Source organism: Microcaecilia unicolor, chromosome 6 (assembly GCF_901765095.1).
Source record: "Microcaecilia unicolor chromosome 6, aMicUni1.1, whole genome shotgun sequence".
Lineage (NCBI taxonomy): Eukaryota > Metazoa > Chordata > Amphibia > Gymnophiona > Siphonopidae > Microcaecilia > Microcaecilia unicolor.
The window spans coordinates 159,920,145-161,064,256 of record NC_044036.1 but is presented as its reverse complement, the minus strand read 5'-3'; the positions used below and the strand labels follow the sequence as shown (position 1 = coordinate 161,064,256).

General features: G+C 42.5%; 3 protein-coding genes and 1 long non-coding RNA gene across 5 annotated transcripts; 1 reads left to right on the top strand and 3 right to left on the bottom strand.

Annotated features, from left to right (window-relative positions):
* Positions 1–15,503: 15,503 nt before the first annotated feature.
* Positions 15,504–24,217, bottom strand: SELENOK (selenoprotein K). 2 transcript variants are annotated; one of them, XM_030206940.1, is made up of 4 exons: positions 24,032–24,217; positions 20,267–20,357; positions 16,944–17,021; positions 15,504–15,600 (listed from the first exon to the last, which is right to left on the bottom strand). In XM_030206940.1, the coding sequence occupies exons 1-4, from the start codon at positions 24,048–24,050 to the stop codon at positions 15,504–15,506; spliced, it is 285 nt and encodes a 94-aa protein (XP_030062800.1). In that variant the 5' UTR covers positions 24,051–24,217. The 2 variants fall into 2 exon arrangements, with proteins under 2 accessions (XP_030062800.1, XP_030062801.1); XM_030206941.1 differs by having other exon boundaries at positions 15,513–15,600.
* A 228,662-nt stretch (positions 24,218–252,879) lies between these two features.
* Positions 252,880–1,130,157, top strand: CACNA2D3 (calcium voltage-gated channel auxiliary subunit alpha2delta 3). The gene is made up of 37 exons (XM_030205518.1): positions 252,880–253,189; positions 253,870–253,951; positions 451,338–451,454; positions 526,429–526,488; positions 618,832–618,994; positions 648,626–648,757; positions 650,701–650,761; positions 652,556–652,706; positions 659,512–659,586; positions 675,894–675,983; positions 714,654–714,767; positions 780,932–781,010; positions 807,939–808,072; positions 860,947–861,018; positions 864,568–864,648; positions 874,132–874,206; positions 915,945–916,028; positions 928,145–928,216; positions 931,699–931,760; positions 937,317–937,384; positions 945,001–945,040; positions 945,200–945,297; positions 949,682–949,775; positions 953,759–953,854; positions 965,174–965,295; positions 969,826–969,906; positions 1,030,459–1,030,520; positions 1,033,304–1,033,348; positions 1,040,671–1,040,733; positions 1,047,015–1,047,085; positions 1,060,431–1,060,506; positions 1,064,592–1,064,644; positions 1,069,208–1,069,263; positions 1,085,176–1,085,287; positions 1,117,759–1,117,871; positions 1,121,024–1,121,106; positions 1,129,784–1,130,157. The coding sequence occupies exons 1-37, from the start codon at positions 253,071–253,073 to the stop codon at positions 1,129,874–1,129,876; spliced, it is 3,249 nt and encodes a 1,082-aa protein (XP_030061378.1). The 5' UTR covers positions 252,880–253,070; the 3' UTR covers positions 1,129,877–1,130,157.
* On the bottom strand, positions 992,479–1,005,616 carry LRTM1 (leucine rich repeats and transmembrane domains 1). Its single transcript, XM_030205517.1, has 4 exons — positions 1,005,456–1,005,616; positions 1,005,202–1,005,322; positions 994,328–994,924; positions 992,479–993,245 (listed from the first exon to the last, which is right to left on the bottom strand). The coding sequence occupies exons 2-4, from the start codon at positions 1,005,206–1,005,208 to the stop codon at positions 992,797–992,799; spliced, it is 1,053 nt and encodes a 350-aa protein (XP_030061377.1). The 5' UTR covers positions 1,005,209–1,005,322; positions 1,005,456–1,005,616; the 3' UTR covers positions 992,479–992,796.
* Positions 1,006,274–1,029,621, bottom strand: LOC115471723. The gene is made up of 3 exons (XR_003942405.1): positions 1,029,528–1,029,621; positions 1,010,117–1,010,120; positions 1,006,274–1,006,285 (listed from the first exon to the last, which is right to left on the bottom strand). It is a non-coding gene; the product is annotated as an uncharacterized LOC115471723 (long non-coding RNA).
* Positions 1,130,158–1,144,112: the final 13,955 nt, after the last annotated feature.

Below are 1,144,112 nucleotides of genomic sequence, written 5' to 3'. Positions count from 1 at the left end.
TTAACATTTCTAGTAGAGGTTCTCGTCTACCCAAAAAATGGAGAAATTGGAGTCACAATGCGACAAATCATACAAAACACCTGGAAACTTGCAAGAATGCCAAATTTTAGACATTTGCACTGTTGTGTAACGAACTTTTTTTTTTTTGCAAAAAGTTTACAATAGTTAAGGCTACTTTTGTGAAGTCCACTTCAAGTTCAAGGAAATGCTTTAATGCCAGGGGCGTAGCCAGACAGATTTTGAGTGGGCCTACAGCGGGGTGGGCATCAAATGTTCTCCCCCCCTCCCCACCCCCCAAAAATATCTCAGCTGTTGGGAAAATGCTTCTCTCCACCTTGGTAGTCTACAGCAGGCATGCGCTGAAAACTGAGCATTCCACAGGTACCAGTATCGTGGAGAGCCAAATCTATATCAATTCCCAAAAATAGATCTCTGGATCACTTCAATAACTCTACGCTAATACCAGAGAATATAAATGAGGACACCAATAAGTGAGAAGATAAACAAAATACAGTTCTGGGTGATACACTGAATAATACTTCCAGTGGAAGTATAGACACCCTTGAGAAGATCTATGATTGAGAAATTTGTCACCCTTAGAGACTTCAGGCATTAGTGTGTCTCGTTTTGGGTGAATTTGTAACTCTGAGAACTTCTCTAGTTTATTATAGTATATTTCAGTGTATCACCCAGAACTGTATTTGGTTTATCTTCTCACTTATTGGTGTCCTTATTTAATACTAGTAAAAAGGCCCGTTTCTGACACAAATGAAACGGGCGCTAGCAAGGTTTTCCTCGGAGTGTGTATGTTTGGGAGAGTGTATGTGAGAGTGACTGTGTGAGAGTCAGAGTGAAAGTGTGAGTGTGTGTGTGTGTGAGAGAGAGAGTGAGTCTGGGTGTGAGTGTGTTTGTGAGAGTGTGCAAGTGTGTATGTGAGACACAGTGTGAGAGAGTGTGTGTGTGTGCGTGCGAGAGAGAGAGTGTGTGTGAGACACAGATTCTCTGTGAGAGTGAGTGTATGAGACCAAGCGAGTGTGTGAGTGACTGTGTGGCACATAGAGAGTGAATGTGATACATTGTGAGACAGAGTGTGTGAGAGTGAGAGTCAGAAAGACATTGTATATGAGAGAGAGAGTGTGAGCCTTGCCCTCCCAATCCATGCCCATCTGTCCCCTGCCCCCTCCATTCATCCTTTTCCAGCAATTCCCCTCTCTCCCTGAGCCCTGCCCTCCCAATCCATGCCCATCCATGCTCCTCTGTCACCTGCCCCCTCCATTCATCCCTATACAGCAATTCCCCTCTCTCTCTGAGCCCTGCCCTGCAATCCATATCCATCCATGCCCATCTGTCCCCTCCATTCATCCCTATCCAGCAATTCCCCTCTCTCCCTGAGCCCTGCCCTCCCAATCCATGCCCATCCATGCTCCTGTCACCTGCCCCCTCCATTCATCCCTATCCAGCAATTCCCCTCTCTCCCTGAGCCCTGTCCTGCAATCCATATCCATCCATGCCCATCTGTCCCCTCCATTCATCCCTATCCAGCAATTCCCCTCTCCCTGAGCCCTGCCCTCCCAATCCATGCCCATCCATGCTCCTGTCCCCTGCCCCCTCCATTCATCCTTATCCAGCAATTCCCCTCTCTCCGAGCCCTGCCCTGCAATCCATATCCATCCATGCCCATCTGTCCCCTCCATTCATCCCTATCCAGCAATTCCCCTCTCTCCCTGAGCCCTGCCCTCCCAATCCATGGCCATCCATGCTCCTCTGTCCCCTGCCCCCTCCATCATCCCTTTCCAGCAATTCCCCTCTCTCCCTGAGCCCTGCCATCCCAATCCATGGCATCCATGCTCCTCTGTCCCCTGCCCCCTCCATTCATCCCTTTTCCAGCAATTCCCCTCTCTCCCTGAGCCCTGCCATCCCAATCCATGCCCATCCATGCTCCTCTGTCCCCTGCCCCCTCCATTCATCCTTTTCCAGCAATTCCCCTCTCTCCCTTCCATGACCCCCCCCTCGCATCCATGCTCTTCTCTCTCCATGTCCCAGCCTGTCCCGCCCTCTTCTCTCCCCCCCCTTCGCATCCTTGCTGTCGTTTCTCCTTTGCCCTCCCGCTCCCATTGTTCAACTGCCCACCCTCTTCTCTTCCCCCAACATCCCTTTTTTTTTTTTTTTTAAATTTACCTCCGTGGCGGCGGTTCCGGCAGCGCAGCGTCAGGGAAGGAGGCGGCGCTCCCGACGTCTAGCCTTCCCTTCGCTGTGTTCCGCCTTCTTCTGACGTCATCCTTGACGTCAGAAGAAGGCGGAACACAGCGAAGGGAAGGCTAGAGACGTCGGGAGCGCCGCCTCCTTCCCTGACGCTGCGCTTTGTTTTTTTCCGCCCTCGACGTCATGACGTTTGCCCTGGACGTCATGACGTTTTACGCGAGGGCGGGGCAGAGACGGCTGGCAGCCTGGCTGGCTTCACACCACGAATCCACGAACCCTTCAGGGAGTGTTTGAGTGACTTCAGAACGTTCACGGTGCGTTTTAATATATTAGATTCTCTGGTATTAGAGTATCGTGGAGAGCAGCATTTTCATTACCATCAGGGGGAAGTCTTCAGCTGGCAGAGCTTGGGATCCCCACCAGCTACTAAACATGTGCTACTGTTGGGTGGGCCTGAGCCCTAAGTGGGTGGGCCCTGGCCCACCCAGGCCCATCTGTGGCTACTTCCCCTCCCCAAAGATTCCAACTTTTCTAAAGGGTCCATGGGCAGAAGCAATCCCAGTCTTCCCCGACCCTGCAGCTGCCTCTCTAAAATGACAGCACTTAACCCCTAATAGAGGATACCACTGCTAAGGTACATACTTCCAAATAAGGGCCACGAGCTCGTGTGCCTCTTGTAGGTAAAATTTACAAAAAATGGGTAGTAACCAACAAAAATGTTCACAGGTAAGTAAATGCATCTTATGAAGTGGACATTGGTCCTGGGAAGCTCATGCCTCCTTAAACTGGTTAGTCTACTGATTCTGTAAGATAGCACCTGCCTCTGTCAATTTTGTTACAAGAGGGCCAGTAGTGTGAGCTACTACTGAAAAGACTTTGAGCTTTTTTTTTTTCTCCTTTAAAAAAAAAGGGGGGGGGGGGGGGAGAAAGGAGAAACCCATATTGAATCAGATCAAAGTTCCATGCAAGGAGGTTTAATTACAGGAGATGGCATGACATCTAAAAGTTGAAGCTGTCCCCCCCCCCCCCCCCCATATTGTCCAAAACAACACAATTGTTTTGCATTCACTCTGTTATGAGGTGGGGGGAACGTAAGGGAAGTTTTTGAGGGGTCTGTGAAGGGGAATGGGATGAAATTTTCTATTTTCTACCACGGGGCATTCCCAGCAACAGTTGGCATGCACTGGACAGTTACCGGGTGGGTAATGCGTGAGCCCTTACCGCTAAGTCAGTGGGTGGCATTAAGAGCTCAGGCTGTAAATAGACACGTGCTGGTTTAAATTTTGCCGTATGTCCTCTTCCCGGTCCAAATCCCCCTTCCTTTTTTTCAGACGTGGTGGAGAAATGGTCCAGCGCATGTCCAATATACGTGCCCACACTACCGCAGGCTACTTTTTGGTGCGCCTTTGTAAAAGGGCCCCTGAAATAGTAAATCACAAAGGTAGGGTTTGAGAGGTTCCTTCAGACTATCCTCACCCTGTCATCTTCATCAAGCTTTGCTCATGCAGAATTTAGCACATCTGTGGGGCCATTACAGGAGCGGTCTAGTCTTTGTGCAGGGTTAGAGGGTGCCATCCAACTGGGCATGGAGGTGCCAGCCAGCACCTTTCCCCCAATGCTACCTATGAGGGAGAGATGCTAGCTTTCAGTAGGTCACTGGAATCCCTGGGAGCTGGATATTTGGCAGTAAATGAGGATACTAAAGCGCTAAAACTGTGAGGCAAGAGTGGTGAAAGCCAGAGTGGGAGCAAAGGATTAGCCCCCCCCCCCCCCACTGGTGGAAGTTGTCACTGTAGAGGAAGTGAAAGGAGCAGTTGGGTTCAGGGAGCTATCATATAGCATTGGCAGTTGATGGGATAAGCCCTGGTGTGGTTTTATCCTTTGGGATATTGATTGCCCTAGTCACTTTGGCTAATAGAGTGCCTCCAACTAAGCCCCCCTATGGTGCCCCTGGACACTGCCAGGACTAATGCACAGGCAAAATAGACACATACCACCTGAGAATGGTAAAGTTTTGACAGATATGAAAGCCTTGGGATCAGGGAATGGTTGCCAACCAGCTATTTTAATTAAGAGACGCCAATTGCTGGCAAAAACTTTTAAACTGGCAATATAATTGCCAGCAATCTGCCATCCATCCGTGTCTGTAGTAGTAAACATGATCCATTTTCCTCTCTTTCCAAATGCATCCAAGCCTCTTGAATCCACTTCTTCCCTTGCATGCATATGAACCAGCTCTATGGGTGCTGAGCACACCCAATATTAAGCAGTCTCTGTCTTTCCATCCAGAGATGAAGCCCATCATTACAATATAGCTTTCTGTTTCTCCATGTATTGCCCCAACCTCTTATGTATCTAAAACCTTGTTGACACTAGCCACTTTTCTGTGTTATGTAATCTTTTATTTTTCTTCTTCCTTTCAATAGGCAGGCAGCAATTCAGAAAAAGCTACATTCTTTACCAAAGTCTCCCCCAGTTTCTGAAAAGCTATCTGTGCCACGTGTGCTATTTTTCAGCAGATCATTTGTCCGCAGGTGGATAACTACATCAAATTTTCTTATGTTCTTATTTATACCAACAATCTCCCCTTTACACTTAGACCTAGACATGTTCTTGCATCGTTTCAAACCTGCAATCAACATGTCACACACAGCCCTGCTGCTCTACCCCAGCTGCCGCATTAATGGCCTCTGAGCACAAAAAAGTATGAGAAAAGCAACACTGTCCATCATCCATTCACATAAAGAAAATGAAGTAGAGTTTTTATTGAGAATGCTGGGTGGAACTCACAATTAACGATGCCTTAAGACTTTTATGCATATATGCACCGAGCACTTTCTAGGTGCATGATTGCTCAGCAAAGATGATGTTAAATAGTATTTCACCAGCCGTATTCGCAGTTCCCTTCCTTCAACTCTGTAAACACTTCTAGGATGTCTTCTATGAGGTAGCTCTGTGTCAATTATGCTTGCCCTATCTGAAAGGCAGAAGATAAGTAGGGATGGCAAGAACAAAATAAAACAGCATGACAGAAGGGCTGAAAGTTAGGTCTAGACCACGCATAGTCACCTTTCTGCATCAATAAATGCCTGCAATTCAGTAGAGTCCTTATTGGAGCAGGTGCTATTAAACATTAAGCGCATGGGTGCAAGATAAGAGAATGCAAACTTATGGGCAATTAATGGTGCATCCGAGGCACTATTAATCAATATGTGCACTAGGCACAATTCTATAAGTTAGTACTAAGTCCTAACTGTAAGGGGGACATACACATAGGTGGAGCATGGGTGCATCTCCCAGGTACTCACACAGTTTAGAGAATACTATAAACTACCCACATCACTTATGCCTACCTTTGACTTAGCGTAAGAGGGAGTGTCTAAACATGGGCACACCAATGCTGCCCTATATCAATATTTTGTAATGGAATCTTGCACCAAGATGCCTTATAGAATTGGTGCTAAATGCATGGTATTGGGGCACCAATTTACAGAATTGCCACTTTAGCTCCTAGGTGCTTTAACTGTGGCCTCATATTCTGGATTATGGTTTGGCCAAGTCCAGAATTATGAAGAGCTACTGCTCATTATACACTGTTGGGTCATTAAATTTAGCAGTACAGAATAAGAAGCTGGGAGTGTTTCAGAACCTTAGCTCTCCTGGCAGAATATATGTGAGTGTTTAAGTTTTGGAAGCATGTCTTTCAGATATGAACAGCATCAACCCCTTCCACCTAGCCAAGAAGTCATATATTAAATATACAGTTGTGGTTCACTAGAGAGCTCATTTTCAAAAGAGAAAAACAGTTTTAAAAATGTCATAAAGCAGCATTTGGATGAAAATCTTTGTACATCCAAATCACAAGACAGCATGTTGGGGGTGTTTCAAAGGCAGGCTTAGGCCGTGCCTAACACTTGAATGTTTTCTAGCCATAATGGGCAAAACAAAAATGTCCAGGGCAAAAATCTAAACGCTTTGGTCTAGACCTATTTTTACAACGCATAAGGCACAAAAAGGTGCATTAAATGACCACTGGAGGGATATCAGGGATGACCCCCCCCCCCTACTCCACTAGTGGTCACTGACCCCCCTCCCACCCCCCCCAAAGATGTGAATAAAAATAGTACTTACCAGCCTCTATGACAGCCTCAGATGTTATAGCCAGGTCTATAAGAGCAGAATGCAGGTCCCTGGAATAATCTAGTAGTCAGTGCAGTGTACAGTAGACAGATGGACTGAGGACCATACATCTCCCTACCTGTTACACTTGTGGTGGAAACTGTGAGCCCTCAAACGCACCAAAAGCCTACTGTACCCTTATATAGATATCCCCTTCAGTCATAAGGGTATTGTAGTTGTATACAGTTGGAGGTGATGGGGTTTTTTGGGGGGGAGGGGGGGGCTCAGCAGACACGATAAGGGAGCAACAGTAAGATCTGTACCTGGGACCATTTACATGAAGTCCACAGCAGTGCCCCATTGCTCTCCTGGGATGTCTGGGGGACCAGTCTGCTAAAAATGCTGGCCCCTCCTACATCCCAATGGCTTGATTTTCTACATTTTTCACTTGTATGTCTTTATTTTTTTTTAAATGGCCTAAAAAGATAAACACAGAGAGCACAAAAACTTGTTACAAATGGTAGTTTTAAAAAAACAACAACAAAAAAAAAGATAGACATTTTGTAGTTTAAAAAATGGTCATGTTTTCTATTCTGATTTGGGATGTTTAGCACAAAGTGTCCAAAGTCCAACTTGGACATCATATCAGAAATGCCTCTCCACTTCTTCTAGGTGATTCTGCAGTTAAGTACATTTGCGCACCCCTGCTCAGTGACTGCCTTGATTTTAATGGCCCAGTATTTGAACTGATCAGTTCTTTGTTGTAGTGCATACAGCTGCATTGCAAGATTTTTCCAATTTATATTTGATTCCCTTTGGTGGTCAAAGTTGCAACTGCTTCATTTCTTTTAAAGGCTTGGCGCTTTGAGAGATTCAGGTATCGCTTTGTCTTTTGCTGGCACAATTTCCTCTTGAGTTGGTGAGTCTCAATGACGGCATTCAACCCCGATGGCAGAGAAAGTTGAAATTCTGCTTTCTTGCTTCTAACCAACAGTAGAGAGGAAAATTTGATTGAATTTAACAGAAAGGAATTACTGAAATATGTGCAGCTCCTGCAGAGAGCTCAGACTATATAGGAGCACACCCCCATCTACTTTTTAAAAACAATTCTCTATATAACTTGGGAACAAACTCCATTTTCTCTCAAAATATTTCTTCAGAAACAAGTTTACAGGATCATATGCACAACATACAGCTAAACAGACCTATTTTCAGCACTCAATTCTTTGACAATCATTGTTTTAGTATACAAAAATAAGCACGTTTTGGAAATACTAGTCCATATTATCATATACAGTGGTTGGTCAAATTATTCTTAAGACTTGTTTGCTTGTTCATGAGCCAAATTTTCAAAACAACAATAACTATTATAACTTTTTTTTTTGCCTATCAATTTCTTTCTGCTCCATTGGGATTCCAGTTACTATGAACCTTTACTTACAGCTATCCATGAATTGTAGGAACATGTGGGGAAAATAGGAGATGTGTATTGAATCCTTACTGAAATGCATTGGAAAAGATGAATGGGACAATGATTAATCAAAAAGTGTGAATATCCTTCCAAATACAAGGCAGATGGTCATCTTATCTCTCGGGCTTTTCTTCAGCCCCTGCCAAACAGATGGCCTAAATGTACAATAAAGGATTCATGCACTCAGAAGAGAGGCCTCTCACAAATGCTTTTATTTCATGCAGATCTGTGCTATTCTAAAAATGTAGGAACTGAGGGGTAGGTTATGGGCTGTTAAAATGTTGGGAGCATGCCAAAGTGAAATCATGTTCAGTGTATTCTTTACTTTGTTCAAACCCCATACACTCAGACAGTATGATTAATATACATACTGGATGCAATTCTTCAAAAGTACAGCATTTCAATTTTCTGTCTGAAAAACAAGTCATTCAGTGTTTCAATCTCTTCAACATTGTCTGGAGCTGGAGCAGTGATAGTTCACTGCTTGAATAGGAAATTGGCTTCAATTTCTGGCTCGGATAGTAGGCTCTCCAAGTTCACCAGGACTGGAGATGCTATACAGCAACAGCACTCACAGACCCAGAAGGGAGGGAATTGAAGTTCAATGGTGACATGTGGAGGGCAGTTCTATGAAGGGACATCTAAGTGGAGCCTGTGCTCTAAAGCAAAGAAGGCACTACTGCCCTTTATAGAATACTAAGATAAGTGGGTGTGTACACACATATGCGGTTAGAGGTGGTATAAATGTTTGCATCTAAATGCCAGAGATATAGATCCTAACCTTAATTTCACCTGTCATTTTTAAACCACTAGATTCCCACAAAGGATCCAAAGCGGTTTACAATAAGACCAGGAAACAATATAATAAAATATTACTACCTAACAAATATTAAATATAACAGTCAAAGATCTTTAAACTAGATAAGCAAGTAAGTATTTATCAAATAAGAAATGCAAGGTCATTCACTTAACATAACCATAGTGGGTCAGATCAATAGTCCATCTAGCCCAGTATCCCATTTTCCAAACAGTGGCCAAGCCAGGTCACAAGTACCTGGCAGAAACCCAATTAGCAGCAACAATCCATGCTACCAATCCCTGGGCAAGCAGTTGCTTCCCTATGTTTGTCTCAATAGCAGACTATGGACTTTTCCTCCAGGAACTCGTCCAAACCTTTTTTAAACCTAGATACGCTAACTGCTGTTACTACATCCTCCGGCAAAGAGTTCCAGAGCTTAACCATTGTGTGAAAAAAATATTCCCTCTTTGTTTTAAAAGTATTTCCATGTAACTGAGTGTCCCCTAGTCTTTGTACTTTTGGAATGAGTACAAATTTTAAAAAATTGAAATTACCCCCCCCCCCCCCCCCCCCAAAAAAAAAATAATAATAATAATTTACTTCTACTTGTTCTATACCACTCAGGATTTTGTAGACCTCAATCATACCTCCCGCATCAGTCTCTTGTACAGGCTGAAGAGCCCTAACCTCTTTAGCCTTTCCTCATATGAGAGGAGTTCCATTCCCGTTATCATTTGGTCGCTCTTCTTTGAACCTTTTCTAATTCCGCTATTACTTTTTTGAGATACAGCGACCAGAACTGAACTCAATACTCAAGGTGTGGTCGCACCATGGAGCGATACAAGGCATTATAGTATTTTCGGTCTTATTCACCATCCTTTCCTAATAATTCCTAGCATCCTGTTTGCTTTTTTGGCCACTGCCACACACCAAGTAGAAGCTTTCAGTGTATTATCTACGACACCTAGATCTTTTTCTTGAGTGCTGACCCCCAAGGTGGACCCTAGCATCAGATAACTATGATTTGGATTATTCTTTCCCAATGTGCATCATGTATTTGTTCACATTAAATTTTCATCTGCCGGTTGGATGCCTAGTCTTCCAATTTCCTAAGTTCTTCCTGCAACATTTCACAGTATGCTCATGTTTTAACAACTTTGGGTTAAAAGAATCCAAGGGCATGGTACAATATCAGGGATGAAGTACTCCTGTGTACGAAAGAAGAGCAAGACTTGGGGGTGATTGTGTCTGATGACCTTAAGGTGGCCAAAGTAGAAAAAGGTGAAAGTCAAAGCCAGAAGGATGCTTGGGTGCATTAGGAGAGAATGACCAGCAGGAAAAAGGAGCTGATAGTGCCCCTGTACAAAATCGCTGGTGAGGCCCCATTTAGAGTACTACATGCAATTCTGGAGACCGCACCTACGGAAAGATATAAACAGGATAGAGTAGTTTCAGAGGGCGGCTACAAAATTCGTAACCGGTCTCTATTATAAAATATATGGGGACAGGCTTATGAACCTCAACATGTATACGCTGGGAGAGAGGGATATGATAGAGATGCCTCAGTGGCATCAATGTACAGGAGGTGAGCCTTTCTCAAATGAAGGAGAACCCTGGAATAAGAGGGCATAGGAAGAAGTTGAGAGGAATTATGCTTAGGATGGAAAGGGTGGTGGATGTGGAATGACCTTTTTTTTTTTTAAATTACATTTGTACCCCACGCTTCCCACTCATGGCAGGCTCAATGCGGCAGGCAATGGAGGGTTAAGTGACTTGCCCAGAGTCACAAGGAGCTGCCTGTGCTAGGAATCAACCTCAGTTCCAAAGTCCACCACCCTAACCACTAGGCCACTGCTCCACTCCTTCCAGTGGAGGTAGTGGCAATGAAGACTGACAGAATTTAAGGAAGTGTGGGACAGGCATGTGGGATCCCTTAAGAAAAGGGGGCGTTAGTGGTTACTGAGGAAGGGCAGACTGGATGGGCCATGCCCTTATCTGCCGTTATGTTTCTACTTATCCCAATATTCAATTTGGTCTATGAAAGGCCCCTTCCCCCCCCCCCCCCCCCCCCCCCCCCCCCCCCATTTCACTTACTGCGCTCTCAGGAAATTAAGCTTTAGTAACTTCTCCAGGGCCAATAGGAATACACTTGAATATTTTGAATACAGTTTAGCAAGCAGATACATTTAAAGGAGAGGAAGGATACATGCAAAAGGCTAGCAGCAAGTGAACAAACAGATTTTCAGAAGCATAGTTTTTAATTGTTTTTCAGTCTCCACTTCTAAAATATTTGTATATGAGAACAGAGTAGGCAGCACCTTGACAATTGCATATCTTAAGGCTTCCTTTTAACATTAACAATGCTGCATTTGGAAGAAAAGTGCTTATTACTACCAATTTCCTTAGTGGATGAAAATTGCTTTGTTATAATTCCTGTACCCTGGAGCAGGCTTCTAATACCCAAACTATAAATAAATCAAAGCTTTCAGTAGTTGACAGTTGCCCTGAAGCCTAGACACCCCTCAACCCCCCCCCAAAAAAAACCATTCCCTGGAAAGTATTGTTAAGACAGCTGTTTATCTTAAGAGACTGGATGTTATATCAGTTTAATATACTGCCACTGAATGAACCTAGTCGTCAAACTTTTTTTCTACTGTGATTTAGTACTAGAAGGAACAGAAGACTCCCTCCAATTCAATGAATGTAATTGTTCCCCTCCTCAGACACAGAAGTGAGAGAAGTGCCTTTGTAGTAAAGTAGACCCTTAAACACACTCTGCTATAGTAATATGTAACAAATAGCAATAAAACAAAACACCACTTTATCCAAGATAAATAATATGTAGAAAGACGAGACTCATTGTTCACATGAAAATATTTACTTCACTACCATAAAATATTCATGTACTACAGAAAAGGCTGGAAACTACATATTACTGAACATCTCTACCTGCAGGTATATACAGCGTTTTACATTTGTCAAAACATCACAATTTTAATAAAGAATACTACATCAAACACATTGTACAACATCCTAAGCCTTTCTGCACGTAGCCAAATGGCCCTCCAACCTGCTACAGAATCTGCAGTCTATTCCTAGAGCAGTTCTACAACAGAGGACATGTGGATTTAAGTCCAAATTTAATAATTGCACTTGTATCTTTTCCATTCAGAGTGTACAGTGGCACTTTCATTCCCACTGCCAAAAGCTTGTTGGCCTGGCTGAATTTCTGCACCAGAAGACAGACAGTAAACATAGACAATTGTTATGTTGCTCATCAGCTGCACTGGATCCTTTTCCTGGAATTCCCAGCACAACATCATGAATCTGCATGACTGCAGAGCAATCAATTTTGACCTACACATTCACGGCACTCAAACCTTCTCTACTACTTCTTCCCATCCATCTTGCAAATGCGCAAGTCCACTTGCCTGTTTCTTAGAACAGGCATTTACCTAAAATAGAAAAAAAAAGTAATTGTGTATTATATTATCTATTCAGGCAGCATCGATACATGCAGGCAGTAAAGAAAATTCCGCTATGAAACATGCTACATATGAATTCTTCTATGTCAACTAAACGTTTTAAGAAAGCAGAAAGACAGACATGATAGCTGCTTAGCCAGAGTAAAGGATGGTACAACCCGTTACTCTTGAGGGAATTCCACGCTACTTCACAATACAAAATTTAAAAATTTGGCACAGGATTTACCTGCTTGGACCTGGAAGAAAAGCACAGCTGTGACCCTCTTGGGACCAGGTGGCAGTGTACATGAGCCCAAAAAGAAGAGCACACCTAGCAAGCACAGGCCTGGAAGGAAGAGCACAGCTGTTACCCACGCAGGACCAGAAGAAAGAGGCAGCAGTGTTCCAGGCTGGAATGGAAGAGGAAGCTTTGTGAGTTCAAGCATAGTGGTTGAGCCAGAAGGTAGACAGCACAATAAGGGCAAGCCAAGTATTTTTGACATGAAGTATGCAGAAATTTCATAATTGTTTTCTTGCACAGAATTCCCCCAGGAGTGAACTGTACAATAACAAAGGTAAAACTAAAAATGTTAAAGGCACTTCAGTTTGCTCCACATCTCATAGGCCTGAATCCTGTTTTCCAGAAGCCTATAGCTTTAAAAAAAAGTCCTGTTTGGGGAACTGTGTGAATGAGTGCAAGTGCATTTGTTTAGGGAAAATGCAGACAGATGAGACCTGAAACGGCTCTAAAACTGTTAGTGAAACTATTGATGAGAGGAAAAGCACAGCTATGGTTGGAGAACACTAACCACATGAACACATAACTGTTTAGAAAGTTCCAGAAAAAGGTTAACCTGGCCTAAGAAGCTGCAGCCATTTATGGACCCATGATATCTGGGAAGTTTCACAATCTCAGAATTAACTTTCCTAAGAAGCTGCATCTGCATTAGTACACACACTGTGTGGTTTTGGAATTTTCCAAGTAAAGTTAATATGGCTGCATCTTATGCATAGTTAGCGTAAAGACCACCCTTGGAATGATTTTTGTAAAAGCCTTAGGACTCTGCTTAGAATCTGGACTGCTGCTGAAATGCAAGAAAAGTTGACATACCACACCAACCTAAAATTATTTTGTTAGTGTAGTCAGATACATTAATATTAAACTTTAATCTGTTTACTGCTATATAGGTGATTTTTTTCTCTTACTATAAGCTTGATTATAAACCTGCCATATCAACATTATTTTCTTGGTCTTAAAATTATTGAATTTGCTGGGAATTTAAACGGTTTTGAACCAGAATTAAGCTAACTGTATAATCATCTGGTTCTGAGTAAGGTTAACAGCTGGGATATTAATCTTTTAATTAAATTCCAAAACAGATTTAATGGAGCTGATATTCCAGGAATCATACACTCAGATGGGGGGGGGGGGGACAAAAAAAAAAAACAGGATCCATTTAAGGATATATTTATTTATTTCAGTACATTTATACCCCGCCTTTTACCACAGTGATGCACCCCAAAGCGACTTACAATGAACCAATTAAAATAAATACATTACAGTTACATTTTAGTAATTAGAGAGGGAGAAGAGGGAAAGAAGGGAAAAATAATGGAGGCAAAGGGAGGCAAAGATGAACGGCGAAAGTCCAGGCGGGCCAAGGGGAAGATATACACATTTAAAAGGTACAGCATTTAAAATGCTGTACACCTGGCAGAACTACCTGTAGTTGAGGGTACAGGGTCCCCTGACAAACGTACTCACGCCTTGGCTTCTCCACTTACTTAATGTACCTGTATGCTCCCTGTACCCTCTTACATATCTAGGCTCTCCCCAAGCTGCTCAATACCAACCTGACCCAGCTTGCACTATTGTGGAAAGCGGAAATCCAAAATTAAGCCACAGACCAACTTGAGTAGGTATTCAACATTTAGGGACCCTTTTACTAAAAGGTGTTGAATGCTTCTTGTGTTAACATGCTATAACTGCAAATGTAACATGGTAACTATTAGGGGCAAGGCCAGCATTTACTGGCTGCAATTAGCAAAGAGACACTTAGTGCTTCCTATTTAGGAGGCTCTGTGGGCCCAGGATAACTGCATTAATGGTCAATTAAGTGCACAGTAGATACTGCAATATGCTATCCAGGCCCACTCTGCCCATCCCCTTCCTAATTACACTCCCTAACACACAAATCCTATAATATGCAATTTAGTGCTTGCTAATGAAAAATGGTGCATAAGCAGTTACTGTGTTTGTGCAGTAGCAATTAAAGATTACCAACTCATCCATTAAGGAGAGAATTCAATAAACATTGCCGAAAATCTTGAATGCTAAGCACTATTCTATAACCTTTATAAAATGGCATTCAGCGCGGATCCTTAACCTAACTTTTGGGTGCTATACTTACACCTGCTAGAAGCGGTTGTAAATGCTGATGCCCAACTTAGGTGTACTTTGGGTGAATTCTGTAAATCTACGTGCAATTTTTGGAATGTCCCCTTTTCAGATACACACAACTGAAGTTAGGCGCCGTGCTTTAAAGTGTACAGTAAAGAATGCGCAAATTTTTATGAGTGCCAGTTATCAATAATTGGTTGTTAGCACCCAGTTACTGATGTTTCCGAGCTCATTAGTCAATTTGTGTGCAGAAGTTTAGGTGCTATAGAATCCAGGGATAAGTGCCTAAAGGGCTCCTTTTAATAAGCCGCACAAGCATGTGGCTACCGCACACTAAAAAGCTCTATCGTGGAATGTGCCGAAGTATCCCATCATAGTGCACCACTCAGCGTGCCCATTGGCAGAGAGTAGGCATGCCCTGTACTAATCAGGTAGAATGGGCACATTGCTGCACGATTACCACAGGAGCCCTTATTGCAAAGTAAATAGGTGACAGTAAGGGCTCCTGTGGTAATGGCCAAGCATTAATTGGGAAAGTGGCGCGTGGTCATTAACAGGGATATAGCAAATACAGCCATTCTACTGCTGCGCTAGAAGTGGCTGCAGTGCATGGGAAACCCATGCGCTGACAACAGCACCAGCCACTTTTTAGCACGGCTTAGTAAAAGGACCCCTAAGTACAAACAGCTTTACATCCCTCATTTGGGTTCCCTGGCATACACTGAAAAACTGTTATGCTGACAAAATAAATGCAAAAGGTTAGGTTACGCGCACACACAGTGGTCTCATGCCTTCTTCCTTTTGTTTTAATTTTTAGCCGATGTTGCTGTCTATTTAACAATACTAGAGTTTGCATTTTTAGCCTATGTGGCAGCTCTTTTTTTTTTAATGTCAAAAGAATTTAATAGGAATAACATTTCCCTCCCCCCTACCCACTTACTTTTCTTTCATTAACCTTTGTAAAGAGTAGACAATTTCTCTCTCAGCCCTGCAATAAAAATCTCAGCATTTAAAACATTAAATACTATTAACATTTCAGGCTATGAATCACCTTCCTCATCCTCCTCCACTCATTGGAGGTGGACTGGGACCACCACCAAGATGATTTATTCGACCCATTCTTCGACGAGGATTTCCTGGTGGCCTATTAAAAGGGGAATTTTAAAAAAAAGTTATAAAAACACACATCTACTCCACCATCTATAGATTGGTCCTTCACGCATCGTATTTAAAGCAAATCTATTAGACTTATGCTTATGTGTGTGGTAAGAACCAGACGTACACAGCATTCCCCCCCCCTACATAAACAGTAAAAACCTTGTGATACATATGGTCCAATGGACCTGATTCATCAAGGTTCCCTTCCTCCTGCTCCCCCCACCCCCACTAAATGGGAAAGAAACTTTGGAGAGTGAATCAGACCCAAAATTGCTGCTTTATTACAATACCACATCCTCTGTTTAAAATTATTTTTTTTCCTCCACCTAGACCTTGGAAGTAACATCCCCTCACTCCACTCATTATCCAGAACTATTATAACAGGGAAAATTCTGTACAAAAATGTTTAAAATATTCAGCATAATTTTTCTATATTGCATCTTCCATTAGTTACTTGAAGGCAGTGATTTTATTGTGTTATTGGAGCAAATAAAGGGGGTCTTTTACTAAATGTTAACTTGAGTTATCAAAAGCCCCTATTCCAACTTCTCTTCACCTCAATCCTCTCCTACCAAGGCTGCCAGATCTCTTTACAGGCTCCCCTTCCCCCAGGCCTGAACCTTCAGCCACAGTTTTCTTTTTCTCCCATCCTCATGCAAGGCCCCAACTCCCAATTTGCCTTGCACTAGCCTGGCTTCTGAGCACAAAAGTGGGCCAAGTCCACTTTGCCACAATAGGAGATATTGGCCATCTAAGTTGTTTATATTTATGTGTTTGTGAAGTATATATGTCAGTAAAAAGAAAAGCAATACCTGAATTTACTTTACTCTGCATGTAGGTATGGGCGGGGCCCGATTTTTCTTTTAAGTCTTTAGGTCATAGAGACTATGAATCAGTGCAAGGCTGAAATAATTGGACATGGCCCACTTTTTGCTCTGAAGAGCTTAAGTAAGTGAACAGCTGCACCCTCAGTAGTGACTTGATAGGAGACTGTTAATGGGGGGGGGGGGGGGGGGAGTTTGGTAACCCATTTCACAGAGGGAAAACAAGATTGGTTAGGTAATATCTTTCTGAAGTGGAAAAAGTTAGCAAATATATCCTGTATACCTAATCCATGGATAATGGAAAATTACGAACATGCACAATTTAAACCAGAGATTGTTTAACATGGATGGTAAAACCATGAGAAAATACACTCTTTATACTACATAAAACATTAGTAATCATCTTCTATACCCTACCCCTGAAGGCTGAGAAATGAATTTCATTGTTCTCACATTAAAATAAAAATCTAAACTAGTGTATGAATTAAAATAAGCACAGTAATACCCTCTGCCATCATCGTATCTCGAGCTGGATGAAGATGTGCACCCCCTTCTCACATCTGGCTGAATTATGCTCTGGAAGCTAAACAGAAACATAAGATGCATATATACAATGCCAAAGCTCTACAGCAAAATATATTTTCTTCTATGTTTTGCCAGCCAATATCAAGACAAAATACTGGGTAAAATAGACCTTAAGAATTGTCAAAGTAGATTAGACCTGGATTCTTCAGCTTTGTATTCCCAGCAACCAGAGGGGGGGTCTTTTACTAATGCTTGGCTCAAGTTATCTGCAGCAGGGCCCATAGGAATAAAATGGGCCCTGCTGCAGATAACTCAAGCTAAGTTTTAGTAAAAGACCCCCCAGAGTGAACTATCCTGCTCATTTTGCATATTTTTTTGTGCATTTTGTTTGTGAAAAATATATACTGACACACAAGAAAAACGTTTAATTCATGAATTTCTATTCTGCTTAACAAGCGATGGCTCAAGAAGTAATAAAAGCAAACCATGCTTAAAACAAGTCACAAAAAGAACAAAAATCAAAACAAATAATTAAAAACAGACCATCAACAGAATTAAACGTTAGGGCAAATTTTTCATATTACTACTACTACTAATAGCATTTATATAGCGCTACCAGACGCACGCAGCGCTGAACACTTGACATAGAGAGACAGTCCCTGCTCAAAGAGCTTACAATCTAGGTAAAACAGACAGACAAGACATTATGGGCAAGGGAATTACAGGGTAAAGAGGAATAGGGGAGGAGGAGGGCAATGAGTAGCAGCTAGGAGCCAAAGGCAGCAGTGAAAAGGTGAGCCTTCAGCATAGATTTAAAAACAGAGATGGAGCTAGACGTATGGGCTCAGGAAGACTGTTCCAGGCATAAGGTGCAACAAGATAAAAGGAACGAAGTCTGGAGTTAGCGGTGGAGGGGAAGGGGAACGACAAGAGAGACTTGCTCAGAGAGCAGAGTTCACGGGGAGGAATGTAGGGAGAAATGAGAGAGGAGAGGTAACGAGGGGTCATAGAGTGGATGCATTTAAAGGTCAGTAAGAGAAGTTTGAACTGAATACGGAAGCGGACAGGGAGCCAGTGAAGCGACTTGAGAAGTGGGCTAGTGTGGGCATAGCGATTCTGGTGGAAAATAAGTCGAGCTGCAGAATTCTAGACAGATTGGAGAGGAGAAAGATGATTGAGCGGAAGACCAGTGAGAAGTAATTGCAATAGTCCAAGCGAGAAGTAACAAGGGTGTGAATAAGTGTTTTGGTGGCGTGTTCAGAAAGGACGGGGCGAATTTTGCTAATGTTGAAGATAAAGAAGCGACAGGTTTGGCGATTTGTGAATATGAGCAGAGAAAGTCGAAGATGACTCCAAGGTTACAAGCCGAGGAGACAGAGAGGATATGAGAGCCATTAACAGAGATAGAGAATGGGGGAAGTGGGGAGGAATCCAGTTAAAGTACTTCCAAAAACATACATGTTTTAGCACTAAAATAAACTGTACATAGTTTGTTGCTGTAAGTCAAGTGGCAAGATACTGGTCCACAGACATGGAATTCCATCTATACCTCACTTTTGATTATTGTTATCTAAAATGACCAACGGTAGGGAAGTGTCACTTTTAAATTACCCAGACATTCATATACTTTATGTGCCTTATTCTACAGAGCTTCCACTGGGAAAAAATATAAATATATCATATGGATTGTGACTCCCAATTGTGAACATAATTTCACTAGCTAGGATTGAATGAAATAAAGCATTGATGTTTAAGGGCCCTGGTTACTAAGCCGCACTAGAGGCACGATAGCGTTTTAGTGCACACTAAACATTAGTGCGAACTGTGTAGATGCCCATATTCCTATGGGCGTCTATTAGGTTAGTGCGCGCTAATTTTTAGCACATGCTAGCGTACCTTAGTAAACAGGGCCCTAAACTTGTATGCAGTCTTTTGATTCTCCCGCAGCCGCTTAGTAAATGTGGTTTGTTTGGTTTTTTTTGGTCATTCAAACCTTTGAGCATCACTGTGGTTCCTTTCTGAACTTCTACAGGAACTTTGCAGTGATAGTCATGTGTCATTGAAAGCTCCAGGTCAATGATCTTTTAGTCTAGAAAATAATTTTAGTTCTAGTTTTTAAATTCATTTGCACAACATGTAATTTGCATTCTTACTTTTATTCTAGTTCTTGGCAGCAATGATAAATTTAGTTTTTATGAATCCTCTCCAAAAATTTTAGTTCTTATTCAGTTCAGAAATCTCACGACAAATAATTTTAGTTCTAGCTTTTTTTTCTTGAGAGCAGAAACATCAAGAACAGCCTTCAGAATGTCACATGAACATAAACTGTTTGAATTTAGCATTTAGTTTCAGAACTACTCTCATTTCCAGGATGACTGAGCCAGCAGTAACACAGTTCACAGATTGTAGCTCTGCAGTCTGCTACATCTCCCTGATCTACGCCGACACCATTAACTGAGCATGTGTGTGGTTGCCAGCATCAGAGGTCTCTGAGAGATGCAGTAGACTGCAGAGCAAAAGAGCAACTTTTTTTTTTTTTAAAGCGTCAGCAGCAGGCACACAGTCCCAGCTTGGGTAAGAGGATTCATAGGAGGGGGAAGACACTGTGGACAAAAAATTGCATTGATAAGTTTCTCTCCTGTACAGAATTTTTGTTAAGGAGAATTAATAATTTTCATTTTCTTCTATTTAGGTCTGTAATTTTTTTAAGTCCAATTTCACTCTAATTCTCCAGAACTAGAGGCCTAAAAATTTTCATTCTTAATAAAAATACACCTGCTCCAGGTGACTTAAAAACCATGCCCCAGGCTACTCATTTAGAAAATAAACTGACATACTCCAGTAATTCACACACATTTTCATTTCTGTAAAGTAAATCAAAAGGCAAAAGGGCTGTATACACATTGGAAGTACTGTTAAGTTTCAGGTACTTAACAGCTTGAAATACACGTTTACAGAAGAATGTGTGTCATACTACATTAAAAAAAAAAAAGTTAAAAACTTGTAGGGAGAGGACAAACTCTGGTTTAAGCCCTCTAGCTACTTCCTGGGAAAAAGCAGTTAAGTGTAGCTGTGTTTTAAAAAAGGAGTTCCTGAAGGAAAAAGACCATAACCTGTTATTAAACAAGGTAGATTTAATAAAACCCACTGCCTAAGCGCCCAAGGGTGAGCAGTATAGAATCTACTTTTTTTGAAATCCTGCCAGGTACTTTGCGATCTGGAAACAAGGTAACAGGTCATACCATCAAGCCCAGTATGTCAGTTCTTATGAAAAACATATGGGATGACAGAATTCATACTTACAACATAACTACAAAGTCAGCTATCCCCCAGAAAAAGTCTGTTATAAATGACAATCTCCAAATGGATCGATTCTGGCCATCCAACAATTGTCCTTTATCAAAACATAGATAGAATCAATATGCAGAAACTTCATGGACCAAATTTTATATCTATACACACAAAACCATACACATGAAATGAAAAGATTATTTTGAAATATTATGACACATCTACTTGGTCATTTTAACTAGGTATCTTCATTCTCCCTCTTTACTTTCATCTCAAAAGTAAAAACAATGTTAAATATTTATACTGTTTGATCATGGCAACTTTACAAAACCCAAACATTGTCGTCATTTTCTACCAAAGGTAGACTTAAAAAAACAAATAAACTTGTGAGCTCTCTCTCTCTAAGACTGACAAGCAACTGAAGCTTTTAGCCAACAGACTTGTTGAATGAGCTGCCTGGTCCTTATTTGAGTAGCCCAGGCACATCCAAAAAAATAAGATAGGTTAGGCACAGTAACTGTTACGTGACACAGGGGCTCATTTTCAAAGTACTTAGACTTACAAGGTTCCATAATAAGCTATGGACCTTTGTAATCTTGGGCAATCATTAAGGTGCTCATTTTCACAGCACATAGACTTACAAAGTTTCAAAGTAACCTATGTAACAGATTACCAGCTCTCCTGGCCAGGGAAATACCTATTGAACCTAAATGTAATTCACCTTGCACTATTACGGAATTCACATGCATCAAGGACCATGTTCACTAAAGATTAGCACACACTGGTGCACGCTAAGTGCTGTGCTGCTCATTTTCTTTTTATGGGTTGTGTGGCACTTAGTGCAAGCTAATATCTGTTACTACACCCTTAGCTGTAGTTTATCTAGCTTATACATAAATATGGCCCTGCATATTGTGCAAATACAATTTATTTAATCAGACAACTTTTCAAACCATAGTGACATAAAATATGCACATTTGATCTTGACCTGTCCATGCCATTTTTGGGGCACAGACTGCAGAAGTCTGCCTGGCACTGGTCTTACTTCCCAGCTACTACAGTTGCTCTCTAAGTACTCCTAAGTTTTATTTCAATTCAGTTTTGTCCATATAGGAATCCTTTGTGTTTAACCCATCCATTTTTGAATTCTGTTGCTATTTTTGTGTCCACCACCTCCACTGGGAGGACATTCCAGGCATCCACCACCCTCTGCATGAAAAAGTAATTCCTGACCTTACTCCTACAATCTCAACTCATGTCCTCTAGTTCTATTGCTTCCCCATCTCTGGAAATTATTTGGCAGTACATGAATACCTTTCAAATATTTAGGTACCTGTATCATATCACCCTTATCACTCCTTTCCCCTAGGGTAGCCATATTCACGTCTTTTTTTCATGTCTTTGGACACCAACCCCATACTATTTTTGTCACTTTTCTCTGAACCGCTTCAAGTCTTTGTGTGTTCTTTGTGAAATATGGCCCCCAAGAACACACAATTCTCCAAATGGGGCTCACCACGACTTCTACAGATGCATTAATGCCTTTTATCTACTGCTGGCTATACTTTTTTCCTCTTACATTAACAATGCTGCATTTCGCAGAAAAGTGCTTAATATTACCAATTTCCTTAGCGAAGGAAAATTGCTTTGCCATAATTCCTGTGCCCTGGAGCAGGCTTCTAATACCCAAACTATAATAAATTAAAGCTTTCAGTAGTTGACAGTTGCACAAAGCCAAAAGTAAAAAATACTTTCCCAGAAAAGTGTTGTTAAGACAGCTGTTTATCTTAAGAGACTGGATGTTATGTCAGTTTAATATGCTACCACAAAATTACCTAGTCTTCAAACATCTTGAGGGGCATATTCAAACGGGGACGACCATCTCTAAGGGCGCTAATCTCTAAGGACGTCCTGGCGAAGGGGCGGTGAAAACCCGTATTGTCGAAACAAAATGGGCGTCCATCTTTTGTTTCGATAATACGGTCAGGGACGCCCAAATCTCAACATTTAGGTCGACCGTAGAGATGGTCAACCTTAGAGATGGTTGTCCCCGGTTTTCGGCCATAATGGAAACGGAGGACACCCATCTCAAAAACGACCAAATCCAAGCCATTTGGTAGTGGGAGGAGCCAGCATTCGTAGTGCACTGGTCCCCCTCACATGCCTGGACACCAACCGGGCACCCAAGGGGGCACTGCAGTGGACTTCAGAAATTGCTCCCAGGTGCATAGCTCCCTTACCTTGTGTGCTGATCCCCCCAACCCCCCCTCCAAAACCCACTCCCCACAACTGTACACCACTACCATAGCCCTAAGGGGTGAAGGGGGACACCTACATGTGGGTTTCAGGTGGGTTTTGGAGGGCTCACATTTACCACCACAAGTGGAACAGGTAGGGGGGATGGGCCTGGGTCCGCCTGGCTGAAGTGCACTGCACCCACTAAAACTGTTCCAGGGCTCTGCATACTGCTGTCATGGAGCTGGGTATGACATTTCAGGCTGACAAAATTTTGTTTTTAAGTTTTTTGTTTTAGGGTGGGAGGGGGTTGGTGACCACTGGGGGAGTAAGGGGAGGTCATCCCCAATTCCCTCCGGTGGTCATCTGGTCAGCTTGGGCACCTTTTCACGGCTTGGTCGCAAAAAATGGACCAAGTCGGCTAAGTTCTCGTCAGGGACGCCCTTCTTTTTTCCATTATCGGCCAAGGACGCCCATCTCCCGCCTTCACTATGGTGCCGACACCCCCCCGTGAACTTTGGTCATCCCCGCAATGGGAAGCAGTTGAGGACGCCCAAAATTGGCTTTTGATTATGCAGATTTGGGCGACCCTGAGAGAAGGACGCCCATCTCCCAATTTGTGTCGGAAGATGGGTGCCCTTCTCTTTCGAAAATAAGCCTGATTTTCTTTCTACTGTGATTTAATACTAGAAGGAACAGAAGACTCTCTGAAGCCTAAGATAACCATTTTTAACCTTATGTCATGCAGAATGTGACAAAAACTGTTAATAAACCAGGTTCCCTTGCACTACTATTCCAACGCAAACATTATGACCCCTGCCACTGAACAAATTTATTTATTTATTGCATTTGTATCCCACATTTTCCCACCTCTTTGCAGGCTCAATGTGGCTTACAATATATGAATAGTGGAAGTAGATTAGAAAATAGACATTTAGTATTCCAGAAAAGATCTTGGGTAACACAGTAGAAATACGAACAAGTAAATCAATATAAAACAGTTCTGAATATCTGTGGAGGGGATGAAAGTTCACAAAGCTATTTAAATATAAATAATATAATCTTTTAAACGCGGAGCCTTTGTTCGTTTATAAGGATGCAGGTCATACCCTCTATTAAACGCACTAGACCTAAATTCGTTCTTAAACATTTGCACACATTTCCAAAAATAAAGTGGAGAAGAAGCTTAACGATTAGTGCAGTGGTTTGAGAGCCAGGGAAACTGGGTTTTCAAGTCCCACTGTAGGTCCTTGTGACTCTGGGCAAGCCAATTATTTAGTCCTCTATTGCCCCAGGTGCAAAATAAGTACTTGTATACAATATGCTAACCGCTTTGATTATAACCACAAAAAGGTAGTATATCAAGTCCCATCCCCTTTCCTATACTTTTAATTTCAAAAATAAAGCCAACCCTCCCACATTACATCACCTAAAGGACGCTTATGCATACACAGACTAGGAGGCAGCCCTCGCACATAACATAAGCCTCTAGAAACAAAACAAGAACATCATCTCACTGACTATTTCCGAATCATCTCTTACCGTTAGAAATATAAACCATGGCTGCGGAGACCACCGGCTCAACCCAGTCTTCCCCTACCGACCTGCACCACTTCCGCCTTCAGTCTCTCTCTAGTCCGTCGTTGGCGCTCGCGCTCGGTAAAATTTGCGTTCCAAACCTCGTTCTCCATCCCAGAGCGCCCACTTTTCCAACGTGATTGGTTAATTCTCACTCACTCAACTGGCGCCTCAAAATTATGGTTCGTCGCTTCCGGAGATACCGGGCTACTTGGCTACGAAGGAGGTGGAGGGAAGCTATTGGTTGAAGAGTCGGCGTGTCCTGGAGCGTGGCTTACGTCATCGCGGTGTCTCCTAGTCCTCACCCCCCCCCCCCGGCCCCCTCACGAGATCGTTCGAGCTATTTGTTATTATTATTCTGGTTAGTGTTGGTCTTTAAAAGGTTTATTTTATTTATTTATTTGGATTTATTTACCGCCTTTCTGAAAGAATTCACTGAAGGCGGTGTACAGTAAATCAAACATGAGCAATAGACAATTGCAGCAGTAAAATTATTCAAACAACAATACAAATTATGGCATAATAGAACATTTTAATTGACAGCGTAGGGTATAAGCAAAAATGGAACATGTAGATAGGTAAGTGCTTTATAGGGACCGCTGGCTTTTTTTTTTCGAGTTTTGATGGTGGATTGAAATATATTAAGGCCTCTTTCCATCAACAGTGTTAAATATAAAGGTTATTTTTTTTTTTTTTTTTTGAAACATTTGATATTTAATGTCTGGAAAGTTTAAAAAAGTGAAAAGAAAGATATACAAACACATTGAGAAGTACATACAGTTATTTGGCTGAGTGGATGGGGAGTGTATATGTTGCACCTTACTATGCTATACTTTGAGGCTCATTTTCAAAGCACTTAGCCTCCCAAACAGGGTTGCCAGGTGGAAAATTTTTTTCCAGCCTAAAGGAGCCCAAAATCCAGCCCAAAACCCGCCCAAACTCAAACCCCGCCCCTGACACCCCCGCCCCCGCGTCATCACCCCCGCCGTCATCGGCCCCGCCCCCGTCATCGGCCCCGCCTCCCCGTCACTAACCCCGCCTCCCCCGTCACTAACCCCGCCTCCCACGTCACCCCGCCCAGAAACGTCATTAACCCCGCCCACCGCGGCCGAAAAAAGCCGGCGAAAAAACCGCAAAAGCCGGCGAAAAAACCGCCCCGAAGCCAAAAAGGAGCCCAAAAAACCGCAACCCGCCGCGGGCAAAAATTTCCCGCGGCGGGTCGCGGAAAACCGCCCAATTGGGCGGTAAAACCGCCCACCTGGCAACACTGCTCCCAAAGTTCCATAGAAACCTATGGAACTTAGCCTCCCAAAGTGCTTTGAAAATATGCCTCTTTGTATTATTGTTTGAATATTTTTACTGCTGTAATTCTCTATTACTACTACTACTTATCATTTCTACAGCGCTACTAGACGTACGCAGCGCTGTACACTTGAACATGAAGAGACAGTCCCTGCTCAACAGAGCTTACAATCTAATTAGGACAGACAAACAGGACAAATGAGATAAGGAAATATTAAAGTGAGGATGTTAAATTAAGGGTTCTAAACAAGTGAATAAGGGTTAGGAGTTAAAAGCAGCATCAAAAAGGTGGGCTTTTAGCGTAGATTTGAAGACGGCCAGAGATGGAGGCACAGGTAGGCACTGGTTGATATTCCATCTATTTAGTTGTCCCAAAGAAAGAAGACTCTTTTTGCCCAGTTCTGGATCTTGGAGGGGTAAACAAGTCTCTCAGGGTGCTCCACTTTCACATGGAGACTCTTCGATCTGTGATAGCCTCGGTCCAACTAGGCAAGTTTCTCACCTCATTGGACGTTAAGGAGGTTTATTTTCATATCCAGATTTGGCTTCCTCAGGAGATTTCTTCGGTTTGCACCACACATTTTTTCCAAGGTTATGGTGGTGGTAGCAGTCTTCCTTCTCAAGCAGAGGATCCAGGTCCATCCTTACCTGGATGATTGGCTGCTTCGGGCGCCTGCTTATCATAAATGCCTTTAGAATACACAGAGAGTACGATCTCTTCTTTCTGCACTGGGTTGGGTAGTGAATTACAACAAGAGTCATCTCACCCCCACTCAGACCCTGGAATTTCTGGGAGTATGCTTCGATACCGCTGCAGAAGGTTTTTATCCCCCAGCATCGTTAGCTCAAGCTCAAACATCAAATTCTCGGGCTTCTGTTTCTTCCCTTCCCGCAGGTGTGGGATTATGCTCAAATTCTCAGTTCTATGGCTCGACTTTAGATTTTCTACCTTGGACGAAATTCAATATGTGGCCCCTAAAGTCTTCCCTGATGAGCCAGTGGTCTCCGGTCTCGGAGGATTGCGACCAGTTGGTGCCATGGACGCCTCCAGAGAGATGGAGTCTGACCTGGTGGCTTCTACGTGCGCTCAGTCAGGCAGGGTTTCCCTTCTCACATTCAGTGTCAGCTTCTTCAGAAGGGGAGCCCATTATCTCCACCACTCTGCACAGGGCCACTGGCCAAGAGTGGCAGCTTTCTGGTTATTCAACAGACTGGAAAATCGAGCTGTCCGGAAAGCTGTGCTCGCCTTTGCGCCTCTTCTTTGCAGGAGGCCGGTGCGAGTGCTGTCTGACAGCACTGTCTTACATCAACAGACGGGTGGGGGGGGGGGGGGGAACAAAGAGTTTGTCCCTAGCCTAGGAGGGTCGTCTTCTTTTGAACGTTCCGATAATTTCAGCGCCCCATATTGCGAGTTCCCAGAACTTGCAAGAAGATTTCCTCAGCACAGTGTCTCTGGACCCGGGAGAATGGCAGCTGTCAAAGGCTGCATTTCACCTCATTTTCATACAGTGTGCCTTCCAGTTCTGGACCTCATAGCATCCAGACTCAATGTGCAAGTCCACAGTTTCTATAGCTGCTTCAGGGAAAAGGACTCCTTGGGGATGGATGTCCTGGTACAGCCTTGGCCATCAAACAGCCTCCTTTATGTGTTTTCTCCGTGGTCTCGTGGGAAGGGTGTTGCACAGGATTGCTTGTCATCCCAGGAAGGTCATTCTCGTAGCTCCAGACTGGCCTAGAGGTATATGGACCTCATCCATCTTCAAATCACTCCTTGGTTGACTTTCGTTCCACAGAAGGGCTTGTGGCACCAAGGTCCAGTACTAATAGAGGATTCCTCCCTCTTTGAGGAAGAAGGGATAAGCGGATGATGTTATTACATTGCTGCAAGCATGGAAGCTATCCACTTCTTATGTTAGAATGTGGGGAGAGCTGGGCTACACAGAGTGGTGTTTCTCCATTTTGTACTTCCTTGTTCAAATTTTAACCTTCCTTCAGGAGGGATTCAAAAAAGGTTTGGCTCTTAATTCGCTCAAGGTTCAGGTGGCAGTGTTGGCATGCCTTGGAGACAAACTACAGAATGCTTCATTGGCTGCTCACCCTGAGGTCATGTAGTTCCTTAAAGGAGTTGCTCATCTGTATCCCCCTCTCCACAATATTTGTCTTCAGTGGAGTCTTTAAGTCAGCTGTTCTTTTGGCTGTTCAGTCGGCACCCTTTGAGCCTCTTCGTTCTGCCAATATCAAAGATCTCACTTTAAAGGCCGTTTTTCTAGTTGCCATTTCGTCGGCATGGAGATTTTCAGAGCTTCAAGCTCTCTCTTGCAGGGATCCCTTTCTCCACTTTTCTGACTCGGGGGGTTTTGATACGGACAGTTCTGCCCTTTTTGCCGAAGATTGTATCTCTTTTTCATGTCAGTCAGACTGTGTTTCTTCATTCTTTTTGCAGGGAAGTCTATTCTGCGCAATACACTTCCCTGAGGCTGTTGGATGTGAAGTGCATTCTTATGTGCTATCTTGCTTCTACCAAGGATTTCAGACATTCTGGACGTTTTGTGCAAAACGTCCAAGTCGGACTTAGATGTCATATTGAGAATGCCCCTCCACATCTCTTATTGTGTGGAAATTAGTCTTCAGTCAATCGGTTCAAAAATATCCAATACTTTGACTGCAGAAGAAGCCTAAGCAAAATGAAGTGACACTTTCTTAGCATCCCTTCGGACCAGCCCAGGATTGGACTGATGGGTTGTGCTCACCTTCCAGCAGGTGGAGACTGAGAAAAAAACTGTGGGAGCCAATAAGAGCCCTGGTCATTTGACCCTAGCCTCAGTTTTTTCTCAGTCTCCCAGCAGGTAGGAAGTGAGCCCATTAGTCTCTCTTGGTTGGTCTGTAACTTTTTTGTGTTTAATCTTTATTCTGTGCCAGGGGAATTCTTTAGAGGCTTGTTAGGTATTCAGTGTTTTTACATTTCAGCCTCTGGGGTGTTACACTCGGGTGTCCCGAGTCCCTCCCCCTTTTTCCTCCCCATCTCCCTTTAAAAAAAAAGAAAAAAGAGAAAGGGAAGGGCTACCCTTGTTGCTAGAAGGGGGTATTGCCTTTGGGAGAGGCAGCCAGTATTAAATAAATAAATACAAAGAGAGAAAAGAGAAGCAGTGCTTTCCCCAGTGACCTAACAAGCAAGCAGCTCCGTTTAGTTCTCTGTGAGTGCTTTCTTGTAGCTGATCAGCTGTTAAGTATCTAATTCAACGATCAAATTAAGTCTCTCATCTCTTTCAGTATCTGGGATATTTTTCTTCGTTTTGTTATCGGTGGTTGTGCGAGCGGGGCTTTAGTTTAAAAAAAAAGGCGTGAACCGTGGAAGCGCATGCACGCATTTTTCCGATATGGCTGAAAAGCTCAAGAGCTCTGCTGTCTGTCAGCGTCGTGGAGTTAATGCAGCCGGCACTTGTAAATTTTGCTCTGCTTTGGATGTTGCTTCGGGGCCTGTGCTTCCTCCGGTTTCGGGGTCTATTTCACCGGCTCTTATTTCTTCGCCGTCCCGCTGTACTCCGCTTGTTGCGAAGGTGTCAGGCGCGCTTTCGGGGACCGCCACAGCGAAAGTGGCACGAACGACGGCCATTTTGAATCACCCTCCATCTTCTCAGTCGGGTGACCTCTCTGCTGTAGGCAATGCTGCAAATCCAGGAGAACCTGAGTCAGGAGCTCTGGTACACTCTGGAGTCACTCAGGCAGGGGGATTTTCTCCTGAGTTTTGTCCTCCAGATGTACCAGGCCTTCCTGCTATCGAAGATAGAAATCCATCTTTTCACTCTTCCCTAGTCCTGCCCAAAACACTCCTAGGCCACCCCCCCCTTTTCATATGGCAGAGTTAGACATCCACATTCTGGTTTTATAAAATTGTTCTCTGGACGTCTATGCAATGTGGATATCTAAATACCCATTTTCAGACGTCCAATACATGAATAGCGCTTCTAAAATAAGCGCCATAGTAGCTCCAAATCATCGCCATCAAAGGTTTCTAGTATAGGTATGACATTTGGCAGGTAAATTGTTTAGTTTTTATTTTAGTTTATTGTCCTTGAGCACTTGTCCAGTAGTCCACAGACAGAGCAGTGGTAAAACTAGAGGACATAATTTGAAGTTGTGGGGTGGTAGACTTAGGAGTAACATTAGGAAATATTTTTTTTTTTCACAGAGAGGATGATGTATGCCTGGAATACCCTCCCAGTGGAGGTGGTAGAAACAATAGTGATGGAATTCAAAAATGTGTGGGATAGACTAAGAATTCTACAAAGAAAAGAAGATAGTATATTTAAAAAAAAAACCCTTAAACACATCAACAGCTGTATGTTCATTTATGATGCGCAGGAGTGGTGCTTAAATGGCAGCTCCAGCAGTGCGAAATAAAGTCGATGCCGGACGGACTTCTATCAGGATGGAATGGAGTGGTTTTTCATGGCAAACTCCAGTAGGCGGAAGTAGGGCCAATGCAGGGCAGACTTTTGGTTCAGTCCAAGACCTGAAAATGGCAAGGACGGATCAGGAACAAGTATGCATATTTTATACCACATTCATATCAAATGAGTGTGGGTCTGGTACATCTCAGTGGGGGGGGGGGGGGGGGGGGGAACATTGTGTAATGGAACTCAGCGAGTAAAATGTTGTTAATACTATTGGATTATTGGTTCAATAATGCTTTGATAATCAGTAACCAACCGCCACCTGAAACTGAACATGTCCAAGACCGAGCTTATCGTCTTTCCACCAAAACCCACTTCTCCTCTTCCTCCACTCTCTATCTCAGTTGATGGCACCCTCATCCTCCCCGTTTCATCTGCCCGCAACCTCGGAGTCATCTTCGACTCCTCCCTCTCCTTCTCTGCGCATATCCAGCAGATAGCCAAGTCCTGTCGCTTCTTTCTCTTTAACATCAGCAAAATTCGCCCTTTCCTCTCTGAACACACCACCCGTACTCTCGTCCACGCTCTCATTACCTCTCGCCTTGACTACTGCAACCTACTCCTTACTGGCCTCCCACTTAGCCATCTATCCCCCCTTCAATCTGTTCAGAACTCTGCTGCACATCTTATATTCCGCCTGAACCGATATACTCATATCACCCCTCTTCTCAGGTCACTTCACTGACTTCCAATCAGATACCGCATACAGTTCAAGCTTCTCCTTACCTACAAATGCACTCAGTCTGCAGCCCCTCATTATCTCTCTACCCTCATTTCCCCTTACGTTCCCTCCCGTAACCTCCGCTCACAGGACAAATCCCTCCTCTCAGTACCCTTCTCCACCACCGCCAACTCCAAGCTCCGCTCATTCTGCCTCGCCTCACCCTATGCTTGGAACTTCCTGAGCCCTTACGCCAAGCCCCCTCCCTACCCATCTTCAAATCCTTGCTCAAAGCCCACCTCTTCAGTGTTGCTTTCGGCACCTAACCTTTATACCTCTTAGGAAATGTAGACTGCCCCTATTTGACTGACTATACATTTGTCCTTTAGATTGTAAGCTCCTTTGAGCAGGGACTGTCCTTCTATGTTAAATTGTACAGCGCTGCGTAACCCTAGTAGCGCTTTAGAAATGTCAAGTAGTAGTAGTAGTACTAGTAACTGGTGGGCAGACTGGATGGACCATGCAGGTCTTACTGTCATTTACTATATGCTACGATGAAAGTTCTCAACTATTACTAATAATCTGTAACCTATCATTCAAAATGACCATGATACGAGGATTGGGGAGATCCAGTAAACTAAAGACCGGTGAATCAGATGTCAATGTCAATACTGAGCAAATGGTTGATCCTATACTAAAAAATAATAATAATAATTACTGACCGGAGAGAGCTACCATAGCTGGTTAAGAGCAATATTCAGCACTTAACCAGCTATGGGACGCCACAAAGATAGGGCTGGGGTATGCAGCCCTATTTATGCAGTGACCTTGGTCACCCCCCCCCCCCCCCCCCCCAGAAAACACCCCGAAAATAGCTAGTTCTTGCTTTAAGCATTAACCGGTCATTTTCAGCAGCACTCACCCTTCCGTCCTATTTTAGACCTAAAAGCTGTCAATCGCGCTCTCAGAGTCACAAGTTTTCCTATGGAGACTCTTCGGTCAGTCATAGTGGCAGTTCGGTCAGGAGAGTATTTAACGGCCTTGGATATGACAGAGGTTTATTTACATATTCTTATTCGGCAGGCTCACCACAGATACTTGCACTTTGCGATTCTAGGTCGACATTACCAGTTTCGCGCCCTGCCCTTTGGTCTCGCGACAGCTCCGCGCACTTTCACCAGAGTTATGATAGTAGTAGCAGCAGCGCTCAGGAAGCAAGGGATCCTTGTTCATCCATACCTAGACGACTGGATGATCAGAGCAAAGTCTTATCAGGACAGTTCTCAGGTCACCCACCGAGTGGTGGATTTCTTGCAGTCTCTAGGTTGGGTGGTGAATGTAGCCAGGAGTCGTTTGGTTCCATCTCAGTCTCTGGAGTATTTGGGAGTCACCTTCGACACAGTGCGGGGTCGAGTTTTTCTCACGGCAGGATTCTAAAGCTTCGGTCTCAGATTCTGGATTTACTTTACCAAAAAGGTCCGTCGGCGCGATAGTATCTTCAGGTCCTCGGTTCCATGGCAGCCACTATAGAGGTGGTTCCCTGGGCCAGGGCTCACATGAGGTCTCTTCAGTGGTCTCTTCTTTCCCGGTGGTCCTCTCAGAGGGATTCTTTTCTGATGAGATTGTCTCTTCGCAACCGGGAACGCATCTCTCTCTTTTGGGTGGATGTGGATGTCGAATCTCACCAAGGGAATGCCATTGGAGTCTCCTCAGTGGGTAGCCTTGACGACAGATGCCAGTCTGCGAGGCTGGGGAGCTCATTGTCTTGACAAATGGACCCAGGGACTCTGGTCACCGCTGGAAGCAACTCATTCCATCAGTTTTTTGGAGACCAGGGCGATTAGACTCGCTCTGCAGCACTTCAGTTCTCTCCTAGTGGGCAAAGCGGTCCGAGTTCTCTCAGACAACGCCTCGGCAGTAGCCTATATCAACCGCCAGGGGGGAACAAGATGCCATCTCTTGTGGCGAGAGGCAGAGAGTCTCCTGGTATGGGCAGAAGCTCATCTCACTGCCATATCAGTTTCGCATGTAGCAGGAGTTGACAATATTCAAGCGGACTTTCTCAGTCGTCACACGCTCGATCCAGGCGAATGGGCTCGCAGCGATTGAGCGTTTCAGTTGATAGTACATCTTTGGGGCGCTCCAGTTCTAGATTTGTTCGCCTCCAGTCTCAACTCAAAGGTTCCTCGCTTCAATCGCCAAAGAGATGCAAGAGCGGAAGGGGTAGACGTCCTCTTGCAGTGGTGGCCCTCCGAACTTCTTTAAGCGTCCCCTCCGTGGCCTCTATTAAGTCGTCTCCTACAGAAGATAGAGGAACATGGGAGACCAGTAATTCTGGTGGTCCCAGATTGGCCTCGATGCTCTTGGTACGCGGATCTTCAGCGGCTGAAGGTGATGTCTCCTCTTCGACTTCCAGTACACAAGTCCTTGCTGATTCAGGGGCCGGTTTCGCATCCAGATCCGGCTCGATTTTGTCTTACGGCTTGGCTCTTGAACGAGCCCGTTTAGCTAAGAAGGGTTTTTCAGCTCCACTGATTTCCACCATGCTTTGGTCTCGTCGTCGCTCCTCCTCTCTCAGCTATATTCGCACCTGGAAAATTTTTGAGGCTTGGTGTGCAGATGCTGGGATTGCTCCTTTTCGAGCCTCCGTGGCTCAGATGTTAGATTTTCTGCAGCGAGGATTTGATAAAGGACTGTCTCTTTCTTCACTTACAGTGCAGACAGCAGCTTTGTCCTGTTTCAGAGGTCGGATTCGGGATAAGTCGGTGACTAGTCTTCCCGAGGTCGCCCGTTTCTTAAAAGGAGTTAGCCTTCTTTGGCCACCGGTCAGATCGATCTTTCCATCTTGGGACCTTAATCTGGTGTTTTCGGCTCTCACGGGGCCTCCGTTTGAGCCGTTGCAAACTTGTTCTCTGAAGGACTTGACCCTAAAGACAGTGTTTTTGGTGGCTATTGCGTTCGCTAGGTGAGTTTCGCAGTTGCAAGCTTTTTACCTGCAAGTCTCCATTTCTAGAGTTTTCTAAAGAGCGAGTGGTCCTTTGTTCGGTTCCTTCTTTTTTGCCTAAGGTAATCTCTCGTTTTCATCTGTCCCAGTCGGTTTTTCTTCCTGTTCTGGGATCGGTCTCAGGTACGCACAGGCAGAAGAAATTGTGTACTTTGGATGGTAAGAGAGTGCTTAAACGATATCTCGCAGTCACTGAGGATTTTCGCCGCTCGGACCGTCTTTTTCTTTTTGCTGGTCACCGTAAGGGTTTGTCAGCTTCTAAGCCCACGTTAACTAGGTGGATTAAAGAGATGATAGCTTCAGCCTACCTCTTGGCAGGCAAGGCAGTCCCAGAGGCTGTTAAAGCTCATTCTACTAGAGCGCAGGCAGCGTCGTGCGCGGAGTGTTCCTTGGTGCCTCCTGCGGAGATTTGTAAGGCGGCGACTTGGTTCTCTCTCCATTCTTTTTCTAAACATTACAGTCTTGATGTTCATTGTGCAGTAGGCGGTCTTTGCATCGCGGGTACTCACTGCGGGCTTGCTGGGGTCCCACCCGTAGGACTACTGCTTTGTTACGTCCCATCAGTCCAATCCTGGGCCGGTCCGGAGGGTTGCTAAGGAAGGAGAAATTAGACCTTACCTGCTAATTTGCTTTCCTTTAATCCCTCCGGACAGGCCCAGGCCCCTCCCGTGTCCTTTCTTTCTTTCTGTCTATGTTCAAAGTTCCTGTGTGCAGATGTTCAATTCTTTACAGAGCTGTTTTGCCAGTTATCACGTATTAGAAATGCATAAGCTATTTTCCAAATTATCACTTAAAGATGTGTATAAATCTGTAAATACTTTCCCTATCCATATGTATATGAAAAGGCCATACCGCTGCTCTGGTAAGAGTTGCCGGTGAGCCGTTGAAAAGGCCATACCGCTGCTCTGGTGAGAGTTGTCGGTGAGCCGTTGAAGCACATTTTCCAACGGTGCTTTCTGGCTGCTTGAATTCCTCAAGGCACAGAGTGTTGGGTCTTTCTTCTTCTTTCTGCTTTGTTATTCAGATACTGAGGCTAGGGTCACATGACCAGGGCTCTTATTGGTTCTCTAGAGTCACAGTTTTTTTCTCAGTCTCCACCTGCTGGAAGGCGAGCACAACCCATCAGTCCAATCCTGGGCCGGTCCGGAGGGATTAAAGGAAAGCAAATTAGCAGGTAAGGTCTAATTTCTCCTTATCTTTCATAGGTAACAACACAGTGACAAAGCATGGAGATCCCCTGATGAAGCAACACAGTGAAATGGCTGCCTGTCGGGATCCTGTTTGAAAGATATGTGTCACTTCATTTTGCTTAGGGCTCTTGTGCATTCGAAGTGTTTTGAATTGATTGATTGAAGACCAATTTACACACAAATAAGAGACTTTGTGAACATAAGGATAAATTATTGCAGGTGGAGGATTTTTGACCAGTGATTGAATTGTCAATAAGACCTCTTTTTAGCCTATTACATTTTGGGCTTCATATAAGGTCTATGTGAGATCTAAGGTCTTTTTTCCTCCAAATCTTTTTTTGAATTGGTGAATCTAACCTGTCCAAAAAAACAAGGGGTTCACACTCTCCACAGAAGCGAAACACAATGAAAACAGGGTGGAAAAGAACCAAGTTCAAGAGATCAGTCCAAACACCAGGATAAGATGCTCCAAACACAACTTTATTTGGACCCAACACGGTCCGTGTTTCGGCTACAAGAGCCTTCCTCAGGGGTCTAAAATGACATATATATGAAAACATGTTTATACAAGTTGTCTCAATAAGAACATACGAACATATAAATTTCTCAATTCATCAAAATAAAATAAAATTTCAAAAATTATTTATTACATTATCCAACTTATAATCAAAAGACAAAAACGCCTATATTGCGAGATAGGCGTTTATTTCCCAAAAACGAATAACGCGGTATAATCGAAAGCCGAACTTGAACGTTTTCAACTGCACTCCAACGCGGAAGCATACAAAGTTGACGGGGGCGTGTCGAAGGCGTGGTGAAGGCGGAACTGGGGCGTGGTTATCGGCCGATCAGAGATGGGCGCCTTTCGCCGATAATGGAAAAAAAATATGCGTTTTTAGCGAGAATTTAGGGCACTTTTCCTGGACCCTGTCCACGAATAAGGCCCCAAAAAGTGCCCTAAATGACCAGATAACCACTGGATGGAATCGGGGATGACCTCCCCTGACTCCCCCAGTGGTCACAAACCCCCTCCCACCACAAAATATGCCATTTCACAACTTTATTTTCACCCTCAAATGTCATACCCACCTCCCTGGCAGCAGTATGCAGGTCACTGGAGCAGTTATTAGGGGGTGCAGTGGACTTCAGGCAGGTGGACCCAGACCCATCCCTCCCCTACCTGTTACAATTGTGCTGCTTAATGCTTATTAGTCGTCCAACCCCCCAAACCCACTGTACCCACATGTAGGTGCCCCCCTTCACCCCTTAGGGCTATAGTAATGGTGTAGACTTGTGGGCAGTGGGTTTTTGAGGGGGATTTGGGGGGCTCAACACACAAGAGAAGGGTGCTATGCACCTGGGAGCTCTTTTACCTTTTTTTTTGTTTTTGTAAAAGTGCCCCCTAGGGTGCCCGGTTGATGTCCTGGCATGTGAGGGGGGACAGTGCACTACGAATCCTGGCCCCTCCCACGAACAAATGCCTTGGATTTATTCGTTTTTGAGCTGGGCGCTTTCATTTTCCATTATCGCTGAAAAACAAAAACGCCCAGCTCACAAATTGTCGAATAAAACATGGACGTCTATTTTTTTCGAAAATACGGTTCGGTCCGCCCCTTCACGGACCCGTTCTCGGAGATAAACGCCCATGGAGATAGATGTTTTCGTTCAATTATGCCCCTCCACGCAACTTTGTAAGTCTAACTGCTTTGAAAATACACATCCATGTCTATCAATCATAGATCAACCCATCAAATTTCCTCTGTTTCAAAATATAGACAAGTAAAAAGTAGAATACACTAAAATATAACATACCTCAAAAAATGTTTATTTGTTTATTTAAATTTATATCTATATTTATAATTAATATGAGTTCTTAAAGATTTTTTATAAATATATATTTTATATACATTTTTAAATGTATAAACATAATGTAATGAATTAAGTAAGTGACAGAAGCTTGACAGAAACGGCACTCACTAAAGTCTGTAATGACCTGTTCCTTGCCAAATCCACTCCATCCTCATCCTCCTCGACCTATCCGCCGCTTTTGACACTGTCAATCATAATTTACTTCTTGCTGCACTATCCTCATTTGGGTTCCAGGGCTCTGTCCTCTCCTGGTTCTCCTCTTATCTCTCCCACCGTACCTTCAGAGTACATTCTCATGGATCTTCCACCACCCCCATCCCACTCTCTGTTGGAGTTCCTCAGGGATCTGTCCTTGGACCCCTTCTTTTTTCAATCTACACCTCTTCCCTGGGCTCGCTGATCTCATCTCATGGTTTCCAATATCATCTTTATGCTGACGACACCCAGCTTTATCTCTCCACACCAGACATCACTGCGGAAACCCAGGCCAAAGTGTCGGCCTCCTTATCCAACATTGCTGCCTGGATGTCCAACCGCCACCTGAAACTGAACATGGCCAAGACTGAGCTCATTGTCTTTCCACCCAAACCCACTTCTCCTCTCCCTCCACTCTCTATTTCAGTCGACAACACCCTCATCCTCCCCGTCTCATCTGCCCGCAACCTCGGAGTCATCTTCGACTCCTCCCTCTCCTTCTCTGCCCATATCCAGCAGACAGCCAAGACCTGTTGCTTCTTTCTCTATAACATCAGCAAAATTCGCCCTTTCCTCTCCGAGCACACCACCCGAACTCTCATCCACTCTCTCATCACCTCTTGCCTTGACTACTGCAACCTACTCCTCACTGGCCTCCCACTTAACCATCTATCCCCCCTTCAGTCCATTCAGTACTCTGCTGCCCGTCTTATCTTCCGCCTAGACCAATATGCTCATATCACCCCTCTCCTCAAGTCACTTCACTGGCTTCCGATCAGGTACAGCATACAGTTCAAGCTTCTCCTACTAACCTACAAATGCACTCAATCTGCAGCCCCTCATTACTTCTCTACCCTCATCTCCCCTTACGCTCCTACCCGTAACCTCCGCTCACAGGACAAATCCCTCCTCTCAGTACCCTTCTCCACCACCGCCAACTCCAGGCTCCGCCCTTTCTGCCTCGCCTCACCCTATGCTTGGAATAAACTCCCTCAGCCCATACGCCAAGCCCCCTCCCTACTCATCTTCAAATCCTTGCTCAAAGTCCACCTCTTCAATGTCGCTTTCGGCACCTAACCAGTGTACCTCTATCCAAGAAATCTAGACTGCCCCCAATTTGATTGACTGAACTTTTTGTCCTTTAGATTGTAAGCTCCTTTGAGCAGGGACTGTCCATCTTTGTTAGATTGTACAGCGCTGCGTAACCCTGGTAGCATTCTAGAAATGTTAAACAGTAGTAGTAGTAGTATCATTTGTTTTTATCTTCATTTTTTGAGGTATGTTATATTTTAGTGTATTCTACTTTTTACTTGTCTATATTTTGAAACTGAGGAAATTTGATGGGTTGATCTATGATTGATAGACATACCAGCTTATTTTTGAAAGAGAAAAACGCCTATAGTGCGACCTAAATTGGGAGATAGACGTTTGTCTCGCAAAGGCGCCCAAATTGGTATAATCGAAAGCCGATTTTGGGCGTTTCCAACTGCACTCCGTCGCGGAAACGAATAAAGTTGATGGGGGCATGTCGGAGGCGTGGTGGAGGCGGAACTGGGGCGTGGTTATCAGCCAAGGAGAGATGGGCGTCTTTAGCTGATAATCGAAAAAAAAAAGGCGTTTTAACCGTGATTTTGGGTCACTTTTTTTGGACCCTATTTTTCACGAACAAGTCCCAAAAAAGTGCTCCAACTGCCCAGATGACCACTGGAGGGAATCGGGGATGATCTCCCCGGACTCCCCCAGTGGTCACTAACCCCCTCCCACCCAAAAAAACCCCACTTTACAAACTTTTTTCCAGCCTGTATGCCAGCCTCAAATGCCGTACCCACCTCCATGACAGCAGAATGTGTTCGATCCTGTCACAGCCTTTCCCTGGGTCAGATGTGGCTCTCGGGTGCAGTACAGGGTCACATCAGCATTGCATTGTGGTGGGTGTAGGGTGTTGGGCTCCGTGATTTCATTAGCTTGTGTTACAGTCTCACGATGTTGGTAGTTGGTAGGCTCTTCTTCCATGGTGCTTTTCCCCCTGCCTACTGGGTCAGAGTGTGCCCTGTTGTGTTTCCTGTTGTAGTCCATGCGGTAGTGGCCATTTTTGTAAGCCAGTTTTAGTTCCCTTTCCTGTGTTAGCCACGCTAGTCAACTTAGTTCTTCCCTTGAATGTGGCTGAAAGAGGGCATTGTACAGCATTCTGCCAGCTCTGACCTACTGCTAATCTCAGTACCAGGGAGACTCGTTGCCAGTGGGGCACAACCTCTGATCTGCAGTTAACTGTGAGTAAAGGCGGTTATTCCAATAAAGGACGTTTTCGGAGACATTAGTCTTCAGGTGTCAACTGGTGTGCCAATGTTATATAACAACAACCAGTCCTAGAGGCCTGCGTGTATGCAGGTCCCTGGAGCACTTTTAGTGGGTACCGCAGTGCACTTCATCCAGGTGGCCCCAGGCCCATCCCCCCCACCTGTAACACTTGTGCTGGTAAATGGGAGGCCTCCAAAACCCACTGTACCCACATGTACGTGCCCCCTTCACCCCTAAGAGCTATGGTAGTGTACATTTGTGGGTAGTGGGTTTTGGGGGAGGGGGGTTGGGAGCTCAGCACCCGTGGTAAGGGAGCTATGCATGTGGGAGCTTTTTCTGAAGTCCACCGCACTGACCTAGGGTGCCCAGTTGGTGTCCTGGCTTATCAGGGGGGGCCAGTGTACTACGAATCCTGGCCCCTCCCACAACCAAATGGCTTGGATTAGGACGTTTTTGAGCTGGGCGTTTTTAGTTTCCATTATCGCTAAAAAAAAACAAACGCCCAGCTCAAAAACCTCCATTTTTTTGAAAATTTGGTTCGGCCCGCCCCTTCACGGACCCGTTCTCGGACATAAACGCCCATGGAGATAGGCGTTTCCGTTCGATTATGCCCCTCATAGTGTAATAAATAATTTTTGAAATTTTGTTTTGATGAATTGAGAAATTTATATGTTCATATGTTCTTATTGAGACAACTTGTATAATCCTTTTTTTCATATATATGTCATTTTAGACCCCTGAGGAAGGCTCTTGTAGCCGAAACACGGACCGTGTTGGGTCCAAATAAAGTTGTGTTTGGAGCATCTTATCCTGGTGCTTGGACTGATCTCTTGAACTTGGTTATTTTCCACCCTGTTTTCGTTGTGAATCTAACCTGTCCACCAGATTACTGAAGTGTTAACTTACATTGGTAGTGGTCAGTTGTTGCCATAAATACATCACAACTCTTGTTTTTTTAAATTAGTGTAAAGTTCACTGTTAATGTCTACATGTGAGCATTTCTTTTGCATACACAATTACTCCACATTCCCATATTTCTTTAAAATTCACAGTTCCTTCATTACTCTGATACTGTTCCATTGGTACCACCAGTGCTTCGCAGAACTGCTGCCCCAGGGGTCACTAGCTTGCAATTTGCAAAATATATCTTCAGATCATTGCCAAAAGCAAGTCTGAGGCTTTTACCTCTCTTTGGGGTTCCTTTTATTAAGCTGCTGTCATGATTGTGGCCTTGACCTCTCCCAGACGTACCTTATTTCTGGTGGTCAGCTTCTTAGCTGGCTTCTGTTTCTTCTATCTGGCCTTTCTGAGCTAGCTCTGTCTTTGTGTGCTGGCTGTTCCCAGCACAGCTCTAATTGCTTTACTATACTGCAGCTGTGTATGTTACCTGAGCTAGCCCTGCCTCTGTGTGCTGGTTGCTTCCAGCGTGGCTCTAATTGCTCTGCTATACTGCACCTGGGTGCATTGAGCTTCTCTGTGGTTCAGTTGCTCTGTGTTTCAGTATGCTGGCTGCTGGTGTCTGGTAGTGGTGACATCATCAGGCAGGGCCTTTATAAGGAAGTGGTATTCTTTCCTTCAGGGCCTTTGCAACGTTTGCATTTGCGCTTGCTATAGGGCCAGGTTAGTTTAGTGCAGTGTGCACTTGTGACTTCTGTATTTAGCTTTCTTGCTTTTCCCTGGTGGTTCCCCTGCTTTTCCCTCTTGGTGCTTTGGAAACACTGCTGTGTGTAAGGGCTTTAGAAGCTCTGTTGTGTTTAGTGCTTTGGAAGCACAGCTGTGTGTAGGGCTTTGGAAGCTCTGTTGTGTTTAGTGCTTTGGTAGCACTGCTGTGTTTGGTGCTTTGGAAGCACTTCTGACTTATGTGTTTAGCTTCCCTGTTTTTTCCCTTGTGGCTCCCCTGTCTTCCCTTTTAGTGCTAGGAGCTCTTCTGTTGTTTGGTGCTTAAGAGCACCGTTGTTAGTTTAGGGCTGTAGAGCTCTGCTGTAGCTTGGTGTTTAGGAGCACCTATGCTAGGCTAGGTATTTAGCTTCCCTGCTTTTCCCCTGTGGCTCCACTGTTTTCCCCTGTTTAGTTTAGTGCTGTGGAGCACTGTTATAGCCTGGTGGTTAGAAGCACCTGTGTTAGCTTATGTGTTTAGCTTCCCTGCTTTTCCCTTGTGGCTCCCCTGCTTTCCCTTTTGGTGCTGTGAGAAGCACTTCTGTTAGCTTAGTGCCTAGGGGCACTCCTGTTAGTTTAGGGCTTAGGTCTGTTAGTTAGTTTACTGTTAGGAACACTTCTGTTGGTTTAGGGCTTGGGAGCAAGTCAGTTTAGGATTTAGGAGTACTTCTGTTTCCAGCTTGTTCTAGTCCTGATCACTGTGTCATCCGGTATCCGGTAAGTCCTGCCGGCCACTCGAACCCAAGGGCTCAACCCTTGGGGGGGCAGTGGCTAAGTGCAGGTGAAGCTGTACGGACCAGTCCAGTGTGCTCCAGTCCAGTGTGTTCCGGTCCGGTGTGTTCCAGTCCAGTGTGTTCCAGTCCAGTGCGGACCAGTCCGGTGTCCTCCAGTCCAGGGTATTCCAGTCCATGTGTTCCGGCTCGCTGGGTGGTGCCTGCAGTCCTTGCCGGTGTGCTTGCCCAGTGTTGGTTGGTGGGTTTTGCCTGCTGCTGTCGCTCCTCGACAGCAGCCCAAGGGCTCACGTTTGCTCCAGAGCCCGGCCTCGCGGGCTCTGAACCTGAGAACCTGACAGCTGCAGTGTAAAGTGGCCTTAGAGTGCCCTTACATGGGTTTCTCCTGTGTGCTTCGGCCATTTTTTACTGCAGAAGTAAAATGGCCGATTTGTTTTTTCATTTTTTTTCATTAATGGCCATGCCCTGATGTCGCTATTAGCATGCAAGTATCAATAAGTGCCCACTTAATATAACGTAAACTCTAATCAAGATTTTGTATATTATATAGAGCTGTATGTGTGATCACTGTTATATATATTGTGAGAATCAGAGAAGCCACAGAGCCCAGAATGAAGGGGGGAAGAGAGAAAAGCCAGAGTGGAAAAACTACAGATCCCAGAATGCATTGCGGGAGGGGCGGAGGCAGGAGCGTAGAGAACACAGATTTCAGACTGCCTGGAAGAATAGGAGAGAGGAGGACAAACGAGTACCTGAGCCACATGAGAGGAAAGGAGAGGGGGCTGATTGGGAGATGGAATCAGCTGAGGAGAGGGTGGAACACCTGAGGGAGGGGGTGGAGAATGGGGGGATGGAATGGGAGGAGTTGGAGCAGATAGGAGGAGAAGGTGTGGAAGAGGAAATGGAGGTGGGAGAGGAAGTGGCTGGAGAAGAAGAGTGACTTCTGGAGGAGCCCAAAAGTAGCAGGAAAGAGTAATAGTCAGGAGAGATCCGGCGGGTGGTTGTCAAGAGGTAAAGTGTTGACAAGTGAGGGTGGTGGATCTTTAAAAGCCTGGCTAAGCTGTGCTGGGGAAAAAAGCCTAGCTAAGCTGAACGGTTTTGAGGCCTTGCTGAAGAGGGCGTTGTTGGGAAGCCTGGCTAGCAGAACTGTGGTTAAAGCCTGACTAGCTGAACTTTGTGGGAAGTCTGGCTAGCCGAGCTGTGTTTGAAGCCTGGCTAGCAGAACTGTGTTTAAAGCCTGACTAGCTGAACTTTGTGGGAAGTCTGGCTAGCCGAGCTGTGTTTGAAGCCTGGCTAGCAGAACTGTGTTTAAAGCCTGACTAGCTGAACTTTGTGGGAAGTCTGGCTAGCTGAGCTGTGTTTGAAGCCTGGCTAGCAGAACTGTGTTTAAAGCCTGACTAGCTGAACTTTGTGGGAAGGCTGGGCTAGCCGAACTGTGTTTGAAGCCTGGCTAGCAGAACTGGGTTTAAAGTCTAACTAGCTGAACTTTGTTTAAAAGACTGGCAAGCGGAACTGTGTTGCACCGCCTTGCTAGCGGAACTGTGTGGCAGTGAGAGCGAACTGCACGGACGAGTGTGGAGTCGGAAGCGGACAGCACGGATAAGTGAGAGAGACAACTACGCGGCCTGGAGGAGCGGCTGACAATATATAGATATATAGTTGGATATTTTTTGGGATTGTTTCTTCAGACCATCAGAGGTAGAATTTCATTCACTGACGGTACACCATATAGAATTTTACATATGGTGTAACGGTATACAGCTCTGATTCTCAGTCTGACAAGACATCAAGACTCTAAAGTTAAGTAAAAGGATTTCTATCCCTTTAATAATAACATAGAAGGAACTAATGTAATTATAAAATTCTTTAAAAAATATAAACATGAAGACCAATGACGAGAAAGGTACAAATTTAGTTGCCGTTAGCATGCAACCATTAAAAAAAGATTACCTTATTTTGTAGGCGGTAAAGCTCACGTAGTAATCCTGTGCTAATCAGCATGCAGTAATGTAACTGTGCTAACTGATTAGCAGAGAAATGCCCACTATCCACCCCCAGACATTCCCCCTCCATGCAAAAATTAAAAATGTTTGTTAGCGCATGGATAGCTCGTGTAGATTAGGAACATATTGCAGGACGCCTGAGCGCATCCTTGAGTAATACATTTAAGCTATGTAAGCGCACACTAGTGCTCTTAGAGCTTAGTAAAAGGACCCCTTTTTAAAAGTAAAGTTGTAAGGTGGTATTTCATTAAGCAGCTACCCTGACTATGTGGTACATTTTAACAGATTTACATTTAGATAGAACACACCTTCATTACATTCCAGGCTACTTCATCTCTTAAGCTGAACAGCTGGACACTTGGTTTGTTACACGTTTTTAGATTTATTAGGCTGTAGCATTTTCACAGGGGAGAAAGACAGGGGAAGGGCAATTAAGCTTTAGCTAAACAACATTACACTGTATCAATATAATCCATCTTTAATTTAAAACAGCAGACATCTGGTATGATTTTTTTTTAATCTTCCCTTTGACGACAGTATTTAAAGACATGTCTAATCCACAGCTTCCAAGGGGCACAGAGGGAGGAGCAGGTGCTGCCCTTGGCATCCTGCCACCAGCCTGCTCAGCTGGCGCAGTCAGATTTTTAAACTGTGAGGTCATTGGCTGATTAAGCATCAAAACCAACCAGAAATGCTAAAAAGGAGAATGGTTAGTAGGCATTTGTCACCTTGGCTGTGATAAAAGTCATTGAGAGTAATTGAGGTGTTTGTTCAGTCTTGGTGTTGTCTCAATTTTACTGCTGAGCTCTATGTTCTTGGCATGTGAAATCACCATACTCCTGCAGGCTGATGCTCAGAACTGCCATGGTAAGCCAACAGCGCAGAAACCATACTGCCGGAACAGTGCAGAAGCCTAACTTGCCAGTGCTCAAAGGAAATGATATTCAAATTATTTGTGTGCTGTAAAAGTGCAAGCAAGGTGGGGGGAACGTGTTTGACACATGCATAGAAGTGTTTTATGGTAAGCTCAGTTCCTCTGCACATGCGCCTGGCAAGCCTGAATGTGAAGCACATGTTGGCATCTGTTTTCCGCGCCTTTTAAATATGAGCATTTCAATTTTTAAAAAACTTGGAATTCTTATATTTAAATGCAAGAAACAGGCACCAATGTGTGCTTTCACTTTTGGGTTTCCTCCGACTTGCATACATTTGTTTCTCTCTACCAGTACTTAGGGGCTTACACGGGCTTCCTCCGGCCTAGTGGTTAGTGCAGCGAACTTTGATCCTGGGGAACTGGGTTCAATTCCCACTGCAGCTCCTTTGCGACTCTGGGCAACTCACTTAACCCTCCATTGCCCCAGGTACAAATAAGTACCTGTATATACTATGTAAACGGCTTTGAATGTAGTTGCAAACAAGAAAAACACAGAAAGTTGATATATCAAGTCTCATTACCTTCCCCTCCAAATTATATAAAAAACAACAGATTTTAAAGGAAGAATCATTAGAAATCCTCTAACGCCTACTCCAAGCTAGCATTATTTTTTCAGCGGTAAGGAAAATCTTTTTTTGTACTTAATTTTTGATTACAATCAAATCAAGCCAACACTTATACAGAAACCCCCAAATTCTATAAATGGCGCCCACAGTTGGTCTTGCAGTTATAGAAGAGGGTCAATCATGCACCTAAATTAGGAGTCCTTTTGGTAAGCTGTGGTAAAAAACGGACCTTAGTGCGCTTTTACGTTTTTTTCCCCACATGCAAAGGCCATTTTTGCTGTAGCTGGAAAATGTCCAATTTTCTATTTTTCCTGTTAATGACCATGTGCTAATGTTGCCATTAATACGCAGCCCTTAAAAAGAATTACTGTGTGAGCGCTTACCGACACCTATTTTGTAGGCACTAAGGGCTGACGTAATCTTGCACTAACTAGTTAGCATGCTGTATTGCAGATGCGCTAACTGATTAGCACAGGAACGCCTAATCTCCACCCCCATGCCCCCTCTAGGAAAACAATAAGATTTTTCCAAGTATTCCTAAACTCACCCTACAGCTACCCTTCCCCAAACTCTGTTCCTCACAATGAAAGTAAATCTATGCATCTTCTAACAAATCCTAGTCAATAATGGGGCAATTTTTAGTCTCAATGTGAAGCTTGCAGGATTGAGGGTAAGTTGTACCCTCAGGCTTCAAGCACATTTTCAAGATAATGGAATGTAGTGCTGCTCTCACTGCCACGCTATCATTGACAGCATTACTATCATGATACTTAATTCCAGTGCATTTTTCTAGCAAAAAAGGTGCCGGTACTCAAGTGCCAGGCTATGCATTCAGGGGTGGGGTGATCTCAGAAGAATCTACTCCAATATAGCTGGGTCCTCTGCAACCAGTCACAGAATGTATAAAAAGTTAATACTGGTTGACAGAACCTGGGCTCTTTCATTAATACTTGGGAACAACAGGTTAATTTTAGCATGCGATGGAAGTCTGTCTGGCATTGGCCTTAGTTCCCTCTACTCTTACCCAAGATAACACCTTAACAGCCATGTTGTGTTTCAATCCTCTTTCTATTTAGACACCCCCTGTGTTTGTACCATGTATTTTTGAAGTTCCTTACTGTTTTTGACTTCACCAGCTCTCCTGGAAGGATGTTCCAGCAGGTATCCACTCCCTCGCCATAAAAAGTATTTCCTGATGTTACTCCTAAGTCTACCACCCTGCAACCTCAGTTCAGGTTCTCTACTTCTACTGTTCCTACGTCTCTGGAAGTACTAGAATGTCTATATCATATCTCTTCTATCTGTCCTTTCCTCTAGTATATACATATTCAGGTCTTCCAGTCTCTTCTCAAACATCTTTTGGCACAAATGTGCTATTTTTGTCGCCTTTCTCTGAACCGCCTCATCTTTTTATGTCGTTGGAAATATACAGCCTCCAAAACTGGACACAATACTCCAAGTGGGGCCTCACCAATAACTTGTACAGGGGCATCAACACTTTTCTTCTGCTTTCCTAATTTGATTGTCTCTGTTATGTCCTTTAGATTGTAAGCTCTTTTGAGCAGGGACTGTCTCTCTTCGTGTTTGACTGTACAGCGCTGCGTAAGTCTGGTAGCGCTTTAGAAATGTTGAGTAGTAGTAGTAGTGGTTATGCCTCTCTATGCAGCCTAGCAATGTTTCGGCTACAGCCATCACATTGCTTTGTTGCCTTGAGATCCTCAGACACTATCAGATACAAGATGTTCTTGAGCTTGTGACACCCAAGCAAACAATGGGAAATATTTCTATATTTTTCTGTCCCGTGTTCTTGATCTCTGACTACGTTATTTGGTGTTTAAGGATCTTCTCCCTCTGCATCTGATTCTCAGAATAATTGCTTAGAACCTCTGTACTCAGTGTTTTCTCTTGTTTTTCTCCTTTACTACAATGTCTGATTTTCTTACATCAAGATTTCTATCAGTTGGAATTGGAATGTCCCGAGTGATTGGAACCTCCTCATTCTCCATAATTCTCTTAGGGCTCTGTTTACTAAGGTGCGCTAGCATTTTTTTAGCATGTGCACAAAATTAGCGCTCGCTAACTGTGTGGGCGCCTACACAGTTAGCGCACGCTAAAAGCACTAAGCTTCTAGCGCGGCTTAGTAAACGGGGCCCTTAGGGTCATGATCCTAATACTTTTCTAGCACAGCGATTTTATACTGTTTACAAAGTTTGGATGAGAGATGCTACCTCGTTGTGCATTCTGTATAGAAAATTTCTGCCGTCAGAGCTCTGCAGCCAGCTATGAGATGAATAACTGTTTCCAGCTCTTTCCTACAGAATCTACAGATGTCTGTTATAGCAGGGTTTCTTCCTTTGCTTGCTGTGAACCATCTTTTCAGTAATTCATTGTCTTGGTGAAGTGATTCATATAGACCAGTGAGGAGTGCCTCATCACTCCTTTTGTCTATGTGACCGCTCCTAAAGGAGTGTTTTGTTTTTATAGACACGACAACTGAGTGTTATAATACATTTTGGGTTTCATCATGGTCTTTTTAAAGACCTCTAGACAAACTTTTGGTAGCTGTTTAGTTTTATTGCTTGAACTGATTATTGAAAGACTCCTGAGGCAGGCACTAGCCGAAACACGGTGCCGGGTTGAGTTTTTTTTTATGAAAGAAGAGTGTTTTGTACAGTTTAAGGACTGTCTTGTGTGCAAATAAAGCATTGTTTCATCGCAAGCCACATTGTTTGCCGAGTCTCCTTCCATCTCCCACTCTTTTGTCTCCTACAACTGTTAATCATTATCCTGTTTGATGCCTTTGGTTATAATAAATTGGGATCACTAGGGGGTCCTTTTACTAAGCTGCGGTAAAAAGTGGTCTTAGCACACCCTTACATGCAATTTTCCTTCACCGAGTTCCTATTTTTTCGGTAAATGGCTATTAGCGTATGGTCATTAAAAAATATTATCACATGAGCACTTACTGACACCTGTTTTATTGGTGATAATGGCTGATGTGGTAATCCTTTGCTAACCAGTTAGCGCATAGTAATATGGATGCACTAACTGATTAGCACAAGAATACCTACTCTCTACCCCCGAGAATATGCCCTCCAACAAAAATTTTAAAATATTTATTAGTATTTGGATAGCAAGTGCAGATTTGGAACTTACCACAGGATGCCTGAGTGTGTCCTGCATTAAGCCATTTTAACCTGTGATAAGCATGCGCTAGTGCTTCCTACACAGCTTGATGGTTTTTTTTGTGGCTTTTGTGATACTCTGTTTTACACAGAGCAAATTGTCATGTGGAGGGGCATAATCGAACGGTGCACCCACGTTTTCATGAGGGCGTCCTCGCAGGACGGCTCTGTAAAGGGGTGGGGCAACCCGTATTATCGAAACAAGATGGGCGTCCATCTTTCATTTCAATAATACAGCCGGGGATGCCCAAATCATGAATTTTAGGTCGACCTTAGAGATGGTCGTCCTTAGGTCATTTTTGAGATGGTCGTCCCCAGTTTTCGGCGATAATGGAAACCAAGGACACCCATCTCAAAAACGACCAAATTCAAGCCATTTGTTCATGGGAGGAGCCAGCATTCATAGTGCATTGGTCCCCATGACATGCCAGGACACCAATCGGGTACCCTAGGGGGCACTGCAGTGGACTTCAGAAAAAGGTCCCAGGTGTATAGCTCCTCCCTTGGGTGCTGAGCACCCCTAAACCCCCAACTGTACACCACTACCATAGCCCTTAGGGATGAAGGGGGGCACCTAGATGTGGGTACAGTGGGTTTCTGGTAGGTTTTGGAGGGCTCACATTTACCACCACAAGTGTAACAGGTAGGGGGGATGGGCCTGGGTCCGCCTGCCTGAAGTACACTGCACCCACTACAACTGCTCCAGGTACCTGCATACTGCTGCGGTGGACCTGAGTATGGTATTTGAGGCTGGCATAGAGGCTGGCAAAAAAAGTGTTTTTAAAGATTTTTTTTAAGGGTGGGAGGGGGTTAGTGACCACTGGGGGAGTAAGGGGAGATCATCCCCGATTCCCTCCGGTGGTCATCTGGTCAGTTCAGGCACCTTTTTGATGCTTGGTCGTGAAAAAAAATGGAGCAAGTAAAGTCGCCCAAGTGTTCATCAGGGACGCCCTTCTTTTTTCTATTATTGGCCGAGGACGCCCATCTCCTAAGCATGCCCCAGTCCCGCCTTCGCTACACTGCCAACACACCCTCATGAACTTTGGTCATCCCAGCGACGGAAAGCAGTTGAGGGCGCCCAAAATGGCTTTCGATTATGCCGATTTGGGCGACCTTTTGAGAAGGATGTCCATCTCCCGATTTATGTCGGAAGATGGGCGCCCTTCTCTTTCGAAAATTCACCTGAAGATATCCTAAATCTCATTGTTTTTCTTTTTCTGGGTGAATAAATGAGGCTGTACTCTTGTTTTGTGAACTAGAGGGCATGAATTGAGGTTGAAGGGGGCTGACAGGAATAATATCAGGAAGTTCTTTTTCACGGAGAGAGTGGTAGTACCCAGAATGTTCTCCTGTGGGAGGTGGTGGAGGTGAAAACGTTAACTGAATTCAAAAATACATGGGATAAATACAAAGGAATCCTGTACAGAAGGCATGGAACCAAACAATGGTAATTATATAGCAATGCCAGTAATTGGGAAGCAAAGCTAGTGCTGGGCAGACTTTTATGATCTGTGCCCGAAAATGGTAAGGACAAATCAAGAGCAAGTATATGTATGTAGTCTCACATCATACCTTATATTGAGGTGATCTTGTTGGGCAGACTGGATGGACCATACATCTATTATGTTACTAAGTTACTATGATTGTGTCACCATTCCTTTATCCAAGACACCCTGAACCTTGAGTTCTGAGCACAGAATCTCTGTTATTTCTTGGTTTCTGTCTGTTCACTAAAATGAATTCCTGATAGAAGAGTGTCAGCTATTTTTCAAACATTTTCTCAAAAGAAACCTTATGTTTGATCTTGTTCTACTTATGTCTCTCATCAAAGATTTTTTTTTTCTTGGTAGCTGCCTTTCACGGTTTTCTACAAACAACCTGCATAAAATTCAGTGCCTGAAATTTATATTCTAAAGAGCATCTCAAAGGCTCTCATTTGTGAGTTTTCAAATGGTGCTAAATTGAATATGGTCTAACTTGAAAGGGAATAGATGTGTTCCATCCCTTAAGCATATCAAAAGCTGACAAATTGTAATGGATGTCTGTAAATCAGGAGCAGTAGCTTGTTCTGTTGGGAGTTGAATACAGCTCACACCTTTTTCAATAGCACTGAGTTACTTTCAGGTACACTAGGTATTTCCCTATTCTTGAAGGACTTTCAACCTAGAAGGGCAAGTTTTATAAATGGCGTCTAAATCCAGACATCATTATGCACACTAATTAATTAATTTATGACATTTGTATCCCACAAATTCAGGTTCTATGTGGCTCACGTTAAAAGTAGAACATTTGATAACAAATCCAAGTTACATTAGTTATAAAGACAGAAACGTATGTGAATACAATGTAATAGCAATAATAGAATGTTAAAATCATCAGAAATAGTACATCTTAAAGATTAAACAGTGAATTAGTTGCTTTCGTCAATGAGTGTCGGGTTCTCGAGGCAGAACCGGAATTCGTGAGCCCTTGGACCACTGCCGAGGAGCAGCAGAGGCAGGCAAGACCACCCTGGAACCGGAGACAAGGAAGAGCAGGACTGGAACTCCAGACTGGAGTAGCAACTGAGGCGGGCAAACTGGAACAGGCAGAACAGGAACGGCTTCACCTGTGCTTGACCACCATTCCTCAGGAGTTGAGCCCCTGAGTGCAGGTGGCCGGCAGGACTTGCAGGGCAGAGCAGGAACTGAAGGCCCAGAGGCTAGGATACACGAGCGAGACTTGGCTAGGCACTAGACTAGGACTGAAGGCTGCCACGCTGCCATTAGGCAAGACACAAGACAGACTAAGCGGACAGGGGAAACAAAGGCTAGGCGGAAGCAGGGGCTCAGATAAACATACAAGCTTGGCAGAAGCAGAAGTTAGGAGGTACATACAAGCTTGACAGAAGCAAGGGTCAGGACATACATACAAGCTTGGCAGAAGCGGGGTTCAGGATATACATGCAAGCTTGGCAGGAACAGGATTCAGGATATACATGCAAGCTTGGCAGCAACAGGGTTCAGGATATACAGGCAAGCTTGGCAGAAGCAGGGTTCAGGATAAACACACAAGCTAGGCAGAAACGGTACAGGATATACACATAAGCTGGGCAGAAGCAGGATTCAGGATAAACACACAAGCTGGGCAAAGCAGGGCTCAGGATATGCACACAAGCTGGCAGAAGCAGGGAACACACTGACACCAAAGAGAGGCTTGAAACACATAGGAAGTGAGCATACAGGAAGGACAGATAGGAACCATCTTGGAAGCTGGAACAGAACAGGCCGAAGCCATCTTAGATGCTGGCCAGGCAGGAGCCCTCTTGGAAGTTGGCCAGGCAGGAGCCATCCCGGAAGCTGCACTTTGGGGGATCAGGTGAGCAAAAGAGGAGTCGCGACCACGGACGTGACAATGAGAGATGATTGGTATCTCAAATTGGCATCTGCATGCATATGTGTTAGGCGTTATTCTAGAAAATTGGACCAGATTCAGTAAACTGTGCTCAAATTTAGGTGCCGGGAAAAATGCACTGGAAGCACTATTTTATAAAGGGTGCTCCAGGCTGAGCTCCCTTTATAGAATAGTGCTTAAGATGGATTCTTCACCCCGTTATGGGTGCGGGAACTTATGCCAGCTGAAATGTGGTGTAAATCCTGGCCTACAAGTTGGATGCATAACCCCTGTATTCTTTAACACTGCCCCTAAATATTTGGAATGCCCCTGACCTGCCCATGTCCCTTCTGGCTTGCACATGAGACACTTTGGGCTTTCAGCATTATAGCACATAGGCAGATGCGCATGTAAACCCCAAAAAAGTGTCAATTGAGTGCCAAGTAACTCCAATTAATATCAATAATTGTTTGTTAGCTCTATCAGAGCATAAGTTTAGTGGTGTTTTGTACTGTTTTACCTTTTTCTATTGTTATACATGTGACTTGGAGAATTAAATCAGGGATATGATATAGACGTAATCTACCTAGATTTCAGCAAGGCTTTTGACACGGTTCCCCACAGGAGGCTGTTGAACAAACTGGATGGGCTGAAGATAGGACCTGAAGTGGTGAACTGGATTAGGAACTGGTTGATGGACAGACGCCAGAGGGTGGTAGTAAATGGAATTCGCTCGGAGGAGGGAAAGGTGAGTAGTGGAGTGCCTCAGGGAAATGTTCAAGAAAGACTTCATACAAATTAAAAATGTCCCTGACGTGCACTTCCCTTAATAGCCGTCTTTCTCTCAGAAAGTGCACTTCTCTTAATGGCCGGCTTTCTCCCCAAACAGGGAAATCAAAACAGCTTTTGCTCACAGTTTTTTTAGTAGTAACAGAGGGATTTGAACTAGCCACCTCTGCATTACTAGAGCCATGATGTAACCACTTGGCCACAGCTCCACTTACTTGGCTAATCCCTACCTGTTGATTATACCCCTTCAGGTCTCTCTCAGCCAATCACAGTGTGTTAAGCTGTCTGTGAGTGGCTGAGAGAGACCTGGAGGGGTATAATCAAAAGGGAGGGACACCCAAGTAAGTGGAGCTGTGGCCAAGTGGTTACATCACTGGTCTTATAATGCAGAGGTGGCTGGTTCAAATCCCACTGTTACTACAAAAAAAGCAGTGTGCAAAAACTGTTTTGATTTCCCTGTTTGGGGAGAAAGCTGGCCATTAAGAGAAGTGCACTTTCGGAGAGAAAGATGGCTATTAAGGGAAGTGCACGTCAGGGATGGCCATCAAGGGAAAATGCAGGGCAGGGACTTTTTTCATTTGTATGAAGTCTTTCTTGAACATTTCTCAAAACAGTATCACAAAATACAGCACTCCTGAACAAGTAAGTCATAACATAACTGATCAGCAAGATCTAAACATCCAGAAGTACCAGTGCACTACGAATGCTTGCCCCTCCCACGGCCAAATGCCTTGAATTTGGCCGGGTTTGAGATGTCCGGTTCCAGTTTCCATTATCGCTGAAAAACAAAGTCGGCCATCTCAAACCCGGTGATCTGTGGCATTTGGCTGGCCCCAACCGTATTATCGAAACAAAAGTTGGCCGGCCATCTTTTTCGATAATACGGTTCCGGCCAGCTGTTGTGGCGCCGCCAAAATAGATCGCTGGCGATCGATTTCGCCGGCGCCGTTTGATTATGCCCCTCAATGAGACATAGCGGACTCTACTGTGTTGCCCCGATGCTCTGGAATACACTATCACCTCCGCTTTGCACGGATCCATCATAGAGGAAGTTTAGGAGTGCTCTTAAAACCCATCTATTCACTTAGGCCTTCAAGGGGTTCTTGGAAGCACGAGAGTCTTTGTTTTTTCCATCTATTTCTACTGCATCACTCTATCCTGAGCATGCTCCAGATCTGACCTTATCTGATCTGTATTACTTGATCTTTCTTGTGAAGTTATTGTTGTTTCTTTCCAATGTTGCTTTAGCCTGTGAACGCTCTGATTTGCTTGGTGTGAAAGACAGTATAGCAAATGTCGAATATAGTAACATATTGTAACATAGTAGATGACGGCAGAAAAAGACCTGCACAGGTCCATCCAGTCTGCCCAACAAGACAAACATATGTGTATACCTTACCTTGATTTGTACCTGCCTTATTCAGGGCACAGACCGTACAAGTCTGCCCAGCAGTACTTCCCGCCTCCCAGCCACCAGTCCCGCCTCCCATCACCGGCTCTGGCACAGACCGTATGTCTGCCCTCCACTATCCTCGCCTCCCAACCACCAACCCCTCTTCCCCCCACCTGCTCCGCCACCCAATTTCGGCTAAGCTTCTGAGGATCCATTCCTTCTGCACAGGATTCCTTTATGCATATCCCATGCATGTTTGAATTCCGTTACCGTTTTCATCTCTACCACCTCCCGCGGGAGGGCATTCCAAGCATCCACCACCCTCTCTGTGAAAAAATACTTCCAGACATCTTTCCTGAGGTTGCCCCCCTTCAACCTCATTTCATGTCCTCTCAATCTACCGCCTTCCCATCTCCGGAAAAGATTTGTTTGCGGATTAATACCCTTCAAATATTTGAACGTCTGTATCATATCACCCCTGTTCCTCCTTTCCTCCAGGGTATACATGTTCAGGTCAGCAAGTCTCTCTTCATATGTCTTGGAACGCAAATCCCGTACCATTCTCGTAGCTTTTCTTTGCACCGCTTCCATTTTTTTAACATCCTTCGCAAGGTATGGCCTCCAAAACTGAACACAATACTCCAGGTGGGGCCTCATCAATGACTTGTACAGGGGCATCAACACTTTCTTTCTTCTGCTGATCACACCTCTCTCTATACAGCCTAGCAACCTTCTCGCTACGGCCACCTCCTTGCCACACTGTTTCGTCGCCTTCAGATCCTCGGATACTATCACACCAAGATCCCTCTCCCCCTCAGTACCTATCAGACTCTCACCGCCTAACACATAAGTCTCTCTTGGGTTTCTACTCCCTAAGTGCATCACTTTGCATTTCTTTGCATTGAATTTTAATTGCCAAACCTTAGACCATTCTTCTAGCTTCCTCAGATCCTTTTTCATGCTTTCCACTCCCTCCAGGGTGTCCACTCTGTTGCAAATCTTAGTATCATCCGCAAATAGGCAAACTTTACCTTCTAACCCTACGGCAATGTCACTCACAAATATATTGAACAGAATCGGCCCCAGCACCGATCCCTGAGGCACTCCACTACTCACCTTTCCCTCCTCCGAGCGAACTCCATTTACCACTACCCTCTGTCGTCTGTCCGTCAACCAGTTCCTAATCCAGTTCACCACTTCGGGACCTATCTTCAGCCCATTGAGTTTATTTAAGAGCCTCCTGTGGGGAACCGTGTCAAAAGCTTTGCTAAAATCTAAGTAGATTATGTCTATAGCATGTCGATGATTCAATTCTCCAGTTACCCAATCAAAGGATTCAATGAGATTCGTTTGGCACGATTTCCCTCTGGTAAAACCATGTTGTCTTGGATCTTGCAACTTATTGGCTTCCAGGAAATTCACTATCCTTTCCTTCAGCATTGCTTCCATTACTTTTCCAATAACCGAAGTGAGGCTTACCGGCCTGTAGTTTCCAGCTTCTTCCCTATCACCACTTTTGTGAAGAGGGACCACATCCGCCGTTCTCCAATCCCTCGGAAACTCTCCCATCTCCAAGGATTTATTAAACAAATCTTTAAGAGGACCCGCCAGAACCTCTCTGAGCTCCCTCAATATTCTGGGGTGGATCCCATCCGGTCCCATGGCTTTGTTCACCTTTAGCTTTCCAAGTTGTTGATACACACTCTCTTCCATGAACGGTGCTCTATCCACTCCATTCTCAGGTGTACTTTTGCCAGTCCCTCGTGGTCCTTCTCCAGGATTTTCTTCAGTGAAAACAGAACAAAATATCTATTTAGCAAATTGGCTTTTTCTTCATCATTCTCTACATAGCGTTTTGCTGTATCTTTTAGTCTCACAATTCCCTTTTTAGTCATTCTCCTTTCACTAATATACCTGAAGAAATTTTTGTCTCCCCTCCTTACATTTCTAGCCATTTGTTCTTCCGCTTGCGCCTTCGCCAGACGTACCTCTCTCTTGGCTTCTTTCAGTTTCATCCGGTATTCCTCCCCGTGTTCCTCTTCTTGAGATTTTCTATATTTCTGGAACGCTAACTCTTTAGCCTTTATTTTCTCAGCCACTTGCTTGGAGAACCATATCGGTTTCCTTTTTCTCTTGCTTTTATTTACTCTCCTTACATAAAGGTCTGTGGCCCTATTTATTACTTCTTTTAGCCTGGACCACTGTCCTTCCACTTCTTCTACGTCCTCCCAGCCCATCAGCTCCTTCCTCAGGTATTCCCCCATTTTACTAAAGTCAGCATGCTTGAAATCCAGGACTTTGAGTTTAGAGTGGCCACCCTCCACTTCAGCCGTCATATCAAACCAAACGTTTGATGGTCACTGCTTTTCAGGTGTGCACCCACTCGGACATTTGACACACTATCCCCAATTGTGAGCACCAGATCCAGCGTCGCTCCCTCCCTCGTGGGTTCCGTCACAATTTGTCTGAGCAGAGCACTTTGGAAAGCATCCACGATCTCTCTACTTCTTTCCGATTTTGCAGACGGAACCTTCCAATCTACATCCGGCAGATTGAAATCTCCCATCAACAGAACCTTTTTTTTCTTTCCTAATTTTTGAATATCTGTGATCAGATCTTTATCTAGTTCCTCTAATTGTGTCGGGGGTCTGTAGACAACACCCACGTGGACAGAGGTTCTATCCTCTCTTTTTAAGGTGAACCATATCGCTTCTTCTTTTCCCCAGGTCCCTGTCATTCTTTACATACAGAGCTACTCCTACACCTTTTCGACCCTCTCTATCCTTCCTAAATAGATTATAGCCTGGTATGTTTGCATCCCATTCACGGGGACCATTGAGCCACGTCTCCGTGATTGCAACAACATCTAAGTCTGCCTTCAACATCAGGGCTTGAAGGTCATGAACTTTATTGCTTAGACTATGAGCATTTGTGGCCATCGCTTTCCATCTATATTTCCTGGTATGTGTTTCAACATTTGTGATTTGGGGGTGTCTTTTCACTTTGGGTACTTTCGTATCTTTTTGTTCCAACTTTATTGCTGTATAGATGAATTTAGGACAGCCTGTTTGCTGGCCTAAGTTTATCTATGTAGCTATACTAGTAGAGGGTAGTTTGATGACAGTTTGCTTAGAATGAGAGGGCAAAAAGATGTTTATTTGTGGCCTATTGTATAAAGATGCATCGATCCCTATGTGAATTTTCTAAAATACCAGCTCAAATCCTGAAATGCACACCTAAAATAAAGCTATGGACATTTATACCTGCTTGGAAGCAGGTATAAATGTAGATGCATAAAGTAAATATGTAAATCATGACTCTGGAGGAGTAGCCTAGTGGTTAGTGCAGTGGACTTTGATCCTAGGGAACTGCGTTCAATTCCCACTACAGCTCCTTGTGACTCTGGGCAAGTCACTTAACCCTCCATTGCCCCAGGTACAAATAAGTACCTGTATATAATAAGTAAACTGCTTTGAAAGTAGTTGCAAAAACCACAAAAAGGTGATATATCAAGCCCCATTCCCCTTCACCCAAACTTTGCCCCAGAACATGCCTACACTAAAGTCACATGGAAGTATGTGTGTTCTTTTCATCATGCTCACTTGTATGCATGGGTATTCAATGAGGCATGTTATGCTTGTATACGTCACCTGCCCTTATTTGGCAGTCTGACCTCCTAGTGGAAATCATGAGTGCCACTGGGGGATCAAAAATGCCATTTTGAACTGAGCATTTTATTTATTATTTTATTTTATTGCATTTGTATCCCACATTTTCCCACCTATTTGTGGGCTCAATGTGGCTTACAATACATTGTATTAATGGAAGTACAATTTGTTACAACTCGATTGTGGTTACATTATTATGCATTGAGTTTAAAACAGAGTCTACGTATCGTTAAGAGAATAGTACAATGGAACAAAACAATGGAACAAAGGAAGAACAACGGATACTGATAGGACTATAGAACAATAGCGCGAAAAACTTTCGGGTATAGCATTTTACCTGTAGATTAAGGTTTAAGTATGTTAAAATGAGAGTACAGATGAGAATGTGTTGATGTATTACTAACAGTGTGCGTAGACTTCATGTGTTTTGATCCTTTCGATAGATATTTTCGAAGAGATGAGTCTTCAATAGTTTGCGGAAGTCGGTCAGCTCGTTGGTCGTCTTCAGGTTACGTGGAAGATTGTTCCAAAATTGTGTGCTCATATAAGAAAAGGTTGATGCGTGCATCACTTTGTATTTTATGCCTTTGCAATTAGGGAAGTGGAGGTTCAGGAAAGTTCGGGATGATCTTTCAGCGTTTCTAGGTGGTAGGTCTATTAAGTCAGAGATGTAGGCTGAGGCTTCACCATGAATGATTTTGTGGACTAGTGTGCATACTTTAAAAGTGATGCGTTCCTTGAGTGGGAGCCAGTGTAGCTTCTCTCGTTAGGGGGCAGGAGTGCATTCTCTCCAATGGGGCAGGAGTGACTGGGAATCATTTCTGTCCCTCTCCCTCCATTACACATCAGTTAGCATCTCTGTAAAGGTGGTGGTGGTGGTGGTGGTGGGGCTCTGGGTAATGATGGGTATTGCCAAAGTCTGGGGGCAAGGGGAGGGTATGAGGTGAGTGTAGCCAATGTTCAGAGTCTGGGGAGGAGAGGTCCAGAGGGATTCAGAGGAGGATGGTAGGGGGTATACTTGTTGTGGGTTCAGATCTTGGGGTGGGGTGCAGTCAGCTTTTGCATCTCCCATTGTAAAATGGGAAAGACCCATATATATTTTTAGGCAAGGCCAACCCATGCTCCATGACTTCAGGAGGTTAGCTGCTTTCTAAAATGACTATTTGCATTTGTATATAAGCTAGATGTGTAAATGTTGCCATTTACCTGACTAGATGCTTCTAAAATAACCTTCTTGGTGTACTATTGTGGAGTATATGTAGATTATAAAAATAAGAAACAAATGAGTTTGGTTCAGTGAATTTGTTCTAGCTCAACAGAGATTTCTTAATGGAGACATAGGTGCCAATTCTCTAAGTCCTTAAGCACCAATATTGAACAAATGCCTTCATGTTGTGAAAGGGAGGGGGGTAACTTGGGATGGGTTTAGCACTCCCAATCATTCTCAAAAGTTGGCTTCTATGAATGGAGACGCTTGATGCTCACTAATATGCACCATTTTTGTTTTCATTTTCACTTGTGTCTATTTTTGTTAGTTGGAGGTATGCGAGATATTATAGACAGATTAAAATCACTGTAGTAGAAAGTTGACTATCCATCATGCTGACATGGACATCTTTTCTGCAGTATGTGGAAAAATGCTGGAGGCAAGTTATCCCCAGATATTTGTTATTTTCCTGACCCTCAGGAACTTTCAGAACTGAGGCCAGACTAAATAAGTCTGCATTCTGAAGAACTTTTTATGCAAGCATTTAATTCACTGATTAGCATTTTTGGGATCAAGACAAATTACCAGATGTTTACCAGAACTGCTGTCTAAACCTACTGAAAGCATTTTGAAACATCATCCAACTTAATATTGAAAAGGATTTAAGTGGTTAACTTTGGAGCTATTCACATCAGTTTCTTTTTCAAAATTAGGGGCCTGTCAGTACCTAACCTGGTCATAGTCTGACTGTTACAAGCTGGCTAATGATGGGTTGGGAGGTAGAAGATTTTATGTATGTATTTTGTTTCTGTTTTATTTTTGTTTATATTTTAATTGTGTATGTTGACCTGTTAACCCCCTAGAATTGTAGGATACACAGATATAAATTTTTACAATCAATAAATAAAATAAACATACTCATTTAGGAGGAGGAGAGGTAGTAGAAATCTGGAGGGTCGGGCTAAAAGTTATGTAGATATAACAGTTCGTGTTATCCAGACAACCTTATCTGTTTAAGTTTAGGACTGCATATTCCATGGTTTTCATTAATTTTTTTAGCTGGGGCTACTTTGGATTCTAATGAGCTGAAGGAGAGCTACCCCATATCTTCCTAAGCAGGGCCACGATATTGCTGATCAATGTGTGTCAAAATGACATCCATCCCCCACCAGCCCACCTTTAAACTTCATTGGGGCTATCCTCAAAGTTAAGAGCATTTCCAAATGCATTCTCTTTTATCTATTGAGAAATGCCTTGTCCTTCAAGCATGTGGTTCTTCCCTCCCATTGTAATAGAAGTGAATTTTAAAGATTGTTTTTCAACTCTGCCTTGACCGGCATTGCACTTGGGGTCTGTATTTTTTAATACTGTTTGAGTGAAAGATAAGACACAGCTCTAATTAATTTGGTATGTGAAGGGAGAGGTGAAGCTTGTTTCGAGTTCAGACTGGCCACCTGGATTGAGAAACATGTGACCACATTCCCACAGTATAGCTTGTTTAGCAAAACAGAGAAATTCTCAAGCATTCTGTAATTTTCCTTAGCTCTGAACATGAGTTCTAAGCCTAATAAAAAAGGAGGGGGGGGGGGGGCTCTTACAGTGAAGCCAGAAGCTCATCTACAGATGGATGCATTGCATAGAACCAAACTCCTGGTCATGAGACCCCGGCTTCACTGAAAAAGGGGCTTCTCCCAGCTGATAAGAGACTGGATGATGTAATGATCAGTGATGGATGGATGTATATTATAGTGTATTATTGCTTTTCCTGGTCTAGAAACTCCTAGCATTGCTTGAATGTAGGGACCAGTGATGTAATGATTGTTTATAGGTATTGTTTCTTTTCAGTTATATGGCTTAATCATTGTATATATCTTAATCATTTTTTATATTAGACAATAATGAACCTCTAATAAAAGTCTCATTCACCTAATAGAAATCCAAAAGAATCCACAGTAATTACTGAGTAGTCTGTGTCAGTGAGGCAGGCTGTAAAAGCATGTCAGAACACCCATCCACTTTACTCTTTCAGTCCTGAGCCTAGGTAGAAAAAAAGAGTAGTAGAGAAAAACCAGATACACAATGGGTGCCATCCCAGAATTATTTGGGGGTTGCCATTGGCCCCTGGGCCTTGCATTGAATAACACTGGCATATTCAGTAGTCCAATAACAGCCCCATTATATATAGACCTCCAGCATCATTGTATGGGAAATAATGCCATTTATTAATGTAAACAAATGAGAATTCATTATATAAATATTGGGGCCTTTGGTTTATTTTTTCATTTTATATATATGAGAAAAATGCTTACTAAATAGGACCCCCTGGATAAAGATCATTCTAGTTAAAGCATCTATAGTTAGGTGCCAAAATGTGGAATTATGCTAGTATTCTATAACAGTAACTATGCATAATATTTTCATTATAGAATTAGCCATTAGGGGTGAATTCTATATATAATGGCGCTGAAAAAAGTGCTATTCTATAAACTGCACTTAGGGCCTTGTTCACTAAGCCGCGCTGCAGGTGCGCTAACTTTTTAGCATGCGCTAAAAATTAGCATGCGCTAACATTAGAGAAACCTGTAGGAATATACGGGTGTCTCTAGCAATAGCACTTACAAAACGTTAGCGCACCTACAGGGCCCTTAAAGTTAAACGCGGTTTATAGAATAGTGTTTATGCCCAGGAATCGAGCCTAGCTTTAGGCACAGCCATTTCCACCAAATGAAATATATGGTACAAATGTACTCTCCTACTTTAGTGCCTGTGTTTACAAAGGCGCGCTATAGTCATGTTAGCATTTTTAACGCACATTAAACGCTAACGCAGTCAAATGCTAATGTGCCTATTGGAATGTATTGGCGCATTAGCGTTTAATGAGCCTTAAGTTTAAAGGTGCATTAAAAACGCTAACGCGCCTTAGTAAACATACCGCTAGGCGCGTATCCCCCCTCATTCTATAACAGTGCCTGTAAATATTAGGAACACCCGCATTCTGCCCATGACCCTCCCATTTCTGTGCCCCCTTTTTGAACTCACATGTAATCCTGTGCTTAAATTTACATAAGTATATCCCAATTAAATCTAATTAGTACCAATAATTGCTTGTAAAAAAAAGCCAATTTTTGGTGCTAATTACCTCATTCAATTAAATTGCATGCACAAACTGTCACATGCCAAAATTTGCAAGCACAACTTTTAGTAACTTTTAAAGAATTAGAGGGTTAGCTCCTAAAGTTTTGCCTCCTAAGTTGTAGCATCCTCTACTGAATTGAGCACATAAATATTTGTACAAGTGCTGTATCTTATATGTGGAAGCTGTCAAGGGATGCTGCTCTTTCTTTGCAGGAATAGTTTTGTAAAAACACTACCCCCACTGTAAGAGCCAGCAAAGTCTAATGTAAAATACTCTAAATAAATAACAACGGGGAATGGGAACAAAACATCGAGAGAATAAATCACTGGGTGTCCCCCAATAGTATAGATAAGCCAGCAGCTGTACACACTATATAGTTTATAGAAGGGAAAATGGCCTCAAAGAGCTCATGGATATCACTTATCTCTAGAGCTAAACCGGATCAAATAGATCCTCTCTTCATCATAGGCACGTAAAAAACCTTCAAAAATAGAGTCCAGACCACAAACCTTTGCGTGTGGTTACTCATCAATTATTAATGCAAAATACATAAATTCAATTCAAAACTGTAGTTTAGGCTGCGAGCTAAATGGTACATCGAATGTGCTGCAGTAACAAAAAAGCACTTATCTGTGTGGCTTCTGCCAACAGGCTAGTCTTATGCCTGTATGCGCTGCATATATCCTTGTGCAATGAGTGCACTGTCTACTGCTGCGGCAGTTGAACTAATCATGCCCCAAGCCGACGGTGGCCAGCGTTTCGTTTTTGCTGCATCAGGGTCTTGGAAGCTGAAGTACTGCACAAATCAGCCAGAATGCAGCCACGGACAAGTGCTGTACACCATCAATTTGTTACTGCAGCACATTCGATGTACCATTTAGCTCGCAGCCTAAACTACAGTTTTGGATTGAATTTATGTATTTTGCATTAATAATTGATGAGTAACCACATGCAAAGGTTTGTGGTCTGGACTCTATTTTTGAAGGTTTTTTACGTGCCTATGATGAAGAGAGGATCTATTTGATCCGGTTTAGCTCTAGAGATAAGTGATATCCATGAACTCTTTGAGGCTGTTTTCCTTCTATGAACTATATAGTGTGTACAGCTGCTGGCTTATGTAAAATACTGCCAAAATGTGAATGCCATAAGCTGGACATCCCATTTCCCACATTTGAGTCCATATTCAAAATGGGTCTTCCAGTGTGTTAAAACAGCATTGTATAGGCTAAAGTAGTAGGGAATCCGTGATAAAAAATAACAGTAATGGAAATTTCAAGTTAACTCTCCCAACAATGATTTTCTCCCATGTTTCTTTATTGTACTTAAAGAACAACAAATATAAATGGATCCATGTTATCAGTTACAGCTAAGTCAAAATATGTAGGTTCTAGAAAGCCAGGATTGAGAGACACTGCTCTTTGAAGACATAAAATGATATCCAAAATAAAATAAACACATTAATGGCTAGAGATCCTGTCAGATTTGTGGAATGGAACTGACTTAAGTAGGAAAAAAATTGTCTGCAATCCTTCTTACACCATTGTTGACACTTCCCTTTCACATCCTTCTCTTTTTGAAAACAATATTCTGCAGCATGGAACAGTTGTCCTTCTCTTTCAACGACACCATGTCCAATTATACTGCTAATCAGCAGAACAGAAGCGTCACGGTACATTAAAAACTCTGTAGTGAACATATCCATTCCTTAATTATTCATGACCCAAAGCTGTGTTGGCCACTTTTAACAATACCATACTGTTGTGTCCAAAGAAGGTGAAATCCTGTGACAAGGACCCCCCTGAAAGCTCTTTATTTCTGTAGGGGGAACCACCGATCGAAGTAGCCCAGGCTAAAAAATTAATGCTATTTTTCAGACTATCAGTATCAGAGAGTAAGTAAAGATCTTGAAATGAACTTTGATAAGCTGAGAGGATAAGACATTTCTAGGAGATGGGAGAGACTAATTCAAAACCAGATAGTTCCTTCAAAATGTTAGCTTGCATATTCCTTACCATGATTGTTTCTTCTTTGTAATTAGACTCATGGTTTTCTCTTCTTTTCAACCTGTTAGGTGTATTTCCTTTGTTGTCAGCATGAAGCAAAAATGCTGAGGTTTTTTTTTTCACATAATAATAGCCGTACTGGGTCAGACCAATGGTCCATCTAGCCCAGTATCCTGTTTCAAACAAAGGCCAATTCAGGTCACAAGTACCTGGCAAAAACCCCAAATAGTAGCAAAATTCCATGTGACCAATCACAGGGCAAGCAGTGACTTCTCCCATGTTTATCTCAATAACAAACTATGAACTTTTCTTCCAGAAACTTGTCCAAACCGGTTTTTAAACCCAGCTATGTTTATCCTGTTTCTGAAACTCCTTCTCCTAGCCTGTATTAAACTGATTTTGAATCGCTTTGATAGACATTGCAAGTTGGTATAATAAAGTATATATGTAAATGTACATATTTCTACTCCCCCCACCCCACTATTCAGCGACATTTGACCAGCCAAGATTAGCAACTGGCTGATTAAATACTGGAAAACCAGCTATCCACTGATATGCAGTGGTACTTGGCCAGTCATGGTTAGCAGCTAGTGGATAGCTGGTTATATCGGGCAATATATCTGGCTATCTGCTGATATTTAAAATGTGACCGGCCAAGTTTTGCGGCCATGTTTGTCTGTGTGCAACCCTAGAATATCTTTGGCCAGTCTGAATTTAACCGTCCACGGCTGAATATCAGCTTGGCCAGTTAAATTCTGACCGGCCAAAGATAAAATGGATATTCAATGCTGGTCACCGGAATCGGCCTGACATTGAATATCATGTCTCAGCGCAGACCGCAGGAGTTAGTATAACTTCCACGGTCTGAAAATCAGCCTCTCTGTGTATCGGTCTGATGTCTGAATATGGTTTGTACAGTAATTAGGGAAGCACAGTCATTTCATGACATTTTCTAATAGATTTTTTAAAATCACATTTCATCTGTCGTTAATAGTACATGCTAATTTTCAATAATGCACAATATTTAAAAATAGTGTGCACTCTTTGCAAACAGTGCACACTGCTAATGACATTGCCTGTGAAACAAAATTAAAAAAAAAAAAAAAAAAAAAAAAATACTGAAAATGACATGGGAAATGAAATAAAACTTTCCATGGGACTTTTTATGCATAAAAGAAGAGCAGGACTTGGGGGTGATGGTACCTGATGATTTTAAGGTGGCCAAACAGGTGGAAAAAGCAGCAGCAAAATCCGGAAGGATCCTTGGGTGCTTAGGGAGAGGAATGACCAGAGGAAAAAAAGAAGCGATAGTGCCTTTGGGCCAAATATTCAGCGCTATTTAACTGGCTTATAGAATGACGCTTTTTTAACACCAGTTTTTTTAGGAGCCTTATATAGAATCTAGCCCCATATGTACCTATGTTCATTTATAAAACTGCCTGCCAAAAACTTCTACTCGAAATTACTCCTGCTCTGAAATACACTTTGCACCTAAGTTGGCACAGATTTGGTGTATTTTATACCTTATCTGCATGTCTTGAACTGCACCCTAACTCTGCCCCTGGGAATGCCTACATGTAAAAATGCACACTATCCTCCAAATTATTTATATGGTACTTTAAGTTGTGCATGCTAATTTGACTGCATGGCCAAATTGCTTAAGCCTAATTGACTAATTCTAATGCGCACAACTTTGTAGGCGTGGAGGGGCATTTTTGAAAGGGATGTCCATGTTTTGATAAGGATGTCCTCGCAAAACATCCTGATCTAGGGGTGGGAAAACCTGTATTTTCAAAACAAGATGGACGTCCATCTTTCGTTTCGAAAATACCGTCAGGGGCGTTCAAATCCTTAAATTTAGTCGTCCCTAGACTTGGTCGTTTCTGATTTTCGGCGATAATCGAAATCAAGGACATCCATCTCAGAAACGACTAAATGCAAGCCATTTGGTCGTGGGAGGAGCCAGCATTTGTAGTGCACTGGTCCCCCTGACATGCCAGGACACCAACCGGGCACCCTAGGGGGCACTGCAGTGGACTTAATAAATTGCTTCCAGGTACATAGCTCCTTTACCTTGTGTGCTGAACCCCCCAACCCCCCCCCCCCCCGCAAAACCCACTACCCACAACTGTCTACCATAGCCCTTACGGGTGAAGGGTGGCATCTAGATGTGGATACAGTGGGTTTGTGGTGGGTTTTGGAGGGCTCACTGTTTCCTCCACAAACGTAACAGGTGGGGGGGATGGGCCTGGGTCCGCCTGTCTGAAGTGCACTGCACCCACTAAAACTGCTCGTTCAAGTGTTCGTCAGGGACATCCTTGTTTCTTTTGATTATGGGTCGAGGACGTCCAAGTGTTAGGCACACCCATGTCCCGCCTTCGCCACACCTCTGATATGCCCCCTTGAACTTTGGCCGTCCCTGCGACGGAAAGCAGTTGGGGACATCCAAAATTGGCTTTTGATTATACCGATTTGGACGACCCTGTGAGAAGGACGTCCATCTTCCGATTTATGTCGAAAGATGGGCGTCCTTCTCTTTCGAAAATGAGCCAGATAGTCTATATTGCGGTATGCAAAAATTCTAATGTGCACAGTTGAAAAAGGGGGCATTGCCATGGGTATGGAATTGACAGGTTGTGTGTATTTCAAAAAACTATGTGCACTAATATAGAATACACCCGATCTGCGCCTAACTTAGCTGCAGGTATTTAGGACTGGTTTTAGGTGACCTAAATGGGTGCGCCTAATCATGCTAACCATGTGGTTTTTTGGTGCCAATTTTTAAGGCATCATATATAGAATTCCTTTCTATGCATCCTGGACCTGTCAAACAAGCGTGGGAGGATTGCTCAGGCACAATCCTCCCACACTTTTACCCTATGATCAAAGATAATAGCATGCTTTAATTTGTATGTTATTATCTCTGATCATAGGGATGGTAAAGCCCTGTGCTGTTTGGAACAGTGCGGGGCTTTTGATCATCTGCACCTTTAGAGTCTACAAACTTTTAACTGCTCAGGGTCAAAGAAAATATACTCCACAGAGTTTAATTTAACTATGCATGTATATGGATAATTCAACCAGAAGAGAGCACCAACTGCACAGCATGTAGTCTCGGAGCCAGAAAAAGTTGGCAATGCTTCTGAGCTGCTCTGGCACTATCCAATAAATAGTGAGTCTCGATGGTGAAAGAAGAGCCTTAAGAGCCAATCCTGGTCCAGGTCTAGTAAAAAGGAGTCAATGAGAGTAGCAGTCTTTACTTCAGTCCCTTCACCTTCAATCACTAGTCAAATTCTGCAAATCATAGCAAACATCTAGATCTACTGCACTTTCTAATGGTTGTTCTGTCTCTTTCTTTACAAAAGATGGTACAATATAAATTCTAGAGACTGGAGGATAAGAAGTTTATGGAACCTTTAAAATTTTTCCCAAATATCTTCTAAATGTAATTAGAGGTGCTTCAGCAGGAATCTTTGGAAAGTTAATGAACCGTAAGGTTTTACACCTTATAATATTATCTAAATTTTCAAGTTTATGATGTAAAGCATTGGAATCCTTTATTCAAGTGGAATACCTTCCATTAGTCTTAGTTTCCAAAGCAGTGGTGTAGCTACATGGGGGCCTGGGCCCCCCCCCAAATTTAATCTGGACCCCTGGATTTGCTGGCAGGGTCCCCAACCCCCACCAGCTGAAGCCTTCTCCAGTGCTGGCCACTTCCCTGCCCTGCTCTCTCTTCCTCCTCACATCCTGCAAGCTCCTTTCAGTGAAATTGAGTTTCACTTAAAGGAGCATGCAGGATGTGAGGAGGAAGAGAGAGCAGGGCAGAGAATGCAGCAGCATCGGAGACCGGCGCTGGAGAAGGCTTCAGCTGGCAGGTGTTGGGGACCCCCACCACTCAAGGTATTTGGTGCTGTGGAGTGTGGCAGGGCGGCGGAGGGAGTGGTGAGGCGGTGGGGGGAGTAGCAAGGCAGGGGGAGTGGCAGACTAAAATGTGCCCCCGACCTCAGGCTCTGACCTCCTCTCACCGCAATGTCTGGCTACACCCCTGTTCCAAAACATCTACTTTCTGTTCAGCAGACTTAATTTTCTGCTCCAATGCTGAGACCTGGGACAAATCTTCAGAAAAATGCTGAGAAAATACCCAAAGCTTTTGGGACAAAGATGCCTCCATTGCCACCATTTTTTCCCACAATGAAAAAGGAGAGGTTGGGCAAAGAATATCAGCGTAAAAAAAGAAACAGATATTGTGATCCTGTAAAAGGGTTGCCAGGGGACTTATGAAAATATTAAAAAGCAAAGGAGATAATATTGAGCCGTGAGGAACATCACATTGAAGTGAAAAGTCTCTAGAAGTGGTGGTAGAAGTGACAACTGAAAAGGTTCTACCTTAAAGAAAGGAAGCGAACCAGGCCAAAACGGTCCCAAGCAAGCCTAGCTCCTGCAAACGTGTGAGAAGAAGGGAGTGATCAACTAAGTCAAAAGCTGCCGAAAGATCCAATGAGAAGATCAACATTACCTTTATCAAGGACAGAATGGAGATCATTTATAAGTGAAGTAACTGTGGTTTCAGTACTGTAACTAGAACGGAAACCTGTTTGATGAGGATGAAGTATTAATAGCTGGTCAACATAAGAACAAAGTTGTTTTAAATACCACTTTTTCTACAACTTTTGAGACTATACCAAGATTAGATATGGGTCAATAATGGACTACCAACGAAGGATCCAGGGAGGAGTTTTTCAAAACTGGTTTAACTATTGCTGTTTTCCAGCATGCTAGCATTATTTTGGAAGAAAGACTGGATGTTACTAAATGGAGAAGTAGGGGTGCAAGACCATGGCAAGACGGTTTTAGCCAGCTAGAAGGAAGTGGATCTATGAGACAGTTGTAAGACACGTGTGAGAGAGTTACAGTAAGGGAAGTAAGAGATGGTAAAGTGAAGACGCTCCAAGAAGAAGGAATAATTTTATGAGAAATTGAGGACAAGGGGGTAGAGACTGTCAGACAATTAGTACGGACTGAGGATTTACAAAGGGTTGCTACTTTGTTGTAACCCCGCCCTCCAGGATAAAGATATATCCTACCATACCTCTGCAGCTACCTCAGATATATCTTATCAAAACGAGGGAGTAAGGTTAAAATATTAAACACTAACCACTCCTTCCTAATTCTGAATTGGGAAGGGGAATGTAATCTAAAAAAATTAAGAAATTCAAACAAGTAAATGAGTTTATAAGTAAAATTAAACAAAATTTATTTTACCACAGAATTTATATATATTTCTTCTAACATAACATTTCAACATGCTAAACTTTTTTTTATCTCTCCTTTCTCTAACAGGTTATCAGCTACCCAGAACTGTCAGATAAGTATAATCTTGTATATTATCAGCTTTTACTTAAACAAATAAGAGATTTATTTAACTATGTTGTGATGACGCTATCTTCTAAGGAATGATACTTTGTGTTGTTTTTTTTTCTTCAGGTTCTTCAGGACGCATGCAGGTAAGTATAATGTCTATGTATCCCAAGTACCTGGGTCTTTGATAAGTCTTTTACTTAGATGTAAATTAAAGGATACTCTCTTTAACACTGTTCTTTTCCTTTCTTCTCCTTGCTCTTTTGTTGGCTGGCCAGCATAAACTTGATGTTGGGTTGGTTTAGGATGTGCTTGATAGAAGATCAGCTCCTTCGCTCCACACACCTACTACTCTACCTTAACAAACTCAAAGGGAAAAAACCTATTCCCTATGCAAATGCTAAAATTGTTATTTTTCTAGCTACCCAATTAAATAAAAATATAATCATGAATCCCTATGCTAGATCCCACCCTCAATTAATTCTCCCAAAATGAATTAAGGAAACCTCAAAGTTGATACAAAAATTAAAGAAATAGGAAATATCAACTTTTTGTTCAGTAATTATTTTAAAATTACATATGTATATATTTTTATTGAATACCCGGCTCAACTAAACATGCAGCTCACAGATTCTAAATGGCTTTTTACCATTTAGACTCCCTTACTTTAAAGTAAATATTTAAAGTGAAACTGTACTGTGCTCTAGTTATTTTCTGAATGAAGTTTATAACTAGACTCACACACAAAACTCCCATAAATATATTTCTCAGCCTGAGCTCTCAAACACTGAGTCTTAGTAACTCAATAACAATATGTACTCAGTGCCTACCAGAAGCCCAGTCTCCCACTCACACAACTTAGAGCCAAACGACCGCGGGGCTCTTTTAAGTTAACTTTAACCAGACTTTACTCAGGCAAACTATTTTAAGTTACATTTAACCAATTTTCACAACTTTAAAACACTTTAAAGGCTTTTCTGGACGGACTCTCTCATTTACAACCGTCCAGAAGCTGAATACCCACCCAACTGACCACTGAAGGCAGTTTAGAATCTTTCTTACCTTCCCCACGGAGCTCGAGCTAGCCACGAGCTCCCACATTCCAAAAGTCCCCACAACATAAAAACAGCACCTTTAAATAAAATTAAACAGATTTAAAACATATATAATTAAGCAAAATGATAAATCTATATAAATATTAGTACCTTAAGCCTCCACCTGAAAATCCTCCTTTATTTTTACCTGGCACGAGCCTTCTATCCTGCGCTGTCACGAGCCAGCCTTCACGTGAATCTCCCTCTGCACCCGGTTCCTCTCCTTCTCTTCCCAGCACGAGCCAGCCTTCACGTGAATCTCCCTCTGCACCCGGTTCCTCTCCTTCTCTTCCCAGCGCGTGCAGCGCTAACATCGTCGCTAGCCGCTTAATTAAAAACAAAAAAACGCTGGGAAAGTGCACCGGAGCACTTTCCCCAACTTCCTCTGCCCACGCCGGTCCGTTATTTTCTTCAGAACCGGCTCTATACTTTTAAAAGAGCCGGTTCCTTTAAGAAAAGGGAATCCTTAGGCCCTGCGTCTGAAACGAGCGTGTGACGTCACTACGTCGACGTCAGACGCCGACGCAGGGCCAATCAGAGCCCAAAACACCTCCCAAGCTTCCTCCACCTTCGTTTCCCGACGCGATCGCGATCGCGCTATAGCGCCGGCGCGCCAAAAATAATTTGCCCCTGCATCTGCAGACCCGACGAGCAGCTGGGATCCAATGCTCCCGTGCACCCCAGGTAAAATCTTTAACCCCTTAGGGGTTACATTGTCTACAAACTGACAGCCTAAAGCTTCTGCAGAAGGAGTTGAGTCAGGAGCATTTGCACTGGAAGTATCAGTTAAATGAGCAAATAATCTAAAGAGTTCTTTAGCAGAATTTTGAGAACTGCAACTATGGCTGGTATAATACTTTGGCTTAGCTGCTTTAAGTTCAAAAGTATAGTATTTGGCAGAAGACCTATAGATATTCAACATATCAAGCATGCAATGTTCATGCCAGTGGTGTTTTGCCTGGTGAACTTGTTGAAGAAGTAAATGCAGCCCACTATGGAACCAAGGGGATTTATGCTTGTGCTTCTTCCTGGGCAATGGCTGAACTACACTATCCAATTGATCAGAGGTACTGGAGAACTGTGCCTTTAAGGTTTGATTCCAACAGAAAGCTCCCTTTTCTAGTGAGAGAGAAAATTAGCAGGAAAAAAGGTAAATAAAGGCGAAGAAGTGAGCAAGTAAGTCCCTGTACACAAAGCGAGGACTGGATTTACAATTTAAGTGTGAAGTGGGTGGGATAATAGTACTAGGATGCAACAAGCTTGAAATTAGGTAATGATCCGATCATAGAATAGGTGATGTTTGAAGGTTAGACTCTGACAGTAAAAGTTTTCATGAAGTAATATCAAATCGAGCATATGTCCAGCCACATGAGAGATTACAGAGACTATTTGAGTCATACCAATGAGTGGCGTAGTGCTTAGGCCCACCCAATAGTAGCACACATTTAGCGGTAGCTGATGGGGATCTCAAGCTCAGCCAGCTGAAGACATCCCCCTGATGGTAACAAAAATGCTACTCTCCACGATACTGGCACATGCACACGCTCAGTTTTCAGCGCATGCCTGCTGCCAAGGTGGAAAGAAGCATTTTCCCGCCAGTTGAAATATTTTTTTTGGTGGTGGTTGGAAGGGGGGAGAACATTTGATGCCCACCTATTTCTTGCCTAGGCCCACCCAAAATTTGTTGTCTGGCTATGCCCCTGAATTACCAATGTTGTCTAAGAATAGAAGGAATACACGAGTCCTTGGGCCATAGGGTTATCAATATGAGTATTAAAATCACCAAGAATAATTAGATTTTGGAATCTAGTTGCTGCATTGGCATGAATATCCACTGTAGGTATCCAGAAAATCTGGATGACTGTGTAATCCCCAAGAGAGAATTGGAAACCCCGGCTACAGAGGATGAAGTAGCTTCCTCAAGGTGCATCAGCGAGAGAAATAGGGTTGGAATCCTGGCATCCCAGCCCACTACTCTAACCACTAGGCTATTCCTCCTTCATGCAGAGAAGGAAGACTTTGACTGTATTGCATGACATGGAACATTGCCATGTTAATGATAAATGCTGATAATCACTAACAGTGTCCTATTTATCTCAAACTTGTGATGTTCCATTAGAGCAATGCAATGCAGATTACACGAAGTACATGATGAATAAGTTCCAGCCTATGTTCTATTTTTTCCACAAGGTGTCTCCAGACTACATACTAAGTAGACCTGAAAAACGCATTCTTAGGAAATGTGTAAGTAAAAAGTACCACTCATCCAATATGCTTTATTGCAGTATACATAAATTTCTATCTACTTTGTTAGCTATACTTACCTATAGCAGACATCTGTATGTGTTAGAGATTTAAATTGTTCTCTCAAATTCCTTGTCTCCCAAAATATAACATTTGTTGCTGGAAGCAAAAAAGAACATGGTTTTCTCCAACATTTTATGTCCCCTTCTACCTGGGTACATGGATTAGTGGTGTTACTACTGACTCAAAAATATTACACCACACCACTGGCCTTTGTAATTTTGTTTAAAAGATATTTCTGTTTGTCCGCAGTGACTTACGTTTCTACACTTGTTGTAGGTGATATTGTTTTGCAGTTCTACCATTAGATGCAGCATTGGTATTTGACTGGATACTTTGCTTTGTTGTATCAATTCATCAATTTCCAGTGAAATTACTTGACTTACGAGGCAGGCACATTTTGGTGCCAAAACACAGGCTGCGTTGTCATTGTTTCGCCACTGCATTCTATTGTCTCATTTATAATAAGTATTCTATGTTGGAAATATATTGGTCTACCCCCATGGAAGCCCAGATCAGATGTATTCCACTTATTAACACAAGTGGAAAAAGAACAAATGACAGTCAGGATGGTTAAAAGGTGAAGTGAAAGGGGCTATTAGAGCCAAAAAAGCATCCTTCAAAGAATGGAAAAAAGGATCTGAATGAGGAAAATAAGAAACAACATAAGCAGTGTCAAGCTAGATGCAAAGCATTGATAAAGAAGTCTAAAAGAGAATATGAAGAAAAACTTGATACAGTACATCAGAAGCAGAAAGCATGTGAGGGAATGAATCCATGGGACTGTTAGATCATGAAGGAGCAAAAGGGGCACTTAGGGAGGACAAGGCGATAGTGGAGAGATTGAATGCATTTTTTGCTTTAGTCTTTACGGAAGATGATATAAGAGATCTACCAGTACCAGAAATGGTTTTCAAGGGTGATGATGTGGGGGAGCTGAAAGAAATCTTGGTGAACCTGGAAGACGTACCGAGCCAAATCACCTGGACTGGATGGCACTCATCCCAAGGTAGTAAAAGAACTTGAACATGAAATTGCTGATCTGTTGTTAGTGATCTGTAACCTGTCATTAAAATTGTCCATAGTACCTGAAGATTGGAGGGTACCCAATGTAATGATTTTTAAAAAGAGTTCCAGGGGTGATCTGGGAAATTACTGACCGGTAAGCCTGACGTCAGTGCTGGGGAAAATAGTAGAAACTATTGTAAAGAATAAAATTATGGAACACAGACAAACATAGTTTAATGGGACAGAGTCAGTATGGGTTTAGTCAAGGGAAGTCTTGCCTCACCAATTTGCTTCATTTCTTTGAAGGCATGAATAAACGTGGATAAAGGTGATCTGGTTGATGTGGTGTATCTAGATTTTCTGAAAGATTTTACAAAGTTCCTCATGAAAGATTCCTGAAAAAAATTTAAAAGTCATGGGCTAGGATGCAATGTCCTTTAGGAATTGGTTATTGGACTGAAAACAGAGGGTAGGCTTAAATGGCCATATTTCTCAATGGAGGAGGGTGAATACTGGAGTGCCTCAGGGATCTGTACTGGGACTGGTGCTATTTAACATATTTATAAGTGATCTGGAAAATGGAACAACAAATGAGATGATTAAATTGCAGATGATACAAAACTATTCAAGGCTGTCAAAATGCATGCGGATTGTGAAAAATTGCAGGAAGACTTTAGGAAACAGGAAGGCTGGGCATCCAAATGGCAGATGAAATTTAATATGGACAAATTCAAAGTGATGCACATTGGGAACAATAATCTGAATCATAGTTACCTGATCCTAGGGTCCACCTTAGGAGTCAGCACTCAAGAAAAAGATCTAGGTGTCATTGTAGACAATACGCTGAAATCTTCTACCCAGTTTGTGACAGCGACCAAAAAAGCAAACAGGGTGCTAGGGATTATTAAGAAAGAAGTAAAATAAGACCAAGAATATTATGCCTCTGTATCGCTCCATGGTGCAACCTCACCTTGAGTACTGCGTTCAGTTCTGGTCGCTGCATCTTAAAAAAGATATAGCGGAATTAGAAAAGGTTCAAAGAAGTGCGACAAAAATAATAATAATAAAGGGAATAGAAATCCTCGCATATGAAAGGCTAAAGAGGTTAGGGCTCTTCAGCTTGGAAAAGAGATGGCTAAGAGAGGATATGATTTAAGTCTATAAAATCCTGAGTGGTGTACAACAAGTAGAAATGAATCAATTTTTCACTGTTTAAAAAAGTACAAAGACCAGCGGACACTCAATGAAATTACATAGAAATGCTTTTAAAACAAATAGAAGGAAATATTTTTTCACTCAAAGTATGGTTAAGCCCTAGAATTCGCTGCCGGAGGATGTGGTTAGCATATCTGGGTTTTTAAAAAGTTTGGACAAGTTCCTGGAGGAAAAGTCCATAGTCTGTTATTGAGATGGACATGAGGGAAGCCACTTCTTGCCCCTGGGATTGGTAGCATGGAATGTTGCTACTAATTGGGTTTCTGCCATGTACTTGTGACCTGGATTGGCCACTGTTAGAAGCAGGATACTGGGCTAGATGGATCATTGGTCTAACCCAGTATGGCTATTCTTATGTTTTTATACTCTTAGCAATAAAAGTCTCCAAAACTGTACTTCAGGTAGGGCCTCACTAACGACCGTGAAGTGCACAGTCTATTGCTGCATCATTTCCATCAACCTAAGCATTCCAGTTGTGGCAGCTGACGATGAAGCACAGAATAAAATCTTGTCTTACTCCTATTAGCCCCCGCTGTGGCTGATGCATGCGGGCAGATGTTGCATTGCTTCCATTAGCCTCAGGTGCTGTCAGAGATGGAGCTCAAACTGTAAGTCTCTGCTGGCACATATGTGGGGAAAAATAATAAAAGAAGCATTTCACCTTATCCTTAAATCATTTTCTTTATTCAATTGATTCTTCTTCCCATCATATGCCTGGAACCTTGTGAAACTGTTTGTGTCCTTGAAGCTGCAGACACCAGATTATGTTTAAAGAACATGTGTGTGTCTTTAATTATATTTGGAAAGTCATTAATTTTGATTTCAGTATCTATTAATGCTACATGAGAACAGCAGACATTTTTATTAACAGATGTTTTATGGTATTGATTGAATGTCATAGACCTAGGCTCAGCAGATCTTCTGTGTCACTCTGAAATGAACATTCCTCGGACTGAAATACAATATGTTGCAATACAAAAGACAAACTGGAACACTGAACTGAAAATTACATGTATCTGAAAATGTGAAGAAGTGGCAGTTTCTGCAATAAGAGAGTCGTATATTAATATTCAGTGCACACTAATGGCACTTGCATACGGTCTATGACAGGAGTGGGCTTGCCACACTCCAGTCGGGTTTTCAAGATTTCCACAAAGTATGCATGAGATTGATTTGCATGTACGGCTTCCATTGTATGCAAATAGATCTCATGCATATCCATTATGGAAATCTTGAAAACCCGACTGGATTGAGGACCATGGTTACCCACACCTGCTCTATAACAATAAAATGTTTTCTGCAGAAGGCAACCCATGCTAACACTTAGGGCTCCTTTTACCAAGCTGCGGTAAAAGGGGCCTTGCGAATGCGTCAGCGCATGGATTTGCCAGGCGCCAAGGTCCCCTTTTACCTCAGCAGGCAAAAGGCTTTTTCTAAAAAGTGAAATGGCCCTGTGGTAAGTGAACCACTTGGTGGAGCCCTTACTGCCATGGTAGTAACTGGGCAACGCCTGATTACCGCTGGGTAAACCCCCAGCACTAGAAAATAGAAATGCATTTTCTAGCACCAGAATTGGTGCACGGCAGAGGCTGAGACTACCACCAGGCTCCTGCGGTAGCCCGGCAGTAGGCCTGACTTACCATTCTCCAATGTGGTGGTAGCCCTACCCCCTTTAGTAAAAGGGCTCCTTAGTAAATAATCCCCTAAGTGTTCAAGTGCATTGACTGACAGTAAACAGTACCATGTACTGATTGAAGGAGTAGTACATGCCAGTTGTTTTAATTGTAAATAAAAAATATGGGGCCAATATTCAGCCCATGGGGGTTAGTCTCTCACAGCTGCAGGCTGAACTACCCTGTTTCCCCGAAAATAAGACATCCCCTGAAAATAAGACCTAGTAGAGGTTTTGCTGAATTGCTAAATATAAGGCCTCCCCCGAAAGTAAGACCTAGCAAAGTTTTTGTTTGGCCCCGATGGGACATGGACACAGAAACCTTAATTTTTTTCGCTGCAACCCAAAGACGAAATAACATTAAAGAAATGCAAGAAACAAGACTGAGGTGGAAAATCTATCATCCAGCGGACTCCTACCATCTTCCTTCACGCTTTTGTGAAGACCAACTACCAGTAAGTGAGCCCGGAAAGAAAAGAAACATCCCTCTTGCAGAAATAATAAAAAGAAAATGAGTAACCGAGCCCTTTCGGCGCTGCTCCATCGCCCAAGGGCTAAGTCAGACTAGAAGGATGGAAAGTGTTGCGAATGTACAGGAGGAGCGCATAAAGCGCCACCAACGGGGAACGGAGCTACCGTAGAATTTTTTTTTTAACGTTTGTAATATGGTAGTGATGATCCTGCGCCCTAAGCCCTCTCACAACCTCCCGAGACCCTCAGCCAGAGCAGCCCGGCCCCACATTCCACTACCTTCCCTAGTGCATACCCCTCCTCCATTCCCAGCCTGGCCAGGGCGGCTCTGCTCCGCTCGAGTCCTGCGGTCACTGTGGGCAGATAGGCGAGCCACAGCCTACTCCCGCAGGATACCGCCCCCCACCAATACTGCTCCCGACCGCCACAGTCCCCCTACTACACCCGAATAAGACATCCTCTGAAAATAAGACCTAGCGCATCTTTGGGAGCAAAAATTAATATAAGACACTGTCTTATTTTCGGGGAAACATGGTAACCCCAGATATTCAATGCTGGGGTATGCGTGGTTCCCAGTATGTGTACTGACCTTGAAGTTAACTAGGCACTGGCAGATATTCAGACTGGTGTCTGGTTAACTCAGGGGTCCTTTTACTAAGGTGCGCTGAAAAATGGCCTGCGGTAGTGTAGGCACATGTTTTGGACACGCACAGATCCATTTTTCAGCGCGCCTGCAAAAAATGCCTTTTTAACCCTTTTGCCAAAAATTGACATGCTGCACACACACATGTAAAATTGGAAGTACACGCACAATTTTTGTTCCCATCCAAACCACTCCCCCCTGAAATATCTGCATCTTGGGGAATCTACAAATGGAAATAATGACTTTTTCAAATCACATGTACATGTGTACGAAACTCTCCACGTAGAAAAACCACAATTCACACATGTAAATGCTTCTAAAATGACCTTCTTAGTTAAAAAAAATCTATATATTTTTTTGCTCATAGCACCCAATTAACCGTGGAGGGGTAATTTTATAAATGATTTTTTCATATGATGGCTTTTAATAGAATTGTGTTGTGAAAAGAAGGCACAGATTTTTAAGTGCCCCAACTATAAGCATGTTCAGGGGAGAGTTGGGGGGGGGGGGGGGGGGGGGGAAACACAGGTGGAGTCATGATATGTACATATTTTATAAAATGTGCATGTTCACTTGAGCTTTATGTGCATGCTTATGTTTATTAAGATACTAGTAAAACAGGCCCGTTTCTGACACAAATGAAATGGGCGCTAGCAAGGTTTTCCTCGGAGTGTGTATGTTTGAGAGAGAGTGTGTATGTGAGAGAGAAAGTGTGTGTGACAGATGGAGTGTGTGTGTGAGTGAGAGAGAGACAGACAGACAGACAGAGTGTGTGTGTGTTTGTGTGAGAGAGAGAGTGTGTGAGAGACAGATTATATGTTTGTGAGAGTGAGAGTGTGAAAGAGAGAGATGGAGTGTGTGATAGAGAGTGTAAGATTAATGGGCGCCCGATTACTGCACCCGATTACTGGGCGCCCGATTACTGCACCCGATTACTATACCCGATTACTGGGTGCCCGATTTTTGGGCGCCCAATTACTGTACCCGATTACTGGGCGCCCAATTACTATACCCGATTACTGTACCCGATTACTGGGCGCCAATTACTGGGCGCCCGATTACTGGGCACCCGATTACTGCCACTGATTACTGCACCCGATTACTATACCCGATTACTGGGTGCCTGATTACTGTACCCGATTACTGGGCGCCCGATAATGCCTGATGCGGGTCACTAGTGAGGTTTTGCTTGTGATATCATATTGATTTTGGAGGCTGTACTTCAAATATGATAAAGATAGGTTAGAGAATGAATGAAGATAAACCAGATTAACCTGGAGAACATAGAGAATAGAGATTTTGATGTGATTGTTTGTTTATTTTGTTTTAATTATGTCATTTTTAATATTGTGAATGTATGTATTTATAGCCGCCAAGAACACTATGGATTGAGCGGGTTATAAATATTTTAAATAAATATAGCCAAAAACATTTGTTTCTTAAGAACATGATGGTGCTCCCTGTCCATTGTTCTTTCGATGAAATAATATGAAAGACATAAAACATCTCTGTCAAAGCAGGGTTCTAGGACCCACAGCCATATATGAGGAGAAATCTCGCTGACCACATCCCTCTCAACTGTGGTTTGCAAGAAAATGATTGATCTGTTAATAATTACAGCAGAAAACCTATATGCAGATGATGGTCACAGTTCCACCAATTTAAAAGTGTGAGAAGGTTCCTGCATAATGGATAGGGCTTCCTGGGTTAACATGCTGGTCTGTTTTAAGCAGTAAATGATAGCAGATAAAGACCAAGCTGCCCAGCAACCATCTATCCAAGTTATTATGTTTAGCAATTGACCACTCCTTATCTCTGCATGTGCATTAGTGGTCAGTTTAGAAGTCTCTACATGTATAAATAGCTATTTTAGAAAGCTATATATATGTATGTGTGTGTGTGTGTGTGTTTAGAGGAGGCATACCATATGCATGGTTGAGTGGGTCAAAGTACACATGTTTAGAATATTGTGTACAATTCTGAAGACTGCACCTTCAAAAAGATATAAACAGGATGGAATTGGTCCAGAAGGTGGCTACTAAAATGGTCAGAGCTCTTTTTTTTCTATACTAATTTTTGTAAAATCACTGTTTCTGCCTGTGATATCCCAGGCTTGGGTTATGGGGTGGACCTGGGAATTACTCAGCCAGATAAGGTGTATAAATGTGAAAATAAATATTTTATTCACCTGAGCCCTGGGACCTGTTACCTGCCAGGCCAAGAACCTCAGATGCAACAGTTTTTCTGTTTTAGCAATAGTCTTGAGTAGGCCTCTGGCTAGCAGGCCAAGCAGTCTGTGGTCAGTGGGGCTGCCCCGCCCCAAACACAGCCTTTAAATTCCTCGGTCTTCTGAGACTCAGGCCTTGCCCCAGCCAGACCTCAGCAAGTCTTAACAAAAAGCAAAAGTTGGCTTACCTCAGACAGGTTACAACAGGTAAATTAATTCTGTAAAGGCATAAACCTGGGCTTCAGTTCTTCTTTCCCTGGGCCTCTTTAACCTTAGCCTGGCCCTGTCTTTTAAACTCCCAGGTATTGACTCTGCCCCTCCTGGTTCACTTCCTCTTGGGGCGGGATCAGTGCTATTAAGGTGACCCAGGCTAGTTAGATAGGGACTTTTCTTAAGGGTGAGGGACAGAGTTCTAAAAACCCCCTCACACTGCTGTACTGTACACACCGGTAAATGTACATATATCTGCCTGCTTTTTGTAAAATTCAGGGGGACTTATTGACATCCTGACCTGGATGTTCTGATTCCTGCTTCAGGGGTTCTTTTACTAAGTTGCGTAATCGTCTATGTGCGTGCAATGGAGTTACCGCCCAAGTACCGCGTGGCTCTTGCGGTAATTTCATTTTTGGCGCATATCTGATACGCGCGTCTAGAAAATATATATTTTTTACTTTCAGGCAGAAGTAGGTCATTACTGCCCGGTTACCGCGTGAGTTTTTACCTCTAGGTCAATGACTGGCGGTAAGGTCTCAGACCCAAAATGGACGCGTGGCAATTTTCATTTTGCCACACATCCGTTTTCCGCAAAAAAATTTTTAAAAAGGCCTTTTCACAGGCGTGCTGAAAGATGGATCGGTGCACGCCCAAAACCCGTGCCTAAAATACCACAAGCCATTTTTCAGAGCACCTTTGTAAAAGGACCCCTCAATATGCTATGCAACATGGGGCTTTATATGCGCTGTGTAATTAGGATATAATTTGTTAACATAAGTCCCAAGAGTGTGACTGCTTTTTCTACCCATCTTCCACCAAATGAATCGACAGTGTTTCAAGACATTGCAAATCATTTTTCATCTATAGATTCTGTGAATTAGACAAACCTGATTTCAGCTTTTAGGAATTTACATTGTATTTGAAAAAAATCAATATCTTGTAGGTTCATTAAACTAATTTCCAAACTTTCATTTAGAAATATATATATATAGTATTTTTGTATTCATTGTTCCAAAACCAAAGCAAACCACCGAAAGGTGGAGGTGTGCTACTAGTTCCCTACACGTCAGAAGGATGCGGAAGCAAAAAGTAGGGAGAGTAGGTTCTTCTCAAACACCGAAGGAGACGTAATAATGGAAACAGATTCTTTATTGCAAGAAAATAGAAATGACTCAATTGCTATGCCTTTGACTCAATAAAGATATTCTCAAAAAAAAAAAAAAAAAAAGAAACGACTCATTGTTCCTCATTGTGTGTCTTTGTCTTGTGTTGTTTTTCCAAGAACAGCAGGAATACTAGCCCATAAATGGATTAAATTAAAACCAGGAATGGATCATCATCTTATCAAATGATGCCCTATCTTTCTGCAATTACATACCCAGAGGAAAAGGAGATTAGCAGGAAATGGTATTCTAGGATCAAGATATCATGGACCTCTCACTAAAGGGGGTGAGGATGTTCCCAGAAGCTCTACAATAAAGAAACTGGAGAAAGTGAAATGACCAGTGCAAGCAACTGAAGGGTCCTGGTGGAATGGGAAGGCAGATCCCTAAGGCATAAACAGACATGAAAAAATATCTAAATGCTCTCAAAAAGACACTGGGCACCCTTTAGACAAATCTCCTTTATTGCTGATCGCTGCAATTAACTATTTACAGTGCAACAGCAGAGTGAAGCAAGACAATCAAAAAAGTAAGGACAATTAAGGTCCCAACAGACAAGAGAGAAATATATCAACCATTAAGGGGGGAAGATATCAACATGGGCTACAGTTAAGATGGGTTATTTCATCACAACTCATAAGTACATAATTGTGCAATGAGACCTAATTATTAATAACTGGTGTTAACAGTAAAATAACAACCCACTTTGATAATTTCCCCCCTAAGACATGTGGAGGGGCATAATCGAACGCGAACGCCTATCTCCATGGGCGTCTATGTCCGAAAACGGGTATGTGAAGAGGCGGGATGGACCATATTTTCGAAAAAATGGACGTTTTTCAGCTGGGTGTTTGTTTTTTTTAGCGATAATGGAAATTAAAAACGCCCAGCTCAAAAACGTCCTAATCTGAGCCATTTGGTCGTGGGAGGGGCCACGATTCATAGTACACTCGCCCCCCTGACATGCCAGGACACCAACTGGGCACCCTAGAGGTCAGTGCGGTGGACTTCAGACAACTCTCCCACATGCATAGCTCCCATATCACGGGTGCTGAGCCCCCAACCCCTCCCCCCAAACCCACTATCCACAAATGTACAACACTACCATAGCTCTTAGGGGTGAAGGGGGCACGTACATGTGGGTACAGTGGGTTTTGGAGACCTCCCATTTACCAGCACAAGTGTTACAGGTAGGGGGGATGGGCCTGGGTCTACTTGGTTGAAGTGCACTGCGGTACCCACTAAAAATGCTCCAGGGACCTGCATACACGCAGGCCTCTAGGACTTGTTGCTGCTATATAACATTAGCACAGCAGTTGACACCTGAAGACTAATCTCTCCGAAAACATCCTTTATTGGAATAAGCATGTTTACTCACAGTTAACTGCAGATCAGAGGTTGTGCCCCACTGGCAATGAGTCTCCCTGGTACTGAGATTAGCAGTAGGTCAGAGCTGGCAGAATGGTGTACAATGCCCTCTTTCAGCCACATTCAAGGTAAGAACTAAGTTCTGTAACGTGGCTAACACGTGAAAGGGATCTAAAACTGGCTTACAAAAATGGCCACTACCTCATGGACTACCGGAAACAAAACAGGGCACACTCTGACCCAGTAAGCAGGGGGAAAAGCACCATGGGAGTAGAGCCTCCCAACTACCAACATCGTGAGCATTTGCCACAAGCTAGTGGAATCACGGAGCCCAAAACCCTACACCCACCACAATGCATTGCTGATGTGACTCTGCAGTGCGCATAACAGAAAAGGTGTCACACTCACCCGAGACCCACATCAGAACCAGGGAAAGGCTGTCAAAGGATAGAACACATTCTGCTGTCATGGAGGTGGGTACGGCATTTGAGGCTGGCATAGAGGCTGGAAAAAAAGTTTTTAAATTGTGGTTTTTTTTGGTGGAAGGGGGTTAGTGACCACTGGGGGAGTCTGTGGAGGTCATCCCCGATTCCCTCCAGTGGTCATCTGGTCAGTTGGGGCACTTTTTTGGGACCTGTTCGTGAAAAAAAAGGGTCCAAAAAAAGTGACCCAAAATCGCGATAAAAACGACTTTTTTTTCTGATTATCAGCTAAAGATGCCCATCTCTCCTCGGCCGATAACCACACCCCAGTTCCGCCTTCACCACGCCTCCGACACGCCCCCATCAACTTTACCCGTTTCCGCGACGGATTGCAGTTGGAAACGCCCAAAATCGGCGTTCGATTATACCGATTTGGGCACCCACGGGAGAAAGATGCCCATCTTCTGATTTGGGTCGCAATATAGGCGTTTTTCTCTTTCGATTATAAGCAGGATTGGGGTATAGTTAACAGTGTGGGTTACTGTTAAGATGTGTTATTTTACCACTAACTCATGCTATATTAATGCAGGTCCCATTTTATGCAATGAGACCTAGTTACTAATAACGGGTTAACATTAAAATAACACATCTTAACGGCAGTCCACATAAGTACATAAGTATTGCCATACTGGGAAAGACCAAAGGTCCATCGAGCCCAGCATCCTGTTTCCAACAGTGGCCAATCCAGGTCACAAATACCCGGCAAGATCCCAAAGAAGTACAAAACGTTTTATAATGCTTATCCCAAAAATAGTGGATTTTCCCCAAGTTCATTTAATAACGGTCTATGGACTTTTCCTTTAGGAAGCCATCCAAACCTTTTTAAACTCCGCTAAGCTAACCGCCTTTACCACATTCTCCGGCAACGAATTCCAGAGTTTAATTACACGTTGAATAAAGAAAACTTTTCTCTGATTCGTTTTAAATTTACTACATTGTAGCTTCATCGCATGCCCCCTAGTCCTAGTATTTTTGGAAAGCGTGAACAGACGCTTCACGTCTACCCATTCCACTCCACTCATTATTTTATAGACCTCTATCATATCTCCCCTCAGCCGCCTTTTCTCCAATCTGAAGAGCCCTAGCCGCTTTAGCCTTTCCTCATAGGGAAGTTGTCCCATCCCCTTTATCATTTTCGTTGCCCTTCTCTGCACCTTTTCTAATTTCACTATATCTTTTTTGAGATGCGGCGACCAGAATTGAACACAATATTCGAGGTGCGGTCGCACCATGGAGCGATACAAAGGCATTGCCCGATTACTGGGCACCTGATTACTGGACCCGATTACTGGGCGCCCGATTACTGGGTGCCCGATTACTATACCCAATTACCGGGCGCCCGATTACTGCACCCAATTACTGGGCGCCGATTACTGGGTGCTGATTACTATACTCAATTACTGGGCGCCCGATTACTGGGTGCCCAATTACTGCCCCTGATTACTGGGCGCCCGATTACTGGGTGCCCGATTACTACCCTTGATTACTGTCGCCTGATTACTGCCCCCGATTACTGGGCGCCCGATTACTGCACCCGATTACTGGGTGCCCGATTACTATACCCAATTACCGGGCGCCCAATTACTGCACCCGATTACTGGGCGCCGATTACTGGGTGCTGATTACTATACTCGATTACTGGGCGCCCGATTACTGGGTGCCCAATTACTGCCCCTGATTACTGGGTGCCAGAATACTGCACCTGATTACTGTACCCGATTACTGGGCACCCAATTACTATACCCGGTTACTGGGCACCTGATTACTGCACCCGATTACTGGGCGCCTGATTACTGGGCGCCCAATTACTGGGTGCCCGATTACTGCCCCTGATTACTGGGCGCCCAATTACTGGGCGCCCGATTACTGCACCCGATTACTGCTTATCCCAGAAATAGTGGATTTTCCCCAAGTTCATTTAATAACGGTCTATGGACTTTTCCTTTAGGAAGCCATCCAAACCTTTTAAAACTCTGCTAAGCTAACCGCCTTTACCACATTCTCTGGCAACGAATTCCAGAGTTTAATTACACGTTGAATAAAGAAAAATGTTCTCTGATTCGTTTTAAATTTACTACATTGTAGCTTCATCGCGTGCCCCCTATTCCTAGTATTTTTGGAAAGCGTGAACAGACGCTTCACGTCTACCCGTTCCACTCCACTCATTATTTTATAGACCTCTATCATATCTCCCCTCAGCCGCCTTTTCTCCAAACTGAAGAGCCCTAGCCCCATCCCCTTTATCATTTTCGTCGCCCTTCTCTGCACCTTTTCTAATTCCAGTATATCTTTTTTGAGATGCGGTGACCAGAATTGAACACAACATTCGAGGTGTGGTCGCACCATGGAGCAATACAAAGGCATTGCCCGATTACTGGGCACCCGATTACTGGGCGCCCGATTACTGGGCACCCGATTACTGGGTGCCCGATTACTGGGCGCCCGATTACTATACCCGATTACTGGGCACCCGATTACTGGGCGCCCAATTACTGGGTGCCCAATTACTGGGTGCCCAATTACTGCCCCTGATTACTGGGCACCCGATTACTGCCCCTGATTACTGGGTGCCCGATTACTGGGTACCCGATTACTGGGTGCCCGATTACTATACCCGATTACTGGGCACCCGATTACTGGGTGCACGATTACTGGGCACCCGATTACTGCACCCGATTCCTGGGCGCCCGATTACTGGGTGCTGATTACTATACCCGATTACTGGGTGCCCCCTAGTCCTAGTATTTTTGAAAAGCGTGAATAGACGCTTCACTTCTACCCGTTCCACTCCACTCATTATTTTATAGACCTCTATCATATCTCCTCTCAGACGCTTTTTCTCCTAGCTGCTTTAGCCTTTCCTCATAGGGAAGTTGTCCCATCCCCTTTATCATTTTCGCCGCCCTTCTCTGCACCTTTTCTAATTCCACTATATCTTTTTTGAGATGCGGCGACCGGAATTGAACACAATATTCGAGGTGCGGTCGCACCATGGAGCGATACAAAGGCATTGCCCAATTACTGGGCGCCCAATTACTGCACCCGATTACTATACCCGATTACTGGGCACCCGATTACTGGGTGCACGATTACTGCCCCTGATTACTTGGCGCCAGATTACTGTACCCGATTACTGGGCGCCCGATTACTGGGTGCACGATTACTGGGCACCCGATTACTGGGTACCCGATTACTGCCACTGATTACTGGGCGCCCGATTACTGCACCCGATTACTATACCCGATTACTGTACCCGATTACTGGGCGCCCGATTACTGGGTACATGATTACTGGGTGCTCGATTACTGGGTGCACGATTACTGCCCCTGATTACTGGGCGCCCGATTACTGCACCCGATTACTGTACCCGATTACTGGGCACCCGATTACTGGGTGCACGATTACTGGGCACCCGATTACTGGGCACCCGATTACTGGGCCTGATTACTGGGTGCACAATTACTATACCCGTTTACTGGGTGCACGATTACTGGGCACCCGATTACTGTGTGCCTGATTACTGGGTGAACAATTACTATACCCGATTACTGTACCCGATTACTGGGTGCACGATTACTGGGCACCCGATTACTGGGCACCCGATTACTGGGCCTGATTACTGGGTGCAGAATTACTATACCCGTTTACTGGGTGCACGATTACTGGGCACCCGATTACTGGACACCTGATTACTGCCCCTGATTACTGGGCGCCCGATTACTGTACCCAATTACTGGGTGCACGATTACTGCCCCTGATAACTGGGCGCCCGATTACTGGGTGCCCGATTACTGGGTACCCGATTACTGGGTGCCCGATTACTATACCAGATTACCGGGCACCCGATTACTGGGTGCACGATTACTGGGCACCCGATTACTGCACCCGATTCCTGGGCGCCCGATTACTGGGTGCTGATTACTATACCCGATTACTGGGCGCCCGATTACTGGCTGCACGATTACTGGGTACCTGATTACTGCCCCTGATTACTGTGCGCCCAATTACTGCACCTGATTACTGGGTGCCCGATTACTATACCCAATTACTGGGTGCCCGATTACTGGGTGCACGATTACTGGGCACCCGATTACTGTGTGCTTGATTACTGTGTGAACAATTACTATACCCGATTACTGTACCCGATTACTGGGTGCACGATTACTGGGCACCCGATTACTGGGCACCCGATTACTGTGCCTGATTACTGGGTGCACAATTACTATACCCGTTTACTGTACCCGATTACTGGGTGCACGATTACTGGGCCTGATTACTGGGTGCAGAATTACTATACCCGTTTACTGGGTGCACGATTACTGGGCACCCGATTACTGGGCACCTGATTACTGCCCCTGATTACTGGGTGCCCGATTACTGTACCCAATTACTGGGTGCACGATTACTGCCCCTGATAACTGGGCGCCCGATTACTCGGTGCCCAATTACTGGGTACCCGATTACTGGGTGCCCGATTACTATACCAGATTACTGGGCACCCGATTACTGGGTGCACGATTACTGGGCACCCGATTACTGCACCCGATTTCTGGGCGCCCGATTACTGGGTGCTGATTACTATACCCGATTACTGGGCGCCCGATTACTGGCTGCACGATTACTGGGTACCTGTTTACTGCCCCTGATTACTGTGCGCACAATTACTGCACCTGATTACTGGGTGCCCGATTACTATACCCAATTACTGGGTGCCCGATTACTGGGTGCACGATTACTGGGCACCCGATTACTGTGTGCCTGATTACTGTGTGAACAATTACTATACCCGATTACTGTACCCGATTACTGGGTGCACGATTACTGGGCACCCGATTACTGGGCACCCGATTACTGTGCCTGATTACTGGGTGCACAATTACTATACCTGTTTACTGTACCCGATTACTGGGTGCACGATTACTGGGTGCACGATTACTGGGCGCCCAATTACTGGGTTCCCGATTACTGGGCGCCCGATTACTGGCTGCATGATTACTGGGTACCTGATTACTGCCCCTGATTACTGTGCGCCCAATTACTGCACCTGATTACTGGGTGCCCGATTACTATACCCAATTACTGTACCCAATTACTGGGTGCCCGATTACTGGGTGCACGATTACTGCACCTGCTTACCGCACCCGATTACTGGGTGCACGAATACTGGGTGCCCAATTACTGGGTGCACGATTACTGCCCCTGATTACTGGGCGCCCGATTACTGTACCTGAATACTGGGCGCCCGATTACTGGGTGCACAATTACTGCCCCTGATAACTGGGTGCCCGATTACTGGGTGCCCGATTACTGGGCGCCCAATTACTGGGTGCACGATTACTGGGCACCCGATTACTGTCTGCCTGATTACTGGGTGCACAATTACTATAACCGATTACTGAACCCGATTACTGGGTGCATGATTACTGGGCACCCGATTACTGGGCACCCAATTACTGGGCGCCCGATTACTGGCTGCATGATTACTGGGTACCCGATTACTGCCCCTGATTACTGGGTGCCTGATTACTGTACCTAAATACTGGGCACCCGATTACTGGGTGCACAATTACTGCCCCTGATAACTGGGTGCCCGATTACTGGGTGCCCGATTACTGGGCGCCCAATTACTGGGTGCCCGATTACTGGGCGCCCGATTACTGGGTGCACGATTACTGGGCACCCGATTACTGGGTGCATGAATACTGGGCACCCGATTACTGGGCACCCGATTACTGTCTGCCTGATTACTGGGTGCACAATTACTATACCCGATTACTGTACCCGATTACTGGGTGCACGATTACTGGGCACCCGATTACTGGGTGCACGAATACTGGGTGCCCAATTACTGGGTGCACGATTACTGCCCCTGATTACTGGGCGCCCGATTACTGTACTCGAATACTGGGCGCCCGATTACTGGGTGCATAATTACTGCCCCTGATAACTGGGTGCCCGATTACTGGGTGCCCAATTTCTGGGTGCCAGATTACTGTGCGCCCGATTACTGGGTGCATGATTACTGGGCACCCGATTACTGGGCACCCGATTACTGTCTGCCTGATTACTGGGTGCACAATTACTATACCCGATTACTGTACCCGATTACTGGGTGCACGATTACTGGGCACCCGATTACTGTGCCTGATTACTGGGTGCACAATTACTATACCCATTTACTGTACCCGATTACTGGGTGCACGATTACTGTGTGCACGATTACTGCCCCTGATTACTGGGCGCCCGATTACTATACCCAATTACTGGGTGCCCGATTACTGGGTGCACGATTACTGGGCACCCGATTACTGTGTGCCTGATTACTGTGTGAACAATTACTATACCCGATTACTGTACCCGATTACTGGTTGCACGATTACTGGGCACCCGATTACTGTGCCTGATTACTGGGTGCACAATTACTATACCCGTTTACTGTACCCGATTACTGGGTGCACGATTACTGGGTGCACGATTACTGGGCGCCCAATTACTGGGTGCCCGATTACTGGGCGCCCGATTACTGGCTGCATGATTACTGGGTACCTGATTACTGCCCCTGATTACTGTGCGCCCAATTACTGCACCTGATTACTGGGTGTCCGATTACTATACCCAATTACTGTACCCAATTACTGGGTGCCCGAATACTGGGCGCCCGATTACTGGGTGCACAATTACTGCCCCTGATAACTGGGTGCCCGATTACTGGGTGCCCGATTACTGGGCGCCCAATTACTGGCTGCACGATTACTGGGTACCTGATTACTGCCCCTGATTACTGTGCGCCCAATTACTGCACCTGATTACTGGGTGCCCGATTACTATACCCAATTACTGTACCCAATTACTGGGTGCCCGATTACTGGGTGCATGATTACTGCACCCGATTACTGGGTACCCAATTACTGCCCCTGATTACTGGGCGCCTGATTACTGTACCCGAATACTGGGCGCCCAATTACTGGGTGCACAATTACTGCCCCTGATAACTGGGTGCCCGATTACTGGGCGCCCAATTACTGGGTGCACGATTACTGGGCACCCGATTACTGGGTGCATGATTACTGGGCACTCGATTACTGTACCCGATTACTGGGTGCACGATTACTGGGCACCTGATTACTGGGTGCACGAATACTGGGTGCCCAATTACTGGGTGCACGATTACTGCCCCTGATTACTGGGCGCCCGATTACTGTACCCGAATACTGGGCGCCCGATTACTGGGTGCACAATTACTGCCCCTGATAACTGGGTGCCCGATTACTGGGTGCCCGATTACTGGGCGCCCGATTACTGGGTGCACGATTACTGGGCACCCGATTACTGTCTGCCTTATTACTGGGTGCACAATTATTATAACCGATTACCGTACCCGATTACTGGGTGCATGATTACTGGGCACCTGATTACTGGGTGCACGAATACTGGGTGCCCAATTACTGGGTGCACGATTACTGCCCCTGATTACTGGGCGCCCGATTACTGTACCCGAATACTGGGCGCCCGATTACTGGGTGCACAATTACTGCCCCTGATAACTGGGTGCCCGATTACTGGGTGCCCCATTACTGGGCGCCGAATTACTGGGTGCCCGATTACTGGGCGCCCGATTACTGGCTGCATGATTACTGGGTACCTGATTACTGCCCCTGATTACTGTGCGCCCAATTACTGCACCTGATTACTGGGTGCCCGATTACTATACCCAATTACTGTACCCAATTACTGGGTGCCCGATTACTGGGTGCACGATTACTGCACCCGCTTACTGCACCCGATTACTGGGTGCACGAATACTGGGTGCCCAATTACTGGGTGCACGATTACTGCCCCTGATTACTGGGCGCCCGATTACTGTACCTGAATACTGGGCGCCCGATTACTGGGTGCACAATTACTGCCCCTGATAACTGGGTGCTCGATTACTGGGTGCCCGCTTACTGGGCGCCCAATTACTGGGTGCACGATTACTGTGCACCCGATTACTGTCTGCCTGATTACTGGGTGCACAATTACTATAACCGGTTACTGTACCCGATTACTGGGTGCATGATTACTGGGCACCCGATTACTGGGCACCCGATTACTGGGCTCCCGATTACTGGCTGCATGATTACTGGGTACCCGATTACTGCCCCTGATTACTGGGCGCCTGATTACTGTACCCAAATACTGGGCGCCCGATTACTGGGTGCACAATTACTGCCCCTGATAACTGGGTGCCCGATTACTGGGTGCCCGATTACTGGGCGCCCAATTACTGGGTGCCCGATTACTGGGCGCCCGATTACTGGGTGCACGATTACTGGGCACCCGATTACTGGGTGCATGATTACTGGGCACCCGATTACTGGGCACCCGATTACTGTCTGCCTGATTACTGGGTGCACAATTACTATACCCGATTACTGTACCCAATTACTGGGTGCCCGATTACTGGGTGCACGATTACTGCACCCGCTTACTGCACCCGATTACTGGGTGCACGATTACTGGGCACCCGATTACTGGGTGCACGAATACTGGGTGCCCAATTACTGGGTGCACGATTACTGCCCCTGATTACTGGGCGCCCGATTACTGTACTCGAATACTGGGCGCCCGATTACTGGGTGCATAATTACTGCCCCTGATAACTGGGTGCACGATTACTGGGCACCCGATTACTGGGTGCATGATTACTGGGCACCCGATTACTGTCTGCCTGATTACTGGGTGCACAATTACTATACCCGATTATTGTACCCGATTACTGGGTGCACGATTACTGGGCACCCGATTACTGGGCACCCGATTACTGTGCCTGATTACTGGGTGCACAATTACTATACCCGTTTACTGTACCCGATTACTGGGTGCACGATTACTGGGTGCACGATTACTGGGCACCCAATTACTGCCCCTGATTACTGGGCGCCCGATTACTGTACCCGAATACTGGGCGCCCGATTACTGGGTGCACGATTACTGCCCCTGATAACTGGGCACCCGATTATTGGGTGCCCGATTACTGGGTACCCGATTACTAGGTGCCCGATTACTATACCAGATTACTGGGCACCCGATTACTGGGTGCACAATTACTGGGCACCCGATTACTGCACCCCATTCCTGGGCGCCCGATTACTGGGTGCTGATTACTATACCCGATTACTGGGTGCCCCCTAGTCCTATTATTTTTGGAAAGCGTGAATAGACGCTTCACGTCTACCCGTTCCACTCCACTCATTATTTTATAGACCTCTATCATATCTCCTCTCAGACGCTTTTTCTCAAAGCTGAAGAGCCCTAGCCGCTTTAGCCTTTCCTCATAGGGAAGTTGTCCCATCCCCTTTATCATTTTCGTCGCCCTTCTCTGCACCTTTTCTAATTCCACTATATCTTTATTGAGATGCGGCGACCAGAATTGAACACAATATTCAAGGTGCGGTCGCACCATGGAGCGATACAAAGGCATTGCCCAATTACTGGGCGCCCAATTACTGCACCCAATTACTGGTTGCCCGATTACTATACCCGATTATTGGGCACCCGATTACTGGGTGCACGATTACTGCCCATGATTACTGGGCACCTGATTACTGTACCCGAATACTGGGCGCCCGATTACTGGGTGCACAATTACTGCCCCTGATAACTGGGTGCCCGATTACTGGGTGCCCGATTACTGGGCGCCCAATTACTGGGTGCCCAATTACTGGGCGCCCGATTACTGGCTGCACGATTACTGGGTACCTGATTACTGCCCCTGATTACTGTGCGCCCAATTACTGCACCTGATTACTGGGTGCCCGATTACTATACCCAATTACTGTACCCAATTACTGGGTGCCCGATTACTGGGTACCCGATTACTGGGAGCCCGATTGCTATACCCGATTACTGCCCCTGATTACTGGGCGCCCGATTACTGCACCCAATTACTGTACCTGATTACTGTACCCAATTACTGGGTGCCCGATTACTGTACTCGATTACTAGGCGCCCGATTACTGGGTGCACGATTATTGCACACGATTACTGGGCGCCCGATTACTGGGTGCATGATTACTGCACCCGATTACTGCACCCGATTACTGGGTACCCGATTACTGCCCTTGATTACTGGGTGCCCAATTACTGGGCACCCGATTACTGTGTGCCCGATTACTGGGTACCCGATTACTATACCCGATTACTGGGTGCCCGATTGCTGTACACGATTACTGCACCCGATTACTAGGTGCCCAATTACTGTACCCGATTTCTCTACCCGATTACTGCACCATCTAATGCTCTTTTCATAAAGAGGAGAGTGATGATGAATGAAAGACTGAAAAGATGCCTTTCATATGTAAAGTTAATATACTAACACAGGTTAAATTTCTTAATTATTGGTCAATCTAGTCATCTATCACTTTATTATGACCTCATTTCCACAGATACATATTTCCACAGATCTGTGGATATATGTATGAATGTGGATTGAAACTGAAAATCGCTGTGAAGGAAACTTGATATAAGGATTCGGTTTGAGTGGAGTCATTTGCTTCAGTAGAAAATTGACCCACCCCGAAGATGTTGTGAACTTCTTTTTTGGATTCTTCTTTTTTCTGTTTATCAACGGACTAGTGATTGATACTCATCAATGAACTTCATGATGGAACATTTAACATTTCATCGTTTGGAATGAAGATAAGATAAGTCATCTGATTTTTGTGATGATGCATTTTTTAATAGGTCATGAAAGTTTGAAGAACTATATTGAGTATCAGGGGGGTTAGAATAGAACACAGTCTATGTATAAGTAGTTTGTTAAATATTAACCAGTGATTATGTTTGATTAGAAAAAAGTAATGTGTTTGTAATAATATTTAGTATTGATTTTGATAAAAGGTGATTAGGTCATAATAAAGTGATAGTTTCATATGTAAAGGAGATATGTATAAACAACTACATTTGGCCATATACAAACAAAATGGACAATCAAATGCCCCTATGTATAACCTGCATTGGGATGCATGATATGCTGAAAAGGGTGTGCGAATAGTGAAGCCATGTACCTTAAACAAGCGCAAATCATTAAAATTATAAAAATGTTCAAACTCCTTAACATCACGTGAAGTACCCCAAGCAAACTTAATATACTTAACCGCTATAGTATGTCCTTACTAACTGGGTGTATAGTACAAAAATTAATATACGCCTATCCACTATGATCAAAGGATAGGTGTGGACTACCACAATTCCTATATAAAAAAACAAATTTCTATACATAATGGGGCCAATATTCAGACCGTGTGGGAGTTAGCCCGGCTAGCTCCTGCGGTCACCACTAAACCAAGATATTTAATACTGGGCCGTTTCTAGTGACCAGTATTGAATATTCAGTTTATTTTTGGACAGTGAATTAAAGTACCGTAGACTGTCCATAAAGTCCCTGGTGTTGAGGGGACATATGACCAGTCATCGGTAGGATTGACTAGAAGGCTTTTGTCTATAAGGTACCTTATGGCCATCTGACTCCTTATTACTAAGGGGATATTTGGACTCTCACTAGTAATCATGTCTGTCATAGGGTTACCTTTAAATCTTAGATTTTCTACAGGAATGAGAGAAGACAAAGGATAAAGTTATATATTTTATTCATGCTTACCAATACAAGACAATGTAATCAGACACAGCAATCAACCTTCAGTACAGACCGACAAGGCTTCTGGCAGCAACTGGGTCTTCTGCCAGCCACTCCCAGATCTAGCCCCGCTTTTATACCCTCTCTCTCCATTGAAAGTAATGGGGCCCATAGACCGCTATGATAAAGTTGTTTATGCCAAACTTAGTCAACCGCAGATCCCCCTCTCACCCGCCTTTCTTCTATTTTAGGTTCCTCAATTTTACACCTGCCATGATAAACAATTTTTTTTTATCTTACAGTTTCCATTTCATAACTCATGTTGTAATTCACCTTCCATTTTGTATCTTCAGACTACAACTGAACTTCCATTTTGATTACAGTCCCCTTGGCCTTACCTTTCCATTTCCAGTCATCTAGACTTCCTTTTAGGCTTAATTACTAGGCCAAGCTTTTCCAACAAGGCCTCAATTATACCAGCCATTGATTTTTAACATTACCAGTTGTTTTTAAGAGTCCAAACTCCAAGGTTTTGCCTTCCACCATTCCAGTGGAGGCCCAAGGAGGGCTCCTAGCTGTACCATATCTCTACAACGGTTAGAAGATAACTGGCTATGTTGATATTCAGACTTAGCTGGTTAATTTTTAACCGACCAAAGATATCCCATATATTCACACAGCCAAATATAGCCGCTAAAGTGGGGCTGAAAATCAACGAATAGCAAGTTATGTTGGCCGATATAATAACCGACCAGGTGCTGATCCTGGTCAGTTAAATGCTTTTGAATATCTGGGGAGAATAGATTTAAGTAGAAAAGGGTAAAAAGAAAAAGAAGGGAAAAAGAAGAAAACGGGGGGGGGGGGGGGGGGAGAAGGTAAGCAGTGGAGGGAGGGGAATAGAAGAGATGGAGGGAAAAGGGGAGAAAACAAATCTACACTACTAAAGTAAAAAAAGGGGAAAAGAAGAAAAAAGGTGGAATGAGGAGGGAAAGGAAAAAGGAAGGAAGGAGAAAAAAATGGAAAGGTGAGAAGGAAGGAGGTGGAGGGGAGTGCCGCACAGATCTGTGCTGGGACCAGTACTATTTAACACATTTATAAATTACCTGGAAATTGGAACTATGAATGTGGTGATTAAATTTGCAGAACACAAAAAACTATTCAAAGTTGTTAAAATGCAGAAAAAGATCTGATTTCATCAAAGACTTATTTATTTATTTATTAGGATTTATTTACCGCCTTTTTGAAGGAATTCACTCAAGGCGGTGTACAGCAAGAATAAGTCAAACGTAAGCAATAGACAGCAGTAAAAATATTCAAACAATACAAAGTATGGCATAGTATGCTACATTATAATGCCAACACAATAAAACATTTTAATAGACAGCAAAGATGGAACATATAGATAAGATAGAGTAACAGGAGTAAGAAAATAATGGACTAGTTAAAGAGTCGCAAATGAGGTCAAAAAGGTACTTGAACATTATCTTGACTAGGGTAGGAGTGGCTAAACATGTCCTGCTATTATATGTGCAGCTGGTGTCATCTACTTCTTCTGTTGAAGGGCTGGTTGAAGAGACAAGCTTTCACCCGCTTCCTGAAGTACAGATAGTCTTAGATAGTCTTGTGTTAAGCCTTTCAGGGAATGCATTCCAGAGCGTGGAGGCTACTCTGGAGAAGGCTAGCTTGCGGATATCACATCATGTGATGTCTTTTGTAGAGGGTGTGGTTAGGGAAACTCCTTGGGAGGACCTTAGTGACCTTAAAGGTATATACAGGCAGATCCTGTTCTTGAAGTACTACTACTACTACTACTACTATTTAACATTTCTAAAGCGCTACCAGGGTTACGCAGCGCTGTACAATCTAACAAAGAAGGACAGTCCCTGCTCAAAGGAGCTTACAATCTAAAGGACAAAAAAGTGCAGTTATTCAAATTGGGGGCAGTCTAGATTTCCTGGATAGAGGTACAAAGGTTAGGTGCCGAAAGCGACATTGAAGAGGTGGGTTTTGAGAAAGGATTTGAAGATGGGCAGGGAGGGGGCTTGCGTATGGGCTCAGGGAGTTTATTCCAAGCACTACTACTACTACTACTTAGCATTTCTATAGCATGGGTTTTTCTGCATGACCTTTAACTAAAATTAGCAAGTGAGCCCTGCGACACAACGTAACCAAAGACCATAATGGACACATCCTAACTCTTCCTCACTAAGTTCCCCTAATGTATTTACCATGCATGAACCTCATCCTACCATAATATCACCTTGTATTTGATCATACTGGAACTGGCTTACGCCGTAACGGTACTATGTAAGCCACATTGAGCCTGCAAATAGGTGGGAAAATGTGGGATAGAAATATAACAAATAAATAAATAAAATACTGTCACCTATTTTGTAGGCAGTAAGGGCTCAAGTGCTAATCCTGCCTCAATCAGTTAGTGTGTGATAATGTAGCTACACTAATTAGTTCAGACACACCCCTTTTCTGCCCTCCAGACATGCCCCTTGGCAAAAAAAATATATATTTTTTTAAAGCACGCACATATCAAAAGTACCATGGGATGTCTTGGCGTACCCCACGGTATAACATTTTAAGCTATAGTAAACACATATTAGTGCTTACTGCATCTTGCTAAAACGGTCCCATAGGTACCCATGGTTTTTACAACATGGCACCTAAGCTGGCAACCACTTTCCTTCTTAAACCAGGTGCCCTCCTCTAAAATTACCCTCCATATGATTGGTAGCCATTCCGTACATTTTATTTATTTATTTATGACATTTGTATCCCACATTATCCTGAAGAAGCTCAGCTTCAGTGTGGCTTTTATTCAAGAAAAACATCAAAATATGATACAGTCAGATAATTAATTATAACATTTTAACATATTACGAATAATTGTGTGTGTCATGAAGCTAGGCAAGAGTATTGGTTATGTCGAAATATATAAGAGAAATGGCAGCATTAGTTTATTGTCTTTTGATAAGATATGTACTTAATAGAAAAACCTTTAGTAATTTACGGAATCTCAGATAATCAGATTTCACCTGATGACTACGTATATGCTAAGAGATCTTTCACCAATGAAGGAAACAGAACTGCTGCAGAATCCAAGAGCAAATATTTAATACATCTTTTGCTTACCTTCTCTACTATGCTTTGAAAGTCCCTCCGGTAATCTATGAAACTAAATTCCATGCTTGAGAAGAGTGAATCCAAACTGGGCATGGGTAACTCTTGAGTTCTCATGAAAGACTGATTGTGTCCTAGAAGTATTTTCAAAGTACATAGGATCTGTAAATATTTGTGTAGTTATTAAATATGCATTACATCATAGCATTTTCAATTCTAGGCAAAGAAATGCTAGCCAGATTTGATTCAATCTCCTCTCGGTATCGATGTTACTGAACACACAGAGAATTCTGAAATATCAAGGAACAATTAGGTGAAGAAAACGTTGATTTTCTTGGAATTCAAGGATCCAAGCGCTAGAAAAAGTGTATGCTGCACTTACCTATAACTATCAGTCTGTTATAAGAAGCACATTAAACACTCTCCAGGGAAGAGCCACTTGAAGCCAGCAATAAAGCTATTTCACAAAGACTGAAGTTATATGTCCCCTAATAGGCAGCCAGAATGGAGCGAAAGCTTTGTGTCAGTAATAAAAAAAAATACGTTAGAACTGTGTGTCTATGAAAACAACAAGAACAAAGCTGAGACTGTATCCTGACAACCTGAACCTATGCAAGTGATGGGTATGCCCTAGTAAAGACTGACGAACTGCTATCTCTTCAACGTATCTCTCTGCACAAATTGTTACTTTGCAAGAACTTTTTCAAAAACATGCTCTTCATTTACTCTTATGGCTCTCTTCTTTATTCTTCAATCAGTTCAATTCTTCAGTGTTCTGCTTTTTCTAGAGAACATAATTTGTACTATGTTATGCAATGTAACAGGTGCAAAGAGTTCTTTCCTCTCCCATTTGGTTTTCTACAATGCCATAAACTGGCAACAGCTCTCTGGCTGATATTTAAAGGCATTTTTCTACTTAGCAGGTGCTGCTAACTGGGTTAGTGACAGCCAGCCGAACACTCAACAGCAAGAACAGGCCAGAGCTGTTGAATATTCCCTCCGACTGCCTCAGCACTATCCGGAGAGTCCTGAGGTGATCCGTGGGCAGAGCTTAGGGGGAGCCAGGGGTAATCCAGCTAGCCGCGATATTCAGCCCACCTAACCGAATAGCAGCACCTGTCTGCACCCATTCCTAGATATTCAGCCTTAGCCAGTATCCGGATATCGGTGCTGAATATCCAGTGCTTTTTTTACCCAGCTGACCACCACAGTTTAATATCAGTCCATTTGATTTTTGCATAAAGGAACAGATACTAAAATGCATTAAGATTTGCAGTTAACATGCCTTAATGTGGGATTTTACTGTGTGTTAGCTACAAATCTAATGCGGCAATCAATGGAGGTATGTGTAGTTCCCCCCCCCCCCTGATATTCAAAAGCATTTAACTGGCCAGGATCAGCACCTGACTGGTTAAATGCATCATAACCGGCTATCCACAAATTTTCAGGGGGACATGGCCAGCCATGACCCACTGACAATTTGCAGTTAGCGGATAGTTGCTTATATCACATGATATAACTAGCTGCATATTTTCAACACAAGTTTGGCGGCCATATTTGGCTGTGTGAATACCAGGCCTCTCTTTGGCCAGTTCAAATTTAACTGACCAGCACTGAAGCAGCCAAAATTAAACTGCATATTCAATGCTGGTCACCGAAAACAGGCCATCATTCAATATCCGGCCTCAACGCCAACCGTGGGAGTTAGCCCGGCTAAGTCACATGGTCTGAATATCAGGCCCAGTATGTTTATATTGAGGTTAAGTACATAAGTAATGCCACACAGGGAAAAGACCAAGGGTCCATCGAGCCCAGCATCCTGTCCATGACAGCGGCCAATCCAGGCCAAGGGCACCTGGCGAGCTTCCCAAACGTACAAACATTCTATACATGTTATTCCTGGAATTGTGGATTTTTCCCAAACCCATTTAGTAGTGGTCTATAGACTTGTTCTTTAGAAAACGTCCAACCCCTTTTTAAACTCTGCCAAGCTAACCGCCTTCACCACGTTCTCCGGCAACGAATTCCAGTGTTTAATTATGCGTTGGGTGAAGAAAGATTTTCTCCATTTTGTTTTAAATTTGCTACACTGTAGTTTCATCGCATGCCCCCTAGTCCTAGTCCTAGGTTGTGCATTAATGGTCCCATTAGTGTGCAGTACCTGCTCCCAGTTAACGTGGGAGTACTTACTGTCTCCTATTTAAGTTAGCGTGTGATAAGTATAAAGCACTAAGGGGTCCTTTTACTAAGAAGTGCTGAAAAATGGCCAGCGCTAGTGTAGGCACGTGTTTTGGATGCGTACAGGTCCACTTTTCAGCGCACCTGCAAAGAGGTTTTTTTTTAGCCAAAAACGGACATGTGGCAAAATAAAAATTGGAATGCGTTCATTTTGGGTCTGAGACCTTACCCCCACCCATTGACTTAGCAGTAAGGTCTCACACGTTAACTGGGCGGTAATCGTCAGAACGTACACTGCAGATTACCGCCCGGTTAGCGCCGCATGCCAGCAAATGCAAAATATTTTCCGGTGTGCGTATCGGACGCATGTAAAAATTTGAATTACCGCCAGGGGCATGCAGTAGCTGGGCGATAGTTCTAATTTAACTCATGTAGCTTAAATCCATAATTGTTTGATAACATGCAGAAAAAATAAATAAATAAAAATAAAAGTCACAATTAATACCTTTTATTAAATTTAGATATTATATGTCAAAGAATAAAGTGGTTGCTCAAAGCATATTCTAACCACAATCGCTCAACTGCAAAACACTATGCACAACTTTGTCCAAAAACACACTCAGAACCTTACTGTACCATAAATATTACACTGGGCAGACCTAATACACCAATATACCACCCATACGGAAAATGCAGACAGTCAATAATATGAAACAAGGGATCATATCATCACAATTCTTATGTAGAGCCACAAAACACCCTAATTCATGTTTAATGTGGGATAAAATGCCATAAATAATTAAATAAATATAAACTTTTAATGTTGAGCACCTTATTCTCAAAGTGGACATATTCCAAACACTATAATGAAAATAAAACGATCTTTTCTACCTTTGTTGTCTGGTGACTTTTTCTGATCATGCTGGCCCAGTATCCGTTCTGCTGCTATCTGTCCTCAGTGCAGGTCAGGAAGTCATCCTCGTTAAATATCTCCCTGGCAACCAAGGACACCTCCAGCCAACCCCCCTGCTTTCCCAGCAGTAAGGTAAACAAACCATAAATCAATTTCTACAACTGCTAGAGGGCTTTCACTGCAGCTCCTGCTGTGAGGATGGAGGTAAATCAACAATTTAATCCCCTCAGAGCAGCTGGACTCCACAGCTGATCCATTCTGCTGCAGCAGGGGGGAGGCTTAGCCTCTCCAAGCCTCTTATAGTGGGCGCCTATGGGAGAGAGGGAGGCGTGCACCTCGGATGGAAGGGGGGCCTGGAACTCGGAGGGGAGGAGAGGGAGGGAGGGAAGGAGGGGGTCATGGAACTTGCAGCCCCACACAAACACACACACTCTGTCTCTCACAGATTACTGGGTGCCTGATTATTATACCCAATTACTGGGTGCCCGATTACTGGGTGACCGATTACTGGGCGCTCGATTACTGTTCCCGATTACTGTACCAGATTACTGGGTGCCCGTTTACTGGGCACCTGATTACAGCATGCCCGATTACTGGGTACCCGATTACTGGGCGCCTGATTACTGCATGTCCGATTACTGTGTGCTCAATTACTGCCTGCCCGATTACTGGGCACCTGTTTACTATACTCGATTACTGGGCGCCCGATTACTGGGTGCCTGATTACTGCATGTCCGAATACTGGGCACCCGATTACTGCACGCCCGATTAATGGGTACCCGATTACTGGACGCCTGATTACTGCACATCCGATTACTGTGTGCTCGATTACTGGGTGCCCGATTACTGCACGTCCGATTACTGTGTGCCCGATTACTGCCTGCCCGATTACTGGGCGCCCGATTACTGGGCATCCGATTACTGCCTGCCCGATTACTGGGAGCCCGATTACTGTACCAGATTACTGGGCGCCCGATTACTGCACACAATAACTGGGCGCCCGATTACTGGGTGCCCGATTACTGCCTGCCCGATTACTGGGCGCCCGATTACTGGGCATCCGATTACTGCCTGCCCGATTACTGGGAGCCCGATTACTGTACCAGATTACTGGGCGCCCGATTACTGCACACAATAACTGGGCGCCCGATTACTGGGTGCCCGATTACTGCACGTCCGATTACTGTGTGCCCGATTACTGCCTGCCCGATTACTGGGCGCCCGATTACTGGGCATCCGATTACTGCCTGCCCGATTACTGGGAGCCCGATTACTGTACCAGATTACTGGGCACCCGATTACTGCACACAATAACTGGGCGCCCGATTACTGCCTGCCTGATTACTGCACGTCCGATTACTGTGTGCTCAATAACTGCCTGCCCGATTACTGGGCGCCTGTTTACTATACCCGATTACTGGGCACCCGATTACTGGGTCCCCGATTACTGCACCCGATTACGGGGCACCCAATTACTGAACCAATTACTGTACCCGATTACTGGGTGCCTGATTACTGCATGTCCGAATACTGGGCACCCAATTACTGCACGCCCGATTAATGGGTACCCGATTACTGGGTGCCTGATTACTGCCTGCCCGATTACTGGGTGCCCGATTACTGCCTGCCCGATTACTGGGAGCCCGATTACTGTACCAGATTACTGGGCGCCCGATTACTGCACACAATAATTGGGCGCCCGATTACTGGGTGCTCGATTACTGGGTGCCCGATTACTGCACGTCTGATTACTGTGTGCCCGATTACTGCCTGCCCGATTACTGGGCGCCCGATTACTGCCTGCCCGATTACTGGGTGCCCATTACTGCACGTCCGATTACTGGGTGGCCGATTACCGGGCACCCGATTACTGGGCACCCGATTACTGGGTGCCCAATTACTGCCTGCCCGATTACTGGGCTTCCGATTACTGGGTGGCTGATTACCGGGAATTTAACTCACCCGATTACTGGGTGCCCGATTACTGCCTGCCCGATTACTGGGCTTCCGATTACTGGCCGATTACTGGGCGCCCGATTACTGGGCTTCCGATTACTGGCCAATTACTGGGTGCCGATTACTGCACGTCCGATTACTGCCTGCCTGATTACTGCACGTCCGATTACTGGGTGGCCGATTACCGGGCACCCGATTACTGGGCACCCGATTACTGCCTGCCCGATTACTGCATGTCCGATTACCGGGCACCCGATTACTGCACGTCCGATTACTGCCTGCCCGATTACTGGCCGATTACTGGGCGCCCGATTACTGTACGTCTGATTTATTGCCTGCCTGATTACTGCACGTCCGATTACTGGGTGGCCGATTACTGGGCACCCGATTACTGCCTGCCCGATTACTGCACGTCCCATTACTGGGCGTCCGATTACTGGGCATCCGATTACTGCCTGCCTGATTACTGCACGTCCGATTACTGCACTTCCGATTACTGACTGCCCGATTACTGGGCGACCGATTACTGCCTGCCCGATTACTGCACGTCCGATTACTGCCTGCCCGATTACTGGCCGATTACTGGGCGCCCGATTACTGTACGTCCGATTACTGCCTGCCTGATAACTGCACGTCCGATTACTGGTGCCAATTACTGCACGTCCGATTACGGCCTGCCTGATTACTGCACTTCTGATTACTGCCTGCCCGATTACTGGGCGCCCGATTACTGCACGTCCGATTACTGGGTGGCCGATTACTGGGCGTCCGATTACTGCCTGCCCGATTACTGCACGTCCGATTACTGCACTTCCGATTACTGACTGCCCGATTACTGGGCACCCGATTACTGCACGTCCGATTACTGCCTGCCTGATTACTGCACGTCCGATTACTGGGTGGCCGATTACCGGGCGCCCGATTACTGCACGTCCGATTACTGGGCGTCCGATTACTGGGCTTCCGATTACTGCCTGCCCGATTACTGCACGTCCGATTACTGCACTTCCGATTACTGACTGCCCGATTACTGGGCGCCCGATTACTGCACGTCCGATTACTGCCTGCCTGATTACTGCACGTCCGATTACTGCACTTCTGATTACTGACTGCCCGATCACTGGGCGCCCGATTACTGCACGTCCGATTACTGCCTGCCCGATTACTGGCCGATTACTGGGCGCCCGATTACTGTACGTCCGATTACTGCCTGCCTGATTACTGCACGTCCGATTACTGGGTGCCAATTACTGCACGTCCGATTACGGCCTGCCTGATTACTGCACTTCTGATTACTGCCTGCCCGATTACTGGGCGCCCGATTACTGCACGTCCGATTACTGGGTGGCCGATTACCGGGCGCCCGATTACTGCACGTCCGATTACTGGGCGTCTGATTACTGCCTGCCTGATTACTGCACGTCCGATTACTGCACTTCTGATTACTGACTGCCCGATCACTGGGCGCCCGATTACTGCACGTCCGATTACTGCCTGCCCGATTACTGGCCGATTACTGGGCGCCCGATTACTGTACGTCCGATTACTGCCTGCCTGATTACTGCATGCCCGATTACTGGGTGCCGATTACTGCACGTCCGATTACTGCCTGCCTGATTACTGCACTTCTGATTACTGCCTGCCTGATTACTGGGTGCCCGATTATTGCACGTCCGATTACTGGGTGGCCGATTACCGGGCACCCGATTACTGGGCACCCGATTACTGGGCTTCCGATTACTGGGTGGCTGATTACCGGGAATTTACCTCACCCGATTACTGGGCGCCCGATTACTGCCTGCCCGATTACTGGGCTTCCGATTACTGGCCGATTACTGGGCGCCCGATTACTGGGCTTCCAATTACTGGCCAATTACTGGGTGCCGATTACTGCACATCCAATTACTGCCTGCCTGATTACTGCATGTCCGATTACTGCACTTCCGATTACTGACTGCCCGATTACTGGGCGCCCGATTACTGCACGTCCGATTACTGCCTGCCCGATTACTGGCCGATTACTGGGCGCCCGATTACTGTACGTCCGATTACTGCCTGCCTGATTACTGCACGTCCGATTACTGGGTGCCAATTACTGCACGTCCGATTACGGCCTGCCTGATTACTGCACTTCTGATTACTGCCTGCCCGATTACTGGGCGCCCGATTACTGCACGTCCGATTACTGGGTGGCCGATTACCGGGCGCCCGATTACTGCACGTCCGATTACTGGGCGTCTGATTACTGCCTGCCTGATTACTGCACGTCCGATTACTGCACTTCTGATTACTGACTGCCCGATCACTGGGCGCCCGATTACTGCACGTCCGATTACTGCCTGCCCGATTACTGGCCGATTACTGGGTGCCCGATTACTGTACGTCCGATTACTGCCTGCCTGATTACTGCATGCCCGATTACTGGGTGCCCGATTACTGGGCGCCCGATTACTGTACGTCCGATTACTGCCTGCCTGATTACTGCACGTCCGATTACTGGGCGCCCGATTACTGCACGTCCGAATACTGGGTGGCCGATTACCGGGCGCCCGATTACTGCACGTCCGATTACTGGGCGTCCGATTACTGGGCTTCCGATTACTGCCTGCCCGATTACTGCACGTCCGATTACTGCAATTCCGATTACTGGGCGTCCGATTACTGGAAATCCGATTACTGCCTGCCCGATTACTGCACGTCCGATTACTGCACTTCCGATTACTGACTGCCCGATTACTGGGCGCCCGATTACTCAACGTCCGATTACTGCCTGCCTGATTACTGCACGTCCGATTACTGGGTGCCGATTACTGGGCACCCGATTACTGCCTGCCCGATTACTGCACGTCTGATTACTGGGCATCCGATTACTGGGCATCTGATTACTGCCTGCCCGATTACTGGGCGCCCGATTACTCAACGTCCGATTCCTGCCTGCCTGATTACTGCACGTCCGATTACTGGGTGCCGATTACTGCACATCCGATTACTGCCTGCCCGATTACTGGGCGCCCGATTACTGGGCATCCGATTACTGGGAGCCCGATTACTGGGAGCCCGATTACTGTACCAGATTACTGGGCGCCCGATTACTGCACACAATAACTGGGCGCCCGATTACTGGGTGCCCGATTACTGCACGTCCGATTACTGTGTGCCCGATTACTGCCTGCCCGATTACTGGGCGCCCGATTACTGGGCATCCGATTACTGCCTGCCCGATTACTGGGAGCCCGATTACTGTACCAGATTACTGGGCGCCCGATTACTGCACACAATAACTGGGCGCCCGATTACTGCCTGCCTGATTACTGCACGTCCGATTACTGTGTGCTCAATAACTGCCTGCCCGATTACTGGGCGCCTGTTTACTATACCCGATTACTGGGCACCCGATTACTGGGTCCCCGATTACTGCACCCGATTACGGGGCACCCAATTACTGAACCAATTACTGTACCCGATTACTGGGTGCCTGATTACTGCATGTCCGAATACTGGGCACCCAATTACTGCACGCCCGATTAATGGGTACCCGATTACTGGGTGCCTGATTACTGCACGTCCAATTACTGTGTGCCCGATTACTGCCTGCCCGATTACTGGGTGCCCGATTACTGCCTGCCCGATTACTGGGAGCCTGATTACTGTACCAGATTACTGGGCGCCCGATTACTGCACACAATAATTGGGCGCTCGATTACTGTACGTCCGATTACTGCCTGCCTGATTACTGCACGTCCGATTACTGGGCGCCCGATTACTGCACGTCCGATTACTGGGTGGCCGATTACCGGGCGCCCGATTACTGCACGTCCGATTACTGGGCGTCCGATTACTGGGCTTCCGATTACTGCCTGCCCGATTACTGCACGTCCGATTACTGCAATTCCGATTACTGGGCGTCCGATTACTGGAAATCCGATTACTGCCTGCCCGATTACTGCACGTCCGATTACTGCACTTCCGATTACTGCAATTCCGATTACTGGGCGCCCGATTACTCAACGTCCGATTACTGCCTGCCTGATTACTGCACGTCCGATTACTGGGTGCCGATTACTGGGCACCCGATTACTGCCTGCCCGATTACTGCACGTCTGATTACTGGGCGTCCGATTACTGGGCATCCGATTACTGGGCATCTGATTACTGCCTGCCCGATTACTGCACGTCCGATTACTGCACTTCCGATTACTGACTGCCCGATTACTGGGCGCCCGATTACTCAACGTCCGATTCCTGCCTGCCTGATTACTGCACGTCCGATTACTGGGTGCCGATTACTGCACATCCGATTACTGCCTGCCCGATTACTGGGCGCCCGATACTGGGCATCCGATTACTGGAGCCCGATTACTGGGAGCCCGATTACTGTACCAGATTACTGGGCGCCCGATTACTGCACACAATAACTGGGCGCCCGATTACTGGGTGCCATCCGATGACTGCACGTCTGATTACTGTGTGCCCGATTAACTTGCCATGCCCGATTACTGGGCGCACCGATATAACTGGGCAGCCGATTACTGCCTGCCGCGATTACTGGGATGCCCGATTACTGTACGTCAGATTACTGGGTGGCCCGATTACCGGGCACACGAGTAACTGGGCAGCCCGATTACTGTGCCAATTTACTGCCTTGCCCTAATTACTGCACGTTCCGATTACTGGGCTTACGATTCCTGCCTGCCTGATTACCTGCACGTCCGATACGGGTGCCGATTACACTGCCCGTCCGATTACTGGGCACCCGATTACTGCCTGCCCGAATTACTGCACCGTCCGAATACTTGCACTTCCGATTACTGGGCGCCCGATTACTGTACGTCCGATTACTGGGCTTCCGATTACTGGGCATCCGATTACTGTCTGCCCGATTACTGCACGTCCGATTACTGCACTTCCTATTACTGACTGCCCGATTACTGTACGTCCGATTACTGGGCGTCCGATTACTGGGCTTACGATTCCTGCCTGCCTGATTACTGCACGTCCGATTACTGGGTGCCGATTACTGCACGTCCGATTACTGGGCACCCGATTACTGCCTGCCCGATTACTGCACGTCCGATTACTGCACTTCCGATTACTGACTGCACGATTACTGGGCGCCCGATTACTGTACGTCCGATTACTGGGCTTCCGATTACTGGGTGCCGATTACTGCCTGCCCGATTACTGCACGTCCGATTACTGCACTTCCTATTACTGACTTGCCGATTACGTACGTCCGATACTGGGCTTCCGATTACTGGGCATACCGATTTACTGCCTGCTGATTACTGCACGTCCGATTACTGCACTTCCTATTACTGACTGCCCGATTACTGTACTCCGATTACTGCCTGCCTGATTACTGCACGTCCGATTACTGCACTTCCGATTACTGACTGCCCGATTACTGGGCGCCCAATTACTGGGCGCCCGATTACTGCCTGCCCGATTACTGGGCGCCCGATTACTGGCCGATTACTGGGCGCCCGATTACTGTACGTCCGATTACTGCCTACCTGATTACTGCACATCCGATTACTGCACTTCCGATTACTGACTGCCCGATTACTGGGCGCCCAATTACTGGGCGCCCGATTACTGCCTGCCCGATTACTGGACGCCTGATTACTGTACGTCTGATTACTGCCTGCCTGATTACTGCACGTCCGATTACTGGGTGCCGATTACTGCACGTCCGATTACTGGGTGGCCGATTACCAGGCACCCGATTACTGGGCACCCGATTACTGCCTGCCCGATTACTGCACGTCCGATTACTGGACGCCCGATTACTGCACGTCCGATTACTGGGCTTCCAATTACTGGCTGATTACTGGGCGCCCGATTACTGTACGTCCGATTACTGCCTGCATGATTACTGCACGTCCGATTACTGGGTGGCCGATTACCGGGCACCCGATTACTGGGCACCCGATTACTGCCTGCCCGATTACTGCACGTCCGATTACTGGGCATCCGATTACTGCCTGCCCGATTACTGCACGTCCGATTACTGGGTGCCGATTACTGCACATCTGATTACTGCCTGCCTGATTACTGCACGTCCGATTACTGCACTTCCGATTACTGACTGCCCGATTACTGGGCGCCCGATTACTGTACGTCCGATTACTGCCTGCCTGATTACTGCACTTCCGATTACTGCCTGCCCGATTACTGGGCGTCCAATTACTGGCCGATTATCGGGCACCCGATTACTGGGCGCCCGATTACTGAACGTCCGGTTACTGGGTGCCGATTACTGGCCGATTACTGTACGTCCGATTACTGCACGTCCGATTACTGGGTGGCCGATTACCGGGCACCCGATTACTGACTGCCCGATTACTGGGCGCCCAATTACTGGGCGCCCGATTACTGCCTGCCCGATTACTGGGCGCCTGATTACTGTACGTCTGATTACTGCCTGCCTGATTACTGCACGTCCGATTACTGGGTGCCGATTACTGCACGTCCGATTACTGGGTGGCCGATTACCAGGCACCCGATTACTGGGCACCCGATTACTGCCTGCCCGATTACTGCACGTCCGATTACTGGACGCCCGATTACTGCACGTCCGATTACTGGGCTTCCGATTACTGGCTGATTACTGGGCGCCCGATTACCGGGCACCCGATTACTGCCTGCATGATTACTGCACGTCCGATTACTGGGTGGCCGATTACCGGGCACCCGATTACTGGCACCCGATTACTGCCTGCCCGATTACTGCACGTCCGATTACTGGGCATCCGATTACTGCCTGCCCGATTACTGTACGTCCGATTACTGGGTGCCGATTACTGCACATCCAATTACTGCCTGCCTGATTACTGCACGTCCGATTACTGCCTGCCCGATTACTGGGCGTCCAATTACTGGCCGATTACCGGGCACCCGATTACTGGGCGCCCGATTACTGAACGTCCGGTTACTGGGTGCCGATTACTGCACATCCGATTACTGGGCATCCGATTACTGGGTGGCCGATTACTGGGCGCCCGATTACTGCCTGCCCGATTACTGGGCGTCCAATTACTGGCCGATTACTGTACGTCCGATTACTGCACGTCCGATTACTGGGTGGCCGATTACCGGGCACCCGATTACTGCCTGCCCGATTACTGCACGTCCGATTACTGGGCGTCCGATTACTGCACGTCCAATTACTGGGTTTCCGATTACTGCACGTCCGATTACGTCCGATTACTGCCTGCCCGATTACTGGGTGCCCGATTACTGCCTGCGGGTGCAGTAATTGGGTGCCCAGTAATCGGGTGCAGTAATCGGGCACAGTAATTGGTTCAGTAATTGGGTACCTAGTAATCGGGTACCAAGTAATCTGGCGCCCAGTAATTGGGTGTAGTAATCAGATGCCTGTTTCCCCGCCCATAGCTGCACCCTGCACATTGTTACAGAATACACTTAGCGACTTGTGCGCCTAAATTCTAATCAGTGCCAATTAGTGCTCATTATTTGCTTGTTATTTATTTTATTTATTTAGATTTTGCGCACACCTTTTTCAGTAGTAGCTCAAGGTGAGTTACATTCAGGTACTCTGGATATTTCTCTGTCCCAGTAGGGCTCACAATCTAAGTTTGTACCTGAGGCAATAGAGGGTTAAGTGACTTGCCCAAGATCACAAGGAGCAGCAGTGGGATTTGAACCAGCTACCTCTGGATTGCAAGACCAGTGCTCTAACCACTAGGCCACTCCTCCACTCCATTAGCTTATTAAGTTACGCGCATTGTTATAGAATCCGCGCCGATTTTACAGGATGTATTTTACAGTAAGGGTAAGCATTCTAGAGATCTTTCACTTATTCCCTTTTTGAATAACTATTTTTAAATGCATTTTACAGAGCAATTTGAAGTTTCAGCATTGCCTGATTACTGAAGTGTAGTCTGAGTATCAGTTCATTGGTGGCATGATGTGATGGATGGGAATGTTGTTATTTCTTGCTCTGCGCTTCAGGGCCATTTGGCATAAGCAGAACAGAAATCTAACAAGCAATATTACTTTTAACCTCTGCCATGGTTACTGAATTCTGTTAAAGGGGAAACATTCATAAATTGCTGTCATATCATCTACTTCTTAAATTTCTCTTATGTTGCTGTGCAATTAGCATGTTTTGCTGAAAGGTCAAAGTAGAGCTGAAGTTATTCAGTGCTTTCGGTAATATATCAATAGAAATCAAACAAAATAAAACATGGCAAAGAAAATAAGATGATACCTTTTTTATTGGACATAATACATTTCTTGATTAGCTTTCGAAGGATTATCACCCTTCTCTCACCTAACCACCCCCATCCTGTTAGACTGTCACTGAAATGCTTTGATGTTTCACTTATATATATACTGTCATCTACCAACATTTGTTTATGTCTGATCTGACGAAGAAGGGAAACCTTTGAAAGCTAATCAAGAAATGTATTAAGTTATGTCCAATAAAAAAGGTATCATCTTATTTTCTTTTCCATGTTTTATTTTGTTTGATTTCTATTGATTACCTTTAAAAGTGGACTAACATGGCTACCACACCTCTCTACTCAAGAGGTAATATATCAAAATGTGTGTATGCCAAAATCCAGCATTAAAATCTGTGGTCCCTCCATTAAGAAAATATAAAACCCTTAGGTAATTTTCAGCAGATTATGGGGCCCATTTACGAAAGCACGGCAAGCCCTACCACTGCACGGCAATTTGGTTCTACTCCTGGGAGCCTGGCGGTAGTTCTGACCCCCACTACATTCCATTCCCGGTGCTAGAAAATAGTTTTGTATTTTCTAGTGCCAGAGATGTACCCGGCGGTAATCAGGCAGCATCCTATGCTGCCTGGTTCCCACCGGTTTACCACAGGAGCCCTTACCGCCTCCTAAATAAGGGCTCCCTCCAGAAATGGCTGCGCAGCAAGTGATTAACTTACTACATGACCATTTCCTTCCTTTAAAAAAGACCTTTTACCAGTGATGGTAAAAAGGGGGGGGGGGGTTCTTGGCGCGCAGCCCCTAGGTGCAGCTCCTAGGTGCGGGCGGCCTGCAGGACTTACAAGACGGAGCTGGAAGCGGGGTGGTGAATGTATCGGCCAGGCAGGCAGCAGGTCAAGAGAGTAATCCAGGTACAGGCAAAGTCAGTAGGCAGGCAGCAGGCAAGAGAGTAATCCAGGTACAGACAAAGTCAGCAACGAGGGACAAAGTAGAAAAGAAGCAAACTACTGAGCAAGTAACACCTACCAAAGTAGAAGCCGAAACATGGAGTCCAGGAAGAGCTCAGCTGATAAAGTGCAGGCATCTGACATCAGCAGGGGCTGGCAGGGAGAAGGAGCACAGCCATAGGACAAGAGCAGGGGAAGGAGGAACCGGAAGACCAATAAAAAAAGGGAAGGCAAGGGAAGCCAGGCAGAGGAAGAGCAGAGCCAGGTGCATGGAAGCAAAGCAATCAAGGAGCCTGCAGCCAGAGAAGAACTACACACATATGGCTCAGGGCTGTGCCAGTCAAGTGTGCGTGTCAACGGGACCCTGCGCAGCCTGAGGACGCCGCTTGTGATGAGGTAGGGGACATGACACACACTGAGTGCCAAAATCAGCTTACTCTTCCTCCATCTCTAGCACAGCAACCCACTGCCCCGGCTGGCTTTGGTGGGCATAGACCCTTGACGCAGGCGTTGTGCACTGAAACATGGCCTGTGTTGGGTCTATACTGGACAATTTATTTTCTCAAAAATAGAACTGTGTCCCGTTTCTGAAGGCTCCTGGTGCTTTTTTGCTGTACTTTGGAGTGTGTTTTCTACTTTGGACCCTCTCTGTACTGTTAAACTCTCTCCTCTCCTTGACACGTCCTCTCCCAAAAATATATAAAATATTTTTTAGCCCGGAGGTGGATAAAACATACATATATGCTTGGGTAAATGGATGTTTGTTGGCACAGTGGAGGACATTAATGGTACCTATTTCTCCGACACATTTTGAATCCCTTCTTAGGAGGTTTATTATTTGGGGTTTCCCCACTATTTGCAGTCTAGACTGCAAATAGAATTTGGATTTATCTCATTTCTCCGACACATTTTGAATCCCTTCTTAGGAGGTTTATTATTTGGGGTTTCCCCACTATTTGCAGTCTAGACTGCAAATAGAATTTGGATTTATCTCATTTTTTTTGTTTACTTAATCAAAAACCTGCTGATTTCAGAAATTAGGAGATGAAAAAAAGCAATAACATTAAGATAAGTACTGAAAAAATATTAAATAATCTCACAGACCAAGCACAATGATGCTACTGACAATGGACTGGGGAAGCAATATGTCATGCAAGAGTTGCATTTTGATTCTTCCTTTCATACAATAATGAACTTTCACTATCATAGAAAGCAGAGAAACTTAGGCGCAGAGTGTGACAAAGCCCTGCCACACTGCTGCCCTTTATGGATGACTCTCACAGTGGGAGGCGATTGCCGAAGGAAGAAGGGTGATGGTTATTTAGCAGTTGTTTGGAGCTAAAATGATTCTACACAGAATGAGTACTTATGCCATTATAAGATAGATTGAATCATTGTGGATTTCATAAATCTTTAAAGTAGGGAACTGCAGTATTCCATCTTCTCATTGGAATTCAGGTACTGAAGATGAAGCTGTAAAATTCTGAATGGGCCACATATATTAAGGGGATCTTTTACTAAAGATTAGTTCGGGTTACCTGCAGTAGGGCCCACAGGAATAAAATGGGCCCTGCTGCAGATAATTCGAGTTAATCTTTAATAAAAGACCCCCCTAAGAGTTCTCCCTCATTTTGGGTCTAATATATCTATGGAAAAAAAATTAAGAGGGAAATATTCCATTCCACATCTACTGCATATAAACAGATGATATAGAGGAACATTAAAAAAAAAAAAAAATCTGAGTCCTAAAAAACCCATCCTGCTTATAACATCTAAAAAAGACCCACCCATCACACAATCATAATCAAACAGGAAAAAAAATCTAGATTATGGCGGCGAGATAGACTTTGTTGCACTGAAAATGTCCAAAATGAATAGACATTTTCCACAGTGAAACGCCCAACTTAAAAAAAAAAAACCCCAAACAAAACCGGGGACATGAACGTCTGTCTGGCATCATTTTCAGATCGTTGATAAACCAAGATGTGTTTTATTAATATAGCAAAATTAAAATATGTATACAGAAACTCATATGCATATACATATCATAGCCCGACACAGGCCGTGTTTCGCCCTACTGGGCTGCTTCAGGGGCTAGAAAATAAGATAATAAATGAATAATAAATAATACGTCTTAACATCTAAATAAAAGCATAAAATAATAACATAGAAATTGCATAATTTAAACATAAATAATATTTTTAAAAAAGGAATGACATTAAAATCAAATATAAATTTGTCACATCAAAAACCAAATGACATAAAATATATATGTATATATCTATGATTACATATAAATTAATATCATTAAAATCTATAGCATCAAAATCCCACAGACTCATTGTTCATGATGAAAAGATATGGCAGTTAAGCTATCAGAAATTGCATATGTTAGTCACAAATAGTTAATATATCTACAACATATATATACAGATACATGTTACAGAAGTCCAAAAGGGTGATTATGGAGCGTCCCAAGAAACACACAAAAAATATATACAGGAAAATAAGTACAGACATAACAGCATATTCAGACATCAGACAGCCATCCTCAATAATATGATTCAAAGGCACCCACCTATATAGTGGTATTCCACCATCAAACCAGAGATTTGCTGGCAAAAGCAGCTAGAGGAATGCAAAAAGTAGAGAAATAAGGAAATGTAAAAATAAAGATAAAAATAAAAATGAGTATGACCAACTATGAGGAAGGAGAATAATGTGATAGAGGAATGATATAGTAAAAAAACTCACGTATACAGTCTATATTCTGAAAAAACGTCTCGTCTGGAAATGCAGGAACAATTGGTTATGGACCTGTGTAAAATGATGTTATATATGAAAATTAATATGATGAGGAAGGAGATAAAAATGTATATTTGAAGATATACTGTATAATAGAAAGGGACCAAAGCCAGTCTTCAGAAATATCCAAAGGGAGGCTGTGTAATTAAAGATCAGTCACAACGATCTTCATTAATATGTGCTAAAAAAAGGTTTCCAAAGCCATTGTAGCGTTACTCTATATATGCATGAACTGAGGTAAAAAAAGGTTTCAAAGCCTCTAAAACCATTATAGCGTCGGTCTATTTGATCTTGCTTAATCTAGAGGAGTAGGGATATCTGCTTTAATGGGAGACAGACGTCATCCGCAGCGAAAAAAATTTTTTTATGGCAGTCATGAAAATCAAACTTACCTGAGGCTGTCCATACGACCTCAGGTAAGTTTGATTTTCATGACTGCCATGTCACCATTACGCTTTTGATAGAGTACAATAGCTGATATACTACTACTATGTTATAAGATATAGCCTAATGTTCATATTCAAAATAAAATAATAAAACACATCTTGGTTTATCAACGATCTGCTTTGTACAGTTTCCACTTTGGAGTTTGCAGATCGTCTGCCCCTTTGTTTTCTTGGCATCATTTTCAGAAATATGACCACACAGACATCCCTGCAGAACAGAGGAGTAGACTAATGGTTACTACAATGAGCTGTAAACCAAGGGACACAGGTTCAACTCCCCTCCCTCTTTTTTTTATAAATGTGATTCCTCCAGAACCTGAAAAATACCTGCTGTACCTGAATGAATGGGCTTTCAGATGTCTTATATATGTTGGTACAGTAGATATTTTTCTGTTTCTGGAAGGCTCAGAAATATAAAAAAACACAAAAAAGAGCTGAAGTTCTACAGGAATAGGAAATGGTTAAGATTTTGAAAATGTTAATAGACTAGAAAGATTTGAACAAAATGAATATTATTACGGATGATTAATATCGAGATTGTTGTTTTCCCAGAGTTCCGGGTATGAATCCTAAAGTTTTTTTTCCTCTGAAATGATTCCTCTTAGTATATTAATTCAAAAGGAGTGAAGCCTGTGAAACTGGGATTACTTTAATCAGTGGGAATTGGATCAGAGATTCAAGTGTTTGTATTGTTAAATAATTTCTGATTTTTAAAGGAGAAAAAATGAAATCTGGTGTATTATTTCCACTAATATTTGACAATAAGTATGTTTCCAACAAAATTAATTCACTATACACCATCTTGGGTTTGAAGAAGCCAACCAGATGATCAATGTGGAATAATGATTCAGATAAATAATAACTGGGGATAATCAGGTTAATACCACGTTTTCTTGGTTTGCTGTTGTTTAATTGATCTCCTTGTCTTGTTTCACTCTCCCTATTTATTTTGTGGTCTAAGAAAGAGAAAGAGTGTATATAATCCATTTATCTAGTTGAGATTGTTTTCTTCTAATATTGTATTAATGTACAGTCATCTCTGTCTTACTGTTTGCAAGTGACCCTTGTGAAATGAAAAATTATAAATAAATGATAAAAAAAAAGAGCTGAAGTGGAACTTGAACCTGGGTTACGTTGGGGTCCTTTTGCTAAGGTGTGCTGAAAAATGGCCTGCGGTAGTGTAGGCACGGGTTATGGGTGCACACAGAATTATTTTTTAGCGCACCTACAAAAAAATGCTTTTTTAAAAATTTTTGCCAAAAATGGGTGTACGGCAAAATGAAAATTAACGCACGTCCATTTTGGGTCTGAGACCTTGCCGCAAGCCATCGACCTTAACGGTAAGGTCTGACGTGGTAACCGGGCGGTAATGGTCTACGTGCCAGAAAATGACTCCAATTTGGCATGTGTTGGGTGTGTGTGGGCACCTACGCGGCTTAGTAAAAGGACCCCTTGGTTCACAGTCCATTGCACTAACCACTAGGCTACTCCTCTGTTCTGCTTACTATATCGTTCAGAATGGCCATAATATCTTCAGCTGATATAGAGCCTGGTTTCACTTGCATGGAAGAGGGAAGGGGACAGCAGTCATCGACGGATTAAGGAGGGGGTCGTGGCTTAATCCCTCCAGTGGTCAGCTGCTCAATTAGAGCAATGTTTTGTAACTTGAATGTGACTGAAACAGGTTTAGATAAAAACATCCTTTTTTAAAAACGGATGTTTCTTCCCATTCGGAAATCCCTGTTCATCCTACTTTTGGGCCCTCTCTAGTCCGACCCAAAACACACCTGCAACACGCCCCCTTTGCTATTTGGATGAACTGCAGTATGGAATATCCAAATTCTGACTTTCCAAAATCAGGATTTGGATGTTTTTAGCAGATGGGCACCATCTGCTTTGAAAATGAGCACCATAGTCACTACCTTTATGCCCAATATTCAGTGGCCCTTTTCATTTAGGGGCCCTTTTACTAAAGGGTTAGCACATAAGCACATAAGCACCGCCATACTGGGAAAAGACCAAGGGTCCATCAAGCCCAGCATCCTGTCTCCGACAGCGGCCAATCCAGGCTTCAAGAACCCGGCAACCCCCCCCCCCCCCAAAAAAAAAAAAAAAGTAATAATGTTCAATGGACTTTTCCTTCAGGAATCTGTCCAAACCCCCCTTAAACTCCGTAAGGCCAGCCGCTGCCACCACATTCTCTGGCAACGAGTTCCAGAGTCTAACTACACGCTGAGTAAAGAAAAACTTTCTCCTATTTGTTTTAAATCTACCATATTCTAGCTTCATCTTGTGTCCCCTGGTTCTATTATTGTTTGAAAGTGTAAACATCTGCCCGCTTTATTCTGCTCATTATCTTATAGACTTCTATCATATCACTCCTCAGCCACCTTTTCTCCAAGCTGAAGAGCCCTAACCTTGGCAACCCAGAACTACCACCAGCTCAACAGAGGTGCTGGCGGTAGTTCCACCCCCAGCGTACATACCATGTCTGGCGCTGGTGGAAATATTGAAAAAAATATTTCCACAGGGGGTTATCTGGTGGTAATTGGGCAGTGTCGCATGCTGTGCCCGATTACTGCTGGGTTAGCACGGGAGCCCTTACTGCTACCTCAGTGGGTGGCGGTAAGTTCTCCCTCTGAAATGGTACAGGATGCTTTCAGGAGTGGGGAGTGCAGAGGTGAAATGCTGGCTTAGTTGTCAGGTCCTGAAATGAGGTGGGAAAGGAACCTGGGTGTTGTACAGATGGTAGATTGAATTAAGGAGCTGTCAGGGTTTTGGGCAGTGACAGAGGAATAATGTGTTGGTCATGTAAGGGGTCTGACAAGAAGTCAATGGGAAATATTCATCTAATGTTTTAAAGTGTCTGGGAACATAGACAGGCAAACTGGAAGAAGTAAATGCAGTGCTATTAGAAATACACCCAGGGTAAGAATATTGCCTAAGGGCTATGTATAAGCTGGGATTATTCCCTCCCTGGGGCCTAGAAGAAAATAACCTCATGATTAGAATAGTGTCAAGTCTAAACTTTGTGCTATGTAAAGGCAGAAAAGGCAGGTGTAAGTTTGCTGTAGAAATTGATTGTACATTTGCTGTTTAAAACCTAGAGGCTTAGTTTGGAGCATGGAAGGTCAGAACAGCTGGATATTGTTTTAAATGCTCTTTGAATTAAGTAGTACAAGGGGGCTGTATTTGTTGTGTATATTGTGATAAGTATGAGGCTGTCCTATCCGGGCTAGGCCACTAGAGGGCGCTAGTATGAGAATAGGTGGAGGTCGCTAGGACTGGGGAGAGCCCTGGGATGTCCACAGGTGGAGGAGGTTATGGGCTGGGTCCTGTGTAGCTAATTAGCCACTTTATACCCCACCTGAATTGTGAAAGGAAGAGAGGTGAGCTAGCAGCAGAAGAAGAGAGAGCCCCTGAAAGATACTGGCTAACCTTATGGACTTGTGGTGGACTGGGTGTCCAAAGGAGATCAGCAGGCTGGAAATCCTGGGGTAAGAAGTCCCTAAAGCATTAGTGTTTGACTGTGTGTCCTTAGTACTTATAGGAACTGTGTGTTCAGTGAAAGGACTGTGTGTCCAAAGAAGAAAAAAGGACTGTGTGTCCAAAGAAGGAAGGACTGTGTGTCCAGGATTGGGGTGTCCAAAGAAGAAAGGACTGTGTGTCCAGAACTGTGTGTTCAAGGAGGAGACTGTGTGTCCAGAACTGTGTGTTCAAAGGGAGGACTGTGTGTCCAAAGTACTGAGAGAAGCAGGCTACAAAGCCTGGGGTTGAGAGTCCCCAAAGTATTGGTGTAGTACTGAGCCCATGTATCTGTGTGGGGAGGCTCATTGTGAAGATCTATGAAAGCATAAAGTATTAAGCTAGAAGAAGTGTGCCCAGGGGCTGGAATAAAGAGTTGCCTGAGAAATATGCAGTTGGTGAGACCTGTTTAATTTGCTTAGTGGGAACCAGGTCACCCTGAGCTAGAAGGGGCAGCACACTAATTTGCATCTGATCTGCATATTGAGCACCAGGTCACCCTGAGTGAGAAGGGGGATATCATAATATTACAATTGAGAAGTCTATGGTGAAGTATCTACTTAAAATTTAAATAAAAGATGTGGACAATTCACCAGTGTCCTGCCTTGTCTATGAAAAAAGAAGTTAACGACCAAATTCCTAGTCTAGAGAGCTGACCTAGAGAGACCAGTCTACGACAGTCGACTGCTGATTATAATAGCGCTAAACTTAAACAGATAACTTACTCATTTAAGCTACCACTGAGCTTTCCCCCCAAATAGATACATTTATCATGATAGCCTGAACTCTGGAATGCTCTGGGGCTCTCTTAAACTGTACTATATATGGAAAGGTCTGACCAGAAATTGAACTGTCCAGCCATAATTAATCTGTTGGGAAGCACAGAATTTAAAGAAAGAATCACTTATGTGGTTGGCAGGAGCATCACAAGCACCAATATGTCCTGTGTGACACGCCTCTAGCTGATGTGGTGCACTCCTGCCCCGCCCACTTTGTGAGCCCTGGTGATTAGCATCCAAAGTTGACTGCATATATGCTTATCCAGGGCTTTTTTTGAGGGGGTACTCAGGGGTACTGAGTACCGGCACCTTTTCCAGTGTCTGCTAAAATTGACCCATGGACCACAAGTCAGGGGCGCACCCACTTAAGCCCAAGGCCCACCCAGGAATGGTGCACCCCGAGTCGAGCCGGTCTTAGGGCGGTGCGGGCGACAGGGCCTTGTGCTCTAAGAGGCCCCGCGGGGCACACCTCCTTCCCTCCCTCGGCCCGACCGGCAGCCCTCCTCCGCTCCTCCTCCATTCCGTTCCCCCCCTCCATTCCGCCCCCCCACGCAAGAGTGTTGAACCTGGCCTTTTTCTTTCAGTAGCAGTGAGCGACGTGAAGACACTGCTTCAAGTTCTCCCTTTCCTCTTCACACAGTGTCCGTCCCGCCTTTATGATGACATATTTCCTGTTTCCGCGAAGGCGGGACGGACACTGTGTGAAGACAGGGAAGGGAGAACTTGAAGCTGGCGAGCTTGCAGTGCCTTCACGTCGCTCGCTGCTACTGAAAGAAAAAGGACAGGTTCAACACACTCATGTGCGCGGGGGGGGGGGGGGACGGAGAGGACTCGGAGGGCTGTTGGTGAGCTGAGGGAGGGCAGGGAGAATCGCTGGCCATGGATGGGATGGGATGGGAGAGCAGGAAGAATCGCTGGCCATGGATGGGATGGGAAGGCAGGGGGAGGGAGAGGGGAGCTGAGGGAGGGAGGGCAGGGAGAATCGTTGCCCATCACGGCAGGGGGAGGGAGAGGGGAGCTGAGGGAGGGCAGGGAGAATCGCTGGCCATGGATTGGCTGTCTGGCTACGCCACTGCCACAAGTTTTAATGAAAGAGCTCAGCCTCGACACACCAACTCTGCCTTGTCATAGATTCTGTGACTGGTTGCAGGGGGCCTGGCTATTGTGGGGTGAGTCCCTCAGTGATCACCCCACCCCTGAAGGGTGGCCTGGCATTTGAGTACCGACACCTTTTTTGCTAGAAAAATTGCACTGTGCTTTTCAGTGTTGACCATCTGGTGAATCATATCCTTTGGGGGTAACTTTATAATCCTATTTTTACATATAGGCACTCCCAGGGATGTGGCATGAGTGAAGCAAAGGTAGGATTGGCATGTTTGTGTGTATATCCTATATAATAAAAAGCACCTCCAACATTTTGAAGCTGACTCTGTGGCACTGTGGCAGTGTAGGGTTCATAAATCTGTAGTTCAGCGTTTCATTGGCTCTCACTGTCCCCGCCCTCACGTCGAGGAAACGGAATGTGGCATAGTTGCCAAGCAAACAAACGCGTTGTCACAGGAATGAAGAACCAATCAGACAGAACGGAACTTGGAGGAGGGAAGTGGAGTGGATTGAATCTCTAACAAACAATCATATACAGGGAGGTACGAACATCAGTGGAGGAAAGTGCACAGAACGGAAGGGAAGACAAACATTTAATCACTTTGTCACTCACACACATACACACACACTCAATCACTCTGTGTATCTCTCTCTTACACTGTCTGTAAAACACACTGTCACTCTCAGTCTCTCACATGGGCAACTGTATGTTGCATTCTCACGAGTAAGGAGCTCTTCTGATGTGATTGTTAAACTGATTGAAGGGCCTGAACAAGGAAAACTTTTACCACATTGTAACCCAGTTTACACAAAAAATATTGTATATAAAGAAATCTTACACATGTAAACAACAATTATATTCAGAATACAACCATGGAAACATTAATGGCAGGAACTCAGTACATTGCTAGCGCCCGTTTCATTGCGTTAAGAAACGGGCCTTTTTTACTAGTTTTACATGTTACCTGTTTAGTGTACTTTTAAAAATTGTTTTTGCATTTTGATTTGATGGAATATATATGTTTTTATAAGACCGAGCGGAATATAAATATGACAAAAATTAAATAACTAAATAAAATACAGGAATAAGCGCCGATTCTTACTGGCACATAGACACACATAATTACTCCAGCCATGGTGCAGATGTTACGCTGTGTGACTGCTTTTTTGAGATGCAAATTTATAAAGACACATGTGTCCTTACAGTCTACGTACCCTGTTATAAAATAGCCCTCTTTTTATCTGCGGGAGAAAATGCTAAGTGCATATAACTCTATGTGGCTACAGACACCAGATAAACTCCCATCACTTCAAAGCTCAACATTAATCATTCAAAGTTATGATAATAAATAGATAAAAATGCATTCTCTGGAAACTATTCCCCAGATAAATCGGATATATTATATACCAAATACAAGAGTTTTGGAGGAGTCTTTGGAAATGAACCCTCAAGAAAATAAGAAAGATTTATTGAATGTATCTGAATTACTAGAAGCATCTTTATCTGAAGATTCTGAAAGAGTGACTTTATTGGTCTCATTTGTATTTGAACAAGACCTAGAGGCGGTGAAGCGTTTATCCTTTCGAAAATTACAAACTTTGTTTTATGGCAAGAAAATTTGGATATTTCCCGATGTTACAAAACAAACTCAAGAAAGGAGGAAGGCTTTTTTGGCCTTGAGAATGGAAACTTTGGCAATGGGGGCATTTTTCTATCTTAACTATCCATGTAAATGTGTAGTTAAATATATAGGTTAAAATATGTATTTTTTCTTCCAGAGCAATTGCGTGCCTTTATAGATTTAAAAAGGGTGACCACAGGTAATATCAAATAAATTGAGATTATGATATGGTACTGGGCGGGGTTATAGCGTATTAAGCATTCCTGAAGTTTTTTCTTTAAGTTTGTCTCCTGAGTTTTTCTTTGAACACTCCTTCAACAGTGGTCTAAAGAGGAATAATGCTATTTTGTGATGTATGCTGACTTATATTATTTACTTTTCCATTTTTCTTGTAAAGAATTGTTTGAATAATAATTAAAAAAAATGCATTCTAGTCACAGTGGCCAAAATGTATGGTCATATAGCTAAAGGACAAAAAGAGAAGTGAAGTAATGTTAGGGTTGTTTTATGAAAGACTCAAGACTACACAACCATGAGCAAACTAAACAAAAATAAATAAGAAACAGGCTTAGTAGGAAAAAAAACCCCACCCACCTGAAATAGAAAAGTTAGCAACACAATATCAGATAATTATATTGGACGGTGTTTCAGTCCAGGTTTTAACCCATTTGCATGCATGACTTCATAGTTGATTTCCCTACTGCATTCCCTATGGAAAGACACCCCCTGATATTCAGCCAGTGGGAGTGAGTGTTTTGCTGCCCACTGTTGTTGGTATTATTCCCAGATATTCAATGCTGGGCCCTGTCCAGGCTTCGGCATTGAATATCTTTTTTTTTTTGAGGCGGCTAACCCATAGCCCGCTAAGCCAATATTCAGCCCTTGACTATGTAAGTCAAACCGTTTAAAGATAGGACTGCTATTTATGCGTCCCAATTTAAGCAGTTTAACTATGCAGTGAGGGGCTGAATATCAGAACTTAACCTGATTCCACCCCTGGAACACCCACGAGTTAGCCGTTCCAGGGGTGGAATCAGGTTAGCCGTTCTTGAATTCGGTGCTAACCAGTCATTTTTAGTGGAGCTAACCAGGTTAAGTGCCACCAGTGGCGTAGCCAGACTTCGGCGGGAGGGGGCACATTTTAGCCCCCCCTGGTTCCACCGACCCCCCTGTCGCCATTATTGACCCCCCCCGCCGCCGCTGCCAACTTTGACGACCCTCTCGACCCCCCTCCTGCTGCCACCAACTTTGATGACCCTCTCAACCCCCCTCCCACCGCCAATCCTCCCTCGCCGTTGCCTACCTTTGCTGGCGGGGGACCCCAATCCTCGTCAGCCGAGGAGGTCCTCTTCTTCCCTTGAAGGCTTCGTTCTGTTTCTGACGTCCTGCACGCTGTACGTGTAGGACGTCAGACTCACAGAAACAGAACAAAGCCTGGCTGAAGAGGGACCTCCTTGACTGGCGGGGATTGGGGTCCCCCGCCAGCAAAGGTAGCCCACGGCGGGGGAGGGTTGGTGGCGGGAGGGGGGGTGAGAGGGTCATCGGCAGGGGGGTCCAGGACCAAATCTACGGGGGCCCAGGCCCCCCGGCCCCACATAACTATGCCACTGAGTGCCATTGAAAATGACCAGATAGCTACGAACAAGCGATTTAAACTAGTCGGTGGCAGTTTTTGGCCAGTTAAATTGTTTTAAATATTGGCCAGACAGACTTCAGGTCCCAGTATACACAGTAAAAACCATTCTCCCCGTGGAATTCTGAATACTGCATGGAAAGGGAGAGAGGGTTGATGCTATAGGAACATGTTGCTATTGGTATTACCCCACAGAACCCAGGGTAGCACACAATAGCTTTCCTCCGACTTGGGGGGGGGGGGGGGTAGAAGAAGAGTGCAAGGACAGGAGCAAAGAGGTTCAACATTTATTTATTTTTTGACACAACACTTTCCTCCTGTTCTTTTACACTTCCAGCTCTGCCAGAAGTAGGGCTGGGGTCCACCATTCTTTATTCACAGCTATCGGTCTGCTGCGCAAATCTGGCATAAAATAACAATGAACAACTACAGTGTGGATACAGCAGCTGATAGCCTCTATGCTTTGTTTTGGAAGTACCAATGTGACGGCTGCGTGAGCAGACGGCTTCAGCTTTTTGACATCATGCCAGCTTCTATCTTATTAAACCTCCTTGGGAAGGGGCTCAAAGTAGCAACTTCCATGTGTAATCCTTGGAGGGTGGAGAAAGAGCTAGACCTAAGGCAGGATAGTGTGAATTCTAAAGTAGGAGCAAAGTAACTCCCAAGAAAACCTCACAGTGAGAAGTAAGGAGACAGGAGCTACTGCAAGAAAGCAAGAGATTTCCAGCATCCAAAGCCTCGTGCAGTAGAGGGTGGTGGGGAAAGTTCTGCCAGCTTGTGATTGTGTTTGCCAGCAGTTCAGCGAGTTAACAGCTATGTAGATACGGCGCACCAAATGTTAGTGTGTCTGTGATCTCATCCTGTCTTGTCTCTGTAGGAGGAGAGAACTGAAGTGTGTGCTGTAACTATTTGCCTTGTTATGAATGTCTCCAGCGAAGAGTCTATTTTCTTTTGAAGTCCAGCACCTTATTGTTGAGTGTGAAAAGACAGAGGGGCTGATGCAGAAAGTCTCGCAGTAGAGGCACACGAGGATGTCTGAGCAGCTGATTTCTACTGCGAGCGCAGTGCATGCAATGCAAAAAGTTTAAATTAATTTTATGTGCATAAGACTTGTGGCTAATGAGGGTGGGTGGGGGTGGGAGGTGTGTGTCGGATTCATCTTGAAACATTTTTGTGCCATGCAGTGCAAAACGTTTTAACTAATTTTATGTGCAGAATACTTGTGGCTAATGAGGGGGGGGGGGGGGGGGGGTTGGAGGAGTATGTCGGATTCATCTTGAAACATTTTTGAAAATAAAACAATCAAAAATATACAATTCCAGATGAGATGCTTATTTTTTTTTTTCGGTCCAGCTGTCAATTTCACTCTCAGCCAATGACCTTTGGAAGAAAGATCAGGAGCAGTGGAGTGGATACCACAGGATGAATCTTTCATGGAATCCACATTGGAGCTGACACTATCAGTAATAAAGCTTGTCTATGGGCATCAGTTCTGAATGACTTGGGTGGTATTTCGATAAGTGGGTGCCTCTTGTTAGGTACCCTGATGCCTTGTGAGGAGCACTTTTCCTGTAATGGCATCTGGGGCTCATGTTCTGTTATGTATTACTTTACTGTGTTACTTTTGTATCCCACATTTTCCCACCTTTTTGCAGGCTCAATGTGGCTTACATAGTACCGTTAACGGCATTAACCGAATCCGGTCTGAAACAAATGACAAGGTGTGAACAATATAAGGTGATATTGTAATAGAGTGAGGTACATGTAAGGTAGGTACAGTTGGGGGGGGAAATTAGGGGGAGGAAGAGTCTGGTAGTGTCCATTATGGGCTTTGGTCATGGGCGTAGACTGGGGGGGGCGAGGGGGGCAGTGGCCCCCCAAACGAAACGACTTACGACTTTCATTTCACCCAAAGTCACAGTAAAAGCACCAACAAACAGGCAGGCTCGACTCCGTCCTTCGCTTCCCTGCCCTCTCTGTGTCTCGACTTCCTCTGATGTCATTTCCTTTCGGGCGGGACGCTGAGAGGGCAGGGAAGCGAAGGACGGAGTCGAGCCTGCCTGTTGGTGCTTTTACTGGTGCTAGTTCGCCGCTGCAAGCCTTGTCCGTAGTGGAAGTGAAGTGACTGAGCCTGAGCATCCTGAGTCCACAGAAGGAAGAAGACGTCATTTGGTAAATCTCATTTTTTTTCCACTCCCCCGCACAGCCGTCGCCATTCACTCAGAACAAAGCAAGCAAACCTGTGACCCCTCCCCCACCTACCCCATTTCAATCTTGTGTGTATAAATAGCATAAAGTTGCATAACTATAGCTAATACTTCTGCTTAATCACCATGCTGCGGTTCTTACTCGTTTGAATGCTGGATGTGTTGTAAGCTGCTAAATAGACAGTTTCCCAGGAAAAGCATCTTCTGTTTAGCAGATTTCCTGCTGCAAAGACTCTTAACTGGAAATTGTTGATTTTAATTGTAAATCGCACTGAACGCTCATGGCGTTATCAATATATAAACTCAGAAGTTGAAGTTTAAAGTAGAATTCACTGTGTTAGATATGAGCTGTAATATTTATCCTAAAGTATAATTTTCTGAATGTATGGCTGAAAGATGAAGAGGATTTTTAAGGTGCCTAAAATGACAAACTCTTATGTTTATGGAGGGTATTTTATTTAAAAAAATCAAACTGATTTTTGTAACAATTATGAGTGAGGTACAAAAGATGTACATAATGAAATCAGACAGCTTTTTGGGGGAAGTATCTCCAAGTTCTTGGCTTTGGATATTCTCCTATTTTGGGTGGTATTTTGTATCATGAGTTTAAATTCAATTTAATATTATTCCTATATTGACATAGTATGGCTCCAAATTTGGTAAAATAGGTGCATTAGCAATAATCAATTTAGCAAGCTAATATAAAATATCTTTTTTTATTGGACTAAATACATTTTTTGATTAACTTTTGAAGGTATCCCTTCTAAGAACAGAAGAACATAAATGTTGCCATACTGGGACTGACTGAAGGTCCATCAGGCCCTGCATCCTGTTTCCAACAGTGGCCAATCCAGGTTACAGCAGTGGATTTTCCTCAAGTCCATCTTTTTTTTTTAACTGTTTTATTTATATATATGTTAACATACAAATCAAAATATATTGCTATGAAGTACATACCAAGCTCCCTTTCCCCCTCCCCCCTGCCTCCCCTGTCCCCCCTCTCCCCCCAACTCCCTTACCTTGTGTCCTGTCTGTTGTCGTCCTATGATAGTCCCGATACTGGTGTCCCAGTAGCTAATTGAATGGTGTGTTTCAGTCCATTTGTCTTTAAGATTGTTCATAGTTGTGGTGTCATCAGTTGGGGCGCATCAAGATCAATCCCAGCCTGGTGTCTCCATCCTTTATAGTTACCCAAATTTTTGAGATCTGGGTTAGTTGTCCATTTTTTAACGCCGTCATCATGGACATTTGGTATAGATAGTCCATTTTATGTATCACTTTCACTGCCGGAGGAGCCAATTGTTGCTTCTATGCTGATGCCACTGCAATTTTGCTCGCCACCAAAAACATGGAGGCCAAGCGATGTAATGGTTTCGACAGTCCTGTGGGTCGAAATTGCAGTATGCAGTGGTCCACTGTCATTGGGTATTCTCTGCCCAGTATTTGTTTAAGCAAATTAAGCAGTTCTCTCCAATAGCTTTGTATTTTTGGGCATGTCCACCAAATGTGTAGCATGTCTCCCTTCACTGGACAGCCTCTCCAACAGTGATTAGATGCCTCTGGAAACATTTTGGCTAGTCTGTCCGGGGTGTAGTACCAGCGATATAATATCTTGTATCCATTTTCTATGATAGCGCTGCTCACAGAGTTGCTTAGCAAAAAGCCCCATGCTCGTTCCAAGCTATGGATGTCATGTCTAGAACCTGTGTCTTGTTCCCATCTCTGTATGTATTTCAAAATTGGTGTTCTATGTGCTAATAGTGCTGCGTATATTCGAGTTATGCATTCCTTGGCACCACTCCCTCCCATTGCCCGTTCCAACCCTGTTTCCTCAATTTGTACCTCTATCTTCGCTTTTCGCATTATGTAGACTCTAAGTCTAGTGTAGTAGATTAAATGGTGTGGTTGGAGGTCGTATTCCTCTTGTAGCTCGTCATAGGGACGTACTACTCCCTCTTCCCATACTTGTCCTAGCTGTTTTAACCCTCTCTGTTCCCATTGTTTATACACTTTATCCCCCTCTTCCCATGCAAAGCCCGGCGCTCCCCTGATATGCATCTTTCGGAAATATGTTCTATTTGGGCAGATTTGCTGGTGTACCGTGCTCCATGTCAGGAGTGGCAATCGAATTGCTATTGGGAGGAGTGCCGCCATTGCTCTGAGTCGTGTTCTAGGTTGCCATAGCAACATGGCGGGTTAATGCATTCCCACCCACTGCTTTTCTAACTGAAGTCATGGTTTTAATTCATCATTAACCCATGTTACCAATATCCTCAATTGTGCTACTTGATAATACCGAAAATAATCTGGTACTCCCATTCCCCCCCTTTTTTTTGATTGATAAAGCATTTCCGCTCAGACTCGCGGTGGCTTATGTTTCCAAATATATGCAAAAGTTTTACGTTTTAGTTGTCGGAAGAGTTTATTGGGGATCGGCATTGGCAGTGCCATGAAAAGATACAATATCTTAGGTAAGATCATCATTTTTACCGCTTGTATCCTTCCTATCCATGATAGCTCCAACCCCTCCCATCGATCTAAATCTTGGAATAGTTCCCGCATTTTAGGGGGGAAAATTGCTTTAAATAGATCTTGTAAATTGGGTGTGAGATTAACTCCCAAATATCGTAAAAAACGAGTTATCCATCTAAATGGGTATTGTTGTTTTATGGCACTAATGGCTACTCCAGATAGGTTCAATCCCATTAGTTCTGATTTGGTCATATTTATTTTAAACCCTGCTATTTTCCCAAATTGTTGGAGGCTTTGTGTCATTCCCTCCAATGAGCCCTGGGGATCCATCATAGTTAGCAGGATGTCATCTGCGAACAGCATAATTTTATGTGTCTTTTGTCCGATACGGATGCCCTGTATATTGGTATGTAGCCTGATAGCTTGGGCTAGGGGTTCTAGTGTTAGGGCGAACAGTAGGGGAGATAGGGCGCATCCTTGTCGCGTCCCCCTCCCCAGACTAAAGGTTTCGGAGCATTCTCCATTGATAATCAAAGCAGCTAGTGGTTGTTTATATAGTTGTCTTAACCATTCTATAAAACTTCCTGATATACCCATCTTCTTTAATACTTCGAACATGTATGGCCAGTGGACTCTGTCAAATGCTTTCTCTGCGTCGAGTGAGAGGCTCACTGCTGGTTGTTGTTTGCTATTGATCTCCTGTATGAGGTTGATAGCTCTTCTAATGTTATCGAATGTTTGCCTGCCCTCTATGAATCCCCTTTGATCATCTCGAACTAATTGCGGCATGAGCACCTGTAAGCGCTTGGCCAAGATCTTCGTGAATATTTTATAGTCTGTGTTTAATAATGATATTGGGCGATATGAGTCACAGTGGCTCGGGTTTTTCCCTGACTTTAAAAGTATAATTATATGTGCCAATCTCCACGAGTGTGGTAGTTCTTCCTGTTGTTCTATTGCATTTAGTACTCGGGTCAGTAGGGGAGCTAGTATCTTCCCAAAGCTCTTATAAAATTTATTCGTGAACCCATCGGGCCCCGGCGCTTTGCCAATCGGTAGATTATGGATTGCCCATTCTATCTCTTTTAACTTTATTGGCGCCGAAAGTGTGGCGTTTTGGTCTGGGGTGATTTGGGGAAGCTCTATCCTTTCCAGGTATGTCTGTATTTCTTGCAGTTCTGGGTTAATCTCATCCCTATACAATTGTTTATAGAAATCTAGAAAGGCCCGGCTAATTCCCTTTGTTGTGGTTTCTCTGTGTCCTGCGCTCTCTTCTATTGTATGGATATGATTTTTGTTTTTATGTTGTTTTAGTTTATATGCTAGCAATCGAGATGCCTTATTGCCAAATTCGAAATGATGTTGTTGGGTTTTTTGAAGAGTTTCCACTATGTCTGCTAGTTGAAGTTCCCTAAGTTCCATTTGTACTTGGTGGCACCGCGCTGTGATGCTAGGTGGTGGATTTCCTTTAGTCACTGTTTTTTGTATTATTTCTAATTCTGCATGTAGTTGTTGTGTTTTTGTTTGTTTCTGTCGGTTCCTATGGGCCTGCAGTGATATGATTTGTCCTCTTATGACTGCTTTTAAGCCCTCCCACAATGTCTCATCTCCTACTTCCCCCGTGTCATTATCGCTGATGTAATTTTTGATATCATTTTCCAGTTGTTTTAAGACATTTTGATCTGCTAATATGCTATCATCCATGCGCCATGACGGGGGGATGTCCTTTTAGTGGCATAATTTAATTGTAGGGTAAGTGGGGCATGGTCTGACCAAGTTCTATTCTGTATCTGGATTGTTCGTGCCTTCTGTATTAAAGCTCACCCTCCTAGCCATAAGTCTATCCTGGAATATGACGCATGCACTGCTGAGTGATATGTGTAGCTGCGAGATGTGGGGTTATAATGTCTCCATATATCTATCATCTGCCATTTATATATAAACGCATGCAGTTTAGCTCGATCTGCATGGGCATAATGGATCCCCTGTGTGGAGTTATCCATCGCTGGGTGTGGCGTTAGTTTAAAATCACCTCCAATCAGTAGCTCCCCTTCTATGTGTTTTGCTATAAGTTCGGATAGTTCCTCATAAAAGGAGCCTTGATGCTTGTTAGGGGCATAGATGTTTAGTAGAGTAAAGACCTCCGTTCCCAGGCGTATTGTCATCAGTATGTACCGGCCTCCTTTATCTCTCACCACTTTCTGTACCTGCCAAGGGTATTTCTGTGTCAGTGCTATCAGTACCCCCTTTTTTTTTCTCTATGTGATTGGATGCAAAATATATATCTTTATATCGCCAATACTTACATAACTTTTCATATTTCGGTAACAGATGCGTTTCTTGCACAAAAATAATATCTGCCCCCAGGCGCATCGCCTCCTTAAAGAGGAGTTGGCGTTTTGCTGGGGAGTTTAAGCCTTTTACATTGATAGTAAGTAGATAGCTCTTCTGAGCAGGGACCGTCCTTATTCGTTAATTTGTACAGCGCTGCGTAACCCTAGTAGTGCTCTAGAAATGTTAAGTAGTAGTAGTAGTAGTAGATCAATAGTACCCATTATTCTCTCTAATGTTGATCCCTATCATATCCTCCCCTTACTTGTTGCGCCCACAACCCATCTGTGCCAGAAACCCACAACTTGCTTGGTGTATCAGTATCAGGATGTATCTCCCCCTTTTTTCCCTTCTAGCCCTCTCCCATAACCATTTTCACCTTCCATATCTGGATCAGGCGTTTCAGGGTAAGGTGTAACCGTCCTGTGTCCCTCTGCTTGTTTGTTAGCTATTTCGTGTTTTGGTACCCCACTGTGTGCATTTGAACATTTTTAACTCTTGTCTGTTACAACCTTAACATGTTAACCATTATAAACCTGCATTAACTCAACAGTGGTAGTACAGTTCAATTACTACCTCTCAGTCCTTCATATTAGCTATTCTGCGTGCTCCGTTGCTTGTCCTCTGTTTTCTTGCCTCGTGGCTTATTCAATGCTACCGGTCTTACTTTTCCTGCTGGTCTTCAGGTTGTCGTCCGCTCTCCGTGTCTCAATGCGGTATCCAACTGTTGGCACTGTAGACGTCCTTTACCAGTTGTTACTCTCTGCCATCTGGGCCTTTCCATGCACAGTGTCCCCGTCTCTCGCCTTGGTGCCATCATGCTGTTCAACTCTTTTTCTGGAAAATTCGATGCCGCTTCTGTTACATCTCTGATTTGATGTAGTTTACCTTCTTTGTAGAAGTGCAGTGTGAAAGGGTGGCTCCATCTATATTGAATGTTCTGCGTGTGTACATATTGAGTGACCGGGCGTAATTCTGCCCGTCGTCGCAATGTGGATGCCGCCAAATCTTGATAGAGTTGAATATGATGTGTATCCCATTTGAAATTCGGCTTTTCTCGTGCTGCCTGCATTATTTTTTCCTTCAGCTTATAGTCCACAAAGCAGGCTATCATATCTTTCGGCTGATTATTTCTAGGTGTTCCCAACGCCCAATGTGCCCTCTCAATTACAATCTCCGATGGATCTTTATCTATTTGTATTTCCTTCAGGATTGCGCTTGCTATTTGTTGCACTGTCCGCTCACAATCTGCATATATGGGGGTCTCTGGAATACCTCGGAGCCTGATGTTATGATGTCTACTGCGGTTTTCCATTTTGTCCCATAATTGTTGGATATTTTTCCTCTCCTCAGCATTTTCCTCATTTAAAGTTTGTAGCAGTTCGCTTTGATCGTCTAAGCACTCTTCCGTCTCTGCTACTCGGTTTCCCAGCGCTGCAATGTCTCCTCTCAGGTCCGCTCCAAGAGTATTTAAATCGGAGCGGAGTGCTTTCAGTTCTCCCGTTATTTCTTTCAGCCAGTCCTGAATCTCCAATATTGGCTCATTTTCGCCATTTAGGGACTCTTCCTGTGTAAAGAGAGGCTGGGATTCCTGCGGTATCTGCTCCTGTTGTACCGTCTGCTCCTCTGCTGGGCCTTCTGCCATGCTGTTTTTCTTTTGTGCTGCGGCCTGCTGTGTCGACGCACTGGAACCCGTGTACGCGAAGCCCGCCAGTGAATGCTTTAGCATTCGAGCTGCCATGCGTTTTTCAATCGCCTAATGTTCCGCTGTTTTCGCGCTCGCTTATTTTGTTGTATCTTCGCGCTAACTGCTTTTATTTTTCGCTTTTCGTTGTGGGACAACCGGAGCTCTCTGCTCAAGCAGCCATCTTGGCTCGGTGACGTCACTTCCCCCCCAACCCACGATTCTTTCAATAAGTTTGAACATCAACAACTACAATGGTAGTGTTTTCACAGACCAGAGCAATAAGCATATCAGGTAATGTCTCTGACACTGTTTTTGTTGGGTAGGCTGTGCCTTACAAGATGGAGGAGAAAATAAATCAATTCAGATGGCCAGATCTCTAACACTGTTTTTGTTAGGTAGGCAGTGCTTTACAAGATGGAGGGAGTGCTGGGTAAGGAGGAAAGAAGGAAGGGAGGGAGGGAGGGAGGGAGGGAGGGAGAGCTTGCTTGATATCTCATACATATTCATTATAGTTATTCCCATAAAAAGCCAGCTCTTTTTCCCTTCCTTCCTCCATATTAGTATATTCATTCATTGCTAATATGCTCCGCCCCATCCTTTGCCCCCCCCAAATGAAACAGTCAAACTACGCTCATGTCTTTGGTTATTAGTTTATATTAGTTTATCTGGTATTGTTGCTTTACATTTAGGTGTCTGGTGTAATGGTGGGAGCTTTAAACGCAGCAAAGGTCTAACTTGGAGGCTTACCCATGCTTTGCCCATGTATATGTCCCCTTGTAATTGAAAGGCTTATTTTCCAAAACCTGCTAATTTCTTAGCTTCATATGGAGAAAGGATATTGCTCTCTACCAGTGTGATTAAATGTTGAGATGAAAAGTATGCTTGTCATTTGCCTGCAGCCAAGTTCAAATAAGATTTGTTTCCAAAATCAGGCAGATGTTAATTCCAAAACCAGTTAGGTCTTACGCATTCTATGGCTGTAACATGCCAGGTAGCATGGCATGCAGTGGCCAATAATGTGGTATACCAGTTTTGTCACATGTAGTGACATATTTTGATAAACAGGCAACAGAAAAATGTTTCGCAGTTTTAATCTCACTTCAATATTTTTTAAATATGTTGCACCTAACGCATTATGAAACAGAAAGAAAAGCAGTCTTGATTGGTTCCTCCGTACTCCCAGGATTCACATACAAATGCCTGACATGGCCATGTTTCGCCAAGAAAACCAGTTGGTGTAAAACTTTAATCTTCACCAACACTGGTAACAACCGGGCTTTAGTATGTATTTTTTTTTACATAGTGGGTCTCGTCACTGATTACATTAGCAGTGGACAGCTGAAATGTTGATGAACCAATAAAGACTGCTTTTCTTAACAAGGTCTGCTTTTCTTTCCGTTCCACGTTGGATCTAGTAGACCGTTTTCCTTCTTCTAACACATTATGGACTAGATTCAATAAATGGGCACCATTTATAGAATAGCTCTCAGCACCAGGTTTCGGTCCCAATTTTGTTCACAAGGATTTACGCCAACCTTAACCTAGTAAATATCTTCATGCCTAAATTAGGTGCGGATCGCCCTGTATTATATAATACTGCATGCAACTGTAGTGAACGGCTCTGACCCACCCATGCCCCTCCCATGGCCATGTCTCCTTTTCAGTTACATGCTAAAAAATGTATGTGTCACATCCACTCTATTTGTCCCAAGTTTACTCCACACTTCAATCCACCAAAAGGTTTTTTAAACACTTCACTGTTCTCCACAATATTTATACAATATTTATACAATGATTTTTGGGCAATACTAACAGCACTCACTTCTTCATTGGCGTAAATACTTTACTATATTTTATACTTTTATTTATTCAAGGTACACCCAGAGAAGATAGAGGAGAGCATAGAAGGTGTGGGAGGTGCCAATGGTGTAATAGTACAATGGAGGGGAGACACTGGGTGGATCCGGGCACTAAAAAGATTTTGAAAGCTAAGAGTGTCACTGATTGTGAAACAAAGAATATCATCTATTGCATTCAGTGCCCATGTGATCTAATATATATAGGTAGAAGTAGCCGGTCGATTAGGGTGTGACTGACAAGCATAAGTCTCGCATTGCTACACAGAATCTCCAGGCTCCCTTGGTGGAGAATTGGCTGGAGAAAAATCATAAAGTGGAAGATATTCAGTGGAGGGTATTAGAGCATATACATCAAGGGAGGGAGGGGGGTCGACAAAGAAAATACTGAATTATCGGGAGCAGTGGTATATTTATTTTTTAGGCACGGTCAGTCCGACCGGGTTAAATGCAGAATTAGAGTGGGGCTCTTTAATTTAAATTGATGTTAAGTTTTGAGTTTCCTGCCGGGGGTTCCAGAGACATCAAAGATTAATTGAATAAAGGGTTTAGGTGTAGACACCATCGCCATCTTGACGGGAGTATTCCTTGATATAATGATTGAGCGGCGCTGGAACAGCGTAGGGGTAAATATGAATTTTAGAATAAGCTTGGGCAATTGGGTGTGGGTGGGTAAAAGTAGTACTCATATGCAATGAGATTGAGATGTTTTGAAAATGTTTTTCAGGGGAAGTCCTTGATAAAGCCTAATGGCGAAACATGCATGTCGGACAGTATAACGCCCCCAGTTTGAAAATATTAAAGATAAGTACCTTGAATAAATAAAAGTATAAAAATATAGTAAAAGTATTTACTCCGATGAAGAAGTGAGTGCTGTTAGTATTGCCCAAAAATCATTGTGGGACAATTGTGCACTACTGAGGCGAGAATTGTATAAATATTGTGGAGAACAGTGAAGTGTTTAAAAAAACTTTTGGTGGATTGAAGTGTGGAGTAAACTTGGGACAAATAGAGTGGATGTGATACTGGAGTGGGGTCCCTAGGAAGAACTATCTAGAATACTGCCTGTGATAGAAAAAAAATTATATGTGCATCTTTATAGAATTTTGCCTAGCAAGATTTGTGCATAAATCCAAATTGTTGCCAATTAGTGCCAGTAATTGTTAATATTCGCTCATTACTCAATTAAGTTGCATGCACAAATTGGTGACAATATACAAAAAGAAAAAAAATCACTCAAAAATCTACCTACAAACAATCAAAAAAGAGTGAAAAACCAACTGAAATAAAGAAAAGAAAAGCAAAAAAAACAAAATGGACCTCTGTTGACCGTAGTATCAATTGAATAACCTCATATCAAGGTATCATGAAATTTGAATCATAGTTCAAATCCAAATTGCCTTAAGCTAAGTTCAGCTGTTTAGCAATATATCTTTATGTCCTATGTGGAAGTTGTGTATGTTGAAGAAAATTCATCATGCTATAATTTTATTTAACAAAAAAATTTCATATAAAATTTACAACAAACAGGATTTGATGTACTGTCTGTGGTTACAATCAAAGTGGTTTTACATATTATATACATGTACTTATTTTGTACTTGGGGCAATGGATGATTAGGTGACTTGCCCAGAGTCACAAGGAGCTGCACTGGAACTGAACCCAGTTTCCCAGGCCACTGAACTAACCATTAGGCTATTCTTCTGTGGTTTGTACCTCTTGATAACTTTTTTTCCAAACATTTATCAATCTTGTTCAGATTTGTGCCTGAAATAATAGAGCATTCAGTGAACCTCCAGCTCTTACTTTGCCCCAATATCCCCAACACTTTGAAATCCTTCTTCTTTTTATTTCCTATAGGAATACAGGCCAGTTCAGCGTAGTCCAAGTGAAATCCCATGAAGATAAGAGCACATAGTGATGTCATAGAGTATTTTAAAAGTTGCCCTTCCAAAAGTGTTATACTGACTAGTTTTAAACCTACATCACCATTAGTTGTTGGGCTCTAGCTGTCTTCATTTCTTGCCTAGTCTCCTATAGTACCAAAAGTAGTAAAAACCACACTTGACCACATGAATTTCCGGAAAGCACTAAAATTCATACCCCACCAACCCAACATATAAACCTGGACATCTGCGACACAACTTAACCAAAGATCGTAGCATACATATCCTAACTCTTCTTCCCTCTCTAAGCTCTCCCCAATTGTCTTTACCTTACATGTATCTCACTCTACCATAATATCACCTTGATATTAATCGCAACTTGTATTTGTTCATACCGAAATCGGTTAACGCTGATTACGGTACCATGTAAGCCACATTGAGCCTGCAAAAAGGTGGGGAAATGTGGGATACAAATGCAACAAATAAATAAATAAAAAATGGCCCTAATGTTTAATGATGAACTTGTTACACAGAAATTCACATATTGAATTTTGGCATAATTATATTTACATAGCACAGAAGGATCATGAAATATCCATTTTACAAATAAGTAAAAACATTTTCAACTTCTGAACTAAATGTCAGTGTTAAACTTTATAGTTCTGAATTTTGTCGGAAATAAAATTTGGCTACAGTATTCAGAGTAAAAATAATGGCTATAATATGTGGAGGAAAATTATCATACTGAAAATGTCATGATGCCGTAAATCAAAACTAGTATCTATTAGTGCTCGCAATCTAACATAAATGATTCAGAAGCAGCTTGTATTTCATCTGAGCCTCAATAATAACATATACCAAGTCATACCAGAACTTATTTTATGTAAATCTTTTAGTAGATCAGGGAATGAATACTTAAAAAGTAAAAGAAATAAAATCATGCAAAATGTTTCTCCATTAAATGTAAGTTTTATTTACTGTGATACAGATTAATGGGATCCTTTTTATGTTGATGGTTACTGAGTATCTACAAATGCTATAGACTAAAACACCTTATTTAATTCAGAGCGAGTTAAGCTTACATTGGTGACTGATCTAGTTTTAGTGTTGCCAGCATTTGGTTTCAGAGTCATGAATCATACTAAGCAATAATGCTAGATTGCACAGTACATGAAGTGGTGAGCAGCATCAAAGCTGAGAAGAAATGAGCATTCATGGTGCAATATGTTACCTTAAACCCATCAGGACACAGCAAGTGAACCGAAGCCACAATTTAGTTTCAAATTTAGCAAATATTTCCCATTTCAGTTTTGCGCAGTGTGGTCTATCATAAGCTTGCTCTGGGGAGAAATATGTGTGTGTTCTAGTTTCATTGCATTTTGGGTGCATTTTTTTTCCTGGGCAGATTCACGGCAGTGTCAGATCCCATTCCAGTTTTCAACTTAGCTATAATTATAAGACTTCAGAAATCATTTTCTCTGTTCTCTCATACTAGCCATTTGTAATTGATGATTTAGGACCACCGTGTTATTCATCAGTAATGTGAATAGTAAAACAATTCTTTTGAATGTAGCTAACATGATTTCTTCATTTGTAAATACAGTTCTTAACCTTTCTAGAACGATTTTTTACAGCTGGTAATTCCTTCTTTCCATATATCGCAAGACAACTGCTCCAATTTCCAAAAGACCATTGCCGTGTGCAGGTAATATTTAAAGAAATCTCTTGGCATTCAAAGAATGCAGATATCTTCTGTAATTTCTAGAATAAGGATGGTGACATAGACTCATACTTATCTTTGGAATAAACAGGGACTACAGCAGTATTAGAGGTCAGTTGTGTCATATGTGGTATATGAAGCATAAGTAAATAAATAAAAATACATAAATTTCGGCTGACATGCTATCCGCTAGGATTCCCCATGGATTAGAGTCTGCTTCTCTGCAGTTATTCTATGGATGCAGATGGGCTCTATAGAAATAATTGCACATGAAAATTAACTATGGGGCCTAGAAGAAAGAAACTATAACTTCACCTACACATTAACAAAAATGTTCAAAAGCTCCAAACATCAGTGCTTTTCTGTATTATGAGGCATTTTGCTTTTTTTATGTATGTAGGCTCCCATCTGTGAAAAAAAATTGTCATTTTAGTACAGTTGCCCTCTGGGAAAACAAGGAGGGGCCCTTTTACAGAGTGGTGATAAGCCCAACGTGGGCTTACCACTCGCTTTTCCGGGACTACCGCCTGCCCAAGACGGCCACCGGCGGTAATCCCACTCCAAATGCGTGCCATTTCCAGGAGAAAAAGAAAACCCCTGGAAATGTCTTGCATGGCAGTAACCTGGCAGTAACTGGGCATCTCCGCATGCTGCCCGGTTACCACCGGGTTAGTGCAGAAGTCCTTATCGCCACCTCAGTGGGTGGTGTTAAGGGCGCCCCATCGAATGGCCACGCAGTAAGAGTTCTCTTACCACATGGTCATGTGTGTCTGGGGGCTTATTACCCACTGTGGTAAAAAGGGCCCTGGCGTGTGGGGAAAAAAGGCCCCCGCTGCTAGTGTAGGGCCCTTTTTCCTGCAGCTTGGTAAAAGTACCCCATAATGAATGGTCACTTGGTTCTTGTGGACTCATTCTTAGGTCTCCTCATCCGAGTCTTTCCTTCTCATGGTATGACTAAAATATGAAAGTCTAAGGTTAGTCATTTGGGCCTCTAGGGAGTATTTTATTCATTCTTATATCCCACAATTATCCAAAAACAAGTTTCAGTTCAATGTGGCTTACAATATCAATTGGGAGAAGTTATAGTATTTCTTAACATTTGCAATTACAAGTATGTGGCATTTGTTTCACAGATGGTTAGCCATAAAATTTCTTAAAGAGGTAGGTTTTTAAATCTTTCCTGAACTGAACATACTTAGTAACACTTCTTATGGTCTTGGAGATTGAGTTCTACCATTTAGAGCCCAGATAATTGAATCCTGCAGTATATATGGATTTGTAGGTTATGTTTCTACAGTTTTGTGGATGGAGTAATAAGTAGCCTCTAGTTTCTGGACTTGCATTTCTCGATGATAATTCGATCAAGTCTATCATGTAGTCAGTTGACATACCAAATAGTATTTTGAATATAAGAGTACTAGTTTTGAAAAACAGTCTTGCCTTGACTGAGAGCCCGTGTAACATTGCAAGCAGCGGAGTAGCTCTTTCGTATTTTGATTTTTTGAATATCAGTCTTGCTGCCTTGTCTGCTGCATTGCAATAATCTAGCAGGGACAGTATCATCGACAGTATCATCATGGAAAGAATGTCTGAGGAAGTAGTCTCTGAGCCTTCTCAGTTTCTATAGTGTTTTGAAGCTATTTGCTGTGACTGCTGAGACTTGAGTTTCAAGAGATAGATATTTGGTTGTATCTCATCCAAATTCAACTGATTTGATCTTATTTTTAGTTCATTATATTGATAATAATTGTTATATATCTATACATGGACATAGTTTGGGGAGGCGAAGGGGGGTGTTGCCCCCCCAAACGCAGGACCGGCACTACACACTCTTGGTCCCTCCTTCCCGCCCTCAGCTCCCCGACAGCCCTCCTCTCCATTCCTTCCTGCCCCCCCCCCCCGCAAGTTTAAACTTTTTATTTTCAGCAGTGAAGACAATGAAGAAAACAGAACAGCAAGCGGGCTCGCCTCCAGCCTTTCCCTTCCCTCACAGAGAGTGTCCCGCCTTCCTATGATGACATATTTCCTGTTTCCGTGAGGGCAGGACACTGTCTGTAAAGGAAGGGAAAGGCTGGAGGCAAGCCCACTTGCTGTGCTGTTTTCTTCACTTTCGTCGCTGCAACTGAAAATAAAAGGTTTAAACGCATGGGGTGGGGGCAGGAAGGAATGGAGGGTTGTCGGGGAGAGAAGCAAAATCACTGGACATGGAGGGGAGGGCAGGGGCAGAGAAGAATCGCTGGACATGGAGGGAAGGGACAGAGGGGAATCACATGGAGGGGAGTGGAGGGCAGGGGAGAGAAGAGAAATCGCTGGACATGGAGGGGAGGGCAGAGGAGTGAGGAGAATTGCTGGATGGATGGATTGAGGGGGCAGGGGAAAGAGGACATTTGCTGGATATGAATGGAGGAGAGGGCAGGGGAGAATGGAGAGTTGCTGGAAATGGATAGAGAAGAGGAAACTAGAACTTGGGGACTGAAAGAGGGAGCTGGGGAAGTCACTGGATATGGATGTGAGGGGAGGGTGGAGGGTCAAAGGAGAATTGTTGGACATAGATGGGGGAGGGAAGAGGAGAATTGCTGGACATGGATGGGAGGTCAGGGGAAGAGAAGAGAAATCGCTGGACATGGAGAGGAGGGGAGGGCAGGGGAGAAAGGATCATTACTGGACATGGATGGAGGAGGCAGGGGAGAGAGGAGAGTTGCTGGACATGGATGGAGGGGAGGGAAGACAGGAAGGAGATGCCCATGGATGGAGGGGAGGGCAGAGGGAGAGAAGAGAAATCGCTGGACATGGAGGGGAGGGCAGGGGAGAGAGGAGAGTTGCTGGACATGGATGGATGAATGGAGGGGCAGAGGAGAGAGAAAATTTGCTGGATATGGATGGATGGAGGAGCGGGCAGGGGAGAATGGAGAGTTGCTGGACATGGATGGATGGAGGGGAGGGAAGTCAAGAAGGAGATGCACATGGATGGAGGGGAGGGAAAAGAGGAGAAATTCTGGACATGGATGGAGGGAAGGAAAGACAAAGGAAGGAGATGCACACGGATAGAGGGGAAGGGAGAGAGGAGAAATGCTGGACATGGAGTGATCCTGTCATATTTTGAAGCTCTACAGATAATGCGAGCTACTGTATTTTGAATCATCTGTAATTGTTTTAAATTAAGTTTTGAAATACCTGCATACACTATATTACAATAGTCTAAACGTGATATAATGTAAGCATAAGTTAGTGTAGACAATGAGGATTTGTTTAAGGAATTTCTAATTGAGCGTAGTTTATGCAGTTGATAAAAGGATTTCTTTATCACATCAAATATTTGCTCACTAAAGGATAGGGAAGAGTCAATAATAATACCTAGATATCTAAATGACTGTACCGTAGGCAGGGGCGTAGCCAGACAACAGATTTTGGGTGGGCCTAGGCAAGAATTGGGTGGGCACCAAGTGTTCTCCTCCCCCCCCCCCCAAAAAAAAAAAAAAAATCTCAGCTGGTGGGAAAACGCTTCTTTCCACCTTGGCAGCAGGAATGCACTGAAAACTGAGCATGCGCAGGTGCCGGTGTCGTGGAGAGTAGCGTTTTTGTTACCATCAGGGGGAAATCTTCAGCTGGCAGAGCTTGGGATTCTCACCAGTTACCACTAAACATGTGCTACTGTTGGGTGGCCTGAGCCATAATGGGTGGGCCCTGGCCCACCCAAGCCCACCTGTGGCTACGCCACTGACCGTAGGTATTTGTTTTTCAAACAGAGTAGGTATTAGGGATGGAATAGTTAAGTTGTGTGCTGTAGGCATACAAACTGTTTAGCACGCGCTAACACTAGAGACACCCATAGGAATAATAATGGGTGACACTATCATTAGCGCGTGGTAAAAAGTTAGAGCGTGTACAGCAGTGGCGTAGCTAGGGTAGTTGACACCCGGGGCCGGTCATTTTTAACACCCCCCTCCAAAATCCAGTACTAGGCATACCAAGAATACAAACACTCAGAATCTCTAGAGCAATTCTACATACCATAAGCAGTAATTTCTACGAGTCACATAGGAAAAGGAAAGCATTTTAAACACTACAGTGAGCACTACAATATCAATTCACCTATTGTAAAACGAAACCAGACAGATAGTACAGATCTTCGATCCTGCACAGTGAATGCCAACTGAGAGCCATGTCTTTTTCACACACAGATACACCCTAAACCACTATAGAATAAGTAATCATAACTTTCTATTTAGACAAACATTAAACTGAACCCCCAAGAGGCCAGACTGAGCATACAATGCAACACCACAGAAACAGAAAATGTCCCCAAGTACTGTGCGAAATATAAAGACAGCAGATGTAAATTTGAAAAAACTAACAAATACCAATCACTTTACAAATTAACAAATAGAAATAAAACAAAAATAGAAAATAAAATAATATCATTTTATTGGACTAATACATTTAGCTTTCAGAGGCCAAAACCTCCTTCCTCAGATCAATACAGTATAGTGCTGTTACAGTATCCTATCCTGACCTGAGGAAGGGGGTTTTGTTCTCCGAAAGTTAGTCAAAATGTATTAAAATGAGTCCAATAAAGCTTACCTTATTTCCATGTTCTATTTATAAGCATTTATTAACAGCTACAATACTACTTTATCCTAAAGCAAAAAAAAATAAAAATATATATTTTATTTACAGTTTGTTGTCTCTGGTTTCTGCTTTTCTCATCTTCTTTTCACTGTCTTCCTTCCATCCAGCATCTGCCTTCTCTCTCTCCCTCCCGTCCTGTGTCTGCTCTCTCTCTCCTGTCCCCTCCATACAATGTCTGCCCTCTCTCCCTGCCCCTTCCATCCACTGTCTGCCCGCTCTCTCTCTCCCTTTCCTTCTAGCATCTGCCCTCTCTCTCCTCCTTTCCATCTAGCATCTGCCCTCTATCTCTGCCCCCTTCCATCCACTGTCTGCTCTTTCACTCCCTTCTATCCACTGTCTGCCCTTTCTCTCTGCTCCTTCGATCCACCATTTGCCCTCCCTCTCCCTCTACCATCCATTCAGGGTCTGCCCTCACTCTCACTCCCCCTGCCATCCAGGATCTATCCCTCTCTCTCATTGCCCCCTCTTTTCGGCTCCCAGTTTCAGCCCCATTATCCCACCTGCGGCTGCCCCTAGTTCCAGATCCATTGATTCTCCCACCTACCTGCCCCAGGCATGACCCCATTCTCCCTCCTGCCACTTTTCAGACCCCAGTTCCAGCTCCATGCCCCTTCTCCCATCTGTCCCCCAACCAGTCCCTTCTGCCATCCGAGTCCCCCTCACCCCATCTGTCCCCCCCAGTCCTTCTGCCATCTGAGTCCCTCTCACCCCATCTGTCCCCCACCCAGTCCCTTCTGCCATCCGAGTCCCCCCACCCTATGTCCTCCACCCAGTCCCTTCTGCCATCCGAGTCCCCCCACCCTATCCCTTCTGCCATCTGAGTCCCTCTCACTCCATCTGTCCCCCACCCAGTCCCTTCTGCCATCTGTGTCCCTCTCACCCCATCTGTCCCCCACCCAGTTCCTTCTGCCATCTGAGTCCCTCTCACCCCATCTGTCCCCCACCCAGTCCTTTCTGCCATCCGAGTCCCTCTCACCCCATCTGTCCCCCACTCAGTCCCCCACTCAGTCCCTTCTGCCATCCGACTCCCCCCACCCTATCCCTTCTGCCATCCGAGTCCCTCTCACCCCATCTGTCCCCCACCCAGTACCTTCTGCCATCCGAGTCCCCCACCCTATCTGGTCCCCCACCCAGTCCCTTCTGCCATCCGAGTCCCTCTCACCCCATCTGTCCCCCACCCAGTCCCTTCTGCCATCCGAAGTCCCTCTCACCCCATCTGTCCCCCACCCAGTCCTTTCTGCCATCCGAGTCCCTCTCACCCCATCTGTCCCCACTCAGTCCCTTCTGCCATTTGAGTCCCTCCACCCTATCCCTTCTGCCATCCGAGTCCCTCTCACCCCATCTGTCCCCACCCAGTCCCTTCTGCCATCCGAGTCCCTCTCACCCCATCTGTCCCCCACCCAGTCCTTTCTACCATCTGAGTCCCTCTCACCCTATCTGTTCCCCACCCCAGTCCCTTCTGCCATTCGAGTCCCCCCACCCTAATCCCTTCTGCCATCCGAGTCCCTCTCACCCCATCTGTCCCCCACCCAGTCCCTTCTGCCATCCGAGTCCCCCCACCCCATCTGTCCCCCACCCAGTCCCATCTGCCATCCCTCTCACCCCATCTGTCCCCCACTCAGTCCCTTCTGCCATCCGAGTCCCCCACCTTATCCCTTCTGCCATCCGAGTCCCTCTCACCCCATCTGTCCCCCACCCATCCCTTCTGCCATCCGAGTCCCTCTCACCCCATCTGTCCCCCACCCAGTCCCTTCTGCCATCCGAGTCCCCCCACCCTATCTGTCCCCCACCCAGTCCCTTCTGCCATCCGAGTCCCTCTCACCCCATCGTCCCCCACCCAGTCCTTCTGCCATCCGAGTCCCCCCACCCTATCTGTCCCCCACCCAGTCCCTTCTGCCATCCGAGTCCCTCTCACCCCATCTGTCCCCCACCCAGTCCCTTCTGCCATCCGAGTCCCCCTGGCCTCACCCTGCCTCGGTCTTCTCCCTGCCCACCCGGTTTTTAAAGAGAAATCTCCGACGCAATAGAGAAGCACAGCACCTCGTGTCCTGCATATAAAAGAAGTGGATCGTCTCATTGGCATTCCCTCTCTGTCCCGCCCTGCGGAAATAGGAAGTTGCGTCAGAGAAGGGCGGGACAGGTGAGGGAAGGCCCCACTGAGATGATCTGCTTCTTTTGCTTGCAATCGCAGACACGAGTATGTCTGCGGTTCGCTGAACCCGCCGTCCGGGCGATTCTTTGTTAAAGGGCTGGTGCTGGGGGGGAGGGGGGCCGAGAGCCGGCAGCGGGAGCGGTGGAGTAACCCCCTCTCTGCTGACAACCCGGGCAGACCGCCCCACCACCCCGCCCCGCCCTTGCTACGCCACTGGTGTACAGCGTGGCTTTATAAATTGCTGTTCAGCAAAATGTCCAAATCAATTAGTCCACAGAAGAGAGGGTAAAACAGCATACAAGTATAAAAAACCAGAAACAGAAAAGCAACACTGGGCCTTCAAGGATAGAGTCTATGTTGTCCTTCTTATTTTGAAACTGACCCGACAACAGCCCTTGTTTTGGCCCGTACAAACGACTGCCTCAGGGGTCTAACATAAAAACTTCATAAAATACTTGATAAAAAAATTAATTCACAAAATAAAAGTAAAAAATAAATATATACAGAAAAAGAATTTAAATAATGAAATACTTGATAAAACAAATACAGTGGTGGAAATAAGTATTTGATCCCTTGCTGATTTTGTAAGTTTGCCCACTGACAAAGACTGAGCAGCCCATAATTGAAGCGGTAGGTTATTGGTAAAGTGAGAGATAGCACATCACAAATTAAATCCGGAAAATACCATTGGTGAAAGTAAATGAAGTTTATTTGCATTCTGCCAGAGGGGAAATAAGTATTTAATCCCTCTGGCAAACAAGACCTAATACTTGGTGGCAAAACCCTTGTGGCAAGCACAGCGTCCGACGTCTTCTTAGTTGATGATGAGTTTGCACACATGTCAGGAGGAATTTTGGTCCACTCCTCTTTGCAGATCATCTCTAATCATTAAGAGTTCTGGCTGTCGCTTGGCACTCGCAGCTTCAGCTCCCTCCATAATTTTCAATGGGATTAAGGTCTGGTGACTGGCTAGGGCCACTCCATGACCCTAATGCTTCTTCCTGAGCCACTCCTTTGTTGCCTTGGCTGTATGTTTTGGGTCGTTGTCGTGCTGGAAGAACCCAGCCACGACCATTTTTAAGGCCCTGGCGAGGGAAGGAGGTTGTCACTCAGAATTGTACGGTACATGGCCCCATCCATTCCCCATTGATGCGGTGAAGTAGTCCTGTGCCCTTAGCAGAGAAACACCCCCAAAACATAACATTTCCACCTCCATGCTTGACAGTGGGGACGGTGTTCTTTGGGTCATAGGCAGCATTTCTCTTCCTCCAAACACGGCGAGTTGAGTTCATGCCAAGAGCTCATTTTTGTCTCATCTGACCACAGCACCTTCTCCCAATCACTCTCGGCATCATCCAGGTGTTCACTGGCAAACTTCAGACGGGCCGTCACATGTGCCTTCCGGAGCAGGGGACCTTGCGGGCACTGCAGGATTGCAATCCGTTATGTCGTAATGTTTACCAATGGTTTTCGTGGTGACAGTGGTCCCAGCTGCCTTGAGATCATTGACAAGTTCCCCCCTTGTAGTTGTAGGCTGATTTCTAACCTTCCTCATGATCAAGGACCCCACGAGGTGAGATTTTGCGTGGAGCCCCAGATCTTTGTCGATTGACAGTCATTTTGTACTTCTTCCATTTTCTTACTATGGCACCAACAGTTGTCTCCTTCCTCGCGCCCAGCGTCTTACTGATGGTTTTGTAGCCCATTCCAGCCTTGTGCAGGTGTATGATCTTGTCCCTGACATCCTTAGACAGCTCCTTGCTCTTGGCCATTTTGTAGAGGTTAGAGTCTGACTGATTCACTGAGTCTGTGGACAGGTGTCTTTCATACAGGTGACCATTGCCGACAGCTGTCTGTCATGCAGGTAACGAGTTGATTGGAGCATCTACCTGGTCTGTAGGGCCAGATCTCTTACTGGTTGGTAGGGGATCAAATACTTATTTCCCTCTGCAGAATGCAAATAAATTCATATACTTTCCACAATGTGATTTTCCGGATTTAATTTGTGATGTGCTATCTCTCACTGTTACCAATAACCTACCCTTCAATTATGGGCTGCTCATGTCTTTGTCAGTGGGCAAACTTACAAATCAGCAAGGGATCAAATACTTATTTCCACCACTGTAAATGGCCAATTTTATAAATAAAAGAGGACCAAACGAATTAGATGAGTAATTGATGTTTTGCAAAAAGAAACCACTATTATCAGAGGAGTTGTAATTAAACAATCTTACCAGAAAGTTCTTATAGGTATAGTCATGGACATTTGGAGAAAAACAAACAATCAGGTCATATTGCCTAGTATGAAACAGAAAAAAGAGGGGGAGGTTTTTGTCATTCATCACTGGGCAAGTCACTTAACCCTCCATTGCCCCATGTAAGCCGCATTGAATCTGCCATGAGTGGGAAAGCACGGGTACAAATGTAACAAAAATAAAAAAAATCATAATTTTTTTTTCATTATTGTGTGAAGATGAGAAAACCATAAAACCGTCTAATCCCCCCAAAATGCTAAATGATGTGTACAAAACCAGCTCTCCATTGAATAAAACACGATGTGAGCCTATAGATTAAATGTGTGCCATAGTTCAAAGAACTACCCAGTATGTAGGAGTGCTAAACCATAAAATCAGCCAAAGAAAAAAAAACTGACGCTACCCATATGATTCTGAAGTGCAGTATTCGAAAACTGAAAAGGACTAGGACATAGGAAATCATTCTTCCATGCAGTGTAGCATCATAAAAGGACAGCATATAGAAGTCTGAGACAGAAGAAATATTCTTCAAATGCAGTGCAGCGTCATAAATAACATCATATAAAAGTTCTATACTGTGCAGCGTCGTAAAAGGATGTCATAACAACATGTACATAAAATGGAATGGTCTAATTGTGTCAACAGCTGTTAGAAAAAAGGTGTGCTTAATTATCCGTCGTCTTATTAAAATATAGATAAACCACTGCCATAAAACATGATAGATTATTGTCTTACAGATAACGTCACTATCCAGCTTATAATCGAAAGACAAAACGCCTATATTGCGACCTAAATCGGGAGATAGGCGTTTATCTCCCAAAAACGAATAACGCGGTATAATCGAAAGCCGAACTTGGACGTTTTCAACTGCACTCCATCGCGGAAGCGTACAAACTTGACGGGGGCGTGTTGAAGGCGGAACTGGGGCGTGGTTATCGGCCGATCAGAGATGGGCGCCTTTCGCCGATAATGGAAAAAAAAGTATGCGTTTTAGTGAGAATTTAGGGCACTTTTCCTGGACCCTTTTTTCCACGAATAAGGCCCCAAAAGTGCCCTAAATGACCAGATTACCCCCAAAGGGAATCGGGGATGACCTCCCCTGACTCCCCCAGGGTCACTAACCCCCTCCCACCACAAAATATGTCGTTTCACAACTGTTTATTTTCACCCTCAAATGTCATACCCACCTCCCTGGCAGCAGTATGCAGGTCACTGGAGCAGTTATTAGGAGGTGCAGTGGACTTCAGGCAGGTGGACTCAGGCCCATCCCTCCCCTACCTGTTACAATTGTGCTTTAATGCTTATTAGTCGTCCAACCCCCCAAACCCACTGTACCCACATGTAGGTGCCCCCTTCCCCTTAGGGCTATAGTAATGTTGTAGACTTGTGGGCAGTGGGTTTTGAGGGGGATTTGGGGGGCTCAACACACAAGGGAAGGGTGCTATGCACCTGGGAGCTGTTTTAACCTTTTTATTGTTTTTGTAAAAGTGCCCCCTAGGGTGCCCGGTTGATGTCCTGGCATGTGAAAGGGGACAGTGCACTATGAATCCTGGCCCCTCCACGAACAAATGCCTTGGATTTATTAGTTTTTGAGCTGGGCGCTTTCATTTTCCACTATCGCTGAAAAACAAAAACGCCCAGCTCACATGGACGTCTATTTTTTCGAAAATACGGTTCGGTCTGCCCCTTCATGGACCCGTTCTCGGAGATAAACGCCCATGGAGATAGACGTTTTCGTTCAATTATTCCCCTCTATGTCATGTTAAACGTACTATTACCGCATGCAATTTTAAAAATTGAATCATAAAAAAGAGAGACTTACCCAAAGCGTAGAATTATCCATGTAATCATAGAAAATGCTGTTGGTAAAAAAACCACCAAAAAGGAAAGCATGCGCTTTGAGGTGCTTATATCAAGAAAGAGATGTAGCGTGAGAGCAATGTCATGTATTTAATAGGTCCTGGTAACTACATAGAGAGTGTACAAATTACCTCAATCCCCATTACTGACTTAGAGCAAACAGATCCTTAATAGTCCCAACTTAAAAAACAATATAATATAGATGTTATATTAGCCGACAAAACATACAGTGAATCTGTCCAGAGCACTTGCACATTAAATGAATTGTTATTGTAGTATGTATATAAATGAATCTGTCCAGGGCACTCGGACAATACATAAATAGCTGGTGTTTTAGTTAGCATAGTAAGTCCGATGAGCAGATTTGATCTAGAGTATATCTGATGTGCTTATATAAATTGCTATATAACAGAGTATGTAATGTGTGTAGATGTATATATAACAATTAACATTAGATATGTATAGTAAACATAATAAGAATTTCAAAATCATAAAAGTCCAATAATAAAAACATCCATAAAAATGTCAGCATGGAATCACAAGTACAAAGATATCTCCAATCAAAATAAAAAAACGGGATAGGTATTCTAAAGAAAAACTACCTTCCTCAATATCAGATGCAAAGGTGGGTCAAAGGTAGGGTAAAATTGGCGTGAGTCAAGACCATGATCATTGATAAGGTGCGTAACACTCATAATGGATGGTATTATTAAAAAAAACGGATAAATCTATCTCCGCATTAAGTCCAGTAGGGGAGACTGTATTCAATTCAAAATGGATTTTTGTTCTTGTTGCAATAGAATCCTCTCTGTATTGCTTCCCCGCCATGATGGCTTAATTAACTTAAAGACCAGAAAATGGAGGTCAGAAAAGCTATGGGAACAGTCGATGTAATGTTGTACTAAGGGTGCTGTTACATTTTGTCTTCTGTTACTTCTATGTTCAATCATTCTTGTCTTAATTTTTCTGATGGTTTACCTACATAAATTAGATTGCAGGGGCAGAGATGAATTACAATTCCGTATTACAATTTGAAGAGTGTTTTAGAGGATGTTCCTTCCTTGTCCATGGGTGGGTGAACACTGAGATGGTCATGGAAGATGAACATATGGAACATATACCACAAGGTTTGTGTTCGGTGAATGAAGATATTGTGGGTAATGTAACAGGGAGAGCTGAGGGGGCTAAGATCTCCTTTTATATTCTTGCTTTGTGTGTGGACATCATATCGAAAACGCCCCTTTTAATATCCATGTCCACATGACTGGAAGATTTTGTTTTACTCATTTCCTTCCAAGTACATCATGTCTTTCTACATCTATCTGTCATTTTGGCAGAGATTATAAAGATGTTCAGACATACCTGGCAGTGAAAGCAAGAACAAGGCTGTTCAACTAAGTAAAAATTTTGGACCTGATTTCCTAAGCTTTTTTTTTAAAATCTTTTTTTAACTATTATTATTTATTTTAACCATGAACAGAGAATAGGGAGAAAGTGCTAGTCAATCGTTGTATTGATTGTACAATTTTACAACTATCAGCATAAGATCAGTGGATACTTTTACATACTGGGTTTGCACTAGTTTTAAAATAGATGCAGGGAAATGTTTACCTTCAGAGATTTGCCTCCGTTTTTTCTGCGAGTATGCTTTCTGTGGTAAACAATGAACATCATTTTTAGAAATGTCAAACCGTATGTGTTGTTGCCTCTACTCACTTAACACCACCTCTGAGCCCACCTGCTTCTTCTATGGTTAAAAGTACATGTGCTATTAATTCCTTAATGTTTTTTTCACATGGGAAGGGTGGGCAATTTGCAGGCAGTTTGCCCAGGAAGATGGTTTTTGAAAATTGCTCTCTATGTCTGCAAATACAAAATTTAATCCGAAAATTTCGACCAGAGAAAATAAACAACAGAAATTGTTTTTTTTCTTTGCTTGCAGCTCCACTCTAAAACAAAATAAAAGAACACAAACTTTAAGATGGAAAGTACTGTAGAACTGGTAGATTTTGCCCTTTTTCTTCTAGCTCCTTGAAAATGCTTTCTGTTAAAGGGTGAGGGTAAAGCATTTGATATACCATCTTTCTGTGGTACAATCAAAGCAATCTACATATTACATACAGGTACTTTCTTTGACCCTAGTGGCTCATTTACAGGGAATAGATTTTTCATAAAGGCACAGTTTTGCACGGTGCTACTGAAATGAAAATTGGATTATTGCATAGTCTTATGGAAGTGTGGTGCATCGTCTGTAGTGATTGGAGATGTATTGCTAGCTCCTGCTTCAGTGCAGCTGACAGTGTCATATATTACATTGTCTAATAAATGATGACAGCAAGCTTCAGTATAAAGCAAAATGACTAACAAAAAAAATTTAATTGTTGGCTTGCACAGACAAGCATGGGATGAAACCTGTAAGGCATAGCTGGGATTTATAAGTCACTGCAGGACTACATAGGAAAATTCAACTGACTATTTGTTTTATGATAAAATCAATGGAACATAATCAAGTTTTCAGTGGGGTCAGAGCTGAGAAATGAAGTAAGTGTGGATTTGGGTGTAATGATATCTGTAAGTGGTTTAAATATTTCTTTTCCAAGACCAGTAACAGATGTAGAAGACTAATGGAAATGGAATGGCAAACCAAGTACATCCATTATATACATCCTGCTTTGACTTATTTTTTAAAATTCTGATTTGTTCAGGTTTAAGTAAACATGAATGGGATTAAGCAGGGTAGTTATTAAGGTGCATTATGGCCATAATGTACATTATTTGCTCCTTATTGCACATTAAACCAATAGGCTACTCCTCCACACATTAAACAATGTAGAGGAGTGGCCTAGTGGTTAGCGCAGTGGACTTTGATCCTGGGGAACTGGGTTCGATTCCCACTGCAGCTCCTTGTGACTCTGGGCAAGTCACTTAACCCTCCTCCTTGTGACTCTGGGCAAGTCACTTAATCCTCCTCCTTGTGACTCTGGGCAAGTCACTTAACCCTCCATTGCCCCTGGTACGAATAAGTACCTGAATATATGTAAACTGCTTTGAATATAGTTGCAAAAACCTCAGAAAGGTGGTATATCAAGTCCCCTTTCCCTGTTATATGATTGTTTGACTCCCTAGTGGTAGTACCATGAGATTGCTACAGGTCACCAGTGTCATTTTGAATCTGGTATTGGCAGGGGCTGAAATGACTGGGATCACTCCTGCCCCAAATCCCTAGACACCAAGAATTTCATCAGACAGGCCCGAAAGGTCTATGGAAGTGTGTGTGTGTGATCTTTGTGGGAAAGAGAACTCTGTGGAGGGATGATGGTTGTGCTGGGAGGGGCATAGGCAGGATGTATTTGCCATGGGGCTTCAGGAGGAAGGGGATTCTATTGTTGGTCTTTAAGACCCACCTTTCTGGCAAGCCTCCATATCTCTTTCGAATCAGACATCTTTTCAAATTTCAAATCAGAACTCAAAATCTTCCTTTTTTCCAATGCACACTCCTAGCCCCCCCCCCCCCCCACTTTCCTGTTCACAAGCGATGAGCCTGATGGATCTGACAGACTAGATAGACACCCCCCCATCAGCTTTTTCTGTCGTATAAAGATGATAGTTCTATCCTCCTTTATGACTCTTGTCTCGACATTTCCTTTTCACTCCTTAAGAAATTTTTAGATTGTAAGCCACCTAGACGTTCATTATGTTGGGTGGGCGAATAAAAACATGGAAATTTGGAGACTAACTTGCTATTGCCTGGCCCACTTAAGATGTGGCCCCAGAGAATTAGGCCACAAGTTAGCAGTCTAATGCCCTTGGGTAATATACATAACACAGCCTGCAAAGTTGATTGCAAGCTGCATTATTCATGTACTGACTCCCACTGTAAACTAAAGTGTAGAAAAAGTCCGACTTCAAAAGCACCGTGATACCTCCTCCCCCCCCCCCCCCCCCATATGGGTATGCAGTAGTGTACAATAAAGTGTATTCAGATTTGGCTGTAATTTTGTGCTGACTTAAAACCTAGAGTTGCCAATTGTCTCCATAAGTACATGAGTAATGCCCAGGGCCGCTGAGAGGGGGGCAGGGGTACAAAATTCCCCGGGCCTCCAGGGGGGCCCGGCGCCGGAGTCGCACCCGCCCTCCGTCACCAGAGGACCTCGCACCTCCAGGGGCCCCGGGTGCCTCCTGATGCTCAGCTGCAACTTTCTTTCCAGCCGCCCTGCATTTAAAAAGTTGCAGCGGCGGCGAAAAGGCTCACCTCTCCTTTAAGCCCTTCCCCTTCTCTCTCAGCGTGCATGATGCAATTTCCGGTTTCCGCGAAGGCGGCACAGTGCACGCTGATGAGAGAGAAAGGGAAGGGTTTAAAGGAGAGGTGAGCCTGCTTTTTCGCCGCCGCCACTGCAACTTTTTTTTTTTTACATCCAAAATGTATTTTTTATTTCTTCTTTTCCATCTTCCAAAATTCCAAAATACCCAGCGAACTGGTCTGCACAGCTCCCTGCAGTTGCTAAGACCAGCCCTGTCCGTCGTCGACCATCTGCCACCGGGCCGGGCCCCCTGCATTGAAATCACAGCGCCTCATCTCCGTGTGAAAGTGCTGCAGGCAGCAGCAGATCACCTCCCTTCGGGCTTCCTTCACTCTCTGTGTCCCGCTCTCACGGAAGTTACATCAGACGGGCGGGACACAGGGAGGGAAGGAGGCCCGAAGGAGGGAGGCAATCTGCTGCTGCCTGCAGCGCTTTCACATGGAGGTGAGAGGCGCTGTGATTTTAATGCAGGGGCCCAGCCCTGTGGAGGGGGGAGCGGCGGTGACGACCTCGGGGGGGGGGCTGGGGGTGGCCTTGTCCCGGGCCTGGCCCAGTCTCTCGGTGGCCCTGGTAATGCCATACTGGGAAAAGACCAAAGGTCCATCGAGCCCAGCATCCTGTCCCCGACAGCGGCCAATCCAGGTCAAGGGCACCTGGCAAGCTACCCAAATGTACAAACATTTTATACAAGTTATTCCCGAAATTGTGGATTTTTCCCAAGTTCATTTAATAGTGGTCTATGGACTTGTCCTTTAGGAAACCGTCCAACCCCTTTTTAAACTCTGCCAAGCTAACCGCCTTCACTATGTTCTCCGGCAACGAATTCCAGAGTTTAATTATGTGTTGGGTGAAGAAAGATTTTCTCCTATTTGCTTTAAATTTACTACACTGTAGTTTCATCGCATGCCCCCTAGTCCTAGTATTTTTGGAAAGCGTGAACAGACGCTTCACATCCACCTGTTCCACTCCATTCATTATTTTATATACCTCTATCATGTCTCCTCTCAGCCGTCTCTTCTCCAAGCTGAAAAGCCCTAGCCTCCTTAGTCTTTCTTCATAGGGAAGTCGTCCCATTCCCATTCATTATTTTATATACCTCTATCTTGTCTCCTCTCAGCCGTCTCTTCTCCAAGCTGAAAAGCCCTAGCCTCCTTAGTCTTTTTCATAGGGAAGTCGTCCCATCCCCGCTATCATTTTTGCCACCCTTCGCTGCACCTTTTCCAATTCTACTGTATCTTTCTTGAGATGTGGCGACCAGAATTAAACACACCATGGAGCGATACAATGGCATTATAACATCCTCACATCTGTTCTCCATACCTGGTTTTTCTGCATGGCATGTTTGGATTTGCAAATCACCTTTTCTTATGGAATACAAAATTTAAATCAGAGCTACCAGTCCCTGCATGCAATAAAGTAAAACCAGGACCAAACTGATCTATCTTAAAAACCTGGAGTTAGTTGAGAGATGTATTAAAAGCTGAATCTGTGGAAAGAAATCTTTTCTAGCAGCTTACTCCATTTGTATGACATGCCGTCTCGAGCACATATAGGGGCTAGCTTCTCTCCATCCCTTTTCCCCAGTCTGCCCTCTTTCTTGATGGAGCAGGGTGGGCTGAGCACCCTTAATCATTTAGAAATGTTGGCTTTTATGCTTCTAAATATCTATTCTGGGGCTAGGTTCATTTTGGAGACAGGAGCCCATGCCATCACAGTATGGCTACCCCCAGAGCTGCCAAGTAACCCAGTTGCAGAAGGCAGATTTTTTATGTATTATAAAAGGATTCTCATTCAGCAAGTCTTTTATAAAATACTTTCATAGTATTTCACTCACAGACCTAAACATGTTTTCTGATCTAGATGCCCTGTACAAATTTAAAAGTTGCCAGTTACCGAAGGGAGATAATAGATCAACCCTGGATTTTCCTGATAATCCCATTCTGATGTCTTCTGGACCTACAATGTTGATTTCAAAGGGTAGAATTAAGGACAAAAACCCGTGATGCACTGTATATAAATTCAACACCATGATACAGTGGGGGAAATAAGTATTTGATCCCTTGCTGATTTTGTAAGTTTGCCCACTGACAAAGACATGAGCAGCCCATAATTGAAGGGTAGGTTATTGGTAACAGTGAGAGATAGCACATCAAATTAAATCCGGAAAATCACATTATGGAAAGTATATGAATTTATTTGCATTCTGCAGAGGGAAATAAGTATTTGATCCCTCTGGCAAACAAGACCTAATACTTGGTGGCAAAACCCTTGTTGGCAAGCACAGCGGTCAGACGTCTTCTGTAGTTGATGATGTTTGCACACATGTCAGGAGGAATTTTGGTCCACTCCTCTTTGCAGATCATCTCTAAATCATTAAGAGTTCTGGGCTGTCGCTTGGCAACTCGCAGCTTCAGCTCCCTCCATAAGTTTTCAATGGGATTAAGGTCTGGTGACTGGCTAGGCCACTCCATGACCCTAATGTGCTTCTTCCTGAGCCACTCCTTTGTTGCCTTGGCTGTATGTTTTGGGTCATTGTCGTGCTGGAAGACCCAGCCACGACCCATTTTTAAGGCCCTGGCGGAGGGAGGGAAGGAGGTTGTCACTCAGAATTGTACGGTACATGGCCCCATCCATTCTCCCATTGATGCGGTGAAGTAGTCCTGTGCCCTTAGCAGAGAAACACCCCCAAAACATAACATTTCCACCTCCATGCTTGACAGTGGGGACGTGTCTTTGGGTCATAGGCAGCATTTCTCTTCCTCCAAACACGGCGAGTTGAGTTCATGCCAAAGAGCTCAATTTTTGTCATCTGACCACAGCACCTTCTCCCAATCACTCTCGGCATCATCCAGGTGTTCACTGGCAAACTTCAGACGGGCCGTCACATGTGCCTTCCAGAGCAGGGGGACCTTGCGGGCACTGCAGGATTGCAATCCGTTATGTCGTAATGTGTTACCAATGGTTTTCGTGGTGACAGTGGTCCCAGCTGCCTTGAGATCATTGACAAGTTCCCCCCTTGTAGTTGTAGGCTGATTTCTAACCTTCCTCATGATCAAGGATACCCCACGAGGTGAGATTTTGCGTGGAGCCCCAGATCTTTGTCGATTGACAGTCATTTTGTACTTCTTCCATTTTCTTACTATGGCACCAACAGTTGTCTCCTTCTCGCCCAGCGTCTTACTGATGGTTTTGTAGCCCATTCCAGCCTTGTGCAGGTGTATGATCTTGTCCCTGACATCCTTAGACAGCTCCTTGCTCTTGGCCATTTTGTAGAGGTTAGAGTCTGACTGATTCACTGAGTCTGTGGACAGGTGTCTTTCATACAGGTGACCATTGCCGACAGCTGTCTGTCATGCAGGTAACGAGTTGATTTGGAGCATCTACCTGGTCTGTAGGGGCCAGATCTCTTACTGGTTGGTGGGGGATCAAATACTTATTTCCCTCTGCAGAATGCAAATAAATTCATATACTTTCCACAATGTGATTTTCCGGATTTAATTTGTGATGTGCTATCTCTCACTGTTACCAATAACCTACCCTTCAATTATGGGCTGCTCATGTCTTTGTCAGTGGGCAAACTTACAAATCAGCAAGGGATCAAATACTTATTTCCCCCACTGTATATATAAACCTCACAACAGAACCAGCCTTCCCAGTCATAACCAACCAGCAATGATTTTGCCCCATACTTTGTCAATAAAAGTAAAGGTCTCCATCAGGTTCTATAGACAGTTCCATTGAGGCCTCCCATCAACGAAGGGAATGTTCCCTCCTTCCCCCTATTAACAGCCATTTGGAACCAGTAGGAGGGTCTTAAAAAAATCTTGAAAGGTCTATGGCCAAACTCCTGCCCTCTTGACTCCTGCCTAGCAAAGATAGTACAGCTAGCAAGTTCAGGCCTAATTGAAGGGGCCACTAAAATTAACTCTCTTGTTGAAGGGAAGTTGCCAACAACACTAAAAAGGGCTTTAGTGCAATGCGTAGTGAAAAAAGAGCTCCCTTGACCATTGGGCAATGAATTGTGGGATCCATACTGTTAGCTTCTTTATTTAATATCTATCTCATATCTTTACCTGAGCTGCTTCAGTTGATGGACACACATTTTTTTTAAATTTGAATTTCAAACAATACACTCACATAATCAATGTAGCTGAGGAAAACAGAAAACAAAATAATAATTCAATAAGATATAAGGAAATAATCTTAGTACCTTTGTCCACCATAACAGGAAATATAGAACCAAGATATAAAAATAATAATCAAAGGAAAAAGTAAAACTTTTACATATTAGAGCAGACACATAATTTAGGGATAAACCTCAGCCAGCTTTACAATGTACCCAAATTAACTGCAAGAATCATGTCTATACTTTCAACTTCTTTTTACAAACCACAAATTCTAATAATTGCTTGGGATCATGAAAGATATAGGAATTATTTTGAAAAAGAGGTTGAAATTCCTGAACAGGCATGGACTCTGAAAGGCTGGAGTCCACTTGGATGGGTAAGGCGCCTAAAAGAACAGGTCAAAACACTGCAACAGAAGGAGCTCCTGCGTGGGCATCTGCTCAAGATTCTCCAAAACAGAAACCCGCAGGTCAGGGTGCAGAAACCCCTACATATACAACCACAGTCAGAACCAAGTAGGGGTGGACCAATGAGTCTCGTCAGCCAAGGGTTGAAGAAACTTTATTGCACCAGATACATCTGCTCAAGATGCATCTTTATTTATTTATTTGTTTCATTTGTATCCCACATTTTCCCACCTATTTGCAGGCTCAATGTGGCTTACATAATACCAGTAAGGCATTCGCCTAGTCGGTAGAAAAGTCAAATACAAGGTGATAGAGTCGATTATATATACATGTGGTTAGGTACAATGGGGATAGAGGAGAGGGAGGTTAAATAGTGTCCATTATTATGGGGATCGAGGAGAGGAGATTATGTAGTGTCCAATACGATCTCTGGTTTTGCTGTGTTGCAGTGTGAAGATGGTTATGTTGGGTTGGTGGGGAATGCCTTTTTCAACAGGTTGGTTTTTAATGCTTTCCTGAAGTTTAGGTGGTCATATGTGGTTTTCACAGCTTTTGGTAGTGCATTCCTTGGCCTGGCATTTTCAAGCTCCCAAAATTTTATTTCTATATCGATGATGTGCAATACTTATACTCATTGAACCAGATCTACCCATAGCTACTTAACTAACATGTAACACTCCCAATCAGGGATCACACAGTCAAAACAGAACTACCCTACATCTCTACAACAGAGACAAAGACACAATGCACATCACAAGACTTTTAGTAGTTCTTTCTATTCTAACGCTTCTTCCCACCATGAGAGCCCTAAACCAAGGAGATAACAACATAATTCCAATTCTTTGCAACCTAAACAACCCAACCAGAAAAACATGCCTTCCCATAAGGCAGGTATCAAAGAAGCAAGCAAAGAAACGTATTCAGAGGTCATCACCCACCATCATCCCAAACACAGCAGATGACCAGAAAGGGAACCAACAAACATTTAAAAAAATACAATCGTCAGCTAGTAAAAATCCTCAAAGTAACACAAACAGAAGATAATTATCTACCAATAGGATACATAAATGGGGGATCAGCGATAAATAAAACAGAAAACAATAAAAGATTGGATACTAGATGAAGACCTCGGACTGATTTTCCTTAATGAAACATGGAATCCATGATAAATAAGATCCTATTATCGCGAATCTATGCCCCCACCCCAGGCTATAAAATACTGCACTGGACCAGAAACTGAAAAAAAGGAGGGGGAATTGCATTGATCTACAGATCCTTCTTCACTGCTGAAGCCATAGCAGAGTCCATAAGCACTGCAACTGGAGATTGCTTTAATTAGAATAAAAGACAAAACATTACACAACCACTTGTGCTGCGTCATATTCTACAGGCTTCCAGGAAAATGGAATGCAGCTCAAATAAACCTCATGGATTTCATATCTAACACCTGTATAGCTAACCCAGATATGATAGTAATAAGGGATATCAACCTACACCTAGAAGATAAAACACAGAAAGCACCAGAGAATGCAGCAAATTCTTCCAACTATGGGACTTCCAATAACCACCACTAACCACAACTCATGTCAGAGGTCACACATTAGACCTACTAGCATACAGATTCTCACCAAACTAGGCTCTCAAAATACAAAACCAAAGATGGACGGAAACCCCATGGTCCAACCACTTCAAATTAGAGATGACCCTCTACTGGAAAGAACAGAGGACCAAACCAACATAAATATGAACACATACAATCACAATGAAAGGTAGATGCAACTAAATTCTGGTCCTCCATTTACGAAAAACCAATGGTCACCACCAACAGAATCACCAGAATTCCTATTAGAATGGGACAAAGATGCACTGCAGTTCTAGGTGCTATAGCACCCATGACAACCAAAGCAACACAAAAATGCAATACAGTCCCATGGTACGATGTGGAACTGAAAGAATTAAAAGTTCACTGCAGAAGACAAGAACAAATATGGACCGAAAAACAAAAACAAAACCAGTATAACTGCATGGAGAGAAGCGAGAAATAGGTAAGACCAAATAAGACAGGCTAAAAGGAAGTTCTACAAACAACAGTTAGATCCAAACTATAAAGACACAAACTATATAAGTTGGTAAATACCCTACTAAACACCAAACTACTGATAACAGCAAATGAAGACCTCCTACCTAGTAAATGAATGGGCCAAATATTTCAAAGAAAAGATTCTCAACCTAAGGAAAAGCCTACACAAGATGCCACCAACCTTGAAACATTCATAGATGAATTTGACTATCCACCAGAGGAATCCCCAGTGGACAGAACATGGAGAACTTCACACAAACCACAAGTGAGATTGTTGCACAAACACTAAGAAAACTCTCCACCGCACACTGCATGCTGCACTCATGCCCCAATTACATCATAAAAACATTCTCCAATCGGTTCATTGACCAACTAACCTCTCACCTGAATTACATGTTCCGGGAGTGCTGATTCCCGAAGGAACAGGGCAACATAATGCTCACAACCAATCCCAAAGGATGCCAAGAAGACCATAAAAGACATCTCAAACTACAGACCAAAATAATGGAAGGAATAGTGGCCAACCAGCTAACCCACTACCTTACTAAATTCTCTACATACATGGAGCCCAATCAGGATTCAGGCTCATCACAGCACAGAATGATGTTAATTACACTTCTGGCCAAATTCAAGCAGAAATCTCAATTGGAAAAAAACATCTTCCTACTACAGTTTGACATGTCTAGTGCTTTCGACATGGCTGATCATCAAATCCTACAAAGAATACTCGATAAAATGGGAATTGGAGGGAAGGTGCTTGATTGGTTCAAAGGATTTCTCACCACCGGATATTACCAAGTGAAGACAAATTCGCTAATCTCCTCCCCATGGAAAGCAGAATGCAGAGTCCCCAGGGCTCACCACTATCACCAATACTATTCAATCTAATGATGGTCCCTCTAGCCCGGTCACTATCCAAACAAGGCTTCAGCCCCTTCATATATTGAGATGACAGTGTCAATCGTCATCCCTTTCAATACAGATCTGTCAGAAATTACAACCAGAATAACAGAAAGCATAAACACAATGGAATAATGGACAACACCTTTCAAATAAACTGAACAGAGAAAAGCATATTGTTTAATATTTACATCACCACACAGTACTGAATGCTTCTCAATCACCAACACTATGGGCACACTCATACCAACAGCAGACAAACTGGAAAGAGACAGCTTAGGGGAAATATGATTGAGGTTTACAAAATCCTGAGTGTGTAGAACTAGTAGAAATGAATCGATTCAAAAAGTAGAAAGACTAAGGGACACTCCATGAAGTTACATGGAAATACTTTTAAAACAAGTAGGAGGAAATATTTTTTCAGTCAGTGAATAGTTAAGCTCTGGAAACTCTTTGCCAGAGGATGTAGTAACAGCATTTAGCATATCTGGGCGTAAAAAATGTTTGAACAAGTTCCTGGAGGAAAAGGCCATAGTCTGCTGTTGAGACAGACATAGGGAAGCCACTGCTTGCCTTGGGATTGGGTAGCATGGAATTTTGCTACTATCTGGTTTTCTGCCAGGAGCTTGACCTGTATTGGCCACTGGGCTAGATGAACCATTGGTCTGACCCAGTATGGCTATTCTTTTGTTCTTATCTGCATATAGGTTATGGAGACCAAATTTATTTATTTCATTCATATTTGCTTTATCATAAAATTAGGCCACATGAAAGCAGAAGAAAGTATAACCACAAAATAAAAATTACAAACACCAAACAACTAACAAGGATGCATTTTCCTTGTTTTAGATGTGATGGAAACAGAGATTTTCTGTTAACCAACTACGCAAAGAGAATCAGAATAACTAGAAAAAGATCAGAACAGAAGGGCAAGGACATTTTAAGGGGAAATATCAAATATATTTTTCTACTAATGATAATCCCATGCCAAAAATTAAATTCAGCTATATTGTGTTAAAATAATATGTAGTTAAAGTGCTGCCAAATTTTCTTATGAAGAAAACAGGGAGGGGGAGCAAGGATTATTAGCATCACTGCCATCAGGACTGTGCAGACACATTTCCCTGTAATATGCTAGTTCTGTGGGTGGGGGTCAGTAGCAAAACCCCCGGGTGTTTACTTCAGACTGAAAATTACAAAGGATCTCAGCAGGAAGATCTGTACTGTGATCTAAAGGCGTATGAAACTGTAATGAATTGCCCTTTTAACTTTCTTAATTCCCGTAATTCTATTTATCGAGGGGAGCCTTGAAAACATTTATCAGAGCACATGCTAATCGACACAGCTGGAATCACTTCTGCCTTAATGCCATGCAGGCTGAAATATTCCTCCGAAGCCAATTGTAAACCTATCCAAGGGGATTAGCAGCAGAGAGGTTCTGATTATTGAAATGCTGAGGCGAACCTGGGTACAAGGTCTTGCTGGAATTCTTCTTCTGCTAGCTGAAAAGCAAGGATTAAAAAAAAAAATCCTCCCCCTCCCCCACGTCTGATTAAGAAGTACTTGGATGATGTCTGGCACCTGATAAATCTTCATTGATAAGTAGAGTATTTTCCGATAAATTTTTCAGATTATTAAGGTGCCTAAAGTATGTAAAATGTTTAAAATCTGCACTCTGGTTCATAAATCATACACGGTGAAGCCTTGGTATATATGTCAGACCTCTAGACTTACCAACCAGGAATTCTAAAGATCATCACATACATTTATGAATCTCCACTACCCCAGCTGCAAAGGACTAAAATATAAAATAACATATACATCCAGCTTCTCCTACATAGGTACGCAACTATGGAATGCACTACCAAAAAGCCAGAAAAAGCTACAAAGTGTACGCAGCGCTGTACAACACAGAAGAAAGACAGTCCTGCTCAAAGAGCTTACAATCTAATAGACAAAAAGTTAAAGCATTTAAATTAAAAATATTTAAGCAGTCAAGCACAAGAGAAGCAGTCACAGAAGGACAGAAGGATGTTGAAGGGTGGTGCGTGTGATTAGGTGTAACTCTGGTTGGAGTAGTGGGAGAAGGTGATAGAAGAATAGAAATGGGTGAGGTAAAGTAATGAGTGGTTGATAGGGAGGTTTATAAGACAGTCACTCTAGGGGTGGGTGGGTAGAGGGGTAGGGTGGGTGAAGCAGGAGAAGGTATTCTCTGCAGCCTATCTGTGAGATGGAAAATGCTCTCTGAGCTGCTGCTATAAGTTGTTAGTTTCTCTCCCTGAAAGAGATCCAAGCCACACCCACCGAAGGTTCAAACTGTCAGTGGGAGGGGTGAGGGAGGAAATGGCAGTGCTTGATGAAAAAGAGAGCTCAGTTTGATAGGAGATATACTATAGGATGTCATTCTGAGGCCAGGCTAAGTCTAAAGCAGGAGAAGGTATTCTCTGCAGCCTATCTGTGAGATGGAAAATGCTCTCTGAAGCTGCTGCTATAAGTTGTTAGTTTTTCTCCCTGAAAGAGATCCAAGCCACACCCACGAAGTTCAAACTGTCAGGGGAGGGTGAGGGGAGGAAATGGCAGTGCTTGATGAAAAAGAGAGCTCAGTTTGATAGGAGATATACTATAGGATGTCATTCTGAGGCCATAACATAACATAACTAATTCCGAAAACTACTAAAAAACAACCTCTTCAATAAGGCATACCACAATGATCCATCCTAAACACCAGACAACAAAACTCATACCAGAACTGTACAAAACGGAACTCTCTATTCTGGACTGCTTAAGTTATTCTATTATGATCGAACTTTAATATAATACCTTTTTATTCTTATTATGAAAATGATTTCTCTTTACTTGAATGCCTAATCCACACTGTCACCTGCAATATAGCTATGGATTTCTCATTCCGGAATTGGTGATTGCCATCACAGAACAATGTAAGCCACATTGAGCCTGCAAATAGGTGGGAAAATGTGGGATACAAATGCTACAAACAAACAAACAAACACAGGAATTAATACACTGTTAGGGCCAGATTCTATAAACTGCATTCAGAAATGGGCACACAGAAAAGATGGCGCTAAATTGAATTACGCTTAGTGACGAACTCTGTGCCCTAACTTTGAGCGCCTGACTTACACCTGCTGAAGCCTGGTTTAAATGTTGGTATCTAAATTGGGTGTTGAGCCAGTATTCTGTAACAATGAATGCCGTTTTTCAGAATGCCCCTGACCCGCTCATGCCCCTTCCATGGCCCATACCCCATTGTGGGTTATGTACTATGGGTTTTGGGTGCCCAGGGTTATAGGACAGCACATAGCCAGATTCACGTGCAAATCCTAATTGTTGCCAATAAATGTCAATAATTAGTTGCTACAAGAATAAGAGTGGGAGGGCGACCAAGGATACCAAAGACTGGAAGATGTATGTTGGTAAAGAGTTTATTGAGGTATGAAGAATCGACACAGCATTGTGTTTCGGCTGTTAGACCTGCATCAGGAGTCTATAAAATGCATATATGCAATTAAAATAAGAACCTGAAAACAGGTCAAATACAAAGTAATTAGACTCGACACAGCATTGTGTTTTGGCCGTTAGGCCTGCATCAGGAGTCTATAAAAATGCATATATGCAATTAAAAATAAGAAATTTGAAAACAGGTCAAATACAAAGTAATACACAAATAAATTACTTTTGTATTTGACCTGTTTTCAATTCTTATTTTTAATTGCATATATGCTTTTTGATAGACTCCTGATGCAGGCCTAACGGCCGAAACACAATGCTGTGTCGAGTCTTCATACCTCAATAACTCTTTTACTAACATACATCTTCCAGTCTTTGGTATCTCCTCCCACTCTTATTCTTGTACTACTGTTTACCGTGGGGCGTTTTGAGTTCTCCGTCTTTTGGCAAATTTCTTCTCAAGAATTGGTTGCTAGCACCCGATTATTGATAGTTGATGGCTTGTAAGCAATTGTTGTATCTTATGCCTATGCTAATGTGTGTATTTTCATGATACGCTAGTATGCTATAAAAGAAATCGGCACATACTTTTCTTTATAGAAAATGCACCCAATTTCTTTTATAGCATACTAGCGTATCATGAAGATACACACATTAACATAGGCAGTCAACTTCACTACACTGCTCCACTCAAAAAGTATTGGGAGCACAAAGCAAGTGGGTCTAGGCAGGTGAAGAACATAAGAATAGCCATACTGGCTCAGACCAATGGTCTATCTAGCTCAGTATCCAGTTTCCAACAGTGGTCAATCCAGGTCAGAAGTACCTGGCAGAAACCCAAATAGTGGCAACATTCCATTGCTACCAATCCCTGGGCAAGCAGTGGCATCCCCATGGTCTGTCTCAATAGCAGACTATGGACATTTCCTCAGGAACTTGGTTCAAACCTTTTTAAGCCCAGATACTCTAACCGATGTTATTCCATCCTCCGGCAAAGAGTTCCATAGCTTAAGTATTCGTTGAGTGAAAAAATTTCCTCCTAATTGTTTTAAAAAGTATTTCCATGTAATTCATTGACGTGTCCCCTGGTCTTTTTACTTTTTGAAAGAGTGTACAATCGATTCATTTTTACTCCCGTTTTATATCGCTCAGGATTTTGTAGACCTTAATCGTATCTCCCATCATCCATCTCCTTCCCAAGCTGAAAAGCCCTAACCTCTTTGCCTTTCTCCATAGAGAAGAGTTCTATACCCTTTATCATTTTGGTTGCTCTTCTTTCAACCTTTTCTAATTCTGCTATATCTTTTTTGAGATACAGCGACCAGAACTGAAAGCAGTACTCAAGGTGAGGTTGCCCATGGCATAATACAGAGGCATTTTAGTATGTTTGGTCTTATTCACCATCCCTTTCCTAATAATTCCCAGCATCCCATTTGCTTTTTTGGTCACACTGAGCAGAAGATTTCAGCGTATTATCTATGCATGTTCTTTATACCACGCCTAATACCAACTAAATTTTGCTCCCTCTTCAACTGCTCCAATCTGAGCGCAGGAAAGACCCTTGATGACTCCCAAGTGAGACGCCCTACAACAACCCTGAAAAGGAAGTGGCAAATCAGGATAAGGTTAAGGGGTAATGCATTTGATATGCCACCTCTCTCTGGTACAACTAATGCGGTTTACTTATGACATACAGGTACTTTCTGTGTCTCTGTAGTGTGATCACAATCTAAGGGTCCTTTTACTAAGCTGGCATCCTGAGGTATGTTCCAGATTGGCATGCGCTACCTGCATGCTAAAAAAGATATTTTATTTTTTGGTTGAGGGGGCGTGGTCTGAGGATGGAGAGTGGGCATGTCCTGCGCGAATCAGCTATATATCATGCTCTAACCGATTAGCACAGGATTATCACTGTGAGCCAGTATCGCCTGCAAAATTGGTGGCAGTAAGTGCTCATGTGGTAATTGTTTTTAATGGCTATGCTGCTACATATTACTACTACTACTACTACTACTTGTCACTTCTATAGCGCTACAAGGCATATGCAGCGCTGTACATCAAACACAAAAAGCAGTCTCTGCTCAAGGAGCTTACAATCTAGATAAGACAAGTAAACAGACAGAACAACTAAGGGTAAGGGAATAAGAAGGTGGGGATAAAAGGACAGGGCAAGTGAATAGAGTTAGGAGTCAAAAGCAGCGGCAAAGAGGTGGGCTTTTAATCTGGACTTGAAAACGGCCAAAGACGGGGCTAGACGTACAGGCTTGGTAAGTCTATTCTAGGGTGAGGTGCAGCGAGATAAAAGGAACGGAGTCTGGAATTAGCAGTAGAGGAATTAGCAGTAGAGGAAAAGAGGATAGATAAGAGAGATTTATTACAGAACTGGAGTACCCGAAGGGGGCGTAGGGAGAGACAAGAGTGGAGAGGTACTGGGGGAGCGGCAGAGTGAATGCACTTATAGGTCAATAAGAGAAGTTTGAATTGAATGCGGAAACAGATGAGGTCGTGCAGCAGAGTTTTGGACTGATTGAAGAGGGGGAGAGATAGCTAAGTGGGAGGCTGGTGAGAAGCAGGTTGCAATAATCAAGATGAGAGGTGATAAGAGTGTGGATAAGGGTTCTGGTAGAGTGCTCAGAGATGAAGGGACGGATTTTGCTGATGTTATAGAGAAAGAAACGACAGGTTTTGGCAATCTGCTGAATGTGAGCAGAGAAGGAGAGAGAGGAGTCGAAGATGACCCAAGGTTATGAGCTGATGAGACAGGGAGAATAAGAGTGCCATCCACATTATTACATATATCCTGTAATAATCTGTTGTGTGACCCTCACTCATGTTGTGCTACTGCCGTGTCACCCTATGAGATGTTAGTGGCTATTGGTGCTGTCTGGACCAGGGATGGTATTGGCCCTTCCCACAGTAAGGTGTTAGACATGGTGAAAAGATCTACTCCACAAAGGCTCTTTGATCATCAATTGTACTATTCTGCACCCATATTTGTAAATTTCAACAGTAAGTGTCAGACCCCTGAAGCAGACGGTTGTTCCGTCGAAATGCGGCCCCGTGTTGAGTCATACACCTGTGAGCTGCTGAATGAAGTTTGCTTTTATCTACTTCAGGCTGCGAAGATTTTTTTGGTCCACCCCTACTCTCTAGTTTTCTGGGTTTCCTTTGGTGTACTATGCGCTAATAGCAACAGCTCGTGGCCATTAATTGAACAAATAGAAAATTGGTCATTTTACTGCTGCAGTAAAAATGACCTTAGTGTGCAGGAAAATTCCACGTAAGGGCGCACTAAGTCCACTTTCATAGAGGCATTTTCATGCAATTACGTCGAGACGTCAGTGTAGAATACTTCTTACAGAATTAGCCCTTCATGTTCTCTGATTCCTGTGTTGAGTGGATGATTCCACAGAGGCATTTTCATGCAATTACGCCAAGATGTGAGTGTAGAATACTTCTTATAGAATTACCCTCCTCACACTAGTATTGCATGATGACAATGTGGGCACTAATATAGGGTCGGTTAAGTTGATATTTAGAACTTAAGTGGTCATGGGTTGCTGCATAAAAAATAGGCCTATGTTGTATGTGGTCCCATCTATGCAGTTACTCTGGCCAGTTAGTTCTTATATTGCACTTGGCTGGCCAAGTGCCGCCCCACCCCCAGAATCACTGCTTTCTCTAACCTGAGAGGGAGTCTCTAACTGCATTGCTTCCAGTGGGGGGTGGCGCTTCAATATTGTGTTTTCAATCACTTGGGACTGGCAGGTTCCCTGGAGTCTTGCAGAACTTGCCTGTCTCTCACTATTGAAAATGTGATAATAAAAGGGCACCCCCTCCCCCCCACTGGCAAAATTGTAGGTGGGGGACTCCTGCTCAGCTTAGAGGGTACAGTGCCTGGAATGCCCCCAAGATAGCCGGCTTTCATTTAGGCACTAATCGCAAATATTCAGCTGTGATAACCGGTTATCACTGTTGCTGAAAATTAGCGGATAGCCCCGAACAAGCGATTTAACCAGTCATGGTCATTTCTAGCTAGTTAAATCGTTTTGAATATTGATCGGATGGGACAATTCTATAAAGGGCACTAAAAATGAGCTGCCCAAAATCCTGCACCAAAGCTGTATTGTATAATACATCTGGTCACCTAGGTTCCATGATAAGGATCAACACTTATACTGTGTAAGAGGCAGTGTAAATGTTAGTGCATAAGTGTTGGGCAGATGACTTACAATATTCTATAGTATGGCATCTAATGTGTGACTTGCCCATGTCCCAGAACCTTTTTTAAAAATACCACCAGAACTGAGAATGTCCCAACCTGGATGTCTCAATTCTGATCTCTTCATTTTATGTAAAATGGGTCTTATAGAGGGGCATAATCGAACGGGGACACCCATCTCTAAGGGTGTCCTGGCGAAGAGACGGGGAAACTCGTATTATCGAAACAAGATGGGAGTCCATCTTTCATTTCGATAATAAGGTCAGGGACGCCCAAATCTCAACATTTAGGTCGACCTTAGAGATGGTCGACCTAAATGTTGAGATGGTCAACCTTAGAGATGGTCGTCCGGTTTTTGGCCATAATGGAAACCAAGGATGCCCATTTCAAAAAATTACTAAATTCAAGGCATTTGGTCATGGGAGGAGCCAGCATTCATAGTGCACTGGTCCCCCTCACATGCCAGGACACCAACTGGGCACCCTAGGGGGCACTGCAGTGGACTTCACAAATTGCTCCCAGGTGCATAGCTCCCTTACCTTCAGTGCTGAGTCCCCCAAACCCCACTCCTCACTACTGTACACCACTACCATAGCCCTAAGGGGTGAAAGGGGCACCTACATGTGGGTACAGTGGGTTTCGGGTGGGTTTTGAAGGGCTCACATTTACCACCACTGCACCCACTAAAACTGCTCCAGGGACCTGCATACTGCTGTCAGGGAGCTGGGTATGACATTTGAGGCTGGCAAAAAAATAAAAAAAAATTTTTTTAGGGTGGGAGGGGGTTGGTGACACTGGGGGAGTAAGGGGAGGTCATTCCTGATTCCTTCCGGTGGTCATCTGGTCAGTTTGGGCACCTTTTTGGAGGCTTGGTTATGAAAAAAAATAGACCAGTAAAGTTGACCAAATGCTAATTAGGGACGCCCTTCTTTTTTCCATTAGCAGCCGAGGATGCCCATCTGTTAAGCACGCCCCATCCCACCTTCGCTACTCCTCCGACATGCCCCCATGAAGTTTGGTTGTCCCCGCGATGGACTTGCAGTCGAGGATGCCCAAAATCAGCTTTCGATTATGCCGATTTGGGCGACCCTGAGAGAAGGACGCCCGTCTTCCGATGTTGTGTCAAAATGCCCCTGATAGTCACCTTGGTTGCATGCTTCTGATGCGAAGTTCCTTTTGCCATATGTTCAAATTTTTGTATCTTTGCCTAAACTATTTTGCTATGCTACTAGATTCCAAGTTTTACAGGCTATGGACAACCGCATGCGTTCTTTTTCTTGAGATCATCCCAGTGCAGCTGGAAATAAACTCTGAGATGATGTCCTGCTGGTTCCAATACAGGAAAGAGAGCAGCAAAGAATTTGATGGTTTTCTAACATTAAACCTCTGCTTCTGAGCTAGCCCCGGAATACAATTTCTATTACAAGCTCGGACAATTTTATTCTAATAGTTCCCTGGAGTCATTATTGCCTTTATTCTTGTTTAGCTTTACTGTCTGTTTTACTAGAGTATAATATTGATTCTGAAATCAGCCATCATTGCTCTACTTGCAACAGCAAAATGCTGATCACAGCCATAGTCCTGAATTATTGAAGCCCAAGTTATGGCATCTGATACAAGCCTTGCATTAAGATTATTGGTCATTTCCCCTTATGTTTATGAATATGCTGAATTGTGCAGAAGTTCTACCTATCACAGATAGCCATTATTTAATGAGGCTAAATGTGATGTATTGTATTAGGACAGTGATATTCACTCACATTTTAAGCAGGGGAAACTTTAGCAAAAGTTTCAGGTTTAGTCATATTTGATGAACCATCCTTGAGAAGCTGTTCAGAGCAGTTCATGTAGATTAATCATCATAATAGCCAGTGAAAAGCAAATACAATCATCGATAGGAATGGAGAGAAAATAGTTCAATGGAACTCAGACAAGTGCTGAAATCCAACACTCCCCACCACGCAAGCAATGAAGGCAGAGGCAGTCTGATTATTGATTATATGCATCTCTAAACAGAAAAGTTTTGAGAGTAGTTTTAAATTTCTCAAAAGACCTTTCAAGTTGGAAGGTAAAATGAAGGGCATTCCAAAGTGTAGGACCAATTAACTGAAAATCTTAGCCTGAACAAAGTCAAAGCAAATATGTATGAAGGATGGTATGACAAGGCAGTTCTGTTGTGAGGATCGAAGCTAGAATGTGGTCCAGGAATATCACTGGACAAAGTGACCAGTCCTAGTGTTCCGGCCAATGAGGCAAGAAGTCCTACTTCCCATAGGAGCCGGCTCTGTGGGTGCTTGAGCACCCTCACTATTGAGAAAATTTGTTGTATTTGTTCAGGGAGGGGTTATTTCCATGAGGCTTAGCACCCCCAATAATTTTGAAAAGTTGGCTCCTATGCTACCTCCAATGATGCAGAAAGCCAGATTGCTTAGGACCACTCTGAGTGTGACATGTGTAGCCAAAACAAAGTCTGATCCCACAGCAGGGCGTAGCCAGACAACAGATTTTGGGTGGGCCTAGGCAAGAAGTGGGTGGGCACCAAGTGTTCTTTCCCCCCCCCCCCCCCCACAACCACCACCCAAAAAATATCTCAGCTGGTTGAGAAAACGCTTCTTTTCATCTTGGCAGTCTGCAGCAGGCATGCACTGAAAACTGAGCATGCACAGGTGCTGTTATTGTGGAGAGTAGCGTTTTTGTTACCATCAGGGTTAAATCTTGAGCTGGTCAAGCTTGGGATCCCCACCAGCTACCGCTAAACATGTGCTACTGTTGGGCGGGGCCTGAGCCCTAAGTGGGTGGGCCCCCGGCCCACCCAGGCCCACCTGTGGCTACGCCACTGTCCCACAGACTCTGACTCTCTCTTCTCTCTCTCTCTAGCTGCTTCTTCCTTTCTGCTTCCCTGCTGAAATTCATACTGTGTATATTAAGCTGGTTTTGGTTATCACTACCATAGGAAACAACTTTTCTTAATGACTGAGGGGCCAATGCACAAAAGTCCCCATAAAGCGATGCTCGCTATTTCCACCTTGGTGCGCCGATCCATTTTTCAGCACACCTGTAAAAAAAGGGCTTTAAAAAAAATTTTTCGCTGAAAATGGACATGCGGCAAAATCAAAATTGCTGCACGTCCATTTTGGACCTGCAACCTTACTGCCAGCCATTGACCTAGCGGTAAAGTCTCATTTATTTATTTATTTATTGCATTTGTATCCCGCATTTTCCCACCTATTGGTAGGTTCAATGTGGCGTACATGATTCTGGAGTAAATTGGTTATAGATTATATCAAACAGGGTTACAGTTTCTGTGAAACAGTGTGGGTCTGTAGTAGATTTGTCACAGTTTAGGAGGGTGGGGAGGTGCTCTTTGCTACTGTTTATTGAGCAAGTGCATTCGGTAACCGGGCTGTAATGACCTACGCGTGGCAAATGCCACTTGGCGCTCGTCCGATAATAAATATTATTTTTTGGTCGCGCGCCAAAAAATTGAAATTACTGCAAGAGCCACGCGGTAGCCAGGTGATAACTCCATTTTGGAGTGCATTGGGCGTGCGTAGACGCTTACGCTGCTTAGTAAAATGGCCCTTGTGTTTGCTATTTTGTAAGCCACCTAGAAATGCTTAGATAGTGTGGGTTATAAGAGGTTAAAATAAAATAAATGAAATATCCCGTTAAAAAAGTCATCCTGTCTGCCGATGAGCATTACATCTCCACCTCTTCAGCAAGATCAGGTGACAGGGTAATACCCCCCACATTGTACAGGTTCTCAATGTCAGCTCAAGAAGAAATCATCTCAGTTCATAGCTCTGGCCCTGCACTTGGATCCCAGCCAACAGGAGGCCCTAGAGCTAAACTCCAGCTCATTCATCTTAAGAGAAGCCAAACTATGCAATCAGATATCTGTGAAGGTTAGAGCTGCAGCAGTGATAAAACATGGTTTTTAGTAACTAGATATGTGAAGGCAGACAACCGCTACAGTCTCTGACACAGCTATGCTACAAGCAAGAAGCAGGCAACGGACCTGAAAATGTTTTGATTTATAACCCACTCATGTTTTGAAATATCCTTTTACAAAATTGCTTCAGTCCAAAGGCCTAAAATGACAAATACCATAAAAAAATACATGGGAAAATAAAATGAAGGAAAACATTTGAATCAAAAATAAATACTTCAGAAATGTCTTTGATTTGCAGATGTCAACCTGTTTTTTTTTTTAATTCTTTTTTTTTTAATGAAATAGGACCATTTTAGCAGGAAAATAGAAATGTGACTACCCAAATGAGATATATAATTATAATGGGCCCGATGTTCAGCCCACGGCTTGTAAGCTGCTTATATTCATAGGCTGAAATAACCCCACATATTTAATGCCATTTAATATCTGAGTATCTTCAGTTACCTGGAAGTTAACTGGGCACCACCTGATATTATCTGATGTCCACTTAACTTGGCGTTGAAGCCCTATCCTAAACCAGATGGCCATATACGGGACACAAACGTACAAGTCTGCCCAGCAACGATCCTAGTTCATCACAGCCAGAGTCGCCATCTAAGTATCACTCGACACATCCACACACATGCAGACATTTAAATTTAGTTTTTTTTTTTAATGCTATCCATTTTCTAATTAAAGCAAGAATAAGAGCAACATCCAAGAGCCAAACAGGTAGACAAGGTGACAGAAAAATGCTTGAGTGCATAGGGAGAAGAATGACCAGAGGAAAATAAGGTGACAGTGCTCTGATTAAGTCTCTGGTGAAACTTCATTTGGAGTACTATCTGCAGCTCTGAAGACTGCACTTTCAGAAAGATATCAACAGGATGGAATGGTTATCATAAAACATATGGGGACAGACTTAAAGATCTCAATAAATATACTTTGGAAGAAAGGCAGGAGAGGAGAGATATGGTAGTGACATTATGTAACTGGCATAAATGCACAGGAAAGGAAGCACTGGAACGAGGGAGCAAAGGATGAAGGTGAGAGGAGATAAACTTGGGAGTAATCTAAGGAAATACTTTTTTATAGAAAAGGTGGTAGGTCTGTGGAACAGCCTCCCAGTGGATGAGATAGAGACAAAGATTGTATCTGAATTGAAGAAAGCTTGGGACAAATACATAGGATCGCTTATCTATACCAACTACTAAGGGATAGTAGAGCTTAGTAGTTGGTATAGATGAGCACTGTATAGAACATATGATCTTTATCTGCTGTCAATTTTTGAATAGGTACAGCAAGTTATTTCCCTGTCCCTGAAGGGCTTCCACTAAGGGGTCCTTTTAGAAAACTGGTATGAATTGGTCTTGACATACCCTTACACGGGTCTTTCCCATGCGTTAAGGCCAATTTTACCGTGGCTGTAAAACCCCCTTATTTTCCATTAATTTCCTTTATGGCCATTCACTAAATGTCACCTTCAGCTTGCAAAACAGCACAGAGAGAGGGTCCAAAAGTACAGAACAAGTCCAAATATCAAAGAAAAGCACCAGGAGCCTTCAAAATCAGGACACAGTTTAATTCATTAATTAAAGTTCAACGAGATGACTCAGACTTCAGTCCTACCGGAAAATCCAGCGTACTAGTTTTGTAAGAAGAAGGACAATCATCTATTTATTTATTTGTAACATTTATACCCCGCACTTTCCCACTCATTAGCAGGTTCAATGCGGCTTACATAGTAAATCAGGTTGACAAAGTAATACAGAATGGTTGCAGCTGTAATATAGTAAGTAAAAAGGTGGTCGTTTATTTGTGGATAGGTAAGATGGGCAAGGAAGGAGGATGGAAGAGGTACGGGAATGGGAGGAGGGTGTGTATTGGGATTAACACATTATTTAGTATGGGGAAATGTAGGGGAGGGGTAGGAAGAGGGATATACTAGAAAGGATTAAATAGGGGAGCATGTTCCAGGTTCTGTTTTCATAGTCTGATCCGGTAGTGCAGATGGAATTTGTCAGCATTACAAAAGAAAGCCTTAGCTTCTTTCTAGACATCACTACTTCACTGATAGATCCCTGACGCAGGCGCTGTGCGCTGAAACACGGCCCGTGTCGGGTCTTTTAGGAAGGAATTGGTGTTCAAGGTGCACCAATAAAGAAACTGTGTCCCGATTTTGAAGGCTCCTGGTGCTTTTCTTTGATATTTGGACCTTTAGCTTGCAGCCATTTTTAAAAATTACTGCGTGAGCATTTACCACACCTATTTAGGAAGTAGTAAGGGCTCCTGCATTAAATGTGCACTAACCAGGTAGTGTGCAATAATGTAGACACATTAACTGGTTAGCACAGGAATGCTCACTCGCCGTCCCTGACATGCCCTCTCCAAAAAATGACTACTAAATAATTAATGTGTGGTTAGCATGCACGCATGCCAAAACTAATGCAGGATGCATTAGGGCGTCCCATGTTAGATTTTTTTTTTTTGCTGCGTTAGGCACATGGTAGTGCTTAACACAGCTTATTAAAGGGACCCCTAAATTTGTACTTGGGGCAGAGGAGGGTGAAGTGAGTTACCTAGCATCACAGGTCATCAGTATAGTTCAACTATACAGAGGCAAATGCTTTAACTGAAGTGTTAAGGTTTCCACCAGAAGAATCTGGTGATCTATATACCTGGCATAATAAATTTAAACATAATATTGCATTAATACCACCAAATTGAATGTTTAGATTAGTAATTTTTAAATAAATCCTCTTTCCTTGATAGATAGGTGTGGTCCATGCTTTTAGGTATACCATGGTTGCAAAAGATGATTGAATAGCATCAGGTCAGTTGAGCTTAACCAAGACTTAGTCATTCATCTAAATCTTGTCCTGAATATGATCATACATAACCACAAATTTAAGATCTGACAGATTGAACATTGACATTTAAATCAGTGACATTTGAGAAATGAGCTTTCAGACTAGTACAAGATGATTTCCTAGGGTAAAATAAAACTCTTGGCTGTTTAAAGTCATCAAAGAAGCCACCCTTTAAGAAACAATCATATCTGCCCAGGCCCCAGATTGAGGGAATTGGTTGAACCAAACTGTGTTCCATCTGGCCCTAGGAAGTAGATTTTATAAATAAAACCAGCAGAGTCGTTTATTAAACATTTGACTTTTTGATTTACTGCAAGGGATGTGGCACTCTAGGTATACATATGTTTCCTCCTAAGGAAAGTGGTTTTGAAATTGAGGGGAGGGGGAAGGTCATTTTCAGTGTGTACAGCTACGTTGCTAAACTTTGTTCCCTTTTACATTCAATAAAAATGATTGAAACATAAATAAAACCAGCAAAAGTAAAGTAACGGGGTACCATGTGAATATCAAAACCCAGGCCTGGAGTAAATACAGTACACAACTGACAATAACTTGTCCAAATTAACAAAGCATCCCCATTCCAGGCAAATGTGAAGAGGCACACCAAAATGTGAACCTTCTTTGGCTGTACCTCTCTTCACCTGCAACGCTTCTGCCCAGTGTCATAGCCACAGATGGGCCTGAGTGGGCCAGGGCCCACCTACTTAGGGCTTAGGCCCATCCAACAGTAGCACAAGTTTAGCGGTAGCTGGTGGGGATCCCAAGCTCTGCCAGCTGAAGACTTCTGCCTAATGGTAACAAAAACGCTACTCTCAACGATACCGGAACCCGTGCATGCTCAGTTTTCAGCGCATGCCTTTGCAGACTGCCAAGGTGGAAACAAGCGGTTTCCTGCCAGCTTAGATATTTTTTTGGTGGTGGTGGTGGTGGGGGGGAACACTTGGTGCCCACCCACTTCTTACCTAGGCCCACTCACAATCTGTTGTCTGGCTACACCCCTGCTTCTGCCACTCTGGATCTAGAAGTGACATCAATACAGAGACAGGTCCAGGAGCACTAAACATATCTTCTGAGCATTTGAAGCTCTTCACAAACTGAAGGCAACGGTATCCAAGGTAAAGCTGCAACAAGAGGGTTTCCGTAGCCATCCTCTCTTTCGGTTTGGGATGGGAAATGACAGCACAGGCCTGAGCTTTTGGCTAGTGCCAACCCAGAAGTGATGTCAGCAGAGGTGTCCAGCAGTAGTCAATGAAGTTCCTGAGTGTCCTGAACACCCTAGAAGCATTCAAATTAGTTCAAGTAGGATAAAATAAAACTCTCAGGGAATTAAACTTTCATCAAACAAGCTACTCAAGAAAAAAGTTAAAATGAAAATTGCAAGTTTTTACCATGATGCACATGTGTAACTGACACCAGTCTTTAGAACATAACAACATAAGCACTGCATACTGGGACAGACTGAAGGTCTATCAAGCTCAGTATCCTGTTTCCAGCAGTAGCCAATACAGGTCACAAGTACCTGGCAAGATCCCAGAACAGTAAAACAGATTTTATGCTGCTTGTCCTAGAAATAAGCAGTGGATTTTCCCAAGTCTATGTTAATAATGGCTTATGGACTTTTCTTTTAGGAAATTATCCAAACCTTTTTTAAACCCTGCTAAGCTAACTGTTTTTACCACATTCTCTGGCAATGTATTCCAGAGTTTAATTACACGTTGCACATGTCAATAGTGGCTTTCTGAAATTGCCATTTACATATGTAGCAGGGGCAGTGGAACACCTTTTGGTCTGGGGAGCCCAAGCTCTGTCCCCAATCCCCCAGCCCTACTCTCAGCTCCCTTCTCCCAGACCTAGCATTGGATCCCATCTCCAAGCTTTATACCTAGTCCCTGTGTTACATCTGAGCCCCCTTTTCCCAGCCCTAGTATCAGACCCCTTCTGCCATTCATTCCATCTGCCAGCATAAGCCCACTTCTGCCATCCCCAGTCTCACAGCCCCAGCTCCCTTCTCCCAGCCTTAGCCCCTGCATCAAACCCATCTCCCCCCCCCCCCACATGATCTAGTATAGTTCTACTATCATGGTTTATTATTTCCCCCTCTCCCATAGCCTATTATTTCCCCTCTATCCCCTTTCCTCCTGTTTTTCAGCATTTCCCCCTCCCTCCTCCCCTCTCCATAATCCAGTATCTCCCCTTCTCTTCTCTTCCTCACCTATACTCCAGTCATCTTCCCCTCTTTGCTCCCCTTAAACCTCAGTCCCCCTCACAGCTTCACTAGCAAGGCACAACAGCATTAATAGCAAGCAGACTGGTTAAGGGGCTGCAGAGCTTTAGCGTTCAGGCGCTCTGCAAGGTTCTGCCAGCCCCACCCCCTATGACACACACACAGTGGCGTAGGAAGGGCGGGGCAGTGGGGGCGGTCCGCCCCGGGTGTCAGCGGGTTGGGGGGTGCTCCGGACAGCCCTCGTCTCCTGCCTCTTCACCCTTCGTTTTTTTAAAAATCCATTGCAGTGACGCAGGCAGCGCTTCGCGTCTGCCCTGCGTGTGCTATGAAGAGAGAAAATCACCTCGCTGGCGTCGGGCCTTCCCTCGTTGTGTCCCGCCCTCGAGGAAATAGGAAGTTACCTCAGAAGAGGGTGGGACAGAACGAGGGAAGGCCCGATGCCAGCGAGGTGATTTTTTCTCTCTTCACAGCACACGCAGGGCAGACGCGAAGCGCTGCCTGCGTCACTGCAATGGATTAAAAAAAAAAGGAAGAAGGGTGATGGCAGGAGACAAGGGCTCTGTTGGCTCTCCACGAGGGGGGACGGGACCGGGTCGGGGGGGGGGGGGTCAGATGGGAGAAGGGGATTGGGGAGGGGTGGGGAGCCCAGAGAGGAGAAGGGGATTGGGAAGGGGTGGGGGAGCCCAGAGGGGTGTTCAGAGGGGAGAAGGGGATTGGAGAGGGTGGGGGAGCCCAGAGGGGAGAAGGGGATTGGGGAGGGAGGGTGGGGGAGCCCAGATGGGTGCTCAGAGGGGGAAGGGGATTGGGAAGGGGTGGGGGGCTCAGAGGGGTGCTCAGCGGGAAGAAGAAGATTGGGAAGGGGTGGGGAGCCCAGAGGGGTGTTCAGAGGGGAGGGGATTGGGAAGGGGTGGGGGAGTCCAGAGGGGAGCTCAGAGGGGAGAAGGGGATTGGGGATGGAGGTGGGGGAGCCCAGATGGATGCTCAGAGGGGAGAAGGGGATTGGGAAGGGGTGGGGGGAGCTCAGAGGGGTGCTCAGAGGGAAAAAGGGGATTGGGGAGGGATGCTCAGAGGGAAGAAGGGGTGGGGGAGCCCAGAGGGGTGTTCAGAGGGGAGAAGGGGATTGGGAAGGGATGGGGGAGCCCAGAGGGGTGTTCAGAGGGGAGAAGGGGATTGGGGAGGGTGGGGGAGTCCAGAGGGGAGCTCAGAGGGGAGAAGGGAATTGGGGAGGGAGGGTGGGTGAGCCCAGAGGGGTGTTCAGAGGGGAGAAGGGGATTGGAAGGGGTGGGGGAGCTCAGAGGGAAGAAGGGGATTGGGGAGGGGTGGGGTGCTCAGAGGGGAGTGCTCGGATGGGCGAAGGGGTCTGAAGCTGGAACTGGGGTCTGACAAGGGGCAAGAGGGAAAATGGGTCTATGCCTGGGGCAGGTAGGAGAATGGGTCTGGGGGGGGATACAAGGCATGTGGTGGATGAAGGGGGCTGGAACTGGGGGCTGAAAAGGGGATAGGGAGAAGTGGCTGGGGGCTGAAGCTCAGGACTAATGGAAGAAAAGGGCTGGGGACTGGTGGGATAGTGGGCCTGAAAAGGGGGTAGGTGGGAGATGTGAGCTGGAACTAGGGGCAGGTGAAATAAGGGGGCTGGAACTGGGGGCTGAAAAGGACAGACCCTGGATGGAAGGGGGGAGTGTGAGGGAGGGCAGACCCTGGATGGATGGGAGACCCTGGATGGATGGGAGAGGGAGGGCAGACGGATTGAAGGGGCAGAGAGAAAGGACAGATGGTGGGTAGAAGGGGGAGAGAGAAAGAGGGCAGACTGGGGCAAATGGTGGATGGAAGAGGCAGAGATAGAGGGCAGATGTGGATGGAAGGGGGAGAGAGAGGGCAGATGTTGATGGAAGGAGGTGAGAGATGGCAGACTGGGGCAGATGGTGGATGGAAGGGGCAGAAATAGAGGGCAGACAGTGGATGGAAGGGAGAGAGAGGGCAGACAGTGGATGGAAGGGGCAGAGAGGGCAGACAGTGGATGGAAGGGACATTAGAGAGGGCAGACACTGGAGGGCAGAGAGAGAGAGAGAGAGAGAGAGAGAGAGAGAGAGCGAGAGCGAAGACAGATGCTGGATGGAAGGAAGACTGAAAAGAAGATGAGGAAAGCAGAAACCAGAGACAACAAACTGTAAATAAAATACATATTTTTATTTTTTTGCTTTAACATGTAAATAAGGTAATCTTTTTATTGGACTAATTTTAATACATTTTGACTTAACTTTCAGAGAACAAAACCCCCTTCCTCAGGTCAGGATAGGATACTGTAACAGCACTATACTGCATTGACCTAAGGAAGGAGATTTTGGCCTCTGGAAGCTAAATGTATTAGTCCAATAAATGGTATTTTATTTTCTGTATTTGTTTTATTTCTATTTGTTAATTTGTAAAGTGGTGATTGGTATGTGTTAGTTTTTTTCAAATTTACATCGGCTTTCTTTATATTTTGCACAGTACTAGGGAACATTTTCTGTTTCTGTGGTGTTGCATTGTATGCAGAGTCTGGCATCGGGGGTTCAGTTTAATTTTTGTCTAAATAGAAAGTTTATTATTACTTTTTCTATTGTGGATTAGGGTGTATCTGTGTTTGTGAAAAAGACATGGCTTTCGGTTGGCATTGACTGTGCAGGATCGACGATCTGTACTAATCTGTCTGTTTTCGTTTTACAATAGGTGAATTGATGTTCTAGTGTTCACTGTAGTGTTTAAGATGTTTTTCTTTTCCTTGTGTGACTCGTACAAATTACTGCTTATGGTATGGTATAATTGCTCTATATATAGGTCCTGAGTGGTTTGTATTCTCGGTATGCCTAGTACTGGATTTGGGGGGGGGGGGGGGGGAGAGGTGTTAAAAAATGACTGGCCCTGGGTGTCAACTACCCTAGCTACGCCATTGCACACACATCCTGCTGCTGTAAGGGGTGGGGGGTGGCAGGCACCTGAGTACTGAGGATCACAGTCCATTAGCTGGTCCTTTTGCTGCTAAGACTGTTGCAGCCTCGCTGGTGGAGCTGCAACAGAGACCAAGATTTGAGAGAGTAAGAGAAGGGGCATCCAGCAGAAACATTTTTACTCAGTTGTAGTGCTTTAGCAATAAACCTCTTGTTTGGACCTGCCTTTTGGCTCCTTGTGGATTTGCCATTGTCCTAACTTACTTTCTTTTTGATCCCCTGTTCTGACACCTGTGATGTGCAGCCATGTAAATGCCATTATTTACATGAATAGATGCATCTAAAAAGACCTCCATAATATTCAATTGCTACTATTATGAAATGACATTTTATATAAGCAGATGTGATAAACTACCTTTTATGTTCTTGTAGAAGTGTACAACCCTCCTAATTTAACACAGTTTCTGAAATGTTTCTGTGAAATGTTTTCCACAGATCCACTTACAATGAGCCATGTGTTAGGTAAATGATATTTATGGAGACTGCATTAGTATTTTTCCTTATTTTCTATACCAAGTGTTCCTAATCTCTTTAAGTGGTTATACAAGAGTTTTATCCTGCTGCTGTGGGGCTTAGTTTAGTACAAATGTCTCTTCTATGGTGACTATAGCTTTTGTTGAGGTTGATACAATTTACAGTTAATTCATGGTGAGAGCTATATTAAACCTCTTTGACAATGCATAACAACCGGATTTATTCGCATTTTGCATAACTCTTTTGTGGTTATTTACTCAATGGTTTTCTGGAGTGGAGAGAGAAGATTAAGTGGTAGGGTGTGAAAAAGGCTTTTGAACAAACCCAGAAATATTGCTACACTTGAGGAAGGTCATTTTATGGTGTCAGCACAATTCCAGGTGCCTATTTTAAGTGGTGCCTATTTCTCTTTGTACAATGGTGCTCATTTTCAAAAGAGAAAAATGTCTCAAAAGTGGCACAAAGCGGCAGATGGACATTTTTCCCCACCAAAGGGCTAGGGGAGATATGATAGAAGTCTATAAAATGATGAGTGGAGTGGAACGAGTAGACATGAATCGTTTGTTTACTCGTTCCAAAAATACTAGGACTAGGGGGCATGCGATGAAGCTACAAAGTAGTAAATTTAATACGAAACGTGTAATTAAACTCTGGACTTCATTGCCAGAGAATGTGGTAAAGGCGGTTAGCTTAGCATGGTTTAAAAAAGGTCTGGACGGCTTCCTAAAGGAAAAGTACATTGACCATTATTAAATTGACTTGGGGAAAATCCACTTCTTATTTCTGGGATAAGTAGCGTAAAATGTATTGAACTTTTTCGGGATCTTGCCAGGTATTGGTGACCTGGATTGGCCATTGTTGGAAACAGGATACTGGGCTTGATGGACCTTTGGGCTGTCCCAGTGTGGCAATACCTACATACATATATGGTGCTGTAAAAATTGGCACTGAAAAAAGTATTGCCTAGGGCCCATTCACTCGAATAAATCTAGTCACAGGAATTTACACCAAGTAAAAATGAGTGTAAATGCAGGTGATGAAGTTAGATGCGGAGCAGGGTGTATTCTATAACAAAGTGCATAATTTTTACTAGTGCCCACAATCCGTCCATTTCATGCCACGGCCACACCCCTTTTTTGGCAGTATGCATTAGAATTTACACACAGGTCATAGAATATACTTTTTAGCAAGTTATGCATGTAAATACTAATTAAAGCCAATTAGGTCAATAATTGCCTGTTAATTGGCAATTATTGGCACTGATTGGCTTGTTAAGATAATTAGGTTGTATGCACAACACAGAATATGACCTGAATAGCACGTGAAACTCAAGTTGCACTATATAGAATTTGTGGGAAAATGTCTAAGTCAGGATTTTCGAAAAGGCGGAATTGGGATGTTTTTCATTGAGAAGGGCATAATCGAATGGGGTGCCCAAGTTTTCCTGAGGGCGCCCTCGCAGTTCGTCCCCGCGAAGAGGCGGGGAAACCTGTATTATCGAAACAAGATGGGCGTCTATCTTTCATTTCGATAATATGGTCGGGGATGCCCAAATCTCAACATTTAGGTCAACCTTAGAGATGGTCGTCCCCGGTTTTCGGCCATAATGGAAACCGAGGACGCCCATCTCAAAAATGACCAAATCCAACTCATTTGGTGATGGGAAGAGCCAGCATTCGTAGTGCACTGGTCCCCCTGACATGCCAGGACACCAAACCGGGCACCCTAGGGGGCACTGCAGTGGATTAACTGATGCACTAACTGAACGGAAAATGCCCTTCCCTTCCCGATCCCTTAGCGATTCGGAAAGGAACAGGCATGCATGAAGGAAATCACATGCAAATGAGCTGCTCACTGTTAGCTCATTTGCACATGATTTGCTTCCTAACGAGGGGAAGCCAGTGCAGAGCAGCCAAGCATTATGCGTGGCTGCTCTGTGCATGCCAAAGACGGCTTCATATATGCAGACAAGCTGTCTACAACCTTAAATAAATTGCCATCCACAACCTTAGAAAGCATTATGCGTGGCTGCTCTGTGCATGCCAAAGACGGCTTCATACATGCAGACAAGCTGTCTACAACCTTAAATAAATTGCCATCCACAACCTTAGAAAAATACAAGTCCAGGTGAAAATGTCCAAGTGCTTGTCAGGGATGTCTTTTTTTTTTTTTTTTAGAGTATGGGTGAATGACATCCTTTGCTATGCCTCCATCCCTGCAACAGCAGTTGAGGATGTCCAAAATGTGGATGTTTCTGTGAGAAAGATGTCCATGCCTGCTATGCCTCCAACACCCTCTTTATTTATTTGGATAACACGTAGCAGCAGTGGGATTTGAACCAGCCACCTCTGGATTGCAAGACCAGTGCTCTAACGTCTAGGCCACTCATCCACTCCACTCCTTTAAAATTTGGCCGTCCCTGTGGGGGGGGGGGGGGGCAGTTCAGGGCGTCTAAAATGTTTGAAAGAAGGACATCCACGCCTTCGCTATGCCTCTGCTGACACACATATACCTCCCCTCCCAGGGACCTGCATACTGCTGCGATGGACCTGAGTATGATATTTCAGGCTGGCAAAAGAAGTTTTGAAAGTTATTTTTTTCAGGGTGGGAGGGGGTTAGTCACCACTGGGGAGTCAGGGGAGGTCATCCCCGATTCCCTCCGGTGGTCATCTGGTCAGTTCGGGCACCTTTTTGAGGCTTGGTCGTAAGAAAAAATGGACCAAGTAAAGTCGCTCAAGTGCTCATCAGGGACGCCCTTCTTTTTTCCATTATCGCTTGAGGACGCCCATCTGTTAAGCACGCCCCAGTCCCGCCTTCTCTATGCTTTCGACACGCCCCCAGGAACTTTGGTCGTCCCCGCCACGGAAAGCAGTTGGGGACGCCCAAAATCGGCTTTCGATTATGCTGATTTGGGCAACCCTGAGAGAAGGACGCCCATCTCCCGATTTGTGTCGAAAGATGGGTGCCCTTCTCTTTTGAAAATAAGCCTGTGAGTGTGTCCAGATAACAAGGGGGGGGGGGGTGTTAGAGGCGTGTTCTGGGTGAGACTTGAGCGGGCTTACAATCTGGATGTTTTTCTGCGAAAATGAAACAGAAAAAAAAAGGTCCAGGGCAGAAAAGTTTGTTTTTATCTAGACCTGTTTCAGTCATGACTCAGTCAGAAAAAAGGTGACCTAACTGACCAGCTGACCACTGGAGGGATGAAGGTATGACTCTTCTTAATCCCCCAGTGGTCACTGACCCACTCCCAACTCCCAAAGATGTGGCAGCAACAGTAGATTCTAGGCTCTATGACAGCTCCAGATATTACGGTCATTCCTAAGAAAGTAGCAAGCAGGTGAATGGAGTAGCCTAGTGGTCAGCACAGTGGACAGCGAACCACGGAACCCAGGTTCGATTCGTAATTCAACTCTTTTAGTGGTGGATCTTTAAGTACAAAAGGTCTTTTCTATTCCTAGAGGGCTCACAATACATTGTGAAATGTAGGTGGGATTTGTACCTGGGACTCTTTATGTGAAGTTCACTGCACGGACCACCAGGCTGCCCCTCTGCATTGCTGGTATATTTGTGTGGCCAGTTCACTAGGAATGCCTTATGTGGTAAGGATTCAGCTGTTTCTAAATTTTCACAGTTACATATCCACACCCACTCACACATGTATTCTTCACTCAGTTCTTCTTAAAAATATGCGAATACCTCCTTGTCAGTGAAACTGTTGCCAGGGATGAGTAACTGAACAAACAATCCATAAAAATCTGTAGTCAAGTCAGTACCATATGCACTTTTCCTTGAAAACCATGTTTCTTTGATATTTTCTTTCTTCAGCTAGATTCTTTTAAACAGTGGTCCTGATATTCAGCTGGCAGTGGGCAATGCTTTTGCTGTCCACTGCTGGCATGGAGTGGGTATAGAGAAAGGGGCAAACTTTGAAGTCTCTGCATTAAGTTATAAGAACAATCCAGGTTACAAGTACCCGGCAGAAACCCAAAATAGTAGGAACATTCCATGCTACTGATCCCAGGGCAAACTCAACTCAAATGTAGACACTATATTCACAGAGATATACAATGTATTTTGTTATAATGGGGGAAGTGGTCTCAATAGTTACAGGGATATGTTACTAGATAGCAGCTTAAATTGTATCGAAATCCCATCCGTGACTGAAATCATCACTGATCAAAAAAACCCCTCCTACCTATTGCCACATTTACTTCAACTTTTATATTAATTTATCTTTTTTTATTTTTCTTTTTACTGGTTTTATATACTGAATCAATAGTGAGGGTATCTTCCTTTTTTTTTTTTTTTTTTAGAAATACTGAGCATGTATTCATCAATAATGGCCACATTTAGCTGAAAGCATGGCTGATCCCATGGCGTCTTCAGCTAAGTGTGGCCATTATTGATTTGAGTTGAGTTTGTAAGAAGTAGTGAGTAGACAAATTAAGCCATCATATATTTTCTGATCCCAGGGCAAGCAGTGACTTCCCCCATGTCTATCTCAATAGCAGATTATGGACTTTTCCTCCAGGGACTTGTCCATTAACTTCATTGAGTATCTCCTAGTCCTTGTACTTTTTGAAAGAGAAAAAAAAATTAATTTACTACTACTACTCATTCTACACCACTCAGCATTTTTTTTTAAACCTCTATCATATCCGCCCCCCCCCCCCTCCAAGCTGAAGAGCTCTAATTTCTTTAGCCTTTCCTCATTTGGATTGGACATTGGAGTTCCTACTATTGTGTTGGATTTCATTACTATAAAACTAGTAGAAGTTTTTTAAAACATAGTTTATATGTAATAAACTTGAGTGGAGGAGTGGCCTAGTGGTTAGGGTGGTGGACTTTGGAACCGAGTTCGAGTCCCACTTCAGGCACAGGCAGCTCCTTGTGACTCTGGGCAAGTCACTTAACCCTCCATTGCCCCATGTAAGCCGCATTGAGCCTACCATGAGTGGGAAAGCATGGGGTTCAAATGTAACAAAAAAAAAAATATTAACTTAATTGGCATCACTGATACTGATTAATGGTATGCTCAGGGATGTATGTGGACATTACAATTGGGAGCTTTTTTATAGGCTCGATGTTCATTTAATTGGTTCCATGTGACTGGTTATATATAGGCAAGGATACCGCAGTCACCATACTGAGAGCTGCCATTTCCCATTCAAACACTGCTGTGACCCATATCTTTCTAGAAAATCCTCTTTTTAGAAATATAGAAACATAGAATCATGACAGCAGATAAGGGCCAAATGACCCAGCCAGTCTGTCCTTCCTCAGTAATCACTAGCTCCTCCTTTTCCTAAGGGATCCCATGTGCCTGACCCACACTTTCTTAAATTATGACACAGTCCTCTTCTCCACAACCTCCACCGGGAGTCCATTCCACACATCTACCACCCTTTCTGTGAAATATTATTTTCTCAGATTCCTCCTAAGCCTATTTCCTCTTAACTTCATCCTATGCCCTCTTAATCCAGAGTTTTCCTTCATTTGAAAAAGGCTCACCTCCTGTACATTGATGGCATATCCCTTCTCTCCTGCCTCTCTTCTAGCTTATACATGTTAAGGTCCATAAGCCTGTCCCTATATGTTTTGTGACAGAGACTGTTTATCAATTTGGTAGCTGCTTTCTGGACCAACTCCATCCCTTTCCATAGGTGCGGTCTCCAGAATTGCACACAGTATTCTAAATGGGGCCTCACCAGAAACTTATACAAGGGCACTATCACCTCTTTTTTTCCTTCTAACTGGTTAATTCAGGGTTTACTCAGAAACCCTTAGAACCTTTCATGACACGATACAGACGTTCAAATATTTGAAAGGTATTAATCTGCAAATGAACATTTTTCGGAGACGGGAAGGTGGTAGAATTAGAGGACATGAATTGAGGTTGAAGGGGGCCAGACTCAGGACTAATATCAGGAAGTATTTTTTCACGGAGAGGATGGTGGATATGTGGAATGCCCTCCCGCGGGAGGTGGTGGAGATGAAAACGGTAATGGAATTCAAACATGCATGGGATAGACACAAAGGAATCAGGTTTAGAAGGAATGGTTCCATGGAATCTTAGTGGAGATTGGGTGGCGACGCCGATAATTGGGGAAACAAAACGAGAGCTGGGCAGACTTCTACGGTCTACACCCTGAGAATGGCAAGGACAAATCAAACTCGGGTATAAATATAAAGTAACACATACCATGTAAAATGAGTTTATCTTGTTGGGCAGACTGGATGGACCGTACAGGTCTTTATCTGCCGTCATTTACTATGTTACTATGTTAACGTTTTAAAATGGTAACAATAGCACATGGCCATAAATGAAACAAATACTAAAATAGGCTTTATAACAACCATACTGGAAATGGGCTTAGCGAGCAGGAAAGACTGAATAAGGGCATGCTAAACTGGCAGTAGGGCTTAGCGCACTTTAGTTAAAGGGTCCTAATGTTTTAAGGAGCACTAATAAACTGAATGCATGCTAACAAATATATAACCCTAAGTTAAAATCCTCTGGGTTTATACTTTCTTAACTGCATACAAGTCCCTTGGAAGGCATGAACATGACAGGTCTCAGGGTGCTAGCCTTGGGGTGGGGGTGGGGGCTACACCAGTTGTTACTAGAAGGCTGATCAATAGAAATAAAACAAAATAAAACATGGAAAAGAAAATAAGATGATACCTTTTTTATTGGTCATAACTTAATACATTTCTTGATTAGCTTTCGAAGATTGCCCTTCTTCGTCAGATCGGAAATAAGCAAATGTTGGTAGACGACAGTATATATAAGTGAAACATCAAAGCATTTCAGTGACAGTCTAAATGTATTAAGTTATGTCCATATCTCGTATAGTTCTTGGAGAGAAGGAACAGTGTACCCTTCAGTGCATTGTTCCCCCTTTTTTTGATGTGTTAACTGTTCTAGCGCCGTTTATACCTCTGGTGTGTTAACCATTTAAGTACCGGTTAAAATCTGTGGAAGACTCCTGAAGAAGGTACTACGGCGCCGAAACACGGCTGTGTTGAGTCAAGTTGTTGTAATAAACATTACTTTTTATTTACAATCATACGTCTTCTCCATTGTTTGAAAACAGCCTATCTTCCCCCCCCTTTGTTTTCCAATAAAAAAGGTATCATCTTATTTTCTTTTCCATGTTTTATTTTGTTTTATTTCTATTGATTACCTTTTAAAAGTGGACTAACACGGCTACCACACCTCTCTTCTCTAGAAGACTGATGGAAGTAAACTCCTGTGCAGCTGGAAGAGGTGCCATCAGAGAGAGAGACCCTCGTCAAGACTGCCTGGTGATGGTGCTGACTGCAGATGTATTTTTTTTTTTATTTCACTCTACCCATCCCCTGCAGTCTCCACTGGGAGGTTGTGCCATATGTCCATCACCCTCTTTGTGAAGGAATGCTTCCGTGTATTAATTCCGAGTTCAACGTTCTCTGGCTTTATCAAAGAGGGTTTTTTTTCCCTATACACACAGAATGCTTTTGATGAGTCACGCTCTAAAAGGTTATCTGCAGCACCTTTATGTTGAGCTGAAAAGCAGAACACGCCAGAAGATTGGGATCTTTATTGCACTCTGTTCCCGCTACAAAATTACCTTTGATATAAACCTAATGTAGTGTGGCTCTCCAATGTTCCAGCAGCCATTTACTATTCATTGTCAATTTCAGAAGAATACTTTTCTTGTTTTGTGTAGTATGTGGGCTATGCATTTTCTGAAAGTACAGTTACTGTATTTCTTAGTGTAATGAGCAAACTGCATAAGTTGTACGGTCTTTATCTGCCCTCTTGTTCTCTGTCCATATCCTTGCTCTATTTGTTTTTGGTTTAATAAGATTGAGGCTAACGGATCCCCAAACCATTGAGGTTAAACCCTATAGAGTGGACATTGCTTTCAATAGGTTTTTGCTCCTGTCCTGCGTTTACAGCAAAACTCATAATAATGTCTCTAGCACATTGGGATCTGTTTTTGTTGTGTTTCTTGAGGCATAAACATCAGTAACTCAAGGAATCATTTATTTTAGTATACAGCTATGTATAAAACTGGTAGACAAGTGGTAGTTGCCCACAGTAAAGTGCTGATTGGTCTCTGTTGTGACTGACTCAAATGAAATCAGTGGAGTTAGAACAGTGTTGCAGTAAAACCCTGGCAAATGTGTCCCAGAAGCTCAAAATTGTTGGCCTATTAGAGAGGTTGATGTGGAGGGGCATAATCGAACGTCGCCGGCCAAATAGATCGCCAGCAAACTATGTTGGCGGCGGCACTACAGCTGGCTGGAACCGTATTATCGAAAAAGATGGCCGGCCATCTTTTTTTTTTATAATACGGTTTAGCCCGGCCAAATGCCTTGGAGTTCGCCGGGTTTGAGATGGCCGGGTTTGTTTTTCAGCGATAATGGAAAGGTATGTCGGCCATCTCAAACCCCGGCCAAGTTCAAGGCATTTGGCCGTGGGAGGAGCCAGCATTTTTAGTGCACTGGCCCCCCTGACATGCCAGGACACCAACCAGCCACCCTAGGGGTCACTGCGGTGGACTTCAGAAAAGCCCCCACGTGCATAGCTCCCTTACTTTGGGAGCTGAGCCCCCCAAACCCCCCCAAACCCACTACCCACAAATGTACTGCACCCACTAAAATTGCTCCAGGGGCCTGCATACAGCCTCTAGGACTTATTGCTGCTGTATAACTTTGGCACACCAGTTCACACCTGAAGACTAATCTCTCTGAAAAAGTCCTTTCTTGAAATAACCACGTTTACTCACAGTTAACTGCAGATCAGAGGTTGTGCCCCACTGGCAAAGAGTTCCCTGGTACTAAGATTAGCAGTAGGTCAGAGCTGGCACAATGGTGTACAATGCCCTCTTTCAGCACCATTCAAGGTAAGAACTACGTTCTCTAACGTGGGTAACACAGGAAAGGGAACTAAAACTGGCTTACAAAAATGGCCACTACTGCATCGACTACAACAGGAAACAAAACAGGGCACACTCTGACCCAGTTAGCAGGAGGGAAAAGCACCATGGGAGTAGAGCCCAGTACCCTACACCCACCACAATGCATTGCTAATGTGACTCTGCAGGGCACCTAACAGAAAAGGTGTCACACTCACCCGAGAGCCACATCGCAACCAGGGAAAGGCTGTCGGAGGATACAACACATTCTGCTGTCATGGAGGTGGGTACGGCATTTGAGGCTGGCATACAGGCTGGCAAAAAAGGTTTTTAGTTTTATTTTTTTAGTATGGAAGGGGGTTGGTGACCACTGGGGGAGTATGGGGAGGTCATCCCTCATTCCCTCCAGTGGTCATCTGGTCAGTTGGGGCACCTTTTTGAGGCTTGGTCGTGAAAATAAAAGGACCAAGTAAACCTGGCGAAATACTGCTTAACGCCGCTTTTTTTTTTCATTATCGGCGAAAGCCGGCCATCTGGTAGCCACGCCCATGCCCGCCCATGTCCCACCTTCGCTAATCTACCGACACGCCCCCTTGAACTTTCACCGGCGAAGCGACGGGAAAGCGGCGATGCTGTCAAAAATGCCGCTTTCGGTTATACCGATTTCGCCGCTTTTAAGAAATCGCCGGCCATCTTCCGATTTGTGTTGGAAGATAGCCGGCGATCACTTTCGATTATAAGCTGGATTGTATGCAGGAGAAAAATCTATCTTATTTTTCTGCCTTCTGTGACCTAATCTTGGTAAACCTGATCCCAGTGGATCAGTACAAAAGGCCTGCTACCCTCCTGCACATTCAGGGGTTCTTTTACTAAGGTGCGCTGAAAAATGGGCTATGCTAGTGTAGGCCTGTGTTTTGGGAGCACGTAGATCCATTTTTGAGCGCACCTGTAAAAAAAATGCCTTTATAAAATTTTTGCCGAAAATGGATGTGCGGCAAAATGAAAATTGCAGCGTGTCCATTTTGGGTCTATGACCTTACCGCCAGCCATTGACCTAGTGGTAAGATTTCACACGGTAACCAGGCGATAATGACCTAAGTGTGTCAACTGCCACTTGGCATGCGTCCATTACACAAGTCCGAAAATACTAATTATTTTTCGGATGAGCGTATCGGACGGGCGCCAAAAATGAAATTACTGCAAGAGCCACACGATAGCCAGGTGGTAACTCCATTTTGGCGCATGTTGGGCGTGCGTAGACACTTACGCGGCTTAGTAAAAGAGTCCCTCAGGGAATAATTCTATAACTGCCTGGTTAGCAGGGTCCTATTCTATTAAAAAAAAAAAAAACCATAGATGCCTAATTAATTTACAGAACAGTAGCAAAACAGTGTACAGTATGCAGGGAATTTTAAATATGGTGCTCAAATTTCAGCATCATTAAAACAACCCTGCTCAACTTGCTGACATACAGGTGACCACTATACAAAACCAAATGAACTGTACAAAAACAGCACAAATGAGAGAAAAAGAAAACAAAGAAAAAAAAGGACTGAAAACTAAATATCTCCAAGACAAAGTCTTAACAATAAGGACTACAGCAGAAACTATCACTAGTCCAGTCTAAACACAAAATGTGGCTTAAGTGGAGAAAAAAAAAAACTCCACCCAGTCACAGTATGTCAACAAATAGTCACTCAAAGCCAGTGTGAGTAGAAAACAACAAACAAAATGGTACATACAGTAAGTGTTGCCATACTGGGACAGATCGAAGGTCCATCAAGCCCAGTATCCTGTTTCCAACAGTGGGCAATCCAGGTCACAAGTACCTGGCAAGATCCCCAAACAATACAATACATTTTATGCTGTTTATCCTAGAAATAAGCAGTGGATTTTCCCAAGTCCATTTTAATAATGGCTTGTGGACTTTTCTTTTAGGAAGATAGCCAAACCTTTTTTAAACCCCGCTAAGCTAACTGCTTTCACCACAACGAGTTGCAGAGTTTAACTACACATTGAGTGAAGAAATATTGTCTCCAATTTGTTTTAAATTTACTACTTTGTAGCTTCATTGCATGCCCCCTAGTCCTAGTATTTTTGGAAAGAGTAAACACTATTTTATATACCTCTATCATATCTTCTCTCAGTCGTTCGATTATGCCCCTCAAAATGTAATTTATTAATAAAACCCAAAAAAGTACAAGTCAGCCCGACACAGGCCGTGTTTCGCCCAGCAGGGCTGCTTCAGGGGCTACAAAATAAATAACATAACGTTTAAAAACTTAACATAATATTTAACATATATATTGTGCATATTCATTAAATGAAAAGATGTTGACAAAAATTACATATATATGTGTATATCCATGTTATGTATAAAGATATACTCAAAGTGAGTATAACACAAAAATATCCCACAGTTATAATAAATCAATCAAATAATAATAAAGAATAATTTAAAGTATAGCTACTATATATGTCAACTGTAAATGACAGATATAAAACTTTAAAATAACAGAACTATTAATTTCAAATGAAAGATGACAGTTGTTTTGAATTAAAAAGCAAATTTACTTGGTAAAACATATAGATTATATAATGGAAACAATAATTTATTAAACTTTAATAAAACGAAACCATACAGATTACATAAAGAAAACAAACATATTACTATGTCCAAATGGAAGACAAACAAGACACCCACCTACACAATGATCCTTTACTGTCAAAATATAGTCTACTATCCTGCTTATAATCGAAAGAGAAAAACGCCTATATTGCGACCCAAATCGAGAGATGGGCGTCTTTCTCCCGTGGGCGCCCAAGTCGATATAATCGAAAGCCGATTTTGGGCGTTTCCAACTGCAATCCGTCGAGGAAACGGGTAAAGTTGATGGGGGCGTGTCGGAGGCGTGGTGAAGGCGGAACTGGGTCATGATTATCGGCCGAGGAGAGATGGGTGTCTTTAGCTGATAATCGAAAAATTATGGACCCTTTTTTTTCACGAACAAGTCCCAAAAAAGTGCCCCAACTGACCAGATGACCACTGGAGGGAATCGGGGATGACCTCCCTGGACTCCCCCAGTGGTCACTAACCCCCTCCCACCAAAAAACCCCCACTTTAAAAACTTTTTTTCCCAGCCTGTATGCCAGCCTCAAATGCCGTACCCACCTCCATGACAGCAGAATGTGTTCTATCCTGTGACAGCGTTTTCCCTGGTTCTGATGTGGCTCTCGGGTGAGTGTGACACCTTTTCTGTTATGCGCACTGCAGAGTCACATCAGCAATGCATTGTCGTGGGTGTAGGGTATTGGGCTCCGTGATTCCACTAGCTTGTGTTAAATGCTCACGATGTTGGTAGTTGGTAGGCTCTACTCCCATGGTGCTTTTCCCCCTGCTTACTGGGTCAGAGTGTGCCCTGTTTTGTTTCCAGTAGTCCATGAGGTAGTGGCCATTTTTGTAAGCCAGTTTTAGATCTCTTTCACGTGTTAGCCACGTTACAGAACTTAGTTTTTACCTTGAATGTGGCTGAAAGAGGGCATTGTACACCATTCTGCCAGCTCTGACCTACTGCTAATCTCAGTACCAGGTAGACTCATTGCCAGTGGGGCACAACCTCTGATCTGCAGTTAACTGTGAGTAAACGTGCTTATTCCAATAAAGGACGTTTTCGGAGACATTAGTCTTCAGGTGTCAACTGGTGTGCCAATGTTATATAGCAGCAACAAGTCCTAGAGGCCTGCGTGTATGCAGGTCCCTGGAGCACTTTTAGTGGGTACCGCAGTGCACTTCAGCCAGGTGGACCCAGGCCCATCCCCCCCACCTGTAACACTTGTGCTGGTAAATGGGAGGCCTCCAAAACCCACTGTACCCACATGTAGGTGCCCCCTTCACCCCTAAGAGCTATGGTAGTGTTGTACATTTGTGGGTAGTGGGTTTTGGGAGAGGGGGGTTGGGGGCTCAGCACCCGTGGTAAGGAAGCTATGCATGTGGGAGCGTTGTCTGAAGTCCACCGCACTGACCTCTAGGGTGCCCAGTTGGTGTCCTGGCATGTCAGGGGGGCGAGTGTACTATGAATCGTGGCCCCTCCCATGACCAAATGGGTCGGATTAGGACGTTTTTGAGCTGGGCATTTTTAGTTTCCATTATTGCTAAAAAAAACAAACGCCCAGCTGAAAAACGTCCATTTTTTCGAAAATACGGTCTGTCCTGCCTCGTCACATACCCGTTTGCAGACATAGACGCCCATGGAGATAGGCGTTCGTGTTCGATTATGCCCCTCCATATATGTTAAATATTATGTTAAGTTTTTAAATGTTATGCTATTTATTTTGTAGCCCATTTTGTCTCTTAACGATCTGCTCTATCATTTTTCCATCTTGGAGTTTGCAGATCGTCTGCCTTTTTGCTTTCTTGCCCCCCCCCCCCCAACGGTAGTTAGTATACTCAAATCCAAATTTAACTTAACTGACTGCTTGATTTCATCTGGTAGTCACGAATGGCATCCGATAGACGCTAGCACTCTCTTTTGATATCGGTGTCCGATCGGACACCGATATCAAAAGAGAGCGGTAGCTCTGCATTGCATGAGTACTGTTTTTCCAATTACACGGAGGAATATATTGTAGACATATTTGACAACTATCAGCTGTTCCGAGTTACTCTACAAATTTTTTCCCTGTCATTATCACGACCCCTGACGCAGGTGCAGAGCACCGAAACACGGCCTGTGTCGGGTCTTTCTCCAATGACTGTTTCATCAAAAGTTTATAATTAAAGAACTGTGTCCCTCTTTTTAAGGACTTTGGTGCTGTTTTTTTGTTTGGACTTTTGCTTGCACTTTGTTCCCTCTCTTTGCTATACCATAAATATCTACTTCTGCCATTAATGGCCACATGCTAATTTCTAAATTAGCCTGTTTAGGAGGTGGTAAGGGCTCACATGTTTCCCATGCAGTAATCAGGCAGGGTGTGGCATAGTGGCCATGCTGTCCAATGACTGCCAGGCATTCCTATTCCCCGCCTCTGAGTTAGAAACTAAAAATTATTTTCTAGTGTGCGGCAAAAGCACAACTACCGCAGGGCGCCTGGGCATACTACCCAGCGATAGTGCTCTTTTGCTGCATGCTACCTGTGCAGTAGCCCTACTGTACCTTTGTAAAAGGGCTCTTATATATGACACCAAAAATCAGTGCTGGAAAAAAAGACACTTAAAGCTATTCTATAAACCTCACCTAAATTTGAATGCATAAATTCTAATTAGTGCCGATAATTGCTTGTTAGTGGCCGATTATCAGTGCTGAGTAACTTGTTAAACAATTTAGTTACATGTGCAAATCAGCTATGCAAGCTTATTTGCATGCTCAACTGTAGTTGCCATATATATAATCCAGGGGATAATGGAGTGAGCAGTGTTATTGGAGGGTGGGGGGGGGGGGGGGGGGCAGAGAGGTGCTGATTGTGTTTTGTATGTGTTTGTGTTTTGATGATTGATTTATTTTATCTTATGTTTATTGTTTTTTATGTGTGTTAATTGTAACCGATCTATTTTTTAGGTAGTCTAGAACTGTGCAATAATTAAATAAATAAAATAAACAAATAACTGGAGAAATATATGTTTTTCCACTGTTATGAAGTTGGAATGAAAAACTGGTTGTACACTTCACCCAGTTTTCTCAGTTTATGGGGGGTTTAATGGCAATATTGTTCTTGACTAGCATTTTATTTTCATTTCATTTAAATTTTAATACATATTATTTTATTTTAAAAAATGCCTGCTAAAAATAAAGCCAAGCAAAATACGAAATGGATTTCATTGGGATTAAAAAAAAATGAAAATGGAATGAAATGAATCAGATCTGTTCCATTGCATTTTTCATTTCATTTCAAAAAGAAGGTAACTTCCCTACTTGTTCTTGGCCTCTGTGCCTAAACCGCAGACCATGAATAAATGTATTTCAACACGGTGACATGGCTGTCTCTTTCTTTCTGCCATCCAAAACTGACTCCAATAAGCCATGCCAGTGGAGTCACAGCAGGTGAGAAAATTGAATCAAGATCTAGAATGGAAAACACCACCTATCCCTACTGTCATCTTATATCATTCCCTTCTCTAACCAAGCCAGCAAAGACTCTGATGTTCCCTATGAACATAGTGATCTAATATGGACATGTTTTCTCTGCTATTTCCACTGCAATAAGTAGCATAAAGGAGTGTTTGAATCCAAAATTTGGTGGTATGTATTGGGCAGTTTGGAAGCAAATTTTAAATAGCCCATTTAGTGGTAGGGATATACTACCATCAGCCTGGCCAGAAAGAAGATATACATGATTAAATGTCAAATTTGTTAGCTCCACTAATTTCTGTGTACACTATTGTAACTAGGGATGTGCAGGCAAAACAAAAGTTATGTTTAGTTTCCTGTGTAATTTGTAGGCTTGTTTTTGTTTAATTTTTTTTGTACATATTTTAGGGCACAACTGGACAAAACGATGTTAAAGTGACAGGGATGAAGCCCAGAGGTAGGGCAGAAATGCTCAAGCCAGCCCTGACCTTGTCTCTCTAGGCCAATGAGGAAATAGGAACTCAGAACACCTGAAATACAAGACACAGCTAGGCAAGAGCTGGCTTTATAACAGATTCTTAAGAGGTAGAGTAAATCCTCCTATAAGAATGCTGCCTTTCCTTTTTGGCTAGAGTCAAATTTAGCCGAGTTCTTTTTTCAGATTTTTTTTTTAGGTGACTGAGTGAATTTTTTATTACCTTTACTTTGTTGGTTCATCTGTCAAAGAAGTTTGAAAACTAAATGAGAACTGGATTGCTCAAGGTAAGTCTTAACGTCATTGTTCCTCCAAGAAGTACATCCAGCACAAAAGGGCACACAAGGATTACTGACAGCAAAAAGCAAAAGGCCAATCAGGAAACAGAAACAGAAATACAAAACACAGCTGGGTATGGGCTGGCTATAGCACACTCTTGAAATGCAGAATGTGTTTTTTTGAAAGGCAGCCAACTTCAAACTGAAAGTCACAGATTCAAGGCTAACTGGCACCTGATAGCTACTAACACTGGGAAAGATGCTGAAATCAGGTGAAAATCATCACTAAAAGAATGTTCCACACCATGTGGAGGCTGAAGCGCATTCGGCATTTCATTTCAAAAGATCTATTCTGCACCTTTGTCCATTGGCTGGTCCTCTCCCTTATAGAATACTGTAGCAGGATTTATGCTGATTGTCAGGATTACATTCTGAAACGGCTACAGACTGCTCAAAACACAGCAGCAAGGCTAATATTGGGCAAATCGCATTTTCATAATGCTCAGCCACTGCGTTATAAACTACACTGGCTCCCAGTCAAAGATCATATTACATTTAAAATCTGCTCACTAACGCACAAGATAATTTATGGAGAAGCCCCTGAATATATGCTCCATCTCATCAATTTACCTTCTAGAAATGCGCTAATAACTGCAAGGACCTACCTCAATCTACATTATCCCAACTGCAGGCATGTTAAATACAAGACCTTTTTGCTTCGTCCTTCCCCTACATCAGTCCAAAATTCTGGAATGTTCTGCCACGACAACTAAAAGAACTAGTTGACCACCACCTGTTCAAAAAGTCTTTAAAAACATTCTTATTCGTCAAAGCTTATTCCAATGGCAACCCCTATGTTTAACCTCTCATTCTTCATGACTGTACATGGTTATCTGCCGGTTGCTTTGCCCCTATCTTTCACCCCGTGTTTTCCTCTGTTCCATTCCCTGCCTGTCTCATTCTGTAACTGAGTCATCAGGGGCGTATCTGAACTTCAACGGTAGGAGGGGCCAGAGCCGAGGTGAGGGGGCACATTTTAGCCCCCTCCCGGCGCTGCTGACCCCCCCCCCCCGCTGAAGATGATGACACCACCACCACCTCCAACTACTTTAAAACCCCCCCCTCGCCGAAGACGACGTCGACACCACCATCCACCCGACGACAACACCACCACCTGGCTCCAACTACATTGAACCCCACCCCTCCCGCCGTCACTCTGCCGTTGCGCCTCACCCCCCTTTGCTGGCGGGGGACCCCAACGTGAGGCGCAACGGCGGAGTGATGGCGGGAGGAGGGGGGTTGAGAGGGTCGTTGGTAGGGGGGTCCAGGGGTAAATCTACGGGGACCAGGCCCCTGTGGCCCCATAGCAGATACGCCCCTGCTTTGCATTGTATTTTTCCTCTTGAATTATTGTAAGCCACATTGCGCCTGCTCCTGTGGGAAAATGTGGGGTACAAATGCACCAAAATAAATAAATTTAATGACACTCCTCTACTTAATGACACTGGAAATAAACCCACCATTTTGGTTTTTTTGCTGTCCTGCAATTACTTAGCAGGTTAGCGGGCTAAAACCACCACTAACTGGCTAAGTTCATGTTCCGCCCATGCCCCATCCCTGGCATACCCCTAACCCATCCCGGGCTGGTTAGCAGGTATTTTCCGCAGCACTAACTGATTAAGTGCTGCTGAATATCCCTGGATAAAAGCCCTTTAAACAGCCAGGAGCCTGTTCTGGCTGTTTAAATCACTTTGAAGATCAGGCCCTATGTCTACAAGATTATATTCACCTATTTACTTTACAATAAATAAATAGAATCAAAGAAACATGATGGCAGATAAGGGCCAAATGACCCATCCAGTCTGCCCATCCTCAGTAACTACTAACTCCTCCTTTTCCTAAGAGACCTCAGGAGCTTGTCCCATGCTTTGTTAAATTCAGACACAGTCCTTGTCTCCACTTTTCTAAGAACAGGCTTCAACATTCAGACTTTTTATTACCTTAAATGCTGCTATGCTCCAGATGTTAAGGATTGAAATTATAAGAGAGGCACCTACCCTCCCCCCTTTCTTGTTTTTGAGCTTGAATAGCTACTCTACAGAAAAGTGCAGTGAGATGTACCTACAGCACAATGCTGTTTTTATGTGTATTTTAAAACAGCAGAGTGATTCTGCATTCTTATTTGGCAAATAGCATTATAAAGCAATCAAACTATTACAGTAATAACACTATTTGTTTTTGCTTTTTTTCAGACAGCAGCTAATGTGCTGAAGAGATGAAATGATTCACTGCATGTGGAATTTCCTTCACATTCTTCCCGGTTCCTGCTAGTTTCCATATAAAAGTGACCTTCTTTTCTTAATTTAAAGGGCTCGCCAGTGTCAGGTGCCTGAAAGTTGGGGAAGTAGAGATGATGCATCACAATCCATCACGGCAAATGAGTTCAAGAAAGAATCAGGCCATAATTTCCTTGAAATGATGGGCAGAGTTCTATAGGAGACAGTAAGCGTTCTGATAGGATCGAGAGGGTTTATGTCTGAAAGTAATGGTAGTCTGGATTGCATTTTGGCAAAGAGCATTATAAAATCATGAATTATATCCTAAACCCTGCACACTTTGTGTGTGTGCGTGTGTGTTTCTTTCGTTTTCCATGGAGCAGTTAATGACCTGGAGAATCAAGGCATTACCAACTTGCCATTAGTGTACACTACATCCATATGCAGAGCTGCCAAGTAGCCCATTCCAGGAGGGAGACTTTTTGGCCATTCCTGGATTTCTGCCAAACTCATCTTGGTGCATTATGGGACCTGCAGCTCTGACCTCAATGGATAGAATCATGGACTACAAATACTACACTGCTTTGGGATGTACGTTTAAACCTAGAACCGGCCAAAATGTCTCCCTCCTGGAATGGGTAACTTGGCAGCTCTGCAATATGTCCTTCTAATTTAGTGCCACTTTGGAAGCTTTAGTCATTCAAAACACTTTGTTGACCAGAATCCATGATGTTGGAACTCCTAATTGTGGAGATATCTCAAAAAATCACAGTCTGTGATTGCAATTTCAGAATACTGCCAATCATCTGTTTTGTGAATGAGTATCTTGACATCAGCTTAAAGCAAGCGTTCTCAACCCAGTTCTTGGGCCGTAGCTAGCTAGTCAAGTTTTCAGGATACCCACAATGAATATGCATGAGGTGAATTTGCATGTACTATCTCCATTGTATGCAAATCTGTCTCATGCATATTCATTGTGTGTATCCTGAAACTTGACTGGCTGTGTGTCCTGAGGACTGGGCTGAGAACCACTGATTTAAAGTGATTTCATGAAATTAGGGCATTAGATAACATAAGGCTTTATAAATCTTATTGGCCTCTGAACAACTGTTATAAATGTATATATTTGGGAAATATTTGTAATTTAAAAAAAGATAATTGTCGAAGCCTAAAAAAGGAACTCAGGACTTTTAGCATAGATTTTACATGAATGCCATATATTTTATCCAGGGATTTGCCCAGATATTTGTTGAATGATATAAATTCACTGATGAGGCAGCCCTATGAGGCTTATTGTAAAATGAACAGTATTGCTCACTCAGCCATTCTCTCAATCCTTTCAATTCCCAGACAACCCATTCTGCAATTTTTAAAATTCTTTTTTCATATCAAAATCCTATGGGGATAATTTTCAAATGTCATAGTAGTAAAGTCCACGAGTGCTTTTATTCAGACTTTCTATCAGTTAATATGCATATACTCGCTCCTTGAAAACTGCCTAGGAGAAAATAATTGCAGAGGTTCAAACCTGCTTTTTTGTGCGGACATTTTTTCCCCTCAAAACAAAAACAACAAAAAAAAATCAAAACTATATAAAAGACTTTTAAAGATTGTCCTCTATAAAGTTTGTGGTGTCAATATTCAGCAGTGTCTGGTTAAAGTTTAAAAAGCTATTTGGGTAAGTAGGTATCGCTGAATAGAGCCAGTTAAAATTAACTGGATATCTTTGCCTGGTTAACTTAGACCTGCTATTATGTGTTCATCTTAACTGGATTTAATTAACTGAATCAACCCTATCCAGGTAAATAACCATATCCCACCTAGACCTCTCTCCCCAACTTCATTTAACCAGTTAGTGAGCCTGAATTTCTAATTTAAATATATCCAATTAACACTGTAAGGAATATGAGGAGGAGAGGGAGAATGAAAGCGCAAGGGGGAAGGACTAGGAGGGGGCTGGACAGAGAAAGAGAGAGGGTTCTTTTTACCCTGAAGAATGGAGGAAAGGGAAAAACTACAACTCCAAACAGCCCCTGAGTAGGACATACCATAGAAACAGGGATTTCCATTCCCAACAGCCCCCAGAGGTTGCTAGGAGAAGGACAAGAGGGGGGAATTGGGAAAACCTGTCCCAGAGAATAAGGCTAAGGGAAGAGGTTCTGAGCCTACCCAATCAGGGAGATGAGGAGCAGCTGAGCGGTGGGTGTGGTGAAGAACCCAAGGACTGGCAAGGGGAAGAAAAGGGGGAGGAGGGAAGACAAGAGGAGCCAATGGATACTTCTGCTCTGGCTAAACTGGGAGGCACCTAGGTGAAACAGCAGCTGACTGCATGGTATGAAGGCTTGGTAGAAAAAGGGAAAAGGTGGCTAGCCCCATAGGAGCCAACTTTTCAAAATTAAATAACCCCTCCCTGGATACATACAAGGAATTTTCTCAATATTGGCGGTGCTTAAGCACCCACAGCACCCACAGAGTCGGCTCCAATGGCTAGCCCACAAGGGGAGTTAAGAGAGCATGTTTACAACTGTTGGGTATTGGGGTGGTGGTCAGGAGGCAGCACTGGCCAAGTTGGGTGGGACCCTTTTATTCTCCCTGTGGTGATTAAGAGAGGAGGGAGAGGGGAAAGGTCATAGTAACATAGTAACATAGTAAATGACGGCAGAAAAAGACCTGCATGGTCCATCCAGTCTGCCCAACAAGATAAACTCATATGTGCTACTTTTTGTGTATACCCTACTTTGATTTGTACCTGTCCTCTTCAGGGCACAGACCGTATAAGTCTGCCCAGCACTATCCCCGCCTCCCACCACCGGCTCTGCCACCCAGTGCTCTGCTTAAACTGCTTTATATGAACTGCTGGGTTTTTGTTTTTCTCTTTGAACCCTTTGAGCTGCTGTGTTTTGGAATTGCTTGGCATAAACTGCTTTATATGAACTGCTGGGGTGCTTGAACTATTTTCTTTGGGTTAACTACTGTATTTTGGGAATCATTCCTTTTTGGAGTGCGGAGCTTTGGACATTGGGGGCCAAGCCGCTTGGACAGCAGAGTCAGTACCTTACTTACTCGGTAGATTGCCATACTATCTGTTACCTGGAGGATTATTTTATATATTTTGTGCCTAAATAAACTGCAAACTGCCCCCGTGGTGAGCCGGACCTGTACTCAGAGGGCGAAGTGGGACGTGCCCAGGGGGATCCGAAGCAGGAGGCTTCACAACACCTGAAATTAATAGGATGCATCTTCTGAATATTGACCTCTGTATTTCTAGACATTTTGAGATAAACTCTTCCAGTTTGTTTTCGTTATTTACCAGTTTTTGAAATAACATGTCCACTTGTGGAAAGAAATGCTTTCAGCTGTCTAATTTTACAGAGGACACCATCAGTAGAGTTATTTTGATACATTTCTTATCCTCGGCAGCCTAAAGTGTTTACAACAAATGCCTTTTCAAGATTCTATGATTTTTGGTTGAACTGTGCTTTTCTATGTTTTTTGATGAATGGATGATCCCGCTGGTGGTTATAAACTTCCGATGGGTACATTAGAACATATTCAGTGTCTCTTGTGAAGTGGAAAAAATAGCAGGTCCCATAAAATAAGCCATCAAGAGCTTTGCTTTGCAAGGTGTCTGTCACATCTGTTGTGGGATTTACTACTGTGAAACCTTACAATGCTAGGTTATGGAAGGGTTTTCCATTAGAAAGGAAATAGAGGGAAAAACAGAATCATTTGAAAAGACTAGAGAAAACATAATATTTTGATCTTTCTGCCTGATGAAATGCCTTGACAAAGAAGATATGACATGAGACTGAAATATAAAATACACTTTTTTTTTTAACTGTTCTTACAGTGCTTCAGCAACCACAAATCATAATCCAGCATTCGGATCATAGGTAGCTATGACTTCTTATCTCCTTAGCACCTTTTCCTTTAAGAGTCACAAAGACTTAAATAGAATTTAAAAAGGCCACAGCTTACTTTGGGGTCCTTTTTACTAAGCTGCGATAAGTGCTAGGCAGTGGCATAGCTGGGGAGGGGCAGGGGAGCAGCCGATCCCCCAAACGGAGTTCTGTCGGTACCTATTTTTTTCTCAATGTGCTGCATTGAAAATGTGCGCTGGCGGAAGTCCGCTCTCATGCTGCTTTTGCTCCCCCGCGCCATCACCCTGGCTCCGCTTCTGGTGCTAGGGCTTGCTTACCACAACTTAAATGGATCACTGCAGGTTGCGCTCAGGTGTCCTAATCTGCGTGTGCTACCTGCATGCTAAATATATATTTTTAATTTTTATGCAGAGGGGGCATGTCTGGGGGAGGAGAGTGGACTTTTTGCATTAATCTGTGCAACTACATTACAGTATGCTAACTGATTAGTGCAGGATTACTGTGTAAACTCTTGCCACCTATAAAATAGGTGTCAGTAAGTGCTAACAAGATAAAAAAATTTTTTAATGGTGACAGCGCATGGCCACTAATGCAAAAAAAAAAAAAAGGAAAACAAATTAAAAATGGCCTTGGCACATGAGAAAAGCCTGCATAAGGGTGCACTAAGGCCACTTTATACTGAAGTTTACTAAAAGGACCCCTTTTTTTGTTATTACACTTACAAAGACAGTGCCCTTAAGTAAGAGTAATCTTTTTAGTCTAGCTGCTTGCCATAGGTAAGCTGGGCAGCCTATGACTATCACAAAGCCTGTTGCGATGACTGCTAGCATGGCAACAACAATAACAGCAACAGCAACAACAACAAAAACAAACCAGTAAGAAATACAATCAAACAATAGAAAAATAAATAGTAAGTACACAAAAGATAATGCTTGAAAACTTTAATAATTGCAGAAGAAAACTTGCAATGATTGCTTTTATGTTTATAATCTTATAGTCTTATGTAATAAAGATTTTCAAGTATTTTATTTATTCTATTTCATCAAATTAGTCTATGCAATTGTCTATCCGTGTAGTAAACTTTAAGTTGGGAAGATACTCATCCATAGCAGAGTACAAAAATATAGGGGTCCTTTTACTAAGGTGTGCTGAAAAGTGGCCTGCGCTAGTGTAGGCATATGTATTGGACGCACGCAGATCCATTTTTCAGCACACCTGTAAAAAATGCCTTTGGGGGGGGGGGCTGAAAATGGACATGCAGCAAAAATGAAAATCGATGCACGTCCATTTTGGGTCTCATGCATTAACTGGGCGGCAATGGTCAATGCGCGTTCAAAATGCCAATTACCGTCCGCTAGCCAGAAAATAAAAATATTTTCCAGAGCACGTAGTGGATGCATCTAAAAAAAAAAAAAGAAATTACCACCCGTGCCACATGGTAGCTGGACAGTTATTCCAAATTGATGCATGTTGGCGCCTACGCGGCTTAGTAAAAGTGCCCCATAGTTTGAATAAACCCAGGATGGAGGGTCCACTCATTAAGCATTGCCTTGATAAAAATGATCACATTTTTTCTGAACGCTTTATGATTCCGGAATGGAGAAGGAGAGGATAACATGGGAAAATACTCCATCAATCTTTTGGCTTTTGCCATCACCTTTTCTACCTGTTTGGCCACTTTAAGATAATCAGATACAATTACTCCCATGTCCCACTCTTCTTTCATGCACAGAAATAATTTACCCCATGCTATATTGCTTCCTTGGGTTTTTGACCGAGCATTTTTAGCTGCCAAATTTTAGACCATTCTTTAAGGGCATGTTTATTTAGTTCAGGTTTCGGTGCTTGCAAATTAGATTTATTTTAGAATAAATATTTTGTTTTTGTTATGTTTTTATTTTCCCTTAGGATTCTTTTTACTGAGCTGTGGCAAAACGTGGCCGTAGCATGCCCTTATTTGGGCTTTCTAAGGTCATTGTTACAGCAGCCATAAACATGACCTTTGTTCTGCCTCCATTTTCATAGAGGCAGGGTTTGTATATTTAATATGAGTGTTTTTTGTATTCAGTTGCATTGTCTGTGTATAGCTAGCACTGTGTACTCAGGCTCTCCCCCTCCCCCTATAGTTTGCTGTATCCTTTCATTGACTCCTTGTGAGCTTTCCCTATTGGCTGTGAACGCTAAGCTAGGGCCAGCCTTCCCTTTCTGCCTCTGCGGGCTGTGTGAGAAAGCTTAGTCTTGCTACCATGTTTTGTGATCAGCAACTGTTCCAGGGCGGCTCCCTCCTTAATCTACTGTTATTCCATCAAAAGTTTTTCACCATCTCCCCATGTCATTCCCCTTTTATTTACCCTGAGTTTCTCCCCCTTATTTTCTTTGAGAGCCACAGATTTTCTTCTCAGCTGGGCTGAGGCTCTGGCCAGCAGACTCTGTGAAGAAGGCAGCAATTCCCTCTAAGCAAATGAACTGTAAATTGGATTTTCTTTGTTTATTCCGAGTGCTATAATAAAGAAGATTTGCTTAAGAATTGAGAGTCTACTTAGGGATGGTTTAAGTCGGCTGTTGAAGCTACTCTATACTATGCCTAGAACAGCAGGGTTTTTATTTGTATTTTTTATATTAATGGCCATGCACTAATGTTGGGTATGAACTAAATCAAAACAATATGTCCAAATATATTCAAAAGGGATACTCATTCAAGCGTCTGACTTGCAGGATTATTAAGGAGCGATAGGAGGAAAAAGCTTCGAGAAGCTCCTGGTGTCATTAAGCAGCTGGAACAGGACTGTTTCATCTTCGGCTCAAGCCTCCTGTTATCTTAATATTGCCCCTTACTGTATGGCCAAAAAGTTTGTTTTATCCTTTTTCATAACGGAACCCTTTGACCGGTAGACCCTGAAGCAGGCTGATGAAACGCTGGCCACCGTAGGTCATGGTCCCTATTAAGCTAAGTAAAAGCTGAATTTACTATCCCTATGTATTTGCCAGTAAGCACAGACATTACAAAGTTTGTGGCCATACACTAAGGGGCGGTGATAACAGGAGGTTTTTTGAGCTGATGATGTAGTCCTGTTCCCGCTGCTTAATGAAGCCAGGAGCTTCTTGAAGCTTTTTCCTCCTAACGCTCCTTAATAATCCTGTCTGACCCTTGAATGAGTATCTCTTTTGAATATATTTGGATACATGTACTAATGTTGCCATTAGCACGTGGACGTTAAAAATATTTACCGGATGAGCGCTTACGCACCTATTTTGCAGGTGGTTAGGGCTCTCATGGTATTCTATAGCGCTGCGTATGCCTTGTAGCGCTATAGAAATGCTAAATAGTAGTAGTAGTAGTAGTATTCTGGCACTAACCATTTAATATATGGTAATATAGCTGCACTGAGTTGTGCATAAATGCTCACTCTTCACCCCATGACACACCTCTCAAAACATTAAAATTTTTAGCATGCGGTTAGCAGTCCCGAGTACGTCCTATGGTTTGACATTTTAAGCTGCATTAGGTGCATGCTGGTGCCTAACCCAACTTAGTAAAAGGGCCCCTTAATTATTAGTGAAACGATATTTTATAATTTGGATATGTTATAATTTTTTGAGTACCACAACGGAAAGACAAGTATGAGAGGTTGACGACAAACCAAAATGAGGAACAGTATCCTGCTTATAATCAAATGAGAAAAACGCCCAAGTTCCGACCTAAATTGGGAGATGGACGTTTATCTCACAAAAACGAATAACGCGGTATAATCAAAAGCCAAACTTGGACGTTTTCAACTGCACTCCATCACGGAAGCGTACAAAGTTGATGGGGGCGTGTCGGAGGCGTGGTGAAGGCGGGACTGGGGCATGGTTATCACCCGAACAGAGATGGGCGCCTTTCGCCGATAATGGAAAAAAAGTATGCGTTTGTAGATAGAATTTAGGGCACTTTTCCTGGACCCTGTTTTTTCACGAATAAGGCCCCAAAAAGTGCCCTAAAAGACCAGATTACCACCAGAGGGAATCGGGGATGACCTCCCCTGACTCCCCCAGTGGTCACTAACCCCCTCCCACCACAAAAAATGATGTTTCACAACTTTTTATTTTCACCCTCAAATGTCATACCCACCTCCCTGGCAGCAGTATGCAGGTCCCTGGAGCAGTTGTTAGGGGATGCAGTGGACTTCAGGCAGGTGGACCCAGGCCTATCCCCCCTACCTGTTACAATTGTGCTGCTTAATGCTTAGTCGTCCAACCCCCCCAAACCCACTGTACCCACATGTAGGTGCCCCCCTTCACCCTTAGGGCTATAGTAATGGTGTAGACTTGTGGGTAGTGGGTTTTGAGGGGGATTTGGGGGGCTCAACACACAAGGGAAGGGTGCTATGCACCTGGGAACTCTTTAACTTTTTTTTTTTGTAAAAGTGTCCCCTAGGGTGCCCGGTTGGTGTCCTGGCATGTGAGGGGGACCAGTGCACTATGAATCCTGGCCCCTCCCACGAACAAATGCCTTGGATTTATTCGTTTTTGAGCTAGGCGCTTTCATTTTCCATTATCGCTGAAAAACAAAAACGCCCAGCTCACAAATTGTCGAATAAAACATGGACGTCTATTTTTTGCAAAAATACGGTTCGGTCCGCCCCTTCACGGGGGGGGGAGGGGGGGGAGATAAACGCCCATGGAGATAGACGTTTTCGTTCGATTATGCCCCTCCACGTAGACTCGGATCTCATAAACAACAACTTTCAATCTTAGTCTTGAGAAATGTCTTTTTCCCACTCACATGACTCACTGTAACTTGAATATCTATATGCTTTCCCTTTTATGTATCTCTGTCAGAGACAGATTATCTTTGAAACCAAAGGACTGGCAACAGCATTATTTATTAAGGATTGCATAGAGCAGGATCATATCCACCATTTGTGAACTGCATTAATAGAGGCAAATGTGTGAAATTTTAATTTGATCAGTCTTAGGGTGGTGGCAAAATGGCATATGGAAAAATAGAAAAATGAATCGCAACAGATTTTCAACACTGAAAAAAGACAAAAATCAATCATGTTTTCAAAGTTTATACAAGTTCTTATTGTGATATATTGGAAACAATACAAAAATATTTGTGATATAAGCATCTTCTTTTGGTTAGGACCTTAGTGTCAAAGGGTAAAGCTTTAGAGGACATAGAAGCAGAGAAAAATGAAGGCAGATAAAGGCCATATGGACAACCCAGTCTGCCCATCCATGCCATCTACTCTCCATATCACTCCCTTAGAGATCCTATGTACTTGTCCCAAGCCATTTATAGGGTAGTAATGATCTATGCGTGTAAATTGCTTCAGAATCATTCTCCCTAAATATGGTTAATAGGTACATGGTTTTCTATATCATATGAGAGGAGGCATTCTCAACAGTGATTTTTGGACAGGACCAAAAAATAAGGAAGGAAGGGTTAGGATGGCCATTGTAGTTGACGAATTCATCATTAAGAGTGAAGATGGCTGGGTGACCAGTGGCTGCGAGGATTGCTTGGTAATTAAGGGGCCTTTTTACAAAGGCACACTGAAAAATGGCCTGCAGTAGTGTAGACACATGTTTTGGGTGTGTGCAGAATCATTTTTCAGTGCACCTGTAAAAATTGCTTTTTTAAATTTTTTTTGCTGAAAATGGATGTTTGGCAAAATGAAAATTGCCACGCATCCATTTTGGGTCCGAGACCTTACCACCAGCCATTGACCTAGTGGTAAAGTCTTGCGCAGTAACCAGGCGGTAATGACCTACGTGCATCTAATGCCACTTGGCAAGCATCCAATATGCGTGTCCAAAAATAAAAATTTTTTTGGACGCACGCCAAAAATGAAATTACCACAACAGCCATGCGGTAACTCCAATTTGGGGCGCATTGGGTGCACGTCGACAAGCGGCTTAGTAAAAGGGCCCCTAAGCTGTCTGGCATTGATAGTGGATCTCATGAGTTCCTTATATAGGATTTTACACAGCGCTGGCTAAGAGCCAGCAGTTGTGGAACATGCTATCAAGGATATAGGAGGCTGCAGAAGGGATGATGTGAAAGCCAAAATTAGGATTTTTAGATAGGAAATTGAGGGGTCCTTTTACAAAGGTACACTGAAAAATGGCTTGTGGTAGTGTAGGTGTGGGTTTTGGGTGCACGCCTGTAAAAAAAAAAAAAAAAAAATTTGCCGAAAATGGACATGTGGCAAAATCAAAATAGCCACTCATCCATTTTGGGTCCAAGACCTTACTCCCAGGCATTGACCTAGCGGGAAAGAATCTGGGCAGTAATGACCTATGCACATCAAATGCCACTCGGCGTGCGTCCATTATGCGCAGCCAAAAATTAAAAAAAACATTTTCAGATACACGTATCGGACGCGCACCAAAAATGAAATTACCACAAGCCATGTGGTAGTCAGGCGATAACTCCATTTTGGCGCATGTTGGGCATGTGTAGATGCTTACGCAGCTTAGTAAAAGGGTCCCTGAAATCCAGAACCTCCAGGGAGACATTTTTTTAGAAATGTCCCTGTTACACACCTGAGAACTCGGAGCAGGTGGGCTAATGCATAAATAAGACGTTATAAGGGAAAAGATTTTGGATTTGTTAGGACTCCAGGGAATATTTTAAGGAGTTAGGTTGCACCAAAATACGCTCTGAGTACTGGCGGTAACATTTAAAAAGGAGACAAGAGTAGGTTTTAAACTAGATCATGGGGAAAGGCAACAGTTGCTTATAGGTACATCATTTGTACTGAAGAATCTTCAAAGGCTACTGGAAAATTGGGGAGGTTAGAATAGCCCAGTAGAGAGGTTGTGCAAAAGTCTGAAGTAATGTAGGTTAACTTGAAATAAAGAGCATAACATATGAACAATTCAAAAATTGATTTTTTTGTTTTTGCACTAAAACAAATATGCTCAGTTTGTCCTGTTCTGAACTTTTATCATTATGTATCCTGGTAAAACTCTTGATTAGACTATTGCAACTGTTATATCAGGACAACTGTTTCTCAGTTAAGGAGACTCCAAATGATCCAAACATATCCATTAAGTGCTCTTTGGCTATAGGAAATTTTTTAAGATGAGCATTGGCTTCCAATAACATACTGGATTCTGTTTAAGATACTTAATTATCCACCGGGTTTACTATATTGGTCTTCCTTTGTTTTTATCTAGTTTGTCAATACCATACTTTACTGCAGAGAATGTTTAATTTTTCCTAACATAATCTAACTTTTTCTTCCTACATTAAAGTTTGATGGGACTGCCCCCGAAAGTGTATTGGCGCCATATTTATGCAATGCTTTACCTCTTGATATCAGAACAGAATCTTCTTTTGAGAGGTTACAATCCAACCTAAAAATCTTTTATTTTAGTCAGGCTTTTCTCTAACAGTAAATGAGGATGTCACCCTCTTTGTGGCACCTTCTTGGGTGGGCTGTGGCATGGCCTTGCCATCTGTATTGTCTTTCTAATGTTTCTGTTTTTTAGGAATTATGAAATTGTAATATTAGTTCCTTTTGTCTGCATCCGCTTGTCACGTCACTTCTCTCCTTTTTGTAGTTGCTTCAATATTGGGCTCATTTTCGAAAGAGAAGGGTCCCCATCTTTTGACACAATTGGGAGATGGGCGTCCTTCTCCCAGGGTTGCCCAAATCGGCATAATCGAAAGCTGATTTTGGGCGCTCTCAACTGCTTTCCGGGGGTGTGTTGGAAGCATAGTGAAGGCGGGACTGGGGCGTGCTTAACACATGGGAGTCCTCGGTCGATAATGGAAAAAAGAAGGGCGTCCCTGATGAACACTTGGCCAACTTTACTTGGTCGTTTTTTTTTTTTTTTACGACCCAGCCACAAAAATGTGCCCTGAATGACCAGATGACCACCGGAGGGAATTGGGAATGGCCTCCCCCTACTCCCCCCAGTGGTCACTAACCCCCTCCCAACCTAAAAAAAATATTTTTAAATATTTTTTCCAGCCTCTATGCCAGCCTCAAATATCATACCCAGCTCCATGACAGCAGTATGCAGGTCCCTGGAGCAGTTTTAGTGGGTGCTGCAGTGCACTTCAGGCAGGCGGACCCAGGCCCATCCCCCCTTCCTGTTAAACTTGTGCTGGTAATGGTGAGCCCTCCAAAACCTACCACAAACCCACTGTAACCACATGTAGGTGGCCCCCCCCCTTCATCCCTAAGGTCTATGGTAGTGGTGTAGAGTTGTGGGGAGTGGGTTTGGGGGGCTCAGCACCCAAGGTAAGGAAGCTATGCACCTGGGAGCTTTTTCTGAAGTCCACTGCAGTGCCCCCTAGGGTGCCCGGTTGGTGTCTTGGAGTGTCAGGGGGATCAGTGCACTATTAATGCTGGCTCCTCCCACGACTAAATGGCTTGGATTTGGTCGTTTCCGAGATGGGCGTCCTCGGTTTCCATTATCGCCGAAAATCGGGGACGACCATCTCTAAGGTCGACCTAAATGTTGAGATTTGGGCATCCCCGACCGTATTATCAAAACGAAAGATGGCTGTCCATCTTGTTTTGATAATACAGGTTTCCCCTCCCCTTTGCCGGAATGTCCTGCGAGGATGCCCTCGGGAATTGGGTGCCCCGTTTTATTATGCCCCTCTATGTCTCCGTCAATTGTAATTTGTAACTGCTTAGATTTTCTAATGATTGAGTTTATAAATATAGACATTAACCCCAGATTCTATATAGCGCACCTAGGGATCTGCGCTGAAATCAGCACAGATTCTATAACAACGTATGCAACTTAATTGGCTTAACAAGTCAATCAGTGTTCATAACAGCTCTTAACAAGCAATAATGAGCACTAATTGGCACTGATTAGAATTTATGCGCACAACTTGCTAAGCGTATTCTGTAACAAAGTGCGCTGAACTTCTAATGCATACAGGCAAAAAGGGGTGTGGTTATTGGTAGGGAAATGGATGTTTCATGGACATTCTGAAATTTACACGTGTAGTTATAGAATATGATCCAGTGCGAGTAAATCTACATGCTGGGATTTCCACCGTGTTTTCGTTGGTGTAAATGGATGCGCATAACTTTAGTGGCTGATTATAGAATGTGCTTAGTATTAAGGCTTTCGTGAAGCACAATGCACCTTAGAACATTGATCTTTTGTTGACTTGTGGATTTAAGATTGTGATTTATAGACTAGTTTGAAGAAGGGTTTGGACTAATACAGTAGATGATGGCAGATAAAGACATACATAGTCCATCCAGTCTGCCCAACCAGGCGGCAGAGCCGCACCTGCCACTCTGTGCAGGTCATAGTCCTTCATACCTATGTAGCACTTTTCACCTGTTGTGAAAAAAAACCCAAAACAATATTATAAAAATGGTAGAAATGCTTGCTTGCTGATTTGGAATAAGAAATGCTGCTATTTTTCCTGTTTGGTGGACGAATGTTTAAAATTGTATTTCTTAACATTTATTGAAATGATTACCTTCTGTTATTTTCTAATTTCCTTTCTATCACGTTTGTGATATTATAAAATTGAAATGCAAACAAATACAAAAATAAAAAAGTGCAGCTATATTGTATTGATTTATCTATGGGCTCTGTTTACTAAAGGGTCCTTTTATTAAGGTGCACTGAAAAATGGCTTGCGGTAGTGTAGGCGCGGGTTTTTGGCATGCAGCAATCCATTTTTCAGCGCACCTGTAAAAAGCCCTTTTTAAAATTTTGCTGAAAATGGATGTGCGGCAAAATGAAAACTGCTGTGAGTCCCTTTCTGGCCTGAGACCTTACCGCCTGCCATTGACCTAGTGGTAAGGTCTCACACAGTAACCGGGCCAGTTGGCTCGCATAGCTGATGCACACCAGAAAATAAAAAATATTGTTCAGGTGCGCATATCGGATGTGCGCCAAAAATGAAATTACTGCAAAGGCCACGTGGTAGCTGTGCAGTAACTCCATTTTGGCGCATGTTGGGTGCGTGTAGACGCTTACGTAGCTTAGTAAAAGGGCTCCTAAGCTGCTAACTTTGTAGCCCGCGCTAACGATAGAGACACCCATTATATTCCTATGGGTGTCTCTAGCATTAGCGCGCGCAAAAAAGTTTGAGCACCTACAGCAAGGCTTAGTAAACAGGGTCCTACATGTTGCTCCACCACCTAATAGCCAGCAGCATGATAATTTTAAAGAAGATCTTAAGACATGCAAAGAATGCTGACCACATAGAGAATGCCTTCATCTAACCTATAAACCTAAAATTTGTGACCTTGATTAATCGGACAGTCACTGGGGAGCAAAATATAAATAAAACATGCCCTTTCTACACACTGCAAAGCTATAATTTGCCAAGCACATTGTAATTATTTCTGGTTAATTATCTCAGTAGTGCACAGGCAGTGCCAAAGGTAGTCTATTTACATTCACAATTGTAGACTAAAAAAGGCTAATCCATTTGATGATAAAAATTTCAAACTTGAAATGTTGACAAGCCTAAACTTATCACCCTTCAAACTCATAAAATGGCAAATAGATGCAGACTGTGACAATTATGTTACTCAGAATGCTTTGCTGTCAAGTCTAATAAAATGTGCATTGTTCAGGAAACCTTTCCTGTTTTTAGCATCAAAAGTGTTTTCTGTAAGTGGAAAAAAAACCTAGTGGTACATCTTGCTATGGCTTGTGCATGCTGTTCAAAGCTTATAATTTATTTGTATCCATGTTAAAATATTATAAGATATAATTTGTGTGCAGTACAAATTTACGAAAGTGCGAAGCCCCTAAGAGAGAAACTGCACTGGCTCCCGCTCAAGGAACGAATTGAGTTCAAGATCTGCACAACCGTTCACAAAATCATCCACGCAGATGCCCCGCTCTATATGTTAAACCTAGTGGACTTACCGCCCAGAAACGCCAAAGATTGGCCCGCAAATTCCTCAATCTGAACTTCCCCAGCTGTAAAGGAATTAAATACAAACAGTCATATGCCACTACTTTGCGTACAAAGCACACAGATATGGAAGACATTACCCATGACCCTGAAAACCATGGACAATCTAACCAACGTTCGCAAATCGTTAAGACACATCTCTTCAACAAAGCCTACAAAAGACATCCTTAATGAAACAAATCATTCCTTAAACCACTCAGGTTCATCCAAAACACCTCTCACATGACCTTACCCAACACCTTCCCATCTAAATCCTCATCTACCTTCAGCCTACTATCGATTGTATTAAGATCATGTAATGACTACATCATAATAACACTCTGTAAGCCACATTGAGCCTGCAAAAAGGTGGGAAAATGTGGGGTACAAATGCAATAAATAAATAAATACACTAAACAGGTTTGACATATAAATAAATCGATTCCCCAAATATAAGTAGATGTGTATATAGGTTTGTACTAGTATGCACTGTACAGCATAGAATACATAGAAAATGGAGGATTACCTTTGATTTTTGTTAACACAAGTACTCTTGCAATCATTTCATGATGTTTTAATTATATTTGTTGCTTTATTATTGGGTCTGTGTCAGTCTATGCCTTGTTTTGATTTGGCTGGTTAAATGTTAATTGTTAGCATGAGATAGCTGGTTATCTCTGCTGATTTTTTTTTTTAGTGCTTAGTGCCAAATTCTATATATGTGCCTGAAAAATTGACGGCAAAAAACCATGTGCTTAGTGCTATTCTATAAACTACACCTAAAGTTAGGTGCACTTTATAGAATATGCGCATGTGCCATTCTTGCACCTATAATTTAGGCACACCCATTTAGGCCACCTAAAACCAGGCCTAATGCCTGTACTTAGGTGCAGATCAGGTGTATTCCATAATAGTGCACATAGTATTTAGGGATGCCCGCAACCCGCCAATTCTGTGCCCATGGCAATGCCCCTTTTCAGTTGTGCACATTAGAATTTTATGCGCACTGCGTTATAGAATATGCCTAGAAAGTTGTGAGTGTAAATTCTAATTAAAGCCGGAGTCAAGATGGCAGCAGGTCCCTGACGCTTCGTTCTGGTCACTCCTCACTGGCCTCCATTTTCCTATGAAATTTTCTCTATTCCTGTGGAAAATTATGCCACTCACTAAGAGGAAAGGGTAGTTATGACACTACACCCTCGTTCCAGCCTCCAATCGACTAGTTCATTGTTGGGTCCTTAAGGCTCTGTTTGGACTTGAAGAAGTTATAGTGGATATAACAACTAACCCTGCGCATTAGTATATGATCACGCAGATGCCCCAACCTACATGCTAAACCTCGTGGACCTGCCTCCCAGAAACGCCATAAGATCATCCCCCAAATTTCTCATCTACACTTCCTCAGCTGTAAAGGACTAAAATACAAGCTGATACATGCCACTACCTTCTCTTACATGAGCATGCAGTTGTGGAATGCACTACCTACAGCCCTGAAAACTATTGACGAAATAACTAACTTTCGCAAATCTCTGAAGACACATCTCTTCACAAGACCTACAAAGATAACCCATAGTATTACTAAACTACCTCACCAACTCACCCCAGTTATGAAGGCCACCGTCTATACTTACTTGCCTAACACTTCCTTCTTTCTTCCCTCACTCAATCTTTGTACACTACTAATTGTATCTGATATCCTGTAATGACAATGTCATAACAAAACTCTGTAAGCCACATTGAGCCTGCAAATAGGTGGGAAAATGTGGGATACAAATGCAATAATAAAAATAAAATAGTACCTGTTAAGCCTTGTGTTAAAGTAATTGTTATCTTTTGTTTATTTCCTCCTATATTTTGATTTCTCCTTCCCTATTTCCTTTTTTGTGGTCTAAGGAGGGATTTATTTTATATGATATATTTTTTTTCTTTTCCTGTAGTCAATTATTGCCTGTATTTCTGTTTTCAAGAGTTGTCTTGATAATTGTTAATGATAAATAATAACAAATAATTCTAATTAAAGTGAATTACTTCCGCTAATTGCTTAAGTACCAATTATTGCACTAATTGGCTGCATGGCAAAATTAGTGTGCACCACGTTAGGTGCCATATATAGAATTTGAGGGTTAGTACATAGCGGCTAACCAACTGTATTGTACAATATAACTGGCTAGCTGTGAATACTCACGCTTTGCCGACTTAGTTTAGCGTCCAATCGGACTGCCTAAATAACAGTCCTATCTTTGGCCGCTATAAACTTAACCGGCCAGTGCTAAATATAACTTGGCCGGTTAAGTTTAAGCCTGTCAAAAACCCCCGAGTATTCAATGCAGGTCACCAGAAATGGCCTGCATTGAATATCCGGACTCAACACCGATTGCGGGACCTGCCTCCTGTGGGCTGAATATTGGAAAGTGTCCTCCTTCAACCTGGACACATTCATGAAGTCTTCAATGCCACTGAGCTATTGCTCAATGAATTCTGGGGTTTTGTTAATTAAGAGCTCAACTGTTTTGCGTGCTCGATGCGCTGGGAGCTCCATCGTGTTGAAAAATGAAGTACTCAGGAATGTCTCAAATTTCAGGCAGAAGTTTCTGCTGCAGTAGGACAATTTGGTTATTGGAAAAAATGCTGGGGTCCCGTTTTTTCCAGACACCGTGTAGTATTCTATAAAGGGCACTCCATGGACAGATTAGGGGGATTATATCTGATTCGAGAAGCATGGGTGATCTGCAGGTAAGGTGAGTGCATTATCAATCTATGTGCCATTGCATTTACTGTGTGGGTGGATTCTGGGCACATCCCTGACATTAATTACTCTGACTTTGCACTTATTGCATAATAAATTTTGCACACTTAGTAAGGCCCCATAAAATGTGTTAACGTAGGAATTAATGTTTATGTTAATAGTAAATATGTGTTAAAGTTTTAATGCACAATAACATAAAAAAAAAATTAAATGTCTGGAAACCAGAGGAAAGTTTTTTTTTTTTTTTAATTAACCCAAGAACAAACCAAAATGAGTCTGACTCAAATCTATATGCTCAGTGCCAAACTTGAGTCCTCCCTACCCAGGGGCGTAGCCAGACTTCGGCGGGAGGGGGGGTCCAGAGCCCAGGGGCACATTTTAGTCCCCCCCGCCGCTGCCACCAACAACACTTTGACCCTCCCCCCCGCTGTCTGCTACCTTTGCTGGCGGGGGACCCCAACCCCAGCCAGCCGTGGTCCTCGTCTTCCTTCGTCCTGTTTCTGATTCTGACGTCCGGCGGTAATTAGGCAGTGCCCGCATACTGGTTACTGTGAGGTTAGCATAGGAGCCCTTACCCGCCACCTCAATGGGTGGCCATAAGTCCCCCCCCCAAAAAAACGGCCATGTGGCAAGTGATTCACTTACCATACAGCCATTTCTTTTGGAGAAAAAAGGGCATCCTTTTATCTGCTGCAGGTGAAAGGGGGCCTCGGCACACGTCAAAAACATAGGCTGATGCTAGCACAGGCCACCTTAGTGCAGCTACATTACCACATGCTACTGATTAGCACGAGAGCCCTTACCACCTATATAATGGTGGCAGGTAATGGCCATGCGATAATTGCAATATTAGCACGAGAAAAACCTTAGAATCTTCTAAACACTCAATCAAAGCTTCAGAGGATAAATGTAATCACTCAACCACAAATATCCTCAACATTAGATGCAAAAACTTATTGGGATGTCCACGGCCGACTAATTTTGCTTCTAATTTTGAAGATTGGACACTTTGTTGGTTGGGGTTTTTTTTTTTTGCCTATGATGATGAGCTCCTGTAAATATATGGTATAGTGCCTAGATAATCGGAGCATGTTGAGTCTTTTTCCTTCAATTTTGATTGAATTGTGAATGAGGTTTTATATGAATTTGCAGCTAATGATTGATGTGAGGATATTTGTGTGCGGGTGTGGTTTTTTTGTTTGTTTTTTAATTAGCACGAGGCTATTAATCCAAAAAATAGGAAATTCGGCCATTTTACCCCAGTGGAAAAAATGGCCTTTGTGTGCCCTAATGCAGGTCTTTCTCATGCACTATGGCTGAATTTCCTATTTTTTGGATTAATAGCCTCGTGCTAATTAAAAAAAAATTAAACATAATATGTTAACATCAATCATATAGCTGCAAATTCATATAAAACTGCATTCACAATTCAATCACTTTTACTGATGTTTGGTAAATAGTTTTCACTTAATAGAATAGCAATGGGGATTTCAGTGATAATATTTTGTGCATGAATTTATTAATCCAGTGCCTTTATCAATTCTTTTCATCTTAGAGTAGTAAAGCACTTCCACTGTCAGAAAAGTGGGTTGCTTTTGTGTGAAGGGAACTTGATGCATGGTTGAAAATAGTAATGTAAATGAAAGGATGCATTTGGTTTCTTTATTGCAGACATAATGTGCAATTATCTTTTTATCATTATTAGGCCCTCAATTATGAAAACCTTGAAATAAAATTGTCCCCTGTCAGCAAGGCTGCAAACTTAAATAAACTAGCATGGCTGGTGGTGACAAAATTAAAGCAAAACTTTAAGTGATGCTACGTTAGGTTACAGTGCTCAGTAGGTGTTCATTTTGCATTCATGTTATATATGGGATAGGTCATTTTATTTTTTCATTTCAGGGGCAAGGTAATCAATAGTGAACACTATATTGTACAATAATCACAGTATTGCTCGAATAGTTACACTATTGCTCAATAGTGCACACTGTTCTTAACGTGAAGAAGGCAAAGATCCTGACATGTGGGGAAAATCAATGTCATTCTTGATGGAGATAGTGTCACTTCTACTATTATTGAATATTGAAGATACCGAGTAATCTTGTCCTCCGATCTCAAGAGCTTATTATATTTCACTCTTTATAAGAAGGGAAGAAGGTCAACAGGAGCTTCTGGCTCTGAAATTTCCTTGATTCACTGAATGTGACCCAACTGATAGAAAGGGATAACAAACGCACTACTCCAGCTACCTATAGATGTTAGAATTTTTTTCCTGCAATCATGGAGTCCTTTTTTAGACTGCAAAGTTCAAGTGTTTTCGGATGTTTCACGTCCTACACAAAAAAGGCAGCAACAATTCCTTCTTTTGAGACCCTGAGTTATACAGATGGGAGCTCTATTCTGGCTGATTTATCCTTGTAAATAAGAACATAAGCATTGTCATACAGGGACAGATCGAAGGTCCATCGAGCCCAGTATCCTGTTTCCAACAGTGGCAAATTCAGGTCACAAGTACCTTGCAACAGGGCTGGCTCAAGGAATAGTGGCGCCCTGAGCCAACTTGCATTGGTGGTGTCCCCTTTCATCGCATTGCTTCAATACCCTCCTTCTCCACCCAGATTTAGCATCGTTTACCCCCTCTTCTTCCCCCCCCTTCCCTAAGGGACTGGCAGTACTCCTTCACTCCCTTGGCCAGCCTCTGGGTCTTCACTTTGCTGCACCCTGCCTCCTCTGATGCAATTTCCTGTGGGCAGGACGCAGCAGAAGGGAGATCCAGGGGCTGGCCAAAAGTAGTCTGTCATGCTGCTGCTGCTAACCAACATAAACTTTACAGAACTGTGGGAGAGTGAGGGAGCACTGCCAGACCTGGGGGGGGGGGGGGCAAGAAGAAAACACGTAACCTGTAGACTAGGTGATGTCAGAGCCTAGGTATTTTGGTGCCCTTAATTGCTGGCACCCTGGGCCAGAGCCCCACCTGGTCCAATGGTTAAGCCAACCCTGCCTGGCAAGATCCCAAAACCAATATATTTTATGCTGCTTATCCTAGAAATAAGCAGTGGATTTTCCCCAGCCCACCTTAATAATGGCTTGCAGACTTTTTTCTCTTAGAAAATTATCTAAACCTTTTTTTAACCCTGCTAAGCTAGCTGCTTTTACCACATTCTCTGGCAACGAATTCCAGAGTTTATTTACACGTTGAGTGAAAGAGAAATATTTTCTCCAGTTTGTTTTAAATTTACTACTGAGTAGCTTCATTGTGTACCCTCTAGTCTTAGTATTTTGGAAAAAGTAAACAAGCAGCTCACATTTGTCCATTCCATTCCACTCATGATAGAAATCTATAAAATACTATCCCCCCCCCCCCCCCAGACATCTGTTCTCCAGCTGAAGAGCCCTAGCTGCTTTAGCCTTTCCTAATAGGAAGTTCTCCCATCGTCTTTATTATTTTGTTGCCCTTCTCTCTACCTCTTCTAATTCCACTATATCCTTTTTGAGATGTGGTGACCAGAATGCACACAGTATTTGAAGTGTGGTCACACTATGGAGCAATACAAAGGCATTATAACATTGTCATTTTTGTTTTCTATTCCTTTCCTTATAATTCCTAACATTTTTATTTGCTTTCTTAGCTGTCGCTGCACACTGAGCAGAGGGTTTGAACATATCATCAACGATGACACCTAAATCCCTTTCCTGGTCGGTGACTACTAATATGGAACCTACATCATGTTGCACTTGCTCACATTAAACACCATCTGCCATTTGGATGCCCTGCCTCCCTGTCTCATAAGGTCCTCTTGCAATTTTTCACAATTATCTTGTGAATTAACAGCTTTGAATGTGTGTTTAAATATCATTTTGTGACGTATATCTTTTTTTTTTTTAACCCAATTAGTTAACTGGTATTTTGGATTCCAAAAATATAGAAGTCCCTTTTCCAATTTCTGAATCAGCAAGAACTACCATTCCATATAAATTGCTTATCACTTTTCTTTCTTTCTTACTTTCTTTGTAAAAAATGTTCTTGGTATATTTCCTTGCTTCCCTACCACTTGTGGACTGGTTATGGAAGAGGCAAAATGATGTATATTTCCTTATTTAATTTTTTTCTTTGAGTTTTTCTTTTTATCTTAAACTCCTCCTTGTTTCTTTATTTAGATGTTAGAATGTATGTATTTAACTTTATAAAAATAAGGTAAACAAAAAAAAAGGAATAGTAGACAACGTCAACCTGCTTGGTTCAATAATCAAGAAATCAATGTATTACTCTTGATAGAACATAAGAATAAAACATAAGAACAGAAGAATGGTCCATGTAGCTCAGTTTGCTGCTTCCAACAGTAGCCAATCCAGGTCACAAGTACATGGCAGAAACCCAATAAGTAGCAACATTCCATTTTACCATTCACAGGGCAACCAGTAGCTTCCCCCATGTCCATCTCAATAAAAGACTATGGACTTTTCTGCCAGGAACCTGTCCAAACCTTTTTTAAACCCAGATATGCTAACTGCTGTTATCACATCCTATGGCAATGAATTCCAGAGCTTAATTATTCTTTGAGTAAAACAATATTTCCTCCTATTTGTTTTAAAAGTATTTCCATGTAATTTCATTGAGTGTCCCGTGGTCTTTGTACTTTTGAAAGTGTGAAAAAATCAGTTCACTTTTACCCGTTCTATTCCATCAGGATTTGTAGACCTCAATTATATCCCTCTCTGAGATGTCTCTTTTCCAAGCTGAAGAGGCCCAACCTCTTTAGCCTTTCTCATATGGCAGGAGTTCCATCCCATTTATTAGTTGGTCGCTCTTCTTTGAACCTTTTCTAATTCCGCTTTTTCTTTTTTGAGATACGGCAATGAAAATTGAATGCAATCCTCAAGGTGAGGTCACACCATGGAGCAATACAAAGGCATTATAATATTCTTGGTCTTACTTTGCATCCCTTTACTAATAATTCCTAGCATTCTGTTTGTTTTTTGGCCTCCGGTGCATACTGGCCAGAAGATTGCAGCGTATTGTCTACAATGACACCTAGATCTTTTTCTTGAAGGACCCCAGCTTCAGATAACTATGGTTTGGATTATTCTTCCCAATTTAGATGCCCAGTCTTCCAGTTCCTATGGTCTTCTGCAAGTTTTCACAATCTGCATGTGTTTTGACAACTTTGAATAGTTTTGTCACCTGCAAATTTAATCACCTCACTCATCATTCCTATTTCCAGATTATTTATAAATATGTTAAATATCAGCAATCTCAGTACGGATCCCTCTGGTGCTCCATTATTCACCCTACTCCATTGAGAAAAATGGCTATTTAACCCTACCACCTGTTTTCTGTTCAATAACCAATTCTTAATCAGCAGAAGGACATTGTCTCCTATCCCATGACTTTCTCATGATTTTCTCAGGAGGAACTTTGTCAAAAGCATTCTGAAAATCTAGATATACTACATCAACTAGCTCACCTTTATCCACATGTTTATTCATGCCTTCAAAGAAATGAAGCAAATACGTGAGGCAAGACTTCCCTTGGCTGAACCATGCTGACTCCTGTCCTATTAAACCCTGTTTGTCTACATGTTCTGTAATTTATTCTTTAATAGTTTCCACTATTTTGCTTGACACTGACATCAGGCTTACCGGTCTGTATTTTCCCAGATCACTCCTGGAACACTTTTTTTTTTACATCAGCGTTACATTGCCACCCTCCAATCTTTAGGTACTATGGACAATTTTAATGACTGGTTATAGATCACTAACAGCAGATCAGCAATTTCATGTGAGTTATTTCAGTACCCTGGGGTGTATGCCATCCAGTCCAGGTGATTTATCATTCTTTAACTTGTCGAGTTGGCTCAGTACGTCTTTCAGGCTCTTCGAGATTTCTTCAGTTCCTTCACATCTTTACCCTTGAAAGCCATTTTTTATACAGGTAGATCTCTTACATCTTCTTCCATAAATACTGAATTAAAAAATTAATCCAGTCCTCTCCGCTATGGCCTTATCCTTCCTGAGTGCCCTTTTTGCTCCTTCAGGATCTAACGGTCCCATGGATCCCTCACGGGCTAAGAAGGACCTAGAGAAAATCAAGTGCACAGATATATCTCTCATATAAAGATTGAGTTTTTCAAGCCATGGTATTTTCAATAATGCCATATGGATGTGAAGCTGGACAGTGAAGAAGCAAGACAGGATAACATCAATGCCTTCAAATTATGATGCTGGAGAGGAATACTGGGTATACTGTGGACTGCTGAAAGAACAAATCAAACTTTGGACACATCGTGTGAAGAGAGAGACATCGTGCTTGGCAAGGTTAAAGGTCAGTGCAAAAGAGGAAGAACAGCAAAGCAATGGATCATACAATAACAGCAGCTATAGATGCTATTGTGTCACCAATTAGCCTGACAAAAGACTGAACACGTCAACTGTCTAGTTGTATGCCATGAGTTGACACCGACTTGACAGCGCTTAACAACAGCAACATTCTTCAATAGTATGCCTATAGCAAAATAGAGCACACTATTGACAAAACCTGAAATTTGTCTCCCCCTTCCCCCCCGTTTAAGGTTGAAAAAAAATATGAAGTGACATGGGAATTTCCCATAGTCTTTTAATGTACATCCCTAGTGATCTGTGCTGGTAGAAGAAAGATCACGGTAAAAGTCATTCTTCCTAGTTAAGAGACTGGCCAAATGGGAAGGCACAAGGCATGGCCCGCCATTGCTTTATCCACATGTATGACCCCTTGCAGTTATGTGGAAGCAACTTTGATGTTTGTTATAACACTTTCCAAAAAAAAACTATATAAAACTTGTTTTCTGCATAACTGTCAGAATGTGACTAATTTCTTTAAAATTTGGGATGTATCACCCTGAATAAATTTGCAATAAGCCTACATCACTTCGCTACCTGGTTCTTCAGCTGATGTGATGCTTTTCTTCAGTGTGAACTAATCGAGCCCTGCTGCTTTCTGATTGGCAATCAGTTGAGCCTTGTTTATCACAATTTCTTCAAAACATATTCTTCTCTTAACTCTCGTCCGCCTCATTTCTGAAACTCTTGCACCAGTTTCTGAGAACCATAACCTTTCTCCAAATACAAATTTTTAAATAAGGATCAGATCCTCCTGACTGAAAACTGTGGTAACGTTTATGTTTACAGCAAAATGGTGTCTGTGCGCATCATGACGATAATTGCTAGGTGGTGGTGATGTCGTTTAGGAAGGTGGCCAATGTGAGTAGATTATTGCAAATTTATTCAATTTTATTGAAACTGGTCAAGTTTTGACAGTTATACATAAAAGAACATTTGTATAGTTTTTTTTTTTCTTTGAAACACAGTAGTTACAAATGTAAATGCCAATTAATAGTAACTCTGACGTGTGTAAGCCACTATTATTCTGTAGCATATGCGCCCACTTGCTGCCGGATTCTGTATAGGTCGCCCACAGTTGGGCATGCAAATTTAAGTGCGGATCACAGATCAACTTGTAAACTAATTAGCTATACAAATCAATTGGTTTAACAAGCACTTATTAGCAGTAATTAGGAGTTACACCCGGATCTACCCTATGCCCTATTCTAAAACTACGTGCCTAAATTTTATATTGTGCAGCTTCAAAAGACCATGGCCATAGGCGGATCAGGAATGTTCCTAGATATTAAGTGCGATGTTATAGAATAGCACATCTATTGCCATCAGGCATAAATAGGAAAGCAATGCACGCAAAACTAGTATTCTGCAAAGCACCCTTTACAGAATACTAGCTTAACGCAGCATTTTATGTCTACCTTTGGGTGCCATTTAAGGAATCTTAACTTGTAGTACCTAACATTAGGGACTATGGTATAGACATAGGCGCCGACTCTGTGGGTGCTCGAGCACTCCCAATATTGCACCCACCGGAAGTTTGTTCACCCACCGGAAGTTCGTTCCTTCCCTTCCTCCCGTTGAGTTCCAGGCCCCCTCCCTCCAAATTTTAAGTCATCTATCTTACCTCGTCGGGGTTAGGGCTGCAGCAGCCGTAAAAAGCAAGCAGGCTCTGCTCGGTGCTTAGTTCAGTTTTCTCTTCTGTCTCTCTCAGCTCTGGCCCCGCCCTCATTTCCTGTTTACGCAAGGGCACCCCATCATTTTGAAAAGTTCTCTCCTATGGGTTTAGAATTACCCTTTAAATCCATCGTTGCCTCATAAGTGTTTGAAGCCTCGCAGTAAAGTACACTTTCAACATTATAAAGTGCCATCAAATGCAAAAATAGTGCTTACAACCTGTTCTATAACTACAATTGAACAGTTTTTGACCTCTTGTAGGTAAGAAAACTATAGGGGAGATGTTCCAAGCAAACCGGGCTTACAATGTTTCATTTAGATTGGTTTTAGCCAGCCTAAATGAAACGTTATTTTACGGCTAATGCACAGAGGCTTCCAGCCACTGCTTTACTGTGCTAATGAGCTCATTAGCGAATGTTCACAAAGTCCCCCTGCACTAACGACTAAAACTTACCAACAGCTCCAGAGCTGTTGGTAGGTCTATTGGCAATCACAGTATCAATCTTTCTGACCCATGTTTTTTCCCTGTGGGAGGGTGGCACCTGCTGGCTTCCAGCTTCTTCCAAGGCCTTGCTCCTGTCTCTGCTTAAGAACCTAGCATAGACACAAGCCAACCAACTGTAACAGCAGTATGTTTCGAGGCAAAAGGTTGGAAATCGAGAAGTCAGGTTTAAATCCCACCGATGCAGGTTTCGTGCCAGGTCCAAATCCCCCATTCACTGGACATGCACACAAGAGCTGTGCATACTACACAGCTCTTGCGGGCATGTGCCAGGAATGTTCCTCCCCAATACTCAACACTGATGGCGTGCATATAATTTGCATGCTTAGTGTTGCGCATTGCTCATTAATCGGTGTCCAGCCTGTGTTTTCTGGTGATGTTCTGTGCATCTCCCACTATATACCTTGGGAGACTGATGCAAGATGTTCATTTCCAGTCTGTATTCAGTTTCATATCAGTATTCATGTCTAATTGCTTAAGCAAGTTTCAGTGTTTACTGATGACACCATAGTGTTCCCTGAAGCTATCTGACTGCTATTCATTAAGTGGCTAATGATCATATCCAGCAAAGCATGTAATTCAGGACCTTAGAATTGCTTAGTCTATAAAGAAACTTTAGGTAGTTTGCAGAATATTAAGAATAATGATGTGGGGGTTCAGACTTAAAATAGTGCACCTTTTTCCCCGTAGACACAGCACTGAGGAAGAAGGGCAACCTTCGAAAGCTAATCAAGAAATGTATTAAGTTATGTCCAATAAAAAAGGTATCATCTTATTTTCTTTTCCATGTTTTATTTTGTTTGATTTCTATTGATAACCTTAAGAGTGGACTAACACGGCTACCACACTCCTCTACTTAAGCATGGAGGAAAAAAGCCTAAGGGATTAATTTTCAAAGACCCATTGAGTGGCTAGAAAACTGGCTAAGTTAGCAGGTTATATTTAGGAAGATTTTTAGCTGAATTGAGTTGGTTAAATTTTTTCAATAGAATCAAACCCATTGCTTGAATTTTCAGGGCAATGCCCTGTTGATTAACTGGTGTCCCACTGAAATCCCACCTCGGAGCAGCTAATAGAGTGTTAGTAGTTCACTGTAGGTACTTCATTCAAGATTCTTTGCTGGCTAATATGACTGCATATAATTTGAAATGATTGGCTACTGTTGCTACTGCTTTTAGAAAAGCAACTTCATGGGATGTTAGGACTCTTAGGATAGGTTATGACAGGGCTGTTAAACTCATTTCAGTGATTTGAGCAGGGACTGTCCTTCTTTGTTAAACTGTACAGCGCTGTGTAACCCTTGTAGCGCTTTAGAAGTGTTAAGTAGTAGTAGTAGTAGTAGTAGTAGTAGATGGACTAAAGCGTTCTTGAAATGAGCTAGCCTTGGAGGTCCTTTTCAATACTAAAGCCTGCCTCAGTGTGAGTAAGGCAAAGGTGTTGCATGCCTGCAGTACCCCCAAAAATGAACCTCAAAATACAGTGGAAAATATGTGCAACTACTGCAGAAATGTTCTGGGGCTTGAGGTTAGGGACCACTGAGCCTGGATGAGGGGAGCTGAGAGAGAAAGGATGGGGAAGAAGGGGAGGGGAGCTGAGAAAGAGAGAAAGGATAGGGAGGGAGGGGAATAGGGATGGTTGGGGAAGGAGGGGAGAAGATGAGTAATAGGGGAAGGAGGTGAATGAAGGAGGGATGATGAGAGATAAAAGGTGAAGGTGGGGAACAGAGGAGGACAGCATGAGAGGAGGATGGTGAAAGAGGGAGCTGAAAAGGCAAGAGTAAAGAATGTTTAAGGGGGAGACATATAAGGCTATAAAGGGAATGAAGATGACGGACAATGAAGATAGATAAGAGATGGATGGACGAGGAAAAGTGGGAGAAAAGAATAAATGGGATATATAAATGAAATAAAAGAAGGATGGTAACAAGGTAGAGCAATCTAGTGGAAAGGCTATGAGAACACATACCATGTAAAATGAGTTTAACGTTGGGCAGACTGGATGGACCATTCAGGTCTTTATCTGCCATCATTTACTATATGTTACTATAATACAACAGATGTGTGTGTGTGTGTGTGTGTGTGTGTGAGAGAGAGATGGTACACTAATATTTGACAAAGTATAAAAGTACTTGTCTTTCTCATTCAGTAATATACATAAAGGATTGCAGTGATTAGAAATCTATGACCTCATCTTCCCCCCCTTCCCCCGCTCCATATATGATTATAGTTAACCATGCTGAATAATGAAGTAGGGGCAATGGGCTGGAACAAGTGAGTGATTTGTTCCTGTTGTCACCGGTATCAAGTTGCAGTGGCAAGGTGAAAGCATATGAGGAAGTAAAATGGGTAATTTGTTTTGATCCCTTATGTCTGTCTATGCAAGCAGAATAATATAACAATAAGTCCTGCATTAACTTACTGGATTATTAATCAATTGCAATTATAAGATGCTGAGTCTGGAAGGCAAGGTTGTTTGGTGGAGGAGACTAATATCCAAAGGTATGGTTACATTTTAACCCCCTTTTACAAAGCCATGCTAGCGACTGCCAGAGCAGTAATGCTGACACAGCCCATTCAAACTGAATGGGCTGTGTCGGCATTAACATGCTGCAGCTGCTAGCACGACTTTGTAAAAGGTGTGGGGGGATAAATTTGTTAAATAAAAAAAACTTCTAAGCAATCAAATTTTAGACTCAAAGATGCCAGTGGTTCCAGAAATAAAGCAGAAAATATGATTCCTCTTTTATTTTTATTTTTTTACAAATTTAGCATCAATTTCAATATTAATATCATTGCGACAATCAGAAATTCCACATAAACCAATATCATTATCATTTTAAAATCAATCAATAAATCTACTTAATAGTCAACCACAATTGAAAGGCTCAAGATTACACACTATAAACGTAAGGAAATTGCTCAAAAATTTACAGATGCATTCTGTAGCTGATATAGAGGGGCATAATCGAACGTTGCCGACAAAATAGATCACCAGCGATCTATTTTGGCAGCGGTGCAACAGCTGGCCAGAACCATATTATCGAAAAAGATGACCGGCCATCTTTTTTTCGATAATACGGTTTAGCCTGGCCAAATGCCAGAGTTCGCTGGGTTGAGATCGCCGGTTTTGTTTTTCAGCGATAATGGAAAAAAAATGCCGGCCATCTCAAACTCAGCGAAATCCAAGGCATTTGGTCATGGGAGGAGCCAGCATTTGTAGTGCACTGGTCCCCCTGACATGCCAGGACAGCAACCGGGCACCCTAGGGGGAACTTCTAAAAATGTTTAAAAAAATACACAAATAGCTCCCAGATACATAGCTCCCTTACCTTGGGTGCTGAGCCCCCCAAATCCCCCCAAACCCACTCCCCACAATTCTACAACCATTACCATAGCCCTTATGAGTGAAGGGAGCACCTACATGTGGGTACAGTGGGTTTTGGGGGGGGGGGGTTGGAGGGCTCAACACTTAGCACCACAAGTGTAACAGGTAGGGAGGGGATGGACCTGGTTCTGCCTGCCTGAAGTGCACTGCACCTATTAAAAACTGCTCCAGGACTTGCATACTGCTGTCAGGGAGCTGGGTATGACATTTGAGGCTGGCATACAGGCTGGTAAAAAAAAAGGTTTTTATTTTTATTTTTTTAGTATGGGAGGGGGTTGGTGACCACTGGAGCAGTACAGGGATGTCATCCCCCATTCCCTCCGGTGGTCATCTGGTCAGTTGGGGCACCTTTTTGGGGCTTGGTCGTGAAAATAAAAGGACCAAGTAAACCTGGCGAAATACTGCTTAACGCCGTTTTTTTTCTATTATCGCGAAAGCCGGCCATCTGGTAGCCACGCCCATGCCCGCCCATGTCCCGCCTTCGCTACGCCGCCAACACGCCCCCTTGAACTTTCGCCGGTGCAGCGACAGGAAAGCGGCGATGGTGTCAGAAAAGCCGCTTTCAATTATACGGATTTTGCCGCTTTTGAGAGATCGCCGTCCATCTCCTGATTTATGTCGGAAGATCGCCGGCGATCACTTTCGAAAATAAGCCTGATAGTTATCCTAGCTGACCTCGGTGGATTGTGAAACAGTTACTTGGGCACTTTCCTCTTCCCTAGCCACTATAAATTCTACAACTTGTCTGGATTAAAAAAATATATAAAATTAATTCTGAAAAAATATAACATAAGAACAAGGAAATCTTAAATTGTAACTTTATTATTATTAGTATTATTATTTATTGCATTTGTACCCCACATTTTCCCACCTATTTGCAGGCTCAATGTGGCTTACAGTTATGGCATTGCCATTCTAGGATTTCAGAAACATTTGGTGGTGCAAAAGATTAGGGATGGTAAGGAAGTTTTGAGCAGGTAGGTATAGAAAGATGACTTTCGGCCTGGGTAGTATTGGCGAGGTGGCATGGTTAAGTTAAGGGTTCCCAATGCCTGTATTCTAGGCCAAAGGGCTAAACATTCTTGGCATAATTTCTGAGTTTTTCTTGACAAATCTTGGCCCAAAAATCTTCTCATCAATTACTCGAAAATAAGCTTTCAAAACCAATGTCTGCTCCATTTCCAAAGCAAAAGTTGCTAAAAGAGTTGTTTGCTGAGTTACTATCTCCAATGATGACTCCAAAAAGTCTGCAAGGTTTACTACAGACTGCTTCTTGTTTCTCACCAAATTCGAATTGGAGCTGGACACCAAATTCAGATACTGGAGCCTTCACCACTGGAGGCAAGATTCTGATGGTATCTTCAAAACCTCACACATATATTTCCTTGCAGAACTATTCCTTTCCTTTCCCCATATTTGGACAAGAGTGGAAACAATTCTGGTGAGGTAAGGAACTCCCACAGGTGTGTCCGTTCACGCAGCTATATTGAATCTCACCTCTCCTTTTTTATTTTTGGCTGCTTTTTTGGTTACATACCTTTGGAACACTTTAAATCCTTGAATTTTAGGTTCAATTTATATCTGCTAGTGGGGGTGATGCTTCAATATCATACATTCAGTCTTTATATTGAAAATATGATGTTGAAACAGCACCCCCTCCTATCTGGAGGATTCTTGCATAGCTTAGAGGGAATATTGGTTGTCTGGGATTATTTTGGTTTATAATTATTATTATTTTATTTATTGGATTTATCTCCTCCTTTTCGATTTTTTTTTTAATTCACCCAAGATGATGTATAGCAAGAATAAGTTACATAGGGTGAATTAGCCCTGTAGTGTACTGGTAGCCAGTGATGTTTCTGCAGAAATGGTGTGATGTGGTCATGTCTTTACAACCTTCTATCAATTTTGCTGTGCATTTTCAATCAACTGGATGATGATACAAACCCTTTGTAGTCTGACCAGTGTAGAGTGCATTACAGTAATCCAGTCTTGACGTAAAAAATATGCCATACTGGGTCAGACCAATAGTTCATCTAGCCCAGTATCTTGTTTCCAACAGTGGCTAAGCCAGGTCACAACTACATGGCAGAAACCCAAATAGTGGCAACATTCCATGCTACCAATCCCAGGGCAAGCAGTAGCTTCCCCATGTCTGTCTCAATAGCAGACGATCCTGCTTATAATCAAAAGAGAAAAAACGCCTATATTGCGACCCAAATTGGGAGATGGGCGTCTTTCTCCCGTGGGCGCCCAAATCGGTATAATCGAACGCTGATTTTGGGCGTTTCCAACTGCAATCCATCGCGGAAACGGGTAAAGTTGACGGGGGCGTGTCAGAGGAGTGGTGAAGGTGGAACTGGGGCATGGTTATCGGCCGAGAAGAGATGGGCGTCTTTAGCTGATAATAAAAAAAAGGCGTTTTTACCGCGATTTTGGGTCACTTTTTTTGGACCTTTTTTTTCACGAACAGGTCTCAAAAAAGTGCCCCAACTGACCAGATGACCACTGGAGGGAATCGGGGATGACCTCCCCGGACTCCCCCAGTGGTCACTAACCCCCTCCCACCAAAAAACCCTCACTTTAAATACTTTTTTTCCAGTCTCTATGCCAGCCTCAAATGCCGTACCCACCTCCATATAGTGCAACGTATAGTACCCAGCTCACATACTATATGACAACTTCTTCTTTATACTATTTATACAGGTATTATTATATAGGATCCATCAGACATCTCTGTGACCACCATTCAGGCTAGTGTGAGCCAGGCACTTTTATGGTGGGCAGATATTCCTCATTTGATCCCATAAGATCCCAACTTTTATTATTATCAATTCAATCAAACGTTAATTTAATTTAAGTTTTACTTAGCTTTAAAATTGTATCAATCTCTCTTCCTTATTTCTACTATGGAGACATTCAGTCCGACATGAACTCATGTTTCGCAAAAAGTTGCTGTTTCAAGGTGTGTCTCATAGAAAATAAAGCGTACGCTGTCAAACATTATTATAGTTTCTTACATCTTCCCTATCAGATAGATTTATATAATAAAATACCTAAATTAGTGCTGGAAACCAACTCCATGCTTATTCGCCACCTCCATGACAGCAGAATGTGTTCTATCCTGTGACAGCCTTTCCCTGGTTCTGATGTGGCTCTCGGGTGAGTGTGACACCCTTTCTGCATAGCACTGCAGAGTCACATCAGCAATGCATTGTGGTGGGTGTAGGGTATTGGCTCCGTGATTCCACTAGCTTGTGGCAAATGCTCACGATGTTGGTAGGCTCTACTCCCATGGTGCTTTTCCCCCTACTTACTGGGTCAGAGTGTGCCTGTTTTGTTTCCGGTAGTCCATGAGATAGTGGCCATTTTTGTAAGCCAGTTTTAGATCCCTTTCATGTGTTAGCCACGTTACAGAACAGTTCTTACCTTGAATGTGGCTGAAAGAGGGCATTGTACACCATTCTGCCAGCTCTGACCTACTGCTAATCTCAGTACCAGGGAGACTCGTTGCCAGTGGGGCACAACCTCTGATCTGCAGTTAACTGTGAGTAAACGTGCTTATTCCAATAAAGGACATTTTCGGAGAGATTAGTCTTCAGGTGCCAACTGCTGTTCCAATGTTATATAGCAGCAACAAGTCCTAGTGGCCTGCGTGTATGCAGGTCCCTGGAGCACTTTTAGTGGGTACCGCAGTGCAGCCAGGTGGACCAGGTCCATCCCCCCCACCTGTAACACTTGTGCTGGTAAATGGGAGGGCCTCCAAAACCCACTGTACCCACATGTAGGTGCCCCTTCACCCCTAAGAGCTATGGTAGTGTTGTACATTGTGGGTAGTTGGTTTGGGAGAGGGGGGTTGGGTGCTCAGCACCCATGGTAAGCATGTGGGAGCGTTGTCTGAAGTCCACCGCACTGACCGCTAGGGTTGCCCAGTTGGGTGTCCTGGCATGTCAGGGGGGTGAGTGTACTACAAATCGTGGCCCCTCCCACGACCAAATGCTTGGATTAGGACATTTTTGAGCTGGGCGTTTTTAGTTTCCATTATCGCTAAAAAAAACAAAAAAATGCCCATCTGAAAAAGTCCATTTTTTCAAAAATATGGTCTGTCCCGCCTCTTCGTGTACCCATTTTCGAACATAGACACCCATGGAGATAGGCGTTCGCATTTGATTATGCCCCTCCACGTACTTTTCCTCCAGGAATTTGTCCAAACCTTTTTTAAACCCAGATACGCTAACTGCTGTTCCTACATCCTTCTGCAAAGAGTTCCACAGCTTAACTATTCATGGAGTGAAAAAATATTTCCTCCTATTTGTTTTAAATGTAATTCCATGTAATTTTGAGTGTCCCCTAATCTTTGTACTTTTGGAACCAGTAAAAAATCGATTCATTTCTCCTTGCTCTACACCACTCTGGATTTTATAGACCTCAATCATATCTTTTCCAAGCTGAAGAGCTCTATCCTCTTTAGCCTTTCCTCATATGGGAGGAGTTCCATTCCCTTTATCATGTGGTTGCTCTTCTTTGAACCTTTTCTAATTCCACTATATCTTTTTTTTGATATATGGCGACCAGAACTGAACGTTCAGTTTTACGTGGCTTCCAGTAAAGTTTGTTGCTTTTAGCTCATTCTTGAATTGTTGTTAAACAAGCAGTCGGTTTATTGAGGGCTATAGGTAAGTCTGGTTCAGTCGCTATGAGTAGCTGCACGTCATATCGAATTGAGTGTCCATTGACTGAATCAGCTTGGCTAGTGGTTTGAGATAGATATTGCAGAAGAATCGGGAGAAAAACCTCTGCAGTAACACCTAAACAGCACAAACTGCAAAGGTGATCCAAGGAATGGAGAACAGACAAAAGAACCTACACGAGTTCACCAAAACAAATTTATTGAAGAGGGACCCAACGTGGCCAAGTTCCGACTTTGCCTTCATCAGGGGTCACCAAATTCTTCCAAACAAAATGTAGTGTAATAACATGTCTTCGTGTTGCATCAGTCAGTTTGATCTACTCCTTGGATCACTTTGCTGTTTATGCTGCTTGAGATAGATATTGAACAGAATAACAGTATTGATTCTCGTGGTTCCCTGCATGTCAGCACTCATTTGATACCCTCCATATGCTGTTGACTTAGGCACTGCTTAACAGTTGGGCTGGCACTTTTGGGAACCACTGCTTTCGTATACATGCATTGAAGTGAAGGTTTGTAGATTAAGTCATTGGAAATTAATTATTTCATTTCCCATGTCTAGAATAATCTATAGTGCTTCCTTCCTTGCTAAAAGTTTTCTCTATCTATCTATCTATCTATCTATCTATCTATCTATCTATCTATCTATCTATCTATCTATCTATCTATCTATCTATCATTAAAAGTGGTACTTCTAGAATGTGGAATTCAGAAAGAAGAACATGAGTTGTAGCTCAAAGAGGAATCAAGATCAAAATGTTCTAGCAGTTTTCCAAAAGTGTGAATATCCACAATGTATATACAGCCTTTTAAAAAAAATTGAAATCAACATTAATTTGCATACTTTCATAATCCTGAAAAAAAAAAACCGAGTCTCTTGGGAAACCTTGGGGAAGGAAAACCTAATATAATCTATTCTAACATGAAAAATAATGTACATTGATTGCAAAGGAATGTTGGCTGATGCATAATTGCAGCCGGAGGAAAAAACAGGATTCTTTTAATACTTGGCTGCTCAACTTTAATCTTGAAAGGCTATAAACAAGTCCAGGATTGCAAGATAATCAATGGTACATGAAAATTTGTCCGAGGGTTCTTTATTATTCAGGACAATATTCAAAAGGACATCCATTTAAGAGGACTTGCTAAGCGTACACCCAATTTCAGTCGTACTATCTGCATAGTGCCACTGATGATGTCCTCTGACCACTGCATCACTATCTGGGTAATGCTGGGGTGGTCCATGGATGGAGCTGCCACTTACCCAGATAGTGACTATTTCAGTGCTGCTCTCTGGGTATTATCTGCGTAACTTAGGACAGAAAAAGGCAGTTCAATGTGTATGAGGACTGGCTGGAGGAGCTAAACATTGTCACTATTTGGATAGCCGCAGTGCTGACTATAGACTCTAAATCAGAGGTGTCCAACCTTGGCCCTCATCCAGCTGGGTGTTCAGGATTTTCACAATAAATATGCATGAGACCTATTTGCATATAATGGAGGCAATGCATCTTCATAGATCTCATATATATTCATTGGGGAAATCCTGAAAACCTGACTGTGTTGCAGCCCTCAAGGACCGGTGTTGGATACCCTTGCTCTAGATATTCAGCAGTAGCCAGTACTTGGATACTGTCACTGAATATCTGCTTTTTTTTTAAACCCAAGGTGGCTAGGGATTGACTACCAGGGGCTCAAAATTACCTCTATTATTATTATAGGGGCCACCAATACACAACATAAGACTATCTCTGCTTCAGGAAGCAGAGGAAAGCTGGGCTCTTCTCCCATGTTTTCAATGGAAGAAGCAACTAACTTACTAGTCTCACGTACACAAGGACTAACAACCAGCGGCAAACATAGTATTCTAGCAAGATTTGCTTATCCACTCCTACCCACGTCTACCCTAGCTGAGATCATATTCATGCAATTTTCTTTAAGCCAGTCCCTTTATTCTGTAGCTAACGCCTGCTTCTCTATCTTATCTGTCTATATTTTTCACCTTCACTTACTCCCTGAGCTTTTGTCGAGTAACGTAATGGTTAGTGCAGTGGGCTCGGAAACTAGGTTCAATTCTCACTGCAGCTTCTTGTGATTCCGGGCAAGTCAACCCTCCATTGCCCCAGGTACAAAATAAGTAGCTGTATATAACATGTAAACTGCTTTGATTGTAACCACAGCACAGGAATACAGTATATCACTTTCTGAGAAGTTCTGAGAGAAGAGGACATTTCTCTGGTAAGCGAACGCTAAAGATTGGGGTTTAAAGGAGGAATTGTAGATTAGTGTTAGGCAAAATAAAAATATAAAAAGCAAATTTTATTAACTAATCTCCATAGTCTTTTCCACTTAGTTTTAAAAACTTTGTACCACAGCATTAACAAAATCTAGCAGGCACTGCAGGATCTAGTTTAGTATTAAGGGGGGAATAAAAAGAGAGGGAAAAGCAAGCAGGACCTAGTTTAGTATTAAGGGGGGAATAAAAAGAGAGAAAAGCAAGCATCATTAACTAGTTGCCGTGGAGGGGCATAATCGAACGCAAACGCCTATCTCCATGGGCATTTATCTCTGAGAACGGGTCTGTGAAGGCGCGGGCCGAACCGTATTTTCGAAAAAATGGACGTTTTTGAGCTGGGCATTTGGTTTTTTTAGCGATAATGGAAACTAAAAACGCCCAGCTCAAAAACGTCCTAATCCGAGCCATTTGGTCATGGGAGGGGCCACGATTGGTAGTACACTGGCCCCCCTGATATACCAGGACACCAACTGGGCACCCTAGGTCAGTGCGGTGGACTTCAGAAAAAGCTCCCACATGCATAGCTCCCTTACCACGGGTGCTGAGCTCCCAACCCCCCTCCCCCAAAACCCACTACCCACAAATGTACAACACTACCATAGCTCTTAGGGGTGAAGGGGGCACCTACATGTGGGTACAGTGGATTTTAGAGGCCTCCCTTTTACCAGCACAAGTGTTACAGGTGGGGGGGGGGGGGGGGATGGGCCTGGGTCCACCTGGCTGCACTGCGGTACCCACTAAAAGTGCTCCAGGCCTCTAGGACTTGTTGCTGCTGTATAACCTTGGCACACCAGTTGACACCTGAAGACTAATCTCTCCGAAAACGTCCTTTATTGGAATAACCGCGTTTACTCACAGTTAACTGCAGATCAGAGGTTGTGCCCCACTGGCAACGAGTCTCCCTGGTACTGAGATTAGCAGTAGGTCAGAGCTGGCAGAATGGTGTACAATGCCCTCTTTCAGCCACATTCAAGGGAAGAACTAAGTTCTGTAACGTGGCAAACACAGGAAAGGGAACTAAAACTGGCTTACAAAAATGGCCACTACCGCATGGACTACAACAGGAAACACAAAAGGGCACACTCTGACCCAGTAAGCAGGGGGAAAAGCACCATGGGAGAAGAGCCTACCAACTACCAACATCGTGAGACCGTAACACAAGCTAATGAAATCACGGAGCCCAATACCCTACACCCACCACAATGCAATGCTGATGTGACCCTGTACTGCACCCGAGGCCACATCTGACCCAGGGAAAGGCTGTGACAGGATCGAACACATTCTGCTGTCATGGAGGTGGGTACGGCATTTGAGACTGGCATACAGGCTGGAAAAAAAGTTTTTAAAGTGGGGTTTTGTTTTGGTGGGAGGGGGTTAGTGACCACTGGGGGAGTCCGGGGAGGTCATCCCCGATTCCCTCCAGTGGTCATCTGGGCAGTTGGGGCACTTTTATGGGACTTGTTCGTGAGAAAAAAGGGCCCAAAAAAAGTGACCCAAAATCACGGTCAAAACGCCTTTTTTTTCGATTATCAGCTAAAGACGCCCATCTCTCCTCAGCTGATAACCACGCCCCAGTCCCGCCTCCGACACGCCCCCATCAACTTTATTCGCTTCTGCGACGGAGTGCAGTTGGAAACGCCCAAACTCGGCTTTCGATTATACCGATTTGGGCGCCTTTGCGAGAAAAACGCTCATATCCCGATTTGGGTCGAAATATAGGCGTTTTTCTCTTTCGATTATAAGCTGGATAGTAACTTTATTGCATGTCTCCTAGTATTTGTTTTTGAAAGAATAAACAATTGATTCATGTTTACCTGATCCACTCCATTCAGGATTTTATAGACCTCTATAATATTATATCTCCCCTCAGCCATCTCTCATCCAAAGTGAAGAGCCCTAATCTCTTTAGCCTTTCCTCACAGAGGAGTCTATCTATCCCTATATGATTTGGGATGCCTTTCTATGAACCTCTTGTTCCACTATTTCTTTCCTTTCCTGTCTGGTGATTGACAAGTTTCCTCCATTTTTGGGGTTCCAACTCAATTGGAACCAGGAAGGATTCAGTACCATAAATCTTCATTGGCAACTACCTGGAGGTGTTCCCCCTATTTTATACCCCCTCCCTACTTTAGTTCATAAGTACATAAGTAATACATACTGGGAAAAGACCAAAGGCCCATCAAGCCCAGCATCCTGTCCCCAACAATGGCCAATCCAGGTCAAGGGCACCTGGCAGCTTCCCAAACGTACAAACATTCTATACATGTTATTCCCGAAATTGTGGATTTTTCCAAGTCCATTTAGTAGCGGTCTATTGACTTGTCCTTTAGGAAACGGTCCAAACCCTTTTAAAACTCTGCCAAGCTAACCGCCTTCACCATGTTCTCCGGCAACGAATTCCAGAGTTTAATTACGCGTTGGGTGAAGAAAATTTTTCTCCTATTTGTTTTAAATGTACTACACTGTAGTTTTATCGCATGCTCCCTAGTCCTACTATTTTTGGAAAGCGTGAACAGATGCGTCACATTCACCTGTTCCACTCCACTCATTATTTTATAAACCTCTATCATGTCTCCCCTCAGCCGTCTCTTCTCCAAGCTGAAAAGCCTTAGCCTCCTTAGTCTTTCTTCATAGGGAAGTCGTCCCATCCCCACTATCATTTTCGTCGCCCTTCGCTGCACCTTTTCCAATTCCACTATATCTTTCTTGAGATGCGGCGACCAGAATTGGACACAATACTCAGGTTTCAGTGTATTATCAACGACGACACCCAGATCCCTTTCTTGGTCTGTAACTCCTAACGTGGAACCTTGCATGACGTAGCTATAATTCAGTTGTTGTCATGACAATTCTTGACTCCAATTCTAGCCTGGTAAAGGCAAAGGTTGTCACTGTGTGATGACTGCTCCAAAAGCTGTGAGCGCTGCCGCTAAAGGAGCTCTTACTGCCACTGAGTCACTGGGCTAACCCTTCTTTTATTTTGCATATATGAAGTTTGGTTATAAGTTTGTTGTACAACTAAGCAGGAAAAAAAGACTTTTTTTTTGTATGGACTCTCTGTTCTGATATTTCCCTAGTTATGCTACAATGTCCAAGGCCTAACTGGAGCCCTCAGGACAAAGGATAAAGGGAGCTATCTACAGGCATAGTCTACACTTAATATGAATTTGATTAGGTTGATAATGGGCCCCATTAATAACTGTTAGAACCTCAGTGTAACATTTTATTGCTATTGCTTTTTAAAGTCATTAAACAGCTACTCTAGATAATTAAAAATAAGTAAAACTAACAACAAATTAAAACTATACAGAGGAGAAAAAGTCCACATAGGTTTTGAAAAATACTTGCAATCTTGTATTGTCCTCACATTGTTTTCAGAAAAGAAATGGATAGTGCACGAGGGTACTGGGCCAATTTTACTAAAAATTAATTTAAAATGCATACATACAAAATATGACGTAAGCAATATCAAGAGATATAGGGGTCATTTTATAACAGAACTCCTAAAAGAAATGTGAAAAAGGCATCAACAGTAATGTTAATTTTATAAAGACTAAAGAGGTGCCTGTGTGCCATTATAAAATTAGCAGCCAGAGTCAGACCTCATAGCGCACAGATTTACATTTAATCTAGGGCAGGGGTAAATGTGTGCACATACTCTATGGGTGGATGTATGTATTTTATTAAATATAGAGATATATCACAGCTTCATCCGTTCTCCACCCAAGGTGTGCCACTGGACAGCATCCATTGGATTCTGTATAGGTTGCCCAAAGTTGGACTTGCTGAATAGGTGATAACAATTATTGGTGTTAACAAGCACCTGGCAGTAATTAGGAGTTACGCATTGATCTCCCTTTGCCCTATTCTATAATACGCCTGCCTAAATATTATAGTGTGCAACTCCAAAGGGGGCATTACCATGGGATGGGCATGGGTGGATCAGGAGAGTTCCTGGGTGGATCAGGGGAGTTCCCAGAAATTAATCTCGATGTTATAGAATACCTGCATTTGCACGCTTAACTACCATCAGTTGGGTATGAGCAAGTTACACAGCTGTTGACAGGCATAAATGCTCATGCCCAAAGTTAGGCACAAAGTGCATGTCAAGCCTCTTAAGACTTGTTACTGTAAAGTCCTAATATCTTGAAGTATAACCTTGGCACATCAGAGCACACCTGAAGTTTCCTTTTATTGAATAAATACAGATAATTTACTCACAGTCATGATGTTCAGAAGTGTTGCCCCAGGGCACAGAGACTCTGTAATTCTGAGAGCTGTATCAGTGATTGGAGGTAGAAATCTGAAGAGAGGCAGCTTTATTGCAGAGGTGGGAAATAGTTGAACAGATACAAGTATCTCAGAGCTGGGTGACTGGAGAGTGCAATATCTCATTAAGAAGATATATTCAAGGTAAAAAAATCAAGTTCGTTCCAGGGAGTTTGAAGCAAGACAAGTGCTGTCTAAAGCAAGATGGAGAATGCCTCATGGTGAGAGGGACAGGGAGGTTAAGAAGGCTCACAAAGGCCCAGGGAGGAGGAGGTAAAGACCAATGGGGACAGAGCCTGCCATCGAGTAGCAAGGGGTGGTCCTAGAGGACAGCCCTCAATTGGAGGGAAAGGTCATACCTGGCTGACCTCTCAGGACAGAGATAGTAAGAATGACCAGGAAATGATAGCAGGTAGACAAAGGAGCCAAGCTTGGCTTAGAAAGAGAGGAGGTCTGGGCAGCAGCACAAACCAATGGTAACAGTTCTTGTACAGACAAGCAAGTGTGGCTGCATTGCCGGTGAACTACATTACACACAATGCACTGCTCACGTATCTTTGCAGTGAGAACTGCAGCAATGAAAATCCTTTGAAGTGAGAATAATATAAAAGCATTAAACACATTTTAGGATCACATTATAAACTAGTGCGAGGCTGTCAAAGGACAGAACAGTGCACGTGTTATGTCTGTGCTCACCTCGCCCTCTGGTGGCCAGAACCGGTGGCTGATGTGGACCGTCACCCGTTCCTGATTTCAGCCCAGTCCAGTCCGGATCTTCTGGGCTGCCAGACTTGCTTGCTCGGATTTAACCTACACAGCACCCGTAGTTTCCTGGTGATGGTTGCAGCTGAGCTCCAGGTGCTGCTGGGCTTATTAGCCATTCTGAAACCTGGCTGCTTTGCCTTTGCATTGCGTCTTAGGCCTTGGTCGTGGGTGCTTGTGCACTTCTGCCTGAGAGACTTTGTCTGGACCTGTTTCTGTGTTTGCTGGTTTCCTGCCTTTTGAACCTTGCCTGATCCTGGACTTTGTTTTGCTTGCCGCCTGCCTTTTGAACCTTTGCCTGGACCTGGACTTTGTTTTTGCTTGCAGCCTGCCTTTTGAACCTTTGCCTGGACCTGGACTTTGTTTTGCTTGCCGCCTGCCTTTTGAACCTTTGTCTGGACCTGTCTTCTGCTTGCTGGCTGACCGCCAGAGACCTTGCCTGGATTTGCCGGTATGTCTGTTCTGCCTTGCTTCTGGTGTGGGGTGGTTTTGCCTGCCACTGCTGCTCCTCGGCAGTGGCCCAAGGGCTCACAAGCCCAGTTCCTGTTTAGTGAACGTGACAGCACGCTAAGTTAGTGTTCTGTGAAGGTCTTTCTGTGCAGAGCGCCCTTTGTACTAGCTTAGCACAGATCATCCTGGCACCTAATTTTGGGCTTCATTTATTGAATCTATCCCCCTTCCCCATTTGTATAAACGTGTGTTTTTGGTCCAATCATGCTTCTGGACATGGCATGTGCACTGATTTGGCTGGTTCCTCCCCCAGGCACCCATTTTCTCCAGCAACTCAGCATCCACACTGGAAGAGGGTGACCTGCCTCTCCTCCTTTTACGGATCCAGACTGGCCTCCCATTCATAAAAATAGTCTCCACATTGGTAGCAACAAAGTTGAATGGTCATGGGGACTCCAAGGATATCACACTGGGGACATACAGCTCAGCTCACGTTCTCCCCATCCTCCAAAGCCAACTCAACAGTGGCTCACAGTCAGTTTTATTACTCTCGAGGGAGTAAAATCCTCAATCTGATCTGGTTCACTCTCCTACGTCAGAAGCTCACGTTCCCTCTGCTTCCACTCCATGAGGTTTGTTGTGCTCGGACTTCAGTCTTTAACTCCTCCTCCCCTGTGCGTGTCGCCTGTCGCACTCCTATATGCTCTGACATCAAAATGTGCACCTGTTGAGGGCGTATCTCCTTCTTTTCTGCCTCCTTGCTGTGATGGTGGGAATGGAGGCCATATTGTCCATGTCGGTTTTCCTGCCAAACACATCCCTTTACTGACAGTTTGTAAGGCTGCTCTGGCTCAAAATCCCAGACTGGGGTCTGTCCCCCTGGGTTCCTCTGGCACTGTAGGACACCTCCCGACTATGCTAGAATTCCAATGCCACCTTCAAGGCTTTTGGGAAACTATACAGTTTCTCTGGGGTGCGAGGGGAAAAAATAGTCTCCCCAGTGGGGTTTAACCCCTTTGCCCCATATTGGGTGCCATTTTTGTAACCCTGGTCCCACTGAAAATAGTTCTGGATGCTGGCTACACTCTTTAGGGTAAGTACCCTGACCAGGATCCACAACCCCCCCCCCCCCCCCCCAAGTCTGATTTTTGTAGGGCACAGGGCTGGGCGTAATCCTAGTAGGCTGGGGGCTCTCACCTCCACTACTCTTGTCTCCCCTTGGGTCACTCTCCACACCTGCTTTTATTTGAAAAAACAAAATTCCAACTTTACTGAACAGGAAAACTCAGAACACTGTTAACAAACAAATCAACACTGTTGCTTCCACACGTGGCGGGTTCTGTCCCTTCCCGCTTGTCAGAACAATCCGAGAGCTGACCTCACCACTGTTTGAAAATCCTACTGAGCTCTCTCCCAGTGGCCATGCTTTGTCATGGACTGGACCTCCTTTGTCCATCCAAGCTGTGAAGTGTGGTTCCCCTCACCCACCTGGCACGACACTTCTTTGCCCAGCTGTCCAGATTCTCCCCTGCTCCTCAGAGGGCCACTTCTCCACTTCTAATTACCCCTGCTAGTGGACAGAAATGCAACACTCTGCTCCCTCAGCCTCCCCCCCCTTTCTTTTGTCAGGACAGGATACCCCCCTCAGTTCTTCGGGTTATGGTGGCTACCAAAGACCCTGTGTGGGTCCAAGCTACCACTTTTATTACTCAGACCCTGTCACCAATTTAATAATGCTTGACAATCATGTCTCCTCATAATAATCTTTCATTGTAATTAGGTCCGTCCGCTTTTCTCCTTTTAAACCACTTGGCCATTCCCCAGTGGCACAACGTTCCATTATCCCAGCCCCTTCTGGCTGTGTGACAGGCTTCCTCTTCTAGTAACCTGCAGGAAAACCCTCTCACCCAAGAAGGTTTTTCTGAGGGGATTGCACATGTATATGGGTCACATCTACTATAATAAAACTCACCCTCAACGTTCTGAGGACACTGATGACAGTGAAGCCAAGCCCTGACTTCCTTCAAAAAGGTTCGAAGGTTCATGGTGGTGAAGCCACCAAAATCGCTCCGGGCCCCGCCCTCAAGGGCGGAGCAATGGCAGAACAACGAAGGGGTTGGCAGGGAGGGAGGCAGGGAGGCGTGGGGGGGGGGAAATTACTCTGGGCCCCGCCCTCAAGGGTGGAGCAATGGCAGAACAACGAAGGGGTTGGCAGGGAGGGAGGCGGGGGGTGGGTGGGAAATCGCTCTGGGCCCCGCCCTCGCGTCAAACATCATGACGTTGGGGCGGAGCAATGGAAGAATAACGAAGGGGTTGGCCAGGGAGGAGTGTTGGCGATGAACAACTTGCTAGCGCCCATTTCATTTGCTCTGAAACGGGCCTCTTTTACTTTGTTGTATAGAATCCCTTTCTCTGTGTAAAACAGATTTTATACATGGAAAAACATTTCCTCCAGCATATGATAATAGTGAAAGTTAAGGGCCTGATATTAAGCCCATAGCAGTCGATGATTAAGGTGTTGACTGCTGGGGGAAAAAAATTCAACCTCGATATTCAATGCTAAGCCTTATTCAGGCACCATCACGAAAACTGAGGTCCTATCTGGCCAGTGAAAGTTATCCAGGTGCTGATCAGCATTCAGCACCAGTATCCAGATAAGCTATGTTGGCAAATGGAGGAGTAGCCTAGCGGTTAGAGCACCATTCTTGACATCTCACGGTGGCTGGTTCAAATCCCCCTGCTGCTCTTGGGCAAGTCACTTTATTGCCTCAGGCACAAAATTAGATTATGAGCCCTCCAGTGACAGAGAAATACCCAGTGTACCTGAATGTAAATCACATTGAGCTACTACTGAAAAAGATGTGAGCAAAATCCAAATAAAATTATTTCTGTGGCTGTACTTGCCCAGATAACTTCTGGGTTTGCTCCAATTCTGCCCCTGGAACCACATCAGCACTAACTAGATAGGGGGTAATTCTCTATAGCAGGATCCACAACCCAACCTTTTTTTTTTTTAGGATCTTCACAATGAATATGCATGAGATCTATTTGCATGCATTGGAAGCAGTGAATGCAAATAGATTTCATACATATTCATTGTGGAAATTCTGAAAACCAGACTGCATTGAGCCTGTAACATGTGGGAAAGCGCGGGGTACAAATGTAATAAATAAATAAAATATCAAGGTCTGGATTTGAGGACACCAGTGCTCTAAAGGTTGCCTAAAGTTAGGAGCTGGGATGATGTGCACTAACTTCCTGATTCTGTAAAGGTTATTGAAAATTGCATGTCCAAATTTAAGTGTGGTGCTAATTTGCATTCTCAGTTTAATAAGATAATGAGCCAATTAGTGGTGCCGATAATTGGCTTTTTAACAAGCAATTATTGGCAGTTTGGCACAAATTAGATTTGAGTGTTAAGTGCATAAGAGTTGGGCGCATGATCCACTGCTAAAATTTACACATCACCCGAAAAAGGGGGCATGGAAAGGGGATGGTCATGGGTATTTTAGGGCGGAGCAGGGTATGGTTTTGTGTTATACGCGTAATTACAGAATAAGGGTGCTCTGCGTGTAAATTTAGGTTCAGGCATTCACACCATGTTTTCATTGGTGCAAATGGTGATGCCTACATTTATGTGCAACCATAACACTTCATGCCGAACTATAGGCGGAATTTATAGAATAATGCTTAAGCAGGTTTTTTCCGCTTCGATTTTTTTTAGGCCTTATATATAGAATCTAGCCCTAAGTGTGAATTCTATGTCTCAATCGTTTTTATTGGTAAGTAGAACCAGTTACATGTCTTAATTTTATTGCAAATGGTAAATGTATAATCTAGACATCCTACACCTAACCTCCTCCACATCCCTTTATACACACCACAACGCCTTCCTCAGACATGTTCTGTCCATTTACATTGGGGTCTATCTGTTCAATAAACGGCTCCTTGCCACCGGGGCCAGAGTGTTCCAAAAGGGGCTCCAACATTGCTGCAAAGATTCTCCTCTTACTGAGGAAAGGTCCTGTACACCCATCCGCTCCATCCTAAAGAGTGCAATTATCCGCATTCTCCATTGCTGTACCCTGGGGTAGCTGTTATAAGTGTGAATTCTATAACAATTGCATTAGATAATACTAGTGTAAGTTCGCAGTTTTACATCTAGATTAAGACACGAGCACTTACGTCATGTCAAAAGCTGTTGCAAACACTCGCACCTAATTGCAGCCAGTTTGGCATGTAACTGCTAGCATTCTATAACCTGCTAGGTCCATCCTTGACCCATCCATGCCCCTTCTAGGTCCACACCCCCTTTGCAGCTGCATGCTCTGGATTTTGTGCACACAACTTATAGAATACCTACTAATGTCACTAACACGCGCAACTGCTAATTAGTGACAATTAGCACCAATGATAGCCAAAAATTGGTCATTAACGCCAAATTGCAGGTAATTATTAACATGTTACATGCACAACTGACATTATTCTATGACTTGTGCATGTAGCTTGCTCCACACCAAGCACCCTGTGCCCTTTAGAGAATAGCACTTAGCGCTGATTCCTGCAACCAATGTTGGTGGTGCGGACTTACAACAAATGAAATCTGGTGTAAATCTTGGCAGGCAATTTAAGTGCCCAACCCGATAATTCTATAATATCTTGACTAAATTATGGGAATGCCCTTGACCCTCCCATGACCATAACCCTTTCTGGGTTGTGCTTGAGACAATTTTGATGCACAACTTTATGGAATAGCATGCAGACAGAAGCACATATAAATCAAAATAACTGCCAATTAACACCAAAAAAACTTACAAATTTGCTTGCATTGAACAAGTACTACTGAACTGATGAAGCAGCTCACTATTAGCAAATTAAAATTAAAGATGGTATAGTGCTCAATTCATATCTTTGGCTGTATCGATTATGTTTGCCAGCCCTTTTCCATATTCATTGGCAATAGACCTGCTGTATGACCACGCAGTGATTTGCTGGACAGAGCTGCCATATTTGCTGAATCATAAGGATTTTAAATTCTAACACAGAATGATTCATCCAGGTGCACTTTGAAGTGAGGTAGATGGCAGTCATTGCCTGGGGCGTGGACTAAAACAACGCAGATTGCTAATCTGCTTGAATTAAAATGTTTGATGCTTCTCCCAAACGTGAATGCAGGAGCTGCTCCATTTTCTTGTCACTGTTTTTGTGCTTCCTAGCTGCCCAGTAATCGGATACCACGCAAGACGGCACTCATGGAACCCTTGTGGTTTAATATCTGTAGTGAGCAGACTGTATTATCTCTTGAATCTGCTAGCAAGATTGCTCAAAATGCAATGCCCATTAAAAAGTAATAGGGAGCAGTCTGGATGAACTGTTTCTTGCAACATTAGTGTCACTGTGATGGATTAACAAAGCCCATAAAGAAGGGGAACCCACTTTTTTTCAAAATATTTTGCATACAAATACTTTCTTAAAAAGTCCCTTTGTTGTTGTTGTTGTTGTTTTTGAATTGTGATATTTGCTTTGAAGGCATATGGGGAATGTGATAAGCCATTTCAGTGTGTAAAACTGCATTATGGGTGCAAATCTATAACTGGGTGCCTCCGTTGAGGTGTCACAAAGATGCGTTGTGAGAACCTATTCTATAAAGACATCTCTGAGCCCAGATTCCATACTAGAACACTAGCAGAATCTGGTAGCAGCAGACCTTCCATTTACATGCCCACAGTTACACCAACTATAGACCTAGCGGAACTGTGGGCGCCTAAATATGGAAGGGATGGGTGTAACTTACAATATTTTGTAAGTTACCCTCCAAATTCTATATAGTGTGACTTGAGTTTTACTCTGGAATCTGGGCATATTCTGATGTGGGCACAACTCAAATTGGTTAGCAAGCCAATCGGTGCCAATAATTAGATGTTAACAAGCTATTAGCACTAATTGATACTAATTAGAAATTTATTTAATGTATTCATACTTGTATCTCAAAAACGAGATTCGGTTCAATGTGGCTTACATTTAACAGTTCTTAGAGATTACACTGATTCAATTACATTTACAAGGCTGTATGTTACCGTGTTTTACAGTGGTTGGCAAGACAACTATTAGTGCATATGGAATAGTAATTGGGTTTCTTGAGAAGATATGTCTTAGTTCATTTCTTATATGAAAATTACGTGTACTACTCACTAAGCATATTCTATAAAGTAGTCCACCTAAATTCTACTGCACAGATCTCAAAAAGGGGCATGACCATGGGTGGGAGGAGCATGGGTGGTCATGGGCATTCCTAAAATTTACACACAGTGTAATAGAATAACCTGTTCCACGCCTAAAGTTAGGTGTGGGCATTTACACCAGGGGCGTAGCCAGACTTCGGCGGGAGGGGGGTCCAGAGCCCAAGGTGAGGGGGCACACTTTAGCCCCTGCCGCCGATCCCCTCCCCTACCATTTTTGACCTCCCCGCCGCCACCATCACCTTTGACCCCCCCAGCGCCAACCATTTCGACCCCCCCACCTCTTCCCGCCATCGCGTACCTTTGCTGGTGGAGGTCCCCAACCCCCGTCAGCCAAAGTCCTCTTCTCTGGTGTGGCCGCATTGCTGATCTGCAAGGGCAGGCTTCTGTTTCTGTGAGTCTGACGTCAGACTCATAGAAACAGAAGCCTGCCCTTGCAGATCAGCAATGCGGCCGCGCCGGAGAAGAGGACTTCGGCTGGCGGGGGTTGGGGGCCAGAGCCAAATCTACAGGGGCCCATGCCCCCTGTGGCCCCATGTAGCTATGCCCCTGATTTACACAGGATTTCATAGGTGTAAATGACTGTGCCTACATTTTAGTCGCATGGACGGCATTATGCATATTCTATAAACTGCACCTAACTTTAGGCATGGTTTATTCATCCATGCCAATTTTTTCAGCTCCAAATATAGAATCTGGCCCTGTGTGTGTAACTGGGAGCCCTGGCCGTTGCCCACCCATGCTCTGCTTGTGCCTATGCCCTTCTTGCATTTACATCCTATCTCTCACACATCCTTACAGAATAGCGCTGAGGTGCCCTGCTAGCACTCACATTGTGTTCATTTATCTACAAAAGTGTTACAATTCTGTTAATTAACACATGCAAGGGGCACATAAATATTGATGCCCAGTTGTAGAATTGTCATTTATAAGTGCAGAAATCACCATGAATAAAATAGCCTGGGATATAAAAGCTATTCTTCTGTGCCTGCATTCTTTGGGCTACATTCAGTGAATGGTGCTCAAAAATGACCCTAAAAAATCAGTACTCAATACTATTCTATTATGAGCACTGAAAGATTAAATAGTACTGTGTGCTAATTTTGACACCCGAATTTGGGCTCCGGGACGTAACCAGATGTAATTCCCACTGCCCAATTTGGACGCACGTCCCTGGTATTGTATAACACTGTGCACAAATTTTAGGAACACCCCTGACCCACCCATGCACATCCAATGGCCACAACTCCTTTTGGATTGCACGCTATGGGATTTGGGTACGCATTGTTATAGAATAGTACATTGCAAGATGCCAATTAGCACCTAATTATTGGCACTAATTGGCTCATTTGTCCAAATATTGGCATTCAACTTTTGGCACCATATATATATAATCCAGGGATTTATGTGAATGTGACCTTCTCTTGGTGTTTCTGGGGATAGGAGTTGACCTGTGCGCATACCTGAGAGCAGGTGTAATCAAGTGTGGGATTTTCCCATTTGGTAATTTTAAAAATAGGAAAGTATACACATACTCTTCCTTTCAAAATTGATGGAACTTATATGCATTCCCATTGCAAGGGTCAGTGCACCTTGGTAAGCAGGGTAAGCATGGCAGGGGGGCACTGACCCCTGGAGGACTCCACAAGCGATGTTTGCTGGCAGCTCCCAGTTCGTCCTAGCCCCCTTCTCAGCAGCTAGTTCAACTGTAGTAAAAAGCACCCTGACATGCAGGAAAAGTGGCCCCTGCTGTTACCACAGGGCTCTTTCCTCCCCGCAGCTCAGTAAAAGTCCCCTTGGAGAGGAGCAGACAAACTTTAGCGGGTCAATATTCAGCTGGTGGTGGTCACCATTTCCATCTCCAGCTAAATTAGACCCAAATATTCAGTTCCGAGCCATATCTGGACATCAGCACAAGAAATCTGGGTCATCAATGGTGCCTGGAAGTTATATGGGATCAGATGATATTCAGTTTTGCACCCCTATAGCGAACCAGGCAAAGTTAGTACTGCTTTTTGAGCAGTCCTATGCCTGGTTAGCGATGCAGATACTGGTACTGAATATTGCTGGTGCACACAACTTCTGGCTGTGTCCCAACTCTGCCCCCAGACCATCCTGGCACTAACTGGAGAGTGCTGCAGAAGTCAGACCTGGTATTCAGCAGCACTAAAATATCAGCTCCCCAGTCCACTCAGTGTGATTTAAATGGGCAGGAGCCTGAATAGCAACCCTGATGGGCCGATGCTCAGAACCAAACATGGACGCGACGTGATTAGCGCTGGACTAGCACCCGTATTAGTGAGTGCAGAATACTCAGAGGCTCTAGTGCAGGGGACAACATGCATGCCAAAGATTAGCGCAGACAAGCTGTTAATATAGTCAAACGGATGTTGATGAGGTCGTTTCTTATTCCCTCCAAATAACGTCAGCTCGGAGCAGGTGTTAGGGTGATCTTTCTTTAAAATCTGCTGCTTTTATATAATTTGGAACCAGAAGAAAGCCCTTGCAAACCCCTAAGCCCTGGTAGTGAGAGATGAATGGGTGGGAGTCAGAGCAAACCCAAACCTGAAGGCGAACATTGGCGCCTGTTTCCTGTGCTTAAATATAAGCCTTCCAAATAATAAAAAAAATTTTTTTTTTGAAACGCTTACATTTAAAGGCACAGAAAACGGACACCACTTCACTTCTGGGTTTGCCTGGAGCATGCGCACAAGAGCTGAGCTTGCTGCAAAACTTTCTTCTGTGCATGCACCAAGTACATTCCCCAATTGCTTTTGCTTTTACAACGCACAAAAAATAATCTGAATACTATTTCCTTTGAGCATTGGTGAGTTAGGTTTCTGCACTGTTGGCTTACCTGGGAGTTCTGAGCATCGGCCCATGAGATCTCCACTTCAGCTCAATTGGCAACTGTTTTCAAAATTCTCTTCTCATTCGTGTCTACAGTTATTACTTTTAATTTTCAATGATCATATCACTTTTTTCATTCCTTCATATTTATTTGCTTGCATGTGCAAGCCCTTTCTGGGCTTTGAAAACTTCATAGACACAGCCAATGCCTGCAGCACTTTACAAATGTTTGCCAACTTTTTTTTTTGTTTTTTAAAAAGCTTCAAGACAGGAACATTTAGAATTTTTTATATTTATTGTAATTTATTCTGCCTCTTCACATCTCAAATTTAAAGTTATTGAGAGCAATATGCTAACAGTTTTCTGTTTACGTCTTTGAAAATTATGCACAGCCCGAATGCTGCGCCACCTCATCCATGGCAATTTTGAAAGCTATTAGGCTACTGTGCGCATCATGCAGCTTTTCCTTAGGTTGGTGCCACGAGTTTACACCGCCAACTTTCCCAGCTGCTGCAGTATCTAAAACAGAGATAAAACCTCAAGGTGGCTTTAAATTTAGCACTGGTGTGTGCTAAGGACACCTCTGTGGTGGGAGAAATTGTCAGTCAATGTTATCAGATCGGAAGGCCTGCCTGAGCGAGATAACAGAGTTTGTCGAGCCCAATATCAGATTATTTTAAGAATCAGAACTTCATTAATGAGGTAAAACCTACACTTAGCCCTGGTTGCTATGCTTTTGGGGGAAGAAGGAAAGCTGAAGTTTCCAAGTTTTATCGTTGAAAAGCTCTGTTTTATTTTTCTGGCCTCGCACAATACGGACTGAAGCAACTTATTACATCCCCAACCACCTCTGTGAACAAAATTACTTATTGCAGAACAGGTACTGTGTATAAAACGTAAAAACTGGACTTAGTTAGCTCACGAGGCAAAATGAACTCCCCATTTTCCCCAAACCGACTTTCCACTTCTTCTCAATTAATAACTGAAAAAGGAGCAAAATATAGCAGTTACGATGGGAGGATATATATCCATGGAACCAGAATTCACTTTGGCCAAATTTTATAGGCTAAAAATCTCATTGATGTGACATTTGTCATATAAACAACATATCTACACAACTGAAATTTTATATTGTGTTGAACATACTATTATATCATCTCATATAAGCTATCTGGCTTGGCTAACTCAATGAGACGGTCTTTCAGTTTACTTAAAACAAATAGCAAACCACACTTACTAAGAGGTAGGATTTTTAATATCCACAGTACTGGTATTCTAGTTGATTTCTAGTTAAAATAAACGTAAAATAAAATAGATTGACGCTGTTTATTGCTATAGGAAGCATATAAAGAAGCGTGGAATTTATTATAAGCGTTTACTCATCCGTGCGTATCTTTACATTTTGCCTTTAGGTAAACCAGCCACCTAGTTAAAAGCAGACGCGCATCATCATTTCAATACAGCTTACAAAATGCCCAGTGGAGAATTTTCCCTATAGAAGCCCCTCCAAAAATGTAATGGAAAATTACCATCCCGAATGTGCATTTAATCCCACAAAGAAAAAAAAAAAAGCAGAGAATTTAAGATAAAAAAGCTGTCACCCAAACGTGTGGATAAGCTTTAATCTAACAACATAATTTGTTTTCTGACCTTTGATACCATGTTATACTTAAGCACTTCAGATTGTTACTTAATAATGAAAGATTTCGGAGTTGGTAGCGTTTAATACCAAAGATTCATTTCAGCAATATTTGTGCAAGAAAAAAACAAAAGAAGGTTAAGAATAGGCCCATAAGATAGACAATTCCAATAAACTGGGAACCACACTCGGCCATAGTGGAATGATCTCGTCATGCTGCTTGGCCTAATGTAACATCACCTCTGCCAGGATTCATGGTTCATTATTGGTTCCTATACCCTCTTAGGTACCCAGCTTCAGTGTACTGGGGGGGGGGGGGGGGCGGCTGAGGGGGTAGGTCACAGCTGACATGGGGAAACTGAAAAGACTGAGACTGGCACAGGAAATTTTAGGACCAGGTGGAATATCTTCCGCCCCCCCCCCCCCCCTTCTGGAATATCTTGTGTTCTTATGCCTTCTTTACCAAGGGGACTTCTCGGCAAGCCCAAATTGATAATTTATTCATAGGCTCAAGTCACTTAGCTTTCATTGATTTACTTATGCCGCATTTCCTTTCATTCATAAGCCCTTTAAATTCCGGAGTCCTTTGATAGCTGCTGCTGCAGCAGGGATGGGAAGCAAACGTGTTTTTCGTGCACAAGGACGAGCTTTGCATGACTCAATTTAAACTGTGCGATTCTGACCCGAGCCAAAAGACTGCTTGCAAAAGCTGCTGCTGCTTCTTTAAAGAGGCGCCCAACGTGCCACAAGGAGCCCATGTGTTCCTTTGATTTTTTTTTTTTTGTATTAATTATTTCTCTCGGTCTACTTTTTCTGTGCGAGTGGGTTGACTTCCTTCCCTTCAGCTTCTCTCAGCCGTGCAGCAAAAGCAGTCCCAGAAGAGCACGAGGCTAAATGAATCGGGGAGTCTCTCCGCTGGGCATTCACAGTACCTTGGGTCGCCCCCTCCCTCCTTCCCCCCGCCCAGCTCTTCTGGGCACCGTGCGTTCTACGCTGGCACTGCCAAGGATGGCGATCTGAGCCCTAGCCCTTGGCACCCTACTTTGCATAAACACCCGTTCCCCGGGCCACCTCGCCCTGGCCTGCCCTTCGTCAGCACTTTTCCACGAAAGTCTGCTCCTGCTTCAGTGAACCTGCACTGCATGACTTGATCTGGGATGAAGGCTGGAGGTTACAGGGGTGCATCAAGGAGAGACCCCTGTAAAGCGGCTTTCCGTTTGTAAAGTGCGCAGTAATTGCTCGAAGCTAGGCTACACCGTTGGAATCAATAGAGTCTGCTGCTTTCTTGCTGCTAAGGGCACTTTGGACCAGCAGTAGGTCAGCGAAGTAACTACAGTACACTGTTTACTGCGGAGTTGCAAAGAAGTACGTGCAAGTGTCTGCAGCAGTCAGTGACAGTAACGCTTTGCTGTTACCAAGGACACAATAGTTTTTCAAGCCGGTCGAGCTTTCTCCTGGTGCTTCTTCTCTTATTATCCCGAGGACCATTCTAGGATGGATGATAAATGAGCAGCTGTGATTTCTTCAAGTCTGCTTTTGGAGAGAGGCTAGAGAGCCGCATTCTGCCACTAAAAAGCTGTGCTTTTCATTTGGACCAAAGACAGAGAAAGCATGCAAGGGATTATGAAAGCTCTGCATGCATTTTGGGGTGCCCTTTTCCTGCTTTGGCTAGCTTTTAATACCTTGTTGGTGGATGTGGTCGGATCAGAGCAGCAAATCCCGTTATCTGTGTAAGTAGCTTGCGATTTTGCTGTCGGCATCCTCTCTCCAGGGTTACATTTGTGCTAACAACTTGCATGCTAGCGCACAAGTTTGATTTTTTTTTTTTTGGTTGGTTTTTAGTTTTGCTGTTGCAGATGGTTCTTTAACCTCTTTAAGACCAGTTTAAATTTTACGGGGTTTTTTTTGAGGTGCTAAATCTGAAGTCAAGCTGCCAATTAGCAGTAATAAGGAATTTTAGGGTATATAGTAGTAAAGCTTTTATTTATTTAAGTTGCTGCACTAAACAGCTGTAATATCCAGTGCTGTTTCATTACTTTATTTCCCCCCCCCCCCCCCCCCACACACACACTCTTCCAGTGAAATCTCATGTTCTGAACCTACATTACTGAATTGCAGATCTGTTCATCACAGTTTCTGGTATGATTAAAAAGACAGGGACTGCACAACACATAACATACATAATGAAGGCTTTTTTTTTGTAATTTTGCCTGATGCATTACATCTTTATGAACTTACATGGACTTGCAACTCGCTCAAATCCTTGCTGTTTTTATTGTGCTGTTAGATTTTTTTTTTTTTTAATCAGAGCTTTTAAATGCAAAATTGCTTGGTTGGTGCCCAGCGGAAGCAGTGGGATGTTGCTCACATCCATTCTTTCTCTTTAATCTTTTCCTTTTCCCTCCTTTAGTGTAAAGCTGTGGGCCTCAGCTTTTGGTGGGGAGATCAAATCCATTGCAGCTAAGTATTCAGGCTCCCAGCTTCTGCAGAAGGTAAGGGCTTTTTTTAAAATTATTTTAATTTTAGTATTCGATATCAAGCAATAATTTAAACAGAACAGATGGAAGAAAGTGTTTACTGCATTTTAAAAAATCGTATTCCAGATCTCTTAGGTGGAAGAGAGTCTGTCAGAGGTCTTGCTCTGAATACTATCTAGTTGGTACTTAATGCATTCTTGCACAGTTTCATGGCTTCATTAACTGGTTATTTTTAGATTCAGTTAATGGTAAGCGGCAATAGAACAGACTTGTAGGATTCCGAGCTGCTGCAGGAACCGGAATTATTTTTGAATGCCTATGGAGAGGTTCCCATTTCTTGGAGGACACAGATGGTCCTTGGCGAAGAATGTTAACTTTATATTATGAGACGCGCTAATGCTCATGTTCCAAATTGTCTCTATGTAGTTTCCTGAATGGGAGGAAGAGGGTTGGGGGGGGGGGGGGGGGCTGCACGGTTTGTCATTTCTGCAGTCCTTGGCATCCCATTATTCTCCAGTCATCTCAACCCTGTGCTGGAATGTATTACATCACACAGACAAGAAGAGTGAATGTGGTTATCTTACTGCTCAGCTGCACAGGCTGGGTAATAACCTCCTAGAGCAGAAGACAAACTTGAGCAGTTGGTCCAAGACTGAATAATTCTGCAGAGTAATGAGGTTGGAGAATTGATTATTAGGCCTTTTATCGAAAGCCGCATTTTTTCCTCTTTTTTTCCGAATGTAACCTTGTATTAAACTACCATTCCAAGACACACTTTGCCCCCAGTGTGTGTGTGTGGAATCATTGACTCTGGCGGTGTTGATATAGCCTGTGGAGATTGATTTTGAATCCCAGCCGGGGCCTAGAACTAGTCCCCAGAATCAAATAGTTGAATCATAGAGGTATGCATTAAAACAATAAAGCACAATTTTATATTGGGGTGGAGTGATATGTTGAACATTGAATGTTTATGAAACAGTTTTTTCAAGGTATTGTAATGAATTATTTTTCACATTGATTTGGGTTTGGATTATGGGAATTTTAGGATTCTTCTTAAATCACACCTCATGTAGTGTGCATTGATAGCAGTACATTTTCAAAAAAAATAAGACTTGAAATAACACAAATTTTAAGAAGTTTTGCTTTTCTAAAAGTCTGTCAAAAATTACTTGTTAAGCTGTTAAGCACTTATTAATATTAGTTGTGTCAAATTATTTGCACTTGTCTGTACAACAATTTATACATCTTGGGTACGATTCCCTAATGTGGCAGTGCCACGTGACCTTGATCTTACCACAACATCGCCCTGTATTTGTTCACACCGGAGCCTGCAAAGGCCTCTCCGGTACTATGTAAGCCACATTGAGCCTACAAACAGGTGGGAAAATGTGGGATACAAATGGAACCAATAAATAAAATAAATGCACAGCTTAGTGAGACTGAAGGTGCTTTAACAATGACAAAATTGCAATTGAACTGAGCTCAGACCTATTCCAGAATACAAAAACCTTTCCTAAATTGTAGCATATAAGTCCTGATTTAAAAAGGACTTTCACCGTTCTGTGCCTTTGAAAATACATCCTTTGTGATAAGGTTGCAAACCCTCTGTTTTGCTTTTCTATAGTTACAGAAAATTGATGAACAGTCTTTGCAAAAGCTCCTAAAAATTATACGGTTGTAAATTATGAGAGGCTTTTTGCCGTAGTATAAAATGAGAAACCTTTCCCTTTTATTTTAAGAAGTTGGAATTCCCTCCCATTGGTTGCCAGGTGAAAGGCTGGTCAAAGCCAATATGGTGCTCTTTGTACCTGCTCATGACATAGGTTCTTTGGTCCTCTGTGAATGTATTTACTGGAGGAATCTTTTATCTGCTCCACATCTGCCCCCTGACAGTTGTTTGATTGGTCCCAGCTGTTTTTTTTTTAATGTTCTTTTGCTGTTGATTCTGGCCGCATCCTGCCCAGTCAATCTTCTTTTTCTTTCCCTCTCCACAAGCTTTCATGATTTGGCTTGTATAGATGTGTAAGCATTATGCTTGTTGGACTATAAAGTCACCCATGCATTATACTAAGGTGATTGCTTAACAGTTTTTAAAGTATCGGGTATTTCAAAATTCCTTGTGGATTGAAAGAATGTATATAGCATAAGATGAAAATCTCAACAAGCCTTTTTTTTTTTAATATTCTGTAACCAGGTTTTCTGGGTATTAGCTGAATATGTCATACTAATGGAGATGAATGTGATGATTTTCAGTCCTCAAAACCCAACTATAGAAACAAGTCACCTATACCAGGAGTCACATTAGATGTTTCAAAAGTTGCTAACACCTTCTCCTACACGGGGAGGGGGGGGGGGGGACCATGATTTTCAAGGGCCACAACTCAGTCAGGTTTTCAAGATTTCCACAATGAATATGCATGACATTGATTTGCATGCACTGCTTTTGTTGTATAGAAATTGATCTCATGCATATTCATTGTAGAAATCTTGAAAACCTGACTAGGTCCTGATCCTCAAGGACTGTGGTTGCCAACCCCTGAATTAGCACCATAATTACCACAATGACATTATTTGTGTGTAAGTCATATAGAGTGAACTTTGTAAAGAATCATCACCACTGCAGATCACAGCAGGCTGGTAAACCATCAAGGGCCTGATTCACTATTATCATTCTGCATTTATGGGAGAAAAACTTTAAGATAATCAGGCCCTATGTGACCCAAACACTCTATACTAGCAGTGTAGAAAGTAGTGGAGTGGGATTGCTGTACACACTACCCATTCTACTGCAGAACAGACGTTTAGTGGGACTGAGCAAAGAAAAACATAAGTAGTTAATAATTATGATATTTGATAAGTACATAAGTATTGCCATACTGGGAAAGACCAAAGGTCCATTGAGCCCAGCATCCTGTTTCCAACAGTGGCCAATCCAGGTCACAAATACCCGGCAAGATCCCCAAAATGTACAAAACATTTTATACTGCTTATCCCAGAAATAGTGGATTTCCCCCAAGTCCATTTAATAACGGTCTATGGACGTTTCCTTTAGGAAGCCGTCCAAACCTTTTTAAAACTCCGCTAAGCTAACCACCTTTACCACATTCTCTGGCAACGAATTCCAGAGTTTAATTACACGTTGAGTGAAAAAAAATTTTCTCCGATTCGTTTTAAATTTACTACATTGTAGCTTTATTGCTGGAATAGCATTAATCATTATTAGCTCATTCAGTATCAAAGGAGAGGCAAGATGCAGTGCCAAATCACTGTTGTAATTTTTGTACTCAACAACTCGTTAGGACAAAATGCCAATTTGCTGGTAGATTTTCAAGCTCTAGAATTACCCTCATCTTGATATTACAAATCATTTTATTATTTATTTATTTGGACTTTGCCTGACTGTCAAAACAAAGGAGTTACAAGTGATATATAGCAATCAAATGAAAACATATAAGAGAAGAAAATAGAACATGCAAATAAAATATTTAGAAAAAAACATTGAAACCATGTGCTCTGTATAGCAACATTGAATTAATTCTATTTCACATATGAAGCTAGACATAGAGAGAGGGCTTGGGACATATTTTCACACTATAATACTACTACTACTACTTAATATTTCTAGAGCGCTACTAGGGTTACGCAGCGCTGTACAAATTAACAAGGAAGGACGGTCCCTGCTCAAAGGAGCTTACAATCTAAAGGATGAAATGTCAAGTTGGGGCAGTCTAGATTTCCTGAGTAATCTCTCACAATAGCAATTTTAGCTTAAATCTAGGGTAAAGTGGTTGGGTAGCCATGTTAGTTCACTGTTAAAGGTAATAAATAGAAATAAAATAAGACAAAGAAAAGAAAATAAGATGATACCTTTTTTTTAATTGGACTAACAATACATTTTTTTGATGAGCTTTCAAAGGTAACCCTTCTTTGGATCAGAAATTCAGACATTTTTTGAGTTTCTGATCCAAAGAGGAAGGGTTACCTTTGAAAGCCCATTAAAAAATGTATTAAGTTAGTCCGATAAATAAAGGTATCAACTTTTTCTTTTGTCTTGTTATATTTCTGTTTATTAGCTTAAATCTAGAAAGATTTCTCTCTCTCTCAACTTACATTAAATATAAGCATTTTTGTAGTATACAACTGGCTTTCTAGGAGAATTGTATGTGGTTTTGTTTTATAATCCATTATTAATAAAGTCTGCATTCTAGCTACTGAAGAAGGGACTGAAGGGTTGGTATTTTGCACTGGAGATGGATCTCATTTGCTTTCCAGTTAGATTTGCTGCTATAAAAGAAACTATCCATTCTCTTGCTGCTATAAAAATATACTCTTCCAGTAATTAGAAAATTCTGCTGGAGTTTCTGATTCTGTTCAAATTTTTAATTAGCCCACATGCCAAACAGGCCAACTATCTGGGACTCATTCAAGGGAAAAAGGACAACGAAGTATTAATAAAATGATGTGTAGCTTTTTTTTCAAAAATGTTTGGGAGCAGTCATCTGCTTTGTGAGACCTGATCGCCAGAATTATAGCTGACTTGCATTCTCTTCTCATCTGCTAGAACGGAGATGCATCAGCTTTCTTCAAAGATTACATTTCAGTACAGTGCTTGTTTAACTCGGTAAATCATGAGCTTTTGAGAGGTTAACTTAGTGAAAGAAACCATATTACTACCATTTAATGTTCACTGGGTGGCATTTTAAACCTAATATTGATTGTGTGAGCAAATTACTATCAAGATATATAATGTTCTATTATGTATTGTGTTGACATTGTAAGTAGTATACTATGCCATACTTTGTATTATTTGAATATTTTTACTGCTGTAATTGTCTATTCCTCATGTTTGATTTATTCTTATTGTACACTGTCTTGAGTGAATTCTTTCAAAAAGGTGGCAAATAAATCCTAATAAAATAAATAACCTTTCTGGCGTGACCTATAAGGTACAAATAGTGCTATCATTTCTGTCTCCTATGGAGAAAGCTACATTACCTATTTTATTCAGCCTCACATTTTGTTGCACCATATGGTCCATAGTGCTCCCATGTCATTGCTGGGGAGATTTAACAAAAGCTGAAACAGCACTGACAACTGCACACATTTATACGGAATTATGCATCCAGATTTTTCTATAGTTCTTAACACGCTATTCTGCAAGTACTCTGCGACCTATTAAATTTTAAGTTCAAAGGGCACAGGAAATGATGACCATTGTAATGAGTTGTACTGCAGCAACCCTGCCTGAATGTACAGTTTCAAATTAACTTGTCACCTTTGCGTCCATTCCCACTGTGTATGTGTTTTTATATGCATACGCACACACAAGATGCAATCACATGAAGTGTAAACAGACTTAAGTTTTATAAAATACTGGAAATAGATATCTGAGTCACATATATACATTATGAGTGGCATTTTAGAAAGGACATCCAACTAAGAATATGGACATCCATCTCGCATGTATTTTAGAACAGGATACAGCCTGTTCAAAAAATATATAAGATGGACCTCCATGGGCTGGAAAGTCCAGCATGAGCATCTAATTTACAAACTGAAAGGTCCAAATTTTGAACGGGAAAAACAAGGAACATGGATATTTGTGTAGCAGCATTCTTAGAAAATAGCCACACCGACCTCCATGGGGAGCAGAGGGTCAGCCTAGTGGTTAGTGCGTTGACCTGTAAACCAAGGGACCTAGGTTCAAATTCCACTTTATCTTTTTCTTTTTGTAATTTTGAGCCTTCCAGGAACAGAAAAATACCTAGTGTATCTGAATGTTCACCACTTCAACAGCCTTCAGGCTTGCAAGTGTCTTATATATTTAGGTACAGTAGGTATTTTTCTGTTTCTGGAGGGCTCGAAATTAAAAAAAAAAATTGATGTGTGATTTGAACCTGGATCCCTTGGTTTACAGTCCACTGCACTAACCACCAGGCTACTCCTCAGATCTGCTGTCTGTTCTGTTAAGAATGCCCATAATTCCTGCAACTGTCATAGAGCCTAGTACCCCTTTCTGGTTTCATTTTCAGGGGAGAAGGAAAGGGACAGAAACCACTGGGGGATTAAGGAGGTGTCATGCCCTAATCCCTTCAGAGGACAGCTGCTCAGTCAGAGCACCGTTTTGTAACCTGGACGTTCCAAGTACCAGGTCTAAATAAGGATGTTCTTCTTTGTAGACATTGACGTTTCTTCCCCTTCAGACATCCAGATTTCAGGCCCTCCCTAGTCCCACCCAAAACATGCCCTCTTGCTATTTGGACGTACTGCAGTGTTGGATGTCCCTATTCTGCCTTTGCAAAATTGGAATTTGGAGGTTTCAAGTACATGGACATCCATTTTGGTATTTTCAGATGTCCACATGCTTCTAAAATGAGTGCCATAAGTGCATAAGTTACAGAAATATATGTTTAAATTGCTAATATTTGTGCCAGTAATATTAAATGAACCTTTCGTTACATTTTCTACAAATTATGGTATCTCAGCAAGTTAGTCTTTTAATAAGCTCAATAACAATTAGAACTTCCTCTGCCACCTTACAATAAATTATAGTTTAAACAGGAAATAAATCTGACAACTGATTCAGAAATAGCAATTGAGAAACAAAAACTCATTTAATATAACGCTGGTGGGGAGGATTAAGACTTGCTCACCCCCCTTTTTAAGGGAAGGAAAGGGGAAGGGATTTGGGGTCTAGCTAACACCTTTTTGGTGAATTATCAGGTATTGTAGGGCATTCCGTGTTCCTGGGGGATTTACAGTCGATGTCTGTACCCTTCCCCCTACTTGACTGATGGGAGACTGGAGCATCTAACTCATCCCCATCAGGTTTGCTGCTCCCTGTCCTCCCTGTCCTCTTGCATAGGTGCTTTTGTAGACCCATGATCCTCAGTTGTTTCAGATGGTACAGTGCATTTTTTCCCACACTCATGGTGCAGTCCATTTATTTTATTTAGATTTTGCTCACACTTTTTTCAGTAGTAGCTGAAGGTGAGTTACGTTCAGGTACTCTGGATATTTCTCTGTCCCAGAAGGGCTCACAATCTAAGTTTGTACCTGAGGCAATGGAGGGTAAAGTGACTTGCCCAAGATCACAGGGAGCAGCAGTGGGATTTGAACCGGCCACCTCTGGATTTCAAGACCGGTGCTCTAACCACTAGGCCATGCCTCCACTCCGCAACATTCCATGTAGAATCACCAATAATAGCAACATTCCATGTACAATCTTCAATATTTATTTATTTAGATTTTGCTCACACCTTTTTCAGTAGTAGCTCAAGGTGAGTTACATTCAGATACTCTTGATATTTCTCTGTGCCAGGAGGGCTCACAATCTAAGTTTGTACCTGAGGCAATGGAGGGTTAAGTGACTTGCCCAAGATCACAAGGAGCAGCAGTGGGATTTGAACCGACCACCTCTGGATTGCAAGACCGGTGCTTTGCTCCAAATTTTTAGATACTCATGCTAAGGCTGGCCCTAGCACTAGGCAAACTAGACAGCTGCCTAGGTTGGCACAATTTTAGGAGTGGAAAAATCAGACATGCCAAGTCACATGCATTAGATGTGCAACACGCACATTTGGCCTTTCCTCCAGCTTACACAAAGAAGGGTCCTACTCTCATGCATTCTCTCCCTGCTCCTGCTCCCATGCACCCACCATTGGCTTCTCTTTTTTTTTTATCTCCCTCCCTTCTCTTCCCCCCTCCAATGGGTCTGGCATCTCTCCCTCTCTCATGTGGTCTTCTAAACTTGTGTGTCTTTGCAGACTATGGCAGTGATTAAGCCAGGCTGCCTCTGACCAGCCCCGGGACCTTTCCTCTACCACATCCTGCCTCCTCTCATGCAACTTCCTGTTGCTACGTATATGAGACATGGCAGAGGGAGGGCTACAGGCTTTGCTGGAGGAGAGTCTGGCTTAATCACTGCCATTGCTGGCAAAGGCACACAAGTTTAAATGACCATCAGGGGAGGTGGTATTATGGGGGGGGGGTGGGGGGTGGGATTAGAGGTAGAGAAAGGGACAGGTGTAGGACCTTTAGGGAGAGGGGGGAAGAGGGAGACTGGATGGGGGGATGGGGATAGATGCTGCACCTGAATGGAGGAGTGGAGTGGGGGGGGGGGGGGGGTGAGAAATACTGGATTAGGTGGTGGAGTGAAGAGTGAGGGAGAGAAGCTGGATCTAATAATTTTGTTATAAATGCAGACGTTTTCTTATTAATTTTCAAAAATTAATGGAAGAGGGCAGAGGTGCACAGCAAGAGGGGTGCACTGTGGGGAGGTTCACAGTGGGGGAGGGGAGGAGATAGAATGGCTGAAGGTTCACTTAGGATGTCAGATAACCTTGGACTAACCCTGACTCACAGTGCAGTCCATTTAGGTACTTTGCTGCATCTTGTTAGATCTGACACGATGCTAGAAATGTAAGAGGTAGCATGATTCTGTGATTTAGATCAATTAATGTCCACCTGGAAAACCTATAGTGCATCTATCATTAGTTTTAAAACACATAAAATAGTGACTCTAATTCCTTACAAGTCCATTTTGTATTGATTTAAAGAAATGCCGTCTTTTTTCCTGACAGTAATTGCGTTCTATTCTTGCTCTTACATTGTATACTTTTTCCAGTCTCCTTTTGTTTTCTTTTGTTTCAGGTTTTTCAGTCCTCATATTCAAATTAGGTACCTAGAAATATTAAATTATGCAAATTGCTGAATCGTGCACTTAATGCAGTTTAATTACCCAGTTTGTTTCCAAAAACATACAATTTAATAGAATATGTATGCAGTGTATGGGATGAGCTCGAGAAACTTGAATGCAAACCTTGTTAAGTGTGTATGACTGTCACTGGTCCTGGTGATTCATGCAAAAGAAAGGCAGTGGATGTAAAGAAATCCCAGTCCCACTGCCTCTCCTTCTGACCTTACCACCGGATTCTGCATAGGTAATTCAAAGCTGGGCATGTAAAATTTGGGTTCAGATCCTAGATTTGCACGTAAACTACTTGCATAAAGGAATCCTGTGCAGTAGGAATGGATCCTCAGAAGCTTAGCCAAAATTGGGTGGCGGAGCAGGTGGGGGAAGAGAGGTTGGTAGTTGGGAGGTGAGGATAGTGGAGGGCAGACTTATACGGTCTGTGCCAGAGCCGGAGATGGGAGGCGGGACTGGTGGTTGGGAGGCGGGAAATACTGCTGGGCAGACTTGTACGGTCTGTGCCCTGAAAAAGGCAGGTACAAATCAAGGTAAGGTATACACATATGAGTTTATCTTGTTGGGCAGACTGGATGGACCGTGCAGGTCTTTTTCTGCTGTCATCTACTATGTTACTATGTAACCAGATGCTAAAAATCAATAATTGGTGTTAATTGGCAGTCATTAGGAGTTAAATGCGGATCTGTTATGTTATCAGGTACTTATAACCCGCCAAGTCTCCTACAACGGGATTCAAGGCGGGGTAACAAATTAAAAAATCACTGAACATTCTTCAGGAATTAACAATGAGTAACTCAATTTAGAATACAAACATTACAACAACATAGTCATCAAATTAACTTCAAGGAAACAAATTAGTCTTCATAGCCTTCTGAAAAACCAAAAAATCCTTCAAAGGGCAAATTGTAACAGGAAGGTATTCCAAAGACGAACAGCAGATAACCTAAAAGAATGCGTAAAAACAGCCTTAAATCTTACAGGTTTAACAGATGGAAATGTCAAAATTAATTGTTTGCATAAACAAGAAGTACAACTGTTATTCAAAATCCTAAGAAACCCTTTTAGAGAGTGGCGGTAAGCCCAATGCAGGCTTACCCCTCGCTTTTTTTGGACTACCGCCGACCCAACACAGCTGCCGGCAATAGTCCCGCCCCGAGTGCATACTATTTCCGGGGGAAAAAGAAAACACCTGGAAATGGCTAGTGCAGCAGCGATAACCCCGGGGTAATTGGGCATCACTGCACACTGCCCAGTTACAGCTGGGTTAGCGCCAGAGCCCTTATCGCAACAGTAAGGGCAGTAAGGGCTCCCCGCCGTATGGTCAGAGTTATCTCACCATGTAGCCATTTTTTTTTCAGGTTTTAATGGCTGCAGGAAAAAGGACCCTGGTGTGTGGGAAAACCGGTCCCGCTGGCAGCGCAGGGCCCTTTCTTTCCTGCAGCTTAGTAAAAGGACCTCTCAGTTTTTCTGATAAATCCCCAGGGCAAATGCCAAATAAAGATTAGAAAACCAAACAGAGCACTTTAAAAAAGATCCTTGCCTCAACAGGCAGCCAATGCAACTTGGCCAACAAAGGAGCTGCCCTTAGATCTCTTCTATAACACGTGTGCCTAGATTTTATGGTGTGCAGCTCTAAAGGGAGCGTGCCCATGGGCGGGGTAGGGTTGGATTGGGGCGTTCCCAGGATTTAGGTGCGATGTTATAGAATAATGTCATTTTACATGCCTAACTGCAATTAGGCACCAGCATTTACACCAGCAGTTGGCAGGCGTAATTGCTCATGCACAAAGTTAGGTGTGAGATGCGCACCAAGCTAGGATTCTGTAAAGTTCATTCTGCGTGGAACACCCTTTGCAGAATACATGCTTCGTACAGACCATCCTTGTTCCTAACTTTGGACACCATTTACTGACTTTCTCCCTTAGGGGGGCAATTCTACAACTGGGTACCTCTGTTTAGGTGCCCCAAGGATTCATGGTGGGATCTTATAATGGCATCTGGGTGCCTAGATTTCATTATAGCGTAACACAGTATTGGCACACCTTACATTTATGTGCCTGTGCTTATACCAGCCCTAGACCTGGCATAACTGTGGCCATTCCTGTAAGCGGGAGCCTTGCCAACATCCTACTCATGCTCTGCCCATGTACACTCCCCCTTTCATTTAGGCACTATGGAGGAAATTCTATAAATGGCGCTCAAAAATCAGTGCCAGAAAACATTTGGTGCTTAGCGCTATTCTATAAAGGGCATTCTGAAATGAGTGCGCTTTATAGAATAACGTTTAGAGGAGGTCTTTTACTAAAGATTAGCTCGCGTTATCTGCAGCAGGGCCCATGGGAATAAAATGGAACCTGGCGCAGATAACTCGAGTTAACCTTTTAGTAAAAGACTCCCAGAGTCAGCTCCCATGACTAAAGAGCGTTGGAATTTTACGTCAGCCAAATCCTGGTGTACATTGCCGACACCCAATTCATGACCTTTCAGCACGTAAATGGCGCTATTCTATAACATTGTGTGCAACCTTTTGGAATGCCCATGCCCTTCCCCCTAGCCACACCCGCTTTTGAGTTATGTGCTAGAGGATTTAGGCCTGCGGAATTATAGAATAACGCACAAGAAGATGCGCATGCAAATTCCAATTAGTGCCAGTTAAATGCAATTACTGATTGTTATGGCTCATTAATTCGTTCTTGATAGCTTATTAACCAATTTAGTTGCATGCACATCTTGAGACACCATAACTAAATTTTGCCGCTGATCTTTCGGCACCATATATAGAATCCAGGTGTATGGAAGTTATGTGCATCATTGTACAACAGTACTTTGATGCTTCACTGACACTTTCACGGTGAGTGTACTGTTATGCACAAAAGTGCTAGGTTCTATACACTTACTCACACTAGGGGTGCATAAATTCAGGCTCCTAGTTTAGAGGTTTGTCCTTCATACCCTCAGTGGCCTCAGGTACAGACTTAGGGGACCCTTTTACAAAATCTTGTTAAGCGCTAATGTGTGCTTAATATGGGGAAAAAAAAAGCTTACTGCAAAATTTGTTAGTGTTTTGAGGTAATTTTGCTAATCACATGCTGTTTAATTTTTTAAAAGATTTTTCAGGAGGGGGTGTGTCATTGGGTGGGGGGAATGGGCTTGGAAGCATTATCCAGCTAGCATGTTCTGATTAACACATGCTTACTGGATAATGCAGACTTAGTGTGGCAGCATTTACTGCCTTGTTAGGAGATGCTGCGCTTCCGCATTGTTTGCAAGTCCTGTGTGCTTGTAAAAAAAAAAAAAAAAATTAACACAGGGCCTGCAAAAAAACGAAACAGAAGAAATTCCTTAATATATTGCTATGATAAATCTGGGCTTAGCACATGGGAAAGTTTTGCATTTGCAGGCGCTAAGTCCAGATTTTTTTTTTCACCCAGTTCAGTAAAAAGGGTAACCTAATACAAAAGATAAGGCTCTAGTAACAAAGTATGTGCTTGCAAAAAAATGAAGAAAAAGCCCTCAGAAACTGTGGGTAAAATACCCAGGGTTTAGTGCGCGGTTATATTGCTCTTATATTAGGTTACCTTTTTTGCTCTAGCGTTACTGCTTCTATTCTGTTGCTTGGTCAGTAAAAAGGGTCCCTTATGCTGGAAGCCCTCTTAAGACAGGAAAATATATACTGTACCTGGTAACAGCTCACCTTGGACTACCAATGAAAAGGCAGGAGCTACATTCTCTCTATAATCACTTGTACGGGGTGGAGGAATAACCTAATGGTTAGTGTTGCAACCTGAGAACCAGGGGAACTGCGTTCAAGTCCCACTGCAGCCCCTTGTGACGTTGGGCAAGTCACTTAGGGGTCCTCTTACCAAGACGTGAGAGGGCTAACACATGAGTAGCACATGCCCAATCAGCACTAGCACCGGGGTAGCACATGTGCCCGGTGGTAATTCCGAGTTTGGCACACACCAAATCCCATTCTACCGTGCGGACATTCCTGGTGGTAACCGGCAGCACACCCATGCTGGCACACACTGCATGGTTGCCGCACGGGTAACGCATGAGCCCTTACAGCTAGGTCAATGGGTGGCGGTAAGGACTCAGGCTGCAAATAGGCACACACTAGTTTTAATATTAGCGCAGTCCCATTTCCCAGCCCATTAAAAAATAACCTTTTTCCCAGTTGCAGTAAAAAAAAAATGGCCCAGCGTGTGCCTAAAAGATGTGCCTACACTAACGCAGGCCATATTTTACTATAGCTTTGTAAAGGGCCCCTCAATATTCCATTGCCCCAGGTACAAAATAAGTTACCTTGTAACACAGAAAGGTAGTACAGTATATCAAATCCCATCCCACCCCCTTTTAGAAAATAGGAAAAAAATCTTTTCATTGTAGATGTCATTCATATTTATGTTTGGTTTTTATTTCTGTAAAATAAGAGCCAGATCTAAATGGTTGCAATGTTGGTTTTGTTAATGAACTGTATTTCTGTGCAAGTTTTTATAAGTGAGGCTGAAAAAAAATCTGATTTTTAGCCCATTAAATTTTAGTGTTGGTGATAATGCATTGTGCTGGATGCACAAATCCTCACTTTATTCCATCTTGCACGTTTTGCCAGGGACGTTATTATCCGAAACTCACATTCAATACTTCCAATCAGTTAGGGAGTTTTCTACCCGTGCATTAGTACATAGTAAAACAGATTGATGGCAACAAGATGGCCAGTTGTTTGACAACATGAGTGTGCTTAACTAATTTTAGCAGAAAACATTTCAGAGAATAGGTAGACTGGGACGTTCAAAAGTACAGCGGTTAATACTGCTTCTAGTACAGATTAAAACTAACAACCAACGTATCTGTTGTGTGTGCCAGAATTTTGTTTTAGAACAATATTACACAGTATTACTATTCTTCTCTTTGATAGTACATTAAAACTTTTAATGGTGGCCAGAATTTGTGCCAACCCTGACATGGCCAGGAAGACAGAGACAGCTGGGATGGAAGGAGGAACAGTGGTTCCCCTGTCATACATGTGCTTTTCATTTTAGAAGTGTAGCTACATTATGGCATTTTGTGTTCAGCAAAACTGCTGTGTCCAGAGTCATCAAGCTGGCATTAAAGAGCAAAATTAACCCAGTAAAGATGCCCATTAGGAAGCAGAATCACTTTGGCAAGAAACCTTTTGTGCTGTCCCTGAAGCCAGCTTTCAAATTAACCTTTTGTTCTCATTTTTTGAGATTTTAGTTCCTTCTGGCCCTGCTGGTGCCTCAGCTATACATCTCTGTAAGCTGTGTTCCTAGCAAACTAGTTCACTGGGACTTTCAGGCATTGCTGTATTTTAGGAAGATGAACAGGTAAACTGTTTTCACATCTTTAGACGGATAAAATATTCACCTGTGTAGAGAGTTTCATATAATCCAAAGGCATGCTCAAAACAGGCACATTTCAGCCTGTTTCAGATTTAGTTGGCACTGCAGATTTGCCATAAATCCCTTGGGAACATATTCCTCCACCCACCCTCAGTCCTCCCCTCGCTCCTCCTGCCACTACGCCTGATCGATATAGGGAAAATCCAAACTAGATCAGAGAATCTGATTTGGGAAAATCTGACCTGGCCAAACTGATGAAAGCCATTTTAGATGTTTTTCAAAATCTGAAATAGATTTTTGTATCACTTTCAGAATTTTGTTTTCCAGATTTTTCATTACAGTTCTATGTTGAATGAGTTCAGTAAGCCTTCAGAACTGTTTTTAAAGATGTTGGATGCTTCTGCTGTGCGCTCAGAGCTCCCTGACAATCTATATCTATAGCTAGATTTAGTAGGGTTGGCAGTTTCAGGAGGGTTCCATTGGGGTACAAGACTTGATAGGTTTAGCCTTTTCTTTTTCTCTGTAAGTCAGCCTATACCTGCCTTTCCCACAACAGAATTATTGTTTTAAATAAAATAAGAATAGGAAATTGAACCCTTCCCAGGGCTGGCACAAGTATATTAGACTCCCTAGGCAAATCTTTCATCGTGTACCCCCCCCCCCCCCCCAGGGTTACCATATGGCTTCAGAAAAAGGAAGACAGATTGAGCCAGTCTGGGTTTTACTTTCATTGCTTTCAATGGAAGCAAAACCCGGACTGGATCAGTGTGTCCTCATTTTTCTGGAGCCATATGGTACCCCCCACCCCCACTTGAACTTACCTACTGGTAGCAGTTCCAGCACAGCAGTCCCTTCTACCAGTGGTAGAGTGCCCCTTCCTTGAGATGGCTTAGGCACAGAATCCACCTCCCTCTTTTCTCCCCCAATTCTCTTCCTAGGACTTCACTCCTGTCTCCTTCTCCAGCATCTGTCCTCCTCCTTTTTCCCCCTTCCTCAGCATCCATCCTCATCTCAGCCTTATAGGGCACCATTTCTCCCACCCACAGGGACTAAAGTCAGCCATGACTACAGTAGCAGCGGTTAGCCCAGGCTAGTTGCTAGTTCATTGGTTCTGGGTTTATCTGCTTTGCAGTCGGCTGTCACATTTGCAGTCCACTCATTTTCAGCAGCAGTATCACATCGCATAATGGATCAGCATTATAATGTCTGTATGTGGTCTATCATAATGGATCAGCATTATAATGTCTGTATGTGGTCTATCATCTTGATATGTCACTGCACACCTCTAATTGTAAAGAACCTTATAGAACTGTGAACATTGCTAATGGGGTAATCTGACATTTCTTTTTAGTGTAAATAAACCAAAGAAAGACTGATTTAGTGCCTAGGAATGGATTGTTGGCTGGACTATCCTTCTCATATATGCATTTTTCAGTGATTTGTATGGTTGCAAACCACATTGAGTTATTCGGATAAAACTATTTTATACAATGCAACTCTGTATGTGTCTTTGAGGAATTGTACTCTTTGAATTATCTCTACTATAATAAAAAGCACATCCAACGTTCTGAAGCTGACTCCGTGGCTTCACTGAAGTGAAGGGTTTTTAAGGTTTGTCAGATTCGTCAGTCTGTCACCCATCTCTCTCGGCCCTGCCCTCACGTCAAAACGTGATGATGTCGAGGGCGGCGGACCTATCGGAGGCGTGAGGGCGGGGCCAAGAGAGATGGTGACTGACGAATCTGACGAAACTTACGAACACGGAGTCAGCTTCACAACGTTGCAGGTGTGTTTTATTACACTACACAGCTCCCTAATTTTGCAGTTAAACATCGCAGGCAATGACCCTGAAACTGGGTGGGTGGGAGGGAGGGGGGGGGGTGACCCTGCAACTGGGAGGGAGGGGGAGAGGGCCGACCCTGGAACAGGGAGGGAAGGGGGCCTCTGGCACACACTCTCATTCTCACACACACACTCTCACACCCAGTCTCACTCTCTCTGTCACACACACTCACACATTCAGTCTCTCTCTATCACACACTCACACTCTCACACACACTCTGTAAAACACACACACTCTGAGGAAAACCTTGCTAGTGCCTGTTTCATTTGTGTCAGAAACGGTCCTTTTTTCCTAGTAATATAATAAAATAATTTATCTGGCTGGATAGGCATGCTGTTGCTCTTAAGTAGGTGATTCTTGTCTCCAATCCTCTCGTTTCAGCATGTTACATTTTTCAATAAATAGCATTAGAAGAAAATATTCAATTTATTATTGAGTTGATGAAAAGTGATAGATGTATAGACTATAACTGCTTTCTTATCCATTTTTTTTTTTTAGAGGGATGAAAACATATCTAATCAAAGCCATGCCAAAATAGCCACCCACTCATAGCCAAGTCATCTGGTGCTATAGAATATTTTGTATGCAAAAGACGATTACATTGTCTAATTGTAAAGGTTAAAATGTTATGTCAACAGATATGGTTGTACGTTTGAGATGGCATCAGAAGTTTTTAATAGATGCATTATCTATAACTCTCTTCAACCTGGAGAATTTCCAGTAAAGGGTCAGGCTGGAAGAAAATAGCTCTTGAAAGGAAATGAATGCTAATTTTCCTACTTAATGCATTTATAGCTGTCTGTTTTCACATCCTGTATTGGAAAATGCTAACATTTCAAGGTTAAAAGTGCTGGTCTCCATGCAAATTACCTTGCTGGTGGAGGTAGAGAGATGTGTGAATAGATGCATTTTTGTGAAGCCTGGCTTATGGTCATTAACATCAGGCAAAGAAACTGCTAATCAATACTCAACATTTGCAAATGTCATTACCTCTGTAATTAAATGCTAAAACTTGGATAGAAGATAATAATCCCAGCATTCACTGTAAAGAATACTGTAAGCCTTTGAGATGAACTAAAGCCTGTTTAACTGCAGAAGTTCTTGAAAAGGCACAGCTACTGAAAATGCTCAAAGCCTAGGAGAGATGATCAGGTAAATTCCTTTTATAACCTACATGAATACTGTAAACCAATTCTAAATTCTCATTTCTCAAAAAAACAAAAAAAGCTGTTTAAAGGGACCTGCTAATTTTAATTCGTGGGTAAGCAGACTTCTCAAGACAGCACACACTGACCTGATATTCTGCTTGGCAGTGGAGTTTAATATGTGGTGAATAAATTCAATATTAAAAGTATTAATAATGTTAACATGATGTAAATTGTGTTGGTAAAAGTCACAAATTAAAAAAAAAAAGATTTTACCAGGGGCAGCTAGTCTATAAATTGAATTTAAGAATAGCGTCAAAATAGTAAATATTCACATGATTTAGGGCTGTGTAGCTCAAAAATGTAATTGTTTAGTTTCTTGTGTAATTTATGGGAATTTTTATATTTTTAAAACAATTTTTTATTTTGAGCAGTATCATAAATAATTTGCTCTCTCTGCGAAGAATGAATGTTCTTTATGACATAGGAAAAAATCCCCAAATTTGAGGTTATTTTTCTGTTGTTTGGGGGTAAAGATGACATGAAATGACTCGGGGAGTTCACATTTTCCCATGTCATTTCAAATGAATGCACATCCCTAATTTATCAACACAGCAGAAAGAGGGTCAGAGTACACAGCACAAAGGACTGTCAAGAGTGGAATACAAGTACCTTTATTATGAGACCTGACATGTGCCGTGTTTCAGCAGAAAAAGGAGTAGGGTGGGCTGGCTCTTTCAAGAAACCAAGGGAGAAGTACGTATAATAAGTCTTTATTAAAGGAACATCAAATGACTTGACACAGCTGCTGTGTTTTGGTGCTTATTATTATTAGCATTTGTATAGCGCTACCAGACGCACGCAGCGCTGAACACCTGATACAAAGAGACAGTCCCTGCTCAAAAGAGCTTACAATCTAAATAATACAGACAGACAAGACAGTTACAAGTGAGGGAAGTAATGGGTGAGAAGGAAGGAAGGGACAAGGGGAGGGTAATTGAGTAATGGCTAGAAGCTAAAAGCAGCAGTGAAAAGGTGGGTTTTCAGCATAGATTTGAAAACAGGTAGAGATAGAGCTAGACGTACAGGTTCAGGAAGTCTATTCCAGGCATAAGGTGCCGCGAGGGAAAAGGAACGAAGCCTGGAGTTAGCAGTGGAGGAGAAGGGGGGGGGGGGGGACGAGAGATTTGTCCAGTGAGCGGAGTTCATGGGGAGGAATGTAGGGAGAGATGAGAGTGGAGAGGTAATGGGGGGGGGGGGGGGGCTGCAGAGTGGATGCATTTAAAGGTCAGTATGAGGAGTGGCCTAGTGGTTAGGGTGGTGGACTTTGGTCCTGAGGAACTGAGTTCGATTCCTGGCACAGGCAGCTCCTTGTGACTCTGGGCAAATCACTTAACCCCCCATTGCCTACCGCATTGAGCCTGCCATGAGTGGGAAAGCGCGGGGTACAAATGTAACAAAAAAAATGCAGAAGCTGACAGGGAGCCAGTAAAGTGACTTGAGGAGTGGGCTAGTGTGGGTATGAGCGTTTGTGCGCCTGCCTCAAGACATATATAAAAAAAACTAAAATATAAAATATTAAGATGTGCATAAAATTGTAAATAGATTGACAGTAAAATAAAGATATACATACACAAAAATATAATATAATTCAACATCTCCAAAAATACATATATAAGAGAATCCAATCTTATATTGTAAATAAAAATTGTGCATAAGCGCACTGGACCACTGACGTTGTGATGTTTCCAGTATGTAATATAAATAAAGAGTTGTCGTTTAGAGAACAGAACTCTAATCAAAAAACACGATCCTATGAAAGGTTATTCATTTAAACAACTGAGGGGTTGTTTACTAAAGCTTAGCTCGAGTTATCTGCAGCAGGGCCCATAGGAATAAAATGGGTCCTACTGCGGATAACTCGAGCTAAGCTTTAGTAAACAACCCCTTGAAGATGAGAAGGGAAAGGTATGGTTCAAAATGATGTTGTGTTGAGCCAAAAAACAAAAGTGGCACATTCTATCAAACAGGCATGTGACTCCACGAAAAAAGGGGGGATGGAAGGTGAGGTAAAAAAAATAGTGCTCTAAAACCATATCGGTGTAAAATCCAAGGTGCCGTGTTTCAGCATCAGGGGTCGATCAAAATTCAGAACAAAATGCTTCAATGTGTTCAGTAGAAAACCGGATCTTTCGAACATATCACGGCGAAAACCGGCATATTCACGATCGTGCCAAACAAAAAACAACAACATTAAAAAAAATCCTCTTGTTCAGTGAGTTTGAAATATTGTTTTTAGAAGGTTTCGCAATCTCTGCTGAGCTATGTTGAATGGGGGAAAAAATTTCAAAGCGAGGTGAGTAGCCTTTTCAGTACTGGAGGTATTTCTGTCAAGGACACTACAATTGATGTGCAAAATAATGAGCGCTGAGCTAGTATTCTATAAGGGCATCTAGGTATCAAGATTCTAGCATAAGTCAGCAGCAACGCATCTGCACCTAGGGAACTCCACTTACATCATCTCTATATCTAATGGAAATGTGCATGCCTAAACGTTGCACCTTCGTTTTTATAGTGCCTGCACTTTGGAACACACTGCCTTTGATAGCCCGGAGAGAGCTTTCCATCAAAAATGTTTAAAATTGCCATTGAACCCTGACTTTTTAACCAGGCATATTCAGATTGATTTGGCAAGGGGGTGTGTCTTTTGGGGGATGAGCATATGCTAGTATGGCCATTAGCATACAGCCCTTAAACATTTTACTGCATGAGCACTTACTGCCACCCATTTTGTAGGTGGTAATGGAGGTTTGCAGTCTGGTGTGAGAGCAAGGCCTTAGATCCCCTTATTTGCCATACACAGACCCTGCATGAATAACTTCTACACTTATCAGAGTCTGGTCTCAAGACCAACCCCATAAGGTTTCACCTTAGTGCAATTAGTGCTTAGCATTGATGTGTAGAGGGTAAGCCTATCTCTGGACAGCTTTTAGCTATTCCCTTCAAGAGAGGTTTGCTTTTCTCAAAGCCTTCTGTCACACTTCCACCAGTGTTATGGGATCTCAATGTTCTCACCCAGCTGATGAAAGCTCCTTTTGAGCCACTGAATTCCTGCCATCTGAAGTTACTTGACCTGGAAGGTCATTTTCTTGGTGGCTGTTACTTCAGCTCATAGGGTCAGTGAGCTTCAGGCCTTAGTGGTGGATGCACCTGATACTAAGTTTCTTCACAACAGAGTAGTACTCAAAACTAAGTTCCTGCTGAAAGTGGTGCCGGAGTTCCATCTGAACCAGTCAAATGTCTTGTGAACATTCTTTCCCCGACCTCATGCCCATTCTGGTGAAAGCAGCTTGCACACCTTGGATTGCAAGAAAGAATTGGCCTATTACATGGAGCGGACCAGGCCCCACAGGCAGTCCGCCCAGCTTTTTGTTTCTTTTGATCCCTACAGGATTGGGGGGGGGGGGGGGGGGGTCACCATCGGGAAATGCACCATTTCAATTTGGCTTGCAGATTGCATTTCTTCACTTATGCCCAGGCTGGGCTGGCTTTGGAGGGTCATGTCACGGCTCATGATGTCAGAGCCATGGCTGCATCAGTAGCCCACTTGAGGTCAGCCTCCATTGAAGAACTTTACAAGGCTGTGACATGGTCTTTGGTCAACACATCCACATCACATTATTACCTTGAGCAGGATACCCGATGCAACAGTCGGTTTTGGCAGTTAGTGTTGCAGAATCTGTTTTGGGGTCTAGAATCCAACTCCACCCTCCTAGGCCCATTTTATTCTGTTCCAGGCTGCACGCTTATTCAGATTGTATATAGTTTCAGGTTAATCTGTGTAATGTCCATGCTATTGTGAGGCCCAATTGACCAATGTTTGTTGTTTCTTTTCATCTCTGACCAGCTAATAGTGAGAACAAGATATAATCTGATTTTTGCAAGTAACCATAGTTGCGATTGGGTTGAGTGGAGGAGTAGCCCAGTGGTTAGTGCAGTGGACTTTGATCCTGGGGAACTGAGTTCAATTCCCACTGCAGCTCCTTGTGACTCTGGGCAAGTCACTTAACCCTCCATTGCCCCAGGTACAAAATAAGTACCTGAATATTTGTAAACCACTTTGAATGTAGTTGCAAAAACCTCAGGCAGTATATCAAGTCCTATTTCCCTTTCCCCTTCATTCAAATAATATTGAAGTCTTTTTCTTTTCTCTTTCTCTCATGAAAACTGAGTAAAGGATACAGATTGTATCAACTTTCAGTAATGTAGAATGCCAAGGTTAAATCCACTAACCTGACATTTAAACAAAGATATAACAATATAGCTCACAGCAGTTATCCCCATGCCCTTAAAATGTATGTCAACAGGCTAGGAAAGCTACATTAATTTTTTTTTTTGCATTTTATAAGTATAGGTTTGATATTTCTATGAATTTGGTTCGGAAGGACAGGAACAAATATTTGCAAGACATCTTAAAGGCACTGTATATAAGATGTATATAAGATGGACTCAGAAGTATGGAAATAATTTTTCCCCCAAATTAAACTCAACCATTTTGCAAATGTGCAATGTTGTGGATTTATCCCAGTGATAATCACAAGCATTTATAATTCGCTTAATCCCAAATGAATTTGGTTGAAAGCAACTTACAGCAAAAGCAATAATAGTATTATAATGATACTGTACTACAATCTAAACAACTGTGTTATTCTAAATACTTCTGTTGATTGCTGTTTAACAATTAAAGGTCAACTGTTCCAAATTATTGCACCCTGATACAAAAACGAGGACTCAAAAGCTTTCTTATGGTGAACACCCTCTTATGAGGGAAAAGACTACAAAAGACAATTAGATGAGAAGTTTTAGGGCCCTGTTTACAAGGTACGCCAGCGTTTTTAGCACACGCTATAAATTAGCGGGGCTACAGACACCCATGGGTGTCTCTAGTGTAAGTGCATGCTAAATGCTAGTGTGCCTACAGGGCATCTTAGTAAACAGGATTGGGAGGTGGGGCTAGTGCTGGGCAGACTTCTACAGTCTATGCCCTGGAAATGGTAGATACAAATCAAGGTCAGGTATACTTATAAAGAAGCACATATGAGTTTATCTTGTTGGGCAGACTGGATGGACCGTACAGGTCTTTTTCTACTGTCACCTACTATGTTACTACTACTAATCACTTCTATAGCACTACTAGATGTACACAGCACTGTACACATTATATGCAGGTACTTTCTCTGTTCCTAGAGGGCTCACAATCTAAGTTTTGGTACCTGGGGTAGTGGAGGGTTAAGTGACTTGCCGAAGATCACAAGGAGCTGCAGTGGGAATCAAACCCAGTTCCCCAGGATCAATGTCTGCTACACTAACCACTAGGCTACTCCTCCACTCCAGACTTGGCAGATAGACTCCTTAGTCAAAGAAGTAAGCATTAAGGGACCTTTTACTAAGCTATGGTAAGCACTAACACATGCGTACGGCAGGTTAAAATGCACTACCATGGGCAGGCTGGGGGCATGTTTGGGGGTGGAGAGTGGGCGCATGCGCATTGCCCCAAGCTAACTGATTAGTGCCAGGGCTGTCGAGAGACTAGGCCGGGCCCGGGGCAAGGCCTCACCGCTGCCGCTCCCCCTGCTGCTGCAGTCCGCAGACCTGCCTGCCTCCACGGCTCCGGGTCCCCTTCATTCAAAGCGGCAGTTGCAGATCGCGTCTCTTCTGGCTTTCCCTCCCTGTGTACCGCCCTCGTCTGATGTAACTTCCGGTTTCCGCGAGGGCGGGACACAGGGAGGGAAGGCCAGAAGAGACACGATCTGCGACTGCCGCTTTGAATGAAGGGGGCCTGGAGCCATGGAGGCCTGACCCCGGCACCGAGCCCCCCTGCCTCTCCCCTCTCAGCTGCCCTGATTAGTGCATGAGCCCTTACTGCCTACAAAATCGGTGTCGGTAAGTTCTTATGCACTGATGGGAAAATTAGTGTGTGGCTATTGTTTCAGAAATAGGAAAATCAGCCATTTACCGGCAGTGCTAAAAGTGGGCTTAGCACATGGAAAAGACCCGCACTGGGGATAACACAGGCCACGTTTTAGCCATGCACAGTAACTGGACCCCTAAATTTGTTACTGTATATAAATATTAGGCAAATCATGCTTTGATCATGCCCAGCCGCATAGGCAGTCAGTGGCCCAACTGTTTGGGGAGGCTAAAGGGGGTGGGGTTAGGGGTAGGGCCAGGGGTGGAGCTTAAATCCATAATTGTCTGATAACACACAGAAAAAAAAATAAAAATAAGTCACAATTAATACCTTTTATTAAATTTAGATATTAGATATGTATCATATGTCAAAGAATAAAGTGGTTGCTCAAAGCATGTACTAACCACAATCGCTCAACTGCAAAACACTATGCACAACTTTGTGCAAAATCACACTCAGAACCTTACTGTACCATAAATATTACACTGGGCAGAACCTAATACACCAATATACCACCCATACGGAAAATGTAGACCGTCAACAATATGAAACAAGGATCATAATATCACAATTCTCATGTAGAGCCACAAAACATCCTAAGTCATGTTTAAAGTGGGATAAAATGCCATACATAAGTAAATAAATATAAACATTTAATGTTGAGCACCTGATTCTCAAAGTGGACATATTCCAAACACTATAATGAAAATAAAATGATCTTTTCTACCTTTGTTGTTTGGTGACTTTGTTTTTCTGATCATGCTGGCCCAGTATCCGATTCTGCTGCTATCTGTCCTCTTAACTCCATTTCCAGGGCTTCCTTTCCATTTATTTCTTTACTTTCTGCCTTTCTTCTTCATTTCTTGTCCTCGCTCCCCTGCCCCCCCCCTCCAGCCATCCATACCCAACCATTGATTCTCTCCTCTCCCCTGCCCCCCCTCCAGCCATTCACACCCACCCACCCATTGATTCTCTCCTCTCCTCTCTGTTCCCGGGCAGATTTTCTAACAGGAGCTGCTCATCCAATCAGAGAGCTCTATTTGAATGCAGATTAACATACAGACAGGAATTTTTGGTCAAAAATAGCTAAACCCTTCGTTTTTGGATCAGGCTTCACATTTTTGATCAGAGTCATGCCCTAACATTAAGGCTGTAAACATTTCCAACAATTTTTACCCATAAATATGCAAATGAGAACCTCCCAAAAACGGACTAATTTGCCTATGGCTTGAGCAAATTTGAGTACATAGCATACCAATCCCACTTCCTAGCACCTAAATTCTGCAATTAGATTTAATGCAAATACTTTTAAAACTTATTTTTAGCACTTTTAATGTTACAAGAAATGATCTACTTGGGGGAAAGAGCTCTAGAGCACTCGCTACTGTTTATAATTTAAGAGCAGGTGCTGTATTTATAAGTTTTAGGATATTAATTTCTCCACCAATCACCAAAGGTGATAATTGCAATAAATTAAATAAGTATATATAAAAGATACCATATACTCAGAACACAAAGAGACCGTATTTTTAGCTTCAAAAAGGTTAATTTAATATACAATTGCACACGAGAGGTAGGTTTTAAGAGATCTTTACAGATAATCTGTGCTTAAGTAAGGCAAGGTAGCAGGTCTAGATCAAAAGTTATGTTACTTACAAGTCCTTGTTACACAGTATGAACAGCATTAGGTAAGCACATGTTTGCAGGACAGGAAAGCTTCTGCAGTGAGTGGATCTGAGTTGCTTGCAGTTGAAGAGAATCTCAATCTTGGGGAAACAGCTTTTGCTTTTATATCTTGCAAGCTGCAGGAGGATATGATCACAGAGTCCCAGCACCTGCTTCCTGGTTTGCACTGGATAACTTGCAAGGCATTATGGTATCTTGGTCTCATGTCTTATGACATCACAAGACTTGCTGTCTGGATCTTGCTGACAAATGGTCTTTTGATGTGAAAAGGCTTCCTGTTCAGTCTCTGGAGCAGATACACATTACAAGTCCTTCCTTTCTGCACATGTCTGAAAGCTGATGGGAGGGGCAGGTATACCTTTGACAAGCAAATGTCTTGTTTATGGTTTCCCCTCTGAAGTCTTTGTTATCAATAGCTGGAGTTATACCTTTTCCAGACTATCTGTCTGCTGGTGGAGATGTCTATGTGATTCTTCAAGTATCCACCTTAGTCATGCTTTTGTTCAGTCTTTTTAGGTGGGAGGGCAGAGAGAGTTTTATTTCTCTTTGAAGCACAGTACCCTTTTGTCTCTTAAATGTCTTTTAAATGTTCCCCAAAGGGAGAGGGAAGAGGGCTTTTGGAATGAAAGCCAGTTCTGCTGCAGTGTCAAATATATATATCTGATCCAACACAACATCATGCTACACATTTAATTCTGATGATTGGCTTATACCATAACATTAACATTTCAGGGGTCAGTGCAAGTCTCTTTAGTATGAAGTGCTCATGTGCAGGAATTCATCCTAGTTAAATATCTCCCTGGCAACCCAGGACACCTCCAGCCAACCCCCATGCTCTGCTTTCCCAGCAGTAAGGTAATCAAATTACAACTGGTTATACACAAGGCTAGAGACCGCTTTCACTGCAGCTGCTGCTATTTAAACCCCCCCAGAGAACTACTACTACTATTTAGCATTTCTATAGAAACAGCTGATCCATCCTGCTGTGGCTGGGGAGGCATAGCCTCCCCAAGCCTCTTATACCGGGCACCTATGCGCCAGCTGCTTCGTTTTAACCTACACTGGCTCCCCATTATAGACCGTATTACCTTCAAAATCTGCTCATTGACTCGCAAGATAATATATGGGGAAGCCCCTGCTTACATGCTAGGTTTAACTGATCTGCCATCCAGAAATTCTTCGATAACTGCTCGATCCTACCTTAACCTACACTATCCAAGCTGCAAGTCAGTTAAATATAGTTCAATCATTTTTATTGATGTTCTACTTTCCAAACAATCATAACATTTCCGTTTTATCTTCCATTAAGTTATCACTGTGTTATACATAAACAGAACTCCCACAACTGGAACATCTTATTCTTTTTCCCCCTTTTTCCCCCCCTCCCCTCCCTTGTCCCCCCCTCCCTCCCCCCCTCCTCTCCCTCCCCTCCCCTCTCCCCATTATTTCCAGTTCAAGGTTGCCACAGGCCTGATTGTCACTGTTAATATCTATAAATGTTCAAATGTTCAACAGGCGGCTTCTTGCCGCCGGGGACAAAGTCATCCAAAACGGAGCCCACCGTGTTTTAAATTTCTGTCCTGCTGATGATGATATATCTCCCACTCCAACTCTCTCCAGGCGCAATAGTGTGATCATTTGTGTTCGCCATTGTTGGACATTTGGTTCCTCTGCAGATAGCCACTTTATGAGGATAACCTTTTTTGCCATAACAGTAGTCCGCACAGCAAAGTCTCTCAAACCTTTTGGTGTTGGTTTTCCCAAAGCCGGTCGGCCAAACAACAGTTCGGCGTCCAGTTTCCAACTTGTCGCCCACCATCTGCTCACTTGTTGTGTAACTTGTGTCCAAAAACGTTGGATATGTGGGCATGTCCAAAACATGTGTCCTAAAGGCAAGTCAGTTAAATATAAACTACTTTTTTCATCATCTTTCTCCTACGTCAGCCCAAAGTCCTGGAATGTTCTTCCAAGGTATCTAAAGGAGATTGACGATCACCAGCTACTCAAGAAATCTTTAAAAACATTTTTCTTCGAGAAAGCTTATCCTACCAATTAACGCTTAATCCCCGTCTACCTCAATTTGTCTACACCCATTTACTACTCCAACCTATTCAAGCATCCTTGTATAATCCTGTACTTTCCCGTCTTTCTGACTTGTCATGTCATTACCCTCATTGCATTGTAACCTTTTGTAACATTGTAAGCCACATTGTGCTCGCTGTAGTGGAAAAATGTGGGGTATAAATGTACCATAAATATAAATAAATAGATAGGTGCTGCATCTGAATAGATCTTATAGATAAAGCAAGAAATCTTAAACACAGCCCTTGCTTGCACAGGCAACTAATGAAAATACCTAAAAAGAGGAGACACATGGTCAAACCTTTTGATCTATAAATGAAATGAGCAGCCGTATTCTGGAGAAGCTGTATTTTCTTCTGCAATTTAACTGAAATCCTGGCACGAACAGAGTTACAATAATCTAATTGGACCAGAATCGAACTCCGATCCAATACAGCTTGGATATTGAGCTCATTTGCATATTTCCTTAATATTACAACTTCCCAGTTCTAGAGGCATTCGTTGCTCGTGAATTTTTAGTACACTATTTTCTTTTGCTGCAGTTTCTTTTTGGAACTCTTTGCCCTCTCTGTTTAGATTAGAGACTGGGTATGAGGACATTATAATGCCTTTGTATTGCTCCATGGTGCGACCGCACCTCGAATATTGTGTTCAATTCTGGTCGCCGCATCACAAAAAAGATATAGTGAAATTAGAAAAGGTGCAGAGAAGGGCAACAAAATGATAAAGGGGATGGGAAGACTTTCCTATGAGGAAAGGCTAAAGCGGCTAAAGCGGCTGGGGCTCTTCAGCTTGGAGAAAAGGCGGCTGAGGGAAGATATGATAGAGGTCTATAAAATAATAAGTGGAATTGAACGGGTAGATGTGAAGTGTCTGTTTACACTTTCCAAAAATACTAGGACTTCGGGGCATGCGATGAAGCTACAAAGTAATACATTTAAAACAAATTGGAGAAAATGTTTCTTCATTCAACATGTAATTAAACTCTGGAATTTGTTGCCAGAGAATGTGGTAAAGGCGGTTAGCTTAGCGGAGTTTAAAAAAAAGGTTTGGACGGCTTCCTAAAGGACAAGTCTAGACCTTTATTAAATTGGACTTGGGGAAAATCCACTATTTCTGGGATAAGCAGTATAAATTGTTTTGTACTTTTTTGGGATCTTGGCAGGTATTTGTGACCTGGATTGGCTACTGTTGGAAACAGGATGCTGGGCTTGATGGACCTTTGGTCTGTCCCAGTATGGCAATACTTATCTACTTATGTATTTACCATTTTGCAAGAAGTTGAAAGTTTTTCTATTTGATAATTATTGATTTTCTGCTGGGTGGTCTATTTAATAGGTAGTTGGTCGATTTTTGTATTGGAATTTATGAATTTTGTAAACCACATTGAACCTGTAAAGGGATATAGCGGTAGATAAATACAGTGTTGACACTGACATTGACATAAAGTTGTGAAAGCCTAAAATAAGCTTTCTTATACAGGTAATGTACCTGGGCATTCAATGTAAGAGAAGAATCTAGAATAGCGCCTGGGACCTTTGCAGTATTTTCCACTGTCAAAAAATTATCCAATCCCCAAAGTATTTTATCTGGTAATGATTCATGATGCAGACCAAACCACAAAACTTCAGATCTCAGTGTTCGGTTGGTGGTCAATATATAATTCAGTGGTTCCCAAACCTGGTCCTGGAGGCATCCCAGCCTGTCAGGTTTTCAGGATAAAATAAGAATAACAAACCAGGGTGTATGATGCCAAAAATCAAGCAGGACATAAGAAACTTCCTCAGTACGCAATGTTAAGTACTTGATCAACTGAAAACAGTATATGGTTGTGGGTAAGTTAGAAATACAAAAGATGCCACATATATCAAGAAGAACAACAGGAGAAATTCTCAGAGTAATAACTCACCCAAGCAGAATGCCACCCTAAGGTCAAAGGCTATTCTTAGAGGGTGGAGAAGATTCTCAATCATTGAAGATCTCCTCATTGTCAGAATGTGTAATTATTCTTTTGTTGTATATAAATTTGAGCACACCCTGGGCTCCTCGTTCTTTAATATATACTTATACTCACACCTAAGCCATACACTGTGAACAGCAAATATCTTGAAAAGGACAATCTTGACAATCTCTATTTTCTCATTTATAACGTTAATAGTATTTGCTAACATTTTGCATGTCCTCCAATCTATGAAAAGCACACATATGCACACATATACAATGTATATACTGTATAGCTAAACAATCAATAGTGTCTATTTACTGATTTATAACATTAATAATGTGTTCTAACATTGCCCATAGCCTCCCATCTTTGAGAACACACATAAGCAACGTTTGTACTGTACAGCTGAATTTAAATTTATTTATTTATTTGTTACATTTGTATCCCACATTTTCCCACCTATTTGCAGGCTCAATGTGGCTTACATAGTACTGCAAAGGTGTTCGCCAATTCCAGTATGAACAAATACAGTAATGTTGTGGTAGAATAAGGTTTGTGTGTACAGACACATTAGGGAACCGTAGAGAGGAAGAGTTGTTATATGTCCATTACAAGCTTTGGTTTTGTTGTGTTGCAGGGTACAGGCATTTAAGTTGGGTTGGTAGGGTATGCCTTTTTGAACAGGTTAGTTTTTAATGATTTCATGTCTTAACGCGGAGTCTCCCGTTGCCTTCCAAACACCGCCAGTCTTCTACTGGCAGGATCCTCTTAATGTCCGACACTGCAGAGTTTTGAAAATATCTTCATCAGGGACCCGGATTCATACTGCCACAACCTGCAACAAACAATAGATGCGCTACTGGAGGGAGATAGCTGAGTGGTTGTCAAGGGCCCTGGGGGTACCTTTTCCATGTGAACCTAAATGGTTTTTGTTAGGGTGGGGGAACCAGAGGGGGCAGAAACGGCAATAAAGAGTTAAAAGAGTGGGCCTGGCGGCGGCCAAACAGAATAGAGGGCCATCCACCCACAATTGGAGGGTAAAGCTCAGATCGATAATAGAGCTTGAAAATTTGACAGATAGACACAAGGGCAGATATAATCCTGAAGCGCTGGAATGGATACACTTAGAGGACATCCTGATTAAAGGAAATGGAGAGGGTAGTAACTTAGTCCCTTGAGAAAGGGATGGGGGAGGGTACAGGGGAAGAGGGAGTGAAGCGGGCTGGGGGCGGGAGGGATGGGAGGGGGGATATAGGGGGAGGGGGGGAAAATGTACAGAAAGGATAAGAGTTATGTTATGAACGATGGTGTATATAGTTGGAGAGTCTGAGGCTCCTTGCTGTTGATGTGTTGTTAATTTCAATAAAATTTATAAATTGAAAAAAAAAGAAAAAAAAAGATTTTATACCTATGAGCTTTTTAATAGTTAGCGCATGTGTTAGCATGTGCTAAGCTATCCTGAAAAGGCCATTAAATAAATAAATACAATAATCATGATCATTACATTTAGTAGCTGAATATTTCTTAGTGTTAACACAAGCCAATGCTTGATAGCTTCTATTAAAAACATTAACATGTTTTAGCAAATACTGTTTTAACATTAATGTGTTCTAAACATGGTTTTTCATGCTAAATTATATCAGCGTTCTTTGAATGTTCTTCCATGCTGTCTATTATTCTATCATCTGTATTATACTGACATTTATTATGTTTCTGTTATATGATTGTTGTTCAGTGCTGCTAAATGTGTGTATTTCTGATACTGTTACTCCTATTACTAGGTTTCAACTTCCCAATTTATCTCATTTAGGGCCTCTTTTACAAAGGCGCGCTAGCATTTTTAGTGCATGCTAAAAATTAGCATGCGCAAAACACTAAGACGCCCATTATATTCCAATAGGCATTTTAGCATCTAGCGCATGAGAATTTTTAACATGTTTGAAAAACACTAGTGTGCCTTTGTAAAGGACCCCCTTATTGTATTTATTCTTATTTTTGGTCGTCTTACTATTGCTACGGTGTTAACAAAATTGAAAGTTTTATGTTAAACTGTACTTGCTGTCTACTGCCTTGGGTGAATCTATTCATAAGGGCAGTTAATAAATCTCAATAAATAAATAAGTAAATAAAATGCAAATTAGAACATTGGCATGCAAAATGCATCAATATATTTATTTATTTCAACATTTTTATAGTCCACTAATCCAAAATTGTATTTTTCTAAAGCAGATTACATGACACATACCATATCTCCTCTTCCCGATCCTTCCTAAATTTACATTATCCAGATTCCAACGGATTTAAATACAAATCTACCTACGCATCTAGCTTCTCCTTCATAGGCACACAGCTATGGAATGCACTACCCAAAACCTTAAGATAAATTCAGAACCATCTACATTTCAGGAAATTACTGAAGACCACCCTGTTCAAGAAGGCTTTCCTTCCAGACTCAGCCTAACTTACTTCTTCTTTGTTACAGCAAAATTCATGGACTTTATCATCTTTAATTATCTTTTATTATCTTTGTTGTCTTATTCGTTGCATATTCGATTACTATCTTATTATTACATTGTTAAATTTTACTAACTGTAGCCTGCACTACGGTATTGTGTAAGCCACATTGAGCCTACAACTAGTGGGGAAATGTGGGGTATAAATGTGTTAAATAAATAAATAAATATGAGATATTTTAAAGCAGAATAAAATAGCATGAAACCTTCACAGAAACTGCTAGATTAAACCTATGCAGCCTGTACACATTAAAAAAAATACGGTTCTAGCTGGATTTCCATAGATAACATACTCCACAGATGTATGCCAACAACTGACACAATCCAGTGTGGTAGACAAAAGAGCTTGCTGTACTGTAGGAATGGATAACAAGCCTTTATTTGTTGACTGTAGAAATTTTCACTGATATATAATAGACTATAGGGGACTCATTATGCAGTGCCCAAAACAAGCACATAATAACCTTAAATTTCAAATGCAAAAGGACCAGCAGTCAATGCAGACTTCAGATAAGGGATAATAGGCTCGTGTCTGGTACAGTTCATCAGCAATCTAGCTGCATGGTTTTGAATTATTTGCAGAGCACACGTAACAGCAACAGGGGCACTCAGATATAGTAAATTGTAATAATCTGTCCTGACAAGATTATAAAACAGTACAGAAAGCATTAGGTGGCAAGATATGCTTTAGATGCTGTGCTAAATGTAATTTCTAGAAAGCTGTTTTTGTTATGGCACATGCCTGGACATGCACAGGAAGCTTGGACGCTAACCAAATTCCCAGATTTTGCACTTGGGAAAGTAAAGGCCTAAACAGACCATCCTCATTTTACTGGAGACCAAATTGCAGCAGAACAGACTGTCCAATCCAAAACAGATCAGTCTTATTGAAATTTACCACTCATTTATTTTGAGCCAGCCATGACCAAACTACAGACTTACATTTATTTAAGATAGATCAGCCATATCAGAATGAACAGGAAAAAAAACAGTTGAACATTGCCCACATGCATATGAAAACCTAGGCCTAACAGCAAACCCCTGAGGAAAACCTAAGTCCAGGGGTTTACATCTAGAAGGGTCCTGTCCTAAGTAAAATTTCTGTTGCCTTTGTGAAAGGAAGGAATCTCTGAAGAACAGTGCCTGAAGTACACAAGGCTTGAAGTTCATTAGAAGGCTCAGAAGGACTGGAAGAGGAATGGCTAGGTGGTTGTGCATTTATCATTTATTCCATTTGATATACCATTTTACTTGTGGTCAAATCAAAACAGTGGCTGCCCTGAGATAGCCCGCTGCATCTTCAGAGGAGTAACACACCCTCCCCTTGTCAACCAGGGTACCATTTATCCCCATCACAGGCTTGCTGATTGCAGTGGCGTATCTATGGGTGCCCACCCAGCTGCAGCGCCACACTGCACTCTTCTCCTCTCTCCTCCGTGGCGTCCCGGCATCTGTGCGCCTATCTCTGAACACCTTCCCTCCCTCCCTGGTGTTGGTACAGACATCCTTGGCACCTGCAGCAATTCATTCTCACTGGTTACGCCGGCCCCGCAGGCTTCCATCTGCCACTTTCTGCCAGCCGAGAAACAGGCAATGATGTCAGTGAGGGCGGGACGTGGCCAATGGAAACCTGCGGGGCTGGCACAAGCAGCAAAAATGAATTGCTGCAGGTGCTGAGGATGCCTGTAACGACACCGGGGAGGGAAGGGGTTCAGAAAAAGGAGCGTAGATGCTGGCACGCCTTGGATAGGGTTACCATATGTCCGGTTATACCCGGACATGTCCTCTTTTTGAGGACATGATCGGGCAACCGGGTGGGTTTTGCCAGCCTGCCCTTTTGTCCGAAGAGGTCACTAGAACACCAGGGCAGTACAGTAAGGGGAGGGGGGAGGATAGGACATCCTTAGGGGTCTGTGATGGGGGGGGGGGGGGCGGGTGTGTGTGTGAAAGGGGTGGGGCAGTTTGCGATAGGGGATGGGGTGGGGGTGGTGGGGCGGGGCATGTGTCCTCTTTTTGAGGGGAGCAAATATGGTAACCCTAGCTTTGGAGGCGAGGGAGAAGAGGTGGGGCATTATCAAAATAAATCAAATTTGAATGGGCTGTTTTGGCACTGCAGCATGGCTTTGTAAACAAGGGGAGATAGGAACCTATGCTAGACAGTACTTGTCTAGGCATTGACCCTTTTTTCACAATATAAGTGATAAGACCTGAGTGGTTTACCACAAGAAAGGTTGAATGTGATAGGCTATTTTTTCTGTTCAATAACTATTAATAGAAATGTAGCTTTACTGTAAATAATTCAAATGTATATGCAATTTGTATTAAAAGGAACACAGGATTTGTATAATAGAAACATAGTAACATAGTAAATGATGGCAGATAAAGACCTGAACGATCCAAACTCATTTTACATGGTATGCGATACTTTAAATGTATACCTGAGTTTGATTTGTCCTTGCCTTTCTCAGGGCACAGATCGTGGAAGTCTGCCCAGCACTGTTCTTGTACTAAAAGTTCTGACACTAACATCGAAGCCCCTTAAAATTTACACTCCAGCCCATCCATAACTATTCAGTTACGATCAGGGCATAGCAGTGGCGTAGCCAAACTGCCAATTTTGGGTGGGCCTGAACCCAAAGTGGGTGGGCACAAAATTTTCTCTCTAACCCCCCCCCCCCCCCCCCCAGCAAAATTTAGTCACACTCAGATGCATTTGTCACACAGGGTAAAGTGCTGCTTTTCAGTGCATCAGATTTCAGACAATTTATTTAATAGCCTAATCCTTTTCAGTGAGCTTTCAGAGGCCAAAACCTCCTGCCTCAGGTCAGTATAATGCTGTTATGGTATCCTCTCCTGACCTAAGGAAGGAAGTATTGGTCTCTGAAACTTTATTAACACCATATTACTTTATCCTAAATTAAAAATAAAATTATTTTCTTTACCTTTGTTGTATGGCCATTTACTTTTTCTCATTGTGTTGCTCCCAGTCTCTAGATTCTGCTTTCCTTCGTTTTCGCTTAACTCTTCTGCCAGGGTTTCCTGGCCATTTGTCATTTTTCTGTCCTTTTTCTTTGCTTTCTTCAATATTTTTCTGCCTCTCTCTGTGTCCAGATTTAATTCAGTCTTACTATCCATTCTTTAATTTCCTTCATCTACTTATGGCTTTTCATCTTTTTCTCACCCTTGTTCTCCCCCTGCCCCTTCCTCTTATTCTCCAATCTTTCACTACTCCCCCTTTCCATGCAGCAGCTCTCCTCTTTCTCTCCCCATCCTTCCCGTCTCTCCCCTCTCTCTCCCCATCCTTCCATAGTCTCCCCTCTTTCTTTATGCATCCTTCATCCATCGTGTCACCTCTTTCTCCCTACCCTTCCACCCAGCGTCTTCCCTTTTCTCTCCCCATCCTTCCACCCATCTACCCTCTCTCCTGATCCTTCCATCTAATGTCTCTCTCCCTCCTTCTAACCAGTGTCTATCTCTCTACCCTTTTCTGTTCAGTGTCCCTTCTCTCTCCACATCCTTCCATTCTCTCCCCTTTTTCTCTGCATCCTTTCATCCATCTCCCCTCTTTCTCTGCCATCCTCCCATATGTTTTCCTTCTTTCTCTCCCCATCCTTCCCGTTTTCCCTCTTTCTCTGCCATCCTCTCATCTGTTTTCCCTCTTTCTCTCCCTATCCTTCCATTTTCCCTCTTTCTCTGCCATCCTCCCATCTGTTTTCCTTCTTTCTCTCCCCATCCTTCCGTTTTCCCTCTTTCTCTGCCATCCTCTCATCTGTTTTCCCTCTTTCTCTCCCCATCCTTCCATTTTCCCTCTTTCTCTGCCATCCTCCCATCTGTTTTCCCTCTTTCTCTGCCATCCTCCCATCTGTTTCCCTCTTTCTCTCCCCATCCTTCCATTTTCCCTCTTTCTCTGCCATCCTCCCATCTGTTTTCCTCTTTCTCTGCCATCCCATCTGTTTTCCTCTTTCTCTCCCCATCCTTCCGTTTTCCCTCTTTCTCTGCCATCCTCCCATCTGTTTTCCCTCTTTCTCTCCCCATCCTTCCGTTTTTCCCTCTTTCTCTGCCATCCTCCCATCTGTTTTACCTCTTTCTCTCCCATCCTTCCGTTTCCCTCTTTCTCTGCCATCTCCCATCTGTTTTCCCTCTTTCTCTCCCATCCTTCGTTTTCCCTCTTTCTCTGCCACTCCCATCTGTTTTCCCTCTTTCTCTCCCCATCCTTCCGTTTTCCCTTTCTCTGCCAACCTCCCATCTGTTTTCTCTCTTTCTCTCCCCATCCTTCCGTTTTCCCTTTCTCTGCCAACCTCCCATCTGTTTTCCCTCTTTCTCTCCCCATCCTTCCGTTTTCCCTCTTTCTCTGCCATCCTCCCATCTGTTTTCCCTCTTTCTCTCCCCATCCTTCCGTTTTCCCTCTTTCTCTGCCATCCTCCCATCTGTTTTCCCTCTTTCTCTTCCATTCCTTCCATTTTCCCTCTTTCTCCCCATCCTGCCATCCATTTTCCCTCTCCCGATTCAGGCCCACCAGCCCCAGCTCCCATTGCCGGCCACTGCTGCTTTTCCTGATGAGCAGCAGGGCCGGTGCTACAAAAAGAAGAAGCGCTCAGCTGACTGAGCTGAGCACCAACGCAAACTACGACTCACTCGATGAGAAAAATTGTTTTAAAAAAAACGCGGCACCGCAAGCAGCCTCGAAGCATTGGCTGCTGGCTCTGCAGGCTCCTCCCATCTCTTACGTCACTGCCCCTGCTTCGCTCCAGGGGCAGTGACGTAAGAGACAGGCGGAGCCTGCAGAGCCAGCAGCCAATGCTTCGAGGCTGCCTGCAGTGCCACGTTTTTTAAAAACATTTTTTCTCGTCGAGTTGTCGTTAGTGTTGGCGCTCAGCTCAGTCAGCTGAGTGCTTCTTCTTTTTGTAGCGCCGGCCCTGCTGCTCATCAGGAAAAGCAGCAGTGGCTGGCAATGGGAGCTGGGGCTGGCGCTGGGCGGGCCTGGGCTGAAATTGGGTGGGCCTGGGCCCACCCAGGCCCACCCGTAGCTACGCCCCTGGGGCGTAGACCATAGAAGTCTGGCCAGCACCAGTTTTGCTTCCCAGTTACCGGCGTCGCCTCCCAATCATAACAAATCATTCTTTTCATTCAGAAAACATTCGGAAAGAGTAGTAGAAACGTGGAATGCCCTCTCATGGGAGGTGGTTGAGAAAACGGTAATGGAACTGAAACATGCATGGGATAAACACAAAGGAATCCTGTTTAGAAGGAATGGATCTGCGGAATCTTAGCGGAGATTGGGTGGCAATGCTGGTAATTGGGAAGCAAAACCAGTGCTGGGCAGACTTCTACAGTCTATGCCCTGATCATGACTGAATAGATATGGATGGGCTGGAGTGTAAATTTTAAAGGGCTTCGACGTTAGCTTCAGAACTTTTGGTACAAGAACAGTGCTGGGCAGACTTCTACGATCTGTGCCCTGAGAAAGGCAAGGACAAATCAAACTCGGGTATATATATAAAGTATCACATACCATGTAAAATGAGTTTATCTTGTTGGGCAGACTGGATGGACTGTACAGGTCTTTGCCATCATTTACTATGTTACACCATAACATAGTAACACATAGTATCTGTATGCTTGGTGTCAGGTGATTAAGTGATATTGGCGTCTGTACTCATGTCCTGTGCTAGTTTTAAAGAAATTACTTCACTCTCTGCAAACATTATCAATTCTTGCCCTGTTGACTGTGATGACTTGTTTGGCATAAAGTGTGAGGCAAAAATGGGGGAGAAAGAGGGCCAATGCAGTGACTGTCACACTCACTAACCAATATTATGAGAGCTTCAATTTCCAAACATTGCAGAAAATGGTGTCATAGTCTCGGAGGAAGGATACGTGGATGTCAACTCTGGAGTTATTAAAGTTTCCAGTCTGTAAAATTTCAGAAACATAATTTTTAAAAAATATATTTGTCCTGCAACATTTTCTCTCATACTGCAGTAAAATATTGAGACAAATTTGAGTAGCCCCCTCTAGGCGCAGTGTACGTACACGTCTCAACACATGCATACCCTGCATGGTATTTTCAGAGAAAAACTAGCTGGGAAAGTTCTCTTTGAAAATTGTCTGCAAAATATGTACATACTGCTGACTTAATTTGGACTTGGATTTTAGGTGTAATTACTCATCTCTTTCAAATCTGAGCTCAAAGGGAGTTAGTTACAATAGAGGTAGACACAGGAATGGGAGAAAACGATGCAGCTACATTTAAAACTAATTTTTAAAATCGTTCTCCTCAAGACTGTCTGAGGGAACTTTCAGCTATATTTCTCATACATTCAACCCCTCTACTAAGTTTTTGGGGGCTGCTTTTTTTTTGCACATCTTGAGTTTTGAAGATTAGAAATCTTACCAAGTGCAGCAGTCAAACAAAAATGTTCACATTTTAGAACACGAAAAAGAAATGGTCTACAAATCCGAGACATCTACAACATTGCTAACAATTGATTCATCGTTGTGCTTCTATTGCTAGTAAGAACCAATGACTGTGTGCTGTGAAATAAATCCTTTTTATCTCTACTGCAGCATCAAAAGGATCAAATTACCATCAGTCAGGAAGCCCTAAGAACAAAATGGTACTGAGCTGCAAAAAAAGGGCATGAAAGGAATCTGCTCTCTCTTAAAGGCTTAGACTAGCTCCTTCCAGTAATGGTTGTTTAATGTGGGACCTATTGGACACTGCAGGAAAGTTGCACTGAGAGAGAACTAAAAACTAAAAACTCAACTGCTTAGGACCAGAGGTGCAGCCAGACCTTAATTTTTTTAGTGGGGGAGGGGCTGAGCCCAAAGTGGGGGAGGGGCACATTTTGTCCTGCCTTCCTGCCACTCTCTACCCCTGCTGCAACCCTAAATACCAGTGGTGTTCCTTGGTCGGCTGCCACCCGGGGCGGATCGCCGCTGCGCACCCCCCTGGTGCAGCGTCATCTGTCACCCCTGGGTGCAACGCAACATCCCCCCAGGTGCAGCATGACACCCCACCCGGGTGCAACGTCCCCTCCAGCACATTGCCGCTCCCCCCACGCATCACCTCCAAACCCCTCCCCGGGTGAATTCTTCTTGCCTGCTTGGGTGCTGGGAGCAGCCACGCAGCTGTCAGCTCCGCTGGCTCCCTGCTCCCTCTGCCCCAGAACAGGAAGAAACAACAGATCTTGTTTCGATAATATGGGTTTCCCCGCCCCTTCGCTGGGACCTCCTGTGAGGATGTCCTCAGGAAACCTTGGGCGCCCCGTTCGATTATGCTTTTCCACGTCACAAAAAGGGCCCCAAATGACCACTGGAGGGATTAAGGCATGACCCTCCTTAACTCCTCCATGGTCACTGACCCCCCCCACCCCCCAAAGATGTGAAAGAAACAGTACATATCAGTTGTTATGGTCAGTCTGTCTGTCATGAATGCCTAGTCACCCGCCTGGAGTTACCCTACAGCCTCTTAGGGGGTCTATCCCCAGCACAGCTCAGGCCCACCTTCACCTGCCACTTGTGCTCTACACTAGTGCCCTCTTTATTTATTTATTGCATTTGTATCCCACATTTCCCCACCTCTTTGCAGGCTCAATGTGGCTTACAATATGTAGTTATTAGTAGATAGTAGAATGAGAGATAACAGTTAGTGTTACATAAAAGAATTGCATAATTGAAATTTAAACAAGTATATATAAGTAAAAAACAGTTCTGATAATAGGTATGGGGGAGATGCCATAGAAGATAGCATTATCGAATTTCGAACAAGTAGATGTAGGCAAAAAACATTGCTGATAGTAGGTAAGGTTGCGATGTATTACATTTATAGTTACTGATCTTGTTGGTATGCCTTGTTGAATAGGTGGGTCTTCAGGGATTTGCGAAAGTTGATTAGTTCGCAGATAGTTTTTAAGTTACGCGGCAAAGCGTTCCATAACTATGTACTCAGGTAAGAAAGGTGGATGCATGCATTAGTTTGTATTTTAGGCCCTTGCAACTGGGGAAGTGAAGATCAAGGGATGTGCGGGATGATCTTTTAGCGTTCCTGGGTGGTAGGTCTACTAGATCTGATATGTAGGCAGGAGCATTTCCGTGAATGATTTTATGAACTAGAGAGCATACCTTGAACGTGATAAATTCTTTGAGTGGAAGCCAGTGTAGTTTCTCCCTCAGGGGCTTAGGACTTTCATATTTTGTTTTTCAGTATATGAGTCTAGCTGCAGTGTTCTGGGTGGTTTGTAGTCTCTTAATGATTTGCTCTTTAGAGCTAGCGTAGAGTGCATTGCAGTAATCTAGGTGACTAAGCACCATTGATTGTACCAGGTTACGGAAGATGATCCTTGGGAAGAAAGGTCTTATCCTTTTTAGTTTCCACATTGAATAGAACATCTTTTTAGTTGTGTTGTTCACATGAGTATCAAGTGTAAGATGTCGATCAATGGTAACTCCAAGAATATTCAAGGTGTCCGATACAGGAAGGGATAGTTTTGGTGTGTTTAAAGGTAGTGAATTTGCTCGTGTTATCTTGGGAGGTAAGTATAAGGCATTGCATTTTTTCTGCATTGAGTTTCAGTTGAAATGCATCCGCCCATGAGTGCATGATATGGAAACCTTGACTGATGTCATCGGTAATTTCCATTAAATCATGTTTAAACGGGATGTAAATCGTTACATCATCTGCTTATATGTATGGATTGAGGTTTTGATTGGATAATAATTTGGCCAAGGGTGTCATCATTAGGTTGAAGAGAGTCGGCGAGAGGGGGGATCCTTGGGGGACTCCACAATCAGGTGTCCATGTGTCTGAGGTGGTCGAGTTAGATATCACTTGGTAAGATCGTGTGGTTAGGAAGCCTTTGAGCCACTTGAGGACGTTGCCTCCGATTCCGAAGTATTCAAGGATGTGTAGTAATATTCCATGATCAACCATATCGAAAGCGCTGGACATATTGAATTGTAGAAGCAGTATGTTATAGCCAGTTGCGATTAATTGTTTATATTTAGTCGTGAAGGTAACTAGTACTGTTTCGGTGCTGTGGTTAGATCGGAATCCTGATTGGGAGTTGTGCAGTATGGAGAATTTATTTAAGTAATCGGTGAGTTGATCGGTCACCATTCGTTCTGTTGGTTTGGTTATCAGAGGGATAGATGCTACTGGGTGGTAGTTGGTTAGTTCGCTTGCACTTTTCTTTGCATCTTTGGGTATAGGGGTGAGTAAAATATTTCCTTTCTCTTTAGGGAAGAGACCATTTTGTAGCATATAGTTCAGGTGTTCCGTAAGGTCTACTATGAATTGTTGAGGGGCAGACTTTATTAGGTTGTTAGTACATATGTCTAGTTTGCAGTGAGATTTGGCGAACCTTTTGATGTTTGGGAGATGTTGTTCTCCGATAACGTCTCAAAGTTGGTCCAGGTTCTGTCCGCTGGGTATTCACCAGGGTTTGGGTCTAGACAGTCAAGGAGTTCTGCGTAGTTTATGGTATTGACAGGTATCAGGAGACATAGTTTTGTGATTTTCTCGTTGAAGTATTTCACGAGATTGTCTGCTGCTGGTTTATCTGTGCTGTTTGAAGTTACCGGTGTAGTATCTAGTAATTTGTTCACTAGTTGGAAGAGTTTGTGTGTATCCTTGTAGTCTGGTCCAATTTTAGTTTTATAATATATTCTTTTGGTTTGTCTTATGGTGTATTATATTTTCTTTGTATTTGCTTCCAGTCAGTGAATGTGGAGTCGTCTTTCTTTTTATTCCATGCTCGTTCTAGCCTTCACACCGACTGGGTCACAGCCACCTCTGGGCGAGTCTCCCGCTCTCAAATTATCCCCCGTTTCAAAAGTATACTGCTCAGAGTACTGTAGATTCATTTCTTCACTGAGTGAAACTAGGGTATCCACTTTTCTATAACAGCTTTTACATAAACATGCACCACCTGCTGGCCAAACTAGAGCAATGTATTTCAGAATTAAGGCAATTTTATATGCTTAAAACACACTGTTCTGTCACAGAGGGGCCCAACATGTGCGAATTCCAAGTTACTGCCCGGCTACTGCGTGGCCCTAGAGGTAATTTCAGTTTTGGCCTGCATCTGCTACGTGCATCCAAAAATACTTTGTATTTTCTGGCGTGCGTTAGCTATGTGCATGAAGTGGCATTTGACGCGCGTAGATCCTTACTGCCCGGTTACCACGTGAGACTTTACTGCTAGGTCAATGGCTAGCAGTAAGGTCTCAGACCCAAAATGGACGTGCGGCAATTTTCATTTTGCTGTACGTCCATTTTTGTGAAAAATAAGAGGCATTTTTTACAGGTGTGCTAAAAAAGGATTCTGCGCACGCCTAAAACACACGTCTACACTACCACAAGCCATTTTTCAGCGCACCTTAGTAAAAGGACCCCACAGTCCGATTAGAAAAGCAAGGAGGTCCTTGGAGTAACCTAGTGGTTGGTGCAATGCACTGTAGAGAAGGGGACCCAGGCCCATAACCCACTTTTAATTGTTACACTTGTGGTGGAAATGTGCAACTTTCGATTTTAGCTTTGACTATTGACTATGGCAACTCCTTGTATTTGGGTATAACCTCTAAGTTGATTCATAAAATCCAACTAATTTAGCTGTTTGATTTTTTTTTGTAAGTCTTGAGATACTACTACTTATCACTTCTATAGCGCTACAAGGCATACGCAGCGCTGTACACCATACATGAAAAGACGACTTACAATCTAAATAGGACAGACAAACAGACAGAACAACTAAGAGGTAAGGGAATTAAAGAGGTGGGGATAAAAGGGTACAGGGCAAGTGAGTAGTGGTTAGGAGTCAAAGGCAGCGTTAAAGAGGTGGGCTTTTAGCCTGGATTTGAAAACGGCCAAAGATGGGGCTAGACGTACAGGCTCGGGAAGTCTATTCCAGGCGTGAGGTGCAGCGAGATAAAAGGAACAGAGTCTGGAATTAGCAGTTGAGGAGATGGGGACAGACAAGAGAGATTTATCCACAGAACGGAGTACCCGAGGGGGGGGCGTAGGGAGAGACAAGAGTGGAGAGGTACTGGGGAGCGGCAGAGTGAATGCACTTATAGGTCAGTAGGAGAAGTTTGAATTGAATGCGGAAATGGATAGGGAGCCAGTGAAGTGACTTGAGGAGAGGGCTAATGTGAGCATAGCGACTATGCTAGATGACTAGTTAGCTCCTTTATTGAAGGAGTTACATTGGTTACTGGTACAAGCTGAGATCCACCTTAAGGTGTTGTGCCTAGTATTCAAGAGTTTTGAAGACACTTGCCCGGAAGGCTTATCTCAGCAGGTGAAAATATGAAACTCCAATACAAATTCTAGGACTTGTAGTCTGCTGCTCTTGGATTTCCCTACAGTTAATTTGTGAGCTTTAAGGTTTTATTCTCTCATTCCTTTTTATTACTAGCAGTTCATCTATGGAATAATCTTCCAGTAGATTTACATTTAATGAGATGTTATTACTCTTTTTGAAAAGCTTTGAAAACTTATTTGTTTGCTAATGTTTAGAGAGGTATGATATTTGGCTGATTTAAAAAAAAAAATTGTTGTAATTCATGATGTGTAAGAGTATCTTTCTATTTTTATTGTATCGTGCCTTGAATCTCAAATTGATGGAGTTGGCGGGTGAAAAATCCTCTATAACATAACATCAAAACCCTACTTTATCTACATATAGGTGACACTTGCAGACATAAGGCTTATTGTAGTGGGGTACAGTAGATTTTTGGTGGGTTTGGGAATTACAATAAAAGGGGGTAATGGTGAGATGTGTATCTGGGACCTTTCTTGTGAAGTCCACTGCAGGGCCCCCTAGGGTGCCCCACAGCTCTGCTGGGATGTCTTTGTGGCCAGTCTATTAAGAATGTTGGCTCCTCCTACATCCCAATGGCTTGATTTTATGTGTTTTTCACTTGGACATTGTTTTTTTGAAAATGATCAAATAAGATAGACGCACCAAGCACAATAATGTCCTAGCAAATTGCCTGTTTTCGAAAAAAAAACTAGATGTTTTTCAGGTTTGAAAATGGCTGTTCGCTGCTGGATTTTTGGATGTTTTCTGCAAAACATCCAGAGTTGGATTTAGATGTCATATCAAAAATGCCCCTCTACATCATATTACAAAATACATATAGAAAATAAACCAGCACAAAGCCAGAAAAAAAGAAACATCCAAATCAGAAAACAAAACACCTCTCAATGAAACTCAAAAAAACACACAACCCATTGTCATCTCAGAGGCACCTTGTGAGTCTCAAAGGATGGACCTTTAGGGATAAAAAATCAGAAGCACTGAAAAAAAAAGCCCCATAAACTAGCCCCAATTTATTTTGAACTTGAAGTCTTTCTCACAATAATTAAGCCAATATAAAAACTCATCCAGTTGCTAATGGTATCCCTTCCACAGTAACAGTACAACATCTATGAAATGTTTCCATAGAAACATATTTTCCAGAAAAGGATAATCTAAACGATGAACTTCTCAAAATTACTCTCTTCTCTCCCCTTCCCTCCTCCTCAACGCCTTCCTCTTTCCTTTCTGCTCTCCCTTCCTCTGGCTTTCTTCCTGCTCCCTTTTTCTCCCTTCTTGTCTTTCCCTTCTTATTGATATGACACACTAAGAGGCGAACAATTTGTAATGCAACACTCCAAATTCTACCCTTTTATGTGAAAAAGTTAAAAAGTTACAGAAGTTCTAACATGTAACTTCTGCAGCCTGCTTATGGACCTATGACATGAAAAATCGGCCATTTTCAACATTTTGGATCTAGTACTTTAATCACTTTTTCCCAGATATGGCTACATATTACCTTTGAGATTAAGAAATATGCATGCATATTTGTTGATTTCATTACATATGTAATTTGCACCTCACCATGAATTGTAAATAATGCAAGTAATAAGTCAAATAAATACATAAATAAACAAACATTTCACTTTATAATTAATTTTATTTCTGACATTTATATCCTGCATTGGCAATTCTGTAAATTTTTTTCCTTGAAAACCATGATTCTTTTGTGCAACATGCTTGAAAATAGATTCCTTTTTGGTCCATTAGTTCCAACTTTCTCCTTTTTCTTCCAGTTCATACGGAACTTGCACTGGGATTCTGGCACAACCACATAGAAATTTCTTCTCTATCTTGGTGAATGCACTGTCCAACTGCTATAGTCTGGTCACTGCTGCAATGGTTCTGAGGCTGGGAGCTATGCACCAGAACTCCTTCCAGAAGCCTATATTAAAGGGCTTTTAAATCCAACCACCAGATGTTGGCCTTACCAGTGAAGCCTGGCTTCCCTTTACCTCCCCTCCCCCACAAGACCCATGAAAGCTGCCTCTGCAGTATCACCAATCCCAACTGACCTGGAGTGTTGGAGCCTGCTACTCAAGGACTGAGCCCAGAATCTAAACAGAAACATTTTAAATTACGTTTTATAAAAATGTCTTTACCTGGAGCTATATGTATGTAACAGTGTCATGCCTCATTTCTCCCTTGTAGAGGGGAGATTTGCAATGTAAAAATGCTGCATTGGCCAATATGTTTTGCTGTCAGCTTTTTTTTTTTTTTTTAAAGGGTCTGTCTCCCCTCAGCACAGGGATGCAGGCTGGATGCTTGAGATAAGCGTTGAGAAAGTCCCTTAGTGCCTAGCTTGCTGGAACAGTTAGGAATTTATATACACAGCAAATAACATGCTTTACATTTCTTGGCTCCATGGGCTTTTCAAAGTTTCCAACTAAGTAGGTTTCTGTTTATACAAATCCTGTCAAGTTGAAATAAAAATCTGATACCTCAGCTATTGGCCCAGGGTACTAACATTGGTCATTAATGTGCATAAATGCAATGTTAGTTCTACACTTTAGTGGTCAATGTTAATGTGATGGATACATTTTTGTAGACAACAAAGTTCATTTATATATATAGATGGTAATGCTAACTTTTAAGTGTACCTCACAGGGGTCCTTTTACTAAGGTGTGCCGAAAAATGGCCTGCGCTGGTATAGATACATATATTAGATGCACACAGCTGCATTTTTCAGCACACCTGCAAAAAAGGCCTTTTTTTTTGGCCGAAAATGGACATGCGACAAAATAAAAATTGGCGTGCATCCATTTTGGGCCTGAGACCTTACCGCCACCCATTGACCTAGCGGTAAGGTCTCACACATTAACCGGATGGTAATGGTCTATGCGCGTACAATGCCGATTACCGCCTGGTTAGCGCTGCGTGCCGGAAAATTTCCAGTGTGCTTAGTGGACGCGCATGATGCACGTAGGCACCTATGCAACTTAGTAAAAGGGCCCCAAGGGTATAGTTGCTTTTCTTGCTAATTCATTTGTGGTGCATCTTGCAAATTTTAGCAAGTACATTTTTTGTTGTGCTAATAGTCAATGAGCTGTTTTGAATACATTTGCATTTCATCAGCTCACTAAAATATAGTTTGCATCAATATTATTGCAAGCAAGCTTATGAGAATGAGCTGAGCCACAAATTCAGGCTAACTGCCTGCTGCTGGTAATGTAGGCGGCTAGAGCTTTCGGAACACACTGGTGTTAACCAGGGGCGTAGCCAGACTTCGGCAGGAGGGGGGTCCAGAGCCCGAGGTGAGGGGGCACATTTTAGCCCCCCCCCAGCGCCGCAGACCCCCCCGCCATTGCTGAACCCCTGCCACTAACTTTGCCCCCCCCCCCTGCTGACGACCCTCTCGACCCCCCTCCCACCGCCAACCCGCCATTGCCTACCTTTGCTGGCAGGGGACCCCAACCCCCGCCAGCAGAGCCGAGGTCCTCTTCTTCCAAATCCCGCGCAAGGCTTCGTTCTAGTCTGATGTCATGCACGTTGTACGTGCAGGACATCAGACTCACAGAAACAGAACGAAGCCTTGCGCGGGATTGGGAAGAAGAGGACCTCGGCTCGGCTGGCGGGGGTTGGGGTCCCCACCAGCAAAGGTAGGCGATGGCGGGTTGGCGGTGGGAGGGGGGTTGAGAGGGTCATCGGCAGGGGGTCCAGGGGCAAATCTATGGAGGCCCAGGGCCCCGTGGCCCCATACTGGCTACGCCACTGGTGTTAACTCACTTTAATACTTTGGCCCCTATATCAGCTGACCCTGTTTTTTAATTTATTTTATTTTAGATGTTTCTCTTCTCTTTCACTTTATATTATTAGTGTGGACATCCCAGTTCTATTTCTCACTGAGAGAACTTCAGACTGATTTTCAGCTGCTTTCTCCCCTCCCCCCACCCTACTAACCTCACATGGTTTGCATTTGTTCCATCTATTAACAAAAACCACTGAACAGGATCAAGTGATGATAGATGAACATATTACTTGAGACATTAAAACCCAGGCAGTATGCGCTGAGGCATGAAGGCTGTCTTCCCTTCTCATCTCTTACACCAGGAGCTCTGGAGAGGAAGGGTTATCTTGCTGTGACCAGAAAATATTAACTGCTGGAAATGTTTGCAGATTTCAGGACTTGAACTTGCAATCTCTTTGGGGGTTTTCTGTTTCTCTTTTTTTTCCCCCCTTCTTTTTTGCACGGAAGCCATTGCACGCTTCAAAATGATTTACAATGGTAAAATTTGCTCCATTAAATAAATGTTAGCAAGGCAGGATTGGTCTCAGTCCATGCTGCACAGGAGGATCATGTTTATGCCAAACTGCTTGTTTTTTTTTTCCAGTCACATTTGTCTTAAATATGGCAAATTTCAATGGCATTTGGTTACAACTGCTGTTTAGCTGCAAAGTTTTCATAAGCTTTCCTGTCTTGTATTTTCTTCTGATTTGAAAAATGTAGCCTGTTAATTTTCTCAGGGATGGTTGAATGCTGGGTAACACAGTAGAAATGAGGTCAAACACACTTTTTCTTGATGTAAGTAAGTCCCTTGAAGCACATCCCTAACTATAATGCCTATGGACTGTGAATGTGAAATCTGATGAAAGGTACGCCATGCCCTAATGCAGCCATTTGGAAAGTGATGAAGGTTGATTAGGAAATGCAATGCAGTAAAACAGATCCTCCAGTGAATGCTCACCGACTGTATCGATGCTCCAGAAACAATAGAAATGCATAAACTGAAGCGTTCTATTATACCTGCAGTTTTTCCACAGTTTTATAACTGGTTTGGTTGAAGGAAGGCCTCGGTTCATCAATTTCAGCTTCTTCAACCTTTTTCCTTTAAAAATGTAAGTGCTTGATATCATACAGCAAAATATTTGTATGAAGCTTCTTCTTTTAGCCCACAATGTGCAGAGTTTTTAATACGTAACCAACCGACATAATTTTATCCTATTTAAAGTTTTTATTCCTAAGATAATTAAAATAGACATAAATCGCTTATCATAGAATACTGACTAAAGGCATTAACCCTCAGATTCTATATAGTGCACTTAGATTTAGGCGCCAAAATCGGCGTGGATTCTATAACAGTGCATAACTTAATTGGCTTAACAAGCTAATGATCGCTGATAACAGCTCTTAACAAGCAACAGTGAGCACTAATTGACACTGATTAGAATTTAGGTGCACAACTCGTTAAGCATATTCTGTAACGATGTGCACTGAACTTCTAATGTGTGGGGGCAAAAAGGGGCATGTTATGGGTGGGGATGTTGATGCACGGTCAACTTGGTCTGTCTGGACGATTTACATCTCTTCCAGCCAAAAAGGTTCAGCCTACTTCAAGGATTGAACATACAACTTAAAGTCCTTCCTAACAACACATCCATGGACCATTTTAGACTCTCGTACCCTTTCCCTATTTTCTTCTAGCCCTGTTTCTTCTATCCTATCTAATTTAATTGTAATCGTATAACCACTGGTCTGGCGTTAGCCTTATTGGTACATTGTAAGCCACTTTGAGCCTGCAAAGATGTGGGAAAAATGTGGGGTATAAATGTGCTAAATAAATAAATGTTTTATAGGTGTTCTAAAATTTAGGCACCTAGTTATTGAATATGGTCCAATGTGCCTAAATCTACGCACTGAAATTTACACCAGGTTTTCATTGGCGTAAATGGATGTGTACAGTTATCGGTGCCGATTATAGAATATGCTTAGTTGATATTTCAGCACCGATTTTCTTTTTAGGCACCTTATATAAAATCTCCTCCTAAGAGGGTAATTTCAGAAAAACTTCTCATGCAAGTGAGTCTGTGCATGTAGGGGCAAATTTTGGGAAGCCTGCAGGCAGAGTCACAATTTATGCACGTTTTATAAAATCCTGTACATGTGAACATAAATGTCAGCTCCTGAGCAGGTGTAATTATATGCAGCTTCATTCATTTTATACAACAGCAAAGAGGCAGCGATCTGCACGTAAACAGTTCACAAACAGAATAGTGCAGACCATTATATTGAAGAAACGGGTATTTATTGCTTGAGATGCCCGATGTAGCCACATTTCGCCTTCCAAGAGGCTGCATCAGGGGCTATACTGTTTTTATTTTCTTCATTTATTTATATTTTGAGTTGTCTCTAACGTTTAGTGCATGCTTATTTTTAGTTAGGGTTACCATATTTTGTCCCCCAAAAAGGACATATGCCCCACCCCACCACACACCCACCACGCCCCCTTTCACACCCAGCACCTGTCACCCCCTCCTCTTACCTTACTACTGGCCTGGTGGTCTAGTGACCTCTTCGAGGCAGGAAAGAGCCCCCTCTTTCCTGCTCGGAGTGCTGCCTTGCATGCATTCTTCCTGTTCCTGATCTTGGTGCCGATTCAAAATGGCCGCCGAAAGTTGAAGTCTTGCAAAGTCACTTCAACTCTCGGCGGCCATTTTGAATCGGCCCCGAGATCAGGAACAGGAAGGATGCATGCAGGGCAGCGCTCCGGGCAGGAAAGAGGGGGCTTTTTCCTGCCCCAAAGAGGTCACTAGACCACCAGGGCAGTTGTAAGTAAGGGGAGGGGAAGCTAGCAATCTGCCCGTTTGTCCGGACAAATGGGCAGATTGGAAAAATCCGCCCAGTTGCCCGGACATGTCCTCAAAAAGAGGACATGTCCAGGTAAATCCGAACATATGGTAACCCTATTTTTTAGTAAGCACTAAAAACATTAGCGTGCCTTTGTAAAAGGGGCCCTTAGTCAATTCAAAGCATATAAAATTTTATTTTGCAACCAAATAAATAAATTAAAAGCATGCACATGCAAATACTTAACAAGCTTGCAAATAGTAAAACTAATCATAATAAATTATAAACCAAAAGGAATTAGTACATGCATAAAATTTTCAGTACTGAGGATCAAGATGGCATCTAGCTGGTTGCGAGAGGAAGGTCATTTCCTGGAATTACAAGAAGCTAAAAGGAGTAGGTTGGGGGCAGGGTTCTGTTTCCTCGACCTCCTGTGTTGTAGGTCCGATGGATTGTCACCTCCCATTTTTTATGTCAACGTTGGGAACCAGTTAAGCTGCTGGTGGTGAGGGAGCCGTTAGGAGCCACTGTGTTGACTAAAGAAACATCTCTTAGTCCAGGAGGGTGGTAAAACCCTCCCAAATCCAGCAATGGTGAGATCTGAAGGGGCAGCACTGGATGTGGCCTCAATGCTGGTCGCACTGGGAGCGGACTTGAAGCTGGTATCCCCACAAGGAGCTGGAAAATTGGATGGTGGAAGTTTTTCTTGCCTCCAGGTGGACGGTGGGGATGTTCTTGGACGGCTTGGTAAACGTTTGGTTACTCAATTTTCTACTCAGGCCATAGAAAATAGAGACTTTTCTGTTAAGTTTATTCTCAATCAGCAGAAATTGGATTCAATGAAAGTGGAGATTTGAAAAGCTGGATCCCAATTGGATTCAATTTTTCAACAGAATTTGGCTCTGATAAAAGACAATTTGTAACTGCATAATAAGACTGAGAATGTGTTGAGAAAGAAAAATTTGAGATTCATTAATTTCCTAAAGTCCCACCCATGGGACTCCAGTACCTCTGTCCTTTCCCTGACTCCAGCTCCCCCCATGGGATTTCAGCACCTCTATCCCTTCCCTTCAGCACCTATCTCCTTCCTTCCCCTCCCTCCCCTACGAGTTCAATACCTCTCTCCCTTTACTCCCGCCAGTTTCCCATGGTTCCAGCACCTCCCTCCCCACAGCCCCCCATGGGTCCAGCACCTCTCTCTTCCTTCCCTCCCTCTAGCCTCCTCCATGGAACTCTAACACCTATCTGACTTCTTTCCCTTCCCTCCAGCCTCTCCATGGGACTCCAGCTCCTCTGTCCCCTTCAGCTCCAGCCTCCCTCCATTCCGCAGGTCCAGCACCTCTGTCCTATTCAGCTCTAGCCCCCTGCATTATCCCCCCATGGGTCTGGTATTTTGTTTTCCTCCCCTCTCTTTTGCATCTCTCTGATCCAGGGCCTTCCCTCTGTCAGCTCCCGCAGCGGGGAGGAGGAGGGAGAATGGAAGACAGTCACTGGTATGCCAGACTTGGGGTAATCATGGTTTGTTTTTTTTTTACCATGGGAGCAAGGTTTTTTACCGCTCCTGCAGGGAGGTAAAAAGTTTTGCTCCCAAACCCATGGTAAATGCGGTCATTTTTTAAACTGTGGATTTACTGCAGTTTACCGCAGATTACCATGAGTACCCATTCCCGTGTCATTCTCTAGGTTCTACTAAAACATTTTGGTTGAATGAATGAAGAGCCATAGTAGGTATATAATGTGTTAAGAAAAATACTCAGAGCTATGGTAATCCTGTAAATGTATCTTATGAACTAAGGTCAATATTTTAAATCTAATCTTTGCCGAGATGAGTAGCCAATGTTCATTACAGAGAGGGCGGGGGCCACATGATGACATTTTTAAGCATAGGCAATCTATTTAGCTGCCCTGTTTAACTGAAGGTACTTGATCTCATTAGTATGAACCCTGCAAAACAGGGCATTACAGTAGTCTAAGAACTAGAGCTACAGTAAGGTCCTTAAAGCACATTCTTTAAATAGATTTCTAAACTGAATTAATATTTTTGAATCACAGATATCATATGGGGTTTGAATCTTAACTGAGTCCATTATCATGCTTAGGATCTTAATTGAATGTACCTAGTTCTATTAATAGTAAGAGCACAAGGTAGTTTTATAGGTCCTTTGCTTTGAGTTTGTCTGGGTTAAGCTTCGGCTCATGTGATAGAAACCAGTTAGCTGTTGGTGCTAATTTCTCGTTGTTAGAATGTATATTATAGAGATCTGATGGGTCAAAAATAGCCAGTAATTGAATGTTGTCTGCATTCAAAAATGGTGTAAAATCTAATGACTTGTAATAAACTGGCAAGTGGTGGGTGACACAGAGGTTTTGTATCTCATACGTGTGTTAGCTGCAAAACCTTGGTGCAGGTTAGTAAATTGGACTCCAGAAAGCTGTCATTTTCAGATGTAACATTCTCTATTTCACAGTCTTTCTGTCCTCATTCTGACTGCTTATGATTCTGTCTGGTTCTTGGTCTAATGACTTGCGCTGTCACATTTGAAGCTCTCCGGTACTGAGAATAATTGCATGTAATGTATTCTGCTGGCTGCAGGACTTCAAAGGTGGACTGTTTTGGTGCCAAAGATATTTAATTTTGTAATATGTCAGAACAATTTTGCTTCTCTCAACCTTATTCAGCCTTTGTTAGGCCTGATACAGCCCCTTTGTCTCTTAATTTTATTCCAAGCTCCCTTGGAGAGGGTTAGAAAATGTCAGAGCTAATGGTATTATGAAACAGATCAACACTGTAACCCTACAGTGTGCTTTTGTAAATGAAATGTCTGCTGTTTTTCCATCTTTGGAGCGAAAATGGAGAAATACAAAGACTGCACCATGGAATATACTTACTGTTTAAAGCTTCTTGGTTTACGAGGAAGACTGGGGTTCTCTCGCTGTAAAGGTGTAATTGTTGATTTGTATTTACCAGGTTTTGTCACAGGATGGCAGCATGAGTGAAATCCTTGGAAAGAAAAGCCTGACCCTCCTATTGTTGACACATTCTACAGATTGCTTCATGTAATGGCTTATCAAATGATCAGGCACAATTTCTTTCTGTAATTTCTTGTTCCTGCAGATAATTGATATATTGGAAGAGTCACTTTAATTTTTTTTTCTACCAGAAATGTGAACTGCAGGAGCAGATGCAAGTAGGACTTATTTAAAAAGACAGGAAAATGCTGTTGAACGTTTTCTCTAGATCTGGGTGGGCTGTCTAATTATTTGTGGTGTTAGTGCCGGTTCATGCTAATGTCTACTGCATGGCGAAATCCACACTAGCTGCTTAACATAGTAACATAGTAGATGACGGCAGAGAAAGACCTGCATGGTCCATCCAGTCTGCCCAACAAGATAAACTCATATGTGCTACTTTATATGTATACCTGACCTTGATTTGTATCTGTCATTTTCAGGGCACAGACCATAGAAGTCTTGCCCAGCACTAGCCCCGCCTCCTACCACCGGCTCTGCCACCCAATCTCCTCTAAGCTTCTGAGGATCCATTCCTTCTGAACAGGATTCCTTTACGTTTATCCTACGCATTTTTGAATTCTGTTGCAGTTTAGTAAAAGGGCTCCTGTGAACTAATTTTATTAACAGGGTACTTCAATTAGGCCTGCTATGAACCTATTCTATAAAGAAATGTATGCAACCACTTTCCTTTATAGAATACAAGCCTAACCAGGTACACAGTAACCCTCTTATTCTGTAAAGGTCGCAAAAAATTCCAAGCCCTGATTTGCGCACGCTATTTAATAGAATAATGAGCCAATTAGTACCATCAATTGGCTTTTTAACAAGCAATTATTGGCACTAATTAGATTTAATTGGGACTAACACATGTAAATGTAGGTGTGGGATCCACATCTAAAATTTACGCACGGTCCAAAAAAGGGGAGGGTCATGGGTGTTTTACAGTGGAATGGGGCATGGTTTTGAGTTACGCACATAGTTACAGATTATGGGTGCTCTGCGCTTAAATTTAGGTGTGGGAGTTGCACATTTTCATTGATGCAAACAGCAGCACTTAAATGTATGCGCAACCTCTCTGCTTAAGCGTTTATCCTATAAACCATGACGAACTCTTGGCGCCCCTTATAGAATACTGTTTAAGTGGGTATTTCTCAGTGCTGATTTTTTAGGTGCCATATGTAGAATCTTGCCCAATATGCCCCAACATTTAGGCATGATAACAGCCATAGAGCTGGTGTGTTACCATCTAAGGACTACAGATACCCACATGGGGAATTCAATATATGGCATCAAACATTAGGTGCTACTTCTGCACTGAACGGTTGGTGTGGAAAAGTATTCTAATGGATGCAAGGCACCGAAATGGGGCAGAACGGCAGATCCACGTGAAAACACACATGTCCATTTATAGAATAGCGCATAAGTGTTTCCACTTGCATCTGCAAAGGGGTGTGGCCATGGGAGGGGCACAGGCTGGTCAGGGGCATTCCCTTAAAAAGTAGGCAGTGTTATAGAATTATGTGCCGAGATTTACTCCTGGTTTCAGTTGATGTAACTCCTCACACCCAAAACGGAGTATGGATATGCGCTATTATATAAAGTGCGCCGATCCTGGAATGGCCATTATAGAATACCGTTCAGTGATGATTTTTTTTGAGCGACATTTATTGAACCCAGCCCTATTAGGACAATACTATAAATTTCTCATTCTAGGTACCCCAATGCTGAGTGCTTAGTGCCAATTCTGTAATGGTGTCTTGGGGACAAGATGTCATTGTAGAATACTAGCGTCAGGTCATCATTAGCACACGTGTGGGTGTTATGCCATGTTATTGGCAGGCGTAAGTTGGCACGCCTAAGTGCACCAATACATGACTACACAAGTACATAAGTATTGCCATACTGGGATAGACCAAAGGTCCATCAAGCCCAGTATCCTGTTTCCAACAGTGGCCAATCCAGGTCACAAATACCTGGCAAGATCCCAAAAAAGTACAAAATATTTTATGCTGCTTATCCCAGAAATAAGCAGTGGATTTTCCCCAAGTCCATTTTAATAATGCTCTATGGACTTTTCCTTTTAGGAAGCCGTCCAAACCTTTTATAAACCCCGCTAAGCTAAACGCTTTTAACAAATTATTTGGCAATGAATTCCAAAGTTTAATTACATGTTGAGTGAAGAAACATTTTCTCAGATTTGTTTTAAATTTGCTGCTTTGTAGCTTCATTGCATTTCCCCTAGTACTAGTATTTTTGGAAAGAGTAAACAGACACTTCACGTCTACCCATTCCACTCCACTCATTATTTTATAGACCTCTATCATATCTCCCCTCAGCTATCTTTTCTCCAAGCTGAAGAGCCCTAGCTGCTTTAGTCTTTTCTCATAGGGAAGTCGTCCCATCCCCTTTTATCATTTTCGTCGCCCTTCTCGTCACCTTTTCTTTTTTTTTTTGTATTTAAGTATTTTTATTCATTTTTCCAATAACAATACAAATAATGCATTAATAAGCATCAAATTACACAACTTTCCTTGTACGATAACTAATAAAGCTACACATGTACAAACTATGTGCGTTCGTCTTCATTTCCCCCCTCCCCCCTCCTCTTCACCTTTTCTAATTCCACTATATCTTTTTTGAGATGCAGTGACCAGAATTGAAGACAGTATTTGAGGTGCAGTCGCACCATGGAGCGATACAAAGGCATTATAACATCCTCATTTTTGTTTTCCATTCCTTTCCTAATAATACCTAACATTCTATTTGCTTTCTTAGCTGCCGCAGCACAGTGCATAGGCGTAGACTGGGGGGGGCGAGGGGGGGCAGTGCCCCCCCAAACGACGCGAGGCGCTGCCGCGCCATTAGTTAAAAAAAAAAAAAAACACATGCAGGCACGCGCTCCTCTCCGTCCGATTGGCTTCCCTGCCCTCTCTATCTGCGTCCCGCCTTCCTCTGACGTCATTTCCTTTCGGGCGGGACGCAGACAGAGAGGGCAGGGAAGCCAAGCGGACGGAGAGGAGCGTCTCTGTCTACTCCTCTCTCTTCCTCCCTCCCTCCGGCGCAGGCAGCAGTCTTTTCCAGCGTTCCTGGCAGCGGTAGCGTTGTACACGCTGCCTTTGGCTCTGCCCCGAAGCCTTCTCTTCAAGTTCCTGTTCCCGCATAGGTGGGAACAGGAACTTGAAGAGAAGGCTTCCGGGGCAGACCGAAGGCAGCGTGTATATCGCTACAGCTGCCAGGAACGCTGGAAAAGACTGCTGCCTGCGCCGGAGGGAGGGAGGGAGGAAGAGAGGGGGTAAACGGAGTCACCATCTTGGACCTCGCGCGGGGGGGAGGGGTGGGAGCAGAGGGAAGGAGCAAGAGATGGATGGGACTGGGAGGGTGGGAAGCAGTGGGAAGGAGTAGGAGATAGATGGGACTGGGAGGGTGGGAAGCAGTGGGAAGGAGCAGGGAGATGGATGGGACTGGGAGGGTGGGAAGGAGCAGGAGATGGATGGGACTGGGAGGGTGGGAAGCAGTGGGAAGGAGCAGGAGATGGATGGGACTGGAGGGGTGGGAAGGAGCAAGAGATGGATGGGACTGGGAGGGGTGGGTGGGGAGCAGAGGGAAGGACCAGGAATTGGATTGGACTGGGAAAGGAGGTGAGCAGAGGGAAGGAGCAGGAGATGGATGGGACTGGGAGGGGTGGGGAGCAGCGGGAAGGAGCAAGAGATGGTTGGGACTGGGAGGGGTGGGGAGCAGAGGGAAGGAGCAAGAGATGGATGGGACTGCGAGGGGTGGGGAGCAGAGGGATGGACCAGGAGATGGATGGGATTTGGAGAGGTCAGGCACAGCAGAGGGAAGGAGCAAGAGATGGATGGGACGGAGGGATGGTGAGCAGAGGGAAGGAACAGAAGATGGATGGGACTGGGAAGGGTGGGGAGCAGAGGGAAGGAGCAAGAGATGGATGGGACTGGGAGGGTGGGGAGCAGAGGGAAGCCTACTGGAAAGAAGACACTGCATAAAACAGAAGACACTGGGATCAAAGCGAATAGAAAAACTACATGATCAGACAACAAAGGTAAATAATAGTTTATTTTATTCATAATTTATTAATTGAAATGTCAGCTTTTTGAAATGTGCATCTGTGATATTTTGCCTGTAAATTTCATTTCCTTCCTCCATATTAGCATATTCATTTGCATATGTATATATGCAAATGATATGCTAATATGCTCCGCCCATTTTTTGCCCCCCCAAATGAAACAGTCAAACTACGCCTATGGCACAGTGAGCAAAAGGTTTCAACGTATCATCAATGATGACACCTCAGCGGCGTTCCTAGGGGGGGCTGACACCCGGGGCGGATCGCCGATGCTCCCCGCCCCCGGATGCAGCGCGGACCCCCGCATGAAGGAAACCCCCCCGGGTGCACGCCACGCGCCTGTCCTCCGTTGTTCCATGCTTCTTCTCTGCCCCGAAACAGGAAGTAACCTGTTCCGGGGCAGAGTAGAAGCATGGAACAACGGAGGACAGGCGTGCGCGGCACCCCCCCAGCGGCGTGCACCCGGGGCGGACCGCACCTACCGCCCTAGGAACGCCACTGTGACACCTAGATCCCTTTCTTGGTCGGTGACTCCTAACGTGGAACCTTGCATTACGTAGCTATAATTCGGGTTCCTCTTTCCCACATAGTTTATAGTTTTCTGTAAACTGTATGCCTACCTGGGAGATATGTCCTTGGCCTGCTAATGCTCCTCCCATGTATACATCTCCTTGCAGTAGGTGCTATGGCACTTAGGCTGTGTCTTATTGATTAGTACCTAAGACACCTGGGCACCTGTCAACTTGATGGTGCCCTTAACACCAGGAGCGTAGCTACATGGGACCATGGGGACATGGGCCCCCCAGATTTGGCCCTGGCCCCCCTGCCGCTGACCCTTTTGACCCCCCCCTGCTTCCCGCCGCCACCAACCCTCCCCCACCGATGTCAGGTACCTGTGCTGGTGGGGGTCCCCAACCCCCGCCAGCCGAAGTCCTCTTCAGCGCCGACGCATTGCTGCAGCTGATCTGAAAGGATTCTGTTCTGAGTGAGTCATCCTGATGCCCTGCACGTTCATACGTGTGGCTGCACGTAGGAATGTGCAGGACGTCAGGATGACTCAGAACAGAATCTTTCCAGATCAGCTGCAGCAATGCGCCAGCCCGGAGACCGGCACTGAAGAGGACTTTGGCTGGCGGGAGTTGGGGTCCCCCATCAGCACAGGTACCTGATGGCGGCGGCGGGAGGGGGGGGTCGAAGGGGGAGGGTCGGCGTTGCTGGGGGGATGGTCAAAAGTGGTGGTGGCGCGGGGGGGGGGGGGGGGGGTCAAAAGTGGGGGGGATGGGGTTGTCGGCGCTGGGGGGGGGGCTAAAATGTGCCCCCTCACCTCAGGTTCTGGACCCCCCTCCCACCGAAGTCTGGCTACGACCCTGCTTGACACACATGAGTGGCACCTACCTCTAGGCACTGTTTTATAGAATTACCTTCCTGTAAGTTAAGCAGGTATTTACAGAATAGCGCTTAAGTGGAATTTTGGGACCTATTCTTTTGAACATCTTATCACCACTTGCCCTCCTACTGCAAACTCTCAAGATTACATTATTATTCCCCCTTGAAACCTGTATCCCACATGTATACTCAGTGTACCTGAATGTAACTCACCTTGAGCTACTACTGAAAAAGGTGTGAGCAAAATCCAAATAAATAAATAATTGAAGGCAGTTCACATAAGCTTGCTTAAGTAGCTGACTGGATTGCACTGAATGGATTGAAACTGAACCTAAGATGGTTGCTCTACTGTTCCCTTGATCTATCCATCTCTCCTATACAGTAATTCATGGTGTTCAGGTCCTTCTTAAGGATACAATCTAGATTCTTGGAATAATGATTGATAGCTGCTTTACTTTGCAAGCTATATTTCTTCCATAAATCTTTTTTTGCATTAAGACAAATCTGTGTGGCTCATTGTTTTTCTTAATACAGCTTCTCTTCATTTGTTAGTTCACTCCTTTGTCATCTTGCACTTAGACTACTGTAATTCTGTTCTTTGCGGTGAACCACAATATCAACTCTGTCATCTACAATACCTAAAGTATAAGGTGATTCTTAAGGCCTATTTTCTTTCTAAGACATTTCCTCTTAAAGCCCAATGATGCACAGTATGATTCTTCCACTTTCGCAATCCCTGGCAGCAAAATTATAGTTTTCTCTGTGTCTACCTCTTTTCACCACCTCCCTTCCTTATGTACCTTTTAGAGTTGAATTTAAATTTATGTGTTTAGCTCGTTTACCTTACAATGAGCTTCTCTCTATTTGATTTGGTATTGTAACCCAGGAGTGGAGGAGTAGCCTAGTGGTTAGTGCAGTGGACTTTAATCCTGGGGACCTGAGTTCAATTCTCACTGCAGCTCCTTGTGACTCTGGGCAAGTCACTTAACCCTCCATTGCCCCTGGTACAAAATAAGTACCTGAATATATGTAAACCCTTTTTAAATGTAGTTGCAAAAAAGAAAAACCTCAGGCAGTATATCAAGTCCCATTTCCCTTCCCTTCCTCCCCTATCTCTTTTCTCCCTATTCCTATTTCACTTAACTTTTATATAAACCACCTAGATGTTCTTATTTGCAGTGTATTAAATAAAATATGAAATATATACACATATATACTCGTGAATGCGATTTAAAAATAGTTACGCATGTAATGGGCGCATACATGTTAGTTCCTATGTTATAAAATATTGTATAATCATCTCTCTGACCTCATGTACAACTTTCTCTAAATTAGTTCCCTTATTTTCTAACTCCCCTTACCTATCTATATGTTCCATCTTTGCTTATACCCTACACTGTCAATTAAAATGTTCTATTACTTATTGTGTTGACATTGTAAGTAGTATATTATGCAATACTTTGTCTTGCTATTTAAATATATTTACTATGGCAAATCTTTTTCCATATGCTGCCTGCATGTTAGGTATTAGAATCTGGGTTTAGCGAGACTTAATATGGGACTTTCCTGCATGCTAATCCAGGCTTCAATTTAGCACAATTTAAGGCGGTTGAGATTAATTTTTTTCAGGTCATGCGCTAAAGTGTTTATTAGTGTACGTTACCTGTAAAAAGTTAACCCAGTAGCACTTACTATCTCCTATTTGGAGGTTCTAAGTGATCCCATAATAACTCAGCCTTAGCCAGTTAGTGCACGTTAATTTGAATGCAGTAGCTGGTCAACGCTTCCATACTCTTTCTCTTCCATGATACACTCCATCCAAAAAAAATAGCTAATATACGAGTTATACGTATGTGCTCATGTGTTTCTTCAGTGTAATATTATTTGTTGTAATGGTGGTCAGATTGGTCCTTGTGCCCCTGACTACTGCCTGGTCCTTGTGACCCAACCAGATGGGCTTGAGGGTATACCTAATGAATATTCATTACTACCAATACAAGGGTTAGAAATCTTTTCAACTAGTCACTTAATATATCAACCAACAACACATGTGACCTTTCAATAAATTAGAACTTTTACTCTGTTCATTATATTGTATACAACACAATATAAATTTACAATTTTAACTCCCCCCCCCCCCTGAAATGGCCACACGGCAAGTGGTTCACATACCACATGACCATTTCTTTTCCAGCAAAAGAGACGGCCTTTCACCCACGGCGGTAAAAGAAGGCCTCAGCGCACATCAAAAACATGCGCTGACGCTAGCGCAAGCCCCCTTTTACTGCAGCTTAGTAAAAGGACCCCTAAGTTAAATTAGTTGCCTATTGAGTCTATTCTGTAACAATGGAGGTGGTGGAGTCTAGGACTGTTCCAGAATTTAAAAAGGCATGGGATATGCATGTGGGATCGCTTAGGAACAGGAAGTATTAGGGGTTACAGAGGATGGGCAGACTGGATGGGTCATGTGGCCTTTATCTGCCGTCATGTTTCTATGTTTCTAAATTTTGGGAACGCCCCTGAAACATCCCCTGACATATCCATGTCCACCACTGTCCCTATCTATCTCTGTCCATGTGCTATAGGAGTTCCGCGCACAGCATTACAGAATATGATGTGCACGTAACTCCCAATTAAGGCCTATTAACACCAATAATTGGTGGTTAGCAGCCAATTACTGGCGCTGACTGGCTCATTAATCAGTTAAGTTGCATGCACAAATCAGCAATGCTCACTGATTTGCATGTGCAACTTTAGTTGCCATGTATAGAATCCAGGGGATAAAGTGTACTTGCTTCAAAACAGTGGCGTAGCCAGGGGTGGGCCTGGGTGGGCCCAGGCCCACCTACTTTGGGCTCAGGCCCACCTAGTAGCTGCACACCTATGAAGTTTCTGGCAGGGATTCCCAAGCCCCACCAGCCGAAAATTCCTGTCCTTCCTGCATATCAGCCTTCCCTCTGATGTATTCCCGCCTATGCGGAAACAGGAAGTTGCATCAGAGGGAAGGCTGTGGAGCCAACATGAGCTGTGTGTATTATTTGCTGCTTGCTGCCAGTGAAAATCTGCTATTTAAAAGGTATGGGGGGAGGGGGATGTTTGAGAGACCATATGGCATGCAGGTGAGAGAGGGAGAAACCAAATCACTTGTGGGACAGGGCGAAGTTCTTCTGCCCACCCATCTTGGGCCCATGCCCACCCAAAATTGGGTGTCTGGCTACGCCCCTGCTTCAAAATGCTGTTCAGGATCTCTGACAAGGTGCTTGTTTCGGTATTCCTGTTTCAAGAGACTTTCTGAACTTCGTTTTAGAAAATCATGGCGTTTGCTCAAACAGAGACCCGCTATTCTCCAGAAATGGCTGGCAGAGCTATTGAGCAAACGCCATGATTTTGTAAAATGAAGCAAAGTTCAGAAAGACTCCCTGGAAGCAGGAATACGGAAATGAGGTCCTCATCAAGGATCCTGAACAGCATTTTTGAAACTAAGTACACTTTATATGGATTAAAAGACAGACAAAAAAAAAAGCAAGGATTAAAAAAAAAAATTTAAATCGATGATTGATTCAGCTGAGCTTCAGCGCTGTGAAATCATGTGCAATTTGCTATGTGGCACTGAAACAATTAGAATGACCTGTGAGTCATTGTGCAACATTAAATAATTGCATTTGCCAATTTAATTGGCCAATTTGGCAAATTCCTGTGACTTTCACATGGAAAATAGACATGCAAATAGCATGACTCAGCCTCAGAGAGCTGATGAACTGTAAGAGAAATGACATATTTTATACATTACACTAATTCTTTATCATTTTTTTTTGGCTGCAATATTAGGGAAATCCTGGAATTAATGTGGACCCTGGTTTTTGATACTTTATATTGAGAAGAGGTAACAATTCAAAGATTTTAAGTTGATTGGTAGTCATATTTGGCATGGAATATCAAGGGCATGAGTCTGGGTGACTGCTGCTCTTCCTTCCTCTTGTGTAATATACCTTGCTGTTACAATATCCCATGTTGTGTTCAAGATTTGAGGTTACCATGTTTTAATTGCTAAAATTATTGTGCAGTAACTAAAAAGTCCCTGCATTAACTGTTGGGAGGTATTACCAACATCGTTCCATGTGGTTAACAGACGGGCAATTTCCTTGCCATGCATCAATTACTTTCACACTTAACTACAGTCAAAGTTTCAAAAGCGGGGGTTTATTAATTCAATTCAACGGTCTATCCCAATGTTTAAATTTTCTAAAATTATCATAACAATTCCACAGTCAGAAGTTTTAACTTCATGCAATGCTATTCAACTCCTTTATGTATGCATGAACATCCTTCAAACCTTCTGACTGTGGAATTGTTATGATAATTTTGGCAAATTTAAGTGTTGGGATAGACCTTTGAACTGCATTAATTACATTGCAGATAATGCAATACAGATAGCTACACCTATTTAACTCCCCTATTTACTAAACTGTGCAGCAATGCCGACACAGTTCATTCAAAGTGAATGGGCTGTGCTGGCATTAGCGCGCGGCATAGTAAACAGCAGTATATTATCTGCCACGTAAACAGTTACACAACAGTTCTGTAACCTTTGTGCACACATATACATGCACATTACACACATAAATGCTCACTTAGGCAAGAAAATGCTAGCATAATGCGCAAATGTTATTTTGCAAATGCCTGCTTAACTTTGTTCTGGAATTTTCTGGCCTTTTCTTTCGGGTCTGCTTATTTCTGTTTGCGTTTCTGTGAATTTCCACTGATAGTTACAAGACAGGAATTTCTGGCTGATCACAAACTGACAAAAACTATTGCCATGACATCCCAACCGTCTTGTTACAAACAAACTGACCAGACCCCCCGTTGTCATGACATCCCAACTGTTTGTTACTGAGCGGAGGTGTGGCAAGGACACTAAGGCCCTATCACAGGTCTCCTATATACTTGCAGGATTGCTGATTGGGTGATATATGAGGTGGTCCTTTGTGATGGGAAGGGTATATAAGTAACTGCTCATCTAAGGAGACTCTGAAATAGTCCGGAATGCAGGAGAGTTTCATATCCTTGCCACAGCCTATTTCCAGGGGAGGGGTGTCCTCTCCCCCCCTGACTAATTCTTTATAGCTAAGAATCTTTCTTTCATTCATTCTTTTTCTCTTTTTTCCTATTGTTAGACTGTTCTGTAAAACTACTAATGCCAAGAGCCAATAGTATTTCTTGTGCTGTTGCAGTGAGAAATAGAGATTCCTTTTGGTTTTCTAACTTTTCCCAAGTTTTTTTTATAAGAATAGCTATGAAACGCAGCCAGTACAACTTACAGAGAGGTCCTTTACTAAGCTGCGGTATGCACTAGATGTCTATAAAATAATGAGTGGAGTTGAATAGGTAGATGTGAAGCGTCTGTTCACGCTTTCCAAAAATACTAGGCCTAGGGGCATAGGAGCCAACTTTTCAAAATGATTGGGGGTGCTGAATTTTTTTTTTTTACAGGTGATGCATTTCCCCCCTCCCCCTCCCCTCCGAGTTCCAGGCCCCTCCTCCCTCGAGTTCCAGGCCCCCCGCCCTCCCTCCCTCTATTCGAGTTCCAGGCCCCCCTCTTCCTCCCTCCCCTCCCCTCCCTCCCTCTGACTTCCAGGCTCCTTCCCCCCTCCCTCCGACTTCCAGGGTCCTCCTCCCCCTCCCTCTGATTTCCAGGGTCCTCCCCCCCATAGGAGCCAACTTTTCAAAATGATTGGGGGTGCTGAAATTTTTTTTTTATAGGTGATGCATTCCCCCCTCCCCCTCCGAGTTCCAGACCCCCTTCCTCCCTCCCTTCCTGTTCCAGGCCCCCTTCCCTCCCTCCATTCGAGTTCCAGGCCCCCTCCCTCCCTTTGAGTTCCAGGCCCCCCTCTCTCCCTCCCTCCCCTCCCTCCCTCCGACTTCCAGGCTCCTTCCCCCTCCCTCCAACTTCCAGGGTCCCCCCTCTGACTTCCAGGGTCCTCCCCCTCCCTCAGACTTCCAGGGTCCCCCTCCCTCCCTCCGACTTCCAGGATCCTCCTCCCCCCTCCTTCTGACTTCCAGGGTCCTCCTCCCCCTCCAACTTCCAGGGTCCTCCTCCCCCCTCCCTCCCTCCAAGTTCCAGGGTCCTCCCCCCCCCTCCAAATTTTAAAAGTCATCTTACCTCGTCGGGGTTACGCCGGCAGCAGCAGTGAAAAGCGTGCAGGCTCTGCGATTCAGCCTTTCCCTTCTCTCAGCTCTGGTCCCACCCTGTGGAAACAGGAAATGAGGGTGGGACCAGAGCTGAGAGAGGGGAAGGGCTTTAAGCGCCGAACCTGCATGCTTTTCACTGCTGCTGCCGGTGTAACCCCAAAGAGGTAAGATAACTTTTTTAATTCGGAAGGAGGGGGGAGGGCCCTGGAACTTGGAGGGAGGGAGGGAGGGGGGGAGAAAGACCCTGGAACTTGGAGGGAGGGGAACCCTGGAACTCAGAGGGAGGGAGGGATGGAGAGACTTTTAAAATTCTGGGCTGGCGAAGGGAACTTCCAGTGGGTGAAATATTGGGGGTGCTCGAGCACCCACAGCACCCACGGAGTCGGCGCCTATGCCTAGGGGGCATGCGATGAAGTTACAATGTAGTAATTTTATAATGAATCAGAGAAAATGTTTCTTCATTCAATGTGTAATTAAACTCTGGAATTCATTGCCAGAGAATGTGGTAAAGGAGGTTAGCTTAGCGGAGTTTTAAAAAGGTTTGGACGGCTTCCTAAAGGAAAAGTCCATAGACCGTTATTAAATGGACTTGGGGAAAATCCACTATTTCTGAGATAAGCAGTATAAAATGTTTTGTACTTTTTTGGGATCTTGCCAGGTATTTGTGATCTGGATTGGCCACTGTTGGAAACAGGATGCTGGGCTTGATGGACCTTTGGTCTTTCCCAGTGTGGCAATACTTATGTACTTATGTACCACAGGATGTGCTCAGGCATCCTGAATCTGCATGTGCAAATCACGCGCTAAACATTTTCCAAGGGTGGGGCATGTCTGGGGGCGGAGACTGGGCATTTCTGTGTTGATTAGTTAGCGCATCTACATTACCACACATGAACTGATTAGCGCAGGATTATCACGGGAGCCTTTACTGCCTACAAAATAGGTGTCAGTAAGTGCTACCACAGTAATCTTTTTTATTGGCCTTGCACTAATGGCCATTAAAGGAAAAAATGGAAAATCGGCCATTGGTAAAAATGGCCTTAGCGCATGGGAAACACCTGTGCAAGGGCACAGGAAGGCCATGTTCTACTACAGCTTAGTAAAAGGACCTCATAGTGCATATTTGCAAGGGGAGCAAACAGAGGGTGGGGCATAAGCTGGACAAAAGCAAGTCTCTGCTAAGGCTAGCTTAACTGTAAGCACCTAAACATTAGGGAGTCCTTTTTAAGCCGAAGTGTTTTGAAAATATGCTTGCTTGGCTGTTAGAAGTTAGCATGCATGAAATGCCGTGTTAGCAGCTTAGTAAATAGGCCCTATAAAGTTCTATCTCTCCCTTCTGGTTCATAAAACTCCTATAGGATATTATGGCCCTTATTTTAGAAGCATTTGCATGCGTAAATGGCAGCATTTAAATATTTGGAAAGATCCAGACATTTAAATGCCATTTCAGAACAGGAACCATTCACATGTGATGAAACTGAGAATGTTTAGATGACAAGAGCACCTGGGTAGAGCAGGGAGAGGGAGCAGTCTGGGAATCCATTTCTGTATTGAGAAACATAGGTGTTGGTGTTCACATTTGCTCTGAGGCACACGCTTAAGTGCCTGCTGTAGAGGTAGCTGTAAACACCAAATCTGGGGTCCCCTGTAATGCCAGCTCTCCCCTCCCCACCTCAATGCCAACTCTTCCCTCCTTAGAAGCTCCTTGAGCAACCTTCCCCTGGCATCCCCATACTCCCCAAGCTAGGAGTTGCCCCAGTACCACATGCCCTCCCCCAGCTAGCAGGCCAAAATTAGATTGTGTGGGCATTGCTTCCATACCACTAACCATAAGGGCCCCCCAGTAAGCCTAGGGACAGGGTCAGTAGTGGTCAGAGCCTGTTTAGAGGTGTTGGAGGAGGGGCTTGAGCATAGAGGGTTTAACCTGGGAGAGGCTGCTACATGTTCGGTTCTTGCCCACACATGGAGGTGGTGGGGGCTGCTTGGAGATCTCAGGTGCCACAAGGAGGCCTCTTGGGAGGGGGGGTCAGACGCCACTATAGAGCCTCCTAGCTGGGAGGTATGGCACTGGGAGGAGGTTGCTACCTGGGGGTCTGTGTGGCATGTGGTGGGACTCTAAAAGGGAGTGGAGATCTGGTATCAGAATGTGGGCTGTGTACTGGGGGTTGGGGGGGGGGGTCACTGATACAGTGATTTTAGAAAGCTGCTCCCAGTCTAGGTGGGGGGAGGGGTAAATTGTTCATTGGCTTCCTCCCGTGCAGCTTTCTAAAATCACTGTTCCCTCGGTATATAGAGAGCCTCTTGGAAAACAGTATGGGAATTTCCCACATCCTGACTTGGACATTCCCTTCTCCACATTCTTTTTAAAATCTGCCTCCACATATGAAAGTAGCATTAGTTCAGTCACACTCAAGGGTGTCTGGGCAGCATGCGTTTATAAGCCTGTTTATAGTCTTCACTTTTCAATATGGGCTGCTTTATCACTAGTACACTGTCTGCTCCCTTATCCTGCAGGAATAACGTTGCCACATATGTAATAGAATTCTTGGTCATGCCTGATCGTCCAAACAATTGGCAAAGGAATAGAATTAGAACACTGGTTACTCGTCAAGCTGTAGTATATCTACTCTTAAAACATCTGAGTAAGTGAAGCATAGATTAATCAGATCTGACTGTTTAATATGACTACTTGTGTGTGCTTGAGCTGAAAAGCTGAACTGCACACAAGTGTTTGCTTAACCTTTGTGGCACTGAAGCATCAATCCAGTGCAGGCCTGCTCTTGTTTGGGACTCAGAAAAGCCATCTGGTTGGAAATGAGCTGTTCATGGCTACAAAATCAGTTAATTGTCTCCAGTGGAGGCTAATCGTAGCATAAACAGATGAAAAACACATCCTTTAGATGTATCAGAACTAATCTGAATATGCCCATCTTATTCAAAGTGCCAAATCTGTAGTAGGTGTGCAGCCAAAAAAGCTTTGTTTTATTTTGATTTTGTGTCATTTATGGGGATATTTGTTTTGATCTGGGTTTTTGGATCAATGTTTTTGTTATGGGAGGAATGTCATCAATAGTGTGTGTGCACTTTTGGAAAGAGTGTGCACTATCGGGAAAGCAATGCACACTTTCTGAAAGCGTGTACACTGTTTACAAAGAGGCAGGGCTGGTTCAAGGGATAGTGGCCCCCTGAGTCAACTTACTGGGTGGGCGGTGCCCCCCCAAATGCATTGATTCTGGTGCCCCCTCCCACAACCCCCACCCATGGATTTGTCGTCTCTCGATAGTGGCCCCCTGAGCCAACTTACTAGGCAGTGCCCCCCCCCCCCAAAAAATGCATTGCTTCTGGTGCCCCCTCCCTCTAACCCCCACCCATGGGTTTGACATCTCTCCCTTCCTTGGGCCAGCTTCTTCCCTCCTGTCCAGTTTCCCTTCCCCCTCCCTGCAGGTCCGGCACTGCTCCTTCACCTCTCGTACTCCCCCCCCCCCCTGCTCCTGTAAGGTTTATGCCAGTCTCCAGCGACTGCAACATGATAGTCTGCATTCAGCCAGCCCCTGGGCCTTCCTTCTCTGTGTCCCATCCACATGAAATTGCATCAGAGGAGGTAGGAAGTGGCAGAGGGAAGAGCCAGTGACTGGTTGAAGGTAGCCTGTAATACTGCTGCTGCTACCGGCAACCAACACAAACTTTACAGGACCTCAGGAGAGTGAGAGAGGTGAGGGATCAGTACCAAACTGTTACTAGCAATCATTTCACTAGCATATCATTTTACCAGCTCCACATTCTTTGACAATATAAAATTACTGATGAGTCATTTATTGGATATTACTTTTCGTGATAAAATGCTGGGGACGTGTTGCTTTTGATGAAATGACTCAGCAAAGAAAAGAGAATTTCCAAGAAATGGTATGTCAGAGGTACAGTTTATGAGGAAATTAGCAGATTTCCCTTTAATTAGGGTGTTAAGCTTTAATGTGCACTGCCACCTGGGGAGTGGGAGGGGATCAGTGACCACTGGAGGATTAAGGAGGGTCATGCCTTAACCTGTCCAGTAGTCATCTGGTCATTTAGGGCACCTTTTTGTAACTTAGGCTTGAAACAGGTCTAGACAAAACTGTCTCAATTTTTGCCCTGAATGTTTTGGTTTTGTTTCATTATGTCGTAAAAATGTCTAACTTTTGAGAATACCCAAGTCCCACCCAAAACACGCCCCCTTGAAATCTGGATGAACTACGGAGAAAAACGTCTCAGCGTTTTGAAAATGGCAACTTAGACATTTTGGTGAGAAAAATGTCCTCCTGCCGTTTTTCTGTTTTGAAAATGAGCACCATAATCTCTTTCTATGAGGTCCTTTCCTCCTTTGGCTCTAGGAGTACACTGATTCCTGAAAACTACCCTGTGAGCATGGAGCAGGGGGGGATCCGTCCCGGGTGCACGCTGCTGGAGGGGTGCAGAGAGCAACCGCGCGCCTGTCGGCTCCGCTGGTTCCCTGTTCCCTCTGCCCCGGAACATCTTACTTCCTGTTCCGGGGCAGAGGGAGCAGAAAACCAGCGGAACCGACAGCCGCGCAGCTTCTCCCAGCAGATAAGAATGCACTCGGGGGGGGGGGGGGGGGGGCTTCGGTGATACGCTGGAGGGGATGTGGATGCGCCGAGGGCGGGTGTCGTTGCACAGCGGTGAACCGCCCCAGGTGGCAGCTGACCAAGGATCGCCACTGGCATGGAGGAGTTTTCTTGTTAGTATGTTCAGTTTTAAAAGTCATCCTGATACTGTCTGAAAAGCTTTTTACTAAACACAGTGGTTCATCTAAATGTTCACCACTGGGACTATAGAGCTTCAAATCACCTAGAAACAGTAGATGACCTGGGTCTATTCCCCAATAGCATATGCCCCAGGCCCTATACCACCGTCTAGGTTCAATTCACCCAGCATAGAAGCAATTACCCAACCCTTATCCCTACCTTCTCCAGCATAAAAACAGTTCCTCCAGATCAGTGGGTCTGATGCTAAATGTGCTTCCCCCACCAAGATACTGTCAGAGCTGCCAAGGAGCCTGGCCCATTCAGTGGTAAGGATCCTAATTCATAAATAAGCACAGGAAACTTTTCATATCTTCTCAAACTGGAACGATGGGGCTACAAAGCTGTGGTAAGCACTAATCTGTGCTTACCGCAGTTTAAAATGGTGCACCGTGGAGTGTGCTATGGTGCCCTGCACTATTTTTTGATGTGTAGATGCAAACCGCAGGATAAAATATTTTTTTCAGTTTTTTTCACAGAGGAGGTGTGTCTGTGGATGGAGAGTGGGTGTGTCTATGCAAATTGGTTAGTGTGTCCATATTGCCCCGCTCTAACTGATTAGTGCAGGTTTAGCGTGTGAGGACCAGATGTACAAAGCTTAGCATGCTATTAAAGTTTACTTTAGACTGGTTCAAGCCAGTCTAAATCAAACATTTATGTAGTTAGTAATGCACAGAGGGGTTGTCCGTGGCTCTAATGTGTGCCTTATATGGTGTTTAACCCCACCCAGTGCATCCCAGAATGCATAGGGCAGGGCCTGGGCACCACTGTTTTGTTCTGGGTGGGCCCAAGGCAGGAGGGAGGAGCTGTTGCTTCTGCCCTCCTGCCTCCACTAGCCTCTTGTAAAGGCACAGGGAATGGTGTGGGGGGATCGGGATTGGGTGTGAGTGCGGGAAAGGGGTCCAGTTCATTGGACCACCAGGGGAAAAAATGATTTCAAGAGGGCCGTGGGGGGGGGGGGGGGGGGGGGAGTGTGTGTGTGTGTGTGTGAACTGTGCAGTTCATTTGCATGAAATCCCTTTTGTGTATCCCTCGCTGTTTGCGAGTCGCTAATTTTTACCAAAGTGCATCTGGGCCTGAGTCCCTACAGCCTACAAAATAGGTGTCAGTAGGGGCTCATGTGCTAATGGGAAAATTAGCGTGTGGCCATTAATGGAACATCTGAAAATTGGCCATTTCGCTCCTGCGGTACAAATGGCCTTAGCGTGCAGGAAAGACTTGCGTATACGCATGCTAAGGCCACTTTTTGCCACAGCTTTGTAAAACGTCCCCTTTGATTATTTTTTGTATGGTTCCAATGAATAATGTCTCATTGTCTTTCTGCATGAGATGTTTTAGAAAGAATGGTTGACTATCTCTTGGATAGGTTAATTAATAGACAATAATATATTTTTTTTCTTTCTATTTTTTGGCTGCCAGAGCATCTTCATGGTAAGTTATATGTTGGAAAAATCAAAAATTCACTTGTTCATTTTTTAATTGGATAAATTCATCATATGTATTTGCTGCGATGACTGAGCATTCTGGCTCGTCTGGGTTAGCTGGTTGTTGTCCACTCAATGACAATGAAGGATAAGATTTGCCACTATATTTTGAATGAACATGTCTCCAAATCATTTTAAATTTCATTTGGTTGTTATATTATCTAAGTGGCCAGAGTAAAATATTGCATTGTTTAAACTTTTTGATATTCAAAGGATTTCTGCTTCTGACTTTGAGTTTTTGCTCCTAAATTGGCTTCTGAAACTTTACTAGGGATGTAACCTTGTGCTCAAAATTTCGCTAAACTCTTCAGTTTAGAAGCATAAAAAGTGGGTGGCAACAGGGGCGCATTTAGGGTGGGGAAAAAGTTAAGAGCTTAGCTCTGATTTTCAGCACTAGGCTAATAGATTAGGCATATAAATTTAGGCAAATATATAGTGGTGTAGCAAGGGCGGGGCGGTGGGGGCAGTCCGCCCTGGGTGCACGCTGCTGGAGGATGCAGAGAGCAGCCGTGCCTGTCGGCTCCGCTGGTTCCCTGCTCCCTCTGCCCCGGAACAGGTTACTTCCTGTTCTGGGGCAGAGGGAGCTGGGAGCTAGTGGAGCTGACAGGCACGCGGCTGCTCTCTGCACCCTCCAGCAGCCAAGAATGCACCTGGGGGGGGGGCTTGATGCACTGAGGGGGGTGTCATTGCGCCGGGGGGGTGTGTGTGTGTGTGTCATGCTGCACCCTGGGGGGACGGACACCGCTGCACCCGGGGGGGGGGGGGGGGGGTGTGCACAGGGCCGATCCGCCCCAGGTGGCAGCCGACCTAGGATCGCCACTGCAAATATATGACAGGCCTACATTTATAAGGATAACTTTTGAGGAACTAAATGAAAATAAATTTTCAGCTGAATATTTGGCATAAATTTAGGAGTACATCTTTCTTTGAATATTGTTAAGTGATATTATAGTGTCAAAAAGGAATGTGTAAGTGGCACAGTACTGGTCGTTCCTGAGCATTTCAAACTTTTTGAGGCAGCTGGCTTAAAAAGGCATGGGATAAGCATGTGGGATCGCTTAGGAACCGGAAGAATTAGGGGTTACAGAGGATGGACAGAATGGATGGGTCATATGGCCTTTATCTGCCTTCATTTTTCTATGTTACCCATGCAATGGTCCACATTTTTATAAATGCTGTCGAGCCCATCTATTACCAGTATCTATAGTAATATAAATCTGATAACAATATTATGGTAATTATATTAGGGCTGCCTATTATAATTTGTATTTAGACTTCCTACCAATAAATTAATCTGCAAGAATGTTACACCAGACTTAAAAATGCACAGGTCATCTTTCTTATCACAAATTCTTTAAAAGATATATATGAGTATTTAGGGGTTTAGCTATCAATGTGGGCTACTAGTAAGATGGGTTATTAAACCACAAGTCATGCTATTTTAGCACATGGTCTCATTGCATAAAATAACTGTAACTTTTGGGCTTACCCTACTCACAAACACCTTTGAAGGCTCTCCAGCTTCCCTGGCAGGACCATCAACTTCCAATCCAATGATATATAGGAAATCCCATGCCTCTCGCAACTTAACCTCTTCGGGTTTCCTGCAGTGGCAGTGGTTGCTGACTCCTGTTCCTGCCATTTGGAGATGACCTTTCCTACCTGATACAGTGAGTGAATCACCTCCAGATTCTTCTGAGGCAATGGTGAGGTGCTCAATCATGTTGGTCTGGCATGAGATCAATAAAATGACTTGGATGAATTCCCTTATTTTTCATTTCCTCTTCAGCATAGCAAAACCAAGTAAAAAGAAAGTAAGAAAATCCAGCAAGAAAGTCCAGCCATACAAGACAGCTCACTCACACAGCTCACCCTAATGGACATTTAAAAGAAATTATAGGGTTGATATCCATTGTGAGTTAGCCAGGTAGCAGCGGTTAACTGACCAGATCTGAGAAGATATTCAGTGGCACTTAACTGGAGAGTGCCACTGAATATCTGCACAGACTGCCGTGGCATTATCCGTTAGTGCCTATGTGGTTCTTGGGAGGTACCCAGATAAGCATATAGGCAAGTTGAACCACATATATAGCAGTTCTAACTTGCCTGGATAGCTATCTGAGTACTGGCACTGAATATCAGAGGTACCAATGACCTGATATTGAGTGCTGATGCCAGCTTACAGACTGACATTGAATATCCATGTCTACATCAGCCAGCATTTATAAAAATGTGGACCATTGCATGGGTAACATAGAAAAATGACGGCAGATAAAGGCCATATGACCCATCCATTCTGTCCATCCTCTGTAACCCCTAATTCTTCCTGTTCCTAAGCGATCCCACATGCTTATCCCATGCCTTTTTAAATTCTGGAACAGTCCTCGACTCCACCTCCTCCACCGGGAGGCCATTCCACACCTCCACCACCCTTTCTGTGAAATAGTACTTCCTTAGGTTACTCCTAAGCCTATTCCCTCTTAACTTTGTCGTATGCCCCCTCATTCCAGAGCTCTCCTTCATTTGAAAAAATGTAACCAGACACGCAGTTTTGGGTGGGCCTGAACCCAAATTGGGTAGGCATGACAACCTGCCCTCTGCCACCTAGCATCTCTCTCTTTACCCCCCCCCCCCCCAGGCGATCGGGGGGGGGGGGGTCACTTATAAATGTATTAAATCAATCAATCACTGCATAGTTAAACACTGGCTCAGGTGCTTAACATATATTCACTGAATGTATCCACGTACTCAGTGTTGCTGATATACGTGTACATAGTTGGGTTATACAAGTTGGGTTATTTTAGCACAGGGTCTATTTGCATGAAATGGAACTCTGGGCTAAAATTACCTGAATTGTGGTAAAATATCCCAACTTAACTGTTTCTCATATTGATAACTTGCCTCCTTGTTTTAAACCTGCCGAATAACAGACCTAAATATATGAAGCCCCTGATATTCATTCCAAGGCAGTCAGCAGTTTTTAAGCCTGCCCAGTTAAATTGTTTAGAATATCTACCCCTCAAAGGACGGTTGCCAGCGGAGGTCACTATCCAGTTTATTTTTGAAGGAGATCGCAGGCCATCTTCCGACACAAATTGGGAGATGGCCGGCCATCTCCTGAAGCCGGTGAAATTGGTATAATGGAAAGCCGATTTTGGCCGGCTCCAACTGCTTTCCGTCACAGAGCTGGCCAAAGTTAAAGGGGGCATTTCGGAAGGGTATGGGAGGCGGGATGGAAGTGTTGTTAAGACATGGCTGGCTTCAGCTGATAATGGAAAAAAGAAGGCCAGCTCTGAGGAGCATTTCGCCAGCTTCACTTGGTCCATTTTTTTTAGGACCAAGTCTCAAAAAAGTGCCTCAATTGACCAGATGACCACCGGAGGGAATCGGGGATCACCTCCCCTTACTCCCCCAGTGGTCATTAACCCCCTCCCAACCAAAAAACCCCAAAACACTTTTTTGCCAGCCTCTATGCCAGCCTGAAATGTCATACCCAGCTCCCTGACAGCAGTATGCAGGTCCCTGGAGCAGTTCTTAGTGGGTGCAGTGCACTTCAGGCAGGTGGACCCAGGCCCCCTCCCACCTGTTACACTTGTGGTGGTAAATGGGAGCCATCCAAACCCCCCAAACCCACTGTACCCACATGTAGGTGCCCCCCTTCACTCATAATCCAATATGATTTACTTATGCACTCTTATTTATAATAATTGTAAAATTATTATTCCATTAATATGATTGCTATGATATTCTATGTACCCATCTGTATCTATATTCTGAAATTCTTATCCTATAATGTGTACATGTTGCTATAACATTTTGTAAGCCACATTGAGCCTTCAAATAGGTGGGAAAATGTGGGATACAAGTGCAGCAAATAAATAAATAAATCAATAAGTGCTATGGTAATGGTGTAGAGTTGTGGGGAGTTGGCTTTGGGGGGGATTGGGGGGCTCAGCACCCAAGGTAAGGGAGCTATGCACCTGGGAGCTATTTAAAAATTTTTTTTTAATTTTTAGAAGTGCCCCCTAGGATGCCCGGTTGGTGTCCTGGCATGTCAGGGGGACCAGTGCACTATAAATGCTGGCTCCTCCCACGACCAAATGCCTTGGATTTGGTCGGGTTTGAGATGGCCGGCCTCGGTTTCCATTATCGGTGAAAACCGATGCCGGCCATCTCAAACCTGGCCATCTCTGACATTTGGCCGGCCCCAACCGTATTATTGAAATGAAAGATGGCTGGCCATCTTTTTCGATAATACGGTTCGGGACCGCCTTTTGCGGTGCTGGCCATATAGATGGCTGGCGCCGTTCGATTATGCCCCTCTGTGTACATGTATATCAGTGGCACTAAGTGAATAGTTTCAGTGAATATATGTTAAACACCTGGGCCGGTGCTTAACTATGCAGTGATTGATTGATTTTAATATATTTATAACCCACCTATCCAGACATCTAGGCGAAGTACAATTTAACACTCATAAAATAACACATAAAACATTACAATAAAACATGCAAACATCCAATGCCCCAAAAAGTTCTGAAAACCCTCCCATCAGGCAAATGCTTTACAAAACAACCGAGTTTTCAACTGCTTTTTAATCTAGGACGCGGAAGAAAGCTGACACATGGCCAAAGGAAGAGAATCCCACAAATGGGGACCAGCAACAACAAAAACTCAGTTTTGAATTTCCTCTAAACGCACTGGATGAAACGAAGGATTAGCTGGATGAGACCCTAGGATGTACGACTTCTCCACATTGTTTATCAGTACAGTATACCTAGTTTCATTCCTTACCGAACATAGAAGGTGGTGGCAATGAATGAAAGATCTACAGTTATAAGCCTGGAAAAAGATGCAGGATATCAAGAATTCCATGCAAGTACTGAAAGAAGTCTATAGTAAGAAGTCACATAAAAAGAGGAGACACTGAGATAAGACTCCTGTTAGCTGTGCCACTTTTTCTTGTAGTTTAGAAGTCCAGCGGAAACCAACTCATGCACCATCAACTATCAGCTGGAGAACATTGCACCTATAAACCCCAGGACCCAATCTGTTTAGAGCTTGACAAAAGTACTCCTTGCTACTTAGCAAAAGATGAGGATTTATTAGATTGTAAGCTGTTTGAGCAGGGACTGTCTCTCTTTGTTAAATTGTACAGCGCTGCGTAACCCTAGTAGCGCTCTAGAAATGTTAAGTAGTAGTAGTAGTAGATTTGGGGAAGTTTGAGTAGATGCTTTGCTTTTTTCCTTTTTAATCTTCTAGTGCTGACGTTATATATCAGACAGAGAGTCCAAGGTTGGAAAAAAAATCTCACCCTTCCTTGCCGTGTTTGGTGGTCTTTATGCCCGATGCAGGCTTCTTTCATCATGTTCATTCATCCGTAGATTTCAGCAAGGATGGCAACACTGAACTTTAATGGCTCATATGGGATACCATTAATCTTAAGCCACTATCCTATTGCTGCTTATTAGCCACTCACCTTGAAAGACTGGGAGTAGAAAAGAAAATTATCCTAATGCATAACTTGTTTTATTGATTGACTCTGCGGTAGTTTATCCAAAGGAGGTATGTAATTTAAGGAGGGAGACAGCAATTTTTAATAACATTCTCTTTGCACTATCTCGCTTTTTTATTTTCAGGCACCCTAGTGGTTCTTGTTTTCTATCATCCTTATCCCTGGGAGATGGGTTAGGCACAGTTCATGTTTTGGCTTCATTAGAGATCACAAAAAATCACACTCAGATCTCACACATCTGCCATTCAAAATGAAAATCAAATCCAAACAAGCAGCGTGGTGTTGTCTATATCAAAACAAGGACATCAAAGCAGTCCAACTTAGTGCAGCGCTGCGTATGCCTTGTAGCGCTATAGAAATGCTAAATAGTAGTAGTCCAGAAAAAAGAAGGAAAAGAGGGGGAAAAGTCTCAACAAGTGCTGCAATATTGAATATTGTTCATTAATTGCATACACAACAAGTCATCATAGACTGAACCCCTCCCAAAAAATAAGTCTATTTTTATTTTCTTATATTTATAAATGCTTATATTCACACATAGTTCCAGCTCTAAAAAGTCAAACAAAACCACAAAATAACTTATCTTTTAACAAATCTGTCCTGCGTATAGACTGTATATATATGGCCGCCCTTGCTCTCAGTAAAATACAGGTCAATGGCTCAGGCTAAAGAGCTAGGCCTCTACAAGCAAATGGCTCATAATAAGAGCTGGGCCTCTCTTAAAAATCCAAAGTCATCTCTGATACAAAATACATTTTTCTGCAGCACAAGCTGAACTGAGTTCTCAGGGAGCTGGCACGGGAGGGGTTCTTTTGCTCTTATAAACATGCCTGGGACTGGCATCAGTGAAGAGTCATGAAAGATGTTTTGGGTTAATGAAAGTAGATAAGGGGGTAGATGTACGTAGTTAGAGAGTACTCAGAGGGAGGGGGAGCTGAGAATAGCTGAGAAGAGCAGAATGACCGATGAAGTCATCTCGCCACCTGTGCTTTGCACCCCTTTTGTGTATAGTTGGAACCTGGGACCTAATGAAGTCACCCTTATCGGCTCCTTATCAACTGATAAGGGATAGCAAGTTCTGCTGACAAAGCTGGATCCCATTGGAATCCATTGGGTTGAGACAGTATAAAGGAAGCACCCCGAGAAGTGTAAGACGCAGAAGGAGAGACAGAGAGAGAGAGACAGACGCAGATACAGAGGCAGATGCAGATGCTGATGGAGGAGAGAGACAGAGTACCACCGAGAGCTGATGTGTCATGTGATTCTGTTCCACTGTATGATTGACTGAATTGCTGGTATCCTCATTATTGGGTAATGTATCAATGCTAATTAATACTAATAAACTATATCTCTTTAACTAATTAAAACTGGGTTCCATTTTAATTGCAGACTTAGCTATGGCTGAGCCTGTACTGAACTGCCATGAGCAGATTCAAGGTTGGGAAAGCTAGATATTTGGAGGGCATATGTAACTTTGCCCAGAGAGAGATGAGACGGGCCACTGCTTCCGCTGCTTGATTAGCAAAGGCAGATTCTGAGAAAATAAACAAGACTCCGACGGTCCCGTTTCGTATTTCTTCCTCAGGGAACCCAGACGCGGACTTGTGCAAAAATTAAGTGACTAAAAAAACGCTGGACTGGACGCAGCGTCCAGTCCAGCGTTTTTTTTAGTCACTTAATTTTTGCACAAGTCCGCGTCTGGGTTCCCTGAGGAAGAAATATGAAACGGGATCGTCGGAGTCTATACGCAGGACAGATTTGTTAAAAGATAAGTTATTTTGTGGTTTTGTTTGACTTTTTAGAGCTGGAACTATGTGTGAATATAAGCATTTATAAATATAAGAAAATAAAAATAGACTTATTTTTTGGGGGGTTTTCAGTCTATGATGACTTGTTGTGCATGCAATTAATGAACAATATTCAATATTGCAGCACTTGTTGAGACTTTTCCCCCTCTTTTCCTTTTTTCTGGACTAAGTTGGATTGCTTTGATGTCCTTGTTTTGATATAGACAACACCACTCTGCTTGTTTGGATTTGATTTTCATTAGAGATCACCCCATCGTTCCATCTTTTACTAGTCTGCCCGGATCTTATTTTTATGTGAATGATTTCTTTTTTTGTTCCATTTTGTTCTAATTTTATGTAACATATATAAAAAAAACACCGAAAGGTTTGAATGTCATGTAATTCCTACCAGGTGCAATTTTCAAAGTCATGTCCACAAATACCCGCTAATTCTATAGAAGTCTCCAAAAATTGCATGTGAAAATTGAGGTGCGTGCCAAATTTGTGTGCACAATTTAATTGAATAATGAGATAATTAGCACTGAAAATTGGCTTTTTAACAAGCAATTTATTGGCACTGATTAGATTTATTTAGAACTTATGCACGCAAATTTAGGTGTGGGGTCTGCGCTTAAATTTTACACACGAGTAAAAAAGGGGCACGGAAATAGGAGGACATGAGTGGAACAGGGGATACACACATGACCCTAACGTTTATGCACTTCATTTTAGAATATTGGGGATACACACCCAATATGGGCACATACATACCATGTTTCAGTTGGTGCAAATGGCCACACCTTAAGTTAGACGCAATCCTCATGCATAAGCATTATGGAAATAGGCTATTTGAAAATTGCTTACCCCATTGTTTGTGTGGTGGTACAGATGAGAGCTACATTTCCATGCATATTTTTCTTACCCCCCCCCCCCCCATAAGGTTTTCATCTAAATTTACTAGGGAATAATACCTGCACAAACAGCAGATGTGAATTTGTGGACACACTTTTTCCTTGTGACGTTTTGAAGGGGAATATCTCCCTTTGGAAATCAGGTTGAGTCCTCAGGTAGAAAGTACCAACAAACGTTTCCCCATCACCGAAACATATACATTTTTGCAGTATGATTTATAAGGCAATTTTTATACAGGCACAATAAAAAAAATCGGCTGCTTGGGGAACAATGGATCCAATGTGCCATGCACAGTGCTTATATACTGAAATGGAAGCCCCTTGTGAGCTTTCTCTCCCCAGCCTCTCTCTGCCAGCTTTAAGATGTGATTAAAAGTACCCAATCTAAGAGCAGAGTGAGTATTTTTACCTATGTGTCAGGGCTGCCAAGAGAGGAGTGGAGCACGGGGGGGGGGGGGGGGGGGGGGGGAGGAAGATTCCCTCGGGCCCAGCCTTCAAGAGGGAGCCAGGTGCCGGCAAGGCTTCTGGTAGCAGGTAGAAGGTTCTGTTCCCTCGGTCTGTCTCTCTCCTGCTCTGTGTGCTGGGACCCATATTATCACGTTAACGCAGCTCTGCTGCCACAGGTCCTTCTTCCCGCCTCCTCCTGTGTGAAGTACTTCCTATTTCTATATAGGCAGGAGGGGATGCGGCAGGAAGAAGGTCCTATGGCAGTAGAGCTGTGCTAACCCAATAACATGGGTTCCAGCACACAGGAGCAGGAAAGAGTAGACAGACACAGTAAGTGACAGGGGAGGTGGCCTAATTGGAGGGGGGGGGGATGGTGGGTAGTTTCCTGGCTTGAGGGAGTGGCCCTACCCCGGCTTTGTCTCTCTGCGGCCCTGCTGTGTGTGTGTGTGTGTTGTGGTGCTGGTGGTGGGGGAGACAGGCAGCTATTTACCCATGAGAACAACTTAGGAAATGGACTTCCTATGAACCAACTATTATATTTAAATTTTCAGCAGATCTCTTTTGTTTAACTGTTGAAAGAATGATGTGAAGAACAAATGTGGAATTGTACTAAATAAGTTGGATTGAATAAATAGATCCTCATCATGTTACATGATGATATACACATTTCATTTTCCATTTTGCATGGTCCTTGAGTACTTACCAAATGCATAATCTACATATTATTTTGAGTTAGTTATTTTAGGTAGAAGACATATAAATTATTATAGCTCATTATCTTCTGAAATACTGCCACATGAAACATGGTGCAAGCTGAAGAGCTTGTATACAATTAGGTTTCTGTTTATTTCACTGCCTTTCAATTTAGTATGTCAAAGTGGTTTTCAATCAAATCAATAAAAGGAAGGAACTCCATTAAAATGACAGAGAAGTAGGAAGCAAAGGGACATTAATATCATACATATGGGCTTCTAGAGTCTGTGCACTTGCAGGTCAACCATTTATTTATTTAGATTTTGCTCACACCTTTTTCAGTAGTAGCTCAAGGTGAGTTGCATTCAGGTACTCTGGATATTTCTCTGTCCTAGGAGGGCTCATAATCTAAGTTTGTACTTGAGGTAATGGAGGGTTAAGTGACTTGCCCAAGATCACAAGGAGCAGTAGTGGGATTTGAACCAGCCACCTGTGGATTGGAAAACCAGTGCTCTAACCACTAGGCCACTCCTCCACTCCACAGTGGTTACCACCCTGGAAAAACAAAGGAAAAATTTAGTTTTTTTAAATTGAGCCCTAAGCCTGAGACAGCTCAACTGTAAGGTAAAAAGGCAGTTGATTCTATACGAAAGAATGCACTATTTACTGTATATGATTCTGGGGTCTTACTGTGAAAATGTTGCTAGTCGCTAAGACATACTGTAGACTATAATGCTTTTTCCCTTGTGTCTGAATCCTTGACTTTGTCACAAAGAGGCTCATTTACTAAGCTGTATTAAGCTTAAGGGCTCTGTTTACTAAGGTGTGCTGGCGTTTTTAGTGCGTTCACAATATTGTGGGCACCTACACAGCGCACGCTAAAAGCACTAACGTGCCTCTAGCACGGCTTAGTAAACAGGACCCTAAATGTTATTGCAGACTTGCTGAAAAGTCTAAGGTGCATTAAAAAAAGCCTTCATGGTAAAAAACAAAACCATGCTGGCTGCTTAATGCAGGAATGATTGCTACCGAGGCAGTGTAGAGGAGTAGCTGGCTGTGACAGTTAATGTACTATTATTATTTATTATTATTATTTATTGCACTTGTATCCCACATTTTCCCACCTATTTGCAGGCTCAATGTGGCTTAGAAATACCTGTAATGGCATCACCATTTCAAGGTACAGAAATACAATTGGTATTACAAAGATGTCAAAGAATAGTAAGGTTGACAGGTTTATCTAATCAAGCAGTTATAGAAAGAAGGTAGTGGTGGTGTGTTGTAGTTGGTTAATGGTTCTTGATGTAGGCTTTGGTGAAGAGAGAGGTTTTCAATGCTTTGCAAAATTGTTTTTAGGTGATTTGGTAGTGCATTCCATAACTGTGTGCTCATGTAGGAAAAGCTGGACGCGTGTGTTAGTTTGTATTTTAATCCTTTGCAGCTGGGGAAGTGCAGATTAAGAAAAGTGCGGGCAGATCTTTTGGTATTTCTGGGTGGGAGGTCCATGAGGTCAAGCATGTATGACGGGGCATCTCCATGAATGATTTTATGAACAATCGTGCAGATCTTGAACGCGACACGTTCTTTGAGTGGGAGCCAATGCAATTTCTCTCTTAGGGGTTTTGCACTTTCATATCTTGTTTTTCCAAATATAAGTCTGGCTGCGGTGTTTAGGGCAGTTTGAAGTTTCTTGATGATCTGTTCTTTACATCCAGCGTAGAGTGCATTGCAGTAGTCCAGGTGACTTAGTACCATGGTCTGTACCAGGCTTCGAAAAATGGCCCTTGGGAAGAAAGGCTTCACTCTTTTGAGTTTCCACATGGAGTGGAACATTTTCTTAGTTGTATTCTTCACGTGGTTTTCAAGTGTGAGATTTCGATCAATGGTAACTCCAAGAATTTTCAGAGTGTTAGCAACGGGGAGGGAAAGATTTGGGGTAGTTATGGTAGGGAATTTACTTGTGCTATGTTGTGAGGTAAGTATAAGACATTGTGTTTTTTCTGCATTGAGTTTTAGTTTAAATGCATCCGCCCAGGAGTGCATGATTTGGAAGCTTTGGTTGATCTCATTGTACTGTGCGTTAGCTGTCACAATTTCTGATAGTATAGTTGCATTTACTACCACCTAAAAAAAACCCAACAACCCAAAAAGCAGTAGGTACAACTATGCTATCAGCAATCCTATAGCCAGGGGCATATCTGCGTGGGGCCACAGGAGCCTGGGCCCCCGTAGATTTCGCCCTGGACCCCCCTACCGCCGTCAACCCTCCCCCGCCTACCACCATCACCTACCCCCGCCAAGGTCCGCTTCCTCGGTCCGGTGCCTTTAAAAGTATTACTTCAGCTGGCGGGGGACCCCCCAACCCCTGCCAGCCCAGCTGAGGTCTTTTTTTTTTTTAAATTTATTTATTTATATCTTTTTACATTTACATATCATCATAAATGTATTGAAAATACAGGAAATATAATAATCCAAACAAATAATTAAAAGGAAATATTTCTCTAAACTCTTTGTCCACAAATCAATAGAAGATCCAAGTACTAGGAAAAAAAAAGTACAAGAAAAAATGTAAAAATGAAATTTCAAGAGCAGACATAACCCTGATAGCCTACATAATAGCATTTATCTCACTGGGAGGCAGTTAGAGGTTTACCCACACTTTCTTGTGCCTCAATAAATTGTAACAATTTTAAGGATTCAAAGAAAACATAATTATTTTCATTTACTGACACTAGACATCTACATGGGAATTTTAATTGGAAAACCGCTCCAAGCTTGAGAATTCTAGTCTTATAAGACAAGAATTCCCTTCTTTTTTTCTGAGTGTCTCTGGCTAGATCTGGAAAAATCTGAACCCTTGAACCCAGAAATTCCATATTTATATGGCGAAAGTAAGTCTGGAAAACGTTGTTTCTGTCCATTTCTAATGCGAAAGTGACTAAAAGTGTAGTCCGTTCAGTCACTATATCCAAGGAACTTTCCAGGAAATGGGTCAAGTCTAGGTCCGGTGCAGCCCGAGGTTGTCCAACTGTATTCTTTATTCCGGTTATGTACTGGGCCCTAGCGACAGGTGGAAAAGCTGTCGCTGGGATCCCCAGTACCTCTAGAAAATATTTTCTCAACATGTCCAAAGGGGCAATTAAAGGAGACTTCGGGAAATTAATAAATCTCAGGTTGTTCCTACGACTTTGATTTTCTAAGTAAACAATTTTGCGAGCAAAAATGTCTCGTTCCTTGATTAGAGTGGCTGATAAATTTTGAGAATTAATAAGTTCTACCTCCAAGTTCTGAACTCTTTCAGCCATATTGTTTTGCTTTTCCTTTAAATCAGTTATTTCACCCCCAAAAGAGTTAGAAATAGATTGTAAAGAGGTGTGGATACCTTGAATTGCGTCCCAGAGCGCTTCAAGCGTTATTACAGCCGGTTTAACTTTTCCTCGGTGTCCTTCAGGAGTCATCTCGCCAGCTAGAGACGAAGAGAACACTTCTTCCATAGTAAAACTAGTTGGCGTCGAAAATACAACGGGAGCTCCCAGCACAGTTACCAGGGGCGGCGTTCCACCAATCGCTCCGGTCTCCTGTGCCTCCGTCGCATTCATAGTTACTCCTGGTCGAGGAGGGGCTGTATTCGGGGGAGGACTCAACGATACCCCCTCAATGCTATGGTCCGCTTGAACAAACGCGGACCCTGCAGAACCAGGTTGTCGCTCACGGAGGACCGTCACTCCGTAAGATTCCAAGACGGTCTGGCGCTCAGCGGGGTTCACAGCTAAGCTCAGGGAGGTAAGAGCTTTAGCTTTCCCCTTTCGCTTCCCCATGATGTTAATTAGAGAAACTGGCGTTCGATCGACCGGGAACTCGGGAGCTCTGATCCTCACGTCCTTTCAAGACGCCATCTTGGATCCTCATCCTTCCCAGCTGAGGTCTTAAGAAGTTCTTCCATCCTCATGCTATTGAAAACTGCCTGCCTGCATCCCTTCCAGTTTCGGACTGAGTCTGACGTCACAGCACGTTGATGTCCTGCACGTATAAACGTGCTGCGACATCAGACTCAGTCCGAAACTGGAAGGGATGCAGGCAGGCAGTTTTCAATAGCACGAGGATGGAAGAACTTCTTAAAACAAGACCTCGGCTGGGCTGGCGGGGGTTGGGGGTCCCCTGCCAGCTGAAGTAATACTTTTAAAGGCACCGGACCGGAGGAAGCGGACCTCGGCGGGGGTAGGTGACAGCGGTAGGCGGGGAAGGGTTGACGGCGGTAGGGGAGGGTTGACGGCGGTAGAGGGGGTGGAGGCCAGGGGGGCTATAATGTGCCCCCTCACTCTAGCCCCAGCCCCCCCTACCGCCGAACCTCAGATACGCCCCTGCCTATAGCATAGCTTCTTTCAGAAGAAGTTCTGCATGTTATCCCCCCTTTTTCAATCCCCCTTCCCAACACCTCCTTACATCTGATCCTCACTCCCAACCCGAATCCCTGAGCTCAAACCCTGCTATCTGAAGTCTAAAACTCTACAACCTCTGGGCATAAGCACCTCCCCCTAGAGGATGACTCTCCACCACCCATCTCGGGGTGAAGGGATGGGATGAATGGGATGACTTCCCTATGAGTAAAGGCTAAAGTAGCCAGGGCTCTTCAGCTTGGAGAAAAGACAGCTGAGGGGAGATATGATAGAGGTCTATAAAATAATGAGTGGAGTGGAACATGTAGACGTGAAGTGTCTGTTTACTCTTTCCAGAAATACTAGGAGTAGGGGGCATGCAATCAAGCTACAAAGTAGTAAATTTAAAATGAATCTGAGAAAATGTTTCTTCACTCAACGTGCAATTAAACTCTGGATTTCGTTGCCAGAGAATGTGATAAAGGCGGTTAGCTTAGCGGGATTTAAAAAATGGACGGCTTCCTAAAGGAAAAATCCATAGCCCATTATTAAAATGGACGTGGAAAATCCACTGCTTATTTCTGGAATAAGCAACATAAAATGTTTTGTACTTTTTGGGGATCTTGTCAGGTATTTGTGACTTGGACTGGCCACTGTTGGAAACAGGATGTTGGACTTGATGGACCTTTGGTCTGTCCCAGTATGGCAATACTTATGTACCCAGGGGTCACCATTGGTAAGTCTAGTGGGCCTGGGTAGAAGAAGTCCCCCTCCACTCCTGCCCAGGACTGCATTGAAATTCAAACTGGTGCCAGTGACACCTAGAGGTAGTCATGTGGTATAACTGCTAGGGGAAATTGGTGCAATGTTGGATTCCAGTGCAGTCCTGGGGGTTGGGGGGGTAGGGTGGTTTTGAGACAGGGAAATCTGGTTGGGGAAGGGAATTGGATATTTCAGGGGGGATTAGATCGGTGGGGTGGGGTTTCTGACTTTGGGGAGGATTGGGACAAGGGGGTGAGATGTTGGGGTGGGGGGCAGGGGGTCCTGCCTTCAGTTCTTTGTTTTCATTTTTGCAGTGGCAGATAGCTGTCACACCCAAATCTGTAAATATTGTGCTCAAGCTCCCCTCAACAGATACCCTCTCCTTGTTTTTTTATTAATAAAATAGATACCCTAGTGAACTCTATCTGGACTCTCTGCGTCTCCTGCTGACCTCACCTCCCCCCCATCATGAACCTTCTTTAACAGATTCACATACAGGCTCTACTACCTCTGGTCCTCTTTTGAAATTCAAATTCTTTTTTTCCCTTAAAAAAAAAAAAAATATCATGCCTTCCATGAAAGCAACCTACTGCCCTTGTGATCCTTTTCCCTCTTCCTGGCTTAAGGTACCAGAGTTAGATTTATTGCCCATTCTACTGTCCTAATGTATGGCAAGTGTAAAAACATATTCCACTTTAGTAAAAGGGCAGCTTAGTCTTTATCTGTGGCAATCAAGAATTTTATTTATTTATTTATTATGTTGTGTTCTACAGTGGACAGTAGATTCATGGATGTGGGTTCTCTGTTTCTGACAAGGGACAGGACATGCAATAATATTTTAGTGCCAGCTCTCCTTCAGCAACTAGCGACAAAACAAAAAGCCCTTTCTGGCCAATTATTTAACAAACTGAGTTTAAAGGGCATATGAGATCTTCATGGTATGTTTAATAAAAGAACTGGTCAATATTCAAAGGGATTTAACCAGACAGTAGAGGCTCCTGCCTAGCTAAACCTTGATGAGCTGGCCAGTGGCTGATAATTAGTGGCACTTAACTGGGTAGTACATAAATACAACCCCCCCCCCCCCCCAATTCAGCACTATATAAGCAACCAGAAACGGCCACTGACCGTTTAAATAGCATTTTGGCAACTAACCACTAATATTCAGTACAAGACAACTGGTTATCTCTGCTGACTATTACTGATTAGCATTAAAGACTCGCGTGGTAATGACCTACGCGTACTAAATGCCAATTGGCACGCATTCGTTATGCGCACCGGAAGATAAAAATATTTTTCAAACGCGCGTATTGGACACGCACCAAAAATGAAATTACCACAAGAGCCATGTGGTAGTCGAGCGGTAAATCCATTTTGGCGCGCGTAGATGCTTACGTGGTTTAGTAAAAGGACCCCTTAGTTAGGAGGTAGAAAGGACAATGATAGCTTATAGAGAGGACATCGATAGTTTATATAATTAGATTTGGAATTTTTGTGGTAGGTTATTTCTCCTGCTGGTGAAGATTTTGACATGGGAGTCAATAGACCGGTAAGGCATCAATCCAGAGGGATGAGAGAGTGTTGAGAGTAGATTATCACCTTTGGTCATGGGGGAGATATGTTTGCCTTCTTGGGGTGTCTGCATTCATTGGGTGAATTTAATCACGAGGGGGAGGGGAGTTACAGAAAGTTGTCTTGAGATGGGATTCAGCTTTCCTGGAGAGATTCTTAATGCTTAGGGTCTGGTTTTGATTGGAGGGTTTTTTGGGGGGACTTCCAATCCATTGTAATGGCTATGTGTGGGGAAGGGGGAATAATTTTCTCTCTTCTAATCAACCCTTTCATTTTAGGCCTGTTGACACAGAGGATTTTGTGATTTATTATGTCCATGCTAAATTTTCAGGTAAGGGAACATGTCTCTTATGTATGATTGTAGTGAGGACAATTTTTTGTGCGTACCCTAAAATTTATCGCACAGACCATCAAGTGGCATTTTGGTACGCTCACTAAAGATTTTGCTTTTATGCATAACCACACCCAGATGGTCAGTCTTCAGCAGTCAGCATGTTTAAAATCCCAGCTGCCTTGGGGAAAAATTCCAGATAGTCAGCAGCATTATCTGAATAGTGACTGCAGCTGAGCATCCATATACCACAGTGAGTTCCTAGCCCCAATCCAGCCTTTTTGCTGTCCTAAGTTATGCAAGTAATGGCGCTGAAAATTGCCAGTATCTGAACAACAATAGCTCTCCGCCCCAGCTCTGCCTCCAGGCACCCCAGTGGATAGGGCCACAGTGGTCAATACACATAATTTGCACTGAATATTGACTTTTTAGCATAACCTCTAGTGAAAAGGTCTCAAAGCTAAAAAAAAATGATGGGGTAGATTTCAGCCTGTGGTGGCCAGTATTTTTATAAATACTTACCTCCATGAGCTGAATTAAACCCAGATATCAAGTGCTGGGCCATATCCATGTCTTGGGAGGCCGCTGGAGTTATCTGGATACCAGTCAGTTCATGTTCAGTGATGCAGGGGCATAGCCAAACTTCGGCAGGAGGGGGGTCCAGAGCCCGAGGTGAGGGGGCACATTTTAGCCCCCCCCCAGCGCCGCCGACCTCCTGCCATTGCCGACACCCACCACCAACAACTTTGACCCCCCCCTGCCGATGACCCTCTCGACCCCTCCTCTCGCCATCGCCGTCTGCTACCTTTGCTGGCGGGGGACCCCAACCTCTGCCAGCCGTGCAGGACGCCAGACTCAGAAACAGAACGAAGGAAGAAGAGGACCTCGGCAGGCGGAGGTTGGGGTCCCCCGCCAGCAAAGGTAGCAGACGGCGATGGCGGGAGGGGGGGGGGTTGAGAGGGTCATCGGCAGGGGGGTCCAGGGCTAAATCTACGGGGCCCAGGCCCCCGTGGCCCCACGTAGCTACGCCCCTGCAGTGATGGCATCCACATAAGTATCCGCCCACAGTTAAAACAGTTATATGTGCAGTTCTATGTGGTTGGATAGTTATTCGGGCATCAGAACTGAATATTAACAGTGCCTGGATAACTTCTGGGTCCACTCTGACTCTGTTCCTGGACTGCCCTGACAAAGAGAGCCACAGCAGGAGCTGCACTTTTGGTAAGTGCCATTGAAATTGGCTACTGGGATGGGCAGAGTGATTTAACCAGGTAGGATCCCGTCCTATCCAGTTAAATCACTCTATTGGCTGGTAAATGCCCTTGTATGTAGAGATAGTTTGACCCTTCTGGGAAATGGGCAAACCTCTTATTCTAACAGTAAGAGTGTCACAGCTGGTTCCATTCTGACTCAAGCAAATAGTCAGATTTCTATAGCAGCGGTTCAGTATTTATCAAAGGTTTCCATCATTACACACAGACATCAGAGATTCCTTTGACTGAGTCTTTTGTTGGTAGAATTGTCTGGTTCATGTTTGGTAATCACGTTTTGGTGTCATGCTGAGAAGACATATTGTAGACCACCAGATGCTCACATAAACATATTATTCTTGCTATCCTTTTCTCTCACACTCCTTTCCAGATCCTAGAAAGTCTGGCATACTCATAAAACAGACTTTGAATATGTTTCTGGACTATAAAATGCAAACGCAATTAAGGGTATTGAGACAGATGCAGTGAGCTCTACCAGCAGGACAATAGATAACACTCATCATCATGGACAAACTCAGTCTGCATTTTGTCTGTATAAGAATGTCCATAATGAACGGTTTACCACTGTCAAAGATAAACATATTTACCACGGCAAACTAGTGTTCGTCAACAGAGCAGCTTGTAGCAGGTTGGGAATCTCTGCTTAGTGCATAGACAGCAGAATGGGGTGGGTCATATGGGGCCATTGCTCCAGTATTTTGCCCTACACAGCATCAGCAATTCAGGAACTTGAGAGCAGGGCTGGAGATTGGCTTATTTGGCCCCTCCAACCAAAAAAGATATTCCGCTGTCCCTGGCCCTGTGAAACTGGTGATGAGCTTGTCCGTGTCTTCAAATGAATATAAAAGGTGCCCAGTTAAGACATTTTTATTCATCTCTCACTGCATACCTCCGGTTTTAGAGTCATCATTAAACATTGCCTTGGGTGAACTTTTTCATAAAGGTGGTTAATAAAACCCAATAAATAAATAAAGTGGCAATCTGTGACCTTAGAGTACTATGCTTCTGCAGGTAAAGATGAAGGTGATCATCATCTTCCTCGTGTCACCTTTCTCCTGAACCTCATTAAAATCATGCCAACTGGCATGTAGTGTGTTGGTTTAAGTCAGTCCTATATATCTATATCTGTATATGTTAAGTCCTATATTCATTTTTTAAACAGTGAGCCAAATTTTCATCATACAACTCCAAAGGGGGTGTGGCCAGGGCAGGGGCAGGTTAGGGGCATGCCCAGCATTTAGGCACAGTGTTATAGAATACTTGCATTTCTGCACCTAACTCACAAGTATTAGTTCTTATTCGTACAGTTAGGCACGAAAGTATAACAGCAGTTTGGCGCAGAACTGACATTATTGAATTCAAGCTTAGTGCACTTTCAGCACCTTTTACTGAATTCCCCTCTATGTGGATGGTAGCAGTACTAAGGCCAAAAACATTTGTTTAGTTTAGTTTCCCCATTTTACAGGATTTTTCATTTTATTCATTTTTTTTTATACTTTTTTTTTTGTTTCGAAGGCATCATCATCAGTGATGTTGCCCTGCTGCTCACATAGTGCATCCTGCTGCTCACTTACCCCTGGATTCTGCATATGGCGCCTAAAATTCTTTGCGGAAACCACAGCCTATTCTATAACAATGCACATAGCTTAATTGGTTCACTAGCTAATCAGTGCTGTTAATTGGATATTAACAAGCAATTATCAACAGTAATTGGCATTGAGATTGACACGCACAACTTGCTAAGTAAATTCTATAACGTGATGCGCCTAAATTCTAAGTTGCATAGTTTAAAAAGGGGGTAGGGCCATGGGTGGGGCATAGGCATTTCTAAAATCTATGTACATTTTTATAGAATACACCTGCTCTGCGCCTAATTTAGGCGTCGGGATTTACACCAAGTAAATTGTGGCCTAAATGGATGTGACCAAATTTGGTCGCATGGCGAGCTGCTCAGCATATTCTATATACTGCTTGGAAATTTTAAGTCTATAAAATTTAGGTGTAGTTTAGAGAATACGCCTAGGCAAATTATTTTTCCACATGGATTGTTCAGGTGCTATATATGGAATTTAGCCCATAATGTGCCCTGCTGCTCACAAAGGTGGGTAATTATGTAAAGTAGACACTAACATTTACGCACTGATTACATGTGTGTTTAGACTACTAGCATATATGCATATAGGCCAAAAATCCACCAAAGCACTATTCTGTAAATATGGGTATATCTACTTTAGTGCATATTTTACAGTTAGGTGTACTCATAGGCAGAGTGTGGGCAGAGCATGGGCAGGACTGACATTTATGCACATAACTTACGGACTACTATAAGTTATGCACTTATCTCTGTTAGTTAGCTACAAGCACATAAACACCAGCCCTGTGTTCACGCCTATCCACATACACACAAACCTACCTGGTTAAATTATTATTCTATAATGATAAAGTGGATCGGGCGCTACAAAGTAGTAAATTTAAAACGAATCAGAGAAAATGTTTCTTTACTCAACGTGTAATTAAACTCTGGAATTCGTTGCTGGAGAATGTAGTAAAGGCGGTTAGCTTAGCAGAGTTTAAAAAAGGTTTGGACGGCTTCCTAAAGGAAAAGTCTATAGACCGTTATTAAATTAGATGGGGAAAATCCACTATTTCTGGAATAAGCACTTTTTTGGGATCTTGCCAGGTATTTGTGACCTGGATTGGCCACTGTTGGAAACAGGATGCTGGGCTTGATGGACTGTTGGTCTGTCCCAATATGGCAATATTTATGTTCTTATGTATAAAGGAACATAGGCCTCTACTTTCCTTTATATAATATTTTCCTATCAGGTATCCTCTAGGCATCTGAATATAGGCGCATAATTATAGAATTACCCCTATAATGTGCCCTGTTGTGCAATAGTGCACACTGTTCTTCATTACTGCAGCATGTGATAAATAATGTGCATTAATACACACTTATGAAATACAGCTCACTAATGCACCCTACAGTTCAGGGGAGAAAAAAATCAAAATGTTGCCATTGGCCAGGTCTGGGGATTTTCAGCGATGGTAGCCAGCTAGTGCCATTGAAAATCATTAGTGACCGACCTGACACGCTGCGCTAGAGATTTGCATGGGATGTCGTCCCCCTTCGCCTCTACTGCTAACTCCAGACTTCGTTCCTTTTTCCATCGCTGCACCTTATGCCTGGAATAGACTTCCTGAGCCTATACGTCTAGCTCCATCTCTACCTGTTTTCAAATCTATGCTAAAAACCCACCTTTTCACCACTGCTTTTGACTCCTAGCCACTACTCAATTTGCCCTCCCCTTGTTCCTTCTCACCCAGTACTTCCCTTGTCCTTAATTGTTTTGTCTGTCTGTCTTATTTTTAGATTGTAAGCTCTTTTGAGCAGGGACTGTCTCTCTCTATGTTGGATGTTCAGCGCTGTGTGCGTCTGGTAGCGCTATACAAATGTTAAATGTTAATGCGCGAAGTCTGCCAACTCCAGACTTCGCGCCTTCTGTCTCGCTGCACCCTACGCCTGGAATAAACTTCCTGAGCCCCTACGTCTTGCCCCATCCTTGGCCACCTTTAAATCTAGACTGAAAGCCCACCTCTTTAACATTGCTTTTGACTCGTAACCACTTGCAACCACTCGCCTCCACCTACCCTCCTCTCTTCCTTCCCGTTCACATTAATTGATTTGATTTGCTTACTTTATTTATTTTTTGTCTATTAGATTGTAAGCTCTTTGAGCAGGGACTGTCTTTCTTCTATGTTTGTGCAGCGCTGCATATGCCTTGTAGCGCTATACAAATGTTAATAATAATAATTTCATAGAAATGCACATTCCTAGCAGATATTGCCAGGCCGATCACTGATGATTTTCAGTGGTATTCTCCAGCTACTGCCACTGAAATTGATGGACAGACACCGCAAGTGGCACATAGCTGAATAACATATGCTGCTATTTGTGTAAGTACATTTAAATATTGACCCGGTGATGTGTAGCTATTAGTTACCCAATCTTTTGGCTTTAAATGTGAACCACTGAGCTGTGCTAATCATAATAGCTTTGTTGTAAGAATCTGGAGGAAAGGGATTAAAGAAGCCTGATGTAGTAGGGGTTGTATATGGGAGTATTTTCTGCTTTACAGGGGTTGCAAAAATGCATGCATGCCTCTCAAGACATAGTATAAGAGAGCCTGCAAGTTTAAACTGGAAGCTTCTTGGAGATGTCCTTTATGTTAACAGGGAAAAATTGAATTCATTACTGAGAAGTACCAGATACTGAGATCTGCAGTGTTGATATGAAGTTTGCAATAAGCTATAGACATTTGTTCTTCAAAATAGCGTGGAGTCAATTCAGGTGAATGGTTACGGGAAAGAGTGTGTATGCAGGTTGCTCATTAAAATTCACGAATGAGGTGAAATCAAGGGATAGAAGTTTACAGGGAAAGAAAGGAAAGAAACAGGAATATGTCTGGAATAAGGGGGGACGGGCATCCGCAGAGTTTGGTTATTCTGAGATCATCTGACTTGAGTTCCCAAGGCAATATGCTTTTAATATTACACTTGCAAATTTAAATGTTGTACTATTATTATAAAATTGTAAATTTCGTTTGAATCGAAATACAGTGTTAGAAAGTTTTCGTCAGCATATGATATACCAATGAAACAGTAGGTTAACAGGCTGCCTTTCTAACAGTTGTATACAGACTAGTGTACAGACAGACACAAAGTCATTAGCATATGATACAAAAGCTGGAACAAGTTGTCATGGCAACTAAATACATATCTGGGGGTGGCATTTTTGTAATTAGGCATCAGAGTGGAACTAACGTTAGTGATTCTGTTATAGTGTGTAGAGTTTTCTAAGAAATGGTAAAACTGTCTATGAAAGCTAAAATCACAGGAGAACTCAAAAACCCTTGGTGAATTTTGAAAAATGAGGGGGTTGATATTCAGCAGCACTTATTTGGGTAGGAGTGGTTCTGCTCACTGAGTCCATACTGGTACCTGAAATTTCAGTGACATTATCCATATACCCTAGGATTCTATATATTGCGCCTTAATTTCTGCACGGAAATCGAAGTGTATTCTATAACAATGCACATAACGTAATTGGTTAACTAGCTGATCAGCACTGTTAATTGGATGTTAACAAGCAATTGTCATTAAGATTTACACACAGAACTCGCTAAGTGTGTTCTGTAATGTGGTGCACGTAAAAGTCTCATAGTTGAAAAGGGGGCATGGCAATGGGCGGGGCACAGGCGTTTCTAAAATCTGTGCACATTGTTATAGAATACACCCGTTCTGCACTTAATTTAGACGTCGGGATTTACACCAAGTAAAACATGGCGTCAATGGCCATGACCAAATTTGGTCATGTGGACAGGCACTTGGCGTGTTCTATATACCTCATGGAAATTTAAGCCTATTCTATAAAATGTAGGTGTACTTTAGAGAATATACCTAGGCGTATTTCTTGTTTGCATGGATATTTCAGGCATCATATATAGATTCTAGCCCACAATGTTATATTACGTATTGTGTTGGCATTGTAAGTAGTATACTATGCCATACTTTGTATTGTTATTTGAATGTTTTTACTACTGTAATTGTCTATTGCTCGTTTGATTTATTCTTATTGTACACAGCCTTGAGTGAATTCCTTCAAAATGCTACTAAAAGTCCATACAGACCACCTTATGCACTTATTTAGTCAACATACTTATTTTAAGCTATGTGATGTTACTGACATTTTAATGTTACTACCTAGTGATTTTTATGAGTTAAAAAAGTTTGAGCTAAAACACAATAAAATAGCTTCATTCAAACAATACAATTAACAATGAATCAGAATTTTGCAGTCACTGTGAAAGCTCAAAATGTGCATCCCCAGCTTTAACACAGCCCTTCAGTCGCTTTGGGAAGTTCATAACAGCCTTGTCGATTGGTCCCGGTTGTAGGCTGTTCCATGGGTCAACCACCAAGGTGGAGAAACTGGATCCACTATGAGAGGGATAATGCAACAACAGAAGAGTAGCGTGATCAACAGGACTCTTCCAAAAAGCCAAGGAGACGTAGTGTAGAAAAATATTCTTTAATTGTAAATAAAATGGGACTCAACATGGCACAGTGTTTCGGCAACAATGCCTGCTTCAGGAGTCTGTGTATAATAGTAACTTGAAGATAAAACTGGAGGATTATGCATGGAAGAACATACCAAGTCAAGGCTTTAGAAAGACTGGTGACTGGTGGACGTAAGCTGGTGACTGGTGGATGTAAGTGATGCAGTGCAGAAAAGATAACTTTGAATCGATGAACGGTAGCAATGCTGTCATAGCAGAACTCAGTTTGGCGTTCTCCTACCGTTCATCAATACGAAGTTATCTTTTCTGCACTGCATCATTTTTCTACTCTACATCTCCTTGACTTTTTGGAAGAATCCTGTTGATCACGCTACTCCTCTGTTGTTGTAGGCTGTTCCAGGTCATCTGCAGTGTTTCCCTGAGTTTGGCGATTGTTTGCAGCTTTGGGTGGAGCTTGTGATAGGTCTCCAACATTGCTTCCCAGAAAAAAGTCTACATCACTGTGACATCATTAACAGTAAGCAAGTACCCTGTTCTTTTTCAAATAATTGTAGTTTTAAAACACAAACTTTTTTGAAAGTGTGAAAATCGCTGGGTGGTCATGCTAAAAAGTCTGTAATGTTACCAGATAATCTCATTCCACTCAGCACATAACCTAGATAGTAACAACAAGTAAAGCTGTAAAATTCCATATTGAAATTCCTAGTGATTGAGCAAAAATTTGCATAAAATAGAGGTAGGGCATGCAAATTTATCTCATGCATGTTCATTGTGAGTGTCCTGAAAACCTGACTGGCTAGATGTGTCCCAAAGACTGGGTGGAGAACCCCTGTTTTATAAAAAAGGGCAGTATGTTTTAATTATTATTTTATTTATTACATTTATAACCCACCTATTCACTAGGCAGGGAACAATAAAAGCCTTATAATAATAATAAAATAAATATAACTAAATATACTGTATATTTTTTAAAACAGACAAAATGATAACATATTACAATCTGTACACTATTTTCACCCCCTTTTCAAATTCTGATATGGGTAACAGCATACAAACAGCCCCGGGCAGTTTATTTCATAAAAGTCTGAATAAACAAATGCATTTTCACCCTTTACTTAAATTCTGAAATGGATGATAACATCTGAATATTTCCAGGAAGTTTATTCCATAGGAACGGGCCAACAAGGGATAACGCACACTGACACAGGTGTCAGCATATCGAATTCTTGCTAAGGGAGGTTACACCAAAAGATAAGTTCCTGTCGATTTCAGGGAACAAGTTGGTTCATAGATCCTTAGGATTTTCTTAAAATATTCAGGATTATTACTGGTCAAAGTCTTAAAAATAAGCAACAATACTTTGCGTTTAGACATCTTTATTGAACAGTGACATAGAGAAGAAACAAACTGTTAAATTTGCAAAGAATTAATTCCAACCAACCTTGAAAACAATTCAATTTATGTCAAGTAAGAACTTCCAAAAGCCCCCCCCCCCCCCGCACCCTCTCCCACCCCTAAGCCCTGTGCTACACACTCAACTGCTTTGGGCTGCTGGTTGTAATGTAGCTCAAAACCGCTCCCATATTACTACTTACTACTTATCATTTCCATAGTGCTACTAGACGTACGCAGCGCTGTACACTTGAACATGAAGAGACAGTCCCTGCTCAACAGAGCTTACAATCTAATTAGGACAGACAAACAGGACAAATAAGAGATAAGGGAATATTACTACTACTACTACTACTATTTAGCATTTCTATAGCGCTACAAGGCATACGCAGCGCTGTACAAACATAGAAGAAAGACAGTCCCTGCTCAAAGAGCTTACAATCTAATAGACAAAAAATAAATAAAGTAAGCAAATCAAATCAATTAATGTGAACGGGAAGGAAGAGAGGAGGGGGTAGGTGGAGGCGAGTGGTTACAAGTGGTTACGAGTCAAAAGCAATGTCAAAGAGGTGGGTTTTCAGTCTAGATTTACAGGTGGCCAAGGATGGGGCAAGACGTAGGGGCTCAGGAAGTTTATTCCAGGCGTAGGGTGCAGCGAGATGGAAGGCGCGAAGTCTGGAGTTGGCAGTAGTGGAGAAGGGAACAGATAAGAAGGATTTATCCATGGAGCGGAATATTAAAGTGAGGATGATAAAATAAGGGTTCTGAACAAGTGAATAAGGGTTAGGAGTTAAAAGCAGCATCAAAAAGGTGTGCTTTTAGCTTAGATTTGAAGACGGCCAGAGATGGAGCTTGACGTACCGGCTCAGGAAGTCTATTCCAGGCATATGGTGCAGCAAGATAAAAGGAACGGAGTCTGTCTGGAGTTAGCAGTGGAGGATATGGAAGTGTTCTCCTGGCACTGATGAAATATCATGAGCCCCCAGACGTTCCATTGACAGTAGGGAAATTATATGGACTCTCTCAAGTCACCAGAGTGCAGACTGAGGCCTCTCTCCGATAGAATAAAATCACCCGCTTCGCCATCAGGTCCAGATGGCATAGGTACCCTCTTTAGCCTCAGGTGAGGGGCCTGGAAAGTCTGGATGCTGCAAACAACAAAGAGGGGTGCAGTGGAATACTGCGACCCCATGGAGCTGAAGCATTACGCAGTACCTATCTCCAAAAGCATTGAATAAGTAGGCAGGGTCCAGAACATAAATCGCAGCTCTCCATTGCCTCAGGTACAAAAAACAAGATTGTGAGTCCTCTAGGGACAGAAATAATACCTGCTTACAACTGGATTGTAAGCCACATTCAACCTGAACGCTGTTTGGGATAATATGGGATACAAATGTCATTATAAATAAATATGTCGGAGAATTGCTGGGATGTGATGACATTTTTGATAGGCGCCAGTCACAGTAAAAGCTGCTTTCTGGGCTCTGGCTGCAGAGATAAATTGGCGAAGTGCGAAGCGACATTGTATCTTCCAAATAGACGTTCTACACAGTTGCTGCTGAGTGCCCTGAACACAATCTTTAACTACACTTTGTAATGTGCTCTAAACCACACATTGAACCAGTGTAAAGCCTTCAAAGAAGATGTAACATTTAACAATAAACCATATAACTATAAATAAACCTAAGTGAAGCAGCGAAGTACATAATTGAGCCACCATCATAAAAAGCACTGGGAAATGCCCAAAATACGGAGGATACAACAGATTTTTTTTACCAAGTTGAAAAAAGTTACTAACAAGACTATACCTTCAAGAATATTCCCACTAAGCCTTGAAGAATATTCCCACTAAGCCTGTGGAAGCTTTGAAGGTAGGGTCCAGTGCTATAGATCTGGAACCTGCCTTTCTCTCGTGACTGAAAACGCAATACTTCAGCATCACCTCCACACCAGCAGAGGACCTTCTGCTCAGCTTCCATCTACTTAGTGGGAGAGATGACCTGGACCGTGGTTGTTGTGAAAAGGGAGTTGCATGCAAGAGGTTGCTATTTTATTAAAGATGGTAAGTTGCAGGGGAAATGAAGTGGCATTCATAGTTCACCTGCATTTATTCTGGACAGATCAGGATTCCAAAATACTAGGAATGATAGATTTTTCAGAAAGGAGAACAAGCTTGGAAAATAACAATGTCAATTTATTAATGCACATTTGATTCGTTAATATGTTTTAAAAAATGTAAGTGCATGCTAAAGTGATTTAACATACCTTACTTCATAGTTTAGTACCTATGAAGTAAGGTGTGTTAAGATGACTAGTATACATTAAAATGCTATATAGCATACATTAAAAACATTGCTATTAAAATGAAGTGTGATATTAACTGAAAAGCCACTCAAAAAAATTGGAAAAACTTTGTGAAAAAAATTAAAGCTGACCAAATTTGTTTTCCCCCTGCACACATCCCTTTTGGAAAGCAATGGACTGCACAAGCCAACCGTGGAAAGTAAATAATGTCACATTCTAGACTTTATTTTGAAAAGCTTTTTCTTCTTTCCATGTCTCCAGAAGACATATTGACTCCACAGTATTTTTCTTGGCTGGGAACGTCATTCTCCCTTATTAGAATCTGCTTTTTTACTTTAAGCCTTGCATAGACAAACTGCTCTATTTGTTGTGATGGGAAGAACACTTGACATCGACAACAGGCCAGTGGCTGGTACATAAATTTTTATAACTTCCCTCTTTTATTTTCTTGTTGTTTTATACTGATATTTATTACATGCTTTCTAATGTACTATGTATCTGCATTATTGAACCGGAGTCTTCCTCTACTGTATTGTGTAAGCCACATTGAGCCTGCAACTAAGTGGGATAATGTGGGATATAAACGTGTTAAATAAATAATAAATACCAGAAAAACGATGGAAGAAACTACATTGGTGCTCGTCAAATGATTAGCACAGGATTAACAAATCCGTCAACCCTTACTGCCTACATAATGGGTGGCTGTAGAGGCTCACTGGCTAATGGGAAAATTAGTGCATGGCCATTAATAAGGGAAATAGGAAAATCAGCCATTTTACTGCCACGTAAGTTTTTAGTACGTGTGAAGCGTGCACTGATTCCAAAACTACCATGGGACACCTGAGCATGACCCACAGTAGTGCTTTTTACCCTGCGGTAAGCACAGCTTAGTAAAAGGGCCCCATAGTAATTTTATCCAGTGGCGTAGGAAGGGGGGGGGCAGGAGGGGCGGTCCGCCCCGGGTGCACGTCGCTGGGGGGGGGGGATGTCGGCTCCGCTGGTTCCCTGCTCCCTCTGGTTACTTCCTGTTCCGGGGCAGAGAGAGCAGGGAACCAGCGGAACCGACGCAGCTCCCAGCAGGTTAGTGCACTCCCGGGGGGGGGGGGGGGGGTATCGATGCACCGAGTGGGGTGGGGTGGTGGTTTCGTTCTGCACCCAGGGGGTGTTGTTGTGCCGAGGGGGGTGTCATGCTGCACCCGGGGGGGGGGGGGGGGTGCGCAGCGGTGAACCACCCCGGGTGGCAGCCGCCCTTGCTACGGCACTGATTTTATCATGCTTAGAGAGCAAATAGTCTTTCGAAAGTCTTGAAATACAAGAAAATAGAGAAACTGGGGCAATACTTCTTAGCAATAGATGGAAAAACTCCAAAAGCCTGAAGAGGGAAGTTGTCAAACTGGGTTACCTTTAAGACTCCAGGAGATTTACAAAATCTAACAGCCTTCTTGGAACAATCAGTTACTGAAATTCAAATTAGAAAAACTATGCTTGTTTCATTAGTCTTTGAACAGGATGTGAATGCCATATTGAAAATGTACTTTAAAAACTCAACTAAAATGTTTCTTGGAGAAAAGATATGGATATATCCAGATGTGGTGAAAACCACACAAGATAGAAGGAAAGTTTTTTTAGCTTATAGAGAAGAAACTCGATTGCTTGGGGCAAGATTCATTCTGTCATATCCCTGTAAATGTATGATAAATTACTTAGATAAAAAATATGTGTTCTTTGAACCGGAACAACTGAGAGTCTTTTTAGATATGAAAAAGATAACCAGATAGTGTCCGAAAAAAAATATAAGATCAGGATTAATATATAAAAGTGTGGAGTCTATCCAGGCCATATTCATTTAAAATTTGTTTACCACATGTAAATTCCATCATTAATGTTATGCCCCCTTTCCTTGGTGGTCTAGGAAAGAATTGAAAATATTATGTTCTTTATACCTCCCTTAGAGTACGAGGGGAGAGTTTTATTTCCTATTAATTACCATATATATTCTGTTTTTCTTGAACAAGATTGAATGCTTGTATAAAATGTTGAAATTATAAATAAAAATTAAAAAAAAAAAAAAAAAAAAAAGACGGGTTATTTTACCACAAATCATGCTAGTTTAGCCTAGGGTCCCATTTTATGCAAGGAGAACCTGTTCTGAAATAGCAGAACTTGTGGTAAAATAATTTGTCTTACTTGTAGCCCATGTTGATAATTCCCCACGAATGGTATTGTTCCTGCACTAATATGGCTCCTTCAAGGCTCTGGAACTAACAAGACCAGTATTCAGCCATGTGGTGAATAATAATTTGAAATGTCTAACATGGCCCTTGTTCTACAAGCGCCATTCATATTAGATACATGCTTAAACCGGCACTCAAATGTTTATCTTGTATAAACATCTAAATCCCTATTTTGCAAAACTGGAATATTCATGTGTCAAACCCAAGTGCTTGCAAATGGCAAGGTGAGTGGTCTGGCGGTGTCTTGGGGGGATAATGAATGTGGTAAGTTCATAGATGTTTATTTGCCATTTCAGAAATCCGGACAAATGGGCAGATTGGCAAAATCCGCCAACAAGAGGACATGTCCGGGTAAATCCGGACATATGGTAACCCTACATTCATGTATGTTGTGGCATTGCAGGAGCAGGCCACCCAAAGACGCTGTTGTGTTTACAGAATTAGCTCTGGATATTGTTTTCTCCCCTCCTGTAAAGTAAACAGGAGCCCTTCCCAGACACCTTTAATAAAATATTATTTGTTTTCACCGTAACTTGTGGAGTATGTGTGGCTTATCTTACTGGGCTTTGCAGCCTGTCTTCACTCATGGTACCGCACCATCCATGAACTGAAAATAAGCTCACTCTAAAATGGTATGGCAAGATATCTAATATGAATGGCGCTTATCAAGCGAGTGGCCTAGTGGTTAGGGTGGTGGACTTTGGTCCTGAGGAACTGAGTTCAATTCCTGATACAGGCAGCTCCTTGTGACTCTGGGCAAGTCACTTAACCCTCCATTGCCTGCCATGAGTGGGAAAGCACGGGGTACAAAAATAAAAAAAATATATAGAAACATATCTTGATTATTTTACATTTTCTCTACTGCTTATACTAGAATACATGCATTACTTAATTTTTTCCCTGAAGCACTTCTTAAAATCTCCAGATATGGCAACTGTAAATTATAGCTATTATGAGTGACGGATAATTGATGGCTATTAACATATTCAAGCAATTAGAAGCCAATTTCAATGTAAAGTATAAGATGCTATGCCACTCATTTGACAGTACGAGCTGATGATTGACTGCTGATGTGCTACGCTACTATGAGAACATTATTCACTCCTTAGATGTAGGGGTGTGGATGTTGATGTGGATGTGCAGTATATGCTCAAATGCAATATAGACTAAATGGTGCCGAAAAAAACTGTGCTAAAAAAAATCCACGTGGAGCGCTATTCTATAAATGGCACTCGAAATGCCACTTGGTGTGCATCCATTACTTGCGCCAGAAAGTAAAAAGTATTTTTCAGATGTGCATATCAGATAAGTGCCAAAAATGAAATTACCACAAAAGCTACGTGGTAGTCGGGTGGGAACTCCATTTTGGCGCACGTTGGGCGTGTGTAGACGCTTCCGCAGCTTAGTAAAAGACTAGAATAGCACTTAGAGCTGATTTCCATGACAAACTTTGGATGTGAGGATTTATACCAACTGAAAACTGGTGCAAATCCTTGTGCGTAAGTTAGTCACGGATCCCCGGTATTCAGTAACATCGTGCACATCTTTAGTGAATGCTCCTGACCTGCCCATGCCTCTCACACGGCCATGCTCCCTTTTGAGTTGCACACCATAAGATTTGTGTGTGGATCTTTGTAGAATAGGGCATAGCAGGATGCATGCGCAATTCCAAATTGTTGCTAATTAACGCCAGTAATTGACTGTTAGCACCCAGTTGTTGACGCTAGTTGGCTTGTTAGCCAGTTTCGTTGCATGCACATCTCAGGATAGCACACAATTTTGCACACATAAATTTACATGCCATTTATAGAATTTGTGGGTATATGCATAAATGCACAGGAGGCAAGTCTTTTTCAGTTGAAAGAAAGCTCTGGAATGAGGATGAAGTTGAAAGGGGACAGATTCACAGAGGGTGGTAAATTCATGGAACAGCCTTGAGGGACTGTATTTGAATTCAAGAAAGTTTGGGACAAGTTCATAGGATCTCTAAGGAAGAGGAGGGAATAGTAGATGGTATGGATGGGCAGACTGGATAGGCCATATGGTCTTTATCTGCCTTGAGTTTTCAATTTGTATCTTGACTTGGTACAGACTGGGCTCCAAATCACTGGATTAGTACTGGCAAAGCAGAGCTAAGAACCTTGATTCAGGTTTCCACAGAACTCCATCTAAACCAATGACGTGTGAGATTCCTGTTCTCATCAGATCAGTTATGGTGTATAAGCTACTCCATGTATTATTTATTTATTTAGATCATTTATACCCCGCTTTTTACCACATAAAGCAGCCTCTAAGCGGCTTACAATGAATCAAAGAAACAATTACAATGACAATAGAGAGGGTAGAGGGAACAGAGGAAGAAGGGACTACTATAATGGTGCACCTCTATTTAGGTGCAGAGGGCATCTTATAAATACATATCCTGTAAAGGAAAACAAGGTGTTCCCTTTCCTTTATAGAATACTAGCATAACCACAGTACTAGCACAATCCCGCAGATTCTATATAGCGTGCCTAGAGATCGGCGCTGAAATTGGCATGGGTTCTATAAAAATGTGCCTATCAAACTGAGAACTGATAACAGCACTCACCAAGCAATAATGAGCACTAATTGGCACTGATCGACGCCAGGTTTTCACTGATGTAAATGGATGTGTGTAGATTTAGGCGCTGAGATAGCAATGAAGCGCATTCTATAATCGGCACCTAAATCTAGGTGCCGATTATAGAATATGTTTAGCACTGATGTAAGTGCTACAAAGAAAATAACGGATGCATAACATCTAAAAAGGGATGGAATTTCATGAGATTTTTGTCCCAGATTGATATTGGTTCAAAAGCAATAAGACTTAAGCTCCATTTAACCTGGTTATTAGCTGCATATGAGGTGGCCTCAAATGCATCTGAGCTAGAATCAAAGAATTGCATTAATCAGCCAATAGAAATTAACCTCATAGATAAGAGGGAAAAAAAAGCTGTGATCTTATCCAAAGTAAGCTAACAAGAAATATTTTTCTATGAAAATATTTTATATAGACAGGTTTTTTTTTAAGTCGTAAGTACATACAGCTATTTAGGATTAGTTAAAATTAAAATTTAAAAAGTTACAAATAAATGTATGATAGGAGTTGTGGGGATGGGGGTTCAGGGCGGGGTGGTATTTGAATAGATAGGGATGGGTGTGGGTTCAGCAGGGCTGTGTTTTGAAAATGGATCAGGAGTGTGGATAGGTTCGAGAAGGGGCTGTTATATCTTCAGGGATCAGGGATTAGCCCCTGTAAATTGTCCCTCCCACAGGCTACATGTTTGAGTCTTGATACTATCATGGAGGAAAGCTAAAAAAAACCCCTTGAGGTGCTGACCTTTTTAGGACACAACGGCCATGACATCCTGTTAAGGTCGAGAAGCTAAGAGAGCTAGTGTGTGCTATTTGTTCTGCCTGAAAGATAATGCTGAGGCAGATATAGTCATTGGTGGGCAGTTCAAATGTTATTTGTTGGGTACTACATTCCCTAGATAGCTATACAGAAGGTGTATGTTTTTCAGGGGCATCATTTTAGCACAATGACAGAATAGATGTGCGAAGAGTTTTGGGTATGGGATGCATTTTTAAGTGACTTTAATAATGCACCCATTGTCAGGTACATCTGAGTCCAGCAGGAAACATGCATTCTTCATAGTTACCTGATGCTAGGGTCCACCTTGGGGGTCAGCACCCAAGAATAAAATCTAGGTAGTGTTCTAGACAATACGCTGAAATATTCTGCCCAGTGTTGGCGGCAGCCAAAAAAGCAAACAGGATGCTAGGAAATATTAGGGAACGGATGGTAAATAAGACCAAGAATACTATAATGCCTCTGTATCGCTCCATGGTGTGACCTCACCTTGAGTATTGCGTTCAGTTCTCAAAAAAGATATAGCAGAATTAGAAAAGGTTCAAAGAAGAGCAACCAAAATGATAAAGGGGATGGAACTCCTCTCATAGGAGGAAAGGTTAAAGAGATTAGGGCTCTTCAGCTTGGAAAAAAGATGGCTCAGTAGAGATATGATTGAGGTCTATAAAATCCAGAGTGGTAGTATGTGTAAAAGAGAATCAATTTTTTTACTTTTTCAAAAAGTACAAAGACTAGGGGTGGGTGCTCAATGAAGTAACATAGAAATATTTTAAAACAAATAGGAAGAAATATTTTTTTCACGCAACGATGGACTTTTCCTCCAGGAACTTGTCCAAACCTTTTTTAAACCGAGATACACTAACCACTGTTACTACATCCTCTGGCAAAGAGTTCCAGAGCTTAATTATTTGTTGAATGAACAAATATTTCCTCCTATTTGTTTTAAAAGTAATTGAATATTGAGTCCAGTATATCTTTGTAACGAGAGAAAGCAGAAATGAGCTGTAAAAGAAGCTGTTTCTTGAACCCTGTAATTAAATAACCCCAGCAGTATATATTTGGGCATAAAATCAGGTTTAAATCCTTTATTTACCACTTTTCAACCCTTCACAGAGAATTTATTACCCCAACACTTGTTTTAAATGACATTTTTCCAAAACGCGATTGTAAAATGCAGTAATGTAGCCAATTATAATTGCAGGTGAGATGCAATGACAACAACTAATTAGCATGGTTGAAATTAAATGAGTTTGCAAATTGAATAGTAATTACATCAAACTGTTAATAGCAATTGTTATTCTCTTGCAACTAACAGATTTTCAAATTGCACTATTTTTTTTATATTATATTTCCTTCATGTTCCATCTCTAAAGAAACAAAAGGGTCCTTTTACCGAGCTGCGGGGAAAAAGGGCCCTGCGCTAGTGGTGGGGCTGGTTTTCCCGTGCACCAGGGCCCTTTTTACTATAGCAGGTAAAAAGCCCCCAGACAAACATGGCCATGTGGTAAGAGAACTCTTACCGTGTGGCCATGCATTGGGGAGTCCTTACCGTCACCCATTGAGGTGGCGATAAGGGCTCCCACAGGAACTCGGCGGTAACAGTGCTTGATTACCACTGGGCTACCGCCGTGAAAGCCATTTCTGGAAGTTTTCTTTTTCCACTGGAAATGGCGCATGCTCAGGGTGGAACTACCACCGGTGGCCATGTTGGGACAACAGTGCTCCCAATTTAGCATTTGGTAAACCTGCGTTGGTCTTACCGATGCTTTGTAAAAGACCTTCCTAAGATTGTCACAACCAGTTCCTGTGCTTTTTCAGAGGTGGCACCAAGGACCTGAAATTTGTTGCTAAGACAGACGTATTTAATTTTTGATTATTCTGTGTTTCACCAGAACATTGGGACTTAAATATTTAATAGGGATGGGCTTTCGTCTGCCGATAATAGTGAGCACATGACCAGCACATAAACATCCATTTCGTGATGCATTATAAACGTCTTCTACATTTGGTCTAAAATACTAGTGGAACTTGAGACATCCTGACCTGGACATCTCAATTCTGATTTTTATGTCCTTTCTAAAATGCTGCTCCAAATATCATTTCTTAGTCCATCGCCTAACGGATAATGTGAAGTTTGCTCAGTAGTTCTAGGGTAACAGCAACACTTTCAAGCAGCTCTGATTTAAAATTCTCTGTAATGTGGGATTCAGGTTTTTGCTTATTGCTTTGTAAAAAAGTAAGATTATAAAACCCGGAATCCTTACCTTAAATCATTTGAGTGTCAGCACTTGCTCAGTGTTCCAGATGGCAGCTCTCTGTTGTACAGTGATAACCGAGGGGCTAGTTGAGGAGCTTCCTTCAACATGCTGACTCTGAAAATGCGTCTGTTGTGAATCACTGCCTTGCAAATAATCATGTATGTCTTACTTATTGGTAGAGAGGCAGTAATCCAGATGTATCAGTAATTTACTGTGTAATTTCCATAGAGCTGTTGTCAAGTAGCTGGTTAATATCATTTGCCAGTGTAGAAAATTCTGCAGAATCTCCCTTTCGAGCAGGTCTGATTAACGGACTTAGGCATTGTCATACTGTACCAAATTAATGGGAATACATATAAAGAGACATTTTTACTTTATCAGGAATAATGCACTAGAGTTTGAGCTAGCAATTCAAATAGCCATTTATAGGGCCCTTTTACTAAGCTGCGTAAGCGTCTATGTGCACCCAATGCGTGCCAAAATGGAGTTACCACCCGACTACTGCGTGGCTCCTACGGTAATTTCATTTTTGGTGCATGTCCGATACGCGCGTCTGAAAAATATTTTTTATTTTCGGGTGCGTGTAATGGATGAATGCCAAGTGGCATTTGGCACCCATAGGTTATTACCACCCAGTTACCGTGTGATTGTACATAAATTTGGAGAACTCAGTAAAGGTGATTTCCATGTGATTCATTGCCTGAAAGCTCCCTGTGAGAAAACATGCTGTAATTGCCATTATAAATGATCTGATATTGCTTGGTGAGTATAGACTTGCACTAATAAACTTGTGAGCTGATTTCTCATAACTTGCAGTCCTCTCTGATTGGTGTCATTGTTGCCTATGGCTTATGGAAAGCTCTGGGCTATACAAGGTCAATTTAGAGTTTAGAAATATTCACTCTTTACTATTAGGTCAATGACTGGCAGTAAGGTCTCTGACCCAAAATGGACGCGTGGCAATTTTGATTTTGCCGCACGTCCATTTTCGGCAATTGTTTTTAAAAAAAGTCTTTTTTTTACAAGCGCGCTAAAAAATGGATCAGCGTGCACCCCAAACTCGCGCCTACACTACCGCAAGCCATTTTTCAGCGCGCCTTTGTTAAAGGACCCCTATATTCTTCATTAAGAGTACGACCCCTTTGCCTTCCTTGAAATAAAGTGTTTCCCACAGAGAGGGACATGTACCTTTTAATGAGCTCTTCTAATTTCACTTTCAGCCCTTCCAGAAAGAGGCAAAGAGGAGACAGCATTTTAGAGGTTCTGTCCTAGGATAAGGGAGAGACGGAGTAGTGATATGTCAAAGGAGGCTGGAGTATAAGAATTACCATACAGGATCAGACCTAAAGTTACTGAAACCCACTATCTTGTTTCCAGCAATGGTCAATCCAGATCACAAGTGCCTGGCAGGTAGATAACTTTCATGCTGTTACTCCTGGAGATAAGTAGTGGCTTTTCCCAGGGCTACCCTAGCAACAATTTATAGACTTTTCTTCTATGAAGTTGTCCAAACCCTTCGTAAACCCAGCTAGGCTAACTGCTTTTACCGTATTTTAATTTTTTGTTATCAATTAGGATTTAGTTACCGCCCTTTTGATGAACTTTACCCAAGGCAGTGTACAGCAAGAATAAGCAAGACATAGGCAATAGACAATTTCAGCAGTAAAGATATTCAAAGATAACAGTACACATTGGGGTCATTTTCAAAATAGAAAGCCATCCAAAAAGCAGCAGATGGACTTTATTTTTGCCAAAACATCCAAATCACTATTTTCAAAACACATTTTTAAGATGGTTTTCTAGGCAGTTCATATGCAGTTTGTCTAAATCTCAAGGGGGCAGGATTTGGGCATTCCCAAAACTTGGACGTTTTTCTGCCATAATAGAACAACGTCTAGGTTAAGTTAGACAGTTTGGTCTAGACCTGTTTCAAACATGACTAAGTCACAAAAAAGTGCCCTAGGATAAGGCATGACCCCCCTTACTCCCCCAGTGGTCGCTGACCTCTTCCCACCCCCCAGAGTTGTGAAAGAAACAGTACATAGCAGCCTCTATGACAGCTTCAGAGCAGCGAGCAGATCCCTGGAGTAACCTAGTGGTCGGTGCTCTAATAGGATCTGGCAAATGGCCATTTTCGAAATAAAAAGATAGCTATAATTTGAGATTTTCTTCCCTAAGTGCACCATTTTACACTTATCCACGTTAAATTTCATTTGCCAGTTGGATGCCCTGCCTCCCAGTCTTGCAAAGTCCCTTTGCAATTTCTCACAATCCTGTTGTGATTTAACAGCTTTGTACAAACTGCTGTGCTGTAGACTAGATTTAACTAAAATTTTAGCTGTTAAAATATAGAATAAGTGAGTCATATAAAGTTGGGAGCTATCATCCTTGATCATTCCCTGCTGCTAAGGAACATCTGTGAGAAACTTGAAATATTTGAATGTAGGTAAAGACAAATCATTAGATCTAATTAGATTGTAAGCTCTGTCGAGCAGGGACTGTGTCTTCATGTTCAAGTGTACAGCGCTGCGTATGTCTAGTAGCGCTTTAGAAATGATAAGTAGTAGTAGTAGTAACCGTTATTACCTGTAAAGAGACCATTAATTCTTTGTAACTAAGTGCAACCTATCTACCTCTGAATAAAGAAAGGTGTCTTTGAGAACAAGAATTTGTAAGGTATCTTGTTTCAACCCCATCTTATCAAAGAGCAATGAGGATAATTATTTTCCTCTCGTAAAGGGCCCCTTTTACTAAGCCGCGTAGGTGCCTACACACACCCAACGCATGCCAAATTGGAGCTACTGCCCAGTTACTGCGTGGCCCTTGCGGTAATTTCAATTTTGGCGCATGTCCACTACGCGTGTCTGAAAAATATTTTTTATTTTCTGGTGCATGTAGTGGATGCGTACCAAGTGGCATCTCACATGTGTAGGTCATTACCGCCCAAATTCTTTACCGCTAGGTCTATGGCTGGCGGTATGGACTAAGACCCAAAATGGACGCACGGCAATTTTGATTTTGTCACACGTCCATTTGGGGGGGGGGGGGGGGGAAGAATACTTTTTTACAGGTGCTCTGAAAAATGATTCTGCGCATGCCCAAAACCCGTGCCTACACTACCAAAAGCCATTTTTCAGCGTGCCTTTTGTAAAAGGACCCCAAAAAGAATACCATTGTATGTATCTGTGCTCCCAAAAACACATTGACTAAACTTTAAAAAAAGCCTTGAAGTTCCTTTCAAAGTATGAATGAATTTAGATTCTTGAAGCACAGCTTATATTATCACTGCTAAGACTATGGTAGAGAGACTGTACAGGAAGCCAAAAAGAAAATTATAGAATAGAGAATTTGAGAGGAAGTTATCAACATGGGCTGCTGTTAAGATGTATTATTTTACTGTTAACCACAATTATTAGTAATTGGATCTCATTACATAAAATGGGACCTGTACTAAAATAGCACGAGTTAATGGTAAAATAGCAAGTCTTGGGGGGGGGGGGGGGGTAGTTATCAAGCTGCCTTTGGGCAACACCTACGTTATCTGCCCTTTAAGGGGGAAGTTGGTTCTTTATTTTTTCCCCCAAGTACCATAACGTGCAAAGATTTTTCACAAGCTCTGTTACCTATTGCCAAATCAGTGAACTGTTTTACATGTATTTTCAGGCATTATACTAATTGGTCTGGCCCACTGTTCCAGATTTATGCACCAGGAAACAATACAAGAAAGTTTATGATAATTGTAATTTTATTTTGCATTATTTCCATTTAGCATATGTTAAATGCATTTTAATGACTTTACCTCATACAAATACTTTATCATACTTTAGTAAATTCTAAGGCTGAGATGGGGAACCTCCAGTCCCCAAGGACTGCAGTCCAGTTAAGGAATACGCATGCAGTAGCTTTGCATAGATATGACCTCAATTGTCTGCAAAACCGTCTTATGCATATTCCTTAGGGATATCTTGAAAACTGAACCAGAGTGCAAGGTTTTGATTTTGGAAGGCTTTTCTCCTGTTCTGAGGTTGAGTCAATAAATGACGCTTAAAAATAGGTGCCAAAATACAGGGCGCTAAGCACAAATTCTATGTGGAACTGACATTATAGAAGATTAGCTTAAGTCTGCAATCTTGCACTTACCCAGTAGCATACCAAAGGGTGGGGCGGTGGGGGCAGTCCGCCCTGGGTGCAGGCAGCCAAGTGGGTGTATGGAGCACTCGCACAGCTGTTGACTCCGTCGGTCCTCTGCCCCCTCTGATGCTACTTCCTGTTCCGGAGCAGGGGACTGGCAGAGATGACAACTGTGCAACTGCTCCTTGCACCTCCTTGCTAGGAGGAAGGGTGGTGAGGGTGATGAGCTTTGGGGGTGGAGGTGTGATACACCTGTGGGGTGGGGGTGCAGTGGCAACCCACCCCAGGTAGCAAACAAGCTAGGCATGCCACTACGTTTACCTACTGGCATTTAGGCATGCAAATGCAAGTATTCTATCAAATTGTGCCTAAATGCTGGGCACACCCCTGACCTGCCCATGCCATGCCCATGGACACATCTCCTTTGGAGTTGCGTGCTGTTTATTATTTATTTATTCATTAGGATTTATTTACCTCCTTTTTGAAGGAATTTACTCAAGGCGGTGTACAGTAAGAATAGATCAAACATGAGCAGGAGGCAATTAGAGCAGTAAAAATATTCGAACAACAATACAAAGTATGGTATGGTATACTACTTGCAATGACAACACAATATGTACTAGAACATTATAATTGGTAGTGAAGGGTAAGGCAAAGTTGTAACATATAGATGATTAAGAAAGTAGGAAGAACTAGAAAGTAAGGTGATTGATTTGAAGAAAGTTGCATGTGAGGTCAGAAAGATGGTTAAATATGATCTCAGCTAGGATAGGAGTGCATAAACATGAATTTTAGAATATCCTATATAATAAAAAGCACCTCCAACATTCTGAAGCTGACTCTCTGGCATTGTGGCAGTGTAAGGTTCGTAAGTCTGTAGTTCAGCGTTTCATTGGCTCTCACTGTCCCCGCCCTCACGTCGAGGAAACGGAATGCTACATAGTTGCCAAGCAAACAAACGCGACGTCACAGGAACGAAGAACCAATCAGACAGAACGGAACTTGGAGGAGGGAAGTGGAGTGGATTGAATCTCTAACAATCATATACAGGGAGGTATGAACATCAGTGGAGGCAAGTGCACAGAACGGAAGGGAAGACAAACATTTAATCACTTTGTCACTCACACACACACACACACACACACACACACACACACACACACACACACTCAATCACTCTATGTATCTCTCTCTTACACTGTCTGTAAAACACACTGTCACTCTCAGTCTCTCACATGGGCAACTGTATGTTGCATTCTCACGAATAAGGAGCTCTTCTGATGTGATTGTTAAACTGATTGAAGGGCCTGAACAAAGAAAACTTTTACCACATTGTAACACAGTTTACACAAAAACTATTGTATATAAAGAAATCTTACACATGTAAACAACAATTATATTCAGAATACAACCGTGGAAACATTAATGGCAGGAACTCATTACATTGTTAGCGCCCGTTTCATTATGTTAAGAAATGGGCCTTTTTTACTAGTAGAATATAAATGATAGAATAGGGGCCTAGATCAGCTGTGCACATAACTCCTAATTAGTGCCTGTCAAGCACCAATTGAGCTTATGCACTCGAGGGATGCTATTTTATTTTATGAATCCAATTGTTCTTCTATCTTTGGGTGCCATTTATCGAATGAGGGGGTCTTTGACGTTTGTGGAGAAACTCTTAGCAGATTTTACCCTTGGTTGGGGACGATATTCAGACTGTGGGAGGTAGTCGGGTTTCCTCTTGCAGTCAGCACTGAGCCAGGATATTCAATGCCGGGTCGTATCCGGTGACCAGCATTGAATTGTTTATTTTTGGCCGGTTGAAACTTAACTGGCCAAGCCGATATTCAATGCTGGCTGGTTAAGTTTGAACCAATCAAAGATATTTCAGCTATCGTTGTAGCCAGATTTGGCCACCAAACTTAGCCGGGGATGCACTGAAAATTGGCGGATAGCCGGTTATATTGCACAATATAACTGGCTACCCGCTAAGCGCTAACCAGCGTCATTCATAAGAACATAAGAGTAGCCATACTGAGTCAGACCTATGGTCCATCTAGCTCAGTTTCCAAACAATGGCCAAGGCAGGTCACAAGTACCTGGCAGAAACCCAAATCAGAGGGTCTTAGTTTTATGCCTGTTCTGGCACATATTTGTGTCTGTATTTTCATTAACACCCAAAACTAAAAATTACTTCTGAAGGTTATGGGTATGAAGTTTATGAATATTGCTGGATAGCCGACTAAGTACCATTTTACCATCCAGGTGTTGTTCCTGGCCAGTTAAATGGTTTTGAATATTGGGCGGGTTGTGTTTAATCACAGACCAGGGATGCAGAGAGGGGGGGCGGGGGGGGGGGGCAAAATCCCCCGGACCCGGGCCTCCAAGGGGGGCCCGGCGCCAGGGTCAGGCCGCCGGCGCTGCAGTCCCCGGTCTCACCTGCCTGCCTCCATGGCTCTGGGCCCCCTGCATTCTAAGCGGCAGTCACAGATCGCCTCCCTTCGGGCCTTCTCTACCGCTCTCGCGGAAACCGGAAGTTACATCACATGAAGGTGGGACACAGGGAGGGAAGGCCCGAAGTGAGGCGATCTGCAACTGCCACTTTGAATGCAGGGGATCTGGAGCCATGGAGGCAGGCAGGTGAGACCGGGTACTGCAGCGGCAGGAGGAGCGACGGGGGGCGGCAGAGGTGGGGGGAGTGACAGGGGGCGGCAGCGGCGGGAGGAGCGATAGGGGGGGGCGGTAGCGGCAGGGGGGGGGGGTGGAGGCGGGGCGGCCTTGCCCCAGGCCCGGCCCGGCCTAGTCTCTCGGCGGCCCTGTCACAGACTGGCTACACCATTGATTCTCAGACCACATGTGAAAAACATTAAAATTGCTTTGCTCTTAGTTCAAGCAGGGTGAGATGGACACATATCTAAAACAGGAATGAAGACAGTACACTTGATAACTATGATTAAAACCTGTTGATCAAAAATATATAATTAGGACCAGCATTCTTTATCTGATGGATATTATCTGTGAAGAACAGAGAGGGCACCGAAAAATGTACAAAGGGTGAGTGGTGGAGCAAAATGCAAACGTCATTGAATATAGAACAGCCATCTGCTCTGAAGTATTCAAGGAGGGCTGGTGTCTCAAGCTTGAATATCCATGTGAAGTACTATTTGACCTTTTAAAGCAATATCTATGGCTCTGTCAGATCATACTCAACATTCTGGCTTAGGAGGGAGGTTCATTACTGTGATCGTTTGTGCATTTTGACATACTACCTTTGAGACAATTATACCAGGACACAGAATGGTTTAAGTTGACTGTCACATGAAACTCTTCATTTATTTTGCATTATTTTTGAAATTGATTGACTGACTGCTATGCTGCTTCTGTCAGTTAAGTTGTTGTTTTTGCTGTCTTCCTTCTATTCATTTTTATGTGTCTGTCATTTTTTCTAAGCAGTCTACTGTGCACATTTATTTATGGCATTTCTATCCCATATTAGCCCAAGTGGAACTCAAGTTCAATGTGACTTACAATATAAACATAAAAGAAAAGAAATAAATTAGTGTTACATTGAAAGAATATATCATAAAAATATTATATAAGAAGTGATGGGGCAAATTTGTTGCCAGAGAAAGTGGTAAGGGCGGTTAGCTTAGCAGGGTTTAAAAAAAGGTCTAGACGACTTCCTAAAGGAAAAGTCTATAGACCATTTATTAAATTGACTTGGGGAAAATCCACTGCATATTTCTTGGATAAGCAACATAAAAGGTATTGAGCTTTTTTGGGATCTTGCCAGGTACTGGTGACCTGGATTGGCCACTGTTGGAAACAGGATGCTGGGCTTGATGGACCTTTGGTCTGTCCCAGTGTGGCAATACTTATGTACTTATCAGGAAGAAGTGAAATAAAAGGAACTAAGGGTGTCTTTTACTAAAGCTTAGCTAGTTATCTACAGCAGGGCCCATTTTATTCCTATGGGCCCTGCTGCAGATAACTCGAGCTAAGCTTTAGTAGAAGACCACCTAAATAATATTCAGCACAGAGTTCTAACATTGTTGAAGATTGAGCTAAAAAAGTAAGTTTTCAAAGCTTGTACAGAGCCCCCCGCCGCACAGCAAGGGGGCCGTACCGTAATCACAGCTGCTAGCTGCCTATTTAACCCCATCCGGCTTGGGTACCCCGCCACCAGGCCGGGGTAGCCCGGCTTGCCCCGGCCCACCCCCCAAACAGCTGCGGCCTGTTGTGCCGAAATCACATACTCTAGCACAGTTGACATATCATTGTTAAATAAGTCATTTCCTATGTCGGAGAGGTGCGTGCCATCCTTCCAGTAGAGCCCTTCGCACATGTCATCTGCCCATTCGTGTGTGATGTGCCATCCGCCCCTGCGCTTCACCCAAGTTGCGATCTGCCTGTTCACTTTCTTTCTGGGTCTGCCCCACAATTTGGAGTTCCTGTGTATCCATCTGGGTATTATGTCTGACCAAACCACGCTAGTTCTGGGGAGGAGGTGAGAGATTATGGACAGCTCGCGCTTCACTTTAACTCATATTGTAAGCCACACTGAACCCGCAAAAAAGTGGGAAAATGTGGGATACAAATGCAATAAAATAAATAAATAAATAAATAAATTACAAAATAACCCATAACCACTAGGGTATCTAATTCGTTTAGGAATGTGCCATGGTCTTCTTTATCACACAGCAGCTGATCTTTCCTGAGGGATGTTCTATTTAGTACTGGCCAGAGGTGACCGTACTTACCTTGCAAAGTAAATTTTCAGTGGGACCAGTCCAGTATAACTTTATATGGATAACCTATCTGATTAAAATGCTGCTGAATATACATGTACAGGTATATCTTCATATATAAAATTATGGGGGTGGGGAAGCGGGGTGATATTTACAAAACTTGTTTAGATATCTTAGAAGTACATGGGCCTGTAGTGTTCAAGGTTTGAGAGTTACTTGTTCATTGTTAATGCTTATATTGTTATGGGGGACTTTAACCTCCTTTGTTGAACTGTACATAGCCATGTGTGGGCTGCTATATTTTTCTTTATTTACATCTTGTTATGGCTCTCAATACCAAATAAAGACTTCTATAAATTAAAAAAAAAATAATAATCTGCTGCTGGAACTTAAACATAGTTAATTACAGTTACAGTTAATTCACTCGTAGCCCGCCATTCCCATATAAATAGTTCACAGTGGATTACAGCAAGATTCTAGAATACAATAGTCTAAGAAATTACATAGTATGATTACGAGATGTACTTGAACCTAAACAGTATTATAAGAGAAAAATAGATAAAGGTAACTGCAATCAATTATTTCTTAGTTATATACCTGAAACAACAATGTCTTTAAGCCTTTCTTAAACATAATGTTTATATATATCTATAAGCTGATGGTCAAAAAAGTTATATATTCGTATAACTTGTCTATCTATGTATTTAAAACAATATGGGGCCAATACTCAGCCTGTGGCACTGGGGATTTGTTGACCGCCACTGGCATTTTTCCTGGATATTCTGTGCCGGGCTACGTCCGGGCTTCGGCATTGAATATCCAATTAGGCCGAGCCGGCTAATGCATAGCTGGTTAAGTCTGATATTCAATGCTTAGGGCCTCTTTTACAAAGCTGAGCTAGCGATTTTTGGTGCAGCAAATGAGAGGAAGACCATTCAATTCCTATAGGCTTCCTCTCATTTGCCATGTGGGACTTGCTAGCACGGCTTTGTAAAAGAAGCCCTTAGCCGGTTAAGGGTTACCACATAATGATAGGACTGATTTTTATACATTACATTACACAGATCTTATAACCCGCGAATACCATTTAAAGTTCACTGTGGGTAACAATAAGTAAAAAAAATTGAACCAACCATTCAACATTACATAATGCTCATAATAAGACATAATAAGTAACAATTCATTTAACAAACAAGCTCCACTTGTCCCAAAACACATCCTATTGGCTATATAGAGAGTAATTTTAGAAAAAGGCCACCCATGTCAAAGCTGGAATAAGGTGCTTATTTCAAGCCTGTTTTATAACGGCAACCGTAGTGCCTATATGCTTTTATAAAATAGGAACCGAGAACCAGCACCATTCTGCTCTGAAAAAAGTGTGAATGTGTGTATATATTCTATCCCTCCAATATTCAAAACCATTTAACCGGCCAGAACATAAGCATTGTCACACTGGGACAGACCCAAGGTCCTTCAAGCCCAGCAACCTGTTTCAAACAGTGGCCAATCCAGGTCACAGATACCTGGAAAGATCCAAAAACAGTACAATACATTTTAATCTGCTTATCCATCTTAATAATGGCTTATGAACTTTTATTTTAGGAAGTTATCCAAACCTTTTTTAAACCCCGCTAAGCTAAGTGCTTTTACTAAGTTCTCTGGCAACGAATTCCAGAGTTTCATTACACGCTGAGTGAAGAAATATTTTCTCCGATTTGTTTTAAATATACTACTTTGTAGTTGCATTGTATGCCTAAATTTTATAGAATAGGCTTAAATTTCCACACGTACATATAATATGCTGAGTGTCTCTCCACATTACCAAATTTTGTCGCATCCATTTAGTGAAAAATAAAAAAGGTGGGAATATAAGCCAGGCTATCCAAAGAATGGAACCAAATTATCTTTTTAAAAAAACAAAGTTTAATAATTTCCAAACAAATAGTAATGTAACAATCACACATTAAAAACGACTCGACACAACGTTGTGTTTCGGCCGAATAGGCCTACATCAGGAGTCTTATTAATCAAGTTGAAATTGAATATAACACATCAAAGGAATCTCAAAACGCAGATAAAAGATTCCAAAGATCTTGCAGATAAGATCTTAAAAATGGTCTTGAAAAAGACCGTTGCACAAGTGGACTGTCTGTCGCAGTGATCTCAGCAGTTATAACTGCTGAGATCACTTTTATTATAACTGCTGAGATCACTGCGACAGATGGTCCACTTGTGCAACGGTCTTTTTCAAGACCATTTTTAAGATCTTATCTGCAAGATCTTTGGAATCTTTTATCTGCGTTTTGAGATTCCTTTGATGTGTTATATTCAATTTCAACTTGATTAATAAGACTCCTGATGTAGGCCTATTAGGCCGAAACACAACGTTGTGTCGAGTCATTTTTAATGTGTGATTGTTACATTACTATTTGTTTGGAAATTATTAAACTTTGTTTTTTTAAAAAGATAATTTGGTTCCATTCTTTGGATAGCCTGGCTTATATTCCCACCTTTTTTATTTTTCATTTCACGCCTCGTGGGATCTATTGAGTTCTCCACTTTTTGTGGATTCTCTTTAGACTGTCGCATCCATTTAGGTCATATTTTAATTGGCGTAAATTTTGATACCTAAATTAGGCACAGAATGGGTGTATTCTATAATAATGAGCATAGATTTTACAAACACCCATGCCCTGCCCATGGCCACACCCCCTTTCAAATATGCGACTTAAAATTTACGCTCACCACATTACAGAATACACTTAGGGGTCCTTTTACTAAGCTGCAGGAAACAGGGCCCGGCACTTGCAATGGGGGCCGTTTTTCCTGCGTGCTAGGGCCCTTTTTACCACAGTGGGTAAAACGATCCCAGGCACACATGCCATGCAGTGGGGAGCCCTTACTGCCACCCAGTGAGTTGGCAGTAAAGACTCCTGCACTAACCCGGCAGTAACCGGGCAGGGCATGGCGATGCCCGATTACTGCCGGATTATCATCATGTAAGCCATTACCGCCGCTCTGTAAAAGGGCCCCTAAGTGAGCTGTTCATGTAAATTTTAATTCATGCCAATTGGTGCTGATACTTGTTTAACATCCAATTAACAGTGCTCATTAGCTAGTTAACTAATTAATGTATGCACATTGTTATAGAATACACTTTTGGGCTCATTTTTAAAAGAGAAAAATGTCCAAAAAGTGGCAAATTGGTATTTTCAAAACCAATTTTTAGACGTTTTTCTATGAAGCCTGTCAGAGTTGCGTTGAAGGGGGCATGTCAGGGGTGTGTTAAGGGTGGGATTTGTGCGTTCCTAACACTTAGACTTTTTCAGCCATAATGGAACAAAACCAAACCGTCCAGGACTAAAACTAAGACATTTTGAGCTAGTCCTGTTCTTGTAATGAATAAAACACAAAAAGGTGCCCCAAATCAACAGATAACCACTGGAGGGAATCGGGGATGACCTCCCCCTACTCTCCCAGTGGTCACTAACCCCCTCCCACCCCCCAAAATATGTGATTAAAAACATTATTTGCCAGCCTCTATGGCAGCCTCAGATGTTATACTTGGGTCCATTACAACAGCATGCAGATCCCTGGAATAGTGTAGTAGTGGTGCAGTGCACTGCAGACAGGTGGACTCAGGCTTCTACCTCCCCCTACCTGTTACACTTGTGGAAGAAACTGTGAGCCCTCCAAAACTCACCAGAAACCCACTGTCCCCCCATATTGGTGCCCCTTCACCCGTAAGGGCTATGGTGGAGGTTTACAGTTGGGGGTAGTGGAGTTTGGGGGGCTCAGCAGACAAGGTAAGGGAGCAATGGTGAGGTGTGTACCTGAGAGCATTTTATGAAGTCCACTGCAGTGCTCCCTAGGGTGCCCTATTGCTTTTCTGGGATGTCAGGGGGACCAGTCTACTAAAAATGCTGGCTCCTCCTACATCCTAATGGCTTGATTTTGTGCATTTTGCACTTGGATGTTTTTTTTTTTTTGAAAATGGATCAAAAAATAAAACGTGTAAATCACAAAACCTTGTTAAAAACAGTATTAAAAAAAAAATAGTCGTTTTTCTTTTTTGAAAATGACCTTCTTTCCTTTTCAGATTTTGAACCTATTTTGCAAACCATCCAAAGTAGGACTTAGATGTCATATCGAAAATGCCCCTCTCTGATTTCCACAAGGAAATTAAGGCATGTTATATAGAATTTGGGGGTATGCACCTATATTTAGGTGTCCTGTTATAGAATTGCCTATAGTATATGCAAAATGCCTTGTAAAATTACCTCCACAGTGACAAATGGCCAAAAGTTGGCTAGCTAGCATCATTTATACAAAAAGACTAGTGCAGTTGGCAATGGGTATCAACTGTATAAGGGGTCCTTTACAAAGGCGTGCTGAAAAATGGCTTGCGGTAGTGTAGGTACAGGTTTTGGGTGCGCACCGATCCATTTTTTAGTGCACATGTAAAAAAAAAAAGGCCTTTTTAAAATTTTTGCTGAAAATGGACATGCGACAAAATGAAAATTGCTGCACGTCCATTTTGGGTCGGAGACCTTAACACCAGCCATTGAACTAGCATTAGACTCGCGATAACCAAGTGGTAATGACCTATGCGCGCCAAATGCCAATTGGCGTGTGTCCATTATGCACGCCCGAAAATAAAAAATATTTTTCAGATGTGTGTATCGGACGTGCACTAAAAATGAAATTACCGCAATGGCCATGTGGTAGTCGGGTGGTAACTCCATTTTAGTGCGTGTTGGGCGCGCATAGACACTTATCGTCTTAGCAAAAGGGCCCCTAAGTTCTTTGGAATAATAACCTGTACAAATGTGAGATTTTCCAAGGTAGTACTGCATCACTATAGTCATTATGCAAGAGGCTTGAAAATTTGATCTTTATTCATACTTATTTCTTCTATTTTTATTTCATATGCACAGAGTTAATGTATCATTTTGTACATTGAGTTTTATGCAAAACAGATTTTTGCTTACAAACAGCCTCTCATACCAGGTTTCAGAATATTGTATGTAGATTGTGATTGGTGGTTGGGAATGTTTTGCTCCATCTGTAGCAGGAAATCTGGAGTGTTAGCTCATTTTTATGGTATTTAGCAGTGATTTGTACAGCTTTTGTCGCATACATTATTTACAGAATATAAATGCTGAAAGTAATTACGCTGAATGACTACATTTTGAATAACAGAGTCATTTTGTTTTCTTTAAAATAGGCTTATTGTAGATTTTTCTTTCTGCTTTACCCCAATCTCAAATGTATTAAAATGTGTCAAAATCACTCCCTGACCTAAAATAGAAAGCATCCTTTAGTACTTGAGCTAATGTAAGTTTATGGCCAAGCTCTTGAGTCAACGTGGAGCTGTATTAACTCTGGGGTAAATATGCAGCAGTCAGATAGTGTTTTTTGGTTGCCATCGGAGTTATTCCTAAAAACCATATCTGGTTAAGGCGATATTCAACACTTAACTGGACAAAGATAGGACTGAGGGTTATGTAGTCCTATTTGTCCAGTTAACTAATCCCCCCCCTCCTTTTGCAAAGCCACACTAGCAGCTGCCAGTGCGGTAATGCCGAACACGTAGACAAACATGGTTTAATGGGACAGAGTCAGCATGGGTTCAGCCAAGGGAAGTCTTGCCTCACCAATTTGCTTCATTTCTTTGAAGGTGTGAATAAACATGTGGATAAAGGTGAGTCAGTTGATGTAGTGTATCTAGATTTTCAGAAAGCTTTTCATAAAGTTCCTCATGAGAAACTCCTGAGAAAATTAAAGAGTCATGGGATAGGAGGCAATGTTCTGGTGTGGATTAGAAATTGGTTATTGGACAGAAATCAGAGGGTAGGGTTAAATGGTCATTTCTCTCAATGGAGGAGAGTGAACAGTGGAGTGCTGCAGGGATGTGTACTGGGACTGGTACTATTTAACATATTTCTAATTGATATGGAAATCGGAACAATGAATGAGGTGATCAAATTTGCAGATGATACAAAATTATTCAAGGTTGATAAAACACGTGCGGACTGTGAAATATTGCAGGAAGACCTTAGGAAATTGAAAGACTGGGCGTCCAAATGGCAGATGAAAGTTAATGTGGACAATGCAAAGTGATGCACATTGGAGAGAATAATCCAAATCACAGTTACCTGATGCTAGGGTCTACCTTGGGGGTCAGCACTCAGGAAAAAGATCTGGGTGTCATAGATATTACACTGAAATCTTCTGCTCAGTGTGTGGCGGTGGCCAAAAAAGCAAACAGGATGCTAGGAATTATTGGGAAAGGGATGGCGAATAAAACCGAAAATACTATAATGGTTCTGTATCGCTCTATGGTGTGTCTGCACCTTGAGTATTGCGTTCAGTTCTGGTCACCGTATCTCAAAAATGATATAGCGGTATTAGAAAAGGTTCAAAGAAGAGTGACTAAAATGATAAAGGGAGTGGAACTCCTCTGGTATGAGGAAAGGCTAAAGATGTTAGGGCTCTACAGCTTGGAAAAGAGATGGCTGAGGGGAGATATGATTGAGGTCTACTTAATCCTGAGTGGTGTAGAATGAGTAGAAGACTAGAGGACATGCGAGGAAGTTACATGGAAATACTTTAAAAACAAATAGGAGGAAATATTTTTTCACTCAACAAATAGTTAAGCTCTGGAACTCTTTGCCGGAGGATGTGGTAACAGGGGTTAGCATATCTGGGTTTAAAAAAAGGTTTGGAAAAATTCCTGGAGGAAAGCTCCATAGTCTGCTATTGAGACAGACATGGGATGCAACTGCTTGCCCTGGGATTTGTAGTATGGAGTGTTGCCACGATTTGGGCTTCTGCCAGGTACTTGTGACCTCGCTTGGCCACTGTTTGGAAAACAGGATACTGGGTTAGATGGACCATTGGTCTGACCCAGTATGGCTACTCTTATGTTCTAATGTTCTAACCCATTCAAAGTGAATGGAATGTGTCGGCATTGCTGTGCAGCAGCCGCTAGCGTAGCTTTGTAAAAGAGGGGGTTAGGAAATTATGGAGTCCTTTTACAAAGGCGCTGTAAAAAGTGGCCTGCGGTAGGGTGGGCATGTCTTTTGGGCACTCACTGGGCCACTTTTTACCACGGCTGGGAAAAAGGCCATTTTTTTAATGGGCCGAGAAATGGACATGCGCAAAAATTTAAACTAGAGTGTGCCTATTTATGGTCTGAGCAGTAACAGCACATGTGCTACCCATGTGGTAACCATGCATCATGCGCCAACATGGCCGTGCTGCCAATTACCACAGGGAATGCCCTCCCCCCACGTTAAAAAATAGAAAAATATTTTCTACCATGGGACTTGGCACATGCCAAACTCAGAATTACCACCGAGTGCATGCGCTACCCTGATTTGGCGCATGCTACCCACGCATTAGCCCTCCCAAAGCTTTGTAAAATGGCCTCTAAGTGCTGAATGACGCCTTAGCCAGCTCTTATAAGTGCTGACTCCGCCTCCAGAATTATCGGCTATCACTTTAGCAGTAAATGTTGATATTCAGCAGCACTAACAGCTATAGCCCTGTACAAGCAATTTAACTGGCCAGGAGCTCTCCTGCCCAGTTAAATCTGCATATACTATAGCAGGACATGTTTACCCACTCCTACCCTAGCTAAGATAATGATAAAGCACCTTTCTGACCTCATTTGCAACTTTCTTTAAATTAATCCCCTTATTTTTTTTTACTCCTGTTACTCTAGCTTACCTGTCTATATGTTCTATCTTGCTTACACCCTATGCTGTCTATGAAAATGTTTTATTGTATACCGTGTTAACATTGTAATGTAGTATACTATCCAGCTTATTTTCGAAAGAGATCTCTGGCCATCTTCCGACATAAATCGGGAGATGGCCGGAGATCTCCTGAACCCGGCCAAATCCGTATAATCGAAAGCCGATTTTGGCCAGCGCCAACTGCTTTCCGTCGCGGAGCCGGCCAAACTTCAAGGCAGGGTACAGAAGGCGGGACGAGGGCGGGATGGGGCTATGAGATAGCTGGCTTCGCCCGATAATGGAAAAAAGAAAGCCGGCCTTGACGAGAATTTGGCCCGCTTTATTTGGTCCCTTTTTTTTCAGGTCGAAGTCCCAAAAAATTGCCCGAACTGACCAGATGACCACCAGAGGGAATCGGGGATCACCTCCCCTGACTCTCCCAGTGGTCACTAACCCCTTCCCACACTCAAAAAAACAACTTTAAAAACTTTTTTTTTGCCAGCCTCAATTGTCATACTCAAGTCCATCGCAGCAGTATGCAGGTCCCTGGAGCAGTTTTACTGGGTGCAGTGGACTTCAGGCAGGCGGACCCAGGCCCTTTCCCCCCTACCTGTTACACTTGTGGTGGTAAATGTGAGCCCTCCAAAACCCACCTGAAACCCACTGTACCCACATCTAGGTGCCCCCCTTCACCCCTTAGGGCTATGGTAGTGGTGTATAGTTGTGGGGAGTGGGTTTTGGGGGGCTCAGCACCCAAGGTAAGGGAGCTATGCACCTGGGAGCTATTTTAATTTTTTTTTTTTACTTTTTAGAAGTGCCCCCTAGGGTGCCCGGTTGGTGTTCTGGCATGTGAGGGGGACCAGTGCACTACGAATCCTGGCCCCTCCCACGACTAAATGCCTTGGATTTGGCCGGATTTGAGATCGCCGGCTTCGGTTTCCATTATGGGCAAAAACCGATGCCGGCCATCTCTGACATTTGGCCAGCCCCAACCGTATTATCGAAAAAAAAGATGGCCAGCCATCTTTTTTGAAAATACAGTTGGCTCTGCCCACTTGCGGAGCCGGCCATGGAGATGGCCGGTGCCATTCGATTATGCCCTTCTATGCCATACTCTGTTTTGTTGTTTGCTTATTTTTACTGCCGTAGTTGTCTATTGATTATGTTTGACTTATTCTTGCTGTACACCACCTTGAGTGAAGTCCTTCAAAATGGCGGTAAATACATCCTAAGAAATAAATCACATTATTTATTTATTTGGATTTTGCTCACACCTTTTTTAGTAGTAGCTGAAGGTGAGTTACAGTCAGGGGCTGCTTAGAGGGCTTACAGTCAATGAAGAGTTAAGGGGCCCTTTTACTAAGCCATGAAGGTGTGTACACGCATCCTACGTACAGTGGGGGAAATAAGTATTTGATCCCTTGCTGATTTTGTAAGTGTGCCCACTGACAAAGACATGAGCAGCCCATAATTGAAGGGTAGGTTATTGGTAACAGTGAGAGATAGCACATCACAAATTAAATCCGGAAAATCACATTGTGGAAAGTATATGAATTTATTTGCATTCTGCAGAGGGAAATAAGTATTTGATCCCCCACCAACCAGTAAGAGATCTGGCCCCTACAGACCAGGTAGATGCTCCAAATCAACTCGTTACCTGCATGACAGACAGCTGTCGGCAATGGTCACCTGTATGAAAGACACCTGTCCACAGACTCAGTGAATCAGTCAGACTCTAACCTCTACAAAATGGCCAAGAGCAAGGAGCTGTCTAAGGATGTCAGGGACAAGATCATACACCTGCACAAGGCTGGAATGGGCTACAAAACCATCAGTAAGACGCTGGGCGAGAAGGAGACAACTGTTGGTGCCATAGTAAGAAAATGGAAGAAGCACAAAATGACTGTCAATCGACAAAGATCTGGGGCTCCACGCAAAATCTCACCTCGTGGGGTATCCTTGATCATGAGGAAGGTTAGAAATCAGCCTACAACTACAAGGGGGGAACTTGTCAATGATCTCAAGGCAGCTGGGACCACTGTCACCACGAAAACCATTGGTAACACATTACGACATAACGGATTGCAATCCTGCAGTGCCCGCAAGGTCCCCCTGCTCCGGAAGGCACATGTGACGGCCCGTCTGAAGTTTGCCAGTGAACACCTGGATGATGCCGAGAGTGATTGGGAGAAGGTGCTGTGGTCAGATGAGACAAAAATTGAGCTCTTTGGCATGAACTCAACTCGCCGTGTTTGGAGGAAGAGAAATGCTGCCTATGACCCAAAGAACACCGTCCCCACTGTCAAGCATGGAGGTGGAAATGTTATGTTTTGGGGGTGTTTCTCTGCTAAGGGCACAGGACTACTTCACCGCATCAATGGGAGAATGGATGGGGCCATGTACCGTACAATTCTGAGTGACAACCTCCTTCCCTCCGCCAGGGCCTTAAAAATGGGTCGTGGCTGGGTCTTCCAGCACGACAATGACCCAAAACATACAGCCAAGGCAACAAAGGAGTGGCTCAGGAAGAAGCACATTAGGGTCATGGAGTGGCCTAGCCAGTCACCAGACCTTAATCCCATTGAAAACTTATGGAGGGAGCTGAAGCTGCGAGTTGCCAAGCGACAGCCCAGAACTCTTAATGATTTAGAGATGATCTGCAAAGAGGAGTGGACCAAAATTCCTCCTGACATGTGTGCAAACCTCATCATCAACTACAGAAGACGTCTGACCGCTGTGCTTGCCAACAAGGGTTTTGCCACCAAGTATTAGGTCTTGTTTGCCAGAGGGATCAAATACTTATTTCCCTCTGCAGAATGCAAATAAATTCATATACTTTCCACAATGTGATTTTCCGGATTTAATTTGTGATGTGCTATCTCTCACTGTTACCAATAACCTACCCTTCAATTATGGGCTGCTCATGTCTTTGTCAGTGGGCACACTTACAAAATCAGCAAGGGATCAAATACTTATTTCCCCCACTGTACATCAATTTAGTTACCGCCTGGCTACCACATGGCCCAGGCAGTAATTTTGTTTTTTATGCATCTCTTTTATGCGCTTCGGAAACTGGACGGTAATTGTCATTCTACGTGTATAGAAATTACCACATGGTTACTGTGTGAGACCTTACTGCTAAGTCAATGGGTGGCGGTAAGGTCTCGGATCCAAAATGGATGCGCGCCAATTTTTATGTCACCGCGCGTTCATTTTTGGCAAAACTTTTAAAAGGCCTTTTTTACAGGTGTGCTGAAAAATGGATCTGTGCGCACCCAAATACGAGCCTCCACTAGCGCAGCCCATTTTTCAGCGCACAAAAGGTACCTCTAAGTGACATACCCAAGATCACAAGGAGCAGCAGTGGGATTTGAACTGACCACCTCTGCATGTCAAGACCAGTGTTCTAGGCTATTGCTCCACTCCACTTTGAACAGTGACCCCTCTAAGTGGACCTGGAAGCTGCAGGAACTAAATAAAGGATGGGTGAATGAATATTTGTGGCCAAAGAGTGTTGAAGTGTCTATGGTGTTCTTCCACCTGCCTCCTATCTATTTTATTTAAATTTTATTTAATATTTTTTACTTATATTTAGCCATATATCTCCTGCCTGTCTGGGTTATGACAGTTACTAGGGATTTTTCCAAAACATTTTCTCCAGGGACCCAAAAGGAGTTGGGTGAATTTTGTGATAATGGCATCAGATCTGTCCACCTGAAAATACATTCAGCCTAGAAACAAGGGCCTTGTTTCAAAATAATAGCAATACACCTTATCTCTTCCTAGTTCTGCTGTCTGGCCTGCAGGCGCTGGCTCTCTTGGGAAGCTGTTTAGTTGAAAGAAACCCAATTACTGCTTTTGTGTAACAGACACAGAGGTTTGTATTTTGTTCTATTCAAACTAGATATATCTTTTCTACAGACTACCCTAGCAGTGATTTTTGTGAGAGACAAGGTCAGACACTGAGAATACCATTTAAAGAAAAAAAAAATGCAGGGTAGTCAGTAAATCCTAATCAGAAAAAGGTGGTCTTAATAGCAGCTCGAGAAGAATGATTTAATTTTGGGAGATAAGGGTAGAACAGTTCATCATCCCCCCCCCCCCCCCAAATACCAGGCTACTGCTTACTGTTAATTGTATTTCTGCAGTGTTTCCATGCCATTACCCCAAAACAAAAAAAAAGATAAGCAACCAAATTCTGTGCATCACTTGCATCTGGTTGTTTTGAACGGCCAGTGCTTACTTTGTAGAAAATGAATGTATGCAACCATGGAGAACCATTGTGTCTTGCTGCAATGAATCCATGAAGGGATTCCCTGGGGTATGATGTACCATATGCTGATCATGGACCAGTGCAACTTCCATCGTCATCATCTGTTCAGGCAGGGTAAGAGAAACAACCTAGGAAAGACAATCCATATGAATGCAGTACACTGCAGTACTCAGCACTGCTCCGTTTCAGCACTTTTTATTCAGGTAGCTTAGCATTAAATTAACACAGCTAAAATTAAGGAACACGGCTAATTTTTGCTGAGCACGGTTGTTTTTCAACAGTTGTAATCATGAACAGCGGCAGCCAAGAAAGCAAATAGAATGTTAGGAATCATCAGGAAAGGAATGGAGAATAAGACTGAGAATATTATAATGCGTTTGTATCGTTCTATGGTACAACTGCAGTACGATCGTTGCGTGCAGTTCTGGTCACTGCGTCTCAAAAAGGATATAGCTAAATTAGAAAAGGTGCAGAGATGGGTGGTCAAAATGATAAGGGAATGGAATGACTCCCCTGTGAGGAAAGGTGAAAGAAGTTAGGGCTTTTCAGCTTGGAGAAAAGACAGCTGAGGGGAGATATGATACAGGTCTATTTCATGAGTGGCATGGAATGGTATGACCAAAATATATATCATCAATGAATCTTCTGCTTGAACTGTCAACTTCTTATCCGTAAGAGTATCATCAAAAGATGCTCACAACACTTCATTCAAAACACTCATGTTATTTCAAAAGAATGCACATGGCTGTTGATCTTGTCCCCTTCCTATCCACTAGTGTCCCACCTCTCTTCTGTCCCTCTGGCAGCCTCTTACATCTATCCCACTTTACCCCTCCTCAGCAGCCTCCAATCCCCTATCCCACATGCAAGCCCTCTAACACTCAGAGGAGGAGGAGTCATTCCTTAACATCTTCTCACTCTTGCTGTGGTTAAAAAGAAAGATGTCTTACTCTCATCCTACTTGTTAATGATACTGCCTAACTTCTGTGCTCATTATGAATTAATCTAATAGGCATTTCTATACTTTGTATTGTTATTTGAATATTTTTACTGCTGTAATTGTCTATTGCTCATGTTTGAATTATTCTTACTATACATTGCCTTGAGTGAATTCCTTCAAAAAGGTGGTAAATAAATCCTAATAAATAAATAAATAAAATACCTACTGGCATCATTAGAAACCAGCATGGGAGTGAGCAGAAAGGAAGTAACACATCTTCATTCTCAGGAAGTTAAGGGGTTTACAAGAGGGGCAGGTGGCACTGGATACTGCCTTGGGGGGGGGGGGGAGTTTACAGGATATCAGAAGCTGTTGAGGGAAGAGAGCACTTTTTAGGAAGATTGGGAGCTGTGATGATGGGAAAAAGGTGGCTGAGAGGGTGATCAGATTGCTAGGAGGATTGCTTTCCCTATAGACTTCAATGCAAACAGAACACAACACAATAAAATGACATACAACAGAACAAAAATAAAAAGAAGGGAATAAAATGGAAAATGAAATGATAAAAGAAATGATGCTTTTGAATACTGCCCAATGCACATATGCATACAAACATATGACAATTATGCACATCTGTGTATGAATATATTGGAGAGACACTGCCAAGAATGGGATAGAGAAGAGAGTATACTATATAACAGGGCTGTTTTCAATTTTGCCTAGGCAGCTAGTATGTGCCTTGGTCCAGAGCTGTCCCTGTACATAAATAGATTTATATTTGTTGGGCCCAGGGATGGTATATACCAGAAGGCTGGAGGCAATACCACACACACATGCTGCACTCCTGTGTTCAGACAAGAACCCAGACCACTACAGTACCTGTGTTGTAAGCCAACTTCTTTACTAAAGTCTTCGGCAACACAAATGAATTGCAATATCAGCAGTAGCAGTCAATTTTGGCAGAAGCAAACAGTTTACAAAGTGCTTTAACTCCTGTTATCACTTTCTCCTCCTAGTGAGAATAGGTGAATACTCTCAGTATAGTTTCCTTCAAAACAGTATATCAAACCGTGTCGAGCCACATTAAAGAAGATTGTCGCATACAGCCTCTTTTGTTAGGTTGCACTGGGAACTCAGGACTGGCATTTATGCACGTATGTGCACACATATGCATAGATGCCATTACTCTAATCATTTACATAATCTAGGGCAGGATATACTGTTTTAGACAGCTCTAGGCAAACATGTGCATTGGCCCTTCCAATTGAATAAAAAATACATTTAAAAACTTCCACAAATAGGAACCTTTAGGGTCATGGCTACTGAGGAAAACCAGCAAAGGAGGGTGCAGCAGGTACAAAATGCTGCTCATTGGCTCCTCCTACTGACTGGAGGACAATTTATTATTATTATTAATTGTTGCATTTGAATCCCACATTTTCCCACCTATTTGCAGGCTCAATGTGGCTTACTTAATTTTGTTATTACATTGTCATTCCAGGCTATCAGATACAGTTATTAGTAAGGTGTAGAGATTTAGTAAGAGAAGAAAGAAGGAAGTAATTAGGGGATAAGTATAGAAGGTGGACTTTCAAACTGGGAGGGTTGGTGACATGGATTAGTGAGTCTATAGGTTCTCTTTGTAGGCCTTGTTGAAGAAATATGTCTTCAGAGATTTGAGAAAGTTAGTTATTTTGTCGATTGTTTTCAGGTCTGTAGGTAATGCATTAACAGAGATGAATTAACAGAGACCTGTGGACAGTGGTAGCTTTGTTCCCCCTCCCTCCAGCTCTTTTTTCTGCCAGCACCTGACTTACCAGATGAAGAATTAGCACATACATAAAGGCTCGTTCTAAATTATTGGGCCCTGGGCATGCACCAGGTTTGCCTATGCCAGGGACAGGCAATCTTGATACACAGAGGATCGTATGAATGTCAGTATTATCCCTGGCAGGCCTCACGATTACATAATGTCAGAACCAGAAATGCACAGAGCTCCATAGACCTCCTGCTGTCCAATGGCAGTTACTCCTTGAGATGATGTCTATATTTACCCTGACAAGACCCTGAAGCAGCAGAGCAAGTTGGAGCAAAGTGAAACGCTGGCCGTTGGTCTGGGAACTGATTGAACACGGGAGAGATGACTGGAGCTTCTTGAGTTAAGTACAGACTTCTCTGCTTTGAACTCTGTCCTTTGCTGGATTACACAGTAACGGATAGAAGCATTGTACAATGTGTGATACGGTTGATGCTGGTTACAATACTGAGTTTAAAGGGTTCGATAAGCTGCACAGACAGTTTTGATTTAACTAATGCAGTAACTTCTTAAAAACTGGAAAGGTTTTTTAAGCCAATGATGAAGAACAGTTCATTGTGATTGTCTTTAGCTCTGTAGATCGGTTGATCTGGAGCTCTTTGAGGCTTTTTCCTTCCTGTAATATGTATTCCTGTCGTTTATACATATTTTTGAAATTGAGTGGGTTGTTATTTTGAATTTTGGTTCTGATTGTTTGACTTAGTTGATTCCATACCCTTTTGGATTGATTTTTCTGTATTGCATTAGGAAATGTTCAAAGAAATGATTCATAGGAAAATTCACTTTGAGAATTTTCTGAAGATACATGGGTACAAACGTTTTCATGTACTTTTATCTCAGTGGTTGGGATTCTGAGGCAGAAACTTAGGTTAATTAATTTAGGGGCCCTTTTAAGCCTTTAGGGCTTGATTCTATAAATGGCAGCTAAAAAATTAGCACTGAAAAAACCCTGCTTAAGCTGCATTCTATAAGCTGCGCCTAAAGTTCAGCTTGGTTTATAGAATAATGCATAAACAGAGAAGTACGTACATTTAGGCACTGCCATTTGCAACAATGAAAATGTAGTGCAAATGCCCATGCCTAAATTTACATGCAGAGCACCCCTATTCTATAATTATGTGGGTAACTCAAAACCACACCCCCGTTCCACCCCGAAATGCCCATGACCCTCCCATTTCCCCACCTAAATTTACACACATTAGTCCAAATTAAATCCAATTAGTGGCAATAATTGCTTGTTAAAAAGCCAATTAGTACTAATTGTCTCATTATTCTATTGAATTGCGAGCACAAATCAGGGGGCATGCCTAGATTTGCATGTACAATTTTTGGCAACTTTTATAGAATCAGGGTTAATTTGCAGTTAGCACATGCAAACAAGCTACCACAGATATGCATTAAAACATTTAGGCCGTGCTAGCATTTTTAGCGTGCGCTAAATGCTAGAGACGGCCATAGGAATATATGGGCATCTTTAGCACACGCTAAAAACGCTATTGAACCTTAGTAAACAGGGCACTAAGTGGTATTTTGCTTGTTTGCCTGCTATAACTTTCACATTACTGATTAAAAAAATATATTTTTCAGAGGGGAAAAGAGTAGGCGCAGAATCACTAACCAGCTAGCATGTTCACACTGCTTTGCGCTAACTGGTTACCGCAGAGTTAACCCAGCAGCCCTAAGTGCCTCCTAAATAGCAGATGGTAAGTGCTCCTGTGTCATTTTTTTTTGCAAGTCCCGCATGCTAATTGAAAAATTAGCAGAGGACCTGCAAAAAGGAAAAAAAAGAAAAATCCCAGGTGTACTGCCTTGGTAAAATTAGGTTTAGCATGCGGGAAGTCCCACATTAGGACGCACTAAGGGCCAACTTCTATATTTGACACCTACAAAATTGCCCCCCCCCCAAAAAAAAACATGCGTAGCACGATTCTATAAGCGGTATGCACCCTTTATAGAATCGAGCTTAGGGGTCCTTTTACCAAGCTGTGGGGAAAAAATGGCCCTGCGCTAGCAGCGGAAGCTGTTTTCCCCGCGCACCAGGGCCATTTTTTCCACAGCCAGTAAAAACTGAAAAAAGAAATGGCCACATGGTGAGAGAACTCTTACCACATGGTCAAGCGGCAGGGAGCCCCTTACCACCACCCACTGAGGTGTCAATAAGGGCTTCCATTCTAACTCGGTGGTAACCGGGAAGTGTGCGGCGATGCCTGGTTTCCGCCAGGTTATGCTGTGCAAGCCATTTCCAGGGGTTTTCTTTTTTCCCCCTGGAAAAGGTGTGCGCTCAAGCCGACGTTAGTACTGGAAGAGCAAGCAGTAAGCGCGTGTTGGGATTACTGCCACTCTGTAAAAGGGCCCCTTAATGCATATCTGCTTCTAAATATAGGTGCCTGCATTTAGACCTGCTCATGCAGGCACCTATATTTAGGCACAATTCTATATTTATGCATGTAAATTTTTTTGGAATGCCGCTGGTACCCCTCCCCCCACAAAAAAAATGTCCTTATCCATGCCCCCATATACTTATGCATGATAAAAGTTAGGCGTAGTTCAAATATGCATGTAACATTACAGGCACAGATCCGATGAGCACCTAACTCCTAATTAAGCCCAATCAGCACTGTTAATTACATAAGTAAATAAGTAATGCCACACTGGGAAAAGACCAAGGGTCCATCGAGCCCAGCATCCTGTCCACGACAGCGGCCAATCCAGGCCAAGGGCACCTGGCAAGCTTCCCAAATGTACTAACATTCTATACATGTTGTTTCTGGAATTGTGAATTTTTCCCAAGTCCATTTAGTAGTAGTCTATGGACTTGTCCTTTAGGAAATCGTCTAACCCCTTTTTAAACTCTGTCAAGCTAACCGCCTTCACTACATTCTCTGGCAACAAATTCCAGAGTTTAATTATGCGTTGGATGAAGAAACATTTTCTCTGATTTGTTTTAAATTTACTACACTGTAGTTTCATCGCATGCCCCCTAGTCCAATTACCAGCACCGATTGGCTCATTATTCAATTAAGTTATGCGCATAAATTGGACACGCACCCAATTTACTGCGCGTAACTTTAGGCATCATATACAGAATTTCTGGGCTAGCCTATTTTTTTTTTTACCGCAGCTTAGAAAAAGCGTCCCTAGGTCAGCTTTTAGGAAAAGTTACATACCGAAAAGAATGATGTGGTAGAGTAAGTCCACAATGCCACACTTCATAGGGTCCCAAAATGCCAGTTTCTCAAGACTAATTTACAAAATATATCTGATATAGGCAGATATTTCATTTCTTTTAATAGGGTGTTTGTCTTTGCCATTATCATTGCAGGTTGCATCCTTATGGTAGGTCATTCATTCTAGTAGACAGCCAACAACTTGCAGCATGTTGAAATATGCCTCTACATGTAATCTTTAATAAATCAGTGTGACATTGAGATAATTCAGCCGTCCAGTACAAAATATTTTCTGTAAATGGGATGAGATTTTTTTTTTTTTATGACTAAAAAAAAAAAACCAACCCTGGTGCTTCCAACCTTATAACAGTCATATAGCGTGTTATTAAAAAGTGGGCTAAGATCAATCTTGCTTTCTTCGAACATAGCCATGCCCTAATAACATTTGCCAAAGGCAGCGGAGAAAAAAAAATCTTTGGTGCTTTGTCATAATCAAAACTATAGAGAAGCTTTGAAATAGCTCATCTGCATGTCTGTCTCCCTCACTGAATATTAATTTTCTTAAGATTAAAGAAAAGCAGCTGCATTTTTTACAAGTATTTGCCTGCTTCTCTGATTCCTTTGCTTCCCAAGTCTGGGTGTTGAAGGTTAGGTGGTTATGACCCTACCATGGTACCTATGGTTTTTCTTATATACGAGTTGAGCACATTTTGGAGGTGAAGCTTTACGAAGAGGCCCTTTTACTAATTTGCTGAAGAATTTGCAGTTGCCACAGTTTAACATGGGGCTTTACTGCATGGTAGCTGCAAATTTAATGCAACATCTATTGGGGGGTATTTCCATCACTTGCCGTTGTAGGCGCTATGCTTAATTTGCAGCTACTATGTGGTACTTTGTTTGGATGTAGCGTGGAATCACTTAACCATAAAGGACTAGAGTCTATATATCATGCCTAAACAAAATTGGCGCTAAAATGAAATATACCTAGGCGTACTCTTTGAAGTATGCCTAAATTTAGACATACTTTATAGAATAAGCCTAAATTTTCACACGATTTATAGAATACACCGAGCGCCTGTCTGCATGAGTACACGTAGTTGTGGGCAATTACGCCAAGTAAAACTTGGTGTAAATACTGATGCCTCAATTAGACGCAGACCAGGTGGATTCTATAACCACATGCATGGATTTTAGAAATGCCCACGACCCATTCATTCCAAGTCTATGGCCACACCTCCTTTTCAACTGTGCAACTTGGTATTTACAATCATCACATTATAGAATACGCTTAGACAGTTCTGCGCATAAATTCTAATTAATGCCAGTGTGAATAATTGCTTGTTAAGCGGCAATTATCAGCACTGGTTGGCTTGTTAACTAGTTAAGTTTTGCACGCAAATCCAGAATATGACTGGATTTGCGCATGCAACTTAAGTCATGCTATATAGAAGCCGGGGGGAAAATGCCTTCCGTGTTCATTCTCCATCCATGACATGCCTCTTAACATGCAGGTTGCAAGTTTGTAAAAAATAAACACAAAAAAGCACTTATGGCTAGATTCAATAAATGGCATCCAAAGTTAGGTGCTGGGATAATCCATGCTACGCCACTTAGTGTGCATTTCACCTTTAATTTGAAGAAGGTACTTACCATTGAATAAAAAATCAGCACCAAAAAGTTACCCATTGAAATGGTATTTTATAAGCTGTGCCTAAAGTTCAGTGCGGTTTATAGAATACACGCTTAAGGAGAGAGTCACACGTAAATTTAGGTACAAGCACCAACAAAAATATGGTGCAAATTTCTTTTCTGTTATTATGGACGTAACTCAAAACCATACCCCCATTCCACCCCAGAATGCCCATGACCTTCCCATTTCCACACCCCCTTTATTAGACCACGCGTTCGTTTTAGGTATGGATCCCACAACTAACTTTATATGCATTGGTCCCAATTAAATCTAATTAATGCCAATAATTGGTTGTTAAAAAGCCAATTATTGGCACTAATTGGCTAATTCTATTAAATTGCACGTGCAAATTGGGAATTCGCCTAAATTCGTGTGCAATTTTTGACCACCTTTATAGAATCAGGGAGTAGGGGGTAAGTGTTCAATGCAGTTTAGTAAAAGGGCCTGTAAGGCTGTAGTTGTTAAGATGTGGTAGGGGTGGATAAAAGTGTGCATTCATGAGCATGCATTCAGTTCATATGAGCCCCTAAAAATGTAAAGTGCACACAAATTGCTGTTTACTTGCCTGCAAATAGGTGGGAAAATGTGGGATACAAATGCAATAAATAAAAATTGACACACAATTTTCATGCATAAAACGTTCTTGTGTACATACAATGCATGCAAAAGCCACGAATGCATACAAAAACACAGAGAAATCTCAACAACCAAACTTTTTTTGACCCTTTACATCCCTATTAAAGGGTTGTCTTTGGTGTCCCTCATCTTATTTTATTTATTTATTTATTTATTTATTTATTTTATTGCGTTTGTATCCCACATTTTCCCACCTATTTGCAGGCTCAATGCGGCTTACATAGTAACCGTGATGGCGATCGCCAATTCTGGTATAACAGATATAGAGTGGCATTGTTGAAAGTTTGTGTATGACAGACACTTTAGGGAATAAGGAGGAAGGGTTGAGTTGTGTCCAGTTCGAGTATTAGTTTCGTCGTGTTGCAGGATCGAAGCATTTAAGTTAGGTCATTAGGGTATGCCTTTTTTAATAAGTTGGTTTTTAGTGGTTTCCGAAAGTTTGATAGGTCGTGTGTTGTTTTCAAGGCGTTTGGTAGTGCATTCCATAGTTGCGTGCTTATAAAGGAGAAGCTGGATGCATAGGTTGATTTATATTTAAGTCCTTTGCAGCTTGGGTGATGGAGGTTTAAGTATGTGCGTGTTGATCTTGTAGTGTTTCTGGCTGGTATTCTAAACCAACTGTGGTTCCTTTTTGTAAAAAAAAAAATATCTATTTCTTGAAAAGGAATACTATTCCTTTCTCTTCTTCACACCCATTTCTGTATCTCCTTCCTGACCCACTCCCATCACCATGGCCATCTAGTTATTTCAATTTACTGTGCAAATTCCTTCAACTTAATCTTAGATTTGTATGTGCATTAAATGTTTGTTGTTTAATTGAACATGAATAATATATAACCAACTTACAGTACAAATAGGCCCATAATGAGGGTTATCATAATTAAGCTTATTACTACAGTTAGCTCTGTTAGTAATAGGCAACAAGATACATTAATTATCAGTCCATCTCAGAAATGCTTAATAGGATTTGATAGTTTTACATCTGTGGTACCAGTCTGAAGAGCTGCTCTATTTCTGTTTCCAGTGCTTCTTTTAACTGCTGCCTTCTGGCCACAAGTAATATAGAATATGGTAAATATGGGCCCCTTATACTAAGCGGCCGTAAGCCCAATATGGGATTACCGCTTGCTAAACAGGAAGTACTTCCAGGTTACCACAGCAGCCCGGCGGTACTTCCCACCCCATGCGCGCCATCATATCTGGCACTACAAAAATATATATTTATTTTTGTAGTGCTGGAGTGTACCCTGCAGTAATCGGCCAGTGCCGCGCTGCCAAGCAGCCATTTCGGGTGGTGGTAAGGGCTCCCCCCCAAAATGGCCGCTCTGCAAGTGCTTTACTTGCCACACGGCCATTTCCTGTAGGAAAGAGAGACTTCCCTTTAACCCGCTGCAGTAAAAGGGGGCCTCGGCACGCATGAAAAACATGCACCGATGCCAGCTCAGGCCCCCTTTTGCTGCAGCTTGGTAAAAAAGGTCTCTATGTTTTTACTTTCTTGATTCGGGTATTTGTGAATTTTCAGTTGCACAATTAACGTAATGGGGACCTTTTAGAAAGCTGCGGTAAGCACTAACACATGCTTACCACAGCTTAAAATGGCGTACCATGGGGCACACTGAAGCGTCCTGTGGTAATTTTTGAATGTGCACATGTAAACCGCATACTAAAATATATTTTTCATTTTTTCATGGAGGAGGCTTGTCTTGAGATGGCGAGAGGGCACATCTATGCAAATCAGTTAACGTGTGAGTCCTCACCGCCTGCAAAACAGGTAGCGTTAGGGGCTCACACGCTAATGGGAAAATTAGCACATGACTTAATGGGAAAATAGGAAATTCAGCCATTTTACCCCTGTGGTTAAAATGGCCTCAGCGCACAGAAAAGACCCGTGTAAGGGGATGCTAAGTTCGCTTTTTAACTTAGTTTGGTAAAAGGGCCCCAATTCTATATAATAATTTGCACCTCCAACATTCCATGTCTGGCTGAATGGGTTCGTAACATCTCCTGACGTCAGCCAGCCTCCAGCGTTCCATTCCCCCTCACTGGCCTGCCCTCGCGTCAAGACGTAATGACATCAGAGGGCGGAACAGTGAGAGGGAAGGGAACGCTGGAGGCGAGCTGACGTCAGGAGGGATGTTATGAACAGAACGGAAGCCAGCGCCAGGCGCCAGCCAGAGAATATTCAGGTACAAATCAAGGGGAGGAGAGAATCGTGGGACTTCGAAGGGAGGGAGGGAGGAAGGGGAGGGCAGGGCAGAGGAGAATTGATGGACATGGATGGGATGGGAGGACAGTAGAGGAGAGAACGCGGGACACGGATGGGAGGGCAGGGAAGAGGAGAATCGCTGGACATGGAGGGGAGGGGAGAGAGAAAAAAAAAGTTAACATGACAGCCTTCCTAGGGCCCATTTCATTGTTGAGGAAACGGGCATGGTTCCACTAGTGTTTATATATTGAACATTCAGAAATAAAAAGGCAAATTAATTCAACTACATAGGACCAAATGCTTAGAAAATGAGAGGTGCATCAGGCAAAAGGGACAGGAAGGTATTGCCTCTCAAAATTCTGTTCTGTACTTGATGCTGTCTTTGAAGATAATTTTATAATAGGTTAGGTAGGAAGGCATCTATTTTTAGCCTATTGTACTAAGATGCTTATGCAAATGTGTCCTAAAATACTAGTGCAAATCCTGTAGAAACCCAGATTGAAAGTATTGGTATTACACTAGCTCAAGAGCAGGTATAAATGTACACATATTCAATAGATGCAATCACACATATTTTGTAAAAAATTCCTTTGGATTCTATATATGGCATCCAGATTTCGGTGTGCTGCCGAGATGCACACGATTGGCTAACGAGCTGTTAACTGCCAATTACCAATTACTGATGTTAATACCAATTAGGATTTATACGGGCATCTGGCTGCATGTTATTCTACTACAGTGAACACCTGAATCCCATGGTGCATAACCCAAAAAGGGGGGTGGTAGCAGCCATGGGAGGGGCATGAGCGGGTCATGGGTGTTCCAAAAAGTTGCACGCGGTGTTATAGAATAATGGGTCTCCATGCTCAGCTTGGGCACCAGAATTTAGTCAAGGTTTCAGCAGGCGTAAGTCTGGTGCCCAGATTTGGGCGCAGAAATTGGTGCCAAGTGAAATTCCAGAAAGGGCATGCAATCTGTATAGAATGGAGCTTAGTGGAAAATGAGCCAGCAGATCAGTATAATATCCAAAATATTTTATTAAAGATACCGTATTTAAGACAGTTGCCCGACACAGGCCGTGTTTCGCCCAAAGAAGGGCTGCATCAGGGTCTATAATAAACAAACATATCAAATTATAGAATCTGAACATTATAAAAACAAGTAAATGATATATAATATTAAAAATACAAATAAAACCAAACATGAAGTATAAAATATATGTAACATAGACATGAATTATAAAATGTACATGTTACTAATTCATGTCTGTTTTATTAAATAAATTATTAAAAAATATATTATTAGCTCAATAAAAAGATAGTGTCTTATCTTTCTTTTGTTTTCTTTGGTTTTCTTTCTGTTTATTATCTAGGATAAGAGGGTAACCAGGTGCCTCTTTCAAACGTATTCTATAAAGAATACTAGATGCTTACTTTTCTTTATAGAATGTTAGTGCAAGTGGCAGAAAACACACATTTATGAGTAGTCACGTAGGGGTCCTTTTACAAAGGCACTCTGAAAAATGGCTTGCGGTAGTGTAGGCGTGGAGTTTGGGCGCGTGCCTATCCATTTTCAGCGCGCTTGTAAAAAAGGCCTTTTCTTTATTTTTGCTGAAAATGGATGTATGGCAAAATCAAAATTGCCGCATGTCCATTTTGGGTCTGAGACCTTACTACCAGCCATTGACCTAGCGGTAAAGATTCACATGGTAACCGGGCAGTAATAACCTACGTGCATCAAATGCCATTTGGTGCACATCCAAAAATAAAATGTACCACAAGAGCCACGTGGTAACTCCATTTTGGCGTGCATTAGGTGAGCATAGACGCTTATGGAGGCTAGTAAAAGGGACCCTCAGGGCCCTGTTTACTAAGGCACATTAGTGTTTTTCGCACATGGTTAATGCGCATACATGGTTAACTCGTGTTAACGACGAATGCGAGAATAACGCGGCTTAGTAAGCAGGGCCCTTAGGTGGTATAAATGCTTGTACCTAGATGTAATCCAGAACACATGTAAATTATAGAATGCTATAATTTTCATATGTATTCATACAGTCTGCCCATGCTGCGCTCAATTTTCACCCATGAACGTGTCCACCTGCACAGTATATACCATCAAAACATGGCACATACTTTTCCACTTGTCCATATTCTACAAAAAGCAGGGCCGCTGAGAGACTGGGCTGGGCCTGGGGCAAGGCCACCCCCGGGGCCCCCCCCCATGGTCATCGTCCCCACTGCCCCCCTCCGTCCACCACCGGGTCGGGTCCCCCTGAATTCAAATCATAGCGCCTCACCTTGACCTTGCTCCTTGTGAAAGAAGCGCAGCAGAGGCAGTCTGCAGATCGCCTCCCTTCGGGCCTTCCCTCCCTGTGTCCTGCCCTCATCTGACGTAACTTGCAGTAACAAATGGCACTTGAAAAGCACCAAAATCAATTTATATCAGGCAAAAATGCCAAATTCTTCATCAGTAACAGGTACCTATCTGGAGTCTACTTTCCTTTATAGAATACTAATGTAACGAGTCAGATATATATGCATAATTTAAGTGCAACCACAGGGCACACAGTTATCACATAAACTGTATAATACTATGATTTGTATGCATTTTTTAACCATTGATACCAACTCAGAATTTAAGGGAATGATGGGGACACAGCTTGTATGGATGGGGAGGGGGTGGGACAAACTTTATTCCCATCTCATTCTCTACTGTTAACCCCAGTTATTAGTAACTAGATCTAATTGAATAACGTAATTTATATTCCATAGGCCACTTCAAGGCTCTAGATGGATTACAATATTAAGAAGCTGGATAGTCACTAGGAAGTACAATATCTAGAATAAAAATTAACAAATATTCCCTATTCATTGTAATACTTCAATTAACAACAACAGAGAGAGAGAGAGAGAGAGAGAGAGAGAGAGAGAGAGAGAGAGAGAGAGATCCAAGGAATATGAAAGAACCCCCCCTCTTAAAGTTAAAGAAAAGTACTATAATCATATTACAAAAGTCGGCCTAAATCTGTATTCGTAAATTGCGAATAAGATCGTTAGCCAACAAGCAATGCAATCTAAAAATGAAATGACATAAGACAAGAACAATGTAATTGTTTTAAAAATTCATTTTTAAACAGAAGAAAGTGAAAAAGCTAGCTAATTTATATTTTTCATAATTTTTATGTTATCGCTTTTAGCAGATTTTTTAATGGAAAATATGGATTATAAATGCTAAATTAAATAAGCGAAGAAGATCCTTGGCTGTGAAGCTGAAAAGCTGAAAATGAAATGGTGTCTACAGTATTTTAACAGGAAGGGAAAATTGGACAGAAAAAGATCGTCCTTATCTGCCATCATAATCTGTTTCAATATTGCATTAGCTTTTTGAGCTGCTCTATTGCTGCAGTTTTTCAGATAATTTATGAACTACATTGAATGGTGTTGGTTTGCTAGGCTCCTGGTCCAGGTATATTACACTGTGAAAAAATAGACATTTAATCTAGTGCAATTATCTGTCCAGATTTTGCTTTCTTCTATGCATTATAAACTCAATAAACTGGCATCCAAATTTAGAGCCCCTTTTACATAGCGGGGGGTAAGCCCAACACGGGCTACCACAGCAGCCCGGTGCTAGTTCCCACCCCCATTGCGCCATCAGATCTGGTGCTACAAAAATATAGTTATTTTTGTAGCGCCGGTGTGTACTCAGCGGTAATCGGGCAGTGCTGCACACTGCCTGGTTACTGCTGGGTTAGTGTGGGAACCCTTACCACCACCTTAGTGGGTAGCAGTAAGGGCTCCCCTGAAATGGCCACGCAGCAAGTGCTTCACTTGCCGCCCATGGCCATTTCTTTAAAAAAAGAAAGACCTACCTTTTACCCTCTACGGTAAAAGGGGGCCTCGGCATGCGTTGAAAAAACAGGCCGATGCCAGCTCAGGCCCCCTTTGCCACAGCCGCAGACCCTGTAGAATTGCAGACTTTATACTTTATTCAAATTCTGGTTTCTTATTTATGATATGATTTTAAGGATGTTTCTTTTACTTAGTTCAGGTTTTAATATAAATGGTACTGTTTCATTGTCTTTTAAAATTTTGCTTCCTAATATGTTTTTTATCTTTATGTTTTGATTGACTCTTTATGAGTGATAATATGTATGTATGTTTACAGTAATTTAATGTCCTGGAAGCAGCCCTTCTGGGTGACACCTGATCACGTTGGCACCTGTGTAGAAGGACCAGGGAGCTTTTAGTAGTGAATAAAGTATAAAGTCTGCAATTTTACACAGTCTGCCCTTTCTACTGCTTTTGACTCCTAACCATGTCTCTCTTACTCAGTACCCTCACTTATTGCCCTATCCTTTATCCTCACCTCTTTATTCCCCTACCCTTAATTGTTCTATCTATCTCATGTCTTATCTAGATTGTAAGCTCTTTGAGCAGGTACTGTCTTTTTTTGTGTGTGTATGGTGTGCAGCTCATGGTAGAAATCAGCTGGCGGTAAATACGGAGACACCCATAGGAATATAATGGACATCTCAGCATTTCCCGCCAGCTGATTTCTACCATGAGTTAAAAACGCTAAGACCCCCTTAAGCTCTGCCAAGAGAATGTACATCTGGGAGGAGCTTGGGTGTGTCATGGCCATGTCACCAAATGATGCATACTACTTACATCATGTTGCCTGGTGCACTTAGCAGTAAGAGCTCCCATGCTATTTTTTTGCAGGTACTATGAGCTAACGGGAATATTAGTGCACAACCTAAAAAAAGAAAAGGAAAAAAAGAAATAGCCCTACACTAATGCTGCATTTAGGACCCCTTTTACTAAGATGCACTAACAGCACAGCTCTAAGGGGTCCTTTTACTAAGGTGCTGAAAAATGGCCTGCTGAAGTGTAGATGCATGTTTTGGGCACAAGCAGAATCATTTTTCAGCGCACCTGTAAAAAAAAATGCCTTTTTAAAATTTTTGCTGAAAATGGACATACGGCAAAATGAAAATTGCTGCATGTCCATTTTTGTTCTGAGACCTTACCGCAAAGCCGGGCGGTAATGACCTAGGTGCATCAAATGCCACTTGGCGCAAGCCAAATATGCACCTCTGAAAATAAAATTTATTTTTCGGACGTGCGTATGGGGCACGCGCCAAAAATGGAAATTACCACAAGAGCCAGGTGGTAACTCTATTTTAGCACACGTTGGGCACGTGTAAACGCGTATGCAGCTTAGGAAAAGGACACCTAAATGTTAAGGCCATAGGAATAAAATGGGCTTTTAGCATGCATTAATTGTTAACGTATCTTAGGAGCCCTAAATTTGGACTTAGTGCATGGGAAAGTCCTGCATTAGACCATGCTGTCCAGATTTTACCACACGTTCAGAGAAAAGTACAGGGGATATTTGTACAGTACCTCAGACTGCAAAGTAATTCCTGTATGAAAGCAGTCAAATTACAGCCAAAGCCCCCTTTTCATCAAACACATATGTTAGTTTCAGGCATCCAGTCTATCAATTGCTTGAAGAATAATTGTCCATCCTAGAGTAAATACTTGTGTTAAAGCTATTTTTCTACCTGGGAGAATTGTTGCTTTGTTATGCTAAATTACTGCTTTAAATTCCAGCTCTGCTGAATTGCAGAACAAACACCAGAGCCCTGTTTCCCAATTATACTGGAGTAATCAATTACTGCTGAAAGTAAAGTGTACTTGTCAGTAACACATACAAGCTTTTCTAAGCCTTGGCACCAGTGATGCAATTTTTCTTAAATTCTAATTTTTGAGACCAGTGAAGCAGCTGATAGCTCATACCAATAACAATTATTCTAATTACAGACAGAAGAAGAAAAAAAATTGCAAATCATGTTTCTAGCTTTGGTGGTAAGAAGTGTGAATTTACAGTATTTAAGAAAAAAGTAATTTTTATTCAATCCTGAAAATGTTCAGTCATGACACAGATGTTTTGTCTTAGCTATTTCAGAGTGGCTGATCTTGAAAAATGATCAGGTCAATATAAGCTGTGGTCATAGGCACCCTGTATAAGAGGCTTGGGGGATCTTTTAATAAGCCATGTAGGCTTGTATGCGTATCCTACACGTGTCAATTTTGAACTACCACCTGGCTACTTCGTGGCCTGGGTGGTAATTTCATTTTTTACGTACATCTGCTATGTATGCTGGAAAATTTTCTGGCGCGTGGCACTAACTGGGCAGTAATTGGCATTGTACGCCCGCTGATGATTACCACCTGGTTAAAGCAAAAAAAAAAAAAAAAAGGAGGTAAAAACCCTCACAATACCATGAGATATAGAACCAAAAAAAAGTGAGGAAAAACCAAGTTAGGATACCAAAAGATGCTTTATTGTATAAGGCCTACCTCAGGGATCTTGAAAATCTCAGATGATCTAGTGTATTCAGTTACACATTATTTTAGAAGAGAGGAGGATCTTTTGTGGCAATGCCATTTCATATCAGTTGGTAACTGAATATATGCTATTCTAGAAGAGAAGAGATCAAACAAGTTCGCGTTTAAGCAAATTTTTACCAGTGTATGTTCATACACTAGCTCATCTGAGATTGTTCAAGACCCCTGAGGAAGGCCTTAGGGTTGAAACACGGCCATGTCGGGTTGTTTTTATACAATAAAGCGTATTTTGGTATCCTAACTTGGTTTTTCCTCACTTGTTTTTGGTTCTATATACCACCTGGTTAACACAAGAGACTTTACCACTAAGTCAATGGGTGGCAGTAAGGTCTCAGGCCCAAAATGGACGTGCACCAATTTTCATTTTGTCGCACGTCTATTTTCAGCCCCCAAAAAGGCCTTTTTTTGCAGGTGCGCTGAAAAATGGACGTGTGCACATCCAATACACGTGTTTACACAAGCACTGTCCCTTTTTCGGAGCATCTTAGTAAAAGGGCACAGAGGGGCAATGCAGATCACAGGAGGGGATAGGGACAAAGATGGGGAAATACAGGCCAAGGCATATAAGGGCTGGATCAGGACACTGAGGGTAGATGCTGAAACTAGAGTGAGGATAGGGACAGGTCATAGAGGGGAGATAGTGAACAAGATGCAAAAGGATGCAAGAGGATGGTGGACATGGAGAGCAAAAAAAAAAGTCAAATGGACAGGAGACATAGCAAAGACAAGAAAAAAACAACAGAGAAAAGCATAAAACAGATACTGGGACTAAAGCAAATAGAAAAACAAAATGCTCAGACAATAAAGGTAGAAAAAAAGCATTTTTATTTCTTTTATTTACTTATTAGGATTTGTTTACCGCCTTTTTGAAGGAATTCACTCAAAGCGGTGTACAGTGAGAATAAATCAAACATGAGCAATAGACAATTACAGCAGATTTTATTTAGAATTTATTAATTGGAATATGTCAGCTTTTGGAAATGTGCATCTGTGATATTTTGCATTTCAATTTCTCTAGTACAGCTGTACACCGAGTCTGACTTCTTGATGTTTCCAGTTCAGTTTTTTGCCTTCATATTTTTTATTGATCTCTGGTCCCTTGTGTCATATTTGTTGTGTCATGTGTTTTTTTATGTGTGAGCAAAGTGCAGTATTCTGATAGGACTGTAACCAGATATCTATGCAAATACTACATGCTATCTGTTTTGCTTTTTTTCACTAGGTGGTGTATTGGTGTTTTTAGGCCTGCTGTAATATTTACAGTGCTATCTTTTCACACATAAGGTTGTAGCTCTTCCTGACCTGGGAGTTAGTGCTGTTATAGTTTGGTAAGGTTCTGAGTGTGTTTTCGCACACGTTTCTGGGTTACCATATGGCTTCAGAAAAAGAAGGACACATTGATCCAGTCCGGGCTTTGCTTCCATTGAAAGCAATGGAAGTAAAACCCAGACTGGCTCAATCTGTCTTCCTTTTTCTGGAGCCATATGGTAACCCTAGTTCGTGTATAATGTTTTGCAGTGGAGGGATTGTGTGTTTGTCTTACTGAGGTGACACCAAAACATCAGAAAGGGTTTTATAGCCTAAAATATGAGACACTACCTCTTGAGGGATCTTTAAATACAGTTGAAATATTTCTATAGGCATGTTGACTAAGGGCAAGTGGGATATGAAAGAGAGTCAGACAGGCTACAGGCCTCTATGGAGGCGTAGACATCCTCTAAAAAAAAGAAAAAAGAAAAAAGTGTGTGGTTTGCATGCACTAGTTTGGCAGTTACTGCAGGACACCTGAGCATGTCCCATGCCAAAGCATTTTATGCTGTGTTAGCCTCTAGTATACCTAGGGTGAGGCAGTGGGGGTGGTCTGCTCTGGGTGCCGGCTGTGAGGGACTGCGCGGCTCAGGAGTGTGCTGTCGGTTCTGCTGGTCCCCTGCCCTGGAACAGGAAGTTGAAGTCTGAGGGGGCAAAGGATTGGCAGAGCTGAAAGTGTGCACCTGCTCCGTGTACTCCCTTGCCTGGAGGAGGGGGTGTGTGCTGCCCAGGGGGAGGGGGTGCGCACGGAAATGAAAAAAGCTTAAGCATATTCTATAAAGTATGCCTTTATTTAGGCGTACTTTATAGAATACAACAAAATTTCTGTTCAGTTTATAGAATACACTGAGCGCCCTTCGACCTGGCTAAATTAAGTCACGGCCATTTACGCCATGATTTACTTGGTGTAAATGTCAATGCCTAAATTGCGCGTGGACTAGGTGTATTCTATAGCAACATACATAGATTTTAGAAATGCCCATGATCCGCCCATTCCACGCCCCCTTTTCAACTATTGGGCTCATTTTCGAAACAGAAGGACGACCATCTTTCTACACAAATCGGGAAGATGGGCGTCCTTCTCACAGGGTCGTCCAAATTGGTATAATCGAAAGCCGATTTTGGACGTCCCCAACTGCTTTCCGTCACAGGGACGGCCAAAGTTCACGGGGGCATGTCGGGGGCGTAGTGAAGGCGGGACTTGGGCATGCCTAACACTTGGATGTCCTCGACCCATAATGGAAAAAACAAGGATGTCCCTGACAAACACTTGGACGACTTTACCTGGTTGTGTTTTTCTTATGACCAAGCCACAAAAAGGTGCTCAAACTGACCAGATGACCTCCCGTTACTCCCCCAGTGGTCACTAACCCCTTCCTACCCTCAAAAACATCTTTAAAAATATGTTGTGCCAGCCTCAGATGTCATACTCAGGTCCATCACAGCAGTATGCAGGTCCCTGGAGCAGTTTTAGTGGGTGCAGTGCACTTCAGGCAGGCAGACACAGCCCCATCCCCCCCACCTGTTACGTTTGTGGAGGAAACAGCGAGGCCTCCAAACCCCACCTCAAACCCACTGTACCCACATCTAGGTGCCCCCTTCACCCGTAAGGGCTATGGCAGTGGTATACAGTTGGGGCTAGTGGGTTTTAGGGGAGTTTGGGGGGGCTCATCACACAAGGTAAGGGAGCTATGTACCTGGGAGCAATTTATGAAGTCCACTGCAGTGCCCTCTAGGGTGCCCGGTTGGTGTCCTGGCATGTCAGGGGAACCAGTGCACTACGAATGCTGGCTCCTCCCATGATCAAGTGGCTTGCATTTGGTCGTTTCTGAGATGGACGTCCTTGGTTTCCATTATTGCCGAAAATCAGAAACAACCAAGTCTAGGGACGATCAAATTTCAGGATTTGGACATCCCTGACCATATTATCGAAACAAAAGATGGACGTCCATCTTGTTTCGAAAGTCCCCTGGTTGGGATGTTCTGTGAGGACGTCCTCATGAAACCTTGGACATCCCTTTCGATTATGCCCCTCCACGTGACTTAGAATTTACACATATCACATTATAAAATACTTAGTCAGTTGTGTGTATAAATTCTAATTATTGCCAATTAGTGTCAATAATTTCTTAATTGGCAATTATCAGTGCTGATTGGCTTATTAACTAATTGTTGCATGTGTAAATACTGAATATGACTGTATTTGTGCTTGCAACTTAAGTCAAACTATATAGAAGCCAGGGATTAGTGCACTATTAATTTGATTAGTTTTTAAAATTTAACTAGGATTGAATTTTGTAATACTGATCAAAAATTTTAACTCCCTTCTGTGGTCCAGCATTGCTTTCTCTCCCCTGCCTATCCTTTTTCACCTTAGCATAATGTAGCAGAGAATATAAGAACATAAGTATTGCTATACTGGGACAGACCGAAGGTCCATCAAGCCCAGCATCCTGTTTCCAACAGTGGCCAATCCAGGTCACAAGTATCTGGCAAGATCCCAAAACAGTACAATACAGTTTGTGCTGCTTATCATAGAAATAAGCAGTGGATTTTCCCCAAGTTCATGTTAATAATGGCTTATGGACTTTTTTTTAAGGAAGCTATCCAAACCTTTTTAAAAACCCTGTTAAGCTAACTGCTTTTACTACATTCTCTGGCAAAGAATTCCAGAGTTTAATTACACACTGAGTGAAGAAGGCATTGGCTTCAGTTGCAAGTAGCATGTAGGAATTGCGGCCAGAGGCTCTATGAAGAGCCAGATAAATGATAAGATAAATACATGAGAGGCAGGGGAGAGATGCTGGACCTGTGTGCTGAGAGGGGTCGAGGTGGGGGACAGCAGCAGGAGAGGAGAAAAATGGGTTTCTTAGTGTCAAGGGTAATAGGGGTACCAGCATAAGGGGAGACACTTGAGTGTATGTACAGGGGAAGGATGCAGCAGGAGAGGAGAAAGGTAGGAACCTGTATGGAGTGGGGGTGGAACAATGTGCTGTGGAAAGGAAGTGTGTGTATGCAACTTTTCATTCTATTCAGCAGGTTTAAAAATTTCCATGCAGTGGGAATTTACTTGTACCAATCCATCCAACCCAGAGATGTGATTAATCATGTGATTAAAATTGTAATCCCATAATTAATTTTGATTTAAATTTTTAATCGTTGTCCAACCCTTGAGTTGCATGTTGTGCAGGATAATCAGCCACACTGAGCATTTGTTCAAAACAATGTTTAGGTCAACATTAAAAAATTGAAAACATGTGTCCAAAATGCATGCTGTGATTAAGTATGATTAATCATGCAATAAAAATGTTTAATTGCACGATTAATTGCAATTAAAATTTTTGATCATTACCAACCCCTACTACAATTTACAACTTATATACCGCTAACACCAGAATTGGTTCAAAGTGGTTTACAATAATGATTAATATTTACATCATAAAAATATAAAATACAAAAATAATAAGCCTTCTCAGGAGTAGCCCCCCACTCTCTGGAATGCCCTCCCCAAAAGGCTTCACCTAACGCACAACTATCTCTACTTCAAGGAAGCAGGTGAAAGCCTGTAACGTGTAATTAAACGCTGGAATTCGTTGCCAGAGAATGTGGTAAAAGCGGTTAGCTTAGTGGAGTTAAAAAAATGTTTGGATGGCTTCCTAAAGGAAAAGTCCATAGACCATTATTAAATGGACTTGGGGAAAATTCACTGTTTCTGGGATAAGCAGTATAAAATGTTTTGTACTTTTTTGGGGTCTTGCCAAGTATTTGTGACCTGGATTGGCCACTGTTGGAAACAGGATGCTGGGCTTGATGGACCTTTGGTCTGCCCCAGTATGGCAATACATATGTAATTAAAGCCTGACTCTTCTCTCAAACCTTTGACAGAAGAAGAAACTAACTCGCAAGTCACACACACCTGGAGTAACATGGGCTGCATTTACTGCAGCAGGATTTGCTTACAACACATGCACCTCTTACAGTATGACTCAGTGTGCAATTAATCACGCTTATCTTCTGTCTTAGTGCAGTAAATTTCTCCAAGTACTTTATAACATACTTTGTGCAACCCCCCCCCCCATAAAAAACTTATTTTTAAACTTTTCAGAAAAAGCTTTCACTTAGCTTAAAAGTTGAAAGCGGGTCTTGAAATGATTCATGTTTCGCCGAGGCTGTTTCAAGACGCCTGCCAGTGAATCTTGTAAGTTGTTAGCAGTGACAAACACCCCTGAAAACAAAAACCAATCTTAAAGTTACTTATTTTCATAGCAGCTACTTAATTTAGCAGGCTCTGACGGAGTGTCCTCACCTACACTCTTAAGCTTTCAGTTATCTTTCTCATTTATTCTTTATGGGGGTCTTTTATTTATTTATTTATTTGTAGTATTTGTATCCCACATTTTCCCACCTATTTGCAGGCTCAATGTGGCTTATATTTTCCATAATGGTGCTCACCAATTCCGGAAGAGAAATACATATTTAAAGTGAAGGAGACAGAGAGGATTAAGTATACAGTTAAAGAAAGTACATTTTCATAATCAGAAATAAAAGGTGTTGGATTAACTTCAATTGTGATAGATTAACTTAAACAATCAGGAAAATTAAACTTTAATCTTGTTGATTAGTATGGACAATTGGGAAGTACAGAATAATGTTTAAGTGAAGATTCGATGTAAAATTTTAATTAACTAGTATTTAGGATGAATTATTGTAGTATGCTTTATTGAATAGGCTAGTTTTCAATAATTTGCGGAAATTATTTTTACTAAGGCATGCTCACGTTTTTAGCGTGTGCTAAAATTGGGCATGCGCTAAACGTTAGAGACGCCCATAGGAATGCATTGGCATCTCTAACGTTTAGCACGCGCCTGTTTTTAGCGCTTGCTAAAAACGTGAGCGCCTTAGTGAAAGACCCCCTGAATTTGTTCTTCCCGCTTTTTGGTGGTGATTCCCACATATGCGGGTCCCAGCCAAAATTCAACCAGGACACGCATAAGATCAGGCAGCTAGCACAAGTCCAGTGAGCTGGACATTCAGTGCCAATGCCCAGACATGGCTCAGCAATGAATATCTGGGGCTAATTTAGCCAGCCATGGTCAGTGCTTTAAAAAAAATGCTGCCCTCCAGCAGCTGAATATTGACCTGTCTTTGTATGTGCAGATTATGTATGTTGAACTATTTCTCTCACTATTTCTGGGATGGGCAGGACGAAATGCTTGTTCTTTTGGCCGCTGATGGAGACAGGGTGCTGGGCTCAATGGACCCTTGGTCTGTCCCAGCATGGCGATGCCTATGTCTTAACAGTGGATAAACAGGTGATAAATGCTTTAAATAAATAAATGTAGTTGATGGTCTTGTTAATACTTGTATTATGTTAAAGAGATCTTCCTCTTGAAACTTGTAAGGTGTAATATTTACAATAAATGGATGTTTAGTACAGATAGGTCTGTTGGTAATACCATTCTTGTGGTTTTCTGTGTGAGATAAACAATGACTCATTGTTTTGCAAAGTGTCTATTTGCATTTGAGATACAACTGAAAAAGTACGACATGGAAATAGATACAGTTTTCCAGAGGCTCTTATGTCTGGCAGACTATTTAGGACCAAAGTGATTTGTTGATTGTGTGGAAAAGCTTTATTCCCCTGTGGCAAATCTTATTCACAGTAAAAAAGTCGGTGACTTCCACACTGCTGTATTAAGAAATGTACACTGTGTGGGGGTAATTTTAAAAACTTTTTCTACTTGTAAAAGAGTTTTTATAAAATTACACCAGGGGTTGTCTCCCAGATTCTATATTGCTTGACTTAAGTTGCGCATGCAAATCCGGTCGTATTCTGTATTTGTGCATGCAGCTTAATTAGTTAACAAGCCAATCAGTGCTGATTGCCAATTGACAAGAATTATGCCACTAATTGGCATTAATTAGAATTTACGCCAGGGGTGTAGCCAGACTTCGGTGGGAGGGGGGTCCAGAGCCCGAGGTGAGGGGGCACATTTTAGCCCCCCCCCCGGTGCCACCGACCCCCCCCCCCCCCGCCACATTTGACCCATCCAAGTGCCGCCGCCCCTCCCCGCCCCTTTCGATCCCCCCTCCCACCACCGCCAACCCTCCCCCGCCACCGCCAGGTACCTTTGCTGGCGGGGGTCCCCAACCCCAACCAGCCAAAGTCCCCTTCAGCGCCGGTCTCTGAGTCTGGCGCATTCACTGTGGATTCTGTTTCTGTGAGTCCTGATGTCCTGCACATTCCTATGTGGGGACTTCGGCTGGTGGGGGTTGGGGACCCCCACCAGCAAAGGTACCTGACAGCGGCGGCAGGGGAGGGTTGGCGGTGGAGGGAGAGGGGGTCGAATGTGGCGGAGGAGGGTCGTCGGCGGGGGGGGGGGGGGGGGGGGGGGGGTGAAAGCAAGGGGCCAGAGCTAAATCTGTGGGGGCCCAAGCCCCAGTGGCCCCACATAGCTAAGCCCCTGATTTATGCTCAGAACTATCTAAGCATATTCTATAATGTGATGGGTGTAAATTTTAAGTCATATAGTTGAAAAGAGGGAGTGGCCACGGGCTTGGAATAGGCGGGTCATGGGCGTTTCTAAAATCTATACACGTTATTATAGAATACACCCGCTCCGTGCCTAATTTAGGTGTCAGGATTAACACCATACTTGGCATAACTGCCTGTGACTAAATTTAGTTGCACGGACGGGTGCTCGGCATAATCTGTAAACCACAGGAAATTAATGACTATTCTATAAAGGACACCTAAATTAAGGTGTACTTCACAGAATACGCTTAGGCGTATTTCATTTCAGTGCCAATTATTTAGGCATGATATATAGAATCTATTCCTATGTGCATAAAAGCATGTGTGCTTACAATAAGCGACAGGATAGGCCTTAAGTAGGGGTGACAGGGGTGACTGCACAGGGTCCTGCACTACTAGAGTCCCTGCCCTGGCATGTCCACCCATCTCCGATCCCCCCCCCCCATTACAAAAGTGTTTCTCCATAGAGGAGGGGGGATTGCTCATAGTTTGCTGCCGCCCCCGGAGCCTGCTCTCTGCTGTTTCTGACCCTTGTAGAAGCAGGAAATTACATCAGAAGGAGGCAAGATGCAACAGTCTCTGGAGTCGGCAGTAAACAGCCTATGCGCATCGCTGCTGCCGCCCTGAGTCCTCTATGGAGAAATGCTGCTTTAAGGTAGGGTGGGGTGGGGTGAGGGTTGGGAGACAGGGGGACATAGACTGCTGGGAGGGGGGGCCCAAACTAGTCTGCACAGGGCCCCACGATTGGTAAGGCCGGCCCTGAAAAGCATTCACTTTTATATGATCTGCATATAGACTTGATCTGTGTTTTTTTTGGGTGGAGCAAGGGAAGAGCTGGATTTACATGCATACATTTTAAAATAAACCAACAAATTATCCCAAGTCACTATTACGCTCATTTTCAAAAGAGTTGGACGTCCAAAAAGTGACATAAATCGGCACTTGGACGTCCATCTCTCAGAGACGTCCAAATCGGTATAATCGAAACCCGATTTTGGACGTCTCTAACTGAAGTCTGTCGCAAGGACGACCAAATTTCAAGGGGGCATATTGGAGGTCTGGTGAAGGCGGACTTGGGCGTTTGTAAGACTTGGACGTCTTTGACCCATAATCGAAAAAAGCAGAGACGGCCATGATTAAAACTTGGGACATTTTCACCCGGACCTGTTTTTATTACGAATAAGGCACAAAAAGGTGCCCGGAATGACCAGATGACCACTGGAGGGAATAGGAGATGACCCCCCCTTACTCCCCCAATAGTCACTAACTCCCTACCACCCTCAAAAACATTATTAAAAATATTACTTGCCAGCCTCAGATGTCATACTCAGGTCTATGACAGTGCATGCAGGTCCCTGGAACAGTTTTAGTGGGTGCAGTGCACTTCAGACAGGTGGACCCAGGCCCATACCCCCCCTACCTGTTACATTTGTGGAGGAAACAGCAAGCCCTCCAAAACTCACCAGAAACCCTGGTGGGTTTCTGCCCCCCTTCACCCATAAGGGCTGTGGTAGTGGTGTACAGTTGGGGGTAGTGGGTTTTGGGGGGGGGGGGTGGTGGTGGGCTCAACACACAAGGTAAGGGAGCTTTGTACCTTGTAGCATTTTATGAAGTCCACTGCAGTGCCCCCTAGGGTGCCCAATTGCTGTCCTGGCATGTCAGGGGAACCAGTGCACTACAAATGCTGGCTCCTTCCACATCCAAATGGCTTGCATTTGGAAGTTTTTGACTTGGACGTCTTTGGTTTCGAAAATCGCCAAAAGTCAAAGATGTCCAAATCCAAGGACGTTGTTGCTATGTTCGAAATGAAAGATGGATGTCCATCTTTTTTCAAAAATGAGCTTTTCTCCGCCTTTGGATTTGGACGTTTTACAAAGATGTCCAAATCCCAACTTAGACGTTTCTTTCGAAAATGCCCCTCTATATCTCAACTGTAACTTGCAAATAAATCTATACAGAGCCACCCATATATTAATTGAGTCATATTTAGGAAGAGGGACAAATCCCAATCCAAAACGTTCTCCTGCTGGGAAGCAAGAGTACAGCAGAAATATTAATCACTGTCAATACTGTTGTTGTTGTTGTTGTTGCTGCTGTTGAGAATGTGTATTTGGTCTACGGTTGTCTACATCTGAAAAATCCACTCTCCGGCCCTCTTGATTCTTGCCTCTGTTTTGTGGATCTGCGAGATGGTATATCCTGGGGGGCGAGACCAGAGGCGTAGCCAGACTTGGTATTTTGGATAGGCCCAGAGGTAAATTGGATGGGTCCTTCCGCATACATGTACCCCCTCCCCCTTCACCACACCACATCTCAGAGATATTTTTTAAGAACATAAGAGATTTTTTTTCACCTACCCCACATCTCCTATGTTGGTACAGGCATCCTCAGCACCTGCAGCATTTCATTCTCGCTGCTTGCGCTGGCCCCGCAGGCTTTCATCTGCTGACATCATTGCCTGTTTCCTGTCTGGCAAAACATGGCAGATGGAAACCTGCGGGGCTGGCGCAAGAACAGCAAGAATGAATCGCTGCAGGCACCAAGGATGACTGTAACGACATCGGGGAGTGACGGAATTTAGAGACAGGAACGCAGATGCTGGGACGCCATGGAGGAGAGGGGGAAAGAGAGCGGTGTGGTGCTGCAACTAGGTGGGCCTGAACCAAGAATGGATGGGCCTGTGCCCACCCGGGGCCACCCGTAGCTACGCCACTGGGCGAGACCGATGACCATCTCCATCATTTATTTATTTATTTGTTGCATTTGTATCCCACATTTTCCCACCTTTTTGCAGGCTCAATGTGACTTACATGGTACCATAATTGGTGCTAACCGATTTCGGTATGAACAAATTCAAGTTGCGATTAATGGCAAGGTGATATGGTAGAGTGAGATGCATGTATGGTAAAGACAATTGGGGAGAACTTAGAGAGGGAAAGGAAGAGTTAGGATATGTCCGTTACGATCTTTGGTTAAGTTGTGTCGCAGATGTCCAGGTTTTTTATGTTGGGTCGGTGGGGTATGCTCTTCTAAACAGTTCTGTTTTTAGTGCTTTCCGGAAATTCATGTGGTCAAGTGTGGTTTTTACTACTTTTGGTAGTGCGTTCCACAATGCGCTCAGGTAGGAAAAACTGGAAGCATAGGTGGATTTGTATTTGAATCCTTTGCTGCTTGGGTAATGGAGGTTTAGGTATGATCATGCTGATTTTATGGTGTTTCTGAGTGGTAGGTCGATGAGGTCTGCCATGTATCCCGGTGCCTCACTGTAGATGATTTTGTGAACTGTCGTGCAGATTTTGAATGCGATACGTTCCTTAATTGGAAGCCAGTGCAGTTTTTCTCTGAGTGGTTTGGCGCTGTCAAAATGTGTTTTTCCATATATAAGCCCTGCTGCTGTGTTTTGGGCGGTTTGAAGTTTCTTTATGATTTGTTCTTTGCATCCCACATAGATTCCATTACAATAGTCTGCATGGCTTAGTACCATTGATTGTACAAGGTTGTCAAATATTTTCCTCGGGAAGAATGGTTTCACATGTTTTAGTTTCCACATTGAGAGAAACATTTTCTTTATGGTGAGTTTAGCTTGGGACTCTAGTTGGAGATTTCGGTCAATTGTTACTCCAAGAATTTTCAGGCTGTCTGAAATAGGGAGGGTGTATCCTAGGGTGTTAATGTCTGTGGGTTTGTATGCGTTGTATTGGGATGAAATGATGAGACAATGTTTTTTTTCTGTGTTGAGTTTTAGTTGGAATGCGTTTGCCCATGAGTTCATGATGTTTAAACTGAGCTTGATTTTATTGGTGATTTCTGCTAAATCATGTTTGTAGGGGATGTATAGTGTGATGTCATCAGCATAAATGAATGGATTAAGGCCATGTGTAGATAAGGCTTTGGCTAGTGGGACCATCATGAGGTTGAAAAGGATCGGTGATGGTGAGGATCCTTGTGGTACTCCGCAGACTGGTTTCCAGGGTGATGATATGTTGGTGCTTGATTTCACTTGGTATGTTCTGGTGGTTAGAAAGCCCTTAATCCAGTTGAGAGTGTTACCACCAATTCCGAAATAGTCTAGGAGTCTTAGGAAGATATTATGGTTAACCATGTCGAACGCGCTGGACATGTCAAATTGAAGGAGGAGAATGCTTTTGCCTGTAGCTATCTCCTGTTTGAATTTGGATAGGAGAGTGAGTAGTACTATTTCAGTGCTATGTTGTGGTCGGAATTCTGATTGTGACTCATGTAGTATAGTGAATTTGTTTGTGTAGTCGTTGAGTTGTTTGGTTACCAGTCCTTCCATGAGTTTGACTACTAATGGGATGGATGCTACTGGGTGGCAATTGGTGATGTTGTTTGTTTTTATCTTGGTGTCTTTTGGTATTGGGGTGAGTAGGATGTTGCCTTTTTCTTTAGGGAAAATACCCAGCTGAAGCATGAAATTTAGATGGAATGTGAGATCTGTTATGAAGCGGTGGGGGGCAGAGTATATTAGGTAGCTGGGGCAGATGTCCAATTGACAATGGCTTTTGGAGTATTTTTTGATCGCCTGAGTAACTAACTATGTCGGCACTGAGGAGAGCGAAGTTTGTCCATAATCGGTCCGCTGGGTATTCACCAGGGGTGGGGTCCAGCCCATTTATGAAGTTTTCTATTTCTGTGTTGTCCAGAGGTAGGGTTTTGCATAGATTAATAATTTTTTCATTGAAATATTTAGCAAGATTGTCTACAGATGGGATGTCGGTGTTGGTTGTGGTGACCGGTGTTGTGTCTAGTAATTTATTCACGAGATGGTATAGTTTCTTCGTGTTTTTGTAGTCCGGCCCGATTTTGGTTTTGTAATATGACCTTTTGGTCTGTCTTATTTCATATTTGTATTTCCTTTGTACCTGTTTCCATCCCCATTTGATCCCAAGTCAGAAGAGGAATCATCATAAGGCAGTGTCTAGGCGTGAACTAGTTTGGAACTGTACATCCTTGGCTATATCCACCCCTGTTGGTAAACCTTTTCATCGCGTTTATACTTTTTTTTTTAAATCTTAACCTGTTTGAAAGTGGTTCAGAATTGCTCATTTTTAATCTGTAAACCTGTTTGTTATTTATCATACTCATCAGCTGAGCATTTCCCCTGAAGCTGACTCTTAATTTCTCCCATAGTAATTTGGAGCTGTTTCTCGACCAATGGGGTGAGCTGTCCAGTGACCGGCATTGAATATCTGGTTTATTTTTGGCCAGCTTCAACTTAACCGGCCAAGCCGATACTCAGTGCTGGCCAGTTAAGTTGAAACCAGTCAAATATAGGCCTGCTATTTCGGTGGTCTAATTTGGCCACCAAACTTAGGTAGTGATGTGCTGAATATTAGCAGATAGCCGATTATATTGTCCAATATAACTGGTTGTCTGCTAAGCATTAACCGGTAATATTCAGCAGGAGATAGCCGGCTATCTCAAGCTGAATATTGCAGGATAGCTGGCTAAGTGCCATTTAACTGGCCAGGAACAGCCCTGGTCAGTTAAATGGTTTTTAATTTTCGAGGGGAATGATTTTTGTTTGGAAGTGAGCGGGTGGGCTATGTTTTCTGAGATTTCCCTTAGTCTTTCCTTCGATTCTGAATCACATAACAACAGGGAATATTGGCTACTGCTAAAATCTGTGAGATTGCCTAGGGACATAAGTATTTATCTCATATTTAATGTAATATCATGTGGTGTATTGAAATGCACAGTGTCGTAGAAAATGCTACATCACTCAGTGGGGCTTTGATATGAATCATTGTGCTACAATATGTTGTGCTATCATGAAGCAGAAAAAACACTATAACTTCAATAACAATAGATTGGCCTTGCACTGTCACTTTTAGGTTAATGTTAAAATATGTAATTCATTGCAGTGTCAGTATGATGCACTGTCATATACCTTGCCCTATTGATACATGGAAACAAAATGCATCTCCTGTAATAACTGTTTCAGTAAGTATCTTTCCTTCTGTGACCCATTCTAATATTAGGTCAGACTGCCTGCAGGTCTGCTAAAGACTAAACTCTGCTGAGGCAGCCAGACTCAGCAGCCAAACTCTTACCAAAGAAAGAACATATGGAGATATCACTTTATATAGGCAGAGCCAGATCTAAGATTACAGTGCCCATAGGCAGAAGACCAATGGGGGAGGGAGTCTTCTAGCCCAGGGCTACTCAAATGGCAGGCTACAGTCCGCAATCCGGGTGGCTGAGCCTTCCCAAGTGGACTGCCAGGGTGCTTTTTTTTGCCCCCCCCCCCTCCCGGTGAGGTCAGAAATGCTGCCATTTCACCCTGTCCTTTTCCCCCAGTCTAGGTCACTCTCCTTGGGTCCATCCAGCATCTCTCCTTCTCCTTGCCCCCCAGTCCAGGTCCCTCCCCTCAGGTCCATCCAGCATCTCTCCTTCTCCTTTCCCCCCAGTCCAGGTCCCTCCCCTCAGGTCCATCCAGCATCTCTCCTTCTCCTTTCCCCTCAGTCCAGGTCCCTCCCCTCAGGTCCATCCAGCATCTCTCATTCTCCTTTCCCCCAGTCCAGGTCTCTCCCCTCAGGTCCATCCAGCATCTCTCCTTCTCTTGTACCTTGACAGGTAGCGATTAAAGCAGGCACTTTCTGGCTGGATTCGGAGCCTTCCCTCGGACTCCTCTGATGAAGCTTCCTGTTTCTGCGTAGGTGGGACATGACTGAAGGAAGGCCCTGGATCTAGCCAGAAGCTGCCTGCTTGAATCATTATGGCTGCTGATCACCTGTTAAGATTCGAGAGAGGGACCTGGGGGAGGGGGAGAGATACTGGATTTACAGGGGAAGAGGGAGGGAAAGAGAGAGAGAGGGATTCAAAAGATACTGAGCTCGTTATGGGAGGGAGCTCAGTATGGAGGAGAGATGCTGGATTCACTGGGGAAGGGGAGGGAGAGAGGGATGGTAAATGTATAAGAGATCCTGGAAACAAAGCAAATGGAAAAATACAATGTTCAGACATCAAAAATAGAAAAAATATATATTTTATTCTATATTTATTAATTGGTATATGAGGCATGATGTGCACACGATAGTTGCAGACCCCGGGTTTCAGACAGCCAATGTTTCTGGACCTCCATTCAAAACATTTGAGCAGCCCTGCTCCAGACTGTAGAGTCTAGAGTCCCAACCCCCAGTTTTTGGGTATTTGCCCATGCCGAAATCCAGCAGTGGATACAGGAACTATACCATGTTATCTAAATACCATACAGTAGTATTTAGGTCAGTGAATGCCACACACAGTGGATTTTTAGGCTCTGCCCATCAAAATGCATGTCTTTTTCAAGTATAGCAACAATAGGAGCAATATTTAAGTACCCAACTCTCACATAAATATAAGTGAATAATCTATTTGCTTGGATTTATCTTAATGTCTAATATTCAGAAGGGATAGGCAACCAAAACATTTTCATTTTATATCATTTCCTTTGTCGTTTATGGGAATTTTGATTTGATTTGTTTTCATTTCTGTTTGGCCATTTTGTTGTTTTGTCAGTTCTTCCCTGTACAAGGAGGCTTGTCTGGGTTATATAGTGAGTTGAATAAATATAAGAATGAAATTCATCAATGGATGACTTCTCACCAACTTGTGTTAAATTTGAGAAAAACTGTGCTGATGCTCTTTGGAGATGATCAATCTTTGAACCAATGTAAACCAGTATGTTTGGGAAATTTGGTATTGGAAGGACAACATGAGGGTGTTTGGTTTGATATTAGATGCACAGTTATCGATGAAACATCAAGTGTTATCAGCTGTTAAAACTGCTGTTTTTCAGCTTCAACTTTTGAACAGGTCGAAACTTACGTTATCACAGTATGATTTTAGATCTTTGATACAGAGCATGGTGATTTCTTGCGTTGATTATTGCAATGCTGTGTATATGGGTATTGCAAAATCTAGAATACATGCCTTGCAGATGATACAGAATGCTGCGGCTCGCTTACTGAGCGGTACTTCTCATTTTCAACATGTAACACCTGTACTTCGTTCTTTGCACTGGTTACCTCTTCAATTTAGAGTTCTATATAAAATTGCATGCTTAATTCATCAAGAATTATATGCAGTTTTTGTTCCCCGGTATTTGAACAATTCTATTATTGTGTATAGGCCGTTGAGAGCTTTGTGGTCAGAACATGCGATGTTATTGGTGACTGGAGATTTACATTCTGTAAGATATGTTTGTATTTGGAATTCAGTATTTTCACTTGCTGGTCTGCCAATTTGGAATGCACTACCTAGAGTCATTAGATTGTGTAGTAATATGACATTTTTTGTAAACTATTGAAGACACATTTATGTGCGCAGGGATGGAGCTCATATGTTTGAATTTCTTATTCTGACAACAAAATGTTTTATTTTTGTATGAGTTATCAATATGTTATATCTTTATCTGTATTTGATTTGAATTTTGTTGCTTTTACTTTGATTATGTATGTGATATTGTAAGCCGCTTAGTTGTAGGTGGAATATACATTTTTAACTAAATAATAAATAATATAATAGTGCTCAGTATTTGGAAATAATGTGCACTCTGTGGAAAGAGGACATATTATTTCAGAAAGAGTGCATATTCTTTCTGAAATAGTGCACCTTTCTACATAGGGCCCGATATTCAGCAGGCGGCACTTAGCATTTTGCTGACTGAGTTGGCAGTATGCCCAGAAATTCAGTGCCGGGCCATGTTCGGGCTTCAGTGTTTTATTTTTTTATTACATTTGTACCCCACATTTCCCCACCTATTTGCAGGCTCAATGTGGCTTACATAGAGGGGCATAATTGAACGAAAACGTCTATCTCCATGGGCGTTTATCTCCGAGAACGGGTCCGTGAAGGGGCGGACCGAACCGTATTTTCGAAAAAAATAGATGTCCATGTTTTATTCGACAATTTGTGAGCTGGGCGTTTTTGTTTTTCAGTGATAATGGAAAATGAAAGCGCCCAGCCAGGAGTCGTAGTGCACTGGTCCCCCTCACATGCCAGGACACCAACCGAGCACCCTAGGGGGCACTTTTACAAAAACAAAAAAAAGGTAAAAGAGCACCCAGGTGCATAGCACCCTTCCCTTGTGTGTTGAGCCCCCCAAATCCCCTCAAAACCCACTGCCCACAAGTCTACACCATTACTATAGCCCTAAGGGGTGAAGGGGGGCACCTACATGTGGGTACAGTGGGTTTGGGGGGGGGGGGTTGGACGACTAATAAGCATTAAGCAGCACAATTGTAACAGGTGGGGGGGGGATGGGCCTGGGTCCACCTGCATGAAGTCCACTGCACCCCCTAACAACTGCTCCAGGGACCTGCATACTGCTGACTGGGAGGTGGGTATGACATTTGAGGGTGAAAATAACAAGTTGTGAAACATCATTTTTTGTGGTGGGAGGGGGTTAGTGACCACTGGGGGAGTCAGGGGAGGTCATCACCGATTCCCTCTGGTAGTAATCTGGTCATTTAGGACACTTTTTGGGGCCTTATTCGTGAAAAAACAGGGTCCAGGAAAAGCGCCCTAAATTCTAGCTACAAACACATACTTTTTTTCTATTATCGCCGAAAGGCGCCCATCTCTGTTCGGGTGATAACCACGCCCCAGTTCCACCTTTGCCATGCCTCTGACACGCCCCCATCAACTTTGTACGCTTCCGCGATGGAGTGCAGTTGAAAACGTCCAAAATCGGCTTTCCATTATACCGATTTATTCGTTTTTGTGAGATAAACGTCTATCTCCCAATTTGGGTCGAAATCTAGGCGTTTTTCTCTTTCAGTTATAAGGTGGATAGTACCATGAGGCAGAAGCTACCTCCGGTGGTGAAACAAATACAGAGTGATGTTATAGTCAGTGAGATAAATATATGCAGTCATATTTATGTGGTGACCTTGAATATTGGCACTTAACTGGCCAAGTGCTGATCCAAAAGAGCTGGTTTCACTTTGGGCACTAACTGGACATTTTCAGCAGCACTAATCAGTTAAATGCTGCTGAAAATGACTGGCCAGTCAGCCCTGAACAGGTGATTTAACCAGCCAGGAGCTGTTTCTGGCCTGTTAAATCACTTTGAATATTGATCCGTTTGTGTGCATTATTATTAGCAGACAATATAACACAAACTATCATGGGTTTTCTTCTTGTTTCATTTGGAAACAACATGCAAAGGCAGCCCATCCCTAATATTCAGTAGTTTTATCTGTTTAGGTAGGACTGTTGAATATATGGTTGAATATGAGGTTCACTGCTTGCCCTGGGATTGGTAGCATGGAATGTTGCTACTATTTGAGATTCTACATGGAATTTTTTTGTATTATCTGAGGTTCTACATGGAATATTGGTATTATCTGAGGTTCTACATGGAATGTTGCTACTAATTGAGATTCTACATGGAATGTTACTAATTTTTGAGATTTTACATGGAATGGTGCTACTAATTGGTCACTGCTGGAAGCAGGATACTGGGCTAGATGGACCATTGGTCTGACCCAGTATGGCTATTCTTATGTTCTTATGTTGACATCTTATCCCTTTAAGTTAGGATTGTTGTTTGTGTGGTTCTACTAAACAAATAAGTTTTCCTGATAATAACTGAATATCACTGATATATGGATAATTTGTAACCCTGCCTATGAAATGCTCTTTACCCCTCCTTCTCTTATATGGATAAAATTTGGCTGGACATCAAGTTGTCTGGTCAAGGATGAGCTGAACCATCACATGTAGGCAGAACAGGATGTCACCTAGGGAGGCAGAAAATAGCTACAGTCAAAACAGTAGATCTTGGCAACCACACAAACTCAAGAACTTAGTATGTTGCTTTTACCTGCCCACTCAATTACCCTGAGGATATTTTTTATAAAGAATTTTTCACAAATATATGCAAATAGACATACTTTCACAAACGCCTGACATGCAGAAAAAAAAACTTTATAAAACTATCCCCTTTAAATTTAATATTGTTGCCCAGTCATCATTCTCAGGTTTTCCTTTAGCAATGTCAAAGCAGTTTATATAAAATCCATTTGGGTTTATCCTTTATTGCTACATTTTCTATTACAGTCTACTACTGTACCCATCAATTGATACCAACACTCAGATAATGGGGCTTCCTCACTATCCAGTGTTGAACAATAACTGGTCAATATTCAAAATGATTTAACCTGCCAGAAAATGGTCCTTGATCGGTTAAATTCCTTGTTCAAGCTATCAAAATTAGCGGTTAGCGCCCAAATGACAACTGGCTATTTTGGGGGTGTTCCAGGGGAGGAGTCAGCTCTTGGATGGTTAATTGCCGATATTCAGCACTTAACTGGCCAGGGTAACCGCATAAATAGGACCACAAAAACCACAATTCTATCTTTACGTGGCAGTTCATTTATTTGATTTATTCCCTTAAGAAATCAGAGAGAATTACACCTTATTTTATTAGGTTGCATTGACTCCCTATTGAAGCAAGGGTGCGGTTTAAGATGGGATGCCTATTATTTAAGATCACATATGGCTTGATTCCATAGTATATGCTTTCTTTAGTCTATTACTCAACCACTGGACAATCCTACAATTTACGAGATTCATTTTTTAATTTTTTTTTACTTATATATATAAGTGATATATAAATATTAAACTACAGTTGAAAAGGGCTCGCTGCCGACAAAGAAGCCCTCCCTGCCTCGTCGGCAGCTCTTATGCGGTGCCTGGGACTCCCACTGGAGCTCCGCCTCCTTCTGGCCTCCGAAACTGCAGGCAGGGCCTCCTGCCGCGTCATCCAGACCATCAGTGGGGAAGCCGGAAGGGAAGGGACGCTCCGGCCAGGGATCTGCTGTGCGGCAGCCGCCATGTTATGTGCGGCTCCTCGCCGGCCTTCCTATATAAGTGCTATATAAATATTAAACTACAGTTGAAAAGGGAATATAGGGGAACATGATTCCAGAAAGGCTTTGCCTAACCCATTCTACTTCAGGAAGCAAGTGAAAAACTAGTTCTTCTCCCAAGCCCTTAATGGAAGGAGCAGCTAACTAAGGGGGTCTTTTACAAAGACACGCTAGTGTTTTTAGAGTGCGCTAAACACTAGAGACACCCATAGGAATATATGGGCATCTCTAGCGTTTAATGCACACCTATTTTTAGCATGTGCTAAAAGTGCTAGTGCACCTTTGTAAAAGGGGCTCTTAGGGGGCCTTTTACTCAAGAGCATTAGAATCTGGGCATAACACATCTTAATGCAGGACTTTCCTACATGCTAAGGGAAGGGAAAGGGAAATGGGACTTGATATACCGCCTTTCTGAGGTTTTTTTGCAACTACATTCATAGCGGTTTACATATATTCAGGTACTTATTTTGTACCTGGGGCAATGGAGGGTTAAGTGACTTGCCCAGAGTCACAAGGAGCTGCAGTGGGAATTGAACTCAGTTCCCCAGGATCAAGGTCCACTGCACTAACCACTAGGCTACTCCTCCACTCCACTCCACTCCACTCCTCCACTAAGCTCACATTCAATGCGGCACATTTTAAGCCATTTTTGAAAGAACATTTTTCAGGTCATGTTCTAATGGTCACATTAGTGTGTGTTACCTGTAATAAAGTGAAAGTGTGAGAACCTACCATCTCCTATTTAGGAGCCATTGTGTGATCCCACGAGAACTCAGCATTAGCCAGTTAGTGTATGCTAATGCAAGTGCACTTATCTGGTTAATGCTTCCAAGCCCATTCTCCATCCATGAAATACTCCCTCCAAAAATATTTTAAAAATAAAGCACAAGCTAGTGCCCACTAACAAGCAAAATACTGCAAAATGCTTTGACTTATTATGCAGTAGCCTGTTTTTCACATGCTAAGCATGCATTAGGGCTTAATGCCCTTTACCTAATAGTCACACACACACACACAAGGACTAACTAATATATACTATTCTAAGGTAAAAGTATTATTTGATGTGATATGTATGAGTGATATATGTAATTTGGTTTGTTCTCTTTGGTATGGAAATTTCTGTTAGAGCTGTCCTATTACAAATGGATTTCTTTTATGCTATTTATTTGTGGTACATTTATACCCCACATTTTCCCACTAGAGCGAGCACAATGTGGCTTACAATGTTACAAAAAGTTACAAAGCAATGGGGGTAATGACATGACAAATCGGAAAGACGGGAAAGAACAGGAGGATTGTACAAGGATGCTTGAATAGGTTGGAGTAGTAAACGAGTATAGACAATTAGAGATAGTCGGGGATTAAGCGTTAATTGGTCGGATAAGCTTTCTCGAATAAAAATGTTTTTAATGATTTCTTGAATAGCTGGTGGTCTTCAATCTCCTTTAGTTGCCTTGGTAGAACATTCCAGGACTTTGGGCTGACGTAGGAGAAAGATGATGAAAAAAGCAGTTTATATTTAACTGACTTGCAGCTTGGATAGTGAAGATTAAGGTAGGATTGAGCAGTTACCAAATAATTTCTAGATGGAATATTCTATGGTTAGAATATTGTTGTATGTTATTTATATTTTAAAGATGTAAACCGTTCTGATTTGCTATGTAAGAAGTAACGGTATAGTAAATAAATAAATAAATAAATGATAAACACTGGCTACACATACTGTAGCAGGACTTGTTTACTATGCGTACTGTGTTGACATCATTTCCTCACGCCTTTATTGATTCCACATGTAATTTTTCCTTGAGTTAGTTACCCTTGTTTTCTAACTCCCGTTACTCTGTATTATTTGTCTATGCAGCTCATTTTCAAAAGAGAAAAACGTCTAAAAAGTAGCATAAAGGGAGGGATTTGGGTGTTCCGAAGACTTGGATGTTTTTTAGCCATCATGGAACAAAACTAAAACTAAGACGTTTTGAGCTAGACTTGTTTTTATTTATTTATTTGTAACATTTGTATCCCGCATTTCCCCACATATTAGCAGGCTCAATATGGCTTACAAAATACCGTAATGGTGAACGCCAAGTACGGTAGGTATTAAATACAATTAGAAAAAGGGTCAAGTAAGGTAGGGGTAAATGGGTACAGTAAGGGACAAGGAAATTATAACGAATAATGTCCAAAAAAGTCGATCCCTCAAAAGCTAATATGAGGATATCCACTGAAAGAATACTAACTTGAAACCCTCTATAATTTTGAAAAGGACTTACAAGGAGTTCAGTGTCGGCTGATCCTCCAGCCGAGCTTGAATTTCAGTGAGTCTATCTGTAAAGCGGCTCAGTGCAAAGCCCTATACATCATGTTTCACTCCTTTAAATGTAGCCCTCAGTTTTTTTTTACGTGAATACACCCATCCAAAATCCAATGTGAATAAAAAATGTTTTTGGAAATTAGTGAAAATACATATTTTTTTTTCGGGGATCTCCATATAAAGATAGGACCCACTGTTTGAAGAGGAAAAAATTTCCACTCAATGCAACCACACTGTTAAACTGCTTGAAGGAAAAAGTAACAAATCAAATATGCACTGGAACCATTCTTTGAAGCCAACAGGAACAGACTTATCTGAATAAAGAAATTGTCACTGTTTCACTGCAAGATTCACACGTCCTACAGAAATTTCCGTTTCAAAATCATCTTCATCAGGGTCGCCAGTGCTTCTTATTTCGAAAGGTCCTCCATTTTTATTTTTAGTAGACTGGTTCCCCAGACATCCCAGGAGATAAATGGGGTACTGTATGGGGTACTCAGTGGACTTCAAAAACATGCTCCCAGGTACACATCTGTGCACTGTACCCACATATAGGAGCCCACCCTTCACCCATAAGGGCTCCTGTAGTGGTGTACAGTTGTGGGCAGTGGGTTTTGGGTGGATTTTTGAGGGCTCAGCATTCAAAATAAGGGAGCAACGGTGACAAGTATACCTAAAAATGCTGGTCCCTCATTCCAGTGGCTTCAGTATCTACATTTTTCACTTGGACATTTTTTTTAATGGACCAAAACACAAAACGTCCAAAGCACAAAACCTTGTTAGAAACAGTATTTTTGAAAACAAAAGATAGATGTTTTTCTTTTTTGAAAATGACCTTCTTTTCTATTCAGATTTTGGACGCTTTTTGCAAATCGACCAAAGTTGAACTTAGACGTCATATCCATATCGAAAATGCCCCTCCACATGTTCCACCTCCATTCACCCCTATGCTGTTCAGCTATTTTAATGTGTATCGTGTTGATACTATGCCATAAAGTGTAGTGTTATTTGTATGTTTTTTAAAATTAGTGCTATAATTGTTTATGGTTTCTGTGTAGGTTATACTTTCTGTATACTGCCTTGGATGAAGTTCTTCATAAATTAGGGTAAATAAATCCTAATAAATATTAAGCAGTCTTTGAGAGCTAAAATTATAAAGATGGCTGGTGGTAACAAGAGAAAAGACACAACAATCCTGGGTTACATATGGCAACAAAATGCTCTCTCCAAAAAAAAAAAAAAAAGAAGAAAAAAAAAAAAAAAAAAAAAAGAATGTCGGTCTTACATGAAGTGGAACAATTAATTTCACGCTTGTCATCCCAGCCTCAATAGTGTGTTGATTTGAATCAGATATTTGTGGCGCATTATCCCATGCGGCGGGCGTAGTCTTGATGCCTTGTGATCCGACATATTGCAATGATGACTACCATTGTAAAACAATCCATCAATAAGAGTAATTACAGTATTGATCAACATGGCTGGCTGTTCCAAATCAGAATCAATTCTTGGGAGTTGTCAGGGAAAAAAGGGACACCTAATGGACTATTCCATCACTAGAAACTGCAGCAACTGAAAGAGCTAATATTCTGGAAAGCTCTTAATAATTACTCATTGAGTCTGGATTTCCGCTCCAGTGATTATAACGTGCCATGCTTTCTATTGCTTGAAAGGGTAGAGTCCTAGTGGTTGAAGAAAGGTCCAAATGCAATTTTGTTTTAAATGCTATCATCTGCAGAAAAAACAAATGTTGAAAATCACCTTAAATAATTTTATGGTGTCCTTTTAATCAGAGAATCTAATTATATTTTTTTATTACATTGTTTCTGGGTGAGGAAATGCATTTTGGAGGAAGACAGCTCATTTTACAGTGACTGCACCTATAGTATTTTCTGACAAGTTGGGTGGCATGCAGTGAGGTTATTACGGTAAACAATAGAGTGCACAATGCCATTAATGTGAAATGTTCTTGTAAGTGTCAGTCAGTAGATTAGGGCTCACACTGAGACAGCTCTTGCTGCTGCAATATGATCCCTGAAAGACACCTTCACAGAATTTCAGTTACCATTGGAGCTGAGGGTTCTTCTCTCTGCCCAGAAGCTGATTTACTGAATGTTTTACTTTTGTGCCTTCAACCACAGTTGTGGAGCAGAGGAACTGCTCTCAGTAGGGGTCCACGCAGAAGGCAGCCTTCAGAACCTGTGATGTATGCACCTTGAGTCTTACCAGTAGGTGTCACTGTTCTCTGATAGCTGGGAAACCCTCTGCCAGAGGGCTGTGAAAGCCATCTCTACAAATGCTGGGTCTAAGAACTGGTCTGGCTTGTGTTCTACTACAGTCTGCATTGCAATGAATTCATCACACAAAGTTTACTTGTTATGATACAGATTCACTTTTTTTGACACAGTTATCACACTTAAAAAAAAGGCATGTTTCCTATTTTATTATGCTGCATTAAAAGTAAGTATGAGAGCCTGCTGTAACTTTTATGAGGTATGACCAGCAGCTTTCTACGCAGCTAACACAGGGGTCCTTTACAAAGATGCACTAGTGTTTTTAGCATGCGCTAAAAATAAGCACACGCTAATTGTTAGAGACGCCCCATACATTTCTGTGGGCATCTCTAGCATTTAGCGTGCGCTAATCATTAGTGTGCACTAAAAATGCTAGTGAGCCTTTGTAAAAGGACCCCACAGAGACAAAATACACTTCCCATAACTGCATTGCAGATACACTTAACACCACCTACTGCAATGGAACAAACTGCTCATTATCTACTGTTAACCCATGTTACTGTATCTCACATTTGAAGGGCAATTCTAAAATATAGGCACCTCTTATATACGCAAATGTACACTTACCCATGGAAATGATAGAGGGGTGTCTAAGTCCTATTCTGTATCAGCACATCTAACCTGCATAGTTCTTAAATTGAAAGAGGTGGGAAAATGTGGGATACAAATGCAATAAATAAAGGGAGGACCACAACTCCATAGATGTTTAGCTACCCCAACAAGTAAACTATTACAGTAATCAAATAAGGGAGTGATGAAACCCTGAACCACTGTCCTGAAATTTGTAAGAATTAAATAGTCTCCCAAATGCCTGACCAACTGTAACTTTTGAAAATACCACCACACAAATAATTTTCTTGACCTTTCATACTTTCTGAGAAGTTCCGAGAGAAGAGGACGTTTCTCTGGTAAGTGAACGCTATTTTGCTTTGTGCTTTGGGAACTTAAAGATTGGGGTTTAAAGGAGGAATTGCAGGTTAGTGTTAGGCATAATAAAAATATAAAAAGCAACTTTTATCAACTAATATTCATAGTCTTTTCCATTTAGTTTTAAAAACTTTGTACCACAGCATTAACAGATAGAATCTAGCAGGCACTGCAGGATCTAGGACAGGTGTTGTAGTTGGCGATTCGATCATTAGGCATACAGATAGCTGGGTGGCTGGTGGACGTGAGGATTGCCTGGTGACTTGCCTGCCTGGTGTGAAGGTGGCGGACCTCATGGATTTTAGATAGTGTTGGGGAGGAGCTGGCTGTCTTGGTACATGTGAGAACCAATGACATAGGAAAATGTGGGAGAGAGGTTCTGGAAGCCAAATTTAGGCTCTTAGGTAGAAAGCTTCAAATCCAGATCCTCTAGGGTAGCATTTTCTGAAATGCTACCCGTTCCACGCGCAGGGCCCAAGAGACAGGCAGAGCTCCAGAGTCTCAATGCGTGGATGAGACGATGGTGCAGGGAGGAGGGTTTTAGATTTGATAGGAACTGGGCAACATTCTGGGGAAGGAGGAGCCTATTCTGAAAGGATGGGCTCCACCTTAACCAGAGTGGGACCAGGCTGCTGGCATCGGCATTTAAAAAGGATATAGAGCAGGTTTTAAACTAGAAACGGGGGGAAGGCTGACAGTCGCTCAAAAGCGCATGGTTCGGGATAAGGTATCTTTCAAATATATCACCAAAACAGGGAAGATAGGGTATCCTGATAGTGAAGTTGCAAAAGAGACCGTAGTAGATCAGGTGTCCTTAAATAAAAATAAAAATCAGACAAAAGATTGCAAATTAATACTGTCAAGTACTAAACATGATGTAATTAGGAACAACAAACATACTTTGAAATGTTTATATATGAATGCCTTTGTATCGTTCCACAGTGCGACCGCACCTCAAATATTGTGTTCAATTCTGGTCGCCGCATCTCAAAAAAGATATAGTGGAATTGGAAAAGGTGCAGAGAAGGGCGACGAAAATGATAAAGGGGATGGGATGACTTCCCTGTGAAGAAAGGCTAGAGCAGCTAGGGCTCTTCAGCTTGGAGAAAAGACGGCTGAGGGGAGATATGATAGAAGTCTATAAAATAATGAGTGGAGTTCAACGGGTAGATGTGAAGCGTCTGTTAATCTTTCCAAAAATACTAGGACTAGGGGGCATGTGATGAAGCTACAATGTAGTAAATTTAAAATGAATCGTAGAAAATGTTTCTTCACTCAACGTGTAATTAAACTCTGGAATTTGTTGCCAGAGAATGTGGTAAAAGCGGTTAGCTTAGCGGAGTTTTAAAAAGGTTTGGACGGCTTCCTAAAAGAAAAGTTCATAGACCATTATTAAATTGGATTTGGGGAAAATCCACTATTTCTGGGATAAGCAACATAAAATGTTTTGTACTTTTCTTGGGATCTTGTCAGGTATTTGTGACCTGGATTGGCCACAGTTGGAAACAGGATGCTAGGCTTGATGGACCTTTGGACTTCCCCAGTATGGCAATACTTATGTAGTTATATATTTATGTATACTTAGATAACATCAAGGTATCAAAAACTGGAATAGCAGTCCGTCAATTTGAAAATAAATAGGAACATCTAAAAGAGGATATCCTGATTTAAAAAATAAAAGAATTTGGGTTGTGGACATATTTAATACTGAAATAATAATATTTAATATTTCAATACTGAAAAAAATTGAATATCACCTGTATAGATTCTGTATTGTAATTCCAAACAATTCTAAAGAGTACATAATGGCTGTAAAAAATATATTGAAAAACATAGCAGATAGTGTTGAATCCTGAGGAACCCCAGATAAACTGTCAGCAAAGATGTATTGTTGTTGTCCTTTGACCAAACATAATTTTCTTGAGGATAGATAAGAGGTAAACCACTGTAAAACTAACCCATTAATCCCGATAGATTTCAATCATTGAATAATAATCGCATGGTGAACAGAGTCAAAGGCTGCCAAGATGTCTAATGTAACCAAAAGGAAATTACTACCTCTATCAAAACTACTTCTAATCATATCTAAAACTGAAATTAACAGAGTCTCTGTGTCATGTTGACTTCAAAAACCAAATTAGTAATTATATAAAATGTTGTGAGAGTCAATAAAATCAATCAATTTAATATAAACCAAATTTTCTATCATTTTAGATGTAAAAGGCTAAGATGAATCTCAATAGTATTTGAGCCCAAAGGTCTTACTGCAGCTCATTTCAAATCATCAGGAAATTTACCTTCTTCAAATGATTTGCTGGCAATTAAAACAACAGAGCTAACTGCAGCTTCCTTCAAAGCTTTTATAATAGAGGGATGGCATGGGTCAAGAGAACAAAAAGAGCTCGTAAAAATAGAAAGAACTTCTGAGACAAGATCTTCATTAACTAACTGAAATTGAGTTTAACACTGATCTACTGCTATTCGGCAATCCTGTTTGATCGGCATCATTGTCTGATCAAAAGATTGTATGATTTTCCAAACCTAATTAAAAAAAAAAATCTTTAACAAAATCCTTTCAAGAAGGAGACCCATCTAGTAGGATGATCACATTCTTGCTAGAAGTAAATTTATTGACCACCAAAAGAATGCTCTAGCTTGGGAAGGAGAGAATTCAGAGGTCCTTTTACTAAGCTGCGTGTCTATGCACGGCCAACATGCACCAAAATGGAGTTACCGCCCAGCTACTGCTCGGCTCTTGTGGTAATTTCTTTTGGGCATGCGTCTGATACACACATCTGAAAAATATTTTTTTATTTTCAGACGCCCGCCAAGTGGCATTTGATGCACATAGGTCATTACCGCCCAGTTACCGTGTGAGTCTTTACCGCTAGGTCAATGGCTGGTGGTAAGGTCTCAGACCCAAAATGGATGCGCAGCAATTTTGATTTTGCCACATGTCCATTTTGACAAAAATATAAAAACGGCCTTTTTTACAGGAGCGCTGAAAAACGGATCGAAGCGCGCCTAAAACCTGTGCCTACACTACCGCAAACCATTTTTCAGCGCACTTTTGTAAAAGGACCCCTCAATCTTTTCATTAAAATATTGCTTTTTGCTATTAAGGTAGCACTATTATATCATTGAACATTAGAGTTATCAGCTTCCAGTGTAATCTATGAAGGATATTTTCTCCAGCGTTAATGGCTCATTAGCCTGTTAAGTTGCGCGTGCATCTCGGGATCCTACCCAAATATGGGCGCTATATATAGCATCCAGAATTTAGGGGGAGATTCTATATATGGCACCTAAAAAAAAAACCAGTGTGGAAATCAGTGCTGAGTAAGCGTATTCTATAAGCGGCGCCTAGATTTAGGTACGGTATATAGAATATGCTTAGTTGATATCTTAGTGCCTAAAACTATCCGTCTCCATTTACACGAATGAAAATGTGGCATAAATACCAGCTTGTAGATTTAGATGCACTGGGCCATATTGTATAACTATGTGTGCGCATTTTGGAACACCCACGAAATGCCCATTTCCCCACCCATAACCATGACCCTTTTTGCCTGCACACATTAGGCACAGTTCATTACACAATGTGCTTAGCGAGTTGCCAATTAGTGCACCTTATTGTGTTGCTATAAAATATGCTTGGATTTCAGTGCGGATCTCTAGGAAAACTACATAGAATCCAGGGGTTAGTGCATAATAGCTAGGGGTTAGGCTTCGGAGGGACATATGTGCCCACATAGATGTGTAAATGACTAGAATAGTGGTATTTATTTATTTATTATTACATTTGTATCTCACATTTTCCCACCTGTTTGCAGGCTCAATGTGGCTTACAAAGTATTGCAACAGCGTTTGCCATTTTGGTTGATAATAAATACAAGATTATGTTGTGGTCAGAAGAGGTAGAAGTGAATCAGAGGTTAGGGTTCGAGGGGAAGGAGGATAGTAAATTGTCCAGTACGATCATTGATTATGTTGTGTTGCTGGGTGTGGGGGTTTATGTTGGATCGGTGGGATATGCTTTTTTTTGAAGAGGTGGATTTTTAATAATTTCCTGAAATTTAGGTGGTCATGTATTGTTTTCACTGCATACGTTCTTGCATATATGTTCTTACCACCTAAAACTAGGCAGCTCCTTACAGAATTTCCCCCATTGTGTTGTTTGGTTTTAAAGTGGTTTCATAACGCTTGGAAGTTTTATACAGTATTGTTAGCAGTTATAGTAATGGTCCTTCAGACATCAGGTCAACTGCTAACTCTCAGCATGAAACATCACTATTGTCATAGAAGTCTCCTCAGTTCTGTTTATTATTCAGTAAGTGCACGTAACCTGAATCCAATTTGACTGTTTCTCTGAGGTAATTCCTCCTAGAGAAAATTGTGATCTTTTATCAAAAAAAGGAAGCTTTGACCACAGACCTTTATACCTAACCTCACAAGAATGCTTCTTTGCTGTAAAGGTGACATCCTGGAAGGAAAAATTGCTTCATGCTCAAGTCTTGAGCTTGCAGATACTAATATGGTGCTGAGCACCTGGAGAAATTCATCTCATCACCTTCTTTTTCATGTTCAAAAAAACCATACATACAAACAAAGAAAAAAAAAGATATATGTACATTCTTTTCTATTTCCAGTATCCACGATGAATTGTAAGCCACATTGAGCCTGCAAAAAGGTGGGATAATGTGGGATACAAATGTAATAATAATAATATGACCTAGATTGGAGGAGTTAATGGGTGGGGATTCATTTCTGTCCCACACAAACACTTTTGCACACCTCTGCATTTGAAGGATTAAAGTCTAATTGAGCTTGGGAATGTCCAGCTTGCCCTTTGGGTTGATATTTAAACATTGCATAATTCTGCTTGTTCAAAGACTAGGGGACACTCGAGGAAGTTACATGGGAATACTTTTAAAAGAAATAGGAGGAAATTTATTTTTTCACTCAACGAATAGTTAAGCTCTGGAACTCTTTGCCGGAGGAGGTGGTAACAGTAATTAGAGTATCTGGGTTTAAAAAACATTTGGACAAATTCCTGGAGGAAAACTCTATAATCTGCTATTGAGACAGACATGGGAAGCAACTGATTGCCCTGGGATTTGTAGTATGGAATATTGCCACGATTTGGGTTTCTGCCAGGTACTTGTGACCTGACTTGGCCACTGTTTGGAAAACAGGATACTGGGCTAGATGGACCATTGGTCTGACCCAGTATGGCTACTCTTCTGTTCTTCTGTTCTCAGGGGCCCGTTAATTAAGCGGCAGTAAGCACTAATGCGTGCTTACCGTACACTAAAAGGCACTACTGCAGGATGCGCTAAGGCATTCCGTGGTACATAAGAACATAAGCATCGGCATACTGGGGCAGACCGAAGGTCCATCAAGCCCAGCATCCAGGTTTCAAGTACCTGGCAGGGTCTCAAAACAGTACAATACATTTTATGCTGCTTATCCTAGAAACAAGCAATGGATTTTCCTCAAGCCCAACTTAATACTGGTTCTGGGATTGGCGTGTTTGGGAGCAAGTGTGCAGCGCAGCCTACGTCTAGTAGTGTTATAGAAATGATCAGTAGTAGTAGTAGCAAAGAGTAGGTGTGCCCTGCACTAATTGGTTAGCATAGGCAAATCGCCACACGCTGCCGATTAGCATGGGTTTATCGCTTGAGTCCTTACCACCTAAAATAGGTGGTGAGGGCTTTTGTGGTAGTGGCCACATGCTAATTGGGAAATTAGCGCATGGCCATTAATGGAAAAAAAAAAGAAATTGTGGCTAATTGCCAACTGTTGCTCCTTGTAATCTTGGAAAAGTCACTAAGGGGCCCTTTTACAAAGCTGCGGGAGGGCTAATGCGTGGGTAGCACGCGCTGAATCGGCACTACCGCCGGGGTAGCACATGCGCCCGGCGGTAATTCTGAGTTTTTCTGTGGCCTTTCTGCTAAGTCAATGGCTGGTGGTAAAGGCTCAGGCCTTTAATAGGTGTATGCTAGTTTTAATTTTTGTTCACGCCCATATCCCGGCCCATTAGAAATGGCTCAGCCTGCGCCTAAAAGACACGCCCATACTATTGCTGGCCACTTTTTACCGCGGCTTTGTAAAATGACCCCTTAATCCTTAATTGCTTCAGGTATAACATTAGATTATGAGCCCTCCAGGGACAGGGAAATACCTAGTGTACCTGAATTGTAACTCACTTTGTTCTACTACTGAAAAGGTGTGAGCAAATCCCTCCTCCCCCCCACCCCAAAACAAGCTTTAAATTGTAAGAAGTCTTTATTGAAAACCAAAGGGCAGGAGATGTTACAGAACATCAACAATACAGAGGCACAGCTCTGCAACAAGAGAAATGTACGTAAGTAAGAGTTAAAAAAAAAAAAACAACCAAACCCAGCCCCCACCCAAGGCAGCAAATATATAAACAGTAGAACTTCTAAACATTTTTCCATTTTATAAGAAAAGATATCCCCCCCCCCCAATCCAGTGTCTGAAAGTCCAGGGAAAAGGAGGGAGCACAAGCAAAACTTCAAATCCAACAGTGAAGCAGAACAATGTCTCAGGAATGGTTCTCAGATGGCCTCACACTTAGGGAGAATGACGTCGAGAGGCAAACAGGCATTTCATGTCGCAAATGGTAATACCAAAGCTTGTTAATCCATTTCACGAAGAAAGGAACAGCCAGGGTAACCCGGGCAGCACCATAGCATGACGCCTTGAAAGTTTCTTTTTGACTTGTAATGTTTTAATATATGGAAACAACTTTTCTGAAATCCACGTACCTTTTCATATTGGCTATTATGCATTTAGACACCTTGGGAATAAAAAAATGATGGGTAATGGATAGCTATGGTTTAACTTAGTAAGTAATGGTGCAGATGAGGCCTGATAAGGCCTGATAAGCTTAACACTTCATCTCAAAGCTGCCACAGAGGGTTGCAAAAGAGATTAAAACTGTCAGAGTGGGAGGCGGATGAGCTCTGAAAGCTCATTCAAACATGGCAGCTCTATAATGAGGTAATACTTCACTTTTCAAACTACTGGACCACAAGTGCCCAAACAAATATTCACCAATAGGCAGTCCGGTGTCTTCTGCATATGCACTGTGGGGTTCCTGTAGGCACGGATATTGGGCACGAGTCGATCCATTTTTTAGCGCGCCTGTAAAAAAAAGGCCTTTAAAATTTTTTTTTGCCAAAAATGGATGTGCGTCAAAATGAAAATTGCCGCATGTCCATTTTAGGTCTGAGACCTTACTGCTAGCCATTGACCTAGCTGTAAAGACTCAAGCAATAACCAGGTGGTAATGACCTATGTGCGCTAAATGCCACTTGGCGCGTGTCCAAAAATAAAAAAAAATATTTTTCAGATGCGCATATTGGGCGTGTGTCAAAAATGAAATTACCGCAAGAGCCACGTGGGTGGTAACTCCATTAGACACTTATGCGGCTTAGTAAAAGGGCCCCTCGAATCGCAAACTGTTTCCAGTTATTAAGTGGAATTGCAATTTGAAACATTTTAAGTTTTTTTCCCCCCTAGAGAAATGATCATTTTGAGAAAAAAAATTCCTAAAAGTAAATTAATATGCAGTAGCTTTGCATTTGATTTTGAGATAATCCCAAATAAACTGAAGGGTGAAAGGCCCAGGGTGAGATTACGTATTTATTCAAATGTGTTATAATGTTTTATTCTTGCTGTGTACCACCTTGAGGGGGTCTTTTACTAAGCGGCGATAAGCACTGTGCTGAGCACCCTTTACGGAATACTTTCTTAATGCGGATCATAATGGCGCCTAACTTTGAACACCATTAATTGATTCTGGCTCTTTAGGTGGCGAGCACAAACGGTTTACTAGGTAAGATACCTCTTAAAAACTTTCTTTAAAAGTTTTTATTTGTTTGGATATTAGCAGCTTTAGGGCCCTTTTACTATGCCACGTAGGCACCTACGCGTTCCCAATGCATGCCAAATTGGAATTACTGCCCGCTTACCGCGTGGCCTTTGCAGTAATTTCAATTTTGGCGCGTTTCCACTACACACGTCTGAAAAATATTTTTTATTTTCTGATGCGCGTAGCAGATGCGTGCCAAGTGGCACCTGACACGCACATAGGTCATTACTGCCCAAATTCTTTACCACTAGGTCTATGGCTGGCGGTAACATCTCAGACCCAAAATGGACACGCGGCAATTTTGATTTTGCCGCATGTCTTTTTTGTCAAAAAAGAAGAGGCATTTTTTGCAGGCGTGCTGAAAAATGGATCTGCGTGTGCCCAAAACCCGTGCCTACATTATCGCAAGCCATTTTTCAGCACTCCTTTGTAAAAGGACCCCTTTGAGCTTAATCAGGAGAGGAGAATGCTTATTTATTGGTTATCACTTAAGGACTGGGTTCTGATTGTCCAAACAGAAATACAAATCCATGCATGCAGTGGGCTAAAGCCAGGACTGGATTATCTGAAAAGCAGAAATGGAGTGTAGTGGAAATTCAGCATTCATCCTTTCGTAAGCTTTCTTTCAAGATAAAGCAACCATGAGAGTATCTTTTTGACAATACCATAGCACAGATGCCATAGAACAAATCTGCACATCCTGCATTAAGCTGCTGATGGCAACACAGGAAGGTTAAAAAGATCAATTGTGATGGCTTTAGTCTATGAAGCCTTCATTTCTGTGCCGACCCCACTGCTTTACACCTCCCGCAGCTTCTCTGGTCATTATCTGGCCATTACTGCAGCAAAATGACAGGCTCAGTCCTGGGGGAACAGATAAGATGTGAAGTCAGACCAATTTTTGTGTCACTTCAAAGAATTGGTAGAGAAGAGAGAGAATAAAAATACAAGTAGTACACCCATCACAATAGAGGCATATCCATGCGATAGACGAGTTAGGTGTGAAATTCTTGCCATTTATAAGGTGAACTTGATATCTGAAAGCCCAGCATTTAGGAAAAAAAAAACATGTGCATGTGTTTTTATGAATATAAGCATTTGTGCAATATTAATTATGGTTGCCAGATGGCTCAAGGTTACTTAGGGTAGCTGAGCCAGCCAGTACCAATTTATTATTATTATTATTATTTGTTGTATTTGTATCCCACATTTTTCCACCAATTTGCAGGCTCAATGTGGCTTACATTATGCCGTAATGGCAATCGCCATTTCCGGATAGAGAAATACAAGTGGTATTACATTAAGGCGCATAAATGGTAAAGTAGAATACACAGTGGTATTGCATTGAAGTTCCTAAATGATAAAGTGAATTATAGAATAAGTTAGACAATCAACTATAGAAAGTTCATTTCCAGTGTGTGAAATAAAGTGGAAGTGCGTATTGCATAACTTTCATTAGTAGCACATAGGTTATCAGTCTAGTGTGGAGATGTCGGTTTTGTCTAGTTCATGTAGAGTCTAGTATTTAGGATGGATCATTATGGTATGCATTTTAGAACAGGTTGGTTTTCAGTAGTTTTCGGAAGATTGCTAGGTCATGCATTTTTGTATTCATATGTGGGATCTGAAGCTATACATTTGTACAAGTAAATGGACACAATGGGTCTTCGTCTTTCATAATGATCTGGAGATATTCTCTAACCCTAAGGTACCCTTTTTTAATCACAAAAATGAGAAGTGTTGGTTTTACATCTGTTGCATGTTTATGTACACAGGTAGGCAGGAAAGGCATATGGGTCCTTTTACAAAGCTGCAGCAAAAAGTGGCTGATTTTCCAATTTTCTGCATTAACGGCCATGCAGTAATATTGCCATTAGTGCGTGATCATTACCGCATGGGCTCATACCGCCACCCATTTTGTAGGCAGTAAGGGCTCATGTGCTAAGCATATACAGTTAGTGCGTGGCAATATGGCTGCGCTTACCAATTAGCGCAGACCCACCCACTCTCCACACCTAGATATGCCCCCTTCAGGAAAAATAGGTTTTGTTTTTTAGCATGCCATGGCGCATGTACATGTCGCAAGTACCATGGGATGCTTCAGCACACCCCGCAGCATTCCATTTTCAGCTGCGGTAAGCATGCATTAGTGTTTACTGCAGCTTGGTACAAGGGCCCCACAGGTACTACTTGCCCCTTGATATTCAAAGCTATTTAACTGGCCAGACATGGCTGCTGACTACTTAAATAGCATATCGGCTCTTAACTGCTAATGTTCAGTGGGAGATAATCAGTTATCTCCGCTGAATGTTGCTGGTTAGTGCCTAGTGCATAACTTGCTATATCACATGACTTTATTTATTTATTTGTTGCATTTGTATCCCACATTTTCCCACCTTTTTGCAGGCTCAATGTGGCTTACATATTACCGTTAACGGCGTTAGCCGATTCCAGTCTGAACAAATACATGGCGTGAATGAACACAAGGTGATATTGTGGTAGATAAGGTACATGTATGGTAGGTATAATTGGGGGTAATTTAGGGAGGGAGGGAGGGAGGAGGAGTCAGGTAATGTCCATCACGTTCTTTGGTTACATCGTGTCGCAGGTGGCCATGTATTTTTATGTTGGGTCGGTGGGGTATGCTCTTTTGAACAGGTCTGTTTTTAGTGCTTTCCAGAATTTAAGGTGGTCTGGCATAGTTTTTATTATTTTTGGCAGTGCATTCCATAGTTGTACACTTAAGTAGGAAAAGCTGGATGCATAAGTGGATTTGTATTTGAGTCCTTTGTTGTTTGGGTAGTGGAGGTTTAGGTATGATAGTGCAGATTTTGTGGTGTTTCTGGTTGGCAGGTCAATAAGGTCTGTCATGTATGCAGATGCCTCACCGTAAATAATTTTATAAAATTATTAGGAAAGGGATGCAAAATAAGACCAAGAATACTATAATGCCTCTGTATTGCTCCATGGTGCGACCTGAACTTGAGTATTGTATTCAATTCTGGTTGCAATATCTCAAAAAAATGTAGCAGAATTAGAAAAGGTTCCAAGAGCGACCAAAATGATAAAGGGGATGGAACACCTTCCATATGAGGAAAAGCTAAAGAGGTTAGGGCTGTTCAGCTTGGAAAAGAGACTTATCCAGTTAGGCGCACCCAACCAGATAAGTATAGCAATGAAATGGGACCACATAATATTTTCTCTAATTTGTTTTAAATTTACTACTTAGTAGCTTCATTGCATGCCCCCTAGTCCTAGTAGTTTTGGAAAGAGCAAACAAGTGATTCATGTCTACCCATTCCACTCCACTCAATATTTTACAGACCTCTATCATATCTCCCCTCAGCCATCTCTTCTCCAAGATGAAGAGCCCTAACCACTTCAGCATTTCCTCATAGGGAAGTCATCCCATCCCCTGCATCATTTTTGTCACTCTTGTCTGTACCTTTTCTAATTCTGCTATGTCTTTTTTGAGATGCGGTAACCAGAATTGCATACAGTATTCGAGGTGCGGTCACACGATGAAGCTATATAAAGGCATTATAACATTCTCATTTTTGTTTTCCATTACTTTCTTAATAATTCCTAGCATGTAGTGGAGGAGTGGCCTAGTGGTTAGAGCACTGGTCTTGAAATCCAGAGGTGGCCAGCTTAAATCCCACTGCTGCTCCCTGTGATCTTGAGCAAGTCACTTAACCCTCCATTGCCTCAGGTACAAGCTGAGATTGTGAGCCCTCCTGGGACAGAGAAATATCCAGTGTACCTGAATGTTATTCACCTTGAGCTACTACTGAAAAAGGTGTGAGCAAAATCTAATTAAATTCTATTTGATTTCTTAGCTGCTGCACACTGAGCACAGGGTTTCAACCTATTATCAACGGTGACACTTAAATCCTTTTCCTGGGCAGTGACTCCTGATGTGGAGCCTTGCATCACATAGCTATAGTTTGGGCTCCTCTTTTGCACATGTGTTTCTTTGCACTTGCTCACGTTAACTGTTTGCATAATTTACAACATTCTATAAACTATGGGGTAAATTCTATAAGTAGCGATTAAAAATCAGCACCAGGAACGTGACACGCTTAGAGTGATTCTATAACAAGTCTGCTTCCTTTACAGATTCGCTCTTAGCACTAAGGTGCACCTAACTGCAATAAGGCCTGCTTACTTGCACCTAAGTGTGGCGCGCTTAGGCGTGATTCTGTACCAATGCGCATAAAATCTGGGAACGCCCCTGGAACATCCCTAACCACGCCCCCAAATTGTTATGCCTGATAAGATTTATACACAATCTATTATAGAATGAGATATGTGCCTAAATCATAATTATTGCCAATTAGTGCTGATAATTGATTATCTCCCAATGATTAGCACTGATTAGCTTGTTCAGTTAAGTTGTGCGTACTCTTTATAGAATCATGCTAAGCGTGTCTTTAATCGGTTCTGATTTTTCAGACACCATATATAGAATTTGGCTCTATGTGCATAACTGGGAAATGTGTGTTCAACCCAGGGGCGTATCTGAACTGCGGCGGTAGGGGGGGCCAGGGCCAGAGTGAGGAGGCACATTATAGCCCCCCCGCCGCCGCCATTGCCGATCCCCCTCCCCCCAGCCGCTGCCATTGCCGATCTCCCCCGCCGTTGCTGTCGCCTACCTTCGCTGGCGGGGGACCCCAACCCCCGCCAGCCGAGGTCCGCGTCCTCCTGCCGCTGCCGGCTGCCTGTAAAGGAATTCCGTCAGCTGGCGGGGGACCCCAACCCCCGCCAGCCAAGCCGAGGTCCTTTCATTTCTAAAGCTGGCGCCGAAAGTTTCTTCTGAGTCTGACGTCGCTGCACGTTGTACGTGCAGGACGTCAGACTCAGAAACAGAATGAAGCTTTACAGGCAGCCGGCAGCGGCAGGAGGACGCGGACCTCGGCTGGCGGGGGTTGGGGTCCCCCGCCAGCGAAGGTAGGCGACAGCAACGGAGGAGGAGGGTTGGCAGCGGTAGGGGGGTCCAGGGCGAAATCTGCGGGGGCCCAGGCCCCTGAGGCCCCACGCAGATACGCCCCTGGTTCAACCCCCACGCAGTTAGGTGCAATGGGTTTGTGGTGGGTTTTGGAGGGCTCGCTGTTTCCTCCACAAATGTAACAGGTAGAGAGGGGAATGGGCCTGGGTCTGCCTGAAGTGCACTGCACCCACTAAAACTGCTCCAGGGACCTGCATACTGCTGTGATGGACTGAGTATGACATCTGAGGCTGGCATAGAGGCCTGCAATCAATATTTTTAAAGATGTTTTTTTAGGGTGGGAGGGGGTGAATGACCACTGGGGGAGTAAGGGGAGGTCATCCCCGAATCTCTCTGGTGGTCATCAGGTCATATCGGCCACCTTTTTGAGGCTTGTTCATAAGAAAAACAGGACCAGATAAAGTTGTCCAAGTGCTCATCAGGGATGCCCTTTTTTTTCCATTATAGGTCGAGGACATCCATGTGTTAGGCTCGCCCAAGTCCCGCCTTCGCTATGCCTCAGATACGCCACCTTGAACTTTGGCCGTCCCTGCGACGGAAAGCAAGTGGGGACGTCCAAAATCGGCTTTCGATTATACTGATTTGGACGACCCTGTGAGAAGAACGCCCATCTTCCGATTTGTGTTGAAAGATGGGCGTCCTTCTTTTTCAAAAATGAGTCTGATAGGCACCCTGTTATGAAATCACACTCATTATTGTCAAAAGAGTTTTGACAGAGGTACAACCTAAGAAATTGGGGAGAACAGCTGTCCAAAAATGAGTCCGTTTAGTTTTTATTTTTATTTTTCACAAAGAGAGTTGAAGGTAGGATAAAAGCTACTGTGTTTTCCAAACATCAAGTCAACTAATTCTACTGCTATGTTTAAAGAAAATAAACCACATCTTTAGCCATGAAATAGTTCAAACATGTTAATAGATAATTTCTAATTTGTCTCTACTGCTTTCTAATTAGAAGATGTTGTGAAAAATAGTTTTGTTGTATATAATTAACTATAACTGGGGCTTCTATTTCTAGGGATTTATAAGTTGTAAATTAAGGTGTCTGTTTTTCAGCCGATTAAGAGTTCCTTGAGGATACAAAAAAATGGAGCTAACAGTGTTTTCACATCACAGGCACTAATCTTGATACCTTTACCAGGGGAATCCATTATGTATGTTGTGTCAATTAGGAGTCATCAGCACAGAGAAAGCACCAAAGCTGAATGTGGAACAATCCAAGACGGGGCTGAGAGAGAATTAGGGGATGTTTTTTTTCCCTGGTGTTTATCCAATAAACACCTATTTTAGGGGTCCTTTTACTATAGTATGCTAACAGATTTAGAATGCACTAATGATTAGCATGTGCTAAATGATAAGATGCCTTTAAATTCCTATGGGTGTCTTATCATTTAGAGACCCTTTTACTAAAGGGTTGGCATGTGGCAGTGGGCTTGATGCGTGCCATTCCGGGACTACTGCTGGGCTGTGGTAAACCAAACAGATTAACGATAATCGTGCTATAGTGGCAATATTAAGTTTAGTGCAGCTACCTTTGCAGATAGGAGACAATTGTATAACAGGATGCCAACATTAGGTGCCATCTTTGTGTGTGTGTGTGTGTGTGTGTAGTGTGCTTATTCTGTAAGACTTCAGTGTGTAAGTGTTCTCATAGAACACTAGTTTAAATTGGTGTTAGTATGCTTAAATGTAGGCACAGAAATGTAGGCTGGTGTAAATTAGTGTACTTAAATGCAGCATTTATATGTGTTACGTAGAATATTCTGAAAAATGCCCACTTATGAAACACTCATGCCCCTTCCCTGTGAAGTCTCCCTTGCATTTGCATGCTAAGCCATGTTAGTGTGTAATTACAGAATAGCAACTAGACATGCTACTTCCATTTACGTGTGCAAGTGTACACATACTTCCGTAAATAGCGGTATTCTATAAGTTTAAGTGTGAAAATGGCACTTAAGGCCCTTTTACAAAGCCACGGGGGACGCCAAATCGGCACCACCGCTGAGGTAGCGCGTTCGCCCAGCAGTAATTCTGACTTTGGTGCGCACCAAATCCCGTGGCAGAAAATATTTTTCTATTTTCTATTACAGGGGTGTTCCCAGCGGTAATCGGCAGAGTGGCCATGTTGGTGTGTGCTGCATGGTTACTGTGTGGGTAGTGCAAAAGCCCTTACCGCTAAGCCAATGACAGGCGGTAAGGGCTCAGGCCGTATTGGCATGTGCTAGTTTTAATTTTTGCGCACGTCCATTTCCTGGCCCATTAAAAAAAACGGCCTTTTCCCCAGCCGTGGTAAAATGTGGTCCAGCGCACGCCCAAAAGACGCACTCACACTACCGCAGGCCACTTTTTACTGTGGCTTTGTAAAAGGATGCCTTAAATTTAGGCTGCCTGTTTTAGAATGAGGGGGATAGTGGCATTCAATTTATGGATTAAGTTAAACATCTGTACCAGTGAGTCACTTAATCCAGTGGGCTACTGCAACACTCAATAAATTAATACACAGTCCAACTTAAATAATTTCAGTAGTGGGGGGGAGGGGTCATTCCAAAATGTGCCATATATCACCCAACACTAAAAACTCAAGGGGCCCTTTTACAGAGTGGCAGTAAGGCCAATGCAGGCTTACCGCTTCCTCTTTCGGCAGTGGTGATCCTAGGTCAGCTGCTACCCAAGGTGGATCGCTGCTGTGCACCCCCCCTGCGGGTGCAGCGGTGTCCGTCCCCATAGGGTGCAGCACGCCCCCCCCCCCCCCGGGTGCATTCTTGGCTGCTGGAGGGTGCAGATAGCAGCCGCACGCCTGTCGGCTCCACTGACTCCCTGCTCCCTGTGTCCCGGAACAGGAAGTAACCTTTTCCGGGGCAGAGGGAGCAGGGAACCAGCAGAGCCGACAGGCACGCGGCTGCTCTCTGCACCCTTCAGCAGCGTGCACCCGGGGCGGACCGCCCCTACCGCCCAACCTTTGCTACGCCACTGTCTTTTGGGACTACCGCCAGCCAGAGGCGTAGCCAGACACCCAACTTTGGGTGGGCCTGAACTCAAGATGGGTGGGCAGAAGAACCCCTCCCTGTCCCACAGGTGATTTGGTCTCTCCTTGTCTCACCTGCATGCCACCTGCTATTTACAAGGTATGCAGGAGGGACAGTTGTTGGGAGTTTTCAGCTGGTGGGGCCAGGGCCGCCAAGAGGGGGGGCAGGGGGGGGACAAAATTCCCGGGGCCCGGGCCTCCAAGGGGGGCCTGGCGCCACAGTCCCACCCGATACCGCCACCGGGTCCCTTCCACCCGAACCCCTGCCAGCAGAAGTGCTGTCTTCTGACTCCGGCGTGTGCGGCCCACACAGACGCTCTCCTCTCAGCTGATCTTTGCTGTACTCTGCAGGGCTTCTGTGCGTCTGACGTCCTGCATGTGCATGACGTCAGATGCACAGAAGCCCTGCAGAGTACAGCGAAGATCAGCTGAGAGGAGCGCGTCTGTGGACCGCGCACGCCAGAGTCAGAAGACAGCACTTCTGCTGGGGGGGGGGGGGGGTTGGGTGGAGGGGGCCCGGCCCGGTGGCGGAGGTGGGTGGGACTGTGGCGCCGGGCCCCGTCAGGGGGGGGGGCGGTGACAACCTGGGGGGTGGCAGTGGGGCGGGGCCGGGGCCCCTGGAGCGGCCTTGTCCCGGGCCCGGCCCAGTCTCTTGGCGGGCCTGGGCGGGGCTAGGGAAACAGCATAGGTGTGCTGCTACTGGGTGGGCCTGAGCCCAAAGTGGGTGGGCGTGACCCACCCAGGCCCACCCTTGGCTATGCCACTGCCGCCAGCCCATTGTGGCTGCTGGCGGTAGTCCTGCCACATGCACATGCCATTCTGGGGCATAAAAATAGCTTGTGTGGTGGTAACCCGGCGGTAATCAGGCATTGTCAGGTTAACGCGGGAGCCCTTATCACCACCTCAATGGATGGCAGTAAGGGTTCCCTATCGCATGGCCATGCGGTAAGAGTTCTCTAGCTGAATGTTCTCCCCCAAATTGTTTCAACGATTACAGTAAATACGATATACCAGAGAATATTGTTAAATTATGATCTTCCAGTCCTGACAAAGCTTATGTTGATGTAATTTCTTCATATTCACCAATAGACCTGTGATTCCTGTTCATGGTGTCATTACTTCTGGTTTATTGATTTACTAAATGAAGGCTGATTCTTGGTTCAGCGTGGAATATCACTTGGAGCACTTATACAATTTCCGTTAGTTTTATAATTGATTTCTCACAAATAGATTAGCTGTCTTCCGTTTGCTGTCATATCCTGCAACTTCTTCCATTGTCTGGTCTAGTGCAGCATTTTTGGTCTACATTGCCTGGAAAATCATGTTTGAGTGCCATTATTACCTATATTGCCTCCCCTTCTTCTCCAGCCCTGCGTACGTCTAGTAGTGCTTTAAAAATTATAAGTAGTACCTATGTATAGCTCCATAACTGGCTCAGGTAGGCCAAACCTTAATTTGAATAATTGTGAGAATCCTGTTCTTGAGGCCTGGCTGGAGCCAGACCAGTGCTTGTGCCACCCAAGAGAGAGAGAGAGACTGTGTAAATTGTGCTTTGGGGCTTGTTAGTGACGGGCCTTTAATTTTCTGTACCTGTGTAGTAACAGGCTTCAACCTTTTGAGTTAATAAAGGAGTTTTGTTTTACCTTTGTAACCTTGTCTGGCTGTATAATCTGAAGGCCCACTCTCAACCCTCGCTCACATTACCATACATAGTAAAAGAAAAAAAAATCAATGCAGAAATTGAGAAGTGATGTTCGTCATACTTTTCTTACATTGATCCTTTGAACAGGAGTAAATATATTTGAATATCAGCACTGCCTAAGTAAATCGAGTTTTTATAGGTAGGTACAAGTGGATGGAAATTATTAAAGGAACAGCCATGACAAATCCTCCTTTTTTTGCACTTAAGTACATAAGTATTGCCATACTGGGAAAGACCAAAGGTCCATCAAGCCCAGCATCCATCCTGTTTCCAACAGTGGCCAATCCAGGTCACAAATACCTGGCAAGGTCCCAAAAAAGTACAAAACATTTTATACTGTTTATCCCAGAAATAGTGAATTTCCCCCAAGTCCATTTAATAAACCCTTTTTAAACTCAGCTAAGCTAACCGCCTTTACCACTTTCACTGGCAATGAATTCCAGAGTTCAATTATACATTGAGTGAAAACAAATTGTCTCCGATTCGTTTTAAATTTACTACATTGTAGCTTTATCGCATGCCCCCTAGTCCTAGTATTTTTGGAAAGCGTAAACAGACGCTTCACATCTACCCATTCGACTCCACTCATTATTTTATAGACCTCTATCATATCTCCCCTCAGCCACCTTTTCTCCAAGCTGAAGAGCCCTAGCTACTTTAGATTTTCCTTATAGGGAAGTCGGCCCATCCCCTTTATCATTTTTGTCGCCCTTCTCTGCGCCTTTTCTAATTCCACTATGTCTTTTTTGAGATGCAGCAACCAGAATTGAACACAATATTCGAGGTGCGGTCGCACCATGGAGCGATACAAAGGCATTATAACATCCTCATTTTTGTTTTCCATTCCTTTCCTAATAATACCCAACATTCTATTTGCTTTCTTAGCCGCAGCAGCACACTGAGCAGAAAGTTTCAACGTATCATCAACGACGACACCTAGATCCCTTTCTGTGTCTGTGACTCCTAACGTGGAACCTTGCATGACGTAGCTATAATTCGGGTTCCTGTTTCCCACATGCATCACTTTGCACTTGCTCACATTAAACGTCATCTGCCATTTAGACACCCAGTCTCGTAAGGTCTTCTTGTAATTTTTCACAATCCTCCCGCGATTTAACAACTTTGAATAACTTTGTGTCATCAGCAAATTTAATTACCTCACTAGTTACTCCCATCTCTAGGTCATTTATAAATATGTTAAAAGCAGCGGTCCCAGCACAGACCCCTGGGGAACCCCACTAACTACCCTTCTCCATTGAGAATACTGACCATTTAACCCTACTCGCTGTTTTCTATCTTTTAACCAGTTTTTAATCCACAATAGAACACTACCTCCTATCCCATGACTCTCTAATTTCCTCTGGAGTCGTTCATGAGGTATTTTGTCAGACGCCTTCTGAGAATCCAGATACACAATATCAACCGGCTCACCTTTATCCACATGTTTGTTCACCCCTTCAAAGAAATGTATTAGATTGGCGAGGCAAGATTTCCCTTCACTAAATCCATGTTGACTTTGTCTCATTAATCCATGCTTTTGAATATGCTCTGTAATTTCTCAGGGGTCCTTTTACTAAGGTGCACCAAAAAATGGCCTGCGCTGGTGTAGATGCGTGTATTGGATGCGCGCAAGTCCATTTTTCAGCACACCTGCAAAAAGGCCTTTTTTTGGGCCGAAAATGGATGTGCGGCAAAATAAAAATTGGCACGCATCCATTTTGGGTCTGAGACCTTACTGCCACTCATTGACCTAGTGGTAAAGACTCATGGTGTTAATTGGGCGGTAATGCTCTACGCACGTACAATGCCAATTACTACCTGGTTAGCTGCGCATGCCGGAAAATTTCTGGCGCACTTAGTGGATGTATGTAAAAAATGAAATTTATCGCCTGGGTCACGCGGTAGCCAGGCGGTAGTTCAAAACTGACACGCATAGGACGCACATTCGTGCCAACGCGGCTTAGTAAAAGGGCCCCCCAGACTTCTATTTTTTAATAATTTAATATTTATTGAATGTCGCCTTAGTACCTAGGTAGATTGAACATTATCTGCCTTTCTTGAAAGCAACAGTTTTTCTGCATTTAGGAAAACAAGATGTTTCATGCAGAACTCATGGAACCTACTTTTTGGGATGTGCATGCATGCATACACATGATGATCTTCTCCTCCTCTTGGGAAACTAGGCTAAAAAGGAAAGGGAAGATGGGACTTGATATACTGCTTTTCTGAGGCTTTTGCAACTACATTCAAAGTGGTTTACATATATTCAGGTACTTATTTTGTACCAGGGGCAATGGAGGGTTAAGTGACTTGCCCAGAGTCACAAGGAGCTGCAGTGGGAATCAAACTCAGTTCCCCAGGATCAAAGTCCACTATACAAACCACTAGGCTACTCCTCCACTAGCAACATCCATGTAGAAGCCTGCTCTTGCAGATCTACAATGAGGCTGCGCAGGCTTCTGTTTCTGTGAGTCTGACGTCCATGTGCAGGACATCAGACAGAAATAGAAGCCTGCGCGGCTGCGTTGCTGATCCGCAAGGGCAGGCTTCTACATGGAATGTTGCAAGTGGAATAGCAACATTAACATTCCATGTAGAATCTCAAATAGTGGCAACATTCCATCTAGAATCTCCAATAGTAGCAATATTCCATGTAGAATCTGAAATAGGGAAAGGGAAATGGGACTTGATATACCGCCTTTCTGAGGTTTTTTGCAACTACATTCAAAGCGGTTTACATATATTCAGGTACTTATTTTGTACCAGGGGCAATGAAGGGTTAAGTGACTTGACCAGAGTCACAAGGAGCTGCAGTGGGAAGAACTCAGTTCCCCAGGATCAAAGTCCACTGCACTAACCACTAGGCTACTCCTCCACTCCAAAACAGACCTGGCAAAACCAAGAAAATGTGAAGGAGTGTTCAGTTGCTGGCTTTCCCATGACAAATCTAAAGGTGAAAATGAGGATGAAGAAATGACCTCCACAACAGTGGCGTACCTACATGGGGCCTGGGCCCCCGTGGATTCAGCCCTGACCCCGCCGACGACCTTCTTGAACCCCCCCTCCCGCCACCAACCCTCCCCACCATCCGCCCCGCCACCGCATGATATACCTTGTTGGCTGGCGGGGGTCCCCAAACCCCGCCAGCTGAAGTCTTCAGTGCCAGAGTTAGTAGACTCCGGCGCCTTCATTCAACAAAGTTTGTGTGAAGATCAACTGGTTTTGACGCCTTACGTCAAAACCAGCTGATCTTCACACGAACTTCGTTGAATGAAGGCGCTGGAGTCTACTAACTCCGGCGCTGAAGAACACTCTTCGGCTGGTGGGGTTTGGGGACCCCTGCCAGCAAACAAGGTACATCATGTGGTGGCAGGGTGGGCGGCAGCGGCGGGGGACGGTTGGTGGCGGGGGGGGGTGGTTCAAGAGGGTCGTCGGCAGTAGCGAGAGCGGGCGGGAGAGGGGGGCGGCAGTGGGGGGGCGGCTAAACAGTGCCCCCCTACCTCGGGCTTTGGCCCCCCCTCCCGGCGAGGTCTGGCTACGCCCCTGCTCCACACTATTTGTACAACCTTTTTTTTCTTGTATGAACTCATAAGCCTATTATTGTTCAATTTCAGTTTTACAGTGGCAGAAGAATTATGGTTTCCATTATAAAACTTTTAGACTGATTTATGTTCCTAATTTTGAGAATTATGATCATAAATTGGCCTCTTTGAAAATTTACTAAGGCTAAGTGCAGAAATTTTTTCTGAAAGTTTCACTAAACTCTAGAATTTAGGACCATTAAATGTGCAGATTTAAGGTGGAAAAAGCAGTTTGGAGTTTAGCACTGATTTTTAGCACTAGGCTCATAAATTAGACTCGTAAATCTATGAAAATGAATGACAGGCCTAAATTTATGAGCAAAACCTTTTTAAGCTTGTACATAATAATATTATCAATATTATTCTTAAACGCTTAGCTATTGTTATGACAGGCGGTATATCAAAAGTAAATTGAACTTGAACTTAAGATGAACTTTCAGTTGAAAAGTTATGCTCCTAAGATTGGCTGAACATAGGGCACAGATTCAGGAGGCTATCTTAGGAGCATACATTTAGGAGTTCAGCATTTTCTGAATATTGAGCCCATATACCCAGATTTTCATCCCAGATGGTGCTGCTGAAAATCTGATCAGACAAGCTTTGGCGCTGGCAAAGCCAAGATGATAGGGGGATCAAAGTCTTTGTCGTGCTGGAATTTACCTAGGGGCCCCTTTTCTAAATTCAAAACACAGCAAAAAAATCCACGCAGTAAGAAATAACAGTCAAGAGCTTTAGAAACTATAAAATCCGTCTCAACAAGCTAAACGTACAAAATAGTCCTCTCTTCATCATAGGCAAAAAACCCTGAGGCCCCAGCTGTGTAAAATCTCTATGCTGTGGCCACAAACACTTTATTTAAATTTTTTCAATTTTTTCAAATTAACTGATCTTCAATGCATTGAACACTACATGCTCAGGAACACAGAAAAATATCCCATAAATAACGGGTTCACACTTATCTCTGTTCAACGTTCTCAATCAGATGCTGCTCCCGCTGTGCGGTCCCTCAAAAGCTGCCCCGAGCTGACGATGGCCAGCGTTTCGCTGCTTCTTCAGGGTCTCCGGCTGCAAATGGAACGCGCACACAGCTCTCTTTGGCAGCGTATATTCTTCAATAGCCTTCCCCTATAAAGACGCCTGACGCTGTGGGTTTCAAAGATATTTCTTCAGGGACTCGCGTTTAAAGGCATTTCACAGGCAGCGTTATCCTGCTGCCACTGACTTCCTTCTGTCCTTGTCTCAACCTCATTTCCATGCTAACTTCATCAAGGCAGTTCTTCAGGTACCAGCCTGAACATTGCTGGCACCTAGTGCTGGCAGCTGCATTATACTGGATATTCAGTGCCAGTAGCTGGGTGTGACCGGGAGCTGAATATATTTATTTTTATTTATTTTGTTACATGTATCCAACACAACAAAAGGGAACACTCCGCTATAGTTTGTAGATACAAAAAAGCAACGGATAGAGGGTCTGATCTCACAGAGTGTGGGGTGTGAAATAATATGTGGAAGGAGGGAAGGGACCTCAGACGGATGAAATTCCAGCACAATTGCTGACAATACTCATGTTAGAGTATCACCGTAAATTAACCATTGGTCTCAACCCCACCTCCCTTCTTGTGGACATATATATTTTTTTATACATTTTTCTCGATATGCTATATCCACTGTGAATCACACAACTTAGAGGACAACAAAAGAATCGCTTAGCTCACTGCAGCTTCGGAAATAGGGGTTCCCCACCCAATGGACCCGTTTCGCCGGATGGGCTTCTTCAGGGGAAAGGGAACACCCAATTTAACCTTACTGCTGAAGCGGCAATATAGAAATCATTCGAACAGACAGATTCAAAGTTGAAAGTCAGACTGCTGTAACATGAGAATTTCACCCATCTCAGGTCTCTTCCCTCCTTCCACATATTACATTTGTATCCCACATTTTCCCACCTATTTGCAGGCTCAGTGTGGCTTACATAGTACCATAAAGGCGTTCACCAATTCTGGTATGAACAAATACAATAATGTTGTGGTAGAATAAGGTTCGTGTGTTCAGACACATTATATGGGTATAAAAAACCCACAGTACCTGTTGTTTAAAAAACCACTGACCACCTCAGCCTGAATATTGACCCACTAGCTTTTTTTTTATCCAGTGTGTGTAAATAGTGTGCACATTAAGAAATATTTAGGCGATAACCGTGTCCTCCTTATTAAAATTCAGAGCTACAGAGGGAGATTATATTATGCATAATTAATGCTTATGAAGTGATAATAACCCCACTGCACTATTTGAGGAAACAATGTTCTTATTTATGAGTGTGTGTACGTGTATATCATACCATTGGTGTTTTCACTAGAGGTCTGTCATATTGCCAGTGTCAGTTAAAGCATAGATAGAACACACAGCTGATAAGGGAAGTGCTAAACATTTATTGATTACATCACTCCTGGCACATGCAAATCAACCAAATTATTATTTTTTAAAACTTTTTATTAACATTTATAATACTTTTGAAACATTTCTCTTAAGCAGGACAAACAGAAAATAACAATGGACTGGATTCTAGATATCACATCTAACAAAATTGGTGCCAAAATGAAATACGCCTAGGCGTATTCTATACAGGGCCGCCGAGAGGGGGGGGCAGGGGGGACAAAATTCCCTGGCCAGGTGCCGCAGTCCCCTCCACCCGCCCCCCTCCGTCCACCACCGGGCCCTCTTGAATTCAAATCATAGCGCCTCACCTTGACCTCACTCCGTGTGAAAGAAGCGCAGCAGAGGCAGTCTGCAGATTGCCTCTCTTCGGGCCTTCCCTCCCTGTGTCACACCCTTGTCTGATGTAACTTGCATGCAGGCGGGACACGGAGGGAAGGCTCAAAGGGAGGCGATCTGCAGACTGCTGCTGCTGCGCTTCTTTCACACGGAGCGAGGTCGAGGTGAGGCGCTATAATTTGAATTCAGGGGGGCCCGGCCCGGACGGAGGGGGGCGACAATGACCTCGGGGGGGGGGGGGGGGCAGCGGCGGCGGGGCCCTGGGGGGCGGCCTTGCCCCGACCCAGTCTCTCAGTGGCCCTGATTCTATAGTATGCCTACTTTATAGAATACACTGAGCGCCTGTCTACATGATTAAATATAGTTGCGGGCAGTTACGCCAAGTAAAACTTGGTGTAAATGCCACCATCTGAATTAGCCACAGACTGAATGCATTCTATAACAGCACGCATAGATTTTAGAAATGCTCAGGACCTAACCATTCCATGTCCATGGCCACAACCCCTTTTCAACTATGCAACTTAGAATTTGTGCCCATCACAAAAATACGCTTAGACAGTTGAGCGCATAAATTCTAATTAATGCTGATTAGTGTCAATAATTTATTTATTTGTTTGGATTTTGCTCACACCTTTTTTCAGTAGTAGCTCAAGGTGAGTTACATTCAGGTACTTTGGATATTTTATCTGTCCCAGGAGGGCTCACAATCTAAGTTTGTACCTGAGGTAATGGAGGGTTAAGTGACTTGCCCAAGATCACAAGGAGCAGCAGTGGAATTTGAACTGGCCACCCCTGGATTGCAAGACCAGTGCTCTAACCACTAGGCCACTCCTCCACTCAGCAACATTCCCTGTAGAATCACCAATAATAACAACATTCCATGAAGAATCTTCAATATTTATTTAGATTTTGCTCACACCTTTTTCAGTAGGAGCTCAAGGTGAGCTACATTGGATATTTCTCTGTCCCAGGAGGGCTCACAATTTAAGTTTGTACTTGAGGAAATGGAGGGTTAAGTGACTTGCCCAAGATCACAAGGAGCAGCAGTGGGATTTGAACTGGCCACCTCCGGATGTCAAGACTGGTGCTCTAACTACTAGGCCATTCTTCCACTCCACTCCTGTTTGTTAATTTGGCAATTATCAGCGTTGATAGACTTGTTAACTAATTAAATTCCATATGCAAATCCAGAATATGACCAGATTTGTGCGCACAACTTAAGTCACGCTATATAGAATCTTGGGGAATATAACAAGAATTTTATAAAAATAATATTCAAAAATCAACCTTCTTTAGACCACAGCATAATGTAGGGGAGAGAGCCTAACAAACATAGGAGTTCGTGCAAAGAACATTATAAACAAAAGAAAGGCTTACAATCAAATGCAAACAAGTTTAATGATTTTTTTTTTTTTTTAGATCTTGGAAGGCCCCCGTAATTGCTCTGGTGCAAAGAATCATTTTGAGGCCTAATTGTGGTATTCAGTGGCATAATAGTCAAGTAAATAAATTGAATTGATTTATTGACTTAATGTACAGAAATTCTTTGTCTTAGATTGTAAGCTCTTTCGAGCAGGGACTGTCTCTTTATGTCCAGTGTACAGCACTGCATACGTCTAGTAGCACTATAGAAATAGTAAGTAGTAGTATTAGTAGTAATATGCCACATTTTACACCAATGTCAAAGCGTTTTACAATCACAAATCTACTATAAAAATATCTTATTTTACCAGTTCATCTTAAGAATTAATATCCATTAATTATAATATCGTTGAAACAGTAATGACTTGATGAGTTTTTGAAAGGCAAAATAAGAAACAATTTGGGCACCTTTTACCAAGCTGCGGCAAAAAAGGGCCTGTGCTGGCATCGGCATGTGTTCTTTATCGCAGCGGGTAAAAGGTAGGTCTTCTTTTTTAAAAAGGAAATGGCTATGTGGCAAGTGAAGCACTTGCCATGCAGCCATTTGGGGGGGCAGGGGGGACAAAATTCCCCAGGCCCAGGCCTCCAAGGGGGGCCCGGCGCAACAGTCCCCTCCACCCACCCCCTCCATCCACTACCGGGCCGGGCCCCCCTGAATTCAAATCATAGCACCTCACCTCGATCTCTTCGGGCCTTCCCTCCTTGTGTCCTGCCCTCACGCAAGTTACATCAGACGAGGGCAGGACACAGGGAGGGAAGACCCGAAGGGAGGCGATCTGCAGACTGCCTCTGCTGCTCTTCTTTCACACGGAGCGAGGTCGAGGTGAGGCGCTATGATTTGAATTCAGGGGGGCCTGGCCTGGCCTGGTGGTAGACGGAGGGGGGCAGGTGTAGGGGGGGGCGGTGATGATGACGACCTCAGGGGGGCAGTAGTGGCGGGGCCCCAGCCCAGTCTCTCGGCAGCCCTGGGGGGGTGCACTTACCGCCTCCCATTGAGGTGGTGATAAGGGCTCCTGCGCTTACCTGGCGGTAACCGGGCAGTGTGCAGCACTGCCCAATTACCACTGGGTACACATCAGCGCTACAAAAATAAATATACAGTGCTGGTTGCTGCGGTAGCCCAGCTGTATTTCCATTTTAGTGAGCTGCTTTGTAAAAGCAGCCCTTTGTGAAGATCTTCAGACAAAGAATTCCATAAAAATGGGTCCCACATATGAGAAAGCTCTTTTCCTAGTTTGATGAAAGCTTGATAATGTCAAGGCCTGGAAGATGAAGACATTCTTTTTGAGAAGAACACAATGCCTGTAAAGAGGAATGTTTAATCAATTTGCTTGAAAGGAACACAGGGTGACCCAAGTGAAGCACTTTATATACAAGACACAGCAATTTGAAATCAAGATGTTCAGAAACTGGCAGTCAGTGCAACTGATAGAAGATTGGAATAATGTTGTTTTCTTGGTTCCAGTGATTAGCCCAGCAGCCGTATTTTGCACTACCTGCAGCCATTGGAAACTGCTTTTGCTAGAGCCAATCAAAAGAGAATTACTATAGTCCAATCTGCTGCTGATGAAAAAGCATGTACCAGTTTTATCAAGTTTATTTTAGTCAGTATCAGTGGTGTGCTGGAGCTGGTTCACACCAGCTCGCAAGAGCCTGTTGTTAAATGTTTTGGCATTTTGTGAGCCGGTTGTTCAGGCACGGCGAGCCGGTTTGCCATCCCTTCTCCCGAGCTGCAGGGTCCCAGCACATAACTGAAGGCAGCCACCCTGGTGGTCTAGTGGATTCTTCGGGGCAGGAAAGATCCCCAGTCTTTCCTGCCTCCTGCTGGCGCTGACCCTCCCGCTGCCGCATCGCTCTTTAAACCAGTTAACTTCAGTGACTCTTGAAACCTCCTTTGCAAGGATGGAGATCACCAAAAGTGCTTTAATAATAAATTATCAGAGCTGGATTTTAAAAATGCAGATGACAACATACTGACATCTTCTTAGAAGGTCACATAGTAATAAAAGGTTTCAATATCCTGGTTTTCAAATTACCAGAGAAACCTAGTATAATTATATAGTGGGGAGCTGAAGTGTTTAGGGTCAAATTTAAAAGTGAGACTTGGGTTAAACCCTTAACCTTCATTTTTTTTCCATTCTCCCATTGTGTGCAGTGTTGAAAAGCTTAGCGTGTCTGTGGACTATTCACTACGTTCCAAACCTCTTCCAGTAAAGCCCAGTAGCTGATTAGATGAAATTGTGGCTTTTCTGCTTAATAGTATATTCCAGTGCCACCTAAATTCTTCATCTGTGATGTATTCCTCAGCAGCCTGCGATGGTCAGTCATATTAAAGAGCAAAGCACATAGAACTAACTCCATTTCTTCATGAAATGTGAACTTGGTGGAATCTTCGGGAGTCAAAAATAATGACGGAGAAGTTAGGCCAAAAAAAGTGTTAAAAATATTTGCAAGTGTGCTTGACTGTACAATTTTGAAACAGCACACTTTTTGTCCAAAGATTTAGGGCCAGTGTTCAAACGGATTTAACCAAGCAGGAGAGGTTTATTTATTTATTTTAAGTATTTTTGTAGCGCTAGAACCTAAGTGGTTTAAAATTTCATTACAGGTATTGGCACGGTCCCTAATGGGCTCACAATTATATTGTATCTAGAGCAATGGAGGGTTAAGTGACTTGCCCAAGGTCTGACTTTAAAAATCGGCGGATAGCCAGTTATATCGTCCAATGTAACCAGCTAGCTGCTAGCCACTAACCGGCAATGTTCAGTGAGGGGCGTATCTGCGTGGGGCCACAGGGGCCTGGGCCCCCGCAGATTTCGCCCTGGCCCCCCTCCCCGCCGTCAACCCTCCCCCGCTGCTTACTTTTGCTGGCGCCGAGGTCCGACCCGCAATCTCCGTTTTTCGTCTTCCTCCGTGGCCATGCTTCCAGGAAGTAACGCTGTGGCCCCCCCTACCGCCGGATTCCAGATACGCCCCTGGTTCAGTGGTACATGGCTCTGGGATAGCTGGTTATCCTGCATTTAACGGGCCAGGAGCTGATCCTGGACAGTCAAATGTGACTTAATATTGGGGGGGGGGGGGGAGGGGGAGACTGTTAAAGACTGGCTTGGCCAGCTTTGTCTTATCCAGGCACTAGGAGGAAGGTGAGTTGATGCATCCTACTTGCCTTATTTCTATCCCTTTTTTCTAACCATAAATTTGTTACTCTTTTCTACTTTTTCATTTTATTCTTGTAAATTAGCCTTCTGAAGCAAATGTCATGAATAAATAAAGTGAAACTCTACCTGCTTCTGCAACCTCCTGTCAACCCCTGATTGGGGTTTAAGTGGGCGGAAGCCTCTCCTACCCGCTTAACCCCCTTTCAGTATCTACCCCTTAATGACTTTGCACCTGGACAGCAGTTCCTAGGCAAAATCTAGATTGTTTTTAATCTTCCTACAACTAAAAAAAAAAAAGAAGATTTAAAGTCAATTTACTTCATAAATTCATGGTCCTTATCCTTCTGTCTTCTTGCAGAAATACAAAGAATACGAGAAGGATGTTATAATAGAAGAAATAGATGGACTCCAGCTTGTGAAAAAGCTAGCAAAGAATATGGAGGAGATGTTCCACAAAAAAGCTGAAGCAGTGAGGGTAAGTAACGGATTGAAGACATTGCAGTAACTTTAATGCTTTTTGTTCATTCATTCAAGTATTTATATACTGCTTAGATCTAAGTGGTTTACGTTTCATTGTATGGGTGCTGGGTTTGTCCCTAGTGGTACAATGTATTACTGTTGTACCTGGGGCAACAGAGGATTAAGCGACTTGCCCAGGGTCACACAGAGCTGCAGAGGGAATTGAACCTGGTTCCCCAGGATCTCAACCCACTGCTGACTGTCGTCTGCAACCTACTACACTAACCATTAAGCCACTCCACCACTCCAAGACACAATGTCCTGCCTTAATGATCCCACAGGACAAGCCAAAGCATCTTACCACATATTAACAATAGTATCTAATTAAAACAAATTAAATACAACACAATTGAAATGTAATTCATAAATACACACTAAATACAAATCAGGGAGTCTATTGCATCATGCCAGGCAGAGGCAGCATATGAGACATTTGGTGGCTTTTCCTTTCGTTAGGAGAGAACAAGGTGACCACAGCGCCACTCCTGATGACCTATCTTGTTGTTGTTGTTGTCATTGTTATTTTGTTTTGTGTTTGTTTTTTACCCAGAAACACCCCCAATTAACCAAGACATGGCATTGCCATTGGTTGAAGAAGAAACTGCCTACATATGCTGTTATCAATCAATAAACACTTGTCAAACAATCCCCGAGGGAGAGACAAAAAATCGAAACCTGTAAGGGCTATGGTAGTGGTGTACAGTTGTGGGGAGTGGGTTTCTGTGGGGGGTGGGGGGGGTTGGGGGGGCTCAGCACACAAGGTGAGGGAGCTATGTTCCTGGGAGCATTTTATGAAGTCCACTGCAGTGCCCCCCTAAGGTGCCCGGTTGATGTCCTGGCATGTCAGGGGGACCAGTGCACTATAAATGCTGGCTCCTCCTACGACCAAATGGCTTGCATTTGGATGTTTTTGACATGGACGTCTTTGGTTTCGAAAATCTCCGAAAGTCAAAGACGTCCATGTCTAGGGACGTCCAAATCTAGGGACATCCAAATTTAAGGAATTTAAGGACGCCCATCTTTTTTTCGAAAATGCGGGTTTCCCCGCCCCTGGTTTTGGACATTTTGCAAAGACGTCCAAATTGCCACTTGGACGTTTGTTTCAAAAATGGCCCTCTATATAAAATATGCATGTATTTACAGAATTGGATTTAGGCAGAATTTTTCATTTACACACCTACTCCCCTGTTTACTAAGCCACGCTAGCAGTTGCCGAGCGCTAATGTCGACATAGCCCATTCACTTTGAATGGGCTGTGTTGGCACTGCTGCGCAGCAGTCGCTAGCACAGCTTAGTAAACATAGAGGGGCATAATTGAACGCAAATGCCCATCTCCATGGGCGTCTTATCTCCAAGGAGGGGTCCGCGAAGGGGCGGGCCAGACCATATTTTCGAAAAAGATGGGCGTCCATCTTTTGTTTCAATAATACGGTTGGTGCCGGGCAAATGCATCGGATTTGGGTGGATTTGAACTGGGCGGTGTCTGTTTTCAGCGATAATAGAAACCGAAAGCGCCCAGCTCAAAAACGAACAAATCCAAGGCATTTGGTCATGGGAGGGGCCAGGATTCATAGTGCGCTGGTCCCCCTCACATGCCAGGACACCAACCGGGCACCCTAGGGGGCACTTGTAACAATTAAAAAAAATTAAAATACCTCCCAAGTCCATAGCTCCCTTACTTTGGGTGCTGAGACCCCAAATCCCCCCCAAAACCCACTCCCCAGAACTCTACAACATTACCATAGCACTTATGGCTGAAGGGGGGCACCTAGATGTGGGTACAGTGGGTTTTGGGGGCGGTTTGGAGGGCTCCCATTTACCAGCACAAGTGCAACAGGTAGGGGGGATGGGCCTGGGTCCACCTGCATGAAGTCCACTGCACCCACTAACAACTGCTCCAGGGACCTGCATACTGCTGTGATGGAGCTGGGTATAACATTTGAGGCTGGCATACAGGCTGGAAAAAAAGTTTTAAAAGTTCTTTTTTTTTTTGGTGGGATGAGGTTAGTGACCACTGGGGGAGTCAGGGGAGGTCATCCCCGATTCCCTCCGGTGGTCATCTGGGCAGTTGGGGAACTTTTTGGGGACTTGTTTGTGAAAAAAAAGGGTGCAGAAAAAGTGACCCAAATTCTCGCTTCTGACGCCCTTCTTTTTTTCCATTATTGGCCGAGCGCGCCCATCTCTCCTCGGCTGATAAACACGCCCCAGTCCCGCCTTCACCACGCCTCCAACACGCCCCCATCAACTTTGTCCGTTCCCGTGACAGACTGCAGTTGGAGGCGCCCAAAATCGGCTTTCGATTATACCGATTTGGGCGCCCATGAGAGAAAGGTGCCCATCTCCCGATTTGGGTCGAAATATGGGCGTCTTTCGAAAATAAGCCTGATAGGGTTTATAGTTTAGGTTATAGTTTATTAAGGGCCCTGCTTACTAAGCCACGCTAAAGGTGCGTTAGTGTTTTTAGCGTGCGCTAAGCATTAGCCTATAATATTCCTATGGGTGACTACACAGTTAGCACATGCTAATTTTTAATACGTGCTAAAAACATTAGTGCACCTTAGTAAAAAGGGCCCTGAATTTATTATACTGCAATACATAATAAAATATCTATGCTGTTTTACAGTTCAAAATTAATTAGATAAAAACAGTAGAAATGGACCTACAAAAATAACAGGAAAGTTAAAAAAAGATACTCACATACAAAAAAACCTCCAACATAATAGATCATTTTATCTACAAACCCCCCTACAGTTTATAGTTTATGAAATGTATTATACCGTAATACATAATAATACACCCCTCCCTATCCCTTTTCCTTTTGCTTATCCTACCTTTGTTTGCCCCGGCATGCTCAACACTCTTATTCCTCAAAACCCCACTCTCACTACGTTAACTACAGCTTAGAATATTCTCCTTAAAGATTTTGCGATTGTAATTGTAATTATTTACTATGTAAGCCACATTGAGCCTGCAATGTGTAGGAAAGCGCGGGGTACAAATGTAATAATAATAATAATGTGGTATAGAATTCAAAATTAATTACAGAAAAGTTATCTGTGTATAGGTCATTATTGTAAATTTTCTATAATATCATGCACAAATGTTTGTGCCTTGTGTGTGAATTTGTATGCATACTTTATAGAATACAGGCAGTGATTCCCTTAGGGGTCCTTTTATTAAGCTGTAGGAAAAGGGGCTCATGGTAGCAGTGGGGGCCGTTTTCCCTGCGCACCAGGGCCCTGTTTACCGCAGTTTGACAATTGCCACATTTAGGGCAAATAGAGACGATATTCCTTTAGTTGGTCTGATTTCTACCCAAGAAAGTGCATAAACACAGTACAGCACCCGGTGGCCTTTTCATCTTTTTGAAATTCATTGATACTAGCTTAGCTGCTCATTAGCACTGTCGATTGTTTGATCCTTCAGGTCAGACTTGATTTTCATCACTTTTTTTCTCTGTTTTTCCAGTGATTAGTTGATTTCATGCAATTTTATTACACTCATCTGCTGTTTGTTTACTTTTCTGTAGGCAATTAGCCTAGTGCAGAAAGTTTCTATTTCCGTACTGTCAGATGTCTTAAATAAACGGCAGATGAAAATCTCCCTGCCCTTTGTTACCTCTTGCTATCTTGCTCGTTATGAGCAGTTCCATGTGAGACATCCTGTTCATGCTGATAAATTACTGGGAATGTCTGTTATGGGATGCTGCCAGCCAGAACTGTGATAGATATGCTCGACAGGGAATATTCTTTCTTTTTTAAATTTCTTCCCCTTGCTACTGTCAATGATTTGGAAGCAAATAATAATATGAAGGGAGGAAGAAGGAGAAAATGGTGGAATTCAAGTACATTTCTACAACATTCTGGAATACTGTTCTGTATTTGGTGCTTATATTGTTTAACCAGTTTTGCTGCATGAATGCCAAGAGGTAGGTTTCATTATAATGTAAAGAAGAGGGGTGGTTGGTAGCAATTCAAGCCCCTTTGTTTCATTAACCATTTTTATTTTGTGCCTTCTGTCTGCCTTTGTCTTAGTATAGTAACATAGTAGATGATGGCAAATAAAGACCTGTACAGTCCATCCAGTCTGCCCAACAAGATAAACTCATAGCATATGATATGATGTGATATTACATATGCATACTTGAATTTGATTTGTTCTTGCCATTTTCAGGCCACAGACCATAGAAGTATGCCCAACACTAGTCTTATTCTCCAACTGCTGAAGCTGTCATCAAAGCCCACTCTAGCCCATCCAAATCTCTCCAGCCACAATTGGGGCACAGACCGTAGATGTCTGCCTGGCAAGGGCCTTTGTTCTCCAATTACTGAAGCTGAATCTGTCCAGCCATGATCAGGGCTAGGACCGTAGAGATCTGCCCAGCACTGGCTTTGCTTCTAAATTAGTGGTGTTGCCATCTAATCTCCACTAAACCTGTTTGGTTTTATGCATTCCATACAGGATTCCTTTGTGTCTGTCCCATGCATTTTTAAAATTTCTGTTACTGTTTTCATCTCCTCCACCTCCCGTGAGAGAGCATTTCAGGCAAAAGTTGAAGTGGGATTTGAACGTATGTCCCTTGGTTTACAGTCTGCTGCACTAACCACTAGGATACTCAGACCTATAACCCAAGCCAAGTTAAGTTCAAGACACCAAAACTCTTCCCTTTAAAATCTTTTAGTTACATTATACTAATCTGTGTCTCTCAAACTGTACTATATCAAGCTTCCCTTAATGACTTCATTCAGGCTGTGACCCCAGTTCCCCCTCCCCCCCACCAAGCTGATCCTAAGTCTATACTTCTCCACCCCAATACAAGACCCTCACTTCCTCTCCAGGTCTCGCCCCCTCTCCCAGATATGGTTTCCATCCCACCAATCACCCTTGGCCCACAGAAGAAGTGTGGAACTTCATATTCCCCACCTTCTAGCTGTTGTCTCTACTGTGGTTCTTAGCTGTGCAAGATCTATGGGACACCATATCATTCAAACTTCAATGCTAAGAACAGTGTGTAGATGTGGCAGGAGGCACGAAGGATGTTTCCCTTTCTTCCTGCAAGCAAAGAAGAAAGAGAGCCAGAAGCAATAGATAAGGGACAGGAAAGGCAGAGCACCGCTGGAACTGGAAGGCAGGAGGGGGAGGGCGGGGAGACAGGATAGTTTTAGTGCCAGTTGCCCGTATTCAAAGTTTGAGAACTACTGCTTGATCACACAAAATTATTATTATCTTGACCTGTATAGTGCGTATCAGATGTATGTAGCACTTTACAGTCACAAATTAAATACTGCTCCTTGGGGTCTACAATCTAGTCAAAATAGATAGACAGGACACACAGTAAAAAAAAAGAAAACAAGCATGCTACAATGGAGGATTTTAACTGAATGTAATGAAATATTATGTGGGGACTGTAAGTATAAGGAGAACTCTATTGTTATGGATTAGTCCATTGTTATTTGGCACAGTAAGATTGTTTGCTGATAAAATAGTTCATTTCTGAAGGTTTTGCTCCAGATACCAAGAATAACTGACAGCTAAGGCAGAATTGTTTTAGAAAAAGGTTTTTAATTACTAAATTAATGGAATTAGCTGAAGGAGGTGCAACTTTTATTGAGGAAAGCTGTAAAACATTTTTAACCTATTTGTTGAAATGTCCAAAACTAAATCATGAATTATTATTTATTTGGAGAACGGCGGAGGTGGTCCCTCTTCACAAAAGTGGTGATAGGGAAGAAGCTGGAAACTACAGGCCGGTAAGCCTCACTTCAGTTATTGGAAAAGTAATTGAAGCGATGCTGAAGGAAAGGATAGTGAATTTCCTGGAAGCCAATAAGTTGCAAGATCCGAGACAACATGGTTTTACCAAAGGGAAATCGTGCCAAATGAATCTCATTGAGTTCTTTGATTGGGTGACAGGAGAATTAAATCAGGGACGAGCTATAGACGTAATCTACTTAGATCTCAGCAAAGCTTTTGACATGGTTCCCCACAGGAGGCTCTTAAATATACTGGATGGGCTGAAGATAGGACCCGAAGTGGTGAACTGGATTAGGAACTGGTTGACGGACAGGCGCCAGAGTGTGGTGGTGAATGGAGTTCACTTGGAGGAGGGAAAGGTGAGTAGTGGAGTGCCTCAAGGATCAGTGCTGGGGCTGATTCTGTTCAATATATTTGTGAGTGACATTGCCGAAGGGTTAGAAGGTAAAGTTTGCCAATTTGCGGATGATACTAAGATCTGTAACAGAGTGGACACCCTGGAGGGAGTGGAAAACATGAAAAAGGAACTATGGAAGCTAGAAGAATGGTCTAAGGTTTGGCAATTAAAATTCAATGCGAAGAAATGCAAATTGATGCACTTAGGGAATAGAAATCCAAGGGAGACGTATGTGTTAGGCGGGAAGAGTCTGATAGGTACGGACAGGGAGAGGGATCTTGGGGTGATAGTATCTGAGGATTTGAAGGCGACAAAACAGTGTGACAAGGCGGTGGCCATAGCTAGAAGGTTGTTAGGCTGTATAGAGAGAGGTGTGACCAGCAGAAGAAAGGGGGTGTTGATGCCCCTGTATAAATCGTTGGTGAGGCCCCACCTAGAGTATTGTGTTCAATTTTGGAGGCCGTATCTTGCTAAGAATGTAAAAAGAATTGAAGCGGTGCAAAGAAAAGCTATGAGAATGGTATGGGATTTGCGTTACAAGATGTTTGAGGAGAGACTTGCTGACCTGAACATGTATACTCTAGAGGAAAGGAGAAACAGGGGTGATATGATACAGACGTTCAAATATTTGAAAGGTATTAATCCGCAAACGAACCTTTTCCAGAGATGCGAAGGCGGTAGAACGAGAGGACATGAAATGAGATTGAAGGGGGGCAGACTCAAGAAAAATGTCAGGAAGTATTTTTTCACGGAGAGAGTAGTGGATGCTTGGAATGCCCTCCCGCGGGAGGTGGTGGAAATGAAAACGGTAACAGAATTCTAACACGCGTGGGATAAACATAAAGGAATCCTGTTCAGAAGGAATGGATCCTAAGGAGCTTAGCCAAGATTGGGTGGCAGAGCCGGTGGCGGGAGGCGGGGATGGTGCTGGGCAGACTTATACGGTCTGTGCCAGAGCCAGTGGTGGGAGGCGGGACTGGTGGTTGGGAGGCAGGGATAGTGCTGGGCAGACTTGTACGGTCTGTGCCCTGAAAAGGACAGGTACAAATTAAGGTAAGGTATACACAAAAAGTAGCACATATGAGTTTATCTTGTTGGGCAGACTGGAAGGACAGTGCAGGTCTTTTTCTGCTGTCATCTACTATGTGTTACTATTCCACTAGTCCAGTGTTTTTAGTGGATAACAATCAACATACACGGTTAAAGGATATATTCTATAAAGGGAATGGGACTTATACTGCCCTTCTGTAGTTTTTACAACTACATTTTACATAGTATATACAGGTACTTATTTGTACCTGGGGCAATGTAGGGTTAAGTGACTTGTCCAGAGTCACAAGGAACTACTGGGCCTTAACGTTTATACGCCATTTGCAAAGTTGAATACGAGATGTGCATGTCCTCACTCAGTGGTGATTTTCTGCTGGGTCACAGGGAGTTCCTGACCTGCAACTTTTTGAATTACAAATTTGTTTTTCATGAATTTTCCTCGGTTGAAGGCTCTAGAGAAAGGTGCCACATAAATAAAGCACCTCAATAATTTTCAAAATCTGTGAACTAGCACTTCCTTGCTCCTAGTTTCACAAGACCGGCAGCCAGAAAATGCCTGTGCACTGTGAATTTCAAGAAATGCTCATGGGTCAAGGATAGGAGGATGACTGGTGGAGCTCATCCCATGAGCCGCCCCCAAAATAAAATGGCTACCTCTTGACCTTTGCTGGGGTAGATGGAGAAGCTCATCCCTCTAACTACTGAAGGACAGAGAGGCAGGCCTTTGTTTGCCGATAATAGTGTTCACTCTTTTCCTAATAGTGCACCAGTTCAAGCTATTGAGCATGTGCAACATATCGCACATGAAGGAGGGAGGCGCTCTCAGAAAAAGAATGGAAACTTCTGAAAGAGTATGTCCTCTTTGCAAATAATACAGCCTTTTTCAAAAGAGTGTGCACTCAATGGGGCATATATTTAGACCTTGTGGGGGGGGGGGGGGGGCAGCCTGGTTAACTCCTGCAGTTGGCAGTGAGCCCAGATATTCAATGTTGGGCCATTTCTGGTGACCGACATTAAATATCCGGTTTATTTTTGGCCAGTTTAAGCTGGCTGGTAAGTTTAAAGCTGTTATTTGGACGCCCTGATTTGGCCGTCAAAGTTAGCCACCTAAATCACGTGATATAGCTGGTTAGCTGCTATGGACTAGATTCTATATATATATATATATATATTGTGTGAAGAGCAAAGAAACTACAAGCCCCAGAAGGCAGTGCAGCACCAGAGAGATTCAGAACCAAGGAACTACAAAGCCCAGAAGGCAGGGCAACGTCAGAGAAGCCAGGAGCTAAGGAACTACAAGCCCCAAAAGGCAGTGCAGCACCAGCAGACAGATCAGGTGAAGGGAGAAGAATCTATGCAAGGGAGGGAGGAGCCGGGGTGTGATTGGGAGATGGAATCAGATGGGGGAAGGGAGGAGCCCCTAGACCAGGAGGAAGGGGAGGAGAGAATGGAACTGGAGGAGGAGAAGGAGGGGAGAATGAGGAGGAAATGGAAGTGCTGGTGGAGGGCTCTTAAAGTGAGTTATGAACTGAACTGGAGAGAGTGAATGAAGCCTTGGTGAATTGACCCGGTGGGTGGATGTCAGGTGGTTTTGTGCTGACAAATGAGGGAGGTGGGTCATTAGGTCTAAGAGTGAGAAAGTGACTTAGACCATATTGCCATTGAATGGAACTGTTTAATTTCATTTCTAAGATGAACTGTGTTTGAAGGCAATGCTAAACTAAACTGTGTTTGAAAGCAGTGCTAAAACTGAATTGAGGAGGAAAACATTGCTAACTGAACTGAATTGTGAGCAGTGCTCATTAACTGTGGGAAAGAGCAGTGCTACTAAGTACTGGATTAGAAGCAGTGCTGGGGAAAACCCATATTGAAAGCAGGGCCAAAGTGAACTGTGTGGAAAGCAGGCCCAAGCTGAACTATATTGCAAGCAGGGCTCCAATGAACTGTGTTTAAAAGTGGAGCTTCACTGAGGAGAGGGAAAGGCCTGTGAAGCCTTAAAGCAGAGTAAATGTACTCAGGAGATAATAAAGCACTTCTGGTGATTTGTCTGTTGTCCGGAGACCCTGATTGCAGACTGTCGACTTGGGAGTGAAGGGCGTGCTTGGTAAAGAAAGGAAGAGACTGAGAAGGAGTGGTGCGGATCTGGCAGCTGAGCGTGACAATATATATATATTTATTTATTTGTTGCATTTGTATCCCACATTTTCCCACCTATTTGCAGGCTCAATGTGGCTTACATTGTTCCGTAATGGCGATCGCCATTTCCGGAATGAGAAATACAGAGTTATATTGCATTAAGGTTCGTAGGTGACAGAGAGGGGGATAATCGAACGGGGGCGCCCATCTCTAAGTACGGACCTGTAAAGGGCGGGGCAACCGTATTATCGAAACAAGATGGACGTCCATCTTTCGTTTTGATAATCATTTCGATAATATATGGCACCTGAAAAGTACATGTGGAAAAACACGCCTAGGTGTATTCTATAAAGCATGCCTAAATCTAGACTTAAAATTTGCACCCTGGTCCATAAAATTCTTTATGGTGAAACCAGGTTACATGGCTACCCTTATCAATCTGCCACCTAGGAATTCTTCCAGATCATCCCGCTCATATTTAAACCTCCATCATCCTACCTGTAATGGTCTCAAATATAAATCCACTTACGCTTCCACCTTTTCCTTCATTAGCACTCAGCTATGGAATGCATTACCTAAATCTGTGAAAATTATTCATGATCATCCGAACTTCAAAAATCTCTTAAGACCAACTTATTTGGAAAGGCTTACCTTAATGGGCCCGTCTTAAATCCATAATTCCTGGAATACATCTAATTTATGGACCTAATGGACTCTATTACCCTCCCCCTCTTTTCCCTCATCCCTTGTAATTACTATCCTTGCTGTTCACCTTACTATGCTTCGTTTGTTTGTTTACCGGATTGGCGACTGCCTTTACGGTCTGCTGTTAGCCACATTGAGCCTGCTGGTGGGTGGGAAAATGTGGGGTATAAATGTTATAAATAAATAAATCTAGATATACTTTATATAGGTGGGTCCTATACTTAAACCTGTAACTTATAGAATGGTGTAAGTTATATGCTAAACTGCAGCATTTATTTGCTCACATTTATGCCTACCTTTTACATGGCATAATTGATAGTGCCTAAACATTGGCGCAAAATGACAATTGCACTCTATTCTACATGGGTGCCCGAATGTCGATATAGAATTTGCACTCAGTGCTCAAATTTGGGCAACCTTTATAGAACTGGTCCCCAAGGGGTCCTTTTACTAAGGTGCACCGAAAAATGGCCTGCACTGTTGTAGACTCATGTATTGGACGCATGCAGGTCCATTTTTCAGCGCACCTTCAAATAAGGCCTTTTTTTTTGCTGAAACTGGACATGCGGCAAAAGGAAAATTGGCGCGTGTCCATTTTGGGCCTGCGACCTTTGCAACACCCATTCACTTAGTGGTAAGGTCTCACCGGGCAGTAATTGTCAGCGCGTGTACAATGCCGATTACCGCCTGGTTAGCACCGTGTGCCAGAAAATTTCTGGCGTGCCTACTGAACTCGCATACAGAATGAAATTACTGCCCAGGCCATGCAGTAGCTGGCCGGTGGTTCCAAATTGGCGCATGTTGGGCATGCATAGGCGCCTACGCGGCTTAGGAAAAGGGCCCCCTAGGTGTCTAATGGTACTGCATTAGTTAATACATAGTTCTGTAGCCACTATTATGTAACCAGAAGGGGGCGTTAAGTCAGGTTATTCTACCAGAAGTCGGGTTATTTTAGAACAGTGTCTCAGTGCTAAAATAACCCGACTTAACAGCAGCCCACATTGATAACTTCTCCCCTAACTGCACTTGGCATGGAAAACAGAACACAACAAGCAGAAATGGACTGCAGAATTTGTTAACATAAAGAATATTCCTAATACACAAAAAAGGGAAGGTAGAAACAGTTTTTATTACGTTTTTCTTTCTTTCACTACCTGGTGTTCATTGCAGAACTGGTTCCCATTATAGCTTGTCTGCGAAAGTAATTGCTGTTACACAGTAATTCAATTTCAGGGCATGTACGCTTGACTGCACCAATGTGGTTTATCTGGAGAGGCCTGGGAATTTAAAACTTTTTATCATAAAATTCCACATGTAGAGGAACATTCTTGCTGGGCACGGAATATCAGTACAGTATTTGCATTTAATGAACTTTCATAGTACAATTTTTTGTTTAATTTTCCAAGACATAGATTTTATGCTGATTTTGTAAAATGAGTGTTATGTACTTATGCAGAGCACATGTTTTTATATGCCTGCAAACACATATTTATATTAGTGTCTATGTTTATATATTAAGAATGTTTGTGCTGGAGTTTTTATTTTGCATCACTTTTTAAATTTTGTTTTATCCTAAATTTTGAAGATGTGTACATCTTCTAGAACCCGGCAGCCTCCCACTTAAATCTACCCCAAAACTTTAAAACATGTTCTCCCCCTGACTTTCCCTCCATCTCTCACCCCCTCAGAGTTCCTATTACAGGCACCTTTTTTTTTTATCTTGCATTGGCCCCACTTGAAGGGGAAAGGCTAGATTAGTGAACAGAGTAGGTTTTCTCTGCTCAGATCTGTCTGCTGCTGCCTCCCTCCTCCCTTTCTATTCTATTCCTTTCAAGACATGGGAGCATAGGGGAGCAATATATCTTTTCTGTGCTCTGCTGCAGTCTCACCCTTCTTCCTGTCCCCTATAAGAAACAAGAGGGAAAGGAAAGGGATGGAAAGAAGGAGCAGGGTGGGATTGGATGGAAAGAAGTACATAAGAACATAAGTACATAAGTATTGCCATACTGGGAAAGACCAAAGGTCCATCAAGCCCAGCATCCTGTTTTCAACAGTGGCCAATCCAGGTCACAAATACGTGGCAAGATCCCCAAAAAGTACAAAACATTTTATACTGCTTATCCTAGAAATAGTGGATTTTCCCCAAGTCCATTTAATAATGGTCTATGGTCTTTTCCTTTAGGAAGCCGTCCAAACCCTTTTTTAAACTCAGCTAAGCTAACCGCCTTTACCACTTTCTCTGGCAATGAATTCCAGAGTTTAATTACATATTGAGTAAAGACAAATTTTCTCCGATTCGTTTTAAATTTACTACATTGTAGCTTCATCGCATGCCTTCTAGTCCTAGTATTTTTGGAAAGCGTAAACAGGCGCTTAACATCTATCTGTTCAACCCTACTCATTATTTTATATACCTCTATTATATCTCCCCTCAGCCACCTTTTCTCCAAGCTGAAGAGCCCTAGCTGCTTTAGCCTTTCCTCATAGGGAAGTCGTCCCATCCCCTTTATCGTTTTTGTTGCCCTTCTCTGCACCTTATCTAATTCCACTATATCTTTTTTGAGATGCGGCGACCAGAATTGAACACAATATTTGAGGTGTGGTCGCACCATGGAGCGATACAAAGGCATTATAACATCCTCATTTTTGTTTACCATTCCTTTCCTAATAATACCTAACATTCTATTTGCTTTCTTAGCCGCAGCAGCACACTGAGCAGAAGGTTTCAATGTATCATCAACGACGACATCTGGATCCCTTTCTTTGTCTGTGACTCCTCACGTGGAACCTTGCATGACCTAGCTATAATTTGGATTCCTCTTTCCCACATGCACCACTTTGTACTTGCTCACATTAAACGTCATCTGCCATTTAGATGCCCAGTTTCCCAGTCTCGTAAGGTCATCTTGTAATTTTTTCACAATCCTCCCGCAATTTAACGATTTTGAATAACTTTGTGTCATCAGCAAATTTAATTACCTCACTAGTTACTCCCATCTCTAGGTCATTTATAAATATGTTAAAAAGCAGCAGTCCCAGCACAGACCCCTGGGGAACCCCACTAACTACCCTTCTCCATTGAGAATACTGACCATTTAACTCTACTCTCTGTTTTCTATCTTTTAACCTGTTTTTAATCCACAACAGAACACTACCTCCTATCCCATGACTCTCCAATTTCCTCTGGAGTTTTTCATGAGGTACTTTGTCAAACACCTTCTGAAAATCCAGATACACAATATCAACCAGCTCACTTTTACCCATATGTTTGTTCACCCCTTCAAAGAAATGTCGTAGATTGGTGAGGCAAGATTTCCCTTCATTAAAACCATGTTGACTTTCCAGATTATTTTCGAAAGAGAAAGACACCCATAATTCGACCCAAATCGGGAGATGTGCGCCTTTCTTTCATGGGCGCCCAAATCGGTATAATCGAAAGCCGATTTTGGGTGCCTCCAACTGCAGTCTGTCACGGGAACGAACAAAGTTGACGGGGGTGTGTCGGAGGTGTGGTGAAGGCAGTACTGGGGTGTGTTTATCAGCCGAGGAGAGATGGGCGCGCTCGGCCGATAATGGAAAAAAGAAGGGCGGCAGTAGCGAGAATTTGGGCTGCTGTTTTTGGACCCTTTTTTTTCCATGAACAAGTTCCCAAAAAGTGCTCCAACTGCCCAGATGACCACCAGAAGGAATCGGGGATGACCTCTCCTAACTCCCCCAGTGGTCACTAACCCCTCCCACCAAAAAAAAAGAACTTTAAAACCTTTTTTTTCAGCCTGTATGCCAGCCTCAAATGTCATACCCAGCTCCATCACTGCAGTATGCTGGTCCCTGGAGCAGTTGTTAGTGGGCGCAGTGGACTTCAGGCAGGTGGACACAGGCCCATCCCCCCTACCTGTTACATTTGTGCTGGTAAATGGAAGCCCTCCAAACCGCCCCCAAAACCCATTGTACCCACATCTAGGTGCCCCCCTTCACCCATCAGTGCTATGGTAATGGTGTGGGCAGTGGGTTTTGGGGGGGATTTGGGGGACTCAGCACCCAAGGTAAGATAGCTATGGACTTGGGAAGTATTTTAATTTTTTTTTTACTTTTTACAAGTGCCCCCTAGGGTGCCCGGTTGGTGTCCTGGCATGTGAGGGGGACCAGTGCACTACGAATCCTGGCCCCTCCCATGATCAAATGCCTTGGAGTTGTTCGTTTTTGAGCTGGTCAGCTTTGGTTTCCATTATCGCTGAAAACCGATACCGCCCAGCTCAAATCCGCCCAAATCTGATGCATTTGCCTGGCACCAACCGTATTATCGAAACAAAAGATGGACGCCCATCTTTTTCGAAAATACAGTCTGTCCTGCCCCTTCATGGACCCGTCCTCGGAGATAGTCGCCCATGGAGATGGGCGTCTGCGTTCGATTATGCCCCTTTTTGTCTCATTAATCCATGCTTTTGAATATGCTCTGTAATTTTGTTCTTAATAATAGTCTCTACCATTTTGCCTTGCACCGACGTCAGACTTACTGGTCTATAATTTCCCGGATCTCCTCTGGAACCTTTTAAAAAAAAAATCAGCGTTACATTGGCCACCCTCCAATCTTCTGGTGCCATGCTCGATTTTAAGGATAAATTACATATTACTAACAATAGCTCCGCAAGCTCCTTTTTCAGTTCTGTCAGCACTCTGGGATGAATACCATCCAGTCCAGGAGATTTGCTACTCTTCAGTTTGTACAACTGGTCTATTACATCCTCCAGGTTTACAGAGAATTCATTAAGTTTCTCCGACTCGTCAGCTTCAAATACCATTTCTGGCACCGATATCCCACCGAAATCTTCCTCAGTGAAGACCAAAGAATTCATTTAATCTCTCTGCTACGGCTTTATCTTCCCTGATCTAGGGAAGGAGCAGGGTGGGATTGGATGGAAAGAAGGAGCCGGGCAGTAGTTCTAATTTGACGCGTGTCGTAAGTGTGTCTTAGTAAAAGGGCCCCGTAGTATTTATATGCATCACATTATAGAATATGCTTAGACAGTTCTGCTTGTAAATTCTAATTAATGCCAATTAGTGTCAATAATTGGCAATTATCAGTGCCAATTGGCTTCTTAACTAATTAACTTGCACTTGCAAATCCAGAATATGACTGGATTTGCACATGCAACTTAAGTCGCGCTATATGGAATCTGGGGAAAAGCCAGTAGTGGCTAATAAATTGTTCACCACTACTGACTGAATTTTTACCCTTATGTTTTTAAATATAAGACGTAAGGAGGGAAAAGAGAAAAGAATCCTCTGGAGATGGAGGTCTTCAGCTGCTGGAAATTTCAGATTCCATCCTCATTGAAAAGAGATGGGGATATTGTGTGGAGAAGGAGAAAATGAAAGCATAAAAAGAGTCAAGAAAGGAAAAAGGAACATCTGTAGAGAAATAAGAGAGATCATAAATAAAACATCAGGCCAAAAAGAAATTGGCTCCACGAGTATTGATGGGGAAAATTATTTTCTATTAGAAAGAAACCCTCATGATATTAATCTGATGATGATCATGGTTTTTTTTAAAGCACTGACCACCATGTGTTGAATAGTCCCCAGTATTCAGTGCCTGGCCCAATCTGGGTATCTGTACTGGCTATCTACATTTACAGTTACAGGTACAGTTATTTTATTTATAGCTCGCTAAAGCCATAAAGCAGTTCAAAGCAGATTACATAATTAAAATACTAGATTAAAGATATAGGATGTAATAATAATAATAATAATAAAATGATTAACAACTTATTACTTCATCAGAACATACTTCTGAATTAAAATTGTTTTTAACCCTTTAAAAATATATATTAATACTATACACATACTGTAAATCATGTGGAAAGGTAGACCATAAACTAGCTGCTTATATAAAAACAATGATGTAAACATTATTGTGGAAGTTATCCCTCTGGGACTTGGAAAAGACAATGCCATTGCATTCCATACATTATAAAATTGACCAAACACTGGTCTACAAACAAGAGGAATCATGTACTCAGGTACTAAACCATATAAAATTTTAAAAATCAGACAACCCAGTTTAAACAATATTATAGCTTCTATTGGGAGCCAATGTAAAATCACAAAAGAAGGAGTAATCCTATCTGATTTGAATTGTCTGAATCTAGAACTTGTTTGAATTTAGAATTTTCTTGGCCACTGGAAATTATCTGGGCCCGGCCAGTATTCAGAGCTGGTGCCCATTTGGTACCCTAATGTGTGGTCACATTAGGACTCTTATTTGTGCGATCCTACTTGCCTTGGCACTGACACTGAATATTGGCAGTGCCCATGTAACTTCTATATCTGCCACAATGAGGGGCATAATCGAACGGCGCCAGCTAAATAGATGGCCGGCCATCTATATAGCCGGCGTGGGGAAAGCGGTGGCAGAACCATATTATCAAAAATGATAGCTGGCTATCTTTTTGTTTCGATAATACGGTTGAAGCTGGCCAAATGTCAGCATTTGGGCCGGGTTTAGAGATGGCCGGGTTCGGTTTCTGGCCATAATGGAAACCGGGCCCGGCAATCTCAAACCCGGCCAAATGCAAGGCATTTGGTCATGGGAGGAGCCAGCATTTGTAGTGCACTGGCCCCCCTGACATGTCAGGACACCAACTGGGCACTGCCTAGGGGGCACTGCAGTGGACTTCAAAAATTGCTCCCAGGTGCATACCTCCCTTACCTTTGGTGCTGAGCCTCCCAAATCCCCTCCCCCCAAACCCACTCCCCACAATTCTACACCACTACCACAGCCTTTAGGGATGAAGGGGGGCACCTGAATGTGGGTACAGTGGGTTTTGGGGGGTTTTGGAGGACTCAACATTTATCACCACAAGTGTAACAGGTAGGGGGGGATGGGCCTGGGTCCGCCTGCCAGAAGTGCACTGCACCCACTAAAACTGCTCCAGGGACCTGCAGACTGCTGTCATGGAGCTGGGTATGATATTTGAGGCTGGCATACAGGCTGGCAAAAAATTTTATTTTTTAATTTTTAGGGTGGGAGGGGGTTGGTGACCACTGGGGGAGTAAGGGGAGGTCATCCCCGATTCCTTCCGGTGGTCATCTGGTCAATTGGGGCACTTTTTTTAATACTTGGTCCTAAAAATAAATGGACCAAGTGCAGCCGGCGAAATGCTCGTCCGAGCCGGACATCTTTTTTCCATTATCGGGCGAAGCCGGCCATCTTGTAAGCACGCCCCAGCCCCACCTTCTGTACCCTGCCTTGAAGTTTGTCCGGCTCCGTGACGGAAAGCAGTTGGCGCCAGCCAAAATTGCCTTTCGATTATACCGGTTTAGCTGGGTTCAGGAGACAGCCGGCCATCTCCCGATTTGTGTCGGAAGATGACCGGCGATCTCTTTCGAAAATAAGCTGGAATGCCACCTCAGTACTAGCTGGTTAAGGGACATTGAATATCTGCTCCCAACCCACACAAAGAAGTCCCTCCCGTCTGGTCAAATAGTGCTGAATATTTACTTGAAAATGTTCATCTACAAGGAGACACCCATAAAACATTTGTGATGGCCCTAGCATTCACCCCCTACCTGACTCAGGGACTCTTTTACCAAGCTGTGGCAAATGGTGGCTGGCGCTGCTGTCGGCGCTTGTTTTACACACGTACTGAGGCCCCCCTTTTACTGCAGCTGGTAAAAGGGAAGTCGGAGGTTGCCGGAGAACGTGGTGAAGTCCATAAACCACTACTAAATGGACTTGGAAAAAATCCACAACTCCAGGAATAACATGTATAGAATGTTAGTACATTTGGGAAGCTTGCCAGGTGCCCTTGGCCTGGATTGGCCGCTGTCGTGGACAGGATGCTGGGCTCGATGGACCCTTGGTCTTTTCCCAGTGTGGCATTACTTATGTACTTATGTACAGGAAATGGCGGTGCGGCAAGTAAAGCACTAGCCACATGGCCATTTCAGGGGGGAGCCCCTACCTCTACCCGGGTACATTCCAGTGCTACAAAAATAAATACATTTTTGTAGCGCCAGAAATGATGGCGCACTGGGGGTGGGAAGTACCGCCACACACTGACAATTACCACCCAGTTATCGCGTGAGACCTTACCGCTAAGTCAGTGGGTGGTGGTATGGCCTCTGGTCCAAAATGGACACGTGGCAATTTTATTTTGCCGCACACCCATTTTTGGCCCAGAAAAGAGAGACCTTTTTGCAAGCATGCTGAAAAAATGGACCTTCACGCATCTAATACACACGCCTACACCAGCACAGGCCATTTTCGACGCGCCTTAGTAAAAGGGCCCCTTGAGCGTCTTCCGTTATTATTGTTCATGTAGGAAAAATGCTGAGCAGATCCGACCCTCTGCATCCTGATGTTTGCTATGTTTGGGCATGGATCAGAAAACATATAAGAATGCCAGACACAGCATGCTTTCCCAACACATATAATTTTTAAAATCCTACAACAGATGGTTATATGGGGCTCTGACTAGGTGAAAAGCACATTATTGGCTCTGTACAATCGCTTAGAGGAGGGAAATGTAAAAGGATTGTGGGTGGAAGCAAATTATGGTGAATCAGCTGAATGTTACCATAAATAGCTCCCCCTGACAGAATAAAGCCCATTATAAGAAAAGGAAGGGCTATAATTCTCTTAATTATGGCACACAAATTAAAGGTTTTCTGTAATAATTTAGTATGCACAATTTAGGATTATTTTTAACTGTAATGTTGCTTAGTTATTTAAAGTGCAATTCGATCTCTGTATAGCAGCTGACCTATCTCTTGGGCCCTACTTAAACTGTGAATGGTTATGGCTGAGTGGCAAACAAGAATGACAAAACTGCAAAAAGACTGATGATTGGTAACACTCTACTTAAATCGTTTTTTTGTGTGTGTGTGTGTGTGTGGGGGGGGGGGGGGGGGGTGGACATCACAGAACCCACAACATTGGGCACCTTCCACTATTTAAGTAGGGGCTTAGTTATCTCATTTCTAAGGGATTCAGCTCAGTTACTGAAAAATACCGTTATTTATGTTTACTAAATTAACTCTTAATTGCAGAGATGAGAAAGATGAATAGGAATGGTGAATTGATCAGTATATTATTTGAGCTGAATATTTTATTCTTTATTAAATATTAAAGCAGGGCTTCTCTGGGAAAGATCAATTCTGGTTTTCAAGATATCCAGGGTGAACATACTCAAGAAGAACTACATGCACTGCTACACTTACATGCAAATTTATCTCATGTATGTTCATTGTACATAATACTCTAGCAGTAAGATAGTGTCTATACTGGATGGGGGAAAAGTCTCAACCAACTGTGGCACAAATCAGAATTGTTCACTGCACACAGAAAAAAGTCATCATAGACTAAAAAACCTTTTTTTAGTCTATGATGACTTTTTTCTGTGTGCAATGAACGATTGTGATTTTTGCCACAGTTGGTTGAGACTTTTCCCCTATCCAGTACAGACACTATCTTACTGCTAGAGTGGTTTCTGAAATCATCATTATCATTAAGCAGTAGAATTGATCTGTGTGGAGTGTCATTGTAGATAATGAACATAAACATATCTTGATAACCTGATTGGCAGGTTGAGAACCACTATATTAAAGGAATAATACTGAAACTCCATGAGTGTCCTATAGGCTCTCAGGGACATTGTCATAATGGATCTGCAGGTACATTTTCAGAGAGAAAATACTTTAGTGCAGTGAAGTTTGCACCTGTTTTGCTGCAGTAACAACCATAAGTTGCAGCTTAAATCACTCAGTGAGAACTTCAAAATAAACTCTCCATGTGCTGGTAACTGGCTTTATTCCTTTTCAGGGCAGTATAGACCAGATACCTTTTCTCCCTCAGAGAGATGAATAATAGTCAACCCTCCCCCACCCCCATTTTATCCAGTTGGTGAAACCTGAAGATTGTTAAATGACTGATCAATTGCACATATGCTTATTGCTTGGAAATAAAGTACTTTATAGTAAGGAAATTCCATTGCAACATTTTTTTCTGTTTGGTGATCATTTGATCAATGCATTTGCTAAAATAATTCTTTTTTTTACAAAACTGCTTAGCTTAACAAACTTTACATAATAAGGGCAATTTTATAACAAGGCCATGGCAGCTCAAAGGATGTGGTAGTCTGAGACACCTTGCATCTACATGTGCCGTCCCCCTGCATTGCTCCCCCCCGGGTGGGTCCAGCATTTCTCCCTTCTTCCTTTGGTCCAGTATCTCTCCCCTTCTTCCCCCATCCCCTAGCCTAGTCTCTCTCTCTTCTTCCTTTGCACCCCCCTCCCTGGCACCACTCCTTCTGCTATCACCCTTTCTCCCTCCTCAGCCTGGCCTCTCTCTCCTCCCTCCACACCTCCCTCTTCATGGGTCCAGCATTGCTCCTTCTCCTCTTTCCCTCTCCTTCCCCCACAGTCCTGTAAGCTATGTGTGAGTTGCTGGCACCAGCAGCCTGAAGACAGGTTGCCTTATCCCAGACCCTGAGGTTTCCCTCTGCTGAATCCTGCATTATCTGATGGAATTTCCTGTGGACAGGACACAGCAGAGGGAAGACCCAGGGCCTGGTCAAAGGCAGCCTGTCTTCAGGCTGCTGCTGTTGGCAACTCACATAGTTTCCAAGACCTTGGGGGAGGGGGAGAAAGAGAGTCGGAGGGAGAAAGCTGGACCTGTGGGGAGGGGGATGAGGAGTGGTGAGGAAGAGAGTGGATTGGGTGGGAGGGGAGCAAAAAGGAGAGACACTAAAGGAGAAATGGAGAGATACAGGACCCATGACGAGAAGAAGGAAGAGAGGGCTTAATTATTAGGTCAGATGATGTCAGAGGCTGAGGATTTTAGCACCCTGAGCCAGTGCCTCACCTGGTGCAATGGTTAAGCCAGTCGTGAACAAGGCATTTGAGGGTACATTTCCCTTTGCATGCATAAAGGCTGAAAATATTAGCACTTATGCACATAAGCGCCGTAAGTGCTATTCTGTGAGGGCATATGTGCACCAATCCAAGGTGGGTGTACTTGTGAGCTAAAAAATGGGTGGAATATGGGCGTGCCTCCAAGTTTTGCGTGCCACTTATAGAGTGCCTTTGCTGCATTTAGGCATGTCCTGTTTCACAAGGTCTATGGCTAGTGTAATTGCATGCACCTAAATGTAAGGTATGTTAATGCCAGGGTACGCTAGTGTTCGGTATTGGGATCTAGGAACCCAGATGCCATTATAGAATAGGCTTTCACTATGCAGCATCAGGACACCTAAAAGAGGGACATAGTGAGGACAGAGGCAGGTAATAAGAATGATTAAATAAATATGAACAGTCTAAGGCACTGTGAGAAGGAGAGACAGCATTGCTTGGTTGGGCTCTTAAAGGTGCCACAACTTCCTCAGAAAATTAAGGAGTCATGGAATAAGGTTTCGGAACAAAGTAGGACTGCTCAGTTTTTCCAAATGGAATAAAGGTCAATCTTGGAGTGCCCCTTGGATTTGTAGTGGGTCTGGTGCTTTTAACAATTCATAAATGGCCTGTAGAAAGAAGCAATAAGTGAAACGACCTAATTTGCAGAAGACATGCAATGATTCAATCATTAACTCAGCAGAAGATTGGGAGGAATTGCTGAAGGCATCTAAATGGCTGATAAAATTTAATGTGGACAAGTGCAAAATGACTCAGATAGGGAAAAATAATGCCAACTACAGGCACAAAATATTCACTTCTAGAACTGCCATCACATTTCCTCTGAAATCATTTACCTCGGTAAGTCAATCCACTTCTGTCTTTTGATGTCACATGATCTGATGGTAAGATGGTCAACTTTATCTATGTTGCACGGACAGATTGAAAACACACTTAGAAATGGGACTACTCAGCCTGTTTGATTCTTACCCTGGCTTCTATCGCATTAACTAAGAACTATTTTTTTATTCTAAACAAGTTTTTCCAGCAAATCAAAAGAACAGCTGGGGGGGGGGGGGGGCACTCTGGCCTCTGACATCACCAACCTCTACATAGCTTGGTTTGAAAAGGCATTTTTGAAGGAGCATCCTTTTAGTGAGGAAATCAATTTTTATAAGCAATTGATGGACTGATTGAGCATTTGTAGACTTTTAATTTGATTTAGCTTTAAAAATAATAATAAAAGAAAAAATGGTCATGCAACCCCACAGATGCAGTGGGAATAAAGTAGAACTGGCTCAGTTTCCCATTCTGATAGTATTTCGAGGGAACTGGTAGACGCCAATTATTGGCTGTCGAGTGTTTCTTTTTATCAGATTTTGTTGGGTGGTGCCATCTCCTCAACCCTGGAAGTCCCAGATATTACATCTTATCTGGCTCAACCTTGCCTAATTTCTGTGATAAATCTGTCAATAAACCTGAGCCTGAAAAGCAGTGACTTGAAATCCCATCCTTTCTTTTCCTAGAAACACAGCAATCTTTTCTCTTCATGTTTCTCAGACCACCTGCTTTTGAGGAGGTGTGTTTTTATATATTCGGTCTCACTGGTCCTTCAAAGCAGCATTCATTGCACAGTAATTAAAAACTCCTTCAACAGAGAGATAATTAGATATTGTAAAGTGGATCCTCTTTTCTCAGCGGTTGCAGCTCTCCACAGCCTGAAGAACACCTTCCAGTACTGCTCCTTTTCCCTCAGAAACAATGACTTTTTTTTTTTATGGCCTAGGAGGGGCTTCCCTCCTTCCCTCGGTTGTGGCACCAAAACACAAAACAAAGCACAGTTATCATTCACCTTTTTCAAGCCGGTTAATTGCCCAGTCCAGGCTTCCACAGTTGCTTCCTCTCCCTCCCTCCTGGGGAAGAGTAGCAGCAAATAATAAAAGAAAAAAAAATACCCGGTTCAGTGTAGCGGGGTTTTCCAAAACACAGTTCACTTTTAGCCAAGCCTTACTCCACTGCTCAGTTTAGCCAGGCTTTCAAAATACAGTTCAGTTCTAGCCAAGCTTTCAAAACACAGCTCAGTTTAGCCAGGCTTTCACAAACACAGTTCAGTAATGGCTTTGCGCGGGCTCAAAGCCTAGGGTCCCACCCTCTTGGTCAGTCATACTCCTACCTGACCTCCTCCCGCATGACCCGGCTTGGCCCCGCTACTTCCTTGGCTTTCGCTGAGCCAGAGCCGAAAAGTCCATCGGCTCTTCCAGGGTGCTCTCCGGTTCAGTCAACTCCATAGGGCAAGGCTCACTCTCTGCCTCTCTCTCCTCAGGAGCCCAATCCATATTCTCCTCGCCCCGCCCTTCTCCCAGCTGCTCACCCTTTCTTTCATTAAAGCTCTTTGGTGGATCTTCTTTCTCCACCCACCTGTTCCACCACCTCTTCCACCAGGTTGGAGAATCAGCCTTATTCCTTCCCCTGCGGCCCTCCTCTGGAGACTCCTGGGAATGCACATAGTTTCTCTTATCCCCGGTCTCCCTTGGGGCATGCTGGGAGTTGTAGTTCTTTATTTCTAGTTTTTTCCTGGGGAATGCCTGCCTATAACGGGGGTATTCTGGCCTATCCCAGGGTTCCTTTGGGGCCTGTCCTACATACTCTTTACAATATACAAGATTTTCACATGGTGAAAACAAACCATCACCAGGAATGAGGAACAGCTGACATGAAAGTCATCACAAGCTGAGTTTTGACTTGACAGGTTAAACATAAGCTGCTGAAAACATACCTCTTCAAACAAGCCTATCGAAATGACCCAACTTAACTTACGATCCTAATCCACACCACTGACATTAAACATGCCTCAACCCTTCCCCCACATCTCTTCCTCTTGTCCTTCTCTATACAATTGTGATACTTTTACCCATACATTGTATTACCTCTTTGATACTTTGTACCCATACATTGTGTTATTTCTGTGATACTTTGTACCCATACCTTGTAAGCCGCACTGAACCTGCGGTTGAGCGGGAAAGAGCGGGGTATAAATGCTATAAATAAATAAATAAACAAATAAATAAATAAATAAATTGTGCATGCCAGCCAAACTTTCAAGGGAAAATCTACAAGGACTGAAAACTCTGGATGGGGGCTCATTATTGACCTCTTTATGAATGTGATGTACTTAAGAAAATTCAAGGTTAATTCTCTTGAAAGAGGAAGAAAGAGACCGAATATATATAACTTCACTCAACTCTTTCTATAAAAGAACTAGCAAGACTTATAAACCTCTTAGATACATTGAAATACTAAAACCTCATACGGAAAAAAGCCTCAGAACCCTTCCTCCACTTCTTATTTATAGAAGAGCATATGGTAGGAATATCTCAGGTGCATTTACTTCATCAACATAAAAAACCCCTTGAGAATTTAATTGTTAGAACTGCACTGAAATCAGTTTTCCTGTATCCAAATAAAAGTGACGTTATAAATAAAGTTCAAATGTGATTTAACTTGAACATTCATGCAATTCATCTCCCAATGCAACACACACCAACTTTGGCCAAAGTTTCGCCAATCAGGCTGTTTCAAGGCGTACATAATGTGTCTCAACATGAGACTACGTTGCTTGCTCACAGCATCACAAGGATCCGGCTAGGCCAGCGATAATAAAGATGGTAGAAGGCCAAGGATCGGTGACATAATCCAAACTGATGGGAGAGGGCCCAGAATACATGTGGTGACCCTTATAGAGATTGTAGCTGGAAAGAAGACCAAACTGCAGTTCTTTTAATTTTGTCTGTTGAGGTTGAATGATATGAAATTGGGGAACTCAAACTTGATTTGGGGGATGGGATAAAAGCTGATCTTAGATTACCTTTAGTCCTTGTACAAATCTTTGTATAAAAGAAGTCAGCAAGACATTCAGCAGAAGGTATGAATTTACCAATCATGTTAGAGTGATTCCCTTTTAGGGAAAGAAAAATAGAAAATAATTCTTGAGAGGGGTTGGTGGGTTTCAAGATGCGAGTGGAAAAGTATTGCTAATTTGCCTGTTTTAGGTGAAAATTAAAATTTTGATGGCAAATTTTACAGAGATTCAGAGACTAGTGTTCTAAGTTTATGCCACTGATGCTCAGTGGGAAAGGGGGGAGAGGGGAGATATGATAGACATTCAAATACCTATGTGGCATAAATGCAAAGGAGATAAGTCTTTTTCAATTGAAAGGAAACTCTGGAATGAGGGGCATAGGATGAAGGTGAAAGGGGGTAGACTCAGAAGTAACCTGAGTATGTAATTCTTCATGGAAAGGGTGATGAATTCATTAAATGGCTTTCCTGTAGAAGGGGTGGAGATGAAAACAGTATCTGAATTCAAGAAGGACAAATGACCTTTACCTGCCTTCATTTTTCTATATTTCTATGTTTCTAAACTGACTTCACATTTTATTTCAATTCATTTTCAATTGATACACAGGAAAAGTTAACATTTTATTCATTTTTTAGAATCTGACCACATACAAACATAAATAAAAAATAAGTAAATCCCCTCCTGTCCTACCTCAGTCCCCTACCTGGACCTTTTGAACTAATGATCTTTCTTCAGGGAGCAGAAGCAAGCCCAGAATTCTTTTGGTATTCCAGTGTGGCAGTCGTACATGGCACTGTTAATTTGCGCCGTTGAAAATGGTGCATCTTAAGCCTGTGTTGACTGCACCCACTGATGCAGAAGGGGGAACTTATTTTCACAGGTTCAAAGACACTTCTCTGTCCAGGTTGTATGAAGGACCAGTGGCATTTTCAACTCCTCCCAAAGGTCATTCTGTGCTGACAGCCATTTTTCACAACAAGAACCTATCCTTCAGGTCAGACCATGAAAAACGATGCAAAGAGAGGTGCTAGAATTGCTGGGATGTGCTAAAGCGTCTTATGTTAGTTTTGACATGTGCATGTGCTGTGTGTTATTTTTTTTGGAACTTTTTAAAGGGGCACGTCAGGGGCAAAAAGAAGTCATTACTGTACTAACCCAGTTAGCACATCTATATTACTACATTCTAACTGGTTAGTGCATGATTAATGAGGGAGCCCTGACCATCACCTAAATAGGTGATGTGTGCTCTTGTGGTTATTGTTTTAAATGGGCATGTGCTAATGGTAACCATAGTACACAGCCAGTAATGAAAATACTAGAAAAAGAGCATTTTTGCCATCTGAGGTTAAAATGGCCTTAGTGCATGGGAAAAACAATTCTTACTGCAGCTTAGTTAAAGGACCAGTAAATGAGTTAAAAATGAAAACTGTAAGTAAAATGCAATATTTACCACCACTACTACTACTACAAATCATTTCTATAGCGCTACCAGTCGTACGCAGCGCTTCACAATTGAACATGAAGAAAAGACAGTCCCTGCTCAAAAGAGCTTACAATCTAAATCAGGACAGACAGTACAAATAAGGGATAAGGGTAGGACAGACAGATAGGACACATAGGGGAAAGGGACTATTGAAGAGAGGAAGACAAGATAAAGGTTACGAGCAGATGACAAGTTAGGAATTAAAAGCAGCATCAAACACAAGCTTCTCCACAAACATGTCTTACAAGACTGACAGTCTTCAATGTTTTAAACTAATGGAGAAAATTAAGGTGTCCTTTTACTAAGCTGCGTAGGCACACATGTGTGCACTACACATGTCAAATTTGAGTTACCGCCCGGTTACCGCGTGGCCATTTCGGTAATTTCCTTTTTGATGCACGTCCGCTACGCGTACCGGAAAATATTTTTATTTTCTGGCATGCAGGCTGTAATCGGCATTTTATGCACGTAGACCATTATTACCACCTGGTTACCACGTGAGACCATACTGCTAGGTCAATGACTGGTGGTAAGGTCTCAGACCCAAAATGGACACGCAGCAATTTTCCTTTTTGATGCACGTCCATTTTCGGCAAAAATTTAAAAAGGCATTTTTTTTACAGGTGTGCTGATTTTGCATGCGCCCAGAACACACGTCTACACTACCGCAGGCCATTTTTCAGCGTGCCCCTAAACTTGGCAACAGTTTATTTTCTTATATCGCAGTAGTTCAGAAACACATTGAGTGACTGATGAGAAGTCACTGCCAACCATAAATTTAGAGATACTAATGTGAATAAGGAATGTTTGGGGGAAAGAAATAGTGTTGACCAATTTCTTGGCATGTGCATTTTGTGAGAATGTATGTAGACTGATTTAGGATGGTTAATGCCAAGGAGCTTTGAAGTACAAAAGCCATTTTCATGCTAAATTTCCAAAAGAGCTTGTGAAATCTAAAAGGGACACGGTTCAAGCAAGTTTTCAAGCCTGATGTTTATACCCAAAAAGCTATTTGAGATGCATAGGGTGGCAAAATATACTTTCATAAATATTGTAACAGCAAAGTGCTTTGCTAAATGAATTGTAAATTATACATTTTTCAAATAGGAATAATGTTAAACTCATGTGCTAGCTTTTATTTCATGATTACCAAAATGAAAAAGAACTGAGCTCTGAAATAATCACAAATGTCTTTGAACTCCTGTTTCCATGGAGAAAGACAGCTAATTTAGCTCCTATTAAATGTTGGATAAATTAATATCCTAAAACAATTATTCCTTATTCAAATTATGACAATGCGCTTGATATTTTTTTCTCTGATATGTTTCGGATGAGAGAATTTTGTGATTTTTAAAAACTTTCTTTACCTATCTTTACACATTTTTGCAATTTTCCTCTATAAAGTCATCAATGCCTAAAAGCCAACCACATCACTTGACTTGACTTAAGTGCTCTAAACTTGTTAACTTTTATTACACATAGCAGTGATTTCAATTTCTGGAGGATGTAATGGGGCAGTTCAGCAAACCGAAGAGTAGCAAATCTCCTGGACCGGATGGTATTCATCCTAGAGTACTGATAGAACTGAAAAATGAGCTTGCCGAGCTACTGTTAGTGATATGCAATTTATCCTTAAAATCGAGCGTGGTACCGGAAGATTGGAGGGTGGCCAATGTAACGCCGATTTTTTAAAAAGTTCCAGGGGAGATCCAGGAAATTATAGACCAGTGAGTCTGACGTCGGTGCCGGAGAAAATGGTAGAGGCTATTATTAAAAACAAAATTACAGAGCACATCCAAGGACATGGATTACTGAGACCAAGTCAGCACGGCTTTTGTGTGGGGAAATCTTGCCTGACCAATTTACTTCAATTCTTTGAAGGAGTAAACAAACATATGGACAGAGGGGAGCCGGTTGATATTATGTATCTGGATTTTCAAAAGGCGTTTGACAAGGTACCTCATGAAAGACTCCAGAGGAAATTGGAGGGTCATGGGATAGGAAGAAATGTCCTATTGTGGATTAAAAACTGGTTGAAGGATAGGAAACAGAGAATGGGGTTAAATGGGGAGTATTCACAATGGAGAAGGGTAGTTAGTGGGGTTCCTCAGGGGTCTGTGCTAGGACCGCTGCTTTTTAATATATTTATAAATGATTTAGAGATGGGAGTAACTAGCGAGGTAATTAAATTTGCTGATGACACAAAGTTATTCAAAGTCGTTAACTCGCGACAGGATTGAGACAGGACTGAGAACGCCAATGCCAATGAGGTAGAAAATAGAAAATTATTTTCTACTGTGTTTTAGGTGCATGCCAAACTTGGAATTACCGCCAGGCCGTGCGCTAGCTAATGCTGATTTGACGTGCATTGGACACGCATAGGCCCTTACACACCTTTGTAAAAGGGCCTCTATGTTAGCATTCTACAATTCCATTAAAGAATAGGTTCCTACAGTATGTCCTCTGGACACGTAATCAGAATTGCCCAGTTATAGAACTCAGGGGCATAGCTAGGTGGGGCCACGGGGGCATGGGGCCCCACAGATTTAGCTCTGGCCCCCTCTATTTTTGACCCCCCCACCGCTGACCCTCCCCCGCCACTTTCGATCCCCCTTCCCCCCAGCCAACCCACCCCTACCACTGCTAGGTACCTTTGCTGGCGGGGGTCCCCAACCCCCACCAGCTGAAGTCTTCTTCAGCGCCAGTCTCCGGCTCCTGATGTCCTGCGTGCATGTCCTGTGTGTAGCCCCTTGCAGGACGTGCATGCAGGACGTCAGGAGTCAGGACTGACAGAAACAGATCAGCGAAGGCGCCAGAGACTGGCGCTGAAGAAGACTTTGGCTGGTGGGGGTTGGGGACCCCCACTAGCAAAGGTGCCTGGTGGCAGTGGTGACGGGGGAGGGTTGGCGGCGGGAGGGGGGTCAAAAGTGGCGTGGGGCGGTCGGTGGTGGTAGGAGGGGTTGAAAGTGGCGGGGGGGGGTCATCGGCTGAGGGAGGCTGGCTAAACTGTGCCCCCCCCACCTCGGGCTTTGGACCCCCCCTCCCACCAAGGTCTGGCTACGTCCCTGATAGAACTGCCCCGTAGTGGAGTTAGAAAGAATTCCATGAGACATGATCCGCATCCTTTTCTTTATTTTGTGCTGTGCTATTCTTTGACATGCGATAAGCTGTATTGCATTTATTAGAATGCAACACAGCTCATTTGCATACCTGCACTGTGTCTGATTTATAATCCAGAAAATAACTTGCAGAAGTGTGTGACAAGGAGACATTCTTTGGCTTACAAAACGTTGTACTGTGCAATAAATGATTTTACCACACTTAAATATGTTATCACAGCTTAGTAAATAGGGGCCATAGCAATATATGCCTTTTAAAACATGAATAACTAATATTTGGATTATTTCTTGGTTATAGTTTATATTTCTGTAATTCATTTCATTATTTGAGATGTCATTTGTGGGTAATGTTAATCCCAGGTACATAACCAGTAGAAGGATAACAGTACCAGTATCAATGCATTTCCCTTGTAATTGTGTTGAAAATTTCAAGGTCTCTGAGCTAAAATTAGTGTTCAGGTCATTACAAAGACATCGCTGATATTGTATTTCATACTTAATGAATCTTTATTGGCATCAAGGTCTAACCTTGATACTGCTTAGTGAATCAGAGATTGGCAGTCTCTCAAAATGTGTAACCTACCTTTCTAGAAAGATCTAATGAATGCGCACTTGACTAGCCCTGACCTAATAGGTTGTTAATAAAGCAAAAAAAAAAAAAAAAATGCCTGGATATTTATGTCTTAAGAAAATCTATGGGGAATGAGACACCTTTCATCTTAAAATGTGGTTATACAATAATAATTTAAAGTATTATGAATCTTGTGGTGCCAAGAAATGTGGAAGGATTTCAAATTGATAAAATACCCTAAAACTAATAGCAGGCATTCAAGATAACGTAGACTCCTAAAGGTTAATTTGAAAATAAGTCCTCACTCAAGCTGCAAATAATACCTTGTCACTAGACTGGTTTTGCATATTTTGGTAATTGTGTTCTGTGATGAGGAAAAGGACCCCACACACGACTGAATTTATACCGGAGTTGAGAATGCAAGGTTATTTGATAGGATGCTGTGGACTATGGCATCTTTTTCTACAACATCTTAAAAATGACCTTGTTTCAGTATTAAACTGCATACTGGGTTACAGTGAATGAGTTTACAGATGTAAGCAAGACATCTGGAAAAGAGATGGGGTTTTGTTTCTCCTTTCCTCCTTTCATTTGCTGCCACAGATCCTACAGCTTAGGGCTTTTTATTTGTTCATTCATAGTAACATAGTAGATGACGGCAGAAAAAGACCTACACGGTCCATCTAGTCTGCCCAACAAGATAAACTCATATGTGCTACTTTTTGTGTATAGGTTTGCTTACTCAGTGCTAAGTCTGCCCAGCACTATCCCCGCCTCCCAACCACCAGCCCCGCCTCCCACCACTGGCTCTGGTACAGACCGTATAAGTCTGCCCAGCACTATCCCCGCCTCCCAACCACTCCATGAACCTGTTTCTTTGTAAAGCAGGTAGCGAATGATGTGTTTGCTATTGTTACAATGTGCAATTTTACTGAAAATATTACTGACCGCTTCCTCTTCCTCTTTACTTGATATTGCAAAATATCATATGGTTCAGCAGTTTTTTTGGCATTTTATGATGACCTTTATTGAACTAACAAAAGAATCAATGTTATTGTTTACAAACATTTGAGAGCATGGCCATCTGAAAATAGGGACCTGTATGGATCCCAATGTTCATGAGTGCTGAGCCTTTTCTACAAGGTTAGGGATATTTTCTCCCTATATTGTATTGCCTAATTTTATTATGTTATCCATGTTCAATATGCGATACCTATTGTATGTTTTTTTCCCTTTTATACTTGACTGTTCACTTTATCATCCATGTTCTATATCCATTACCAATTGTATCTTTACTCTGAAATGGCATAAGTTATGACAGAAAATTGTAAGCCACATTGAGCCTACAAATAGGTAGGAAAATGTGGGATACAAATGTAACAAATCCTATATAATAAAACGCACCTCCAACATTCTGAAGCCGAGAAAGTGAAGCCTTCAAGCCTTGAAGCATTCCTGCAACGTTCCGGAACTACGTGTCGCCAATTGAGGAGATGGAGCCTTTCAGAGCGCATGAATGCTTCAAGGCTTGAAGGCTTCACTTTCTCACACACACACACTCACTCATCCTCTGTCTCTCATATACACTCTCTCTCACACACTCTCTCTGTCACACACAGACTCACACACACACACACTCTGTCTCTCACACACTCAGTGGCGTTCTTAGCCTGGATGACACCCGGGGCGGATCAGCGATGCGCCCCCCCTCGGGTGCAGCGCGCCCCCCTCTGCGAAGTGACACCTCCCCCCCTGCAAAATGATACCTCCCCAGGTGCACGCCGCTGGGGGGGTGCCGCGGCGCGCGCCTGTTGGCTCCGAGTTCGCTAACTTCGCTCATTCGCTGCAGCTCCCTCTGCCTCGGAACAGGAAGTAACCTCTTCCAGGGCAGAGGGAGCTGCAGTGAACGAGCAAAGTTAGCGAACTCGGAGCTGACAGGCACGCGCCACAGCACCCCCCAGCGGCGTGCACCCGGGGTGGACCGCCCCCACCCCCCCCCCCTTGGTACGCCACTGCACACACTCTCTATCTCTCTGACACAAACACACACACACACTCTGTCTGTCTTTCTGTCTCTCTCTCACTCATTCTCTCACATACACACTCCATCTCTCACCCACACACTCTCTCTCAAACATACACACTCCGAGGAAAGGGGGCATGGAACACGCTGTGGAGGAAAGGGAGGAGGCATGGAACTCGGAGGGAAGGGGGGGCAAGAACCTTAGTTGTTTCCTTATCTCTTATTTGTCCTGTTTGTCTGTCCTAATTAGATTGTAAGCTCTGTCGAGCAGGGACTGTCTCTTCATGTTCAAGTGTACCGCGCTGCGTACATCTAGTAGCGCTGTAGAAATGATAAGTAGGAGTAGTAGTAAATGCCACATGCTGGGAGTGGAACTACTGCTGGCTCCCACGTTGGGCCAGCAATAGCTCCAGGTTGGTGTACAGTAAGCCCACAGTGGACTTACCGCTGCTTAGTAAAAGGGCCCCTGAGTTCCGTGTGTCCCATGCAACTTGGAAAAACAAAAGAGCAGATCGATAAGAGAGAAATATTAATTTACTATATGACAAAAATATTCAGAATCAGTCCGACAATGGCCGTGTTTCACCCAGCAGGGCTGCGTCAGGGGCTATATAATATTCCTTTACAGTGGAGGAAATATTAGTATCACTGTATAAAATGTCCAGAAATTGTGGAAGCATATATCTTCAAAGGGTTGTTGAAAAAAAACAGCATAATGGATAAGTCACAAAAGGTAGCGACGCGAGGTCTGTCCTACACCCACATGACTCTGAAATTTCAGACAGATCTCGCGTCGCTACCTTTTGTGACTTATCCGTTATGCTGTTTTTTTTTCAACAACCCTTTGAAGATATATGCTTCCACAATTTCTGCACATTTTATACAGTGATACTAATATTTCCTCCACTGTAAAGGAATATTATATAGCCCCTGACGCAGCCCTGCTGGGCGAAACATGGCCAGTGTCGGGCTGATTCTGAATATTTTCATCATATAATAAATTGATATTTCTCTCTTATCGATCTGCTGTTTTGTTTTTCCATTTTGGAGTTTGCAGACTAGTTGCCCTGTTGTTTTCTTGGACCCTCCCATGCAACTTGTAGAGAATGCTGCTGCACATTTGGTGATGATATCTTCATAGTTTTAAATTATGTGGTTTTGTCTTTCAAATATTATATGGCATGACACCGGATTATATGCAGCCGTTAATAAGTACATAAGTATTGCCATACTGAGAAAGACCAAAGGTCCATCAAGCCCAGCATCCTGTTTCCAACAGTGGCCAATCCAGATCACAAATACCTGGCAAGATCCCAAAAAAGTACAAAACATTTTATACTGCTTATCCCAGAAATAGTGAATTTTCCCCAAGTCCATTTAATAATGGTCTATGGACTTTTCCTTTAGGAAGCCGTCCAACCCTTTTTTAAACTTCGCTATGCTAACCGTCTTGACCACATTCTCTGGCAACAAATTCCAGAGTTTAATTACACGTTGAGTGAAGAAAAATTTTCTCCGATTCGTTTTAAATTTACTACATTGTAGCTTCATCGCATGCCTCCTAGTCCTAGTATTTTTGGAAAGTGTGAACAGACGCTTCACATCTACTCATTCAACTCCACTCATTATTTTATAGACCTCTATCATATCTCCCCTCAGCTGCCTTTTCTCCAAGCTGAACTATTCCCCTACGCACTATAATCTCTGGTTCTAGGGACTACCTTTGACTTCAACTTCCAGATTGCAACAGAGTGCGTTATAAATCAGTTCACTCCGCAGATTTTAGATACCAGGGTGTAAGTGGTGGAATTTGCTGCATGATTACTTGGTATTTCGCAAAAGACTAAAAGCTCTCCTCTGAGAGGTTTCTATCTCCATTGATGGAATATCTTAGATTGCAGCTGGCCATCAGTAGTCTAAATTTGATATTTTATTTATGGGTTTGTAAACCTTGTGTGTTGTTTATTTACTGTTAGCCACATTGAACTCGAGTATGTTCAGGATAATATGGGGGCATAAATGTCAAAAATAAATATTTTCCGGCAGTTGGAGTCCCTTAAAAGTATTCTGATACAGTTTCATGTGGCTTTCAAGATATTACTGTTAATTCATAAAACTCTTAAGTGTGGCACCCCTTATTATTGATCATCTTGTGTTAAGGATTTACACAACCTATCAGATCTGCACTAAGAGGTCCTTATACTAAAGTGTGCTGAAAAATGGGCTGCACTAGCGTACGCACATGTTATGGGCGCACGCAGATCCATTTTTCAGCGCGCCTGTAAAAAAGGCAAATTTTTGCCAAAAATGGACGTGCGGCAAAATAAAAAGTTGGTGCATGCTCATTTTGGGTCTGAGACCTTACTGCCAACCATTGACTTAGCGGTAATCACCTACTCACGTCAAGTCACAGTTACTACCTGATTGTCATCGCCCACAAGAAAGTGTGCTGAAAAATGGGTTGCGCTAGCGTACGCACATGTTATGGGCGCATGCAGATCCATTTTCAGCGCACCTGTAAAAAAGGTCCCCCGCCAGGAAAGGTAGCCGACGGCGGGTTGGCGGCGGGAGGGGGGTCAAGAGGGTCATCGGCAGGGGGGTCCAGGGCCAAATCTATGAGGGCCCAGGCCCCCATGGCCCCATGTAGCTACGCCCCTGATTCAAAGTGATTTAAGTGGGCAGGAGAGGCTTCTGCCCTCTTATGTCACCGGGGCTGCCTAACTGCCAATATTCAGTGGCATTTAACCTGGCAATGCTGCTGAGTATTTGTTCTAACTGGCCCAAGAAAAAGTAGGCAGCTTTAATATATCACCTTTTATAGCCATCAAAGTGATTTACGATAAAATTAGAAAAGAAAGGAATGCCAGAAGGGAGCGGCATTGAGGAGGAACCGGGGGTTATGGGGGTGCCAGCAATATTCAGTGTCGGGACCCGCATAGTTAAGTGGGTGAATTTAGGACAGGTGGAAAGCCTCCCCACATGGTCTACTCAGTTTTCAAACACGGACTATGTGAGTAGTTTGTGTTTGTCTTATTGAAAATGTACCTATATTTCATTGCAGACGATTCTGATTATTACAATGACTCTTTATGAAGATTGTGATGGAGAAATCATATGCAATATCTTATCCTGCAGTTCTGTACCTGCAATAAAGGTACTATCCATTTCTGGAATTATGAAGAGGTTTGCTGTGAAACCAGTTTTGAAAAAGCTTAACTGGCCTACTTTGAAAGCTGGTTTGTTACATTTCACTGTTGACTACATCCATTTGACTAGCTAATTTCTATTTATAAAATATAAGTAGCTACATGTGTAAAGCCGAAGTTGAAAATTGCCCTTCCCCTCCATGGGCAAAGGGACAGGGCTGGTTGAAGGTCGAGTCATCATACAACATGCTGAGACTTCATTTTGAACTCCCATGCTACTACTACTACTACTACTATTTAGCATTTCTATAGCGCTACAAGGCGTACACAGCGCTGCACAAACAAAGAAGAAAGATAGTCCCTGCTCAAAGAGCTTACAATCTAATAGACAAAAAAATAAAGTAAGCAAATCAAATCAATTAATGTGTACAGGAAGGAGGAGAGGAGGGTAGGTGGAGGCGAGTGGTTACAAGTGGTTACGAGTCAAAATCAATGTTAGAGGTGGGCTTTCAGTCTAGATTTAAAGGTGGCCAAGGATGGGGCAAGACGTAGGGGCTCAGGAAGTTTATTCCAGGCGTAGGGTGCAGCGAGACAGAAGGCGTGAAGTCTGGAGTTGGCAGTAATGGAGAAGGGAACAGATAAGAAGGATTTATCCATGGAGCGGAGTGCATGGGAAGGGGTGTAGGGAAGGACGAGTGTGGAGAGATACTGGGGAGCAGCAGAGTGAGTACATTTATAGGTTAGTAGAAGAAGTTTGAACAGGATGCGAAAACGGATAGGGAGCCAGTGAAGCGACTTGAGGAGAGGGGTAGTATGGGTAAAGCGACCCTGGCGGAAGACAAGACAGACAGCAGAGTTTTGAACCGATTGGAGATGGGAGAGGTGACTAAGTGGGAGACCAGCAAGAAGCAGATTGCAGTAGCCTAAACGAGAGGTGACAAGGGTGTGGATGAGGGTTTTGGTAGAGTGCTCGGAAAGAAAGGAGCTGAATTTACGGATATTGTAAAGAAAGAAACGACAGGTCTTGGCGATCTGCTGGATATGAGCAGAGAAGAAGAGTCAAAGATGACCCCAAGGTTTCGAGCTGAGGAGACAGGGAGAATGAGAGAGCCATCAACAGAAATAGAAAACGGGGGGAGTGGGGAGGTGGGTTTGGGGGGAAAAATGAGAAGCTCGGTTTTGGTCATGTTTAATTTCAGGTGGCGTTGAGACATCCAGACAGCAATGTCAGACAAGCACGCTGAAACTTTGGTTTGGATGCAAGGTGAGATATCAGGGGTAGAAAGGTAGATTTGGGAGTCATCAGCATAGAGATGGTAGGAAAAGCCATGGGATGAGATTAATGAACCAAGGGAAGAAGTGTTGATAGAAAAGAGGAGGGGACCAAGAACAGAACCCTGAGGTACGCCGACAGGCAGAGGGATAGAAGTAGAAGAGGATCCACCAGAGTGAACACAAGGTGCAGAGGGAGAGGTAGGAAGAGAACCAGGAAAGGACAGAGCCCTGGAATCCAAGTGAGGACAGGGTATCGAGGAGTATGCTGTGATCGACAGTGTCAAAAGCAGCGGAAAGATCAAGAAGAATGAGGATGGAATAGAGACCTCTGGATTTAGCCAGTAATAGGTCATTGGAGACTTTAGTAAGCGCAGTTTCGGTTGAGTGGAGAGGGTGAAAACCAGATTGTAGTGGGTCAAGAATAGCATGTGAGGAGAGAAAATCAAGGCAGCGGTGGTGAACAGCACGGTCAAGTAATTTGGAGAGAAAAGGGAGGAGGGAGATGGGTCGGTAATTAGAGGGACAAGTAGGGTCAAGTGAAGGCTTCTTAAGGAGAGGTGTGACCACAGCATGTTTAAAGGCAGTAGGGGCAGTTGCAGTGGAAAGTGAGAGGTTGAGAATGTGACAAATAAAAGGAATAAGTGCAGGTGAGATGACATTAAGAAGGTGGGTGGGAATTAGATCAGAGGAACAGGTGGTACATTTAGAGGAAGAAAGGAGAAGTGTAGTTTCCTCTATAGTAACTTCAGGAAAGGAGGAAAAGAAATGAGGGGAAGGAGAGAGAGGGGAACGGACTAGTTGAGGGAGAGGTGGCAAGGTAGAGAATTCAAGGTTTATCTTTTGAACCTTGTCGTGAAAGAATTCAGCAAGGGTCTGAGGAGATAATGAAGGGGGAGTTGGGGGAGGGGGCACCTTGAGGAGAGAGTTCAATGTGGTGAAGAGAAGTCGAGGGTTAGAGCCAAGAGAGTTGGTCAGTTGGATATAATAATCCTATTTGGCGCGTAAAAGAGCAGATTGGAAGGAGGTCAGCATGAACTTAAAGTGTAAGAAATCAGCAAGGGCCCGAGATTTCCGCCAGAGGCGTTCGGCGGAGCGGGTACAGGAACGTAGGTAGCGGATATTAGAAGTCAGCCAAGGTTGGGGTTTTGTACGCCTTATAGGGCGAGTCATCAAAGGTGCAAGAGTGTCTAAGGCAGAGGACAGAGTATTGTTGTAAGAAGAAACAGCCTCGTTGACAGACGTGGATGGTGCCACAGTAGAGAGGAGGTTTGAAACATGGGAGGATAGAGATGAAGGGTCAATATCGTGAAGATTCCTAGATAAATTAGATAAGATAGGACGGGACTGGGAGGGAGGAGATTTACAGTGGTGGAAATAAGTATTTGATCCCTTGCTGATTTTGTAAGTTTGCCCACTGACAAAGACATGAGCAGCCCATAATTGAAGGGTAGGTTATTGGTAACAGTGAGAGATAGCACATCACAAATTAAATCCGGAAAATCACATTGTGGAAAGTATATGAATTTATTTGCATTCTGCAGAGGGAAATAAGTATTTGATCCCCCACCAACCAGTAAGAGATCTGGCCCCTACAGACCAGGTAGATGCTCCAAATCAACTCGTTACCTGCATGACAGACAGCTGTCGGCAATGGTCACCTGTATGAAAGACACCTGTCCACAGACTCAGTGAATCAGTCAGACTCTAACCTCTACAAAATGGCCAAGAGCAAGGAGCTGTCTAAGGATGTCAGGGACAAGATCATACACCTGCACAAGGCTGGAATGGGCTACAAAACCATCAGTAAGACGCTGGGCGAGAAGGAGACAACTGTTGGTGCCATAGTAAGAAAATGGAAGAAGTACAAAATGACTGTCAATCGACAAAGATCTGGGGCTCCACGCAAAATCTCACCTCGTGGGGTATCCTTGATCATGAGGAAGGTTAGAAATCAGCCTACAACTACAAGGGGGGAACTTGTCAATGATCTCAAGGCAGCTGGGACCACTGTCACCACGAAAACCATTGGTAACACATTACGACATAACGGATTGCAATCCTGCAGTGCCCGCAAGGTCCTCCTGCTCCGGAAGGCACATGTGACGGCCCATCTGAAGTTTGCCAGTGAACACCTGGATGATGCCGAGAGTGATTGGGAGAAGGTGCTGTGGTCAGATGAGACAAAAATTGAGCTCTTTGGCATGAACTCAACTCGCCGTGTTTGGAGGAAGAGAAATGCTGCCTATGACCCAAAGAACACCGTCCCCACTGTCAAGCATGGAGGTGGAAATGTTATGTTTTGGGGGTGTTTCTCTGCTAAGGGCACAGGACTACTTCACCGCATCAATGGGAGAATGGATGGGGCCATGTACCGTACAATTCTGAGTGACAACCTCCTTCCCTCCGCCAGGGCCTTAAAAATGGGTCGTGGCTGGGTCTTCCAGCACGACAATGACCCAAAACATACAGCCAAGGCAACAAAGGAGTGGCTCAGGAAGAAGCACATTAGGGTCATGGAGTGGCCTAGCCAGTCACCAGACCTTAATCCCATTGAAAACTTATGGAGGGAGCTGAAGCTGCGAGTTGCCAAGCGACAGCCCAGAACTCTTAATGATTTAGAGATGATCTGCAAAGAGGAGTGGACCAAAATTCCTCCTGACATGTGTGCAAACCTCATCATCAACTACAGAAGACGTCTGACCGCTGTGCTTGCCAACAAGGGTTTTGCCACCAAGTATTAGGTCTTGTTTGCCAGAGGGATTAAATACTTATTTCCCTCTGCAGAATGCAAATAAATTCATATACTTTCCACAATGTGATTTTCCGGATTTAATTTGTGATGTGCTATCTCTCACTGTTACCAATAACCTACCCTTCAATTATGGGCTGCTCATGTCTTTGTCAGTGGGCAAACTTACAAAATCAGCAAGGGATCAAATACTTATTTCCACCACTGTAAGTGTGAAATTTATAAAATGGTGATCAGAGAGGGGAAGATCAGAGGCAAGGAAACTAGAGGGTGAACAGTTGGAGGAGAAGATGAGATCAAGACAGTGACCATTTTGATGAGTGGGGGAGGTGGAGCATAGTTGGAGATTAAAGGAGGATGTTAAAGCGAGTAACTTGGAAATATAAGAGTTGGAAGGATCATTAGCAGGAATATTAAAGTCACCAAGGATGAGAGAGGGGGAGGAAGGATCATGGCACTGTGGGGCAACCAATGTAGCGTCCCTGATGGGTTCCTTGTTTGCTTACCCCTAATGGCTGCAGGGGCGTAGCTAGACAACAGGTTTTGGGTGGGCCAAGGCAAGAAGTGGGTGGGCGCCAAGTGTTCTCCCCCCTCCCCCCAAAATAAATGTCAGCTGGTGAGAAAACGCTTCTTTCCACCTTGGCAGTCTGAAGCAGGCATGACTGAAAACTGAGAATGCACAGGTGCCGGTATCGGGGAGAGTAGTATTTTCAATACCATCAGGGGGAAGTCTTCAACTGGCGGAGCTTGGAATCCCCACCAGCTACCGCTAAACATGTGCTACTCTTGGGTGGGCCTGAGCCCTAAGTGGGTGGGCCCAGGCCCACCTGTGGCTACGCCACTGAATGGCTGATCCTGCAGTGCTGCAGCAGAAAAGGAAAATCGGGCAAACTGGATTGGAATTATTTCTCCCCGCCCCCCCCCCCCCCCCCCCCCCCCCCCCCCGCCCACACTGATATTCAGGCCAAGAAAGGCAGTGTTGTTGAAAGTGCTAATCTCCACAGACTGAATTAGGCCTGGATTTTCAGTGCTGAGCCTAATTAGGGTACTGCCACTGATTTTCTGCAGCTTTTGCAGCCACCAGAAGTTGCCCAGATCTGGCTGATATTTAATGCTGGTACCCGGATAATTATCCAACCAAGTAAGGACTGCTTTTTATGTGGTTCTGGCTGCCCGGGTATATCCCAGCAGTGCCTGGATAACTTCTGTGTCTGCCCTGAGTTCATCACTGGACCACCCTGGCACTAACTAGAGTCAGAGGCAGTTTATCGAGAGCCGCTGAATATCTGCTTCTGACCAGTCCGTGTGGTTTAACTAGATAGGAGCCTCTTTTGACTGGCTAAACCATTGTCATTATCTGCCATGATACTCTGTTTCTGCATTTCAAGAAGGCAGAAATTACCATATGCTTGCCCTTATTTACCATGTACTAATAATTACAGTTATTTAAAATACGAATACTGACTTAGTCATGAAGAAACCCTGTCATTACAATGTAGTTACCTTGCAATTCCGTGGTCAGGAGTTACCAGGTAATTACAGAGTGCTTTACTTAGTGCCTTGAATGATCCACAGGCATTCGCAGTTTAAAGGCCCAGGCGAAGCTGAAGAATTGACTTCATACCAGACTGAATCCTATAAAGCTTGGCAGAGCACTGATTACAAGAACTAGATTCAGATCTTAGAGAATCTTGGCTGGAGGAGACAATAAAATTTTATTTAAACCTCTTTCAAGAGCAACATTCACTTTGATTACATATAAAATCTTTCAACAAGGAGGCAATTTTATAAAACATTGTTCATGTATAAAGCATATTTTAAATGTAGATAATGACTGATAATCTTACGTGCGGGTGTGCTTGTGTAAAAACTAAGTGCACTGAAAGCTAGCACCTGCGGGTGGGTGATCAGGGGATAAGGGGGCAATTCTATAAGTAGGCACTAATGCCCGCATGGTGAGATCCTGTTATATAAATGGGTATTCTGGGTATCTGGACTCCATGATAGTATACTGACGTAACTGTTGTGAATTTCACCCAAACTCTGCTTCTGTACATTCCTGTTGGCAACATGTGCCTCATTGTGTCATCACACATACTTTTAAGCCAGTTGAAATTTTATAACAGATCATTTATCCATATCTGTGACTACATAGGCATTATTGCACATTAAAAAAAAAATCTTTCTTTGTATCAACTGAATGGTAAACTGATGAGAACACCCTAACCTCAAGGTTTTTACAATTGTCACACATTAATTTTGGGAAACCACACAGTAACTGCAAAATCTTAGCACAATTATAAATAGGACCCTATCAGCGGCATAATCGAAACAGAAGGACGCCCATCTTCCAACACAAATCGAGAGATGGACGTCCTTGTCTCAAGGTTGCCCAAATCGGCATAATCGAAAGCCAATTTTGGGCGTCCTCCACTGCTTTCCTTCGCGGGGACGACCAAAGTTCATGGGGGCGTGTCGGCAGTGTACCGAAGGCGGGACGGGGGCATGGTTAAGAGATGGGCGTCCTCGGCCAATAATGGAAAAAAGAAGGGCGTCCCTGACGAGCATTTGGCTGACTTTACTTGGTCCAATTTTTTTCACGACCAAGCCTCAAAAAGGTGCATGAACTGACCAGATGACCACCGGAGGGAATGGGGGATCACCTCCCCTTACTCCCCCAGTGGTCACCAACCCCCTCCCACCCAAAAAAAAATTTTTTAAACATTTTTTGCTAGCCTCTATGCCAGCCTCAAATGTCATACCCAGCTCCATCACAGCAGTATGCAGGTCCCTGGAGCAGTTTTTAGTGGGTACTGCAGTGCACTTCAGGCAGGCGGACCCAGGCCCATCCCCCCCCCCCCCCCCACCTGTTACACTTCTGCTGGTAAATGTGAGCCCTCCAAAACTCACCTGAAACCCACTGTACCCACATCTAGGTGCCCCCCTTTACCCTTTAAGGGCTATGGTAGTGTTGTACAGTTGTGGGTAGTGGGTTTTGGGGGGGAGGTTTGGGGGGCTCCGCATCCAAGGTAAGGGAGCTATGCACCATGAGAGCAATTTATGAAGTCCACTGCAGTACCCCCAAGGGCATGTGAGGGGGACCAGTGCACTGGTCCTGGCATGTGAGGGGGACCAGTGCACTACGAATGCTGGCTCCTCCCATGACCAAAGGGCTTGGATTTGGTCGTTTTTGAGATGGGCGTTCTCAGTTTCTATTATGGCCAAAAAACGGGGACGACCATCTCTAAGGTCGACCATCTCAACATTTAGGTCAACCATCTCTTAGGTCGACCTAAATGTTGAGATTTGGGCGTCCCTGACCGTATTATCGTAACGAAAGATGGACGCCCATCTTGTTTCGATAATACGGGATGCCCCGCCCCTTCGCGGGGCATCCTCAGAGATGGGCATCCCCGTTTGAAAATGCCCTTCCATGTGAAAATTTCTGTAACCAGGGACAGTCTTAAACAGGGGTGACAGGAGTGGCTGCACCAGAGGCGTAGCCAGATTTTGATTTTTTTGGGGGGGTGAGCCCAAAGTGGAGGGGGGGGAATTTTGCTCTGCTTCCCCACTGCTCTCCACCTCCACCACAACTCCACATACCTGGGCTGGCAGGGGTCCCCAAGTCCCACCAGCAGAAGCCTTCCTGGGGCAATACTCAGCTCTGCGCTGCCTATCCTGCTTTCCTGCCCCAGCGAGCATGCTCGGTTTTAGTGAAATTGAACACGTGTGAAGCTTGCGCAGCTCAATTTAATTAAAACCAAGCATGAGCATGAGGGAGAAGGAAGCAGAGCAGGCAGTGTGGCAGTGAATATTGCTGCAGGAAAGCTTCTACTGGTGATGCTTGGGGACCCCCACCAGCCAAACCAGCAGACTTTGTGTCACGGTGGTGACTATTTCCTTGTTTGTGCTCACCTCGCCCTCTGGTGGCCTGAACTGGTGGCTGCTATGAACTGTCACATGTTCCAGACTTCAGCTCAGTCCGGTCCGGATCTTCCAGACTTGCTTTTCTTGTTTGTCCTGAACAGTACCCGTAGCTGCCTTGTGATTCCTGCAGTGAACTTCAGCTGCTGATGGGCTTTATTAGCCACCTGGAAATTTCTGTGTTTGCCTTTGCATCGTCTAAGGTCCCTGGTATGTGGGTGTGTTTGTGCACTTCTGCCTAGTCCAGTTCTAGTCTGAGTTCCTTGTCTGGTTCTAGTTTGTTTGTGTGTAGTTAGCTTTGGTTTTATTGCTTAGTTCCTAGTCTTGTTTCTGGTCTGCATTTCCTTGTCTTGTGTCTGTGTTTCTTTCTCAGTGGCTGCTTGGCAGCTTTCAGTCCTGACTCTCACCTGTCTGTGTTTCTGTTTTAGTGGCTGCCTGGCAGCTTTTAGTCCTGACTCTTTTGTGTGTTTCCTGTTGGTATCCAGTTCCTGCCCTGTCCTGTAAGTCCTGCCGGCCGCCTGCACCCAGGGGCTCAACTCCTGGGGAACGGCGGTCAAGCGCAGATGAAATCTAGCTGTTCCTGCTCTGCCTGTTCCAGCTTGTTTGCCTCTGCTGCAACTCCAGTCCGGGGTTCCAGTCCTGTTCTGCCGTGTCTCTGGTTTGGGGGTGGTTTTGCCTGCCACTGCTGCTCCATGGCAGTGGTCCAAGGGCTCACAAACCCTGTGCTTCCATGAGAAGCCTGACACTTTGGGGGCCTGAACCTAAATTAGGGGGGTCAGGTCCCCAAGGCCCCCCATGTCTATGCCACTGGGCTGCACAGGACCCCGCACTCCTAGGGACCTTGTGATTAACTGAGTCGGCAAGGCAACTGGCGACTGACCAGAAGTTAGTCTTTTCCCTTTCCATCTCCATCCCCTTCTCTCCACCTCCTCTGCCTTGGTAATCATGCTCCTCAGCCCTGACATTCTGTACTCTCTGACCACACCACAGACCAGCCCTTGCATCTTCTCCTTCTCTCTGCCCCTTGTCCTTTGGTTACATGGGGGTGGAGGGCACTTGCTAAGGCTGGCCCTGTCTGCAGTACCATGGAAGCAGAGGGTATGTTTGAGATTAAGTCCTGATTTTGACCATGAAGGAGTCAAATTTTTAAATAGTCTGTGTGGTTGCAAACTATGCAGCTATTCTTGTTGCATGTATCTTATGCAGATTTTCAAAGATTTTTTTCCCTTTGAAAATTATCAGCTGGAAAGATCATGTGCCAAAAGTCCTTGTGCTTTGCACCTCCATTTGTGTGGGTGGTTGAGCGGGGGGGGGGGGGGGGGGGGGGGCAAAACTGCTTGTATACCTCCTCTGATCTAAAGATGCCCTCAGGAATGCCTCTTTTAAATGCAGCTACATGCAGGCATGGTCTGTAAACTGCACTTTTTTTTTAAACTGTACACGAGGGGGTGATTTTTAGCCAGGCCAATTAATCTGGTCAAATATCTTTGAAAATTGCCCTCGACGGCAAACATAAAAGGAGTGGAGGAGGGGCCTAATGATTCACATAGCAGGCTGAGAACCAGGGAAGACGAGATTCAAATCCCCCCATTGACACTCCTTGTGATCTTGGGCAAGTCATTCAACCCACCTCTGCCTCAGGAGTAAACTTAGGGGCACTTTTACTAATGTGCTAATGTGTGCTTAACACAGGGCACATTAAAGTGTTCTGCCTTAGTTTTATCATTTGTGTGTGCTAAGTATGCAGTATGTATATTTTGTTTTGGGGTTTTTTTTGGAGGAAGTGGAGAATGGTCATAGAAGTGCAATTCAACTAGCGCACTGACATTCTTGTGAGCTAAATGAATAATGTTGGCAACGCAGGAGCCCTTGGCACCTCCTAAATATGAGGCACTAACCCCCTCATTCCATAAAGGTTGCAAAAAATTGTGCATGCAAATTTAGGCGCATTTCTCATTTGTGTGCACAATGTAGTAGAATAATGAGCAAATTAGTGCCAATAATTGGCTTTTTAACAAGTAATTATTGTCAGTAATTAGATTTAATTGGGACCAACGTGTGTCAAGTTTAGGCAGGGGATCTACGCCTAAAATTTGCACATGTTCAAATAAGGGGGCACAGAAATGAAGAGGTCATGGGCATTTCAGGGCAGAATGGTGTGTGGTTTTGAATTACGCATGTAATTACAGAATAATGATTTAGGCATGGGCTTTTGCACCATGTTCTAATTAGTGCAAATGGCCCTGCCTAAATTTGTGTGTGACTCTCTGTTTAAGCGTTCACTCTATAAACTTAAGGCATGGCTTCTAGAATACTGTTTAAGTGGGTACTTTTTGGTGCCGATTTTAAGACACCATATACAGAATTTAGTCCTAAGTGTTCCAACGTTGATTTTTTTTTAATGGCTGCATGCTAATGCTATATATAATATACTACTATGTATTTGATTACTGTTATGCTTATTCACACATATATGGTATCTTCAGACAATCAGAGGCGGTACTCTGTTAATTAATGGTACACCATTAGTAGTTCACATATGGTGAATATTTCCCACCTTTTCTCGTCATTGGTCTTTTGTATAAAAATACCTATGTATATTATACTATATTTTCTTTATGTACTTAATTTTCTTTCAGTTTCTTCTACCATTTTCCTATTAAGACAATATTATCATCTTTACTTAGCTTTTGAATGATCTTGATGTCTGTCAGACTAAATATCGGGGCTGCATACCGACACGTGTTTCACTTGAAAAGGCTTTTTCAAGGTATGCCCCTTTCTGTCTCAAAGAAGAGTATCAAATGTTCAGACCCCTTCAGCCAAGATCATTAGCGCAGGACAGAATTTCATCAAATGGAAAAATGCCTATTTTATGGGTCGTGCTAGAATTGGGCTTAATGCACAGGAAAGTTCCATGTTAGGTTGCGCCAAGTCCATTTACTAGCGTAGTTTAGTGAAAGGGTCCTTTAGATTGTAATCCTTCAGGGGACAGATAAATACCTACTGTATCTGAATGCAACATGACTTGGACCATCCATCCGCCTTGGATATTTGGGCATTCATCTTGGGCTTTACTTTTAAATAAGCCCTGGTCCTGGGCGCTAACATCTTAAACCTAAAATAAAGCTGATGACATGCCGATCTACTTCTCAGTTGCATTTTTTAAATAAATATTTTCCCCAATTTCTATTTTAGCTGTTTTGCTTCAGCCTAAGGGACCTTGAAAATCACAGAGCATTTGAACTGAACATTACTGAAAATGTGATGTTCCCGTAAAGACCAAGTAGTTTGGGACCGGATGGCATTTTATCCTCTTGAATAGTAATTATGGCATTCCATTTTCCTTTCCTTTCAAAACATGTTGATCAAATAACCCTTTTTAAGTGTGCATTTAAACAAAAAAAAATCTATAAAGTGGCAAGGACAGTCAGCAGCCTTTTAAATTTGTTTCTGATGTTGGAGACAGTAATGACGTGTTTCTTCCCGTTCTTCATTTTAGCATGTCACCTTGATTACAACAGTTTTCTCCTCACCAGTACAGTAGTATAGGGTGGATATTGTTTCATGGAATCAATATTCCAGAATATAACATCTAGGAAGCAGAATGCAGGAAGTTGTCATATGTAGAATTAATACGTTCCACAATATCTAAGACCACACCTCCTCTCCCCACAAATCTCCATCTCCCTCCAGCCCCCCCCCCCAGCCCAGCCCAGCACATATCCATCTCCCTCCAGCCTCCCCCCAAGTCCAGCACATCTCCATCTCCTTCCAGCCTTCCTCTCCCTGGCCCAGCACATATCCATCTCCTTCCAGTCCCCCAGCCCATCACATCTCAATTTTCCTTCCCTCCAATTAGCTGTTATTCTGTAAGTAGTTTAAGGTGTAATAGCTCTAAAGCATTGATTCTGCTATTTAGTTGATATGAATCATTATAGTATACATTACAAATATTGGGGACCATTTGCTAAGCCTCATAAGCATCTACACGCGCCCAACATGTGCCAAAATAGAGTTACCATCCAGCTACTGCGTGGCTCTTGCCGTAATTTCATTTTTGGCGCGCATCTGAAAAATTATTTTTGGACGGTCATATTGGGTGCACGCCAAGTGGCATTTGACACGCATAGGTCATTACCGCCTGGTTACCGCATGAGACTTTACCGCTAGGTCAATGGCTGGCGGTATTGTCTCAGACCCAAAATGGGCGCGCAGCAATTTTTTCATTTTGTCGCTTGTCCATTTTTGGCAAAAATTTTAAAAAGGCATTTTTTTATAGGTACGCTGAAAAATGATTCTGCACATGCTCAAAACGCGCGTCTACACTACCGCAGACCATTTTTCAGCGTGCCTTTGTAAAAGGGCCCCATTATTGGGTCAGTATAGAGCTGGAGTGGTTAGCGTTTTTATAAACACTGATCACCACCAGCTAATTTAAACCCAAATATTCAGTGCTGAGCCATATCCAGGCATCAGCACTGAATATCCGGGTCAGTGAGGTACCCCAGGGGCGTAGCCAGACCGGCAGGAGGGGGGGTCCAGAGCCCGAGGTGAGGGGCACATTTTAGCCCCCCCTGCACCGCTGACCCCCCACCATTGCCGACCCCCCCGCCACTGCCACCACCAACTTTGAACCACCCCCTACCGATGACCCTCTCGACCCCCCTCCCGCCACCAACCCTCCCCCGCCATCGCCGTCACCTACCTTTGCTGGCAGGTGACCCCATCCCCCGCCAGCCGAGGTCCTCTTCTTCCTGCGCAAGGCTTCGTTCTGTTTCTGAGTCTGATGTCCTGCACGTACATGCAGGACATCGGACTCAGAAACAGAACGAAGCCTTGTGCGGGAAGAAGAGGATCTCAGCTGGCAGGGGTTGGGGTCCCCTGCCAGCAAAGCTAGTCCACGGCGATGGCGGTGGCGGGAGGGGGGTCGAGAGGGTCATCGGCAGGGGTCCAGGGCCAAATCTACAGGGGCCCAAGCCCCCGTGGCCCCACGTAGCTACGCCACTGTATGGGCACAGCCAGTATTCAATGCCATACCCACTTAGCTAATCAAAGATAGGATTCCTGTTTATGTGGTCTTACTTGCCTGATTAGCTATGCGGGCACAGATTTGAATACTGTTGGTGCCCACATACCTCCCGGCTACACTTAGACTGTCCTGGCACTGCCTGGATAGTGCCATGGTGGTCAGAGAGGATATTCAGTGGCCCTAAAGAATATTTATTTATTTATTTCACACCTTTGATATACTGCAAAATTGATGTGGACAGGCGACTAAGCGGTTCACAAAAGTGAAAAGAAAATTCTGGACAATGCTGATGAAGGGATACACAAGGGCGAGGGATGAGAGTGAATGATGTGAGGGTGGAGGAAAGGGGCAAAGGGGAGAGGAAAGAGGGGAATAATAGACCTGTTCAGTGTGATATAAACATGCAGGAGCCTCTCCTGCCTGGTTAAATTATTTTGAATATTGGACAGTATATTACTTCTTATAAGTTTAACTGGCAATCTATGTGTTCTTCAGATCAAGAGATTTTTGTGGTCTGATGTGTCTGCCAAAAGATGTGTTCAGTAGAGCTGTGGAGATGGGAATGGTTCCACTGGATTGGAAAAGTGGCTGGGGTCCCTCTTCACAAAACTGACAAAAAAGAGTGGACACCACAGGTTGGTAAACTTAAGTGGTGGGAAAAGTGGTAGAGCACTTTCCTTTCCTTCAAGATCAGAACTATTTATGTTTCAATGGGTTGCAAAATCTGAGGCAGCATGGTTTCACCAGAGGCTGGGAAGGTGACTAAAGTGTTAAACTGAGGACATATAGTGGATTTCAGCAAAACCATTGATACTGTCCTACATAGTAATGAATAGAATGGGCAGTCTGAAGGTGGACAAGAAATTGTCTGATAGTAGTAGTAAATGGAATTTACTTCTAGAAGAGAAAGGTGAGTTGTGGAATGACTCAAGAGATCGGTTCTGTGGCAGACTCCATTCACTATCTTTGCGAGTGATATTGTGGAGGTGGTAGAAGGAAAACTGTGTCATTTTGTGACTGACTCAAAAAATCTTCAATAGAGAGGGCATCCTTGAGGAAGGAGACCAAATAAGAAGGTGATGCAAAAGAAGAAGAAGAAAAAAACGAAGGCAAATGCTTGGCAGTTAAGCTTTAATGCAAAAAAAAAAAATGTAGAATGATGTGTCTCTGGTACAGAGATCCAAAGGAATTGCATGCAATAGAGGAGAGAGGGAGAAATGTATACAGACGAAGAGAGGCATCTTGGGCTGATAGTCTGATGATTTCAAAGTTGCAAAACAATGTGATAAGTCAATATCTAGAAGAAATGACATTCTAAGCTGCATAGAGGAGGGGCATAACAAGCAGAAAACAGGAAGTGATAATTAGGGGTGTACAGGCAAAAATATTTGTTTCATTCAGTTTCCTGTTTTGTTTGTGGCCTTTTCCTTAACTTTTATTTTGTTTTTAAAAGTTTCCATTTTGGTGTACTTTCATTATAATTGCCAAACTGCTCAAGCATTTAAAAAAATGCATAGCAAACCACTCCAGATGCCTTGATCATGCTCCCAACCCCTCCCCCTTCATAACCTAAACACCCTGGTCATCACTTGACCCATCCCATCCCCCTTTGATCATCATCCCCTCATCTCATCCTCCAGCTATCAGCATCAACCCTTCCTCCCACAGGTGTCAGCATCGTCTCTCCCCCCCCCCCCCATGAAAAAGACAGCTTATCTGCCACCCATCACTTCAGGTCACTAGGTTACCATATTTTGTCCCCCAAAAAGGACACATGCCCCGCCCCTGTCACACCCTGCCCCTCCCCGGTCACACCCTGCCCTGCCCCTTTCACACCCTTACCCTGCCCCCCTGTCACATTTCCCCTCCCCCTGTCACACACCCCGTCACCCCCCCTTACCTTACTATTGCCCTGGTGGTCTAGTGACCTCTTCGGAGCAGGAAAGACCCCCCTCTTTCCTGCCTGGAGCGCTGCCCTGCATGCATCCTTCCTGTTACTGATCTTGGCTCCGATTCAAAATTGCCACCGAGAGTTGAAGTCTCGCGAGGTCACGTCAACTCTCAGCGGCCATTTTGAATTGGCGCCGAGATCAGGAACAGGAAGGATGCATGCAGGGCAGTGCTCTGGGCAGGAAAGAGGGGCTCTTTCCTGCCACAAAGGGGGAAGAGGTCACTAGACCGCCAGGGCAGTAGTAAGTAAGGGGAGGGGAGGCTAGCAATCTGCCCGTTTGTCCGGATTTCTGGACAAACGGGCAGGCTGGCGGGCAGGCTCTTTCCTGCCCAGAAGAGGTCACTAGACCAGGGCAGTAGATGGTAGGGAAGGGGAGGGGAGGCTAGGATAGGTCCGTTGCCCACCCACCCGTTTGTCCAGAAATTCAGACAAATGGGCGGACTGGCAAAACCCGCCCGGACGCCCAGACATGTCCTCAAAAAGAGGACACGTCCGAGTAAATCCGGACGTATGGTAACCCTATGTTGAGGTGTTATTTTACCACTAACTTGTGCTATTTTAGCAGTTTATGCAATGAGGCCTAGTTACTAATAACTGAGGTTAACAGGAAATAACATATCTTAATGGTAACCCATGTTGATAACTCCCCCCCCTAAAAGTGCATATATTTTCACTTTAAAAAGGAAAATGTACATGCAAAGGTTTATGCTTGCATTTTCTCAGAGTACTTTCCTTGAACATCCAAAATTATGTGCATTATTTTTGCGTTAACACGACCTCACCCTGGGAGCACATCTGTAACAATGCAATTGGAAGGATACGCATTGTGAAAGTGCATGCATATTTTTACCCCCTCACAGGGTGAGTGAATTTCAAATGGCCCATTTCCATAGCAAAACAAAATGTTTTGCTCACAGAAATGGCTTTTAAAATCACCTTTCCTACACTTAGGAAATAGCTAATCTTGCAGCTAATTTATTTCATTAGCCTGTAAGTAGTTACTCATTTGTTAGAGGACTTGGCTGTACAGTACTTAAGCAGTGAAACATGACAGAACATATATTAAGTAGCAATTTGATATGACAGGATGTGCTGTAGACTGTACTGATGTACCCTGGGTATATTTTAGAGAAAAGACAAGGTCAGTCTATGTCAGTCGCACAACATAATAGCACCCTTAAAATCTGAAATATATTTGTGTATATATACAGCGGGGCCAATTTTTAGCACTCCCATGCAACGTGCAGGTCCACAAATACTTTACACCTGCAGACCTACAAGTTTATTTTCAAAGAGATATTATGAGCAGAGTATCCCTTTTGAAAATTTCCTGGCACCAAAACCAGAGGTACAAAATAGAGATATATAGAGGCTAAAAACTTTGCAGTTCATTTTCAGATTTTCAGTTATTTTTTTCTGTTTATTTTATACATTTGTTTTAATAACATTTCTAATGTGCATTAGAACTTTTTGATGGTCAAATCAATTGTAGGTGTGTTAAACTGATTCTGTGTGTACTTAGTGGTGGTTTATCAATGTGGGCTTCTGTTAAGATGTATTATTTGTTAACCTAAGTTATTAGTATTTAGGTCTCTCTGCATAAAACAGCAAAGTACACAAGAGTGGAAGAAAACCAAGTCCAAAAAAGACCAGTACTGAAAACACAGTAGTAAGAGCACCAACGACAGTTTATTGGGACCCTAAAAGGTCTGTGTTTCGGCTTTAAAAAGCCTTCCTCAGGGGTCAATCAATGAATGCTCAACTATGTATCGATTGATGATGGAGCGCACAAATATCTATCACTTGGTCAAGATATGTCTAACATCCAACCGGAACAACTTCCAATTTGACCCCTGAGGAAGGCTTTTTAAAGCCGAAACATGGACTGTGTAGGGTCCAAATAAAGTTGTGTTTGGAGCATCTTATCCTGGTGTTTGGACTGATCTCTTGGACTTGGTTTTTTTCCACCCTGTTTTTTGTTGCACTCTGTAAGGTGACAGAAAACACAAGAGTCTGGAAGGTGGGCAGAGGTGGGTGGGAGAAAATTTCAGACTTTTATTTTGCTTTCAGAATGAAAGAGAAAATCAGCAATACACAGAGAATGGTTTATTTTTTTTCTAACTAAAGGCTGAATTATCTGATGGCCACAGCAATGCCGTAGTGCATAGTTTAAGAATAATTAACAAAGAGCACTTTTTACCAAGATGTGATAAGTGCTATCGCATACTTATTGCAGCTGAAAAGGGCTTAATGTGGGATAAGCTCAGGCATCCTACTGTAAGTCTGAGATCTATGCTTGCAAATTGTGTGCTAAAAATGTTTAAAAATATTTTTCACAGAGTGGGTATGTTGGGGGCGGGGATTGCAGGCATTTCTCCGTTGATCAGTTAGTGCAGTTACCATATTCTAACTGATTACCACAGGATTAGCACACAAACCCCTTATTGCTTATGATTTAAATGTCAGTAAGTTCTCATGTGCTAATTAAAAAAAAAATGGCCTTAGTGCACAGAAAAAAAACCTGCTTTCTACTGTAACTTAGTAAAAGGAGCCTTAAGGCACTTGTTTACTAATGTACACTAAGAGCCCTGTTTACTAAGCCTCGCTGTAGGCACGCTAGCATTTTTAGTGCACGCTAAAGATTAGCACGCACTAATGCTAGAGACACCCTTAGGAATATATAGGTGTCTCTAGTGTTAACTTGCACTAAATTTTAGCACGCACTAAAAATGGTAGCACACCTTAGTAAACAGGACCCTAAGCTTTTAGATTCTTTATATGGCACCTGAAAACTCCTTGCGGAATAAATTTCCACCTAAGTGTATTCTGTAAGTGGTGCCTATATTTAGTTGATATCACAGTGCTTGAAACTAGTGCATCCATTTACACCGAGGGAAACGCCGGTGCATAGATTTAGGTGCACAGTTGCATATTCTATAACAGTGTACGTAAATTTTGGAACACCCCTGAAATGCCCATTTCCCTGCCCATAACCATGCCCTTTTTTGGCTGCAAGCATTAGAATTTAGGTGTAGTGCATTACAGAATACACTTAACGAGTTGTGCATGTAAATTCTAATTATTGTCAATTAGTGCTCATTAAGACCCATTATCAACACTGATTTCCTTGTTAAGCCATTAAGTTACACGTGTTGTTATAGAATATGCTTGAATTTTGGCACAGAACACTAGGCACGAGATATAGAATCCGGGGAATTAGGAGGTAATTCTCTATAGATCACCTAAAGTTGGGTGCTGGATTGATGTGCATTGAGCGTGGATTCTATAATAGCTGATATAGAATACTAGCATAAGTCTGCCATTGTACATATAATTTTAGGCCCGAGCACGCAGCTACCTCAAAGGCTGGTGGAAAGACTCATGCAGTTAGGTGCATAAGTGCTAGTACTGTAGTATGTATGCACATGTGCTAAGCATGCCCCTCCTAGCACTGGCATAGCCAGGAATTGTTTTACAGGGGGGTGCATCCCCCCCCCCCAGGCCACCCCCATCTTCTGCACCCTCTCGGTACCTTAAAATCCACTCTACTGCAGTCTTCACCCAGGCAGTGGCAGCGGCACTCATATGCTGCCTAGGGCCTGCATCGGGACTTTCTCCCTGAACCATTCTGCCCTTCACAAAACAGGAAGTTGCGTCAGAAAGGGCAGGAGGTTCAGGGAGGAAGTCCCGATGCAGTGCTGCTGCCTCTGACTGGGTGAAGACTGCAGGTTTTTAGGGTACAGGTTGGGGGAGGGGACAGGTCTTGAAGGGGGTATGTATGCAACAGTTGCACCTAGTATAAATATGCCAGTGCCTCAAATGTCCATGCCCCCTTGAAGTTGTGCACGATGGATTTTGCATGTGTAATTTACAGAATCTCAACTGTGGGCTGTTGTGTGCGTAACACCAACTAGCACCTAATTTATAAGTTAAGTTACATGCCATAACTGACACTATTCTACAACTTTTGCAAGGAACTTTACACACTAGGCGTAAAATTGGGCGTGCAAGTTTATAGAATTAGGGGGTCAGTGTAGGATTTAGCGTGGACCAACCAATAGCATGAGCCCATGATAACAGCTGCTGTACATGAAAAATGCCACGTTTTGTGAGTGGGAACAGGGTGAGTTATTGGTTAACACTAGCGATTTTCAGCCTTTCTTCTGTTGTGTCACGCCTAATAGATGATGTTCATGTGCATGGCACACTGAACACTACAATTTTCAGCTGAACAAAGAAAAAACTCTATGTATCACTTCACTGCTGCTGACAATGATGTAAGAGACATTCAGATGCAAGCGTAGTGACTGCTAGGGTGGAGGTAAGGGGTGAGCCATAAATCTGTTGGGGTGATGACGGCAGTAGGGACTAGTTAAGGAGATTAAGCATTTGACTTCCTGGTTCTCAGCTTTCCCAACTCACCACACATATGTTAACAAAAGCACAAGGGTGCTATCTGTCAACTTTTAGTGACACATCTTCCAGCTCTTGGCAGTGGCGTTCCTAGGGTGGCGGACACCCGAGGCGGATCGCCGATGCGCCCCCTCCAGGTGCAGCGCAACCCCCCACCCGGCGAAAGGACACCTCCCTCTGGTGAAGGACACCCCCCGGGTGCATTTTTACCTGCTGGGGGGGGGGGGGGGGTGCCGCGCGCCTGTCGGCTTCGCTCGTTCCATGCTCTCTCTGTCCCGGAACAGGAAGTAACTGTTCCGGGGCAGAGGGAGCACGGAACGAGCGGAGCTGACAGGCGCGCGGCACCCCCTCAGCGGCAAGCACCCGGGGCAGACCGCCCCCCCCCTTGGTACGCCACTGGCTCTTGGTGACACACCTGTGTGTCCTGACATATTGGTTGAGAACTACTGGTAAAGACTGAGTATGGACTGCACATTGTAGTTAGTGCATGGTACTTACCACACTAAGGGACTCATTTTCAAAAGAGAAAAATGTCCAAAAAGTGGCATAAATCTGCATTTGGCCGTTTTTCTCACAAAAACATCCAAATTGGAATTTTTGAAACCAATTTTTAGATGTTTTTCTATGAAGTCCATCAGAAGTGCGTTAAAATCACAAGGGGGCGTGTTAAGGGTAGGATCTGGGTGTTCTTACACTTGGACATTTTTCTGCTATAATGGAACAAAATAAAAACATCCAGGGCTATAAGTTGGACATTTTGGTCTAGACCTGTTTTATTAATGAATAAGCCACAAAAAAGTGCCCTAAATGACCAGATGACCACTGGAGGGAATCAGGGATGACATACCCTTAGTCCTCCAATGGTCACTAACCCCCCTCCCCCCCAAAATGTGACTAGAAACATTACTTATTAGCCTCTATGTCAGCCTCAGATGTAATACTCGGGTTCATTAGAGCAGCATGAGGTCCCTGGAGTAGTGTAGTGGCAGGTGCAGTGCACTGCAGACAGGTGGACCCAGGCCCATACCTCCCCTTACCTGTTACTCTTGTGGTAGAAACTGTGAGCCCTCCAAAACTCACCAGAAACCCATGTACCCACTTATAGGTGCCCCCTTCACCCTTAAGGGCTATTGTAGTGGTGTACAGTTGGGGGTAGTGGGTTTTGGGCCGCTCAGCAGACAAGGGAGCAACAGTGAGATGTGTACCTGGGAGCATTTATTTGAAGTTCACTGCAGTGCCCCATTGCTCTCCTGTGATGTCTGGGGGACCAGTCTACTAAGAATGCTGGCTCCTCTTACATCCCAATGACTTGATTTTGTGCGTTTTTCACTTGGAATTTTTTTTTCCGAAAATGGACCAAAAAGATAAATAGCCATTTTTTTGAAAATTCTTTTATTCCCTACTTGAATTTTGGATGTTTCTAGCAAAACATCCAAAGTTGGTCTTAAATATCATATCGAAAATGTCCTTCCACCTGTCACTTGTGCAGTTAGCGGTGGGGCATTTAGAGGAGATGGTATGTGCATCTGCACTAATTGTGAATAAATAACGTGGTAACGAACATTTCTGTGTTGTAAGTGAAGTGGATATGCTGGACATGCCCCTAACAATTAGCATACAACCTTTGCTCATACTGTGTGATAGTTCTTGGTTTTAGAGTGCAGTAAGTGCAAACACTTACCATACTTTATTATTATTATTATTATTACATTTGTACCCCGCACTTTCCCACTCAAAGCAGGTTCAATGCAGCTTACATAATAATATGGATTACAGAGTATTGATAGAGAAAATATAAGTGGATAAGTGTTGGGTAGATGGGTTCATAGGATTAGTTTGGGTCATTTTGGTAGGGTTGCTTGAACAGATGGGTTTTTAGTGATTTCCGGAAGGGTAGATATTCGCTGATTGATCAGATGGGTCTGGGGAGGGCATTCCAGAGTTGGCTGCCTAAGAAGGGGAAGCTGGATCCATGGTAGGTTTTGTACTTGAGTCCTTTGCAATTGGGGTAATGCAGGTTGAAGTAAGTTCGTGAAGTTTCAGACATATTTCTGGTGGGAAGGTTAATCAGATTGAGCATATAGCCCGCAGAATCACCGCGGATAATCCTGTGGATTAATGTGTGGACCTTGAAGTTGATTCATTCTCTGATAGGGAGCCAGTGAAGTTTTTCACGAAGAGGTGTTGCGCATTCAAATCGTGATTTTGTGATTTAGTAAACAGCCCCCAAGCTTTCTCCCATTGAGACAGAATGGGGATGAAGCATTAGTGAATCCGATCTTAAGGAAGTACTGCAGCCTCAATGATAAAAAAGAGAGTACAGATTTTTTAAAGACCTCTTCCAAACTTCAAGGTCATTCAGTAAACATTTGAACTTTGTGTTCTTCCATATGGCTCTTCTGTGACCTACTGGTCGCTTTCTTTATATGTTCAGCTACTGCAGGCTGAAATTGAATTAGAACATAAGAATGGGATTTTCTTTTTTTTATAGTTGATAAAATAATGCAATGACATCCTACTGCTGGTGCCTTTCAGCTTCCGAAAGAACCATCCTAGTTTTCTGTTTTAGTTAAAGCTGCCTTTTTAACCAGATGGCCGCTTTGAGGTGAGGCAGGAGAGATTATGATACATCCATAATTCTTTATGTGCTTTTATGTTTTCCTTTTCCAACCCCAAGCCTGTTCCTTCATTATGCTTTGTGGAACCAGTGAAAGGAGGCTTCTATCAAAGCCACATACTACGAGCAAACAAAAGTCATTCTCTGATTAATATTCATTAAGTTCTTATCACCTTCCACAATATTAGAGAGACTTGTGTGTGATCCCTGTTGGTTGACTAACACTGCCAAATGAAGAACTAAAGAATAAAGCTGCAATTTAGTAACTAATACAAATGCTATTAAACATAATTATACGTAATGTAAAAAATATACTTTTGTATAATATGCATTGTCCAATAAGAATTTTGGGACCTTTGTGGCAAGTATGTACTAAAAAATAGATGTTGGTGGGGAAGGATGACTTCGCGTGTCGACAGCTGTCACAATTTGTTCAGACAGCAGCGATACGAGAGGTAATGCGAAGGGAACAATTAGAATTGGAAGAGATATGCGAGAAGATGATACTCTCCAGAGGCCTGATCAGCCGACTGTATAAATGTTGTAGTGCACAGGCCCCACCTTATACACTGCATAGGAGAGGATGGCAGGGGGAGCTGGATAGGGCCTGGGGGGAAGCGGAGAGGATAGAACTGGCTGCGGCGAGGGTGTCTTCTCATGTGCTACTCCAAGAGAATGCAGTGAAGGTGTTGTTTAGATGGTACCTTACGCCGGACCGTCTCCAACATACATACCCAGCAGTTTCAGGCCTATGCTGGAGGGGGTGCGGTAAAAGGGGAACAATGGGGCATTTGCGGTGGAACTGTGCAAAAGTCAGAGCGTACTGGAAAGCAGTACATAGTAGGCTGCAGAGATGGATGGGGTGCGCAATTATATGGGCACCTGAAAGTTTTCTATTCTCTGTGAAGTCAGGTGGCCTCACACCAGCAGAGCAGGCACTGATGAGGCATGCAACGGGTGCAGCCAGGGTGGTCATAGCCAGGGGTGTGCTGGTAAATTGTTAACAGGGGGCTCTCTCTCACCAGCAAAGTAAAAGAGAATTCAGGAGGGGCCCAAGCCCACATTTTGGGATCCATTTGTTAAAGTATCCATGGAGAACCGGCTCCCAAAAATCTTAAAAACTTAACAAACGGCTCTCGAGAGCCTGTGAGAGCCTGCTCCAGCACACCACTGGACTCATAGCTCACTATTGGAAGCAAGTAAAGGTGTCCCCAATCAGAAGGTGTATTACAAAAATGAAATATATTTGTGAAATGGAGAGGCTCTTGGCAGAGCATAGAAGAATGCAGAGTAAATGGCACTCTGTATGGAAATTTTTCATTCTTAATGTACAGAGTGAGCAGTGAGAGTTGGAAGACCGATGCAAGGAAGGTTGTGCTAGGGACCCATCCACTGAAGGGGGGGGGGGGGGGGAGCATTACTCTTCAGTTAAAAATTCTACAAAAAGTTTGAAGTTCCTTCAGGTCCACATATGGGTGTTGATAATGTAGGCAAGAAAAGTTTGAAAGATGGTATATGCTTGTTTCACTCAAGTTTTCATATGTCATACGTATTGCATATTGAAGCTTTTGTCATGTTATCAAAGAAAATAAAGACTTCATACAAATTTAAAAAAAAATAGATGTTAAAATGAGCTCCAACTATTTAGCATATGAGTTGAAAATATTACTTTACAAACAATAGTGGTAAAGTAATGATACGCATAATACACGTGTGTGGTAAAAAGGCAATCTGCATACCTTTGTGTTCATGTGCAATTCGTAATTCATGTAATAGAATATCGGCCCCTTAATTGTCACCGGTTATTCTAAGGCAACATTTCCTTACTGCCTTCGAGTCCATAGAACCTCCCAAAGGAATCCCCCCACCTTTCAGATCTACACCTAAAGAATCAACCCCATCAGATGCTTTTCAAGACTCAGAAAGACTCTATATTGAGCTGGCGGAAGGACAGCTCTTTACTTCCTACTGGCCCAGCGTACATTGCTGAACTGGTGATGTCAAGCAGTGACTCATACATTTAATTGTGTGTGGTAAGCCAGCACACTACTTGACCAATGCTATATGTAATCCACTTAGGGACCCTTTTACGAAAGGGTTGCCGTGCGGCAAATCGGAACTACCGCAGGCCCACGCAACTTCCAGAAAACATTTACTGCCGGGTCAGTGTGGGAGCCCTTACCACCACCTCAATGGGTGGCACTAAGTGCTCCTCCCCCTCCCCCAGAAATGGCCACATGGTAAGTACCACATGGCCATTTATTTTTTCAGGTTTTATACCCAATGCAGCTTAGTAAAAGGGCCCCTAAGAAGAATAATTTTAATGGTAGGTGCTTCCTTTCAAGGTATGTATTAGGTGGTGAGAGTCTGATATGTACGGACGGGGAAAGGGATCTTGGGGTGATAGTAACTGAGGATCTGAAGGCGACGAAACAGTGTGACAAGGCAGTGGCCGTAGCTAGAAGGTTGCTAGGCTGCATAGAGAGAGGTGTGACCAGCAGAAGAAAAGAGGTTTTAATGCTCCTGTATAAGTCGTTGGTGAGGCCCCACCTGGAGTATTGTGTTCAGTTTTGAAGGCCGTATCTTGCTAAGGATGTAAAAAGAATTGAAGCGGTGCAAAGAAAAGCTACAAGCAGTGGCGTTCCTGGGGGGGGGGGGCGGTGGGTGCGGTATGCCCCTGTTCTGGGGCAGAGGGAGCATGGAACGAATGAAGGACAGGCGCGCACGGCACCCCCCCCCAGCGGCATGCACCCGGGGGAGGTGTCCCTTTGCCGGGGGGGGGGGGGGCGCGCTGCATCCAGGGGGGGTGCTGCACCTGGGGGCGGGGCGCATCGGCGATCCGCCCCAGGTGTCAGCCCCCCTAGGAACGCCACTGCTACAAGAATGGTATGGGATTTGCGTTACAAGACATATGAGGAGAGACTTGCTGACCTGAACATGTATACCCTGGAGGAAAGGAGAAACAGGGGTGATATAATACAGACGTTCATATATTTGAAAGGTATTAATCCGCAAACGAACCTTTTCTGTAGATGGGAAGGCGGTAGAACTAGAAGACATGAAATGAGATTGAAGGGGGGCAGACTCAAGAAAAATGTCAGGAAGTATTTTTTCACGGAGATAGTGGTGGATACTTGGAATGCTCTCCCGTGGGAGGTGGTGGAGATGAAAACGGTAACGGAATTCAAACATGCGTGGGATAAACATAAAGGAATCCTGTTCGGAAGGAATGAATCCTCAGAAGCTTAGCGGAGATTGGGTGGCAGAGCCAGTGGTGAGAGGCGGGGCTAGTGGTTGGGAGGCGGGGATAGTGCTGGGCAGACTTATACGGTCTGTGCCAGGGCTGGTGGTTGGGAGGCGGGGAAAATGCTGGGCAGACTTATACGGTCTGTGCCAGAGCTGGTGGTGGGAGTCGGGGCTGGTGGTTGGGAGGCGGGGATAGTGCTGGGCAGACTTGTATGGTCTGTGCCCTGAAGAGGACAGGTACAAATCAAGGTAGGGTATACACAAAAAGTAGCACATATGAGTTTATCTTGTTGGGCAGGCTGGATGGACCGTGCAGGTCTTTTTCTGCCGTCATCTACTATGTTACTATGTTACTCCAATGTCAATGACAGCCTATTCTGTAATGGCGCCTAGGTACCCAGATTCCAGTGTAATCCCTTTATCAACACACCTTACATTTAGGAGCACACAGTCACAGCAGCTCAAAACCTGGTGTAACTTCAGGCATCCAAATGTGGGAAGGGTATGTGTAAATTGCAATCATAGGTGTCAGCCCCACATTCCCTTGCATTTACACATGGTCTTACAGAGTTGCACTTCTCCATGACTATATTCTGTACACTTATGTGCTCAAGTGAGGGGATGGGGTTTGATATACTGCCTTTTGCCAGTTTGCATATTATATGCAAGTATTTATTTTGTATCTATGGTAATGGAGGGCTAAGTAACTTGGCCAGAGTCACAAAGAGCTATAGTGGGAATTGAGCCCAGTTCTCCTGGTTTGTAGGTCACTACACTAACTATTGGGCTATGCTGCCCCCCACTCCACAAAGTTGGTGCATAAGTGTGGGTGTCCTGTAACAGAATTGCCCTATACAAGTGTACATTACATTTGGCTCCTGCTCAGGGGTTCCTTAGTACCACAGCTTTGAGCACATTGACTGCCAGTCCAACAGTAACTCAGAAATCAAACTCTGCCAGAACTCAAGTAAAACAGTGTTTCTGTGGGTTCCTACCGGGCCGCTTTTATCAATAGGCAAAGAGGCAGCTGCCCTGACCCCCTTGGAAAGAGGAGTCCCAGACACACAATTGCCCATTGTTAAATTTAGCCTTGTCTTTGTCTCTCTCTTTCTTCCTCTGCTCCCTGGTGAGTTCTGCATCTGTCCCTATCCCTTCCTCCCGCTCTTCCCTTCCTGGTGGTCCTCTGTATTTTTTTTGTTTTCACTGTCATCAGCGACTCAGCAGCTGCAGCAATTAAGACAGGCTGTTGGCGATAGGTCCTTCCCTCTGCACATCCTGCCTTTTTCTGCATAGGCGGGATCTTCAGAGGGAAGGCCCCTATCTTAATTGCTACTGCTGCCGAGTCGCCAATGATGGTTAAAAAAGAAAATATGGAGGACTGCATGGAAGGGGGGAGTGGGAGGAAGGGAGAGGGACAGATGCAGAACTCTCCAGGGAGCGAAGGAAGAAAGAGAGAATGTAGAAAGAGTGAGAGAACAGAGAGGAGGAGGGATGCCACACCGCAAAGGAGTGTGTGTGTTTGTGTGTGTGGGGGTGGGGGTGGGGGGGGTGGGAATACAGTAGAATAATTCTGAAGTTTTGTGTGGCCATGGGAAGGTCATGGATGGTCAAGGGCATTCCTAGAATTTATGCATGCTATTATAGAATAAGGGTGATTAGCGCCTAATTTAGATGCAAGGATTTATGCCAGGGTTTACTTTGGTGTAAATCCTCACTTTTGAAGTTAGGTGATAACCTCCTCATTCTATAGAAGTCACCAAAAATTGTGCACACATATTTGGGTGAGCCCCCGATTTGCATGCACAATTTAATTGAATAATGAGCTAATTAGCACCAATAATTGGATTTTTAACAAGCAATTATTGACACTTATTAGCTTTAATTGGCATTTATGCACATAAATTTAGGTATGGGATCTGCATCTAAAATTTACGCATGATCTAAAAAAAGGTGTAACTAAAATTAACGCACATTGTTATAGAATAATGCAGATACATGCCTAATGTAAGCGCGTACATTTGCACCACGTTTCAGTTGGTGCAAATGACTGCGGCTAAAGTTAGGCGTGGTTCCCGGGTTTAAACGCTATTCTAGGAACCGCGCCTAACTTTAAGCATGACCTATTTTTTCCGTATGGATGTTTTTGGCACGATATATAGAATCTAACCCAAAGCATATTCAGTAAACGGTGACCTATTTTCAGTATCATTTATAGAATAGTGCTTAACACGTTATTTTTTGTGTGCCAATTTTTTAGCACTATTTATAGAATTTGGCCCACAGTGAGGGACATAATCGAATGGGGATGACCATCTCTAAGGGCGTCCATCTCTAAGGACGTTCCGGCAAAGGGGCGGGAAAACCCGTATTATCGAAACAAGATGGACGTCCATCTTTCGTTTTGATAATACAGTCGGGGACGCCCAAATCTCAACATTTAGGTCAACCTTAGAGATGATCGACCTAAATGTTGAGATGGTCGACCTTAGAGATGGTCGTCCCCGGTTTTCGGCCATAATGGAAACCAAGGACGCCCATCTCATAAACGACCAAATCCAAGCCCTTTGGTCATGGGAGGAGCCAGCATTCATAGTGCACTGGCCCTCCTCACATGCCAGGACACTAACCAGGCACCCTAGGAGGCACTGCAGTGGACTTCAGAAATTGCTCCCAGGTGCATAGCTCCCTTACCTTGGGTGCTGAGCCCCCCAAACCCCCCTAAAACCCACTACCCACAACTGTACACCACTACCATAGCCTTAGGGATAAATGGGGGCACCTACAGTACATATGGGTACAGTGGGTTTCGGATGGGTTTTGGAGGGCTCACATTTACCAGCAGAAGTGTAACAGGTAGGGGGTGGGTCCTCCTGCCTAAAGTGCACTGCACCCACTAAAAACTGCTCCAGGGACCTGCATACTGCTGTGATGGAGCTGGGTATGACATTTGAGGCTGGCACAGAGGCTGGAAAGAATGTTTGAAAATTTTTTTTAGGGTGGGAGGGGGTTGGTGACCACTGGGAGAGTAAGGGGAGGTAATCCCTGATTCCCTCCGGTGGTCATCTGGTCAGTTCGGGCACCTTTTCGAGGCTTGGTCATGGAAAAAAAAGGGACCAAGTAAAGTCGACCAAATGCTCGTGAGTGACACCCTTCTTTTTTCCATTATCGGCCGAGAACGCCCATCTCTTAACCACGTCCCGTCCCGCCTTCGGTACACTGCTGACATGCCCTGTGAACTTTGGTCGACCCTGCGACGGAAAGCAGTTGAGGATGCAAAAAATTGGATTTTGATTATGCCGATTTGGGCGACCTTGGGAGAAGGACGCCCATCTCCCAATTTGTGTCGGAAGATGGGCATCCTTCTCTTTCGAAAATAAGCTAGAGTGTTTTCTCATAGAGTACAGCTTTGCAGGTAGTTTTCTCCCTCATGCAATATTCATAGCATCAAACTAATTCTACTCTTCATGTATGAAATGAAGGGTTCCCTATCCTCTCTGTCTTTAATATTGAAATTTATTACCTCTGTGAAAAATGAATGCAACATCAAAATGATGAAAGAAATGGAACTCTTCCCATATGAGGAAAAGCTAAAGAGGTTAGGGCTCTTCTGCTTGGAAAAGAGACAGCTGAGGGAAGATATGAATGAGGTCTACAAAATCATGTTGAACGGGTAAAAGTGAATCAATTTTTCACTCTTTCAAAAATTACAAAGACCAGGGAACACTCAATGAAATTACATGGAAATACTTTAAAAACAAATAAGAGGAAATATTGTTTCCCTCAAAGAATAGTTAAGCTCTGGAACTCATTGTCAGAGGATGTGGTATCAGCGGTTAGCGTAACTGGGTTTGAAAAAGGTTTGGACAAGTTCCTGGAGAAAAAGCCCACAGTTTGCTGTTGAGATAGACAGGGGAATCCACTGCTTGCCTTGGGATTGGTAGCATGGAATGTTGCTACTATTTGGGTTTCTGCCAGGTATTTGTAAGCAAGATTGACCATTGTTGAAAGCAGGGTACTGGGCTAGATGGGCCATTGGTCTGATCCAGTATGATAAGAGTATGATAATTCTTATGTTCTGATGTTCTTATCAATGGCACCATCTTTAGGAGAAGATAAAGTAAGTGCTATGCTAAGTGGACTTTCCTTCATTCCATATGCATGATACAGAGGAAAGCTTTGAGTCTGCAGCTTTAGAATGAACATGGTTTATCCCTCTTAAAATAGAGAAAGATGTTTTCTGCTCTTTTTCCTTTTGGGAGTGGGGAGAACCAACTTTTCTAAATATTTATCACAATGGAGGAGTGGTCTAGTGGTTAGAGCACAAGTCTTGACATCCAGAGGTAGCCAGTTTAAATCCCACTGCTGCTCCTTGTGAGCAAATCACTTAACCCTCCATTGTTTCAGGTACAGAATTAGATTGTGAGCTCTCCAGGGACAGAAAAATACCTGTATGTAACTCATCTTGAAAAAGGTGTGAGCAAAATCTAAATAAATCAACAGAGGTTTTGTTGTTTTCCTTCAAGACAATTGCTTTCTCTCCTTTTAACTGAACCCCCCAAACACAGCAATAGAAATAACTTGTCATGCTAATGCTCATGATTGTGATCAATTATTGAATGCTCCCATGTGTGCCACCTAATCAAAATAACATTCTTTGATGATGGAGTTATTGCTGAAAATGGCTCTGATGATTGAAAACTAGGCTCTGTGGTATATGTCTCCCTAGAGCTATGTTGAACTGTTCAGAAATAATTTGAATAGTCTGCTGTCTCCAGTTTTAGCCATTTTACAAATCACGCACTTCAGCATCCAAATCATTACAACATAACATGATGAATTTCAGGTTAGATAGCAGCTATCTTAATTGAAAGTGGGTATTAATATCATTTGTATGCAGTTTGATGCCGGAGGAACTCAACACGGGAGTTCTTTCATCCAATTGCCTTTCTTTTTCATTAGTATAGACTTTTGACTGGTCTGGTCAAACATCAGTAAAATTTATCTTAATCAACTGAAAGAGAAGCAATATAGATTATAGGGGCCCCCATAGTAAGCTGCGATAAAAAGTGGACTGCAGTATTAGTGGCATGGGGCTTTCCCCACACACTGAGACCACTTTTAGTGTGGTTATAAAATGGTCACATTTTCCAGTTCTTTAATTAATGGCCATACACTTATTTCCCAATTAACATGTGACTATGAGTGTGGGAGCCCTTACCGACACCTGCTTACTACGTGGAAAGGGCTCTTGTGCCAACCACATGCTAATCAGTGTACAGTGATGCAGCTGAGCTAACCAATTAGTGCTGGCCACTTCTACTGTCTACTCCCCAAACACACCCACAGTAATAAAAAATATTTTCTATTTTTTAGCGCAGGGGTAGTATATGCCAAATATAAAAATGCTGCAAGACACCTGAGTGGAGGAGTGGCCTAGTGGTTAGGGTGGTGGACTTTGGTCCTGAGGAACTGAGTTCAATTCCCACTTCAGGCACAGGCAGCTCCTTGTGACTCTGGACAAGTCACTTAACCCTCCATTGCCCCATGTAAGCCACATTGAGCCTTTCATGAGTGGGAAAGTGCAGAGTACAAATGTAACACACACAAAAAAAATCCCATGATAGTGGATTTTAACCTGTGGTAAGTAGGCATTAGCCCCATGGTGAAGAAATATGTTTATATTTCATATTCCTTTTGTAAAATTATGGTAACTTTGCTGTTCATGTTGATGTATATTTTTATATCCTTTCTTGTTTAAGTCTCCCTATATCAGTTTTTACCTCTTTTGCTTTATTTCTTTCTCGTCATGTGTGAGAATTGGTTGCTACAGCCGTCATCTGGTTTTTAGCCTTATACTGAACCTATCAACTCCAGAAATTGCATTTCAACTAATTATGGAAGGCAATTTTTCAAATCAGCTTTCACAGATGCGAGGTTTACAGGTGCTTTTACCCACGGGCTTTGCATCCACTTTCAAAGAGGAAGGGCAGACAGCATTCTCCTTTGAAAATTGTGCAATTATTTGTACCTGCTTTCTTTTGAGTACTTTTCTCATACAAAATGATGTGCATAGATATTTCTCTTAAAGTCAGTCTGATTACCTTTTCTAACCAATGTCAGTTAAAATGCTGCTTAGATATAAATCTGTGTTTCTGAAAATTGTAGAGCTAAGAATCCACACTCACCTTTGCAAAACCTCTCCTCACAGTGTCTGCTTAACAGTCCATTATACACAGCCAACCCACATGATACCATCATATATATTCTGACTAAATCCTTCAAACAGAAAGGATACAATCCTAAAAAGATATCCAGGAAAATTGCTTCTTTGCTTAACATACCCAGGGAAAGCTTCTACAGTACAAAGAAAAGAAAACCTCAGAGAGAGAGAGAGAGAGAGAGAGAGAGAAAAAAATATTGAGAAACATTTTAAAAGATGTACATCCAGGAGGATGAGTTATTGAACAAGATATTCACAGCTCCACCAATGTTAGCCTTCTGACAAATATCTAAGCACGCAATATGAAGAAAAAAATGAATGAAAAGCAAACTCCCAACAGAAACTCAAAGAGAAGTGAATAGCACCAATCCTTGCAATACGGCAAACTTCAAATTGTGCCAGCCAGCGCATATCACAAGACCCCACAGTTACTCACATAGGTTTATGGGTATGACATTCAGAATAAAGGGATCCTACTCATATTTTTCCTCAAATGTTTTATATATAAACTAGTAAAAAAGGCCCGTTTCTGACACAAATGAAACGGGCGCTAGCAAGGTTTTCCTCGGCTCCCCTGCAGCCACCCATGTCCAGCGAACCTCCTCTCTCCCCTGCCCCCCTCCAGTCACCCATGTCCAGCGACCCCCTGCCCCCCCTGCAGCCACCCATGTCCAGCGGCCCTCCTCTCTCCCCTGCCCCCCCTCCAGCTACCCATGTCCAGCGACCCTCCTCTTTCCCCTGCCCCCCCACAGCCACCCATGTCCAGCGGCCCTCCTCTCTCCCCTGCCCCCCCTCCAGCTTCTCATGTCCAGCGACCCTCCTCTTCCCCTGCCCCCCTCCAGCTACCCATGTCCAGTGACCCTCCTCTGGACATGGATCAGCTGTGAGGCATGTTTTTCCCCCCCCGGGTTCTGAAGTTGACATCATAATGGCTACGGTGATGTCAGCCTGATCTACGGAGCCTAGCAGACCAACTCGGAATGAGCCACAGTCCCAGGCAAGTCAGAACGTTGGAGGTGAGAATTATTATATAGGATCTATCTATCTATCTATCTATCTAGATATATAGATATATTTCAATGCAAAAATAAAAAGTGAAGGACGTTATCACATTAGAGAAACAGGACAGATGCTAAAGACAAGAATCAACTCACACAGACACCACAAGGCAATTAAGGGAGACACCTCTGTAGGTGAACATTTCTAAGAACCTGGACACTGCATAAATGATTTTATGGTCAAAATACTAAGATGCAACTTTAAAACAATTAAGAAATGTAAGACCTCTGAAGTTAAAATGAGAAAATATTTTGACACCTTCCAGACAGGACTTTACAAGGATCTGGGTTTCCTAGTACATTACGAAAAACATAAAATGATACTGCCTTGTCACTTTCTGGTTGCCCATCCACCTGTCATTTTTTCTCCCTGTCCTTTCCCTCCAGGCTGTCACTGGAACGCTTTTCGTGTTTCACATTCTCTGGCAACAAATTCAAGCGCTTAAATACATGTTGAGTGAAGAAATATTTTCTACAATTTATTTGAAATATACTACTTAGTAACTTCATTGTGTGCCTTGTATTTTTGGAAATAGTAAACAAGAGATTCACACCTACCCATTCACTCTGCACAAGATTTTATAGACCTCTATCATATCTCCCCTCACTATTGCCTCTCCAAACTGAAGAACCCAAACCTCTTCAACCTTTACTCATAGGGAAGTTGTCCCATTCCCTTAATCATTTTGGTTGCCCTTTTCTGTACCATTTCTAATTCCTCTATATGTTTTTTGAGATGTAGGGACCCTTTTACTAAAGGGGGTTAAATTTAGGGAGTGTGCTTAGGGGGTGGTAAGTACTCCTGTGTTAATTATTTTTGACAACATGAGTACATGGCCTGCAAATTAAAAAACTAAAAAAAAACCCTTTTTTAGGGATGCAGTAGAAATGGTCTTAGCACATGGGAAAGTCCCACATTAGATTGCACTAAGCCCATTTCATAGCACATCTTCGTAAAAAGGCCCTTTGTTTTCTAATAACCTGGGTTAAAGGTAAATTAACCCATCAATGGTAGTTCACGTTGATAAGACCCCCCCCCCCCCCCCCTTAGTAGATCCTACTTTCTGAAGTTTTCTTATTTGCCTTGCCACCTCTGGGTGTCTCACCTAGACTATAAGTTCCATAGAGGGAAGGGAAATGGGACTTGATATACTGCCTTTCTGAGGTTTTTCCAACTACATTCAAAGCGGTTTACATATATTTTTGCTTCATCCTTCCTCTACATCAGTCCTAAATCCTGGAATGTTCTGCCAAAACAACTAAAAGAGCTAGTCGACCACCAATTGTTCAAGAAGTCCTTAAAAACATTCTTATTCGACAAGGCTTATTCCACTGGCAACTCCACTGTTTAACCTCTCTCTCTTGTTGACTGTACAGGTTATTCGCCGGTTGCTTCGCCCCTGACATTCTCTCTGTGTTATCCCTTGTTCCTTCCCCTCCTGTATCATTCCGTATCTGTGCCATCTATGTACTGTATTGTATCCTCTTGAATTAATGTAAGCCACATTGTGCCTGCTCTTGTGGGAAAATGTGGGGTACAAATGCACCAAAATAAATAAATATTCAGGTACTTATTTTGTATCAGGGGCAGTAGAGGGTTAAGTGACTTGCCCAGAGTCACAAGGAGCTGCAGTGGGAATTGAACTCAGTTCTGCAAGATCAAAGTCTACTGCATTAACCACTAGGTTACTCCTCCACTAGCAACATTCCATGTAGAATCTCAAATAGGAAGAGGGAAATGGGACTTGATATTTCGCCTTTCTGTGGTTTTAGCAACTACATTCAAAGTTGTATACATAGGTACTTATTTGTACCTGGGGCAATGGAGGGTTAAGTGGCTTGCCCAGAGTCACAAGGAGCTTCAGTAGGAATTGAACTGAGTTCTCCAGGATCAAAGTCCACTGCATTAACCACAAGGCTACTCCTCCACTCCATGGACTGTCTTTTATATGTGTCTGTACAGCTCTGTGTACATTTGGTAGCACTGTAGGAATGATTGGTAATAGCAGCTGGAGTAGTGGTAATGGTAGTATTAGATGTCTTTGGGTCTTGAACACCAGAAAATCTCATCTTGCAATGCCCTTCCTTGTGCAGAGCCCTATCTCGGAATTCTAAATAGTTGGGGGCCGTTTTACTAAGCCGCATAAGCGTCTATGTGCGCTCAATGTGTGTCAAAATGGAGTTACCGCATGGCTACCGTGTGGCTCTTGCGGTAATTTCATTTTTGGCGCGTGTACAATACGCACAGCTAAAAAAATAATTTTTATTTTCTGCCGTGCATATTGGACGCTCACCAAGTGATATTTGGCACGCATAGCTCATTACCGCCCGGTTACCATGTGAGACCTTACCACTAGGTCAATTGCTGGAGGTAAGGCCTCAGACCCAAAATGGACGTGCAGCAATTTTCATTTTGCCGCACGTCCATTTTTGGCAAAAAAAGAAGGCCTTTGTGCAGGTGCACTTAAAAAATGAGTCTGCGCACACCCAAAACCCGCGCCTACACTACCGCAGGCCATTTTTCAGTGCACCTTAGTAAAAGGACCCCTTAATTTGCAGTGCAAAAGTGGAAAGGACTGAAGTGTAAACAGATTTCAGCCAGCAGAGGGCAATCTAACATGCCATCTAAGCTTACTGTAAGAGTAGACCTATGAATAAAAGGATAAGAAGCTTTAAAAAAAAAAAAAAAAAAAAAAGCTCACATTGCTGCTGTTAAGATTTTCATGCAATGTTGCATATTTTTATTGTGGTTTTCAGTAGACCTTTTCATTTCAATTTGACTGGTATGATGCATCCTTTCAATGATGATTCAGGCCTAGACCATATGAGAAGATGAGAATCAATGGAAACCACAATAGAAAACATTCTCATTATAGGGAAACATTCAAAATAAATGTAATTAAACATGATTGTACATGCCAATGTATGCAGTGTTTATTGTCATGAAAAGGTCTGAGTGCTGAAATGTTGTAGAGTAAATCCATTTCATGTATAAATAAGCAAAAATCTGTTTTACTATATTATGAGACATAACATTTGTGCTACTCAAGGGCTGGCAGGTGCTTACTGCCTTTAAGTTCAGAAGGTCTGATACTCAGGGATGACTACTACTACTATTTAGCATTTCTATAGCGCTACAAAGCGTACGCAGCACTGCACAAACATAGAAGAAAGACAGATGAGATGCCCAGTTAAGTCTGGCTGTTGCATAAATCTGGCTAAATTTATCTGATAACCTTTAGGACAGGTATTTATGTGACCCAATATAACCGATGAATTTTGACAAGCTTGGGCTGATATATTTTTTAGTTCTGCTTTTAGAGAAGAAATAATAATGGGTAGTTTTTTTTATGGAGCAAATATGATTACGAGAAAGCTGGTAGATTGGATAAATGTTATAAAGTTGTATTATGTTTTAAGTGTACTGTATGTTTTTAATTGTGAATGTTATTTTTGTAAGCTATCATGAATTATTGAGATTGTGTGGGATAAAAAATGTTATAAACAAATAAATAAATATTCAACACTTTCTGATTAAAGCACATTCATGCTCCCTGGTATACCTCTAACTCAGGGGTTTTCAACCCAGTCTTCAGGACACACCCAGCCAGTGGTTTTCATGATATCCACAATGAATGTGCTTGAGATAGATGTGCATACATTTCCTTCATTGTATGCAAATTTACCTCATTCCTGAAGATCTGGAAACTCAATTGGCTGGGTGTGTCCTGAGGATTGGATTGGGAACCTCTGCTCTAACTCCTTCCCAATGATAAATTTCATTTTGGGTAGAGAGGTGTGGTAGCCGTGTTAGTCCACTCTTAGTCTTTGGGTAGAGAAAGTTTGAACGGGCTGTGTCGGCACTGCTTTATGGCAGCTGCTAGCAGTGCTTAGTAAACCGGGGGGGGGGGGGGGGGGGGGGGGCAAAGGATTCTTCATTGCTCCAGTCTTGAGGGCTCATTTGAACTTTTTTTGTTCCACTGATGTTTTCCAAACCATTTCAAGCAAATGGACATCCTTAATCTGCCCCAGTTCATTTTAGGATTTGTAACTGTTTGCATTGAAGTTTGAAAAGCTGAAATCAGATCAAGCCTAGCAAACCTCCACCATCTCAAAAGTCTGGATGCAGACAAATAAAATTAATCAAAGATTTGTTTAGTCATTTATCTGTTTCTGATTAATACATTCAGTTCAAAAAATAGGGCTGGAAAAATATTGCTTTCCTCAAAAGCTGCAGAGCCAGGATGATAATCCTTTGGGATGTAAAATAATCACATTTTGATTTTCTGTCCCCTCCCTTCGTTCTTTTCCAAATACAGGGCTTCTTTTACCCAACCGCAGTAGGGATTCCCACATGGTAGTGCTGATGAAGGCCATTCAGAGTGAATGGGCTTTGTTGACATTGCAACATAGGGAATCCCTAGCATGGTTTGGTAAGAGAGGCCCTTAGAGAGACACACTGGGTCTTCTCTCATCTGCAGAGATAACCACTGGCTTGGATTTATTATATATCCAAAGCAAAGTGTAGTTTTAAAACATTGGTGTCAATACAAACTACAGTACATGAAAAGCTGTGAATTATCCTTCTAGATTATATGTGTTCTGGCCAATGAACTGGATGCATTATGATGTATTAGAATCATTTCTGTTCTACTGAGTCAGTAAATGCTTCTTATGTGAAAAATAATATTTAATTACTCTACTGTCCACAAACTAACCCTTCCCCTCCCCACCCCAAAAAAATAAATCAGTTTTGCTGTGGTGGAGAGCCTTTGACCAATTTTTGTGCTCGACTGCTTCGGATTTTAATTAAATTTAACTATGCATCAAGGATCACTCACTGCAGTTTACATTGTTCAAAGGGAGAGCTTCAAGCAACCAACGTCTTCTGTCTAAATAATTTATTCAGTTTGCTTTCTTAGTTTTAGGTCACAACAAGCACAGTACAAAATGAGCTAAGAAAGACTCAAACATAAAGCCAAAGTCAACACTACAAATCTAAAAATTATATTTTATATATAGGTAACCAAAACAACGTGAAACGAACTTAAAATATTGCAGACTTTTCTGAAATGGATATACTAATATTGTTTGCTTTTCACAAATCCTGGTGCCTTAGCGTACTTGCAATATTGATTGAAACCTGAAGAAGCAGGTTGACCAAGAACACAGTGCACTAAGATAGATTTTCACAAACCAAAATTAGCCAAGTTTATATCCATAGCACAACTCGGATGCTAGGAAAGGTCATCCTGATAAGAGAGGCATTTTCTCTATGTGGTGCTCCCAGAAATTAATTGCAGCTGTTCTATGAAGCAGCCTACTGCCACTCTTTATAGTTGATGGCGGCTTCTATTTGAGGCATTTTCTGGGTACCAAGTATGATGCCTGGTACCTTATTTCCACAAGATCCAAGGCAAAGTGTGAGCAAAGGGAGCTGAATCTCTTCTTTTACCTCTGGGGTGACCTGGGGAGGTTTCTTCAAGGGCCCTACATTTGGGGAGACTCTCTTCACTGCAGGATCTCACACTACTCAGTCCAAGAAGTAGGGATGGGCAGCCTAGAAATGTGTGTTTTGTTTGTTTCCCATGTCTTTTGAAGCATTGTACATTTTTTGGGGGGTTATTCTTCATTTTTGTTTTGGGGACAATGACATTAACCCCCGGATTCTATATATGGTGCCCAAAATTGCATGAAACAAAAAGCGGGGAGGAAAGTCCTCACGCAAAACAACAGCAATGAAAACAAAAAAGTGAGGACAAGTTGAGGAGGAAATCCTCCCCCCCCCAAATTAACTTTATCGGTGATCAAATAACAACCCGACAACATCATTTCTGTGTATTGCCGTACAGGTGCTTCATAGTTGACTTCACAATTCTTGTATTTTAAGGAAGTTCCTATGCCATATTTTTTTGGTTTTTTATCAAGCGACAACCTAAGAAGATTTGTTTGACCCCTGATGCAGGCTTTGATGCTGAAACACAGCCTTGTCGGGACGTTATTTGATCACCAATAAAGTTACATTTTTTTTTTATTTCCTCCTCAACTTTTCCTCACTTTTTTGTTTTCATTGCCCAAAATTGCATGCCACAGGGCATATTCCATGATTACGTGTTCAACTTAATTGACAAGCAGTTAATTGGCAATAATTGGGTGCTAACAATCAATTAAAATGTATGTGCGCATCTTTATAGAATCCTGACTAGGAAGGTACAGGCATAAATTTTAATTGTTGCCAATAACTGATTGTTAGCACCTTAATGAGTTCTTACGCGGATCATTCCCATGCGCCAAGACCATTTTTACTGCTGGGGTAAAATGTCCAGTTTTTCTATTTTGCGTATTAATGGCCATGTGCTAATTTTCCCATTAGCTCATGGCCATTAGTGCATGAGCCCCTACCGCTACTTATTTTGTGGGTGGTAGGGACTCATGAGCTAAACCAGTGCTAATCAGTTAGCACATGGCAATGCCCACACACTAACCGATTAGCACAGAACATGTCCAATCTCTGCTCCCAGACCTGCCTGAGCACTAAAATAAAATTTTATTTTTTTAGGGGCCCTTTTACATAAAGGTTGGTGCGCTGCAGTGGGCTTGCCATGCGCCAGTCCAGAACTACCGCCAGGCTATCGCTGGAGTCCAGCAGTATTTCCAGCCCCCAATGCATGATATTTTCAGTGCTACAAAAATATTTTCTATTTTTCTAGCACCGATGCTTACCTGGCAGTAATCAGTCAGCGCCGCGTTCTGCCCGGTTACTGCTGGGTTAGCACGGGAGCCCTTACCTCCACCTCAATGGGTGACGGTAAGTGCTCCCCCAAAATGGCTGCACGGTAAGTGATTCACTTACCGCACGGCCATTTCGTTTCGAGAAAAATAAGAGACGGCCTTTTAGTTGCTGAGATAAAGGGGGGCCTCAGTGAGTGTCAAAAACACTCGCATGAATATAATCTCAGCTAGGGTAGGAAGGGATAAACAAGTCCTGTTACAGTATGCACAGTCGATGTTAGTCTTTGTGTGTGTGCAACCAGCAAGCTAATTGCTTCTTCTATTGGGCTCCATAATCCTTATGCTGAAATCTGATTTCTTCAGTTTTCCCCCCACATGTTTTCAAAATATTCTAGTTACCAATAATTCTGTCTCATCCACTCGTGATGAATGCTCCTGAATGTGCAATTCCTTTGGTAGCAAACCTTTTCCTTCACTGAATTCTGTCCAGGTTTCCTTCCTGGAGATGTGCTATTTTTGGAAAAAAAATGATGGCATGTAACAACAATGGGTATAACAAATTGTTACTTGTCTTTTTTAGCGTCTTGTTGAAGCGGCAGAGGAAGCCCACTTAAAACACGAATTTGATGCTGATTTGCAGGTACTTGTTAACTCTTTCATTTCTGAAATGGATCAGAAGTATACGTGAATGCATTATTGTGAATCGGCAGCTTTCATGCTATTTTAACGTAAAGGGATGTGAAGATTTTTAAAGGCACAAAAGTGTTTTCACTATAGTCATTTAACAGTGCATTTATTGTTTTGGACTGAAACTTATGAACTTATATTTTTAATAGTGCACCTAACTGGGACATTATGGGGTAATTCTACAAAGAATGTATCAACATTTATGTACTGAATATGCTCATAATTGACTAGAATACAGGCAGGTAAATACCAAAATTCCGTCTATGCCCTTTTCCATAAAAAGGCATCTGTATGCGATAGCGTGTAATTAGAATGTGGAAATGCACTTTGGCTGTGTTTGGGTGAAGCATGAGTGGAGCACCTAGTTATGCATGTAAATTGTAGAATGCTATAATTTAATGGGTCAATATTCAAAAGTAATTTAAATTACTTGGGGCTATCAGCTTCACTGGTTAGTGCTGCTGAATATTAGCACGAATCACTACAGTGAAACCCGACTATTTTGTGGGCTGTCTGGGATGGAGTCGGCACTTATGTGGTTAAGTGCTAATATTCAGCACTTAACCGCCTAGGTTAACTGGACAAATCAAACAGCATAAAACTTAGTCCTATCTTTATCCAGTTTTGCTTAGATGGTGTGGGGCATACAAAGATAACAACCTTTTAGGGTGTTTTGGGGGAGCCTGACACTTAGTATAAATTACAAAAAGAACAGGATTCGGCCATGTTCCAGCATTAGACAAGCAAATGTGTTCCCTTTTACCTTTAGGCCCAAATTCCTAGCGCCCAAATAAAAACAGAACGAACTTCACAGCCAAGTATTATAAAAAAATAGAGTGCTTATTTATTTACAATATCAACAAAAACAATATGAAAACTGCAGGAATGAAGACAGAAAATGGTCTTATCATAGAAACAGTTCAAAGTAAACACACAATATCCTAGGCTGACTTTTATTTAAGTCAGCTACTCTAACCCCGCAGCACTAAAGATCTATACATGGCAACTATACAACGTGATGAAGACATCCAACAGATGGCAGAGTGATCCTTAGAGGCCAATCAGACACAACACGGGACTGCAGTTCAGATGAAAAGTTTTTTACATCCTCAGATAAGAGCCTCTTTTGTACAGAGATCAAGAGCTTCAGCTGGGCTAATGAAGTACCTTCTGGTCTTGTTGGTGATTTTGTTTATCCCACATGTTGTGGCTTCAATAGCCAGAAGATTACCTCACTGACACCATATTGAAAGGGTCTCCTTGATAAGGAGCCAGGATTTCACAAGCAAAGTGCAGTTTTGGCAGCCACAGTGCTTCTCTGGCTGCAAGGGAGATTCCAAGAGTCCTTGGCTGGTCTGGACATGACGTTGGTGCTGCTAACAACATTGTTATTCTGGTACATTGGCACCCTTGGCAGCATTCTTTTGTCTGTATGCAAGGCCAAGGCTCATTAAGCAACAGGTTTGAGCAATGAAACATGAAATTAGACTGAGCCTGCATTTTATTTTGTTAATGCTGGATAGTGCCATATATCATAATCCCATACATTTTTGTTATATAGTGCTGTATATAGTGCTTCATAGTCTTCATAGTACTTGCTTTGCTCCTACAGGTGGTTAAGTGCTAAATATCTCGCTTAACCACATAAGAGATTGCTAGCCACATAAACTCAGATATTTAATGCTGGTGCTTGGACATGCCTCAACACTGAATATCCGGACATACCGCTGGTGGCAGCCAAAAATAGTTGACCACCACTGGCTCAATATTTTACCCTACCAATTTTTCAGCTATTACTTTCCTTTATAGAATATTAGTCTTATAGGCACCTAAATATAGGTGCACCATTATAGAATAGGTATTTTCAAAGATGTGGTTTATGAGGTATGTAACTGCTTTTTGATGTGCATAGCTCAGATTTCTGTATGTGCACTTTGGATGGCTGGATTTTCTGGACATGTAGATGAGAGCATCTTCTAGTTTCAGATTTTTGTGCCTGGGAAACAGAAGCGCAAATTGGAAGAAAGAGGAACAGACATTTCTCCCGTGCAGACCTCCAGATCCTGGCAATGCTAATGCTGCACCAGAAAAGGTCCTGTTTCCCTTTGATGGCAGATATGAAACCCCGAGCCTCCTCATGACACACTTTCCTGTCACACTTTGATGGAAAGACTACATACCCCACCCACAGGATTTTCAAAAAATAAATGATGGACTAAAGGACCCAGAGTGGCTCAAACTGATTTGAGCACCACTGGTTCCAGGAGCTGGTAAGTACAGACACTTTGTATACTGCAGCTTTTACTCTAGTGAGCTGTAAGTCCTCTCAGTCATATATTGCTTTGAAATTTATCGTTAATGGGGTGATCTTCTACAATGTACATTCCAATACATATGGGCTTTGCCCAGTTCTTGAAGGGAATATAGGCATATACTTTGCCTCCCAAAATTGCCTAGTGAGAAAGAAACCAGCAGATTTTTTGTGTGCGTGTTTAACTTTTTCCCAGAAAATGAATATGTGTAGTTGCCTCTTCCAGGCTACCCATGCCTCTGATACTCCCTGCATCTCCTTTGGGTAAATGCAGCTTCCAGATAGCCTACTACTTGAATTTTGAGCATGAAGCACTATGAATTATGATTTCTAATGTGCTTCTTCCTTATTCTAAATTAAATCTGTATTGTACCTTTCCTCTCTTTTCTCTAGGTCTTACATCTTGCTGCCTTTTATCTCTTTTCTTTGGCTCTATGCTGCTGAGAGCATTAAATAGCACTTACATTTTTTTTCTGAGATGGCAATATATTGTCTTCCTCTTATCGGTGGTATGTATACTCTAGTTTTGAATCTTGGACTTTCACAGTAGTGTTTTGTATTAAAATCATATCCATAGAAAACAGTTGGTGTACATAGATATCTACACTTAACATAAGTTGTTATAGACTATCAGAATGCAAAGTTCTATTTATGTATAGTGTGTGTACTGATGTATTGCTTTTTGCAAGATAGCTATTATGTGTGTACAGAGTGTTGCTTAAGCTTGCATAGTTACACACATGTCTCTCTTCTAACAGATTCTAGAAGCTTGAATAAACCTATCTCTGAGATTGTACTCTTCATTTTCAACACCTTCATTGTCTTCTTCAGTTGGATCAGTGGACCATTCCAACATCACTGTCTCACGTCCTACTGGTCCAGATTCGTCTTCTATTTCTGCTTTTTCTAGCATCTGGAGTCTCTCTCAGGCTGCAGATCTGCACAAATTACAAGCAGTAATCAGAGAACTACAGGTGCTCATCTAGTCAGGCCTGTCTGGTGAGGATGTGCATTCATTTGAAAGGATCTGGGAAATGTTATTGTTAGCCCAAACTACTGGAAAACCTCAAATTAAAAAATTTCCCCCATGCTGTGATGAGTGTGCACTCTCCGTAGATAGTGTTCATTCTTTGTGAAGACTATGCACTATTAATGATTGCCTCCAAAATGCAAATTAAAAAAAAAAACTAAACAAAACAAATTGAAAATTGCTATATGGCACTGGAAACACAGCAGATCAAAACATTTTGTCCTATGTATCCCTACTGTTGCTTAATCATGCCGGTGACTTAGGAGGATGGATGTTGAAGCAATGACCACAGTAACATTTCTAGCTATTTACCTTATTACAGCGTTTACCTTGGAGTGGCCTAGTGGTTAGGGTGGTGGACTTTGGTCCTGAGTAACTGAGTTCAATTCTCGTCACAGGCAGCTCCTTGTGACTCTGGGCAAGTCACTTAACCCTCCATTGCCCCATGTTAACCCTCCATTGCCGCATTGAGCCTGCCATGAGTGGGAAAGCGTGGGGTACAAATGTAACAACAACGTCTAGCCCCGTCCTTGGCCGTTTTCAAATCCAGACTAAAAGCCCACCTCTTTAACGCTGCTTTTGACTCCTAACCACTACTCTGTACCCTTTTATCCCCTCCTCTTTAATTCCCTTACCTCTTAGTTGTTCTGTCTGTTTGTCTGTCCTACTTAGATTGTGAGCTCTTTGAGCAGGGACGGTCTTTTTATGTATGATGTACAGCGCTGCGTATGCCTTTGTAGCGCTATAGAAGTGATAAGTAGTAGTAATAGTAGTTTTAGGGTTAGGCATAGAAAAGGTGGATGCTGGAGGGAACCAAGTCGAGAATTGTGTATGCTCTTTTACCTATGATGGAAAGCAGAGGAGCAAGACTGAAAAAAGTGTGTTAGATAAGGAGAAATCTTGAAGACAGTTGCAGTCACAATCAGTGGCAGGCAGCTAGAATGTATCCTTAGCAGTATGGACAGAACTGGGCAGACTGTATAGAGAAGGTGATTTTTTCCTGCATCTCTTACTACTGTTATGAGTGGTACCACTACTATGATTTCTATAGTGCTACCCTGCATATGCAACGGTGTGCAGATACACATGGGGAGGTTAGGTTTCATAAAAGGTCACCTAGGATGAGAGGGCAAAAAGGTGCCAATTTCTAGCCTATCTTATAAATTCACCAGAAGCAGGCTTAAATGTTAGCATGAAAAATGTGTGTATGAATTGTGACTCTGCATGCGTTCCTCAAAAATCCCACCACTGAAGATGTCTACACTCAGGTCATGTAACAGTACACATCTCCTTGCCACCATCTTACTTTTACATGTGCACCACCTGGGATAATTATCTGCACATAGAACAGGGCTTTAGGCACAAAAATGTTTCTAACATTACCCCCCAAAGCTAGAGTTTGCAGCAGTAAGGGCTACATGAAAATTGCCCTCACTTTTATCCTGTACCTAAAAAAACAATTAAAAGTTTAAAGCAAGCATTTCTAGCAATTCATCAATCTTGTGATAGTAAAGCTTTCTCCCTTTTACTCCCATATTTAAATTTTGCAGTGAGTAAGGAGCCACTGCCACCACACAGGGGATGATCCAGCCTTTCAGCGTGGGGAGCAGCTCACTTTCACAGAAGGGTAGGAGGCTCTGTGATGCTTGAAAAATGTTAATGCTTTTTGGAAGTCTGTTAAAGCTACCGATGTCAGCAGGAATAAAAGGACAGTAAAATCTCTCTCCAGGCTTGTGTTGTTTATTACTGTCATGGTCCATTAAAAATAATCAATTGTTAATCTTGGTTCCAGCGACCCCTCTGCTACCTGTGCCGAGAGATTGTTGTTCTTTATCAGAAATCTCATAATACCATCTGTTCAATATAAAATAATGGGTAGGGTGATTGGGAGAGTTCATCCAACTGGCGGAGGGAAAGGTTTGGATTAATGGTGCTGTTTCAGAGAAATTCGCAAAAGCCACCTTGCTTTCCTTTAGTATCAAGTGAAATGCAGAATATTATAAACCCTATAAGTCAAGCTTATTCGAATGTTCTGATTATAGAAGCATAATCAAATAAAAATATTTGGCATTGGCTGTGGTTTGAGACCTGTTGCTATTTAACTAAAATGAAGAAAGCCACAGAAGGCTTTCTTCAGAAAGATTTTTAAAGCTGCATCAGAAAGATTTTTCCCAGCTGCATTAACAGTAAAACTTGGAAACTGGCTGTTGTGGGTTGAGATTCGCATGTAAAGCATTTTTTGGTTAGTTTTCATGTCATTTTCAAACAGGTCGATATTCAAAGTGATTTAGGGGTCCTTTTACTAAGCCTCGTAAGCTTCTATGCGCGCCCAACGTGTGCCAGAATGGAGTTACTGCCCGACTACCGCGTGCTCTTGCGGTAATTTCATTTTTGGTGCATGTCCGATATGCGCATCTGAAAAATATTTTTATTTTCCGGCACGCATAATGGATGTGCGCCAAGTGACATTTGGTGCGTGAAGGCCATTACTGCCCGGTTACCGTGTGAGTCTTTACCGCTAGGTCAATGGCTGGCGGTAAGGTCTAAGACCGAAAATGGACACGCGGCAATTTTCATTTTGCCGCACGTCCATTTTTGGCAAAAATTTTAAAAAGGCCTTTTTTACAGGTGCGCTGAAAAATGGAAAGTTGCGTGCCCAAAACACGTGCCTACACTACGGCAAGCCGTTTCAGCATGCCTTTGTAAAAGGACCCCTTAAGCTGAATATCGAAACCCTTATAGAATATCTTAAGTTTCATGTGTATATCTGGCACTTCAGAACACACACTTATGCCTGTTCTAAGGCTGGTCTAAGTGTTCACACCTAACTTGGGGACCCTTTTACTAAAGGGTGGGCAAGCGAAACTCTTATCTTCTTATGTCTTTTGTCCTGCTACGCTAGTAATCTGTAAAAGAAAGTAGGTGCCTGATTCTCTTTATAGAACTGGTCCCAATGGACGCTTTGTAGGTGCCTTCTTAGGGAATTATCATCTTAGCAGGCACTAAGTCACGTGTTATGGGGGAAATTTGATATCATAGTAGACACTAACATTTAGACCGCTACTAAATGGACTTGGGAAAAATCCACAATTTCTGGAATAACATATATAAAATGTTTGTACGTTTGGTAGCTTGCCAGGTGCCCTTGACCTGGATTGGCCGCTGTCGGGGACAGGATGCTGGGCTCGATGGACCTTTGGTCTTTTCCCAGTATGGCATTACTTATGTACTTATGTACCCATTAGTCCCTGGGTTCTGTATATCACACCAAGATTTCTGCATGGAAATCAAAGCGTACTCGATAACAATGCAGTTAACAAGCTAATCAACGCTGTTAATTACATTTGTTCCCCGCGCTTTCAATTATCTGCACTAATTGGCATTAATTAGAATATATGCGCACTACCCGCTAAACGTATTCTTCAAAGCGGTGTGCATAAATTCTAATGTGTGCCGCTGAAAAGGGGGAATGGCTACCAGGTGTGAGATGGATGGGTCGTGGGCAATCCAGAAAACTATATTCAGGGTTATAGAATACACCTGCTCTGCACCTAAGATGCTGGTATTAAATGGCTGTGTCTAGAGTTAAGTGATGTTATGGCTTCTTGCTGTATTCTATATATATCTATCTATATATATATATATCTATATATATATATAGATATATATATATATTCTGTATATCGCAAAGGAATTTAGGCTTTTTCTATAAATTGTGCATAAATTAAAGTGTGCTTTGTAGAATGTGCTTAGGTGAAATTCATTTCAGTGCCAAATTTTTAGGCATGATAAGAACAGTGGCCTAGATGTTAGGCAGTCACAAACACAAGCAGGTGGTGGCCCAGCATGGCCAGCAGAGGTGGGTTTAAGGGGGAGGAGAGCTGGAGGAGTTTAAGGAAGGGACGGTAGACAAAGAAGTCAGTTTAAAGATGGGAGGAGAGGAGGTAGGAAAGGTGGATGAGAGAGGAGGAATCAGAGACAGAGAGAGAAGGCAGGAGGCAGAGAAAGGAGGTGGCCACTGGAAGCAGGAAGGGCAGCGATTGAAGAGGTACAATCATCATTTTGTCTTCTGCTCCAACGGATCACCCACCCCACCCGCCACCATTTCTAGGATGTAAGGGTTTCATTGCAGCAATTGACAGGCAGTAGGTTCTAGCCTGATAGAGTACACAGCAGTATGTGGTAGACCAAATCAAGGTCAAATGGCAAATGGTTGTTGGGCATGCTAGCAGTGGCCTTGATGATGGTTAAGACCAGGGGAAGTTCCCCTCTTGTACGGAGGGGGGCCAGTGCCAGAGTAACTACTGATCAGCAGGGCCTGCCTCAGACTTGGACGGAATGGGGAGGCTGAAGGCTTCATGAAAAAGAGTCAACGGTTGAGAAGGGGATTCTGCTTTTACGGCAAGCTCCTGATCAAAGCTGTGATGTTGGCGCCGGGGCATGTTAGCGGTATAAGCCCCAGGCAGAACAGAAAATATGCATCGTGACTAAAGCAGAAGTAGAGAGAGTTCTGTGACTCCAAAGGCTAGGCCACTTGAAATGCTCTTGATAGAAATTTGACGCACATAGGTATTTGAACATAATTGATCAATACTATGAATATGTTTACATTGATTAAGTTGTAGAATGCTGTGGCCATAATAAATTCCAGTCTTTTCTCAGATAGCTTGTCAAGTGTCAATATATGTCATGTATGGTGTGGCATGAAAGGAGAGTGGTGAGGTGTTGCCTACCCGATTTGTATAGAATCTAGTCCTAGGCGAATAAATGATAGCATATGTGTGCTTTAGGGATAAACTGTGGGAGCCATTTTAAGTGGTGTGTAGGTACTTATGTTGCTTGTATATAGCATGGCCCTTTTAGTGATATTTATCTTCTCAAAAATGAACTTATAAATGGTATTATCAAATCTTAAGCATCTGATCAAACTTGATGCCAGTTATTTAGAAGCATCATTCATTCTCCAGGAAAGTTTGGTACATTGCACAGGAGGTTTGACAAATTCAGTGTAATATCATGTTTTAAAAATCTACATCAGGGATGTAATTTAAATAGTTCCATTTTCTCTCTCTTCTACATTGCTATGCATTTATATAATAGGCATAAAACGGGCACATTATTGGACATTTTTATAGTTCATTGTGATAAAATAACCCCTTGTGTACACAATGATGGTTTCCATATTAGGAGTCATCACCAAGGAAAATATGCTAAAAATCATTATTGTGTGGTAGCAAGCCTCCCCCCTCCCAAATTCAAATAGAATATTAGAAATTATTCCGAACATCATGGAAAATAATGCTGAATATTATAATGCCTCTGTATAGATAATATGATGCAACCACACTTTCAGGCTTATTTTTGAAAGCGAAGGGCGCCCATCTTTTGACACAAATCGCAAGATGGGCGTCCTTCTCCCAGGGTCCTCAACTGATTTCCGTGGCGGGGACGACCAAAGTTCACAGGGGGCATGTCGGAGGCATACCGAAGGCGGGACTGGGGCGTGTTTAACACATGGGGGTCCTCGACCCATAAAGGAAAAAAGAAGGGCGTTCCTGATGAGCACTTGGCCGACTTTACTTGATCTATTTTTTCTTGCGACCAAGCCTCAAAAAGGTGCCCAAACTGACCAGTTGACCAACCCTTACTCCCCCAGTAGTCACTAAACCCCTCCCATCCTAAAAAAAACTTTAAAAATATTTTTTGCCAGCTTCTATGCCAGCCTCAAATGTCATACCCAGCTCCCTGACAGCAGTATGCAGGTCCCTGGAGTAGTTTCAGTGGGTACTGCAGTGCACTTCAGGCAGGCAGACCCAGGTCCATCCCCCCCTACCTGTTACACTTGTGGTGGTAAATGTGAGCCCTTCAAAACCCACCAGAAACCCACTGTACCCACATGTAGGTGCCCCCTTTCACCCCTTAGGTCTATGGTAGTGTTGTACAGTTGTGGGGAGTGGGTTTGGGGGGGGGTTGGGAACTCAGCACCCAAGGTAAGGGAGCTATGCACTTGGGAGCAATTTCTGAAGTCCACTGCAATGCCCCCTAGGGTGCTCGGTTGGTGTCCTGGCATGTGAGGGGGACCAGTGCACTATGAATGCTGGCTCCTCCCATGACCAAATGGCTTGGATTTGGTCATTTCTGAGATGGGCATCCTTGGTTTCCATTATCGCCGAAAACCGGGGACGACCATCTCTAAGGACGACCATCTCTAAAGTTGACCTAAATGTCGAGATTTGGGCGTCCCCAACTGTATTATCGAAACGAAAGATGGCCGCCCTCTTGTTTCGATAATACTGGTTTCCCCGCCCCATCGCGGGGACGTCCTGCGAGGACGTCCTCAGGAAAACTTGGGCGCCCCGTTCGATTATGCCCCTCTTTGAGTAATTTGTGCAGTTCTTGTCTTCCTATCTATCTATCTATCTATCTATCTATCTATCTATCTATCTATCTATCTATACTAGTAAAAAAGGACCGTTTCATAAACAAATGAAATGGGCGCTAGCAAGGCTATAGAGAGAGTGAGAGTGTGTATATGTGTGTGTGTCTGTGTGTGTGTGTCTCTGTGTGAAAGAGAGTGTGCACAGGTAGGGTGAAAATGAAGAGACAGCAGTGAAATTTTACATAGGACAGCTAAATCATTTGAGGCGTGTTTGTGTGTCTGTGTGAGAGAGTGTGTATATATGTGTGGATGCGTGTGTGTGTGAGATACAGTGTAAGTGTGCATGTGTGTGTGTGTGTGTGTGTGTGAAAGTGAGTGTGAAAGGGTAGGGTCAAAATGAAGAGACAGCATTATAATTGTACATAGCACAGCACAAACATTTGAGGCAGTTCTTGCCTTATCTCCCCTGCCGCCCCCTCTATACCCAACGATTCGTTCCTTGTCTTCCATCCCCTCTGTGTCCCATGTGTATGTGTGTGTGAGAGAGAGAGAGAGAGAGAGAGAGAGAGAGATGCTAGCAGTCCCTGTGATAGTGGCAGGTCAGTTGCTCATTATAGCCAGTTAAGAGTAAGAGTGTTTGTGTATGTGCTGTTTTTTTTCCTTCCCTCATATGCCCTCCATGTCCGTTGTTTGTGTGGAGAGCAGAGATCTATATGGTTCTTTTAGCGTTGCTGTTGACGTCGCGTAGCAACTGTTGCTTCTGGTTTTCATTGTTCCGCGATGTGTCTTATGTCACGTTCCGTCGCGTAGTAACGGGTTCGCGATGCGATTGGTTGAGTGTCATTGGTCCGCCCTCGACATCATGACGTTTTACGTGGGGGGCGGGGCCAACACTCATGGGCGAATTCCTGGTTTCACCACCATGCATTTAGAACGTTGGGACTTGTGGAGGCTTCAGAACGTTGGAGGTGCGTTTTATTTATATATATATATATATATATATATATATATATATATATATATATATATATATATATATATATATATATAGTGAAAATAGAAAAGATTCAGAAAAGGAAAACCGAAATGACAAACAAGATGAAATGGCTCTTTTATGAAGAAATATTTAACAGATTAGGGCTCTTCAGCTTGGACATTTTGCACTTGTTTCCACATGAAGCTCATTTTTGAAAGTGACTTCATACTTTAGTACATTAGAGTCCTAGTCTCTGTTCATTGTAAACTGAGGGCAGGCTTTTATAAATTTACAAAAGCAAGTTGTGCAGTGAAAACATTAGAAGCCAGGATAGATCTCCTGCAGTTTTGATGGGGATATAATCAATCAGCCGCAGTGTAATTACCTAAACCTTTCAGAATGTTATCTTATTTGCTGGATCTTAACATTCTAGCCATTCAAACACAAATAGGCAAACTACCCATTAATTACCAGGAAAATAGAGCTGTATTTGATAGGAATGAAGTCTTTGCAACTCTCTTGAATTTCAATTTACATAAATTAAGAGGCAAGTTGGAGGCAACTACAAAGAGCAGATATCTTTGTAATAGAATGTCTAGTTATCAAAATGCTCAAATCCAGTTTAGAACAGGCTTGGCACACACAGAGCTTTTTAAAAAATATGTATCATATATTTGGCAGGATGCACATCAGAAGCAGTGCAAATGCAAACAAGAGTGATAATGACGGGGGCATGGCAAGATGGCAGCTTAAATCTGCAGCAGTGCATACCAGAGTCTGGTCTTTCTTCTTTCAATTTGCCTCTTTTCCTAAAATGCCTCACACCAAATGCAAGGGGATGGTGATAGGCCATTTGCCCCATTTGCCGCTGGTCAGAACATCTTCCCCAATCCAGCAGACACTGGACCGGTTCAGCACGAGACCCCCGCAGATTGTGATGAGAGGATCAAGTCCTACTGAGAATCTCAATGGAGGAACATCATATCTTTTAGGGCCAGAAACATCTTTATTCCCTCTGGAGCCAAACCCACCACCATGTCCTGCAGACTTGACAAAGAACTCTGTGGATTTGGGAGATGCTGACCCTGAGGCTCAAGTCTGAAGTGTCAGACCTGAAGGGTTGACTGTAGAGCATGTGATTCAGGAGCTCGGTGTGAAGACTGGAGCTCCTGTGGTAATTACACTAGAAACAATTTGGAAAGCAATACAAGAACTAACTTTAACTCTACTCAAGATACTTCCCTTCTTGTAAGTGAAGTGGATAGTTTGTCTCAGTCTGTTAAAATGTTAAGCAAGATTTTGTTCTTGAATCTACTCAGACTCAAGTAGAAGTTACTAATTTGAAAGGAACTCTGGATGTTCTGGTGAAAGATAAGATCTTCAATCTAGTTAAACTCAAGTAGAAATTACTAATCTGAAAGGAACTCTGGATGCTTTTGCGAAAGATAAGATTTTAATTCACCGGAGAATAGAACAGATTGAGAACTTTAATAGACATTTGAGTTTGCGTGTCTTGAACTTTCCCAGGGCTGTGAGTATATCCTCCACTATTTTTTTCAAGAAATATTCAATTGAAAATTTGAAGTTTTCCTCATTAACTATACTCCCTATAAATAAGATATATATTCTTCCTGTTTCACTGCAAGCTGTGGCTGAGCCCATGGGGGCTGGTGTTCAAGTTCAAGCACAAGATATTCAAAAGGTTTACAAGATTTGATTGCTATACTTGAGATCTCTTATCAGAGGTCTCCAAAAGGGGGACTCTTTATGTTTCATTTGTATTTGAACAACTTCTTAATGCAGTAATGAAGCTTTATTTTTGGAATTCTCAAGTACTTCTTTGCAGTCAAAAGATATGGATCTATCTGAATGTTATGAAGACCACACAAGATAGGAGAAAGCTGTTTTTGACGTTTAGAGATGAGAAGCATGCTCTTGGGGCATCTTTTTGTTAGCTTACCCATGTGAATGTTTAGTTTGATATCTGGGTATTATATATATATATATATATTTTTTTTTTTTTCTAACTTCAGATCAATTGAGAGGTTTCATAGACATGAAGAAATTTTCCAGTGGAAGTAGAGTAACATCTAGTTAATGGCTATTTAGGGAGTAATTGTGGGGTATTCAGGTTATTGCCATTTTCTGTTGGAAGTATTAAATTATTGATCGCCTTATCTTTGTACACTTCCCTTCTTAATTTTGAGGTCTACAGAAGAGATGATATATGATTTATTTGTTTCTTGGTTTTCTTTTCTCTCTGTATTACTTGACACATGCTTGGATTGTAATGTTATTATATATTCTATAAATAATTTTAAAAAAGAGTGGCATCACTCAGGACTTAGCATTGCTTACATGTATAAATGGTGATTTTGCTAATTATGGAGAGAATTTAAAATAGTTACATGCTGTTTACATGTGTAAAAGGTGGATTTACATGTGCAAATTGGTACTTAACGTACAATTATTGGGGTCGATATCCAGGGTGATTTAATGAGCTAGGAGGCTCCTACCCAATTAAATCACACTGACTGGGTCCAGTGCTGATATTCTGCATCAGTTAACTGGAGAGTGCTTCTGCATTTCAGCACAGCATGCCATGGGTCTATCTAGTTAGTGCTGGAGTGGTCCAGGGTGGATGAATCGACGGCAGAGTTGGGAGTCAGCTGGGTATCACCAATATTAAGTGCCAATGTCCAGGTAACTATCTGGCAAGTAGAACCTCATATTTTTTTATTTATTTATATTCCACATTGTCCCAAACAAGTTTGAGTTCAATGTGGCTTATCAATTGGATGATCTTACAGGCAAGTGGGCTAATCCCCAATTCTGATGATTTGTGACTTTTTGGATCTAGTACATCAACACATCAATATTTACCTATGGACAAGTGGACTAAGCCAAAAGCCAATGAAATTCACAGATTTTTGCACATGATTGAATGGGCTATCCCCATTGATCACATGGACAACTGGGCCAGCCACCTCAGGTGTGAAAAAAGGGTTAGCCTTCTTATCGGTAACATGATCAATATACAGCACTTCTAACTTATCTGGATAGATATCCAAGTATCTCCACTGATTATCAGCAGTACCCAGATAATTTACAGGCGTCGCTAAAGACCCGAATATTCAGTGTGGGTGCTCATGGACATAAGGAAGAATTTCTCCAAAGAGGGAGGGCAAAGTAATTTCTTGCATTACTTAACAGGGCTTTCTATGGAGCAGGCAGAAATAGGGAAGGTAATCATCTTATATACGGTATGATGGAACATTTTACCTGTGGGCAATAGCAACTGTAGCAGGCAGCAGTGAGGGCCAAGAAATCTGAAGGGGGGGGGGGGCAAATGCCCCCTGTTGCCCACCCACTACACCTATGGAGGCACTGAATATTGGGTTTAATATAGCCCACAGTAGCCAGTGTTTAAAAAAAATGCTGGTCACTGTGTGTTGAATATTGAACTAATCAATTTTAAGAAGGCACTATTTATAGGAATGTGCCAGAACTTCCAGAGATTTCATAGACGTGTCTTCTGGGTATAAGAACATAAGAGTAGCCACACTGGGTCTGACCAATGGTCCATCTAGTCCAGTAACCTGTTTCTAAAACTGGCCAAGCCAGGTCACAAGTACCTGGCAGAAACCCAAATCATGGCAACACTCCATGGTGCTAATCCCAGGGCAAGCAGTTGCTTCCCCATGTCTGTCTCAATAGCAGACTATGGACTTTTCCTCCAGGAGCTTGTCTAAACCTTTTTTAAACCCAGATATACAAACCAGTGTTACTACATCCTCCAGTAAAGAGTTCCACTATTCGTTGAGTGAAAAAATATTTCCTCCTATTTGTTTTAAAAGTATTTCCATATACAGTAAGTTCCTTTAGTGTCTCCTAGTCTTTGTACTTTTTGAACGAGTAAAAAATCTATCTACTTCTACTCATTCTACACCACTCAGGTGAATCATATCTCCCCTCATCCATCTCTTTTTCCAAGCTGAAGAGCCTTAACCTTTCCTCATATAAGAGAAGTTCTATCCCCTTTATCATTTTGGTCACTCTTCTGTGAACCTTTTCTAATTCAGCTATATCTTTTTTGAGATACGGTGACCAGACCTGAATGCAGTACTCAAGGTGAGGTCCCATCATGGAGCGATACAGAGGCATTATAATATTTCATGTATTCCATATTTTAAAATGACAGTACAAGTATGTGCAGGGATATTTTCCCATGAGCATTTGTACCTGTATGTCTCAGTAAATTGGTTAGTCTATGAACTGCAGCCAGTCTGTGGAAATTTTCAACGGGATCTCATGAGACTGACAAACCAATTTCATACAGCTTTATGCTGTTCTTTCAAAGGATGAATGTGTCTGAATTAAAGTTGTTTGGCAAAGAAGAGTGGGCTAAGATTCCTCAACAGCAATATGAAAGACTAATATAAAATTATAGAAAGTTTTTGGTTGCAAGTATTGTTACTAAAGGAAGTGCAACCAGTTATTAAGTTTAGGGGGCAGTTAATTTTTCACATGGGTGATATGGATGTTGGATAACATTGTTCATTAAATTAATGAAGTAATAATTGAGAAACTGTATTATGTGTTTATTTGGGTAATATTAAACATGAAATGACACAAAATAAAATGGTATCATTTCATTTTATTATTTTACTACAGGCCCATCCTCATCATGTCATTTACTGTGTGTTATGTGTTGTTAATGCACAATTCAAGTTGGTAAATGACCTCTAAATGTTATAATGTGCACTGCAGTATTTCTAAAATAAATTTTAAAAAGTAATGCTTAGCATGTTTTGGAGCATTGAAAGGGTCATTTTATAAAATAGATGTTAACATTTATGTGATCCTGTTACCTTTTGGACCTGGATTCCTTACTATTTTTTTTGTTATTCATCAGAGATGTTTTCGTTGTGGTCTGTCCTGGCCTCTAGAGTGGTTTCCTATACTCTGCTTTACCTGTCTTCATCTCAGTGCTTTTATGTGTATGATAGCACACCTCCAAGTCCTGAACTTGTGCGTCTAGGTCATGATGGCTGCCAATGCTTGAGGGCTCAACCTGCCCTTTATAGAATAGCACTTAGTAACGATCTTTTCCGGAACTCATTTATAGAATTCCCTCCTATGTGCATAGGTCATTGGGATAATGGCATGTACACATTGTATGCCAGACTTGCATCTAAGCGCTATTCTGTAAATATGCATGTATCTTACATAGCACGTATCATACAGGTAGGCATTTATACATAGGTGGAGTCCAGGCAGAGCATGGATGGGGCTCACATTTACATGCTTAAGGTACAGAATATTGACAGTTACACACATGGCCACTTATGCCAGCTCTATGTTTGGTGTATTTTTCAATTTTCCTATCCCCACTGTTGATTCATTCCGTTACCTTTGTGTCATTTAAAACCTAATTGGCAACTATATAGAATTAGGGTGTTAACTCTTAGTGTGCATAATACCAGTTAACCATAATGGAGCTTAGTAAGATGATGGAATCAAACAAAAATTTAGTATTTTATGTCATTTCATTTTTAAAATGATTCAAATTCAATTGTTTTGAACAGCAGTGTATTCTGATATATAGCTGGTCTGTCAAATGATCAATTGTGTCGAAGGTGGTTGGCCTCAAACTATCATAAAAAATCAAACCAGATTCTATTTCCCAGAGAAGATTACCCATTACAAAATGTGTCCTAGAACTGCATTTGTATCAAGTGGCAACTTAAAATTCACTGTAAGATGTGGCTAATGGCATTTAGGAACTAGAAAAGGGCTGTGGTGCTTGTTTTTTCCTGCTCTGGTGCTGTACAAATAAAGGAGGAGATGGAAAAGCAACCCATGTTGAGTTTTGAAGATCTCTCTCTCTCTCTCATGTATTTGCTGAGTTATTCCTAGTTAATCTAGAAATCCAGAAGTTGATGGGAGGTGAAGGAAAGTGAGACACAAATAGCTTTAAAAGAAATTTAATCTACTGGCTGTTGTCTTTCTGTTTATTGCTTTTAATTCACGTATTGAGTAATTCAGCACATCCTCTGAAGTTTGGCAGCCTAAAGGATTGCAAATTAAAATTTAAAATTGTTGCAGAGCCCTACTTGGAAGACTTTGTTCCTGACAAATAACAGCTCTATTTTCCTGGTAATTAATGAGTAGTTTGCGTGTGTGTGTGTGTGTGTTTCAATGGGTTCGATGTTAAGATCCAGTAAATAAGATAACATTCTCAAAGGTTTAGGTAATTACACTGCAGATGATTGATTATATTCCCATCAAAACTGCAGACAGATTTGTCCACAGTTTCTAAGGTTTTCATTTCACTGCTTGTTTTCAGCCAGCCTTTAAAGGCCTGGCATTACTTCACGAAGTACAGAGAAGAGGGTTCTAATATGTTTCTTAATTCAAAACTCATACAGTATATTTTCAAGAGTTTGGCCGTGGATGCAGATGGAAGAAGGCTTTCTGAAAACAGGATTTTTATTTCCTCTAGCTTTTGATTTTTCCACGACTGAATAGACAATTTTCAAATAATTTGCCATGGGTAAATTAGCTTGTCTTTAAATTGCCTTCCTCTGCCCCGCTTAAATTACAAGTGAATTGTATACTTTTAGGAAGGTTAAAAAAAGGCTTCCTTGGGGGAGGGTGGAATGGGGAAGAAAAACCTAACTAAATTCTGTATATGGCACTGAAGAAAATGAGTACTAAGAGCTATTCTATAAATGGCACGCCGGGCGCCATTTATGGAATAGTATTTGGGTGTAAGGATTTGCACAAACTGAAGCCTGTTGTAAATTCTCATGCCTAAAAACCACAGCGCACAAATTCCAGGAATGCCCTTGACCCACCTATGCCCCTTCTATGGCCATTCTTCCTTTTTGTATCCGCACAGAAAATTTGCACACGTATCTTTATTTATTATTTATTTGTTTGTTTATTATTACATTCGTACCCTGCGCTTTCCCACTCAAAGCAGGTTCAATGCGGCTTACATAATAATATGGATTACAGAGTATTGATAGAGAAAATATAAGTTAAATATAGCAGACTAATAAAAGAAATAGGTAGGTAGAGATGGGCAAGGGTGAAGGGAGTAGGAGGAGTGTGAGCAAGGGGTAGGTGATCATTGGAGGGGGGGGTAGAGAGGCAGGAGGGGGGATGGGACACGGGATAAGCATAGGGAAATTTGGTGGAGAGATGTAGTCTGGGTCCTTGTTATAGAACACCGATTAAAAGATAGCACCAATAATTGATTGTTAATGCCCAATTATCAGTACTAATTGGCTAATTATGCAATTAAATTGCACATGAAAATTGGGTGTGCACCCAAATTTGCATGCACAATTTTTAGCCTCATATAGTAACATAGTTCATTATCAATTCATGGTTAAATGAACAATGAATGTGATATTATATACTTCTTTGGTGTTTCTGGAACATAGACCGTAGAAGTCCGCCTGGCTCTGACCTTATGTTCCACCTACTGGACCTGCTGTCAAAGCCCACTCCAGCCTATTTGAATATGTCTTGTCATTTGTAGGACCCAAACTGTAAAAGTTTGCCCACTGCTGTCCTCGGTTCCAGCTACTGAAGCTGCCATTGAAGCCCTTTCCAGCCTATCCAAAACTTTTTATTATTGTTTTATACTATCTATTTTCTAAATAGAGTTCCTCTGTGTTCATCCCACGCCTTTTTGAATTCCGTCACTGTTTTTGACCCTACCACCTCCTTCAGGAGATCATTCCAGACATTGACCACCCTCTCTGTGAAAAATAATTTCCTGACTTTACTCCTAAATCGACCACCCTGCAACCTCAATTCATGTCCTCTAGTTTTAACATTTCCTCTTCTCTGGAAGAGTTTGTTCCTATAATAATACATTTCAAGTATTTAAATGTTTGTGTCAAATCCCCCCTGTCTCTTCTTTCTTCTAGACTGTACATATTCAGGCCTTCCAGTTTCTTCTCATATATCTTTTGATGCAAACCCCATATCATTTTTGTCGCCTTCCTCTGGACCACTTTTAGTCTTTTTACATCCTTAGCAAGATGTGGCCTCCAAACTGCACACAATACTCTAGGTGGGACCTCACCAGCGACTTGTACAGGGGCATCTACACCTCCTTTCTTCTGCTGGTTCTCCTCTCTCAATGCAGCCTAGCATCCTTCTGGCTATGGCCATTGCTTTGTCACACTGTTTTTTTCACTTTAAGGTCCTCGGGCACCATCACCCCAAGGTCCCTCTCCCCATCTGCGCATATTAGCCTCTCACCTCCTAGGACATATGCCTCCCTTGTGTTTCTACTTCTTAGATGCATCACTTTGCATTTCTTTGCATTAAATTTTAATTACCTAACATTAGACCATTCTTCTAATTTTTGCAGATCCCTTTTCATATTTTCTACTCTATTACAAATCTTAGTATCATCCATAAAAAGGCAAACCTTATCTTTTAATCCCTCTGCAATGTCACTCACAAATATGTTGAACAGAATCGGCCCCAGCACTGATACCTGAGGCACTCCACTACTCACCTTTCCTTCCTCCGAGTGAATTCTATTGACCACCACCCTCTGGCATCTGTCCATCAACCATCAACCAGTTTCTAATCCAGTTCACCACTTTGGGTCCTAACTCCAGCCTTTCAAGTTTATTTAAGAGCCTCCTATGAGGAACTGTGTCAAAGGCTTTGCTGAAATCCCAGTAAATTACATCTAGCACACGTCCCCGATCCAATTCTCTGGTCACCCAGTCAAAGAATTCAGTCATATATGGAATTAGTGGTTCATGCATACATTCGATATTGTGTCTTATTTGCAATATGATATTTCTTTTTCATTATTGTATAGTGGATTCTGTTAAAGCTCAAATTACAAAAATTATACACATACCCCCGAATTCTATAAATGGCGCCCTACATTGTGCATGCTAATTTTGGCCACACAGCCAAATTGTGCACAAAACTTAGGCTCTCTTTTACCGAGCTGCAGCAAAAGGGGCCTGCGTTGGCATCGGCGTTTGTTTTGTACGCGCGCTGAGGCCCCCTTTTACTGCAGCTGGTAAAAGGGCCGGTCTCGCTTTCCTTCAGGAAATGGCCAGGTGGCAAGAAAAGCACTTGCTGCGTGGCCATTTCGGGGGGGGGGGGGGAAGCCTCTACTACTTCTACTTATCATTTCTATAGCGCTACCGGCTGTACGCAGCGCTTCACACTTGAACATGGAGAGACAGTCCCTGCTCAATAGAGCTTACAATCTAACTATGACAGACAGACAGGACAAGTAAGGGATAAGGGTGAGGACAGACAGGACATATCAGGGATAGGGGACAGTTGAAGATTTAGGTTTAGGAGTTAAAAGCAGCGTTTACCACCATCCATTGAGGTGACAGTAAGGGCTCCCATGCTAACTCAATGGTAACCTGCCAGTGATTACTGCTGGGTAGCATCCGGTGCTACAAATTTGCGTAGCGCCAGAAATTACGGTGTGATGGGGGGGGGGAAGTACCCCCGGGCTACTGTGTTAGCCCGGCGGTACTTCCTAAATAGCGAGCAGTAAGCCAGCGTTGGGCTTACCGCCGCTTAGTAAAAGGAGCCCTTAATTGATTAACAGAACAATCAGCACTGATAATTGGTATTTACCAACCAATTAGCAGCACTAACTTTAGATCATGGTAGGTGCATGGTTTATTGGCGCCAATTTTTAAGGCGCCATTTATAGAATTTGGCCCATAGTATTTTACTTGTGTTTGGTCATCTGCATACATAGCCAATGCAAAGCATCCACACTCCTTTCCCATGACATTTATATTCTGTGGGTGACACTGCTTTAAAATGTCTAAAGCTGAGGTTTCAATGGATGTTTTGTAAAAAGAGCCAGGATGGGCAGAAGCGAGTGGGCATCACTCGTGCCTTTGGACCTCACTAGACCACCTGGACTCTACCAGGTAGGCCCAGGGGACTTACAGAGATGGGAGGGGTGGGGTGGTTCAGGAGGGGCTTGTTGCCAGAGAATGTGGTAAAGGCGGTTAGCTTAGTGGAGTTTAAAAAAGGTTTGGACGGCTTCCTAAAGGAAAAGTCCATAGACCATTAATAAATTGGACTTGGGGAAAATCCACTATTTCTGGGATAAGCAGTATAAAAGTTTTGTATATTTTTGGGATTTTGCCGGGTATTTGTGACCTGGATTGGCCACTGTTGGAAACAGGATGCTGGGCTCGATGGACCTTTGGTCTTTCCCAGTATGGCAATACTTATGTACTTATGCATTACTTTTTCATGTTGGAGTGGGAGGGAGGGGGAATTGGATTAGCAGAGGGCATTGTGTCCCTTATGCTGGTCCCAGCCAATATTCAGCCAAGGCCCACATAAGTGTCTTATGTGGGTCCTGGCTAAATAATGTCCAGAGCTCACATAAGCTCCAGCAGTCAACGCAATTATAATTGGATATTCAATGCCAGTGCACTGTGGCTAATTCTGTAAGTAGTCTACTATTGTTATTTGAATGTTTTACTGCTGTAATTGTCTATTGCTGATGTTTGATTTATTCTTATTGTTCACCCCCTTGAGTGAATTCCTTCAAAAAGGTGGTAAATAAATCCTAATAAATAAGAATAAATTAAATAGATGGACCATTTGTCTAACTCAGTATGCTATTCTTATGTTCTTATGTGCCCGCTATTGTAAAACAGTGGGTACTAAAACAATATGAAATATAAAAAAAAATTAAAATGAAAGAAAACAAGGCTTCACTCACTAATGAAACAAAAAAAGAAACAAACAAAAAAACCCTAGAAAGTATCTAAAAGTGATGTTGGGATTTTTTTTTCATGAGTATATTGGTTTTCTAGCAATTTCTATGGGCCTAAAAATGGCAGACCAGTCTTTCAAAATCATTTTTTTTGGATTGTCTGTGTTTTGCATACTGTAGGTTCTTCATGAAATGATATACTGATTACTTCAGCATAGTGACAGATTTTCAATTTCATATCAATTTATTAGGTATAGTGAGCTGGTTAGAAATCATTTCTTTCACAGCAAAGTTCAGCTTTTGAAAAGGAGACATAACTCAGGTATTTGAAGCTGCTACATTTAGATTGTGGTTTCTGAAATGTAGCACACTTCTACTTGTGTCCTTTTTAACACATCATGAACAATTAAAAAAGGCAAGTATTTTCTACTAGGTTTAATCTTTGTTAATTTATTGGCTGGGAAAAGCAGATAGGGGCAAATACTTTGTTGTCTGTGAGGTTCCAGAGACTCAGGGAGGTGAGGAACGGATTCAGCATCAAACAGAGCTGCGACAGAAAAAGAATTTTGAAATCATTTTTTAAATGTCAGTTTTTATCTGCTCAAAATTTAAAATAGCATTGCTAAAAATTACAATCGTAGGGCCCTGTTTATTAAGGTACGCTAGCATTTTTAGGGCACACTAAAAATTAGCACGTGCTAATGCTAGAGACACCCATAGAAATATATGGGTGTCTCTAGGGTTAGCTAATTTTTAGTATACACTAAAAACACTAGCACACCTTAGTAAACAGTGTACAAATACAATTGAAACCTAAAATACATACAACTGCAAACCACATAAACTCATAAATACATCATATATATGTAATAATGTTATGTTTTAGGATGTTTGTTGAATCACACATTAACCTAATCTTCCTTCACACAATTAATTAACAAACATATTTATTTTTAGATTTATTATACCGCCTTTCACATAAAAATATATCAACATGGTTTATGATATAAAAATAATCATGCAAATAGAGAAAAATATATAAGACAAGGGAAAGATACAAGTCTGGGAATGTAAATAGCACAATAATTAATAATCATTAAACATTACTAGGTAATCAGAGACATATGAGGACAATTAGTCATCTCTGGATGCTCCAAGTAGAAAACAAATAGAGTAAGTAAAAAAAAGATTACTTAAAGAACCATGTATTCAGGGCCCATTTAAACTTCTGTAATGAAAGTTCTATCCTTATTTCCAAAGGAAAAGAGTTCTACTTGAAGAACTGGGGAAAGGGAATGAGATTTGATAAACTGCCTTTCTGTGGTTTCTGCAACTACATTCAAAGTGGTTTACATGGTATATACTGGGTTCTCATTTGTACCTGGTGCCATGGAGGGTTAGGTGACTTGCCTAGAGTCACATGGAGCTACAATGAGAATTGAACCCAGTTCCCCAGGATCAAAGTCCACTACACTAGGCTACTCTTCCCTCCTAAGGGCAAAGCCCAAGTCTAAAAAATGAAGAAATAACCAATAAATTAGCTTGAGAGGAATGGAGTGTTCAGATTGGTTGATAAAGACTAAGTGCTGAATTCAGATACTGAGGAACTCCAGTATAATGGGCCTTTGAACTAAAACTGTTCCTCCCGCAGAGGGTCAACAGAATCACACATCTTAGCATCATAATTGCAGTGTTTTTAATCAACTGTAGGCAATTTAATTGATACAATGGAAATCCCACAAGCAGAGAATTACTGTAGTCAATTCATGTCATAACTAAAGCATGAAGAAGTTTGTTCCTTGCTATCTTATCCAGGAAACGCCTCAAGCAGGGACAGACTGACAGTGATCTGGGTCCTTGAACAATAAGGATCATGAGCCCCTTGTTACCTATCAAAAGTGATTAAACTAGGAGGGAGTGGGCCCTCAGGCATGCTATTGTTCCAATGGTCAGTCCACCCTTGGCCTTAAGGATCTAATTTGGCATGAAGGTCATTTTCTGAATGGAAAAGGCACAGCACTACGATAAATAAAGTCACATTCCGAATGGCTATCTGAAAATGGTTCACATGTAACCTTCTATACCACTCTAGCTGACGGCAGAACAGAGCGGTGTATGGGCTACAAAATAGGAAACAAGAAAAGAACTCATTAACGTATAGGAAAGCAGGGTGTTAAGTTTAGAGACATAAGCATTGCAAAAAGAGGATAAAGCAAACTCACAAAAGAAGGACAGGGTCTCCATAACTGCATAGCAAAATATATAAAAGAATGAGAAAAAATGGCTTTAAATCTCACATTTTTAATTTGTTGGAAAAGCGAAAAGTAACTCCTGGTCACAGGGGTTGAACTCTGAAAATGGGGACTCAAAGCTGAAGTTTCCCCTACAATTGGGTGCTTAAGAACCTTTTACCAACCTTGATTCTACCTGCACAGAAAGGATACAGGTGCTAAAACCCTGGGTAAAAGTACACGTGTACATGCATTGATGTAGGCAGTCAAGAAGCCCTGTGACTGTAATTTCCCAAATTCTTTTTTCCATAGTAGTAGTTTCTTCTAGTTTGTAGCGGAGAGACAAAGCTCTAAATTTAAAGCACTCGCTCCATCCCTTTCTCTTCAGCAAATTCAGTCATGTTTTCCCAGAGACGGTCACATTTATTTGATAGACTGCTGTAGCAAGAAACATCAACTCTAGCAGTGACCTCACTGTATCAAAGGTGGTTAAAACATTAGTGAGAGGTATGGGAAGGTAGCAATATCCTTACTTCCTTTGAGGTCAATGCATTCATTTCCTGTACAGGAAAGTCTTGTGTTCGGGTTTTCAGATTTTTGGTGTAGGAGTAAAATGAATCTTCACATAAATGAGAAGTAAGTAGTATTTTTCTGTTTTATGGTTCTTCTACATATTTCATGCTCCAAGTCTATAAAATGCATCTTATTTTCATTGTTGAATTGGAAGCCCTTTCGGATTGTGACTGAAGCCCTTTGAGATCTACAGCATGTAATATTGTAGCAGTGTTCTGCAAGAGTATTGAAAAACTCCTGTTTTTCATCATATCAGACTGTGATAGAAGCAGTGCCATTACAGACCACTCAGGTAAAGTATAGAGGCTTCAGAAAGTAATCTGACAGATAAAAAATTGGTCTTTTTGAACATCTTGATGCACTATTTTCTAAAGCACACTTAAATCATTTTAGGAGACAAAATTAGGTACCATAGTACTGTAGTAATTCAAAAACACAAGCAACCTAGATGTACTGTACATTGTCAGTGCATATTTATGATGCTGACACAGAATATAGGCAACAGCTTTTAGATATGTAATATGATTGTAATTGATTCTGTCCTTACATTACTATTGCTTCACAATTATCGTTCACCCATTAGCCTGTTTTGAGAGTTTCCTTACATTTAAGTAGGTTGGCATAATTGTATTTGTCTTGAACATTGCTAAAAGATTTGATTCTGTTCTCAGTCAAACCGCATACAGTTTTAGCTTTGAAATAGCAGCAGACATTCCTCAGATATCGTATGCTATGGTGTTTATGTTGGCAGCACTATTTAGACATATATTTAAACATGGAATTTAAACACATATGTTGCATATATGTCTAAATCCCGATTTTACAAAGCTGGAATATACACCTCTACTATGGAAAAATGTACGCATGGCAAGGGAACCTGGTCTGGGCATGTTTTTTCTGAGGAGGTCTCGCGAGGCTGCCGCTTGAACTCTCAGCAGCCAGCAAGAAGACAGTTTTTAGCCATGCCGGGCAGGAAAGAGGGGGCTCTTTCCTGCCCCAAAGAAGTCACTAGACCACCAGGGAACTACAGTAAGGAGAAGGAGGGGAGGATAGGACACACTTAGGCCTGCCCACTCACATGCCATCCTGCCCGTTCATCTGCAAATCTGGACAAATGGACAGGCTGGCAAAACCTGCCCGTTGCTCGGCCGTGTCCTCAAATGAGGACATGTCTGGGTAAAACCAGACGAATGGTAACCCTATGGTTAGTGCGTGAGAAACGATGTACCACAAAATGTGTTAGTGTTTTCTGGTAATTTACCTACTGTATTTGTCTATTTGACTATTTTAAAAATATATTTTTGAGGGTGTGTGTCATTGGCAGAGACTGGGCATTTCAGTGTTATCCAGCTAGTGCATTTGGATTACCACAGCTAACTGGAAAATACTGGGTTAAACTCAGGAACTCTTAGTTTCTCCTAAATAGCAAGTGGTAAGTGCTTCTGATTTTTTTTTTTTTTTTTTGCAGGTGCCATATGCCAGCATTAGTGTACAATCTGCAAATAAATACGTAAATAAATAGATGGATAAAGGCCTGCCTTTAATACCATGGTAAATCCAGGTTTAGCACATGGGAAAGTCCTGTGTTAGTAAAAAGGACCTTATATAAATTAGTCAGTCAATCAATGATGCCTCTTTGATATACCCAAGCTCAGAAAGTTGGATTCAGCTACAATAGGGACAGAAAATGTTCTAGCTGAACGACATTTGCAGGGTTTCGGACATAAAATAATCACATCAGAGCTTAAGCTCCCAACAGGTCAGAAGCCGAGCATGTCATGGATTGTGAGGTCCAATTTAGCTCTGTTTTGCATAACAGACTGGCAGCTTCATTATCTTCATTATCACCTTCTGGATAATTAGAGTAATTAGGAGTAATTTTAAAAGGCATTTCTATGAGAAAAGCAGGGTCTTATCTTCAGAAATAGACATTCCTGATGTGTGGGTCAAAGTACATATAACTGAAGAGAGGCATTCCTGGGAATGGGGTAGAGAAGTGGTTAGTGATTACACACACAGCTTATGCATATCAAAAAAAATGCAGGGAAATATCCTCATATATAGCAGCTGTAAACATGTGCGGATGCTTTTTGTAGGACAATTTTCAAAGGCAAAGTATGCACGTACTCTCCCTTTGAAAATTATGTTGTATGTTTTTCTTTCTGTACTATAGAGTAACCTCTTTTGTTGATGATGGAGGCAGTAATCGAAAATTTGAAATCCCGTAGACGGAAGCAGATAGATAAGTCACATATCCAACACATCATTGTTCTCTTGCAGAAGCACTGGAATAACAAAGAATTCTGTTCTATATTTTTATGTGAGCTAGGTTTTTTGTTTGTTTTTTTTACTGAAACTTTTAATATTACATTAATCAAAACATAAACAGCAAAATGATAAAAAAAAAGAAATGTCAAATATGAAATAAAGTTGGCATATTAGTCCATATCACGGTAATCAATATATACCACACTAGTATTAGAAAACACTCAGAAAAAGAAAGAAAAAAATCCAACAGGTCCCGCGTTAATCTTATCTCAAACCCTATTTGCTTAACCCCAAATCACCAACAATTCAAAAGCCACCAAGGGGAACTCACCAAAACAAAACAGAAAAAGGTAACCCTGAGAGTGCTGGTGAGATTCAATGTGAAAATTTAAAAAATATATATACGAAAAACTAACAACTAAATAATTTAGTGATGGGAGCCCTCAGAATCCCTACCACCTACCTCAAGGAGGAAAACCAGAGAAGATTACACAATATAGGACTAAGCCTACCAATGACTGGGAAGCAATGTAACCCTTAACAAAGGCAGGTAACCTCCTATGCATATCAATTTTCACACCGTCATAGGTACTGTGCTGAAATCAATAAAGTGCAAAAACACACATTAAATCTCATCAACGCTCATAAAAAATCGCTCAAAACAGAAGCAAAGTCTCAATGGACTGAAATCTTCTAAGAATCACATGTCATGAAAAGTGCTACAAAAAAAACATATCTTGTGTAGTTAAAGCATTCAGTTTATAATGCAAACTGCCTCAGTTACAGCTGGGTTCTACAAAGCTTTGTTTCAAATTCCTTCCTCAGGAGCCCCAATCTGGTCCTGAAGAAAACAGACTTGTTTCAATCTCATGAACATGCTTTCAAAATGGTCGCCAGAGATTAGCCGTGCCCAGAGCCACTGAGAGACTAGGCTGGGCCTGGGGCAAGAGCGCCCCGCCTCCGCTCCCCCGCCGCTGCCGCCCTCTGTCGCTTCCCCCGCCGCTGTAGTGCCCGGTCTCACCTGCCTGTCTCCACGGCTCCGGGCCCCCTGCATTTGAAGCAGCAGTTGCAGATTTCTTCTCTTCTGGCCTTCCCTCCCTGGGTCCCGCCCTTGTCTGATGTAACTTCCGGTTTCCGCGAGGGCGGGACATAGGGGGGGAAGGCCCGAAGAGAGGAGATCTGCGACTGCCGCTTCGAATGCAGGGGGCCCGGAGCCAAGGAGGCAGGCAGGTGAGACTGGGGACTGCAGTGCCGGTGGCCTGACCCCAGTGCCGGGCCCCCCTTGGAGGCCCGGGCCCGGGGAATTTTGTCCCCCCTGCTGCCCCTCTCGGCAGCCCTGGGCGTGTCTTGCGCTGATTAGCATGGGTTTAGTGCAGGTGAAGAGGTGGCAGTAAGGGCTTCTCATGCTAATGGCGGCACACTAACTGGGAGATTAGTGCACGGTCATAAAAATGAAATTGTGGCCACTTTACAGTCGTGGTAAAAGTGGCCTCAGTGTGCAGGAAATCCATGTGCTAAAACTATCGCAGGCCACTTTTTAGTGCAGTTTGAAAATCACCGCTAACCGGCTAAATTTTGGCTCTGCTCAAACTCCACCCCTAGACTGTTTCTAACCTTGCTGGTTAGGGAGTGGCCAGTTAGCAGAGATATACAGTGAATACTACCTGATTAATTGCCACTGAATATTGTTGGCTGGCCAGCTCAGTAGGGTTTAACCGGGCAGTAACCTCTCTTGCCTGGTTAAATCCCTTTGAATATTGGGACCATAGAGTTTCTACATTAAATTGTGTGCACATACGGTGGGGGAGGGACAGTGGTGTTATGGAGCAGGCTCTCACAGGCTCGCAAGAGCCGGTTGTTAAGTTTTTAAGAATTTTGGGAGCCGGTTGTTAAAGTTGGGCCCTTCATGGCTACTTTAACAACTGGCTCCCAAAATGTGGGCTTGGGCCCCCTGCTGAATTATCTTTTACTTTGCTGGTGGGGATGCTGAGCCCTGCCCTGCTCCCCGCTCCTTGTTTCCAGCTCTGGGCAGCAGGCTGGGACTTCTCAAGCATGTGAGAGAAGTTCCAGCATACTGCTCAGAGCAAGACGTTGGGAGTGGTGGCAGTCCATTTATTGACTGCCAGCAAAGGTATGCCTAGTGTGCCCGCACGAAGGGAGGGAGGAGAGAGAGGCAAGTGTTGCTCCCCCCCCCCCCCCCCCCCCCCCCCGGCCACCCCTGGCCCTTCCAACTGCAGAGCTGGCTACGTCCGGAGAAAGAGCCTGTTGTTAAAAATTTACCAGCACACCCCTGGGGAGGGAGGACTTTATAAATGTTTTCGTCATGTAAATTCTGTTTCCATGTGGAATAGGCCTTTTATAAGGTTACCCACTGGCATATGTGCATATAAGTAAGTGACAAGATAGCATGTATCGATAGGTGAAGGCATTCCTGGGATTATAAATTAGTGGAGCAGGATTGGGGTCATGATGTACATGTGCATTTTATAAAATACACAAGTCCCCTTGCAGAATGTATTCACACACTTATGCCAACTTTGGAGCAGTTGGTAAATGTGTGTGTTGGCATTTGTTCACACCAGAGGGTTGGTTTGTAGGAAGCAGATTTTCTGAAGTGCTGAGGTGCCTATGTTTTGTTCGTAAAACAGGCCTCAGATAGATGACATTTTGGACCTCACATAGGCGTCCTGTTATAAAATCAGGGCCATAATGGACTCAGTGGGAGTAGACATTTAGAGATCCACTGGGCAGGTACGATTTGACTGAGATAGCATTTAGTTGGATTGTTAAATAGTTTGACAATAGATAGTTGTGTTTGGTATTAATCCCACTGCTGCTGCTTGTGATCTTGGGCAAGTCACTTAACCTTCCATTGCCTCAGGTACAAACTTAGATTGTGAGCCCTCCTGGGACAGAGAAATATCCAGTGTACCAGAATGTAACTCACCTTCAGCTACTACTGAAAAAGGTGTGAGCAAATCTAAATAAATAAATAAATAAATAAGTTCATTTGATCAGTATGTAAAAAGTTATATGTTAGGAGAGGTGAGATGGGTGTAGGCTACTCATTCAGGCACGCTAAACACTTTGGAAACTTTCATAAAATATATGGAAGATGATGAAAAAAATAGATCCTCTGGCATATAATATGGTAATGTTTGGTAAAAAACTCCCTAAGGGGCCCTTTTACTAAAAGGTTGGTGCATGGCAATGAGCTTGCCGTGCGCCAATCCAGAACTACTACCAGGCTACCACAGGAGCTCAACGGTAGTTCCCACCCACAGCATGCACCATTTCCAGCACTACAAAAATATTTTCTATTTTTGTAGCGCTAGTGCTTACCCAGAGGTAATAGGGCAGCACAGGAACCCGAATGCTCCCCACTGAAATAGCCACATGGTAAATAGTTCACTTACCGCACGGCCATTTCTTGTTGAGAAAAAAAAAAGACAGTCTTTTACCTGCTGCAGTAAAAGGGGTCCTCAGCTTGCGCCAAAAACACGCACTGATACTAGCTCAGGCCCCCTTTTACTGCAGCTTAGTAAAAGGACACCTAAATTAGGACAGCCTATTTTTGCAGCATGCTCAACCTATTCTTCATGTAAATCTCTGCCTCCTGGGGAATAAACACATGCAAATAACGGCTTCTAAAATCACTACTTTCATGTGTTTCTAATGTAGAATTGTAAGTGTTGCTGTTTACATGTCTTTGATGCTTCTAAAATAACCTAAGCTTCAAAACCTTTGTGATTTTTATGCATCATAAGTCTCTTTCATGTTTCCTCTCAGTGCTAAGAATAAATTACTGTTCTTTTCAATTGCGGATAGTCTATTTCCTTTAGAATGATAATCACGATGCAGCAAGAAGAAATAAAATTAGTGGACTGTTACAGAACATAGTACATCATGAAACATCATATTAATTTATATGATGTATGTACTGCTGGGTGCCTAATTCTCAAACCATCTGCCTCTTTCCCGTCTTTTCGCTCTCTCTGTATATATGACCTGATGGAAGCGTGACTTTTGGGTGCAGCCATTTTGCACTGTCTGGGTGCACATGATCATTGGGCACTGCTATTTGGGCACACATATAGTTGGGCACAGGGGCGTAGCCAGACCTCATGGTGGGAGGAGCCAGAGCCCGAGGTTGGGGTACATTTTGAGTGCCACCCCGCCGCCTCCCCCCCCACCGCCACGCCTTGCCTTGCCTCGCCTCACCTCACCCCATCACAAACAAATACCTTTGCTGGCGGGGATCCCCAACACCCACCAGCCGAAGCCTTCTTCAGCACGGTCTCCGGCACAGCCGCGTTCGCTGCCTGCCCCCTGCTCTTCTTTCTTCTTGCTCCTCTTGTGCACGCTGACGCTCATCGGTCTCCGGCGCAGCTGCATTCGCTGCCTGCCCCCTGCTCTTCTTTCTTCTTGCTCCTCTTGTGCACGCTGACGCTCAGTGGTCTCCGGTGCAGCCACGCTCACTGCCTGCCCCCTGCTCTTCTTGCTCTTCCTGTGCACGCTGATGCTGAGCTTCAGCATGCACAGGAGGAGCAAGAAGAAAGAAGAGCAGGGGGCAGGCAGCGAACGCGGCTGCGCCGGAGACTGCGCTGAAGAAGGCTTCAGCTGGCAGGGGTTGGGGACCCTCGCCAGCCAAACCAGGGGCCTGGATGTAATCTGTGGGGGCCCAGGCCCCCGTGGCCCCCCATAGCTACTCCCCTGGTTGGGCAGTGTGCCCCTTTTGTCACAATGCTGCACCACAATGGGGCTCAAAGGGCAGTGCATTGTTCCCCTCCATTCACTTCCTCTCCCCTCACCAGGTCTCCATGTGTCAGCACTGCCAAGTGGTAGAGTTGTGGTGACAGCACCCCCTCCCTTGTCCGGCACACTGCTGAGCTTCTCTGCCTGGCTGCTCTTCGCTGGGTCACATGAAAGACGTGAGAGTGGGCTCTAAGTTCCTAGCAGCAGGGTGGGGGTTTGCCTACCACCATCTGGGTGACTCAGAAGAGATCACTGCTGGAGTGCAAGTGGGAAAATAACTTTTATTAACTGCAGCCATCGGGGTCATGATGTGTCTGAGCTCAGATCCCTCGCCACTGGTGACTGCTGCCAAGGGTCAGGACCAAGATGTGAGCTCAGAGCCCTCACAATTGATCAGTGATGCTCTGAGCTCATGCCATAGTCCCACCTCTCAGCAGCGCTCACCCACAGAGAGCAGATCAATGGACTCACCCCATGGCAGCAATGATGAATAAAGGGAGGGCTCCAAAGACAGGCATGGAGACCTGGCAAGCCTTGGCCCAGAGCAGGCCACACAGACTCAGGGGGAGGGGATCAATGTAACCTTGAGGTGAAAGGGAGGGGGAGGGAGACCATAACTCTAAACCAACCTCCCTCCTCTGAACTTCTAGCAAAGAGACATTCCCAGCAGAGAACTTATCTAAAAGTTCTGCACTAATGTGTGTAGATGCCAAAGCGGTTATGCCTAAACGCCAGTGTCTAAAAGTCCTGCTTTAGCCTTGTATAAGCAGTTTCATTGTAAATGTCTCCATGTCTGGTTGCATTGTAGCACATCAACAATTCCATACAATGGCACCTGTAAAGCATTTATAAATTCTTTTTGAACTGGCATCATTATCAATGATTTGCTTTGTGTGTGTTTGAAAATAAAGTATGAACTACCAACGCACTAAGCACTTGTTGCTTACAAATGTCTCCATTTATAATGCTATTCATGTTGCTCCTGAGACCAGGATAATATAAATCTCTAGGGTGGTGTATTCTTAATCAGTGTGCTATTCACTGCACTTTTATGGATCGATAATGAAGACTGTTAACCTCAGTCTCTTCTTGCTTGCTTTTGCTGTTAGGTATAGGAGTGTATAATCAGCCCCTATTGTCATTGCTATTTCTTCCTCAGAAAATTGCATTCCTTTTTTGCTTGCTCACACCTGCCTGAAAACCAAAGGATCTGGGGATATGTATTACCCTATGAAATCTGAGCTCAGTTCTTGGGATGTGCACTCATTAGCCAGATTCAATTCATGAAGGGCATCTTTGATCAAGCCGCGCTAACAGCTCACGGTGCGGTAATGACGACAAAGCCCATTGAATGAGCTCCGTCTGCATTGTCATGCGGGAACCGCTAGCACAGCTTGATAAAACAGGTTCTAAGCCATCTTAAACCATTTTTGCTCAGTGTTCCAAAATTGGTTTAGAAATCTAGGGTGAAAATAAAAATCTAAGCAAAACTGGGTCAACAAAGCGCAAGCAAAATCAATTTAGTGTACATTGGACTATGAATTAATGTGTGTATTTTTAAGTTCTGTGCAATAAAAAGTTCTAAATTGGGTGGAAAAAAATTTTTTTAACTGAATTGTGTGAAGCGAATATACAAATAGAGTTCAGAGAACTTTAATTTCTTGGGACACATGCAGGGGCGTAATCGAAAGGGATGCCCAAGTTTTGCTGAGGACGTCCTCGCAAAACGTCCCAGTGGAGGGGCGGGCATACCCTTATTATTGAAGCAAGATGGACGTTCATCTTTCATTTTGATAATACGGTCGGGGACACCCAAATCTTGACATTTAGGTCGTCCTTAGAGATGGTCATCCCTAGACTTGCTTGTTTCTGATTTTTGGCAATAATGGAAACCAAGGACACCCATCTCAGAAATGACCAAATGCAAGTCCTTTGGTCATGGGAGGAGCCAGCATTTGTAGTGCACTGGTCCCCCTCACATGTCAGGACACCAACCGGGCACCCTAGGGGGCACTGAAGTGGACTTCAGAAATTGCTCCCAGGTACATAGCTCCCTTACTTTGTGTGCTGAGCCCCACAACCCCCCCCCCAAAAAAAAACCCCACTTCCCACAACTGTACACCACTACCATAGCCCTTACAGGTGAATGGGGGCACCTAGATGTGGGTATAGTGGGTTTGTGGTGGGTTTTGGAGGGCTCACATTTACCACTACCAGTGTAACAGGTAGGGGGGATGGGCCTGGGTCCGCCTGCGCACCCACTAAAACTGCTCCAGGGACCTGCATACTGCTGTGATGGACCTAAGTATGACATTTGAGGCTGGCACAAAATATTTTTAAAGATGTTTTTTGAGGGTGGGAGGGGGTTGGTGACCACTGGGGGAGTATGAGGAAGTGCTCCAGGGACCTGCATACTGCTGTCATAGAGCTGGGTATGATATTTGAGGCTGGCATAGAGGCTGGAAAAAATGTTTTTAAATTTTTTTTTGAGGGTGGAAGGGGGGTTAGTGACCACTGGGGGAGTAAGGGGAGGTCATCCCCAATTCCCTCCAGTGGTCATCTGGTCATTTAGGGCACATTTTTGTGGCTTGTTGTAAGAAAAAAAGTGTTCATCAGGGACGCCCTTCTTTTTTCCATTATCGGTCGAGGACGCCCATGTGTTAGGCACGCCCCAGTCCCCCCTTTGCTACGCTTCCGACATGTCCCAGTGAACTTAGGTCGTCCCCGCGATGGAAAGCTGTTGAGGACGCCCAAAATTGGCTTTCGATTATGCCGATTTGGGTGACCTTGTGAGAAGGACGTCCATCTTGCAATTTGTGTCGAAAGATGAGCGCCCTTCTCTTTCTAAAATAAGCCTTATAGGTAAAAGGCCAAATAAAAATTTGATAAACAAGGTAACTATTGGAAGCCAATGTAGTTTGATTGAAAGAGGATCTGACTTGGTGAATCGAGGGGCTTTACATATGAGATGAACCACAGTATTCTGAGCTGTTCGAGGTTTTAGGACGAAAAACTTGTAGGCCAGAGTAAGCAGCATTACAGTAATCAAATTTGGATAGCACTAAAGATTGAACTAAAGAGCGAAAAAGCAAGTTAGAAAAGAAAGGCCTCAGCCTTTTCAATCTCCACAGAAAATTGAAGACATTAGAAATCATCACAGAAACCTGAGGTTCAAATGATAGGTATTGGTCGATAGGTATTCCCAAGAATTTCATGGTGGTACAAAATGGGTAGGACACTATCAATAGTGAAGTTTTTATTAGTCATTGGGTAGGCAAAATTAGTTAGGATTAGGAACTTGGTTTTATCCTTATTCAGCTTTAATTTAAAATTGGCAGCCCAAGATTCCATCAGATCCAAGCTGGACTTATTTCTGGGCAAGATTTCATCTTCTTTCAATGGTATGTAAATAATGACATCATCATCTTAAATCAAGGTATTAAAGCCATTTTATTCCAATAATCTACCTAGTGGGACCATCATTATATTAAACAGAATGGGAGAAAGGAGGGACCCTGGGGGACCCTACGCATGACAGCCAGGGTGAAGAAATGTTACCAGATAACTTTACTTGATATTGTCTTGACTTTAAGAAACCATTGAGCCATTGCAGGACTTCACCACAAATGTCAAACTAATCCATCAGACTCAGTAAAATATTATGGTCAACTGTGCCAAGAGCGCTGGACATATCAAATTGTAAAATCGTGCCCTGACTTAGGTCCATCCTGAAATTGGTTATTATGGTGGTAAGAACTGTCTCTGTACTATATTCACGTCTACCCATTCCACTCCACTCTGGATTTTATAGACCTCTATCATATCTTCCCTCAACAGTCTTTTCTCTAAGCTGAAAAGCCCCAGCCTCTTTAGCATTTCCTCATAGAGAAGTTGTCCCATCCTCATGATCATTTTCATCATCCTTCTCTGTATGTTTTCTAGTTATAACTTTTTTGAGATAGAGTGACCAGAATTGCACACTATACCCCAGACTCTGTATAAGTCATCCAGATTTGGGCATGGATCCTAGATCTGCACATAAACTAATTAATCAATTAGGTGTTATTTATTTATTTTATTTGTTACATTTGTATCCCACATTTTCCCACCTATTTGCAGGCTCAATGTGGCTTACATAGTACCGTAAAGGTGTTCGCCAATTCCGATATGAACAAATACAGTAATGTTGTGGTAAAACATAGTAACATAGTAGATGATGGCAGAAAAAGACCTGCACAGTCCATCCAGTCTGCCCAACAACATAAACTCATATGTGCTACTTTTTGTGTATACCCTACCTTGATTTGTACCTGTCCTCTTCAGGGCACAGACCGTACAAGTCTGCCCAGCACTATCCCTGCCTCCCGACCACCAGCCCCGCCTCCCACCACCAGCCCCGGCACAGACCATATAAGCCTGCCCAGCACTATCCCCGCCTCCCAACCACCAGCCCCGCCTCCCACCACTGGCTCTGCCACCTAACCTCGGCTAAGCTCCTGAGGATCCATTCCTTCTGAACAGGTTCGTGTGTACAATCAACAATTGGTGTTGTTCTTAATTGGCATTAATTAGGAATAATGGGAGGATCTGAGCTATGCTGTGTTCTATAACATGCATACCTAAATTTCATCGCATTCAATGCAAAAATGGGTGTGGTCAAGGGAGGGGCATGGGCAGGTCAGGGGTATTCCCAGAAATTAGGCACAATGTTACGGGTTCAAGGTTCAATTTTATTTAATATACCGCAAATCCAGAAAATCTAAGCAGTTTACAATGGAAGAAAAATTAAAGAGAGAGAAAGCAATGGAATGATACATAAGGAAACTAGATTACAAATTTGCAATTATAAGGTAGGGGCAGGGGACAGGGATCATCCAGTTAACCCTAAATAGGAGACAAAAGGAAGGAAGGAAGAGGGAGAAAGAAACAGACAAATAGACAACTCCAGGACCTCCAAATTCAGCAAGTAATATATGTTATAGGATCCATAGATCAGTTTAAACAATACCAAAGGCCTTACGGAAGAAATATGTTTTTAAAATAGCTCTAAAGTTCAAATGGGAAAGCTCAGAGTGGAGATCCAAAGGGATAAGATTCCGTTGGGTAGGGGCAACCACTGAGAAACAGGTAAATATGGTGCAGAGAGCGGTTTGGTACATAAAGAAGGAGTGATCTAAACAAAAACTGTAGTATCCCAGATTGTAGAATGCGATAGCCAGAGAGGAGTGACAGTATAGAATATCTGCATTTGTGCATCTAACTGCCATCAGTTGGGTATGAGCATTTACACCAGTTTTTGGCAGGCATAAGTGCTCATGCCGATAGTTAGGCAGGGCCGCGAGGGCGGGGGTGGAATTTCCTGAGCCTGGCTTCCAAGGGGGAGCCCAGGCCCAGCGCCAGGTGATGGCAAGCTTCTTCATGCCTGCCTGCTTCCGTATCTGTCTCTCCTGCTCCTGCTGCATGCTGCCCAGGATTCTGATGGTTGCATTAATGCAATATCGCGTTAATGCAATCATCCAGGTCCCGACTCCTGGCACAGAGGAGCAGGAGAGGACAGCAGCAGTCACTGAGACAGGAAGGTAAGGGGGCGGACGGCAGTCTGAGTGTGGGGGACAGCCCAAGTGCAGGAGGCAATGCAGTGGAAGCAACGTTGGCCCGGGTGGAGGGGGGGGGGGGGATTTGGCAGCAGCAGCCCAGGTGGGGGAGGGCGCAGTGGTCTGGTTCTGTCCCAGGCCTGGCCAAGTCTCTCGGCGGCCCTGTAGTTAGGTGTAAGAAGCATGCCAAACTATTATTCTGTAAAGGGTGCACTGCAATGGAGTACTAACTTGGTGCGGCTCATAACGATGCTTAACATTGGGCACCGTTTACTGAATCTGGCCCATTGTTCAAGGAGAGCCATGGAGCGATAGAAAGGAATGATAATATTCTCACTTTTGCTCTCCAGTCCTTTAATAACTGCCTGTATTACCAATGCCTAAATTCAGACGTGTTCACATTGTTGAACTGCACAATCTGTTAGATGCAATGCGTTTGCCTGAAATTTGGGTAGAATAACGCCACTGGATTTACGAGACATCGTTCTACTTGGTTATTTATTACAGGTAAGCACAGTACCTCTTAACCTGGCCTCTGCCTGTATTTGTTTAACCTCCTATGATGTTTTTGAACCTCCAGGAGTTTACTGTTGAAAATATTAAAATGTAATTGGTCTTGAAAATGTCCTCATTATTATTTCTGTCATACAGTACACAGCATTTTGTAGATTTATGCTGTGTTTTTAATTGCTATGTCGGCATGTTGAGGTTCAGTGAGTTGAAACGGAATGAGCCCATGTTTTGTACAGAAGTTAATTAAAGCCGGTAATGATTATTGTTTGAATTTTCCTGAGATCAAAGAGGTCATTTTGCCTCAGCAAGCTTCTTCATGCATCATTTGGCCAGTCATATTATGTAATTTTCAATAAAATTAGGTGTGAGTTTATATACATATTGTGGCTTGATGTTTACTAAGGATTAACATACATAATACATTCATGCATATACTTCATACACAAAAGAATATGTTTGCTCCTAAAATGAACACTGATACAAGTTTATAGTCTATTCTCACTGGTTATTTTAAACTTTTGAACTAAGATGGAATTAAACGCTGTTGGAACTCTAGAAGTTTATTGTATAACAACATAGCTGAAAGCAATGGGCAGTGGGTATTTTGCAGCAATACATCTGAAAGCCAATTTTCTTTTTTTTTTTAATTTAATTATTTAAATTTTCCAATATATCACCACTTAAAGTGAATATGCAATCGGCATTATTTAACATTAGGAAACAAAAATGATAAGTATATATCTTTACAGCCCATTTGTCCACAAGTTAAAGAAATTTGATTCCAAGATTAAGGAAATTAAAAAAAAGAAAAAGAAATACAAAAATTAATAATCAATAGATGCTTCCTCTGGTTCAGACCCCAGCCTGCTAAATTAGGGAAGGTTTACTATATTCACATCAACTCTTGCATCAATAAACTCTTTCAACTGTTTTGGATCTACAAACTGAAAATGTTTACCCTCAAGCATCACATTACAAAAACAAGGAAATCGCAAAACAAAATTTGCTCCCAATGCCACCACCCTGGGGCGAAGTTCCAAAAAGGCCCCTCGTCTCATCTGTGTAGGCCGTGAGAGATCTGGAAAGATACGGACCTTTGAGCCCAAAAACAGATTTTCTAAGTGTCTCAACGAAAGCCGTAGTACGTCATTCCTATCAGGCTCCAACGCAAAAGTGGCAAGCAGAGTTAACCTCTGAGTAACTATTTCTAATGAGCTTTCTAGGAATGAGGTAAGATTCATTCCCTCCCCTATTACGGGGGGGTTTCCCACCACCACTCCAGTACTCCAGATGTAATACAGTAAGCCCGTGTAATGGGAGGGAGTGAGTCCTTGTCCATTCCCAGGATGTCCACCAAATATTTTTTGACCATCTCCAAAGGAGAAATTAACGGTGATTTGGGAAAATTAAGAAACCTAAGGTTAAGTCTTTTAGTCTGATTTTCAAGGTATTCAAGTTGTTTATGTAGGAAATTATTGTCTTTAACCAAAGCTGTTTCTATAGATCCCATTTCTTGAATTTTGATATCCACACGTTCCAATTTCTGGGTTTGCTGTGCAGTCACTTGTGCTTGAAGCAGGGCAGCCTCAGAAAGAACTTCAATATCAGAAGAATTCTGCTTTAAAGTAGTTTGCATAGAGGTTTGGATATTGTAAACCATGTCCCATAGTGACTCCAGCATCACAATTGCTGGTCTAATCACTCCACTAGCCACAGGAGGAGATTGAGATAGACTATCAGCCCGAGCTAACTTGGAAACAATAGCTTGAGGCAATACCTTTGAAGCCTGTTGTAGTAATGTTTCCCGAAGTTGAGAATCTAACTCCGTTGCTGCAGTCACACCCTCAGACAGGACCAGCTGAGCCACTTCGGCGTCTGTCTCTGTTTGAACAGCCAGCAACTCTCTTCCAGGCTGGGGAGGTGCAATTCGCTCCACAGGGCTCAAGGAAGCCCCGTTTCCACTCTCAATCGACTCTGAAGGGCCGAGAGCTGCAGTGGGGGTCGAAGTTCCCTGAGGACCCGGTTGCTGCCTGGGAAATTGCAGGGTTGTTTGTTTCAACGTCGAGGAGGTCACAGGAACCGAGGGAAATTCCTTTACCTTCCCCCTCCGCTTCCCCATGGTTAACGAGGCTACAGAGGCACCGAGAGAAACTCACAAACACAGCAGCCTCCAGGAGCAAACACAGGTGCGTCTATTCACAGCGCCATCTTGGACTCTACACCAGGATTCTGCTGGAAAGCCAATGGAAAATTCCCATGCAATTAATCTTTGAAAATCCAGTCCTGGAATGATGCAAAGTACAGTGGATAAAATGCGCAGAACAGATTTAAAAATGAAATCCCTGCATGGAAGAGGCCCATTCCTGCTCCTGGCATTGTTACTTTTCCACATGATGAAATGTACATGCAGTGTGGACACTGTACAGGGGCTAATTTTCAAAAGTCACTTTAGTATGTTTGAGAATTGACTGTCCCATGAGTTAATATTGTGAGTGGTTAGTGTGTGTGAGATCTGCTTGCTACTGTGATACTGCAGCATACAACAGCTGCTTGTGTCTTGTTAACATGTAGTTCTGGGAATTTATAATCTCAGGGATTATTTTGTGCTGGAGAAACTGAGAGGTTCATTTATAAGAAAGTATTTGCTTGGAGATATAAAGGGCTATATATATGGTGTAGTAAAAATATATACCTAGGCATATTCTCTAAAGTACGCCTAAATTTTATAGAATTGGCTTAAATTTCCGCACGGTATATAGAATATGCTGAGCATCTCTCCATGTGACCAAATTTGTCGCATCCATTTAGGCCATGGCATAAATCCTGATGCCTAAAGTAGGTGCAGAGTGGGTATATTCTATAATAATGAGCATAAATTTTGAAAACGCTCATGACCTCCCAATCCACGCCCATAAGCATGCTCCCCTTTCAAGGAATTTACATGCATCACATTGGGCCCTTTTTACCAAGTTGTGGCAAAAGGGGGCCTGCACTGGCGTCAGTGTGTTTTTCACACGCACCGAGGCTCCCTTTTACTGCAGTGGGTAAAAGGGAAATCTCTCTTTCCTGCAGTTAAAGCACTTGTCACATGGCCATTTCAGGGGGGAGCCCTTACCGCCACCCATTGAGGTGGCGGTAAGGGCTCCAACACTAACCCAACCCAGCAGTAACCAAACCAGTGCATTACAAAAATAAATATATTTTTGTAGCGACGGATATGATGGCACGCTAGGGGTGGAAAGTACTGCCGGCCCAATGTGGCTGCCGCCCAAGAGTGTGCCATTTCCAGGGGAAAAAGAAGACCCCTGGATATGACTTGCACAGCGATAAGCCAGCGGTAATCGGGCATCGCCATGCACTGCCCAGTTACCATAGGGTTAGTGTGGGAGCCCTTATCACCTACAGAGTGCAAGAACATTCTCAGGGCACAGATCATAGAAGTCTGCCCAGCACTCTTCTTGTACTAAAAGTTCTGAAGCTAACGTCGAAGCACCTTAAAATTTACACTCTAGCCCATCCCTATCTATTCAGTCATGATCAGGGTGCCCTTTTCACTACATATGGAGGGAGGGATACTTTGTCTAGAGGAGATATTTAAAGCACTATTTTAAAAATCTTTTAGGGTGTCTTTTACTAAGGTGTGCTAGCGTTTTTAGGTGAGACACCCATATGAATATAATGGGCATCTCAGCATTTAGCACCAGCTAATTTTTAGTGTGAGCTAAATACGCTAGCTTACCTTAGTAAAAGATCCCCTTAATGAGTTACTTCACATTGTTGTCCCTCATATTTAATTTGAAATTACTGTCAAAATGAATTCAATTTAAATTTAAGTTGGCATTTGTAGAGGGGCATTTTCGAAAGGGACGTCCAAGTTGTGATTTGGACGTCCTTGCAAAACGTCCAAATCCAGGGGCGGGGAAACCTGTATTTTCGAAACAAGATGGACGTCCACCTTTCGTTTTGAAAATACCGTCAGGGACATCCAAATCCTTAAATTTGAACTGATACGAGCACCCCGAGCATGCTCGGTTCTTATACATAAACTGAGGATGCGTGAGAACCAGGCATTCTTGCGGTGCCATTTCTATTCATGAATAAAGATATTAGGTATAAATAATTGAAAAAAAATTCACATCTTTAATGAACACATTGTTTGCTGGTAGATAAACAAAAATCTGTAAGAAATTATTTTGTTAACCATTACAAATAGCCTCAAAATATATGCTTCACTCCATTATATACTATGCTGATTTCAGTATATGGTCAATGTTTACTGAAAAACCAATTATACCATTGCTATATGGATGTTCTTATGTTAGGGAACATTCATAAATAGATGGTTTTTCCTTACTTATAGATTTATTACCATCAGCTCTGTGTATCACATAGGATCTGTACTTTCAAAAGCAGCCAGCGACTTCTTTATTCCACTCTTCAGTTTTGTTCTTCATTCCACGTACCATAAAATTACATGCTTGACAGCTCGGAACTGACTGCAGAGAGCAACCTTGCACAGAACGAAGAGGGGAATAGGAAAAGATTTCCACAATTGATTATTGCTTAATGGCACATAATGGCAAGCTCTGTTTTCCATTATTGTTAGTTTCTAAAATGTGTCTTTGCCTCAGTCATGGATGGTGCATTGATGAAGAGGCCTATTGATTAAGCAACACTTTATGTATGGAACCAGTCTGTGTTAACTAAAAACAGGTTTTCATGATCTCAGGCATAGTGGTAAATATATCAGCTAAGCTGACCTGATATTCTGCTATAGCCATTGTATAGTATCAGTTAATCATACGTGGGAATTACTGCATATTCTTGCATCAGCTTCACCGAGACTTATTTTTGTGTTACAGAAACCAGGAATATGCAACCTGGAAATGTTGATGTGTCGTTTTCTGTGTCGTATATAGGAATTTTCCTTTGGTTTTTTTTCTTTGACATTTAGTCATTATGGAAGCAATTTTGTGAAGAGTGACTGTTCTTTCAGTAAAAGTATGCAGTCTTCCAAAAGAGCATGCAGTGTTCTCTATCCACAAAGAATGCATATTCTTTAGAAAGGAGTGTGCACTGTGTCCTAATTATGTGCATATGTGCACGTGTTGTAGGAAGAGCATACACTCTTCCTGAAAGAGCGCACCTTCTTTGCAAATAGTATGCACTTCCCCCAAATTGCATGCAAAATGTAGAGCCCCTTTTACTAAGCTGCTTAGGCGTCTACGCATACCCAACGCACACCAAATTGGAGTTACTGCCTGGTTGGCCCTTGCAGTAATTTCAATTTTGGCGTGTGTCCGGAAAATGTTTTTTATTTTCTGGCGTGCGTAGCGGACGCGCGCCAAGTGACATCTGATGCACATAGGTCCTTACCGCCCAAATTCTTTACCACTAGGTCTATGGTTGGTGCTAAGGTCTCAGACCCAAAATGGACGCACGGCAATTTTGATTTTGCTGCATGTCCATTTTCAGCAAAAAAAGGGCCTTTTTTACAGGTGCACTGAAAAATGATTCTGTGCACGCACAAAACCCACGCCTACACTACCGCAGGCCATTTTTCAGCGTGCCTTTGTAAAAGGACCCCTTAATTGATTAACAAGCCAATCAGCACTGATAATTGGATGTTAACTGAAGTCCTTGCATTCTCGTGTATTGGTAGAGGTTGGGTCTTCTAGGTGGAGGTTAATGTCTCCTAGCACTAGTGTATTGGAGTTGGCTACACAGGTATTTGAAATGAAGTCCATGAAGCTAATACGAAGTATGGCATAGTATCAACATTACAATGTCAACACAATACACAATAAAACATTTTAATAGACAGCATATGGTGTAAGCAAAGATGGAACAAATTGATAGATAAAATAGAGCAACAGGAGTATGAAAATAAGGGACTAGTTTAAAGAAAGTTGCAAATGAGGTCAGAAAGGCGCTTGAATATTATCTTAGCTAGAGTAGGTGGATAAACATGTCCTGCTATATAGTATGTGCAGCTGGTGTCATTTACTTCTTCTGTTAAAGGCCTGGATGAAGAGTCAAGCTTTCACCTGCTTCCCGAAGTAGAGATAGGCTTGTGCTAAATAAAGCCTTTTAGGGAGTGCATTCCAGAGTGTGGGGGCTAATCCAGAGAAGGCTCGCTTTTGGGTATCACATCGTGATATGTGAGCATGATTCAATCAGCAGACAATGAAGTGAGATAAACCTGTTTTTCACTTGGGGGAATCAACAGAAATGTAGAGCTGCAGCTCCAAACATGCACCAGGACTGGATCAACCTGGCCTGAATAAATGGGGCCAGTTGATAACCTGAACCAAAAGTGAGGAACAAGTGAAGAGAAAAACATTAAACCTTACTTACTAACTCTGCTGCATCTTGCATCCTCTAATGCAATTTTCTGTTGTCGAGATGCAGCAGATGGATGACCTGTGGCCCTGGGTGAAGGCAGACTGTCTTCAGGCTGCTGGTGGCTGCATCCTACTGTTTACAGGTGGTAGGGGAGGGGGGAGGAGAGATTAGAAGGAGCGATGCCAGGCCCATGAGGAATGGAGTGCAGAGGGGGGAGAGAGAGACTGGATTAGGGGGGTGGAGAAAGAAAGGGAGAGACACTGGGCTGAAGGAGAGAGGGAGAGATACCGGACCTGTGGTGGAGGAGGGGAAGAGAGGACTTAACCATTAGACCAGGTGACAACAGAGGATGAGGATTTTGACAACCTTTATTGCCGGCTCCCTGAGCCAGTGCCTCACCCAGTCCAATGGTGAAGCTGGCCCTGCCGCTAGACCACCCTGGTAGTACTGCAGAGGTTGGAGCAGATATTCAGTGGCATTTTCTGGTCAAGCACCACTGCATATCTGCTTTCGATCGCGTCAGAGTTATTTAACCACGCAGCATCTTGTACTGTCCAGTGAAACAGCACCGAATATCAACCCCTTAGGGATTAAACTCCCAGGTAACTACACAGGAGGGCTCATGGTACCAGATATCCAGCATAAGTTGTTATTGAAGTAGAAATAAAGGAGCAAGGAAGAACTACTGAACCAAAAGGAGTTTTTCTCATTCTGAGCCTATGGAGAAAATCTGTATTAAGTAAGGTTAATAGCCCCTCCTGGTTCTATAATACCATGCTTTCTGAAACACACTTCTGGTTTCTTCTACATTATAAAAGAATGAAAGATTACACAGTCCTCAGAGAGCCTCAGAGAATATAATAACAGAAAGGTACAAACATCTGGTGCCAGCATATACTGACCTTAAGTGAAAATTGCGGATTTAGTATGTTATAACGCTCAGGTTTGCATCACGTCGGTACTATTGGAAAGCCTAATTTTTAGTAATCCATTCTAATCATTTTCCAGATGTTAGTGTAATAGGACTTTAAGATGATAGTCAATTATAAGGGAAAATATCTGTATCCTGAGGTACTGATGAAAAATGGGAGAAAATGCCAGAGTTTTGAATTTCAATTTATAATTTGTAGCTAGGACTCAGCGAAATGGTTCAGAATCGTCTCTGCTTTAATGTGTCGGAAGCTTCTCCAGCCTCTGTTGTTTCCTTTGCCTTACTGAACTTATTATCTGGCGTGAGCTTTAAGACTATTTTTTTTTCCTACTGCAATATCTTTTTTCATGTCTCTGTTACCTGAATTGAAAACATCCTCCCATGACAGTGTTTTATATTTAATATTAAACACGTCACTTCTATTTTGAATATATGCTCCTTTAACATAATAATTTACTAGTGCCATTATTTTTTTAATGCTTTCCTGTCAAAGTATTCTATGATGTTGTTATAAATTATGGTAGTTAGAATATTCTATTCCCTGGCTATCAATGCCATCATGCAATTATGTCTGCTGAACACCAGTTACTGGAATAATTCTTGTGATCAAAATGTAGAAGTATACTGGACCCCCACATATACATTTCAGAATTAAGTATTTCTATAAATGGAACGTTATGCCATTGTAAGCAGAAACTTATATGTTTCGGGGCTGTTTTACTAAAGTGCATTAAGTTTTGGGCTTAACGCGCTATAATGCAGGATTTGAACACGCGGCAAGCCCAAAACTAATGTTGAATGATGAAGGGATATTCCCAGTATTTTTTAAATTACAGATTAACATGCAGTACCTGCTCCCAGTGAATGTGGAAGCACTTCCCCCTAATTCTATAAAAGTCGCTAAACATTGCGCGTGTGCCCAATTTGCACGTGCAATTTAATTGAACAGTGAGCTAATTAGCACCAATAACTTTATTTATTTATTTATTTGTTGCATTTGTATCCCACATTTTCCCACCTGTTTGCAGGTTCAATGTGGCTTACATAGTGCCGTAGAGGCGGTCGCCGGTTCCAGTCTGAACAAATACATTAGTGTGCTCAAGTACAAGTTGTGATTGTGGTAGGGTATGGTTCACATTTGGTAAATGCATTGGGAAACATTAAGTGTGAAGAGGGAGATAGGGGTGAGTTCATTAAAGTCTTGGCGTTGTTGAGTAGCAGGCTTTCTGGTTCTTATGTTGGGTTGGTGGGGTATGCCTTTTGGAACACACCCTGTCTTGGTTGGAACCCCGCTTACTGTCCACAATCTTCTTCATCCCCCTGTCAGGATCCCTGCATCATCACAAGAGAAATCCAGGGGGAAAACCTGCTTGCCTCATGCCTGTTGGCTAATGCTGCACCCATACATAAAACGACTTTTTAACAAGCAGTTATTGGCACTAATTAGATTTAATTGGGATATACGTGCGTGAATTTAGGTGCGGGGTTTGTGAGTTCAGAATTTAGGCATGTGATCCATGAGTTCAAAAAGGGGGCGCAGAAATAAAAAGGGAATGGAGGAATGGAAGCGCTCCTAACATTTATACACATTGTTATAGAATGACTGGGATATGCATCTAATGTAGGCACGTAACATTTGTACCATGTTTCAGTTGGTGCAAATGGCCGCACCTAAAAATAGGCACGATTCCAGGGCGTAAACGCTATTCTATAAACTGCACCTAACTTTAAGCGTGGCTTATAGTATGACATTTTTTTTCGGTGCCATACATATAATTCACCCCTTAGCGCTTCCTATTTAGGTGGTAAGGGGTCCCGCGTTAACTCTGTATTCATCAGTTACAGCGCTGTAAATATCATGTACTAGCTGGCTAACTCTTCCACTCTCCAACTATGCCATACTCCGACAGAAACATTTAACGCACGGAAACATGCAGACTACCACAAAACCCCTTAACACGGGTCACACGGCAGCCTGTTTCCACCCTCTAACCGTGCGTTACCCCCCCTAATTCTATAAAAGCAGTTGAAAATTACGTGTGCAAATGTGGACATGCACCCAATTTGCGTGCACAATTTCACTGAATAATCAGATAATTTATGCCAATAATTGCCTTTTTAACAAGCAATTATTGACAGTAATTAGATTTAATTAGAACTTATGCGCATAAATTTAGGCACGGGATCTGCACCTAAATTTTACACATGAGTACAAAAAAGGGGCACGGAAATGGGCGGGTTATCAGTGGAACGGTGATGTTCATAGCATTTACGTGCGTTGTTATACAATAAGACGTGATATGCGCACGATTTAGGTGCATACATTTGCACCACATTTCAGTTGATGCAAATGGCCGCACCTAAAGTTAGTCATGAAGTCTGGACGTGAGCACTATTCTTTAAACAGCACCTAACTTCAAGCATGGCTTATACTTTTTCAGCATTGATTTTTTCAGTAGAGGGGAAGGGCTCTTTCTTTAGATTTTATTATAACAAAGGTTTTTCATACTGGAAGGGACTGGGGTGTAACAGTTTCTGCTTTTGGAAAGTTTCTGCAAAGGGGTGGGGGAAGCTTTTCTCAATAGGTGATTTGGTGCAGTGGGAAGGGAGGTTTGTACTGGTGTGTGTGTGGGGGGGGGGGGGTTATTTCAAAGCCTTAGAGCTTATATAAAATGTGTTAACATGCGAAGGAGGTTGTTATCATAATTTGGCATATTAGTGAGTGTATTTGCATATTAATGGTATTTTGGCAGCATTAATGTTGAATTGTATTTACTAAGCTGCTTTCAATATGTGTTAATTTTTTTAAGCACCTCAAATCCTGTGGTAGCTCTAATGTAGTTTAGTTAATTGAACCCACTTTGACCTGTAAATTTTGGAGACCTGACAGAACCTTGGTTAAACAAACTCATGTGAGCTGGAATGAGAACCAGGCCTCTCATCCTATTATATGAAAAGAACAAATCAGATACTTTGGACCCCCGCCATCCCCCCCATAATACTTCTTAGGATTAACAGTTGTGGTAGAGCAGCCACTGGAGGTCACTCTTGTTTCATTCTACTAGAACTGAAAATTTATTTGTAATTGTAGGTAAAAAGGAACACCAAAGTCCCAATATTTGAAAAGGCTGTTTCAGACACATGACACCTCTTGTGGTAGAAGTACAGGAATAATGCACTCAAACAGTGGCAATAGTCCTCTCCAGCCATCTGCTCCACAATTTATTTATGGCATAATATTCAATAGCACTTATCCATATAGTAGGTGCTGTTACCCGACTGTGCCACTGAGCAAGGCCATATCTGGATTTTCAGCAGCTTTATCCGGATAATGCCGCTGAAAATCCCTGCTCACCACCCTGGTGCTGTCCTGAGATCATCAGTGGTCCAGGGGCAAAGAATGGGCAAAGCCAGAATTTAGTGAGAGACCAGCTATATTCAGTGTCGGCATCCAGATAGCTATCTGGAAACTTCAGATCACACTGTGGAAACAGGCTTGCCATGTGGCAACTTGGAACTTACCGCCAGCCCAACGTGGGTGCTGGCGGTAGTTCCACCCCAAGCATGCGCCGGGGGTTACCCGGTGGTAATCAGGCAGCATCATGCACTACCCGGTTACCGCCAGGTTAGCATGGGAGCCCTTACCGCCACCCCCATGGGTGGTGGTACGTGGTATCCCTGAAATGGTCACACGGCAAATGCGAACTTACCGCACGACCATTTCATTTTTGTTTATTTTCACCCGCTGCACTAAGGGGCCCTGGTGCACAGCAAAAATGGCTGCCGTACTTTAGAATATAGGCACAGTGCATTACAGAATATGCTTAGCAAGTTGTGTTTGTAAATTTTAATAATTGCCAATTAGTGCTCGCTATTGTTTGTTAAGTGCTGTTAATAATGCTGATTAGCTTGTTAAGCCAATTAAGTTATACACATTATAGAATACGCTTAGATTTCAGCTCAGAACATTAAGCACACTATATAGATTCCTTCCCTATATGCATAACGCCACCGGCCACATATATATATGGATATTAGGGCCAATACCTGGATATCAGCTGGCATTGAATTATCTGGTCTACTTTTAAATGCTGCAACCAGCATTTAAAAGGAATACCACTACTACTACTACTTAACATTTCTAGAGCGCTACTAGGGTTACGCAGCGCTGTACAGTTTAATAAAAAGGACAGTCCCTGCTCAAAGGAGCTTACAATCTAACGGGCGAAATGTCAAGTTGGGGCAGTCTAGATTTCCTGAATAGAGGAACAGTGGTTAGGTGCCGAAGGCGACACTGAAGAGGTAGGCTTAGAGCAAGGATTTGAAGATGGGCAGGGAGGGGGCCTGGCGTAAGGGCTCAGGGAGTTTATTCCAGGCATGGGGTGAGGCAAGGCAGAAAGGGCGGAGCCTGGAGTTGGCGGTGGTGGAGAAGGGTACTGAAAGGAGGGATTTGTCTTGAGAGCGGAGGTTACGGGTAGGAACGTAAGGGGAGATGAGGGTAGAGAGGTAAGGAGGGGCTGCAGATCGAGTGCATTTGTAGGTTAATAGGAGAAGCTTGAACTGTATGCGGTACCTGATCGGAAGCCAGTGAAGTGACTTGAGGAGAGGGGTGATGTGAGTGTATTGGTCCAGGCGGAAGATAAGACGTGCAGCAGAGTTCTGAACGGACCGAAGGGGGGATAGATGGCAAAGTGGCAGGCCAGTGAGGAGTAGGTTGCAGTAGTCAATGCGAGAGGTAATGAGAGAGTGGATGAGCGTTCGGGTGCTGTGCTCAGAGAGGAAAGGGTGAATTTTGCTAATGTTATAGAGGAAGAAGCAACAGGTCTTGGCTATCTGCTGGATATGCGCAGAGAAGGAGAGGGAGGCGTCGAAGATGACTCCGAGGTTGCGGGCAGATGAGACGGGGACAATGAGGGTGTTATTAACTGAGATAGAGAGTGGATGGAGAGGAGAAGTGGGTTTGGGAGGGAAGACAATAAGCTCGGTCTTGGCCATGTTCAGTTTCAAGTGGCGGTTGGACATCCAGGCAGCAATGTCGGATAAGCAGGCCGATACTTTGGCCTGGGTTTCCGCAGTGATGTTTGGTATGGAGAGATAAAGCTGGGTGTCATCAGCATAAAGATGATATTGGAAACCATGAGATGAGATCAGGGAGCCTAGGGAAGAGGTGTAGATTGAAAAAAGAAGGGGTCCAAGGACAGATCCCTGAGGAACTCCAACAGAGAGCAGGAAGAACCATGAGAATGTATTCTGAAGGTACGGTGGGAGAGATAAGAGGAGAACCAGGAGAGGACAGAGCCCTGGAACCCAAATGAGGACAGTGTGGCAAGAAGTAAATTGTGATTGACAGTGTCAAAAGCGGCAGACCACGGAGTTTAAAAATTGGCCCATGTGTAATCAGTACAATTAATTTCTAGGTTTCACATCAACTGACATTTTCCACAATTTGCTCAGCCCATACTTTTGTGCATTAAAATGGCATAACTTAGTCACTAATCTGAACTATACTTCATTCAACTCCCTTCATCACAAAGAACTGATGGATGACTTACATAGAAACATAGTAAAGACCTGAACAGTCTATCCAGTCCACCCACAATGAATATAATGTCCACCCGGCCCACCCTTACATTCCAACTACTTTAGTTATCATGTCATTTGTTGGATGCTGACCATAAAAGTCTGCCCAGCACTGTCCTCAAGTTTCAGCCACTGAAGTTGCTGTCAAAGCCCTTTCCAGCCCATTCTAAACCGGATTGCTATATATGAGACTTGGATCATAGTAACATAGTAGGTGATGGCAGAAAAAGACCTGCACAGTCCATCCAGTCTCCCCAACCAGATAAACTCATATGCGCTACTTTGTGTATACCTTACCTTGATTTGCATCTACCATTTTCAGGGCATGGACCGTAGAAGTCTGCTCAGCACTAGCCCCACCTCCCAACCACCAGCCCCGCCTCCCACCACCGGCTTAATATGATGTGTTATTCTGAGTAAACTATTTTATGTGGTTTGTGGGACCCTTCAGGAAATCTCTATGCAATGTTTATGTGTAAATGTAGGTTTTTTTTAAACCATTTATTTTATTGTTTTCAAATATAAACTTGACAGTAGATAGAACATTTCTAATACATCAAGAATGCTAACCAATAACCATCCATAACAGTTCTATATAGTCAGGTCTTATCTTCCTCTTCAACCCCCCCCCCCCCCCACCTCAACCCTCCTCCCTCCCAGGTGCTCTATCGACTCTATCTTTCCCAGTATTGTATTATACACTACTGTCCAGAGATGTGCTGTGAGGATAACCATAGGTTTTATTTCCTGATGTCCATGTTTCTCTACCCAGATGATATTTGCCACAGGGGGACAGTCCAGAGACCGGCAATCAGACTTGAGACCAGAAATTAGGCTTATAGAACCAGTGGCGTATCAAGGGGGAGGGGCGGTCCACCCTGGGTGCACGCCGCTGGGGGGGGTGCCACGCATCTGTTGGCAACACTCATTCCCTGCTCCCTCTGCCCTGGAACAGGGAACGAGCAAAGCTGACAGGCGCGCGGCACCCCCCCCAGCAGGTAAAAATGCACCCGGGGGTGTCCTTTCGCTGGGGTGAGGTGTCCTTTCGCCGGGGTGAGGTGTCCTTTCGCCGGGGGTGGGGGGGTGGGGAGGTGGGGTCACTGCAGCTGGGGGGGGGGGGGTGCATCGGCAATCCGCCCCGGGTGTCAGCCACCCTAGGAACGCCACTGTATAGAACTATTTATAAGCTAGAAGAGAAGAGAAATGGGTGCATTTGATAGAGACATTCAAATATCACAAAGATAAGTAATGCACAAGAAGAAAACAAGAGTTTTAGATCAAGATGATATGATGTGGTTGCTCAAAGGAGATAAACTTGGTACTAATAAGCAAGATGGTAGATGCATGGAATCATCTCCCATTTAAGCTGTTGATGAGTACCTTACTGAGAGGTCCTTTTACTAAGGTGCACTGAAAAATGGCCTGCGGTAGTGTAGGTGTGGGTTTTGGCTGTGCGCAGGTCCATTTTTCAGCGCGCCTGTAAAAAAAGGCCATTTTAACATTTTTGCCGAAAATGGATGTGTGTCAAAATCAAAACTGGCACGCGTCCATTTTGGGTCTGAGACCTTACTGCCACCCATTGACCTAGCAATAAAGTCTCACACAGTAACTGTGCGGTAATGACCTACGCGCATCAAATGCCACTAGTCCAATACGCGCTTACGAAAATAAAAATTATTTTTCAGAAATGTGCCAAAATTGAAATTACCGCAAGAGCCATGCGGTAGCCAGGCGGTAACTCCATTTTGGCATGCATTAGGCACGTGTAGACGCTTATGCAGCTTAGTAAAAGGGCCCCTCAGTGGAGGAGTAGCCTAATGGTTAAAACATCAGGCTGAGGAGCAGGGAAGCCAGGGTTCATATCTCTTGTTTTACACTGATGCTTTTTGTGAGCTTAGGGTTTTTTTTACTAAGCATTAGTAAGCCCACCGCAGGCTTACCATGCGCCAATCCGGAACTACTGCCAGAGCCATTTCTTTTACCCAAAAATGGACAGCCTTTCACCTGCTGTGGTTAAAGGGGGCCTCAGCGTGCGTCAAAAACGCGTGCCGATCCTAACGCAGGCCTTCTACCACAGCTTAGTAAAAGAACCCCTTAGGTAATGTCTCTTTACCCTCCTTTGCCTCAGATACAACATATCGTAGATTGTTAACCCTCTTGCGCAGGGTCCCACCAACTGAATATGTAACTCTCCTCAGAAAAGGCAAAGAATTAAATCTAAACTCCAAATTCAGGAAGTGAAGGTCAGAGGTCAACTGTGGCGAACCATAACATGCAAAAAGAATTGGGCAGCCTAGATTGATCCTAAATCTTTGAGGATAATTTTATAACAGCTGCCTGTTTACTAAGCTGCAGTAGAAAGTGGTCTTAGTGAGCTTTTATGTGGGGTTTTCTCACAGGCTAAGGCCATTTTTACTGCGGTCATAAAACGGTCGGTTTTCTATTTTTGGTTTTAATAACCAGGCGTTAATGTTGACATTAGCCCATGGCCATTAGAAAAGTTATATAAAAAAGTGCAATGACAATATGCACAAATGCTACAATCTCTTTCCTGATATGCAGTCACTGTCTTGTGATCTGGAACAGGGGCGTGGCTTTGAGTTACACATGTAATTACAGAATAACGATGCTCTGTAGGTAAATTTAGGCATGGGCATTTAAACCACATTTTCGAACTTTAGATGTAGCTTATAGAATAACGCTTAAGCAGTTTTATTCGGCGCCAATTTTTTTCGGTAACATTTACTGAATCTACCCCCAAGTGGCCACTTACACATGTAAATGACTAGACTATCACCATTCACATGTGTTCCAACGGCCTAAAACTAGACGGCTCCTGATAGCATTATTCCCTGTATCTAGTATTTTTCTATGAGCACTGCTTGAGCTCCTACAGTGATTCAACACTCGGTATTCAGTGACTCACTATCTTCTGTTCCATAAAGCTGAACAGCCTTTTCCATTAGTACATGCGATGCATCAGTTTACAAATATTATATATATCCCACATGGGTGGGAAGAAACAAATAAACAGACAGCTGTTGTTGCTTTCTACTCCCAATAATTAAGTCTTTTTGAAATACTACTAATATAGGAAGGATTCATGCAAACACAAGTACCATGGAAAATAAGAATTTTAGGAAAATTAAAAACCTTACATGAGAAAGTACATCATTAGTCTTTTCCTTGTTAGCATGAGCTATTTGCTGGCAAAGTATCGCAGAATGGAATGCTCTTACATTTGAGTTGTGAATATTAGAAAAGGATGACCTTAAGTTTAGAAAGTTATTAAAAATATTTGTTTCAATTCACTGATATATGATGCTCGTTACTGAACTTACTTTCTGGGTTCAGTATGCTGATGGGTATATTAAGATCCATCTATTATTTCAAATATTAATCACGTCTATGAAGCGATTCACCCAAGGTGGTGTACAATGAGTAGAGAGTTTGATATAAACAATTTTCATTGGGTTAACAGCATAACAATGGTAAAATGACCAAATGCAAGCATAAAATATATAAGAATGAAGTAAACTTGCTGATAGGCAAATTTAGGGGTCCTTTTACTAAGGTGTGCTAACAGATTTAGTGTGTGCATTCACAATAGCTTGTGTTAAATGATAAATCATCCATTATATTTCTAGGAGCATCTTATCATTTAGTGCGTGGTAAATCTGTTAGCGTGCTTTGGTAAAATGACCCCTAAATCTTAGAACTAGCAATAATGTGATACAGTAACAGAAATATACACATTAAAAGCACAGTAGAACATTCATATGAAAGAAATATGATGATTGTCAGCAAAATATAAATGATAGAATCTTCATTAAGCACAGATATGATAAATATAAATGGTAGAACCTTCATTAAGCACAGATATGATATTCATGATGCCAGTACACTACAATGAAACATCTCAATAGATACAAGATGGGTAAGGCAAAGGGACTAGGGACTAGGATAAATAAGTGGGTGAATAGATGGAATGCAAATTATATGTACAGTTGAATAAGGTATGCAGAACTGGTCTCAGTTGCAGCGTTTGTGGTAAGCTAATCCAGTTGCAAAATGATGGATAGTGACCATAGCTGTTAAAGGCATGGGAGAAGGATCAGGTTTTTTCCGGCTTCATGGAGTAAAGGTAATGTTGAGTTAAGTGTAGCTGTTCTGGGAGTGAATTCTAGGGAATGGGGGCTACTCTGAGAAAGCTCACTGGTGGATTTTACATCATGTGACTTCTACATTATTATGGAACCCTTTTATGCGGTTGGTGAGCACAGTGTATTGGCCCACAAGTTTTTAATATAATTTGAAGCTTTATCTCTTTCCAAAAGTGATTAGAAACTTGGGGGCCTGATTCAAATATAAAAAGAATGAATTGCAAAATTGAGGAGACTATCGGGCTCATTTTCAAAAGAGAAGGACACCCATCTGTTGACATAAATCGGAAGATGGGCGTCCTTCTCACAGGGTCATCCAAATTGGTATAATAGAAAGCCGATTTTGGACGTCCCCAACCGCTTTCCGTTGCAGGGACGGCCAAAGTTCAAGGGGGCGTATCGGAGGCATAGCGAAGGCGGGACATGGGCGTGCCTAACACTTGGACGTCCACGACCCATAATTGAAAGAAACAAGGACGTCTCTGATGAACACTTGGACGACTTTACCTGGTTGTGTTTTTCTTACGACCAAGGCACAAAAAGGTGCCTGAAATGACCAGATGACCACCGGAGAGAATCGGGAATGACCTCCCCTTACTCCCCCAGTGGTCACTAACCCCCTCCCACCCTCAAAAATATCTTTCAAAATATTGATTGCCAGCCTCAGATGTCATACTCAAGTCCATGACAGCAGTATGCAGGCCCCTGGAGCAGTTTTAGTGGGTGCAGTGCACTTCAGGCAGGTGGACCCAGGTCCATCCTCTCCCCACCTATTATGCTTGTGGAGGAAACAGCGAGCCCTCCAAAACCCACCACAAACCCACTGTACCCACATCTAGGTGCTCCCCTTCACCCGTAAGGGCTATGGTACTAGTGTACAGTTGTGGGTAGTAGGGTTTGGGAGGGGGGGTTGGGGGGATCAGCGCACAAGGTAAGGGAGCTATGTACCTGGGAGCAATTTATGAAGTCCATTGCAGTGCCCCCTAGGGTGCCCGGTTGGTGTCCTGGCATTTCAGGGGGACCAGTGCACTACAAATACTGGCTCCTTCCACGACCAAATGGCTTGCATTTGGTCGTTTCTGAGATCGACGTCCTTGGTTTCGATTATCGCCAAAAATCAGAAACAACCAAGTCTAGGGACGACCAAATTTAAGGATTTGGACATCCCTGATGGTATTTTCGAAACAAGATGGATGTCCATCTTGTGTCAAAATATGGGTTTCCCCGTTCCTAGATCGGGATGTTTTGCAAGGACGTCCATATCAAAACATGGACGTCCCTTTCGAAAATGCCCCTCCACTTGACTTTTCCTTTCCATCTTCCATTGAGTTAACAGCAAAATGGTTACAACAACTCAACTTCAATAAAATACATAAAGAAAAAAATTCTGGATATAATAAAAAATGTTCCACTGAAGCAGTGTCACCCATAACAAAGGTAAATTACCTGCCTTTAGGGTTGGATTTAAAATATAGACCTAATAAGCATAGGGGATAAGGCTAGCCAATAGAAGTCAGGAAGTAGAACTCCCCCCTCAACCCAGGTTGTCCCTAGCTAGATCTTTATCTTTCCTGAGAATGCAGTCTTATCTTTGACTCTCTGTGCCTGTTGTCCTCCATATCCACTCCTACCCTAGCTGAGATAATATTTAACCATATCTCTGACTTCATATGCACCTTTCTTTAAATTAGTCACCTTACATTCTAACCCCTCTTACTCTCTTACCTATATATATGTTCCATCTTTGCTTATACCCTACACTATCTATTAAAATGTTCTATTACGTATTGTGTTGACATTGCAAGTCCTACACTATGCCATACTTTGTATTGTTATTTGAATATTTTTACTGTTGTAATTGTCTATTGCTCATGTTTGATTTATTCTTACTGTACACCACCTTGAGTGAATTCCTTCAAAAAGGCGGTAACTAAATCCAAATGAATAAATAAATAAAATATCAGTCCCATCTTCAGAAGATGCAACTTTGAAATGAAAATTTAGCATAAAACCTGCTGGTCATTGCATGGAGACCGGCCTAGTAGTACCTTACCCGCTCTTCCTGCATAGGTTTCCCATTATCATAGACACCAGTGAGAGGAGTGGGTCATCGTGGGACCCATTAGGACATTGGCTAGCAGGCCCTATGTTGAATATCTATTTCAGAGTTGCTGCAGTGGAACTTTCATAGCTATGAAGGACACACAGAAGAAGATATGGCAGTGTTGGCGACACTGTGGTGTCTATCAAAATTTGGGTCTGGAGGCACTTATGCTTAAATCCTATCTGTCTCTTCCTTTAAGTATGTAGAGAAAGGAGAAATGGGAGCTCAGAACAGCTTAGCTATAATCACGTTTAGATCTCTCTGCTCTTCTTACTAGAGTTCAGGAGCAAATAGTATTGAGCTCCATCTTCTTGCTTTTACAAAACAGACACCTTTTTTAAAATTGTCAAAGAATTAGGGGTCTGTTTACTAAGCTGCAGTTAAAAGTGACCTTAGTGAGCTTTCATGCGGGTTTTTCCCGCAGGCTAAGGCCATTTATACTGCAGTCATAAAACGGTCGGTTTTCTATTTTTGGTTTTAATGGCCATGCATTAACGTTGACATTAGCCCAAGGCCATTAAAAAAAAATCACTGCATGTACACTTTCCGCTGTCCTTTTTGTAGGTGATATGGGCTCACATGGTGATCCTGCGCTAACCAGTTAGCGCACGATAATGTAACTACGCTAAACGATCAGCACAGAAACCCCCTCTCTTTGCCCTTGAAACACCCCCCTCTATGAAAAAATTAAAAATATTATTTTAGTACATGGTTTGCTTACACAAATCTCAAACTTACCGCAGGATGCCTGAGCACATCCCACAGTGACTGCGATAATCATTTGCTAGCATTAGTAAAAGGACCCCCCTTAGTGTCCTCCTACGTATTTACTCAGAAGAGACACAGGGCCTTTTTTGGATCTGGGCCACAAGTTATACTGCATATCACCAATGTTTTTTTTCATAAAGTTTCCTTTGAAATGTATTGTAAAGTATCAGGGAGTGAGATTTATATTTATTGAGCCCCTTACTGGAGGTTTTTGTGGGAGAGCACCTTCCAAGTTTGACAGTTTAATTCATTTGGTGAACTATTCTATTCGATTACTTTAATTGCTATTTCATTTTCATTACTGAATGTTATTCATTACCCTTGATTTCTAACTCCTGAAATGTGATGTATATCCATTTACTTCTAATGTACTTCATATTTCTGTACTTTAATTGTAATAATAATATATACCTCTCATTCCGGAAATGGTTACCGCCATTTCGGCATAATGTAAACCACATTGAGCCTGCAAATACGTCGGAAAATGTGGGATACAAATGCAGCAAATAAATAAGTACATTTCTCTGTACGCCTGAAGGAGGGATAGGATATACTGTACTGGTGGTTAATTAAAGAATATTTGCTGCCAGGGTTTAGCTGTATTTGTTTTGTGGTAAGTTATTGTTTTTTGATGTTCCTTTTTATTTTGTGAATTGGATTTCATGTCTTCTTGTGAGCTGGATAATGGTGATGTGAGTATGAAAGGGTGTTTTGGTGTATTCCCCTTTTCTCTTGATAACTGATTTCTATATTAGTTTTTAACCTGTGTTTGCCATGCTTTTGTTTTCCCTATTCAAATGGACTATTTGGATGGGGGAACCATTAGAAATATGTTTTAAAAGGGTATGTATGACAGGATATTGAATATTAGTCAGTCTAACTTGGAGCTGAAATTTTGAGGCATCTTGATATATAAAAGCATATGGAATTGCAATAACTTGCATAATAATGTCCTGGGCATAGTATTGAGACAGGAAGTTATTGTGTGACTTCAGTCCTGGGGAAATATTGATTTGATGTTACAGTTACCAAAGCTGTGAGGAAAGGAAGCCTGAAAAGCAAACAAGATGCACATTGTCATGTTTGAGAGTATAAGATTAGGTCATTAAGGCCCAGATTCTATACAAGATGTGGCAAGAAGCGTGTGTTAAATTGTACATGTGGCCAATGTACACAAGCTACTCAGTTGAGTAATGAGCCAATCAGTGATACTTGGACGATAACAAACAATCATCACTAATTGGCAATAATTGGAATTTATACGTGCTTCTTTTAGGCATATTCTAAAAAAAGGTATGTGTAAATTGTAATGCACATAAATGAAAAGGGGGCATGGCCATAGGAGGAATATGAGATTGTCAGGGCATTACTCGAATTTACATGTGTTGTTATAGAATTTGGGGGAGCATGCCTACATTTAGGCATGGGTATTTATACCAGATTGTCAGTGGCATAAATGGCCATGCCCAGGGGCGTAGACAGACTTCGGCAGGAGGGGGGTCCAGGGCCTGAGGTGAGGGGCACATTTTAGCCCGCTCCGGTGCCACTGATACCCCCCCTGCCATTGCCGACCCCGCCGCCGCCACTACCACCAACTTTGCCCCCCTTGCTGATGACCCTCTCGACCCCCCTCCCGCTGCCAACCCGCCGTCACTTACTTTTGCTGGCAGGGGACCCCAACCTCCGCCAGCCAAGGTCCTCTTCTTCCCGCAAAAGGCTTCCTTCTGTTTCTGACGTCCTGCACGTCCTGACTCAAAGAACGAAGCCTTGCAGGACATCAGAAACAGAAGGAAGCCTTTTGTGGGAAGAAGAGGACCTCGGCTGGCAGGGGTTGGAGTCCCCCGTCAGCAAAGGCAGGCGACAGCGACAGCGGGAGGGGGGGTTGAGAGGGTCGTTGGCAGGGGGGTCCAGGGCCAAATCTACAGGGGCCCAGGCCCTCCTGGCCCCACGTAGCTACGCCACTGGCCATGCCTAAATTTAGGTACGTTCCCACATCCAATGCACTATTCTATACATCACATCTAACTTTAGGCATGCTATATAAAATAGCACTAGGTGCTTTAATTGGATGCGTCTAGAGTTTAGATGCCATTTACAGAAACTAGCCCCTTGTGGATATGGTAAAATTCATATTACGTTTTCAGATTTTGCTAAGGTACCTCTGTTTCCTTTCCCCAAATTATTTAGTAAGGTTGCCTTGGTATTTGCAAGCAAACAGTTCGACAAAGTGAAACTTGAGTGCATTCACAGAGGAGGGGATATCCCTCAAGTTGTCATGAGTCATCGCAGTTTAAAACAGTTATTTGCTTGTGTCTATTAATTTCCTAGAGGGTATGTTGAAAGGAATCTCAAATGGGGAAAGGTTTGCAGGAGCACAAATGAAAAAAAATATATGTATCTTTCAACATTTTCCCCCTCCTTCTGTAATTCGAATTCTAATGTTTTCTTTTTTGGTACTGAATGTTCATGACCCTTTTACTTGGTCTAGTCCCAACAACTTTTTTTTGTTTAGTTAATTAATTAGGATCCCCAACGGCTAATCCAAATTTATGCAAGTAATTTTCAGGTCTGGTAATTCTCACCCATGTACGTTTTCTTCTAATACACTCATGTGTGAAGAATTATTTGGTACTCCCTGATTTGAGTAGTAGGATGTACATTGAGTTTTTTTTCCCCCTCAGCATTGCATTGAACTACTGGATGAACTGAGACACACAATTGATACCAAACTACAACATCTTATAAATTCACTAACTGTCATAACATTTGATAAAGAATGGGCTGACCCTACAGTGTGTGGTGGTGGTGGTGGTGGTGGGGGGGGGGGGGGGGTGGAGATTGAAATGCCCTAAGTTTCCATGTAAAAAGCAATCAGTGGGAAACTGTGGGAAACTCATTCTCCCCCGTACTGTGCTTTTGCCCCAGTTTCCTGAGCATGACACTATTAATTAGCAAGAAATCCATGCTGGCAAGAGCTAAGTAGTTTGAATACAGATGTGAATATATATATATGTATGAGCAAGATAGCAAAGTGGGGGGGGGGGGGGGGGGGGGGGAGGGGGAGAGAGAGACAGAGAGAGAGAGAGAGAGAGAGAGAGAGACAGACAAAGAGAGTTTTCTAGAATTAAAGGAATAAGAAGTTAACAAAAAAACAATATAAAGACAGAAGAGATCTTCCGAAATGCAAATAGGCTGCAGATAGCAGGGGTATGCAAAGATAAAACAGGAATCCATAAATAAAAGTGTACTATAAAGATGTGCCCAGATTTATATTTAGGAATTCAGGCATAATTACATTACATTTAACATTACATTTGGGCTTATATCCCGCTAACACCTTTTCAGTTCTAGGCGGTGGGGGGGGGGGGGGGGGGGGGAGTTATTGCTGCTGCCTAGACAGGAGCTGCTTACATTCGCAAAGGATCTGATTCACCCAAATTTGAGACTTGGAAAGTTGCTTGGTGGCTTAGGTGAGCAAAATATCATATTTCCCCCCTCATTCTATAAATGACGCCCAAAGATAGGTGCATAATTGGGAGTGTGGTTATAGGATAGGATCTTTTATGTAGCTAACAAAATTGGTTCAATTGGCACTTGTCAACAACTATCAATAACTGGCCTTAACAAGTGCCAATTTATATTAATTAGTAGTTACACACAGTGGCATAGCCACAGGTGGGCCTGGGTGGGCAGTGGCCCACCCACTTAGGGCTCAGGCCCATCCCAAAGTAGCACATGGTAATGAAAATGCTGCTCTCCACAATACTGGCACCTGCGCATGCTCAGTTTTCAGCGCATGCTGCTGCAGACTACCAAGGTGGAGACTGGAGAGAAGCATTTCCCCACCAGCTGAGATATTTTTTTGGTGTGGGGGTGGGGGAGAGAACATTTGGTGCCCACCCACATCTTGCCTAGGCCCACCCAAAATCTGCTGTCTGGCTACACCCCTGGTTACACATGTAACTGTTCCATGCTTCAGTTCCATAAACAACATGTCTGATTTCTCTAGCATGCAATTCCAAAGGAGGTGTGGCCAGAAGACAGGCGTGGGTAGGTCAGGGGCATGCCCGGCATTTAGGCGCAGTTTTATAGAATACTTGCATGTAAATACAAGTAGATAGGTGCAAAAATGAGTACTTGAATTAGAATTCTATAATGGCAGTTTTGTGTGGAACATCCATTATAAAATTCATACTTATTGCCCTGCATCTCGGTGCCTAACTTTACTGAATATACCCCTTTATTTTTAAAAGAAAATAACTCACAATCCCTATAAATCTTGGGAAAACTGACTGAATCCCCTCCATGAAGGTATTTAAAATGATTCCATCTCTGAGAAATATGCACTGTAAGTGCAATGAAAATATCCACAAACTCTACAGTCCCTTTCCTGATTTGCAGTCACTCTCTTGTGATCCAGAACTGGGAAAGAAAGCAAACTAAGGGGTCCTTTTACTAAGGTGCACTGAAAAAATGGCTTGCGGTAGTGTAGGCGCGAGTTTTGGGTGCGCACAGAATCATTTTTCAGTGCACCTGTAAAAAAGGCCTTTTTAAATTTTTGCCAAAAATGGACGTGTGGCAAAAAATGGTCCATTTTGGGTCTGAGACCTTACCGCCAGCCACTGACCTAGTGGTAAAGTCTCAGGCGGTATCTGGGTGGTAATGACCTGTGCGCATCAAATGCCATTTGGCACGTGGAGCTGACACACGCCAGAAAATAAAAAATATTTTTTGGATGAGAATAGCGGACATCAGGGGCGTAGCCAGACCGGCGGGAGAGGGTGGTCCAGAGCCCGAGGTGAAGGGCACATCTTAGCCCCCCCAGGACCGCCGACCCCCCCCCACACCATTGCTGACCCCCCGCCGCCGCTGCCGCCACCACCACCAGCAACTTTGATCCCCTCTGCCGACAACCCTCTCGACCCTCCCCTCCGCCAACCCGCCGTCGCCATCGCCATCGCCTACCTTTGCTGGCGGGGGACCCCGACCCCCGTCAGCCGAGGTCCTCTTCTTCTGGCGCAAGGCTTCGTTCTGTTTCTGTGAGTCAGACGTCCCGGCAGACGTGCATCAAAAATGAAATTACCGCAAGGGCCACGCATTGGGCGAGCGTAGGCACTTACGTGACTTAGTAAAAGGGCCCCTAAGCAAGTTCTAATGTCAGCTCAAATGAAAGTCAAGCTGTCAAAATTACTCGCCCACACTTCAGTCACCAACTGTTAACATTTAAACATGTACTGTGGCCCTACTCCATAGGGTTAAATGGGGAAGGGGATAAAAATGTGTATCTCTGTATCAGGGGTTCTCAACCAAGTCCTCAGGACACACCTAAGCAGTAAGGTTTTCAGGATACCCACTATGGCTATGCATGAGATACATTTGCATATAATAGAGGTAAGACATATAAATCTCATGCATATTCGTTGTGGGTATCCTGAAAACCTGAGTAGCTAGCCAGCTCATTTTCGAAAGAGAAGGGCGCCCATCTTTCGACACAAATTGGTAGATGGGCGTCCTTCTTGCAAGGCCGCCTAAATCGGCATAATCGAAAGCCGATTTTTTGACACACTCGAAGGCTTTCCGTCACGGGGACGACCAAAGTTCACGGGGGCGTGTCGGCAGGGTAGCGAAGGTGGGACTGGGGTGGGGCTGGGCGTGATTAGGAGATGGGCATCCTCGGCCGATAATGGAAAAAGAAGGGCGTCCCTGATGAGCACTTGGCCGACTTTACTTGGTCCATTTTGTTTCATTACCAAGCCGTGAAAAGATGCCCAAACTGAACAGATGACCACCGGAGGGAATCGGGGATGACCTCCCCTTACTCCCCCAGTGGTCACACCCCCTCCAACCATAAAAAACAGGTTAAAAATACTTTTTTGCCAGCCTCTATGCCAGCCTCAAATGCCATACTCAGGTCCATCGCAGCAGTATACAGGTCCCTAGAGCAGTTGTAGTGGGTGCAGTGTACTTCAGGCAGGCAGACCTGGGGGGGTTTGGGGGGCTCAGCATCCAAGGTAAGGGGAGCTATGCACCTGGAAGCAATTTCTGAAGTCCACTGCAGTGCCCCCTAGGCTGTCCGGTTGGTGTCCTGGCATGTGAGGGGGGCCAGCGCACTACAAATGCTGACTCCTCCCATGACCAAATGGCTTGGGTTTGGCTGTTTTTGAGATGGACCTCTTTGGTTTCCATTATCGGCGAAAACCACGGTTGGCCATTTCTAAGGGCAGCCATCTCTAAGGTCGACCTACATGTCAAGATTTGGGCGTCCCCGACCGTATTATCGAAACGAAAGAAGGACATCCATCTTATTTCGATGACACAATCAGGGACGCCCCTTTACGGGGCTGTCCTTAGAGAGATGGGCGCCCTTAGAGATGGGTGCCCCGTTCGATTATGCCCCTCCACGTGTGTCCTGAGACCTGGATTGAGAACCCCTGCTCTATGTGATGACAAAAATATCACTTTGATATGAAGAAGAAAATAATCATTATTGATATAGCTGTTAGAGAAAACCGAAAAGAGTTTCTATGCTCTTTGCATTCTTTGCATTGACCTTTTTTCATAGCAGATGCACTGCAATTCAAGAAGCTTTATACACCTCTTTATTCCACAATTATGAGGTTTCATTCAGTATTCACTTCTCATATTATGGTATTCGTTCACTGCATGAAACAGAGCTACTTCATCAAATAAGTGTGCTTTACATTAGGAGAATTTGGAAAGAGTTTCTATCTTTCCATGAAGCAAATGACTATCTTTTGGAAGCACAAAGGTACCTCCTCTCATAACTATACATAGTGCTCCAGGGAAGATTCATTGCTGGATATTTAAAAGATCTAGGGCACTGGTCCAGCTTATTTATTTATTTCTCCTATTTACAGCCCATATTTCTCTAAAAGACTATGCATAGAAACAGTTGAGCAGTACTGGCAGCCTGAAGCTTCTAACCTGATCCTGCGGTGCTACAGGAGGGCTGGGTTTCACACTACCTATCCCTAGTGGCATTTCTAAGTACTTAAAAGACCCAGGACTTGCGTCCATATTCTTCTGCTGTCCTTCCCTCACTTCAAGAATGATACTATAAAAACACATAGCTAGATAACATACTTTTAAATGTAAAACTTGAAGTGGATGTTCACATTCTGGTGTCACTTCAGTAACAGCAATCCTTTCATTTTGGGTTAAAAATGACATTGTCACTCCTGCCCCAGCAGCTCCATATTCAAAGAGGTGACCTACTCCTTTCGATTTACTACCCTCATCAACAATTTTGGACAGGAGGAGGGTAGAAAGGAACATATTTGAAGCCACTGGCCAACCCCTTTAAGTTGCTCCCAAGGAGCATTAGGCCATATGCTGGTGGCCGATGTTTAATGCAGCTTATGAATTTTAATTCAAGCTGCATTATCCATTCTGTGTAATAATGAGCTGCTTTGCATGCATTTGTGTGTGATGCAGCTCATTAGTTTTCACTGTGTCTTCACTGAAATTTTCATATGTTATGGTGTAAAAATGCACATTAGATACAGTTAGGACACCAATAAAATAGGCACTGGGAAAAATCAGCACTCAGCACTATTCAGCATTCTGGGATGAGCACTCTGTATAGAATAGCTCCTTTTCAGCATGCCCCTCCTATGACCGCTCCCCCTTTTGATTAGTGTGCTATGGAATTTTGATGCCCAGTATAATAGAATAGTACGCAGCCAGATGCATAAGTAACCACTAATCGGTGCCAGTTAGCATCAATAATTGATTGTTAGCATCCAATTATTGATAATTGTCTCATTTATCAGTTAGGTTCCACATGCATCTAGGGATCATGTGCAAACTTGGGTGCCCAAATTTGAGCAACCTTTACAGAATCTGGGGGTTAATATGTGTTGCAGGATTTCCAAGGTGTGCTAATTACTACTACTACTTATCATTTCTATAGCGCTACTAGACATATGCAGCGCTGTACACTTGAACATGAAGAGACAGTCCCTGCTCGACAGAGCTTACAATCTAATTAGGACAGACAAACAGAACAAATAAGGGATAAGGACAAAGAGTAGCAAGATTCCGTGCAGAATCCTAAAGAGTAGCAAGATTCCAGAATCCCATAGTAGCAAGATTCTGTGCAGAATCCCAAAGAGTAGCAAGATTCCGGAATCCCAAGACTACTACTACTGCTTATCATTTCTACAGCATTACTAGATGCACGCAGCACTGAACACTTGAACATGAAGAGACAGTCCCTGCTCAACAGAGCTTACAATCTAATTAGGACAGACAAACAGGACAAACAAGAGTAGAGGAGTGGCCTAGTGGTCAGGGTGGTGGACTTTGGTCCTGGGGAACTGAGGAACTGAGTTTGATTCCCACTTCAGATACAGGCAGCTCCTTGTAACTCTGGGCAAGTCACTTAACCCTCCATTGCCCCATGTAAGCCGCATTGAGCCTGCTATGAGTGGGAAAGCGCGGGGTACAAATGTAACAAAAATAAAATAAGGGAATATTAAAGTGAGGATGATAAAATAAGGGTTCTGAACAAGTGAATAAGGGTTAGGAGTTAAAAGCTGTTTAACATGCACTATTACCATCATACAGCTTAGTGTACAGACTTATGAGTGTCTCCTTCTTTGTCACCACTATTTGTGCCTTTCCCCATGCACTATAAGTCATGTGACTTTAATGAAAAAATGTTACCTGAGATTGCAAGTGACTAGTGATGTATATCCAAGGGTATTTGCAAAGTTAAATTATGATAGATGGACTTAATGGTATTATAAACCATTATCATTATAAATTTGCATAAAAGTAATCACAATAGCAAAGTGCATTAAAAATATTAATTACCCATTAAAAGAGCAATTTAGAATCCATTATATTTGAGTCTAATAAATGGTCGGATGCTCATCCTTCGTGATAGCACTACAGCTTAAGCAACATCTTTTAAGACTGAGTGCTTTATTATGCGTTCTTAAAGAAGGATTATTGCAGCTTTTTAAATTACTGTAAATGAATGCTGTTATTAATTAATATCCAGTATGATTTTTGAAACCACTGCTTAAATATTCTTCTTTCTATTACATATTTTTAATGTTCTATGATGATGGTGAGAATCTGGCTCCTGATGCTACCGTATGCATATAATTCTTGCAGTGATGACGTGGAGGTGCATAATCGAATGGGGCGCCCAAGTTTTCGTGAGGATGTCCTTGCAGGACGTCCCCGCAAAGAGGAGGGGAAACCTGTATTATTAGGGACGATTTAGGTCGACCTTAGAGATGGTCGCCCCCGATTTTTGTCGATAATGGAAACCGAGGACGCCCATCTCAGAAATGACCAAATCCAAGCTATGGGAGGAGCCAGCATTTGTAGTGCACTGGTCCCCCTCACATGCCAGGACACCAACTGGGCACCCTAGGGGGCACTGCAGTGGACTTCAGAAAAAGCTCCCTGGTACATAGCTCCCTTACCTTTTGTGCTGAGCCCCCCAAAACCCACTCCCACAACTGTACACCACTACCATAGCCCTAAGGAGTGAAGGGGGGCATCTACATGTGGGTACAGTGGATTTGTGGTGAGTTTTGGAGGGCTCACATTTTGTGGCTTGTAAGAAAAAAGGACCAGGTAAAGTCGTCCAAGTGCTCCTCAGGGACGCCCTTCTTTTTTCCATTATCGCTCGAGGATGCCCATCTCCTAAGCACGCCCCAGTCCCACGTTTGCTACACCTCCGACACGCTCCCGGGAACTTTGGTTGTCCCCGCGATGGGAAGCAGTTGGGGACACCCAAATTGGCTTTCGATTATGCTGAGTTGGGCGACCCTGAGAGAAGGACGCCCATCTCCTGATTTGTGTCGAAAGATGGACGCCTTTCTCTTTTGAAAATAAGCCTGATTGTGACAGAAAGGGGCCTAGTCTTCATTGAAAACATGCCCTACTCTTTGTAATTTGCTCCATATACACAACTCCCCTACTTTATGAAGCATCCTGTTAAAGAAGGAGGAGTCAGCCCTTTCCAGTATCTCACAGTTACACTTCTGGTTGCCCATAACATATTTCTGTGGTATTATCCACTCAGGATCTTCTCCCAAGAGCATTCCTTAATGTAGAATTAGTTATAGGTGTATTGGTAGTCTGTCAATCTTGAGAACTTGTTTCCAGAAATGTTGAATATAGGAACAAGTCCACCACATATGTATAAATGTCCCTATTTGATTATATTGCCTCCAGCATAAATCTGATTTTTATTTTATATTTATTACATTTTCCAATTTTAACACAAGTATAAACTTGCTACAGAAAAGCACTGTAATATCGATCTCCCCCTTCTCCCCCATGACCAAAAAATGAAACAATCATTACTGGTTATTAAGGAAAACTAGAAAAAATTGAAAATGTTATGAGAGATAAATGAGCAAACAAACAAATAAAATAAACTTAAACCCCTTACATTATGCATCTATCTCCCCTCAAGGGAAACCACATGTAATGGAAGATATAAAGGATTGCTTTTGAACCCTGCTTTATCCGATAATACACTCTGAAATCTTCTGTCTTTCACCGAAAGTAACTTTCCTTGTAAATACAAAAGCAAGTTGGACTGTGGAAGATAAGGCATGTCTCTGATCAATTCAGTTTGTGCAGGAGGGAAACAGGATATGCTCGGAGTTCAGGAGATGAGCCACCTGGCCAGTGGTTTGTTTACTTGGGTCGAAAGCATGTGACTGCATCCTCATGTACATTCCTGTAATTTTCCTTGGCTCTGTAGCTTAATAAAAAGGGGGGCTTGTTGCAGCAGAATTTTGAGTCTCATCTGTGGGTGGACGCACCGTGCAGAAAAAAAGACTTGTTCCTGGTCATATGGAGACTTCGGGCTTTCCCTGCAATGGGCCTCCCAACAGAGGGCCTGAAATTCCTGACCAGTGATGTTGTACACGGACCAAACACACAACCAACCCACATAAAAGGACACACGTTAGACATCATCACATACAAATTCGATCACGACTCAAACCTTATACTAACAGATACAAAATGGACACCTACACCGTGGTCAGACCACTACAAAGCATACATCTCCCTCCAATGGAGAACGAAAGACTCACTTAACAAACAAACACGGAAAACCTACATCACGAGAGGAAAAATAGACCAGGTAACATTCTGGCAACAGATCTACCACAACGGATGGACAATAAAAGCAGACACAATCCAATTCCTCTTAGAATGGGACAATAGATGCAAATCAATATCCTATATAATAAAACGCACCTCCAACATTCTGAAGCTGACTGCTTGGCTGAGGCATTCCTGCTGTCTGTATCCATCTCCTGAATTGACATCACATACTTCAGAGTTCGTCACAAGCAGAAGTGTCCAACCACACGAGGTTTCTCCGCTTCAGAATGTTGGAGGAGCATTCTATTGAATAGGATTGGTCAGTTCCTTGAAGCATAGCCAGAGCTCAGCGTCCTGCACAGTAACGCTCAGACACCAGAGAGAGAGGGGGGGGGGCTGACACCAGAGATAGGGACAGAGGGGGGGGGGCCTGACACCAGAGAGGGGGGGAGGTATCTCTGTCACACACACACTCTCTCTCTCTCTCATAGTCAATGTCTTTCTCTCTCTCACTCTCACACACTGTCTCTCACACACTCTATGTCTCACACTGTATCATATTCACTCTCTATGTGTCACACAATCACTCACACACTCTCTTGGTCTCATACACTCAGTCTCACAGAGTCTGTGTCTCACACACACTCTCTCTCTCACACACACTGTATTTGTGTGAAACACACTCTCTCTCTCTCACACTGCGTCTCACATATGCACTTGCACACACTCTCATTCTCACACAAACACACTCTCACAGACACACTCGCACCCAGACTCACTCTCTCTCTCTCTCACACACACACACACACACACACACACACACACACACACACACACACTCACACATTCTTTCTCTCTCACACACAGTCACTCTTACATACACTCTCTCAAACATACACACTCTGAGGAAAACCTTGCTAGCGCCCGTTTCATTTGTGTCAGAAACGGGCCTTTTTTACTAGTTAGACAATATTGACCCAATTCAAACCAGAACCTCACACAGAAAGAACTCAATACCATGGTTCAACGAAGAACTGAAAAAACTCAAAACACAAGTTAGAAGATTAGAATGTGCGTGGAATAAAAAGAAAGACGAACCTACACTTAACGCTTGGAAACAACTTCAAAGAAAATATAAATCTAATATAATAAAACGCACCGTGAACGTTCTGAAGCCAACGTTCTGTGAAGCCGGAAACTTGAAGCCGGAAGCCTGAGTTCTGTGAAGCCGGAAACTTGAAGCCGGAAGCCTGAAGCCTTGAAGCCTGAAGCCTTGAAGCCATCTGACGTCACTCCCAGGCTGAGGCTGAAGGGTTCAGCCTGCCGTCTCTGCCCCGCCCTCGCGACAAAACAAACAAATCCGGAAGCGAAACGTCAGGGAAGGAGGCGGCGCTCCCGACGTCTAGCCTTCCCTTCGCTGTGTTCCGCCTTCAAAACAAGGCGGAACACAGCGAAGGGAAAGCTAGACGTCGGGAGCGCCGCCTCCTTCCCTGACGCTTCGCTGCACGAACCGCCACGGAGGTAAAGTTAAAAAGAATAAAAAAAAAAAAAAGGATGCATGGATGCGAAGGGGGGGGGCATGGATGCGAGGCAAGGATGCGAAGGGGGGGGGCATGGATGCGAGGGGGGGGGGAGAAGAGGGCGGGCCAGGCTGGGACATGGGAGAGAGCGTAGCATGGATGCGAGGGGGGGGGGACATGGAAGGGCGAGAGGGGACTTGCTGGAAAAGGATGAATGGAGGCGGCAGGGGACAGAGGAGCATGGATGGGCATTGATTGGAAGGGCAGGACTCAGGGAGAGAGGGAAATTGCTGGATAGGGAAAAATGGAGGGGCCAGGTGACAGATGAGCATGGATGGGCATGGATTGCAAGGGCAGGACTCAGGGAGAGGGGAATTGCTGGATAGGGATGAATGGAGGGGACAGATGGGCATGGATGGATATGGATTGCAGAGCAGGCCTCAGGCAGAGAGGGGAAATGCTGGATAGGGAAAAATGGAGGGGCCAGGTGACAGATGAGCATGGATGGGCATGGATTGGAAGGGCAGGACTCAGGGAGAGGGGAATTGCTGGATAGGGATGAATGGAGGGGACAGATGGGCATGGATGGATATGGATTGCAGAGCAGGCCTCAGGCAGAGAGGGGAAATGCTGGATAGGGAAAAATGGAGGGGCCAGGTGACAGAGGAGCATGGATGGGCATGGATTGGAAGGGCAGGACTCAGGGAGAGGGGAATTGCTGCATAGGGATGAATGGAGGGGACAGATGGGCATGGATGGATATGGATTGCAGGGCAGGCCTCAGGCAGAGAGGGGAAATGCTGGATAGGGATGAATGGAGGGGGCAGGTGACAGACAAACATGGATGGCCATGGATTGGGAGGGCAGGGCTCAGGGACAGAGGGGAATTGCTGGAAAAGGATGAATGGAGGGGGCAGGGGACAGATGGCCATGGATTGGGAGGGCACGGCTCACACTCTCTCTCTCATATACAATGTCTTTCTGACTCTCACTCTCACACACTCTGTCTCACACTGTATCACATTCACTCTCTATGTGCCACACAGTCACTCACACACTCGCTTGGTCTCATACACTCACTCAAACAGAGAATCTGTGTCTCACACACACTCTCTCTCTCGCCCACACACACACACTCTCACTCACACTGTGTCTCACATACACACTTGCACACACTCTCATTCTCACACACACACTCTCTCACAAACACACTCACACCCAGACTCACGCTCTCTCTCACACAATCACACTTTCACTCTGACTCTCAAACAGTCACTCTCACATACACTCTCCCAAACATACACACTCCGAGGAAAACCTTGCTAGCGCCCGTTTCATTTGTGTCAGAAACGGGCCTTTTTTACTAGTATACTATAAGACAAACCAAAAGACTATATTACAAAACTGAAATTGGACCAAACTACAAGGACACACATAAACTCTTTGAACTCGTGAATAAACTACTAGACACCACACCAGTCACAAACAACAGTAAAGACACACCAGGAGCCGACAACCTTGCGAAATACTTCAAGGAGAAAATCGAACAACTGTGACTTAAAATACCTGTCGGCCCCATTGAATACGATGTACTCCTAGACTGCCTAGACCCAGACCCTGGAGTATACCCAGCAGATAGAACTTGGACCGAATTCGAGATACTATCGGAAGATCTCATCTCCCAAACGCTTAAAAGATTCGCCAAATCTCACTGCAAACTAGACATATGCCCAAACAACCTTATGACATCGGTCCCTCAACAATTTATAACAGTCCTAATGAAACACGTGAACTTTATGTTACAAAATGGACTCTTCCCGAAGGAGAAAGGAAACATCCTACTCACCCCCATACCCAAAGATGCAAAGAAAAATGCTAGTGACCTAACCAACTATAGACCAGTAGCATCCATTCCCTTAATAACCAAAATAACAGAAGGGATGGTGACCAAACAACTCATTAATTATCTAAACAAGTTCTCAATACTACATGACTCCCAGTCAGGATTTCGTTCTAACCACAGTACTGAAACGGTACTAGTTACGCTCATGACTAATTTCAAACAAATGATTGCAACCAGCAAGAACATACTACTTCTACAATTCGACATGTCTAGCACCTTTGACATGGTTGATCATGGAATTCTACTACACATCCTTGAATACTTCGGAATCGGAGGTAACGTTCTCAATTGGTTCAAGCGGTTCCTAACCACACGCTCATATCAAGTGACATCAAATTCAATTACATCAGCTACATGGACACCTGAATGCGGAGTTCCACAGGGATCCCCCCTTTCACCAACCTTATTCAACCTAATGATGATACCCTTGGCCAAACTACTATCAAACAAAAACCTCACTCCATACATATTCGCTGATGACGTAACGATCTACATCCCATTTAAACAAGGAAATTTCAAATGACATCAACCGAAGTCTACATATCATGCATTCATGGGCAGATGCATTCCAGCTGAAACTTAATGCAGAAAAACCCAATGTCTAATACTCACCTCTCAACACAACTCGAACAAATTTACCACCATCAATACACCAAAACTGAACCTACCAATCTCGGACACCCTAAAAATTCTTGGAGTTACCATTGATCGGCACCTAACACTAGAAAATCACGCGAAAAACACAACCAAAAAGATGTTCCACACAATGTGGAAATTAAAAAGTGTAAAACCATTCTTCCCAAGGACCATTTTCCGTAATTTGGTTCAATCATTGGTACTCAGTCATCTAGATTATTGTAATGCACTTTACGCTGGCTGCAAAGAGCAAAACCTCAAAAAATTCCAGACAGCCCAGAACACTGCCGCTAGACTCATATTCGGGAAATCAAAATATGAAAGTGCTAAACCATACGAGAGAAACTACACTGGCTCCCACTCAAAGAATGCATCGCGTTCAAGGTGTGCACCCTAGTTCACAAAATCATCCATGGTGATGCCCCAACCTACATGTCAGACCTGATAGACCTACCACCCAGGAATGCTAAAAAATCATCTCGCACATTCCTTAATCTTCATTTCCCCAACTGTAAAGTTCTAAAATATAAACTAATGCATGCATCAACCTTTTCCTATATGAGCACACAATTCTGGAATGCGCTGCCGCGCAACCTAAAAACGATCTACGAACTAACCAGCTTCCGCAAACTACTGAAGACTCATTTCAACAAGACATATCACTAAGATCATCACATGTGAAATCCCCCACATGTACCCAGAATTATCTTAAAATGTTTTCTTGTTATTTCACTATTATGCTTTATCATAATCATGTAACCCAAAATCCTTCTGTAATACCAATTGCCTATTCTCTTCTCATTTCCACTATTCATGATGTATTGTAAGCCACACTGAGCCTGCAAAGAGGTGGGAAAATGTGGGATACAAATGCAACAAATAAATAAATAAAGTAAATAAATAAATAAATATGTATATATCTGTCTTATAGCTCTTTAGTTAGATGATTTGATCAGTGTGCATATTTCTTAATCTGATTTAATCGTATATATATCTTAATCATTGTAGATTTTAGCACCTCTAATAAAGGTCTCATTTATCTAATACGAATCCAAAAGAATCCACAGTAATTATTCTGTGTCAGTGAAGCAGTACACCACATCAAGTAGCACTTTCAGTCTGTACAAGAAGCTCCATCTTCTTAGCATTAAGAAAAAAAAATCATAGTTGAAGAAAGGTTGAAGAGGTTGAGGGGCTCATTTTCAAAACAAAAGAAGTCCATAAAACATCTTACGTTTGGCAGAAGGACTTTTTCTCTCAAAAAGATCCAACATGCAATTTTTGACACCTGATATTACATGTTTTGCTCCACAGTTTGTCCAAATTTCAAGGGGGGTGTGTGTTTTGGGCAAGACATGGGTAACACCAAAATATAGACTTTTTTCTGCAATATGGAACAAAATAAAGATATTTGGCTAGACCTGTTTTAATCATGACTAAGTGACCAAAGGGTGTCCTAAATGACCAAATGATCACTGGAGGGATTAAGGCATAGCCATACACCTATGAATGCAAGGAAATTTTCAAAAGACGAGCCTGACTTGATCATAGAGTCCTAACTGGGGCATCACCTTTGCAATTTTCCAGTTAAATAGAAAGGCAGCCCCCAACTGCATCGCCTTGAAAAGTCAAAGCCAATATTTTGAAATGAATATGCTCGTGAATGGGCAGCCAGTGCAACTGTCTGTGTGCACACTTTCTCATTTCCCAAATCCAGTTGAAAGCCATGCCTTAATCCTTCCAGTGTTTATTTAGTCATTTAGGACACCTTACTCCCCCTAGTCACTGATGCCCTCCCAGCCCCCTAAGATGTAACAGTGATAGTGCTAACCAGGCTCTATGACAGCTTCAGATATAATGGAAAAAAAGTATGCGTTTGTAGCTAGAATTTAGGGCACTTTTCATGGACCCTGTTTTTTTCACGAATAAGGCCCCAAAAAGTGCCCTAAATGACCAGATTACCACCAGAGGGAATCGGGGATGACCTCCCCTGACTCCCCCAGTGGTCACTAACCCCCTCCCACCACAAAACATGATGTTTCACAACTTTTTATTTCACCCTCAAATGTCATACCCACCTCCCTGGCAGCAGTATGCAGGTCCCTGGAGCAGTTGTTAGGGGGTGCAGTGGACTTCAGGCAGGTGGACCCAGGCCCATCCCCCTCTACCTGTTACAATTGTGCTGCTTAATGCTTAGTCGTCCAACCCCCCCAAACCCACTGTACCCACATGTAGGTGCCCCCCTTCACCCCTTAGGGCTATAGTAATGGTGTACACTTGTGGGCAGTGGGTTTTGAGGGGGACTTGGGGGGCTCAACACACAAGGGAAGGGTGCTATGCACCTGGGAGCTCTTTTACCTTTTTTTTTGTTTTTGTAAAAGTGCCCCCTAGGGTGCCCGGTTGGTGTCCTGGCATGTGAGGGATTTATTCGTTTTTGAGCTGGGCGCTTTCATTTTCCATTATCACTGAAAAACAAAAACGCCCAGCTCACAAATTGTCGAATAAAACATGGACGTCTATTTTTTTCGAAAATACGGTTCGGTCCGCCCCTTCACGGACCCGTTCTCGGAGATAAACGCCCATGGAGATAGACGTTTTTGTTCAATTATGCCCCTCCACGTTTGCTACTGGATTTTTTTTGGATGTTTTTTGCAAAACGTCCAAAATCTGATTTATATGTTATATAAAAAATGCCCCTCCATGGCTCTTCAGCTTGGAGAACACTCAGCTGAGAAGAGATATGATAGAGGTCTATAAACCATGAATGGAGTGGAATAGGTAAGACATGAATCAATTGTTTACTCTTTTAAAAAGTACAAAGACTATGGGGCATTCCAAGAAGTTACCTATAGCACATTTAACACAAATAGGAATTTGTTTTAACCTCTGGAACTCATTGCTGAAGCAAATGGTAAAGGCAGTTAATGTAGCTGAGTTAAAGAAGGTTTGGACAAACTCCTGAAGAAAAAGGAATAAACCGTTATCAAACTGTTTTTAAAGTAGACTTGGGGAAAGCCACTGCTTGTCCTTGGGATTAAGTAGCATGAAATCTGATTTTTATGTTCTGGATTAAAAGAAATAGATATAATTTGGGCTGTGTGCTATATTTAAATACATAGATTTAATTTTGAATTTATTCATTCTTATATCCCACAATTATCCAAAAACAAATTTTGGTTCAATGTGGCTTACAATTTACAGGAAAAATTACAATTGTGTTATACGGTTACAAAGCAGTAATGAACATCAGTTACAAATTCATTAACCATAAATGTTCTTGAAAAGGTAGGCTTTTAATTCTTTTCTGAAGTGAAGGTAATTTGTAGTACTTCTTGTGTTCTTGGGAACTGAATTCCACCATTTAGAACCTAAATAGCTGAATCCAGCAGTATAAATTGACTTGTAAATTATGTTTCTACAGTTGGGTAAATGAAGTAGTAAACTCACATTTCTTGTTGATAACTCAATCAAGTCTAGCATGCATTCAGGAAACATTCCAAACAGTATTACCCCTCAAAAGTGAATGGGCTGTGTCGGCAGTACCAAACCGCCAGCCACTAGCTCGACTTTGTAAACAGGGCCCTTTGAATGCTAGTTTTGAAAAATAAAATGGCTTTAATTGGGAGCCATTGTAACATTACAAGCAGTGGGGTTACTCTTTCATATTTTGACTTTTTGAATGTCAATCTCGTTGCCTTGTTTTGAACAGTTTGCAGCGATTTTAGTATGTTTTCTACACACCCCACATATACTGAATTGAAATAGTCTAACTTGGGATAATATCAATGATTGTACTAAAAGATGAAATGATTGTCTGGGGAAATAATCTCTGATACTTCTCAGTTTCCATAGAGTTTTAAATCTTTTTGATATGACTCCTGAAACTTGATTTTCAAAAGACAGATGCTTATCAAAAATGATACCTATAGATAGATGTTCCAGTTACCTCTGTAATGTATGAATCGTCATTTATATTTGCTATATAAAATAGTCTTCAAAAAATACAGAACAATTACGTTTGCTGGCACCTTCTCAATAACTACTGCCATATTGTAAAATATTAGGGGCCCTGTTTACTAAGCCACACTGTAGGCAGGCTAGCGTTTTTAGCGCTTGCTAAGGCTAGATACAGCCATGTATTCTTATGGGTGTCTCTAGCGTTAGCACACGCTAATTTTTAGCATGCGCTAAAACAGTAGCACACCTTAGTAAACAGGGTCCTAGGTTTCCTACATCATTCCTGAAATATTATTGAAAACTATGGATAGAAATATTTGAAAAACGGTTATGTAGTGAATATATTATGTTGATTTAGTCAAACTGTATCCAGTTTTGCAGATTCTGTGGTTACTATTACAAAGCTGAATTATTGTTCGCTGGGGTGGACACTTAGCTCCAGGATAATGGTAGGGTTCTGATCAGAAAACAGAGGCTATGATATCTTAGTCGTGACTAGATTATTAGTGCAGCCTTCTATTGAGTGTCAAGTGGTTTCCTGTAAGTCTGAGATTCATGATTTTGAGATGTTGTTGGATTTGGGGCTTACATTTTAATCTCAGTTGTCAAAAGTTACTCAGAATACTTATGGGAATCTTAGACTGATTCTGCAGTTGCAACTGCTCATGAATACACAGTCATTCCATAATACATAAATTTGTTCTGTGTTCCTTAGATTATTGCAACATGTTTTATGTTGGTTTACCAGGTAGTGAATTGAGATTAATCTGCGTACTTCAAAATTCCACAGCAAGGGTTTCAACTGGATTTGGGAAATGAGAGAGTGTGTAGGGAGCACACAGACAGTTGCAGTGGCTGCCCATTCAAGAGCATATTAATTTCAAAATATTGGCTTTGGCTTTCAAAGGTGATGCAGTTGGGGGCCACCTCTCTATTTAACTGGGAAACTGCAAATATGATTCCCAGGTAGGACTCTATGGTCGTCAGACCTGTCTTCTGAAAATTTCCTTGCATTCGTAGGTGTATTTGCAAAAGGGAAGAGCTACAGGTTTTCCTGTCCTTGCTCCCACTTTATGAACTGCCTGCTAATCTGAGGAAGGAAACTAATTTATTGATATTTCGAAAAACATTGAACACTTTTTAAATTCCTGGGTAATATATTATTATGGTTTGAGCAGTAAGGACTTCCTATGGGTGATATTAGAGGAGGGAAAGTTAGTGTAAGTAATTTTGTCAATTTTGGGGACATTGTTTTATTCAGACTAGGGTTTGTTATCGAAGGGGGAATAAACAACATAAAACATCATATACAAAATTATTGTATATGATACTTTGTTGTTTATCCTTTTTATTATAAATCAATTTGAATGAGTTTTTTTCACATATGATATCCTTTCAATGTAAATAAATAAATACATTTGGCTTTAACATTCACCTTCTTGCATGATACTGGACCAGTTTCTCTTTCTAACCTTGCCACTGTTAGCTTCTTGTTAATGCCGACATACACAATCATTTGGAGTTTATTAAATACATTTTTGAGCTGCCGCTATACACTGTGTGAGCTCACCTTGTTAAGGTTGCGTCAACAATTGACCTCAATTGACAAGATTAAATTGAAAGTCATTCTCTCTTAGAGCTTAACAGCTAGAATATGTCCTCTCAGCAAATAAGACTTGATCGCCTTTCCCTAGGGTATTATCAGAAATGCGGTGTCAAGACACCAGATGGATTTGCTTTACTGGATTTAAAAAGAAAATCTAGGGGCCCTTTTTTACAAAGCTGCAGGCAGAATGGCTAACATTTGGGTAGCACGTGCCAAATCAGCACTAATGCTGGGGTAGCTTGTGCACCCAGCGGTAATTCCGAGTATGACATGTGCCGAATCCCGCAGTAGACAATATTTTTCTATTTTCTACTACGGAGGCATTCCTAGTAGTAATCGGCAGCAGGGCCATGTTGGTGTGTGCTGTATGGTGACTGCATGGGTGGTGCGTGAGCTCCTACCACTAAGTCAATGACTGGCGGTAAGGGCTCAGGCCATAAATAGGCAAGTGCTAGTTTAATTTTTGTGCATGCTCATTTCCCGGCCCATTAAAAAATGTCCTTTTTCCCAGCTGCGGTAAAAAGTTGCCCAGCGTGTACCCAAAAGATGCACCCACACTACTGCAGGCCGCTTTTTACCGTGGCTTTGTAAAAGGACCCCCTAGTATGCTAGTTTTTTTTCCTTCTATCTTCCAGTTGCTACATGCACTTTTTAAATTAGGGGGTCCTTTTACTAAGGTGCACTGAAAAAGGGCCTGCGGTAGTGTAGGAGCGTGTTTTGGGTACGAGCAGATCCATTTTCAGTGCGCCTGCAAAAAATGCCTTTGCTGAAAATGGCTGTGCGGCAAAATCAAAATTGGCTCGCGTCCATTTTGGGTCTGAAACCTTACTGCCAGCCATTGACCTAGCGGTAAAGTCTCACGCAGTAACTGGGCAGTAATGACCTACGTGCGTCAAAATCCACTTGCCGCATGTCCAAAAATAAATTTTTCAGACTCGCGTATTGGACACACGCCAAAAATGAAATTACCACAAGAGCCATGCGATAACTCCATTTTGGTGTGCGTTGGGTGTGCGTAGACGCTTTCGCAGCTTACTAAAAGGCCCCCTAGTTGTCTATAGGGGGTGTGTACAGATGAGACTTGCACAAGGCACAAGAATTACTAATTCTGTTTTGCTCTTCCAGCTAACATCTTGCATTGCTGTAGATTATTCCATTTTAGTGAGTATATTGTCTTTTGCAAGACAGCATGCTGCTCAATTCCATCATGCTTCAGAGAAGTTAACATTTTCTGGAATTTTTTAATGTTTGCTTATCAATACAAAGAAGCACACAATTCCAAAATTATTTCAAGGCTGAAAATGAACGGCAATTGAAGTCATTTGTGTTAAACCTCCTCTAATAAATACAGTTCCATTGGGTAATACTTTCTGAATTTCAATTAGCATCTGTCCTGAAATTAAAGCAATGGTTTATGATAAATCAAGAGATTAATTAAAAGAATAATGCATATCAGATGTGCCAATATTTGTTGTCCTTTCCTCTAGTAAGCTAATTATTTGGATATAAATGGAATTGTCTGTCACTCACTAATTAAAGGAGGAGTGGACGTATGAACTTCCATGAATAATAAGAGCAAGGACATTGCAGAGCCTTTAAGGATTCTGTGTGTTTGGTTAACTTAAAAATAGAAAGGCTGTATTTACTAGGGATGGGCATTTGTTTGAAATGACATAGGAAATATTGACAATATATCCCATGTCATTTCATGTTGTTGGCAAATGAAAATGAGCAGAAAAACAAAACATAAAATGTGTTTTTCTCCCGATGTGGTCAATAGTGTGTATTCTTCCCAAAAAGTATGTGATCTTAACAACGTTGCTCCCATGATAACAGTGTGAGCAACAACAAAAAATGAAAATAAAACTCCAAATCTTCCTTTGAATCTCATATTAATAGTTCATGAAGAAAGGCATTTTATTGTATGCTCCAGTTTCAGCTGATTAGACTCTATTTTTACGAATCTCATTTTGCTCTTTTGGTCCAAATGTTGGTGGTGTCCCATTTTGACTATTGTAATTCTCTTTATATTGCACCAAGTGCCAAACTGTTCTGAACTTACCGCATGCTAACTGCATAACACAGAGTTAACACGGGACCAGTTACTGCATCCGCTAACCCCCTGATTCTATAAAGGTCACCAAAAATTGTGTGTGCATATGTAGGCAGGGCCCCAATTTGCGCACGCAATTTAATAGAATGATGATGAGCCAATTAGTGCCAATAATTGGCTTTTTAACAAGCAATTATTGGCACTAATCAGATTTAATTGGGACTAATGTGTGTAAATTTAGGTGGGGGATCCGTGAATAAAATTTACACTAAGCTGCAGTAACTGCAAATTTAGTAAGGCCCCATAGTGAGTTCTCCAGGACCATGTCTGATATTTTCCATGAAATAAAAAAAGTTAGGATAGTGTTCATTTCTACTACATGGTTTCTACATGATGCAAACAAAAAGCACAATTTAAGCTTGAATGTAGTAGATGTAAGACATTTGCCAGCTTTCCCTTCCTATATGATATAGTAAGTATAATCATAGCTTCTTGGATAAGAAAAATTACCTTTGAGAATATTTGTTGACTTGGAGATTAGAAATGCAAAACTTAAAAGCATTTTTTGAACAATAAGGATATTTTTTTCATGCTTCAGCACAGAGTGACAAGTGTTTCAGAGAGTAAACATCAATCATATTTGATACAAATTTGTAATAGATATTTGTAATGAAATTTCTATTTATCCTATAGTGAGATATGCAGATGTAGTAAAATTATGAATCTTCATTTTAAACTCTTTTTCACTTTTGCTTTTGCTGAGATCTTAATTTCTCCTTTTCCATGATTTCTTTCTGATTGTGTTTCTTACTTCTTTCGCAGTGTTGCTGCACAGCATCTGCTGTTCCTCAGAGATGCTGATGCTCAGTTTCTGATATTAGTGCTGACACTGAGATACTACAGTTACCTGATATATGAACTTCAGTTCTTGTCCTAATATTTTCAGGTTTTTGCAGAGGTGTGGGAAATTTGGGGGGAAAAGGGCCCTGCGGTGGCGACAGGGGACTTTTTTCCATGTGCCAGGGCCCTTTTTACGGCAGTCAGTAAAATGGCCCAAAAATAGCCACATGGAGGAGCATAATCAAACGGGGACGACCATCTCTAAGGACGTCCCAACAAAGGGGTGGGGAAACCGCTATTATCGAAACAAGATGGGCGTCCATCTTTCGTTTCGATAATACGGTCGGGGACGCCCAAATCTCAACATTTAGGTCGACCTTAGAGATGGTTGTCCTTAGGTCATCCTTAGAGATGGTCATCCCCGGTTTTCAGTGATAATGGAAACCGAAGACGCCCATCTCAAAAATGACCAAATCCAAGGCAGTTGGGAGTCTGAAATTAAACTGTTTCCGCTACAGTATAACATTCCCCTGAAGATGCCAGTGGGTGAAGCATGCTCGCATGTAGGCAGTGGTGTGCTGGTAAATTTTTAACAACAGGCTCTCTCCTCGGTCCACCTCGGCGCCCCCCCCCCCTGTCCACCACTGCGCCCCCCCGTCCACCTCTGCACCCCCGTCCACCTCTGTGCCCCCCCCGTCCAACTCTGCGCCCCCCAAAATTGCAGAGCTGGCTATAGCCAGTGGGGGGGGGGGGGGGGGGCAATGCATTACTCTCTCCAGAAAAAAAAAATTAAATGATCCCAGGTTCCAATCTAATTCATGTTTAATGTGGGATAAAATGCCATAAATAAGTAAATAAATATAAACTTTTAATGTTGAGCACCTGATTCTCAAAGTGAACATATTCCAAACACTATAATGAAAATAAAATGATTTTTTCTACCTTTGTTGTCTGGTGACTGTTTTTCTGATCATGCTGGCCCAGTATCCAATTCTGCTGCTATCTGTCCTCCTAACTCCGTTTTCAGGGATTCCTTTCCATTTATTTCTTTTACTTTCCTCCTTTCTTCTTCATTTCTGATCCTCAGCTTCTGCCTATTTTCTTCATCCATGTGCAGTTTTTCTCCTTTCTTTCTTTTCCCTTATCTTATCTTATCTCCTTCCTCACTCTTCCCTTCCCTCCATCTATGTCCAGCATTTATTCTCTCTCCCCTCCTCTCCCCCTGCCCTCCATCCACCCATGGCCAACGACCCTTCTCTCCCCTGCCCTCCATCCACCCATGGCCAGCAGCTCCCTTCTCTCCCCTGCCCTCCATCCACCCATGGCCAGCAGCTCCCTTCTCTCCCCTGCCCTCCATCCACCATGGCCAGCAGCTCCCTTTTCTCCCCTGCCCTCCATCCACCCATGGCCAGCAGCTCCCTTCTCTCCCCTGCCCTCCATCCACCATGGCCAGCAGCTCCCTTCTCTTCTCTTCTCTCCCCTGCCCTCCATCCACCCATGGCCAGCAGCTCCCTTCTCTCCCCTGCCCTCCATCCACCATGGCCAGCAGCTCCCTTCTCTCCCCTGCCACCCCCTCCCGACTTGTTCCGCGAATTCTCCTGCTTCCTCCCTCCCTCCCTCCCGATCAGGTCCCTCACCGACCCTACCTTGGCCATCAAATTCTTCGGGGCAGGCAGTGTTGCCTGCCTGCTGCCATCGCTGACTTTCCTCCGCCGCCCGATCGCGCTTCAAAATGGCCGCCGAGACTTACAGAAGTCTCACGAGGCCGCCTCTGGAAGTCTCGGCGGCCATTTTTAAAGCGCAAACAGGCGGCGGAGGAAAGTCAGCGATAGCAGCGGGCAGGCAACACTGCCTGCTCCGAAGAATTCGATAGTCAAGGTAGGATCGGTGAGGGACCGGATCCGGAGGGCGGAGGGAGGGAGAGCCGGCTCGTCCTTTCCAACAACCGGCTCGCAAGTCCGGCCAAAATTTAACAACCGGATCTTGCGAGCCGGAGCGAGCCGGCTCCAGCACACCACTGCATGTAGGGAACCGAAGTAATCTGAGGATAAATAAGCGCTGAGGCCCAGGATAGGGCATTCATTTTAAAGCACGTTAAATCACGGACTGGGATCTCAACAGGACCAAATCTCAGCAGCCCCCGCCACCACCTCACATCAAGATAAGTAGCACGCCTGACATACAAGTATATACTACAATAACATATTGTCACAAACAACAAAGAGACAACATTTGACCCGGTTTAAACGTGACTGGATTGTAACTAATACTTCAGTGTATCGGGGATAGGAGAATAAACAGCCACAGAAGTGATAATATTGAAAAGGTGGTGGCACGGGGTGCAATGATGTAAAAGCAGGTAGACAGCAGTTTCACACTGCGGGTTGGTTCAGCGCAAGATATCCAGTTACTGAGCACCATTAGCATATATCAAAAAAAGAAAAAAAATTGTGCACCACTACACAAATAGTTTTTAGGTAGTTTTTTAGTGTGTTAATATGATTTGGTTTTTTGGTAGAAATTGAGTAATACAAATAAAACCGGACGATAACGTATACCCCGGAGGCAGCAATTAAATTTTAACTGCCAGACCCTCGACCGTTCTTCTAATGTTCGGAGATCCCTTCTCATCATTTCTACTCCCTCCAGGGTATTCACTGTGTTGGCTATTTTCGTGTCATCCACAAAAAGGCACACCTTTCCCTCTAACCCTTCAGCAATATCTCCCACAAAGATATTAAACAGAATAGGTCCCAGCATCGACCCCTGTGGAACTCCACTACTTGCCTTCCTTTCCTCTGAGCAGATTACATTTACCACCACTCTCTGCCACCTATTGGTCAACCAGTTCCCTATCCAGTTCACCACTTTCAGTCCTAAGTTCAACCCTTTCAGCTTATTCATGAGTCTTCTGTGGGGGACCGTATCAAAGGCTTTGCTGAAATCCAAGTAGATTACATCTAGCGCACGTCCTTCATCCAGTTCTTTGTCACCCAGTCAAAGAAGTCAATAAGATTCATTTGACAGCATTTTCCTTTGGTAAAGCCATATTGCCTCGGGTCCTGTAACCCATTGGCTTCTAGAAAGTTAACTATCCTTTCTTTCAGCAGCGACTCCATTATTTTTCCTACCACCGATGTGAGACTTACCAGTCTGTAGAGTCCCACTTCTTCCCTGTCTCCACTTTTGTGGAGAGGGACCACATCTGCTCGTCTCCAATCTCGCAGTACATCTTCTGTCTCTAAAGATCTATTAAATAAATCTTTAAGAGGTCCCGCCAGGACCTCTCTGAGCTCCCTCAGTATCCTGGGATGTATCCCATCTGGCCCCATAGCTTTGTCCACCTTCAGATTCTCAAGCTGTTTATAAACATATATCTGACCTTGATGTTCAGGGCACAGACCGTAGAAGTCTGCCCAGGACTGGCTTTGCTTCTCAATTACCGGTGTTGCCACCCAATCTCCGCTAAGCTTTTGTGGATCCATTCGTTTGTGTTTATCCCATGCATTTTTGAATTCCATTTTTTAAAGGAAAAGGGAGTGGGATTTGATATAGTGCCTTTCTGTGGTTACAATCAAAGCGGTTTACATTTTATATACAGGTACTTATTTTGTACCTGGAGCAATGGAGGATTAAATGACTTGCCCAGTTGTCTGTGCTGTATACAGAAATATGCAGAAGTAAATAAAGTCTCAGAGGCCTAATTTTGTAATGTCAGGAGCAAAACTGCTAAGAAACTAACTGTAGCAGTTCAGCAAATACCCTTACAGCCAAGTAGTGATGTGGGAATTGTATATGTGGAAGTACCAAGTTCAGAGGCCATCACTAGAATCTTTTTTTTCAGTGTGCCAGGCAAGGCTAGTATTTTGATAAATGCATCTTACCCATCTTTTAAGACTGACTTGTGCTGTGATTTTGGAAAGCCACTTCTATAGCCATTACTTATTTTAACAGCACACCTGCTGTGTTACTGGACTAGCATATTATTAAACATTGCTGTAAAGGATTTTTTAAATCTACATTTGACTTTATGAAATGAACAGTAGATAACATAATTAGGTACTATTAAAGGACATCTACAGGAAGGAAGTACATTATGTGATCTAAAAACATTGAGGTTTGCTGTATAGCTTATTGCCTTAAAAGCTTTAGCACGTGTTGCATTTGCCAGTTCCCAATTCAGCATATTTCCGACCTCTTTCTCTCTCTCTCTCTTTTTTTCATTTTGCTTCTATATGAGGAAAATGGTTAAAAAGAAGCTAAAAAGATCAGCTGAAAAGGTTAGGACTTTAAATCAGGCGTGGACATTGTTTAAAAATACCATCTTGGAAGCCCAGACCAGATGTATTCTGCGTATTTACAAAGGTGGAAAGAAGAGCAAACACAACCAGCATGGTTAAAAGATGAAGTGAAAGAGGCTATTAGAACCAAAAGAATGTATTTCAAAGAATAGAAAAAGGACCCACCCAAATGAAGAAAATAAGATGCAACATAAGCACTGGCAAGTTAGATGCAGAGCATTGATAAAGAAGGCTAAAAGAGAATATGACGAGAAACTTGCTACAGAGGCAAAAACTTATAGTACCAACTTTTTCAGGTACATCAGAAGCAGAAAGCCTGTGAGGGAATCCTTGAAATGGTTTTCAAAGGTGACGATATGGAGAAACTGAAAGAAATCTTGGTGAACCTGGAAGACATAGAGGGGCATAATTGAACGAAAACGTCTATCTCCATGGGCGTTTATCTCCGAGAACGGGTCTGTGAAGGGGCGGACCAAACCGTATTTTCGAAAAAAATAGACGTCCATGTTTTATTCGACAATTTGTGAGCTGGGCGTTTTTGTTTTTCAGTGATAATGGAAAATGAAAGCGCCCAGCTCAAAAACGAATAAATCCAAGGCATTTGTTCGTGGGAGGGGCCAGGATTCGTACTACTACTACTACTACTACTACTATTTAGCATTTCTATAGCGCTACAAGGCATACGCAGCGCTGTACAAACATAGAAGAAAGACAGTCCCTGCTCAAAGAGCTTACAATCTAATAGACAAAAAATAAATAAAGTAAGCAAATCAAATCAATTAATGTGAACGGGAAGGAAGAGGGGAGGGTAGGTGGAGGCGAGTGGTTACAAGTGGTTACGAGTCAAAAGCAATGTTAAAGAGGTGGGTTTTCAGTCTAGATTTAAAGGTGGCCAAGGATGGGGCAAGACGTAGGGGCTCAGGAAGTTTATTCCAGGCGTAGGGTGCAGCGAGACAGAAGGCGCGAAGTCTGGAGTTGGCAGTAGTGGAGAAGGGAACAGATAAGAAGGATTTATCGTAGTGCACTGGTCCCCCTCACATGCCAGGACACCAACCGGGCACCCTAGGGGGCACTTTTACAAAAAACAAAAAAAAGGTAAAAGAGCTCCCATGTGCATAGCACCCTTCCCTTGTGTGTTGAGCCCCCCAAATCCCCCTCAAAACCCACTGCCCACAAGTCTACACCATTACTATAGCCCTAAGGGGTGAAGGGGGGCACCTACATGTGGGTACAGTGGGTTGGGGGGGGTTTGGACGACTAAGCATTAAGCAGCACAATTGTAACAGGTAGAGGGGGATGGGCCTGGGTCCACCTGCCTGAAGTCCACTGCACCCCCTAACAACTGCTCCAGGGACCTGCATACTGCTGCCAGGGAGGTGGGTATGACATTTGAGGGTGAAAATAAAAAGTTGTGAAACATCATGTTTTGTGGTGGGAGGTGGTTAGTGACCACTGGGGGAGTCAGGGGAGGTCATCCCCAATTCCCTCTGGTGGTAATCTGGTCATTTAGGGCACTTTTTGGAGCCTTATTCGTGAAAAAAACAGGGTCCAGGAAAAGTGCCCTAAATTCTAGCTACAAACGTATACTTTTTTTCCATTATCGGCGAAAGGCGCCCATCTCTCCTCGGCCGATAACCACGCCCCAGTTTCACCTTCGCCATGCCTTCGCCACGCCTCCGACACGCCCCCGTCAACTTTGTACGCTTCCGCGATGCAGTGCAGTTGAAAACGTCCAAAATTGGCTTTCCATTATACCGATTTATTCGTTTTTGTGAGATAAACGTCTATCTCCCGATTTGGGTTGAAATCTATGCGTTTTTCTTTTTCAATTATAAGGTGGATACTGAGCCAAATTGACAATGTAAAGAGTGATAAATCATGTGGACCGAATGGCATGCATCCTAGGGTACTGAAAAAACTCAAACATGAAATTGCTGATCTGATGTTAGTGATCTGTAACCTGCCATTGAAATTGTCCATAGTATCTGAAGATTGGAGGGTGGCCAATGTAATGCCTATTCTTTTAAAGAATTCCGGGGTGATCCAGGAAATTACAGACCGGTAAGTGCTGGGCAAAATAGTGGAAACTATGATATAAGAATAAAATTGTGGAACACATAGACATATGTGGTTTAATGGGACAGAGTCAGCATGGATTCAGCAAAGGGAAGTTTTGCCTCTCCAACTTGCTTCATAAAAATATGGATAAAAGTGATCTGGTTGATGTAGAGTGTCTAGATTTTCAGAAAGCTATTGAAAAAGTACCTCATGAGAGACTTCTGAGAAAATTAAGTCATGGTTATTGGACAGAAAACAGAGGGTAGGATTAAATGATCGTTTTTCTCAATGGAGGAGGGTGAATAGTGTACTGAGACCAATGCTATTTAATATATTTATAAATATTTTAAGTTGTTAAAACACATGCGGACTGTGAAAAATTGCAGGAAGACTGGGCATCTGAATGGCAGATGAAATTTAATGTGGACAAGTGCAAAGCGATGCACTTTGGGAAGAATAATCTAATCATAGTTGCCTAATGCTAGGGTCTACCTTGGGAGTCAGCAACCAAGAAAAAGGTCTAGGTGTCGTTGTAGTTAATATGCTGAAATCTTCTGCCCAGTTTGCGACGGTGGCTAAAAAGCAAACAGGATGCTAGGAATTATTAAGAAAGGGATGGTAAATAAGACCAAGAATACTATAATGCCTCTGTATCACTTCATGGTGAAACTTCACCTTGAGTATTGCATTTAATTCCTGAGTGGTGTAGAACGGGTAAAAGTGAATCTATTTTTTACTCTTTCAAAAAGTACAAAGACTAGGGGATACTCAAGGAAGTTGCATAGAAATACTTTTAAAACAAATAGGAAGACATTTTTTTCACTCAATGAATAGTTAATCTCTGGAACTCATTGCTGGAGGAAAAGTCTTATTGAGATGGATATGGGGGAAGCCACTGCTTGCCCTAGGATTGCAGCTTGTGACCTGGCTTGGCCACTGTTGGAAACAGGATACTGGGCTGGATGGACCATTGGTCTGACCCAGTATGGCTATTCTTATGTTCTTTTCTTACCTAGATTTTGAATCTTGGCCTCAGTGTGTATGCCATGCATTTCCTAATATATATGTTGCAGAAGCAATGCTATCACATTTGCACACTCACTTGCACAGCCCTGCAATTTCTCCCTTTTTCCCATGCATTCCTAGAAATTGCCACCTTTACCCTTCTTATTTTGTCATATATCTCCAGTTTCGGTTCATTCAGTCAAACAGAGCACAGATACATGACCATATAACGGACACTCAAATAATTTGGATTTAGTTTATACTTTTTCAGAAGTAGCTCAAGGTGATTTATATTCAGGTACAGTGGCTATTTTCGTGTCTGATGCAATGAAGGGTTTAGTGACTTGCCCAAGATCACAGGGATATCTCTGGTTCTCCCACTGCTCTAAGCATTATTGACATATTGATTTTATTTGATTAACCACCTGTCACCAAAGGTATATTGGCAGTAAATAGTTCAATAAAAACACAATATAAAATGTACAGAATAGGCTATTCCTACAGTCCCTGACATTACATAAGAACATAAGAATAGCCATACTGGTCCATCTACCGAGTACCCTGCTTCCAACAGTGGCCAATCCTAGTCACAAGTACCTGGCAGAAACCCAATTAGTAGCAACATTCCTCTCACTCCAACATCCGCACCAAGCACAAGAGGCCCTCAAGCCCTGACTTTTCTTACTCCAAAGCCAAGCAAAGGGCTTTCAAACCTGAAAAACAGAATATCCCCAACTAAATCTTACCACATTTGATATAGGACAACTCAAGACTGAAGCTGTAAAGAACTTGCATTTTCATACTGTGCAGCCTATATTTTGAAAAATAGAGCCAATTTCTCTCTTGCCCTGCATTGCATATGCTTACGTGTTGTGTATTGCATGAAGTCAGCTAGTACCATATTTAATTGTCTCAGCTGTAGAGAAAGCTGGTTTCCAGCTTTCCTGCTCTGACTATATAAGGAGATGATGAGGATGGTTGTTGGGAGGAAGAATCATCTATGTCTATTTGCTTTTTTCATTTCCAAATGATGCTTCCTTATTGATATTCATGAAGATGCTAATTTAATTCTTTCATATTAATGCGATAGGGTTCCTCTTAAGACTGCTGCATAATATACTAATTTAAACATGCATGATTAGGCCACTTTGGGACAATAACCTCCTTCCTCCCATCCAAGAAAAATCCCTTTCAAAATTGTATTTTAGCCAGTGCAGGTGAAAAAGGTAGCGCTGGGGTGGTCCTCGATAGCTGAGATATACTCAGGGTTTTCATATTGAAATCCTTACCTATTGTTTAACCTACCATGACCAAGAGAACATTAAACATTTTTGCATCGGTTCCTTAAAATGAGTTATGAAGTGAGAGTAGTGCTAAAATATCCTTGGTTTTGTTGTTAAGAGCTGTCTAGTCCATATATTTAAAGTAGTAAAAATGAAGAGGCTGTTGAAATTCAAGTCTGTATTTTATAAAAAAAATAAGTATGAAGTGAACTTGAGATCCATTACAAAAAATAAATGAAGGTTAGACAGCTGACATGCTAAGAGAAATCATTGCCAGTACATAAATGCCATAGTTTAAATTCAACATATGTAGCTACTTTTCCACTAAAGAAACACAACATGTTTTATAGTTATGCTAGATTACTTTCTACATTCATTTACTTGGGCTGTTTCTGTCTAAAGTTATCCTGACTATAAAATTTATTGCATGCTTTCAATATTAAAATATACATTTTTCCTCTCTTTGGAAGAGGCAGTGCACATGTTCTGGTTCATTTTGTATTAAGGGTCAGGTTCAGTAAATGATGCCCAAAGTTAGGTGCCAGGAAGAACCCAAGCTAAGCGCTCTTCTATATTCCAGGCCGAGCTCCCTTTATAGCAGGGCTGTCCAACCTCGGTCCTTGAGGGCCTCAATCCAGTTGGGCTTTCAGGATTTCCCCAATGAATATGCAAGAGATCTGTTTGCATGCACTGCCTCCATGGTATGCAAATAGATCTCATGTATATTAATTGGAGAAATCCTGAAAACCTGACCTGGTGAGGGCCGAGGTTGGACACCCCTGCTTTACAGAATAGCGCATAGCATGGATTCCTGCACCCAATTTTGGGCGTGAGGACTTATTCCTGCTGAAACTTGGTGTAAATCCTGGCATACAAGTTGGGTTCATAATCACAGTATTCTATAACAGTGTGCCTAAATTTGGGGAGTGCCTCTGACCTGCCCACAGCCACACCCCTTTTGAGTTCTACGTGAGACAATTTAGATGCACAGTGTTATAGAATAGCGCGCAGGCAGATCCATCAGCAAATCCTAATTAGTGACAATTGATTGTCAATGGCTTGTTAACTAATTAGTTTGTGTATGGATCTGAGATGCACGCCCAAGTTTGCCTCACCTTTTTACAATCCGGGGTAAATTACTAGTGCTTTAAAGAAAGAGACGGTTTGTTACAGTTAAGCAAAGGAGCAACAAACATTCCATTTAAACTTAAGCCTCCAAATCTCCTTTAATGTAATACAAAACAGAAGCAGTTTACTGCTTGACAGAAATGTTCACATGTTCCACATTCCCTGGTTTCACAGAGTCTGAACGCTCTCAATCCTGATTAGGAGAAACCTTTCTGAACTTAAAATCTCATGCTTTTAGACTGAAAAGCAGTTTAAATCAATATGCAGGACAGATAAGGACACGAGCTAGGTGGACGATTATTTTTCTCTGCTCCCCTAATGCACCGTATTATCATGTGTTCTGCTGTTCTTGCTGGTACAGATACTGGAGGAACAGACAGCAATGAAAAATTCAATGAGTGCTCGCCAACTTGCATTTTTAAAAGAGCATGTTCTTTACTTTTGTCAAAATTCTGCTGTGCTCATCGCCGTTAAGCAGTAGAAAAAATTGTTTTCACTTTTGGAAATGCTAAGAGGTCTGATTACTGAGCTTTTTTACCCCATAGACACAGAGAAGCCCTTTTACAAAGCTGTGGAAAAAAAATGGCCTTAACGTACCTTTCCCATTCGTAAGGCCACTTTTTCTGTGGCCGGAAAATGGACGAATATCTATTTTCAGCATTAATGGCCATGCACTAATGTTGAACTAAAAAGGAAGAACAAATTCTGTATAGACAAAACTCAGAAAAGTAGGCAAATTATAAACAAAAAATCTAAATTAAGGAGGAAAAAGCCTCAAGAAGCTCCCAGCCGAAAGCCACAAGAGCAGAACTTCTTCATCATCGTCAAAAAACCTCCTTAATAAATATCAACAAAATATCTTAACTATATCAACGTTTCAAAAAACAGTATATAGCAGCTAACAATACTTAGTTGTAAGGTCTCTTCTTTCTATAACAAGCAGACCATGACCAACTCTGTCGGAGTTGAAATCCTTTTGACCGTTTGACCCTGATACCGCTTGAAAAAACGCTGGCCACCGTTGGTCACATATGTGTATATGTGCTGGCATTCTAGTCATTTTTGCATTTATTTGGAGAATAAATTTTGTCATCTTTATAGAATTACCCCCTTCAAGTGTTAACATTTAAAACTGACTGGTGCTCCCACCCCTGTGTGCTGTGAATGCTGCCTCCACAGCAAGGGTTCTTAGCCCAGTCCTCAGGATATACCCAGCCAATCAGATTTTCAGGATACCCACAATGAATATGCATGAGATAGATTTGCATGCACTACTTCTGTTCTATGTAAATCTATCTCATGAATATTCATCCTGAAAACCTGACTAGCTGGGTGTGTCTCGAGAACTGGATTGAGAATCCCTGCTCTACAGTAATCCCCGTCTTAACTGGCCCAGGGAGTAGGAAATCTACATAGTAGTGCCTTTGAGCCACCAGACTGATCAAGACACTGTCCATTATTATAATAACCGAATATTTGTTACGGTAATCAAATAGACCTCTAACAAGCTATCTTTAAACAAGCATCCATGTTGGTTTCATGTTCTTTGTTATGAAAAGAAACCTATTATATTATGGTCAAAGTAATTATAATGACAAATGACCACTATGATTTCTTTTCCAGTATGAATACTTCAATGCTGTCCTTATTAATGATAAAGATGAAGAAGGAAACTTTTTGGAACTGGGCAAAGAATTTCTTTTGTTACCAAATGACCATTTTAATAATTTGCCTGTGAACATCAGCTTGAGCGATGTTCAAGTGCCAACCAACATGTACAATAAAGGTAAGTGCAGATTTTCTTCACTTGGTAATGCTAAAACATGTTTATTGAAGAATGTGAAAGCATTAATTTAAGATAGGTCAGTACTCAAACACTACAGTCAGGGCCCTTTTACTAAGGTGCGCCGAAAAATGGCCTGTGCTGGTGTAGGCGCGTGTATTGGACGCTCACAGGTCCATTTTCAGCTCGCCTGCAAAAAAGGCCTCTTTGGCCGAAAATGGGCGTGCAGCAAAATATAAATCAGCACGTGCCCATTTTGGGCATGAGACCTTACCACTGCCCATTGACTTAGCGGTAAGGTCTCTCGCATTAACCGGGTGGTAATCGTCAGTGCGCGTAAATTGCCGATTACCGCCCGGTTAGTGCCATGCGGTAAAAAATAGAAATTATTTTCTGCCACGCATTTTGGACGAGCATCAAAATTAAAATTAGTTAATAGAATATCTAGAAAGGTGGGAGATTCTATAAGTAGAATATTGGCGTGTCAGACTATGACACTTATTATTTACACCACTCCAGTATTTCGGAGGAAAAGGCCTCAAGAAGCCCCCAGCTCAAATTTTTAGCTTCAGGGGCAGGACTGCTTCATCATTGGCCAAAAACCTTGGTCTTATTACTTTTTAGCTTTTGTTTTTTGTCTTTTATGCTTAATAAATATGCTTTATAGCAACTTTCACAGCATAGGTTAGCTTGAATTAAATTAGCTTGTCTGTTGCTTCTTCTCCTTCAGGTACTTCCTTTACCTCCGAACCCAACCATGACCTACGATGGCCAGCATTTCGATAACCTGCCTCAGGGTCTAGTGGTCTGCGTTATATTTCCTCATATAATGCAGACCACTAGACCCTGAGGCAGGTTATCGAAACACTGGCCATCGTAGGTCATGGTCGGGTTCGGAGGTGCATTGAAAATCCACCCCATAGAGTCCAAATCATAAAAGGTTTATTGACACATTGCCATGTTTCGGCACGGCTGCCTGCATCAGGAGTCTGGATAGTGGAAACTCTAATGTAACTAGGCAACAACGTGGAGTTGAAGAGCCTTTTGATGAGTGGCAACATAAGAGGCCCCTGGACAAGGGTTGCCTTCTGTGACAACAGAATTCCATCAAGGGAAGGAAATAAAATTAGAAACAAAACTCCATGCACATTCTTTTCACGAATCAGAGAGTTTGACCCTTTGTGAGATGCTGATTTTAGTCTATGCCAGCTCTCAGGTACATATGCCCTATATACCTGAGCTTTCCATTCCTTCATTGTCATTCTCCTATGCAAGTGGCTCTCTTTTCTCAGCTCCCAGTTTCAATGTTACTGATAACGTAAGAGTGCATTGGGAATAGTGATAGAAATTAGGATGGTAGTAAGTACACTAGGGCAAACATTTGACCCCCTAACAATGATTATCACTCCACTGTTTTGTGATTTCTCATGTATGATTGTTCTATTATTTATTTATTTGTTACATTTGTATCCCACATTTTCCCACATATTTGCAGGCTCAATGTGGCTTACATAATACCGTGAAGGCATTCGCCAAGTCCGGTACGGGATAAGTACAAAATGTAGTGGGATAGGGAAGATAAGATTCAATCAAGTTGGGTTTGAGGTAAAAGGATTTGTTAATGTCCAATACGATCTTTGATAGTGACGTGTTGAAGGGTTGAGTCATTTAAGTTGGGTCATTTGGATATGCCTTTCCGAATAGGTGAGTCTTTAATAATTTTCTGAATTTTAGGTGATCGTAAGTTGTTTTCACCACTTGTGGCAGTGCATTCCACAGGCATGTGCTTATGTAAGGGAAGTTGGACGCATGGGTTGTCTTGTATTTTGGTCCTTTGCAATTTGGGTAGTGGTATTAGGTGTGACTATGCGGACATGACTGTTTGTTCTGTCCTTCTTTGGTTGAATTGGTGTTTCTTTCCACTCTCTAAGGAGGGACAATTCTGTTAAACAGGTGCCTAAAGATTGGCACCAACCTCATCCTATATAATAAAACGCACCTCCAACATTCTGAAGCTGACTGCATGGCTGAGGCATTCCTGCTCTCTGTATCCATCTCCTGAACTGACATCACGTATTTCCGGGTTCGTCACAAGCAGAAGTGACCAACCACATGAGGTTTCTCGGCTTCAGAATGTTGGAGGTGCATTCTATTAAATAGGATTGGTCAGTTCCTTGAAGCACAGCCAGAGCTCAGCGTCCTGCATAGTAACGCTCAGACAACAGAGAGAGGGGGGGCCTGACACCACAGAGAGGGAGGGAGTGAGGGAGGCCTGACACCAGGGGGGGGGGGGGGGGGAGAGATCTCTGTCACACACACTCTCTCTCACACACTCTCTCTCTCTCTCTCACTCTCACACACTGTCTCTCCCACATGTCTCACACTGTATCACATTCACTCTCTATGTGTCACACAGTCACTCACACACTCTCTTGGTCTCATACACTCAGTCTCACAGAGAGTCTGTGTCTCACACACACTCTCTCTCTCTCGCACACACTGTATCTGTATGAAACACACACTCTCTCACACTGTGTCTCACATACGCACTTGCACACACTCTCATTCTCACACACACACTCTCTCTCTCTCACAGACACACTCGCACTCAGACTCACTCTCTCTCTCTCACACACACACACACACACACACTCGCACATTCACTCTCTCTCACACACACAGTCACTCTCACATACACTCTCTCAAACATACACACTCCGAGGAAAACCTTGCTAGCACCCATTTCATTTGTGTCAGAAATGGGCCTTTTTTACTAGTGATTCTATAAAAGTCACCAAAAATTGTGTGCATAATTTAATTGAATAGTGAACCAATTAGTGCCAATAACTGGCTTTTTAATAAGCAATTATTGGGGCTAATTTAAATCATTTAATATGTACATGCATAAATTTAGGCACGGATCAATGTTATGCACGTCCCAGAAAAGGAGGCACAAAAATGGGAGGGTCATGTGCGTTTGGGACGGAGTGTAGGTGTGGATTCCAGGTACAAGCACAATCATAGAATATGGGGTTCTGTGCATAAATTTACTACTACTGCTACTTATCATTTCTAAAGCGCTACTAGACGTACGCAGCGCTGTATGCTTGAACATGAAGAGACAGTCCCTGCTCAACAGAGCTTACAATCTAATTAGGACAGACAAACAGGACAAACAAGAGATAAGGGAATATTAAAGTGAGGATGATAAAATAAGGGTTCTGAACAAGTGGATAAGGGTTAGGAGTTAAAAGTAGCATCAAAAAGGTGGACTTTTAGCTTAGATTTCAAGACGGCCAGAGATGGAGCTTGATGTACCGGCTCAGGAAATCTATTCCAGGCATATGGTGCAGCAAGATAAAAGGAATGGAGTCTGGAGTTAGCAGTGGAGGAGAAGGGTGCAGATAAGAGAGATCTACCCAGTGAACGGAGTTCCCGGGGAGGAATGTAGGGAGAGATGAGAGTGGAGAGGTACTGAGGAGCTGCAGAGTGAATGCACTTATAAGTAAATAAGAGGAGTTTAGAGGTGGGCATTTGCACCACATTTTCATTGGTGTAAATGGACATGTCTAGATTTATATTGTGACCCCTGTACTTCAGCGCTATTCTATAAACTGTGTCTAACTTTAGGCATAGCTTATAGAATAGTGCTTAAGTGGTTTTTTTCAGTGCCAATTTTTTAGGCCCGATTTATATAATCTAGCCCTTTTGTGCATATAGGGTTAGATTCTGTAAATGGCGCACAAAGATAAGCGCTGGAATGATGTGCGCTAAGCTAGTATTCCATAGGGGGTGCTCTACACACAATGACTTTTACAGACTACTAACTTAGGATACATTTTGCTCATAATTTTGGGTGTGAGCATTTACACCTGGCAAGGTTGGTGTAAATGTTTACTCCCAACTGACAGCAGTTAGGTGCGCAAATGCAGGTATTCCATGTTACAGCACGTTAAGCCCAGTTCTTAGCACACTCTAGTAAAAGGACCCCTAAATCCTTCTCCCAAATGCCAGAGGAAGCTGCACAGAAAGGGGGGTACCAAGGGAGAAATAGAGGACACGAAAAATTAGATGCCCAAAATCTGTGTACTAAGATAGACTCTATTCTATAACAGAATCTGTGTGCCCAGATGCTGTTATAGAATACTAAGTTGGCATTTGGCACCTAGGTGGTTAGGCAGTTGAGTGCCAACTCCAACCCAGACCAGCCACAAAATAGCCAGCTTTGAGTGTAGTGGCCTGTGGTGGTATTCAGCAGCACTAACCAGTTAAGTGCACCGATACCAATCGATAACCAACCAGGAGCCATTTCTGGCTGGTTAAATCACTTGGAATATCAACCACCTGGTGTCTAAATGTGTTATCTGCCCATACCCTGACCACACACATGCTCCCTTTGCAGGTAAGCACTAAATCACTTAGGAGCTCCCTTATAGAATAGTGCCTAACTGCCGTTTACCCTTGTTTGGGGACCTAACTTCAATCTGAATCCACTATATAGAATTAAGGGATGAGCTTCTACATTCAAAGAAATTGAGGTCGATATTCAAGAGGCTATCTCCCGTGGTTGGCAGTGAGCCCAGATATTCAATGCCATGCTGTTTCCAGTGGCTGCTATAAACTTAACCGGCTAAGACAATATTCAGCACTGGCCATCTAAGCTCATAGAGGCCAAAGATAGACCTGTTATTTTGGCAGCCCAGTTTAGCCACCAAACTTAACCAATGATGTGCTGTATATTCGCGACTAGCCAGTTATATTGTGCGATATAACCAGTTAGTTACTATCCCCTGGATTTTATATAGTGAACCTAACATTGCGTGCCAAAATCCAAGTGGATTGTATAACTGTATGTGCAACTTAATTGGCTTAACAAGTCAATCGGTGTTTTTAATAGCACTTCACAAACAATAATGAGCACTAATTGGCAATAATTAGAATTTACCTGCACAGATCGCCTATTCTGTAATTCACTGTGCCTAAATTTTAATTTGTGCAGGCTAAAAGGGGCATGGCTATAGGGGGGGGGAAATGGACGTTTCATGGGCGGTCCAAAATTTATACGCGTAATTATAGACTATGGCTCAGTTTGCCTAAAGCTATGTGCTGGGGTTTACGCCATGTTTTCATTGGAGTAAATGGACACGTGTAGTTTTAGGTGCTGAGATACCAACTATGTGAATTCTATATACTGCTCCTAAATCTAGGAGCCACTTATAGAATACACTTAGGCGGAAATGTTTTCCACACAGATTTTTTAAACATCTATATATATAATTCGCACCTCCAACGTTCTGAAGCTGACTCCGTGGCAGTGAAGCTGTGTAGTGTTCATAGGGTTCGTAATCGCACTCCCGATCACTGCCCCGCCCTCGAGGGAACTCTGTGGTTTCGCTTCTGTTTCTGCAGTTCCTGTGGTCCCGCCCTTCTGCAAACAGGAAATGAGGGTGGGACCAGAGGAACAGCTGAAACAAGCGGCGTCTGTACTTGCTGCATTTCAGTGTTGCCGGACGAGCAGGAGGTAAAACTTTTTAAACAGCAGCTCACATGTACGAAGGGCTGGGGCACCCGCACACGTCCTCCTTGCTGTCAGAGGCCACAGAGACAGAGGGAGGGAGGCGCTGGCTGGTGGAAATGGGAGGAGGGGGGCGCGGACATTGGAGACCGGGGGGGGCTAGATAGAGGAAGGTCCTGAGACGAGGGGAGGAGGGGAGGGGGGAGAGCATTAATGGCAGAAGGTCATTACCTTGCTAGCGCCCATTTCATTTCAGTGAGAAACGGGCTTTTTTTACTAGTCATATATAGAATCCCCCCATGCGCCGAATAAAAATATTCAGCAGTTGATAGCCAGCTAACCCATGCTGAATATTCGTGGATAACCAATTAAGTGCTATTTAACTGGCCAGGAGCCAGTTAAATAGCACGTAACTGGCTTTCCACAATATTGGGCAAATTAACTTTAGAGTACATGGATAAGCTTGTTTTGTTGGATTTGTTGAAATATTTTATCCTTACATTTAAAAAAAGAAAAGGATTTTTATTGTTTCCTAATGCTTTTTATCAGTATTTTCTCTATTAAAAGAGGTTGATTTTTTTCACAGTATAAAATTAGGCAGCACGTCTGTGTCTTTACTTGTCACACATACTTGGCTTTGTAGCCCCTTGTGCTACACATTCAAAATAACTTACGTTAAAAAGTTTAAGCTATATTCTTTTTTTGCCAGATGTCTTTGGACAATAGCTAACAGACTCAAAGGTCCTTTTACTAAAAAATTGCCTGTGCTAGTGTAGGCGTGTGTTTTTGACGCATGCAGGTCCATTTTTTTAGCGCGCCTGCAAAAAAAGGTCTTTTTTTTAGCCGAAAATGGACGTGCAGCAAAATAAAAATTGGCGCATCATTTTGGGTCTGACACTCTACTGGCACCCATTGACTTAGCGATAAGGACTCACGTGTTAACTGGGTGGTAATTGTCAGCGCACGTACACTGCCGATTACTGTCCGGTTAGCGCCACACGCCAGAAAATACAAAATATTTTCCGGCTCGCATATCAGACGCATGTAAAAATTAGAATTACTGCCTGGGGCATACGGTAGCCAGGCAGTAGTTCTAATTTGATTCACGTTATTCACACGTAGGTGCCTACACACCTTAGTAAAAGCCCCCTCATACTCTTCTTTCCCTATGTGCTGTGATAAGAAAGTTAAAATAGAATGAAATACGAACTGGAAGTCAACGAGAGGGCATTTGTGCAACCATCCAGTTTTGTACTGAGTGATTTTATCAATGAAGGCCTGGTAATGTAAAATGATGCTTAAAGAGAGAGAGACGGAAATTAAACACTTATGGTGATGTATTCATAGATGGGAATCCATGACAAACTTGTTGGTTATTATATTTTTAGAATGAGATAAACAGCATTCTTTATTTAGATTAGTAGAATAAAATCGTGTTTTAAAATAGCCTTCAAATGATAAAGAAAAGCTTAATCTGTTGCTTTGCAAAATACCACTGTGAAATATTCTGCCCAAACAATCACCCATGGATCTTGTCTGATTGCAAATGATGTCAACATAAATACAAGAGTGTTATTGTTAGAATCGATTACTGTCTCGCTGTTATGCTTATGACTTAGGAAAGGTATTCCTAGGAGATCAGTTTATAAGACTAAATGAGTTCTTTTCTTGTTGTAATGAACCACAGGGCTAAAAGATTATTTTTCAAGTCAACATATAAACAGATGGGGAAAGTATAGAAAAGATATTCTTAAATGGGCAAAAACCTTACAATAGTTCCAAAAAATTTCTGTGTTGCAATGCTGGCCAGGATGCCATAAAATGAAGTCCCCATTAGTGTCCAAGAGATACAAATTAAACCCTCTATGGAAAGTATGAAAAGCAACACAAAGCTTCTGCAGCTCTGCAATGCTGACTTCAAAATCTCCAACAGCCAGTTTAATTGCTTAAGATGAACTTAGTGAGGTTCACAGCTGTGGCAAAGGAACATAGTGATAACGTGGTTTAGTAATTTACTGGACGCTTCTCTCTTTTCTCGCTAAATACCTTAGCAGTGCAATGACTGTAATGAGCTTTTAGAGTATATAGCAAAGGGAGTTTTATCTCTGCTTTCCAGAGCTAGAGAACACATTTCTGTGATGGATGGGGAAACCAAAGAATATTTTCAAGCACTGCAATCAACAATAGATGGGGTTTAACCCATCTCAGCTAACAAGCAGGAACCTAGAGGTGACACATCAGTTTTGTCAGATAGAAGAACTGAAAAGCTAAATCTTTGAAGAGATGTTTAGCTGTGCAAAAAAAAATAAAAAATAATTTTTTTCTGTCCTTATGACACCTCATCAAACCAAATGTTCAGGTTCAGTCAAATTGGTTCCATGAAGTGTCGTCCGATTAACATAGGAAACAGATCAGAGGGAGACAACAATGCAAGATGAACAAAACCAAAAAAGAGTGGTGTGGGCCACAGATGGAACAAGAAGGTGGAGCTTGAGTTTGAAAAAACACAGATTATTGAAGGACCTGACACGGTTCGTGTTTTGGCTAGGTGCCTGTATCAGGGGTCATTCCGCAATGGTATAAAGGAGTGTGCTATTTTGATCTGGAATATTCCCATTACTGAATTACATATGTCCCAGAGACCAATATATGACCCCTGACACAGGCACTTAACTGAAAAATGGACTATGTTGGGTCCTTCAATAAACCTTGATTCCTCCAATCCAAGGATCTGCATTTGTGTTCCATCTGTGGCTCACTCCACTCCTGTTTTTGTTTTATTCAATTAACGTAGCCAGGATGAATAAAAGGCCTAGTTACAATTCTGATCCAAGTTTGACCAGATATTCACATATATCCAACAAATTTATTTCTTTCACTTTCATCTTTGTCATTATATAGCTATGATCCCTTTAAAAAGCCTTTTAAAAGGATCACAAATTACCGCTACCAGAATAACTTAAAAGAACTGTTGTTACTGCAGGGCCCCACTGGAATAAGCAGCTGGAGAGTTTGGGGAAGTAGGCAGTGGTGATTGACGTTATCATTCACTGCTGCCGGAAGAGCTTAAAATAAGCACCATTACTGAGTAAATTGGAACAGCATGGTATTTACCTTGCCAGGGTCTCATTGGAGCAGGCAGCTGGAGAGTTTGAGAAGAAAGGTGATTGTGTCCAATGTCGTCATCTGCCGCCGCAGCCAGAAGAACTTAAAAGAAGTGCTATTACTATGACATATTGCTATAGGATGTGACCTAATTGGCATGCCTAAAGGGGAACGTCAGACCTTTTGGAAACCCTGAAATCCCAAAGAAACCAAGGATTGAGAGACTCTATCCATTTTTCCCACCCATAAGATAGCTGGAGTCTTATTTGACATGTTTACATGTAAAGGGAGAGCTAAGATGAGAGCTGCCAATATGCCACAATTTTTTTTTTGTACCCCATGCTTTCCCACTCATGGAAGGCTCAATGTGGCTTAGGTACTTATTTGTACCTGGGGCAATGGAGGGTTAAGTGACTTGCCCAGAGTCACAAGGAGGTGCCTGTGCCTGCAGTGGGAATTGAACCCAGCTCCCCAGGAACAAAGTCCACCACTCTAACCACTAGGCCACTCCTCCAGTGGTCCTATAGATAGCTGTATAGAGGAGTAGCCTAATGGTTATCACAGTGGGCTGAGAACTTGGAGAAGTGGGTTTGATTCCCACTATGGTTCCTGGTGACCCTGGACAAGTTATTTTACCCAATATAGTTAATCAAAAGTGAGGAAACATCTACAAACACAGTGTAAACTCTATAAATGGTGGATTATTATGATGATGTTGTGATACCATTTGTCAAAATATAAGCACTCCCAACTTTATTAGTTCTCTGAAGAAGCCAGTTGGTGAAACAGGACCCCGTTGGGGTATGATTGCTGAAAGAAAAGCCTAGTATGCTTATTTATTTGAATGAACATTTAATGGACATAAGTTTATCATCTCACTTTGTACTCATATGGAGTTTTTTTTGACCAATGATTAGGAGTAGTCTGGCGAGACATTGAGAATTTAAGATCTATCAGTCTACAGACTGTTGTTTTTGACAGCAAATTAAGAAAGTTTTCCATTGTCCATAAGACACTTCTGAGGTCTTTTTCCTCCTTTGTCCCTTTTTTTTCACCCTCCTTTGCCCCAGATACAAAAAAACTTAGATTGTGATGTTTTGTTGGGAGATGCAAGTTTAGACTGTGTGAGAGCACCTCCACTGTTTCTTTGTGCTCCACGCCAGTTGCAGGCATCTTCTTTGTCCAAGACCCCTTTGTTTTAATAGTAAGATTGTGTCTTTCTATTGTCTGACCGATACATTTGATGACTGTCTCTGCACAAGACCCCTAACGCAGGCAGTTTCACCGAAACAAGGACTGTGTCAGGTCTGTTTAATAAAGTACCTATTTGACACCCTCTATTCTTGAAGGCTCCTTGTACTTTTTTTGCTTAAAAATGGGCAGCAAAAAAGTTTGACGCTGAGTGCTATTCTATAAAGGGTGCATACTTTTTATAGAATAATGCTTAGTGCCAGTTTCCGCACCTAGTTCTGGGCAGTAGACTTATGTCTACTGAAACCTGGTGGAAATCAAAGCTGGGCACAAGGCAAACAGCGCTTGGTCCCCATGATCACTCCCCCCCATGCCCCCACCCAGGCGTGCTTTCTTGCTTGATATTTGTCTCCTTCTCTGTATGTGCCAGCACCATGTAAGCTTTGCCACACAGGTCCTTCTTCCTGCTGTGTTTCCTCCTGTGTTTGCAGAAACAGGAAGTACTTCACACAGGAGGCAGGACAAGGCGGGAAGAAGGACCTGTGACCAACAGAGCAGAGTTAACATAACATGATAACCCAGCTCTTTGGCACGTAGGAGCAGGAGACTAATCAACTATGCTGGCGCTGGGTGGGTCCCACTTGGTGGCCAGGCCCTGGGGAATCTTGCTCCCTCTGCCCCCCCCCCCACCCCTCGGCGGCCCTGGAGTAAATCTTGCTGCCCAAGTTGGGTGTGAAGACCCATTATTCTATAACAATGTGTGCAACTTTTTGGAATGCCCATGATCCACCCATGCCCCTTCCTGTTTGGGTTGCACACCATGGGATCTAAGCACCAGCATTATAAAATAACACACAGCCAGATGCGTATGCAAATCCTAATTGGTGCCAATTAACATCAATAATTGGTTGTTAGCATCCAGTTATTGATGGTTAACAGCTCGTTAGCCAATTAAGTAGCACACACATCTCGGCAGATCACCCAAATCTGATTGCCATATATAGAATCCAGGAGAAAATGCTTAAAATTCATACTTGGGAGTGAATATACTAACCTCTGAAATATTGTATTAGTTTTATGTGAAATTTTGTTACAGATGCAAATAAGCTCTGGTCATATTTGAATCCTCAGCAACGTTTTGCAAGAAATTTCTCTTGGGTTGCCACATCTAGGAGATTTGCATGTTAACAGTTATGTGAATTAATGAGAAATATCAAAGAATATGGAGCTCACAGCAGCAGTATTTGTTTAAAGAAGCCAGTTGTGCTAGGTTAGAAGCTCTCCTCCAGAGACTTCAAATCCCTGGTGAGTTGGGGCCATGAAATGTGACCGTTGCCTGTATGTCAGAGGCCCTTCCCACCGGGACATCATGAATCCCTGGTGGAAGAATGCCCTATGAAACCATTACCCTGCCTCTTTCTGGGGGAAAAAAGAAGCACATGGCTTCTTCAAGCTCTTCTCTCTCTAATGAAGCACTAGCCCTTCAACAACAACAACAACAACAACAAAAATGCTGATTTTAGCCACTTCCTTTCTAAGACTCCATGGCCCCTTACCCCAACAGTTTAATTTCACAAGGAAATAGAAGCAATCCACCCTTGCTCTTGCATTTTTCCAAATGGCATCTCTTGACCCTCCCCTAGGAAAGTTCTTTCCAAACTTTAAGGAATGGTCATCATCCGATCACTAAATTTTTTTTTGTTACATTTGTATCCCACACTTTCCTACTCATGGCAGGCTCAATGCAGCTTATGTATTGTATACAGGTACTTATTTGTACCTGGGGCAATGGAGGGTTAAGTGACTTGCCCAGAGTCACAAGGAGCTGCCTGTGCCTGAAGTGGGAATTGAACTCAGTTCCTCAGGACCAAAGTCCACCACCCTAACCACTAGGCCACTCCTCCATTACTAAAGTCATGTTTGAATTACTGTGTGCTGGTTCAATAAAATGTATCATAACCAGCATATCTGATGCCACTGCTAGACATCTACTCTGATTTTCCACTACAGCAATTTCTTCTGCTGTTTCTTGACGAGTGATATCAAACAGGTTTCATCAGATCACTTCAGGGAAATGTGCAAATTACATATTTGTATTAAATGCTTTTGTATGATATCCTTCAAACTGGTCTCACTCACCCTTATTTGCATTTTGGGAAGATTACATACCCATACTTTGGTGTATACATTTCAATTGGTTTGAAACAGGTTTCATTCTTGTTGGAGAAAATGAAATTAGGATGAAGATCCAAGGAGACGTGTTCTTATTAGATAACGTTCTATACCTATCTGCAACAGCTTAAGGAAACATTCTTTTGCCAGCAACATGCCATTTTGTTTCATTGCAATTGATTTTTGCAATCAAACAATGTTGTCTACTGGGATTGCTGTAGTATATGAAAAATCCAAGTACTCATGCTCTGTCACAAAGTTAACTAGAATTGAGGATGATCACTTGTGAAATACTTCATATCTTTTCCCACAGATGTTAGAATTTAATTTACTTCCTATCCAAGCTATTTGCCCTGAAGAGTCATTGTATTGCTGTCTTTCCTTTTCTTCATCAGCAGTCAGCCCAGGTTCTGGTTATCAAGTCTTTTTTTCTTGTCCTGAGAAGAGATTTTCCCCCAGATTCTACTTAGCGTGACTTAAGTTGCGCGTGCAGATTCAGTTGTATTCTGGATTTGTGCACATGACTTAATTACTCAGAGGTCCTTTTACTAAGGTGCCCCCAAAAATGGCCTGTGCTGGTGTAGATGCGTGTATTCGACGCGTGCAGGTCCATTTTTCAGTGCACCTGCAAAAAAGGCCTTTTTTTTGGCTGAAAATGGATGTGCGGCAAAATGAAAATTGGCGCATGTCCATTTTGAGCCTGAGACCATGCTGCCACACATTTACTTAGCTGTAAGGTCTTGTGCATTAACTGGACAGTAATTGTCAGCCCGTGTACAATGCCGATTATTGCACTTAGCTGGCTAAGGTTTAGCCAGCTCCGTAAACCCAGAAGTTGAATGCTGGATCCTGGATATGACCCGGCATTGAGTTTTCAGGTATAATGCCAGCAGCCGTCAGCAAGATGCTGAGTGCCACCAGCTGAATATTGACCATCAGGTATTATTGTTCAATGGATGACGTGGAAGAGTATAATCAAAAGGGGAGCCCAAGTTTTCCTGCAAAGGGGCGGGGAAACCCGTATAATTGAAACAAGATGGGCGTCCATCTTTCGTTTCAATAATACGGTCGGGGACGCCCAAATCTTAACATTTAGGTCATCCCTAGAGATGGTCGTCCTTAGACTTGGTCGTTTCTGATTTTCGGCAATAATGGAAACTAAGGACGCCCATCTCAGAAATGACCAAATGCAAGCCCTTTGGTCGTGGGAGGAGCCATCATTTGTAGTGCACTGGTCCTCCTCACATGTCAGGACACTAACTGGGCACCCTAGGGGGCACTGCAGTGGACTTCAGAAAAAGCTCCCAGGTACATAGCTCCCTTACCTTGTGTGCTAAGTCCTGCAAACTCCCCCCAAAACCCACTACCCACAAAACTGTAAACCACTACCATAGCCCTTATGGGTGAAGGTGGGCACCTAGATGTGGGTACAGTGGGTTTGTGGTGGGTTTTAAAGGGCTCACATTTACCACCACAAGTGTAACAGGTAGGGGGGATGGGCCTGGGTCCACCTGAAGTGCACTACACCCACTATAACTGCTTCAGGGACCAGAATACTGCTGTCATGGAGCTGGGTATGATATTTGAGGCTGGCATAGAGGCTGGCAAAAAATATTTAAAAAAATTGTTTTGAGGGAGGGAGGGGGTTAGTGATCACTGGGGAAGTAAGGGGAGGTCATCCCCGATTCCTTCCGGTGGTCATCTGGTCAGTTTGAGCACCTTTTTGTGGCTTGGTCGTAAGAAAAAAAGGACCAGGTAAAGTCATCCAAGTGTTCGTCAGGGACGCCCTTTTTTTTCCATTATGGGTTGAGGATGCCCATGTGTTAGGCACGCCCAAGTCCCAACTTCGCTACGCCTCTGGCACGCCCCAAGGAACTTTGGTTGTCCCCACGATGGAAAGCAGTTGGGGACGCCCAAAATCGGCTTTCCATTATACCGATTTTGGCGACCCTGTGAGAAGGATGCCCATCTTTCGATTTGTGTCGAAAGATGGGCGTCCTTCTCTTTCGAAAATAAGTCTGATAGTAGCTCATAATGATAAGATAATCATGTGTATGTTCCCGATGGGAAGTTTGCACTGTCTTTTCGGCAGGTACTTATCACTCATAGTTCCTGCTAAGTGAGATATTTTTGGAAAATGAGCTTACAGGCTCATGGGTATCAAGCTGCACAGGGGGACTGAAAATGTCCCTAAAGGGCCTGATTTATGATGCTTTAGAAAAGCTTTGGTGAATCAGGATCATAGTGGTTTGACTTAGCACAAGTTTGGAACCTGTGAGTAGTAGCATCAACCATCAAATCCTTATATATCTGCCATTTGTAGATTATAATCATATTACACCATTTGGAGGTGAAAAATATTTTTTTGGTTCTAATTTTCTAGAAAATTGGTAATCCTGATTTGATAGCTACTTGGGAATAGCTGATGAAGAACTGTGACTGAATGATATTCATAGCTCCTTTTAACTGGGAAATTGAAAAATCCACCTAATCAAAAAATGGCCGTGGTTCATCATGTTTCAATATCTTTTTGAGCAGGCTCTCTACACTTGGAAGATTTTTTTCTATGCAAGCAGAACCTATGATTACCATCTGCATTTCTCACAAGTGAATACGCTTGTCTTTTAGCGTGTGGGTGAAAGCCACACTAGGAAAATATTTCCTGACAGAAGTGATGGTCTCTTGTTGGCCTATAACAAGAAACCCACTCATGAGAGAATTGTAATCCCATTCTGTAAAGTCAGCCTGATGAACTTATAAGAATCATTTCTTAACTGCTCGGGTGAAGTGAATGCCTTAGATAGGTTGAATATGATTGCTCATCACACATAACAACAGAATCCAAATTAGATTATAACTTTGGGTGATTGAAGTTCAAACAAAGGAGCCAGGTTAAGCTGAAAATGAAAACCACAGCATGGATTTTGATTTAGAGCATATCAGACATTTTTTTTAAATGGAAAAAATGGGTTGTGTCAAACTATATCCTCTCTGTAATGTTGTACACTGGCATAACTAGCTCAGTTTTCTTATGCACTTCAACAAGGGAGTGATTCATCTTTAATCTGATTCCTAGATTACTTAGTCCTCATCATATAAAAATTCATAGGTCTGCCCAGACTGATTAACTGAAATATCGGCACATCCTCACGTATAGAATGAATCCACTAATTGCTTACTGCACTTAGGGGTCCTTTTACTAAGCTGCAGGAAAAAGGGACCTGTGGTAGCGGCAGGGACCGTTTTTTTCCATATGCCGAGGCCCTGTTTACTGTATGTGTAAACCCCCCCCCCCCCCCAAAAAAAAAGCCACGCAGTAAGATCACCCTTATCACATGGCCATGCAGTGGGGAGCACTAATCGCCATTCATTTAAGTGGCATTAAGGGCTCCCACGGTAAACTGCGCAGTGATATCTCATTACCACCGGGTTAGTGCAAAGCTAGAGAAACATTTTTTATGGCATGCCGGAAATGGCACATGCTTCAGCCAGAACTACCACTGGCAGCCTCGTTGGGCTGGTGGCAGAAATGATTTAGCGTGCGGTAATCCCGTGTTGGGCTTACCACCACTTTGTAAAAGACCCCCTTAGTAAGGTGGGGCCATTAAATACTTTGATAGTGATAAACAGCTATTACCTAAGGGCGCCTTTTACAAAGCTGTGCTACCAAATAGGGCACGCTGAATTCAATGGACTTCTTTGCTGTCAGTTTATTTGGAGAGTTTTGGCTAAGGTAACAATCACTAAAGGGGGAGATTTGCTTTAACTTGTAGGATACAACAGTAATGTATAGGTGAATCTAGTCTTGCAGTGTGCAGGATATAAAAAATTGGGCAGAAGGGGGGAAGAGACCTCAGAAAGGTGACTAACAGCAAAATTGCTGAAATTTCTCATAGAAGGTCACCGTACTTGCTTTAATCATTGGTCTTAATACCCACCTCCTCCCTTTGTGTGGAAATATATTTTTTCAAGACAAATTTTTTTGTGGAAAAATATATTTTTTTCAAGACAAATTTTTGTAGAAAATTATGTAGAAATTATGCTCAGTCCGCTGTATATAACAAAACTTTAAAGACTCAAGATACAAAAACCCACTTAGCTGATAGCAGCGTTTTGAATGGGCCTCCCCATCTTGAAAAAAATATATTTCCACACAAAGGGAGGAGGTGGGTGTTAAGACCGATGATTAAACATTAGCACACGTTTAGTGGTAGCCAGTGGGGATCCCAAGCTCCGCCAGCTGAAGACTTCCCCCTGATGTTAACAAAAATGCTACTGTCCACAATACTGGCACATGCTCAGCTTTCAGCTCATGCCTGCTACAGATTGACAAGGTGGAAAGGAACGTTTTTTCACCAGGTGAGATAATTTTTTTTGGTGGGGGGGGGGGGGGGGGTGAAGGGAACACTTGGTGCCCACCCACTTCTTGCCTAGGTCCACCCAAAATCTGTTGTCTGGCTACGCCTCTGGTGGTAAGTGTTAATCTAACAAGTAACTGTTGGAGGCGTACCCAGCATGTCCTTTAATGTTTCCACATTAAAATGTCCATTAGTGTGCAGTAATCTGATTGCAGTTAAGGGGCACGCGTAACTGCAGTTTGCGCTAATTTGTATGTTAATTGCTTAATACACTTTAGTAAAAGGGCCTGTCTATAAAATTAGCCTTTGTTCTAGCAGGGACTGCTTTATGGAATGCACTAACTGACCAAGTGAATAAGGGTTAGGAGTTAAAAGCTGCATGAAAAAGATGTGGGCTTTTAGCTTAGATTTGAAGACTGCCAGAGATGGAGCTTGACGTACCGGCTCAGGAAGTCTATTCCAGGCATATGGTGCAGCAAGATAAAAAGAACGGAGTCTGGAGTTAGCAGTGGAGTAGAAGGGTACAGATAAGAGAGATTTACCCAGTGAACGGAGATTTACCCAGTGAACGGAATTCCCGGGGAGGAATGTAGGGAGAGATGAGAGTGGAGAAGTACTGAGGAGCTGCAGAGTGAATGCATTTATAGGTCAATAAGAGGAGTTTGAACTGTATGTGGAAATGGATAGGAAGCCAGTGAAGTGACTTTGGCATTGTATCAATTTAACATAGTTTAGAAAGCATTAGAAAACACAACTTTTGTTTTTTTTTTGTTTTTATTTATTTATTTTATTTATAACAATTTAATTTTACAAGCACTAAAATAACTTGCCAGAAATACAGACAAAATAATACAAGAATTATTTTAATCAGGTAATTCTATACTTTTCCTTAGACCACAAAATAGGGAGAGTGAAACAAGACAAGGAGATCAATTAAACAACAGTAAACAAAGAAAATGTGGTATTAACCTGATTATCCCCAGTTATTATTTATTGAATCATTATTCCACATTGATCGTCTGGTTGGCTTCTTCAAACCCAAAATGGTGTATAGTCAATTTATTTCGTTGGAAACATACTTATTGTCCAATATTAGTGGAAATAATACAACTGATTTCATTTTTTCTCTTTTAAAACCAGAAATTATTTAACAATACAAACTCTAATCCAATTCCCACTGATTAAGGTAATCCCAGTTTCACAGGCTTCACTCCTTTTGAATAAATATACTAAGAGGAATCATTTCAAAGGAAAAACCTTTAGGAGTCATACCCGGAACTCTGGGAAAACAACAATCTCAATATTAATCATCTGTAATCATATTCATTTTGTTCACATTTTTCTGGTCTATTATCATCTTCAAACAAATCCACAAATTGAAAAATGACTATATTTGAAGGAAAATGGCCTCAAAGAGCTCCAAGATCAAAAGCAATCTTAGGGAGCTTAAACAGACCTAACGGTCTTCTCATCATCATTGGCCAAAAAACCTTGTAATGCCACAGATCTGAATCTTCTTCTAGTGTCTATGGTCAAAAGATATTCTGAGTGATATTGTAAACATAGATCACTGCTAGAACACTATGCAATATCCAATACACACAATTACACTTATCTTTATGAAGTGGTGCTCAATGGATTGCTGCTCTAGGCTGTGCGGTCCTTTACTTCCAGCCCCGAGCCGACGATGGCCAGCGTTTCGCTGCTTCTTCAGGGTCTCAGGCCAAAAATGGGACACATGCACAGCACTCCAATGCAGCGTACTATTTTTCTATTATCATCTTCAAAATCATAACCATTTCCTACTCCTGTAGAACTTCATTTGCCATATCAATTTTTCATTCTCAAAGGATTCGATTAGATTATCCATGTGGCTCACTAATAAGATTATATCAGAAGCAAACTTAATTACTACCACCGTTAGGTCCTGGAGCACCTTCCAGATGTTATTCAATGTAACCTCCACGGGAGCCAAAAACTCCAAGCTGATAGCTCTTGCGGGTTTAGGAGTGGCACCACCGACACGAGTTCAGCTGTAAACGACTTCCGTTTCAGCATACACTCCTAACTCACTCCTCCACTCCTTTGGATATGGTGGTTAAATGATTCAGGAGCGATGAAGTTGTTTCCAGGTCCAAGAGCATCGACGCTCCTTCGCCGGTGCTAATCAAAGGACTCACCAACCCAGTCATCTGTGGGCAGCTCGTCACGCAGCGGTCCCACACTTGCTGCACAGGGGACAAAACGCTGGCCATCAGTGGCTGACCCCCGATCGTTCCCTTCCTCTCAGTTAAGGTAACTGCAATTGCAGAGAGGAAATTTCAAGTAAACAAAGACAGAACTTCAGAGGTCAGCTGGGCCGTTGAGCGTACGAGCTTCAGGTCACCATCTTTCCACTCTCCCTAGAAAACACAACTTTTGTGACTGTGGTTTTTTTAATCTTATGTGGAACAGACTTTTTATTGCTGAATGTTATTGTGTTTTTTGCTTCTGTATTTTATAATATTTTTATGATTTTTTTTGTAAACCACCTACTTATAGGTGGTATATAATTTTTTTTAAATGAATATCACGTCTAAAAAAATCAGTGCCCATGTCCCTCCCATGGCCACGTTCCCTTTTTAGACCCACAGCATAGAATTTATGCACTTCACTTTATAAAATATGCTTAGACAGTTATGTGTGTAAATTCTAATTAATGCCAATTAATGCCAATAATTGTTTAAGTGCAATTATTGGCACCGATTGACTTGTTAAGCTAATTAAATTGCACGTGCAAATGCAGAATATGACTGGATTTGCGTGTGTGACTCAAGTCGCTATATTTAATCCAGGGGAATGCAGCTAAAATCGTGTATTGTTATGAAACAACGCAAAGTTTGAACTGCTTTGAAGGAGGGTAGTTTTAGATGGGCAGTTTAAAAAGTGAAATGATTTTTATCTAAGCAAAATTGCTTTGACAGCTGACTACATGAATCATTGCACTTTAATAAAAATGATACACACTTAAATGTAAATTCAAAATGTTGTGCAAACTTTGACATTTAAAGGTCACTACACCACCTTGGCGGTGCTTGACCTGGATTTTAGGATCCACTGCCTCAGCCAAAAGCATAAATGTGATAACTAGACTATGGCTAGGAGCTTCTCATTTGATTAACTCCTCTCCGTAGTCCAGTTATCACATTTATGCTTTTGGCTGAGGCAGTGGATCCTAAAATCCAGGTCAAGCACCGCCAAGGTGGTGTAGTGACCTTTAAATGCCAAAGTTTGAGCCAACAAATAATTTCTGAAAATACTTTTGGGGTTTTAGATTTCAGATCTGGAAACTTTTTTTTGTTGTTCTTCTTCTTTTTTGGCTGTTCTGTGCCACTCTATCACTAATTTGACCAGTTCAGCCAAGCAATTCTTTTTCATTTCGGGTCTGATTAAGCATTTTTTCCCCCCAATGGACACAGAATAGGAGAAAACATAATAAATCAGGCCTAGGTTGTGCCTATGGTAAAAATGCTTAGTACATCTTTCTCATTCTGTCTGTTTTATCCTTTAATATCTAAACTGCAAGAGCATCATATGTAAGTCAGTTTAGAGCGTAACAGTATCTAGTTTTTTAATTCCCAAGAAACAATCAATGCCATTCCTGCTGACACTAACGTTCAAAGGCATACAAAGGAAATGGAGCTTAAAACCAAGAGTATTTTGTTTGCTTGGCTAAGGTTAAACTAATGATTCCTTTTTGTTATCCAAACAGTCTAGAATTTCCATACTAGATACCACTGGCTTTAAAACAACCTGGTTTTTTTTCATATAGAACAATCTTAAATAATGCCAAAAGACATCTTGGTAACAGATTGGGACAGAGGTCTTTATATAATGTAATATGAGAACATAATCTTTTTTTTCATTCATTCATGTGGGTTTAAATTCATATGTTGTAATTCCGTACATTGTGAAGAAAAACAGATCTCAAGTACTGTAACATTTCTATAAGCTCTAAATTCAGCACCACCCCTTTCCTGATGGGGTCTATCACCATTTGCCTGATCCCTGTTGTGTTGTGTGCCGGAACCACACAACACAACGAAACTCATACAGAACCGGACAAAACCTTACCCTTCCTCCATGACTACCCAATGTACCCTATCACTTATTGATCCTTAATGCAAATAACACTCTGTATTTCATACCCAATGAACTCTATTACTTATTGATCCTTATTGCAATTACCACTCTGTATTTCTCATACCGGAATTGGCGATCGCCAGCACGGTATCATGTAAGCCACATTGAGCCTGCAAATAGGTGGGAAAATGTGGGATACAAATGCAACAAATAAATAAATCCCTGCAGATGAGGTGTTCCAGTCCACATCCGGTAGATTGAACTCTCCTAAACAGTACCTCTCCTTTCATGCCCAGCTTCTAAATATCTGTGACATTTTCTCTATCTAGTTCGTTCCTATGAAACAGCAATGACATTCACATGGCTGTTGTCTACAGATCTCCATCTTAAAGGAAGGAACTAGAGACCTGGTCATAGGTATCAAAATGTTGGGCATGAAGGGAGAAGTGTTGATAAGATATTTCAACTTGTTTGTTACTGTGTTATCAGATGTGGACTGCAGAATCAGAAAAAACAAAATAGATGGCTGTCTTTCAAGAAGGTCTACTCAGTGACATTAGATCTAGTGATCACAAATGCAGACAGTGAGAGACATTCTCAAAAAGTCATCTACGTCAGAATTGGGATGTCCTGCTCATAACAGCAACAAAAAAGTATATCTCACAACCGATTTCAAACAGGAACAACATCCAGATTTTCTGTTTGAACATGGCTGTCGGATGGCCATTATTGTGCTGCGAACATCCAACTTATGAAAGGCAGAAAACCAGGGATAGGGAAGGGTGCCTGGCATCATTTTGAGAAAAATGGCCAATCAGATGTCTAAGCCGAGCAGAGGGGTGGGCTAGTGGTTAGTACAGTGGGATTTAAACTGAGGGTCCCTGGTTTAAATCCCACCTTAACTCTGCTTCTGGAGAACTCACAATTAAAAAAAAAAGAATTAAAGTTGGATTTGAAGGTGGTTTTATGTCCACTGCACAAACCACTAGGTTACTCCTCACACTTGCTTGTTGCTTTGGTCAGAATGTCTGAAATACTTAAAGCTGTCTGTAAGATCTGAATTGAATGGGTTTTCCTTTCCAGTTTCACTTTCAAGGGAGAGGGAGGGGGACAGTAACTGCTGGGGAATTAGAAAGTGGTCATATCTGAATCTCTGCAGTGGTCAACAGAGCACCTTGGGTTTTTTTTTACCCTGGATGTGATTGAAATGGGACATCCTAAATCTGAGATTTGGACGTTTCTTCCTGTTTGATTATTGCTTTTGGATGTCCTATTTTTGGGCCATTCCTAGTCCCCCCCAAACATGTCTCCTATCCTTCCCCAACATGCCTCTTAGTATTTGGACGAACTGCAGTGTTGGATGTTTTTTTCCTGTCTTTCCAAAATTGCTGTTTGGACATTATGGGCAGATAAATGTTTGGGGGGCATTTTGAGAAATCTGTGTGCTTTGAAAATGAGCACCAGTGTGTATAATGTCTGGATAGAGGCCCATTTGGGCAGCAGAGACCATCATACGGCATGGTTTGATTTAAAAATTAATCCAATGTCTAGACACACCAAATTCAATGTACTGGACTTCTAACATGCCGATTGTAAAAAGATGAGACAATAACTGAAAGAGGAGCTGGCAGAGTATGAGGGCAATGGGCCCAATTGAAAGGATCTATAGAAAGGGCAATGGATCGTTATATTACGAAACTAAATAAAAGCAAATGGAAAAGAAAACCAGGGGTCCTTTCACTAAGGTGCGCTGAAAAATGGCTTGCGATAGTGTAGGCGTGGGTTTTGGGTGTGCGCCAAACTTTTTTTCAGTGCGCCTGTAAAAAAGGCCTTTTTAAAATTTTTGCAGAAAATGGACATGTGGCAGAATGAAAATTGCTGCGTGTCCATTTTGGGTGTGAGACCTTACTGCCAACCATTGACCTAGCGGTAAAGTCTCATGTGGTTACCGGGCGGTAATGACCTACGTGCGCCAAATGCCACTTGGTGCACGTAGCTGACGCGCACCAGAAAATAAAAAATATTTTTCAGGCAGACGTGCGCCCAAAATGAAATTACCTCAAGGGCCACACAGTAGCTGTGCAGTAACTCCATTTTGGCATGCGTTGGGCACACATAGACGCTTACACGGCTTAGTAAAATGACTCCCCAGTGTCTTCTAAGGAGGTGCTGATAAAATAAAGGGTAAAAGACTGGCTTTTCCAAAGTACAAAGGATTACAAAAGGAAGAGCAGAGAAAAGAATTGGGGAAAATGAAGAGGTTATGATCACTTGGGACATCCCCATCCTGACTGATAAAATGCTGGATGCCAGAAACCTGGATATAGTGGAAAAAGAGAAAAACACCAGAATGGTGTTGATTATAGAGGTGTTGGTCCTAAGTGATTCTGCAGTGAATTGCGTGGAGAGAGGGGAGATCCTTAAGTACCAAGAAATGCAGTCCGAGATTAAGAAAATGTGGCAGAAGGATACAGGAATATTTTCCATTGTTTTGGGTGCCACAGGCTTGATCAAAAAGAACTTCCAAGCGCACTTGGATAAGTCGCCTATATATGTTGCATTTCCCACCCAACCGAAACAGGCTACCCTTTCTTCTGATCCCCACCTCCTCCTGATCCCTCCTCCCCCAGCAAAGATTGAACCCCCTTCCCACCTCCAGGCCTACCTAGGATCCCTGGTGGTCCAGTGGGGGCAGAAGCAAACCTCACTCACTACTTGTGTTAGTGGCTACCGCTAGTGGAGTTCCTTGGCCGGCTGCGTGAAATCATTGAAAACTCCTCCTGCTTACTCACTCCCACCATTATGAATCTAAAGACATTGGAGAAATTGTTGTACCGACTTGGATATGAAAGACAATGTAATGTTGTTTCCTAATTCATATTCCACACATAGAAACAAAGAAAATGATGGCAGATAAAGGCCATATGAACTATCCAGTGTGGTCATCCGTGTCAGTCGCTATCTCTTCCTCCCTCTAAGAGATCCTACATGCCTGTCCCATGCTTTCTTGAATTCAGATACAGTCCTTATCTCCACCACCTGCATTTTGAGGTCATTCCATGTATCCACCACCCTTTCCACCAGTTAAGACGTGTTATTTTATGTGTTAAACCCCAGTTATTAGTAACTAGGTCTCATTGCATAAAATGGTACATGTGCTGAAATAGCATAAGTTAGTGGTAAAATAACATAGCTTAACAGTAGCCCACACTGATAACTATGTTCCTAGGTCCTAAGTGGATAAGTGCCAATGTGAGAGATATTCAGTAGCACTAACCGTATTGTGCTTCTGAATATTTCCTCTGACTGTCTCGGAACTATCTGGAAAAGTGCTGGGGTAGTCTCTGGGCAAAGCATGGGTGGAACTGGAGGTTATCCAGTTAGCAGTGATACAAGATCACTGACCAGAGAGGAAACTGGATAAAGTTAAGATGGCAAAAATACTGCCCTAATTTTATATGGTTAGGTACCTGGTTTAAGGTTGCTAGCTGGAGCCAGATCACCTGACAGGGTTACTCTATTGCATGCAAAGACTTGTAGTCTTGTTTGTCTTTGAGAATGAAATGGGGAAATCAGAACTACAATTCCCTACATGCAGTCGGGTAAACCCAGGACTGAATCAGCACTGTAAGGTTGAATCTGGAGCCAATTGGCAACCCTAATCTGGTTAGAAGTCTGAATTGGACCTTTACTCAAATAGATCTGACTCTGGACATTTAGCGCAGGCCTGTATCTGAATACCAGCACTGAATATCCAGTTTTTCTTTAACAGCATTGACTGCCATTTAGAAAAAAAATGCTGATTGTCAAGCTCAGTATCCATTTCAATGTATAATTAAATCACATGATTGGGGTAAAATGCTGATGTGGCCTTGTTGGCAGCAGCAAGGCATTTGGTCTTTGGAACACGTCCTTGGTCAAGATAAGGTACAATCCTTTGCAAAGCTTCAGGCCAAATATAAACTTCTAGACTTTATTATTTTAAGTGTCTCCAATTACAGAACTTTACATCTAAAATAAGATATCAGTTTGAGATTTAGTTGATATTCCCAATTCGGCGTGACAAAATGCCTGCCTCAGGGGTCACAAATAGTATTCACTAAGTACACTAACTAAATGGGGTTGCCACAGAGCACGCACTTTGTGAAGTAAAAAAACGTTACCACCGAGCATTAACTCGAGGGGACTGATGAAACAGCATGCCGTAAGTATAACATTTTAATAGCATAGTTATACTTAGCGGCATACTGTTTCGTTGATCCCCTTGAGGCAGGCATTATCAGGGGCATAATTGAAAGAGAAGGGCGCCCATCTTTCGACACAAATTGGGAGATGGGCGTCCTTCTCTCAGGGTCACCCAAATCGGCATAATCGAAAGCCAATTTTGGGTGTCCTCAACTGCTTGCCATCGTGGGGATGACCAAAGTTCACGGGGGCGTGTCGGCAGCGTAGCGAAGGTGGGACGGGGGCGTGGTTAACAGATGGCCGTCCTCGGCTGATAATGGAAAAAAGAAGGGTGTCCCTGATGAGCATTTGGCCAACTTTACTTGGTCCCTTATTTTAAATGTCTCCAATTACAGAACTTTACATCTAAAATAAGATATCAGTTTGAGATTTAGTTGATATTCCCAAAATGATGCAAGTTTGTCTATTTCTATAGTATTGGGACATGAGACATTAATCTACTTCCGAAAACTAAAAGATTGTTACTGTGTGCCTTCTATTGGTTTGGAGTAAGTCTGGGAAATGGATGCAGAAATAAAACCTGGTAAATAAATCCTAATAAATATGGGAAGATATGATAGACTGGCCCATCTTTTGGACATGCACTAATCATCCATCCCTCTTAGCCAACCTGACCTAGCCCCTGTACATGGCTCCTTTTAAAGCTCTGAAAGGCTGGTGACATTTGTCAGATCTTTCAGGGTGATCTGATGCCCATGAATTTTGTCTGCCCTTTCATTCAGAAATTCTGGCTTCAAGTCTGGTCATACATACAAAGGTTCTTTTCTATATCAGAAGGTTTGAAGCTGGGATTAGTGATTTTCAAATCTCAAGCCTCAGAAGTGGACCTACACCCAGGTCAGAGACAATTAGAGGGGCATAATTGAACAAAAACGTCTATCTCCATGGGCGTTTATCTCCGAGAACGGGTCCGTGAAGGGGCGGACCGAACCGTATTTTCGAAAAAAATGGACGACCATGTTTTATTCGACAATTTGTAAGCTGGGCGTTTTTGTTTTCCAGTGATAATGGAAAATGAAAGCGCCCAGCTCAAAAACAAATAAATCCAAGGCATTTGTTCGTGGGAGGGGCCAGGAGTCGTAGTGCACTGGTCCCCCTCACATGCCAGGACACCAACCGGGCACCCTAGGGGGCACTTTTACAAAAAAAAAAAAAAAAAGGTAAAAGAGCTCCCAGGTGCATAAGTGTCTCCAATTACAGAACTTTACATCTAAAATAAGATATCAGTTTGAGATTTAGTTGATATTCCCAAAATGATGCAAGTTTGTCTATTTCTATAGTATTGGGACATGAGACATTAATCTACTTCCGAAAACTAAAATATTGTTACTGTGTGCCTTCTATTGGTTTGGAGTAAGTCTGGGAAATGGATGCAGAAATAAAACCTTAGTAAATAAATCCTAATAAATATGGGAAGATACTATAGACTGGCCCATCATTTGGACATGCTCTAATCGTCCATCCCTCTTAGCCAACCTGACCTAGCCCCTGTACATGGCTCCTTTTAAAGCTCTGAAAGGCTGGTGACATTTGTCAGAGCTTTCAGGGTGATCTGTTGCTCATGAATTTTGTCTGCCCTTTCATTCAGAAATTCTGCCTTCAAGTCTGGGCATACATACAAAGGTTTTTTTTCTATATCAGAAGGTTTGAAGCTGGGATTAATGATTTTCAAATCTCAAGCCTCAGAAGTGGACCTACACCCACGTCAGAGACAATTACTGGACTTACTTATTTCCTTAGCTTTACAGATGATTCTCACGGACTCAAAAAATGCCCAGCTGCTGAAAGTTAATTATTAGTGGAATACTGTATATATAGTACACAAATTCAAGATGCAAGTGGCTAAGCAAAAAGTGTAGATTGTGCTTTGGCAACTGTTATAACAATTTTCCAATGAACATATATCTATTGGATAAAACGTTATTGTCCTTAGTACTGTTTGTCTATTCACTAAACAACGCCACACTAGAATTGTCAGAATAGTGCTTGAATTGAAGACTGTGGAAAATGCAGACCAACAGGAGTAGAGGCTGACCAACTGACAAAACCAACTTGGGAGATGATGATTGGAAAACGCTTTATTAATTGCTTGCACAAAGGACCCGACACGGTTCGTGTTTCAGCGTGACAAAATGCCTGCCTCAGGGGTCTCAAATAGTATTCACTAAGTACACTAACTAAACGGGGTTGCCACCGAGCACGCACTTTGTGAAGTAAAAAAACGTTACCACCGAGCATTAACTCGAGGGGACTGATGAAACAGCATGCCGGTAAGTATAACATTTTAATAGCATAGTTATACTTAGTGGCATGCTGTTTCGTCGATCCCCTTGAGGCAGGCATTATCAGGGGCATAATTGAAAGAGAAGGGCGCCCATCTTTCGACACAAATTGGGAGATGGGCGTCCTTCTCTCAGGGTCACCCAAATCGGCATAATCAAAAGCCAATTTTGGGTGTCCTCAACTGCTTGCCGTCGTGGGGATGACCAAAGTTCACGGGGGCGTGTCGGCAGCGTAGCGAAGGTGGGACGGGGGCGTGGTTAACAGATGGCTGTCCTCGGCTGATAATGGAAAAAAGAAGGGTGTCCCTGATGAGCATTTGGCCGACTTTACTTGGTCCCTTTTTTTTCACGACCAAGCTTTGAAAAGGTGCCCGAACTGACCAGATGACTACCGGAAGGAATTGAGGATGACCTCCCCTTACTCCCCCAGTGATCACCAACCCCCTCCCACCCAAAAAAAACCTAAAAACATTTTTGCCAGCCTCTATGCCAGCCTCAAATGACATACCCAGCTCCATCACAGCAGTATGCAGGTCCCTGGAGCAGTTTTTTGTGGGTGCAGTGCACTTCAGGCAGGCAGACACAGGCCCATCCCCCCCCACCTGTTACAGTTGTGGTGGTAAATGTGAGCCCTTCAAAACCCACCTGAAACCCACTGTACCCACATGTAGGTGCCCCCTTTCATCCCTAAGTGCTATGGTAGTGGTGTACAGTTGTGGGGAGTGGGTTTGGGGGGATTTTTTTGGGGGGGGGGCTCAGCACTGAAGGTAAGGGAGCTATGCACCTGGGTGCAATTTCTGAAGTCCACTGCAGTGTCCCCTAGGGTGCCCGGTTGGTGTCCTGGCATCTGAGGGGGACCAGTGCAGTACAAATACTGGCTCCTCCCACAACCAAATGCCTTGGATTTGGTTGTTTTTGAGATGGGCATCCTCAGTTTCCATTATCGGTGAAAACCAAGGTCGACCATCTCAACATTTAGGTTGCCCATCTCTAAGGTCAACCTAAATGTTGAGATTTGAGCGTCCCCGACCGTATTATTGAAACGAAAGAAGGACACCCATCTTGTTTCGATACTACGGGATGCCCCGCCCATTCGCTGGGTTGTCCTCAGAGATGGGCGCCCTTTGAGATGGTCATTGCCATTCGAATATGGCCCTCCACGTCACTTCAAAACACGGACCATGTTGGGTCCTTTGTACAAGCAATTTATAAAGCATTTTCCATGCACCCCCTGTTTGCTGTTCCTGATCCTCGTCTCCAGAGTTAATGCTCGGTGGTAACGTTTTTTTACTTCACAAAGTGCATGCTCTGTGGCAACTCTGTTTAGTTAGTGTACTCTGTGAATACTATTTGTGACCCCTGAGGCAGGCATTTTGTCACACCGAAACATGGACTGTGTCGGATCCTTTGTGCAAGCAATTAACAAAGCGTTTTCCAAGCACCATCTCCTGAGTTGGCTACGTCAGTTGGTCATCCTCTACTCCTGTTGGTCTGGTTTCCTTGTCGTGGAGGTTCCCCCTGTTTGCTGTTCCTGACTGTTGAAAATGCACCATTCTGTTCACCTATGAAGCAATTGACAAGGTCCTACTTCTTGCCCTTAATTCAGATGATGGGCATATTAACATTGGATTTTTTTTTACTTTTAACGACCCCTGACGCAGTCTAGCTGGCTGTGTCCCGACTGGCTAGAAAACCCCAGTACCAGATTAAAGAAAGGTACTCTAGGGGGCAATTGAGGTCAGGGGAGTATATTAGCAATTTTCAAATGTACATGTGCTATTGTGCTCGATTTCCAACACAAATAGGAGATGCAGAGTATGTGAGCAATTTTGGGGCATGTACCTTGCAGCTACTAATGAGGACATAGTGCAGGCAGATTCTCTTGCAAGATTATCTAACAATGCCCACATGTATTAGAAACACTGGGAGCTATTGAAAATGGCCACCATCTAATTAAATAAAATGAAGAGTGTTATGGTGGCAGCAATTTTTAAAGAGATATCCTTGGTAAACTGGAGTAAAAAAGGAGTTTACCGACAGAAAATTCCTCTTTGAAAATTGCCTTTCCAAGTCTTTAGATAAAAATGGCAGGCGAGGATAGTGAGGGGCTGGCTGAACTATGGGCTGGAATTTCATGTTGAAATCTTGGTACATAATGCATTTGCAAGGTATATAGGATAACAATATGTCTGTGGCACTGGCAGCCATGAGATTTTCAATGGGAAACTTGGTGGAGTTTCCTTTTCAAAATTTAAAACCAGCTTGACAACTACCTATGGTCACTGAAAATGCCCTTTTGCATGTCATCAAGCAAAGACCGGGATCAAAGTTTGGATCCTCTCATTTGAACCAGAGCAGTCATTGTATTAATGGTTGAGCTTTCCTAGATAGATTGTTTTCTGTACTGTTATCATTAAATTCATCAAATACTTTGGAATAGGCTGCCTTTCATGAGCCACCGTTCTCATCTGCTGTAACAATAAACACAGAACTATAAATTAATAGGTAATCTAGTTTAGGGGGAACTTCCAGCAACCACAATTTAGTACTGTAGACTCTGAAGCAGACTACTGTTAATGAGCTGACACACAAGATTATTTGTATTGATGATGTTTAAAATACTTTTTTTTCCTCCTTGTTTCAGATCCAGAAATTGTGAATGGAATTTATTGGTCAGAATCTTTAAACAAAGTGTTTGTGGATAACTTTGACAGAGACCCCTCTCTTATCTGGCAATATTTTGGAAGTGCAAAGGGATTTTTTAGGCAGTATCCTGGTAAGTATAAATCTTGTGATGGTGGCAATATGTAAAGATAGCCCTTATGATATTAAAACAGTGGCAGTCAATATTTTTTTAAAACACTGAGCACCATGGGTAAAAATATTAAAGTCCTTGTTGTCCTTGTAGTATAACCATTCACCAGTCAATATTCAGCCAGTGGTGTAAGAGGGGTTTTTTTCCCCATGGCCAGCTAAATTAGCTCTGGATATTCAATGCTGGACCATGTCCATACACCAATATTGACTATCTGGCTCACACTGGATATGTGCTGGCCATGAGGACTTATGTGGTCCCTGAATATATTCAGGTAGGACCTGCATAAGACACTTAAAAGGGTCCTAGCTGAATATTGGCCGGAACCTGCATAAGGGGAGTTTACACCTCCCCTCCCCTGCCCCCTCCAACAAACTCCAATCCCCTCTTCTGCTCCCCACGACAAGGGCCCTCTCTCCCACAACAAGCTCTAGTCCCCCCTGTTGCTCCCCCAAGTTCCAGCAGCCTCCCCCCACCACCACCTATGCTTACCTTAATCGGCCTGGTGGTCAACAAGGACATGAGCAAATCCCGCTCACTCCTGCCCCTCATGGCTTCTGATTGAAAATAGCTACTGCAAGCTCTATAATAAAGTTCCACATTTGGGACAGCCAACCCCCCCATGCCCACCACACTGTGGCCTGACCTACTCACAGCTACCTTCTATCCCCAACGAACATCTCAAATTTCCTTTGTATCCCGTTCAAGGTGCCTAATGGCAGGAGCACCAGCAGGGTCTGAAATAGATAAAGGAGTCTTGGGAGGACCGTCATTTTCACTTCTCTGTTCTACCCAGCCAAGAGAGATGCAGCTTGGCCCATCTTGCCAATCCTGAAATATCTGTTCTAACAAAGGTGTTATGTTAAAGCCTGCCAATCTGCATCAATTCCCAGACAATCTCACCTTCAGAGACCTTATTGATGTTGCTGCATATTTAAAGGGGAGACATTCCTGCTACAAAGTGTGTGTCCCAGATTGATATTTAAAATCTCTGATTTAAATATTCCTTTTAAAACCCAACACAGCTTCATAGGTCTGCAACTCCTGGGTGACTTCTCCCAATGATTGTTCCAGATCAGTGATGGGGGGGAGGGGAATGTTATCCACAGAAAATGACACCTTATACTCCTCCCCAGGAGTTGCCAAGCCACAAATGTGTTGGTCATCCTGCAATATTTTGGGCAAGAGGTTTGATGACCAATGCAGAGAGAACAGGCAATAACAGACACCCCTGGAGCATACTCTCTTTAATGGGAATATCTTAGAGTAACCTATGTTTACTCTTATTCTGAGGGTTGATTGTGCACCATTTGTATCCAGTCAATACAGCTTTGATGCAACCCCATCTTTTCCAGAACCTTGAACATAAATGGCCAGTATTCCTTTTCTTCATCTATAGAGAGGAGCATCAAAGGAATATGGAAATGGCCCGGCATTGATTATCCTGGTTTAACACCAGCAGCAGTCAGCAAAAGTGCTGCCCGCTGCCGGCTGAATACCAGGCCCTATGTTTGTAAAATGGCTGAGAGAATCATTTATGTTGCAGCACATAAATGTCTATGTTACCATTTCATACCATAGGTGTTCATATGTTGTCACAGAGACATATATATTGCCTGTGTTGCCCCACTGATATTTTATATGTCTATTTTTCTAACATGGATGTCCATGCTGATCATCATTGACACATGAACATCCATTTCACCATGTATTGTGGAACTGGCTCAGCATGGGCAGATCCTAAGATACTAGCATAGCTTTAGATGTCCCAACTTATACGTCTAAATTCTGATTTGAATGACCTTTCTAAATTGCTGCTCCATATCTATTTATGAAGATCAAAAAATGGTTTTGATAAATATACAAATGTCTTCTGATATGTAATACTTGACTCCTTTCTTTAGGTATCAAATGGGAACCAGATGAGAATGGAGTTATTGCTTTTGACTGCAGAAACCGAAAGTGGTACGTTAAGAGTATGGATGGGCTGTCATTTGCAACGACATGGAAAATGTCAATGACATCTCCCATGTTGTATCAAAAAATGAGAAAGAAAACTGTGGCTCTAACAAATCAAATGAGACAAAATATTGAAGAGTCCAGTACTTTTGAAAGATATATATTGCTTATTATTATTTAAATGAGGAAAAGACCTCAATACACCTGAACGCTTATCTGAATTTTAGTGTCTTTGACTGGGGTTGTAGTGTTCATCATCGGTCTGTCAGCTTCGTGGTATTTATTTTTTAATTTTTTCTAAAATTCATTTTTATTGTAAACCTTAAAGTTTAAAACATAAGTTTCTTGTTTTCTTATCATTTATTCCTCTTGATTTTTCACCAAAAATAACCTTACATATTGAACTTATTTTTTATATATGGTAAAAAGTCGAGCACTTAGCTGACACCATGAGGTTGACAGATCGATGATGAACACTACAGCCCCAGACAAAGACACTTAAATTCAGATAAGCGTTCAGATGTATTGAGGTCTTTCCCTCGTTTAAATAATAATAAACAATATATATATATATATATATATATATATTGCAAAAGTACTGGACTTGTCAATATTTTATCTCCCATGTTGTTACATGTTGGTAACAAACAAAAATGATCAGAAATAACATGACATTTTTGTTTGACAATAATAGTGAATACTGTTTGCAAAAAGGGTTCCGTCATTTGAAAAGAGTGTACACTCTTTTTTGATAGTGCAGCCATGCACAAGCCATCTTTTATTTATTTACTTTTAGTACACTTATACCCCGACATTTTCCCACAAAATGCAGCTTACAAAAATTACATATCAGTAAGGGCAAGAACTATTTGAAACAGGTACAGTCAAGAGGAAGAAGGTGTGGGCTAAGAGATATAGTTGGGATATGCCTTCTCAAACAGAAATGTTTTTAAGGATCTCTTGAAAATTTGATGGTTCGTCAATCTCCTTTAAGGACCTAGGTAGACTGTTCCAAGTCTTTGGGCTGACATGGGTGAAGGATGAGGAAAGGAGCATTTTATATCGAACAGATTTATAGCTAGGAAAGCGAAGGTTGAGGTAAGATCGAGCGGTCGAGGAAGCATTTCTAGATGACAGATCTATCAAATCTTCCATGTAGTCAGGGGCCTCCCATAGATAATCTTGTGAGTTAACGTGCTGATTTTGAAGGTGAGACTAGCTAAAATAGGGAGCTAATGCAGGTTGAAATGAAGAGGTTCTGCATGTTCAAAGCGTGGTTTGCCAAAAATAAGTCTAGCAGCTGTGTTTTGGGCAGTCTGTAGTTTTGTCAGGAGAAAGTTTCGGCTACCAGCATAAATTCCACTGCAGTAGTCTATATGGGAGAGGACTAACCAGTGAATGAGGGTACAGAAGAGGTCCCTCAAGAGAAATTTCCTGATACACCGCAATCTCCACATTGAGTAGAACATATGTTTAGTGATGAGATTAACCTGGCAATCCAATTGCAAGTGAGAGTCTAACAGGACACCAAGGATTTTCAGTGTTGACGAGACTGGAAGAGTAGAAGCACCGATGACCAGTGAAGTTGGGGTAACCTTGCTATGCTGCGACGATAGGACTAGACACAGGGTTTTGCCCTTGTTGAGTTTAAATTGAAACGTCGCTGCCCAAGATTCCATTGCAAAGAACACACATTCTCAATGACATTGCTGTCATGGTAGCATAAGGAACAGTGAAAACAAACAAAACAATATTCCCAGAAACAACATGGGTTAATCATCTGCTTTTTCTTTGGTCTAGGTACATTCAAGCTGCTACCTCTCCAAAAGATGTTGTGATTTTAGTTGACGTTAGTGGAAGCATGAAAGGACTTCGACTGACAATTGCAAAGCAAACTGTATCTTCAATTTTAGACACTCTCGGAGATGATGACTTTTTCAACATAATTGCTGTGAGTTGACTTATGTTTTCCCCTTCTTTGCCTTTTAGTTTTTCAGGACTCTACCCTTCTTTCCCCAGGGGCTGATACCTTTTGCAGATATAGCTTGGCACCATGATAAAAAGTGTGAGGCTTTTTTTTTTTGTAGAATCATCCTGAAATGTAGTTGAATTTCTTGGAAAATCATCAAATTGTGCAATTTTCCATTTGTAATTTTGCCACACACAATTCTGTAATGACCTCATTTATATCATTCTTCAGCTCGTTATTGATTATACCTTTGGGAACTCTTTTGCAGATGAAAAATAATGCATGACAATGACAAATAGCATGTGCTATAATTCACAAACATGATTATATGTGATATTCACTGAATACTTTTGTGTATTATCATGTTTCTTAATTCACATTTTAGTATATTACCTTCTTTATGAGATGCTTTACACTCTTAAAGGGCCCAGTGCGCGGCATTCCCAGCGCTAGCGGAGATATTTGAAAAATATTTCTGTAGAGGGTTACTGCCGGGTTAATGCGAGAGCCCTTACTGCAACCTCAATGGGTGGCGGTAAGTGTTCCCCCTCTCCACATGGCCGCATGGTAAGAGCAATCTTATCGCATGGCCATGTCTTTTTTCAGCATTTTTACCCACTGTGGTAAAAAAAAAGGGGCCTCAGCGCATGGCAAAAACTGCCCCTGCCACTAGCACAGGACCCTTTTTTGCACAGCTTAGTAAAAGGACCCTTAAGGTACGTGTACTGGGTTCACTGGCATCTTGCTTGGGACTGTGCATCCACAGTGTGTCCATTTTTTTTTTCAGCATGAGTAGTTTCACAAACCTGCTACTGGTTAAACATCTTAACAGAAGTTGGACATACCCTTTCTCACTTTTTGAACATAGTAACATAGTAGATGACGGCAGAAAAAGACCTGCATGGTCCATCTAGTCTGCCCAAGATAAACACATATCTTGAATTTGTACCTGTCTTTTTCAGGGCACAGACCGTATAAGTCTGCCCAGCAGTATTTCCCGCCTCCCAACCACCAGTCCTGTCTCCCATCACCGGCTCTGGTACAGACCGTATAAGTCTGCCCTCCCCTATCATAGCCTCCCAACCACCAACCCCTCTTCCCCCCACCTGTTCCGCCACCCAATTTCAGCTAAGCTTCTGAGGATCCATTCCTGCTGCACAGGATTCCTTTATGCATATCCCACACATGTTTGAATTCCGTTACCGTTTTCATCTCCACCACCTCCCGCGGGAGGGCATTCCAAGCATCCACTACCCTCTCCGTGAAAAAATACTTCCTGACATCTTTTTTGAGTCTGCCCCCTTCAATCTCATTTCATGTCCTCTCGTTCTACCGCCTTCCCATCTCTGGAAAAGATTTTTTTGCGGATTAATACCTTTCAAGTATTTGAACGTCTGTATCATATCACAGACGTTCAAATACTTGAAAGGTATTAATCCGCAATTCTGTTTTGAAAATTAACCCCTCAGTGTCACACTCAAAGTAAATGGCCAATCCAGTCTGCTCATCCATGCCATCTATTCTCCCTATCACTTCCTTAGAGATCTTATGTACTTGTCCCAAGCTCTCTTAAATTCAGATACTTTTTTTGTCTCCACCACTTCCACCAAGAGACTGTTCCACAAATTCACCACCCCTTCCTTGAAGAAGTATTTCCTCAAGTTAGTTCTGGTTAGTTTCACCTTCACCCTATGCCCCCTATGCCCCCCTCATTCCAGAGCTTCCTTTCAATTGAAAAGGGGTCACCTCCTATACATTTATGCCACATAAGTATTTAAATGTTTCTATCATATCTCCCCTCTCCCACCTTTCTTTGAAAGTGTACATATTGAGATCTTTAAGTCTGTCCCCATACGCTTTATGATGAAGACCACTGACCATTTTAGTAGCCGCCCTCTGGACCGACTCCATCCTGTTTATATATTTTGAAGGTGAGGTCTCTAGAATTGTACACATATCATTGGCATATGCATATATCCGTTCGCAATTCACACACGAAAAATAAATCAAAAACAACTTCTTTGTTGGATAAACACTTTGACTGCAGCTTTAGTAATATATCAATAAAATTTATAACCATTACAGCTATAATTCACTTTGAAAAAATTGCAATATTCACCCTTTTAACCTTATCAAGCTAGTCGAAGCTGACACTAGCTGCAAATACTTATTTCATTAAATGAATGGTATTCTATACCCCACCTTATAAATGAGGATGTCAAGGCCTCACCTCCGCTTATGGTGGTTTCGCCCACAAGCAGATTACCCATAATACTCCAAATATCGACTTAATTCATTGTCAATTACTGAAGGTTGCTAAAACTACATTCAACTTTCTGCTGCTGCGACTAAATACCCCATTCAAAAATATAAAACTACCCAACACACAACTAAATATTGAACTCCTTACAAAATGCACCACTCTACTACAACTTCAGGGAGGGATTGGGTGGGTAAACTTTCCAGTTCCTAAAATCTTCAAACACGAAAGCTCCTACCTGCCCACAAAAATTACCACAACCTGCTGCCAGCCCAAAACTCCCAGTCCCTCGTGTTCCTTTGCCTCACCCCCCAAAACCTGTTAACACCCAATCAGCTGTACCCTTTGACCTTTTAACTTAAAATTTTCAATTATTACTACCCGCTTCCCCTGTGTCACCACATTGCCCATAAAATTAAAAATAAATGCTTAAAAGAATTCACACATTTAACTTAACTAATTTCAGCCTTAACTTGACAAAATATTCACTGTTTGCTAAATAAACCTAATCAAATAAATTCCCCCTCTCCACATCCCCACCCATTCCAACCCTCTTACTCCCCCCTCACCTAAATTAAAAATAGTTTCAGTTCTATAGCAAAGCCAATGTTATCCGCCCATAGCTCAGTTTATGGGCTCTCTATATTCTAAAGGAGGTCTTACCAGAGTCTTAAACAGGGACATCATCACCTCCTTTTTCCTACTAGCCATTTTTTATAAGAATGCTGCCCTTTGCCTTGTTTTCCACCAATTTATAATTTAAACGTTTCAGTTTGTTCAGGATGGACATCTCCAGTGTAAGGATGTCCTTCTCAAATATTTTCAAACAGGACATCTGGACATCTTTCCTGTTCAAAAATTGCTGTGAAATGGCATGGATATTCAGCGCTTAAATAACAGGTCTATCTTTAATCACTAAAATGTTAGTTGGTTAGCCTCAATATCGGCTTAACCTGTTAAATATTTAGTAGTTAAAAAAACTCCCTGATAGTCAATGCTAGTCCCAGCATTTCATTCCCAGGTTTAACGCTGGTGTTGGACAGCAAAAGTGCTGCCCACCGCTGGGTGAATATTTTTGGACGTCCCAATTCTAACTTGGACATTTGTTTTTTTCAAAATGCTCCTCACTGTTTCTTAATTCCACACCATCTGCAAACATTCAACAAACATGATACCAGAATCTTTTGGCAAACACTGTATCACATGATCAAGATGCTCAATCAATTCCTAGATGATGCCTGTTTAACACATGTTATTGAAGGCTCCAGCTATTAAGGAGGTAAAAGGAGGAAGGATGAGACCAAGGATGTTCTCTGTTATGGTTCCTGTTTGGTCGAATGGTCTACTGAGGAAGCTTTGTTTGAAGAATAATGTGAAGAGATTTAAAAAGTTATGAAAAACTTGACTTTTCACCTCTTAATTTAAAAAGAGGTTATTGTAGGATGCTGTGAAGCTGTGGAGAAGGTTATTTGAGGGGGGAGGGGGGTTCTGTAGTTTTTACTGTCTTTGGGTTGTTTATTTATGATATTTAGGATGTTCTTATGTAAACTGGTTCAATCATTAATTTGTATTGTGTAGCAGGATATAAGAATTTTAATGAAGATATGCAAATGACAGTATTTGCACATGTAAATTGAGAATTAGCTTCTAAAACATGTACCATATTATACTAAAGTATTCCCATGCAACTAAGCTCTCACTAATCATTCATGCAATGTATAAAATTCTGATCATGTTTAAGCATTTTTAACATCATCTTTTTCATGTAAAATCATATCTGCCTATAGAATGAATGACAATTTATTTTTTTAATAACAATATATTTCCTACCACTGTGCCTTTGCTGATTGCTTCATTATTGGATTAAAAAATGATGCAATAATATCAACAATCCAGGATCCTAAGAAAGTGTGGAAAATCTGAATATATCAAATAAATTAAATCAGTACTCTTCATTAATAACATGACAAGATTCTCACATATAATTTGCATAAAATGCATCATCATATTATTCATGGCGGTTACTATTGATTATTTTTTCACCATTCCCTTCATCATTTTAACCATCAGTCCATTTAAACTTTCAAACACTTTTTATATTTTTCCCAGCACTACCATAGTCCACAATCAATCTTCATATAAGAGTGCTAAAGTGTTTATCTTAAACAAACTTTTCTTGTTAATTGGCAAACACACTTTTCACTAGTGATCAGGTTTTCAAAGGGTTCTTAGCTCTATCTATTCCTTCTGATAAACAATTTAACAGGTAATTCCTCGGAGCCACTTCTATTACATCACTGTTTTTTTGTTTTTTGTTTTTACCTTTCCTAAAATGATGGCCTACTTCTGCAAATGTTTATGCCATGGAGTTTAATTGCAAGTTTTGTCCAAGTCACTCTTTGTCAGAGCCACCCCCACCCCTTCTTTTCTCCAGAACTGGATATTTTTGCTCACACCATCCTAATGTAATGCTAGTCATTTTTCAGGCGTCTGAGGAGTAGTCTAGTGGTTAGTGCAGTGGACCTTGATCCTGGGGAACTGAGTTCGATTCCCACTGCAGCTCCTTGTGACTCTGGGCAAGTCACTTAACTCTCTATTGCCCCAGGTACAAAATAAGTACCTGAATATATGTAAACCGCTTTGAACGTAGTTGCAAAAAACCTCAGAAAGGCAGTATATCAAGTCCCATTTCCCTTCCCCTTATTGAGCCATGGATCCTGTTTTAGGAAATTCTGTGAAGGTGAAAGGGAGCAGGAAACTAGTTCAGGGGGTCTTTTACTAAAGCTTAGCTTGGGTTATCTGCAGCAGGGCCCACATGAATAAAATGGGTCCTGCTGCAGATAACGAGCTAAGCTTTAGTAAAAGACCTCTTCAGTGCTGTTTCACTTAGGATATTGCTGCACTCATTTTTTTCTTAAAATTGTAAAACATTGATTCATTCCGTTGTTAAATGAACAGAGCTAAAGTAATACGAAGGTAAAAAATAGCACTGATAAGGGGCAAGACCTTTCTAATCCTTTGTATCTTATTTCATTACAGTATGCTAAGGAAAAGCACCCTACCAACCATTTCCCCAGCTTTGAATCATGTGTTATAACGTAAACCAATGCCATTATGACTATACAGTATTTCAAGTGTTTTCCTGACACTTTTTGTTCTGTCCATCTGGCATACCTTTTGTTTATCATTGAAATCATCATCTTTGACATTTATCATGACTAACATCAGCTACAAGCCTATATAAATAACTGTTTTATTGGAATTTTTTTTTTTTTTTTTTTGCTGTATTAATGATGCTCATCTAATGCACATTTACAGCTCACTGGAAGCAACATGGTTTACTTTAATGACATTTAATTCAAAAAGACTTAAAACTTGCCGCTTTCAACACATCTCATACAGTGTGGGGTGTAATAAAATATTTCTAACAAAAAAATCACATAGCCCACCCCCAAATAATAATACCCAACCACCATAATCCCTTCCCCTATCTATTCAACTTCTCCCTCACTGCACCCTACGCCTGGAATAAACTTCCTGAGCCCCTACGTCTTGCCCCATCCTTGGCCACCTTTAAATCTAGACTGAAAGCCCACCTCTTTAACATTGCTTTTGACTCGTAACCACTCGCCTCCACCTACCCTCCTCTCTTCCTTCCCGTTCACATTAATTGATTTGATTTGCTTACTTTATTTATTTTTTGTCTATTAGATTGTAAGCTCTTTGAGCAGGGACTGTCTTTCTTCTATGTTTGTGCAGCGCTGCGTATGCCTTGTGGCGCTATAGAAATGCTAAATAGTAGTAGTAGTAGTAGTAGTCCCTACAGAAATAAACCATCCCTATACTACCGAGTGTACAAACCAATGTACGCTTCAATTGGGGGGGGGGAGGAGTTACTAATTGGGGTTACTCTTAAAATCGGGTTATTTTAGTACAAGTTAGGTTATTTTAACACCTGATACCGTTCTATTCAATGAGACCCTGTGGTAAAATAGCCCAACCTGTGATAAAATAACTGACTTAACAGTTGATAACTTCCATGTTGATAGCTTCAACCCTTGGATTGGTTATTTTACTATTAACCTAGGTTATTATTGTAGTAACTATTGAATAAAATGGGACTTGTGGTAAACTAGTGCAAGTTGTGGTAACATAACCTCCTCCCCAAGTCTTTAACTGTCTCCTAAAAGATATATAATCTTGGAGCACCTTCAATTGTGCTAACCCTTTCATTGCTCTAGTTACAATAGTAGTATAATGTATTGCTTAGACTGTGAACCCACTAGGGTCAGACCCAGTATCTGTAAAACCGCTTAGGTCTAAGCGGTATGTAAATACTTACATGAAGTAACACTCATTGTCTAGGGCTAAAACCTTGATAACTGGTGCTGTAGATCTCAAATTCCAAACTTCTGCTGTTCCCGTCCCCTTTTTGTGCCTGCTGCTTCATGAATGTTCAAGTAGTTAAGAGTGTGTTCTTGAAAGCCTGTAATTAAATATGCCAAATTAAATGTATTTTTTCTGCAGTACAATGAAGAACTTCACTATGTAGAGCCATGTCTGAATGGAACATTAGTGCAAGCAGACAGAAACAACAAAGAGGTAAGGTGCTACATTAAAATAGCCATATCATAAATTGAACATATTTTCTTCTGCACACAGTATGTAGATATGAAAGTCAAATGCCTTAGTGACTCCATTAATGTAACAAGGGGGCATGCAATGAAGCTGCAGTGTGGTAAATTTAAAACGAATCAGAGGAAATGTTTCTTCACTCAACGAGTAGTTAAACTCTGGAATTCGCTGCCGGAAAATGTGGTTAATGCGGTTAACTTAGTGGACTTCAAAAAAGGGTTGGACGGCTTCCTGGAGGAAAGAGCCATAGAATGTTATTGAATGGACGAGGGAATAATACAGTATTTCTAGGATGGGCGGGACAAATTGCTTGTTCTTTTGGCCGCTGTCGGTGACAGGGTGCTGGGCTCGATGGACCCTTGGTCTGTCCCAGCATGGCGATGCTTATGTACTTAACATGGTAGATGATGGCAGATAAAGTCCTGTACATTCCATCTAGACTGCCCAACAAGATAAACTCATAACATAAGGTATGATGTGGATGCTATAAATGCATACTTGATCTTGATTGTCCATGCCATTTTCAGGGCATAGACCATAGAAGTCTGCCCAACTCTAACCTTGTTCTCCAACTAGTGAAGCTAAATCTGTTCAGCCATGATTAGGGCACAGACCGTAGAAGTCTGCCCAGCATTGGCTTTGCTCCCCAATTACTGGTTACCATCTAATCACCACTAAGCTTGTTTGGTTCCATGCTTCCATATAGGATTCCTTTGTGTTTATACCACACATTTTTGAATTATGTTACTATTTTTATTTCCACCACCTCCCACGGGAGGGCATTCAAGGCATCTATTACCCTCTCCACGAAAAAGTATTTCCTGATGTTATTCCTGAATCACTCTCCCTTCAGTCTAAATTCATGTTCTTGAGTTCTACCACTTTTCCTCCTCTGGAAAAGGTTTGTTTGTATTGTTAACGCCTTTCAAATATTTTAATGTCTGAATCATATCACCTCTGTCCAATAAATGTTTAAAGTACACTCATCAAGATTCAGAGCAAAAATGAATTTGTCCTTAGATCAAAATTTAAATTCATGGTTTATGATTTTTTAGAATTTAATATACCGCTTAATTTTTCAGAACACAACGATTAACAAAAATTAGAAAAGAACTAATAATCTGAAAGGAACTCCAACAATATAATAGGAAAGATTCAGAAGCAAACACACAGAAAAACTTACATACAAACTTATAGGAGGAACAAATCCCTGACCCCACAAATCATGGCCCAAAGATGGCATGGAAATAAAATGATTTCAGTAATGTCTTACATTTCTTTAAAGGACATTCAGGGGCCCTTTTAACAAGTGGTGGTAAAAGGTTGCCCACAGTGGCATCGGCACATAGGATTGCCACACATTGCGGCCAACTTTTACCACAACGTTTAAAAGGGTACTTTCCAAATCAGGGCAGCAAATGTTCATGTGCTAGTTAAAAATTGTTACGCAGCCATTTACCGCCGGAGCTCTTACCAGCTACTTAGGAGGCGGTGAGTGACTCCGGCAGTAACCCAGCAGTAATTGGACACTGTGCGATGCTGCCTGATTACCGCCTAGCACGCCTACTCCCTGCCACCAGCGCTAGGAAATAAAAATTATTTTTTGGTGCTGGAAATGGTGCATGGTAAACCCGGAACCAGGGCCGGTCTTAGCAAGTGCGGGGCCCTGTGCAGACCATCATTTTGGAGTCTGCCACAATGACACATCCACAACTCCCCACCTTATGAGCTCCTGAGACACCATGACTTCTCCTCACCATTGGTAGCTTGTACCCTCTTCTGAAGTCTTTAACAGCACGCATTTAGGACTGATAAAGACTGCTAAACCCAACTGACTTATATTAGCTCCAAAAGCTATCACTATGAAGTGGCTCACATGGATTTGTGTATCCCTTTTGAGCACGTCAGGTGGCAACCTACCAGATAACTTAGTGCCTAATTGTCACGGTTGTGTCCTGGTTCCTGGCTCGCAGTCACCTCGGTCCCCGGGGGTTAGACCCAGGGAATGCTGCGAATTGATGGTTTACCGTTTCCCATGTTCCAGAAGATATACTGGTCCGGTCCAGATCTTCCAACCTTCCAGATTGTTTTGGGAGTTTTTTGGAACTAAGCAGTACCCGTACCTGGTGAACTCCCTTATGGGCTGCCTTTATTAACCACCTGGGAAGGTCCTCTGAGGAGTTTCCTTTGGTGAAAGTCGTTTGCAGTGCTGCTGAGTTTTCCCTGATTTAGGTTTTGACCCTGCTTGTTTACTGACTTCTCTACTGTCTGCTGCCTGCCCAGACCCGGCTTGGTTCCTGGCTTACTCTCCCATCTGCTGCCTGCCCAGACCCGGCTTGTCTCCTGGCTTACTCTGCTGCCGGCTGCCTGCCCCGCTCCAGCTGGGTTCCTGGTTCCTTTATCCTGCTGGTTCCTGCAGTTCTGCTTTCCTGCCCTGTCCGGTAAGTCCTGCCGACCGCCCACATTCTGGGGCTCAACCCCTGAGGAACAGTGGTTAGGTGCAGGTGAAGTTTGGGCTATTCCCGGTCCTGTTGGTGCCAGCCTGAGCTGCCTCGGTGGCAGCCTTTGTCTCAGAGTTCCGGCCCAGGGTGACGGGAAGTCTGTTCTGCCTGTCCTGTGTTTGGGTGATTCTCCTACCGCTGCTGCTCCTCGGCAGTGGCCCAAGGGCTCGCCAACCTAGAAGTACCGATAGAAGCGTGACACTAATCTTATCCCTGTAATCTATAATCCGTCTAGAAAACACTGTACTAAGAAACACCCTAACTGTAATGTCAGATACCTGCTAGGCAATGCCAGTATATACCATCAGAACACTACTATGGTTTCAGACCAGAACCAAATGGCTAACATTCTATGGTCTAAAAAAACTTGTTACCTTTTGAAATTACCCAAACAAGTCTCCCCTTTGGAACACAAGTCTCAACTCATTCCTGTCCCCGCCATTTGTAGCACCGCCAGGTCTGTGGGGAACAAGACTCTCTTACTCAAGGATCTGCTAGAATCTTTAGATCTGGACTTTCTGTTTATCGCAGAAACATGGCACACAGAAGCTGATAGTCCAATATTGCCTCACATCCATCCACCCGGTTATGGTATTCTTCACTCTCTAAAACAGGGTAAAAAAGGTGGCAGGCTTGCTCTCATATTTTAGAGTTTTTTCCATGTGTCTTTAGTTAGTTCTGAGGTTTTCCCTGAACTGGAATATATGCTGTGCAAATTTGATGATTTAAAAGAGGCAAATCAAATTGCCCTACTCCTCATTTACTGTCCAGGAGCTTGGTCCAAGGCAGAACCTCGACTTGTAGAGATTACTTCCTCTGCCATGTCCCAATATTCTAGGATTATCTTCCTGGTAGATTTAAACTTACAATTGGAAAATGATGTGGATACCAATGTCCACAACTTCAAATCATTCCTGAAGGACTGCAAACTAACTACATTCTCCGAGGGTGCAACTCATGAAAAAAGCCATACGTTAGACTTCATAGCTTATCAGTTCATTCAAATGGAAGCCAGTACCATGATCTGACCACTTCCAACTGGATTTTGCCATTGATATCTGTATGTCAAGCTTAACCAGGCACAAGTCCACCAAACCTATCTACACCAAAGGTAAAATCAACGAGGTCACTTTCTAGTCTGAGCTAACAGGTTCCCTTACTACCTCATCTCCTATACATAGTTTGATCAGATCCCACTGGGATACCAAGGTGAAAGCCATACCATACAAAATCACTTCAATTACTACTAAAAAGGTCAAGATGTCCAGAAATTTACCATGGTTTACAGAGGAACTATCCATCCTAAAAATGGAATGTCGATGCCTTGAAAAGCAATGGAGAAAGAACAAAGATACTACTGATAAATCCAAATGTAAGTCAGCCTTCTGACACTACAAAAAAAAGGTAACTGATTCGAAAAGTCAGTACTATAGCAGCCTAATAGGTCAAGATGATCTTGACAAAAAAAATTCTTCTTAGTTAAGAAAACAGCTTCCACTAATTCTGAAGAACATTCACAGAAAACATGTCCCAGTGCCCAAGACCTAGCTGATCATTTAACCAATAAGATCCTCCAAACTAGATCTGAACTATCTAAAGCTATTCCATCAGAGGAAAATAGTCCAAACCATAGTTTAGCCTTTATCACTAGAGGTCCTAAATTCCAAGGACTCAAAACTGACCAAAACTGGGAATCTTTTCAACCACTAATAGGTGAGGATGTAAGATATCTGCTGTTGAAATGCTCCCTAGCAAACTGCTCCCTGGATCAATGCCCAAAATACCTACTGAAATCCACCCTATGGAAGCAATAAACTGATTACTTGATGATCTCAATGAGCTATTAAAAACTGGCTCTCTTGCTCCTAATATGGGAAAAATTGTTCTCACTTCGCTGTTGAAGGGATCTGGGCTAGCTGTAACATTGCTTGCAAACTACCATCCTGTGCCAAGCATACCCCTTTTTACTAAAGTATGAGAAACCTACATCAGTAAACAACTCTCTTTGTATCTGGAAAAACGTTCTATATTACACTGATCACAGTTTGGCTTCAGGGTGTCACATAGTACAGAAACATTTGCTAGTTCTAACTACATATGTCAAACAACACCTATGCAAAGGCGACCAAGTAATTCTTCTCCAATTCGATATATCAGCGGTGTTTGATGCGGTTGACCACACATTACTACTCGAATGCCTGGGCCAGATAGGAATACCAGGGATTGTGATCAAATGATTCAGTTAATTCATTTCAAATCGAAGCTATTCTGTCAAGCAAAACAACCAACTTTCCAACTACTGGTCTCCCAACTCTGGGGTCCCACAGGGAAGAGACCTATCTCTTCAATCTCTGTATGTCATCCCTTGCCTCAATACACCTGGGTCTTATTGAACTGCTATTATCCTACACGGATGACATCCTGCTTTTCATACCAATGACAGCATCAAACAAAGATACAACTCAGTCTGTAGCGAACGGCATGCACAAAAAAACCAAGGTCCTGTGGTTCTGAAATCAGGGAGTTGAGGTCCCATCATCAATAAGCTTGTCCAATGGTCAAAACTTTACAGTCAAGTCTGAAACCAGAATAGTAGGGGTCCTGCTTGATTATTTACTCACCTTTCTCTTCCCATATTAACCAGCCATGGAAGAAAACACTATTCAAAATGAGACAGCTGGGTCTAGTCAGATCATACTTTGACCAAAAAACCTTTGCATTACTAGTCCAAATGTTAGTCCTACCTCACTTGGATTATTGTAACATTTTATTTCTTGCTATTGTGTCAATATCAGAAAAAACTGCAAATCATACAGAATACAGCTGCTAGACAAATATACAGATTGGATATATGTACTAGTGTTAACAAACTGCACTAGCTTCCCATAGCAGAAAATCTCAGGTTTAAAGCTGCTTGTTTAGTTTTTCAAATCTTACAGGGTTTCACCTCTGAACTGCTGACTAAGACCACTTCGCTACGTTTGGTCCAGTCTAACTGACCGAAAGAACATCTGATGTTAGCGTCACCGTTTCAAAAGGCATTTCAAAATCAGAAGATTTTCAGCTTTCTATTTCTGTACTTGGAGTTAAAATATGGAACTCTCTACCTATTATCATCAGAACAGAAAAAAGCTACCTTAGCTTCAGGAAGAGTCTAAAAACCTTTCTCTTCCCAAAGACTGCTTCATAACAATCCATTGACTTCTACCTCCTAATATCATCCATTATCCTTTTCTATAATGTTTTTAGTCTCATGCATTACACCAATGGTCTCAAATTGTTCTCATACCTCACACTAACATTATCTGCTTTTATCTCACCTAGAATGTAAACCACACTGAACCTTGGAAAGGGGAAATTAGCGGTATACAAGAATTGATTTGATCTAATGGAGCACTAGCTTGGATTTGCTATTGGATGAATACATCCAGTCCAGCAATGCCTTGGTATTATGAAGAGCAAAGAAAAAAAATGAAGACTAGGAACAATCAAGTGACAGGAAGAATACCTTTACTAATCAATTCTTTTGTGTATCTCTTACTAGCAGCATCTGCTCACTAGGAGGCCTACGGCGGGAAAGATGAGACCATAAAATTCATAGAGCATGGAATTTTTCTATATACAGTTACTTTAATATATCAAAATTTCAAATAATTGAAGCATTTCACAATGCATCTTTCAACTCATGGGAGCATTAAAATATATGTGATTACTTTTACTGTGCATGTCAGTCTGTGTCTCGTTTTTACCCTTCATACATTTATAGGTAAAGTGATTTGTGAGTAATAAGTATTTACTTAGCAGTACTACATATCTACAGCAACAAAGTTAAACAGCTGACTTATTTTTACTGTTATAAAGCACTTTCAATCAACCATTATTGCTTACACTCTAAATTTACTAACATATTGGATATGCCATATGAAGGGGGGAGGGGGGATGGGACTTGATATACCACCTTTCTGTGGTATTTTGCAACTACATTCAAAGCGGTTTACATATGTTCAGGTACTTATTTTGTACCTGAGGTAATGGAGGGTTAAGCAAATTGTATTTTGCAAAAAGTAAAAAACAGTAATGTCAGAAAGCTAAAGCCAAGATACTTTCCATATTTTGAGTGATATGCACCTGGCTCTATCTTTCCAAGAAAGGGAAATTTAAGGGACGGGAGTAATTTCTGGGAATGAGCTGTCATTTGCAATGACATGGAAAATGTCATATATGTCATATCGTTGCATGTCGTTAAGAAACAGTTGGAAGGACCACACACTGAAGTTGCAAAACATGGCCCATGATGGCAATGGGTGTTTTTAAGCTAAGTATATTTAAAAAGTACAGTTATAATTGAATTATTCATCTTCAAAGTCATATAGAAAAGGAAACCACTGACAATTTTGGTGAATCATGAGGCTGTGATTCTCTGTGTGAAACAAATCACCAGCGGAGGTTTCAAAATATGTTTATAGACACATAAAGAAGTTGGATAAACAATGTATGGATTTTAAAACTTCCGACTTTGGGACCATTATGATAGTTCAAAAGGATTATTTATTTTGAAAGTGTAAGCGTTGGGATAGATTGTTGAATTGGATTTTTAAAAAAGAACACTTTTATTTATTTATTTATTTATTTGTAGCATTTGTATCCCACATTTTCCCACCTATTTGCAGGCTCAATGTGGCTTACACTATGCCGTAAATTAAGTGGGATTGTCAAAGTGAGTAGTTTTATCACATGGCCCAATCTACTCCAGATGAGTTCAGCTAGTCTGCTGATGAAGAGATGTTGATGAGCAAAAATAAGCAAAAACATGAAGATTTATCGATAATATTGTTCACTATTTGCATATGGTAGGACCTCTTTTTAAATAGTGCATACTGTTTGAAAATAGTAGACACTCTTTGTAAGAGGATGCTTTATTTTGAAATGAAAATACTAACCAGAACCAAACAAAAAGAGCAATGCTGCAAATAACATAGGGAATTACAGAAAATATCAAATTTAGGGCTGACCATTCCTAGTTATTTCCCATTAGGTGAAACTTAACTTGGGGTCCACTGGTTACATTATTTACATAAACCCCCAATAACCCAGGAAAGCCAGTATCTAAACATATATTTACAAACTGGATTTCTGATTGAATCAACTTTTGTTATATCCAGTTAAACATGCACTTGCCAGGTCACATAAGAGCTCACCAACTTTAGGTTAAAGCTTTGGGTTAAAGCAGGGCCAGGTTTTGACATGGTGGGGCCCAGGGCAGAAATTAAGAAGGGGGGCACCTGATCCCTTGCATTGCTACTATGCAGTCCGTAAAGTAACAAAAGAGAGGGTGGAACAGCACACAAACACAAGCAATAAGGGAAAAAAAGCACAGCCGAGCCTTCAACACTGAGATAAACGGAGTCCTTTAATTCTGAAATAGACCCGACATGGCAGTGGCGTAGCCAAGGGTGGGCCTGGGTGGCCCAGGCCCACCTACTTTGGGCTCCGGCCCACCCAGTAGCAGCACACCTATGAAGTGTCTGGCAGGGATTCCCAAGCCCCACCAGCCGAAAATTCCTGTCCTTCCTGCATACCAGCCTTCCCTCTGATGTATTCCTGCCTATGCAGAAACAGGAAGTTGCATCAGAGGGAAGGCTGTGGAGCCAACATGAGCAGTGTGCATTATTTGCTGCTTGCTGCCAGTGAAACTCTGCTATTTAAAAGGTATGGGGGGAGGGGGATGTTTGAGAGACCATATGGCATGCAGGCGAGAGAGACCAAATCACTTGTGGGACAGGGCAGAGTTCTTCTGCCCACCCATCATGGGCCCAGGCCCACCCAAAATTGGGTATCTGGCTATGCCCCTGCGACACGGTCCGTGTTTCGGCGTAAAAACATCTGCCTCAGAGGTCCAAACTGTTCTTACAAAAGATATGCAAGTTTGGAAAAACAAATACCAAGCGCTAAGGATGGATCGCCCAAGGAGAAATAAAAGCAAGTATTCACACTATTGTGCAAAACACCATCTATAAAAAAAATGCCTATAGGAATATAATGGGCATCTCAGCATTTAGCATCAGCTGATTTTTAGTGTGAGCTAAAAATACTAGCACACCTTTAGTAAAAGACTCCCTTTGAGTTTTATCTTTACAGATAAGTGAATGCTTTGAAATGTTTCTTATTTTTATATTTGAAAGAACTGTATGCAATATTTTACAATCCTGAAACCACCAAGCGTGAAGTATTGATTTATGAGTATTTTTGGCCCTGACTTTAATAAAGTTGAGTGATTTTCTCCATATAGTTTTAAAAGATATTCTTTGTAATAAATTTGAATTTTGATGTCCTAAACCTTTTGAATTATTAACTCCTTCATCTAATATCTTTGTACTTCTGTGATTTAGGTTATAACAGCAGCTTTCAAGGCTTTTTGAGATGTTTCTGTTCCTCATTTAGCCATGGTAGCACTAATGCATGGCTATCACAAGCTAAAAAACTCCTCCTCGGGATGTGCTGAAGTGTCCTGTGGTAGTGTGCCATTCAGCATGCACTAATTCTGCACTGAAAAATAGTTTTTATTTTCAGCGCGGGAGGTGTACCCATGGCCAGAGAGTAGGCATGCCTGATTACCACAGGAGTAGCACAGAAGCCTTTAACACCAAGTATATAGGTGGCAGAAAGGGCTGTCACTGTAATGGCCATGTACTAAATGGGAAATTAGCACTTAGCCATTAATGGGAGATCTAGAAAATGCAGCCATTTTACTCCTACACTAAAAGTGACTGCAGCATGCCATAAACCCATGCGCAGGCAGCAGCACCAGCCACCTTTTAGTGTGGCTTAGTAAAAGAACCGCCTAATATTTTACAACTACAGTGATACCTCGGCTTTAGTCGATAATCTTTCCGAAAACAATCGGCGAAATCTGAAACCAACGAAAACCGAGGCAATGTGTAGGGTCATCAAGGGAAGGCTCAAACCCTTCAAAACCTCTCTCATGCACACATCCTGGGCAAAACTAACACCACATTGAGCAGGAGAACGCGTGGGTCACCCTTTGTTTTCGCACAATTAGCAGCGAGGTCATGTGGGCACGCCGACGAAATCCGAGGCAACCAACGAAATCTGAGACATGTTTCGCAAAAAAAATCAATGAAAACCGAAACCGACGATAACCGAAGTCAATGAAAACCAAGCTATTACTGTACTTTGACTTAAACTATTACATTTATATGCTCAGGCTCCTCTGTTCTGAAATTCATATATACACAATAAGAAATACAGTAAACAGGAGCTGAATAGTCCTGGAGTGGTCCCCAACATCTCCTTTGTGATAACCCAAAAATTCCTGTGAATGAATATCTCCAGATTTCCAGCCATTTTTTAGAGCCCATAAATTTTGCGGAATCAAACTTCAGAAGAGTCCCATAATTTGAAAACCCTGGTAAATGGGGACCTTCTCTGTAAGAACCCATAAATGTTAAATAAGCCTTTAGGAGGAAATTCTATATATTGCACCTTAAAAATTGGCACTGTAAAACCACGTGGTTAGTGTGAATCTATAAACTACGCCTAGTTAGGCATAGTTTATAGAATACTCTCATGTGCCGTTCTTGGCTTCCCATTAAGGAACTTATTGCCTTTAAGGTCTGCACCTTAATTCATAGGGTTATTTAGGGAGAAGTTCCTGGATACATGCTAAATCTAGTTGATCTACCACCCAGAAACAGCTCCAGTTTCTCCCGATCCTACTTAAATTTACATTATCCAGTTTGCAATGGCCTTAAATACAGATCTACCTACGCATCCAGCTTCTCCTTCATAGGCATACGGCTATGGAATGCATTACCCAAAATCTTAAAATTAACTCAGAACCATCTAAATTTCAGAAAACTACTGAAGACCACCCTGTTCAAGAAGGCTTACCCTCCAGACCCAGCCTAACTTACTTCTTCTTTGCTATTGCAAAATTCATGGACCTTACTATCTTTTTTTCCCTTATTATCTTTGTTGTTTTTACGATACCTATACAATTATTATCCTCCATTACATTGTCTAATTGTATTTTCTGAATTGTAACCTGCCCTACAGTTTTGTGTACATGGAGCCTACAACTAGTGGGAAAATGTGGGGTATAAATGTGTTAAATAAATAAAAATAAAATGTAGGCATACCCATGTAGACCACCTAAATACCTGCAGCTAAGTTAGGAGCGGATATAACAGTGCACATCGTTTTTTGTAACACCCACACCCCCCCCCCCCATTCCACACCCATGGCATTGTCCCGTTTCGACTGGGCACATTAGAATTTACGTACACTGCATTATAGAATATGCCTAGAAAGGTGTGCACATAAATTCTAACTAAAGCCATTTTTAATCAATTAAGTTGTGTGTGCAGTTTGGCCATGCGGCCAAATTAGCACACACAACTTAAAGCACCATATATACAATTTTGGGGTTAGCCTATATTTAATATTTGATTAACAATTATTGCATAGATATTTGTCACATTTAATCTAAAGAAACACTTTATGGATTAGAAAACGTTAACACGTGAAGGGCTTATTGTGCCTTTTGCCTGTATGGCTTATGTAGATAAGCAAAGCTTTTCATTTGCTTGTGGCTGTTTGAAATATTGAGTTGACTGAACCATGTTTAGTAGGTCATCATGAACATTAAACTACACTAATTGCTTTGGAAAACCAGACTATTTTTGTAGCGACAGCATCTGCCTCAAAGGTGCCTCAAGCAAAGTTTAAAAGGGTTGTTTCTCTTTCTCATTTACTAAAGTACAACAATAAAATGGAAACTGCCACCATTAACTTTTCACTTTTAATGACACTAATGAAGAAAGTTGTAATGACAGTAGGTAGTCCCTCTAAGCTCTGAATTAAAATGCTCGGTAAGATATTACATACAGAAATTGCCTTTGGTTTTATTAAGAATTTGTAAATAGTCTTCCAAACCATGAATAATGGTACCTTAGAGGAGCCTAGCATTAGTCCCAGCCTCTGCCATGTGCCTGCGCCACGTCTGGTGCTAGAAAATGTACTTTAATTACTGCCGGGCAAGCCCTGTGCGCTGCCCAGTTACCTCTGGGTGAGCGAAAGAGCCCTTACTGCCTCCTCAATGGTTGGTGGTAAGAGTTCCCCCAGGAAATGGCCGTGCGGTAAGTGGTTCACTTACTGCAGGGTCATTTCTCTTTTTTAAAAAAGCCTTTTACCCGCTGCAGTAAAAGGGGAACTTGGCGCACGTCAAATCTACACACCGATGCAGCTTGGTAAAAGGGGCCCTTAATGAATTGCATTACTCCATTGTAAATTTGTTGATGACACAAAGTTATTCAAAGTCGTTAACTCACGAGAGGATTGTGAAAAATTACAGAAGGACCTTTCGAGACTGGGTGGCTGAATGGCAGATGACGTTTAATGTGAACAAGTGCAAGGTGATGCATGTGGGAAAAAAGAACCCGAATTATAGCTATGTCATGCAAGGTTCCACGTTAGGAGTTACGGACCAAGAATGGGATCTGGGTGTCATCATTGATAATACATTGAAACCTTCTGCTCAGTGTGCTGCTGCGGCTCGGAAAGCGAATAGAATGTTGGGTATTATTAGGAAAGTATGGAGAACAGATGTGAGGATGTTATAATGCTGTTGTATCGCTCCATGGTGCGACCGCACCTTGAGTACTGTGTTCAATTCTGGTTGCCACATCTCAAGAAAGATAAAGTAGAACTGGAAAAGGTGCAGCGAAGGGCGACAAAAATGATAGCAGGGATGGTACAACTTCCCTATGAGGAAAGACTAAGGAGGCTAGGGTTTTTCAGTTTGAAGAAGAGACGGCTGAGGGGAGACATGATAGAGGTATATAAAATAATGAGTGGAGTGGAACAGGTAGATGTGAAGCGTCTGTTCACGCTTTCCAAAAATACTAGGACTAGGGGGCATGCGATGAAACTACAGTGTAGTAAATTTAAAACAAATCTGAGAAATGTTTTCTTCACCCAACGCATAATTAAACTCTGGAATTCGTTGCCGGAGAACATAGTGAAGGCGGTTAGCTTGGCAGAGTTTAAAAAGGGGTTGGACAGTTTTCTAAAGGACAAGTTATAGACCGATACTAAATGGACTTGGGAAAAATCCACAATTTCGGGAATAACTTGTATAACATGTTTGTACGTTTGGGTAGCTTGCCAGGTGCCCTTGACCTGGATTGACCGCTGTCGGGGACAGGATGCTGGGCTCGATGGACCTTTGGTCTTTTCCCAGTATGGCATTACTTATGTTCTTATGTACTATATTTTCAGTAAAAAAAAAACTTAATTAGCTTTATCTAATTATAAAAACAGGAAGGACTTAGCCACATAATAAATGGTGGCAGAGAGCCCAAGTGGTCCATCTAATCTGCATATTAAGGTGGTTAGGGCTGTGCCTGCAGCTTCTTGCAGGTTACTCCTCTTGCTTTTGTTTAGGGTTATAACTACTGCTGCTTATAGGTTACCCCGTATTGTCTTGGAAGGACAACAAAAAACATTTCAGTGCTGTTTTGAGAAGAATAACTCCATGCAGGATAACCAGTAGAGATGGGCATTCATTTGCAGTGTTATGGGAATCCCATGTTGTTTTCAAAAGTGAGCAGAAAATCCAAGAAAATTAGGGAGTCTTTTACTAAGCTGCAGTAGCGTTTTTAGCTTGTGGTAGAAATCAGCTGGTGGTAAACATTGAGACGCCCATTATATTTCTATGGGTGTCTTGGCTTTTACTGTGAGCTAAAACCCTTAATGTTTTATTATTTGCCAATATTAGTGTGTGCTCTTTCAGGACAGTGCACACATTGTGAATATGCAAATTGCTGTGCATACGTTCATAAATGTCGCTTCAACAGTGCGCAGCCTCTTTGGGAGAGTCTTCACTGGCTTCCCATTAAGGACCGTATTGATTTCAAGATCTGTGCCTTAACTCATAAGATCATTTACGGTGAAGCGCCAGTTTACATGTGTGATTTGATTGATATACTTTCTAGAAATTCATTGGCGTCATCTCGAACTTATCTTAATCTGCACTATCCTTAGTGCAGGAATCTAAAATTCAAGACAATCTACGCTTCTTCCTTTTCGTTCATCAGCCCGCAAACCTGGAATGCTTTGCCGAGAGTCCTGAAAGAGACACCGGATCATCAGACATTTAAAAAATTACTAAAAACTTATTTATTTAGTAAAACCTACCCCGAAGTCCACAATGCTCTTTAACCCCTTTTTTCAGTTTTTTCCATTTTGTTTGCCCGATTTTTACCTTCTGTCAGCTTCCCTTTTGTTGCTCCTGTATTCCCATCCGTATTCTCTTATTTTAGCTACTTTTGTATTTAAATTTGTGAAATTTTTACTGGAATAATTTTATCCAGTTGTATTATGTAATTTTCTAGTAACTTTGTTAGCCACATTGAGCCCGCATAAGCTGGGAAAATGTGGGATACAAGTGAACCAAATAAATAAATAAATAAAGAGTGCACCCTATTGGCAGGAAATGGACAAAATTCTATATATGGTGCTGAAAAATCAACACCAAATACAATGAGCACTAAGGCCCAGATGCATCAAACAAACGTAACAAAATCTAAATCATTAAAGTCCTTAACGATTTTGAAAAACCGAAGCATGCACCAAAAAAATAGGTCAAACATGTTTGTTGCGGTATCCAGAAGTACAATGTATCACTGAATCGTAATCCCCATCGTAATCGGCCCCTAAATCATGCGCAGAGCAGCCAAGCGTTATGCTGGCTGCTCTGCGCATGCCACAAACGTCCAAAAAAATCCACAACACAAACATGTGGCTCCCCACTTCCCCCTGCACTAACCAAAACATTTAAAAAATCCAAATAGATCGGGAGGGGGCAAAGGCACTCGTCAGGAGTGTCCTGTATGGGCGCCCTTGCCCTCCCCCCGAGATCGCCGCTGTTCCCCCCTTCAGCCGGTTTTAATAAAAACAAATCTCCAAATTTTCTCATCCTCGGTCCCCCTCCCTTCCTGTGTTTCCTGTCCCTTGCTCCAGGGCTCCACCTCCCGCCATCCTCCGCCTCCGCTCCCGTGCCCCGCCCCCTGGGATCGTCGCCGCCGCTCTCACCCTCCACTGGACCCCCCTTCCACATTACCGTCCCGTGCAGTGCTTCTCACCTGTATGCGAAGGTGCTGCACGGGATAAAACATCTGATCGCCAATTGCTTCTCCCTTCTCCGACGTTGTTCCTGGGCCCGCCCTCCATTGACGTAAGTTACCTATGTAAATAACGTAGGTAACTTACGTCAATGGAGAGCGGGCCCAGGAACAACGTCGGAGAAGGGAGAAGCAATTGGCGATCAGATGTTTTATCCCGTGCAGCACCTTCGCATACAGGTGAGAGGCACTGCACGGGACGGTAATGTGGAGGGGGGGTCCGGTGGAGGGTGGGAGCGGCGGCGACGATCCCAGGGGGCGGGGCACGGGGGCGGAGGCGGAGGATGGCGGGAGGTGGAGCCCTGGAGCAAGGGACAGGAAACACAGGAAGGGAGGGGGACCGGGGATGAGAAAATTTGGAGGTTTGTTTTTATTACAACCGGCTGACGCGGGGAACAGCGGCGATCTCTGGGGGGCGGGGGGGGAAAGGGCGCCCATACAGGACGATCCTGATGAGCGCCTTTGCCCCCTCCCGATCTATTTGGATTTTTTAAATGTTTTGGTTAGTGCAGGGGGAAGTGGGGAACTACCGGTTTGCGTTTTTATATAACTTTTTTTTTTTTTACATGCCAGCTTGCATTTTTAAGGTGCAGGAGGGAGCGGGGAGATGACAGCTCAGGCCTGAACGACAGGTCTGAGAGCTCGCTAAATTTGTCACGTTAAATGATTCGTTAGAATCGTCGGTATGGTTAGTGCATAGCGAATTGTCCACATTTCAATGGTAGTTTCTGGTTTGCATTCCGTTTTCGTTATCTGGTAGTGGCTTCAGAAAAAGGCCTATAATGCATGCAACGGCCGCAAATTTTGTCGTTAGAGGGTCGTTAGAGTTTTGTGCATCTAGGCCTAAGCACTATTTTATAAATGGCTTTCTAAGTGGGCAAATCTCACAGGAAAGAATTAGGGGATGACCAAATGATTTCCAGCCGAACAGATGGATCTCAAACTCTTGGGGATGAAATGGCAGCTCTTTCTAGCAATAACACAGCTTGAAATGCTTAATACAAGCTGTATTGTTTATTTTGCAAAATAATAAGCTACTTTGCATATATTTGCATGCTATGTACATCATTATTTAATGTGCATTGTGGTAAAAAATCTCGGATTAAGGGCAAATAATGCTTATTTTTTTATGGTCAAGTAATGCATATTAAGGGGGAAATAATCAACGTGGAATATTGTTAAATCAGGTTATTCTAGCACAGGGTCTCATTGCATTAAATGGGATCCTGTGTTAAAATGTGGTAAACTAACCCAACTTAATAGTAGCCCACGTTGATAACTTCCCACCAAATAGTAAATCAGGAGCATTACTCTACTAATGAAGCTTAATAACTAGGAACCTCATGTGAATAACTCTCATTAACGCACATTAAGACGTTAGCACAAGTTAGCCAATCTGGCCTATAAATTGCAGCATCTACAAAGGACATGAAGGATTAAAATTGGCTTGTACTCTGTTATGTTGTCGCCAACTTGAATCATTGTGTAATATCTCTCTCCTTCTTCAGTGCTGATAATGTGAAGACATTTTTGTTTTAGCTTTTTTTAACTATCCACTTTTATCTTTCAGCACTTCAGAGAGCACCTTGACAAACTTTTTGCTAAAGGAATTGGAATGCTGGATATAGCCTTAAATGAAGCTTTTGACCTGCTTAGTGATGTGAGTTTGCTGGGTTTTTATTCTCTAATGTTCTAGCATAATGTATACACATATGCAATGAAAGAGAAAATGGTACTTGATATACAGCCTTTCTGTGGTGTTTGCAACTACATTCAAAGGGGTTTACATACTATAGAGAGGTACTTATTTGTACCTAGGGCAATAGAGGGTTAAGTGACTTGCCCAGAGTTGCAAGGAGCTGCAGTGGGAATTGAACCCACTTCCACAGGATCAAAGTCCACTGCCCTAACCATTAGGCTACTCTTCCATTAGCAGCATTCAATGTAGCAACATTCCAAGTAGAATCTCAAATAGGTAAAGGGAAATGGGACTTGATATTCTGCCTTTGTGTGGTTTTTGCAACTACATTCAAAGTGGTTTACATAGTATAGAGAGGTACTTATTTGTACCTGGGGTGATGGAAGGTGAAGTGACTTACCCAGAGTCACAAGGAGCTAAAGTGAGAATTGAATGCAGTTCCCCTGGATCAAAGTCCTAGTGGTAAAAGGGCCCCTAAATTTTTTTTGTTAGTAAGAATATCCAAATCATAACACTCAAGGCACTTACCCCAAAATTATATAAATGGTTCTTAAAATTGCTTATACAAATTTGGGCATTTGCCCAATTTGCGTGCACAATTTAATTGAACAAGCCATTTAGTGCTAATGATCAATTATTGGCACTAATTGGCATTAATTAAAATGTACTTGCACATTTTTAGTCATGGGGATCAGTGTGTAAATTTTACACGTGACTCCAAAAAGAGGGTGCAGCCATGGGAGGGTCATGGGAGGATCAGGGGTGTTCCTACAATTTATGGGGCCCTTTAACTAAGCTACATAGGTGTCTATGCATGGCCAACGTGCGCCAAATTGGAGTTACTGCCTGGTTACCGAATGGCCCTTGCGATAAATTCAATTTTGGTGCACATCTGCTACGTACATCCGAAAAATATTTTTTTATTTTCTGACATGCGGCAGAGTGGAATTTGACGCGCGTAGACCATTACCGTGCCATTACCGTGTGAGACCTTACCACTAGGTCAATGGCTTGTGGTCAGGTCTCAGACCCAAATGGACATGCGGCAATTTTAATTTTGCCGCACGTCCATTTTCAGCAAAAAGTTTTAAAAGGCATTTTTTTGTAGGTGTGTTAAAAAATAATTCTGCGCGCACCCAAAACACACGTCTAAACTACCGTAGGCCATTTTTCAGTGCACCTTAGTAAAAGGACCCCTATGTCAGCTGTTATAAAATAAGGGGGATCCGTACCTGATTTAGGCGTAAGGATTTACACCAGGGATTTACTTGGTGCAAATCCTCACGTCTAAAGTTAGGCACCAATCCCGGTGCTAGGCACTATTCTATAAATGGTACCTAACTTTCAGCACCTGTTATAGAATAGCACTTAACATGCTTTTTTTCTGGTGCTGATTTTTCAGCGCTATTTCTAGAATTTGGGGGTTACTATGAAAATATCCCATTCATGCATTTAACTATCGCCTATTGCATTATGAGGTCAACATTCAGCCCTGTGGTAATGGTATAATTTGGAATATCTAACTTAGACGTTTTTAAATTATACCTGTCTTAAGTGGTGCTGTCGGTTTAGGGACTCATTTTACTAAGGCGGGGCAAAAAGTGGCCTGAGGTAGTGTGGATGCGTGTCTTTGGCATGTGCCAGGCCAGTTTTTACCACGTCAGGGAAAAAGGGCTTTTTTTCAATGGGCCAGGAAAAGGGCTTGTGGTAAAAATGAAATCAGCACGCGCCTACTTATGGCCTGAGCCCTTAACGCCACCCGGAAACACCATGCACGTTATGAAATAAAATAATAATTTGTCCCGGCATTATGGGTGCACGCCAAATCTGAAATTACCACTGGGGGGGCGCGCTAGCCTGGCAGTAGTCTCATTATAGCACATTCTGCACGCATGTAGAGCCTACTACGCCTTTGTAAAAGGGCCCCTAAATGTGCTGCTGAATATCCATGTATAATTTGAACCATATAAGTTATACCTCTTTGTGTGGTCCTCTTGGCACAATATCGCTTCTTGATGTATAGGGAAAGGGGAAAGAGAAATGGGACTTGATATACGCAACTACATTCAAAGTGGTTTACACATATTCAGGTACTTATTTTGTACCAGGGGCAATGGAGGGTTAAGTGACTTGCCCAGAGTCACAAGGAGCTGCAGTGGGAATCGAACTCAGTTCCCCAGGATCAAAGTCCACTACACTAATCACTAGGCTACTCCTCCACTAGCAACACTCCATGTAGAAGCCTGCCCTTGCAGATCAGCAATGCGGCTGTGCAGGCTTCTGTTTCTGTGAGTCAACTCACATTGAATATCAACGTCATAGTGTATTGTCCAGTGTAATAGGTTAGTCCAAAGTTTAAAAAAAAAATACTACAACGTACAGGATTTTTTGGACAGGGAGGGGGCGATTGACAGATATTGGGTTGAGAATATTTTATTTTATTTATTTTCAATATTTATATACCACCTAGATTTAAGTGGTCTACACTTTCTTTACAAGGACTGGTGCTGTCCCTAATGGGCTCGCAATCTAAGTAGTATATTGTACCCTGGGCAATGAAGGGCTAAGTGACTTGCTCAGGGTTACACGGTACTGCATAGGGAATTGAACCCAATTTCCCAGGATCTCAACCCATTGCTGGCTGCCAGGCAACAGGGGGAATTGAACCCATTCCCCAAGTCTGCAACCTGCTGTACTAACCATTAGGCCCCTCCTCCACTCTTGTTTGGTGGGGTGGGGGTATGTTAGCACTGTGGATGCTAAGGAGTCCTTTTACTAAAGCGCACTAACAGATTTGATTGGTACGCACTAAGGTGCCCTTTTTACTAAGCTGCGGTTAAAGGGACCCTGTGCTAGCAGCGGCGGCCATTTTTGATGCATGCTGAGGCCCATTTTACATAAATAGGTTCCCAAAAACTGTCTCTGGTAAAAATCACAATAACAAATTATAGAAACCAGAGTGTGGTATAAAGGAGATAAAACAGTGAAAGGATTGACTCAAACAAAGTGCTAAAAGATATGGGGATAGTTTTTATATGTTATCATAAGGAAGTTCTCAGAGTATAAACTCACCCAAGCAAGGCTACACTGAAGTGAATTACGTCTCTAAGGGTGGACAAGATTCTCGATCATAGAACTTCTCTTTGAATTTTTTCAATTTTTATGAGCAAATGCACACCTGTGCTCTTATTGATTTTAAATAATAAAGATGAATTTTCATCTCCCTCAAAATTTAAGAACTAATGAGTCAATCCTATCACTTTCTCCAACAAACCTCGTGCACACAAAAATAAAAATATGCTATAATCAAACGCTCTTAAACACTTTTGTGTGCTCTTTCTATAAACAGTAGACCTTAGCTTTCACTGTTTTCTATAATAACCAAGAGGGGCACAATCGAACGTGAACACCCATCTCCATGGGCGTCTATCTCCGAGAACGGGTACGTGAAGGGGCAGGACAAACCGTAGTTTCGAAAAAATGGGCGGCCATCTTTTTTCCGATAATACGGTTTGTGCCAGCCAAATGCATCGGATTTGAGCTGGGCGGTATCGTTTTTCAGCAATAATGGAAACCAAAGGTGCCCAGCTCAAAAATGACCAAATCCAAGGCATTGGGTCGTGAGAGGGGCCAGGATTCGTAGTGCACTGGTCCCCCTGACATGCCAGGACACCAACCGGGCACCCTAGAGGGCACTTGTAACAATTAAAAAAACAAAGCAAACTACATCTGAAGTCCATAGCTCCCTTCCCTTGGGTGCTGAGCCCCCCAAATCCCCCCCCCCAAAACCCGCTGCCCACAACTCTACAACATTACCATAGCACTTATGGCTGAAGGGGGGCACCTAGATGTGGGTACAGAGGGTTTTGGGGGCGGTTTGGAGGGCTCCCATTTACCACCACAAGTGTGACAGGGGGGGTATGGGCCTGGGTCTACCTGCCTGAAGTCCACTGCACCCATTAACAACTGCTCCAGGGATCTGCATACTGCTGTGATGGAGCTAGGTATGACATTTGAGGCTGGCATACAGGCTGGAAAAAAAAGTTTTTAAAGTTTTTTTTTTTGGGTGGGAAGGGGTTAGTGACCACTAGGGGAATCAGGGTGGTCATCCCCGATTCCCTCCGGTGGTCATCTGGTCATTTAGGGCACTTTTTTGGGACTTGTTCGTGAAAAAAGGGTCCAAAAAAGTGACCCAAATTCGCGCTAAAAACTCCTTTCTTTTTTCGATTATCGGCCGAGGACGCCCATCACTCCTCGGCCAATAAACACGCCCCAGTCCCGCCTTCACCACACCTCTGACATGCCTCTGTCAACTTTGGCCGTTTCCATGACAGATTGCAGTTGAAGACGCCCAAAATCAGCTTTTGATTATACCGATTTGGGCGCCCACGGGAGAAAGACGCCCATCTCCCAATTTGGGTCGAAATATGGGCGTCTTTCTGTTTCGAAAATAAGGCGGCAACTGTGATAAATCTAGGCACTTAACGTTATGTGGTCAGAAGTACCACATCCACACAGTACGTGGTTATATTGCACTTACCACTACCGCCACCCACTGAGGTGGCAGTAAGGGCTCCTGCACCAACCCAGCGATAACCAGGCAGTGCGTGGTCCTGCCTGATAACCACCAGGTAACTGTTGCAGTAAAAAATTTGGGACCTATTTTTCCTCGCGCTGGAAATGCCGCTCGCTGGGGGTGGAACTAAAACCAGCACCTGCATTGGGCTGGTGGTAGTTTCAGATTGATGCACAGTAAGCACGCAGTAGGCTTACCGCTGCTTAGTACAAGGGACCCTAAATGCTGTGTGGCCCATTATATACCTGTTTTATGTTGTTTGTTTTTATATTGGGGCTGTTTTATTGTCATTTGCTAAGTGAAGCTTTATGTCTGAGTGAGCGGTATGTTAAAAGTTTCATAAATAAAACATAAACTTGTGTGCCAGTGATTACTTCTGTGTACTTAAATGGGCTACGAACCAACCACATTATTCTATTCACAATGGCAGGTACTGTTAGTTTTAATGCTTTATTCCCTTGATAGCATTTCTTCCCGACTGAGTCTTTGAGTTAGCTGGGTCAAATTACCTCTTTAACCTCATTTCTGTTGTTGTCACTTAAACCCATAGGACTCAGGACCATCAGGAATTAAATTTTTAGTGAGCATCTATCTTAACAGTGTTAATGTACAAGAAGACATTCATTAAAAGGTCTGAACATCACGTTAATATAAAGAGCACTCTGTAGGTCAGCTTGATTTCCCCCCATAAAATTAATGTTGCATCCTTTGAAAGGCTATGGAAGGGAATGTAATATTATGCTAATTACAAACAGACCAGCTTTCTTTGCCTGAGATGTTTTTCACAAAAAGTGCACTTTAGAATTAATGATCAATGTAAAGTAATTTTAAGGAGAGCAATTCAGAAAGTTCAGCTTTGTCGTTTCTGGCATGTTAAATGTGATACTGTGCTATACAGACCAATAAAGAACAATTTTGCTTTATTCAGGCAAACGGCTGTCAATTTTTTTTTCATTTGACCCACTTATTTCTGGAAATGCTGTATAAAGAGAAGTGAAAAAGATATCTTGCCCATGTATATTAAAATGTCATGGATTTTCTTGAAAAGAATGTTTTCTGTTAACACTAATGATGCTGTTTCCTTCTGATGTGTTTTAAGAGAAGTGAATAAAATACAATTCTATATAATTTGGTGGCAATTTTCAAAATGTCTGCTGTGGGATAAAGTTCACGGGTACTTAAATTGCTGAAGTTTCCCACGTCTTATCCAAGAATCTTCTGCATCCAACTGTATGGCATTCATCTGGCCTCTATTATTTCGCCCGGATACACTCAAGGGCTTCCCATGACTAGTTGCAGTAAATTGCAACAAAGCAACAGATGGAATGTACAGTTGGGTAAAAGTGGACAGATTTTGATGATAAAAGATCACAACCCTAAATCCTGCTCTTTATCTTTGGTAATTTTTTAAGTGTATGATTTATTTAGATCATGAACCTACAGTGAGAAACAATCTAATTGCGGTGATCTTGAGTGAATATAATCTTATACTGGATCATAATCTTTCTTTCGCTTTTGAAACTGCAATCATACAAAAAGTGTCTCATCTGTACAGTAGAGCTTTGTTGACTTTTCCTATGTCATTTCGATTAGTTACACATCCCTAATAGATAGTTGCAAAATAAGGCTTATGGCACTATAGCAGAACAAGGGCCAGTATGAACCGAGTGTCATGATACTTATTTTGCAACTATCCAATAGCTGAAATGACTTAGGAAATGTCAACAAAGTTTCTCAGGTTGTTTCAAATCAGGAATAGCCTAATGTTTAATGCAGTGGGTTGAGAACCTAGGGAACTGGGTTCAATTCCCACTGCGGCTCCATATCACCCTGGGCAAATCACTTGCCCTCCATTGCCCCAAGTGCACCCCCCCCCCCCCAAAAAAAAAAAGGATTGTGAGCTCACTAGGGACAAAGAAAGTACCTGGAGATATACTATGTAAATCACTTTGGTTGTACCACAGAAATGTTGTATTTCAAACCCATTACCCATCATTTTTAATAATAGAAAAAGACCCAAATTTTGTTTTCTTTTTCTTGTTCCTGTTCCTTTTGGCACTGTGACTCAACAGTGCACAGTATTATTCAATAGCTTGCACTATTGCTCGATAGGGCACACTATAACATGAATGCGCCTGTCACTAAAGAGTGTATGCTACTGAGCAGTAGTATGTGCTTTTGAATAATCGTGTGCATTATTAAAGACATTGCCTCATTTATACCTAATACAATTAAAAAACTAGAAGGAGAGAAATCAATGGACTTAAATAATATTACAGCCATTTTGGAACAAACCTTAGAAGAGGCTATGGAAAGAGCGACGTTGCTTGCTTCTTTCGTCTTCCAGCAAGATCTGAACTCAGTAATGAGACTTTACAAATCGTATATTTGGAGGACAAATAATCTGGATTTCTCCAGATGTGACTAAGACTACTCAACAAAAAAGAAAATTGTTTCTTTCTATGAGGTCTAAAATAATAGAATTAGGAGGATCCTTCCTTCTTGTGTATCCATGTAAATGTCTTGTAAGGTTAAACCAAACAAAATATGTGTTCTTTAATCCTGATCAGCTTAAATCTTTCCTAGACTCTAAACAATGATAGAGACTTTGTAGGAGCAAACGAGAATGTTGGCGGCATCAATTTCTTATTATAGAAAATATTATAGTAATAATCTTCACAAATTCCTACCCCCCCCCCCCTTCCTTATTGTGGTCTAATGAAGCTAAATATGATGTATTCTTTGAGGAAAGTAAATTCCTGTTTTGTTTATTTCTTTTTTTGTTTCTAAAGCTGTATTTCACTTAGCAGTTCTTATGTCTGTTTAAGTTGCAAAATTTAATAAACAAATAATAATAATAATAAAAAGACATTGCCTCAACCCCTAAAAATCTAAAAACACACACAAATAAAAAAAGTTTCAAAAACAGCACAAGTAGCTAAACCAAATAAAAATATTTGGTTTATACACTCCTACTTTCTTGGGTAGTTGCTTTATTCCATATCCCACACAATAGTCTAGTCATCAAAGCAATTATCCTTGGCAAGGGACTATAAACCCTGTAGTATTTTATAGAACCAAGCTAACATGAACCCATGTTTGTTGACTAGCTATTGACATTAGTTCATGACTGAGATTTCCTGCCCCTCAGGGGCTTTGAATGCAGCATTTCAATCCCACCCAGGGAGCAGAAAATCTTGATCTGTGAATTCCACTGAGCCACAGTTCTAGCCCTGCAATAACTCTGTCTTTAAGTGTATTAAATTGCCGCCTCTACAAATTTGATACAATCTGACACTGAAAAAAAGAATGCCCATTAGTTTCAATGGTTCCAGTTCAGTCTCTAAGAAGCAATTTTTATTAGCTAGTGGTGCTGATGACCTTTTAAGCTAATTCTATAGGAAAACTAATTACCTGTGAAAATTACCTCAAGTTAGACATACTTTTTAGAATTAAGTCTACATTTCTGCATTCATTATAAAATATGCTGAGGACATGTTGGCACAATGAAATTTAGTCGCGGGCAGTTACGCCAAGTAAAACTTGGTGTAAATCCCAACGCCTAAATTAGGTGCGGACCAGGTGTATTCCATAACAATGCACATAGATTTTTAAAAAGGCCATGACACGCTCATGGCCAAACTCCCTTTTCAAACTATGCGACTTTGAATTTACGCACATCACGTTACAGAATACGCTTAGACAATTGTGCATATAAATTCTAATTAACGGGGTGTTAGCTGAGACCTTATCAAAATGGAACTTCTACCAACTTGAGCTAAAGCGGAAGCATGGTTGATCACCCCAAACCTTGAATTTGTTACCAGAAGAAGTACTTTTAGAAATGGAGTATTTATTATTTAGAAGAGGTACAAAGATTGGTTGTTTAGGAAATTATATTAGTTTGAAACTGCTGGGGATTTTCTTTGTAACTGTGCAACCACAAACGTTTTGTTTTGTTTAGTTTCATGTATTGCTAACAGAAGTTTTCATTGTGTGTTTTTAAAATTTTCATTATGTGCACTGTTCTTGAAGAATTAACACTGTTGGAAAATAGTGTGCACACTTCAAAACCGGAATGCACTATTTCTCAGTAGGGAAGGGAATGGAACTTGACATACTGACTTTCTATGGTTACAATCAAAGTGGTTTACATATTATATACAGGTACTTATTTTGCACCTGGGACAATGGAGGATTAAGGGGTCCTTTTATAAAGGCACGCTGAATAATGGCTTGTGGTAGTGTAGGTGTGGGTTTTGGGTGCACACAGATCCATTTTTCAGCGCGCCTGCAAAAAAATGCATCTCTTTTATTTTTGTGCTGAAAATGGACGTGTGGCAAAATCAAAATTGCCGCCGTCCATTTTGGGTCTGAGACCTTACCGCCAGCCATAGACCTAGCGGTAAAGAATTTGGGTGGTAATGACCTACGCACATCAGATGCCATTTGGCACGCGCCTGCTACGCTCCAGAAAATAAAAAAATATTTTTCAGACATGCGTAGTGGCCGAGCACCAAAATTGAAATTACCGCAAGGGCCACGTGGTAATATAGTAACATAGTAACATAGTAGATGACGGCAGAAAAAGACCTTCACGGTCCATCTAGTCTGCCCACGATAAACTCATATATGTATACCTTACCTTGATTTGTACCTGTCTTTTTCAGGGCACAGACCGTATAAGTCTGTCCAGCAGTATTTCCCGCCTCCCAACCACCAGTCCCGCCTCCCATCACTGGCTCCGGGTGGTAACTCCAATTTGGCATGCGTTGGGCACGCGTAGGCACCTACGCGGCTTAGTAATGTAACCCTATGGGTTAAATTTTAAAAGATTACTTGGCTCCTTCTAGATCTGGTGTAGAGATAGTGAGCAGTGCAGTGAAACTGAGTAGTCTGTGTGCATGCGCTGAGTGTTCCGCATGCTGATGGAACTCTCAGGAGAATGACAAACAGCTCAGGCTGGCAGTTGGGAGAGAGCTCTATTGGTGAGAGCATGTTACTAGGGAAAGACTGGAAGAAAGTTGATGCTGGAGATCATCACCTGAAAGAAAAGGCACCCACCGTTCCAGAGAGCCAGAGAGAGAAAATAAAGAGAGCAGCTAAGTGACTGAAACTATTTTAAAAAGTGCACATAAGAGAAAACAGTAAAGGAAACCTGAACAATAAGTGAGAGATAACTAAAAGAAGAAAAAAAAAAGAGTAGAGGAAAACTTACATGTTGGGATCCTTGGGGATCTCCAGGGGTCTGAGGGACAGGAGAGGGGAGACTTTGAAGAGTCTGGTGTTTTGTGGAATTGAATGTACTTAAATGATTTATGTAACTAATATTTATACTTATCTGAGGATGCTCTCAATGTTTCTAGAGACTAAACTGATTTGTGTTGCTAACCTGTAATTGGAATACATATGTTAAATTTGCAAGTTGATAAAATTTCATTAGCATTTAAATATAATTCACTAATAAAAAAATATTTTCTTTTTATTGTTAAACTCCCTGGTTGGTGTTGAGTCATTTCGGGGAAACACTGTGACATATTTGGTACCATCATTTAATACCTTGCTCTGCCACTAGGGGGTTTACAGTAAAATGGGCCCTAAGTGACTTGCTCAGAGACACAAGAGGCTGCAGTGGGAATTGAACCTAGTTCCCCAGGAACAAAGTCTGCTGCACTAACCACTAGGCTACTCCTCCACTCTTTTTCATAAATAGCATACAAGTTCTTCATTTATTTATTTTTCAATATTTATATACCACCTAGACCTAAGCAGTTTACAATTTTCTGTTTCATGTACCGATACTGTTCCTGTTGGGCTCACAATCTAGTATTATATTGATACCTGGGGCATTGGAGGGCTAAGTGACTTGCCCAGGGTCACACAGAGCTACAGAGGGAACCCACTGTTGACCGTTAGGCAGCAGTGGGAATTGAACCTCCACAACTTACTGTGCATTAGGCCACTCCTCCACTATTAGGCCACTCTTCCACCATCAGGCCACTCCTCCACTCCCAAGTTATTGCACATATGCAACAGCATATAGGGGCATCCACCTACGCCATGTCAGGTGTAAATGTGCACCCCTAAATGTGGTAACTTAGTGCATAACTTACAGTACTTTATGTCTAGATGTACATCCTCCTTCCATAAAGAACACCACTAAGCACATGGCTAGCAGTTAGGAGTAAATAAATAGTATACACTGTTTTCCAATAGTGCACATTCTTTTGGCACATCTCTAATACATACGTAGAATAAGATCACCAATGTTATCTGTGAATTTATTGTTATTGATGTAGGGGCCCTTTTGCTAAAGCTTGGTAGACACATTCCATGAATTACAGGGAATGTGACATAACTTGGTTGAGCTGACAAGATTCAAGAGGCTCTGTTTACTAAGCCACGCTTGCGGCTTCTGCGCGGCATTGCTGACGCAGCCCATTCAAAGTGAATGTGCTGTGTCGGCACTAGCGCACAAACAGCCGTGCTAGCGGCTTAGTAAACCCCAGCATAGGTTATAAAGGGTTAAAATGTTTTAGGATGTGTGAGGATGGTTTGGGTTAGAAGCTAAGGAATGTGTCGAAAGAGAAGGGCGCCCATCTTTCGACACAAATCGGGAGATAGGCGTCCTTTTCCCAGGGTTGCCCAAATCGGCATAATCGAAAGTCGATTTTGGGCGTCCTCAACTGCTTTCCGTCACGGGACGACCAAAGTTCCCGGGGGCATGTCGGAAGCATAGCGAAGGCGGGACTGGGGTGTGTTTAACGCATGGGCGTCCTCAGCCAATAATGAAAAAAGAAGGGCTTCCCTGATGAGCACTTGGGCGACTTTACTTGCTCCATTTTTTCTTGCGACCAAGCCTCAAAAAGGTGCCCGAACTGACCGGATGACCACCGGAGGGAATCGGGGATGACCTTCCCTTACTCCCCCAGTGGTCACCAACCCCCTCCCACCCTAAAAAATCTTTAAAAATATTTTTTGCCAGCCTCTATGCCAGCCTCAAATGTCATACTCAGATCCCTCGCAGCAGTGTGCAGGTTCCAGGTGCAGTTTTGTGGGTGCAGTGCACTTCAGGCAGGCGTACCCAGGCCCACCCCCCTACCTGTTACATTTGTGGTGGTAAATGTGAGCCCTCCAAAACCAACATCTAGATGCCCCGCTTCACCCCTAAGGCCCCCTCTCCCTCACCTCTCCGCTGCAAGGCCCCCTGCTCTCCCTCCTTCCCTGCCAGCTCCAAGGCCCCCCTCCGTCCCTCCCTCCCAGCTCCAAGGCCCCAGTCCATCCCCCCTCCAGCTCCAAGGCCCCCTGCCCTCCTTCCCAGTTCCAAGGCCCCATTCCCTCCCAGCTCCAAAGGCCCCCCTCCGTTCCTTCCCCCCATCCCAGCTCCAAGGGCCCCCCTCTGTCCCTCCCCGGCTCCAAAGCCCCCTGCCTGCCCTCCCAGTTCCAAGGCCCCATGCCCTCCCAGCTCCAAGGGCCCCCCTCCGTCTCTCCCTCCCAGCCAGCTCGAAGGCCCCCTTCTGTCCCTCACTCCCAGTTCCAAGGCCTCCCTCTTTCCCTGCCAGCTGCAAGGCCCTCTGTCCCTCCCTCCCAGTTCCAAGGCCCCCCTCTGTCCGTCCCTCCCTCCCAGCTCCAAGGCCCCCCTTCTTCTGATACCTCCCATGTCCAGCATTTCTCCTGCCCTCCCCTCTCCCCCAAGGTCGCCGCCACCCCCCCCCCCCTGAGGTCGCCGCTACCGCTTCCCCCACCTGGAGTCGCCGTCACCCCTCCTCCACCCGGCCCGGGCCCTCTCTTCGCTACTGAACTTACATCGCCGAAAACGCAGCAGGGTAGATCAGCTGAGCTGCCATCGGCCTTCCTTCTCTGCCTGTGTCCCGCCCTCGTGTGACTAACGTCGGCGAGGACGGGACACAGGCAGGGAAGGAAGGCCAATGGGAGCTCAGCTGATCTGCCCTGCTGCGTTTTCGGCGATGTAAGTTCAATAGCGAAGAGAGGGCCCGGGCCGGGTGGAGGGGGCGGCGGTGCCGACTCCGGGTGGGGGGAGCGGTAGCGGCGACGTCGGGGGGGGGAGCGGTTCCCTCCCTCACCTTCGCGCAGTTTCTCTCTCTGTCCCGCCCTCGTCATCACGTATTGACGCAGGGGCGGGACAGAGAGGGATGTCTCTACTGCGCATTTGCGGGTGAGTACGATCACTCACATTTTATATGTTTGATATGTTTTCTGTACCTCTCCTTGAATCTTTGTGACTAGGCGAGTCATAAATTCATTCAAATATATTATGTTAGCATTGGTTTAATGGATATTATTAATTTTAAGCTTGTTTTAATATGGCTGTTAACTATGTTATAATTAGTAGTTTATTTCTATTTTGTTAATCACTTTAAACATTAGGGAGTTGTGATCCATAAAATCAATTAAACAATCAGCAGTGGTCAGATAGACAGATACTATGTGTAAAGCCTATTAAAAACAAATTGTGAAGGATCCAGTCTCAGAGGGACTACACACAGAGGTACTGGCGTTGTGTGATATTATTATCATCATTCTTTCCTGCCTGTGTCAGTCCCTATAGTTTTGACTCTCCTTCTCTGTGTCCAATTTGTTGAAACTCCCCCTGATTGTCCAGTAGCAGAATTCATCTTCACTTGCTCTAGACTGACTTACCTCTCTTTCCTAGCCCGGTATTAGTAACTGCGCAGCCTGTTCTATGGACACAAGTTGTGTTTGTTGTATGCACTGAACAGGCCTTGTGCACATGCAGACAGAAAAAGGTCCCTGAACACAATGCACTATTTTTTTCTTCTTTCAGGGAAAAAAAAAACACATCTAAGAAAAGAATTGACAATAAACGTGCCTTATTTGTATTCTTAACGAGTTTGTAGGATGACTTGGAGATTGCAAACATCAAACAGGGTTGACATTATCTTGTACTTGCCTGTATTGCACATTCTGAGCCAGCTCAGATTATTGAAAAACTTGAATGTGTTGACACTAATTCCAGTATTCAAATCTTCAGCACCTCCAACCATTGATTTATGCAATATTCATTAGAAAGCCCAAGAAAAGAGAAGTGTCTGATAGTGGGCACCTACTATATCATGTGACAGCTGCAATTATCTCTCTTTTTTTGGTGATGAATGCCATCTTTACAGTGATTACATTCTTATTTTTCTTAACCAATTAAATAAAATTCCATGACATTTCAAAGACTGTTAATCACAACCAAATGCTCTAAATGTCAGGATGCATTGAAATGTTCACCGCTAACTGATGAATCACTTTTGAGTTAATTGTAGTTCATCATAAAGCCCTTGTCATTGTTATTATTATGGAAAATACTTTCATCGCACTAGCTATTCAATAAAAAAAAAAGCATTCAAGGAAAATATGAAGAGATATTAACACATTTAAATTTGATTGCCTTCTTCACAATATTCAAGCAGCACATAGAAGTTACTGGAAAATGAGGCTAAGGAATAAATTGGTTTTATTGCCCATGAACCGGCAAGCTAGAGCAATCTATTTGCCAAGTGGTTGTAGAGTATTGTTCTTCTGTGTTTTTTTCTGAATTGCAGAATTCCTTCATTCCCTATCAGGGCCTTGCCTAGGGTCTCTGGCGCCCCCCTGCAGACTATCAGTTGGCGCCCCCCCCCCCCCCCCCCAGGTGAAAATGATCGCTCACCACTTGCTACACTGACAGGAATTGTCAGCAATATTCTTAGAAACAAATTGCTATACATTGCAAAATAAGATAGCAGATGTAAATTCTCAAAGTAGACATATTCCAAACGCTAAAATGAAAATAAAATGATTTTTTTCTACCTTTGTTGTCTGGTGACTTTCTTTTTTCCGATCATGCTGGCCCAGTATCTGAGTCTGCTGCTATCTGTCCTCTTAACTCCATTTCCAGGGCTTCCTTTCCATTTATTTCTTTACTTTCCTCCTTTCTTCTTCATTTCTTGCTCTAGATCCATTTCCAGCAATTTCTTCTCTCTCCCTGGGTCCTGTCCTCCCATCCATGTCCATCCTTGTCCCTCTCTGCCCTTCCCTCCTCCATCCATAGCCAGCAATCCTCCTCTCTCCTCTCCCCTCCATTTCCAGCAAATTGTCCTCTCCCTGGGCCCCCATGTCCATCCTTGTCCCCCTCTGCCCTTCCCTCCTCCATCCATAGCCAGCAATCCTCCTCTCTCCCCTCCCCTCCATTTCCAGCAAATTGTCCTCTCCCTGGGCCCCCATGTCCATCCTTGTCCCTCTCTGCCCTTCCCTCCTCCATCCATAGCCAGCAATCCTCCTCCCCTCCCCTCCATTTCCAGCAATTTGTCCTCTCCTTGGGCCCCCATGTCCATCCTTGTCCCTCTCTGCCCTTCCCTCCTCCATCCATAGCCAGCAATCCTCCTCCCCCTCCCCTCCATTTCCAGCAATTTGTCCTCTCCTTGGGCCCCCATGTCCATCCTTGTCCCTCTCTGCCCTTCCCTCCTCCATCCATAGCCAGCAATCCTCCTCTCTCCCCTCCCCTCCATTTCCAGCAAATTGTCCTCTCCCTGGGCCCCCATGTCCATCCTTGTCCCTCTCTGCCCTTCCCTCCTCCATCCATAGCCAGCAATCCTCCTCCCCTCCCCTCCATTTTCAGCAATTTGTCCTCTCCTTGGGCCCCCATGTCCATCCTTGTCCCTCTCTGCCCTTCCCTCCTCCATCCATAGCCAGCAATCCTCCTCTCTCCCCTCCCCTCCATTTCCAGCAAATTGTCCTCTCCCTGGGCCCCCATGTCCATCCTTGTCCCTCTCTGCCCTTCCCTCCTCCATCCATAGCCAGCAATCCTCCTCCCCTCCCCTCCATTTTCAGCAATTTGTCCTCTCCTTGGGCCCCCATGTCCATCCTTGTCCCTCTCTGCCCTTCCCTCCTCCATCCATAGCCAGCAATCCTCCTCTCTCCCCTCCCCTCCATTTCCAGCAAATTGTCCTCTCCCTGGGCCCCCATGTCCATCCTTGTCCCCCTCTGCCCTTCCCTCCTCCATCCATAGCCAGCAATCCTCCTCTCTCCCCTCCCCTCCATTTCCAGCAAATTGTCCTCTCCCTGGGCCCCCATGTCCATCCTTGTCCCCCTCTGCCCTTCCCTCCTCCATCCATAGCCAGCAATCCTCCTCTCTCCCCTCCCCTCCATGTCCAGCAAATTGTCCTCTCCGTGGGCCCCCATGTCCATCCTTGTCCCTCTCTGCCCTTCCCTCCTCCATCCATAACCAGCAATCCTCCTCTCTCTCCCTTCCCCTCCATTTCCAGCAAATTGTCCTCTCCCTTCACGCGATTCGCGAACCGCTTAGCACTGCTTAAAAAAAAAATTACACATCAGCAGGAACAGGCTGCTTCAGCCAATCCCAGGGGCCTTCCTTCAGCGTGTTCCGCCCAAGGGCTGAAGGAAGGCTCCTGGGATTGGCTGAAGCAGCCTGTTCCTGCTGACGTGTAAATTTTTTTTTTAAGCAGTGCTAAGCGGCAGCGCGGTTCGCAAATCGCGTGAAGGGGGGGTGGGGGGGTGGGACGACGCGACGGCAACGAAGAGGAGAAACAAGAGAAGTGCTGCGTGTGCCGGTAAGCTGCTCAAAGGCACAGGGGACGCCGTCAACACTGCCAGGTGGGGACCGGAGCCGGTTTTAAAGGTCATGGTTGGGCTGGGGAGGCTTAGCCTCCCCAAGCCTCTTATACGGGGCGCCTATGCCTCTGCTCTTTCCTCCGCACCCTGGGGCCTTTAAATCTTTTACTTCCGGTCGCAGCAGCGTCAGTGAAAGCGGAGCGCTGCCGACATCTCCCTTCGCGCTCTTGGTTCCCTCAGTGTCCGCCTTCTTGTAGAAGGCGGGACACTGAGGGAACCAATGAGTGCAAGGGAAGGGAGACGTCGGCAGCGCTTTCACTGACGCTGCTGCGACCAGGTAAAAGATTTAAAGGCCTCGGCGGCGCGGGGCGAGAGTAAGCACCGCGGCGGCGCCCTCCAGAGGTGGGCGCCCCCCTGCGGCGCTTACCCCGCTTACCGCATCGGCACGGCCCTGTTCCCTATGATGCTCAGTTTAGAAGCAGTTCTGAACTGAGCATCGTAGGGAATGATGGAATTCTGCAATTCAGAAGAAACACAGAAGAACAAAACTCTACAACCGCTCAAGAAGCAAACACAACAGTGGAGATAACAGAACCACCAAATGTTATAATATCTTCTATTAGTAGCCTTTGCTCAACTCAATTTGACGCAGGCCATATTTGGGCTGAAAAGCCTGCATCAGGAATCTGAGAAAACCCTGGTTCTGAAATAAACCAGGGTGCAGTTGTGCTTAGTGATGAGAAATCAGAACTGTAAAACTATCCTGCCAAACCTACTAATCCTGCAATAATGTCACACATGCTCAAGGGCAATAGAATAACCATGCAAAGATGACTCAATAATAATTAAACCAGTGGATAAAGGAGGAGCTATAGTTGTCATGAACAGATGTGAATACATATCTGAGATTAATCAATAATTAATCCACTCCTACCCTAGCTGAGATAATATTTAACCATCTCTCTTACCTCATGTATAACTTCCTTTAAATTAGCCACCTTACTTTCTAACTCCTCTTACTCTCTTACCTATGTTCCATCTTTGCTTATACCCTACACTGTCAATTAAAATGTTCTATTGTGCAATGTGTTGACATTGTAGGTAGTATACTATGCCATACTTTGTATTGCTATTTGAGTATTTTTACTGCAGTAATTGCCTATTTCTCATGTTTGATTTATTTTTATTGTGTACCGTCTTGAGTGAATTTCTTCAAAAAGACAGTAAATAAATCCCAATAAATAAATAAATAAATAAATAAAATAACTTAGGGCCCTCTTTACTAAGCCATGCTGTAGGCGCACAAACGTTTTAGCTTGTGCTAAAAATTAATGCATGCTAATGCTAGAGATACCCATAGGAATATAATGTGTGCCTCTACCATTAGCGTGTGCTCATTTTTAGCGCACACTAAAAGGTTAGTGTGCCTACAGCACAGTTTAGTAAACAGGGCCCTTAATGACACCTTTTTTTATTTTAAAAAAACCTTGTCTGATCCCACACCAAAGGTGAAAGAGAAAATCACTGCTGTATTCAATATTGCTCAAATTCTCATTCAAAACTTTAATTCTGTTTACTATGTAAGCTGCATTGAACCTGCTATGTGTGGGAAAGCATGGGGTACAAATGTAATAAATAAATAAATTGCTAAAACAACTGGTTTTATTACCAAAAGAAATTTCAATTTTCTGACCGTCAAGCATTCAGTAACTCCCACGATACATACTTTACTAAAAATCCACAAAAGTCTTCAGTCTCCACTGGCAGAACCTTTATATGTGTGATTGGCTCTCTGCTCAAACCTCTTTCTGTTTTTGTTGATATTTTTCTAAAACCATTTATCAATAAGATACTATCATGTACCTGTTGACTTGACATTATCAATACCCTGAATAACATTTCATGTGAGGGGGATTTTTTTTTTGGTAGCATTGGATGTGCAGTCACTTTATACAAATGTCCCTTACAGGGAGGCTACTGAAATTATTAGACCTGCTCTTGTCCAGAGAGACTTTCATTTAAGAATACCCACAGAATTCATTTTAGAACTCACTACTATAGCACTAACTGAAAGTATTTCAAACATTTTGTCAGCAGATCAAAGGCACTGATATGGGTGCAACAATGGCACCCTCAATAGCCAACTTATATGTTGCAAATTTTGAATCCAAATTCCTTTATGAACATCCATTCAAGGAGAATGTTTCCTTATAGAAACATTACATAGATGACATTTTCATGCTGTAAAAAAGGATAGCTCAAGAATTGGAACATTTTCACCAACAGTTGAGTAGTTTAGATGTAACTTTGAAGTTTCAAATTCAATCAGAACCTAAGACCATCTCATTTCTGAATATCTTGACAACATATGATAGAGATCATTTTGTGACTGACCTATATAGAAAACCAATGGATATAAATAAATATTTGGATTTCAGAAGCTTCCACAGTAGATAATTAAAAAAACAATTTACCATATGGTTAGTTTTTAAAACTAAAAATGTGTGTTCTGACCCTATTACCTTTGAAAAGAGGTCTAAAGAGATGAAGAAAAGGCTTAGAGAAAAGGGATATACAAGGAAATGTATTGATAATGGATACAGACATGCAGCTAGTAATAGAGATACAATTTTGAAGCCCAAAAAGATAGAACAAGATGAAAATAGAGTTGTGTGTGCATTACCTTTCACTCATTTATCAAAACATATTACTAAGGTTCTTAGAAAGCATTGGCATTCAAAATGTTGATTTGTCTGACAAATGATTCATGGTAGCACATAATAGAAAAGAATCTCAGAGACCTTCTAGTGCCATCAACTTTGCCAGTCCCTAGAAAGGAAGACAAATGCCCTTTGGGCCATTTCAGTTGTGGCAATTGTCAGTGGTATGCAGTGACGTTTACAGCAGGGGATTCAGTAAATGTCCCGTTGGTGGCCGTGCCACCCTTACCCTGTTTCTGGGAGTCAGCGTCGGTGCTGGCTCCTGCTTGTCTCTGTGTCTGTGTCTGTCTTAGGTTCTCTCTGGCTCTGTGTGCTGATTGCCCTACTGAACCTCACCTGTGTGGGCTTTGCCTCTTCCAAGATGGCTGCCGCCTCTTCGTCTCTGCCAGTATCCAAGATGGCCCCCGCTGTTACTTTCTATGGGATGCCTGCTCTGAGTGTCAAGCCTCTGTTTGGTTGCAAGGTGATTGCTGCACCTGTGGCTCTGGTGTTGATGGGCTTTATTAGTCACCTGAAGACTACAGTCTTGGCCTTTGTATCTACTAACCTCTACTCACCTCATCTAATCTCATGCAAAGGTCCTGGAGTATAGAGTGCTGTACCCGGTGTCAGTGTTTGCTCTGTGTGAGTGTTCTATGTTTGTTTGACTAGCTAGCTTAGGCACCGTGTAGCATATAGCCTGTGTATAGCTTTGCTAGTGTTCTATGTTTGTTTGACTAGCTAGCTTAGGCACCGTGTAGCTTATAGCCTGTGTATAGCTTTGCTAGTGTTTTATGTTTGTTTGACTAGATAGCTTAGGCACCGTCTGGCTTGTTGCCTGTGCCTAGCTCTTCTAGTTCTCTGTGTTTGTTTCCAAGGTATGACTAGTTAGCTAGGGCATCGTCTGGCTTGTTGCCTGTGCATAGCTCCACTAGTTCTCTATGTTTGTTTCCAAGGTTTGACTAGTTAGCTTAGGCACCGTCTGGCTTGTTGCCTGTGCATAGCTCTGCTAGTTCCCCGTGATTGTTCCCCATGCCAGCTAGCTGTCCGGTTAGCTATTTCCAAGACTATGTTTGTTCCTCGTGTCAGCTAGCCGTCCTGCTAAGCTATTTCCAAGACCATGTTTGTTCCTCGTGTCAGCTAGCCGTCCTGCTAGCCATTTCCAAGTCGGTGTTTGTTTCTAGTGTTAGACTAGCCGCCTTGCTAGCCACTATTCCAAGATTGTGTTTGTTCCTAGAGTGAGCCTAGCCGCCCTTGCTAGCCACGATTCCAAGACTGTGTTTGTTCTTAGTGTAGACTAGCCAGCTTAGGCCCCGCTGGCTTGTAGCCTGTGTCAAGCCTTGCTAGTCTTCTGCGTTTGGGTCCAGGGCATGACTTGTTAGCTGGGGCACAGCTTAGCTGTTAGCTGGTGTATAGCCTTCCAAGTCTCCTGAGTTTGCTCTGTGTATGTTCCTGTGTATGACTGGGTTGCCCGGGTACAGGGTCCCTATGAGCCTGGGTCCAGCTTACTAGTCATTGTGTTGATTCCTGCTGACTGCCAGAACCCGGATAGTTCCTGCTTGGCTGCCTTGCCTTCGCCTAGGTACCCGGGGGCACCCCTGGATCTTCATTCCTGCTGCTCCTGTAAGTCCTACCGGCTGCCAGAACCTGAAGGCCCAACCCGAGGGGGTAGGCAGTCAAGTGTAGGTGAAGACTAGGTCCAGGGGGTTCCAGTTCTGTGTGTTCCGCTCCAGTGTGTGTTCCAGCCCAACGGGTTTCACTCTTGTATGTTCCAGTCCAGTGGGGCCACTCCAGCATGTCCAGGCCAGTGGGCCCCACTCCAGTGCGCACCCGTCCGGTGCGTTCCAGTTCCGAGGGTTCCGGTGTACAACTCCAGTCCGGAGTTCCGGTCCAGTCTTTTCTCTTTTCTACCTGGAAGGTGATTTTGCCTTAAGGACTCACAAACCCCGCGCTCCCGGGGAAGAAGCCTGAAGGTATGCCAAGGTCCTCGAGAGCGCGGCGAGCGCGTGAGGCGCGACAGAATACAAAGGCCATGAGTTCGGCGAGATCATCAGTCCAGGTGGGCTTCATGCCCATAAGTTCATGCCCCACGGACAATCCGAGGGGAACTTCTGAAAATTTTTTTGATTCCCAAGACAGTCTAGTTTCTAGTTTTGATCCCGATATAAGCCTGGAGGAATATCGAGACGAACTTCTGTGGAATCCAGCCTTTGCGGATACTCTTGAAGCAGCAGCGGAGAAGGAGCGTATCGAATGGAGGCTGTGCGACGATGACCCAGTTTTTGACATGGATCCGGACATCACGCTCCGTGAGTACCGCCGCAGACTTCGGGAAGACCCTGCTCTGTGGGATACTCTGGAGTCTGAACTCGAAAGAGGACGCTGGGAACGTTCGCCGCCCAGGTCTTTTCCTCCTCCTCAGCCGAGTAGCTGGCTGTACCATGGTGGGGTAACTTCTCGTCGGGATCATAGTCCACAGATGCCCAGTCCGGCTCGAGGAGGGGTTCCGGTGGAGCATTGGGAACCTTTCCGAGTGAAGCCTCTAGCCAAGCCACTGAGGTTGGGCCGAGGGAAGCGTCAGACCAAGCCCCGGACCTCAGTTCAAGTAGCGCGGCCTCCTAGGCGCTTGAGTCCAGTCCAGGGGATGCTTCATACTGAACCTCCTATTCCAGTCCAAGTAACGAGGGGGCTTAAGTCTCCGAGACCAGTTCGAGGAAGGCCTTCAATGGAGCCCCAGATTCTTATGCAAGTGGCGCTCCAGGTCGAGCCTCCAGTCCTCATGCAAGTGGCACGCCCTTTGAAGTTTCTGAGTCCAGTCCAAGGGAAGCTGTCGATGGAGCCTCAGATTCCTGTGCAAGTGGCACTTCGGGTCGAGCCTCCAGTCCTCATGCAAGGGGCACGCCCTTTGAAGTTTCCGAGTCCAGTCCGAGGGAAGCTGTCGATGGAGCCTCAGATTCCTGTGCAAGTGGCACTTCGGGTCGAGCCTCCAGTCCTCATGCAAGTGGCACGCCCTTTGAAGTTTCCGAGTCCAGTCCGAGGGAAGCTGTCGATGGAGCCTCAGATTCCTGTGCAAGTGGCACTTCGGGTCGAGCCTCCAGTCTTCATTCAAGTGGCACGCCCTTGGAAGCTTCCGAGTCCAGTCCGAGGGAAGCTTTCGATGGAGCCTCAGATTCCTGTGCAAGTGGCGCTTCGGGTCAAGTCTCCGGTTCTTGTTCAAGTGACCCGTCCAGTCAAGCCACTGAGTCCAGTTCGAGGGGGGCTTCTAACCAAGCCTCCGGTGCCAGTCCACAGGGTGGTTCAGGTGGCACCACCACTTCCAGTCTTGAGGGCACCTCCAAGCAAGCTCCGAACCCCAGTTCAAGGGGCGCTTCAGATTGAGCCGCCGATCCCTGCCCTAAGGGTGTGTTCGGCCAAGCCTCAGTTAAAGTTCCGTCCCTGCCAGGAGGCAGAGGGCGTCTCGAGTTGCAAGTCCAGTCAAGATGCTGAGCCTGGATCGAGTTGCAAGTCCAGTCAAGATGCTGAGCCTGGACCGAGTTGCAAGTCCAGTCAAGATGCTGAGCCTGGACCGAGTTGCAAGTCCAGTCAAGATGCTGAGCCTGGACCGAGTTGCAAGTCCAGTCAAGATGCTGAGCCTGGATCGAGTTGCAAGTCCAGTCAAGATGCTGAGCCTGGATCGAGTTGCAAGTCCAGTCAAGATGCTGAGCCTGGACCGAGTTGCAAGTCCAGTCAAGATGCTGAGCCTGGATCGAGTTGCAAGTCCAGTCAAGATGCTGAGCCTGGATCGAGTTGCAAGTCCAGTCAAGATGCTGAATCTGCACCGAGTGCAGAGGTCAGCCACGATATTGAGTCTGCTATTGAGGAAGAGATGATGTTCCCAGAGGACTGTGATAGACCTTGTGTTGATGCAGCCTGGGAGAAGATCTCCGAAGCTATAGCTGAGAGAGGGTGTGTTCAACGGCGTGGGGCCCGGAGAAAACCATTTTCTGCATTTCAGCCTGTTAGCATGCTTTGGGGATACCAGGGCCGTCTCCTCTTGAACCCTGCTCGGCAGAGGCCGCCCGAAGCTAAGGTTAGAGAGACGTCCCAGTCCGGCCAGAGAGGGGCGTCCAGCCCTGCAGCTGAATCTCTTCCAAGTTCCAGTTCTAACCAAGATGCTAAGCCTGTTCCGAGTTCTAGTTCCAGCCAGGAGGCTGAGTCCGTGTCTAGTTCCAAGTCCGACCAAGATGTTGAGGTCGTCCTAAGGTCCAGTGTCCGTCAGGAGGCTGACTTTCTGTTGAGTTCTCGTTCCAGTCAGGCTCCTGAATTCAGTTCCAGTCAAGGGGTTGAGGCCAACCCAGGTGCTAGGTTCAGATTCATTTCTGTTCAGACTTCTAGCTCCTGCCAAGATGGGAATGCCACCTTGAGCCTCAGCCCAGCTTCTGATGTCAGCTGGGGTAGTGACTCCAGTCCTGTTCCTGTCATTTCATGGATTTGCCAAGAGGGTCAGGACATTGTGGGTTCCCTCAGGGGAGGGTTACTTTTGAATTGTGTTCCTTTTGATGTATCCATGTTCCTGAGGTTGCCCCATGGTGACTCGAAGGAGCTTCCTGGTCCCAAGTTCTATTTTTGTTTGCCAGTTTTGATCTCTCTTGTGACTTCCAGCCCAGTGATCTATGTCTGGCTTTTGAGACCTATCAGGAAGTTTCATCATAGTTACCCCTGGATACCCGACCACCTCCGGGAGACCGAGAGGGGGGTCTTGAGGAAGGGATACTGTCCCGTTGGTGGCCGTGCCACCCTTCAGACTTACCCTGTTTCTGGGAGTCAGCGTCGGTGCTGGCTCCTGCTTGTCTCTGTGTCTGTGTCTGTCTTAGGTTCTCTCTGGCTCTGTGTGCTGATTGCCCTACTGAACCTCACCTGTGTGGGCTTTGCCTCTTCCAAGATGGCTGCCGCCTCTTCGTCTCTGCCAGTATCCAAGATGGCCCCCGCTGTTACTTTCTATGGGATGCCTGCTCTGAGTGTCAAGCCTCTGTTTGGTTGCAAGGTGATTGCTGCACCTGTGGCTCTGGTGTTGATGGGCTTTATTAGTCACCTGAAGACTACAGTCTTGGCCTTTGTATCTACTAACCTCTACTCACCTCATCTAATCTCATGCAAAGGTCCTGGAGTATAGAGTGCTGTACCCGGTGTCAGTGTTTGCTCTGTGTGAGTGTTCTATGTTTGTTTGACTAGCTAGCTTAGGCACCGTGTAGCATATAGCCTGTGTATAGCTTTGCTAGTGTTCTATGTTTGTTTGACTAGCTAGCTTAGGCACCGTGTAGCTTATAGCCTGTGTATAGCTTTGCTAGTGTTCTATGTTTGTTTGACTAGCTAGCTTAGGCACCGTGTAGCTTATAGCCTGTGTATAGCTTTGCTAGTGTTTTATGTTTGTTTGACTAGATAGCTTAGGCACCGTCTGGCTTGTTGCCTGTGCCTAGCTCTTCTAGTTCTCTGTGTTTGTTTCCAAGGTATGACTAGTTAGCTAGGGCATCGTCTGGCTTGTTGCCTGTGCATAGCTCCACTAGTTCTCTATGTTTGTTTCCAAGGTTTGACTAGTTAGCTTAGGCACCGTCTGGCTTGTTGCCTGTGCATAGCTCTGCTAGTTCCCCGTGATTGTTCCCCATGCCAGCTAGCTGTCCGGTTAGCTATTTCCAAGACTATGTTTGTTCCTCGTGTCAGCTAGCCGTCCTGCTAAGCTATTTCCAAGACCATGTTTGTTCCTCGTGTCAGCTAGCCGTCCTGCTAGCCATTTCCAAGTCGGTGTTTGTTTCTAGTGTTAGACTAGCCGCCTTGCTAGCCACTATTCCAAGATTGTGTTTGTTCCTAGAGTGAGCCTAGCCGCCCTTGCTAGCCACGATTCCAAGACTGTGTTTGTTCTTAGTGTAGACTAGCCAGCTTAGGCCCCGCTGGCTTGTAGCCTGTGTCAAGCCTTGCTAGTCTTCTGCGTTTGGGTCCAGGGCATGACTTGTTAGCTGGGGCACAGCTTAGCTGTTAGCTGGTGTATAGCCTTCCAAGTCTCCTGAGTTTGCTCTGTGTATGTTCCTGTGTATGACTGGGTTGCCCGGGTACAGGGTCCCTATGAGCCTGGGTCCAGCTTACTAGTCATTGTGTTGATTCCTGCTGACTGCCAGAACCCGGATAGTTCCTGCTTGGCTGCCTTGCCTTCGCCTAGGTACCCGGGGGCACCCCTGGATCTTCATTCCTGCTGCTCCTGTAAGTCCTACCGGCTGCCAGAACCTGAAGGCCCAACCCGAGGGGGTAGGCAGTCAAGTGTAGGTGAAGACTAGGTCCAGGGGGTTCCAGTTCTGTGTGTTCCGCTCCAGTGTGTGTTCCAGCCCAACGGGTTTCACTCTTGTATGTTCCAGTCCAGTGGGGCCACTCCAGCGTGTCCAGGCCAGTGGGCCCCACTCCAGTGCGCACCCGTCCGGTGCGTTCCAGTTCCGAGGGTTCCGGTGTACAACTCCAGTCCGGAGTTCCGGTCCAGTCTTTTCTCTTTTCTACCTGGAAGGTGATTTTGCCTTAAGGACTCACAAACCCCGCGCTCCCGGGGAAGAAGCCTGAAGGTATGCCAAGGTCCTCGAGAGCGCGGCGAGCGCGTGAGGCGCGACAGTAAATGTGCTAAACATTTGAGCAATGTGTACCCTTAACTAAGTTTAATGTCATGGTCTTGGTCTCTTTCTAAGAGTCACCTATAATATTTGCTGCTCTGTTGATATGAAGAAACTTAAATTCTGTATCACCATTACCTTTCCGAAATCTATCCTTCTGAGTTATACACAGCTTGACATTATGTGGTATAGAACTGCAGATGCCATGAAAAAAATACTTTGAGCAATACTGACTTTTTGTGATATTCTGAGGCTGAAGCAGCAAGTTGTTGTGTACCCACAAACAAGCAGAGAGAGGCAGACACATGACTTCCAGGGTGCTTGCAACAAAATAAAATAATCTTTGCCTTGTCACTCATTCCTTCTTCAGTCATTCTCAAATTGGAGTGATATTAGACAATGCAAGGTCATTGTTTCTTTGGGCCAAACTGATGGTACATCTGCCTGAAATATCCATGAAAATGTCCTTAACATATAAAACTAAACCAGTTAACAAGATCTCAAACACTGTGGCTTTGGACCGAATTGATGGTACTATCTTTCACGTGACAGATTGAATGAAAAATAGGCACCGGCACTGTTGGAAGTTTGTTTGGTGGAGCGATCTCTCCCCTGCGACCCACCTAGCTATGCCTCTGATGCTGAGGGAGGCACTGGGAACAGAATGAGGAAGGAAAGAGTAGACACAGGCACTGAGAGCAGGAAGACATGGGTTATAAGGGGAAGAGAGGATGAGGGAAGAGATGTAAAAGGGAGAACAGAGTTTAATTGAATACAGTCTAAGGGGGGGGCATAGGCTGTGATGCAAAGATAAGTGGATGAGGGAGGAGCAGAAGAAAGAGAAACAGATGAGGACAGAGAGAGAAACTGTGTGGGATTCAAAGAGGAGGGGACTGATAGGAGAGAGAGGCTAAGAAAAGGGTTCTGAAAGAGAGGATCAGGTTAGAGGAAAGAAGCACTAAGAGGTGAAGAGAGGGATGAAGAGGCAGGAAAGGTGAGACTAAGAAGAGAAAATCAAGAACAGGCAAAAAAAAAAGATCATTTTTAGATTTTTTTGCTCATGGTTTGAATCTGACAGCCGCTCCTCACAACTGAATGAGCCCAAGAATCACTGAGTGGGAATATATAATATTGCTAATTGAGCTGGGTCAGTTATAGGTAGCTGCTGGTGTCTGCTCTTTTATTCCAACCTTGCAGTCACTGAAGGTATTTCTTTGGATGGGAACAGGGGAGGATGTTGTGGTAGTGTGGAATATCATGAATTGAAAATCTCCCTTTTTAAACTTAGGGCCCTATTTACTAAGCAGTTATAGGCGCGTTAATATTTTTAATGCACGGTAACCATGTATGCATGTTAAACATGTACATGCCTACAATATCCATATAGGTGCCTACATGGTTAGCGCACACGCTAAGTGTAGGCACGCTAAAAACATTAATGCACCTTAGTAAACAGGGTCCTTAGTTTCTCTTGGCAGCTCTGATATTGAGTGGGGTTATGGTCAGGGATTAAACTGAGGAGGGATGGAGAGTACACTGTTCACATTTCTCACAAAAATTAAAATATTATTCCCCCATTATATCCCACAGGAGGTAGAAATTGTAGTGGCACAAGGGGCTATATGAGCCTAAATAAGTAGCACAGCAGCAGCAGGAAGAGGAGGCAGGAGACCACTGACAAACGTGGAGGGGAGGGAGAAGGGACATTATTGATGACATCTAAGTTGGACTTTTGGACATTTTGTGCTAAACATCCCAAATCTGAATAGAAAACATGACCATTTTTGAAATCGTAAAACACCTATCTTTTTTTTTTTTTTTCCAAAATACTGTTTGTTAAAAGGTTTTGTGCTCTGTGCATTTATTTTTTCAGGCCATTGTTGAAAAAATTTAAAGTACAAGTGAAAAATGTAGAAAATCAAGCCATTGGAATGTAGGAGGGACCAACATTTTTAGCAGATTGGTCCCCCAGACATCCCAGGAGAGCAATGGGGCACCCTAAGGGACTCTGCTGTGGACTTCATATAAATGCTCCCAGGTTCACATCTCACTGATGCTCCCTTAGCTTGTGTGCTGAGCCCTCCAAAACTTACTACCCCCAACTGTACACCACTACAATAGCTTTTATGGGTGAAGGGGGCACCTATATGTGGATACAGTGGGTATCTGCTGAGCTTTGGAGGGCTCACAGTTTCCACTACTTGTGTAACAGGTAGAGGAAGGTATAGTCCTGGGTCCACCTATCTATAGTGCACTGCACCCACCACTACACTATTCCAGGGACCTGCATGCTGCTGTAATGGATCTGGCTTTAACATCTGAGGCTGTCGTAGAGGCTGGTGAGAACTATTTGTATTCACATTTTTTGGGGTGGTAGGGGGTTAGAGACCACTGGGGGAATAAGGGGGGGTCATCCCTGAATCCCTCCAGTGGTCATCTGGTCATTTAGGGCACCTTTTTATGTCTTATTCATTAGAAATTCCTAAATCAAGAGTCAATCCTTAACAAAAAAATTCCACCAAGCAAGGGGGTCTAAGGGCATATGCCGAAAGCGAGAACCGCTAAAAACCCCCAAAATATAATTCATAATATAATTTATAAAGGGGTGCACAGAGAGTTCAGTATAGGCTGTGTTAACAACCGAGCCAATCTTCAGTGAGTCTAGCCGCAAAAGCGGCTCACTACCAGGCTCTATACATCATATTTTACTCTTTTTCATGTATTTCCACAATTTTCTATGTGAATTCACCACTGCAAACCTAAGAGAAAATTAATAATAATAAACTTTTGCACTACCCAGTTTTGGCATATGTCCATGTAAGTCCTTTAAGGAGAAAAACTCCTCTGAATACAAAAACTCAAAAGGCTCAACTTTTGAACCTTGAGTGGTAACAAAAACAACCATCTTGCAGTTGCACTGAATAAATTGAATAGTCAGGACCAAACTTATCTGAATGTAAGTTTTTTTTCCCAATTTCTCCGGTAGAATGTCCTGAAGTAAATCATGTCCTACAGAAATTTCCGTTTCAACAATGTCTTCTTCAGGGACATGGAGGGGCATAATCGACCAGAAACGCCTATCTCCATGGGCGTTAATCTCCGAGAACGGGTCCGTGAAGGGGCGGAGTGAACCGTATTTTTTAAAAAAAATAGACGCCCATGCTTTATTCGCCAAGGTGTGAGCTGGGCGTTTTTGCTTTTCACCGATAATGGAAAATGAAATCGCCCAGCTCAAAAACGAATAAATGCAAGGCATTTGTTCGTGGGAGGGGCCAGGATTCATAGTGCACTGGTCCCCCTCACATGCCAGGACACTAACCGGGCACCCTAGGGGGCACTTTTACAAAAACAAAAAAAAAGGTAAAAGAGCTCCCAGGTGCATAGCACCCTTCCCTTGGGTGTTGAGCCCCCCAAATCCCCCTCAAAACCCACTGCCCACAAGTCTACACCAGTACTATAGCCCTAAGCGGTGAAGGGGGGCACCTACATGTGGGTACAGGGGGTTTGGGGGGGTTGGACGACTAGTAGCATTAAGCAGCACAATTGTAACAGGTGGGGGGGGGATGGGCCTGGGTCCACCTGCCTGACGTCCACTGCACCCCCTAACAACTGTTCCAGGGACCTGCATACTGCTGCTTGGGAGGAGGGTATGACATTTGAGGGTGAAAGTAAAAAGTTGTGAAACATCATTTGTTGTGGTGGGAGGGGGTTAGTGACCACTGGGGGAGTCATCCCCGACTCCCTCTGGGGGTCATCTGGTCATTTAGGGCACTTTTTGGGGCCTTATTCGTCAAAAAACAGGGTCCAGGAAAAGTGCCCTAAATTCTAGCTACAAACGCATCCATTATCGGCGAAGGGTGCCCATCTCTGTTCGGGTGATAACCACGCCCCAGTTCCGCCTTCACCACGCCTCCGACACTCCCCCGTCAACTTTGTCCGCATCCGCGACGGAGTGCAGTTGAAAGCGTCCAAAGTTCGGCTTTCGATTATGCCGCTTTATTTGTTTTTGTGAGAAGAACGCCCATCTCCCGATTTAGGTCGGAACTTGGGCGTTATTCTCGTTCGATTATAAGCAGGATAGTAACATAGTAACATAGTAGATGACGGCAGAAAAAGACCTGCACGGTCCATCCAGTCTGCCCAACAAGATAAACTCACATGTGCTACTTTTTGTGTATACCTTACCTTGATTAGTACCTGTCCTTTTCAGGGCACAGACCGTATAAGTCTGCCCAGCACTATCCCCGCCTCCCAACCACCAGCCCCACCTCCCACCACCGGTTCTGGCACAGACCGTATAAGTCTGCCCAGCACTATCCCCGCCTCCCAACCACCAGTCCCGCCTCCCACCACCAGCTCTGGCACAGACCGTATAAGTCTGCCCAGCACCATCCCCGCCTTCCACCACCGGCACTGCTACCCAATCTCGGCTAAGCTCCTTAGGATCCATTCCTTCTGAACAGGATTCCTTTATGTTTATCCAACACATGTTTGAATTCCGTTACTGTTTTCCTTTCCACCACCTCCCGCGGGAGGGCATTCCAAGCATCCACTACTCTCTCCGTGAAAAAATACTTCCTGACATTTTTCTTGAGTATGCCCCCCTTCAATCTCATTTCATGTCCTCTCGTTCTACCACCTTCGCATCTCCGGAAAAGGTTCGTTTGCAGATTAATACCTTTCAAATATTTGAATATCTGTATCATATCACCCCTGTTTCTCCTTTCCTCCAGAGTATACATGTTCAGGTCCGTAAGTCTCTCCTCATACATCTTGTAACGCAAATCCCATACCATTCTCGTAGCTTTTCTTTGCACCGCTTCAATTCTTTTTACATCCTTAACAAGATACGGCCTCCAAAACTGAACACAATACTCAGTTTTGGAGGCCGTATCTTGTTAAGGATATAAAAAGAATTGAAGCAGTGCAAAGAAAAGTTACGAGAATGGTATGGGATTTGCGTTACAAGACATATGAGGAGAGACTTACGGACCTGAACATGTTCACTCTGGAGGAAAGGAGAAACAAGGGTGATATGATACAGACGTTCAAATATCAAACATCAGTGCTTTGATTTCAGAGATCCTTCATTTGTAATAAATCCAATGAAAGCCGGCGTCTTTAAAGCTACAGTCTGACATTTCCACATCATAAACAAATATAATTGGTGGTGTGGAGATAAGAACAAATTCTAAATACAAAAACTTCCACCCAATACAAAATTACAAAGTTACAATAGTATATGGGGAAAAGCCTCAAAGAGCTCCCAAATCCAATATAGATCTGTCGGAGCTAAAATAGACCAACTGGTCTTCTCTTCATCATAGGCAAAAACCCCTTTTAGGCAGCCCTAGGTAAATTTCTATAGGCAAAAACTCCTTTTAGGCAGCCCTAGGTAAATTTCTTCTGGGACCGCAGTAAATTTTCTAAATTTTTTGTTTTTCAAAAATAGGAATTTTTTAGAGAAAAAACATGCTATATTGCAATGCACTTAGCTTTTTATTGCTTAATATTCTGTGCTGCTACTGCTTCGTGCTGCGCTGTTCCCTCTTGAGTTACCCCGAGCCGACATTGGCCAGCGTTTCGCTGCTTCTTCAAGGTCTCGGGTAATTACTATGGGATACAAACACAAGAATTAATATAATGCAGCTTAAACTGTTTAACAAAAAATTCTTACTATAAAGCCATCAGCACAGTACTTGGAACTGGTTGCACGGCGTTTCAAATGCAGCATGTCTGACCTCGGGAGACATTGCTCAGGCTGGTATAAGTAAAATATCTGACGTCAGACGCTGACTAATGATTGTCCAATCAGGGATTCAAAGAAATACTCCTATTGGATATTCTAAAAGAAATAGCACCAATCCAATCGTGAATTTAGACCTCGCGGTTCTAAAGAGTGTACTTTAAAAATCCAACGTTGTTCAGCCTGTAATAATTGTCTTTGATGATCACCTCCTCGCGTAGATTTTAAAATTTCTTGTAGGACAAGGCATTTCAAATCTTTAAAATCATGCATTAGATCAATACAATGTTTGACCAAAGGTAGACCTATTTTATGTGAACTTATGGCGCTTTTATGTTCAATTATGCGCACATGTAAAGGCCTGGAAGTTTGTCCTACATATAACTTCTTGCATGGGCAGAGTAGACAATATATTACTGAACTCGATCTACATGTAGTGTTTATCTTGAGTTCATATATCTTCTGATCCACAGGGTTAACGAAGGTGGAAGTCTCCAACATAATGGAGCATACTGAACAACTGTTGCATTTAATATGACCAGTCCAAATAGGCAAAGGAACTCTATTCAATGGTACAGCTGGACTAAGGAGCTCTTTTAAATTTTTATTTCTACTGTATGCTAGTCGGAGCTGGGCATCTACAAATTGTGGATGAGTTTGAATGAGCTTCCAATGTTTCCTCAAAATAGCTGAAATTCGAGGCGATGTAGAATTAAACTGTGTGACATAAGTGAAAGTTAGTTGATCAAATTTTTCTCTCACCTCTAAGGTGTTCGCATTTAAAAGATGTTCTCTATAATTGTAACGTGCTCTTCTATATGCATACTTAATCACCGATTTAGGGTAACCTCGAACTTTCAGTCTATTGAACAGCGTTCTGGATTGATTTTTAAAATCTGAATCATCTGAGCATATCCGACTATATCTCAGAAATTGAGATAAAGGTAGACTATTTTTTAGAGCAATCGGATGACTGCTTTCATAATCCAAAAACGTGTTTTTATCTGTAATTTTATGAAACACGGTCATAGCAAAACTATTGCCTTCATTTCTGATTAGTACATCTAGAAACGTTATTTCTGTTGTATGTATATATGAAGTGAATTTAATACGTGGATGATACGTATTCAAATCAATTATAAATGAATTCAGCTCTTGAACATTCCCAGTCCATAGCATAAAAACGTCATCTATGAACCGGGTCCATACACCAATGTTCTTATAATATCTTGATGGATACACAAATCTTTCCTCAAAAGCTCGCATGAAAAGATTTGCAATGGAGGGGGCCATCGTTGCACCCATCGCAACTCCTGAGATTTGTTGGTAAATCTTGTCTTCAAAAAGAAAAAAAATATTTTTCATAGCAACTTTCGCTAAAGACACTAAAAAAGTAGTGGATACTCGAACGTCTAACCTTGATTGTAGATAATATTGTATCACTTCTAGAGCTTCCTCTTGTGGTATTATAGTATATAAAGATACCACATCTAGTGTGACCATTGTCGAAGTACACGCTAAATTACCTTTAGCTGTTAATAGACGTAAGAAATGAGTAGTATCTTTGAGATAAGATTTACCTTGAACCACTAAAGGTTGCAAAAAGCAATCAACAAAAATAGATAGTGGTTCTAAAATAGACCCTCTACTGGAAATAATTGGTCTTCCTGGATTTTCAGAAGGCGTTTGACAAAGTGCCGCACGAAAGACTCCTGAAGAAATTGCAGAGTCATGGAATCGGAGGTAGGGTATTATTATGGATTAAGAACTGGTTGAAAGATAGGAAGCAGAGAGTAGGATTGCGTGGCCAGTATTCTCAGTGGAGGAGGGTAGTTAGTGGGGTCCCGCAGGGGTCTGTGCTGGGTCCGTTGCTTTTTAATGTATTTATAAATGACCTAGAGATGGGAATAACTAGTGAGGTAATTAAATTCGCCGATGACACAAAATTATTCAGGGTCGTCAAGTCGCAGGAGGAATGTGAACGATTACAGGAGGACCTTGCGAGACTGGGAGAATGGGCGTGCAAGTGGCAGATGAAGTTCAATGTTGACAAGTGCAAAGTGATGCATGTGGGTAAGAGGAACCCGAATTATAGCTACGTCTTGCAAGGTTCCGCGTTAGGAGTTACGGATCAAGAAAGGGATCTGGGTGTCGTCGTCGATGATACGCTGAAACCTTCTGCTCAGTGTGCTGCTGCGGCTAGGAAAGCAAATAGAATGTTGGGTGTTATTAGGAAGGGTATGGAGTCCAGGTGTGCGGATGTTATAATGCCGTTGTATCGCTCCATGGTGCGACCGCACCTGGAGTATTGTGTTCAGTACTGGTCTCCGTATCTCAAAAAAGATATAGTAGAATTGGAAAAGGTACAGCGAAGGGCGACGAAAATGATAGTGGGGATGGGACGACTTTCCTATGAAGAGAGGCTGAGAAGGCTAGGGCTTTTCAGCTTGGAGAAGAGACGGCTGAGGGGAGATATGATAGAAGTGTATAAAATAATGAGTGGAATGGATCGGGTGGATGTGAAGCGACTGTTCACGCTATCCAAAAATAATAGGACTAGAGGGCATGAGTTGAAGCTACAGTGTGGTAAATTTAAAACGAATCGGAGAAAATTTTTCTTCACCCAACGTGTAATTAGACTCTGGAATTCGTTGCCGGAGAACGTGGTACGGGCGGTTAGCTTGACGGAGTTTAAAAAGGGGTTAGATAGATTCCTAAAGGACAAGTCCATAGACCGCTATTAAATGGACTTGGAAAAATTCCGCATTTTTAGGTATAACTTGTCTGGAATGTTTTTACGTTTGGGGAGCGTGCCAGGTGCCCTTGACCTGGATTGGCCACTGTCGGTGACAGGATGCTGGGCTAGATGGACCTTTGGTCTTTCCCAGTATGGCACTACTTATGTACTTATGTACTTATGTACTTATGGGGGGTCTATAGTTGATTTGTGAATTTTATGCAGTGTGTACAGAACAGGTATCTTAGGTGACTGTGTATTCAGAAAATGAAACTCTTTCTGAGTGATCATACCATTGGCGTAAGCTCCACTGGTCAATCCAAAAATACATTCTTTCAACCTTGGAGTAATACCACAAGAGGAAGCTCTAGAAGTGATACAATATTATCTACAATCAAGGTTAGACGTTCGAGTATCCACTACTTTTTTAGTGTCTTTAGCGAAAGTTGCTATGAAAAATATTTTTTTTCTTTTTGAAGACAAGATTTACCAACAAATCTCAGGAGTTGCGATGGGTGCAACGATGGCCCCCTCCATTGCAAATCTTTTCATGTGAGCTTTTGAGGAAAGATTTGTGTATCCATCAAGATATTATAAGAACATTGGTGTATGGACCCGGTTCATAGATGACGTTTTTATGCTATGGACTGGGAATGTTCAAGAGCTGAATTCATTTATAATTGATTTGAATACGTATCATCCACGTATTAAATTCACTTCATATATACATACAACAGAAATAACGTTTCTAGATGTACTAATCAGAAATGAAGGCAATAGTTTTGCTATGACCGTGTTTCATAAAATTACAGATAAAAACACGTTTTTGGATTATGAAAGCAGTCATCCGATTGCTCTAAAAAATAGTCTACCTTTATCTCAATTTCTGAGATATAGTCGGATATGCTCAGATGATTCAGATTTTAAAAATCAATCCAGAACGCTGTTCAATAAACTGAAAGTTCGAGGTTACCCTAAATCGGTGATTAAGTATGCATACAGAAGAGCACGTTACAATTATAGAGAACATCTTTTAAATGCGAACACCTTAGAGGTGAGAGAAAAATTTGATCAACTAACTTTCACTTATGTCACACAGTTTAATTCTACATCGCCTCGAATTTCAGCTATTTTGAGGAAACATTGGAAGCTCATTCAAACTCATCCACAATTTGTAGATGCCCAGCTCCGACTAGCATACAGTAGAAATAAAAATTTAAAAGAGCTCCTTAGTCCAGCTGTACCATTGAATAGAGTTCCTTTGCCTATTTGGACTGGTCATATTAAATGCAACAGTTGTTCAGTATGCTCCATTATGTTGGAGACTTCCACCTTCGTTAACCCTGTGGATCAGAAGATATATGAACTCAAGATAAACACTACATGTAGATCGAGTTCAGTAATATATTGTCTACTCTGCCCATGCAAGAAGTTATATGTAGGACAAACTTCCAGGCCTTTACATGTGCGCATAATTGAACATAAAAGCGCCATAAGTTCACATAAAATAGGTCTACCTTTGGTCAAACATTGTATTGATCTAATGCATGATTTTAAAGATTTGAAATGCCTTGTCCTACAAGAAATTTTAAAATCTACGCGAGGAGGTGATCATCAAAGACAATTATTACAGGCTGAACAACGTTGGATTTTTAAAGTACACTCTTTAGAACCGCGAGGTCTAAATTCACGATTGGATTGGTGCTATTTCTTTTAGAATATCCAATAGGAGTATTTCTTTGAATCCCTGATTGGACAATCATTAGTCAGCGTCTGACGTCAGATATTTTACTTATACCAGCCTGAGCAATGTCTCCCGAGGTCAGACATGCTGCATTTGAAACGCCGTGCAACCAGTTCCAAGTACTGTGCTGATGGCTTTGATGGCTTTATAGTAAGAAATTTTGTTAAACAGTTTAAGCTGCATTATATTAATTCTTGTGTTTGTATCCCATAGTAATTACCCGAGACCTTGAAGAAGCAGCGAAACGCTGGCCAACGTTGGCTCGGGGTAACTCAAGAGGGAACAGCGCAGCACGAAGCAGTAGCAGCACAGAATATTAAGCAATAAAAAGCTAAGTGCATTGCAATATAGCATGTTTTTTCTCTAAAAAATTCCTATTTTTGAAAAAACAAAAAATTTAGAAAATTTACTGCGGTCCCAGAAGAAATTTACCTAGGGCTGCCTAAAAGGGGTTTTTGCCTATAGAAATTTACCTAGGGCTGCCTAAAAGGGGTTTTTGCCTATGATGAAGAGAAGACCAGTTGGTCTATTTTAGCTCCGACAGATCTATATTGGATTTGGGAGCTCTTTGAGGCTTTTCCCCATATACTATTGTAACTTTGTAATTTTGTATTGGGTGGAAGTTTTTGTATTTAGAATTTCCACATCATATCCTCATTCAATCAAAGAGAACAAAAGAAAATCCACGTCATGAAACTGGAAGAATAAGGAAGTATAATTAAAGTTTTCTTTCAGTGTCATGACGTGGATGTTCTTTTGGTCTCTTTGATTGGATGAGGATATGATGTGGAAACGTCAGACTGTAGCTTTAAAGATGCTGGCTTTCGTTGGATTTATTACAAATGGAGGATCTCTGAAATCAAAGCACTGATGTCCCTGAAGACAGTTACTCAACTTGTCATCTTCAAAGGAGAAAGTTTTGTTGCTTCTTAGAACTCACAACTTAATTGATCCCTGACGCAGGCTCTGTCTGCTGAAACGTGACCCACGTTAGGTCACTAAGGAAAGAATTGATGTTCAAGTTACATGATTAAAGAAATTGTGTTCCGATTTTGAAGGCTCCTGGTGCTTCTTTTCGCTATTTGTGATACCACCTCAAATATTCACTCAAAATAGTTATTTTACTTGACTCCTTAATTTGTTCCTCTTGTACATGAACATACAAGTGAAACTACTACTACCTAAATATGTATTTGCTGGTGTTTACACATTGAAAGCACTGTATGATGTCATTCTTTTTCTGCATTTGTAAGTTTCCACAATTGATGCTCCTGCTTGACATCCCAGCAAATACATATATGTTTACTTTTACATATTTATATATTTTACAAAAGGCTCAATGTTCAGCAGAGCCTTTTGTAAAATAATAGGGGACTTGAGCACATTGCGATCTGGATGCCTCTATTTCTAACTCAATGACCTTTTCAAAGTGGGTCTTAATGTGTTTTACTTTGGTACTGTTATTTGGATGCCTAATGTAATTGCATGGGTTATCTGTACAGTGCTTGAATATTGCTGCTGTATAGTTGATTTATGGTTCCTGCCTTCATTCCAGCTCTGTACAGATAAAGGTGGAGTAGTTATAGAGATTCAGCATGCCACTGTCTTTATATGGTTTGAGTATCTACAGATAGTTGATTTATATAGATACTAGCCACCAGTATCTATAGATACTAGTATCTTCTTATGCTATTATTAATCTTATGTACTTGGGAAGCCACTAGTTATCCCAGAGCATGAGCAGGAGGGATTGGATCTTCACTGGGATCCTGCTGGATACTTCTGACCTAGACTGGTCACTATCAGAGACAGGATGCCGGGCTTGATGGACCTTGGTTTGATCCATAAGCATTTCTTATGTTCTTATATTAGTATATCTAGGCCTATCTATATATGCAATTGAATCATTCTTTAATTTTTGAGATCACTAAATATTATGCAAAGTATGCACAATGAAAATGACATTTATTGAATAATGGTTTGCACTCTACTAAGTTACAAATGGCCTAGTCCTAGGTTTATGCATATATTTCTCGTTAAAATAATCTTAGCCTTTCTCTCTCTTGCTATTGTGTGGTATTAGGCTTTGTTGTAAACTGTTTGGTTAAGGCAATGTTTCCCAAGAGCACCTCCTTGCCAGTCAGGTTGTCAGGATATCCATAATGAATATGCATGACATTGATTTGCATACTCTGCTTCCATGTGAATTAGGTACAGTACATTGCTTATAGAATAGTATCTAGTATTTATGCATGTCAATCATGCATATAAGTGTTAGTATTCTATAAATGGTCCTTTTACCAAGCTGCGGTAAAAAGGGCCTTGTGGTAGCGGCTGGGGCAATTTTTCCCATGCGCCAGGGCCCTTTTACTGCAGCGGGTATAAAGCCCCTAAAGAAGACATGACCATGCAGTAAGGTTATTCTTACCACATGGCCATTCCGGGAGAGGAGGGCGGGGAGCACTTACTGCCACCTATTGAGGTGGCGGTAAGGGCTTCCACGGTAATCCGGTGGTAACCAGGCAAAGCTGTGCTACCCAGTTATCACTGGGTTAGCACCACACTATAAATTTCAGAATAATTTTCTGTATCGCCGAAAATAGCGCACGCTCGAAGCGGAACTACTGCCCACAGACGCATTGGGCCGACAGTAGTCCCAGGTTGCTATGTGACAAACCCGTTGCCACATGACAACCCTTTAGTAAAAGGGCCCCTAAATTTGGTATTCTATTGGCACCGATATTTAGGCATCAATTTATCCCGCATATACAAATTGGGAGAAAACGTTTAGTACAAAGAGCCTGTTATTTACCTACATGACATTGTACTCATTTTTCCCCATTCAAAGTCCTCAACTAACTACATAGTCAGAGGAATAGTGTATCTGCAGCATTGTACTAAAATATTCTGTTTTCCTTTGTAGTTCAACCACACTGGAGAGGGAAGTATTTGTAGCCAAGCCATAATGCTAATAACTGATGGGGCTGTTGACACCTACGATACGATATTTGCAAAGTATAACTGGCCGGATAGAAAGGTAAGTGGAGCATAGTTAATGTAAGTAAAGTATGTGACCAGAATTCTGCACAGAACGACTGTTCTCTCGGGGGCAATTTCTCCAAATGGGTTAGTTTTGTGCATGCCATGTCAGCAATGAACATATCTGCACATATCCCTATTTTTACTATGTTTCTGCATAAAAACAATACATACATAAATAGGATAAAACGGTATGTTGCAAAGTCCACTGCTGTCCCTTGTGGTGCTGCTGACCAGTACCTGTACTTTATCATGTCCAGCAGCCAGGTCCTGAAAAAAGGAAGGAGTCCTTGGTTGGCAGAAACCTGGAGCAGACTAGATCTCGGGTCATCTCCTTTGCAGAAGGGTAAGGGTAGGTTCAGAGTGTTATATTTTTGACCCCTGACGCAGGCACTGTGCGCCAAAACACGGCCTGTGTCGGGTCATTCTATGAAAGATTTTATGAAAGATTGGTATTTATAGCATTTATATCCCACATTTTCCCACCCATGGGCAGACTCAATGTGGCTTACATCAGTCTGCAAAAACATACATCAATTCAGCAAACAATCAAAATCAATGAAGTAAAGAAATTAGCGAGTAACAGCAAGAGAGAGGAAAAGGAGAAAGAGTAATAGAGTTCAATATGTCGTAACGACTGCAGCAGTTCAGAAGTTAGAGATGCTAGGCGGGTCTGTAGCGTAAGCTTTCCCAAATAATAGGGTCTTCAGAGATTTTATGAAGGCCAAATGATCTTGAATAGATTTTACAGATTTTGGTAATCCATTCCATGAGTGAGCGCTAACATAAGGAAAGGTGGATGCGTAGGTGGTTTTATACTTGATACCACAATAGGCTGGGTAGTGAAGATTCAAGTACGTGTGTGACGATCTGAAAGAGTTCCTTGATGGTAAGCTGATAAGGGCATCCATATATGCTGGAGCGTCACCTTAGAGAATTTCAAGTGATATGATTATTGAAGGCTCTTGGTGCTTCTTTCTTTGCGATTTGGACTTTGTTCTGTTCTTTGGACCCTCTCTGTGCTGTTTTATGAAAACAAATTGCAACAACTGTTGCCATCAGTACTTTTCAAAACCAAATTGATGTGGTAGAAGTAGCACATATTGTTGCAATCATAATGTCTGTAAAGTTGTAATCAAAAGTAAAAGAAACACGTAATTTAGTATCATAGTATGTTCAACCAAGCATGAAATAGCTCCAAATCTGTACCTGCCCACAAAATAAAGATGTCATCAATGTTCTGCTTCCAAAAGATTAAAGAAGATTGATATTTGGACTCTGAAAGCTATTTTCTCTCATGCGTATTAAGATATAAATTGGCCACATCGAGAACCCTGGTGGCCCCCATGGCAATCCCCTTAATCTGTAAGTAAAAATATTTTTGAAATATGAGCTAGATCACTTAAGAAATTGATATAAAGTTGTGATGCTAAATGTCTAAAGTAGTTCCAATAGTGGCCAATCTTTTAATACATTGGTGTACAGGGCTTGTACTCCATGGTTGCCAAAATATGCCAAAATAATGGAATCCTCTATGAGGAAAGGCTAAAGAAGATAGGGCTTTTCAGCTTGGAGGATAGATGACTTGAGTGGGCATATAACAGAGATCTATTCAAAAAGTATAAAGACTACAGTACACCATGAAATTACTAAGAAGTACATTTAAAACAAGTTAGAGAAAATATTTTTTCACTCAACACATAATTACGCTCTGAAATTCTTGACAGATGATTCATTGCCAGATTGCGTGTTTAGCACACAAGAAAAGGCTTACCTGAAAACACGTTAAAGCGTTTTGCGGTATTTTGTCTATTGGCGCTTGCTAATAGGCATTAGTTATGTTTTCAAAAATATTTTTTGCAGGGGATGTGTCATGTGTGGAGAATGGCATGGAAGCTAACTGAATAATGCAGGGCTGACGTGGAAGCCCTTAGGACCTTTTAAATGGGAGGCATTAAGTGCTCCCACATTAATTTTTTGCAGGTATCACACAGTAATGCGAACATTGGCGCATGACCTGCAAAAAATATAAAGAAATAAATAAAGAAAAAGCCTTAATTTGGTTCATGGTTGTGTTTCCTGGAGCGAAACATTTGCGGGTCCTTTTACTAAGCAGCATAAAATGTGGCCTGCGCTATCCCAAGCGCAGGTCTTTCCCATACATTAAGGTCACTTTTAGCACTACCAGGAAATAGCCGATTTTCCAATTTCTTCAATAATGTCCAATTTTCCCATTATCATGTGAGCATTTACCAACATCTGTTTTGTAGGCCGTAGGGGACCACTTGCTAATCCTGTAATAATCAGTTGGCATATAGCAATGCCCATGCATTAACTGATTAGCATAGCTGTGCCCACTCTCTGCCCAAACATGCCCTCAGTACTAAAACATGCATTTTATTTTCTATCACACATGCGTTATTGCTTACCAGGACCCCGTGAAGGGGCATAATTGAACGGCTCCGGCCATCTATATGGCCGGCACCGTAAAGCGGTGGCCGAACCGTATTTTTGAAATGATAGACTGCTATCTTTTGTTTCGCTAATAAGGTTGGAGCTGGCCAAATGTCAGCATTTGGGCCGGCTTTAGAGATGGCCGGCATTGGTTTCCGGCGATAATGGAAACTAATGCCGGCGATCTCAAGCCCGGCCAAATCCAAGGCATTTGGTCATGGGAGGAGCCAGCATTTGTAGTGCACTGGTCCCCCTCACATGCCAGGACACCAACCGGACACCCTAGGAGGCACTGCAGTGGACTTCAAAAATTGCTCCCAGGTGCGTACCTCCCTTACCTTGGGTGCTGAGCCTCCCAAATCCCACTCTCCAGAACTCTACACCACTACCATAGCCCTAAGGGATGAAGGGGGGCACCTACATGTGGGTACAGTGGGTTTTGGGGAGGGTGGAGGGGTCCCATTTACCACCACAGGTGTAACAGGTAGGGGGGGATGGGCCTGGGTCCACCTGCCTGAAGTGCATTGCACCCACAAAAAACTGCTCCAGGGACCTGCATACTGCTGTCAGGGAGCTGGGTATGATGTTTGAGGCTGGCAAAAAATATATATATATTTTTTGGGTGGGAGGGAATTGGTGACCACTGGGGGAGTAAGGGGAGGTGATCTCCAATTCCCTCTGGTGGTCATCTGGTCAGTTCGGGCACCTTTTTGAAACTTGGTCCTGAAAAAAAAGGGACCAAGTGAAACCGGCGAAATGCTCATCAGAGCCGGCTTTGTTTTTTCCATTATCGGGCGAAGCCGGCCATCTCTTAACCAGGCCTCTTCCCGCCTTCCGTACCCTGCCGAAACTCCCCCTTGAAGTTTGGCCGGTTCCGCGACGGAAAACAGTTGGCGCCGGCCAAAATCGGCTTTCGATTATACCGATTTGGCCAGGCTCAGGAGATCGCCAGCCATCTCCCAATTTGTGTCGGAAGATGGCCGGCGATCTCTTTCGAAAATAAGCAGGTTAGTGATCCACCTCTAGTAAATTGCTTTTGGATAACAATCTCATCAAATACCCAAATCAAACACATAATATTTTAAACGTATTTCTGTTGTTGCTTTCAAGTCAAGTTTTTCTGGGCAAGCCTTGTCAGATTGTGACTTACATCTGAAAAGATTTCTCTTTGTGAACATATTTTTGTTAAGAATTGAACTGTGAAAGAACACTGTAACCTCCAACCATCATAGCCTGTGGTTTTGCAAACAGCTTCTGACAATTGATCTGTATTCTTAGTGCAGAAATGCAACAACATCCAACATCAAACTTCCACAATAACACCACATGTACAATTTAAAATGACTGATTTCTAAAACAGATGTTGTTTGTAAAACCACAAGCTCCTGTGGTGGTTTATTGCAATATCTTTAATAATCTTTCAGTGCAGTATGTGTTACAGGAGACCTGAATTGCTTTAATTATGCAGTGCAGTAAAATAAAATATACTTTCGGGTGGGGGGGCATGGATTTCACCCATCTCTGTCTTGACTATTATATCTAGAGTCAAATTTTGACATTCTATCTCATATGCATTATCAAAATGTTTGCACAATACCCTGAGAGGTTTACAAATTTTGATATAAAAAAATTGTCAGCCAAAAGGTTAAAAAATACACGTGTCAGGGAATAGAAAGGAGAGTGTGCCAACTGAAGATTGACCATCTCAAATTTCTTTCTTGCATTTTTTTTTTGCATTAATTGGAATCAAGATTCCATTTTCTTTCTGTAACACACGACCAGTCAAAATCAATTCTTCTGGCTATGAAATGGAAATTGTAACTGGCAAATTCTTAATCTTACCTCTACGAAGGAAGGTTGTAAGATTAAACTACGCAAAAGCCTGCACTGAAATCATACAGAACATTCTCAAAATTAGTGGTTTTAAAATCCTATTCTCAAATACTTAACAGGTCAGGGTTTTCAGTGCAACCAAAGGGTTTTCAGTGCAACTAAACTGTGGAAGTCATTCAATTATTAGACCAAGGGGCCCTTTTACCAAAGGGCATTAGATGTGGACCTGGGAGAAAAGGGCGAGTCAGGAACATGCCTAGCACTTACATGCGCTGGTGAGCTAGCATAGGTACTCATGCTTAAAATTAGACACGTAACTGTGGACTTATGCTATTGTCTAACTTTAAGCGACCATTTGAGAATTACCCCCTTAGGGAACCTCATACTGAAGTGTGTTAGGCAGTTTATATGGGAATTAGTTTGCACTCATTAGTGTGGAGGAGTAGCCTAATGGTTAGTTCAGGGAACAAGGGAACTTTGGTTCAATTCCCACTGCAGCTTCTTCCGACTCTGGGCAAATCACTTAATCCCAGTGGCGTACCGAGGGTGGGGCGGTGGAGGTGGTCTGCCCCGGGTGCATACTGCAGGAGGGGTATTGGGAGCAGCCGCGCGGCTGTCAGCTCCACCGGTTCCCTGCCCCCTCTGCTGTTACTTCCTGTTCCGGTGCAGGCAGTACCCCAGCAGGCAAGAAGAATGCCCCCGGGGACGGGGACTTGGAAGTGATGCGCCGGGGGGGGGGGGGGGGGGGGTGTCGTGCTGCACCCGGGGGGGGGGGGGGGGGGGTTGGGTGTTATGCTGCACCCGGGGATTGTAAGCTCTTTGAGCAGGGACTGTCTTTCTTCTATGTTTGTGCAGCGCTGCGTACGCCTTGTAGCGCTATAGAAATGCTAAATAGTAGTAGTAGTAGTAGTGTCGTGCTGCACCTGGGGGGGGGATAGACAACATTGTACCCGGGAGGGGTTCACAGCAGTGATACGCCCCAGGTGGCAGGTAACCAGGAACACCACTGTTTAACCCTCCATTGCCCCAGCTACAAAATAAGTACCTGTATGTAATTTGTAAACCGAAACCATTTTGATTGTAACCACAGAAAGGTGGTATATCAAGTCTCATCCCCTTTCCCTTTTCTTTCCACTAATTGTTACTACATGATCCCGCTAAAATTTAATACAGCAGCTTGATACTTAGCATGTGCTAATTTCCACATTAACTGACAAATTCAGAATGGGATAGGACACGGGTGAGGAAAAGGCATAGACAGCACCATATACTTTATTCATGATACGGTATGACATGCTGACTGTTTAATGCAGCAGATATCATTTAATAGGTGGTGAAAAATATCTGTGTTATTCTCAGTACAGTGCTATAGGGCAAATTTGTATCTGTGTGCTGATAATGCATATAAATGATTAGAACCCTGGCATATACTTCTGAATGTGTATCCATATATAGGTAAATGCCAATATTTCTATAACCTATAGAAACACAATAAACCTATAAACACAAAGGAATCCTGTTTAGAAGGAATGGATCCACAGAATCTTAGCGGAGATTAGGTTGCGACGCCGGTAATTGGGAAGCGAAACCGGTGCTGGGCAGACTTCTACGGTCTACACCCTGATCATGACTGAATAGATAGGGATGGACTTAGTACAAGAATAGTGCTGAGTAGACTTCTACGGTCAGTGCCCTGAGAATGGCAAGGGCAAATCAAACTCGGGTATAAAGTATCACATACCATGTAAAATGACTTTATCTTGTTGGGCAGACTGGATGGACCATACAGACTGGAGCCTAGTGTAACTGCAAAAGGAGTGTTCACGTGGGCGGATCATGGGTGTTCTTCCATCTACTTCAGTGCGCGTTTTATTGAATACTATCAGTTGAGCACCTAATTGCTGCATTTAGGTGCTTACATTTACACCTGCCATAGAGCAGGCCTAAATGACGTTGCCTGAATTTAAGCACCTAATTGCTGGCTTACTCCAGTATTCTATAGCACAGTAGGTGCACAGATTTGCTGTTATAGAATACTAGCAAAGCACCTACATTTTTGGGTGGCTAACTTTTAGCGCCCTTTATAGAATCCCCCCCCCCCCCCCAGTTACTTCTGCTTAAGCATAGGGCCCAGTTCCTGCCTTTTCTCCACCCCAGTCCAAGTTGCTATTAAAGCAAAAATGATCACACATTAAGTGCTAAGATACCATTTAACTGTTAATGTGTGTTAACTGCAGCATTAATGACTGATGCAGATTAGTAAATAGGACCATTAATGCGTGCTATTTTTTTGCAATACCGTAGAAAAGATGAAGACATAATACTCAGGAAGAGGAAAGTATCAATATGGGCTACCCTTAAGACATGTTTTTTGGGGTTTTTTTTTACTGCTAACCCCAGTTATTAGTAACTAATCATCTCATAAAAATGGGACCTGTGGTAAAATAGCATGAATGAGTGATAAAATAACACATCTTAACAGTAGCCGACATTGATACCCCCCACCCCTTAGTGTGAAGAGGTTTCTGGTAACCAGAGCTGATATTGTGATGTCATAATGCCTCATTCCACCAGTGCCTAAAAGCCAACCTCATCAGTGACATCACAATGGCTTGATTGACCTATATTTTGCTCACTTTTTTTAACATACATCAGTGATTTCAATATCTAGAGACATTTCTTTTTTCTTTAAATAAGGGAGGAAGTTATCAACATGGGCTCCCGTTAAGACAGGTTATTTTACTGTTGAACCCAGTTATTAGATCTAGGTATCACTGCCTAAAATGGGACCTGCACTAAAATAGCATAAAGTAGTAGTAACATAACCCACATTGATACCCCCCCAAGTCACATATATCTATAAAAGAAAGTCATTTACATATATAATGCTATGGTTTTCTTTAAAAGAAACAGTTCAGAAGCAATTCTGTAAATGACGTCCAGATTTGAGCATTAAAAAAATGCGTTCTAAGTGCTGTTCTATAAATGGCATTCTAGGTTGGGCCACACAGAAGCAAAGGACGACAAACTGAGTTCCAGCCTGGGAGAGAATGTTCAAAGATTCTTATTTAAAGGCAGCAGAGAAATGACCTGACATGGGCCCATGTTTCCAGGGACATAGCTGCCTGCCTCAGGGGTCACAAGAAACACTGTGTATAGAAAATGAAATAGAATGTGAAGCCGTACATAAAAAGTATATAAAATATAAATACAATGAATATAAATTAAACAAAGTGGACTGTATAAAACAATGTACCGAACATGTTAAAAATATAAAATTAAAAGAAGTAACTTATGTCATAAAAAACATGTGTCATAAAAACAGATGATGGATGATAATTAAGAGATGAACATGCACTATTTAAGGGTTATCAAAATGCACTCCTACCTCTATGTCTATGTAACGGAATTTGAACCCGGTGCAATAGATGAATATAGATTCCAGGATAAAAGACTGCACTGGATATACTGTGAGACCAATGTGGGGATATAGTTCACATTGATGGCTGATGTAAAACATGAAACAAACTATCATGCACCACTAAAAACTGCTAATCATGATTAACTATACAAACACTACTAAAAAGAACTGATCATGAACAAATATATAATAAAAAACATCTAAAGAATGCTTAGGGTTTCTTTTACAAAGCAGCGCTATCGATTCCCGTGTGGCAAATGAGAGGAAGCCCATAGGAATTGAATGAGCTTCCTCTTATTTGCCACACTGAGAATCAGTAGCTCAGCTTTGTAAAAGAGGCCCTTAGTGCTGAGATCCCGGGTGTAAATCCCTGCACCTAAATTAGGCATGGATCCCTTGAATTCTGTAACACTGCGTGCAAATGCTAGACACACCTTGACCAGTCCATGCCCCTCCCGTGGCCACATTCCCTTTTCAGATCCACATGGAAATATTTATACGTACATTGTTATAGAATAGTAACTACAAAGATGTGTGTATACATAGCAATGATTGCCAATTAGCACCAATAATTCATTGTTTGCACCTAATTAGTGGTTTAACAGTCTCATTAAGCAATTAAATTGCACGCATAATTTGGGCATGTACCAAAATTTGCACATGTGATTTTGAGCGCTATATAAAAAATTAGGGGGTTTATGCTGACACCAGCCATCTACGAACCACTGAATATAAATATTGCATATCTTATATGATCAATTTAGGAAATATCAAAATTGCATTTTGTAGATAGTTCTTCAGATAATAAAAGAGATTTATTTACATTGTTTTACAAGGTTAGGCTACTGAAAAGTACTCACTATATCCTTGTTGGGTCTACAGTATTTATTTGCTATCAGGAAAGAAAAAGGAAGAGAAAAAGGGGGCAATTTGACAATAGCCAAAAGAAAAATAGGAGCTTGGTAGACCTGCTGATTTAGCAGGAGTGGAACATTATTACAGCAAATTGACTGTTCTGACTGCACTATTGTCTGGTTGTTATTAAATTGATTTTTATTCCTTAAGAAGACGGAGATACTTCAAAGGCAGGTGTTATTATCATTATATGCGTTGTGTGTTTTGTTATTATCTGTACCTCATAGGACAAAAGAGTGACTCCAGACTTTTGTGAACTACAACATAACTTAGGTTGATTAACCTGCCTTTTGGGGAACCCAGACAATACAGTACAAAATTATGCACTGCAGCCAAACAAAACCATTCTTTCTAATCTGAAGATAAGGGAAAACTACTCAAAACAGTCCAAGAAAGCGCTCTTTGGGGTCTTTGTTCAAACTATTTTTTTGTAAATTCTATAACAAACAAAATAAAAGATATCCTACCAGGTGTACTGAATAGGCTGGTGAAGAAAGGCTTCTAGATTTTCCAGATATTGTGATGCCATTACTTGTATATGAAATCTCTTTAAAAGCAAACAAGTACATGAACAACCAACTAGAACAGCCGTAAAGATAACAAGTACTGTACAGTCTAGGAAAAGACGTTCCATTTTTTTAATATATATCCAATGGAAACCCCAAATCCTCCTTCCCTTTTAACCATATCCCTATCCTGAACCCCTCACCCTATCTCCCCACTTCCTTTTCTCCACTTTCCTCCCTCCTTTTGTCCCCTCTTTTTTCTTAGGTCTAATGCCATCCACAGACAACATGCATGCAGAAGGCCTGTGTTCTTATGACCTAATGCTACTGTGATGCTGTTATTTTTAAAGAAGGAGCTTTTGGAACCATGAAGATGTAACATTGCTAATTCTGTAAAGTAGGCACTAAACTTTATGTCTAAGACCTATATCAAGAAACCTCTTAGCATTCAAACCTAACTATACCTTATCCCAGTGTAGTGTATGTAACTAATTTTTTTTTATTTTTTAAATATGCTGTGCTCAGTGGAGGGGGTATCGTCCACAGGACTCACGTGCAGTCTTCACTGCTTCGACCCCTAGTTGAACATCATTGCACACCTCCTTCCTACCCTAATCTCACTGTTATTAACGTGCAACATATGATCAATATAGCAAGGACATCCAACACATTTGTAATAGATGTTACTACTTAGCTTGTTCCAGAGCCAACACTGCTCAATTCTGTTAATGTTAATGTCCTGTGGGGATCCCCATCCTTGGTGGTCCTGGAAATGATAGAGCTTCAAGTGATCTACAAACAGTAAATGAGATGTTAAATGTAAGATCTTTTCCAAGATTTAAAACATAGTTGAAATCATACTCTTATGAGAAAAGATATGGGTCTTGACGTAGGCCTGGTACCTGGAGTTTATTTTATATGTTCAGCTCTCTTCCTGTTTTGAGGTTGTTAAGGAATATGGTTTATGTTAATTTGTTTACATTTATCAAAATTTGGATTATTAGATAGCAATTTTTTTTGTTTATATGCACCATAATTCATTTTCTTTTGATAAGATAGGTTTATATTTTCATTTGTTTCTTTTTGTGAATGGAATAGTAAATGTCAATAAAGTTTAAATGAAAGAAAAATATAGTAAAAGTGACTATTCATGATCAATGCCTCTAGCAATTAATTACATAGTAATACAGTAGATATTAAAAAATACCAGCTTCACCATTCTTGTCCATGCCGCCAAGAATATCTGAGCTTCCAGCCATAAAGCCTGACCACCTCTTGGATATCATTCCTTCTCTAAGACTGTTTGTCAGCTTCTTCCATTGTAATCTACCCCTCTGCATAGCTGGCCACGGAAGATCCATTTTTAGTTCACATCCAGCTTCACTCCATTCTCATTTCCAACCACAACCACAACTATAGTAATCCAAATAGCAACTGATATATCCATGACTGTTATCTGACTATTCAGCTCCCTACATTTCTATAACTGTCTTGGATAGCTCCTCTCCACCAACAACCTACTTCATCAATTCAGTCAGCATAAACTGGGGATAGTCTGGCACTTGTCTGGCTGTGGAAGTACCCAAATGTCTGCTAAGACTTCTAGCTATTACTGTACCAGCAGTATAATTATACACATTTCTCATGTTGATTGAGTTGATGCAGTAGGTTCATGAAGGCAAAGAGCCATCTGGAGAAGTGGCTGGAACATAGGTTGGCTGAATGTTGAGGTAATAGCCGCACTGGTGTTGAAGGCTATTTGGATTATTGTAGGATTCTGACGTTGGAAACTGTATTATACTTGTGTTTTTATGCAGTACTGATTGTGAACACAGAAAAATACATATACATTAGGTAAGTTAGATGCAAGCTCAAAAAAGTTTATAATCAGAGCAGCTAAGGAAGAAAGGTTGATAAGACATGATGTGGGCAGTGTAAGAATGATATTAATAGATCCGTGATTACCAGAGTTTTGAGAGATACATTCTTATTACCCAGCCAAAGACTTTCTCCAGGCCAAAACACTTGTGACCTGGGCAACCAATGGCAGTGTCCAGGAGCCACTACAAACACCAGCCCCTGTGCAAGCTCAGTTTCAAAAATTCAGTTTTGGAGATGAGGGCAGGGGCACTTCTGCTGGATGTCCAGGTTGCAAGTTTTCCGGTCAGGAAAAAGTTCAACTGGCAGGAGTTGAGGATTCCCAACAGCCAGATTAAGGGAGCACCAAGATTGGGCGAGCCTTAGCTAAAAATGGGTGGGCCCTGGCCCAGGCTGATCTGTGTCCACACAATTGATGTGGATTCTAATTTATTGTCTTTAGACAAATGTGGCTCCTGGACACTGCCATTGGTTACCCAGGTCACAAGTGTTCTGGCCTGGAGAAAGTCTTTGGCTAGTGGAGCTTGGGGATTCTCACCAGTTCAGATATTTTTTATTTTTAGTTTTGGGGGTACCGGGGAAGGGGAACAAAATGATGTCGCCATTCACTTTGGGCTCAGGCCCATCCTAAATCAGCCATCTGACTACACCACTGATCCACATTCTTGATTTTCTCCTCAGGTAAACTTATTTTCACAATTGCTGCACAGGGACCTGTCCTACCACTCTGATCGCCACAACCCACCAGTGTGGCTGGAAATTCTGCATCTTCTTTCTTCCCCCAGTCAAAATCACTACCGCTACCAGCCAAACTCAGCCCATAAATACGGGGTTATACTTAATCACTGTCACTACCATCTGAAGAATTGGATGACATGACCCATGTTTCTCTCTCCCTTCTCTTCCTCCTCCTCCTGCTGGCTATGATCATTGGGCAGAAAGACTGGTGGGGGGCAGAACTGCTTCAACCATTAGGTAAAACTAAGAGGTCCTCTAGGGCAGCCATTTCTAAGGGACAGGAAACAGCAGCTTATAGTTAAAGTAAAGTAATAGATCCTGACAGCTGCACGAATTCAAAGAACCATTGATGTGTACCGACAGGGAAAGTGGGCAATTTTCAAATAGCTTATTTATCCTAACGTGCAAGGTTCCATGTTAGGAGTTACGGACCAAGAAAGGGATCTGGGTCGTCGTCGATAATACACTGAAATCTTCTGCTCAGTGTGCTGCTGCGGCTAGGAAAGCAAATAGAATGTTGGGTATCATTAGAAAAGGTATGGAAAACAGGTGTGAGGATGTTATAATGCTGTTGTATCGGTCCATGGTGTGACCGCACCTTGAGTACTGTATTCAATTCTGGTCGCCGCATCTCAAGAAAGATATAGTAGAATTGGAAAAGGTGCAGCGAAGGGTGACTAAAATGATAGCGGGGATGGGACAACTTCCCTATGAGGAAAGACTAAGGAGGCTAGGGCTTTTCAGCTTGGAGAAGAGACGGCTGAGGGAAGACATGATAGAGGTAAAATAATGAGTGGAGTGGAACAGGTGGATGTGAAGCGTCTGTTCACGCTTTCCAAAAATACTAGGACTAGGGGGCATGCGATGAATCTACAGTGTAGTAAATTTAAAACAAATCGGAGAAATTTTTCTTCACCCAACACATAATTAAACTCTGGAATTCATTGCTGGAGAACGTGGTGAAGGCGGTTAGCTTAGCAGAGTTTAAAAAGGGGCTAGACGGTTTCCTAAAGGACAAGTCCATAAACCACTACTAAATGGACTTGGGAAAAATCCACAATTCCAGGAATAACATGTACAAATGTGTGTTTGGGAAGCTTGCCAGGTGCCCTTGGCCTGGATTGGCCGCTGTCATGGACAGGCTGCTGGGCTCGATGGACCTTTGGTCTTTTCCCAGTGTGGCATTACTTATGTACTTATCTTAGTACATAAATTTTTGGAACTTGCTCTCGTTATTCAGACCGTGGGAGTTATCTGGGTTGCCCTCCTGCATTCGGCGCTGAGTCTGGATATTCAATGCTGGGCCATTTCCGGTGAATGACATTGAATACCTGGTTTATTTTTGGCTGGTTTAAACATAACCGGCCAAATCGATATTCAGCGCTGGCCAGTTAAGTTTAAACTGGCCAAACATATAGATGCTATTTTGGCGGCCTAATTGGGGGGGGGGGGGGGGGCAGGGTAAAAAAGAAGGTTTGCCTAGGACACCCAATACTCTTGCACCAACCCTGGGTGGGGGTGGGGGGGGGTAGAACTTGAAAGGGGAAAGAGCGGGGAGAAACCTGAGACATAAACCTAGAGATACATGAGAAAGAAGATGAGCCCAATGCAATGGTGCTGCTACAAGGAGCAAGTGTTCTTCCCCCACCCCCCCCCAATAAAAATGGCTTACAGGATTGAGATTTAGTGGGGATTTGAGATAGAAGAAGAGCAAGATAGTGGGTGGTACAGTGGGGACAGGGTGATTGGATGGGTCAGGACTGAGAGATTGATTGGGGAGTCGGAGATTAGAGAGACAGTGGGAGTTAGAGAATTGGGTAGGGGTATGTGTAAAGAGGTGTTAGGGGGCTGGGGTATATAAGATAGGATGTAGAAAGGTATGGCAGGATGAAAAAAAGTTTGTGAAACTGAAAGACCTGGAGAGATTGAGAAGGAGTACGAGACAGAGGAAAGGATTTGGTGTTCTTTGTATTAAAAGCGATCAATAACATGCAGATAATAGGTTGGTGAAGAGGGTGAAAGAAGACAGGCCTAGGGAGGAAGTAAAAAGAAACTAAGACTCTTAAGGGAACAAGCGATAGCTTTGTGCATAGAAAAACATTTGTAAAATTTCACCTATTGTGGCTGGTCCTGAGCACCTTATTTCGCACATAGGCACCTTGTGAATTCAGATAGGTATTCTGTTATAAAACTACTTCCATACAGTTCTGGACTATAATGAATGTGTCACTGTTAGTTGCAAGACTCAGCATCTGCTGTATTGAGGTTGCACCACCATGATGCATTGTTAAAGCAAATATGACCAGTACATTTTGTTATCTTTCATTTCAAATTTGTGTTATAAGAACAAAGATTATTTTTTTCTTTTGCAGGTGGTATTTTTATGACGAATATTTAAGTCATTGTTTTATTTCTCAGAGTATTTCAACCATCGGAGAGAGGTACATTTGAGGCAATTTGGTTAGATTTAAGGTTTGAATAATATAATAGTTAGAGTATGTCATACTTTAGGGAAGTGTTCTTTCTGGACATTCATCCTTTAAATTGGTTTATGATAATAGCTTGCATCCTGTGATTCAGACCAAATGAGCAGGCAAATACATGTTCTGCCAAAGCTATAGCTATGACTAATCTTTTTCAAGTAGGTAAAGATGTTTCTCTTTTCTTATTCACCCAAATAGTTTACAAAGTTATCCCTTCTTGGGAAGAAGTGTGGTTTAGTGGTTAGAAAAGATGGGCAGACTTGATAGGTCATACGGTCCTTTCTGGCCATCATGCTACATTTCTAGAAATTTGCATTGTAAGTAAGGAGAAATCATTACACATCAATTTGAGTCTGTGTCCTTGAATAAACCACTCTATGCATTCCTCCCATCCCTCTGTGCCTCATATTACTCAACTGGATTGACTAATGATGATAACATTATTCTTCCTTATCCATTCCTCTGTTCAAGGAATCCAGGTGCAGAATTCTGTTGCCAGATTGTCCATCCCAGAATTGAATGCCTATGGAAAATTAAATTGCACATCTTCCATTTATGATTCTGTTTAGCTGCTTTTCATCATTAGTATCCTAGTTTTTTGGAGAGAAAAAAAAACAAAGACACTTGACTTTAGGGAGGACAGTGTTTTGTTATTCTCTCTTCCAATATATTGATTTAAATTTGCAAGAAAAACAATTGTTTCATAAAATCTCTGTGCAAGTTGTGTGGATTTTATTTATTGGTATTTATTAACTGCCTGGATGAAGAGATTTACTTTTTACGCTTTGATTCCTTCATTACCACTTCAGAGTCCTCATTCTCTTGCTCATCAATGATAACAGTTTTTGAGCATTTCTTCCTTCAAAATGTCCTCTGAACTGTTATCCTTACTAATATATGAAACAGTTTTCAAACAAATCTTTTATTTATGCTAATGGAATTCTTGCAACAGTTACAGTGCTTAAAACCAAGAGCAGTTGTTTCATCAGTTAGAGTGAGATAGCCACCTCGAGTATCACCTTGTTTTCGGGGTATGACTCAGCAGCAAGTACCCCTGAAACACCTCTGCTGCAGCTGTCTTACTCTGCTTTTGAGTGGTAGAGGGCTACTTTTCTTTTTATCCTTCTCAGTCCAAGTCAGTGAGCAAGATGACATAACATGGGGTGGGGAGCAGGATGGAGGAGAACCCCCAAATGTGATTGAGAAGCAGCAAAGGTAAGGGGAGATGCTGGATCAAGGGGAAGGAAACAGAGGGAGAGATGAGGAGGGAGATGATAGATTATTGTCAAAAGGGAAGAGACGGAGAAATTCTGGGTCGAGGTGGAAGAGAATAGAGGAGGAGATGTTGAACATGGAGGAGGTAAAAGAGAAAGAAATTGTGCTGGACAGGGGACAGAAAGGGATCAGAGAGTGCGAGTTGCTGGACAAAGTGAGAGAGAGAGATGCTGGATGGGTAGGAAGTAAAGGGGTGATGTCTGAATGAATGGGGAGGAAGGGAAGAGAGAGGAATGATGCTGGGCATGTATAGGAGAAAGGGGAGAGAAAGAGTAATTATTGGCTATGGATAGGGAAAAGGAAGAGAGTATAGTGATGCCAGAAAGGGAAGAGAGAGGGGACATGCTGCTCATGGATGGAGGAAGGGAAGACAGGGGTATTCTGTATAGTGGGGGGGAGGGATGAGAGAAGTGAGATGCTGGATGTGGGTGGGAAGGGAGAAAGAGAGAGGAGAGATGCTGGACATGGAATGGGGAACAAAGCAAATAAGGGAGGAGATGCTGGATGTTGATGGGGAAGGGAAGGAAGAGGGGGAGCACAGATAGGGGGAGGGAAAGAAAGAGAGAGAAAAGCTGCTGGACTTAAGTTGGGGAAGAGAAGAAAGAAAGGACATGCTGAACATGGGTGGAAAGAAGGAAAAAGATAGGTGTTACTGGACAAGGATGGGGAGAAGGGAAGAGATAGGGGAGCTGCTTGATATGGATGGAGGAAGGGACAGTGAGGGTTGTAGGAGAGATGAAAAGTTATAGATAAATGCAGCAGAGAGGGAGCTTGCAAACTGGATGGTGAGAAGGAGAGGTAAAATCTGAATAGATAGAGAAAAAAAAGAAGTCTTAAAGGAAAAAAAATCAACATCAGAGATGTGAAGAGAGATGCGAAGAGGACAGGAATGGGCAATGGATAGGACTAAGGAACAGAACAGATCCCAGCTGAAGGTCACATAATATCTATGGCCATGTAGGATTATTCTTAAATAAATAGATATTGTGTGACCTTCATCTGAGTTCTGTTCCTTGGATTGTATTTGACTTATAGATCCACAGTGCCTCTTCTACTGGCAATGGATAGGAGACCATGGAAACCAAGTTAAGAGGACAGACAGACTAAAGCGGAACCAGAAACCTGGAACCAGCATAATTTAAAAAATTAATATTATTAGACAGCAAAGACAGAAAAAAATAATGGCCTGATATTCAGCCTGCAGATGCAAGCGACTTGTAAGCCACTCAAAGTTGCATGCTAAGTTATCCCCAGATATGCATTCAATATCTGGGTTAATGTGGCAACCTGGAAGTTAACCAGTTAACTTGGCTGATAAAGATAGGACAGCTTACTTAGCCAGTTAGTGGACTGATCCCAAAAGGTTTTAAGATGCAGTGAAATTTGGTGCTCATCACCCTGTAAATATCCAGTTACTAAAAAGTTTTGCCATACATAGAAAACAGAGGAAATGCTATTCAAAATGAGGCCCAGCATAGGTTCTAAAATGTAACTTGGTGCAGCATTTTCTAGTAAACATTGGCACCATGATTGATAATTATTTCCCTTTGTGCCTGACTCTGGATTTCTGCATTAACTCAATTACAAGAAAGTGTTTTTGGTTTTCTGTATCATTTGCACTCCATTACAGAGTTTACCTCAGGGCCTAAATTGCAAAGCCTTGCTCAAGATGCTAAAATGTTACCCATTAGTACTTCATGCCTGCTGCTAGAAAGTTGGAGGATTTATGGACCTTAAAATGATTTATTCTCAAAATTTGGAAGGGGGAGGGGAGTGCTACGCACAGAAACAAGACCATACTTTTTTCATATTCAAATCACTTTTTCATCCACTACATCAGCTTGTACTCTAGGCTTTTACCAAGAGCCTTTATTAAGAAGCATATTATTACCTTTCCACTATCGTCTTTCATAGGACAGTGTATTAAGAAAGCCTTTTAAGATCTGTGGAGGTTACAGAGCTGTCCTTATTTATCTTTCTCCTCTAATAAGTATGAAATGTATTCCATTTCAGTAAATGTGCTTGGAGCTGACATGGAATGTAGTTTAAACTCATTTGAGAGAAAACCAAATGCAGAATGTCTTGAAGACCTATCAGATTCCATCTACCTTCAAGCTAAAATGGGTGTAGTGGAAAAAATGTTGAGGCTCATATAGGTTAAACCTTAAACAGATGATAAAATCATAAGTAAAGTTATTTTTATTCCCATAATACTCAGAACCTAACTTTTTGAAGTATACTTTTGTAATGAGGGCATATGTTTCAGTTGTCCAAGGCAGGGTTAACTGTATAGGTATATGCTTCTATGAACGGCAAGGGCCACTGGCATTAAATCCGGAAATTCATTGCCTAGGTGGTCTTCCATATGACAGTACAACTTCATTGGCTACCAGTGGCAGCTTGGCTGAGGTTTAAGTTAATGACAGTTAAGATTAGGTTCTGTAGTACTTGTGGGAGAAAACTGATTGGTACTCTGCAAGGAGGAAGTTGAGATTGAGGGAAGGAGTGTAAGGAAATTAGGAAGGCATGCAATAAGAGTTTCCACTGTAGCTACTCTTATGAGGTTGCATAAATATTATAGAACTATGTCAAAAACAGAAAGATATGGTTGTTCCCTAGGTGTGTAGGAGTTTAGGAGAACAGTGCTAGGACTCTGCTATGCCTGGAAGATTTATGATGAGACACTGAAAAGAATATAGGATAGAGAGCTGCATGAGAATGGGGATTGTGGGAATCCCATGGAACCCATGGGATTCTCACGGGTATGAAAGAAGTTGCAACAGGATATCTATAGAAGATCCATTTGAAGATACACAGCAAAGCAGGTGGGGATTGAAATGCTAAGCGAGCTGGTGGAGGGAAAGAGATGGAACAATTTTGGATCCTGGAGGGGAAAGGAGATGCTGCCTCAGGTGAGGGAGGGAGAGCAGGAGAGAAGCCTTGAATTATACATGGGTCACAGCATTTGTGTCTATTTTTAGATGTAAAACTGCCCTCGACTTATGCTTGAGATCGACTTGTAGTTGAGCATATATGGTAGGTAGAATAGCAATATCTGGATAGTGCCGAGGCAATCTGTAAGAATTGTCAGCGGCACTACCTGGATAGAACTGCTGAAAATTCACTATCTGGATATCATTCTTATTTGTACTGAGGCTGTCGCTATCTGGATAAATGCTTTTAGGCTCAACCTTTTTTTAAAAGCTTAACTAACCATACAAATAACATAAAAAACACAGATATGATAGTCATATGGATAATTTTAGAAAAGCTTTGAAAATTTGACACCGTATACAGAATATTTTTATACGTGTATAAGGTTCACATGAGGGAGGGGAGGCAGCAATGTTTGGGGTTTGCATATATAGAGATATAGAAATTTATGGGGTCTATATTGAAAGTGATTTAACTACCCTGGAATTGCTCCTGACTGGTTAAATCAGTTTTTCTGGGCTATCTATTTATGTTCGGTGTCATTTAAACAGCTAGTGCCGCTGCATATTAGCACTAACTGTCAAAGACAAATCTGGCTATTTTGTGGGTGGTTCTGGGCAGAATCAGCTCTTATGTGGCTAAGTGCTGTGTGAGACCCCGGGTCAGGATTATGGGGTGGCCCTGGGAATAACTAAGCCAGACAAGGTATATAAGTGTGAAAGTAATTGTTTTATTCACCTGAGCCCAGGGACCTGTTACCTCACAGGCCCTGAACCTCAGATGCAACACTTTCTCTAATTTGGTAACAGTCTTGAGTAGGCCTCTGGCTAGCAGGCCAAGCAGTCTGTGGCTGGTGGGGTGGCCCCACCTCAAACACAACCTGTAAGTTCTCAGGTCTGGCTCTAACCAGACCTCAGCAAGGTGCAAAACAAAGTTGGCTTAGCTCAGTCAGGTCACAGCAGCTAAACGCTTTCAGTAAAGGCAGAAACTTGGGCTTCAGTTCTTCCTTCCCTGGGCCTCCTTAACCTTAGCCTGGCCTTTTAAATTCCCAGGTATTGACTCCACCCCTCCCGGCTCACTTCCTCCCGGTTCACTTCCTCCGGGGGCGGGATCAATTCTCTCAAGGTGGCCCAGGCTAATTAGAGGATGACTTTTCTTAAGGGTGAGGGGAAGATTTCTATAAGCCCCTCACATGCTGATATTCAGCACTTACCAAAACATAAGTTAACCACATAAAACACAGTCCTATTTTTATGATTTCATCTTATGTAGCCGCATACAGCTAGATATTCAATGCCAGTGCCCAGTTATGACCTGACATTGATTATCCGGGTATTAAGCCGGTGGCAGACAAAAAAAGGCTGACAGCAACCTAAATATCTACCTCTATAGCAGTCAGTGTTTTTTTTTTGTTTGTTTATTTAAACACTGGCAGCAGCAGGCAAAAAAAATAATCCAGATATTCAGTGGCAGTGTCTAGATGGTGGCTGCCACTGAATATCCGGATCCTGTACTCTCTAGAGAGAGGTGATATCCAACCACTATCCAGATAGTTTATCCAGATGCACTTTGGATAGTTTTTTTTTTTTTTTTTTTTTGCTGTATTAAATGATCTGAGTAGTTATTCAGGAAGCAGCACCGAAAATCACTGCTTTCAAATAACTCTGCCATAGAGGTCTGTATCCAGGTACCTTTAAAGTCCTTTTAAATTTCAGCCTCATAGTTTCCATAATACAAAGTGTATATGCATAGATCATATGTACATATATACATTTACTCTTTCAAAAAGTACAAAGACTAGGGGACATCAATGAAGTTACATAGAAATACGTTTAAAACAAAGAGGAGGAAATATTTTTTCACTCAAAGAATAGTTAAGCTCTGGATCTCATTGCTAGAGAATGTGGTAACAGTGGTTAGTGCATCTAGGTTTAAAAAAGGGTTGAACAAGTTCCCGGAGGAAAAGTCCATAGTGTACTGTTGAGACAAACATAGAGAAGCCGCTGCTTGCCCTGAGATTGGTAGCATGGAATCTTGCTGCTAATTGGGGGGAGGGGGGGGGAGGAATTGTGATGTGGTTTGGGAAGGTGGGAGGGAAGGAGGTAGGGAGGAGCTTGTGATATCCTTTTGAGGTTGGGAGGGAGAGAGGGAGGGAGATGGAGATCTGAATCGAGATCGGGGAATGGGAAAAGGTCCTGCGGCCTTTGCAGTTTCACTTAGTACCAGATATTCAATTCCGGTGCCCGGACATGGCTTGGCTAATTTAGTTAGCCAAAGTCAGCATTTAAAATAAACACTGATTGCCACTGTCTGAATATCGGCCAAAGACGCTATAACCCATCTTCTGTGCTAGAAATCATGTTAATTGTAAAACTAGGCTTTCATATTGGGTCTACAAGCATCACTTCTTTTCCTAAAGTTCCCATTTGCATGTTGTGCTCCACCAGGACCATATGCACCTGCAACATCAACTGTGGCATCTGGATGGATACGGTTCATCAGTCACAAAGGGCAGTTGAAACATCTTAACTGATATTCTGCCTTTTATCCTCATATTGACATAGTTGTTGTAATAGATTAAAGAGCCTCCAAATTGCTTAAATCTGGGAATAATATTGATGATGCATTTATGAACTGGCTACAAATCAAACAAGACATTGCATTTATTAAGGTACTTCTCATAGTCTGTTTTATAGCATGACATTAATAAAAAATGTGCTTTGTTTGTGAAGCCTTTTTCCATATGGGGAATATGGTGCCTATTTAACACAGTATTATGCCGCTCTGTCTATCCCTATCATATAATCCTTTACATAACAGGATGGCAAATTAGGCTAGCAGAGATTTTATACAGCTGCACAAAAACACCACAGTTGCATGGTTTCAGCTTTTGTGCTTTATGTGCAGAAAGCTGTAGTTTTACATAGAGCTCACACAGCCCCACGGAAAAATTGTCAGCTTGATATTGTCTTCATTGTCGTTTGCTTCCTGCTGTGCACTTTAAAAAAAAACCTACCATTTGACTTCTAAAGAAAAAGAAATGCCCTTGAACTCCCAGAAAGCTGTGATTTATTGTTTTGTGCACTGGCAATGCCTTTATTCTAGGGTTCATGTTTTCATCAAGGCACTTTTACAGCTAAAGTTAAAGGCAAGCATGACATCACGTGTTCTTCCTTTGCTGACTTGGGTATAACAAAAGAGAGGGAACAAAGTACAAACTAAAGTCCAAACAAAAAAACAGCACCACGGGCCTTTAAAATGGAACAAAGTTCTTTAATGAATGAGCCTTGACCCGACACGGGCCGTGTTTCGGTGACTAGCACCTGCGTCAGGGGTCACAGTGATGATGTGGAAAACTTGGGGAATAACTCGAATATTTTCATCTACAATATTCCTTACCCCACGTCTCACGTAGCAAAAGTTATAAAGCACCAAGGCACCTTGGTGCTTTATAACTTTTGCTACGTGAGACGTGGGGTAAGGAATATTGTAGATGAAAATATTCGAGTTATTCCCCAAGTTTTCCACGTCATCACTGTGACCCCTGACGCAGGTGCTAGTCACCGAAACACGGCCCGTGTCGGGTCAAGGCTCATTCATTAAAGAACTTTGTTCCATTTTAAAGGCCCGTGGTGCTGTTTTTTTGTTTGGTTTTTTCTTCCTTTGCTGACTGACACACTTCATTTCTATGGGGGTCTTTTACTAAGCGGTTGTAAGCCCAACACAGCTTGGTGCTCGCTAAACTGGAAGTACTGCCAGGCTACAGCAGCAGCCCGGCGGTAGTTCCCACCCCCAGTGCGTGCCATTTCTGGCACTACAAAAATATTTTTATCTTTGGAGCTGGATAGTAACATAGTAGATGATGGCAGATAAAGACCTGTATGGTCTATCCAGTCTGTCCAACAAGATAAACTTATTGTATGTGCTACTTTATATGTATACCTGACCTTGATTTGTCCGTGCCATTTTCAGGGCACAGACTGTAGAATAGAGAGTTGCACGGGGACAAAAATCTTACCCATCCCCGCCTGTTCCTGCTGGAATCTTACCAGTCCCCACCCATCCCCACTGGAATCTTACCCATCCCCACCCATCCCCGCAAAAATTTAAACCATCCCAACCCGTCCCCACCCGTCCCCGCAAGAATTTAACCCATCCCCACCCATCCCCGTAAGAATTTAATAGTACATAAAAGAAAGTTCCAGTCAGCTCCCTCAGTCTCTGGATTTGAGCCACAGCACTGTAGGCAAGGAAGGAACGGAAGTTGGAACTTGGAACACTCTGGTGTGCACATGTAAGATTTGTCTCTGATTCACTGGCAGTGAGTGCTGAGAGGTTGCCACATGCACGCGCCAGTAGGTCAGGTGACATCTGATTTTGTGCCTGTGTCAGAGCTGAGGTCTGTGCACCAGCCTGGGAGCAAAGAGGATTAATAGTAACATAGTAAGTGACAGCAAATAGACCTGAACGGTCCATCCACTCTGCCCAATAGTCACACTCATGATCAATTCATCATTAAATCAACGAGTGTGATATTATATACTTGATTATGATCTTTCTTTTGTGCTTCTGGAACAAAGACCACAGAAGTCTATCTGGCCCCATCCTTATGTTCCAACTGCTGGAGTTGCCATCGAAGCCCACTCCAGCCTATTCATGTTCTCATTTGTGGGACACAGACCATAAAAGTCTGTCCAGCACTGTCCTCATGTTCCAGCCACTGAAGTTGCTGTCTAAGCCCTTTCCAGCCCATCCTACACCAGATTGCCATGTATGAGACACAGACCATACAAGTCTGCAAGGTATCAGCTCTAGTTCATCACAGCCAGAGTTGCCATCTAAGTGTCACTTGACATATCCACACACATGCAGCCATTTACTACTACTACTAACTAGCATTTCTAAAGCGCTACTAGGGTTACGCAGCGCTGTACAATTTAAACATAGAAGGACGGTCCCTGCTCAAAGAGCTTACAGTCTAAAGACAAGAGAACAATCTAAGGACAAGTGAACAATCTAGAGGACGAGTGAACAGTTAATCAGATAGGGTGGATAGATTGGGGCATTCTATCTATCTCGAGCGGTTAGGCGCCGAAGGCAGCGTAGAAGAGGTGAGTTTTAAGCAGAGATTTGAAGATGGGTAGGGAGGGGGCATGGCGTATGGGTAAAGGAAGATTGTTCCAGGCATAGGGTGAAGCAAGGCAGAATGAGCGGAGCCTGGAGTTGGCAGTGGTGGAGAAGGGTACTGAGAGAAGGGCTTTGTCCTGTGAGCGGAGGTTACGGGCGGGAACATAGGGGGAGATTAGGGTGGAGAGGTAGTGAGGAGCCGCAGACTGAGTGCACTTGTAGGTAAGGAGGAGGAGCTTGAATTGTATGCGATATCTGATCGGAAGCCAATGAAGTGATTTGAGGAGAGGGGTGATATGAGTATATCGGTTTTGGCGGAATATAAGACGTGCAGCAGCGTGCTGAACTGATTGAAGGGGGGATAGATGGCTGAGTGGGAGGCCGGTGAGGACTAAGTTGCAGTAATCAAGGCGAGAGGTAATGAGAGCGTGGACGAGAGTTCTGGTGGTGTGCTCAGAGAGGAAAGGGCGAATTTTGCTGATGTTGAAGATGTTTAAGGTTAGCTTTTATATAACTTCCATTTTCTAATTAGAGATCCTCTGTGTTCATTCCACGCCTTTTTGAATTCCATCATCATGTGTGACTCTACCACCTCCTTAATGGAAGACTTTCCACATTTATGCTGTTAAAGCAAGGAAGAAGAGGAGGAGGAGACAGCACTCAAATAAATTGGTATTCAGTAGATGAGAGGCTGGTGCAGGTGCAGCTTACACTTCTACGGGAAGCCCACAGAACTGGTTCCATCCCCGTGGGAACCCCGCAGGAACTGCCTCCATCCCCGCGGGAACCCCGCAGAACTGCTTCCATCCCCGCGAGAACCCCGCAGGGGACGGAAGCCGTGCAGCTCTCTACTGTAGAACTCTGCTCAGCACTAGCATTGCTTCCCAATTACCAATGTTGCCATCCAATCTCTGCTAAGCATCTGTGGATCCATTCCTTTTGGTCAGGATTCCTTTGTGCTTTTCCCATGCATTTTTGAATTCTGCTACCATTTTCATTTCTACTACCTCCCGCGAGAGGGCATTCAATTATCCACCACCCTCTCCATGAAAAAATACTTCCTGACATTTTTCCTATATGTTCTTATATAAATGTATATACTGATCAGTCATTCCACCTTCCCAGCATTCCACCATCATTGCATCAAATTTGGCTGACAAATCAAAGTTCATAAAAAGAGTTTTACTTATCTGCTTCAGAAGAGCAACAGTGCTGACCAACTTAAAAATTATCTTCTTCTGCTTTAATGATGTTACTCAGATTATATAACTGAAACAAGGTTGTGCAATATCCTTCTCCAGTGTTGGAAAGAAAAACTCCAAATGTGATCCCAAAGTGACATGCCAAAAATAGTTCTTATGAATTCATCCATATTAATCAACATTCACAAAGTTCACAAAATTAATATCTTTCTTCATTCCACTTTCCAATGATTCCACTCAATCCTGTTCACAACTCCTTGAGTTCTTACTTCAATCAGCCATATATAGAATTAGGGCCCTACATAAATGCATATTAGCCACGTTAATATTAACATGGGTTATTATACATTAGTGAATAGGTCTCTAACCTGCTTATTTTCGAAGGAGATGGGCGGCCATCTTCCGACACAAATCGGGAGATGGCTGGCCTTCTCCTGAAGCCGGCCAAATCGATATAATCGAAAGCCTATTTAGGCCGCCTTCAACTGCTTTCCGTCGCAGTGCCGGCCAAAGTTAAAGGGGGCATTTCGGCAGGGCACAGAAGGCAGGACGGGGGCATGGTTACGAGATGGCCGGCTTTGGCCGATAACGGAAAAAAGAAGGCCGGTTCTGACGAGCACTTGGCCGGCTTCACTTGGTCCATTTATTTTTAGGACCAAGCCTCAAAAAAGTGCCCCAACTGACCAGATGACCACCGGAGGGAATCGGGGATCACCTCCCCTTACTCCCCTTACTCACCAACCCCCTCCCACCCCCAAAAATGTTTTTTAACATTTTTGTGCCAGCCTCTATGCCAGCCTCAAATGTCATAGCCAGCTCCATGACAGCAGTATGCAGGTCCATGGAGCAGTTTTAGTGGGTGCTGCAGTGGACTTCAGGCAGGCGGACCCAGGCCCATCCCCCCCTACCTGTTACACTTGTGGTGGTAAATGTGAGCCCTCCAAAACCCACCCGAAACCCACTGTACCCACATCTAGGTGCCCCCCTTCACCCGTAAGGGTTATGGTAGTGTTGTACAGTTTTGGGTAGTGGGTGTTGGGGGGGGGGGTTGGGGGGCTCAGCACCCAAGGTAAGGGAGCTATGCACCTGGGAGCAATTTGTGAACTCCACTGCAGTGCCCCCTAGGGTGCCCGGTTGGTGTCCTGGCATGTGAGGGGGACCACTGCACTACAAATGCTGGCTCCTCCCACGACCAAATGCATTGGATTTGGCCGGGTTTGAGATGGCCGCCATTAGTTTCCATTATCGGCAAAAACCAATGGCAGCCATCTCTAATGCCGGCCCAAATGTTGAGATTTGGCCGGCCCAGACCGTATTATCGAAACGAAAGATGGCCGGCCATCTTGTTAATACGGTCAGGTATGCCGCTTTCCGGGGCCAGCCTTAGAGATGGCCGCCCATATAGATGGCTGGCCCCATTCGATTATGCCCCTTTAAGTTACTTTAGTACATGCTAGAGCTATTCAGCCTATGCTAAAAATAGGTAACACATGACAAATTCCCCACACTGAACCAAACAAAATTTCACTGGATTTTTTGTGTTATTTCAGATGGGAACTGGCACAAAATGAAACAACACATTTTAAAATGCTGCAGAACCCTAATTCATTTACGTTGCACTATCTATGATTCCTGAATCACAGAACGCCATTCTCATCTTTACTTCATGGAGTTTTCTGCCAAGGGGTAAATGTCTGTCTCCTTCTTAACCCAGGATGACAGACCTATTCCTCTTTCCTGCATGCTCACTGCTATTAGGAAAAGATCAAATGGCTCTGACTTCTATTAAACAAAAATATAAGCCATTCTGTCTGGCAGCCACTTCCTTTACTAGGAGATAAAGTTTGGTAGCACATGCCCAGAAGTCAGTAATCAGTTTGAGAAAAGATTCACCCTTCCTTTTGATTAGTAGCTAAGGATGCTCATTCTTGCTCTATTGATGTGAATTGCCAGAAATGCTCATACACTGTTTTCTCCATACCCCCTAGGGAGCGTGTACACTAAAGAAATTTAGATTGTTATAATTGAAAAAGTGTTTATATAATCTAATGAAAATGTTTATTTCCTCACATCAATATTAATAGTGATCATAAAGCAAGCACTTGGTAAGGTGAAATACTGGTTATTATGCATAGCTTTGGGAAGAGTGAAGGAACTGTTATGTTAACGATCTCATCCAATCAACCAATAATACTACCAGACAAATAAATTATTGTTTCATGGAATAAGACAAGGTCTGGAGTTAACAGATGAGTGAAATATCACATCTAACCTGTAATAGAATAATTTTGGTAATTTAAAATTATTTGGCAGCTTCCATTCAAATAGTTTTGAAACTGTATTTATGATGCTATATTTCAGAAACTGCACATAGCCATATCTGAGGTGGGAGACCCCAGATTTCATTCTTCATCAAATGGATAAATTAATACTTCAAAACAATTAGGAGGAAATACTGAACAGTGCTGTTATGCCAACTCTATCCTGGAGGACTTCTAGCCAGTCAGGTTTACAGGATATCTAAAATGAATATTCATGAGAAAAAAATGTATGTAATAGAGAAGTGGAAAGCAATTACAGCTAGGTCAGGAGAAACCAAACTGGCCAAACAAACACGATAAACTGACCAGTATGGCACAAGCAGTTTATTAGCAACCAAAATCTGTGTAGAAACCCAAAGGGAACTGTATTTGCTAGGGGGTGAGAAGTTGATAAGCAGACTGGGAGAGGGACCTTGGGGTGATAGTGTCTGAGGATCTTAAGTCAACAAAAAAATTTGACATGGCGATGGCCATAGCCAGAAATATGTAGGCTGCATAAAGAGAGGCATATCCAGTAGAAAAAAAGGAGGTATTAATAGCCTTGTACAAGTCACTGGTGAGGTCCCTATTGGAGTATTGTGTTCAGTTATGGAGGTCATATCTCACTAAGGACATCAAAAGACTTGAAGCAGTTCTGAGGCAGGTGACAAAAATGACATTGGGTTTGTGCCAAAAGACATATGAGAAGGGACGTGAAGACCAGAATATTTATACCCTAGAGGAAGGGAAGGATCGAGGGGGGGAGGGGATATGATACAGACTTTTAAATATCTTAAAGGTATTAATATGCAAACAAATCTTTTCAGAAATGGAAAAGTAGTAGAACTAGAGGTTATGAATTGAGGTTGCAGGATGGTAGACTTAGGACCAACATCAGGAAATAAGTTTTCACAGAAAGTTTGGCGGATGCCTGGAATGCCCTCCTGGGAAGGTTGTAAAGACAAAAATGGTGATGAAATTCAAGATTGCATGGCATAAACATGGAGGATTCCTATCTAGAAAAAGGATGGAATCCAATTATAACAAAACAATTTAAATGACCTCATAGCTGGAGTGAGTTTAGATGGCAACTCCAGTGGTTGCGAAGTAAAACCAATACCGGACAGACTTCTATGGTCTGGGTCCTGTAACATGGCAAAGATAGAGCAGGATCAAATGACCTCATAGCTGGAGTGAACTTTGATGGGAACTCCAGTAGTTGGGGAGGTGAGACTGGTGCCAAGCATGCTTCTATGGTCTGTGCCCCAAAAGTGACATGGAGAGACAGAGATTAAGTATGCATATATGATATTGCATTCAAAGCATATGCTATGATTACAGGTGCTGTGTATCTCTATGGGGAGAGAAGCTATTAGCAAATAAATTATGCTAGTTAGCAGTAGGGGGAGGAAGACCTAAGTACATATATAAGTTTTCTCCTATCCTGTCACACCCCTGTCTATGAGATAACCTGAATGTGTGTGGCAAGACTATACTACTACTACTATTTAACATTTCTAGAGCGCTACCAGGGTTACGCAGCACTGTACAAAAAACAAAGATGGACAGTCCCTGCTCAAAGGAGCTTACAATCTAACGGACAAGAAGGGCAAAAAGGACAAAGAGTGCAGACAATCAAAAATTGGGACAGTCTAGATTTCTTGGGTAGAGGTACAATGGTTAGGTGCCGAAAGCGGCATTGAAGAGGTGGGCTTTGAGTAGGGATTTGAAGATGGATAGGGAGGGGGCTTGGCGTATGGGCTCAGGGAGTTTATTCCAGGCATAGGGTGAGGCGAGGCAGAAAGGGCGGAGCCTGGAGTTGGCGGTGGTGGAGAAGGGTACTGAGAGGAGGGATTTGTCCTGTGATTGGAGGTTACGGGAAGGGGCGTAAGGGGAGATGAGGGTAGAGAGGTAGTGAGGGGCTGCAGATTGAGTGCATTTGTAGGTTAGTAGGAGAAGCTTGAATTGTATGCGGTACCTGATCGGAAGCTAGTGAAGTGACTTGAGGAGAGGGTGATATGAGCATATCGGTCTTGGCAGAAGATAAGACGCGCAGCCGTGTTCTGAACGGATTGAAGGGGGGATAGATGACTAAGTGGGAGGCCAGAGAAAATAATTTTATAGTAGATCACCCAGGTTGAAGGTCAAGCAGAGACAAGAAGACCACCGGAGTGGGCAAAGAACAATGGTGTCCCATGAATAATCTCAAGAGCAAGAAAGGAGTGGGAACAGAACCAGGCACTTCAAAAAACAGTCCGGAAACAGTCAAAGTCCGAAATACAATTTATTGAAGACTCTACAAAGTACCCTGTTTTGGCACTGCAAGTGCCTTCCTCAGGAGTCTATACAAAAAATAAACATATATAGATAGATATAAAACAATTAAGCAATACAAGTAAATTAAAATCAATTAAAAACATGATTAAATAATTATAAAACAATAAAGTATAAAAAGGTAATTAATTGTAAAAGGATGGACTAATACAGTCAATTTACATAAAGTATGAAATGATGTGGCTAATATATATAACATTCTAAATGTAACTGGTATTTGTAGATCAAAAACACATATAAATGGTTCTTAAACCAATATATTGTAATTAATATATCAAAGTTTAAAATATATTTTGTTGGTTCTTAGAACAATGAATTATAGTTAAAAGACATGGCTGGTATATGTTTTAAGAACATAAAAAATATGATAAGTCATGTTGGGTAAGCAAAACTATTGTAGTGCTATGGAGTACAATATTTAATTTATTGAAATGACTGTCGAGTACTTATAGCATTAAGCATATGGCCAAAGTTTAAAGGTGTGATAGAGGGTGGTGCATCTGACAAAAGTTTGATATTTTTCCACTGTTGTTCATTCTACCCCGTCTCAGCGAAGCAGCCTAGGCTTTCTCTGTTTCACTCCCCACTGAATCTTATTCATTTCATGTTTTTTAGACCGAGTTACCAACACCCAGTGACTCTGTCTGGTGTTCTTTGTCAGACACTCTTTTTAGAGATAAAGTAATACGGTTAGTTCTAGATATACTTTCCATCCTATATTGTCAAATGCGTGCTGTGGGGTTTGGGCTCACACTGTTTTTTTATTTATTTATAATATTTCAAACCTTATTCATAAGATATATCTTGTACAAGAAACACAGAGATATCTGAAATAACAAAAAAAGAAAATTCTAGTTTAAAGTAAATATTCCTCTTTTCTTAGACCACTAATTTAGAGGGGGGGGGGGTCAGTAAAGTTGAGGAGAACATACATCATATTAATTCAAATTAAGAAATAAGGCCTGGACCCAAACCACGGGTTATTTTTAAATTACATTACTCTACACAACCCTGAAAGTCATTTGGTAATTTTCTTTAAATCGATAAAACTTTTCAGCTGGTCCGGTTCATAGAAAACATATTTGTTACCCACATATCTTATCATGCATTTGCACGGGTATACCAGTAAAAACTGGCTCCCAGTGCCTTAGTATCTTCTCTTAATGCAAGAAACTTTCTCAGTTTTTCCTGAGTTGCTCTTGTGACATCCGGGTAAATCCAAATTCGTGCACCCAAGAATTCTTTTAAAGCATTTTTAAAATATAGCTTCATTATTGAGTTCAGGTCTTGCTCGAAGACTAAGGAAACCAGCGCGCACATTGTTATAGAATAGCATGTAGCAAGATGTGCGCACAAATTCAAATTGCAGCCAATTAGTGCCAATTAGAACCCAGCAGTAGTCCCGCCCTGAGTGCGCGCTATTTCCGGGGGAAAAAAGAAAACTCCCAGAAATGGCCTGCAAGGAGATAACCCAGTGGTAATAGGGCATCGCCGTGCACAGCCCGGTTACCGCCAGGTTTGCGTGGGAGCCCTTATCGCCACCTCAATAGATTTTTTACCCACTGCAGTAAAAAGGGCCCTGGTGCGCAGGAAAAATGTCCTCCACCAGTAGCACAGGGCCCTTTTCCCCACAGCTTGGTAAAAGGACTGTTTAGTTGGGTGCACATCATTGATCGGCACATGCCATATATTTATTTATTTGCTGCATTTGTATCCCACATTTTCCCACCTCTTTGCAGGCTCAATGTGGCTTACATTATGCCACCATGACAATTGTCATTAACGGAATGAGAGAAACAGAGTATTGTTTCAGTTAAAGGTACATAAGTTATCAAGACAATTAGAAGTAAAGAAATAATTAATACATTACAGATATGCAGGGAATAGGATAAAGTATAACGATTAATTAATAACAGTATGATTAAGTAACCAATTTAAGAAATTCAGGGTCGATTAGTTCTAATACAGATGTGAAATGAGTCTCTTATGAAGGATTATTATTATAAGTCTCATTGAATAAGTTAGTCTTCAGCGACCTCCGGAAAAATATATGGAATCTGGGAGTGAGTTTGTAAGTTTCTACCTGCACTAGAGTTGCACAATTCTACCGCTATGAAAAAGCAGAACCTGAGGAGCAATACAGACAGTTATTTAGTGACGGTCATTATCTCATACTCATATGTAATCATCCCTCTTATTTTTTGGTTTTTGCATTAGGTGAACAGCTGAAATGCGAACTAGACTAATAAACTGGTTTTCTGTGATTTTGCCAGCGCAGGCCTTTAATAGATTGGGCCCATAGCCTCTCGATGGCAGTGTATTTCCTTCTGGAGTTCATAGGCTTTACAGAACATTTATGTCTCATTACAGCCTATACAGCAGTTTATGCCCTAATAAATCACAGTAACTTTGCAGAGACACGTCTTGACAGTAATGAATCTTTCTGTTGGCATTTCCACTTCACAGGCACAAATAATGAAGCAAAGCTGCCCCATCTGGCCACTCGGTGTGCGTCAAGTCTCAGTAGGAAGAGGCTTTCTCAAGCATGACAAAGGTCATTCTGTGCATCAGGAACAAGGGTTAGCAAGAGCTGCTGTGAGTGACAGTGTGGAATGAAGCCACTTACAAGCTTTTATCATAGTAATTATATTTATTAGCTCCGCTGCCAGCTCTCCCTCCCCCCCCCCAAAAAAAAACCCCTCACCCCCACATCAAGGCAGATGTGCAGACCCAGTCTCATCAAAAGATGTCCTTAACTGATTTCCTCAGCTTGTATCTGTGTGCTATATATTTATTTCAAAAGGTGATTTAACAAACAGCATCTTGCAGTGAGACAGGTTAACCCCTTTCAGACTGATTCTCTTTGCTGCAGCTATGATTTTTCTCCTCTTTTCTGGAAGAATTTGACAGGTAGCTGGATTTATTTATTTATTTTAAATTTACTAGACTGCCTTTAACTGACCAAGCAGGACGAAGCGGTGTACAATCTAACCTTTATCAGAAAGAGAAAACTACAATTGTCAACAGGAAAGGTATCATTCGTAATAGCATATCCCAAAAAGAGAAAGCTTAACACACAGTCAGAGTAGGGACAGGTGGACAGCACACCCGAGCAGCAAACCAAGGGGTCCTTTTAATAAGGTGCGCTGAAAATTGACCTGCGGTAGTGTAGATGTGTGTTTTGGGCGCGTGCAGAATCATTTTTCAGCGCATCTGCAAAAAAAATGCCATTGACCTAGCGGTAAAGTCTCACGCGGTAACCAGGCAGTAATGGCCTGTGCACGTCAAATGCCACTTGGCATGCGCCCAATATACACATCCAAAAATAAAAAATAATCTTTTTGATGCACGTATTGGACGCGCGACAAAAATGAAATTGCTGCAAGAGCTACATGGTAGCCGGGCGGTAACTCCATTTTGGTGCACGTTGGGTGCACATAGATGGTTACGTGGCTTAGTAAAAGGGGCCCCAACTCAGTCTGGATATGTAGGAAAAAGAAAGCACAGTGTCGCGTGGACTCATAATGAGCCGCACAACAGCTGGGCAGTACCAAGCGATAATTGTTAATGGATCAAAGTGTACATAGGGGAGTATATGGAGTGAATGCAAATAGGGTGGGGGGGATCCCTAAACGGTAGACCTTGAAAGTTAAAAGCAAAATTTAAAACTTGATCCTAAGCTCAACCGGTAACCAATGGTGTTCACTAAGCAAAGGCGTCACATGAGTAGCATAACTAAAACAGCAAAGAAGCTGGATGGCACAGTTTTGTGAAGATTGTAATTTCCTTAAAAGAGAGTACAAAATACGGACATAAACAATATCGCAGTAGTCAAGTCGGGACATAAAGAGCGCAAATAGAAGGGGATGAAAGGAGTGGTGATCAAAAATATGCCATACGGAGTGCAATTAACATAGGATAAAAAAACCTCTGATTTACAGAGAGCTGAGACCTGCGCAGTATGGGGGAATTCTATATATAGTGCCAAAAGCTTGGTGCCGAGAAGATCCACACTGAGCCCCTATTCTATAATGGGCATCTGACCATTATAGAAAAGTGACTACCCCCATATTCTATACATGGTGCATTAAGTTGTGCACACTAATTTGGCAGCACGCCAATCAGCATTCATAATTGATTCTTAACCAATTAGCAGCACTAATTGGCTTTAATTAGAATTTACGCACACAACTTTCTAGGCATGTTCTATAATGTGGTGTGTATAAATTCCCATGCTGTAGTCAACAAGGGGGCATGGCCATGGGTGTGGAATGGGCGGGTTGTGGGCATTTCAAAAAACTATGCACACTATTATAGAATATACCCGATCATCTGCGTCTAACTTAGGCACAAGTATTTAGGCCTGGTTTTATGTGGCCTAAAAGGATGCACCTAAAATTTAGTCACAAGAATAGCATGTGTGCATATTCTATAAGTTATGCGTAAATTTAGGCATAGTTTATAAAATTACGCTAAACAGTGCACAGGGAAGATCTGCATGCAACTTCAATTAAGCCCTAATTAGCCCCAATTAAGTGCCATTTCCTCATTAAGTTACTTGTGGATCTCGGATCCGTGCAAACATTCCATGCACAACTTTGTGCTCCCTATATAAAATCTGGGGGTATATGTAAAAGCTGTATATACAGAACACCATGCTTTTTTTAAAATTTAAATTGACATTTCTGAAACCTTTACCAAAAAAATATTGTCAATCATCAATCTGATACACTACATTTTGCATCTCTCCCATTAGTACCGCTCATTGGTATAAAAGCAAGAGCATTTTAATTTAGAACGTTCTGTAAGATTTAGTGGGGAGGTTATACTGTTAAGAAGGGTTATTTTACCACTATCTCATGCTATTTTTTGCACAGGTCCCATTTTATACAATGAAATCTAGTTACTAATAACTGAGGTTAACAGTAAAATAACAGTTCTGAACAGTAGCCCACGTAGATAACTCCCCCCCCCCTTACTGTACAAAATTTTTTCTGAGGTTTTGATAGCTTGCTTTATCCAGAACTCATTGTTGCATGACTTCTCCTTGCATTATCTGGTGATAATGTATGTTAATTATTTTGTGTTCCCTGCTGAAAACATGTCAATTAAATGTTGCTACACTGGTATTTTGGCAATAATCCAGCTTGTGCTGTTTTTCCCTTTCATCATGTCATCTCTAAAAGGCTCTATTATTGAACTTGATCAGAACATGACTGATTGCAGATCTGGCCTTAATCAGAAAGGTGAAAGCAGTCATGGAATAATGTCCATCAAGTGAGTGGCCAAAAAGAAAACTTGAAGGCTTATATCAAAGTACTTCTTTCCATTTCCCATTTTGAATCTGAAGCTTCAAAGCAACTGTAAAGCTCAGAATGCAAACTGTGATTCTCTTTGCTCTGAAAGGTAGCAGTTATTGGAAATATTGTAGGCACTGGGTTTTTTTTCTCATGTAGAAGATTTAAAATCTGCCCTTCTTGGATAACATTTCAAAACTCATGGCCATACATAGTAATACTCGCCCTGCATTAACCAATACATTTAAAATGTTTGTATTATTATTCAAATTTGTCAAAATCTACACCTGTAGTTTACATATATATCTAGAATATTTATTGATAAGCACAGGGTCACAAATGACCTCACAAGAAACAAGATCTAATTGGTTTCTACACTGAGTGTGATGTCATAGTTAATGCAGATCCTTTCAAGGAAGAATGAGTTAACTGGGACTGTCTTATTGCTTGAAAAGCATTTTAGGGTCCTGTTGACTAAGGCGCATTAACGTTTTTAACACGCCTACAATTAGCATGTGTGCTAACCTTGTAGGTGCCTATTGGGATATTGTAGGCATGTACCCGGTTAACGCATGTACGTGGTTAGTGCGTGATAAAGATGCTAGCGCACCTATAACGCAGCTTAGTAAACAGGGCCCTTATACACATAAATGCCCTAACCTAACCATTTAAATAGTTATTTTAGAAAAACTGTTATTTATACAGAACCACAGCACACACAGTTTGGAAGGGAGGATGTTGTTGGCATGATTTGGGCAGGCTGGCAATATATGCATGTATTTCCAATTTTATAATTGCAGTTTATGCGTACTTTTAAAAAATGTTTATGTTTATTGAGTTCTTGGTATACCACTTTTCTGGATTACAACCAGAGAGGTTTCCATATAAACAACAATCAAAGCACAAAGGCGCCCTTTTGCTAAGGTGGACCAAGCCCTAACGTGGGCTTAGTGCACTAAAAAAGGCGTGCTGCAGGATGCACTAAAGTGCCTTGCGATAATTTTCCCTTTTGTGCATGCTAACCACATGGTATTTAGTTTTTTTCTAGGTAGCTTTTTGTAAGGGGTGTGGCATTGATGAGGAATGAGTGAAAGTGTTAACCAGTTAAGACCAGATTCAATATATGGCACCCAAAAAAATCAGTGCCAAAAAAACGCTTAGCGCTATTCTATAAACCTCACCTAAAGTTAGATGTGGTTTATAGGGCTAGATTCTATCTATGGTGCCTGAAAGATCCGTGTGCAAAAAAGTATGTCTAGGCGTATTCTCTAAAGTGCGCATACATTTTATACAATAGACTTAAATTTGCATGCATTATATAGAATACACGTGGAGGGGCATAATCGACCAGAAACGCCTATCTCCATGGGCGTTAATCTCCGAGAACGGGTCCGTGAAGGGGCGGAGTGAACCGTATTTTAAAAAAAAAATAGACGCCCATGCTTTATTCGCCAAGGTGTGAGCTGGGCGTTTTTGCTTTTCACCGATAATGGAAAATGAAATCGCCCAGCTCAAAAACGAATAAATGCAAGGCATTTGTTCGTGGGAGGGGCCAGGATTCATAGTGCACTGGTCCCCCTCACATGCCAGGACACCAACCGGGCACCCTAGGGGGCACTTTTACAAAAACAAAAAAAAAGGTAAAAGAGCTCCCAGGTGCATAGCACCCTTCCCTTGGGTGTTGAGCCCCCCAAATCCCCCTCAAAACCCACTGCCCACAAGTCTACACCAGTACTATAGCCCTAAGCGGTGAAGGGGGGCACCTACATGTGGGTACAGGGGGTTTGGGGGGGTTGGACGACTAGTAGCATTAAGCAGCACAATTGTAACAGGTGGGGGGGGGATGGGCCTGGGTCCACCTGCCTGACGTCCACTGCACCCCCTAACAACTGTTCCAGGGACCTGCATACTGCTGCTTGGGAGGAGGGTATGACATTTGAGGGTGAAAGTAAAAAGTTGTGAAACATCATTTGTTGTGGTGGGAGGGGGTTAGTGACCACTGGGGGAGTCAGGGGAGGTCATCCCCGACTCCCTCTGGGGGTCATCTGGTCATTTAGGGCACTTTTTGGGGCCTTATTCGTCAAAAAACAGGGTCCAGGAAAAGTGCCCTAAATTCTAGCTACAAACGCATCCATTATCGGCGAAGGGCGCCCATCTCTGTTCGGGTGATAACCACGCCCCAGTTCCGCCTTCACCACGCCTCCGACACTCCCCCGTCAACTTTGTCCGCATCCGCGACGGAGTGCAGTTGAAAGCGTCCAAAGTTCGGCTTTCGATTATGCCGCTTTATTTGTTTTTGTGAGAAGAACGCCCATCTCCCGATTTAGGTCGGAACTTGGGCGTTATTCTCGTTCGATTATAAGCTGGCAAGCGACTCGCCACACAGCTAAATTTGGTTGCATCCTTATAGGCCATGCTTTACTTGGTGTAAGTTCCGATTCCTAAATTAAGCGCAGATCAGGTGTATTCTATAATAATGTGCATAGATTTTTAGAAACGCCCGTGCGCTGCCTATGACCAGGCCCCCTTTTCAATGCAACTTAGAATTTAGGCACACCATGTTATAGAATACACTTAGCGAGTGTATGAAAATCTCAATGCCAATTAGTGCTGATAATTACTTGTTAACAACCAATTAACAGTGCCAATTAGCTAGTTATCCAGTTAAGTTATGCGCATTGTTTTAGAATACGCTTTGGTTTCCATGTGGATTTTTCAGGTGCCATATATAGAATCTGGGGGATAGCGCCCAACCCCATGACTAAAATTTAGATGCAATCATTTATGCCAGCTAAAACCTGGTGTAAATGCCTAAGCTTAGCTTAGGCACGGATTGGGCATATTCTATAACAGTGCACATAATTTTTAGGAATGCCCATGACCCACCAATGCCACTCCCATGGCCATGCCCTCTTTTGAGATCTATGTATTAGAATATAAATGCACCACTTTACAAAATACGCTTAGAAAGTTGTGCACGTAAATTCTAATTAGAGTCAATTAGTGCTTATAATTGCTTGTTAGTGCCCAATTATCAGTGCTGATTGGCTTGTTAAACAATTACATTGCGTGCACAAATTGGGTGCATTGCCAATTTGCACATGCAACTTTTGTTGCCATATAGAATCCAGAGGTTTGTGTGTTCACATTACTTCACGGTAACTGGTTAATTTGGATTTAAAGTGGGTGCATTTAGTGCTCTTGTGCTAATATTTGTGCTGATCTCACACACTGTTGTAAAATGAGCACGGGACTGGCAAAAAGAAAAAAAAAAGCCCTATTTTACAGTCATGATAAAAATGGTCTTAGCAGGCAGGAAAGTGTCATGTTGGGACGCGCTAAACCAATTTTATATTGCAGCTTAGTAAAAGGTCTCCTAGGAGAGAAAAAAAGCAAAATTATAGGGAATAAAATGTGAAAGGTATGAGTCCTTCTATCATGTAGCCCCTAATATTTCATTGCTATTCAAAAACGTAAGCTTCAGGGCCCCATTTAAACTTCTGAAGTTTTGGCTCAAGCCTCAAAAAATTGTGGACAGAATTCCAGAAGGCCAGGGATAGGAAATGAAAAGCAGCCTGATGGGTAGTCTCAAACCTAGCAGAAGCAGGAGGAAGAAGGACTAGATGGCCCTGGGGCCCTTTTACTAGGTGCATCCAACGTGCGTCAGTTTGGAACTACCACCGTGGTAATTCCATTTTTTACGTGCATCTGATATGCGTGGCAAAAAATATTTTTTTATTTTCTACCACGTGCACTGACGATTACTGCCTGGTTAATGTGTGAGACCTTACCACTAAGTCAATGGGTGGCGGTAAAGTCTCAGGCCCAAAATGGACGTGCGCCAATTTTTATTTTGCCACACGTCCATTTTCGGCAGGAAAAAAAGGCCTTTTTTGCAGGCGTGCTGAAAAATGGACCTTCACACGTCCAGTACGCACGTACCTACAACAGCGCAGGCCATTTTTCAGCGCACCTTACTAAAAGGACCCCTCTGTGTTTGTCATCTCAAGATCCTAGTAGGATGATGTGATGTGACCAGATTAGATAAGTGCAACAACAAATCAGAATAAAATGCATCATGAGCTAGATGAACACCTTTAACTGGATTTGGTAGGTAACTGGTAACCAATGAGTGGCTTTAAGAAGTGGTGTGACCAAATCAAACACATGAGCAACTGTGATCAGTTTAATAACTGTGTTTTGTGCAAGTTGGAGATAACTAAGTAATACTTTAAGAAGACTATTGTATAAAATGTTGCAATTATGCAACGACTAACTAGCGATGAAAAGACCAAAGCAGTTAAACCAATGCTATTTAAATAGAAATAAAGGGCTGCAATACAGGAAGGAGCCACTAAGGAAACTTGTTGACAGCCCAAAAGAACCCCCCAAAATGTGAGGGAATTGACAAAAGGAAGCACATAATTCAGCAAAGTTGGAGCTACAGTATGTACTGTCGGAATTTGCACCTGTTCCAGGGCTGGCATAAATGTTAGGCAACTGCTCATTTGGACTTGGGGTTTCCACCTATGATTGAGGGACCAGTACTGTAGCCAGAGCTCAATTTATGGGAGAAGGGGCTTGGAGATAGACTGGGTGGGCATGGTCTCTGCATTTCCCCTCTCCCTTCTACACCCCCCACCCCCACCCCTGAACTGATTTAAAATTTATCTTGACTGGCAGGGATCCCAAAACGCCACTAGCTGAAGAGTCCTCTTCTGAGCACCCCCTTCCCTGAACGTTCTCAAACCTGGAGCAGTTGGCATCTCGCTTCCAACTGCCAGTGCCAATGGCCCCCCAAGCATGCTCAGATCATTGAGCTTGTATGGGGGCATCAGTGTCACAGGTCGGACGTGTGCCACCAACTACCCTGGGTTTGAGACAGTTTTTTGAGGGGGGGAATCTGGAGAGGACTCTTCAGCTGGTGGGGCTTTGGGATCCCACTGTCTACACTGATCATGTATGCTGCTGCTGGATGGGCCTGAACTGAAACTAGGTGGGCCACTGTCCATCCAGGTCCACCTATGGCTATGCCACTAGAGCAGACAACTGTGCTTACTCCATGACGATGAAAGATAGAAGGTATTCTCTCTGGTGTAAACCAGCTCATAAATTCAACAAAAAGAGGGGCCATTTACTAAGCCACGTATGTGTCTATGCACGCCCAATGCATGCCAAAATGGAGTTACCGCCGTGTGTCCGATACGCATGGCCAAAAAATAATTGGATGTGCGCCAAGTGGCATTTGGCGCACATAGGTCATTACCGCGTGAGACTTTACCGGTAGGTCAATGGCTGGTGGAGGAGGTTGTAGACCCAAAATAGACATGCCCTAAATGATGTTGTTCTTTTTTGACCAGGTTACTTACTAAGAGCACTGAAAAAAATATTGGTAAGTTCTTTTTAGCTGTGCATTTAGCCTTGTTTGACTTTATTGATATAATTCAATATGATTTTTCTACTTTTTGATCTATTTCTAGTTTACCAGTTTAATTTCATGTTCAAAGAAGGGGGTTTGGGTGTACCTTTACTCCCCATTTGTATGTACTTTTTGGCTAGCAAAAAAAAAAAAAGTCCCAAAAAATCATAAGGTGGAAGAAGAATGTTTTTCTCTCAAAAATGTCCAATTTGTAATTTTTGACACCCTGATTTTAGACGTTATGCTCTAACATTTGTCCAAATTTTAAGGTGGCATGTTGGAGGCATGTTTTGGGTGGGACTTGTTTCAATCATGACTATGTGACCAAAAGGTACCCTAAATGACCAAATAACCACAGGCGGGATTAAGCCATGACCCCCTTGCTTCCCCAGTGGTCATTGACCTCCTCCCAGCTCCCTAAGTTGTGACAGTGATAGTCAGGGGTGGACTGAACATTTTGGTAACTGGGCAGTGCCCAAGGGCCCAGAGACTCTAGGGGGCCCAAAGGCTCTGCCTGGTTGCCTGCCGCCACTGCAGCAGCAGCACATTGCAGCCCTCCCTGGTCCTGCCTTGAAGGGTCTGGCGGTCTAGTGGCATTGTTAAATAATATATATTTTATTCTCCACCAATAACCTATACGGTAATAAGATAAGAACAATAATATGTAAGAAAAAGAGGGTTGGATAATGGTAACTCACTGTGATAGAAGCTGCTGGGTGGAGTGCTGAAGATCCTTGCTGAAATAGAAGTCTTTTCTTTGCAGAGTTTTTGTTGTTGGAGCTTGGAGAAAGTCTCATCAGGGCATGTGTGAAGTCCAGCAGAGAGGCAGGAGGCAGATCCCTAGAGCTGGGCATTTTCCAGGCTTTTTATATTTTCTTGCTGGACCCTAGGCTGAAGTTGGGTGGGGTGTGATTTATCCAAAGAAAACTCAGGGATAGCTGAAAACTGGTTTCATCTAGTTTTGAGATGGATCATGGTAACTGGTCACATGTTTAATGACTTTTTGTCTGGACATCTGCTGGTCCATTGTCTGAGAGTAAGTGGGCTTCTTTTGTCTGATTAGATAGGTAGATGGGCTTTTCAGTCTGAGTCTTTGTCTGAGAACAGGTGGAGTTTCACTGTCTTTGGTTAACTGTAGTCTCTGTGATTGCTGTCCATTTTCAGAGTTTTGTTCTTTGGAGATTTGTTAATGGGCTTAGGTCTCCACCCATCTAGTTTTTGTTATCAGTAGTGTCCAGGGGGAAGGGGAAAGTAAAGTCTTTGCAGCTGCATATTTTTTTATATTTATATATTTGTATCTGATCCAGCAAAATCAATAACTCTGACAAATAAACTCATATCATGCTACAGCATCTGCGGGTGCAGGAAAGAATCTCACTCTTTCCTGCCCATTGCCGCTACTCTGCATGGTGGCGGCGGCACCACTGTGTTTTAAAAATGGTTTCCAAGACTTACTGCAGAAGTCTCGCGAGACTGCTGAGACCCATGAGACTACTGCAGTAAGTCTCGGCAGCCATTTTGAAAAACACTGCAGTGCCACTGCTGCTGCCATGCAGAATAGCGGCAGAGGGCAGGAAAGAGTGGGATTCTTTCCTGCAACCGAAGAAGCCACTAGACCACCAGGCCCTTCAAGGTAGGACAAGGAAGGGCAGAGGCGATGCGGGAGGAGGACGGCAGCACAATGGTGGGCGGCGGACAGTGGCCAGGGGGGCCCAATAACTTTTACTGCCCGGAGGCCCCAACCAATGTCAGTCTGCCCCTGGTGACAGTTCATACCAGCTTTATGACAGCTTCAGGTACGATGGTTATTCCTATTAGAGTGTCAAGCAGATCCCAGGAGCAGCCTAGTGGTCAGTGCAGTGGACTCTACAGAAGGGGACCCAGGTCTATATTCCACTCTAACTGGTATACTTATGGTGGAGCATGCGAGCCCTCCAGAAAAAAAAATCACTAAATACCAACTGTACCTACATATGGATGACACCTGAGGCATAAGGGCTATTGGGGTTTTGAAGGGCTCACCATACAATATAAGGGGGTAATGGTGAGATGTGTACCTGGGATCTTTTATGTGAAGTTCACTGCAGTGCCTCCTAGGGTGCCCCATTGCTCTGCTGGGATGATTGTGGGGAATGCTGACCCCGCCTACATCTCAATGGCTTGTTTTTGTGCACTTTTCCTTTGGATTTCTTTTTCTCCCCAAAGCGGTCTTAAATGATATACACACTGAGCACAAAAACATCTAGCAAATGGGCATTTTTGAAATAGAAAGTTGAAAGTGTTTCTGGATTGAAAATGCCCATGTTTGCTACTGGAATTTTGGACTTTTTCACAAAACATCCAAAATCAGATTTAGACATATCTAAAATGCTCCTCTTTATTTCATATTTTGGTTGAGTGTATTTCAGTTAAGCAGTTTTGTGATGTTTGTATTTATTTGCCTATTTATGTACTATTTATATGTTATATTAACAGTACCCCCTGATGCAGTTCTTTTGAGGGTGAAATGTGGCTGTATCGGGCATTTGTATATATTTGTATCTTCAATAAATGAACTTTTACCCATTGTTATTGTGAGATCTGCTCTTTTCTCTGCACTACTGTTGCCAGATAATGTCATATAGCTAAAGCCACGCCTTCTAGGACAACCCAACCATAGCCTGGACATAATTAGGTAAATATATACTGTGACTTGGGGGAGGGGCAAAGGAATTCGTTTTGGTAACATCTGAAGTTAGACAAATCTTTTGAAATATTGGCCCCAAAGTAAATATTCCTTTGTGGATTGGCAAGAACATCAAGAGAATTTGCCATTGTAATCAGTTTAACAGTACCAGATGCAGACAAATCATAGCATGTAGTCTTTTAAGCAAGGAACACTTAATTGAATTTCTCATTTAGTATAGTTTGATTTGAACACATTACTTGTTGTCAACAATAAAATGGAAAATGAAAACCACACAGGTTTCCCCACTGCTACTATAAAATAATTTAATACTGGAGCTATCATAATATAGCCAGGCATTTCAAACTGATGACGAGTTGTATAGTCAAATAGATTTTGTCAACTTTGAACCACACTTAAGCCTGCCTGGTTTTAGTTACAGTTCAGTAAGTTCACATAACCCTAGTCTTATGGAATAGGAAATACAGTACAGATGCTGTACAATACCAAATAAAAAGGATGTATTCATAGTTTAATCATGGTTGACTGGTCAGTAATTTGGCCTTTTCTGTATCATTTCCTCAGTTTAATGGCAGATTTTATTACCTTCAGTTTTAAGTATAATATCTTTTAAAATAACTAGGTTAAGTTTACATTTTTTTTCTTTCCCCCTCAGCTGGAAAAGCCAAATAAAATGTCACACAGCAATAAATTCAGTGTTACCTACATTCTGTACAGTAAACTGCTTGCACTGTATCATTCAGACATGGTTTACATCAGACTATAAAGCTCTGGAGACTGGAATGATTGGGAGTGATCTGATTAATACACTCTTTAGCCTCCTATGGATCTTGTCTTTCAACTAGAGTTCTAGGACCTACAAGAGAGTCCAGTCATCTTAGAGGTAAAAAGGTTGCAAATATCTAGATGCCAATTCCGAGGCTATAACCTTTATGGGGATATTCTCTGTTGGCGATATCAAAGTACCAATAACCTCAGTCTTAAAGGGCAAGGCGTACAGAGATTATCCTTTGGGAATGTTTAAACTGCTGAGTGAAAGAATTACTGTAGATGTGAGATCATAACTATGAATATATTCACATGAGTATTAGATTATAAAAATCTATGGCCATTCTTTAACATTTTAAGACAAATTTTCCTGAACCTGCTTTCACTTTGAGTAGTTTTAACGAACAATTCACATCTACTTGGACTGTATAAATACTGAGCCTACTATTCAAAACATTTTAAATGGCCAGGACAGTTTCCTGGCCATTTACATCACCTGTTCAGGGCTAACCGGGCACTTTCAGCAGCACTTAACTGGATAGTGTGCTGAAGATGCCCGTTGACTTCTGGATTCTATATAGCGCGCCTAGAAAACCACACTGAAATCAGCGCAGATTCTATAACAATGTGCACAACAAGCTAATGAGCACTGGTAACAGCACATAACAAGCAATATTGAGCACTAATTGGCACTAATTAGAATTTTATTTATTTATTTGCTGCATTTGTATCCCACATTTTCCTACCTATTTGCAGGCTCAATGTGGCTTACAATTATGCCGCAATGGCGATCACCATTAATAGAATGATAAGTACAGAGAGGTGTTACAGTTAAGATATATGGAAATATCAAGTAAATTAGATGTGAGAAATAAAAAATCAAATGAATTAGGAGTAAATGAATAAATAATTCATAGCAGGTAGGTAATAACAGGACAAAGTAAAACGTTCAATAATATCAATGTGATTAAAGAAACTAAATTAAAGGAATCAATGTTGGTTTGTTCTGGTGCATTTTGATGACAAGTCTTTTATGAAGGATTCTTGCTATAAGTCTCTTTGAATAAGTTTGTCTTCAGTAACTTCCAGAAGGTTATCAGATTGTGCGTTATTTTATGGCCTTCGGTAGTGCGTTCCATAGTTGTGTGCAGATGTAGGAAAAGCTAGACGCATATATTGATTTGTATTTAAGTCCTCTGCAATTTGGGTAATTTACGTACACAACTTGCTAGGCGTATTCTGTAATGCAGTGCACTTAATTTCTAAAACGTGCAGGTAAAAAGGGTTGTGGTTATGGGCGGGGAAATGGGCATTTCGTGGGCATTCCCAAATTTACACATGTAGTTACATAAATCTATGTGCTGGGATTTACGTCAAGTTTTAGTTGGTGTAAATGGATGCGCTTAGATTAATTTTTTTATTACATTTGTATCCCATATTTGTAGGCTCAATGTGGCTTACATAGTACCGGAGAGGCCTTTGCAGATTCTGGTGTAAACAAATACAAAGTGATGTTGTGGTAAGATAGAGTTCATGTGGCACAGCCACATTTGGGAATCGTACAACAGAAGTGTTGTGTTATGTCCACTACGTATTTTAGTTTTGTTGTGTTGCAGAGATCAGGCCGAAACACAACGTTTGTGTTGAGTCTTTTGATTAAATAAACATTAGTTTTTTAAAGAATACACCTTTCCAGAGTTTGGTTTCATTGGTCAAGCATCCCACTTCCTCTTCTACTTTGTGTTTCTCCGTGGGATGTTTGAGTTCTCCGCCTTTGGCGGATTATCCCGTGTAAATGCAGAGAACCCATAATAGGCATCTCAGCGTTTACAACCAGCTGATTTCTACCGTGAGCTAAAAACACTACAGCGACTTAGTAAAAGAACTCCCCTAAGAACTAAATGTCACACTTAATTGGTTATGTTTTTTGCCAGCTCCATATTCCAGGAAATTCAATGCCAAAGCCTGGACATGGCCTGGCATTGAATATCTGGTTATAACGCCGGCGGTGAGCTGCAAAACGCTGATTGCTGCCAGCTGAATATTGGACCATTATTTGAAATAAATATAGCTAAAAACAGGTTGATTTGACATTCGGTTGAATATGTTGCAATATTAACAACAATCCCCTCCAAAAGCAAATTCCTAGGGGACCCCTACTCAGGGTTTCAGATTTCAACAATGACAAATTGGGCTGTACTTTAACGTAGGTGCGTTCTAGGGTTTACTTTGGGCAGAGTCCATAATATTTTATCTTAATTTATCTTTTCTTTTGTTACATCAAAATTCATGGACCCTATCATTTTTTATTCACTATTAGTATATCTGTTGTTCTTTACGATACCTATACGTTTACCATTTTACTATTTCATTATTTAATTGTATTTCACTGAACCGTAGTTTTCCCTATGGTCTTATGTAAGCCACATTGAGCCTACTACTAGTGGGAAATGTGGGGTATAAATGTGTTAAATAAATAAATATTTACATCATTATAAAATAAGCTTATACAGGCATATTTGATATGCGTATTTTTACACATACTCCCAAGCAGGAGTGAGTGTGCAAGAGCCCATTTTAATCATCTTTCTATTGGGATTGGGATTTATCTACTGGAGTTTATTAACAACCTTTAAAGCGGTATACAGCAGGTACAGTTTAACATAAAACTTACAATTTTGTTAACAGCATAACCTGATGTTCTTTTCTATAAAGGGCATTGATCCCGGAACATTCATCACAGAATACCGTTCAGCGCTGATTTTTTTCAGTGCTGAATTTTGAGAGCTATTTACTGAATCTAGCCCTTAATGAGGTTTTGTAAAGAGTCTCCTTAGGGACCTATTTACTGAAGTATAGCAAAATAGTGTGTAGTCATGTTGGTACCTCTAAAAAGTTACCATGAAACTCACTAAACTGAGGTATCAGAGTCATGAAGTCTTGAAGTGGTGATTGCCATGGTGTATTCATGCCAGGAAGTTCACATGTTCCTGGCCATGGTAAGGTAACATGGCAACCCCTATCTTGGGAGCAGCATATTTCTAAGGTGGCTGCAATAGTGCCAAATTTCCCCCCACTAACTGAATAAAAATCCCTTATGGTACTACCATAAGCCTGGCACTCTGTAAATCACACCACACCCCTGTTCTAAATAAAATGAAAAGCAAATGTCCCCTTAAGACCACACCCTCTCCATAAAACTCCAATATAGGGACAGATGTGATTCATGGAGGGGCATTTTCGAAAGAAACATCCAAGTTGCGATTTGGACATTTTTTCAAAATGTCAAAATCCAGGGGCGGGGAAAACCGTATTTTGGAAAAAAGATGGACGTCCATCTTTCGTTTCGAAAATACCATCAGAGATGTCCAAATCCTTACATTTGGACGTCCCTAGATTTGGACGTTTCTGACTTTTGGCGATTTTCGAAACCAAAGACGTCCATGTCAAAAACGTCCAAATACAAGCCATTTGGATGTGGGAGGAGCCAGCATTTGTAGAGCACTGGTCCCCCTAACATGCCAGGACACCAACCGGGCACCCTAGGAGGCACTGCAGTGGACTTCATAAAATGCTCCCAAGAACATAGCTCCCTTATCTTGTGTGCTGAGCCCCCCAACCCCACTACCCCCAACTGTACATCACTACCATAGCCCTTACGGGTGAAAGGGGGCACCTCTATATGGGTACAGTGGGTTTGTTTTGGGTTTTGGAGAGCTCGCTGTTTCCTTCACAAATGTAACAGGTGGGGTGGGGGGTATGGGCCTGGGTCCGCCTGTCTGAAGTGCACTGCAGTACCCACTAAAACTGCTCCTGGGACCTTCATGTGCTGTCATGGACTTGAGTATGACATCTGAGGCTGGCATAGATGCTGGCACGAAATAATTTTAAAATGGTTTTTGAGGGTGGGAGGGGGTTAGTGACCACTGGGGAAGTAAGGGGAGGTTATCCCCTATTCCTCCAGTGGTAATTTCGGGCACCTTTTTGTGCGTTATTCATAAAAAAAACATGTCCGGGTGAAAACGTCCAAGTGTTTGTCAGGGACGTCCTTGCTTTTTTCGATTATGGGTCAAAGACGTCCAAGTGTTAGGCATGCCCAAGTCCCGCCTCCGACACGCCCCCTTGAAATTTGGACGTCCTTTCCACAGTTGGAGACGTCCAAAATTGGCTTTCGATTATACCGATTTGGACATCTCTGGGAGAAGGACGTCCATCTTACATTTTATGTCGAAAGATGGACGTCCTTCTCTTTTGAAAATGAGACTATTAGTCACTTCTGCCTCACCAGCATTACTTTCCAATATGATGCCAGCTGACCCCGTATTCTGCTTTACCCATTTTACTCTGCAGCTTGTAAATATACTCTATATTGCACCAGGTTTAGTGTGTTGAATTGTGCATTAATTGCAAATTGCATACAATACTTCCCTTCTTGCCGCACTAATGTATTTTAATGCATTCCAAATAGGGATGGACAGCCCAAAACTGTATATATAGTTTTGTTTTCTGTGTCATGTGTAGCATTGTTTGCTATGGAGACCTTTTACTAAGATGCACTAAGTCCTAAGGTGGGCTTAGCTCACCAAAAAATGCTTACTGCAGGGTTTATTTATTTATTTATTTATTACATTTATAACCCACATTTTCCCACCTATTTGCAGGCTCAATGTGGCTTACAAAGTACCGTATGGCGTTTGCCATTTTGGTTGATAACAAATATAAGATTGTGTTGTGGTCAAATGAGGTAGAATTGAATCAAGCGACATGAGGTTGAGGAGAAAGAGGAAAGTAAATTGTCCAGTACGATCATTGATTATGGTGTGTTGCTGGATGTGGGGATTTATGTTGGATCGGTGGGTTAAGATTTTTTGAAGAGGTGGGTTTTTAATGATTTCCTGAAGTTTAGGTGGTCATGTATTATTTTCACTGCATATGGGAGTCCATTCCACAGTTGTGTGGTTATGTAGGAGAAGCTGGATGCATAAGTTGTTTTTATCTATTTTAGCCCTTTGCAGTTTGGATAATGTAGGTTTACGTATGATCGTGCTGATTTGAGTCTGTTTCTAGTTGCTAAACTGCCTTCAGTAATTTATCTGTTTGTGCATGGTAATAATTATTTCTATTTATTATTAGGAGGGGACATGGCATAGATGAGGAATTGAGTGAGAGTGGGCATGGAAGTGTTAACCAGCTAGTGTACCGACATTACTGCATGCTAACTGGTTAGCACAGACTTAAGTATGAATCCATACAAAAGATCAACTTCACTAATAAGAATAGCTGTTAAATAACACAATGTCCGCCAGTGAAGACCAAAATATGTAACTTCTCAAAAAATGGGGAAAATGTGTATGAGACATATTCCCCATTTTTTGAGAAGTCACATATTTTGGTCCTCACTGGTGAACATTGTGTTATTTAATAGCACAAACTTAACACAGGAGACAGTAAGGGCTCTCGTGTTAATTTTTTAAAAATGGTCATGTGCTAATGCTAACAGCGCACAGCCAGAAATGAAACAAATAGAAATGGGCTTAGCAAGGGGGAAAGTCCCACGTTAGTACATGCTTAGCAGGGGCGTAGCCAGATAGCAGATTTTGGGTGGGCCTAGGCAAGAAGCAGGTGGGCACCAAATGTTCTCCCCCCCCCCCAAAAAAAAAAAATATATATCTCAGCTGTTGGGAAAATGCTTCCCTCCACCTTGGTAGTCTACAGCAGGCATGCGCTGAAAACTGAGCATTCACAGGTGCCAGTATCGTACAGAGCAGCATTTTCATTACCATCAGGGGGAAGTCTTCAGCTGGCAGAGCTTGGGATCCCCACCAGCTACTGCTAAACATGTGCTACTGTTGGGTGGGCCTGAGCCCTAAGTGGGTGGGCCCTGGCCCACACAGGCCCATCTGTGGCTACGCCACTGGCTTATAGCATAGCTTAGTAAAAGAACCTCTTTGTTTTGTTTTGGTTAGGCTTCATTGTTGTTTTAAGTTTGTTTAATCAGAGCTTGATATGCTGTCTATTCTTTGTTGAAGCTCAAGGCGGTGTACAATTTTAAAATTACAAAATTAAAGTAAGAAAGAAATGCCATTAGGAAAGTAAAGAACTCGACCATATCCAAAGATAAAACAAAAGGTAAAAATACATTCACCTAGACAAAGATAACAGAAGGTTAAAATTAATAATTAGGCTCTATGCATCTGTGCTGTAATCAGGCACAGCCAACATACTATCAGAATGGCATTGGACACTGCTCCCCCGAGATTCAGCATTATTTAACCAGTCAGAACAGCTGCTGACCGGTTAAAGAGCACTTCATTGTCTACTCGTCGATATTCAATATCCCCCGGTTTGCGGTTAGCCAGTTATATCAGCAATTATTTCAGCCGATATAACCGGCTATCCACCAGTTTTTAAACTGGACTTTGCGGCTGTATTTGGCCACGTGAAAACCTGATATACCTTTGGCTGGTTTAAAATTAAGCAGCTACATCTGAATATATTGATCTAGCCGGTTATCTTTAAACCGGCCAAAAACAAACAGGATATTCAATGCCGGTCACAGGAAATGACCCGGCATTGAATATCAGTGCTTAGGGCTGACCACAGGAGTTAGCCAGTCTAACTCCACGGTCTGAATATCAGCCCCTATGTATTTATTGCAGAATGTACGATGGATATAGTTGAATGTTAACCAATTGGAAAAACATGATAGGCTAATTTTAAAAAATGAGTTTTCATCAAATTTTAAAACAAATTAAAGACAGGAGCGATGTTGTTAAGAATGCTCACTCTTTGCAAAGACAGCGTACTATTTGCAAGGAGGGCACAGTATTTTTTGTAAACTCTGGATGCATGCAAATCAGGTAAAATGGAGGGAGAAAGTTTTGAGGCTCTGGGGTAAACTTTGATGTCATTGGAAGCTTTCTTGTAGAACAAAATACATTTGGAATATCACAGAATGGCTGTTTTACTTCATAGGGCAAAATAAGAAAACAGCTTGTGCCTGGAGAATAAACAATAGCCTTTCCTGGTCAGACCTATATTGCATTTTGTACATTTCAGCTGTATGAAAGGGTTAAAGGAAGCTTTATGTGTGTTTTTACTGTCTCAGGATTATTGCTATTTATTTATGGATTTAGCTGCTTTAATACAAACAGGCACCTCAACAGCTGTGTCCCCTTACACACATTTAATTTAGCAGCTGGGTTATATATGTCACATGGCAGCCATGTGGGTTTTCAATTTTTGCCCATGCTAAGGGGGCATCTGGCATAATTTGAGTACTCATTACTTTGGAAGAATTATGGGCTATGCTAGCCTGACAGTGTCTTCTGAATGGTGTTGTAGAAGGATAAGCAAACCAGGATAGATCCAATTTTCCCTGTCCCACGGGTGCCCTAAGCTTTTATTAAGACAGTTATGAAAATTCTATTTCTTTGCAGGTTGAAGACTCTAATTAGTGCCTGTAATTTCTCTGATACAACCAGGTTAATATTAAGCCTCTGGAGTCCTTTCACTTTCATTTACAGATAAAAATCAGTTAACAGTTTGTAGCTAATTAGAAGTGTATTAAATATGCAGGCCTTAATTTATCAGTGGCAACACATGTATTCAGTAGTGCAACAGAAAATGATAAGGCAGAGTTTAATTTTAATTTGCAATCAAAGATGAGATTAATTTTCGGCCCATTTGCCATCACCTGACATCCTGAATGTCTTGCTACTTGTCTGCTTAGATATCAAGGCAAAGGAAGACAATAGATAATTTCTTCCTTATAGTTATGTTTTGAAAGATTCTTAGGATAGTCAATTTGCATTCTGTGGCTGACAATTTCTAAAATCTTAGTGGAACGTAGAATTATATATAATTTATACCACAACCATTGCTTTTAATATGTTAAGATGCAATTGAATATGAAACATTTAAGAGCTCATTTTCAAAAGAAAAGAACATGCAAAAGTGGCACAAGGGGCAGATGAACTTGTTTCTCTAACACGAAAATGTTTAAACCATATAATCAGACAACAACAAAAAGTTTAAGTCCAATATTTGCCGTAAGAAAAACGTTTTGAGAGTGGGCATTTTGGGGGCGTGTCATGGTAGATGCCCCCCTTGGGCCCATTTTATAATCCGTGGCAGTCTAGGGGTGTAGTCAGGGCAGGAGTGATCCAAAGTCGATCCTGCCCGTGCTGGGTCTGCTTTTAAAATGGCTGCCATTACCTCTAATGGCAATCTCAGAAGACTGCTGCAAGAGGTCACAGCAGCTATTTGAGGGTATAGCCGACATGGGCAAGAGTGAGTGGGGATCACTCCTGCTCTGACTACTGCTCTGGACCACTAGGGTAGTCTGGGATGAGGGCCTACTCTTTGCGTTCCCTTTTCTTTTCTTTGTATAATATGATTGCACTTAAGCAGTTATGATCTTGCAAAGTAGTTTATATGGTAAATAGAATGCTCCAAATAATTGCTTTTGAAACAAAAGTTTAGCGTGAATTTAAGTATGTAAATTTGGGATGATAAATTCCTTAGGAATTAGCATCTTTGTGGAGATATGACATCAGCTGTCACTCCAAAGGTGACGCAAAGTCAGCCATTGTAAAAGCACTGCGGCTTTTAGTTTTAGTTTTCATCAGCTGAGGACCATGTGTGCAAAGGTTATTTTGCTTGAAGGTACAATATAATCTTTCATTATTTAAATTACTATATACATTCTGGCTTGGATACTATTTATGTCGTTCTAAAGAATTTTCAGGCTCCGTTGAGTATGATTAAGATGCAGCATTTTAATCAAACTTGTGACGTGCAGAAGCTAGATTCTGTGAGAGAGGGACCTGCAGTGATTGTTTTTAAGCACAAGTACTGGTCAACTTATAGTGTTAGTAGGGAAATACTATTACTATGAAATGAAGTTTATATATATTGCTCTTCATTTAATTTTTCATAGCATACAGTCTTTAAATTCAGTAATTCAGCTTTTTTTTTTAAATTCTGGATTGTGTATCAGGCTGGTATAATATCTGAAGTATAGACCAGTGTAAGGACTCCTTTACACTATTTTAGTAATAATCTTTATCATGTTTATCCTTTAAACACAAAATGGAAAACATCTCAATGCTACCTACTTTCGTTACTTGAGGACATTTTGGGTAAGCATAAAAAGCTGGTACACATTGGGTTTTTTAAAAAATATATATTCTCACAAAGTTTTTTATATCAGAGGATATTAAACTACATCTACATTGACATGGGAACCTAAACATGCCAGAGTTGAGAAGCCTTTGTTAAAATAGCTCTCCCATTTATCAGCCTGTGCTTGCAGTTCCTGGGACTGAAGGGTAATCTCATGTGGGATTAGCAGAAGCTCTGACAATCCACAGTGGGCCTCATTGTTTCACATTCTGAAATCAGGCAATACGTTTTGGCTGCATTTTCAGTTTCTATTGAAAGTGGCTAGACAGTTTTGGTAGCAGTTTCAGTCGGCTTTTGAGCTCTTCCTCCCCTACAGGTGGCTCTTGGCTGATGTCCTCCTGTGATTCCTCTACTTCCACTGACTCCCTTTCCTCCGCCTGAGGTGCCTGTGCTGCTGTGGGCACATACAGATACAAACCTTTTTGGGGTGTTATTGGGGTACCTCACAACATGAATTCTAACAGGAATAGGTCTCTAGTAATACCAGTTTTAGTAAGTGAAGTTTCAGAAGCCAACATGTTCCCTCTTATCCTTAGATCCAAGCTCGCTACGCCCTAAATAATAGAAAGAACTAACTTCACAACCCAGTATTATAAAATAGAGTGTATATTTATTTACAATAGCAGCAAAGGTAATGTGGAAAGAAGGCAAGAATAAAGACAAAGGAAGTTTTATCATAGAAACAGCTCAGAGTAAATGCACATAAATCCTTAACTAGACTCCTAAATAAAAGTCACACTGAGCCCACAACACTTATAAAAAGTACATGGCACACATACAACCTGATGCAGACTTCTAGCCGGTGGCAGCATGTTCCTCAGATGTTCAATCAGATTCAGCATAGTCTACTCCTTGGATGTAATGTTAACAAAGCAGCCTCTTGCCTCAGATAAGAGCCCCTTTTATACAGAAATCATGGGCTACAGCTGTGCCAATGACGTACATTCTGGCCTTGGAGATGTGTACTCATAACACTGTTATCCCCATTATTATGACTTCAGGGGACCCCAACATTGTCTCACTGACTCTACATTGATGGGGTCACCTTATCAAGAAGCTGGGGTGTTATAAACAATGTGCAATATGCCAGCCACAGTGTCTCTTCAGCTGCAAGGGATACTCCAAGAGTTCTTAGCTGTTCTGGCCATGATATCGATGCTGATAACACCCTTGTTATTCTAGCACATCTGGACCCTTGTCAGCAGTCTTCATCTGTATGCAAGTTCACAGCTTCAGCAAATAAAAGGCTTTAGCAACAAAAGTTGGAATAACTCTGAGTCTGCATCTTACGGTCAGCTGGATAGTGCCATGTATTATAATCCCATATATCTTTGCTATATAGGAACACATACAGTACTTCATAGTGCTTGTTTTGCTCCTTAACTGCCTGCTGGTTGCTGGTTGCTGGTTCCAGCATCTGCTTCCAACTCAGAGTACTTGCCTTCACAGGGAAAGTAGAAGAAATGTGTCTGATGCACTAACTTACCTGTCGCAGCCTTCCCAAACTTACTGCTCCATGTGCACTCATATACCACAGGTTATGAGGACTGTCATTGTCATGCCACCACATGATGTATGCTTCCACATCCCACACTGCAGGAGCCAAGGGATATGGTGCACTGTGGATCTCAGAAACCATGATGCCAGACAGCAACACAATCAGGTGGGTAAAGGATAAAGGATAGTGGGAGTGGTCTGGAGAGCACAGTGAGAGGGCAACAGATGTTTTGAAAATAGGAACTTCCACTGGTTGGTGATGGGGAAGGGTAGAAGGCCCTCAAAATTACAGTCACAGCAGGACTATTAACTGGCAGCCTGACTGCTCCAAGACCCAACCATTAACCACTACTCCATGCAGATTTCTTAAGCCATGGCCCCTGATCAACAGTCTTTCTGCCTGCAGTCTGGAGTGCCTTATTCCCCTCTCCTCTGAGAACCTCTAGTACAGATGGGTTTCCTATCAGCTCCCCTAACTGTCCAAGCTTGCTGGAGAAAGGGTGAAATAGAGAAAACAGCCAGCACATTTTTATTCCCTAAACTTTACCTGATTTCCCAGCCTGTGTGGGAGTGTCCTGGGTTCCCAAGCCTTGGGTGCTGTCCTTAAGAAGGAGCCTGTACACCATGCACTCCATAGGGGTGAGATTCACAGGCTTCATATCCAGCGGGTTGGTTCCAGCCTTGAGCTTGACGAACCTCTCCAGGTGCTTCCATTTTCTTTTTATGTCCTCTGTATCTCTATTTTATGCGGTGGACCACATTAAGCTGCTGGCATATTGTCACCAATTCTTTCTGCTTGGTGTAAGCACAAATAGTTCGCCCTTTAGGAAAAAACAGGTTGGCTTGGCATGCCACTACCTCCTTCACTATGAGCTCTATTTCAGCATCACTGAAATTGAGCTTCTTGCTAGGGGCCTTCTTTTTTGGATGCCATTGCAATTGTGGCCTGTGCAGGTTTGAAAAACCTGAGATACAGACTTTTATAGAGTACTTTAGACATATCATCTGCGGGCACTTAGATGTTTTATAGATAAACATTTTTTTTAATAAGGGCTCACACATGAAAATGTTTTGGGGACAATGACATCTAAAATAAGCGATTTAGATGCCATTTTTGACCCTCAATATTGTTAAGGGGAGGCGGCTATCATCAGCCAGGAATTCTAAACACCTGGGAAACTGACTCTTATGCTCTCCATTCTGCCTCCACAGTATCAGGCAGCTGAACCCTGGGAGCCATGAGCCAGTTGGAGTCCCCATTTGCCACTGTATGCAGGTAAGCAGAAACCTCAGAACCTACCCTTCCTCTTCTGATAGGGAGATGACCCAAGATTTGGTCTGCCCCATGTTTCTGCTAACCAAAGACTCCTTATATTTTGCAGGACCTGGCTGCTGGACAAGATATAGCACAGGCACTGGTCAGCAGCAACACAGGAGACTGTGTATTTATTGTTTTAATGCAGAAACAAAGTAACTGTGGGGATATGTATAGATTGTACCCCGGTTAATACAACCATTTGTGGCTGTCTTCATGAGAAGCCTGGTGGGTGTTGGAGTCCCTGGGAATGGGTCTGTGTACCATGTGCTCTTCAGAGCTGAGATTCATAGGGTCCACATCCTGCAGACTCTCTGCAACTTTGTCCATCACCTCCATCTTCAGCTGCCTCCTGTTTTTCTGGCTAGTGCTTCAGACAGATTCCTTGGGTATGTCCTCACCACCTGAAGGGTCAGGGTGCCCCCAGGAACTGGCAGGGGCATATCTGGCCAAAGGTCTGGTCTCAAGAAAGACCCCACTCACATATGCCCTACAGCCATTGTCTGGAAGAAGGAAATGGACAATGAGATTGAAGTGATATGTGCTTTCCCCACATGTACAACCTGGTCGCAGCTTCCATATACTTTGCACCTGTGTCAGGTGCTGGAGTGGGCAATCTAATTTCAAAGGCTATTGTTGGCTGGGGCATCCCATTACTCATTCTCTGTCACCTTTTTTCTTGCTACTGGAGGTATGGCCTAATAGTTTGGAGTGTGGTGTGGCAGGTATGAGTCCCATTGGGCCTTCTTGTGATGCAGGGTACATTGGATCCTTCTTCATTGGACAACCATCTGGTAGAGCACTTGACATTAAGAAAGAGCTGCTCTGAATGTGTCTACTGAGACCCCTTTGGACACCTCTCCCCCCCCCCCCACCCCCATTCTACAATCTCCCTTTCCCAGGACTTACCTAGGAGTGTATCAGCAACAGAAGTTGTCAGCCTTGCCGATCAGGGAATGTACACATAATTTAGAAATTGGCAACAGAGACCTTTGCATGGAAATAACTGTGTATATTGTATATGAAACATAAATAAAAATGTAAAAATGTTAAATGTATCAAAAATCAGTCCATGGCCATCATTCAGGCTGCCACCGCTCCTCACAGAGCATCCTCAGTTCGTAGAGGATTTGCCCATGTATTGTTCTTATGGATCCCAGCTCCTGCTGCAAATCAGTGCACAGGCCTGTGACCTGCAGCAGGAGCTAGCCTAGGATGGTTGTGAAGGTGGGCTCCACCACAGGTGTGGCAGCTGTTTCCAGGGGGGCTCAGATGCAGTCAAGTATTGCGCTGCTGCATGGGGGACTGTTGGTCCACCTATCTCCCCCCTCAGGGGAATATATCCCTCCAGTGATCCTCCTCCTCAACATTCTCCTGCTGGGTGTGGCCCAATCATGGTGTGAGGAGCACCTCCCAGAAGCAAGGGTCCATGACCACCCCCTCCCAGGCCCTCTCAGCTGCAGGCTGGTCCGGTGCTGGCTGCTCGGGAGTTGGCTGATCCAGGCCTGGGTGCTCTAGAGCTGGCTGGTCTGGGGCTGACTGTGCAGCAGCTGTGTGACCTGTGTATTTAAAACTTTAGCTATTGAGAACAATACATCCTGCATGAATTGCATAGTGGTGCAGCTGGCTATCAGAAGGCAGAGGCAGGGACAACTGTGGGCTGCTAGTTGTTACCTTGGGGACATCTATGATCTGTGGTGTCAATGAGATGACATAGAAGGGAACCCAGAGCCAAGGATATGATAGATGTTTGTCCCCTGAGAGAGTTGTCTCCCTATAGGCATGCAAGCTGGGTTTTGGCCCTGCTGGAGGGCTCTGGTTGACCAAGCACTGGCTAAAAGATAGTATGCTACTGCCCTATTGCCTGACTGGGGCCATTGTTACAGATCTTGTCAGAGATATGTGTGTGTCCCCCAGTGACGTACCAAGGGGGCGGCGGTGGGGGCGGTCTGCCCCGGGTGGACGCCGCTGGGGGGGGGGGTGCCGCGCGCCAGTCAGCTTCGTTCTTTTCCATGCTCCCTCTGCCCCGGTCTCCGTATCTCAAAAAAGATATAGTAGAATTGGAAAAGGTACAGCGAAGGGCGACGAAAATGATAGTGGGGATGGGACGACTTTCCTATGAAGAGAGGCTGAGAAGGCTAGGGCTTTTCAGCTTGGAGAAGAGACGGCTGAGGGGAGATATGATAGAAGTGTATAAAATAATGAGTGGAATGGATCGGGTGGATGTGAAGCGACTGTTCACGCTATCCAAAAATACTAGGACTAGAGGGCATGAGTTGAAGCTACAGTGTGGTAAATTTAAAACGAATCGGAGAAAATTTTTCTTCACCCAACGTGTAATTAGACTCTGGAATTCGTTGCCGGAGAACGTGGTACGGGCGGTTAGCTTGACGGAGTTTAAAAAGGGGTTAGATAGATTCCTAAAGGACAAGTCCATAGACCGCTATTAAATGGACTTGGAAAAATTCCGCATTTTTAGGTATAACTTGTCTGGAATGTTTTTACGTTTGGGGAGCGTGCCAGGTGCCCTTGACCTGGATTGGCCACTGTCGGTGACAGGATGCTGGGCTAGATGGACCTTTGGTCTTTCCCAGTATGGCACTACTTATGTACTTATGTACTAAGTAACCTGTTCCGGGGCAGAGGGAGCATGGAAACGAACGAAGCTGACCGGCGCGCGGCACCCCCCCCAGCGGCGTGCACCCGGGGGGGGGTTCTTTCACCGGGGGGTGTCCTCTCGACGGGGGGGGTCGCGCTGTACCGGGGGGGCGCTGCACCCGGGGGGCGGGGCGCATCGGCGATCCGCCCCGGGTGTCAGCCCCCCTAGGAACGCCACTGATGTCCCCATACCTATGTGGCCTACAGCTGGCCAATAAATGGCGGAGGACCCTGTTTGATCCTCCCATCCTTCTGGCCACATGTACAACCTGGTCGCAGCTTCCATATTTTTTACTCATAGAATAACCTGAAGAGGTAGGTCTTTAAGTCTTTTCTGAACTGGAGGTAGTTCATGATGCTTCTTATGATTATGGGAATTGAGTTCCACCATTTTGAGCCCAGGTAGCTAAATCCCACCATGTAGGTGGACTTGTATATTACTTTTTTGCAGTTGGGCTGGTGAAGTAGTAAGTAACCTCTGATTCCTGGGTTTTCATTTCTTACCTTCTTTTAACTTCAGTTAACATTAAAGCTTATAGGCATTAAACATTAGCAAGCATGCCAAGGTCTTGGAGCAGTGTTTTTAACTTTTCTCCTGTTGTGACGCCCCTGACAGATGGTGTTTATGTACATGGCACATAATAAAAGAACCCAGATATCATTTTATTGTAGTTAAAAGTGATACAAGGAAAATACAAATTATTCTTAACAGAATTTACTTTTGTAAATAAACTGTTATTGAAATAGAAGTTATTATATTTAATTTTATTTTCTCATGAAAATGTATACTTTTGCTTATTTCATTGGTGAGAAATCTCAGAATGATATAAAGCTTTTCAATTTGTGGTTGGATGGTAGATAAGTTCACACTAAGGAGGCCTTTCACTAAAATGCACTAAAAATGGACTTCACACATTTTAACACAGACTCCTGTGCACTAAGCCCATTTTAATGCAGCTGTAAAATGGGATTTATTTTCTTTTTGCACATATAAAAAGTCTTTACATGTAAAAATGGCTCCCAATGAATGGAATTCAATAAGTGGCACCGAAGAAATTCAGCACTAAGCATTTTTCTATAAATAAGGTTTAGTGCAGATCCCACACCTAACTTGGGTGCTGGACTTAACGCCTGCTGAAACCCGATGAAAATGCTTGTACATGGAATTGCACAATACTGCGCGGTTAGGCAGTATTGTGTTATTCCATGCACAACTTTTCGGAATGCCCTGACTCGCCCTTAGCCACACCCTCTTTTGAGATTGTGCACCATGGGAGTTAGGCACCCTGCCTTATTGAATAGCGCACATCCAGATGCTTATGCAAATTTCAATGTGTGCCAATTAACAGCAATAATTGGTTCTTAGCCCCCAATTATTGATGGTTCAGAGCTCATTATCCAATTTATTTGCTAACATATCTGAAGCGCTCTCAAAGTTGGGCGGGTAACTATTGGTGCCATATATAGAATCCAGGGGATTATGTTTACAGTTACTAGTTTTCTAATTCCTATATAGTAACATAGGTGAGATACAATGACCCTATGCAACCCTGTAAAAAATACACTCCAGGTTGTTTTAACCATTTTCATTGCTTTGTCAGAATTTTGCTGTAATTCCTAACATCAGGCCATTGAGTTACTTGGATTCTAGAAACTTCTTTGTTCATAAGTGGAAAATCTTTGGTAAACTGCCAACGATGACTCTACATCTTTGTATGCTTGTTCCTGTTGCTAATTTTTTTGGAAAATAGTTTATGATTCCAATAATCCCTTCAAAATCAACTGCTATTGGAGATAATAGCTGGTTGTCAGATTATTAACTACCCTTGACTTAACTTGAGGCTATTAAATAACAAAAGAATAAGTTTGCCAGGTGCGTTGAATTATATCAAGAATTGCAGGATTTCTGTAATGGAGCACCACTGTCCAGGACAGACCTAGCAATGACTGCCAAACTTATTATCAGTTTAGACTGTAGGTTGGACGTTATCCCGGGGCTAGTAATTTATCATGTGCATTCCATGTACTTTCTATAATTCATTCTATGCCATGTATTATAAAATAAACAGTATCCCGGATGCCTTTTTGCTTTTCAATAGTGCCTGTTCTCTGTGCACCATAGAGTCAATTTTCAGCCACACAAATTTACATGGACAAGTTATCTGTTTAAAGTTATGCAGATTTTCAGATAATCCTAAATCTGTAAATAGGATCACTGAAAATCCAAGGGGTACAAAATGGCGGTAAGTACTAACATGTGCTTATTGTACGGGAAAATGCACAACTGCGGGGTGCACTCAGGAATTCCACAGTAGTGCATTTTCCTATGCACACTTCCCATGTTTTAAAAATACTTTTCAGTTTTTAGCGCTGGGGTCATGTTTGGGGGGGCAGAGAGTAGGCATGCCCAGTGCTAATAGGTTAATGCAGATACATTGCTGTACACCTACCATTTAGCTCATGGTTAACACGTGAGCCCTTTCCTCTACTAAATTGGTGTTGGTAAGAACTCACATGTTAATAACCACGTGTTAATTGGGAAATTAGCATACAGCCATTAATTGAGAAAATGAAAAATTGGCCATTTTACAGCTGCACTGAAAGTGACCTCAATGTGCGGAGAAACCCACACGCTAGTCATAGCGCAGGATACCTTTTGGTGCAGCTTAGTGAAAGGGCCCTAAGTTATTACTTTAAGAAGGTAATTTTTAAGCCTGTAAAATGCTACTTATAGAAGTACCTCAAACGTAAAAGTGCACACGATGACCAGAACGTGGATGTGGATGGGTTTTGGGGCAGGTGGTATGCAGAGTATAGGTGGAGACATATGTACTTTATAAAACATATGCATTAATGCATACTTTACATGTGAACAATCACACTTGCTCCCAAGCAGGTATAAATGTCCATGGCTTTAGTTTGGTTGTAGTTTTAGCATGGCTTAGTAACTGGGCCCTAAGGGCAGTTATATGTGTAACTGCTAATTAGCACCAATTATAGCCAATAATTGGTTGCTAAAACTAATTAGTATCTAATTATTAAATTAAGTTATGCACACAACTTGTCTTATTCTATAGCTTGAGTGCCCAACTTTCCACTAGAAGCATCAAGTTGGCTGTGCAAGTTCATAGAATGAGGGGGATAGTTTGGGTTGTAGTGTGCACTGACCATTAGTGCTTGTTTGTACTAATGGCTACTGTGTGCTAAGAACAGCCAGTGTTACTACTACTACTTATAATTTCTATAGTGCTACTAGACGTACGCAGCGCTGTACACTTGAACATGAAGAGACAGTCCCTGCTCGACAGAGCTTACATTCTAATTAGAACAGACAAACAGAAGAAATAAGGGGTAAGGACAAAGAGTAGCAAGATTCCGTGCAGAATCCTAAAGAGTAGCAAGATTCTGGAATCCCATAGTAGCAAGATTCTGTGCAGAATCCCAAAGAGTAGCAAGATTCTGGAATCCCAAGACTACTGCTTATCATTTCTATAGCGCTACTAGACGTACGCAGTGCTGTACACTTGAACATGAAGAGACGATCCCTGCTCGACAGAGCTTACAATCTAATTAGGACAGTGTTGTAAAAATCCCATGCAATATGTATGTACTAGGTTTAATAGGCTTTAAATGTGCCACCAAATCATAGCTTCCTCTCTTCCGGTACAATTATACTGGCTTAGAATTTACTATCGCTCCATGTTTAAAGTCCCCTGTCTTACACACAAACCCCCAAATTCTATAAATGGCACCTTAAGTTGTGCCAATCAGCACCGATAATTGGTACTTAACCAATTAGTGACACTAATTGGCTTTAATTAGAATTTACACGCACAACTTTCTAGGTGTATTCTATAACGCGGCGCGTGTAATTTCTAAGGTGTGCAGCTGAAAAGTGGGCATGGAATGGGTATGGGCATGGAATGAGTGGGTCATGGGTGTTTCAAAAAACTATGCGTACTATTATGGAATGGACCCGATCTGCACCTAAGTTAGGTGCAGGTATTTAGGCCTGGTTTTAGATGGCCTAAATGGGGTGCCTAAGTTTTAGCCGCAAGGCAGCTGCTAAGCATATTCTATAAACTACGCCTAAATTTGGGCATAGTTTATAGAATTACCAATTTTTCAGTTGGCGTTCAGGCCTACAGCCGTGCCTCTTTGACTTTTTTTAAAATCTGCGCTCACACTTCCAGGACCACCATCTTCTAAGCTATCTCTTCTGTGTATAAATGGTCGCTGTCCTTTTAAAAATGGAATAATTTTCTATTTATGTTAAATATTTATTTGGTATTTTATTGTGAACTATTGGTTTTGTAATGTCGGTTTATCACATTCCCAATAAACTGAAAACTATAAACTTTTAGACAGGCCTTTAGTTCTACATCTAGTGTGTTTTCTTGGGCATTTGGCTTCTCAGGTGCTTTTTGTCTTTGCTCAAGTGCCTGTATTGCAGTTTCTCTAACGGATGGGGATTCATACTCAGTTGCAGTGTTTGTAGGGCTGGTTTCAATTACATTGTAGTGGTATATTTGTTACATTTTTATGTGGTTTTTTTTTTATTTACCTTGGTATTTACAAATTCCTTTTTATTTGCATAATAAATTGTTATAGATTTTTGCTTTTGAATGTGTTGTCTTGCTTTGGTGTGTACATTATATTTCATTTCTATAGAGTTTGCTATTATGTTTGATTTTATATCTTTTATATTATTATTTTAATTATGATGTTTCACCTTGAACTAACAGTAGAAAGGTGGAAAATAAATAAATGTGACCTACTCTAGTGAAAAATGAACACCCTTTCAGTATCATCAATGTCATAGTCTATTTTTCATGCTGATCAATGATAGCTATTTGTTGGAATTATATCACTTGTAAACTTAATGCAGTTTTCTACTCTTCTGTTCTAGGTTAGTTTTTTTTGCCTTTCTCCTTTTTAGATAAAATAGGGCTCCTTTTATTAGGTACATAGTTGTAGTTTGATTATTTATAGATTAAAGTAGAGCATTAAACATAAATCTCCTAAATGGATTCAGTCTCCACAAGGACAATATTCCAGTGCCTCTTTCCTGAAGATAAACATTGACAAAGATTTATGTGCCATTTCTTCAGGATAATCAATTTGTATACTTTCTCTTTGGTTGAGATAAAAAGGTTCTTTTCTATTTTACCTTTTCAAGCCTTCACTAAGACATGGAATAGAAAAATAAAGGCACTTTTTAGTGCTTTACTCATTCGATTCTCAAATTAAAAAATAAGTATTCTAGTTGCAGGAGGCTTTTTATTAAAATGTGTATTTTATAAAATATGTGCATACTTTACAATTCCACCTCACTCACCCAAACTGCTTAAATTTATGGACCGATTGCGTGTGTAACTTCATAGAATACTGCCATGCACATGGGTAAGTGTACACTGATGTATGTAAATGGCAGCATCATGCATAAATCATTAGAGGGCTGTTCACAGGGGAGGAATATGGATCAAAGGCGGGGCCGACATTTACTTGGCGATTTATGGAATACTGCAAGTTGTGCACATAAATGTTACATCTAGGTACTAAGATTTATGTGAGTCATAGTTCAGTTAAAGTGTTTAGCACCTAAATTTAGGCGCTGATGCCAGGTTATGGTAGTATTCTATAAGAATACTTATGAGTCTAGTAGAATGGGCTCATTACCCACAGTCCCCCTAATTCTATACAAGTTGCCAAAAATTGTGTGCTTAAATTTTGGTGCGCTCCCAATTTGCACATGCAATTTAATTGAATAATGATCTCAGTAGCACCAATAATTGGCTTTTTAACAAGCAGTTATTGGCACTAATTAGATTTAATTGAAATGTGTGCATGTAAATTTAGGTGCGAGATCCATGCGTAAATTGTATGTATGAGTCATAAGGGTGGATCGTGGACATTCCTTTCAGTTATGCGCATAGTTACAGAATAAGGGCATTCGTGCCTAAATTTACGCATGGATATTTGCAGCACGTTTTAGTTGGTGCAAATAGCTGTACCTAAAGTTATGGACGATTCCCGGGTGTAAGTGCTGTTCTACAAACCACATTTAACTTTTTGCACATTTTGTAGCATAGTGCGTTTTTCAGTGACAATTGTTTTTGGGACCATAGATAGAATTTACCGCGTTATACCTACATACTGGTGCCCTATTATAGAACTGCCGCCTATGTGTTGACACATTGCATTTTCTAAAGGACATATGTACACTGAAACTCCACCCCCTGCTCCACCCAATTCAAAACTACTCCCTGAGTAATGTCTACATGCATATTACATAAAATTAGGCACTATCTTTTCATGCATCTACATGTTATTCATGTAAACCCTACCCCAGTGGTTCCCAAACCTAAACCTGGAGGCACCCCAACCAGTCAGGTTTTCAGGATACCACAATGAATATTCATGAAAGAGATCTGCATGCAGTGGAGGAGGTGCATGTAAATCTCTCTCATGAATATTCATTGTGGGTATCTTGAAAACCTGATTGGCTGGGGTGCCTCCAGGACCAAGTTTGGGAACTATTGCCCTACTCTATTTTTAAGAATAATTTTCCATAAATAATCTCCTAAATGGATGGGATGGTTTTATCAGACATAAACCCCCAGATTCTATGATTCTGAGTTGCATGTGCAATTAAATTAATTAACGAGTCATTGACACTCAATGATTGGCTGCTAACAATCAATTATTGGCATTAATATGCGCTAATATGGAGTTGCAAGTGCAATTACCTAGGCACAGTTCTATAAAGAACCGAGCCTAAATCCAAAAGGGGGCATGGCCATGAGGGCATGGGCGGGGCATGGGCATTCCCAAAAGTTATGCGCAGTGTTACAGAAATGGGGGATGAGTACCCAACACCTCATCACCCCACCCTTCCCTAAAAGCCTTTTTTCTATAACTATTTTTCCAGTTCTTATTGTTATCCATGATCTTTTGTAACAAAAATTGTACCTTTTACTCTGGAATGGCAACGCCATAACAGGTTTGTGTAAGCCACATTGAGCCTGCAAATAGGTGGGAAAATGTGGGATACAAGTGCAATAAATAAATAAACTTGCACACCAGGATTTACACATGGTCTCAGCAGATGTAAGGTCCCGATGCCTAATTTTACTTTTGATAATCGGTGATTTGTACTATTCCATAAAAGGCATTCATCCCAGAGTGTCCTTTATAGAATAGTATTGATTTTTCCTGCCACCCAAATTTGGGTGACAATTACTGAATCTAGCCCAAAATGTCATGACATTTGTTTAAAGTCCTCCCAAGGACTTTCACTAACTACACCCTCTCCAAAAGACATTAAACGATGTGATACCTGCAAGCGAGCCTTCTCCGGAGATTCCCCCACACTCTAGAATGCATTGCCTGAAAGGCTCCGCTTAACACAAGACTATCTCTACTTCAGGAAGCAGGTGAAAGCTTGGCTCTTCAACCAAGCCTTTAATGGAAGAAGTAACTAACTTGTTAGTCTCACTCACACGCACAAGGATTAACTCGGGCTGCACATACTGTAGCGGGACATGTTTATCCACTCCTAGCCTAACTGAGATAATATTTAACCATCTCTCTGACCTCATGTGCAATTTTCTTCAAATCAGTCACCTAACTTTCAAATTCTTCCTACTTTCTTACTCATCTATATGTTACAACTTTGCCTTACCCTTCACTACCAATTATAATGTTCTATTACGCATTGTGTTGTCATTGCATGTAGTATACCATGCCATATTTTGTATTGTTACTTGAATATTGAATATTTTTACTGCTGTAATTGCCTATTGCTCATGTTTGATCTATTCTTACTGTACACCGCCTTGAGTGAATTCCTTCAAAAAGGCGGTAAATAAATCCTAATAAATAAATAAATAAATCTATGCAATGAATGTTAATTGATTTTGTTCCCTGCTTTCAGGTTCGCATGTTTACATATTTAATAGGAAGAGAAGCTGCTTTTGCTGATAACCTCAAATGGATGGCTTGTGCTAACAAAGGTTAGTGAGTAACATGAAACTCTATTTTTCTAATATTCATGATAAGATCTGATGACTTAGGTTTTGATTCCTCATAAAGGACCAGCAGCAAAGATATCGTAGAATAGAAGCTTTTGAGACCATTCAAGACCCTTCTTCAGATGTGACCATGGTTCTGAGGATCTTTTAAGGATTTGGCCTGGCCAGTGGTTCACTGGTAATATTGTACATAGCCATTTAGAAGACCTGAGTCTTATTTCTAAGTTAGCTAGGCTGGGAATACTGAAGAGTCATCAGTCCTAGGATATAGAGGGTGTCAATCATTACTTAGCTGCACCACAGAGAGGCCAGGCTGACTGTTATTACCTGAGATTTGGAGGGAACTGCAGTTTCTGACCCCAGGATATTGTGAGAGGAGAAGAAAATAAAGGAGGAAAGGGAGGGGGAACAGATAGTTACACATGAAGGTTCTTGGTATATAATGGTTATAGCTCCTATTCTGAGGGTTCCATGATGTTTACTAGAAGAATTGACACTACTGAATGTGGTCAGGTGGAGGCAAAGAGAGGTCTCTTGCCAGGATTCAATGTAATTTCAAACTTTGATGGAGGTTCAGTAGTTTTGAAGACTGCAATGGTTCCACCAAGGAGCTGTCCATGACATTTTGTCCCATTCATATTCACAAACCAGTGAAATCACAAACCACAGAGAAGATTTGTTGAGAAATATTCTATTCTCCCTTACTCTTTACCATTATTATGCAGAAAATGCTGGTGTTGATAATAGAGAAGGCCTCCAAATGGATTGCTTTTTTTCACTTGCTGAGGGTAATTCTAACACATGGCACCTACAAAAGGCACTGGTTATGATGCTTATTGCAGGCATGTTTATAAAGAAAAGTAGGCAGCTACTTGTCATTATTTAATACTTGCGCAAATGGCCCAAAACACATGTATATAGCTGGTGTAAATACCCACATCAAGGTGAGTAATACAGCATGCACAAATTATAGCAATCTATAATTTATGTGTGTACCTGTGTGCCCTTCCCACATTTCACCCTTTTCCTCTAGCTGATATTTCCACTAAAGAGGCCAGTTAAATGCATAAATCACTAGAATTTCACTATTTGCACATCTTCTTACCACCTGAAGCAAGATAGCTCCTTATTGAAGTAGCCCTATCATGATTAGATATAATGAACTTCACTCCTATGTTAAGGTATTCTGGATATGATCTCAATCTCTCAAATTTACTGCCAGTGCTCACCTTAATACTTGCATGGCACAAAAAGAGCTTCCTTCTGGAATTCATAGGATGTAATATTTATTTATTTATTTGTTACATTTTGTACACCACATTTCCCCACCTATTTGCAGGCTCAATGTGGCTTACATAGTACCGTAATGGCGTTCGCCATGCCGGTTGATAACAAATACAAGGTTACATTGTGGTCGAATGAGATAGGTGTTGTCAGGCACCATGAGGGTCGAAGGGAATGAAGATAATTTATCAAGGTACGCTTGGAAGTTTTTTTTGTTCAGACCAGTAGCACCCCAAATATTTGGAAATATTTCTAAGGGATCTGTTTACTAGCGTTTTTAGCATGCGCTAACTGTATTGGCACCCACAATATGGGCGCCTACACAGTTAGCGTGCGCTAATTTTGTTCAACACTAAAAACGTTAACGCATCTTAGTAAACAGGGCCCTTAGTCTCTAATGGCATTTCTTGCTTTTTGAGGTTCTTTTGTTTTTCCATTCAATGAATGGATGCAACTTGACATTGACACTTTTATTAGTGTCATTCTTGAGCTTTGCTCTTTTACTGGTCTTCTTGCATCAACCTTTTTGTCAGTTGAAATTGAACTGTCCCAGCTGATCACATCCTCTTTATTCACCACAATTCTCTTAGGATCATGATCTTAATGTTTTCTGATATAGCAGTCCAAGTGTTTGCACAGTTTCCAGTGGATGTGTCATGCTACCTTATTGTGCCTTTCTGTATTCAGGCCTTTTGACATCAGCACAATACAACAAGCAAAATATGTGCAACTTTTTCCAGTTCTGACTAATAGAATTTACATTTGTCTGTTTTCCCAGTTTTTCGATGCTTGCTATGAACCATCTTGTTTTAGTCTACTGTCTTGTGCTGCAACTATCAATCTCTCATCCTTAAGCTTCACCTCTCCTTAACCATTCCTATGTCAGTTTTTGAATAATGCACATTTTCTGAATTAATACTTTTTGTTTCCCAGTCTATTTGTGCTTTTGCCACTTGTTTTACAAATTTGGTTTCTACATTTCCTATTGGAGTTGGTGACTCTTATTCATTCCTTCTGTTCATTGGATTTCTAGTCCAAGTTAAGAATGGAGAACAATTCTTAACTTTATCTTTTGCATATTTGAGTCTGTTGATACTGTTTAATATTAGTTAAGGCTTATGATATCACTTCAATATGAATAATCTATTTCTATAAGACTCTTCCTCTCAGCATACTCTTATTCTTATCGGTTACCTTGTAGACATAGGAGAGTTTTCTTGTTACATTCAGTTTTTTAAGATCAAGAGGCCAGAATACATTTCCAAAGCTGTAGGAGAGGACTGGAATTGCAAACTGATTGATGGATTATATTTTATTTTATGCTGGTAAACTATTTTTCAATATCAGTTTTAATCTCTTGTGATATTCTTTGCTGATCTTTATTCTCAGAAATGTACGCTGGGTTACTGCTCCTTCCTCTACTCCTTGATATTGATATGCACTTTCCTGTTCAAGTTCCTTTATGTCACATTCTTCACCCAGTGACATCTTTTCAGTTTTTCTTAAGTTTCTTTAAAGGAAGGTTGCCTTAGAACATTTGTGAAGGCCAAAAGTCATCCTGTTGTCATCTGCAAAACTTTATGGTACTCATAGTTGTTCTGCTAAGAATTAATCACTACACCTATGCAGCTTCAAATCATCTATACCTTTTTCAGTAGTTGCTCAAGGTGAGTTGGTACACTAGCAGGCTTATTTTTGAAAGAAAAGAGCACCCATCTTTTGCAGGGCTGCCGAGAGACTGGGCTAGGCCTGGGACAAGGCCACCCCCCGGGCCCCCCCCCCCCCCCCCGAGGTCGCCACCTCTCCCCCAACACCCGGCCCCCCTCCGCGCACCAGCGGGCCCCTGCATTGAAATCACAGCGCCTCTCACCTCCATGTGAAGACACTGCAGGCAGCAGCAGATTGCCTCCCTCCTTCGGGCCTCCTTCCCTCCCTGTGTCCCGCCCTCATCTGACAATACTTCCGTGAGGGCGAGACACAGAGAGGGAAGGAAGCCCGAAGGGAGGCGATCTGCTGCTGCCTGCAGCGCTTTCACACGGAAGTGAGAGGCGCTGTGATTTCAATGCAGGGGGCCCAGCCTGGTGGCAGATGGTCGACGACAGACAGGGCCGGTCTTAGCAACTGTAGGGAGCTGTGCAGACCAGTTCTCAGAGCCCACCCACCCCTCCCCAGTAGACCCAAAATGACAGAAACCAAATTAGCATACAGATTCTGCATGCAGCACAATACCAGAAAAACAGAACATTGCTATACATTGCAAAATAAGACAGCAGATGTAAATTCTCAAATTGGACATATTCCAAACACTAAAATGAAAATAAAATGATTTTTTCTACCTTTGTTGTCTTGTGACTGTATTTCAGATCATGTTGGTCCCAGTCTCTGATTCTGTTGCTCTCTATTTGCTCCCTTAACTCCACTTCCAGGGTTTCCTTTCCATTTATTTCTTTACTTTCTTCCTTTCTTCTTCATTTCTTGCCCTACATCCACAGGTAAAAGCTGGGTCCTCCGCGGACTTGACTGGAAGAGGTATAGAGTGGATCCAGCTTTTGCCTATTTTCTCCAGCCATGTGCAGTTTTTCTCCTCTTTTCCCTTTCCCTCATCTCCGTCAGGATGCATCTCCTTCCTCTCTCTTCCCTCTCCTCCATCCATGTCCAGCATTTCTCCTCTCTCTCCTCCCCTCCATCCATGTTCATCTCATGTCCTCTCTTCCCTCCCCTGCATCCATATCCAGCATTTCTCCTCTCCCCTCCATCCATGTGCATCTCCTTCCTGTCTTCCCTCACTTCCATGTCCAGCATTTCTCCTACCCTCCCCTCCATCCATCACAACTCTCCTTGCTCCCCTGCCCTCCCTACTCATCCCCAGTGATTCTCCTTTGCTCCCTGTCCTCCCTCCCTTCCCCTCCATGTCCAGTGACTTGCCCCAACTTACCCCCCTTTTCACCCCCCTCCCCCGAGTTTCATTTCCCAGCCCCAGCTGTGCCCTCAGGTTTCCAGCACATAAGTGTCATAAGTAAATAAATAAGCAGATAAAAACTCTAAGTGTTGAGCACCTGAATCTCAATGATGTCTGTTTTAGTGATCCTTTACCAGGAGAAAATAAATGCCTGCATGAATACAACACCTAGGGAGTCCCTATAAACAGCCCCTCCAAATGACACATTACTACAAAAATTGCTCCGTTATTATACTTCCTCTGTATACATTCCTATGCTGCACAAGCCGGCACGTTTGAAAATATAAGTGAGAATAAATAAAAATGGTACCCACAAATGAAGAGAACGAGGGACAGCCCTTCCTTCCTTCCAGGCCAGCCGCCCTGCATTTAAAAAGTTGCAGTGGCGGCGAAAACGCAGGCTCGCCTCTTCTTTAAGCCCTTCCCCTTCTCTCTCAGCGTGCACTGTGCCGCCTTCGCGGAAACCGGAAATTGCATCAGTGCACGCTGAAAGAGAAGGGGAAGGGCTTAAAGAAGAGGTGAGCCTGCGTTTTTGCTGCTGCCGCAACTTTTTAAATGCAGGGCGGCTGGGGAAAATGAAGCTGAAAATGTCGCAACGAGGAAGAGAGCGCCAAGAAGCGTTGCAGGGCCCCAGGAGGTGTGAGGTCCTGATGATGGAGGGCGGGGTGGGACTCCGGCACCGGGCCCCCCTGGAGGCCCGGGCCCGGGGAATTTTGTCCCCCCTGTCCCCCCCTCTCGGCGGCCCTGATCTTTTGACACAAATCGGAAGATGGGCGTCCTTCTCTCAGGGTCGCCTAAATCGGCATAATCGAAAGCCGATTTTGGGCGTCCCCAACTGCTTCCCATCGTGGGGATGACCAAAGTTCCCAGGGGCGTGTCGGAGGTGTAGTGAAGGTGAGACGGGGGCGTGCCTAACAGATAGCTTTTATCGGTAATGCATGCTAATGCAAGCAAGAGTAGAGACTGACCAAAAGACGAATCCAATGCTAGAGATAGTGTTAGGAAATTCTTTATTACTGCTGGACCTTCTGTATCAGCAGTAATAAAGAATTTCCTAACACTATCTCCAGTGTTAGATTCGTCTTTTGGTCAGCCTCTACTATTGCTTGCTTGGACGATTTAACATAGAGGTTCTGTCCTGCTTTGGTGTTCCTGCTAATACTAGCAGCACACAACTTGAAAAAAGATAATTGAAAAATGTCTAAAATATTGCTGGGATAGAAATGGGCTTAGCATGTGGGAAGGTCCCATATTAAAACACACTAATCCCATATTCTAATTCTGCTTGGTAAAAGGACCCCTAAGTTTGTACCATAGGCAACGGAGGGTTAAACGTCTTTCCTAAGTTTACAAGGAGCTACAGTGGTATTTGAACCAACCAGACTTCCCTCATTACCAGCTATGAGGCCCTTTTACTAATAGGTTGCAACCCTGAACTATCACTTGCCCAACGTGAGTTACCTCAATGAATGGTGGTAAGTGCTTCCCCCCCTCCCCCCAGCATGACCACATGGTAAGTGCAAGCTTACCACATGGCCATGTGTTTTTTTCAGACTTTTTAGCCGCTATCGTAAAAAGAGCCCTGGCGTGCTTTAAAAATGGCCACCACCTCTACCACAGGACCCTTTTTACCACAGCTTGGTAAAAGGGCCCCTTTGTGCTCTAACCACTAGGCTACTCATCTACTCTTTTGGACCAGCCTTAGCCTACCCAGACTTAAATTGGTAGATCAGTCTGGGGGGGGGGGGGTCATTGCTGCTAAAATTTGATTTCAAATATTTAAACTATTAGAAGGAACCACTAATCTAGAAATACCTCAAACTTAAACATGAATGTTTTCATATGATATATGTCATGATGATCTATTTAGCTGAGCTATGGATGGTATGGATTTATTCCTGCACTACTATTAATGTAGCCTAGTTTAGACATACAGATATACCACAAACAGAGGGTCCTTTACTAAAGCTTAACTTGAGTTATCTGCAGTAGGGCCCATAGGAATAAAACGGGCCCTGCTGCAGATAACTTGAGCTAAGCTTTAGTAAAAGACCCCCACAATTTCTTAGTATCTTGAAAAATGAGACACTATTTAAAAATATGTATGTGTTTTGTATCTTTTTTTTTTGTACGTGCAGTGCATGAAAATAAGTTTTGTTTCAGTTTTTCGCAGACATGACATCAGTGATGCATCTCATCAGGCACCATCTATTTAGTCATGGATTATTGTGCTAACCGCCGTTTCAGTCTAGCTAATGAGAAGTACTCAAATTTAAGTCTTCTCTTAATCATCTAATATTGCACTGTAATTTAGCATTAGTCATTGCTTCATAAGAAACCTTTGAACAAATTTCTAGACAAATCAACAAACTGTTTTAGCTATTTTAGTACATCTTTAAAATATAGGTTTACTGAATAGGATCAAAACTAAACAATTCTAGTGTAAGTACGTTGTCCAGGCAGTTGGCTAATATACATTTGGGAACTTTTCAGATTCCAACCAAGCTGGTTTAGAAACTTTTTTCCCCATCACCACAGAGCTAATTCCTACTGGAGGGTCTTATATGCATTGATATTGCAACTCATGCAATCAAGACCAAAGGACCAATACAATAAAAAAAACGTTCAGGATTTTCCAATTAAAAAATCAGCAAAAAAGCTATTTACAGTGCACACTAATACCATAAACACATTCCATTTAAGTTTCAAGTTTGTTTGATATACCGCCTATTGAAGAAAACTGTTTAAGTGGTGTAGAAAAAAAAGTCTAAAAATAGGAGCAACAGGGAGGGAGAGGAGAGAAGGGAAAAGAGAGAGAAAAGAAATCATATGTAGGAAAAGAGCTATAATCAATGAAGGACAGAGGATGGAAGCATTGCTTCTTCTAAACTGAGCAGGAATTCTCCAACTATATTGCTGCCTGTGGGGGGGGGGGGGGGTCATTATTGTATTTTCAATCACTAGGGGCAGGCAAATGACCTGGAGTCCTGAAGAACTTGCCTGTCTGTATTGAAAATGTGATAGTGTAAAAGCACCGCCCACCCCCACTGGCAGGACTGTAGGTGGAGGACCCCTGCTCAGCTTAGAGGGAACAGTGGATGGAATCATAACTAAGATAAATAAGCCAAACAATCAATCTGCTGCCATAAATCCCAGGACTCTACCCCTCAGTGGTGCATAACTAGAGGAGGGTGCCAGGGCTGCATCATGAAGCAAATGCCTTAGTGAGAAAAAAAAAAGTCTTAAGACTCTACTTGAATTTTTGAAAAGATGGTTCCATATCTGCAGTATACAATGATCTGACTACAAAGTGCCTGCACCAGCTCCAGTTGATTCAGAATGCAGCAGCAAGACTCATAGAAGGTTGCAAGCGACGTGACCATATCACACCGTTTCGGCATACAGTTCAAACTTCTCTTATTGACCTATAAGTGCATTCACTCTACAGCTCCTCAGTTCCTCTCCACTCTCATCTCTCCCTACATTCCTCCCTGGGAACTCCGTTCTGCACCCTTCTCCTCCATTGCTAACTCCAGACTCTGTTCCTTTTATCTTGCTGCACCGTATGCCTAGAATAGACTTCCTGAGCCAGTACGTCAACTCCATCTCTGACCGTCTTCAAATCTAAGCTAAAAGCCCACCTTTTTGATGCTGCTTTTAACTCCTAACCCTTGTTCACTTGTTCAGAACCCTTATTTTATCATCCTCACTTTAACATTCCCTTATCTCTTGTTTGTCCTGTTTGCCTGTCCTAATTAGATTGTAAGCTTTGTCGAGCAGGGACTGTCTCTTCTTGTTCAAGTGTACAGCGCTGCGTACGTCTAGTAGCGCTATAGAAATGATAAGTAGTAGTAGCAGTTTTGCAAAAACTTCTTGGCTACCAGTACAATACAGGGCTAAATTTAGAACTCTATGTCTGATCTTCAAGGCCTTGAAAAGAAATGGCCCCGAGTACCTGAAAAATAGGATGACCCTCCACACACCGCCAAGGACACTAAGATCCTCCCAAGGACTTTCACTAACTGCACCCTCTCCAAAAGACATTACACGATGTGATACCTGCAAGCAAGCCTTCTCCGGTGTAGCCCCCACACTGTGGAATGCATTGCCTGATAGGTTGCGCTTAACACAAGACTATCTCTACTTCAGGAAGCAGGTGAGAGCTTGGCTCTTCAACCAGGCCTTTAATGGAAGAAGTAACTAACTCGTTAGTCTCACTCACACACACAAGGAATGACTCAGCTGCATATACTGCAGCAGGACATGTTTATCCACTCCTACCCTAGCTGAGATAATATTTAACCATTTCTCTGACCTCATGTGCAACTTTCTTTATATCAATCACCTTACTTTCTAGCTCTTCCTACTTTCTTACCTATGTATATGTTGCTTGACCCTTCACTATCAATTATAATGTTCTATTACGTATTAAGTTGACATTGTAAATAGTATGCAATAACAAATGCACTCTGATATATCTCAATGTTGTTCACTCTGATATATATCTCAATATATAACTCTTCTGTGTCAAGAGTTGTTCCCCTGTATACGAATTGTAAATAGTATATCATGCCATACTTTGTATTATGTTTGAATATTTTTACTGCTGTAATTGTCTATTGCTCATGTTTGATTTATTCTTACTGTACGCAGCCTTGAGTGAATTCCTTCAAAAGGGCGGTAAATAAATCCTAATAAATAAATAAATAAATAAATAAATAATAAATAAATATGTAAACTCAGGGGCAAATTACTCCAAACTGTAGGAGCAGTAGCAGTAAATATTAAGAGGCCCTTTTACTAAGCCATTTGGGCGTTTATGTGTGCCCAACACATGCCAATTTGGAACTACCGCCCGGCTACTATGTGTCCTGAGCGGTAATTTCATTTTGTAAGCGTGTCAGAAATTTTCTGGCACGTGGCACTAAGCGGGCGGTAATCAGGTTAAAAGCGTGCAGACGATTACTGCCCAGTTAATGCGTGAGATCTTACAATTAAGTCAATGGGTGGTGGTAAGGTCTCAGGCCCAAAATGGACATGCATCAATTTTCATTTTGCCACATGTCCATTTTTGGCCAAAAAAAGGCCATTTTTGCAGGTGCACTGAAAAATGAACCTGCACACGTCCAATACATGTGTCTACACCAGTGCAGGCCACTTTTTGGCGCACCTTAGTAAAAGGACCCCTGAATGACTAATGGTATAAAGGAAAAGAACCCTAATAAATCTAATAACCAGCAGGATCTGCTGGGATGATCTCAAGATACATGAGGATAAGTACGGAACTAGGTAGTGGTACAAGAAGAGTGACTCACCCAGTATAACACTTTGTGAACGATCATCAGCAATTTACAGGATATTCTATACAACACAGGTAGCTAATGTGATTTCAGTAATGTGACGTGGTCAAATATTTTAGCACCGGTAGTCTCTAATACATGAATGCCTTGTAACAAGGCTTTACAGTAATCTAAGCTGGATAGGACAAGAGCATGGACCAAAGTTCTCAGGGGGACTTTTACTAAGGCGCACTGGCGTTTTTAGCATGCGCTAAAAATGGGCGCATGCTAAAGACGCCAATGTATTCCTATGAGCGTCTTTAGCATTTAGCTTGCACCTATTTTTAATGTGCGCTAAAAACACCTGCGCGCCTTACGAAAAGACCCCCATAGTGAATTAATTCTTGCATAGCTATGTCCAATGATAGAGGCAAGGGAAAGAATGCATTAAGGGGCCCTTTTACTAAGCCGCATAAGCGTCTACACAAGCCCAATGTGTGCCAAAATGGCGTTACCGAATGGCTACCACGTGGCTCTTGCAGTAATTTCATTTTTGGTGCGCGTCCGATACGCGAGGCTAAAAAAATAATTTTAATTTTCTGCCATGCATATCGGACGTGCGCCAAGTGGCATTTGGCATGCATCGGTCACTACCGCCCGGTTACTGCATGAGACTTTACCATTAGGTCAATGGCTGGCAGTAAGGTCTCAGACCCAAAATGGACGCACAGCAATTTTCATTTTGCCACACGTCCATTTTCAGCAAAAATTTTAAAAAGGCCTTTTTTACAGGTGCACTGAAAAATGATTCTGCGTACGCCCAAAACTCACATCTACACTACCACAGTCCATTTTTCAGCGCACCTTAGTAAAAGGACCCCTAAAGTAGTTAGTAAAGACTACATAGATAAGTACATAAGTATTACCATGCTGGGAAAGACGAAAGGTCCATCAAGCCCAGCATCCTGTTTCCAACAATGGCCAATCCAGGTCACAAATACTTGGCAAGATCCTAAACAAGTACAAAACATTTTATACTGCTTATCCCAGAAATAGTGGATTTTCCCCAAGTCCATGTAATAACGGTCTAAGGACTTTTCCTTTAGGAAGCCGTCCAAACCTTTTTTAAACTCCGCTAAGCTAACCGCCTTTACCACATTCATTGAGTGAAGAATTATTTTCTCCAATTCGTTTTAAATTTACTACATTGTAGCTTCATTGCATGCCCCCTAGTCCTAGTATTTTTGGAAAGCGTAAACAGACGCTTCACATCTACCCGTTCAACGCCACTCATTATTTTATGAGTGGCGTTTGCTAAGAAAGCAAATAGAATGTTAGGTATCATTAGGAAAGGAATGGAAAACAAAAATGAGGATGTTATAATGCCTTTGTATCGCTCCATGGTGCAACCGCACCTTGAATATTGTGTTCAATTCTGGTCGACGCATCTCAAAAAAGATACAGTGGAATTAGAAAAGGTGCAGAGAAGGGCGACAAAAATGATAAAGGGGATGGGACAACTTCCCTATGAGGAAAGACTAAAGTGGCTAGGGCTCTTCAGCTTGGAGAAAAGACAGTTGAGGGGAGATATGATAGTCGTCCCATCCCCGTTATCATTTTTGTCGCCCTTCTCTGCACCTTTTCTAATTCCACTGTATCTTTTTGAGATGCGTCGACCAGAATTGAAAACAATATTCAAGGTGCGGTTGCACCATGGAGCAATACAAAGGCATTATAATATCCTCATTTTTGTTTTCCATTCCTTTGCTAATGATACCTAACATTCTATTTGCTTTCTTAGCCACAGCAGCACACTGAGCAGAAGGTTTCAATGTATCATCAACGACGACACCTAGGACCCTTTCTTGGTCTGTGACTCCTAGCATGGAACCTTGCATGACGTATCTATAACTTGGGTTCCTCTTTCCCACATGCATCACTTTGCACTTGCTCACATTAAATGTCATCTACCATTTAGACGCCCAGTCTCGTAAGATCCTCTTGTAATTTTTCACAATTGTCCCGCGATTTAACGACTTTGAATAACTTTGTGTCATCAGCAAATTTAATTACCTCACTAGTTACTCCCATCTCTAGGTCATTTATAAATATGTTAAAAAGCAGCAGTCCCAGCACAGACCCCTGGGGAACCCCACTAACTACCCTTCTCCATTGAGAATACTGACCATTTAACCCTACTCTCCGTTTTCTATCTTTTAACCAGTTTTTAATCCACAATAGAACACTACCTCCTATCCCATGACTCTCCAATGTCCTCTGGACTCTTTCATGAGGTACTTTATCAAACGCCTTCTGAAAATCCAGATACACAATATCAACCGGCTCCCCTTTATTTTCCGCCAAAATCGTTTTACCCACACTAGCCCATTCCTCAAGTCATTTCACTGGCTCCCTGTCCGCTTCCGCGTACAATTCAAACTTCTCTTACTGACCTGTAAATACATCCATTCTGCAATCCCCCATTACCTCTCCTCTCTCATCTCTCCCTACATTCCTCCCCGTAAACTCCGCTCGCTGGACAAATCTCTCTTGTCATCCCCCTTCTCCTCCACTGCCAATTCCAGGCTTCGTTCCTTTTCCCTCGCGGCACCTTATGCCTGGAATGGACTTCCCGAGCCTGTACGCCTAGCTTCATCTCTGCCTGTTTTCAAATCTATGCTGAAAACCCACCTTTTCACCACTGCTTTTGGCTCCTAACCACTACTCAATTCCCCTATCCTTGTTCCTTCTCACCCAGTACTTTCCTCGCCCTTAATTGTCTTGTCTGTCTGTATTTTTAGATTGTAAGCTCTATCGAGCAGGGACTATCTCTCTGTGTCAGGTGTTCAGCGCTGCATGCGTCTGGTAGCGCTATACAAATGTTAATAATATTAACAATAATATTTCTTCACCCCTTCAAAGAAATGTAGTAGATTGGTGAGGCAAGATTTCCCTTCACTAAATCCATGTTGACTTTGTCTCATTAATCCATGCTTTTGAATATGCTCTGTAATTTTGTTCTTAATAATAGTCTCTACCATTTTGCCCCACACTGACGTCAGACTCACTGGTCTGTAATTTCCAGGATGTCTTCTGGAACCTTTTTTTAAAAATCGGTGTTATATTGGCCACCCTCCAATCTTCCGGTACCATGCTTGATTTTAAGGATAAATTACATATTACTAACAATAGCACTGCAAGCTCATTTTTCAGTTCTATCAGTACTCTGGGATGAATACCATCCGGTTCAGGAGATTTGCTACTCTTCAGTTTGTAGAACTGCCCCATTACATCCTCTAGGTGTACAGAGACTTCATTAAGTTTCTCTGACTCGTCAGCTTCGAATACCATTTCCGGCACCGGTATCCCACTCAAATATTCCTCGGTGAAGACCGAAGCAAAGAATTAATTTAATATCTCCGCTACGGCTTTGTCTTCCCTGATCGCCCCTTTTACTCCTCAGTCATCTAGCAGTCTAACCGATTCTTTTGCCAGCTTCCTGCTTTTAATATACCTAAAAAAATTTTTACTATGTGTTTTTGCCTCCAACGCAATCTTTTTTTTAAGTCCCTCTTAGCCTTCCGTATCAGCGCTTTGCATTTGACTTGACATTCCTTATGCTGTTTCTTATTATTTTCGGTTGGTTCCTTCTTCCATTTTCTGAAGGATTTTCTTTTAGCTCTAATAGCTTCCTTCACCTCACTTTTTAACCAAGCTGTTGTTTGGTCTTCCATCCTTCTATCTTAATACGCGGAATATATTTGGTCTGGGCTTCCAGGATGGTGTTGTTGAACAGCATCCACGCCTGATGTAAATTTTTGACCCTTGCAGTCGCTCCTCTTTCACCGTTCTTCTCATTTTATCATAGTCTCCTTTTTTAAAGTTAAATGCTAATGTATTTGATTTCCTATGTATACTTACTTCAAAGCTAATATCAAATCCGATCATATTATGATCACTGTTATCAAGCAGCCCCAGCACCATTACCTCCTGCACCAGATCATGTGCTCCACTAAGGACTAGGTCTAGAATGTTTCCTTTTCTCAACGGCTCCTGTACCAGCTGCTCCATAAAGCTGTCCTTGATTTCATCAAGGAATTCTGCCTCCCTAGCGTGCCCTGATGTGACATTTACCCAGTCAATATCAGGGTAATTGAAATCACCCATTATTATCATGTTGCCCAGTTTGTTTGCGTCCCTAATGTCCTTTAACATTTCAGCATCCGTCTGTTCATCCTGGCCAGACAGACGGTAGTACACTCCTATCAGTATCCTTTTCCCACTTTACACATGGAATTTCAATCCACAGTGATTCCAAGAAGTGTTTTGTTTCCTGCAGAATTTTCAATCTATTTGATTCAAGGCTCTCGTTAATATACAATACTACCCCTCCACCAATTCGATCCACCCTATCATTACGATATAATTTGTACCCTGGTATGACAGTGTCCCACTGGTTATCCTCCTTCCACCATGTCTCAGAGATGCCTATTATATCTCATTTTTCATTTAGTGCAATATATTCTAACTCTCCCATCTTATTTCTTAGGCTCCTGGCATTCACATATAGACATTTCAAAGTATGTTTGTTGTTCCTATTTACATGATGCTTAGTACTTGACAGTATTAATTTGCAATCTTTTGTCTGATTTTTATTTTTATTTAAGGACACCTGATCTACTACAGCCTCTTTTGCAACCTCACTATCAGGATACCCTATCTTCCCTGTTTTGGTGATATCTTTGAAATATACCTTATCCTGAACCATGCGCTTTTAAGCAACTGGCGACCTTCCCCCCATTTCTAGTTTAAAAGCTGCTCTATCTCCTTTTTAAATGTAACATTATACAGGGCACAATAGGAGTTCAGGATCCCAGGATACTACTTGTTTTCCATGATCTGTGTGTTAGTTTCATCTCCAACTAAAAATGATTCATAGACTTTATTCTTATTATATATAGAACAGTAGAAAACAGAGACCCTGATTTCTTTCAAATGAAAATTAAAGGCAGACCATCGACTTATTCTTTGTTAAGCTTTGCCCAGGATTCAGTTGGATAGCTGGCAATATTAAATATCAAAAAATGCAGATATTGGTCCATTAAAAACTTAAAACAATATGCTGGATTGTTCAGCATTTGCTTAAAATGAGTTAAGAGGAAGACCTATTTCTCATAGGAAACAAGGAGTTTAGGATATTGTTAAATTGTGTTGCACTACAATTATCTCATCACAAAATATTATGGAAAGGTTGCAGTGACCCTTTCAGGCTTATTTTCGAAAGAAAAGGGTGCCCATCTTTCAACACAAATTGGGAGATGGGCATCCTTCTTCCACGGTCGCCCAAATCGGTATAATCGAAAGTCGATTTTGGGTGTCCTCAACTGCTTTCCATCGCGGGGATGACCAAAGTTCATGGGGGGGTATCGGAAGCATAGCGAAGGCGGGACTGGGGCGTGCTTAACACATGGGCGTCCTCGGCCGATAATGGAAAAAAGAAGGGCATCCCTGACAAACACTTGGCTGACTTGGTCCTTTTTTTTTACGACCAAGCCACAAAAATGTGCCCTAAATGACCAGATGACCACCGGAGGGAATCGGGGATCACCTCCCCTTACGCCCCCAGTGGTCACTAACCCCCTCCCACCCTCAAAAAAGTTTTTAAAATATTTTCCAGCCTCTATGCCAGCCTCAAATATCATACCCAGCTCCATGATAGCAGTATACAGGTCCCTGGAGCAGTTTTAGTGGGTGCAGTGCACTTCAGGCAGGTGGACCCAGGCCCATCCCCCTCTACCTGTTATACTTGTGGTGATAAATGTGAGCCCTCCAAAACCCACCACAAACCCACTGTACCCACATGTAGGTGCCCCCCTTCATCCCTAAGGGCTATAGTAGTGGTGTACAGTTGTGGGGAGTGGGTTTTAAGGGGGGGTTGGAGGGCTCAGCATACAAAGTAAGGGAGCTATGCACCTGGGAGCTTTTTCTGAAGTCCACTGCATTGCCCCCCAGGGTGCCTGGTTGGTGTCCTGGCATGTCAAGGAGACCAGTGCACTACAAATGCTGGCCCCTCCCATGGCCAAATGGCTTGGATTTGGTTGTTTCTGAGATGGGCATCCTCAGTTTCCATTATCGCTGAAAATCGGGGACAACCATCTCTAAGATCGACCTAAATGTTGAGATTTGGGCATCCCCAACCATATTATCAAAACGAAAGATGGCCGCCCATCTTGTTTCGATAATACGGGTTTCCCCGCCCCTTTGCGGGAATGTCCTGCAAGGACGTCCTCAGGAAAACTTGGGCACCCCGTTCGATTATGCCTCTCCACATGATTCATGGGAACATGCTTTTTTGAAAAATGTGATCTGGCATTATTATTAGCAGTTGTATAAGTTGTTGTTACACTTCACAAATATTAGGTTTAAAGCTAATAAACATTTGCTAAACATTGGAGGAATAGCCAAAAAGCAAAATAAGATCACTTTGGACAATTGTAATCATGCTTGTATTTTCAGCTAAATAATATCATCTAATATTTGTATACTGTATGCATCTGAGGAACATCAGTCATTCTGTTACATCAAGTACTTTAAGTGAAGCAAGTAATACAATCCAGAAGCAATCAAAAGCATAAATTATTATGGAAATACATGTCTAGTCTTTTCATCTATTACAAGGACTATATCCATAGGCCTAGTGAAGGTTCTGACTGTGGACCAAAAAATATGCAGAATTTTCCACAATGAATCATTTTGAGAACTTTCTGGCACTCTATATTCATGTCAGGCAGCACAGCAAAGTTTGCATTGTTGGACACCCAAAAACCCTTAACTTTCAATCTTTCTAAATTCTACTTAGTATGTAAATAGAGGTTGTCATGCATGGAGAAATCACCAAAACTAAATCAAATGTGGTCTTTTCTTCCTGTTTTAAAAACTGATTTAATTCTGCCTTCACATATGTTTTCTATTTTTCTGGGTTATTTTGTTAAAATTTTGTTGACCGCTAGCTATTGAACATAATATTCAACCTACTTTGATAGCCTTCCCTCGCTGGGAGAAATGGTCCTTAACATCATCATCCGTCGTAGTCCTAACCAACACCCTTATGAATATTCAACACAATATATACAATCCAGCCTTAAATAAACCTCACACAAAGCTTGTTTGCAGCTAGATATTGGTCACAGCTTTATTAACACGATTTGAGCAAATAGATATCAAAATTGCAGTAAATAACACAACAGTAACATCCAATGTGGCCTTCATAATTCACTTGAGCTAGTTGGTGACGAACCTAGCTCCTTTAAAGATTACAACATTTATTGGATCAGAGGGACCTGCGGTGACGCAGGGCCTCGCCTTCACTTGTGATGGTGCTGCCTACGAGTTATCCCTTGTTACAATAACTTCCATAATGCTTCAGCCGCACCTGGGTCCAGTACTAGGCTCATTTGGGCCCAGCCTACAACGCTGTGACTGCCCTACCCCAGACCTCCACTATCCCACCATACCCCAAAAAGTAACCAGAAATAGAGCTACAACAAGTAACCACAAGCAACTCCCACCAAGAGGGAGGGAGGAAAAAGTCACCTCGCACCCAGCATTCCTACCCACTACCTCCCACCTCTCACTCAACACCCAAATGCCCCAAAGCCTGCTAAAAATCTCCAATTGTAGTCTTCAGAGTTCCTCTTTTTCCTAACCTCCTGACCAATCCCCTTACCCATCTCTTACCAACCTACTCTAACCTATCAGTACCTCTCCTTTATACTCTTTCACCATCTTTGTCCTCTTTACTTAAACTGTCCCCACAATGGCAATTACACTATAAATTTATATATAAAAAAAAATAAAAAGGTGATGTGGGTGCAGCCTCAGCCAATATTATCAACCCCACAGTTTAAACTGCAGGGCCCTAAAAACAGTTTCGCTACATATATGAAGGGTTCGGAAAAGAGGTTATGATGTCCTGGTTTGCTCTTCAATTAAAAATCACCTATGGCTACTGATACAAGAGCATAAGAATTAGCAAAATACTTTTTATCTCATGCCATATGTGGAATATTTTTTTTTGTGAGTTTTGTGTAGCTTTGGCTCTGCTGTGTTCATTGGCGCAATGCAATATACTGCTCTGGGAAAAGAGCAAGACCCGAAATAGCCAATCTTCAGACTGGCTGAATTATGCTGTTGCAGTTCAATTCTTGCATGGGCACACCAAAACGTGTTAGTGTCACTGAGGTCAATGGCTCTAAAATCAATTTTCATAGCAGTGATTTTCCCTTTGGAAACACAGCTTAGATGAAAGCAGTTCTTGCAGGGTTTCTAGTTCACCGCATTGTGGACAGCAAAGCCCTTGCCTTGCAGATGGGTCACGGGAGAATTTCTTACCACCTTGCAAGAGTTATTTTACTTGTGCATTCTGTAAGACCTCCAACACGTTTCTGTGTTACTCTACATTGTATGCATAATTAGGACATATCTTGAGGGAGTGTAGGCTTAATGGTGCAAAGCAGCAACTCATTTTAAATACATTAACACAATCAAGACCTAAAAGTCCCAGCAGAACAGCTTATGAAATGTACATTTATATTTTTCCAGTATGTTGAATGCAAGGGCATTTGGGGGGAAAACAAACCTGATGAAATGCAGAGACCCAGTAAGATCTTCAACTGAAAGTCAACATTAACGATATCCTGGATGCCAAACTTGAAACAATCAGGAATTGACTCTCCCCAAACAATTGTGTTCAGTGGAAGGATTTCCAGCTGTAAAAATAAAGCAGGGTCCAATATTTCAGTTTCCTACTGAATCCCAGTATTGCGCAAAAATTTATTTTTCAAATGCTGCACATTTAACTATTAAACATGCATCTCACTAATAATTTTGCAGCACTTTTTTTCTGTTGCTGAACAAAAGCATGCATCTTTTAGCTCCTGCATGGAAAAGGGGCAGCCCTACATTCTTTGCCAGAGATTGTTTATTTTTGTGCTTATTAGGACTTATTATACTGCTTATTCTGACCAGCAGATTTGAGCGGTTCACAAACTAAAAACAAGATACACAAAAAGAAAGAAAAAAAGGGATCGCCAATTGTTAACAGGACAGTAAGGCTCCAAGCACACAAGAGCAATCGTAACAAAGTCAACCAATTTCCCTGCTATTCCAATCAGAGTATATGAACATCCAACCCAACCTATCCCATCGTAAGTCAGAGGGAGGAAATAGATCATAGGGATACACTATAAGCCAATTTTAAAAAATGTGACTTCAAAAGAAACTTAAACCTATTAAAAGAAAGTTCAGTAAGAATGTCAGGTGGAAAATCATTCCATAATTTAGGAGATATAAAGAAGAATGCAGTATGTTGAGTAGATTCTAAATGAACAGATCGAGGATTAGGGAGGACAACATGGTTAGGGTCAAGAGAACGCAATAGGCGGGATGGGGTATACAGAAAGATTAAAGAAGATAGGACAGTTGGCACATATGGAAAGCTTTATGAGTCAAAGTAAGAATTTTAAATAGAATCCAATAATGATAGGTAACCAATGCAGATAAATGAATAGTAGAGTAATATGGTCTGATTTTCCTCAATTACCAAGTAGTCTGGCTGCCATATTTGGAACTGTTTATAATCATCTTAACTGGGAATTAGGAATACCGGCGTTATCAGAGTTACAATAGTCTAGTTTAGAAATGTAAAGTGACAAGCTATGTAAAGTTTAAAAATCCAACAAATTTCAAAGAAAATGAAGAGTATGGAGAATCAGAAAACAAGAATTAGAAACTTCAAATATTTGTCTTATGAATGATGATTGATTATCAGACCAAATACCTGAGGGGTCCTTTTACAAAGCTGCAGTAAAAAGCAGCTTGTGGTAGTGTGAGCACATCTTTTTGGTGCACGCTGGGCCAGTTTTTACCGTGGCTGGGAAAAAGGTCATTTTTTAATGGGATGGGAAATGGGCGTGCACAAAAATTAAAACTATTTCCTACTGCGGGATTCTGCACATGCCAAACTTGGAATTACCACCAGACGCACGTGCTGCCTTGGTGGTAGTGCCAATTTGGCGCATGATACCCACACTTTATGCCTCCCATAGCTTTGTAAAAGGGCCCCTGAATATTTAAAAGAAGATACTGGCTGGATAGGGTGCCCCAAAAGAACTGGGACCAGCAGTGGAGGAGGAGAAAGTGTACTGGAAACCCAACATGTGGTAGTTTTATCAGGATTTAAAATGAGCTGGTTAAATGAAAGCCAGTAGGCCAAAGAGAATAAACAGCAATGGAAAATATAAAAGTCAATGTTAAGAGGGGAAGTGGAAAAGCATAATAAAATATCATCTGCACAGAAAAAAATTGATATTAAATTCCTGAATAAGCATTGTGAGTGAGTTTGTTAAAATATTAAAAAGTAGAGGGGATAAAATTGAGCCCTTGGGTAAACCACAAGTGAGGATGTAAGATCTGGAAGAATTAACATTGGTATTTATTGAGAAAGATCGAGAGAAAAGAAGAGAACCAGTTAAGCACTGTGCCAGAAAGTCTGATATCAGACAAATGAGAAAGTAAAAGTGAATGATCAATAAGATCAAAGGTGGTAGAAAGGTCCAATGAAACCACAAGTGCAATGTTGCCCTTATCTAGAATTGCATGAAGATCACTAAGAAAAGAGTTAATGACTGTCTCTGTACTATGAAATGGGCAAAACCCAATTGGTAGGAATGGAGAATTATAGGTTGACCAATGAATGTAAGATGTTGTGAATAACAACTTTTTCAGCAATTTTTGACAGAAATGGAAGGTTAGAAACCGGACTAGGAATAAGAGGGGTGAGAGATAGTTTCTTCAAATGAGGGCAGACAGTAGCTTGTTTCCACAAAATGGGAACTGAACTTACAGAAAGACTATTACAGACCATATTATGCACCAAAGGGAACAGCCCTTGAGAGTTAATTTGGGGAGGAAGGGTTGGTAGAAAATTGGAAAGGGTGGTAACTTTGGGCAAGAGAGTCTGCAGAAAGACTAATTGCTAAAACATCAGTATTAGATAGTTTAGTTGGATAAGCAATAATTTGAAAAAGTTGCGTTGAAGGATTTGTTGAGGTAGTGATCAAATTAGAAAAATAGTCTTCTGTTGAAAAGCATATAATTTATCCTACATGAGGCAGGAACTGTAGGACCTCTTGCATCAGGGAATACTAGTTCATAGTTTATTTGCATTTATTACACCGCCATTAGCTAACTTGCAGATCACAGGGGTGTACAAGTCTAAAATCATAAGCATCGAATAATGAAACACAACAATTAAATTAAGGAACGGACAACACTCAATCTCTTTCGACATAATTTCATTCTTTCAAATTGCATGGGACAATACACACCAATTCTAATTAATTGTACTTCTACTTGTCCACTGGAGTCTATATTCACCTCTCTGGACTTTGTAAGCCACATTGAGCCTACTAATATGCGGGAAAATGTGGGATACAAATGTAACAAATAAATAAATCGAAAAATGGAAAGGAACTCCAATAAATTTATGGGATAGAAACAACACAAACACTCAAACAAAGACCCAAATATGCAATCATGGAAAGGAATAAGGAAAGTACAGTAGCTATCACAGAGACACCAAGGGTGGCCCATCTCAAAGTGTGAGATTTACCACCACAATGAGAGGTCCATGCAAAAACCTTCCCACACAGTTAATGCAGGCACAGGATAGAAATACAGGAAGGGTTTCAGCGTGGGTGTTAACTGGCTTGGAAATCCTTACCACAGACTGTATTAACATGCAGCTAAATACATGTTAATATCGCCATTTTGTACCAGATCTGGGGCAACATAGAAGGTTTGGTTGAGAGGAGTGGGTATCACCCTCAAACCTGACCACCCTGCCCTGGACTGCTTCCCACCCCCACTCCTTCCCCAGCATATTTTTTTTAAAGTTTCCAAGGTGATCTAGTGATCTCTCTCCCAACCCAAACCCCCTTACCCTAATAATTTTTAAAATGCCCTGGTGGTCAATTAGCCCCCAGCCCCCTCTCATGACTTGACCTCCTTTCCCCTAATATAAACAAAAATATGCCTTGGTGGTCTAGTAGCCTTCCAGACTCCCTCCCACTCAAACACAAATTCCCTAGTAGTCAGTTCCTCTTCCTCCCCATCCCCAGTCCCCAAAAAATCCCTAATAGCCCTATGAGTCCCCACTTAACCCATTACTCCAATCTGAGGTCCCATGATCCCATACTTTGAATGAGGCAGGAGCAATGGTCACTCGCTCCTGCCTCAGTCTCCATCATCTTCAAAATGTTGGTGCCCTCCCCTGTGAGATGCATCCTGGGATGCGCTTGGTGAAGCCCATTTACCATATAAAGCATCTTATTAACTAACCCCATAAACAGGAGAAAAGGAAAAATCTGGCTGAAGCTCTACATAATATCATTGCAGTGATCAAAACAATCCCCATAGAAACCACTGCAGAAACAAACCAACTAATTTTTTTTACTGCTGTTGTTACCATAAAGTACTAAGGTATGAAATAAAGAAACCAAAGTCATTAAAAAAGGAAAGCCAAAATAGAAAGTCTGCCTAGAAAAGACAATCAAAAACTCTGGGTAGATGTGAGCAATTTGAAGACTCTGAACGAAAGACAAAAAAAAAAAGAGTAAAACTTAATCTTATTAAATGTACAGTGCCGGGCCCAAAACCACCTCAGCAGTATCAGAAGAACTAAAGCAAAGAATTGTGGCAGTAGCACAGAAAATTCAGTGATATGAAAACAAAGTTGTCCAGTACAGACAAAACAACAAGTATACAAGAAATCAGCACCAGGTTCTACAGAAGCCTTGAAACTGGTCAACAAAACAATGAAACCACTGCAAGTCCCGATAAAGAAAAAGCATTTAAGTTTTGGAAAAAGTTTTGGGAAAAGCAAAAAGAAAATAATAGAAAATCTCCATGGATCAACAAAGTTGCAACAGAGTATGAAGGAAACCTGATGACAGATACTGTGATAATAATGAAATGGGTTGAAAGCAAGCCAGAAAGGTCAACAACTTGAAATCCCCTGGAAAAGATGAAGTTCATGGATTCTGGCTAAAACATCTGACAAGCCTACACCCCAGATTAGCAACTCAGTTTAACAGCATTATATAAATAACAACTAATGAAGAATGGATGACAACAGGAAGAACCTTTTTGATCTAGAAACATAAAGAAAAAGGCAATTATCCTAACTATAGACTAATAACTTGCCTACCCATTGATATCAAACTGTTCACTGCAATTGTGGTTAATTTAATATATGCCTATTTAAAGGAAAACTTGGGTCTGATATTCTGCCGGAAATTATTGGTGTTTTGTTAACCACAGCAGTGCTATCCTCGGAAATTCAATGCTGGACCATGTCCTGGATCCAGCACTGAATTTCTGGATATATGGAGCTAGTGAAACCATAAGGAGGAAGGCCCTCACGTATAATGAAAGCAATGGACAAAAGAGTGAGGACAGTTCAAAGAGGATATAAGGAAGTCTTTAATATCAACAACTTAAAAAAAGGACCCAACACGGCCGTATTTTAGCTCCAGAGCCTGGAGGAGTGGCCTAGTGGTTAGGGTGGTGGACTTTGGTCCTGAGGAACTGAGTTCGATTCCCACTTCAGGCACAAACAGCTCCTTGTGACTCTGGGCAAGTCACTTAACCCTCCATTGCCCCAGGTACAAATAAGTACCTGTATACAATATGTAAACCACATTGAGCCTGCCATGAGTGGGAAAGCATGGAGTACAAATGTAACAAAAAAAAATATCTTATGTTGTTGCTGAAGGTTATCAATAGAAATCAAACAAAATAAAACATGGAAAAGAAAATAAGATGATACCTTTTTTATTGGACATAACTTAATACATTTCTTGATTAGCTTTCGAAGGTTGCCCTTCTTCATCAGATCGGAAATAAGCAAATGTGCTAGCTGACAGTGTAAATAAGTGAAAACATTCAAGCATTACTATGACAGTCTGACAGGGTGGGAGGATGGGGGTGGGTAGGAGATATGCATGGGGACATCAAAGCATATCATTGATATTCTAACAGGATGGGTGTAGATAGGTGAGGGATGGGGTGATCAACAGAGAAATACAGCTTTATGGTTTATAATGGGCTAGGAACCCCAGATCCTTGTTAAGTCCTTTCTGTTGGGTGTTAAAATATTCAATCATTCTGACTTCAAAGGTCTTACATTCTTGTATGGTTTTAAAGTTACCTTTCAGGATTCTCACTGTGAAGTCACTGGTACAGTGTCTTGGTCCTGTAAAATGCTGACCAACAGGGGTGGGAGCCCTACTGGCACCAGTATTGTTCATGTGATGTCTATGTAAATTGAATCTTGTCTTAAGCATCTGGCCTGTTTCTCCAATATAGCATCCTTCGTTACATTTTTTACACTGGATGATATATACCACATTGGAAGATGAGCAAGTGAAAGATTCCTTTATGTTGAATATCTTTCCTTTGTGGATGACTGTGGGATCCTGTGAAATGTTTTGGCATAGTTTGCAACTGGATAAATTACAGGGAAGTGTGCCCTTCTGTTCCTTTTCAGTCTGTGATGGAAGTTTACTTCTGATTAGCTTGTGTTTTAAGTTGGGTGGCTGTCGGAAGGCCAGTACTGGTGGGGATGGGAATATCTCTTTCAGTAATTCATCAGCACAAGAGTCTGCATCAGGGGTCTAATAAATCTCTTATGTTGTTGCTGAAGAAATATATAGCTGTTTGGCTTCCGTAAAATATAGAGTTGTTGCACTACAGTCCGGCATGGCGACAAAGCAATGTTACGGAAGCCAAACAGCTATATATTTCTTCAGCAACAACATAAGAGATTTATTAGACCCCTGATGCAGACTCTTGTGCTGAAACACGACCATGTCGGGTCCTTTTTTTTAAAGCTGTTGATTGATATTAAAGACTTTGCTATATCCTCTTTGAAATGTCCTCACTCTTTTGTCCATTGCTAGCGAAACCATAGCAGCTAAGTTCAATATTCAGCATTTAACTGGCTGTGGTGAACTGCATAAAGATAGGACTGACTTTTATGTGGTTCTATTTATTCAGTTACCTTGGCCAATTAAGTACTTAGAGGTCCTTTTACAAAGTGTCAGTAAGCCCAACGTGGGCTTATTGCATGCTAACCCAGAACTACCGCTGACCAAACGCGACCGCTGGTGGTAGTTTTGCCTTGAGCACGTGCCATTTCTGGTGCACTGGAAATTTTTAAAATTTTATAGCACAGCGCTAACCTGGCGGTAATCGGGCATCGCCATGTGCTGCCTGGTTACTGCTGGGTTATCACAGGAGCCCTTACCGCTACCTCAACAGGTGGCATTAAGTACTTCCCCCCCCCCCCCCTGCATGGCCATGTGGTAAGAGTAATCTTACCGCATGGCCATTTGTTTAGGGGCTTTTTACCCTCTGCGGTAAAAGGTCCCTGGCACATAGGAAAAAAGAGCCCCCACCACTACCGCAGGGCCCTTTTTCCCGCAGCTTAGTAGAAGGACCCCATAACCAGTAAAGTGCTGACTTCCCCCCCCCCCCACCCCCCAGAACACTCCCAAAATAGCCAGTTTTGCTTTAGGCACTAACCAGATATTTTCAGTGGCACGATCCAGTTAAGTGCCACTGAATATGACTGGTTAGCCCCAAACAAATGATTTGACTGGCCAGGAGACATTTCTGGCTAGTTAAAATGGTTTGCCTATCAATCAACCCCTTGCTTTTCCCAATAGAACACAAGGGAACTTGAAAAAACTCAAGAGGGAAAAAAAAGAACATCTGCTGATTGACAATCCCCTGGATTCTATGTATGGTGCACATAAATGGGCACCGATATTTGACTGCTGATCCATTTCCATTTGTTTAGTCTTATATCCCACATTATCCAAATCAAGTGTGGTTCTAAGTGGCTTACAATGTAACAAGATCAGTTAACTTGGTTGACAAGTAAATAAGAGACTGTAGGTCTGAGATGTGTGCCCAACTAAATTGGCTAGCGAGCCAAGTGGTGGCAATAATTGGGTGCTAATTGGCACCAATTTGAATTGGCATGCACATCTTGCTATGCGCTATTCTTTAACAATGTGCACCCAAATCACATAGCATGCAACCCAAAAATGGGAGGTGCATGGATGGGTCAGGGGCTTTCCTAAAATCATAGAATACCAATGATGCATGCCCAAATTGGGTGCCAGGAATTACATCTGGTTTCAGCAGGCGCAAGTACTGGTGTCCAAATTTGGACGCAAAAATTGGCACTCAATGCTATTCTATAATGAGTGCTGTTCTTTGACTTCCTGTTCAGGGCCGCCGAGAGACTGGGCCAGGCCCGGGACAAGGCCGCCCCCGGGCCCCCCCCCCACCCAAGGCCGCCGGGCCCCCTGCCACCGGGCCCTCTCTCCACCCCCGGGCCCTCTGCACTGACCTTAAGCACCTCACCTTCGAAAGCGCAGCAAGCAGCAGCAGACCACTCCTTCCTTCTGTGTCCCGCCCTCGAGGAAGTTACGTCAGGCAACGGCGGGACACGGAAGGAAGGAGTGGTCTGCTGCTGCTTGCTGCGCTTTTGGAGGTGAGGCGCTTAAATTCAATGCCAAGGAGCGATGGAGGGCGGGCAGGCTGGACTGCGGCGGCGGCACCGGGCCCCCCCAGGAGGCCTGGGGCATTTTGTCCCCCATGTCTCCCCCTTTCGGCGTCCCTGTTCCTGTTATAGAATAGTATTGAATTCTGATTTTTTTTTCCAGTGCTGATTTTTGAGAACTATTTAATGAATCAAGCCCATTGTGTGGACAATTTGGTAAGAGGTCATTTCTGTGCAGAAAGAACTACTTTGCCCATGAAAAATGCCTTTGAAAATTACCCTTGCTAGATATACTGGATTTCTTCTACCTTCCAATATTCTACTAGCCAATTTGTGAATGTGAAAATCTCCGAATGAAAATACAGATGTGAATATTCACAAATGCCTTTACAAGGTCCCTAATCTTTCCTTTATAATTAGATCAATATGTGGGGAAATTGATGTAATTCATGATTTTTGGTTTTAAAATGGATTTCCACATCCATCCCCTGATGTGATTCTCTAGTATGGATTTTTGCCTGTGCTCTGGGCATGACATTTCCACTAGTAATTGTAAATAGTAGTCTTATAGTTCATCACCTCTCAATGCTCTACAGATGGAAGTTTTAAAAATAGCACAGAGAAAACTAAGACAATGAAAACTGATAATGTAGGCTTTTTCATCAAACATTATTTTCTCTCCATTCAAAATATTACTGGATTTCTTCTTGATACATTGAACCCATGAAATATGTATTTTTTTTCTGTTTGCACAGGATACTTTACTCAGATCTCAACCTTGGCTGATGTACAGGAAAATGTTATGGAATATCTTCATGTTCTAAGTCGACCAAAGGTTATTGACCAAGAGCATGACGTTGTATGGACAGAGGCTTATATCGATAGCACAGTAAGTCAGCATTGCAGCCCCACTAAGGGGCCCTTTTACTAAGCCGCGTAGGTGCCTACGTGCATCCTACATGTGTCAAATTTGAACTACCACCTGGCTACCGCATGGCCTGGGCAGTAATTTCATTTTTTGGCATGCGGTGCTAACCGGGCAGTAATTGGCATTGTATGCATATAGATCATTACCACCCAGTTAATGCGTGAGACCTTACCACTAGGTCAATGGGTGGTGGTAAGGTCTCAAGCCCAAAATGGACGCGCAACAATTTTCATTTTGCCGAACATCTACATTTGGCCAAAAAAAGGCCTTTTTTGCAGGTACGCTGAAAAATGAACCTGCTTACATCCAATACATGTGTCTACACCAGCGCAGGCCATTTTTCAGCGCACTTTAGTAAAAGGACCCCTAAGCACCGCATCTGCTTTCAGTCATAATTGGATAAATATTCAGTCTGCAATAAAAGAAGTACTCTTCCTATACTGGATTTTGCACCTACACTAGCTTGCAGGTCATCCATCCAAAAACCTACCTTAAACATTCAACAAATTCTAAAACCAGTACCATTTTCCACTTTAGTGTGTAAGTGTGATGACCTACAATATCATGCACATTATAATTATTTTGAAGGCGATTCTATGAACTGTCACCTAGAGGTAGGCTCTACTTACACTCATCAAAGGTACCATTAATTGACAGATACCTATGTGCAGTAGAAATTATAAGTTAGTGTCTAAGTGCCATAGCGCCTAACTACAAGGAGGTAATACACATGGGCAGAACATGGGAAGGCCATGGGCGCATCTCACAGTTATGCAACTATACAAAGCTTGCTTTCTGCATAACTCTGTCAAAACACAACCAATTTCAATAAAATTTGGGATATAACATCCTGAATAAATTTGCAATTAACCTTCACTCAAACCAGCTACCTCACTTGAATGACATCACTTCAGCGGCGTACCAAGGGCGGGGCGGTGGGGGCAGTCTGCCCCTAGTGCATGCTACTGGAGGGGTGCCGCGCGCCTGTCGGCTCCGCTGGTTCCCTGCTCCCTCTGCCCCGGAACAGGTTACTTCCTGTTCTGGGGCAGAGGGAGCCAGCGGAGCCAAGAGCCGCGCAGCTGCTCCCCGCAGGTAAAGATGCACCCACGGGGGGGTGGGGATGGGTGGATGCGCCAGAGGAGTCATTTCACCAGGGGGGTCATGCTGCACCCGGGGGGGGGGTGCACATTGTCGATCCACCCTGGGTGGCAGCCGACCTAGGATCGTCACTGCATCACTGCACTACCTGCTTCTTCAACTGTTACGATGCTTTCTTCAGTGCAAACTGATTGGACCCTGCTGCTTTTTCACTATCAATCAGTTGAGCCTGTTTTTCACAATTTCTTCAAAACATATTCTACTCTTACCCTCTTCCACCTCTTTTCTAGAAACTCTTGCACCCAGTTTAAGAAAGCCATAACCTTTGTTCAGGTACAAATTTTTAAATAAGGATCAGATCCTCCTGACTGAAAATCATGGTAATTGTTTATATTGAAAGCAAATGGCATCTGTGCGTATCATGATGATAATCGATAGGTGGTGGCAATGTCATTTAGGTAAGGTGGCTGGTGTGAGTGTAGGCTCATTGCAAATTTGTTCAGAATAATGTATCCCAATTTTTATTGAAATTGGTCAAGATTTAAGAGAGTTATGCAGAAATGAAGATTTGTATAGTTTTTTTAAGCAGTGTAGAATACTATAAATTACACATGTCATTTGGCGCACTTAGGCATAAAAAGACATGTCTAAATATGGGCAAACCAAGGTGAACATTACTCTAGTATTCTACAAATGGAATCGTGGTGCTTAATGTTATATTGGAGCACTGCAAAATCAATGAGCAACTCAACTGTTTAGGTTTCACAAACCCTTCTCTCTTGGTCCTGTTGACTTTTGATCAAGAATTGTTTGTGATTGACAATGATTCCCCCCGCCCCATCTCTTAGAGCATGACACTTTGGTTAAAAGCATTATTTATTTATTTATTTATTTTTGACATTTATACCCCAAACATTCTTGGGTTCAATGTGGCTTACAAATATCCGGATTGTTTTACTTGGTAGCATGTAGATTTCATAAAACCATTAAACCAGTGTAGGACATCTCCAAAGATCCTGAAATGATCTAATACATTTAATAATATGTTATGATCAACTACGTCAAAGGCACTTGATATGTTGAATTAAAGGATAATTATTTTTCTACCCATCCTTAATTCTCTTCTGAAGTTTGCCAAGAGGATAGTTAATAAATATTGTTTCCGTGCTATACGATGGTCTAAAGCCTGATTGTGAGCTATGCAAGATGGAGAAAGTGTGAAGATAATCTATAAATTTATGTGCAATAATGCTTTCTATCACTTTGACTACTAATGGGATTGAGGCTACCAGTCTGTAATTAGTGACTTCACTCCTACTGATCTGAAGATTTTTTGGAATAGGGGTTAAAATAATATTGCCTTTCTCTACAGGGAATAAATCATGTGATAACATGAAGGAAATGTTTAAGTTTAGGCAGTGAATAAATTGTTCAGGAGCTGACTTTAACAGGTAACTAGTACATGTGTCTAATATGCATTGTGAAGATGCATATTTGCGAGGAAATGTTTAACTAAATACGAAGGACCAAATTCTTTACCATCAGCCATTATGCCTGTGAAAGAGTAGGTAAGAATTTTGATAAGGTCTCCTATGTTGACATTAGAGACCTTCAATTCCTTTCTGATTTTGATTATTTTCTGCTCAAGGTATTTTGCTAGCTGTTCAGTGGTGGGAGTTGATTCATTGATAATGGTCAAGGGTTATGTGTCTATCAGATTATTAATTAAAGCATAGAGCTTTCTTGTGTTTAATGAGGACCCACCAATAAATTTAGCATAATAGGTAGTCTTAGCTTTCTTAATTTTGTATTTGTATTCATTTTTTGATTTTCTGTGATTGTCCCAGTTTTCTGTATTTTTATCCTTAAACCAGATTCTCTCTATGTCTACAACTCCTCTTCGCCTTCAATATTTCTGAGGTAAACCAGAGGTATAGTTTTTTTTATTAGGTCTGGTGCTATCTCATTTAGGGTCTCTTTTATCAAGCAATGCTGATGGAGCCCTTCTAAAATGAATGGACTTTGTCGGCATTACCACACCTGGAGCCGCTAGCGCAGCTTGATAAAAGAGGCCCTTAGTATTTCTCTGCATATATTATTTTTGAATAAAATCTGGCGAGTAGGATAAAGGAATTAAGTGGTCAAAAAGATTGTTCACTTGTCTTTAGATTGTTCTCTTGTCTTTTAGATTGTAAGCTCTTTGAGCAGGGACTGTCCTTCTATGTTTAAATTGTACAGCGCTGCGTAACCCTAGTAGCGCTTTAGAAATGTTCGTTAGTAGTAGTAGTAGTAGTAGTATTTTGGATCAAAACTCAACAGTATTAATTTTACCCCTTGTTTTAAAGTTGGATATATTGTTTACTGCTTTATTGATATTAGAATTTTCTTTTCAATTGATTGTGAAAGTTAATTTACTATGATTGGACCATGGAGTAGGCATCCAATTTGGTTCTGAGATGTAGAAACTTTCTGGATTTATGAATCTATATGCTAGTATATCTAACTGATGGTCGTTGAGGTTGGGTGAATTGCCAAACGTTAAGGAAATCAGAGAAACTCTTGGTGTAAAGGTTATGATTTTCATCTAAGTGTAAGTTTATGTCACCTACTAAATGATGCTATCAGAATTTACATAGGTATTAGAAATAAAGCCTGCTAAGTTCCAATTGCCAGGAGGATGGTAAGTGCAAGCTAAAATTATTTTAGCTGTTGAAGAGTCAAGAAACTGCGACTTTCTATTTTATGATAAAACGTCAATAATAAAGCTGTATTTTTAAGCACAGATGTTTAGAATATGTAACTGGCCTGCTTAAATGGCTGGAGCTGCTGGTTTTGGTAGATTTGCAGCATTTAAGCTCTTTTCTAATTAAGAGTAGCATACTGAAGCAAGTTGCTTGAATTACTGCAATTTGATTTCAGCCATGCCAAGTGGCAATTCCAGATGAACAAATAAGCTCAGATTAACAGCTTTAAGGTTTTATTCAATGGTATTTTATCATGTGAGATGACACATGACCACATACCAAAGAAAAATGAAATCTGAGGGTACAAGACCTGAACAAATATGTAAATTACCTAAAGTCTGCAATAAAGCACTCATTCTCTCACTTTTCAATACATTTAGATTGGGTGTATTAAGTTCATACAGATCAACTTTCTTTGCATTATTCAGAGAACATTGAATACAACAGATGGATTGTTTTATTTCCACGTAAACAGGACCCTAGAAAAATATCACTTATTGACAGGTAAAATACCTGCAGAGAATTTCAGGGAATTCCATGCAAGTAAAAATTCTTCATCAAGTCTTGCTAACTGAAAAATGAACATATGGGACCCGATATTCAAAATAATTCAACAGCCAGGAGAAAATCCTGGCTGTTTAAATCACCTGCTCAATCTCAAGATGAAGCACAATTGATTATAACTTTTCTGAAGATGGAGTGCCATGTTTAGTATTCAGCGCCATGACAAATAAGTGTATGGGATATTCGGCACTTAGTCCCCTGATGAAGCTTTGATAGAAAGTGAAACGGAGAGCCCGTTTGGGAATTAAGTTCAAAAGCTAAGTGCTCTGTTGAAGGTTTCTTCCCATTACGTTTTGAATAGTCATTTTGAATTGTGGTGACATTATAAAAGATTGGTTAAAAAGTGCATGATAAAAATCACAAGAAAAAGAGTAAAAATGAAAAAAAAAAGGTTAAATTAATATGAAAAGAAAAGACATTAAATAAGGAGGTTTTTTTAGACCGATGAGAAAAATGAAGTCCAACTGATGTGGGCACGAAGACTTTTTGCTTACTGCCGCGATAAGGACATTCAAGGTCTTTTTCCTCCTTTTTATATATTCTTTTATGTATATTGATCTTTATTTTCATTTTTCATGGTGCTGAAAGTATAATCCTTAGAGAGAGGAATAATTATAATCAAGTGTGTTTAAGTTACCTGCCCGGGCTAAGCAGGCATTTTCAGTGGCACATAACCAGAGAGTGCCACTAAAATGCCTGCTTAGCGCTCGTCGAGTTTTGGGGGTGTTCCTGGGAGGAGTCTGCACTTAGCTGGAAAAGTGTCAATATTCAGATCTTAACCAGTTAAGATAACTGCATAAAACGTAATACTATCTTTATGCAGTTCTTCATAGCCTGCTAAAGTGCCAAATATTAACTGGCTATGGGCTCCTTTTACTAAGCAGTGGTAAGCCCAACGCAGGCTTACTGCTCGCTATACAGGAAGTACCGCAAGGCTACTGCAGCAGCCCAGTGGTACTTCTCACCCCCAGCGCACAGTCATATCTTGTGCTACAAAATTACAAAGGTTACCGGAGTGGTACCCAGTGGTAATCAGACAGTGCCGCATGCTGCCCAGTTACCGCTGGGTTAATGTGGGAGCCCTTACTGCCACCTCAATGGGTGGCGGTAAGGGCTCCCCCCAAAATGGCTGCGCAGCAAGTTCTTTACTTGCTACACGGCTACTTCCTGCAGGAAGGCGAGACTTGCATTTTGCCAGCTGCAGTAAAAGGTGGCCTAGGCGTGCGTGTAAAACATGTGCCAACACCAGCGCTGACCCCTTTTGTCGCAGCATGGTAAAAACGACCCTATGTTGCCAGCTCCCTATACCCAGAAATTGAATGCCAGAGCCCGGATATGGCTTAGCATTGAATTTCTGTGTTTAATGCAGGTGGCAGTCAGCAAAACGCTGTTCCCCACCCATGGCTATTACCCAGGTTCTTTCACTATTTAAACTAGGATTAGACAAAACCAAAATTTGCTTGAGGAAAGCTTGATTCCAAAGTGTTCAAAACTGAGCTTGGATCTCTGTATTTATCTCTGTGGCTCCCCCCCCCCCCCTATATTCAGCCTACAGTGGTCAATGGTTTTAAGGCGATGGACTGCTGCAGGCTGAATCTAACCTGTACATTTAATGTTGGGTTCATGTCCGCCAACCCAATATTCAGCGAAGGCACCTGCACTGCTAAATGGGCAAAGATAGAATACAATTTTGTATGGTCCTATCTGCCAAGTTAGCTGTGTGGGCACCAGCAGTTAATATCATGATGTGTGCCTAACCAGTAGCATCTCTCCAACTCAGCCCCTGACCACTCCAGCGTTACTCAGGCAGTGCCATGGCGGCCAGAGCCAATATTCAGTGGCACTGCCCAGTTAAGTGCTGCTGATTATTTATGGCCAGCCTGCTCAGCATTGTTGAAGTAGGCAGGAGCCTCTCTTGCCCACTGAAACCACACTGAACGTTGACCCCTTAGATCTTAAAAATTTTGGGTAACTGAATCAAAATCGAGAGAAAGATCACACTAAACTGAGTCAGGGGCCCTTTTACTAAGGCACACTGAAAATTGCCTGCAATGGTGTAGGCGCGTGTTTTGGACACGCACTGGTCCATTTTTCAGCGCACCTGTAAAAAAAAGGCCTTTTTTGTGGCCGAAAATGGATGCGCGGCAAAATTAAAACCTGCGAACATCCATTTCTAGCCTGAGACCTTACCACCAACCATTGTCTTGGTGGTAAGGTCTCACGCGCTAACCAGGTGGTAAGCGTCAGCATGCGTAAACTGCCGATTACCGCCGGGTAAGTGCTGTGGAAAATATTTTCTACTATGTGTTTTGGATACGCAACAAAAATGGAATTCCAATTTGACGCACGTTGGACGAGTGTAGACACCTACATGCCTTAGTACAGGAGTAGGCAACTCCGGTCCTCGAGAGCCGCAGGCAGGTCAGGTTTTCAGGATATCCACAATGAATATGCAGGAGATAGATTTGCAAGCACTGCCTCCATGGTATGCAAATCTATCTCCTGCATATTCATTGTGGATATCCTGAAAACCTGACCTGTCTGCGGCTCTCGAGGACCGGAGTTGCCTACCCCTGCCTTAGTAAAAGGGCCTTTCAGTACCTAGAACACATAAAAATAGGAAGCGGTTATAGCATCTTGTTCTCAGTTAATAATATCTTTTATTAAGAGAAGAATGTTGGGAAAAGTATTTACTACAATGTAGTAAATTCACTAGAATATTCTGTAAAGATTCCCCACTGTGCATGCTCTATTAAAGTTTATAATATGTGGCTATACTGTGTTATTAAATCCTTGTATATGTCAAAAAGTAACCTATCATTTATTCCACGGTGAGACCCAAGTATTTTTGATGATCATCGTGCCTGACAAAGGTTTTTGCAGGATGGTGCCACTGTCAATCATTCTGTGTGAGCAAATCACTTTAAGTTGTTTGAGCATGTGCAGTGCTTATTCAATTTGATACAGCTTTCAGGCTTATTTTCGAAAGTGATCGCCGGCGATCTTCCGACATAAATCGGGAGATGGCCGGCAATCTCTCAAAAGCGGCGAAATCGGTATAATCGAAAGCGGCTTTTTTGACACCATCGCCGCTTTCCCGTCACCGTGCTGGTGAAAGTTCAAGGGGGCATGTCGGCGGTGTAGCGAAGGCGGGACATGGGTGGGCATGGGCATGGCTACCAGATGGCCGGCTTTCGCGGATAATGGAAAAAAAGCGTCATTAATCAGTATTTCGCCAGGGTTACTTGGTCCTTTTATTTTCACGACCAAGCCTCAAAAAGGTGCCCTAACTGATCGGATGACCTCCCCGTAGTCCCCCATTGGTGACCAACCCCCTCCCACACTAAAAAAATAAAAACCTTTTTTTTACCAGCCTGTATGCCAGCCTCAAATGTCATACCCAGCTCCCTGACAGCAGTATGCAAGTCCCTGGAGCAGTTTTTAATGGGTGCAGTGCACTTCAGGCAGGCAGACCCAGGTCCATCCCCCCCTACCTGTTACACTGTGTGTTAAGTGTTGAGCCCTCCAAACCCCCCAAAAACCCACTGTACCACATATAGGTGCCCCCCTTCACCCATAAGGGCTATGGTAATGGTGTAGATTTGTGGGGAGTGGGTTTGGGGGGGATTTGGGGGGCTCAGCACCCAAGGTAAGGGAGCTATGCACCTGGGAGCTATTTGTGTAGTTTTTAAACATTTTTAGAAGTGCCGCCTAGGGTGCCCGGTTGGTGTCCTGGCATGTCAGGGGGACCAGTGCACTACAAATGCTGGCTCCTCCCATGACCAAATGCCTTGAATTTTTTTCCATCATCACTGAAAAACAAAACCGGCGATCTCAAACCCGGCGAACTCTGGCATTTGGCCGGGCTAAACCATATTATCGAAAAAAAAAGATGGTTGGCCATCTTTTTTGAAAATACGGTTCCGGCCAGCTGTTGCGCCGCCGCCAAAATAGATCACCAGCGACCTATTTCGCCGGTGACGTTCGATTATGCCCCTCTTTGTTAACTATTCTGGTGAATTTATTGCATTGAGGGGTCCTTTTACTAAAGGGTGTTAAGCTCTAATGCTCGTTTAGTGCATAAAAAGGGCTTACCTCAAAATGCAATAAAGTGTTTTGTGATAATTGTGTGTTGTTGTTTTTATATTTTTGGGAGGGGGCATGTCATAGGCAGGGAAGCATTATCTAGATATATTCACATTAGCATGCACTAAGGACTAGATTCTATATATGACATCTGAAAAATCGGCGCCAAAAATATTTCAGCCTAGGTGTATTTTAAACCACGCCTAGATTTAGGCACAGTCTATAGAATACACCTAGCCGGTTTATAGAATATGCCTAGTGGCCATGCCTGTGCCTATCTCTAGGCACATCCATTTTTGCCTACAAATCACACAATAACCAACATGGGCCAACATGTAACAGCTGCTACTTCATGTCTTTCCCTATCAGCTATAAACTCCTGTGATCACTGCTATCTGTTATAAACCTGTAACTTCCAAAAATGTACCCTGTTTCTTGATGTAAGTTGCATAGAACTATATATGGGAATATTGGCGACTAATAAGAAATAAAGTAAAGTAAAATATCTGGGGGGTGGGGGTTAAACTGCTCAACAGTTAAGTGGTTAAGCTGATGTTTAGTGCTATCATAAAAACAAAGCATTGCCATACTGGGACAGACCAAAAGTCCATCAAGCCCAATATCCTGTTTTCCAACAGTGGCCAATACAGGTCATAAGTACCTGGCAAGATCCCAGAACAGTAAAACAGATTTTATACTGCTTATTCTAAAAACAATCATTGGATTTTCCCAAGTCCATCTTAATAATAGCTTATGGACTTTTATTTTAAGAAAGTATCCAGACCTTTTTGAACCCTGCTAAGCTAACTGCTTTTTTATTTACATTTGTACCCCATGCTTCCACACTCATGGCAGGCTCAAAGTGGCAGGCAAGGAGTCACAAGGAGCTGCCTGGGCCAGGAATTGAACTCAGTTCCTCAGGACCAAAGTCCACCACTCTAACCACTAGGCCACTCCTTCACTCCTTGTACTGCATTCTCTTTATTTAAAGCAAAAGAAAGGGGCAAAACCACTCCACAAATAATGATATAGAAGAAAATAGGAGTAGTAGAAACAACGTGGCTAACACAGAAACATATAAGTCCAATATGTGCAAAATCAATGCTTCAAAAAATCTAAGCGCATATCAATTTAATATGCAAAAGCCAAATATATTTAAAAAAATTCTAATACCCAACACAATTATTTGCCAAACACTTGTTTTCCAAAATAGGTGATAGGGCATCAGATATTAATCATATAAAGAGCTATGGGATCTCTTATAGCACAAGCTATTCCAAATCCAAGCTCTCAGGACTTCATAAATCATTTGCCCTAATAGCCTGATTTAAACTAATGTTAAAAACAAATACACATATCAAGAAAACTTCCAAAATGTAATCAAAATAAGTAAAAAAAAAGTGGCTACTTAGCTTTAAGTGACCACACAGGCCACAGCACTACTGTAAAGGTGTTTCAGTCAGAGCAACCTGCTTTTAGGGTTGTAGAAAGCAGTCGCTAAAATCTGCAAAGTAAAACACAAAATAGCCACTATACCAGGCAGTTAGTCACACAAGTTTGCTGTATGGAAGTGTTGATACAAAAATACTTACAATGGAAGGTGCTTAAAGCAACACCATCTTCCAAAAAGATGCTCAGTTCAAAATGGAGTGCAGGAAGCTGCGCCAAATTTAAAGCAATGTGTCTACATGATAACATCATGAATATAAATTAGCCATGGGGATAACATACAACAAAAAACACTAAGTTGATTCCTCAAACTCGATCTGCTACACAAAACAAAATTCTCAAACTCAAAATGATCAAATAACAAAAAATTATTTTTATGTCAGCAATTTTGAGCAGAAATTTCTTTCCACCTCCCTGTTTGGTTCTCAAATTCTTTTTTGTTGACTTTTCATCGATGATGTATTTTTGTTAGGGGGGGGGGCGATGCCAGTGGCTTCAATGCTTTTTTTATTTGGCTCAATGGGTGTGATACCAACCTTAAATTTACATTTCAGTATAATGACCATCATACATATTTTTTTTTTAACCTTTTGACTACGAGGTCTGGACCTGGCTTTACCTATATTGTTTTTTGTGAGCCCACGGACAGGAACACCCTTCTTCATTTTCAGAGTGGACATTCACGCAAATTGCGCAAGAGCGTCCCATTAGGCCAGTTTCTGAGATTGAAACAATAAGCCATGGGTCTGTTTGACAGATTTTTGCAACAAACCAGTCTCAGTTGTGAAAAAGGTTTACAAGAGAGCACGTTGGTGTGACGATGTCCAGCAATGGAGTGAGCCCTTATGCCGATCCGAAGACCAACAGTCAGAATTCCCCACGCTGCACCTGTGGCGGCCACCATTCCTCAGTGGTTGAGCCCCTGGGTTCAGATGGCCAGCAAGACTTGGAAAGTGGGACGAGAGCAGGAGATGACAGAGACAGACAATTAATCAGCAGAGGTCAGGTCCAGGCACAGAGTCAGGGTCAGGGCAGGCAGCAATCCAGCGAAGTCAGGTCCAGGCACAGAGTCAGGGCAGGCAGCAATCCAGCAAAGGTCAGGTTTAAGCACAGAGTCAAAACCGGGTAAAACAGGAATAATCACAGCAGGAACGCACCAGATACCAGGAAGAAGTAGCTGAGGCAAAGAGAGGAGGGAAACTCCTAGTTTTAAAGTGAAGGTGTCTGATGTCAGTGTAGGTGCGCCCAAAGTGTAGGCACGTCCAAACCGGAACTGAAGAGAGAAGTGTATGTTAGCCTCTGACTCCACGTCTAATGTTCCAGGTACGTGACAGTTGGGCTGCTTGGGATCTACTACTTCTAGTCAGTACTGAAGAGTCAGACCATGTGACTTGTGTGCTTCCATATTCTTCAGGAGTAAAGGTGGTTAGATCTGTGATTCTTAAATATTGGCACATCGTGGGGACAGATCAGAGTTTGCAACAGCTTCTTTTGTTTGCCTTTCGATGAGGAAGCAACCTAAAGAATCTCTTGGTTCCATCCTATTTGACAAGTTCATCCATGCCTTCCATCATTACTGCCTCGCCTCACCCTATGCCTGGAACAACCTTCCTGAGCCCTTACGCCAAGCCCCCTCCCTGCCCATCTTCAAGTCTTTGCTCAAAGCCCACCTCTTCAATGCTGCCTTCGGCACCTAACTCTCACCTCTCAGGAAATCCAGACTGCCCCAATTTGACTACCCCTATTGGACTGACTGTTCACTTGTGCTTTAGATTGTAAGCTCTTTGAGCAGGGACTGTCCTTTATGTTAAATTGTACAGCGCTGCGTAACCCTAGTAGCGCTTTAGAAATGTTAAATAGTAGTAGTAGTAGTAGTACTCCCATGGGTCACTGTCCTTACACATGGTGTAGTATGTGCATGATCGGCATCTCAGCTCTACTCTTACATTGAATAATCGTGTTATTCGATTGAGAATATCATCTACATGTATGTCGACCAGGGTGGTTTATGCCATCTGGTGCCCTTGTGACCTGATTTATGTGAGCAAGACTTTGCAGTCCATCAAAGCTAGGTTATTAGAACATAAGAAACAATTAAAATGTCATGATCTGGTTACACCTTTGGTAGAACGTTGCACAACATTAAGACATTCATTTGATCAATTACGTTTTGTAGTTTGGGAATCGTTATCTTTGGCACCACTGGGAGGTGAGAATGTCACTGGATTCATTTTTTGGCTACTCGTTCCTGTAGGTTTCAATAGGATTTCAGATGGGTGATCAGTGATCTGTGTTTTGTCTTCTGTTTTAGTTTTTGTTTTTCTGAACATGATAGGTTTTTACTTTTCATTTTTTTTGTTTGTTATTTAATCATTTTGCGTTTGAGAGTTTTGTTTTGTGTGGTGGATCTGATTTTGGGAACTCAATTTAGTGTTTTTTTGTTTTATGTTATTCACATGGCTAATTTGTATTCATTCATAGAAAATATATCTTTTCTGAACCACAGATTCTTCCACCAAAGTTCTCACTTGTACTTTAACCCAATTTTGGTGACCTCAATGGTGTTCATTGCCAAAGATGTAAATAAGGCAATGTAATTAACAACAACTTCTTCATCGGCACACCCGATTTTTTACAAATCTTTGAAAAGGGTTTGGCCCTGATAACTAATAACAGAGCTGGCTCTAAGGGAAACTTGAGGGGAGGTCCCTGATACAGCTCGCACTCGAGCGAAACATGCATATCGGGCAACAGAACCCCTGAGTCTGATATTAAAAGATAAGTACAAATAAGTTTAAAAAAAAAATATATATATATACATTGTAAAAAATCAGGTGTGCTGATGAAGAAGTTGGTGTTAATTATGGCAATGAACACCGCTGAGGTCACCAAAATTGGGTTAAAGTACAAGTGAGAACTTTGGTGGAAGAATCCGCCAGGGTTGCTTTACTCATACTACCCCTCTCCTCAAGTCGCTTCACTAGCTCCCTATCCGTTTTCGCATCCTGTTCAAACTTGTTCTACTAACCTATAAATGTACTCACTCTGCTGCTCCCCAGTATCTCTCCACACTCGTCCTTCCCTACACCCCTTCCCGTGCACTCCGTTCCTGGATAAATCATTCTTATCTGTTCCCTTCTCCGCTACTGCCAACTCCAGACTTCGCTCCTTCCGTCTTGCTGCGCCCTATGCCTGGAATAGACTTCCTGAGCCCCTACGTCTTGCCCATCCTTGACCATCTTTAAATCTAGATTGAAAGCCCACCTCTTTAACATTGCTTTTAACTCATAACCACTTGTATCCACTCGCCTCCACCTACCCTCCTCTCCTCTTTCCTCTACACATTAATTGATTTTTTGTCTACTAGATTGTAAGTTCTTTGAGCAGGGACTGTCTTTCTTCTATGTTTGTGCAGCGCTGCGTACGCTTTGTAGCGCTATAGAAATGCTAAATAGTAGTAGTAGTAGTAGTAGTAGTAGTAGTAGTAGAATCTGTGGTTCAGAAAAGATATATTTTCTATGAATATTTACTGGATCCCTCAGGAAGTATACTTCAGTTTTTGTAGTCTTGGGATTCGTGTGAGAGGTGTTTGAATGAAAATTAGCCATTGAGTGGGTAATTTATATTCATGGCATCAAGACGTAGATGCATTGCTTTAAATGTGACGCGGCTTCCTGTGCTCCGTTTTGAACTGAGCATCTTTTTGAAAAATGGTGTCATTTTGTTAAGCGCCTTCAATTGTAAGTATTTTTGTAGCAAAGCCAGTATATTCCATATGGCAAACTTCTATGAGTACTTGCCTGGTATAGTGGCTATTTTGTGTTTTACTTTGCAGGTTTCAGCGACTGCTTTCTACCACCACGGAAGCAGGTTGCTCTGACCAAAACGCCTTTGATCATTTGTGGGCGTTGGGTTATGCAAACTGTGTGGTCACTTCAAGCTAAGTAGTTGCTTTTTCTGCTTATTCTACTTATTTTGATTACATTTTGGAAGTTTTCTTGATATGCGCATTGTTTTTAACATTAGTTTAAATCAGGCTATTAGAGCAAATGATCGATGAAGTCCTGAGAGCTTGGATTTGGAATAGCTTGTGCTATAAGAGATCCCATAGCTCTTTATGTGATTAATATCTGATGCCCTATCGCCTATTTTGGGAAACCATTGTTTGAGAAATAATATTGGTTATTGGAACTTTCTTTTATATACTACTACTACTACTATTTGACATTTCTAAAGCGCTACTAGGGTTACGCAGCGCTGTACAATATAACATAGAAGGACAGTCCCTGCTCGAAGAGCTTACAATCTAATGGACAAATGTACAGACAATCAAGTAGTGGCAGTCAAATTGGGGCAGTCTAAGGTTAGGTGCCGAAGGCAACATTGAAGAGGTGGGCTTTGAGCAAGGATTTGAAGATGGGTAGGGAGGGGGCTTGGCGTAGGGCCACAGGAAGTTGATTCCACGCATAGGGTGAGGCGAGGCAGAATGGGTGGAGCCTGGAGTTGGCGGTGGTGGAGAAGGGTGCTGAGAGGAGGGATTTGTCCTGTGAGCGGAGGTTTCGGGCGGGAACGTAAGGGGAGATGAGGGTGGAGAGGTAATGAGGGGCTGCAGACTGAGTGCATTTGTAAGTGAGAAGGAGAAGCTTGAACTGAATGCGGTATCTGATCAGAAGCCAGTGAAGCGACCTGAGGATGGGGGTAATATGAGTGTATTGGTTCAGGCGGAATATAAGATGAGCCGCAGAGTTCTGGATGGATTGAAGTGGGGATAGATGGCTAAGTGGGAGGCCAGTGAGGAGAAGGTTGCAGTAGTCAAGGCGAGAGGTAATGAGGGCGTGGATGAGAGTTTGGGTGGTGTGTTCAGAGAGGAAAGGGCGAATTTTGCTGATGTTAAAGAGGAAGAAGCGACAGGTCTTGGCTGTCTGCTGGATATGCGCAGAGAATGAGAGGGAGGAGTCGAAGATGACTCCAAGGTTGCGGGCAGATGAGACGGGGAGGATGAAGGTGTTATCAACTGAGATCGAGAGAGGAGGAAGAGGAGAGGTGGGCTTTGGTGGAAAGATTATAAGCTCGGTCTTGGACATGTTCAGTTTCAGGTGGCGGTTGGACATCCATGCAGCAATGTCAGACAAGCAGGCCGATACCTTGGTCTGGGTCTCCACGGTGATGTCTGGTGTGGAGAGATACAACTGGGTGTCATCAGCATAAAGATGATAGTGGAAACCATGAGATGAGATCAGTGAGCCCAGGGAAGAGGTGTAGATTGAAAAAAGAAGGGGTCCAAGGACAGATCCCTGGGGAACTCCTACAGAGAGCGGGATAGGGGTGGAGGAAGAACCGTGAGAGTGTACTCTGAAGGTACGATGGGAGAGATAGGAGGAGAACCAGGAGAGGACAGAGCCCTGGAACCCAAATGAGGACAGTGTGGCAAGAAGTAAATCGTGATTGACAGTGTCAAACGCAGCGGATAGATCAAGGAGGATAAGGATGGAGTAGTGGCCTCTGGACTTGGCAAGGAACAGGTCATTACAGACTTTAGAGAGTGCTGTTTCTGTCGAGTGTAGAGGGAAGAATATATATATATATATATATATATATATATATATATATATATATATATATATATATATATTTGCCTTTTGCGTATTAAATTGCTTAGAGTTCTTGAAACATTGATCTTGCGCATATTGGACTTATATGTTTCTATGTTAGCCATATTGTTTCTACTACTCCTATTTTCTTCTATATTTTACGACATTCTCTGGCAACAAATTACAGAGTTTAATTACACTTTGAATGAAGAAATATTTTCTCCGGTTTTTATATTTGGAAAGAGTAAACAAGCAATTCACGTTTACCCATTCCACTCAGTATTTTATGCCCAGTTAATTTTTTAGCGGTTACTTTCTATTTATGTGGCCTATTTTAACCACTGAAATAGCCAGTTAAGCACTGAATATCCACGCCTAACCAGCTGTGTTGCACAATATAGCCAGTTAGCGTAGCCACTAACTGCAGATATTTAGCAGGAGATAACCAGTTATCTCCTGCTGAATATCCATAGTTAGGCTCCGATACGTTATTTCTACGGTCAGCAGCCATGTCGGGCCAGTTAAATAGCTTTGAATATCGGGGGAACTGTACCTTGTATTAATAGAACAGTAGTTCACTGCTACCCATAGAGACACTACATTATTGGAACTCCAGAAGTTGAAGTATAAATACAATATATTATTGAGTGACTTGACTAAGATGACTAGGCTGCCTAATAGGATGAGGGTACAGGCCTTGACTACACTGATGCTGTTATATTGTGCCAGTTTCGATCTTTTTATCAAGCTAAAAGATGGATTCTACTGCCCCAATTGAACAAATAGATGCATTTTTGCAGCCACTTAATCATCCCATGTTGGACGGGTCTCAGCAAGGGTTCCTAGAGAAAGATATTACTGAGGATGAAAACTTAGGAGCCATGCATTCCTTGCCACCCAACAAGACCCTGGGACCCAATAGTTTTCCAGTTGAATATTATCAAATGCTTGCCAAAGAATTTGCCCCCCTATTCAAACAAGTCCTTTATAATTTTCAGAACAATCCGACTGATAGGAGCTTCTTTCTAGAGGCCAGGATAGTGGTCAGACCTAAATCGGGTAAGGATCCAATCCTGGTGGGTAATTATAGACCCATTTCCTTGTTGAAGACAGAAAGATTTTTTGCTAAAATCCTCACTAACAGATTCTCCCAAATGTTCGGTTCTATTGCATACCCTGATCATGTGGATTCATGCAGACTTGTTCTACTATTGATAATTCAAGGCTCTTTTTTGTTATACTGTCACTAACATCTAAGAGTAAAACACCACTGGTGGCATTACAATTAAATGTCATAAGAAAAATGGTCCATCTAGCCCAATATCCTGCTTCCAACAGTGGCCAATCCAGGTCACTAATACCTGTCAGAAATCCAAATAGTAGCAACATTCCATGCTACCAATCCCAGGGCAAGCAGTGGCTTCCCCCATGTCCATCTCAATAGCAGATCATGGACTTTTCTTCCAGGAACTCATCCAAACCCTTATTAAACCCAGATACTCTAACTGCTATTACACACCCTCTCGCAACATGTTCCAGAGCTTAATTATTTGTTGAGTGAAAAAATATGTCCTATTTGTTCCTAAAGGAAAATCTCATAGTCTGCTATGCGCTATTCTGTAACAATGGGTGCCTAAATTGGATCGCGTGCAACTCAAAAGAGGAATTAGCCATGGGAAGGGCATGGGTGGGTAAGGAGCATTCAGAAAAGATTCACGCAGTGTTACAGAATAGAAGGAATCTGCACCAACTTGGATGCCACGATTTTACACCAGGTTTCAGGTGGTGTAAGTCCTCACACCCAAAGTTGGGCACCAGATTGGGTGTTCAGTGCTATTCTATATAGAGTGCTCATTCTGAAGCACCCTTAATAAAATAGCATTGAATGCTGAAAAGTATTGGCACTGAATTTTCAGCACCATTTATAGAATCTGACCCTTTGCATGTAAGTGGGAGACTCGCCCATGCTCCACCCACATGCCCCTTTGCATTTACATATTAAGCATTCTAGAATTTTAGCATGCAAATGGTGCTTATATTGAGATGCTAACGTTATAGAATGAGAGAGATAAGCATGCATTTGTTTAACCTGCAAGAATCTGTTGGTTAATTACTCCCTGTGGCACAGACCACTGGTAGATTTTCCAAGGAAAACTCAACAGGGACAAATAAGAACAGCCATACTGAGTCAGACCAATGGCCCATCTAGCCCAGTATCCTGCTTCCAACAGTGTCCAATTCAGGTCATAAGTACCTGACGGAATCCTAAATAGTAGCAAGATCACGCTACTGATCCCACGGACAAGCAGTGCCTCCAGAAACTTACCTTCCCCATGTATCTGGCAAGAAATCATTTGTGACTGGCTATTTTTGTTTATAAAAAAAATGTTTCCATCTGAATGACAAAATTAAACTAACGTGGTGAAGTTCTTTCCCATAGTAAAGATAAAGAAATAATGATTAATAGAATCAAATTCACAGTTGCTGAGGTTTAATGTTACTCAGCTTTTCACTGCAGTTCAAATACACTGGTCTTGCTCTGCATTCCTTCCTTTTAAATGAATTCTTGCCTGGTGCATTCATCACATTTAATCCTGGCTATCAATAGACAAAGTTAGTGAATGCTTGAGATGCTGGATGCATATATTCCCTCAGTCAACAGAGCTAAAAGACACTCATTACCATTTGGGTGCAACTAGTAAAAGTCATTAAGAATAGAATGTGTTTCCTTTGTGAGTTATTACACAACCTGAATCGCTTACCTTTTTCAAAGGGATACTGTGCAGTGTAGGTCACTCCTACATACTCTTTACATACCCCCAGATTTTATATAAAGCGCACCTAGAGATCAGCATCGAAATTGGCGTAGATTCTATAACAATGCGCATAGCTTAACAAGCTAATGAGTGCTGATAACATCACTTAGCAAGCAGTAATGAGCACTAATTGGCACTGATTAGAATTTTGGCACATAACTCGCAAAAAGTATCTGTAACAATGTGCACTGAACTTCTAAAGTGCACAGGCAAAAAAGGGTGTGGTTATGGGCGGGGGAAATGGGCATTTTGTGCTCATTTCAAAATTTACACACCTAGTAATAGAATATAGCCCAGTGCACCTAAATCTACGTGCCGGGTTTTATTCCATATTTTTGTTGGTGTAAATGGTTACGTGTAGATTTAGGCGCTGAAATGTCACCTAAGCATATTCTTAAATTGGCACCTAAATCTAGGCTCCAATTATAGAATATACTTAGTCAGCACTGATTTCAGCACTGATTTTTTTTAGACGCCATAAGAACATAAGAGTAGCCATAGTGGGTCAGACCAATGGTCCATCTAACCCAGTATCCTGTTTTCCAAACAGTGGCCAAGTCAGGTCACAAGTACCTGGCAGAAACCCAAATCGTGGCAACACTCCATACTACAAATCCCAGGGCAATCAGTTGCTTCCCATGTCTGTCTCAATAGCAGACTATAGAGTTTTCCTGCAGGAATTTGTCCAAATCTTTTTTAACCCAGATATGCTAACCACTGTTACCACATCCTCCAGCAAAGAGTTCCAGAGCTTAACTATTCGTTGAGTGAAAAAATATTTTCTCCTATTTGTTTTAAAAGTATTTCCATGTAACTTCCTCAAGTGTCCCCTAGTCTTTGTACTTTTGGAACGAGTAAAGAATCGATGTACTTCTACTCGTTCTACACCACTCAAGATTTTGTATACCTCAATCATATCTCCCTTCATCCATCTCTTTTCCAAGCTGAAGAGTCCATCCCCTTTATCATTTTGGTCGCTCTTTGAACCTTTTCTAATTCCACTTGATCTTTTTTTATATTCAGCGACCAGAACTGAATGCAATACTCAAGGTGCGGATGCACCATGGAGCGATACAAAGGCATTATAGTATTTTCAGTCTTATTCACCATTCCTTTCCTAATAATTCCTAGCATCCTGTTTGCTTTTTTGGCTGCCGCTGCACACTGAGCAGAAGATTTCAGCATATCATCAACAATGACACCCAGATCTTTTTCTTGAGCGCTGATCCCCAAGGTGGACCCTAGCATGAGATAACTATGATTCAGATTATTCTTTCCAATGTGCATCACCTTGCATTTGTCCATGTTAAATTTCATCTGCCATTTGGATGCCCACTCTTCCAATTTCCTAATGTCTTCCTGCAATATTTCACAGTCCGCACGTGTTTTACCGTGAATAGTTTTGTATCATCTGTAAATGTGATCACCTCACTCATTGTTCTGATTTCCATATTATTTATAAACATGTTAAATAGTACTAGTCCAAGTACAGATCCCTGCGGCACTCTACTGTTCACCCTCCTTCATTGAAATGACGATTTAACCCTACCCTCTGTTTTCTGTCCAATAACAAATTCCTAATCCACACCAGAACCTTGCCTCCTATCCCATGACTCTTTAATTTTCTCAGGAGTCTCTCATGAGGAACTTTATCAAAAGCTTTCTGAAAATCTAGATACACTACATCAACCGACTCACCTTTATCCACATGTTTATTCACGTCTTCAAAGAATTGAAGCAAATTGGTGAGGCAAGACTTCCCTTGGCTGAATGCCATATATAGAATCTCCCCTATTGTGCCAGTTTAAAGAGAAAAGAAAAAAATAAAACAACAACAGCTCTAGAATCACTAAGGGCCAGATGCTTAAATCTCTGGCTCTGATAGGAACAGCACCAGAGAACGCTAATGACATGCAAATTTAAGCATGGTCATAATGTTACATATGAGGGAGTTTTGAGAGCATTAAGGGGAGAATTGTGCCTAGGCATGTGCTCAAGAGCCCTAACCTGTTATACTTAAAACCCCTGGTGGTCCAGTGGACCCCTGGCCCCCCCAACCCCCAAGTCATGAGGTCCTTGTGGTCTGGTGGACCCCCTTATATGGAGCTGCCAGCTGAGAGGCTGTGGACAATTAATTCTTATTATTATAAATGGAAAATTTGCATATGTTTATGGTTTTTTTGTTTTACAATAGACCCTCATTTTGTTTTCCTGGTACATCCTGGGATCCCTGGTGCAGGACTCCCGTTACATCCTGGGGTGCACTGGGCGTGGCCTAACTACCGTGTAATGAAGAAACTCCCTTATATGGTTGTTAAGCCCCATGCACTGCATCCAGGATGCACCAGGCAGGGGAGGGCGCCACCATTTGAGGAGGCACCCAGTAGGAGGAGGGAGTCCTAGTCCCTCTCCTTCTCCAGGTAGGAGGAGGTTGGGGGGCACCGCTAGACCACCAGATCTAATTCTTGGGGGGCGGGTCGGGGTCCTGGCTAGGGGTCCCACTGGACCACCGGGGTGTTATTTATTTTTGAAGGTTTTTTTACATCCACCAGACCACCAGGGCCTCACATCTTTGGGGGGGGGTAGAGGGCCTAGGGGTGCACCAGACCACCAGGCTCTCATGTCCTTGGGGGGTGGGGAGTCTGGGGTCCACCAGACCACCAGAGCTTTCATTTGACAGGAAGTCATCCCCTCTCTACAGCTCGGCAAACCCTAATGCCAGCTCTGAGCTGGTATACGGTCTGCCGCAGGAGGAGCGCCCTTGTTAGGTGCATTGTCTGCTAAACATTGGGGAAGAATAGGAGATGACCTCTAATGCATGCATTTGCATGCTCTTTGTGCTCAGAGCTGGTGCGCTCATTATTTTATGTACTTGTCAGCTTGGAGCATTCGGTGCAAGCAAATGTGAGTGCTAGTCCAGCGCTAATGGCCTCTAGCACCCGCATTTGCTTTTGAGCATCAGGGCCTAAGTATCAGAGCAAATCAGCAAATTAAGAAATCTGGAAACAAAATGTGGGTCTGTTGTAAAACAAAAAACCTTTGTGCCATAAGCTAATGCTAATTTTCCATTTGTAATAATAAGAATTAATTGCCCACTGCCTCCCAGCTGGCAGCTCCATTTACAAATGCAAATATGCAATGTGCAAAATGAAGAGAATATTGGGAAATTCGAACACATTTTCATACTATGTACAAAAAAAAAGCACTTATACAAATCCCACACAGCAAATCCCTTTATGTTTGATAAATTACAGTCACTTATTTTTGCTGTTGACTGCTGTGCTTGTTCTGGAACTTATATTGCCAGGGACCTTTTCAATAATTGCATATCTCCACAAGAATATTACTTCATGCTTTAATAACTGTCAACGCTAAATGAACAGCTTGAAGAGTTGGCAATGTTCACTTTGAGTTAGTACTTTCTGTGTTGTATATAGTATCTGCAATAAAACCGTGCAGCTGAGAAATGACCAAAAACCATGAAAACAAATGAAGGGAAGACTTCATGATGCCTCACTTCCTTCTTTGGTACAGAAATTTGCTCCCGGATTCTATATATGGTGCCAAAAGATCAGCACTGAAATTTAGGTATGGTGTCAAGATGTGAACTTATCTAAACTGGTTAATATGCTATCCAGTGTGTATTAATGAGCTGTAACAATCAATAATTGCACTTAATTGGCACTAATTGGAATTAGCATGAGCTTCTTCTTGTGCGCTATTCTATAATGACCCACACCTATATTCTCGTGTGCAACTCAAAAGGGAGCATGGCTAGGGGAGCGGCATGGGCATTCCAAAAACTTGCTTGCACTGTTATAGGATAGCGCCATGTACGCACTGAAATGTCATGAATTGAGTGCCAGCATTTACAACAGGTTTCAGCTGGTGTAAATTCCGGCACTCAACTTTAGTTGCAGGAATCGGCTCTAAGCGCTATGCTATAAAGCACGCTCATCTCAAAGCACCAGAAGTACTGAACAACTTTGCTCAGCCTGTAACATTGAGGTCTCTGGGAGACGAGCTTGGATGGTAGGCCCTCCAAGTATGAGATTGCTCCTCCTGATGAAGCAGTTTGCGAAATGTGGCTCTGCATTGGGGAGCAAGTGGAGAATTATATAACTCTTCTATAGAATGTTCAACCAAACTGAACCCGTAGATCGATTGAGTGGTGATCAAGACAGCTTTTAAAATTCTTCACAAGACTCAGCCAACAATGTTTATTAAAACCAGCTGGTTCTATTGACGAGGATCGACTAAGCTTGGGACATTTACAACAGAAACGGATTGCCTTGCTGGACTATATATATATGGGCATTAGCTGTGTTCATTTCATTATTAAACTAAGTTCAGCGTTGTTCTAATTTTGGGAGGGGGGGTCTTTATTAGGTGTTGCATATGATCTTTTGTTTCACTGAGAATTTTGAATAGTTTGTAAAACAACATTATTGTACACACGATCTTCGAGATTGATTGATTGAATGAATGGTATGAATAGATGGTTTTATGTGCTCTTATGGTATAGATTTTGAGAATAAATATTTATGTGTTCTAGAGCATTTATTTTGAGGCATGACCAGCAGGAGAAAGGAGGTGATAGTGCCGTTGTATAAGTCTCTGGTGAGGCCTCATTTGGAGTACTTCGTGCAGTTCTGGAAACCGCATCTACGGAAAGATGTAAACAGGATGGAGTCGGTCCAGAGGGCGGCTACAAAATTAGTAAGCGGTCTTGAATGCGAAAATTATAGGGACAGGCTTATGAACCTCAACATGTATACGCTGGGAAAGAGGAGACATGATAGAAACATTTAAATATCTCAAGGGCATTTATGTACAAGAAGAAAGCCTTTTTCAAATGAAGGAGAGCTCTGGAATGAGGGGGCATATGACAGAGTTAAGGGGGAATAGGCTTAGGAGTAACCTAAGGAAGTATTATTTCACAGAAAGGGTGGTGGAGGCGTGTGGAATGGCCTCCCGGTGGAGGTGGTGGAGTCGAGGACTGTTCCAGAATTTTAAAAGGCATGGGATAAGCATGTGGGATCGCTTAGGAACAGGAAGAATTAGGGGTTAGAGAGGATGGGCAGACTAGATGGGTCATATGGCCTTTATCTGCCATCATGTTTCTATGTTTCTAACTTCTAACAGATTTTTGAGTGCCTTTATAGAATTTCCTCCTAAAAGAGGTAGCTTTCCCTTTAGAAAATTGGGTGAGAAATGGAGCCAGTTGATGACCAGACTGAGGGCCCTGTTTACAAAGGCACGCTAATGTTTTTAGCGTGTGCGGAAAATTAGCACGTGCTAACTGTGTAGACGCCCATAAGAATATTATAATCATCTACATGTTTAGTGCACCTTTGCAAACAGGGCCCTGAGTGACCCAATGCTCAATGTCAACCAATGGCAGGGCTCATTCCATTTACACACCAATGTGCTCAGACCTACCTGAGATTTCAACTGAACTGATTTCCTATAGGAAGCTAGTTTTAAAACAGAAAAGGAATAACAGGGCTCTTGAAAAATGGAGCCTGGGGTCACTGTGAACTCTGGTTTCAGTGAAAGAAGTTCAAGTGAAATTGGATGACCAGTTCAAAAGTTATGGCTGGGGAGGGACAAACAGTCATGGTGATCTTACAAAGCCAGTTTCCCTAAGCATGCACATAAAGAGGAAGTTAGCAGTTGCTGCTGAGGATGTGGAACACTAAATACCATCTGTATTATGTGATAATAAGCAAACTGATTATGTTTGGGCCTCTCATTCATAGCAGATGGGTTCATTAAATTTAATGGCCTTAAGAGCCTTTAGAATCAGTGTTAAAAACATGCAGAACATACTGTCATATTTATCTCACCCCACAGCCATACAGCCATTGTACCTCTAGCAAGGCCTATAAATATTATAATAATTTATTTGTATTCATGCAGATCACTGCCATCATTATTTTAGTTCACACATAACCTCTGGACCCAGAGGAGGCTGCCAGTCATTATTTTGGTTTGCTTTCTGTCTTGAGACCTTAGGATTTTTAGATTTTTGCACCTGTTTTTGCACCTATGTAGACTTCCAGTTGCTGTATTTTCTTCTAATTTAAAATAAAGTTTTATATGTAATGATTCACTCTTTGGATTCTGAAATAAAACATCATACGATCATCCCAGGTTAAGAGAAAACTCTAGGCAGAAAAGAAAAACCTACAGGGTCCTTTTACTAAGGTGCACTGAAAAATGGCTTGCGGTAGTGTAGGCGCAGGTTTTGGGTGTGCGCCGATCTATTTTTCATCTCGCCTGTAAAAAAAAAAAAAGCCCTTTTTAAAATTTTTGCCGGAAATGGACGTACGGCAAAATCAAAATTGCCGCATGTCCATTTTGGGTCTGTGACCTTACCACCAGCCATTGACCTAGCGGTAAAGTCTCATGCGGTAACCAGGTGGTAATGACCTACGTCCGATACACGTGTCCAAAAATAAAAATTATCTTTCGGCCGCGCATATCGGACACACACCAAAAATGAAATTACCACAAGAGCCATGAGGTAGCTGAGCAGTAACTCCATTTTGGCGCATGTAGAGCCTTACGCAGCTTAGCAAAAGGGCCCCTATGTTAGGCTACCACGGTTTTTATGTTTATTTTATTTGAACTATTTTTGATGTTATTTTCAAAAGGTAGAAATACAAATGTGTATGAAAATTGGCCAAGTGGAGCACTTACACTAGCCGGTTATGTGTGTGATAAATTCAGTCAGGTATATACATTAATAGTACAATGCACTTGGGAGACAAATATGTGCACCAAGGCCAAGAAAGTCTCTGGTGAGGCCCCATTTAGAGTACTGTGTACAATTCTGGAGACCGCACTTTTCAAAAAGATATAACCAGAATGGAGATGGTCCAGAGAGCAGCCTCTTAAATAGTCAGCGATCTTCATCATAAAGCAAATAGAGACAGACTCATAAACCTCAATTTGTATACTTTGGAAGAAAGGCGAGAGTGAGGAGATATGATTGAAACATTTAAATATCTCTGTGGCAAAAATGCACAAGAGGCAGGTCTCTTTCAACTGAAAGGAAGCTCTGGAACAAGAGAGCATAAGACGAAGCTGAAGGGGAATAGACTCAAAAGTATTCTAAGAAGATACCGCTTTACGGAAATAGTGAATGTGTGGAGGTTGTGGAGATGAGGACTGTATCTGAATTCAAGAAAGCGTGGGATAGGCATGTGGGATCTCTTAGGGGGAGGAAGAGATAGAGGATGATATGGATGGGCAGACTGGATGGGCCATCAAACTTATGGAAAAGAGAGAATTAGAAACCTGGCACAAGCTCATTCTAAAATTAAAAATATATACAGATCTGGGTACTCCGATGTTAGGAGAACTCATTCTGTCCTTGGGTCGAGTTCAAAGGCTTTATTAAATGATTATGTCTTCAAAGAAGCTTTAAATTTTGTACTGTGAGACACTCAGGAGCATCGGGCCACCAAGCTGCGGCCCAAATTTTCCAGGCCACATGTTTTAAGGGCCGACACCCTTTATCAGTAGTGGGGGTCAGAGAACCCCTCCAGGCTGAAAGCACCTCTTGAGCTCTCCTCCCCAAATCAAGGTCCCCCTACCCAAAGTGCCCCCCTAGTGGGTAACCTGCCACCCACATGTATCCCTTCCCTCCCAAGCCCCTCCACCATCCCAAAGCCCACCCCCAGATCTACCTTAGCCAAAATCCCTGGTGTCTAGTGATGCAGGCAGGAGTAATCCATAGTTGCTCTTGCCCTCACTGACACCTTCTTCCAAAATGGCGCTGGCATCGCCTAGTGGTAGTTTCATGCTACTACCACTAAGGGGTCACGTTTCTGTATTGGCACCCTAGATTATCTGGATAATCAAGTCGCTGTCCGTTATCTGCTCAGGTAAGTACACAAGTATGTAAGCATCGACATACTGGGGCAGACCGAAGATCCATCATTCTCAGTATCCTGTTTCCAACAGAGACCAATCCAGGTCCCAGCTCTGATATCCAGATTGGAGCCAGTGCTGAACATTTGAACATAACTACACATGCTGCAGCCAGCATTTAAATTACATGCTGACAGCGGAGTTTGAATATTGACCCTTGTGTGTATGACAGCTAGCAGGAAAGATGCTCTATTTTCCAAAGAACCGGTAAACCTTTCCGAGCAGGGTCAATGGCTTTTGCCCCGGAGACAACGTGCACTATTGAGAAATTGAGAAGTCATAGTCTGTTATGAATTGTGGAATGATAGGTCATGATAATTATCATGACTCAGTGCCTGTATTAACTTGTTTATATCCTATGGTTAACCAGGAAAAATAGTTTGTTTTGAAGGAATTTAAAACAATGCTGTTTTGAATTGCAGTGAAGCATGCAAAAGACAACCTGTTGCAACCCAGCTTTAAACAATCATAAGACATCTATACAAAATATTACAGATTGAAATGTGTCAGAAAAAAAGACTTCAATTTTGAAGAGTCTTGATGAAGTGATTTAGATTGACCCAGCCAAGAATAATAGGGAGTGATTCTCTTCTACAGACTTTCATCTTTCTCTTCGTTCAGCTTATTTATCCTTCATAGAGAGAACTAGTCTAACGTTGCACAGTGCTTACTGTTCTGTACATCATTGTGAAAGGTTGCATAAGTGATTTGTTATGTTTTACCTAGTTATAAATGGGCCACGCCTAAAAGGTTTCAACAATGAAAGTTTTGATTGAACCCCTGATATCTGTTCCCACTGTCCTCTAACCACCATGGGATATAACAGAAGCAACGCTTTGAATGGAAGGATGCGGTTGAGTTTGTTTAATTCAATTTTCCTCCATAAATATGCAATGTGTAATGCTCAGAAAATGTCAAAGCCTTCTGCTAGTGTATGGAGTATTCTTTTCAGTCCACCATTCTCTTTCTATATATGGAAACATAACTGAGAAGCAAAAATCTTAAAGTGGTCAAACACATGTTTTCCGGGACACAAAGCAACTAAGATTATTTCTAGATTCTAAGAAGAATGTCATTATTTCTATTCAGCCTTCAGGCTGATCTAAGTTTCCTTGTTAAGAACATGGTCATACGGTCAAGATACTTATGCAGCGTCTAATTACTTTAGGTGCCCTTTCACTAAAAAGCACTAATAAGTGTCCTGCGCTATCTCCAGTGTGGTTCTTTCCCATGTGCTAAGACTGCTTTTAGGGGTCCTTTTACTAAGGTGCGCTGAAAAATGGCTTGCGGGAGTGTAGGCGCAACTGTAAAAAAGGCCATTTTTTGCCGAAAATGGACATGTGGCAAAATCAAAATTGTCGCGCGTCCATTTTGGCTCTGAGACCTTATCACCAGCCAATGTCAAATGCCACTTGGCGCACGTCTGTAAGGCGCACCCAAAAATGAAAAATATTTTTCGAATGTGCATATGGATGCATGCCAAAAATGAAACTACTGCAAGAGCCATGCAGTAGTCAGGTGGTAACTCCATTTTGGCGTGCGTTGGGCGCACATAGACGTTTATGCGGCTTAGTAAAAGGGCCCCTTAGTTCTACCGGTAAATGACTGATTTTCCTATTTTAGCAATAGTGGCCACGTGCTAATTTTCTCATTAATATGTGGCCATTACTGTATGACCACATACCAACATCTATTTTGTAGAGGGTAAGAGCTCTCATTCTCTACCCCAAAACATGCCCAGGTGGAGTGCGACATGCAAAAACTACCATGGAGCACCTGATTGCGCCCCTCAGTACCACTTTTAAACCACAGCTTAGTAAAAGGGTCCCTTAGTTTGAATACTGGTATGGGATTTGCGTTACAAACCATACGAGGAGAGACTTGCTGATCTGAACATGTATACCTTGGAGGAGGAGAAACAGGGGTGACATGATACAGATATTCAAATGTTTGAAAGGTGTTAATCCACAAACAAACTTTTTTTGGAGACGGGAAGGTGGTAGAACTAGAGGACATGAATTGAAGTTGAAGGGGGACAGACTCAGGAGTAATGTCAGGAAGTAATTTTTCACAGAGAGGGTGGTGGATATGTGGAATGCCCTCCCTCGGGAGGTGGTGGAGATGAAAACAGTAATGGAATTCAACGTGCGTGGAATAAACACAAAGGAATTCTGTTTAGAAGGAATGGATCCACAGAATCTTAGCAGAGATTAGGTGGCGACGCTGGTAATTGGGAAGTGAAACCGGTGCTGGGCAGACTTCTATGGTCTATGCCCTGATCGTGACTGAATAGATAGGGATGGGCTGGAGTGTAAATTTTTAGGGGCTTTGACGTTAGCTTCAGAACTTAGTACAAGAAAAGTGCTGGGCAGACTTCTATGGTCTGTGCCCTGAGAATGGCAAGGACAAATCAAACTCGGGTATAAAGTATCACATACCATGTAAAATGAGTTCATCTTATTGGGCGGACTGGATGGACCGTACAGATCTTTATCTGCCATCATTTACTATGAATATTGCTGATGTTGTGTTTTTGTCCCTTTTCTGGGATCTTCTTCATATATTGGGGGCTTGGTAGAGTTGATTACAAATTTTAGTTTATTTTTCTGTTAATTGTACTTTAATTGTAATGATCTCCTATTGTATCACCTTATTTCTGGACAAAGTATTTTTTTCTTTGACTTTAATGTATAAAAATAAAATTTAAAAAAATCTTAGGGGATCTTTTACTAAGCCACGGTAGCCTTTTAGCTCACGATAGAAATCTAGCAAAAAAGGTGCCAGTACTCAAATGCTAGGCCACCCTTCAGGGGTGGGGTGATCACTGAGGGATCCACCCCACAATAGCCAGGCTCCCTACAACCAGTCACAGAATCCATGGCAAGGCAGAATTAGTGTGTAGAGCCTGAGCTCTTTCATTAAAACTTGGAGTCCATGGGCCAATTTTAGCAGACAATGGAAAAGGTGCCGGTACTCAGTACCCCCAAGTACCCCCTCAAAAAAAAGCCCTGATACTAACATATATTAGACTCACCATCAGATTTTCATCAGGGATGAGAAATACAGAAAAAATGCTAAATTGCATTCTTACCCAAACATCACCAAACTGCCTTCTCTTCAGATCAGAAAGAGATCCATTTCCAGCATGGAAGAAATTGGATCACATCCAAGATATCTCCTACTCTCTCTTTCAAGCAAAGCAATTAGTCACAAATCTGAATAGTGAGTCCATAAGTCCTAATAAATATCATTGAGCATACTTTCCTGAATCATTGTATGACTGTCAAGAGTAAGCAAACAAGCTAATTAGCTGGTTTTGAATTCTTTCTCTAAAATTATTCATGTGCTAGCTCTTGTAAATTATTTAACTTTCCAATGGAAGCCATATGCTTGCCAGAAATTTACATCCAGCAACCTACCATGGGGGGGGGCTTTTACCACAGCTTAGAGTGGTTTACCGTGGGACACACTCAGGCATCCTGTGGTAAGTTTGACTTCTGCGTGTGCAAATTGTGCGCTAGAAATAACTTTTTTCCACAGACGAAAGGGGCAGAGAGTGGGTATTTCAATGCTAATCAGTTAGCGCATATACAGTACTACATGCTAATTGATTAGCTCAGGATTAGCATGTGAGTCCTTACTGCCTACAAACAGATGTTGGTAAGTGCTCATGCGCTAATGTTTATTAATCGCTGAGAGCTAATGGCAACATTAGCGCATGGCCATTAATTAAAAAACAGAAAATCAGCCATTTTCCAGCTGCAAGAAAAATGGCCTTGGCGAGTGGGAAAAACCTGCATAAGAGCATGCTAGGCCAACTTTTCCCATAGTTTGCAGTGGATGTTATTTTCCTTGCTTAAATTTAAAGGATGTAAAAGACGATGGAACAGTTCCCTTATTCCTCTATGCTACCCTCTTAATTTTTTTCCTAAGGTATTGAAGTGATTACATTTTCATAATAGAGTCTGTGGCTTTTATGCTATCCTACATGCATATCACTGAGGCATTACTAGCCTGTATCATTTCCCATTCCTAATGCATTTTTCAAATATTTCTTGTAGTTTTCTATTCCAATCAATAAGAAATACCCCACTCCAAAAGAAAATTATCTGTAAGATAATCCAAAATAGCTTTTAGTAATCCAAAAAATAGGAAGGAAAAGCCTCAAAGAACTCCAAGTCTAACTGACCTAGGGCCCCTTTACTAAGCTATGGTAAAGAGTGGCCTGTGGTAGTGTATGCGCGTGTATTGGGTGCACGACGGGCCAGTTTTTACCGCATCTACGAAAAAATAGCTTTTTTTAATGGGACAGGAAAAGAGACTGTGGTAAAAATGAAACCAGCGTGCACCCAAAACCGGCCTGAGCCCTTAATGCCATCCATTGATCTAGCGGTAAAGGCTCACACGCTACACTTGTAGTGACCGGTCAGTGCGTACCAAGTGCCGATTACAGCCAGAACCGGCATGCGTAGCTGGAAAAAAAATATTTAATTCATACACACATTATGGACATGTGCAAAATCTGAAATTGCCGCCAGGAGGGACCGCTGGCCTGGTGGTAGTCTCATTTGGGTGCATGTTGCATGCGAGTAGAGCCTACCACGGCTTAGTAAAAGGGCCCCTTATAGAGCTGTCGACCCCCCCCCAGCCATTATCGACCCCCCACCACCCCTGCCAACTTTGATGACCCCCCTCCCGCCGCCAACCCTCCCCCGCCATTGCCGTGGGCTACCTTTGCTGGCGAGGGACCCCAATCCCCACCAGCCGAGGAAATCCTCTTCTTTCCGCGAAGGCTTTGTTTTGTTTCTGTGCAGGACGTCAGAAACAGAACAAAGCCTTCATAGGGAAGAAGAGGATCTCCTCAGCTGGCGGGGATTGGGGTCCCCCGCCAGCAAAGGTAGCCCACGGCGATGGCGGGGGAGGGTCGAGAGGGTCATTGGCAGGGGGGGTCCAGGGCCAAATCTATGGGCGCCCAGGCCCCCCCCCCCCCGGCTCCACATAGCTACGCCACTGCTTCATCATAGACAAAAACCTTCCTTATATCAAAAATGTCCAAAACAACCCCAAAAAGGTATTAAACTTCAATATAATCTAACTTCCACAGTGTCCAAATAGTGCAATATTATGTTTTGAACAAGCCCACTTATTTTGAACAGAACACTTATCTTAGAAAGTGCCCCATAAGCCAGTTTCTCAATTCTCCCAAGTCCTGCAAAACCCCCAAACCCATGGTAATTTCTACAAATTAGGCTATACATGTAAAAATGTGTACCCCCTCCACCACCAAAAAAATGGGGGATTTATGCATGATTTTGCAATCAACTCTGTTTGCAGATGTTTCCGTTCTTTTTTTTTTATTATTATTATTTCTGTGATGTCTTTATTGACCATTTAATTACATGTAGAGGATTGAGTTGATGATCATTTTTATAAATCTTCTCCACTTTTTGTGTTTATGATTGTATTAAGAGAATTAGAAGGAGATTTTCCTTAATATTGTTTATAATTTATTGACCATTTAAGACAGCAAAAGCAATAACAGCAGAAACAACATCAACATAACATCTACTCTTTAGTGCACTGACATCTTAGAAAGTGACTTTAGATTTCCAGTGTAATCATGAATCTGTACCTTATGCTAGAACAGAAGTTCCCAACCCAGTCCTCAGGACACACCAATCCAGTTAGGTTTTCAGGAAACCCAGAAAGAATATGCATGAGATAAATTTCCCTGCACTACCTCCATTGCATGCAAAGTTATCCTCATGTATATTCAATGTAGGTATCTTGAAAACCTTACTAGCTAGACATGTCCCGAGGACAGGGTTGAGAATCACTCTGCAAGAAAATTCTGTTTCTGTATGGATCTAGGAAGGAGCCAAGGAGTTCCTAATGGTTATTTTAGTTAATTAGTTAGGGCTCTTTTTACCAAGCTGTGGCTTGTTTTTCACGTTAATCGAGACCTCCCTTTTACCACAGCGGGTAAAAGGGAAGTCTCTCTTTCCTGCAGGAAATGGCCATGCAGCAAGTAAAGCACTTGCCGCGCAACCATTTCAGGGGGATCCCTTACTGCCGCCTATTGAGGTGGTGATAAGGGCTCCCATGCAAACCCACCGGTAACTGGGCAGCTCGTGGCACTGTCTGATTACTGCCGGGTACACTGCAGCACTACAAACATAAATATATTTTTGTAGCGCCGGATATGACGTTGCGCTAGGGGTGGAATATGCTTCCGGGCTGCTGCGGTAGCCCAGCGGTTCTTCCTGTTTAGCGAGCAGTAAGCTCGCATTGGGCTTACTGCTGCTTAGTAAAAGGGGCCCTTAGTTAGTTATTTCGAATGCTTGATATACTGCATGGGACTAGCCAAGGCTTCAATGTGGTTTACAAAAACATATTAAAAACTAGGGCATAGAAGAAAAAGAGAAATAGAAAAGAGAAAAAGAAGAAGAAGAAAGAGGTGGGAGGAATTGGGGGGGGGCACCATGGAGTGAGAAGGGGGAGGGGAGGAAATCAGAAAAATCCGGCAAAAGGCAAGGGTTATGAAGGAGGGTCAAATGCAGTTCTGAAAAGGTGAGTTTTTAGTGCCAGTTTGAAAGATGCAATGGTGGGTTGATTCTGAATCTGATGTGGAAGTTCATTGCAGAGTTTTGGACCTAAATAGCTAAAAGCAGAATCTTGAATACTGGTGAGATGAATAGAAGAGGGCAGTGGAAAGGAAAGGAAATTATTATCAACCAATCTAAGACAACGTAAAGGAAAGTAGGGAATAAGATACCTGTTCAGATAAAGCAGAAGGGGACCAAGATTTACATACCGACAGTAGAATCTTGAGTTTTATTCGAGAGGGAATTGGAAGCCAGTGTTCAGAAATCAGAAGAGGAGTGACATGATCGAAACGTTGTGCATTGTGAAGTAATTTGACTGCTGTTGATTGGATGAGTTGTAAGCGTTTTATATTCTGTGAAGGTAAGCCTGCAAGAAGTGTGTTACAATAGTCCAAACAAGAAATAACCAGTGTGTGTATAAGTGGACATAAAAATGTGGCTGGAAGGATGGAGACGACAGACTGAAGATGATGTAGAGCAAAAAAGGAAGCGCGAAGAATGAAATCTATGTGAGTTTTGAAGGAAAATGATAACCACCAGCGGAATGGTCTAGCAAAAAAACCTAGCAGTTCTGTAGGTCTTAGTGTGCAAGTTACATCTTTGTGATTACAAATTCATTAGGAATGCAATATTCTGTAACATCACCATCAATAGATAAGAAAAGAACCAAAAATCTGATTGGAGGGTAAAAAGGCAAAGGCACTGGAACTGGAAGAATTAATATCTAAAATTCACAATTTAAATTTATTATTACATAAAATTGATTTTTTTTCTTTTTCTTTTTTTTTTTTTTGTTCTTGTCTTTTCAGCTCCCTCAGGCTCAAAAGGTAAAGCAGTTTTCTATCAACTCCTATTCATCAGAAAAATCAAGACATATGTGTGTATTCAGTATGAACGAATATGGTAAACTGGCACACTTTTGAACACAGCAGGGAAGAAACCCTTCGCTGTGTGGCTCTGGTGCAGATGTACCAGCTCCCTCCCACCTTTCAGTACCTCTGTTACTGATGGTAATATGCACACCAAATATACTTCAAACAAATTCAAAACAATATACCAAAACAATACAGCATATTAAACAGAACAATATTTGCAGTATTCCGGAAAAATATGCAACTATTAAAACTTAGGGGCACGCTGAAAAATGGCTTATGGTAGTGTAGGCACGGGTTTTGGGCACGCACCAATCCATTTTTCAGCATGCCTGTGAAAAAGGCCTTTTTCTTTTTTTGCCCAAAATGGACTTGCAGCAAAATCAAAATTGCCACATGTCTATTTTGGGTCTGAGACCGTACCGCCAGCCATTGACCTAGGGTAAAGACTCACACGGTAACCGGGTGATAATGACCTACGCGCGCCAAATGGCACATGGCGCATATCCGTTACACGCGCCCAAAAATAAAAAACATTTTCCAGACGCGCGTATCATACGCTTGTCAAAAATGAAATTACCGCAAGAGCCATGAGGTAGACGCTTACACGGCTTAGTAAAAGGACCCCTTAGTTCCAAATCTACCTTGCACCCCAATCCAGCATCTTCCTGTTGACTATGTGAGCAGTGATGCACAACACTGTAGTAAAAATCCTTTGGTTACTGTGGTTATTGGCAACTTGTCTATCAGTTTTTATAGGAGGTTGCCAAATGGCCACTAGGGTTCACTTCTGCTGGCCTGTAGTTTGAGTGACCAAACATGTTTGGAATATGTATTATGGATTTTAGCTGAACCTAATAGATAGAGCAGCAGACTTAGAATCAGGACAGCCAGGATTCAAATCCCACGGGCACTCCTTGAGATTTTGGACAAGTCACTCAAGTGCCCTTTTACTAGAGGGTGCCTACCGTGTGGAAAAAAAGCACTGCCGTGGGACGCACTGAGGCATCCCGCTGTAGTGTGCTGATCAGTGCGCGCTAATTTTCACGCTGAAAATTTTTAAAAAACATTTTTTCAGTATGGGAGGCTTGACTATGGGCGGATAGTAGATGTGCCCTGGTCTAATCGGGTGGTGTGGGTACATTGATGTGCACCGCCTGATTACTGTGGGAGCTCTTAGCTCCTGTGGTAATGGCCATGTGCTAATTGGAATATTAGCATATGGCCATTAAAGAAAATTATACAAATACAGCCATTTTACTGCCACGCTAAAAGTGACCATGGCACATGGGAAACTCACACGCTAACAACAGTGCCAGCCACTTTTTAGCATGACTTAGTAAAAGGGCCCCTTAACCCTTTGTTGCCTATGGTAAAAACTTAGGGGTCCTTTTACAAAGGTGCGCTAGCATTTTTAGCGCATGCTAATGATTATTGTGTGCTAGAGACGCCCATAGGAATATAAGGGCATTTCTAGCATTTAGCGCACGCTTATTGTTTTTAGCACATGCTAAAAATGCTAGCGAGCCTTTGTAAAAGGACCCCTTAGAGGGCAATTCTAGAAATGGCACCTCATTTTGGGCACCACAAGGAAACACGCTTAGCACCGATTCTATAACAGCTTAAAGGGGGCACCCAAGACATTGTAGAATACTAGCATAAAGCTGCAAAGCTGCATTAGTGCACCAAAACCAATGCCTGGAATAAGTGTCGCATGTAACATGCACAACTGATAGTTTTCTTTAAGTTGAGTGCGTTTGATGACATGCCTGTGCTCTGCCCATTCTCCGCCCACATGTATGCCCCCCCCCCCCGACAGTTGCTTTGCTAGAAAGTGGCCTTAGCGCGCCCTTATGTAGGGTTTTCCCTGTGCACTAACCCCCAAATTCTATATATGGCACCTAGAGTTTCACGCATAATATGCAGATAAAAAGTGACTAGGAATTCCAAGAAGTCAGAAGCATTGCAACGTTGAAGAAACACAAACTGAAAAACATTTTCTCCTGTACTGAGCAAACTACAAAGGTATAAAAGATGCACTTTGACAAAGTTGGCATATTCCAAACAGGAAAATGAAAATTAAAAAAAAGCTTTTTTGTATTACCTTTATTGTCCACACATTTTATTTTTCTGATCAGTCCTTTTCCATCCTGTACTGGCCATGTTCTGGTTTTTTTTCTCACTCTTACCCCCTTATATTTGACATTAACTTTTTGTCCCATTTTGCTCCTTTCCTCGCTGCTGTAACAACCATACATGCCACACAAAACATGTTCTCTCTCAGTCACAATTATGCTCTACTTCACAACAATTCCTCAACCTTATATTCAAAAGGTCAGTAGGGTCATGATAGGATCTATCAGACAAGTGTACCCGCCTCCTCTTTGGCTGAATGATTCAATGAGCCAAGCAGGGACAGTACCGCAATCTTCATTGATCCAATTTTACACCTTTTAATATTGATCCTAACTTTATTTGGCAAAATTTTTTATAGTATTATTTATATTTTCAAAAGTGTCCTTATCATTCTTTATAGTTTGTTTTCATAGGAGAGTAACACGATATCTCTTTAATTTAAAAAAAAGTACTTAGCTTTTTTACTATAAGCAGCAATACCAGTTGTCAACTGGTCTCCACCATGTATTGCTGCTTATAGTCAAAATGCAAAGTACTTTTTTGAATTAAAGAGATATCATGTTACTCTCCTATGAATACAAACTATCGCAATCATGATCTTTAATGTAATACCACTTGTATCTCTCACTCCGGAAATGGCGATCGCCATGACAGAACAATGTAAGCCTCATTGAGCCTGCAAATAGGTGGGAAAATGTGGGATACAAATGCAACAAATAAATAAATAAAGAATGATAAGGACACTTTTGAAAATATAAATAATACTATAAACAAATGGCCAAATAAAGTTAGGATCAATATTAAAAGGTGTAAAATTGGATCAATGAAGATTGCGGTACTGCCCCTATCTGTATGCTTGGCTCATTGAATCATTCAGCCAAAGAGGAGGCGGGTATGCTTGGTCTGATAGATCCTACCATGACCCTACTGACCTTTTGAATTTAAGGTTGAGGAATTGTTGAGAAGTAGAGCATAATTGTGACTGAGATACAAGTTGGCTCCCTTCATTGTTTAATCACCTATAGCACCTAGTTTATGGTTTGACACAAAACATCTTGGCATGCCACAGGTTGCCAACCTCTGACCTAGTATTTTCACATGGGGTTAACAGCTGATCCCTGGCATGTATAAGTTTTTTTAAAAAATGCCTATCTCACCCAGCCCTTTATAGAAGGAATGAGTTATCCTCTGGAATTCTCCATTATTTTTTTTCCCCTTCAAATTGATAATAACAATGGCAGACACTGCATTTAATTAGCAGCTTTCACTTGTAAACATTTTCAAAATGGCTTGACATGCACATCGGTGTTGACACTTACATATGTAAGTTGTTGTGTTTCCTCTATGTTTATTCTAAAATGGCTGCTTGTGCTCCATATACTAGTAGACATGTTGACTTCTGCAGGTATTTTAGAAAAGGCTCTACATTAGCAGATCCTTTCCCAAAATACTAAGTATTCAATATACCAGGAGCGTACCCAGATTTCCGCGGGAGGGGGGTCCAGAGCCCGAGGTGGGGAGGGCACAATTTAGCCTGCCTCCCCCAGGCGCTGACCCCCCCCCCCCCGCCACCTTCAACCCCCCTGCCGCCGACCCTCCCCTACCACTTTCAATTCCTCCTCCCACCACCACCAACCCACCGCCACTGCTGCCTGGTACCTTTGCTGGCAGGGGTTCCCGCTGATCGCTGATCAGCGAAGGCGCCGGAGACCGGCGCTGAAGAAGACCAGCTGATGGGGGTTGGGGACCCCCGCCAGCAAAGGTACCAGGCAGCGGCGGTGGGAAGAGGGATCGAAAGTGGTGGGGAGGGTCAGCGGCAGGGGCCAGGGCTAAATCTGTGGGGGCCCATCTGTAAATGCCAATATTTCTATGCAAAAATTGTCAATGTCTCCTAAAACAGCCCCCTGTAGTGCACATATACCTTAATCATATACCATCTTATTGACACAGATATCGATAATATATTAAGTCACACAGTTTTATAACAATTTTTAAATATGTTTTACGCATGGGAAAGCTTTCTAAATTTGCCCCTCTATATTTGAAAACAGGGTAAATTTTTAAAATCAATGCTGTATCCAAATCACTGTTGTCTCCTGCAAGTGCTCATTTGCTCCAGATTAAAATTCTTTTCAATATTATTTGTAGTATGCTTCCTTTAAACATGTGTTATAAAGAAGGGCTGCTCTGTCAACAACGTGGCAAAAATGTAGAGACCCTTTTTAATATCCACAAAATATCATCAGGCTGATTTAAAAAGCCGGCAGGTCAGTTTTGTTTTGCTGCAATGAAAAAGTCTAGTCTTTGAGGAACAAAGGCACACAAATCTTTAAGATAACAGCCCCCATGACTTAATTCCAGAGCTGAAATTTTACGTGTAGCTAGCACCCCATGCCTGCGAAGATGACATGCTTCGTTGCTCAAGATCTTTTTGGTTCTTACTCTCTGCAAACAGCTAAAAGAATTCCACTTCTCTAATCCTGCCTCGAGCTCCTGATCTGCACCTTCCATGATATCTCACCCAGTCAACAGCTAATGAAACTGCTTCAAGGAATAGTAAAATGATTCCAGTTTAACAATCCAACAGCAACAGAGGGCCTTTGTTTCTTGTAAAGAAGAGTGTTCCATGGCCTCATGAACAGACACAGCAGGATTCAGGATCTGTTGTCTTACTCCTGCTGTGGTACTTTGTACTGCTTAACTTGTGTGACCCAGGAATGGTGTAGGGATCAAACATTTCAGAGAACGCATAGGGATCTTGTTTTTGTTTTATTTTTAATTGTCTGATTTATTCATTGTTCCAGGGTAGCCTTTCCTGATTTTGCACCATAAAAGGGATGTTGTCTCCTCTGAATGCTCACAGTAACATGTCTTCCTTGTTGCTTGATTCCAGAAAATTCCTGACCAATTTCCTTTTTTCTTTTTTTTTTGTCATCCTTTTTAACATATATCTAAGTGTAGGTTTGCCCTCCTTTTATCTCAGTGCTATCATATTTCACCAGTCTTAGAGTTCATTTATCATTCCTCGCCTCATTTACTCTTTATACTTTGAAGTGTTGAATTAACTGTCACTGGGAATAGAAAATTGAAAATTTGCAAAGCTGTTATTCTCCCAGAAATGCATGACTGGCACTTTTAGTGGTTTGACAAAAATTATGTAGTACATCAAACCAAATCAAATGAAATACAATATAACTTTAATGTAAATATTTACATTAAACTTGTTTTAAACTCAGTTCTGTTTACCTATTCTTGGCATTTTGTTTTAGTACTTAAAATTGGTATTTTGCATTCATGCCCATTGGAGTTATGAAGAAAACTTTGCAAACTATGCAGGTGTTAGAATGCCATAAAATACAGAAAAAGTACAAAAAGTGATGTTGCTTTGTTGGGTTCAGTTTACATGAATACTAAGGCATACACACTGCTAAAACAGCTATTACTGTGGCAATTTAATCACTTTCATTCAAAATATGTTAGTTTTAGAAAAACTATTTTGTTAAAGGCTTCTCCATTTGATTTCAAGTATTTCTAAGGTCCAGTTCAACCCTGTTAGGGTGCTGTTTACTAATGTGTGGTAATATTTTGCAGTTGCTGTGCACTGTTCCCCCTAAGCTGCTTGGGAATCCTCTACCTACCCTCCTCTCTTCCTTCCCGTTCACATTAATTGATTTGATTTGCTTACTTTATTTATTTTTTGTCTATTAGATTGTAAGCTCTTTGAGCAGGGACTGTCTTTCTTCTATGTTTGTGCAGCGCTGCGTACGCCTTGTAGCGCTATAGAAATGCTAAATAGTAGTAGTAGTAGTAGTGGTGGGGGGGGGAGTGCTGTTTCACTATCACATTTTCAATAGTGAGGGATAGGCAAGCTCTGCAGGACTCCAGGAAGCCTGCCTGTCCCTAGTGATTGAAAATAAACCCCCCACTGGCAGCAATGCAATTAGAGGCCTCCCGCTCAGATGGGTGGGGGGGGGGGGGGGCAGTGTATACCGTGTGATACCTGCACTAACTGGTGGAGGCATCTGCAGCAGTTTCCTATACACTTAGGGGTAAATTGATAGAGGTCAGTAAAGGCCAGGCATCACAAAACTGGGTGATAAGCTAGTATTCTATAATGGCAGAGCTAGAGTGGAGGAGTAGCCTAATGGTTAGTGCAGCAGGCCTTGAGCCTGGTAACCAAGAGCGTAGCTACTATGAGGCCACGGGAGCCTGGGCCCCCATAGATTTGGCCCTGGACCCCCCTGCCGACGACCCTCTCAACCCCCCTCCCGCTGCCAACCCACCGCAAGGCTTCGTTCTGTTTCTGTGAGTCTGACGTCCTGCACATTGTATGTGCAGGACATCAGACTTAGAAACCAAACGAAGGAAGAAGACTTCGGCTGGCGGGGGTTGGGGTCCCCCACCAGCGAAGGTAGGTGGCGGCGGGCGGGGGGGGGGGGGGGGGTCGAAAGGGTCGGCGGCGGGGGGGGGTCAGAGTTGTTGTTGGTGTCGGCAATGGCAGCAGGGGGGTCGGCGGCACCAGGGGAGGGCTAAAATGTGCCCCCTCACTTCGGGCTCTGGACCCCCCTCCCGCCGAAGTCTGGCTACGCCCCTGCTGGTAACCTGGGTTCAATTCCCAATGCAGCAATACAATTAGAGGCCTCCTGCTCAGATTGGGGGGGGGGGGCAGTGTATACCGTGTGATGCCTGCACTAACTGGTGGATGCATCTGCAGCAGTTTCCTTTACACTTAGGGGTAAATTGATACAGGTCAGTAAAGGTCAGGCATCACAAAACTGGGTGCTAAGCTAGTAGTCTATAATGGCAACCCCCCCTCCCGCCGCCAACCCGCCGCAAGGCTTCGTTCTGTTTCTGTGAGTCTGACGTCATATGTGCAGGACATCAGACTCAGAAACCAAACGAAGGAAGAAGACTTCAGCTGGCGGGGGTTGGGGTCCCCCACCAGCAAAGGTAGGCGACAGCGGGCGGGGTGGGGGGGGGGGGTCGAGAGGGCAAGTCACTTAACCCTCCATTTCCCCAGGTACAAAAAGTTAGATTGTGAGCCCCTTAGGGACAGAGAAAGTAAATGCATATGATGTGTACAGCACTGTGTACATCTAGTAGTTCTATAGAAATGATTAGTAGTAGTGTTATAGAAAACTAGCATACGTCTGCAGTCATGTACTAAACATTAGGTGTGGCCACTTATTTATTTATTTAATTTCACATTGCTTGATATACTGCTATATGTCAGTATATGGCTTCAGAGCAGTTTACATAACAATTAAAATAATAAACAATTAAAGTTGCTGAAGAGGGGAAAGGGGAAGTTAAGAACATGCAGGGTAGGGTAGAGAGAAAAGGTAAGTTTTCAGGGAAGATTTAAACCTTGTGTAGGAAGTTTTTGAACAAAGGGAGGTAGGGAGGGCGTTCCATAATTTCGGACCAACATAATAACTAAGAGCTGATGTACATGTGGAGTCAAGTCTGATGACAGAGGGAGGTGGGAGGTGGGAGCAGTTGAAGAGCAGAGTGAACGTGTAGGGGTGTAGGGAATGAGAAGACGGAAGAGGTAGTCTGGAGAAGTTGGAAAGCAGGATTTGAACACTAAGATTAGAATTTTAAACTGAATATGGTGCAAGAAGAAGGAGCCAGTATTCTCTGTAGAGCAAGGGGGTGATATGGTCAAAAGGCTTTGCATAATAAAGAAGGCGGATAGCAGTGGATTGTATTAATTGAAGACACTTCAGGGATTGGAGTGGTAAGCCAGTATACAGAGAGTTACAGTAGTCTATGTGAGTAATGACAAGAGACAGCAGAAGGGCCTGTATTGATGACAACGAAAAAGTAAAATGAACAGCGCATGAGGGGAGACATGATAGAGGTCTATAAAATAATGAATGGAGTGGAACGGGTAGATTTGAATCGTTTGTTTACTCTTTCCAAAAATACTAGAACTAGGGAGTATGCGATGAAGCTACAAAGTAGTAAATTTAATACGAATCGGAGAAAATTTATCTTCACTCCACGTTTAATTAGACTCTGGAATTCATTGCCAGAGAATGTGGTAAAGGCAGTTAGCTTAGCGGGGTTTAAAAGAGGTCTGGACAGCTTCCTAAAGGAAAAGTCCATAGACCATTATTAAATTGACTTGGGGGAAATCCCCTGCTTATTTCTGGGATGACCAGCATAAAATGTATTGAACTTTTTTGGGATCTTGCCAGGTATTTGTGACATGGATTGGCCACTGTTGGAAACAGGTTGCTGGGCTTGATGGACCTGTTTACTTTTTCTTTTAATATAACTTGATTTGCTACTTGTCATGTTAATTAATGACTGTTCCTGAAGTTTATTCCCATTGGGTTGCTATTGAATTTGGAATTACAGTTACCTGACATTGTGTGGAATGAACTTTTCTATGAAAGGTCAAGGAGGGATTATCAGAGAGTGGCAAAAGTGTGGGCTTTGTAGATAATTCTCTCTCCACCCCACAGGATCCATCATCTTATTGTTTGTCCTCAAATAGGGGTCCCTCCATGTAAAAAAGAAAATTGTAAAAGAAAAACCCTTTGGGTAAAATTGATAAATTTGAAAAGCCTACAAACTGAAGCATTTATAACAGAATACAAATATCATATTATTATTATTTATTATTATTTGTGGCATTTATACCCCGCTCTTTCCCGCTCAATAGCAAGTTCAGTGCGGCTTACAGAGTGTGGTACATAGTATCATAGAGCTAATACAAAATATGGTACAAAGTTACAAGGAGATAACCATTTATAAAGAGTGGGACAGTAGTGTGCAATGTGGGGAAGGATTGGAGTGTGGGCATTGTCTGTGGTGTGGGTTAGGACCGAGACTTTGTAGGGTCATCTGGGTAGGCTTGTTTGAATAGGTGAGTCTTCAGCAGCTTTCGGAAGGGTAGGTGTTCGCTGGTTTTTCGGATATGTCGAGGTAAGGCGTTCCAGAGTTGGCTGCCTATAACAGAGAAGTTGGATGCGTAGTAGGTTTTGTATTTGAGGCCTTTACAGTTGGGAAGATGGAGATTGAGATATGTTCAAGAAGAGTTGGACCGGTTCCTGGCTGGAAGATCGATCAGGTTGGACATGTAGCTTGGGGCCTCGCCATTGAGAATCCTGTGAATCATAGAGTGGGCTTTGAAGTTTATTCATTCTTTGATAGGGAGCCAATGTAGCTCGAAGTGGTGTTGCACTTTCGAATCGTGATTTGCCAAAAATGAGTCTTGCTGCTGTGTTTTGGACAGTTTGGAGTTTTTTCATGATTTGGGCTTTGCAACCGATGAAGATGCTGTTGCAGTAGTCGGCATGGGGAAGTACTGTGGATTGTACTAGGTTGCGGAAAGTTTTCTGTGGGAGGAATGGTTTCACTCTTTTCAGTACCCACATCATGTTGAACATCTTCTTCGTCGTGGCTTTTGCATGAGTGTCTAAAGTTAAGTGTTTATCTAATGTTACTCCTAGAATTTTTAGGTTGTCAGATATTGGGATTGTAACGTCTGGAGTGTTCAGGGTAGTTGGAAGCAGAGTAGAGTGTTGTGATGAAAGGATTAGACATTGAGTTTTTTCTTTGTTCATTTTCATCTTGAAAGCGTTGGCCCAGGATGTTAGTATGTTCATGGCAGTGGTTATTTTATCTGAGATTTCTGTGAGGTTGGATTGGAAGGGGATGAATATTGTGACGTCGTCAGCATAGATGAAGGGATTTAGGCCAGATTTAGATAGGGATTTGGCCAGAGGAATCATCATGAGATTGAAGAGGATCGGGGATAGGGGTGAGCCTTGGGGAACTCCACATTTTGATGGCCATGCAGGCGATATTGAAGATGTTGATTTGACCTGATAAGTTCTGGTGGTGATGAAACTTTTTATCCATTTAATGATGTTCCCGCCGATTCCTAGCTTGTCCAGTAGTTTTGTGAGAATTTCATGGTCTACCATGTCGAATGCACTGGATAGGTCGAACTGCAGAAGAAGTATATTGTTGCCAATTGAAATTTCTTGTTTGAACTTGGAAACCAGGGTGAGTAATACTGTTTCTGTGCTGTGTGCGGGTCGAAACCCCGATTGTGATTCATGTAGTATGGAGAACTTTTGTATGAATTCGTTGAGTTGGGAGGCTACTCTATTTTCCATCAGTTTGGTTAGAAGAGGGATGGAGGCCACAGGGCGATAGTTGGTGATGTCATTTGCTGGTTTCTTAGGGTTTTTCGGTATTGGTGTGAGTAGAATGTTGCCATATTCGGCGGGGAAGGAGCCTTGTAGGAGTAGGAGGTTTAAGTGGGTGGTGAGTTCAGTAATGAATCGTTCTGGGGCCTTTTTCATAAGATAATTGGGGCATGGGTCCAGATGGCAGTGAGACTTTGAGAGTTTGGATAGTGTTGAGGAGACTTCTTTAGTGTTGAGGGGGGGGGGGGGGGTGAAATCTGTCCAGTAGCGATCTGCTGGGATCTCTTCGGTATCGGGGTCTAGTTCATCAAGGAAAATGTCAAGATTGGTATCATCATGGGGAATTGTGTTACACAGGTTTGTGATTTTATCGTTAAAGTATTTGGCCATCTGGTCGGCTGATGGCGAGTTTGAGGGTGAGGTTGTTACTGGATTTGTGTTAAGAAGATTCTTTATGATTTTGTATTGTTTTTTTATGTCTGTTCCAGTGGCTGTGATTTGTTTCGTGTAGTATGTTCTTTTGGCTCGTTTAATGTCATTCTTGTATTTCTGTTGTGTTTGTTTCCACACATTTAGGGTGATGTCATCTTTCAGTTTGCTCCAAGTTTTTTCAAGTTTTCTGGTTTCCTTCTTCAGTGTTTTTAATTCTTCATTGAACCATGGAGAGGGTTTTTTCTTTGTGTGTAGTGTTTTGGAGTGTAGCGGAGCAATTTCGTCTAGAATGAGTTTGCATCTGTGGTCCCAATCTGCAAAGAATTGGTTTGAGTTTGGGTCAGTCGACCAGTTGTTGTCATAGATAAGTTGCCAGAAGGGTATCCTTTTCTACTCGTCCTCTGGTTTTAATTGTTGTGGGTTCTGGTGGTTTGGGTTGGCCTTTTTTTCGCCATTGAACGGATAGGGTTGATTTGTGGTGGTCGGACCAGGGAGATGCGGTCCAGTGGATGTCTGATAGGAGGAAGTTTTGATCTGTAGAATGTTTGAGTGTTATGATGTCGAGTGAGTGGCCTTTTTGTGGGTTGGTTCTGTTGGTGGAAGGTGGAATTCACAGAGTTGGAGGAAGTCTATACAATCCCGGGTGTGAGTAGAGGTGGAGTCTTCTAAATGGAGATTTAGGTCCCCTAGTAGTAGTATATTGGAATTGTTGATGCATGCGTTTGATACGAAGTCCATAAATGTGGTTTGGTTATGGTTCCAGTTATTGGGAGGCCTGTAGAACAGTATACATGTTAAATGGTCGTATAGCATGGGGCTATATAGTTTTATAGAGGCTATTTCGAGTTGAAATGGACTCTGATGTGGGTTCTGCGGAGAAGTGTGATCTGTAGATGAGTGCAATTCCACCTCCTCTTCTGTCTTTCCTTGGCCAGTGTGATATTTTGTAGTTTGGGGGACATAGATCATTTATGATAGGGTGTTCTGGTTGACGGATCCAGGTTTCAGTGATGAAAAGTAGATCCAGGTTCTCTGAGGTGATCCAGTCTGTGATGGTTTCGCTTTTATTTACCACTGATCTCGCATTAGTGTAGCCTATTTGGACGGATAGGAGTGGATCAGTGGAGTGGGGGGATGAGCGAATATTGATAAGTTGTCTTTTTATATGTGTTTTGGTGTTGTGGTGTTGTGGCATTGTTGTTAAGGGTGTGGACGATGGGTGGATTCTGTGGTTTTTGGTGGTTTGTGGGGGAATGAATGCTGTGTGAGTGTTCGGGTAGTATTGGAGGGATGATGTCATGGTGACTGCAGTTAATGGAGTTGAGAGAGTTGCAAGCGATATATTGAGTGAGTGGATGGTGAATGTTATTATTAAGATGATCATGCTGATGTGATATTTAGGTTGGAAGGTGGGCGGATGCGTGTGGTGTGACAAGCATAACAATAGATCAATATACATGCAAGTGAAAGATGGTATAGTGACTATGGGTTAGATACTTGTATTTAGTACTACTAAATTACAGTTTTAGATATATTGTTAAGGTAGGTGCATAGAAGCATCTGGAAGTATTTAGAAGGCACCTAGATAAACAATTTAGTATTATGCTAGGAGCATAAAAGCATTAAAAGCTAGGTGCATAAAAGTATCCAAAAGCATTCAGAAGGCACTTAGACAATTTAGTGTTATGCTAGATGCATAAACAGCATTTAAAAGACACTTAGATACTTGTTCGTATTATTACTCTCAGAACTTTTAAATTTAATATCTCTTACGCGCTGTGGTTTTGTCCGTAGTTCTTGGAGACAGTCGACTATCTGTCCTTGGGGGGATCTGCGGGATAATTCAATCGTCTCTTACTCCGTTCGACCCTTTGGTGTGGTGCCGCGATAGTCCATGTGTTCCGATGGGTTTGAGGATGATTTTAAGCCACGTGGCTCGTTAGAGAGTCGCTAGATCTCCAGGACAGTGGGGAAATCACGGTCTGCCCAGGTGTGGCTCGTGTTGTCCTTTTCATCTTCCGATCCTCTGGTACACTGCCACTACAGCCCGTATGTTCTGGTGGCACCGATGGCTTCCCAATAGTGACACCTCTACGGTGCAATGTGGTGGCTGCAGACAGAAGGGGATCCGCACCGGTAGTCAGCGATGGACGCGCAGCACACAGCTTAGATCGCGTGGGGCCTTAGATCCACATGGTTGTCGGCCGAATAGCAGCGGTCCGATGTGGCTGGATCGATTCTCCCCGTTGGGCCGGTAGTCCGCAACAGCTTCAAAGGCGTCTCAAAACTCGGTGGATTTCCTCGTGTGCAGGTCCGCGTCACCGGGAGGCTATTCGAGATTCGGTCCCTTGTTCTGTGCTTAAGGTGAGCCTTCCAGTCGGGGCGGGTGGGGGTTGTGTGTCCTCCAGTGCAGCGTTTCAGCCATGAGGGAGCGATAGGCTGCGGTCCGGTCCTGATGATGGGTCGCTTTCCCGGGTTGTTTCACACTTGTTGGCAACCTTTGAGTGCGGACCAGGCAGGTGTGTGTTCCCTCACAAATCGGGAACACAGATCGGGATCCGATCGGGTCACTGGAGCAGCAGTAGCTCCGTGACCATCTTGTCAGGAGTCTGACCTCGGCTGCTCTCGGGGTTCGATCTGTCCAGGGAATCTCCGGTCGACTTGCGGGTTCAATCTGTCCAGGGAATCTCCGGTTGACTTGCAGTCGCTCCTGCCGTAGGGGGCTGCGCTCGTACCGGCTTGTTGCATTAACCAAGCGGGTCGCAGTAGCCGGGAGCTTGGTTCCAGCTGTTTTTGGGTCCGGTTGATCTAGGGTCGATCCAGGGACTCTCCCGGTTGGCTCACGGGGACAGGCACCAACGGTCGCGGTTCCTTCTGCGAGTGGGGAGGATGGGAACGCGAATCGGCCCGGTTCTTCGGCCAAGGCCAGGTTAGGTCCGGGGAGGTCAGGGCTTGACCTCTTACCTGGTCGCCATCTTACCAGCCATCTTACCCACTTATCATGTCTCAGTGGGTTTTTTTTTCTTTGATAGCGCAGCATGATCATCAGTTTAGTAAAATATAGCCCTTACCTTGTTCCAGTCATAGATATCCATCCATGATCAAGAGGGAGATTATTTTAAAATTTTGTTTTGGAATTTGTTCATGACTTTTTAATGGTAACTCAAGGCAAATGACATCCAGGTACAATAAGTATTTCCCTGTCCCTAGAGAACATAAATTGTATCTCATGCAACAGTGGGTGGAGTGTCTTGTCCAAGGTCAACCAAATGTAACATGGAGGGGCATAATCAAACGGCGCCGGCGAAATCAATCGCCGGCGATCTATTTTGGTGGCGCCGCAACAGCTGGCCGGAAACGTATTATCGAAAAAGATGGCCGGCCAACTTTTGTTTCGATAATACGGTTGGGGCCGGCCAAATGCCACAGATCGCCGGGTTTGAGATGGCCGACTTTGTTTTTCAGCGATAATGGAAACTGGAACCGGCCATCTCAAACCCGGCCAAATCCAAGGCATTTGGCCGTGGGAGGGGCCAGCATTCGTAGTGCACTGGTACTTCTGGATGTTTAGATCTTGCTGATCAGTTATGTTATGACTTACTTGTTCAGGAGTGCTGTATTTTGTGATACTGTTTTGAGAAATGTTCAAGAAAGACTTCATACAAATGAAAAAAGTCCCTGCCGTGCATTTTCCCTTGATGGCCGTCCCTGACATGCACTTCCCTTAATAGCCGTCTTTCTCTCCGAAAGTGCACTTCTCTTAATGGCCGTCTATCTCCCAGAACAGGGAAATCAAAAGTGTTTGCACACTGCTTTTTTTGTAGTAACAGGGGGATTTGAACCAGCCACCTCTGCATTACAAGACCAGTGATGTAACCACTTGGCCACAACTCCACTTACTTGGGTTTCCCTCCCTTTTGATTATACCCATCCAGGTCTCTCTCAGCCACTCACAGACAGCTTAACACACTGTGATTGGCTGAGAGAGACCTGAAGGGGTATAATCAAAAGGGAGGGACACCCAAGTAAGTGGAGCTGTGGCCAAGTGGTTACATCATGGCTCTTGTAATGCAGAGGTGGCTGGTTCAAATCCCACTGTTACTACTAAAAAGGTGTGAGCAAAAACTGTTTTGATTTCCCTGTTTGGGGAGAATTAAGAGAAGTGCACTTTCGGAGAGAAAGACGGCCATCAAGAGAAAGAAGGCTATTAAGGGAAGTGCACGGTCATCAAGGGAAAATGAACGGCAGGGACTTTTTTAATTTGTATGAAGTCTTTCTTGAACATTTATCAAAACAGTATCACAAAATATAGCACTCAAGAACAAGTAAATCATAACATAACTGATCAGCAAGATCCTTTTTTTTTTTTTTTACCGACTAGCTTCCCCTCCTAGGGAAGAAAATGTTTTAAAGTTGTTTTTTTTTTGGGTGGGAGGGGGTTGGTGACCACTGGAGGAGTATGGGGAGGTCCTCCCCGATTCCTTCCGGTGGTCATCTGGTCAGTTTGGGCATCTTTTTGAGACTTGGTCGTGAAAATAAGTAAAACCGGCCAAATGCTCGTCATCACTGGTTTTCTTTTTTCCATTATCAGCTGAAGCCGGCCATCTCGTAAGCACGCCCATGTCCCGCCTTCACTACCCTGCCGACACGCCCCCTTGAAGTTTAGCCGCCTCTGCGACCAAATGCCGGCGAGTGTGTCCAAAAATCAGCTTTTGATTTGGCCGGTTTTAAGAGATGGCCGGCCATCTCCCGATTTGTGTCGGAAGATCGCCGGCGATCTCTTTCGAAAATAAGCAGGATAGTAACATAATAAATGATGGCAGATAAAGACCTGTACAGTCCATCCAGGCTGCCCAACAAGATAAACTCATTTTACATGGTATGTGATACTTTATATGTGTACACGAGTTTGATTTGTCCTTGCCTTTCTCAAGGCACAGACCGTAGAAGTTTGCCCAGCACTGTTCTTTTACTAAATTCTGAAGCTAACGTTGAAGCCCCTTAAAATTTACACTCCAGCCCATCCCTATCTATTCAGTCATGATCAGGGCGTAGACCGTAGAAGTCTGTCCATTTCCCGTTTTGTTTCCCAATTATCGGCGTCGCCACCAAATCTCCGCTAAGATTTCATGGAACAATTCCTTCTAAACAGGGTTCCTTTGTGTTTATCCCACACATGTTTGAATTCCATTATCGTTTTTATCGCCACCACCTCCCGTGGGAGGGCATTCCACATATCCAATGCCAGTGGTTTCCTGGTTTTCAACCCATAGCTCCAGCCACTAGGTTACTCCACAGTTCTTTCTGTTTTTTTTTTCTTTTTACTAAAATATCAAAAATATTGGATCAATTCTACATTATTCTGTTCTACATTAAAACAAGTGCTTGGTTTACTAAGACTTTTTTTTCCAATTTTAGTCTCTGAGAACAAAAAAGTTCAGTAATCGGGCTCATGGTATGCAGAAGATAACTAGCAGTAACCCCAATGGACTGCTAATCTTTGCTATGCATTGTCAGTGGGAAACCTCTGAGGATGTTCAGTGTTCTACTCACAATGTCTATGATTAAAAGATTAAGCCAAGATCTGTCATTAGATTGCATGAATGGAAAATTAAGGTACAGGAACAGCACAGTTAATTTAAGCCCATGTAAATATAATAATTTTTATAGTTTAAAAAATACAGTTTATCACTTCTGTTACAGATTTCTTTATATTTTGAGCCCAGCATTTTAGTGATGGAAAATGTAAAGACAATAACTAGAAAAAAAATATGATTTTTGCTCAAATAGTCCAAAGACAACTGAAGGAAGCAATGTAAAGTGAACATGAGGTACAAAAGAAATATTTAAACAAATGAGACCTCAAATCTCCAAAGGACCTTAGCTAACACAGCTTGAATGTCAAACATGGGAGTCAGTTTCTATCATTGGTCTCAGTAAGCACTCGGGGGGGGGGGGGGGGAGAGCAAACAGAAAAAAAACTCCTCCTGGAGAAAAACCCGATGCTCCAAAAAAACAAGTGCTTAAACATATCAAAAGCCACAATGGCTGCTTAAGATAACATTACCCACAGTTTCCTAATATATTCATACATGAAATGTTCCTGATAAAACTGTGCATAGAAAATCAAAAATCACTTATCTCAATTGACTGGAATCCCAAATGCACATATCTATAATCTGTCAGGATAGCAATGCCGAAGTACGCCAACAAGGGCCTCTTGTTTCGCTTAATCCTAAACTGCATCAGGAGGAGGATCATAGCTTTTTCACAATCCATAAACTGGCTACAAGATGGCGACCATAAAATAAAAACACCAACAATATCAGTCAGCCAATCAGCATGCACCATCTATTTAAAGGTCCAATTCCACTAAATTATATTAAAAAAAAAAAAAAAAAGAAACTTCCCATTTATTTCCTGGTCTCCATCATGTAGCCAGTTTATGGATTATGAAAAGAGAGATGTGGTAGCCATGTTAGTCCACTTTCAAAGGTAATCAATAGAAATAAAACAAAATAAAACATGGAAAAGAAAATAAGATGATACCTTTTTTATTGGACATAATACATTTTTTGATTAGCTTTTGAAGGTAGCTCTTCTTCGTCAAATTGGAAATAAGCACATGTTGGTAGATGACAGTATATATAAGTGATCAAAAAAAGAAAAAAGCTCTCAAAATAGCTGTAGCACAGACTAACAAGCAGGAAACAGACCTATGTCTAAATTTGTGGTAAATACACGCCTTGATACAGCGACCTTTTGCGAAACTGAGGCCTGAGTCGGTGTGTTTGGAACCCATGACACTTCTTTATCTATACCTGCATGTTTAAAAGTTAAGTTCAACTTATTATTATTAGTTCTTTTGATATGGATCCCCTCCTTTTTTGATTTTGTGGATTCTTTTAATATCCTTTACCTTTTGAAACACAAGGGTTTTTCTGTCTGTGATGAGAACCACCTCCGATGTTAGAAGAGCACTGCGGCTCTCAATGTGAAGTCTTATATATATATATATATATATATATATATATATATATATATATATATATACAGGCTGGAGGTTGGGGAATTCTGAGGCTTTTCCCTTGTTGTATTTTCAAAATTAGAACAGATACACTCCACAGAGTCTTTAGTGGGATAGATTCAAGTACTTTTTTCTGTGCCACAGCTATTTTCACAGCTTTTTTCTTTTTTTGATTACTTGGTAGTATTGCTCTCTTTCTCTTTTGTGATATATTAGTATATAAAAGTGAAACATGAAAGCATTTCAGTGACAGTCTAACAGGATGAGGGTGGATTAGGTGAGAGACAGGGAAATCTGGGTGGATGAGGGACAGGGAGATATGCATGGAGATAAGAGGGTGACAAAGCAGTACAATTTTATGGTTTATAATGGGCTAGAAAACCCTGGTGGGTGTCAAAATATTTAATCATTCTGATTTCAAAGGTCTTACGTTCCTGTATTGTTTTATAGTTCCCTTTTAGGATTCGTACCATAAAATCACTGGTACAGTGTTCTGGTTTTGTAAAGTGCTGCCCCACAGAGGTGACATCCTGGTTGGTACTAGCATTTTTCATATGGTGTCTATGTAAATTAAATCTCTTCTTTAGCATCTGACTTGCTTCTCCAATGTAGCACCCTTCATTGCAGTTTAGGATTAAGCGAAACAAGAGGCCCTTGTTGGCGTACTTTGGCATTGCTGTGCTGACAGCTTTTGGATATGTGCATTTGGGATTCCAGTCAATTGAGAAAAGTGATTTTTGATTTTCTGTGCACAGTTTTATCGGGAACATTTCTTTTATGAATATATTAGGGAACTGTGGGTAATGTTATCTTAAGTGATCATTGTGGCTTTTGATATGTTACAGCACTTGTATCAAAAGGGGTGAGTTTTTCTGTTTGCTCTTTTTTTCTGAGAGCTTACTGAGACAAATGATTCAATGTTGGACATTAAAACTGTGTTAACTAAAGTCCTTTGGAGATCTGAAGTCTCATTTGTTTAAATATTTCTTTTGTACCACATGTTCACTTAATGTAGCTTCCTTCAGTTGTCTTTGGACTACTTGAGCAAAATTCATATATATATTTTTCTAGTTATTGGATATTTTTGCTTCCTTAGTTTTTCATCTCAAATGTAAAAACAACCCACGGTTACCATTCTGCTGTTTCAAAATATTTCTTTCAGATCAACCTCAGGATATTGCATAGGCAAACTTCATCTAGATAAAAGGGTCAAACTCCATAACATCTAACTTTATAATGCCTTTATTGATGTGGGAAAGAGATATGACATTTCTTATCTGTATTGTGCTTTTCTTTCCGTATTTAGCTTGCTGATAACCAGGGAATGGTTTTGATGACCACTGTTGCCATGCCAGTATTTAGTAAGCAAAATGAAACTGTAAGTACTCAAACTGTCTTTTACCACTTTGAAAAAATGTGTCCAGTGTATTACTAAAGTTATATTTCTGGCCTGTACTGGATGATGCCCTATTGTCAGGTGCAATGTTCCCTCTAAGCTGAGCATGAGTCCTCCAACTACATTGCTGCCAGTAGGGGGCAATGCATCAATATTGTGTTTTCAATTGCTAGGGACAGGCAGGTTCCTTAGGGGTCCTTTTACTAAGGTGTGCTGAAAAATGGCCTGCGGTAGTGTAGACGCGTGTTTTGGGCGTGTGCAGAATTATTTTTCAGCGTACCTACAAAAATTGCCTTTTTAAAATTTTTGCCGAAAATGGACGTATGGCAAAATGAGAATTGCTGTGCATCCATTTTGCGTCTGAGACCTTACCAGCAGCCATTTACCTAGTGGTAAAATCTCACGTGGTAACTGGGTGGTAATGACCAAAGCGCATCAGAAATTAAAAAATATTTTTTGATGCGTATAGCGGACGTGCGCCAAAATTGAAATTACTGTGAGGGCCACGCAATAACCAGGCGGTAACTCCAATTTGAGGCACAGGTGTGCGTAGGTGCCTACGTGGCTTAGTAAAAGGGCCCCTTAGAGTCCATCAGAGCTTGCTTGACTCTCACTATTGAAAATGTGATAGTGAAACAACACCCTCCACTCCAATGCATGCAAATCTCGGTCATGAATATTCATTGTGGGTATTCTAAAAACCTGACTGGCTGGGGTGCCTCTAGGATCAGGTTTGGGAACCACTGTCTTGGATCATTTCTTAAATAAACAGATTTGTTACAATTAGAGGTTGTGTTGTGTATTGTTGTTCCAGAATGATTAGTGTATATTTTACTCATAGAATTTCCTGAATAGGTAGGTCTTTAGGTCTTTTCTGAACTGGAGGTAGTTTGTGATGCTTCTTATGACTATGGGAATTGCATTCCACCGTTTTAAGCCCAGATAGCTAAATCCCGCCATATAGGTGGACTTGTATAGTACGTTTTTGCAGTTGGGCAGGTGAAGTAGTAGGTAACCTCTGGTTCCTGGGTTTGAATTTCGTGGTGATAGTTTGATCATGTCTAGCATGTAGTCCAGTAACATGCCAAACAGTATTTTGAATATTGAGGATCTGCCAGGATTTATACCAGGTTTCAGTTGGTGTAAATCTTCGCACCCAGAGTTTGGTGCAGAAATGAGTTCTAAGAGCTATTCTATAAATGGAGAGCAAAATAGCACTCCATGCAAATTTTTTACTGACTCTATTCCTAAGTGCCTTTCTATAAGGTCGTGCCTAAGTACTATAGGGCATGATTGCAAGGGGGTGTATAAGTTGGTGGACCATAGGAGACTAGGGATGTGTCTCCAACTTTCATGCGTAGCTTCTAGAATGCTAGAAGTTATGCACTTTGCATAGTGAACATAGTTGGTTTATGCCTACCATCAACCTGCCATAAATGGTTGCTCTTAAATTTACTTGAAAATTAATGGATCCTAGGTATATATAATTATGCTCCCTCCTATTTCCTATATACTTTTATCAACACTATATATTTTTTCTTTTTCCAATTTTTTTGCATCAGCGGTGCTCATAACCAAATCTTATTTTTTGGAAATGCATTTAGCGCCAACTTCCTCATCGGCTTTTCATATAGTCAATTTCCCTATATTTTCATAATTTAAGTACTTATCTTTATAGATAGTCAGACTGGGGGTTAAAAATTGTCCGACATGCATGTTTCGCCAGCTAGGCTATGTCAAAGACTTCCCCCTTTGCCGGTTTCAGCGCCACCCTTGCTACATTATTCTCGGGAAATTGGAAAAAGAAAAATATATATAGTGTTGATAAAAGTATATAGGAAATAGGAGGGAGCATAATTATATATACCTAGGATCCATTAATTTTGAAGTTTTGTACACCTAGGGTTCCTAGTGAGATATATCTAAGATAACTGCCAAACATATCAGTCAGTGTTCTTAAATTTAGGCACACCAATTTGGGTTTATGCTAGTATTCTATAACAACATCTTGGTGAACAGATGCCATCATAAAATTGACCACTCAGCACGTGGCATTGACATGCCAAAATGGAGGCACCAAGGGGGAGGGGGAATTCATCAAGCAGCGTTAGGGCTGTAACGCATGTTATTTGGCCCTTAACATGTGTTATTTGACCCTAATGCTGCTTTTCTAAAAATGTTGTGGTGATATTTAAGTTGCTGCGGGTTAGTGAATAATGAGATGCAAAATATGCAAATGTATGTTTTACATCTCATTACTATGCAAATGCCCTAACATGACTTACGATGATACACTGTAAGTCACTTTAGGGCCTTTTCCTGGGGTTATTTTACCATCAGGGACCATCCTTTTATGGAATGTGACCCCTAGTGGTAGTAGCATGATACAATACTGCTAGTGGCACCATTTTGAAGGCGGTTCTGGACAGGGCAGAAGCAACTAGGCATTGATCCTGCCTGAAGAGCCCCCTGACCCCAGAAGACCCCCCACCCTGGACCAACAACCATCAGGTAGAGGAGGGGGAGTGGGGGGCATCAATTCAGGGGGACCCTCAGCTAGTGGCCCAGGAGCATTGGGCCACTGTTTTGTGGCCCTATTCCCCTCAGGCTACTGGAATAACACTGCTTACGAGGTGGGTCGCAAACAGCGTTATTCCTCTAATGCAGGAGTAAGCAGTGGATGGTACCAGGATCCTGCAGGAAACCAAGGTGTGGTAAAAGTTTTACCAGACCTTGATGAATTCTCCCCCCCCCCCCACCCCCCAAAGTCATAGAATTGCCCCCAAAATTTAGGAAAAGTTGTCAGAGTATGCTACTGTGCCAGTATGCTACTGGAAGACAGGCCTGATGCACTGTTGTCTTCTGGATTAGATTTCCAAGTACAAAATAATTGATATTCAGGTATGTCCTTAGACCATTGTTAAGCCTGTGGGGACTGAAATATTACATACCTGATTTTTTTTTTTCTTACATTTGTACCCCATGCTTTCCCACTCATAGCAGGTTCAATGTAGCTTACATATGATATACAGGTACTTATTTGTACCTGGGGCACTGGAGGATTAAGTGACTTGCCCAGAGTCACAAGGAGCTGCCTGTGCCTGCAGTGGGAATTGAACCCAGTTCCCCAGGACCAAAGTCCACCACTCTAACCACTAGGCCACTCCTCCATGATTGCTAAGTTCGTCTATATAAAAAGTTTGATTTTTAAAATTTATATCCATATTTTCACATGAATGTCATCTATAGCAGTGTACATAGGACAGAAGACGTATTAACTGTCTTGTGCAATGCAGACCCTCTACAATATCTCATGTTTCAAAAAAAAAAAAAGTCTTATGTAGAGACAATAGCTAGCTGTCATTTAGGTATGGCTGTATGGTACACTTGTCTATTGTCCAGCTGTTAGCAAAACTGGAGAGTCTGTGTCCTTTAACAGCAGTAAAAGAATGGAAACAGCATTAAATACCTGTGATGTCTCGAAAACGATTGCTTATCTGGCTGAGTAAATCGTATTTATTTTTATTTCAGAGATCAAAAGGGGTTCTCCTAGGTGTGGTAGGCACAGATGTACCAGTGAAAGAACTTTTAACCACTATACCAAAATATAAGGTAATGCCTTCATAAGACTTGCAAGTGTACTTTAAAGATTGATACCTGAATTGGTCATGAGAGCTTCTTATATTGAATTATTCTACATAATCAATTCCCTCTCACTCCAGCAACAGTTAGATCAGGAGTAGGCAACCTCGGTCCTCGAGGGGTGCAACCTAGTTGAATTTTCAGGTTTTCCCAATGAATATGCATGAGATCTATTTACATAAACTGCCTCCATTGTATGCAGATAGACTAGGTTGTGCTCCTCAAGACCGAGGTTGCCCATCCCTGAATTAGATTTTCGGTGTCTTTTATCAACCTTTAAATGCTTGTTCATAAATACTGTTTTCCTGCTTACTGTGTTTTTAGTCATAACAAGCTTTTGCCCAACTATAAAAGATAAAACTATTTAGAATCTAAGCTAGCCTTCTTCATTGAAGAGGGTGGCTTTGTAAAGTTCATCTTGGGTTATATGTTCGAAACTCGTCTTACATTTTGCATCAACGTATTGCCTGCAGTTTACAACCAGCATCATTAGCACACTGTTATTTTATCCATTTGCATCAAACTCGGATAATGCTTTCTGCTATTTCTGTAATGTCTATAAGGGCTACAAGGTACCCTGGCACTAATGTCACCCCTGGGGCTATGTTAGAGGAATGGCTAATCTTCACTCCTTAGATTATTCTTATTTGAATAATAATTATATTGGCAGCATGACAGAGGATTTCTCCAGATGTTCAGTGAGATAACTGTTGGGATTGTTCAAAAAAAAATCTGTTATTGTGCTTCTTAGAATTACCAAGACAATTTTCTCCTTCTCTTGCTGTGAAGAAATGCCAAAAAAATGTACTCTGCTTCGTCTCGATAAGATGACAATAGGGAAAGGCCTTCCAATTACTAAAACAGTTTTTTTGGCAGATGGCAGAAAGAACGAGGATTCAACATTGCTGTTCAATCTTCAGGAAGCAGGTGAAAACCTGGCTGTTCTCCCAAGCCTTTAATTCTTGTGGCTACTGACAATCCACTCACTCTGCTTCTGGACTAGCTTGTTGCACACTCTGTAACAGACTAGTTCCCATTTTCTTATTCAATTGTATGTGTAGGGATAGATTCAAGAAATGGCACCAAAAATATGGGTGCTAAAGGGTGAATTTTATATATGGCACCAAAAAAATTAGTGCCGAAAAAAATCGCTAATCTATAAGTCACGCTTAAAGTTAGGAGCGGATTATGGACTAGCACTTTAATCTGGAAATCTTACCTAACTTTAGGTGTGGCTATTTGCACCAGGTGGAACATGGTAAAACTCTAAACGCCTAAATTGTGAGAGGATCCCCTTTATTCTATAACAACTTTCGTAAATGCTAGGAACACTGTTCTGTCCAAGACCCTCCCATTTCCATGTTTCTTTTTTTTACTTGTGTGTAAAATGTAAGCGCGGATCCTGCACCTAAATTTATGCGCCTAAATTCCAATTAAATCTAAATAAGGCCAATAATTTCTTGTTTTAAAAAGCCAATTGTTGATGCTATGTTTGTGCAATGTTTGGTGACTTTTATAGAATTAGGGGGTAAGTGCCAATTCTATAATGGTAATAAAATTTCTATTATAGAATGGAGCATAAGTCGGCATATGAGCACCTAGGTTTAGGCAGAAGTACTTGCCAACTGTTGGTGTAAATGCTCGTACGTAAAGTTGTCAGTTTCATGTGTAAATGATAGTATTCTGTAACTTACATGCACAACTGTAAGACCACCACAGGCTTACCGCTCACCAATCTGGAGCTACCACCAGAACAACTTGGGCGTCGGCAGTAGTTCCACCATCAGTGCTTGGCATTTCTGGCACTGGTGGAAATATTCAAAAAATATTTCTGCAGAGGCTTACCTGTCGGTAATTGGGCAGCAACACATGCTACTCGGTTACCGCCGGGTTAGCGCAGAAGCCCTTACTGCCACCTCAGTGGGTGGTGATAAGTGCTTCCCCCTCATGACCATATGGTATGAGCAATCTTACAGCATGACCATGTTTTTGTTTTCAGCCTTTTTACCCGCTGCGGTAAAAAGGGCCTCAACACGTGGCAAAAATGGCCCCTGCTTCTAGTGCAGGGCCCTTTAAACCGCAGCTTAGTAAAAGGGCCCCCTAAGTCATGTACATAACTGGCACTATTCTATAACTTGTAGGCCCAAATTTGTGTGCAAGCTGGAAATTTGGGTGCGCAACTTTATGGAATCTGGAGGATAATTTGCCTTCGGTTTAGCCAGCTATCCATTTCTCCCAATGACTTTGTGCTACCCATCTTGTCCCATCTATATATCTCAACTTCACTTGCCTCTTTAGCTGCCTATTAAGATCTTCCATTGTATTGGACAGACGGCATGAGCATCATATCTATTATTAGGTGTTTCATGTATATTGTGCTGATATCATGGGTATCATATCTGTGTTATTTTGAATGTTCTTCTATGCTGCCTATTAGGGTATTGTTTGTATTCTGCTGTCATTTATTATATTTCCTCTATATGATTGTTTTACTATGCTATTAAATGTGTATATTTCTGATAACGTATCACATTAGTCCTATTACTAAGACTTAGGGGCCCTTTTACTAAGGCACATAGGGGCCTACACTCGTTCAACGTGCATCAAATTGGAACTAACGCTCGGCTATCACATGCCCCAGGATGGTAATTCCTTTTTTGACCCGTGTCCAAAACACGTGGTAGAAAATATCTTCTACCGCGTGGCGCTTACCCAGCAATAATCGGCAGTTTACGCACGGTGATGATTACCACCCAATTAACGTGTGAGACCTTACTGCTAACTCAATGGGTGGAGGTAAGGTCTTAGGCTGAAAATGAACACGCGCTGGTTTTAATTTTGCTGCACATCCATTTTCTGCCACAAAAAAGGCCTTTTTTTTCCAGGTGCACTGAAAAATGGACCTGCACACGTCCAAGACATATGCCTACACTAGCGCAGGTCATTTTTTGGTGTGCCTTAGTAAAAGGGCCCCTTAGTTTGCCATTTCCAAGTTTATCTCATTGAGTCTATTTATGTTTATATTTGGTCATTTTACTACTGTTATGCTGTTAACAAAATTGTAAGTTTTATGTCAAGCCATACCTGCTGTACACCAGTTTGAATGAATCTTTTCATAAAAGCAGTTGTTAAATCCCAATAATTAAATAACATATATAAACCTGAGAGGAAGAAGAGGTCCAGTAGTAAGAAGATTCATTGACTTCTATTTGATAACAAAAAAAAAAAGACAACTTGACAGATAACATGTAACTATTTGTCTTGGTGTGACAGTGGTTAGTGGCAAGGTAGATTGAACAGTGCTTGCTGATTACACAGTATGTTTGAGCTTTGGGTTGCAGATTGTTAGACACTATTATTTATTTAGATTTCGCTCATACTTTTTTTCAGTAGTAGCTCAAGGTGAGTTATATTCAGGTACTCTGGATATTTCTCTGTCCCAGGAGGGCTCACAATCTAAGTTTGTACCTGAGGCAATAGAGGGTTAAGTGACTTGTCCAAGATCACAAGGAGCAACAGTGGGATTTGAACCAGCCACCTCTGGATTGCAAGACCGGTGTTCTAACCACTAGGCCACTCCTCCATGCATATCACTGCCTGGATAACCCACACACTTGCAAACACACACAGAGAGACTGAAACATTAAAGTTATTCACCAGTCTGCTAGTTCACAGATGAATCACCTCACAGTATTGTCTCAGACATGCAGTTCCTGTATTGACTCCCCCACATTCTAATCCAAACCAGGATTTTCCCTTCTGGCAATCTGCTGTCATTTGACGCAGGTCTTGAATCATCCATTTCTTTAGGCTCCCTTGCTGTCCAGTAATAGTGGCTCCAGTTCTACTCTGTGGTCAGTCCTAATTCCTCTGGTTTCACTGCCTCCCTATCAGTACTACCTTGGCAATTCCCTGCATCTGGCTTGTTTCCTCTTTCCCCAAGACTTCTGATCTTTTTCCCACTGGAGTCATGGCCCTACCAATATTTTGCTGAACACAGCATCAGCAACTACAGAACCTGGACAGGACTAGAGATTGTTTTCTTTGGACCTTCCAACCAAGAAGGTGTTCTGCTGCTACTGTTTCTTATGCTCACACATGTCAGTGTGAATCGTTCTACTCCCTTTCTGCTGAAACGGTGCTTTCATCCTCCAAGACTACAAAACCCAGCAGTCATTATTCTGAACATTTATATGTGCAGTCGTCGTGTCTGAGAAATATTCTTTTTCTCTTTTAGTGCAAGATCTCTGGGTGCAAATGTTTACTTCATCGTGTAATTTTTAAAATGTAATTTGTATGGAATTTATTGTCTGCAATATGTTATATGTTGTTTTAGATAGTAAACCGCTTTGATGTTTTTTGAAAGGCAGCACAGCAAATGTTTTTAATAATTATAAGGAAAAGCAAAGGATGGAGTAAAAACACACATAAGTACGTAAGTATTGCCATACTGGGAAACACCAAATGTCCATCAAGCCCAGTATCTTGTTTCCAACAGTGGCCAATCCAGGTCACAGATACCTGGCAAGATCCCCAAAAGCAAAAACAAATTTTATACTGCTTATCCCAGAAATATTGGATTTTCCCCAAGTCCATTTAATAATGGTCTATGGACTTTTTCTTTAGGAAGCCGTCCAAACCTTTTTTTTAAACTCTGCTAAGCTAATCGCCTTTACTACATTCTCTGGCAATGAATTCCAGAGTCCAACTACACATTGAGTGAAGAAAAATTCTCTCCGATTCGTTTTAAATTTACTACATTGTAGCTTCATCGCATGCCCCCTAGTCCTAGTATTTTTGGAAAGCGTAAACAGATGCTGCACATCTACCCATTCCACTCCATTCATTATTTTATAGACCTCTATCATATCTCCTCTCAGCTGCCTTTTCTCTAAGCTGAAGAGCCCTAGCCACTTTAGCTTTTCCTCATAGGGAAGTCGTCCCTTCCCTTTTATCATTTTCATCGCCCTTCTCTGCACCTTGTCTAATTCCACTATATCTTTTTTGAGAAGCGGTCACCAGAATTGAACACAATATTCAAGGTGCGGTCGCACCATGAAATGATACAAAGGCATTATAATATCCTCATTTTTGTTTTCCATTCCTTTCCTAATAATACACATAAAACAGTGTGCAAGTAAAATCAGCTTTTATTAAAATAACTCGACACAGTCACCGTGTTTTGACTAAAAAGCCTGCATCAGGAGTCAATATGAACTCTGGCTGATATTGAGAGTGTGAAACATCAATAAAGACAATAGGGTCAAACACCGAGTATCACCAGAGAAAAAAACACCTTCAACAGGGTTAGTAAAATTGAACAATCAATGTAAATAATCCAAAGTAATGTCTTGTTGTGGGAAAGCAATTGAAAACTGATGTTTCACTCTCTCAATATCAGCCAGAGTTTATATTGACTCCTGATGCAGGCTTGTTAGCTGAAACACGGTGACCTTGTTGGGTCATTTTAACAAAGGCTGATTTTCATTGTGCACCGTTTTATGTGTGTTTTTACTCCACCCCTTGATTTTCCTTTAATAAATATAAACATAAATATAGCTAGCAAAATGTGTCCTAAATCAAACAGTCTGAAGATTTTTCCTCAAATGGGAAAATCTCTTTACTACACGATCACCTATGAAGCGAATTTACTAAAGTACAGTCACTTGTGCTACCTCAAAAGAAGGGCTACTGTGCATTTTTTAGTGACTCAGGCCAAGACGCACTAAAAAATCATTAAAGCCCTTCCCTTACTGATTCCCTTAGCGAATCGGTAAGGAACAGGTATGCATCAAGGAAAAGGAATGCAAATGAGCTGCTCGTTGTAGCTCACTTGCATTCTGTATTCCATTGGTAAACAGTCGGCCGGTCGAGCATGCGCAGAGCAGCCAAGCGTTATGCTGGATGCTCTGTGCATGCCAAATACGCCTCCGTGCCGCCCAAAAGGAAGACGCGGCACCGCTCATCCCCTCCACGGCCTGCTGCAGGAAGGCTCCGATGCGGCTCAATCGTAGCAGGAGAGTGCAGTTAAGGATGTCCATCAAAAAGACATCCTTTTTGGATGTCCTGCCCCCCCCCCCCCCCAATAATAAAAATGTCCTTTTTGGACGTGCTTCACTCAGCTGGGAGACCTGGAGGTCTCAGAGCCAATCACAACACGTTTAGCTGAGCTAAACGCGCTGTGATTGGCTCAGAGATTTCCAGGTCTCTCAGCTGAGTGAAGGATGTCCAAAAAGGATGTTTTTATTATTGTGGGGGGGGGGGGGGGACGTCCAAAAAGGACGTCTCTTTGGATGGATGTCGTCAACTGCACTCTCCTGCTACGATCGAGCCGCATCGGAGCCTTCCTGCAGCAGGCCGTGGAGGGGGTGAGTGGCGCGGCGTCTTCCTTTCGAGCGGCACAGGTTTTTATTAAGGACATTCAAAAAGAACGTCTTTGGAGTGGGGTTTTTTTTTCAGGTGACGACATTTTTTTCTTCTGATTTGCCCCAACGAGAGGTGTAGACCTCCCCTTAGGTTTTTCATGGTAAGGGGATCGGAAAACCATAGTGCATCTCATTATAATAGCCTTGCAATAACCTTTAGATCATTTGCATTCCGTTTTCGTTAGCTGCTACCGTGATCGGAAAATGGCTCGGAGAAGCCTTTAGTGCATGCCAGGGTTTACTACTTGCTTGTTAATGGCTTGTTAAGTTTAGTGCATCTGGCCCTCAGCCCCTTTGAAAATAGTGACAATCAAACTTAAAAGGATCAAACCTTTCTTCCCAAGGAAAGTATTCCTCAGCCTGGTACAATCAATGGTACTAAGCCATCTAGACTATTGCAATGCTATGTATGCCAGATGCAAAGAACAAATCATTAAGAAGCTTCAAACCGCACAAAACACAGCAGCCAGACTCATATTTGGGAAAGCAAAATACGAAAGCGCCAAACCCCTAAGAGAAAAACTGCACTGGCTCCCATTAAAAGAACAAATTGCGTTCCAAGTTTGCACCCTGGTCCATAAAATCATTCACAGGGAAGCCCCAGCCTACATGTCAGACCTTATAGACTTGCCTACTAGGAACGCAAAAAGATCAGCATGCTCATTCCTCAATCTCCACTACCCCAACTGTAAAGGGCTAAAATATAAAACCACATACGCAACCAGTTTCTCCTACATTTGGACGCAACTATGGAACACACTACCGAAGGCCATAAAAACAACGCAAGACCTCACTATCTTCCGAAGGCTACTGAAAACTGAACTGTTCAAGAAGGCATACCAATAACACCTATCCTCAAAACTAAATAATAAGATTGCACATGAACTAGAATAATCAAACTTTTTACCACTTGAATAAGTAACCTCTCCGCTAATAATGATCAAGCACTCTTACTTTAATCCTTATGTCAAATAAGGTCTATCTATAGTCGATGACCTAATGTATGTTACAATCCTATCTATCACTCAGGAACTTATATGCTATACCATAACGTATTCTTCTTTACCATGTATGTATGCACCTTAATGCAATGCCTTTGTAACTCTGCTACCCGGAAATGGCAACCGCCATTACTGCAAATGTAAGCCACATTGAGCCTGCAAATCAGTGGGAAAATGTGGGATACAAATGCTACAAATAAATAAATAAATAAAAAGCACAGGCTAACCCAAATTAATGATAATGTAGGCTAATGTCTTTTAGTGAATCAGTCTCCATCTCTTCTAATGGGGGAAGAAATTGACATCCCTAGTTTTTCCACCTAAGCAGGAAAAACATTCCACTGTAAAGTTTTCTTATTCAGTCATTTCTACCATCATGAATTTAATTAAAATATGCTGTGTTTACATAAACAGCCCATGCCAGGTTTCCCAAACCTGTCCTGAGGACCCCACAACTAGTCAGGTTTTCAGGATATTCAGAATAAATATTCATTTTGAATATCCTGAAATCCCAGCAGACTGGTGGGGTGGTGGTGGGGGTTCCCAGGACAGGTTTGAGAAGCCCCACCCTTAAGTATCCAAACTGTGTTTAGGAATAAAAACTTATGTTTGAACATTAAATTGAACCTCTGGACTAGATCAGGAGAGCAAGTCTCAGCTTTGGTGTTGTAAGGAGTCACTGATATGTGTATGTTGAAATATTCTTGAAATTATTTTAAAATGGTCTATGAGCTGGTAACTCTATCTAGCTATGGGGCTCTTTTACTAAAGGGCATTAAGCACTAATGACAAAGGCTGACTGCAAAACATGTTAAAGCGTTTTGTGGTAATTTGTCCGTTAGCTCGTGTTAAAATGTGTGGGGTCCTTTTACTAAGCCGCGTAAGTGTCTACATTTGCCCAACGCACACCAAAATGGAGTTACCGCGTGGCCCTCTTGGTAATTTCATTTTTGACGTGTGTCCACTATGCGCGTCCGAAAAATATTTTTTATTTTCTGGCATGCATAAGCTACGCACGCCAAGTGGCATTTGGTGCGCATAGGTCATTACCGCCCAGTTACCATGTGAGACTTTACCGCTAGTTCAGTGGCTGGTGGTAAGGTCTCAGACCCAAAATGGATGTGCAGGCAATTTTGATTTTGCCGCACATCCATTTTCGTCAAAAATTTTAAAAAGGGCATTTTTACAGGCACACTGAAAATGGATTGGCGCATGCCCAAAACCCATGCCTACACTACCATAAGCCATTTTTCAGAGTACTTAGTAAAAGGACCCCTATGTTACTTATTTTTTTTAATATTATTTGCAGGAGGCATGTCATGGGCAGAGAATGATCATAGAAATATTACCTAGCTAACACATTTCGATTAGCATGTGCTCATTGGATAATGCAGGGTTAATGCAGAGCCCTTAGTGCCTCCTAGATGGGAGGTGGTAAATGATCCAGCGTTAATATTCTGCAGGTATCATGAACTAATGCAAACATTAGCTCATGACCTATGAAAAAAAAATGAAGAGTCTACAAAATATACCACAGTAAATCTGAGTTTAGCACATCCTAACGCAGGACTTTCCCATGCACTGAGCCCAGATTTCAGCGCTCCTTAATAAAAGGGCCCCATGTGAATATAAGAGGGGAGGGATATATGCTTCATTCCCTTCTGTTATTTACTCTGTCACATCAAATGCTGTATATTTTATTTCTATAAATAAATGCAATTATTTTCACTGTAGATAAACAGACATAAGAACCCCTGTTACCAAAGCGTGCATTTGACATTTCTTTTTAATTGTACTATTTACCAATCTCATCAGAATGACAGGTTTTCATTTTCAAGAAATGTCAAGAATTGCAGCTTTGTGTTCATTGTGATGAAATATTGCATTGATGCTTTTTGTGTGTGTGTGTGGGGGGGGGGGGGGGGGGTAGGAATACTAGATTTAAAGCTGAGAATGTTTTTAACCTCTTTATTTTTAGAATTCACTGGCATGCAAGCTAATCTTACTTCTTTCATGTACTTCTCCAGTTAGGTATTCACGGCTATGCATTTGCGATTACCAATAATGGATACATTCTGACTCATCCGGAACTCAGGCCATTGGTAAGACCCACAGTGTTAACCCAGATATCTGGATGTTTCATTGCTCTTTTCCCATTGTTTTAGAGCCATCCACACATAGGCGTAGTTTGACTGTTTCATTTGGGGGGGCAAAGAATGGGCGGAGCATATTAGCATATCATTTGCATATATACAGTACATATGCAAATGAATATGCTAATATGGAGGAAGGAAATTAAATTTACAGGCAAAATATCACAGATGCACATTTCAAAAAACTGACACATTTCAATTAATAAATTATGAATAAAATAAACTTTTATTTACCTTTGTTGTCTGATCATTTAGTTTTTCTATTCGCTTTGATCCCAGTGTCTTCTGTTTTATGCAGTGTCTTCTTTCCAGTAGGCTTCCCTCTGCTCCCCACCCTCCCAGCCCCATCCATCTCTTGCTCCTTCCCTCTGCTCCCCACCTATGCGGGAACAGGAACTTGAAGAGAAGGCTTCGGGGCAGAGCTGAAGGCAGCGTGTACGTCGCTACCGCTGCCAGGAACAAGAAAGGCTTAGAGAAGATTGGTGCTGCCTGCGCCGGAGGGTAGGAAGAGAGGGGGTAGATTATAGACACGCTCGTCTCCGTCTGCTTCGCTGCTTCCCTGCCCTCTCTGTCTGCGTCCCGCCTTCCTCTGATGTCATTTCCTTTCGGGCGGGACGCAGACAGAGAGGGCAGGGAAGCAGCGAAGTGGACGGAGACGAGCGCGTGCCTGCTTGTTTTTTTTTTTTTTCATTCTAGCGCCAGTCCACGTCATCGTCGTTTGGGGGGGCATTGCCCCCCCTCGCCCCCCCCAGTCTATGCCTATGCATCCACATCATCATTAAATTGTATAAATGGCACTTAAAATTTTGCTTTCAAATTTGGGCACATGCCCAATTTGCCTGTGCAATGTAATTGAATAACGAGCTAATTAGCACTGATAATTGGGTGCTAATAATCAAACCTTGTCATTAATTGGCATTAGTTGAAATTTGTGCATGCGATTTTAGTCATGGGGATCTGTGAATAAATTTTATGTACAGCTCTAAAAAGGTGGTGTAGCCATGGGAGGATCATAGGCAGATCAGGGACAGAAACAGGTAGACGTGAATCACTTTTTTTACTCTTTCCAAAAACACTAGGACTAGGGGGCATGCAAAGAAGCTACAAAGTAGTAAATTTAAAACAAAATGGAGAAAATATTTATTCACTCAGTATGTAATTAAACTCTGGAATTCATTGCCTCAGAATGTAGTGAAAGCAGTTAGCTTAGCGGGGTTTTAAAAAAGATTTAGCTAACTTCCTAAAAGAAAAGTCCATAAACCATGATTAAGATGCCAGCTGTATGACTGCTGTTAGTTCTTGAGCTTAATAGTGTACTCATATATATCCAGTTATGCTAGTATCCTATAAAGGAAAGCAGGCACCTTAATCTAGGTGCACTGTTATAGAATCACCCCCTTACCCTCGAATTCTGTATAGTTCAATTAAAGTGTACCCGGCGGTAATAGGGCAGTGCTGCATGCTGCCCAGTTACCGGGTGCCATTACCGTCACCTCAATGGGTGGTAGTAAGTGATGCCCCCAAAATGGCCGTGCGGCAAGTGCTTCCACTGTGGTAAAAGGGGACCTTGGCGCCCGTGATAAACATGCACCAATGCCAGCGCAGGCCCCCTTTGCCGCAGCTTGGTAAAAGGGGCCCTTAATTAGTTAACAAGCCAATCAGTGCTGATAATGACAATAAACAAGCAATTATCGACACTCATTTGCAATAATTAGACACTCATTGCATACAATTGTCTAAGCGTATTCTATAACATGATGCGTTTAAATTCTAAGTCACATAGTTGAAAAGGGGGCATAGCCATGGGTGTGGAATGGGTGGGTCATGGGCATTTCTAAAATCTATATGCATTGTTATAGAATACACCCAGTCTGTGCGTAATTTAGGAATCTGCATTTACCGCAAGTAAAACGTGGCATAAATGGTCGCAACTAAATTTAGTCACATTGACAGATGCTTGGTGTATTTTATAAACCATGCAGAAATGTAGGCTTATTCTATAAAGTACACCTAAATTATAGGTTTTATAGAAAACGCTTATGCGCTTTTCATTTTGTCACAATTTTTTAGGCATGCTATATAGAATCTAGCCTTTAATGTGCAAATTAACGCAAAGTAACAGCACAGAAGAGTGGTAACTGCTACTGTGCAGGCATGACAACATGTACTAATTCACATATGAACTGCATGCCATGTTAGGGGGCAGGAACTGGGCACATTGTGGCAGAGAATGGGTATGGACTGCTCATTTCTGTTAGTGCCCGGTACTTTCCATGTGCTGTCACTTGTGCGTCCACACTAATTTCAAGTAGTTGCCACACAGCCTTTGCACTTCCTGTGCATTTCCAGGCACTGGCACTGAATATCCGTGGTTAAAAAACCGGAAAGGGCCATGGCTGCCAAAGTATATGTGGCTGAATATTGGCCGGGACCCGAATAATTTTTTTTGTTTGTTTCTTAAGCCCCACCAATCCCACAATACAGCTCTCCCTGTTTCCCAACCCCTTCCCCCCCAGGATGTAAGTCACAACCCCCTCCTTCCAGAATGGCCCCCTAACCCTCAACCTCCTGGTCCAGATAGGCCCTCTCCCCAGTCCTACCTGATAGGAAGGGGGATGGGGCAGGAGTGAAGTCCACTCACTCCTGCTCTGTGCGGCTGCCTTCAGAAAATGGCTGCCACAACCTCTTGCTGCAACTCGTAGTACTAGTACTTGACTGAGTTAGCTATGTGGGTCCTGGCACTGAATGTCGCCAGCATCTGCATAACCACTGGCACCCCGGTGCCGCCCCTGACCTGCCCATTTTCAACACAGGCAGTGAGAGATGATAATCAGCGGCACTGCCCAGTTTAGTACTGCTGAATATCTATGTTTGGGTAGCGCAAAACAATTTAAGAGGACTGGAGCCTCTCTGGCCTGCATAAATCACTCTGCATATCATCTGGACTGTACTTTGGTAAATGGGCAGTCTTCATATTGCAATCTTCATTTTGCTTTCTCCTATTTATTTTCTTTACTGTTTATGTTATTGCTTCTTTTTCCTATATATAGTAGTGTATGTTGGGTTGAATATTTTAAGGAAACACTAAACCAGCAGAGCCCAACTATGTGAGCCTTTATCTCGATCCCTCCACTCATTTCAAAAAATTAGAAATAAACCCGAGTGACATCACAGAAAAGGAAGTCACACAGGCAATAACAACTCTAAAAAAATAAAATAAAATAACAACGCTGCTGGACTAGACCACATCCCAGTTGAGCTGTTGAAATACAGTGTTGATTACATGGTGAAGCAACTAACTTCATTGCTAAACATCTGCTGGGCAAAGGAATGAGTCCACAAAGACTGGAGTCATGGAGAGATTGTTAGACCTGCCAAAAGAGGGAGACACCAGCAATTGCAATTACTGGAAGGGCGTTATTCTTTTATCAGTGCCAGGAAAAGTTTGTAGCATGATTCTGCTCCATTGTCTGAGAGACGTGATCGATGAGATTCTGGGAGAGGAATAGATTCCATAAAGGATGATCATATATCAAACAAATCTTCACATTGTGTAATATCATTGAACAAAGCATAGAATTGTCAATACATTTCGTTGATTTCAAGAAGGCATTTGACAGTATCTGCCAAGAATCAATGTGGAAAATGGAGGATATACGGCATCCCATAGCATTATAAAAATATCTTCAAAAATATGTAAGAAGGATCTCAATGCTGCATTAGAACAGAGGACAGTATTACAGACTTCTTTGATGTCATAACAGGGGTACAGCAAGGCTGTGTCTTTTCAACTATGTCATATGTGAAATAACAAACACATTATCCTATGGCAGGCACTGGATCGACTTGCAGATTTTGCTGATGATATAGCCTTATTGGTGGAGTCAAGAGAGAATTTACAAACCTTAACAACTAGATTAGAAGAGACTGTTGGAAAAGTAGAATTGACAAATAGTGAAAAACAAAACAAGATTATACTGTTTGGAAATAGAACCACAGATGACTAATTATTGGGCAGAAACCAACTGAGGTTGTAGAATTATTTTTCTATCTCAACAGTATATTATCAGATAATGGTCAGATGTGAATTGTGGAACTGGAAAGGCAGCAGTAGCATTTCATCAATTGCACTTAATATGGACAGCAAAATAGATCAGTATTAAAACAAAATTGCACTTATACCACTCCATTGTCCTGCCAGCTACAATGTACACCAGCAAAATCTGGAAGATATCAAGCAAAATAGGAAAGAAACTGGATGTATTTCACCAGCTATGCGTGAGAACAATCTTAGGTGTATCTTACTGAGATCATATCATAAATAATGAGATACTCAGGAAAAGTAACTCCAGAAAATTGCAGGATCTAGCTATCAAATGCAGAGTCCAATTGATAAGACATATTTTACGTATGCAAGTCCATTGTCATCCCAGTGGCACTACAATGGAGGCCAGCTGGTAGACTGAGAAGAAGAGGAAGACCAAAACTGTCCTGAAAAAGCACACTCAAGAGGGATCTATGCATTGGAGGCACTACCTGGGAGGAGATGCATTTGGGGTATAGAAATCCAAAAGAGAGATACCAAATAGGAGGGGAGAGATTAGGAAACTCGACTAAGGAGAGAGGCCTTGGGGTGTTGGTGCCGGAGGATATGAAGCTGAAGAAACAATGTGACAAGGTGACGGCTGTAGCCAGAAGGATGCTAGGCTGCATAGAGAGGGGTATAACCAGCAGAAGAAAGGAGGTGTTGATGCCCCTCTACAAGTGGTTGGTGAGGCCCCACTTGGAGTATTGTGTTTAGTTTTGGAGGTCGTTTCTTTCTAAAGATGTAAAAAGACTGGAAGCGGTGCAAAGAAAAGCTACAAAAATGGTATGGGATTTGCGATGCAAACCGTACGAAGAGAGACTAGCCGACCTGAACATGTATACCTTGGAGGAAAGGAGAAACAGGGGTGACATGATACAGACATTCAAATATTTGAAAGGTATTAATCGCAAACAAACCTTTTCCGGAGACGGAAAGGTGGTAGAACTAGAGGACATGAATTGAAGTTGAAGGGGGCAGACTCAGGAGTAATGTCAGGAAGTATTTTTTCACGGAGAGGGTGTTAGATATGTGGAATGCCCTCCTGTGGGAGGTGGTGGAGATGAAAACAGTAATGGAATTCAAATATGCATGGGATAAACACAAAGGAATCCTGTTTAGAAGGAATGGATCTATGGAATCTTAGTGGAGTGGGTGGCGACACCAGTATTTGGAGAATAAAACCGGTGCAGGGTGGACTCTGCGGTCTGTGCCCTGATCGTGACTGAATAGATATAGTGGGGCTGGTGTATAAATTTTAAGGGGCTTCGACGTTAGCTTCAGAACTTTTAGTACAGGAACAGTGCTGGGCAGACTTTTACGGTCCGTGAGAAAGGCAAGGACAAATCAAACTCGGGTATCCATATGAAGTATCACATACCATGTAAAATGAGTTTATCTTGTTGGGCAGACTGGATGGACCGTTCAGGTCTTTTTCTGTTGTCATTTACTATATTACTATGAAACCATTGCAACCAGCAGATGGAGAAAACTTGTTGCCCGATTTGCAGAGATGCATGAATGGAACTAAGAGAGTAGCATAAGAACAATAATAACAAAGTAGATAAAGGAAGATGAAAACCAGTGTACCTACTGAGTCTGCTCAGCTATTCCTGTTCCAAAAACTCACATTGATTTTTAGAGGAGAATAAATATACAATGTCCACTATACTCCTCTATGTTGATTCACCCTGACTTAGTGTAGTTTGGTTATCATAATCATTATTTACAAATTATTTGTTGTGAAAAGGGAAGCCTTCAGTATAAGGCGTTGCACCAGCAACATCACTAACTCAACAAATCTGTCCAGAGCAAGCCAGCTCTACTTGTCAATAATAAACATTGCACATCATCGGTCTCTCCCTTAAACTGAAATAAGGGCATGTAACAAGACTTTTTTAAATTTCCAATGTGTGCATTGTGCAATTTCAAAATGTGCCCTAACTTCTTTAAAATGGTGTCCCAAAGCACTCATAAAACTTCAAATTCTATAAATCACTTATCTGAAATAAATGCGATAAAACCTAAGCCTTGGTCCGACGATGTGCCCTGTTTCACTCTCTTCCTCAGGGACCTTCCACTTGCTCTTGTTACCACTCTAACTCACATGCTACCACTGTGTATTAAACAGGTAGGGCTTATGCAGCACTAATGGAGAACTCCTTTTAACAAACCTGCTGAAAAAACACCAGTGTAAGATACATAAGATATGTAAATCTCCTGCCCATGCTGGTTCCAATCGCAAAATGGCTCTTGGGTCTTCCTGGGGCAATCTTTGTGAGGAGCAATGGCATGGGGCAGGAAGGAGTGGGGTTTCTTCTTGCCCCCGAAGATGCCACTAGACCACTAGGCCTTCCTAAGGTAGACCCAGTGAGGGCCTACAGGTGGGATGGTGAGGGAAGTGATCACAGAGGGTGGGGGACTCGGCGGAGTGAATTTCTGGTTTCAGCATATCCCCCATTAGGCCATTTTTGCTGCATTAGGCATGCATTAGCACTGAATGCAGTTTAATAAAAGGACTCTTTAATTTCCTATTACATAATTACTAGATATTCTAATGTAAAAAGGTACTAGCCTGAAGTTGTACTGCTTATATTCACCAACAGACAGAAATACCTGAAGGATACAGAAATCTTTTCCTCAAGATTGCCAGTTTATGAAGGGTATGTGCCTTGCTAGTTCATTGGGAGTGCCAAATTATATTGCCTACATGCATCATACTGAAAGTATAAAATCTGAATAGTATGACTAGTTGGCCATTGATCATAAACACCTGGATTTATGTTCCTCATTGATAAGATTCTACTGCAGAAGTTTTGGCACAAATGAGCACATTCAGATTCCGTATTTTGCAGTCAGCCTGACAAGATAAGAAGAAAAGAGCTGCTGCCTACACAAAACACAGGAGTATGTGTTATTAGCCAGACTGCTTTGGGGATTTCATCATCCTAAAGGAACTCTTTAATTTTAAACGATCCATTAGCTATCGCAATAATATCTTAATCATAGCTCACACATTATTAGTGACTTCACTGTAGAATGCAGGACATGTGGATACCACATGGGTTTTTAGAAAAGACATGTGAAGTGAAAAATGACTTTTAATAAATAACATTTGTACAAGGTGCAAATGGTTTATCCTCTGGATTATTACATTTCATATCTTAATTTATATGAAAGGAATGCTCTGGCTATCTGTTCAGTGTACCTAATGGATTAGAGCCAATGGCAATCTGAAGAACTGTGTTTATTCTCAAGTTTGGCTATTATTTAGGCTGGTAATTTTACCATTTATGTCATATTGATTGCTTCTTCTTTATTATATTTAAACATGTATAGGTACTAAGTTCAGTCCTCAGGCATTGGTGTACTTTCTGGTATGTATATTCTCGTTTGCTTGTGAAAATACATAACCAGACCCTATTGGCTGCTTAAGAAAAAACATTCTGGGGGGAAAAAAAAGATAGGGAAAGCATTCTAATCGTATGGTTTTAGGAATGATTTTCAACCTAGGTTTCCAGATGGTGTGGGTGAAGGTTTAGGTGGGTTGTTTTGGGGAGAATGGAGAATGTGGGTGCATGTAGGAAATTTATGTGGGATGTGAGGTCTATAAGATAGGGTGTATGTAGGGTGGAAAATATGCCGTAGCAAAACACCATACCGTAAAAGAGGCTCAGCAACCCCACCACCAGTGGCATAGCAAGGAGGGGTGCGGGGGGGGGGGGGGCGGTCCGCCCCGGGTGTCAGCTCAAGGGGGGTGCTCCCTGCAGCACGGTGACCCCCCCCCCTCGGCACATCAACACCCTCAGACCCCTCAGCTCCGTCCAACCAGCTCCCGCACCCTACCTTTAAAGAAATCTCAGAAACCGAGGCGAGGCGCAGCGCCTCGCGCCTGCATGTAAAAGAAGTGTGGATCATCTCATTGGGCCTTCCCTCGCTCTGTCTGTCCCGCCCTCCGCTGACGCAACTTCCTATTTCCGCAAGGGCGGGACAGACAGAGTGAGGGAAGGTCCGATGAGACAATCCACACTTCTTTTACATGCTCGGCTTCCGAGATTTCTTTAAAGGTAGGGTGCGGGAACTGGTTGGACGGAGTTGAGGAGGGTAGGCACTGGGTCGGGAGGGGGTGTTGATGTGCCGAGGGGGGGGGGGATGTCATTGTGTTGCCCCCGGGGGGGGGGTGCAACGGTGAACTGCCCCGGGTGGTAGCCCCACTTGCTACGCCACTGCCCACCACCTAACCTTCCATCTCCCCACAACAGCACAGATGAGGTTCAGAGTTTCCACCAATTCTACCCCTCCCTCCCTCACATATATCCAAATACACATAAAGGGCAATTCTGTAACACAGCATCTATATATGGACATAGGATAGGAGCCTATTTTATAAAGGAAGGTAGGCACCTACTGTCTTTCACAAAATGGGCTAAATGTAGGTGTCCTGTTATAGAACTGCCCTTAAAAGACCCCTTCCAAATCCTCTTTTCTCCCTGAAGATTTTGCACTACTGTTTCCCCATTCTCCTTAAGCTGACCTCCACTTTCACCCTCCAGTCCATCATAGAAAATCAGTGACTCAGCTATTTGGGGAGGCTCAGATGGGTGGTGTTCAGGAACGGTGAGATGGAGTATAATGGGGCAAGTTAAAATTCTTATGGTGGTGGTGGTGGGGGAGGACACCCAAAACTTACATCAATAGTAAAGGTACAGTAGGGTGTTTTTGAACAGAGCAGGGAAGGACCCCTTTAGTTGTCTCTGGTGCACAGCTACCAGCTGCCACCCACTTAAAATCTCTCTTATTGATGGTAATATGCACACTGAACACCACTCCAGGGAATTATGTGCCAAAAAAAATCTAAATAGACCATATATACATATATATATATATAGTTCTGATAAGAATCAGCTCAACAACATCCAGATTTTAAAAAATGGTAGACACCTCTAACTTTAAATATCTTTAAATACTAACATCTCTTCTGCAGTTACATATAATGTAGTGTGATAAAGACAGATCATAAAGATTATCTTTATCAACTAAATTTCATTTAATAAACTGTTTGGATAGAACATACGCTATAAAATTCTTTCAATGAATTAATAGGGCCACAACATTAATAAAAGAAAAGAAAAAAAGAAACAGTGGACCTGTTAACTTAAGACCAGATTCAAAGGGATAAGCTACATGAAAGGGATACCCCTTCTTGTTTACTATAATTTTGCAAGAGCATCTTACAGATGATTGCTGCTGTTGTAGGTCTGGATGAACCTTGTTTCCTCCTTTCCCCTAAATATAGGTCATAACTTGGGATTCTGCTGAAAATTCTCTCCCTGCCTGTTTTCTCAGATACCCTGTTTCATCCTAATGCCTTAACTAATTTTGAACAAGTTGCAAGCAGTGGTCTGAAAAATGTAAGTGGAGGAACTGAATGTAAATCCTGTATTCCTTAACGGGGCCTCTGTTCTACTGGCAGTTAAATTGTGCATTCCTGAGTCTTTAATTTATTGAGGATTAAACCATTATTTCCACCCTCCAGATAAGCTTCTATGGAATGCATCTTGCTATCCTAGACACATTTTAGTTGCTTTTTTCTTATTTCAAATAGCGGTATTATGTTTTCAAATTTTTTTTTGATGTGCAGGTTAACTTCCTTGATTGTTGGGGCAGTTTTCTGAAAGCTTTGAATTCCTCTACCTGCTCTAGTAACATGATCTGGCAGTTGTGAGTGTCCAGACTGCAGAATTTTTGTTGAAATGATTCAAGTCACGTTTTCTCTTGCACCAGTATTGCAACAAGTTTTTGACTGTGGTTATGTGCGTAGAGGCCCTGCTCCTGTTTTCCTGCTTTTGCACAAGTCTTTGGCTACCAGAGACAATGTTATCATGGACTGATATATACTTAGAGGCCTATTTACTAACAGTAAAGAACCATGAATCTTAAGTGATTTACTTTTATAATACGCAGGTACTTCTATCCCTAGTGGGCTCACAAACTAACTCCCCTGTTTACAAAGCTGCACTAGCGGCTGGCAGTGTGCTAATGCTGACGCAGTCCATTCACTTTGAATGGGGTGTGTCGGCATTGCTGCGTGGCAGCTGCTAGTGCAGCTTTGGAAACAGGGGGGTAAGTTTTGTACTTGGGGCAATGAAGGGGTTAAGTAACTTGCCAAGGGTCACAAAGAGCCACAGTGGGAACTGAACTGAATTCCACAGGTTGTCAGCCCTAAACGCTAACAAACAAAAAGCGGAGAGGAAAATCCTCACGCAAATAGAAGACAATAGAAACAATAGTAATTTCTCTGTGAAAGGTAATACAGTTTGGAGTGGAGAAGTAGCTTAATGGTTAGCTTATAGGGCTCAATAGAAACAAAAAAGTGAGGACAAGTGTGGAGGCAATCCGAAGGACTTTATTGATAATCAAAAAACGACCCGACATGGCCGTGTTTCGGCATCAAAGCCTGCATTAGGGGTCAAACAAATCTTCTTTGATTGTTGCTCAATTAGAGATCAAAAGAAAATGTCATTTTCCCTGAAACTCAGAGATTAGAAAATCAATTGTAAAACGCCTCGACGGCAAATACACAGAAATGACGTCAATAGTACTATTGACCTCATTTCTGTGTATTTGCCGTTGAGGCGTTTTACAATTGATTTCCTAGAAGATTTGTTTGACCCCTGATGCAGGCTTTGATGCCGAAACACGGCCATGTCGGGCCGTTTTTTGATTATCAATAAAGTCCTTCGGATTGCCTCCACACTTGTCCTCACTTTTTTCTTTCTATTGAGCCCTATACGCTAACCATTAAGCTACTTCTCCACTCCAAACTGTATTACCTTTCACACAGAAATTACTATTCGCTAAGCACATGGTGATTCACGCTCCAGCTAATGTAGAAGGGGGCACAGAATGGGTGTGGACTGTGCCTTACTATTAACACAGAGCTCATTATTTTATGTTGTTAATGCAGCAGATAACATAGAACAGTTAGGGGCTCTTTTACTAGGCCACATAAGGGCCTATGTGTGCCCAACATGTGCCAATTCCAAGTTTCTGCCCGGCTACCAAGTGTGTTGGGCGGTAATTTCATTTTTGGCGTGCGTCCCCAACGCGCATCAAAAAATAATTTTTATTTTCTAGTGTGCAGCGCTACCGGGCAGTAAAAGGCGTTTGACATGTGTAGACCCTTACTGCCCGGTTAACACATGAGACCTTACCGCTGAGTCAATGGCTGGCGGTAAAGTCTCAGACCCAAAATGGACGCACGTCAATTTTCATTTTGTCGCATGTCCATTTTTGGTCCTGATGAAGTAAACAAAACAGAGGTGCACTGTTGAACAGACCATAGCAACAGGCACAACGTAGAAAAGATAAGTACTCGTTAAGCTCAGCAATCTAAAATTAACGTAACCTTGAAATAAGGTAGAGTGATTTTTATATTCACTACACTACACTAATAAAAACATAAATAAATTGAATTAAACCGAGCATCCGAAGCCTTTCCCTCCAAATTAATAAAGAATTACTTATAAAAAAAAATAAATAAAAGTACTTTAAAAATATTCAATATATTATTAGAAGAAAAAGTACTTCCACAGAGAGAATAGAAATGTTTCATAATTAAGTTCATAGCCAATCAGATACTACAAAATAAAAAAAGGATTTTTTACAGGAGCGCTGAAAAATGATCCTGCACACATCTATAACATGCGCCTACACTACCGCAGGACATTTTTCAGTGCACCTTAGTAAAATGACCCCTTAATGTCACTTCAAGAGGTGTAGCTAAATGTAACATATCATCTGCTATTAGTTAGCACAGGATACATGGGTTTTCTCTGTGCATATTAAATGACAAAGTGCTGGGAACATCTCCAATAGTTAACTCAGAGGTTTAGCAGTTACCACGCATTGATTTTAGCAATTACCATGTGGTAGCTTCAAAACCTTAGTAAATGAAATCCTTAGTGTTAAATCAACACTAGTAAGGACTAAGGATGGGTGGCCCAAATATTTTTCTTTCATTTACCATGTTCTGTGTTTCATTGTTCAATTTGTTCTATTTTGGTTAGTCTTCATTTGTGTTTCGACGGTATTGTCATAAAAAGTGCACCCTCTCTGCAAATAGTGCACATTAATATTGGTAAAAGAAAAAAAACAAACAAAATGTGTTTATTTCTTCTCATTTTTGTTAATAGCATTCATTGACATGAGATACGCCATTAACATTTCCTATGTCTTTGTAGGGTAATAAATAGAAATAAAACAAATCATTGAAAAGAAAATAAGATGATTAGCTTTCGAAGGTAACCCTAATCATTTTATTTTATTTTCTCTGTTTTGTTTTATCTCTATTTCTTACCTTTAAAAATGGACTAAAATGGCTACTATACCACCCTACCTATGTCTTTGCAAATCCCTACGAAAACGTGAGAAATACAAAGAAAACAGTGAGGTGAATCTGGGGAGGATAACAATAAAGTCTTTATTGGGGTTGTCTTAAAATATGACCCGACACGGCCGTGTTTCGGCCCAAAGGCCTGCCTCAGGGGTCTTGATGGATCTCTGATGTTGTTATCACTTAACAACAGGAGAATTTATTTATTTTTGTTACATTTGTACCCCACGCTTTCCCACTCATGGCAGGCTCAATGCGGCAGGCGATGGAGGGTTAAGTGACTTGCCCAGAGCCACAAGGAGCTGCCTGTGCAGGGAATCGAATTCAGTTCCTCAGTTCCCCAGGACCAAAGTCCACCACCCTAACTGCTAGGCCACTCCTCCAACTAAAGCAAGTGCTTGTTTGTAAAATCCTTGGTTATCCTCTGTCTTGAGAATATGCTAAATAAGCGAAAAGCCGTGTAATTGGCTAATGGGAACGCAGCAATTTTTACAGAATGGCAGTAAGTCCAATGCTTGCTTACCGCTTGCTCTTTCAGGACTACTACTGGCCTAACGTGGCCCCTGGCGGTAGTCCTGCCCCAAGCACGCGCCATTTCTGGGTGGAAAAGACCCCCCCCCCCCAGAAATGGCTTGCATGGCGATAACCTGGTGGTAATCAGGCATCGCCGTGTCCTGCCCAATTACTGCTGGGTTAGTGCGGGAGCCCTTATTGCCACCTCAGTGGGTGGTGGTTAGGGTTCCCTGCCGCATGGCCATGCGGTAAGAGTTCTCTCACCGCATGGACATGTGTGCCTGGGGGTCTTTTTACCCGCTGCGGTTAAAAGGGCCCTGGCCTGCAGGAAAAATGGCCCCTGCTTCCAGCGCAGGGTCGTTTTTCCCGCAACTTGGTAAAAGGGCCCCTAAGCTTTTCCAGTTTCTACTATGTAAGGATCAGGAGAACCTCTTTGGGTCCTTTCTGTTCAAGCACCTAGTTGTGCTCAAAGCTGTGGTATTTTTCACTTCTAACCACATAGCTGTTTCTTTTAATATTTTCTCTAACAGATACATGTCTGCAGCGATCCCAAGCATTTATGGCTCATTCTTTTCTGAGAGAGATTAATGAATTCCCAGTACAAACTCACAGAGGTGGTGAGCTAGAGAAGAGCAGCCACTAGGTGTCACCCTAATACCACTATTCCTTGATTTGGCATTGCTAACTGTAGATCATACTCTCATACCATTATCTTCCATGTTTTTTGTTATTTATTCAAGTTTAGTTTATTTACATATTTGCTATACTACCCTTAGTAGGCATCAAAGTGGTTTACAAAAGTCATATAAGTAACAGAATATTATATAGAATACAAAAAAAAACATAGCAACAACATAATTACATATTTAATTATAAAATATATGATTTTGAGAGAGAGAGAGATTTTAATATGACAACAAGAAGTCGTCATGGCTCTGACATCCCAAAAGGTTTTGGCCAAAAATTATTTTTTAAAATTCTTGTTTCAAATAAAGGGGGAGGGGTGTTTCACAGTGATAGAGTTACAAAGAAAAAAGCAGCACCTCTGATTGCTTTTAGCTTTGGAGATAGACTATAAGTGACAGAGATTGTCATGTTGCCTTCTTACTAGTCTGAAGTATTCCACAGGAATCAGATGATTAGATAAATACAACAGAAGATCTGTGAAATATGCTCGATGCATAAACAACACCATTTTGAAGGGAATCCTAAGACAAATGGAGAGCCAATGCTGTTTAATTTGTAATAAGAAGTGAGGTGACATGATCAAATTTGCTAAAGTGGTGTAAGACTCGAACAGCTGTATTACGAAGGAAGGAAGCCAACTTTTCAAAATTATTGGAGGTGCTAAACTTAATCCCAGTTATGCTTCCCTAGAAACAATGAAGAAGTTTGTTCAACATTGGGGGGAGCTCATGCACCCTCTGTGAAGAGTCTGAAGCTTCTGTAGATATTTATATGGAATTCCAAGGAGGCAAAAATTCCCATAGGAATCCAGATAGGAGAAAAAGGGTCCACTAAAACACCAAAAAAGCAATTCTGTAAACTGGAACCTAAAGTTAGGTGCCAGTAGTGCGACCTGTTTACAGAAAGTTTATGTGAGTGATTGATGCCAATAATTGGCAGTTAAGTGCAATGGAATTTATGCGGGATGCAAAGAACAAAAAAATTAAAGAAACTTCAGACCGCTCAAAACACGGCAGCTAGGCTTATCTTCGGAAAAACGCGATTGAAAGTGCAAAACTCCTCCGCGAAAAACTACACTAGTTCCCAATCAAAGAATGCATTGCTTTCAAAACCTGCACTCTGGTCCACAAAATTATCTATGGTGAAGCCCTGGGATCCATGACAGACTTGATCGACCAACCAACTAGAAACACATCCGAATCAACACGAACGTACCTAAATCTGCACTACCCAAGCTGCAAAGGACTCAAATACAAATCAACTTACGCATCCAATTTCTCCTACATAAGCACACAACTGTGGAATGCATTACCAAAAGCCTTGAAAACCACGTACGACCACCTAAACTTCTGGAAAAAAATAAAAAACTAACCTGTTTAAAAAGGCATACCCTACCAATCTATCATAAATGCCTGATCTCTGCAACACAACAAAACTAAAGTGCGTAACGCACATAACACAACTCTTCCGTTGTACGATTCCCTAATGTGGCTGTGCCACATGAACTTTATCTTACCACAGCATCGCTTTGTATTTGTTCACATCGGAGTCTGCAAATGCCTCTCCAGTACTAGCCACATTGAGCCTACAAATAGGTGGGAAAATGTGGGATACAAATGTAACAAATAAATAAATAAAAGTGCCAGGCGCTATTCTATAAACAGGGGGCCGATATAACTGGCAGGAAGCAGCCCACATAAGTGCGGTAAAACAGGCCCTGCACTAGTGACAGGGGATGTTTTTGCCTTGCTCTGAGGCCCTTTTTACCACAGCAGGTAAAGCCAAAAAAGAAATGTTCAAAATCAATCCAGTCACTGTTTCAGCAAAACAGGGTAGAAGCTAAGCTAAGTGCTTTTTGTTATTGCACTATTTATAGATAGTAAGTGCTCAAGAATGTGTTGATGAAGAAGCCATAGTGTAAGTTATATATATATATATTATAAAAATGATGCAATGAAGAGTGCACAACAGCAGAATTAGGAATTGAAAATTTGGAGGTTTTTTGACCAATTTTAAGAATGGAGTCTATGATGAGCTGGCACTAAGATATTACACTTGCTGCCTAGCCAAGACATCTGAGGTCCTTTTCCTACATTTAAGTTTAAATTTAAATTTATTTATTTATATTTCACAGTGAGAGATATGTAGATAAGAATAGATTAGATTTTCAGCTCTTTATTTTGTTATTCAAAAAAAAAAAAAGGCCATGTGGTAAGATTGAATTTACCATGTGGCCATGACGGGGGGAGCACTTACCGCCACCCATTGAGGTGGCAGTAAGGGCTCCCACACTAACCTGGCAGTAACCAGGCAGCACACGGCACTGCCCGATTACCACCGGGTAACCCCCTTTAGAAATATTTTTCAAAGAGTTACGCTAGTGCCAGAAATGCCATGTGCTGAGGATGTTCTTCCTAGTTCTCAAGTCAGGATTTAGAAGCCTTTTCAGCACTAAAACCGTCTTAACTTCATTATTGCCTGTTGCTAGTAGGTCACAGGGTCCTATTTATTTGACATGTCGGCTTCCTTCGATCTCATAGATCTCAAAAGTTTGTTGAATTTATTGGATTATTAGGCCATAGGTGGTATGATGCTCGAATGGTTCAGAGGTTTTTTAAAACATAGATCCTATCAAGCTGAAAAAGCAAACAAATTTTCTTTCTCCTGGATTTAGGAATGTGGAGTCCTCCAGAGATTCAATGTTTTAATGTCACAGCTAGCTATTCAGCACTGATGATGTAACAATTATTATACATTTTATTGATACTACATATGCAAACAAAGAAGGGAATAGATATTCTTACTGGATAGACTGCAGGTTTTAAATTAAAATTAGACAAAGAAAAAACTAACCTTTTCCAAAGCTGCGGTAGGGCCACTGTGGCAATGGTGCACGCCAAATTGGCCCTACTCCTGGGCTACTGCACCATTTCCAGTGCTCAAAAAATAATGCCGGTTCCTCTGGGTTAGTGTGGGAGCCCTTAGCGCCCCCTAGGGAAATGGCCATGTGGCAGGTGTTTAATTTAACGCACGACCATTTCCATTTTTCAAAAAAACCCCATCATTTTACACTCTGTGGTAAAAGGGGGTCTCGGCGCGCACCATACCCACATGTTGATGCCGCTGCAGGCGTCCTTTCACCACAACTTGGTAGATGACATTACGTTTACTTTAGAAAAGAAAGTGCAGACTTTCAACGAACACCTTACATTCGAACCACATATCAAATCGATGTTGAGTAAGGTATTTTACACAATGAGGAAATTGAGAAGGATCAGATCCAGTCTTCACTTAACTGCCTTTAGACTTTTTACCCAAACAGTACTATTATCTCACATTGATTATTGTAATGCCAAATTCATAGGATGAACTGAAGGATCGATTAAAAAAAACTGCAGATGCTGCAGAATACAGTGGCTCGGCTGATATATAGATCATCCAGGTTTGAATCGGCTTCTCCACTGCTGCTGAGCCTGCATTGGCTCCCTGTTAAGGCCTGCATTGTTTTTAAATGTGCACCATGACCTTTCTTATTCTCCACGGATTCTCTCCGGAGTGTTTGGCAAGCCTTGTTAATCCTACTTACAAGAATAGGGCTCTATCTGATAGGCTTCCTTTATTGTTCCAAAATCCAAGCCTAAAACAAGTGGTATACAAAACAGGTGGAATTCTTTACCGTTGAATATTAAGAATCTCACACATTATAATTCCTTTAGATGGCCTCTTAAAACGTATCAGTTTAATAAATCATTCTAATAATGCATTATCAATACACAACTATTAGACGGACATAATGGCAGCTTTCCTAAGAATGCCCAGTTTCTCTAAAATGTAAACTGAACAGAACTTATATGTGACCTTGTGAGGTAGAAGTACTTATTCTATTGTATTACACAGCTTCATATCCCCATTATGTAATATTGCACTGATAAGCCCATGAATTGCAAATATGCTTAACATTGTTTAGAGCAAGCTAACACGGGGACCCTTTTATGACATGGGTCCTAATAAGGTCAAATTCTATAAATGACACTAAAAATTCGGCACCAATAAAATTCAGCACTCAACGCTTAGGATGAGCACTCTTTATAGAAAAGCATTGAGCGCCAAATTTTGTCTGTGTCAAATTTTTGGCATCATTTATAGAATCTGGCCCTTAATGGGCTCCAACTTGGCACTCAACTTTGGGCATGAGGACTTATGCCAGCTGAAACCTGCTGTAAATCCTGGCACACAAATTAAGTGATCGCTTACTAAGATATCTACTGGTGTCGATGTTATTGTTACTGTTATAGGAGGAAAAGCCTCAAACCAATGATGGGAAACTCCTTTGTCAATTATTCAATCAGCCTTAGGGAGGCCCATACATTCATCACTGGCACAAAAACCTCCTGTCTTTTATTCTTGAATGTTCATACAAACTTTTTCAAGTGGCTCTTAAACCGAAAAATGAAAAGAAACGTATCTTTCCAGCTGTCCAATCTTCTGCTCAGTCTCTTCCCCCCTCTAACCACAGCCCAACTTTGGCCAAGGTTTCGACTCCTGCATCAGGGTCCGTGGTGTCCACTGGCTGGTATCTATAAAAGAGCGGATTGATTACATCGCGCAGACATGTGCACACAAATTAAGTGTACATGCCTGCTATTCTGTAACACTATGTGCATCTTTTGTGAATGCCCCTCACCTACCCATACCCCTTCCATGGCTATGTCCCTTTTTTGAGTTGCACGCAATCCAATTTAAGCACCCATTGTTACAGAATAGCATGTAGCTAGATCAACGCCCAAATCATAATTAGTTCCAATTAAGTGCATTTTAGCTCCAATAATTAACTCTTTGGAGCCTATTAACTCATTATTTTGGAGGCTGATCTGGGATCTGTGCCCAATTGTGGGCGACATTTGTAGAATCTGGGGGTTAGAGCATGAACAACAGGTCCTTTACCAAGTGACAGTAGTGTTTTTAGCTCGCGGTAGAAATCAGCTGAGACGCCCATAGGAATATAATGGGCGCTTCGGTGTTTACCGCCAGCTGATTTCTACCGTGAGCTAAAAACACTACCGCAGCTTAATAAAAGATCCCCATTTTGTGGTATTATGCTTGTTAATTCGCCCTAACTCACGTGTTAGATATTTTCGTAAAACATTTTTTGAAGGGTGTGTGTCATGGGTGAAGAACGGGCATGGAAGCGTTAACCAGCTAGTGTGTTTACGTTAGCGTGTGCTAACTGGCTAACGCTCAGTTAACACGGAAGCTCTTAGAACCTTCTAAATAAGAAATGCTAAGTGGCTCCACGTTATTTTTTACAGGTAATTTGTGCTAATGCACGCATTTGCTCGCTACCTGGAAAAAAATGATTAAAAAATGCCTTAAATTATGACGTGTTGAATCAGTGCTTAGCGCACAGGAAAGTCCTGCATTAAGACACGCTAAGCCTACATTCTAATGCTCTTTAGGTAAAAGGGCCACAAAACCTAATTCCTGTCATGCTATTGCTTTCTGTTTTGGTTAATAAGGTCATTAAAAGTGCTGTGGTATGTGTCTACTTCGTAAGCTTCCTAGGGAATAGGAATTCATGTACCTCCTTGCAATTTAAGTCCAGCATTGCCAGAAATACTGTTTTTTTTTTTTTCTTCAACAGATTATACATAATTACACTTTCATAAAGGCCGTGGGTTCTCATTTTAAATTAAGGCCTAATTAGATTTTGCTGTTGCACTGTAAGTTGTGACTGTGTGTAATTTACCTTCAGGATCACAGGCTCTGTAAAAAAGATTCACAGGGAAACCCCCTCCATGTGTTCACAGTTGGGCACACCTGTGAATGTTGCCAAGCTGAATTAAGATATTAACTTCCATAATGTGTATAAAAGACCAATGTGTTTAAAGATTGCTAAAGCAGTATTAAGTCTTTCACAGCTGTACAGTCTGAGAAAATTTGCTTCCCCCTAATGCAGGAAAACAGAGGCATCTAAGTCCCAGAGGAAGCATTAATGCCTTTCTTAAATAGTGTTAGCCTTTCATAAGCAGCAAATCTCATCTCTCTCTGGGGAGTTCAGCTTGGAGCCCAAGATAACCTCCACTTGCCCTTAACATTTTACAGTGGCTGGGTAAAACCCTACAGCTGTAGCTGACAGCCCACTGCTGAAGTGATTTGAAAGCCGGATATGCTTTGCTCTCATTTGATAGCCGAACAATTCAATCAATTGAACTGCAATGATTATTCCCTTTGGAGTTGATGTTGAGAGAAACCCAAAACAAAACAGAGGCAGAGCATCCGAATCCCCCTGAGAGCATTAAATTGCTTTCTAATTAGTGATCCTAAATTACATATATTTAAAAGATAATTAAGGGTATAGAGGCTGTTGGAATAACTGGTTGTACATTTAAACGAATCACGGAAAATTTGTCAGGAATTATGTACAGCTTTCCTCACTCCTCTGTTCTTTGCTTTAAAAGGTAGAAGCAGGCTCAGGGGTTTAAGGCTGTTCATGTTAAGATAAAGGCAGCTGGTTTTAATTATTCCTTTTCAAGTCCTAAATAATTATAAGCAGCTGTCAGTTTTCCATAATTCCAAATGAAGGCCGTTAGAAGGTAAATACTATTTCAAAAGTAAGAGGTTGTTACAAATGTAAAGATTGATATAGGCGTTTCACACTGCTGGCTACTGCGGTGGGTCTCAACCCAGTCATCTGGATACATCCAGTTAGCTGGGGCATCAGGATATCCACTGTCGATGTTCATGAGATTGCTTGCTCCTACTCTGTACATAAATCGTGAATTGCCTCTTGCTAAGATGTGTTGTCTTTCCTATCCAAATTGTAGTCCCTTTCTATTTCAAACTTTTTTATATTTTTTATTGTAAACCGCTGAGACCTGTGAGTTAGCTTTGGTGGTATAGCATAAACCATAACCACTACCTCCACTGTATGCAAACTATCTCATGCATATTCAGGAAACCCAACTGGCTGGATGTGTCCCAGAATCTGAGTTGAAAATCCTTGCATCTCTGTCTGACTTGCCACGCCTTTCCCCTTCCTCCACCCCTCCCTCACAATTACCACTACCACCAGCAAGGCCCAGTTTTTACCAGATCTTATTCTTCACTTTCACATCAGCATGGATAGACAAAATCCAGTCCCCACAGAAACCCATCTGCCTGGGTTTTTAAAAATGTAATGGTTGGCTCCTGAATGCAAGTAAAAATGACTATAGGGGTAGCCACTTGCCTGACCATTTCTTGACAGACTATTAGCAAGGTGGTTAGCCACTGCCTTCCCCAGACATCTTTAACTTCCAGCCAGTACTGTCTGACCTAACATGTTGGGTGGGCCCAAAATCAACATAGATGGGCACTAGGCATCTCTCTCTCCCTTCCCCCTTGAGTTGGGCATCTCTCTTTCCTGACCCCCCAAAATAGGTCCAGCATCTCTCTCCCCCACTCCCTCTCCCCATGAGTCTGGCATTGCTCTTGCCTGACACCTCCTCCACAAGAAGTTGCATCAGAGAGGCGGGTTGTGGTAGACAGGGCCGCCAAGAGACAGAGCCAGGCCAGGAGCAGGGCTGCTGCCACAGCCGCCACCCCCTCCCATTTTGGACACAGCCTCTGCCCCCTCCCTCGGGATGCAGTTACTGCTGCCACCCCTTGCTTGCTCAGGCCACCACCACCCCCTACCTTCCTGCGTTAGTGTGTCTGCTTCTTCTCGGCCTCCAAGAGGGGCCCGATGACGGAGTCTGTCTCTCTCCTGCTCCTGTATGCCGGGACTGAGTTATCGCATTAATGCAATCACCTGGGTCTCAACAGGAGCAAGAGAGAGACAGACCCCAGTGTCGGGCCTGTGGAATTTTGTCCCCAGTGCTCCCCCTCTCGGCAGCCCTGGTGGTAGAGCAAGGACCCCCTAACTTGCCAGAGGTAGTCTGGGTTTATTGCTGCCAGTAGAAGATATGCAAGCTTAGAAAATTGATGATGAGGAGCAGATGGGGGGGTGAAGACACCGAAAGAATTATGCTGAAATGTAATGCAGTTTGGGGTCCCATTTGATGTGGGAAATAAGGCTTACTGCAAAATGCATTAGTGTGTTTTGCAGTAATTTTTCTGTCAGCGTGTGCTAATTGTACACTAGTTTTTTTACATTTTTTTCAGTAGAGAGTGTGGCGTGGGTGAAGAGTAGGCATAGAAGCATTATCCAGCTGACCTGGTGGTCCAGTGGGACCACTAGCCCCCAACTCTAACAAGACCCTGGTGGACCAGTGGGATGGCTGGCCCTCCGCACCCGCACACCCCCTGCTGTCTACCTAGAAGTTGGAGGAGGGAGGGACTAGCACTTCCTCCCTCCTCTGCAGGCGTCTCCTCAAAATATCGGCGCCCTGCCCGATGATGTATCCTGGGATGTGCAGGACAGGGCTTAACCCTTATATGGAAGTTAAGCCCCATCCAATGCATTCCAGGTTGCACCGGGAAAAGCAGGGTGCTGCCATTTTGAGAAGGTGCCCGCAGAGGAGGGGGAGGGAATGCTAGTCTCTCCTTCCTCCAACTTCAAGGTAGGTCACAGGGGGCGTGTGCAGGTGCGGAGGGCTAGCAATCCCACTGGACCACCAGTGTCTTTTTAATTTTGGGGGTGGGGGGACCTGGGGAGGCAGGCTTAGGTTTGACAGGTTCAGGCTTTTTTTTTTGACAGACCTGTCAAACAACTTCAGTGGGAAGATTGTGCCAATAGCGCACCTACATTTGCATGCTATTAGCTCTGATCACAGGGGCATTAATACCCCCATGCTGTTCTGGTGCTAATTTTAGAGTGTGATTTGGAACAGCGCAGGGCTTCTGATTATCTGCACCTTAATGAGGGAGCACTTAGCTCCTCCTTCCCTAAATATGAGGTGGTAAGTGTTCCATCATTAATACTTTTGCAGGTCTTAAGCACTAATGGAAAATTTAGTGCAGGACCTGCAAAAAGAAAAAAAGAAAAAGTGCTAGTTTATGAATACGCTAGAAATGGGCTTAGCATGCAAAAAAGTCCTGCATTAAAATGTGATAAGCCCATTTTTTTAGCACATCTTAGTAATGGTCCCTTTTATTATCTGGGCACCAGTGGATGGGTCAAGGGTTGTGCCTAAGGAAAAAGCAGTGCCCGATTGGCCAACCGACTTGGTTGGGCCTGTGCCCATTCCTAGCTGCACCTGTGCTTCTGGCTAAGAACAGGTATTCATTTACATAAGAACATGAGAATAACCATACTGGGCTTCCAACAGTGGCCAATCCAGGTCACAAGTACCTAGCAGAAACCCAATTAATAGCAACATTCCATGCAGAATCTGAAAGAGTAGCGACATTCCATTTTACCAATTCCGGGGCAAGCAGTGGCTTTCCCCAATGTCCATCTCAATAATAGACTATGGAATTTTCCTCCAACAACTTGTCCAAACCTTTTTTAAATCCAGATATGCTAACCGCTGTTACCACATCCTCCGGTAACAAGTTCCAGAGCTTAACTATTCTTTGAGTGAAAAAATAATTTCATTGAGTATCCCCTGGTCTTTGTACTTTTTGAAAGAGTGAAAAATCGATTCACTTTTACCCGTTCTTCAACATTCAGGATTTTTTGTCCTCAATCATACCCGTTCCCTCCCCCCCACTCCAGCCATCTCTTTTCCAAACTGAAGATCCCTTACCTCTTTAGCCTTTCCTCATAAGGGAGAGTTCCATCCCCTTTATCATTGTACTCGCTCTTCTTTGAACCTTTTTTTAATTCCGCTATATCTTTTTTGAGATACGATGACCAGAATTGTGCACAATACTGAAAGTGAGGTCTCACCATGGAGCGATACAGAGGCATTATAATAGTCACATGCAGGTCAGGAACACAGTAGGCAAGCAACTTACCAATTGCACCACAAGGCCAGTTGGTTGGGTTTTTAGTATATCCCAGTGAAATAGATTTACATGCAGTTGAAGCAGTGTGCATTTAGATCTTTCTTATATTTTTCATTAAGGATTTTGCAAGTAGATTTGGTATCTTCAGGGTCTATAGTTTGCCTCCCTCTGCACCTATAGAATCTTGTTTTGATTTTGGGTAGAGCCCTCTCCCTACCCTTTTTTTTTAACATGAAGCTGAAAAGGTTATATTTTTTTTTATATTATCCCATTTATTCTATAAATGGCACTAAAAGATAGACATGCAATTAGACACACAATTATAGAATAGGGTCCCTTGTGCATTTAAACTAATTGGCTCAATTGGGATTAACTATCAATAATCAGCCTTATAATTGCGTCAAAAAAATTGGTGCTGAAAAAAATGCTTAAGTTAAGCATGGTTTATAGAATAGCGCTTAAGTTCAGGGGTCACTTGTAAAAAAATTTAGGTGTGTCTATTTGCATCCACGAAAATGTGGTGCAAATGCCCCCATCTAAATTTATGCATGGAACCCCCTTATTCTACAATTGCGCATGTAACCCAAATCCACGCCCATGCTTTGCCCCAAAACACTGATGACCCTCCCATTTCCACACACCCTTTTCCCAGATGTGCATAAAATTTTGGCGCAGATCACATGCCTAGATGTATGTGCATACTTGTTAATTGATTTCAATTAATGCCAATAATTGCTTGTGAAAAAGCCAATTATTGGTGCTAATTGGCTCATTATTCAATTAAATTGCACGTGCAAATTGGACATGTGCCCACATTTGCATTCACAATGTTTTGGCATCTTTTATAGAACCAGGAGGGTATGTGTGTAACTGATCTATATCCCTATTCTAAAAACAGTGCAGCTAACAGCCTCCTAGTGGACATGGTAGATGCAAGGGCAGTATCTGAATTCAAGAAAGCATGGGACAAGCACAGAGAATATGTGAGAACGAGGAAAGGATTGTAGAATTTAAAGTTGGTATGAATGGAGAGACTGGATAGTTCATACAGCTTTTGCTTGCCATCATGTTCTATGTTTCTATGTTTAACACAGCAAATAGAACATTTATGCACTGAGTTAATTTTTAACGCAATCACACAATCTTAGCACAACTTAAAAGCCTTGATAAACACCTAATACAACTTCGAAAATAGACTTCTTAGTGACATGGATACTTCTGTTGGTTTTTCCTTTTGTCATGGTTAAAAATTTCACAGTAGGGAGGTTTGGGAGCGCCAGCTGGCATGAATTTTAAATCCCAAATTACTGATCTCAATTGCCAACCATAACCCAGGAATTTCTGGATTAAAGGCTTAAATAATTCACTTAATATACAAGTATTTCTTTGAGACAGAGAATTCTTTTTTTAGTGGTCTTTAAATAAGACATCATATTTTCTTGTTCTTCATCTGTCTGACATTTCATTCATCAGTATTTCTTGTGCATAGTCACCTATAGTAGGCTATATAGATGGTTATGCACAAGAAACAGTGATGACTAAAAGTTGAGATTTGTGTAGTCTTAAGGAATAAACAAATCATAATAAAGCGAGAAAGAGACTGTTCTAGGCAGCAACTTAACAGACCAATCTTACAAGCCATAGGAAATGGCCCCAAGTACTTGAAGAACAGGATCACCCTTTACCCAACTCCAAGGACAATAAGGTCCTCCCAAGGTGTATCCCTAACCACACCTTCTCCAAAAGACATTACATGATGAGATACCCGCAAGTGAGCCTTCTCCAGAGTAGCCCCCACATTCTTGAATGTACTCCCTGAAAGACTTCGCTCAACACAAGACTATCTTTACTTCAGGAAGCAGTTGAAAGCTTGGCTCTTCAACTAGGCCTTTAATGGAAAAAGTAACTAACTTCTCAGTCTCACACACACACACTCAAGGAGTGACACAGGCTGCACATATTGCAGCAGGACGTTTATCCCTCCTTACCTTAGCTGAGATAACATTTAATCATCTCTCTGACCTCATGTGCAACTTTCTTTAAATTAGTCACCTTATTTTCTAACTTCTCTTACTCTCTTACCTAACTATATGTTCCATCTTTGCTTATACCCTATGCTGACTATTAAAATGTTTTATTACATATGGTGTTGACATTGTAAGTAGTATACTATGCTATACTTTGTATTGTTATTTGAATATTTTTACTGCTGTAATTGTCTATTTCTTATGTTTGATTTATTCTGAATTCTTTCAAAAAGGCGGTAAATATATCCTAATAAATAAATTTGGTAGAGACATTCTGGGTGCCCATAAATAGACACCTAGAGGGTACCTGGTAGAAGCCTATTCTAAAAAGAAACATAGGAACCTATTTTCCTTTATAGAATACTAGTGTAACAGTGAAGATACACATCTACAATTTAGGTACACGCAATTACATCAACCATAGAGCTAGCGCGTGAGCACCAAAGTGATAGATGTATGAGCGTAACTTATAGCATTATGTCCCCCACATTCTATATATGGCACCCAAAGTTACGCTCTAAAATTTGGCTTGCATTGGGCAAATTCCATAATTGTGTGCATAAATTAATTGACAAATGAGCAGTTCATTGACAATAATTAGATGCTAATAATCAATTATCAGAGCTAACTGACAATTAAAATTTACATGCACATCTTCCTAGTCAGGATTCTATAAAGATGTTTGCATACATTTTCTGCATGGATCTGAAAAGGGGGTGTGGCCATGGGAGGGGTATGGGCAGATCAAAGGTATTCCTAGAAAATGTGCACAGTGTTATAGAATATGACAATTCTGCACCTAATTTAGGCACGAGGATTTAGTTGGTATAAATTCTCACACCCAGATTTGGGCATCGTTTATAGAATAGGTCATTGCACTCATTTTTTTCAGCACTCAAATTTGGGTGTCATATATAGAATCCAGTCCAATATGGATAAACCCAGGACTGGTGTGGTCTGTTCAGGTGTCACTGTGCTAGTTAATAACCTTAAAGTGTTATCAGCCCCGCTAGTTGCAAATTTATGTTGCTATAAGTATGAACTGCTAAAGGCATGAGACAAGGAAAACTGATCTTTTGTTCATAAAATAAAGGTAGTAAAAGTTAAGATCATGGCTGGTCTATCGCAATTTGGACAGGTTAGATGGGCCATAAGAAGCCATAAAGCTATTAGACGATAGAAAAGGGAAGAAAAGGCAAAAAGTAAAATGGAAGAAATTACTAACGTGTAATGTAGCATGACAGTGAGAAACAAAGGCAGGCATGTTTGAAAACAGGAAATGCCTCGTTTAATATCTGAGAATTAAATCTTTTCTAGTGTGTCTTTAGAATATTCTGAATTCTGAAGGTTTATGATGATAGCAGCCAGCATCTGGATTTCACTCATATGCCTGTTGGTACTTTGTAGTTCTGGGTACAACCCCCAGGCTTATGAATGATTCCTAATTCATCTGTTATCCCAGAGGGATTGAGCATTTAGTAATTATGCCTGTAAGCCTAAGGTATTTCACAGATCAAAGCTTAAAGGAAAACATTTTATAAACATTTTTTTTGCATGTAGAATGCCTCTTATAAAATTAGGTCATGCCTAAAAGTATGGGCAGTGGACGTCGGCACACACTTGGGTAGGCGTGTTTGGAACGGTTGTTGTCAGAGAATCAGTTTCTGCACATATCCCCAAATTCTATATAGCACACCTTACCTTCCATGCAGAATTTGAAGCGTATTCTATAACAAAGTGCGTAACTTAATTGGTAAACTAGCTAATCAGTGCTGTCAATTGGATGTTAACAAGCAATTATCAGCACTAATTGGCATTGATTACGATTTATGCACACAACTCGCTAAGCGTATTCTGTAACATTGAAAAGGGGGCACGGCTATGGGCATGGAATGGGTGTTTCTAAAATCTGTGCGCATTATTATCGAATACACCCGCTCTGCACCTAATATAGACGTTGAGATTTAGGCCAAGTAAAACATGGCCTTAGTGGATGTGACCTAATTTTGTCATGTGGAGAGGCACTCGTCATTATTCTATGTACTGTTCAGAAATTTAAGCCTATTCTATAAAATTTAGGAGTAGTTTAGAGAATACGCCTAGGCGTATTTTTTACTGTGTGCATTTTTCAGGCACCATATAAAGAATCGACCCCATATCTTACAAAATAGGTATGTGCAAATACATTTTATCCAAAAACATTTATACTTGTTTCTGAGCAGGCATAAATGTCAGCACCCAAAATCTAGTTACCTGAGAATCACTCAGTGAATGTTTCGCCATCTCTACATTGTCCTGCTTTTCTTCTCTTGTATGTGGCAACGCCGGTAATTGAGAAGCAAAAACCAGTGCTGGGCAGACTTCTATGGTCTATGCCCTGATCGTTACTGAATAGATATGGATGGGCTGGCGTGTAAATTTTAAGGGGCTTCGACGTTAGCTTCAGAACCTTTAGTACAAAAACAGTGCTGGAAAGATTTCTACGGTCTGTGTTGTGAGAAAGGCAAATACAAATCAAACGTGGGTATACATATAAAGTATCACATATCATGTAAAATGAGTTTATTTTGCTGGGCAGACTGGATGAACCGTTAAGGTCTTTATCTGCCATCATTTACTATACTATGTTACTATTCTTTTCTTCCTTTTTTTTAAAAATTATGTTAATGCATATCTGCTACTGTCCTATCATTTATTGAAGTTCTTTTCTTATTTCAAGTTTTGGTATGTACACTGCTTTGCTCTGCATTGCCAGTTCGAGCAGTATAGTAAGTCTTACTGTAAATGAACTATAAGCTATCAACTTGGGCTAAGTGGTAAAATAAGTACATAAGTAATGCCATACTGGGAAAAGACCAAGGGTCCATTGAGCCCAGCATCCTGTCCACGACAGCGGCCAATCCAGGCCAAGGGCACCTGGCAAGCTTCCCAAATGTACAAACATTCTATACATGTTATTCCTGGAATTTTGGAGTTTTCCAAGTCCGTTTAGTAGCCCACATGATAACTATGCCCAAAATGTGATAGGTAATTTTATGAAGCATTTCCATAATGAAAGCCCATACAGAAAAGGTCTTTTATTAGATTGCATGACTGCATGCATGTAGAAAGCTGTTAAAATATGGCATACAGTTATATGTGCACCACATGTAGACATTCCCAAAAGCACAATTTGGGTGGAGCAGGGCAGAGTTGTTTTGTGCGCATGTCTTTTAAGAAAACCTCGAGTGCATGCATACATTTACAGCTGCTTTGGAGGAGGGTAAATTTTTGTGCGTGAGAATTTGTGGGCTGAAGGATAATTCTAGGTAGCTATTTTCGGAAAGCATGTGGAGGGTAATTTGAGGTTATTTTAGTCATTTATGCATGCATCTGGCCACATACATGTGTAAATGAACTCCTACCAACCAGCACAAAATTGCATGCTGTGGAAGATGGCACATACTTTGCAGGAGGGTGTGCACAAGGATGAACTCTGGATGGAGCACAACGTACACTCGGAGAGGGGGGATTCGGTAAATTGTGCTCAAAAATGGGCACTGGAAAAGATCGGCACTAAATGCTATTCTATAAATGGCGTGCACCAGGGGTGTAGCTACGTGGGGCCATGGGGGCATGGGCCCCCACAGATTATGCCCTGGCCCCCTCTACATTTGACCCCTCCCCCACCGCTGTCCACCCCGCCCCCGCCGCCACATCATCAGGTACCTTGTTTGCTGGCAGGGGTCCCCAATCCCCGCCAGCCGAAGAATCTTCTTCAGCGCCGGTCGACTCCAGCGCCTTCATTTTGTGATCATCTGTTTCTGACGCCTTACGTCCTGCACCGTGCATGTAGCCCCGTGCAGCTATAGAAATGATTTATAGTAATAGTAGTAGTAGTAAGGCATCAGAAACAAATGATCACAAAACAAAGGCACCGGAGTCGACCGGTGCTGAAGAAGACTCTTCAGCTGGCGGGGATTGGGCACCCCCCGCCAGCAAACAAGGTACCTGATGCGGCGGGGCGGGCGTGCGGCGGCAGGGGGGTTGCAGCGGGGGGGGGGGGGGTCCAAAGTGGCAGGGAGGGGGGGCGGCGGTGGGGGGCAGGAGGCTAAACAGTGCCCCCCGCCTCAGGCTCTGGCCCCCCTCCCGCCGAGTTCTGACTACGTCCCTGGCATGCACCCTTTATAGAATAGTGCCCCATATAACAAGTTTTATATACCATATCAAACCAAGAAGCTCAGAATGGTTCACAAATCAAGAAATAAAGCAATAGGAGCTTTCTTTACAAAATATAAATGAAGATAGCCTATAACTACCTAACATTTCGGGGTCCTTTTATTAAACTGTGCTAATGGATTTAGTGCCAGATTCCATTTAGTGCGCCTAGCGTTCCGTACTGAAATCGAAACATATTCCATAACAAGGCGTGTAACTTAATTAGCTAAACAAGCTAATTAGCATTATTTTTGTAGCTAATTAGCATTATTTTTGTAGCGCCGGTGTGTTCCCGGCAGTAATCGGGCAATGCCACATGCTGCCTGGTTACCTCCAAGTTACAGCTGGAGGTAGCAGTAAGGGTGGGTAGCAGTAAGGGCTAACCCCCCCCCCCCCCTGAAGTGGCTGCATGGCTATTTTTTTTTATTTTTTAAGAAAGACCTACCCTTTACTATATCCATGGTTTCTAGCCATGGGAGGCTCTGTTAGAAGTAAATTCCTGTATTTTGCAGCAATAAAACTGAAAGTTGTAGGGAGTGAGTAGCATAAAGAGAATGCTTATTTTTATGTACCAGCCTACTGCAATGATAATTAATGGGAATAGAAATCAACTGAGATGAATAAGCAGGACACATTCCATAGAAAATGTTAAAACTAGACATCAAATTTAAAATTCAATTTGTGCTCCTACAGGAAGCCAATACAGAGATTGCAATAATGGGGTGATTTTGTCATAATGGGATTTATTCAAAATATTTCTTGCAGTACTGTTCTACTACTAATCATTTCTATAGCGCTTCTAGATTTATGCAGTGCTGTACACATTATATGCAGGTACTTTCTCTGTCCCCAAAGGGCTCATAATCTAAGCTTTTATACCTAGGGCAATGGGGGGGGAGGGGGGCTTAAGTGACTTGCCCAATGTCACAAGGAGCTGCAGTGGGGATCAAACCCAGGTCACCAGGATCAAAGCCTGCTGCAGTAACCATTCGACTACTCCTCCATTCTGTAGTAGCTGAATCCTAAATAAAAAGGTTCTAGAGAGACCAGTATAAAAAGAGTTGCAGTAATCAATTCTAGAAAAAAATCAGGGCATGAGCAACCTTTTGTAGATCATCAAGTGACCGATAAGACTGAATTTCTCTTATAGACCATAGTTTGCTAAATACTGAAGATACCAGACATTTAATTTGAAAGTCTCAATTTAATTCAGACGTAAGCCATATACCTAGACTGTGACCAACTGTTTGAAGTCGATTTGCCACATAACTTGATTATGCCCACACCTAATGAACCAAACATCAACCTGTTGCAGAAGAGACCACTCATATGCACATTGTACAAATTGGTGTAGCAAGTTTTTTTTACGCATATGCTGGTGGTTTGTATGTTGGGGTGCTTTAGGACCAGTGGTGTGCTGGAGCCGGCTCGCTCTGGCTCGCAAGATCTAGTTGTTAAATTTTGCCCGGACTTGCGAGCCGGTTGTTGGAAAGGGCAAGCCGGCTCTCCCTCCCTCCTCCCTCCGGATCCGGTCCCTCACCGATCCTACCTTGACCATCGAATTCTTCGGGGCAGGCAGTGTTGCCTGCCAGCTGCTATCGCTGACTCTCCCCCGCTGCCTGTTTGCGCTTTAAAAATGGCCGCCGAGACTTCCAGAGGCGGCCTCGCGAGACTTCTGTAAGTCTCGGCGGCCATTTTGAAGCAAGATCGGGTGGCGGAGGAGAGTCAGTGAAGGCAGGCAGCGGGCAGGCAACACTGCCTGCCCCGAAGAATTTGATGGCCAAGGTAGGGTCGGTGAGGGACCGGATCCGGAGGGAGGGAGGAAGCAGGAGAATTTGCGGAACAAGTCGGGAGGGGGTGGCAGGGGAGAGAAGGGAGCTGCTGGTGCATACAGGGCAGGGGAGAGGAGAGGAGGGTCACTGCTGGACATGGGTGGCTCATGGAGGGCAGGAGAGGGTCACTGCTGGACATGGGTGGATGGAGGGCAGGGGAGAGAAGGGTCGCTGGACATGGGTGCATGCAGGGCAGGGGAGAGGAGGGTCACTGCTGGACATGGGTGGATGGAGGGCAGGGGAGAGAAGGGTCGCTGGACATGGGTGCATGCAGGGCAGGGGAGAGGAGGGTCACTGCTGGACATGGGTGGATAGAGGGCAGGGGAGAGAAGGGTCGCTGGGTATGGGTGCATGCTGGGCAGGGGAGAGGAGGGTCACTGCTGGACATGGGTGGCTCATGGAGAGCAGGAGAGGGTCACTGCTGGACATGGGTGGATGGAGGGCAGGGGAGAGAAGGGTCGCTGGACATGGGTGCATGCTGGGCAGGGGAGAGGAGGGTCACTGCTGGACATGGGTGGATAGAGGGCAGGGGAGAGAAGGGTCGCTGGGTATGGGTGCATGCTGGGCAGGGGAGAGGAGGGTCACTGCTGGACATGGGTGGATGGAGGGCAGGGGAAAGGAGGGTCACTGGACATGGGAACATGCAGGGCAGGGGAGAGGAGGGTCACTGCTGGACATGGGTGGATAAAGGGCAGGGGAGAGAAGGGTCGCTGGGTATGGGTGCATGCTGGGCAGGGGAGAGGAGGGGCACTGCTGGACATGGGTGGATGGAGGGCAGGGGAAAGGAGGATCACTGGGTATGGGTGCATGCAGGGGAGAGGAGGGTCGCTGGATATGGGTGCATGCAGGGCAGGGGGAGAGAAGGGTTGCTGGACATGGGTGGGTGGAGGGCAGGGGGAGGGGAGGGGAGAGAGAAGAAATGCTGGACATGGATGGAGGGGAGGGAAGAGTGAGGAAGGAGATGAGATAAGGGAAAAGGAAGAGAGGAGAAAAACTGCACATGGATGAATAGGCAGAAGCTGAGGACCAGAAATGAAGAAGAAAGGAGGAAAGGAAAGAAATAAATGGAAAGGAAGCCCTGGAAACTGAGTTAAGAGGCCAGATAGCAGCAGAATCGGATACTGGGCCAGCATGATCAGAAAAACAGTCACCAGACAACAAAGGTAGAAAAAAATCATTTTATTTTCATTATAGTGTTTGGAATATGTTCACTTTGAAAATCAGGTGCTCAACATTAAAAGTTTATATTTATTTACTTATTTATGGCATTTTATCCCACATTAAACATGGATTAGATTGGAACCTGGGATCATTTATTTTTTTTTCCTGGAGAGAGTAATGCATTGCCCCCACCCCCCCCTGGCTATAGCCAGCTCTGCAATTTTGGGGGGCGCAGAGGTGGACGGGGGAGGGGAGCGCAGAGGTGGATGGGGGGCGCAGAGGTGGACCGGGGAGAGAGCCTGTTGTTAAAAATTTACCAGCACACCACTGTTTAGGACTGATAATTAATAGTTGTATTTTTCACAGAACAAAGAAAGAATACAAAGCATCTGTAAAACAAAATAACAAAATAAAACCCAATAACACTGAACAGACACACATTTATTCAATTTTCATCACTAGAGAGAGAGTAGAACACTGTAACATAGGAGTCGAAATCATATTGAATCCATAAGCTGACAATAGTCATAAAAGGTTTTCCAAATTTGCTTGTATCTGACCAGCTGGTCTTTCCTTTCTGCAATCTGGTATTCATAATTAGCAATTAATCTTATCAAATTCCATCAAAGCATCACATGTACTACAGCAGTGTTTTCCCATTTTGCTAAAACCAGCTTGCTTGCCAAAGAGAGTTGAATATCAAATAGCTTCTTATCATCTGAGGAGACTTTGACTGAAAAACCAAGAGACCGTAGAATAAGAAGCTTAAAGGAGAGAAGCACTCTACACTTTAGAATCAGCATGATAGTGTTCGAACATCTGATCAATAGAGAGCTATCACTGGACATGAAAACAGCATATGATAAAATGTAAAGGTTCATAGGTTTCATGTACCACCTTTCTGAAGTACAACCAAAGTGGTTTACATATATTGTACCCAATAGTATAGTGTATCCGATTCACCTGCACACTTCCAGCATAAATCAGAGTCAATCCGTTGTAGCTTTTGTTATTTATTGGTGTCCATTAAGATTTGTGGAACAAGAAATAAGGTGATTGCTGCATGGGAGCAGAAGGACGAGGTCTGTTCACCTTAGACTGAAGTAACTTCCATTGATCTGAGGATAAAGTACAATCCAATTCCACCTCCCACAAAGACTGTGTAGCTAAAGGAATACGTTGCTCAGAGAGAATCGATGTCTTACATATCTTGGAGGCAACATATGATACACCTCAGGTTTGACAGCAGCAAGAGAATGACGTTCTGATTATAGGCTTTTTATTATACAATGTCTTAATTGTAGATATCTGAAATGGTGTGAGTAGGGTAGCCCAAATTTAGCTTGTAATGTTTGAGATCCATTCAGCACATCTTGCAGCAGTAGAATCCCTTTTGATATCCAAGTTTCCCAAAAGAAAGGATGGTTATCAATCAGAAATAGTATATTAGCCCAAAGAAGGATAGCTTTCGTGTTTGTGTTGCCACATTAAGATCCAAAATGGCAGTGCGTGTAGTAGTGAGGACCAGCCATCTAGGTCCAGGTTTAATGGAAAATGCAAATTTTCCAGCTATCCATTGGATTTGAGGATCTTTGCTCTGTCTGTGGCAAACCTATACAATTCTGCAGCATATTGCATGTGTCAAAAAAAAATCTTCGATGAATTTCCAAATATCTTCTAAAGCTTTTTCCCCAATTGAGATTTAAGAACAAAACACTCAGTGAATCTCTGCTGCACACTTACAACCCCTGCGTGTCTGCAGTTCTGCTTTAAATAAATTTCTTCCAATGAAAGGAAAAACCTGATACTACTGGTCTCATTTGCCCCAAATATATATATATATATACTGTTGGCTCACAGTGAAAAAGTAATCATGGGTAAAAACCTGTCTTGGTTCTAATGGTGGTATAATTCAAAGCCACTTATTTTATTGTCAGTCCTTTTCTCTCCAAATTACTTGAGCGTGCTGTTCACCGCCGCTGCCTTGATTTTCTCTCCTCACATGCTATTCTTGACCCACTACAATCTGGTTTTCGCCCTCTCCACTCAACCGAAACTGCACTTACTAAAGTCTCCAATGACTTATTACTGGCTAAATCCAGAGGTCAATATTCCATCCTCATTCTTCTTGATCTTTCCGCTGCTTTTGACACTGTTGATCACAGCATACTTCTCGATACCCTGTCCTCACTTGGATTCCAGGGCTCTGTCCTTTCCTGGTTCTCTTCCTACCTCTCCCTCCGCACCTTTAGTGTTCACTCTGGTGGATCCTCTTCTACTTCTATCCCTCTGCCTGTCGGCATACTTCAGGGTTCTGTTCTTGGTCCCCTCCTCTTTTCTATCTACACTTCTTCCCTTGGTTCATTAATCTCATCCCATGGCTTTTCCTACCATCTCTATGCTGATAACTCCCAAATCTACCTTTCTACCCCTGATATCTCACCTTGCATCCAAACCAAAGTTTCAGCGTGCTTGTCTGACATTGCTGTCTGGATGTCTCAACGCCACCTGAAATTAAATATGACCAAAACCGAGCTTCTCATTCCCCCCCCCCCCAAAACCCACCTCCCCGCTCCCCCCCCTTTTCTATTTCTGTTGATGGGCTCTCTCATTCTCCCTGTCTCCTCAGCTCGAAACCTTGGGGTCATCTTTGACTCTTCTCTCTCCTTCTCTGCTCATACCCAGCAGATTGCCAAGACATGTCGTTTCTTTCTTTACAACATCCGTAAAATCCGCCCCTTTCTTTCCGAGCACTCTACCAAAACCCTCATCCACACCCTTGTCACCTCTCGTTTAGACTACTGCAATCTGCTTCTTGCTGGCCTCCCACTTAGTCACCTCTCCCCTCTCCAGTCGGTTCAAAACTCTGCTGCCCGTCTCGTCTTCCGCCAGGGTCGCTTTACTCATACTACCCCTCTCCTCAAGTCCCTTCACTGGCTCCCTATCCGTTTTCGCATCCTGTTCAAACTTCTTCTACTAACCTATAAATGTACTCACTCTGCTGCTCCCCAGTATCTCTCCACACTTGTCCTTCCCTACACCCCTTCCCGTGCACTCCGCTCCATGGATAAATCCTTCTTATCTGTTCCCTTCTCCACTACTGCCAACTCCAGACTCCGTGCCTTCTGTCTCACTGCACCCTACGCCTGGAATAAACTTCCTGAGCCCCTACGTCTTGCCCCATCCTTGGCCACATTTAAATCTAGACTGAAAGCCCACCTCTTTAACATTGCTTTTGACTCGTAACCACTTGTAACCACTTGCCTCCACCTACCCTCCTCTCTTCCTTCCCGTTCACATTAATTGATTTGATTTGCTTACTTTATTTATTTTTTGTCTATTAGATTGTAAGCTCTTTGAGGAGGGACTGTCTTTCTTCTATGTTTGTGCAGCGCTGCGTACGCCTTGTAGCGCTATAGAAATGCTAAATAGTAGTAGTAGTAGTGCTCCATTGCTCCGTGGATGCTCTGTAAGAGTGAGGTCCCGACGGACCCGTTTCGCTGCCGCTTTGTCAAGGGTCCTCACTGTATGAATGTGGGAGTTGAAAAAGCAACAGAAAACACGATCAGCACTCTAGAAACTCAAATGCAGAGGAATCCTCCTGTACCGTGGGAGCCTGCAAAAGCAAATTAGCACGGAATCGGATCTATTTTGATATACCAAATTGAGATTTGTCAAGCTGAGTGCACCAACAGTTTTTTTTTAATGGGTTTGTCAAACCAGGTGATAAACATCTATTAAATAGTACTACAAGTTATGCAAGAAGTGGAATTAATTTTTTACTACTTGATATGCAGTATCTATGTAAAGAATGCAGTGGTTTACAGAAAATACTTTGCAGAGGAGTTTTGTGACAAAAACAATGACAACACATGCCTGAATTCCATTTTGTATTGAATTCGTTGAGGGTGTTTGGTGTCCTTCAGAGACATAAAGGTGGTAACATCCTCATAATTGTGTGGTCCCCTTGGTAGATATGGATTAAATGAATGAGGTGTGGTCTTCTCATTAGATGCTGTTTAACTGAGTTTGGGTAACCTCAGCAGATTCTGCTTGAGCTGGAAAGACAAATTAATATTAGACAAAGTGTGGATGTGGCCTTCTCAACAAATTTCACCCAGTTGAGATAAGGGTAGATAGTGATACTGCTTATTTGAGTTGTGTGTGTGTGTGTGGTGGTGGTGGTGGTGGTGGGGGGGGGGTTATGAGGGTGTTAGGTCTGGGGTCGATACTCCTTAATTGAAAATGGGAGTCTGACTTTCTCAGTCCAGCCCATACAGTAAAGAAATGTGTAACTTCTTGAGTAAATGCACTACTTACTTGGGTAATGTGTGTGGTCTTTTCACAAAATATTGTCCACATGATGTAAGGTGGTATAGATTGCCTCAGTTCTCCATTTGTCATCTTCTCCTTAGAATAACTCTTGCCAAACAAGGTGGGGTTTTTCCTTCCAAAAGTGACATATATGAAAATATATTTTCAAATTCATCCTGGGTCTCATAACAGATAAAGAAGTAAATTGTAGAACCCGTCATATAAGTGAATGTGGCTGGTATAAAGGCAATTCTGTAACCCAGGCACTCACATTTGTATCGTTCATTATCCCCCAGATTTTATGTACGATTCCCAGATTTAGGTATCAAATTTGAGCATGTTTCCGAGATGTGTGCGCAACTTAATTGACTAACGAGCTGTTAACCATCAAAAACTGGATGCTAACAACCAATTATTGATGTTAATTGGTACCAATTAGGATTTGTATGTGCATCTGGCTGTGTGCTAGTCTTTAACACTGGATGCCTAAATCCCATAGCATGCAACTCAAAAGGTGTATGGGCAGGTCAGGGGTGTTCCAAAACATTGCATGCAACGTTATAGAATAATGGGTCTCTGCATCCTAGAGGAGATCAGGCATCAGGAGGAGCATTGTTTGGTATGTTGCACCAGCTGTGCATGTGTGCTTTCTGTTGCCATGCGTTGGATGTAGGCTCTCACTGTGGCTGGGCACTGGCCAATGTATCTCTCACAGCAAGTGCTAGGGCAGGGTACTGTGGTGTGGATTTCCTAATGTGGTGGCATATGTGAGTGCTTGGTAGTGACCTGCTTCCCCCACTATCCAGGCACAAACACTCTGGAAACACTATGGTCTCCAATGGAGCAGGTACCTACTACTACTACTACTTAACGTTTCTAAAGCGCTACTAGGGTTACGCAGCGCTGTACAGTTTAACAAAGAAGGACAGTTCCTGCTCAAAGGAGCTTACAATCTAATGGACAAAATGTGCAGTCAATCAAATTGGGGCAGTCTAGATTTCCTGAATAGAGGTATAATGGTTAGGTGCCGAAGGCGACATTGAAGAGGTGGGCTATGAGTAAGAATTTGAAGATGGGCAGGGAGGGGGCTTGGCGTATGGGCTCAGGAAGTTTCTTCCAAGCATAGGGAGAGGCGAGGCAGAAAGGGTGGAGCCTGGAATTGGCGGTGGTGGAGAAGGGTACAGAGAGGAGGGATTTGTTCTGTAAGCGGAGGTTTCGGGTAGGAGCGTAAGGGGTGATGAGGGTAGAGAGGTAATGAGGGGCTGCAGATTGAGTGCATTTGTAGGTTAGTAGGAGAAGCTTGAACTGTATGCGGTACCTGATCGGAAGCCAGTGAAGTGACTTGAGGAGAGGGGTGATATGAGCATATCGGTCCAGGCGGAAGATAAGACGTGCAGCAGAGTTCTGAACGGATTGAAGGGGGGATAGATGGCTAAGTGGGAGGCCAGTGAGGAGTAGGTTGCAGTAGTCAAGGCAAGAGGTAATGAGACAGTGGACGAGATTTCGGGTGGTGTGTGATGAGAGAGGAAAGGGTGAATTTTGCTGATGTTATAGAGAAAGAAGCGACAGGTCTTGGCTATCTGCTATATGCGCAGAGAAGGAGAGGGGGCGTCGAAGATGACTCCGAGGTTGCAGGCAGATGAGACGGGGAGGATTAGGGTGCCATCGACTGAGATAGAGAGTGAAGGGAGAGGAGAAGTGGGTTTGGGTGGAAAGACAATAAGCTCGGTCTTGGCCATGTTCAGTTTCAGGTGGCGGTTGGACATCCAGGCAGCAATGTCGGATAAGCAGGCCGATACTTTGGCCTGGGTTTCCGCCGTGATGTCTGGTGTAGAGAGATAAAGCTGGGTGTCGTCAGCATAGAGATGATATTGGAAACCATGAGATAAGATCAGCGAGCCCAGGGAAGAGGTGTAGATTGAAAAAAGAAGGGGTCCAAGGACAGATCCCTGAGGAACTCCAACAGAGAGCGGGATGGGGTGGAGGAAGATCCATGAGAATGTACTCTGAAGGTACGGTGGGAGAGATAAGCGGAGAACCAGGAGAGGACAGAGCCCTGGAACCCAAATGAGGACAGTGCGGCAAGAAGTAAATTATGATTGACAGTGTCAAAAGCAGCGGATAGGTCAAGGAGGATGAGGATGGAGTAGTGACCTTTGGATTTGGCAAGGAACAGGTCATTACAGACTTTAGTGAGTGCCGTTTCTGTCGAGTGTAGAGGGCGAAAATCGGATTGAAGCGGATCGAGGATGGCATGAGAGGAGAGAAAATCAAGGCAGCGGCTGTGAACGGCGCGCGTTCAATCTTGGAGAGGAAGGGTAGGAGGGAGATGGGGCGGTAGTTGGAGGGACAGGTAGGGTCTAGTGATGGTTTTTTGAGGAGTGGTGTGACTACAGCATGCTTGAAGGTGTCAGGGACAGTTGCAGTGGAGAGAGAAAGGTTGAGGATATGACAGATGGAGGGGGTACCAGTAGGAGAGATGGTGTTAAGTAAGTTGGTGGGGATGGAGTCAGAGGAACAAGTGGTGCATTTCGAGGAGGAAAGAAGGTGGGCAGTTTCCTCTTCGGTGATATTCTATTCTTTAGTTCCTCATTCTGTCAGGAAAAGGAGAGAGGAGGTTGAATCACCTTTGACCCACAGAAGTTCCTTTCTATAACCTTGTTGGATCCACCATGAACTCCGTGGATGGATAAAGAGTGTTTTCCACCATAACATGTGTATAGCCTCTTAATATTGTCTTCTGGGGGTTACTTGAGGTGTATGTGGCACAGGGATGGCTTAGCTAGTCTGGCCATGGTACACTGATCTGGCAACCTGTTCTGTTACAATCCTTCCAGTCCATCTTCCTCAGTGTGTTGTGCTATGTGCATCACTTACGGATTGCAGCCAAATGATAGATGGAATGTGTGCTATATGACCCTGACTGCATTTGTTTTTCTTGTAAGCATATGTGTTCCCCTTCACCTACCCCCCCCCCCTTCATCTTCAGAGTACTGTCAGCTCTTTACTCCTGCCAGGACAGGGTTTTGGTATTCATTGTATATTTGTCCTGCAAGCTGTTTACCTTTATCCCACTGCATCTTTGTCTCCCTGTCCATATCTGGCCCTATCTCTATCCCAGGGTTTGGCAACCTGTGGCCCGCCATTGACTTTTATGTGGCTCACGAGACCATGGGAAATATACACAGAAAAAGTCATTAAACAGAGCTTTGGCGATTTTAAATACTGTATTTCAGAAATATTTTCAGAATAGCCATTCTAGCAGTTTGTTCCCATCACTTTTAGTTAAAATATTACTTGTTTACAGGTCAATGGAGCTCTGTGCATTTCTTGTTCAGACACTGCATAATGCTGTGGCCTGCTAGGGATAGAACTGACGTTCCTGCAGATCTCTGTGTTTAAAGGTTGCCTACCTCGTCTCTGTCCATTTCCCTGCTCCAATCCTATTCTGCTCAGTTTGTGCTGGTGATATGTCTCTGGACCATCTGTGCGAACCCTTTTTAACTGACTGGGCTTTATAGAATTACCCTTCATGTGCTTAAAGTCAATTTAGAGTGCTTCTTTATGCCCATAACATTTTGTAAACCAACCACTGATACTCAACACTATTTAACCAGTCAGGAACAGGTCCTGGTCGGATAAATAGCACTTAACCAACTATCGGTGAATATTCAGCAGGAGATAACCTGCGATCTCCTGCTAAATAAGTCTGCATAGAAAAAGCACCTTTTAAACTTAAATGGAGATAATTCTGCTAGCATTGCCATACATTCATTTGTAGTAAGGTTTGATCATTAATAGAACACATATCTATAAACGATAACACAAATTGTCTGTTATACAGTGTTGGTGGATGTTTGCTTTTTGAAAGGCTGACAATCAACTTTTGTAGTATTCAGCAGAGGGCAGGAGTTTCCTATCTTATAAACACTGCCAGCTGAGAGCCTGTTTATCATGAGATATTTATTTTAAACATGACTTTTATAGCATAACAATAATGCGAGTGATAAAAATAATAAATTATCTTTATTAGAATATCTTTTCTTCTTAAGAAATCCAAGATAAACTGCCGTAATCATTAAATATTAACACCAATTTTCCCAAGATAGTCTGCTATCACAGTTAAAATGAAAAGTATAAACATTTTTTGATAAGATTAAAGGAAATCATAACTTCCTATGTTTCTGAAAGCGTCAATTCATTGCATGAAGTATAAACTCTGAGATCAAGACCTTGAATGGTTGTCGTGGTGACGAGGGATGTGAGGCATATATAACTCCTCACTATTAGCATGTTTACAGATAAAATATGGGAAAGAAAAACTGTGATTTATTAAGAATGCTTATAATTTGGTTTTTCCACAGTGTAGCAATGATTTTTAATGTTCATTGAAAAAAGCAGAAGGTAGAGTTCTCTTCCATGTAAGAGTGGTGTATCCCAGAAAAATGTGATTTTGATTGCAGTAGATTCATCTTATATTAAAAGCAGTTAGTTTGGTAGCTTGTAACGAAATTTTAAGACACATCACTTCATTTGTTTTGGGACAGAACATTTCTAAGAAAAATGGAGTATGAATGATGAATTAATAAAACCTTTCTTAATGCTAGTATGAAGAAGGAAAGAAGCGAAGGAAACCCAATTATAGCAGTGTTGACCTTTCTGAGGTTGAGTGGGAAGACAGAGATGATGTGGTAAGTGAGTCGTTTTTTTGGCCTTGTCTGAAATTAGTGGTATATTGTATTATTGTGCTTGGAAACCTTTCAAGCTCTAGGAAAAGAGATCCACCTGAAAACCAACAGAGAACCCGCTATTTAAACAGTCTGTGTTATATTCAGTTTCTAACTTAAACAAAGGGCATTTCAGATTAAATCACAATGTTTGAGTTAGAGAAAACATGAATCTACTGTACACAAGTACTGAGAAAACAAAGATATACTGATAACGAAACTTATTGGCTAGTAGTATTTGTCAAGTTGTTCTATAAGAAATTCAGTTCATTATCGATCCATCGTGCTTGGTCTTGCAGTACACAAGCATGTATGATTCCTACTTTGATTGATGAGTTCACATGTTGTAAGGTTGTCTAAGCTTGCTTTGTGCACAGTATAGACACTTGCTTCATGGTGGCTTTTCTACTGCGATTATTCCAGGTTAAAATGGCTGCCTAATTTTTCTCACACCTCCAGAAACGTTTTGGGGTTCTTAAGAGGGCAATTTTCATAGTGCCCGTGTTGTTGCAAAATCCTCAATGTATTTTGTATCAGTTTTTAGAGAGAAAGAAATGTATAAACTTTCCCTTTAAAAAATGGTCACATGTGCTTTGTATATTCCTATAAGGTCTTTGTCCAACTAAAACAATGTGCTAATCACACTGCTAGGAAGCCTCTGGGAAATGTGTATGTTTTAGGACAACTTATATTTTCCAACAGCCCCCTTACCCTGTAAGTAGCAATTTACTCCAGTAAATAGCATTTAAAAATTGGCCTCTACATTCTCTGCTAGGTAAATAATCACAAATGATGTTTGGCTTAGTTCCAAAAATGTTCCAGAAAAGCTGGTGGGATGAGGGGCCAGGCAGGGTGGGAGAATGCTCAGTGCTTTTTTGCAATATTGGTCATCTAACTTCAGTAGCTAAACTGAAGCTAGTTCGTATCAGGCCTAATGGGTCATGGATTTGATATACTGCCTTTCTGTGATACAACCAAAGTGGTTTACATTTATCGGGGCCGATATTCAGACCGTGGGAGTTAGACTGGCTAACTCCCGTGGTTGGCGCTGAGCCTGGATAGTCAATACTAGGCTGTTTCCGGTGACCAGCATTGAACATCCGATTTATTTTTGGTTGGTTTAAAGATAACTGGTAAGTTGAAATTCAGACTTAGCCAGCTATCTTTAAATTGGCCAAAGATATCCCACATTTTCATGTGGTCAAATATGGCTGCTAAACCAACTTTAAATATCGTCTGCTAGCCACTAACCAGGGATATTCAGTGGGGGATAGCTGGTTATCTCCCGCTGAATACTAGCAGATAGCCGGTTAAGTGCTATTTAACCAGTCAGCAGACATTCTGGCTACTTAAATAGCGCAGAATATCGGGGAATTATATGCAGATACTTTCTATGTCACAACTGAGCTCACTATCTAATTGCAGTACCTGTGGCAATGGAGGTCCTTTTACCAACCTGTGGCAAGTAAAGCACTTGCCGCGCGGCCATTTTAGGGGGAAGCTCTTACCGCCACCCATTGAGGTGGTGGTAATGGCTCCCATGTTAACCCGGCAGTAACCGGTTAGCGCGCTGACTCTGGCACTACAAAAATAAATACATTTTTGTAGCACTGGAAATGATGGTGCGCTAGGGGTGGGAAGTACTGCTGGGCTGCTGCGGTAGCCCAGCGGTACTTCCTGTATAGTGAGCGGTAAGCCCGCATTGGGCTTACCGCCGCTTAGTAAAAGGAGCCCTAAGAGACTTGGCACAGAAGGACAAACTCCACATGGTTCAGCAAAGCAGCCCACAGAAGAAGAACAAGTGACTTGCCCAGGGTCCCAAGGAATGGCAACGTGAACTGATTCCAGTTCTCCAGGTTCCCAGCCAACTACATTATCATTAGGCTACTTCTCCACACTAACTTCATGTGTGTCAGCTTAACAGACCTAAATTTAAAATATAAGTGCTTATATTCAGAAAAATATTTTTAGGCACCTTTATTCACTGACTAAAGGACACTATCCTGCTTATAATTGAAAGAGAAAAACGCCTATATTGCGACCCAAATCGGGAGATGGGTGTCTTTCTCCCAAATCGGTATAATCGAAAGCCGATTTTGGGAGTTTCCAACTGCAATCCGTCGCAGAAACGGGTAAAGTTGACGGGGGCGTGTCGGCGGCGTGGTGAAGGCGGAACTTGGTCATGGTTATCGGGCGAGGAGAGATGGGCATCTTTAGCTGATAATCGAAAAAAAGGCGTTTTTACCGCGATTTTGGGTCACTTTTTGTGGACCCTTTTTTTTCACGAACAAGTCCCAAAAAAGTGCCCCAACTGACCAGATGACCACTGGAGGGAATCAGGGATGACCTTCCCGGACTCCCCCTGTGGTCACTAACCCCCTCCCACCAAAAAAAACCCACTTTACAAACTTTTTTTCCAGCCTCTATGCCAGCCTCAAATACCGTACCCACCTCCATGACAGCAGAATGTGTTCTATCCTCTGACAGCCTTTCCCTGGTTCTGATGTGGCTCTCGGGTGAATGTGACACCTTTTCTGTTATGCGCACTGCAGAGTCACATCAGCAATGCATTGTGGTGGGTGTAGGGTATTGCACTCCGTGATTCCACTAGCTTGTGGCAAATGCTCACGATGTTGGTAGTTGGTAGGCTCTACTCCCATGGTGCTTTTCCCTCTCCTGGGTCAGAGTGTGCCCTGTTTTGTTTCCGGTAGTCCATGAGGTAGTGGCCATTTTTGTAAGCCAGTTTTAGATCTCTTTCACGTGTTAGCCACATTACAGAACTTAGTTCTTACCTTGAGTGTGGCTGAAAGAGGGCATTGTACACCATTCTGCCAGCTCTGACCTACTGCTAATCTCAGTACCAGGGAGACTCGTTGCCAGTGGGGCACAACCTCTGATCTGCAGTTAACTGTGAGTAAGCATGCTTATTCCAATAAAGGACATTTTCGGAGAGATTAGTCTTCAGATGTCAACTGGTGTGCCAATGTTATATAGCAGCAATAAGTCCTAGAGGCCTGCATGTATGCAGGTCCCTGGAGCACTTTTAGTGGGTACCGCAGTGCACTTCAGCCAGGTGGACCCAGGCCCATCCCCCCTACCTGTAACACTTGTGCTGGTAAATGGGAGGTCTCCAAAACCCACTGTACCCACATGTAGGTGCCCCCTTCACCCCTAAGAGCTATTGTAGTGTTGTACATTTGTGGGTAGTGGGTTTTGGGGGAGGGGGGTTGGGTGCTCAGCACCCTTGGTAAGGGAGCTATGCATGTGGGAGCGTTGTCTGAAGTCCACCGCACTGACCTCTAGGGTGCCCAGTTGGTGTACTGGCATGTCAGGGGGGCGAGTGTACTACGAATCGTGAACCCCTCCCACGACCAAATGGCTCGGATTAGGACGTTTTTGAGCTGGGCGTTTTTAGTTTCCATTATCGCTAAAAAACACAAACGCCCAGCTGAAAAATGTCCATTTTTTTTCGAAAATACGGTCTGTCCTGCCTCTTCACTTACCCGTTTTCGGACATAGACGCCCATGGAGATAGGCGTTCGCGTTTGATTATGCCCCTCTATGGTGATTATTTTAGAAGCTCTATTTTTGTTTTCGATGTCTGAAAACTGGCATTTAGACATCCACATTACATGAACATCCAAATTCATTTTACAAAAGCAGAATATGGATGTCTAACATTGCAGTACACCCATATGGCAAGGGGGCGTGGTCTGTGTGTGTTTTGGGTGGGACTAGGGAGGACCCAAAATATGGATGTCCACCTCTGATCAGAAGGGGAAGGGACATCCAAATCTAAAAGGATGGACATTGTTATTTAGATCTGGTACTTGTTGGGTTCAAGTTACAGAAAGGTACTCTGATTGGCAGCTGTCCCCTGAAGGGATTAAGACAGGACACCTCCTTAATCCTCCAGTGCTTGCTATTTCCCTCCCTCTTCCCTGAATGTGAAACCTGCAAGGGATATCAGGCTTTATGCGAGCTTCAGGTATTCTGAACATTCATAACAGATCAACATACAAGTCTGGGGAGCAGGTTAATGATAGGTGCAGTAGAATGCGAGGCAAAGGACCCAAGTTCAAATCTCACTTCAGTTCTTTTTTTTTAATTGTGAGCCATCCAGAGACAGAAAAATAACTACTGTACCGGAATATATAAGACACTTACAAGCCTGAAGGCTATTGAACTGGTGTACATTCAGGTACGGTAGGTATTCTTCTGTTCCTGCAGGGCTCAGAGTTAAAAAAAAATCACAAACAGCTGAAGTGACATTTGAACTTCGATCCCCAAGTCACAACCCACTGCTCCAATCATTGGGCTACTCCTCTGCTCTGTGTGGATATCTCTATGGCCATTTTATAAGATAGACGTCCCTATGCTGCCACACAGATATTTGTGATCCTTGACGCCCCCTTGCACCATTCATAATTTGGATGTTTAAGTTTGTAAAATGGATGCTCATAATGGACGTTTGCAGTACATGGAGGTCCATTTCACATGTATTTTAGAACAGGCTGTATCTCGTTCTAAAATATAATGTGAGATAGATGTCCATTTGTGACATTCTGTCTTGGACGTCATTTCTAAAATTCCTCTTCACTCTAATTTATGAGCTTCTATTGAGATGCTTAACTCCCTTTCAAAGACAGACTTTATATATTTAAATACTGGTGCCATAGAAATACGGAATTTAGTTTTTCAATTTGCAAAATATATAATTGCATAAAAGCCCCCACATTCTATTTCTAGTTGATCCCTATCCTTCCCCCACCCCCCCAAAAAAAAAAATGGATGCTGGTATATGAAGGGTAAATATTCCAAGCTGATTATGCAATAGGAGCTTGTGCTCCCCCAGATAACTAGCACCATAGGCGTAGTTTGACTGTTTCATTTGGGGGGGCAAAAAAAAAATGGGCGGAGCATATTAGCATATCATTTGCATATATACATATGCAAATGAATATGCTAATATGGAGGAAGGAAATGAAATTTACAGGCAAAATATCACAGATGCACATTTCAAAAAGCTGACACATTTCAATTAATAAATTATGAATAAAATAAACTTTTATTTACCTTTGTTGTCTGATCATGTAGTTTTTCTATTCGCTTTGATCCCAGTGTCTTCTGTTTTATGCAGTGTCTTCTTTCCAGTAGGCTTCCCTCTGCTCCCCACCCTCCCAGTCCCATCCATCTCTTGCTCCTTCCCTCTGCTCCCCACCCCTCCCAGTCCCATCCATCTTCTGTTCCTTCCCTCTGCTCACCATCCCTCCGTCCCATCCATCTTCTGCTCCTTCCCTCTGCTGTGCCTGACCTCTCCCAATCCCATCCATCTCCTGGTCCATCCCTCTGCTCCCCACCCCTCGCAGTCCCATCCATCTCTTGCTCCTTCCCTCTGCTCCCCCCCCCTCCCAGTCCCAACCATCTCTTGCTCCTTCCCGCTGCTCCCCACCCCTCCCAGTCCCATCCATCTCCTGCTCCTTCCCTCTGCTCACCTCCTTTCCCAGTCCAATCCAATTCCTGGTCCTTCCCTCTGCTCCCCACCCACCCCTCCCAGTCCCATCCATCTTCTGCTCCTTCCCTCTGCTGTGCCTGACCTCTCCCAATCCTATCCATCTCCTGGTCCATCCCTCTGCTCTCCACCCCTCGCAGTCCCATCCATCTCTTGCTCCTTCCCTCTGCTCCCCACCCCTCCCAGTCCCAACCATCTCTTGCTCCTTCCCGCTGCTCCCCACCCCTCCCAGTCCCATCCATCTCCTGCTCCTTCCCTCTGCTCACCTCCTTTCCCAGTCCAATCCAATTCCTGGTCCTTCCCTCTGCTCCCCACCCACCCCTCCCAGTCCCATCCATCTCTTGCTCCTTCCCTCTGCTCCCCACCCACCCCTCCCAGTCCCATCCATCTCCTGCTCCTTCCCTCTGCTCACCTCCTTTCCCAGTCCAATCCAATTCCTGGTCCTTCCCTCTGCTCCCCACCCACCCCCATCCATCTCTTGCTCCTTCCCTCTGCTTCCCACCCCTTCCAGTCCCATCCTTCTCCTGCTCCTTCCCACTGCTTCCCACCCTCCCAGTCCCATCCATCTCCTGCTCCTTCACTCTGCTTCCCACCCTCCCAGCCCCATCCAATTCCTGGTCCTTCCCTCTGCTCCCCACCCACCCCTCCCAGTCCCATCCATCTCTTGCTCCTTCCCTCTGCTTCCCACCCCTCCCAGTCCCATCCATCTCCTGCTCCTTCCCACTGCTTCCCACCCTCCCAGTCCCATCCATCTCTTACTCCTTCCCTCTGCTCTCCACCCTCCCAGTCCCATTCATCTTCCCTCTACTCCCCCCCCCCCGCGAGGTCCAGGATCGTGACTCCGTTTACCCCCCCTCTTCCTCCCTCCCTCCGGTGCAGGCAGCAGTCTTCTTCAACCTTTCTGTGCTCCTGGCAGCGGTAGCGACGTATACACGCTGCCTTCGGTCTGCCCCGGAAGCCTTCTCTTCAAGTTCCTGTTCCCACCTATGCGGGAACAGGAACTTGAAGAGAAGGCTTCGGGGCAGAGCTGAAGGCAGCGTGTACGTCGCTACCGCTGCCAGGAACAAGAAAGGCTTAGAGAAGATTGGTGCTACCTGCGCCGGAGGGTAGGAAGAGAGGGGGTAGATAGACACGCTCGTCTCCGTCCGCTTCGCTGCTTCCCTGCCTTCTCTGTCTGTGTCCCGCCTTCCTCTGATGTCATTTCCTTTCGGGCGGGACGCAGACAGAGAGGGCAGGGAAGCAGCGAAGCGGACGGAGACGAGCGCGTGCCTGCTTGTTTTTTTTTTTTTTTCATTCTAGCGCCAGTCCACGTCCTCGTCGTTTGGGGGGGCATTGCCCCCCCTCGCCCCCCCAGTCTACGCCTATGACTAGCACTCATCAGATTATCCAAATATCGTGTCTGACCACCTATTTTCTAATAGTTCACATTATGGCACAGGAACCTTTCTGGGGGAGGGGGGAGTTCCTGTCATTTCAGGCATGAAATGACATGAGAAATATTATAGATATTTCCCATGTTTTATCAAATGAATGTATGTGCATAATTTTTTTTGTTGTTATTGTTTGCATGACAAGTTTCTCCTACTTTTGTATGCTTTCACAAAGCTTTTTTTTCTAGAAAGGTGTCAGTACTCACCTGTTGCCCCTCACCTGCACCTCTGCTGTAGCCCCATGCTTTGCTATCTGTCTCACAACTCAGGCACAGTAAATCCACTCCCTTTCACATCCTCAAGGGGCACAAGAGAGCTCTTACTTGCTGGTACTTCCTCTGTTCCTGTCATGACATAGTCAGGGGCGTATCTGCGTGGGGCCACAGGGGCCTGGGCCCCCGCAGATTTTGCCCTGGACCCCCCTACTGCCGCCGTGGGTACCTTTGCTGGTGGGGGACCCCAACCCCCACCAGCCGAGGTCCGCTTCCTCCTGCCGCTGCGAGGTTTTTGAAGTTCTTCATCGGGATTCGTCCTCCGTCACTCTGTGCTGCTGTTCAAAGAAGCTGCTAGCTGAATGCAGTTTCGGACTGAGTCTGACGTCGCTGCTGCTGCACGTTGTACATGAGTCTGACGTCCTGCACGTACAATGTGCAGCAGCGACATCAGACTCAGTCCGAAACTGCATTCAGCTAGCAGCTTCTTTGAACAGCAGCACAGAGTGATGGAGGACGAATCCCGATGAAGAACTTCAAAAACCTCGCAGCGGCAGGAGGAAGCGGACCTCGGCTGGTGGGGGTTGGAGTCCCCCACCAGCAAAGGTACCCACGGCGGCAGGGGGGGGGTCGGAAATGGCAGCGGCGGTGGCAGCTGGGGGGGGCTATAATGTGCCCCCTCACTCTGGCTTTGGCCCCCGCTACCGCCGACTTTCAGATACACCCCTGATAGTAACAGCTAGAGAATGACACAGGGACAGGGAACTGCAGTAACAGTGGGGATGGGGATGGGGACGGAGGTTGCGGGGACGGGGCGGGGACAGATCCCACGAGGATGGGGTGGGGACAGATACAGATCCCACGGGGATGGGGCGGGGATGGGGCCAGAGCCCACAGGGACGGGGACAAACTTTCTCCCCTTGTCATTTTCTAGTTGGAAGGGTAGAGGGTGGTGGTGGTGGTGGTGGTGGGAAGAAGGGTTATTATAGCTGCTCATTGTTGTTATTGTTTCTATTTGTAATTTATACACAAGAGTTGCCCAGCATATTGTTCCTTTTTATACTTTAATAAAAAGATTTAAATATAAAATCATAAGTGTCCAAGGCTTCTGTAGATGAAGACAGAGCCCACGGGGATGGGCGGGGATGGGGACAGAACCTGCGGGGACAGGGCTGGTATGGAGACAGGGTCTGCAGGGATGGGGCGAGGACGGAGACAGAACCTGCGGGGATGTGGTGGGGATGGAGACAGAACCCACGGGGACGGGGCGGGGATGGAGACAGGGTCTGCAGGGATGGGGCGAGGACGGAGACAGAACCTGCGGGGATGTGGTGGGGATGGAGACAGAACCCACGGGGACGGGGCGGGGTGGGGACAAACTTTATCCCCGTGTCATTCTCTAGTAACAGCATCATAGCAAGATGGAAGGGGAGGCTGAAAGAAAGAAAGGAACCACTGAGGCTTTCTCTCCCTTTTCTCCAGCACTGGTACTAAAAAACAAGAAAAACTTTACTTGTTTGAGTCAATTCCAGTTTTCAAAACTGCAAGAAGTCAGGCTGAAAGAGCATTTCTAAAATTGCCTACTAAATGTGGATTTAACATACTGAGTGAAATATACTGTGCATGTCATTTGATGCATGCGTCTAGCTGAAATGCATTCTTCTGCCCTTGTCGTAAGAATGTTAAATCCAATCTCGACACACAGAGCTTGAATCAAATCTACAGTGCTGTACACATTGCCGTTTCTAATACAGTAGGTTGATCTTGCAAAAATTCTTCAGCAAAAGTTTAAAATATGTATATGAGCCAAGATCTGTGCTGGCAAGCTGTGGAATGTGCAATGTGATCCAGCTTGGAAGAAAAGTCCATGAACTGGAATTTCTGATGTCAGGTTTGCACCTCTTTCCTAGGTTTGTCCAGCAGTATTTAAAAAGTAGCGTAAAAATGGTTTTATATGTGATCTCTTATTTTCAAATGATTGCCAACTTTTCTGATTTAAGCTAGTTTTTGAAAATAATGATTTTCCAAATATCCTCTTCTTGGGGAGTGTGTGTGCTTTCCTGTGCCTTGAGGGACTGATGTCTCTATTTTTTAAACTTTTCTAGTAATACAGGTTAATAAGGGGCCAAGGAGGGGCATAATCGAATGTCGCTGGCGAAATAGGTCGCCAGCGATCTATTTTGGCGGCAGCGCAACAGCTGGCCGGAACCGTATTATCGAAAAAGATGGCCGGCCATCTTTTTTTTCAATAATACGGTTTAGCTCAGCCAAATGCCAGAGTTCACCGGGTTTGAGATCGATGGTTTTGTTTTTCAGCCATAATGGGAGCCAGCATTTGTAGTGCACTGGTCCCCCTGACATGCCAGGTTACCAACTGGGCACCCTAGGGGGCATTTCTAAAAATGTTTAAAAAATACACAAATAGCTCCCAGGTGCATAGCTCTCTTACCTTGGGTGCTGAGCCCCCCAAATCCCCCCCCAAACCCACTCCCCACAACTGTACACCATTACCATAGCCCTTATGGGTGAAGGAGGGAACCTACATGTGGGTACAATGGGTTTTGGGGGGGGGGGGAGTTGGAGAGCTCAACACTTAGCATCACAAATGTAACAGGTGGGGGGGGGGGGTGGACCTGGGTCTGCCTGCCTGAAGTGCACTGCACCCATTAAAAACTGCTCCAGGGACTTGCATACTGCTGTCAGGGAGCTGGGTATGACATTTGAGGCTGGCATACAGGCTGGTAAAAAAAGGTTTTTATTTTTATTTTTTTAGTGTCGGAGGGGGTTGGTCACCACTGGGGGACTATGGGGAGGTCATCCTCCATTCTCTCCGGTGGTCATCTGGTCAGTTGGGGAATCTTTTTTAGGCTTGGTCATGAAAATAAAAGGACCAAGTAAACCCGGCAAAATACTGATTAACGCCACTTTTTTTCCCATTATCCGCGAAAGCCGGCCATTTGGTAGCCATGCCCATGCCCGCCCATGTCCCGCCTTCGCTACGCCACCGACACGCCCCCTTGAACTTTCGCTGGCATGGCGACGGAAAAGCGGCGATGGTGTCAAAAAAGCCGCTTTCGATTATACCGATTTCGCCGCTTTTGAGAGATCACCGGCCATTTCCTGATTTATGTCAGAAGATCGCCGGCGATCACTTTCGGAAATAAGCCTGAAGGTGGCCGAGTAGTTAAGGCAATGGACTGCTAATCCATTATGCTCTGCATCAGTGGCGTAGCTACGTGGGGCCTGAGGGGGCCGGGGCCCCCGCAGATTCACTCCAGGACCCCCCTCCCGGCGAACCCGCCCCCGCCGCCGCCTACCTTTACTTTTGCTGGTGGGGGATCCCACTCCCCGCCAGCTGACGTCTTCTCAGTCCTTCCTGCACTTCAATTTGTTTGCTGACGTCCTGCACGTAATTGTACGTGCAGGACGTCAGACTCAGAGAACAGTTCTGTTCTCAGTTCTGTTCTCTGAGTCTGACGTCCTGCACGTACAATTACTTGCAGGACGTCAGCAAAACAAATAAAGAGCAGGACGCGACTGAGAAGAAGACGTCGGCTGGCGGGGAGTGGGATCCCCCGCCAGCAAAAGTAAAGGTAGGCTGCAGCGGCGACGGTTCGCGGCGGGAGGGGGGCGGCAATGTCGGCGGTGGGGGGGGCGGCGCCGGGGGGAGGGCTAAAATGTGCCCCCTCCCCCCGGGCTCTGGACCCCTCACCCACGGAAGGCTGGCTATGCCCCTGCTCTGAATGTATGGGTTCAAATCCCATCCTTGTAGAGAAGCATCTGTTTTTACCTAGGCCTTCTTTCCCAGTCATCATCATCATCATCTGATTCTGCCCTTTCTACCTTGCTATGCTATGGAGAAGATACAGCTGTGGTCTGTCTGCTGTGCTAGGCTTTGTTTCTGTGGAGGAGTAGCCTCATAGTTAGTGCAGCAGGCTTTGATCCTGGTAATCTGGGTTCAATTCCCACTGCAGCTCCTTCTGACCTTGGGCAAGTCATTTAACCCTCCATTGCCCCAGGGGCCTTTTACTAAGCCGAGTAAGCATCTACGTATGCCCAACACACACCAAAATGGAATTACCATATGGCTCTTCCCTAATTTCATTTTTGGCGCGCGTCTGAAAAATAATTTTTATTTTCGGACGTGCGTAATGGATGCATGCCAAGTGGCATTTGACACATGTAGGTCATTGCCACCCGGTTACCATGTGAGACTTTACCGCTAGGTCAATGGCTGGCGGTAAGGTCTCAGTCCCAAAATGGACACTTGGCGATTTTCATTTTGCCGCATGTTCCATTTTTGGCACAAATTTTAAAAAGGCATTTTTTACAGGTGCGCTGAAAAATGGATCTGCACGCGCCCAAAACACGCATCTTCACTAGCACAGCCCATTTTTCAGCACACCTTAGTAAAAGGACCCCTTAAATTGTAAGCCCTCAAGGGACAGAGAAAGTACTTGCATATAATGTGTACAGAGCTGTGTACATCTAGTATTACTATAGAAATGATTAGTAGTAGTAGAAATCAAATAGTATCTTTGAAAGTATGTGGCTGACCTAAGTAATAAGAATATTTGTCTCTATCTCCAGTAACTAGTGCAGTGGAAAGATTAAAATTAGTGATTCTGTCGGTAATATTCAAAGTGTGTTTAAAGCTATAGTGCAATCATTATTTTATTCATGTCTGCTAACCTAAATTAAAAATACAATCGCAGTATTTTTTTATGGTAGGTTTCTTTGCACATCTTATAAATGGACTGATGTGTGTAGTGCTGTAATATCATGGAATGAATATCTTATATTTAAAAAAACGAGCTTCCATGTGATAATAATAAGAAGAAAAATAAATACTTGAAAAAAATGGAAGATTCTGAGGAAATGGTGCAGGTGTCAGATGTAAAGATTTGCTGCTGCTTTCCTTTTAAGCTTCGGAATGCAATGGTTAACCGGAAAACAGGAAAATTCTCCATGGAAGTCAAAAAGACGGTGGACAAAGGGGTAAGACTTTTACATTCCCCACAAGCTCCATTTAAAGTAAACGTAGGGAGAACCTTACTTGAAAATTGTTCTGAAAAAATGTATGGCTGATGCTTGTGTAGGATTGTTTCAGCATTTTGGTTAAATATTGATCAAGGACATGTATGCGTTCACATGAGAGTGCAAATGAATATGTAACTAAAAATGAGGAAAATGATCAAAGCTATCGTAGTTTAATTAAAAGTTATGATATGAAAATATAGGGGCCCTTTTACTAAGCTGTGTTAAGCAGCTAGCATGGGTTTTACTGCACGTTAGACTTTAGTGTCGACCTATGCTAACATCTAACATACGTTAAAAACAGCCAGCATGGCAAAAATCCTCTACTTGCTGCTTTACGTGGTGAGTGGGTATGATGAGGTGGAACAAAGGTGTAGCCATTTGTGACAGCTAACCCCTAGTCCACCACGATGGCATGTCACCTCTGATCCCTCCAACCCCACCCTAATTAGCAAAAAATGGTATGCCCCTCCCCTGACTCAAAGCTCTGCCCACATGTGCACATCCAAACCCTCTCCCTACCTTGGCCTCTCCAGCCCACTTTCACCCCTGGGATTTACTTGGCGGTGATCCTTGGTAGTATAGTGGTCTGGGGTGGGAGCTGTCCCCCTCTGCTTCTGTCTGTCTGCCTTTGGGAAAGAAGAAGAAGGAAACATAGGCAAAAGCTGAAAAGTGAATTCAGCGTTGACCTGCACTAACCAAACACCCTTGCCGTATTTCCAAACCAAAGACACTGCATTATCTAAGGATGCACTGAATCTAGCTTTGCTCTTTGGATAAAAAACTCATTCATAGAACTCCTGGAGGGTACTACAAATTATGAATTAATCAGAATTTACCCGGTCCCCTCTGGAGCACAACACCTAAAGTGGATAAAAACAATAATGGGAAAGGACGATCACACAAAAAAATCAGCAATTCTCCCAAAGACTCCTCCACCTGCAATTTATCTGCAGCTACCACTAACAACTTTCAACTGATGGTGCATTCATCATCCTATCATTTACTTTGCCTCTCTTCCCAGAAGGCTTCAACTTCCCACATTTGGTGGCTGAATTCCAACCCCCCCCCCCCCACCACCACCACCACCACTACCACCACCACCATACACACTGTGTGCAGGTATGCCTAAACTTGCAGTCTGTAAAAAAAAGTATCAGGAACAATTGAATTGTGACCAAGCATCCGATCCCCTAGCTGGATTGGCCTCTCCTACTACTGCAAAAAAAGTTTGTACCCCAGGACCTAAACCCCCTTCCTTAACAGACATTTCTGTGAGACAGAGGTTCACATCCTGGCTACTCAATGACAAGTGCATATTCTCTTCCATTTTATCCTGGAACATCTCATCATAAGTCAAGCACAACAAACCTTGATGCATCAAGTAGGCTTCCAACATAGACTCCATATATGCCAGCAAAAGACCATACTGGGAGGCCTCATACCTATCAAGCATGCTAGTGAATCTCAAAAAAGCCTTGGTCCAATTAACCCCATTCTTTGATACCTTCTTACCTTTTCCAAAGCCTAATTCTTCTTCCTTCTCTTCATATTCTCCTTCTTGGTTCTGCTCTCCATTAGCCTAAATATATCAATATATTGCCCTTTGGAAATTTTCCTCCTGAACTTCATAGTACCAATTCCCAGAGCTCAGTCATAGCAACTAATGTCAGACATGCCAACATGATTGTGAGGACGGGAATCATGACTGACATCTGAAGCTGTAAATTATAGCTTATCATTCTTTTTCAGCAGCAGCCCTATGGCTGTAGCTGCAGTATTCCTGGCAACTCCATTGAAGTGCATCAGAATGATATGCCTATGTACTTCTGTCCAAGGTCATAACTTCAAATGCAGCATGCTAGGGTCACAATTCTCCACTGTACATAAATCACATGACACTGCACAATATATCTCCATAGCACCTCCCCTGCTGGCCCATCCAGAACAACAGGGCCGTGTTCCTTGCCAGTCTGACCCTTGCTCAGGCTTCTGAAACCACCAACACATGGGAAGCCCACTGTAGACCATGCACACTAATCTGAGAAGCCCTCCTCAAATGCTGGGTCCTTATGATTAAAGCAAGAGGTATTTAAAAATTAATAATTAGCTCGCTTCTGAATTCCCTACCCAGCAGAGCTCACAGAACATGCCTGCCATCCTGGAGGATAGGGAGGAAAGGTGGGAAAGTCAATTCCCATCTTGCCTTCTCTTAGCAACTACCCCCTCTCCTGAGTTCCACTTGAGTCCCCAGCCAATGGGAAAGGATCATTCACAGGCAGCCAACTCTTTGAAACCTAATAAATGTGCTTCCCACTGTCATGAACCTGGAATATCAAACGTGGAGCCAGATGTACGCACCTGCGATGCACTTAATACCTCTCTTCTGAGTATCTCCAGTTTGGGCGCATCTACACTTTGGACGAGCCTACATCTGGGCACACCTGCTCTGACATCAGATGCCTTCACTTTAAAACCAGGAACTTCTCACTACTTCATTGCCTCAGCTACTACCTTCTTGGAGTCTGGTGCATTTTCTGTTGCTCTTCACCTGATCTGACTACTGCTTGGACCTGACCCCTCCTGGATCGCTGCCTGTCCTGACTACTGCCTGGACCTGATCTCTTCTGGATCGCTGCCTGACCTGACTACTGCCTAGACCTGACCTCTGCTGGATCTCCGCCTACCCTGACCACTACCTAAACCTGACTTCTGCCGGATTGCTGCCTGCCTTGACCACTGCCTGGACCTGACTTCTGCATAGCTCTGTCCTCACCTCCTCCTGTCTGAGCCCGAGTCCTCTCATTCGTCTGACTTCCTAAGTCCTGTTGGCCACCTGAACCCAATGGCTCAACTGCTGGGGAACGATGTTCGCCGCAGGTAAAGTTTTGGGCTTCCGACTGCTGGTCCCTGCATCAGCACGAAGGCTCACTTATGTTACTGATATTTGTGACACCCACAGCAACTATCTCCACCCTCCCTCACTCCTCAAATCCTTGCCTCCTAGCCTTCTCCAATTCCCACCTTCACAATACTCTCAGGTTAGGGAGTGGAGCCCCCACCCAACTAACCCTGTTCAATATGACAGGCCGGACACAGCCCCTCTGCCACAGAGCAATGCCATTAACGTGTATTATTTTTCTGCATTTCCTGTTTTATGCAATGGGACCGAGATACTAATAATACACATTAATGTTAATAGTACATACTCACTTGGTAGCTCTCATTAAAAACTTTAACTGAAGAAGCTTTAAAAAAATTGTGTTGCACATTTTTCTGTACAGTATTAGAACTTTAGCACAGAGGTGAAAGTACCATTTATGTATGTTCTCTAAGATTATTTCATGCAGTCTGTGTACAACCATTAATCTTGTCCTGCATCAGTACATTTTTTAAATTTATCTTTTTCAATTTCACAAACTTGCTTTCTATCCATACTCTAGAAACGAGTGTTGGTGATGACAAATGACTACTATTACACAGACATTCGGGGTACACCTTTCAGGTACGATTCACTCTGATTCAGCTCCATTTCACCAGACCCATTCTACCAGCTCATTAAAAGGTTATTAGCTTCAGCACAGCATCTAACATTGTCAGATAAAACTTGAAGTACTGAGAGAAGAGGGCTTATCCGTTATTCTAATATTTCCAAATCTGGAATGTCTATCTTGATTTACCAAGGCAACATAGTTAGATTTGTATTGCATTAAAAAAAGACAATGCCCGAAATTCAGCCACAGTGATCGCCAATGTTATCCCCAGAAATTCAATACCGAGCCATGTCCAGGCTCTGGAATTGAATTTCCGGGTTTAAAGAGCTGGTAAGAACATAACTGGTTAAGTGGGATATTCAACACTTAACCGGTTATGACGGAACCACATAAAGGTAGGATTTCATTTTATGAGGTCCTATTTATGCAGTTACCTTCTCTGCTTTTACTACATTCTCTGGTCGTTGCCAGAAAATGTAATAAAAGTGGTTAGCTTAGCAGGGTTTAAAAAAGGTTTGGATTGCTTCCTAAAGGAAAAAGTCCATAGACCATTATTAAAATGGACTTGGGGAAAATCTACTGCTTATTTCTAGGATAAGCAGCATAAAATGTATTATACTTTTTTGGGATCTTGCCAGGTACTTGTGACCTGGATTGGCCACTGTTGGAAACAGGATGCTGGGCTTGATGAACTTTCAGTCTGTCCCAGTATGACACTACTTACGTACTTATGTAACTTGGCCGATTAAGTGCTAAATTTCAGCACTTAACTGGCCAAGTGCTGACTCCTTCCCCGGAACACCCCCCAAAATAGCTGATTTTGAGTTGGACACTAACCAGACATTTTTAGTGGCACTATCCGGTTAAGTGCTGCTGAATATGACTGGTTAACCCTGGACAAGGGATTTAACCATCGAGGAGCCGTTTCTGGCCAGTTACAAGGCTTTGAATATCTGACCCAACGTATTTTACAGGGTCATAGAACAAACACTATATTTTTGCAAATACTTGAAAAGCCGTAAAGTATAATTCATTTTAACTGTCAAGTTCTAAAAGCTTTATTCATTTTAACTGTTAAGTTCTAATTCCATCTTTATTCAACTTAGGGCCCTGTTTACTAAGACACCCTAGTGTTTTTAGCATGTGCTAAAATTAGCATGCGCTAAACACTAGAGACGCCCATAGGAATATATGGATGTCTTTGGCGTTTAGTGTACGCCAAAAGCGCTAGCGCGCTCTTAGCACAGCTTAGTAAATGAGGCCCTCAGTGTTTTAAGATTTCTGTCTGGTCTATTGTTTCCTTTTTGGTCCTAAGTGGTCAGCAGCATTGGTTTTGCATTTGGTCGAGGAGACCACAGCAAGAAATCTATCTGGAAGGGATTAGATATTATTAAATTAGATCTCACTGTTCAACTGTAATTGCTCTCTGCAAGAAATTGATGACTAAGGTTTATTAGAAAACAGAATGTAGCATTGTCAGTTTTGTTAAAGGACATTATGTTGAACTGTTTTTATAAACTGTATGCTGGATATTGGGATTACATACTGAAAAGGCTTCAGACAGTCCAAAACACGGCTGCTCGCGCTTTGAACCTGCTCAACCTCTTCGGTTTCAGCTACACTGGCTCCCCGTAGCTGACCACATCACATTCAAAATCTGCTCACTTACTCATAAGATTATGTATGGCGAGGCACCAGAATACATGCTCAATCTCATTGATCTACCAGCTAGAAATGCTATAATATCTGCAAGATCCTACCTCGTCCTCCATTTTCCAACTTGCAGGAATGTTAAATATATTTATTTATTTTTGTTACATTTGTACCCCGCGCTTTCCCACTCATTGCAGGCTCAAAGACTCTTCTTGCATCATCCTTCCCTTACGTCAGACCGAAATATTGGAATGTCCTGCCAAAACAGCTTAAGGAGCTTGTCGACCACCAACTGTTCAAGAAGTCCTTAAAGACGTTCTTATTCAGCAAGGCTTATTCCACAGGCAGCTCCACTATTTAGCATATACCACTTGCCGTCGCCTCGCCCCTGTCATTTCCTCTGTGTTTTCTCCTGTCCCTACCCCCTGTCACTTTCAGTTACTATGCCATCTTTGTCATGCATTGTAACCACCTGATTTATTGTAAGCCACATTGCGCCTGCTCATGTGGGTAAATGTGGGGTAGAAATGCACTAAAATAAATAAATAAATTGTATTGCAGTACCAAAGTATGGAACAATAGCTCCAGTGAAAGCATGCTAGTCACAGGGAGAGTAATCTTATAGAATGTCACCTAATTTGTTTGCCAACTTATGTCTGTAAGTTACACCGGTTTTAAAAGAGAGTGTACGTGCAAACTTTTCCTTACAAAATTATCCCATGAAAAAAAATCTACATTTACAACTACTCTGATGCACTAATGTGTATATGTTATAAAATATAAACCTATGTGGAAACCCCACCCAATGATGTCCCCCTCTGATAAAGGGGCCCTTTTACTAAGCCGCGTAGGTGCGTATACGTGTCCTACATGCGCCAATTTGGAGTTACCACCTGGCTACTACGTGGCCCAGGCGGTAATCTCATTTTTTATGCACGTCGCTATGCGTGCTGGAAAATGTTTATTTTTCTGTGCATGGCGGAAACCATGTGTTAATCAACATTCTACGTGCATAGATGATTACCACACGATTACTGTGTGAGACCTTACCCCATGTCCGTTTTTGGCAAAAAAATTTAAAAAGGCCTTTTTTACAGGCATGCTAAAAAATGGATCTATGTTCGCCTAAGCTAGCTTAGCCCATTTTTCAGTGCACCTTAGTAAAAGGACCCCTAAGTCAGACAGATGTATTCATATATAGTGTGTGTGCATAACTTTTACGTGCATATACCTTGGGCATTTTTAAAGAGGCAATTTGTGCATATACAACACTGAGAACCCTGTTTACTAAGGTGCGCTAGCGTTTTTAGCTCACGCTAATGCTAAAGACACCCATATATTTCCTATGGTTGTCTCTAGCGTTAGCGTGTGCTAATTTTTAGCATGTGCTAAAAATGCTAATGTGCCTATAGCTCAGCTTAGTAAACAGAGCCCTGACATTTTTACTGTTGTAATTGTCTATTCCCAATGTTTGACTTATTCTTGCTGTACACTACCTTGGGTGAATTTCTTCAAATAGGCGGTAAATCAATCCAAATAAATAAAAGCCTTTAAAATGGCCTCCAATGCGGATACTTTTTAAGGGGATATAATTAGATAGCTAAGGAGTTAGCTGGATTAACCTCTTTGAAAAGTGGCCAGGGCCGGGTTGCTAAATTTTACTGCTTAACCTACTGGCATTGCAGGAGGCAGGAAGAGAATCAATTGTGTGCATGCATTTGAGCCTCAAAATGGGTGTGTATAATTAACAATTCAAGGCGGTGGAAATCTATGTGTGGTCTTTTTTCTTCATTTCTTTTTTTTTGTGATTCCCTTTACCCCTTGCTCCCCCTTAGCTTAACAATAGCATTGCCATCCTTATTCCTGTCTTTCCTTTCTGTAGCACTCTATAAAAACAACTGAACCTCTCATTTCCCTCCATACCCCTTGATATCACCTGATCCAAGCAAGAACGCCTTCTTCCCAAACCTCTGATCTTCCCTCCTGACTCCTACCACAAACTCAATGGGTTTCAGGTCCCATTTCCTCGCACAGTTCCTATAGAATTTTCACTGATTGTGGAGGGCAACCATCTTCTCAGGCAGGAAGCGCGAAAGATCTCTTCTGCCAGTAACTGTGCTGAACGTGTGCTGAAGCACTAACACCATTCAACAGGGAGCAGCAGTGCCTTTAGGAGAGCTCTTGCCATGGAAGACAGAGGCTCTTCGGAATCAAAAAAAGGAGATTCTTGAGGGCTGTTAGTTGAGATTAGAGTCCAGAAGAGGCCATGGGGATCATAGAGGCTTGAACTGGGTGTTGAAAGAGGTATACGAGGTATAGGAGTTCTTGCTATGATTACGTATTGCTGGGGGTTAGAGTGGAAGTTTTCTCCCTTTGATCCACAACATTGGACAACAAAGGGAGGTTTTTTCAGCCAATGATGAGGAACTTATATGGACCACTTGATTAGTCATTTTGATCGCTAAGCAGCTCTTTAGACTTTAGTCGTGAGCACCTTGAGGCTTTTTCTTTCCTTCAGTCGTGAAGTGCTTTATTTATACGCATACTTGTTCATACATATAGTGGGTCATTTTTGAAGGTTTGAGTTTTTTGATCCAATTGACTACATATCCACTTTGTTGTTGGTATAGTAGTTATTTACATACCACAGGGTACATAGCAATGAGATGCAAAACATGCAAATGCATGTAAAGCTCTCATTACTATGTAAATATTATAATGTGGCTTGTGGTGTACACCAGGGTATAGCAGGAAAATAACCCAACCATAAAACTGGGATTATTTTTCCATCCCTGGAGGATCGGGACACCGAACTGTGGCCCAATACCGCCTAGGCTGCATCTTAAAGGCCAAAAAAACAGCCTTCAGAAGGGGACACAATTCTCTTTATTAAAAATAGATATTCCAATATAGACCCTACACGGGCCGTATTTTGGCGGCAAAACACGGCACGGGTCTAGCTTGGTAAATACAGGTATATTGGTCACAGTACAATAGCTAGAGGGTAAAGACATATCCAAATTGGCACCCTTGGGTATTGGAGTGAGAACAATCTGCCCCATGTCTGAAGGTAAAGAACCTGAGCACAATAAATCATTAATTCTTGTAGTGAACAACATAAGGACTGCATGGGGAACAGATGCAAACAATGAAACAGAACCTACATTGAGACTACACTGCGATTTAGAACTTTTCAACAAAAGAGAACATACTTCATTGGGATCTACTGGTTGAAATTTGTCCCAAACTTGATCTACAGTAGTCGGATTCATGGAATCTATACCCACAATCTTGGTTTCCATGTTTGGTGGTTGATGATCCCAAGATGATGGATATAATATTGTTTGTGAGGTGGCTCACAAGCAGCTTTATTCATTTTACACAGTAGTTGGCAACTTCCAGTACGGAGCTACTGCTCTTGGTGACAACGGTGGTAAATAAATGTGCAATAAAAGCCCAACTTTTGCTGTTCCTTGAAAACTACCCCCTTAATGGCCAAGGTTAAGAAATGGTAACTGCACAATCTTCATGTTAATTATTGGAGGCATTCCTTAAAATTTGCCATTCAGTTCATGAAACGTTTGGCACAATGTGTTAACTGAATAATATAACACGATGCAATTAGCTACGCATTTCTGATGGCATTAACTGTGTGATATTATCTGTTACATTAACAGTTAACCAACTTAACTGTAAAGCATAATCCCTGCCTATTCTCCACCCATTTTCTATCCATCCCCCTCTCCCCCCCCCCCCATTCTATGTTAGCTATGGAAAATACCACTCATTAACTGCTAAGATGCAGTGTTAACTACTAACACAGATTAGTAAATAAGTCCCAAAATGTAAATGTAAATAAAGCAATAATCTTGTTTGCACCATGGATTTTAAATTTGTTTTATTTCTTTGTACAGCTTGGGTGTGGCTCTCTCTAGAGGACATGGTAAATACATCTTTAGAGGAAATGTCACTATAGAAGAAGGTAACAAACCATCGCCTATGACTTTCCAAAAGACCTCATTATTGCTGTGCTATTAGTGACCTCATCAGTCTCCAATTCATATCCCTAATGGAATTTGTTTACACTGAATTATCAAGTATAGTCTGGTCATAATTCAACTATTCTTGCTAACCTAATGTTTACAAAAGTAGGGAGTTGCCCAGTTGGAACATTTGCTCAGAGGCTGCCATTTGAGTTTACATTTACTCTTGAGGGTGCCTTTTATAATGCAAGCAATGGACAATCACAAAAGAAATCTTCAATAGACGCTGCTGCATCTTTTTTTTTTTAATTCCATACGGAAGATTACAAATTTTGTGTAAATACTGAATGGCAGATTCACACATTAGCTTGTTGAGACAATGGGTATCATAACAGTAGTATGCATGGGATACGTTCATTATTCCTTAACCCTTCCCCTGAAAGTCTGATTTTCATGATATTCACAATGAATATGGATTAAATAAATTTGCATAACGTGTAAGGGCAGTACATGCAAATCTTCCTCATGCATAGTCCAACTAATTGATTGCAGAGGACAGGAAAAAGCAGCTGCAATCAAAGAAAAACAGTACGTTTCTGACAGTCTTACGGAATCAAAGAACTAGTATGATTAGTGGATAATATTCAAGTAGTCAATTTATCCAGTTCAGTGGTTTTTGGAAATTGTTCTCATTATGTATATATAGATAGATATAGATACAAGGTCCAATATTGAAAGGAATTTAACCGGACAGGAGAAGCTCCTGCAGAGTTAAATCATGCTAACTAGGCCAGCTGCCAATATTTGGCAACACGGCGCCCCGGAATATCAGCTCTTACCACTAAGGCACTGTCTGGGCACAGCTAGGATGCTATGGAGGTGCAGTCGGGGTGGTTCCTGAAGTCATGTGTGCACTGACAATATTCAGTGTCAGCAGGGGCGGCCCAACCATTAGACCACCTAAGGTGGATGCCTCAGGCGCCCTCTTCAGGAACAGCAATTAGGAGAACGGCATCTCCTCATTCACGGCATTTTACCTCATCCCATTCCAAATCTGGCAGCGGCAGCAATTCCCATACGCTTCCCTGCCGCCGGCACCCACCTCTTCCCTTTACTGCGGCCGCCTCTCTAATGTAACTTCCTGTTTCGTCAGAGGCTCAGGCAGCCGCGGTAAAGGAAGAGGTGGGTGCCAGTGGCAGGGCAGCGGATGGAAATGTGTTTCTGCTGCCGGGTTTGGAATGTGACGAGGTAAATGCCGCAAACGGGCTAGAGGTAGGAAGGGGGGCCGCATCTCAACCCAGGAGGGGGAGGCATCTCGGCATGGGGTGGGGAGCTGCATCTTGGCCCCTGGGGCGGCAACTTGGCCTGGGGGGGGGCATCTTAGCTCTGCCTCAGGCAGCATCTTGCCTTGGGCCGGCTCTGAGTGTCAGTGTCCGCATAGGTAACTGGGCAAGGAGGACTGCACAAATAGGAGTTCTAACTGTGCCTGGTGAATAGTGGCTAGACCCACATAATTTATGGGTGTTGCCACTCACCTGAATATTGAGTGTCAGTTCCTGGACATGGCCCTGGCATTGAATATCCAAGTCTAATTTAGCCATCAGCAGTAAACACTTTAAAAAAAACACTCACTACCGCCTACTGAATAATGTGTAAAGTGTGTGTTTGTACAGTACTTGTCAGGTTCTCAGGTTCAGAGCCCGCGGGGCCGGGCTCTGGAGCAAACGTGAGCCCCTGGGCTGCTGACGAGGAGCGACAGCAGCAGGCAAAACCCACCAACCAACACTGGGTAAGCACACCGGCAGGGACTGCAGGCACTGCCCAGCGAACCGGAACACATGGACTGGAATCCCCCGGACTGGAGGACACAGGACTGGAACACACACCGGACCGGAACACACTGGACTGGAGCACACCAGACTGGAACACCCTGGACTGGTCCCCCGGACTGGAGGACACAGGACCGGAACACGGGACTGGAGCACACTGGACTGGTCCAACAGCTTCACCTGTACTTAGCTACTAAGCCCCCCAAGAGTTGAGCTCCTGGGTTCGAGTAGCCGACAGGACTTACTGGATACCGGATGACATAGGGACCAGGACTGGAAACAGAAGTGCTCCTAACCCTAAACTGATCTACGTGCTCCCAAGCCCTAAACCAGCAGGAGTGTTCCTATCAGTAAACTGACAAAAGGACTTCCTAAGCCCTATACTAAACAGGAGCTCCTAATCCCTGCTCAAGAAAGGGACTTCCTCAGCCCTAGACTAACAGAGCAGGGAACTAAACACAAAGCTAACACAGGTGCTACTAAGCACCAAGCTACAAGCAGAGCTTACACTAATAAGCTAAACACAGAACTAACCAGCTACCTAAGCACTGCTCTAGCAAGCTAGATACAACTAACAAGGTGCTTCCTAAGCACTACTCTGGCAAGCAACCAGAAGAGCTCCTAGCACTAAAAGGGAAGACAGGGGAGCCACAAGGAAAAAGCAGTGAAGCTAACACATAAGCCAAAAGTGATTCTAAATCACCAAACACCAACAGCAAATACTGCAATGCTCCCAATAGCACAAACACCAGAAGTACTTCTAACAGCAAACTCTGCAGTGTTCCTAACAACACCAAACCCAGGAGTACTTCTAATAGCAACAGAGCTTCCAAAGCCATACACATAGCAATGCTTCCAAAACCAAGAGGGAAAAGCAGGGGAACCAAAGGGAAAAGCAGGAAAGCTAAACACATAGACACCAGTGCACAGTGCACTAACACTAACCTGGACCTTAGCAAAAGCAAGCAGGGACCCTAGACACAATGTCAGAAGTGCACACTGCACCACCCTACCTAAAGCAAACACAACTGTTGCAAAGGCCCTGAAGGAAACAACACCACTTCCTTATCAAGGCCCTCCCTGATGATGTCACACTCCCTAGACCTAGGCAAAAGCACACTGACCCAGAGAGGCCCAACCCACACCAATGCAAAACCGTGAAACACTTGAAGCCAGTACACCCAAAGAGAGTTAGAGCAACTCAGACTACACCCACAGCTGCAGTGAAGAGACAATTAGCCCCATGCTGCTGGAAGCTGCCAGCACAGAGAGACAGAGCCAGCTCAGAAAGGGAAGAGAAAAGAAACAGAAGCCAGCTAAGAAGCTGACCCTCAGGAAAGAGGTAAGTTTGAGAGGGGTTCAGACCCCAATCATAACAGTACTGTTGTGGAATCTATGGTGTTTGCATAATTATAATTGTTAACTTTAGTTATCCAAATCTCAGCGGGGGGCTTAGACCCTGACACTTAGAGCCAGATGCACTAAAGTCGTTGGTAATTCCCGTTATCTACCGATTCCATAATGAATCGGTAGGGAACGGGAATGCATCAACGATAGGGAATGCAAATGAGCTACTCGTTGTAGCTCACTTGCATTCACTATTTTCCTTGGTTGCCAGTTGGAGAATCAGGACGTCCCTTTCGATTATGCACCTCTTCCTGGTCTCTTCAGCCAATCAAAGCGGGTTTAGCTGGCTGTTGTCAGCGAAACGCGCTCTGATTGGCTGAAGAGACCAGGAAGAGGTGCATAATCGAAAGGGATGTCCTGATTCTCCGGCAACCAGGAAAATAGAAAACTTTTGCTGTGGAGGGGTAAGTGGCGTGGCGAAGACAAAATAGAAAGGGGAAAAAAACGGCAGAGCGAAAAACGGCGAAAAAAAAGACGTCTCTCACAAGCGAAGGGAGAGTACGTCCGTAAAGGACACCCCTCACATGCGCTCACTGCTTTTTTTTTCTTTTTTACCTTTTTTGGGGGGCCCTTTTCCTTTCAGATTCCCTCACAGGAGCCCTAACAAGAGGTGCAGACCTCCCGTTAGGGTTCCTACGGTAAGGGAATTGGAAAAACGGTAGTGCATCTCATTATAATGGGCTACAACGGTAGTGCAGCTCATTATAATAGCTTTTGAATAATTTGCATTCTGTTTTCGTTGCCTGCTACCGTGGCAGGGAAAATGCCCTTAGTGCGTGCCCCCGGTAAACTACTTGCGTTTTAAACTGGCTGGAACCAGTTTAAAACGCAAGTTGTGGGCTCGTTAAGTTTAGTGCATCTGGCCCTTAATGGTCAGAAGTGCAAGGCTGATTAATACTCTTGCACCAGCTATGCTCATTGTGGATATCCTGAAAAGCACACCAGCTGGGTGGTACTCCAAGACCAGTTTCAAAACCACTATTTTACATGACTGTGACACTCTGTCCTCCATATTTTTATTTATTTATTTATTTGTTGCATTTGTATCCCACATTTTCCCACCTATTTGCAGGCTCAATGTGGCTTACATTATGCCGTAATGGCGATCGCCATTTCCGGAGTGAGAAATATAAAGTGGTATTGCATTAGAGTTCATAAGTGACAAGTGAGTTAATCAGTTAAGTAGAGAGAGTTCTAATCCGGAGTGTGAAATAAAGTGGAATTGCATTAGAGTATCTTTGGTGACAGTAGGTGAAGCAATCAAGTATAACAAGTTCGGTTATATCCAGGTCTAGTATATGTTTCGTTGTCTGGTATTTAGGATGGATCATTGTGGTATGCCTTTTTGAACAGGTTGGTTTTTAGTGATTTCCAGAAGTTTGTTAGGTCGTGCATTGTTTTTATGACGTTTGATAGTAGAAGCTGGATGCATATGTTGATTTATATTTTAGTCCTTTGCAACTGGGGTAGTGGAGATTCAGGAATGTGCGTGCTGACCTTTTTGTATTTCTAGTTAGTAAGTCTATGAGGTCTGACATGTAGACCGGGGCCTCGCCTTGAATGATTTTATGAACCAGGGTGCAAATTTTGAACGTGATACGTTCTTTAAGTGGGAGCCAGTGTAGCTTTTCTCTTCGGGGTTTGGCACTTTCATATTTCATTTTGCCAAATATGAGGCTGGCTGCTGTGTTTTGGGCAGTTTGGAGTTTCTTGGTGATTTGTTCTTTGCATCCGGCATAGATTGCATTACAGTAATCTAAGTGTTACGGAATATTTCCCTTGGCAAGAAAGGTTTTACTCTTTTTAGTTTCCACATTGAGTGGAACATTTTCTTAGTTGTATTTTTAGTAATTTGTAACTCCGAGAATTTTCAGGCTGTCTGAAACAGGAAGGGTGTAGTTTGGGGTGTTTATAGTGGTGGGTCTGTTTGTGTTATATTGTGATGAGAGGATAAGGCACTGTGTTTTTCTGCGTTGAGTTTTAATTGAAATGCATCCGCCCATGAGTTCATGATTTGGAGGCTGTAATTGATTTCATTTGTGATTTCTGATGGGTCATGTTTGAACGGAATGTAGATTGTGACATTGTCTGCATAGATGTAGGGATTAAGGCCTTGGCTGGATAGTGATTTGGCTAGAGGTGTCATCATTAGATTGAAAAGGGTCGGTGAAAGCAGTGAACCTTGGGGTACTCCATATTCTGGTTTCCATGGTGATGATGTATTCGAGTTTTGCTATCACTTGGTATGTTCTTGCGGTTAGGAAGCCTTCGTTCCAACTAAGTACATTTCCTCTAATCCCGAAGTATTCTAGGGTGTTTAGTAGTATTTTATGGTTTACCATGTCGAACGTGCTGGACATGTAGAATTGTAGGAGGAGTACACTGTTACCGGTTGCAACTGCTTGTTTGAATTTGGTTAGGAGAGTGATTATTACTGTTTTGGTGCTGTGGTTGGATCGAAATCCTGATTGTGATTCATGTAGTATTGAGAATTTGTTTAATATTGTTTGGGTCTCAGTTCAGTTTAATGCACTACAGGCAGTACAAACTGATCAGGTTTAGTTCTGGTGATTTAACTTGTCAGCTGGGAAATCTATGTCAAGACAGACACTTTGAGGACTACATTCAGCCTGCTACGGTCAGTATTTTGCTGACCACTGCTAGCATTATCCCCGGAAATTCAATGTTGACCCATGTCCAGGCTTCGGGGCCAGCAAAAACATAGCCGATTAATCAACTCATAATTGGCTTTGATGAACCACATAAAGGTAGGGCTGACTTTTATGTCATCCTGTTTATGTGGTTACCTTGGCCAATTGAGTTCTGAATATCAGTACTTCACCAGCCAAGTGCTGACTCCATCCCGTGAGCAATCCCCCCTTCCAAATATCCAGTCTCATATTGGGTGCAAACCGGGCATTCACAGCCAGCATTATCCGAATAAGTGCCACTGAATATACCCCGGTTATCCCCGGACAGATAATTTAAACAGGAGCTTCTCCTGGCCATTTTATATCTTTTTAAATATCAGGCCCCTTGTTTTCATCTGGATCTTGGAGGATCAGGGAGATTGTGACTTGCCCAAGGTCACATACACGGGACACACACACTAGTGGCAGAGATGAGTCTCAAACTGATGACTTTTCCTACACTGTAGTCAGGTATTCTCAGGGCCTTTTTGAGGGGGTACTTGGGGGTACTGAGTACCAGCACCTTTTCCATTGTCTGCTAAAATTGACCCATGGTCCCCAAGTTTTAATGAAAGAGCTCAGGCTCTGCACAACAATTCTGCCTTGTCAATGATTCTGTGACTGGTTGCAGGGGGCATGGCTATTGTGGGGTGGGTCCCTCAGTGATCACCCCACCCCTGAAGGGTGGCCTGGCATTTGTGTACCAGCACCTTTTTTGCTAGAAAAAACTACTGGGTATTCTAACCATGAGATGACATCTTCCCCTCTTAGTTATGAATGGTAAGAAAGTTTTGCTCTGCTAATATTAGTATTTTCTAAAAACAAATGATGTGATATAGTAAACTTTTGCATGGTGCTTGTTCCTAGTGTAACACTTATGCAGCTGATACATCAAGGTAGTTTCCAGTAGACACAAAATGGAAGAAAGACCTCAGGGACCCTTTTACTTAGCCCCGTAGTCACCTACACGTGCCCAACGTGTGCCAATTCGGAGTTACCGCCTGGCTACCGTGTGGCCCATGCGGTAATTTCATTTTTGGCACACGGTGAAAATTGGGTGGTAACTCTGACTTGAAGTATGTAGGTGATTACCGCATGGTTAACGCAAGAGACTTTGCCGCTAAGTCAATGGCTGGCGGCAAGGTCTCAGACCCAAAATGGACAGGCGCCAATTTTTATTTGACTGCACGTCCATTTTCGTCAAAAATTTTAAAAGGCATTTTTTTGCAGGCGCACTGAAAAATGGATCTGCGCACGCCCCAAACCCATGACTACACTACCGCAGGCCATTTTTCAGTACACCTTAGTAAAAGGACCCCTAGTAAATTAGACCCTATGTACTATAAAATAAACTGTAGGATTCTGGTTCCCTTCTGCTCCCTCACCCCAAGTCCAAGTTTATAATCTAAATCCCAACACAGTTCTTCATGAAAATCATATACCCAGTGTTTTTTTCTTTCCAGAAGAATTCTGCTTTTTTTTTTTTCCATTTCAATCTGTGGATTTTCCTCGTTCAGTTGAGTTCAATCCTTCAGCATGTATACAAGGTACATTATTCTCTGTGCATGAGACTTTGTGCTATATATTCTTTTATTGTCTTTCACAAGCAAAAAAAAGAAGTGCATGTGTGGGAAAGCTTTGATAAATAGCTGATCCCTGTTCACTTAATGCTATTTTTTCTCCTCACAGGTTTGCATGACTTAGAGCATGTGTCTTTGGCAGATGAATGGTAAGATCTAAAGAATGCAACAAACTGGAAAATGTTTCTCTCTCTTATGATGTTGTTCAGCTCTTTGTAGCTTCAAACACTTCAAAAAATCACAAGCAAAACAAATTCAATTTGCAAATCATAGTGCTTCTGAGCCATGGCAAATGCCTTTTTTTGTAGGACATATTGCAACATTGACCTGCATCCTGAGCATCGTCACATGACTCAGCTGGAAGCCATCAAACTCTACCTTGCAGGAAAAAAGCCATCCCTTCTCTGTGAGTAGCTGCAGATATGAAATATTTGAAACATATAAATGCTGTGATAGGCTGAATTTTCTGATATGCTTAAGTGTATTTCATTTTAATGTGGAGGCTAATTATAAAAGGCCCCTTTTACTAAGCGGCGGTAAGCCTGACGTGGGCTTACTGCTCGCTAAACAGGAAGTACCACTGGGCTACTGCAGCAGCCCAGTGGTACCTCCCACCCAGTGGTGTAGCTACGTGGGGCCAGGGTTTCCTGGGCCCCCGTAGATTTGGCCCTGGACCCCCCTGCCGACGACCCTCTCGACCCCCCCCCCTCCCATCATCGCCTGCCTTTGCTGGCGGGGAACCCAAACCCCTGCCAGCCAAGGTCCTCTTCTTCCCGCAAAAGGCTTCCTTTATTATTATTATTATTAACATTTGTATAGCGCTACCAGGCGCACGCAGCGCTGAACACCTGACACAGAGAGACAGTCCCTGCTCGATAGAGCTTACAATCTAAAAATACAGGCAGACAAAACAATTAAGGGCGAGGAAAGTACTGGGTGAGAAGGAACAAGGATAGGGGAATTGAGTAGTGGCTAGGAGCCAAAAGCAGTGGTGAAAAGGTGGGTTTTCAGCATAGATTTGAAAACAGGTAGAGATGGAGATAGGCGTACAACATGCAGGACATCAGACTCACAGAACGAAGCCTTGCAGATCAACTGATCTGCAAGGCTTCGTTCTGTGAGTATGATACGTGCAGGACATCAGAAACAGAAGGAAGCCTTTTGCGGGAAGAAGAGGACCTCGGCTGGTGGGGGTTGGGGTCTCCTGCCAGCAAAGGCAGGCGATGGTGGGGGGGGGGGGTTGAGAAGGTCGTCGGCAGGGGGAGGCAAAGTTGGTGGTGGCGGCGGGGTCGGCAGTGGCAGGGGGTGGGTGGCAGCGGCGCCGGGGGGGGGGGGCTAAAATGTGCCCCCTCAGCTCGTGCTCTGGGCCCCCCTCCCGCCGAAGTCTGGCTACGCCCCTGCTCCCACCCCTAGCGTGCTGTCATATGTGGTGCTACAAAAATATATTTATTTTTGTAGCGCCAGAGTATACCCGGCGGTAATCACTGCCTGGTTACCGCTGGGTTAGTGTGGGAGCCCTTACTGCTACCTCAATGAATGGCAGTAAGGGCTTCCCCCCAAAATAGTCACATGGCAAGTGCTTTACTTGCTGCATGGCCATTTCCTGCAGGAGAGATGTCCCTTTTACCCACTGTGGTAAATGTGGGGCCGCAGCGCATATGAAAAACAAGCGCCAATGCCAGCACAGGGATTCATTCAAAGCTGGTAACAGCTACAAACTAACAAAATTTGTAAATGAACTATACATGCAGAAAGAAATATAAATTGTAAAAGAGAGGAAAAGATCTCAGAATTTATCTGCGGACTTATATCAATCTTGAATTTATAGTCTCAACAGAGTCCCTTATAATCATTAGCCAAAAATCTCCCATCAATTTTTTATTTATCAACACAAGATCTTTTTCATTATTTTTATCTTTTATCAAAACAGTCTTCATTGCTTTAAAGTCACGCACAGGCCAAAACCCCTTGGGCAGTGACTAGGACCCTAAAGCAGTGAGTAAACCAGAAAGAAGATAGTTCTGGGCACACAAATTCCCCTGATGAAGTTATAGTGAAACGGGAGCCCTGTCGGGATTTGTTCAGATAAGTGCATGTGAACATATTCTTCTTCAAATTGATTTTTTCAGAGTCTGTTTTGATAAAAGATAAAAATAATGGAAAAGATTTTGTGTTGTAAATAAAATTTTGGCAGGAGATTTTTGGCCAATGATTATAAGGGAGTCTGTTGATATTATAAATTCAAGATTGATATAAGTCCGCAAACAAATTCTAAGGTCTTTTTCTCCCTTTTACAATTTTTATTTCTTCTTGCATTGTATAGTTCATTTACAAATTTTGTTACTTTGTGCATTAATATTGTCAGTAGTGTGAAAGACCTGAAAAAAGCTGAAGTCAAAGGGGCCCTGTGGTATCATCAGCATTTGGCTTTGCCGCTTGCTTGAAGCCCCTTTTACTGCAACGTTTTTATTTTTTAAGAAAAACAAAATGACTGCAAGTACAAACTTGTCTCATGGTCCATTTCCTGGGGAAGCCCTTACCACTTCTTTAGGAGGCGGTAAGGTCTCCTGCACTCACCCTGCACTAAAAATAAAAAATATTTCCGGTCGCTGCAGTAATAGCATGTGCTGGGGTGGCACGGTGGGCCAGCGGTAGTGCCAGGTTGGCTTAATGCAGGAGCAATTAGGGGTCCTTTTACAAAGCAGCGGTAAGCCCAACACTCGCTTACCACTCGTTAAAAGGAAAGTACCGCTAGGCTACCGCAGAAGCCAGCTGTACTTTCCACCCCAGCACACTGCTCGGTTACTGCCAGGTTAGTGCAAGAAGTCCTTACTGCCACCTCAATGGGTGGCGGTAAGTGCCCCCCCCCCCCCCCCCCCCCCCGAAAGGTCCACACAAGCAAGTGCTTCACTTGCTGCATGGCCATTTCCTGAAACAAAACAAAGACCCGCCTTTTACCCGCTGCGGTAAAAGGGGGGCCTCGGCACGTGTCAAAAACACACGCTGATGCCAGCGTAAGCCCCCTTTTGCCGCAGCTTCAGAAAAGGAGCCCTTAGTGCCTCTTATTTAGGAGGATCAATTAACGCATTCTAATCAGAATGTGCTAACTGGCTAGTGCACACACACCCATTCCCCACCCATGCCATACCCCACTCCCAAAAATAGTTTTACAAAATATCATACAATGCATTAATGTGTTTATGTGGTAGTCTGTTCCAGCATGTTAACCCCGCATTAAGGGCTTAGCACCCTTTAATAAAAGAGCCCCAAAGTGCCATGCTGGGTTGGACCAATGATCCACGTGGAGGGGCATAATCGAACGGGGGCGCCCATCTCTAAGGACGGCCCAGTAAAGCGGCATCCCAGACCGTATTATCAAAACAAGATGGGCGGCCATTTTTCGCTTCGATAATACGGTCGGGAAAGGCCAAATCTCAACATTTGGGTCGACCTTAGAGATGGCCGACCTCGGTTTTCGCGTATATTGGAAACTAAGGGCGGCCATCTCAAACCCGGCCAGATCCAAGCCATTTGGTCATGGGAGGAGTCAGCATTTGTAGTGCACTGGCCCCCCTCACATGCCAGGACACCAACCAGGCACCCTAGGGGGCACTGCAGTGGACTTCACAAATTGATCCCAAGTGCATAGCTCCCTTACCTTGGGTGCTGAGCCCCCCCCCCAAACCCACTCCCCACAACTGTACAACACTACCATAGCTCTTAAAGGGTAATGGGGGGGGGGCACATAGATGTGGGTACAGTGGGTTTCGGGTGGGTTTTGGAGGGCTCTCATTTACCACCACAAGTGTAACAGGTAGGGGGGGATGGGCCTGGGTCCGCCTGCCTGAAGTGCACTGCAGTATCCACTAAAAACTGCTCCAGGGACCTGCATAGTGCTGTGATGGAGCTGGGTATGACATTTGAGGCTGGCATAGAGGCTAGCAAAAAAATGTTTTTTAAAATTTTTTTTTGGGATGGGAGGGGGTTGGTGACCACTGGGGGGGAGTAAGGGGAGGTGGTCCCCAATTCCCTCCGGTGGTCATCTGGTCAGTTCAGGCACCTTTTCAAGGCTTGGTCGTGAACAAAAATGGACCAAGTAAAGTTGGCCACATGCTCATCAGGGCCGCCCTTTTTTTTCCATTATCGGCCGAGGATGCTCTTAACCACACCCCAGTACCACCTTCGGTACACTGCCGACATGCCCCCTTGAACTTTGGCCATCCCTGCGACGGAAAGCAGTTGAAGCTACCCAAAATCGGCTTTTGATTATGTCGATTTGGGTGCCCTTAGTAGAAAGTCGCCCATCTCCCGATTTGTGTCGGAAGATGGCCGCCCTTCTCCTTCGAAAATAAGCCGGATATTCACCTATAACTGCAGGATAGTGCGGGTTATACATTTTAGAATTTTTCAAATAAACAAAAGATCTACCTCCGGCACCTTTTCCAGTGTCTGCTAAAATTGACCCATAGACCCCAGGTTTTAATGAAAGAGCTCAGGCTCTACACACCAATTCTACCCTGTCATAGATTCTGTGACTGGTTGCAGGAGTCCTGGCTATTGTGGGGTGAGTCCCTGAGTGATCACCCCACCCCTGAAGAGTGGCCTGGCATTTGAGTACCGGCACCTTTTTTGCTAGAAAAATTGCACTGTGTCTGACTCCCACATACCAGTTTATCTGTTTTCTTTTGCATCTGATTTGATATCTTGTGGTAAAGAGACTTTTATACTGTTAGGCCCAATATTTCATTATTAATGTGCATTTTCTGTATAATTTTCTTATGCTGTATTAGGTGATAAGGAGTTGATTCAAGAGGTACTATTTGATGCTGTTGTGAGTGCACCTATAGAAGCATATTGGACCAGTCTAGTTCTAAACAAATCAGAGTAAGTGGATAGTGATACACAGTTGCCATAGATATATCTAGATATTATGAAATTAGTATTATAGAATCCATGTGGAAGGACTGAATTTGATTCTCATACTTCCATTCGGGTCAAGTATCTGTTTTATGCAACTTCTTGGAGAACCTTTTCTATTTGTTTTCTACTTAAATTAGGTTTAGGGGCCAGAAGTGTTTTATACTATCTTTTGCTTTAATACTATCATATAACCCAAAACCCTCTGTAAAACCAAATGTATATTCCCTTCTAGTTCCAGTATCCATGATGAATTGTAAGCCACATTGAGCCTGCAAAGAGATGGGATAATGTGGGATACAAATGCAATAAATAAATAAATAAATAAATTTTTATAAAGGTGCGGTAGGGGGCAGCAAATTGGCCCAACCACTGGAGTAGCGCAGGAGCCAAGCGGTAGTTCAAAAGTTGGCATGTGCAGCAGTGGCGTAGCCACAGGTGGGCCTGGGTGAGCCGGGGCCCACCCACTTAGGGCTCAGGCCCATCCAGCAGTAGCACATGGTAATGAAAATGCTGCTCTCCACAATACTATGAATATAACAAAAGAGAGGGAACGAAGTACAAACTAAAGTCCAAACAAAAAAAACAGCACCACGGGCCTTTAAAAATGGAACACAGTTCTTTAATGAATGAGCCTTGACAAAAAGACCCGACACGGGCCGTGTTTCGGTGACTAGCACCTGCGTCAGGGGTCACAGTGATGACGTGGAAAACTTGGGGAATAACTCGAATATATTCCTCTACAATATATTATTCCTTACCCCACGTCTCATGTAGTAAAAGCTAAAAAGCACCAAGGCACTTTCACTTTCTGTATCCATTTGGTGCCCACCTACTTCTTGCCTAGGCCCACCCAAAATCTGCTGTCTGGCTATGCCCCCGATGTGCAGTTTCCCTTGCTAGAAAATAATTTTCTATTTTCTACCACAGGGGGCATTCCCGGCAGTAATTAGCAGCATGGCCACATTGCTGCACGCTGCGCAGTTACCACAGAATTAGCATGACAGCCCTTAGGAAGCGGTAAGGGCTCATGCAGTAAATGGTCAGGCGCTAAGTTTGGACTTAGCGCCTGGCCGTTATTGCTGTAAATAGAAATTCAGCTTTTTTGGCAGACGCACTAAGAGGTGGCCTGAGCGCAAAGGAAAATCACTCGCTAAGAGTAATGCAGGTCACTTTTTAACACGTCTTTGTAAAAGGGCCTCTTAGTTTGTCAATAAAACAATTATGCAAATTCCAAATATCAAAGCTAAATCAGATGTGTTGATTAATTTTAATTTAAATGCAATTTTAGTCTAGGACAATAGATAATGATGTCATTTAGGTTTGCTAACAACATACATCCAGCAAGCATCCTAGTTACAATATGCACTGAAGGTTTCAGCCATATACATGTTGAGACTGTACAGTTTAGCACTGTATGGTTATATTTTATGTAAAAAATATATTTTAGTTTAAAACAAATCAAACCAATTTCCGGTTCCTGTTATTCTATCTATTTGTCTATATGTTGCACCAACACTTACCCCTATGCTGTCTATGAAGATATTTTAAAGTGTTTTGGGTTGACATTGTAAGTAAGATGCTAGTGGACTCATTTTCAAAAAAGAACATCTAAAAAGTGGCATAAAGCTGCATTTGGACGTTTTTTCTCACAAATATGTCCAAATTGGTATTTTCAAAACCAATTTCTAGACGTTTTTCTATGAAGTTCATCAGAAGTGCATTCAGATCACAAGGGGGTGTGTCAGGGGTGTGTTAAGGGTGGGATCTGGGCGTTCCTAACCCTTGGACGCTTTTCAGCCATAATGGAACAAAACAAAACCATCCAGGACTAAAAACTGAGACATTTTGAGCTAGACCTATTTTTATAACTAATAAGGCATAAAACGGTGCTCCAAATGACCAGGTGACCACTGGAGGGAATCAGAGATGACCTCCCCCCTACTCCCCCAGTGGCCACTAACCCACTCCCACCCCCCCAAAAATGTGATTAAAATATTACTTGTCAGCCTCTATGGCAGCCTCAGATGTTATACTCGGGTCCATTACAACAGCATGCAGGTCAGTGTAGTAGTGGTGCAGTGCACTGCAGACAGGTGGACCCAGGATTCTACCCAGTGGCGTAGCTAGGGGAGTGGCTGCTCCCCTAAACGGACTTCTGCTGGCACCGACGCCTATTTTTTTTCGTTGTGTAGCACTGAAAATGTGTGCCGGTGGAAGTCCTGGCTGAACCTGGCTATGCTGCTGCTTCTACCTCCCCCTACCTGTTACACTTGTGGAGGAAACTGTGAGCCCTCCAAAACTCAGCAGAAACCCACTGTACCCACATATTTGTGCCCCCTTCACCTGTAAGGGCTATGGTAGTGGTGTACAGTTGGGGGTAGTGGGTTTGGGTGGTTTTGGGAGGGCTCAGCAGACAAGGTAAGGGAGCAACGGTGAGATGTGTACCTGGAGCATTTTATGAAGTCCACTGCAGTGCCCCCTAGGGTGCCCTATTGTTTTCCTGGGATTGTCAGGGGGGACCAGTCTACTAAAAATGCTGGTCTACCCACATCCTGATGGCTTGATTTTGTGTGTTTGCACTTGGATATTTTTTTTTTTTTTTTTCGAAAATTGACCAAAAAGCAAAACGTCCAAATCACAAAACCTTGTTCAAAACAGTATTTTTGAAAAAAAAAAAAAGATAGATGCTTTTCTGTTTTGAAAATTAACTTCTTTCCTGTTCAGATTTTGAACGTTTTTTGCAAAACGTCCAAAGTCGGACTTAGACATCATATCGAAAATGCCCCTCCACATCATATTGACTCTTATTTTAGAAACTCTATTCATGTTTTGTATGACTGAAAACCAGCATTTAGACATCCAAATCGTGATTTTATAAAGCTGCGATGTGGAAGTCAAAAACTATAGTACATCTTTATGGCAAAGGGGTAAGGTCTGGGCATGTTTTGGCCAGGACTATGGAGGGATCAAAATATGGACATCCAACTTTGATTTTAGAAGAGAAAAAGATGGTCAAAAGATGGACTTTATTTTTTTTTTAGACCTGGTATCCCAGCACATCCAGGTTACAGAAAGGTGCTCGGAGGGACTAAAAAGGAACTCAGCAGATTTTTTTTTCTGTCCTTGAAGGGCTTGCAGTTTTTTTTAAAAAATCACAAAGAAATACACTGAGATTTCAACTGGGGTCCTCGGGTTCTCAGCCCACTTCTGTAGGCTACTTCTCCTCATAGATCTCTGTGGACATTCTTATCTTGCCACACAGACATCAATGTCCTTTGTTTTGCCACATTCATAGTCTGGACGTTTCAGTTTGTAAAATGGATGTTCATGCTGGACGTCACCAGCACATGGACATCCATTTCTTTATTTTAGAACAGAATCTGCCAACCTATAGCCTATTCTGAAATACATGACAAATGGACGTCCATATGAGAGATAATGACTTGGCTATTCTTTTTCTGAGTTGGACGCCCTTTCTAAAATGCTGTTCCACGCGTACTGCTATTTGAATATTTTTAATGCTGTAATTTTCAGGCGTATTCTCGCTCTACACTTAGGTAAATTTCTTCAAAAAGGCAGTAAAAGAATCCTAATAATTAAAATAATAATAATTTTTAAAATATCATGATATTGTTTGGAGAGAATTGCAAAATCACTGCCATTGCACTGCTTCATTATATGGTTGGTTTCCTGCATTTAATTACATTACAGGACCATTAAAATAGCTCATCTCAAAGGCTTTGCAGGGTAATTAGTCACTTGCAGGAAAAGAATGACTTGTCATTCACCACAACCGCCATTGGTAAATGTATATCCTTAGCAAAGAAGTGCTCAGACCTTTCTGTAACCCATTGAAATGTCAGAAAAAGGTATTGTCAGGCCAATGAAGCCCTGTGCGGTGTATTTACTATCTAGAATTTCTCATTTGATGTGTTGTGCTGTTTCAGAAATTCTGACAAGGGAGTGGAAGTCGCTTTCCTTGGAACTCGAACAGGTCTGTCTCGTGTGAATCTATTTGTGGGTCGAGAACAACTGACCAATCTGTAAGTAATCTAGTTTTTCAGCAGATGTGATAGAAAAGGCAATAACGCAAATCAGTGTAATATCTAAGAGCAGCTCGATATCAGGTGCTGTGCAAGGTGTTGTGGCTGGGTCAACTTGTTTGAGTTAAATCAATGTTATGGCCCCTGCATTCATTTTCAGAGCACAGATTAGCACTGAAGTCATTCATGTATTGAACCATCCATCTCTTTTTTCCTTCCTCCGACGCACCTGTCTCCCCCCCACATATAATTTAAATTAGTGAGGCTAGATATAACCAGAAAATACTAGGGCTTTAATAGCTTGATATTATATTTAATACTGAGTTGTAATTCCATCTCAGAGTGGATAAGATAATAAATAGAAATAAACCAAACGTAGAAAAGATGATACCTTTTTTTACTGGACTTCATACATCTTAATTGAATGTGCAAAAAATACAAGGTCCTGTGGTTCCGAAATCAGGGAGCTGAGGTCCTATTATCAGTACCTTTATCCAATGGTCAAATCTTTACAGTCGAGTCTGAAACCAGAGTACTTAAGGGTCTTGCTTCATTCTTCACTCACCTTCTCTTCCCATATTAACCAGCTATGGAAGAAAACATTATTCAAAATGAGACAGCTATGTCTAGTCAGATCATTCTTCAACCAAAAAGCCTTTGCACTACTAGTCCAAATGTTAATCCTACCTCACTTGGATTACTGTAATGTTCTATTTCTTGGTATTAAATTTCAATATAAAAAAATGCAAATCATATAGAATACAACTGCTAGACTAATTTACAAATTGAATAGATATACTAGTGTTTCAACTCATCTTAACAAAGCTGCTTGTTTAGTTTTTCAAATCTTACAGGGTTTCACCTCTGAACTGCTGACTAAAACCACTTCACTATGTTTGGTCCAGTCTAACAGACTGAAAGAACAATTGATGCTAGCATCACCATTTCAAAAGACAATTCAAAATCAGAAGATTTTCAGCTCTCTATTCCCTGTATTTGGAGTTACAATATGGAACTCTTTGCCTATTACCATCAGAACAGAAAACAGCTACCTTAGCTTCAGGAAGAGGCTAAAAACCTTTCTCATCCCAAAGACTGCTTCATAATAATCCATTGACTTCTACCTCCTAGAATCATCCATTATCCTTTCCTATAATGGGTCTGGTCTCATACATTACACCAATGGTCTGTAATTGTTCTCATACCTCACACTAACATTATCGGCTTTTGTCGCACCTAGAATGTAAACCGCACTGAACCCTGGAAAGGGGATATTGGCGGTATACAGGAATTGATTTGATTAGCTTTCGAAGGTAACCCTTCTTCTTCAGATTGGAGTTAAGCAAATGTTGACAAATATCAGAATATAAATTGAAACATAGAGGCATTCTAATCACAGTCTCACAGGAAAAGGGAGGGGTAGGCTAGGTGAGAAACAGGGAGAGCTGGGTGACTGAGAGACAGATAGAGATGTATGGCAGATAAGAGAGTGACAAAGCAGTAGCATTTTATGGTTTACTAGTAAAAAAAGGCCCGTTTCTGGAGCCAATGAAACGGGCGCTAGCAAGGCTTTCCTGTGGCCCCCTCCCCACCCGTCGTTGATGTGGGTGATTGCTCCGCCTCTGCCCTCAACGTCATAACGTTTGACGCAAGGGCGGTGAATTGCTCCGCCTCCGCCCTCAACGTCATAACGTTTGACGTGAGGGCAGGGCCCAGAGACTGTGATTTTCGAGGCTTCAGAACTTCGAACATACGAACCTTGGCTTCAGTGACGTCAGCAGCCAATAGAATGTTGAGGGTGAGTTTTATATATATAGATAGTGGGATAGAAAGCCCAGATTTTTAAGTCAAGTCCTGTCTGGTGGGTGTCAAAATATTTCATCAATTTGACTTCAAAGGTCTTACCTTTCTAGATTGCCTAAAATTTCCTTTTAGATGTATTGTTAGTCCAATAAAAAGGGTATCATCTTATTTTCTTTTCTATGTTTTGATGTATTTATATTTATTACCTTTAAAAGTGGGCCTTGCAGTTACTGTCAGGGTTGTTATTGTGTTACCTACTAAAGTAGCAGATAATTCGGAACGGTTTGGTGTGCCTCCAGAGGTGTAGCTAACTACACTCTGCATTAGTAGCTGTCTTGTTATGCGCAGTAGTGGCTATCATTTTACTGTAGTAACAGGGCTACCATCTGTAAAGTGCTGGGAATGCCACCAACTGTTACTGCACTATTTTTGCCACTACCATGGGTTAAGCTTAGCAGTTAATGCTTATAAGTACAAACCCTTAACATGGAGTAGGAAATAGATGCTTTATGACAGAAAAGTACTAATATAAATTGAATTATGTGGAATATAAATATACTCCTCTAGAGTATGTGGTTGCTTCTTGAAGAAATGATTTGATAGATGCCTGAGGTTTTGCAATTGAAACATTATTTACTCGTACTATATGCTTGTTCAGGTGACGGGATAATCCTTAGAGATTTAGGAGCCATTTTACTAAGCCATGTAGGCACCTACACACACCCAACACGTGTCAATTTGGAGTTACCGCCTGGCTACCGCGTGGCCTTTGCAGTAATTTCATTTTTGACATGCGTTCGCTACGTGTGCCAGAAAATAATTTTTATTTTCTGATGCGTGGCAGAAAAATGTTAAAAAGGCCTTTTTTATGGGTGCGCTGAGAAATGGATCTGCACGCACTCAAAACACATGCCTACCCTAGCGCAGCCCATTTTTCGGCACACCATAGTAAAAGGACCCCTTAGAAATGAAGTATGATAAAACTATTACTGGTGTAAGTGGGGATCTAGGAGGAAAAGGGAGAGGGGTGCACAGAATCTATTTCTGAGGTGCCGTCTTGTTGAGCTGGAGAGTAAACATAAGAGGAATCAAGACCCAGGGGTTTGGAATGAACTTTGCCGGGTGCAGAAAGCACTTACCCAACTGCAGATGGCGGAGGTGGAGTTTTTTCAGTCTAAACTCAAGCAAGGATTTTTTGAGTTTGCTAATAAATCTGGGACGAGGTTGGCTAGATATTTTCGGGGCAGGAGAATTAATATTAATGTACAAAATGTACAAATAATTCGAGGTCAGGCAGGTGAATGGTGTTATACTGGCTCTGACATTCAAGCCTGCTTTCTCCGTTATTATAAAGAATTATATAAGGCGGATGAGTTGTCTTCCTGTGATGATATCAAGGGTTTTTTGGACAGGATTACTCTCCTGCAAGTTATGGTTTCAGAGAGAAAACAGTTGGGGGAAGCTATCCGACTGGGGGAAGCAGAGAGTGTCATTAGGCACCTGAAAAATGGTTTAGATGAGTTTCTGGGCCGGTTTTATAAACTCTTTAAGGGAGAAGTGGGTGACCTACTGGTTAGAGTGGGCAATGGGGTTTTGGAAGGGAAATCATTGCCGGGGTCTATGGTGGGCGCAGGCATTACGGTTTTGCCAAAACCTGGGAAGGACCCCACTACATGTGGGGCTTATAGACCCATCTCTCTTCTCAACGTTGATGTAAAAATTTTAGCTAAGGTTTTAGCTAATAGATTGAGCAGAGTTTTACTGCAACTCATTCATATAGATCAATCAGGGTTTGTACTGCATAGAACAGTAGGAGATAACATTCGCTGCACTTTACACCTTTTGTGGGCGGCTCAGCAGAGTAAACATCAGGTAGCCTTTTTGGCCTTAGATGCGGAGAAGGCTTTTGATCGGGTGGATTGGCTTTTCTTGCAGGAGGTGATGAGGCATATGGGATTAGGAGAAAATTTTAGAGCTTGGATTTCAGCTTTTTATACTAACCCTCAGGCTTGTCTTCATATTAATAATAAGTATACATCTTTTTTCAACATTGAAAGGGGTACCCGCCAAGGGTGCCCATTGTCACCCTTGTTGTTTGCTATGTATATGGAGCCGTTGGCTATCTATATTCGGGATCACCCGGATGTTCGAGGATTCCCTGGTAAGAGGGGCAGAACACAGAGTGGCTCTATTTGAGGATGATGTTCTGCTATATATTAAAGACCCGGGACTCACTCTGCCAATTATTTTACAGATCTTTCGAGATTTTGGCTATGTCTCAGGATTAAAGATTAATATGAATAAGAGTGAGATATTAGGGGTCACTATCTCTAGAGAAGAGGACAGATTACGCAGTGTGGTGAAAATGAATATCCTGCCGCGACTCCTTTTTCTATTTCAGACCTTGCTGGTATCCATACCAAGAAAATTGTTACGTCGTTTACAGTCCACTATCTCTAATTTTATATGGGAAGGGAAAAGACCTCGTCTGTCTCGGAGAGTGTTGTGGGGGGCTCTGGAACAGGGGGGTAGAGCAGTGCCGAATTTAGAGTGGCAGCACAATTGAGGGTGATTCTTGACTGGGAAATATGTCGGGATAAGTCAGTGGTGCTCCTGGAACAAGATATTCTCTCTGGAAAACCATTGGTAACATTACTCTGGAACTCCCAAGAGGGGGGTGAGTGGTTAAGAGTGGTTACAAATCCCTTTTTGAAACATTTGGGGGGGATATGGGTTGAGGTTAATAAGAGATGGGGTCAGCTGAATCGGATCGCTACCTTAGCGGTTATCAGTTGGGAGGCCAAATTTTTAGCAGGTTGTCGGGGAAGTATATTTAATCATTGGGCCACTCTGGGGCTGTCTCAGTTTTGAGATGCCTTTATCGGGGGAGTCCTGGCCTCTTTTGAACATCTTCAGGATAACTATGGCTGCCCGAAGGGGGATTTTTTTTGCCATATATGCAACTTAGACATTTTGTAATGCAACAGGGCTGGATGCGGGAGGACCCTAGTAAGGGGGAATATTTGGAGAATCTCTGGCTTCTGTTGAAAAAGACTCCTAGGCCTATATCGGTGATCTACACATTTATGAGGGGTTGGGAGTGGTCCAAACATAAGTTCATGCTTGCTTGGGAGCATGATTTGGGATCTAACATTACAGTCTCAGAGTGGGAGAAGATTTGTTGTGGAGTGCACTGAACCTCTGTGTGTGTCCTTGTGCAAGAAAATGCATATAAAGTTCTTACTAGATGGTATTATACACCTGATCATATTCAGCGGATGTTTCCCCAGGCGTCTGATATGTGTTGGAGATGTATGAGTGTGGTACTTTTTTGCATTTGTGGTGGGAGTGTGACTTAATATCCTCTTTTTGGTCAGAGGTTATTGGTGCTACCTCAGCTATGATTCAGCTTGAGCTACCTCAGTCCCCGCAAGTATGTTTGTTAGGGCTATATGGGGAAGGTCTAAATTGGTGGCAAGACAGACTGCAGTGTTGGGGCCTGGCTGCAGCGAAGTGCTTGATTGCTGCATGCTGGAAGACCACTGTGACACCTACAAAGACAATGTGGACAGAGAGACTACAGCATTTGTTCCTGATGGAGTGGTTAACAGCTCAGAGAAGGGACTGATTCTGGACTCATAAGGGTGGATGGGATAAATTACAAGAAAAGATTCCAATGTTGGCTTAGTTATGTTGAGATGTTATGGGGGGAGGGGGGTTGTTGGTTGGGGGTGAATGGTGGTGGGGAGGAAATGTGTAACTGTTCAGTATGGATGTTAACTTTAAGATGATTTTGTTGTAAAGCAGTTTGAACAAGGGTATCCTCACTGGCAAAAATATGTTTAAGTTTTGCTATTTACATAGCTCTGTATTTGTGATGTTAAGTGGTTTGCTATTCTGACTTTTGGTGAAAAATAAAATAATTATTGAAACAAACAAAAAAATCCATTCTTAAATGGAACTTTCACATACTGTCAAGCCCAAAAACATTTAAAAAAAAAGTCCATATCAACTGTTTTGGGGCTGTGTGATATTTTTGATAATTTCTGATTTTTCACTGGATAAAAAGCTTGCTGTTTAAAAAGCACTGGAATGAGAATAGGAAGGTTGACTATCCAGAATTCCTGCCGTGCTATATTCCCACAATGCATTGCAGGTGATGCCACACAATGAGCAAGAAAACTAGCGATGAATCAATTGACTGCAGCAACTGATACAAAAAGCTTCAGGCCATGGAAACAGATGATTGATGCTGTCTACTGCATGGAATTACAAGGAACCTGATTTATGAAACTATTCTCTGTAGAGAGAAAATAGGAGAAAAGCCTTCATAAATCAGTGGGGATCTGCTTTTATTTCATCTCATTTTCAAAGTGCAGCAAAAGGAAAATGAAGGATTATTTTCACTCCTTTTTTTTTAATTTAAATTATACCCACCTATGCTGTGAATTTTTTTAATAAAAACCATCACAGGCTCTCTTCCCAACCCTCTTCAACCCTTTGAGCCCTTCTATGCTCATTGCATCTGTGAGCCCGATGAAGGCTCTTCACAGGACAGGAGAGACCCCTTGTTACTTTCGTACCACCAAACGCAGTAATAAAAATACTGTCAGACTATTTGCAGCCAGAGCCAATTTGAATACGTGCCATACATTAAGTATGTGCTATTTTGTTGTGTGGCTAAAATGGAAAACCAAAATAAATTAAGGGGCCTTTTTATTAAGCCGCGGCAAAAAGTGGCCTGCGGCAGTACAAGCGTGTCTTTGTGCATGTGCTGGGCCAGTTTTTGCCAGATCCTGGAAAAAGGGCCTTTTTTAAGGGGCCCAAAAATGGATGTATGGCAAAATAAAAACCAGCACGCGTCCATTTACCACCACCCATTGACTTAGCAGTAAGCTCTCACATGCTACCCGGGCAGTAGGCATGCGGTGAGTGCCCACTGCCTTTTATCACTGGGTAAGTGTCACGCAGTAGAGAATAGAAAATATTTTCTACCACCTGTTTTCAGCGCACGCCAAATTCTGAATTACCTCCCTGGGCGCGTGGTAGCAGGGCGGTAATGCTGATTTGGCGCACCCTGGATGTGTGTAGGTCCTTATGCTCCTTTGTAAAAGGGCCCCTTGATAAAATAAGTGCAAACAAGAATGAGATGAGAGGTTTTCCCATTCTTACCCTCGAAGACTCAGTCCTGAAGATCATTTACAGACTATGAACAAATACTGCAAGAGAAGTCACTTTCTTGCAGGACTATTTTTATGCTAATAAGGGCAATTCTAAAGTTAGATACCAATAACAGGCACATATTTATAGAATACTATGGCTGATGCATGTGATTGGCGTTGATAATCGTCAGTTATGCATGTAAATGCTAGAAACTATTCTATAAGTGTGTGCTTACATTCTTTAGCACACAGCTGCATGGGGTATTAATGTGTGAGTGGAATATGAGTGTGTCTTGGATGTTTCATCACGCAATACATGGAACTTATACAATAATTTAAGTTGCCTATGTGGCATGGCATACTTAGGTGCGCCCACTTATGTGCCATTGAGTTGATATAGGACTAGATTTTATGTATGGTGCTTTAAAAAAATACCTGCTTAAAAGGGTAAAATTTGTTGCGGTTTATAGAATAAAAGCTTAAGTGGAGAGGTCGAACATAAATTTAGGCACCACCATTTGCACCAATGAAAACATGGTGCAAATGGCCATGCCTACATTTAACATGGAACACCCATATTCTGTAATTAATTAATTAATTTGTTTGTTTGTTGCATTTGTATCCCACATTTTTCCACCTATTTGCAGACTCAATGTGGCTTACAATAATACATCATAGCAAGCGACAATCAAGAGTAGATAAACAATTGGTTACATAAAGAACAGGTGTAACATAATGGATATAATCATTTCAAAAAACATATCAGAAAACAATTAGATATCAAGTAATTGGTGATGTGTTAGAGTTCCTATTGTTGATCATTATGGTAAGTCTTGTTAAAAAGAAAGGTTTTAGTGATTTACGAAAGTTAATTAGGTCATCAATAGTTTTCAAATGACGTGGCAATGCATTCCACAGCTGTGCGCCAATGTAGGAAAAGCAGGACGCATGTACTAGTTTGTATTTTAGCCCTTTACAGCTAGGGAAGTGAAGTCCCAGGAATGTGCGTGCTGATCTTTTAGCGCTCCTGGGTGGTAAATCAATAAGGTCTGACATGTATGCCGGAACGTTTCCATGAATGACCTTATGAACCAGAGTGCAAACTTTGAAAACAGAACGTTCCTTAACTGGGAGCCAGTGGAGCTTCTCTCTTAGGGGTTTTGCACTTTCCTATTTTGACTTTCCAAATATGAGTTTAGCTGCGGTGTTCTGGACTGTCTGAAGTTTCTTGATGATATACTCTTTACAACCAGCATACAGCGCATTGCAATAATCTAGATGACTCAACGTCATCGATTGTACCAGGTTGCGAAAGATGCCTCTTGGGAAGAAAGGCTTTAAATTTTAACATGGAACACCCATATTCTGTAATTGCACACCTAACTCAAACCACGCCCCTGTTCTGCCCCCAAATACCCATGATCTTCCCATTTCCTCACCCCCCTTTTTTGGACCACATGTAAATTTTAGGTGCAGATCCCACGTCTAAATTTATATGCAATAGTGCTAAAGAAATCTAATTAGTGCCAATAATTGCTTGTTAAAAGCCAATTATTGGCACTAACTGGCTCATTATTCTATTAAATTGCGCACACAAATTAGAAATGTGCTTAAATTTGCACATACAGTTTTGGACGACTTTTAAATAACACTTATCTGGCTAGGCGCTAATATTCAGTGCAAGATAGCTGGTTATCTCTGCTGAATATTAACGTTTAGCATCTTAGCAGCTAACCAGCTATAACGGCTAGATGTGAATATTCAGCAGTTCACCAAAGCGGGCCACCTAAATAGCAGTCCTATCTTTGGCCGCTATAAACTTAACTAGCCAGTGCTGAATATTAACTTTGCAAGTTAAGTTTAAGCCGGCCCCACAAAAACTGGATATTCAATGCCAGTCACAAGAAATAGCCTGGCATATCTGGGCTCAACGATGATCACAGGACTTAGCTGGTCTTCCTTCTGTGGGCTGAATATTGGACATATTGTCTATATTTCAGTATAGCAATGTGATTTATATTCTATAACAACTTAGGCATTCCTAAGCCCCATTCTACAACTGGCACTAATCTTGGCATTTATGTGAAGCCTAATTTAGGGTGCCAATTTATAGAATTGCCACCTTAGTGCACATTTGAATGCATAAACGTTATGCACACCAAAAGCAGGGAAAACTGTGTCTGCGTAATTTTCCTGAAATGATCTTCATGTACTTCAGCTTTGAAAATGTGTCCCAACCCAGATTATAAAACATATGCACATTCTTTTCACAAATGTGGGCAGTATAAAACTCACCCTGTAAATTCCTAACTCACATGGAGGGGCATAATCGAACAGGGCGCCCAAGTTTTCATGAGGGCATCCTCGCAGGATGGCCCCATAAAGGGGCGGGGCAACCCGTCTTATTGAAACAAGATGGGCGTCCATCTTTCATTTCGATAATATGGTCGGGGACGCCCAAATCATGAAATTTAGGTTGGCCTTAGAGATGGTAGTCCTGAGGTTGTTTTTGAGATGGTCGTCCACGGTTTTCGGCGATAATGGAAACCGAAGATTCCCGTCTCAAAAACGACCAAATCCAAGCCATTTGGTTGTGGGAGGAACCAGCATTCGTAGTGCACTGGTCCCCCTGACATGCCAGGACACCAACCGGGCAACCTAGGGGGCACTGCAGTGGACTTCAGAAAAAGGTCCCAGGTGCATAGCTCCATTACCTTAGGTGCTGAGCCCCCCCCCCCAAAACCCACTCCCCACAACTATACACCACTACCATAGCCCTTAGGGATGAAGGGGGGCACCTACATGTGGGTACAGTGGGTTTCTGATGGGTTTTGGAGGGCTCACATTTACCACCACAAGTGTAATAGGTAGGGGGGAAAGGGCCTGGGTCCACCTGCCTGAAGTACACTGCACCCACTAACAACTGCTCCAGGGACCTGCATACTGCTGTCAGGGAGCTGGGTATGACATTTGAGGCTTGCATACAGGCTGTTAAAAAAGTTTTTAAAGTTCTTTTTTTGTGGTGGGAGGGGGTTATTGACCACTGGGGAGTAAGGGGAGGTGATCCCCTATTCCCTCCGGTGGTCATTTGGTCAGTTCGAGCACCTTTTTGATGTTTGGCTGTGAAAAAAAATGTACCAAGTAAAGTCGCCCAAGTGTTCGTCAGGGATGCCCTTCTTTTTTCCATTATCGGCCGAGGACGCCCATCCCCTAAGCATGCCCCAGTCCCGCTTTCACTACACTGCCGACACGCCCCCGTGAACTTTGGTCGTCCCCACAACGGAAAGCAGTTGAGGACAGCCAAAATCGGCTTTTGATGATGCTGATTTGGGCGACCCTGCGAGAAGGACGCCCATCTCCCGTTTTGTGTCGGAAGATGGGCGCCCTTCTCTTTTGAAAATTCACCTGATAGGGGTCCTTTTACTAGGCTGCGGCAAAAGGGGACCTGCGCTGGCCTCGGCGTATGTTTTTGATGTGCACTGAGGCACCCTTTTACCGCAGCGGTTAAAAGGCTGTTTATTTATTAAAGAAATGGCTGTGCACAAGTGAAGCACTTGCCACTTGCTATTTCTAAGCACTTTGCAGCGTGTGCAGAAGTCCTTTCAGCAACAGTCTTTTTAAAGACTACTTTACAACTCTAAAGATTTTTCTTCATCACTTTCCAGAAGTACTCTGCAAAAAAGACACCTGATGCAGGCCTAACGGCCAAAACACAACGTTGTGTTGAGTCTTCGTACTTCAATAAACTCCATTTTACCAATATACATCTTCCAGTCTTTGGTATCCTTGGTCACCCTCCCACTTCTTTTGTTTTACTGTTGTATTTATCGTGGGGCATTTTGAGTTCTCCGTCTTTGGGCAGATTTCTTCTCTTGCACTTGCCACGCAGCCATTTCGGGGGGGGGGGGGGGGGGGGGGGGGGGGGAGCTCTTTGCACCACCCATGGAGGTGATAGTAAGGGCTCCTGCCAGAAATGGCGTGCACTAGGGGTGGGAACTACCGCCGGGCTGCTGCAATAGCCCGGCAGTACTTCCGGTATAGTGAGCAGTAAGCCCGCATTGGGCTTACCTCCACTTAGTAAAAGACCCTCATAACCAGGTACCTATGGGTCTGTTTGGAGTATGGAACAAGTCAGTCAATTCTGTTGTCCTGCTGTTTTAATTAATATGTTAGATTTCTTGCCTCAAATGAGTAGCAACAGTTCTAAGTATCGTGGAAACATGCTATTGTCTTTTCTCTCTTTTTTTTCACACTTTTGTCTGGCCATCCATGTTTTTCGTGGGTTCATTTCTATTGCATTACTAACAGGTTATGCAGAGAATGGCAAGCATTTTCTTTTATATTCTGTTTCAAGAGACTTCCTGACAGCTGAAGATAAGGAGAACATTTTCAATGCTGATCACTTCCCCTTGTGGTACAGAAGAGCCGCTGAACAGATACCTGGCAGCTTTCTTTATTCAATTCCCTTCAGTACAGGTCAGTCATTGGCTCAGTGCTTGGCTAAATTCATAAAAGGTATAGAAAGGCACTGCATCTGTTGTCTAAAATAGGAAAGGATAAAAGGAATCATGGTAAGACCTGGATATTTAATGGGGAGGCTCAATAAATCCTTAGAGCTGGAAATCGCCAACCCCTCAGTGACTAAGAGGGGCATAATCGAACGCAAACGCGCATCTCCATGGGTGTCTATCTCCGAGAACGGGTACGTGAAGGGGCAGAACAGACCGTATTTTCAAAAAAAATGGGCGTCCATCCAGTGGCGATCCTAGCCTCAATGACACCCGGGGCGGATCGCCGATGCGCCCCCCCCCTGGGTGCAGCATCCCCCCCCCAGCGAAATGACACCCCCCCTGGGCAGAGGGAGGGAGCTGCAGTGAACGAGAGAATTTAGCGTAGCGATTCGAACTCACAGCCGACAGGCGCGCGCCGCGGCACCCCCCAGCGGCATGCACCCGGGGCGGACCGCCCCCACCGCCCCCCCTTGGTACGCCACTGCGCCCATCTTTTTTTCCAATAATATGGTTTGTGCTGGGCAAATGCATCTGATTTGTGCGGATCTGAGCTGGGCAGTTTCGTTTTTCAGCAATAATGGAAACCGAAGGCGCCCAGCTCAAAAACGAACAAATCCAAGGCATTGGGCCGTGGGAGGGGCCAGGATTCATAGTGCACTGTTCCCCCCTCACATGCCAGGACACCAACGGGGCACCCTAGGGGGCACTTGTAACAATAAAAAAAATTAAAATACCTCCCAAGTCCATAACTCCCTTCCCTTGGGTGCTGAGCCCCCCAAATCCCCCTCAAACCCACTGCCCACAACTGTACACCATTGCCATAGCCCTTATGGCTGAAGGGGGGCACCTAGATGTGGGTACAGTGGGTTTGGGGGGCGGTCTGGAGCGATCCCATTTACCACCACAAGTGTAACAGGTAGGGGGGATGGGCTTGGGTCCACCTGGCTGACATCCACTGCACCCACTAACAACTGCTCCAGGGATCTGCATACTGCTGTGATGGAGTTGGGTATGGCATACAGGCTGGCACAAAAAATTGTTAAAGTTCTTTTTTTTTTGGTGGGAGGGGGTTAGTGATTACTGGGGGAGTCAGGGAAGGTCATCCCCGATTCCCTCCGGTGGTCATCTTGGCAATTGGGGCACTTTTTTGGGACTTGTTCGTGAAAAAAAAGGTCCAAAAAAAGTGACCCAAATTCGCGCTAAAAATGCCTTTCTTTTTTCGATTATCGGCCGAGGGCACCCATTTCTCCTCGCAGATAAACACGCCCCAGTCCCGCCTTCACCATGCCTCTGACACGCCCCCGTCAACATTTGCCGTTTCTGCAACAGATTGCAGTTGAAGACGTCCAAAATCGGCTTTCCATTATACCGATTTGGGCGCCCACGAGAGAAAGACGCCCATCTCCCGATTTGGGTCGAAATATGGGCGTCTTTCTCTTTCGAAAATAAGGCGGTAAGTCTGTCAAACAAATTTCCCAGGGTAGTACACTACTTTGGGTACACTCTAGAACAGTGGGTAATAATTGAAACTGGATTTGGATTTGAATTTGAGCGTGCACCTGGGAAGTTTTATTTTAACTTGAGTTTCAACAGAAACTACATTAAGTTTTGCCTCTGAAAATTAGATTGAAATGCCCACAACACTCATATTGTCTTGAGTTTTCAAAATTGTCCCAAAGAGTTTTGGTATTAACTGGCTGCATGGATTCCAGGCATACCCCCACACTGAGGGGTCCTTTTACTAAGGTGCACTGAAAAATGGCTTGCGGTAGTGTAGACATGGGTTTTGGGCACATGCCGATCCATTTCTCAGCACACCTGTAAAAAAGGCCTTTTTTAAAATTTTTGCCAAAAATGGACGTGCGGCAAAATCAAAATTGATGCACGTCCATTTTGGGTCTGCGACCTTACCACCAGCCATTGACCTAGTGGTAAAGACTCGTGCGGTAACCTGGCAGTAATGACGTACGAGCATCAAATGTCACTTGGCGCGCATCCGATACATGTGTCCAAAAATAAAGATTATTTTTCAGACACACATATTGGACATGCGCCAAAAATTAAATTACCGCAAGAGCCATGCAGTAGCTGGGCAGTAACTCCATTTTGGCGGGCGGGCGTAGACGCTTACGCGGCTTAATAATAGGGCCCCGGAGGCAGGTGGGGGTCACTACTGGCCAGTTCAGGGATCAGGAGGAGAAAGTAACCAGATGTGCACAACTTACCTCTCTCACTTCAGTCCTCTGGCACCCACCCACCCCAATCCTGGCTGACATGAGTCCATTTCCCTACCTGTATTGATAATCGTGCTTCAAGGCCAAGGGAGAATTTTAAAACTGTCCCCTTAGAAGGTTTATGCTTTTGTTTTTCATTGGGCCAGAAAATCAGTCTAAATAGTACATGATTATATGCTGTCTGTAAAAAAAATCTGTGGGAGAGCAAACCTAAGCAAAACCTATAATGCTACCAAATAAGCGGACGCTGGACTAAGTATTGTTCAAAGATGAGTTATTTGATCATTTTCTCAATTACAGATTGAAGCCTAGACATGATTGCCTTTATGACTCATATTATATAATGAAAGTGATTTATTTAGACCTCACCAGAACCACAGAACCAGCATCAAGTAGTAAATTTGTCAACTTAGAATTGACTGTGTTTTATGGGTTTTTTTCTAACCACTGAAATTGTGTTTGTTTTCTCTGTTCCCATAGAAAGAATAAATAAACTGCAGTTATTATCATGCTATTAATGATATTTTCCAAGGAATTTGCATGTGCTAGTTTTTCCTTATTCTTGGAGCTGCCCTGGTTTCTTAGTCAAGTGTGCATGTGTCATTGAAACTTTGCCAGTTTCAAAGTACATGCATCCTGAACAACAACGAAAAGGATCCTGTGTCACAGAGAAGCCTCCCCATTGTGCATCAATACCATGAAATATCTTCTCTCATGTAGGCATCCTACCTGGAGTGGGAGGAGATGGAAATCCACTTACTGTTACTTTTGGGGAGTGTGCCCTATCTATGGATTCACAAGTGAGATGTTCTGGACAATAATAATGGGGTGTCTACGCCAGGGGTGGGCAACCTTGGCCCTTCAGGACTATAACCCAATCTGGTTTTCAGGATTTCCCCAATGAATATGCATGAGATATATTTGAATGTAATGGAGGCAGTGCATACAGATAGATCTCATGCATATTCATTGGGAACATCCTGAAAACATGACTGGATTGTGGCTCTCAAGGAACGAGGTTGCTCACTCATGGTCTAGGCAGATTCTTTTTTATTATTATTATTAGCATTTGTATAGTGCTACCAGACGCACGCAGCACTGAACACCTGACACAGAGAGACAGTCCCTGCTCAAAAGAGCTTACAATCTAAAAATACAGACAGACAAGACAATTAAGGGCGAGGGAAGTACTGGGTGAGAAGGAACAAGGGGAGGACAACTGAGTAGTGGCTAGGAGCCAAAAGCAGTGGTGAAAAGGTGGGTTTTCAGCATAGATTTGAAAACAGGTAGAGATGGAGCTAGGCGTACAGGCTCAGGAAGTCTATTCCAGGCATAAGGTGCCGCGAGGGAAAAGAGACAATGCCCATAAAGAAGTCAAGCCTTTCATTTCTCTCACAGGCGTGGTCACATGGGCACTAGATTGAGTATGAGTATCATTCTCTAATAAGTACATCTGGAAGTCTATAATTACAGTTATTTTTGTAGCTTTTTACAGTTCTGATGTGCACTGTTCAAACATGAATATCGTCTTACAACTGGCATATAAACTTGAACAGTAATGTCCATGTGAGTAAAATATAGAACTCTATTTTATGAGTTGATTATGTTATAAATACTACTAACGATGTTGGAAATCAAACACCCGCAATCAAATGTCATTTTGTCTCAAACACTCAAATCTACCTTTAGCAAATTAAAGTTGTTTGCTTTTGTTCAGTTTTGGATACATTATTCGTAATAGCGACACAAAGGGGTCCTTTTACTAAGGTACGCTGGAAAATGGCCTGCGGTAGTGTAGGCGCATGCTTTGGGTGCGTGCAGAATCATTTTTCGGCGCATCTGCAAAAAATGCCTTTTTAAAATTTTTGCCAAAAATGGACGCGCGGGAAAATGAAAATTGCCGCATATCCATTTTAGGTCTGAGACCTTACCGCCAGCCATTGACCCAGCGGTAAAGTCTCAAATGGTAACTAGGCGGTAATGACCTATGCGTGTCAAATGCCGCTTGGTGCGCGTCCGATACGCATGTCTGAAAATAAAAATTATTTTTTGACCGCGTGTATCGGATGCATGCCAAAAATGAAATTACAGCAAGAGCCACACAGTAGCCAGGCACTAACTCCATTTTGGCGCATGTTGGGCACCCGTAGACACTTATGCGGCTTAGTAAAAGGGCCCCAAAATGTATCCGTGATGAAATATTGCAATATAAAGAGGTGATACGTATTCTTAAGTTATATAGACATGTTTATATCTTGCAGGAACAGAAAACAAGAGTAATGTGGTGACAGCAAGTACAGCCATCCAGCTGTTAGATGATCGAAAATCACCTGTAGTGGCAGGTAAATCATGGATACAAACAGTCTGAATTTTATTTCTTTCGCTTTTATTTCTTTCAAAATCACGATGGCTGAAGATGAGTATTTTAATCATGTCTCAAGCTAAATATATATTCTTTGAAAGTCCAAAAGCACCATGAAAAGTTTCATCCATAATAATATTCAAAAATGCTCAGCTGCTGAGCACAGGGAGTGCATATGCATCTGGACAGCAGCCATGAGAGCAAAGAAAGGCCCATATATGATATGATGTGATATTTTGGAAGAATGGCAGGAAAGGAGAGACTTGATAGAGACATTTAAATACCTTCCATAGTGTAGCATCAGGGGGAGGGGAGGCCTTGGGGGTTTGGTCCCCACTAACTGTGCCCACAGACCCATTCCAAAATTGCAGGACCATGCCAAAACCTTGATGGTTTGCAGATCAGAGCAGTTTTGTTTCCCAACCTGCAGTGCTGGTATCAGATCTTAAGACCTATACTGATAATGTTTATCAGGAAGAAGCAGCCACATTGCATCTGAAAATGCCAGTAAAGAAGAAGTACTAAAAAGGCAGTGGGAGATGAAATGCCTTAAATTTCATTGTTCAGGATTTTCTTCTAAGAAGGAAAAGATTAACATCTGAGGTAGATGTGAAGACAGCCCCAAGGACTATTGGGCGTAATAATTCTTAATTGCCAATTAGCACTAATAATTGATTGTTAGCACCCAATTATTGACGTTGATTGGCTCATTACCCAGTTTAGTTATGTAAGTATCTCAGGATCATGCCTAAATATAGGTGCGCAAATTTGAGCACCCTTCATATAATTCTCTCGTAAATGTATTCTGCTTTATTATCATTTTGAAATATACACATGTTCTCAAGTCAAATATTACCACCCTTTCTTGAAGAGAAACTATATTGCCCTTTTTATTTGTCAGCTTTTATGATGTTAAAACTTCCAAACTGAGATCAAGAAATCCCTTATAATTTGACTATTTAACACTAGTTCAATTTCTTGATACATTATTTAAAAAATGCAGCCGAATATTTTCTGCTCTATACTACCAGTTACGTTTTTTGACTTTCTTGTCCAAAGAACTTAAGGTGTTTCACTATGATAACTCAGAATATTAAACTGAGACCCTGTTAGCTGTAACATATGTGACCGTCGCTGGGAAAAGGATATTCAAGTAGTGGATCCAAAATGATGAGAAGGCCGATTTTCATCTCAAGGGTCCATAAGCAGTCTGAAAACATTACATGTTTGAACTTCTGTAACTTTTTTATTTTTTTCACATAAAAGGATGAGGATTGGACTGTTGAATTATAAAATGTTTGCTCTAACAGAATTCATTAAAAACTTTTTTGTTTGTGTGTTTCTGATGAATTCGGTCACCTTTTCCCAGATGTGGTCAGATATGATGTTCAGAACATATCTGTTTGGATTATTGTAAGATATCCTTGTGTTCTGATGTAGTAAGTGATATATATAAATCAGAAAGTGTTTCCTTTAGAGCCAGTATCATGAAGGATATTCCCTCATCCCTTTTCTGATATCAGCTCTACAAAGAAGACCTCTGGGACATTCATTATTCTCTACATTTTATAAAAGTGTTCAACTTGAACTATGTAGGAAATAGAGCAGACAGACCTTGAAAGTATGTATCTTGATCAATCTGTAAACTGCTTTGGGTTGAACCTTGGTTTAAAGAATGTGATTTATAAATATAATATAAAATAAGAAAGAGATGCAACAGATTCTATAGGTTGCTAGATTATTGGACATGTTTAGATGCATGTCACAAAAAAGGCCTGAGAACCTATTTGGAGGGTCAGCCTGCCTGTCTGTCTGTCTGTCTGTCCACCTATCCATATGGAGTAAAAAAGAAACATGGTAAGGAATAGTGAGCCATGGAGTGGCAGGGAGCCAAACCCCAACACCAAAGATATGCAGGAGCTGGCCTGTGGTGCAGCAGAAGAGTGAAAGTGGCAGGGAGCCAGGCCCCATCACAAGACGTGATGAAGAAGATAGCTCAGACTGTTGAAGAAGCAAGGCAGTGGTAAGTAGTCTGGGCCCCACCACCAGAAGACCTAAGGAACCGTTCCCTTATTTTGTAGCTTGACCCTTAGCTGGGTAGGAGCAATTAGGGGTCATTCCTGCCTGTCAGCTAGACCCTTTCTTTCTTACACTTCTAAGAAATTGATTGTTTGTTTGCTGACTTGATGTATGTTTTTACAGACTGTTGTAAGCCGCATTGAGCCTGCCCATGGGTGGGAAATTGTGGGATATAAATGCTATAAATAAATAAATGTGTTCTGAACAACAGGCCTAAACTAAATGAACAGAGTAATTCTATAAGGTGGATGTTAACATTTACATGCCAGTTACAAGTATATGCGTGCACATATGCACATAAATGCCGAGAAGTTGCCTAAATGTTGTTCTGTAAATGTGTGCATATCTCACAGAATTATGTATAGGGGAATTATGTATAGGTTGCCAAAAGTTAGTCGCAGGGATGATCCATGCTAAGTATGAATTCTATAAAGGCCACTCCATTTTGAATGGCCTTTATAGAATACAAGCTTAGGGGCCCTTTTACTAAGCTGTGTAGGCACGTAAGTGCATCCTACACACTTCGGTTTTGAACTACCGCCCAGCCACCAAGTGACCTGGGCGGTAATTTAATTTTTTGAGGTGCATCCGCTAAGCACGCCGGAAAATTTCCAACATGTGGTGCTAACGGGGTGATAATCGGCATTGTATGCCCATAGACGATTACCGCCCAGTTAAAGTGTGAAACCTTACCGCTAGGTCAATGGGTGGCGGTAAGGTCTCAGGCCCAAAATGGTCGTGCGCCAATTTAAATTTTGCCGCACATCCATGTTTGGCAAAAAAGGCCTTTTTTGCAAGCATGCTGAAAAATGGACCTGTGCACGTCCAATACACACATCTACAGCAGTGCAGGTCATTTTTCGGCGCACCTTAGTACAAGGACCCCTTAATGCACATTTCGCAGCTCACTTCCTGGACAGTTAAATAGTTAAATAGCACTTAGCTCTCTAAATGCTAATATTCAGTGTGAGATAGCTGGTTATCTCCACTGAATATTAGACCTAAGGGCCAAATTCTTTATATTGCACTACAAGTTGTGTGCATTAAATTGGGCACACACCCAATTTAACACACATAGCTTAATTGAGTAATGAGTCAATCAGTGCTGATAATTGTGTGATAACAACCAATTATCAGCACTAATGGCAATAATTAGGATTTAGGTGCATGTCTTATTCTATAATGATGTGCTCGTAAATCATATCATGCATACATATTTGGGGGCGTGGATAGGGGTGTTTCTGAGGATGTTCCCAAATGTTATGCATGTTGATGTAGAATATGTTCAAACTGCGCCTAACTATAGGTGCCAGCGTTAAGCCTGATCATAGCAGGCTTAATTGTAGGCGCCTACAGTTAGGCGCAGTTTATGCCTATGCGTGAAATCTATAAAGGATGCATGTCCTATAGAATCATGCTCAGCGTGTTAAATGTTCGCCACTGATTTGTAGACGCTACTTACAAAATACACCATTTAGTGCATAGCGACTAACTGGCTATATCACATAGTATAGCCGGCTAACCACGAATATTCAAGCACTGGCCAGCTAAGTTTAGCAGGCAAATTGAAACGCCTAAATAGCAGTCTTATCTTTGCCCTCTATTAACTTAAACGGCCAGTGCTGAATATTCATATAGCCTTTTAATTTAAAGATGGCCAAAAAATCCCTGGATATTCAATGCTGTTCACCAGAAATGGCCCGTCATTGAATATCCCGGATCAGCACCGGTGGTGGCAGCTAACTTCACAGCTTGCCACAGGCTGAATATGGGGGCATATAAATCATCCTGTGGGTGTCTATACACTATTGGGGAAACTCTATATATGGAGCCATGTGGTTAGCATGATTCTATAAACTACACCCAAAGTTAGGTGTAGTTTATAGAATACAAGATAACACAAATCAAATTCTAACCCTCTATCAGCTTCAGACCCACTAAGGCTTTTCAATGAACTTTTCAGTTCTGGAAGGAAAAAGGCCTCAAAGAGCTCTCTAATATGTCATCTTTAGCAGAGCTTAACGGCTTGGAGGCAGAAAGGAGAAGATGGCACCTCACAGCACAAGGAATATTGAGTGCTGTTAAGACAGATGAATGCAGTCGACCTATGATTTAGACACAGAAAAGATAAGTGCTTTAAGTACACTACCAGTACTTAAGTTAAAGTGAGTCCTGCACGTACTAATCTTTGGCAGGCATAAAAGAAAATTAGAATAGAAAAAAAAGAAAATTAGAAGAACAATATAAAGATTTAATTTTTGAACACTAAAATACTTGGAAGGTTTTTTTAGGCCGATGATGAAGAGATGATTAAATGGATCCATTAAGCTCTGCTAAAGATGACATATTAGAGAGCTCTTTGAGGCCTTTTTCCTTCCAGAACTGAAAAGTTCATTGAAAAGCCTTAGTGGGTCTAAACCAATAGTGGGTTAGAGTTTGATTTGTGTTATCTTGTGATATTATTCTCCCCCTCCCCATTGAGTACGTTTTGTTTATAGAATACACTCACATGCCGTCCTTATGCTTTTATTTTTCCCCTTAGTCTTATATTCTTAAAAGTTTTTTCCTTTGTATTATGTGCTTCAATACTGGAGTAGGTCTCTCCCCTTTGCTAAACTGAGTACTGTTTTAGTTTGTATTATTATATTTCTTCTTTATTGGATTTTCCCCGGTATGTACCCATGATTGCTTGAATTAAGGTTATTCTTGGTAGATATTGTACTATTGCATAAATATAAAATCAATATAATTAGTACAATATTTTAATAGAATCCTGTCCTCTCCAAATTGGCTTAAAAGCTTTCATTTTGCAGTCCTTTTATGAGAATGCAGGGTGAAATGCATGCGACAGCGCAGTAAGGGGTCTTTTACTAAAGATTAGCTCTTGTTATCTGCAGTAGAGCCCATAGGAATAAGAAAAGGTCCTGTGTCAGATAACATGCATTAATCTTTATTAAAAGGACCCCCTTAAATGTTGTCATAACACAAAGCATTGCTATTGACAGAACTATATAATATTTATTGTTTCACTAAGGGGCCCTTTTAAAGAGTGGCGGGAAGCTCAACGTGGCCGCTGGCGGTAATCCCACCCTGAGCGTGTGCCATTTCTGGGGGGGGAGGAACCAGAAATGGCTTGCATGGCGGTAACCCGCGCTGCCCGTTTACCGCCGGATTAGCATGGGAGCCCTTATCGCCACCTCAATGAGTGGCGGTAAGGGCTCGCTGCCGCATGGCCAAGCAGTAACAGTTGTCTTACCACATAGCCGTGTGTGTCTGGGGGCCCTGGTACATGGGGAAAAATGGCCTCTGTTGCTAGCACAAGGCCCTTTTTCCCACAGATTGGTTTTTCACTGCTGCTTTTTAGCTCCTACCATTACTCAATTGCCCTCCCCTTGTCCCTTCCTTCCTTCTCACCCATTACTTCCCTCACCCGTAACTGTCTTGTCTGTCTGTATTATTTAGATTGTAAGCTCTTTTGAGCAGGGACTGTCTCTTTTTATCAGGTGTTCAGCGCTGCATGCGTCTGGTAGCACTATACAAATGCTAATAATAATAAAAGGGCCCCTGAGTAATTAGCTGAAATTATTATTTTCATAAGGTTCTCATTCATTGTAGGTATGTTATAAGAAATCTAGACGCTAAAAAAAGGACCATTTAGCTGATCTCTTTGAGTCCAAATTCTAAAGAATTAAAAGATGAGGAAAGAGACTCTACTTTTTATATAAAAATGTAAAACTTTCGTTTTCAAAATCTTAGAAAGTTGCAAGGTCCAGAATGTACTTAATAAAATACATTTGCACTGTGCATTGATCAATGCCAACAGGCCAAAGACAGGGGATATATTACAATTTATTGAGCTATTTATAATGCAGCTATTGAATATAAATGGGCTCCATAAATCTAACCTTTCTATGGTATGTGCAGTTCGCTGGTGTCAGTTGCCACTTTCTATTCTTGGAATATGTCATAGAGGTATTCAGATCACTCGAGGTTAGGAGAGCTTCTGGTCCTTTTAACATGTATACAGGAACCTGTTTACTGAACCTTATCAAGGTTCTGAACCCAACATTCTGAACAAATCATTAAGAAGTTTCAAACTGCACAAAATACAGCTGCCAGATTCATATTTGGTAAAACAAAATATGAAAGTGCCAGACCCCTAAGAGAAAAACTACATTGGCTTCCACTAAGAGAACGAATTGTGTTCAAGGTCTGCACTCTGGTTCATAAGATCATACACGGTGAAGTTCCGGGGTATATGTCAAGCCTTACAGTCCTACCAACCAGGAATTCTACTAGATTATCATGTACGTTCCTGAATCTCCACTACCCCAGCTGCAAAGATCTAAAATATGAATTAACATATGCTTCCAGTTTTTCCTATATAGGCACGCAAATATGGAATGAATTACCAAAATCCATAAAAACATCACACAACATAAATAAATTCCGAAAATTACTGAAAACCAACCTATTCAAAAAGGCATACCACAAAGATCCATCCTAAACACCAGTAATAAATTTCCACCAGAACCATACAAAACGTAACCTTTAATTTTCTGATTGTTCAAACTAATCTTTTCACGATTGAAGTTTATTATTTCTGACTGTTCAAGCTGATTTATCACAATTGAAGTTTTAATCTTATACCTTTTATTTCTCATCACGAAAATGAACTTTCTTCACCTGATCATCTAATTCATTCTGTCATCTCCATCTTAACTATGTATTTCTCTATTCCAGAATTGGTGATCACCATTACGGAACAATGTAAGCCACATTGAGCCTGCAAATAGGTGGGAAAATGTGGGATACAAATGCTACAAATAAATAGATAAATAAACATGCATTAGCTATACAGGCTAACACAGAGTAGCTCACAAACCTCTGTTGGGTGTGAAAGGAGGATGTGCAGCTGGGGGAAAATTCTATAAAAGTCAAAAAGGGGCCCTTTTACTAAGCCGCGTCAATGTTTGCCAATTCTGAACTTTAGCCCGGCTACTGCATGGCCCGGGCGGTTATTTCATTTTTCGCGCTTCCACTACGTACCCCAGAAAGTTTCCAGTGCTTGGCGCTAACCGGGTGGTAATCGGCCTTGTATGCATGCTGATGATTACCGTCCGGTTAACATGCGTGAGACCTTACCGCTAAGTCAGTGTGTGGCGGTAAGGTCTCAGGCCCAAAATGGGCAGTCACCAATTTTTATTTTGTCGCATGTCCAAACAAAAAGATATTTTTTTGGCAGGCGTGCTGAAAAATGGACCAGCGTGCATGCAATATACATGTCTACAACAATGCAGGCCATTTTTCAGTGCACCATAGTAAGAGGACCCCTAAAAGTTAGGCGCCCAAAATCTAGGCGCTAAGCTAGTATTAGATAACAGTAAATGTATGCACCTAGGGGACCGTTTACTAAGCCGCAGTAAAAGGGGGCCTGTGCTAGCATCGGCGCGTGTTTTTGACATTCATGGAGGCTCCCTTTTATCACAGCAGGTAAAAGGCCATTAAAATGAGCGTGCACAGCGACTGAAAACAGAACAGGGCACCAGGCAATGTGACACCAGCGCGGGACAAACGCTTTAACTGGTAGGGGTTGGGGGCACCAGTCAAACCGGGGGCCCCAGATCCAATTTGGGGGGCCCAGGCCCCCGTGGCCCCTGTAGATACACCACTGGTTAGAACGCCCCCTCCACACAGCTAACACCCCCTGTGCAGTTACTCACTAGAACACTCAGGTGCCTAGTTATAGAATAGGGGCCTAAGGGCTGTTTGGTGCCTAATTGCCATTTGTTCCCTGTTTTGGTGCTTAATTACCATTAACTTCTGTTTGATTGACAAAAGTTTGGTGCCTAACTTTTGGCACAGTGTTTTGAGTTACCCCTTAATCCCCAGTGCATAAATTTAGGAGTATTCTATAACTACTCGCATAGATTAATTGTTTTAACAAGATGTTAAGCATTGTTAACAGCTCTTAACAAGCAATAACAAGCACAAATTGGCAAAAATTACAATTTACTTGCATACATTGCTAAGCATATTCTCTAATTATTATTATTATTTTTATTAATTACATTTGTACCCCGCGCTTTCCCACACATAGCAAGTTCAATGCGGCTTACATAGTAAATAGAATTACAAAGTCTTGAGGGAGAATGTTACAAGTAGCCGTGGGGTTTTGAGGATATGTAAATTGAGCATGGAGAGGTAAACAAAGATAGGATGAGCAAAAGGAGAAGAGATTGGGAGGGGTAAGGAGTAGGAATGATGGAGAGGAAGAGATTGAGGAATGAGCATAAGGAGATTGTGAGACATGGTCAAAGGTATAATAATCGTCGGGGCAGGAATCATGTGGGTGTAATGTACTGCACTTAAATTCTAATGCACAGATTCTCTAGGTTTATGCTTCAGAGCTATTTGGCTAGTGGGGCTTGGCAACCCCTCCAGCCATTCAAGGTACTGCAGTTGGGCAGGCCCGAGCCCAAAGTGGAGGGGCCCAGGCCCCCTCCATGCAACTGAGTCAGCTAGGCCCTCTTTTGAGGCCGAGCCCAGAGAATTTTGCCTCCTCCTCAGTGGGCCTTTGGTAGGGATGGGGATGGGCAGGGATGGGTTAGATTCCAGCGGGGGACGGATAAAATTTCTGTCCCCATGCAACTCTCTAGTTCTATCCTGGAGGAGGCCTGGCTTAGGGGCTGTGAGGATTCTTTAATACATTACCACACTTCACACAGGGCTCTTTTTGTGCAGTTTATCATGCTATTTCCTCTTCTGGAAGAAATGTTTACTATAGATACAGATAAGCAAGGAGTTCATTTGTATCCATAGCAAAATTTTACCCAAACCATCTGTTAACCCACAACTTTAACTGCAGGTTGTTACATCAGCCTCATACTTGATCTCAAATGTTCCAGATCATAGTGCATGAACCAACGTGACTAGGAGTTTATTGTGGTTCATCACTGTTCTCTTTTCTAGTAAGGTCTAGTCACTTCTCTGTTAACTTGGCCTGCTCGCTTATTAACAAGGGACATCACACTTTCACCTATTCAAAAGAGATGGCTGAAAGCTCAGTACAGTAAAGAAGGAGAATGTAGTAATTAGTTGCCTAGCTTGGATTCATGGAGAACTAGTGACAGCAAATCTCACCCTTTACCTGCCTCCTTTCCTCCTACCTACACATACCTTGGCAAACTTCTGTAACTTCATGGGCTAGTCCAGACCTGATGGCTTTAAAGAGCTTAATTTTCATTTCTTGGGGATGGGATACTTCAAGCTGTTTATGTGCTCAGTGTTGTCAGCTCTGTCCATACTTAAGAAACAACAATGTTTTCAGAACATAGGGGCTAGGCACGCACTCTTTCTTAAACAACCCCCCTCTCTCCTCTTTCTCGGAGTATGTGGTAATTTAAGCTAGAGGAACGCCATCCTTGAAACAGTAAGTCACATGTAGCAGATACACTTAATGCTACTTGAGAGTGTGTACACAGCACAAGGACACAGTTGGTATTAGTTTACTTCCTATTCATCTCTGTAGCCATATAAATAGACTAAAGATTTAAAAACAAGTTATTGTATAGCTTAGCTATGTGCTGTGGAATGTTCTTACTAGCAAGTTTTACTATATAACCTTTCACATAGGTTTTGCAATAGTAGTAACCAGTACTAGGTTGTAATATTTTTATATTCAAGATCACATAGGTTCCTTGCTCATTACATCTAAATGAAAGATCAATGTCCAAAGCTTGTGTGCATCATCGTCTTTGGGCAATTTTAAGGAGAAACATTTAAAAAGATCCTTTTTTCTTAAAGTGACTTAGGTGCCTTTTTACTAAGCTGAATTAGGCACTGATGTGCATCTACTCAGCAGCGTAGCAAGGGCGGGGCGGTGGGGGCGGTCCGCCCTGGGTGCACGCTGCTGGAGGGGTACAGAGAGCAGCCATGCGCCTGTCGGATCCGCTGGTTCCCTGCTCCCTCTGCCCCAGAACAGGTTACTTCCTGTTCCGGGCAGAGGGAACAGGGACCCAGTGGAGCCGAAAGGCGCGCGGCTGCTCTCTGCACCCTCCAGCTGCCAAGAATGCACCCGGGGGGGGGCTTGATGCGCCAGGGAGGGGGGGTGTCGTGCTGCACCCTGGGGGGGATGGATGCCGCTGGATGCACAACGGCGATCCACCCCTGGTGGCAGCTGACCTAGGATCACCACTGCATCTACCCCCTAATTACATACAAATTACCAAAAATTGCATGTGAAAATTTGGACACATGTCCAATTTGTGCATGCAATTTAATTGAATAATGAGCTAATTAGCGCCACTAATTAGCTTTTTATCCAGCTATTTTTGGCACTAATTAGATAATTGTAACTTATGTGTGTAACTTTAGGCACAGTATCCACACCTACATTTTAAACGCAAGTAAAAAAAAAAGGGACAGAATTATGTGAGGGTTATGGGCAGAATGAAAGTGTTCCTAGCATTTATGCATTCTGTTATAGAATAAGGGGGGGGGGGGCGGTGGGGGAATATGTGCCCAATTTAGGCATGTACATTTGCACCACATTTCAGTAGGGACAAATTGCCGCACTTAAAGTTAGGCACGCTTTCCAGGCATAAACACCATTCTATAAACCATGCCTAAATTTAAGCACAGCTTATAGAATAGCGCTGTAGGCATGCTGACTTTTTTAGCACATGCTAAAAATTAGCATTTACTAATGATAGAGACACCCATTATATTCCTATGGATGTCTCTAGCATTAGCACGCACTAAAAAGTTTGCATGCCTAGAGATCCTTTTACTAAGCAGCAGAAAGCTCAAAACAGGCTTACTGCTCGCTATACAGGAAGTACCGCCAGACTACTTTAGCAGCCCGGTGGTGCTTCCCACCACTAGCGTGCCAATATTTCCTGTGCTATAAAAATGTTTTTTTTGTAGCGCCGGTCTGTACCCGGTGGTAATCGGGCAGGCTCTTCCTGGTTACCACGACCTCAAAGGGTGGTGGTAAGGGCTCCACCCGAAATGGCCGCGCGGCAAATGGTTTACTTGCCACACGGCCATTTCCTGCAGGAAGGCAAGACTTCCCTTTTACCAAAAGGGGGCCTCGCAGCGTGTGTAAAACATGTACCGATGCCAGTGCTGGCCCCCTTTTGCCGCAGCTTGGTAAAAGGGGCCCTTACAGTGCTGCTTAGTAAACAGGTCCCATAGAATTTAGTCCTTAATGCAGCAAAAAAAAAAAAAAACCTAACACAGGACATGCTAAAGCGTTCTGTATTAGTTTTGCTATTTGCTTGTGCTAAGTGTACAGAAATTATTTTTTCTTAATTGTTTTGAGGGGGTTTGTCAGGAGCAGAGAATGGGCATTTAAATGTAGGTGTGCTGATGACAGGTGAAGATGGTATTTTATAAGAGAATCTAGGGACCCAGATGCTGTTATATAATACATTCTCACTGTGTGGCATTGAGGCACCTAAAGGGCGACGGAAATGATAAAGGGGATGGGACGACTTCCCTATGAGGAAAGGCTAAAGCGGCTAGGGCTCTTCAGCTTGGTGAAAAGGCAGCTGAGGGGAGATACGATAGAGGTCTATAAAATAATGAGTGGAATTGAACGGGTAGATGTGAAGCGTCTGTTCATGCTTTCCAAAAATACTAGGACTAGGGGGCATGTGATGAAGCTACAATGTAGTAAATGTAAAACAAATCAGAGAAAATTTTTCTTCACTCAACGTGTAATTAAACTCCGGAATTCGTTGCCAGAGAATGTGGTCAAGGCAGTTAGCTTAGCGGAGTTTAAAAAAGGTTTGGACAGCTTCCTAAAGGAAAAGTCCATAGACCGTTATTAAATAGACTTGGGGAAAATCCACTATTTCTGGGATAAGCAGTATAAAATACTTTTGGGGGATCTTGCTGGGTATCTGTGACCTGGATTGGCCACTTTTGGAAACAGGATGCTGGGCTCAATGGACCTTTGGTCTTTCCCAGTATGGCATTACTTATGTACTTATGTAAAAAGAAGCAGCCACTTATAGAATTTCCCCGTTGTTGCAGAAGCAGTGAGGATTACAATGGCAGAAAATTAATTATTTCAGTAGAATGAAGTCCTGGAGCTAGTCGCACCTGGTATATAAATATATGTATATACAGATAGAAAGATACAGAGTAGGGCAAAAAAAAAAAAAAGTAACTCAATAGAGTTTTTTTGCTGTTTTCTCAGCAACCACTTAGAATTTCAATGTGAACTTTTTCAGCTTTATTTGTTGTTAGTATCTACATTTATTTGCCGAGTAGAATGAGATTATCTTTAAATACGGTGACATTACAGACTTTTTAGAATGACCACCCAGCGATTTTCACATGTTCAAAAATCTTTGTGCTGTAAAACTACCATTATTAGAAAAAAAAAAAAAAACGAAGTGCCAGCTTACTATTAATGGCATTACAGTGACATGTACTTTGTCTGGGGAGCAATGTTGGAGGCCTATCACAAGCTCTACCCAAAACTGCAAACAATTGCCAAACTCCAGGAAGCCCTGCAGAGGATCTGGGACAGCCTGACACAGGGACCGATCCACAAGGCTGTTAAGAACTTCCCAAAACGACTGAAGGCCTGTGTTAAAGTTGCATTCACAGTGATTGCAAAATACTGAAAAATTCTTAATGGCATTGTTTGAATGACATTATGTTACTTTGCTGTAGCTCAAACATTTTTAACATGCAAACATCTCTAGGTTGTTATGCTAAAATGTCAGTACCATCAACGTAGCTTAAAATAATTAAATGTTGTTTAATAGCAATATGTAAGTATGATGACTAAATAAGTATATAAAATTCTCATTGAAATTCAAAGTGGTTGATCAGAAAACATATTTTAGGGGGTAACGTTTTTTTGCCTCACCTTGTATGCATGTATGTGTGTATATATTATATATAATTTTAGCAAAATAAATACAACTTTTGAGGTTTTTTTTTATTTAATTTTTAAAACAAAATAAAACATGAAATTTCCTGTTTTGTCTGAAATGAAAACACATCCCTAATGCATGGAAATTTAATGCTGAAATCATCACATGTGCTTTTATGCATGTATACTGTTCCTGCTTTAAAATAGGTTCAAAATATCAATATTTTCCTGCCAGCCTGTATTTTTTAAAGTGAAACATGGTGGAGAGATTCCCTTTTGAAATCCACTTACAGGCCCGGGGTTTGGAGGGATGGGGGTGGGGTGCACAGTTTCCCTTCCCCAGTAGAAATGCTTGAATTTTTGGCAGTAGAAACTGAGTTAAAACTGTTTCTTTTTTTAGCAAAAGCTAAGCACAGTTATAATATATTCTGTGAGGTGGAACTATACAGTATAATTCTCTTAAATATGAAATTCCACCACAAGAAGTTGTAATTGCATATTTTCTTTTATGAATCAGGCCCTCGTACAGGCCACAATGTTTGTCATCCCTGTGCCATGAATAGGGGAAACAACATGCCTCCGGCATTGATCAAAAAGCTTGGAGTGAGCCAAGAAGTATGACAGAAAGAGACATGGGAAAGAAATGCATCTTTTGAAAGTCTTGGAAAATTAATGGGAAGCTACTGAGCTCCATTGTTTGTTTTGCAAAGGGTCACTCTTCTTGGAACCCTGTTTGGTATCATAGCATCAGGGCTTTTTTTTTTTTTTTTTACAACTGGTCTTCCCCTCGCATCCGGCACACTCTTTTTAGTGAAACTGAGCATGCTCAATTTCACTAAAAGGAGCGTGCCCGAAGTGAGGGGAAGAGAGAGCAGGGCAGGCAATGTGGCAGTGCCGCTGAAGACCAGTGCTGGATGAAGTCTTCAGCTGGCAGGGGTTGGGGACCCTGTCCAGCCAACCAGGGGCCCAGAGCAAATCTATGGGGCCCAGGCCCCCCCCGGCCCCATCTAGCTACGCCACTGCTCTTGACTAGCCCATATTTGACAGCCCTTGGTGCATGCCTAAATGCAGACTTATGCTAGGATTCTATAATGGCAGTAAATTGCGCTGAACTCATATCATCCTGGTGCCTAACTTCAGGTGACCTTTTGAGAATGACCGCTTAGGACAGCCATGCTAACTGTACAAGTGACAGTGTATGCGAATTATTGTTCGTTAACTGCAGTGTGCAGTTCACATCCAATCGCTTCCCATAACCAGCGCACTCCCCACCCCATCCTGTGCTAAACAGTGCAGGATTTTTAGTGTGCTGGCTCTTTTTAGCGCACAGTATTTGTTGGCACTTCTTAATAAATAGGCCCCCTTAGTTTTGACCACAACTGGCTTATTGTTCTAAAATATTTCAATATTCATGGGAGGGTCGATTGTTGAAACTTGCCTGAGGAAAAAAGTCTTCTATTTGTGCTGGCTAAAAGAGAGCAAAACATATCATTTCTTAAATACTTACTTTATTTTATAATAACATCTATAACTCATCCCCCTTTTCTGGACTCAAGGCAATTTACAAAGCCATAAAATCACAGTGTGATGGTGTCTTTAGTAAAATTTCTTTCATATTATACACTCAATATAGAAGTAGAACAGAATCCATAGTAAAAGTCTCACCAATGTTATCAAGAAAGCCAATTTATAGCAAAGTTAAAACTCAACTTTTTTCCTTATTCTGTTGTAGCTTTTCTATACGAGTTTTGTTGTTCGTTGTTTGATTAAAACTTACATATAAAGGATTAAAAAGGTTAAAAATCAACTCAATGAAACATTCAAAGCACATAACAATCAAATCCTCTTATCCCAAATACCATCATAAAAGAGCATAACTTCAGTAGACATGGCTGTTGGCAGTCACATCTACTTAAAAGCGTTACAATATAACCAGGTTATAACATTTCTGAAAAAGAATAATTCCCTAATAAACATATTTTATCTGGCATTATAACCTTTTCCTGCTGTGCCACAATATCAAAATAGTAGAGACAAAATACAAATATAAGAATGTTTGCACAGTAGTTTGAAGATGATTCTCCAGTGAGGTTTTATGTACATTCTTTTGTATTGCATTATGTTTTAGTTTTTATTGTACCCTCCTTGATATTTATGTAAAACAAGGCAGAATATTAAATAGACTTAAAATATAAATTTTGCCCAACAGATTTTATTAACAACAATTAGAAATCCTGTTATGATTGGTGCAGCTTATTATTAGTTTTATATCAGCCACCGTGTCTTTTTAATTTCTGTTCTAATACTTAACTTCTCCTTTAATTCGAGTTGCACAGTAGTTAGAAAGCCCAAGTATTTCATGTGATCAAGGAAGCCAGGGAAACTCTTTTTTTCGCCAAGCTCTATCTTGTAATCATTTTTTTGTAGCTATCATTCAGCACTCTCTTTCTCAGTCTTGAACAATCTGCTCGAGGGTACTAAAATATTTCTTCTCGTGAAGGATAATGTTATAATCCTTTTCTGTGGATAAAAGACTGATTTACCTGAGAGAAGGCCTCTTATAAATTTATGTCATGGCTGAATGTGCACATAGTGCAAGATAGTGCATTCTAGTGATGGGCTGTTGTTTGCAACAACATAGACAACGTCAACAACATATCCGATGTCTTCCATATCGTTAAACAAAAACAAGCAGAAAACAATATGTTCCTCCCCCCCCACCCCCACTCCATATTTAAAACCATTTAACCTGCCAGGAACGGCTCCTGGCCAGTTAAATGACACTTAACTGGCTCAATGGCAATATTCAGTGGGAGATAGTCAGTTATCTCCACTGAATATTGCCAGTTAGTGGATAGCTGCTTGTATCGCACAATATAACCAGCTATCCACTGATATTCAGCGCATCGCCAGCTATGTTTGGCATCCAAATTAGGCTGTAAAAATAGCTGGAATATCTTTGGCTAGTTTAAACTTAACTGGTCAGTGCTGAATATTGGCTTACCCGGTTAAATTTAAGCCAGCCAAAAAGCACTTGGATATTCAATGCTGGTCACTGGAAATGACCTGGCATTGAATGCCTGGGCTGACTGCCAACTGCAGAAGTTAGCCAGGGTCCCTCCTGATGTCTCAATATTGGGCCTGTTGTATTTTGTTGTTTGATAATAATAGTGTGCGCTATGTGGAAATATTGAGAACTATTTCAGAAATAGTGCACAATAGTGGAATCACCATCCATGTGCAAACCACTGAGCTTGTGCAAACTTAGGAAAAGAGTGCGCCCTCATTCTAAAATAGTGTGCCCTCTTTCCACATAGTGTGCACTATTAAGAGTGAGCACTATTATCTGTAACTGACAAAATGACAAAACGGAGAGAAAATCCCAAATAAAAAGAAAATTCCTGTAAATGGCATAAGAAATGAAACAAAGATGCTCTGGCTGCCCATCACTCACGCATACCATGCTTCAGGGACCAGCTGGGGTTCACTGTAGGCAGAACAACCATTATGGGCCAGATTCAGTAAATGATGCTCAAATTTAGATGCCGGAAAAATCCACACTGAGCACTATTCCATAAAGGGCGTTCCGGGCTGAGCACCCTTTAAAGAAGAGTTCTTAGCGTGGATTACTGTGCCCAACTTTGGATGTAGGGACCTAAACCTGCTGAAACCTGGTGTAAATCCTGGTGCACAAGTTGGGTTACACGTGAGACAATTTAGGTGTGCAGAGTTATAGAATCGTGCACAGACAGATGCATGTGCAAATCCAATTTAGTGCCTATTGACATTATGAACTCATTAATTTGTATGTGCACGCCCAAATTTGAGTGGCCTATATAGAATGTGGAGCTACATGTATATTTTATAAAATATGTATACACACATTTAGAATGTGGAAAACAAACCAGCAGATCAGTATAATATCCAAAAGACTTTATTGAAGATACCGTATGTGAGACAAATGCCCGACACAGGCCGTGTTTCGCCCAACAATAGGGCTGCGTCAGGGGCTAGTCTGTATCTTTCTTAAATAAGAGCGGTATCAAATTGTATATCAGGACAAGGATAAAAGGAATTGTCTTTATTAAAAACCAGCATAAGCAGCACAAAATAACGTATCCTGTATGACGCCAGATAATCGGTAAATAGTCTGCTGTCAAAGGCTGGAAAAAAGCATAATGTCTGCACCTTCAATCTAATCATGATTTGTATAGGAATTGTGCTAGTAATTTATAAAGACACACCATATATGTGTCTTTTAAAATAGGCAAATAGTTTGGGCAATTCCACTCTATTAATATAGGCACTCTGTTATAAAACTATCTTTGAACCCCGAAATTCTATATAGCTTGCCCAAAGTTTGGTGCGTAATTGGGCACAGATTTGTGATCTGCACCTAAAGTAGTTGGTTAAATTGAAGATAATCAATAATTGATCTTAAGTACTAATTTCATCAATTACTGATTATGCACGAATCTGCCATCTGCGGCTATTCTATAACCTTTGTGCCCAATTCCTCTCGTATGCAACTCCAGAGGGGGTGTGGCCAAGGGAGGGGCATGAGCAGGTCAAGGGCATTCCCAGGATTTAAGCACAGAGTTATTAAATTCTTCCATTTTCACGCCTGACCCATAGCAGTTACACAGCCTTTGGCAAGTGTAGATGCTAAAAGGCAGTTTCATATGGAATTGCCCTTACAGAATTCACACCTACCCCCGAATTCAATAAATGATGCTTTAAATTGCATATGCAAATTTGGTTGTGTACCCAAATTGTGAATGCAATTTAATCAAATAACAATCCAATTAGCACCGATAATTAGAACATTAACAAGAAATTATTGATGATAACTGGCTTTAAATATAATTTACACACGTAATTTAGGCATGGGATCTGTGCAGAAATTTTACGCAAGGGTCTTAAAATGGGGCGCATAAGGATGTACCCGCAATTTATGTATATTGTTATAGCATAAATGTGATCTGCACCTAATTTTCACACGGGGATTTACACCAAGGTTTCGTTGGTGTAAATAGTCACACTTAAATGTAGTTGTGGTTCCTGACGCTAAATGCTATTCTATAAATGACACCTAACTTTAAGCACCATTTATAGAATGACGCTATCTTTGGGTACCATTTACAGAATCTATCTCAAACTGTCTATCGCCTAGAATAGATGAAATGTGCGACAGTAGAAGCTGATGTATTAACCTGCAGGTTAGTGACCTCCACGTTTGATGACTTTGCTACTCGCACAAATGAGCTGGACAGAAAAAAAATGGACAGGAAACTTTGCTCACAAGATGACTGAAAAAAAAGAAGACTACACTTCTGATGTATAATTTTCTTTGATATGTAAAATGGGCTCACAAAGGGCGTCTTTTACTAAGGCGCGCTCACGTTTTTAGCGTGTGCTAAAATTGTTGGTGCGCTAAACATTAGAGACGCCCATAGGAATGCATTGGCATCTCTAACATTTAGCATGCCCACAATTTTAGTGCGCGCAAAAAATGTGAGCGCCTTAGTGAAAGACCCTCAAAACCTTTTTTCACAGGATCACTATTGCAAATTTCAAAAGTAATTTGCTGCTTACATATTTGGCATCCCAACAGCTCATTAATTGGTATCTTAGTAGCTTACAACAGATTGTGCATAAAAGTTTATTACTCCAAAAAGTAAACTTGCAAAAAAGTTAATAAAGCAGAGCTTCACATGTTTAAAAAGTCTGAAAACTTCAGAATGTCCAAAGTTTCATAAGACTGTGCAAGACAAAAGTTTCATTTTGTTTAGTTTACTGTGGTGTTTATTGGAATTTTTTCTTTTGTTTGTTCGTTTTTTTGTTTATTTTGGGGCAATGTCAGCAGTGTGCATCATTTTGCAATAGTGCACACTGTCTCACAATAGCACTGTTTCACAATAATGAGCACTATTTCAAAACATTGCTCACTATTGTGAAATAATGCACCCTTTTGCTCAAATAGGAGGGAATTTATAAATGGCACTCAAAAATGGGCATCAGAAAAGAACAGCACTTTATAGAATAGCACTTAACATCCTTTATAGAATAGCACTTAACATCAATTCTCTGGGTGCCAGACTTATGCCTACTGAATCCTAGTGTAAATCAGTGGTGTAGCTATGTGGGGCCACGGGGGCCTGGGCCCCCGTAGATTTGGCCCTGGACCCCCTACCGATGACCCTCTCGACCCCCCCTCCCGCCGATTACCCTCTCGACCCCCCTCCTGCTGCCAACCCTCCCCCACCACCACCGTTGCCGCCGCCGTGGGCTGCCTTTGCTGGCGGGGGGACCCCAATCCCCGCCAGCCGAGTTCCTCTTCTTCCCGCGAAGGCTTCGTGCAGGACGTCAGACTCACAGAAACAGAACGAAGCCATCTTGCAAGGCTTCGTTCTGTTTCTGTGAGTCTGACGTCCTGCACGAAGCAGGACGTCAGAAACAGAACGAAGCCTTCGTGGGAAGAAGAGGAGCTCGGCTGGTGGAGTTTGGGGTCCCCCACCAGCAAAGGTAGCCCATGGCAACGACGGTAGTGGCGGAGGGGGGTCGAGAGGGTCATCGGCAGGGGTCGTCAAAGTTGTTGTTGGTGGTGGCGGCGGGGGGGGGGAGCGGCAATGGCGGGGGGGCCGGTGGCGCCGGGAGAGGGCTAAAATGTGCCCCCTCACCTCACGCTCTGGACCCCCCTCACGCCAAAGTGTGGCTATGCCCCTGGTGTAAATCCTGGCACCTAAGTTGGGTGCGCTGACCAATTATTCTATAATACTGTATGCAAAATTTTTGGAATACCCTTGAGCCGCCCTTGCCCCTCCCATGGCAATGCCTTTTTCGGATTGTACGCTATCCAGCTTATAATTGAAAAAGAAAAACGCCTATTTGCGACCCAAATCGGGAGATAGACGTTTATCTCACAAAAACGAATAAAGCGGTATAATCGAAAGCCGAATTTGGACGTTTTCAACTGCACTCTATCGCGGATGCGGACAAAGTTGATGGGGGTGTGTCAAAGGCGTGGTGAAGGCGGAACTGGGGCGTGTTTATCGGCCGATCAGAGATAGGCGCCTTTCGCCGATAATGGGAAAAAAAATGCCTTTTTAGCGAGAATTTAGGGCACTTTTCCTGGACCCTGTTTTTCCATGAATAGGGCCCCAAAAAGTGCCGCAAATGACCAGATGACCACTGGAGGTAGTCGGGGATGACCTCCCCTGACTCCCCCAGTGGTCACAAAACCCCTCCCACCACAAAAATATGCCGTTTCACAACTTTTTATGTTCACCCTCAAATGTCATACCCACCTCCCTGGCAGCAGTATGCAGGTCACTGGAGCAGTTATTAGGGAGTGCAGTGGATGTCAGGCAGGTAGACCCAGGCCCATCCCCCCCCCCCCACCTGTTACACTTGTGCTGGTATATGGGAGCCCTCCATACCGCCCCCCAAACCCACTGTACCCACATGTAGGTGCCCCCCTTCACCCCTTAGGGCTATAGTAATGGTGTAGACTTGTGGGTAGTGGGTTTTGAGGGGGATTTGGGGGGCTCAACACCCAAGGGAAAGGTGCTATGCACCTGGGAGCTCTTTTACTTTTTTTTTTTTTTTGTAAAAGTGCTCCCTAGGGTGCCCGGTTGGTGTCCTGGCATGTGAGGGGGACCAGTGCACTACGACTCCTGGCCCCTCCCACGAACAAATGCCTTGGATTTATTCATTTTTGAGCTGGGCGCTTTCATTTTCCATTATCACTGAAAAACAAAAACGCCCAGCTCACAAATTGTCGAATAAAACATGGACGTCTATTTTTTCCCAAAATATGGTTCGGTCTGCCCCTTCACGGACCCGTTCTCGGAGATAAACCCCATGGAGATAGACGTTTTCGTTCGATTATGCCCCTCCATGGGATTTAGGCACCCAGATTTATAGAAAAGCACATAGCCAGATGCACATGCAAATCATCATCAGTGCCAATTAACAGCAATAATTGGTTGATACCATCCAGTTGTTGATGGTTAATAATTCGTTAGCCAATTAGGTTGTGCACACATCTTGGTAGCGTGCCCAAATTTGGGCAGCCAAATCTGGGTGCCATATTTAGAGTCTGGGGGTTAGTGTGTACTATTGCAAAATAGTGTTCACTATTGATGACAGTGTAAAAAAAAAGTCTGAAATTGTTTTTTTTATCTCTCATTTAAAAACAACATGAAACTACATTGGAAATGTTATTTCAAAACATACATAGCCCTAGACTTTCCATGTGTTTTAGAATGTGAATTACCATTTGTGGAACTTCCACATTTTAGTATATCAAGATCTAGGGCTATTTGATGAAGTGTGGTAACCTACACTAACAATATCATGGTTTACACAGGCATTAATTGCCGTAGCTCCATTATTTTTAGTAGGCTCATTTCATAAGCCCATAAACATTTATCCACATATTAGCATGGGTTGCTCCAATAAATATTTCTATTAGAAACTTGCTTGATGGTCTCATTGGCAGAGATTCGGTCTTTCAGTATCTCCGTGTTAGGTTTTTTTCTCCTCCTTTTCCTTTGAATCCCTTACCAGATGTCGGAGCTGGACTTTTGGTGCAGGAGTTTTCTAAATGATGAAATAAATTATAGATAATATATTTTCAGTCCTGTAAATTAATGAGCAAGAATGAAACATGATCCAAACGCTGCATGCTGTCAAGACTCACTCTAGCTGCTATACTGGAAGTGTTTTTCTATTGACATAAATTCATAGTTTTTGTGGTGAGATATTATTACTAAAGAAATAGTTATACAAAATTAGGATGTAACATTTTTCATCAAAAGCTAAATTCTTACAAATTTGCTTCTGAGTTATTGTGGGGTCCTTTTACTAAGCTGTGGTAAAAAGTGGCCTACGGTAATGTAGGTGCATGTTTTGGGCATGTGCCAGGCCAGTTTTTACCGCATCTGCAAAAAGGGCTTTTTTAATGGGACAGGAAAAGGGTAGGCGGTAAAACTGAAACCAGCGTGCGCCTAAAACCAGTATGAACCCTTAACGCCACCCATTGATCTAGCGGTAAGGGCTCACATGCTACATGTGTGGTGACTGGTCAGCGCAAGCCAACTGCCGATTGCTGCCAGAAATGCCGCATGGAGGAGGAAATAAATAAGGGATTCTTTTGCAAAGGAGTGTTAGGCTCTATGTGCGTGCAGCACACACCAAAATGAGACTACTACCGGGCTACTATGCCCCCTGGCAGTAATTTCAGATTGCCCATTATGCCTGGATGATTGATTGATTGATTGATTGATTTCCTCCCATGTGCGGTGTTTCCGGTAGTAATCGGCAGTTGGCGCATGTCAACCAGTCACCGCACGTGTAGCGTTGAGCCCTTACCGCTAGATCAATGGGTGGCATTAAGGGCTCAGGCTGGTTTTAGGCACGTGCTGGTTTCAGTTTTACTGCATGCCCTTTTCCTGTCCCATTAAAGAAAGCCCATTTTTGCAGACGTGGTAAAAACTGGCCCGGTGCACGCCTCAAACACACGCCTACACTACCGCAGGCCACTTTTTACCGCAGCTTAGTAAAAGAACCCCTAAATAAATCATCCAGGCGTTATGGGTGCAAGGCAAATCTGAAATTACTGCCAGGGGACACGGTAGCCTGGCGATAGTCTCATCTTGGTACGTGCTGCACGCACATAGAGCCTAACGCTCCTTTGTAAAAGGGCCCCTTTATGCATTAAGAACAAACAGCACAGTAGTTTCACATTTTTACAATGAAGTCTTCTCATAAATACATTTTGTCACAAAAGCATCTTGCTGTGTAGAACCATAGTACTGTTGGGAAGAAGTCTATGTTTCTGGTGGCAAATAAAATGATGGTTCTAATTTTGGAGAAACCATAAGAAGAATCAACTTAAGCCAAAGAGCCGTCAAGTGGTTCCTTCTCTTCAGGACTCCCTAGCTCAGTTGCTGGAGCCAAATGTTCCACTTCCTTAAGTTCTCTGTGGTATTTTGCCATAATTGCAGCATAGGCACAACCATAGATGGCAGCTGCCAACATCATTAAAGAGACAATTCCACAAACAACTCCAGTGATTATTACAGTGGCTATTGCATGGCGTATACTGACTGGTCGGGGCTTCGATTTTACTTCACAGTCTGAAACATTTCGATCCCTAGATTGAGCATTCTGTCCATGTTTCCCATTATTCTGTTGCTCTAAATTATGAAGTTGAGTGTTGGAGAGAAGAATGTGAGTTTTTTGGGGATGACATGCCACGTAGAATTCATATGGAATTTTCAAGAGATCCTTTCCTTTCCAGTTTTCTGGTGTTAAGCAGACAACCTCATCAATAATTCCTCCTGAAAAGATTAAAGGATTTTAGTGGAACTGTTGGACACCCTTTTATTAAATTGCAGTTAACACATGAATTTGCTTGAGCTGTTAGAGATCAAGGGGCTCTTTCACAAAGGCACACCAAAAAATGGCCTGCGGTAGTGTGGGCGCGTGTATCGGATGCACGCTGGGCCATTTCTCCACTGCGTCTGGAAAAAAGGGAGGGTTGGGGCCGGGAAATGGATGTGCGGCAAAATTAAAACCAGCGCGCATCTATTTATGGCCTGAGCCCTTAACACGACCTGTTGACTTAGCGGTAAAGGTTCACATGTTACCTGCACGGTAACCGTCCAACACGCGCTATCTGCCGATTACCACCAGGAACGCCCCCCACTGTATTTTCTACCGCAGGTTTTTGGTACGTACCAAACTCGGAATTACCGCCAGGCACTCGCGCTAGCCAGGCAGTATTGCCGAATTGACGTCCGTTGCACGCGCATAGGTCCTTATGAGCCTTTGTAAAAGGACCTCCAAATGCATTAACTGGGACCATGTTAGCTTGCCAGTTAGTACGTACTCTCTCGAACACTAACCGCATGCCCTGATATGGGGAGAAAGTGGACATCTAATTTCTGGGAACACTTCTGCCCCTCCCATCGCCGCAACCTCTTTTGAGTTGCATGCTATGAAATTTAGGCACCCATGTTATAGAATAAGGTGTAGAGAAGATGCATATGTAGCTCAAAATTTGTGATATTTAAGTGTCAATACCAATATTTGATTGTTGGCACTTAATTCTGGGAACTGCGTCCAAATGTGGGTGCCAAACTTTGGGCAACTTTTATAGAATCCAGGGGATTGTGCTTCTTAAGGTGGTTTAGTATAAGAACCTCTAACTTGCATTATTTTATTGACTAGGAGCTTAGTATTCAGCAGTAATATACATAACAATAATGGTTGGCTTTCATTAAAACAAATAGCACAGTGGCATGAATAACACATTAGAAACAGCTGTCAGTGTCAGTCTCCCGAAATACTTGAAATACTTCCGAATGATTGAGAATATCCAATGTACAAAATGCATTCTACTATCTATGAAATTACTGACCTCGGTATAGAAAGCTCTCCAGCCACAGTTTAAGACCAACAGCTTGACAACTGCATTGCCAAGGGTTGTCTTTGAAGAGGAATGTTTTCAAATTGGAGAGTGAATCCAGTAGAGCTCTGTCTATGCTCTGCAGCTGATTATGTTTGACTGTAAGTAGGGTCAAGCGGTCTGTGCTATTGCCCAGAGATTCAGGTAGGTTTACTATATTGTTGGATGACAAATCTAGTTCTGTTAAATTTTGCAAAGGATTGAAAATGTTGTTTTCCAGGTCATGAATTAGATTGTTTGTAAGATTTAGAGTTTGTAAAAAATGGAGCCCTAGAAAAGCATTGGATGGCAGGCTTGATATGGAATTGTTGGATAGGTCTATAATTGTGAGCCAAGGTGTATTTACAAATGCACTGTTATTAATAGCCTGGATATTATTGTTCTGTAAGTATAATATTCGTGTTTCGGATGGCACATTAGTAGGGATTTCAGCAAGTCCTTTATTATTACAGTTGACTGTCTTTGTAGACTGGCGGCAAAGGCACATTTCAGGACATCCACACACCACATGCAGTAATAGGAAGACATTCAAAGCGAGAAACAGTCCACCTGTATAAAACAAAAGAAGAGAGAGGCTAGAAAACTCATTTCCACTCATGCATTGCTTGGATGGGTTAGTCCTTGGATTTTTGTGCATTTTTGACATAAATCTTTCCTACATAAAAACTTAAAAACATTAGGCAAAGCATCTTCATGTAATTGTTTCAAAGCTGAAAACTAGGCTCATTTATAGATTTACATAAAACCTCTTTTAAATTGGAGAGGGTCAGAAATATCATAGTTTTCACAGTATGAATTTAAACCACATCCAATAGATGAAACTTTCTCACTGAGAAGGTTTCAAAGGTCGTAGTGCTGGATCTTCTTTTCGGGCCCATCAAATATGTTCCAGGCACAGACATTTTTCTGTTTCATTTTTTTTCTTTGTGTGTGAGTGTGGTGTGTGTTTCTTTCACTGGTTGTTTGTTTTATTTTATTCCATTTCATTCAAATGAAAAAATGTTTTTGGGGAAAAAAGCAAGAAATGAAAAACAAACTTAAAACTGTCAAGTTCCCTTTTTTGTCAGGGCCCCTCTGCTGACCTCAGCCCCCTACCCCAACTTCTCCTGGACCCTCTTACCCTTCTGAATTTCATGGGGAAGGAATGATCTGTAGGTGCTCTGGCCTGATGGTGTACAAATGGTGCCAACAAGCTAAGACTGATGGCACTGTTAATTTTTGTCATTTTTTCTGTTTATTCTGTTTTATTAATTTAATTACTATTGATGCCACATCCATTTACTTCACCTTTTATTATTAGACAAGAGAAGGTATACAAGTATATATGATATACATAAGCGCACAATTAAATATGTGCACAGATATTTATAAATGCACAATAGTGTATAAATCTCTATAGAAAGGATCAGAGATTACTGACTGTGTATTGTATATTAAATACATATTTTTGATATGTCACACAGACTTAAGTCATATGTTCTTTGCGCCCAATTTTTACATAATTTCTTTAATTGTGTTCTATTATTATCAAGGTATTGTGTGTATATATATTTGATAAAATTTTGTTCACCTTTTTATGTTTTATGAGTAACTCACATATATTTGTTGTTTTTGGTTGTTCAGCAATCGATACAATATATTTACCTGGTTATCTGCATATTTATACATGTTTCTTGATTATTGTATTATTTTATTAGTTTTTATCTTGTTTCATCTCTCATTACGGATTGTTTCTATATTTTAGCTTTTGTATTTAAGTTGTACATCTAAGTTTGACTTTTATCTAATTTTTATGTATATGTTATATATGTTTTGTAGACTCCTGATGCAGGCCTAATGGCTGAAACACAACTGTTGTGTCAAGTCATTTTTCATCAATAAACAAGTGTTTTTAAGATCCATCTCTCCAGGCTTTGTATCTCCGTGGTCAAACATCCCACTTTCTCTTATACCTGTGTTCTCCCGTGGGGCGTTCGAGTTCTCCACTTGTCTGCGGATCTGCCTGAATTTTTGTCATGCATACAAATAGTGCCAGCTTTATTTGTTGTACGGCAGAAACTGCAATTAGGGATCACTACTGACCTGCAAAAAGACATCAGTGAGGAAAGAGGATCCAGGGGGCCAGCAGAAACAAGAAAAGACATGGGAGAAATGTGTTGTTAATTGTAGGGGGAAAAATTACATTTTTGTATCTGTTGAATATGTAGCCATTCACCAATGTTGGCATCAGCACATGGTCATCAAAAAAAAATGAGTCCTTTTACTGAGTTGTGGTAACAAGTGGCCTTAAAGCGCCTTTATGTGAGATTTTTCTGCATACTAAGGACATTTTTACTGCAGCTGGAAAATTACCAGTTTTCCATTTTCTCAATTAATGGCTATGAGCTAATGTTACAAATAATGAGAGTGATATGATGAGGGATGTTATGATAGAAGTCTACAAGATAATGAGCGGAGTAGAGCGGACAGATGTGAAGCGTTTGTTTACACTTTCAAACAACAATAGAACCCGGGGACACAAGATGAAGCTAGAATATGGTAGATTTAAAACAAATAGGAGAAAGATTTTCTTTACTCAGCGTGTAGTTGGACTCTGGAACTCGTTGCCAGAAAATGTAGCGACAGCAGCTGGCCTTACGGGGTTTAAAGAGGGTTTGGACAGATTTTTTTTTAATGGGTTTTTGCCAGGTTCTTGAAGCATGGATTGGCCACTGTCGGAGAGAGGATGCTGGGCTTGATGGACCCTTGGTCTTTTCCCAGTATGGCGGTGCTTATGTGCTTAGAGTTCCCTAATAGTCTGACTTACAGAAACAGTAGTTGCTACAGGAGGAAAAAGCCTCATGAAGCTCAAAAGTGCAGTGAGCAACAAGAGCAGGGCTGCTTCATCATTGACATAAAAATGGCATAAAAATCCTCCTGATAGGCATATATATGAAATGCATAAACTGAAAAACTGTATTCCACATCAGTTTGAAAGAGTACTTAGCTTCAAGCCAGTCTTCCTTGCACTCCTCTTTCTCAAAATTAGGGACCGTGACGATTCCAAGATGGCGCTGTGAATGGATGCACCTGTGTTTGCTCCTGGAGGCTGCTGTGTTTGTGAGTTTTCTTCGGTGCCTCTGTAGCCTTGTCAATGATGGGGAAGCGGAGGGGGAAGGTAAAGGAATACCCCTCGGTTCCTGTGACCTCCTCGACAATGAAACAAACAACCCTGCAATTTCCCAGGCAGCAACCGGGTCCTCAGAGAACTTCGACCCCCTCTGCAGCTCTCGGCCCTTCAGAGTCGATCGAGAGTGGAAACGGGGCTTCCCTGAGCCCTGTGGAGCGAATTGCACCCCCCCAGCCTGGAGGAAAGTTGCTGGCTGTTCAAACAGAGACAGATGCCGAAGTGGCTCAGCTGGTCCTGTCCGAGGGTGTGACTGCAGCAACGGAGATAGATTCTCAACTTCGGGAAACATTACTACAGCAGGCTTCAAAGGTATTGCCTCAAGCTATTGTTTCCAAGTTAGCTCGTGCTGATAGTCTATCTCAATCTCCTCCTGTGGCTAGTGGAGTGATTAGACCAGCAATTGTGACACTGGAGTCACTATGGGATATGGTTTACAATATCCAAACCTCTATGCAAACTACTTTAAAGCAGAATTCTTCTGATATTGAAGTTCTTTCTGAGGTTGCCCTGCTTCAAGCACAAGTGACTGCACAGCAAACCCAGAAATTGGAACATGTGGATATCAAAATTCAAGAAATGGGATCTATAGAAACAGCTCTGGTTAAATACAATAATTTCCTACATAAACGACTTGAATACTTGGAAAACCAGACTAAAAGACTTAACCTTAGGTTTCTTAATTTTCCCAAATCGCCGTTAATTTCTCCCTTGGAGATGATTAAAAAATATTTGGTGGACATCCTAGGAATGGACAAGGACTCACTCCCTCCCATTACACGGGCTTATTACATCGGGAGTACTGGAGTGGTGGTAGGAAAGCCCCCCGTAATAGGGGAAGGAATGAATCTTACCTCATTCCTAGAAAGCTCATTAGAAATAGTTACTCAGAGATTAACTCTGCTTGTCACTTTTGCGCTGGAGTCTGATAGGAATGCCATACTATGGCTTTCGTTGAGACATTTAGAAAATCTGTTTTTGGGCTCAAAGGTCCGTATCTTTCCAGATCTCTCACGGCCTACACAGATGAGACGAAGGGCCTTTTTGGAACTTCGCCCGAGGGTGGTGGCATTGGGAGCAAATTTTGTCTGACCCAAAACAGTTGAAAGAGTTTATTGATGCAAGAGTTTATGTGAATATAGTAAACCTTCCCTAATCAGCAGGCTGGGGTCTGAACCAGAGGAAGCATCTATTGATTGTTAATTTTTGTATTTTTTGTTTCTCTTTCTTTTTTTTTTTGAATTTCCTTAATCTTGGAATCAAATTTCTTTAACTTGTGGACAAACGGGCTGTAAAGATATATACTTATTATTTTTGTTTCCTAATGTTAAATAATGCTGATTGCATATTCACTTTAAGTGGAAAATTTAAATAAATTAAAAAAAAATTAGGGACCGTGACCTACGATGGCCAACTTTTCGTTGCCTGCTTCAGGGTTCAACGGTCAAGAATTAGTCCTGGATATTTAGTAATGGGCCATATTCAAGCACTGGTCCTGAATATCCGAGTCATTGGCAGTATCCAGAAGTTTTGTAGGTATGACTGATATTCAGTTCCATACCCACCAAGATAACCAGACAAAGTTACCCTTGGTGTACTCCAACCTGCTGAGATAGTATGTGATCACCGACATTGAATCTCACTGCCAGCTCCATCCTGACTCTGCCATAACTCCACCTCCCGGACAGTCACAGCCAATATTAAGTGGCACTGTCCAGTTAAATGCAACCGATTAATGGCTGTCCTGTCCACTTAAACCACGCCACTGAATATTTGCCACGGATCCGGTTAGTGGGTGTTAACTGGATAGGAGCAAATTTTGTCTGACCCAAAACAGTTGAAAGAGTTTATTGATGCAAGAGTTGATGTGTATATAGTAAACCTTCCCTAATCAGCAGGCTGGGGTCTGAACCAGAGGAAGCATCTATTGATTGTTAATTTTTGTATTTTTTGTTTCTCTTTCTTTTTTTTTTTGAATTTCCTTAATCTTGGAATCAAATTTCTTTAACTTGTGGACAAACGGGCTGTAAAGATATATACTTATTATTTTTGTTTCCTAATGTTAAATAATGCCGATTGCATATTCACTTTAAGTGGAAAATTTAAATAAATTAAAAAAAAATTAGGGACCGTGACCTACGATGGCCAACTTTTCGTTGCCTGCTTCAGGGTTCAACGGTCAAGAATTAGTCCTGGATATTTAGTAATGGGCCATATTCAAGCACTGGTCCTGAATATCCGAGTCATTGGCAGTATCCAGAAGTTTTGTAGGTATGACTGATATTCAGTTCCATACCCACCAAGATAACCAGACAAAGTTACCCTTGGTGTACTCCAACCTGCTGAGATAGTATGTGATCACCGACATTGAATCTCACTGCCAGCTCCATCCTGACTCTGCCATAACTCCACCTCCCGGACAGTCACAGCCAATATTAAGTGGCACTGTCCAGTTAAATGCAACCGATTAATGGCTGTCCTGTCCACTTAAACCACGCCACTGAATATTTGCCACGGATCCGGTTAGTGGGTGTTAACTGGATAGGAGCTTCTCCCCAAATAACTCCTGCTGAATATCACCGAGTCCATTTCCTGGCCATTTACATGTATAAATAGCAGCTCTCTGAAATCACCATGTACATGTACATTCAATCTACACTTGCAAATGCTGTTATGTGTATAGATACTTCTAAAATGACCTTCAGTACGTTCTGAGCAAATGATCCAGTAAAACCAGGGAGAAAAGTCCAATGTTATCAGGAATCTTACCATTTTTTCTCATTAGTTTATAACAGTTCATTTCTAATTCTTTGGGTTGCCAGCTTATTCAGAGTCTGCTTCTACTAGAGAATTAATTAGCAACTACCTATGGATTTTGATTCCAATTTTTAACCATATTTCTTGTCTAATCTTATCCATCTTTCATCCAAGTGTTACAGAATCTCTAGCATCTGGTAGGCATGATCTCTGAGCGGTCATTTTACAAAGGCGCACTGAAAAATGGGCTGCGGTAGTGTAGGTGCATGTTATGGATGCGCAGATCTGTTTTCCAACGCACCCGTAAAAAAGGCCTTTTTTAAAACTTTTGCTGAAAATGGATGTACATCAAAATAAAAATTGGCTCGCGTCCATTTTGGGTCTGAGACCTTACCGCCAGCCGTTGACTTAGCGGTACAATCTCTTCATGTTAACCATGCAGTAATTGCCTACGTGTGTCAAGTCAGAGTTACCGCCCGATTTTCTCCATGCGTCAAGAAAATAAAATATATTTTCTGGCGCACATAGCGGACGCGTGTCAAAAGTGAAATTACCGCATGGACCACACGGTGGCCGGGCAGTAACTCCGAATTGACATGCATTGGGTGCACATAAGAGCCTACACAGCTTAGTAAAAGGGCCCTTGAATTTGGCCAATATATGCCACTGATGAGCAGTGCACCAAAAAAAGTGGGAGGGCGACCAAGGATGCCAAAGACTGAAAGATGTATGTTGGTAAAGAAGTTTATTCAAGTATGAAGACTCGACACAACGTTGTGTTTTGGCCGTTAGGCCTGCATCAGGAGTCTATAAAATTGTATGTAAACAATAAGAAATAATAAACATTAAAAACAAGTAATATAAATTAAGAAGAAATCGAATGTGATGAGCAGCGACTAGGGTTCCCTTCCTCCAAAGGCTGTGAAAGCTGCCTCCCCGTCATCTCCAAACTTAGCTGGCCCAAGGAGTAGATGCCAACCTAAGGAATCACACCTAGATCTCCCTCCCGAAAACACTAAGCATGGCCATTGAGCCATCCAGGACGTGTGTTTCCTCTAATTTAGCAGACTAGGTTTCTATGCTCTCAAAAAGTGATCCTGCCTTACAGGGAATGTCAGGATAACTGGTTGATTTAATGTTTATGATCTGGAAACTGATATTGTTTTCTCTACTGTACATCAGTGCATTGTTCGAAGCTCTTAATGAAATGCTTGATGAGAATCAAATGTACCTACAACATAAAAGTTCCCAAATTATGAAATGCTGACTGGTAATGTTTTTATTTTGTCAATTCTTATAAAGCCTAAGGAAATGAGTGCAATGTAAGCACTGATTTTGTTAATGTTCCCACTGGACAAGGGCATAGTTCTTAACACCATGGGACTCATGAGTCACGTCTCACATTCGTGCTTTCAAAAGAAATGTTATTCAAGTTATCCCTGCTTGTTTATATTTATTATTTAAAATTACAGTGTACTTCCATAATGCAGTGCCAAGTAATGCTTTGCAAAGATGTGAACTTCTCTGTACTGACTATAAAAACATTTGTCAAGTGGAATTATTAAAATGATAAATGAGGTCACAAAGGTACTCAATGATATTTAATACCTTAAAATTATAATCAACTCCCAAGGCTCCTGACAGTGATTAAGTTTGCTTTTATGGCAGAATAATAATTTGTTGCTGTCAAATGTCCTCAGTACTATATCCTTTTGCTAAAAACAAATGAATGAAAGAAATAATAGGTTGTATTCCCCACAGCAATGCTAGCGTGCATGTAGTCAAATAATAGATTTTCTCAGAGACCCTGATAGTGCCCTATAGGATTCATTTTGGTACTAAGAAATCTGATCTGAACACAGAAGACAAATTATTTTCAAGCCTTTTTTCAATTTATATACTGTCATTCCAAAAAAACCACCCACAGTGGTAAAAAAAGAAACTTAAAATGAACATAGGGACAAAAACCTAAAAACAACTAAAAACTGGCAATAAATACTAGGCTACTTACAGAGACATAAAGAAACCTACTTTGTGAAACATGTGAGCATGCCTTTGTGCAACTGGAAAAAATAATCATATCAGACTTCTCTTGACTTCCTGGTATCTCCTGGATATTTGGTATATTGGGTGTAGAAATAAAAAGTTATTATGTGGCACATTTACGCTTATGGATTTATGGAGTATACATATACATAAATTGAAAATAACCATAGTACGATCCTTGGCAATGACTTGTCGTGTCTAGAGAATTTGATGTGAGACAGCTGTAACACCAAAAAGTTATTAGGTGACGCAATTGCACGTGCATCTTGATGAAATATTTGAATTCCAAAAACAATTGTAAAAATTATCATCCTTTCATAAACCTTTTATACCCCCTGAATTGAGTAGAAAATTTTGTATGGATCAGATTTGCTACCACAGTGTTATTAGTTGGTTTAATTCTACGCTCATATTCATGGGGTATGTGGATCTATAAAAAATAGTCATGAAAGAATCTTCATAACTCCCTGAAATGTCCTGAAAATTTGGTGTAGATTACATGGGAAATCAAGTTATTAACAACCTGAAATAATGATATCTATTTACTTGATGGTAGCCTAGGTGTAGGTTCTGTGTAAACGGAGGAAAAGACTCAATTACTGATCGGGTACTCCTTTGTTGAGCAGTAATTCAACTTTAGGGCGTAACCTACAATCAACATAGGCATAAAAACCTCCTTAATGATAGTATCCCCACAAAAATACAATTTAATTATTTGTTAATATAGTGGGGTATACTTTTCTTTCCAGCGTGTCAGTCTGCAATCTATGCACAGCCCAATAATCAAAAGTTATTAGACATAATTAAGCACATGTATCTGTGGAATACATGAATACCTCTCCCAGGAGCCTTTTTATTAAGCTGCGTAAGCATCTACGCACGCCCAACACATGCCAAAATGGAAATACCGCCCGACTACCATGTGGCTCTTGCGGTAATTTCATTTTTGGCGTACATCCAATACGCACATCTGAAAAAAAAAAATTTCAACTGCACATAACAGATGTGTGCCAATTGGCATTTGATGCATGTAGGTCATTACTGCCCGGATTCTTTACTGCTAGGTCAATGGCTGGCAGTAAGGTCTCAGACCCAAAATGGATGCACGGCAATTTTGATTTTGCCACACATCCATTTTCGGCAAAAAAAGGCCTTTTTTTACAGGCACGCCAAAAATGGATCGGCGCATGCCCAAAACCCATGCCTACACTACCGCAAGCCATTTTTCAGCACACCTTTGTAAATTTTTACGTTTGGGGAGCGTGCCAGGTGCCCTTGACCTGGATTGGCCACTGTCGGTGACAGGATGCTGGGCTAGATGGACCTTTGGTCTTTCCCAGTATGGCACTACTTATGTACTTATGTACTTATAATTCTTCTTTCAAGATCCTCATGGACACCCTGATGTTGTACAAATTGAGAGGTGCTTTTATTAATCTGCAGCCAAAAAATGGCTGATTTTCCATTTTCCCAATTAATGACCATGTATTACGGACTTCTTTTATAAAGTCGCTAGCAATTCCCACATGGAAAATGAGAGAAAGCCTATTCAATTCCTATGTGCTTCCTCTCATTTGCATCAGGGGAATCGCTAGTGCAGCTTTATAAGCCGTAATATTGCCATTTCCGGGCAGCCATTAAGAAAGATTAGTATGCGAGCCCTTATCACCACCCATTTTGTAGATGGTAAGGCCTCACGCACTAATCCCATGCTAACCAGTTAGCATGCAGTAATACCCACTCTCTACCCATGGACATACCCCTCTGAGAAACATTCAGAAATTGCTTTAGCACGTGGTTTGTGCGTGCTCATTGGGATTTCACTGTAGGATGCCTCAGAGCATTCCATGGTAAACCCATTTAAGCTGTGGTAAGTGTGTGCTAGCATTTTCCACAGCTTAGTGTAAGGGCCCTTGAGTGTGAATTAAAAGCAGAGCAGATGTAAAACCAAAACTTATTAGGGGACGACAATTGTGTATGTGTCTTCAAGAAATAGAATTGATTTAAAAACAAAAACAACAACAACATGACCATGGTCCAATTGCACAGGAAAAAATACTTTAAGTACATTTTAAAATGTTTTGGCTTATTTCCATTTTTGGAATTTTTTTCTTTGTTTCACACATCTGTGTTAATAAAAACATTTAAACATGCAATAGACTTATTTAAAATGCACAAATCAACTTTATGTGCATTAATTCATAGGTTAAAGTGTGTTAAGTCGGACTAAATTCTTTAAAGTACGCTAATGAACCAAATGTACACTAATGAATGACACTGTCCAATGCCTCCTGCTATGCTCAGAAAATCTCATGTCAATAAGACATCAAGTTGCACAGTTATTAATAGAGGACACACACACAGAGTGACTGCATGAGCCGCCCGCCTTCTCTCTACAAAGTACATTAATAAACATCTTTGACAAAATTTCAAAACATCTAAAAATTAAGCAATATGTTTAGATTTTTCTATTGTGTGCATCACTTTCTTCAGCTCAATTTTTTTTTTAAACTGTTGGACAATTCCTGAGTTCTATTTAAATTATTTTATGGTGCATTGAACGTAGAGACTGTAGTTTATAGTCTTATAAACAAGTGTATGAAAAACTGCTTATCATGATAATCAATTGATAACACGGTTTTCTAAACCCCCATTCCCTTGTCAGAATTGAATTTACACAATCAGTTTGGGGGGAAAAAACCGAGCTGAGCTAGCAAGAATGAATATAGAATAAATTCAATTAGTTTGGAGGTCAGATGTGTGAGTAAGACAAACTTAAAGCATGCACGCGTTATTATACTTTACAGTATATTATATTGGGATCCAAAAGATAAAGTAATGCAGTCTATTATCTCACCTTTCATGGCTAGTCACCAGAATTCTTCCCTGCAGAAGGTTTTCCCCAAGCTTAATGTGCAGAGTGTATTTCAGAAGTTACAGCAGGACTGTGTTCTCCTTTTGACTCCAGGTTTCTGCACCTTCAATTCAAATAGGAGCTGTTACTTCCAAATAGCTTTAGTCATTTTGTTACCCCATCAAGGATGGCTATTTCCTATCTACAATCAGATGTACTCTGTCTTTGAGCTGGTCATATAAAAGCTATTAACTCACACTGGCCAGTTGCAACATGCGAGGAACATTCTGATAGCCACGCTTTTCTGATTACTTAATCTGCCTGATGTCCAACGCACAACCATAAAGCTGCCTTTTAATCTAATGTAACTTCTGAGTTCTTTGGAATTAGTAGTCAAGCTATCAATCCTAGCAAGATCAGATGACTGTGGACATGACTTTTGGTCATCTAGGACGCTGACTGGAGGCAGTAAAGTATGTAATATTAGAACGAATAAGCCTGCATATTAATGGCATGACTTTGATGGCACGCTTGTGTGCTGTGCCCGGATTTATTCATCTGACATCTATGGGGATTAGCTGTGCTGACAGGATTTTGATGCATGGAAACACAGAGCTGCTGCCTCCCCTCTGTGACTGTTGCAAATGTGTGAGCTCTACAGACTCTTAAAGCTTTATTCAAATACAATTTCTTTGAAAACTGCTGCCGTCTATTTATAGATAGCCATGAACCATGTGCATCAGCAGTTAACTTGCGTAAAGGTAATACCTGCATGCAGTTTTGCATAGTTTGGAAGGAAGATGCATCACACGCGCAACATCTAATTTAGTGGTTTCAAAATTAATTTCAACTGTACTTTTTTATATATAGGTCATCCTTTGAAATTTCAGTTGTGTTATTTTTAGTACCAAGCAAATTGAAAAGACACTCATAGAACAAGGTCATGCAAGTTCCACCTCCAACAATAGGCAGTGTTTTGTGTAGTGTGTATTGTGCTAAGAGAAATTATGACTTATTTAGATGACTCCACAGCACAGATGGATTGTGGATACCTAGTTCTAATTAGGTCTTTTTACCTTCCATATATCTCTGGGGGATTTTGTCTGAATATGGAGTTTGTTTAAGATAAATGCATATAAGCAGAGTTTCTGACTGATACCACTTTCTCTTGGTATGGATTAATTGTACTCCAAAGTTTTATGGTTTAGAAATCACAGTAAGAGCATAGGTAGAAAAAAGAAGGGCAATAAAGACATTTGCACAGATAAAATTGTCTTATATTATTTGCTTGGTAAACTACTATCATGTTCCATCACTACCATGCTACCCAAGATCCTTATGTAATACTAAATATATATTCTCTTATATATTTCCACTATTCATGATGTATTGTAAGCCACATTGAGCCTGCAAATAGGTGGGAAAATGTGGGATACAATGCAATAAATAAATAAAATAATAAATAAATAAATAAAACCGCATTGTTTTACCATATGCATAATTTTGATCTACCTTCCAGGGCGATGTTTCCGAGGGCAAGATTAGGTTGTGGAGGGAAATAACCTACTGTATGTAGATGACATTTTCAAATTCCTGTACATTATTTTCAAGGGGAAGAGTACATGCAGAAAGACCAGGTGTAAATCTCAATGGGCAGTTTCTCGGGGCAATGATCAACACCAAGCTGCATGGATAGTTTGGCGTTATTAGTAAATTCTCAAAAGGACTCTGAAATTTAGGCACCAGGATGCATGCTAAGCATGAATTCTATAATGGGAGATGTGCACAGAATACTAGCATTCCACATATATGCGCTTAACTTTAGGTGTGAGCACTTACGCCAGCTCAATGGCTAGCGTAAATCTCATGGCTAGATGTAGGCAGTTAGGCGCATAAATGATAGTATTCTATTACCTGCAGTGTAACTGCTTGACAGGCCCCTGACCCGCTCAAGCCTCTCCAAGTTCTACGCCCCCTTGAAGCTGGGTGCTGTTGAATTTGAGAATAGCTACTAGGGTACAGATGTTCAAAAGACCTTTGCTGTTCCAAACAGAGCACTAATTCCCCTATGATCACAGCTAATAGCATGCAAATGTAGGCACACTATTAGCTCTGATCATAGGGGTACTTCTGTGAGAGGATTGTGCCTGGGTATGCACCCAAGGTACAATTCACCTGCAGAAGTTGTTAGGTCCGGGTTGTCAACCAAAAAAAGCCCGGACCTGTCAAACAGCAGACGAGGTTTGTCAGGTGCAGGATTTTCTCCAGGACCTGTCAAACCTAAGCCCACCCCCCTCCCTAAACACAAGGGGGAACTAGAGGTACACCAGACCTCCAGGCCTTGTGTTTCGGGGGTGGGCTTGAGTTTGACAGGTCTGGGAGAAAATTCCGGAACTGTCACACCTCTTCTGTTGATCACCCCCCATTCCTCCCTTGCTGGCAAACCCTAATGCCAGCTCCGCTGGCATAGGTTTTGCAGCAGGAGCAGTGCCCTTGTTTGGCACATTGCCCACTGATCATAAGGGAGGAATGTGGGAGACCCTCCTTTGCATGCAACAAGTGATCAGAGCCAGCGAGTGAATTGTTTCATGTGCTCGCCGGCTCTGATCCTGGGGCGTAGGCACACACAGGCGCTAGTCCACTGCTAACGGCCTCTTACACCCGCATTTACTTTTGATCATCAGCCCCTAAGATAATACCCATGTGCAGTTTTGCATAGTTTGAAAGGAAGATGCATCACAGACGTAAAATCTAGTTTAGGGGTTTCAGCAGCACTTTTACTTATGTCGTCCTTTGAAATTTCAGCTGTTATTTTTAGTGCCAAGCAAACTGAAAAGATGCACATAGAACAAGGTCATGCAAAGTTAGACCACATGCAAGTTCTACCTCCAACAATAGACAGAGATTTATGTAACTGCTAACTGGTATCAATTAACGCCAATTATATGTTTACTGCCACATTCTATATATCGTGCCTAGCCGTCTGTGCCAAAATCTAAGCATATTCCATAATAATGTGCGTAAAGTAATTGGTTTAACAAGCCAATCAGCATTTTAACAGCACTTAATAAGCAATAATGAGCAATAATTGGCAATAATTAGAATTTACGCACATAACTCGCTAAGCGTATTCTGAAATAAACTGTGCCTAAATTCTAAAGCACGCAGTTCAAAAGGGGCATGGCTATGGGTGGGGAAATAGGTGTTTCATGGGCATTCCCAAATTTATGCACATTATTATAGAATATGGCCCAGTCCACATAAATCTATGTGAGGGGATTTATGCCACATTTTTGTTGGTGTAAATGGAGGCACGTAGTTTTAGGTGCTGGGATATCAACTGAGCGTATTTTATATACTGTGCCTAAATCTTAAAGAATATGCTGAGGTGAAAAAGATTTCCGCACAGGTGCCATATAAAGATTCTGGCCCTTAATATTTAATTGGTACCAAGTTGTCATTCAACTGACTGTATTTTATAAGTTGCTTGCACAAATATGTACACTAGTCAGAAATTTGAGTGTGGAAGTTTATAGAATATGGGGGGGGGGGGGGGGGGGGGGGGAAATATACGTGAGTATACCTGGGACCGTACACAGATAAGTGACACAGATGCGTTTTCAATTTTGTTGAACTAATGCACAGCCGCAGTCTGGTTGTTTTAAGGCAAAGTATGGAACAAGATGTGCCTAACACTGTGAAAACTGTGGCTGCATACTGATTGAAGATATTTAATGGTTTCCTGCAATCAATAGTAACCTTAGTACGAGTACTGCAACTATGTCAATGTGATTGGTCAGACAGTGCATATATTTATGATTAGCAGAGTAAAACAAAAAAAGAGACTAGTAAAGACATAAAATATTAAGGGCACAGCTCTGGACACTTTTTGAATGATAATTTTGCACTACGGGAGGCTGGGGGCAGTCGATGATTATAAATAGTCACGCAGTATAGGCTCACCATTCCGGTGATAAAAAATGCTTAAGTGACCGTATGAGACTTCCCTTTCACAAATTAGAAATTACACAGCACAGAGTACTATATGTTCTACCACTAGTTGGTTGTGTATGATCTACTTTATATAGGTGGAACATTGCCATCCATTTTTTGACAGTTACACCAATATAGGCAGCTTCATTAATGTCCCTATAAAAAAAGAATTGCCAAAAATATTGCACCACAATTTTATAACAATATTTTCCCTGATGAAGGGAACTGGATGTCACATTGTAAGAGGTGTAAAGCCCAGTTGCAGGTAAGTCATTCACAGTTTGCAGAGTATTTTACAAAAGACTCACTGATCGTGAAGCCTTTTGTAAAAGACTTCTAAGGCTGTGGAAAAAGCACATGCAGTTTGCAGCATGTCTGGTAGGAACAGCCTTTTTACAAAGAAAAATAAGGCGTTGGTGCTTGCAAATATAAGCAGCAATTTTGCAACCTACAATTATAAGAGCCACCACTTAAAGATGGAAATTGAAATGTAAGAAAATTGGACATCCATGGGGGCCAATAAAGGAACAAAACCACAAACCTTGAAGATTTATGTTTATATTTATTTCACAATTTGCTGGATTGCCAATCTAGGACACAGCCAAATCTAGGCGATTTACAAGATAAAACAAAATATAAAAGAAAAGGAACTCCAAATATTTATAGAAAAGAGCCAATCGCACAGACCATTCGTCCAACATAAAAATAGCAATATGCAAAATATGCCAGTGCTGCTGATTTCTTGCCATCCAGTGTCACCTTACCTTAAAATCCTCTGTACATAAATGCATCTTTAATTTGGACTTAAATAGTGAATAGACTGATTCCTGCTGAATTTCAGAAGGAAGGCTATTCCACAAGCAAGACGCTAAGACCTGAGTTTACAAAGGCGCACTATAGGCGTGTTAGTGTGTAAAATTCTAACGCACCTATAGGAATGTATTGGCACATTAGCGTTTAAAGTGCCTTAACTTTAAAGGTGCATTAAAAACCTTAGTGCTCCTTAGTAAACATACCCGTAAAAAGAAAAAAGCACTATGACGTGTAAATTCCCACCATACCCATGAAGGGCCTGGCAGGACTAGTCTGTGGTCATTGAGTGATCATAAAAGCCATGAGGGAGCATAGGGTACGCCAGAGCAGCTAGATAATCTGGGCTTTGAAAGTCAAGGTAAGAAACATGAATTGATCTGAAACATGATTGGAAGCCAGTACAATCTCAGAAAAAGAGGGTAGTTTATAATGGCAGGGAGATATGAGCAATTGCCCTCGCAATCACTCCTCCGAACCCCAGGTCCAAATGAATATTTAGCTGGCAATGACCTCAGAAAAGGTGTAAATGTTGATGTCTAGATTTTATGAAGTAGACATGCAGAAGATAATTCTTTAAAGAGGGTGCCAACGTTTATGGGGGAAATTATCAGCATGGGTTACTGTTAGGACATACCCCCCTTTTTTTTCTAAGCCACGCGGCAATGCCATCATAGCCCATTCAAAATTGAAAGGGCTGTGTCACATTAGCGCATGGCATCCACTAGTGCGGCTCAGTAAACATGGAGGATAGTATTTTACTGTTAACCTAGGTCTCACTGCATAAAATGGGACTATGCTAAAATAGCATGGGTTAGTGGTAAAGTAACACATCTTACCAGTAGCCCATGTTGATAACTATCCAGCTTATTTTCGAAGGAGAAGGGTGCCCATCTTCCGACACAAATCGGGAGATGGATGCCCTTCTCCTAAGGGTGGCCAAATTGGTATAATCAAAAGCTGATTTTGGCCAGCTTCAACTGCTTTCCGTCGCAGGGACAGCCAAAGTTCAAGGGGTGTGTCGGCAGTGTACTGAAGGCGGGACGGGGGCGTGGTTAAGAGATGGCCGTCCTCGGCCAATAATGGAAAAAAGAAGGGCAGCCCTGACGAGCATTTTGCCGACTTTACTTGGTCCCTTTTGGTTCACGACCAAGCCTTGAAAAGGTCCCCAAACTGACCAGATGACCACTGGAGGGAATCGGGGATCACCTCCCCTTACTCCCCCAGTGGTCACCAACCCGCTCCCGCCCCCCCCCCCCCAAAAAAATTTACAAACATTTTTTTTCAGCCTCTATGTCAGCCTCAAATGTCATACCCAGCTCCATCACAGCACTATGCAGGTCCCTGGAGCAGTTTTTAGTGGGTACTGCAGTGCACTTCAGGCAGGCGGACCCAGGCCCATCCCCCCTACCTGTTACACTTGTGGTGGTAAATGGGAGCCCTCCAAAATCCACCACAAATCCACTGTACCCACATGTAGGTGCCCCCCTTTATCCTTTAAGGGCTATGGTACCGTTGTACAGTTGTGTGTAGTGGGTTTTGGGGGGGGGGGTTGGGGGGCTCAGCACCCAAGGTAAGGGAGCTATGCACCTGGGAGCAATTTGTGAAGTCCACTGCAGTGCCCCCTAGGGTGCCTGGTTGGTGTCCTGGCATGTGAAGGGGGATCAGTGCACTAGGAATGCTGGCTCCTCCCACGACCAAATGGCTTGGATTTGGTCATTTTTGAGATGGCCGGCATCGGTTTCCATTATCGGTGAAAACCGAGGCCGGCCATCTCTAAGTCCGGCAATCTCAACATTTAGGTCGATCAGCTCTAAGGTTGACCTAAATGTTGAGATTTGGCTGACCCCGACCGTATTATCGAAACGAAAGATGGGCGCCATCTTGTTCGATAATACGGTTGGCTCTGCCCCTTCCCGGGGCCGTCCCCGGAGATGGGCGCCCTTAGAGATGGATGCCCCCATTTGATTATGCCCCTCCACGCCCCTTAGGTGCCAGAAACATGGGTAGATAAGCAGAATACCAGCATATAAGCACATATGTGTACACATAGAAGCATAAATGCCAATATTCCAGCTACATGCTATTTTATAAGATACCAGCAGACAGCATTTTTTTGTCCACCGCTGGTGCTAAAACCAGAAATTTCAGTTCCGCGCCCTTTGCGGGCTTCGGCATTGAGTTTCTATTTTTTTGAAAGCCGGCTAGCACAGGCCCAGTTAAATCAATAATCAAACTTAATCAGCCATGGGCTAGCGCATAAAGATAGGGCAGCTATTTTTGCAGTGGCTGGTTAAGTCTGAATATTGGGAGCTAGCTTAGAGGCCCTTTTACCAAAATGAATTAAGCACCTAATGTATGGTTTCCACACAGTAACAGGCTACCGCACAAATGTGTTAAGGCATTTTACGGTAGTTTCCCTGTTTCCATGCGTTAAGCCATGCATTGCTGAATTGTTTAAGATTTTTCTGTCAGCGGACATGGCATGAGTGCAAAGTGTGTGTGGAATTGTATCCACCTAGCGCTTTATTCTTACAGTGTGTTAACTGGCTAACACTGAAGCACTTATTAGTGGGATACATAGTTCCAACATCATCAGCATCAGAGTGGATTAGGGCCACCTAGGCCCCCGCACAGCCTGCATTTCAAATGGCTCATGTTGCCCTTACTGCACGGTAATGGGAACAGTTGCTGTTAGAACTGAACAGTTTTCTGTGGTTTGAACTATGCAGGTACTAGTGTTGTTACACTGATCCTTGGATGTCTCATTTTTATGAGCTCAGCATTAGAACATGGGCACCCATGTGATTCAAACTCACAGAGCCATATAATGACAACAGTGGCTGTCATGCTACAACGTAATAAGGGTGCATGAGCCAGAAAGGCGGTATATCAAGTCCCATTTCCCTTTCTCTTTCCCTTTCCCATGGCTCAGGGGGCCCAACCCATTCCAATGCCACTGCTAGAGACACAGAATCATTGTTAAAGTGTCATTGGAATATTTTACTCCAGAGATATCGATGATCTTCAATAGGCCATCAATGAATAGGAGGAAATATTTTTTCACTCAAAGAATAGTTTAGCTATGTAACTCACTATCTGAGGATATGATAACAGAGATTAGCATATCTGGGTTTAAAAAAGGTTTAGACAAGTTCCTGGAGGAAAGCCCATAGTCTGCTATTGAAATAGAAATGGGGGAAGTCACTGCTGACCCTGGAGTTGGTAGCATGGAATCTTACTACTATTTGGGTGTCTGACAGATACTTTTGACATTGGATTGGCCACTGTTGGAAGCAGGATACTGGGTTAGATGGACCACTGGTTTGCCCCACTATGGCTATTCTTATGTTCTTATATTACCTTCACAATGTCTTAGAAAAGTAGTGCATTAGTCACTGCTGCTCTAGTATCTTAATATTTCATCTTCCTGTGGTGAATATGCATCTTGTTTTGCTTTGTGTTGCAAGTTCAAATGACATGAGAACAAGTACGAGTACTCGCAATAGATAACTGCAAGCAGATTTTTCTTGCCCTACCCACCATGTTTTTAGCATTCCTCCTCTCCCACAAAAATCCTTCAACTGAAGCCAGAATGCAAAACAAGGTATATGGGTAGCCCCAAGCTCTCCTTCTCTAACACATATACCATAGTTCTGCAGATTTCAGAAATAATGACTCCTGTGGAAACTCAGTGGAGGATAAATTATACTGATATCCGTGTATTTCCAAAGCTTGCTTTCATAAGATCTTTTAAGTAAATGAATGTGAAGTGCTACTAGTTTGTAAAATTTGAAACAAACACTGCCAGATCTGGTTTTGATTGGATGAATTATAGGGCTTCCATGTACAATAAAAGTCCATGAGTTCTTACAAATGCTTTAAAAGGATTTCTCACAAAATATTACCCAGCTCTCAATATACTTCAATATACTTCAACCGTACTTTTATATCCATAAGAGGGTATTATTGTATTTTTTTAGGAGCCATCAGATTTTCCTATCACCATCACACAGGCTAATAATGTGAGCCAGGCACTTTTGTGATGGGTAGGCATTCCTCACTTGATCCATTTTAATTAAATTTCAATTTTAAGAATTTTTAGCTATTTTTCTCTTATACTTTATAAAATCAGGTTCAAATTTCAATCGAAAAAAAGCACTTAGCTTCAATACTGGATGATCGCTTTATATTTCTTCTTTCATTTCAAATGATTTTTACGAATGATCACTCATCTCAGAGATTTACACCGACATGAATTCACGTTTCGCAACTAGTGCTGTATCAAGGTATATCTCCTGGGATTAAAAAAACATATGTTAGTCTCTAATATTTTAACAATCCTCAATAACAATTTTGCAATAAGAATACCTGAAACAAATCTGGAAGCAGTTCTCTGCTTTCTCCATCATGTTTCAAAAATGGCCACGGCATTCTAGCTATTTAAATAGGGGATTTTTCAAATCTTACATCAATAATTTACTAGCACCAATCACAGAGCTCCACACTCTAACTCCTCCCCTTGCATTAGATGACTGACATCCACTCAATTTCTCGATTTAAACCCTTAGGGTATACAGAATTTAAAGAGAAAATCCATGATTGCTCTTTATAGTTTAAGATATTTTCAATGTTACCACCCTCCCACCCTACTATAACATGGTCAATGATTCTCCATTTTATATCCGTAATTTTATGATCATATTCCATCCAGTGTTGTATAAGTGGAGCTTCCTCCTTTTTATTTTGAATCCGAGATTTATGTTCATTTAATCGTATTTTCACAGGGCGCTTACTTCTACCCACATAAACTTTTTCACAAGGACATGTTATTATATATACTACCGTAGACGTTAAACAGGTAGTGGAAGTGCGTGATCTTATTACTTGTTTAGTTTGCGGATCAGTCCATTCAGAACCTGACAAGGTTTGATCACACCATTGACATTTATTACAGCTATTATGTTGTGGATATTCCATCTCATCTTCAAATATCCTTTTCTTCTTTTTAGAAAGTAGTTTACCTATATTTTTTGATCTTGAAAAAGCAATCAGTGGTTTTTCTAAAAACATACCATCCAGTTGTAGAATATGCCAGTTAGTCTTTATAGATTGAACCACAAACTTGGCCAAGGAGGAGAACGGAAGAACACAAATTAATTTATCATCATTTCTCTCCTCATCCCTTCGTTCTTGAAGTAATAATTCCCTTTGTGCAAAACGTGCACGCAGATAGGCTTTTTTTTTTTAATCTTCTCTGGATATCCTCGCTCTATAAAGCGGCCCTTTAATATTTCTGCTTGTGTCTTAAATTCTGTTAATGAAGAACAAAGCCTTCTCAGTCTCAAGAATTGTCCAATAGGTAGATTACTCCTTAAATGATATGGATGAAAACTTGTGAAATGAAGGTAGTTGTTACGGTCCGTCTCTTTTCGAAAAATAGATGTAACAATTTTTCCTGACCTCTTTACAATATGAATATCCAGGAAGTTTATACTCTTTAGATCATATAAAGCAGTGAACTTTAAATCTGGATTCAACGTATTTATCCATTCTATAAATTCCAATAGCAGTTGTTCCGTACCAGTCCATATGATGAAAATATCATCCAAAAACCTCTTCCACATACGTATTAAAGAAAATTTACAAGATGTATATATTAAATTCTCTTCAAAGGCTGCCATATATAATGCAGCCACTGAGGGCGCTAATGTAGCTCCCATCGCTACACCATACTGTTGACCATAGTAAACACCATTATCCCAGAAGTAATTTCTTTTAATCACTAATGTAGCAAGCTCCATCAAAAACTCAGTTGAAATCCGTGGTGAGGGGGAACGCTTATCCAGGTTCTCTCTAATAATATCTAAAGCTGCATTTTGAGGAATGTTAGTATAAAGAGCAGAAACGTCCATAGTAACAAAAAATGCATCATCAGCAATATCATCAACCTCATTTAGACAACGTAACATATCTGACGAGTCTTTAATATACGATTTGATTTCTCTAACCATGGGTTGAAGAAAAATGTCTACTAATTTTGACAATGGTTCAAGAACCAAATTTACTGTGGAGACGATGGGTCTACCAGGTGGGTTTCTGCAATTCTTATGTACTTTAGGTAGAAAGTAGATATATGGGACCGAGGGAGTTTTATTAACCAAATACTCAGCTTCTCTTTTCGTAAGCCTACCTCTCATCAATGCATTCTCCACAACATGTGCAATATATTCACCAATCTCCCTCGTTGGATCTTCCATTAGAGGAATATAAAACTTAACATCATTCAGATGTCTTTTTGCTTCCATTTCATACATGTCTTTTGACAAGAGAGTAACTCCTCCTCCTTTATCTGCTCTTTGTATATATATATCCGGATTATTACGTAGTTCCTTAAGAGCTGAAGATTAATCTTTTGACAAATTATATATCATCCATCTCTTAGACGGGTCATTCTCGATCTTCAATAAATCAGAGAGCACCAATTTTAGAAAAGTGTAAATCACCGGGTCCATTTGTTGCGGGTACCATTTAGATTTAGGTTTAACCACTGAAATATCCACATTTGAGGCATGATCGAAAATTTTTTTTTAAATTTGCAATACCCTAATAAATCTATAAATAGCTACCCTAGTTTTAAAGGGATCATATCTCACTGCAGGCACAAACCCCAGTCCCAAATTCAATTCTTAAAATTGAAATTTAATTAAAATGGATCAAGTGAGGAATTCCTACCCATCACAAAAGTGCCTGACTCACATTATTAGCCTGTATGATGGTGATAGGAAAATCTGATGGATCCTAAAATAATGCAATAATACCCTCTTATGAATATAAAAGTATGGTTGAAGTATATTGAAGTATATTGAGAGCTGGGTAATATTTTGTGAGATATAGTAATACCCCCTCTATTAAATATAAATAAAAGAGATACCATAGTAGGTGGATTAAAAGGATTTCTGTCACAATCAGAGGAGACAGAGACCTGTGTTTGTTCATCCATCACTTTACTGAACTTCAGTAAGTCAATCATTTGCTAAGTATGTTCAGGAAATTCTGATATTTATCAGTAGCTGGTATCTTGAGATGAAAACACGACTGCCAGACTCATCTTCGGAAAAACATACTTCGAAAGCGCGAAACCCCTCCTAAGAAGCTTATATTGGCTTCCTATTAACACTCGCATAACATTCAAAATATGCTCAATAGACCACAGAATTATCTACGGACTTGCACCAGATTACATGACGGAACTTATCGATTTACCATTAAGAAACATGACGAGAACAGCAAGAACCTACCTAACCCTTCACTACCCCAATTGCAAAGGTATAAAATACAAATCTTCATATGCCACCAGCTTCTTCTTTATAGGCACACAACTTTGGAACTCACTACCCCCAAGACCTGAAACTCACAGAAAACTACCTACAATTCAGAAAAAAACCTGAAAACACATCTTTTCAAGAGGTCTTTCCCCCATGGATCTGCCTAATCCCACACCACCATACATCACGAAAAGTTCAGAAATTGAAAACAATAATATTAACCTCTATCATAATATGCTAATATATCAACCTAAGCATTTATTGTACTTCCGTATTATGTACTAGACTTCTACAAATCTACATTTTGTAACCGCTTTTTTAGCAATATGTAAGCCACATTGAACCTGCCATAAGGTGGGAAAATGTGGGATACAAATGCAATAAATAAATAAATATCTTACTGATTGAAAAGAGAAGATTAAAAATATTATACTCATTCCTATCAAATGAGAACAACCCTGACAAATAATATTGAGTGCCCTCATTTGAACTGGATTGTGGAAAGTCTAGCCCTCTAATATTCTCATAATTGCACAGTTACATGATTCACTTATTTTAGCTACCATGGGCAGATTTAAAATTGGCTGGCAACTTTTTCATCTGCCACTGGCAAAGATTGTTTCTCTAAAATTGGCCTCATCAAAGCCTGCATTAAAGCCATTGTTCCTTTTTGTACCTGTTTACTCTAACCTTACCTGACTCTTATTTTAAACTGTATTTGTTTAACATCTACCGGACTTGGCGATCGCCTTTATGGTATAATGTAAGCCATATTGAGCCTGCTAATGGGTGGGAAAATGTGGGATACAAATGTTACAAATAAATAAATAAATTGTTCCCTCCCCCATTTCTAAAGAGGTGTGAACTATACCTTGAAAAATTCCTGAGCTATCCATTGGTAAATCTTTTCCTCAGCCAACATGGACATGCCTCAGAAAAGATGATGGGATCAATATTCAGCAATTTAACTGGCTAGAACGGCTCCTGGCCAGTTACATCGCTTGTTTGGGACTAATCATTCATATTCAGCAACACTTCATTTGTTTATGACATTTATATTCCACATTAGCCCAAGAGGAACTCAGTCAGGTTCAATGTAGCTTACATGAGAATTAGAAAAAGATAGTAATCATGTTTATGTAATTAACAGCAAGTAAAATGCATCATAATGTGGTATGACAATAAACTTGATAAGAATAGGTATAATTGGAAAAAGGTAATGCTTTGTGATTTAAATTGAGTATTCAAATTATAACTTGAAGGATTATATAAGGATTTATGGAGTTTGTGGAAGACAAGGTAAGGGAACATGTTTGGGGTTTATTACACAGAAATTCTTATATCTTTACAGACTAAACTGAAGAGATGAGTTTTCAATAGGTTTCAGAATGACAAATAGTAAGCCTTGCATTTAATGTTTTTTTTTTTTACTTTTTGAAGAGTTTATTAAACATTAATAAAAGTACAGACAGCCAGTAAGGCACCCAAACATACTCAACACATATAATCAAAGACACTTCACCTCAACTAACAGTTTCTATGAAAATTTAACTTGCTCAAATTTGTTTAATGTTTTTTTGGCAAAGAGTTCCAAATTTTGGTACTTTGATATGAGAAATTAGCAGTATGAATTGTTTTGTATGTCACATTCTTACCATTAGAGATATGTAGGGTAAGATATTCTCTGGATGATATGAAAGCATTACATAAAGATAATTCAATGAGGTTGTTCATATAAGATGGAGCCAAACCCAATCAAATTTGGTGAATGAAAATGCAGAGCTTAAACGATATTCTGTCTCTTATTCGTAGCCAATGCAAGCCATACAGAAGGGGCATTCCTTTGGCAAAGTGCAGTGATCTATGTATGAGACGTGCAGCAGTATTTTGAGCAGTTTGTACTTTTTTCAGAACACCACTTTTCAGTCCTGTGTAGATAGAGTTACCGTAGTTGAATTTTGTAAGGACTAGGGTTTGAACTAAGGTAAGAAAGACTGATTTAATGGAGAATGGTCTTAGTCTCTTTAGTTTCCATAATGAATTGAAGACACTTGATGTCACTTTAGAAACTTGGTGTTCAAGGGTGATAAACTGATCAAATGTGACTCCTAAGATTTTCATAGTTGAGTTAAGGGGATAAGTAGTGTTTTCAATTGTAAATGTTTTAAAGTTTATAGGGTGATGAGAATTAGTAAGTATTAACCAGGTAGTGCTAGTGAAAATGTCTGGTTAACACCGATATTTAGCATTTAACTGGCCAAAGTAACTGCTTAAATAGGATCACATTAAAGTCAGTCCTATCTTTATTCGGTTTAAGTACTGAATATCGCACTTAACCAGCTATGATTGCACTGACTCCGTAAACCTGGAAATTCAATGCAGCACTCGTGACATGGCCTGGCATTGAATTTTTTGGGTATAGTGCTAATGGCAGTCAGCAAAACACTGAGCACCACTGGCTGAATAACGACCCCTACATTTTCATGCTTTGCATATTGTATATTCAATATATTTGCCACTTTATTGGCCTGGACCTATATAAAAGTATACATTTCTTGACTATTATAATTAATGATAATTATAATGATGAATGTCCTTCTTGTGTTTAATATACTTATGCATAACACAGGCTAGATCAATATGAAATATTTGTATCTACTCTCTCAACATTCATTTCAGGCATAGAAATACTTTTCAAAAGAATCATATTACAGGTTTGCTTAATGTAGCAAGGCCTGGAGGCCAGGGAAGGGTAGAAGGCACAGGAATTTCAATAGACACAAAATGAAGAGTAACTTAAGATGCTCCTAGTAAGTAAGGTCAAACATCTATTCTTGGAGAACTTATGAGGCAATAAATGGATGCCATATTGATTTAATAGCTAATGTGAAACTGAGGCATTTTGTCAGCTATAAAAGCTATTTGCCGTGACCATTTTTCTGAAGAAGAAACATCACTTCTATAATACTATATAGCCAATAAATTAGCATCAACATTTTGAATACTAATGGCACCTCATATAACCTAGGTAGTCTCAGGAGTGCTAGGGTAAAAACCCAGACCCTCCATGGTCCAGAGACTACTGACTTACAGGTGAACCACAACTTCTATGCAGACTTCACCCAGCCCCTAGCACCTTTAGAGTGGAGGTGGTAGAAGGAGGTCCCCCTCCCCCAGGAAGCCCATTGGACAAGCAAAAGGTGTTCCAACCAGATATATAAGGAAGTCAGCCCAGCACATCATTGCTGATGTAACAATTGGGGAGGAGGGGAAGTTATCAATGTAGGCTATTATTAACATGGGCTACCACAGGTCATGCTATTTTAGCACAGAGTCCCATTTTATACAATAAGATCCTATGTTAAAATAACCCAACATAATCATAGCCAATGATAGTAACTTCTCCTAAAATAATCTACCTTTTTAGCAGTACACGTTGAAAACTATGTCTCTGAATGTAGAATTGCAGCCAATTAAGTACCAAGGCCACAAATATTTTTTCCATTTTGGAGGTGGAAATAAACAATGGTTGATTTAAGGAGAATTTTTTCTTGAATCTCTTGTGTAAAGCCCTGGGTGAAATGAGCACTGCTATAAAATCTGTGAGTGTTCCTCAGCTGGTGCAAGGGGAATATGTTCTCATATATGTGTATTGCCCAATTTTTGCAAAACTCTGGAATTTATTGCCAGAGAATGTGGTAAAAGCAGTTAGCTTAGCAGGGTATAAAAAAGATTTGAATCATTTCTTAAAAGAAAAATCCATAAGCCATTATTAAGCTGGACTTGGGAAAAATCCACTGTTTATTTCTAGGATAAGCAGCATAAAATCTGTTTTATTTTCTGGGACCTTCCCAGGTACTTGTGACCTGGATTGGCCACTGTTGGAAACAGAATACTGGACTTGATGGACCTTCGGTCTTTCTCAGTATGACACCCCTTATATTCTTATGTTCTTACCCCCCCCCCCCCCCCCCCCCCCAACATTCAGCTGGCGGAATTCAGCATTTTTTTAAATGCTGATCGTCGTCGGTTAACTTATCTCCCAATATTCAGTGCTGGGTCATGTCCAGGCACTGAGTATTTGGAATTTTGGGGGGGCGGGCTGGGTGCCTGACACAAGGGCCTGGCTAATATTCAGTCAGGGATACATAAAAGTTATGCAGCCCTGGCTGACTATGAGACTGGCCTGCCTGCATAACTTTTTTTTTCTTTACTAGAGCCCCTGAACTTCCTCAAGCCCCCCCCCCCCCCACACACACACACAAACACCCACTCTCTGTCCCCCATCAAGCCTCCTCCACTGAAAATTTTTTAAAATTATTTTGTATGTAGTTTACGTACGCTAAAGTCAAACTTACTGCAGGATGCCTGAGCACGTCCTGCACTAAACCCTTTTAAGCTGCATTAGGCTGTAATTAGAATATTTGTGGGAACCTTTTAGGTATAATGATTGTTCTATGGGATATTTCCTAGACGTCAATGATTGTAATCTGGGGCAGTTCTTAGAGCTCTGATTTTTAAATAAAGGGTGTGTAAGGAAATATTTATTTTTTTATTTACAATGTATAGAGTCAATTTTAAGTTTGATAAGACATGGCAAAAATTCATATCCTCTACTTTGGCGTGATTGAAGTGAATCAAACTCTGGAGCGTGGCAGGTCCTCCTTGGTCATGGTAATGGCATCGATATTTCTTCTGGTAATGCAGTTAGGAAATGTTGGCCCCAGTTAACAGAACTTCAGCAAAACATGTTGTCCTCGTCAAACTTGTTCAAGTTGTTAAACAGGCATGGCCTTGTCCAGAGATGTAAAAAACAGGGACCTATAGTGTTCCTATGGAAACTCTGTTAAAATGCTGATTTGTGGATATGATCATAAGCTGTAGTATAATCTAATATGACTGAATTAAATTAAAAGGAATCTCAACTATGAAACCCCCAAAAGAGTATTCCTGTACAGACAGAAGTCAGATGTTTTTTTCTAAGCAGACTAACCTTCAGTTAATCACTAGTTTTTTGGCAACAGAGCAGATTTAATAACCACTTTGTTCTTTTTTGCTCTCATTATTTTTAATAAAGTTTGGATTACAATAAACATAAAACAGTAAACAAATCAGTGCTGAAATCAAATGTTCAAATGCAGTAGACCTGTAAAGATGATTATATTTAAAAGTTTCTGTCCCTTTAATTTAAAAAGAAAGGGAACTGAAAAGTGTTTTATAAATGTTCACCTATTTTAAACCTGTTTTATAAAAGCAACAAATGCATTTATGTGATTTTATAAAATAGGCATCCACATCCAGCCCTTGTAGTGCACAAAGAGGCTTTTTTGCTAAATGTCGGTAAGCCCAACGCAAGCTTACCACTTGCTATTCCAGAGCTACCGCAGGAGCCATTTCTGGCGCTGCAAAAATATTTCCTTTTTTGTAGTGCAGGTGCTTATCTGGAGGTAATTGGTGCTGCCCGGTTACTGCCAGGTTAGCGTGTGAGCCCTTACTGCTACTTCAATGAGTGGCAATGGGTGCTTCCCCCCCCCCCCCCCGAAATGGCCGCATGGCAAGCAGTTCACTTACCACATGGCCATTTCTTTTCCACCAAAAAAGACAGCCCTTTTACCCGCTGCAGTAAAAGGCGGCGTAAGTGCACGTCATCTGCAGGGAACAACTCAGTACACACAAACAAAAATGTTCCTGTTCACCACAGTTTTCAGGGGCTCAGTTCGGAGTGGAGGAGTAGCCTAGTGGTTAGTGCAGCAGACTTTGATCCTGGGGAACTGAGTTTGATTCCCACTGCAGCTCCTTGTGACTCTGGGCAAGTCACTTAACCCTCCATTGCCCCTGGTACAAAATAAGTACCTGAATATATGTAAACCACTTTGAATGTAGTTGCAAAAAACCTCAGAAAGGCAGTATATCAAGTCCCATTTTCCCTTCCCTTTCCCTATTTGAGATTCTACATGGAATGTTGCTACTATTGAGATTCTGTTGCTACTATTTGAGATTCTACATGGAATGTTGGTATTCCACTAGCAACATTCCATGTAGAAGCCTGCCCTTGAAGATCAGCAACGCGGCTGCGCAGGCTTCTGTTTCTGTGAGTCACAGAAACAGAAGCCTGCGCGGCCTCATTGCTGGTCTGCAAGGGCAGGCTTCTACATTAAATGTTGCTAGTGGAGGAGTAGCCTAGTGGTTAGTGCAGCAGACTTTGATCCTGGGGAACTGAGTTCAATTCCCACTGCAGCTCCTTGTGACTCTGGGCAAGTCACTTAACCCTCCATTGCCTCTGGTACAAAATAAGTACCTGAATATATGTAAACCGCTTTGAATGTAGTTACAAAATACCACAGAAAGGTGGTATATCAAGTCCCATTTCCCTTTCATCTCTAGGACAAAAACCTCTGCCCCCGCAAATTATAAAGGTCTGAAACTTTGAAATGGGGCCTTTTATGTCCCAGTTATCTTCACAGGCAGCATTCTTCCTGGCAGCTTTAGACAGACCACTTCTACTAAACGTTATAGCCTTCAGGCTTTCACTCCAGGGCTTTTTCTTTTAAAGCCCAGCAAGTGGTTCCCTCTGCTTCCCACTTGGTTCAGTGCTTCTCTGCCACAGATCACTACTTTGGCCCTTTGCACTGGCCTCTGCCTTCCAGGGCTAATCAAGACAGAGGGGGGAATGGTCCCTCTCTGTATTTCCGTTTGCTTTGGAACCCTCTCACTGACCATTTCCCAGAGCTGAGGCAAACGTAAACCCCCTTCTATGAAGGTGATATGCAACATGTCAAACAAGTGGAAGCCATCATATTCTAAAGATCCTCCATTCTACAAGGTGAGGCAAGAAAGGTAACCCCCTACCGTTTTTCTTTTTTTTTTTTTGCTCTTTTCTCAGCAACTGCTTACAATTTCAATATGAAATTTTACAGTTTTATTGGTTGTTACTGTTATGTTTATGTGCTGAGTGAAATGAGAGTATCTTTAAACACGGCAAACTTATAGACTTTTTAGCGTGACCACCCAATGATTTTCGCATGTTCAAAAATGTTTAGATCCAGGGCAAGGTACAATATACACACATAAAACTCTAAATCCAATAAAGACAAGTCTATGAAACGAGTGTTAACTCGCAAATGCTAAATGAGGGAAAAAGACCTCGGACACCCAAATACTGAAACATCAGTGTCTTACTAGGGTACTTTGTTCATTCATTGGTCAAACTCCTCGTGGCTTTTTATTTCTTTTACAGTGCTCGTGCTTCAATTCTAAATGTGCATTTACATTTCAAAGTTTCTTGCAGCAACTTGAAAGAAGAAACACAATTTTACACTCAATGGTGGCCTATCCGTTTCACTTTTCAGGCTTCATCAGGGGTATTGTTTTCATTAACTCAAACTCAATGTTGCAGTCTTTAAGCATGCCATCAAAACTCAATGCTGCTATCCTTCAATTCTGGAAAAGATTCAGTTGATCATTTTAAATTCATTGTTGCTTTCTCTCTTGTGGATCTCTGGGGAGATCTGTTTGGCATGTCTGGGAAATGCTGGGTTGTGTGAATGTGTGTATATATGTTTGTGGCTGTAATTGTATAGGCATTCAGTCCCCTTCCCGGGCTCATTTCCTCAGTCTCCAAACAAACCATGCACTGTCTCCCTTCCAATGCCCCCTTCCTTTCATTTGCCCCTCTATACCTCCATCCCCTCCCCTTTTGCATTTCTCCCTCCTTGTAGTCACCTTTCTGTTCTCCCCACTCTCCTTCTTGCATTCCTCTCCCTACCCCCATTCCCACTACATTATTTTGCTGCTGCTATCCTCTTCTGCCACTAGGGGTTGGAACCTGCATATATCTTCACCATGCATATACCCAGCCTGCATATATCTTCACCATGGCCATGGCTCTTCTCCTCATCTGCTGCTTGAGGCTGGGTTCCCAGTGACATAATGAAAATGCTACCACCACAGGTTTTCCATGGCACCAAGAGCCCTTTTTACTAAAGGGCCTTAACCCTAATGCACAATTAGCACGTGAAAAAAGGCATGTGCTAACTGGCGCATTACGTATTTTTAAAAATATTTTTTGAAGGGAGCATGCTGTGGGTGGAGAATGGGTGTGGAAGCGTTAACCAGGAAGCACATTCACATTACCGCTCGCTAACTAGTTAATGTGAGTTAACATGAGAACATTTACCTTCTCTTAAATAGGAGGCGGTAAGGGTTCCCATGCTAACTTAAATTATATTGCATTGAATCTAGAATTAGCGAGTGGGAAAGTCCCACATTAAGATGCTCTAAGCCCAGATTCTAACACCCTTTACTAAAAGGGCCACAAATGTCTTATGACTCAACTCGTCTTTTGATTGTGGGATTTGACTTTCTTGCCACCTTCTTCTTCAGTCTCTTCCTGCCTCTCTCCAGGTGGAAACAAACCTATTTCTATGGAGAGACAGACAGATAGAAAGACAGACGTTCATCGCATGAGCAAAACACCTTTTAAAAAAATGTTGGAAGCCTTCTCACTTTCAAACTATGCATCATTTTTAAGGATTGTTCTGTTATAGATGTATTTTCATGCACTGGAATAGCAGTATCAATATCACAGGGAAATATGATCATGTTAATTTTTTAAGTAGGCTGTATAACTCATCGCCACTTGATCTGAAACTCTAGAAATAAACTTTTTACTCTTGAGAAAGAAAAGAGAGTAACATGCCGAATAAATACAATAAAGTAATGATACTGTCTAGGTATGTAAATTTAATAGCCTTTACTGGAAGGTTTTTGCATGCTGATGCAACATTTTATAATAACATTTAAGCTGAGTGGTACAGAAAGAGTTGACAGTGCAGGTTATTTTAATGCTCTGAGATTATCTTATTTTTATGTGTGAAAGTAGCTACCAGACAAAGACTTCCTTTATTCTGGTTTTAGTGATATTAACATCTCGTGACTGGCTGTGGAATGATTTCAGCAGTGATATCTTCTAATTAAACTTTTTCATAACTTCTCCTCAAATGGGAAAAGATAACATTTTCAAAAGCTGTATTACATTATGAAATAAAAAGGTTCTGTCTTTGAAATGTTTTTTGTCATACCTGAACAAGTCAACTGATATACATAAAGGCAACATTTAGAGGGGGAAGTTATTAAGATGCATTAAAAGTTGAACTTTTATGGCGCCTTAGTTTACCACAAGAGACTCTAACCCACAGGCCGCACTCTCAGGCCCCAATGCACAAAACTCCAGTGCTGGAAATACAACAGCTCAACACCAAGTTCCAGTTACCGACCAATGCTCAACGCTAACAGCATGCGAATTATATGCACACTCTTAATTTTGTGCATTGGTCGGTAAAAGGGTCCGATAATTCCTGGTGCATGCCCACAATCCTGACTATCCTATGAAAGGTATCACAGTCTACAAGGAGCCCAGTCTGGAACATGAAGTGCTAATATAAACATTTAAACATTCTTTGTTCACTACAGACATGTAAAAAGTCACTTAAAATAGTTTGTTATTTAAACAAACGTATAAATAAGATCAAAATGATCTCCTTGGAGAATATTTCCCAATATATGTATGTAGGTTTTGGATGTAAAACTCTGCAACTTTTCATCAGTGCACTTCCTGTGTTGATATGAGCTAAGAGAAAGCTGAATTTTGAATGTTATGAGATATACACATGATTGCGATAGGCCATCAGAGATATGTGTTCAAGCTCTATAAAGATCAAAATAAACAAACCAAGTCTTCATCGGAATATGGGAAATGGGAAATGTTAAGGCATTGACAGAATGATACTGGTTTTTTTGTTCTCTGGTCTTTATTTTTCCAGAAATTTCTCAAACAATGTTTCAACAATTGTCATGTGAAACAAACTGTAGATCCTTCTTCCTCTCTCTCTCTCATTGTTTCCCAGAGAATGTTTTAAACTTTAGGCAAATTACTGTCAGAATTTCATTTATATCATTACTTTATTTTCTACTGTATAATTTATTAAGGGCCTCTTTCACCAAACCATTCTAGCATTTCCAGCGTGGCAATGCTGATGCAGCCTATTCAAAGTAAATTTTGGCTTTGTTGGCATTGCCCGCAGCAGGAATCACTAGCACAGTTTAGTAAAAGGGGCCCTAAATGCTCCATGTAAAGTGCTATGTAGTTGAATTGTTTCATAATTGTCTCATTGAAAATTTGTAATCTTTATTGATGTGCTAAATGACTTAGACGTTAGTTATTAAGGTTCGTTAAAAGTTGAGCTTTTGGCGCACCTTGTTTTTACCACAGGACTCACTAACTTGTGGTATCCCAGTAACACAGGTTAGTGACTCTGATGGTACATGAGTAATGCAGCGTCATTCATACTATCTGGGAGCATCAGGCCACTAACCCACAGCCTGATATTATAGGACCACGTCTTAAAGAGGATGGGCATTAAAGGCTGCTTCTCCCTATTCTATCTGAAGCCTTCTCCCCCCAAAGATATCCTCTGTCCTGAGGACCCTCCATCACAAACCCCCCTCTCGAAGACCACCCATCACCAAACTCTTCCAAAAGATTTCCCCTTTTCCCCTAAGACCTCCACCTCCCATTGCCCCCTCACCAAAGATATCCCCCCATCCTGAAGATCCTCCATCATAAGCCCCCATCCCGAAGACCATTCATCACCAATCCTTCCCAAAAGATCTCTCTTCTAAGACCCCGATCTTCCACAGCCCCCTCAATCCCACCCCCCAGGCCTGCCTGTAGGAATGCTTGATATCTTAGAAGTTCCAGGGCAGTAGTAATCCCCAGTCACTCCTTCCCTTGCTGGCTGTGGGTTCAAAATGGCACCGCCAAACCCTAGTAGATAGATAGTGCTAGTATCTGGATGCTGATCAGTGCTGAAAATTTAGAAATTGGTGCTGACCAGCGATGTTATCCAGTTAATGGCGACATTCATCGTTGTCAGTACTTAGCAGCAGGTTTACTGTACATGCCAATGGCATGAAAATTGCATTGACATGGCCTGAATTCTTATTGAACATATTAATATACTATCTTGATACTTTTGATTCCTTATCTGTATCTAATACGTCAGAAACAAATCGGTAAATGTTAAGCCACCGGGGGCAGCATTGTTTTTTAAACACCAGTCAGAGTGGCTAGGTAAAACACAAACATGACTTAAAGGACTCTAAAATAGCTTGTTCTGCTCTACTGTGGTGATATGTAGGTCACTGCAGGTTACATAGTAATGAGATGCAAAAACATACAAATGCATGTAAAGTAGATTATTGCTATGTTACAACCATATTACAATTGAGCCCCCCCCCCCCTTGGCCAGCACCCCACCTGGCAATCAAGACCCCCTACTCTGCTAAGCTCCTCCCCCCCCACCTTGTTCAGTGAAGGTCTAAGGGCCCTGGTAGCCTAGTGGTTAGTGCAGTGGACTTTGATCCTGGAGAACTGAGTTCAATTCCCACTGCAGCTCCTTGTGACTCTGGGCAAGTCACTTAACCCTCCATTGCCTCTGGTACAAAATAAGTACCTGTATATAATGTAAACCAGTTTGAATGTAGTTGGAAAAACCACAGAAAGGCGGTATATGAAGTCCCATTTCCCCCCCCCCCCCCCCCCCCGTACCTTGTGGTTCTAGTGGTCCAAGGGCAGAAATTATCCTCAGTCATTCCTGCTCTGCCAGTGCAGTGATTCAAAATGCCACCACCAGCAACCCCAGTCTTGCAGTACTTGCACTAGGGGGTCATCTTTCACATAAGGGTAAAGGAAGCCTTAGGGGGCGGGGGTGTTAGTCTGAGCAGGGGCTTGATCAGAGAGTGGGGGTTCTTAACCAGCAGGTGGGGAATTTTGATCTAGTGGACTTCATCAAAGGAGTGGGGGCCTTAATTGGGGAACTGGGAGTGTCATGATGAGGGGTTCCAATGAGTCCCATGGCCCCTTTAAGGTCAGGCCTAGGAGCAATTGGGCTACTGTCTCCCAAGCAGGGTTATTTTATTTACCAAAGGAATCGGCAACCTGAAGGTCTTTTATACTGCAGGTTCTGACTCCCGTGGTAAATCAAGGCACAATAAAAGCTCATCTTTTACCACACCTTGATAACTTTCTCCTCAATGCTGATAACCAGAGTGCAGCCGGTGCTGAATATTGGTGCAATGCACTCAGTCCTTGCACTTTCCAGATCGTGGTGATATTGAACTCATGATCAGGCAGCTAACTGGGTGGGCCTTTTATAAAGACGCCCTAGTGTTTTTAGCGCATGCTAAAAATAAGCATCGCTAAAAGCTAGAGATGCCCATAATCATTAGCATGTGCTAAAAATGCTACCGGACCTTTGTAAAAGACCCCCTAGATAAGGTTAGGACAGCAGTTTTTCTAATAGTTATCTAGATAGCGAACTCAATATTGCTGCTTTCTGGATAACTCACTGTGGTATCCTCACTCCTCTGCCCAGTGGCATAGCTATGTGGGGCCTGGGCCCCCCCAAAAAAATTTCTTGTGGGCCCTTGAGTTTGCTGGCAGAGGTCCCCAACCCCCGCCAGCTGAAGCATTGTCCAGCTTCGGTCTCTGGTGTCGCCACGTTACCTGCCCTGATCTGCCTTCCCCTCACGTCTGGCACGCTCCTTTTAGTGAAACTGAGCATGCTCAATTCCAGTAAGAGGAGCATGCAGGACGTGAGGGTAAGACAGAGCAGGGCACACAATGCAGCGGTGTCAGAGACCGGCGCTGGACAAGGCTTCAGCTGGCAGGGGTTGGGGACCCCCACCAGCCAAGGTATTTGCTGCGGCAGTGGGTGGGGAGCAGCAGGGCGGCGGTGGGGCAACAGACCAGATTGTGCCCCCTCACCTCTGGCCTCCTCCCACCCGCGAGGTCTGGCTACGCCCCTGCCTCTGCCTCAACACTATCTAGATAAGTGCAGAAGTGGACTGTAAGAATATCCAGAGTCACTATTCAGATAGTGCTTCTGAATATCTGCAGATAGCAGTGGGTAAGGGAACTATCTAAATAATGGAGGCAATTATGCAGATGTTTCCTTTTGAATGTTAACCCAAACATTTCTTCGGCGTTGTATTGACTCAGATAATATTACATTACTCCATTAAAGGGTTCTTTTTAACATCTTGTCTTTTTTTTTCTAATATATCCCAGCTGTAGGCATTCAGATGAAACTTGAATTTTTCCAGAAGAAATTTTGGACTGCCAGCAGACAGGTGAGCTAAAATCAGATGTTCACTTCACAAACACTGGCAGCTCTGTTATTATACAGGTGTTCCTAGCTGTGTGGAAGGAGCTTAGCACTTCTGGATTTCTAATGAATATCTTTAGAGCAGGCAGTCAACTGTTTGAGTTACTTTTCATTTCTTTGCAAAATAAGAGGGCTATAGTTGTGTTAATCAATGTGTTCACTACAAAGCAAGGAATACTGGGTTTAATGGAGGTTATAATCATGAAATCCAAATAATGACCAGTTAAATGTGAAATGCTCATTGAAGATGGCTTTTTAAAAAAAAGACAAACAGGCTGTTTTATGATTAGAAGATACCACCTAATATTAACAAAAATATCTGAAGCCCATAAGAATAAAAATAAAAATATTCAATGAAAATATTTTGTCTTCTTTGACGGTTTCCAAATAAACATGAGACCATCTATTTACTACTATATATGTTGCTCTCAATTACTGTATTTTCCCAGTGGTTTATACCAGTGTTTCCCAAGTCCAGTCCTGGAGTACCCCTTGCCAGTCAGGTTTTCAGGATATTCACAATGGATATGCATAAAAGAGATTTGCATATAATGGAGACAGTGTATGCAGATCAAGTTCATGCATATAGTACTTGATACTCTTAGATTATTTTCAATTCAGCGCTTTATCTAGCATTGTAAGATCTTTAAAAAAAACAAATTAAAACTACAGTCTGTGCACAGCAAAAATTACAATTGACCAAAATTAGGGCAAAATGAGCTTAAGGAGCCATTAAGACTGTTTGGGACCCTTTTAACAGAAAATATTAGCATTCGATAGGTGCAAAGAATGTGCGGCAATTGTTTGGGATGTGCAGGGCATGTCCTCTGCAGTTATGCACTGAAATGTTCTCTACCACGCGTTACGACTGTTTGTAATTAGTGCCGATACATTTCGAGGTAAATTCTATAGAGGTTGCTCAAAGTCAAGTGCCAAAAGAATTGGACAGTAAGCTAGTATTCTATAATGGCAGAGTTGCCCAGCAAATCTTTTGTAGAATGTTAAGGTAAGTCCACAGTTATACACCAAACCTTAGTCCCAAACTCTTGGTTGGCATAGATGCTGGCACCTGAATGTGGCAGCTGGGCACATAAATGCTACAATTCTATATAAAGTGCGTGGAAGAATAGTTGGAACGCCCCTGACACACCCATGCCCCTCCCACATTAATGCCCCCTTTGCATTTGCACTGCTTATAGAATAGGGGCATGTCTGTTGCACATGCAAAGGCAAAATAGCTCCAGTAAGTGCTTGCTAACAACTATTGGAATTTATCATCAATTTAGTGCCAATTATAATTTAGAGTTTAGTCACACATGCTATACTGCCTTTGTTAACTAGCAGATGAAAACAGTTCACAATCTAAAAATTAAAAACAAGCTCAGAAAAGGGACAACAGCAATTTAATAGAAGAGAAGATGCCATACACAGAAGACAACCAATAGGAAAGGAAAACAGAGGAAGACAGAGGACAGGAGATATTTTGAGTTAAAAAAGAGAATGAGGGGAATAGGATAAAGACGTAAAGGTAAATAAAGGAGAATGAGGAAGGCAATAACTCAGCGATTCAGAACAACAATCCACCTAATCACGGTTAAACACAAATTGGAAGAGCCAAGTTTTAAGGCAGCTTTAAATTTTTTATGAAATTGTTCCGCTCGGATAGATAAAGGTAACAAATTCCAAAGGAGCGGAGCGGCAAAAAAAAAAAAGATCTGTGCCTAGTCAACACCAGAAGAACGATGGTCGTTCAGAGAACGAAGGGAGCGAATTGGGGAATTTAGAATTGTGAGGGATGATAAGTATAAAGGGAGACCTACCCGGGGTTACTTCCTGTTCCGGGGCAGAGGGAGCATGGAAACGAAGAGCCGACAGGCGCGCGGCACTCCCCCAGCGGCGTGCACCCAGGGGGGGTTCTTTCGCTGGGGGGTCACGCTGCACCTGAGGGTTATTTCGCTGGGGGGGTCGCGCTGTTCCAGGGGGGGGCACTGCACCCGGGGGGCGGGGCGCATCAGCGATCCGCCCCAGGTGTCAGCGCCCCTAGGAACGCCACTGTGGAGCTCCCGAATACGGTGACTTGTAAGCCACATTGAGCCTGCTAATGTGTGGGAAAATGGGGGATACAAATGCTGCAAATAAAGAAAGAAAGAAAGGATGAAAGAGTGGAGGGCTTCATGGTCAAAGTATGTCTAATTGAATGCAGTTGTTAATGAATTAGTTAATTATGTTATGCTCTTAACTGGCCCAATTCTATAATGGCATTCCCAATTATGTACCTAATTTTGGGTGCCATTTATAGAATTTGGGGTGGAGGCACTAACTGCAGAAGTGACATCATGCCCTAAATCTATCCATTTCCCACCCCCTCACAAAGTGGGCAGTTAATATGCTAATTAAGGAGCTGTCATGCCACTGCAATAACAGGACATGCTAATTGTATGCTAGCTGCTTAACGCACTTTAGTGAAAGGGACACTTTATTTTTTAGGTGTTCCTTCATGAGTACAAAATCACTGTTTAAGTAAAACTGGGGATTGAACAATGACTCTGGGACAGGCAATGGAATGGGATGAGCCACTGGGGCCATGGTTCTATTAATAGTTTGCCCGACCACAGCAACAGTGATTGTATCAAACCTTAACTATATGCAAAAGCATAAAACAGAAGAAAAATATTAATCTAGAAATATTCAAGTAACAAGAATGAATTTTGAAAACTTTTCTTTAAATTCTCTTGCTATTTATTGCAGTGCACATCCCTTGACGGCAGATGTTCCATAAGCTGTGATGATGAAGTAAGTATTATACGGTGATGTAACCAGTGGCATAGCTACAGGGGGACTTGGGAGCCTGCTCCCCCACTTCCCCACACTTTGGGCTCGAGCCCTCTCCAAAACTGCAGTACCCTTTTATCTTTGCTGGCAGGGATGCTGAAGCCCTGCCAGCCAAATAAATACAGTGCCACCGGTCTCCTCCTTGCACTTCTTCCTGCTGGCAGACATCGACAGTGTGCCTTCACCACTGATCTTCTTGAGAGAGATTTGCATGCACAGCCGCCACTGCATGCAGATCTCTTGTGAATTTTCATTATGGATATTCTGAAAACCTAACTGGCTGGGGTGCCTCCAGGACCAAGTTTGGGAACCACTGCCCTAGCATTTAGACCAGCTCTATGGCCAGCATTAAGGGGGCAATTCTATAAAGCAGTGTCTAAATGTAGGCACGACAAAGAAGCATGCTTAGTGCCAATTCTATAAGGGTATTAAGGAGCGCCTAATCCATTATAGAATAATAGCACTAAGCTGCTTTGGCATGCTGAAACTTAGGTGCGATATCTTATGCCAGGTCAATGGCAGGCATAATCTGGCATGCCTAAGCACGCTTTGTAGTTTGCACATCCGATACCATTCTACAGCGTGCATGCATCGCTAGGTGAAATGCCTATGACACACCAATGCTCCACTCACTAGTACAGCTCATTTGCAACCAGTGTGCCAATTTTATAGAATAGCACTTAGCACATATGCATGCAAATGCCAATTTGTGACGTCATTCCAAAGTCTATAAATGAATGCTTGAACCTAACATGGCTCAGTTCCTTTTACGTAAAGGTTCGAGCCACTCTGGTCCATCTCAGCATCTGGATTTCCACCGTCCGTCTTAGTCTCTCTTCTCTTTTCCTTTTCCTTCTTACCCTGTTCTTTCTCCCCTAATTGTAATTGATTCTTCTGTGTATTGTAAGCCACTTTGATTCTGCTTCAAGTGAAAAAAGTGGGGTATAAATGTTCATAAATAAATAAATAAATAAATAAAATAGGCTCATACCGGTGCCCAGTCATTGCTCTCTAGTTCTCCAGATGATCATGCAATATATTCAAAACAAAACAACTAAGTGGATGACTTCAACGTGAAGAATAGGACATTAAAATGACTTGTTTGAGGTCATATAGTTAGTGGCAGCAATGAATCTAGAAATCATGTTCCAGGATTTTAGCTGAATCATAGCCCAATGGTCTAGCCACCATACTACTTCTTCTACCATTAAATTAGATAATTATCACATGATGATGCAGAGAGATTAATCTTTTTACTGCAAGGTGATTAAGGGATCTCTGAAACACTTACAGAAATATACAGTTTAACATAATTTCTCTTAGTCATTTTAGAAAGAAAGGCACTCCTGGGTGTGCTATAAAACAAACCTTACCATACTTAAATGGATTTGACTCAGTTCTTACAATATGTCTGGGATGCAATGTAATACCTAATGTGCCAGTTATCAGCTATGCATTATTTCTTACTTAGGTAGGAATTAAGATTACCCACTAACAATTTTATGCTGATTCTAATTTTAAGATGAAGATTCTAACAAAGCCCTGAAATGTAGCACTAAGGACCTTATTTTTCTTTTTTGTATCTATGGGGAAAATGTTTTGAATATCTGGGGGGCAAGGGATAGTCATTTGAGAAACTCCTCAGGAAATTAAAAAGTCATGGGACAGGAGGCAGTGCCCTCGTGTATATTGGTAACTGGCTAAAAGAATGTTGAGTTTTCCCGGTGGAGAAAGGTAGCTTGTACAATGCCCTAGGAATTTGTACCATAGGAGTCAACTTTTCGAAATTATTGGGTGCTAAACCAATGGAAACTACCTCACCCTAGACACAGTCAAGGAGTTTGTTCAAGCACCCATGACACCCTCAGAGCTGGGTCCTATGATTTGTACTGAGACTTGTGCTTTAAAACATCTTTATTAACTCTTAATTGGATTTGCAGATGACACAAAATTATTGAAAGTTAAATCACAAACAGATTTTGAGAAGTTGTAGAAGGTCCTTGCTAAACAGGGGACTGGGCATCTAAGGAGCAAATGAAATTTATTGTGGGCAAGTGTAAGTTGAATTAAGTACAGAAAAGATCAATTTTGGGGTGATCTGTCAGGTCCTTGTGACCAAGACTAGCCATTGTTGGAGACTGGATGCTGGAGTCAATGGACCTTGCTCTGACCCAGCATAACTTTTCTTCTATTTTTATGTGTCATTGTGCATAATCTGTTGAAATTCTTGGCTTAGTCACTAAAGGGAGTTAAGCCCTAATGGGTCTTATTCTACAAAGGTTATTCTCCTAAAATTTATGCTCCTAATTTATAAACATTATTTACGTTCCTAAATTTATGCTCCTAAATTACGAGCATAATCTATTTTGGGAGCATAGAATATGCTCGTAATTTAGGAGCATAAATTTTAGAAACGTAAATTTAGGAGCATAACCTTTAGAGTAAGGCCCAATTTGCTTAGCATATAAAAAATAGGCCTACTGCTTAACAACGTTAAATTATTTTGCTGTATGTTAGCATGCGCTAAGCATGTGTTAAGTATTATTTTTATATATCTTTTAGAGGGAGGTGTCGTGGGCAAAGAATGGTTGTGGAAGTGTTAACCAGCTAACATATTCACATTAGCGCATGCTAACTGGTTAACGCTGAGCTTCCTAACAGGAAGTGGTAAGTGCTCCTGAGTTAATGTTTTGTAAGTCCTGCATGGTAGAATCTGCAAAATAAAATAAATAAATAAGCCCTAAATACTGCCATGTTGAATCTGAGCTTAGTGCATGGGAAGGTCCTGCATTAAGATTCGCTAAGCCCAGATTCTAACACCCTTTAGTAAAAAGTCCTGTATGAGCCTATTTTATAGACAATTAGGCACTTATATTGCCTGCATAATTGGTGGGTTTTTAGATGTTTAAATAGGCACTCTTTTATGTAATTACCCCAAGGGGAATTTATGAGCATGCTTTTCCTTTGAACATTGCTCCACAGAAACTAAAAGAACTCATTTTCACTTATATTTTCATGAAAATTTACAGCATACTTTTGAAAATCCAAAAGTATGTGTGCAAATCCAAACTGTACTCCGCTCTGCCTCCAGGGACTCTTTGGCTCATCATATATGAATTCTTGCATGAAAAGGGTGTGTATCTTAAGTGGTAAAAGTTTGTATCCACTTTGGAATATTGTAACATAGTAAATGATGACAGATAAAGACCTGTTTGGTCCATCCAGTTTGCCCAACAAGATAAATTCATTTTACATGGTATGTGATGCTTTATATGTATACCCAAGTTTGATTTGTCCTTGCCATTCTTAGGGCACAGACCGTAGAAGTCTGCCCAGCACTGTTCTTGTGCTAAAAGTTCTGAAGCTAATGTCGAAGCCCCTTAAAATTTATACTCAAGCCCATCCATATCTTTTCAGTCACGATCAGGGCATAGACCATAGAAGTCTGCTCAGTACTGGTTTTGCTTCCCAATTACCAGCGTTGCCACCCAAACTCCATTAAGATTCCGTGGATCCCTTCCTTCTAAACAGGATTCCTTTGTGTTTATCCCACGCATGTTTGAATTCCATTACCGTTTTCATCTCCACTACCTCCCGCAGGAGGGCATTCCATGTATCCACCACCCTCTCCTGAGTCTGCCCCCCTTCAATTCAATTCATGTCCTCTAGTTCTACCGCTTTCCCTCTATGGACAAGTTTATTTTGCGGATTAATACCTTTCAAATATTTGAACGTCTGTATCATGTCACCCTTGAAATTGTAATCACTTATTCACAAATGGGGCAACATACATGGGTAAATGACCCTTTACGTTGTCCCGATTAGTTGAAAAGTGTATGCCATAACGTGATGGACAAAAGAAAAGAAGGTAACATCCTCACAGAAACACCAATGAAAAAAAAAAGTGATGATGGCCAAGGGGAGGAAAATGCCAATCAACTCAGATTAAGGAGTTACAAAACTGTAATTAAAACTTGACCTATATCCAAACCACTTATTAGAGTTTAAAGTAATGGTGGGAATAAGTGTTTAGGCTTGCCTTGCTTAGTACAGCCTGAGCGACAACAGTTCTACTTCTGAAACCAGATTCCAATTAAAAACAATATGAAAGGGTTTAGGAGCCTCAGGGGGCCACTTTAACGTACACTTCTTGTCACCTTTCTGATTTGAAGAACATATTAAAAAATATTACCGGGTCCCCTGTTGGTCTTCCAGCCTGAAACAGTGATTTCATTAATACATCATTACAGTAATGATATTCAGCTGATGGTTAATACTAAACACTGCATTGGTCTCAAGAATGCCTGCTGCTACTATTATTTAATTCTTCATGTGGGAAGTATTGCCGAGTTTTTATACCTTATTATAACAGTTTCAATTTTTTACATTACTTCTAGACCACATCTAAATATTACATAATCTATGGGCCCTTTTACTAAACTGTGGTCGTAAATGGGCTTAGCATGTCCTAATGCAGGATTTTGCCATGCACTAAACTCATTTCTAGCCCAGCCATAAATTCATCCTTTATCAATTATATCTTCAATTATATTAAGATGGACTTGGGAAAATCTACTGCTTATTTCTAGGATAAGCAGCATAAAATCTGTTTTACTGTTTTGGGATCTTGCCAGGTACTTGTGACCTGGATTGGCCACTGTTGGAAACAGGATACTGGACTTGATGGATCTTCAGTCTGCCCCAGTATTCTTATGTTAGCATTTGGGTGCAGCCAATGAAAAAAATTAACATAGGATCACTTACTGCCTTCAGTATCATTCAGGGGCCCTTTTACTAAAGGTTTGTCACGTGGCAACCCAAAACTACTGCTGGCCCAACATGGCTGCCGGCGGTAGTTCTGCCTCCAGTGCACATGATTTCCAGCTGGATTTTTAAAAAATTTACCGCAGGGGGTTACCGCCGGGGTAGCGTGGGAGCCCATACCGCAACCTGAATAGGTGGCATTAAGTGCTTCCTCCCTGCATGGCCTCATGGTAAGTGCAAGCTTACTGCATGGCCATGTGTTTTATGGGGGGATTTTTACCTGCTGCAGTAAAAAGGGCCCTGGTGCACAGCAAAAATGGCAACTACCCCAGGGCCCTGTTTACCACAACTTGGTAAAAAGGCCTCTCAGCATGCACTGAGGTGAGCATGCTAGCTGAATAAGGCTTCCATGCCCATTTTCCACTCCTGACCTTCCCCTTCCCAATAAATAAAAAATAATACTGCACAATGAGCATATGCAAATGGCAAAACTAATGCAACATGCTTTACTGAGTCCTGTGTTAGACCATTTTCTCACATTAACAGGATTATTTTCGAAAGAGAAGGGCACCCATCTTCCGACACAAATCAGGAGATGAGCATCCTTCTCTCAGGGTCGCCCAAATCGGCATAATCGAAAGCCGATTTTGAGCGCCCTCAACTGCTTTCCGTCGCAGGGACGACCAAAGTTCATGGGGGCGTGTCGGCAGCATAGTGAAAGTGGGACTGGGGCATGCTTAAGAGATTGGCGTCCTCGGCCGATAATGGAAAAAAGAAGGGCGTCCCTAACAAGCACTTGGGCGACTTTACTTGGTCCATTTTTTCTTGTGCCCAAGCCTCAAAAAGGTGCCCGAACTGACCAGATGACCACCGGAGGGAATCGGGGATGACCTCCCCTTACTCCCTCAGTGGTCACCAACCCCCTCCCACCCTAAAAAAAAACGTAATTTTTTTTTTTGCTAGCCTCTATGCCAGCCTCAAATGTCATACCCAGCTCCATGACAGCAGTATGCAGGTCCTTGGAGCAGTTTTAGTGGGTGCAGTGCACTTCAGGCAGGCGGACCCAGGCCCATCCCCGCCCCCCTACCTGTTACACTTGTGGTGGTAAATGCGAGCCCTTCAAAACCCACCAGAAACCCACTGTACCCACATGTAGGTGCCCCCCTTCACCCATTAGGGCTATGGTAGTGGTGTACAGTTGTGGTGAGTGGGTTTTGGGGGGGTTTGGGGGGCTCAGCACACAAGGTAAGGGAGCTATGCACCTGGGAGCAATTTCTGAAGTCCACTGCAGTGCCTCCTAGGGTGTCCGGTTGTTGTCCTGGCATGTGAGGGGGACCAGTGCACTACGAATGCCGGCTCCTCCCACGACCAAATAGCTTGGATTTGGTCGTTTCTGAGATCGGCGTCCTCAGTTTCCATTATCGCCGAAAACTGGGACCGACCATCTCTAAGGACGACCTAAGGTCGACCTAAATGTTGAGATTTGGGCGTCCCTGACCATATTTTCGAAATGAAAGATGGACCCCCATCTTGTTTCGATAATACGGGTTTCCCTGCCCCTTCACAGGGCCCTCCTGCGAGGACAGCCCCAGGAAAACTTGGGCGCCCCGTTCAATTATGCCCCTCCACGTGTGTTATGGGTCCTTTTACTAAGATGCGCTGAAAAATGGACTACGGTAGTGTAGGTATGTGTTATAGCCGCGCGCAGGTCCATTTTTCAGCGCACCTGTACAAAAAGGCCTTTTAAAAAAATGTTGCCAAAAAATGGACGTGTGGCAAAATAAAAATTGGCGCACATTTTGGGTCTGAGACCTTACCTCCAGCCATTGACTTAGCGATAAGGTCTGTCGCTTTAACTGTGTGGTAATTGCCTATGTCCATCAAATTAGAGTTACCGTCCGATTTTCGCCCTGTGCCAGAAAATAAAGTATATTTTCTGGCGCATGTAGTGGACAGTAAGCAAAAAGAAGTGTGGGTTACTAAAAAAAACGGCCCGACATGGCCGTGTTTCGGCCCTAAGGCCTGCCTCAGGGGTCTTCATCAATCTTAGATGTTGCAGTGTAATTAATATTACACTGCAACATCTAAGATTGATGAAGACCCCTGAGGCAGGCCTTAGGGCCGAAACACGGCCATGTCGGGCCGTTTTTTTAGTAACCCACACCAATGAAAATTTGCACACAATTGTTAAATCAAAAACTTCCGTTAGTCTTCTCTCTTATAAAAATGTCGTGTTGTCAGCTAATAAACTGAATGTAGTGGACACGCATAAAAAATGAAATTAGAGCACGGGCCACGCGGTAGCCAGGTGGTAACTCTGAATTGATAAGCATTGGGCCTGCTTAGGCACCTACGCAGCATAGCAGGGCCCCTTAGTGCTTAACACAGTTTAGTAAAAGGGCCCCCTAACCTTATCTTTATATTGATTCACTATGGCTTGTATGGTTATTATTTTAATAGGATTACAACTACTTTGAGACTTGTGTAGATTTTAACATAATTTTCCCTTTATATCCTAGACAATTAATTGTTACCTTATAGACAATAATGGATTTATATTGGTGTCTGAAGACTACAAGCAGGTACTGTAAATGTTAGTTTGCTATTGACTTCTGCTATGATACGTTTGCATCAAAATAATGACATTAAATTGCAGAGATGTAATTAGAAAACAAAAAAAGGTAGCAAAGATGATACATCAGCATATGCTCCAGTAAAAGGAATTGCTACAATTTTATTCATAAAAATTTCCCATTATGTTTAATTATGAAAATATTAGTTAAGAATTGGAGGTATTTCTGCATAAATCTACCCAAAAAGTTATTTGAGCAGAAATATTCCACTCTGCCTTCTCCTTGAATCTTTCCCCTCTGTAACACCAAGCACAAATTATGCATTCTGACTCTATTTATTAATCTAGCTGTATAGCAGAAATTACTGTGGACTAAAAGTGGAGGAGCGACACACATACAGTAACACAGTATATAGCCTAATGATTAAAGCTGTGGGCTGACAACTAGGGAAGCCTGGCCTGGGCGCATTACGTAGGGGGCAATTCTATAACTGGATGCCAGATGTTAGGCACTTAGATGCTGAACACTAATTCTATAGCAGCATCTGGATGCCAAGATTCTATTATGGAATGCTATTATAAATTTTAATATAAGTACCTACGATTAAATTTATGTAGTACCACAAGGCGTGATACTAAAGGTAAGGGGCAGGAGTGAGTGGGCTTTGCTCCTGACCCCATTGTCCACACCTGGACCACCGGGGATATCAGGTAGGCCCAGGGGGTCTTTTTAGTCCAAGGGAGTTGGGGGCCATTCCAGGAGGGAGGGGGTTGTGTATCACGTGGGCTGGGGGAAGGAGGAAAGAAGGAGAGGGGCTTTTTCGGGGTCCAGGAGGGGGATCAGGGGATTTAAAAGACCAAAACAAAGTTTTGCAGGTCCTGGCTGATATTCTGTGCTGGGACCCTCTTACCTATCCCGGCCAAGTTAGGACAGCTTTTGAGCTGTCCTTTCTTAGCTGGGTTAGCTATGCGGGTTCTGGGCACTGGATATAGCCAGCACCTGCAAAACCACTGGCTCCTCCCCAGTGCTACCGCTTGCAATGCCCCTGACCTGCCCACTTTTAACATGTACGGTCAGAGATGATATTCAACCGCACAGTCTGGTTTAGTGCCACTGAATATCAGCAATTGGGAGGCTCGCCACAATTTAAGCAGGCTAGAGCCGCTCCCACCCAATTAAATTACCTTCAAAACGGTGGTAAATAAATCCTAATAAATAAAATAAGTAAATAAATTGCATAAAATGGGACTAGTGGTAAAATAGCACAAGTTAGTGGTAAAAAAAAAACTCATCTTAACAGTAGCCTACGTTAATAATTTCCCTCTTAGCGGTTTTACAGAGACTATGGGATTGCACAGTAATGGAGATACCGTGGCCACTGAAATTTTCCTGCTATGCTTTTATGATCTGAGTCTCTTAAGGAGCAATTGTTTAACTGGGCACCCACATTTGCAAGCCCCTTGCATGCATACATTTACAGAATGCTGGCATTTACATGCTTAAGTGTACACATACCAGTTAAAGTACCATCAGGGTGCCTAAGCAATATTCTGTAACAGTGTGTATAAGTAGCATAGCACATGAATTTAAGAGGGTATGCACATGGGTGGAACAGAGGCGTGTCTCCCACTTACACATTCTTGCTGTATTCACACCCACAGTTATGCCAGGTCTATGGCTGTGCAACTGCAGGCGCACAGAAGTGTAATGTGCATTGATACGGGATTATGTTAGTGTTCTATTATAGAATGTGGGTGCTCAGATTCCATTCTGAAATAGGATCTCACTGAGTGGCATTGGGGTCCCTAAAAAGGGGGTGCCAGTTACAGAATTGCCACCTTACTCTTTTTCTATATTGCTTTGTTTTAATTCTATATTACAGATGCTGCTCACTACTCTGATATTTTTGTTGAAGAGTGGTATAGGAAGTATTTAACAAGCATAAAATGGTCCCCAAAATGTTCAAAACTCACATCCCACAGGCTATTTCATCACAGCGAAGCCCAATATCTTACAAGGTACTCTGCAAATATTCTTTGTCAGCCTTAGAAAAAAAATACCACAGACTAAATGGTGCTTAAATTCAACTTTTCAGAAGTTTAACAGTTCGAAGTATTTTATTTAGAGTGTAAAGGAAAAGTTTTACGCATGAATGCCATTTTACTTAAAGTGGTTTTTGTTTGCTAAGATGAATATCATCGATGTCCATGAGTTAAAAGATGTCCTGGGCATATGAAGTAGGAGAAGATCCAAAGGCAACAAATGTTCAGGAGTCAGACCACAAGATGATGGGCTTTCCTTATTAAATTCTCCTGGGTTTGACTTTGGTAGGCCACAGTATCTGAGAAATGCAGGTATAGAAGTTTAAATAAGCCTATAAAAATAAATAAATATACTGTACATGGAAATAGCAGAAAACCTCTGTGTGCCATAAAAAGTAGTCTCAGACAGGACTGTGGGACCTTAAATATGTGCCTAACATACACACAGAGGAAGTAAAGCAACTGATTGAAAATGACTAGAAATAGCATTTCTACACTAATGAAAACATGCCTTTAATGATTGTATTTAATGTAATTGACTTAGGAGATGGTTCTTCAGCTCAGTCAGTTTTTGAAAGTTAGTAGTTTTCCTAGTTTAATTCAGAATTGCACACTTATGAATGGCGATTGAAATTGACAATGATGAGCTGATACATTTTTGGAAAAGTGACAGAACAATAATTTCTTGTTATGAGTTACTGCCCTATTACCATAGATTGTTGTTTAATATTAGTCCAGTGTAAAAGGTAAGGAGGGGCATTTTTGATATGACATCCAAATCTGATTTTGGACATTTTGCAAAAAAAAAAAAAAAACGGCCAAAACTCCAGGGTCCAACATGCTCAGTTTTGAACCAGAAAAACGTCTATCTTTTTGGTTTGAAAATCACCCTATTTGCTCAGTGTATCTTTCTTTAAGGGCCATTTTCAAATAAAAAACATCCAATGGAAAATGCACAAAAATAAGCCGTTGGGATATCTGAAGGCAGCAGTCTTACTAGACTGGTCACACAGACATCCTAGCGGAGCAATGGGGCAGCCTAGGGGGCACTGCAGCAAACATCACATAAAAGGTCCCAGGTACACATCACATTATATTATATTATATTATATTATATGAAGAGCACTCCAGGAATAGCAAAAAATGTACTATATTCAACTGTACACCACTAGAATAACCTTTATGCCTGCAGGTAATATATGTAGGTTCAGTAAGTATTTTGTGAGTTTTGGGGCACTCACACTTTCCACCACAAGTGTACCAGTTAAATAGGGATATGGACCTAGATCCTCTTCTCTACAGTCCACTGCACTAACCACTAAGCTACTCTAGGGACCTGCTTGCTGCTCTAAGAGAAATGGCCATTATATCTGCAGCAGCCATAGAGTCTGGTATGTATTGTCACTTTCACCTCTTACGGGGATGGGAGGGAGTTATTGACCACTGGGGTTTAAGGGGGTTATGCCTTTATCCCTCCAGTGGTCATCCGGTCAGTATAGGCACCTTTTTGGCACTTAGAGGCATATTTTCAAAGCACTTTGGGAGGCTAAGTTCCATAGGTTTCTATGGAACTTTGGGAGGCTAAGTGCTTTGAAAATGAGCCTCAACTTGTCATTATTGGAATAGGTCTAGCCCAAAAAGTCCTTTTATTTGCCCTAGAGAATTTTACAATGTTCAATTATCGCAAAAAAAATGTCCAAATCATAAGCCCACCCTTGTCTTACCCAACACACACTCCCAACATGCCCCCTTGAGATTTAGATGAACTGTGGAGAAAAACATCTTAGGACATTTAAAACGAATCGGAGAAACTTTTTCTTCACTCAACGTGTAATTAAACTCTGGAATTTGTTGCCAGAGAATGTGGTAAGAGCGGTTAGCTTAGCGGAGTTTTAAAAATGTTTGGACGGCTTCCTAAAGGAAAAGTCCATAGACCATTATTACATGGAATTGGGGAAAATCCACTATTTCTGGAATAATCAGTATAGAATGCTTTGTACTTTTTTGGGATCTTGCCAGGTATTTGTGACCTGGATTGGCCACTGTTGGAAACAGGATGCTGGGCTTGATGGACCTTTGGTCTTTCCCAGTATGGCAATACTTATGTACTTATGTACTTTTGACATCCTTCTTTTTAGACTTGGAGGTTTCTTCCCATTCGGTAATTGATATCGGAAGTCCTGATTTTGGGCTCTCCCTATTCCCGCCCAAAACACACACCCTTGCTTATTGAACAAAATGTAGTGCTGAATGTCCCTTTTCTATGTGGCCATTTTCTAAGAATGCTGTCATACAGACATCTATGTCTCTTGTTTTCCCCTGTTAATATTTTAGACGTTCCAGTTCATAAAATGGCTGTTCATGTTAGACATCTCCAGCATACATATTTACAAACAGAAAATCTCAACGTATTTCCTGTTCAAAAATACATGTGAGATGAATGTCCATTTGGGATGTTCTGACGTGGACATCCATATTCTGACTTCGATGTCCTTTCGAAAATACCCCTCCACTCCACTTGTGCGCATTCTTACAGAATAGTGCTTAACTGCTTTGCTGCAGATTTTTAAGGCGTGATAAATAGAATCTAGTCCTAAATGCATAACTGCTTTAAACATTAACCCAATTGTATTTGGTCTATACTTCCTTAAAAGACATGCAAAATCTGCAAGTACTAAGAACAGGTGATACTTGCAGACTTATTTTCGAAAGAGAAGGACGCCCATCCCATCTTTCGACACAAATCGGAAGAAGGGCATCCTTCTCACAGGGTCGTCCAAATCGGCATAATCGAAAGCCGATTTTGGGCGTCCCCAACTGCTTCCCGTTGCAGGGATGACCAAAGTTCACGGGGGCGTGTCAGAGGTGTAGCGAAGACGGGACTTGGCCGTGCCTAACACACGGGCGTCCTCGACCCATAATGGAAAAAAAGGGCATCCCTGATGAGCACTTGGATGACTTTACCTGGTCCTGTTTTTCTTACGACCAAGGCACAAAAAGGTGCTCGAACTGACCAGATGACCACCGGAGAGAATTGGGGATCACCTCCCCTTACTCCCCCAGTGGTCACTAATCCCCTCCCACCCTCAAAAAAAACATCTTTAATGTCATACTCAGGTCCATCACAGCAGTATGCAGGTCCCTGGGGCAGTTTTAGTGGGTGCAGTGCACTTCAGGCAAGCGGACCCAGGCCCATCCTCCCCACCTGTTGCACTTGTGGTGGTAAATGTGAGCCCTCCAAAACCCACTATGCCCACATCTAGGTGCCCCCTTCACCTGTAAGGGTTATGTAGTTGTGTACAGTGGTGGATAGTGGGTTTTTTTGGGGGGGCTCAGCACACAAGGTAAGGGAGCTATGTTCCAGGGAGCAATTTCTGAAGTCCACTGCAGTGCCCCCTAGGGTGCCCGGTTGGTGTCCTGGCACGTCAGCAGGGGCGTAGTCAGACACCTAACTTTGGGTGGACCTGGACCCAAGATGGGTGGGCAGAAGAGCCCCTCCCTGTCCCACAGGTGATTTGGTCTCTCCTTGTCTCACCTGCATGCCATCTGCTATTTACAAGGTATGCAGGAGGGATAGTTGTTGGAAGTTTTCAGCTGATGGGGATAGGGAATCCCTGCCAGATACACCATAGGTATGATGCTACTGGGTGAGCCTGAGCCCAAAGTGGGTGGGCATGGGCCCACCCAGGCCCACCCTTGGCTACTCCACTGCGTCAGGGGGACCAGTGCACTACGAATGCTGGCTCCTCCCTTGACCAAAGGGCTTGCATTTGGTCATTTCTGAGATGGGCGTCCTTAGTTTCCATTATCGCTAAAAATCAGAAGCGACCAAGCCTAGGGACGACCATCTCTAAGGATGACCTAAATGTCAAGATTTGGACGTCCCCGACCGTATTATCGAAACAAAAGATGGACGTCTATCTTGTTTCGATAATACGGGTTTCCCTGCTTCTCCACCGGGACGTTTTGCGAGGACATCCTCAGCAAAACTTGGGCATCCCCTTCGATTATGCCCCTCTTGGTGACCCCCCAAAAAGAATCGTTGTGGGGTGTTTCCATTTGAAAATATGCCATCAGGTTCCACAACGAGTGTGAGAATTACCCAAAACATGGCAGCAAAGCCTTTGGCCTTGTCAGACTGGACCTGTAATGCAGATCAATTTTAATTGTAGCTAATACTGGTTTGCATCTATTGCCCTGATTTGATCCACCTACACTTCTGTAATCTATTATACTTTCCTTTCTCAGACTGGGAGTTTTCTTGGTGAAATTGAGGGAGCAGTGATGAACAAATTGTTAACAATGGGCTCCTTCAAGAGGTAAGAGTATTACTGTGTTGCCGTCTCTCAAAGTTTAGTTAATAAAATCAAATAAGCGGAAGACAAGCAAATAAAATGACAGCTGACCTACTAGATAAAGACTTCTTAAAGGGCATCTTATTTTAAATTGACACTGAAGTCAGAGTCTTGTTTTGCTCTATTTTCTTTCCTCATGGTTCAGTTGATGCAAAACTGTAACTAAAGTATGACCCTTCTTACTATTGCATGCTGACAAATAAAGGGCAGACACGGTGCAACATTTCCATTGTATTGAGTGCCACAGGTCTGACTACTACTACTACTACTATTTAACATTTCTAAAGCGCTACCAGGGTTACGCAGCACTGTGCAATTTAACATAGAAAGACAGTCCCTGCTCAAAGAGCTTACAATCTAAAGGACAAATGTACAGAAAGCAATTTCCAAGTGTACCTTGATAGTAAAGGTTGCCCAAAATTCAGTACCGTGATGATGTGCACTAAGCACAAATTCTATAAAGGTAGTTCTGTGTGATACTTACTGTCTTTATAGATTATTAGCCTAGCACACAATTTCATGCCTGCCTTTGGGCGTGAGCAGTTATGCCAGCCAAAGGCTAATGTAAATACTTGCACCGCAGAATTGCAAATATTTTATAACCATGTGCCTAAATCATAGGAATGCTCCGACTCACCCATGCCCATTCCCTGACCACACCCCCGTTGGAGTTGCACGCAAGGTAAGTTAGGCACACAAGTTATAGAATAGGGGCATAGGGCAGATCTGCTGATAACTACCAATGACTGACAATTAGCACTTGTTAACATCAATAATTGATTGTGTAGTTTCTAGTCCAGTATGCAATGATTTTATATGATTTTGTATTTTAATGTTGTTTTTATACTTTGTATGTACTATGTACATGTACTAGAATTTTTAAGATAATTATTATTATTATTAATTTCATTTGTACCCTGTGCTTTCCCACACATAGCAGGTTCAATGCAGCTTACATAGTAAATAGAATTACAAAGTCTTGAAGGAGAATGTTACAAATTGTAGTAAACATAGTAGTAGTAGAGTTTTGAGGATATGTAAATTGAGCATGGAGAGGTAAATAAAGATAAGATGAGCAAAAGAAGAAGAGATTGGGAGGGGTAAGGAGTAGGAAGAATGGAGAGGAAGAGATTGAGGAATGAGCATAAGGAGATTGTAAGACATGGAATCATGTGGGTGGGCTTAAAAAGTTAAGTTGGGTCATTAGAGTAAGCTTTCTTGAAGAGATGGGTCTTCAACATTTTTCTGAATGGTAGATGGTTGTTGATTGATCAGATGGATCTTGGCAGAGCGTTCCAAAGCTGGCTGCCCAAAAAGGAGAAACTGGATGCATAGGAGGTCCTGTATTTAATACCTTTGCAGTTGGGAAGGTGTAAATTGAGGTAAGTATGAGAAGACGATGATCTATTTCTGGTTGGGAGGTCGACGAGGTTATTCATGTAGTTAGGGAATTCTCCATATATGATCTTATGAATCAGAGTGTGGCCTTTAAAATGTATTCTTTCTCTGATGGGGAGCCAATGAAGCTTCTCTCGAAGAGGTGTTGCGTTATCGAATCTTGACTTGCCAAAGATAAGTCTGGCCGCCATGTTTTGGGTAGTCTGAAGTTTCTTCAGGATTAGGGTCTTACATCCCAAGAAAACACTGTTGCAGTAATCTGCGTGCGTGAGTACTGTGGATTGTACTAGGTTCCGAAAGGTGTCCAGGGGAAGGTATGATTTCACTCGTTTCAAAATCCACATCATATTAAACATTTTTTTGTGATGAATGTAGCATGGTTTTCGAATGATAAATGATTATCAATCATTACTCCAAGTATTTTCAGGTTGTCAGATATGGAGAGTTTAACGTCTGGGGTGCTAAGAGTAGTCGGGAGAAGTGGTGAGTATTGAGATGAAAGGACTAGACACTGTGTTTTCTCTTTGTTTAATTTCATCTTGAAAGCGTTAGCCCAAGAGGTTAGGGTGGTCATGCCTATATTTATTTTATTGGAGATTTCAGATAGATTGGATTTAAAGGGGATAAATATAGTGACGCCGCATAGATGAAGGGATTAAGGCCATGTTTGGCTAGTAACGTGGCTAGGGGAATCATCATGAGGTTGAAGAGTATCGGGGAAAGCAGAGATCCCTGAGGTACCCTGCATTCAGATAACCAGAATAGAAATCAATTTTATTATTATTATTATTATTATTATTATTATTATTATTATGTCAATTAGGACTAGATTCTATAAATGGTGCCTGAAAAATCGGCACCAAAAATATTTCCGCCTAGCTGTATTCTGTAAACTGTGCCTAGAGATAGGCGTGGTTTATAGAATACACCCAACGGGTTTATAGAATATGCCTAGTGACCATGCCTGCACCTAACTCTAGGAGCATCCGTTTATGCCAAGTGAAACTTGGTGTAAATACCAATGACTAAGTTAGGCGCAGAGCAGATGAATTCTATAACCCTGCGTGTAGATTTTCAGAATGCCCACAGCCTGCCAATTCCACGCCCATGGCCATGTCCCTTTTTGGCAGCACGTATTAGAATTTACGCGCACCACTTTATAGAATACACCTAGCAAGTTGTGCGCCTAAATTCTAATTAATGCCAATTAGTGTCAAAACTTGCTTGTTAAGTGGCAATTATCGGCGCTGATTGGCTTGTTTAATTAAATTACGTAGAATATGACCGGATTTGTATGCACAATTTCAGTCGTACTATATGGAATCCGGGGATTAATGTCTGCAGTTATGAACTGTAGATTGTTGTCTTCATTTTAGTGAAGATCTTGGAAAATTTGGTTTTTCTTCAATTTAATTCCATTATTGAACACATGATCTCTTTGACCCGAATGAAGTTTGGATTTCATCTTGCTCATAGCATGTAGTTATTGTTGCTATCTAGCCTGGATGTTATCCACCAGTTTGTCTGTGGTACTTGCCTTGCACTTGTGCTTTTAGATTCCTGCTGCATTTGACAAATTGAATCATCACATTCTTATTTTACATCTTGCTGAAATAGAGCTGGGTGGAGCTGTTTTGAAATGGTTTGGTTCTTTTATACCAATAGAAGTCAATTGATTGATGTAAGTGGCTGTTTATCATCACCAGTCCAACAGGTGGCTGGTGTTCTTCAAGGTTCTGCCTTGTAGGTGCTGTTATTCAATGTTTACATAGGCTCTGTGTGCAACTTGCTGGCTGGTGTAGTGTTCAGTATCATGTATTAGTTGATGACATACAATTTTTCCTCCTGGTTACATTACCACTATCTATTGCCTTGTCGCAAGCTTTAGCTGCTATATCAACCCCACTTTAGCTGCTATATTTAGCCACGTGACTACATGGGATATCTTTGGCCAGTTTGAACATAACCGGCTATGTCTGAATATCGACTTAGAATTTTATGTTCAAACCAGCCAAAAATAAAACGGATATTCAATACAGGTCACCGGAAAGGGCCCGGCATTGAATATCCAGATTTAGCACTGACCACAGGAGTTATCCAGGCTAGCTCCCACAGTCTGAATATTGGCTCAAGGTGCCCCAGGCGGTAATTCTAATTTTGGCACGCGTCCAAAATGCGTGGCACAAAATCATTTCTATTTTCTACCACGTGGCGCTAACCGGGCAGTAATCAGCAGTGTACACATGCTGACGATTACTGCCCGATTAAAGCGTGAGACCTTACCACTAAGTGAATAGGTGGCAGTAAGGTCTCAGGCCCAAAATAGACAGGCTCTGGTTTTTATTTTGCCATATGTCCATTTTCAGCCAAAAAAGGGCCTTTTTTGCAGGCGATCTGAAAAATGGACCTGCGCACAACCCGTGCCTACACCAGCGCAGGCCATTTTTTGATGCACCTTAGTAAAAGGGCCCCTTAATGAGTTGTGTGCTTAAATTTTAATTAATGCCAATCATTGCTCATTATTGCTTATTAAGTGCTGTTATCAGCGCTTATTAGCTTGTTAAGCCAATTAGGTTGCATGCGTTGTTATAGAATCCATGCTGATTTCAGTGCAGATCTCTACGCAAACTATACAGAATCCAGGGGTTTATTTGGGGAGTGGTGAGAATAGAAAAGCAGGAGGAAATCCAGAAAGAAAACATTGTGAGGCTGGTACTAAGAACGGCTAAGGGGGAGCACTTGACACAGCCTTTTAGGGCGAAACATGCATGTCGGGCATTGTTGAACCCCTGGTCTGACCGTTCAGTGCAAGTTAAGTATTGCTTATAAGTAACTTAGAGATTAAAAATTAAAAAGTAAAATGAACAGTTAAATAAGTAAATGAAGAAACAGTTTAATAAAATATTATCGCCAGTGAGGATTTGGGTGCTGTTGAATGTCCAATAAGAGAATAGAAAAGATACATCATATGGACCAGATATATCGAGGGGTTAGTTTTGTGTCTATGGCAAAAATACTTGGTACGTTACCCTTATATTAGTAGAAAAAAGGAAGGAAACCTGGGAGTCAGAGGTCACTCAAAGTCAAGAAATATCTGAAGAGGCTAAAAGTTTCAGGAATCTGAATTGTCTTGTTGTTTTGACTGTGAAAATGAATTCTGATTTACAGCTGGGATGAATGTAATTTGTGGTACCATTGGAGATGTTTATAATGTATCCAGTGAAACTGTCATAATAAAAACCTCTTAAGCATGAGATAGCGATTTATGGATGCTGATTAACAGTGACACATCTGGGGCCCGTTTGTGTAGAGTCTGTATGCAATGTACTTAAAAACTACTAAGTAGTAGCATGTCATTTTGCAAATAGTTTTGGGAATGTGCTACTAAATTTAGATATTTGCTGAATTTCTTGTTACAAATGTTAAAAGGAGAATTTCTGCACACCTGAAGAAAAAATACATATTCACCATTGTTTAACACCACATGCCAAGTGCATTTTATTGTAAGTGTATGGCAAAAGAAAGTTGTATGAATAAACATTATTTCCTCAAAATGTTCTGCATAATCAAATAGCCAAGTTTAGGCCTTGAAGTGAACTGCTTTTTAAAATGCCACCATAACTTGCTTTAAAAATGTTCCTTAAAAACACAGTGGCCCTTTTAGTAAGCCGAGTAGGCGTCTACGTGTGCCGAACGCATGCCAAAATGGAGTTACCGCCTGGCTACCACGTGGCTTTTGCGGTAATTTCATTTTCGGCACGTGTCCATTACACGCATCCAAAAAAATCATTTTTATTTTCTGGCATGTGTCCGCTACACGCGCCAAGTGGCATTTGATGCACGTAGGTCATTACTGCCCGGTTACCATGTGAGACTTTACTTCTAGGTCAATGGCTGGCGGTAAGATGTCACACCCCAAATGGGCACGTGCCAATTTTTATTTTGCCACATGTCCAATTTAGGCAAAAATTTTAAAAAGGCATTTTTTGCAGGCACACTGAAAAATGGATCTGCACGCACCCAAAACACACGCCTACACTTCCACAGGCCATTTTTCAGTGCACCTTAGTAAAAGGACCCCACAGTTTAAATGTGAAACCAACCATACCTCTATAGGTCTAGTTATTGTGTTATTGGCTCCATTAATATGAATGTACATGTTAACAGAAGCCACATTATATTTAAATGAACTATTTTATATATTTTTAACTTAAGAAAGCTCGTGTCAATATTTTACGTTAATGTGCATTAATGGGAAACCTCAGTGTTATTATTAATGCAAACTGTAATTTGCATTAACAGCTATTTAATGTGTGTTACATATTAATAGGTGATAATTCTATAAAGAAGGTGCATATATTTATGTACCAGATACACACATAAATTATTAAAATACCAGCATATACATGTATATGTGTGCACATATTTGCATGTCTGCAGGTATGCCACCTAAGTTCTATTCTTTATCTACACATAGTTTGCAGGTGGGTATACAGATGGGCAGCTTCTGGATGGAGCATGGGCAGGGCTCACAGTTACTTATAGAATACTATGAGTTAACCCAGGGATTCTTTATAGCAGTACTTAAGTTGCAAATGAAAATTCTGTCGGATTCTGGATTTGCTTGTGCAACTTAATAAGTTAACTATCCAATCAGTACCGATAATTGCCACGTAACAAGCAATTATCGACACTAATTGGCATTCATTAAAATTTACGTGCAGAACTGTCTAAGCGAATTCTATCAGACAAGATAGTGATGCAAATACAAGGAGGATATTCAAGTTCAAGGACCTTTATTGTCACTACACATCTAAGACCTGACACAGCCGTGTTTCAGCATATGTGCTGCCTTAGGGATCATCATACATCACCGGGTTTTCTGTACCGCTCAAGTAGAGCAAAGCAGAGCAGCAGTGACCGGCTTACACCCTGGCACTGCGATTGATATAGCACAGGACCATTATTCGTTTTAATACACGCCAGCTGTATTTTTAACAACATATATCTACAGGTTTGATGACCTCTGGAAATCTCACTCAAACAAAACAATATCCTCAAGCAAGCTATGGGAACAATAGAATAGTTTGCTTGAGGACATTCTTTTATTCAAGTGAGCTTTCCAGTTAATAGTGGACACTTTCAAATCTGACAAGAAGATAGAAGAGAATACGTCAACAGGATCTGTACGACAGACACTGAATCGCCCTGTTCAAGCATTGGATCCAGGTAGGTAGTCCCCTCTAGAGTCGCATCTGCTAATTAATGTGAGCTCAAAACGTCATCTGAACTGAGAGAGAGGGTCTCCCAACCTGCTATTTACTCTGTATTACTTTCAGGTAGAAACAGGCCCAGGAAAAAATTTAAGCCAATTACTGGTAAGAGCTCTTAAGTTGTAACCTCATACAAACCTATAAACTGGAGGGGGGGGGGGGGCAAATTTTGATAAGTACAATGATAGCTATTGGGAGATCAAGCAACTTTGTGATAATAAGCCTCAAACTGCACCAAAATACATCATGAATTACACTCAGATGCATTATGTAACATCGATATATTTACATATATGCAAAGATTTGAAAATTGCCCAAATAAATTAATTGAGCTGCTCTCTGTTTTACCGTCCCTGTTCCTTGTTTAAAATTTCCACATGTAAGTTCAAAATGCCTTCCATTTGACTTTCAACTGCATTTAAATAAATATGTTTGAAATTCGAATGGAATGCATCTCAAACTGGGTTGTGGGGCAGCTAAATGGGGGTGGGACAGTATCGTGACCTTGCATGAATATAAATATTTAGTACAAAGAAATCCAATTAGGAGGTATTCAATTACAGTCAGATGTATCCTGTCACTTTTTATGCAGTCTGACAGTTGTTTTGTAAGCTACTTGCTAAACAAGCAGCAAAGTCAATAACTATGCCCTCATCTGGTTTCCATTGTGGTGGAAGCAAATGCCATTATGTTGCTACTGCACAAGTGTCCAAACAGTATCTAGATTCTCTGCTGATGGAGTGGCATTGTGATGGGATATGAGGAGACAACATAGAGGAATAAGATTGTTGACGTAGGATAGGAGGAGGCAACATAGAGGAATAAGATTGTTGACGTAGGATAGGAGGAGGCAACATAGAGGAATACGATTGTTGACGTAGGATAGGAGGAGGCAACATAGAGGAATAAGATTGTTGATGTAGTCTAGGAGGAGGCAACATAGAAGAATAAAATTGTTGTTGGAGTTACCGCACAGCTATCGTGTGGCACTTGCAGTAACTTCATTTTTGCCATGTGTCCGATACGCCCAGCTGAAATATTTTCAGATGCGCATATCGAACGTACACCAAGTGGCAATTGGCACATGTAGGTCATTACCTTCCGGTTACCGCATGAGACTTTACCACTAGGTCAATGACTGGTGGTAAGGTTGCAGACCCAAAATGGACGCGCGGCAATTTTGATTTTACCGCACATCACAAAAATTTTAAAAAGGCCTTTTTTTACAGGCACGCTGAAAATGAATTGGCGTGCGCCCAAAATCCACGCCTACGCTGCTACTGCAAGCCATTTATCATGCACAACTTAGTGAAAGGACCCCATAGTATTGATTTGTGTGTTTCAGATTAAAACTTAGTATGCTAGCACTTTATAGACACTAACGTATTTCTGGCGTTCATCTCACATCAAAAGATTAGCATTTTGTATTCCAGCAGCTTGCAGTTTTGTTGCTCTTGTCATGTTGACAGGTCCCCTGATGAAAGCATATTTGCCGAAACACGGCTTGTGTTGGGATTATTCTTTGTCAATTGCATCCTGTATACCACATGTGAAGATTGTACAGTGGATATTTCCACTGGTTTCAAAGAAATAAACGGATTATTCTAGTTTACCTTGGACTTTGCCTTGGTACCTTCCACTCCTTTTGTTCGACTTATAGTTTTAATGTACAATCCAGATCTGTCATCTGTCAGACATTCAAAGAACACAGTGATGATAATAATATGGTGCCAGATTGTGGGTAGTGGTTGAAACATCATGGTGATGTCATAAAGCCTCAGGCAAGTTATTCATAATGAGAATAAACTACCACTGCTAAGTGCAGAAGCACATAGAATGGGGCATGGGTAGGGCACAACTTCATGAGCCTATATTTAGATCCCAGCCAAACACACAATTACCATGTTCACTAGCTATAATCAGTAAAACAGGATACAGGTAGCCACAAAACATAGTTATTAAAACTAACAAAATCACTTCAGAAAAAGTAACAATCCATAGGGTTTTTTTTTTCTTTTGCAATGTCTGGTTAAATCCTGCTAGACATTGGGGAAAGGCTTATTTTTTTGCAACCCAAAATGGCATTGTTACTAAAAAAAATAATCTAAAGATATTTTGCTTAAGAAACCAGTGTAGGCCCAGCTCATTCTCAGTCTGATCTTCATATTTCATTTTGGGCCGGATTCTATATATGGCGCCTACAAAATTTGCATGGAAAAAATTTCTGCCTAAGCGAATTATATAAGCAGCGCCAAAATTTTGGCACATTATATAGATTACATTTGGTTGATATCCTAGCGCCTAAAACTATGTGCCTCCATTTACACCAATGAAAACGAGGTGTAAATCCCAGCGAATAGATTTAGGCGCAGAGGGCCATATTCTTTAATAATGCGCATAAATTTTGGAGTGTCCATGAAATTCCCATTTCCCCATCCATAGCCACACCCCTTTTTGCCTGTGCACATTAAAATTTAGGCACTGTGTGTTACAGAATACGCTTTGGGAGTTGTGCGCGTAAATTCTAATTATTGCCAATTAGTGCTCAATATTGCTTGTTAAGTGCTGCTAACAATGCTGATTGGCTTATTAAGCCAATTAAGTTGCGCATGTTGTTACAGTGGAGGAGTGGCCTAGTGGTTAGGGTGGTGGACTTTGGTCCTGAGGAACTGAGTTCAATTCCCACTTCAGGCACAGGCAGTTCCTTGTGACTCTGGGCAAGTCACTTAACCCTCCATTGCCCCATGTAAGCCACATTAAGCCTGTCTGAGTGGGAAAGCGCGGGGTACAAATGTAACAAAAATAGAATATGCTTGGATTTTGGTGCAGAACGCTAGACATGCTATATAGAATCCGGGGTTTTGTGTTTAAAGGAGGTAAAATTCCATAAGTGGGTGCCTCCTTTTAAGTGCTCTATTTAAGTGCAGTGAGAGTCTATTTATATTGGCACTTGGGCACCCAGTTGCCATTATTTATTTATTTATTTGTTACATTTGTATCCCACATTTTCCACCTATTTGCAGGCTCAATGTGGCTTACATAGTAAAGTGGAGGCGTTCGCCATCTCTGGCAGAGAAACAAATACAAATAGTTATTGTGGTCGAGGAAGGTTCACGTGTTATAGACACATTGGGGATTCGTAGAGAGGAAGAGTTATGCAATGTCTATGAATTATAGAATACTAGCATAACCTGGCATCAGGGCACCTAAAATTTAAGTGCTATAGACCTAGTGGAACTGTAGGTGCCTTAATGCGGCAAGTGCATGCATAATTTACAGTATTCTGTAAGTGGCAGCACTGACCATGCCCCTCCCATGCTCCACCCATGTGAATGTCCCCTATGCATTTATGCATTAGGTCATTTAGGAACACTTTTATATAATACCATTTAATTGTTTTGCTACCACTTACGTTCATTTACCCGCAAGTGTGCAAGCATTCTGTACATTCACACAGAAGTGGGACAACGTGGGTGTCCAGTTATAGAGGTACCTCCAAAATGCCAAGAAAATTCAAGCCCAAACTTGCCATAACATTTCATACAATGATGGCAAAATTTAAAAAAAAAATAGACCTTTCCTTGCATGTACCAACAACATAGTTTGCTCAAAAATAATAAAATACATATTTAGCACTTATTAGAAAAACCACATTGATTATGAAATGTTTCAAGCTATGAGTTCTGACTGAATGTTTACCGTGGATATCAAGTACGAAGCATTTTCCCAGAAATTGTTAGTTTTTCATTCCTGGACTTGTTGGTGTTTTCACCAATTATATTTCTGATACGTTTCAGAAAATAGTAATTACTCCTAAACCAGGGATTCCAGATTCCAATTCTTAAGGGTCGCAATCAGGTATGGTTTCCAGAACAAACACAATGAGGCCCGTATTATTCAAGGCTAAATCCATTTAACTGAATCATTTATCTGGATAACTTAAAGACAATTTTTGCTTGATGCATCCATTGAAGATAGACCATTGAATACGCATTCCAAACTCAAATGCAGAAGTTATCTATGGGACCCTTTTACTAAGCTGTGGTAGGGCTAACGCGTGGGTAGGATGAACTAAATCGACACTACCACCGGGGGGGGGGGGGGGGAAGAAAATAATTTTCTATTTTCTACCACTGGGGGCTTTCCCAATGGTAATTGGCAGTGACTGATTACCGCACGGATAGCGCGTGAGCCCTTACTGCCAAGTAAATAAGTGACGTTAAGGGCTCAGGCAGTAAATAGCCACATGTTACTTTTAAAATTAGTGCATGGCCATTTACTGACCCATTTTAAAAAGACCTTTTTACCCACCATGGCAAAAACAATGGCCCAGCGTGTGCCAATTTCACGCATCCAAACTAGCGCAGGTCACTTTTTACTGCAGCCTAATAAAGGCCCCCTGTGTATGCTGAGGCAGCTATTTAATCGGCAGTGTGGCCACAATCGCACGTGCTGCATGATTACCATGTGAGTAGCTTGTGAGCCCTTACCACTAGGTCAACAGGTGGTGGTAAAAGCTGATGCAATAATTAGCCGCATGCTACTTTTAATTTTACCACACGACCATTTACTGCCCCATTTTAAAAAGCCCTTTTTTTCCAGCCGTAGCAAAAAATGGCCAATTTCATGTGTCTTCACTACCACAAGCCACTTTTTACTGCAGCTTAGTAAAAGGGCCCCAATGCTAGGCACCATGTATAGAATTCCCTTGATGGCGCCAATTTTGTAACAGCAGTTGCCTTCATAGAATAGGCATTCACGTGCCTAACTTTAAGTTTAAATAGAAGGACCGTATATTGTAAAATATGTGGGGACTAATAGTCAAATAATATTGTAAAGTGTCCCAAACAAAAAAATCTCTTATAAGCTCTTAAAATTACCAAACAGCACTGTTAAAATAGATTTAAACAGGAGTAGCAGTGCATCAAACTTTAATCATGCAGTGAAAAAACTTATTTTTATATTCTTTTTTGGAGGGTCATCTTATTATTTTCTCTTATCGTTTTATCAACGACACCAATTGGCAGCACTTTTAAACAAAGGAGAACCTCTGCCAACGTGGCCAGGTTTCTCAGGGAAGAGGCTGTAACTCCATGGTTCAAAATACTCTCCTGCCTATCACATATATGTTTTTGAAATAAGTTGATACTACGCACTGTTTGAAGTAAGGGTGGTCCTATGAGGATTTGCATTACAACCATTACTCAATGGAGCAAGGAACATTGTGTTAGATCTGATGACCCACCAAAAAAGAATATAAAAATAAGTTTTTTCACTGCATGATTAAAGTTTGATGCACTGCTACTCCTGTTTAAATCTATTTTAACAGTGCTGTTTGGTAATTTTAAGAGCTTATAAGAGATTTTTTTGTTTGGGACACTTTACAATATTATTTAACTTTAAGTTTAAGCACTTATGCCACATCATTTTATGCTGGGGCCTAAAGTTGGCAGTTGTGCGCATAAGTGATAGTGTTTTGTAACGTACATGCACAATTGCAACACACCCCCCTGACCTGCCCATGGGCATGCCTCATTTGTACTTCCATGGTATAGCATTTAGACATTATTGGGGGAATTCTCTATATGTTGCCCAATGTTAGGCAACGATGGTAGTCGTTCCTTATTTCTTGCAGGTCGTTCTCATCCCCGATGCGTTTGACATCATGTTTCATCAAGCGATACGATTCACTGAGTGTCGGTGCACCGCCCTCGACGTCATCACGTTGTGACGCGAGGGCAGGGCAGACACTCATGGAGAAAAAGCGATCTACACAACTACAAATTTAGAACGTTGGGAGACTTGAGGCTTCATTAGAACGTTGGAGGTGTGTTTTATATAGAGAGAGATTATCCAGCTTATAATCGAAAGACAAAAATACCTATATTGCGACCTAAATCGGGAGATAGGCATTTATCTCCCAAAAACGAATAACGCGGTATAATCGAAAGCCGAACTTGGACATTTTCAACTGCACTCCATCGCGGAAGCGTACAAAGTTGACGGAGGCGTGGTGAAGGTGGGACTGGGGCGTGGTTATCACCCAAACTTCCTTTTAAAAAATCAATTAAATGCAAAGTCTAGAAAATTATTCAATAGGCTTCTGCACTAGAGGAAGATTCACTAAACCAAAAGCAAGCAGCACCTGTAATTTAAAGGGCTGATGCCATGAATGTCCACTTATAGGTTCACATGTAGACTCAAAACACCGGGAAATAGAGCATACAATGACGAACTTATCTTGTTTGAAGCAGATGACTCGCTATATCATTGAATGCTCTCAACGTCCAATAAATTTTACCTACATTCTGTATGAATATTTTGTCGGAAGGAGGAAGTGGGAGATAGAGCTGGGCTGGAAACCACCACCATACAGCCACACATATCTTTCTTTCTCTCCATTTTCCTTACCCTGTCATCACACAGACCATAGATTTATCTAATGATGACTAACTCTGTTTCTTCTTGCAGCTTTAACTGAAAATAAATTCCTATTTATTTCTTTTCCCCAAGTTACCCAAATGTATTTGTTTAAGCCTCTCTTTTTCCCATTCTTCTGCTGTGCGATATTGCAAATTTGTTACTTTATTGTGTTGTTTCTTTTCTTGAGTCAAGCAGTGTTCTTCTCTTCTCTTTAGAATTACACTTTACGACTACCAGGCCATGTGTAGAACGAACAAAGAGAGCAGCGACAGCGCCCATAGCTTATTGGACGTAAGTATAGTTAACATTATGAGCACCAGCCCATAAGGTCACCAGTTAACTTATTTAACCAAGTTCATTTTATTTACTTACCTTAAGCCAATCACTTCTGTTTGAAATCATTATGCTTTTTGCATTCATTTATTTTGGGGGACGTTTATTTACCATCTTCATGAAGAGATTCACCCAAAGCAGTGTACAGCAGGTATAGTTAACATAAAACTTACAATTTTGTTAACAGCATAACAATAGTGAAACATAAATACAATCAGGGGCCCTTTTACGAAAGGGTTGCTGCGTGGCAACGGGTGGTAGTTCCAGCTCGAGAATGCGTCATTTCCAGTGTGCCATAAAATATTTTTGGAATTTTTACTGCAGTGCTAACTCAATGGTGATTGCCCGGTAACTGCGGGGAGCCCTTACCTCCACCTCAGTGGGTGGGGGTAAGTGCTCCCCGGTGCATGGCCATGCGGTAAGAGTAATCTTACCTCATGGCCATTATTGGGGGGGGGGGCTTTTTACCCACTGTGTTAAAAAGGGCCTTGGCACACGAGAAAAATGGCTACTGCAGGGCCCTTTTTATTACAACTTGGTAAAAGGACCCCTCAATGAGGTAAACTTGAGAATGCTGCATTGAATCCTAGAAATAGGAGTAACATGATGTAGGATCAGAAATGTGCACAACTAAACAGCAGAGTAGAACAGTCATATAATAGAAATTTGATTATTGTCAGCTGAGTACAAATGATACCATAATAGGTATTAATGCTTTGCTCAACACAAGACTATCTCTACTTCAGGAAGCAGGTGAAAACTTGGCTCTTCAACCAGGTATTTAATGGAAGAAGTAACTAACTTGCTAGTCTCATATACACACACAAGGAGTAATACTGGCTCCACAATACTGTAGCAGGATAGGTTTATCCACTCCTACTCTAGCTAAAATAATAATCAAGCACCTTTCTGTCCTCATGTGCAACTTTCTTTAAATTAATCCCCATATTTTCTTACACTTGTTACTCTATCTTACCTATCTATAGGTTCCATCTTTGCTTATACCCTATGCTGTCTGTTAAAATGTTTTATTACATATGGTGCTGACATTGTAAGTAGAATACTATGCCACACTTTGTATTGTTATTTGAATGTTTTTACTGCTGTAATTGTCTATTGCTTATATTTGAATTATTCTTGCTGTAAACTGCCTTGAGTGAATTCCTTCGAAAAAGGCTGTAAGTAAATCCTAATAAAAAATGGCCCCATGCTAAGTTTCCCATTAGCTCATGGCCATTAGTGTGTGAGCACTTACTAACACCTGTTTTCCAGGCGGTAAAGGCTCACATGCTAACCATGTACTAATCGGTTAGGTCGTGGCAAAGTAGCTGCGCTAGCTGATTAGTGCAGAACATGCCTACTTTCCGCCCCCCCCCCCCAACCTGCCCCAGCGCAAAATAAATGTTGTTTTTTTTTAGCGCATAGGTAGCACATGCTAAACTTACCGCAGGATACCTGAGCACACCCAGCAGTAAGCATGCGTTAGTAAAAGGTCCTCAAAAGCTGCTTAACTACTAGCATTTAGGTGTATAAATGTAAATATTCTATAAAACCGTGCCTAAATGCTGACCCGCTCATGCCTCTCTCCTGGCCATGCCTCCTTTGGAGTTGCATGCTATAAAAATTGGCTGTGCTGTTTATAGAATAGGATGTAGATCAGTGTTTCCCCAAGTCCGGTTTTGGAGTACCCTCTTGCCAGTCAGGTTTTCAGGATATCCACAATGAATATGCGTGATTTTGATTTGCATACACTGCCTCCATTATATGCAAATCTCTTTTATGCATTGGGGATATCTTGAAAACCTGACTGGCAAGGGGTACTCCAGGAAAAGACGTGGGAAACACTGGTGTAGATCAGTTACACAAGTAACTGCTAATTCGTGCCAATTAGCACTTATTAGGGCCAATTACTGATAGCTATTGCCAATTAAGCTTATTAATTTATGCATGTAACTGACCCTGTTCTATAACTGCGCACCCAATAGTGCACCTAACATTGGGCGCCATTTATAGAATTTGGAGGTTAGTATACGATGTACTAATGCACAAAATCTGCAGTACACTAACAGAGAATGCAGCTTGCTTCCTTTTCTACATGTTTGAGCTGCATTTCCAAAATCTGTGTTGACGTAGACCCGAGCCCCAGATTCTATATATTGCGCCTTTGAATTGCGTACACAAATATGGACACTGATCCAATTTGCACATGCAGCTTAATTGAATAACAAGTCGATCAGTGCCGATAATTGGGCAATAGCATGCAATTATCAGCACTGGCTGGCAATAATTAGAATTTATGAGGGCATCTTTTTAAGCGTATTCTATGAAGAGGTGCGCGTGAATTCTAGTGTGTGGATCTGAAAATGGAGTGTGGGTCAGGGGCATTCCTAAAATGTACGCACATTGCTATAGAATTGGGATCTGCACCTAATTTACACATGGGGATTTGCTACAGGTTTTCATAGGTAGCCACGGTTCCCGGTTCTAAGCACTATTCTATAAACCGTGCCTAACTGTAAGTGTGGCTTACAGAATAGCCTTAAGTGCTATTGTTTTTTGGCTGTGATTTTATTTTTTAGGTGCCATTTGTAGAATCTAGTCCACGGAGGGGGATTCTATAGCAGGTTGTCTACCACAGCTGCTGGTTATCACACCTATTTTAAGTCTATTCTATACAGTAAAGTAGGCACTTACTTCTCTTTACAAATTCTAATGCAAATGGCAGAGAATGTACTTACATTTATTTGCACCAACCCTATAGCCGGTGTGAATGGTCGCACCTAGACCTATGCATGAAGACATGTAAATGCAGGGCCGCCAAGAGGGGGGGGGGGGCAGGGGGACAAAATTCCCTGGGCCCGGGCCTCCGGAGGGGGCCTGGCGTTGCCGCCACAGTCCAGCCCGCCTGCCCTCTGTCGCTCCCTGGCATTGAATTTAAGCGCCTCATCTTTGAAAGCGCAGCAAGCAGCGGCAGACCACTCCTTCCTTCCGTGTCCCGCCCTCGCCTGATGTAACTTCCGTGAGGGTGGGGCCCAGAAGGAAGGAGTGGTCTGCCGCTGCTTGCTGTGCTTTCGAAGGTGAGGCGCTTAAGGTCAGTGCAGAGGGCCCGGGAGTGGAGAGAAGGCCCGGTGGAGGGGGGGCCCAGCGACCTCGGGTGGGGGGGCCCGGGGGCAGCCTTGTCCCGGGCCTGGCCCAGTCTCTCGGCGGCCCTGTGTAAATGGTAGTATTCTATAATTTACACACATACCTGCACATGCCCACTGGCAAAGGATGTGCCATCAAAGCATGATACATACTTTTCCTCTAGTCAGTAGTCTATAAGCGGTTATTTACACACATGGGAACCCACTTATGCATATTAATGAGTAGAAAACCAACATTTATGCCTGTTCTTGCAACCTAAAAACTAAGGGCCCTGTTTACTATGCCACATAGGAATATAATGGGTGTCTTTATCGTTAGTGCATGCTAATTTTTAGCGTGCACTAAAAAGTTAGCACGCCTACAGTGCAGCTTAGTAAAGAGGGCCCCAAGTGGCTCGTTCTAGAATGATCACCCATAGCGGAAGGTCTCTTTGTGAGTTTTCTTGTAGTTTGTCATAAGCGGAGCCATGTTTGATTTCTAGAATCTGCTAGAAATAAGGATCTACAAGAAGTAATCCTCGCAGAGCATTTTACAGGTCCTGACAGAAGGCATCAAAGGGTTAATGAAATCTAAATGAATATATTAGAAATCCATTTTAGATGTCTCTGGGCTGAAATGTGAAGCAGTCAATATGATGGCCCACCTCCAGGCATTAACTAGACAAATGTTTCTTATATGTAAGAAGCATACTTGGAATTCTAGCAAACCCTTCAGGTTATCTTTTTTCCTCAAAGAATAGATCTTAACTTGTTAAATATCCCAATGTTTTATGTAGCTTTGTAGCTTCACTTTTGTTTAGAGCATGCATGGCATGTTTGAAATAGTCTTGTTCTCATCTGGAGATGTTGGTTCTGGTGCCATTATGTTTTTATTTTATTAAACAAATTGCTTCCCTTCAGCCTTATAATGCCTTCTTTGCGGCAGTAAAGTGGATAATGACTGAACTTGTCTGGTAAGTAACATTTTCCAAACCTTTCCAAATGCTAACGCTTTTCTTTTTTTTACAGCCTGCTCCTTTAGTGGTTTCCAGCCACCCATTGTCATTTGTTTCCAAACCCCCATGTGTAAGCTCACTAAAATATTAGAAAAAAAAGCCTGCATGAGAATACGCACAACCTTGGCTTGCCTTACATGATTTGCAGTCATCAAGTGCATCTTTGTTTTTTTCCTTAGCAGTATAGTGGCTTGGAGCGCGCAAACCCAAGTTTTTTATTGTGGTTGCTGTAAAGTTTAACATGACTATCTGTTTTTATGCTCTTTGGGTGGGCTGTCCTCAATAGAACAAACGGTCTTGATGATTCATTGTGTTAATTTTGTGATTTCATGGGCTACAAGGCAGACATTTTGCAGTTAATACCCCTTCTAGATCTGCTGCTCAGGTGTTGTTTGAATGTTTGTATGGCTTAATCCTAACAAAGCTTTGAGCCTCAGCAGGACATCAATTGCTGAGGCTTAGCATTACACAGGTTGAAAATTAAAGACAGTGACTTTTATTAGAGATGTGAAAGGGCTTATTTATTTACATGAAAATAAAGAAGCTATTGCATGAAAGGGGGAAGCCCTTTCAAGAGTTCTATTTGTGTCTATCCTGGAATGTAAATAGCAAATTATAGTATGAGCAGGCATTAGCCAGGTCCACATGCTCCCCCTTTCTCCAGCTCAAGCTCTAGCCCATCTCCCAATCAAGTTCAAAATACTGTGCATTGAGATCTTTTAGTGGAAAAACAAGGGCCACTATTTGTATTTCATAATACATAACAATGTATTTCACATGTCCAAATCAAGAACGTTCAGAGAGCAGGCAGTAGTTGCCTCTGCTATATTTCTGTGCAGTGAGGGGGATTATTTTATTTATTTATTTATTTATTTATTTATTTATTTATTTATTTATTTATTTGCTTATTTTTGAAATATTTAAAGTTGGCATATCTAAAAAATCGACACATATTGCAACATACACTTACATAATTAGCAAAGCAACAACACTAATTTAAGAAGGATAAAAATATGATGGAGAATAATTTTGTTCCTTTACCCTTCAGACTACATACTCTGAGATTGCAACTGTCCCATGGGCTGAACAGTAACATTGATAATTAAAGTAAAGTGCAGCAGTCAAGGGCAGGATCTAAGTTAATATAATTGGAAAGGCTGACATAAATGTTGGAAAATCCTTGCTCACTTTAAAGGAAACATTTTGCTGATAGCACTAACTGTATCAAGATGTAGGCCAGAAGACACTCTGCAATTAAATGTTTACAGCCGTTTCCTGCTACGAGCAATTAACTTTTGTAAACTTATTTCACATTGCATTTGCTACACAGGCAGAAAAATTCAAAACAAATTCAAATGGTGAATTCATGTAGCATATTTTCCTGAGAAAAACACAAAACAATTTTGTATTTATTTCTTGTTTAATAGAAAAAAAAAGATGTGTTGTTCATGATAAAGGTACTGTCACTGTAGCACTGTAAAAAAAAGAGAGATAAAATGTTATCATAATAATAATAGAGGGGGCTATTTTTTACATTTCTTGCATATGCCAGTATCTGCACATAATGGGTATGTTTAAGAAAGGCTGCCTAAAATTAGTTACTGGGATACAGTGTGCTAAGCACAGATTCTATAATGTCAACATGTATGTGCCTAACTTCAGGTATGAGTACTTGCGACATGTCAGAGGCTGGTGTAGGTGCCTGCATATAACTTTAGGCAGTTAGACACGTAACTGTTAGTATTCTATAACATGTGTGTGTGTAACTGCTAGGCACGCCCCTGCCCTGCCTATGCCCCTCCCATAAACACACCCCTTAGTAGGCATGCATCATAGAATTTTCCAAACCTGGAGCTTTTTGTTAGACATTTAGAAGGATACTGGCATATACAAAGAGTGATATCATACAGCAGCTTCTCTGTATAAGTGTTGGCAACCTCTATACATAACTGTTGGCGTTTATACACATGAGGAAAAGCTAAAGAGGTTAAGTCTCTTCAGTTTGGAAAAGAGACGGCTGTGGGGGGGATAGGATTGATGTCTACTTAATTCTGAGTGTTGTAGAACTGGTAGAAATGATTAGGGGACACTCAATGAAGTTACATAGAAATGCTTTTAAAACAAATAGGAGGAAATATTTCTTTTCCCTCAATGAACAGTTAAGTTCTGGAACTCATTGCCAGAGGATGTGGTAACAACAGTGGCGTACCAAGGGGGGGCGGTAGGGGCGGTCCGCCCCAGGGGCACACCGCTGGGGGGGTGCCGCGCGCCGGTCAGCTTCGTTCGTTTCCATGCTCCCTCTGCCCCAGAACAGGAAGTAACCTGTTCCGGGGCAGAGGGAGCATGGAAACAAACGAAGCTGACCAGCGTGCGGCACCCCCCCCCCCCCAGCGGCGTGCACCCGGGTAGGGTTCTTTCGCCGGGGTGGGGGGTGTCCTTTCGCCGGGGGGGGGGGGGGGTCACACTATACTGGGGGGGGCGCTGCACCCGGGGGGCGGGGTGCATCAGAGATTCGCCCCGGGTGTCAGACCCCTAGGAACGCCACTGGGTAACAATGGTTAGCATATCTAGGTCTAAAAAAAAGGTCTGGACAAGTTCCTGGAGGGAAAGTCTATAGTCTGCTATTGAGATAGGCATGGAGAAGCCACTCTTTGCCCTGAGATCAGTAGTATAGAATGTTGCTAGTATTTGGGGTTTTGCCATGTACTCATAATCTGGATTGGCCACTCTTGGAAGCAAGATACTGGGCTAGATGGACCATCAGTCTACCCCACTATGGCTGTTCTTAAGTATCCCTTGGGGGAAGTCACTGCTTGCCCTGGGATTATAATCATGGAATGTTACTACTATATGGGTTTCTGCCAGGTACCTGTGACCTGGATTGGTCACTGTTGGTCATCTAATGGCTATTCTTATGTTCTTATCCTTTTTGCACTGACTATCTGGCAGGTTAGGTATGTGGACACTGACACTGAATATCACCAGAGTCCACATATCTTTTTTGTGTAAAAGGTCCCTTTGAATTATTGTGCATGCTCTGGTACTTACCTATTTGGATTATTGTAATTCCTTGTTTAAGGAACTGCCATAGAGCGATTAAGCAACTCCAATTAGTGCAGAACACTGCTGTTAAGTTACTTTTGGGGGCTAGAAATTACAATCATGTCATCCCTTTTTTATAGGCTGAACATTGGCTACCGATTAATTTTCATATAACGTATAAGATATTGGTCTTACTGCATACAGTTCTTCATACTAGCTTTCCTCAATTTTTTGATTTCCTATACTCCTTTACGAACCCTTCAGTCTGTTCAACAAGGTCAATTGGTCATTTCATCACCCCAACTAAATTTCCTTGACCCCATGCTTTGCAACTGGCTTCTCTTTTAAGAAGTCCCTTAAAACATACCTTTTCCAGGAAGCCTTTTATTTAGGTACTTAATTGGCTCCTGCATTAGGTTATTGGGTCTGTTTAGTTTCTGTGGTTGGATTATGGGCTGGGATCTGGAGACATGACAGATAAACAATGTCTTTTATCTTGACTTTCTTTTAAACCAATGGAGTTCTTTTCTAAGGTTTTGTGTTATGTTTTGTACTCTGCTTCGATGGGTTTCCTTAAGTGGATAATCAAATAAAGTGAACCTTGAACCTTGTATAAAACATTGAAAAATCATATACAGTAAAGAACTGTTCATAGAATGCTCGGAACATGCCTCCATTAGATTTCCATGTGCATAGGTATAAATAGCACCTGTTCTAAAATTGCTACATGTGCCCAGGGCCGGGGCTGCAACTTAAGAACATAAGAATATCCATACTGGGTAAGACCAATGCTCCATCTAGCCCAGTATCCTGCTTTAAACAGTGGCCAATCCAAGTCACAAAGCACCTGGCAGAAACCCAATTAGTAGCAACATTCCATGCTACCAATCCCAGGGCAAGCAGTTGCTTCCCCCATGCCCATCTCAATAACAGACTATGGACTTTTCCTCCAGGAACTTGTCCAAACCTTCTTTTAAACCCAGATACGCTAACCGCTGTTACCACATCCTTCAACAGTGAGTTCCAGAGCTTAACTATTCTTTGAGTGAAAAACTATTTCCTCCTCTTTGTTTTAAAAGTATTTCCATGCAATTTCATTGTAGCAGCACCTTTATTGCCCACAGATGAGAAAACATTGCAGTGAAAAAAGGTATACAAGCAAATATTTCAGTAAACAAAGCACTACAGGTATTCTGCCCCAAAGGGCTAAATTTAAGAAGCCCACAAAAGTCTCACAGTGCTTGCATTTTTCCCACAAAGGGCAATTTTCAAACTGCCCTCACTGAGACAAAATCTGAGAACCTCTTTACCTGGGTGCACTGTTTTCCTCTTCGTCTACAGTTATCCTATTAAAAGATGTTTCTTGGCTTTCACGTCTCTTTTAAAGAAAAAAGATGTCAATGTGATAGTGACTGAAAAGAAAAAAAACAATAAAAATGTTACCTACTCTAATACACATTTACATAAACTTCCACCTAGGTTTTTGGTGGAATTTAATCTTTGCAGTTGGTGGCACTCTGATCTAACAGCGAAAGGTAAGTCTGAACAACCTGTCCCTTTCATGGTTCCTGGAGAAATATTTCTAAATTTAGCTGCATTTCAAACACATCAAGGCATGCCCATGTTTTATTTTCAGCCAAGTAATTAATAATAATTATATGTTCCTTCATTTCATAGCCAGTGATTTAGTTTACAATTTGTTCCTGTCCTGTTAGTAGTCTAATCTTCTACTCATAACACATATATTTGACATGTTATACTGAAAGTTCCTATGTGCTGTAATTATAAACTAGTACTCTTTTGAAAAAAATGTTAGGCTCTCTGTTGATATTTTAGCTGGTCCTTGACTTTCAACTTCTGCCCCTAGTGGACTGTGATCTTCATGGCCCTCTTCTATCTTTATTTACCATTGATACCACAGATCACACTTTGTAACAGGAGAAGATCTTAAAAGCCAGGAAAAGCCAAACGTCAGGGTCATATCATAACCACTAAGAGGGAGTATTTTAATGTTGACTAGGCCCTTTTTATTTGATAAGCAGGATTTGTTAGAGGGCTCTTTTACTCAGGGTTGGCGCACGGCAACAGGCTTGCCACGCACCAATCCGGAACTACCGCAGGGCTACCGTAGGAGCCCAGCGGTAGTTCTTGCCCCCAAAATGCGCCATTTCCGGTTCTACAAAAATATTTTCTATTTTTGTAGTGCCGATGCTTACCCCAATGATAATCAGTTAGCGCGGGAGCCCTTACTGCCACCTGAATGGTTGGCGGTAAGTGCTCCCCCACCTGAAATGGCCACATAGCAAGTTGTTCACTTACCGCATGGCCATTTCTTTTTCTTGCTGTGGTAAAAGGGGTCCTCAGCGCACAACAAAAACACACGCTGACAATAGCACAGGTCTCCTAGGACTCCTAGATGTGAGATCCATTTTGCATAGGACATCCAAATCAGGACATTCAAAATTTCATAGGTTCTGGCTCATTGAATGTTCATGTTATATGTGTAAATGACAAGTTTTACAACTTACACAAGTAAGTGATGAATCTTGGAAAACTAGGCATACAAAAAAAGCCAGTTAAAGATCTGAATTCTAAACCTCAACCCCCTAAGTCTATAAAAAGCGCTAAAAAATGTGCATGTAAATTTGGGCTTGCGCCCAGTTTACACGTGCATTTTAATTGAATAACAAGCTAATTAGTGCCAGTAATTGGCTTTTAGCAAGCAATTCTTGGCACTAATTAGATTCAATTAATATGTACACATGTAAATTTCGGCACAGGATCCACACCTAAATTTAACACAAGTTGGAAAAGGAGGGGTGGAAATGGGAGGGCCATGGGTGGATCGGAATGGATCAGGGGCGTGACTTTTAGTTACCTTGTGTAACACTGGTAAACGGCATTTTTGTTACAAAGAATGTGATTGGTGTTCTTAGCTAAGTCATGGGTGCTGAATTCAAAAATGAAATCAGTTTTTGCCTATCGAGCTCAGTTTTCTTGTGACACGCTACCCTTTTTATAAAAATCCTTGAAAACGCTGCATTTTGGTAACCTGCTGTGCAGGGCCGCTGAGAGGGGGGACGGGGGGACAAAATCCCCGGGGCCCAGGCCTTCAAGGGGGGCCCGGTGCCAGTCCCACCCACCTTCTGACCGTCTGCCACCGGGCCAGCCCCCTGTATTTAAATCACCGAGCGGTGCGACTCTCCCTCTCACCTCCCTGTGAGGCGGAACTCCTCCCTTCGGGTCTCCTTCCATCCCTGTATCCCGCCCTCGGGGGAGCAGCAGCGGCGACCTCGGGGGGGAGGGGAGCGGCGACCTCGGGGTGGGGTGGCGGCGGGGGTGAGGCGGCCTTGTCCCGGGCCCGGCCAAGTTTCTCGGCAGCCCTGCTGCTGTGGATTAATTTAATTCAGCAGTTGTAATTGTTGGAAAAACAATTGAAATATACTAGGAATTACAATACAAAACCCTTAGTTTAGAAAGCCACCACCAGGAAATAAGGGAGGTTTGGCAACATTGCCCATGAGTCATGCTCGAACATGTTCAAACACGTTCTGTTGCGTCAGTTGCCACCTGTATCTCAGCATTGAGAGTTCAGTCAACTATTGCTGTTGGAAGTGACTGCTTGTAGTTCTACGTTTGTGAAGGTTTGTGTTTTGTGTCATTTCAGAAGAAATGCCTCGTACCTGTGCAAATAGCCCAAATTCTTTTTGTTGGTAACCCTTCTAAATTGAATTTGTTAATCAGTAAAACTTTCTGATTTATCAGATTAAATTAACATAATCCAGAAATGATCCAGGAGACGTATCTGAGGAAAGAGGAACCTTGACCAGCGGTATGGTTTGATTTGTGCTTCTGGATTGCAAGTGATATTTCAGCTTCCTGGCCTTCTCACATGACTTTCCCAATATCCACTGGCATTGAAGAGCAAGACTGAATTAAGGGTTGGGTCTAACAGCACTCGGTATAGGGACAATTAGACAGAAAGGTAGAGAAAAGCAATAGAAGGTCCAAACGTCAACAAAGTAAAAGAGAAATGTTTTTGGAGATACGGGACTAAGGGAACAAAGAAAATTAAAAAGGGGAGAGAGGTTTTTACGATACGGTATCAATGTACAAGAAGATACAAAAAAGACTAATTTTGTTTTGAATAATCGCTAAAATTCTATTTGCGTTTTAGCCCAATGTGCAGCTGCTACTCAGAAAACAAATAGAATGTTAGCGATTATTCAAGAAGGGCTTTAGAACATCTTAGACTGTATCTACAGAAAGGCAGTATATCAAGTGTGGAATAAACATAAACATAAGCAAGAACATCACAACGCTTCAGTATAGGTCCCTGGTGCGACTGCACCTTGAGCACTGTGTGCAGTTCTGGTTGCCCCATCTCAACAAGGATATAGCGGAATTAGAAATGGTCTACAGAAAGACAACAAAAATGATAAATGCGATGAAACACTCCCTTCCAAACAACTCCTTTATGGTGTCCTAAGGAGAAAACCTAGATTGAGAACCCACTAGGGACAAAGTGCCAGTGGTGTAGCCACAGGTGGGCAGGGGCCCACCCAGTTTCCCTTCAGGCCCACCCAGTGATGGCACACATTATTAGTGTAGCTGGTGGGGATCCCCGCCCCCATGAGCTGAAGAGTCATCTCTGCAGTTCCCCCTTCCCCTCGGCAGTCTCATCCCCGGAGCAGTTAGCAGCACCTTTTCAGCTGCTGATGCCGGCACTCCCATCTCCTGCGCATGCTCAGTTCAGTTGGCACCCCCCCGTGCATGGGGATGCTGGTTGAACTGAGCATGCACAGTGTTGGCAACTGGAAATGCGCTGCGGACTGCCGAAAGGATGAGACCACTTATGGAGGACTCCAGAGAGGATTCTTCAGCTGGCAGAGCCTGAGAATCCTGCCAGCCATGATACTCATTTTTATGGGGGTGGGGTTGGGGAGTTGCAGGCAGAGAAAAATTTGTGGGTCATGTCCACCCAGTTCACCACAGGCTCACCCAAAAATTGAGTTCTGGCTATGCTACTGCAAAGTACCAACATATAATATATATAAACCGCTTTGGTTGTACCACAGAAAGGCAGTATATTCAAGTTCATGAAACCAGAAACTAAACAAATTAGGGCTTTTCAGCTTGGAAGAAAGACAATTGAGAGAGTGCATGATAGATGTTTATAAAAATTATGAGTGGAGTGGAACAATTACTTAGGGAATGGTTGTTTTGACTTTCAAACAACAAAAAAACCAGGGCACGTCATTAAAACTAATTACCATTAGATTGGAAACAAATTGTAGAAAGTGGGGGGGGGGGGGGAGGTTCTTGCAGTACATAATAAAGTTGTGGAATCTGTCACCAGAGGCTGTGGTCAAATCTTTTTGAATATCCTCCTTCAGTGCTCCTCACTATTCCCCCCCCCCCCCCCCCCCCCCCCCCCCCCGAGCTCACATTTCTCCCTCCTTTGTTTTGGCTGTCAAGGCAACTAACATGGCAGGATCAAAAAGAAGTTCGGACAGGTTTCTACAAAAAAAAAAAGTCTCTAAAAAATTATTAGTGAGGTAGACTTGGGAGTGCCGTTACTCATCCCTGGAAATGAGCTATGAGAAATTGACCTACGTTTTAAGATTTGCTAGGTATTTGTGACTTGGACTGACCAGTGTCAGAGACAGGTTGAAGGGCTTAATGGATTTTGGTCTGACCCTGCATGACTTTTTCTTATGTTCCTATGCGTTGCTCATCCTATGCGATTCTTTCTGCCAATAAGGTATCTCAACTGCCAATTATAGAAACATAGGGGTCAATATTCAGTGGAGTTTAAGCAGGGGCAGCAGAGGCTCCTGCCTGCATTGGTCACCCATACAATAGTCTGATCCAGAAGCTAGACAGCAAGGAAGTCATTTAAGAAGGCTTGTGTGGGTTTTACATGTGTAAATAGCAGTGTTTACAGATGTAAATGTCATAAACATGTAAATAGTAATTGTAGAAAGCTGTTATTTAAAAACCACAGCAGGCACATTCTGCATGTGCTTAGGGCAGGCCAAAGAATATGCATATAGTTCTGATTTTACAATGGCACTACACATATACTTTTTAAAATATGGACGTCTGCATTTATACTGGATTTGAAGCTGGCATGGGTAAAGCTATGCATTGGACCTGGAGTTTATTAGTGATTGAGGTGGCAATAGTGTTTAGTTCTCTGGTATTCAACTCCCCACCCCTCAAAATTCCTGAAGGGAAACTGGGTGGGCCCCTGCCTGATCCTGGATGATCAGTTTGGTAAAATCTGTCACTTAAATGTGTACGTGGTCACACTTACATGCATAGGTTGTAAAATCACCCCCTCAATCTATCACAGATTGCCTACATTTAAGCATCTTGGAGTGAATTCTATATATGGTGCTGAAAAAAAATCAGAGCCCAAACAAGCGCCATTCTATAAGCTACGCTTAAAGTTAGGCGCAGGTTATAGAATAGGAGCACAAAAAGATCAGCACGCACATTCCTGAATCTCCACTACCCCAGCTGTATAGGACTTAAATATAAATCCACATATGCATCCAGCTTCTCCTACATAAGCACGCAACTATGGAACGCACTACTGAAGGCCATAAAAACAATGCACGACCAAACAATCTTCTGAAAACTACTGAAAACTGACATATTCAAGAACGCATACCACAACGATCCATCCTAAATACTAGACAACTAGACTTTACATGAACTAGACAAAACCAAACTCTTTACACTTAACTAATAATCTCGCTGCTACTAATGAAAGTTACGCAATACGCACTACCACTTTATTTCTCATGTTGGAAATGAAACTTATGTTATAATTTACCCTATTACTCAGGAACTTCTATGCAATACCACTTTGTATTCTACTTTACCATGTATGCGCCTTAATGCAATACCATTTGTAATTCTCTACCCGGAAATGGCTGTTGGGTACTCAAATTTTTAGACTTTTAGCCATTACGACGTGTGTAAGTGTATATTTACACACATAAATGGAAGTAGTGTATGCAACTGCTATTCTGTAATTACGTACTAAAATGCTATACTGCATAATTGTCAGAAGGTGGAGTATGGGTGGAGCATGGGCAGGCCATAAGTATCGCCATGCTGGGACAGACCAAGGTTCCATCGAGCCCAGCACCCTGTCACCGACAGCGGCCAAAAGAACAAGCAATTTGTCCCGCCCATCCTAGAAATACTGTATTATTCCTTCATCCGTTCAATAACATTCTATGGCTTTTTCCTCCAGGAAGCCGTCCAACCCTTTTTTGAAGTCCACTAAGTTAACCGCCTTAACCACCTTTTCCGGCTGCAAATTTCAGAGTTTAACTACGCGTTGAGTGAAGTTCCTCCGATTCATTTTAAATTTACCACACTGCAGCTTCATCGCATACCCCCTTGTTCTAGTATTTTTGGAAAGCGTAAACAGACGCTCCACTTCGACCCGTTCCATTCCTCTCATTATCTTATAGACCTTTATCATAGGCAGGGCTGACACTGATGTTCTTAATTTACAGAACACTGTGAATAGCACATGTCAATGGTCCATTTAGGCGATAATGTTTACTCCAGTCATAGATATAGTGTCAATGTTAGCACCTGCACATTGATGGTGACGTATGCTAGGATCCTATGACAGCAAATTATACACAGAGAATAGTTGCACTTCCTGCTTAATTCTAGTGCCTAAATCAGAAGTTTTCAACCCAGTCCTTGGGGCACACCCAGACAGGTGGGGTTTTCAGGATATGCCAGACTGGCTGGGTGTGCCCCGAGGACTGGGTTGAAAACCCCTGGCCTAAATAAATGGTGCATTGTTATAAGAATTACCTTCTCAGAGGACAATTCCAGAACACTGTGCCTATGTTCAGACACCAAGAAGGCGCCTAGTCTATATAAGCAACTACCTTCCTTTATGAAAACCTATCGTAACAGGTAAAATATGAGCATATATTTGGCAGGACCGCATGCACAAGCCATAGAGCCGGTATAAATGCTTGCACCTAGAATGCTACGTAGAGACTGACTGCCGAGGTGGAAGAATAGAATCCACTACAAACATAACAGGTCAGACAAAGAAGTAGCGTGATCACGACCATAGACGGTCGGTAGCCCAACTGTTTGGGGAGGCTAAAGGGGGCGGAGCTTACCTCCATACGCTCCGTGGCAGCGACGTCAATAAAGAAAAAGACTACAGACTCGCCGCCAGCTTCTCCCTTCTCTCTGCACACAGTGTCCCGTGATGCATTTTCTGTTTCCGCGAGAGCAGAGAGAAGGGAGAAGCTGGCGGCGAGCCTGTAGTCTTTTTCTTCATTGACGTCGCTGCCACAGAAATAAAAGATGAAAATACGCCGGGCGGGAGGGTGGGCTGCACCACAAGCGGAAGTCGACGATTGGGCTGGGGAGGCTTAGCCTCCCCAAGCCTCTTATACGGGGCGCCTATGATCACGACAGTACGATGCTTTGGTGCCCTGTTTGGATTTGTATTCTTTTTAAAGACTTGTATCCTTTTTTAGCACACTTGTGAAGCATTCTTGGCCACATTTGGGCTTTATTACATATGCACAGTCTCCTGAGGCAGGCATTTTAGCCGAAACATGGTACTGTGTCGAGCCATCATTTTTAAACATTGTACATTGGAATTATTGGATGAGTTTTCTTAATCCCGCTACTCCTTTGTCTTACCTAGGTTGCTACAACATGTGCACAAACTAGAATATTTATTTATTTATTTATTTGTTACATTTGTATCCCACATTTTCCCACCTATTTGCAGGCTCGATGTGGCTTACATAGTACCGGAGAGGCTTTGACGTCTCCGGTGAACAAATACGAGGTAATGTTGTGATAGGATAGAGTTCATGTAGCACTGTCACATTAGGGAGTTGTACAATGGAAGAGTTGCGTAATGTCCATTACGTATTTGAGTTTTCTTGTGTAGCAGAGTTCAGGCATTTAGTTGGGTCGGTAGGGTATGCCTTTAGGAACAGGTTAGTCTTTAGTGATTTCCGGAAGTTTAGGTAGTTGTACATTGTTTTCAAGGCTTTTGGTAATGCATTCCATAATTGCGTGCTTATGTAGGAGAAACTGGATGCGTAGATTGATTTGTATTTAAGACCTTTGCAGCTTGGGTAGTGAAGATTTAGAAATGTTCGTGTTGATTCGGATATGTTTCTGGTTGGTAAGTCGATCAGGTCTGTCATGTATCCTGGGGCTTCACCGTAGATGATTTTGTGAACCAGGGTGCAGATTTTGAAAGCAATGCATTCTTTTATTGGGAGCCAGTGTAGCATTTCGCGGAGGGGTTTTTGCGCTTTCAAATCACGTTTTTCCAAATATAAGCCTAGCTGCCATGTTTTCTGCGGTCTGAAGTTTCTTTAAGGTTTGTTCTTTGCATCCCGCATAGATTCCATTGCAGTAGTCTGCGTGGCTTAGTACCATTGATTGTATCAGGGTGTGAAATGTTTCCCTCGGGAAGAATTGTTTTAAGCGTTTGAGTTTCCACATTGAGTGAAACATTTTCTATGTTGTGGGTGCCACTTAGCTCTCCAGTGTTAGGTTATGGTCCATTGTTACGCCGATGATTTTTAGACTATCTAAGATAGGAAGGGTGTAGTCTGGTGTGTCAATTCTTGTGGGGTTGTCCACGCTGTGTTGGGATGAGAGGATGAGACAATGTGTTTTTTCTTTATTGAGTTTTAGTTGAAATGCATTTGCCCATGAGTCCATGATGATCAAGCTGAGATTGATCTTGTTAGTGATTTCTGTCAGTTTGGTTTTGTAAGGGATGTATATTATGACATCATCTGCGTATATGAAAGGGTTGAGGCCTTGGTTGGATAAGGTAGTGTATATATGCTTTCCCTGTCCATGATCCACCCATGAGTCCACCTTCAGACTATTCACCATCACATCTAGGTGCCACTTATTATTATATTGCATAGCCAAAGCATTGACATTTGTGCTGTATAGGCCCCTATTTTGGATATATACGTGCATATTTGGCAGCTAAACTCTGGAATGCACTACCAACTAACTTGAAAACAATTAATGAATTAACTATCTTTCGCAAAGCTCTAAAAACCTAGCTCTTCAACAAGGCTTACCATGAGAACCCATAGACTAACTATAACACTTCGCCGCTCCACCCTGATTCAGAAAGGCATCTTTATTACTGTTTGCTTAGATCTTTTTGTCATCCCAGACCTTTTTGTAACACTTTGTAACAGCAATTGTATCTGCGACCCTGGAATGGCTTTGCCATAATAGGTCTTTGTAAGCCACATTGAGCCTGCAAATAGGTGGGAAAATGTGGGATACAAGTGCAATAAATAAATAAATAAATAAATAAATTCTATTTTCAATGGCCCCAATATTCAGACCACGGGAGATAGCCAGGCCGTGTCTTGTGGTCAGCGCTGAACCCAGATATTCAGTGCTAGGCTGTTTCTGGTGACCGGCATCGAATATCCGGTTTAACCTTGGCTGGTTCCAATGTAATTGGCCAAGAGCGCTAGCTGGTCAAATTGGAGCTGGCCAAAGTTATGCCATCTATTGTGGCGGCCAAATATGGCCGCCACGATAGGCCGGCTCCACAATGAAAATCACTGGATATATTGTATGAGTATAACTGTTAAGTACTGTTTCAATGGTCAAACCATTTTAAATATCGGACAGAATGACTTTCTTATGGGAATACGTAGCTGTTGCCACTGAACGTGCCAACATTTATACCTCAACACTACTTATACCTCATTCCACCACATTATCACTTTGTATTAATTCATACCATGTGTTTGTTTAGACCGGAATCGGCTAACGCCACTAACGGTAATATGGTTAATTTACATACATCTGCCTGAAAGAACCCAGCAACACAAAGAAACCTAAACTTGTAATGAACACTATGAACACTATATAACTTCCCTCTCTATGATTTCAAATGTGTCTGTAACATATTTATCTCATTGACAATAACATCACTCAGTATTTGTTTCATCACCGGATGTGGCTATTGCCTCACGGTACTATGTAAGCCACATTGAGCCTGCAAATAGGTGGGAAAATGTGGGGTACAAATGTAACAAATAATAATAATAATTTACACAGTAGTCCAATGGCCTTGTATATATTTTACAAATGGCTTCACACTCAGCAGAACTTTTTGTAAAATACTCAGGAAGCCATTTGTGAAATAGGGCTTTAAGGGCGCCTTTTACTAAGCGGCGGTAAGCCCAACGGGAGCTTACCGCTCGCTATATATGAACTACCACCTGGCTACTGCAGCAGCCCAGTGGTACTTTCCATCCCTAGCATGCCATCATTTCCGGCGCACAAAACTTTATTTTACCGCCGGAGTGTACCCGGCGGTAATCAGGTAGTGCTGTGCACTGCCTGGTTACCACTGGGTTAACGCGGGAGGCCTTACCACCACTTCAGTGGGTGGTGGTAAGGTCTCCCCCTCCAAAATGGATGCGCAGCAAGTGCTTTACTTGTCACATAGCCATTTCCTGCAGGAAGGTAAAACTTCCCTTTTACCAGCTGCGGTAACAAGGGGCCTTGGCGCATGTGTGTAAAACACACGCTGACACTAGCGCTGGCTCCCTTTTGCCGCAGATTGGCAAAAGGGGCCCTAAATATATTAAGCTGGGCCAATGAAAAAGGATCACCTTATTTTAGACTATTTTCCAAAAGAAAAGCAGGCTTATGAGATCACTTTATGCGTGTGTGCGGGCACATGTGTGTCCAACCTGAAGACTCTGACAAGGATGTGTGGGGGGGAGGGTTTGGGGGGGAAGGTGTTTGGAACTTTGAATATACACAGATCATGGGCGTACTCATTTCAGAAAGCTGACTTCTTAATTCTGGATGGATGTGTCTTGTTTTCTGTGTATTGACCTTTCGTTCTGTGCATTCAAATGAACTAAAATGGCACTATTTTCTCCAAAATCACAAATTTTGTATCAGCATATCTGTTCCTTGAGTGGCATGAGGTAATGCACTCACAGGAACCCACAGTTCATATCAGGAAAAGCTTTTTAGCTGTATGTAGATAGACAGCTGGATAAACAAACAGTTTTGACAATAATAATGTGAATGAAGAAATACTGACTCTCTTATGCAGATTGAACAGATCAAAGTTATTATTTCACACCTTTAAACCTGTTTTTAGTTTCAGCTCAAAGCATTCCTCAAGATTAAAGTGATGCCTTAATTTGCTATTCCTGACTTGCACTTTATTAAGAACATTTTGATATTTCCTGGCATCTGTTCAAAACCAACACTAGATAGAACAATATGATTTAACTTGTTCCTAAGCTAACAACATACCACATTAGAGTACTGTTTTTGTAATTTGACTACATTTGCATATACTCACTTAAAGAAAAATTCAAATTCTCTCTTTCTTTCTCTGTAAATATGTACAGATAAATAGGTGTATATCCAGCTCATTTTCTAAAGTGATTGCCGGCGATCTTCCGACACAAATTGGGAGATCGCCGGTGATCTCCTGATCCCGGCCAAATCGATATTTTCGAAAGCCGATTTTGGCCAGCCCCACAACTCTGCACCACTACCATAGCCCTAAGGGGTGAAAGGGGGCACCTACATGTGGGTACAGTGGGTTTTGGGGGGGGTTGGAGGGCTCAACATATACCACCACAAGTGTAACAGGTAGTGGGGGGGATGGGCCTGGGTCCACCTGCCTGAAGTGCACTACACCCACTAAATACTGCTCCAGGGACCTGCATACTGCTGTCAGAGAGCTGGGTATGACATTTGAGGCTGGCATAGAGGCTGGCAAAAAAATGTTTTATTTTCATTTTTTTGAGTGGGAGAGGGTTGGTGACCACTGGGGGAGTAAGGGGAGGTGATTCCCTCCAGTGGTCATCTGGTCAATTGGGGCACTTTTTTCAGACTTGGTCCTAAAAATAAATGGATCAAGTGAAGCCGGCGAAATGCTCATCAGAGCCGGCCATCTTTTTTCCATTATCGGGTGAAGCCGGCCATCTCGTAATCACGCCCTATCCCACCCCCGTCCCGCCCCTGTCCTGCCTTCTGTACCCTGCTTTGAAGTTTGGCCGGCTCTGCGACGGAAAGCAGTTGGCGCCGGCCAAACTTCGCTTTCGATTATACCGATTTGGCCGGGTTCAGGAGATCGCCAACCATCTCCCAATTTGTGTCAGAAGATGGCCGGCAATCTCCTTCGAAAATAAGCTGGTTAGTGTCCTAACCTTAGCAGCCAATCCTTTTAGCTTCTTAGCTTCCTTTTAACCAAACAATTTCAGAAAACTGCTATTTCCCATGTCCCAAAGAGAATAGATGTGCATGGGGAAAACATTCCGTGTCAGCTTCTACACCAGTTCAATGAGATGTATAGGTTTTAAAATGTTGCTCTTTATAGTCAGGGCTTTACATGAGAGATCATAGGAGTCATTTCCTTAACTCCATATAGTTAACTTCAGCCTCCAAAATGAAACTATGTTAAAATTGTGGCCTCACTTTTTAATTCAATCAAACATGAGTAAAGGCTGACCAAAGGACAAATTCAGCACTACAGATAGTGCTTAAAAGATGCTTTATTAGCTGCTTACACAAAAGGACCTGACATGGTCCATGTTTCGGCGTCACAAAATGCCTGCCGCAGGGGTCACAATAGTATTATTTGTGGAGCAGATTTTTCACCATGTCCAACAACCTTGGTGTGTGAAGGGCCAATACCATCTTGGTCCAAACAGTACCATTAGCCACTTTGCACTTGAGGCAAGACAACATCCACACATTGGCACTTCAGGCAAAGAAAACACTCCTTAACTGACAGCTCTAGAGCAACCAAAATCAGCACTCGTACATTTACACTAACTTGGTGTATGAATATATTTGATGCCATCAATTCAGTATTATGTGCCAGGGAAGATGTTGAGATCCGGAGCTGCGTTTTCACTTGCAACCCAAAGTCGTATAAGGGCGCGTTTAGTGGTGACTAGGGAAAATGCTTTATTTTGGTGGGTGCCTACACTGTGGAATCAACTCCCTTTGGAATTGACAATGGAGACATCATTTAAACAGTTTAGGGTGAAATTAAAAACACATTTTTTCAGAAAGCGTTTAGTGTGGAGTTGACATAAGACTCTGGTGAAATCTGCAGACAATGATATTCACAGTATAGTTTTGATTTTATTGATTGGGATGGTGACTGGCCTTGTTGAATGAGTCCTTTCCTTCTGTGGAGGAGTAGCCTAGTGGCTAGTGCAGCAGACTTGATCCTGGGGAACTGGGTTCGATTCCCACTGCAGCTCCTTGTGACTGTGGGCAAGTCACTTAACCCTCCATTGCCCCAGGTACAAAATAAGTACCTGTATATATGTAAACCGCTTTGAATGTAGTTGCAAAATACCACAGAAAGGCAGTATATCAAGTCCCATTTCCCCTTCCCATTCAGCTATGGTGTTCCATTCTATACTTATTTTTATAATTGTATTGTATGTTAGAAAAGTAGTATATCAAGATGTTTAAATCTATTATATATAGCTGAGATAGATGCATTGGTGTTTATTTTATAACTTACATGTATACTTTGGATTGCCACCTGTGCTCTGCCCAAATTCCTCCCCCAATCAGTACGAGGGCAAAATTCTAAAGGCAGGCCTAGATTTAGGCCCCTGGAGGGGGCACCTAATAGGATTCTATTCTATAAGCAATCAGTTTGCAGCATAAAGAACTCAAGCAAGACTAGTTCTGGCAAAGGCACAGCAGCCTATTATTTTACAGTTTGACCCAATAGATTATTGTAATAGTTTTTATATGGGATGTGCTTGTAAAGTTTTAGTTAAATTACAAAGGAGCCGATATTCAGACTGCAGGAGATAGCCGGGCTGTCTCCAGCGGTCCGCAACAAAACCATGAATTTAAGGCCGGGCCGTATCTGGCAACCAACATTGAATTTCCTGGGTATTTTTGCTTGCTATGCACATAGCCGATTAAGCCAATATTCATCGGCTGACAGGCTACGTTATAGTGGCCAAAGATAGACCTGTTATTTATGCAGGTCTATCTGTCCGCTAACCTTAGCTGGTCAACCAGTGAATATTGGCACTAAACCGGTATGTCGCACACATAGCCGGTGACCGGGCTAGCTGTTATTCGCTAATATTCAGCTGAGATAGCCAGATATCTATTGCTTAGCCTGCTTGAAGCTATTTCTGGCCGGTTAAATAATGCTGACTATTGAGCGGAAAATCTTCAAAATACATCAGCTAGATTTTTATGTCGAGCAAGTCAGTTTGAGAAAGTTAATTCACTGCTATTAAAGTGATATTGGTTACTTGCAGAATATCGTGCTGTGTTCAAACTAAGCTGCTTGATTTTAAAGATATCTCAAGGTCAGGCTCCCTCTTACTTTAGTCAGCTAATATCCTTTTCAAACTACTTTAGATGGTTGTGGTAAGAAAATAACTTGATATTGCATTTCCTTGATGCTAAAGTGATAAGATATTTTTAAAAATGTTCAATCCCTTGCATATCAAGCAGATTTAACGTGGAATGCTTTGCCATTTGAAATTAGATCTGAAGTTGACTGACATGACTTTTCAGAAAGAGCTGAAGACCTATTTGTTTAAAGATTTCTTTTTTTGATATTTAAGTTGCATTTACTGGACATTTACAGTATATGCCATCATCTAGGCGCAGTTGCTTATGCCATGTCAATGGTCGGTGTAAATGACTGCAACTAAATGCCATAGTCGTATGCATAATTGACACTATTCTGTAAACTATGTGTGCAATTTGTATGCTAAGGGGGAAATCCTATATATGGCGCCTTAAAAATTGTCACCATAAAACCATGTGGTTAGCTCGATACTATAAACTATGCCTAAAGTTAGGCGTAGTTTATACGCTCATGCACCATTCTTGCACCTAAAATTTAGACACACCTATTTAGGCCACCTAAAACCAGGCCTCAATACATGCACCTAAGATAGGCGCAGATCGCGTGTACTCCATAATAGTGGGCATATTTTTTGAAACACCACACACCGCCCATTCCGTGCTCCCTTTTCGACTGTGCACATTAGAATTTACGTGCACTGCATTATAGAATACGCCTAGAAATTTGTGCATGTAAATTCTAATTAAAGCCAATTAGTGCCACTAATTGGTTAAGTACCAATTATTGGTGCTGATTAGATTGTTAATCAATTAAGTTGTGCACGCAATTGGCCGCATGGTCAAATTAGCACACACAACTTAAGGAGGCGCAAAAATGTGCATGCAAGATTAAAAATTGGGTAGGTAAGTGTCTGACCTGTGTGCTGGCTGCAGGGCAGATGCTTGCCACACTCCTACATTTACTGCGTAGGCTTTGCACTTACTGCACCTATGTTTACCTCTTAAGGGGGTCCATTTACCAAGGGGATATTTTTACCCATTTAGGTGGCAATAAGGGCTCCCACGGTAACCCGGCAATAACCAGGCAGCACGCAGTGATGCCCGATTACCGATGGGTTACCACTGCACAAGCCATTTCCAAGGGTTCTCTTTTCCCCCCTGAAAATGGCACGTGCTCGAGGCGGGACTACCACTGGTGTCCTCGTTGGGCTGGTGGTTCTTCCGGAAAAGTGAGCGGTATGTCCACGTTCGGCTTGCCACCGCTCTATAAATGGGCCCCAGAGTGTGGTAAATGCAAATATTGCCGTGCTTTTGTAAATAAGCCTTTAAATCTACGCATAGGTGGTCAACTTTGGACAGGTAGAATTAAGCAAATTTTCAAGTGGAAACCAGCTGGTCAAATTCAATTGAAAATTTGCCTGATGATATATCGCGGGTTTTCTTGTCTGCGAAGTGGCTGTTTGAAAATGGATGTCTTAGTAACAGTAATAGTAGTTCAGCCACTGGTGTCAGTATGCTCCCCACCACACCCAGCCTCATCTTGGTCAAGCAAAGTTTTTGAAAGCTAAACAACGTGCATTTTTTTTTTTGTTTCATTTGAGTGAGAGAATCAAATGGATATAGGGGTCGTGTTTGTGATCTGGAAGATGTTATTTTGCTTTCTATCACAAATCATGATGCTTCTTTAAAGAAGTGTTAAAAATCATATTAACTGTGAAACCTAAATTTTAACTGTTTTAAACTCTGCATAGAATAATGTCCAGCAGATGCAGCTGGAAGCACCGCAGTAAATAACTAATCTTAAAATGGTCAATAATGTCTATAGAAAAGTTACATGAGAAAGGCAAATCATGTTTTAGAATTCAAAAGGTTTGCTGCATACATGCCACTATGAAACAATATATCATGCACTGCTCAGGAAACCATTCCAGAGAGGCAGAATTCAGTATATGTTGCTTTTATTGCTCACATTTTTTCAAAATATAATTTCTTCTGCTAACAAAGAGATCTCATACGGTGTTCTTGCATGCCTGTAGCGCAGAGACTCAAGCAAGCCCTGGAACCTTGCGATACTGAATATCCGGCATTTGTCTCAGAACGCACGATAAAGGAGACCACAGGCAATATCGCTTGCAATGGCTGTTTCAAGTAAGCCTTTTCAACATTTTTCTAGATTTGTTTGGAAGAGTTTTAACTATTTTGCTGAGTTTATGTTGCTGGGCTGTGCATTTCTAGTTCCTATCTTATATCTTGAGGTATTTTAATCATCTCTGACAAGATGCCATGCCTCTTATTATAGGGGTCATTCAAAGGTTTGATAACATTCTTGAATTAAAGCTATTCACTGTGTCCTACCAGAAAACTTGACCTAACCTAACCTCCTTGTGACCTAAGAAATCCACAGAAATTAAAGACCATGATCATGAATTTCAGAAAAGATGTGTGCTCCCTTTTCCAAGGGCCCTGTTTCTTTGAGGCATGTTTTTAAAAAGTGCAGTTTAGGGGAGAAGAACCCCTTAACAGCTGAAACTGTTGCAATCACTGATGAGTCAAATGTTAAAGCCCTTACAAACTGGGCTTTTCATGGTCAGGAAAGTAAACTCAGCTTTAACTGTTACCTGATGCAGAAAGCTTATTATTGAAGCAAAATAGCACCCATTGGACACTTAGGGGCCCTTTTCCTAAGCTGCGTAAGCGTTTACACGTGCCCAACGTGCGCCAAAATAGAGTTACTACCCAGCTACCAAATGGCTTTTGCAGTAATTTCATTTTTGGCGCACGTCCAATACGCGCATCTGAAAATTAATTTTTATTTTCGGACTCGCTTAGTGGACACGCTCCAAGTGGCATTTGACGCGCGTGAGTCATTACCGCCTGGTTACCTTGTGAGACTTTACTACTAGGTCAATGGCTGTCAGTAAGGTCTCAGACCCAAAATGGGCGCGTGGCAATTTTCATTTTTACGCACGTCCATTTTCGGCAAAAAGTTTTAAAAAGGGATTTTTTTGCAGGCTCGCTTAAAAATGATTGTGCGCGTGCCCAAAACACATGTCTACACTACAGCAGGCCATTTTTCAGCGCACCTTTGTAAAAGGGTCCCTTAAGTGCTAGTACTGGGATTTTTTTTCCTGTAGAGAAAAAGCAAGTAGTCATTTTGACTGGACTACTTAGTACTTGGGATGCTATTTTGGAAGGAAAGAGGACAAGAGAGTTTTTCTATATGCTCCAGTCAGGTAACACATAGCATGCTGATGGCGAGACTGCAGTAGTTAACTCTGAAAATGCAATCGTATATGCTCGCTCTACAGGAAAATGAAAGTGATCCTTGGCTAGGAAATTAGAAATTAAACAGGCATTTTTAGGTTCACCATGGCACTGTACATTTAGGGGTGAATTCTATATATGGCACTGAAAAAAAATCAGTGCTGAAAATGGGTTATTCTGTAAACTGTACGCTAACCAATTAGTGCATGATTAGTGCATGAGCCTTCCAAAAAAGGTGGTGGTAGGGGCTCATGCACTAATGGCCATATGCTAATGGGAAAATTAGCACATGGCCATTAATTAGATTGTAAGCTCTGTCGAGCAGGGACGTCTAGTAGCGCTATAGAAATGATAAGTAGTACTAGTAGTCTTGGGATTCTGGAATCTTGCTACTCTTTGGGATTCTGCACAGAATCTTGCTACTATGGGATTCCGGAATCTTGCTACTCTTTACGATTCTGCACAGAATCTTGCTACTCTTTGTCCTTATCCCTTATTTATTCTGTTTGTTTGTCCTAACTAGATTGTAGGCTCTGTCGAGCAGGGACTGTCTCTTCATGTTCAAGTGTACAGCACTGCGTATGTCTAGTAGCGCTATAGAAATGATAAGTAGTAGTAGTAATTCAAAAAATAGAAAAAGCGGGCGTGTTACCCATGCGGCCTTTTACTAAGCTGCTTTAAGCAGCTAATTCTGAGTTTATCATGCGTTAGATAGTAGTACAGACCCATGCTACTGCCTCCTGCATTAAAAAGGCAGCTGCTGTGTAAAATCCCCACATTAAGGGGGGGAGATTCTAAATATGGCACTGAAATCAGTGTGACTAAGCGTATTATGTGATCAGCGGCTAGATTTAGCCGCAGATTATAGAATATGCTTAGTTGATATTTTAGTGCCTAAACCTACATGCATCTGTTTACACAAATGAAAATGTGGCGTAAATCCCAGTATGTAGATTTTGGTGCACTAGGCCATATTCTATAACTAGGCACGTAAATTTTGGAACACCCATGAAAAGCTCATTTCCACACCCATAACCACACCCCTTTTTCCCTGCGTGTGTTAGAAGTTTGGTGCACATTATTACAGAATACGCTTAGTGAGTTGTGCGCCTAAATTCTAATCAGTGCCAATTGGTGCTCATTATTTCTTGTTAAGTGCTATTATCAGCGCAGATTAGCTTGTTAAGCTTGTTAAATTACACGCATTGTTATGGAATCTGCGCTGATTGCAACACAGATCTCTAGGCATGCTATATAGAATCCAGAGGTAACTGCTTAATGTGGGATCTGGATGTGATATGGACAGGAGGAGATGTAGCTTGCTGTGATTACTAGCTGTGATGTCAAGAATGCTGATAGCATAGCCGAACTTACCAACACTTAAAGAGTGCAGCCTATCTGAGAAGAGGGGGCATAGCGCTATAGGCTCCGTAAGCACCGGAACCCCGCCCTGAACTCTGCAGTAGAAATTGCTTGCTGCCGCATACCAGTTGCACTAAAAGATAATCTAAGCCAACATAAAATCTGTTTTACTGTTTTGGGATTTTGCCAGGTGCTTGTGACCTGGATTGGTCACTGTTGGAAACAGGATACAGGGCTTGATGGACCTTGGGTCTGTCCCAGTGCTTATGTTCTTATGACCTCAGCCCAAATTAAGGAATGCAAGCAGCAGCAGCCCTCTGCAACCTATCAAAATTTGGCACTAGAGGCAGTAGCCTATCCTGCTCATTTTCGAAAGAGAAGGGCGCTCATCTTCCGACACAAATCGGGAGATGGGCGCTCTTCTCTCAGGTGCGGCCAAATCGGCATAATCGAAAGCCAATTTTGGCCGCCCTCAACTGCAGTCCGTCGCAGGAGTGGCCAAAGTGTAAGGGGACGTGTCAGAGGCGTAGCGAAGGTGGGACAGGGGGCGTCGAAGGTAGGACCGGGGTATGGTTAAGAGATGGCTGTCCTCGGCTGATAATGGAAAAAAAAAGGGCGGCCCTGATGAGCATTTGGCCGACTTTACTTGGTCCATTTATTTTCAGGACCAAGCCTCAAAAAGGTGTCCGAACTGACCAGATGACCACCAGAGGGAATCAGGGATGACCTCCCCTTACTCCCCCAGTGGTCACCAACCCCCTCCCACCCTAAAAAAAATTTTAAAACATTTTTTTGCCAGCCTCAAATGTCATACCCAGCTCCATCACAGCAGTATGCAAGTCCCTGGAGCATTTTTAATGGGTGCAGTGCACTTCAGCCAGGCGGACCCAGGCCCATCCCTCCCTACCTGTTACACTAGTGGTGGTAAATAGGAGCCCTCCAAAACCCACCCAAAACCCACTGTACCCACATGTAGGTGCCCCCCTTCACCCCTAAGAGCTATGGTAGTGGTGTACAGTTGTGGGGAGTCTAATTTGGGGGGCTCAGCACCCAAGGAAAGGGAGCTTTGTACCTGGGAGCAATTAATGAAGTCCACTGCAGTGCCCCTAGGGTGCCCGGTTGGTGTCCTGGCATGTGAGGGGGACCAGTGCACTACAAATGCTGGCTCCTCCCATGACCAAATGGCTTGGATTTGACCGGTTTTGAGATGGCCGTCCTTAGTTTCCATTATTGGTGAAAACCAGTGCCAACTGTCTCTAAGGGCGGCCATCTCTAAGGTCGACCCAAATATTGAGATTTGGCAGTCCCCGATCATATTATCGAAACGAAAGATGGACGCCCATCTTGTTTGATAATACGGTTGGCTCCGCCCCTTCCCGGGGTCGTCCCCAGAGATGGGCGCCCCCGTTCGATTATGCCCCTCTATGTTGCCTATCCCTAAATCCGGCCCTGCCCTAAAAAAAAGAAAAGCAAATTCTGTGGCAGTTCTGTAATGCTCATACACATTGACTCCCTCATTTTATAACAGGTCACCTTAATTTAAGTGCAATTTGCATGCTCAAATTTATAGAATACTGCCATTCATATGGGTTAGTGTGCATTTTCACACATAAATGGTGGTACGACACCTAATCGATATTCTATAATAATGAGCTAAAATGGCTTAGCGGTTCACAGGGGAGGAGCAGGGATGTGTCATAGGCAGGGCTAATATTTACACAGGTTACTTATAGCCATAGACCTGGCGTAACTGTGTGCAAAGCCAGTTTATGCTAGCATTTTATCAGAATATTTACATACATAAGTGCTCTTATAGAACAGGTTCACTTCCCACACAAATATGGCCCCTAAATGTTGGAATCTTTTATAGAATTTCCTCCATATAGTTGACAAAAGGATTCTTTCTGAATTATACGGTTCAACAGCTCTTAATAGAATATTAAATGCCAATACACATAAGAAGCTTAGTTTATTTTCATGTATATATTTTTCTTTTCCATCTGGATATTAAGCCTGTGGTCTGCAGAAGGCTGTCCCATAGTCATTCATCATTGTCCACATATCTAAATCTACTTGCTTGCCAGTGCAACAAAACTCTGTATTTCTTAACTCTTAATTCTGTCATTTGTTTAGAGTGAAAAAGTTTTTTAAAAAAAATAGTCGACACAGTGGACTGTTAGGATCAAAGCTTGATGTAGTGTATATTTAATCTATAAATTCAGAGCATGACAGAGTCCTTTCTGAAGACCTTTTGTGTATTTAGGATAGGAATTCCTTTGGAATGCTCAATTTCTCCTTGTGACTAGGACTGTTCACATTTTAGTATTCGTCTGCAAGTCAAATATTACTTGTGGTTTGCCAAGACCACCACCATGAAGCAGAGACTGGTTCCACATCTGTTCCTGTTCCAATGTGACAGAGAAGCCATTAAGAAGTAACTTTAAAAGAATATCAGAGGATTTAGCTCCTTTATCTCCTGTGGCTTATAGAATGCTTCCATAGTATTATATTCAACAAATAATTTATTTTAGGAGAACATAAATAGATGATTTCAAAAGCCATTAGATCCAACACATGTATTTGCTCAAAAAAATTAATCATGTTTATCATGTTCTAAATAATTGCATGAGGAAGCCTGGGTTAATATTGAGAAGCACCATATGAGGCAGTGAACTTGGCAGCTGTGGAAAAGAATTAGATAATCAATGTATTATAGTATATTAGGGTCACCCAGTAAATCTCTTTTTTAAAAAAACCTGTAGCCATGGATTAGTTTCTGGAACATCTGTTATTGTCTCTTGGGTACTTCAGAATCCTATGTATTTCACTGCTTAGATACACCTAAATGTTATTTTTCTGTTATAGGGTATGCACTACAATTTTGTTTTCAAATTACAATTCAGTTCTAAATAATAGTGATTGTACCTTTCTATGCCTAAGTTTACTTGTAATGATATGCCACTAGGCTGCCCTAATAGCTCAGCCACAGTGCTGTGTGTTGCCATGAGGGCTTGTTTGGATTCCTGGGTCACGTTTTCTGTTCCCGGGTCAGTTGAGGTGGAGGAAATTCCAATCATTGCTCTTTAAGTGCAATTTGCATGCTCAAATTTATAGAATACTGTCATTCATATGGGTTAGTGTGCATTTTCGCACATAAATGGTGGTACGACACCTAATCGATATTCTATAATAATGAGCTAAAATGGCTTAGCGGTTCACAGGGGAGGAGCAGGGATGTGTCATAGGCAGGGCTAATATTTACACAGGATACTTATAGCCATAGACCTGGCGTAACTGTGTGCAAAGCCAGTTTATGACTCCTAGGGGACAATTCTATAAAGTACTTCAAAAATTAGGTGCCAAAATGCTGGACACAGCATGCAAATTTAACATAACAGGATCTGGGCAACCAGAATAGAATACAGTCCTGGACATTATAGAATCCTAGCACAAGTTGGCATTTACATGCCAACATTTAGGCACGCCCAGTTATGCATTGTGTAGGGCAGGCATAAATGTGTGCACTTAAATGCTGCACTTTGTCATGTAAACTTTGCTATTCTGTAACATGTGCACATGGTGGCCTAGTGGTTAGGGCACCCATCTTGACATCCCAAGGTGGCTGGGTCAAATCCCACTGCTGCTCCTTGTGAGCTTGGCAAGTCACTTAACCTTCCATTGCCTTAGGTACCCAGTGTACCTCAATATAACTCCCCTTGAGCTACTACCAAAAAAGTGTGAGCAAAATCTAAATAAATAACTGTTGGAAATGCACATGCCTCATGAATGCCCTCTCACAATTCTGCACTAAGAAGTAAATATTCAGCTGTTGGCATTCAGTATTTTTTTCGTTGGTGGTGGCATTTAGCCCAGATATTCAATGCCAGGCCATGTCCAGACACTGGCATTGAATATCTCGGTTTATGCAGACAGCTCTTATCTGATTAAGGGCCCTGTTTACTAAGCCACACTAGAGGCACGGTAGCGTTTTTAGCGTGTGTTAAATATTAACATGCACTAACCATGTAGATGCCCATAATATTTCTGTGGGCATCTACATGGTTAGTGCATGCTAATTTTAGCACTCGCTAGTGCACCTTACTAAACAGGGCCCTTAATGTGATATTCAGCCTTTAACTGCCTGAGTGAAACTAGATAAAGACAGGACTGTGTTTTTTGCGGTCCGATTTGTCCGGTTAACTTAGATGATTGAGGAGTCCTTTTACTAAGCTGCAGTAAACGGAGCCATCGCTAGCAGTGGGTAAAAGGCTATCTTTTTCTGAGGACAAGAAATGGCCGTGCAGTAAGTGAACTGAAAAAAATGGCATGTTCTGGGCAGGGGCATAGCCAGACTTCGGCGGGAGGGGGGTCCAGAGCCCGAGGTGAGGGGGTACATTTTAGCCCCCCCCCCCCCCCGGTGCCGCTGACCCCCCACCACCATTGCCGACACCCCTCGCCGCCGCCGCTGTCGCCACCACCAACAACCTTCACCCCCCCCCCACCACCGCCGTCAACCCTCCCCCGCCGTCGCCTACCCTTGCTGGCGGGGGACCCCAGCCCCTGCCAGCCGAGGTCCTCTTCTTCCTTCGTTCTGTTTCTGAATCTGACTTCCTGCACAGTACATGCAGGATGTCAGACTCAGAAACAGAACAGAAACAGAACGAAGCCTTGCGATCTGCAATGCTTCGTTCTGTTTCTGTGAGTCTGACGTCCTGCACGTACAACGTAGCTACGCCCCTGGTTCTGGGGTAGCCTGGTGGAAGTTCTGGATTGGCATGCAGCAAGCCCATTGCTGCGCACCACTCCTTTAGTAAAAGCACCCCTAAGTGTTAAATATTGGCACTTAACCACATAAGTGCCGACTCTGCCCCCAGACTGCCCACAAAATAGCAGATTTTAAGTTTAGTGGTTAATACTGATATTCAGCAGCACTAACTAGTTAAATGACTCTGAATATCACCAATTAGCCCTGCACAAGTGATATAACTGGCCAGGAGCTGGTTTAATCACTTTGTATATTGACCCCTAAGATTATATAATACCGCTTAGTGCCCAGCTAGCACTTATTGGGAATCTGTAACATTCACGCGCATACATGCTAATAATATTCTATAATCTGAGAATGCAGGAGAGACAAGGGTGATGTGACTTTCAAATATTTGAAAGGTATTAATCTACAAACAAACCTTTTCCAGAGACAGGAAGGTGGTAGAACTAGAGGACATGAATTGAGGTTGAAGGGGGGCTGACTCAGGAAAATGTCAGGAAGTACTTTATCACGGAGAGAGTGGTAGATACCTGGAATGCCCTCCTGCGGGAGGTGGTGGAGATGAAAACGGAATTCAAAAATGCATGGGATCAGGGGCGTAGCCAGACTTCGGCGGGAGGGAGTCCAGAGCCCGAGGTGAGGGGGCACATTTTAGCCCTTCCAGCGCTGCCGACACCCCCCCCCCTGTGCCATTTTTGACTTCCCCCCAAAGCCAACACCACCTTTGACCCCCCCCCCCCCCCGCCAACCCTTTCAACCCCCCATTCCCGCCACCGCCAAACCTTCCCCGCCGCCACCATCAGGTACCTTTGCTGGTGGGGGTACCCAATCCCCGCCAGCCGAAGTCCTGTTCTCTGGCGCGACAGTGTTGCTTATCTGCAAGTCTTCTGTTTCTGTGAGTCTGACATCCTGCACGTTCCTCTTCTCTGGCGCGGCTGCGTTGCTGATCTGCAAAGCTTCTGTTTCTGTGAGTCTGACATCCTGCATGTTCCCCTTCTCCAGCGCAGCCGCGTTGCTGATCTGAAAGGCTTCTGTTTTTGTGAGTCTGATGTCCTGCATATGCAGGACGTCAGACTCACAGAAACAGAAGCCTTGCAGATCAGCAACGTGGCCGCGCCAGAGAAGAGGACTTCGGCTGGTGGGGGTTGGGGACCCCCACCGGCAAAGGTACCCGACGGCAGCAGCAGCGGCAGGGGAGGGTTGGCGGCGGGAGGGGGTCGAAGGGGTTGGCGGCGGGGGGGCCAAGGCCAAATCTACAGGGGCCCATTCCCCGTGGCCCCACGTAGCTATGCCCCTGCATGTGATAAACACAAAGGAATCCTGAATAGAAGGCATGAAACCAAACAGCTTAGCAGTAATTAGATGGCAACACAAGGAATTGGAAAGCAAAGCCAGTGCTGGACAGACTTCTACAGTCTGTGCCCTGATCGTAGCTTCAGTAGCTGGAGAACAAGGCCAGTGCCAGCAGACATCTATGGTTTGTGCCCTGAAAATGGCAAGGACAAATCAAAATCAATTATACATATATAGCATCACATCATAACTTATACTATGAGTTTATCTTGTTGGGCAGACTGTATGGACTTTTTTTCTGCCATCATCTACTATCTTACTATGAATGGCACATACATTCAGGCAATCACATTATAGAATGAGGGGCCTAGTGGTCTGTCTTACAGTGCATGAATATTGACTCCTGAGAAGGCCGTGATTGATGGTCTCTGGCCAAAGACCATCACTAAAAGGACTGGATTAGGTGAGATAATTACAAACAAAAGCTCATAGGACCATAGCCCAATATTTACAACTGAGCTGGAAACCCATAGAAGCAAAAGGAAGCTGCTCAGTCAAAATACAAAAGGTCAACGCAAAGCAGTAAGTGATAACTTTTTAATGGACCAACTATACATTTTTCACTAGGATTTGACGGTTTCATCACCTTTATTGAGCCAAAGCAAAATGAGCAGGCTAATGGAAAAGATGATGTTTAGAATATAACTCAAAAGTTGAAATAATATAAATCCAAACTAAATCACAGATTGAAATGCAATGGTGTCATAAAGTAAAAAGGTTATGGGAAGGAAGTAAAGGTGAAAGAGAAGGTGATGTGTCAGCAGGCAGAGAGAAAACCCATGTCCTACCGTCTATTTTTGGATGTATTTTAGACATTTCCACCAGTTTTCATATACTTTTCCTTTGAAAATTGTTGGTGGTGCATAGCATCCATGGACTCTTGTATCTGCTTTTAGTGTGAGAAGATTTTGTATGGAAAATTGTGCACACATATTTTAAAATACGATCTTTACGTGTTACTTTCTCACCCTCCCTAAATGTTCCCCCAGGAATGCCTTCCAAAAATGCAGCTAGAATTCTACACATTGTGAAACAATATGCATGCTTTTATCTATGTTGGAGAAGGACAGTTTTCAGTGGGCTGATGGTTGTTTTATGTGTGTACATTGCTATTAGCTCACTCAAATGACTTTGCAAAATTGTCCTCCCTGTTTCTTTTTTTCCAGTAACTAAGTACCAAACAAAGAGTAATGCTTTTCTTCTTGTTCTTAATTGCTGCCTAGATTTTAACCAGTCAATATTCACCCTGGGCAGTCAGTGCTTTTGGAAACAGACTACAGTGGGCAAATTTGAGACTGAATATTCAATGATGGCCCATATCCACATTCCAGCACTGATGATCTGGGTCATCGGTGGCTCACAGAAATTATTCGGGTACTGCCACTTTTCAGTGCTGGTAGCCAGACAACTATCCAGGCAACTTGGGACGGCTATATGCATTTAGCCCAATATAAAGCTGATGGTGGGCAGCACTTTGCCCACCACCAGCGTTAAACCCAGATGTTCAATGCTGACCTGTTTCCAGTGACTGGCATGGAATATTCAGTATTTTCTGGCCACAAAACACTTTCATGGTTAAGTCGATATTCAGCAGCCGACTGGTTAAGTTATAGCGGTTAAAAATAGGACTGCTATTTACGCAATCTGATTTAACGGCTAATTTTATCCAGTCTGGCACTGAAAATCTGCACCTAACCGGATAAGTCACACAATATAGCCGGTTTAGCGGTAGGCGCTAACCATACATATCTACTATAATAAAACTCACCCTCAACATTCTGAGGACACTGACGTCAGTGAAGCCAAGCCACTGACTTCAGATCCTTCGGGTTCGAAGGTTCGTGGTGGTGAAGCCACCGGGCCCCGCCCTCGCGTCAAACGTCATGACATTGAGGGCGGAGCAAACATTGAGGGTGAGTTTTATTACTGTACCTGTGCTCCGCCCTCGCGTCAAAATGCAAAGACGTCGAGGGCGGCCCAGGAAAATTGCCACCCACACAGAGCTACGACAGCGCTAACAGCGGCGGCGCACGAACCAGCTACAACTGCGACGAGCCACGGGGCGGCCCAGGAAAATCGCCACTGTTCTCCTTATGTGAGTCACCCCCCCCCCCCCCCCAAAAAAAAGCTAGCGCCCGTTTCATTGCTCTGAGAAACGGGCCTTCTTTCCTAGTTGATAAATAAGACCAAGAATACTATAATGCTTCTGTATTCCATTGTGCGACTTCACCTTGAGTATTGCATTCAATTCTGGTCACTGTATCTCAAAAAAGTTATAGCAGAATTAGAAAAGGTTCAAAGAAGAGTATCCAAAATGATAAAAGGGATGGAACTTCTCTCATATGAGGAAAGGTTAAAAGAGGTTAGAGCTCTTCAGCTTGGAAAAGAGACAGATGAGGGGAGACATGATTGAGGTCTACAAAATCCTGAGTGGTACAGAATGGGTAAAGAACTCAGTGCCAGAGGATATGGTAAAAGCAGTTAGCGTATCTGGATTTTAAAAAGGTTTGGAGAAATTCCTGGAGGAAAAGTCCATAGTCTGCTATTGAGTTAGACACGGGGAAGACACTGCCTGCCTTGGGATTGGTAGCATGGAATGTTGCTGCTATTTGGGTTTCTGCCAGGTACTTATGACCTGGTTTGGTCACTGTTGGAAACAGGATATGGGGCTAGATGGACCATTGGTGTAACCCAGTATGGCTATTCTTATGTTCTTATTACAAAGTTAAACATCTAATTGTTAGGTCATATCCATGCATTTGTGACATCAGTTTAGCTCATAAACCAGGCAGAGTGCTATTGTGAAGTATATGTTGTCTCAAGGGTTAGGATCTCATGGTTTCTTAAGATAATTTTGTACTCCATTGTACAATGAAGAGAAAAACATGGTTCTCACTTCAGTCCCTGAGACACACCCAGCCAGTCAACTCTTTGCCAAAGCAAGGGAGTTGGCACTGTAGGCAGCCTGGACTCTGTTTTGTCAGACAGTAAGCCCTCAAAAGATAAATCCTGCTGTATAGATGTTAGGGATGGGTTGTCATTTGCAATGTCAAAGGAAATGTCATGTCATTGCATATCATTTCCAAAGGAAAACAAGCAGGAAAAACATGACATGTGCGGGGGAATTCTATAAATGATGCTTATTTATTTACATGCACAAATTTGGGTACATGCCCAATTTATGTATGCAATTTAATGGTGTAACGAGCCTATTAGCATCAATAATTGGATGATAATAATCAATTGTTGGCATTGATTTGCTACAATTTGGATTTACGTGCACATCCTGCTAGGCGCTAGTCTATAAAGATGTATGCACAAATCCTTTAGTGTTCAACTGAAAAGGGGTGTGTGGCCATGGGAGGGGCATGGGTTGGTCATGGGCATTCACTTAAGATGCATGCAGTATTATAGAACTTGAGGGATCCATGCCTATTTTAAGTGTGGGGATTTACACCAAGGTTTAGTTGGTGCAAATCCTCACACCTAAAATTTGGGCATGGATTCCGGCACCATGTGCTTTTCTATAAACGGCACCCAACTCATAGCACTGTTTATAGAATAGCACTGAGCATCCATATTTTTTCGGCACCCAAATTTGAACACCATTTACTGAATTTAGTCCTTTGTGTTTTTTGTCATTCACCAATAATGGTGCACACTGTGTGAAAAGAGGGCACTTTGAGTGTATAGACTTTCACAAAAGTGGAACCAGCACGCATCATTGAACCATTTTGCATGGGCAAACTTATGTAGGCATGCACGCAATATCAGGAAAAGAGTGTCCCCATTTCTGAAATAGTGCACCTTCTTTCAACATAGTGCACAGTATTTCCAACGACTATGCACTATTATTGGAAGCTGACAAAATGACCAAAGAAAAATGAATAAAATGAAAAATCCTGTAAACAACATGAGAAACGACACAAGATGAAAATTTTCTGACTGCACATCCCTAATAAATGCCCCAATATACTGAGTTCCAGTAATCCTATCGATGCTAGACAAAGCTAGAACCTTTTAAAGATGGTAGAACCTCTGATTGGATCAACCAAAAAGATGTAGTATGTGAGCTTTTGAGACCACACGCATCCTGCCTTAAGGAGGCATGTAAAATAAACAGTCTTATCTTTCTAACATTACCCCATTGCATGTATGTGCCACTACAAATCAGCATATATGAGCATATTTTACGAAATACATTCATAAGTGCTGATCCCACCCCCTATTCTCTTCCCTAGACATGCATACATCATGTAAACCCAGTGCGTTCTTTCTAGCAAAAAAGGTGCCGATACTCAAATGCTAGGCCAACCTTCAGGGGTGGGGTGATCACTGAAGTATCCACCCCACAATAGCCAGGCCCCCTGCAACCAGTCACAGAATCTATGACAAGACTGAATTGGTTTGTAGAGCCTGAGCTCTTTCATTAAAACTTGGGGTCCATGGGCCTATTTTAGCAGACAATGGAAAAGGTGCCGTTACTTAGTACCCCCAAGTACCCCCTCAAAAAATGCCCTGTGTAAACCTATGCAGCACAATTTCTATGTACATACTTTTGAATGTGTACACTGCCGGTTTTGCAAATGCCTACTTGAGTGTACATCGCTAATTATGAAATTAGCCTGCTACATACATGCTTGTTTGGAGTATTATGTAAATGCTATGGGCAGAACTGTCCTTTTATAAATTTAAGACACTGCTGAAGTCATATCTTTTTAAGGCTACATTTGGGGGTTCGGGGGTGGTAGCTGAATTTTGTCACCACTGTTCCCTCTAAGGTGAGCGGGTGTCCTCCATCTACAGTTCTACCAGTGGAGGGTGCTGTTTCACTATCATGTTTTCAATAGGGAGGGACAGGCAAGCTCTGCAGAATTCCAGAGAACCTGCTTGCCCTTAGGGGTCCTTTTACAAAGGCGCGCTGACAAATGGCCTGCAGTAATGTAGACACATGTTTTGGGTGCATGCAGAATCATTTTTCAGCACACCTGTAAAAAAATGCCTTTTTAAAAATTTTTGCCAAAAATGGACGAGCGGCAAAATGAAAATTGCCTCGCGTCCATTTTGGGTCTGAGACCTTACCGTCAGCCCATTGACCTAGTGGTAAAGACTCACACGGGCGGTAATGACCTATGCAAGTCAAATGCCACTTGGTGCGTGCCCGATACGTGCGTCCAAAAATAAAAATAATTTTTCAGATGCCCGTATCGGACGTTCACCGAAAATGAAATTAGCGCAAAAGCCACGCGGTAGCAGGGTGATAACTCCTTTTGGCGCGCATTAGGCACGCAAAGATGCTTAACGCACCTATGGGTAAGGTTGGCTGGTGTTTTCTGTGTGTCTGTGAAATGTGCTTTCCAATCCGAAGATGGAGTGCCTTTCCCTGTGATTTACTTAGCTATTTTGTTTGTAAACTGCTTAGACCTGTTTAGATTGAGTGGTATATCAAGTTTAAATAAACAATAAACATAAAAGAATAATAATTTAATGTGAAACGTATTTCTGGTGTGATTGATTCCTGTAATGTATGTGCAGGCTAAGCTAAAACATAGTGTCTGAAAAAAGGGGGGTAGAAACATTCAAATCTTCTGTAAAATCACTGTTATTTCATAGATTATGTATTAACTTTCCTCCGCATAGCACTGAAAAAAAAGACATTATGCTCCAGATGTTAAAGTGGTACTTTAAGACAGCCAGCTCAACAGTCTGCTGCGTTGGCATGTCTCCCAAATGGCATATATCCCTAAGTATACAGAAGGACTTTAAAGCTTCCTTCTGTTCAGCGCTTAGTACCTTATACACTTCCTAAAGCAAAACAGCATTTTAAAGCTACTTAGGTTTTGTATAATTTAAGGACTTTTCTGTGCCAGAAACTCCTCAATTCTCTTCCAAGTGGCTCTCCACATCCTCCACACAGGGCCTGTCAGCTCAGGTTTCTATGAGAAGCTCATAGAAAGATCTCAGCAGGACTCATGGACACTGGTTGCAAGGCATCCATGCCTCACCCCAAATTATGGATAAAATAACTTGCAACAAAAGTAATTTCTTCCTTAGAAGCAAGTGTTTCACTATAATTTAGAACCAACCATCCTTGAGGAAACATTAAAGCACCGGTTCTGCTTGAAAAACTGCTTAGAATTTGAAAACTGCATGCCCGTGGGAATCCCATTGTTTTCCTAGTAGCTTCTAAATTCAGCTCATGTGTATATTTCTACCTCTACATGAATTATCTTATTTTTCAGTACTGGGCTCTTGCCCTGAAAGCTATAATGGGTTTTTGCAAAGTCATTTTTCTTTTATTTTCAATGAAAGAAAGATCCTAAAACCTAATTTATGCTATGTTAAAATCTCAAAAGCTAGGGTACAGTCTACTGTATATAAACTCTTATTTCCAGTCCTTCGGATTTATTTCCTATGGGTTAACACAGAGAAGTGACCCATTGCAAGATCAGGTTCCTTTTCTTTCTTCATGTGAATTCCAAAGGCCTGCTTTACCCCTCCTATGGTCAGGGTTATATATACTAAAAGGCAGTATTACATTATTGCAGGCAAACAAGCATTAATGCGTGTTATTTACCACTGGTCTCATTTTATGCAATGATAACTATTTATTAATAATGAACATTAACAGCTATGGTGCACTCTACGATGGTAGCACACTTTAGTAAATCTAGTCCTCATTCTGTGGAACAGATGCGATGGGTTCTGGTTACTGGAAGGCACAGCCAGTCTTGGTTTTACTGTTATTGTATGCATGCACTCACCTGATTCTCATTGATTTCTCCAAATACAGATAATCGCAAGTTTAACTGATTCTTCTGATTTTACTTCCGTTTTTTGGAAGGAGGAAAAGGGCCTTGGATGCTCGGCTTGTTGTCACTGTCACTGTCGTATCAACAAAAATGCCGTGCAAACATCCTCACCGGTCTAAAAAACCTCCTCATTTTTTTCACATTTTCATATTTCTTTTCTTTAGTTTTTTTTTTTCTTTAATTGTTAATCATTGTTCACTATTTGGGACCAAAAGACTTAAAAGACACTTATCTGCCTCTGAAGAAATTCTTCTTGTTCTCGGTTTGCTCAACTATATACGTCCTCGGGAGACAAACTGCCAATTCATAGTGTCTTTTATCTGATGATATGCCTACAAGTCCGACTCCATTACATTAAAATTGAAGTAAAATCAGAAGAATCAGTTAAACTTGTGATTATCTGTATGTGGAGTATTCTTAGTAGCAAGATATTTGCCATATAGCGGTTTCTCATTGATTTCTGCAAGAAACTCAGCATCACATGTCCTTATGTTCTATGAAGGTAAAGCCAGGACTGCCTCACCATATCCTTGATGACAGCAACCCATTTCTTTTGGCTCCCTCTTTGTATCCTTCATTTGGGGTTAAGTCCCTGCACTTCCTTCCATGGGACATCAATGTTCTCTTTGTTCTTAAAATAGTAGCCTCATTACAGTTTCTGCTGCATCTCCCCTGGAGGTTTCTTCCTTGGAGTGTGTCTAATGTTCCCCTAGACACTGGTTCTCAAACCAGCCCTTGGGGCACACTAGCCAGTTGGGTTTCCAGGATATGAACAATAAATATGCATGAGAAAGATTTGCATAGAAAGGAGACGATGCGCTTAAATCTATCTCATGCATGTTCATTGTGGATATCCTGAAACTCTGATGGACTAGATGTGCCCTGAAGACTGGATGGCAGCCACTGCACCAGCCAGCCATGTACACTCTACCTCTAGTGTGCCCGCTGATCCATCACAGTTGTATATAGTGGATTGTTCATATTTGGTTCTGTTTCCTCCTCATTTTCTTCCTCACCCCTCAGTAACACTACAACCAAGTATTTTTTTCAAAGTGTTCAACAATTTCCCAATGGTGCCCCAGATGTGAGTATACCCACCGCAGAGGCAAGTCTTACCTTCAAGCTAGCCTCCTTGGGTTGGGGTGCTAGTGGGCCTGATAAGCAAGCCAGAGGCGAAGTCAGAAAGTGTGAGTGTCGATATTCATTCTAAATATTTTGGGGGTGCCTGGGTGTCCACTAATCTTTGGAGAAGGGGGTAGATTCTACCTTTCCACATTAGATACAGTAATGCCTGCCACTGGCATTAAACCCAGATTTTCAATGCCGGGCCATTTCTGATGACCAGCATTGAATATCTGGTATTTTTGGCTGTTAAACACTTACCCAGTTAAGCTGATATTTATCAGCTGATAGGTTAAGCTATAGCAGTTAAAGTTAGGACTGCTATTTATGCAGTCCGTTTTTACCATTAATCTTATCTAGTCTAGCACTCAGTATTGCACCTAACCAGATAAGTCGTGCTATATAGTCGGTTTAGCAGAGGAAAATACTTTGCATATTCAGCATAAGTACATAAGTACATAAGTAATGCCACACTGGGAAAAGACCAAGGGTCCATCGAGCCCAGCATCCCGTCCACGACAGCGGCCAATCCAGGCCAAGGGCACCTGGCAAGCTTCCCAAACGTACAAACATTCCACACATGTTATTCCTGGAATCTTGGATCTTTCCAAGTCCGTTTAGTAGCGGTTTATGGACTTGTCCTTTAGGAAACCGTCCAACCCCTTTTTAAACTCTGCTAAGCTAACCGCCTTCACCACTTTCTCCGGCAACGAATTCCAGAGTTTAATTACACGTTGGGTGAAGAAAAACTTTCTCCGATTTGTTTTAAATTTACTACACTGTAGTTTCATCGCATGCCCCCTAGTCCTAGTATTTTTGGAAAGCGTGAACAGAAGCTTCACATCCACCTGTTCCACTCCACTCATTATTTTATATACCTCTATCATGTCTCCCCTCAGCCGTCTCTTCTCCAAGCTGTATAGCTCTAGCCTCCTTAGTCTTTCTTCATAGGGAAGTCGTCCCATCCCCGCTATCATTTTAGTCGCCCTTCACTGCACCTTTTCCAATTCTACTATATCTTTCTTGAGATGCGGCGACCAGAGTTGAACACAATACTCAAGGTGCGGTCGCACCATGGAGCGATACAACGGCATTATAACATCCTCACACCTGTTTTCCATACCTTTCCTAATAATACCCAACATTCTATTCGCTTTCTTAGCCGCAGCAGCACACTGAGCAGAAGGTTTCAGTGTGTTATCGACGACGACACCCAGATCCCTTTCTTGGTCCGTAACTCCTAACGTGGAACCTTGCATGACATAGCTATAATTCGGGTTCTTTTTTCCCACATGCATCACCTTGCACTTGCTCACATTAAACATCATCTGCCATTTAGCCGCCCAGTCTCCCAGTCTCGTAAGGTCCTCTTGTAATTTTTCACAATCCTGTCGCGATTTAACGACTTTGAATAACTTTGTGTCATCAGCAAATTTAATTACCTCGCTAGTTACTCCCATCTCTAAATCATTTATAAATATATTAAAAAGCAGCGGTCCTAGCACAGACCCCTGAGGAACCCCACTAACTACCCTTCTCCATTGTGAATACTGCCCATTTAACCCCACTCTCTGTTTCCTATCCTTCAACCAGTTTTTAATCCACAATAGGACATTTCCTCCTATCCCATGACCCTCCAATTTCCTCTGTAGCCTTTCATGAGGTACCTTGTCAAACGCCTTTTGAAAATCCAGATACACAATATCAACCGACTCCCCTTTGTCCACATGTTTGTTCACTCCTTCAAAGAATTGAAGTAAATTGGTCAGGCAAGATTTCCCCACACAAAAGCCATGCTGACTTGGTCTCAGCAGGGGCGTATCTGCGTGGGGCCTCAGGGGCCTGGGCCCCCGCAGATTTCGCCCTGGACCCCCCTACCGCTGCCAACCCTCCCCCTCCGTTGCTCGCCTACCTTCGCTGGCGGGGGACCCCAACCCCCGCCAGCCGAGGTCCGCGTCCTCCTGCCGCTGCCGGCTGCCTTTGGTCCTTTAATTCTTCCATTGAAGCTGGCGCCGACGAAAGTTTCTTTTGAGTCTGACGTCGCTGCACGTTGTACGTGCAGGACGTCAGACTCAGAAATTGTTTCTGAGTCTGACGTCCTGCACGTACAACGTGCAACGTGCAGCGACGTCAGATTCAAAAGAAACTTTTTCGTCGGCGCCAGCTTCAATGGAAGAATGAAAGGACCAAAGGCAGCCGGCAGCGGCAGGAGGACGCGGACCTCGGCTGGCGGGGGTTGGGGTCCCCCGCCAGCGAAGGTAGGCGAGCAACGGAGGGGGAGGGTTAGCAATGGCAGCGGCTGGGGGGAGGGGGATCGGCAATGGCGGCGGCGGCGGGGGGGGGGGGCTATAATGTGCCCCCCCTCTCTGGCCCTGGCCCCCCCTACCGCCGCAGTTCAGATACGCCCCTGGGTCTCAGTAATCCATGTCCTTGGATGTGCTCTGTAATTTTGTTTTTAATAATAGCCTCTACCATTTTCCCAGGCACCGACGTCAGACTCACCGGTCTATAATTTCCCGGATCTCCCCTGGAGCCTTTTTAAAAAATGGGCGTTACATTGGCCACCCTCCAATCTTCCGGTACCACGCTCGATTTTAAGGATAAGTTGCATATCACTAGCAGTAGCTCCGCAAGCTCGTTTTTCAGTTCTATCAGTACTCTAGGATGAATACCATCCGGTCCAGGAGATTTGCTACTCTTCAGTTTGCCGAACTGCCCCATTACGTCCTCCAGGTTTATCGTGAAGTCAGTAAGTTTCTCCGACTCGTCCGCTTGAAATACCATTTCCGACACCGGTAACCCACCCAAATCTTCCTCGGTGAAGACCGAAGCAAAGAATTCATTCAGTCTCTCCGCTACGTCTTTGTCTTCCTTGATGGCCCCTTTTACCCCTCGGTCATCTAGCGGCCCAACCGATTCTTTTGCCGGCTTCCTGCTTTTAATATACCGAAAAAAAATTTTACTATGTTTTTTTGCCTCTAATGCTATCTTTTTTTCATACTCCCTCTTGGCCTTCTTAATCTGCGCCTTGCATTTGCTTTGACACACCTTATGCTGTTTCTTGTTATTTTCAGACGATAACTGGTTATTTCCCACCGAATAGTCACAGTTAGCCATAAAAATGCTATTTAGGCCGTTAGTGGCTGTTTCTGACCGGTTAAATAGTACTGGATATTGGGGGGGTGGGGGGAATAAAATTTTTTGGAACAAACTAGAGAAAATCTTCAGAGACAAAGATTCTTGAAAAATGGAGTAACATCATTATTTCACCATACTGAGGTCCATATTCAGTGTGATTTAACTGGGAAGAGGGGCTCCTTCTAGCTTAAATTATGCTGACTGGCTCTACACTTGATATTTAGTTTGGGGGAGGGGATTCATCAAGTCATGTTAGGGCTTTAAGTCACATTAATTGGCCCATAATGCAACTGCCCTAAAGTTGATTTTCTAAAACTATTGTGATGATATGTAAGTCACCGCGGGTTAGTGAGTAATGAGATATAAAATATGCAAATACTGAATGAATGGATGCCCTGACAAGAACATACGAACATAAGCATTGCCATACTGGGACAGACTGAAGGTCCATCAAGCCCAGTATTCCAGGTCACACATATTTGACAAGATCCCGAAACAGTAAAACAGACTTTATGCTGCTTATCCAAGAAATAACCAGTGGATTTCCCCAATTTCATCTTAATAATGGCTTATGAACTTTTCTTTTAGGAAATTATCCAAACCTTTTTTAAACCTCGATGTGGCACAGTGTCAAACCAAGGGCTGTGCAAGTGGTGTGGCCGTACAGGGCAAAATTATGGAAGGGTACAAAAATTTCTCCCAGCCCACCATCTCCTCTTATTGGCAGTGGCAAAGTGGGTGGGGGGTTGGTGCCAGTAGACAAGTTGCTCAGGCTCAGTATAGCCCTGATGTGATATTTCTTCTACTAGAACTGTCCAGACTTTCTGTATCCTCTACTGATCTCCCTTGAGTTGTCCATAGATCAGTCTGTCTTTAGCCTTTCCTGATAATTTACTTCTTCTTACATCAAACTAATTCCTAATCTATTACAGTCATTTAGTCACTGTGCTACAAATTTATGGTATTTTAAATCATAGCTCAAAACATACTTCTTGTTCATAGCCTTTCAGGATTAATGTTTGGTTCCTGGCCAGGATCTCCCTTGATATTGAACCAAGAATACATAATTTTTCTACACTCTTAATGTTTTTTAAAGAGCTATTACTGAAAAAGTTATGGAGACATTCAACTTCATTGCATCAATATGGCAAATCTCCCAAGTATTTATCGAAAGAGGGAAACTTTTGTTCTAAAGAGCTAGAGAGGTTGCTTCGTTGTCATGCTGATGGACAAAATGTTCTCTAGCGACAACTAGCCTGAGAAAAGAGACAGGAAAGGAATTATTCTAGGAAATAACATTTGTCATAAGTATTTATTTGCAGATCTTACCTCAGCATTTTCTTTGCCAATTTTATGTGTGTGATAAATTTGTATCTTGTAGCAGCACAGGACTGTTTTATTTCAGTTGCTGGCTGGTGGAACTGAAACCTCCTTTTTATCTATTGGGAGATGAGGTTTATTTGTATGTTTCTGAAATATTCATGCCTATGCAATCTTGCCATTATTGCCTGCTCAAAGATGTGCCCCCTTTTCTCTTTCTTTTAGTATAGTCCTCCCACAACAGAGCCTCAGACAATCCATTGTTATGATGCCAGTGCGGCTCTGTGGTCCATTGGCTCATAACTGCATTGCAAAAGCTCACGGTATATACTTTAAGAGATCAAGCACATTGCAGATCTGTAATTCTGAAGTAGTTAATTTGGAAAATAATTACAGTTCTATTGCAAATCGCTGTGATATATTTGGGAATAGTAGTAGATCACGTGAATAAATTGAAATAGAAATTTGTTTATTCTTTCTTTTGGCATTATTTGTAGATCACACAGCCCAGGTATGTGTGTGCCATTTTAAGAGCTTTTATGCTCTCTGTGTCACTGTTGTACCTCTTAAGCATTTTGACTCCTGAGAAAGGCTTCTTGCCGAAACACGGACCGTGTAGCGTCCCAATATAAGCACCGCCATACCGGGAAAAGACCAAAGGTCCATCAAGCCCAGTATCCTGTCTCCAACAGTGGCCAATCCAGGCTTCAAGAACCCGGCAACCCCCCCCCCCCCCAAAAAAAAAAAAAAAAAAAAACTTAATTCTTAATAATGTTCAATGGACTTTTCCTTCAAGAATCTGTCCAAACCCCCTTTAAATTCAGTAAGGCCAGCTGCTGTCACTACATTTTCCGGCAACGAGTTCCAGAGTCTAACTACACACTGAGTAAAGAAAAACTTTCTCCTATTTGTTTTAAATCTACCATATTCTAGTTTCATCTTGTGTCCCCTGGTTTTGTTGTTGTTTGAAAGTGTAAACAAACGCTTCACATCTGTCTGCTCTACTCCGCTCATTATCTTGTAGACGTCTATCATATCACCCCTAAGCCGCCTTTTCTCCAAGCTGAAGAGCCCTAACCTTCTCAACCTTTCCTCATAGGGAAGTCGTTCCATTCCCTTCATTATTTTCATCGCCCTTCTCTGCACCTTCTCTAATTCCTTTATATCTTTTTTGAGATGCGGTGATCAGAATTGGACACAATATTCTAGGTGCGGTCGCACCATGGAGCGATACAACGGCATTATAACATCCTTGTGTTTGTTTCCCATCCCTTTCCTTATAATACTCAACATTCTGTGCGCTTTCTTAGCCGCCGCAGCACACTGAGCAGAAGTTTTTAACATCTTATCAACGATGACTACCAGATCCCTTTCTAGGTCTATGACTCCTAACGTGGAACCTTGCATGACATAGCTGTAATTCAGGTTTTGATGCTCTTACTTCCTGTTTGGGCTAGTCATTTGGACTTTGGTGTTGTGCTTGCTTCCTTGTGGAAGGCATAGACCCCCCCTCCCCTTTGCTTCCATCTCATTACTGCACATTTCCCCTCTCCACCCCCAACCAACCCCATTCACCATCCCCTTCCCTTTCTTTCTATACTCCAACCCAATAAGCAGATTTTCAGAAGCAGTTCCATTGTACAACCAAAAAGAAAACATCTGGACACACATTTTTATTCAACAGAAGAACATTTTATGTGGATAGTAAATGGCTGCCATCTTAGTTATTTACAATTTGAGCTGGGAGTCATGAGGGGGCATGGAGATTAGGGTGGGATGGAGAGGGGGAGTCCAAAATCTGTGCCTACCCACTTTTGGCTCAGGCTCCCTCCCCTTCAAATCTCAATGTCTGGCTATGCCACTGGGTCAATAGGACAGTTTTGGAAACCACTGTTCCAAGAGTTTATTTTTTAAATTCCTCCTTCATTAACCACTCACAGTGCTATCAGCCATAGCAAACCAGCTGCTCTGCTCTCAACACATTATTTCTGCTATAATTGAATATATAGTGCATCTGTCACTTAACTTTCTCACATGGGATTTGAAATTGATTTCAAACCAAGTTTAAATGCATTCCATGATTCTTAAAGACAGTTCTGTCTGGGTTTAAATTCAATATTTACATTCAAAATTCAAATTTATGATAAATTAACTTTCCCGCCAAAATAACAATCAGTTTTACATTAACCACTGACCTTGAAACTCTGTTGATTTGCTGGTGATATTCAAAGCTACTACTGATTAGCAGGTGGTTCTACAGACTGGATAGGTGCCGGTCAGTAGAATATTCAGCAACATCAACTGGATAGTGCAAGTGAATATTCCATCTGACTGGCATTATCTGGACATGCTGGGCGCTTGGATGGAACTGGAAGCTATCTTGTCAGCAGAGATATTCATACTGCTAAGCGGATACCTAACTACATGTCCTCACTTTATCTGGTTAGCTATCTGGTTAGCAGTCTAGGGGCCCTTTTACTAAGCTGCGTAGGCGCCTACGCACACCCAGCGCGCATCAATTTTAAGTTACTGCCTGGCTACCACGTGACCTGTGTGGTAATCTCATTTTTTATACACACCAGAAAATATATTTTATTTTCTGGAGCATGGTGAAAATCGGGCAGTAACTCTAAGTTGATACGTGTAGGCAATTACCACCCAGTTAACGAGAGAGACTTTACCGCTAAGTCAATGGCTGGCGATAAGGTCTCAGACTCAAAATGGGTGCTCGCCAATTTTAATTTTGCTACACGTCCATTTTCGGCAAAAATTTTAGAAAGGCATTTTTTTACTGGTGCATTGAAAAATGGGCCTGCTTGTGCCCAAAGCATGCGCCTACACTAGCACAGCCCATTTTTCAGCACACCTTAGTAAAAGGACCCCTAAATATTTCCACAAGGACTGGATTCTACATATGGCGTTGAAAAAAAATAAGCGCCAAGCACTATTCTATAAATGGCACTCTGACTTGGGCATTGTTTATAGAATGGCGCTAGCGACAGGAGCCAAACCTAACTTTTAGGCATGAGGCTTGACAACAACTGAAACCATGGCTAAATTAGGAGTGAATCAGGCATATTCTGAAACAGTGTGTGCAAATTCTTGGAATGCCCATGCCCCCTTTTCAGATCTGTGCACTAGAATTTACGCGTGCATCTTTATAGAATACGCCTAGCAAGATACATGTGTAAATTCTAATTGTTACTAATTAGCATCAATAATTGATTGTTAGCACATAATTATCAGCACTAATTAGTTTGTTCTTCAATTAAATTGGGTGCATGCCCAATTTTCTGTGCGCAATTTTGAGCACCATACATAGAATTCAGGGGTAAATGGATAGCACCACCAGTCAGCACCGATCTCTGGATATTCAGTTCTGAATCTCTGAAGTTTTTTTTACTTGTGGTGGTCAGTGTTTTAAAAATCACTGACCACCACAGGCTGAATCTCTCTCTCTCTCTCTCTCTTCACCCTGAGTGCCTGAGCCAAGCCGCGAAGGGCTGGGGGCCATCACAAGCATGACAGTTTGCATAGTAGGCCTTAAGTGGGGTGAGGTTGCCAGTGCCACCCGTGGCATCACAGGCTGAATATCAGCCCTAATAAAGTAAAATAGGACTAGACTACATTAAAATGCACATCTTCAAATGCCTTCAAGAAATGGATCTAACTCTGCTTTAAGAAAAGGTTATACTCTTTTGGAAAGTAAAGTAAATTGGAACAAGCTGAGAATGATCTTACAGATTCTAATTTGAGATTTGTTCATTTTCCTATATGTTCTACTGAGATAATGTTTTCTTCAAGTTTTGCACATTGATGTTAATAACCTTTCTCCAGTGGTAAGGGCATTTTATGCCCCTGGATTCTTCAAGAGTCTAGGAGGTGAGGAATTCAATCAAAGTAGGCTTAATAATTTCACTGTAATATTAGAGGGTTCAGTGGAGGAAACCACCACCAGGGGTATTTTGGTGGTTGCCTTCCACAATCTCATGGATCACAATAAGGGTTTGTCTGCTTTCATTTCTTTTAAGAGCGTGCAATATTTTTTTATGGTTATAAGGAGTTTGCATATCCAGATTTATCACCTAGGACTCAGGATCTTAGGAAAGAATTCAATTATGCGTTTCAATTGTTGTTTTGGGTATGACCTTTTTTTTCTGAACTTGCCTAGAAAATGCTTATTTAAGCACTCGTGGGCAGGAGGATTTTTTTTTTTTTATCCAGTACAACGTTGTGCCTTTATTTCAAATCAGGAAGAGGCTGTTCTACTCCTTCTTCTTTATGATAGAGGGAGAATTGGCTGTTGGTAGCGAGACATTCAATTGTGTTTTCAGGCAAGTTTAGTTCTGATTATCTTTTTGTTTGTTTGTTTGTTTGTTTTATTTTTCCTAATGTTTGATTTCTCTCCGCCCATTCAATTGCTTTACTCTTGAATATTTGAAGAATGCTAACTTTTTTTTTTTCATTTTGATTTTGTGAATGGAGCATCATATCACCTGTTTTTTAAATCTTTGTGATTCTTATGAGTCTTATGTCCTTGTATTATGTGAAAGTTTTGAATAAATATATAAAGTACAAAAATGTCTTCAAGAAATCGGTTACACAGTATCCCTTGGATTCTATTTAGGTCACCAAAATTTGGGCGCCCAAAATCCCAGATGCACACAGAAACTAATTAGTCAATTAGGTGCTAGAAATTATTGGAATTAACTGGCACTTAATTGGCACTAATTAGGACTTACACACAGAACTCAAAAGGGGGCATAGCAATGGGACATGGGTGGGGCAGGTGTACTATAGAATATGCAGATTTCTGCACCCAGCTGCCCTCAGTTGAGTGTGGCAGGGCTACCAAAAGACAAAGCCAGGCCTGGAGCAAACACCCCCCCCCCCCCAGATACCACCCCATAGATGCTCCCTACCCACAGCTTGGAGAAGAGACGGCTGAAGGGAGACATGATAGAGGTATATAAAATAATGAGTGGAGTGGAACAGGTGGATGTGAAGTGTCTTTTCACACTGTCCAAAAATACTAGGACTAGGGGGCATGCGATGAAACTACAGTGTAGTAAATTTAAAACAAATCGGAGAAAAGTTTTCTTCACCCAATGCATAACTAAACTCTGGAATTCGTTGCCAGACAGCGTGGTGAAGGCAGTTAGCTTGGCAGAGTTTAAAAAGGGATTAGACGGTTTCCTAAAGGACAAGTCCATAAACCACTACTAAATGGACTTGGAAAAAATCCACAATTCCAGGAATAACATGTATAGAATGTTTGTACGTTTGGGAAGCTTGCCAAGAGCCCTTGGCCTGGATTGGCTGCTGTCATGGACAGGATGCTGGGCTCAATGGACCCTTGGTTTTTTCCCAGTGTGGCATTACTTATGTACTTATGTACCTGGGCCCCCACCCCACAGGGCCTGCTTACTTGCTTAATACATGTCTCTTGCTCCTGTGTGCTGGGACTACATTAACTCTGCTCTGCCACACTGGTCCTTCTTCCAGCTGCGTCCCCTCCCATGCTTGCAGAAACAGGAAGTACTTCATACAGGAGATGGGATGAGACAGGAAGAAGGACCTGTGGCCATCAGAGCAGAGTTAACACGATAATGTAATAACCTGGTACTGCAGCACACAAGAGCAGGAGACCAATCAGCCATGTCGGCACCTGGTGGGCCCCCCTTGTAGGCTGGGTCCTAGGGAATTTTGCCTCCATTCCCCTCCCCCATGGCCCTGAGGCTTTATATCAGGTTTCAGCACAGATAAGTCCTCAAGAATCGCTGCTAAGTGCTATTATATAGAGGTTTCTTAGCGCTAAGCAACCTTTATACAATTGGCAGTAGGCACGGATTTTAATGGCACCTAACTTTGGGCATACAAAATAAAGAGCCACTGTCCATAATCACTCCAAATTCAAAAATAGAGAAAACGTACCTCAGTGTCTAAATATAACATATATAAGGGCTCCCTCTAAATGCACCACATCACAGATCCTAAAAAAAATGCCACATTCTCAAAGTGCACAATATCTAAATGTTATCCTTAATACAGATTCACAAATATAAGTGTTTATAAATACTCAAAATTCAATGCTCATTATTCACAAAAATTCAAACTATTACTAGTCTTAAAAGACTGCACAGGCCCAGAAAACTCCAAGGGCCAACTTCTCTTAAAAACAGAGGATACCAAAGTAGAGCCTAAGGACCCAACATGGATCCGTGTGTCTGGAAGAATGCCTGCTTCAGGGGGGTCACAACATCTGATAGATGCAATGTTGCAATTAATAGTCAAAATCAAACCTGAGAGATGGCAGCAGTGGACAAAGTAATAATGTGTTGCCTGTTGGTGGCCGCTGGTACAGTGTCTTCAAACAAAAAGGCATGAATCAGAGGGAAACACCACGCATGCATGCATGTAAACCTTTGATAGCTTATCCTCCTGGGGCTGAAGTTCTTATGGGTCTGCAAGTGTGGTGTTTCTCTCTTTGAGGTTTTTTCCACCCACTATTATTAATATATTAGTGGATGTCTGATGCAGGTTTCAATCTAACTGAGGAATGTATTTAAATTATACCCTGAGGGATCCTCAAGCCCCAACATCTGAAGAATAAAGAGAACTGGAGCTGAAGTACCATCACAGCTGCAATTGCACTGAAGATGTGCCAGCAGCAGCTCAAACCTCCATCACAGCATGGTGAGCACACTGAGAATTGGTGAGTTAGTGCTACCCCATTCTGACCTTGCATGATCTCATGGTGCCAGGATAGAAGCTCGAGTTGCTGCCAGCACATCTTCAATGTAGCTACAGTGGTGCTCCAGATCCTGCTCCACTTCTGTGTATCTTCAGCTGGTGGGGGCTTGGGCTCTGCACCAGATTCTGAATTGGTGCAATCTGGCTGGAGTTGGAGGGGGGGGGGGGGGTGAGCAAGTGGAAAGACCCAGGTCCCTCCATGTTCCCCCTCCCCCCAACTTAGCCCCTGCATCTCAATCATTTTCCAAAATGAAGAGCCCTAAGCTGGTTAGCCATTTTCCTTTTCTATCTTTTTTTTTAACTCCATTGGCAGAATATCACCTCTATAGATCACTAGTGAAACCCTACCTTGAGAACCATATTCTGTTCTATAGGACACTCAATAGAAAGATAATTCAAAGAAGGCCATCAAAATATTGCAGAACATGCAATGTAAACCATACACAGAAAGACTGAAAAAACTACAGATACACTCTTTACAAAGAAGTAAGGACAGAAATGATTATGACGTCCACCATTACGGTATTTTGTAAGCCACATTGAGCCTGCTATTATGTAGGAAAATGCGGGATACAAATGTTACAAATAAATTAATTAATTTAAACATTTTAATGCCTAGCAGGTTTCTAAAGAAGTACAAGAAAGTGACATTTTCTATAGACTGTCCTGCTTATAATCGAACGAGAAAAACGCCCAAGTTCCGACCTAAATCGGGAGATGGACGTTTATCTCACAAAAACGAAGAATGCGGTATAATCGAAAGCCGAACTTGGACGTTTTCAACTGCACTCCATTGCGGAAGCGTACAAAGTTGACGGGGGTGTGTCGGCGGCGTAGTGAAGGCAGGACTGGGGCATGGTTATCACCCGAACAGAGATGGGCGCCTTTTGCCGATAATGGAAAAAAAGTATGCATTTGTAGCTAGAATTTAGGGCACTTTTCCTGGACCCTGTTTTTTCACGAATAAGGCCCCAAAAAGTGCCCTAAATGACCAGATTACCACCAGAGGGAATCGGGAATGACCTCCCCTGACTCCCCCAGTGGTCACTAACCCCCTCCCACCACAAAAAATGATGTTTCACAACTTTTTATTTTCACCCTTAAATGTCATACCCACCTCCCTGGCAGCAGTATGCAGGTCCCTGGAGCAGTTGTTAGGGGGTGCAGTGGACTTCAGGCAGGTGGACCCAGGCCCATACCCCCCTACCTGTTACAATTGTGCTGCTTAATGCTTAGTCGTCCAACCCCCCCCCCCCCAAACCCACTGTACCCACATGTAGGTGCCCCCTTCACCCCTTAGGGCTATAGTAATGGTGTAGACTTGTGGGCAGTGGGTTTTGAGGGGGATTTGGGGGGCTCAACACACAAGGGAAGGGTGCTATGCATCTGGGAGCTCTTTTACCTTTTTTTTTTTTTTTTTGTAAAAGTGCCCCCTAGGGTGCCCGGTTGGTGTCCTGGCATGTGAGGGGGACCAGTGCACTACGACTCCTGGCCCCTCCCACGAACAAATGCCTTGCATTTATTCGTTTTTGAGCTGGGCGCTTTCATTTTCCATTATCGCTGAAAAACAAAAACGCCCAGCTCACAAATTGTCGAATAAAACATGGACGTCTATTTTTTTCGAAAATACGGTTCAGTCCGCCCCTTCACGGACCCGTTCTCGGAGATAAACGCCCATGGAGATAGACGATTTTGTTCGATTATGCCCCTCCACGTAGCTCAAGGACTGGAGATAATCACATAAAATAAAAGGAAGGGAAGCTCAAAAGAAGATGATAAACACCTGGAAAAGTTTTATAAATTACGTCAGAAGTATATGCCTTGTTGTCACTGCCTATACTTGTATGCCTATAACCAGTGGATTCATCTTCAAAATATATTTTATATAATTACCTCCAAATTGTATACACATGAAAGGCCAGATTCTATATAAAGCGCCTAAAAAAATCTTTGCGGTAAACATTTCCAATTAAGTGTATTCTATAAGTAACACCTAGATTTATGTGTGGTATATAGAATATGCTTAGTTGATATCCCAGTGCCTAAAACTATGCGAATCCGTTTACATCGTTGAAAATGTGGTGTAAATCCCTGCGCGTAGATTTACATACACTGGGCCATATTCTACAACTACGCATGTAAATTTTGGAACACCCACGAAATGCCTAACGGTCTATGGACTTTTCCTTTAGGAAGCCATCCAAACCTGTTCTAAACTGGCAACGAATTCCAGAGTTTAATTACACGTTGAGTGAAGAAACATTTTCTCCGATTCGTTTTAAATTTACTACATTGTAGCTTCATCGCATGCCCCCTAGTACTAGTATTTTTGGAAAGCGTAAACAGGCGCTTCACATCTACCCGTTCAACTCCACTCATTATTTTATAGACCTCTATCATATCTCCCCTCTTTTCTCCAAGCTGAAGAGCCCTAGCCGCTTTAGCCTTTCCTCATAGGGAAGTCATCCCATAGCTGCACCCTTTTGAACAGCACACATTAGAACTTAGACACAGTTCATTACAGAATATGCTTAGCGAGTTATTGCGTAATTATTACCAATTAGTGTGTATTATTGCTTGTTAAGTAATGTTATCAATGCTGATTAGCATGTTAAGCCAATTAAGTTACTCATGCTATTATAGAATACACCTAGATTTCAGCATGGATCTTTAGGAACGCTATATAGAATCCAGGGGAAATTGCTATTTATCTGCCTAAATGGTTTTGAAAATTATCTTTACCAAGTTAATGCAGAATAAGCCGCTTTAAAACAAGGAGTGGTAACCTCTACTCCTTGAGTGTTGTCAATCAGTTGAGTTTTCAGGAAATTCCTAGTGAACGGACATGAGAGAGGTTTGCATTAACACCTCCTCAAAAATCTATCACACGCATATTCATTAGGGATATCCTAAAAATATGGTTTGCAGTCCTTCAGCTTTGGAGATTTTCCACCCTTGGCTTAAGAAAATGTCTAAAATGGGAATTGTAGCCATAAGGAAAAGTATACTGTTTATTCTAGATTCATTTTTAGATTGTGATAGTTTTCATAGGTTTAATGTAAGAATAATTGAGATGTTATAGTACATGACCCTTTAAACCACATCGGTCTATTTAAAAAAAACGACGTGTGTCTTGAATATTAATTTCCTACAATATCCAGATTATTCTTCCTTTATTCCATTAAAAGGTATGATATCGTACAAAGAATACAGGTTTCATCAGGATCGGTAGAGCTACTGGAACTCTGAACTTCCTATCCTAAACTTTTCAGTACTAAATCATTGGAAAGAACTTGCTAAATGACATAAAGAAAAGTCACTAGGGAAGTCAGGGTTCAATATTCCCCTAATGCTCCTTGTCACCTGGATAAGTCACTTCATCCTCTGTTGCCTCAGGTACAAACAAGGGGCCCCTATTTACAAAGTCACAGTAAAAAAAGCATATTGTCCTATTTTACCTCAATTCGCAGGTTAGTGAATCCAGCAGTAAATTTATTTTTGCGTTGCTACATCTGGGAATATTTTGCACCTGCCTAGCCGCAGTAGCACAAAGATGGCCCCAAGTCAGACCGACTGGCTGTTAAGGGGCTGAGTCAGTGCCTATTAAAAATACCCCTAATCCCCTACATCCCCCCCAGCACCCCCAATCCCCTTTAAAGAACCCTCACGTGATTCCACCATTCCCCAATAACCCCCCAACATCTTCCAGGAATCTCCCTGATGGATAGCAAAAGGGCAACAGCGCTCCTGACCCACTCGTTCCCAGCCTCAAAAGGTCAACTATATCATTCCTTTTGCACAATAATGAGCTGCTTTGCATGCATTTGCATGGTTTTCACCTCATTATTATGTAAGCAGTAAAAGAAATCCCATGTACGGTGCATTATTGAAAAATAACCCACTCAATTAACTAGCTTGTCCACTCAGGGCACAGGGAAATACCGTATCTAAATACAACTACCAATGAGCTAAATCCCCCCCCCCCCCCCCACACACACACACACACACAAAGAAGTGGTAAGGCCTACCACAGGAAGGAAATATATCCAGTGTCTTACTTCCTATCCCAACCATAGGTCAGCCTGCCCTTAGGGCATGCCTGGTAATGCTGCTCAATCTTCACAACAACTAGGCCGTTGCAGTCAACCACTGTAAAACCAAATGCCAAATGCCAGTGTTTGGATTGAATGTATCATTTTCAAGACAAACACTGTCAGGCAGGCTGAGAGTTTGCATAAGAAAAAAGTAGTGGCTGGCAAATGAAGGCCTGACCGGAATAAGCAAACTATTCAAGGTAGAATTCAAGCCAAGTAAATTTCAGCCTCAGTCGAGTATGACAAAAATGATCACTTTCCCTGAGAAGATCAAGATTTTCCCTGTGAATCTGCTTTGGGTTCTCCAGTAATCTGTTACAAGTTGTGCCAGAAATGGGACTTTTTGTTTGAAAGGAGATGGTCCAACCTGTGGGTTTGTCACTGATTTGTTGAATCAGGCGGTGAATCGCTATTAAAGACATTCATGTATCTGTACTGTCCAGCGTGAGAATTCAGTGAGGCCTGCCTGTTTTACAGAGGTCATTTACAGCTGATGCAGTGATGCTATTTTTTAAAAATATGTTTTAAAATGTTATCACAAGAATACAGTAGCGATAACTCAAGAGCAATGGCCAAACAGCCACCACAGTAAATAATGGAATCAGTATTTAGAAGAATTTCTTCATTTTCCAGGTCATTCGTCATACAACAAATTCCGAGCAGCAACTTATTCATGGTGGTGGTGGATAGCGAATGCAGCTGTGATTCTGTGTCACCAATTACCATGGAGCCCATAGAAATAAGGTATATCCTTTGTTAAGTCATGCCAAGTGCACTTGGTAAGGCGATGCTTTGAATTAGCTTGTTTTTGCTTTGCTATCTCACGCTAACACATTGATCGTTAATCACTTGATGAAAACCAGATTTAATAAATCATGGACTCTGTTGTGTATTTTGTCCTGGCTTGCTTTTACTTTTTTTTTCTTTTTTTACTGAGAGTTATTTTCTCCCACTCTACATTTAGTGAAAGTCCATACTGAATAGTATTTTTATACATACAAATGTCTGTTAGGGAAAGAGAAATGGGACTTGTTATACCGCCTTTCTGAGGTTTTCGCAACTACATTCAAAGTGGTTTACATATATTCAGGTACTTATTTTGTACCAGGTTATAACAAAGTATAAATGCTTTAGATTCCTTATATTTAAATAGATAGCTATAAATATATGTACAGTATTTAGAAGTCAGAATTGAGAGTCCAGGCCAGGATGGCTCAAGTTTCACAAGTATTTAAGAAGAGAATCTACTAACGTAGAGGCTGTTCTACAATACAGGAGAAATGGACATTTAAGTGCCAGGTGCATGCAGCATAAACATCCATTTCAGAAAAAGAAAAACCCTTGAAAATCTCAATGGATTGAAAAAGCAACCCTGACACTCTCACAGAGACCTGTATCCCTTGCCAGTTTGGCTTCTTGGGGAGACAAAACCTAAATGTGCTTGGTAGCAGGTGTAAATGCTGATGTCAATCTGTTAGGACATCGACCTTTATTCCTCTTCTGAAATGGGGAATAAAAATGTATCTTCTAGGCACACCCTAGTCCCTCCAAAAAACACACTCAGCCCACTCCCCTTTGCTATTTGCGTGCACTTGGGGTTTTGATAAGCATATCAAAAACCCAAGTGCACGTTAGGCGTTAGGCATCAACACCCGCCAAACACAGCAGTTTACTTTGAAGATTATGATAACCCCTGATGAAGGTCATTTTTTAAACTTGGTCAAGTTAGGTCATTCTTCAATAAAAGTTTATTTGTGAACCTGTGGTTGCTTCCTTCTTTCCAGGACCACCTCTGCTGTTCTTTGGACATCCTACAGTAACTGTCAAATGTGTGCATGCTAACTGCATGCTAATTTTTTTTTTTTTGAGGAGGCTTGTCAGGGGTCATCAAATGGATGTATCTATATTAGTGCATTCGAACTGGTTAGTGCAGGATTACCGCATGAGCTCTTATTACCTACAAAATTAGTTGGTGGTCAGTGCTCATGCATCAATGTTTTGATGGCCATGTGCTAAAGGCAACATTAGTGCAAGCCATTAATACAAAAAATAGAAAATCGGCCATTTTATGGCTGCGGTAAAAATGGCCTTAGTATGTGGGAAAAACCCATGTAAGGGCGTGCTAAGGACACTTTTTACCACGGCTTAGTAAAAGGAACCCTTAGACATTTATGCAAGATAAATGTTTATGTACCAGTTTAAATACAAAAACTGGGATCTGCTGCTAATAAATGACAGAAACTTCCTACAAAAAAGGCTGTCTACACAGTTAGCAGGAAAAAAGGCCTCAAAAAGCTTCCTGATCATCAATAGATCTGCTGAAGCTACAACAGGTCTCACGACCCTACTTTCATCCTTGGCCAAAAAAAACCTGCTTAACGTTATTTAATTAATTCATCGTGGATACTTAATGTATATGTTCCACCTTTATAGAGATTTCAATAGCATATATATCTTATCCTTTATAGTGAGAGAACCACTTTTCTTTTATAGTAAGAACTCTCAGATCAGCGTGTCGTGCTGTTTCCCTCTCTTCTATTAATTTTTGATGTGTAGGAAGTTTCTGTCATTTATTAGCAGTAGATCCCAGTTTTTGTATTTGAGGTAGATTGCTTGATCTGCATTCGAACAGTATTTAGTATGTACCAGTTTAGCCATAGGTAGTTATAAAGATAGAGGTGGAGGGGCATTTTCTATATGACATCCAAATCTGATTTTGGACATTTTGCAAAAAAAAGTCCAAATATTCAGTGCCTAACATGGTTATTTTTGAACCAGAAAAACATCTGCCATTTTTTGTCTTTCTTTTAGGGTAATTTTCTAACAAAAAAAATGTCCAAGCAAAAAATGCACAAAAAGAAGCCATTGGGATGTGTGGGGGCTAGCAGTCTTCCTAGACTGGCCACACAGACATCCCTGCAGAGCAGTGGGACAGCCTAGGTCCCAGGTACACATCACATCACAACCCCCTTATACCGTATGGTGAGGCTTCCAAGAATAGCAAATAATGTACTGTACCCAACTGTACACCTTTACAGTAATCCTTATGCCTGCAGATTGTCACCTATATGTGGGTTCAGTAGGTATTTTGTGGTTTTGGGTGTGCTCACACTTTAACCACAAGTGTACTAGTTAGAGTGGGATACATGTCTAGGTCCCCTTCTCTAAAGTGCACCAACCACTAGGCTACTTCAGGGACCTGCTCACTGCTCTAAGAGGAATGGCCATTATGTTTATTATACTTAATATACCGTATGACTACATAGTACAAAGCGGTTTACAATTATATCATCAATATCTGCAGGTGTCATAGAACCTTTTAGGGGGGTAGGAGGGGATCAGTGACCACTGGGGGAATAATGGAAGGCCATGCCTTCATCTCTCTAGTGGTCATCTTGTCAGTTTGGGTATCTTTTTATTGAAACAGATCTAGCCAAAAACATCCTATTTTTTGCCATGGACGCTTTTACAATGTTCCATTATCACAGAAAAACATCCAAATCGTAAACCCACTCTAGTCCCACCCAAAGCATGCCTCCAACATGCCCCTTGAGATTTAGATGAACTGCATAGAAAAACCTCTTAGAAATGGGTATCGAAAATAGTGATTTGGATGTTTATGCGAAAAAATGTCCATCTGCCACTTTGTGCCATTTTTTGGATGTTCTTCTGTTTTGAAAATGAGCCCCAAAGTATATGTACATACACACACATATATAAATCTACATTTTTGTTTATGAAAATAATAAAGTCCTATTTTCAAAAGGCATCTTCCCGAGACTAGAAAGATGTTTTAAAAATCTACAACTGTTAATGCTTAAATCAATCATTCCTGTGTTCAATGAATACAAATTCATTTAATGCACTAAAAAGATATGGCTCCTTAACTTCACTGAACATAATGAATCCCTTAAATGTGAACGTTTGAAAGCTCAGAAGATTAGAAGACGTCCAGAATCTTGTCATGGATTTCATCCTGAAGTAAGTTTTACAGAATCCAGATCTCTCTCGAGTCTCTCATAGTTCAGAGCTGCAAAGTGACCCAGAGTCTCCAGACAGATATTGAACTATAGAGTTTGCAGAATAGCATGATAGCAAATGAGGACCTTGTCGGCTATTTGGCCTCCCCAGCTGTCCCTACCATCACCGATCTAGTGAAGCATATCTCTACGATGTTAGCCTGACAACCTCAATGGTCTCTACAGTTCTTGTCTTTTTCACCTTCCCTTGCGCTCATGGTGCCTCTTTGCTATCAGCCATATTAGCTTAACACGCACCTACACCAGTGCAGGCCATTTTTTGGCGTGCTTTAGTAATAGGGCCCCTACGTGTTGAAACTGCATGACTATAGGATTGTGTTTAATGTAGACCTATTTATGCAGTTACCATATCTGGTGATGTGCTCAATATTGGCACTTAACTGCATAAGGGCTGACTTCACCCCCAAACCACCTCCAAATAGCCGGTTATAGCTTAGATGCTAACAGGGTATATTGACCGGCACTATTCAGTTGTGCCACTGAATATCCGTGGTTATCCCCTGGCAAGCAATTTAAACAACCAAACAGCAACATATACCCATCTATATGTTACAACTTTGCCTTACCCTTCACTACCAATTATAATGTTCTATTACGTATTGTGTTGACATTGCAAGTAGTATACCATGCTATACTTTGTATTGTTAGTTGAATACTTTTACTGCTGTAATTGCCTATTGCTCATGTTCGATCTATTCTTACTGTACACTGCCTTGAGTGAATTCCTTCAAAAAGGTGGTAAATAAATCCTAATAATAAATAAATAAATAATAAGGAAGGACAAACACAGCAAGAGTTTATCCAAATGTCATCTTAAATGGAAACAGGACACAACCTGGCCAAGTTTTGGAAAAACCTTCCTCAGGGGTCACATAGATTTCCATACTATCTTCACAGATTTAATACCTGTGTTTAAAAGAAAAATGAGATCCAATATCAAAAGCAAAAGAATGCAACCAACAGTATCTGCATATTAAAAGCTCTGGTCCAATTCCAAAAGTCAGTAACCACCAAGTCTGACTTTTGGAATTGGACCAGAGCGTTTTCTATGCAGATGCTGTTGGCTGCATTCTTTTACTTTTGATATTAGATCTCATTTTTTTTAAACACAGGTATTACAGTACATGCATTGAATTTGTGAAGGTAGTGTGGAAACCTATCAGGCTTATTTTCGAAAGAGAAGGACGCCCATCGTTCGACACAAATCGGAAGATGGGTGTCCTTCTCACAGGGACGCCCAAATCAGCATAATCGAAAGCCGATTTTGGGCGTCCCCAACTGCTTTCCGTCGTAGGGACGACCAAAGTTCATGGGGTATGTTGGAGGCGTAGCGAAGGCGGGATTTGGGCGTGCCTAACACATGGGCATCCTCGACCCATAATGGAAAAAAAGGGTGTCCCTGATGAGCACTTGGATGACTTTACCTGGTCCTGTTTTTCTTACGACCAAGCCACAAAATGGTGCCTGAACTGATCAGATGAGCACCAGATCACCTCCCCTTACTCCTCCAGTGGTCACTAACCCCCTCCCACCCTCAAAAAACATGTTTACAAATACAGTGGTGGAAATAAGTATTTGATCCCTTGCTGATTTTGTAAGTTTGCCCACTGACAAAGACATGAGCATCCCATAATTGAAGGGTAGGTTATTAGTAACAGTGAGAGATAGCACATCACAAATTAAATCCGGAAAATCACATTGTGGAAAGTATATGAATTTATTTGCATTCTGCAGAGGGAAATAAGTATTTAATCCCTCTGGCAAACAAGACCTAATACTTGGTGGCAAAACCCTTGTTGGCAAGCACAGCGGTCAGACGTCTTCTGTAGTTGATGATGAGGTTTGCACACATGTCAGGAGGAATTTTGGTCCACTCCTCTTTGCAGATCATCTCTAAATCATTAAGAGTTCTGGGCTGTCGCTTGGCAACTCGCAGCTTCAGCTCCCTCCATAAGTTTTCAATGGGATTAAGGTCTGGTGACTGGCTAGGCCACTCCATGACCCTAATGTGCTTCTTCCTGAGCCACTCCTTTGTTGCCTTGGCTGTATGTTTTGGGTCATTGTCGTGCTGGAAGACCCAGCCACGACCCATTTTTAAGGCCCTGGCGGAGGGAAGGAGGTTGTCACTCAGAATTGTACGGTACATGGCCCCATCCATTCTCCCATTGATGCAGTGAAGTAGTCCTGTGCCCTTAGCAGAGAAACACCCCCAAAACATAACATTTCCACCTCCATGCTTGACAGTGGGGACGGTGTTCTTTGGGTCATAGGCAGCATTTCTCTTCCTCCAAACACGGCGAGTTGAGTTCATGCCAAAGAGCTCAATTTTTGTCTCATCTGACCACAGCACCTTCTCCCAATCACTCTCGGCATCATCCAGGTGTTCACTGGCAAACTTCAGACGGGCCGTCACATGTGCCTTCCGGAGCAGGGGGACCTTGCGGGCACTGCAGGATTGCAATCCGTTATGTCGTAATGTGTTACCAATGGTTTTCGTGGTGACAGTGGTCCCAGCTGCCTTGAGATCATTGACAAGTTCCCCCCTTGTAGTTGTAGGCTGATTTCTAACCTTCCTCATGATCAAGGATACCCCACGAGGTGAGATTTTGCGTGGAGCCCCAGATCTTTGTCGATTGACAGTCATTTTGTACTTCTTCCATTTTCTTACTATGGCACCAACAGTTGTCTCCTTCTCGCCCAGCGTCTTACTGATGGTTTTGTAGCCCATTCCAGCCTTGTGCAGGTGTATGATCTTGTCCCTGACATCCTTAGACAGCTCCTTGCTCTTGGCCATTTTGTAGAGGTTAGAGTCTGACTGATTCACTAAGTCTGTGGACAGGTGTCTTTCATACAGGTGACCATTGCCGACAGCTGTCTGTCATGCAGGTAACGAGTTGATTTGGAGCATCTACCTGGTCTGTAGGGGCCAGATCTCTTACTGGTTGGTGGGAGATCAAATACTTATTTCCCTCTGCAGAATGCAAATAAATTCATATACTTTCCACAATGTGATTTTCCGGATTTAATTTGTGATGTGCTATCTCTCACTGTTACCAATAACCTACCCTTCAATTATGGGCTGCTCATGTCTTTGTCAGTGGGCAAACTTACAAAATCAGCAAGGGATCAAATACTTATTTCCACCACTGTATGTCATGCCAGCCTCTATGCCAGCCTCAAATGTCATACTCGGGACCATCGCAGCAGTATGCAGGTACCTGGAGCAGTTTTAGTGGGTGCAGTGCACTTCAGGCAGATGGACCAGGCTCATCCCCCCCCCCCCCCCCACCTACCTGTTACACTTGTGGTGGTAAATGTGAGCCCTCCAGAAACCCACTGTACCCACATCTAGGTGCCCCCCTTCACCTTTGAGGGCTATGGTAGTGGTGTACAGTTGTGGGTAGTGGGTTTTGGGGGTGGGGGGGTTGAGGGGCTCAGCACACAAGGTAAGGGAACTATGTTCCTGGGAGCAATTTCTGAAGTCCACTGCAGTGCCCCTTAGGGTGCCCGGTTGGTGTCCTGGCTTGTCCAGGGACGACCATCTCTAAGGGCGACCTAAATTTCAAGATGTAGAAATCCCCGACCGTATTATCGAAACGAAAGATGGACATCCATCTTGTTTTGATAATATGGGTTTCCCTGCCCCTTCGCCTGGGCATTTTGCAAGTACGTCCGCAGCAAAACTTGTGCTGCCCCTCCACATGACCCTTGACGAAGGTTTCTCTGAAACTTGGCCAGGTTGGGTCCTGTTTCCATTAAAGTTGACATTTGGATAAACTCTTGCAATGTTTGTCTTTCCTTGGATCTCTTATGCTGTTTCGTTGTTTGTTCTGCTTCTGCAGTACACTCCTCTTTGTTTCTGAATCAATTTAAACAACCAGGAGCTGTTTCATGTTGAATATTGACCCTGAGGTATTGATTTTCCAGCTAATTAGGGCTTCTCTGAGAGTAGAAAAAAATTGGTATTTTTTTTTGGGGGGGGGGGTTCACTCCACAGGTACTATTGCTGAGGACCTTTTCTGGTGGAATTAAATGTATAAGTGTCACTTGGCAGTGGTCAGAGCAGAAAAGGCAGAAAAACTGAATGAAGGATACAAGAAAAACTAGAGGAGGGGATAGTGTCGACTCGATCTGTAAAGACCCTCAGCAACACTATCCAGATAATACAGCAAAATATTTCTCTTAGTACAACAAGTGCTTTTAGCTGTCAGACCCATCGATTTTAAAGTTTTCTCTACTAACAACAGAGAGAAAGCATCTGTGCGAATGACACATAAAGCTATTTTTATTATTAGGTTTCATTTGCTCATTTATTATTATTTTTTCTCTTGATATAGCCTTGGGCTTGTGTCACTTTTTCCTTTCCGTGTGTCTGCAAGCTTTGCGTAGTTCTAATCATCACACAGCATAAAAATAGAAGTTCAGTTCATTAAAACATTTCAATGCCAGTTCTAACCTTTTCAGCCTGCTTGTGTGAACCACGGAGTGATGTTTTACGGACTGGTGAAAGCCAAAGAAGTCAATCGAATAGGCTGATTCAGCCTTTTCAGACCTGCGAAGTCTCTCTATACAGGCCCCTCACACCAGCCCAAAGGATTTGAATTGATCTTTCAAGTCTCAAATTGCATTTCACTAGGCTCGTTTCATGAGGCTACTGAATACACCCTTTACAAACACAATAATTTTCTAATGTTTAAATATTCATAGTAATCAACTAGGTATCTTGTTTAAACATTTTAAGAATTTTTTTATGATTGAAAGAAACACTTAGGACTGTGCAGATCATGCAGCTCTGATCAACCTAATGGGATCTCTAGGATTTTGACAAAATGTTATATGTGCCAAAAAAATGTATAAGAAGAGATTTGAAATCTGTATATTTATACCCTAGAGGAAAGGAAGGACAGGAGACATATAATACAGACAATTAAATACTTGAAATGTATTAATATACAAAGAGATCTATTTCAGAAACAGAGAAGCAGTGGACCTAGAGGACATGAATTGAGATTTCAGTGGAAGTCTTAGGAATAGCGTTAGAAAATACTTTTACACAGAAAGGGTAGTGGATGCCTGGAAAGCCCTCCCAGTGGAGGTGTTGGGGACAGAAAGAGTGACCAAGTTCAAAAACTAATGAGATTAACACAGAGGGTTCCTGTATAGAGAAAAGAGGGACTCAAAGCAAAACTTAAATGATTGTTACATTTTAAACAGGGCATAGAATGGTGTATTCCTCACTCAGCAGCAGGTACAATTCAGTACTACAATATAGATCTTTATCTAATTACCGCACGGGTCACATAGTAGTCGGGTAGTAATGTGAAATTGATGTGCGTTGGGCATGTGTAGGCATCTACGCATCTTAGTAAAAAGGCCCCTATATTACTATCAGGCTTATTTTCAAAAGTGATTGCCGGCTATCTTCCGACATAAATCGTGAGATGGCCGGCAATCTATCAAAAGCGGCGAAATCGGTATAATCGAAAGCTGCTTTTTTTGACACTATTGCTGCTTTCCTGTCGCCGAGCCAGCGAAGGTTCAAGGGGGCATGTCGGTGGCGTAACGAAGGCGGGACATGGGCGGGCATGGGCGTGGCTACCAGATGGCCGGCTTTCACGGATAATGGAAAAAAAAGCGTTGTTAATCATTATTTCGCCAGGTTTATTTGGTCCTTTTATTTTCACTACCAAGCCTCAAAAAGGTGCCCCAACTCACCAGATGACCACCAGAGGAAATGGGGGATGACCTCCCCATACTCCTCCAGTGGTCACCAACCCCCTCCCACACTAAAAAAATAAAAACTTTTTTTGCCAGCTTGTATGCCAGCCTCAAATGTCATACCCAGCTCCCTGACAGCAGTATGCAAGTCCCTGGAGCAGTTTTAATGGGTAAAGTGCAATTCAGGCAGGCAGACCCAGGTCCATCCCCCCCTACCTGTTACACTTGTGATGCTAAGTGTTGAGCCCTCCAACCCCCCCCCCCCAAAAAAAACCCACTGTACCCACATATAGGTGCCCCCCTTCACCCATAAGGTCTATGGTAATGGTGTAGAGTTGTGGAGAGTGGGTTTGGGGGGGATTTGGGGGGCTCAGCACCCAAGGTAAGGGAGCTATGCACCTGAGAGCTATTTGTGTATTTTTTAAAAAATTTTTAGAAGTGCCCCCTAGGGTGCCCGATTGGTGTCCTGGCATGTGAGGGGGACCAGTGCACTACAGATACTGGCTCCTCCCATGTCCAAATGCCTTGGATTTTGCCAGGTTTGAGATGGCCGGCATTTTTTTCCATTATCGCTGAAAAACAAAACCAGCGATCTCAAACCCGGCGAACTCTGGCATTTGGCTGGGACAAACCGTATTATCGAAAGAAAAGATGGCCGGCCATCTTTTTCGATAATACGGTTACGGCCAGCTGTTGCGTCACCACCAAAATAGATCACCAGCGATCTATTGTGCCGGCGCCGTTCGATTATGCCCCTCAAAGTGTGCAGGGCTGCAGCATAACATAGCATCCTGCCACTTCTTCCTTTTCCCCTCTCTTTCTACACTGCCATCCCTTTCACCTATATTCTCCCAAGCCATCATTCAAGCTTTAGTGAAAGCGAAACCTTGACCAGGCTTGCAGTCCAAGAGGATGCTGGAAATTTTGAGCAGGTTATGTGAAGGCCCATTAAACGTCAACATAACCTGCAGCCATGTTAGCATGGTAGATCATTTCGATTGAGTTCCCACCCCACCCATATCAAATGTAACATGAGAGATCTTTTGACACCTTTAATCAATCCTCTGTATTATTTGTCACACCTATGGTCAGAATACAGGTGCAGTTGCAGTAAAAGGGGCCTGTGCTAGTGTCACTGCATGTTTTTGCTGCACGCAGAGGGTAAAAAGTCTGAAAAAAGAAATGGCCATGCGGTAAGTTCACACGTGCCGTGTAGCCATTTTGGGGGAGAACACTTACCACCACCCATTGAGGTGGTGGTATGAACTCCTTCACTTACCCGGTGGCGGGCAGTACGTAGCGCTGCCCGATTACAGCTAGGTAACCCTGAAATGGTCCATGCTGCAGGTGGAATTACCTCGAGGCTGCTGCGGTAGCCCGGCGGTAATTCTAGATTGGCACATGGCAAGTGTATTGCCTGGCGCCAACCCTTTATTAAAATGGCCCCTTAAAGTCCTTCTCTTCAGTAAGCGCATCTTTATAGGGGGTCAGAAAAATAACCCCTACACATGTATCCCTTTCCTCACTGAGGAGAACAAGGCAAGGACTAGTATGACTTTTTAGCACAGAAATATGGCAGAGTCTGGGACAATTCTCATTCCTGCTATTCAGGCCTAGCTTGGGTTTGTACTCAGTCCAGTTGAAAATAGGGATGTGCATTCATGTGAAATGACATGGCAAATGTCAATGACGCTGCCCATGTTGTTTTATGTCATTAGCAAATGAAAAAGAGCAGAAAAACATGACTTTTTTTTTCATTTGCCATCAATAGTGCACACGCTTCCTAAAGAATAAGCAGTCTTTTGAACAAGTGTGCACTTTTCACAGGGATTACGTGCTCTTCTTAAAATGTGTGAGCTATTTATGAAGAGGACATGCTCTTTCTTAAATAGAACACCCTCTTTGCAAATAGTGTTCACCCTTTAGGAAGTGTACTCATTCTTTGTGATACATGTGTGCTCTTTCCAAAAGAATACATACTTGACAATATAGTTCCCATAACAAAAAAAATGCCTTGAAAACGCCAAACAAAACCAACATATAGGAAACAACATGAAACCAAACTTTTCGGGCTGCACAGCCCTAACTGAAAATGATAGAGGTAAAGCCATGAAAAGCCTAGTTGGGTCTCAAGGAGGATAATCCACCATCACCACAGGTTATTAGCTCAGATATATTCACAACAGGCCAAATTCTATAAAGGGCACCTTAAAAATCGTTGTTGTAAAACCATATGTTTAATGAAATTCTATAAACTATGCCTAAAGTTAGGCAAAGTTTATAGAATATGCTCACGCACCATTCTTGCAACTAAAATTTAGGTGCACCCATTTAGACCACCTAAAACCAGGCCTAAATACATTTGCCTAACTTAGACGCAGATCAGGTGTATTCCATAAAAGTGCACATAATTTTTTGAAATATCCATGACCCGCCCATTCCACGCCCATGGCCACATCCCCTTTTTGATTATACACATTAGAATTTACGTGCACCGCGTTATAGAATACTCCTAGAAAGTTGTGGATGTAAATTCTATTTAAAGACAATTAGTGCCACTAATTGGTTGGTAAGTATCAATTATCGGCGCTGATTAGCTTGTCAATCAATTAAGTTGTGAATGCAGTTTGGCCATTTATAGAATTTGGGGGAATGTCATTAAGAATATACAAGTTTGCATCAAAGCTATGACCACTATTTTCCAGTTTATTGTTAATTGCTCAAAGCAAAAACTCAACAAGGTTTCTAGAGAGGGAGAGGAGATGGAAATGGTGTACTGATGCCCTCATTATGAATTTTTCTATCTTATAACACCTGTGGATGCTTTTAAGTAACCTTGAACACTGCAAACATTTGTTGTATCTTCATAAGTGTTAACACAGAATTGTTATTTTCCTTAGGAAAATGCAAGAGAGTGCGGTGGAGTTCTAGGTATCAGTGCACATCCCTTCACTGTTGCTCTCCCTCTACTTTTGACACTCTTTTCAAGGTGACATTGCCTGGCTCGATCACATGGCATGCTAAGTACATAAACTGTGAACTGAAAAAAAAAGGTGCCGCATGGAGGAAATGAAATATAGTTGAACATCAGCATTTCATACATTTGAAACTTTTGGCGAATATGAACTGTCAAAAGATACATTGAAAAAAACATTTCACCTTTTTACTTTGCAACTCATACAGATGTGAACTCGCCACATGATAGTCACAATTCATCAAAGAGAGGACTTCAACCGATAGACACTACTGTCCGATACCTTCAGCTTTGCCTCATGTAAAACAATTTAAACATGATGTTCTTTTTAAATAAAGTATATCAAAATTACTACTTTAGTGTGCGATTTTTTTTTCTCTTTGTTCTCACAAGGGCCCTTTTACTAAGCAGCACTAAAAAGTGGTCTGTGGTGGCTGTAGCCCCAATGCAGGTCTTTCGCACGTGCTGAGGCCACTTTTAGTGCTGCTGGTAAAAGGCAGATTTTTCTATTTTCCGATAACAACCACACGCTAATTTCCCCATTATCACATGGCCATTAGCATGTGAGCCCTTATCACTACCTACTTTGTGGGCAATAAGGGCTCACGCACTGTAATGGAAGATTTAAAGGATTGCTTTTCAACCCTGCTTTGATCAATCTGAAATCTTCTTTCTTTGACCAAAAGTAACTTTTCTTGTAAAATAGATAAGATACAGCTCTAATTAATTTGGTATGTGAAGGAGGATGGTGCTTGCTTTCGGAATTCAGCCTGGCCACCTGGACTTGGAAAGCATGTGACCACGTTCCCACAGTATGGCTTGTTTACCTAAACGGAGAAGCAGTCTGTAATTTTCCTTAGCTCTGAACATGAGCTCTGAGCCTAATAAAAAGGGGAGGTTCAGCAAAATTGGAAGATCATCTGTGAGTAACGTACATACTGCGCAGAGGACTTGTTCCTGGTCTAAAAAGCTCCTGGCTTTCGCAGTAATGAGCCCCCCCAGCTGATGATAAGAGCCTGGATGATGTAAGGACCAGTGATGTTGTATGTATAATATGTATATATATCTGTCTTATAGCTTTCTTTTCAGTTATATAGCTAGTCATTGTGTGTATATAGCTTAATCATTATATATATATATATATATATATATATATATATATATATATATATATATATATATTAATCATTGTAGATTTTAGCACCTCTAATAAAGGTTTCATTTATCTAATATGAATCCAAAAGAATCCACGGTAATTATTGAGTAGTCTGTGTCAGTAGACAGGCTGTAAATCCATAGCAGTACACGCACTAATCCTGTGCTAATTAGTTAATGCATGGCAATGCCCACTCACTAACTGATTAGCATAGTTGCGCCCTCTCTCCTCCCCAAGCATGCGCCAGTTCCAAAACTACTGTGGGGCGCAGTAGTGCATTTTAATCTGCTGCAAGGATACGTTAATGCTTTCCGCAGGTTATTAAAAGGGCTCCGTACTAATTTATTTCCTGCCCCCATTTAATAAAACAAAATCACTTTAACATGGTTTATTAAGCATTTCCACACCAGGATTTGCTCTCATGACTGGTTGGGAATGGGGATGTTGTGGAAATAACATTTACAGTCTTACAGCAGGGGTAGGGAAACCTTGGCCATCACTCAACTGCGACACCTAGCACTGATTCATGAACCAGGATTTCACTTTCTGAAGGGAGAGTTGTTATATAATCCCTGGCTGAAAACTGTTTCTGCCATGACCTAAGTGAGAAAGAAGGATGAAAAGCAGGTGTAGTGTACTGGGTATTTGTCAAGAAAGGGAATTGGGACTTGATATACTGCCTTGCTGTGGTTTTTTGCAACTACATTCAAAGCGGTTTACATATTCAGGTACTTATTTGTGTACCAGGGGCAATGGAGGGTTAAGTGACTTACCCAGAGTCACAAGGAGCTGTAGTGGGAATTGAACTCAGTTCCCCAGGATCAAAGTCCACTGCACTAACCACTATGCTACTCCTCCACTCATGGCACCAGTTTTTATCTCCAGTTCTGACTGAGCTGCAAGAATCAATGAGGAGGACACTGCCAAGCTCCTCTGTCCTTTCCTCTGTTCTCTCAATTATCGACATTCTTTTCCAATTACTTCCATTGTTTTAAGTTTTTGTACAGTGTTTTGCTATCCCTGTGATGAAAGGCGATTAATAAATGACATCAAATCAAGTTCAGCATCATAAAAGTAAAATTGGATTATTTTTAAAAGGTAGTGCATCCATATTGATTTTTGATAGCTATATCTTCCTCTTTTTTTCTATCTTGTATTTTTTCATATTTGACCACATGGAAACAATATAACAGTGCCTTTATGTATTTCAAAAATTTAATCATGTGCACCAAAAACAGTACTGAAATCAAAATGGACTGAGTCACTAAGGGCCCCTTTTACAAACCTGTGGCAAACGAGGGCCTGCGTTGGCATCAGCGTGTGTTTTTCACACGCGCCAAGGCCCCCTTTTACCGCTGCGGGTTAAAGGGAAGTCTCTCTTTCCTGCAGGAAATGGCTGTGCGGCAAGCAAAGCACTTGCCGCATGGCCATTTCGAGGGGGGGATCCTTATCGCCACCCATTGAGGTGGTGGTGAGGGCTCCCGCACTAACCCGGCAGTAACTGGGCAGCATGCGGCACTGCCTGATTACCGCCGGGTACACTCCGGCGCTACAAAAATAAATCTATTTTTGTAGTGTTGGATATGACAGTGTGCTAGGCGTGGGAAGTACCAACGGGCTGCTGTAGTGAGTGGTAAGCCTGCATCGTGCTTACCGACACTTAGTAAAAGGGGGCCCTCAGGGAGCAATGCTATAAAGTGATGCCTAGAGGTAGGCGGGAGCAGACAGAAGTAGGGTTGTAGGCACCAATTATATGCATCGAAGACACCATAAAGTGGCAGTTAGGCGCCTACATGGGCCTTTTACAAAGGCTCGCTAGCATTTTTAGCATGCACTAAAAATAAGCATGTGCTAAACGCTAGAGACGCCCATATATTCCTATATATGGGCGTCTAATGATTAGCAAGTCTCGCTCTTCTTTTGTACACAGAAGTACTTCACCCCTTATACTATACTGTTCCTTTGCATTTTTGCAGCCTAAATGCACCCTGCATTTGTTAGCATTAAATTGCCAATTTCTGGACCATTCTTCAAGATTTGCTAGATTCCTCCCTTGTGCTATCCATACCCTCTGGGGTGTCTACCCTATTACAGAGTTTGGTATCATCCGTAAAGAAACAAACCTTACCAGAGAGTCCTTCTGCAATATCAGTCACAAATATGTTAAAAAGAGCCAGCCTAAGGACAGATCACTGTGGCACACCGCTGTTAACACCCTTTTCCTCACAGAGAATTCTGTTTACCATTACCCTCTGTCTCCTTCCACTTAACCAAATTTTAACCTGATCAGTCACTTTAGGGTCCATACTGAGGGCATTCCATTTATTTATCAGTACATATGCAGACCCTGTCAATGGCTTTGCTAAAATCCAAATACACCACATCTAGTACCCCTCTCATATCTGTTTGGTCACCCAGTAAAATAAATCAATCAGATTTGTCTGACAAGACCTGCCTCTAGTAAAACTATGCTGCCTTGGATCCTGTAGTTCATTCAGTTTCCAATCCTCTGCTTTAGTTTACTCACCACTGAGGTCAAACTAACAGGCCTGTAATTCCAAACCTCCTACTTACTTCCGCTGTTGTACAGAGGGACCACATCCATTCTTCTCTAGTCCTCTGGGACCACTCCAGACTCTAAAGAAGCACCGAAAAGATCAGACAACGGAGCTTCTCCAAGTTTCTTGAGTAACCTCGGGTTGTATCCCATCAGGTCCCATCACTTTGTCTATTTTTAGTTTAGCTAGCTCCTCATAAACACAGTCTTCTAAGAATCGGTCCTGGTCTATCACACATCCGTTCCCATTAGCATTTGATTTCCGCGTTAGGAGTTACGGATCAAGAAAGGGATCTGGGTGTCGTCGTCGATGATACGCTGAAACCTTCTGCTCAGTGTGCTGCTGCGGCTAGGAAAGCGAATAGAATGTTGGGTGTTATTAAGAAGGGTATGGAGTCCAGGTGTGCGGATGTTATAATGCCGTTGTATCGCTCCATGGTGCGACCGCACCTGGAGTATTGTGTTCAGTACTGGTCTCCGTATCTCAAAAAAGATATAGTAGAATTGGAAAAGGTACAGCGAAGGGCGACGAAAATGATAGTGGGGATGGGACGACTTTCCTATGAAGAGAGGCTGAGAAGGCTAGGGCTTTTCAGCTTGGAGAAGAGACGGCTGAGGGGAGATATGATAGAAGTGTATAAAATAATGAGTGGAATGGATCGGGTGGATGTGAAGCGACTGTTCACGCTATCCAAAAATACTAGGACTAGAGGGCATGAGTTGAAGCTACAGTGTGGTAAATTTAAACGAATCGGAGAAAATTTTTCTTCACCCAACGTGTAATTAGACTCTGGAATTCATTGCCGGAGAACGTGGTACGGGCGGTTAGCTTGACGGAGTTTAAAAAGGGGTTAGATAGATTCCTAAAGGACAAGTCCATAGACCGCTATTAAATGGACTGGAAAAATTCCTCATTTTTAGGTACAACTTGTCTGGAATGTTTTTACGTTTGGGGAGCGTGCCAGGTGCCCTTGACCTGGATTGGCCACTGTCGGTGACAGGATGCTGGGCTAGATGGACCTTTGGTCTTTCCCAGTATGGCACTACTTATGTACTTATGTACTTATGCTCCTACCCCCAGGCTCCATCTCAGAAGTAATTATTAAGCAGTTCATCTTTATCCTTATCAGCTTCTACATATTCCTTCCCTAAACACTTGAGCCTCACAATGCCATTTTGGCACTTTCTCCTATCACTTACATACCTAAAAAAATGGCTTGTCCCCCAGTTTTACTGTATTGAGTTTTTGTTTCATCCATTTGTATCTTTGTTTTCTTACAACTTTTTCAGCTTTTCTTAGCTTTTCTAAGTATTTTTGCCTGTCTTCCTCTTTCTGCAATGTCTTGTAATTTATGAAGGCTAATCTTTTTTCCCTTATCTTTTCAGCTACTATAGCACCTTTTAGTTTTGCCCGCTGCTGTTCTACTTCCTTCAGCTGTTCCCATCCAACTAACTCCTCCTTGAGGTATTCCCCCATCATGACAAAGTTAGTTCTTTTGAAGCCTAGAACCTTCAGTCTTAAATAAGCCCTCTCCTCCTGTGTCTTTAATATTGAACCACAACCAAGAACCAAAGAAAAAATACTCTGCAAAATACTGAATCATAAAAAACACAAAGTGACTTGAGCAATGGGTGGCAGAAGGTCTTTAATATATTCAAAGCAGAAAAGACCTGACACAGACCATGTTTCAGCTCATAGGCCTGCGTCAGGAGTCAAGTATCATCTAAAACATCAAATACAATAATACATCAAAATCAATAAATGCAATATTTGCTCACACCATACTCAATAGCAGCTCAAGGTGAGTTACATTCAGGTATACTGGGTATTTCCCTGTCCCTGGAGGGCTCACAATCTAAGTTTGTACTTGAGGCAATGAAGGTTTAAATGACTTGCCCAAGTTCACAAGGAGCAGCAGTGGAATTTGTATACTAAATATAGTATACAAAGTATAATGAAATGAACAAAATAGACAACTGGTTTGGATAAACATTATAAACACATTTAAAAATGTCTAAAAATGAATACAGCACAGACTAAGGGACCCTTTTACAAAGGCATACCAAAAAGTGGGCTGCAGTAGTGTGGGCACATGTATTGGACTCATGCTGAACCATTTCTCTAGCATGACTGGAAAAAAGAGGTTTTTTTTGGGGGGGGGGGGGCTGGGAAATGGGCGTGTGGCAAAATAAAAGCCAGCGTGCGTCTATTTACGGCCTGAGACCTTAACACCACCCATTGGCTTAGCACCATCTAGCGCACGTCAACTGCTGATTACCGCTGGGAACACCCCCACGGTAGAAAATAGAAAATTATTTTCTACCACGTGTTTTCAGTGCATGACAAACTCAGAATTACTGTCAGGTACACACGCTGACCAGGTGGTAATACTGATTTGACGAATGCTGCACACGCGTAGGTCCTTATGCACCTTTGTAAAAGGGTCCCTAAACCTTTAAAGCAAAATATTTAAAACAAAAAATCTAAAACAAAATGCATATAGACACCAACTCTGGAAAGTCAATGGTATGCACAGATAAATATTCACTAGGTATGCCGGTTATCGTCATTCACGCATATTTCCATTGTTTCCTTGTTAGAATATAAACTAACATTTCAATTATGTATTTTGTATTCAATTGATACTCATATATAATATTTATTTTATAGTTTTGATTGCACTGTCTGATGTTATACACATCTTATAATGCATGATTGTATATCAGGTACAGTATTTATCTGTGCATACCATTGACTTTCCAGAGTTGATGTCTATATTTATTTATTTATTTGTTACATTTGCATCCCACATTTTCCCACCTATTTGCAGGCTCAATGTGCCTTACATAATACCGCAGAGGCTCACACTGACTCCAGTGTGAACAAATACAAAGTGAATTGTGGTAAGATAGGGTCCATTTGGATCGGTCACATTAGGGGATCGTAACGTGGAAGAGTTGCGTTATGTTCATTACGTACTTTTGTTGTACTATGTTGCAGAGTTCAGGCATTTAAGTTGGGTCGGTAAGATATGCCTTTTGGGAGCACATATAAGCAATTAATGATGATATATATATATATATATATATATATATATATATATATATATATATATATATATATATATATATATATATATATGAAAAATTGACATTGAAAAAGACCAGTGAAGACGATGATGCTTAATCCTTGATGGTGTGCATTTGATCCATCGAGTTGCATGGCTGAGGTCTTGTAAAATGAGCAAAGTGACAGTAGTTATTCTTTAAATTCCAATGATATTAGCAGTTTTTGGTTTTATAATACTATATATGGCACTCAAAATTGTGCATGGAAATTTGGGGGTGTGCTCAATTTCTCCACACAAGTTAATTAAATAACTGGCCAATTAGCACCAATAATTGTACACAAATAATCAAATATTGGTGCTGATTGGCATCAATTAAAATTTAAATGTGCATTTTTAGGCACTTGCATGGCCATGGGAGGGGCATGGACAAATTGGGGGCATTCCTGGAATTTACACACACTTTTATTTTAGAATAAGGGAGATCTGTACATAATTTAGGCATGAGAATTTACACCAGGCTTTACTTGGTCTACATCCTCATGCCTAAAATTGGGCACGGACCCTGGCACCAAATGCTATTCTATAAACAGCTCCCAACTCTTAGCATGAAATATTATCAGCGATGATTTTTTTGGTGCCATATTTATCATTTTGGCCTTAGTGTGCAAATTTACATGAGGTTATATAATAGTATCAGTTAATTTAATTTTAATGTAATTGATACATTAGGTGCTAATTGACACTAAGTACCAATAATTGGGGTTATTTGATGCTAATTGGCACTAATTTGCAGTTATTTGTGTAATTGTACTTAGTCCTATTTCCATAGCCTTCCTTTAGTTTGTAACTGCTATGGGGGGGGGGGGGGGTAGTGAACATGGGAGAGTATGGGTGGGTCCAGAATACTGACAGTTTTGTGTGCAACTGCAACATTTAAGTTACAGACATTTACATCAACCATTGACTTGGTGTAAGAGGCCACACATCAATGTTCCAAACAAAGAGAAGGGGGGTCCTCACAATATCCACAAACAGTCAAGCAGCACCAACGGGGGTGGAAGTGAGGAGAATTCCAAATCACGTCCAGGTTGCATTGCTTCATAGTACATATTGTTCCGGTGCTCTTAGGGCTCTTTTGCATTTATAGACTCTGTGAAGTTGACTATATTTGCACTGCTACAACCCCTGAGGAAGGCTTTGTGCCGAAACACGGTCCGTGTAGAGTCTTTGTATCAGTATATTTTGCCTAATAAACTCTTGGACGCTCTTACTCCTTGCTTACCTTGGTCATTTGGAATTCTCCTCACTTCCACTCGCCGTTAGTGTTGTGAGAGGCCACACATCAATGTTGCCACATAAATACCCACTTATGTTCTATAATAATAATTACATGTGCAATTGCTGATATTTATTTATTTATTGCATTTTTATCCCACATTTTCCCACCTCTTTGCAGGTTCAATGTGGCTTACAATACATCATGAGTGGTGGAAATATATTAAAAAAAATAGACAATTAGTGTTATAGAAGGATCTTGGGCAACATAATAATGAAAAAAAACATAATAGTAGAATAACAAGAAGGATTTTGGGTAACATGGTGATGATAAACGTGATAGTAGTATAGCAAGCAGATATTGTAAGACAGTTCTGAATGTATGTGGAGGAGCTGTCTACATTCACATTGGTTGATCTTTTTGGTATGCCCTGTTAAAGAGATGGGTCTTCAGTAGTTTGCGGAAGTTTGTTGTTTCGTAGATCATTTTTAATTTGCGCGGTAGTGCGTTCCAAAATTGTATGCTCAAGTAGGTAAAGTTTGACGTGTGCATTAATTTGAAGTTAGAATACTAGTGTAAGTCTGCAGTTATGAACCAAACTGTAGGCACAACCACTTATGCTATGCCTATGGCTGTTGTAAATGCTGGCACCTAAATCAACAATTGGGTGCATAAATGCAGCTATTCTATAAAGTGTGTGCAGAAATAGCATATGCCCATGCCTCTCCCATGTTAACTCCCGCTTTGCAGTGGCACACGAGAGAAGTTAGGGGCTCAGTTTACAGAATAGGAGCATAAGTCAGTTACTCCTGCAACTGCCAATTGTTGGTACATATCTCCAATTAAGAGCCAATTGAATACCAATTAGCTAATTAAGGGGCCCTTTTACTAAAGGGTTTCTATGTGGCAACCTGGAACTACCGCCAGCCAATTACTGGTGCTGCTGGAATTTGTTTTAAAAAATATACTGCTGGGGTAGTGGGGGAGCCCTTACTGCCATCTCAGTGGCTGGTGGAAAGTGCTTCCTCCCGTATGGCCATGTAGTAAGTGCAAGGTTATCACATGGCCATGGTTTTTTCGGGCTTTTTACCTGCTGCGGTAAAAAGGGCCCTGGCACGTGGCAAAAATGGCTGCTGCCGCACCTTGGTAAAAGGACTCCTAAGTGATATGCATAACTAACCCTATTCTATAATTGGCCAAGTATTTGTGCATCTAACTTGAGGCACCATTTATAGAATTTCAGCTGGTTCCATTTGCTGAATAAAAGTTCCTATTATTTCTGGAACAAGCACTCTTGGGCAGGTTTGTGACCTCATAAAGCCTCTCATACTGTGCTTGTCGAAAACTAGATATTTATTGGACTGATTAAAAATCTTGTTAGGATGTTGAATGAAGTGATATTAAATGCTGATTATGTAAATATATAACAAGCTTATTGGATTTGTTAATGTATGCTATTTTATTTTTTATTATCTAAAAAATAAAGCTCTCAGTATTAGCAATTGCATTCGCATTTATGGGATTCTTTATCAGTTTGAATAATGTATGAGGCTTGCACAAGATATGAAAAACAGACCACGGGGCTCATTTTCAAAGCACTTGGACTTAACAAAATTCCACAGGTTATCCGTTACTATATAACTTTGTAAGTCTAAGTGCTTTGAAAATACGCCTCCACATCTACATTTTAGACTGTATTCAATAAAAAGCTGAAATGGCAAAAATCTGTGACCCTACTAAAATATTGTTACACCAAAACATCAGTACTTAAGTACAGCATTAATAGGAAAATCCAGACCATGTGGATTCAAGCAGTGCCAAAAACCCACGTAACTCTATGTTATAGATTATAAGTACATAAGTGCATATACATATGGAGGAGATATCAAGATGACAACATCAGCTCAATTCTCTGACCGAAGTTAATATATATAATTCATTTAAGGAGATGTTGCCTCAAGAAGCCCCCGGCTAAATCATATTACAAGCTCATGGGGGCTGGACTGCTTCATCATTGGCAACACCCCTACATATTTAGAGCAGCCTATCCCAATCATATGTATTAATACTCTTTTTTTCTTTTTATATAAATTTTTCTCTTAAACATATGATGGACAAACGTCAAGTTAAACGTAACATAAGGGTTACTTAGCTTTTTGCCAGGTCCCAACCTTCTTTAGTTAGTACATGCTGAACGCGACCAAGACCAACAATGGCCACCGTTTCGTTGCCTGCCTCAGGGTCATATGGTCTGCGTCTAACCAAACAGGGAGATGCATTCGTTATAGTATTGAAACCTTCTTACAACAATACATACTGCATTTCTTTCAAGATATACTTTACAAAAACACCTCAGCTGAAGGATCAACCTTTTTACAACGGACCAGCTTAAAGTAAAGATGGCTTCTCTGATTTAAAGGTTTTCTTACATCAGACGCCAATGGTTGGCTCACCAATCAGCTCGTATCATGTCCTTTCATTCTCTTAACACGGAACACATTAAATTAATGGATTTCAAAAAAGACTTCAAAAAATCTCAAAAAGCCTATAGTCAATAATCTGAACACTCTAAATAGAGAAATTATATTCAGATGATGTTATCTATCGAAAGAATAATTTACCTTAAATAATGTTCAAAATTAGAAAAAATTCTTTTGTTCACAGTTAGAAAAATTGTTCACAATTAGAAAAATTGTTCATAATTAGAAAAAAGCACTCAAAGTCAGAAAAAAGCACTCGAAATCAGAAACATTTCGTTCAGCATGTACTAACTAAAGAAGGTTGGGACCTGGCAAAAAGCTAAGTAACCCTTATGTTACGTTTAACTTGACGTTTGTCCATCATATGTTTAAGAGAAAAATTTATATAAAAAGAAAAAAAGAGTATTAATACATATGATTGGGATAGGCTGCTCTAAATATGTAGGGGTGTTGCCAATGATGAAGCAGTCCAGCCCCCATGAGCTTGTAATATGATTTAGCCGGGGGCTTCTTGAGGCAACATCTCCTTAAATGAATTATATATATTAACTTCGGTCAGAGAATTGAGCCGATGTTGTCATCTTGATATCTCCTCCATATGTATATGCACTAGTTGATAATAGAACTAGAAGGAGATCACCTTCATATTTTTCCTTATAATTTGTCGATTATATTCTATAAGTACATAAGTACATAAGTAATGCCATACTGGGAAAAGACCAAGGGTCCATCGAGCCCAGCATCTTGTCCACGACAGCGGCCAATCCAGGCCAAGGGCACCTGGCAAGCTTCCCAAACGTACAAACATTCTATACATGTTATTCCTGGGATTTTGGATTTTTCCAAGTCCGTTTAGTAGCGGTTTATGGACTTGTCCTTTAGGAAACCGTCCAACCCCTTTTTAAACTCTGCTAAGCTAACTGCCTTCACCACATTTTCCGGCAATGAATTCCAGAGTTTAATTACACGTTGGGTGAAGAAACATTTTCTCCGATTTGTTTTAAATTTACTACACTGTAGTTTAATCGCATGCCCCCTAGTCCTAGTATTTTTGGAAAGCGTGAACGACGCTTCACATCCACCTGTTCCACTCCACTCATTATTTTATATACCTCTATCATGTCTCCCCTCAGCTGTCTCTTTTCCAAGCTGAATAGCCCTAGCCTCCTTAGTCTTTCTTCATAGGGAAGTCGTCCCATCCCCGCTATCATTTTAGTCACCCTTCACTGCACCTTTTCCAATTCTACTATATCTTTCTTGAGATGCGGCGACCAGAATTGAACACAATACTCAAGGTGCGGTCGCACCATGGAGCGATACAACGGCATTATAACATCCTCACACCTGTTTTCCATACCTTTCCTAATAATACCCAACATTCTATTCGCTTTCCTAGCCGCAGCAGCACACTGAGCAGAAGGTTTCAGTGTGTTATCGACGACGACACCCAGATCCCTTTCTTGGTCCGTAACTTCTAACATGGAACCTTGCATGACGTAGCTATAATTCGGGTTCTTTTTTCCCACATGCATCACCTTGCACTTGCTCACATTAAACGTCATCTGCCATTTAGCCGCCCAGTCTCCCAGTCTCGTAAGGTGCTCTTGTAATTTTTCACAATCCTGTCGCGAATTAACGACTTTGAGTAACTTTGTGTCATCAGCAAATTTAATTACCTCGCTAGTTACTCCCATCTCTAAATCATTTATAAATATATTAAAAAGCAGCGGTCCTAGCACAGACCCCTGAGGAACCCCACTAACTACCTTTCTCCATTGTGAATACTGCCCATTTAACCCCACTCTCTGTTTCCTATCCTTCAACCAGTTTTTAATCCACAATAGGACATTTCCTCCTATCCCATGACCCTCCAGTTTCCTCTGTAGCCTTTCATGAGGTACCTTGTCAAACGCCTTTTGAAAATCCAGATACACAATATCAACCGACTCCCCTTTGTCCACATGTTTGTTCACTCCTTCAAAGAATTGAAGTAAATTGGTCAGGCAAGATTTCCCCACACAAAAGCCATGCTGACTTGGTCTCAGTAATCCATGTCCTTGGATGTGCTCTGTAATTTTGTTTTTATTAATAGCCTCTACCATTTTCCCCGGCACCGACATCAGACTCACCGGTCTATAATTTCCCAGATCTCCCCTGGAGCCTTTTTTAAAAATGGACGTTACATTGGCCACCCTCCAATCTTCCGGTACCACGCTCGATTTTAAGGATAAGTTGCATATCACTAGTAGTAGCTCCGCAAGCTCATTTTTCAGTTCTATCAGTACTCTAGGATGAATACCATCCGGTCCAGGAGATTTGCTACTCTTCAGTTTGCCGAACTGCCCCATTACGTCCTCCAGGTTGAAGTCAGTAAGTTTCTCCGACTCGTCCGCTTGAAATACCATTTCCGACACCGGTATCCCACCCAGATCTTCCTCAGTGAAGACCGAAGCAAAGAATTCATTCAGTCTCTCCGCTACGTCTTTGTCTTCCTTGATCGCCCCTTTTACCCCTCGGTCATCCAGTGGCCCAACCGATTCTTTTGCCGGCTTCCTGCTTTTAATATACCGAAAAATTTTTTTACTATTTCTTTTGCCTCTAATGCTATCTTTTTTTCGTAATCCCTCTTGGCCTTCTTTATCTGCGCCTTGCATTTGCTTTGACACTCCTTATGCTGCTTCTTGTTATTTTCAGACAGTTCCTTCTTCCATTTCCATTTTTACAGAGTGGTGGTAAGCCCAACGCGGGCTTACCGCTTGCTCTTCTGGGACTACCGCCAGCCCAACGCAGCCGCCAGCAATAGTCCCACCCCGAGCACATGCCAGGAAAAGAAAACTCCCGGAAATGGCTTGAATGGTGGTAACCCAGCGGTAATCGGGCATTGCCCAGTTACTGCCGGGTTAGCGTGGGAGCCCCTATCGCCACCTCAATGGCTAGCGGTAAGGGTTCCCCACCACATGGCCATGCGGTAAGAGTTCTCTTACCGCATGGCCATGTGTCTGGGGGCTTTTTACCCACTGCGGTAAAAAGGACCATGGCATGTCGGAAAAATGGCCCCTGCCGCTACCGCAGGGCCCTTTTTCCCGCAGCTTGGTAAAAGGATCCCCATATATTTTACCTTCTTCACCAATCATTTTCACAACTAATCTCCAGTGAGCAATGGTTTTGGAAATATGTATTGGTGGCTACCACTGCAGATGTCAAATTTCAGTACCACCTTGGTGTTGACCAATGTCCAGCAAGAATTTAATGTAATATAATTTAATACTTAAGTCCTGGCTGCTTATCATGGACTTAACCCTGGACTGCTGAATAGAAGGCAGTAAGTACTTCCATGTTTACCGGGAGCAGTTACCACTCTATATCCATGAACAGCGGAGAGCTAGGTGGAATACAGAAAATGATAAACAAAATAACGGATACAATTTACAAACTATAATTTCACATAAATATAAAAGTTTAAATACTCCAAATCTAAAATCACTTTAAATCTTACTATAAATCCTTAAAAATTAACAATAAAACTAAAATGTTTAGAATAATACATTATTTTTAAATCTCTTTTTCTTACCACACAACAACTATCAAGTGGAGGAGTGGCCTAGTGGTTAGAGTGGTGGACTTTGGTTCTGGGGAACTGGGTTCAATTCCCACTGCAGGCACAGGCAGGTCCTTGGACTCTGGGCAAGTCACTTAACCCTCCATTGTCCCTGGT

Bases quoted from the DNA above. Each gene is read 5' to 3' on its own strand.
- SELENOK (XM_030206941.1), bottom strand. The intron at 17,022-20,266 runs GTAAGTATGAAT...GTTTCTGTTTAG, and splicing joins GCTGACTTTGTAGTTATGTT to CTTCCAGAGCATAATTCAGC. The intron at 15,601-16,943 runs GTATTACTGTGC...CCCTTTTAATAG, and splicing joins AGATACGATGATGGCAGAGG to GCCACCAGGAAATCCTCGTC.
- CACNA2D3 (XM_030205518.1), top strand. From the start codon at position 253,071: ATGCAAGGGATTATGAAAGCTCTGCATGCATTTTGGGGTGCCCTTTTC. The intron at 451,455-526,428 runs GTAAGTAACGGA...TGTCTTTTTTAG, and splicing joins AAAAAGCTGAAGCAGTGAGG to CGTCTTGTTGAAGCGGCAGA. The intron at 874,207-915,944 runs GTAAGACCCACA...TCTTAATGCTAG, and splicing joins ATCCGGAACTCAGGCCATTG to TATGAAGAAGGAAAGAAGCG.
- LRTM1 (XM_030205517.1), bottom strand. The intron at 993,246-994,327 runs GTCAGTAATTTC...TAATCTTTTCAG, and splicing joins GGAGAGCTTTCTATACCGAG to GAGGAATTATTGATGAGGTT.